This window comes from Phasianus colchicus, chromosome 3, assembly GCF_987193195.1.
Source record: "Phasianus colchicus chromosome 3, bPhaCol1.hap1.1, whole genome shotgun sequence".
Lineage (NCBI taxonomy): Eukaryota > Metazoa > Chordata > Aves > Galliformes > Phasianidae > Phasianus > Phasianus colchicus.
The window spans coordinates 12902102-14021922 of NC_143438.1; the positions used below are offsets into that span (position 1 = coordinate 12902102).

The window sequence follows — 1119821 nt, forward strand, 5'->3', positions numbered from 1 at the left end:
ATACATGCCTGCCAAAATCCCCCAAATACTGACTGAACTAACTTGAATATACAGCCATGAATCTTGATTCTCTTGCTCTTTCCACAACATATTCTTTCCACATTTCTTTTCTAATCCATTTGTATCCCTAGCAGAAAACATAAATTACTTTTGTGAGAGAAGCTCACAAAAAAAAAAAAAAAAAAGAGAGAGAGACAAAAAAAAAAACCAACAACAAACCATCAAAACAAACCCAGCTCCACAGGCTGCCTTGAATATAGCTGAATTTCCTCTCTGGCTGTCTGGGCTTATTGATCAGAGGCTTGAACTTTTCACCCCATTAGCAGAACAGGCTTCCTGATCATCAGAGAGTAATGCCTGTCTGCTCACAGAGGCTTCTGCCTGCGGGTACGGTAATAACTGACATCCATCAAGAAGTGCTTTTCCCATTAATTTTTGCACGCTTTAAATTAGAAGACTACTATGATTACATAGCCATTCTTGATTCCTAACAAACCAATTTACACAGGCAATGTAAGTGCATATTTCAGACCTCCTCAACTAATGTTAGTGAGACAGGGACCTCATAACGTGTACAAGCCACTGAGTTCAGAGCAGCATTGTCCTGAAGTTACTATATTAGCAAGCACCCGGAAGGCATGCACCCAGAAACAAGTGGGTCTGAGCCAGCCTAACAAGCCAGAAGCACTGAACTGGTAGCTTCTCAGGAGCATCCCGCCTACCATTAGCCAAATGCCTTGCAAAGATCAGCCTTCTCACAGTACTCCTGTTTACAGTCAGCAATATCACAGACACCTAAACAGAGACTGAACACCAGAAAAGTGCAGTTTCCGTTCAAAGCAGAACACTTAAACTTCAGTGAACTGTGTGTCAGGCATAATATACAGATCTAGAATATTGAAGTGCTGTTTACCTCTGCCAATTAACTGACCAGGTTGAGAATGAGAGTGCTTGAATTGTGATATCAAACTACCAAGATGTTTAGTTAGTGAACTAGTAAAATTATAGGAGTTTGATGATTCATATCTGTGCAACCATGTGGCTGTTAACGAATGACCTTACCATAATCTATACATTAACAACTGAAACAAACTTGTCCTCTTGGTGTCCAGCCATTTCAAGAAGCACAGTGGCTAACGTAGCTTCACCAAGGGCAAGTCATGCCTGACAAATTTGGTGGCCTTCTATCATGGAGTTACAGCATCAGTGATAAAGGAAGAACAACTGATGTTATCTACCTGGACTTTTGCAATGTGTTTGACGCTATCTTGCATGACATCCTGGTCACCAAATGGGAGAAAAATAGATTTGATGGATGGACCACTTGCTGGGTAAGGAACTGTCTAGATGGTCACACTCAAAGAGTTGTGGTCAATGGCTCAATGTCCAAGTGGAGACCGGTAATAAGTAGTGTTCCTCAGGGATTGGTGTTGGGACTGGTGTTATTTAACATCTTTGTAGGTGACATGGACAGTGGGATCAAGTGCACTCTCAGCAAGTTTGCAGATGACACCAAGCTGAGTAGTGCAGTTGACACGCTGGAGGGAAGAGATGCTATCCAGAGGAATCTGGATAGACTTGCGGTGTGTCCATGCCAACCTCATGAAGGCCAAGTGCAAGGTCTTGCACCTGGGCTGGGGCAATCCCAAGCACAGATACAGAGCGGGCAGAGAATGGCTTGAGAGCAGCTCTGAGGAGAAGGGCTTGGGGGTGTTGGTTGATGAAAGGTTCAACGTGAAATGGCAATGTGCACTTGCAGCCCAGAAGGCCTGGGTTGTATCCTGGGTTGTATCAAGAGAAATGTGACCAGCAGGTCAAGGGAGGTGATTTTGCCACTCTGCTCTCATGAGACTCCTCCTGGAGTACTCTGTCCAGATCTGGGGCTCCCAACACAAGGACAAGGAGCTGTTGGAGCAGGTCTGGAGGAGGGCCATGAAGATGATCAGAGTGCTGGAGAAACTCGCCTACAAGGATAGGCTGAGAGCTGGGGCTCTTTAGCCTGGAGAAGAGAAGGCTCCAAGGAGACCTCATAGCGGCCTTCCAGTACCTGAAAGGGCCTACTGGAAAGCTGGGGAGCGGCTTTTTGTAAGGGCATGTAGTGACAGCATGAAGGGAAATGACTTTAAACTGGAAGAGGGTAGATTTAGACTAGATATCGGGAAGAATTTCTTTACTGTGAGGGTGTTGAGACACTGGAACAGGTTGTCCAGAGAGGTTGTGGATGCCCCCTCCCTGGAAGCATTCAAGGCCAGGCTGGATGGGGCTGTGAGCAACCTGGTGTAGAGGGAGGTGTTCCTGCCTGTAGCAGGGGGTTGGAACAAGGTGATCTTACAAGTCCCTTCCAACCCAAACCATTCTGTGAGTCTATGATCCTTACGGGTCCCTTCCAGCTTGGGATATTCTGTGATTCTACAATGTGTACTGACCAGATCTTAGTGACCTAGACTGAAATGCAGCCTTGTGCAGCATATAGAAGCAGCAAAACAAATACCAGGAAAGTTAGTAGTTACCATTGTAAAGTAGATATGGGGGTAAAAAAAGTTCAGGGACAAGGAAGAGAAAAAAAACTGCATGGAGCTGTAAAGTTTTTGTAATTTATACCAAATATATGATGTTCAAAATGATCTGTGAGAGGATATGTAGCGGGCAGACCCAACCCCATGGCACTCAGCGTGGTGCTGGCTAACCTGGGCAGCCTGATCCTGGTTGGCGACCCTACACATAGCAGGGGGTTGAAACTACATGATCGTTGTGGTCCTTTTCAACCCATTCTGTGATCCTATGATTCATCAGGCTGTGAGCAGACACTGCATTATATCTGGTACAAGTATTGCTATTGTTGCAAATACGCTCAGCATCTAAGGGACACGACATGCTCAGTGGGTGTTCAGGTACTCAGTGTGTCTGTGAGGGGTTCTGCCGTATCTCCACGAATCCAGATGAAGATGCGCTGGCACCGGTGGAGGCAGCGCAGCGCTCCCAGCCCACCACACCGAGGGGCGCCGCAGCGCATGCGCACATCGCGCTGGGGACCCGACTCCACGCGGAAGCAGCGCTCTGTCCGGGCAGGCGGAAGTGACGTCACGCAAGGGTTTGTCCACGCCTCGCATCTCCGCCGGGCGGTGAGTGGCGCGCGGTGCGGTTGTCGTTCCGTCGGAGGTCGCGGTGGAGAATGTCGGCGCCGCTGCGGCGCCTGCAGCAAGCGCCTCGGCACCTGCTGGTGTGCGAGAAGGGCCACGCGCGGCACGAGCGCTCCCGCCACGCGGCGCACGTGCGGGACCACGCCTACAACTGCCGCGTGAGTGCGGGCGGCGCGGCGCCGCGAGGGGAATGGAGCCGCGACCCGGAGCCGTGGGGAGGAGGGGCGGCGAGCGGGACTGGCGTTAGCTGCGGGTCTGCTTCGAGCCTCGCTTTTCCGGCCAGCTGCAGTCATCTTTTTGCACGGCGCGTGAGACGCGCAAGCCAGAGGTGTGTGCGTGCTCACACGGCTGCGTTTCGAAGACGATAGCCTGAAGCGACTCGCTCGTTCCTTTTATGTTCTGCGTTTCTTGCTTTTCATCCCTCACGCGTTTCGGGTGCGATTCGCGTTACGGCTGTGCTCCCAGCAGGTGTCTGTGCTGATCCCCGAGTGCGGCGTGCTGCCACAAGTGCTGAAAAGCGCCGTGGCGGACCTCGGGGAGTACTACGTGGTGAGGGGCTTGTCCGTCCATCAGCTGGTCGCTCACGAATTCGTTGAGTCCTTTGTGAGGAAAGGTAAGGCTGTATCATACGCACAAGGCTCCTCTTTTCTTCCGTGAGCAGCAACTTAATTTGCAGCTGTTTAGCGTGTTGTAAAGAAAGGGAAGAAACTGCGATAATAAAATCTGTGCATTTCTTTATCTTTTTTTTTTCTTTTTTTTTTCCTGCTTTGTGATACCAGCATTTACCAACGGGGCCAAAAGATACACTTGATCCCTCTTTTTTTTTCCTCCATTCCATCTAAATTCTGCAAGCCAGCTGACAGGAGGGCTTCTATATGTAGTCTCACCTCTCGTCTTCTACAGCTTATGCAGAAGTCACCTCTCTTCTCAGAGACGTGACTGAGCAGAGGGTTGTTAGAGTTAGGGTAGCATGGTCAGGATGTGGTTGGACTTGATGACCTTTAAGGTCTCTTCCAACCTGAACAATCCTGTGGTTCTCCTCTCTGATCCCTTCGTATTTCAACACAGTGCAGCCTGTGCCTGTTTTCCTAAATGCAAGGAAGACTTTTTTGCTGGCTTTTTTTTCTTTTGGGTGATGAAGTTGTGGCCCATCCTTTCACAGTAAGAGAGAAGTTGCAGAGAAAAATCAGAAAGATGCTGCCTCTGCCCAGCAAACCTGTTTTGCATATTCAAAGTATGTTGTTTTCCAAAGTATGTTTGGCTCCTGATGAATGTTGCATCTTTTGGATGATTGCCAGGGAGGAAAGCAAGCTTTAAAGGCAAAACAAAGGAGAAAAAACATGTCAGACGAACAGGGAAGTAAGAAATCAATTTCTTGATATACAAAATGTAATACCACTTGCATATTAGCAAGTTTACTCTATTTGACTCTCGTGTTTCTAATAACACGTCAAAAACAGAAAAGTTTTGTGAAAGTATCTGCCACAAAATATGTTGATGATGTAAGCATTTTCCTCCTTGCTTTTACGTGAATTAGTAACCCGTATAGTTCAGGAAAAAACATATTTCACTGCAAAGGTAGTGGAAGCAGGGGCAGGTACCCTGGCAAGGGTATGGGGATGCTGCTAGGCTGTATAGGGGTGGGGTCAGGAAGGCCAGGGCCCAGCTGTAACTGGACTTGGCAAGGGGTGAAAGAAGAACAAGGACTTTTATGGGTATATAAACCAGAAAATGAGAGTCCAAGAGGGTAGCAGAACAGGCAGACTGGTAACAACAGAGAAAGAAAAGGCTGAGGTACTTGACAATTTTTTTGCCTCAGTCTTCACTGGCAACTGCTCTTCATGCAGCCCTCGAGTGGATGGTTCAGAAGATATTTGGAAAGTCACAGCCATTGGGTGAAGTCCCTGTTGACTGGAAAAATGACAATGTCACACACTTCTTTAAGACATAGAAAGCATGACCCAGTGAACTGTTGACCTGTCAGTCTCTTCTCTGTGCTGAGGAAGATCATGGAGCAGATCCTCCTGGAAGCTATGCTAAGGGACACATGGAAGAGAGGGAGGTGATGTGGGACAACCAGCATGGCTTCACCAAGGGCAGATCTTTCCTGACCAACCTTGTCACTTTTTATTATGGTGTAACTGACAGTGGACAAGGGAAGAGATGCTGCTTTCATCTGTAAGGCCTTCGATATATGGCTCCCTGTAACATCTTTATCTGGATTTGATGGGTGGTCTGCTCAACAGATGAGAAACTGGTTGCAAGATCCTACCCAGAGAATGATGGTCAATGGCTCAGTCCAGGTGGAGATCAGTGATGAATGGTGTCCCTCAGGGGTCAGTACTGGAACAAATGCTCTTTAACATCTTCATCAATGGCGTTAACAGTGGGAATGTGTGCACCAGCGGCAAGTTTGCAGATGACAAGAAGCTGTATGGTGTGATCAACACATCTGAGAGATGGGATGCCATCCAGAGAGATCTGGGCAGGCTTGAGCAGTGAGCATGGGAGACCCTCATGAGGTTCGACATGTTCAAGTGCAAGGTTCTGCTCCTGGTTCATGGCAACTCCTGCTGTCAGTACAAGCTGAGGGATGAAAGGATGGAAAGGACCTGCTGAAAAAGGCCTGGGGGTAATGGTGGATGGCAAGATGGACATGAACCAGCAGTGTGCCCTCACAGTCCAGAAAGCCAACCATATCCTGGGCTGTATCAAAAGAAGCATGGCCAGCAAGGCAAGGCAGGTGATCCTGCCCCTCTACTCTGTGCTGGTGAGCCCTCACCTGGAGCACTGCATCCAGATATGAAGTCCTCAGTTCAGGAGAGATGTGGACCTGTTGGCTCTAGGGGAGTGCCATAGAAATTATTCAGGAGTTGGAACACCTCTCCTACAGTGGCAGGCTGAGAGATCTGGGGCTGTTCAGCCTGGAGAAGAGAAGGTTCTGGGGAGACCTGATAGTGGCCTTTCAGTATCTAAAGGGGGACTATTAGAAAGAAGGGGACAGAGTCTTTAGCAGGGTCTGTTTTGATAGGACAACAGGAAATGGTTTCATACTGAAAGAGGGGAAATTTAGATTGGACATAGAAAGAAGCTTTTTCCAATGAGGGTGGTGAGGCACTGGAACAGCTGCCCAGAGAAGTGGTGGATGCCCTGTCCCTGGAGACACTCAAGGTAAGGCTGGACAGAGCTCTGAGTGACCTGATGTAGCAGTAGGTGTCCCTGTTCATTGCACAGGAGTTGAACCATTAGAGGTCTCTTCCAACTCAATGCTGTGTACGGTTACTTCCTTGCTGTGTTTGCACATGGAAGTAATGTGTGTCTGGATTGAGGCATGTTGGTAATGTTACCTGTACTACAAGTCCTTAGCAATAGTACCATTGTAAACTTTATAAAATTAATAACAGACATTTTGTTTGAGAAGGAGGAAGAAAGTTACCTAGTAAAAACACAAGAATTAAGAATAATTCAAAAGACTTGGTGCGTGTGTGAGTATCTTGAAGTGAATGTTTCCTGCTTGTTAGATCTTTCCCTAGAGGCTGCATAATCTCAGAATTTTCTGCTTTACTATTAAAGGTTCATGCTATGCACTTGCGTATAACACCAGAATTGATCAAGATAACACAGCAGCTTTACTACCAACTGGTATGTTCTTTTGATTTTTAAGATATATGCGTTGATTATGAGTTCCAGTGTTGGTGGTTTTGTGTCTTTTGTTGTTTTTTTTTTATGTGGAATTATGTAAACTGGAAGGTGGGCCAACTGTACTTGCCTGCTTTATGAGAAGTATGCTAAAATAATTCAGCTTCTTTGATTTACACTGTTAAATGATTTTGTCTAAAGGAAAGTAAAATAAAAAATCAATGTTGCTTATGGATAGTACTAGATGTCAGTGCTTCTGGCAGAAATAGCTACACATGAATATTTTTCTCAATACACTGTGTTCCAACTTCTTGTTTCATACTGGTCTTAAAGATACAACCTGTACAAAAAAAGAAATAATGAACATTGTTTGGGAATACCTTTTGAAATAGTCAGTGATAATTATTTGAGAAATGTTTAACATGAAAAACCTCTCCTGTGTTCCCAGCATTATTTTATGACAAAGCATTATTTCTCAGATGGAGTTTTGCACTCAAAGAAAATAATGGAACTATTCTAACATTCAAATATGTTTTAACGTTTAAGTTTGTGTATCAAATGTAATAGAAACACAAATTGGGTTATCTGCCCTCTAGCTCAAGGTGTTAAAACAGATCAGGTACCTATCAGGGCATAAGAAAATTCAAATTTTTCAGAGGAGGAATTATTTTATGTACTCCATTAGCGTAGTCCTAGCAGAACAGGTACTTGGTAGTGACTGAGTTTGTATGGTGCAGTTATTACCAGCTGTGCAGCATTAATGTTTCTGGTGATGTCAATGTTTGAAACCTTCAGCACAACTGTATTTGTTTGTATTCTGTATTATACTGTTACATATATTGTAGTAGAATTGAAATACTGTGGCAGCAATCTTTTGTGTTCCAATTGCGTACCAAGTGGCAGCTGCCAGATTTGGCTTGTGAGCCAGGGTGTGGAGGTGCTTCTGAGCATTATCTGCTCATTGCTAATAAGCATGTTTCACTCAGTGAGAACAGTCCTGTAGGAGCAGGAGGTAATGCATTTGTATGTTTAATTGAGCAGAGCATGAAGGAATGTTTACAAAATCAGGTCCCAAGTGTAGCTCTGTGTTCAGCCAGTGACACAGCAAATGTAGGAGTCAAGCAGAGGAAGGATTGAGTGAAAGACTCCTGTAGTACAGTAAAACAAACAAAAAAACCTGTGTCTAAATCAGTAACAACATTGTACTTTTCTCATTCAAATTCATAAGGCCTGTAGGATAATAAAGAACAATTGAATTTAAATATCAGGAGCAGATCTGGTAATCAGCTTAACTGAAACTAAGGAGTCTGGATTACATTAGCAATACCGAGTGATCCAAAGTTAACATTGTATAAAGTATGTGGTTCTCAGGAGACTTCAAGGGAACTAAATTGAAAAATTATTTACATTAAAATTTGTTTTGTTTATAGGAAAACTAATTCTGTCAGTAGATAAAGATACTTATGAGGAACTTGGACTACAAGGCCGCCCTTCTCGGTATTCTGGTAAAAAACCAATGAGATACAGTAAGTGTAAATGATATTAACAGTGCTTACTTCAGATCTGTTTGTGAAATGCCTTGTTAGGATGCTAAAACAGCAACTCTGAAACTTACCTTTCCTTAAAAATGATGGTATTTTTCCAGATGTAGGTAGAAAAGATTGCATGAAGAGAAAAACTGAATTTTCGAAATGAAAAAGGAGATAAACATTCTCAGGGGTATTCTATGAAGTCTCTAATTTTTGGTGTTCTGATTAAGTGCTTATATTGGAGTAGAACTGAAGAATTTTTGCTTTGTGAGGTATCTGTGCCTTCTGATTTAAGAGGAAAGGTTGAATCCTGAGACTCTTCAGTCTGGGGAAGAAAAGGCTGGGAGGGGGTCTCACTGCTGTTTATAAATACGCAAAGCATGAGAGTCAAGTTGATGGGGGCAGACTCTTTTTGGTGGTGTGCAGCAATAGAACAAGGGGTACTGGTCAGAAACTGGAACACAGGAAGCCCTATATTGGGACTTTGTTTCCTAGTGATGGCAACAACAGTTCCATGTTACATCAAAATAAAGATGGCAGGAGGAGGTTACTTACATAAAGGGGAGTCATATTTGCATACTTTGTAAAGATGCTGTACATGTGAAAAGGTATTTTAATGCTATTTGGTTTCCTTGTTTTAATTCTTAACTTTGGTATTAAATTTAGTCTACTGAATTAAAATAGCTTTTGTACATTTTTGCAGTTATAACTATTGACTTGACCGATTCCAGCTTTCACCCTGATGGCAAGAAACATAAGAGGGTGCTTTGGGCCTTGAAAGAAAAGAAACCTTTAGAATTTGACTTCTTACTGGCTTGGTATAATTCAGGTAATAAGAACTGAATGTAAAACTAAAATGGAACTGACATGATGTCCAAATGTTTGTAGTTTTCTGCTTTTCTCCAGTATTGTCCAATTGTATTTCCTCAGAACAGATCGTTTTGTGTATGCAGCATTTGCATTGACAAAAAGCCCAGGAGCCATGCCTTATCAGAATTTTATGTGCAGCTTGAAGTCACTAAGAAGTCTCACACTAGTGAGATGTCAGAGAGGTTCTCGAGTGTGCTTTCCCATCTGCTCTTTACATTCTTAGTGATTCTGGACTCTTTCAAGTCTGAGTGTTACTGATGTGAGAAATTAAAGCTGCTTTCAAGCTCCTTCAGCTTTGCCCTGTGTTTCACTTAATAGTCCTTCTGGTTTCCCCACCTTTTTTAATACAAACTGTGTTACATGGATTCATCCTTGTTTGTCATTACAGAAGTGGTTTAAGGCTTTGCAGTTTCTTCCCTTGTCATCTTCAGGAAAGAGTCACAGTGAAGACTCCTGCTACCATAAATGGTGACATAAATCCAGCTCAGGTGGCAGATCCTCAGGCTCAGCTTGCTTAGATTTATTGACTCTGGGCAGAAAGCAAAATGCTGTTAGGGCCAGTACGCATTTATTCCTGCCGTGTAGCAGCATTCAGGAAGAACAGTATCCCTTTTCTTCAGCTTCTTATGGCCAAAAAACTGTAGTCAGGTTAATCATCTTCTAAATACAGAGTTAAATCAGAATGTCGTTCTGTGCAAGAATCAAGTTTGTAACATAGGAAGACTCTTTCTTTGTACTGACAAAAATAAAAACAGTCATAGATTTTATTTATAGGCACTGAGGCATTGTGTGGATTCTTCTGGAAGGGGAAAGGAGGGCTGTATTTTCTTAGAGCGTCCTTGTCTTCCATGAGCATTGTGTTTGCAGCTTTCCTGCTGAACCCTAGTGCTTCTTGCCATGGCCAGCACTGCTGGAGGCTTGTAAACATTCCTATTGCTTTCCAAAAGTAGGGTTTTCAGTTTTCATACCATTTTTTTTTCTTTTTTTTCCCCCCTATTTCTTGATTCTGGTGCTCAGAGAAACAGAAAGAAGGAATACGGAGTGTCTCATGTGTTTAATGACAGAATCAAAGCCATCTTTTCTTCTCTGTTCTACTGCTGTAATTTCTATGGCAATTTTAAATATTTATTGGCTGAAATTCACTGGACTGTGACAATGTAGCTGGTTGTTGTGGGCATGGAAAGCTGTGCTGTAGCTACAGGAGCTGTTCTGTTAAGAGTCCTGGCTGTAGCCTTGGAGATTTCCTGAAGTTAGGACTACAGCTGAAGTTTCTATTTAGAGGGGACATTTAAAATGTATCCATTTTTGTTCGATCCAGAATTCTCAGGCAATATTATGTGTTCTTTGAGCCTGTTAGTGTAACAAGTACTTAAGGGAAGAATAGACTGAAGGAGGATTGTCCTGATGCACTTCAAACATAAATACGCATGTATCTTTATGTAAACATACAAGCTAACAGAAGTTCAGTATCTGTCATGTGGGCCCTTCTGCATTTGGACAGCTTTTTGTGCAGGATGATTAAAAAGGGTCAGTTTAGCCCTCCTCCTCCAAGTGATCCCTTCGGTAGGATAGGTATGGTGATGGAGCTTAAGCAGTCCAGAATTTTTGATAGTGGGCCACAGATATTGTATTCTGCTGCATAGTTAACTATGTCCTGTTCCTGAATTTCATCTGTTCTTTCTCACTTCAAGGTGTTTGTCCCTCAGACTATCCTAGTATTTTTCTTGACACGATTGATAAATCTGTTCTCAAACCTGTAGTCAGCTGCTCACTTTTTCACTGTTTGGGAAGTGGTGTTCTAGTGTGGCAGCTAAGCAGATGGGAGAGCTGCTTGTCTCCGTGGCTAATTCTGATCTTTTACTGGGATGATCTTAAGTTCAGTGTATCTGAAGATGATTTCTCAATTTGCTGTGAATCAGTAATTTTTCCCTTGAACCCCCCTGGCTCCTAGATGAAGTTTCCCATCACACAAAGAACATCAAGTATACAGTCTTTAATAATGGGATCAAATCTCCTGGAATGATTCTTATTTGTTGTCCTCCGCTGAGAAAACTAAAAGCCTCACTACCTGGGCATGCTGAGTAAAAGACATGAGTGCCTTTTAGGAAACTGGGAGGGGACACTTTTGGTGCTTATGAAGTTGTGTTCCAGGAGAATTTATGAGACTATAACTTTTTGTAAAGTGTTCCTGAGAACTGCAGGAGTTCATTCCATTAAGTTGGTTTTGCTTCCAGATTCCATGCTGTCTCTATGAGGCAGTTCTTACTGAACTAGTGGTTCTGGGATCCCTCTGGATGCTCTGTGCTCTTGGAAGAAATTCTTCTGAGCTTAATTTCAGTTAAATGATTTTAGAGATGCAGTATATCCATTTACATCTGCCTTATATATGCTCTCCTTTACTCTTAAATGCTTGAAAAATTTCTAGAGGTGCTGAGCTGGAGGTGACCTAATGATGCAGTGCATGTGTCATGCTTGCACAGCAGCAGGAATTGGTCTGTGAGTAAAGAGGGGATGTATACATGGACAGTCATAAGCCAAAATGTTCCCTAGGCTTCTGTGTACAAGGGTGGGTATACATACAGTGTGAGTGCACTTGCAATCCACTTTGTTTTGGGGGGCAAGTTAATAGGCAAGTAGCTTTCCTTTTATGAATACCTTTTCAGGACACCTTGAATTCATGTAAGTATTATTTCATTATTTGCCCAGTTAGTTTTGCTTGAATTTTCTACTGTCAGATCTATTTCTATGTTTACTACTTAAATAGTAATCATAGAATGGCCTGGGTCAAAAAGGACCACAGTGATCATCTAATTTCAACCTCTGCTATGTGCAGGGTTACCAAACAGCAGACCAGGCTGCCCAGAGCCACATCCAGCCTGGCCTTGAATGCCTCCAGGCATGGGGCATCCACAACCTTCTTGGGCAACCTGTTCCAGTGTGTCACCACCCTCTGAGTGAAGAACTTCCTCCTAATATCTAACCTAAACCTCCCCTGTCTCAGGTTAAAACCATTCCCCCTTGTCCTATCACTATCCACCCATGTAAACAGCCATTCCCCCTCCTGTTCATACACTCCCTTCAAGTACTGGAAGGCCACCATGAGGTCTCCCTGGAGCCTTCTCTCCTCCAAGCTAAACAAGCCCTGTTCCCTTAACCTTTCCTCATAGGAGAGGTGCTCCAGCCCTCTGATCATCTTAGTGGCCCTCCTCTGGACCCGCTCCAAGAGCTCTGCATCCTTCTGTACTGCAGGCCCCAGGCCTGGACGCAGTGCTGCAGATGGGGCCTCACAAGAGCTGAGCAGAGGGGGACAATCACCTCCCTCTCCCTGCTGGCCACCCCTTTTTTAATGCAGCCCAGAACACAGTTGCCTTCCAGGCTGCAAGTGCACACTGCTGGCTCATGTCCAGCTTCTTGTCCACCAGGACCCCCAAGTCCTTCTCTGCAGGGCTGCTTTCCAAGAGCTCTTCCCCCAGTTTGTATAAATACCTGGGATTGCCCCAACCCAAGTGCAGCACCCTGCACTTGGCCTTATTGAACCCGTCATTAGGTTTTCATGGGCCCACTTCTCCAGCCTCTCCTGTACCCTCTGGATGGCTTGCCTTCCTTCCACTGTATTGACCACACTGCTCAGCTTAGTGTCATCCATGAACTTGCTGAGGGTGCACTCGATACCATTCTTGATGTCATTGATAAAGATGTTGAAGAGCACTGGTCTCAAGACCAACCCCTTAGGGACACTGCTTGTGACCAGCCTCCACCCTGACACAGAACCATTGATCAGCCAGCCAATTCCTAATCCATCAAACAGCCCATCCTTCAAACCCACACCTCTCCAATTTAGAGAGAAGGATTTGTTAGGGATCATGTCAGATGCCTTGCAGAAGTTCAGGTAGATGACATCAATCACCGTTCCCCCAGTAAGGTTGCTGAGCTGTAGTGAGTTGCTGGATTTTGTACTAATCCTTAATTCAAAGAAGATAAGGAAACTGAAAATTCTATGCCTTTTGCAAAAGAAAAGGTCGTAAGCAGTTCTAGTTGTGGTTCAACACCACACTGCATCCTTTAAACGCACATACAAATGTTTCATGACTTCAGTGTGCCTTCTGTGTAATAGTTTTGTAACAGCCCTTTGTGGTGTTGTGTTGTTAAGGTGCAGAGGGATCAACACTGATGTCATACTTTTCAAAAAACCAAATACAGGCCCTAAAGCCAAAAGTAACATTCAGCACATTAAGAGACCTGCAGTGTCCAGTGTTACAAAGCAATGAACTTCAAGGAAAGCCAGAAGAGTCCTGCAGTACAGAGGAACTGTTTGAATGGCTGGGTGCTGTCTTGAATCAAGTTAATCTGTAAGTATTTGATCTTGTTTGATCTTAAAATACATTTTAAGTAGGAAAAGCCACAATTTATTTAAGGAACAGCTAAGTAAGGATTAAGAAGGACATGTTTCTGCCAGTGGAATGTCTATTACACACTTAAGTGCTTGTTTAAAGTCCTGATTAACTTACCTGTGATTTTGAGGATACCCATGACAATTTGGGTGTCACCTGTCCATTAATTGTTTGGGTATGAATTTAGATGATATACATAAAGACTTCTTTGCTACAGGTTTTGATAGATAAAGATAAAGCTTTATTTGGAAGATTTAAAGTACACTTATTTTATTTATTCTCTTTTTTTCTTTTCCAGAGATAATGTATCTTCTAGTTTTTTGTCAACCTATTGCTGTCCTCAGCCCAACACAATAGTGGACCAGGCATTTTTGTGCACAATCACAGGCTTCATAATTCCTGAGAAGATAATTCAGTTACTGGAGCAGCTGTGGTAAGGACTTGCAGGAGGACACTCTTAGTTCATTGGGTTTTTTTAGTACTTTCTCAAAGTGATTTCAAAAATTAAACACTTGTATTCAGTAGTGCTGTTGAAAGTAAATAAAGTACAAAATGAAGACTTCAATTGGGAAATGAGCAAAAGTTTAATATTGGTATGAAAAAGCAGTAATTATTTTTGAACACTTTCCTGATGTGTGCAAGTTTGTGAATGCCTGCCCTGCATTCTAGTAATGACTTTGTTTTTATATCTTAATTTCTAAAGCACAGTGGCTCTGCTGAGCTTATACATTTTTCAGATTTCATGTCCTGAACATCATGTACCCTGAAATATGTCTGACTTAACATTTTTAACTATTGATAGAAAATATGATTGAAATCCCTTTATAAAACCAGAAAGAGCAACAAGACACTTCAAGGTTATTATGACACAGTTGATTACAGTAAATCAACTTATGTACTTTTAAATCATGCTATAACATGAATCATATAACGTGAATAGTGATGAAAAGGGTAGCTGTGGTTCTAATGCACTACCAGTCTACCTAATACTAGTGTATCTTGGATCAGTGCAAGTCTGCCTGTAATGTACATGAGCTCTACTGACAGTGATTTCTGGAGCTTCCTTGCTGCATGTGTAGGAGAATTTTTGAAGTGCATGGCTACTGATGATTGTAGCACTGGCTCAAGTCAACATTGCTGTTGGTTTGTCTGGGTGGTTATCATTACTCTGGACTCTGGAGGTCCCTTCCAACCCCTACGATTCTGTGATTCTGTGATTACTCTTCGCATTTTCAAATCTGAAGCAAAAAGCCTCACTAGTCTTATAGAGTTAGAATATGAATACCCATGGCTTCTGCTTAAGAGCAGTATATAATGCCTGGCTTTGATTATTTGTAATCCATTTGTGTCAAGCACAGCCTGTTTCTTCCTCCTATACCTTTTTTTCCCTCTAATGATGTCTGTTCTTAGAAAATGTAATACTTTTCTGAAAGGCAATACATTCTGTAGGAAATTCAGAACAACTAATTCATGATTTTAGAACTGTAACTTTTTTTGGTCATGTCTGTAAGTATGGTGGGAATAATCAAGAATCAGACTTATTTCAATTCCTAATGTCATTCTGGTAGAATATTTTCAGATTTACATATGTACTAAAGCAGGGTGTTCTTCTAAACTGTTAATTACTGATGTTCATTAAGATGAATGTTTTAAATTTTTGACCTTGTATACTTGAACTTCCTGTTCATTCCATTGTAATTATTGATAACCTTGTTTTCTTTCTTGCAGTTGCTATTTTGGTGAACCAAAACTGGCACAGTGGCTCACCTTAACTGTACATGGCTTTGCAGACAGCCCTGTTTCATGGAGAGAGAATGAACATGGTTTTCACAAAGGAGGAGAGAACTTGTACAACTTTGTCATTTTTAGAAATTTGGACTACTGGCTTCAGATGGCTTTAGGAACTAATGATGATTGTCCTCCATAATGCTGTCTACAGAAAAAGCATTCTAGTAATCCCAAGATACTGTATAAAAACATAGTTTTTATAAAAATAATTAGATAAGTTAAATCTTAAGAGGCTTTGTGTTTTTCTGTAGCGTATATTCCTTGAAGCATGACCTACAGTGGAAAGAATGGATTTTTGTTTCTTCACTGCTGTATAGTGGCTTCAGTTCTGGAAGACTACAAAATTCTATATTTAAGAAAAATATTTTGTGCATGTAAGTTCTCAGGAGTTGACTGTAGGTTGTTTCTATTTATTCTAGCATCATTTGAAAGTATTTTTAAAGATTGTTAGTATAGCAGAAATGCTAAGTCATGGCCTGAACCAGTGATTGAGCACCTGGTGAGAAGGCAGAGCCAACCCAGGGGAGCTCAGATGCAAGCAGCGAACCTGAGTGACTGGAAGGGGTGGAGCCAGGATGCACCCCTTCCCAGACCTCATTTAAGGGTTGGCAGTAGAGGCAAGGGTATCTTGCTGGAGATCCCTGCCTACCTGAGGCCTTCTGAAGGTAAGCAGATTTTCCTTTATTTCTGTTTCCACAGCTGTTTCATTTGAGCAGGTCCTTACTTGCTGCAACCTAGGATTGTGTTGCTCTGCTATCATTGCTGTACTTTCCATCATATTATAGCATTACGGTCGGTGAGCCAGCCAGGTGCTTATTTAGGATGGATTATCTAAAAAGGAAAAAGTGCACTGGATGGTCACCAGGACCACTAATACAGTGAAAGAAGAACTCCCAGGGGAAACTCCAAGATTCCTGTGCTCCCCATGGCTAAGTTCTGCATTGCTTATTAAAGAATGGGGTCTTATAAGGGGCAACGTTCCCATTATTAAATCCCCTTCAAAGAAGTGGCTTACTTTTTGAATAAATGAGGATAAAATCTTTTGACAACTGAGAAAATAGTAGCAGTATCTGCTGTGGCATGGCCACTGCTACTCACTATTAATGCATATCATTCCTTGTAGGAAGAATTAAAAGATGAAAACAAGCTTTTTTTTAAAAAAAGCCTATATTAGGCAACTGGGAAATGAAATTACATCTTGGACAGGGCAAACTCCTCCACCTTCAACTGGAACTTCCCCTTTGAAATTAAAATCCATGTTATTAAGAGGGGAAAAGAACTTGGATCAGAAGATCCTTGGATCCTAGTTGAATCAAAAAAAAAAAACAACAAAAAGGCGGCAAAGCAGATTAAAATTCATCTAGAGGATTTGGAAGCCTCAGATCCTCTAGAAATAAGTCCAGTAATAACTCAAAAAGATAAATAAAATCCAGGATAGACCAACAGGGTTGACACTTGAAGAGCAGCCCCCTGCCCACAATGCACAACATGTAACAGCATGCCCATGCACAGCTGCTGAACTTCTGGATTTGTTGCAACAATTTAAACAAGGACCTCATGAAAGCATGGCTTTTGAGATTATGGGATGTGGGGGCTGAAAGCATGGTAGTTAATGGGCCCAAGATCTTCCAACCTGCATCCATTACTATGCATCTGGCCCTCAGACAGAGGCTGTAATGTGATAATAATACATAACAAAGAAAACTATTCTTCAATTCGGCAGGTAATAGCAGCATGTAAAAATTACATGGCCAAACAAAAGTGATGTACTGATCAATACCAGTTCATGGACATCAATGGAAGAACTCCAAAGTTATATCAGAGAACTAGGGATGAAGGAGGCCATTAATGATGCATTTGTGAGTCCTGACCTGGTTAAGTTTTCAGCAGGAATGAGGGACCTCATACTACAACAAGCTCCTCCCCACCAGTATGAGGCACTGGTATCCATACTGAATCCTTCAGTGGCCTTGGAGGCCATCATCCAACAAGCCACCCAATTGGTGGCTGAACTGAGGGAGACAGAGCACCTTTGGAATAGGTGCAATATCTGAACATTGGAAGGGGCTGAGGTCATCCCCTAATTAAAAGGGGGAGTCCTGCCCCATGGACTCCTCAGTTGGGACCCATACAGGTATCCTGAAAGCAGAAGCTTCATGATTTAATCTAGGCTGGGGTTCAATTTGATAAAATCAATTGCTAGCCCATTCACATCCTCCTCCAGCTGTGGGGACAGGGGGAAGACAAGTAGAAGTTTCAAAATATCCCTAAAAAAAGCAGGGGTAAGAACTATTGAAAAAATACCAATAAGAACATGGAACCTGAAAGATATCCTAGTTCCCAGTAAAAGTCTTCTCAAGTGACCCCAGTCGCTATGCCTGACCTACCTGAGAAAAAAGAATTGGCAATTACTCAGTTATTTGCATAACAGGGAATGCCAGCTATTCTGCACCTAGGGCCCCCAGATGGGACCGGAGGCCTTATGTCAAGCTGACTATTTTTTAGTCCCAGAAGAACATACAGTTGTATAATTGATGAATACACAGATATTATGATTAAGAAATGTACAAGAAAGTTAGACTGAACAGGTTACACGCTAAAGAATAATAGATGAAAAGCTTACCCCCTGTCCTGGGCTCACTGAGAAGACTCCAGAGGAGTGATCTCCAAAAGAGATCCTCCCCTAGTGGTAGTCAGCTCTTAAATGGGGTCTAGGAGAGGTGGAGCAAGGCTCCACCCCTTTTGATAGCACAGGTGAATTGCCTTCACCTGTGCTCCCAGAGGTAACTCATTGCTTGTCTCAGGTGGTCAGTCAGAGGTTTAGGCCATTCCATACAACAGTGAATTATGGCACTAGATGACATGGGTTTAGAAATGTCTGTTATTTATGGCGATCCAACCAAATGCCAGGGAGATAGAGTGATGATTGGTGGGTTTGGGAGACAGACCATCTCTGTAAGCCAGACATGGTTGAGGTTGGGGCTTGGGAATCTCCCACCCCAGGAGTATAAGCTGTCTATTGCCTCAGTCCTGGAGTATATACTGGGCATAGACATACTATGGGGTCTGACACTCTAGAGGACTGTTGGAGAGTTCACACTGAGAGAGATGTAGTATCTAGCTGGTGTGGGCGATATTAAGAGGCCATGTGAAACATGAGCCTCTTTGCCAAATCCATGCTGGATTACTATTACTAAACAGTATAGACTCCTGGGGAGGCAGGAGGAAATCAGTAGAACAGTGCAGGAACTAGAAAAGGTAGGCATCATAAGACCTGCACATAGCCCATACAATTCTCCCATATCGTCAGTACAGAAATCAGTTGGCATGTGGAAAATGACAGTGGATTACGGAAAATTAAACAAGGTCACACCATCCATTCATGCAGCTGTACCCAATATTGCCTCCTTGATGGACACAGTGAGTAAGGAGATAGAAACCTACCATTGTGTCCTGGACTTTTGCAAATGCATTCTTCAGTGCTCCCATTCATGATGAATCACAAGACCAGTTTGCATTTACGTGGGGAGGGGAGGCAGGCAGTGGACCTTTCAGGTCCTGCTGCAAGGGTATGTGCATTCACCAACCTCTTGTCATAACTTAGTGATACATGAACTTGGAGATTGAAATAATCCTAACAACATCAAGCTATACCTCTATACTGATGATCTCGCTTTGACATCTGACTCGCTGGAGGCACTAGGAAAGGCAGTAGATTTGTTAAATACTCATTTACAAGAGAAAGGGTGGGGTATAAACCCACAAGAGGTGCATGGACCCATCTTGTTGATGAAATGCCTGGGTGTAATTTGATTGGAAAGACCAAAGTACTACTCAGTGCAATAATAGACAAGGTTCAGGCATTCCCAGTCCCTACCATGCCAAGGCATCTGCAAGAAGTTTGGGGTATGCTGTGATACTGGCCTTCATTTATACCCCAGTTAGTGCAGCTGCTGAGGCCTTTGTATCGATCGACTCACAAAGGCCAAAAACGGGACTAGGTGAGAACAGAACAGGAGGCCTTCCAGCAAGCAAAGCTAGCTGTTATAAACAGGCCCAGGCACTGGGTATATTCGACTGCACCCTTACAGCCAAACTAGACGTCTGTGTAACTCTGGGTGGGTTTGGCTGGGGCCTGTGGCAGTGTCAAAATTCTGTTTGAACCCCAGTTAGGTTCTGGTCTCAGGTTTGATGTGAAGCAGAAGAAAGGAATATGGCCTGTGTCTTGCGGTGGAGGGCAAACCTACCCCTTCTGGTACCTCTGAAACATCTATGCTATTTCCTTTGAGTCTCTTTGAGTCACAGGATCATCAGGAGGAGCAACATGACATCGAGATGCTCTACTGTCAGTATAAGTTCAGCATGACACCCAGTGGTGTACTATATGGGACTGATACATTTCGAGCTGAACCTTCCCTGGTTCAGGGAAGCACCAGAGAGCCACTGAGTGCCAGCCCACAAAGGAACATCAACCTCAACCAAGAACCAATCATCAATCGTCTTGTATTTTGTCAGCCTACACTGTGACAGGCAAATTGTACAAAGCATTGTGGTATACTGGATCACTGTAATGGAAAGGGGTTACCTTCAACCTGCTCAATCTTTGGTTCACACCGTGAAGGGGTTGAGTGTAGCAGAAATGCTAAGTCACCAGTGATTGAGCACCTGGTAGGAAGGCAGGACCAAGCCAGGGGAGCTCAGGTGCAAGCAATACACTGAGTGACTGGAAGGAGTGGAGCCAGAATCCACCCTTTCCCAGACCACGTTTAAGGGTTGGCAGCAAAGGTAATTGAGGAATTGAGATTCCTGTCTACCTGAGGCCTTTCAAAGGTAGGTAGGGTTTTGGTTTTTTTTTTTTAAATTGTTTTTGCATCTGTGGCTGCTGTATTTGTGCTTATTCTTCTTTGCTGTAGCCTTAGATTGTGTCACTCTGCTATTATTGCTGTACTTTCCATTGCATTATAGAATTACAGTCAGTTAAAGTATTAGGGGGAAAAGCTCTTTTGGGGTTGAATGTTCTTTTTACTTTAAAGATCTGTAAAAACTTTTAAATGTATGCTTAAGTCATCAGTGTACATGCAGGTGCAAGAAAAAAAAAAGGCATGCCTTCTCTGTAAATTAGAAAAAGGGAGAAGAGAGTTGAAGAGAAGATACATAAGAGTAAGTGGGACACCTGCTGAACATGGATAGGAATGATGTGGCTATAGACCTGCTTTTTGGATATTGCAGATCACAGGTGGTTACCAGAAACAAGCTGTTACTAACAGCAATTCTAAAGCCTTATTGCTGATTATTATCTTTTTGTTAATTCCTCATGTACCCCCATGTCTCTGCTTCTAGAACTGGCTTATGTTCTTGCTTATAAAGAAAGCCTTCACTGTCTTGATATCACAGACATACGTTTCAGGAAACAACACCCATGGATATCCTCAAACAATTTAGCTGAATTGAAACAGCTTTTGTTAGTAATAAACAGGTAACACTAAGAGCATAGGCAGCTTGAAAATATCCAATCTAAATCATGATAAAACTTATGAAAGATTGGTTGGTGTTTTTCTTGGTAGTTCACTGTTTGTTTTACAAAATCAGTATTTTTAAAGTACCAATGCAGTCTGAAATGAAAATTGTACTGTGTGGTGGAGAAATAGTAGTGATGAACTGTGGAGGAAAAACTCAAGATCTCCTATCAGCGTGAGCGGAACAGAAAAGCTGAAAACCTGGGGGAAGCAGTTGGAATTTTTGTTGTTTATTGATCCTTTTCTGTGAGGAAAATCATCCTGGATGATAACTGGGTGGTATTTGTCATACACCTCCATCATACATAACCCCTTTTGCTCAACTTTAAGCATTTTGCAAACACACGACTGTGACAAATCAGCGTGCTGTTTTCTAACTCAGTACATTGTTTTTCACAGTTATCCTGCCTTGAGGTGTTTCTAATGAATTACCAGGAGCAGAAATACTGCCTTGTCACATGTGCAGACATAAACTCACAGAATGAATGGTGAACAAGAGTCTTGGAAAGTTCTTAGCTTGGTTCTGGTTCTTGACTAGTGGACATTTACTGTGGCTGGCTCAAACATTACTGTTTCATTACTATGCAGCAGTGTAGATGACTTCATTTATTGGTTAAAGTTTGCTTTTGAAAGCCTCTGTTTAGGGGTTACACCACACTTCAACTTCCACAAAAGAGACTAGTAAGCAGAAGCATCTTACTTTTTCTTCTTTATCAGAAGGTCTCTTAAGAGTTTCTGCTTTCCTGGAAGTTGTAACTGCAGAAAAAGTTCCATAAGTGAATCTCTATGAAAAGTTGGACCTTGGAAACTTTGTAGTTGTTCCAAGGAAGGTTCTTGTTTTTCTGTCAGATTCAATTAAAACTAGCATGACCCACACACTCTTTTTCTCTCCTACAAAAGACGATTTTCCAGAGCTGAGATTCTTATTTGTGTGTTAGTTTCCCTTATTAATTGAGATCCAAGCATTAAGCCTTATTCATGTGTGTTGTAATATAGTCATCAGGAGTGCAGCAGCTTCTGGTCTTGAGACAGTAATGACGCTGGTAGGATCAGGTGAAGTGACTTTTCTTTGAGGCAGCTGGTTACAGAGCACCTGGGATAGCTGATGAGGCAGCTGGTGCAGAAGCACTGGTGGGTAAACTGTTCTGGTCTCACTGAGATGGTTCTGCAAGGTAAGCTCAGAAGTCAGCCATTTCAACTCTTACCAGTTTTCCTCAGCACATGAGTACTAAAGTTAATCTTTTAGGGATATCTGAGGAAATCTCATCAGATTGACCTCTTTACAGTCATGTAAGTGGTTCATTATATGATTCTCTTTACTGTCAATGGACCAAAATGCTTCTCAGCACCCAGTGTTGTGAGTAGAGTCATTTGATTATGCTGCTTTATTTCATCCCTAGTCATCTCCTGGTGGTTGTTTCAAAGGGCTTTTCCAACTAGGGAAGGGATGAAAATACTGTCTCTGAGTCCTGCAGCTGGTTGGAGGTGCTGAGCTGGTTTTGAACTTTTCTATTTCCTTAGGCTCTTACGAAGTATCATTGATAATACTTGGCTGTAAATAGTCAATACGGTTGTCTGCTCTGAGGCTCTGTGAATGGTACTTTATTGCTCAGAGGAAGGCTCTATGGAAGGCCTGCCTCTCAGAAGGCAGGCTGTCCTTTGCTGACTGGACGTTGTATTTGCACAAGAGAGAGACTCCACTGAGTGCAACTGGCTTCTTTCTTTCTGCTTGCAAACTACTGCGATCCTAGGGAAGATTTTCCTGAGATGAGAGAGAAAGGACAGCAGCTTGTTCCCTATGGTCTGTAGGACAGACAGAGTGCTGTGAGGAGATCACATCTTCCCCAGGAAACTCCCAAGCGTGGGTGACGCTGAAGAAAGCATCACTGCTCGTGTCCTTGGGGGCTGCTTAGAAGGGAAGAGTCAGGGCTGAGTCAGTAATTCAAGGAAGTGTGCAGAGAAGGTGAGGTGGCAGATGAAATTTTGCAGGAGAATGGAAGATAGCTGCGGGTGGTGTTCTTGCCCTTTGTGCCTGACTGTGAGGGAGGACAGGAAAATCCGAAGGGTTCCTGAGAGCTGCAGAAGTAACAGGGAGCAGCTGTGCACCAGCTGCTTCTGAGATCAAAGGGCTGACTGCTCACTATGAAGTTTGGCCTCTGGGGAGTGTTTTATCTAGCACGGAGAAGGGGAGTCAAATATTTGGATGCAGAGGCAAGCCTGGGGCAAGCTGGTTGCATAAGCAGTAGAGGCTTTTGTCCTGGTATGCAGATAGTGATAAGTTGTTCCTTGAGAGCTAAGGAGACGATGCTCTGCTTTAACCTCAGCCCTTCTACTGAGCTGTGCCAGTCTTCCCTGGGCAAATGGAAAGTCAGGAAATTTTACTGAGAGGCTAATAGGTGACCTTGCAGCAAGCTGGGAAATATGTGGCTGAAAATGGCATAACAGGAGTTAATGTTGGTAGCACTATTTTGTTTGAGGTAACAATAATATTAAGTAATACTAACATGGGGGAATCTAAGAAAATTAGAGATGAAGATGAGGAAAAAGGAACTTCAGCTATCCAAAGAATTCCAAAGATGCTGCTGTTGTAGTGAGGAAAGCAACAAGACAGCACAGCTTAATTCTGGGTAATGCAGGAGAGACAAGAATGAGTGCTGATCAGAGGCTGCTTGACAGAGGTAACAGGGATTAATGGAAGGAGTGCTCCTACTGCCAAAAAAAAAAAAAAAAACCTGCAAAAATAAATAGGTAAGACAAAAAGGCAAAAGGAAAGGGAAGGAGGAAGGCTTAGGCAAGTATTTTTTCCTCTCTCATAAAAGGTACACAGCAAATCAGTTGCTAATCTGCTGTTAGAATAAAGGCTCATTATAGCTAGTCCAGTGCTCTAGGTACTAGATTGTAGTTCCTCTAGTACTGTTAATTAAGCGATAATTACATGCACTGGGTTGGTCTGTTTTTAGCATTTCTTTATGTGGTGGCTATACCAGAACATGTTTGAAGTATTTCAATCATTTTCACTCCCAGATTAGAGCTTAAAGAGCAAAAACAGAGACTAATTCAACGAGTGGGCTATGAAATTCCCACTTTCTGAATATTAAAAACCTCTGCTGGCAGAGCAAAAAAAAAAAAAAAAAAAAAAAAAGAAGGGAGGGGGAGGGGGCTTCTGATTCATTCTTGAAAGTTTGCTTACAGGAGCAAAAAAGGGGCTGAAGTGATTTGAGCGGACTTCCACTACTAGAAAATGGCTCTGTTTTGTAAATAAAGAACATCCTATGCAGTAGTATGTGCTGTTTTGTCTGGCAGTGCTGAATGCTTCCTTTATCCCCACCTGCTATCAAATATAGTTGAGTGGTGTTAATAATATCTCAGCCAGACTTCAAATTCCTATGTTGTATACTGATAGGGTTGTAGAGTATGCAGAGAAACTGGGTTTCATTAGTGGTTGTAACTGAAAAATAGTGTATGTATTGATAAACCCCCTGTTAAATTTTGTGCCTTTCTTCAACACTACCAAATTGAGTGTTTTAAGAGTGTGATTTAAGCCATTGTGGGAAGCTAAAGCTGTGTAACACCACAGCCTTCAAAAGTTCTTGCAGTTTACACCAGAAGTTGGCACTGGGGTGATAGCCTCATTGAGCTGGGCACTACTCTGTCACTGGACCATCACAGACTGCATGTTATGGAGTGAAGTATCTTCGTTATTGAAGTAAATTAGCTGTCAACATTTGCAGGGCAGGCACAAAACCAAGCAGCTAAGCATCACTTCTTGAGCCTGTTAGATAATAAATCCAACTTTAGAGCTCCTAGAACAAGAATTTGCAGTCCCTTATTTAACTTGTGTTCAAAGAAAAATTTATGCCAGTGTTTTCCCATCATTTGTGTAAACGCTCTATCATGTAACTGTTCCAACAGGAATCTGAAGGTGCACCAGATTCTTCTCATTCTGCAGTTTAGCTCAGCCTGCTCTGACAGAAAAATGGATTTTGTGTGTGGGGTTTTTTTGTTTTTGTTGTTGAAGAGGGGAAGTCGAGTTGGGAGAGCTGCCTGAAGGACTGTAGTAGAGAGAGCTGGGTTTTAGTTCTGATAACAAATTACTGGGTGACCTTGTACAGTTTGTTGTTCTGTGCTGCTCTGGCAGTTTCAGTGCATCAGACTCAGTGATACTACTGGCTTTGTAAAGCACACTGGGATGGCTATAGGTGCATGCAATGCTCACAAAACTTCAAAACCTGTAATCAGCTCTGGCTGCATCTGTCTTCCTCTGAAGGCTGCTGATCAGAGAGCAGTGGTTTTGACCAGAGCTTCAGGGCAAAACAAGTCATATCTTTCCTCCACCTGTCTGGGGAATGATGTAAACGAAGGAAGTGGTATAGGTTTTATTCTGCTTAAGGCAAGGCTGTAGTTGCTGGAAAGCATGACTGTGTTGGCAGCACTGTCGAGAACAGAGATGAAGGGTAACTAAGGGTAACCTGAAGCATTTGGGATATTTATAAAAATGTGAAATGGCTTTTCTTGTTAAAAGAATGGTTGTACATCTTTAAAGGCTACAAAAGTGAAGAGGGAACATTCTTTTCAGATCAGGAGGAGCAATCCTTAGCGGCTGCTAATCTATTTATGTTCCAGTCATACTCAGAGTGTGACTTTGTGAGCTGAATCTTTTGTAATTAATTGCCTTGAATGTGTCACTCCGCAGCAAGATTCATTGTTCTGTTTTCCCCAAGAGGAAGGCTCAGATTTTTAGCTTTAGGACTTCCCTGTAAAATGAGCAGAGAGACATGGCTAAATTCCCACGTATTGTTTTGTTGAAACATTGTTAGTTATGGCTTCCATTACAGGAGTGTCAGTGCAATGTGATCTAGACAGAAATTGGTGCATCTGGTGGGAAGCAGCCAATACTATTCTGAGGATAATACGTGAGTTTTAGGAGTCAGGTTTTGATCCCTGTTGATAGAGTTCCTGGAGCTTTGCAGAATCAGTAGGATGCTATTTGCTTCCTTGGTTTCTCAGACAGAGGCTTTATTTTTCTTTTTTCACTTTTTTTCCCCCTCAACTTCTTCCTGCCAGGTTCCTTTTACTATTCCCTAAGCAATGCTCAAAACATCTATGTGTTAAGCCAAGTTAGATGAAGGTGAACTAAAAGCTCCTTGCCTTGGGTAAAGATCTAGAGGGACAAGATTAAACACACTGCCAAGAAGCTATGCAACTTATGGCATCAAAAGGGCCTTCAGCTCAACCTTACTTATGTATGGGAGGCCTCCTCCTCTATGCCTTCTCTTGAACAGAATTGAATGCGTTTTTAAATAGTGAAGCATTCCTGCAGCTTCCTTTCAAGTCCCTAAAGTATTGTTGGCCGTGGGAACCTCTCTGTATAGCTCCTATGGAATTGGGAACTTGGAGCATAGCCACAACACTTCAGTGTAAGAAAACACACATGCTCTATGCAGAGCTTCTCACTGACATTGGTAATCTGGGTGGGATAGCCAATTATTATTCTATAGATTTACTACTTTTGTGAATGAAAACCTACACTGAGTTTTCTTCCCTGGGGGCTGAAAGCGGAGTTGCTGTTAAGTTTCAACTGAATTTGAGACATCCTTAGATCCAGATGCTGTTCTTCCTGCTCCTTCTCTAATCTGTGGCCTGACCAAGTTAACTATATGCTGAGGACCTCTAGGAAGAGGAGCTGTGAAGAATATTTTTCTTCATGCCTATCAAAAGGTAGGTTTGCCCTATTCAGGACTATTGTGGGACTTTGTAGTCTGGAATGGCTGTTTCTTATTTTTTCTTACACTGGTGTTGGTAGGCTCATTGAGAAAGTTCAAATGCTCCTCCTGCATTTACTTGTGTAGTTTCTAAAGTTGTTTATTGTGCTGAATTTGAGAAACCAGCCAGGGAGATGGGCGCTGCTGAAGGCAGAGGGCTGCCTAGTGGCCTGCTTACCCTGCCCTTGGCCAGTGTTTGCCACAGGCCGTGTAGATAAGCAAGCAGGGTTTGTTTCCAGGAAATAAAAACTGTGGAGTTCTTGGCCTCTCTTCTGGAAGAGCAATCTGGCAACCACCATTCAGACAAAAAGCTCTCGGCACTGACAATTCACAGTTTGACTCACAAATGCTACATCTCCAAGAAGGTGGTGGTTTTGTTTTTGTGGTTTTCCTCTTCACTGTTGTTGTTCTGCTCTTGGAGAGTGGTCATTCATTTGTCATTTTCTGGAAGACCCTGAAAAGATGATTCAGAAACAGACAGGATAGAAAACTGCAGTGGTAACATAAGGCAGAAGTTTGATAGAGACTTCTCAATAGCATAGAACTTTGCTTTATGGGGAAGATTTTGTTCAAAGTGTCAGAAGTTCTGATCCCTGTAAGTTATGAGGGCAAAGTAAAAGCACAGTGAAGTGTGCAAGCTCACACGATTACTGCTCTAAAATGGCTGTTTTGCTCTCCTTCCCCCTAATTAAATTTCAGTAACAACAACAAAAAAGTGAAGGTGGACAAGCAAAAAAAACTAGAACAAATTAGAAGCTGGTCTTGGACTGAGATTTAATATGATAAATTTTGCCTAAGGGAGATCTTTTAGATAGCAATTGAGAAAAAGATAGAGCAGTTCAAGACTGAGTTGAGGATCTGCTCTGTTTTACTTCTTCAAACTCAGTAAGAGCCTTGTGGACAAAACAGAACAGCTTCTGTACACACAACCGAGATCCTAACAGTGGCTGATATTAAGAATTTAGTGCAAACTATGAATTCCCATATTCTTCCACAGCCTCCTGAATTTCTTAAAAACTAGTTGTTTTATTAGGAAAGGTAAAATTACAACAGCCTCCCCTGCCAAATGCTTCTACCCATACTTAGATATATCCCATTCCCAGTCCAACCAGAAGAGGAGATACTGCCCTTTTGTAAGAGAAGACCTGCAAGTGCCAGCATCTGTGTGAGGGTCAAGAATCTGGTTACTGTTGTAATAAACCATCTTGGTCTCTTGTCCTTGCTTTCTTATGACACGAGAATGCCGACCAAATATATATAACTTGTAAATTACCTGTGGTTCACTTTCTTATAAGTGTCATTGAGGATGGCATGTCTTTGATTAAATCATCTGGTGTCAGCCCTTGAGCTCTGTCCTCTCATGATCTGTGTGGCCTTGAGTGTGAGTTAAGTCTTATTTCTTGAACTCTACATTTCTAAGTAGAAATAAGTAGCTGTTGTCTTGTGGACTTGCATTTATCTCCATTTTGCTGATTTTTTTTTTTTGTTTGTTTTTTGCAATTTAACTCCCCCAGAGGTTTTGCTATGTTTGTAGTCTGGAAGTCTCTACAGTCAGGTTTACTACAATGGGGGTAAACTTGATTTCTGCTAAAACCTTCCTGCATAAACCTTGAGTGTTCTTGCTGAAGGAGTCAGTATTTGGGAATAGGAAGGAAGGGAAGCAGCAAAAATTCTGAGAACTTCACTGAAATCCTAACCAGTTCTGGTGCTGAACATGAAATGCCCATATTCCGCTAGCAGTTTTGTGTCCATTGCTGCTGTAGTGTGCAAAAAGAATCCACTTCTGCCTTTCATTGCTTCCAAATGTTAAAGAAAAAAAACCAAACAGACTTGTACAAACGTGGTAAATTTCCAGGGAAGGTTTTGCTGTTGATAGAAAAAGGGGCCGAGAGAAAGGAAATGCACTTCAGAATGTTTCCCCAAAGCCAGTGCTTTCAAACTTGTTTGGTGGTTCTTAAGGTTCAGAAAGTTTGTCCTTGCCTGTGGTCAGACATATAGCCTGTTGTGCTGAGTGCCTGTAGCTGCTCTCAGGATGTTGCTGTCAGCAGAATGTCACACAGAACGCTTTTTGGAGGTACTGGTCAAAGTACAAAATGAATCTATCATGCCTTATTTTTCCTCTTTCTCTTGCTCTGGCTTGCCTTAGTGATGGAAAATGTTGGTGCATGGAAATTCTGAGACAAACTGTCAAAAACAATAATTATGTGAGATAGTGAAAAACATTTTCAAGGTATTGTAAAGAGCTAAGGGGAGCTTTCTGGGAAGGGAACTGGAGCTAGCCAAAGAGAAGTCTGGACTATTACATGAATTATTCTGTCACGAGGTTTTTGAAAGCAAGGATGGAGCTGTATTACATGTTGGCTTTGTAGCAAATGAGAGCTGGCTGGAACCTGCTCATCTGCATGCAGTTTTGGCATGAATTAAAGTCTTAAAGCCCATGGGTTTTGTTGAAAAATGGCATTTTGAAAGAGGCAAATTGGCTGCTAGGAGTCGGAATCATGGCAGAGCCAAAATAAGCTTCATATTTCTTAACCCCCATGTCACTGTGAACTCCAGATTTTCCCTGAAGATGTGCAAATGCATGAGGACTGAGCATTGTGAGCTGCCAGGTTTTAGTGAGATGAGGAAAAGGAAAATACATTACAGCTGTCCATTATGTAAATACAGATTTGAAAAAGGTGGAGTTATAAACACTGTCAAGTCAGAGTAAGGGAAGGGAAAAGTGAGCTATAGAATAAGGATAAGAGCGAGGGATGTGAGGGAACTGAAGACTCAAACTATGACTTCAGTGTTTGGCACGAGTGAGCAGAATAAAAAAAAGTACTGAGCTGGTAGGGGGCTGGTGAGGAGTGTCAAGAGTAGCATAAACAATGAGTCTAGAGCCAGCATGCTGTGCATTGTGTTAGTAGGCATCAAGTGGAACTTGTGGGAAAGATAACAGCAGAAGAAACTGAGTTTGGAATGAAGGCAACCAAGAGATTTGCTATGCCCCAGTCACTTTTGTACTGCTATGAATTGGATGCAGCTCCATGGGACTTCAGAACAATGTCCAAAGACGTAGTACTAAGAGAGAAATAAGCTTTGTTTTTTTTCTTATTAGAAAAGATGCAAATTAGATGCAATTGTGATTTATGTGATTCTGAGTATGTGGGAAGCTGGCATCAAGGCCTGAGAAACTAGCAAATTAAAAAGGCCTGAAGAGAAATAAAATGAGATCCCAAGGGACTGTTTACTCGCTCATTATAAAAAAGATCATTAAGAAAGATGAGCCTGTTAAAATTAGATAATAAGTATAATTTCCCACAGCTCGTAGCCACCAATGCTCATGAGTTACCTTATGTATGTGTGAATGGGAGTTAAGGAGCCTAAGCATCTTAGGATCTTGGGTTTTGCCAGTATAGTACCACTCCAGATAGATGAAGCAAGATAGATGTCAGAATTCCAGCACACCTGTGTTCCTAATACAGGTATTTCTGACCCCATTAGATGCAGATGGTTTTGCATGTTGTTGGTAAGAGCTATTCTGAACTTCTCTAAAGTTCTGCTTCAGGATCACTGTGAGATAATAGCAATGTAGTAGAGTGGTGAAGGACATTATGATGCTGGACACAGTGCTGATGAGAAAGCCAGGGAAGAATGTGATGCACAGCCTTTCAGGGACTCCTGTATCATATGATTTCTGACCCTTCTCTCTCTAAAACTGATGGACACCACTTCTTATGACTTTGTGTTTTCGTCTTCTTACAAACTTATCAGGGAATGCATAGTTCCAGCTACAGAAGGAACACTGCTGTTCAAATTAACTCTTTCTAGACATGAAAAGCCCATGCAGAGCAGGTAACAGTATGAAATAATTGTGTTCTAGCATCCTCTGTTTAAAAATAAATAAATAAACTCATCCATTTTTGTCTATACCACAGGACATCAAGTAAAAGATACCTGATATCTACCTTCAGAGTTCCTAGTACTGCTTGTGAAAGTTTCTCTATCATAGAATCATACTGTTGGAAAAAATCAAACTTCACCATCCTGGAGTAATTCTAGGTTTATTAATTTAAACAACAATTAGAAAAAAAAGCTTAGAAGTGTAGCTAAGATATTTTTTTGAGAAGTTGGAGGTCATCTTGCATCACTCCTGAGCTGTGCCAACTCCCATATGCTTGTCATGCTGCTGGTTCAGGGTTGCTTACCCATTCTGGGCACCTGGCCAGACTAACTTACAAAGCTGCAATTGCCATGATTGCTAGGAATAGTTGCACTTCTTGCCTCGGATTTCTCATGCCTTGCTTCTTTCCTTCTTCAAGATAGTCTTAACAATTTCATGTCAGTTCTGAGGAGATCCTTACTTCTCCCCTGGGGTTTCCCATAGAGAAGCAGTCAGAGGCTCTGCAGCTCTGACAAATGCAGTCTTCTCACAAAGAGCAGTGAGAATGTGCCTCCCTTTCTTGGGGTTGAAACTCTTCTACCCCACTTGAGAAAGCTTGGTCTTGCTGCTAGGAGGTAGGAAAAACAGACGTGAAAGATCTTTATTCTGATGTTCTTGCAACTTCTTGGAGGGGTACAAAATCCTGCTGAGGATTTCTGAAGTCTCCCAGCTAAAGTCAGATTCTGTGTGTGCCTTTCTAGATACTAGCAAAATTACTTTCATTCTTAGATGATCAACTTTTATCAGGGGACCTCTGTACAGTTTTGATATGGTGTATTGTTTTTATTATATATGCACAGTGTTACAGGCTGTTGTATTAGTTGTTTCTGAAAATTCAGCAACTCATTTTGCTTTATGAAAATTGGAATCAAAACCTGACTTTCTCTGCCTTTTGGATGTACTGATGTATTTGTTTCTTGAATGTAACTTCATGTTGGCATAAATGAACACACAATTCTTTCATAAACACTCAAAAATGAGTAACTTTAATTTTCTTAGCCAATGTAGTGCTGATTTTACAGCTGCTTCTGTGGATGTCACAGTTCAGCTACTGAGATCACAAAGCTCAGTTTGCAGACCCCTGTTTGACATCACTGGTCATCAGGCCTACAAAGCAAGCAAAAAGCTTTTGCTTGGGTGGGCAGTGTTGCTTCCATTTGCTTTCTTATTTTGATCCTTTTGATTCAAGGGGCCATCTTGTTTAGAAGCTCCTAGCTTTGCTTTGTTGTTAACCTTACTTAGAATAAAAATAATCCTTCCTGAACAGCAGAGGGGTCATGAGATGAAAGGGAACATTTTTCTGCCTTTTGACATTTGATCACAGCATGCTTCTATGACACAGTCCTGTGATGCAATAGACCATATGTGAACTAGCACTGAAAGAAAACTGTTTCTTACTTTATCACTTATATGATGGAGTGCAAGTGTGATTTATGTATGTATGTGTTTTATTTGTTCCTGACTTAGCAGGTTTTCCAGTTTTTGTTTTTAAAATAGAGCTGTTTGACAAAGATCCCAGTTGAGCCTGACAAGCTCAGTGAACTTCACATAGAAATACTGTTTTATTATAGCATTATGAACTGATTTCTCTGTACAGAATTATGTAGTTTCTAGCATGTGTTTAGTCTAAAGTTATAGCCATTGCAACCCTAGCCATAGTGATTGTGGATGATGCTTGGATTGGTGGAAAATGAATACCAGTATTTTTATTCCTTCCAGAGAATCACAGAATAGTTGAGAGTGGAAGATGCAGCTGGAAGACACCCGGTCTAAGCCTCTGCTCAAGCAGGCCCACTGAAGGCTGATTGTCCAGGTCTGTGTCCAGGAGGCTTCTGAAGATCCCATGCCTTTCCAAGAGACCTGTGTCAGTGCTCAGTCACTCTTGCACTGAAAACATTTCTTGATGTTCAGATGGACTTTCCTGTATTTTGGCTTGTGCCCACAGCATCTGCCCATCAGCTCTGGCACTGGACCGTGGAGAACAGCCTGGCTTTGTCATCTTTACATCCTTCCTTCAGGTATTTACATACATCAATGAGTTCACGAGCTCAAGCCTTCTCCTTTCCGTGTTATACTTTGAGCAAATATCAGGGTAGTTGGAGTCTCCCATGAGGACCAGGTCCTGCAAACATGAGGCTTGTAGTTTGCATGAGCTCAGGCATATGTACTGATAATGTACATATACCTGTTCAGTACATCAGTGTAGAGTATACCTCCTGTTCACCTCCTCTAATCCTGAGGGTGGTGTGAATAAGGATCTAAGGGAGAGTAACTGCTACTCCTTTGTTTCTCCATGCAGCTGCTTTAAGTACTTATTCTCTGTCTATGTGGTTTCCAATTCCCCTTATTTATTTTTCCCTTTGCAGGACTGATGAGTAGGACTAAAAGAACTCCATCTCCATTGCTGTGTTTTGCACTGCACTTCAGAATGTCAAACTGCTCTTCATCCTGGGAGTGAGTGCCTCACAGTGTATTTATATATATATATATATATGTTTTTTTTTTTTTTTCCTTGTTTGGAAGGCTGGTGCATGACAATCTGCTAGTAGTGTTCCTCAAGAGCAGGAAAAAGCAAAGACCTGTAACTGAAGTATTCTCTCTATAAAGATGCAGGGCTGTACAGGACAGGAACACAACGTGGTGGTCTTGTGCTGTATCACGGTTCTCATCCTGATGCTTACATCTTTGGAAAGGAAAAAAAAAACTTGTATGCCGTCTTCAGCATAACTCTGCCCTCATGCTGCATGATTTAAGGTTGCCAACTCAGCCTCTGATATAGCATGGTAAGACTGCCTGAGTGTTGACAGCTGCTGGCAGTTCCTTAGCATGGAAAATCATAACTGTAAATGAGTTGAGAGGTATCTCCTCCCTCCTACTCATACTTGTCACAACCCAGAAGAACATGAAGTACCTCAACTTCAACCAACAAACTGAGGTAGGTCATTGACCCATTTTACTGAAGGTCTCTCATCCTCTCATCTAGAAATGCTGTTTATTGCCACATTCTCTAGCTGTTTACAGTTCAATCCTTTGGGTAAAGGCATGATGAATTTGTATCGGTGCAAGGGGAGGCAGTTATAGCTGCAGTATTGTGTGTTTCAATTAATTTCAAGTAAGCATAGCTTTAAGAAATGGATCTCACCTAACAAAGTGATTTAATTCCCTTGAGCCTTGTTTTCAGAACAAGGTTCTAAAGTACAGAGAAAAATACCCTTTAGCAATGACAGCAGCAATACAGCCAAGGACTCTCTGAAGGAAACTGCTCTAAATGCTGTCTGGGCAAATTTGGAACTTGGAACAAGGGAAAGACATCTAGGTGAGTTCAGCTCTTCAGCTTACCCCAAAATACCTTTTGTATGCTGTAGGTTAACTTACAAAGAGCAAAAATGTTGCTGTGCTTTCTATTTCTGCTCAAAGTGACACAAGAGAAGAGTATGTGTGTGGCTTTCTACCAGTTCCAAGTATGTTCTTCAACCTCTGGCTTATCTAGTCCTGTTTCCTGACAGGAGAAAAGTAGTGTCATTTAACTCAAAATGAACTCAAATGTAATGCAGTCTTATGTGAGGAGGACTTACTCCAGCTCAATTGCCAATACTTAACCATTTGCTGTTTGCTCTAGTGCCTGTGGCCATACCTACTTCAGAAGAACTAGACCATCATAGAGAGATGCCTACACTGTACTACCACAGCCCCTGTTCTACTTTTAAGTTTCAGCACCAATGTTTCTCCATTGTTTTGCATTCATTGATTGTGTAGTACAGCAATGCACTCAAAGTAGCAGACAATCTTGATAGGAGCCTCAGGAGTCAGCTTCAGCCTGGCTCAGTCCTGTCCCAAACTTATACTCCAGTACCATCATTCCCAATTCTCTGACCAATGGCTGAATGCCTGACATCAAAGCAGGCTTCATGATTTGTCTTCATGCTTAGAGGTTGAAAGAAGTGTAGATTTTATTTTTCCTTATTACGAAAATAAGCTGGGAAACACCACAGGGAAGTTCTCTCAAGCATTCAGAAAAATACTGTTTCTATGATCCTGCTTTGCACCTGGGTTCAACAACTTCGTGATGCTCAGAAGTTGTTTACACATCAGCACTAGAATCAGCATAGAAAAGCAGTCTTCACGTACAACTGCTTCTGGGAGGTTGTGACTCCAAGTGAGGCGCCTTTGAAAAAATGCTGGCTTCAGCAGCCCTTCTCACCCTTCTCCTGGGCCCAGTCAGTCCCCCAGTGGCTGCAGCTGCCTTTAAGCAGCAGGAAGGTAAACCTGATTTATCTATGCAGTAGTGCAAGTTTATGTGGAACAGTGCAAGTATCTGCGGTGAGCCAGGCTAGACAAAGACCTGACTTCTGTGAAGGCAACTTGAAAATACTTATTTTGCACATCAGTAACTATTGGGCACCAAAGGTGCTTTCTGACCTATATGGGGCTGTACAGTATGTTCCTATAGAAGCAGTATCTGTGTAGTGCAATGTGCTGATATGTACATTTATGAATGGAAGCACAATTTATAAGTGTGAAGTTGGTTATTGTGTACAGAAATTGGTCTGAACTAAGGATTTTTTCCAATTTATTTGCAGCTGAATATGCAAATTGTAGGCATAGGAACAGCCTGACTGACAGTAACAGCACAAAATGAAGCAGAATTCAATTTCCATCTGAATTGACTAACCTCTGATTGGTGTAATTCCTCTACCTATCTCTAGGTGCAGTTTGCTGTATCAGAGAAATTCTCCTGTATGATTCTCAAGCCAGAATAGCTGCAATCTCTGCTCAAATGCCTCTTCCAAAGTGCCAGAAAAGGGCTGTCCTGAGAGATTATCAACCTCTTCTCAGAGAAAATGTCGGTACAGTTTACCACAACCAATTGATTTTTCTCTCTTTCATTTACAGAGAGAGGGGTGAGGTGCTGGAACAGCTGCCCAGAGAGGTTGTGGATGCCCCATCCCTGGAGGTGTTCAAGGCCAGACTGGATGGGGCCCTGGGCAGCCTGGCCTAGCATTAGGTGGGATGAGTGGTGGCCCTGCCTGGGCAGGGGGGTTGGAAATTCATGATCCTTGAGGTCCCTTTTAACCCTGGCCATTCTGTGAAAGGAATAAGTAAGAGCTTATTTACATCTGACAGAGTAAAACATGAATAATGAGGTCACTAGTTTTCAAGTTTTAAGCAATACTTCCTCTAACATCAGAACTGCCTTTGAAGAAGACAACTGTGTGAGAACCACGTTTAAAATGTGTTAAGAAATATTAGTTTTATTTAACCAGTTTTCACAGCTGAATATTTATTCTATAAAAACTTTACAGATTGTACAGTTTATATATAGTTCAAACTACTAGAACAAAAAAGTAGGTCCCACAGATGCAAAAATACTGTACCAATCCAAGGTAAAGGCAGATTTACACACTGTACAGCTCTCCACTGGGAAGGGGAGGTGGGTCAGTTCCAAGTAAAAACTTCAAAACTGTACAAAAATAAGGTTTGATTTCTATTCCATTCTTCATAATACATTCAATAAGATTGCAAGCACAGATACCCAAATAATAATAGATATCTGCAGTCAGGAATCAATAACCACTCCTGAAAGGAATGCAAAATAGGTCTATTTACACAGGGCACTCTTTTACACCATACTGTATATAGTGTATATTTAAAATAATAAAAAAGCGTAGACAAAGAACATTAAACATCTAATATAAGGTAGTTTTTTTAAAAGTTTTTTTTTTACTTAATAGTGTGCCAAAAGAATTTTAACTTATTAAATAATATATTCTAAGTGAACCTAAAATTTATGAACATAAAATGCATTTTTGGTGTAATACATCAATTAAACCAGCAAATAGGAAATAAAAACCAAACAACTGTATATAAAGTAGTATTCTCACCCAGCAACAGAAGCACTTATGTAGTTATTAAAAAAAGAAAAGGCTATTTGAAAACCCACTAAAACTAACTTATAACTTAGGATATTCATACATAGATATTCAGTGATTCACTAATACTGCAAAACAAGCTTTTTTTGTCTTTTTTTCCTTTCCCCTCCACATTCCCCCTGCTTCCCCTCATTGCCCTTCCCCATGAAACAGTGGTTTCTTCACGTTATCTGGGTAAGAATTAAATGCATTCCTGCTCTCTTCCTCCCACCCCTCTATGCCACTCCCCTGAAAAGGGCAAAGTGTTTCCCTAGCATTAATCCTGAGCATGCTCTCTTTTGGGTGATATTTTTGATTTAAGGAGTTCATCTGAAAAATGTTAGGATGTTCCATTGAGGTATGTCAACCTTCTGAGACAGTGCCTTACACCTTAGCTGACTTGTTGGGCAGTGAAAGTAAGGGCTGGCTAATACCCGTTTCAATTCTGTATTCTAATGATAAAAGAAAAGCATTATTCCAGACTTCCCTGCCACGCAGAAAATAATCCATTCTCTGTCTGATACAGTACTAGCCAACAATGACCCAAACTAGAGCCTTTATGGAGGTGGTTGGTAGTGCACTCTGTCATTGTTTACCTTCTGTGTGCATGTGTCTATGTACATGCTGTCACACATTGCATTCTGTATACATAAAAGCTCTGTATATGTGCACACACACATACTTTATGCGTGTGCACATATACACACACAACAATCAGGGAAAAAGGAGTTTTGTTCAAATTTAAGTGATACAGTACTTTCATACCCCTTGACAATAAAACTGGGGGGGGAGGAGGGATTTACTACTGTTCCCAAGCTGAGCCAGGGGTGAGTTTATATAGGTTTTAAAATGGGCATATTCTGTTTGCCCTGATGTCCAAGAAGTACAATTCCAGTGTCAATGGGCACCTCATCAGAACTCATCTATTTTTCTTTGCAGATATTTTAACATTGAGTCCATCCCCTGTGCTGAGCCCCAGATTTTCTTCAAAACTTCACACTCCTTTTCATTTGCTTGCTCCAAGTCCACCTTCATAATATTACGTACTAGAGCTTTGGATTCTTCAAGTACCTACACCAGAAAAAGAAGAGTTTGTTCAGTTGTGAGCAACTTGTGCATTTACATACAAACATTTATATACAAACAGATTCTGATGTTATTCATAAATGAGCTTTTCAAACTATTCATGTACTACATGTGCATGATTTTATAGTGATAATGTGAGAAAGAAAACTAATTTCATTTTGGTGAAGGTTAACAGTAATACTGTTATCCAAAACTGCTCTAATAAACAGGCAGACATTCTACTTTAAACAACATTTAAAACAGATTGGAAAAAAAAAAGTTGGCTTTTTCACTTATTATTTTTCAAAATCCATACTATCTAATGCATGTAACAGTTGCTTTGTACTGTATTTCTTTCCTTAAGGAAGCATCAGGTTGTGGTGGTTGCAGCCATCATGCAGAACTGCCATAACACATACAGACATGAGCACCACAAGCATCACCAGTAAAAACTGAAAGCTTAACCTGTTGTCAAAAACTGCATTTTTGCCACACAATTTTTAAGTTACCAATTTCCTTGATAATTTAAATTACAACTCAAATTATGACTAGGACAACTTAATTAGAATAAGTTGGACTTATCTACTGTATCATTTATACTTAAGTTAAAAACAAAGTATATTCTTAAAGAGTGCAGTGTTCTTAACCACAACATATTACAGCATATGGTTTAAAAAAAAAGCAGATGAACTCTAAATTCAGAACAACAACAGAAAATTAAAATAAAATAAGCCCATTAATAGTCAATACTATACTTGAGTGTAAGCCTTGTCTTTTTTTTTTGAGAGGGAGAATGTAAAAATGCAGTCTAACAATACATTAATTTCTATTTATTTCCTTATAGTAAATTGCTTGTAGTTAAATTAAGGACACTTACAACTGAATTACATGTCACCAGTTCCTTAATTCGAACCATTACTTCTTGTGTGAACGTTCCTGGCCAAAACACTTGAGAGACCAGTCCTTTGGCACAAGCTTCCTGCGCAGTCAACTTCCTTCCACTGAACAACATTTCATTGGCCTGAAGGGATAAAAAGTTACTTCTGGTATGAAATGTAATGAGACAGAACTCATCAAAGGAAAAATGCTCAAAAGAAAAGAAAAAATGCCTACGCTATTTGAAAGAGTTTGACTATGGCTCTTCCTGCTTTTAAAGACAAAGAGTTGCCTACAGCTGAGCTGGTCACTGGTGTTGACTATACAGCTTCAGTAGTTGTAGAAATAGAGGTCTATGATTAAGTGTGAAATGTGTAGATGGCTTTTGTGATTTCCTATTCATGAGTGTATTGTAAGCTTCAGCTTTCTTGGAGTACTGCAGCATATGGTACATATAGTAATAGGTTACAATGCCTGACAGGTCTGTAATGAACTCATCACCTTGCTTTCCATGATAGCAATGCTTGCAGTAATTAAGTCTTGCTTAAAAATATTTTTTAAAATTATTATTATTTATTTTTAAGCCTACGTTTATCTGTAAATTATAAAGATAACCCAATTCTGGTGGTAGACCTCCTGTGAACTGCTCATCTTGAAAGAAAAGCATAATTAAATGGGCTGCTGTTAATTATTATTTTTTAAAATACTGAACATTCTGAAACCTAAATATATATATATATATATATATATATATGGTTTATTTTGAGCCTGTCTCAAATGTCTCCAGCACTGTAGCATTTCATTTATGATGCAACATTTGAAATAGATGGTTCATCTTTTGGAGTTCAATTTCCAAAACCCACTGAGGCATGTGAATGGGAATATTAGCTGTTTTTTTGTTTGAAGTCATAGAAAATTAATATTGAACTGATTAATTCTTTCCAAAGCTGATAGAGGAATCTTTTTGGAAGGAATTAAACAAATAAACAAACAAAAAGTCCCAACAGCAATAAAAAACACAACCAAAAACAATCAAAACCCAAAATCTTAGGAAGACCTTATGCATTGAAAAAAACATTAATAAAGGAACAGAAGAACAATACATTTTATACAACAATCTCTGTAAAATTCATTGAATTCATTGATTTCCAATCACACAGTTGACTGTTTAATAGCTTCCCTGTTAAACGTGACCCTATATGTTTATGTATCTCTCTTAATGAAGTTTCTTCTACAGACAATTAAACTATATAATATTAAACTTTGTATTTGCCTTGATATCTGCACAGAAACAGCCAGTGAAGATTAAAAGCTCAGAGTAATCATCAACTTTGTAAAATCAGCCTTCCTGTTCTTTAATGACTAATTACATTGAAAATATGACAAAACCATCACTGGACACTTGGAACATGAGGCTGTTCAGTTACTGACCCCCTGCTCAGTTGGCTTGTGAAAAGGAATGCTTCCTAGGATCTTTGACATATAAGTTATATATCCCTGTTAGTAATACCTTCTGTGAAAGGTTCCATCAAGCTTAACTACACAAGATTTATCATCATAATTATATCTATCTTCTAATTTTCTGGATCACACACAAACAATACTGACTTGTAATGCAAGCCAAAAATCAGTGATAGACATAATTTTGACTGAAAAAAATAGAAAATGGAGGAAAAAATATTTAGAAATTTAAATTCAATTTTGAAAGATACTTAGTAATGATTTTGATCAAGATGTGAAGACAATCTACTGGCAGTTAGGAAATTTAACACTTTAAGTCAGTCAGCTAGTCAGTTACGTATTCTTCACATAGATCTTAAGTGATGAGGTAAAAAATGACTGCTAGGAAACATAATCATTATTATTTTCAAAGACACTGTTCTCCTGAATGTGAAGACAACAAGCACTAGTGGTGCAATTATCTTATTTCTGCAAGCTGTAGCACAGCATGAGCAGAAAACCTCACATGAAATGCGCACTCAGTGATCTCAGCTGACAGATTTCAAAGGGGAATCTTTAGATTTATACATATTGTATGCTGGAGACCCACTGCCAAACAAGTTTTATTCATCTGACCATGTCTTGTATTTGCTCTGCAATTTAGCACACTTGTTGCCTACTTCCCAAGAAATAAAATACAGCCATAGAAATGAAGATGATAAAAATACTTCATTAACACCACATTCTCATGACCAATTCTCATATTCATTAACTCAGTTTCATACTTCTCCTTTCACTGAGGAACTGCCATACAGCACTGAGACATCTGCTGGTCTCGGTTTCCCTCTTTCAACACAAAGTGCATCAAGGCACTTCCACACAAGCCCAGATACCACAGAGCACCTCAACTCTCCCACGCACTGCTAAGAGGCAGCTCCCTACAGTGCTGAAGATCCTGACTGATGTAGACTACAGCCTCCAGGAAATATGAATCCCCCATGTATGATACAAAAGCTTAAGACATAGTGCTGGCATGCTGGAGACTGACTGAAAAAAAAGCCAGTGTGTGGAACTTGATCACACAGCTCCTGTGCTTTATGGCCAGAACCAGAAAAAACAGAGCAAGAACTCCACAGCAGACACACAGTAACAGGGCTTCCCAAACAGACTTCACAACCTCTATTACAGATCTGCTTTCAGAACTCGGAAGCAGAGCTTAAGCATCCTTCTAAATTTCTTAGTATTCCCAATACAGAATCAGTTTTGAATCCCAAGTCTGTACTTCAAATTTCCTGCAGTAATGAGCTTCACATCAACCATATTCTAGGAAAAAATTCTACATGACGTACTGCTCAGCTGCTGAGACTGACCCACTCAGTGAAGGTATTTCCAACAATCTTGCCCTATAAGATTTTTACTAGGTGCTGCTGATAAAAAGAATGCAATGAAACCAAACTACAAGAGCTATGTGTGGGACTTACTTGGTATCTGTTTCCATACATTTGTAAAACAAATTTCAAAGCAGACAGAGGTCCCCCTTCTTTTGTATAACTTCCCCCCCCCAAATGTTTGTCATCTCCTGCTTGTTGCCTCTTTTTTCTGCTGACTTCTCTGGGAAGCATGCTGCTTTAATGAAATTTCCAATGTGGCTTCTGAATATATTTCACAAAACCCACTGATTAAAGACCAACTTTGCCTTGCACAGCATTGACACTGCTGTACTGCAAAGGGTCAATGATAGTATGAAAGCAGCAGTTTGGACTTTCCCTTGGAAAATGCATTTAGCTATGGAATAATACAGTATTATTAGCACTAGAAGCTTTGTATTTAGATCTTTAAATTTAAGAATGAGAGCATTCACAAAGGCAAATGAAAGAGTACACTAGGGAAGAGCTTGTGTTTTTATGAAAGTTCTGAAGAAACAAAAAGTAACAACCACAAGACTCACTCTAAAGGACGAGGATGGATGGAATGGATGGATGAATGGATGAATGAATGGATTGATGTCCAAATAAAAAGGGAAAGGAACAATCAGTAGGTTGTAACATGCTAATATATTAAATATACTCATAACTATTAACCTGTTTCAATTACCTTTTCTGTTCCCTTCTACTCACTAAATCCAGACATCACGCAATTAATTAGTTATGAGATCTGTTCAACCTGATGCTTTAAACATGTTAAAAATATGTATTTTTAAAATCAATAAATGCCTGTGGGGGAAAATTGGATTTTATAATAAAAAGTAACTTAGGAAAAAACCACAGAGCTGTGAGTGCTTGTTTCACACTGTTACTATTCAGTTTTGACTGCAATGGGATGTAGGTCCAAGTTTTCAAGGAATGCAGTATAAAAAAAGTAAACAACATGAAAATAATGTAGGTAAGAACATTTTAAGTAGCATTTTCTTTTTTACATTCAATTCTTTTTTCTGATTGGAAAACAGGAAAAAAGAAAAACTTAAATAATGTGGCTTATAGCTTCAGCAGCAATGCAAAGCATTATCAGTTATTTCAAGCCAGTAAAACCGTACAAACAAAATACAAAGCTAAAATTTAGATGAGAAAAAAAAGATTTGCAGGGGTGACTTGGACCAAGTATTTCCTGCATAACGCACTCATTTAACATCAGGAGAGATCCATAAAGTAGGGAAGCTCAACAAAACTTTTTGAGAATGAGTGCATGAAAGCTGATTTACCTATTTTGCATATTAGCATAAGACTGCTGATAGTTGGTGATACAGGGATCTGCAACATAAGCACAGACAAGTGTACTCTTTACTACACTTTCTGATGCTGTGCTGAATGCAAGACACCATTGGCTGGTCTTCTTAAGACCTCAGCTGGGAGCATGTATCCAGGTACACACCTTCCCCTTCTGCCACCAAAAGAGTTAAGGGTACCCATGATGGGGATTAGGTCTCACACTGGTTGTTTGGTGCCTTCAGTTGTAAGCTAAGTTGCAACAGCAGAGAACCTATAAATACTGGTTTCTCATGAAAGGTTTTCAAGAGAGAAAGAATAATAAAGATAGCACAGCAAAGCTTAAAAGATCGTGAAATCACTGGATAAAGTTTCACAACTGTATTGTGAAGCTGTCATCCCCTGCCCTGCAAGCTACTTACAGAAGCCAGGCCCATTATCCGGGGGAATGTAAGGGATGAACATCCATCTGGACTTTGTCCAAAAGTAGTGTATGGTGTCTGAAACCAAGCCTTCTCATTAGCCCAAACCACGTCACACAGAGGCAATATAGATGCTCCAAGTCCAATGGCTGGGCCATTTACTGCTACAATGATAGGCTTCTTAAACTGAATAAAAGTATTCACAAAATTCCTGAAGAAAAACAAGAACATGCACTCATGTATTAAAAGCAAAATATACCAGCCCTTGAGATCTCTAATAATTAATCTCTATAGCAACGTCACTTTCAAAACCAACCTGATAACCTACTATGGAGGTGACTAGCTTTGCCAGTGAGGAGAGAGCAGTAGATATCGTCTGCCTAGACTTCAGTAAGTCTTTCATCGCCATGTCCCATAAAACCCTCACAGAGAAGCTGATGAAGTATGGATATGGTGAGGTGGATTGAAAACTGGCTGAATGGTTGGGCCCAAAGGGTGGTCAGTGGTACGAAGTCTAGTTGGAGGCCAGTTACCAGCCCTATATCCCAGGGCTAAGTTCTCAGTCCAGTCACGTTCAAGTTCATTTGTGACCTAGGTGGGTTAGTGTACTCTCAGAAAGCTTACTGACCATTAAAAAGCCTTGCTACAATATTGTTCTGCCATCCAGAGACCTCTACAGACTGGAGCAACGGCTAACGGGAACCTCACAAAGTTCAACAAAAAGGAGTGCAAAGTCCAGCATGGAAGCAACAGCCCCATGCACTAATTCATTCAGGAGGCCAATGAAAGCAGCCTGGCAGAAAAAAAGACTCAGTCCCAGTGGACACCAAGTTGGACATTTGCCTCATGGAAAAGACGACGAATGATATTGTGTGCCGCGCTATGAGGAGTGTCATTAGTAGGTTGAGTGAAGTGATCCTTCTCCTCAGCATGAGGAAAAACACACCTAAAATACTGTGTCCAGTTCAGGGCTCCCAAGTACAAGGGAGACAGGGTTATATTGGACAGTGTTCAGCAATGGGCCACAAAGCTGATTAACGGACTGGAGCTTATCTTCTATGAGGAAAGGTTGGGACTGTTCAGCCTGGAGAAGAGAAGGCTCAGGGTGGGAAGGATCTTATCAATGTATACAGACAGCTGAAGGGAGGCTGCAAGGAAGACAGAGCTAGGCTCTTTCCAGTCGTTCTCAGTAACAAAACAAGAGGCAATGGGCACAAACTTCAAAACCCTGTCTAGACGTTGTCCTGGGCACCCTGCTGAAGGACCCAGATGAACCCTGAGGTCCCCTTCCAACCTCAGCCACTCTGTGATCCCATGAAAGTCTGATACTTCTCCCAGTTCAACAAAGCACAATTATAGAACAGCTGTGCATTTAACAACCTTGATATGTGTTAAAATCTTGTGCCTCACACAGCCTCTCTCTCTTAGTTGATGGGGTCATACTAAGTTACAATTGTGTATTCTCATACTTATCAACACAAAAACACAATCATCCCAGTTCCAATAAAAGTATGCATGCATAAAAGTTGGGGGATAGGGAGAGAGACTCCAAATTCACAAGTACAATACTGATATTTCTTAGTTAATCATAGAATGGCTTGGGTTGGAAAGAACCTCAAGTATCATGAATCTCCAACCCCAGGGACAACCAGGGACAAGGCATCCACAGCCTCTCTGGGCAGCCTGTTCCAGCACCTCACCACTCTCATAGTGAAGAACTTCCCTGTGATACCCAACCTAAATCTTCCTTCCTTCAACATAAAACCATTTCCCCTTGTCCTACTGTTATCTACCCTTTCAAAGAGTTGATTCCCCTCCTGTTTATAGGCTCCTTTTAGGTACTGAAAAGCTGCAATGACATCACATCACAGCCTTCTCTTCTCCAGGCTGGACAAGCCCAGCTCCCTCACATAGTTAATAGGTCTGATACAAAAGATAATGTTGTTCATATTTAGTGCAGGTGCATGATTATTAAATTCTCAGGTGAGCATATAGGAATCAGCACTTGTGAAACAATCTTTTGAACTGAATGACAGGTGTCTTTTCAATTCAGTTTTAGATATTGTATGGGGGATTTCCATAAATTTATGAGTAAAGCCTCCCCCTACCCCCCACCTGTTTTTTTAAAGTTTAGACACATACAGCACAGTAGCAACTGAACATAGGTGTCTGAAGGAATATAGTTATTCTGGAAGTATGCAGGAGTTACTGCAAGATCTCAGGCCATAGAAAACTGTTCAGATGATAAGCTGCTTCCCTGTACTTGGGGATGCAAGATCCATACATTTTTCCATAAACATTCTTCTAGTTTATGGTTGTGTATATGTGTATAAGTTACCATTACTGTTATTTTTTTCTTCCTTTTCTGTCTAAGTAAATAGTTTTTAATCTCAACCCACAATTTCTACCTTTTTTCCTCCTGCCTATTTTCTTCCCATCCCACTGAGATGTGGGGGAATGAGCAAAAGGCAGTGAGGCATTCATCTGCTTGCTGGGTTCAACCACAACAGGTAACTAGTATTGACTTATTCACTACTAGTTCACTACTAAAATATCCATAATGCTACTGCTCGGTATCAACTATACTGTTAATCATTCAGTCACAATCAACACAATCATCTTGTGTTTCTGTATGTTCAGTTACCTTTCCTGAAAGCATATGGCTGTTGAAGTCTTCTAAAATTGGCTTCAACTGGATAAATTTTATCATAATACTAATTTCCGTAGTTAAATTTTAATAGTATAAATAGTGATGCAACACTATTCAACTATAACAACTCAGATAGAAATGGACAGGGAGTATAAAGAAGTGCTGCACGCTTATCACATAACAGGTGAATGTTTGAGGTACTGTTGAATTAGAGGCTTTTGAAATAGAAAAGATAAAGCAAGACAGACTAGATAATGAAAAAAACCCGCTCAGATGACTGAAGATATGTTTACATACCTAATAGCTTCTGCCATCTTAGTGCTTTCCTTTTTTCTATCATCTGTTAAACGTCGTATAAAATAAATAAAATCGAGACCACAGCAGAAAATGCTACCAACTGCACTGAACAGCACGAGTTTGCTGTCATCTGCAGCTGCTGTGTTCAGTGCACTTTGGACTTCCTTCATTACCTGAAAAAAAAAAGAATTAAAAATTCATTAAAGTACTTTTATTGTAACATTAGAAAGTAGCATGCTGTTCTTTCCCCTTTGTCATGAAAAATCTCAGTCTTTGAAATCCTCATTTTTCCTTAGAATCCAATCATCATATTAGAAAAGTTATTATTTATAAAGTTTTTTTTATTGTTCAAATATAAGAAAGTTTAAAAAACAAAAAGCAAAACAACTGAAAGCCCCGCCAGTGTTAGCTTTGTGTTTCTAAACATAATCAGAGTGAGATAATGAAATCATTAAGAAAAAATTTATTAGATGTTATCTTTAACTATAGAATTAATTCAGCATTTCTGTAATTTGGACAGCAGATGGCACATGCAACCAGTTCAGAGGAAAAGAACCTTGATTCAGACTAAAGTTTGTTTTGAGTTGCACTTCAGTGATCTCCACATTTATTAGAGAATACAATACATCAAAACGTTCAGATAACATAAGTTAACACCCTCAACTGAATCAACCTACAAGTCAATTGGATGCATAATAACCTGCAAGCAAAAACCTAAATCTCATTTAGTGTGTTTGTGCCTGAATAAGAGGTACAAATAAGGCAGAGAGTTATAATTCCTTCTGCACCCTTGCCACCTCTCTCCCCCCTCCCAAATCAGGATTGTTCTGACCTCTGGATTTAGTGAATTATTTTCAGATGATTTTGTTGATAGCAAGATGTGCGTGAATCCATCTTGTTTCCTGACAACAATGTCTCTGTACCGGTATGCACTCTCTGTTTGTCTCACACTGAACCGCAGCCTTTTATCAAAAGGTTGATCTCTCCTGTCGTCAATAAACCTCCGTTTGCTGGCTGTCACTCCTGTCACAGAAGTCTGTATGTTGGTTGTACCATTGGCTGCTAATGCTTCCATAAAGGTAGATGTACCTGGGAAATAGTTTAAACGGTAACATTCTATTAATTACATTTTATTAGTTCAACAGTTTCATAATCCCTACAGCATGAAAACACACTAGGCATATCACTGTGAACATACAATAAATATTAAACTTCTTACCATGGAAGTTGGATAAATGTTACAGAATATACGCTGTACACAGTGCAATAATGCAAATGAATTTTACGCTTGTGAGAAAAAGAGCAAAGCAAACCAACAATATTTGTTCTTAGAGAGGAGGGAAAGGCTTATTTGTCCCCAATGCACTTCAGTAGGTTTATGAAGTGTAATAAATAAATAAATTCAGGAGAGATATGAATGCTCTGCTTTTTCCTTTTCCAACATCTTTAAGTGGTCTGACAGCATCAAGATTGCAAAGAGAAAGCAGATGTCTTTCAATTTCAAACAACACAAGAAGTTAATAAATGGAAGAAAAATGACACTTACAGCAAGTCAAATAAACACCTTGATTGACAAGATCATATAAACAATAATAGTCTTTAAAGGAAAATAGAAATGAAGAAATACAGGCTGTATTGCTTTGGGAGAGAAACAAGACGCATGCAGTGATGGATATTTTAATGGATTCATAGACAATGAGATATTTCTCAAGTCTAAACAATTTTGCTATTAAAACTGGCAAACAGAGTATTATGTCTTCCTGGTCTTGTTCCCAGTAATTTAAATAGACAGTATTTGAAGGAATGCAAGTAAACAGGCCATTCGTCATAGCACAGAAGAGATAGGTTTTTCTGTACTCCACATTAGGAGGCATAATACCAAATAATTAGCAGTCATAAGAGAAAATAAGAACATCTTGGGTTCATTATATCCATCTATATGTTAAAATTTCAATGTAAAATTCGTCAGATTAATGTGATGGAATGTGCAAGGTGAAAGGGAACAGTGGGGTTAAGATGTTGGAAACATGCTGCAGGCCGTAACACAGGAGGTTTGAAAGCCGTTTGCTGAAAACTGAGATCTAAGCCTGTATTAAAATCTACCAGATAGCCTCAGTTCTTATCTCACTGATATTCCAGGACATCATGAATATGTTGCCTTTAAAAAGCAGAGTTTGAACACATAAATAGGCAATTAAGCATCACTGGTGGATCTTGTTTCGTTCTTCATAAACTCGCTGAAGAAGCCATATTTTTCAAGGTTGGATAATACATGAAGCTGTAATCATTTATTTTACGAAATACTTGAAACAATTGTTGGTCCTATGACGGCATTATATGGACTCACCTAAATAATTTAAATTTCCACATTTCAACTTTATTTAAATGTTGCTTTATTTGACCCATATGAAGTCATATATAAAAACTAATGAAAGTAAATTTGGGACATTAAATATTTTCTTCTATTTGTATTACAGAAATTGCTTTCAAATAAGCGAACTTTTATATTAAATGTTTGTAAATAAATACTTCTCTCATTATACATCTTGTCTGATTAGAATCACAGAATCATGAAGGTTGGAAAAGACCACTAAGATCACCTAGTCCACCCACCAACCCATCCCCACCATGCCCAATAACCACATCCCTCAGTGCCATGTCTACTTGTTTCTTGAATAACTCCAGGGACAACGACTCCACCACCCCCCTGGGCAGCCTGTGCCACTGCCTCACTGCTCTTTCTGAGAAGAATTTTTGCCTAATTAAATAGGCGACTTGCCTGTCAAAGGAGCTATGCAGTAAGGTTTTATTTTGCTATTTCCAAATCTTTCTTGCTGCAATGGTGTTTTAATTCTCTTACCATATAGTGTTTTCTCAAGAAGATAAAGACAATTCAAGATTTTAACTGTTTGAAGTGAAAAGGTTTACAGAGCTGAGTTCAGCTTGTAAACATCCTCAGAGAGAATAGATGTGAATAAAATGAAAAGGAAAATAAATATTTTATGTTGTCACAGAAGAGTCATGCTTATTCTCAAGTTTTTCACATCTCATCAAAATCCCTTTTTTCATTTCAGCAGAATAAATAAAAATTTGATGCAGACCAAATGTGAAATTGATGAGTGATGCTTTAGGTACTTTTCCCTTTCCAATCATACTATATGGATTACATTCCTTTAAAAATAATTCCCTTCAAAGGAGAAGTGCACAAACAATACTGTTACCCCATGTTTCTTTAGGAAAATGGGATGAAATTGCATCACTGTCTGCAACAGTTTGTTTTTCCATAGGAAATATGAATTAAAGCAAACATGATTTCTAAACCTTGATATATCGATTTTATTGCTTTTCGTGATGGCAAGGACAGAAAAGGTAGAGAACCAGAGAGTGCAACAGACAAGACTGAACTAAAGAAAAAAACACCACCCACCAAAAAAATATCCTTAAGTCAATAAACTTGCATAAGAGCTTTGAGTAGATCTTTGCTCACAACTTATACTGCTAAGGATGTACTCAAGCAGCAGAAAATTTGGCAAGAGAGACCAAGATATAAACACCACACACTTTTCATGCTTTTTGAATGGGCAAGAGATGTTTCAGGTTTTTCTGTAAATTTTGTCCACACTTGTCAATAGTTAGTTCCAAACCACAAACAAGGGACAGCTGCAGTTCAGTGGAAAAAGGGATATTTAGCTTGTGCTGAAGTGCTGTTTCTAAAGCCGATGGGCTTTCAGTTTCCATGTAATTGTCTTAAGTGTGTTTACAAGACATGAGGGAGATTTTTTCCACTGACAGACTTAAGAGAAGTTCAATTAGCATTTGTTACTAGCACTGCATGTCTGGTGTTCTACACCTTGAAGAGTAGGGGACAGTTTCTTTGACATTCAGTCCTTAAAAGCAAAGAAACAGCTCAGAGATGTAAAGCAGAGCTTCGTGATAGACATCAACAGGTAAAGGTTACATCATTGAATGCAGAGCTATGTTTAAAAAATAAACAGTTCATAGTTGCAGTTGGAAAGTTTTTGTGGGTTGTTTTTTTTTTTTGCAACTAAGTTAATTAACATTCACATGACCATCTTAAAGGTGAAGACATACTACTGCTCAAAGCCTCACCATATGGACAAAATTGATATTAACAGGAATGCTTCGTTTTGCTGCTTCTAATCAAAACCTGTTAACAGTCACCATTTTCATGCAGCTGCTCTTAGAAGAAAAGTAAAAGTAATGGGCAGTAGATAGGAAAGGAACTGGTCTCTTTCAAAAAGGAAGGCAGACACAAAATGTGGGAGTTGAAAAAAGGGTAGAATAGCAAAGGTAACATCCTCATCCGTCCTAGAGAAGACAAGGATTGCACAAAAAAGCCATCTCTTCAAAGTATGAAGGGGATAACAATCAAAATACCTGATGCCAGGAATCTTCTGGATAAACACAATGAGTTCAAAACAAGTAACACAGCTACTAGTTAAAATCCCAGGCTCCACTCTAAACTGGATTTGCTTTACTGTTAGTCTCCCAAATTCTTAAGTTTAGTTTTGCATCCATAGCCCAACAAGGTGCTGTGTCAAATCCCTGAGGAATGAGTATAAGATGGAAGGTGTGATTTCAGTATTTTCTCAACACTATCCACAAGAAATTTATGGATTCCTAGAATTTGCAAGTCCATTACCAGAGCATGCTCCTAAAGCCAAGTATTCAAATTGTCATCCACCATGAAACTGCCCAGCTTACTGCTAAGATCACTATGCTTTTGTCTTCCAATTATTTTTTCCCCCAGTAAATTCTGCAACATCCACCTACAGAGAAGGACACGAATGTCCTGGTGAACAACAGGTTGGCCATGAGATATAAAACAGCAGCATGCTCTTCTGGCCAGGTGGCCAACAGTATCCAAAAAAAAAAAAAAGGCTTGGCCAGCAGGTCTAGGGTGGTGAAACTTCCCCTCTACTCTGTCCTGGTGAAATAACATCTGGAATGCTGTGTCCAATTCTGGGCTTGCTGGTTCAAGGGAGACAGATCTCCTAGAGAGAGTCCAGTGGAGGTGAATGAGTGGCATGGAGCCTTTCCCATATGAGGAAAGACTGAGTGACCTCAGACTATTCAGCCTGGAGAAGGCTGAGAGAGGATCTCATTACTGTTTATAAATATCTGAAGTGTAGGAGTCAAGCAGATGGGGGTGGAACCATCTCTGTGACATGCAGCAATAGAACAAGGAACAGCGGGCAGAAAGAGGAACACAGGAAGTTCCATCTGAACATGAGAAAGAACTTCCTTACTTTGAGGATGATGGAGCACTGATACAGGCTGTCCAGAGAGTTGTGGAGGCTCCTTCTCTAACATGATTCAAGACCTGTCTGGACAGCCTCCTGTGCAACCTGCTGTAAGAACCTGCTTTAGCATGAAATTGAACTAGATTTCCAGAGGTCCCTTCCAACCCCTACAACCCTGTGATTTTTCATTTCCTTCACCCCTTTCAGTACAACCTTTCTCCAAAAAGCTCAGTCCCAATCCAATTGCCCTTTCTTCTTCCAGAAGACATTCCACATGTCATTCTTCTATGTGCTTTTCTCTTCTGCTAAATCTTGGAATAGGATTCAAAATGGCACACAATATTCAAGATGGGAACTTATAGCATTTCCAAGCCTCTTTTCTCCTCTTTTCCTTCGCTAAAACAATTTGTGACTTCTTAAAAAACTTATAATTAGCTCTGAGTAGATGTTTTTAGGCAACTGCCTAAAAAGAAATCCACTGACCCCTCTCCTCTGAAGAAAAAATCTAGTCCAGAACCAATCATTATCTGGGTACAGTTTTATGTTTTGCTATAGGCAGTGTTGTACAGAATTATGTTTGGTCCCCTCCTCATTACTCAGTGCACGTTTCCACTGCAACTAATCTCACTTTAATCAAACAATCACTCAGTATTTTGTGTCTACAGTGATCATAGTGAGCTTCAAGGACCTTCACACCTTTCCTATACAGTAACACACCAACCACTTTTCTCTTAAAGTGCATAACAAATTTGTAAATAAGAAGCATTCTACTGAGTAAGCAAATGAACTAACACCAGCAATGATTTCTTTAAGTGTTAACTGCAAAAATAACATGTAATTGTAACTGATTACAACTCAAGTACAAGAGAGGGAAAAATACGATGTGAAAAGCCAGTTAAAAAAAATAACAAAAAAAACAGTGGTAGAAGTCACATTTTATGTGAAAAAATAGGCTGAGTAACCTGGGTCTGTTCAGCCTGGGGAAAAGACAACTGAGAAGGGATCTGATAAATGTTAAGATATATCTAATGTGAGATGGGACACAAATGGATGAGGCCAGACTCTTCTCAATGGTGTGTAGCGATAGGACAAGGAGCAGTTGTCTAAAACTCAAACACAGGAAGTTCCATAGAAACACGTGGAAGACTTCTTTATGATAAGGGTGACAGAACATTCTAACAGGCAGCCCAGAGAAGTGGTGGAGTCTCCTTCTACGGAGGTACTCAGGATCCATCTGGACACCTACCTGTCTGACCTACTGTAGGGAATGTACTTTAGGAGGAGGGTTGGACTTGATGATCTCTTGAGGACCCTTCCAACCTCTGCAATTCTGTGATTTTAGGAAATAAAATCCTTTCCATACTTGTGCTGTTTTGGATTCTCTGAGCATACAGTCCACAAGGCTTTGTGCCAACTGACCTGTGCATGTTGTCTCATGCTCCCTTTTTGCATACAGTGATTTCTGGCAAAACATTCATAGGTACTAGCAAGCCATAAATGTAAAAGCTGCACTACACCAAACATTTCACACCATGAGACACCAACCCCAGACAGTGATATTGCAATGCAAACAATATATAACAGTTTCCAGTAATTTTTCCACCTCTGCTTCCACAATTACACAGCAAATATTACTTTAAAAATGCAGTGTATTGGCAGGGACTGTAGAAATTCAAAAAGAGCAAAGAGCTATTCTATATCTATACACATAGACAAACAAATTGATATACATATTTACAGCATTTATGCTCTGGAATTAAACAAGAATTCCAGCCTCCTTTAATGTCACTTCAAATATTTGTAAGAAAAAAAAAATATGAGATTTGTTACACCTTTCACCAGCAATACTGTTTTACTCTATGTTTCTGAAGTGTTCAGAAGACACATGTCACTTATGAAAGAAAAAAATCATAGAATGACTTGGGCTGGAAAGACCTTAAAGATGATCCAGTTCCAACCTCCCTGCTGTGGGTAAGGTTGCCAACAACTAAATCAGGCTGCCCAGGGCCCCATCCAACTTGGCCTTGAATGACTCAAAGGATGGGACATCTACAACTGATGATACAAAGCTGAAAGGAGTGGCTGACATACCAAAGAGCTGTGTTACCATTCTCTGAGATCTGGACAGGGTGGAGAGCTGGGCACAGAGCAACCTGATGAGATGAAACAAGGGCAAGCACAGAGTCTTATACAGGGCAGACCTGATAGAAAGGAGCTCTGCAGAGGATCTGGGTATCCTAGTGGCCAACAGGTCAGCCACAAGCCATCAGTGTGCCCTTGTGGACAAGAAAGTCAGTGGTATCCTGCACTGCATTAAAAAGAATATGGCCAGCAGGTTGAGGGAGGTGAACTTCCCCCACTCCTCTGCCCTGATGAGGCCTCATCCAGACTACTGTGTCCAGTTCTGGACTCCTCAGTTCAAGAAACACAGGAAAATTGTAGAGAGAATCCAGCGTAGGGCTTCAAAGATTATGAAAGGGCCTGGAGCATTTCCCATATGAGAGGCCTGGGGCAGTTCAGCCTGGAGAAGGGAAGGCTGAGTGGGGAAATCTTATCAATGCATTTAAGATATCTAAAGGATGGGAGTCAAGTAAATGGGGCCAGGCTCTTTTCAGTTGTATGAGTGGCAGAACAAGAGACAATGTGTATGAACTGGAACACAGGAAGATTCAAATGAACATGAGAAAAAGCTTTTTTACTTTGAGGATGACAGCACCGGAATAGGCTGCCCAGAGAGGTGGTGGATTCCTCTTCTCTGGAGATATTCAGTATCTACCTGGACACTTTCCAGTGTGACCTGCTATGGGGAATCTGTCTTTGCAGGGGGGTTGGACTTGATGTCTCCTAAGTCCCTTTCAACCCTCTGAATTCTGAGACCTTGAGAAATGTGCTGACTTCAAAGAGGATGCACATGCTGATGTACAAACAAAGTATTGTTTCTCAAAGAACCAAATAATTTTTTGGATGAGCCTAGAACATTACAAGAAGAGAAATCCATTACAGTGAGTAGCCTGCTAGAAAGGAGCTCTGTGAAGAAGGACCTGGGCATCCTGGTGGACAATAAGTTAACTATGAGACAACAGTGTACTCTCGTAGATGAGAAGGCCAAATGGTACCCTGGGGTTCATTGTAGATATTTTTCTCTGTTTCTTTTGTTACTTACAGCATCAAATACATTTACAAGTTTGCAACTGTATCACTTGGAATGTGACAGCATTCCTGGTTGCATTTTATTTTAGTAGGTTATAGGCTAGGCAATTTTGCTTCTGAATGTCTTTCTTCCTCAGAGAATAAGCATGTAGATCAACAGAAGTTTTTAAATTTCAACCAAAAATGCAACTAAAATTCTTCTACTGAAAGTGGGCAGTCATTAGGAGAGAGAACAGCATTTCTCCATTCTCAAGTTAAAAAGGTTTCTTTAGTCATCTAAGTACAAATAACAGAAAGTTTACTTAAAGATGTAAACAACAAACACTAGTCCTGACATTTGTTAGGGCAACACCTGTAAAAACAGGGATAATATTATCAATGTAATCTGGCTGGTGACAAAGCTCTTAAAGTTTGATCAAATTTTACTATATTTGAGAAGGAGCTATGCATTTTTTGTGCATAAGATATTAAGTAAACTTTATTTTTGCTGTGTTACAGTGAGGCGGGGGGGAAGGCCCTCCTCTTAACTGCAAAAGGCTGTCCAAATACATCTCCATCCTTATTTTATATATGTATATATACACATATATATCAGATGAAATAAACACTCATCAGATGAGTAAATTCTTTTTCTCCTTTATCTTGACATCTAGACAAATTAGGATTGCTCCCTTCTCCCCTTCCATTACTCTTTCATTCTGCAGTGATTTTTCTTCCATTGAATCTAGTCAGAATACTACTGACAAATAGAAAAGACCATATGACCATTCCCACCATTCTAGCTATTATTTAAGATGGTTGAAAGAATAAAAAGGAAAAAAATGTCCAAGTCCTTCTGATATCACTCCACTCAACAAATCCAGCCATAATTCATAGTAGTACGCAGCAGAGTATTTGATGAAGAAAGGAAAGAGTCATTTGTATTTCTACTCCTTACAAATAAATACAAATGAGAAAAAGCCATTCCCAGGTTACCAATTCCTTTTTGAGGCCACTTAGCACTGAGAACGTTTTATGAGAAGAGCCTTCTGCTATCTTGTCCTTCAATATTCTCAGAGCTGCAGGTTATGATACCAGAGCATTCATTCAAAATGCTCTCAAATTTGAGAGTTAAGTAAGGACATCTCTCGGGGCTTATCTATAGAGGAAAGCTACCACAAAATAGGCTAAGGTTTAAAACTTGAAGCATACCCAGCTATTTCACAGTAACTCCTGAGGTGAACACATTCTATATTAAGAACACTTCATTGCAATTTAATCCAATTCCCAAAGTGATCTAAAAAAAGGCTCTCTTCATGTGGAATAAGAGTGCCCTAATGTAAGGCTAGCTTAGAATAGATTCTGCCAAAAGACATCCCAGGCAGTTTCCTGTATAGACATGAATATATACATGCTCTGTACATATGACATCATTCTTGTAAGGACACCAAAACTTCCTAGCACATTTTGCTAACTTAAGGATATTTAAATAGGCAAGTTTAGCAACACTACGTTGGCTGAATATTGTCATTTGCCTTCTTTTTGAAAACAACATGTCAATAAGTATTCACATTTCATTCTTCTAACATAAATACAGCTTTTTAATACCAGTTTGCAAGAACTCCATTCACAACCACCCACATAAACATTTGGCTTTCAGATGGAGAAACGCACCAGGCAAAGAGGGCCAGAGGTTTAGCATGCTGATACACACGTATCTGGCTTTACAGAAAAATAACAGCTTTCAAATCAGAGTACCTAGAGTGAGCATCCCAGCTGCAAAGAAACATCTCTGTTTTCACATATCTCCCTTAATGTTTATCTTTCCAGTCACTGCCTGAGGTCTGTCATTAATAGCAGATGTCTTGACCTCCTGTGGGCCAGTAACCAACAGGTTCATTAAGGACAGTCAGCAATTCACCTGAGGCTGAACTAGCTTGATGCACAAAGGCCACCTGCCTGTACACAACAGCAGGGCATTGTGCAATACCAGCTAGACCTTATGCCTTATGGGTTATCTGCACCAGAAAATGCTGGGTGACAATTTGTTCTGCAGCAGTACACCCTTATCAGAAATTACTAACTTCGGCAGAAATAATTATCTGGGGAAGCATAAGGGAGGAAGCTTCATTTGACTCCTTGGGGTACATCATAGGAAAAAAAATCTTAAGTGTTGCAGGGCTGGGTGTTTGGTCTCAAGCCAAGTGCTTAAGCAAGACAACTACTAGCTCCATGAGTACTTCTGCTGCTTGAAGGTCTGCAGAGCAAGAAGCAATGCAGTTGGGCAGAGACACTGGGGAGGAAAATGGAAAGAAAGTATAGGTGAAAAGATCAGAGGTCTCGGCACTGTGCAACATAGCTCAACTCCTTTGATGGATGTAAGGTCATAATTATTAGAGGGTATCAAAGGAGGACTGTGAAGATGAGAAAGGGCCCGGAGGGCAAAATGTATGAGGAACAGCTGAGGTCCCTTGGTCTGTTCAGCCCAGAGCAGAGGAGCTGAGGGGAAGCCTGATGGCAGCTGCAGCTCCTCACAGGGAGCGGAGGGCAGCACTGAGCTCTGCTCTGCATGACAGCAACAGGGCCTGAGGGAACGGCATGGAGCTGCGTCAGGGGAGGGAAGCTGGGTTAGGGAAAGGGTCTGCACCAGAGGGTGTTGGGCATGGAAACGGCTGCCCAGGGCAGTGGGCACAGCCCCAAGTGCCAGAGTTCAAGGAGTGTTTGGACAGTGCTCTCAGACATACAGTTGGGATTTTTGGGTGGTCCTGTGTGGAGACAAGAGCTGGGCTCAATGACCCTTGTGGGCCTCTTCCAACTCAGGATACTTCATGACTCTGTGAATGAACACGCATTCAGAAATACATGTGCCAAACATGTTATTTTTTATTCAGAAGTTCTCAGAGGAAAGTAGTCTCCACTGAAGAATCAAGGATTTGAGCCAAGAAGATCTGTTAAAGATCCTGCCTTTAGGCAAAGCACATAACGGTTATTTACACCACATCTAAAGATGCGAGCTGTTCCAAAGGCAACCTCTCCCCAGGATTTCCCTGTATTTAGGGAAAATAAGCCCACATTAAATAAAGGATGATTAAAGGCATCCCATGCAACAGGTGCTGAATATTCCAATGCACTGAATTAAAAAAAATGATTCCAAACAGCATGTTATCTAGAGAATTTTGTCCTTTTGTGTTGTTTGAGAGGAATTAACCCCAAACAGCTTAAGTTATGATGAAAAGGAGAACAGTAAATGCAACCTGTGCTCTCAAGCTGAATTTGATTTCTTGTGTTTGTTTATTGTTTAGCAATCCCAGTGGGTGCGTGAGGACATCTCTGAAGTGGAGAACTCATGGATTCTTTATACTTCCTATACTAAAAGAAAAACAAACTTAAACCTGAAACCAAAAGCAAACAAAAAGGAAGAGGAAGCCATAAAGTCAACAGTAGTAGACTCCTGAGAGCATAAGGTGTGGATCTCACATATGGAACACATGAGGAAAACCTGGGCAATATCCTCCCTCTCAAGGAGGTAGGCAACTACAGAGGGTGCTCCAAAAGTAATGCCTCATACTTCATTCCAAGAAAACTACTACAGATACAAATGGCAGAGGAACACTATCTGATAGAGCAAATTCTCAGCTACAGAACACTATTTTTCAACAGTCACTACCATTAACTATGCATTTTTGCCAGTGATGAGCAAGAGCCTGCATTCCATGCTCCTAAAAATCTGCAGCAGTGGAGGTGATCCACCATTGCTGTTACCACTGCTGAAAGCTACCTACCATCTCACTGTATTCACTTTTACTGGTTGGTCTCCAGAAACATCCAACAAGCACCAATGAATGTCAGTGGGTGTCATTTTTCTCTGCATGGAGGCATTCACTGATACCCCTTTGGTTCATACGCACTTCCATATCAGACACTCTTTTGTCTGACTGCCCCTCTGCTGCCATCTGTCACACAGCAACAAAACATAATGGAATATTGGCAGGAAGGTTCAACCTCTACTGCCATACCACCATCTGCCTCTGACATTGCAGGCCAACATAACAACATAGGAGGCATTACTTTTGGAGCAGCCCTTGTGGTAGAACACAGGAAGTATTTGTATCATTCAGCCTGCAACTTGACCCCAGAAATAATGGTGTGAATCTCTAGGTTTGGGGATTCGCAGAGGTAGCCAATATCTTGAACACAGCTGTATGTTTTGGAAAAAGACCCATCATAAGAACATTTTCATCATATTTAGAAATTGAGAGTATAGTGGTGAATAAGGAAATCAAAAACATGTCCAGGGTAAGCCACAGGACAATAACTAAAGCTGAAAGCAGCAAACAAAGGGCAATGCTCTAATCTCAGCCAGAAGCTAGAAAGAATGGAAGACAGTGAGCTGCCCCTATAAGCAGGATGCATCAAACGTAAATGGGCAGAGTTTGAGTGTATTCCCTTCATGCTGCTGAGGAAAGAAATCATCTTGTCTTTCATTGCTGAGGCTTTCATGAACGTGGTGCAAAGCTGCACAAGTAGTTTCCCCTCAAGCTAAAGAACATGTCTGTATAGAAGCCAGGATTACTACAGTTACAGATGGTCCCAATCCATAAAAGCTACAGTAAAATTATTTAATAACTGTTTTTTTCCCTTTCCAGAAGTTATATACATCCAAAAAAGTATCACTAGGAATATTGATACAACTGCTAGATAGAACAGACAGCTAAGGAAGCAATGGAATACAACACTATGGTGTTTAACATACCATTTCAGCAGCACCATTACAAAATGATAGCAACTAAAAGATAAGACTAATATTAGGAGGCTGAGATGTTGAAGAAACTCTCAGGAAATTAGGAAGTTATAAATGCAGCACAGAAAAACTAGCCATGTGGTTCAAGGCAAAAAAAAAAAAGGACAAACTAGTTAAGATCTATCTCAGACAGCAGGGCACAGCAACTATTATCCACTGTGCTAAGAGGAAAGGAAGCAAAAACACAATCAAACTATCCTATCAGATCCTTACAACTGAAGTATGCAGCAGCCTCAGTTTTTTGTAGCTGGTGTAGTAGGCAAGAGGAGAACAAGGTACATTTGACTATTTGTAAACAGAGTTAGGAGCACATCTTTACATAGGAGTCATACTGGTGTGATCATGGTTAAAAAATATCTACAAGTTGACTCCTGTATTTTATCATTGAACTCAGACTTTAATTTTACTCAGAGATGGTACGAGGGAGAAGAGCACTGAACTTCTTAAACATAGCAGAAGCCTAAAATGCTGAATCTTGCCTTAGGAAACAACCCATTAAGAACATACAAAGAAGCCAAAAATATCGGAGGTGATCACTACAGAAAAGACAGAAGAATTGCTATTAAGGAAACCAGAGAACGTGTACACAAAAAATTCTATAACTTGTACATAACTAGCTTCATTGTCAGCAAACTTTTTAATTTGGAAATCATTTAGAACATATCATAGATGAGATGAAGTGACAGAGCAATTACATGAGGGGTCGTTTCCTCAAACCTGACAGGTACACACCTGTTCAAAGCAGATGCCGACCTCTAAACAGAGCAAAATAAATAAAACAGAAACATGGTGGTATTGTCAAATAGAATTGAAACTTAACTTCTACCGAGAAGAAAGCTGTGCAATTTTAGATACATGTGTTATGTAAAAAAAATGAGTTAAACACTTTTTTAGACAAACATTGAGACACCTCACTCATAAGGATAGGTTGTAGAAATTGAACTCTTGTATTACAATTGTGTTATTTTCTTCAGGAGTGAGATGAAGCTTCAATTAACTTCACATGGTTAAACAGGTCAATAGGAACTGAGGGTAAGAATAGAATATGCTATACTTACAAGAAAATAGGAAGTAAAGAACACGGGGAAGAATACAGGGAGATGCTAAAACAGATAAAGAACGGTATTAGAAATGCAAAGTAAAACTCTGAAGTTCTCATAGTTACAGATGCTAAACAAATTATTTTTAAATGATAAAAGGAAAATTAGACCAAAAATAAGAAAGTGAAATGTACTGTGAGTTACAAAGTCAATTAAAATATTAGTGGGGAAACAAGCATGCTGTAAGAAAACAGGAAGGACTTACAATGACAGTATTGTACATACAACAGGTTACAAACTAAAAGGCTTGAACATGGTGAGACTGCTTACTACAAAAATAAAGAAAAAAGGAAGAAAATGAAAAAAGAAAAAACATACAAGTGTGACAGCTTTAAGTGGGAAATGTACCATAGCAAGTGAAATACTTCTAAGACCTGCTTGCTTAAAGACTGGCAAACTTGGAAGGTACTTTGAGTAATAAGATTTGTATTAATATAATTGGAGTTACAATTAAAAACGTAAACCAAACCAACAAAACCCAAACCCAACCCAAAACAAACCGCTTCAAATCTTTGCAGTACATTTATGTTTAGGAGACTGTTTTCACTTTGTGAAATTTTAGTAATTCCCTTCTGATTAAAAGCTACTGGGGATCCAAAGCAATGCTCAAGAGAGCCACACTGGATATTGCAGAGAAATTTTGTTTCCTTACAACAGCACCCTCATTGCCAGCCACATATTTTACCAACATTTTGCACTTTCATACCATTACTAAATTTGCATCAAGTTCCAATTGATGCCAAAAGGTAGAAGTTAGTATTCATTTTTGCTTTTCTACCTAGCAAGAACTAAGATTTTGGGGTTACCATATGATACGACTTAACAGTTTCTGTCACTGAGAACTTGTTATACAGTTATACAAAACCACATCTTCATTTGATCTCAGAATATGTTGGCATATCAGTAGTAGTTTGCCAAAAGGTCAGTGATTAACTTCCAACAAAGATGTTATGTATAGCTTTCTATTGTTATCTACACATCACCATATTGGTGATTTATGAATATATCAATATTTTTAATCACTGCAGTAGATGAATCTTCAAATATAGCTGAATCACAGAAAATATTACAGATATTTTCCTCAACAGCTCAGTTAAAATGCTATTGAGATCTCAAAGGAATTTATCCTGAAGGTGTTCTCTGAAATCATTATAATTAACAAAAATGCTGCAGTGGGACTGTTTTACTTTTTCATTAATTCTTAAACAAAATGATACACTTACTGAAATTTCAAAGAGAACGTATGTGGTGGGGTTTGTCTTCCTTTTTTTACCCCCTTGGTTTTTCTTAAATCAGGTAAGAGACTAAGAGCAGGAAGCAGCATGATCATACACTGGCTCAGATCAGATGACCCATGCTCTGAAAGCACTGCCAAAGTTCACTCCTACTACAAGAGGAAAGAGGTCTGTTGCACATCTGTCTGTGGGCTGGATTTTCTTGCTGACAGACTAATGTGCAGTTTAGCTACCAAGTTCAGGATCTCTTATGAGTCTCATTGTAACCCATGGAAATTGCTCTTCCCCTGTGACCCTGAATTACTCACTAGTACCTAAACATCAATCTAGTTTATGCAAAACAAACAACAAAAAAAAGGAAAAAAAACAAAAAAATTTGTTTTCCTTTACAGCTTTGTTTCTTCCCTGCACAGAGCCCACCAAACTAGAAATAATCATTTTTCACAGGTCTTTGTGTCCAGCTCACTGTATACTCAAAGAATACAAAGATGTTATAATTATGAAATAAACAAGATAGTTAGGCAAAGCAGATTATAACAACACAAAGAGAATAGATAGGATGCTTACCCATATCCTGGGCTCATTTATGAAACTCCAGCAGAGTGGATCTCCAAAAGAGATCCTTCCCCCCGGTAGTCAGCTCTTAAATGGGATCTAGGAGGGGTGCAGCCAGGCTCCACCCCTTCCTGCAGCACAGGTGAATTGCCTTCACCTGTGCTCCCATGGCTGACTCATTGCTTGCCTCAGGTGATCAATCAGATGTTCAGGCTGTGACTCACCAGTTCCCATACACCCACAAACAGGGCACAAGGGCTCCCAGATATCTCACCCTTGATACATTTGCTGAACAATTCCATAAAGGCTTCCAAAGGTAAAATCAATTCCAGTTTATAACAATTTACATCAGTATTTTTGCCACGTTTAGTTTCCCTCTCCTTTCCTGTCTTAAGACAAATGGAATCCCAATCCAAACCAATGAAGAACGTTAAATATAGTTCAATTGCAGCAGAATATACAGGAGAAAGTGTCAGTGTTTTCCTACTGTGTGCTCATTACCTGCGGAGAAATAACAACTTATGACTAAGTAGCAAAAAATGAATAATAAACTGACAGAAACAAATGAAGATATGCCAAAAAGAACCCACAAAGGCTGTCAGATTAATTTAACAACAGGAACAAGCAAAACATTTCTGTGGGGTGCGTTGGGTTGGATTTCAACTTCATCAGTTCCTTCAGCTGCCTCATCATGCAGCAAGTGATGCTGCTTTCCAGGCAGAGGGAGGAGGGTTGTGGAAAAAGAGGATGGGACAACTGAGAATAATTTGAGGAGGACATCTAGTGAGAACAGCAACACATTTCTCTCCAGTTTAATAAAAATATACTGCCTGGCAGATATCATTGTAGAAAAGAGTAGGTATTTCCTCACACAAGACATTTGGTTATGGAATTAAGCCCCAAAGTTACAAAATAAGTTTCAATAAACCACTGATCTATCTGCACAGAGAAGTGATAACACTGAAATAATGAGAGAACAATTGCCATGCAAGATGCTCTTCTTTGCCCTACAATTTAGAACATTAAAAAGAAATGCATATCAGGTATGGTTTTTTTAAATCTTCTAATATTTCAACTACTCAACTACAATAATTATTAAGAACTACTTCTACAAGGATAAGGCAAACTATTGCTTAGAATGGATCTGTGAAGTAGTTTATACTGTAGAAAACAAGTTCAAACCTACTGCCCCTGCAGTCAGGATGCCACTAAAAAAACATAAAGAATTTATATCACATAGGCTCACAAGTGCTGGTTCCCCTGGACAGCCACATGACACAAACAAGCAAATAACTTACACCCATATATAAAAGCATGACCAGTGTAAAGTAACATATGACTACTACTCAGTACTGTAATTCTGCATTACCACTACCTACAATGTATATTTTACTGTTTAACCTAGTGTGAAAGCAAAATCAAATTCTCTTATTCACAGCTATCACAAACAAGTGTGGTTCAAAAGAAAACAAAGTATCTCTAGAGATTATGAATTACTTTCACTAAATATCATTCTCACTGAAATCTCCCTCGTTAAGACTGTTTCCCTCTAGCCTTACCCAACTAACATTGTCACAGCTCCTGACACTCCATGCACATCTACAAAAGCAGGCTGCATTCTGACTTACAACACTATCTAAAAAACACCACTTGCATCACCAGAATCACAGAATGGCCCGGGTTGGAAGGGACCTCAAGGAACATGAATCTCTAACCCCCTTGCCACATGCAGGGCCACCAACCTCCACATTTAATACTAGACCAGGCTGCCCAGAGCCCCATCCAACCTGGCCTTGAACACCTCCAGGGATGGGGCATCCACAACCTCTCTGGGCAGCTGTTCCAGCACCTCACCACTCTCATAGTAAAGAACTTCCCCCTGACATCCAACCTAAATCTTTCCTCCTTCAACATAAAAACATTTCCCCTTGTCCTGCTGTTATCTACCCTTTCAGAGAGTTGACTCCCCTCCTGTTTGTAGGCTCTCTTTAGGTACTGAAAGGCTGCAATGAGGTCACCCCGCAACCTTCTTTTCTTCAGGCTGAACAAGCCCAGCTCCCTCAGCCTGTCTTCGTAGGGGTCCAGCCTCCTGATCATCTTTTTGGCTCTCCTCTGGACCCTAACAGCTCTCTCTGTCTTTCTTGTACTGGAGGCTTCAGGCCCGGACACAGTACTCCAGATGGGGCCTCACAAGAGCAGAGAAGACAGGGGCAATCACCTCCCTGTCCCTGCTGGCCACCCCTCTTCTGATGGAGCCCAGGATACCATTTGCTTTCCGAGCTGCAAGAACACACTCCTGGCTCATGTTAAGCTTTTCATCTATCAAGACCCCCAGGTCCTTCTCTGCGGGGCTGCTCTCAAGGACTGCTCCTTCCAGTCTGTATGGATGCCTCGGATTCCTCCAGCCCAAGTGCAAAACCTTGCACTTTGCTGTGTTGAACCTCATCAGGTTCACCCAGGCCCGCCTTTCAAGCCTGTTGAGGTCTCTCTGAATGGCATCCCTTCCTTCCACTGTGTCAACCAGACCCCTCAGCTTGGTGTCATCAGCAAACTTGCTCAGAGTGCACTCGATTCCGTCATCAACATTGTTGATAAAGATGTTAAAGAGCACTGGTCCCAAGACAGACCCCTGGGGGACACCACTTGTTACTGGCCTCCACTTGGACATAGAACTATTAATTACTACCCTCTTTCTGTGGCCTTTCAACCAATTTCTTATCCATTGGGTGGTCCACCCATCAAATGCACATCCCTCCCATTTGGAGATAAGGATGTGGTGGGGGACCACATCAAAGGCCTTGCTCAAGTCCATGTAGATGACATTGCTCACAATCCCTTTGTCCACCAATGCCGTCATTCCATCATAGGTTCAGCATGGCCTTCCCCAAATGAAGCTGTGCTGGCTGTCTCGGATCACACACTCATTCCTCAAGTGATCAAGCATATTGTCCAGGAGGATCTGTTTCATGATCCTCCCAGGAACAGCTCAGTAAAAACATACCTACGTTGTGCTGGTTCTTGCTCCTTCCGTTTGCTTACTCACTGTGATATAGAAACTACTGCCCTTTTTCACCCACAAGCCCATTCTTTAACCACATGTCCACACTACAGTTGTTTCCCAGTGACCACAGGTTTCCACCCATGTGCAAACCATTAGACTGAATCAACACCAAGATCTGCAAAGCAGTTACTTTCTAACAAGCTGGACAAAGGAAACGTACATGGACTGATGGTATCAGACACAAATTAGCAAATCCTGGGAACAATTGGATTCTCAGTTAACTGCTGCTTTCAGTCTTGATGGGAACTCTCTGCCTGTGTCCTTGAATGAACCTTGGAGAGAAAAGTTCTCTTCTGCAGATACACCTTGAGTATTTGACTGCAAAGCCACAACCACAGCTCCAAAATGAATCTGTACCTGTGCCACAGAATCTGGACTCTTTTTTTTTTTTTTTTATGTAAGAATGTTCCTATGGATTGCAGCCTCCATTCTATATCCACCATTTCCGCAATGGCCTCACTGAGGTGAATATTGCACTCATTCATTATATGTAAAATACTTCAAAATCAGGAAACTGGGCCTTGTGACTGGGTACAATAATTGATAACCTCATAAGAGTTGCAACATAAAAATGAGGAAAATAGCCTGTGGTAAGAGGAAACTTCTAAATGATCAGATTAAAACTGAGAATTTCCTTTCCTGCAAGGGTAAGGAGCACGACCAATCATACATCAGGAGAATCTGTTAATCTCCTTGGTTTCAACTCAAACCAAAATCCTATCTAAATTAAATAGTGGTGCTATTATTGGATATATTTTGTGCAATACCTTTTGGACTGCCCAAGGGAGTTTACAGCCTACTGTAGAAGTCATTGTCCAATATGACTTTCTGCGGTGCTCGGTGCTAAACTAAAATTTGGCAGAGTTGCAGCACTAGAAATAAAGACAGTCTAATACTTTTGAAATTGTTGGTATTTTAAGAGGAGGGCTATAATAAAATTACCTTTCTCCTAAAACGGGGAGTAGACACAAATATCTGAGAAAATGATAGCAAAAATGGGCATAAATTCACAAGTACCAGGAATCCCTATTTCTCTGCATTTACTGAGGAGGGATGAAAATGATTAAGTTTGTGGAGTACCCTTCCCCTTTTGTTGGTCTTACACTAGTTTTTTTATCTACCTGTTTAGTCCAGCATTGCTCATTATTACTACATTACTTCAGAACCCATCATCCAAAGCACGTTTCAGGATGAGAGAGGAGAATAAATCAGTTTTTTTGTAAGCTTCAGCCAATGCAAAGCCAGTTCTTTTTTAGGGGCTCTCAGTTTCCTCCTTTTTCTCCTCTAAACTGAGCAATACTTCGTCAGGGAAAGGTACTTGTGAACCAAAACAGCATTCAGTAGCTGAAAGAGAGTTGAAAGTCCTTTAGCCGTCTACGGCCACAGGTTGGGCAGTAGAAGGTAGGCTCCCATCATGCATAGGAAGGAAGTGGCAAGAGCACAGTCACTCTTCTGTAATGAAACAAAGCACTGTATTGCAGAAAGATAGCAAAGGCTGATTAAATTTGTCAGGAAAGAAGGGAGGGAAGAGGAGGAGTTGAAGCAGAAAGAGCCCTCAGCTGTGTGCCAGCAGAGGCAGCCACAGCTGGCTGTACTCTGGTGAGCAGCCCCTTCCCCACCTAGCCTGAGCAGAGCTTCAGTTGTCTTGGCTACACAGCCTTTTCAGTACAAAAAGAGCAAGTGGCAAACACTCCTCCTCTTAAAAAAAAAAGTGTTATTAGGCAAATCTAGCTAGGAAGCCTAGTATTTCTTTGCTGAGAAGACCAATTTGCTTAGGGAAGTGCTTCCTCTGTATTTGGTAAGAAACCTGGTCAAGTGGGAAGTGTCCCTGCCTATAGCAAGGGGGTTGGAACTTGATGATCTTAAAAGTCCTTTCCAACCCAAACCATTCTGTAAAACACTTGTAGCCTCTGCTTCATTCATTTCCATGCTAGAGTTAAGACATGAGAATTCCTGACATCCCATGCATTTTTTCCACATAATTCCCTCCAATACAAGGAATGACTTTTTTGCTTTTTTTTCTACTGCTTTTTTCCTTCTGCAGATCAAATATATTCTTCTGTATGAAGAAGGCAGTATGCATAAGCTTGCATTACAGGTGAAGTCTCTGACATTTCGGCTCCTCCTTTTCTTTTAAAGTTACTTTACTTTAAAAAAAAGACACTAAAATTTCATTGTTGCCCTAAAACTTGAGTACTGTAAGTGAAATGTCCAAAAGTAAATCCAACTCCTACAAATATATGAGGTACCCTGTTACATTTTCAGTGGAATTCTACCCATTAAATATTGTTGTACACACACAAAAAATGAATATAAACAATATATATATATTCCTGGGAATAAATGTTTCTTCGTCTCTCATAATAAAAAGAGGTTAATTGGCATTGAAAATCATTCTCTTATCTGCTTAGCAAAGCTGCTTTTATGAGTCAAAAAAATTTTATTCTTGAAATCAATTTTTGTGATTTTTTTTTTTAAATGTGTGTAATCGATTCTTTAATTGTGTGGATTTCAGCATTAAACTTCATTAAAACAATTTAATATTGGCTTATTTAACTTCCATTTATACTCTACATTTTAAAAATTGCTTTAGTTATTATTTGGAAAAGACTTGCTTCTTGGTTAATATTTAACAGTGTGACATGTTAAGACCTATTTTCTCTTATAAAAAACAGCAAAGTACATATTAGTAAGTATCACCACAAAATAGCAAAGGGAATATAATTTTGTGTTAACACTCAGAAGCACATATAAGTTTCTCTGCATATATGCATTTATCCCACACCTAACAGATTATGAAAATCAGTCATCAGAGCAAGTATCCATGTCCTTACTGCAAGTTCCAATCGCTAAAGTTTCACTTGGAATCAATCAGTAAATAATCTGTAAGAGGAAAATAAACACAAACATGAGATTGAGATCAAAATACTTCAGTGCAAGTAGGAACACATCAAACCCTACTTTTCAAGATGAGAGATGAAGACTGTGAGTTACAGCAGCAGTAAAATTATGGCAGCCCTACCCACTCCAGCAGTGGAGAATTGATATGCTATTAGTTCTGTGAAGCCTCTAAGGGCTGGAATAAAATTAATGTAACAGAATCGTGGATAATTCAAACAAACTGGTTTGGTCAACAGAACGTTTGTCTTTGAAATCCCTCTTCTTTATAAAAATGTACAATGCTATGAGAGAGATGTACAAAGAAAAGAAACCCATTCTATGTGTCCCTTTCTTCTACAAGTCCCTTCTTTCTACATGTCAAATGATTTGTTCTTAGCAGTTAGTCTGCTTCCCAATTTAAAATGTAACACTATTTGCAACAAAGAGGTAAAAACAAACATAACCCCTAAACCAACCACAATTACTGACACCCCAAAGAAATTCAAACATTTTAAAGACCGACGACTAAACAAGTCAAGTGAGGAACAACCTTTTGCAGGGCTTTGCACTAAAATTAACTGGCAAAACAAGGGAGCTGTGGAACAGCAACCAAGGGAAGCCCAAGTACCTTCTGCTCAGGAAATTTAGGTAGATTTGGAGAGTGAGCTTTTAAGGCAGGCGATGTTTTACTGCACTTTTACCCAGTGAAACCTGTGGCACTCTTACTAAATGTGCTTTGTTGTCTTAGCGATTCTCCTTGTTCAAATCCTTTCAAGTACACTAGAAATGAAAAAGAGCAATGTGTTTTCTGCAGCTTTCATTTCTACCCTGCTGCTGTTACCTGCACCTTTTCACCCCACAGCAACTGAAAAAATTGTTTTACACAGAGAGGGGAACAAACAAACAGAAACCTAAGTGATCTATTAGGACTCCAGAACAAAACTTTATTCCAGAGATTGTATTGAAAAACTAAAACAAAAAGAATGAATGTAATGCACAGAGAAATAAAATGTACAAATCTGAAGGAGGGCTTTTTTGTTTGAGCAGCAATGGTATAGGATGGTAACGTTATCTGCCTCAAGTGTAAAGGAATTTATTAATTTTAAATTAAAAAAATGTATTCCCCAATCATATCTATGTTTCTTAAAAGTGAAACACAACTTCTTAAAATATAAAAAAGAGCTTTGAGGGGTGCATTGGCACTGTTACCAAAAGATCTGAATATGGTAAACTATCCAAGTGACTATAAAGCAATTAGCCATCAGAAGTATGTGAAGTTTAATTATGAGAAAATCTAACATCTACCTGTGACTTTAGTGAATGCTTATAGTGGAAACAGGCAAAAGCCCAGTAAGAAATAACACATCCATTTGCCCTCAGAACATAGGCTACATGATAGTGAAAAGGCACTATGTCCTCTGTATTTGCTTATTTTAAGCAAAAAATCTAAATCTCAGGAATGCTAAAATTAGTTATGTATTACTGCAGGTTACTGGAAAAGCCTATGAAATTGGCAATTTTATATTCTGTAATATAAACTGCATTAGTTCCCAACCAGACCAAACGATATCATTTATGTATGTAATACTAAAACTGGGTCCAAAAAGTTATTTTAGTTGTGTTGTCAGAAAGCACTGAAGAGATACACAAGCTGAGAATTTCTTCCAACAATAATTGTTAGAACCGTTTTCTTCCCACTTAAAGCACCCTGCATTCCGTAGGCCATGCGTAATTACTATGGTGTCCTGGCCCCAGCCAAAACAGTTTCAACAGCACACCAGTTCTTGCTCAGATCCCATGGAAAATCATTTTTCCTCTAGGTTACTCAATCAGACTGTGATCTGGAATATGCGTTCTCCTGAAACTCACAACACCTAAGAAAGCTTGCATTTCCTTTTTGCTAGCTGATGGAGACATGGCAGTTATTTTACTGATCACATCCATGGGGATCTGATGATATCTATCTTGCTATTTCATTCCTAAGAACCCAGTCTCTTGTGCTGGCCCCCTGGTCTCACCTTACTTTGCTTTACAGCAAAACTGGCTTCCAGAAGGGTTCAAATTATTTTCTTCCCTTTCCCAAAAACTTCCTCTGTTGTGTTGCCCCTCACAATGATGTCATCAATGTATGGTAGATGTTCATGAGCTTTCCCCTGTACCAGTGCTGAATAAGCCCATGACAAATGGTAGGGCTGTTTCCACTCCTGGGGCAGTCAATTCCAGGTGTAATGAACACTCCTCCAAGTAAAAGCAAACTGTGACCTGCACTCTTGCTGCCAGAGAGACTGAGAACAGTGCACTGGCGATGTCAGTGGTGGCATACCATTTGGCTGCCTTTGACTCCAGTTGATACTGGCATATCTAGCACGTCTGGTACAACTGCACTTAGTGGTGGTGTGAAATAGTCCACTGTTAGCCTCCACTCTCCACTGAACTTTTGCACTGGCCTTATAGGACTACTGAATGGTGAGTGAGTCTTGCTTATTACTCCTTGGCTTTCCAGTTGACAAACCAGCTGATGGATGGGAATCAGGGAGTCCCTGTTGGTGTGGTATTGCCACTGGCACACCGCTGTGGTAACGAATGGCATTGGCTGTTCTACTCTTAGCAGCTCCACAACTGAAGGGTCTTCTGAGAGACTAGGCAAGGTAGGCAGCTACTTAATGTTCCAAAATACTAAGGGTGCCCCTTGTTCTAGGTACCTTTCCATACCATCCCACATTCCATGCCCCTCATAACTATCCAGCTTCAGGCAGACCCCTTAGGGACAGTTGTAAATAATTGTTTAAAAAAAACCTAAAACACATTCAGTAAGTATAGCAATAGCAATGTGCTGGTTTGAACTTTCCTGCTTGTCTCCCACAAACTCTGGCTCCCCAAGGAAACAAAGTAAAGAGTGAAATTATGAATGTTTCCCAAAGTATGAAGAGGACTGCAATATCAAATACAAATGCTAGATTAGTTTCCTGTCCAGTGTTACAGCATGTAAGAAAATGATATCCTTATCTCAGCCTCTGGAGATTGTAAACAGGGCAGCTGGGTTAATATACAGTAAGTAATACGGCTCCATGAAGAAGCTCTGACAGATCTCCAAAAATGTAACAAAAATAACATTATGACCATAAGCTATTAAACTACTAAAACACTTCTAACAATTTTGTTTTAACATGCTCTGGTCAAATCTCATGTTATCTCAACAATTTGTGCTCCAGGTTGGGTGCTGTGGGTTAACCCAGCAAAAGCACAGCACCACACAGTTATCTGCTCACATCCCCCAGATGGGATGAGGCAGAGAATTGGAAACAAAATAGAACTCATGGGTTGAGATAAAAACTATTTACTAAAACAGAAAAGGAAATTGGAAACAAATATGCAATAATATCAATATATACAGTCATAATGCAATTACCACCTGCTGACAGATGCTCAGCTAACAATGCCACTGCCCTCTGAACAACACCATGCTATGAACACATCTCACCACCCACATCCATTCAGTACTTATTATAGTATTACATAGATTTAACGGAATATTTTGAGATGAGTACTCCCCTCTAGCCTCTGAATCACAGCTTTTAAATGAGCTGAAGTCCAATAATTAGGCAACTAACTAATGTGTTTGAGTCTGAATGATTTATATATCATTTACCTTCACAGAGAGAATAGGCTAAAATAATTCTAGAACTGTTTAAAAAAAAAAAAAAGAAAGGATGGGGATCACCACCTGAAACAAATACAATACATGAGAAACTGCTCATTTTTACTTGCAAAGTACAGCCCAAATAGTGGAGAGTACGTGGGAAAATAAAGCATTCTGATTGTGGTATGAGAAGGACCAAGCACAGAAAAGCCAACAAATTATTCTAACAAGCAATGCATAACTTTCTGGAAAGTTCAGAGCTAAAAATGAAGCAAAGTGCAACTGATTCATCAGTGTCAACTGCTGAAAATGCAAGTCACTGTGGAATGGAAGAGCTGCTTCACTACCAACACTGGAGAGGATTCCCACAGAAAAAAAGATGCACTCATCCAAAATCAATACTAAAAATAACTATAATTACACAGCTCCTTGGTCAAAACATGTGGCTAATGCTACCAAAAGGAAATCAGACCAATATAAGTCCACCACTCAAAAAAAAGAAGAGAAGAAAGTATGCATTTGCTGTGTGTAGCAAATAAAAATATGCAACCGTCCTCATCTGATCAGACTGACCAAGCAATATGTTTCGAAGACAACATCTACAAAGAGTAGATAACCTCCAGAGTGATCTTTAAAACCTGATAGGCAAAACATTTTAAATTTGTAACCGATTCAGATGCAGCACACACTTTGGTCTATAAAAGCTGATGAAAATACAAGGTAGTCATAAATTAAAGCAGCCCAATGTCATGCCTGATTGCATGGTGGACAAACCTTACCTGGGGCATTTCAGAGGCTGTTAAACACAGCCTGCTTGCAAGACATGGAAAGATCTTGGAGGAGCAGTCACAACTTGAGCCCAAGAGCACTAGTCCTTCTTAGGAAAAGTAGGAAAGTGACTGCAGCTCAGATCTGCATCGAAACAGTAAAATACTGGACCTTCGTGGCACCAGTTTTCAACAAAAAACCCCAATCACCTAGCCCTTCACTGGGGAAAGTGTGAAAGAGGAGGAATCATGGAAATCACAGAATCACAGAAACACCAAGGTTGGAAAAGACTTACAAGATCATCCAGTTCAATCATCCGCCTATCACCAATAGTTCTCACTAAACCACGTCCCTCAGTGCAATGTCCAAATGTTCCTTGAACACCTCCAGGATCAGTGACTCCACCACCCCCCTGGGTAGCCCATTCCAGTGCCTGACCACTCTTTCAGAAAAGTAGTATTTCCTAATGTGCAGCCTAAATCTCCCCTGGCACAGCTTGAAGCCATTCCCTCTAGTTCTATCATCAGTTACACAAGAGAAGAGGCCGACCCCCAGCTCACTACAACCCCCCTTCAGGTAGTTATGGAGAGCTAATAAGTCTCCCCTGAGCCTCCTCCTCTCCAGACTGAACAATCCCAGCTCCTTCAGCCACTCCTCAGAAGGCCTCTGCTCCAAACCCCTCACCAGCTTTGTCACCCTTGTTTGAACCTGCTCCAGGACCTCAATGTCTTTCTTGCAGTGAGGGGCACAAAGCTGGACACAGTTTTGAGGTGCAGCCTCACCAGAGCTGAGTACAGGGGGACAATCACTTGCCTGTTCCTGCTGGCAATGCCGTTCCTGATGCAAGCCAGGATGCCATTGGCCTTCTTGGCCACATGGGCACGCTGCTGGCTCATGTTTAGCCCAGCATCAATCAATACCCCCAGATCCACTTCCTCTATGCAATCTTGCAGCCACTTCGCCCCAAGCCGGTGGTGTTGCCTGGGGTTGTTGTGGCCAAAGTGCAGGACCCGGCATTTGTCCTTGTTGAACCTCATTCCATTGGCTTCAGCCCAGCTATCCAACCTGTCCAGATCCCTCTGTAGGGCCTCGCTACCCCCAGGCAGATCGACACTTCCAGCCAACTTGGTGTCATCTGCAAACTCACTGAGGGTGCACTCGATGCCCTCAACCAGGTCATCAATAAAGATATTGAAGAGGACAGGCCCCAGCACCAAACCCTGGGGAACACCACTTGTGACTGGTCGCCAGCTGGATTTAGCTCCATTCACTACCACTCTCTGGGCCTGGCGCTCCAGCCAGTTCCTTACCTAGCCAAGAGTGTACCCATCCAAGCCATGGGCAGCCAGCTTCTGCATGAGAACACTGTGGGAGACAGTGTCAAATGCTTTGCTGAAGTCTAGGTAGACTACATCAACATCCTTTCCCTCATCCACCAGACAGGTCACTAGATCATAGAAGGAGAAAGGAGGAAATACATTTTCTTCTCCTAGTGGCATATATCACCAAGGTTTCTTGGTGTAGTACATGCAAACAGTATTAAGCTTCACTGAGAACTCTATGACTTATCTTTAGCACCTTTTTTGTTTCCTCACCACCCAGTTTTGCAAGACTGTTTCCACCAAATGAAAAAAAAAAAACAAAACACCAAACAACAACAAAAATCATAATCACACACACACAAGAAAAAGCAACCAAAAAGGCAAAAATAAAACCACCTCACACACACAGCTAACATTTGCAGGCTCCTTGAAATCAAGAAAATGACCTAGTGCTAAAGGAAAAGACTACATGCTTTTGGCTTCGGTGGCACAAGAAGGAAAATTGACTAAGGGTGACAACAACTGGGAGGTGGGAGGAAGAGTGAAGCACAAGGTTGAAAAAACAAATACAGAAACATTAGTATTTATGAATTATCAAACTAAAAACAAGTCTCTAGTGCAAAGGTTTGTCTAGGCACCAACTCTAATAATTATTTTTTGATTCAAGACTTGGAAGATGTGAGAGAAAGTATATTTATGAAATTCACAGGTTATATAAAACTGAAAGGACCAGAAGCTTTTAGAGAGATAGGTTATAGTGCTGAGTTTGGAAGACATCTTGAGGAGTAAATTTTTACTCCTACTGAATAAAAATAAAATATACATGAAAAAATGTGGGTTCAGAAACAAAGAAGCAGAACACAGAAAAGTCTGTCCAGTTATGATCAGTTGTAAAGTGTACACCAGTTAGCAGCATCATGTAACAAGAAGGGCGAAGCCCTATTCTGAGGCACACTGGTAAGGAAATTTCACATGTGCAAGCAGATAATATATTCTACTAAGTCCTTGTGAAGTATCTGCTGAAACAACCCAGTTTTGGGCAACATATCTAAAGATAAATACTTTGGACAGTTCACAGTTGAAGAACAATGATAAAAAACTGAAAATGAGATAAAGAGAAAAGATAAAAGGAATGATGTATATTCAATCTGTAGAAAAAAGAACTACAGATCTCCAATAGTTGTTCTACAGCAGATGAAAGTCATATGTGAATTGTTTGTTGAAAGAAACAGTACTGAATAGCATTGGTTTATCCTGCAGCAATTAAAATCTATTGCAGAAAGGGCTGAGTTAGAGATGGTCTAATTCCCATTATGGAAATATTTTAAGAACAGATTATAAAATCCTTGTTGAGGAAAAGAAAGGCTTGCTCTATCTATTCTATCTCAGTTCAAGCAGAGATGAAGCTGATCAACATATCCTTTAGTCCAACTTGTAGCTCTAAAACCATCCGTAAGATTTCCACATGGGTCATCCTGGATTCAGTGCCATTATAACACGAGCAAAGGCTTTATTGCTTCAGTCACACATTGTTCTACACAGCTATTAAGCTTAAGATACTAGTTATTTTTAAATGGAGAGAAAGTGTTCAACTAATAGGCATTCTGTAAACACATACCATCTTGCTGTTGGTAGAAATCCATTCCACTAATGACAGAACCAACGGAATCCTTAACTTTACAAAAGACTTAAACTGATTCCAGAACACACAACATGGAATTCCCATCTGGTAACACCATTTTAAAATAGAGCTCTATTGAGCTCTCAAATTCTCCAAAACTGTGAGGCTACAAGTTCAAATAATCAAATGACTCAAGCAGTAACCAATACTGGAACAAAAACACGGTCTGAACACAGTTTGCAAGCTTAATTTGAAAATTTGATGAGGTAGGTGGGAGATTATTAAAAGTGAAAAACTGCCTATTCTCCTCCTAAAAAACAGACTTCTGAAGAGAAAAGTGAACAAGCAAAATTAAAAACTGTTCTGATTTTGGTTCTTATGGTGCCATGTAGGATAGCATGACACATTAGAAAGTAGCACCTAATGTGCCTCTAATACGTGAGGAGGAGAACCACACTCTTCTTGGAGGTGCACATTAGAATGAGAGGTAATGGAAATATGTTGTAACCAGGGAAATTCTGATTAGATATTCAGTTAAAAAAGAATGAAAGACAGCATTGTAGCAACCTGCCCAGAGAGGCTGTAGATTCTTCTTCTCTGGAGACATTCAAAGCCTGTCTGGATGTTTTCCTGTGCAACCTACTGTAGGGAACTTGCATTAGAGGAGATTTGGACAATCTCCAGAGGTCCCTTCCAACTTCTGTGATTCTGTGATAATGAGGCAGTCAAGCACAGAACAAGCATGTCTTGGAGATACTGTAAGCAAGCCCCAAGCAACCCTTAAGAGGGTGTCTGTTGAGAAACAGAATAAAAAACCAGAATGTTAAACGCAAGACTGAATCACCTAACTTTTTTCAATAGTCACATACAACCTAATGCATTCTGTTCATTGAACTCCCTACTAGATCTTAGCAACTAATCCTATTATTGAGCTGAGTAAAGAACTGGGACATATTTGTATGTTAAATACTACCTTTTAAAATGTTTAGCTTATTTCTGTGACCTGCTATCACATTAATCTAGAGTGTCAAATGGTATCTTTCCTCCTCAGGCAGTTTCAAAACATCTTATTAACGAATGACCCCAAGTCTTATTCTGCTGCTTCTGAATTATAAAATTCTAGGCTGAAGCAAAGTTTCAAGTCAGTTATTTTCATTCTCTTCATCCATAGGGATACAGCTGCCAATAAGATGAGTGTGGATGGCTAAGAAAAGTTGTGGAATATCCTCGGTTGGAAGGGACCCACAAGGACCATCAAGTCCAACTCCTGGCTCCACACAGTACCATCCAAAATTCAAACCGTATGTCCGAGAGCACTGTCCAAAAGCTCCTTCAACTCTGGCACAGGGGCCATGCCCATTGCCCTGGGCAGCCTGTTCCATGCCCACCTCCCTCTGGTGAAGAACCCCTCTGTTACTCCCGACCTGATTCTCCTCTGACGCAGCCCCATGCTGTTCACTTGGGTCCTGTCACTGTCAGAGCTCTCCACTCCACTTGTGGTGGCTGCAGCCGTCATCAGGCCTCCCCTCAGCCTCCTCTGCTCTGGGCTGAACAAACCCGGAGACCTCAGCCACTCCTTCTCATACACCTTGCCTTTCAGACCCTTCCCAATCTTTGTAGCACTCTTTTGGTTGCTCTCTCAGTTTTATACCCTCTTTATATTGTAGCACCCAAAGTTGTACCCAGTGTTCAAGCTGTAGCCGCACAGCGCGAAGAGGGATAACTCCTTCCCTTGCCTAGTAGCAGTGCTGGGCCAGGGCATGGTTGGCCTTTTGGGTTGCCAAGGCACACTGCTGGCTCACATTCAATTAGCCGTCAACCAGAATCCCCAGATGACTTTCCACAGGGCTGTTCTCCAGCCACTCATCTCCCGGGATGTTCTCATATCCAGGAGTGCCCCATCCGAAGTGCAGAATCCAACACTTGCTCTCATTAAACTTCATATAGTTGGTGATTGTCCAGCTCTCCAATTTGTCAAGATCTCACTGTAAGGGAGTCAACATCTCCTTCCAATTTAGTGTTTTCCATAAACTTACCCAGTATACCTCCAGAAATACTGGAAAGAGAATCAGCCCTAAAATAAACCCTGCTAGTTGACTGGCCACCAGCATGATGTAACCCTATTTACTATAAGACTTTGAGCTCATCAACTAACTATTCACTCACCACACAGTTTTTGTCTATCTGTATGCTGGACATTTTGCTCAGAAAGATACTGTGAGAAACAGTATTGAAAGCTTTGCAGTAATCTAAACACATACCTCATCAACTGGCTTCCCTTTGTCAACTAGATGAGTAACCTGGACACAACAGGAGACCAGTTTTGTTAGAGAGGACTTTCTTTCCCCCACGTGAACCCATGTTGGCTGTGGCTAATGAATGCATTGACTTTCAGGTATTTTTCAATAACTTCCAGAATATTTTTTTCCATAATTTTGCAAGGAATCAAAGTGAGAGTGACAGACCTGTAATTATCTGGATCTTGAAAACTGGGATAGCATTTGCCAGCTTCCCGTTGACTGAGATCTCCCCAGATTCCCAGGATTATTGAAAAATAATTGAAGGAGTTCTTGTGATGACATCAGCCAGCTCTTGGAGTATCCTGAAATGAATTCCATTGGGCCCTATAGACTTGCATGCATCCAGCTGAAACAGCCAATGCTGCACAGATTTGAGATTGGCTGGGAATTTATTGTTTCTGTAGTCACAGTCATGCAACTTAGAGCTCCAGGAGTCCTGGTGCCCATCATCAGTATTGAAGATGGAGAAGAAAGGCATTAAATGTCTCTGCTTTGTCTGTCTCCATTAAAAAGACTCTGTAATAGCTTAGCTGAGATATGAAGTATTCTTTCCAGAGATATAAAACTCAGTTCACAGGTTTTTATGTTTATAGATTACATACTGCCTGCATTTGAAGAAACTGCTTAGTAATACCACTTGCTTCTAAGAAATAGGTAACAGTTTGGTATCTTGTGCAGGAGTTAAGAGAAACATCTAAGAGATTGTTAATTAGGGGACCTCAGCATTATCTCTCTGTCTTTTATTCTCTAGCCTTTGCCCAGTGAAGAAACCAGCTGTTCTTTACCACTCTCCACCACTGTATTACATGTTTTTAGCAGGGAAAAAAAAAGAATATCAAAAAACATCAAGGGTACACTTCTGTAAGCAGCAGTGCCAATTTACAGGTTCTCCTGAGCCCAACTTCTCCTCGTTTCAGCTCCTACTTTAAATGGCTGGAATGAATTAAGGATACAGACAGAAATAAGCAGACAAGAGCATGGGGTGATAAGAGGAAAAGATGGGCAGAAAAAAAGACATTCTACAACCTGTCTTGGATGCACTTTAACTTAATGTTTAACCACAGTGTTAAATGGAGAGAATAAGTAAAGAAGGCATGGGCTAGGTTGCCTAACGTGAATCTATGGCTGTGTTTCTTCTTCCCCTCCAGTCAATAGTAGGGAACAAAGATTCAAGGGAGCTGCATTCAACAAAATTAAGGAAAGTAGACAAAATTAGGGAAGACACTTCAGCTACAGGAAAAACAACCTCATTACTTTTTGTCTGGAGCTTTCTCATTCCTGTGAGTGTTCAGCACAGGGAAGTTCAGGATATTCCCGAAAATGACTTCCAAATATTTGAAATTTAAATAACGTCCTTACTTTTGCAGAACACCCAGAGCCTAGATTAAAGAAAAAATGCAGTGTTTGTGAGCCCTTCAATCTCAAAATCTATTCACACTGAATCTCCCTTCTCTGGAAGCCCTGCAAGAGTCATTCCGTTTGACATGTAAAATTAAAAAATGCCTCTGCTCATATGCTACTCTACGGAAAATTGCAACAAAACCAAAACAAAACACAAAAAGGCCACATGAAAACAAAACGCCTCTAACCATTTCTCATTCAAAAAAATACAGAAAGAAGAAAATCTATACTTCTCTTGTATTCATAAAACTGCTTATGCCAAGTCAACTTCTACATGCAGAATAAAGTCCACAGATTATGCTGCAGGAGGTTTAGCAAGGGATTGCCTGAACTCACCTCTATTACTTAGTTGAAAAGGACGCTGTAGAATTTGCTAACAGTGAGAGACAGCCTTTTAACAGCATGACTCCAGCAGACGTTTTAATAACCAGCCTACACATTTTTATATTGTCAGCATACTATGGCATTGAGCAATTTGCATGGATCTTTGTGGGAAGAGTGGAGGTTGCCAGAAGTAAGTGTTTGGAGGGTACTGTAGAAGGGCCAGGCTATGTGTACATGGCTGAAACATAAGCTACTTTTCTGCAAGGAAGCTCTTTTAATAGGAATCCAGTTTATTTATTTATTCAGAAGCAGATGGCATCCTCTCAAGATGTTATGCAGAACATGACACAGAAAACAAGTATTTTTATCTGAGCATATTTTTTCTAATCAACTCCCTGCTATTCAGCATTAAATGACAAACAAAAATTTAGTCCCCTGAGTCTGGTAATACTCTAGGCTAACTCAGGATATAGCAGTAAGTGATGAAATGTAATGACTTGTAATACACTGGAGTGCAGACTAGATGACCTCAGTGTCTTTTGATTTAAATTTATTAAAAAAAAAAAAAAAAAAAAGATTCCAAATGTAGAGAGGGGAAAAAAAAAGAACAATCTGCAATCATAGCTTCCATTCCATTGAGCACATTTGATAGACAGAGCCCATGACCTATGGTTAATCGGAAGTGTCTAATGCAACTTTGTGTTTATACAAAGGAAAACAGAAGCAAGAATTCTTATTATAAGGTATGCCAGGAATACTGTCATGCAAATATGGCATTGTATGATTCCATATGATGTTGCACATAGCTTCCATATTGTGTTTTTGTGCAATTTCTCCTGAATCATGACCATAAATCTCCATTCACTGAGAAGTCTAAACTCCTACCAAGACTTTGTAGAAGATTATAATCTTAAAGAACATCTTATGACTACAGACACACAACACATAATTTAAAAAGAAGCCAAATTCTATAAAACGTTCTCCTCTCTTGATCCTCCTTATACCACAACTAATCTCTGAGACTGCTGAACATTACCTTTAATCAATATTTTTCCTTTTAATAGAGAAGAGTCATACATATCCACATATGTTGATACACTGAGGCTAATTCCCCATACAACAGTACAATACAATAAAAGTGACTCATTCTCTCATTACAGCCTTGCATCCCACAATCCAGCAGTTATTGTATATATATCTAACTTCTATGGTTCTCTTTCCCCTCTCTTTCCAGAGTTTCCAGATACTCCTTGCACCCCCACATGAGACCATCACCTTCCACACTCTGTGGGAGGATGCCCTTAACCCTTCCTCACTCTCTCCCATAAAAATAACTCTGCCTTCCATTTCTTCCATCTGTAACAGCTGCTTCTTGCACGCACCATCCATCCTTGGGCTGCTAGCCTTGCTGAAGGAGCAAGGGGCCTAGCAGAGCTGTTGCTGCCAGAAAGAGCATGCAGTTGTTGCAGGAAGTGGCAACTTCCCGCTAGCAGCCTCCCTCTAAGGAGCAGCAACCTGGGTCTATCACTTCCTTACTCCTGCTGGCTACACCATGTCTGATACAAGTCAGGATGCCATTGGCCTTCTTGGCCACCAAGGTACACTGCTGGCTCATGTTCAGCTGAGCATCGACCAGCACCCGCAGGTCCATTTTTTCCACACAGTCTTCCAGCCTCTCCGCCCCAAACCTGCAGCGTTCCCTGGGGTTCTTGTGGCCAAAGTGCAAGACCCAGCAATTGGTCTTGTTCAACTTCATCCTATTGGCCTCAGCCCAGCTATCCAGCCTCTGTAGGGCCTTTCTTCCCTCAGGCAGATCAACACTTCCTCCCAACTTGATGTCTTCTGCAAACTTACTAAAGGTGCACTCAATCCCCTTGTCCAGGTCATCAAAAGAGGACAGGCCCCAGTACCAACCCCTGGGAAAGATGACTCATGTCTGGTCACCAGCTGGATTTAACTGCATTTACCACTACTCTCTGGGCTTGCCCAGCTCTTTGCCCAGTAAAAAGTGTACCTGTCCAAGCCACGGGTTGCCAGCTTCCCCAGTAGACAATGTCATCTACTATGTGCAATCAGATGTTAAGATAAAAAAAAAATTTTTATCTTTTATCAAACTAAGTGCATCTCAAGAAGGCTTGCACTCAAAGTTCTCACGATTAAGAATGATAAAAGTTTACAAAATTATAGTTGTATTACTGAAGATTTTAACATTCTCTTTGTGCATTTTAGTGGTAAATGATATAGGTAAATAAAAATTTAAAAAAATATATTTTACTGTGAATATTCCATTTCTCAATTGACACTCTAATTTTACTATAATGAGCCTTATCAGAACATTTAAAGGGTCAGAAAGCAAATTTTAGGTTTTGTTTAAATGTGCAACTGTTTTCTTTAGAAGAATCTGAGACCACTGTTATTGGAGTGATTTTATCCAACTCAAAGTGCCTTTCAGAACATCAGCCTGCATCATTATTTTTCTCCTCCCTGATATATCCAATGCTAAAAGGTCTTAACAGGTCTTCAAAAATTACTAGGGGCTGCTGAGCAAACTGTGTAACTTGGAGAAACATATCAATTAGCATTTAATTTGTTGATTTGATCAAAAAAATTACTTCACAGTACAACTGATATAAACAAATGTAACTAATATTTAACTGAACTGAAGTAAGATAAGCACTGGGCAGAGCAGTTCTAGGATCTCATAGCAATTTCCACAGTTTTTTACAAAATCTATATGTAAAAAAAGCCAAAACCAAACCAACTTACATAGGTAACCTCAGTCATTACAGAAACTTCTCTCTACTTGTAAGTAAAGCAGTAATACAATCAGATCAGGCTTGCAGAAGTATCTGTGAACACTGGACACTTAGCAAGGAAGTTACTGACTTATAAACAAGCACTGTAAAAACACAAAATAATTGTGTAAGAATCACAATGCAAAAAACAAAAATTCTCCTTGACTTATGAGGATTCTTTGGAATGCTGGTGTATCTAAGCTTCCATTCAAAGACCACAACAGCCTTCTGAAGGGCCATCCCTGCAAGTGTTCAAGGCCTGGTTGGATGGGGCCTTGGGCAACCTTATCTGGTGCCTGATTTGAATGGTTGGCAAACCTACCCATAGCAGGAGGTTGGAACTAGATGGTCTTCAATGTACCTTCCAACCCAAGCCATTGTGCCATTCTGATTCCCTATCCTGAAAGAAAACTGCCAAACCAGCCCTTTTGCAACTCACTCTTCCCTGGCAATGTGGAGAGCAAGTAAGGTGCATTAGCAAAGGTGCTGGGGTTACAGCATGTTTCAGTGAGAGGCCAGAAAAAACAATTAGCACATACAACTGAGAAAAAGTGTTGTAGAAAGAGCATTAAGTAGTCAAACTGAAAAAAAAAAAAAAAAAATCCTTCAAAAACTGACTCACTATACTGAATTTATTTCTTTGAGTTATTTTAGACTAACCCAAAAATTATTTGGAGTACTTATCACAGAGCCATAGAATGCCTTGGGTTGAAATCCTCAAGGATCAAGTCCCAACTCCCCTGCCACAGGCAGGGTTGCCAATCGCTAGATCCAAGTACTAGATCAGATTGCCAGGTCCCCATCCAATCTGACCTTAAATATCTCCAGGGATGGGCCATCCACAACCACTCTGGGCAGCCTTATAATAGAAACACAGACTAATATGTTAAGTGTACCCACTCCCTCTCAAACAACAACAACAAAATCCAAAATGAAAGATCTGAATATTTTATCATGAAGTTGGAAGATCATAGTACAGCTTATTATTAACCTGGCTAAGTACTAAAATACGAGAGAAAATTACAGAAGTATAGAGATGCTGATGTCAGATCAACTACAGACCCAGTGAGTGACTTTTATACAGGTTTATTAGGAAATACACTTTGTTTAATATTTCCCCTCCCCATCTTTAAGCTGAACATATGGATATATATGGCCTATTTGTATTACTTTACTCTGCTGGATTTGTAATTTATAATACACAGTAGTGCAGTAACAGTTTCTTCAGATAGGCACTGAACAAATATTGTACTTGAATTGCAAAGAATCTGGAGAGATTTATTTATTTCACTGGGGCCTAAATTTCACCTGCCAATCTAAAACAAATAGGATATAAGTTAATTAAATATCAGACTTTATGCCAGGAATTCAAAAATAGAAAGCAAAGTAATATATTAAAAAAATAAATAAATAAAGGACTAAATCCAAATGGTTTCTTGAAGATGATCACCATGCCAGAGTAAAATTTAATACCAGAATAGAAATGACTTTAGAGCAAAATACCTTTTGCTATCAGTGAATCAAATTCACTTTCTTCTTCACAGTTTTAAGGCAAGCCAAACAATAAAGAACAGTTGTGGATAGTGTTTGTTTTGACTTGCATTACTTCAGAAGAAGACTTAAAGCTCAACCTTTAATGCCAGCTAAGTCTCTGTATTTAGAAATGAAAACAAAGTCTGACTTCCAAAGGTCCTGAGTACCAGTGCTTTCCCGTTAAGCTAACAGACTTGGAAGGTATCTAAATTGTCAACTGGGGGGAAGAACACCATGACAAAAATCATACTGTTGATTTGCCATGTGTTTTTCAAAGATGTAACTTGTGTTTTGTATAAACTTTTAAACTTTTTAAAGAGGTTTCCAAGCTAATTGCCTACACATTCACACAAAGGAAAAATAGATGATTTTCCAAACTAAAGAACGTAGAGCCATCGGTCATTCTTTGTACTCAGAAACAAAAATAAACAAGAAATCATAGACACACAGTACTTCATTTCAATATCAATTATTACCACATTAGACAGTTTTCCTACTTACATTCTCATGAGACAAAAAAAAAAAAAAGTATCCTTGAGGTGTTTTCCTGCATCACTAAAAATACATCTTTACAGAATCACCAACTTTAAGAGAAATCCTAGCAGGATATTCCTTCCATACATTGAAAATTAATCTTAAATTATCCATGCCAGTACAATTTTATATCTGGTAAAATAAGAATTAGCTTTACATTTACAGTTGGTTTCAACTCACTCCTGTATTTCTAAAAAGTGCCCACTGACTTTGAAATCTATCCAGAAAATGAGAGGGAAAATGAGGATTAGGGGAGAAGTCAGTGCAACAAATCTGCTGTTTACACTTGAGGGTCTGTTTCAAAACCAAAAAGGATGATTGAAAATCAGTATTGTTTATTGAAAGCATCTACATTTTGCAGAAGGATTATTTATTTCAAAATGATAATTTCATACAGCTTTCCAAGCATTTTCTAAAGGATGGGTATGAATACGGATGGAATTTTTAAAAGAGTGGGGTTTTTTGTTGGTTTTGTTGTTGTTGTTGTTTGTTTGTTTGTTTTTTTAAGTTGGAAAGAATATGGCTCTGGACTAGAGAAAGGGCAGTGTCCCAATTCACAGCTTGCCCACTGGAGTATGTTAGCAACAGGACACCAGTTTCAATTTCCAACAAATGTGATGGATGATGCTTTCCAATCCTCCAAAAATAAACAGAACTCCACAAACTAAACTGCATCACACTACTTCAATATAGCCCATTTATTTGCTACTCAGGTACACAACTGCTAGAAGTTCCCTGTAAATCCACAGAGCCTAAAATACTTGGAGAGGTATTCTTAAGACCTGCACGTGCTGCTAATAACAACAGACATTCTCTAGCTATTAGCTATTGGTTTGGTGTGGTTCAAGAAGTGGGTGAAGTTGTTGATGCTGAAAAGAGGCAAACATGGAATGGACGTGAGAAAAAGGTCTACATTATGAGAAAAATGCCAGTTCTCTGTAACCAAGGATGTCCACATTGCTACAGACATGGGGGGACATACAGACATCGAGTTCTAGATTCCAAGGGGCTGGAGGTCCTTCACAATAAAGTCCTCAGTAAGAACTAGACCAGACCTCCATCTTCTTATTACTCTTCTAATGCCTATCCTAATATCCTAAGTGAAAAATAATTAGAGTCTCTCGGTGTTTGTACAGCACAAATTACTTTCATAAATAAAAGTTGATGAAATATTCTGTACCTAATAACAGCTACCAATGCAGAATGAGATATAAAAATCCCTGCATTACAATTTTCAGGTATGTCACAGAAAGCTTTCTTCCTTCCACATCAAGTGGACTTATATTCTTTCTAAAACTATAACGTTCATTCCTATAAACACAGTCTATTACTGTTATCCTTACAAATGCCTACAATTCTTTCACATGATCATTACTGCTAAGCAGTTCTCAGAACTAAAAGGAAACTTCATCAAAAGGCATTATCTATCTACTTCGGATGTGACACCTTTCAATTTATTTTGACGTCCGCATGTCTTATTCATTCATTCCAGAACAAAAATTTCCAACACCAGTAATTGTTTCATCACATCTCTAATTTAATTCTTCTCTAAAATAATCAGATGCAATATTTTCAGCATTCCCATCAGCTGTATAATTTTTTTTAATATCCTTTTGTTCCTACTGCACCAGCGTTCATCAGTAGCTTATCCAAGATTTGCCAACAATATATACATAGCAAGTCTACTCAGGAACCTCTCATGTGGAACTGCCTGAGAAGGCAGCTAGCCAGTTTTTCCACTTCCTCCCTCTCATTTGAGCTACTCTTAAAAATGATACAGCAATCTGAGGGATAGCAGCGCTAATGCATGGAAGACACTACACCAGCAAATCCTTGTTATTAATGTTTGGTTATACTGAAGCGTAATGACAAATGTGTGTGGCAAAGAAATCTTGAGAACTTCTTTAGCTCAGTATTAAGCCAAAGTTGTCTTGAAGTTGTCCTTTGCATCTTTAGGCACTCCTATCCACACCCAGTCTTCAAACCCAGTTTAGGAGCCAGCAGTGAAAATGATCAGTCCAAGTTACTTCCCCGCTGTTCCATCACATCACTTCTGTTTCAGCTTTGGATATATCCCTCTGAAGTTTCAATTTTCTTCTATCCTAATAACTATGTGCCTCTCTGCAAGTTTTTGTACTTCCACTGACCACTGCATTTTTTTTTTTAAGATCAATAATACATATAAATAAGCACAGATCCTATTACAGAGCCTTGTGACATCCTACTGCTAAGCTTCTGACACAACTGAAATGAGCCATTAAGCCTCCTCCACTTTCCATCTTCCCAGCCAGATTCTCAGCAGTCTTTTGAAGCATACCTGCTTACTTCCTTTAGTTGTTTCTTTCAAGGAATATTTTCAAAGAAAATAAATGACATTCTGTACTTTATCTACTGTTTCAGGTATGTTCAAAGAACTCAATACAATAGAAAGATGCTCTCTCTTTCCAGTTAAATCTTTCCCAGTTTTCAGATATGTTTGAACCTAGAATAGTCTAATTCAAAGCACGAGGTTTTATGACTAGCCTTTGTTTCTTAAATTAAACTATAATGTAATAAACTTTAAAGCATTTTAAATGATAAGTAATTCTCAAATAAAAACTAAAATCTTTTTATGCAACCTAATATTGCAAAATTAAGCAAACAATTAATAGAGCAGGATACACTGATGACTTATGGCTTAATGCATTTGAGTGTGCATTCTTAAACATGTTTCTGATATAACAGAAGATAATCTAGTCATCTTCATGTTTGATTCTAAAAACTGCAGACTGTTTCACAAGTGTACTGCTTATATATTTATTTTCTGTTACTTAAAAGAATAGTAGAAATAATCACGGCAGTAGTTCTGAATCGTGATTATCCCAGTTTGAATTTGGCAACTTGCACTTGAAGTAGATATCTCTAAGCAATATAGGATCTTGGAATTTCATTTAGTCTTGATAATGAAACAAAGCGTATTTGCAGTCACCTGTTCAATACAAGTCTGTTATCATCTCTTATCCAAGTAACTAGTGAAAATAAATATTTTTTAAAAATCTGTTTTTTTGTTTTAATCATACCATTTTCTATCTTTCACATAGATTAAATGAAAAAAAAAAAAAAAAGTTCATTTACTAATTCTGTGATGTTTCCCCACCTATAACAGCTTCCCTGTGAGGTCTTTTGTTGACAGAAAATTTAATTGCACTCTCAGCATCTCCCCTTTCAAGTAGATAATGAACCACACTAAGATTATTTTTGTCCAGGTTTTATGGATTTTTGTATCAATGTATTAAGATTAATCTTTGTGTGGGAACTGCTGAATCACAGCCTGTGCCTCTGATTGACTACCTGAGACAAGCAATGAGTCAGCCCTGGGAGGACAGGTGAAGGTAACTCACCTGTGCTAATGGAAGGGATGGAGCCTGGCTCCACCTCTCCTAGACCCCATTAAAAAGCTGACTGCCACTGTGTAAGGATCTCTTTTGGAAATTGCTCCTTGTGAAGTCTTCTCAGCAAGCTCAATATGAGGGTAAGCTTTCCATCCATTTTTCTTTGGTGTGATAACTTGTTTAGCCTAACTTTCCTGTATATTTCTTAATTATAACATCTGGATGTTCATTGATTATACAATCTTCTTGTCAACAGAACACAGATCCACATAGATCTGTCAAACTTCTTTCCCACACAGTTTTCGTAGCAAAGTTACATTCAATCTAATTCATAGTCTTAAGAAAGATGGGAGAAGTATCTTCCTCAGAAGTGGAAACAGCATGGGACAAAAAGGCATTGATGGTTACTATGCCAAAGTAAAAGACACTGTAGAAAACATTGCATATTTCAAATTGCACTTTCTGCTTCTTCTGTATTATCAACAGCTGTTTTAAAGTTGCACGACTTTAACAACGTGGAAAGAAAAAACCCAAAAACAACCAGTTTGACACTTCTAGCGACACATTGTCTGATCTTCATCATGTTTTCTTTGCAGAGATGTAAGTAAAATAGGTTGAAAGTGAGCCTCACAAACAGAACTTTTGCTTCACACTGTACTTCTTTCCCAACATTACCACAACAGGTATGACAAATCCTCAGGAATCATTTCTATCTGATTTTGATGCAAGTACCATAGGAATATGTGATGACTGATCATTATTGACTCCTTCTGTGCAGTTATGAGATTTAGACCCCAGAGATCAGATCCTCAGTCAGGGTAAATTGATGCAACACCTGAAGAAATGCACAGCTAAGAGCATGGGGCTTATCATTGGGCCTGCAGATGCTGTTATCTTCACCAACATTTGTATTGCAATTTCTCTGTCAAGAGAGGTTCAAAATTTTATGTCCAAATTAAGTATTTGAGATATTTCTTTCATATTTATTGGTAGATAAAATCCAGAGTTCCCATTAAAGGGGAACTCATTTTTCTGGGGCAAGTTGCATACAATGTTGTGTGTATATGCCTCCAAGAACATACCCTTTCCCTCTCTGTCACACTGATGAAAATACATCTGCCCTTACAAGAACACTTAGGCCACACTGGAATTGGGGTTAGGGAAGCAACCAAAAGGAATGGGCTCATTCTTTCCAAAGTAGTTCCCCTTTTTTCAACTATATCAGAAGCCCATGCCAACAGTCTTCAAACAGACAAACCTGGCATCCAGATCCACAGCATCTCTGTTCAAAGCAGTGAAAGCAGAAGACAGAAAAAGCAAGAGACCAGATACTTACTCCTTATATTCTCTGGAAGACAGCATTAAAACTCAAACAAGCCTTGCACTTAAATCCTGCTTTATCATTACAATAATCTATTGACATAAACCAGTATATGTTGAAGACAAAAGATTTTCACACAAGTTCTCAATCCTGGAGAATCATATCATGATCTGTACCACGTACCAGAAACTGCAGAAGTGTGATGTACAGAACTCAGAAAAGTATGGGACAACAGGCTCATTTTCCACATAATACACACCATCCAGACTACCACATTACTTCAAGCTTTTGTGTGTATGATAAGGCAGAAAAACAAAGATAAACAAATTAACAACAATTTAGAGTATTATTTTAGTTAAAAGGAGAGAAGCTGAAGAATTTGAAAATGACTTAACAGATGGAAAATTGATGGTAGGTTAAAATTTTGCAAGTTAGCACGTAACAGAAGGAATAAATGCGAACCCTTCAAAAGTAAATTCTAAACAACATGCAACTTTAAGGAGAAAAACAAAGGTGTCTAAGGTTGATTAAATTAAAACTGTTTTACTCTGAATTAGAGATTTGCAAAATGCAGACACAATAGAAAAATTACAAAATTACAGAGCGCTGTATTCAACAAAGAGGTTTAACCAGAAATGTCAAAAGTTAGGCAGGTTCACAAAGGACTTTAACCCATTTAATTGGCTTTTGTTTCCACTAATAAAATGCTTGGTTGCTTTCCAGATCACTCCATGGAGATCAAACCACCACCCAAGTGCAATGTACAAACACACTGGAAAAGGAAGTTCCTGTCTCAAGGCTTTCTTTGGAATAATGTTTTACTACCGAAACATAACAAAAACAAATAAAAGGAAAGCTCAGAGCTGCTTCTGTCTTTCCAGAATGCTAAACAGGAATCTGAAGAACTGCAACACATCATCCCAACTTTCCTTTATTTGTACTTTTCACCCAAATTCCCACAGGAGCGAGTTCTGAGACTTTCCTTGTGCTTTACTGATGGGTTATATGCATCACTTGTGGTCTACAAGGACAATTAGTCTGATTCACACCCTACACGCCTTCATCAGCTGCAATACTCTCCCCAAGGGCCTACTGACAGTGACCTAATGATTTGCAACGCAGCTATCAGACTTAACCAAATAACAGGCACTATTTTCCATGTTGCAGAAAGTGGTTTTTTTGTTTTCCAAATCTGTAGGTTTTAATCCCATAAGCTGTTTTGAATAACGGAGAGAATGGGTAACAAACAGAATGTGAGCTCAATAATTTTTCTCAGAATGCCTGGCTTTTCTTTTGGTGCCAAAAGCATTGTTTCAAGCTGAGAACAGCACCATCATTCAACCGAAAAATCAGCAGACACCCTTGCTGCCCACAGGTCGATATACTCCAGTCATCTTTCTATTGTCAGACAGACTATTGCTCATGCAAGTTATACATCTGAAGTAGCTTGTGCAAGGAGGGAGGTGAGAATGCCACTGTGTGCAATAGCAGTGCTTGTTCATCCAGCAAAGCTACATACTCCATTGCATTTCTTGTATTTTTTCTTTTCCTGCACACCAGCCACCAGCCTGCATTGCTCCAATTGTGACAACACATGCAGCTATGTGGCATTTCTTGCTTGTTTTAGAAGCTTGCATGCCATTTTACCCAAAATCTGTTTGTGCCATTTATTCTCAATTACATCTACATGTTGGACTCCATTACCTGAATAAGAGCATTAGCGACCATAGAGAAACCCAGAAAAGAAGTACAGTAAGAAAGCCAGAATTTGCTAAGCAATGGAATTCAACCAATTTCTACTCAAGTTTTGGAGGACGTTAAAAACCAATCCAGTGTTTTAACTCTTTCTAAAACTGCAAAACAACTCTCTAGCCTTGTGTGGCTCACAGATTCCCTTTACAGTTTCACTTCTTGTGTATTCTATTGAAGAGAAATTCCTAGATAGCTATAAGCATACTCTGTCTAAAAAATATGCAATGAAATTTCGAAGTTATTCAGTTTTGATTAAGGAAGCATGCTTTCAAAAAATGTCAAATGCATCCAAACCTAATGTCAGATATGAGGCCGTTTTTTTGTCTTGCCGATTTTTGAGTAATACAGATTGCTTGTAGGTACCACTAAGATCTCTTATACAACATCACAGTTTTTGGTGATATTTTTTTTTCTGTTTCATCCATCCATTTAAAGATCACTTCTGTTGACTTCTAGAAACAGGATCTTTAGAAAAACTGGAACCACAGAAGTGTTAATTCAGTGACCAAGTCCCACTTTGTCCATATGCCACCACTCTTACACTAGTACATAGAATGTTACTCCATCAACTTTGTTGTTGAGGCCAAGCCTTTAAAATATAAATACTCAATAAAATAATGTGGTTTCTTAAAATATATGGTTTGGACAGCTGCTAGATTTTGGTATGCTGAAGCCACCAACTACCAGAGCAAATAAAACTATTATTTTATTCTCCCAGCACTTCTGCATATTTGTCTAAATATTTGCTGGTTGTCTTTTCTGAGACCATTCTTTGGAACAAGAACTGTGTCATGGCAGTTTGTCATCTGAAAGCATGACTAGATGTTACAATAATACCAATATTTCATTGTAATTCCAGTCATTAAACTGGGATTCTCCTATGCATACAAGGTTTTGGGGGTTTTTTTCTGATTAAAAAAAATAATAAAAAGAGGCTGGGGAAAAAACGCACAAAGACAAGATTTTGAAGAGTTTCACCATTCTGAACCAGGACTAAAAAAAATATATATAATAATGATTAATACAACCAAAAAGCATTCATAGCAATAATTTCAAAATTTGGAATACCTTTTTCATATTAAAATTTTTAATGTTTTTTTTTTTCCAATTTTACTTTAAAAAAATCAACACCTAAATCCAAACTGCCTAAAATTGATTTGAAACATAATTTGCATATTTCTAGAATGTTTCAAAATTACACTTTCCAATTAATGATTTCTGTTTTGATTAAATTATGGGATTTTTTCCCATAAAATGTTTTGAGGAAGATTTCCTGAATCAGCTCAAGTACAAAGTTATTTCCCAAAATATGCTTTTGTCTTCCTGACAGCACCCTCCATGTGGAAGTAGGAACTCTTAAAATTAACAGGTGTATGTGGAGGAGGTGGGAAGTTTGGAAAGAGTGCTCCACAATGCCAGACCTATCATTTGCATTATTAATATGTCAGATTTGGTGAATATGAAGAGTTAGCAATGAAGGTACAAATTTGAGGGAGTTTCTGCAAAATTAACAATTCTGACATGATTCCTGAGGCATCAACAGTGCTAAAATGTGATGAGGTGTCCAGTCAGGACAGGAGGAATGTCCTGAGTAAGGAACAGAACAGGATTCTGAACAATAGGAGACCGGTGCAGGGGAGGAAGAGGAGTGTCTATTTATTACATTTCAATGAATAGCAGAGAGATATTAAAAATAAAACCAGCAAAGAGCAGGGTGCAGCTTTAATGAAGAGAAGGAGAATGTGTCAGCTTGGTAAACTCCAAGGCCAAGCTAACTCTTGGCTTCCCTTTGAACAGAGGTCCAATCTGCTGATGCAGAATAGCTGAGTTGTACCACAGGCTCCTAGGAGAAAGAGTTCTGCCACAGAAAGAGGGAAAGAGACAGATGTCTGATACAACTGAGTATTATTCCTTCATAACATTATTTCCAAGCCCTATAATCAGAGATTTACTGCTCGATTTGGACAGTACCCCAAAAAAGTTGTAGAGGAGTCTAACTATCTGTAGAGCCATAATAAATTAGGATATTTGCTTCTATTTTCAAACAAGCTGCACAGCTCAGGTTGGTGGCAGTGTTGTGTGAAAAGCCTGGGTTAATAGCTCTCCAGGAGCTGAAAGAAGCAGAAATGTTCTGTGTATCTTTGGGCAACCATGCATCGTGACTATCTCCTTGGTTCCTCCTGTTTTGGTCCACACCTTAAGATCTTGTGAAAATGTTAAGTGTGAGAAAAATCTTGTATTCTTGTTATTGCAAGCACAGTTTTCAGCATTAGATGAAGGAGGTGGTGACAAGGGAACTGCAACACCTCAGTGAAACAGGTTAATACACCTCCAGTAATCTTTTATATGCCACTATCACTCCTGCACAGGACTTCCCAATTCCATTTCATGCCCCGTAACAAGCCTTGCCACACTAGCATTACCAGAGTGAAAGGTTGGTGGGAATGATTTAATTATTTGGAGGCTATTAACCTACCTAAGAAGGCCCTCTTTTATTCCTGTTTTGTTGTGTGGGGTTTTTCTTTGTGTTTTTTGTTTTATTTGTTGATTTGTTTTTGTGAATGCCTCAAAGCAAAAACCAGGATGCTGAAGCAGTGCTAATCAACCACTTCACTAGGAACACCACTGTACTCCAAAGCACGCATTATTTATCATGGAACCATTGCGTGTGTGAATACTCATCAACCTCACTTGCTGAGGAAACTTGCACACTGGCCTTTTCCCCCTCCAGCTTTGTTTACATCCTCAGAGATACACATTCCCTCTTTAGCCCATGCAAAGGAAGGGATATTCGTGGCATCAATGTGTGCATTGCTATGGTTACCTAGTTCATCTGCAGCAAAAGGGATTGGTCCATGACCTGACACCACAGCTCCAGGAGAGCATTCCTCCCTTGTTGGCCACTACAGAAGTGTTTTGTTTTGTTTTTCATAAAAATCTGAATGCAAGCAACAGTGGGACACACAGCTCAATCTCTTGCAAAATCTTCAATATATTTTTGTGCCTACATAATTTGTCTCTAAGCATGGTTTTTGTCAGACCTTGACTTCAATAAATTTTTCCAGCAAGTAATCATTAAAAGTATACCTGCAGATCTTACCCTCCGAATTTTATCTGAGGATACACTTGAAAACTTAGCTTCAGAAGCAAGCTAACAACAAGTTGGGTCTGTCATGAGAAAACAAAAGTTTGGGGCATCAGAATGATGACCATATTAAACCAGACTCTCATCAGGGTGAGGAGAATTATAGCTTACTCCCAGCCAAAGAAACAGTTTGGGTTTCTTTGGTGTTAAAAATGTAGTTTATTTCACTCCCACTGTAAATCTACTGAGATATTGCTAAGCCAGGCATTAAATCTAAATAAACTCTCAATATGAAATGAGGTATAAGCAACAAAATATTGATAAAATATAAAGATAGATAGAATTCAATCCATGCAGAAGGTGTATGTATCTCCACAACTGGCTCAAATTTTCAATAAAGAAAACATTATCAACTTCAGTTTTTAAGAAACATCACTCTCCCAGTTATTTCATTATAAAACATAAATAAGCCATTATAAGAAATCCCTCCTCAAATTGTTCATCTGTTCACATAATGTATGTTTCTAATATTCATAACAAATTTGAGTCTTTGACATTATTTCAAGAAGCAGTGGTGCTATCCCTGGAAATGGTACAATGCATATATGAACCAAGCATGTCAAAGCAAACACACATGTATCTCATGGTGGTTCTGAAAACACAAATACCAGTGAATCTCTTTGAGAAGAGCAAAGGCTAGTAAAGTTTGAAATGGCTTTGTAGTCATAAAGCTGTGAAGTCCTCCAGATTTAATGTGTCTGAGACAAAAGTAGGTAATTTGCATCTAATTCACAAAATGGACCAGTCACATGAAAAATCTACATAAGAATGACTGATTTGTACACTTACCTTTTCCATTTATTGTTAATGCTGATGCAATTGTGGCTGTTACTGGCACTGGCAATTGTGGCACTAGTGGATGTATCCTTGGTCGGCTCCCCATCCTGGCACGCTCTGCACCAGGTCCTAATAAAGCTCCCACGGGTTTTTCTGCTGCTACTTCAGGTGCTACAGAGTCTTCTTGATCCTGCTCTGTGTGGTCCATTTTATCAGGGCTTTCATTTTGGAAGCCATCAACTGCTGTCCGGCTCTTAATTGGACTTTTGGGCACTAGGATCTTAATACCTGATTTTGCAAGGTCCATATTTTTCCTTCCAGAAAGAGATGGTGAATTGTTTTTCCGGAACTTCTGTGTGGCAGTAAAGAGTTGATTATTTTTTGACTCGTGGTCTTTACTCATAACTAAGGATTTAGTGGAAGTCTTTGAAAAAGAACTATTGGTAGACCTAGAAATTTGTTTTCTGGCGTTATTTGGAGAGGTCCTATTTGTCCTAGTTAATGTGCTTTCTTTTTGCTTTTCATTGTGACGCCTGTTAAATTCATGTATATATTCCTCACAATTAACAAGGTGCTGTTCTGGCTCCCAGGTGTCGTCTTCACTGTCATATCCTTTCCATCGCACCAAATACTCTGTCTTTCCCTTCTTGTTTTTCCTCTTGTCAACAATTCTCTCTACCTGTTAGAAAGGAAAACTGAACATTAGTTACAGGCAGATACACAAGTCAATCGAGCAACACACATGCAAATAATTTTTTGAAGTGTACATAGATTTTAAAATGCTCTTTAGTCCTGTAATTCTCTACTGTAGCTCTATAGCATGCAATCTTTCACTGCTGACTGGAAATGCCTCTTTTTATACTTCAGACTGTTATTTCCACCTAATAAAAGATGCTCTAGAATACCAAAGTCATTATTCAATATGAATTTTGCATGCACAGGAATCTGAATAAATGTATGTTGTTAACCACTGGCATTGGCTCCCGATGAGTTTCAACACCAAGATCAATGTGACTGGGATTTCACTCTGTGAATACAGAGATCACGCGTAAATGTGCTGCGAAAACACAGTTTGTTTACTTTACAAAACTTATGAATGTATTATTACCTGAATAACTTGTTTATTTAGCATAAGGCGTATGTGAGAATATCTTGCTTATGACAAGTTATCCTTTAGTTACCAGAGACAATATAGTACAGCTCAGAAGTCAGGGCAAACATGGAATAGTTTTTAGAGGCTGTTCACTTTGTGAAAACAGAGAACTTGTTTTGGCCAGAGACTTCAGTACACATACTTGAACCAATTACCATGCCTCACTTATCTGCAAATAGAGATGGTATTTATGTCACCAGCATTAAGCATGTACATGCTACAATTGCGTGTGGGAGCCACGGTGTAGAGGAATTCAGGCACTGGAGTAAGGCAGGCAGGGCAGACAGCAGCAGCTGCAGGGACAGAGGTTCACGCCTTGCACCAAATTTGCTGTCAGTCATACTACCACAACAGAGAGGGAATTCTTTCATAGAAAGAGAGATGTAAGTGTAAGGCTAAACTCTGGATTCCCCCCCCCCCCCTTTTTTTTTCCCCTTCTTTTTTTTTTTTCCTCTCCAGGCTGCTTTCTGGTAAATTCTCCAGTCTACTCTGTTTCAGTTGTGGAAACAACACTGCTTTCTTCCCATCTCTATCTCCCTTTTGGTCATTAAAAAAAAAAAAAGGAGGGGGAAGAGGTATGTGATGAGACTACCACTTCTTAATTTACCTCCTAACCCTGGTGCTCAGCACCTTATGAGCAAAGACCATGCATACAAGCAACAATCACACATACCTAGGATAAGTTCTGAAGACTAGCAACATGTACTGGAGTTGCATTAGAGTGAAGCATCTACAGACTAACTTGGGAAGACAGAAGCAAAATACAGCCATGTATGTCATTGCTGAATCATGAATAACTCTCGACAATAGGTTCTCTTAACATTACACCTCAGCTTTGATTTTTTTATGTGGCATGTTATCATAATGCATGGTTTACAACAGTGAGGTTAAACAATTGCTATTACTGTAATTTCAGAAGCAAAATAACTGTGCTTCCTAGAACTTCACACTTATCTTGCAAGTGTTGTACTATGCTGTCCTGACAAGAGGACGTTACATAGTTCTGTTTGCACTGGTATTAAAAAGAACCAAAACAATTAAAAAAATGGCAAACACAAACTGTCAGATTTTTGCACCTTGTTCCTCAGTTGCATGCTATTAGCAATTCAACACATTTTATGGAACACAACATGAATTGTACTGACATTAAATATTTAAAAATTGAAACATACTAAAACTGTCTTTATTCTGATCATTGGACGTTTTAATAGTCACTGGATTTAAAAAATACCTCACTATTGAAACTATTATTTTTCCATGAAACTGTACTTAACTTCTTAACACAAATGCTGCCACAAGTAAGCCATTATACAGAAATAAGCCTTCCTTTCTCTTCTGTAGACACTGAGTAAAAAGATCTTTAAGTATTAAGTCAGGAATGTTAAATTAGTAAATAAACTCATGAATCATAAACCTTATACAATACTGCCAAAAAAACAGTTACCGTGTTAGTCTTGCTTGTTGTTTACCTTTCTCATGACCCATTGAAATAGATTCTAAAAATATGATTTGCAGAAAGAGCTCTGCAACCAGGCAAGGTATTTTTATTTTTCTATCAGAAAATACTCATAACAATCCAAAGGGCACTGATTTCTGGGCACAAATTTCTACTAAATGCTTTGCATACTGGAAGGCCACCCATTAAGGACATGTCCTTTTAAAGCAGGAAGCCATTCTTCTCATCCAAAAAAACCAGACACCTTGCAGAGATAACAGATGAACCTTAAAACAGGAGATGCAAAAATCCGTTGCTAAACCCAGTAATTTATAGAGCAAACAGGAATGCATACAGAAAGCTGTAGCACTCAGCTGCACTGCCCAAATCTGCCACAAAACCCATTTTGATACTGCTCTTTTAAAGATACAGGGTTTTTTTTTTACGATGCTGTTTAATTCTTCTTCTATCTGTTTTATTTACAACACAAAAAATATAGCAATTAACCTGTCATACACAATTCTATACACTTTCTGAATTGCCTCCACTTAATTAAACTGCCCTCGGGCCACTAGGAAAGCTGTTCAGGAACATTCTACTTCAATACTTCTGCTGACAATAACAGGTACAGAAGCGTTTCTCATCCAGATTTGGGAAGAGAAGACTGGAACGTTTCCACAAACTAAGCAGAGTCGTTTAATAGAGTTACTCAGGGCCACAGTTGAACAGGAATGTTTGAACTCAATTTCACAGCAAAAACAGGACTATAAACTTGTACATTCCCTCTTTTGCTACAGAAAAATAGTTTGACCAAGTCATACATTTCTACTTTATTATACAGTGGTGATATGATGTGAAATATAATGCAAGACACTTCTAGTTCTTACATTAAAATATACTAATATACCCAACTATTAAAATGAACAAGAAGATAACTGAGTGGGGAAGTCCATCCTAAGTCCAAATTCCCACTTTCCGACACTTCAGCTATGGCTCAGTTTGGTGGTACAGCTAAACAGATGAAATTAGCAACATCAAAGCATTTTTTTCTTCCCCCTTGCCACTGTGGAACTGAGCTGGTGCTTTCCTGATCCTATGAAGAGTGAGTTCTGAGAGCCAAAACTGGCAGAGTGCCCCAAAGCACCAGGTAAGCACAAGACCACATCCTAGGACAAGATCATGCCAGAAATGCTGGTGACAACTGCTTCTTGCCAACTACCATTTCTACAGCCTCCAATGCCTTCTGCCACAGGGTAAGATTTATTTTTAGTTCTTAAAAGGTTCTTTAGCAGCAGATACTGGCAGCACAATCTAGTTTCCAAGTGTTGTGGAAGAATCAAAAGAAAAATGAAAATGATTTAAAGAAGAAAAAATGATCGTGAGGGAAGAACAATCTGGATGGCAAAAGTTAACATATCCCACTTTATCCACTTGAAGTACTCAGCTACATTTGAAACTCAGCAGAAAAATCGGCAGAAAAATTAACGCACTGCTCTGAGGTATAATCCAACACTGCAATATCCATACTATAATCTCACACACAATGGTTATACTTGAGACTTCCCATCTGCTAAATGGTAAATTTCCATTCCCTCCCCGACTGTGGTAAGAATTAGTTAGTGTTTGCTTTCTCTCTCTTTGAGGAAGGAAATACTTTGGTTTGAACTGCTTTTAATAACAAAATAAACAGCATTTACACTTTAAAACAGAACAGATAAGACATGGTTGCAATCAAAAGTGCTGTGCCAGGTGAAAATGGTCACATTTACAGCCCATCTGCAACTGCTCCTCCCTGTCCCATGCTCACAGACATCAGCTCCTCCCCATCTGTCCACATAACTCCTTGTGCAATTGTTACCTAACGTAGCTCTGTCAAAGTGACCTGGTTTAGATATTAAGCTAATGTAGGCATCCTGAAATAACTGGTTTGGAGAACAGCCACATATGCAGTATTTCTGACGCATCTAAGAGGACTGCAGGGGACAGCAAACACCTTTGAGCAGGATGGGTGTGGTAACCTCTTCAAACTGCTACACTCAGAAACTGGATGTGCACCAAATGGACATAGTGACCTTCGTGGGTCCCTTCAAACTCTGGATATTCTATGATTCTATGCACTCTTATTCCAAGATGAAAGACCTTTAGTTCAGGTCCAAATAAAGATGAAATTCAAAATGATGTTTTCCATCCATATGATTGCAATCTGTGCACATTTTAAAACTCTGTGTAAGGCATACTGAAAATGCCTATGTAGGTATATCTTTAAAAATAATTTAATTTAATGGACTACTTGAAGAGACTGAAGTAAAGGTATGCCACCTCCAGAAGAGGGAAAAGACAGAGTGAGCAAAATAAACATAAGTAGGCAAGTAAATATTCAAGAAGCATTGCTGTGTTAATCATAAATTCATTTTCCATTCCCATGGTGTTTCTTTCTGTCCTCACGTTTGTGTCAGACTAAATTAATTTAAAGGTAAACAAAACAGAATCCATTTGACTTCATCTTCTCTGTTGCCTGTGAAATATAGAAGACCTTGTTCTGTTAGCTTGAGGCTATGTTTGGTTCAGAGCAACAGCGCAACTGGGAAGCAAATCCTTTTCCACTTGCCACTATTCCCACTTACGGTGCAACAGTTTTGTTCACAGACTAGTTTTCATATAAGTGATGTGCATTCTTTTGGGAGAAATATAAACAGGAAAGGGTGATTCTGATGCACAGAACATGCTTCAGCACTGAGGGAATAAGGGACCAAGAGAAAAACAGCTCTGATCAGTTTCAACACATGTTGTGGCATGGATATTTGATCCTAAGAACCACCACTAAATCTAGTCCAAGAAAAATTGCTGCACAACATAATGCACTGAGATAAGGGCTGCAGCAGCTCTTTCACACTACTAATTTTTACCTGTTGATCCACATTTCTCACATGGAATTCCCTAATTCAGTGATTGAAGCTAAGCACAACAAATGCTAGTTTTGCGCAACTAAACACGCTGCACGTGAACAGTCACTCTTTGTTAACTTAGAAACTGTCCCATGTACAAATGGGACTTAAATGATCATCCATAAGCTATCAACAGTGGTTATGAATGACTACACCCTCTACTTATTAGCATCTTTTCAGTGATAAACCCAGTAATAAATTGAGTAAACTCAGTAAAGTCAGTAATCAACTACTTAAATACTGTTTATTTTAAGAGAAATGAATACTATATAAAAATGCATACAACAGCTGAAAAAGTGAAGCAACAAATTTTGCTTAAAGCAAAATGATTAAGTAATTTTGGGAAAATAGTTACTCAAAAAATAATTTGATGAGAAAGTCAAATTACATCTCAAGGTCTGCAAAGTGAGCACTAAAATCTTTGATGTACACATTTAATAAGAAAATACATTATTCCCAATTCTATAACCTGACACCAGTTCTGAGTACTGCAGTTAGCACAAGGAGATGAATTTTACAAACAGCTTAAGACACGTATGCTTAGAATGCCCAAACCATGGTACTGTATAGTTCAAGTTCACATTGATACCATTACAAACTTCTCCTAAAATACCATGTACATCTTCATGCAGCTCCAAGTTACTCCGTGTGCCTTAGTCTGGGAGCAAGTGCAGTCCATACTCTCGGAGCTGACTGATTCAATTTACAGCACAGTGGCTGGACTAACAGCTGATGAACTGTGGCAAACTGAGCTGCTGCATCCCTGTGGCATGAGTAGCTGGAGTGTCTGTACAGCGCAGCAATCTCTGGCTACAGTGCCACCTGTATGACTGTTATATTGGTCTGGAAGCCAGGGCCATATAAATTAAATCTGGATCAGATGTGGGCTGACTGTTGTCTTGTCCAGCCAGCTACAGTAGATGACACAGCTCTAGTGTGACTTCTATGATAGCTCTGAGCAGATGCCTGACATGGCCTGATAACACAGCCAGCCCACCAGGTGCCTTCTGGCACTCAGGACCAGCAGAAAGAGTTCACACTGAACCAACACTTCACAGCCTGCAGCCACTGTGCTTCCAAACCACTGCTGAGGGTCTGACAGCCTCAGCCTCCCTCTAAGAAAGCAGTCTGTGCAGTTAAGTTTTGAACATACTATCAGCAGTCAAGTAAATGTCTAAAAAACTGCCAGTGGTCCTTTCATACTGACAGCCCAACAAAGACAATTGTGTATTCTCAACCCTATTTCTAAAACTTAACAGTGTGAAAACAAGCATGGTGATTTTTCCCTTTTCCAAGCTTTATTTTGATGAACGGCTGCTCATTCTTTTAGGATTCCTGGACACAAGTCATGCAAGAGCTAACTTTGTGGCTGTTTGCAGCACTCAATGGATACTACGCCCTTAATAAAAGTTCTAGTTCACATAAAGTTCTAGTTCTGCAGAAATTTCTAATCAAGTTGCCTATGAAAATGTATGCACCTTGGTCAAGCTCATAATTTACCATTAACCTGATTACTGATAGTTATCCACAGCCTTTACACAGACAGTAGACAAAATCATTACCACATTCTCATCAAAGCAGATGGTTTGAGAATCATGGCAGTGGCACATGCCACACCCGGGCTGCACAGGAAATTCCTCAAATGGCACATTAGGAAGTTTCATGCCTGGCAATAACATTCAACAAATACAGTATCAGTGTATATGCAACTCCTCAATGGTCCCTTGAAAAATACCATTCATAGACATGAATAGCACAGGTCTCAAACTTGGCATAAGCAGTACTGTCCCAGAGAAAAAGAACAGAGAAAACTGAGATGTATATTGGCAGTACCAACACCATGAAATACCGAAAGTTCTCTTTCACTTAAAGATGATCATGTTTTGGGATGTGATAATTTGGGAAAACACAGTCATAAATTCAAGCTATCTCACAGTAAGACGTTCAACAGCTTGACTACTATTGACTTAAAGGATAATGCCAATAGAAACACTGTCACTTTATCATGCATCTAGAAGAATAACATAGAGTAGCAGATTAAAAATTCATCATAAAATATCAAGGCAGCAGATACTTGCTAGCAAAGCAGGAGAAACAGAACTTTCAACAGTGCTCAATTACAAAGACACTGCAAAGGCAAATGACTGACAAATACTCAAAACTTTTTACCTAAAAATAATGTCTTAAGGAGAGAGGTTACAGCACAAATGGTCTCCAAATCTTAGAGAATGCTTTGTCATGCCTAAGTGAACTTCTCCCAACAGGAACTATAGCAAGGAAGAGCAAGAAAAAGAAAAACACAAGACAGCTGAAGAGAGAACTTGGTATGCTGTATTTGACTTATTAAATTTCTAATTCCACTTTTAAAGACCAGAATCAAATGAGGCTTTCCAGCAGCCTCCTACCTGCAGGAGGGACAACGGGGAGCCTGCTATTGCAGATCACTTGACCAAACCTCAGTAAGAAGGCACACCAGGCCTCAGACAATCTCTCAGTAAAAGAGTGGTAGCACTCTTTTATTTGTTTTATTTCCTTTTGGAGGTCCTGAGGTGCTTACGTTAAATAAAGTTGACTAGAGAGAGCTTTCTTTGGAATCACTGGATATGAGAAGGCAGAACACTCGCACATCTCACTCACATTTCCAGACTTCTCTTACCCTTGCCATGTAAGATTGCAGATAAACAGGGAGTAAAAGTTTATTTCCACAAGACATAATTCAAGCATCTGGATACAAGACAACAACCACATTTTTGTTTTCAAACACAGAAAAAAACACACTAAACAGTTCCAGGCCATATTTAAGATGCACATTCTTTACCAGCTTTCTCTGTATGCCTTCTCTCTCTTTCAACATCTCCTAGATGGACGAGCTATATGAGCACAGTTCCCAGTCTCTCTGCCTGTAATGACATCACTCAATACTTGATCTAACCCTGTCTCAAAATGATGGTGATAAAAAAATTTCCTCTAATTAGTCAGCCTCAACGCTGAACAGATGCCTATTAGTTCTTACGTTGTTTCTCTCTGGGATTTATTAGTTGATGATCTGTTTTTCCTTGGAAAGTTGGAAACAGGCATTTTTCTGTTTTAGGTGTCAGGCCTCTCTGTATCTGCCCAGCTTTTGCTATAAACTTAAATTGTTGTTTCTTATTTAATACCATGGTGGCTTCTGTGATTCCACTCTCTCTGTCTTTAGGAACAGGGTTATGGGATACATGTAAAGCTATACGGACAACAGCTATTGCTGGTAACTCTGCTTGGCAAAGATTCTCACAGGCTACAAGGTTTTAATGTTTATTTGTAACAACAAGTAAGTTTTATAATGTTCTTTCAATGTGTACTTCTGGTTTTTTTTGAAATAATTAAAAAAGAAGTTCATCTTTGGCTCATTGTTTACTTTTTACTTGGCCTCCACATGGCATATTCATAGGACAAGCTTTGCAATAATGTATTTATTCAAATCACTTTTTTATTTCACCAATATTTATAACTTTAAGGGGTTTCCTAAACCTCATCTTCTCATCCTTTAAACATGCCAATCAGATATAAAACAGAATTTATTTTTATTAATATTTCTAAACACACACAACTCTTTCTGGCTTTATTTATATGAAATTATATTTCTAATAATTATGATTTTTCTGAAATGTATCTTAATGCTTTTGCATGATGAATACTTTCTAATATTAAAACACTTTTAATTCAGTGTAACACACTATGGGTCCTGAATCAAAGGGACTGAGGCCTATATGATTTTATTCTATTGTCTTTTGATAGTACGCACTGTCTTAAGCTCCATATTTTGTTGATTCTATCAACTTCTCTGTTCATATATGCACAAAAAAAAAAAAAAAAAAAAAAAAGACAGCAGAAATTAAATTGATTATGCAGGGTTAATTAAATAAGTTGTCCCATCTCATAATTCCTTACATTTTGGCAATGACAACAGAAATAGAAGAAAAAGTGAAGTGCTTTAGGCTTGGATAATAGCATATAAGATACAAAGACTTCCTTCAGAAAAATCTTTATGTATAGAGAGGAAAAATAAACTCAGTTTAACAGGTAACAGAAAAGAAAAGGTTAGCCCAAACATTTGCTATTTTTACTCATATTTTTTCTAAGGTGCAGCATCTTAGAATTGGTCCCAGTATGAAGGAGCCACTGTAGTCTTGATATGTAGGTGTTTTAAGGTGGCATGGCAAATGAAGAAACTTATACTATTTGTTTTGGTGTTTTTACCAATGCTCTTTGCAGTCTGCAGGAAGTCTGGGCCTTCTCTTAAACTAAACCAAGGCTAAAATCTTCATTTAGCCAGAAATGGATGGTACTTAAAATTTGTAAAGTTCAGTCTCAGATACCAAGAAATTAAGAGTTACTTTCCAGAGCATAAGTGTCCTTCTCTACTTACATTCAAGTGCCTCCCTCTTAGAGATGTCACATAAAATGATCTGCCATTTTTCTGTTATTACTACGAAAATATTAGCAAGAGAACTACTATGAGCTGTGTTGCAAAGGAAGAAGATATTTTTCTACATTTTCCACCAGAAGTGGATCCTGTGTTGGCTTCTGGTAGCTCCTTACTCGTTCATTCTACTCACTTGTAAGATAATGCTCAATCTGTTTAAAAGAGTAGTTCTTGGAACAAAAGAAAAAAAAATGTTCTAGTGTCTCTTCTCTCTCACACCATCTCCTTCAGTCTCATTCTTCAGTTATTTCTTATTCCTTATCCCCTTTTTTCCCTGTCTGATACTGCTATTTGCAATGCCTTTCCTAATCCCACATCTGGCATCTATTTTACCCTTTAGTGCAACTTTTCATATTTAAAATGGATTTAAATATGCATTCTAAGTATGAACATTTTTTTAATTAAGAGCTGTTTTTAACAGATAACATCTTTGCTTCTTTTTTTTCCAAGCAGAGAAAGGGGAAAAAGATGTTCAAACTAATACCACAAAAAAGTAAACATTTACATAAAAATTATATAGTTCAACATCAATGTTATTTACAGACTGCCTACACTGAGAAATAGTCATCATAGGTCAGAGAAACAGTGGGGAGTGATCATTCCCCAATAGTTATCAACTCATAAAACTCTTTTTCTGCACAAGTGATTCCTGTCAGTTTCATTGCACAAACAAGTCCTCAAATTCAGGAAATGCTTAGGCAAGATTTGGCATGTTGGTCTTCCAAACTTCTAAACTTGGTAATCTCTGTCTGTATAAAATAGAAATAATTTATTTAGAAGCAAGCCATCCAATTCCAGGAATATGGCATTATCCTTTTGTCATAGCACAGTTACAGTAACACTGAAATAAAGAATTGTATTTTGTGTTCTTTCAATTTTAATTGGAAGGATAGCTGTGATTTGCTTTCTCCCTACACATTTGTCTTGATTCCTAGCATTATCACTGCATAATTACATTGCATCCAAAGATTTTATGTTGTGAAATCTTCGCAAAAAGAGTCTCCATTTCTATAAATAAGAAAATATTTTCAAAACCTTTTGAACTTGAGATCTTCTTTAAAAATTGGTATTTGTCCTCTTCTAGGTGCTGATAATGAATCTAGTCATCTGTTGGCAATATCCAGTATCACCTCACTATGAAAAGCAGCTAGTGGCTAACAGGAATACCTTTTGAAACATACCTTTAAAAAAGATATTTGCTCATTAAAGATCTTTTGCGATAGTTTTTGGTATCATTTCAAATTCTTTAGCACAGTTTTAGAGTACAATTAGTTCTACTCAGAACAAAACTTAAGTCTTATCTCTACAGCTACTCGAAAATTGAACTAAACGAATTGATATTATTATCATAACAACAGTGATACAGAGAGCAGAATCAAATCTCTGAGACAGATGCAAAATTTAGATGCAATCCAAAGCACTAATGAATTTTTAAAGGAATTTCCAGGAAACTATGAGCAAACTGCTGTATTTTGTCATAAGGCTCCATGCTCCAGCCCTTGCCGCTTGGGCAGCAGATACACTCAAGTTTCAAACATGACATTAAAGTTGTATTTTTCACTTTGAGAGAAATTAGCCATACCATCAACGTGAGAAATACCTTTTTGATCTGAAACAGCACAAATCAATGAACTTAAAAACTGTTCAGTAATTCCTTCAACATTTTTTATTAATGTTTTTTCTTTAAAAAATGCATTTGTAAAAAAGTGCATATAAGCAATGTAAGCCCCCTCCAACAGATGAGGTTTTAAGAAAAAGTAGCCATGTTCTCATAATTATAATCCATGACAGCAAATACCTCTGTTTCTTATTCTGTTGAATTTGGAACAACTTAGCTCAGCTACTGTGAAGAATGTACCTGGCCCCTTCCTTTTACAGAATGTAGAAATGTTATGAATTAAATTTGCAAATGGATCTGCTGGAAATAAATATATATTAAAAAAAAATTTTGTTTTTCAGCTGATCTGGTTTATTGTGGAATCATATGCCCAGATGATAGCAGGGAGAAAGGGCAGGAAAAGTTAGCATAAGAACAGCAATGGTGACGACTTCTGCAATAAGAGTTACGGAGAAAATTGTTGCAGTTTGGAAGCAGCACTGTTTATAAAGGGTTCTCACAAGAACAAAGGAAATTTAACCCAGGGTCCCACATATCCATTATTTCAGGCCCAAGAAGTTACCTGAAAGAATGTATTATTTTTGGACACTAGTTTAGATACTGAATGCTGAATTTATATACATGAAAATAATTACAAATTGTATATAAGTTTAAAGATAATCATATGTGTACTCAAGAATTCTTAAAGAAAATTAATTGCATTTTCCAGAACACTAGAAAACATATGAATTAAACCTTTTGATTCCTTGCTTGCATATGTTTGTCTTTTACTCCTAGTTTATGAATAGTCTTAAAGTACAAGAGGACATCATCACATTTTTGAAGAGTCCATCTCCTTCAAATGCTTTTTTACATGCAGTCTTTAGCCTTATGACATAAATCTTTTCACAGTAATCAAGTACAGCATGATGCCTAAACAAATTATTGGGTCTTGGCCTCTTCTTCATGTATTCCCAACCTGACTGCCTGTTTGAAAGTTTTGCTTTCTAACAACTTAGACAGGGGATAAGTGAAAATGAAACCACTCCAATCTATAAAAGAAAATTTTAAACTCCAGACTTTTGCAGATACTTATATCAGTACTCTCCATTAACACAAAAGGTTATATCAAAGTTTTTATTTTTGTTCTGTATGCATAACGTCATTTTAAGTTGTCACCTCCCATTTAGAAATAATTATTCAAAGGCCAGACTGGAGAATTTATTCAAATCCTCTGTTAAAAAACAAAAAAAAACAAAAAAACAAAAACTATGCATGACTGCTTCAAAACTAGAAAACCGTTTAACCTTTAAGTCAAGTGTTAAAAAAAAAAGTGATATTCAGATGCCAATTTCTGAATGAATTGATTCTTCCTGACACTTCCAGAACTCCGTGACATCTCACCAGAGTGAGAAGAAAGGGAAGCAAAACAGACTAAAGGACAAATTTACTGATGAACATGAAATTTAATTTCAGTTCCAACTACACATAAACAGCAATTATTGTTTTCAAAAGGAAATCTGTGAAAAAACAGTCTATTTCTTCCAAAGGATTTTGTACGCATCTATGTGATGCATCTAGAGATGCTAAATGTACTTAACCTACTGCAGGAGATATGTATATATATTTACTACCTATCACTCACTTTATGACAGGATATGAACAAGATACACTTTTGCAAACCAACTACAGTTAGTGCACACATTTATTTTGCACCCACCCCTCTTTTTTTTTTTTAACTTAACATGATGGGAGTGAGAAGAAATGTAACATTTCTTCTGCCATTAACCTTAATATAACTGTTTTAATCTACCTCCTTGCATCCTAAAATACTGCTGCATAAGTTGTGCAGGTTGACTCTTACACCTTCACAGCTTTCCAAGTGCCAGTATCCTGTCTAGATCAAGGTATCCAGTTTGCAGTCTACATCACCATTCCTCCCCTGAAAGAAAAATAAAAAAAAAAAAAAATCAGATTCACTAGGGTTTCCTTTTCCCTTGTAGGGTTTTTCCCTAGGCAGAATATGTTTACAATGGAGTCTTTATTATTATTTTTTTAGATGAGATCTTCAAGTTGGATAAGAGGTAGGACTTTGTTAATATGATGAATAGTCCTTCCACATCATCAAGTACACTTATTAACATTTGTTAATAAGCTACCAATTTTGAACAGACTATAATAGGAAGGAGGATAATATATGTATAGTTATGTTAGGAAGGAAGGAAATATAGAATTCAAAATACTGTCACAAACTAGGGACATTCCAACAAACTGCAGTAAGTTGTCACTTTAAAAAAAATAATAATTAATTAAAAAATATTAAAACTTGTAACCAAATTAAGATAAAATCAGGAGAGACAATATGGAAATTACTGATTATGGAAGTCTGATTTCTAGTATTATTTGTCATTTAAAAGGCACATTAATTGAAAATACTTCTAACAGTTTCTGCATATTGGTGGAGAGGATTTACTTTGCACTATGCAACTATGCAATATAAAGATAATCACAGCAATTTAATTTGAATGAAGGAGATTGCAGCCAATTCCAGAGGGTGAAAATGAGAATAATTGAAATTAATGAAAATTTCTTCAAGACTTCTCTGAACTAACTGCTGAAATGAAGGTTCCATTGGCTGCATTCAGAGTCTCATAAATTTTGTGCGTAAGGGACAGAAATGCTCACGGGTGAGCGTGGTGTTACATGGATGGAGGGACAGGTAAGACAAACAACCTCACAGCCCACCTTTCTAGAACGAGATGGTACTGCGAGGGGCTTCTTTTTTGGACCTCTCATATTTTGCTAGGATTGCTGTGTGGAGTCACTCTGTGTAAAACCGAATCCTTTCCTTTTGTCTAATATTTTTTCTTCAACCACTTCAGCCAACACAGCCAGAGCCGATGGCACTTCTGCTCTCCCACATAAAAATCTAAAGAACATCTTTTTATACTTCCCGGTATCATCAGATCCCTCTTGTTTAATCAACTCATCACAAATAAGAAAACTTTGATTCTGAGGACCAGACTTTTGTCCAAAGTGGAAAACCACAAAATGCAGTTAATGAATGTTTTGAAGTTCACTTGAATGCCTCAAGCATGGCACGGTATAAACCCAAATACTGTACACATCACATGTGCAGTTCTCTATATCTCTTTCTTCTTTAAGATCAGATGATCAGAAATGACAAGATGGTCAGAAATTTATGACTGTTTTCAAGGAAGGAACAACTAAACAGAGTGACTCTTCAGTCTGGGAAAGAGATGAATGAGATTAAGAGGCGCATGAAATGATGAATAAGAACATGAAAAGGAAATGTTTCCTGTATTTCCAATAACATGGGGAGCAGGGAGGAAGGCAGGGGGCATGTGGTGGAAAAAAAAAAAAAAAAGTTATAGAACATTGCCACATTGCATTGTAGATTGCAAATCTACCAACAATAGATCCATTGTATATTACTGATCACTAAACACAAATTCTACTTGAGGAAACTGTTAAGTTACTGCTTAGCATTAGGAGAAGGGTATGTGAAAGGAAGAATCACTTTGTGCAGTCCTGTTATTCTTTACCCATTCACCACTGTCATTTCAAGATGTGACACTACCTACGTGGTTCTTTGGCTTAAAGCTCCTCTTGCATAAATGCTGCTCAGTACTTTTCAGAAGTAGAAAGACACGGGGATAAACGAGCTTAATGAAAAAGCCAAGGTAACCAGCAAATCATGTGCCTGAACTGTACTAGTACCCTTTATGTTCTGTGTAATTCAGACCAGTGATAGTTTAGAGTCAGAATTACAGAGGCAGATTTGAAAGTATAACCAACAATTGTAACTAATTATTAAATTTAAATGTGGTCGGGAATTTTTCAAATAAAATACTTTCTTAACAGTAGTGCTGCTTTCATAAAATCCATTTAATTTCCACTGGAAATTTTAATTCATACTGAAAGTTTTATTTTCCTCAATCAACAAAACAAAAAACAAACAAACAAGAAGATCAGATACTTTTTCATTCTTTTGTCTGATTGCAATTGGAATATCCTAACGTTACTTAAAGCAACTCAATGCACTTTGCTTGAATGTAACTCAAAACCTATTTAACAGGAGTTGACAGAATGGCCTCCTCTCTGAACTCCTAAACTCCCCACTCATTTTAGAAGATACCAAGTCAAAGATTATGGTGATTCCTATATAAAGGACACTAAGCAGGCATCCTGCCTACCTACTCCACACGGGAACCCCAAGAGATGTGATTCTCAATGCATTCTGGGAGAAATGATGTCATCAGCGAGATCTTGGTTCACTCGGGTAAACAATACACTGAAGTTCTTAAAATACAACTATGAAGTTGATACGCTACAGTGGCAAAATGTAAGTTGATGCATCAAAAGTCAGATCACCACTCCCAACAAGGAAAATAAAAACTTAAACCACAAAAAAAAACAAAACAAAAAAAATCCACCCCACCATCGTAAAAAAAAGTTTGACTTCCAGAAACACAAAGTCCTGCCATCTTCTGTTATCCTCTTCCCTGCCCCAAACTCTAACAAATTCCATCTATGTGAATTTCCATGCCCTACAGCAAGCTGACATTCAGGCAATCACATAGCTAGGATGCCAGTGCCAGAAACACATGATAATGGAAGACCTTGTCTTCAAAATTAAAACAACAGAAGATATTTCTACAAACATGCTTTAAATCCCAGAATAACAGTTGTGTCCAAGAAATGCAAAACACTCTTCTTTCAGCATGGGCACCAGTACCACTTTAAGTATTCCCTGCTCTTTGGACATGTGTAAAACCTTCCCTTGCACAGAATTTGGTGTTTTTTTGTACTATTCAATGAACCAGCTTGGGAAACAGATCCAGCCTAGTAAAGAAAAAAAAAAAACACACTTCCAACTTAAACTTGTTTCAGACACCATTTTGTGGCATTAGCACAAAAGCTAATGGGGACTGGATAGAGCAGCCAACCACACACTTTTCCCACTTCCTGTGGCAGCAGTGCTAACCTATGCCAACATGACATTCATTTCAGCTGCGGTGTGGTGAAATAGTCTACTGGTGAGGCACAACGTTGCAGGTAAACAAAATTCCTCATGAGGCAGAGCTGATCTTCTCAGTGGTGGCAGCCACAGGACCAGAGGCACGGAGCTACACGGTGGGAGGGCCAGGTTGGGGGTTAGAAAAGGTTCCTCTGCAGAGGGCACCGGAACGGGCTTCCTTCTGCTGTGGGCACGGGCTGCGAGCTGCCAGAGTTCAAGCAGCATTTGGACAATGGTCTCAGACATAGGGTTTGAATTTTGGGTGGGCTTGTGTGGAAACGGGAATAGGACGCAATGGTTCTCATGAGTCCCTTCCAATTCAGTGTATTCTATGATCACCAGAACAGGCAGATATAGTTTCACTATTACCCTTTTCCAACCCTTTGTATTAGTTACAGGAATTTTGCAGCCCTTGAAGAATCGGTTTAATTACTTTATTCGACAGAAAGCCAGCCATTCTGTGAAATAACAGGGTTATTTTTCCTTTTATTCTTTCTTTCAGCTGACAGCAGGCATCAGAAAGGCTTTTTTTAATTACTTTGATAACAAAAACAAACCAGAGAAGTCCTCCTCAAATAGAAGAGCTGCATCCAGCTCAGAAAACTTGCAGTTGGGTTTTATGGCCTTTGCTAGCATCAGATACAGTTTCCATTTAAACACGGCTCTTCCCTGCAATTGCAAGCTCTCTCATCTTGATATGATTTGACAAACTCAACGACTATAAGCAGAAATGGCACCACTCCGTGATAATCAATCACAACCACTCTTGTGCCGCTACCAAAATGTCTGAAGACTCCTTGTAGCGGGTCATAGAACACTTTGTTCCACTGTCACAATGTATTTTTTCTTGCAGCCTGTTTTTAATCTTCCCTCTTCTCTTTTCTCCCCTTCCTCTCCACAATCAATTGCCGTCCAATAGCTGAGCCTATTAAAGATAAGCTGAACTCTAAAGTATTGCAATACTCCTACACATTCAGCAAAGCCTTAGGAAAGGTCATTTAATAAAGTCACCCACTCGTTTTCTGGATTTCTTACAAGGGAAGTTTCAAAACAACCACTCAGATACTTCTGCCACAGTCCCTCGGTACAGTGCTGGGCTTCATCTGATCTCAGATTCGGGGACGTTTTACCCCCCATCCCACCGCTCGGCTGCAAACTCACCTTTTTTCTGAGTTGCCTCACCAAGAGATCCAGCAGCACTCACCCAAGACAGGAAACTGCAGCTTGAGATGGCTCGAAAGGGAAACCACAAAAAGCCTACCTACACTCAGCTCAGCCTGAAAGCTGCAACAGAATCGCACCTTGAACCCCCACCTCCTTTTGTTTGGATACACTGGTCCAGCCCTGGGTAATTGAGAACCTTTTCAAACCATGAATCTCCTGACTCGTGACTCATCCTACACTCCTCTGGGTAGTTAACTCCACCCTCGTGTTTTTAAATTGTCTGAAAGTTGGTTTTTTTTTGTTGTTTTATCTTGTAAGCGTTAGCTATCAGAAGAGACTAACCATCACAAAAGGAGAATAAGAGAGAAACCAAACCACACCGAATAGAAAGCCAAATTTAAAAGAGAAAATAAAGCTATGTTTCAGATGTTACTAACTCACTAAAACAAAGTTCAGCTACCTCAACTTACTTTTCAACTAAGCTCTTTTTTTTAACTCTCTCTACCACCAAAATGGAAATGAATCAGATCAGCTTAGTGAGAACTGCTTCCTCCAGTTTAGTTCTATGGTCTTTTTGCTCACTGTCCTCAACCGTACCTGCAGCTTCCAAATATTACAGTTTCAGTTCTGTTTCTCCCCTTCATGATAGCCTGGGTATAAAACCTTTATTATTCAGCTTGTTCTATTCTTCCTTTCCTGTTGTACAACATAGGTGGGGTAACACCAGTGAATAAATGTGAAGGTGTGGGAGCAGCAGAACAGACTCAATGGGGAAAAAACAAACAGACAGCAAAATCCACTAAAACCACTACAGATCTGAATCCTGACTTAAACGAAGGTTTTCTGCTTGCCTTGACTTTTACATTTTAACAGTATCTGCATCTGACATTATATCAAAAGGCTCATTTTCACTGATAGGTACTGCTAAGCTGGAATGATAAACGCCATCTTTAACTAAACGTGGCAGGTGTTACCAGACTGGACAATGATGCATTATTCACATTTATTACTGCAATGATAAAGGTGTGAAAGTATTTAATTGACTTGCTATACAGTCAGGCGGTGCATCGTTCTTAATTCTAAAAGATTTAAGGAAAATGTGCTAAATCCTAAATTATAGGAAGTTACTTATTGCTGGTATGATCTTTTTTCTTTTTTAATCAATGAAAATTCAGCTACAACGTACAAAATTTACCTTTCTATTTTAGTCTATTATTTAAATAAGATTAGGTTATACACTTGAATACTTAATTGATTTTTATTTATTTAATATGACTTTGTTAGAAATTGTTTCGACAAAATCATCAGTAGCAGGGAGCTAAGGGTTGGGTTTGGTTTGTTTTTTACTATATACATCAAGATTTTGGAATTGAAATAACTCAGCTTCCATCATACCTATTATTTTATTTAGACAGAAATAGGTGACATTCATTTCTGAAGACCCAAATATTTTCTTAGCTTTTTATAAGTGAATTAATTGATAGCAGTGAATAAGCTGAAATAACAAAGTGTCTCTCTGCTTCTATAATAGCATTTGCTACCATTTTACTTCTAGGAAGGAAGTGTTTATGAAAAACTGAAGTTTACTCAAGCTCAGGCTGTGACCAATTCAGTGAGATAATTCTCCAGCAGCAAAATACACAGTGTTTTATATTTTTCTATAATTTTCTGTGGCCTACTAGGTTACAGAAAATCCAGTCTTAAACAGATGTATCATATCTTAAGTATGTTTTTCACTAAATTAATAATTATTTAGAAATATACCTATCCATGTCATCACACACTCAGAATTTTACATCTATCTATATCTTATTTGCTTACCTAGCTTCCACATTTAGCTACCATCATTCCCATGTTCAATAGAGAAAAGAGATTCCTTTCAATTCCTCAGATTTAGCTTCCTTACATCTACTTTCTGAAGTGTTACTGTGTCTGTTATATGTTACAGAAGAACAAGATGTTACAGTAGTAAACACTGGCTAAATTAAACTCAAACCAAATTCTAAACTCAAAACAAAAAACCACCCGTTCAGCCATTTTTTTTAGACTAGTAGTGAGGATTTGCTAATGCGCAACAGCTGGGGACAGCTATTGAAATGTAGCAAATGAGCAGCTTAATTAAGGAAGTATGTCAAGGAACATAAAGAGTCCCAAGTACAGTATGTGAGGATTCATTCAGATAACCGTTTTCAGGCCTGGGAATCGGTGTGTTCTCTTGCACATACTCTGATGAAGTGTCCCCAATACATGTACATCTCTATAACTGCTTCTGTCCTAAAAATCACATACATACATATTTCAAGCATAAAAAATAAAGCATTGTTTGAATTTAAATTCTTACATTTAAAAAAAATAAATCAGTCTGAGGGACTGTTCGGTTGAATACACATTTTCCACACAAGTAGATGTTGCAGGGTCGGCTTTGACTTCTTTCAGAAAACAAGTGCATAACCCACCACTTAGCAAGGCACCAGTATTTACTTTATTTTGAATGGTTTCCAAAACACTCTCCTTAGTGGTAGATCCAGGTACAATGGAAATAACACCACTATATGTTTTTGTATTTAGTGTGAAATTAGTGTGAGAGCAAAGGGTCAGAGGTAAATCCATTCATGTTTAACCAGCAAGCATTGCATTTAGTGGTGCGGCTCAATCACACTAACACAGCTTGCAAGATACTTGACTGCACACAACCACTAATTAATCAAAACCAGCAGAAACAGATCGTACTTTTATACCAGAGGCATTCTAAAAAAAATGCTCAGCTTGGCACCTGCCAAACAACTTGAAAACTTGCTGTTAAGTGCTTAGTTACACAGTTGTTCTACAAAGTCTTAAAATACAATAAGAGAAGGAAGGAGAGGGTAGGGAGGACAAGAGAACAGAAGGTAACAATAAAGCAGTACATTCTGAGACAGCATCATCTGAAAGACAGCTCGCCATCCCTCGCTGTGCTCCGTTCTCAAGGTGGCAGAGCTGATGATATTTTTTAATAAGGGCTCAAGGAAATAACGTTTGGGAGTTGTGATTCAAGCAGAAGGGAAGAAGGAACGCTGTGAAAGGAGCCAAGTATTAAGAAAGTGAGGATTAGGTTAGAACAAAAGATGCAAAGGTTGTATGTAGAAAATACAGTACAACAGTAGCTTCACAAAAAAAGACAAGATGTTTGTAGCACTGCATGCAATGACAAATTTCCAAGAGACTTGGAGTTGAAAGTGGGAATAAAATGGCCACGTAGAAAAGCAGCAAATATGCCATGAATTAATACTATTATTCTGCAGGGCTGCAATACCTCAAGCAGAGATGTTAAGACGGCTGCCTGGCTGATGCTCAGAAGCACCCTGATTTTAGAAACTATTCCTAACTATTGGCTAAACTCAGTCAGGGCTCAAAGAAGGGCAGGAATGTGCTTAAGCCCCAGTGAAGACCATGCACAAGACATGCTCAGGTAACAGGTTACACCCAGGCTTCACAGAGGTCAATCCAAAACTCAAGATATGGGTAACTTCAATATATGTTTAAAAGAAATGTAAGCAATACTAAACAAATTAAATCAGGGAAAAGGCTAATCTGAGAAATAGTACTCTACTCCAACAGCTTGTTTTTTTCCTCGGGTTGAACAAGAATTATTCCCACAGTGGGACAGACAACACTAATATTATCACCATGTTTAAGTATTGTCTTCCAGGAAGACATTGCTGATCTCATGAAAAAAGTTGGGTATTTTGGAATATCTTTATGATGATGCACTTCACTCTTCTGAACACCTCCTAACCCCACCTGCCACTGTTAAGGTCTGAACTTAGTGGAAAACATTCTCACATGTTGACTCACTTGCAAGGAATGCAGTACAGTCCTTACAGAGATTCCCAGCCTTAGGATATAGTGTAACATACAGCAGGTGTAAATAGGGAGATTCAGAACTATATTTCACTGATCTTTCCCATCATCTGGTGCTGACAGAAATTTCGATAGCTTCCATTAGTCTTTAGTGCCCCTTTTATTTTATTATGAAGATCACAGTAAGTGAAAATGGCAGGGCCTCCTGAATAATATTCTTACAGAGCACCCAAGTGCATTTTGAAAGCATGGCATTTTTAGGATTTCCCGCATTCAAAGACACTTTGGAAGATTACAAGCAAACAAATCGTTAAAGACAAAACAATTACACAAAGAAAGGAAGTTTCCTTGGGAAGGAAATGGAGGAATAAGATTCAGAAGCCTCATAAAGCATCTGACTGTGCCTCCACGACAAAACAATTTTTATACCACTGAAAAATAGGAGAATCTTGCAAGTAATCTTTCACCACCTCTTCACATTATATCCGTTACCACTGGGATCTAGATTGCCTTTCTTTGCAGGGATATCTAAACTCAAGGGCAGAATTTAAAGAGGTACTAAATGCTAGCAGTGAAAAAGTAATCGTCTTCTAAGATGTGCCCTTAGATGAGGTCGCTGACCTGCCTTGGATAGCACCGCAATTACAAAGCTCAGTTTATTTCTTTTGAAAGCTGAATAGGAGAGTATGAAAGAGCTTCTCCAACACTTTGTTTTCTATGAAAAAAAATATCAGAAAAATATGGGAGAAGACGACAACACAAAGGCCAGTTACAGCCAAATGTTCAAGCTGAGAATTTGCTACAGTGTGAATGAACAGAAGCCATTTAACAGCAACTTGCAGGAAAAATATTATCGATTGCACGACCTGCTGTCTGTTCATCCTTACTTTCTTCCTTTCAAGAATCTTTATAAAAATTTTTAAAAAAGATGTTTTTTCTTCAAGTCCTCTTTCATTCCATCCACTATTGTGCAGGCATAGCTGTTGTGCAGCTGCATATTGTACTTATTCAGGTGACTAATTCTACCAAGAAGCAGCTGAAGATAATATTTACATTTTAGCTGGATTTTTGGACCTGCTTAACATTCAGCCATAAAAACAGATGAGCCAGCATAATGGAAGAGAGAGCACTGGAAAATAACAACAACAACCAAATGTCTCCACCCCACACATCATTCCTGCTGCAGTACTGCCTAACTACAGCCTAACACTCAGACAGGAAACATTAGTTTGATCTCAGCAGGGTCGAGAAATAGAGGAAGAATAAAAGCCAACATCACTCCCAGCTCCATATAAAACCCCAAAAGAACCTGATGATCTCTTTCCCCTGCAGTTTTCCAAAGACTAGTAAAGCACAAAGGGAATTAAAAGACTGCTTGGCTTCTTCTGGGGGCTAGGAGCTCATCCCCCCATAGACAGGCATTCTGAACCTCAGAGGAGCAGCAAGGTTTTATGAATAGCTTAGCCTGCAGAGATGCTCTGAGACTGCCTTCAAAAGCAGGTTTAGGGTGCTGTTCTGTACAAGTGCATCAAGCAGGCAAAGTGCTGTGCGGCTGCTGTCAGTTTATCATCCCTGCATATCAACTTGACCTTGCTCATACTGGGGTACTCCAAATCAGTGCTTTTTGTTGCTTTGTTTCTTGCACCAGCAAAGTTTTGGACATACACTGGTTCACAACAAAAGATGACAAAAGAATGCAACTGAATCATTAACAGTCCTCTACGTGTGTATTTCTAGACAATTGTTTTGGGCATTTCTAAATCAGATTATTTCTGGAAGTACCCACATGCTGAACTGAGTCACACACATCATTCGTGGTTGTTTGAGAACTGCCCGCTCATGTCAGAAGCTGTCAAGGTATTCAAAATCTGCAAGGTACAAACCAGGAGGTACCTAAGTTCAAAATGCATGCAGTTCATTTGAAGTTTGGCATAACCAGGATATGTCTGAGAAACACTTACATTCTGTGTTCTTGGGAATATGGAAAGAAAAATGTACACATAGATAGCTGTGAACTGCAGGGCTGTTTATGTAAAGCAGGGCTCTTTTATGGGGTCAGAGGCCTCAGGGTGGGAAATTATTCAAATGAAAAATTCCTCCCTCGGGGATGGCAACAGTTTATAGCATTTTGTTGGGAAGATGTGCAGTGGTGTGCTCCTATCAATGCCTGATATTTAAGTAGGGAAAGGGCTTTCAACTAGATCTTGATCATGACATCTTGAAATCCACCAAAGCAGAAAACATTCAGTTGTATAAGACTGATCAGTGGTCTAGCAATTGCCAAAACGAGCAGCTAAAAGAAATTGGTAAAGAAGCTAAAGCTAAAGCTAAAAGAAATTGAAAAACATTAGGAATCTTGCAAAAAATCCTCCCATTATATTTCCATGTATCTGCTAAAACATATACCTCCCAAATAGGAGAGATATTCTTCTAACTTTTACAGTTAGAAGAAGTGCAGAGGACAAGCACTGCTGCAGCTGACAATGAATACACGGTTCTGAATTTATGTGCAGATTAGCACTATAAAACACAAGAAAAAAAAAAAAGTAGTCTACTGTCTAATGTTACTGTCAGCATTCTCCAAACTGCTATTACCAGGACTACAAAGATACCTTTCTCTTTTCATACAGTTGGTTTTCAATTGTCCAGCCCAATTATAAAACCTTGCGCTTTTAACAAAGTAGGCACCAGAGGGAGACCTGCACTTTAGTTCCAAATGCTGGCTGTTCAAAAGTGGACAATCAAAGCTTCTTGGCCAATGTAACTAAGTGGCTCTGGGTGAAACCGTGACTAATAGGAGCACTCAGAAAGCAACCGGTGTTGGGCAGTTTTCTCTTTCTAAACGGTCCAATAGATTTAAGAGAGTTCCATGAAGAAGAGCAGGTTCCCAAATCTCAGGCTGTACACAAACACACTTCTACCAGTTTGGCCATACCTGTAAAAGAGCTGCTCTTTGCCACCCATGTCCTCAGTCTATCACCACATCCTCGTGACGGTAACCACTTCTCAAATCTTCAGGCCGAGCTGCATATATAAGAACTACCTAAACATGTCAGTCAAAATAAGCCAGATCAGCTTAAGCAATTTAAATAACAAATCTTTCCTAACATGGCTCAATTTGACCGAATTGGATTAGGGAGAGCTCTCATGAGTGGCTCAGCTAGCAGACCAGAAAGACAAGTGACACCAGGCAGAGGGCAGTGATGAAGTGTGGGTTGTTCTTCCAGTGCCATGACTACAGCTGAATTAAGATTGCAAATATATATACATGTATATAGTGAGTGGGTTACTTTTATTTTTCTTAAGCAAGGCAAGAGACTACAGGAAATACTCCATGGGCATGAAATACATTGTTCTTTTAAAAACAGGTACTCATCAGTTCAGGTGGGGAGAGAGCCAACAACTTCTAGAAAATACGTACTATCCCAGTGGGTCTTACTACCCAGAAAATTGATGTTCTGCATATGGAGTCAAGCAGACTAACTGGGATTCACATAGCCAGTTAAAGAGTAACAAAATTATTTCTATGAGAAGTAAGTCTGTTGGTGTGGTAACAGCTATCAACTCAATACTTATACAACTGGATACAAGGTCTGCAATGATGCTAATCGCAACTGATGAACTGATGGGAACAGAGAAAAGCTAGAAGTACTGTTTGTCCTTATTAGAAGTACTTCCCCTGCTCCAGACTTTTCTAATTTTCCAAAAATTGAGAAAAATCATCAACTCCTCATATACAATCCAAATTAAGAAAAATATTGAACAGCAAAGAATTAGGAACAAATTCTGGAAGAAAACCAAAATTTGACCCTGCTCTTTTTTGTGAGAAAACAACAGACAGACTCAGCAAATTAATTTCTAGCACATTTGTTTTTCTAACTTCCAGATTTAGCATTTGGACTTTTTTCTTTTTCTTTTTTTTTTTCTTTTTTAAGTAGATATAACTCAAGTTTTTAACTAACAAATTCATTCTAGACGGTTCCAGCTACAAACAAAACAACGCCGGTACTTCAACTACAAAGTTATTATAATTTTAATATAATTTAGCACGCTACTTTAGAAGGTGTTCCATTATAAGGAAGTTATTAAAATAATAGTACATTTAAAGCTGCCTAATAATGTCAGTCTTTTTGAGAAGTTGTATCACCTACAAAATTAGCACCAGCCTCTGAAGCTCAGCAGATAGAACTGTCCCAAGGATTGAACCATCCCAAGGATGGTCTTCCATAGCTACTTAAAGCAATCCTCACAGAGCTACCAAAATTTACATTGACAGTGCTCATGAAGGAAATTCAGCCTCAAACAAACTACATAAAATAAATAGGGGAGGAGATGAAGGCAAGGAGAATTTTCAGATTCCTGAACTCTCTAAGCTGATTCTGATGAAATGCTATGAGCTCCAGAGTTTCTAGAGGGAACACCCAGCTGAGGAGGTGGGAGGGAAGGCAAGATATCAACATACTTTGTATTTGTAATACGTAGGTATCTCTAGTGGCTGAGAATAAGGATAAACTAAACATGGTGGTAACATGGGTTTTTGTTTTTGTTTTTTTTGGCTAATGGCTTTTGCTTCCTTCCTGGGAGTACCAAAGGGGGAAGCACTGCTTTCCACTGAAACAGTAGATTAGCTGTGCACCTTCTAGTTCTCTTTTAATTACTACCACAAACAGTTTTCTTCCACGAACACAGGATTCATGATCGACTCTTTGCACAAATTAGATATAAAGAAAGAGAATTAGGAACTCATAGGCAACCATAAATCTGCCATTTTCTCAATCTAGAGTGTTTGAATTTGTGATGTAAACAACAGTCTTTTTACAATGTGGTATAAAATCTCTAAAGAAAAGAACAGATGCTCAGACACAGCCTTTGCCCCAGAGAGCTCCCACTTCCAAGGGTGCAAGAGTTTTATCAGATTTTTCAATCACACGCGAACAAGGGGCTAACCTAAATATGGTTTGTTTATATGTACATTATTTGTCACACAAGCAAAATAACCATCTTACAATTAGGTGGGAACTGAATTTGAAATGTTTTTTTTTGTTTTTGTTTTTGTTTTTTTGTGGCAACACAAACATTGCAAGTTAACTGTATTACAGAGCAGACTTGGTATTGTTTCTATTACATTGTATCACTTCTTTTTTTTTTTTTTTTTTTTTTTTTAAATATCAATCAAATAATCTTTCCAAAATGTCAAACTATATATATTTAAAAATATGATGAACTACCAAAACTTGCACTAACATAAGGAACATTATGATACTTCTTATGCTTCTACTACACTTCTTAGTTCACTTCCAGGAATAATATTCAAAGGTTGGACTGTTCTTAATCTGCTCCTAAGCAATAAGCAAGGTGCCACAATACTTAGTACATCATGCTTGCTTTCCATTTTTGCGCACACATTAATATGGGTGCAGGGAAGTGGTAGAGAGAAGATGGAAAACATTAGGCCTAATCAAATTTCATCACGTAGAAATATACAGCAACTGTGCTTACAAGTTTCAACAGTGACAAGAAACCAAATTCACAGAGCTTTGCACGATGTGCAATTCATAGTCTCTCCTATTTGGGTCATGCCTTCCCAAAATGGGTAAAAAGGTAAAACCACATTACAGGGAAGAGCATGGTAATTACAGAGGGAAGAGGCTTGTTTTCTTCCCAAAGGACGCATTACACACCTACGTAGACACACAGAGTAGCATAAACTTTACAGCATGTTCGAAATAGATCATGTAGAACTTTACATAAACAACTCACAATCTCAAAAAACACATCACAAAATAACATTCAGAGACCGCAACAAAGAACTACCTGGATGTTTATTCATAAATGTATATATTTCTAAATGATGCATAGTTTTGAGGTAAAAACAGATTTTCCTTGATCTATCATTTTTCATCATGCTGTCTTTGAAAACCAAGATATATTAAAACTATGACCATAGTAGATCCTGAAAACAGAATGTCATCCATTCAAATATTTTTTCAGTTCAATCATAGAATCATAGAATGGCTTGGGTTGGAAGGAACCTTAAAGATCATTGAGCTCCAACTTCCTGCCGTGGGCAGAGTTGCCATGCATTAGATCTTAATTATGTTACCAGCAAATCTTGTGATCTGAAGAATTTTAATTTGCAAAATGCAATTCAGACACAAATTTAGATTTAGAAAGCACTGAAGGAATCTAGAACTTTATCACAGTTAGCAAAACCACTATCTTGAACAGGAGAAAGAACAACTCATCTTACAATTCTAAGTTAGAGATGCTTAAAAATATTACATCTTGAATTCAGGAAATCAAATGAAAGGTTTTCTGATGAAAATTTTGGAAGCTCAAATCAAATATCTGAAAGAACCTAAACAAACTGAAAAGCTAACTTTGACCTCAAACAGTATTTTAAAATTGCATTTTAATCCACACAAGTGTTAATGAGAAAACTTCTGAAAAACTACAGCTTTGTTACTCAAGGAAAGTAGGATTTTCTACAGAGTCTTAGCATTTTATTCCTTGACCATAACATTCTTCATTCCATATGTAAGTCCAAGTTTTGCTCTCAGTTACTCTAATGCAATGATAATTCTGGAATTTAACAAAACAATGCGGCAGATACTGAGAACGAGACAAAAATCCATTCATGAACTGTTACAGAAAACACAGAAATTACACAAAATAAACAAAAAATGCAATCTAAAGGGCTTGTGACATATTCTCCTCTACATTCATGCAGGAAGGTCTATTTAGCTTTTTAAAATATTAAAATTATTTCATATTAAAATATGAAATAAATGGAATACCGAGCTCAAAAGCTGTGACATGGTTAAAAATAGTTAAAAATAGTTGCATGGTTTAAGCTCTTCTACTCACAGTGTTGTACATGAAGAATTATTCTCCTGGTCAAAATATTTGCCTTTTCAATGAGCTGAACTTTCAGGTCATCTGTTAACAATGTAGATTCTTTCCTGTCTAGAAGAACCTCATTGTCCTCTCCTTTAACAAATAGCAGAGTATTGTTCCCAGCTGGTTGCTAATTCACACAATTATCATGTTGAAATCCTTCAAAATGGTAGGCAGAAGTATGTAGTGCTTGGTTTGTGATATATTTTTATTTAATAAATCTCATAATTTATTTTCCTGTATATTTAAAATACAATTTAAATTGATCATTGTGCCCTCTTCTCACCACCCCAGCCAAACCTTTCCTTTCTTTTTTCAACCTTCCCTTTGTAAATAAATGGACACATGTTAAAGCTGAGTTCAGGGCACCTTTGATGCTGAAACATCTTTGCCATATTTTGTCAATGACTTGTGTGTTACCAAACTCACAGACTTCGCCAAGTGAGGAGAGTGCAGTTTGCCTTCCTCTACAATATCACTCCATCATTCCTGCATCAGATCATCTTATTCTGCCTGAGCTAGAGGCATCTCTTTGCAAAGATTCACAGCTTTTGTCACTTGCATATTCAGAACATCCTTAAATAAATTCTTCTGATAGATAACTGCCTTCAGTTTTAAATTTATTCTGTTTCTAAAAGAAATATACCTGAGTTCAGCCTTCAGCTGCCATATTTTGCAATATCATTGACTACTACAGTAAAGGTAATGGCTCTTTCTGAAATGTCTGGCTCCATATATGTACTTGGCTATCAGTCACCTCCTAAACTTCCATTTGCTAAACTTAGTAGACTGAACTCTAGGCTCCTACTAAATACATCACGGTTTGTTCACATATTTCTTTCAAGGATTTTTGTTGTCCTTTAGGTATTTTTCTGAATCTTTTCTGAGTTCAACAAGGGTGCTTCTCTGTATCTCAGCCTCAAACAGGATATCATTTTCTAATATTACATCACTAGAAACATACATCAAAATAAAAGTACACCCCATATCACTTGAGATCCCTCATATCCATACTAAAGAACTACAGAGTGCATTTTAGCTACTGCATCTTATCCGTGAAGAGTTAGCACTTTCTGAAGTACTACTCTCCAGCCTACATGTATGATCTTACTGTCTAGACAGATAAATTTAGCTATATTAACATATGTTAAAATGATCTCAATTAACTAAGTAGAGACCATCCTTCACAGTTATCAATCCACCAATTTTTGCAGGTATGCATTTGACCGGAAATTATACTCTGCTTTCCCCTTGGTCATTATCCAAGTCCTCAAAGCAATGGGCTGTGAAATCTCTATAAAATTTCCAACATGAGTGTCTTTCATCTATTACTGCTTTATGATCTGTTCATTAACCAGTTTGAGTACTGTGTATTGTGTTCCATTTTGGGTCTCTCACTATAAGAAAGGCATCAAGGCCTTGGAGCATTTCCAGAGAAGGGCAATGAAACTGGTGAAGGGTCTGGAGTACAAATCTTAGGGGAAGCAGCTGAGGGAACTGGGATTGTCCAGTTTGGAGCAGAGGAGGCTGACAGGAGGTTGTGGTGAGGGGGGTGTCAGCCTTTTCTCCTGTGTAATTAGTGATAGGACATGAGGGAATGGCCTCAAGTTGTGCCAGAGGGAATTCAGGTTGGGTCTTAGGAAAAACAACTTCTCCAAAGGAGCAGTCAGGCACTGGAAAAGGCTGCCCAGGGAGGTGATGGAGTCACCATCCCTGGAGGTATTAAAAACTTTCAGATGTTGTACTGAGGGACATGGTTTAGTGGGGGAAATAGTGGTGGTAGGCATACAGCTGGACTGAACGATCTTGGAGGTCTTTTCCAACCTTGGTGATTCTCTGGTTCTATGAATCTATTTGATATATTTGATATATTTAATATATTTAATATATTTAATATTGACCACGTTGACTTAGCAAGGAGCTAGATTTTGAAAATCAGAATACCGTGCAGTTCTACATCAAGTGCCTTACAAAAGCTTATTATATCTATGTGAATATCTTTGTTAACCTTTCAACCTCAAAATGAAGAAATAAATACAGGCAGGTTGTATTCAGCACGAACAGTTGGGCAAGCACCAACTCTGCAGTCTTTCTTCTATTTTCTGCTACCAAGCTTTCATCCCAGCCTTTCCACAGTTCTACCTCTGGTCATTATCAGCCTATGCAGTCTAGTGTTTATGCTGCATCTTGGCCCATCCTATTTCATTTACACCTCTTCTATACTTAAAATTGAAGAAAAACAAAATATAAACCCAAGTACCTTACATGTATTCTTAGATGTGTATTATTGTGAAAATGCTGACTGCAGTAAAGAAAAAAAATAAACTTGGTTGCTCCTTGCAGATAAGGCAATTTTTTTTTGTAACTCGTTGCAATCTTTGAATACAACATCCATAACTTGCCCATAGAACTAGTGTTCAGATTCACAGTAGGATTTCTAAAGAAATAGGATAATATTTCTGCATTATTTTTGTTTTCTTTACTCTTATTGTCCCTATCTAGTAGACTAACGTCATTACTAGCATTGTTTTGCTCTTAGTAAGTAAGATAATTTAAATATTGTTCTTAGCCCCACTGACAGAAGGTTCACCTCTGTCTCATTATGCTATGACAGCTTCATATCTGTATTGAACTTGCACTGTAAGAATTACAAACCCCCAGCATAATTTTTATTTTTAAATGATGTAACTTTCAGACAAAATAGTTTTCTTTATATTTTCACTAAAAACTCTACTAAATTATTTTTAGGAAATCATCCTTTTGAAAAAAAAAAAAAAGTGAGTATATATTGCTGGAAAGGACTGCACTGAATAGAACTAATTGAAATATACAAGAGCTACCAGTGCTGATTGTCCTGGTGAAAGTTAAGAGAGCTTAAATCTCAGTTAATTTCTTTTCAGAAAAGTAAAATTTTACAGAAAATAATCTCTCATTCTCAGAAAAGCATGACAAAAGACCTGAGGACATTAAGAAGTCTAGGAAGGTTTTGTTAATGATCACCTACTATAATCATTCTGAAATAGCAATATATATTTTCTCTGCATTCAGACAGTTAAAGAAAGATTCCTCTCCACATAAGTGTTCCAAATGAAACAGGTTACTCATCGAGACGGAGTACTTACCCAATAAAGAACATTTTTTTGATTTATGTATCCTTGGTTATTTCTAAGCAAACAGCACCTCCAGTATTATTTTCCACTCTTAGTATCTCCCATATAACAGTATATATATATACTATAATATATATATACGTTTTATATATATATGTATATGTATGTATATGCATATACATTCCTGATATTACTGAAGGAATACAACAGCACAAATAGCCCTAACAACATATTTCACAAATATTAAAATATGAAGGAGTTCTTATACAGTAAGAAAATAACTAGGATTCTTTCTTGTGTCCATGGTCCTTTTTAGTTATGATAACTTTTATTCAGATTATATTTTGGGGAAATTAAAGAAAAAAATCAAAAGTGATGTCTTCCAAGTCCAAAATAATACATTAAAAATAAAAGTAGCACTGGCTGTTATGAATCTTAGGAACACTGGCCCTCATGTCTGTGAAAAAACGTTTAGAACTTACAGAAATTTCAGAGGCAATTTTCTGTTCCTAAGAATCCAATTTGTTTAGTTGTCATTATCTTGCAAATAACTTGACACGGAATTCAATGAAAACACATATATAGAAGAACAAGTGCCTAGGCCAGACTGTCTTTTACAGTAATGCCTGAATGGAACCACAGAAGAAAAGGTAGAAAGGGCAATGAGAAAGGCCTGATTTTATAATTTGATCCTACTCTTAATGAAGCGTGGCACTCAATAAAAACTGGCACAGTGGAAGTCTGTTTGACTTGGTCATTTCCACATAAGTAGTCTGAAGTGTTTGGGTGTATTTTTTTTATACTTGTTGGCAAGTAAATCAGTTTGAATGTATTGGATTGAGTTTCCAGATGGCGATCAACAGAATTTTTTTTTTTTTTTAGTGTAATCTTGTTCCGTGCTTTCAAATTATTTATTTAATGATATGCATATATATAGTTTAAATGAAGAATCAATGCCAATGGTTGGCAATGACATCAAATCGTGCTGGTTTAAAATCCAAGTATAGGTTTTAAACTCATTGCTGTGTGCACCTGTTAAAACAGTGACTCATCTGAATATACCTTCATCCAATCCTAATTTTTGAATACTGCGCTTCTGAAATAATATTTTAATCAATCTATTTTATGATGCTTTGAAATTGCATACAAATGTACGCATACATTTTTAAATAAATAAAATTGCCTTTAGAACACTAAATACATAATCTAGGCTTTTTATCATCATATTCAACCTAAAATTACATTTCTTAATTAATTATGAGCTACACTTAGGTAAATGACAGAATATTTTCGCTTAATATAAACAAAATATGGGCCTAACCATACACTGAACTGAGAACACTGGACTGGTGGCACTTCGACTACTTGGCTGCTTTATAAATTCTCACTCAGTTATGAACACCTTTAATAATAAAGCACTAGCATTGTAGTCTTTAATATTAACTACTATTATTCTTTCTACCAGTTCTTAATGATATGTTCGAATGAGCTGAAGAGCAACATGGCTTACTTTCCTTATCAGTTTTCCCACCTTCACATTTAAAGTGAAAATAAATTGCTCCTGCCTATGAAACTGAAACCAAAAGTCATAAAAGCACAAGTTTTCCTACTCAAAAGCTATTGATGGTACCCATACTTTGAACTTTAATTCCATTGGAGAGACTAAATATAATATTTGTTAATTGCAGCGTTTTCAATGAGATAAAGCATAAAGTGAGCTCAACTACTAAGAGACGTGCTGTCCTATCCCAGTTGCTGTCCTATCCCAGTTCCTGCCCACTGACCATTCAGTACATAACTAAAATAAAACTTCACTTAAAAAATAAATTATGCTCTGAATTTCATTTCTGTGCCACCTACAGCTTCAGGTTGGGTTTGCCCAACAACAATTTTACATCTCAGTGAAATTATAATATGATCCAGGTGGACAGGCAAAAAAACCAAAACAAACAAACAAACAAACAAGCAAAAAAAAAAAACCAACAAAAAAAACCAGCCTCACATGGCTGCAAGAGTTTTACCACTTGTGTTGGGCACTAAAAAGTAATGAAAAAATTCATCACACTTTCTAACTAAGTGTTTAGTGTAAAACTTAGGAAAGCATTAATAAGTAGTAGCTATGCAAGACTGGGAGCAGCCTTCCAATAATTAAAGCTTATAAGCAGGAGGGAAATCAACTTCTTACATGGTCTGATAGTGGTAAGATGAGGGGGATTGGCTTTAAACTAAAAAAAGAGAGATTTAGGTGAGATGTTATGAGGAAATTCTTTGTGTAAAGGGCAGTGAGGCAGTGACACAGCTGCCCAGAGAAGCTGTGGATGCCTCATCCCTGGAGGCTCAAGGCCAGGTTGGATGGGGCCCTGGGCAGCCTGAGCTGGTGGTGGCAGCCCTGCCCGCAGCGCAGAGCTGGAGCTGGGTGGGCTGCAAGGTCTCTCTGAACCCAAGCCATTCTGTGAGTCTATGATATGACTGAGAATTAACTGGAATCCCAAACTGTTGCAAGCAGGAGTTTACCATGTCTGTATCAAAATAGAAGTGCAAGTGGCCCAAAACTACATGGTGCAGAACAGGTTTGTCCTCAGCTCTGACATGATGACCTAGCACAGCTTCTTTGTCCCACAGCTTGCTCTGTCCCTGCCTGCAGCTTCTGCCCCTCCACGTGTCCCCAAGGGATGTGGATCCTCTTCCAGAGCCAGCATAAATCAAGGGCAAGAAGCCCTGTGGCCATACCACAAAGCAGCACACTGAATTAGCCCAGCATAAAATGCAATACGCTATTGGACAGATGTTTTTTAACTGACCAAAGTCACTGCTGCAACCAACCCCAGTATCTACCCAGTTTCTTCTCCTATCTTCCTTCGACCACGGCATATGCAACAACCATCACAAATGTTGTCAGGATGGGCAAATTTCCTCTCCCATTCTCTGTATGCTTCCACTGTTCCGTGTACACTACTTGCCCATAGAGCTCTAACAACCTCGGACACATGCTATGTCATATCAGCAGATATCTCTACAGCTATTCAATGAAACACACAGAGGAATGGTTCCAACCAAATTAAAACTTCTGGAGATAAGTTTTTTGTTGTTTAATTGTGCCAGGTTAATTTTTCAACCCTTCTGAGAAATGGCCAAGCTTCTGTTGTGGTTCGATGGAAGAAATGGCTGAGATGTCTGAGGAAGGAGCTGCTGAAGTCAATAATAATGTGCCATCCAAAATCCTTTGGAGATTTAAGGTAAAAAAAAACCCTTAAATACAATTATGGTTTAAAAACACAACTTGATCAACCACTCAGATAACTGTCACTAAGATAAAAAATACTCCTTGCTTTACACCACAGTAGCTCAGTGCTGTGCCTAAACCCAGCTTCAGCAGCACAATCCCTCAACAACATTCACCTACTAACACAGTTTACAGTCCCAAGGGAAGGCCTGTAATGAAGAAGTTGAGTACTATCCTGCAGTAGGTTCAGAAGACTGTATGAGGAGAAAAGATCAGTGCTTAGCCTGTTGCAATTTAAGCATATTTAACAGAACTGACTACCTGAACCGGACTAGCCTTTCTATACCTCTTTGTAGAGAAAGGAGATAAAGTTTCTATTCTGATGGCCTTCTAGAGAAATTTATTTGGAAGGTCTGAATAGCCAGATGAGTCTCATCAATGATTACAGAGAATATCAGAGATGATACTGCATGCTAGCTGAATACCTGTTCACAGTTAGCCCCACATAAGTAAATAAATAAAGCAGAAAAGGGAGAGAGCTTTGTTCTGTGACTTGTACTTGTAGCTTCTCTCTATAAGACTCAATTAGATTATTTTATTCTAAGATTTTCTGACCATATTTACTTTAGAAAAAAATAAAACAAACTTTAAACTGCTTGTATTTTGACTCAAGTATGAGATGAACAATTAGCAGTCATCTCTGAAATACTCAGGCTGACTGGTTTGCTCATTAGCTGTCGCAGAGGGAAAGAAAGAATTACATTTTTCAAGACAGCATTCAGGTATCCTAATGACGAGATCCAACATTTTCTCCCTACAGAACCTGCCTACCCATTTGCCAAATTCTACAAAAGATAAGGCAGTTCTAGCAGAATATGTCTTTCTTCCACTCCATTAGAAAGTTCCAGTTTCTTGCTCAGAAAAATAAAAATCATCCTTACTTCACAATCAGTAGAGAACTGATTCCACTCTGAAATTGTACTTTTCTGAATAAGTCAGATGGAAAAAGCTTTATCTTGTGGTTTGACTGAAAATGAGAGAAACATCTATTGGGAAGAGGCTGGGAAGGCAGAGCTCAAACATTTGACAAAAGGGACAAGTTAATGGATAGAGAGCATTTGCTTAGTGAAAAGCAGAATATAATGAATTATCACATGGTTCCAGAGTCTAGCCATGACTTTCTTCTTCCACTTATTGTAAATGTTATGTCTCTGTATACTTTAAGACTTGATTCGGCATATGAAGATCTAAAATCTCTTCCCTAAATTTAGTCATCACTATTCACATCTTAATCCAAGCTTCTTAAACAAGAATGCAGAAAAAAATAAAGTTAGACCCATACAAAGCATTATTTTACTAATGGAAACACAAAGACACACAGACACACACATATATATATACATGTTAGAATAATTCATGTCACGGATTCCCACTATTTATAAAAATGCTTATTAAGAACAAACAAATAAGCCAAAAGACATTTTTTTACTTGTCAATAATATTGTCATAATGAAGGAAATCATTTTGTATGCACGCAAGGACTCCATTTTGTTACATCTAATAGCTTTAATTAGAGAGATGTATGTTCAAGTACAGATTATAACATTCTTTAGAATAAACTTGGTTGTAATTACTTGAGAAATGATTTCAATGTTGAATAATTAAATTAATATTGAATATGTTCAAATAACAGTCAGTAATAAAGACAGAAACTTCACATGTTAGAGACCAATGCCAGTAAAGTATAAATAACAACAATCTTCACTTATGTGGAACATAAATTGTATCTTGCACTGTTTGAACTGTAATTTAAGCAACAACTGTTATTGGAACATAAACAATTTCATCTGGGTGATCAGAGGCAAATAACATAGGAATAGGTATAGATGGGCAACAGAAAAAATGTTTCATCTGTTACTGCACATGAATCAAGCTGGAGTATTCAAGGGAACAGAAACAATACAATGTCCTACAACGATCCTATCCTCTCACAAAATCCATGTTTTGTCACTAATGCCACCAGAGAGAACTTCCAAAACATCATCTCATTCAACATGCCTTGAAACAGGTGAAACACTGAATAAGCAAAATTTAACTTACAATTGACACTGAAACTTACAAATAGATAGTTTTAAAAACAAGATATACCTCAAGAAGCGTTAAGAAAAATCCAATAAAATACAACCAATCCTGCTATTTAGCCTCCACTGATGAGAATGTAGAGAAGCATGGCACTTTGCATACAATTAAGATGGGTATGCTGTCTTCCATGATTTAACATTCTTACAATGCCACATCTCAAAGAAGTATCCTTAAACAAAACTATTTATTTCTAATTCAGAGGGTAATATTTTAGTGCTGAGCAGTTTAAATAAATAAGCACTAATTTCAGGGGATTTGATTAGTATAATGTGGTAGAGAGAAAAAAAAACAAATCAATTAAGCAGCTACCCTGATATGAGATGCCTGCAACAAGAATTAAGTAGGATCTGAAATGTTTATGGAACTTTTGAAACATGAAGGTACTTCATTTGCCATCAGCACCTGGGAAAAATTATTCATTGTTACTAACCATTACCATGTGGGTGCCCTGCTAACAGGGGATGCTGAGAAGGTGGAGATGCTGAATGCCTTCTTTGCTTTAGTCTTTAATGCCAAGACTGCTGCTAGGAAATCCCAGATCCTTGAGGAAAATTAGAAACTGGAGGAAGGTTGACTTCCTCTTAGTTGAGAAGAAGCTGGTCACATATTGTTTATGCAAAATCAATGCACATAAATCCATGGGCCCTGATGAGTTTCAACCAAGTGTGCTGAGGGAGCTGATGGAGATGGTTGCTGAACCACTCTCTATTATCTTCAAAAGGTCTGCCTGAAGACTGGAGGATAGCCAGTGTCACCCTAGTCTTCAAAAAGGCCAAGGAGGAACCGAGCAACTATGGGTCAGTCAGCCTCATTGCTGTCCATGGGAAGGCAATGGAACAACTTGTTGTGGATGTCATCTCCAAGCAAGTGGTAGAAAAGAAGTTTATCAGGAGTAGTCAGCATAGGTTCACCAAGGGGAAATTCTGCTTGACCAATTTGACAGCCTGTAACGATGTCATCACCAGCTGGATAAACGTGGGGAGAGCAGGGGATGTTGTCTACCTCAACTTCAGCGAGGCATTTCACAGTCTCTCAGAACACCCTTGCAATGAACCTCAGCAAGAGTGGGATAGATGAGCAGACAGTGAAGTAGATTAAGAACCGGTGGTCTGGTGGAGCTCAGGGGATTGTGATCAGCAATGTAGAGTTTATCTGGAGGCCTGCAGCTAATGTTCTCCAGAGGTTGGTACTGGGTCTGGTCTTATTTAACACTTTCATCAGTGATATGGATGAAGGGATAGAGTGCAGCCTCAGCAAGTTTGCTGATGATACAAAGCTGGGAGGAGTGGCTGACACACCAGAAGGCTGTGTTGTCATTCAGCAAGACCTAGATCTAGAGACCAAGTTCAGAAGAGGGCCACAAAGACGATAAGGGACCTGGAGCACCTCTTGTATGAGGAAAGGCTGAGACAACTGGGGCTGCTCAGCCTCGAGAAGAGAAAGCTTCTTCTAAAGTGAAGGAGTCAAATTGTTGAGAGCAGACTCTTTTCAGTGGCGTGCAGTGATAGAACAAGGGGAAATTGGCAGAAACTAGAATGCAGGAAATTCCATACTAACTTAAGGAAGAGCTCATTTAGTGTATTTAGTGTAAGTGATGGAGCATTGGAACAGGCTGCCCAGAAAAGCTGTGGAGTCTCCTTCTCTTACGATATTCAAGACCCACCTGGACACTTTCCTATGTAACCTCCTGTAAGGCACCTGCTATAGCAGGAGGTTGGACTCAAAGATCTCTAGAGATCCTTTCGAATCCCTATAATTCTGTGATTCCTTGATGATCAGAAATGATCTGGGTAAAAATATAGCTAATATTAATTCTCTGGAAATTATGCCTCCCAAAGATTATGCTCTATTAAACTAGTACTAGACTTCTTTATTACTCTACCTCATGTATGTTTCTTTTGAATTAAAATAAAACAGGTATCATACAAGAGTCTTTTAATCCCCCTCTCAATACATAACTTTTTGTATAATGAAACAAAATCAGGAAGTACTATGCATATGAACCACACAATGAAAATAAGAAAATCTGAAAAGAATTTTGTAAGCTGGGCTTTAACCTCCCCTGGTTATGTACATACATTATAAACAGCTTGCTGTGCAATGAGTTTAAATTTTAACTTTGAATCTTCTGACCTTACTGTATCATAACTGAAAATTGATTGACTCCTCTAAAACTTCGCTAATTTAAAACTTCCATTTCCTTGTGAGTGTTAGGACATAGTTATTTCTTCAGCTGTAAAAGACAATAGGTAGTTGTTTCTATGGAAGTCCAGTCTTCCAGAGGAAGAGGATGTACAGTGTCACCTTCAGAAGGCATTAGAAATCATCTGTCTAGGAATGCTCACTCAACTAGCTGTACTGTGCTTTAAATGCATTTGTTCAAAATAAATGTTTATGTTGTAATTCCACAGAAAAGTGCACTAAGAACAAAAGCTCAAGATTCTCAGTCCGATGAAGACATCACTGCTTTTACTGTCCTTGTGTTTCTTAATTCTTAAAAATCTCTTCTAATAAAAAATCACACCTGTTCCTTATCTGTGACCCAAACAAGCATATCTCTACCCTGTAACCATGAAAAGCCATTGAAGAGCTACCAAATAGTTACTGTATGGCAAAAAGCCTACATAGCTAAAATAAATAAAATCTGATTTTTCTTCCTTTGGAAGAGCTTTCCACAAATCTTCCAAATTTAAGAATGATTACACTCTAGTAAAACTTTTATGCTTACACTTACAAAATACTATTCATTTCAAATAATGGAATTAATTCCTGAAATTTGTTACGACTAATTGTTTCTTTCTATGACCATATTCCTCTCTCTCTAACTTTTCTAAATTAGGAGTCTGCTCATTCAAAGCAGTTACCTAGACCGTATTTTGGGACCTTATGCACATCAAGTCTTCATGAAAGTTTTTGCAGGTATTCAGAATATACACGGCAGATGATGATTTTAGTTTTTATCTGGAGTTTGTACTTCTGTTTTGCTTGACCACATGTGATAATAACCTCTTCTTGAAACCTTAGGTTCAAGTTACTACTTTGCTAACAGCAACTTTTTTAGTGGTTATGACTCAGATAAGGCTTGTACTTAAACTCTACCAGTTGAACAAGATCACAAAGTTGCTTAGAAATGAGGACTAAAGGGAAGAGGATAGACGTTTAGCTTGGCACAGAAGGTGAGAGATCTGGCAACCATATCGTGCTCCCACTTATCCCATGCCCTACTGACACCATCAGAAATGCTGGATGTACAAGGCAATGATCTTTGCTCAGGAGTGCCTGCCCACTCTGGAGTCTGCAGCAGCCCTTGGCCAATGTGTGCAGGGCATCAACACGGTTCCAAACACTGGAGACCTTGGGTTACACTGCCCAAGTTCTAGGAGCCATGGCTGAAATCTCCCTCGGCCCCAACAAAACCAACCACAAAAGCTCCCAATGATTACCACATTTCCCATTTTTCCCTTCTGCTGTTTGTAATTACTGACCAGTGATAGGCATCAGGATGCTGAACTGGGCAAATCTGTTGTGGTGATGCGTATAGTCTTACATTCTCATTATTTCTTCAAGACACAGTTCCAGGTCTGTTAGTTTTAACCTTGTATGTGACCTAGCCAGTAAAATATGACTGAAGAGTCACACTGTGCTGGCACAAGCTGTATTTTATACGTACATTTGAGGAAAGTCAGGTGCTAAAATTAAACAGAACTAACAACTCTGAGGCAGCAACCAGTCAGACCATAATGCAGATAATTTTCCTGAAGTTACTTGGAATCATTTTGAACCTGTAGTATATCTACATTCAAGTGTAATCAACATACAGATGATGCTTTATTTAATAACTGTGTTTTATGGAAAGAACTTCAAAAACCATAGGCTTTTAAATATCTGCTAAATAAAACATCCATCACACCACAGTGTCGGGGAAGAATTTTACAGCTGAGTTACATCCATTTCAACAATAAAAATGTACCTCAGTGTTCCCCTGCACACATATTTGTGAAATGTACATCCAAACTTTTTCTGAGGTTAAAAACCAAGCATAAGACTTAAATTACTGAGAAGCTGTGAAACATTCAGAAACTGTGGTGGCGGAAGAGTTTGGAGAGGCACAACTATAGATGTGGTTATGACATTTAAAACACACATTCATCTTTCCCCACTAATAAAAAAAAAGAGAGAAATGAACAAGTCAGAGAAAACACGGTCAAGAAGCTGTACTAATTTATTTCATGCAATGTGATTATAAACTGTGCAACCTCACTGAAGAGTCATATTAAGCCCAGTGTAATTACTTTGTTTCATTAAAAAAAATATATATATACACACACAGTAAATAGGTATTTAGTAAATAGTTGCTTAGTTGAACACCTTAATGCTAGCAAAGTAGCTAAAATAATTTCAAATCATTTTTACACAAAGATAAACAAAAAAACCCCAACAAGTCTGCAGTTATTGACATGTAATGTTATCACATGTCATCCAGCCATCCCAAAAGCACAGAATTTAATGGGACGTACGTACTCTTTTTCACTTTGCAAGTACAGGATGCATGTACTTCCATCAGATAACCAAAAATAATACATCATGCAGCGACACCAGATTGGGAGTTCATTACAGTGTGTTATGAGTGGCATTATAGATCTGCCTATCAGTTATATCTAACAGATCTGCACATCCAGCTATCACATATTCAAGAAGTCATTCTAGTTGCCAAAGCTTTGTATCAAATACAATCCTTGCAAGCAAGGAATACTTCTCAGATAGAAATGACACCATAACTGTCAGTAACTTGTTTTTCCCATGGCTTGGCACAGGTCAGAGCATGCTGCAGTGGTCAGGAATACATTAAGCTGTACCTACTGAGAAGTCAAAAGGGAAATATTGCATCACTGATGCTGTTCCAGCTATGCCAAGCTTCCTGAAGAACAAGAGGCTGTGTGTGATGTGTCTCGTTAAGTTCTTTGTATCCAATATTTTTTCCTCATTTGAGAGGTACTGAGTGTAGGCAGTAGGTAGCAAGCATCTGTGACATTACAGATTTGTAAGCTGGAAGTAATTGTTCTGTTACTCTTAAGTGTACCTGGTACCGCATTCGTCAACACCTTTGATTGACCCAAAACATCAAGAAATAAAGTCTGTTTTCAGAATGTACATGCATATTAGATGTACATGCACATACAAAACAGTTTTGTACATTAAAAAAACCACTCATTTTCCATGAATCATTTGCAATCCTACACAGGTCACAGGCAAAATTTAACTCCTTTGGGTACTTGGAGTACAGGAACAGCTACTACAGTCCTGCCAGGCCAGTGGCACAGCAGATGGCATGACATAGCAAAGGAGTTGGGGCCTGGGCACTTCCAAAGCAGCAGTGGAAGAGGAGGCACTGAGGCCTCCTGGGCTCTTCAAGAGCTCTGGGACAGATGATAAGAGATATCTTAAACTGATAAAGGACAATGTAGCAAGGGACATGGAAAAGAGTTCAGTGGTGATTCCACTCTTAAGGTTCTCTTGCATTAGTTCTCTATTTTAAAAGAGTGACATTGACCAAAAAGGGATCAAGCTAATCCTCAACTCTTTTCTAAGTTAGAAGTACAGTTTCTACTCTTGTTCAGGGTCACAGAATGGTTTTGATTGGAAGAGACCTTCAAGCTCATCTAGTTCCAACCCCCCTTGCACTGGCAAGGACACAAATCCCATCTAAACTGGCCTTAAACACTTCAAGAGATGTGGCAACCACAGCTTCCCTGCAACTCTTCTGCAATGTTTCACTGCCTTCAATGTAAAAAATTTCTTCCTTACACTCAATGTAAATCTACCATCCTCCAGATTAAAATCATTGCCCTCTCTCCTGAAAAAGTCTTTCATTCTTTCTTATAACCCTCCCATATACACTGTAAAGCCACAGTGAGGTCTCCTTTTCTTCTCCAGGCTGAACAAGTGCAGCTCTCTCAGCCTGTTCTCACGGGAGAGGTGCTCCAGCCCTTTCATCATCCTCAGAGCTCTCCTCTGGTCCCACCCCAACAGCTCCACGTTGTTCCTGAGCTGGTGGCCCCAAAGCTGCACACAGTACTCCAGCTGGAACCTCATAAAGGCAGAGCAGAGAGGGACAATCCCCTCCCTCTCCCTGCTGGCCACCCCTCTTTTGATGAGATACCGTTGTCCTTCTGGGCTGCAAGCGCACACTGCTGGCTCACATCCAGCTTTTCATCCACCAGGACCCCCAGGTCCTTCTCTGCAGGGCTGCTCTCAAGGAGTTCTTCTTGAGGTCCATACTCATATCTAGGATTGTTCCAAGTGCAGCACTTTGCACTTGCTTAGTCAAGCAAATCTCTCCTTCACCCATTCTGAAACAAGCAATAACATTCATGCAACCTTTTGTCAAAACAAAACCCGAACCATTCAGTCACCACGGCGCACCAAATGTAAGATCCCCTTTATGAAGAAATGTCACTGATGTTTAGCCAACATCTTAGGAATTGGCACAAAAGAAACAAGAAGCAGAAGATCGGTCCCAAGATATTTCAAACTTCCTGCAAAACAGGTTGAATAAAAACAACCCATTTTAATGGGAAAACAATTACTACAGCCCAAAAGTGCAGTATCAATTTTGTGTTCATATCAGTTTCTCATCAAGTGCTCACAAAAAATTACAAGTTGCAGATTGTAGACAATGGAAGATTCAACCTTTCTGTTAACTTACGTAGAACAAATGCTTAGACTTTCTAGTAGAACCTCACAAAATGTGACCACAGTGTAACTAGGGCTGTGATACAAGCTTTACTTTTAAATTGATAATTTCTATGCAGGAAAAATTTTCAACTAAGTGACAGCATTTCTCCTTCAGTTTTCTATATTCTGCCATTTCAGAAATTAGCACACTATCTGAAGAACAACCCACGGTATCAGAAGCTATTTTATTTTTTACTTTTGACCACTGTTGCACACGTTATTGCATAGGACATGCTATTATTTGGTGGTCAGACTTGACCTACACAGTAATGGAAGGCTACAGGACTTCGGTCAGGTGCACCAGAGATGGGTTTCACTTTGTAATTTCACCGTCTCTGTAGAATTTAGTGTCAAAGGCTTTAGTTCTAAAAATAAAAACAAAAATACCAAATCATCATCTGAAGGGAAGTATCACCTTGAGAACACAAGACATTGGGGTGAAAAAATGCATATGCGTTTAGCAAGACACTTAAAGAATTTTTAAAAAGCACATCCATTCTATAATTTACAAAAATAATCATAATAGGATTACGGGACTTAAATATGTTCATCTTTGATATTTTCATGGATATTGATGAAGTCACCTTAAATGCTGGGTTTATGGGCAATGTCAAGGTAGAATATATATAGCGAAGAAAACACCAATGCACACATGAACTTGCCAAGCTTACACAAACTGCTTTGCTTGCTTCCTGGTAAACCTCAAAAGGAATGTTTTCATCTGAACAGCAACTGCAGCTCAGGTCTCACTACAGTCTCTCAAATGGCTCAACCCAGCAGAGCACGTATACAGACACCCTGTATGCATTGCTAGAGGAAAGATGGAAAAACCTGGTTGCTTGGTAATCATCTTGCTATCATCTCCAACAGGCAGAGAATTTTAGTACATTTCCTCTGCAGTTAGCAAAGAAATTATTGAATTTTAGAAGATACTTTGCCAAACTCAGCACAGCTTTAACACTGTGTGCACTTAAGTACTACCACTGGTGCTCCTGACCTGCTGGCTGATGCACAGCTGTCCTGGGAAGCACCTTCCTGGGATCACTTCCACATTTCATCAAACAAATCCATCATGCCAACCACAGTTCAGGCTGACTTTAATCCCAGATGTGATAGCAAGGATCTGCCAGAGAAGGTCAAGTGATATGACTGCTGAGGCAGCACAACTGCAGCTGCTTTCCAGATGAACCACCTACATGGTGTGGTTATTGTACTTCTAAGTACATCAGGGAAGATGATGAGAACAAGCAACAACCTTGCAACAGGTGGGGAACCAGACAGTGAAGTGAACTTGTCACAGCGTACAAGAAAGTAGACCTAGCACTTGCTGACTTCTCAAAAAGTACAGAAACATAGAAGGCCTGGATGAAGAAAGATGTCCTAAAGTGTGCCTAATGACACAAAATTTGGGAAAAAGGAGAAAAAAAAGAAAAAAAAAGATGGCACTTTTGCTTATATTTTCCCTTAACTGTCTTGTTCACCAGTTTCTCTGACTCTGTCCACCTCACCAACATGTTGTCACTTGAAAACTCAAACTTGCAAACAGAAGAACTATGTTCTTAGCCTCACCCATAGAGGTTGGCAAGATTACTAAGTGCTTCATTTTCCATCTAGAAAAGACAGCCTCTTCAATGCTTTTCGCTACATGCTTCGCATTTCCTTCAGATCATCTCCCTCCTCAAAAAAATATATCCGGTCATCATCACCACAATCCTGAGAAAGCTGAGAAACAAACATGCAGGCCGTACAGTCAGCCCAACAAAGCCACTCTTTCAGCCTGCAAGAACATTTCTTCCATGTTTCTATCTTTCAATTCCCAATCACTGGCCTACAGTTAGGCTCCCTCTCTCCAGAGATTATATCATATCCACAGTAAAAGTAAAAGTCAACCCACAAACAACAACTAATACACTTTTTTTAAATTTTATTTTATTTTTATACTTATTTTTAAAGGTACTTACCTTCGTTTTTATTGGTTATACGTAGATTTCTCTCTTAAATTTTGGAAGAACCACAACACCTATCACTTATCGTTCATATTTAGCCTAATAATCTCAAATAGATTATGCACTTTTTTTTGTTGTTCAAAACACACAATCAAGATTCAAAAGAGAAAAAATAAAGATATACCAAATTGCATTAGACTTCAATAACCAGTCTAAAAAAATATTGCATTGCATTCATTACGAAGAAAATATCCATGAAACAGTCACTCATACGTGGTAGCTCGCAGAATGTTTAAATTACGTAATGTTCAACATTTCAGGTCAACTTGCAGTTGTGTACTTCCCAAGTTAGTATTCACTACATTTAAATTATCTGTGATTTCCGTAAATTGCATTACAACATAAAATTTGTCCAAAACGATCAGCAATTTAGAAAAAAGACTGCAAAAGAGACAGCTTGACCACATGCGAGTCCAAAAGCATCTACAATTTTAGCACCTCCAATAAACTTTGCACTTAACAATGAAACAGTGTTGACTGATTTTAAAACCAAACAGAGCAGTTTATCAGTTTGGGTGTTTTGAAAAACAGGCTTCTGCCCAAGGAACTGAGCACCTAACCTGCCTAGAAAGAATGACCATGGTCAACGGCCTACTGGAACCTTTCACACAAGCCAACACTTCCAACACAAGTCAACCAAGCAATGGTCACAGTTAACTACAGCCCAATGTCCAGCAAACAGTTTTTCTGGTCATTCTTATGCCTATCAAAACCGACAACCCATTGTTGGTCATTGAACAAATCCAGACAGACGCAACGTTCAAGTACCAGCCACAACACGGTAGGCCCAGCTCTTCCAGCCTGACAGAACTTTTCCCGAAGTCAAAGCAAAGCCGGGACAAATTTCCTCTATGGAGAGCAGTCTCTAAATTTCTCGCCTACTTCCAGGGATCATCCCTTCGAGACTGGCTTAAGCCATGCAATGAGGGTGGGGAAACTTGCCAAAGCAATTAGCCATGATCTATCTGCCTTGGGAACACAGGCCTCCAGTCTTCCATCAGTTCAGCACCTCCGCTGGGCACTCGACTCGCTTAGAACACCATCCCTCAAGGGGAGCCTTCCACCTCAACACAGGGGTGCAATCCCATCGGTGAGATACGAGCACACCACCAGCACGGGCAGCTATTGCCTTCTGTCAAGTGTCCTGAAGGCCGGCCGGCTGCTTTGACCTTAGCATTCCAGCCCATGGATATAAATATTTTTTATAGAGCGCTGCCGAGAAGCCTATTACCCACCAGATAAAAGCATTTTTGTTTGGTGGAAGACTATTTATTCAACCGAAAGACAAGAAAACGACAACCTCATCTCAGCTCCCAGGGATGACTTCTTGCAAAAATAAAAACAAGGAAGTTAAATCCAAGAGGACCATCATGCTTTTCAATTAAGGGCAAGGATGTGAAATTGACACACTCGGGACAGGAAATTCGAAGTCGCACCCTCCCGTGCCCCCCGAAGCCGACGGGCGGGGGATGTTGTGCGGAGCCCCGCTTCCCGCACCGCCCCGAGTTCTCATCGCGGCGTTTCGCACGGCGGCGGCGCACGATGGTGGCACGGGACTCCGGGACGGAGACGGATCGGGGCCGAGCCCCCCCCCGGCCGGCGCACGGCGAGAACTCGGCGCGGCGCGGCGGGCCGCCCGGGGGGCTGTCAGGGCGCTCCCTCCCCGCTGCCGCCGGGCCGAAGTGCCGTGCGGGCGGCTGCGTGCCGCGGGGGGGGGGGGGGGGGGAAGGGGGGGGAGCGCAGGCCACGGGCAGCACTTCGCCGTCTCCTCCGTTCGCTCACATTTCCGTCCTCCCCCGGCGGAACCGGGGAGGGGAGCGGGGCGGGGGGCCGGCGGCGGACGGGGCCCGGCGGACGGGGGAGATCGGAGCTCCGCGTCCCCCCGCAGCCGCGGGCGGGGCGGGGTGGCCGGCGGGGCCGGGGGCAGGGCGGACGCCCGGGGGCTGTTACCTCGTAGAGTTCCTCGGAAGCCATGCTGGGAGCCTCACAAGGTGGAGTTGGGTGCTGGTTTGGAAATACTTTGTTCCAGTTGGTGTCCGTGTGGCCTCCTCTTCTCCCTCCTCCTCCCCCGTCTTCTCCGTCGCTCTCCTCCTCCTCCTCCTCCTCCTGCTGCTCCTCTCCTCCTCCTGCTCCTCTTCTTCTTCTTCTTCTTCTTCTTCTTCTTCCTCCTCCTCCTCCTCCCTGCGCGTCTCTCTCCAGCGCAGCTAGCAGCTCCGCTCGCTCCGTGCCGCTGAGGTGCTGCTGCTGCTGCTGCTGCTGCTGCTGGCGGCGGGGCTGTGCGCACCGCAGCTGCGCAACTCGCTCGCTCCCCGCTCGCCCTCGCGCTCTCCCCCTCGCGCACCCCGCCGGGCGGGCACGCACGCACACACGCGCGCTCACACACACCCGGGCGCGCACACGCGGGCGGGCGGGCGCGCACACGGCGGCGCGCCCCGCACCCCCACCCCGCTGTCCCCGGCCGGCTCGCTCGCTCGCTCCCTCCCCAGGAACACTAATCGAGCGCAGAGAGAGCGCCACACGTAACCACTCCGCCCCGGCTCCCGCCGCCCCCAGCACCACCATCCTCCTCCTCCTCCTCCTCCCCGCGCTTTGATCTCCCATTGTCCGCCCGGCCGGGTCCGCAGGCGGGCGCGGGGCGCAAAGCAGCCGTCCGCGGGGCCGCCGCCCGCTGCTGCGGGACGGCCGCGGAGTTCCGAGTCGCCCGCCCGCACCCGCCCCGCTCCGACCCCCGCCGGGCCCGGCCCGTGGCGGCTGTCCCCGTGCGTTTCCCAGCCCGCACAGAGTTGGCAGAAGGGCTTTTCGAGCCAAGGACGTGGCGAACGCGCGAGGGAAATGGGCGAGGGGAATGGCTGGTCCCCACCGATCCTTGCCGACCACAAGCACCAGACTTGCAACTGGCTGTGCTTGCGGTGTTAGGGAAGGCCACGCTGAGGCCTCGCTGGCATGAAGGTCGAAGGAAAACAGCTGAGCTCTCCACTTTCTTGGGGCCGGCATTAGTTACTCCATGCAACTTGCCACAGTGTATCTCATTTGAGGTGTTCCATGGGGAACCACGCAAATAAGGTGCCTCCTAGTCAACTGCCGACTTGATGGACTGGATGCCTCGTTGTGCCAAGTCAGACATGAAGAGTCACTCCTTCAAGACCAGAATCTGCAAGGTGGCGTTTCTGGTCTTAAAAGGTAGAAGGGTGGGACAAAACCAGTCAGACCAAGCTCAGGACAAGAGCTGAACCATATGGAGGCATTCATTCCGGTGTTTCTTACCCTGCTCTGCACAAGGAAGCCTCACTCTACTGCAGAACGGCACAAGTTAAAGCAGAGTTCATCACATTTGTGTGGTCAACCCACACACTGACTCAACCAAGTCTTGATCAAGTTACCTCTTGTTTTTGTAGATTGTTTTTTTTTTTTTTTCTTTTTTTCTGAAGGCTTTGCAAAGCATTTCAGATGCTCCTCAATATTCTATTTTGATAAACAAGTTTTGAACTATTGTTCAGCAGGTGTCTGTTTAGAAAATGTTGATCTGTTTGTGAGATTTGGGTAAGTTATACAGCAAGAGATGGAAACTCTTGTAGTGGACATGGTTTACTTGTCCATTCTTAGTGGCACATCGTTTGCTTCCTCCAGGTCAATGTTCTTCTTCTAGATGACTGGAAATCCTACCTGATGCTGGACTGCCAGACAGACACTATTTGCATAAACAGAATACCTGTCACCTTTCATACTTTTGTAATTTCCTACCTAGTCTATGGGAAGTTTAGAGCAGACCTATGTTTAAACAACCTCTTCAGGTCTTCAAGAGTTGGGCTTAGACTAAGTGTCACCTTGAGCTAAGCATTTACTCACAGTTCCTGGGATGTGTTCTGAATCCTTTCTCACTGTACTCAGCATACCATCATTGCTCATCTTTTGAAGGACAGCTTTTTAAGGTAATTCGTGCTCATGTTTTGGCAAAGAGATGGCAGCAGTGGTTGCTGAAGATGTTACTTTGCTTGCAAGGCATAAGAATAGAACACAGAAAGTTCATCTTATTTTTTTTTTCTAAGGGTTTTACCATTGAAGTCAACCAGATTTTAGGCATTCTGTTCTTCTGGATGACTAAAAAGAAATACAGTTCATCAGTACTGTTCTATTTTTAGTACTTCAAGGAAACAATGAAAGCTCAGAGTTATTACTAATTTTTAATGTTTCAATCATCCTCCTCATTTTGTCTTCAGTAAAGGAAGTTCTTCTTTCACACATATTCATTGTTTGCCATGCCATTAATTCTTCTTTGCCTCCTATTCCAAGCTTTTGTCCTTGTAGCTTTATAGGAATTATCAGATGAATTAACCATACTCTTTGATAATAGCAAGATGCTGCTGCCATGGTTCAATCACCTGACAGGTACCAAGTTTTGTGACCTGTTGAAGTTAAGCAGTTGGATTTGGTTACAGTAAGTTTCACAATAGCTTGTTCTCATCTTGCTCAATCTAACAAAAAAAAATATAAAAATCAAGTTGTCTAAAAGCTGTATGGTGAATTGCCACATCAGCACTGCCATCTTATTTTCTAATGTATTTCATACTTCTCTCATCCAGGAAGCACTTGTCAATAATTGCTATTATTTTTAAACAGCGTTTTAGCTGTTAAAACCAAACCTTGTAGCAACTTTGTAAATGGCTACAGTAACATGGCATATAAAGGTCTCTAGCAGAGAGGTTGTATGGAGAACACCAACTGACCAGTCTAAGAAACTGGAAAGCTAGGCCAGCTGCAAATCTGAAAGTAGCAGCAAGTGTTCTTTGAGATACTTGAAACTAGCTTGGTTAATCCAGTCTCAGTAAGAATCAGAAAATAGGAAAAATGCAGGTAGTGTTAGCATACAGAACTTCCAGTCTGAAGTAGACAACTGGCTTGACAGTCTTAGTGGAAGTCAGGACAACAGTTCTATTTTGCATAATGTTCTAATTTATTGATAAGGTACAGATCATGGAATTACGTTCATTTTGAAATGTCAACTTCATTTTGATATCACCATTTACCACTGGCATGTCTGTAAGGATATGAACTGATGAGGGAATAGCTGAATTTGAGATTCTTACAGTGGTAGACCATAGCTGGCTAAAAATCTGTATGATCGCAAATATCATAGAAGTGTTAGAAGGGAATGGGACTACACCATCAATCTGCTGTAATCAAGGCATCCCAGCCTTATTTGATATGCAGATGTTTGTTCACAGTACCATACTCTTGACATTGAGGTGACTATCAGTGATTGGTGATATCAAGGTGACTTTTTGTATTTGGAAGTAGGGTTTGGAAATTAAGTATTTAGTAGTTGAGATGCAGTCAGTGATTAGCTGAAGGATTTCAAAAGATGGGACAGATACTGTTAAATGTGATGGTCTACACTGTAGGCATTAATATCTGATCAAATCTTACCACAAAATCACAGAACAGTTGGTTGGGAAGAACCTCTGGAGGCCACATGGTCCAAGCCCTGCTCTAGCTGGGACATGCAGAGCAGGTTGCCCAAGACCACATTCGGGCAGCTTTTGAAGATCTCCAAGGAGAAGACTCCACAACCTCTCCGGGCAATTTGTGCCACTGTTCCATCACCAATGCAATAAAGAAGAAGTACTCCCCATTATTTAGATAGAACATTTTGTGTCCCAGTTTGTACCCACTGCTTCTTGTTCTGGCACTGGGCACCACTGAAAAGAGCCTGACATTATCTTCATTGCATCCTCCCTTTGGTTTTCTATATACACTATTGAGATGTGAGACTCCTCTTCTCTAGGCTGAACAGTTCCAACTTCCTAAGCCTCTCCTCATAGGAGATATACTCCAGTCCCTTGATGACCTTGGTGGTCCTTTGCTGGGTTCTTCCCAGTACGTGCATGTCTCTCATCCTATGCTACTTCATAGTCAAGGAAAAGCTATCCAAAATATTCAATAGAACTAATGGCATGCTTTGTCTCATCCTAAACAGATGCCTATGTCTGGCCAGATGAATTGCACTCTGATTGAATATGTTAACTGAAGTTCTATAGATTGGAAGTATGATACCTGTTCTGCAACTGCCTAAAGAAAAGTGAGGTGGATCCCACTCACATTTCTATGATCCAGTGTTTTTTTGATCCAAGATAACTGGATGATTTAAAACTACATACTGACCAAATGATGTCAACAGAGTATATATGAAATAAATCCTTTTGTCCCTTACAGCTTTGCTTTCATATTTTGATCCTATCTTTATTTGTGCTATGGCTGTTTTGTCTTATAACTCCAAAGATGTGGCTCATCCTTGTACTCAGATCATCTCTGAAATCTCTACTGCTCTTCTTTTGTGGACCTCTTCTTCATCTCTGCCTCTTTCTCTTGTCTTCTAAGTGCTCTGGGATATCTAAGTTAAAAGAAACAATTGAAAATGCTAAGGAGAAAAGAAAACAGGAACAAAAAAAGCCACTCAACGCGTTTATTACAAACTGTATCTTTATTCTGTGACACAATGTGAAGAACACAATCACCTGAAAGAATGGCTGTTAAACATCATTCTTAACATGAAAGTTTGGAAGATAGAACCTCCTTATTATCTCAACTATGAAGACATAATTTTTGTTGATCTGTTAGCATTGACTTCTCAAATATTAAAACACTAATATAATCATATTTAAATAACTGAAGAATGTTAATTACACATTAATCACACATGTTAATTTTGTGGGCTTTCATCATCATATCTTTATAGATAAGGGTGTAGTTTCTTTCCACTGATACTTGCTTTCTGGAGTGTTAGCAAACGGTCCACTGTTTCCTTGTGAATTTCAATGATGTAATAATTTTTGTGAACAAACACCTTTTTTTTTCTTCACAATCTGCCCATAAAATGAGTTTGTATTATTATTGTATTATATAGAACTGAGACATGAAATTAAAGTCAAAATTGTCAGAGATGTCCACTGATTTCTGCTGCTCCATTAAAGAAGTCTGGTTCTGTATACATATCTAAGATAACATAGTGCTTTATATGTTAAAAATATAATTCATATAAATTGCAATGTAAATACTAAATATTTCTGCAACTCAAGCCCTGTACTCAGCATCTTGAGTTGAGTCTCCAACAATACATATCAAAGGCATTTGTGATTACTACGTTTTAAATGACTTGCTTAGTATCAAATGGAAGCTCTGTGACAGAAGTAGGACTAAATTATAATCTCCTAGGTTAAAATACATCTTTTTTTTTTCTGGTTTTTTTTTGTTGTTGTTGTTGTTTGTTTGTTTGTTTTCTCTCTGGGACCTGCTTTTCTCTTTCTGCTTTTCCCTGCCTCTTTCACTACCTGCCTTAATAGTTCTGCAGTGCATGACTCTGATATCTTAAATACAACAGCTTCCATCATTACAGAGGGACAGACACAGCCTTAGCTATGGGAGCCATACAGTCAATAGCAAAGGGGGTGAGATTAAAATCTCTTCACATCCCTGGTAAATCTGTCTGCTACACACCCCCGATTACAGGTTTTAGAGGCATATATACAGGAGTTATCCAACTTTCAAAAATATTTATCTTTAAAAACCCCAAAGTGCAAAGCTAAAAGAAGGATTATCTTGTGCAATCACACTGTTCTCCATTTCAGTTTACCCCATTGGTTACCAACAGACCCTAGACATTGATATTGACATCAGAGAGAAAACAAATTAGCTACTTCATTGAATGCCTTGGTTCTATTCAAACTGGTGCTGAATAATGGAACCACTACCAGTGGAACATCACTTCCTTCCCTTGGTATGGATGAGAACTGGTTTGCAAAAAAACTCTGAAAACAAAATCCTAGGTTAATAAGTGAGCTGGTAAGAGAGCACAGAGTGAAGCTGAAGAATAATTTCATCCTTGCAGAACTCTTTAAATGGATGATCAGCTGTAAAAATTTGCTCATTTTCATAGTCAAAATAATAATCATTATGAAGACCATATCAACCAAAAATTAAATTAGAGAATGTCCTCTTAATTAGAGAATGTCCTCTTAAATGTTTGAAAATAGACACCATAAGCTAAGAAAGTAGTAGGTTGAGAACTGATGTAAATGTAGGTTCCATGTCTAGAAGATACTAATTCTTTCATTTTCTCTGGAATCTGTAATTTATCTTCTCATGGCTAAATACAGTTTTAAAGTCATTAATGTGTGAATAATAGAGGCAGCTGAAATTATGTGCTTTCATAGTGAATACAGAGAACCCTACAGATCTTTAAGTTAGATATTCCACTACAGCTCATGCAGGACACATTGACAGTTGTTCATAGAGATTTTTTTATTTTTTTTCCCAGGTTATGAGTTGTTCTCTGTGATAAGTATATTTGCAGTTATCAAGAAAGAACAGACTATTCCTTTTGATAGTTTTAGATGACTGACAAACAATGTTTTTTTCCTTTTAGATAGGAAAAAATTAGAAGCCTGACCATCCTTTTTTTTTTTTTCCCTATAGAAAGGAAAACTGGAAAATGCAGAGGAAAGCTATCTCCTACAGTAATAGAAATGCATCATCAAGAATAAAGAATATGAACTTTTTGATCTAACAGATGAATTTTTTGCAGATTGAAACAGGTCAAATATATATATGAGTAATTTTACATGGTGATCTCAGAATATCAAGTATAGTTGTGATGTCTCAGCAACAGCTGCTGAGAGAGTGGCACAGATCATTCTTTCTTCCAGCTCATAGAGAAGCAACACACTGTCTGAAGAAGGTAATGTAGAAACAACCAGGATTGGGATCATCTTCTTAAATCTAATCACCTGGTTCTTTGCTTCTCCTTCATACTGGGAATATAGATCTATGATGGCTGCTCTGAAAGAAATTTTGTTTTGTTCACCCATCACATCAGAGGTGGACAATGGTGGTACAGTAGTAGAGGTGAAACCTTCCCACCAATATTCCATTCCATGTTGTTGCTGTGTGACAGATGGCAGCAGAGGGGCAGTCTGACAAAATGGTGTCTGACATGGAAGGATGGATGAAGCAAAGACGTGTGACTGAATTCCTCCATGTGGAAAAAATGGTACCCACTGACATTCATCAGCATTTGCTGAATGTTTATGGAGACCAAACAGTGGATGTGAGCACAGTGAGGCAGTGGGTGGTGCCTTTTAGCACTGGCAACAATGACTGTAGGTCATGTCCACTGGTGCAGTTATTTATGAGCACAGTATGCAGGCTCCTCTTCAGTGCTGACAAAAATGCATAGCTAATAGTGGTGACTACACTGAAAAATAGTGTTTTGTAGCTTGAGAATTCGCTCTATCAAATTTCTTTGTATCTGTTCTAGTTTCCATGGAAATAAATACAAGACATTACTTTTGGAGCAACCTACATAAAAGTATGGTATCTATTACTTGATTTCCCTTGACAGTCTAGGGGAAGGTTTTCTGGACAGTGGATTAGATTTGGACTTTCTGTAATCATAATAAAGTAGACTTATCTGGTCCACTGTAGTATAGCCTTGTTCTATCATTACAACTCACAAAAATCATTGCCATATATAAGAATATGATGCTCATCAGATAGGATTAGTGCTCAAAACACTGTTTTTACAAAAAAAAAAAAAAAAAAAAAAGCCATTATAGGGTGGGGAAAGTGTCTTACTTGATTCAATATTAGACTGTGAATTCAATGTAGTCTGAACTAAAACAACGTTGTCTTCTGTAAATGAAGGGGTGAAAAGGAAGGGGTGAAAACAGTAAGGAATCTTTAGTGGGAGAGGTTATGTAGCTTCTTGGTGGTAGTGGTGGTTCCTGAACAGTTCCTTTCTGGGGAATCATATTCCTGTCAGCACATAGCTTAGCAAAAATGTGATAAAGTAGTTGAGGAAGTTATTTGAATGCCTTTCATTTTTTTCCTTATCTGAAATTGTCCATAGGGCTTACTGATCTGACTGGTGATCCATACATAAATTAATGACCTTTAGCAATAACCATGGTGATCCTACAGATCAAAACTATGCTGTAGTTTCTTGAGACCTATTTAGCACTGCCACTGGAAACAAAATTTATTTCATTTCCTAGGGATAGACTATGACAATATGATCCTTTTACATGGAATCTTAATTCACCTTGACCACTTCTCTCATGTCAATTCACAGATGGAGTTTTTTCAGCTGAAAATCAATGAATCTGAAATTGCAGATTCATGCAATTTTCATCTTTTCAGGTAGCCCCCACTAACAAAAGCTGGCACATGCACGCAGTCAATAGCCTTGTTGTTTAGATTGGTGTCACTGGAACAAAAGGCCTAGTTCCAGAAGTTTGCCTCTATTAGGATAGGTTGAATTCTACTGGATTTGTTCTGTTAATTAGTAGCAGATGGTAGCTGGGGATCTTTTGGTATCATTATTCAAGTTTTCCTGTCAATAGACAAGGGTAATTCACTGGTAAACACTTTGTTTTGCCATCAAGCCTCTATGTTAGCCTGGACTGTGTTAACTGTCCTCACACAAGGAGACTGTGCATTAGAAGGGGGGCACTGATGCATTTCTATCAGTATTTCTACAGCAACACAATGAGGAATGATTTTTCTCTAGAAGGTCAAGAATTAACACAGGAAGTGTACATTTTTTATTTTGGCATTAATATGTTGCAGCATTATACTAATTTTTCTTTTAAAAAAGGTCCAAATCCATGTCTAATGAAAACAATAAACTAATTAAATGCCAACCATATTTGGGTATTTATGTCACCTTGACTCAATGAAATTCAACCACTGATCACTTCTGTAAGAAGGAACTCTGTTCCTTATATCTCTACCTTTTATTCTTTCCCATTAGATCACTATGCAGCAGTAAGGAAAACAAGTAAGCAAACGAGATATGAGGACACTGCAGTGAGTACTGCCACAAAGAGTTAAGCCGCTATCAAGTTGTACTGTTGGTGCAACCCAATAATGAGAAGCTACAAAAGCTATTCAAAGAAGAGCATACTTTTCATGAACATGGGGAAAAGCCCCAGGCAGAATCTTTTTAGTAAAATCTTCCTTTAAAGAATTCATCAAGAGGCATGTATCCAACCTGAAAAACTGTAGTCCAAATGGCTTAAACTCAGTGAAGATAACAACATAAAAATATCTTATACAAGAAAGTGTCAAGCAACATTAACTGTAGGCATTACTATCTGTATTGCTTATAATAAAAACAGTATAACATAGCATGTAATGCAGTCCCCAAAGACAATCTCAGATTAGCACAGGCATGCATAAACACTACACAGTATAAAGATTTTCATAAAATAAATAGGGGATGATTCCATCGCTTACAAATAGCATGGTTATGAGTTAGTTATACAGGTCATCCCAAGTGAGTGTAGGAGATACCATCTTTATATATGACATCATAGTGTTACGTGCTTTCAATATAATACATACACTGGGGAAGAAGTATATTTTTGAAAATTTGAAAAAGCAGTACTGCAATTGTTGTTTATACCGTTTGTACCTATAAAGGCTGCTTTAATTAACCTGAGTGAGCTAGTTCAAAGTTCACACGAGACAAAGACTTAAGAGTAATACCTGTAAAAAAAACTCAGAACTACCAAGCATTAGTTTGTATATGGATTTTCTACAACTACAACGGCTGGAACACTGCCAGTTCCAAGGGAATAGAGTTCTTATTAACAGCTTTGCAGAACTGCAAGGAAAAAGACTTGTCAACCATCAAAAACATACCACAAAAAGTATCACAAGTCCGTTGTATCTCTGTTGAAAGTTTATAAGTCCAGACTGGAAAACAGTGACTGTTCATCTTCCAGTCTGTATTCAGAGAATTTGTCATGTGGAACACATCAAGAAAACTGGAGATGGTGTCACAGAAGAAATTTTCCTGCTTCTGCATGAAACAGGAGAAGCTGAGGGCCCAGAGTCTACTCCAAATCCTATTTACTTGGTAGTTCTCAAGTATACTTGGAATGTACTGAAGGAAATTGTTGGTAAGTTTCACGTACTAAGAGGAAACAGATTTATTTTTTGACGTTTTATATTCCATAAGTCAGGTGACAAAAATCTCATTGACTTCAAAGGGTCGAAGTTTTATAAAGAAGCCGCTAAATGTCAGCAAATATAATTTTACTACTTTACTCTTGGGCAAAGACTGTACTGTACTGAAGAGGAAATAAACTCAACAGGGTTTTATTTAATATTTTTTGCAGAGTGTAAGTTTCAGAGCAGACAGTGGAATCACCATTATCTTTTACCAGAATCCTGGCATTTTGTTTTCAGTGTTACAAGACTGACATCACCTCTGGCTCCTGACTTGTCTGAGCCTAGGCTTGTGTTTGTATGCAATCTTGCTCTTCTTTTATTTTTTGTTAGGAGGCAAGTGTTATCACGTATGTACTAATGCCTATCATCCTGTAGATCTGACTGGTTTCAGGCACCTGTTTTTCTTTTAGTATTGACGAGCAGCTCCCATAAAAGAAGGAATGTTTATTTAGTGGTTGGAATAAAGCATGAGAAAAAAGGGGATTTTAGAAACACCGAAGAGCTTAAGCACATATTTTGTTTAGTTTTGGTTATGGTCCAGCTGGAACCAATCCAATACATAGGGATAGACAGGAATAACATAGTGATGTTGATTGTCACCAAATGGCTTCTCACTACTCCCCACCACCCCAGACCCAAGGAAGGCGACCTCTAATAACTGACACAATCAACTCTGAAAGAGTATTTCAGGTCAAATAACCCGACTTACATGGGTGAGTTTAAATGGGGATATCAATGAAAGTTAAGGGAATCCACAGAAGGTCAACTTGGGTGTTTAGATGTATGCTTCTGTTACATACCAAAAATGGAAAGTGAAGATGTAGTTCAAAACCCAAAGGTCAATTATGTTCAGTACCTTTCATACAGTACAGATATATTATATTAAGGACAGATCCAAATACAGATTGAAAAAATATTCAAAGGCACACCCACATTTGTTACAGACACATTCCTATTACATTGTGTAAGAGGAAAACAATATCTGGCAAAAATAAAATAAACAGAGGCACATGAATGAAACAGAATCGGCTACAATAATTTCATATTTATCTGACATTCTAAGGTCTGTTAAAATATGTGCTTGGTGTTACCATGAAGATGTGACATCAGGAAATATAATACTAGCTTACTTACAGAAAGCTGAAGAGGAGAACAGCTGTAAATATGTCCTCAGCAGAGATGAAATAATGCAATAGTTAGTGAAGATAAATATATATTTTTTTCAAAGTTCTCTTTCCACCTTATTATTTATTCTGTTCCAGAGAAGTCTTTGCTAGCTTTCATCGTGGTTATTTTTTCAGTAACATAAAAGACAATTACGTGCCTTATGATGAAAATGTAGCAGTGAATAAGGTACGTCAGCGTTAAGTAGGTTTATTTTCTGTGCAACTAGTAAGGAGAATTTTCAAACATGTCAGCTGATTTGGAATCTCTGGGGATGAAGGAAATTTATGAAGGTGAAGATTAATATCCATTCTCTATGCTATTCCTGATACAATGAAAAATATTAAGAGTGTTTGCATTTAGATGAGTGTTAGGATCCTTGGGTTTTGAAGAGCTGCCTAATATAAGAATTTTGTTTGACATTTTAGCATTTTAAAGAAAATATTTTTTCTTTTCAGTGGAACATAAACTTTAAAGCAAGACATCTATGCACATGTGCAGATTTTCCCCTCCACTATAAATAGTCTTCAACATGTAAACTAATGCTCTGCTGATTCAGGCTTCCTGAAGAAATCCAATTTCTATTTAAGTCTCGTTAGACAATTATAAATGCTTTTGGGAGATGAAAACAAAAATAAAGAGTCTCCACGTGCATAATATTTCAGAAAAATAAACCTCATTCCTGAAGAAAAGGATAACAATCCTGATAATCGATGGAATTTCTAGTTCTCATTGTTAAGTGTCCAGCAAGGTAAAGGTTGGTAAGAGATTAAAATACTTGGCTTATTGTTAATGGTAATCAAGTAATTTATGCAAAATCTGACAGGTTAGCTTCATGATAATTCCTGTCATTTCTTGGGGTGTTCATTTAAAATTTTCCTTCTGATTATGTCTTCCTTGGTGCTAGCCCTGAGATCCTGCATTTGTGAAACAAATCTTGTAATCTAGATTCAGAGTTTGTTTAAATTTGCTGTTATCTCTTTTCTTCTGCATGCTACTGGATCAAATGAATGGATCCTTACAGTTTTTTGGTTATTGCCTCTTTGTCTGTTGGCAGTAGTAATTACAGATTTTAGAAAGACTTAAGATTGGTCAGCTTTGACTTCCATTTCAACTAACAGCCCCAGTCAAATTCACTGTGAATAGAGTTTTCCTAAATTTTGAGGGCCTTACATATTCCTTACGGAACTACTTCTTATTTCCTGGCTTTCACTGCTGGCTGTTATTCTTACTTAAATGGCATGAAATTCACTTAATCTTTTCCTTTCTAAGTGAAATTCCAATTTTTGGATTCTACACAGAAGAAAACTTATTTTTTTTCCGGCTCAGATACTTTCTTCCTATTCACTTTAGACTGCAGCATCTTAAACAGTAAGTGACTATTCTTTTGATCTAAGGAGTAAAGCCTATAAAACCTCAGAGACACCATTACTCTTCAAGGTTCACCAACAATGCCATGTAAACCCATTCTACCACTACAGTAGATGTTTTCGCTCAGAAAGCAAGTCTTAATTTAGTTTTATAAGTTCAAGTAGTTTAGAAGAGAAATCTGTTACTCTTTTTAGAAACCTAACTAAAGAATTCAATGTTGAAAAATCCCTTTCAAGTCCATTCTGGTATAGATAATTTGTAAGACTTCTCTCACCGGGGCTTTTTTATATTCTTGCTTTCAGTGTCCACACAACCAAAGTACTAAACACATATTCCAAAGAGTTTTGGTATTTCTTGTTTTTCAGAGTGTGAATAATGTCACATTTGCTCTTTGGAGATATACTGTTGATCCTTCCTTTCTCTTTAGACATATTTTAAAAGTGCAGCTATGCACAACATGTTTGGTGACACACTCAAACTACTTCACAAGATAATGCATTCACAGAAAATAATGACACTTGGCAAAAAAGTCTGTACATTTTTTCTGATACTTTCTTCGGAGACTCTGCTAACTCACTCAATGAAGTGCAGTACCCACAGAATGTACTCCTAGATTGGAACTCAGCAAGCCTTTCAAACGTGTCAAAGTAAAGTTTTTTTCTTCTAATTAAGTGGAATCTCACACTCTTGGAGCAACCACTAGTGAAAGAAGCAGTCTTCTAAAACTTAATGACATTCACAGATAGTTCCACTATATTTTCAGTGGGCCTCAAGTAAGGCTGACGTTCTGTGCAGACTGCTGTCAAGTACTTGCATCCAGAGAAAGCCATGAAGATGATAGGAACACTTATCCTATGAAGAAAAGCTGAGGGAGCTGGTCTTCTTCAGACTGGAGAAGACAAAGCTCTGAGGAGAACTCACTGCGGCCATCCAGTACTTAAAAGGAACTTACAAACAAGAGGAAGATAGATTTTTACATGATCTGTTAGTGAAAGGACAAAAGGAAATGGTTTTAAACTGAAAGAAGATTTAGGTTAGGTATTAGGATAAAAATTCTTACTCAGAGGGTGGTGAGACACTGGAACAGATTGCCCAGAGAAGTGGATGACCCACTTGTGAAGGTATTCAACGACAGGTTGGATGGGACCCTGGGCAGTCTGATCTGGTGAGTGGAAGCCCACAACAAGGGGTTGGAACTGGACTGTCTTTAAATCCCTTTCAACCCAAGCCTTTCTATGTATCTACAATTCTATGACTCTCTTCCTTATCCACAGTAAGTCTGACTCTGGCTAAAGTGCTTTACAACTTCCACAAAATTGTTTTGGCTACTTTTGTTGTAGGATTCTGTAATAACGATTTAGAGGATGTTCTTTTGATCAATATGCATTCAGTTTCAGTGATCCTCTGTCACAAAATAAACATATGAAGCTAATATCATAAAATATATAGGCATATTGATTATATAAACAAATATATTCATATATTGAGTTGGTTTCAAAACCACAACAAAACGAGCATCTTCCTCAATTAGCACACCAGCACAATGCTCTGATGGAAAGAGATGCTAAGCGACAATCTAACTCAAAAGGTGTGACTCTTCTGCTGGAAGCCAGTGCTAGCAACAGTTTGAATCAATCTCATCATTCTACCTTAAGAATGAAATATCATCAAGATCTAGAGTCTCCTACCTACAGTTCATCTAGCTGATTTTTGGAAAATTGAAACTAAACCATAGTTATCCATAAAAATGATTTCTTACAATCTGCAAAATTCTTTGAGAATATGAACACAGCAAAGTGGGAAAAACAAACTCAAAATCATCCCATCATATTGTTGCAGGTTCAAACTGGAATAATCCTACTGATCAGTCTACATGGCTTCGGTGATATCAAGGGTAGCAAATATGTTGGAACCATCTTATTTGTGGTGCTAGCTGGTCCAGTCTTCTGACATGAGTCAGGCTGAGGTACCACCACCTATCGAGCCTCTTGGAGAAACTGGATCTTGTCTATCTGTGCTACCAATGTGATAATTCTCAGGTCAATTCTATAAACGCAGCTTCAGTCAAATTAACTAGATGCATATACTAAATTTTCAAGTAGATATGCCGGTACAAATGAAGTGTTTCTTCCCTGAGTTTACTGAACTTGTTTTTAATTACCAAACCAAAGTCCACTTCCTACAAAAACAGAGCTGTTATTATTATTATTATTTTGCAATTCTTTGGCATTTTCTCTTGTCAACTATTAAAAAATAAAATTAACATTTATACAATCCAAACAAATTTTAAGCACAGCTACTTGAACTCCATATATGGAATTTCAGGTAAAAAATATATATTTTAAATAAGTTGATTAGTGCTGACTTTTCCTTTTTGCCTTCTAAGTGGAAAAAAAAAAAAAAAGTATTATTATTATTAAGTACTGTGGCATTATTAGTAATGTATGGAGACATTATAATTAATGCAATACAAAGAGTTCTTTTAGCTTTGCAGGTGCCAAAAAGCAACCTGAGAGATTATTCAAAAATACTTTGTGTGTTTAGTTTTATTGCAATAAAACTGTATGATGTAACTGCTTTTCATTTTACTGTCTTTCAGAAATTGTACTTTTACTTGTCCTCTTTCTCTCTTCTGAGATTCCTGACTATATTTAAGCTGATACTCAAAATACCATGTGTATTACTACGCATGTACAGAGGACATTTTAAAAAATTGTGAAATTTTGCAAAGTCAGGAACTCTATGTTGCCTTAACTGGACACTTTTATGGGCATTATGATACTGACTTTAGTCATCGAATAACGTATTTCTGGTTGGTTTTGTTTTTCTTCTTTTTTCTAAAAGGCAACTTTAGTAGTAACTTCCCTTCATCTCAGAATTCTTGTTTAGCACAGATCTTTTTGTTTGCCGTTTTCTAGAGAAATAAACAAGCAAACAAAACTCCAAGATACGTAGCATCACATGGATTGCACTATTATCAGTCATTAGCAGAGATATATTTTTTAGAGGAAGGAGATTGCTGACACTGAGTAGCAGTTAGTAGTAGTAGGATATCCACCTCCATATGGTTGACAAGCAGAGAGTAAAGAAGGCATAATTTCAGGGTTGGTGTAAGCAGATCTAAGACCAAACTGTCAAAAAAATTTGGGACCAGTGGCATTCCCTGCATTCCCATTCGTCTCTGCTGCAACTTGTACCCTTTTAACTTTCCTTGGCATGAGTAACCATGTAGCAATACTATACTTCAGACCAGCTTGCTGATCTTACTGAAAACTGCCTCTTGCCCGTTTGGGCAAGATCTATGGCCTGCATCATCTCTTCTAATGGGTCCATAATCCTCAGTGCTGAAGCAAGCAAAGGACAAACAGAGGCAGGAGAGAACACCTTCATCTTTTGTAGTGGCAGTGTGCTCTTAAGTCCACTTAAGCCAAATATAAAAGCACATCTTTAGATGTCTGCCCATTACTGGTTTCCACAAGTACTCGCTGACAGCAGAAGAACATTAACAGTCAAGAAACGTGGGTTCAGGTCCAATCATTATCTGAGTGTGTTCTGAGTTAGGCAGAGAATTTTTCTCTGTTCACCACAACTGGATCCCCATCCCCTCAAATCTGTCTTGCCAGTCTTCTGTTTTCTTTTCTTTTTAGTCTTCTCTGTCATTAACTTCTTGCCAATTAATATGCATCTTCAGTTTCAAGATTCTTCTCACAGTTCCAGCCTCCCACTCCTCTGCTCCTGTTCTAATCAGTTTTTAGCAGTGGCTCACAACCCTGGTGAGTATGCTTTGCCATTCCCAGGCTGCCCTTGTTCCCTGCTCCCTGTTCTGTTTAATTCTCTTCAAAGACATGCATAATTAATCTCTTCTCCCAGTCCCACTATCAATTGCCAGCAGCTTTTTGTCTGCTTCTTTGCCATCACCCAGCCTTTCATGCTCCAAACCAAAACTCTTGTTTCAGTTCTTTCATGCTGTTCGTCTCAGGATCTCCTTCAACCTTCTGTTTCAGATTTCTCATTCCCTACCTATTTCAGCCCCAAATCTTCCTTTCCTGAAGCTGATTTCTTTTTCTAAATTTGCCAATACAATATTTCCCAGTTCCCAAGATCTACCCAAATTCCCAAAGTCCAAGCTTTTGCTACAGTTTGCATTTCTGACATTTTCCTTTTCTTTCTACATTTCATACAGATTATTTCCCCAGTATTGATGTGGCAATAGAAAAACATAAGACCATGAAGAAGGGTCTTCCTGTGTTCAACTCCAGTTCCTGCTCCTACAGCAATCTGGAGTGGCAGCAGCAAGTCCAGCTCAGCATCTTGGTGAGGAAAGACTCTAAAGAGATCATAGGTGCCAAACTGTGACCCGGCATTTCTGAACATGTGCAAAGAATGGGTTTCACTTACCATTGTGGTAGTTCATCAGGGAGATTACAAAGGGCTCATCCTTGACAGAGAGGCTATTTTGCTGCCAAATTTTAAGTCTTTCATCCACATCATTAAACACACAGGAGCTTCTGAACAAAATAATTAAGTACTTTAAGCAGGATCACAACAATTTAAAATAAATGCATTCAAAAGAAGGCACAACTAAACAATTGGCAATCTATATGTTAGGTCCCTCTGAGCCAAACTGAGAAAGAAATACTTTATATAAATATTTTTTGTTTTCCAATGAACTTTTAAAATAAGCTTGTTCATATTCATCTAAATTTGTCACGATAGTGGTGAGAGGGAGAAATACGATTAGTCACTAATAAATGGTTATTTTAATCTGGAAATACTGTATAACTGTCACAACAATTTTATTTATATTTTAAAAGATTTTATTTACATTTTCATAGCTGAGAATGGACAGAATACAGAGACTCTCAGCTACTGCATTTTATCTGAGATGGTTTCATATGAAGCATCCTGAGTTTATCAGATCTTCTTGACATGAGATCACCTGACTGAATCTTAACAGTTTGTCTATGTGGGAGAAAATTAACTTTTACACCAACTGGTTATGTTTCTATAGTTGTATAGACTTGTAACATAACATTCACTCTTAAAAGGAAATTATTTACTTGGGAAATGAAAGAGTTTATTTTTGGTAGCCTGACAAATGATACCTTATGTGATATTTTTTAGTAGAGTCTCTCTAATGACTTATAAACTTGTTAAATATTTCAAATAAATTTAACAGAAGGACTGAGTTCACAGAGTTCCCTAAAATGTAGTGGAAGTCAGCAGCAAGGTGGCAAATGGAATCATATTACCACTGTGGAGAAGTCATGTTACTATGGTATGGGCTTTTAGGGACTGAAACCAACAGAGAAGCCAGCTTTCTTAGCACTTCTCTTGCTCATGAAAGAACTGATCCCTATACAGCTTCACCCACGCCTCAAGTTATACAAATTAAATTTTAAAAAGTCATTTTTTTCTATAGGTAGCCTCAGTTTTGGTTTGACATGCTCCATTATGAGTTTGTTTGCACTTGCCTGTTAATTTAAAGAACTTAAAACACCTCTATATTGAAATTTGAACTTAGAATTTTCTTTTTACAAAAGTTGTTTTCAGCTTGTGATTCCATGTAAAGTTTCTTTCAAAACAAAATATAAAACATTTTTCATTTATTTCCCTCTATGTTAGAATCTAACTAATTAAGTAGCTCTAGTACTCCAGTAATCCTGAGCAAAAGCTTAAAATTTGGCAAAGTTTTTACTCTTCCTTCAAAAATTCACCCAGAAATTATTAGGCCAAATGTCATTTTTTGGAAAAGCCTGGAGACAGTTGCTAGCTAAATATGACAAAGCCTCCATCTGTACTAATGCTCTTCTGTTTCACAGCTCCTTTTTGTGAATTACCCTCCAAAGTATTCTGGCACAATCTTGCCCAGAGTTATAAGAAAATCTAAACACAAATCCTCCTCAAACGATTGGTCTTTGTTGTCCTATGTGTTACATTTCTCTACACTTAAATATATGCAAAGTAGGAAAACAATCACTACTTTGCTGTCAGTATTTCCCTAGCATTAACTTCAATCCTGTGTTTTTTCATACCTCCAAATTTAAGGGCTTTTTAAACACTATTATTTTTAAATGAAACGTCATTTCATTCATTTTTGTCATTCTGTGAAATGACTTGAATCTTTAAGTTTTTACAGCTAATTCTGCTTCAGTCTCTACTACTTCACACTGTTTTCAAAACATTGTATTTAGGTACATGAGCCAAGCATCTTCATTATAAAAATCATTTTCTTTGAGAAGAAAGGCAAATGAAGCAAATTATCTTAAACTTGCAATTTTAATTCTTCCCTTCCCAAGGCATATAATTTTTTAGAATAATGTGGGTATGCACACTGACTGCAAAGAATTTTGAAATATTGGGTCTTAATTCTGAAAGTGCTCTCAGGACAAGTGTCCCTTGAAGAGCTCCTATAGAATGCAAACAACACACATAAAAGATTCTTTAAAATGGCTAGACTCAAATTCACACTATCCAAGTGCTATTTGGGTTTTATGACTTCAGTATGTTACACTGAGCCACATATTTATTCTGGTAGAAGCCTGTCTGCAAACACTTTGGCTTGTAACTGGACTCCACTCCTGTTGTACATTTACAAATGATTTTATTTGAGTCATCACCTGGACTTGAATCCCCGTTGATTTTTCTATTGAATTTGAAGTCTTTGCTGGCAGATTTGAAACATGATTATTCTAAAGAGTCTCAGCATTAAAATTTGGGCTGAGATGTACAAAAACCATCAAAATAACTATGTCATTTTGGTATCACATAACTTTTTATTTTTTATTCTTTAGAGGACTAATGTTTTTAAAAACATTAAGTTTCTCATTTAAAGACACTCAGTTTTTTAACCTAAACTTTGGCTGGATCCCTAGAAAGTTATAACTGTAGTACTACAACAGAGAGTGTAACAGATACAGGTAATTACTACAATTCAGATTTGTTGTATATGCTCGTTAGAGACAATTACAATAGGTATATATGTAATTTGTGAAGTTAGCATTTGAGGTGTTTTTGAAAAAGAGCATCATTTGAATCTCATGCCTTTTCAACCACTCACTGAGGTGCAAAGTCTTACCCACAATGGGATCTCAGCCCCCCTGTTGTGGAGCACAAAATTGAAGCATTTTCTTGATCACACAACCACTTATTCTAGAAGCAAAGAGTCAAAGAATATATTTAGTCCCATCAGTCCAACTGCAAGCACATTCCACAGATATGCTTGATAACATGATGCGACACGAATAGGGACAGGCAGAAACTTACCACCTGTTGTCTGGTAGTCTGGTAGGATGGTCCTTACTAACACGATCCCTCACACTCCTGATAGTCTATGCTATTTAGGATACAACGATCAGATACAAACTCAGGTCTGTAAGTGTAGCACTATTTTATTCAAATATTCTTTTTACACCATACATCTTGCAGTTATGAAGAAAATTATCCATCTTCAGATGGATACTGAGCCTTGGCTCCCTTCAGTTTCTCAGCCTCTTCCAATAATGCTGTCTCATGTATTGAGAACAACCCTGGCTAGAAGAAACACCTTTGCAAAGAGGAGTCTATCACACCTTCCTGCAATGGACTTCCATTGCAGAAGTAGTGAAATGCCTCTATCTTCAAATGTACAGCTAAGAGACTGCGACTCCTAGTCCCTTAGAGTATCTATTAGTCCACAAGACTCTGGGACCTCTTGGATGCCAACCTATTTTGCAGTTCCCAATCTGTCTGGTTAGAACTGAGTTTACAAATTAATCAGGTTATTCTTGGTAGTGGTCATTGTTCTACTGACTACGGGGGGAGAAGTGAGAAGTAGAGTGAGATCCTGGCAGTCAGCAGATTTCACTGATTAAACTGAGCTTGTTTCTAAGATCTTCCTGCTAAGCAGCCTTCTTGAGGTCACTGAGCTTTAACAATGACTGCTTTAAAGCTCTGATTTTGCAAGCTCATGAGGTAAATCAATTCTTGGTAACACATGAAGCTCCATTAACATCAAGGAGATTTTGTGCAATTGGAATAACTTTCCTTAGAGAATCCACCCTGTAGTCAGCAGCAAAGCTCATTGTTGAAGCAAATAATTTTTCAGTTACCAAGTATGTAATTATCCTACACATAATTCTTTGTACATCCTTTGGAGAATTCTGATCCATCCACTGGAACATGTTGATTCCTAATGCCAGTTATAAAATCTCAAGCACTGACATCACAAATAATTATAGAGATGAGCTAAAATACAGATGTAAAAAAAAGCTAATGGGTCATGAGTGTGCCATTTCAGTAGTGCTGAAATGTAGTAGATAAAATGTGTTTGTACTATTTCAATCTTTAATTAGGTTGAATAAAATTTTCCTGAGGGCTAGACTCATTGTAGAGTTTGAATTCTATTCTCAGCCTTTTCTCTTCCCAGAGGAGGCTGTGATTTGTGAGTAGGAGCCTCCTCCTTCTTCTCCCCCATCCACCCCAGCTTAGTCATTTCTCTGACTTAGCAGAATTGTGACTTACGCAAAGTCACTGAGAGCCCACATCAGGGCTGCAAATAGTTCTTCCATTTCCCTGTTCTGATACTAGATCAGTGTTGTAACAGTGCACTGGATCAAAGACAAGTGTGTTCCAAGGAACCTTTCTTATCATTTAATACATTTTAATACCATGTTGCAGCTAAATTGGCATGCTTATACAGTAAGACTTCTTTGAAAAAGCTCTCACTGACAAGCTAAGGGAAAGTTATTTATTAAAAATACACTAAAGAGATCAGAAGTTACTCTTTTATCATTCCTTAGTATTTTAGGTAGGGCATCCTTAACTAAAGATAACAGAAAATATTTCTGAAACTACCGAAGTTTTTCTCTTCTGAAAATACAACTCGAGATTCATGGAAAAATTATTACAGTCTCCATTTTCCACCTTTCCAAATTAATTTCAAATACTTGAGTATTTGAATTACAATTACATTTTATTTATGTTTTCTACAACAAGCACAGTGAATGGATATGTATGTGAAGATATTCCTAATATCCAAATGACCAATGTAATTTGACCTCTGAAGTACTACCAAAATGCTTTCCTCATATTTATCCTTGGCCAAGGTCTGGCAGCCATTACAAGTCACAATTACTGTATGACTATATGAGTAAGATAAAATTTGATCTGCCTTCAATTCATCTCAATTTAGTGATCTAGAAGTTAGTTATTAACTCTGAGCTAGTCACACAGAATCACAGAATCATAGGAGTTGGAAGAGACCTCTGGAGATCAAGTCCAACCTCCTTGCTAACGTGGGTACCCTAGAGCAAGTTCAGTCATACAGTTCTCCCTTACACTCTAGGAATAGACCTAGGAACTTCAACAAGGACTCAGACGATGCCCTCAGATGTTTATTCTACATTTTGATTAATCATTCCTGGGAAATGCCAGTCTCTCTCTGTTGACTATAGAGGGAGCCTTGACAACTCACTTAGGTAGAGCCTAGTTTTTATATGATTAATATTATTGAGATGAATCTCACCTTTACAGGGATCAGAAAGACAGTAATCTATTGCTTCATAACACTGTCTCTTCTAATCTTTTTTCAGTGTCATGCTGGCATATTATTCCAGCTGTGTTCCTGTTTGTAGTTTTTAAAAATAGCGTAAAAGTATTCATAATCAGAAACCTTGCTGCTTTCACAGATGCATTTTGTAAGATAAATAACTAAAGTCATTATCCTGTTTGTTTTAGTTCTTAATATTCTCAGTCTCTTCTAGTTAATTTTGAATTCTTTGAAAAGAGTTTTTGTAATGATATGAAATAATGGTGATGATTCCAGTTTTGTCTTCCAGTGATGCTATTGAAGAATATGAATATGCACAACATATGGAACAGACCATTTCAAATCTGCTTGAATGTTAACCTAGGTATCTATGTTTTATAACTATTCTGTGCATCTGAAAACTCTCAAACACAAATGACCTACTCAGCTTGAAAAATGATGACACAGAGATGTCTAAACTTTCATCTGCCAGGGATACATTACTACTGAACATATTTAAAAGTCAAACACATTGTAGAATATAAAATATCAAAGGTCTTTTGTACCACTAAATTGTGCTTGGACCTGTATGTTAAAGTGAAAGATGAGATTTTTATCACTGATGTCTCTGTAAAAATACAAATGGAGACAGAAGTAGGATTTATCTAACTGGAAGTAGATGTCAACAGTGTTATCTTTGAGCTTTTTGTCTAGACTTCTCTTATACTGAAGGGGATAGAAAATAACATTCCTAGACATGATTTACTGAAGCTTAAAGAAGATATCGAAAATAAGCTGGAGGAATTATTTCTTATAGCATTATAATGTATGTAGTTTTAATAGAGTGAACATAGTATGAGTATCTCAGATATAAAAGCTTACTTTGTACAACTAGGTGAGATTGATAATAAACCTTGGTAAAGCATCATAGGTTCATTATTAAAGCTGGGGTTTTGAGTGAAGCTGGTGCATGCTAAGGCAATAGCAGAAATATTAAGTCTTTTTAGTCTCTCAAAAGCTAAATCAATCGTGCTGACGAGGGAACTTGCTGGAGCACAGAACCTGTGACAGAATATTTTGGAGGGATGCTGACATGTAGAAAGGCAGGACTTGTGAGTGGCAAAATATCTACCACTTGTTTGCTCTATCCAGTTTCTGAGCACATGCTTGTATTTTATACATCTTTTATATTCTCACTATATCTCTTCGTACACCTCAAATGTCTGCCAGTTACTGATGAAGCAGCAGCCTATCATGGACTGGGCAATGTTAGTGACTCATGAAACAGAGTAGTGTCTGGGTAAACAGATTTCATTGTTGTTACCCAGACAGACTTGGAAGCATTGGTCATTTGAAACAGATAACACTACTTCGCATCTTTTTTATTTATTGATTCTAAACATAACATGCTGAAGAAGTTGCAAAGAGAATAAATTAGATCCATTTTGGTGACACTAAGCTATCTGTGAAGTGTGGATATGACAACATATCAAGAAAGGCAATAAAGAAATTGATTGCAATTATTTGTAAATATATTCAAAATAATTCAATTGAAAGCAAATTCAAAGAGAAAGCTTCTTTGAAATGTCTCCAAGATTAAAAGAACTTAATGATAGAAAAGGAGTAACAGAGGGTATATTTAGTCCATCTTTGATCAGCAATAGGAATTTTTCCTACATGATGTTAAAATATGGACAGTATGTATGAAATCATCAGGACTAATCCCTGTGTTATTAGAATTACTTTGATACAAACAACAATGACCAGAATGGAAACTAATGAAGAACATGCCTTCATCTTTTTTTGTCTGATTTACATTTCTAACTAAGCAAGCCTGTTAGTATAGATCTTCCTACAAAAACTATGCGATAGTACCAGCGTGTTTTACAGTTGATAAACACTTATATGACTTAATCGAATTTACATGTTATGTATAATATTGACTGATTAATTTCACTATTGCAAAGCCAGATGCCTGAAACAGGAATAGTAGAGAATAATTTGCTGCACTGTACACTTCAGAAAATCTGTTGATTCAGGTTCTGCTTCTCCTTTCTTCCAAATGTTACATGGCAAATTTTATTAGGAAAAACATGAGTTTTTCAATGACCTAACATTTGATTCTGCATAACATAAACAAGAGAACACCACCCTGTAATTTCTTCATCTGCACCTTAATGTCTCATTGAGATATCATGTAAAAAGGCATCTAACTTTAACTCAGGCCTCACGTGCCAAAGAATCAAACATATCCTCCTAACTTGCTGTCAATTTCCAGTCAGTTAAAATTCATAAAGAAAGGTATTCTTTCCTACCTGAACGTATGTACTATCATCTTCAGACACTAGATTTCATTATAACATTTCATCAGATTTTCATTTTAATTTGCTTTTGCATTGAAAAACTCTATCTGCCTGCTTACCTACCTGAAACATCGCAGGGGAAGCTTATATTCGTTGTTATCTGTCATGACTACTTAGTCTTCCTCTTAGTCATTCATTCCAGAATACAGTCACCCATTTTACTAATTCAGCCTACAGATTTGTTTCTAAGAAGAGAAGATTGAATAGTTTATTGCTGGTTACAATTACCTGATTGGAGGTTGTACATAAGATGACACTACATTCTGTGGAGGCACACAGCGGAAGGACAAGTGGTGACAGGCACAGCATGAAACCTGGGAAATTCTTGCTCAATACAGGGCAAAGACTTTTTACTATGAAGGTGGGCATACTGGAGCAGGTGCCCAAAGAGGCTATGAAATCTCAGCTTTGGAGGGATGTGAGACCCAGATGGTCCTGGGATATTTGCTTCACCTGTGTGTGCTTTGAACATGGGGCTGGACTAGAGACCCCTTGTGGTCCATTCCAGCCTATGCCTTCTGTGATTCAGCGATGCCTGATATCTAATCTTGATTTTACATATTAAAAATTCATATTTTACAGATTAACCTCTACTATTTTCTCTGTGGTATCGCCAAATACCCCTCACCCAATAGAACTGTTGTGGTTCTCATTTGCAGGATGATCCTTTCAAACTTATGAAGCAATATTAGAAAACTCAAGAAACAACAGAAAACCAAAACCAAACAGATCAAAGCCTTATGTAGATAATTTTGTTTAACAGATATGGAAAAAAGGTTGGAATAATCAGTCAGCTGCAGACAGGAGATGACTTAGAGTCAATCAAAATGGTTTGAAAATCTAAATATCGTAGAATCATAGAATGATTTGGATTGGAAGGGACTTTTAAGATCATTTAGTTCCAAACCCCTGCTGCAGGCAGGGACACCTCCCACTAAATCAGGTTGCTCAAAGTTCCATCCAGCCTGGCCTTGAATGCTTCCAGGGAGAAGGCATTCACAGCCTCTCTGGGCAACCTGTTCCAGTGTCTCACCACCCTCACAGTAAAGAATTTCTTTCTAATATCTAGTCTAAATCTAGCCTCTTCCAATTTAAAACCCTTGTCCTGTCACTACATGCCCTTATAAAAAGTCCCTCCCCAGTTTTCCTGTAGTCCTCCTTCAGGCACTGGAAGGCCATTATAAAGTCTACCAGAACCTCCTCTTCTCTAGGTTGAAGAGCCCCAGATATCTCAACCTGTCCTCATAAGGGAGGTGCTTCAGACCTCTGATTATGATATCTACATTCACTGGCTTCTACAGGTACCTCAACCAGAAAAGGAAAGCCCAGGAGAGCATACCCTCAGCCATGAGTGACACAGGCAAGCTGTTAACAACAGACTAAGGCTAAGGTACATAACATTTTTTTGCCTCAATCGTCTCTGATAACTGCTTGCCATGCAGTCCCCAAACATCTGGTTTTGTAGGAGGGTATGACGAAAGCAACATCTCTCCCACTGTAAATGAAGATCAGGTTTGTGATCACTTGAGGAACCTGAACATCCACAGGTCTATGGATCCTAATGAGATGCACCCCAGAATCCTGAGGGAATTAGCTGATGTAGTCACCAAGCCACTCTCACGATATTTGAAAAGTCGTGGCAATTAGGTGAAGTCCCTGGTGACTGGAAAAAATGTAACACCAGACCCACTTTTAAAAAGAGGAATTTATTCTTGAAGTGATAGCAAAGAAGGAGCCAGTGGAGACAGTCAAAAAGAAAACTCTAAAAATTAAGTTTTTCAGTAGTGATATGAGTATTGTTTCTGCCAAGAGCAGAAGAAAAATACTGCAGTGTTTGAAAGTAAAGATCATGAACATGTAAAAGAGATATAATTTTGTGGCTGACTACAAACGCCAGAAATAATATACAAGGTGGAAACTTACTCTGAAAAGTTAGACAGATTAAAAGCTGTCTGAATCACTGGCTTGTCTGACAAACCTGCAGATCATTATTCACCACAGTTCTAAAAGAGAGAAGTCGTAAGGAGTGACCAGGGAAGGGAGAAGAGGGTGAGGTGCTTTAATCAAACTGCATTTGAGCTGATAGTTATCAGAAGATGCTGAAGCTGAGAGACAAAACAAGATATTACCGATGAAGTAGAGGTATAAATTTTTATCTCCATGTGGAGATGGTAGTTAAACTTAACTTGTGGATGAGACTACTAAAAGAAAAAAGAAATATGAGCCCAAGTCAGAACTCCATGCAGTGGCAGAGGACCCTCAAAAGGAGGTAGTAATAGAGAGATTCATAAGAAAATTCAGAAAGGACAAAGTTGCTGAAGTCACTGAAGCTACAGAAGGAAAAGAATTCAACAGGAGTATGGCCACTGTGTTAAGAGCAAGAGACAAGTGAAGATAGCAAGTAAAGGGCACTGATTTTGAGCCTTGAGCAGACATAAGTCCATACAGTAATACTGACTGTAACTCTAATGGAAAGAAAAGGCAAACTGAAAGGTTATGAAAGGTCAGCTGAACTGAAATGAAGATAGAATCAGAGCATGAGACTCCTGAAAGCAATTGCAGACACTGTAAACTTAGAGAGTGGAAAGAAGGGGGAAAGACTGGATTTTTTAACATGGGGGAAAATAAAATGATTTTGCTATGAAAGGAAAGATCAAGGAGAAGAAGTGATGAGAAAAGCGGAGAGGTAATACGAATGGGTGAGAACCCCTCCTGATCTGCAAGGGAGTCACTACTGGGCTCAGAGAATATCAGCAGACCAGAAAACACACATGCTATCATGCAACCACATGGTTGAGGTAGGAAGGGATCACTGGAGATCATCTAGTCCAACCGCTCCACTCAAGCAGGGTCACCTTAGTATAAAGAAGATGTAGCTGAAGTAGAGGAAGAACAGGCTAGCTAAAATGTGAGAAACAGCACATCACAGTTTGTACATTTTTTCTTGTATAAAATCAAAGGTACAAATGAAAACAGTACTGAGAGAAAGGCTAAGAATTAAGCTGCAGATAAAAAGAGAGCATCTACAGTATGGGAGTGGAAGTCTGTCAATATGAAAATGTAGAGTTGTTTCACTTAAGGACAGAAAAATTGAAAGGGAGTAAATAAATTTGTAGTAGAGGAAGTCAGACTGCTCAGAGAATGTTTCACTGAGATGCCATGCAGCATTAACAGAGGAAGGAGATAATGAGTCTGGCCAAGGAGATGGTATGTCTGCAACAGTTATGAGAAAGATTTTGTATTTTCTTGAGAACATTATAAAAGATATTGACTGTCATAAGACTTGGTGCAACTTCTTAATGAATACACAAGTAACTTCTACACTAGGGTGACAGCTCACCATTTATGACTTCATGTCACTCTTATCACATTTTTAATCTACTTAATGTAAATTTGATTTTTTTTTTCTTGTTTTGAGCATAAATTAATGTCCTGCAAGACTAAGTTAAATTCACAGTAGAAATCTCAATATATGCTGTCATCACATTACTTTGTTCACCAAAAAGTTTGTAACACCTAAAAAAATTACTTTTAAAAAACAAGACATACATTCTATAAGCTGTGTTCATTTTGGATTAGCAAATGGAACAACTTTTAAAAGTTATTAGACCAGACTCTTCTGACAATCTTATTTGTATTGATTTGCCCGTGGACCACAAGACTGTAAACTACCCTATGAAGACTGATAGGTCAAATACTTGATCTCCTTTGGATTGTGGGTGTGAAACTAAAGGTAACTTCACTTGATATTACTGCTGGCTTCACTGGAATGTAAAAAGAGGTTGATTTTCTAAATGTTGGTGTTTTTTTTTTCTTTTTTTTTTCCTTTTTTCCTTTTTGCAAATTCCATGGCTAACTACTCCTAAAGGAATAGAATAGCACAACAGGAAGGAACATTATGTGGAATATGCCTGCAATCTGGCTGGCGTATTTTGCTGCCTAAAAGCACAGAACATAGAACCATTAAGGTTGAAACAGACCTCTAAGATCATCCATGCCCACTAAACCACGAACCTCAGTGTCACATGTAAAGCCTCCCTTCTCCCACACAGATAACCAAGTACAATGGTTGAGTACAAGCTGGGCTTTTGCCTTCCAAATTTTCTCCCTGCATATTGTAACAAATTCTTTGTACTCTCCTTGAGTTGCCCATCCCTTTTTCCACAGGAGGTAGATTCTCTTCTACTCCTGAAGTCTCAGAGGTAAGTTCCCTGTTCATCCACACCAGTCTTCTTCCCTGCCAGTTCATGCTATGATATACACAGACAGCTTGCTGTTGCATCTTTAAGACATTTTTCTTGAGGAGTGATCAGCCTTCCTGGATGCCTTTACCCTTCAGGACTGAATCCCAAGGGACCCTCAAAAATATCTTCCAGCTTCTCTTCAGCTATATTTTCCTTGCAGCAGATATTAAGGTGGTTAAGTACTGATGAGTTTATGGGTGTGTGATTGTGAAATTTCTGGCTGTCTGAACAAAACTTCAGTCTTCCAGGTTAGGTAGTCTGAAGCATATGCTTACAACAGTATCACCTGTGTTGGTATGTCCTCTGGTTCTGAGCCATAAGGTCTCAGGTGGTGCCATTTCACCTTTTCCAAGGCAAAGCTCCATACACTCTAACCACTCCACTGCATAGAGTGCAAACTCTCCTCCTTGCTTTCTCAGCCTGTCGTCCTTGAAAAGCCTGTATCCATTCACTGCAACACACCCATCATGTGAGCTGTCCTACCATGGCTCTGTAATTCTAACAAGGTCATAGGTCTAACTATTCCTGTTTGCTTCCAGGCTGTATGCATTTGTCTACAGGCACTTGAGATGAGCTCCTAGCCATGCTGCTTCCACAATGAGAGTGTGAGAGCCTCCTCAGTCACACTGTCTCCCAGATACTTACTCGAATTCCTGGGACATATTTGAAAAATATCATTACATGGTTGTTGTTCCATTTTTGTATTCTTCCTCAGACATATACTTTTTGATTACTGCCTATGGTGAGTACCTGAAGAACTGCCACCAGTAGGAGGGGTTAGCCTATTAAACAGAGAGTAGGATATGAATCCCAGCTCCATTTACTGCAGAAAAGCTTGTAGCTTTGAGCTCAGTACCTCCACCCCCACTTGGCAACCATCCAAAATAGGATACTGGGCTACACAGACCCAGTACAACTATGCTTATATTCTTGGGTTGCTGCCCAGAGGAGATACGCAAACTGAATTACTTCTTTTGTTCCTTTGCCTTTTAAGATAATACTTGACTTTGAGCTGCTGAAATTCTTCCTAGGTGTTTTTCATAATTGTTTTTTAACCCAATCTTTCTGACGTGAGTAGTTCTTCAATCTGTGCTTGGATACTAATTGAGCTATCCCTTAGAAAAAACATATTGTCATCAAAATCCAACTCCCGCAACATTCTGTTGTTGAAGTAGGCAATGAATGTGTTACAGTAAAATATATCCTATATATATAAACATTTTAACATGTGCTCACCTTAATTCTACCTTAGGCTCAATTTCTTTTTGCATTTAGGATATTCAGCTATGCTTCAGAATTATTCACAAGCGATGCTGTCAAATAATATCTGGAAACTTATAGTGTTCATAACAACTTTTGGTTTTGCTGCACTATATTCAATTTTGTGCCTGCTCTTAGGTAGAAGAAGCCTGTTTAACACACAGTTTTCTGAATCAAGCTTTGTTTAATTGTCCCTTCGTTTCCTTTCTACCACTCTAGGTGATACTGTAGGAGATTTGGTATCAGTAACAAAAGCATAATGCACACTAGTGCTGAGAAGATTACAATAGGTTAATTTGTGTATTATTTCTTAATGTTGTGCAAACCACTAAGTCCACTGAGGCATATCAAAAACAACTGTCAGAATCTCTCCAAACACGTTCTGATTAAGAAATTTTGTGATGAAAGTGTTAATAGCATGTCATAAAGCATGGACTTGCATATGTTTACTAGAGCTAATGAAAATAACAAAAAATGTTGGGTGTATTTTAATATTTCCTTACAGTTTGAAATGTACAATCTGGTTGTCAAAGTGATGGGTTGTGCAGAAGGCCCAAACGCATGCATTATAGTGGACATCCTCAGATCCATCCTGTTAGATGTTACTCCTTGTATTATTTTAGATATAGAAACTGAACTCCAAACCCACCCTGATCATCATCATTTTGGTCCTCCCAAAACCTCTGCTCAGAGCCATAAAATAAAGGGCATTTTCATTCCTAAATTTCAGACTGATGACGTTAATATAAGAATGAGAGTCTGCAGAAAGAATGGTGGAAATACCCCATCTGATAATGAAGAAGCTGCCCTCAGCATTTCTTGTGCAGCATGCCTAGGCAGGCCTTTCTAGTGGTTATACCTCAAAGACAATTTGTGGGATGGAAAAGACAAGAAATGGATACAGAAAGATTAGATCTATGTTGCCCTGCTTACATCATGAGCTATAAGCCCTGAAATGTGTACATTGTGAGCATTAGGTTCTCAGTTCTATTTCTTTCACTCTGCATGCCCATGCCTTTGGTCCATGTTACTTGCTAATGTAGACATGGCTTCAGTCTTTCTACGTGTACTTAATACACATGCTGTCTCATTTCCTACCTCTTCAAACTGGCAGCTCCATGTAATCTGCATATAACTGAGAAGGAGAAAACATGTACTGCACTTGAAAAGATGTTTTCTCAAATCCTCTAGATCGTAGATTTGGGAGGGTCTTAAGACTCAACAAACTTTGCATGTAAGGGCAATTTTAAGATGGTCAAAGAAAAACTGAATTCTGTATGAATTAGAAATCTTTTGGAAAGGGGAAAAACAGGTTATTAAAATATAGAAAAACATTAAAACAAAGAAGTTTTAATGAACAGAGACTATTTAAGGTAACATTGTGAAAATTCAGGTGTCAGTTGCTTCTGGAAGATACACAACAAGGCAAACAAATATCCTAAATAAAAATCATATAGCCAGTAGTTAAGTAATGTACTAAATAGAGAAGGGATATTTTGACTTACTCATTTTGCAGCTCAATGGCAGACTGAGACTACTCCAGTGAGTTTTCTGCTGCTCATTTTGTAAGTAAGAGCAATGTCTTGAAAGGAGGTAGTTAAGTTTCAGGTCTCTGTTCTACAGTTTCCAGCCTCTTGACAAATATAAATTGCATCTATTTTTCCATGACAGAGAGAATATTATATAAGGAATGGTGACCTGTTTATTTATCTACTGTTTATTTAAGTTTTAATATTTCACCTCTGAGAAATCAAACAGGTTGATATTCCTCAGAGTCTAGGAAATGGATTTTTAATTAGCTACCCAGAGAACAGCTCCAGATGATGGATCTGAAGGTAATTTTAGTATTCTGTGTGACTTCTGGCCAAAGATGTCTGCACTGTAAGTTAAGGCTGAAGCTCAACCTTCTGCTATACCAGTCTACCGAACACCCACTGCTGTGTCTATTCTAGCATTTGGTCTCTGCAGGGGAAAAGACAAAGGGTGGTGGGGACAATTTTCATGATCACTAAAGTGATATGCGAGCTTGCCTGAGATATTTCTCTTTTTCTGTGAGGCAGACAAGATTGAATCAAATGTGAGGTACATCTGCACAGCTAGCATTGTGGGAATTTCTTTGCAGCGGAGAGAGAGAGAGAATTTCAGAGCTGAATTAAATTTTCTTTTATTCAGTTCATACTCCTCCTGGCAGCTGAGCAACTTTAAGTGCAAACATTGCTAAGGTGATAGTAAGAAGAAGCATGGTGAAAAAGAAAACTGCATTTGGCTCTCATGAGCAGTTCTTCCACATATTGCCAGGGGAAGCAAAGTCTTGGAATCAGCAGACAGCTGATACAGTATGGAAGAAAAGGAAGACCATTCCAAAAACCATTTCCTTCCACTCATTCCCAAAAGTACGTTACCAAAAGATGTGTACTTATCATATGCAAGCTTGAATCCTAATTTAATTCAAGGAATGGCCCTTTAAGGCTTGGCAGGTTTAGGACCTCATCTAGGGGACAGTCAATCTTGGATTTAAATTCAATAATGTGAATGCAAATTGAGTTAGATTTTCAACTTAAATAACTGAATAAAAAGTGAAAGGGAATGAAAACACACTCAGTGAATTGATACTCACCTAACCTAAAGGAAGATCCTGCTCTTAATCCTATTGGGATGTCTACACAAGTTTTGCTTACAGCCTGAGCTAACCAGCTGTGAGATGGATGTTGTGTAGCTGTGGTTACTGCAATTCCACGCTTGATCTGAAATGCTATGTTGAAGAGTAGAATAAACCAAAATGTGCTTAGCACTAGGGTTGTAATGCTATATAGTACTCAATGATTAAAGGGTAGACAATTTGAGGCTCATAAACCTGAAAAGTACTGAGTAGGTATACCAGTGGTCCAACAATCCTAAGGATGTCAAAAGTTAGATCAGAATTTGGTTAACACAAAGCCCCAGAAACCAATACTGCTGAATTCTGTACTATAAACCTAAATCCAAGGACTACTGCCTTTCTTAGGTCATGTAACACATACATTGATGTTTTGCAGAAAAAAATATAAAGCATTAACATTGGTAAATGATAATGTGGAAGATGGTGTAAACACATGAAAGAAACATTGCAAATCAGTATTGAGGGAAAGAGAAAGACGTAAGGAACTAGAAACATCGATTCCTTTATGAGCTTATGAGAGGAGTTTGCTGAAGAACGGATAGCAAGTTAGCAATGAGGCTATAGTGCAAAGTACAGTTCCATGAGCAAGTTCCTATGGAAGAAACCATGGTGTGAACCAAAAGTGCTTCTGTCAGTGCATGTTAACTGCCAGGGTGCGTAGCTGCATTATGCAGTCACTATGAGGTTGTCAGTGTTACAATAAAAGAGCTAAGCAATATTACTTAATGATACAAAGTTTGCATATAATAATGATATACAATAGCCTTTCTGACTTGTTACAAAGTTCTCATCCTAGCTTATGTTGTGTTAACAAAATTCCGAAAAGCACTGATGTAAATTATTGGAATTTGGGTTATTTTTTTGAGACATTACTGAAATGGTAAGTAAGAACCTTTCCTCTAAAACTTTGGCAAATTCTAGTCTATTCAGGTTGTTACACTATGCTGGTGACCCTCAGAGCACTGTATGTGGGACTCTTCATTGCCACACAGGTGGAGATAAACTGAATTCTTCACTGTTGCTTACTATTTTAATATTTATGCTGCTCCTAATTTTGAATCCTATCACCTACAAAGATGAAGTCCTCACTGCCAATAACTATATGTCAGCTTAAACAAAGAGCAAAAGAAAGCTGGTTTTGTTTTTGTTTTTGCTTTTTTGTGAGAGGGCAGAATTTTGTACGTATGAAAGTAGTGTAAGCCTAATGATTTCAGTGGTATTATTTCTGTTTTACACCAGCAAAAGCAAGATTAAATTTTGTTATGGTACATATCTATACCACTAAAAATGACCTAAAAAAACCCTTTTTTTGATAAAGCCTGTATGTATCTCTCCTAAAGGGATATCTATCTTTGCAGTTGACATTAGAGTGTCCTTTCTTTTCAGTCTGAGTTGTCTATTCCTTCACAAGCTAGCTGGAAATGAACTTCTTTTCCAGAGAGGCATACAGTCTGGCTTTCTGAATGGCAAACCTCATGGGGTAGCTCCTTACCAGTTAAAAGGTTTTCAGAGTATTAATCTTGACAATCTGAATGTAAGGGAGAGATACGGGAACTACCAGCTGAATTTTCACTCATTTTTGAAGTTTTTATCTGTTTGAGGAGACCATATTTTCAAGAAGCAGGAGGCACCGGCTGTTCGAAGCTGTTTTAAGGTGTCACAAACAGGATACCAAAATTAAATGGTAATTTACAAAATCCAAACAAACAGCGGAAAGATATATTTTAAAATATTTCTGAACCCCAGATAAATTTAAACTAACCTTTCATCTTTATCTTTAAAAGCTGAATTTAAAATTTGTGCTTTGTACTTTGGTATTATTGAACTACAAAAAATATCATTCAACTGATAAAGCATTATGAGGCAGTTTATCTGTTATTATAGAGGTAGGATGGACAGGAGAGATGAAAAATAGTTTTGTGGAACTTGATCTATTTATCACATCTTTCTACACAAGCACTATAAATATTTGTTGAAATAGCTTCCAACACTCTCGAGAAACTCAAAGTATTTTATCCCCAAAACTGTGTCCCCCATTTTACATGCAGATTACATTATGGAGAACACACCAGCATACAACTATAGTAAAAAAAATAGTTGAGGCATACCACTGTGGGTGTGGGATGTTTGGCCTGTAGTTTAGCACATCTTCCACTTTGATATTTAACATCCTTCATGCCTACCATTGCCTAAAGGATTTAGGCACTACTCCTGTACAGATTAAATCAGTTTTAAAACTCATTAAATTTAGTAAGTATAGGATAAAAACTTTAGACAGGCATGGCTTAAATTTGAGTCTTAAGTACATGAGATTAGTATAGAATGCATTAAGAAAGCACAATAAAAATACACCAAAAATCATCTGTGTATCATGCTTTTAGACAATATAATATTGACTAGAAAGCATATGATGATATGTGTACATCCTTGGACTGTGAATTCAGGCACAGGTACTAGTATATAAGATTAAGAAATGAAACAGTATTTTCTGTTCCTGACAAGGAAACGAGAGCCCCATAGGTGACCGTCTATTGTTTACTTTGATTTCTATCTGAAACATTTATCCACTTGTGCTGTTAATCTTCATTCAGAGGTCTCTCTTTTGAGGCCCTTACTTAGTTTTTCCCCCATAGCCCTGAATACAAAAATATGTACCTTCTCTTGTAGATATGCATCTTCTGCTCGTTGCCCCCTTGGGGGCACAAGGACATAATCTTGTCCTTTGTGCAGAAGCAACTATATTAGCAAAGTCTCATCTGTCTATTCAAGGCCAATATCTACCAGGAAAAATGCCATGTTGGGATTTTCAATGGTAATACTAATTAGGAGTTCTTTCTTATTAGTTATCACTAGCAGCTCAGCATCACTGCTATCAGAGTAATTCATCAGGTCAACGCCGCCATAGGAGAAAAGCTGGCTCTCAGGAAAAGTAGAAGCACTTTTCCCTGTTACTCTTACAGTAGTACTATCCTAGCTGGACTCTGCTTACACTGCAAGAGCTGATGAGATCACACATCTAAGTGGAGTGACCACAGGCAAATAAAAGAAAACATAAGTATAAATCTGAGAGGTTTCTGTTTGCAACAGTAATGCTTTAAGCAGAAGCACTAAGCTGCACTTATCCCATTTCAATTCTGCTTTTCCAGTCTCTCCTAATGAGAATCACTCATATGAGCTAAGTATTTCCCTCAGTAACCATCCTTGCATTATTAATAACCAACTCAATTTTGCTCACTAGAATAAGAGCTTTCCTTTAATACGTAAGATTAGGTTCAAGTAACAGACTCTCATATTTGCATACATTATCAGCCTTTTCCACTAATTTCTCTCAAAGTATGTCATCAATCTTATCACCAAACCCAAATAGTTTGGGAGCTGTTCTCCACCTCAGATTCATCTAAAGACCTGGACAGTCAAGTAGGGAGAAAAACAGAAGCAAATACTTTGCACGTTAGCCATGGTCCACAACAAAAACAGCAAGAATGATGCTATCTAATGCTCTTAGAAGAAGAAATGTATACTATAGTATCGTATACTATACAGAAGCAAAAATCAGTAAATGGAAGCCCATAACTCTGGACCTAATCCTTCAGTCCTTAATCCGTTTTGTTTCAAACATCTCTATCACTGAAGATAATTTCTGAAGTGCATGTGTTCACCTTAGACTGTTTTGCTAATTGCTAGGTCATCCAAAAGCAGATACAGGGGATACAGAAATAGGTATTTCTGATTACAAAAAGAGCAATTTAGTAGTCAGGACTGTAATAAATTTACCTTATTTGGCATTTAATGTGCTAAGGCAAATAGCTATACTCTCTAAAGAGAAACTGTATATAGACAGCAATAGAAAGAACAGAATAGGAAGTCTTTCCTTACCACCTGCTGAAGTCAAATTTATCTGTCATAGCTCTTGCTCATTCTCAGCTTTATTACTCAAGTGGGAAGATATGACTCTAAATAAAAGTACTGAAAATGACATTTCTTTTTGCATGACAACTTAATTTTTTTTTTTTAATACACCAAATTTGGTCTCAGTTTTGAGGGACAGCATAGTAGGAGCCACTAGGCTAACAAGTTATGGTTAGCCAGTTGTATCATGGGAATTTCCCTCTCATGAAATTCATTGTGCTCACCATGCTGAGCTGACATCTCATCTATCATTGGAGAGAGCACACCCTCAGGGTTTTTGTTCAACAGGGCAAAGGTCCTGATAGAGGCTTTAGCATACATCACCTGTTTTCTCCAGGTGACATACTTGCTGGTTACCTCTTTCCAATCCATAAAAGAACAGACGTCTGCAGCTGTAACACAAGACTAAGCAATGTCTTGCACCTGCACTGAGTGTCTCCTTCTTCTCCAAGGATACTATTTGCTCTCTGGCTTTATCAAAAGCAGGGGCTGTGCTCTGTCTCTACACCGAACTGGTACAAAGTGTCTCCAATCAAACACTTGAAGTGCAATTTAGATCTACTATTTCTGAACCAAGTAGGGCATGCAGGCTTTACACCTCCATATTCTTCTGGAATCAGACCCTAACACCTTTGTCAGACATCTGGGCTCTACTGGATGGATCCAAGGCCCCATTTATCAGTCATTTATCAGTGACATTGACCCTTTCAGCAGCCTGATGTAACTCATTCACCTTGAGAGCCCACTAGCAGCTGACATGTGTAGGGGGCTCCATGGGTCACAATTCAGAGCTGGGAAAGGGTGGGGAGCCAATAGCCACTTCTCTCTGGAAGGTTCTGGTTGCTCAGAGCACAGGTGCTTCAGCTGTACAAGCAGCAACATGTGAGGGCACAGTAGGGAGAATTTCATTTTCAGCTGACTAACCTCTTTCCTTGGCAAGAACCAACATTTCCTTATTTCCTTGTATAAAAAAAAAAAAATTAAAAAAATGAGGAGAGAGAGAGAGAGAGTGCACGAGACAGAGCTATTTGCCTCCTCAGCATCTATAATGGAGCCTGGGAGAATGTTCTAAAAACTATGGGTATGTGTAACGATCTCTTTGGATGAGAGTATTTTTCTCTCGTAGTGGAATCAAGGAGCTTTTAACCAGGTGCTTTAACAGTGGATTTTCACCATGATTTTACTATTTTTCTGAAGGAGATGTATGACAAGGGTGCCTTCTTTACCCTTTCTACCCCTTTCTCCCTGATTCTCCAGTTCATCTCCAGTTTCTGAGATAAAGTCTCAGAGACTGTCCTGCATTCTTCACCTATCAGCTTCTGTTTAAAACCTTGGGATGTAAGATCCTCTTTCCTCGAATTGAAGCATTTTGCAGTTAGTATCTCCAAGTATTTTCATTCACTTAACATAAGGCGGATTTTACTGATTTTTCACTCTCAATGAAATGCATTGAGTAAATTCAACACTGCCTCTCAGACAGTTAAATTGGATTTGTCCAGATGGACATTGTTAGAGGGCTCCTTTCTAGGTAGGATTAATTTTACTAAAATATAACTCTTCTATGCTTACATTATCCCCTTTGGACATTCTCTTTTAATCTTTTGCAAAATAGCATTAAAACACTTTCTGGCATTCATTAAGAATTAAATTAAAATGCAGACACACCTTTTTAGGCAACAACTGCTGAGAAAAAGCAAACCTGGGATTTCCTTTTCCTAGAGTCCCTCTCTGTGCCAATCAGATAGCAATGAGCAAGATGTGGTTGCACCATTTCCTCCAGCCTCATGGCTGAAGGGGCACAAAGCTGTCCCCTGACCACTGATCTTTCTTCTGGGATGGAGACATCTTTGCCTACTGGCCATAGAAATAAATACACATTGTCCTACAGCTCTGCTTTGAAAGAAGATCTATAGAAGTCTCTGTGATTTTTCCATTCCCCACTTGTGCAGTGCATAGCCTATGCACCACGTAAACCCCAATCAAAATTGGGCTTAGGTAATAGCCTTGGCAGGAGGGTGAGTTCCACCCACATTCCTTTGTGCTCATCTGGGCTGGAGAACCAGAACTGGAAAGCCGTGTGGTTTTTTTATGGCTAGGAACTGAGCACTTACTGTGCACCTACTTCAGCTTTGTTTCTGACCATGCTTTCTATGAAGCCAAAAGCTACTGGAGTATAATCTGCTTGTGTTATAAATTCAGAGTTCTGTGATTGAGCTGAAAGAATTAAAATGAGAAATCTTTGCCATTCATTAATCTTGTGCAGGGAATAAGTGGAGAGAGACTTCTCAATTACATTATTCATCTCAAAAGAGATCCTCAGGTTTCCAAAATCCTGTCAGCCTGCTATGAAACATATGCATGGTACAAAAAAAGTAAATAATCTCTTCCGATTTGTCTCCTGGCTTTTGGCAAAGCCCTGCAGTATACATACTTTACTGTTAATGATAGCATGTTAAAGTCTACATGTAAGTGAAAAATAAAAGAGAACTAAATATGTACAGTACTAAAAAAAAAAAAAAAAGGGAGGGGTAGGAAGACTGCTTAGAAGCCAAATAGAAAAAAAAAAAAGAGTATTTGAAATGATTTTTTAAATAAAACACAAAAACTTGGCAATAATATTGTATATTTCAATATATAATAAACTCAAAGAAAATAAGATCCTTATTCTGTTTTTGTAAAAATAATACTGCTTAATGTAGTAGTGATTATGATGCTGATATACCTCAAATGATCTGTGGGAAACAGAAGTACATTTCTGGTACAAGCTGTTAGGCAGCCATAAAATGAACACAGAGCTAGATAAAAAGGTAGCAACAAGGAAACAGGAGATCTGAGAGTGGGAAAAAAAATCCCTCCCAAGACAAAATGTAAAAAAGAGAGGGTGCTGCAGAAGTGTCTGACCACAGTGCAGGAAAGGTTCACAACATGGTCACTCTTTTTTTCTCCTGTCACTGATAACAATAGGTTTTCAGAATTCTTGTAATGTGATATTGCCAATGTAATTAAACCATTGTAGTTTTCACTCCATTTTAATAATATTATTTAGTTGCAGCTGCCTAAGAGATCAGTTCTGAAATTGGAAAACTCTTCAGTTAGTTCACTTTCTTAAATCTGCCTTTTTGGAGGGACTGAATTCATAAGGTTATCATAAATTACCCCATCTAGTAGCATTTCCTGTTTTAGCCATTCTCTGTGAACTCCTTTTCTTTGACATGTTATTAGCAATGCATTAGCACTTTTGGTCTTGGCTGAGTCAATGCTGATCTAAGAGATAAATCTCAGCTCCATCTTCCTCCTGTAGAAAGCATCAAGCTTGTCAGTGAGAGTGGGAATCTCTGTTAAAATTTGACCAAAGAATAACTGAAGATATCATTCTTAATCAAGATCATCCAAACCAAAACTGCTACTGAACCTTATCAGCCCATCCAGCTTACACTTGTGTCATGTAACACAGTTTCAGCCATGTAGCCATTCAGCCCAATTCAGATGAGGATCGCAGTAATCTAGTCACCACATTACAAGATAATATCCCAAATGAAACTGAAATTCCCCAGGATGCCCAGCTCCTGGCATCTTTAGTCCACCAGCATCCTAGATTGCCACAGCTACACTCTTACCAAAATCTCAACTAATCCATTTAAAATCAGACATAGAATTACCCAACTCTTTTGCTCAATCAATTACACATTTTAGATATAATAGCAAATCTGTAGTACAGATTTGTAAAAGCTGTATTTGCTCTCTACTAGTAGGGATATATTTACATCGTTACCCAAAGTTGCCCGTGCATTGTTCTCATTAAGCCACACCGTCACCACGCGTGAGTGGACCTGGATATTTTTGCATAGCACCAAATTGTGCTCCATGGATATATTCACAACTTCAAGCCACTGGTCAGCAATGGGTGGGAAAATATTTTTAGGTCAGATGGTGCAATGAAGCTCCTACAGATAGGCTCCATCAAATCTTGCCATAGGGTCTGAAAACTTATCTTCTCTTTTTGTATACTCTATTTTGTATTGTATAAATATTCACTTTTTGTAATCTCTTGGATGTTACTTTACCTCTGCAAGCAGAAGCAAAATGAGACAGGGCAGAGCCACTGCATTTCAGAATTTTAGTAGTAAATTTAAGTTGGTATTCTTTTATATACTCCTGTACCTGCACTGTCTGAGTGAAGAAAACTAAACAAATTTCTCATAATCCAGACTGGTCCATATCATCAAACGATTCAAAGAGGATAGGGTGCTTCTTGTTCCAGTAAATACCACTGCTAAAAGCTTGGGTCAAGCTGATAGCAAAAGTCTGCTTTATTTTATTCTCTGTTAAAAAAGATTTACCAGTTTATGCCACCTGCTTGTATTGGGAAATCATCATCATGGGAAACATATTTCAATTGTGATTTGTATGTATTACATGTAAGTACTTCCAATTGTAAGATAAATACACACATATTTATGAATTTATATATCTATATGAGCATCTATCCTACATAGTATATCTAAATAACACAATAATATAAGAGAAAATTCTCCCTTACTTTACACTCTCACTGTGAAACTGCTACATCTCATAAAGACCCAACAATGCTTTCTGTTTGTTCTACACAGTTCCCTACACACAGCACTCCTATGAGTACTGACCCACCGGTTTGGAAAGCAGAACACACTGTGGTGCATGCAGACTGTCAAAAATGATTGATTTTGACAAAAATTTCTAAACTTACAGGAGGGAGAAGGAAGAAAATGAGGATTGATAGATGATGTAATTGCATATGGTTAGCAACCTTGGAAAACCAAGCTGAAAACACTGCCCAGGGAATGAAATATTAACTATTTGATGAAAGACAATTAACATATGATGTGCTAATACAGACATCAAGATAAACTGTTAAGAGGCTAAATATTATCTGAAATGGAGAACTTTTACTTCAGGTTAATCTTCAGGTGTTTCACACTTGTCTGTTAAGAGAATAAGAGATCAACAGATAAGGCTCAGGCAAGAAAAACTGTTTTTTCACATCCCTCCTGCTGAGGACATCAGTGATATTTCTGAACTCTAGCTACATTTTTAAAGGTAATCAAGTCATGTTATTAAAGGCGGAGAATCCCAGCAGTCCTGCTGATCAAAATAACTAGAAGTTAAAAAGAAATCAAATCCCCAGAAACAATGCTATTCACATTGCAATTTGGAGGAAATTAAAGAGAAAAGCAGCCAGAATAATTAGATTTAATCACTAAACCTTATAAAAAAACATCCAATAAAAATAAGCATTAAAAATAAATAAGCATTTCAAAGTAATTTAAAAAAATGTATTTTAAAAATATTTCCTCAATCAGTTTTAGATATTATTGATACTGAGCAAGAAATGCACTGTAACTGTGGAAATAGAATTGTCCCGAAGTATCTGTAGGTGCCAGTTTGCTCCTAAAACTGCTCCCCAATGAAGGACAACAATGCCAGGCAAATCCTGAAGGCCTAAATACATGGAGGAGTGCCTCAAGAAAATACAACTGATCTTCGCCTCTTCTCTCCTCTCCTTTTTTCCCAAAATTCTCATGCAAAGTGTGTAACATTTACTCCAAGTCAGTGAGAGGGAGCCAAAGCTATATTGTGTTAGCCTAGTGTGTCAGTGGTAGATGTCCACCCTTCTCCCCACCCTTTCCTTTCCCTCCAAGCAAAGGAGAAACATACTGAGTGTGGGGAATACACCTAGGCAGTGATCTGGCATTGAGAAAGAGGGATGTACTTCTTATGGGAACAGAAACTGGCTGATTAAGGGCAGCTAAAGGGCTTGGCTGTTAAGAGCTGGGCTGTGAGACATGAATACAACTTCCTCAGAACTTCTCTACTGAGTTCACAGAATCACAGAATCATAGAATAGCTGAGTTATAAGAATCCTGAAAGGATCACAGAGCCAAACTCCTAGCTCTATAGAGAACCACACAAATACCAGATCGTATATCTGAGAGCCTTGTTCAAACATTTCTTGAACTCCAGCAGGCTTCATGTCAAGTCCACTGTGTTGAGAAGCCTGTTCTAGTCCTCAACCATCTTCTCAGTGAGGAATTCTTTCCTAATGTCCAATTTGAATCTCCTTTGATGCAACTTCATGCCAGAGAATTATAGAATATGGTGGTAGTGGTACTAGGCGGGATGAGATAGTTGAGTTCAAGACCTTATATGGAAGAAACAAGGCAGTAAGTGGGACAACTTTAACTTCCTTAAGGATCTACTTGGAGGTATCCCGTAGCTTAGAGCATTGGAAAGTAAGGGGGCCCAAGAGAGTAGGTTGACTTTCAAGTACCACTTCTTCCAAGCTCAAGATTGGTGCAACTCTCAGAGTAAGAAAACAGGAAAAAGTGGCAGGAGATCCAGACAGATGAGCAAGGAGATCAAGTTAAAACTCAGATGGAAGAAAAAAGTCAAAGGAATGTGGAAAAGGGATCTGGCCTATTCTTAGGAATATAGAAACATTCTCAAGGCATACAAGGATGTGACGAGAAAGGCTAAGGCACACTTGGATTTATTCTGTCAAAGGAGGTCAAAGACTTCTTTAAGTATGTCAGTAGCAAGAGGGACACTAATGAAAATATGGGTCTGCTGCTGAAAGATGTGGGTGACCTGGAGGGCACTGGGAAGGTTGAGTTACTGAATGTCTTCTTTGCTTCACTCTTTACTGCTAATACTGTCCCTTGGGAATCCCAGACCCCAAAGGTAAGAGACTCTGGGGAAAGGAGGACTTCCCCTTGGTCTAGGAGGACCTGGTCAAAGGTCTGATTTGATGCAACCAAATCTATAGTCTGCCCATGATGCACTCAAGAGAGCTGAGGGATTTGGAGGAAGTGATTGCCGAGTGCTTTGACAGATCATGGAGAATGGGAGAGATGCCTGAGGACTGGGAAAAACCCAGTGTCATTTCAGTCTTCAAACAGGACAAGAAGGAGGAGCCAGGAAACTACACACCAATCAGCATTAACTCTGTCCCTGGGAAGGTGATGGAACACCTTACTCTGGATTCCATCTTCAAGCAAATGGAAGAGAAGAATGTTATCAGGAGCAGTTCACATAGGTCCACCAAGAGGAAATCATGTTTGACCAGTTTGGTAGACTTTTATAATATCATCACCAATTGAGGAGATGAGAGCAGAGCAGTGCATGTTGTCTATCTTGACTTCAGCAAGGCTTTGACGCTGCCTTCCATAACATCCACATAGATAAGCTTAGGAAGTGTGGGACAGTGGGTGGACTGAGTACTGGCTGTCTGGCAGAGCTCAGAGGGTTGTGGTCAGTGGCACAGAGTCTAGTTGGAGGCCTGTAGCTAGTGGTGTTTCCCAGGGCTTGATACTGGTTTTGGTCTTCATCAGTGACATGGATGAAGGAACAGAATGCACTCTCAACAAGTTTGCAATTGATACAAAGCTAGGAGTTCAGCAAGACCTGAACAAGGTGGAGAGCTGGGCAAAGATAACCAACAAGGGCAAGCGTGGAGACTGTAGGTGTCGCAAACTGTTTATTTTCTCTAGATCTTCATTCTTAATGTAACCTAACAATAACATTCTTTTACTCATAAATCTCTCATAAGGCCATTAGGAAAGCAGCCGCTTCATTCATATTGTGAGGTGATGAGAAAAAATAAAATAAAATATGCAATGAAAATTCCAAGAGAAAATTTGATTGACATGGAACCACATACATTTCTACGCAGCTATGAAAGGATACATTATAGGTGGTAGTATAAGAATAGGAAAATAACAGAAAACAAGATAGATTCATTTATGACTGAGCTGGTACCGAATATTCAACAGTACAAAAATAAATTTAAAATAATGCAACAGTAATATCATAATTGCTAAATTCAAGAGAATGTAATTATGTAATTAAGATGTTATTTCACTGTCATCAGACTAAGATGTAGTGACTCTAGTGTTAAAATTTATTGCTTGGATTTGTGCAGAAATACGAAGACATGCTTCAATTTTGAAGTTTTTAACTTCTACCCTATAGTTTAGTGTACTTTCAGAATATTTTAACATTAGCAGCAACAGCCAGGGATTATATGTAAAATGCTTGAACTATTATTATCAAAATAGAGAAATTTAAGATGGAAACCAGGGATGGAAATAAGAACAATTCAGAAAATCAGAGGTATCACTATTAAAATAATGTTCTATGTCCTGTCTGCTCTTCCCTTCACTCCACCCTGGAATAAACAAACAAACCAAACTATAACAACTTTTATTTAGCACTGTACCTCTCCTGTACCTTATCTCATGTTTAAAGATTAACAAATAGCTCCTTTGACATTAATTTACTTTTCATTTTCAAGAGGGACAAATTTAGGCAAGATGCTTAGTTGTTCTAGATTATTTGCCAGAAAATCCAAAGTATTTGTTCATGCTAAAAAGCTTCACTGCTTTGACAGTTTAAAGCCAATTTAGCTGAGTGAAAATTACTACATGGACACTACATGTTGGTCAGATACATGCTGGTCCCAAGTGATTTAAAATATACTGAAATCACAGTAAATCAAACTAATATGTACACAAATTTTGCATTACCTTAAATTAAACTGGAGTCACTTTCTTGGCAAGCTGTCCCTAAAACATCGTCTTTTTCTCAGGGTAAACTTTACTATGCTAAGTAACATGTAATCTAATGAATTGCCACTCTTCTACTGGAGATTACTGCCCACTTAGATGAAATGTGATAACTGCAGTCAGAGCTCCAGACATGAACTAGAAAAAGATTACATGCAAAAACATTTTTGAAGAGGACTTTACTTCAACACAAAGGCTTTCATCTAGTCCTGTAAGAACAGGAGAACATAAAGACATTGATTTTGAATTTAATGCTATTGATAGATCATGATCTATGAACAACAAGAAGCTATTCCATAAACAGAGGAATCAGTGAACTCTGCTCTCTCATGCAATTGTCCCCTTTCAGAAACAAGGACAGAAATCGTAGCTCCCTTAATTAACTCCCCTGAGTTCTCCCTCTGCATCCCCACAGATTCCATAGCTTTCTCCTATAAATGTTTATAAGCTAGGAAGAAAAAGCACATTCAGAGGCTGACTTGCTGCTCCATTTATGGATAGATTAGATATGATGCTCACAATAGTTTTGCAGCAGGAAAAACAGAACAGGTAACACTTCGGATTATACTGCAGTGTTTCCCAGAAGGTGCAGTGAGAAGGGAACTGCAGTGCCAATTTGGATCTCTCTGGGCTTATTTGACAATTTTCAGGAAATTTCAGTAATTTAGTAACTACCAGTGCTCTTAATCTGTGTCAAATTTAAAGTTTCTGATCAAGTGAAAAAGTAAATGTGAAGTGAAAGAAATCTCAGCTATACAAACATTATTTCCTTAAGCAAAGGAATACTTTGCAACAGCTTCTCATATATGTCCAGGCATTTCACAGCCTGCAATATATATGGATATAGTGAAGTTTTGTGGGTAGGCACAAAAAAGAATGGACATACTATCTTTGCCAAATACTTGCTCACTTAGCTAATGGCATGCCTAAGAGGAGAAAACATTTACTTTCGCTTCCAATCTTGTACTCTAACCACTGGACAATGCTCTTCTTTGGCATTCACTTCCATGGAGAAATCAATGAGCTCACTTTCAGTGGGAAGATGCAAAGACTGGCTATAGAAGCTTCCTTGTATTTTTACTCTAGTAAGCAACTTGACAAATGGGTTTCCAATTTCCAGTTGTCTTAGCTGCAGAAACAATGGAAGCGCTGACCTGAGGATAAAATGTCAGCAAAATGCACAGGAGCAGACCAAGGTCCTTCTAGGAGACCAAACGTCAATATTAGAATTTATCAAAAGCCATAAATGTGCTTATCAAAAATTTCAAAACATTTTTGTTCTCGGTTTGGAAATATTTGAAATTCACTCATTTCACATTTTGCAGTTTTCTGAGCATTTCTAATTAAAAATCTTGGAAAGACTTGTCAAAATCTTTCAAGTCTTGTAAACTCTAATGAACTATTATGTTTGCAATCTGGTTTTGGAATTAAATTAAAAATGTCTTTGTGAGAAACTGATTTGTTTGCCAATATTGATAAAAGGAACTTGAAAAGGCAATTTTTGACAAATCTTTTCTTTTTATTCCATTAGAGACTCTAACAAGCATCTTCATATGATGGAAGCCACACAAGGACTTTTCTACTGTTGTCATTAATTCAGTCAGAAGCATCATGCTAATAATACTCAACATGTTTGCTGCTTTCAATGCCATTGATTAGGAAGGAGGTTTTGCAGACCTGGCGGTGAGACCTCACAGGGACAAACACTTACACTTTAAGATGGCTTTGATCATTCCTGGCAGACCTGCAGCTACTCCTTTTACTCATGACCTTTCACCACTCCTATTCAAGAGCACTTCAGCAAGACTTCTGGGAAAGAATGTGCAATGCCCTGAGCTACAATGCTAGCAATATGCTGACAGCACCCAGCTCTACGCCTCCAGGCTGGCTTGTTCCCAGCTGTTCTACTGTCTGTAGGAAATTGGAAGCCTGCTGAATGAAAGGCAGATGGTGTGATGGACAACCTCTGATCCCTATCGGCAAGTTACAATGTAGACTGGTAGATCTTTTCAGTACATGATAAAATGAATTGCATTTTCACTGTCACCAAATTAATTCTTGGTTTCAGTGCTTGCAGACCATTGGAACTAAAGATGGTTTGCTAGTCCCATCTTAAATATTGGAAAACAGCTGTGCTGTCAGTCTGATTTTATGCCCTCTTCCTTTGTTTATGCATTACATAACGTTACCAGCTCAAGGAAAGAAGGCTTTAATAAGTATACAGTGGAATTATACAGTGATTTATTTTCATAGTCTAATGCTAAATTAGAGATATATGCAAATAAAGGAAAGGAAAATTGAAATGAATAGTAAAAATAAAGCCAAAATAAATTTTCTGAAAGTGACACGTAAGTTTATTCAACAGTAAACTAAATAAAAATAAATAATTTCTGTAATAAAACAAACCCAGAACTACTAAAACGAGAGGAATCATAGGCTAAGATGCTAGTTTTTCTGAATAATGTGATAGAAACCCATCCCTGTATTCAGAAAGTAGTTTACGTTCTATTCCAAATATTAGTCTTGGTGAAGTGAGGAATGAACACTAAGCTTCAAATCCATTGACTTCTGTAACCTGTCTGGGAAAGTACAATTGCATTTTAATCTGTACTTTAGTACACTACCTACTTGAGCCCAAGACTTTGCTTTTATTAGAAGAAAAAAATCTCTTTACCTTATATTTTCTCCGTGAAAATTTCTAGAAGTTCCATCCTCTTAGTTTGCATATTCTGAAAATAAATAAAGTGTCAGCTGATTAGACTTCATGCCTGATGATATGCTTGAGCAGACCAACGTGCTTTTAACAGGATGTTTGGAGGGAGTATATTTGTTCTCTCCCACCAAAAGCACATAATGAAATTTTTGTTGCTTCTTTAATTACTGATGTAATTGGTTGCACACAACCTAGATTTCTGACAGACCACAAATGGGGTGCATTTATACAGACCCATGCAGTGAGACAAGGTTATAACTTGGCTCATGCCCAAATGGGAAGCACAAGCTGCCCTGTGGACATGGAGGCAGACTGTGTTTCTCATCAGTATGGAAAGCTTACGTCATTTTTCAGTTACGGGGACCATGATGGCATTTGTTTACCTAAGTGACTCCTGTGCCAGGTACAGTGCTGCAGGAAGCAGGGGATGAATGGAATGGCTTGCTTTCAGGCTTCTGCTCAGGGTACAGCACTTTCTGTCTCTGGTTTCTGGGTGGGGTGTGCCTTCAGCCACTGTTTCTCTGGTTGCCAGGAGGGACAAAGAAGATAAATGAAATGGCAGAGCATTTCAAGCCCTCATTCAGGCTGCAGTTGCTAGGTGTTTCTGGTTCCCAGATCGGGTGTGTACCATTTCTGTGGCTCCCAGAAGGGACAATGAAGATAGATGACACAGCAAAGTGCTTCAGATTTTTAGTTCAAGCTTCAGTGCCTTCCTTGCTCTAGTACAAGGTTCCCCGATACCTGTGAAAAAGGAGGAAAATGCTTAAGCATGCCAAACTATGTGTATTAAAGATCTGAGGGTGAGATTTCTTGCAAATATTATTTTTTCCTTATGCAGATATGCTTGTACGTCAGCAGCATCTAAGAGATGGTCTCAGAATACTAATTGTTATCTAAACAAAGGGAGTCAGCACCTTTCATCACTGCCTTTCCGGGAGTAAAGTAGAAGAGAATTAACTTAGAAACAAGAGGTTTAGAGAAGAACATGTAGCTCTGCTGCACCTAGCTGAGGAAAGGAGGCAGGCTGGAGCATGAGGATGAAATCCTACTGAGTGGTGACAGTGGGAGCAGCAAGACTAGGGATGGGGAAGGAGATAGAGAGATCTCTTGCTGTGGGCAGAGGTCACCGCAGTAACTGCCTCCTGTACATCTCAATCTTCTCACCAACAGCAGATTACTCAGTTTTTCAAAGGCAGAGCAGGGAGTGGAACCATGGCTGCAGCCTTTGGAAACTGTTTCACATATTCCTAAAACCATCAGCTGAAGAGACAAAGCAGCAACATTTTCTCCAAGTTCTTTTTTCCTTTTCCTTTTACAAGACACCCAAGGGCACAGAGAAACAGTAGAGCATAAAGCCTTGCTTGCATTGTAGCCATTCAGACTGAACAGCAGAGAACAGCTAATGGCTAAGAATTAGACTGCTCCCTGTGTGTATATGTATGTGTGTACACAAATTTACACACACACACTGCAGAATTAATATGGATGCGCTTCATCATACTTGCATTCTTTCTCTTAAACTCATAAAAAAATTGTTACATCTGGTTGCCAGTTTTACCTAGAGGCATAGTGAATTAAAGTCTGAGAATTAGATATTCTGCTCTATTTTGAAGACAGACAGTGTTAGGGAATAGTATGAACAGACTTGACATTTCTTCAGCCATAGCAATAACCTAGGCATCCCCTGCTTCTCCCTGCAACCTTGCACCACACATTTGCCTGTGCTGATACCTGTCTTTGTGAGGCTGTGTGATGCCACCTGGTAAAAGAGCACTAGAGAAGGTTGTATTTGACTAAAATAAATTCACTGACTCGGTCACCTTACACTTCCAGAAACAGTGGCAACTGAGAAGGTGATAGGCGTAGGTGAAGATGGCTCAGTGGACCAAGGAAATACAGTGTGCAGTCAACCTCTGATGTGCTAAAGTTAGGTAGGCATACTCGTACTGCTTATATTTTGAGTCTTGGTTTACAAGCATTTAATGTCATTGGTGGTCCTGAAGGAAGAGGAGAGACATGCCAGAAAGGTACTTCCACATTTTGGCAGCTTTAGTCACTTTGTTGCCTCAGGAGGTACAGAGAACCTTGCCCTGTGATGTTAAGAGAGCCAGTGAAGGGAATTTTTCTGTCAGAGCAGGTATTATCTTTTTTATGTGTTTGTAAAATACTTGACGCAGGAAGGGTGGGGTCTTCCTCTGATAGAAACAGCAAGAAGAATGGAGCACTGCAGGAAACCTTGCACTCAGCAAGAAGAGCTTAATCTCATTAAAGGGACATGAGGATGATACACTGCGTAAGCTGATTAACGTTTACGCAGAGAACATTACTACTTTTGAGAGATTTTGAAAAGGGTGCCTATTTATAGTGTGAGGAAGCTGAAAAAAATACCCAATAACTTCTTTTAAAACACCGATAAATAAATAACTAGGTTTAAAATCTTGTTTACGTTTGTGTCCAACAGTTCTCCAGTAATTCCAAATAGAACCTGGCACTTAGAAATTGTCTTTCTAAGCATTTCTATAGGTGGTGTGGTTTAATGGAGTAGAAAACAGGAAGATAAACAGTCAAATTACTTCAGAAATACTTAATTGAAACTTAATTTAATGCTCCTGAAAGGCAGTGGATTAACAAGATTGAAAATTGAATTATTCATTTACGGAACAAGAACTTTCTGCACAGAACCAATGACGTCTTTTCATCTGATTCCATGAACAGACTTCCACAAAGGACAAAGAAAACGTTAAGATGAGAAATATAGTTTTTGCTTCACACAACAATAGCAGGTGGTACTTCTTTGTTTATTTGGGGCTGAAAGGAAGAATCTGGTGCCGGCGATATTTACCTATTAGTCTCTGAATGGAAATTACTAACTTGTTTCATGTTGGGTCATATAGAAAATCAGCAGATCAGCTGAATTTCCTCAGGGATCTTGTTACTGACTTATGATGAATTTCAGTTGGTGGCCTATAATCCAAAGGACCAGATCTCTTAGAGGTTTGGAGGACATATATATATATACATTATTTTTTTTTCCCAAAGCAGTATTTGTTTCTGATACACGTAACTATTTACAGTTGAGGTTCTCCTGTAATTTTAAAGATGAAATCAGCTATTTTTTCACACAAATGTATAGTCATATAATCGACTTGGCTTTGTTTTCAAAGGTATCTTCAAAGGCATTTTTTAATGGGCAGCACTGTCTCTTCTTAGCTTAGTTGTGCACTTCAAAAAGGGTAGTTAGAGCATGGTCAAACAAGCTCTGACAAATCTAGCTTCTGCTTTTGCAGTTTAAGAAATTACTGCCCCCAGCTCTGTGTTCCACCTCTCTCCCTGAAGTTACCAACCCTGCACCAGATTTTGTAGAGAATTGGCTGAAACATGTAAATCCATTCTCTTTTGCTGTCTTTGTTTTGAGCACACTAACCTCCAGTGGAGGACTGCTACAGCTTAAACTAATGATGCCATTTTTGTCATGAATATGAAGAAACACAAGGCTTGATCACAGTAAACATCAAGACATCTGTAGGTAGGCAAATCCATTAGTACATGAATGGAGCCAGGGAAACTTTGTCAGCATGAGGAAAGGTCAGCTCTCCGTTGACGTCTGTATGTCCACCCCTTCTGCGATAATAACCTATACCTATAGGACTGTATTTCTTTTTTTTTTTTTTTCTGGGACATTCTCTGGCACAAAACATCCATTCTAGCCGCAGGTGAAACATACAACTCCCAGCTAAGCATACCCTACCTGGATAAAACCCAATGTCTGAAGCTGACACTGCTTTTATACTGGTGCTTAGTGACGCTCAAAAAAACACCCAAGCAGGAAAGACCTCTAAAAAACCCCAACTTCTAAGCAGTAAATGTAGAATTTGGGGAAGAACCTTGGAGCTTATTTCCCAATTCATGGGCATAGATAATTTGCATTTAAATGACTAGGCTTTTGCTCATGAAGAATTTGAAGTATAGCTCATGATCCAGGCCAGGTGGACAGGTAAAATAAAGTCTGTTAAGTGTGAGAACTGTCACTCAGCCTACTGAAGCACACTAAATATTTAGATAGGTAATTACACTGTTTACCTTAATCAGAAAAGGCTTGTGAGGCTTTGAAAATATCCTTCTGTTTTGCAGGCAAGATATAAAATGTTCTCTAATGGGAGTGAAGTTTATGAGGGGAAAAATGTTTCCTCTGTGTAAGGATATTTGTGAGAGGAATTTCAATTGAGGGTAATTCATTAACAAGAGGGTGTCTAAGCATTCCTGTATCTAGTTTTCACCATGTGCGAAGATATTTTTAAATAAAAATAACTTGAAATATTAATAGGTATATATGATCAATTTGCTGAAATACGTAAGTGAAGCCTCAAATATGCTTTATGCTCATGCTTCAGGCTTGCCTGCTTTCACATGTGTCATAGAGTCATATTAACTACTGTGGTTTGCTGTCAATTGTTGGCAGCAGGCATATTGCTCACTACATCCAAATATGACATTTCAAATCGTTATTTAATCCATAAGGAAAGGGGTGATTGTCACATCTTGATATATTTAGTATTGGGAGATTGATAAAGGTTTGCTGTGCAGCTCTTAGAAATAACAGAATGTTATTGAATCAAGTGAGGCTCATGCAGGGTGTGCTATTGCTGCTGTAAATTAGAATTACAACCCATACAGTGACAGGCCCTTGGTGGAATTGTATCTCCGGTTATCTTTACTAAGCTGCTGGCCTGAAAAGGTATGCACATTATTTCTGTTCCTTACACTTAATGTATGAGTAAATTACGTGCTTGTCTCTCTGTGAGACCCTGAGATCCATGAAGGTGTAAAATATATGTTGAACTGTAGTCTTAAAAGGTTGGTCAGTATGTTTTGACTAACAATTTATAAAATTGCAATATTTTTTTCTTTTCCAATTTTGACATTTCAGTACTTTTTCTTGATCCTTTTTTTTTTTTTTTTTTTAATAGAACATTACGATGTGACACTTTTCTTTCTCTTTCTAAGCAAATATGTCCTATGCTATTTTACTTTCTGTCTTGGTCGGTATGCTTCTTGACTATTAGTGTCCTGTAAGAACTTAGAGGATTTATTTCAATGAAGTTTTGCATTGAGACAGACATTTTTGGCAGATTTTAGGTTTCTGCAAAGTTTGGAACAAAGATTTGACTAAGCAAGAAAGACAGACCCTTATAAATCCCTCCCTTGAAGGAAAGGGGAAATGTGAGCACAAAACCAGGTAGACTTGACAGAATCCACATCTAAAATCAATCCTGAGATACAAATCCAAAGAAAGCCTCATCTGTGTCTGCTGTTCAGCCACCTGTTTGTTTTTCAGCTTTTGCTTTCCCTCTTCCTGCTAAATGTCTTTCACTGCCATAATGCCTAGAATCTGATAGTCAAATAAAATGATAGAGAAACCCTAAGGATTCATGGCTAGAAAAGGGGCAATCCAGCTCCTTGCTGCTATCTTCCCTGACCCTGCTTCTAGCCACCCTGTAATTCCCTTTCCTGATGCTGATTCAACTCACTAGCCTCAGAAAAAAAATAATTTGCCTCCTTGGTGTGTTTTTTTTTTTTTTTTCCCTGGGTTTCTGAGTTTGGTCTGTTTGGTTAAAGTCCCACAAGTGCCACAGCTAGCATAAGTGCAAGAACTTGTGAGGCATAAGCCATGAGCTGAAGGACTGACTCAATTTGATACTGAATTTTATTTTAAGTCCACTTTAACCTCTACCACAGATTATCGACGCACAAGTTTTGTGCAGTGCTGGTGTTGAACCTGAGGTTAATCTGACCTAGTTCTAGAAACTCTTGTTTCAATATGAGACATCCGTGGCTGATAAAAGAGTGGCCCACAGAGGCTCTGTCTATTATAAAAGAAAGAATATTGGAAATTCCGAGAAGGAGATGAAAAGTCATACCAGTCCCACTTAGAATCATAGAATTATTTAGATTGGAAAAGATCGAAAGATCTGCCTAAATCATCAAATCTAACATTAACCTAACACTGCCAAGTCTGCCACTAAACCAGGTTCCTAGGCACCTAGTCTACATGCCTTTTAAATACCTTCAAGGATGGTGACTCAACTTCTTGCGTGAGCAGCCTGTTCCTTTCTTCACAACCCTTTCAGTGAAGAAATTTCTTCTAATATTGAGCCTAAACTTTCCATGGTGCAACTTGAGGCCATTTCTTCTTGTCTTACTGCTTGCTGCTTGGAACAACGGACTGCACACACTCAATCTCATCTGAAGTAGGTGTGAAGTGTGGTAAGTTCTCCTACCAGCCTTCCTTTCTCCAGACTAAATATCTGCTGTTCCCTCAGCCACTTTTCATGACACTTATTTTCTGGATCCTTCAGCTACTTTGTTGCCCTTCTTTGGACACACTCCAGTACCTCAATATCTTTCTCACAGTGAGGGGCCAAAACTGAACATAGTAATTGAGGCACGGCCTCACCAGAGCCCAGTATAGGGGGACCATCACTTCTCTGGTCCTGATGGCTACACTATTTCTGACACAAGCTAGGATGCCTTGGATTTCCTGACCACCTGGGCACACTGCTGGCTCATGTTTGGCTAACTGTCAACTGATACACCCAGGTCCTTTTCCGATGGGTAGCTTTCCAGACACTCTGTCCAAAGTCTGCAGTGTTGTATGGGATTGCTGTATACCAAGTGCAAGACCCAGCAATTTGTCTTGCTGAACCTCATACGGTTAGCCTCAAAGCATCAGTACAGCCCATGCGTTTGTTACAGACTTCTACACAGAAGGGGCATTTCACTACATCAGAGAGGTGGCCAGTGTGTCCTCTATTACCTATCCACACTACTTCACTTATGCTAGATTGTTATTGCACCTGAAGGTGCCATGGCCTGCCAGTATTTTCATACGTGCTGCACTTCAGCCCCAAATAAACCAAGTGAGCTGGCACAACCACATATCTCATCTTCCTGCTTTCCTTCATGGCAGCTGCCTCTGGAATATGCTGAGGTTGCAGTGGGAGCGTGGCTCTTATTTGTGCTGGAGTGGTAAAGCAGTGCTGCATCTGCCTCTTGTTCCTCAGGTTCATGACTCAAGCTGATGATTAGATCCCAGCCTATTCTGAGAAAGTTATTGCCCAGTAGATGTGTCAGTGTCGATTCTGGAAACGATTCTTTTGTGAACAAAAAGCTGGAAATGCTATTAATGGGAACATATTTCTTAGAAACTGAAAGAAAATAATAAATGAGGATGAAAGACCTCTCACCGTTACATACACACTAATCACAACTGCAAAGGCTTAATTAAAAAGCCACAAAGTTCTAGGTAATATTTAAACTAATGAGATCAGCTGAAAATTATAAAGATTATTCTACAGGAAAACTAAATGAATATTTTCAGTATTGGTAAAAATATTTCCATGTGAAACACTTCAGTCATTGACATATTTGACTCACAGATTGTGATGAGTATTTAGTTAATGCTTAGCTTTGACTCCTATAAAATAGCGGTGGCAGTGATTTGCTGCCTTGAACAAACCAGGCTTTAATTTGTTCTGGGGTTCGTTACTATTCATTAATGTGCATTTCTATTCTTAGCCTGGTTTCTTAAGGTAAGAGGTTCATTGGTAACACACAGTATGTGTTTATATGTGTGTATCCATTTCTTACTGTCTGTGTGAATTTTGAGCCTGCTGATTATTTCAACCAATGTCTTCAGAAGGCTGTTATCACAGAAATGAATACCCTTTCATGAAAACAGGCAAACAGAAAGAAACACTCGCTATGTGAAAGAACAGAACATGAGTTCAGCCATCACTACATCCCTATCCATAGAATTACTTCACTCAGGTAATTGGAGGTGAGATCTTCTTAGGCACCTGAGAATCAAACCAGGATGCAAAAATCTTCAAGAAGCAAGGCTTTTACCATTCACAGAACTAGTTGTTATTATAAAGACACTAAGCTGGAAATTTTTTGCTTTTCATACAGTGTACTCTGCAGTATTTGTGTACTACTTTATCAGTAATACGTTGTTTTCAATTTACTTATGCAAACAGTGAATTCTGTTATAGTTATTTTTGTAGCTGAAAACTATGATTGCCTAAGTGAAGCAGCATCCAAAACAACCACACCATACTGCAGAGAAACATATGATTGTGAGTGCTCCATAAAACATAACTCACACAGAACAAAGAAATCTTTTCAAGTTACAAAGCATGATATGAAAGTTGGATTTCAGCACTTTGTAATCAAGCACAGTGTTGTCAAGTTAGTGTTAAAAGAGATACTCTGAATGCCAGAAAAAAACAAACTGCAGCAGCATGAAGCTCATGAAGGCTAAATTTCCCTGCTAAGAAGCAGTGTGAATTAATTTGTACTGCCATGGCCAAAATTATTCCCATATTCAAACTAGCTAATATAACCCTTATTTGGGAATCTCAGTGCTGCACTGACAGTTGTCACTCCTATCCGAGTCCTAGTAAACAAATATAATAGGGTAAAACATGACCCATTTCAGATATCACTTCAGCATCCTAACTTCCTGGATGAGCTCTGTATTGAAGATGCTTGCACAGAAATCTAGGTGAAGACTTCTGGTCTCCAACGTGTTATGCAATTCTGGGCAAAATGGGTGATTATATTCATTTCAAAACATGAGACTCCCTTTTTCAATGACGTGAAATTTTCCTGAAGGAAGCCTATCAAAATTTCCCATTATTTGTGTCTAGAAAAGAATGTCTCTCCACTGATTTCTTTTTCAGTTTTATGAAAATTAGCAATATCTAATAACAGCATTTTTTTTCTTAATTTGCTGTTCACAACTAATCTTAGTTTAATACATTCAAATGTAACAAACTGTAGAATTATCTACATGCATATACTGATGATGTCTACCATAAAGTGCATGTATTGAATTTATATTGCCTCAATTAAGTATTTACATTTTTCCCATAACTTTTCATTTGCTGTAATGCATCTGTCAATGAAAATATTTTACTGTGGATATGCAAAGCAGTTTACAGCATTTTGCTGTAGTGAAACGAACACACAAAAAAATTTGCACCAGTTAGGATTTACAGGACAGTATACAGGGGACAGTATAACAGTGCTAGGTTCATTACCTTACTGAATACTCAGTTGTGGAAACACTGCTTGGTACCTAAGTCTTGCCTGAAGCCCCTGTCCCTTCTGACATAATGTTCACATCTCATTTTTGCCCAGTCAGGAAAACTGTCTGCTCCCCATTCTAATGAGTCTTTATGGGTATAGAAGAAAGAATATGCCAGTGGTTGGTATGGCAGCCACAGGCTACTTCTGTGATCTTGAGCATTAGAGGCAGAATTGTTAAAGAATGCAGGTAAGTAGTCAGTAGGCTTTCCAGAGACACTTAAGGGCCTGTTTGCCACAGAATAATAGGAATTAGGCACCTGGTGTTTTCAAATATCCTGACTCGGTGCCTATGGCCACGTCTAGACTGCAAAGCAATGCATTCCAGGGCTCTCTGTCTCTGTACAGACTGCCTTCCCATGGAAACCAAGGCAAAGGGTGGGAATAAGGTGATGTTCCACTTAGAGTCTGCACTTTCACACAGTTTTCTTGCATCTTTAAGCACTTGAACAGTTTTAAGCTTCTAAACAAGGTGTCAAAGCACCTTAAAAATCAAACTCTTTATTGCTTTGGGACTTGTTTCCCCATCAGAAGGGCAGAGACAATATTTTTTTTTTTCTTATGTGGTCATTATAAAGAAAAATAGATGAATGATTTTGCAGAGCTTCAAAGCAATATAAATCAACATGCCCAAGGAAGTCTGTGCAGTGGCTGTACTAACAGGAAGGGAAGACAGGTTAAGGTAGTACCTGTCCTCCCATTAGCATGTAGCATGCAATTCCGCGTTCACTTTGCAGTAATATTCCTCCCTGAGATGTCAGAAACGGATGCAATCTTCCCAGAATGAAATGGTGTCATTAACAAGCTGCTTCTGCATGTCTTTTCCACCTCCAATGGTTATAAAAATTCTCACTGACAACTGCACACAAACATTTGATCTACCTTGGATCTCCATTTCTCCAAAAATAATGGCCAACTTATGCCCAGCATGTTCGGTGGCTAAGCTCTACTTTTGCACTGAACTGTGGGAGTTATTTATAGCTATAAATGAGGATGATTTTTGAGAATACTGTCTCTATAGAAACTGGTGGTGGACTAGACCAAAGAGGTTTCTTAGAGGAAATTCCCCTGCTCTTTTTCCTCTGTAGATGAAGCCAGAAAGAGCTTGAACTCCTTGTTGGCTGGTAGAGGATGCGTTTGGCATATAAATATATTATTCATCTCTTTTCTATGAACAAAAATGTAAACATTTACAATTGACAATATTTACTTAAATAAAAATCTTTCTTCAACTACATTTCATCTGGGTCCATGTGTTGACTTCACTTGCATTCCAAAAAACCAAGGGAAATTCCAGCATACGCACACAAAATTACATTAAGATGGTGTTAGGGTTGCTGATTCTCATTCCTAAATAACACAAAAACTAAAAGTACAGGAAATCCTGAGTTAGGGCTCTTTCACAAACTTTAGACATAATTTCCTTTTTCATACATAATACTTCCTCCAGTGCTGGTGGAATCAATTTGTGGCTGGCTGTCTGGCATTGGGACAATGAAGTGGGAGCAGAATACAGCAAATCTGCGCAGACTCACTTCTTTTCCACTTACTTGTGAGGTATTACCGTAAGGACAAATCTTTCAGGAACGGTGATTTTGAGTGCTTAAAGCTGAGATGTCTGAAGTACTCTGATTTTTGAAGATTGCTACCAGGAAGCAAATTAAAAATCATTTTAAAAAATCAGAAAATTCTACACAGAGTAGGAATCTCAGGAAGAGATGCACTTTCAGGTAATTGTCAGTCCAGGTCAAACTGCCCACTCTGGTTTTAAGATTTTAACATCTTCCTGATCCCTAATAATTCAGTGTTCTCAAGGCACCTCATGAAATTGAAGCATTACAATAAACATTAGTCTTTCCCTGAGGGGAACTCCTGCTGTGAAAGATAATACTAAATTGCATTAGCAAGTTTCCTGTTGCCAAAAGGGTCTGCATTATGGGTGCAATCATTAAAAACCATCCATCTACTGAGGTGCTATCAGTTTTAGGGGCTAGCTGCATATTTTGAGGCCTGCAAGTGAATTGCGCTTGCTGCTGTGGAAGGAAGCAATAAATGTCTAGATGCTGATAGCAACATTCCTCGCTATTTTAGAACAGGAAGTTAAAGAGCAGCATGCAGCTGAAACTGCAAGGAAAGTTCCAGTAGTCACTCTGAATTTGGTTACTGCTTGGGAACTTGCCCTGCTTTGCCAGGGCAGTGCTGCAACTCACGTATGAACCACCATCTTGTGGTTTTTTTACTCTCAGTTGGAAAAAAAAACAAAAAACAGCACAACAAAAAGCATGCTATGCTACAGCATAAAATAGTGCAATAGCAGAGCTGCAAGTGAGACCCACCACTTCGGTAACATCTTTCTATCTCAAGTGATACCAGACTTTGAAGACTTTCCTTAACAATATAAACTCATTTATAGAGCTAAACTAAACCCAATTAACTGGACACCAACAAACAATTATGTACATTAAAAACCTTCTGTTCTTGAAGGTCAATAACCACCCAGACAAACAGTGGTACTGAAGTCATTTCTATTTTACTCTGCATTTAAGATGATGCAAAGATGCAGTGGAAGGGATGGAAAGAGTTCTGTACCCCTGCCAATATGTGGCCATGCTTCCTGCATACCATACCTAATGGAAGTGTAAATACAAGGCAGACAGTTCAACTGGCTGATCCAGTGAAAAATTAGTTCTGAAGGAAATAAAAGAGTTCCTTGGGTCGGTAAGCTGTGTCAGGTCACACTTGAGGCAGTATCTTTATTATCATATACAACAGCTGGGGGATAGAGGAGCAGAACAAGACAATGCTTCTGGCAGCTGCTATCAAGGAGTTCCACAGCTACAGTATGGAGACTCACCCTCAGACTCACCAGGGTGATGGTGCAGTTTGGCTTAAGAACAGCGGGCATCCTCCTCTACATGCATAAATGAAAGAAGAGAACTATGAGACAAATGAATCACAAGACCAGCGCACTGTTACCTGGCATGCTGAAAGGAGGCTGTGGCAGACCACTGAGAAGAGCTGGTCTCAGGGTGGGAGATCTTAATTATGTTAGCAGCAGGACCTAGCTACAACATAGATGAAACACTTGACAGAGTTAAAAATAAGCACTGACTTTGCATTGGAACAAGAAATACACTTCAAACTAGGGCAGAATTTAGGAAAGACTTGTCTGGAGCCTGAAGTATCCTGTCTCTGGCAGGAACAGAACAACTACATTTTGCAGAATCTCTGAACTGCATTTCTAGTGCTCTTCCAATCATCACAGAACTGCTCAGTAGTTTGGACAAAGAAAATCTGTACCGATGTCCACCCCAGACAAAAAGAAGGAAATAATTTCACTATGTCATCCATGCTGGCTATTTGTTCTAGACAGCCATTACAAGAAACAGCAAGAAATATTCACTTCCAGTGCCATCCTCTTGTCTTATTTTGGACTTTTTCAGATGAAATGGATTGTGCTTCATGAATGTTTATCTCTTTCCCTTGATAGTAAATGGAACTTAAGGTGATTATTTCAGATGCAGCTGTCTGTGTTTCAGGCTACTGAAATTAAGTGAGCTGCAATCTCATCTGAGGCTGTCACCTTCTGTCCAGCTACAGATGATGAAATATATGGTACTATGATCCAAATATTGAGGGGTTAATGTTGTAAGACTCAGAATTATTCAATTTTACAGTTTCTGTCACCCTGTTGCCTTACAAGCTTTCCCTATCTAGTTAGCCTCATCTCAATCTCAACGTGTCAAGACAAAGCCAAAGGCAGCTCATGTCTCTCTTAACTAAGCCCTTTAGAGACAGCAAAAAAGCCCATATTTTCTGGATTGCATCAGCAGAATTTTTATAATTATAAATCAAAGCAGGTTCAGTTCAGTCACCCCTCTGCAACTGCCCTGTGTATTGTTCTGCTGAACTTAGACCTGCAAGTTTGAAAAAGCCAAATGTCTATTGGTTTCCTAGGAATCTTTGTGAATCTCATAATCAGGGAAATGTCCTAACATTTACCTTTAGTAGACTGTCATTTAATTTAAATCTTCTTGCTCTAGTCACAGTTTCCTTTACAGCAGTAAACAGCCACTCCTCTGTGTTGGTACTTTGATGTTCCGAACATTTGATGCAATTATTACAGACTGTTCAGTACTTGGTGATTCAGGTAAATCTGTTTGGATCTTCTAACATTTCTGTGCCAAACTCCCCCACAATCACAGAATCATCAAGGTTGGAAAAGACCTCCAAGATCACCCAGTCCAACCGTCCACCTGTCACCAGTATTTCTCACTAAACCATGTCCCTCTGTACAACAACTAAATGGTTCCTGAACCCCTCCAGGGACAGTGACTCTACCACCTCCCTGGGTAGCCTGTTCCAGTGCCTGACCACTGTCTCAGAGAAGTGAAATTCTGTCCCAAACAGAAAGGGACTATCTGTAAGTGGCTGAAAACAAGCTTGAATTCTGATAACTGTATCATGAGGAAATGCCTTCTATTTTGGAAGTTAACTTCAATTGTTGTGTGACTAGAAGTGACTTCATAACATGCAGTATGAAACTAAGACCTTGTTGAAGTCAGTGGAGTTTTGTCATTAACTCACAGGATGGGATTTTACCCACAAAGCAGTAACGATATGTCTTACAAAAACCTTAATTATTAGTATTGTTTCTATTTACAAATGTTTAAACCGTTATTAACATTAAGAACTTTTTTCTTATATATTTGTAACATATTACTAGAGAGAAAACACAGGGAAAATGCCATCTGATATATATTAAAGATAAGTAACTCAGATGACCCACCACAGCATTCTAAATAATTGTGAATACTGTGTGTTTTACTGAACTCTGGTTTTCTGTTGGGTTCACTTGGCTATCTTTACCTTGAAAAAGCTCTCCCAGAAGCTGAAATCCAGTTAAAAATGTATATATATATATCTTTTTTTCACTTACAATCACATTTTCTCTGACCTATACGAAATTTGTCAGTAACTCTTGGAGCTGTTACAGTCTTACTGGGTTTAGAATCCCTCTTGGTAGCAGCCATGGATATACAGCTGCTGCCAAAGGAGAGAAGCTCAAGTGTTGCTTAAGGTTTCCTTCAGATAAAGACACATTTCAAGCGTTTTTTTCAGCCCCGTGTTGAACCTTCAAAATGCTTTATTCATTTTCAAGTGGTACTCAGTATTTGCTGCAATTGTCTTAATTTTTTCTTTAAGCAGTATGAAAAATACAGAACTCAAAACCTATTATTGTTAAGGAAAAAACAAGGCTTAAATGCATAAGAGACTTGTTGCACCTTGACGAGCAGAAGCAATGCATCAGCTGAGCAGTCAGTAACCAGCCTCCAAGTCCATAATAAATGCTATGGGGAAGGCACTAGCAATTGCATTTGTCTCTGAGCCCAACATCATGACATATGTTCAGTATTTATCCTCAAGTGTCAGCTCCTGGCTAAACTTCACATTGTAGTATTGACAATATGGAAATGAAGGATTCTTGCCTTTGCAATTACAGACTTGAAGAGGTCTTGATAATATTAGAAAAAAAAAACCCTAAAGCTCAGAAGCTGTAGGAGAACATGCCACTTTTCCTCAATGCTCTCATAAATTTTAAATCACTCTAATTTTGTGAGATCTGATTCAGGATCTCTAGATGGACTTGTCCAATAGCAATAATTGCAGCTACTTTATCATAAATAAAGCAACCACCGTTTAATGAAAATAAGGTGTTCAAAGCACCCTGTAACTGTTTTTGTATTAAAACTTGAAATGGTGGTGACAGCAAAGCAATGAGATGAGTTTTCCTCTGATGACCATGAGAAGAATTTTTGCTTCAAATTTTAATGGGCATTACATTATAGACAGGCCTGGATGCACACATGCCTAGCAAGGTTATCCAAATTTTCCATTATGAGACTCTGTTTTCAGTTATTTGTAACTTTGCCAAAGTTTAATTATTTGCACTGAAATTTTCCACACTGAGTATCTGCCTGAGGCTGAATTTCTGGAGTGTTTTTTTTTTTTTTTGGAAACAAATAATTCAGTCATCTCTGAAATCAAGGCTAAGGGAAAATATGTTGTTTTCATTAGAAAGCAAAAACAAACAAACCAAAAAAACTTCAGAAAGTTCTGCTGCAATTTTACAGGAATTATAACAGGGTTACCAGGATTTTTGGAATGGGCTTAAAATTTGGGAAGGCTTGACTTTATTTCCAAGACATGCTATTCTCCATCTTAAGACAATTTGTCATTTTTGGCTAAGTTCGAATGCTTTAGAAAACAAACCAAAACAAAAACAACAACAAAAATCATTCCACAGAAGTCAGTACAGAAGTCTCAGGTGTCAGTGGCTGCATTTCTCAAAGATTCTGTAATTATAATGCGTTCCAGACCGAGGCTGAGCAGGATTTTCCTTGCAACTCCAGCTCTATGTCATACTGGGCTGCAGTCCAAGGCTGAGCGCAGAAGCTCTGTTTCTCCCACCCACTCTCAACAGGAAGTGAGAAGGAGGAAGCTGCACTATTTAAAAGCAGAATGTGCAAAAAGCTGATCTGCCTGGAGATGAGGAGCAGATAGGAACCAAGATACCAGGATGCAGACGGAGAGTGATAGAAGAAGGAAATGGGAGAACTACGGCGATAAAGACAGTAAATGGCACATGAAAAAGGAGGTGAAGAAATTCTGAGCCAGCAAGAATAAAAAAAGAAGAATAGATGATGAAATGTTGGCAACTGTGAGGAAGACTGAAGGATATACTCAAAGTAGGTGAGAAATTGGTGCTGGAAATCAGTTTATAGAGAAACCTTTGGTGGAGAATTTAAAAGGGCCAAGATACAGATTCAAAGTTAGAAAGGAAATGAACTAATGGAAATAACTAAGAGATGCCGAGCAATGCAGGTGGAGCTGGAATGAGGAGTGAGGTTAAGAAGATAAGACTGAGACAGTGACTGGTAGAGCCATTAGCTGTGCTTTGCAGGAATAAATACAAATATCTGTGTCCTGTGGATGTGTAATCAATCAAGAGCCCAATAACCTTAAATAACTCTAACAATCCAGCCACTGTCAAAAAATAGGTTGGAAACCATCCATCAGAATATATTATCATATTGCTGCAGTCCGCACAGAAGATAGAAAATATTACTCCTAGTTATTCTATTAGCTTAAATGTCAGGAAGCTATGTGGGGTATGTACATTTTCCTAACCCACTGATAAAACATGCACACAGCATTTAGGTGACAGCTGGAACATGTGGGGTCGTTTTTTTTTCTACTTCGTCTCGAAATAGTGCAACTTCTCTGCTCATTGAAGAATGTGAAGGAACTTCGTTAAGACCAAGTATTTGTAAATTAGGAAATGGAAGAACTAAAGCTATACAGCCATGCAGACTATGTTTTGGCTCCTTTGTGTTTTGGTGGACATGTAATTGCACGATTGCTTATCTGTCTTATTTATTTTACAGTAGCAGTGTGCATGTTCTTTTAGCTCAGAAATTCTCTGTGTAGCTCTTAGCAAACTACTGCAGTACTAGAAGCTTTTCTTATGCAGACCCACTTTTTCTGGGTTCCTCACCTGAATTCCTGTGATCTGAATTACTGAATTGTTGCATATGTGAGATATCAAAAGGAATTAAAACATGTATAAGTTAATTGCTCAAGATTGGGCACCTGAAACTGAGCATTTCAAATTACAGGGTAGTTTTAACCTTTTCTCTACAGATAGCAGGGGTAGCTATATCACTTTAACTACAAGAGTTATAAAAGTAAACATATTCAAATGTGTGAAGCACACTGACTACAGTGATGAAAACCACTGAAAAGATCATGAGGAAGTTAATCATTCTGTTATCAGAGCATATTTTGAATACTGTGAAATAAACAAAGCAAATGGGCTCATACTGAAGTAGAAAAAGAAAACAAAAAGTAAGATACCATTTAAAATGTCATCCCTGTCATCCCTTGTCATCCCTGAGTGCTGATAGAGCAAAAAATCTTGGCAGGAAACTTCAGTACAGACATGAAACTAAAAGCTTTTGTATATGAGAGAGGAGTAAAGTTTGAAGATGACCTGACTTTCTGTACTTTCTACCTTTAGATTGCTTGACTTTGCACCTTGAATGACCCTTAAAGCCTATATTCTGATATGCTTTATACAGACATACAGAGCCTTAGCAATTCTGCATATTATACATATGTAATTGCCAATATCACCAAAACCCCAAGATGGCATTATAGTTTTGTTTTACAAAACTGTTTGAAAACAAACATACTTTTGCTTGTAATGCTGTATGTTGCTAAAACATTTTAAAAACTCTTCTTTTTCTCTCTCTTCCTTCCTGTTTCCTGTTTTTCCCCTCCATATTTCACAAATACCTTCTTCAAAAACTGCAGGACTAGCTCTGGCTCAGACAGCTGCAGAAACAGCTTGGCTTCAGACATTTACCACAGCAGATTTGCTTAATCAAACAACCATCAGAGCAGCTTTGTTCCAAGCAGTTGCCAAAAGCCTGTCATGCTACAACTTCAAAAAGCTGTTCCAGCAGCTTTGCTGCACAAACCAGAGATGCTCATCGTGTACAGAGTGACATCATACATTTCTAAGTAGGAAGTCCAATGATGTTAATGTTCTGTATAATTCTGTGGCATAGGTTTATTCATCTAATTAAGGTATTTGGAGAAATGCTTGTCACACTTCAAAGTTACTGCCATTTTATCTACTTTGTATCTTTCACAAAAAAGTAATACTTTGTCTTAGACTCTTCCTACTGTTGGTCTGTAACCAAACACAAGTGATTTCAGAGTGTTTGAAGAAAATCCTTTTCAATAAATTTGAATAAGTAATTTAAAACCAAAAGTTAACTAAGAGCCATCAGAATAAAAGACTGAAAAGTAAGCAGAATGCTGTATGCTCACGGAGTTTGAGACATCATCAACATCTATCAAATTTTTGTGGTTTCAATAGATTGTTTAACCTGCACTAAGCCTTCAGTGAAACCTGCTCCAGAGTGTTAGTATGTCTGCTTTATAGTTTATAAATTTTTCCCAACAGCTAACCTGATTCTTTCTTCCTGCAGTTAAGTCAACTATTTCTTGTCATACAAGAAGTCTTGTCTTCATGGACTGTGAGAACTAGCGTATACACCCTTCTCACTAGAAGTCTCTCCTTTAGGGCACACAATGACCTTTCAGTCTTCTCTCGCTGAACGTGTTTTCTTGACTTACAGTCATTCTCACCACTGTTCTTTGGTCTATCCTTAGTAGTCCACTTCTTCCTTGAAGAGCAATTCCCAGAGCTGGATACTTCAGTCCAACTGAGGCTTTGCCAGCTGTGAGATTTGTAGCCTGTGCTCTTCTTAAGAGAACTCTGCACACAGTTAATGCCAAAGAGGATAAGTACTGTATCCTAAATGTCATGGGCACTTACAGCTCGTCTGGGAATACTCAACAACTATGCGGGAAATACATTTGATCAACTAATAAGATTAGATCTTGAACATGCAAAAAGTTCTGCTAAGAATAAATATTTGATGTCTTAAAAAATGCACGCCAATTTCCCACTGTATTAACTAGCTTAGCAGTGAAGTACTGATTTTCTCTTGTGAACCAATATTTTTTGGAAGTTTAGAAATAATGGCTACAGTGATAGCAGTTAAATATTCATGTTTAATTCCAGCAGAATTCTGAGTTTACTTTGTTAATTCTCTTACGACTTGTCAGCTATCTTTCTTCTGTGCTTCTGAAAATTACATATATTAGCTGACTTATCTTTCATGGTGGACCTCATGTTTGGGCATAACTATCCTACTGGGCTCTTTCTGATACATTTCCCTCCTCTAGACTTTAGTTGTTTAGAATTTAGTTGTTTCAACTTGTGCTTTAAGATATAGGACACAGTATCACTACCTATTACATTCAGTGCCTGTTTTGTCTGAAGGAGGGTGGAAACTATGAGCTAGATCTCTGAGTGTCAGAGATAGCCCCACACCAAAATTTATAGCACTGGACTTCCAGGTGCCATGCCTCCAGCCTCAGTTTCCTAAAAGATCACAGAATGGCTTGGGTTGGAAGGGACCTTAAAGATCATCTAGTTCCAACTCCTATGCCATGGTCAGGGCTACCACTCACTAAAGTTGGATGCCTATACCTCAGAGCTCAAAGGCCCAGACTCTGGATGCAGGAAAGCAATAATGTCAACAAGAAAACCAGCATGAGTCTGGAGGCTAAGCTCAGAACAACCTGAGTGATTGCTGTCGAGTATAACAAGAGACTCATTTTCTCTTGTTGTTTACTACCTTGAATGAACATTTGGGCTCACATATTTCAATGAGAGGGATAGGCAGAGGCTCAGTTTTAAGCAGTAGCTCACTGGTTAGCATGAGGACAGAAAAAGAGCCATTAATTCCTCTCACTGAAGCTGCTTTACTTCACTGAGAACAATTAAATATTCATTAGGCAAAAGAGAGAGCATTACCTTATTGCTTAGCATTCTTGCTAAAAGAGAAGAGGCCTCCATGCCTGAGTTGATGAAATTTTAAGTATCCCATATTAACTAATCATGAGAGCAGGGACTGGAATCTGGGCCTCTCTTTACTAAGGTGAGAGAGCACACCACTGAGCCATCTTACCACACCAGATTTCATATTCCTTGTCTTTCTTGGCTCTCTCTCCGTTTTAACAAGTATTTTGCTAATCTGTGCACAGTGAAAACATGTAGAAAGAATGGACGTTGAATGCCTTCACTTAGGAAACCAGACAGATCTAAAATTAAAACATGATTTTGGAAGGTGGGAAATGCCTATTCAAAGGGAAGAGAATGAACAAAAGGAGTTGTATCTTCCCTGTCTAAGCTGAATTCTTTAGCTGATGAGTAAAAGGAATGTTGAAAGCTCTCCAGCCATGTCTCTGGCATGGCCCAATCTAACATTTCTGTATTTAGTGTGTTTTCTGAACTGGATTTCAGATGCAAGTTAAAGGTGAGCATACCTTCCTTGAGAAATACAAGGCTCAGACATCAACCTTCCCAATTTCATTCATTTACCACACTGTAAATGGTGAAAACTTGGGCATCTAGAGATTTCACATGCTTTCTGGCAAAGAGGCATCTAACTGAGGATTCCGGGCATCTAAATTTGGGATTTCACCAACTAAATATTCTTGTAGATCACTTCCATATGCAATATTTGACCATAAATGTCTTGCATGTATACCTTAGCATTTTCTTTGTTTGGTTTCAATGTAATTTATCTTTTAAAGCTAACCATTTATATTTGTCAGATTATTTCTGAGATCCAAAGTTAGAGTAGCTGGTTTTAATTCAGTGTCTAGGCAAAAAAAAAAAAAGAAAAAAAAAAGAAGAAAAAAAAAGAGCTCATGTAAAATGATACATTGTCCTGCTTAGCACTTGGAATGTTAAATTCATTAACAGCCATATGTTTTAATTTATTGTTATCATTACTCTCACATTCCCTCCTAAGATTTAGTAACATGTATATTACATTCTGTAATGGTCACTGGTTGTACGAATTTTGAGTTGGTATGTTATTCTGTAAAATAAGAGATGTTTTGAAATAGAACAGGGTTGAAAACTGTGGAAAATCAGTGTATTTGTAGTTTCATCAGGGCTAGTTTCACTGGGCTTTGAAAAAATAGGTATTTTATTTTAAGGATTACTTAGCACACATCCAGTGAGTCTGTACCGTAACTCTGTTTTGATTAGAAATATATTTGGACAGTGCATAGGACTATCATTTGACTGTCCTTGGTTTTGCACCAATCAGCTCTGTTCTCACACAAAGAACTCATTTACTGAGAAAGAAAATAGGGCAGCGGTGAAATTCACAGATACAAAATAAGCTGAAACAACCAGTTTTACACTGGAATATAAGGATCTGCCTTCATGGTTAAGTGGAACCAAAATAACAAAATGGTTATATTTTATGCATACAGTTATGGCAGTTCAGGTCTTCATGAATGCTATAATTTTAGAACAATACTGCTCAATTGTGAAATAAAATAGATTTTAAAAGTAAGTTATTTAGAAATACGGCAACTTCCTTCTGAATGAAAACACTCACAGACAGTCAAAATCCCTCATTTATACAAGGCCAAATTCCAGCCTTGGATATTTCACATTAGCTGTTCATAGGATGTGTAACAGCCATATTGAGCACAGTAATCAAAAAAAGCTTCTCCTGAAAGACAAGACAGACCTTTGCCATTGGACTGCTGGTGTCTACCCTCTGAGGTTCAAAGTGTTACTCTAGCTGGAATGTTTGAAATGAACATAAGAAAAATTCAGGTAGCACAAAAAATATCCCTCATAGTGAAGTGGGACAATCCAAGCAGCTCTTTAACATCACAATATGATTTGTTAATAGCATATGGGAAAGGAGAAAACACGTATTTGTGCAATTTTTCATTTCCTTATGAAATAAAAGCTATGAAGTACCTCTATTTTAAAAACTGTTTGCTTTGCACTTCAAGTTCTCAAATAAATCTTTTCTGCTTTTGAAAGATTTCTTGGATGGCTTAGATGAACGGGTGTGGACGGGAAGTTTTTGGTCATTAATCAGAGGGTTCAATTTTTCACTAGAGCATCTTTTCATACAAATATTTGAGCTGAATAAGCGTTTGAAGTAAGAAGAATTTGAAGCTGACTAAAACTATTTCCTCTTTCAATTAACTACATTTCACTTGCATGGTTGCCTGCATTACAAATGAATCACAAATTTTTAGGGCAATCAAGATCAGACTTTTTCCTTTGAAAATATAATAAATAAAAGCCCCAAACATTCCTCTTTAAATGGCTCTCTTATTCTTGGAAGAAAACCCTTATCCTGTACATGACAAAACAGCAAGAGACAGACACAACCTGTCTTCCCCAGTTTTTGCAAACACCTTCCTGCCTAAACTTGCATCTGCAGGCATATATCACATTACACTGTGAGCTTCCAAGGAAAGCACACGCTCAGCTTTAAGAGCGTGTGTAATTTTACTGTCTTCTGCAGAGCTGAAGCATATGTTAATGAGCTTCTTTGCACAGGGATGATGTCCTGAAATAGGACTGAAGTCTGTTATCAGATACTACAAGTTTCGCAAGTTCTAACTTCCCCACAACCTTCAGTATGAAAATGTTGCAAGAGGCACCTGTGGCAATCCTCAGGCAGTGCCTTCCCTTCTGAATCAGATACATCCAATAGCCCAGAGAGTGAGGAAACTGCAGCTGCAGGAACAAGCTTCTGCAGAGGAAAAGAAGTTGAGTGTTGTTAGATAACTATGTAACTGTGTATGACAATATTTCATGTAGAAATGGTGCACGTGGTAAACCCAATGCTATTTGCCAAATTCCAGTGTAGTCAATTACAAGCATTACCACATATTCAAGGCTTATCAGTAATTTGTAAGCTGTGGTTGATTTTAGACGTGTTTGCATAATCTTCTTCTACATTCTAGTCTTCCTTGGAGCAATGTGTATTTTCAGTCAGTCAGAACCAAGCACCTTTGTATCAATCTGAGAAAGGAATATCTCCTATCTCCCCCCTCCAAATTTATATATATATTCTTCCTGTTTGTACAGTGTAACTTAAGAGCTGGGTCTGTCTGCTGGCTGATAAAGGTTATTACAGCTAGAGAGAGATTGGAACATTCTTTCTTCCCAATTCAACAGTGTAAGAGAATTGTTGGGGCTGCACATCTCATAGTCTCTAGCAGTGGAAAGAACCTTGAGCACAACATTCATTACTTTATAAGCAATAGTACTTACGTAACTACCAAAATTCCTGCTTGCTCAAAAAACTGAGTGACCATTTGACTCTTAGTTTAATGAATAAATACTCTCTTCAGTAATCTGCAGGCTTTACCTGCAGATGTGGAGAAGATGAAGCCCTTGGTAGTAGTCAGCATGGACTGCAAGAGTAGAGATACAATTCAGCTTCATGATGTGAGAGGGAGTTCTGGTCCTAAACTACAATTTCACTTGACAAAATATTTTATCACAGACAAAATTACTACACAGACTCTGGTATAGAAAGGGAGTATGTGAAAATATCACTGGACTTATGAGATTGCTTCTACAGCAAGCATTGAATAATGTCTTTTCAATTTTCTTTCTTTCCACCTGTGAGCATCTTCCTTAGTACTTGTTAAAACTGTACATAAATAAGCTTTATACACAACATAAACAAGACAAAATATAAAATAAGCTTTAAGTTTTGGTTTCAGGTAACTTTTTGCAAGCTATTGCTATTTCCTAGCTTTAAATTCTCTCTCCTTTTTGAGTAAATTCTGATGTAGTTTCTCATTCTTAATCTATATAATGCCGTGCTTATTTCCATTTGGAAACTTGGAAGATGTGGTTCATAGTAGCATTTTGCCACATTCAATCACGTTTTCTGATACCTGTGGGAGCATCTCAGAAAAAGGTGTATTTAAAAGTCCTTCTCACCCCATGATTATATTAGATTGTGAGAACTCTGATTTAAAGAAATAGCAAACCAACAAAATAGATTGAAATGTTCCTAAAATTCTAAGAGAGAACTAAGTAGTATTCAGTGCTGCCAGCAGAAAGACTGACGTGTGAAAGTGATCTGAGGCTGCAGGCCCTAAACCAGTGGAAGCTGAAAGGCTTTGCAGATGTGATGTGGTCATTCTCTGTTGACACTTAGTGGTCATACTGTTATCACAGCACTGCTCCCACAGATGTCATTGGAGTGACTCTGGCAGAGCTTCTATTGGAAGACATCTGTCTTGCCCTTCCAAACAAAGTTGAAGTGCTATGATGACAGCTGCACAGAAAGTGAAGAAAAAGGGAAGACAATAGAAATCTGAAAGAAATATTGAAGATGTAAATAGAAGCAACTAACAGCTAACCACTGTCAAGATTCAGACCAGAATTTCACAGAAGTTAGAAAGCACAGCTACAAGAGCGTTCATTTTTATCCCAGATACAGTGCCATAAATCTGCAAGTGACTCTGCATTTACACCAGCCTAAATGAAATAAGAATTTGCCTTGTATTCCTGAAGTAACTTTGATTTACCTCTCTTGTCCATTTATGCTATAAGAGCTTCTTCACAGCTGCATGCTACAATCATATAACACACACATAAATGTTTAGGACAATGCTACAAAAAAAGTTGACCACTGAATGTAACAGCTTCCAGTCAGTTTACTTCCGTGAATGTCAAGAGAAAAGAAGTTGCTCTCAGTGCACCCTGGTCTATTGTTTTTCATTAGAAGGAGAGCAATGATGCATCAGTTTTTATCTCTACACAACATTCCCTGTCCTGGCAGTTAAAGGAATTATTACTACAGACAGAAACTGATATTTTTGCTGAGAACACTGCATATGTTTTTTTCTGTTGTTCTGTGTATTGAGCCCTCCCCCCACTTATATACAACTTAGTCCCAATGGAAAAGCTACTGAAAATGGTATGGATTTGTAAAGTACCAAATACTTTGTATTTTGCATAGAATACATAGATAAACTGTATTAGCTCTAAGAAACACAGAACATTCTGCTGGGCTATCTAAATCCACCAGATTAAGAACCAGCATGACTGGATTGAAGAACTGCTCAAATACAGTAGTTGAATTCCTCACATACTAAATTGGAGAACTGTCCCTACACACACACTTTTCAGATGCAAGAGATTACACTGTAGATCAAAGTCTGGTGCTCCACTGCAGTTACAGCTCAAGTATTACAGAATCTGTACATTGGGGCATCCTTGCCTCTGTTTGCTACAGACTGGATGGTGCTGGAAAAGTGGACTTCTGAGGGACACACAACTTGAATCTGCATGACTTAGAACAGATGGAGGATAAGAACAGCCTGCTGTGCAAATGACATTACCTTACCCAAATGTATGTGGCAATATGCCAAATGTGTGGGTGTCCTGGCCTTCAAATGCATGAGGAGAATAAGCGTTACCTTTCCCAGCATAGTACCTTGCTGTACTTTCATGTAATTTAAGTGTTCGGTTTCTTCCTTTCTCAGAGTATGAGGCTTGGGAAGATATTCAATGATATACGTGCTACAATTTATAGCAGTAGCACTCCTCCCCAACATACAATTATTTTCTAAGATGCTAAAGTATCTGGCGCTGAATACTTGAACACAGCAAAACTGTTTAGTCACAGAATGAACATAGGTGAAAATATGCAAAAGCACAGGAGAAACAAAGAAAGAGACTGCACAGACATCTCTCTGTGCTAAAAAAAAAAAAAAAAAAAAAGTATTTAGAGAGAGATTTCCTGCAGCAAACATGACTAATAAAGAGAGAAAATAGTGAAAGAAAATAGTAAAACTGTCTATAATTATAACCACATTACCAAATTATGCAATAGTCAGGACTTATGGTTATCCCATTTTGGAAGGAAAACATCTGTTAATGCTTCTTTTTTTTTTTTCTCTTTCTGAGCATCCATGTCTTCCTACTGAGATCTGGCTTGGATTATTTCCAGGAGCTCCTTTATAGTTTCTTTTCCCTAAACACAGTGGTTTTGTTGTGTTCTTCCTCTATTTTTTGAGGGTAAAGAGGACCATGTCTGTGTTTTCTATCCCAATTTCTCTCCTTAAAGCCAGGATTTCATCCAAAGAGCTGGGATAACCAAATTCAGGACACAGAAGAACAAGATCCTTTTCCCTAGATCTGAACGTTCTTCTTGTTCTCTGGCTGCTCTCAACAGAGCCTTAATCTTCTGTGTCAGCAAATGTAGCAAGGAGGATGACATTATTTTCTCATTAACTTGCTTTGACACCCTAAATATGGATTATTCTTTCTTCCCATTGCAGAATTTGTGCACAGCTTACCACAACAACCATTCTGTGTACACCTACGCCTTCCCCAAGGGCAGAGTACCTGAGCTGCAGAGCAGACCAGACATCAGTTTGTGTCCACCCTCAGTTCGTTTATCACCGTGAAACAACGGCAGCAGCAGACAAGGGAGAAAAAAGATGTCCACAGCAAAGGTCTTGGCAGTTGTAACAGAAAGAAATCAAAATAAGTAAGAACAACGATACTATTGCAGTGTTTGAGCATCAGAAACTAATTTAAGACCTTTGAACGCAATTCCAGAGGTGCTACCACAGGACTGCTCAGATGCAGGGAAGAAACAAAGGAGTTAACTGGAGAGCAAAGTGCTTGTGAGCAACAAGACCTTTTCTGTTTCAAAGGAAAATTCCATGCTTTCCCTTCTGGTTGGCCTGCCATAGCGGATACGCTTTTGGAGTACAGCATGTACAGTGCATAAGCAACTACTGGCATTCATGGTTGGCTTCCAAATCAGCAGTGCTTAAAAATACAAAGTGCGAACTTGATTCTTTCTTCTGTCCTGGGTTTTTGTTGTTGCTGTTTTTGAAGCTCTTGTTTTAATTTTGAAACAGTATTTGCTCTCTTAAAAAAATAAATAAATATATACATACATAATTTTAACTCTTTGCATATACTTCTCTGTTCAATCTAAATGTTCTTCCCTTCTTTCTGATGTCAGTGGCAGACAGTTTTCAGCTTCCTGTAAAGAAACAGCACTATAGCTGACTACAGGAACCAACACCTCTGAAGACTGCAAATAACATCTCAGAGCCCACCCAGAGCAATGCCAGAAGGTACACTTCCTCTAGCACAAACACTGTCAGCGTGCTGCCTGAATACTGGAGGCTCTGTGTGAAACCTGCTCTAAAGAATGTAACCAAATGGGGTGACAAGCAAGGATCAGTCTGAGAATTTGGGGTTCATCTTGAGAAATCACCTCTTCTGATCAGCAAAACATTTACTGTTATCCATGCTCACTTCCCAGGTCAACATGTCTTGCTGGAATTAAATGACATTGCTATAGTTATCTTTTATATTATTTCAGTGTCTACACATGCTGGGGGCAGGCAGAGACACTGAAGGTAATTAGCAATGGAAACCTTCAGCGTGAATGAAGACGATTATTACTCAAAGCCAAGCAGCAGCTCAGTACGTCCTTGAACAATGTTAAAAACATGGAAATGTTCAAGAATGAATTGGTCAGAGCAGCTGAGCAAGTATGAGGAAATTACTCTCCCCGAAACTGTGGAGAGAAGAAAACCGAGGGAGAGGATGGCAGCAGGGCATAAAGCCCAAGGGAGGGACTTTCTCATATTCTAAACTAGCTTCTCTGTGTAGCTGTGATTTGTGACAACATTCACATATACCATGGCTGCAGTTTAGCTAAGATGCACATAACCAAACAGGGAGAACAAAGTTTTTTCCACCCTTTATGTCTATGTATAAATGTGCCTTCATAAAGAAAAGGTTAAATATTCAGTCTCTCTCAGTTACTCAGTAATCTCAAGTGTAAGAGAAATGAAACACACAAAAAAATCCAGAGTGATGCATCATGAGAAAAAGTGTGTTTCAAACTATCCAGGTTTTACTTTATGGGCACTTCAAAAAATGTATGTGGTCTCCTACTAACAGTGAAGACAGCCTTGGTTATTTCCTCAGGCCTATCTCTATCTCACTTCAGGGCAGCCGTCCAATGATGCTGTCCCTCAACCGATCTTTCTTGCAGAGTAAAATTGACTACACCACAGAAACCAAACCTGTCCTAGTATTTTCTCTTACACGATTAAGAAGTAGTTGCTCTCACAGAATTCCTCTGCTTAGTAATAAAACAACAGGAAAAAAAATACAGACCTCATTTGTACAGATCATCGACAAAAATCCAGCTCATTCCAGCCTGGCCTTCATTCCAGTGAGGCCTGTGAACACTTGCTAATGAAACTCTTACCCTTTTTGGTTTGGGAAAATGCACCACAATAGGAAAGCTGTCAGCTAAAACAATGTTAAATATGCTTTTGCTCTTACTTCAGGAAAGAAAAGTCATGTTTCAAACTGTTTCTTCTTGTCAGAATTAGCACATGAACTGCCTGAAGAGAAACATGAATAAAAATACTGTTCCCCTTTTCTGTTCCCACTTGAAACTTCACTGCAAAATGGTTTATACACAGGCACACAGACACACGCGGACAAAGACACACACACACACTCTTTCTCACAACAGGGAAGAGCCTAAAATGCCTTCTGTTTAAATATTTAGGCAGTAGCATATTGTCAATTCTGTACTTACTATTTGCTTGACTCTAGTAAGGTTGATATTGAAACAAACCAGCTTCATGTCATTTATGCTGTGTTGAATCAATGTGAAAGAACTATGTTCATATAAATAATCTTTGAACCACAGGAAATTTGCAGGATGTTTTGTCAAAGTCTTCATTATGTTAGTTTCAGGTATTGTAAAGACATACAAAAATGCTTAGAAATTATAAATAAAATGCAAATTTAAGAAAACACATGCAGAAAAAAAGATCAGCAATGTTTTGCGCTTTATCTGCAATTGTATTTCATCACTTTTCTTCCATTCCCACCTTGTATCAGAAATCCTATGCTATTGGATCCCAGGGTTTTCTTCAGTTTTCTAGACTTAACAACGCTGCTCTCCAGAGACTTTCGCATTTTCTTTAGCATTTCTTCTTTCTCCTCCTGTCCAAAGCCCCTGTTGAAAGCCTTCAACAAATCAAATCCTTGACAGCAACTTTTTTTATCTTCATTTTAGAAACCTGTCACCTATGTTTCTGTAGAATGATATTTTAAACTAGCCTAGAAGAGTGATTTATAAGCTTAGAGACTGCTTGATTTGACCTCTTTCACCTTGAAAGGACATGTAAAAGGAAACAAAGATTCATCTTCTGCCATTCCATGGGCTCCCAAGCTTCTTTTCATTGAGAACAGGACACGATCATTTATCCTGAATGAAATATTGCCAGTTACAGATGCTCGACTATCTCTATAATATATTGTGTTTTAACTTACATTTTTCTCACAATCTAGTGATGTTAAATGCAGTAACAGGTAAAAGCCTCCAGTACCTTCATTTTTTCCTTCATCAGTGGCTTGCCAAAGCATCAATACTTACTTGTGTCTTTTTGACATTTTACTTTGATGCTTACATGGACAAATAAGCTAAAAACAAGAGAACTTGTATTTTTGTTTCTACTTGTTATCGTATAAATTGTATAGTGGTGCAGAGGGGGGGTTGGAATTTTAAAGGGAGCCTATCTTTAATAAAGTGTGGCATCAGAAGCAGCAACAGTCACACGGAATCAGTCACGTTGAGTTAGCTTCAACGGAATAAATGAGAATTCAGTCTTAGGTGTTCATGAAATCTAACCAATCTGAAGTGTTAAACCATTTAACATGGTTTGTGGTTTTCAGTACAGAGAGCTCGGCCTGCTCAGTCACATGGTAGCCACACAAGAAATTCATGCCAAAGCTGGAAAGTATATTGATTAGTACTTACAAAAACAAAACACAAAGCATTTGAAAATTGAAATCAAAAGGTTAAACAAGACTAACTTAATCAAAATATGTCAAAGTCCCTTTGCTAGATGCAGGTTATTCATTTAGAATCCATTATGCCTGCCAGAAGTCCTTAGCAACAAGAAAGGTTTAATTCTCTTACTCATCTTTCAGTTCAGGACTGTAGGAGTAAAGATTGATTTCCTGCTTGATAATAAATATAGACATGGAAGGAGAAAAGACAGAAGAGCGGAAAGCAGGGGAGGTGTAGCTGTTGCTGAGCTCTTACATGGTAAGTGAATGGAAAACACTCTGGAGAAATAAGTTACCCTTGGTAACTGCTGAACTGGAGTCCAATTCCCTTGCTGGTATAGGATATCCCCTTCCTGGCCAAATCAGGTCCCCTCCATCCATCACTGCCCATTTTGCAGAGGTGGGCAGGTATTCTCAGCTGATGTTAAAGGCAGAGTGACAGAAAGCAAGAGACCGAAATAAAAGGTAACAAAGGGAAACAAAGAGACTCAGAAAACTTGGAAAGGCAAGGCAGCATCTCACTTCTGTCCGGTTGTGGGTTTGTTGGAAACAAGGAGGTACACTGTTTGATAGGCTGTCTCTGGTAAAAGCTGCTCAGTGGAGCCAAGAATCAATACATGGCCTCTTCTCATTAAGTCCCTCAGAAATCTCTTTTGCCCTGTAGGTCTCAATTTTTTTTTAGCTTTTATAGGCTCGCTGGGTGATATGAGATTGTACAGGCCATCCCTTCTTTATCTCCTTCATATAATTTGGTCTGCTAATTTCTCATTTCACCCTTTCCTTGTCTTTCATACATCATCTTCATACTACCCTTGACTGTATAAAGAAGACGTCTTTGAATGAGTGATTATTGTCACTTCTCTCTTCTGTCATCTTTAACGTTAGAGTTAATTGCAATACTTTATGAACTTCGATGAGTTTCTCAGAGATGATTTCACAATTATAATAGGCATGTAGTCTCTAATTATCACAGATGTATGGAGAAGTCAACAAATAAGTAACAAACTGATTCATTTCAACCAGGGATGCTTACTGGAATGCTACATTCCATTAGAGCACTTAAATACCCTATTAAGGCAAGAAGGAAACTAAGGATCCTGATCTAGCTACAACAGCCAAAACTCTTTTATATTTTAAGAACAAACGTCAGGATTTCCACCAACCACTATCAAGTTCAAAGCAGTCTATCCAGCCCTTTAGGCTGGTGAGTCTTTCTCCATGGTAAACATGCCCAATGTTTCACAACACTCTCTCAGAGATGGCAGTTAGCCACCTGGCAGTTGTTCTTATGAAAGGTTTTCTTCATTTTAATTATAAAAATATCCTAACAAATGCCTCCCTTGCCTATCGTGCTGCTTCCACGATACAGTTCAGTGTGATTTACAAAAGAATAAATTAACACATTCCTACTATGGTTGATTGGGCAGTATCAAGTGCCAGGTTTTTTTTTGCAGTTTAGGTACCAGAAGCATTCATTTGATCTGATTTACACTGATGACATTCAGTGCTGCCACTCTTATATTATAGCAACTCGTCAGTGCCAGCTATTTAATTTTGTAAAGTCATTTCCCACAATTTATTAGTGATGGCATTTCAAGCCTGAAGAGTCTTATATTTTGGGGACAGTGAACATCCTTGAAACAAACTTATGTTAATGTCTTGTATCTTGCAATTGGGCAAACTAGGAACACTCATGCAGAGAGTGATAGTTGCTCAGCTGAGCTTTGCAGCTGCTCTCTTCTTCTACAATCAGCAGAATGAAATACACATGCCCCCTTGATATAAAAAAACAGAAAGAACTATATCTGGAACTAGATCCAGAACCTCTTGCTTCAATGTATGGTCAATACATAGACCCAGATCAGTGCCTGCTGCTGCCTGCATGAATTTTACTATTGACTTCAGTAGTTGTATGGCTGGTACTCTGTACACTAGGGGGTGATTGACGAGTTATTTAATTAACTAGTTTAAGCAGCATTAACAATAATCTCAGCAGTACCCAATGGATTTTCTGCTTTAAATATACTGTGCACTTCCCTATTTATAGTAAACAACAGCAGTGGGATTCATCTGTCCAAATATAGATTCTGCACTGTAGGTGTCTGTATCTGTATCTGAGTTAACTGTCTGGGCTCCCCTAGAGTTAAGAGAAAAGGCTTTCTGAGGGCAAAGCTTCCCTCATCCCATTTCTGACGTCTAAAATAGATTAAACAAATCACCTTCATTTAGGAGATAGAGCAGAACAGCCTATTTCTGTCTATTCGCTATCAAGAGAGTCTTAATAACTCGCAATGGTATAAATGCCTACTTCATAGATACTACAATAGAGAGAGAAATGTGCTCTGAAGTGACACCAACAAGTTTGTGTCTGTCACACAGACCCTATATTTCTTCAGATAAACCATTCACCACTTCGTTGCCTTTGAATACTGTTAGTCTATATCTCCTACTAGTTCAATCTGGAAGCAGGGTATGCTTTAGAATAGTATTTCAGACCCACCCTTCTGGCTGGCTTTCACTCTTCTCCCCATACTTTCAACTCCATGGTCTCATTTTACTAACCAAGGAGGTAATGAGCTATTGAAATGAAACAGGGCTGCTGTGTAGCTGGTCGAGGAGATCATTGTTGAGCAACGCAACATGCTCTTATCCTTTGTCCCCAGAAGACTAAGCAAACGAATTGTGAGGCAATCCCACTTACTGCTGATGCCAATGCCAGGAAATGAACAATCTGTGTTAGCTGTTGACTTTTAAAAACAATGGGCTGGATGTAATGCCCTCTGAAGTTACCAGGAATCTTGTTTTTCCTTTGTTTTCAAAGGCTTGGACTCAGGCTCAACACCAGGAGTTTATTTTGCTTTGCTAATACACTTAATAACAAATAAAGTTAGAAGCAGGTGTAACTGTAGTTACGAGCAGTTGATCTATATGGTGAAAGCAGAAAGTAATTAAAAAAAAAAAAGAAACAATCAACTTCCCTTTTTAAAAATTTTGTATTACCAGCAGATGCGTGCTTTTATCGCGTATGTCATAGTTTAAGGTTTATATAGGAGATTTTTGGTGCCTGTACTAAAAAGTCTAGACAGAACAATTTTGTTATGCTTCTTATGAGTAATTTCCCAAATAGTATGTATATTGCTAATGATTCATTTGTGTAGCAGTTCTTCTCTATTTCAACAATCTTTAATGTAACTATTCATAAGGTTTCTATCACTCATGTTCTTCTTTCCTTCATCTTGCCTCCCCCTATGGACCTCACTCTAAGGAACACACATGACCCACAGTGACAGTGTATGTATGTATAGCGTATGATGCACAGTGAGGCTTGTGATCTCACTTAATGTCTGCAGAAACTACCACAGTCTAAAACCAGTTACCAACATTTCTGAAACATCAGTTACCCTCAAATATGCTTATGCAGTACACCATTGTTATTATCCTTACTTTAAAGTTGAGAAAAACTGAATCATAAAAGAAAATAACTGACTTATTCATGATCACATGGATCCAGAAATTGAGTCTTTCCTGAGGCCATGTTCCTTTCTCTAAGACAGAGAACTGTATATCCCCAGTCCTACCCTATGCATATATGTTTCTGTGTATGGCATGGTTCATTGACATGTGATATAGATGACTTGCAGGGAGGACTAGTTTGCAGAGACCACGAGATCTAGAAACAATTCAGCCATTTAGATGATCATCACACTACTGAGGTTGATCACAAAAATACAAGCATGGACTTTTAGTGCAAATGGCACTACTGCCCACTAGGACTTTGTCTGTGTCTGTCACAGAACTCACATATACCATCAAGCATCTTCTCTGTAGATTATAGGCAAATGGATGGGGATACATGGCTGTAAGCATTATTTCAAAACACTGGCTTGTGTATGGAAATATTTATAACATCATTATAATCTAGGTGCTTTCTTAATATCTTTTAACACCTTTATCATGACCTTGAGGGATGATGGAGTACACTCTCATCTAGTTTGCCCGTGACAGCAAATACAAGGAAACAGCTGATGCACTTCAGGGCAGGGCTGGAAGTACAAGCGACCTGGGCAGGATGGGGGAACAGGTCAAACATAATCTCACTAAATTCAGCCAGGAAAAATAGAAATTCCTGCACCTGAGAAGGAATAACCTTGGCAATGATATGTGCTGGGCACAGACTAGCTGGGGGGCAGCTTTGTTGAGAAGGACTTGGGAATCCCAGTTGGGCAGCCAGATGGGTATAAGCCAGCAACCTTTCTGGCAGCAAAGACAACCAACCATATCCTGAGCTGTTTCAGCAAAAGCACAGAGACCTGATAATTCAACTTCACCCAGTGCTTGTTACACAGTATCTGAAATAATGCATGAAGTTTTGGACTCTCCAGTACAAGAAAGCCACTGATTCAATGGATAAAATTCAGTACAGAGTGCTGAAGAACTTGACATTGAGAGACAGGCTAAGAAGAGGGAGCTTGCTCAGTGTGGAGGAGAGACATCGTTCAAGGGATCTACACAGCAGCCTTCCAGTATCTACATGGAAGCAGAGCCAGATTTGTCGTGGCAGTGCGTAGCTGGAGACAACAAACATAAACCTAAACAAGAATACTTCAGGTAAGATGTTAAAAAAACACTTTTCCCCACGTTGAGCAGAAAAACCAGCTGGCAGAGAGGTTGTGCTGTCTCCATTCTTTGAGCTTTTCAAGACGTGATCAGCTAAATTCTTGAGGAACCCACCTTGAGCAGAAATCAGGATTAGAGACCTCCTGAGGTTTCCCCCAATTTGAATTATTCTTTGATAACTAAGAAAGAGAGTTACCAGCTAATGATTTTGGCTGAGAAGCAAAAAAAATATTTTCAAGCCACAAACTTCAGGAAGGAGTGTAAATGCATACTAAAATCTTACAGCAGCTACATTAAACATTCAGCACAGAGCAGTTATTTCCCTTATATAACAGCCTTTGCATTGTTCCTATTTTTAATCCCTTTATTATCACCAATCACCACTAAAGCAAGGAGTGAGACAGAAGGACTGCGGACTGCCTTACGATGGCTTTTGGATGCACTGCAGAATACACACAAAATTGCTTATGTTTATGGAGAGACATTCTGGCCTCAGCCTCACTGCAAAAACATGTGCTTTGCTTATGAGAAAACCCCACAAGTCTAAACTGATTGAAGTTGCTATATTTCTGCCTAATGTTTCATGACATGAAGTGTATGAGTGTGCACTGTGTGACACAGCACAGTGAGTCTGAAACACTGGAGGAATAGCTGATTGCCACTGAGTTATCATACAAGCACATACCAGCTGTGCAATAAAAGGGATGCACTGAATATGGCTATTTATCCATGCTCAGCTATCCAGGCTAGAGGCCTGGAAATCTTGGCCAAATGATTATATTTCTCTTTTTCCTTCTGGACAATAAAACAGAATAATTGACAGAAAAAAAGGACAAGGCAATGCAGATGTAGACCTAGAACAAACCTATGTGGTTGTCTCTTTCCCTGATAGACTTAAATTTTTAAGACAGGCAATTTTTGCTACCCATGCTGAAACAGTGTCACTCTTTCCTGTTAGGGATAAAAGCAAGTAACAGAATTACAGCTTTCATTTTCTGTCCTCTTCACTTCTGAAATGGCAGGGAGAAATAAAGGCCACATTAGCAGGATATGTCAATTTGTAACAAAGTTTCAGTACTGATTTCCACACTGGTTTGTTTCTAGGCATCTTCTGTGTGAGGATAACTGTTCCTCAGGGCAGGTGGGAATGTCCACTGCAGAATGACTTCTAGGTCTCAGAAGTAGACACTAAGTCTCCTAGTGCGCCTAGATCCCTCTTGGGCTTTCAATACAGCTTTCCCTCACAATTTATTCCTAAAAGTAAGGAGTGCAGTAATAATGCTGGTGAGTGGTGCCCAGCTGTTTTGATGTTTGTTTTTGTTTTCACTCAGGTCTTGTTTACAGTCTAGTTCTGAGAAGATTCTGTAATCACTCGTGAACCAGTAGTTTCACCTCGTTCCAGAAGAACCAAGGAAATAAAAGAGTAGTAAAACATGAAAGAAAGTTTTCACTGAGTTCCCTGAAACACTCTGGACTTGTCTATGTGTCAGTTGTTTTTCTTTTTTTTTTTTGTGCTGATCTAACAAAACTGAATTGGGGTTGCATCAACTGAATTAAATCACAGTAAAAGCTACTAATCTAATCCTTAAATTTGATTTACACCTATGTAACTCAAACATCTTAGCGGTAGCTACAAAGGGAGCTCAATAGCATAAAAACTACCCAACCTCCAGCCCACCACTTTCAGTTTCAGTTAAAGGCTAAGAAAGCATGCACTATATGCCCCTATACTTCACAGTAAAACAGGGAGAAACAAAGCAGTAGAAGTTTCTAAATTAATGAAAATCACAACCTGGTACGGATAGCTTTCAGGTCTTTGTCTTCGTAAAACCATCAGTAAATGACAAAAGCTTTTTTTTTTTAAATACTGCAAGTCACCTTTAAGAGCAGGAGGAAAGCATCTCCTTGACATGGCTGTATGAGCCCCTTGAGGCTTTTCCAACACTTCATTTTAGTCATCTGGAACAACTTATTGATACACAATCATCTCTTTCAGAAATTTCCAGAGAAATTAACCCACTATTACTCACACAGTAAATCCCTGGGGAGCAGTCTGGTCAATGCTTCTGTGTACGCTGATCCTGACATGCATGACAGTGCCAGACTCATGGAGACCATCAGGTTTTTCTGAATAACCAGCAAAAATAGATCACTTACTGACACTGCCAGTTGACAGCTGACAACTCTAACAGTAAGCTGGCCATTCCTCCCTCTTCCATTTGCCCATGGGGATTCTGAAGGGGGAACCTGTGGGAACTCAGGAGGCACTACATTAGCTGAGGCAGAGGTTTATCTGGTTGCTGCAGAAACAGGCTGAAAATTAGTGTGGTTAACTAAAGGTCAACAAGCGATGGCTTCTGTTGCACTGCTGAGTGAATGAGGAGGGGGCACAGGAGTCTTTCCCTCTTATACTCTTAAACACCTATCAATCCTCTTTTGTTGTCCCCTGAGAATAAAATTGGGGCTGGGAATTACAGATTCTAGGACTGGCTCCAGGAACAATATATTCTGTGCTTCCTTCCAGTTATGTAGCTGTTGCCTTTTTCACACCATCCCAAGCAAGGCTCCCTGAAGGTACTCAGGCACAACACCTCTTCTTGTTGAAAACTGATGCTGTGGTTTCGGCATCCTTCCTTAGCTTGCCACTGCTTTCTACTGCTACCACACTGGCTCAACAAAGCCAACAGCCTGAGATCACACTGTCTGACATTCACTAAAAGCACAGCTGGCCAGGTGGCTGGGCTGTGGATGAATATCCCCCTCCTGGCCTGACTGTGGGAGCTGGAGGGGACATTTCCCACAGCTGCTCATCACTGCTTTCTTGCCAAATGCCACCATTTTCTCAAGTCTGCCAGAGGGAATCAGGACAGACCTTTGGGACATCCAAGTACTCCTGATGTGCTGCCAACTAAAAACAGCAGCACCAGCTACAATTGTAATGAATTCCTTCACAACAGGCTGTGACCTCTCTGATAATCAGACAGTGAGTAAGATAATGCACAGCTCTTTCAAGCTGGTTTTTATGTCCTTTCCCTCTCCTTCCCCCTCTCCCTTTCCTTTTTCCTTTTTCCTTTTTCCTTTTCCCTTTTTTCTTTTTCCTTCCCTTCCCTTCCTATCCTTTCCCTTTCCTTTCTTCTCTTTATCACTATCACATTCAGAACTCCTGAGTTGAAAACATTATTATTTTTTTCTTCTATTATGTTCAGACCTTTTACAGGGTCACAACTGCGATATCCTCTTAGGAATGATGGAGTTATTAAGGTATGAATGCAGTCAGAACCAGCCTCTGTGCTCACTGTTTGCTTCTGATACATGTCAGTTAAGAGACAGTGGTTTGTGCAGCTTACAGATCCAGATGTCTTCTTCTATTCTTGTTTTTATTATTGCTCTGGGATGTGATATATGCATCAAAGTTCCTTGTTTCCACCAGAATCCTTACATTTTCTCTTTTGCCAAATAATCCTCTCTTCAGTGTATAACACCAATAAAGCTTCAGCAGCTTAAATTACTTGCACATTACAAGTAAAACCACTGTTTCTTCTCTGGTGAACACGTGCACCCTTCCTCAGAGCTTGGTGCACATACGTGCAAACAGGCACATGTGGAGGCCTATGCTGCCCTTCCTTGGAAATAAATCATCTCTGTTCATAGAAATTTTCAGTGTTTACAGAATAGGCATCTTTAGGCTCAGTTATTACAACGCTCCATTATTTCTTTTGTTGCAGAATGGTAGGGTTGGCACAGAGACTTAGGTAAGCCTCATTAAGCAACTCTTGCAGTATGCATAATCACTGTGATGGCAGTTATAGGAGTGTTTATGATATTCTTACATGAATCAATTAAACGTGGGACTTAAAATGACTCATCAGGATTCTGCAGCATTCACTTCCCATCTGCCTGACCTCCATTCCCTGCACAGGCTTGCTGGATCTTCCCACAACAATCTGAAGCTGGTATACAGCTGACAAGAACTCAGTAGGACTTATATTCATCACTGAGTGAGAGCACAGCTTAGGCTGCAAGGTTTGTTACGCTTCGTTCAAAAACATACTCACAAATCATCTCTGCAAACGGTTCAGAGTATCAACTCTGGAAGTAGCAGCATTAGTTATTCATTGACACTGCTACCGAAAGGTTATGTGTCTTCACAACTCATTGGCTTTATCTACTCATAGAGGAATATCTCATACGAAGCTTCACTGACATCCAGCCCATCAGTTCTTGTAATATCTCATGCAATAACATGCACAAACATCCCTAGCTGGATAAAGTTGTCATCTCTGGGTGACAGTCATAACTGCGGAGACAGCAGGAGGGGCAGCATAGCCAGCTCATTATGAACATGCAATATCCTTCACCTCATTGACCATCAAGGAAAATATCATTCAGCAGCCTACGCAAGTGGTATGGCACATGCTATTTTCACAGCAGTTGGCTGCATAGGTACTAATTCATTTCCTTCTCCTTCACTATCTGGAACATGAAAGGCAATGATCCACTGGGAAGAGAAATAACGCTAGATTCAGCTGAGCAAGGTCAAATCAAAGCACTGCAGGCTAGGCTATGACTAAATGCTTGAAAAACTAGCAGAAATGGGTAGCTGACTGCAATTGCACAATAAAGCAGGTTCATGACAGGAAGATCTAAAGAGAAACCATGTTCCTTGAACTGCAATGTAATTCCAAGAAAGTTGGGTATCTTAATATTTCCTGGAGAAAGGGGGACAAATTTTCCAAAAACTCCAATGAGTTACCCATTTTCCAGTAGTTTTAAGGTACAAAAGACTAAATGTAACGTACTACCAAAATGTGAATCACAGAAACAAGAAAATGCATGAGAAGATTTTATTCCACCATAGCACTGATAAAAATTAATCGATAATCCACATTCCTACATTCATTAAAATCATTTGCCTAATAAATTAGGTAAAAACGTATAGAGTAATCTACTACTAATATAGAAAAAACCAACTTGAAAATAAAAAGGACTTCAGTGATTCCTCTGAACCCTTTGTAATTCTCTGTTCTAATTTTCAGAATGCACAAGCACAACATTTTTTATGTTTCCACTTCCCATTCTGTCACTCTTATTCTCTATCTGCACAGAAGTAATACAAAAATTCTAGAGTCCTACTTTTCGCTTCAGGAGAAACACATGATGCTTAGATTTCATGCTGCTAATAGAGAAAATCTTGTTGCCTTTTACGATGCTGTAATTGCGTCAGTGGAGAAGGGAAGAACAACTGACGTCATTTATCTGGAATTCAATAAGGCCTTTGACACTGTCCCCCATAACATCCTTCTCTCCAAGATGGAAAGATATGTATTTGATGGATAGACTGTTTGTTGGATAAGAACTGATTACGAAGTCATACCCAAAGAGTGGTGGTCAATGGCTCAGTATTCAGATGGAGACCATTGACGGGTGGTCTTCCCCAGGGGTCAGTACTGGGACTAACAGTCTTCAGTATCTTCATCAATGACATGGACAGTAAGACTGAGTGCACCCTCAGCAAGCTTGTACATTGGTGTATACACCAAGCTGTGTGGTACAGTCAACCTGAAAGCATCAGAGAGACCTAGACAGACTTGAGTAGTGGGCCCAGGAGAACTTCATGAGGTTCAACAAAGGCAAATGCAAGGTCCAGCACCTGGGTTGTGGCAACCCCTGCTACCAGTACAAGCTGGAGAGATGTAAAGATGGAGCAGAGCCCAGCTGAAAAGGACTTGGGGGTACTGGTGGATAGGAAGTTGGACATGAGCCAGAAATGTGCCCTCACAGCCCAGAAAGCCAACTGTATCCAGGGCTGCAATAAAAGAAGCATGGCCAGCAGGTTGAGGCCGGTGATCCTGCCCCTCTACTCTGTGCTGGTGAGGCCTCATCTGGAGTACTGTGTCCAGATGTGGAGTCCTCAGGACAGGAGAGACACGGACCTGTTGGAGAGTGTCTAGAGGAGATCCGCAAAAATGACTGAAGGGATGGAACACCTCTCCTATGAGAACAGGCTGAGAGAGCTGGGGCTCTTCAGCCTGAAGAAGAGAAGGCTCTGAGGACACCTGACAGTAGACTTTCAGTACCTAAAGAGGGGTTATAATAAGAAGAGGACAGACTCTTTAGCAGGGTCTGTTGTGACAGGACAAGGAGAAACAGTTTCAAATTAAAAGAGGGGAGATTTAGGCTGAATATTAGGAAGAAGCTTTTAACAATAAGGGTGGTGAGCCACTGGAACAGGATGCCCAGAGTGGTGGTGGATGTCTCATCCCTGGAGACACACAACATCAGGCTGGCCAGGGCTCTGAGCTGTGTGATCTAGCTGTAGGTGTCCCTGTTCATTGCAGGAGAGTTGGGCTATATGACTTTTAAGTCCCTTCCACAATTCAAATAATTATACAATTCTACAGTTCAAAAAGCCTCAGATTTGTCAACAATATTGTCTAATAATAAGAAAAGATAATACAGAAAAAGTGTAAAGAGCTTTTCAGTTGCATGAGTTTATTCATCTGTCTGATAGCACAGGACCCACATGCAGTTGTTCCGATATAAATGAAAGATTAGCAAGGGGGATATGGGAGCTGTTTATACAAGCACATCCACTGGGAAAATATATGTGCAACCAGAGACAAATTTAGTTTCTTCTATCTATATATGAATTTGTGTTCTGGTATTTAAGAGGCTTCAAACCATACATTGGCCATTTCTCACCTTTTCTTAACATGAGTATAACACCACTACTTATTTCAGAGACAGCAACCTCAGTTTAGAACAAACAACACCTTAGACATTGCACACAAATTGTAGGAGAAAGCAAGGTGACTTGAATGTCATACGCACCTTTCTAGAGTGGTTACTGCATGAGAAAGTTAATAACAATGCAACATATAGGCTGAACATTTTCTGACACCCTGAGAAAGAAACACTCTGAAAACGTGTACAATATTCTCACTGATGTTTGTTGCAGCTATCAATCAAGGAAGAAACTACCTCTATGCTGTTATCAATATATTGCCTGTATGGCTGCACAACAGATTATTGCTGTTTCCTTATTGCTGCTACTGCAGCTTCCATCATCACTTTCATGTGTATAATTAAAAATGCATTACACTGAAGATGAAAATTAATCATTAAATTTGAATTGCAGCTAGACAACACTTCCAAGTTTACATCACCCAGAAGTTCATTACAGGTATTTACTTCCCGTACAGCTGAAGTTCTCCTTCAATGAAGCTCTCCTCCATCTATGAACTCCTTCAGAAAAACATGGAAAGTATGCAGGGCCACTTAGAACTGCTGCACTATGAAGACATTATGAATGACAGTGTTTTTGGCAGACATGAAGCCAACTATTCTTCCCAAAGGAAGCAAAAATTGAAAGCATACATTTTGCCTGGCCTCCTCAAGTACAAGTAACAACTTCCTATGATGATTCACTAATACTTACATCATCATCACTTGCTATTTATACTGAGAGCTCTTCAGAGGAAGAATTATTTTTCACAGCATCTGCCATGGCTACCAACTCAGAACATGAAACTGCATTAATTCTTAGTCAATATTCCTCTCCTATAGAGTTTTCCCATGCTTAAGTAGGGAGAAAAAAAAGGGATAAGATAAGAGGTACATGAATTCCATCAGCAGCTCTTGAGAAACCTGTGAAAATATTTCAAATGTTTCTTCAGCACACTGGTATTTGCACGCACAGTTTCATATCAGCAGGTCAGGAACTGCCTAGTGATGAAGTAAAGCCTGGCTGAGCACTATTGTTGAGGCTAGCCAAAGACTTTTAGGAATCTGCTAGTGATGAGCGCTCTCACCTTGGAAGTTTGGTCTAATAACAAAAATGTCTTCTTCTGCTTTCCAGGGAAAACATTCCCTATGTAACTCAAGACTTGAAAACAAACCTGTCTGGTCAGTCTGTTCTTTTAACCAGGACAAAAAAGCCACGTATGTCACCACCCTAGATAACCATACAAATCAGGCTGTTTCTAGCTGAGCTCACATAGGTCTAAGTGAGTACTTCCAAAATGCCCCACATCAGTTTGATGTTTCAGCTGACAGCACAGAAACTCTAGCAGATACTTATTACTCCTCACCAGAGTATAAACACAGCATTCTCCCTGGCCTCCATTATAAGAAAAGAAGTCAGCAATGGTTGATGAAAAAATTCCTAGGAACTCAGCAGGACCTAATCTTTCACAATTCTACAAGCCTCAGAAGGGCTCTTCAAAACCGGTTACAGCTTTAGAGAAAAGTGTCCAGGGAGCAAAATGCTGCAGTTCTGTGTAGCAGAAGGACAGCCTTAGAACAGCAGTGAAGTGGAGCAGTGTGGACATACTGCATCATTAACACTAACACATATGTTTTGCTGATCAGCCAATCCCACAGAACACAGAGATCAAGTGGATCATTAATTCTTCACAGTAGAGTTAGAGGTCACCTGCATTTCAAAGTGCTACTTTAGTCTAATAAAGGAAAATGAAATAAATAGAATATTATTAGTGGTACACTCTGCATTAGATTCATCAATGTAGCATTCTCCCATCATTTTATATTGTATGTAGACAAGTCTTGCAAACATAAATACTGAGGTAGAGAGATACTGTAGATAAAATATAACTTACTAGCACTACACTAAAGGAATATATACAATATAATAATAATAATATACAATAAATGCAGCCTAATATAAACCAGCACTGGTGACAGAAATTTGCAACTGTGTAAAATGTTCTGATTCCAGAGATGTATGACATCGCTATTCTGTAAAGTAGACTGTGCCACACTCTACCATTTTATAAATTCCCATTCCTCTTATTAAAATAGCATTATACAGTTCTCCCATTACGGCAAGTTGTATAAACCAGGTTCTGATGCCCTATGGGATTCACAACAAAGACACTTACATGTTACCAAACGGAATCAGAATTGCTCTGCGCATCTTAATAAAGTGTTAGCTTGCCTAAGTACGTCCATTTTAGTGGTTAATTTGCTGAAAAGTTTGTCTACCATAAAACAAAGCAGAAAGTATGAATAAAGAAATCAGATAAAATGCAGTATTTTGCAAGCTGCTAAATAATGTGCAAAAATATGTGCAAAAACCACAGTACGAAAAGCACAATTAATAAAAGGAAACATACTATTCCCAGAGCATATAACTGACTTCTTTTTATTTAGGATAGACCTTTATATATTTATATTCCAATGCATTTTGTGCCAGAGAGCCTGAGTCTCTTAAGACAGGAAGATGTGCAATGATTCTTATCTTTGTACAAGGTCTTCTTCTGCTTTCCAGTTTCAAATGGATAAGGTTCTACAAGGTGTTCACTGCTTCACTCTCTTCTACAATTAGCCTCTTACACAAGTTGGATCTACTTTGCCTCTAATCAATGACCATCTGTTGGTTTTTAGATTACAGTTTCCTTCAAACACAGAAAGAGAGAAAGAGAATACATCATTTGGAATGAAGGGTTAGAGAGCTAAGGGAAGGTCTGTGATGGTAGCTGGTAAGTGATCCGTTTCTTTATCTCGACCTACATATTTCTCTATCTTATTTTCTCCTTTGTCCTATTGAGGAATGACAGTGAGAGCACAACTGGGTAAGTGTCTGGCAGCTAGCCAAAGTCAACCCAATGCAATGAATGAGCAATTTACAATCCTTGAAAATACGACATAAAGAAAGAAAGGAAGGTGGGAAAAACAGGGGCAGTACGGTAAACTCAGTATCAAGCAGTGTTACACGAAGAGACATGACATATCAGTCTTTTCATTAGCCTGTACAGTAGAATTTCACAAAGAAAGCATCCACTGAGCCTTTTCCAAGGGTTAATTTCTGCCAATTTTACCTATGTTGAGTATTGCCATTTAGTACTACTCATATATCCGGCAGAATCTGGCCCTGTTCTAAAGACAACTACTTCCAAGAGTTGGCCATTAAGATTTGTCGTAACAGAATGTTAAGATGCATGGTAGAACAAAATGCATTTATGACAGAAGAGACAATACGGCATATAATTAAAGTTGACCATCAATCTTTGAAATAGTTATCACAACCTACATTCAGATTAGGTATATCCAAAGACTATCCAAAAATGGAAAATCATCTTTTACAAAAATCAATGCAAATACTTTGCCATTTTTATATTTAAACTTGAGGTACTTAAGATAGTCTCCTGATCCTTTAATAAACCTTCACAAGAAACAAGTTTCAAAGAGTTGAGTCCAGTGTAATATTGGAAATGGAATTTTTAATTCACGATTGCTGAAATGCTTCCATATTCATGAAACTGTAGAAAGAAAACAATGGCATGGGACTAATTTAATCATTCTGTACAAAAAAAAACCCTGGATAACTGTTCTCTCTCCAGCCACACAGTCAAAAGCATCTACACTAATGTTCATCAAATACTCTGGAATAATGGGAACAAGCAATGAAATCACAATCTACTCACAGGCAGCTGTCAACCAGAAAGAAAGGCTAAATATCTTGTTATTGTTGGTGAACACCAGGAAAACACATCTAGATAGCAATGTGAAAGTGTACCATGGTGCAACTTATCATGGACATTAAAGGCAAAAAGATACAGTTAAGAAAAGCAATTAAGAGAAGAAAAAGAAGATATCAGAGCTCTGACTTCGACACCATATCTTGCATCGTGTTGGTATGACATTTATAGTAATGACTGAAAGTAAGTGCAGCGTGACCTTTACTCAGCAGCCAAGAGTAGAATAATAAACACCATTAAGGACAGCAGAGTTATAACTCCATTGTGTCCAGATCAAAAGTAAGATACTCATAATATAAAAGGTCATTTATTTCAAAAGAAAAAACCTGAATTCTATTTCTGTTGTTTTCCATCCTTTACTAATGTTTTGAAATTGAAACATTGTCACTGCATCATAGGAGTATGAATTTTTTCATGGATAAAGCAGAAAGACAATTCAGTCAGAAATAATTTTGTTTTATTCAGCGGACATTAATATTAATTCTTTATGGTTGATTGTATAATCAGTGCAAGAATTATAAAATATTGGGTAAATGCAAGGGAGTATTAACAATCCTCATCCAAAGACTTTTGGGCATGCACTGTCTTTACTATTAAAACCTATTTCTTTACGACATTCTTCTGCTGGTATCTTGAAGAACCTGCATATTCCAATGGTTCTGCAACCACTGAAAATTTGTATCCTTGGAAAAATCAAATACTCTACTACGTACTATGATTTCATTAGAGCTGCAACAGTTTTAAACTGGAAAAAATGGTGAATGAGCTTCTGCATTTTACTTAGGAGAATTTACAACAGCTACTCGAATTCCCTGATGGTAATTCTAAGGTAGAGTTTTGAGATGCATTAGACAAACGTACAGTCAAATTATGCTAGAGGACTTCTGATGTTAAATTAATATTACTGTAATTACAGACTATCTGCTTTCAAATTCACAGACACAAGTAGACTTAGGCCTGAATCTTCATTCATTTTCTCCAAAAACATCTGCAGTTTCCCTCAACAGTATGACTGGAGTGCCAAACACAACCTTTTAACTGCTCATCATTTATGATTTATTCTTTAACTCCTAGGACTGCCTCCAAAGGATGCCTTAGGTTAATAAGTGAACCGTGTAACTATTCTGAAGAATTCTAAAAGAAATCACAGGAGACAATTGTCACCATGGTATCAAACTGTACCTTCTCTTTCTTGAAAAGAAACATTAAGAAGATTGTACAGAAGAGGTGGGAGGGGTAGAGTTACCAACAGTAACAATGCATTATCTAACATCTTGAACTGAAACGAAGGAAATTTTTTGAGAATGAAAGACTTAAAGGGACATCTAAAAACCTATCTCCACTTGATTCACATATTGTCCACAGCATCTTAAACACATCTACTGAAAAGAAAACAGTTGAACAGCTAGTACTAGGTACTTAGGTCTGACCTGCAGTAAAAAGTTAGGAACGTGATTTGTGCAGTCATATATCTCCCCTGTCCCAAGTCTCCAGGCTTTCTTTTGGGACTTAAATGAATTTATCTTGAAGGGTGCTAGCTCTTTTACTTTTAAAGAACATACTCATTTGGCCAGGGAGTCTAACTTCTGCCTTTGATTACTTGTTGAAATGGCTTTGAATAAGTGAACTTCTAGGCCTAATGTGGAACACTTGATAACTTTATCAGAAGAAATACTACAACTGCACAGGGAACATCCAATATTGCATTATTAACAAAAGTGCTACTAAAAGCAATTCTCTTAACAGTAAGAATAAACTAGCTGTAAGATATTAAAAACTTGAAAGTGCATTTAGATTCATATACACCAATTACTATGTAATTACTATACAGAGAAAATCACCCTGTATGACAATGGTCAGTATCGTATGAAAAGAAGATATTTTAGGTTTTACTGGTGTTGTATATTACTGTGGTATGTCAGGCTGCAATCCTGTAAAGAGAGTAATGTAGGGAGGCACTACTGCAGAATTAAGTCCAAAAATGAAGTGGGAAAAAAACGCAAAATCAGACAAAAGTGGAAAATTCAGTAATATTATTTATTTAGCAAATTCAGTCTTGCAGAACAGTTCTGACGCAGATAGGCTGCAGTTCCAACGATGAAGTGTTTTTTAGTGATGAACTCATGAACTGAGAGCATTCTGGTATATGACCACAGAATCACAGAATCATACAAAGGTCACTCTGCAGGAAATACCTCCTATGAATTTCCATGGAAACTACAACAGATACAAAGAGCACAATAACACTAACTGATAGAGCAAATTCTCAGCTGCAAAAACATAGTAACCCCCATTAGCTATGAATTTTCACCAGTGATGGACAAGAACCTGTGTGCCATGCTCATAAAAATCTGCATGACCATTCAAAATGTGGTTCGTCTTTCACAGTATTGATGCTACTGCTGAAACACACCATCTACCACCACTCTGTGCTAACATCCATTGTCTGGTCACCAGAAATATTCAGCAAGGGTTGATGAATGACAATAGGTGCAATTTTTCTGAATGGAGGAATTTAGTGACACACTTTTGCTTGGTGGTAGGTAGATAGTTGGACTGCATGATCTTGGAGGTCTTTTCCAATCGTGGTGATTCTTTGATTCTATGAGTCTATGATTCATACACTCTTGGGATGAGGCATTCCTGATTTCTTTGGGTAATCTGTTTCAGCGCCTCACTGCTATCTGAGTAAAGAATTTCTTCCTAACATCTAACCTAAATCTCCCCTCTTTTAGTTTAAAGCCATTCCCCTTGTCCTATCACTATCAGACCGCATAAAAAGTCCCTCTCCCTCAAGTAACCCTCCCTAAACTTCCCTCAAGTACTACAATGCTGCAGTGAGGTCTCCTCAAAGCTACTCTTCCCCAGCCTAACCAAGCCCAGCTTCCTCAGCCTTTCCTCATAAGAGAGGTACTTCAGCCCTCTGATTATCTTGGTGGCCCTGCTCTGGACCCACTCCAGTAACTTCATGTCTTTCTTGTGCTGGAGGCCCAAGCACAGACACAGTAGTCCAGATGGGGCTCACAAGGCCTGAGTAGAGAAACAATCACATTCTTCACCCTGCTGGCCATCCGTCTTTTGATGCAACCAAAGCTACATGAGCATGTGGTTGGCTCATGCACAGCTTCTCATCCACTAAGCCCTCCAACTCCTTCTCTACAGGGATGAAGTCTTCTCCCAGTCTGTCCACATATCTGGGATTGCTCCAACACAGGAGCAACACCCTGCATTTGGGCTTTTTGAATGGCATTCAGTTCACAGGTTTTTCAGGCTTGTCCTTTCCTCCTATTGCATCAACTGAAACACTCAGCTTGGTGTCACTGGCAAACTTGCTGAGGATACACTTGATCTTATTGTCTATGTCAGCTGGTAAAGATGTTGAAGAGCACTGTCCCAAGACCGACCCCTGAGGGATACCACTTCTGACAGCCTCCACCTGGACACAGATACATTGAACACAACCCTCTGGCTACAACCATCCAACCAATAGTAATACTTGGAACTGATTTTGTTTTGTGAGTTCTCACAACTATTTCATGTGGCTTGATAAAATAAGTAGAGACTTCATAAATAGGAACACTGAAGCAAGACACTGCAAAGTATTTAGAATAATGGAGAGAGGAACATCTCTCAGAATGAGGAAATAAAGAGTTCGCTCCTGAAAGCATTTATAATAGAAATTGATTTCTTCACCATGAAATTTCTGCTGAAGGAGTAAATAATTGTGGGGAAAACAGATTTCAAAAAGGAAAAAAATCAGACCTTCAAAATTTCTGATTTTTATTTTCAGTTATGATTAGGACAGAAGTCCAAACCAGTTCTGAGTGACTAGAGATGATAATCTCAGTTCAGTCATAATTAATTTTTAATGTTCCACTGGTCAGCAACAGGTGACAGGTACCAATTTATCTCAATCCTGCCCTTTAGGACAAGGTGAGGTTGATCTTTGAGATACCTGTCTATGGAGGGAGCTTAAATGAGCAGGTCAGACTAGATGCCTAGCTTTTTAACTGCTAAAAGTGGAGAAAACTGTCTCCTGTTAAGAATGTTTCAACAGTTCTGTTAGTGAAAATCACCTTCTATTTTTTATTCTTTATGCTTTAAAAAGACAAATAGTGTTGCTTTGATGATCTGTTAAAGGTGACTTAAAGACGTCATGCATGGTATAATCATTGTCTTTTAGGTTTTTCCCTCCTCATTAACATATTTTTAATCAAACTAGTTCACAGATATTTAAGATGGATGTAAAATAGCCAAAATCAAGCTAGATGTTCTTAAATGGCAATTTCTCACCTTGGCAACTCAATCTTTCTAAAACTCTAATGTATTTAATTTTGTGGTCAGACATATATATGGCACAAGACTATATGATAAGACTTTCCCTGCTTCAGTGCTCTGGAAGCGTGGCTGATGAAGATCTTTGCATTTACAATTTCCACAAATGGTTGATTTTAAGCATGGTTCTGTTGTTTTAATAATAATTGAAAATAAACTTTATTAGTGCTAAAAGGATAATTTTGAAATTTCCTTCAGTTCTCACTAGCTTCAGTGGTATAATATTTTTTGTCTGAATGTCAGTGCAGCTTAATAGCAGTCTTCTTATTTCAATGGATCTTTAAATCATGGAAAGATGGTAAAGCTCCCACATTTGCCAAGTGGCATTTCAAGTGAACTGAATGACATTTCAAAGCAAAGTATTGTATCTCCGACAGAGGAGCCATTTGCTTTTAGTGCAGTGAATTGCAGTGTTTTCCTTTGAGCTTACAGCAAATGAAACCTCTATTATTGAACTCCTATTGGACTTTTTACTTCAGCAGATAAGTTGTCATATGACTTCAAGATCTGACATTAGTCCTCAGCCAGTCGAAATACAGTTCTGCAAGAACCAAAGATCTCCCTCTAACAACTCTCAGGTTAAAAATTAGCTTCCAGATCAGATCACCCAGACAACTGCACAGAAGAGTAATGGAACTGGCTGGCATACTGAAGTTTCATCAAAAAGTTTTATTAACAGTCTATTAAATTACTCTACAACAGAACTATCTAACTGCTTGGGACACAGTGAGCAAGCATCTGGAATGTGTCCTGTATAAAAATATTCATGAGGAAAGAATGTGTCTCCAATCCAAACAATTCTACAGACAAAATTTATTGCCAGTACCCGGAAAAAGCACAGATTCAGTAAATGGTGCTTAAATTTTAGTAAGGTCTCAGGGATTTGATGTCTCCAACATTCCTCAGTATTCTTCTCTTGCTTGTTGAAGCAGGTACATAGTATTTCTTCAGAACTCCTGACTACACACTGCTGGCACAGCACCCAAGACATCAGAAAAACCTGTAATGGGACATGGAATAAGACTGCTGTCTTAATATAAAAGAACAGCTATTTGGTGGACCCAAGAGAAAGAGTCTTCCTGATCAGCACCACATGCCTAGTTTGCAAGATGGCAAACATTCATTGTGTCCCAAATTCAAACTTTCACTTCAGGTAGAGCATTTCTCTCCAAACATCCTATTTTTATGTTATATGGAATTTCAAGAAATTTTGCAACTCCTGTGGCTGAAGCATCTATTCCTGTAAGCTCATCAATGCTGGTCAAGGTTTCTAGGTGTATAAACAAGATTCTGTATTATAAGATTATCCCTGCTTCATTCCAACCCTTGATATATTTTCCCTTTTTCTAGATACAATCACTTTGTCTTCTAGGCATTTATTGTGAATCCAAGGCAACTACACCAATTTTCTAAAATAGCCAAGAACCTCTCATCAATTCAACTGTGTCTGCCAGTTATATGACATTATTTGCACAAGCTAGGAAGCTTAACTCTCTATCAGAAAGCCTTAAAAAACAACAAAAAAGCTTTATGAGCCAGATCCAGCCTGTCATAACAATTTTAATCTAACAGTTAGTTACGTCCTACCCACTTATCTTTGGTCCTTCAGACACAGTCTGTGAGTAAGATAAAGGTTAGATATTGTGGGTGTGTTACTTTCTAACATCTTCTTTCAAATGGTGACTGTTCTTCCAAAACTTAAGTGACAAAAACATACTAGCTGCACAAGCTTTTTCACATCACATGACTTGGATGATGAGTGAGAAAACCATGATAGAATATTGGTGAAAATGATTAGGGACTATTTGTAGCTCCAGTCTAGGTTCCCTTAGGGACCAGACCCACAGGGACATGTCACGTTTGATCACTTCACAGACACACTCAACAGATAAATGACAGAGGAAGTCTTGAGGAATGCAGTCCTAAGATGAAATAAAGCATTTTCCAGTGGCATCGTTGAACAACATTGATTAACCAGAGTTAAATGCTGGACTTCATCATGTCTGGTTCAAGAGCGATGAAGAATAGCAGTTCTGTGGCTTTTTCTGCTCCACGAGCCTTTGAAATGAATCAATTGTTCAGCTGCCTACCAGTTCTTATGAGACTGCAGGATGCTTTAAATACACAAATTTCAGTATTATTTTCACTTCAACTACAACCTTGATTAGTCTAATTTAGTCATCTTTCATAATGGTCCCTCCCGAGATGACTTAAATGTTATTATAAAATCAATGAAAAAACGATTTTTTTTTTAAAGAAAGCCTAAATTAAAAAAAATCTTTTTTTCATTTCCATTTTAGAAAATGAATATTGAATCACTATGATTTTGGCCAGACCATGCTGTACTGTTTTTCACCTCTTCTTTCTTTTAAAAGTGACCTTAGCCTGTTCACAAATACTACTAAAAGTTATTTTTTCCAGAACTGGCAATAAATTTTATCTACATAGTTACATGGATTGTCACGATATTCTTTCCTCATGAATACTTTTTAAATACAATGCACTCGAGATATGTTTTCCACTTGCTTCTGTCACCTTAACATTATGCATTCCTGTACCTTTAGCATTTTTATTTGCCTCTATATTTGTTTTCCTTTTTCTACTGATGAAGATTCTGTATTGAGATTCAGCGTCTGGAGAGCCAAATAATCTTGCTTTGCAAGTTGTCCCATTCTTACAGTACACTCAAAAAGCACGCATCATCAACTACAGGGAATACAGAGTTTCAAAACGACCTGCTCAATACGCAGCACCTCTTACAGGATTCATCAGTGCATTGTTAGACATCGTAGCACCAGTAGTACTGGCTCGGTTCCTTTTCCCTTACTATTCAACTGCCAACTAAATTGGTTTTTGTTGTTGTTCCTTCTTTTTTTTTTTTCCTGCTTGTTTGAGGTATACTCTAGTTGATGAGTTTATTTCTCCACAAATCTTTGCTTGTGCTGTCTTTATGATGTCTTAACTGCTTTGATCATGCTCTTACTTTGCCAGCAGATTTGGCCTGCTTATGCTTTTCTTGTAACATTCTATTTTGTTGCTTGTCCAGCTTGTCTTTCTTTGTTTATGACTTCTGATAACTTCCTCTAAATTATTTGGCATCACTTTCTCAAATACATACAAGCTATGTATTCCCATTCTTTTCCCATACAAGCTGTAGTGAGATTTATTCATCATTCCAAAGTAACGGTCTGAAATGCACTCTCAGCTTTACCTAGTACATCTCCTTTCCAAGATATCTTTGCACTTATAAAGGGTAGAAGAGACAGGAAAGCCTAATTATCTATCTTGACTTAATCTCACTCTTTCCCATAATGTAACACAAGGCCAGGCAGCCTCACTTCCATTCCCAGAAAGGTGATGAACAGCTCATTCTGGATGTCATCTCCAAGCAAGTGGAAGAGAAGAATGTTATCAGGAGCAGTCAACGTGGTTTCACCAAGAGGAAATCATGTTTGACCAATTCGGTAGCCTTTTATGATGTCATCACCAGCTGGGTAGATGAGGGGAGAGCAGTGGATGTTATCTATCTTGACTTCAGCAAGGCTTTTGACACTGCCTTCCATAACATCCACATAGATAAGCTTAGGAAGTGTGGGACAGCTGAGCGGACAGTGATGTGAACTGAGAACTGATTAGCAGAGCTCAGAGGGTTGTGATCAGTGGCACAGACTCTAGTAGGAGGCCTGTAACTAGCAGTGTTCCCCAGGGGTCAGTACTGGGCCAGGTCTTGTTTAACATCTTCATCAATGACCTGGATGAAGGAACAGAAAGCACCCTCAGCAAGTTTACTGATGATAAGAAGGTGAGAGGAGTGGCTGACACACCAAAAGGCTGTGCTGCCATTCAGCAAGACCTGAACAGGGTGGACAGTGGAGTGGGGTAGAAAATTATGAGGTTCAACAAGAGTAAGTGTAGAGTCCTACAGCTGGTGAGGAAATAACCACATCAGTACAGGGTAGGGGCTAACCTGCTGGACAGGAGCTCTGCAGAAAAGGACCTGGGTATCCTGGTGGACAACAGGTTGGTCACGAGCCAGCAGTGTGCCCTTGAGGCCAAGAAGGTCAAAGGTATCCTAGGGTGCACTGAAAAAAGCACTGCCAGCAGGTTGATGGAAGTAATCTTCCCTATCTACTCTGCCCAGGTGAGGCCACATCTGGAATACTGTGTCCAACTCCAGGCTCTCCAGTTCAAGAAAGACAGGGAGATTTTAGAGAGAGTCCAGTGGAGGGCCACGTAGATGATGAGGGGCTTGGAGCATCTCCTTTATGAGGAAAGGCTGAGAGACCTGGGGCTGTTCAGCCCAGAGAAGACAATACTGAGAGGCATATCTAAGCTAGATGTTGTTGGGCTTTTTTCAGTGATGTGCAGCAAGAGAACAAGAGGCAATGGGAACAAACTAGAACACAGGAAGTTCTATCTGAACCTGAGGAAAAATTTCTTTACTTTGAAGGTGACAGAGCACTGGAACAAGCTACCCAGAGAGGCTGTGGAGTCTCCTCCTCCGGAGATACTGAAAACCTGCCTGGATGCTTTCCTGTGCAACCTATTCTAGGGAACCTGCTTTAGCAGGGGGACTGGACTAGATGTTCTTCAGAGGTCCTTTCCAACACTTATGATACTGCAATTCTGTGATAACATATCATAACATAACATGCCAACAGTTTCTGCTCACAACCACACTGTATTTCTACAGGAGATAACATCCCAACATGGTTGTCTGAATCTTTGATTAAAAAGAATGTTTATTATGTTTTTTCATCTGATTATTTAGTGAACATCATATGACTTCATAAACATATATATGTGAGAGGGAGGCAAGCAGACATTACTCTTAGCTTACATAACTTAGTTATGAATTTACTTTTATTTTTTGATTCATCCCTCATATTCATACAATCAATTAATCAGGTTCCTGAATTTTATCTGGAATGTGGTTTCATGGATTCTTTTTCTCTGCCTCTTTTTCTGCTTTGGTTAGTGTTTGCAACAGCACAACACATCTTACAGTTCAGTGTGCATAGAACTTCACTATGCCAATCACCCTAAATAACAGTTTCTGGTGGCTCACTGAGGAAATTGCAGTGTTGCTTATCCTGAAGCTATGCTATTGATATGCTTTTCTTTTTATGTTCTAAATTTCATCTTGCAAAGATTGTTCTGTTTCCACTCTGATTCACATCACAGCAAATCAAGAAATGTCAAAATCTCACAAAAGAAAAGAAGCAGAGGGCTTTGACCGGATCTACTAAGTCACTGACATAGACACATTGCTCATGTCTGGACTAAGCAGAAGTGTGTCAGAATACATGTTGTAGTCTTGATCTCTCTGTTTTCTGCAGAAGAGAGTTGTTAGTCATGTTCTCTTCCCATTGCCACTGGGAAATCAATAGTTGGAAAGGCTGTTTTCTGAAAAGATGTTACAAATTAGAGTGGGGGGTAGAGGGTGGGGGGTGGGGAGGAGGGCAGGAAGGAAACAGCTAGAGCATTTCTGTCAACCTCAGAATGTGTGAAGACTCTTCTACTGTTGTTTTTTTTTAATGTATTTCTCAGCATTCCAATGAGGGCATTGGCAACTCTGAGCTAGTTGTGCATGGTGCCATCAACCAAGTGGAGCTCTTTGGGGAATATGATATTGAGTAGTCTGAAGGAAGAATGACAGCAAAGGGTATTTGAGGAGCTATCAAATACTTGAACAGAGAGTAGAGAGTTATATACAAATATGCACAAGTTTGTATTCAGTCTAAGGATTTGATTCTTCTTCACCTCAGTGTTAAGTGAAAGTGTTAAGAAACCACTAAGGAGCTAACAGTGTATTAACAGAGTAAGATGAAAAACCAAGCAGGAGGTATTTTCTAGTTCATAGATCCTGATAATCAAATCCACAGTATTACAGCATGACAAGTCCATTCAATTCAGCAGATCAGCGTGAATGAAACAGAGAACCAAATCCAGTAGTAAGCAGGCAGTCGCCCTAAAAACCTTTGAGACTGAACTACATTATCATTGAGGACAGTGAAAATCAAGCAGAATTGAATAGATTTCAGACCAGAACTTGGCCATAAGAGGTAGATACATTAAAGTAAGAGATAGTGAGTCATTCTTGTATCCTGAATACCATTCCCATGCACACAGCACAAGAACCAGAGCTACTCCTGCTAAAAAGGACACGGTAGCTACAGGTACTGAAATATATCAACACATTCTCTCAATCTGATGTGTTCATCAGTATTAACAAGAAGAGAAAACAGTTTCTTTCTTTCAGAACTGACCAAAAACTTTTCATTTAAATTAATACAAAGCAGATGAAAAGCCTATTTTCTTCTCAAAAATCAGAGTGAGTTTACCCACTGACATTCTTCAAAAGTGAAGCTATTTCATGTCATTTGCATTACACATTTGCATAGTACAGTTCTTGTATACTGGGCCAAAGATGATGGAGGAAGATCCCTTGAAATAAACTTGCCACAGAATCCAAGACTATGCACCCAGGCCAAACCTATGAGCACTCTGTTGCTGCTGTTTTTGTTAGAAAACTGGTAGGCTAAGAAATACCGCCTAAAAGAATGCTCCCACTGTGCCTGAAAAGAAGTTCAAGGAGTAAACCTAACAAAATGCTATTGCTGCTTGAGACTTTGTTAAAAAGTAGATTGCCCTAGAGAACACTCAGTTTTTCAAGTCTGTAATAACTAGTCAATATTATGCAGAGCTTATCTTCAAGACTGTCTTAAAAGAATTTGTTTGGAGAAGTGGGTCCAGCAATCCAAAATATTCAGTATTATCTACTTAGATTGGGAAATAATAATTTAGGAACTTATTCGTGGTTACTGATGCCTCTGTATTGCCTATTCTTGTAAATGACTGTTAAAACCAAAAGTCCAACAGAGACATGTGGCAACCGACATTCCAAAGCTCAGGCTTAGGCTATTTGCCATTTGCAGGGGAAATTCATCTTATAAACAATCCTACGAATTGTATTTTTATTGCAGGGCTTGACATGTAATAATATCATTCACCCTCAGGATAATGTAGCTCTGCAAGAGAAAAAAGAAGGCCACTTATGATCTACAGTGCTGGACAATAACATTAGTTGTGTTTCTGCACCTAGCTGATGTATGCTCCATCATGAACGTACCTACTTATGAAGAGTGAGACCATGATGCGACCTGGATTTGTTCATAAGGTATTCTTGGGATGACCACAATGGTGAGCAAACTAAGAGTGGTACACAACTACCATGCCCAGGTAGCAGAGGTGTTATCTGGCTCACTTGAGAACAGACTGGAAAGCAAGAAGCAGTGCCAGGGTGGGAAGAATACGGCATAGCATGCTGTCTTCAGAGATGAATTCCTGTAAATAGCATTTTGGAAGAGAAAGTCCTGGGCTGATTTTATTTCTTTTCTTTTCAGCAGTATCTGTAATTTGAAGCAAGCCTCTTTATTATTTATTCATTTTATCACACAGCTAACACTTCTGATTCAGTACATGTTGGCCAAGGATCTTCCATAACATATTTTACAACTTCCACTTGAAGTCTCCCCCACTCAAACAACAGTTTGTCTTCAGACCTAGGGAGGAAGTATTATCTAATATAATACACAGGGAGAAATTGGTTCCAATCTTTTTTTTTTCAGGCAACCCTCCTGTGATGTCTGTACAACCCACAGATTGAAAGCAGGCTCTGCATTCAGGCTGTTCTCTCTTAAGTACCACATGTAGGTGAAATTATTACAACTTAATCGATTTATCATGACAGCTAAGGGACTAGAAAAAAAAAAAATATTCTCTGGCCCTGCTGTCTGAAAATATATGTAATAACAGAATCTGAGAGCACTGGGGGATGATTTGTTTTATTCAGAAGCAATGCCCAAGGTAGTCTCAGCTAATATACTCAGACTCCCACTATTAGAATGATACATTTGTGCATGCAAAGTAAATTTCTAAAAAGAATTTCGCCTGATACTTTTCACAAAATCAACTTAATCTAATTTCACAAGTATGTACAATTTTGAAAGACTGATCCTCAGAGATTACATTTCACTATAAATAATTGTTCTGAACTTTTTCTGCCTTCTATGACCTTGGCAATGAATACAATGACAGTGAGAATTCTTCCATGACAGTTTTATATTTCAGTGTCCATAAGGCAGATTTTTGTAGTTAATCATATGAAAAGCAATGGCTCACACAGCCTGCAAATCCAAATTATCTGGCAAAAGTCAGAATGAACATCCAGAAAATTCTCTATTGGCCAATAACCAAAATTATTTCATCTAGGGCAAGAAAGGGTGAGCGCAAATGTAGATCATTATTTTCACTAGTTTTGGTATTTTTTCCTCTAATTTGGTAATTAAGATCTCTGCTATTCTCACAACAAAAAGAGTGACTGACCCTTGATAGCAACACCTGAAGACAACTGCTGCTTCAAGGCAAGGCAGTATTCTTAATGTCTGTGAGAAGAGTCTCAGCTGGATCAAGATTCAAGTATTCACTCTTTCACATATTAACATGTTTTGCTTACAATCAGAGTTTATGAATTAATGATTACAAAGAAACTAATTCTGATTTTGACTGGTTTACCTAACAGATCAAGTTTCTATTAGCAGAATAAATGATACTCTAACTGAAATATGACAATAAATTAATAAATTCAGAAAGGATGCATCATTGTTACTGGATCAGTACAAGCAATTGACTTTACCTTGCATTTATATTTACAAATTCTGAAAATAAAGTAACAAGGGACATTATAGCATCAAATGTCTTATAATTTAGTAGGAAAGCCCATCCTTATTTCCCAGGTATTTGCAAGGTTAATCTTAAGCAACACCAGGATACACGTATTGCCTTTGCTCTTATGGGAGTTTTCTCATCAGTTTTGTGGGAGATGATCGCTAAATGAAAAATACCCAGCTGGATGTTGGGAACTTGAACTTCGTGCTTGTTTAAAACAGCAGTTTTTGACATCTCATCTGCTCTGCCTAGGGTCATAGAGGTTATGAATATAACTTATGAATATAACTTATTAATATATAAAACGTTGACAAAGATCTGGAAATTTTAAGCATAATATTTGTGATGTGCAGAGCTCTTATGACCTTGTTGTATACATTAATCTTTCACTGATAAAAAATCCCACTCCACCTTATTGAAGTCAACTGGAATTACACTGCTATAAACTGTTACAGAATTTCAGTCTGTGAATGTATCTAATTATCCTGCCTTATCCTATCTTTAGGATACTGTCTGGTTGGAGCAGTAGTTAAGAGGCACTAAGGGTGGATTCCAAAGCCCTCAAGTAAGAAGTTACATGGATACTTATGTAGCTTCAGGCCCAATAACAGTTTTTGTTCAAGCATTTACACTGCATTACTAATGACGTGTTTTAACTCTGCAGAGAGAAGCAGCTCCCTTGGACTAAGCCAATTCCTTGTTGTGTCTGTAAAATCATCCTGACAGTGAAAGGACTACAGATACAGGTCTGTTGTGGAGTCAAGCAGACAGACTTATGCATCAAAGGAGGAAGGCAGTGAACATGGGTACACCCAGTCACCTTGGCCATGGTGGGAAGGGCACCTGGAAGTGCTGCAGAAACGTACCTTAACAGCTGAGGAAAGAGGTACCATTATGGACTGAGGAAAGGGAAACAATCACCATCAGAGGAAAGGTATGCCATTAGGACCCAAACTTGGGCTCCTCGATGACTCTGGAGAACTGACTTGTGGCTCAGCTGGGCCATGACTGACAACAAACAGAAGACAAATCAGCTCCCTCCCTGTGCAAATCTCACTCTTGTGTCTGACTGCAGCAGGACAGTGGGAATATTTGTTTTCCTTAGTTTTCTGCAGCACGGCAACCTGTGCTCTATCTTGCACAATATTGTTAGTTGAGGTCATTGCAGAACAGTGGCAGGCGATTGCCTAACTTGTGTATTTCACTGCTCTTTCCCATGTTCACCTAGTAGTTAATTGCCTGGCACTTGAGAGAGAAACACATAGGTTGCAGAAGGAAAGGGTTTGCAGCAGGTACAGTGAGTGTGCAGACCTGGTTAACAGTAGGGAAAAGCAGGTATTTCTTCTCTCTCCATGTGAAAAACTAATGGGAAGAATATGAATCCAAAGCCTTTCTTGTTAGATAGGTGACCAGTGCAATGGAGATGCTAGAAAAGAGTGTTTGCTGAATGCTGTAGATGGGTGCAAATTTTTTACCCACAAAAGCAATACTTTTCAGTGGTAAGAGGTCTTTAATTTTACTTCTAATATATTAAAAAAAATCTTTATAGAAGAAAAAGTATGTGAGACGTAAGTCCAGTTTATCTAAAAAACTGCTTCAGAGAACGAATCAACAACAGTCTTAGCTCAGAAAAAATACTAAAGAAACAAACTAGACAGGAAGGATCACAATCTAGTATCCTTTTTATGGAAAGTGACACAAAAGGAAGATTGAAAGATGCCTGGGGATGAGGATTTTATGAATATTGAAATAAGATTAATATAATATCCCAGTGCTGTTGATGAAAAAAAAAACCAACATATAAGAAGTGGTTCACACAGTGTGAGAATGTACAGATTTACTATGAAGAAGAGACTATCTGCAGCACAAGCTTAAGGCATTAACACTTTTATTCTGCAAATTGCATACACTAAGTTGCTTTGCTTGTAGTTACATGGTGAGGTTAGGTCTGTGACTGTAGCAAAGTCATGGAGGCAGCCATAATGTGGCCATGGCAACATGAGTAAGCTGTATCTTCAACCTGCAGGAATGTGGGTGAGGTGTTATGGACACAGAGCAAAGAGAGACTTAAAAGATGAAAATTAATGCAGATGATGACCAACTGTGTTCCCAAAAGGAAACAATGGCATAACAGAAGGCCAAAAAAAAAGTTCAAAGTATTTATCAAACAACGATGAAGAAAATCAAAATATCACAAAAAATGAGCCATTGAAAGTGAAAAGAAAATGTAAGAGACACAGCTACTGTAGAGTGATAGCTCTGCAAAGCTCTCAGGTCTCCAAAGAAAGCTAGGGCCATATTATCAAAGATAATGCTCAAATTAATTGCTAGTTTAAAGTGCTCTGTCATAGAATCATAGAATCACAAGGTTGGAAACGACCTGCAAGATCATCTAGTCCAACTGTTGGCTCATTTTCAGCCGAGCACCAACCAACACCCCCAGGTCCCTTTCCTCTTCACAGTCACCCAGCCACTCATCCCCAAGCCTGTAGCGCTGCATGGGGTTGTTGTGGCCAAAGTGCAGGACCCGGCACTTGGCCTTGTTGAACCTCATTCCATTCACCTCAGTCCAGCAATTCAGTTTATTTAGATCTCTCTGAAGGGCCTCTCTACCCTCAGGCAGATTGACACCACCTCCCAACCTAGTGTCACCTGCAAACTTACTGAGGGTACACTCAATTCCCTCATCTAGGTCATCAATAAAGATATTAAACAAATGGAGCGCCCGGCAGCAGCCACTATCAGCTACTTATGGAAGGCTCAAAGAAAAAGAAGAGGATAAGCATTTTTAGAGACATCTTTCCCTTATGACAGTCCCCTGCCTTCTGACTTTCAGCCATTTAGGATATAAATATAATACATATATATATACTATATATTATCTATATATAAAATAATATATGTAATATAAAATCTATAATAAATGCTGCATTCAGAACACAGTTCTAAACACATTCTCTGCCTCATGGATTTGATCCTTTTTGAATTCAGTGCCACATTTACACTGTTTGTGCTCTTTGGAGTCAGGTGATTTCAACAGTCTACCTTTGCAAATGAGGCTGATGTACAATATAATCTCAAGCAGTTAGAAGTCATCAGGAGCTGACTTCCATTACAGATCAATATACTATAACTACAGTATAATGATGTGAACTTGTCATGGCATTTCTCTGTGATTGGTGATTATGATAACTAGCAATTCATTCTTCTCATTAGGGTTGCACAAAAATTCATAATCAAAATTAAAGTCCAGTTTTTGTCAGGAATTCTTTTTTCCACACACAATAAATGAAGATAATCCTGTCCAGGAAAATCATTACATGCATTAGATGGTTTGAATAGGGCATGCTTTCCAGAATATCACAACAATGGTTCTGCATCATCAGTGGCAGATTCCATCCATGTATCAAAATATATTCAGATTTGTAACAGAAAGCTTCATAAAGTTCAATGAACTACTGATAAAGATGGGATGCATAAACTAGAGAAGTACTTCAGAATCTTCTGCAAGGAGCAAATGGTAGAGAAGGCTGCCTTCAGCTAATAAAGAGGGCAATGAAGAATCACAGAATCACAGAATCATTAAGGTTGGAAAAGACCTCTAAACCCAACTATCCACCTATCACCAATATTTACCACTAAATCATGTTCCTTAGTACCACATCTACTCTTTTCTTGAACACCTCCATGGACAATAACTCCATCCCCGCCCTGGGCAGTCCATTCCAGTGCCTCACCACTTTTCAGAGAAGTTTTTGCTAATATCCAACCTGAATCTCCCCTGGTGCACCATGAAGCCATTCCCTCTCAGCTTCTCTTCTCCAGACTGAACAAACCCAGTTCCCTCATCCACTCTTCGTAACACCTGTGCTCCAGATCCCTCACCAGCTTCGCAGCCTTTCTCTGGACATACTCCAAGGCTTACACAGTAGGCAAACTGCTTTTCTCATGAAGTCTCAGCAAAAGTTCCCTTGTTCATCCACACTGGTCTCACTTCTCTCCAGCCTATCTTATGGCACTCAGAGACAGCCTATTCATGTGCCTTTAAGACTTTCTTCTTGAGGATCATCTACCCTTCTTCCATCCTTTTGCCCTTCAGGACAGGCTCCCAAGGGACTCTCCCTAACAGTTTTCCGAATAGTTCAAAATCCACCCTCTGGAAGTCCAAGGTAGCAGTTTTGCTGCCCCCCTCCTGACCCTTCCTCTATAGCAAATGTCTGTAAGTTAGCTGCTCAAGCAGAATAAATATCTTACCACAATACTAAAAGTAACAACAAGAAGAAGCAAATCTGTAGATGATGAGATGTAACTGAGGACAAAGTCTTACTACTACATATATACTCACGACTGTAGTATATACCAAATGTCTAACTCTGAAATTATAGCTGTTAATAAGCAGATTTTATTTTTCTTCTGGCTTCTAGAGCAGTTCCATTTTTAACTTGGCTGTTGCTTTGAGAAAGGCTTTCTGGATGGTACCATCTGTCTGTCACCCGTTACTCTCAGTCATATGCAGTTGTGAGAATATGTCCTAGAACAGCAGAATATTGTATTACATTTAGTTTCTGAGCTCTTTTTTTTTCAGAAGAATATAATGTCTTGTAATCTATTCCTGCTTTCCTGGTAGTTTAACAGTTTTGAAAAACTGTATCATGTAAAACTGTGCTTGTAATTCTTTAACTTTAAAAAAGTCTTTTTGTCCACTTTTTATCTCGCTATTAACAGCAGTGTGATACATTTTATGTAAATGACTATGGCTTGAGTTTTGGATCCCATGAATGATACAGTCTCAGAATATACTGAGTAATAGAATACATAAATCTCCTTAGTATGCCAACTGTCTATTTCTATCTTTATCCATGAATGAGCATCAGTAGTTCATAAAATCTGAGTAGTTCATTCTCCATTTGCAGAAGCAAATGTGCATCATAATACAAAGACAGCAATTTTATGAAGATTGTATGCTTTTACCTGTATATTGCTTTTTGTCTAGATGAAGCCCAGTTAGTACAAACTTCTTAGCACTGCAATCTGTAAAAAGTCCTATAGCTAGGTTTGCTAGTCTGGTGTCTGTGCAATGCACAACATCTCATTAAATTTAATGGCATGGCTACATAAGCACTCCAGACTCATTGCATGATTTTATAATATCTGTTTAAAACAACTATTGCCCATAGAATTTCACAAAAGGACTTCGCGAAAAATGCACAGGAGAGTTTAGCAGAGTGGACAACTTTGTGCTTTCCAACAGAAATATGTAGGCTTGGACCTCTATTTCAGTATACCTGAATTTTACTGAGACTTGAATTTGGATCTACAGTTGGATACTCAGGCTGATCAACAAAAGAGAGCTTTTCCCTACAAAACTGTTGCACCTACAGGAGCACTGAATCAATGATTTCATTTAGTGATAGTAGTGCAAATTCCTTTGTGTGCATGTCTGAAATCATCAAACACTGCAAGGAACTGACTTAATGAATTTAAGACATATTAAAATCTCATCAAGGATGTACACAAGGGATTTTATTATTTTATAACTACATTTTAAAACATATATTTAGATAAACAAATGCAACTTCATGTACACATGAGCAAATTTATACTGAAGTCATTCTTTAAGTCTTTTGGCCTATTTTCAAGAGCTGCTATTTCATACTTAAATTTACTGAAATTCTGATAAAATTCTTTTTGCTTCATGCAGTTGTTTGCTTCAGACACAATGAGAGAAGGAGCACAACTAAGATTTGTATCAGCCGTCATGCTTTCAGTTTCTTGTAAGTTTTAATAATTAATGCAAATTAGCAGATGACCCCAATTCTTTTTAAACTACTGTAGTAAAAAATATGATTTTTTTAGTCCCCCAGTATGGCACCAAATGTTTCTGCTTCTGGTCCCAGTGCTTCCTTCTTTCTGACTTACACTTTCTGATTTATTTCTATTCTTCTACAAGTTGAAAGCAATTGTTACTGTAGAAAGAAATACAAATAAGTAATTTCCATTTCAGGCTTAAGCATGCAGGCAAAGGACTTGAGTTCACTCTGATTCCACATATATCCCATGGTTCAGAAATTGGACTGATTCAGATTTCACTGGGGTCTTGCTTACACAGGAGGACTCCCCAGTATATCACTTCTTGTAAGTATACCACTTCCTCAGGTCTTAATGTCTAAAAAAACACACTCGTTCCAAAGTCAGAGTATCACCCAGGAACAAGAATTTAAGGGGTGTTCAGTTATAGTCACACATAACTGTTGGCAATGTTTCAGTAGTACTTTCTAATGTACCAGTTGCAATCACCATATTAACGCAGTACACAGCAAATATTTCCCAAAACTTGATGGATGTAGAACCTGGGAAAATCCAAGGAAAGCAGGGAAAAAGTCAATGCTTTCATCATTGTGCTATGACCCTGAAATAACAAAGTGATCTTAAACAAAAATCCTACAATATGTAACTCCTAGAATATCTTAGAGAATGGCTCTCAAAGAACACAGTGCCAAGAAATTCAAAGCTAATAGTCATTGTCAGTATGTTCCAAGTGTAAGATTTCACTTTTATCCTAAATCTGACTTGTTTCTCTCTGGGCATATGAGCAGAACACACAACTCTCTGACCTCTACAGACAACCAGTGAAACATGGAAATGTGGGATTTTCAGTGTATATGAATAGTGCAGCCTCTCCCAAGTAGTAATTCAGTTTCTCTGAAAGACCTTTGGAGATACTAATACCTTGGGTTCTCAAGGGATCTTAATTTCCCATTCCCAGAAATTCTCTCATTCTATCATACAGTCACACATCTGTCTATAAAGTTCAATGTTTAAAACATCACTGTCTCCTTACCCTCACTACTCTTGTTTCAAAGATTATTCCAAGCCCATGTCCAAGAAATTCATTAAAACCTTTTTTCTCATTTACAATTCACAATAAGGCCTCACAATTGCCTCATAATCCTTTGATTCTGTTATTCTTCATCTTCTTCTCTCTCTATAGTATCTATTTAAATCTCCTTTAATTTTAATTTCATTTTCCTTTCTTTGCAGCCATTCCATTTTTATTTTCTCTTCATGAACGCATGTGAAGACCTGCATGCAACACTACGAAGAAGGTCTTAGTGCTCTGTACAATGCAACATTCGCATACCCATCATGTTTGCTTCTTAGAGAACAGGATTTAAGAACTTCTCCTTTAATACACTGCAGTCTCATGCCAGCCAGTACTTTACCAGCCTAATCAGTTCTTGTCGTCACCCACATCATTTGTACTTCAGCAATAATTTGAAATCACCCCAAAACAAGTGCTGCTCTCATGTGTGAAAATTCAGTCTATTGCATTGTCCCTGTCTAAAAGGCCAAATATCTCATGCAAAAAGGTTTTAGTCTGACACTACATTTGATAAAACTCAGATTATCTCATTTTTCATTTTTCTTCAGGTCTTTTTCCTTCCAATATTTTCCAATACACAATACAGTGTTGTATTCAAACCAAAAGAGTTCTCAGAGTTATCTAAGTGATTTTTCTTCTCCTGTTTGTTAGAATGCAAAAAGAAAGGGAGATAGAAAATATCTTGACATTAGTATATTTATTCTGCTGATAAGGCATGGATTTGTAGTTGGCTGAAAAGAGACATCTTTTATCAAATTTCTGGCTTCTTTCATAGTAATAATACACTGCAATCAAGGTTTCCAAGGTTGCCAAATCTTCAGCTTTTGCAAGAGCTGCCTGCCTATGTGCCATGTTCATAACAAATATAAAAGACCTTACAGAGAATCTCATTTCAGTGAAGTCTCATTTTTCAACAAAACACTTCATCAAAAATATTAATCAGACCTTGCCACAGATTTCCTTTATGATATAGTCTTTTCCATCATCTCTATAGTACTTAAGCTTTCTTTCAGACAAGTTTAACTGGCTGAATTTATGTTCTGTTTGGCTTCTCATATTGTGACCGTAACCTTGCTCTCTAAGTTGTTCCTTAATCATTTAAGTTTTGGGTAAACACAGATTAGTGTCACTGGTATATTATGTAAGTGCATTTATGGGGTAGTATGTCACTACAAGACACAGAAGTCTTACATAAGAGTCTTTCTTCATATAAATTCTCTTAATTTCAATAATATTCACAGAGATTGATGAAAAATGTGAAGGTTTTATTAATATGATTTTTTAACATGTTTTCAAACAATTTTGCAATATACTAAAGCTCACAGAGGATTAATGGTAAATGTGGAAAAACAGTTAAAGACTTCTTACTTCTCTATTTCAATGAATACTTGTTACTGTATTTATCAGGCTATTTAAGATGTTTATCATGTTGTAAGTAGATCCATTTACAAACACACATTTTAAGCATACCAGGAAGTACTGTATCACAAAATATTGCACTAATGATTCCCTGTTCCACAAAAGGCTACAAGTGTTACAATTAATTCCTACTTCAAATACAAGAGTGATGTTGCTTTGAAGATTTCCAGTGATACATCCCTTACAATTCTTGCTTAGTTGATTTTTCTTATCCCAAGACATTGACATTTAATTTCTAGCTGTGACTTTCAGCATCAGATCATTTTATATTTTGCTTATTAGGTATAAAAGCTACCTTCTGCTGTATGTTCTTCACAGACAGTAATCAAATCACTCCTATATCTCTACATCAGTGGGCTCTTTGCATCAATGTTTCTTTAACCATTTTGTGTCTGTCCCAAAGCAGTTGTTTAAGAACTTTCTCAAGAGCATATTTTGAATGGCCAATATGTTGGTAGACAACATTCTTCCAGTGATCACGTCAGTGCCAGCTCCACTGGTAACATAACCTTACATTACTTCTTGTTTCATTTCAGCTACTGCATCATAGTGCAGATATTTGTACAGTTCATTATTCCACACAACACTTAATTTTTTTCAGACTCATTACTTCTCATGCTATTGCCCCACCTTCCATAAGGATGGACTATATCCTTTGTAAGATGCCTGGTTTTTGTGCTTATAGCTGGTGTATCAAATAATTCATGTCACTGTCCCGATGTTCTGTCTTTACTGTAATTCAGCACTCCCTAACAGTTTAAGAAATGCGCAGATTTTATCAGTAACTACTTGAGGATAATTTGTCATTATAGTAAATAATCTTAAAGCAGTTTATAGCCTATCATATGCGTGTCCAACCTTTTGGCCTGCCTGGGCTGCACTGAGCAAACAGGAATTGTCTTGGGCCATGTATTAAATATATTACATAGTTAATTATATAAGAGACAAAACATTTTTCATGTATTTTTGATTAAAACAAAAATCAGAGTAACAAAAACATAAAAGTAGTGGGTAAAGTGCAGTATCCCTGCATTTGGGATACTAATGTATCAATGTCTGGTTCAATACAAGTAGCTAAAGTTCTCAGTGGTTCTCAAGATGGTTGTCAGAGATCTCTAATGAAATGTTACTCTTTCTGTGCTTCACCTTTGACAATAATTGCTCACAAATATATGTACTGCCAAAAAGTGATTACAAGAGTAAGGCATGACTGTGAAGCAAGGGATATTCTTCTCTGTTAACACAGGTCTTACAAAAGTCTAGTAAAGAGACATGAGCAATTTTTAATTTGAGTTGCATGTCCAATTGCAACTGAATACATTCCATTTGAAAATTCACAGGTAATTTATTTAAGCTGACTGAAAACTATATTTTTAGAAATCTTAAAACTTACTCTCAAATTCCTTTATCGAAATAGGAAACATGGCAGTGTATTTTTTGCTGTTCACAGGACCGTGTTTAGCCAAAGCACCAAAACGTATGAAATTATTTGTCATAACTTGAGCTTGCTGTAATGTAGGTTTCATTCCAAATGCTGTTATGGTTTGAAACATAGCACAGATAAGTTCATTTTCACCATGAAGGCACATATTTAACTCATTCAATCAGAGGTCAAGTCCACAAAAAATGCTATGTGTGAGCCATTTTTAAACTTCATGTTCTGGCACAAATTTTCCCTTTCATTCCATACATGATTTGATTTCACTCTGTATATCATGAAGTCTTTAGCATTTTACCCTGACTTACCACTTTTCCTTCAGAAAAGTTAACGATGTTCCCATAATTAACATCCATATTTCTAAGGAACTCTTGGAATTGGTGATGATTCAATCCATTGCATTTTATGAAATTCACAGCTTTGATGACTATTTGCACGACATTATCCCTATTTAATGCCTCTACACATAAATTTTCTTAATGTATGATGCAATGATGTTTCATCAAACATGAGTTGTCACTGATAATTGCACTGTCTTCTGTTAATTTTGTAAGTCCCTCTTTTTTACCAACCATCACAGGGGGTGCCACCAGTAACTATACCACATATGTTGACAAAGGTTGAAGAAAATTCCTTTAATGTATTTTTTTTACTACTTCATTCAAATCAGGAGATTCATTTTGTCTTCTAATTGTCCAAAAAAAGCAATTTCTTCAGTGTCATTATATTCACTATCAATACCTCTAATGGAAATGTCAAATTGAGCCATATCTGTAGCATCCGTACTTTCATCTATCACCAAAGCAAAAAAATGTGAAATTGGCAGCTTCACTCTCCAAATGCCTTTCAATAGATATTCTTCTTTTGTCATTTCACCTGGCTACAGTCTGGAGAGACAAACTGATTGTAGAAAAACCCATTTTTTTTTAATTAGGACACATTATATCTGTCACATTTCCATACATTGCTTAATGATCTCATCATTGATAAATGGGTTAGATTTTTTGCAATCAAATCTGCTACCATGTAACTAACTTTTACAACAGAGTCTGAGTTTTAACTTTTTTGAAAAGATTTTGTTGAGATGACACTTTTTTTCAGTTCTGCTGTTTTGCCTTTACTAAGCATTCCTTGACATGCATTGAATTTTGCAGCATGCTTTTGCATATAATAGCGTTCCAAATTGTAATCTCTGAAACCTGACATGATTTCCTTGCAAATTAAGCACAGTGCCAGATTATTTGTCTTGATAGAAGTACTTACTGTCCATTTTTCCTTGAACACTCTTCCTGGAAAAATCCATAATTTTTCTTTTTTTTTTTTTTGGTTCTTCTCTCATTTGTGATGCCATTAGGCAAATTGAAATATTAATATCCTCAACCACTGCATTTTACTCAACAAACCGCACGAGTACATGCCTCGTGTAATACATGCAGGTTTCAGTGTACGTGAGCGAGTTTTACAGGTGTCAGAAGAAGACTCTGTACTGCACTACACTTTCCCTGTGTTCTGAAGTGGGACTGGGCCACTTGGCAGGAAAGAGCCGCTACCACAACAACGCGGGGTCAGAAAGGCAAGTAGCACTGCAAGCTGTGCCAGGCTGCATGTGGCCCACAGGCTGTGGGTTGGACATGCCTGACCGATCATAGTGAATTTTACTCGGGATAGTTTTGCAGTTGATGAGTAATGACAGTCCATACAATGAATTAGGAAGACTGATCAGGAGAGCAGCCTGTATGAAAATGGATTTTGAGTGAACTTGTAACAGAATTTGGCAGGCTGTGACCAAATCCATCAGCAATGCACTGCTTCTTTTCCGTGATTCAAGGCTGCCTTTTTAAATTGGAGATGAATATTATGCTTTCAGAAAGTATCCATATTTTCAGAGGAAAAATCATAAGCTAAAAAGGGTGAGATCATTCAGAGGATGTGAACATTTTTGTACACAGCCATAGTTATCCATGCTGGTAAAATAGAGACCAGCAACTTGAAAGAGCAAAATCCAGTGGTTTTGAAAACATTTCAGCAGATAAAATCTCACCTGCTGTTTGTGTTTCAGAGATGCACAGAGCCTGGAATGGGTGCGGTGGAGGAAGGAGGTGAGAGCCCTCAGGAACCGGCAGAACCAGTTTCCTGGGTGCCTGGGAAATCCTGCCTTCAAAGGCATGACTCGACTTCTACTAAAATATCCAGCTCACATGCAGGTACAATGCAGACCATAAATCACTGCCTACTGGGGCCCACCTGGATGTAGGCCATTTTCATTCAAGTGCACATTTTCTTGCCATATGACAACAGAATTTGACTGGCATGTTTTAGATATTTCTCCAAATCTGAAGCCAAAGAGAACCACTGCAAACTTCTTTTTTCTTACCACTGTAGGATTCTTCTTTCTTGGGAATCGGCTCCTGGCAACGTGTTTCTCATTCCAATCACAGTTCCATTTAAAATGCATTGCTTAAAATGCACTGTCCTGGGCTTCTACTAACTGCAGATGTTGGAACCTCTGGCACTTATCCGCTATTTAGGTTTCCACCATCTGTCCTTCAGAGGAAGAGTGGTTTCACAATGTGTATGCTTTTTACAGGCAATGGAAGGCATGTCCTTTTTTAAAAGCCAAATCTAGTTATATGATGCTTAAACACAGCAGAGCAAGTGGCATTTCATCTTAAATCTGTGGTATAAACATGTAGAATGCTAAATAAAATTTTCTCAGTTGACCGGACTACATAAGCCACAATTAGATTCCTTTATTTTCTGTTGATTACAGAAATATGAACAGAAATTGTGTCCATCTTTACATTTTCAATTTTACTTAAGATTTTTTCCTTTGTAAAAATCTGTATGTATTGAACAGTTTAAACTGATAACATTGTAGTGAGGGCACAATTCGTGTTTCATTGTGATTACTATCTCCTTTTTCATGTAACCCACAGAGAGAGTTGGTATGTTCAAAGAAGGCTGCTGAACTGCAAATAAACAAAGCACAGAATCCAGTCGTAATGTATAGAAGAAAGAGGAGTCGGTAAGTCATGATATATGATACATAGGCCATGACAGTCTGACTCAAACAACCAACCACTCGTTAATAAGCTATAGATTTCCAGCATCTGTGGATTCTTTCAGGATGCTCTCTTCACACACAACTTTTAATGTTTAAATATCGTACTCATCCACCAAGATGACATTCATTCAAGAAACATCTCTGTTTGAAAGTGCACAAGTTTCCAGAGGACTGAATCTATCCTACACATTTGTCCTCCAGCCCATTTGTCAGGGGAATCCCCACGTACTGGAAAGTAATTCAGAAAACCACTTTGAACCTGTATCGTAAGATGGAACAATTTACTAAATGCTTAAAGCTCAGATTGTAGAAAAACTTGGCTATATTGGTTGGAATCCAAAAAAGTAATAATTTTCTGAAGGAAAACATTCTCCACCTGAGTTAAAAAAGGAGAAATAGGTCAACTATAGACTGCATGTTTGAAACAGATGAGCTACAAAAGAAATTTAGGACAAGAAGCTATTACATCTGACAATTACAGGAAGGAAAAGGCAGTTGATAAGCAGAGATTGTAATTGTTCAGCAGAAGAATTAAGGACCGTAAGAAATCCTTTGCTCTTTTTTCATGTTTGCTCCATAGTTATGTCAACTTTTACTTGATGTTGGGAAGTGCAGGACTGTGAGCTCACTTTTTTTTGTTCTAAATTGTCAACAGGCAAGATTTAAGGGATGATTCTGAGCACTCCTTTAAGACACGTGAAAAACAGACCCATTATAGCTTGATTCATATGGAACAACTCACTAGGCTGACACCCACTCATTTCCTTTCAATCACAATGCAGGGGAGTTTCCTGTTTAATCACTTCTTAGATGGTCATAATTTTGTTAGGTTCATCCTTTCATCTCATGATCACCATGAATTCAACATTAGAAAACATAATCCTTGCTAAGTAGGAGTTGGTGTAAGGTGTATATAGTAAATAACTGGATCAACAAGGAGACAGAAATGCATACTGACAGAAGGTGGGGAAACTACTCAGATAAAAACAAATTAAAAAATCCCACCCTTACTGAACCTGTAGGGACAGAGGTAGCATACACGCAAGAAGTTCACGCAGGAAATCTAAAGGCAAGAGAAGATTAATGGTAAAGAAACACAACAGTCATCAATCACTGTTGCTGATGCAACGAAGATATGCAGCCAACTGGGAAAACAAAACAAAACAAAAAGGTTGAAAATATCCTAAATTAGGTAAAAAAGTAAAGGTTTGCCACACTATTCTCTATAATTCAGTAGCAGTTCTGGTTCTATATAAGGATCTAACCATTCACTTATAAACAAAAAAATGCCAATTTATACCAAAATTTATACCAAAAGAAATGAAAATTTATAGGCTTGTTTAAAATGATTGATGTAAATTATCACTAAATCACAAATATGTCTAACACAGGTGGCAACATGTAGGATGACAGTTTTATCCATAATAAGGTACATCCTGTACATAAAAAATCATTTTTTCCAGACAAATTTCTATTCCACATAGAAAATATTTTCCATGAGTCATTTTGTTTAAATATAAAAGAGAACGAGCTTCAGTTGTTTTCATGTCCTTTTGTGTTTGCTGTCTAAGAACATTTAGGTGATAAAACGTCTGCATAAAGTGAATTTCAAAAGCAAGCCTCATGTTCTGTTCTATGTTGTACATTAAACTTCCCAGTACTCTTTATGCTCACTAGTTAGTGTGGGAAAGATTAATATGATGTTCAGGAATCACACAGGAAAGAAACAAAGAAACATAAGAAACAAACAGCAATTACAGAGCTCCAGAGTCCCCTCCTCTGCCTCCTGAAATCCATCCACATCATATGTTCTTTGGCTTGCACAATTCAAATACTTCTCTGCAGTCCTTTCTTTTTCTGTTGAGTATTAAAGGATCTCCTTCTTTGCCACATTCAAAACAAAAAATAAGGTTATCATTCACTACCCTATTCAAGACAACTGAACAAGGAGCACCTGAGCCTCTCATGGTACTTCATGACAAAAATTACTTTGAGAAAATATCAGAGGATGTTGCTGAGGTAACAAATGTTACCTCATCAAGAGAGCATGCATGGTTGGTCATTGAGAACAAGAGAAGCTGAAAATAGAACATCCTTGTGAAAAGAAGCATTGCAGAATTCAAATACAGCACCAGAAAGAGTACTATTGAGACAAAATGAAATTGAGGACAGATCAGAGGGAAACAGAAGAAAAGTTGTGATTTTTCAAGAGGGGATGCAAAAAGAACACCATGTTTTTAGTCAGTGATTAGGGAGAGCTCAGTAAGAACAACATCTGCAGTAACATAATCTTGCAAGGCCAAATAGAAGGAGCCAGTGACAAAGGGCAAGAGATCTTTATGCCTTTTTCGGTCATGCAGCTCATCGTCTAATGCCACCAGTGACTAGCTCCAATGAAAATGTTCCAAGAGTCTTACACTTAATCCCAAACCTATTACAGGACCAATTACTTACATGGAGAAAAGCTTGACTGAACTTCATCTACCAGCATTGTTTACTGTTTTTTTCAACCAGAACTTGGCATTAAAATTGCACCACACTACTTGAGAAGATCTGATCATTCATTGCATGCCACTGCCCCATCTCTGGGGCTGTCTCTGACTGTCTTCTGACCTTGGGCTCAAACGATCCATCTCATTAAAATGGGATAAAATTAAGCTAGCAAAAGTAAAACAAAAAAGCTCACATTGGCTCACTCTGCATTTGGAGAAACTACAGAGAACTGCAGAGCCAGTGCAAAGGAAGGAATAGAACATGAAACTGATAATGGGTTGGAGAAGAAGGTGCAAATGGATCTGGTTCATTTTATGACAGCATTCACCTCTAAAAAAGAGGACAGCTACTTTGCACAAAATCCCTGGGTTAGGTTTTAAGATTTTAAAAAGAGAGATGAGAATTCCATCCTTAAATAACAAGTAATGTTCAATTGTGACATAGAAAAGACAGGTGCTGATTTTCCACAATGTGCATTACAAACACGATGGAAAAAAAGATAAAATTCAAGACATGAGAAGTCATCACTGAAGTCAGAAATTGGCTTACGCTATTTTCTTTCCTTAAAAAGGAGAATAGGATGCTTTGTTTTCTGAAAATAAAGTTTGAAGGAGATCCAGTATTACCACAACAGACATCTTCTCCCCCTGGAAATAACGAAGACAAGATGATGAGAAATGTTTTAAAAGGTGGGTTAATGTTGTACTAAATTTCACGTTTTATTTAATTGTCAAACTGCAAAGGGTAAGCCCACCATTTTGTCTTCCTTTTTCACTTTCATGTTCCTTTATGTCTCTTTGACTTTGCCAGCAGAGGGAGCAAACGTGGAAGATCAAGCGAAAGGAACTGATTATGATTAAACTTCGATCTTTGCAGCAAAAACAAAGACTGGTTTCAGCAGCTACTGTGCTGTCACAGTATCTACAGCACAAACAAACTTGCCTCACTCAAGCCTCCCTGTTCTTGGCAGCAAAATGGCAGTTGTGGACCTGCCACTTCCTCCAGTCCTGCCTTCCTCTCAGCCCTCTGCATTGACAGATCCAAACAGAAAATTGTGGTGTAATTCTCTAGCTGATGACATTTTAAATTCAGCTACCACTGCTTCCAACCCTCCATTCAGCCCTCCTTATGTTATTTCACTGCATTTGAACCAATATCCTAGCACTGGGCTTTACTGTAAATCTAGAAACTTCTAGCTTATTTGCGCGAAATTTAAACAAGGTAAAAATTTAAACAAGGGAATCCATGCCTGAGTAATGCAGTGCTAGTTTCAATCTACTGCAGAAGCTTTTCAGTTCACCAAACTGTTATAAAAAGGTGTGATATGCTAAGGTCTCCTTCACGACATAAGCCATATAAGCCATTAAAGGTTTTATCTGAGATTGCTAGTGCTCTCTTAAAACACCTGCTTTTCTCCCCCTTTCTCATTTCTACCTGTTCACAGATATCTCCCTCTGCACCACCTCTGCAAATGAAAGGCACTCAAAACCTAATAATGAAATTAAGGCAGTTGTAATCTCTTACTTGCATCAAAGATCCTGTAATTTTCCAGGTAAACAGAAAAATGGAGACTAGTGCTCCTTCTTTTTGAAAGATAAATGTTCTAGTAATTTAAGGTTATTTCCTTAAAACAAATGCCAATGCATAGGACATAAAAATGGTTTACAAGGATCAGGCACCATTCTGTCTTTGATAAGGAGGAGGAGAATCAGTAGGATCTGGTCATAGATGTACTGGATGGATACCAGGCTTCTCAGAGAGATAGTCACAATAAAATGTTAAAAAAATAGTTCAGCACAAATACTAATTAAAAAAAAAAAAAGATAATCTTAGTTCATCCTTCACTCAGTAAAGGTGAGAATCCATCTGATCTGAAAGCAGTTGTCTGAATCAGATCAAAGGCAAGTAATTGCTTATCAAAAACTGATCACTGACCAGTTTCTGAAATTCTGCCCAGCACTTCATGAAATGATTCTCTGCCTAGCACAGAGGAAATCGGTGGCTTTGTAAAACTGCAAACTCCCACAGCAGAGCTGTAGGTGTGGCCTAGCTCTCCTCCACAACCAAACAAGGTTTGGAAGAAAAAGAACAGAGTTAAAGATCTTAGCCCTGTTGCTGTATCTGGAGAAATCCACCAAATACTCATGAAAACTCTTAGGTTTGAACTGGTAAATTGCTTTTTAGAGAGCATATAGAGAGATTACAACAGATGGAAGCAAAGTCCTTAAATCTGTCCTTAAAGTCGATAAAGTGCCTCTTTTCACCTCACCCTGATGGTACTGTATTGAGCAGTACATGGGCTCAAGACAAGAGCTTGGAAGATAAAAATCCTTTCATGTGCAAATGATATCTTCTTACTTGGTACAATCCCAGATCAATTTACTCTGTACTGTATTCTCAGCTTATTGAATAAATCAAATAGGATAGATATATTCAATATTCTTTTCTATATTGAAATAATGAATAAAACAAATTGAAAGAACTGGTCAGCTCATTAAATGGGTAGGAAGTACTTCCTCCACAAGGCCATGAGCATGAGAGCAAAGGAACTTCAAATGTGTTGGCATCCAGTTTCCAAGGGAAATTCACAGTCAAGGTTAACCTGGCCCTATTAATTATGTAGTTAGTAAGTGACTAAAATAGATAGTGAGAGCTACTTCTTTCTGCCAGTGGAAAAGTAAACATAATTAAAATGAATTCTGTCCCTGGTAACTTGTTTATTTTCAACTCTCTTCCTGACATTTATTTTAGCAAAATTAGCATGTTGAGATTCTCCTTGTGAGACACTGGCAACCAGATCAGAAATTGTCTACAAGCTCAATACAGGGATTTAATCTCTGAGCTCTACGAGCCCCACACAGAGCATTAATCTCCGAGTGGGTGATCACCAAGAGGCCAGGGATAAAGCTAAGATTACTTGTGCATCCTCCAAGTCACAGCCCAAGATCCCATCTGTTAGTCCATACATTAACATTGTATACATTAATACTCAAGAATACATCTTGATTAGTAGATTAGAGAAAACATGCAAAGACTTAAAAACTGCTACCTCTGCAAGGCAATTCATACCCAGATTGCTAAATACAAGATAACCGGCCTATAAAAAACTTACAGCATTTATCTCACATGGGTAATTACCATGCTGCAACATTGATTGTTGTTCGCTATAAAGCATGAGAATATCTCATCTTTCAATGCACCTTGTCAACAATATGCATAATTGTAGAACTAGCCAATTTTCAGTATGATTGCAGTATGTTTGATAAAGATCTTCCGCTGTCTACCCACACTGAAAACTAATGAAAAACATAAAATGCAATACCATGCTCCTGCATCTGACTTCCACCTACAAACTTCACATGGATCACTGAGTCTTTAGTGAAACTGCCTAACAGTTCCCAGTTGGTTCATTTAAATTTGAGGCTTAATTTTTCAACCACTACTCAAAAGTTTTCATGAATGGCACTCAGCAAACCTTAACTCGAAGGACTACCTCTAAGCTCTGAAATAGTGCCAACACTTTTAAACTTGTATGTCAATGAGCTGCCTGAAACTCGAGCTTGGAAATAATCTAACTTGATGACATCTGTTTGGGCATTCAATCTTAGGACTTTCCTGACCTTGAAAATTACTGAAATCTGATTCAGTGGTACACTGTTGTAACTGATACTTACAGCTGAATGCTTCACTATCATAATTTCTCCTGTAATTAAGTTTAGTTTCTCAATTTGTGAAATACTGTCCATATCTGGTTTAGCTCACAGTTTCTCCTGAGAGATTTGTGACTTACTCTGAACACCTGATGACACTGTGTGGTAATGTCAAGACCTGCAACAACTGACTGACAGTACTGTTGGACCTACCATGCACAGTCTTCAAACATTTGCTAGCACTTTGCTGCAGAGGAAGGAGCACGGTCTTCCAGCTTTGCTCTCCCTACTATAAGCTACATTGGCCAACATGCAGTTCCTTGCAGTTACACCCATAATTTTGCATTACTGATGCTGAATAGCAATGTCCTACCATACTTCTGTTCTGAAAACACAGGAGCCAAAAGGGTCGTAAGTATCAAAACTTTGCCTAACCTTCTTCTCTATTTGAAACCCTTGTCAGATTTGCCTAATATTCTGACATCCCATATGGTCAGCCCTGCTAGAAATAGACGAAAATACAAACCTTGCTGGAAGCAAACTGTTGAAAATTCCTCCATTAGACACCCATGTTTTATACTGTGATATTCCTAAAATACTTCCAGGTTGCTTGAAGCTAGACTGCTGCAATCATACTCTGTTACAGCATAAGGAAAATCTTAACTGCAGGCGCAGGCTATGATTCACAACATACAACATAAATTTCCTAACCAGATGAGGTCTGTGTGCACCAGATTCTATTTCTGAAAACTCTGATACGATCAGATCTGCATACACCAGTACTGCTAGTAATATTATTTACATGACTACTCCATCACTGAGCATGTTAAACAAGCAGAAGAAGCCAGGGCACACAGAAGTTTTCAAAGAGACCTAACATTAGAATTAAGAAACCGTTATGGTTTAAAAATTAAAATTACTGTCCAGTTGGTAAATATCCCAGCTTCATTTGTCAGTAGCATTCAGATCAAGCACCTTGCCCTCTGGCTGTTAGGTGGTCACATTCTTACTCCACGTTCTTTAGAAGTTATCAGATCCACAGGTATTGAGTGAATCTACCTCCTAAGGAGGCACAGAAGTCCTAGACATACAGGGATATTGCTGTGAAATAGAGTTAGCATTTCAATTTACAGTGTGCTAACTGCTTCATACTGCCTCCATCAACGCTAGTTTAAAGCTAGCATGAATTGCAGAGGTGGAAAATGGGAGAAAGGCTTCTGTATTGATATTTAATAGTATGGTGAGCTAAAACAAGAAACACACAAACCTTTTGTATGAATCATTTTGCTTTCATATTATAGTGATACTATTTGCAGTACATGTGGAAAACCTGAAATGTGCAGGTTGTAATTTATCCCCAAAGGACTACAGTAGTGCTACAGATGTGCTGAAAATTACACACATCTTTAACCTGGGCTGGATTGAGGCCAGCAGTGTCATGAGGAAATAAGATAATGAATAATGATTTGTATTTATATTGCTAGACTTGTATGGTCATATCAGGTATTTGTATTGATGCACATGTGCATTTGCAATATTGTAGAGGAAGTGTTCACTATAGAACCAGAAACTGAATGTCTTCATATTCCTGCTGTTCATTGCCTCCAGTTAAACCACTTACATTTAATTCATCTGGAGTCAGTGTTCTGCTGCTGACTTCTTCCACCTGAATCATGATAATGTTTGTTGTTACTTACATAGGAATTAAAATTAGTGAGATAAATATAGAATTAGAATGACCATTTTTTATTCATCAGAAGTTTTCAGTGTAATTTTCACATAGCATGTACAATGTGGTCTGAATAAACAGTGAGCCACTTTCTTCTGTTCGTATCTGTCAGAATATTCTTTATGCATAAACTTGGGTTTTACTAAGCACATCTTTCATATCTGAGATTTTCTAGGATTGGCTACTGTAAATACACATTTTAAATTCTTTAGTCCAGATGCTTAAGCTCTTATTCTGTTTAAATAGCACTTTGTTCCTTAATTGATTCCACTGGAGTGAGATACAGTATAGTTTATCAGAATCTGGCAGTGAGTGGCTTGCTTCATTATTAACATCAATATCTTTCAGTTCTATCACCAGATGCTTAACTATTACAGGAGGTTTGTGTAAAACCAATTACAATGAAATCAAAGCAGAATCCACTGATATGGTTTTGTTTACAAAGCCCGAAGTCTGATATTGTTATTCATTTGACAGCTGTCTCATATTCAAATCACAGGCCTTTCTGCATGTAATCTATCTCACAAGCCCTGAAACAGACCTGGAGACAAACCAACAGTGCTGACTTTTTCTCCATTATTTGAATATACAATTAATAAAAGGCTATAAATGACTTATTAGGTGACACTGATGGCTAAGATGGGAGTCATGCATATAATTTCTCCAAGTTCACAATGAATGATTTGTGACAGGTCAGATCTATGTGAAAGGATATGGAGGAGGGGTAAAACAAATATTCTTGACTATAACTAACTATAAAAATGATTGAAAGTCAGTGGGCTTCTAGCCCGTAGATAGGGAGCATTTTATTTCATTCTTTCCATTTCCTAAAGAGAACAAGAATCAGAAGATATGATAACAGTGAAAAGACCACAATTCTTTGGAAAACTTAGGAACAGGTTTTATGGGGAATAATACCAGTGAGCTGTGGTTGTCAGCTCACTTGTAGTGGCAGACTAAATGAGGATGGCTGAAGTAATTACTGCTCCCAGCTGTCTGCTCACACACTGCAAGGAGAGCTTCAAAGGCTGTGTAAAATCTACAGCACCCATAATGGTTTATAGGCAATAGTTAGGGTAAGCTGAAATCAGAGCTACTTTGCTGCAATGGACAAGACTGTTTCCTTCAGAGAATAACACCTGTTTCTGGTCTATCTCCATAGAAAGGAATCTCAGCTAAAGGAGATGGCAACAGTTTCTGCTCTTCCTGACTTGGTTTGTTACCACTTGTGAATCAACATCCCTATTAAAAACATCAACATCAGCACCCCATCAGCAAATCGCCTCTGCTGTCTTTGTGAGCAGCCCTGATCAGAGCCTCAATTTGGCCAACTCCTGAGTGACCCAGGAGCTTGGTAAAATGTCAGCATCTCAAGGAAACAGAAGAAAAAGACAGCTTTGAGATAGCGAAGGAATTGCTGTCAACATTAATGGCCTGGAGCAAAAATGACAAACATACCACTAGTAGCAGATGGGGACTAAGATTTCATTTCACACAGCCCACCAATACTTTATCCATCTATATGTACACACAGACACACAAACACATTCATATTATTCCTGGGTAACATTAAGGTCTCTGTTAGTAGGTGGCTTGTTAAATGTGTTTGAAAGGATCTATTCAATTCTCAGCAAGCAAAAATTTCCCTTCCCTTGTTCTAGAAGACTGCTTTTTTATTTTTTTCCATTTATATATTAATTCTGCATTTTGGAATGAATAAAACCTGCTGAAAGGAGGAAAATACTGCCCCAGCATGAGGAGTAGAAGAAACTGGTAATGGGAACCAAGTAAAGGACAGGAGGCCAGAGCAGGAAAATTTTCTTGAAGAACCCTTAAGTGAAAGGGCAGGTACCTCAAGATCATACTGAATCAATAACTCTGATCATACACTACAAATAAAAAGACCGTACGTTTCCACATTGGCTCAAATGAATATGACTGCCATGTTAAAGGCCATTTAGTTCAATGGCTGTGACAGCAGCCAGTAGCAGATATTTCAGAAATAATAAAGGAAATAGAGCAAAGAACGATACTTGTACCGATGTTCCCCCCAGAGTGCCACAAACTGGCAATGTGATATTGCAAGGTTCTTCTGTGAGCGTCTTTGTTCACTATCAGACTCCTTTCCCAGGTCTTTCCAGAAATTGAGTGATCCCAGCACCGTTGCCTGAGAAACTCCATTGGAAATATCAGACTGTTCCAAACATCTGCTTTTATTTCCTATTAGTCAGCTACCAATACACAAAAAAACCCTTCCCTTCTGTGCAGCAAGAGCTTAGTTTCCACAGGAATCTTTTGTGAAGGTCTCTGTGAATGACTCTTGAAAATGCAATACACCTTGCTGATAACCAGAGAATTTTAAAAATGTGACCTTACTGACTCCTTTGGGGTGTTTTATCAGATTTGAGACATGACACCCCTCCAGTATTTATCTATGTATTCTCTAGCATAAATTCCACCAATTTACATGGTATGGAGGTAACACATAAAAGTCCTTGAAACACAGTGGGAGTCTTTGCAAAGTAAGTTTAAGCAAAGGAACTACAGAGAAACCAGGAACTGCAATGTCTAAAAAGTTTTAAATCATGCTAAGTATTTCAAAATGAATCAGGCAATACTATAAACAATGAGAACATTTTAGTATGGGCAAGCAGATTGAGAGTGTGTCATATCAGAAACTATTGAGAATTTGACAAGAACATTTTCTCAGCAGAAATCTTTTCAGGAACACAAATTACAGCCCTGCCAGTAATCCTGCCAGTGGGACTGTGGCTCAGGGACGGCATCTCTTTTTCCCACCTCATCCCTACCCAACCACTGCCCATCTCTGGTATATCCAGGCTTTCTTCCCCAGTCAGAGAGAAGGGGCTTTTCAAAGAGCAAAGAGGACGGAGAACTGAAGAGCTCACCATTCCCTTGTTTCAGGAAACAAGGACATCCAAGGTCGGTGTTCACTCTCACCAGGGACCTATTTTAGAGCTTTAAAAATCATTACTGACAAAAAGCTTTCCTAACACACAGCCTGAATTCTCTAACATAAGTCAGTTGCTCTGCATTATACAATTATCTGCTCTGCAGCCCCGTGGAATTTCTTTCCTTTTGTATCCCCAAAATACATGTAGATACCGATACTCTTCCTTTCATTCTTTTTATGATGCATTAGAAAATGTATTATCTACACTGATAATACATTTCAAGTCATGCTGTGGTTTGGCTTCATTCTGCGAGAACTTTAACAGAATAGGAAGTCAGAAGCAAAGGCAGATTATAGGTCTCTGTATTGGTAAGATCCAGGAGTTTGGGGGAGTTAGATATTAGTGCAGGATTCCTTTCATATTATTATTTTTATCTCCCTGGCAGCACACAGATGCCTAAGGGTTTGCAATCGATTGCATGAGGTTCAGCACAACCCTTACAGTAGTAGTGTTCCTCTGAAGACGTCAAACATGGATTTAGATAATTTTAATTACACACCTCAGTCACTGTATCCTCCATTCAGAAGTTTAGGCAGACGTTTCGGAGCAGCCCTAAAAGAGCACGTGCCCACATTTTTACTTTCTTTTAAACTCTCCCTCCTTTTCAATTATGTGCTACAATGCTGATTATAATATTTGCCCGCTTATTCTAGGGCTTTTCCCATCACTATATAAAGCAAGACTTCAATATCTCTTCTGTATAATTTTCAGAAGTTCACACACAGTTGATACACTCTGTATAGCTTTAACATTCACTCCTGGCATATTTGGCTGAAAATTCATACACAGTTATTTGTGCATTATGTCTTTCCTCTTCTGTTGGTGCCACTGCTTCCCCCTACACTCCCCCCTTCATCCTTTTTCCTCCTCTTTCATACTCTAAAGTCCTTGTAATCTATATTTGGTCCTTTATTTGTCTCCATAACTAGTCAGCTTTGCAAGCAATTTCTTTCATTTGCTAGCACCATCCTAATATTGTTTCCTTTCTTCTGTCTTTTTACCCCTAAAGCTGGTTAAAGGCTTTTTTCAAGCCATTGCTTTGGAGAGCACTACCAGACATTCTCAGGTAGGCTGAATGCATTCAGTCCAAAAGCACATTATTCCCTTAAGATAAGTGCTACCGATGATGGGACATTTGGATGGTGTGACCTCCTTGTCCTTATTCACTACTGTTCACAGTTCATTTGTGTTATTTGGGAGACAGGTAGAGGGGTCTGGCAAGAGGAGATAAATATCTGCTGCAAATGAGGGAGGCTGACAATGGCGAAGAGAACTGGGAACAACTCATCCTGAAACTGAAGCATTTGGATTTACAAATTAACGTAATTTTATTATATCTGTGAATGCCACAGTGTGTGACCTTAACCATAAACAAAGAGAATGGAAATTAGGTTTAAAATGGAAAGCTATGTACGTGGTTCCTGTTCTGCCACTCCCCCCGGCAGAAAAAGCAGGAAGAATGTGCTTAGATTTCTCAAGATATTAGACATGTAGTAATTGTCTCAAATCTTGTTAATACAGCTATGAATGTGCCTTCTGATGAGCAAGTATGTTGCCTTTCCTTTCCTTTTTTTTTTTTTTTTTTTTTTTTTTTGTGAGGAGAAAGCACATCTTCTGTCTCTTGCATTTTGCCACCTAAAAAGTACGTAGCTTGAAGAAATTTTCCAGTTTCCTTGTTTAACTGATCCAGAGTAAACTGAGTATCAGCAGTTCTAAGTGGGTGAGAGAGCTGGACATGGTCACCTATGTCAAGCTGCTTGAAGGAGTAAATATTTGCTGGAGTAGGTCCTGAATTTGCTAAGTTTAATATTATAACATGAAGAAGGAACAATAGAATTTACCATAAAAACTGCAAAACTTTTCATTTTACCAAATAACATTTTAACTTGCATCCATATCAATGCAAAGCAGGTGCCATTTAAAATTCAGAACATTGTCTATAGTCTAAAAGAAAGCAGTTAAAAGGTCCCACTGACCACAGTGATGAAACAAAAATACTAACACTATCAATTTCTCTTCAGTGACAACTCTTTGCTTGCTTTTCAACTTCGGAGATACTTACAACTTCTAAACTACAATTTCTAACATCAATCACTCACATCTGCTCACTGTGGTTACAACTCTGTCTTTGATAAAATGTTATCATACCTTCCATCTTTGTTTAGTCAAGCAGGAGCTAAGGGCTGTTTTGAAACTGAGTTGAGTAATCAAAATGCAGAAAAAAAAAAAGCAAGAAAGAGTTTAAATGCATGTGCTACTTTGGCTCACAAATGGGTGATTCTCTCCTATAAGGTGCCATACATCTGTTCCAGTTCTATTATCTCATATCCCAGGATTATCTGTTCTGTCTCTGAGTTGTGGCTCTTGGATCTGCAATACTATGCTTGACATCAATTTGGCTCACGAAATATTGTCTTTACAATTATAAATTAATTCATATTTTGAAAAAGTAGTGTCTCATTTTCAAATGAAATTGTTTTAAAAAAATCACACCTCAAAACATGAAGCACATATCCGTCTGCTTTCACAGAGAATTAAGTCTCTGAGACTTCAGTATTTTAGAAATCATTTTAGATAGTCATCACATGATATGAAATCATCTGCTTTGAAAGCTGTATTAAAGACAAGCAAGTTTATCTAAATAATACGAGAACCAGCCCAACCCTTTACGTTAACCTCAAAACACCATCAAATTGAAGTTTGAAGAAGTTCAGCCAGTCCCTGCATGATTCCCTCACCCACAAATATTTTAATGTACCTCAGCATCTTGATTTTAGAGAGAATTGGAAAGCAATGTAAGAAACTTGCTATTCAGCAGACACCATAATATACATAAGGCAGTCTATTTGCCATATTTTTCATCCTGATTACTGAAAGCAGAGAAGATACAACCTTTATGAAATGTCAGAAACTATAGATAAATTTCAGAAAAGCAAACAGCAAAATTCCAGGCTCAAAATCACTATGTGATAGATGAAAAAGAATCAGAGCAATAAGAATAAAAAAAAAAAGAAAGAAAGAAAACAATTCAACCAGTAGAATGAAAATGAAAGACTTACGACTTTTCATAGCCATATTAGAGACTATTACGTGAAAGACCTTATGCAAATGCTTAGTGGAAATTTATGTATAGTATTATCCTCTTGACTTTCTGTGTGTAGCAGTCAATTAGTGATTATTCTACATGCTCATCTGTGAGCAGAATTAGTAAATAACGGCAGTTCTCCTGCTTAATTCTATAACTAGAAATACATTTATTTTTCTTCAGTGTTTATCATATTCTAAGTCATATTTTAGAATTGAAGACAGTGGTAAACGTGCCTGCATTCTTTGTCAGGACTGGACCTACTGAAATTTCTGAGTGGAAAATAGACTCCAATATAGAAGGCTGCAAAACAGAGTCTATATGCAGCCATAAAATCACAAAACTGATCTTGCATTTTTTCGATGGATACAAGAAAAGCATTACATGACAATGTTGCAAGTTGCTCAAAGGGAAGACTCCTGATAAAATTGCAAGCAGCCATCACTAAACTGTGAGTCAATCACCATATGATGGTCTCAGGCATGATAGCTACTGATTATCACAAGACATTTGTTTAGAGTAAAGCCACTGTTGTGCTTATTATCCCTAACTTGACTGAGTAAATTTGTTTTTCACTCAAGACCTCAAGAATCACCTCAAGAAACACAATGGGGTTAATAGGAGCTCCTTCGTACACTTCAAGTGCTTTGGATATGTTCTGTATGCATCATATAAGTAGTAGAGAAAATGTGCATAAAGAATGACACAAGCAACACTGTTAAAAAGGGTACCAGAGAATGAAGGTCTAACTTAAATGTGTTAGGTGTTCTCTTGACTTTGTTTTCAGTCTTCCAGATAATTGTTTCTAGTGAGGAAGACATACGTAACTGCCCATTTTTGGCACTTGGAGTGGGTCAATACTGCTCAGCTATGAGTGTCTTCTAGTACTCAGTTTTCATGAACCATGTTGAGACTTAAAAAAAAAAAAAAAAAAAAAAGGAATGGTTACTCCCAAAAGGAACCAATGTTGTTTATATGGAAGGCTATTTCTGACATCTGTATTCTGAAGTTCATGTCTGCCAGTTGATTGATGCCTCAGATCCAAGGCTCCCGTCTCTAAATGGAAAAAGGGCTTCAGCCTTGAGACCTGTGGCTGGATTATGAACACAGGCACACTGCCCTACTTTGTATTTATTCACATGTGTGAAAATGATAGTATTATCTTCAGTGGTGCACTACAGGGGCTGACACAGCTAATGGACGTTTGTGGAGAAGCAGGAAGACTGGGATTTGGCAAGTTTCAGCAAGCTGGCTGAGGACATAACAATTTCTTATTTGCTGAACTTCTGCATTTATGACAGCAACCGTGTTGGAGACTGCTTTTGATTTTCCTCTGTATCTCAGTGCAGTATGCTAGCCAGCAACACTACAGCTCTTAAAGAGTGTTTTCCAGCAGAATGACATATTTTAAAGATGACAGCATTATGAACTGTTCCAAAGGAGCTATTTGGCTTTTAAGATGACTGCTCTAGAAAGAATTCTCTGGCTTAACAGCACCAGGAAAAGGGCAAGGGAAATACAGATGCTGCAATCTGGTTAAGGAAATGACAAGCTCCTGTGCTGTAGTACTTAAGCCTGGTCTCTAGCCGACACCATTTATGAGCTGTTACATACGGCTGCAATCACACACAGGCTCAGCGAGGCTTTCCATAGGGCTCACATTTGTTTTCACATTCCCTTTGTAAATGTGGTGCAAATGGTAGCAAATGGACATTAAATGAGGCTTGTATGTGGACTGATCCTTTGTAAATATATAGGTTATTATTAAAGCAAATAATAAGAAGTCAAACTTAGCAACAGCAGCCTCTGCAATAGAAATGAGTGCAAAAATGAATTGTTTTATACATACAGCATTTTCAAATGTGGCTTTTCTGTTTAAACTGTCTTCACTCCAGCCTCAACTTCTCTCTCCATACTAAACCTACAACATATTTTATATTGCCATGGATACTTTGGATGGAAGACAGTGTGCACCAGCAATCAATTTTTCCACAGGAAACCATTCCAAGAACCTGTCCTACATTGCTGCGCTCCTATATAGTTCTTGCTCAATAGTGCACAATCTCTTTCTAAAAGGTATGACTAGTTGGTACTTCAGCTGCTTGTCTACAAATATAGAACAGTCCCAAAGCTTTACCACTCCCCAGGATAATTGCTGCTAACTGCATTTTGCTATCACTCAGCACTGCTAGGTATTTTTACCTTCCTAAGCAGGGTCTGTTAGAATGCAAGAGGAAACATTCTTTAGGGTGGAAAGAAGAAACGTGAGCTGACATATTAAAAAAAATCATTAGGAGAATAAAATACCAAAAACAAACAAACAAACAAAAACCCACAATGATGGCCAAACAGAAGAGAGTTCACATAAATTACATGGAATTAAAGGTAATACAGGTCTTGAAAGGAGCAGTAGGAAGCAGTTCATATGATATAAGCATCTCAGGGCAAAAATGAAGCTTTTAAAAAATAAACAAATAACCAAAGAAAATGGCAATGATAATCAAAGAGTGCAGGCAAACTTCACAGAGAACTTTTACTTACCTCGGCATTCAGGAATGTGAGCCTTTATGTCTCAGTATTTGTTCTTCTTCTTTGCCTCTTTAGAAATTTGTCCCATCCAGCACTCAACCTTCCTCAGGGCAATATTCAGTTAAGTGCCACAAGGTTATTTCAGTCTTCCATCATACTTCCCCCTCAAAAGAACAATATCATTATTTTTACACTTTCTGGAGAAGAGGTCAGTGGAGGTGGTGGACTGGCCAAGGGTCTCCTCAAGCAACAGGAGTGTGCAGTGACTCCGACTCCCTTTCCTCTTTTCCTCCAGCTGGGACACAAAGCAACTAATTCCCTGGAACAGTCCTTTCCTTCTGTCATTTCCTTCAGGTGTCCAGCAGCAACACACACGAAACCTCTGCAACCTTGGATCTGCTGTAGCCCTTTCCATGGCCTTTCCTAGAAGAACAGGGAGAGCCATAAGTCAGGAAAGTGGAAGGGAAATGGGGCCTGGCCTAACCCAACTACTTCCCCGCTGCTGGAGCAGCCAGCAATGTCTTGCACAGCAATATTCCAGCTCCTGAGGGCAATGATTTGACAGCCAGCAGCACAGCACAGAATCATAGAATGGCCTAGGTTGAAAAGGACCTCAAAGATCATCTAGTTTCAACCCCCCCTGCTATGTGCAGGGTCACCAACCAGCAGACCAGGCTGCCCAGAGCCACATCCAGCCTGGCCTTGAATGCCTCCAGGCATGGGGCATCCACAACCTCCTTGGGCAACCTGTTCCAGTGCTTCACCACCTCTGTGTGAAAAACTTCCTCCTAATGTCTAACCTAAACCACCACTGTATCAGTTTAAGACCATTTCCCCCTTGTCCTATCACTGTCCAACCTCGTAAACAGCCATTCCCTCTCCTGTTCATACGCTCCCTTCAAGTACTGGAAGGCCACAATGAGGTGTCCCCAGAGACTTCTCTCCTCCAAGCTAAACAAGCCCTGTTCCCTTAACCTTTCCTCATAGGAGAGGTGCTCCAGCCCTCTGATCATCTTAGTGGCCCTCCTCTGGACCCGCTCCAAGAGCTCCACATCCTTCATGTAGTGGGGGTCCCAGGTCTGGACACAGTACTGCAGATGGGGCCTCACAAGAGCCGAGCAGAGGGGGACAATCACCTCCTTCTCCCTGCTGACCACTCCTCTATTAATGCAGCCCAGAACACAGTTGGCCTTCTGGGCTGCGAGCGCACACTGCTGGCTCACGTCCAGCTTCTCCTCTACCAGGATGCCCAGGCTGTGCCAGGTTGTGTTCAATGGGGCACAAGGTTAGTATTGCAGATACTGCCTTACCGAAGTAGGAGGATATACTTAATGGTTGTTTATTATTGTTATCAATTTGAGTACCTCCAATTTAAAAGTCAACACTACAGATTCCACTTCTTGATGCATATAGCCTCATTTTTGCCTCACCACATTTATATTCACTGACTTTCAGAGAAAAACCTGATCTAAGACAGAAAGTACAATAACAAGAACGCATACTTTGGTACAGGTTATTTTACATAATTCTTGTTAAACTAAATCAATCGGTGGTAAGATCGATTCACTTTTCCAAGGTTACAGAGTTCTTGCATAAAATGGAAACCTGCAACTTACTCCCCAAGCCTTTTTTATTAACACACCTTCCATATATTCCCTTCTATTTGATCAAATAACTTTTGGGTGTGCAGAGAAGTGTTGTTTTGCAATATTACACAGTCATTTCAGACATTCCTTTTGCTGTACTCAGTCCACTTACCTACAGCAACCTTAACAGATTAGACTAGAAGTATTTGGTAATGTATAGTCACTTGTATTCTGCTCATTTCTCCATCTGCCAATATCTTAGTGCAAATTTTCATTTTGCTATTTACAGCTCAATACAACTAATAGTTGCGGTACTTTCTCTTCCCTCTACATGTTGCAATTCTCCCCACATCCTTCCCAGGGGAAGCATTGTGTCCTCCTGGCTTGATCACATTAAATGCCTATTACTACAGGAGTAAAAACTCTCTTTAAAGCCTTTGTAAAACTCAGCCTTTAAATCACCACTGACTGCTACCTTACACATCTTAGACTTTTAAAGGTATACCCTCTCCTTTCTTTAAAACCCAGCTCTCCAGAACAGGCTTATGTTAAATGTAGTTCATCTTGGATTCTGGACTTCTAAAGGGAGGAAGCTTTCTGACAAGGATGCAACTTCTTTGTTAGTCCTTGCCAGCATACATTTCATTTTTTATATGGCTTTTACCATTCTTTCCTAAGTATTCCAAAACTTGCTCCTTAGTTCCTGTTCTTTTAATTGATCACATAAGGGACTTCCTCCAGTCTCTATGCATATCAGGTGGCTGAATGCAAACTGTTCCCTAAATCCGATCCATTAGTGAGCGTTCAGACCATTTGATCACTGCTGTGGATCAGAGGTAAGCTGGTATAACCAGACACTGAAACCATACAGCATACCCATTATAAAGACAAACAGAATATACTAAGCCAATAATATAGCCACACCCCTCTCCCACTCAAAGAAGAAAGGATCTGTTCCCATGCTTGCTCTTGTAATGGCACAACAGCAGGTATTCCACTCTAGCATTTGTAAAGTCCACTGGACAACAGAGCCTTTAGAGAACATCTGAAATTAATTTTCCTTGGTTCTCCCATTCTAGCAATATTGTTTTATTCTTCCCCATTTTCAAAGTATTCTCTCAGTGCAGACACTGCAAATAGTTATAAATTGTTGAATATACAGTAATAAGGATTTTATTTTAAAACTAATTGCACTCTTTATAGCAGACATTAAAAATCTAGCTTACTTCTAGGCCTCAATGTACTGTGACTTTTTTTTTTTTTGTCCCAAAGCATTTCCTATTATATATTACAGCCCTAAAATTGCCTACAGAAGTCACAATTAGCCAGAACTTATTTCCTCATCAGCGTTTCCTGACTGTGTAATCGCTTCTCCTTGTCACCCTTTTGAAACCCCAAATATTTCTTACTGCAGAAAAGGTATAAAAAATTTAATTCCCTGGGTCCTCTTCTGGAGAGGGGTTGTTAAGCCTTCCTCAGGGGAACAGTGGAAGGTTCTTGACAGGCAATGTGGGAAAAGCTGTGGCCTGTGATACATTCGTCAAAGGCTGCCATCCTGGCTCACTTCTGTGCTACAACTGTATTTTCTTTTTCCCTGGGTTTTTCTCTCAGCCTCAGGACACGCTTTTTTATATATAACTATTTCCAGGAGTTTAAATACACTTCTATTATTTTCAGTGATGTTCCACCTTCCATTTCTTACTCTTTCCTTCATATTATTTTTAACTGCTCATCAAGTCCTCTTCAATACTCACATTCTGACGTATTTGCTGTCTTGCCCCCGTCCTTTAATTTCATCTTTATGTTGGCCACAAGATTTTGCCATCTGATATCACGATGGTGTACTTCGAGTGTTACATAGGACTCAAGTTGTATTTCTAGACTGTTCTCCAACCGCAATCACTTCTTTAGGGGTTTAATCTCTTCGTTTTTATGATGTGTTTTTGATACATAAAAAGGTATTTGAAAGAAAAACCTTGTACTTTGTACTCACTGTTCTAAAGCAGGCCTCAGTACTGCTCACTTCTTCCTTTTCCCCTAAAGCAGCCACTGATAGATACTGAAAAACAGCTGCTTCACCTCCTCCTCCCCAAAAAGACTACAGCCTTCTTCAGAATCTTATCCCTTTCGAAGAGCACCATTTTCATACTATGAATTTGTTGGCAGGACACAGAGAGCTTTCTGGGCACCATCTACAGTGATTGCTGGATTTGTTTCCATTTGCATGAAGAAGTTAATTTCTTGCCTAACGTTTAAAGGAACCCCCTTCTTTACAATTCCTGTGAACTTCCTCTCCTCCCTCTCTTACATTTCTTTCATTCTTTTTCCTCTACAATTCACTGCTGGTTTTATTCTTCATCAAATCTTGATTTATTTTGCAGCTTTGTTCCCCACTGTGAGATTTTCCACTCTTCTTGCTGCTTTAGGCCAATGACCTTGCTCATTAAATACTTCCATCAGATTTAACCATACAAATCCTTGCTTCTGTGGAAGATGTTAGAGGTCTGCTTTTTTGTTACGTGGATGGTGCTAACTCAAAGTCATCAATTCTAGTAATGGGACTTCCTTTTGTTATTTTCTGTTTTCTTTCACCCTGCAGCAGCCATGTCTGATAGCACAGGCACTGCACGCAATGCTGTGAAGATCTGTGGGTATTTTTTTGGACAAGGGGGTGAGAGGACAGATAGGATATTTTTTTCAGTACAGTCCCCTAAATAGAAGACAGGGAGCAATGACATCTGCAAATCATCCCATCTCCTCCATAAAGCTCCTGCCTGAGCAGTGATGCACTTCCACAACACTTGGTGGTCCCCTAACATCTGAAATGCATTCATGAATTCATAATTACTTCAGCTGAAGTCGGTGGCAAGATTCAGTCACTGAGGAAGTGTAAAAATACATAATCTTAGGTGTTTTGTTTTGGGATGGCATGAACAGCAATCGTAGAAGGACAACATGCAGAAGCAGTGACAAGCTAAGTTTGGTTTCTGCATAGAACAATTTGTATCGCATACCTTTCACAGCTATTTCACACCCCTAAACAGCTATGATTCCACTGAATTGAAGGAACACTTAAATGGCAACTCTGCTTGAAGGACACACAACAGGGATAGGGTGCAGTCCTTTGCTCTCTGCATATCTCAGGCTGGATGTGGATTCTGCACAGCTTCCTCACTCTGATGAATTAGACAACTCTCTGACTCCACATGACCTACACACAGTATCAGTATTCTTTTATTAAAAGAAAAGAGATGTTTACTATCATTGCTCATTGGGCATCTTCTAACTTAAGTTTCTCATTTTAAAATAGTATATCCAAAACTTTCCTTTGAAACTTCTTGCACAGTCCTCACTGGGGCAGCTGAGGTTGCTTTTAGTTTTGTCAACACAAAACACATCACATCTCTAACTAAAAGGAGAGGCACAGATTCATTTACCTTAGAGTAGCATATGATCTAGTAATGGGATTTCTGGCATGGGATGCGAGATATAGAAGTCCCAAGCTCGTGCTACCTCTGATTTACATCAGGACAATACTTGTCAAGTATTGTATAATGGTCTATGCCATATGATCATGACACCACAGTCACATTTCTAAATACAGCTTGAGAGATGCTGAGAAGATCACAAGAGGCCCTGAAAGCAAGACTTTACAAGCAAAGATGCAGAAAGAAGCAATCAGAGATCAGGCTTTCCTGCTGAAACTGTTCCCTTCACGCAAGTTACTAAATATTAGATAGGCCAGAAAAAAGACTTCAAGATTTCAAAAAAATAAAATCCAGAAGCTACTGGCTTGTATGGAATTGGAAATATTTTGAAATCTCAGAATCTTAAAACTGAAGATTATTTCCTGTTCTCTCACCCTCTCCTGCCCAAGTGAAATGGAAAGATGAACCTCTGGGCTAGCATTCAGAATGCCTGGATTCCATTCCTGCCTCTCCCACAGGCTTCCTCTGTAAATTTCTATTCTCCTACATTCTTCCAGTTATTAAAAAGGGAATATTCCCTTCCTCCTATTAGATATCCAATTATATCCTTTGCCTGCACAGTTCTGTGTTTCTGTTTTGCCATCTTCCTTGAAGTGTTCTGAATTTGGACAAATATTCCATCCTTTCTTAGAATTAAGTTGTCATCCTCAAGAATTTCATACAGTACTAAGAAACCTATTATACTCAGGTCATATTTCCAACTTCACGCTGAAATACAAGCACTGCATGAGATCTTAAATCCAGTTGATTCAACAGCTAGCCTTATTTGAAAGGATTAAGGTATTTTCAATGATCTCAATTATTTCACATTTTATAAAGTAGGAAAATTGGATTGTGTGAAAAATATCCACTTCTCAAAGCCACTGTGACTCATTGATCACAGATGAATCAGAGTAGCCAAGCAAACAATATTACTAGAACCCTGATTCAAAAAGGCAGTAAGCCTGTGTTTCAGTACGTTTGGGGATGAAGAACACGATAACAAGCCTTCTCATGTGCAAACATTCTCTGGAAACAAATAGGCATGTAGCACTACAAGCATGTAGTAGCCTGATGTGAAAATGTGCTGAAGAGAGTATAATATTGACCTCAAACTTAAGTACAATACAGCTTTATCTGATGTCATCTAATGATAGCTCCTGATTGTGGTATAGCTGCGGGCTAGGTCTGAACTTGATTCCTCCCTAAACTGGTAGATCTGGCATGTCATCTGGGACCACTTCAAACAACCTTCCTGGCCCAGCTGTAGGTTCCCACCCCTGCATTTACACTGGATCCTGTAGTCACACAGCTGCAAATGGAATTGGCTTGGCTTGCTGATCTGACAAATATCCATTCACCACAGGGGAAAAAAAAAAAAGAAAAAAAAAAAAGCAGAAAAAAGAGAAAGAAAGATAAAGATTTGTTTTCACTCAGACGAGAAACTGAACCATTTTGCCTTTTTGCCTTATGGCCACACAATCATTAGACTAAGAGGAAGGAAGAGTGTGGGAAGTTACAGCTGTGGGTAATGGATGGGGACTGCTCACATTCTTAGCAGCCTGCAGTCACACTGTATTAGGTGTAATGTGAAACTGCACCCTTGGTTGCTACGAGAGATCCTTGCTAGCTTTCTCTGAAATAGCACACTGGCTAAACCACTCAGCAATACTAATGTACATCACACAAGGGTGCTATTACAGGGGAACTCTGCCATTCAGACTTCACTAGGCTGAGCAACTGGGTTAGCAAAATGTTAACTGCTGCTTTCTCTGCTGCTGCTTTTTGCTCTGCCACCACACATTTTCTGTGTTTGGGTCATACCACTTCACTGTTTCAGCTATTCTCTTTGAAATACATCTGAAAGAAACCTACTTATACTAACAATGACCACATTACAGTGTAATGAATTTTCACTGAATCTGAATGATGATACTGACCCCAAATATCCCACTTGGTGAGACTTCATGATTGCTGTTACAGAAATTTTACACATACATTGACAGGCATACATGGACAGACACTGGAAATAAGATATGAGAGCACACGATAACTACAGATGGTTTTTTAGGATACATTTTTCCACAGTCAATTAAGACATGCATGATCCCAGGCCTGTTACAGTAGGTGTTACAGCTGGAAACATGGTGAAAATAGAAAAGAAACAAACAGGGAAGGAATACTCACCTGAATCTGAAGATCTAGGTTTGCTGAAAAAACTCCACAGAGGAAGGATCTCCAGGGGAAAAACAGAACAAAACAAAACAAAAACAAAAAAACACCTTCCCCAGTGGGGGGCTGGGGTAGCGGTGGAGGCAGGCACACACGTGAATTGCCTTCACCTGTGCTCCCACGGCTGACTCAGTCCTTTCCTCAGGTGATCAATCAGTGGTTCAGGCCTTGATTCAACAGTTCCCATACACAGGCCATAGATGACTTTAGTAGACAAATAATTCCTCTACTATTTGGGGGATTTATTTGGTTAATCTAAGTCAATATTTATATATTTTCTTCCCAGATGCCCATTTGTTCTTCTATGTTCTTCAAATCAAATTGGCAAGTGATTAGTCTTTAATAAAGGATATGACTTTGCAGATGCAAAACGGAATATAAAACACACTGCAATGCAGCAGTATTTTAACATTGAGATCAGCGTGAAAACAAAATGCAAAGTTATTTTGTCTATTTAAATTGATGCGTACGTCAGTTTATGTAAAGTGTCCAAATGAATAAGCATTTCAACTCACATTGCTAAGTTAATTATAGCAGGTAACTTTAGTGACCACAGTGGTTCAGATTGCAAGATAGTTTCCACGTTCTGACATTACAGTAAGGTGTTCACAGCTTCCTAAAAACACTTACTTCTTGAAGTGAAACTTGTTATTCTTAATTTCCGCCTGATGGTGATCTATTTTTGTAGAGAATATCTATGAAAGTGTTCCAAGTGTCGAAAAAAGGAAGCTACAGTAAAAAATATGAGCGCTTGTGAGATATTTCACTCAACACTTCTGAACAGAGTGTTTCTTGAAACTTACAGAACCTACAACCTCATCCAAAGCCCAGGAGAATTAAGGGAAATACCTGCAATAACTGCAGCGGGCTTTAGAACAGGCATGCTGTACTTAACAAAGACAGTTAACTTTGTTTGTTTTAAAAATAATACTTGGTTTCAAACCAGACATATGACAGCCAAAAAATCTCTTCTTGCAAAGGTAGCATGGAAAACTACACTGGATTGACTGTTTGCTAAACCTGGCTATGTATTTTGCAAAAGGCATGTAATAATGTTAGCTAGATCTAGCTAGGAAGTATAAAATACTGTTATTTACATCAGTATAGTTTATTTCTACAAAGGAAGAGAATAAACTACAGTGGGATACATTTCTTCATATATTACAGACCCAATCAGGGTATCTATATTGAAAAAGAAAACACGACAAATGGTCTTTCCCAAACCCCACAACATCTTAAACTCATCTCTTGCTGGTACCAAGCTTACACGCAGAAATCAGAAGCAAGGAACATCTGAAAGTCCTTACTAACAATGAATTAATGTTTCCTTCTTTGAAGTTACATGGCACTCTTTCAGCACATGTAGGGCAGAACTAATACCTAGTTCTTTTGAAAAAATCTATTCCTTTAGCCCATATGTAAACCAGAAATATAAGTCAGTAGCTGAATAGCTATTAAGCATTTGATCTTCCTGGAAAACTGAAAACACCAGACCAGCTAGTTCTTCAACCTGAAGAACCTCTGGATAAATCATTTTCTTTTTAAGAATATCTAGCTTTAAGGAGAAAAACAAAGTCTACATGTCCTTCTCCCCCACACAAATGGTTAGACTATTATTAAATCCTCAATTAAATTTACACAGTTGCAACCACAGACAGTTTCAGGAAATGCTAAATGTCAGTGACAGGGGCATCACTTAAGGTGACCATCCTTAAGACAGAGCAGAGCATCCAAGGGGAAGAACAAGAGACAAGACTCCACATCACAGAATTTTCTCTGCAAACTCAGAGCAGCCACTTCAGAAGGATTCTGCTCAACTATTTAAAACCCCCTGAAAATTTCAGTATCTAGTCTACAAAAATCAGTCAGTTTCTTCTTCAACATCAAGGAAGGAAGACCATCCCTTCCTTCCATCTGCAGTGTTCATACTGCCTGACACAGAATGAAATGTCTGCCTAAGCTATGTGAAGTGTAAGCTTGGATGATTATATTATAGCAAATTTTCAGATGCAAGATGAACACTCCTTCCCCTCCTAAGTCTTCATGTTTCTTAGTTTTTTAACTGTGAGGTATTACCTGACTACAAGGATAATAGCATCTTTTTACTACAGAGGATTGATTTAAAGATTAATACATGTAACGATGGAAATAAGAAATAGGAAATCTGAAGAAGAGAGACAAACTCCAGTATCCTGATAAAGACTTCTCCATATGTCATTATATAGCTCCACTTAAGTGAGCAGGAACAACTGCTTATGCAGTCAAGTGTAAGTATCTGTCTGCAGGATCGGGTCATGTCACCAGCTATTTTCTTTCTCTCGCGCAGGTTAAATGTCTCCCTCACTACTGTGGTTAATTCTACTCCAAAAAACATACAGCTACTGTACCATGAACACTGTATATGCTGAGATGGGAGACACTACTTTACGCATGTATCAATTGAATTATTTCAGCTGGAATGCTGTAAAAGTCTTTCCACTTAATAACTTTATGTATCTGAAGCACACAGTTCAAACTGAAAAAGACTTAAAATACACATTCACTACTTGGCAAATAAACCATCTGAAACACACGGAGGTCAGACTTTTAAAGTAAATTATTGGATTATTTCCAAAAAGCGGGTATTCAACACAACATACTTTGTTCAACATGTCTGTTCTTTAGAATGTTTACTTTCCATTTCAATGTTTAGGAAGCATGTATATCTGAAAAGTTTGCCCGTAAATTGCGGCAAAGAACAACTTGGGACATTAATGCCATATTAATGAACCTCCAGAGCAGCATTTCTATCATATAAATCCATTCTCTTCCAACTTATGTTCAAATATGTTGATGCTTTCAAATTTTCATAACAAGTTTTCTGCCTTGTGAAAGTATTCCTGATTTTTTGTTGTTGTTGCATTTTGTATAACCTGACATCTGTTTAAAATACTTCAGGAAAGTGACTGCAAGTGTTCAAAAATAAACAGATGTACAGTGAAATTACCCACGGTACCCCATTTTATCCTTTTTTACTACAGCTGTACTCAAATCTTTTGTATTTAAGAGTCTAAGTCAGAATTTCTAACTAGAGGTCGTTAAGTTGATGGCTCAGCTTTAGTTAGCAGCTAAATAAAATCTGTGATTTTCAGACACGAAATCAATAGAAACTCCAGATACTTAATATCATAAGTCTGCAAATCAGCCTTGTGCGTATAGATGGCTGAAGATAATCAATTTTCAGAAGAGCTAAATGATCTCAATTAGAAATAAAAATAGTTACCAGCTCTGGAAAGTAAGTGCTGTTGTTATAAAGTATTGATCTGTTCCTTTATAATTGCTATCCTTTAAGTTTTTATTTAGGATAAAAACACACACACACAGCAAAACAAAACAAAACAGCAAAACACCTACTTTATATAGCAGAACAGCTCCAGCTACCATGCATAGGGCATTTCCACTCTTCTGTACATTGAATCAAAGCAAAGTAACTTTGCTGAAGTTAAAAGAATGACTTCCACATATTTGCAGAACAGAATTGCCATATTTCATCAGTCATACATGCCATTTAACTTTCAATTCAAACGTAAATACATAGATCTAGAAAAAGGATTGTTGCAAATCTTATGAAACTCAAAATGAAGAGAAGAGATTGCTTCAGAGAAAGCTTCAGCTGCAATAAGAAATGTGGTACTTCTGCTACAGCATCTCCACCAGTAGTTCTCACCATAAAGGGACAACCTGGCTTTACAGGCACTGAGTACTTCCATGTTATTAGAAAAAGTTTGTACAGGAAACAGAACTAAAGAAATTTCATCTCCCATTAATAAGGATAGCAACAGGAAGGTTCCACCTAAAAGATGATTAATTTAGAAAAACGCGTTTCATTGTCTGGAAAATCAGAAGCAAATTTAAAAACAATTTAAAATAAATCATTAATCATGTAGCGCACAGTGCTGTCTCCAATTGCACTGCAAAGCAGAAACGCAGTATGTTTTGTTGAGAAGTGAGATGGTGCCAGCATGTACGGGACTCCAAACATTTTGTTTCTTACAGAAAAGCATTCCATGCAGACAAGTGAACACTGATGAACATTTGACAATCAATTGGTTTTACTCCTGACAAGCCTATACACCACGAAGACCATTTATCTGCCTTTTTCAGAAATTTTTGCCTTATCATTTAAAGTAAAATGTGGAATTTCTTAACTATCAAATAGAATCTCTGCCTGTATTTAGAATGGATAAACTAAGTTCTTGAAAGTATTAAAAATAATGATTCGGCATGGAGATCTGGGGTCTCTTTTATATATAGAATCACAAGATCATAGAATGGCCTGGGTTGAAAAGGACCTCAAAGATCATCTAGTTTCAACTCTCCTGCTATGTGCAGGGTCACCAACCACCAGACCAGGCTGCCCAGAGCCACATCCAGTCTGGCCTTGAATGCCTCCAGGGATGGGGCATCCACAACCTCCTTGGGCAACCTGTTCCAGTGCGTCTCTACCCTCTGCGTAAAAATCTTACAAGTCAGTCACAGAATCATAGAATCATAGAATTGCTGAGGTTGGAAAAAACCTTAAAGATCATCGAGTCCAACCACAACCTAACCATACTACCCTAACTCTAACAACCCCCTGCTAAATCATGGCCCTAAGCACCACATCCAAACGGTTTTTAAACACGTCCAGTCACGCTGTTTGAGAGGTGTTACAAGATGTTTTTTCATCACTTACACGTATTTTTAAGAAACTATCATGTTCTTTGTGCATGTTTGTTAACCTCTGCCAATCAATATGATATTGCTTAGTCTTGTATGCTCTTTCTCTATTGTTAGTTATTTTGCTAATACCTTGATAAACAAATAAGAGATCACTCACACAAGTATACATTTTTTTCAATGGAATGAAGAGCATGACAGTAGAGATATTTCAATGTTTTTTATCTAGTAGCATATATTATTAAAGCATCAACTCATATCTGTCACATGAAGTCATATTTCTTTAGAATAAATTAAGTAACTTCAAGTAGTGTTACTGTGCCACGGCTCTCAAGGCAAGATTTGTCAAGACATCTTTGATTACTCACTTAGCAAAGGAGTTATACTGTTACATTCCTGACAGTCTGGGGACAAGGGAATAAACCAAACACCCCTGTTTTAAACCATACTTGCATCCCCAGTAAAGCTTAAACCCTCTTTGGGCAGCTCCAGGGCTCAATCAAGACAGCTTTGAAAAAACAGAGAAAGCATGCTGAGTATTGAAATGTAAATATCCACTACACTGTTCTGTACATAGGGGTTCTGAAGGAAAGCAGGATGCTGAGTGTAGTTATTCAGCCATCACTACCCAGAATTCTCCCTCTGCTGTTTCTCAGAAATTCTTTTCAGTTTTTTGAGCTCTGGAAAAAACAGCTTGGGCAGTGCTTTGGAATAGTCAAAGTTCTTTTCTTGGCACAATCTGGCACTAAAACTGATTTGAAAGCTTGATTCAAGAACAGACAACTCAGTGCCTTCATTAAGTTTTTCAATTTTCCCATTAAAGTTGCACCAATTTCAGGACTGGGCTTACTGGGAGAGGTGACAAGGCTGTAGGCCCATTCCTTCCTCCTTTCCACAATCTAACATGCTAAGCTGTGTTTGTGCAGAGGTTTTCCATTAGTTCAACGTTTAGGTTCAGGTAATGCATTTGGAGATGAAGGATGGGTATGTAACAGCTAAGCATTCAATTCTGCTGATAACTGGAAGAAAAAAAATCAGTCTACACAAGATACTCTATTTTATTTTCAAAGAATCCATTTTATGTGACAACAGCAACAGAAAGAGTGGAATTTTGACAACCACTTATTTTCTTATGGTACTTTTGAAAACAAAAAAGTTAACAAAACCCCCAAATTAAATTATGAGTTAGCCCAAAAAGACTTTCAAAGCATTATTTAATTCAGTCAAAAAAAATAAAAGATTCCCTTAGGGCACACAGTATTTTGTTTCAGAATTAAATACTTCAAAAAAAAATCAACCAAACCAAACAAAACAATATTAAAAAAAAAAATTAAATGAACAGATTTACAAGAGAAAAAATAGTGGAACGGTGTTTTATTTTAAGTATGTTGAAATAAAACATTTTGCCTTACTTCAACGAACAGTTTGGCAAGTTCATAAAATGTGTTGGTGTTACTTCTGCTGTCTTAGTTACCTGAAGTAATCGTAGCTGCAATAGTCACTCAGACAGGTTTTAAAGGGATGTAGTTTACAATATTAAAATCACTCTGGCAAAAAAAAAAAAAAAAAAAAAAAAAAAGGAGGGAAATGTTGATAGAATAATATTCCAGTTATTATATGTATTAGCAAAACCAAGCTTATTTCTTCACAAAGTGTTTAAGAAACATAAAAACCACTGAAATAAAAAGAGTTCCTCAACAAATCCTACAAATCTTAACAGGATACTTGAACAGAGGAAATCACAGCCACCTCAACCATTATAAAATCCAGACGAGTTCAAACCAAACTGTTTCAGTATCACTGAAGGAGTTTATATTGCTGTTTCTGAATGTGGCTTGTACCTTTCTTTGAAAATGATGGCCAATTATATTTCTCAGTAAATTCTATGTAAATGCTTTCTTTGCTTACAGATCTACCACTTCCATGCATTCAGAAGCCATTTAATGACTTTAATGGCAAGAAAGTTCCTACTGCTACCAATAGTTAAGCTTCCACACATGATACAGATAACAGAACATAATTCCTTCTTAACTGAACCAAATTCCTTCTCTTGGATAATGAACATAATTTTTTAATGAACCAGCAGAGGTAAGAAGCAATCCTGTTTGACCTTCAGCTCCCAGTAGGGACAGCACGACAAGCCATCTGTCTACTTTTAAAGTAAAGACAGTTTACCTTCTGGTGCTGTTCTCTGACGTAGAATCTGTACCATAATGAGTTAAGAGCAAAGAGGCAATGGTACAGTAAACAAACCCCTTGGACAAATACATGATCTGTGCTGCAACTATGCATCTTTACACTTCTTGATCCAGTGGCCAGAACTCAGCTGAGTGAACTGCAAAAGCGAAGAAAGTGACCCTGCAGAGCATGAAAGAAAACAGAACTTTGACGAATGTGGACAGAGTGAATTTTCAAAAAGTATATACGGAATCTATCTAACTAACTTTTAAAAAAAGAATTTCTTATAATTTTTTTAAACTGTTGTTTGAAGCTCTGATAACCAAATAATAATCAAACGAATATGGAGTAAAATTTGTCATGACTGATTTTTACCAGTCTTGACTATATAGTAAAGAATTCCTGGAGATTTTTGAAGAGGTGATAGTAGACAGGCAATTTCACACTGGTTGAGGGTGTACATAAGCATGTTGGAAAGACAAATCTTAAAATAGCTGAGGAAAAAGAACTATCAAACTTGTTATTTAAAACAGAAAAAATAATATTATAACTGTGGAAGGAACATACAGTGGAAATATACAGTGGAAAATAACATTCTGTGGAAATAATATTCTGTGGAAATAATATACAGTGACTTATGAAGAAGAGGTTAACTGAGCTATGTGCTTTAACGTTCAAAAGAATTAAACCCTCAGCTTTGAGTAACATTCACAGTAAATTAAACGGGCAGTTATGCAATGTCTGGAGTACATAAAAACCACTCCATGATTACCACAGCCAGCCAAACCCGGTCCCTGAGCAGGCAAAACTCCCAACCGGGATCAAGGGTTTTACGTGGTGTTTAGTTTCTTTGACCTGATTTATTTTACCACTCTTACTTCAGAAGGAAAGTCAGTTTTGTTGCTGTGAAAGCCAGTGCAGATATTTGTGCCAAAATTATTCCTGATGTAAGTCCAGCACTGTCACACTAAAGATGGATGTGGCCCAGAGTGTCTGATGACATCAATATCCTTCCCTGAACAGACACCAGTGTGAATTCACCTCAGGTCTGAGCTTAACTGCAGCTGCAGGTGTGGCTGAGGGGACTGAGGGGCTACAGATGACTTGGGTGCTGTGCAGAAAGACCGTGAGCTTCCTGCTGCTGGGCCAATAGTTCTTTTTGTACCTTTACTGTTGTTACAAATTGTTCATTTCTTTATGATAAAATTCTTCTCAAGTGTGACAAAACCTCTCCTACTAGCCAGTCTCCCTTAGATCTCTGCAGCTGCAGGCACTGTCAATGAAACCCTTCTGCTGACAGCATTTCAAGCTAGCAGGAACTGTCAGTTCACAAACACCACCTCAACATTTCCTTCGTAATGATTGCTGCCCTGTCTCTTGCATGAATCATCATGGTAGAAACAGGACTATCAAATGCTATTTTAAGGGTTGGATTCTGCTCTCTCATCCCAGTTCACAAGATGGAGACGGTGCAGCACCATAACAACAAAGAGTGGAATTTAGAGCTTGTGTTAAAATTGCTGTCTGGCCAGGGATGCTTGTCTACTGCATTTCAAATGTTCGATGTCTGAGCACGCATCCCAGCTGAACAACTCCACACACACACACAGATGAGCAATAATGACTTCTCATTTAATGTCTTTTTTTCCCCCAAGACAGTTATTAATGGTGAAAAGGGTTGTAGATTTACTGCCAGTCTGACACACGAATTATAGGAGAGTCTGGATGTTCTAATGGCAACAGTGCCACACCTTGCAAGAAAGCTCAGGCAGCTGTATTGTGTGACACGTTTGTAATAGAAGCCACGGGTTGCTGCTGAGCACAGGAAATGCTGATCTATGTTCCTAAGAAATGAAAGTAAAAGGGCATTGACAAATTATTTACAGGTGAAGAGAACTGGAGCTGTTCAGCCTGGAGAAAAGAAGCTCTGGGGAGACCTGAGAAAGGCCTGTCAGTATCTCAAGAGTGTCTGTAAGAAAGAAGGGAACAGACTCTTTAGCAGGATAGAAGAGGAAATGGCTTCAAACTAAAAGATGAGAGATTTAGACTGGATGTTACAAAGAAGTTATTTTACAATAAGAGTAGTGAGGCAATGGAACAGATTGCCCAGAGAGGTGGTAAGAGCCTCATCCTTTCAGACATTCAAGGTCAGGCAGGACAGGGCTCTGAGCAACCTGATCTAGCTGTAGGTGTCCTTGTTCACTGCAGAGGAGATGGACTAGATGACCTTTAAAGGTCCTTCTAACTCAAATGATTCTATGATATCCCCAGAAGGAAACCTATGGCACAGATCCTCCATCCCCTGAAACAGGACTCAGTAAGGCAGAACAGGAAAACAAAGGTGACTTCTGTTATCTTTCTGCTTCTACTTCCCTTGCCTGGCTGATGAGCCACTGCATTTTGTGGTGAAGGAAAAGCATGAACTGCTCTGTGCTTGCTGCCTCAGAGCCACATGTAGGGTGTCGTGGGTATACTGCAGCACTTTGCCACATACCTCCAGCAACTTTTAAGAAGGCTGCAAGAGAGGTAACAGCGTGACCTACACAACCACCACTGAAGCCCTGCTTCATGACTTTATGATAGCAGTCAATTGTCTGCACAGCCACAGATCCAAGCCAGTGTGTATCGTGATGCTGATCGCATGGGGAACGGCTGAAAGAAAGCCTCACTTCTAAATTGCAGTTGGACAGGGATACCAATTTAGTTCAGATATCCCATCAGTATTGATAAATTAAATCACTAAAATCTTATCTGGTATTTATATCATATTTTGATGGTATGGTTAGTAATTTAAGCTTCCTGGCAGCAGTAAAGTATCCACGCTTTCTGTTTGATGCTGGAGAATTTCCCAACTCTTATTCACAATCAGTGTCAGATAAACAATCAATATGGCTACGTTTGCATTCCCAATTCCACAGCCCTGTTATCTATTCAATCCCTGCCCAATCTTAGCATGTAAAATGCAGCAATTAAGCTAGTTTCTTTTACCTCCAAGCAAGACTAGGAACCCACAACTATTCAGCTCCACACCCAATCTACATTTTCTTCATGTTCCCGACCTTCAAGTGAAATTATTTGGCTAGAAAGACATTCATTTCATTTACATTCCCCATGTGTGACTTTCTAGATAAGTAATATTTCTATGATGCTCCTCCAAATTTCGGGACGATGAGGAGAGAGAACTTGCTTCAGGCAATAATGATAGAACTAAAGCCATAACAAGCATACTGATGTTTTATGTCTATGTTTAAATTAGTATGTTTTGTTTTACATCATACAGACCATAGGAAGTGTTCTTCCTTCCTCTCCAAATACTTTTCAGAAAATGTTACCTGAATCCCCAGCATTAGTCAGAAAATAAACAGAAAATTGAGAATTACCAGAAAGGGAGTAAAGAATACAACAGAAAATAGTTTAAACCAATACATGAATCCATGGTGCACTCTGAGCCTGAATACTAAGTGCACTTCTGGTCATTCCAACTCATAAATATTACAGTAGAACTAGAAAAGGAACAGAAAATTATCAAAATAATGGAAGGCCTTCCTCAGAGTCTAAGGCCATTCAGTAAAAAGAAAACACAACCCAAGTAAATATGAGATATCTAAAGAATCTGTGGCAAGCAGAACAACTACTCGCTGTTTCTTAGAAAAAAAGTAATCAAGAGGCCTCCAGTGGAAATTACCAAGCATCAGGATTAAAAAATCACAAAAGGAAGTGTTTTTCCACATACTGCAGAATGAAGCAGTGGAACTCATTGACACAGGATGTTGTGAATGTCAAAAGGGAAAATGGATAAAAAAGAAGTAGATTAATTCATGAAAAAAAAAGAGTCTCCTGAGCCCTGTTAAATGTGACAGCTTGGATGTAAACCACAAATCTAAAAATCCCTCACCACCTACGGCTAGAAGAAGGAAAGGTATACCATAGGAAGACCATACTTGCCTGTTTTTATTATGTTTCCCTAAACATCCATTACTGGCCACTACAGTGGGCAGAAAGTTTGCCTTCCAGTCTCATCCAGTAGAGCCATCCTTGTAATTTTTTTGTCTCCCAGTAAAACTGGAAGATGTAGCAGAAGTTTCCTATCCCCTTGACTAAACCTCCCAAAGGAAGGAATGCAAACAGAATACTTCCGACCAGATTCCTTGTTCTGAAACTGCAAACAATCTGATTCACTGCATGCATATGATGAATCTCAGAATATATAGGTCACTCTCTCAGCTTTGCCCTTGGCCTCCTGCTTGCCTTGCTCAGTGATTATCTTGAAGCTTAGTACATTCTGTGCAACAGAGATTTACAAAGGAAAACACCCATGTTACCAAGAAAATACAATTTTTCCTATCATGGCTGTTAGTATCTTGGGGAAGACAGGCAGAGGAGACTAATCCAGCGATTAGGGTAATAGCCTATCCACACACCTTTTTTGTGACTTCAGATTCACCCTTTCTGTGCCTCTATTCTCTGCCTAGAAGATAATAACCATTTTTTTAAAATTATTTTTTTATTTTTATCCCGCAAGGATTTTATGTAGCTAAATATGTCAGATGTTTCAATAACATATATTCACAAAAAAGAACTTGAAATTACATCTCACAACTGCAAACAGAATTGAAGTCCAGCTCTGATATTTCCCAATCACTTTTGCTCTCCTCAATTTAAAGCAGTCTTTCTAAAAATAAAAGAGAAAACTAGCATGGTTGACTAAGAGTACTTCTTTAGAAGCTACAGGGTGGATTTGCCCCACTTCATTTCAAATTGCTCATACCAGATGGTTGCAATGTCAATGTAAGGACGAAGCCAATGCAGATTGTAGAAAATAGCAATGTTGTGGAAAAAGTGCTCCCTCTGGTTACTTTGCTCGAGAATTAATTGCCGACAGCACAGGAGAAACAGGGCAGAGGGCAGTTGGGTTTACCTGCATTGTTTCCACCACTGCAGAAAGGACAAGGGTTGTTTGTCAAACACACATTTTTGCCTTCCCCCAACTAGGACTTGTTCCTGACGCACAGCGTTCATTTTCTGAGGAAGTAGGGCATTTTCTGGATGTGGTAGGGAGTGGAAGAACATGGTTTTGTACAGACTACAATGGTCTTTTGCTTTACCTGCTACGTCAGCCATGTTGTTGAAAACAGAAACCCAAAATGACAGACGTGACTGAGGCAGCTGCCAGAGCTAGCGCAGCTTCCTCCAGAACCCCCGGTCTGACACAACAACAGTGCAGCATGCTGGTAGTCCTGGAGGATTACAGCAGCACCGCTGACTTGCTGTTAACCCTTTTGAGGTCACAGCAACACCAAAAAGCTGCCAAACGACATGATGAACAGCTGTATGTAATGACATACAATGACGGCATTCCACAATAAGAGGCAATGTTTTCCTCTGACATACCAACTTAGACAATAGACTTGCTTAGCATCTGTTGGTAGTTTGGTAGAATCAATTCTACCTGCCTTCAAACAAAGACAAAAAAGAAAATCATCTTTCAAAATCTTGCCCATTGAAAGGATGAACTCAAACAGATCATGCCAAGATGTTGAATGGAGGTAACACATTAGCAATTCAAAGTCACCAAATCACGAGCGGAGTTAGCACGATTGCAAAACACCCATCCCTGGAGGTGTTCAAGGCCAGGTTGGACGGGGCCCTGGGCAGCCTGGTCTAGTATTAAATTGGAAGTTGGTGGTCCTGCCTGGGGCAGGGGGATTGGAGATTCATGATCCTTGAGGTCCCTTCCAACCCAAGCCATTTTATGATTCTATGATTCTACTGAACGACAGTCACCTCAGATTGCAGTACACTGTGTTCCAGACCAATCACAAAATGGCAGTGCCATGTTTATATTTTGCAGGTGGTTACCACTCCTCTCTGGAGCGTTCGCTTGTGACATACACTACTGATAGTTTGAGGGACCTGGAAGATGATCGTTTGCCCATACTAACCCTGAATGGCTTCTGAGTTTGGCAATGTAAGTCATTTTTATTTTAATATCTGTTAATGATCTCATGCTTTATATTAGGTAGTGCAGAATTGCAAGCATTGGAAGTTATCTCAAGAGACCATCGAGTTCAACCCTCATGCTAAAGCAAGTTCAAGACTTTTATAATGGACTTTAGTTACAGAATTTACCTAAAATAAATTAGAAGGAAAAAATGTATGTTTATGATAATCTGCAATGGGTTAACCATCAACACACGCAAACAGTCAAAACTATTCTACTGTCATTCCTAAAATCAGCCTGATTTCAGAGCAAGGCATTTTCTAGAACAGATGATATAACGATATACTTAGGTTTGTTTATTTTTCTCTTCATCTTTTTTCCTCTTCCTTCAAGACCATACATACCCACATATCAACAGGTCCTCTTAATGTTCAGTCACTAAGCATCTCACCCCTTCCTTCTTTTCTTTGAGAAATAACCTCTTCTTCTCTTCTTACAAGGATAAGAATACAGTACATTCCCTGTGCCAAATCTTTCTTTTTCCTCTTTTCTGCAACTATCAATAAGGATGACATAAGTGATGGCGATTTCTATTGGTTGGAAAACATTATACTAGGAATTAGTCATAGATCAGCTGACATCCAATCCTCTTTTATTCTTCTCTTACATTTTTCTTCCCCATCTCCCAAATGCACTAATGCAAGAAACATTCCGACAATAAGGAAATGAATATTTAATTACTTTAATTTTACTATGTTATTGAAAGCACAGCTTCATGCAAGTTCATTCTACATGTGGAGATATTAAGGCAGTAGATTTCAGTCCCATGGTCTCATCACAGCCACTGAAGCCATGAAGAGAGCTGGGTATACATTGCATTGTTTTAGCACATTGAAATTCTGGTTGCATGTATAGTTAACATTGTTCATTACGTACAAGTAAAAACCAAAGTCCCTTCTGATTTATTTAAAAAAAAAAAAAAAGGCTCTGCACCTCTTTGTTGCCAATAAACTGTGTTAGAGAACACATAGAGCACAGCTTCAAATTCTGTATTTTGCCCAACTCCAAAAAGTTCAGTTATGAACCGCTCCAAAGTTGCACAGAAGTTGGCATTTCCAATTATTCTGGCTGAACGAGTCCTGTGGGCCAGTTGTCGAACAAAATTTGCAAAGACTCGTGGCATTATGACCAAGGGGGAATTCCCCGATTGATGTTGTAACACAGAGAGAAGCAGTAACATTTTAATCAAACTGAGGAGCCTGCTGGTAAGCTCCATTATAAAGCACTGCTATGCCCCACAGGTCTGGAGCTCAGTATAGCCTGGGAGTCTACAATGGGCTGTATTTCCCCACAGTGGTCACTGTGGATATCAATGCAAAATTAAACAAAAGATGTTTCCCCTCTCACTTGACACTTAGACACTACAGTAAGTGACTGTAGTAAATTACTCCCTCTGCAGAATAGTATAAGCTGCTTCAAGAGCTATCTGCAAATGAATGAGGTTAGACCAGAGAATGCCTTATATCTTAACAAGAGCAGAAGTCTCAATCTGGAAGAGTCTCAAAACATGTGTGAAAGATGTAACCCAACAGCTCACTTTCAGAACATAAATGTATTTCTAAGATGAGTTCTCCATTTATACTAAAGTTCTAAGTTATGTTACACATACCATTTTACAATCAGGTCTTTAAAATCAGTAGCAGAATTTCTGATTGCTTTTATGTATATTATATTTTAAAGACTCTGAGTGATAGAAGATCAACAGTATCAGCAGCCTTCATTTCAGCACCTGTCCGAGGCATCCTCAGTATAAAATCAAAAATACATCAAGAAAAAAGGAACAAGAAAATGGAAACATCTAAGTATGGATTCTGTAAGAAAAAATGTGCATTCTACAAAAAGTTTGAATTGATTAGAAAATATATAATCTTGAAATGTACATCCTATAAGAACAATCGTTCAGAAGTTCTTCTAAGTGCATAAATTGGAATCTTTCTTGAAGCATTTATAGTATTCTTAATTAAATTGTGTCTCTAGCACAGTAATATCAATTAGCTCTTTAGAAGCTGCATTATTCATTTATCAAGAAGACAACTTGATAATATGCTAAAGGCAATAAAATATATCAGCCTGTACCACACACTGCTAGAGGGAACAGACTTCATTCAGAATTACATGGGCAGTGAACCTCCACTAACTTTTACAGGGCTGCACTGGTTCACCCAGCTCAGGGAATTGCCTAAATGGCACAATAAACTTCCTTCAAAAGGTATTCAGTTGCTTGTTTTCTTTACATAGTGATGAAGAAAATCATCCTGTCACTGGATTTGCTCTGCTGTGTATAGGGTTGTGAGGTTTTTTTGCTCTAAATATGCTTTTTAGTGTGAAGGGCAAAAAAAAATCAGTTTGAGGGGAGAACGACAACTGAAATCAATAAAAAGAATAACTTCTGCACTGAAAGGAACTTCAGATACTAATAATGAAGTTTCCAGACAAAGTAGAAAAGAGGAGGATTGGGAAGTACCTCTGGAGGCTATTTCTGAGCAGCAGATAGATGGTTGGGATGGTTACATGTGCATAAGAAAGGAAGAACAGACAACTAGTTGATCTGCTTATGGCAGGGAACTGGGAAGGAAAAAGCACAAGTCCTCTGGAGAAGGAATACAAACAAAAAGTGGACAGAGAAGGATAAGCTTTCCCCACTGCCAGAAAAGTATGTTCACCTGAATCTGTCTCAAAAGAGTGCAGTTATCTGCAGTTCCTGATTTACTAGGGAATTCCTCAAGCAACTGTACTGACATGTTTATATTTATTTGTTCCAGTCTTTCACTACTTCTCTCCTATTTCATTATTCCTCTATTTCTTCTTTCAAGCCTATTTCTAGCATTACTCCCTTTAACCATTCTTCTAGAGACAATTTCTTCAGCAGGACCCCACAGGCACCTTATTGTTTTGCAAAGGCGTGATCTGTATTTACATGCGTGTTTAGGGCTCCAAAAACAAGCTCCAAATCAGATCGGCATTTGCCCGAGACAACTTGTTGACGTCGACAGATTCCTTTTCAGTCGTGCCGATAAAGTAAAACGTACAGCTCCACCTGCTGGAGGAGCCTCCTCCATGGATCATCACGACGTATTTTCCTACAAATGCACTTTGGGTGGGTGCAGAGCTGAAAGGTACTGGGGAATTTCATTTAGCTTGCCATTCATGCAAGCCTGTCTGCTTTGCTTCTGTGCACAGTTATGGAGTTTGTCCTCTGCACTAAGTCACTATGAGCAAACAACAACCAAACAATAAATAAATAAGCTAATCAAAAGATAGAACAGTTAGATGTTCACAAAACAGGAAAATGTCATTTATTTACAGCTTGACACAGTAACAAAGATCCACTTCACAGGAAGTTTGGAGGAAACCAGTCATCATCCCCATTTCTGCATTTCAACTCGTTTCTTTGCCATGGCAGCACCTCAGCCACACTGCTCCCTGTCCAGTCCCTCTAGAAAGTCAGTAAGATCATCCCATGCCACAGGGGCCAAGTAGCTAAAGCTGGTCCTTTCAAGTCCATGAACTCTTCCAAATTTCATTGAAAGAAGAAGGTATGCAGGCAGAAGTTAAGTTGGTAATGAGACAATTAGAAATCCACTAAATATTCCCCTAGGAGTATGAAGACTATTACAAAAAATTCAACTAGAAATTTAAAATGTAAGTTTGTGTTGATAAAAAGTTCCTCCTGGGAAAAATGTTTTTCTCCACAAGGAATCAGCTACATGGCAAGACTATTTGCACTGTCTTACAGATATGGGAAATGAAATAGAATGAATTACTAGTTAAGAGTACAGATCTAAGAGGAAGATACTTGTAGTCTAACTGTTAAAGCAACAGTACTGAGAAGACAAAAGTTTTCAAGGAGTATTATTTTGCAAAACACTTAGCAACTGTGGTTTCTGAATGATAGTATTGATAAAGATGCACACCATAACTAAATATAAGTTTCTTTTCCTACTGTAAATGTGGAGATGATCACAACATGGTGTAAAATTTCAATATGGACATAACAACATTTCAGATAATAAGGTAAAATGCATAATCAGCTCCTGTATTCAAAAATATACATCTAAGCTCTCTAATTTTCTAGTTAAGTCCCAAAATATCACTCATCATCCAACAGGATCAGGAGGCAATGCAGTTGTGAAAGACCTTTTGTCTACTGTAAAGACAATCACAGCCTAACAGAGCTCTGCAGTGGGAATTTCTGCAACGTGCCAAAGAGCGGGAGAGGAAAAGAGGAAATGGACCTACTAAGCTGTAACTTATAATTACATAAACCAAATGTTTATCACCAAAAAAGTTTGACCAAATCCAGGGAAAAATAATTTTACAAATGGCAAAGCTCCAAAACAGTGATGCTGATGCCTCACATAAGGTTCAGGGAATGTTTTCTTTGAAGACAGCAGGTATCCAAGTGTGAGCTCTGTGATCAATATAGGACACAAAATGAAAAAGTAAGCCAGACACCAAAAAAAAAAAAAAAAATGATTGCAATTTAATTCCACACTCATTAGACAGCAGCCAGGGAGAAGACCAATGACTGCGTATTCTTTAAATTAACTGTATGTTAAGCATACAGTCTTCATCCTTGATAGTATACGTTTCCCTTACCAGTTAGGTGTTCCTTCCTTTGCAGTTTCTTTCTATTCTCTGAAGCCTTGAAAGAATGAGATTTCATAAAATGAAATAAGTTACTTCTACTTGTTAAGGAGTATTGCTGATCTTTTTATTCAAAAGCTTAATGTAGCTATATGTGCTCTTGAGGCATTTAGCAACTTCAGGAAGTACCATCAGCAATTAGAAGAAGAATTTAGAATTAGATGGGATAAAAACTTGTACTGTTCTTTCTGAAATTACTTGAGTGAAGTACTGGCTGTATGATTTCCTGAAGGCCTGACACTCACTGATTCAAACAATCCAGTTAGGAAAAGTCAAGTGGATTGTCTAAAATAGCTTTAAATTCATTTTCCCACTGCCCTATCATTTAGAAATGAAGTATTAGCAGTCAGTTTCCTGACTAGTGACAGACATAAGGAACAAATCTTGGATCCAAAAATTAATTTTCCTCAAAATCTGGCAAACGTTCAGGTTTGATTTTCTTATTTGCTTGCTGACTCCTGAAAATGAGACACAAAAGTAGACGTTTTAAATTTAGCTAATGTCTATTTTGCTGCCATATAGAAATAGAACCAGAGTGCTCAAACACTAAGGTCTCAGCCGAAGTTATATCCAATGCCCTGTCCAGTATTAAGCATGCAAGAAGTCTCATTGATTTTAATAGGACTGCAGGCTTCCTCATGCTACTTCATTTAATATAGAAATAGTATCTCTTTTGTCTCCTAGCAAGAAAGAGAGCAGAGGAAAGCTGATTGTCTGGGCAAACTCAAAACAGAGATAACAGATCTTTTTGATGTGCAGTAAGTCAAGGCAGGAGGCAGTTTTGGCAATATGACTCCCATTTTATGGAGAAGGATCTGGGAAGCTACTGGCCAGTCTCATCTCAGTCCCTGAGATGATTATGGAGTAGATCTACCTGAACATCATTTCTGAGCACACAAAGGAAATAAAGCTGATGACTGGTTCAGTACAGAAGAGGACAGAAGTGGATGCCATTCACTTTGACTTTAGGGGTTTTTTTGTTTGTTTTTGTTTTTGTTTTTGGCCATAGTTTCACAAAACATTTTTTTATCCTGCCTGGGAAGGTACAGCTTGTGTGGGTAAAACCCTATTTGAACTGCCAGCCTCAAAGAGCTCAAAATCCAAAGGGCAGCCAGTTTCTAGCAATGCTGTCTTTGCAAGTGCTGATCAGTATCAGTAGGTATTGCTTGATACCTGCGTTAACAAACAGGACACAACCAATGACTGCCTGTTACCAATATGCTACAGGCAACAGGACATAGTGTTTGCCAGAGGATCTCTAGATTGCATGCTGTATGGTGCTACTGACTGATGTCACTAGAAAGCATGTACAATAACTGCATAAACTGTGTTGCAGTTTTTGCCCTCTGCCCTTAGTCCTTTCACTGAACACCACTGAAGAGAGTCTGATCTCATCCACTTGACCACTGTACTTTGTGTATTTATAAACAGTGATTACACCACCTCTCAGTCTTCTCCAGGTTGAAGACTCCTATCTTCCCATTTCTTTAAATGTTAATGTAAGTGCTAGGAATGAAATCTCTCTGATAAAGTTCTTTTTTTGAAAAACTGAAAAATAATTTATCTGGAAATAATATTTATTTTTCCAAGGGAAGTATAAGGCATTACCAAAATAAAAGCCACCCCCAAAAGATACTTAGATTCTTCACAACTCCCATCAGTCTCTGCTTTAACTAAATAGAAAACACCTGTATGAGTGATTCCTGCCTGTAAGATGTTTTTGGTCATACCCTGTGGCACATGGCTCTTCACTTTCTGTCACCTGTTAGAGATCTGAACATAAAAGGGCTCATAGCCTATTCATTTGTGTTGGTCTGTTTGATGGTGCAGAAGAACAGCAAGTTGTGTTTGTTCCCTTTGTTTCTACCCTAAGACTTCATGAAAAAGCACACTGTGCATCAGCACTTCCTCTATGCCATAGATTTCCAACCTTTTGGCTTGCTGGACTGCACTGAGTGAAAAGGAATTGTCTTGGGCTGCATATTTGTACTTTGCTCCGAAAGTAATCCTTCCTATTTATTTCCATGGAAACTACAACAGATACAATGAACACACAAACACTATTCAATAGAGCAAATTCTCAGCTACAAAATAGTATTTTTCAACATAGTCATCACCAATAGCTATGGATTTTCACCAGCAACAAACAAGTGTCTGCATGCTGCTCTGACAAAAATCTGCACCAGTGGAGGTGACTCACTGTCACTGTCACAAATGCTAAATACAGCACCCACCCTCTCACTGTGCTCACATCCTTGATTTGGTCTCCATAAGCATTCAGCAAGCATCAATGAATGTCAATGGGTGACATTTTTTCTGCATGAAGAAGTTCAGGTGCCGTTTTGTCAGACTGCTCCTCTGCTGCCATCTTTCACACAGCAACAAAATGCAATGGCATACTGGTGGGAAGGTTCAACTTCTACTGCCATACCACCAACATAATAAAATAGGAAGCATTACTTTCAGAGCAGCCCTCATAAAATACACAATATATTTAATGTACACAACTAACAATAGTTACTTTAATTTTTAATATTTTTATTAAAACATAAAATATTTGACCTTCGTTTTGGGAAATTAATGCATCAATCTGCTTCCTGAATTTCATCCTTGAAAAGAGTAGTTCACAAATGCACATACTGCCAAAAAGTGATGATGTGAAGAAGACGTGATTGTGAAATGAGGGATGAGTTTCTCTGTTAAGAGAGTGTTTTAAATGTCTAGAGAAAGAGAGATCAAATTTTTTAAGTTGAGTATGTGATCACAACTCTGTACATTCCATTTCAAAATTTGCAGGTAATACATTTATGCCGACTGAAAACAGCCATAAATATACAAAAAAATTGATGATTTTTCAGCAATCTTGAATCCCATTCTCAAATTCCTTTATCAAAATTGAAAACACGGCTGCATATTTTTTGCAGTTCACAGGACTGTGTTTAGCCAGCGTATCACAATGCATACAACTGTTTGCCATCACTCGAGTCAGCTCTGCACTGCACCCTTCCAAGTCCAGGTTTCAGCTCAGACAGTGCTGACGGCACACCGATGTGTGCTTGTTGTGAATGACACGAATGCACACAGGGCTGGGCCAGGCCTTCTGGCGAGGACAGCCACCACCATGATGGCATGGGGTGCAGGGCGGCCACAGGATAGGCTGTGGAAGGCCGCATGAGGCCCACAGGCTGGACGTGCAGAGAGTCTCTAGATATTAAACTCATCCCAAAGACATCTTTCAAGCCGAATACTGTCACCTACAACAATGCTTGCCACAACTGCCTTTTGATGTTGTGCGGCTGATGGAAGACTGCTGTAGAGGACACTGAATGAGAAGTCTTGCAGTCACATGCAATTTTAGGTCAGTTTCCTGACTTTATGTTTGAGGTACGCACTAAAGTTCTTTACTGATGAAAAAAAATCTTGGATATAAAATGCTGCCTGACCAAAAGCAGCTCTTTGCACATACGGGGCTATCAGATTCAAGTTTCTTTTAGCTATAAAATAACATTCCACCTAATTCTCCTATCATGTTTGAAATTTGAGCTCACTAATGCAGGGAAACATTCCCTCTGATAATAATAAGTGTAAATAAAAACTCCTGCAACTTACCGCTAGCAGCAAAAACAAAGCAACAGTAAACTGTCCAGAAATGGCAATGATACCAATCTTGTGGTGCACTGTATATATACATAATAAATGTATGGTAAACCACAGAACACCATATATGCGCGGAATTTTTAAACCTATTTGAGAGACTGTCAAAAGAAATTTCTGATCCCACTAATATCCACTGATTTCAGCAAAACTGTAATCAGGATAAAATGAAGAACATTTGAAGCCTGGTTTAGTGTTAGATATGGAGGCTGGCAGCCCTGCCTGCAGCAGGGAGGTTGGAGCTTGATGATCCTTGAGGTCTCTTCCAACCCAAGCCATTCTATGATTCTATGATTCTATGAAAACTGTACACCAGGTCTATCAGAAACACAGATGAGTCAAGATTGGAAACCATATGCTGAATTTTTGATCTAATCCAAAGAAAAAAAGTGTAATATCTTAAGTCTTGCTCTCTTGCATGTAAACATTAAGTAGAAACACAAAACGTCAAACACCACATATCCTGAACTCTGCAGTTTACAAGAATTCCTCTTAAAATGTAACTATATCTTTCTATCAATGCAAACAGTTTATTATCATCAACCTTAATTCAAGTTGGTTTGCACCAAAAATAACACCTAAACTTTAGCAGGACAAAGATTCCATTAAACCTAAGGAGTAATGTATTTTGGACATTATATAATTATATGGATGTATCTTTAAAAATATTCAAGTGACTTGCTGAAGATACCTCCTTATTATTAACATCAAGTTCCATAACTATAGGTAGAAGATTTGTTCCAATATGTGAAGTTTGTCTTCAGAACAATGTCTTCCCAAATATCCCTGTAATTTACAAAATTTACAATCAATTTTACTAGACTCTCAATGTATCTGAAATTGACGAAGGCAACATTGTTTCTCACTTGCATAAAAAGTATAAAAGAGCACAAATTGGTCTACTATTTATTCGTAAAAACATTCTTGTAAAATACACTTTTACAGATTTCAATAGCTGAACAAAAGCCAAGTTCTATGAAGCTGCATTTATATAATCCTTCTGGAGTCAAGAGTATGTCAAAGAACTAGGCCTTACATCTATCCAAAATATTAATTTGTCTGGAAAGCTAAACAACAAAGTCATCAGATTGAAACTATGGGACTGTTTATAATAAAGTCTGCTGGCTCTCCAGATCTTGGCCCCATGTAAGCTTCTACCAGCACCAGTGATGAGTAATTCAACTGGAGGCAGTGTAAAATGAGTAGGTGAGACAGCAATCATGCCTTTTGAGTCTATCAGCATCTTCAAAACTTCTATTTAAAACAAAAGTTTTCTCCCTTGATTCATATTACAGTTTTCTTCCTAGAAATCCTGGCAGGACAACAGTGTCTCTTTTTCCTGCTTGCTCTTTTACTCCTTTTCCTTTGAGGTACATAGAAATTATGCAGCCTTCAGAACAGCTGCCAAGGACAGTTCAGCTAAGAGTGCTGTAACAGGCATCACATTTCACATGTCTCTTAGCCAGCCTTGATGTAATGCAGAAAAGATCAGATGATCTTAGGCATGTGTGAGTGGAGGAGAGACCAATCTACCAGGTCAAAGCTACCACAGGAGGAAACTGTGTGAAGGAGAGTTTACTTTCCTGGAAATATTCCAGCCTTGAAACTTGTGGAAAGTCCCTCAGTTGGAGCTTCAAAGCTTAGAAAACTAGGCAGGAAGCTGACTGCTTGCATTTTTTGCATCTCCTGAATCTCTCTGCAGGCACTCGCTGCCAGTTTTTACTGACTGAATTACTACGCATCAGAGTGATTCTTTATTTCTGCCTCCCTTCTCACGTATGTGCTGTGAAGTACAGCAAGGGCCTCTAGGAACTGTAGGCTTGAGAAGACAAGTCTGTTAAAGGCCAGGCAACTGGCGATCATAGAATCATAGAATCCTTAGAATTAATCCTTGGAAGGGACCTTTAATGGTCATCTAGTCCAGCTCCCCTGCAATGAACAAGGACATGCACAACTAGATCAGGTTGCCCAGGGCTTGATCCAGCATCACCTTGAAAGTCTCCAAGGATGGGGGACGGGCACATCTCTGGTCAATCTGGGCAGGAACAACAGAGAACCACAGCCAGTAACAAAATGGAAGAAGGCGAATGCCTGCGAGCTCTGGTTAATTCAGAGTATCTTCAACATCCGTAACGCTATGCTCCTAGGAGCTGGAGGACAAGTGACTGGTAGAGTTGTCCCCTCCTCCCTCTTCCTCCCCCTCCCCCCGCCACACACACTCCAGCCCAGTGCCTTGAAGAAGCAACTACATGGAAACAAGATCTCCTCTCAGTTTAAAATCCAAGCAAATGCATAGCAGGCTCAATGAAGATTTATGCAATCTGACTGACTCTGCAGGAAATCCGTTTCAGGGAGTAGGTTGGATTTCATTTCAGATTATGGTACTTCAGTTAGGGAAAAAACTCTAAAATGCAGCCCTAAGAATTTACCTTTTAGCAGTATTCAGGTGAAAAATACTCATAAGCTGTCATAAAAAGAACAACCTGAAGCATACATCAAAGTACACCTTGGTTAAAAAAAAAAATACAAAACAGCTAAGCCCAGTCTAACACCTCATCACCACTATGAGAATTGCTCTGGATTCCTCTTCCATCACTTGCTTTCTGCTTATCACATGCAGCTCCGTGACTACCTGTACCTGCAGCAAGAGTGGTTGAACTCTACTGTTTCAAAGTACCAGTTTGTGTTGTATGTTAATGAGACTTCCTCACTGTTTCTGGGAGTAGCAGTTACTGATGTCACAGGAACAACATCTACAATTCTGCAGAAAATGTGAGTGATAAAAATTGATGGTGACCAGGCAAAATAAGAAAGAATATTTTTAAACTTCAGTCTCTAAGAACGTGAGCCAAAGACCACCACAGACAGCAAAAAACCTTGGTGCACAACCTCTGCCAGCGCAACTACCCCATTTTCAGATCTCAGCTAGTGTCCGAGCTATACACTGGGCAACAGCACATGGAGTGGCTCAGGAGACCAGCTCGGAGACTGCTACATTGCTATCTGTGATACAAGCAAGGTGTGGACACTGCTTGTATTGAGACAGCACAGATGGATTCTGAAACAGTCAGTACCATTACACTCAGTTGACAACAGTAACTGTTTCAAGCAAAATTTGAGAGAATTCACAGGAAAATAGGACTGTTTCAATATCTATCTACTTTCAGCACTAGTCCCATAGCTTTTTTAACATCTTCTCCCGTTACAGATCTTAATCATTCATATATCCAGTCTCATTTTACTACATCTCAGACTCCCAGAAATGCTTTTATGCTATTCTCACCTCCTATAATTCTAATAACATTTTTTCAGGAGAAATAAGTTCTTAGTTCCCTTACAACAGTCTTCCTGATTTGAATTACTGAAAGTCCTACACATTTTATTTTAAAAAAAAGTTGATCCACTCAGTGAGTTCAGAGGCAGCCAATTTCCACTGTAGCTGCTTTGCACAATGACTGAGATAGACAGAAAATTGAAAGACAAGTTCTTACTGCACCAGCAAAAGCAGTAGGTAAGTTCTGAGGCACACAGAAAGGAGGGAGGGAAGGAGGTGAGAGGGGAGCACTATTTTACCAGATAGGAAGAGGACAGGAATCTCTCTATCAGAGAAACACACATCTAGATGGAACACTGCAAGTTAATGTATTCAAGTACCCTGCAAAGGTGCTCCTGCTAACTTCAAGCTATTCCTGGTGGATGAGAAGCTGGACAAGAGCCAGCAGTGTGCACTTGCAGCCTGGAAGGCCAACATTCAGCCAATGGGCTGCATTAAAAGAGGGGTGGCAGCAGGGAGAGGGAAGTGATTGTCCCCCTCTGCTCGGCTCTTGTGAGGCCACATCTACAGCACTGCATCCAGACCTGGGACCCCCAGCACAAGAAAGATGCAGAGCTCTTGGAACAAGTCCAGAGGAGAGCCACTAAGATGATCAGAGGGCTGGAGCACCTCTCCTATGAGGAAAGGTTGAAGAAACTGGGCTTGTTTAGCTTGGAGAAAAGAAGTCTCCGGGGAGACCTCACGATAGCCTTCCAGTACTTGAAGGGAGCGTATAAACAGGAGGGGGAACGGCTGTTTACGAGGGTGGACAGTGATAGGACAAGGGGGAAATGGTTTTAAACTGATACAGTGGTGGTTTAGGTTAGATATTAGGAGGAAGTTTTTCACACAGAGGGTGGTGATGCACTGGAACAGGTTGCCCAGGGAGGTTGTGGATGCCCCATCCCTGGAGGCATTCAAGGCTGGATGTGGCTCTGGGCAGCCTGGTCTGGTGGTTGGTGACCCTGCACATAGCAGTGGGGTTGAAACTAGATGATCTTTGAGGTCCTTTTCAATCCAGGCCATTCTATGATTCAACGATTCTATTGATAGCCAGTTTACAAGCATATGTTCTTGGGACAAGTCTAGTAAGAGGTAATCGCCTTTCTCTTACTTAAAATTCTGTGTTTGCTCATTGATGTTTAAGACATATAAAATAAGATGCTTCTTTCATTCTCAATTAAACACTACTTTAATTATTCATACTTCCTCCAGTTTTTATACTTCCTCTCCTCTTCCCAAAAATCTAAAGACAAACACAAAATGTCAGGACCTTCTTTTCATTTTTTATTAAAAAGGTTGGTTTAAAAAAAAAGTCTTTACTTTTCTTCAAATGTCAGTGAAAGTTAAAAATAGGAAGGTAGCAAAAAACCTTTTTTAGTGCACTCATAACAGTACCACATCACTGTTCTGCACCACAATTAAAATCATAGATTATGACAGTGACGTGATACATCTCCACATGCGGTCTTTCAGGATGCAGCAAAAATCAGTGCAGTTTTTATATTCTGCCTGTCAACCATTTATATATATTTTTTTCTAATAGAGTACTCATATAAAATGAGATGGTAAAGTATACTTTCTTTTAAATGCTGTGATGCAGGTAAACTTAAGTACATGTCTCAGGTGCTAAAGGTAACATTACTGCATGTCCTTCAAGCCTGCTACAATACGAGATGGAAAGTAAATAAAAACCCGGGGAAAAAAATATTTTTAGCTGGACAAAAGAACCACAGATTGTTTGGAAGAATGTGACAAGGATAGTTATGTTGTCTTGAGAATTAAATTAGAGTTGCAGGTGTAAAATTACTTTTGATATTTAGATAATTAAATTAATTTAGGAGACAAATTCATGCTGACATTTATGAATGTGGGTGCTGATACAGTTCAGACTGAAAATGAAATGTGAAAGCCCTTTAAAGCTGAAGCCATTTAAAGAGGCTCTTGTGAGTTCTATGAACAGTTTTCTTTACAGTGAAAGATCATCACAAGAGAACTGTTTCTTGTTGTTTTGGTTTTTTTTCCAAAAACTAATTTTGAACTGTAATGCATAAGTAATTTTAAGTGTCTATGGTACTCTAAAAATATAAGTCAATCTATATCTCATTATATCTTCTAACCACTCTTATTAAGATAGTCACGAACATTTTGTTCCTTTCTACTATGTGAATTAAGAGCAAAGAAAAGGCAAATGAGTTCTCTATTAAGTAGATAAAAGACCAAAAAATAATGACAGCATCAAATCTTTAAAAGCCGTAGAAAATAAGAAACGTGATCAAAATCAGAAAAAAAAATTATCAGTGGCTGAGAAAAGAGGTCGTATCTAATCTAATACGATTTTCTTGAGTTCTGACAGCTGGAGCAGCAGTAGTTCACTGTTAAAACAAAAAACAAACAAAAAAAACATTAGAAACTAGGCCTTTGATTAGGTGTCTAGAACAGGAAAGATGTTTGCACCAAAAACAAGTTCTGAGTTTCTATAATCCATCACCTGAAGTAAAAAATTTAACATCACTTTGCTACTGGCCATATTTCTTTAATTTTTCATCTTTTTTTCTTTATTTAACCGTTCTCAGACCTTTAACAGATGTTTCTGCCTGTACAGATAACACAAAACGTACATAGACCAAGATCAAGGTGTCTAAATCACTAGTATTGCATCAGTGGCAAAAAAGGTGTAGGAGTAATCTCAGAAGGTAGGTCTAAATTGCTGTTTAAACAACACAACTATTCTTTATAACTCAAAGGACTGAGAAAATTAGGTTATTTATTCATCCAGGATCAATAAATAAACACTGTAATTGGTAACTCAACAACAAAAGTGATACTAAAACTAGAAGGCAATTCAAAGAAGAGCACACTATAAATGTGAAATACGTTCCATGAAACCAGAGCAGTTCTATGATTCTATGTACATGCACAGGTTCCTGTGTATTTTCAGGCAGGCAAGTCTACCACAAGCAGAAATCTGCACCAGCTGAGATGTCTCAAGAGGAGCAGGGAAAACGGATTAGTGTATATTAGACTCTAATGTCTCCTACAAATGGAGCATATGCATTATTTTTAACTGCTACAGGAGAAATTAGACAACAATTTTCACTCAAACCAGTGGAATCTGATGTTGCTTCCTGCTCTCTTTTACAGCAGTTTTACTAGTTAGTGATAGAGATGTAGAAGTCCAGTAGCATACAGTGAACACACTATTCAAAGCAATAATTTTTTAAAATATTTTAAAATCAGTCATACTTTGAAATGTTTAAATTTTTTTTCTAGTTTTGATTAATGACTTAATGAAGCAGAAAAGGAGGAGAAAATTACCACAAAGATTTCAGCAAAAAACAGGAAATAAGAATATAAATGAAAAACTGCCACTACATCCTTGTCATTTCCATCCTATTTTCTGTGTTTCAGCATCTATCCTCTGCACTGAACCAGATCTTTCTGTCATTTGTTGGTGTTTCCTCTGTCCCAAGCTTTCCTTCTCATTCTCTTTTTCCTTCATCCTCCTGTGTCCCTATTGCAGCTACCTACAGGCATGACAACAGGTACTAGTGACTGGCATGATTTGGTCATCTATTTGCAAGGAATTAGAAGTAAGCTTTTTCTGTATTCATTTTCCACCTCTTTAGGACGGCATTTTACTTTGCAAAAGAAATCCCTGCCTTCCAAACCAGACATATAGTTCAAATGCATGATCCCAGGGTATTCAGCCGACAACGAATTTTGATTTTTTGTAGGAACTTTACAGTTTTACTTTCAAGTGATGTACTAAACATGATAATTTGAAGCACTGAGATGTTTCACTAACAGCTTTCATCCTGTATGCTGAGGGTCTCCAGGCCCTTAGATGCACTGGAGTTATACATAAAAAAAGCTGCTGACAGGAATATAACTGCATACACCATGTACTCTTTCAAGAAACTAACACCCTGTTGTCTTTATATATATTGCCAAAACAATTCCAAATGTCACAACAGATTCAGGGTCTCCAAAGATAAATCAGCTCATATCTGCCAAGAGACATAATAGTAAGAGGCATAATATGCCGTTGGTCTTTCCAAATAAATAATAGTTCACTGCTGAGACAAATAGCTGGAAAATCCTCTCCACACATGACTAAAGACACATTTTAGAGCTAGACAATGAAAGGTATTCAGTGTATGCTGAAGGAAGAATGCCATTATCCTTTCCTCAACGAAGCATTTCCACAATGACAAAGTAAAATTGATTTACTAAAACAACACCAAATTGTCAGGCTAGGTTTGTTCCTCTAAAACTTCTGGTTCGTGGTGTTCATAGCACCGGTGGGATGCACAAATTGAGTGCATATGTGCATGAAGGGATTATCGCATTTTTCAACAAACTTTACCCAGTTGTTAGAGAAACAGTCAGACTTACTGTTAGGTCACACTAACTGTCAAGGTAAAGAAATCTACCAAAGATGCAAGATTTGCCCCTAAAAAAGTACTGCTATTATTCTAATCATTAATAAATTTCCTTATACAATCTGCTAATCAACCCAATTAAAAAATACAGAAGTTTTAAAAGAGATGAAAGAAATCAGTTAGATGATTTAAACAAAATCAGATGAAATTGTTTTTTTTATCAGAGCATCTAGGTGACAAATATACATCAGCTTAACCTCGTAAGATTCATGTAATGTAGAGGCATTTCCATCCACTTCATACAGATGTGGAACAAAGATGCAGAGAGTTAGCTCTCCACTTTAATTGCCAATCAGCACAGAGCTGATGTTACCATGGAACTATCTATTATAACTATCTATTATGACTCTAACTATCTATTGTAATTCAAATTTCAACCCTGCGTAGAAATATACACTTTAGCATCTCTGTTCAAAATAACTATTTTCTTCCTCGCGTGCATATTGCTCAACATTTATCTGGACTGAATTCATCTGCCTTTTTATTATTTAGTCATTCAATATCAAGAGGTCTTTCTGCATACTTCTGCTGTTGGCCTTCATCAGTCCTACTGTGAGTAACTCTGTAACAACCCCCCCAAAAGGAATCTGTCTGCACATTAATCCTCTTATTGTGTCACTTGCAGCATGCTATAGAACATAAACTCCAGCTGAAATTACAGAATAATTCAGATTAGAAGAGACCTTGGGAATTCATCTAATCCAACCTCCTGCTCCTTGTCTAACTCCTGTAATAACTTTCCCCTACCCAGAAAACCACGTTAATTCCTTCCTGCCTTGACTACAGTAGAGCTTCTGACACCATCCCCTCTAATTCCTAATGCACAAACTGATATAATATAGACTAGACAAGTAGATGGTGAAATGGACTGATGACTGGCTGAACAGTCAGGCTCAAATGGTTGTAACCAGCTGTAGGCAGCAGTGGTGCACCAGTTAAACCAACATGGGAGCAGTACTGCTTTACTTGAGGTGACAAGACTGAGCGTATTCTCAGCAGGTCTGTAAATGATACAAAACTAGGAGGATTGGCTGCTGCAGCAAGCAGTGGTGCTGGAAATCACAAGGAGCTGAGAAGGTTGGGACAGTGGGCAAAGAGGAATCTTATCAAGTTCAGCAAAGGGAAGGCCAAGGCCCTGCACTGGGACCAGCACTGACATTTGCTAGGGACTGACAAGCTTTACAGAAAAGGACACAGGAGTCTCACTGAACAAAAAATTGTCCATGGGTCAGCAATGTACTCATGCGGCAAAGAAAGTCAACAGCACCCTGAGTTGCATTAGGAAAGTTCTTGCCAGAGGACTGAAGTAGGCTTTTTGCCACCTCTGCTCAGCACAAGAGACGCATTTGGAGTTTCATGTCCAGTTTTAGACTCCTCAATAGGACAGAGATATGGACATGCTGGAGATGGTCCACCTCTCAAGATGATCAAGGGATGAGGATATCAGACAGACAAGGAGAGGCTGCGAGATTCCAGAGCAGAGAAGGCTCAGGGGAATCTTATAAATATGTGTATATATCTGATGGCAAATATCTGATGGATGGCATAAAGAAATCAGAGTCAGACTCCTCCCAGTGGCGGTCACTGACAGGACAAGTGGCAACAGACACAAAATACAGGAAATTTAACTTAAACATAAGACGACTTTTTTTTTTTAAATTGTGAGGTAGTCAAACACAAATGTTGCCCAGAGAAGCTGGGGTTCCATCCCTGGAGACTCTCAAACTGTGCATGGTCCTAAGAAACCTAGTCCAGATTTACCCTGCTTTGAGACAGGCACTTGGACTAAATGAACTTCAGAGATCTCATCCAAACTTACAACTTCTATGTTTAGATAAATACAATATACTCTTTTGACATGCTTTTCTTCATACCCACAAATTTTATTTCTTTATTATAGTTTCTATCAATATCACATAACTGAAAAGTCTTTAAATGTATTCTGACAAAAAAAAAATCACATTTCAAAACTAAATTTGTCATACACAAAAAGACAAGGCAAAGATGATTTACAAAAAAAAGAAATTAGTGTAGCTTCCAAGAACATCATCAACACCAAAAAAATCACTGGCTCACATCAGAAGAGGGTTGACAAACGTCTGTCACCTGAAGTCTGCAAGCAGTTCAAGCACAACTGCTGACATGGAGCTGCATTACACATCTCTCAGCAAGCTTTGGGGGCCTGGAGTCTATGAGGTCAGCTATGCCCTGTGCTGTGGAAGTGAGCTGCAGGAGCCAGCCTTCAAATTACACTGAGTCCTAGCTGAGTGCCCTGCCCCAGTTACCGTCACTACTGTCATATTCTATTAAAGAATTTCTGCTGAAATTTCTTCTTGCCCTACATTGCTGATACCTGTGTTCTAGCTCATACCTATCTGAAGATACTGACTGCATTTAGTAACTCAGACAAAGTTTGTGGTTACTTTGGTTGCCTGGTTTAACCAAAAATATTTCTACAAGAAAGCAGGAGAGATGCTGTCAAGGAAGAGGAATGGTAGGTGGTACCTACATAAAAGCAGAGACATTAAGAGTTGTAGAAATGCAGTACAGGTATCAGGGAATAATCATCAGAGCACAGTATGAAGCCTATTTACAGAACTGACATTATTTTATAGCTTTTTTTTTTCTTTCTTTCCAAATGCGGATTACTTGTCTGAATGCATTATCTAAGCCTCTTGGCATGAAATGTGAAACACTACAGAAAACACTGTAAAAGATCAAGATGAGCACTTCTCCATGGGGAAAAGAGAGGAGGACAGTGGGACAAACTACTGGTCAAAGCAAGACAGATATATTTCACTAGACTACAGATTTACAGCATGAAAGAAGACTGACAGTTAAGCACCGTTAGGAGAAAATTAAATGAGCTATGACTTACTGAAAGCTAATACAGAGATCAAAAGTGGTCTGCTTTCCCTCAAATACAGAGAAGGACATTACTCTCTAAAAGAGATCCAAGTGGGAAATTTTGAGGTGAATCACAGAATGGCTTCTAGTGGGAGATACCTCAAAGATCATCTAGCTCCAAGTTCCCTGCTTTGGAAATGGCTGCAACTCACTAGATCAGGCTGTCCATGCCCCATCCAACCAGACCTTGAATACCTCCAGGGATGGAGTATCTACAACTGCTTTGGGCAATCTGTGGCAGTGCCTCACAAACCTCTCAGTGAAAAATTTCCCCCCTGACATCTAACCTAAATATCCCCTCTTTTAGTTCAAAGCCATTTCACCTTGTCCTATCACTATCAGATCATGTAAAAAATCAGACCCCCTCTTATTTATAAGCTTCCCTCAATTGTTGGAAGGCTTCAACGAGGCCTCCCTCTCAAGGCTGACACAGGTTCAGCTCCCTCAGCCTCTTTTCTTAAGAGAGGTGCTCCAGCCCTCTGGTAATCTTAGTGGCTCTCCTTTGGACCTGCTTCAATAGCTCTGCATCCTTCTTGTTCTGCGGGCCACAGGCCTGGATGACAGCATCCAGATGGAGCCTCACAAGTCCAGATTAGAGTGGGACAATCACCTCCCTCGCTCTGCTGGCCATCCTTCTTTTCATGGAGCCCAGGATACAATTGGCCTTTAGGGCTGTGAGCACACCCTGCTGGCTCACATCCTTTTTTTTTTTGTCCAACAGGACTCCCATGTCCTTCCCTGCAGGGCTGCCCTCAAGGAGTTCTTCTCCCAGTCAGTACACATATCTGAGATTGTCCCAACCCAAGTGCAACACCCTGCATTTGGTCTTGTTTTATCTCTTTAGGTACTCCTGGGCCTATTTCTCAAGCTTATCCATATCCAGGTCCTTTTGGATGACATCCCTTCCTTCTGTTGTATCAACTGCACCACTCAGCTTGGTGTAATCAGCAAACTTGCTGAGGGTGCACTCGATCCCAATTTCCAGGTCATTAATGAAGGTGTTTCCTAGACAGATTCCTGGGGGATACTACTCATCACTGACCTCCATCTGGACATAGAGCTTTTGACCACAAACCTTTGGCTGCAGCCATCCATCCAATTCATTATCCACTGTCTTGTCAATCTTTCAAATTCATTTCTCTCCAATTTAGAGACAAGGATGTGGTGAAGACCAAGTAGACAACATCAGTTATCCTTTCTTGATCCACAGAGGCTGTAACTCTATCACAGAATTTTGCTTTTACTGAAACAGAATTGCCCTAGATGAAGAAAATCAGACCAGTTATCCTCCCTTAGCAATATAACTGAGACCACCCTGAAAAAAAACCTTCTACCCTTGATAAGAAAACTAGTCCTGCACAACAGGCTGCCTGCATAGCAAAGTGAGATACCAAAAGGCAACAAGTCTATTCTGCAGTCAAGATGGTCACTGGGAATCAAACTGAGGTTCTTGAAGTGTTGGAGTTGTAGGAGGTGCTCTTTACTCTTGAAAATCCAGGTCTTAGATGATTTAACTCCTATATGTTTATGCTATCCTGATTCCAGCCACTTGATAAAAGTCATTAGATAACTGGTAACCTTTTCACAAATGCTCATGTTAATAAAACCAGGCAGAGATTTACTCCATTGATCATGTACATGTAAAGTGAGATATACTAACATAGTGAAGGAACTGTAGATATAAGGATGTAGTTTAAAGACAAATGTTTCAGCAATAGGGTTATCTTAAACAGTCACTACACTCTGAGCTGTGCCAGATACACTGATTTTTTGAACAGTGCAAATTAAACTGGCGAACTGGTCCAGCCTGCGGGGTCTTCTTGGGCAGGTTATTTTTATACTGGATCAGCTCTCTAATCTGCTTTCCTGAATGCCCCACACAAATGCTGAGGTCAGCACAACACAGAGGGCTGTGGAAGGGTGGGCACAAGCAGAAGTAAGATTGCTGACAATTGAGATCCATGATGGCCAAGAGAATCCCATATACAAAAAAAATATTTACTAGGAGAATTGCTTGATGGAGGGTGAAGCTCATAATGTAATTTTTTGCTTAGTGAAATCATTAACAGTTTCCTCTCTTAGACAAAAAAATAACATGGGGACCTAGTATCCTCCTCTATCCCTCTGTCAGCTCCGGTTTTAATGGTCTAATAGATGCACATTATTATAGCTTTATAACTCACTTCCTAGAGGAGCAAGTTAACAGTCACATTTATAACCATTTATAGAGATACTTTTTGTGATATGGGCGTAAAACATTATAGCAATAAAATTAGACCAAGACAGAAAGTGAAACAAATCCCTCAGAGGTTATGCTTTAATGCTGTAATGTCATAAGCAGAAAGCGCTGTGGCTGAAAGAACCAATCCTGCTACTTGTCAGACTCCTCTGTCAGATATGCCTTATCCTGTCAACTGATAGGAGTGTACATTGAGTTATGTGCTGAAAAGGATCAGAGATTTAATCTGGGTCACAATTAACCTTTATTCACTTACTCGCTTGGCTTTGCCTGGTTAATTTTAACTACTTCAGTGGTTGGATATGAAAACATGTGTGTCAGCAGAAAAAAAGGCATGGGAGTGGGAGGGATTGTTGAAAATTGTAGATAAACTGGTGTTTGCTTGCACTGGTTCGAAGTTTAAACTGTGAAATGATGCCCCAAATGCTTTTTTTTTTTTTTTGAAAAGGGAAAGCCTCACAAAAAGTAGAAATTCTTGTTCTTCAGCAAAAGCATTTGACAAATCCACAGCCAATACCTGCATCATTTAATGGTTCAGAAAAGTAAAAAGAACTCCAGCTTTGGAAGATTCCAGTTCCTTTAATTAACAACAATTCTGTTGCTAGTTGATTCATATGGAAAGTAAGATTCCCATAAGCACAGATTCCGATTGAACTTGTGCCAGGAATTTATCTTTCCCAGGTGCTCTTAATGTGAAAAGACATAATAATACCATCTCACAAGTCCTGCAGGATATATTGGACTGATTTTCAAAAGGAAGATGAACAAATGATCAGGATAACTTTCAGTTAAAAATATATGAAAATTCTCAGTAGTGATAATGCAGAACCATTTGCCATGGAAATCAAATTCTGAATAATAAAATACCCCACACATCTGCTTCCTGGATAAACAATTTCTATCAAAGAGAGAACAGCTGTCTTATCACATTAAAAATATTCAGCTCCTTAACCCTGACTTTAGCTCAGTGACGTTACAGAAAGTATACTGCAGATAAACCACAGACAAAAATGGCAAACATATGTCATAAAGACTGCAGAAATTATTGCAAAGATGCAGGAATTAACACTACAGCAAACAAACAAACAAACAAAAACAACAAAAAAAACTATCTGTGCTTTTCAGATTGGAAGATATTTTGCAACTCTGAAGAAAGCCATGATGCAGCTGATGATGTACTGATCACCTGGATGTAACAGAACCAGCTCCTATAATAACAGTACCATTTCCTCCCTTCAGCATGAAGGTATAAGAAACCCTCCTTGTTGAGACTTGCACTGACATGTCAAAGAATCTGCAATTATGTTGAAACACATAACATGTAGGCATAGATTATAATAGCCAGAACATTCATTCTGCCATCAAAATATCAAGATCCAGTGGTGTGAAAACTAACCAAGTGGGAGCAGAGACCCACTGAGAGACAGCAGCACTCAGACAGCTGATACACTGTGAGGGGCCAGCAGGGACTGCAGCCATTGCCCACATGGACAGAGGCAGTCCTGAGGAGCACCAGATCAAGACTGGCACTCAGGGCAGTCAAAACGCTCAGACTGGGGACAGAGCTGGGCAGGCAGAGAAGAAGCATGGAGTCGAAGAAGGAGATGGACTTGTGGAGTCGTGTCCTGCAGTCCCTGAGACAGATGTGTCAGCTGGCCACAGCACAAGAAATGAAAGATCCCCTTCACCAGAAATGTGACTGTAAACCTCACTATCCTGGTAATGGCCCTCTGATTATTATCCATTATTGGTTTTTAATGTCAGAAGTCACAAGGTAGTAAATAGAAGAGAATTCAAATGGGACTTCAGGGCCTCAGGGAGACAGGTTACTCTTCTATCTTTCTGGTTCTGCCTGTGCCTGTCAGCGTTGTTCCCTGCTACCAAATGATCCACACGTGGCTCCAAAGCTGTTGTCACCAGCAGAATTTTGGGTTTCCTCATCATAGGATGATCTACAGAACACTAGGCCTGCTGATGCCTAATGGTATATACCTTTCTCAGAAGAGGAAAGAGATTTTTGTGCAGGACTTAGAGAGGTTGATTGATATAGGCTAAACAAGATTTGAAGAGGTAACAGAGATAAAAACCAGACTCTCCAGTGATGAGCTATGGGATGATATGCTGGAATTTGAGGGAGTATATGCTAGAGATCCTGCAGTCTGCTCCAGCAGGTACTGGCTATGGTTAAGCACATATGGAATGTTGCTACACCAAGGCGTGCAACATGCACTGAGAAGCAAGAGAGAGCCACAAGCCTTGGCTCAGTCCCAGAGCCACAACATCACTGACATCAGTGAAACCTGGTGGGTAGAGACCTTTGAGTGGTGTGTCGCAATTCTGGGCCTTTCTGCAGGGACAGGCAGGGTAGGTGAGATGGGGGGGAAAGAGAGTGGGGCTGGACTGTACAGAGATGGCACAGTTGGCAGCCTCTAGGTAAAGATTAAAGGACTAGCAAATAAGGGGGATGTTGTGGAAGAGTGCTATGGGCACTTAGTCAGGACAATGACACTGATGATGACTGGAACTAATAGATACCCTCTAGATCAGCTGCCTCTCTCCTTATGAGTCACTTCAACTTGCCAGACATTAATGGGGAATATATACAGCTGATACAAACAGCTCCAGCAGATTCCTACAACACCTTGATGATTACTTCTTGGTACAGGTACTAAGGGAGCCAACTAGGAAATGTGCTCCCCTTACATCTGTTGCTTATAAAAAAGTCTCATGGGTGAAGTGGCCATTGGTAGCCATCCTGGCCATTGTGACCAGAAGAAGTCAAGTAACTATCTCACCTTAGCAGACAGATGAATGCTAAGTAGCTAAGTAGTAGAAGGGAAGAGAATAAAGAAAAGAAAACAGGATAACTGTTTAGAGACACTTACAGTAGGTTGCATTCTTGTAAATACAACATATTCATAGGTTATTCTGAAAGTAATGCTTTCTATCTATTTCCATGGAAATGACAACAGATACAAAGAGCACAACATAACTTGACAGAGCAAATTCTCAACTACAAAACAAAACACTGTTTTTCAACACAGTCACCACCATTAGCTATGCATTTTTGCCAGTGATGAACAAGAGACTGCATGCCACGCTCCTAAAAATCTGCACCAGAGGTGACTCACTGTCGCTACTGCTGAAATGCACCACTAACTGCCTCACTGTGCTCACATCCACTGTTTGCTCTCCAGAAATGTGCAGCAAGTGCCAATGAATGTCAATGCATGCCATTTTTTTCCACATGGAGGAATTCAGTGACACACATATGCACTTCCATGTCAGATGCCATTTTGTCAGACTGGCCCTCTGCTGTGATTTGTCACATGGCAACAAATGTAATGGAATATTGGTGGGATGGTTCAGCCTCTACTGCCATATCACCAACATCTGCCTCTGACATCATGGGAAAACATCAAAAAACAGGAGGCATTAGTTTTGGAGCATCCATCGTAGATCCTGTCTTTGTCATGGGGTGAGAAAAAGAAGTCAGAGTTACCATCTCTCTGTGCTCCTCTCTCATAAACACTGAACAATTTTGATGTCTTTATTTTGTTCCTATATCACATAAAAACTTTTTGCTATTCTCAGGTTAAACTACAAAATGCTTTTTGATTCTCTTAAGTTCTGGTGTGACTTTATTAAAGAGGTTTATTTAAATTCACATATATTCAATATAATTAAAGAAAAATAAAATCTTATATCTTTATCTCAGATGTTTAACAGCAAAAACTTATGGCAAGTGAGCGGTCCCAACAGAACACAGCCGCTGTGTTATCTATCAACTGCACAGAAGCATGGGAAAACATACTGCAAAGAAACAGTTTTGCCTTGGAATTGGAATGAGTGAACCGGTTCTAATGAGTCTCTTTCATTACAGTTAGTTATCTCCCACTTAGCAAATATATAAAATAAAAAACTTCTGCTTTTAACAGGGTAAAAAGGAAAACTAGAGGAAAAGAGAATTCAGGAGAAATGTGAATTTCCCACCCCCCTCACACAGCTTCTAGACTGCAAGATAAAACCTGAAGCCATATTATTTTGAACGAAAGAGTCTCAGAATTTTATGGAAGGATAAACATGCAGCTAGGAAAAATCCTTCATCTCATGATTAATGGTACAGTGCTAGAGAAGGCAACGTCATTAGAGACTTGCTAGTCAAACAGTAAATCTGAAGCGACTTATCAAATGAGTTCTCCAAGGAGTCCTCTCTAACCTCATAGCATCAGTGCTATTCCAATAAACTTTGAACTGATGTTCATTATATTACATTTCTGTTGATTTTTCTGGGCATTTCAAAGTAGAAGATTACAGGTCAAGCATTCAGTTAAAATATATATATATATATATTTTTACTTGTCAAAAGAAATGTTGGTATTTATTTTACAGCCAAATTTTCCTCTTTCTTGTTCACAGAAAGCCTCATTCCCATATCTCAGAGCAAAATTTAGCCCATAGTTTAGTTTTATACACTCAAAATCCTGTCTTTGTCTAATGAGATACTTTTTATTTTATAGAATCACAGAACGGCCTAGGTTGAAAAGGACCACGATGACCATCTAGTTTCAACCCCCCTGCTGTGTGCAGGATCACCAGACCAGGCTGCCCAGCCTGGCCTTGAATGCCTCCAGGGACGGGGCATCCACAACCTGAGATAATGCTGCTCAGCCTTTCTACTTCCTCCTTAAGCTCCAGCACCATGTGAGCAGATCGCCCACCTGCTCACACCGCACACAGGAGGTATCCCTGCTGCCTGCTGAAGCAGTGACGGGGCCAGGCATTCTCTGCAGCCTGAGACCTGAACTAAGGCGTGGACATTCGTGCTTTCAGGCCGAGTCTCCACGTCCCTTTTAGGAGCAGCTCGCCGCCGTGTGGTGACCACGGTTGCACCTCGGTGTGTCCAGAGAGCAACGACCTGTTAAGTGCTAAGTGCTAAGTGCTAAGCCCGCTCCAATGTAGCAAGGTATCCTGCCTTGCCTGCTTGCTCGTACGCTTGAGGTTTGCCCTGAAAATAACTCGTTTCACAGCGAGATAACAACCCTTCTCCCTTACGTAGACGTGGAAATAGGCGGCTTACCGTTTCTCCTCGTCTGAACGGCCCACGTGAATCGCACACCCTGACTCCTCCTCTCCCCCCGAGGCTTTTGCAAGGAAGAGGAGAGAATGCAGAGCCGTTGCCCTGGCACTGCACGTCAGCCGCTCTCGCGAGACCTGCCGCGCTGCTCTGTTACCTCGGGGATCCCTGGACGGAGGAGAAGCGGGAAACCCAACTTGTACCTCGTGATCAGCTGCGGTTGTGGCTGGGACAGCTCTGAAACAGCTAACCGCGGCAATCACTTACTTAAGAACTATTAGTTTTGTTTGATTAGTATCACTGAGTTATAGAGTGATTAAGGTTGGAAAAGATCACCAAGTCCAACCATCAACCCATCACCATCATGCCCACTAAACCATGACCCCAAGTGCCACGTCTCCACATTTCTTACACATCTCCTGGGATGGAGAACCCACCACCTCCCCGGGCAGCCTGTGCCACTGCCTCACCACTCTTTCAGAGAATAAATTTTGCCAAATATTCACACCGAACCATGTGTTGCAGAGAGATGCAACAGCCTCCTTGCAGCATTTCCCAAGAGGGTCGCCTGGCGGAGAAGCTTCTATGGCATGGGCATCCTGTAGGAAACACTAGAGCGATTTTGGGATGTATATTATCAATAGCATGTACCACACAACCTCTGGAAGGGTGCTTGCAATGTCTCCTACAAAGATGAATTTCACCTTACAGCCCTGTGTAGCAGAGATTTTCACCAAGAGGTTGAAACCCGCATAAATAGCTGTTTCAGGTAGGTCAGCTTGAGATGCAAGCCAGCAAAGGTTGCATCTGAATTTGAAAAATGCTAGGTCTTCAGATCTTAAATTCTAAGTGAAACACAAGGGGTATCAAGTTCAAAAAACAAAAAAAAAACAACAAACAACCACCACCCATCCTGAAATCCAAGGCCGTGTTAGAAGAAGTCACCTGCATGATGTGACCAAAGTCACACATCACATCCTTGGCAGTTTGAGGAAAAAAGTGATATCCAGATTGCTAGTCCTGTTTGTTAATTGAATGATCTAATGGTTATGTACGCTTGTGGAAAACTGTAATAGAAAATGAGAATCCCATGCTTCATTAATGGCTTTGAGATATTTGTTGTTGAGGAACAACTCAAAGCCTTAAACACATTAACTTCTGGGAGAAAAAGAAATCAAGACTAACTAATGACTCTATTGGATGTGTTTTGGAAAGGGATTGAGAGATCTGAATCTCCAAATTGAGAAGGTATTTCCATCACCTGGCAAAACACAGATTCATCTTTTGCCAAAGAGAAGTTCAATGTACTTGCAGGAGCTGCAGCTGAAAGAACAAAACTTTGACAATACACACTAATGCCTTTGGAACTTAACAAGAAATACTATTTTGTTGTTAAATCAATCAGGTGGACAGTACCATTTAGCCCACCTTTCACAGAATCACAGAATCACAGAATGGCCAGGGTTGGAAGGGACCTCAAGGATCATGAATCTCCAACCCCCTTGCCACATGCAGGGCCACCAACCTCCTCATTTAATGCTAGACCAGGCTGCCCAGGGCCCCATCCAATCTGGCCTTGAACACCTCCAGGGACGGGGCATCCACAACCTCTCTGGGCAGCTGTTCCAGCACCTCACCACTCTCTCTGTAAAGAACTTCCCCCTGACATCCAACCTAAATCTGCCCTCCCTCAACTTAAAACTGTTTCCCCTCATCCTGCAGTTATCTACCCTTTCAAAGAGTTGATTCCCCTCCTGTTTGTAGGCTCCCTTTAGGTACTGAAAGGCTGCAATGAGGTCACCCCGCAGCCTTCTTTTCTCCAGGCTGAACAAGCCCAGCTCTTTCAGCCTGTCCTCATAGGGGAGGTGCTCCAGTCCCCTGATCATCTTCGTGGCCCTCCTCTGGATGCTCTCCAACAGCTCCCTGTCTTTTTTGTACTGGGGGCTTCACACTTGGACGCAGTGCTCCAGATGAGCCCTCACAAGAGCAGAGAAGAGAGGAACAATCACCTCCCTGTCCCTGCTGGCCACCCCTCTTTTGATGGAGCCCAGGATACCATTTGCCTTCCAAGCCGCAAGGGCACACTGCTGGCTCATGTTAAGTTTTTCATCCATCAGGACCCCCACATCCTTCTCCACAGGGCTGCTCTCAAGAAGGTTGCTCCACACCAACCACCCTGAGGTACTGGAGGCAAACTAAGCCTTCATGCATTACCTTTATTATTATTATTATTATTATTATTATTATTATTATTATTATTATTATTATTATTATTAATTTGTGTCCCTGACTTTCTAACACTGGGGATTTATGGTTTTAAACTCACAGTTTTTCACAGAGAGCTTGCTGCACAAACAGCCGACAGGCATGCATTGACAACACCTCAGGCTTTATTTTATTTTATTTTATTTTATTCTATTTTATTTTATTTTATTTTATTTTATTTTATTTTATTTTATTTTATTTTATTTTATTTTATTTTATTTTATTTTAATTTTGTCTCAAAAGCACACTTTCTACGATCACCGTCCCAACCCAGCCCGCGCTGGGGGCGGTGTCCTCCCGGTGTTGGCGGGAGGGAGGGAGGCTGGGAGCGGGGCGGTGCTGTTCGGCTCCTTCCTACCCACCCTCCAGCGCGTCCGCCCGCTCAGTTGTCATGGCGGCCTCTGCACTAAGTTTCGTTCGGAACCTGTGCTGGCGGCGTATCTGCGAGATAAGGTGAGCTCGGGCCGCCTCCCCTTGCGATGCCTCGGAGAGGGGCGGCCTCTACGCGTCCCTGCTCCGCAGCCGCCCGTGCCTCTCGGGGCTGCCCTGGGCGCGCACTCGCGAGGCCTTTGTGTGGTTGTAGCGCTGAGGGACTCGGTTGGGGCGGGTTGGTGGTTGGTCTAGGTGAGATCAGTGCTTTTTTCTAACTTCAGCAGTTCTGTGATTCTGTGATATCAGGGGTGACTCAGGACTCTGAGAGCAAAGTTGGAGTTTGCACCGCTTTGATCTGCTCTTTTAGTGGTGTCAGATATGCTTCTAACGTGAACGGCTTTGGGCATTCGCATAGAGGATGGGTCCTTTTTTTCACAAATAAAACACAGTTTAACACCAAGCAGTAGGGCTGTTGAAGTCCCGTCAGCTTGGGTGGCAGTGGAGCAGTTCTTAACCTTTGGCACAATTAATCAGTGTTATGAAATACTGTTGCTGGTAGTAAAACATTGACTTGCATCCTTAAGCAGCGCCACAGCTGCAGTAGTGGTAAGAGATCCAAATTCTCTTTCTTTGGATCTTGCATAAAGTTATAGGACTGATTAAAACTGAGCTGCGTGTAATTGTGTAACCACAACCAAAGGTAAGTGATAGGTGTTTTCTTTGGCCCTGAATTGTCAGAGCACATCTATATGTCCTGCCCAGCGATATTAACTATAATATCTTATTCTAACTGATAGCTGATGCGGAGCTCAGCTGGATTTACTGTTTTTAATTCACCCTGTTTTTATTTCAGAACACTTCATTTCTCAGTTTCTGTCCTTAGGTCAGTCATGAAGATCTCAGAAATGAGGCAAACTTACCCACTGAAGAGGGAGACACTGGAATTGGAGATTGTCCACCATTACAGTGGCTGATTTTTCTTTACTTCTTGTATATGTGTGCATGTGTATGCATATATATATATAAGCTTATGGCTTTTCTTCCTGTGTCTGTACACATATACAAAAAGTTAACTTTTGCTGTTTTTGCTTTCTTGCTGCCACTTCTTCACACACATCCCCTGTGCCCAGGTGTTTTTATTTTTGATCCACATTTCAAATGTGTAAGTGCTACACTCAGAAACAATACTGCATCTTTTTACCATAATGAAAAACTTTGAATCACTTAAAGAAATACTTCATTAAAAGTGATCATTATGTTTCTGAACAGTTATCTTTGCTTCTACTTTGTTCTATTAAAAGTTGCTCTTGTCCAGTTCAGTGGCATCTTTTGGGTGTATTAGTTTAAAAACAGAACAAAAAAGTAGACATTGGCAGTGCTGATCAGCTGTGTGATGGCAGTCCCACTGCCAGAAGAGAAAGGAACCAAGACTGAGAGGAAAAGCAGAGGCTCTGGTGCAGGCAGTGTCACTGATCAGAGCTTGTATAAGCCCTGTCTGATGCGTGATGCAAGAGAAATGTCACTCCCACCACTACTAAAGGTGTTCTCTTTACATTAATAATTACAATAAACACCTTAAAATCTGCACAGCTTTGGACATGATTTGATTCTTTATCACTGTTCTTTTGAAAGATTTTGGACTATTTCCCAACAAGAAACTGAAGTCACTGCAGTCTGGACATTCAGTGGCAGAACTTTTCTCCCTAAGTTTTGTGAGAGATTCCTTGAAGTATGTATATGAGCATCTTAAGATACAGAGAGAAACAAAACTAATGCAAATTATGTGATCAATATGACTTTTGCCTTCAGTTAAAAAAAAAAAAAACCAACAAGCAACAAAGACAATCCCTTTAGGCAAGTTTTCTACCAGTAAATGTTATTAACTTAATATGCTAAGCCATTACAACAGGAAAGGAGGAAAGACATTCTGAATTGGATAACAAAGGAAAATGAACTGCTACACATTATTAGATGTAATTCAGACATTAATAATAACGATTTAATGCTTTTAGTAATACAGAAAAAAAGATGCATCAGAAAGACGAGATGGTTATACTATCAGATTTGTATCAAAGACAGTACCAAAAAAAGAGATACATCTTTAGAATACTCATAGAAATACAAGGGCAAAGCACAAGAGTACTTAATTCATTCTGTTTTGAACAGTACATTTCCTTCCAGATACAGAGTTCTGAGTTCCGTATGCTGGATCTGCTATGCGCTCACTTCTTGTTCTTTCTCATTCTATGTAATTGTTCTGATCTGCATTTGTCTGAAAAGGGGAGGCTGACAAAGTTGTACTCAGAACGTAATACTGTATCTGCCCAGCATTTGTACTTTCAGCTGTTTAGAATTGGAGGCTCTACAACTCCATTGCTGCGAGGTGGGCTGCATTTGCTTTTTACGGCTGGTCAGAGTAGTAGGAGCAGAATGTTTGTTGGTGGGAAGACTGTGTCCTTGCTAACCTTGTTTTGAGGGTTTATTTCATACTAGTTGTAGTACAATCCTAGCACTGAGTGCCTGTTAGCAGCCAGCCGACATCTTATGAGTTTGTATAATCTAGGAGGAATCTAACATGTATTTGTGAGACAGCTCTGCAAGAGAAACCAGGGGAGAGCAATTGGAAATAATTTAGGGATTTTCTCCAAGAACGTTGTCATCTAAACAAAGACACTGATGTCGATACACCCCATCATCCCAGCTTGTTTCTTGTCATAGTACTCTCAGCAACTTCAAAAGAGGCTAGGTCCTATCAAAAACAGCTTTCTATCAACTGATGTTTTATTTCTCAGCAACACTAAAGAGCCTTTTCAAAGAAATGCTATTAAACACTAGCATTTCAAATAAGGTGAACTGAAAAATAGTTAATTTTTTTGTAAACTGTTGGCTTTTCCTTCCTTATTTGGCCTTAGTGATCTTTTTGTGTGTTTGGAATACTCCCTTCTCCCAGTAAGTCTATTTGTACAAGAATATCAGCTCTTCAGCTTGGGAGGCAGCAGCTTTAAGGGCTAGAGTTCGCTTCCACTCTGTCTCTTGGACAGTATCCAAAGTCTGTCTTTGGCTTCCCAGCACCATCTTGTGACTGGGCATCTGCAGGTTTTCAGCCCACTCACACAGCAGAAGCTCAGTACAAAATCCCAGTGAAATACACAACAGTCATTACTCAATCTCTGCAGCCATTTTCTATTCCCGTCTGGGAATTAACTGAACCTGCTCTCTGAATTGCTTGTCCTGTATTTGAAAGCATAATTACATTCATTGGTCATTATACGAATGGCCCTTTGATATATTTATAGCAGAGCATGATGTTATAGCCTTTGAAGACTTTCCCTTCATCAGTGACTTAAGTGTCATCTCTTTCTGCAACCCCTTACAGTTCTCTTGTTAAGTAAGAGACTTACATCTCTTACTGCCCTCCCTTCCACCATGTTAGTTAAGGCAGAGAGATGTAAAGTTCTAGGAAGAGGTCTGGGGTTTTTGTCTTTACCCTGGGACTATGTGTGTTATAAATAAACTCTTCTGGTGAGAGTGGAGGAGGAACTAATCTCTTGTGGCTATGAGATTGTTTCTGTTGTCTTCACCAAATGGCCATGGTATGGGCTGTGTTTGCTTTTGGGTCTAATTGCAGGTGTTGGCACAACCTGAGCAGATACAAACCTTGCCTCGCAGAAAACCTCAATGAGGCTGTCCTGGGGGTGACCAGTCAGAGTGGTGGCATCCTTTTCTCTGTGCCATTTCTGCCTCAGAGGGAGTCTGCCTTGTGTCACTGTAGTAGGCAATGCCCACTCCTTTTTGTAAATCCTATTTAGAAAGCTGTGGTTGGGTATGGCCATGCAAACTTTAGTAGCTTTGTTTGGATACTGGATTTTTTTTAGGCTTGAACAGCCATTCCTTCCAAAGAGGGCTCAAGAAAATCCCACTTGACATGAGGAGCCACAGTTTCCTTTTAAGTTTGAAACATCTTTGATAATGAAGCGACTTGATAATATGCCAACATCCTGGTTCTTAAAATACCCCGATGGTCGACTTTTCACACTGAAAGCAACGATATTAAACAAAAATTAATCATTCTTACAATTGTCAGAAAAGTATTTTATCAGTTAATGGTTTTAATATGATCAGTCTTAGATAACTCAGGTAAACCAGATGCAGAAAGAACATAGGCATTATTATTTTGTTCACAAGGTTCTGGCTTTCATGTTGTCCTAAATGCATACAAAAAATGTGACAGCACTAGATAGCAGTAAATTCAGTGTGAGGATGGATTGCATTTTTACTGAAATTCAAAGAATTTGAGTAATGTTTTGCCATGTTACTTTGTTTATATGTGTGACAGCTATCTCTTCAGTTGATAGCATGGAGAACTCTGAGTGGAGATTTCTGTGATCTAGTTAGGGATTAAAGTGTCTTTTAAAGTCTCAGCCATTAAATAGAAATTATCACTGTGTTGGTTTAGAAACAAGTAAACAACTTTCCCCTTAGTGCTATCAGACTACACAGTTCATGGTATCTTTATGACTGTGGTTATGCAATGCCGTATTTAAAATCAATCAACCAACCTCCAACACCCCTGGACCCCGCCAGGAAAAAATCAACAACCACTTTCTGCTTTCTGAATATGGCAGAGTCCTTTTAAATTGCTCACAGACATTTGATTCCCTTGATGGAGAGCACTTTTTCCTCTGCTCTCTTCTTTTTTTGCCTCTACTTTTTTTTCTTTCTATTCCCACTCCCTGCTTTTTTTTTTCCCCCCTAATAATCTTGTTTCTGCACAGAAGGTAAGGTTAGGCTGGAGTAGGGAGCCAGATGGTGAGTTGTCCTTTAATTAGCATTGTGGCCCTTTGCTGGACTCTTCATTAGCTCCATCTCTCACGTGCAGAGGACTGGACCCAGTGATTTAGGCATGGCCTCACCAGTGCTTCGTAGAAGGAATTCTGTACTTAACTCGGATCTGGTAAGATTTCATGAGGGTTGGATTCATTGTGTGGTATTAAAACAGTGTATGATTTTTATTTCAGATGTGCTACCATTTTATTCCACGATAGATGTGCTTGTAAAATGCTTAGAGATTCAAACACATCAGTACTGCAACTTCCAAGCTATTTTGGGTTTCAGCTATTTTCCCAGACCAACAGTTTTCTGTAATCTCCATACTGACAGCACAAACCAGTGTGTCTGCATATTGCATTCCCACCAGTTACTGCCAAGATCCAATGTGAGCTTAAGACCTCAGTCCTGGGAGCTCCTGCTGTGGGTGCAGCCTTCTAAGTGATGTGATTTAAGCCTTTTATGAGGATCTAATGGGACGTGAACTGAACTCACTTGGAATGTACATGATTTTCATTTCTAACAGTGACTAACATTCTCAGTGTTTTATTTTGAACACAAGAATTAGTAATGTGTAACATCTAGAAGCTCATCAGGTTCTCTGATGAAACAAAGAACAAGGAAAGAGACACAGAGGGTGTCTAAAGAGAAATTGATCAGTTGGAAATTGGTAAGACTTTGCAGTAACATTATCCATTGATAAGCTGTAAATTCTGCCTCATTATTTTCACAGAGCTTGTACAGTAATAGAATCATAATCTTTGTGACTGTTCTGATTGTATCTAGGTGTCAGGGATTCATGTGGGAAAGTAAGCTTCAAACAAATCATTTGTCTTCATTCACTGGCTCAGCTGAACTTGCAGCAGTGTCAGTGGATTTTCTAATGCTCCAATAGTTGGCTGTGTCCTTGTTGGAAACCTAGCTGCCTTGGCCAAAAGCCATTAACACCAGTGAGCACTCTGCCTTTATCTCCACGCAGTCAGCAAGATTTATCCCCGGCAGCCAAATAAAAAATAGCCTTTTTCCTTTCTCCATTAGCAGCAAAATTATTTGGTATATTTGTTCATGAGTGTTTAGTTAGAAAGTCACCTTGGGTGTACAAAGGACCTGTTTGTGTTCATTGGTCTCCAAATAAACTTTGTTTCTTACTAAATGTCACATGGGTGGGTATTGCAGCTTTAGGTTTTTGTTTTGTTTTGTTTTGTTTTTTGCTAACGTTTATATTTTTGACTTTCAAACGTATTTTGGAGAATATGTCTATAATCTTCCTGCTTGGAGAGACTCCTTACGTGAACTATGTATATGATTCTATTGATTCTATCAACTGGGGATGTACAGGAAATCCTCTGCTGTTTCTGTCTCATTCACCACATCCAGTTATCTTAAAGTCTGCTGGAGAGGAAAAAGCTCTTAGAGATTTAAGCAGATTATCCCAGTTTCCCCCTCCTCTCCAGCAGCTGTGGTAAGAGAATATTAACTGTGTCTGCACAGAGAATGAAGAACAGCCCATTTCAGATCTTAGTGAATGGTAATCTAGAGCTTTGATTCTTAGCTATTCTTTACAACTGAAAAAAAGCTGTCAAGTGCAGCTGAGCCACTTAAACTAAACAACAGTGATTCAGCACTTCAATTTGCCAGCAGACACATAATTATCTTCTAGTTTTTGTGTGTCAAAATAATGTAGGAGTCTAAAATATTGAAAGCTGATAAGGATTTGTACATCGAACTTGTGTTTAGAACAACTGCTGAAATTTTCTAATGTGAAGGAGGAAATAATTTGGCTTCTATTTCTTTCTGTTTATTAAGGCAGCAGTAAGTGAATTGGTTGTAGAGAATTTGCACTGTTCTTTCCCACTAGCTAGATGTATAGGAAATACCAGTACACTGGAAGTATCTTTATTATATGATAATAATAAATTTTAATTATTCCATGTTAACCACAAAATAGTGGAGGATTACCAAGGACTATGCTGATGGAACAGGGAGGGATAGGTTGTTTGTATGTCTGTTTAAATGTTTTTAAGGAAAACTGAACTTCTGTCTACTGAGTCATCACGCCCCTATTTGTCACAATGATTGATAAAACCTTGTACAATAAAACCAAGAAAACCAAGTGTTTTGATTTCAAGACAGTAACTTTGGTGTTAAGTCTTTCTTAGGCTACTGGTTTTTGACCTAAGAAGTAAAGAGTTTGTTCCAACAGATCTGTGTAAGAGTGTGGGGAGCAGCAGCATAGCTTTACCTGGTGCATCTGTCCACTGGTTCACACTGACGGGAGAAATCAACCAACTCCAGATGCTAACCTGCTGTTAACTGACTGCTGACCTACTGCAGCCTGCTTGACTGGCATTACTACTGACCTACCGTTGTGGTGCATGCTAGCAGGTGAGAGCAACACAGCTTAACTGAAGGCTCACATAGAGAACCTATGAATTGCCACGAAGAAATACGGGCTGTTTTACATGCAGGGATTGTTGCTGGTTAGTTGGCTTTTTGGTTTTGAGCAAGGTATAGAAGCTGATGTCATGAAAAGAGTCTTTTTTTTCCCCTCAGAGGAGCAACTCAGTTAGCTGTGTTTCCTTCTTAGATACTAAGAAATATACTAGTTGCTAAACTTTGAACAGGCAGAATTGAGGCAGTTTCTGCTTCTCCATCTTCTGAATGAAAGCTAAATTTCATGGGTCTCTGCTCTGAATTGTTTTCCTTTTAACTGGTAGCAGAGGATCTTGACAGAGATGCATAAAAATGAGGGGCAGTGGAAGTTCTCACATGGTGTAGCTGTGGAAGCAGACGCAGACCTTTTCCAGAATATGGAAGCTGCAAAGAAAGATGTTCATGTATCAAATATGGTAACTCCACATCTCCCAGTATAGGAAAGAACATCTAGAAGTTAACAATGGAAGTTATGAGATTATATTAGCTTAAAAACCTGTCAAACGGAGGTAAAGTAATGGGGGGGAGGAAAAAAGGTAGAAAAAAAAGTTGAAGAATGTATGACAAAAAATAGTGTATATGGAAGGCTGTAACTGGATAACAAAGAGGGTTTCTTTCCTCCTACAACTAGAAGGACCTTGAGTGCTGTGTTCAGTGATGGGCCCCTCACTACAAGAAAGACATTGAGGTCCTGGAGAATATCCAGAGAAGGGCAGCAAAGCTGTGAAGGATCTGGAGCACAAGTCTTATGGGGAGCAGCTGAAGGAACTGAGATTGTTTAGTCTGGAGAAGAGGAGGATCAGGGAAGACGTTATTGCTCTGTACAACTCCCCTGAAAGGAGGCTTTGGCAAGGTGGGAATTGGCCTCTTTTCCCAGGTAATTAGTGTTAGGATGATAGTTAATGGCCTTAAGCTGCACCAGGGAAGGTTCAGGTTGGATATTAGAAAAAATTTATTCTCTGAAAAAGGAGTGAGGTCCTGGAATGGGCTGCCCATGGAGGTGGTGGAGTCACTGTTCATGGAGGTGTTCAAGAAACATGGAGATGTGGTGCTGAGGGACATCATTTAGTGGGCATGGAGGTGGTAGGTGAACAGTTGGACTAAATGATCCTGGAGGTGTTTTACTAACCTTAATGATTCTGTGAACCTTCACCTAGTATTTCTGTATTAACTCCACCCCTCCCCCCCAACATTACAACACTCCTTTTTTTATCCAGCAGTGGTGGATGATATTTCTTCAACCCTCCCACAGGTATCTCCTGTTGGATTAGCTTTGTCAGGTGCTGCTGCTTTTCCCAGCTCAGTTCTAGGTAGCCTGTAGTAAGAGAAGACTTGGAGGACTTAGCAGTACAACAGATTAGCCCTGTCTACATTCAGTTACTTAGAGAAAGCTCTTATGTTGTTATGTGAGTGCTTGGGCTATGTTCAGATTTACTCATACAGTAACATAACATTAAGTATAAATACCTTTTTGGGTTCAGTAGTACATAGGATGAATGGTGACTTGGGCAACCTCCAGATTAAAATATGTAATGATTTTCAGGTTAACAGAGTTGACAGTAGCTTCCTCTTGCTCAGCAAAATAAAGTGAAGTACAGTTTCACAACTTATCATGTACAGAAAGAACTGTAAGTGAATATGGAAAACAACATTATTTTCCTAGTTACCAGAAAGCTACAAATTATTGGCACTGCAAATGCTTTGCTTCTTTTTTGATATTTTGAATCTTCATTTCAGAGAGGCAGATGTGAAGTCTTGGGGAGAAAATAAGGGAATTGGGTTGAATTTTTTTTCTAAGTGGGCCACTTATTTTCTCCCTGTTAAAGTTTAAATACTGGTTTTTATTCCCTTCATATTCCTCATTTCCTAACAGCTACTACCGTTGCTTACAACTGCTATCTTTCCCACCAGCAGTGCCCTTGCATCCCTTATGTGTCTGAACTTGTACTCCTTTTCTAGATCCTTTTCTTTCTCCTTCAGGGAGAAAAATCAGGATAATCTGAAGGAAGGATCAAAGGAGGTACAAGGGAGGAATTGAAGCCTGAGACTCTGCCTGGAGCTGGAGTAGGCATTGTGGATCACCCATATATATAATATATATATTTGTTCTTGATTTCTCCTCTTCTAACTTGTCCAATCTGTGTCCTTTGTAAGGAAGAATACTCATGTGCAGCCAAATTCAAAATTCCTTTAATCCTGAGCATATATGTATACACTTTTGGGCTGGCTGCTGTGCCTTTCCCCTCTTCTCCCTATTCAACTTTTCTTCATATATATTTGCAAAAATAGGGTCACTGTTGTGTATTAAACAGATTTATAAGGGCTGTGTTATCTAAAGCACTCTGTGACTCTAGTCAAGCTGCAGTGAAGTCAAGATTGTGAAAAGTGGTGTAAAACCAAAGCTCTGTTTTTAAACATCCACTTCAGCATTGTCACCTACTGGGCTGACAAAGCAGGATCTGAAGGTGAAGGTCACGTTCTGTGCCTGTGCAAGTTAACTGGATGGCCTCCCAGAGGCGTAAAGGATCAACTTGTTAAACTGTGATGCAGTGCTCTGAGAACATGGGTTGGCTTGCGCGTCAGTTCAGCTGGCAGAAGGTTCACCCACATATTCGTCTGGGTTCGGCACTATTCTAATAAAGGCCTACAGATGATCACTTGAAGCAAACTGATTTTTTGTGCTCACTGCCTTTTTCGCAAGCCTTTTCCGTTCTGTATTATTCATGTAGATTTCCTTTCTAGTGGCATGAGATACTGACGGATATTCTAGAATTCTCTTTAATCATTAAGTCATTTAACTTGGATTACTGCTTCCTGTATAACAGCAAATATTCTTTCCTTTCAAATTCAGCAGCCCACAAAAAGTAAATTACCAGGAACTTAGATTTCAGTGATACAGAAGGACTGTGCTAGGATATGAAAACAGTGGATCTTGCGAATGTTTTTACAGGACAATTAAAATCTTGTGTCTGCATGAAATGAAAGTGTAATGAAATTAAGTCAGTTGGCATTCTTCCCACTTCTTGCCTGCAATTTTTAGGCTTTCAACAGAAAATAAGTGTTATTAAATAAGAGCAGTGGCGATGATTTTAGCGACATCACTAGCAAATAGGCAACACTTACATTTCTCTGAATTTCTTGCTAGTACTTATGAAATCACAATATTTTTTTGCTAAGTAGAGTTTTAAAATTATGGTTCTATAAGTGAAATGCTAACAAATTAATGAGTAATCGTTAGTTTGAGATGATCATTTTGTCTGATTACAAACTCTGCCTTTTATGACATTCTAACATGATAGCTGTCTCTGTCGATTAGAATGGGAAAATACCTTTTTGTTTTGCTTTTACTGCCATAGAAAATAAACACTGATACATATGGTGTTAACAGTTTTAAAATAGTAACTGTACTTAGGTATATTGATTGCTGTTCAACTGAAAAAGGCAGAGACAGTGTGCTTTTGCGCCATTGAAACATGTCAAAATTCTAAGACTACTTGGCCTTTAATCCCAAGCTATGTTGAAGTAAGTTTGCATTATCAAAATGTTACAGGGTTGGCAGGGACTAGTTGCTATGTTGCTCACTGTCCTGCCTGAGGAATGTGTAGAAAGAGTGATGCAAAAGATTGCAGTGCTTTGTGATATCAATCATGGCAGAGACAAGATATCATATACATTATGTTATATATATATAACATAGAAGGGAGCTTTCTCTCTCTCTACGACTCATTACAGAAATGTGAAGTGAACATTTTCTGGTCCTGTCAAGAGTTTTAAATCCATGAGTTTCTAGCACCACCCACTGCTTTTAATCCTAATAGGATTTTTAACAGCTTTTGCCTGTGCTTTATTTCCCCAGGCACTGCTGCCATTAAAAAGAAAACCTTTATTGAGAAAAGGTAAGATGGAGTTCACTGTATCCATCTCTTTAGTTTGCTGAGCATATCTGGCATTTTTTATGCAAAGAGACCTTTCAGTTTCCATTTAGTGTTTTAATGAGCAAACTGCTAAATTGCTTTAAAAGTTTGAAAGCGAGCAGCCAGGGCTTTACAAAAAGTTGGCATCTTTAATCTGTGTAGAAGTCCTTAAACAAGGGACAGAACCACAGTGAAATGGGAAGCCCTCTCTTTAACAGGCTTAGCAGTCTCTGCTTGTCATTTAAACAGTGAAAAACTACTTTCGGTGTAATTGACTTATAAGATAATAATTGAAAATCTTATGTCTGAAGGCTTATCAGAATAAGAGACAGCTACGTGAACATGTTCAGAGAGAACTGCAAAATACAAATTCTGAATGGGAGCCGTCAGATGTTTGAGGCAAGGGAATAAATGCAATGTGATTGTGAGCCCAGATGTTGCAGGATGTTAACGCAGTGATGCTCAGGTTTTAATTCTTTTTCCCAAATAGACAGCTTGTGATGTACCAATTGAATGATCTTTCAGGAGCATGTAAGCATTTGTTGTGGACTGTGCAGCTGCTCTGCTGGGTTGTGACTCCTCATTTCTCTCTCCGGCACTCACCACTCTTCATGGGTGCCAGCACAAGGAAAGTGAATTATTACAGCAAGAGCGTTGGTAGCTAATTGCCTATGAAGTATAGGACCACAAAGAAAGCAAGCTTTGCAAAGGAAATCGTTTACCTTTGCAGCGGGTAGATGAGAAGGGGGGAAGGCAAAAGACACTTTGATTTCCTTTCCTGGGCATCTTCTCTGCTTGGCTTGAAACAAGCACAGGTTTAACACTGGCAGTTTATAGGTCAGGTTCCAGGTTCTCCATGTGTTATGAATAGTTTCAGCAAAGTCTTGTGTGGTTTCAGTAAGGCCACTGAAAGGAGGTGTGGATTTGCTCACGGAGGGGGTAAGAAGGATATAGCGCTACAGCCAAGGAGGAGGGGATGGAGGGAGCAAGTTTGCCTCTTGGTGTGCTAAAGCAGCCTCTCCTATGCCTCTCTCCTTGAATTTGTGTCACTGTATGGTCTCAGTGAGGGCTGTGCTATTTAGTGCTGGCAGATTGTTAGCCACAGAATCATAGAATATCCCAGTTAGTAGGGCCGTAAGGACCATCAAGTCCAACTCCTGGCTCCTCACAGAACCACTGAAAATCAGACCACGTGACTGACAGCACTGTCTGAGTGCTCCTTGAACTCCAGGAGCTTGGGGCTGCTTTTCCATGCCCACTGCCCTCTGGTGCAGACCTTTCCCTAACCCATCTGCCCTCCCCTGACACAGCTCCATGCCGTTCCCTCAGCCCTGTCACTGTCACACAGAGCAGAGCTCAGCGCTGCCCTCCGCTCCCTGTGAGGAGCTGCAGCTGCCATCAGGCCTGCCCTCAGCTCCTCTGCTCTGGGCTGAACAAACCCAGGGACCTCAGCTGCTCCTCGGACACCTCGTCCTCTATACCCTTCCCCAGCTTTGTAACCCTAGGCACCTCCTTTCTCTTCATGGGATCTGGTTGAGGAGCTCTGTTTCTGCTAATTCTGTGGCCCTTTAAACAGTGAGGGCTCGCCCAACACAAGTGAACTGTGATATCATTTTTCTCTTGCATTTCCATTCTTTGTCATTTTAGTAGAGAAACAGTAGCAGTCAGCTTAGTCTTAGCATCTTGAGAATACCATCAGTGGTGAGATCTTGAGAATCGGTACTGATGAGTAGTTAAGTGTCCTCTGAGATCAGAGGGCATAAAGAACTGTGTGACTCATAAGTATCTCACAGAGAACTGAGCTACAAGCAGTAAGAAAGAACAGAATAGAAGTAGGCTTTGGTATAACCACACTGTAATAAAGAGCTAAGTTGCACTATGTCCTATTAAAAACCATGAGGTAAGGAGGAGAAAAAAAATACAACAGTGAAAGGTGGGGTATTGAAGGTTGGTAGATGATGTATTTTATACACACAAAAACACGTTGCTAAGAAGTAAAACTGGGAATGACTGAAACAGCTAAAAGATGTAGCTCTGAGTTCACTGTCAGATCATTTCGCTTCTCCCCAGCTATTTATATATAAGTTCATTATTGATTTCTCCTCTTCTAACTTGTCCAATCTGTGTCCTTTGTAAGGAAGAATACTCATGTGCAGCCAAATTCAAAATTCCTTTAATCCTGAGCATATATGTATACACTTTTGGGCTGGCTGCTGTGCCTTTCCCTTCTTCTCCCCACTCAACTTTTCTTCATATATATTTGCAAAAATAGGGTCACTGTTGTGTATTAAACAGATTTATAAGGGCTATATTATCTAAAGCACTCTGTGACCCTAGTCAAGCTGCAGTGAAGTCAAGATTGTCAAAAGTGGTGTAAAACCAAAAAATCAACTTGTTAAACTGTGATGCAGTGCTCTGAGAACATGGGTTGGCTTGCACATCAGTTCAGCTGGCAGAAGGCTCACCCACATATTCGTCTGGGTTCAGCACTATTCTAATAAAGGCCTACAGATGATCACTTGAAGTAAACTGACATGTCAAAATTCTTAGACTACTTGGTTTTTTAATCCCAAGCTACATTGAAGTAAGCTTACATTAACAAAATGTTACAGGGTTGGATTGTTATTTTGGGGACTGTTTGTTTCATTTTTTTATGGAATTACCTTTTTCCTGATTGAAAGCTCTTCTCCCAGAATATTCCTTCCAATCTTTTTTTTGTTTTTTGCATGACTATGTGCTACGTTATAACTATTCCTTTTTTAATGTACACCTTGAAATTAGTCTGCACTGCCCTCCTCAGAAATCCAGGCCTTTAGACTGCACACAGATTTGAAAAGATGACCCCAACCAGACAGGCTGCATACTCTTAATTCATAGACATGTAAAGCTGTTGATGTTGTATAAAGAAATTCAAAATGAATAATAAAAATATTCTGTTTCTTAGATGTTTGTCATGAATATAACCTTTTTTTTTTTCCATTTACTAACAGGCAAGTGCAGCCTGTTTGCATTTCATCGGTTCACCTGCACATGACTGCAGCCACCATGCAAGTCAGCCAGAAAGACTTTGAGAAGGCTCAAGAGCAACTGAAACTTTTGAAAAATGATCCTGGGAATGAAACAAAACTGAAGCTCTATGCTTTGTTTAAACAGGTTGGCTTGGTTTGCTTTTTTCACAGAAACATAGATCACAGAATCACAGAATGGCCAGGGTTGGAAGGAACCTCAAGGATCATGAATCTCCAACCCCCCTGCCCCAGGCAGGACCACCAACTTCCCATTTAATACTAGACCAGGCTGCCCAGGGCCCCATCCAACCTGGCCTCAAACACCTCTAGGTCTCTTTGCTGGGGCCTGTAAAATATATAAGTAAATATTGTTTTAAAGTATTGTCTTAACAATCTCTTGAAATGCTTAAGTTACATTCTTGAAATGCCCCTTCAGCTCTGCCTGAATTCTGAGTGAAGCCAGAACTATTTTGTCACATGAACTGGGATTTGAATGTAAACCTTTATCCAAAGACTTAGAGCCAAATTACATCAATTTTGTGATGCCTTCCATATAATGTAGTAAATATATTAATGCACCACAGAGAAAACTGCTTGCACTTAGGATAAAAGAGTGTTATATAGTTCCTCTTTCATGTGTTGCATCTATTGTCAATCAGCTGGTCCTATGATACAACGGTGTTAATATTTGAAAGTTTAATTTTGTGAGTGTGGCTAGTTTTGTTTTTTTTTCTTTTTAATAATTCGAGAAACTTTTTCCCCACATTGATTCTGAGTGAGGGTTGTTTTTTACTACAGTGTGGAAGCAGACCTATGTAGAAATAGTACAAGTACCCCTATGGACTAGCAGCTGGTATCTGGGGAGGCATTCGTGGATCAAGATAGCCAGCAGGATCAATTCTGTAACATGGGCTGTGACCTCTTATATGGAAGAAGGCAATGAATTGCTCTTTTAAATGAAAAACATAAAGACAGCAGGTTGTTCCATGAATTTTCAGTAATTGATAAAAATGAATATATCCTTTCTTTCTCATCTTCTTCTGTAAATACCTCTCTAATAGCATGCTCTTCTTCAAGAAGACTGATCATAAAATACTTTGGGATAACTGGGACCTTTGAACATCAACTGATCCTGTGCCCTTGCTCATAATAGGGTTAATTTTGAAGTGAGATCCAACTTCATAGATCTTATCCAGTGGTTTCTTTGTTCACATAACTTCCATATTTTTTTAAATACAAGAATTGCGCAATTTTGAGATAAGTTACTGAGAATGTAAATGCATGGACATCTTGGAAATGAATGTCTCATTGGTTAGGTTCATCTGAAGGCCTAGTGCTGACTGATCGGAAATGGCAGGCATTGGGAATTTCGTGGTATGTGTACTGTCTGAATATTTTCTGACCACTGGAATTCCTTCTGTCTGAGGTGAATTCTGCATCCTGATCACGTAACAGTCCTAACAGTCATCTTTCAACCAAGGTACCTGAACTGTAATCAGAGGTTTAAATTAGTTTCTTTCACTCACTTTTCAGGCTACTGAGGGTCCCTGCAATTCTCCAAAGCCAGGCATGCTGGACTTTGTCAAGAAAGCCAAATGGGATGCGTGGAATTCTCTTGGCAGTTTGTCTCAGGTGACAATAGCTATAATTTCAGTTACTTAAGCTCTGTCTTGAAGTGCCTGATTTATGAATGAATGCTTGATGTCTGAACATACTACTTGTTAGTTGACTCGCTTTGCTTCAGACCAGTGTTTTGCAGTGTATTTTACTTTTGTACTGTGAAAGCATAGATTTCAGTTATTACTAACAGCTCATGTTAGCATAAGAGACCTATATGTATTGTGACTTCCAATAAATATACTTTTTCATATTTTTATATTCTAATGTTCCCTTTAAGAAAGATGAATTGAGTCTCTTACTTCTTACAGCTTCATACAATGAAGAACAAATCTGTAAATCCAGCGTGATTTTGATAACACTGTTATTTTAAGAAGTTGGCCTCTGGTACTACTAGTAAATGAAGGAAACACAGGATGAAGGAAACGCTGAATGCAGTCACTACTGCAGTTCAGGAATAGTTTTTGTGATTAGTCAAAGATACTACTTAATACAAGGTTGGGGTGACTGTGTGAATTTGGTTTTCTTTAAATCTACCTGGATAATTTCATGGACGTAACATATTCTTAATAGGTCATTCAGGTAATCTTAGGCACGGAGCGGACAGTTCTTAAACAAAACTAATGTTGTCACTGTTGCAGTATCTATGCACTTTCATTTTTCAGATCTGATGGATTCTGGCTTTATGTGTGATTTGCAGTGTGTAAATACATGTTCTCTCCTTCTTGATTTGCATACTTTCCAGTGGAGATTTTATTTGGTTCTGTAGCACACTCCTCCTCTTTTTTTTTTCTTATAGGTGGCCATTTTGTGAATAGCATAAAAAAGATAATCTTTGATTTTTATTTGTGTGTTTGTTTGTTTATTACAGGATAATGCTAGACAAGAATATACTAAACTTGTCTCAAGTTTGATCTCTGCAGAATCTGCTGTCAAGAAAAAAGATACTTCTCCAAAAGAGAGCAGTCATGGTGGCTATGAAACCCTAATAGTTACCACTGATAACAATATCACAAAGATAATGTTTAACCGACCTGACAAGAAAAATGCTATCAATCATAAGGTAAAGAAATTAATTTGCAAGAATTATTGGTTATGTTTATTTTTTTCTTTCCTGATTAAGCTGCTTAGGTTTTTCAAGAATCATTGCTATGAGTTCAGCAGAGCTACCTGAAGTATGGTGGTCAGAATTTTATGAGGGTTGAGTATATTGACAAACAGTGACAATGTAAGACATGAAGATCTAGTACAAAATCAAGCCACCAACGTTTTACAGATGGGCTCTTCTGTGTCTTTTAAAAAATCTTGGTTTCTTGTTTTTTTTTATTTTTCTTCAGCCAAACTTATAGGATCATGGCCTGCACTAAACTAAAATGGCAAACTGGAAGAAGACAAGTTTGTTTTGTGGAGGCAAGATTTGACTGTAGACTTGCTTATAACAGCGCGTGCAGCCTAATTCGGCTTAGCAGTGTCATGTGTATGTCTAGATGGTTGTTCTCCTCCTGAAGCTATCTCCATGAAGAAATCTCTCCTGCTGGGAGTATTGTGATCATCCTATTTCACAACGGCAATGATATCAGGAGAGGGCTTTCACCCCACTGCTGCTAATTCTTTAATATATTATTTTGCTGACTTAGACTGTTTCCCAGCTTTTAAAATTAGTTGTTTCCAGTTTGTATTTTCCAAGGGATCTTATTCTGACCTTGAGATTTGCATTTGAAGTCTGAGTGTTGCAAAGACATGATTTTGTGGTCAGAAACAGTACCTCAATTGCAGTACTTTTTGTACATGCAAATGTTTATCGTACTTAAATGGATCATAGTTAAACTGTCTCTCAGGTTCCTTGTTGTCAGTGTGAATCTCCTTTGTATGGCATTTTGCAGCATCAGTTATATTTTGTTGATTTTTCTCTTCTGCAGATGTACAGAGAAATTATCAATGCACTTCAAGAAGCTGCCAAAGATGATTCTACCATAGCAGTTCTTACTGGTACAATACCTATTATCCTTCTCTTAGATTTGTTTTATTTTATGTCAGAATACAGTATTGACATGAACTATCTACCTCACATTTAGGCTAAGATAGAATTATGTAAGTGGGGAAATGCTTTCCTCTGTTGTAGACTGAAGATAGCATTTTGGCAGAACTATTTCAAAGTGGTGCTTCAAATTCTTTAGCAAGCTTGCAACTTCTGAGATGAGAAGACAGACATGGGATAGTCCTGAGGACTTTATTGCCTTTGAGGAGGTGATACATCTGCTCCACAGCATTTTCCCTACTGCTTTTAGAGTTTGTTTGTATTTGTGGATTTAGTAAACTCTCTCTACTTCTGTGATACATTGGAACATAGTAAAAACAAGCCCCTCAAGTGCTGCACTGTCATGCACAAGAGAAAGTTCATGCTATGTATTTATCTATGATCATTAGAAAAACTGTTTTTTGGCTTCTTGATTCTTCTGGGGCACTGTAGGAAACAATTTGCCAGGGATGCTGCAGCCAAGCCCTGCTGTTCCCCAGTCATCAGATGCATGATGAGTATAGTTGGATGACTGTAGCTATAATGTGAAAGAAAAGCCCAAACTGGTGCTGCTTGTGAAATCTAGTAGCTCTGAGGCAGTAGCATTTGAATTCTTTAGAGGACCTTTTTGTCTCTTTGTGATGCTGACTGCACAACATGGTGACAAGCGCAAATGGGAGGGACGGAATGGTTAATGCAGGTGCTGCCTTTTTGACCTATCCTCTCATTGCATATAATCATAGAATCATAGAATGGCCTGGGTTGAAAAGGACCACAGTGATCATCCAGGTTCAACCCCCTACTATGTGCAGTGTCACCAACCACCAGACCAGGCTGCCCAGAGCCACATCCAGCCTGGCCTTGAATGCCTCCAGGGATGGGGCATCCACAGCCTCCTTGGGCAACCTGTTCCAGTGTGTCACCACCCTCTGTGTGAAAAACTTCCTCCTAATATCTAACCTAAACCTCCCCGGTATCAGTTTCAAACCATTTCCCCTTGTCCGATCAATGTCCACCCTTGTAAACAGTTATTCCATCATATAGGGTGATTTGGAAAGTTAAATCATACACTCTAGCTTTTAAATACTCCTTGCTTTCTTTCATGGTGCCTCAGACTGCCTTGTACATTCACTAGTAAGTTCTCTGCTCCTTATCGATGATTAAATCTTTCAATAGAATGATTTCAAGGCAATGTTATATGCTGTGCCATTTTCTTAGTGCATCATAATGAAAGTGAAACTTGCTCAACATATTAAATAGACTGTTCCATCTACTCTTGAGTCCTTTGTCAGTTTGAAGGGGAATGAATTGAGATACGTAAACTTACATTTCCATTTTCATGTTTAAAAAATAGGTATATTTCTCACTTGTTACTGTATGAATGACTGAAGTGACAGCAAAAATCTGAATAAGTGTGCAGGGAAAAAAGTAAAAGGAGGAATTTTTTTTTCAACTGACAGTGCTGCAGAAAATAAAAAAATATTTTTTTTCATCTCAAATCTTTTAAATTTAATATTCCTCACTTACTTACCTGCTGTTTTTCAGTGAAGTCTTAGTCAAAACTTATTTTAAACTGTTGTCGTAGATGTCCTTAAAGATACTTTTCATACTTCAGGACAAGCTCTCTAATTGCTTAATAGTGTTGGATGCATAGAGGGAAATTCTTATGTAAATGTAGTAAATGAAAGCTTCTCTAGCTACTTAGAAATCATTGGTGCATTTATTTATATCTGTTCTTTGCAGGAAATGGAGAGTACTATACAAGTGGAAATGATCTGAATAATTTTTCTAACATCCAACCCAGTGAAATGAAAAAGATGGCAAAAGAAGGAGCAGAATTACTCAAGTAAAACATCTTGTTTTCAAATATGCTTACATTACTGTTACAGGTAAAATGTAATTTGCAGGCATTGTTAGAAAACATGACAGCAGGAGCCCAGTTATGCTATGATACTTCCAATTAGGTGACTGTGTCTGAGAGCTCATCGTGTGTATAAACACAAAGACCATGGGGGAAAATAGCATTAATCATAAAAAATAAATGGGGAAATGAGGTGCATGTTAGCAATCTCTTTGTAATCTTTTAAGCACGGTGATGGCATAGACTTGATTTTCATTTTTAGCCCCCAAAGTGCATACAGATAAAATGACAAAAACTTGTTTTTGACTCTGTAGTTTGTAAACTGTTTTTTGATCTATAATTTAAACAGGAATGTAAGTGAAGTGCTCAGTTTTGCAGCTTTTACTTGGGCAAGCTGCCTGTGGCTTGCAGTTGCCTGTTACAAAGTGATAGAGTCTGGATCAGTTGCAAGAAGTGCTATTTAGTGGTACTCCAGTCTGTAGTGTTCTGTAGGGTATTCCACACAATGCATAGTCTTGTTGTCTCTTGTTCTTCCATCTTGCTTTTGTGGGAAGACTGTATTTGTTATGCTGTAAATGTTACACAGGCACAGTGCTTCATTACAATGGATGGACAAATATCCCAGAGAAGTGGAGTCTTTATAGTGCTGTGTACTTCTTCAAAAGGTTATTTTTTGAGAATGCATTTTGAACTTCGTGGAAGAAGTAGCTATCAAAAGAAATAAAGTGCTGCTTCTCAAACCTGCGCAGAACAGCACTAGGGAATGCTGCATTGTGGTAACATCACAATTTTGGTACCTGCTTGGAGCTTCAGTGCAGAATATAATCTGTGAAGGAAAGGGCTATTGGAAGAGTAGAATTGGAATGGAAATATAGGCAAGGTGAAAGACTTGCTAGCGAGCTGCATTCAGCAACTGAATCAAAATTTGATTGCAGTTAATTAGGAAGGCTGAGGTGATATGTGCATGTTTGATTCTCAGCTGGCAAGGAAATACAAGTATTTTAAATAGTTATTCTTATTTTCCTTTCTAGTGTTAATTTGGGAAATAGTCTACAGCATATACTAACTAGGATACAGCTCATGTTTTTTGTTAAGCAGTATCTAATTATGTTTTGAAAGTGGTTTGTATTTGATGGAAGAGACTGGAGCCTGTCTTACTTGTTTCTCCTTTTCAGAGAGTTTGTGGGCAGTTTTATTGATTTTCCTAAACCACTGATTGCAGTGGTGAATGGCCCAGCTATTGGAATCTCTGTAACGCTCCTTGGATTGTGTGACGTTGTCTACGCTTCTGACAAGGTGGGTATGTTACATAGCTGATCCCAAGACAGTCTTTGTGGCTCTTTCTGTAGTAAATGGTATTTGGTGCAGAGTAATCTGACAGGAAAAAAACAACTACAGAACAGACAGGTATAAATGCCTTTTCTATCACTTTGAGGAATACCTCTATTAATGACCTGCCTAGGGTTGTGCATCAGCCAGTGTTTTATATGCATTTTAAAACATAGCACGTAGTTGTATTATATAGCTAACTTTTTATGCTCTCTGTTGTTTATACTGTTTTTAAACAGAACTTAACCCAAGTTGTTAATTAATTTTAGGCAAGCTATTAGTTGCATAACTGTCAGCAACGGGTGGTACTTTGACTTCTGCCTCAGCACTGTGTTAGATTTTTCCTCAAAGGCCCTGCTTGACTGGCTTTGTCATTATGAGACTTAAGAAAAACTAATCTGCAAGACTGAATGTTGCTTGCCCCAAAAGGATTGTTTATGACTATGTCACTCCTGACATATGCTTCTATAGTATACATAACTCATTCAGTCTATTCCAGTCCACAGATCTTTTTTATCAGAAGGTTTGAGTTCTCCCTCTTCCTTCCTTCCCACCTGATCTTTCCTTGCTGCAGGATGACCTTATTGATTCTTGTTCCTGGATCTAACAGACTACTTTCTTCCTCTCAGCTTCCAGTGTGCACTTATACTGTTGGGTGTATTTCAGGCTTACATCTGCTGTCTTAATCTTTTCTGTTTTGAGCTTTAGTTTTTTCTCATATGCTTTCAGTTGCATTCCTCGTGATTCCTTCCAGTTGTTCCTTGTCTTTAAGCATAATAGTATAAACTGAATACATCAGTCCAGTTCATGTCCTACTGCCACAAAGTAAAAAAAACTTCTCCACATAATGCACACTGTGTTTCTGTTTTGGTATCCCAGGATGTCCTTTGATTTGTGTACTTGTGATCTGCTGTAACCCCTGAATTCTTTACAGTAGAGCTGTCAGTTAAAGATTCGTTCCTATCATGTATTGTATACAGAGTAATTCCTGCCAAACCTGTCCATACTAAATAATACCTTCTAATTCATACTTCTCCAGTTTATTAAGACTATTTTGAATTATGATCAATTCTTCTTTGTCTTATTATCTCTGGCATCTGTAAATTTACATAGATTTAGTTGCATCTTATTTTTGCATTGTATTTCTCTTTTTTAAATCTCTTCACTCATGTAGTAGACTCGCCCTTAGTCATATGACATAGCTTTCACTCCCTGTACTTGTATTAAAGTCAATGAATGGCTCATGATTTAGCTGTGAATTTCTGTTAGTACCTTCCTACCTGCACCTGCAACTTTTGCTTGAGGATTTCTGTAGGGTCTTACAAAGTCCTTCACTTAAATTGTCTTTCCTGCTAAAAAGTTGATTGAGATCTTCTCAAAGATGAGTATTCATCCATGAAGTAAGGTCATCCTCATCCAGATTATATTGTACTTTCTCTGCTAATTTGGTTTAGGCATTGATATGGCCTACTCTACAGGTGTCCAGCATTGTTAAGTCCAGACTCTGATTTTATTCCCAGCCAAGTATTCACAGAATGGCCATGTTTATAGGACAGTGTACAGCTCAATCTGACAACTTAAGTGATGGAATTGAGTGGGTATCAGATAAGAATGCCTTCTGCACTGGTTTTGGCTCCAGTTCCTGGAACATCCTTTCTCTTCCCCTTGCTAAAGCAGAACCAGTTATGCTAGCCTCTATGCTTGCAGATGCCTAATCCTTTCTTACAAACTTTCAATCATACAGATATCCCAAGCTTGCTAGGAAACCTACTGATATGTCCTACTATATAGTCACTTGCAGTACAGTATGAGATGATTACTTTCTACTATGAAAGCTTAAACAGCAATGAGCACTCGTCATGTATCAGTTCATATTTTTTAAAAGGCAAGTCTTTTATCTTCCTTGCTTAAAGTTGATATGAGTTGTCAAAACACAAAACTTTGCATTTAAGTTTTAACTTACAAATAGGGTTTGGTTTTGTGTAATCCCACGATATATTTCTGTCACAGATTCCTTTTTCAAATTTTCAGAAAATTTGAGGAAAAAAAGATTCAATGACTTGAATTTTTCAGCAGTAGAATAAATTTAGTGTGCTTTCAGAGAGGGAAATTCTCTGCCTCCCAAATTATTTGGGCTAACTTTGGGAGTAGATATGTCTGAGCATTCTTTTTATAAAGATCTTGCACATGCAGATTAGTTCTCCAATTCTTCTATTCAAAAAAGGTAATTTTAAAGGAAATAAATGGGGATTATAATATAAGGGAAGTGAATTATATACATATAGACAATTTTTATGTGCATTGAGAGGTTGAGGCTGTGTTATCAGATTATATTTAAAGCCTACTATGGTAGAAGTTCAAATCTGTTTCTGGTGAACTCTGTTATATTAGAAACTGGAAAATGAAAACTAAATTCTAGTACCATGCTCTGTTGTGAGCTTTGTTGGTTTTTTTATTGTTGTTGTTTTTTTCCAGGCTACATTTCATACCCCATTTAGTCAACTTGGTCAGAGTCCAGAAGGATGTTCCTCTTACCTGTTTCCAAAAATCATGGGCTCAGCCAAGGTAAGAATGTCTGCGCTGTATATAGGATCTTCTGAACTTTGTGTCAGTATTCTCCACTGCAAGTGGAGTCACAATGAGTCCTTGAAAAAAAAACTCCTGTTCACATGTTTTGAACCAAAGATAAATGTAATGACAGTATCAGCACAGGCACCTAAACAGAGGACTGAACACTGGTAAAGCTATAGAATGATGTTGATGGAAGTTGTCTTTTTTATGGCTTCCTCCACCTGTCTGAGACTATTTCTGTATAGTGGAAGGTTGTATCTTTTTTTCCAGTAGTGGGAGGGAATGATGTAAAAGAGACTTTAAAAAAAAAAAAAAAAAAAGAGCACTCAAGAAATGTCTCGGCAGGCTCATCATTATGTGGCTCCAAGGCCAATGACACCAACAGGGTTTGGGGCTTCTGGGTCATGGGATGGTCTACATAACACCATAGGATGGACCTTTCTCAGAGGGAAGAAGGGATTTGTGCAGGAGTTAGGGCTGATAAACAGAGCTTTAAACCAGATTTGAATTGGGAAAGAGATAAAACAAGGCTTGCCAGTGATAAGCTATGGGTTGGCTACACCAAAATTTGAGCGACTGCTCTCATGTTAGTGAGATCCTTCAGTCTGCTCCACCAGATGCTGGCTACAGTGAGGCATCTTTGGAATGATGCTACACCAGTGTATGCAGCATGAGGAAAAAGCAAAAGGAGCCAGAAGCCTTGGCTCAGTCCCAGAGCTACAACATCACTGGCACAAGTGAAACCTGATGGGCAGAGCCCCATGACTGGTGTGTCACTGTGGACTGTTCTGGCTCTTTCTGCACAGACAGGCAGGGCAGGTGAGGCTCTACTGAAAAAGACAAATAGGCTCTTAGTGAACAATAGGAGTTGGAGGCCTGTCACTAGTGGTGTATCCTGGGTTTAATACTTAACCACTTAATGGAGACAGAGATAATGGAACTGAGTGTGTTTGCAGATGGTAGAAAACTGAGAGGAGATAATCAGATGGACCTGGACAAACCTGAGAATCTCTTGGTGTTCAGCACAGGAAAACGCAAAGTCCTGCAATGAGGGGAGCTATGTACTAGTGCAGACTGTGGACTGTATGACTGGAAAGCAGCTTTAAGAGAAGGACCTGATTCTGGGGGGTCCTGGAAGACACCCAGTTAAATGTGTGTACTCTTACAGCAAAGAAGGCCAAAATTATTCTGGTCTGCATTAGGCATAGCAGTGTCCACACATGGACTGAGGTGATCCTCCCCTCTTCTTAGCGCTGGTGAGTGCTGTATTGTGATCTAGACTTCTCCTTTAAGGGAGATGTGGAGATACTGGAGAAGGACAAGCAAAGAACCACAAAAATGATTGCAGCATTGAAGCATACTGCATGTGAGAAGAGGCTGAGAGAGCTGGAATTGTTTCACATGAAGAACAGAATCTCAGGGGGATCTCAGGGAAAGTTTGTAAAGAAGATGGAGACATACTCCTGTCAGTGGTGCCAAGTGAAAGGGCCAGAGGAATGGGGTACACATTGAAAGATAATGAAAATAAGAATTTTATAGCAAGGGTGGTGAAACACTGCAATAGGCTGTGAGGAGTGGCTGCCAAGTCTCCATACTTGGAGATGCTTCTGGGCAGCCTGCTCCAACTACCCCTGCTTGTGCTTCCAACTAGACAATCTGCAGAAGTCCCTTCTAACTTCATCTGTTCTGTGATCCTCTGCTCTTTTAGAGAGCAGATTTTAACAGGCAAGAGCCTAAAACAAATGTGCCTTGGAAGCTTGTACCATTCCTGTCATGTTCCTTGTGACTTGTGTCTTGTTCACTCACACTCTGCTTTTCTTTATTTAGGCAAATGAGATGTTGCTTTTCAATAAAAAGCTGACTGCAGCAGAAGCCTGTGCTCTGGGACTTGTGAATGAGGTTTTCCCCGACAGCACCTTCCAGAAGGAAGTTTGGGCAAGGTTGAAAGCTTATGCAAGTCTCCCCAAAAATGTCAGTATTTTAGTTTTATTCTCTATGCTATAAGCCTCCTGTATTACCAGTCCTCCAGCCAAATCTGTGTTGTTTCTTGTTTTCATGCAATCCTTAACTGAAATAACAAAGCTCAATGTACTTTGCTTCTGTCCCTGTGCTGCTGAAGAAAAAATACTTCTCTTTTTTTCCCTGGCTGAAGTCAATACAATGCACTTTACACAGAGACTTGATAGCTGAAAAACATTGAAAATTAGCTACTTAATCCGCTTGCAGGCTATGTGCAAGTTGGATTCCTTCTCTTTGTTTTTTAGCAATAGTAATATGTGCACTGTGGTTGCTCAGGATGAAGCTGGCTGGCCTTACTTTTTTTTGTTGAATTCAGTCATCTCGTTCACTAGTTCAGGCTTTGCAAAATTACCTGAGTCACAATGGTATTGTATTGTGTTGGAGAAGAGGAGATAATCAAAGTTACATTTGGCACTACAGGTAGTTAAATAAGTTTCACTTCTTATACTCATCTACTTATCTTGTGAGCACTACGTAGATTGCTGTATTGCTCCTCATGAACTTCAACCATATTAGCTTTAGTAATTAAATGCAGTATTCTATTTCCAGCTAAAGAGTTGACTAAAAGCTAGATGGTACAATGTTAATACGTTCCAGTTTGAATTCTAGTGTGTTTGTTGTGCTATTTTCTGAAATTAATGTATAGAAAACATAACTTCCTGATATTCCTCACTTAATGTAGATATTATTTTCCTTTCTCCTTCAGTCTTTGGCGGTGTCAAAGCAACTGCTACGAAATATGGAAAAGGAGAAGCTCCATGCTGTCAACAGTCAAGAGTGTGAAGTACTCACAGAGAGGTGGTTATCTGATGAATGCCTAAATGCTCTTGTCACCTTCTTTCAGAGGAAATCAAAACTGTAATCTTTACCAGCAGAGCACTTAATGTTCTGGAAACAGCAGTTCACCTTCTGGCAATAGTCTTGTCTGCCCTTATCCTTAGTAAGCTTTCTCTGCAAATAATAATTCTTCTATCTTTTGATGAGCTATATTTCTATACAGAGTACTGTGTTAAAGCTGTTTCATGAAATTAATTCTGTGTCATGTGCCTTGGATCCATTATGGTTATTTAGATTAGAGGAAAAGGTTCATTATCCTGTAGGCAGCAGTGATGTTTCTGAATAGTACTAAAGTAGATTGTCACTTGAAAGAAGCGGCAAATTCAACAGCACTGTATTTTTGATAGCTTTTTAATGTCTTACAAGTGATTTTTTTTCATCTGTGGGGAAGAAAACGCTGTATTAATGAAAAATAAATATAAGTATTTAATTAATCTTGTGCTGATTATTACTACTACTGTTAAACATCCTTAGTGAGAGGGAAAGTAATTCCTGGAAGTATATTAATAAAATACTCTTATTACGAAAGTATTTACTTGTGAGGTTGTGAAAGAAACCTGGCAGGAACTATGGGTATCTTCTTAATGTTGTTGTTATTTATAATACTAATATATATTTTTTTTTAATTTGAAGAAGGTAAGAAATTTTCCTTGCTTTCTGTTTATCTTCTTCTTTGGTAGCACTTTGAAGAAAATGGTTTGAATAGTTCAAATTTGAAAAAGCACCCTCATAGTAAACCTGTAAGGGTTCTAGACATCCCCACAACCAAATAAGAGTCTGTAAAATGAAACATTGCTGATGAAATTTGCCCACTAAACACTGTAGTTTTGAAGGATTAGGAAGAAAAAATCTGATATGGAAAAAGTGGGTCTTTCCCAAGTCAACTCTAAACTGTTTGATAATGGTTTTCTCACAAACAGAACTCTGTTCTTTTTCTTTCTTAAGAGTCATTTTGTTTTAAGATTTAGTGCAGCCCAGAATATACATAATGCCCCTGCAACATTTCTCAGAATCTACTGTACAATGTGGGAATCACAGTCTTAGCTGCGCAGCTTATTTGCAATAATGCAAAAGAAAATTATTTCTACTTTAAAATTATTTTCCCTTTGACTTTTCCCAAATTATCTTTAAGGAAAAGCACTCATAAATATATAAACACCATGCTTGAGTACCAATAGTGAAGCTTATAACTGAAATATTTTTGCCCATAAAAATTATGTTGTGTGTAATACATAAAGGAGTAAGATATTTAGTTACTTGATGTATTTCAGTCTAGATAATGAGCAACACCAGTAAAATGTAAAGTGTCTGCAATGCATCGTAAATCAAATCCTGTAAGCTCCGTATCTTCTTCAAACTATGTGGTTTGGTCATAGTCTCTTAATGACAAGAGAAAAGAGCAAACCCCTGAAAGCAACACTGTTCGGAGTGTTGGAGTGCAACACTGTTACTTTGTTCAGAGGGATGACATACAAGTTTCTGTCTCATCAAAAAGCAAATTATAGATTTTACTAGGAAATACTTGTATTTATAGGCTACGAATCGAGGCTTTCTGCCTATAGTATTGCTCAACAGTACTCCCAGCCTTCTGTCAGAGAGAATTTATCAGTGTACCATGAAAAGGTGGTGCTGTAAGATGTACTGTAGCTCCATCATCTGGAAACGTTCCCCTTTGGGGTGACAGAATTGAGTGAATTTCACAGCATTGATTATTGTTAGTGTTGTACCAAGAAGAAATGCTTCAATGGTGCTAAAAACACAGACTTCAAAATAAATCTAGGAACCAAGTAACAATTAAGGGAAGTAAATCTTGATGGTACCAAATACGTGAAGAGTAGGGAACATGGGTAGGTACCATGATTCTATAAAATCATTCAGGTTGGAAAAGCTCTCTAAGATCATCTAGTCCAACCACCATGCCCACTAACCATGTCCACGTGTGCATTCAGCAGTGTTTCAGATCAAAAGCGAATGGGCAAAGCTGAGGGGGATCAGCAAGGGTTGGCAACAAAAGAAAGCTGAGGAAGGATACAAGACTCATCAAGAGAAGCCTCGTGATGACAACGAATGGATGTTGTCAAGAAACAGGCCACAAAGGGGACATGGGCTCAGACCCCGCTCGCAATATGGCGGACGTTGGTTCAGGGTGGCTGCCCACAACATGGCGGACGTTGGTTCAGGGTGGCTGCCCACAACATGGCGGACGTTGGTTCAGGATGGCGGCCCACAACGTGGTGGCGGCGGCGAGGGGCGGCTTGCTCTGCGGGGCATCGCGGGCAGGTAGGGCGGGTTCAGGGCCGCCATGGCGCCGCGGCTCCGATAGGGGGCGTCCTCCGCCACATCCATGGTGAAGTGTGAGGTTCGGAGCGGGGCGCGAAATGGCGGCCGCTGTGTGGAGACTGAGGGTTGCGGCAGCCTGCAGGCTGGGAGGAGGCACGGGGAAGGTGACGTGTGGCTTGGAGCTGGTAAGGTGTTTGTGGCTTGTGGGAGGGCGGCTGTGGGAGCACGCTGTTCACGTGTTGAATCCTGGAAACATCTACTCTTGGGATTTTCACTGTGGTGGCACAATTAGCCGCTATTACGTTGTTTGCACAGCTGGGGATAAATAGTTGTTTGTTCAGTCTTTGAAAGCTCTGTGTTGCTCTATTAAATTGAGCCATGGCATCAGCTGAGGAGAGGATGTGTGCCACGTTGTTCTCCACAAGGAGGAATGCAACAGTTTGCAATGTGTTGATGGCTGAAATAGCAGAAATGGGGCTTCCTTGCTCAGTGCCAGCATGTCATGTACAGTAATGGAAGATGAACACTGATTTTGTAAGGAATTAGGTCTGTTGAGTTGGGTTTTTTTTTGGTTGTTGTTGTTGTTTTGTTTTGTTTTCCTCTCCTGGCTGAATAATGAGACTGTTACTTCTAGGGAATCGTACTTCCTAGGTAACTTTGGTTTTACAAAAAGTCAAACAAATCATTCATACAGTTTGTCACGGGTCTGCCTAGCAGCATCTGCAGCCTTTTCTGGACACTGCAGAAGTATCCATGAAGAAGCCTGATGGATCCCTTCCAACAATTTCTATTTAGCCTATACAGCAAAGTAACAATTTCTGATATAGAGCTGCAGTATTCATTGATCGTACTCACTATAATCATTATTGATACAACATCTGTCAAAAATGGAGCACTCCACATAAAACTGTTATGAAGCATGGATGATACGCTACACTGTTGTATCATAAATGAATCAGGACATTCATGCCACATCATAATGTCAGTTCTTATGTTTCTAACCCTGCATTTATAGATTGGTTGTAAATGTGGATGTATATTGTTGAATGCTGCTGGTAGATAATGTTTAGCATGATATTGTTTTAATTAATGAATTGCAGTGGAATACATCTGTGATAGCATCTCCTCACCTGGAAGTTACACAGCATGGGAAGATGTAGTTCATGAGTCATGTTGGACTCGTGAGCTGGCAGCAAAGCCAGAGCTCTGCGAGGTGAGTAGTTTGGAGGCTGCAGAAGGCTGGAATGAAGGCAGAGATTGCTGCTGTAATCTCGTGTGTAACTTCAGAATTAAACCATTAATCTATACTGCAGAAAATTCAGGAATATCCTGTCAGGCAGTAGCAGGGGTTCACAGAGCTTTGCACCCTGGGCTGGATATTCTTTCCTGGGCCTTTCAAATGTGTGTTTTCATGCGTGCAAAGTTTACATATACCTCTGTTGTGTCAGAGACACAGTGTGCTAACAGTGTAAACGAAATAAGGTTTGTAGGAGCAGGTGCTGTCCTTTGTTAGAATAGTTAGTGTTCTGTGAAAAACAGAACCTTGCTGGTGTGTATCTCTTTTCTCACATGGCCTTCAGAAGTATACATCTCTGTTTCCCAGCTATAATAGTTAGTTTTGCAGGAGGTATTTCTCCCTAAAATCCTCATCTTGTTCTAGCGGAGACATGATATTGCAGAACTCTCAGAGACTCCCCATGGAACTGTTGCCATGCTTGATGACATAGGAAAGTAAGAGTAGCACAGGTAGATTTAGGCCAGAAGAAATTAGCTATCCTGTTTCACTCCATATTCTTTATACTCATTCTGAAACATGCCACTGATATTTAAATAAAGCTGATTTTTCTTGCTTCAGCTAAGTCAAAGTACCAAGAAGGAAGAAATGTGTCGTGTTTGGAAGAGGACACATTGTGAAAGCGGTATTGCTGTGAACAAGTGAAATAATTTTTTAATAGTTAATGAATAGTTACTGTCGTAGCCTGGAACCAGCTAGGCTGCAGGTGAAAGCAAGGCATGCAGAGGCATTTCAGCATTCTGTGGTATTAAACATCAACAGATAATTATATATGCTTATGTGTTCTCTAATTGGAGTGCTCAGGGGGTATTTTATTAATTGAGATTTTGTTTTAATTAAAGTTAAGGAAGGATACTTGGGAGGTAACAAACGTATATTAAAGCAAAAGTCTTTAGTGTTTTCTAGATCAAGAGTTATTTTGTACTGCAGTTGCACCTGAGGATGCCTGTAGCTATGTAGGCATTCTGTGCATTAACTCTATTCTTAGTGTAATTTCTTCAGTAAATTGTGGTCTACCATCAGTTTTTCATTATTAAAAGAGTAGTATACAGCAGAGAGGGAAATTTGGTTTTGGATGTTCCTCTCCTCTCCCCTCTTTTCATACTAGGCTCTCTCTTGAGAAATCTCTAGAGAACAAACAGCATTTCTTTTGCACAATGTGTTTTAACACGTAGGAAAAAAATATGCAGATTGAAAACACGGACTTTGAGTAGTTCATTTACCCGGTCTTCCCCAAATGTAAACGTGAATAAACTGATGGTATCTCCAGATTTTTTCCCTCGTGGATATGTGCATCCTAATTAATCTCCTGTGACATGCAGGATTTATGTTTTTCAGACAGTGAGATATGGATTCTAAATGTAATTTATCCCTCTTATAGACACATTGTAGATGAAAGTTGCATATTGACCTTATGTGTGTGACACAAAGAGTTCTTTACCTATTGATTTGCATTTGGGCCGGAAGAACCCCAGGCACCTGTACAGGCTGGGGGGAGTTGTCCTTGAGAGCAGCTCGGCAGAGAAAGACCTAGGGGTCCTGATAGATGAGAAACTTAACATGAGCCAGCAGTGCGCTCTGGCAGCCCGGAAAGCAAATGGGATCCTGGGCTCCATCAGGAGAGGGGTGGTCAGCAGGGATAGGGAGGTGATTGTCCCTCTCTACTCTGCTCTTGTGAGGCCCCATCTGGAGTACTGTGTTCAGGTGTGGAGCCCTCAGTACAAAAAAGACATGGAGATTTTGGAAAGGGTCCAGAGGAGGGCCACGAAGATGATCAGGGGGCTGGAGCACCTCCCCTATGAGGACAGGCTGAGGGAGTTGGGTTTGTTCAGCCTGGAGAAGAGAAGGTTGCGGGGCGACCTCATTGCAGCCTTTCAATATCTGAAGGGAACTTACTCCCAGGAGGGGAGTAAACTCTTCATAAGGGCTGATAATAGCAGGACACGGGGAAATGGTTTTAAGTTAAAAGAGGGAAGATTTAGGTTGGATGTTAGGGGGAAGTTTTTTACTAGGAGGGTGGTTAGGTCCTGGAACAGGCTGCCCAGGGATGTTGTGGATGCCCCGTCCTTGGAGGTGTTCAAGACCAGGTTGGACGAGGCTCTGGGCAACCTGATCTAGTAAAGGTGTATGTTTGGTGGCCCTGCTAGGCAGGGGGGTTGGAACTACATGATCCTTGAGGTCCCCTCCAACCCAGGTCATTCTGTGATTCTGTGATTCTGATTCTGTGATTTGAAGGTTACATAACAAATCTGGTAAATACTTGCATGCATTAACAATTGTAAAATACTTTCAGAAATTATTTGCAGTTTGTAACAGTGTACTTAAAAAAGACAGCAAAGCCACCTGTAAGTTGTTACAGTTTGCATTGATTAAAGGGATACTTTTGCTGTCTCACAGGCCTGCTAAATCTGCAGTTGGGTCCAGGCAATCACAAGCATAGATGCAGGTTGGGCAGAGAATGGCTTCAGAGCAGCCTTGAGGAGAAGAATTTGGGAGTGTTGATTGATGAGAGATTCAGCATGAGCTGGCAATATGCAATTACAGCCCAGAAAAGCCAACCATATCCTGGATTGCATCAGGAGAAGTGTGACAGCAGGTCAGGGAAGGTGATTCTGCCCCTCTACTCTGAGAGAGCTGGGGCTCTTCAGCCTAAAGAAGACAAGGCTCCAAGGAGACTTTATGGTGGCCTTCCAGTACCTGAAGGGGCCTACTGGAAAGCTGGGGAGGGACTTTTTGTAAGGGCATGTAGCAAGAAAATGAGGGAAAATAGTTTTAAACTGGAAGAGAGTAGATTTAAACTAGATATGAGGAAGAAATTCTTTACTATGTGGGTGGTGAGACACTGGAACAGGTTGCACAGAGAGACTGAGAATGCCTCCTCCCTGGAGGCGTTCAAGGCCAGGCTGAATGGGGCTTTGAGCAACCTGGTGTAGAGGGAGGTGTCCCTGCCTATAGCAGAGGGGGTTGGAATGAGGTGATCTTAAAGGTCCCTTCCAACGCATACCATTCTATGATTCTATGATAAATGTTATGTTTCCTTTTGACTTTTGAAGTGATTTGATTTGGGAAACATTTTAAAACGTCAAAAAGCACTTGAGCAACAAAAGACCAGAAGCCAAAATCTGATCATATCATTCCATTGGTCCTGATCTTCTAGCTGTGTGTGACTGCACCTTCTTGTGGTACATGGACAGAGTGATAAGTTTTTCATAGACTCATAGAGGCATTAAGGTTGGAAAAGACCACTGAGATTACCTAGTCCACCCATCAGCCCATCACTCATGCCAGGTAACCCATGTCCCTGTATCAAGGTCTGCTACTGTATGAGGAGAAGTAGCAGGAGGTATGCAAGTTGAGTTAGTAGAGAGAGTTTCTTGGAAGTCTTCTCCATACTCTGTGGTAACAAACCAGAACAAAACAGTCTGTTTTTGTCAAGGACAAACAATGCTGAACTGATATAAAATCTGCAGTTACTGTGGCTGGCTTGATGTTTAAGCTAACAGCAGTGAATGCAATTTAAGATTTAGTCAGGATTATGGCAGTTGCCATAAACAATTCCAGGAAGTATGATGACCTAGATTAAATTAGAATTGTAGAGTTGTAGAATGGGCTGAAAGAATCTGCTATCTAAGTGAGAGGGTATAGACTGTAATATGACAGGAGGTAACACTGATGTTGCTTTCATTTAGTATTTTGATGGATGAGTTGGATGCCGGAACAGGGCGTCCTTTCTAGAAAGTGTGAAGCTAAAACCAAGATGAAGAATCATCTTGGTGAGTTGTATTGTTCAAAACCAATGGGTGAATTTCTATAAACACCTTTTGTTATAGTGATGGCTGAATTGTTGTGATTTTCAAGCTGGATAACAAAGAACTCATATAACTGTTCTAAAATGGTTACCTCAGAAATATTTTAATAGTGATTATCCTACTTTAGCAAAACCTTAGGTTTGTTAGTTTAATGTTTTGTTCCCACACATCTCTTCATCAAACAGAGCAAATCCTGCCATATAGCCAATGGCTCAAAGTACATGAAAAAAACACTTCCATTAAGTGCTTCTCTTCCCTAGCCATTTGCTTCCTTCATATTTAATACTCCCTGAAATGTGTGCTTCCTTTGTGCTTGCTGGAAAACATAGAGCAAGGTGAATCTAGTGGGGCAGAGTGAGGGATTTCCCTTGTGCTGTCGAGCTTTCTTTTCTTTTCCCATTCCTATTGCAGATAAGCATCTCGATATTATTTAATTTCTTCTAAGCAATGTTGTAATGCAAATATTCATCACAGAACACAAGGTTTCTCCTGGTTACTGGGAGATTGGAGCTAGAATACATTCTGAAGGAAAACCACGCAGCTGTCTTTTTATTCATTTTGTCCAGTATCTTGCTGTGTTGCAGCACTTCAGACAGTTTTTTATTCACAAAGTTGCAACACATGCATGGAACGTACATCATAGCTGCACTCTTCGCTTACAAAAATATAATGAAGGTAAAGATCTTTTCTGGATTCAGCATGACAGCTATTTCACCTTTAGTACATTTTCTTCCTCTACATGGAATTTCCCATTTATTTGTGTCTGTTTTTTCTCCTTTGGACACATCAGTTAGTCTCACAGTGGAAACTCCAGATCAGATGGTAATTCTTAAACTTCTTTTCTGCTAATTATGCAGTGGAGGTAATGTGACTGAGTATTAAACAACATTCTTGTGGGAGGTGTCTCTGCCTATAGCAGAGTGTTTGGATCAAGATGATCTTAAAAGTCCTTTCCAATCCAAACTATTCTATGATTCTGTGATCCTGTACTAATCTTAAGCAGACACCAGTAGTAATCTGTTGGTCAAAATGACTGGTGTGTTTTTTCCAGGAGTAGAGCTGAAGCCAGTATTTCCAGCTTTAAGCCTTCTCTGTTTCAAAAGGTAGTGTTGAGTTACACAATGGTAACACAGAGGGCGGTCTCCTTTTATTTAGGAGAAAGTAACACACGTGAGAATGAAAAGATAAATGATGGTTTGCCATCATTTCTAAAGTAGGTGTTCAAATCCATGGATTTGAACTTAAAAACCATAAACTGAAGAACTAATATCCAGATGTGAAAAGGAAATATTCCTTGGCTCTACTTCCCTGCCATTCATTAGTCTTTTCAGAAGGCAGATGGTGGCCTTTTCAAAACAGGATAACCACAAGACAGGCTTTGATCTTTCCCCAGAAGGCTCTGATGTGAAACTGTTCTCTCATCTGCTCAAGATGGAATCTGACTACATTCCAGGAGAAGACCAAGACCTCACAGCTTCTCTCCCGATGGTAGTCAGCCATCAGCATATTTCTTCAAAGGCCGTGCATCAGGCCTCTCAGTCTCCCTGCCTTCGGACAGCTTTTAATCAAGAAAAAAAGCCTGGCTCTGTACATATGAGCAGAACTGTTCAAAACGTGTTTGCCAGTGCTGTGGGGCAGACAGGTGCATAGCGGAACACCCACTGCTAGCAGTTCAGTTGTGAGGGAAGTTAGAGCATCACACAATACTCTGTGGAGCTCTTGGATGCCCACAGTTTTAAACTCAGGCCATATGCTCCTGGGGAGACATTCCTCTTGCTCTGTTGCTGAACCAAGCTGTTTGAGCAACTTCAAAGTTACAGCACCAAATATAACTGCTGCTGACTCTTGCTGAGAGGAAGGTGGCACTGGATGTGAACAGGATAGGACCAAATAAAAACTGTTTAGAAAGAGCTCATTGATGAGTAAATGTTTCTCAAAAAGGCAGGATCTCTCTCTTGCCATGCCAAAGCAGAAATACATTACTTCTGCAAAATAACAAGTTCTTGATTCATTTATCCAATAGAAGTGAGTCTCATTCAGCACTATTTTAGTTTAGTTTATATGTTAGGTTACTGTTTTCTTATTGTTTAGAAGTGATGGGAAACAGCTTGAGGGTGTTGAGTGCAACTTTGTTATCTGAAACAAAAAGTAATCGTATTTCAGTTGTCCTATTTGCCAGGATTTTGAGACATTTTGTAAGACCTCTTTATAAGCAAGCCAGCACATAACTGTCTTCCAAAGGGGTTTTCCTTACTACAATTATTGCTTTTTTTTTAACCTCCAAATGTTTGTGAAACAGTAATAAAATGTAGTGTGTAGACTGTGTGTTGATTACAGTTGTATTATTTAGAGTAATTATGTAAAATCACATTGGAATTAATTAGATGCAGCTTCTGGATCACAGTCCAATTTTCCAAAACTGATGTGGGCTCAAAGTTTTTCAGACTCAAGTGGAATTACTTGTATTTGCCTTCATATGAATAAATTGCAAGATAGCTTACTGGTAGCTCTGGCTCTTCACTTAGACTAAGTAATAGATGGCCTTGTGAATGAATATGTACATGGTTAAGTAAACAGATTTATATCTGCCTCTTGGAATTGAGGACTAGAACATGTTCCTGAGGACTCCTGGATTTTGGAGTACAATGATGACAGTTCCCAGAACACTTCTTTAAACTTTGATGGGAGAATTACATATTTGAATTCACCTTTTTGTCTATTAAAGGGTTGTATTAACTAAGTATTCGTTTAAACTGCATTAATTTATCTGTGTACACAGCCTTCCCAAACACACGAACCTCCCTATTTTCTGAAATTCAGCTGTTCCTCCAGGTATCCATGTCTTCAATTGCTTTTGTGCGTATGTGATTACTGCATAATATACCACATGGTAAGAGATTTTTAAGGAAAAAAAAAAGCTTGATCTAGGCATTATTTGAGATTCCATTGTAAGCATAGCCTTTATGAACAAAAATATATGAATTTCTTGTGAATAGAAATGGATTTGTATATTAGCATTAATGAGCTAGTAAGCCAGTTTGGGTCAGGTCATGAAATTATCTCTTCCCTGTTCTGTCATGGTGCTTGGATGTTCTATAAACACTGGGAACTCTATACCTAAATTTACACTGCTAGTTCTTGGAAAAAAAGTTTTGTTTAATTTAGGCCTTCTATGGAAGGAAAATGGGTAGACATTATGAGTGTTGCAAAATTAACGTAAAATCTCCCATAAAGAGTGACTGAATTGCAATTTCCTGAGTGTACAAGGTCAAGCTAAGAAAGAGTGACCACAGGCAGTCCTCTTGTTCAGCCCTGATGAAAAGTCTTCATTCAAGAGTATGAATGGAATGATGGCTCTACCTGACCTGGACAGTAAATCCAGAATAAGCTTTGTAAAAATGTGTTTGAAATTGTGTCACCAGTAGGTACAGTAGTGAACGTGGTATGAAGGTGAGCTTGGCTTTAGATGAGAACTTTCCTGTGGAAAGAGCGCAATCCAAATATAGGGGTGTTCTCTACAGATTATCTCATCTAGATCATGTTTTAGGATGAACTTTTTTTAATATAGGAAATAGATTTGTAGAATACCTGAACTTGAGGTGTATTCAGATATAGTAAATCTTTTATATATAGTGGGGGAAGTTCATCTTTTTTGTTGGAGAACAAGCTTTAGAAGCAAAGAATCATAGAATATCCCATGTTGGATGGGATCTGTAATGATCATCAGTCCAACACTTGTCTCTTCTACCCAAAAATCGGACCAATATTTGCCTTGGTCCTCTTTCCATCAGACCTCGGATAACTGAATACATTCATCCTCACAGTGCCCAGTGTCGTGGAGATTGAGTGGTAGCCTCTCAAAGGTGCTGTATATCTACAGCCATAGATAGGTAAATGGCAAGGATTTACTCAAGGACTCGAGTCCCACCAGAGGTCGATGTGAGCTACACCCATTGTGAGCATTGGAAATGGCACAAGGCGAAGCCCACGCTCCTGTACTGCAGGTTTCTGCACCAAACCATGGGATCTGCTGGAGTTCCTGCAGGTCCTGAGCCAGGGAGTGTTGCAGGTAGCAAAGTTGAGAAAGGCTGTGGTACCATAGAAAACTGGATATGAAAAATGTAAAAAAAAAAAAAAAAAAAAAAAAGATTAAAAGGACTGTTAACGTTTCTTCTCCTGAGACAACTGATGGCAAAGTGGTTGCCATTCTTTCTGTCAGTGCAGAAATTTACCTACATGCTCACTCTTACAAATCTATCCTTCTGCTTGATAATGCGTTGGATTTTATGATAAATCTTATCCAAAAAGGCAGCCCAATTGCAGCTGCAGGTCTAAATAGGCTTTCAAAGACATATAGAACGTGCCAAAAATACAGCTTAACTAATAGTCTATGTAAAGAGCCATTTCCTGTAACAATATAGAAGATGAATGCTTTTGATGTTACTGGAAATTCTGAAGCGGATCAGTTTGCCCCGAGTGGCTGCAGGGAAGGCTTGTGTGGCAGCTGCTTGGGCTCCAGTCTCTCCCAGCTTTTCCTTGCTCTTAACAGGAACCCTTTGAGATAAAGTGGCCTTCTAAGACTCCTGGGCAGCTTGCACATGCAGCTGGTGGCAGGACAGCAGGGTTAAGAGACTCTGGTATTCACCAGCTCCTCTACCATCTCCAGGCTTGTCTTCAAAGCTGTGCTGCCTTTCTTTGCTAATTGCAATTGGTAGTGACTATCATCAGCCCTGTTCTTGGGATAAGACATTCCTTAGCAGCCCTCACTTAGGTACTCTCTCTTAGTTTCTTCCACAATTTATGTAGGTTTTGCCTTTTTTCAGAAGTTGAACACAGTTGTATTGCAATTTTGCCTTTTGTTGGAATACTGTTTCCCTCTGAAGGAGGCTCTTCAAGGCTGTTTTGAAGAAATTGTGGGTAATACACGAGAACAAGATCAAGGGTGCTTGTCAAATTCACCTGCTTTGTGAAAGTAATCTGTGAGGGATGCTCCATAAGAAACACCTTCTGATGATGTAGGCCCACAACATCAGAGGTGGATGTTGGTGGTATGGCAGTAGAGGTTGGACCTTCCCACCAGTATTCTGTTACATTTTGTTGCAGTGTGACAGGTGGCAGCAGAGGGACAGCCTGACAGAATGGTGTCTGATCTGGAAGCCTGTATAAAACAAAGGTGTGTCACTGAATTCCTCCTTGTGGAAAAAAATGGCACCCACTGACATTTATTGATGTTTGCAGAGTGTTTGTGGAGACCAACCAGTGGATGTGGGCACAGTGAGGCAGTGGATGGTGCGTTTCAGCAGCGGTGACAGGAACACCGATTGCCTCCACTGGTGCAAATTTTTATGAGCACAGCATGCAGGCTTTTGTTTATTGCTGGCAAAAATGCATAGCTAATCGTGGTGACTGTTGAAAACTGGTGTTATGTAGCTGAGAATTTGCTCTATCAAGTAATGTTTTTGCATTCTTTGTATCTGTTGTAGTTTCCATGAAAATATGTAGGAGGCATTACTTTCAGTGCATCCTCTGTAAAAGTACTGGTCTCTACTTGGTGGCCTTTTGGACAAATAGTAATAAATCTCCCTTTCCACTCACTGACACACTAACATAATGGCACCTAGCAAGGCTGCACTGCAGTATTATTTGTGATAATTGCACAACTCTATGGGTATTTTGACTGGAAGTCTGGCTTCAAAGTGCAACTTGCAAGCAGAATTTAGATCGTGTTTTATATGCATCACCAGGTCTGAAATTAGGTCCTTTGACTGACAATGAATTCCAGAAGCTTGGGAGTTAATAGTTGGATTTAGTGTCAGAGACATGTGTTGTCAAAGAATGCTGAACTCCACTGTGAGGAACCACATCTCCAAGCCTTTCCAACATAAAAGTGTCAAGGGATGCCTGTGCTGTGTAGCCACATCTTGTACTAGCAAAACAATGGGTTAGTAGCAGATACGTGGGGTGAAGAATGCTAAAGAATAATAATAAAAAAAAGGTGCACTGGCTCTCACTTGAAAAGTAACACTTGTAAGAGTGAACCACGAACAGTTATAAAGCAGTCTGTGGCTGTGTCCACCTCCACCTGGATTTCTTGCATATTTCTGGCAGAAATTGCCTCAAAATCTGGAATTTACAAGGCACCCTGCTATGCCAGCAGAATCATCAGCAAACCACTTGGAATATCTTCATGTATTCTCTTTCAGAAGCCCAGAAAACTGCTGAGAAATGATGATTTAAGAAATTGGATTGAGACAGAACCATTTTGCCTGTGATCACAGCTGATGAGGACTGTAATTTAAAAAATAATACAGGAAAAAATAAAGTCAGATGATATTACAGACTTTTTCCAGAGAAGCCGTGAAAGGCAGTGATAGGAATGAGTATTGAGAAGCTGCTTAGCCTGATGTGTTAAATATTTTTTGCTGTTTTCCAGAATTTATTTTTACCTGCCCATAAGCTTTACCTTTTGTTTCAATTTAAACTGAACAGTCTGTGTAGCTTTGTTGAATATTTTTCATATTTTTCACTGATTCATGAATCATTAATTTATAGAAAGAATGGACTGCAATAATAAAAAAATCAGTGTTTATAAAGAAATGGTTGAAATGATGAAGAATTGAAGGACTGTCATAAAAAGGAAACACCAAGTCTTTCATTTAAAATTATTTATCACAAGTTCAAACTAAAATTTAGTTAAATATTTGGATGAACAAAATACAGATGTGAAAGTCTAGGAGAGAGACTTGGTAGTATCTGTTCTATACCCATGTAACGAGCATCAAAATATACACTCCATCTCTATTCACTAAGCACTGCTTTCTCCATTTGAGTACCCTCAACTTTTTTCTCATCCAAATGCATCTATAGATAGGTATGTCTTCCCTTCAGTGTAGTACAATGTTTTTCTTTTGTCCTTTAACTAATGCAGGCTCGGTTTAGGATGAAAAAACACAGGCATGGTCAAACCGAAATACACAATTTGTTCAAAACCAGCAGGCAGGCAACTTCTCAAAAGCCAACAGCTTCATTTTACACACCTATCCAAGATGATTTTTTTATACATCTGGGATTTTTTAATAAAAAGACCACTGGAACACTCAAGAGGTAAATGTTCTGCAGGTTGCCCATCAACAGTAAGCTGCCTAAAAAGGTATCTCTGTGTCCTCCTTCATTTATGCTTTTTCAGGCTTGCACACAAAAAGTTTATGAAAGAAATTCCCTGCCTTCTGTAACCAGTGATGTAAAGCCCAGGTGACAGCCTCCTTTTAGAGGGGCCAGCCATGTCACCAACCAGGCAGCTCATTATCTCAGAGATATCAACAGTACCTTCTATTCTTCAAAAAAATTAATGGCTATGCCACAGCATCCCCCAACTCTTTAATACATCTGATACCTGAAGCAGACAGCACCATGCAGAAATGAAATGGTATCTTTCAAAATTCTTCATGTGTTCAGAAGCTTTGCAAAAGTGTATTTATGAACAACAGAAGACGAGATGCAAGTAAGTTTAAGCATACTTTATTAACTTCAAGCAACAGCCACTTCCCAACATTCTGCACAGTTACAATCTGACACATGCTGTAGAAGATTGCTTTATCTCCAGTAGTCTCACAGACTGGTCTGCCTTCTGTGTACAGGTCAATATACATATAAAGGTTCTTCAGAGGTTTATTGCCACTTACCCTATGTATGGAGATAAAGTATTGTTAAAAATATTCTACAGGAATCATTATATTCAATCAAAGGCTTTTGAACAGTTCCTATTTTTTTTTAATTAAAGCAGTATACATCATAGTAATAAAAAGACAATCTAACTGCATATTTCATTTGTTTCAGTGCAAAAAGAAGGAAAAAGAGCATTTAATCTCCTAAGGAGTTTGAGTTAAATGAATACAAAGGGCTGATATCTTGTTTAGTTTGCCAAGCATTCTGAAAAAACATATTAAATGTGTGGAGTTCCTTGTAACCACGAAGGAGAAGCAAGCAGAAGCCAGCAGACTTAACCAGACTTTATGTAGGACTTCAGGTGAAGATGAAAATTATATCTTAGTGTATAGGAGGAAAAGATAAATTATCCTCTTAGGTCAGCTGAAGAGTAGTTCAGCAAGAAAACCCTGTTGTGTAACTGCTATGTTTGTACCAAGCTGCAACCACTGGAATTCAAGTGACTGCTGTGGCCAGCAGCAGCTTCTCTGCTATCCTCAGAGGCCACAGGAACAGGTGTTGCCTAAAACTGGAAACGTTTCTTAACTGTGGTCATGAGGTTTTCAATACTAGAGACTTTTGAAGTCAGAATTAAAGATTTTCAGTTGCTGCCAATACAAAAGCTGAAGCTGAAAGTGGATGGTGGACTGAAACCCACTTGTTTTGAATAATGCCTGTCAGCTACTCTCTGCAGCAACAGACAAGTTTAGCAGAATGAATAAACCTACTGAAGTTAAAGAAAAAAAGCACATCATCTGCTTAAATTTTTACTAGTTAAAAGAGTTTATTTTAACCAAATACAATGGCAGACTTTTCTAAATGACAGGTCTTGTACTGATCATTCTATGAAAACTGCATTAAACAGTAATGCCTATCTGCCTGCATTTAATCACAGTAAGAAAAAAATCTTAAACCAGAAACGAAACAAGCATATCAGCGTAAAAAAAGTGTAATACAGTTTAGTATGTCTCAGGAATTATCAATACTGTAGCAGTGTTAATTCTAAATTGGGACGCTGGAAACCAAAAGATTAAGACAGAAATGTATGAAGAGTATTTTTCATATCTTTTATAGGACAGAAACCTTTGTTCATGTCTTCTGGTAGTCATCATCTTCTTTTGAGCTGCACCTACAACACAAAGAACAAGTGAACGAGCAACTTTACGCTTCTCCAGAACAGCTTAAAACAGTTCTGTAGGTATTAAGGTGCATTTTTCCTACTGCTTTGTTTCTGTATCACCAACTCATTTGTTTCATATTCCTATTTTAAGAATAAAGTACAAAGCAACAGCAAGAATAAGCTTCTAATTCCTGTGTAAAACTGCCCTCAGAAGCTCTGCCTATGTTGTGAAAGTGCAGTTAACAAGCAGACAACTACTGCTTCATTAAATGTGAAAGCTGAATTTACTTCTGCTACAAAGAAGATACCTTAACATGTGGAAATAAGGACGGATTATTTTTTATAAAGTTTTACAACTGAGGAGAGACAGGTGGAAGGTTCCAGATAGCTTACAAAACGACCCATCTCCTGCCTGTTTTTGTACTTAGGTCATTACATCTCCTTGGTGGGGTATTCCCCACCAGCACAATGACTGCCTCATTTTTCCATTCCTGCGTGCACTTCGTGAGTGCATGACTGTTGTGGGTTTATCACAGGTTTTCAGAATATATTGATCAAAAATGTAAAGAGGAACCTCTTAATAAAGAGTAGTTTAGAACAGCAGTAAGGATCTGAAAAGTCTGATTCTGTTTTCCTCATGTTGTATAACCAACTCAAATGTTTCAAGCTGTTTTTAACTTGTTGCTAAATGTTTATCTACACATGCTGTCAGAAATAACCTTGTTAGGAAGGTGAAGTTGGTGTCTCAGCAAATCAGACCCCATGGAGTAGGCGTTGAGTGGCCTGTGACTCGCTTTCCTTTTTCTCTTTCAGCACCATCAAAAGGAAAAGTGAGAAAAACAGCACAAACATTAGTTAAAGCCTGAATTTAATCTCACGTCCTACAGGAATAATTTCATTACAATGAAAGCAGACAGTATCTGTAGGGTTTTTTGCTTTCTTTTCGTTTAAGCAGTGATAATTATATATCTAATTAATATAGCCTATAGCTCTTCCAAAGATCATAGCTTTTAACAATCCTTTTAATTAAATGATTAATAGAAAAGGCAGGGGTGGTTCTTTACAAATTACCTGATTTACCATCACTGAAGACAGATTCTTTTAAAAATGGCTACAAATGCCTTGTTCACAAAAGACTTTATTATCTAATGATGCATACTGAAAACATACAGAAATCTGCATGGTCCACTTTACATGCAGCAGAACAATCTTCACTTTACAATAAGTAAGTGTCAACTGTTTTATGCAAGGAGACAACACTTTAAAGTCACATTGTTTTTGTTTTTTTTTAAAGAAAAGCTTCATTTACAAAAGAAATAAAAGGTAAAGAAGCAATTACCGCTTTTAAAAAGCAGCTGCTTTGTTCAAGAGTGGAAGGTTTATGCCTGTATTGAAAGACAACATGATCACAAATAATGAAAACAATGAAAACAAATGAAACACTTTAAGCATAAAGCAGTACACTTTCAAAATGACATACAAATAGTTAAAAAGTTTCATTATGTTGTCTATCTATCCTTTAGATATAAGTTCTTTCAAATGAGATCCCAACATATGTAATTACTAAATGAAAACTCTTCCGTAAGTATTGGCTCTATGTCATAGTGAACTGTATTTAACAAAATGTATACAAAGTCTATAGCAAGTTGATTAAAAAAATTAAAGTAATAAGAAACAGTACACTGAAGGCGCTCTATCCATCAAGTGCGCACTCTCAAAATTGTAAATGTGATGAACAGAACAGAAGTTGTAACTATGCCACAGTTGCAATGCCAGAAAATAAAAACAAGATCATTTATCAAACATGCAGGGAATTCTGCCACAATGCTACTGTCTCTCATTTGTCAGTTGTTCCAGTAAAATAACAGCTTAAACACCGGTGATGTTGATGGGTTAGCTTACCTTCAGTGTACTGAAAGTTGTACACAACCTGCTTTAAAAGAGGAGACCATCCCTGCGGGCAGGCTCAAGAAGGAACAGACCCCCTTCGGCACTGACTACACCAAGGGCATGCTGCTGTGGCCTGCACACACACACCTAGGAAAATGTGAATATAAACAGCATTTATGCTGGCCATTTTTTAAAGACAAAAATGAAGCCAAGTCTGCTAAAAACAAATCAACCACCCAGTATTACTGCTCTTTTTTTTTTTTTTTTTTTTAAACAGATGCTTTTTTCTTTTTTATAATATATACGAACTGCAACCATATACATTAGCATTGTACTTCTGTGCAGTCTTGGCAATTAAAACAGTTCTACAGTGAAAATTTTCACATAAGACACAAAACAGAATTACTCTAACATTTCTAAAAGAAATATCAGCCTTGACGTTAATTCAAATGTATCTTTTCTTCCTCAACTTTGCAGGGCAAATATTTATGTTTATATACATTAATAACTGCTGTGAAATTTTCTTCAGTCTTTGTATCTTAATTACTCAAACCCTTTGAACTTCTTCATCTGGTTTAAATTTTTTCCTGGATGAAGGCGTGCTGCAGAGCCTGGTTGATGCTAATCCGTTTAGCTGGATCTAACATTAGAATCTGGTCCAACAAGTCCTTCAGCTGGTGTACTTTTTTACGCTGGTCTTCTGGGAGTCGCTGGCACCCAATCAAGTCTGCTAAGAGGTCCTTAGTTGGATTAATGGTGCTCATTACAGTAACTTTCTCCTACAAACACAAAAATGGCAACCTTGTACAACAGTGGAAATACACAAAACCGCCGTAATTCTTACACCGCTTAAGCAGCAATTTTTTTGCAGGGTTTTCTTATCTCTCATCTGCAATGCTCTTCTTCATCACATGGCCTCATAAATACTCATGGCAGGCAAAGGAAAAGAGGGGATATAAAGCCACTGGGGCATGCCGGACTGCATCTTTTGCCAGCAACTAATTGTATCTGATGTCCATGCCAACTGCCTTTTTTCCTGGTATTGGGCACCACTGAAGAGATTGGCTTCATTTTCACTGCACCCTCTATTCAGGTATTTATATGTATTAATAAGATTCCTCGCCCCTGTCATCCTGTCTTCCAGGCTTAATAGTTGTTATTCTCTCAGCCTTTCCTCACAGGAGAGATACTTTAGTCCTCTGATCATCTGGGCCCTACGCAGAGCTCTTTCTAATATGTACAAGTTCCTCTTGTACAGAGGAGCCCAGAACTGGACACTACTTCAGATGTAGCCTCACCAATTCTGAGAACAGAAAGATGAGGCGATCCTTCTTGACTTGCTGGCAAAACTTTGCCTAATGCAGCCAAGAATAACGCTAACCTTCTTAGTGACAAGGGCACACTGCTGGCTTATATACAACTTGGTGCCCACTAAGACCCCAGACCCCTTCCTGCAGAGCTGCTTTCTGGTTCGGTGTACTGGTGCCCAGAGCTGCTCCTTCCCTAGTTCAGGACTTCGTACTGCCCTTGCTGAACATCATGAGATTCAGGCCAGCCCACGTCTCCAACCTGCTGAGATCCCTCTGAATGGCTGTGTGGCCCCCTGGTGAATTAGTCACCCCCACCACTTCTGTGTCATTGTGCACAAGGTGTGATCTACCCCACCATCCAGTCCATAACCATGTAACTTGCATACGCCTCTGCAAAAGGACATTCTGATAGTTTACGAAGGTTAGTTTGTAATTAAAATGTTAAGGTATGTTTGAAAGACCAGTAACAATGGACATATTAAGGACTTACCCTTTCTGTCACTTTATCTACTTCTATATACATAAAGTTGAGATTTTGATCAAAGTGCTGATCTTTGAACACACCTTTTCGAATCATCTGGAAAATCAGGGAAAGACAAGAATTTTAGCTAAGCTTTCTATGTTAATGAATTACACAATTAGCATCAACATCTACTAACTGGTAAAACATGAATAACTTACTATTTCTGAATTACATATCAAATAACTATGCTGAAGAAAAAAATAACATTCAAACCAGTTGAAGAAGGACATAATACCTTCCTCTGACTTACACTTCTTTTTTTTTCAGGTCAGTGCTTTAGAAGGTTTCTGCTTTCACTTTACACTTAGTCTACAAAAAAGAAGCTGTATACTTTCACTTCATATAATTTTAAATTAATATAAATTATACATTCAGAGAATATCTGATATATACTTGCTGTTAAGAGATGTGTGTGATAAGAAAGAATTTCAGAGAGAAAGCAAAAGTATGTTTTACTGTTCATAACAGCAGTTTCAGATATTAAGTAAAAAATCATACACTTATTTTTCTTACCTTGTTTGGCATCTTTCCTTTGAGATCCATGGCTAGTTTCAACATATGGTTATTGGTTTTGCCAGGAAAGAGTATTTTTCCTGTATAAAGTTCATATAACGTGCAGCCTACAGACCACATATCTATACCATAGTCATAGATTTTTCCTATAACTGAAACAGAGCAATTCAAGTTAATTCCATAAAGGCAGCTTTGACGATAATACCACAAAACCAGACAAATAAAAAAAGTCTGATTTAGAAACTGTATCGCTACTCCTCTTCTTAGGAATAAGAAGGTATGACAACTGAAAGACTTTTCACTTTTACAGTTACAGAAAGGGAGGTTTTTACCTAACACCCAAACTAATCACCACAGCTTAAGTCAGAACAGTACCTCTACATTAAAACAAAGCTATAACCAATCAGAATGACTTCTTCATGTTTGCAATGAGCTGACCACCAGCATGCGTAAAGAATCATAAAACATGCTTTCAATTGGCTAAATTTTTTGACTGCCATCACATTTTCAGAGTTTTGGTTTGCTGAGACCAAACAAAGAGTAATCTCAAATCAAAATTTTCATTTACTATACTGATACAGCCTGCTTAACTGTACTCAATCCAAATGTACTTACTGATTTCAGGAGCTCGATAAAATCTACTAACTAGATACGGTGTGATGTCATTATCTGCAACATGTGAAGCTGATCCAAAATCACAAAGCTTTAATATCGTTTTAGATTCATTCACCTGAAAGTTAAACATAAGTGAATATTAGCACTATTTGTACAAAGAATTGGCAGTAGCATTGTAAGACCAACAATACATTTAAATCAGAGATAAGAAAAACATTCAGCCTATAAGTTAGTTTTCTTTCCATATTTCAGTCTGCCTTCTCTGTATTCTAAGAAAATTGTCGAACCTTAAACTGAAACTGACAGTTAATACCTACACATCCTATGAAATACAAAGAAGTCAGTTTCACGTACTTATTCTCCTACAGATTTTACTAGGTTTTTTTTTTCAGTATTAATTCTTTATTGCTGCATCAACAGTGTATATTTTAGAAGAAGGGGAAAAAAAAATAAACTCTCAGCATAACTTAGCAGCTTCCATCAGTAGAAGTATTAAAAGCTAAACAGAAAACATGCCCAGAATTAGCTTTTGAATTAGCTTTCTTTGTCTGCACAGACACTAACAGTGACATCTCCCGTTGCTTTGGAGATTTGTGGCAAGACACTAATTGAAAGGCACAGAACGGATTACATATGCATTAATATACATTAGCATCTATTTAGAAAATAACACAAAAAAATGATCCCACATACATACAAAGTACTTTCTAAATGGGTAATAAATACAGTACATAATTTGACACAGTGTCCATATGACTCTTCCAAGGCAATATGGCGTCAGCTTTGCTTTGCCTCATGTGACTTGGTACCAGAGTTAGCTGGAAAAGTAATCCCTCAAGCAGACACTAAACACTACCTATACCCCTACATAAGTCAAGTTAGAAACTTCTTAAGAGAGAATAGAGAATACCCAGCTCAAGATCAGTCCAGAATGTGACCAAAGACATATCAAACATCAATAAGAAACAAGTGAGTCCCTTCTGTGCTGTGATCTGAGACCAAACATGTCAGGTGAAGGGCAGCCCTAAGAACAGAACTACTGCACTCAGCTTCATAAACCGGATAGTTATTTAACGGGAACCAACAGCTTTATTACCAACATGAATGCAAGTCTGCCTGGTGTCAAATTTAGTTTTGAGAAGGAAATATAAATCTCTCTGTCAGATTTCTAATTTTTAAGCCATAAGAAAGAAACTTTAGTACATCTTAATATAAATAATTGCAAGAAAGTGAAAGTATGCTGCACTTTAGAACAGAATGCAGAAATTTCTAAGAGGTGAAGGGAACTCTGTATACATTGAACATGTAGTAGTAAGAAACATAATTTTTAAACGTAAAATATCCAGACCAACATGTATGCAGTATGTACTACTATTTTCAGTAAATCATGGCTATGCTAAAGACTTCCCACTGTGAAAACAAATCCACTCATATTCCTTCCTGCCTCATCATCACTTTCCAGAATCTACATGGTAAATGCTACCACTACATATTACTTATTAAATCTGTTAGTTTATTTCTGTTGGTGAACTGAAAAAAAAAAAAGCCATCTGGAATTTACTACAGTGATTCAGTAGGAGAACTGAAGGCCACCAGTGATATGCAGTGTTCACAGTCTCTTGGAAGTATGGAAAAATATCATTGCTGGACCTGGATTTCATTCTAGATAACCAAATTTTATCAGTTTAGACTTCCACCTTTAGTATCCAGAGTGCCGCTCATAAACCAGAATATTATTCACATATCTCATGCTTAGCTAGTAAATTTTACAACAGCAATGGCAAGAAATTGTAGAATGGCCTGGGTAGAAAAGGACCACAGTGATCATCTAGTTTCAACCCCCCTGCTATGTGCACGGTCGCCAACCACCAGACCAGGCTGCCCAAAGCCACAAAATGATCATTTTCAAATCTCAAATTTTGTCCATAGGTGACCATCAAAAAACCAACGTCAAATCATTTGATTCCTTCAGCGTAACTCTCACACTCCGCTAAGCAGAATGTTTCATGGAGAAAAAAAGAAAAGGACAGTAAGGACTTCTTCAGTCATCTTATTCAAATGAACAAAATCTCCTTTCAGGCTTAACCAAACTATTTTCATTTTTTCATTCTGTAGAAACAAGTACATTTTTCAGCTACTGGTGAAAAAAGTCCTAAGACTTCTCCTGATAAAGAATACTGTCCTTGGAAGACATACTTTGTAAAATGGTACAAGTGAATGCAGGTTTGTTTCAGAAAGGTTATAGTAAATGAAATATTTTATTTAAATTCTGTATTATACTTATTTATTTATATCATTATAGCTTTTTTTTCCCCCAAAAACATTAATTTTTTAACATTTGGAGGTAAAGTGAACTTTGACTTAATTTCACATACTTGATTTTACGTTACAGAATGTCCATGCAAAATATTTTTCTATTAGTTATTACTTACCAAAATATTATCTGGTTTAATATCTGCATGTAGGATATTGCATCTTTTAAGAAGTTTTAAAGCCAGGAACAACTGCTGGCTGTAGGAACGCACAGCTTTAATATGGAGACCAACATCTTTCCCATACTTTTTCAATACCTCTCGTAAATTCATACTGTTGTAAGAAAGAGAGAAAACAAAAGAGCTCTGTAAGGGGAAATATACTTGCCTTCTAAACTGTAAGAAAAACATGAATAAGTTAGTTAACTTCAGAAATTCTGGAGGAAAAGTGACATTCAGCTTAAGATACATACCTCACTATTTGTACAACGATGAAACAAAAATGCTGGTTGATCAGATCTACGCTATACCATGTAATTACTTACTAGGCTGGACATAACACTTCAGAACACATTTTTAATCTGAATTAATTGGAAAGAATTGATTTACACATTTTCTTAGCAGCTGTCCAGCCTTTGTGCTCAGTTTCTTGAGAAGCGATTAAAAAGAAAATATGCAAAAGATGGAAGTTGATGAGGCAATGTTTCAATGACATGAACAGCGGATGGAGATGAATCCACAAGAAAATCATTACTGGATATAAACAATGCACAAGTGCTTTATGAAGAGACAGCACAAAAAAGTTATTTGTCTTATTACTGACAATAATTAAGGCTTATTACTGACAATATATTAGGCACTTCATAAAACTTGCACTGTTTCAGCAAGTGATTTATCTTCAATTCAAACATCTATGGCAAAAAATTAAAATATACAGTGAAAACTTAGGATACAAGCAATTGATACAAATAACATCTAAGCAGGAATAGGAATTAAGGCAACCAAAGTGTCCAGATCCATGATAAAGCAGTGTCTACAATTAGCCTGCCAAAGAATCCTTATTATTTAAAGGCAAGTTTACATCTTCTTCTCTAGGTTGTTGCTATGTATCTATTTGTCACACAATATACAGTATTTGCTCAACCTCTCTGGTTACGCGTTCTTAATCCACACCCACAAGGTAAAGAATTCTGTAAATCTAGGAAAAATATTTTCACCAAAAAAAAATCATTAAGATGAGCACTAGTGAGATGAGTAATTTATGAATAATTTAATGTGATTACATTAATTAATTAATTATTATGAATAAATTACTTTGTTTCAAATATTGACCGGGCATGGAGTTTACAACACAATTGACTATGAAAAATCTGAACTAGTTCAGCAGATTTTGGATTTGTGCCTCCAGATTTTTTTTCCTTGGAATTCCTTAAATTCTTGAATCCTGGCAATGGAACAAAGTACCAAACTTAAAACAATAGTCAAGAACAGAAAGATAAAGATGACTTAGTTGTACTTTACTTTTCACAAAGGACACCATACACTTGTCGTCTTACCTCAGCGGTTCGAATACCAGACAGAGATGTTGTTTGTGGTAGAAATGCCTGAACAATCTTAGACAGTGAAACTTGTCATCAGGATCTGCATCATTGAGCTTCTTCAAAAATTCCAGTTCTTTTAGACCAGTTTTTTGCCTGTAAACAAAGAAATACAATTAGAAAACAAAACAAGTGAGATTCCAGTGCCTTGTTCACACCTTGAGATATACTTCTGCTGTTTTAGTTGTCAGTTTTAATAGTACTACATAAATGTAGCACTGCTTGAAAAAGCTGCAGTAGTGATTCATTGTTGATTATGTGTCTTTGATCACCTGTGATTTTGTAACCTACTTATTCTTCTCCCTCCTGTTTGTTTTGAAGTTATATAACCACTTATATCATTTTAAAAATTTTAAACTAAACTGACTACAATCAAGTACACACCCAAACCAAATCATCTTAACACACCAAATTAAACTATCTTACTACCTTTTTTTTTTTTCCCCTACATATTTCTAGGTATTATTCATATAGCTCAAAATAACTCAGTTACACACAAACCAAAACAACTTTTAAGACTTCCAGTGTAAAATGCATGGAGATTTCCATATAATTATCTGGATAACTACATAACACGTGGCTGTAGATGCTGAAAATGAGTATTAGAGATTCTGAGTCCTCAGATAACACAACACAGTTTAATACAACATCACCCTATTAAGGGTCATTCAGTCTGGAAGACCTCCAGTGATTTTCTTTCCAACAGGCAGAGTATCATCACTTTCTCATACCTTCTACACATGCACATATGGAGAATATGCAAAAATAATTAACTTAAATATCTTTGTCTAAGTTAGAGATGACTGACTAGTATCCAACCCGCAGCTTCCCAAATGGATTTGGTTCATCAAGCCAGAATTTTACAGTCCTCGATTCCCATCTCAAAAATCTTAGGGCTGGGCAGACAACGTAATCAATGTTAAGCTTATTTCTTGCCACCACTGTTCCCTGCAGTTTTGCAAATGAGAAAGTGCCTGATGAAAATGCAAGTACCCTTCTCCTGTGAGTGCGGATACATTGTCCTCAAGCGCCTTCCAATTATATGGCTCATATTAGCAGAAAAGGCAGGAACCACAGCTGTAATCTGTTACTTCACTTGAAACAAAGGAAGATTCAAATCACATCATGAAAAACTTCCAGAAATCACACATGCTTTATTATTAGTATTATTAAGCAAAAACATTACTTACATAAGTTCATTGTTCCTGATGATTTTAACCGCTACTTCTTGGTTTGCTCTTGCCATATCCCTGGCTCGTACTACATTACTGAAGACTCCCTGACCAGTGTAACCATAGACATTGTAACGTTTATCTAGAACTTCACCTATATTAACACCTGAAGAATAAAAATCAAGCAATTCAAGTAAGAGTTATGCGTCATATGCACAATGAAACGTTCTATGAAAAATAAATGGTTCTAAATCATATCAACAGTATAATCACGTAATTTCATAGCATACTAGCACCAATCTTTGTGGAAATTATGGGGAACATCAACAATTTTAAGTGTGAAATTCTTCCCTTCTTGAGGTTAAAACCTGCATGCTCATTTTGTCCATTAAAGGTATATTTATTTAGGCCCTTACACCTGCAAATGAGCTTTTAACACTGACCAGTAAGTAAAACATGCTCACTCACTCACTATCTCCATTCTGAATCCTAGATAACAGCTACCATGAGGGCCACTATATTCTCTTGGATGCTAGATTTCTTGGTTTCAGATCCTGGCAAGCATTCCTTCATTCCTCCCTTCCTTTGTGAAAATGATCTCACGGCTGTAACTATGGCCAGGTTTTAGTTTTACCCCAACCAGAATTTTATATCTAGGAGCAACTTGATGCTGCACAAGTGTGCAAGAACAGAAAACTGCTTTGGACACGCCATATTCAGAGTGGCACTCACAGCAGAATATTCACATTATAGCGTTTCAGTACTTTTACTTCTTCCAGTTCTTTTCCATTTAGCATCCTCCTTGCTACAGTTGCAAACCAATAAATGAAACTTACGATAATAGCCTTCTGCATCAGTCCAGTTATCCCTGAGATTGGGGTTTTCTTTGAAGTCTTTTCCAAATCCAGCAGCCCTTAGACGAGCACTCTGAAACAAAAAGAACAAATGGAACAGCTTTGCTTGTGTGCTCTAGCTGTATGTTTTCTTTAATGTTTGCTTATAAAAATCAGAAGTCCACATTACTAGGCACTTTTTTCCCTACTGAAACAGTGGTCTTCTCCAAACTGCAAACACATTTATCTTGTAGGAGAAAAATACTACTGAACACAGAATGCTACTTAAATACCAACATTTGAAGACTGTTGCAAGGGAATAGGATAGGGTCAGAAATATTATTAAATATGACAAATGAGACCTGTTTCAACTATTATCTGCAATGAATTTCTACAAGTCAAATTAGAATACGCAGTTTGGACCATATTAAGACTTACTACTTACAGTATATTTGAAGTAATAAAAGTTTAGCAATTTGGGGGGTAAACTGCTTAAGCCTCGAATTGCTTTCTGTTCATTCAGTGTCACCTCACAAAATCCATACTGTTACACTTAGAGTCATAGAAGTATTACAGTCAATGCTGACACTGCTTAACTGAGTTGACAGTATTACCTCAAATTCAAATTCATGGGTAGTAAAAAATATCTTTGAACATCAGTTTTTGTAGAGCAGAAAGTGATTACTTACAAGCCGTTTAAATCCCTACTTGTTATCCTGAAGTTTTTAAAAGCACCTAAACCACCACTACTCCGGAACTATTTATCTTTTTCCTTTGGTGTGTGCACGTATGTTTGGCTTTACTACAGTGACACCTTCTGTCAACAATCTTCTGTGAAAACTAATAGATTTCATCTGCCACAAAGCATGATTAAGTGGAGAATTTTCATCTTAAGAAGGAACTCGTTGCCTTGACTTTCTCAGTGACTTTGTATCAGTAGCAACAAGTACTTAAGGGACTGCCAAGATTAGTAAGCTGCTTCAGCACATTTTGAAAAAAGCTGCTGAAACGGTGCAAGAAGTGGGAAATGTGTCTCTTCATCCAAAAAGCCTCCACATCATCACAACACATCATGAGCAAATTAAAATTACACAGACTTTTAAGTTAACCTTACACAAACCTCTGAAGAAAGTACACATCTCTGAAGAAAGAACAGTGCAACACAGCAACTTTAACATAAACAGTTAATATAAAGTTTGTTACTGTGTGCCATGACAGCTCTCATTTGAACAGCAGGTGAAGTACCTAATTCTTCGTTTACTCTGGCCAAAAATCTACTCATTGCAGGTTTTCTTTCACTGAAATATTAAAAGCTACTTTGTCTGCTTCAACTGATCAAAATATTAAAATTATCAACTCAGTTACTTTGCTTTTACAAATCAATGTTCCCACAAACCTCAAGTGAGAGCAAGCCTTCAATAAGAAAATAAGCAAAAAAAGAATCATACATTTCATCTCCAAGAATTACCTACATCAAAGTATGCAGCAAACATATCATCTGATTCTGTGAACATATCAGGAGCCAGCAGTTTCTTCTGAGCTGAACCTTGAAAGGAAATTCATATTATTCAAGGTGAGGAAGATGGCAAGCAGACAACAGTTAGCAGAGTCTGTGACTTCATATTGGTACAACACAATCTCAGAATCTACATGGTGGCAAACTAAAGATTTGCAAGGAAAGTTAGAGCTAATTTACATTATACAAATACAAAAATGAGATGGTTAAGCTCTTAAAAAAAAAAAAAAAAAGTACCTCCTTGAAAAATTAAGTATAGCAGCTTTCAAACAATCCACATACCAGGAATAAAAGGTTGGTACTTTATACAATCCTTACAAGTGACTGCACAAAAATATACGTTTATACATATTAAAAGATGCAGACATGATTTCAATATACAAGTGTGGGGTTTTCTGATAATCACTAAGTATTTTACTAAAAAACAAAGTTGTACAGCCCAGAAACTGTCTCTTTGGAAAACATTTTCTTCAGCTCCATCAAAAAGGATCTCATGTAGCTTACAGTGAAAGATGAAGCTAATTATGTTTAAAAGACAAACAATCTTAATGTTGAGATGATTATCCCTCTGTCACCTTTTAATTATCTTTAAAGTCCCAAAGACATTTTATCTGGTTGACAAGATAAAAGCAAAGAAATATAAATTGAGTATACATTGGTGAATGCAAACAAACTTCAAACTATTTCATAACACACAGTATGGTAGTAGCATTCCTTCATGACCATGGTCAGACACAGGTACTGATAAGGTATTAAGCAAAGGAAAAAAATAAACGGTTAACCTTAAAATTCTCCAGTTTCCTGAGGTAACCATTTTCACACAAAATATCAATCTTCTGAAAGCATCAAAAACTGTTATCTATGATACTGACACTGTTGTTTCAAGGTACAGACTCTTCTAGCAACTGCCTTGATTTTTCCTTTTAATTTCAATTACTCACACTTTAACTGGGCTACAGTGAGCTACTAACTACTGCTTTAGTGACTTACTATTGTGCCTTTATAGAAGGTCAAGTTATATATTGCTCTGACAAAATAAACAGATGATCCTGTTTCCTTCTGTTGTTATAGCCACCTCCAATCCAGACACCTACCAACATATCAAAGTTCCTGCAGTGCATTTGTGCAACCGATTTTTTCTTTTGTTTGTTTCAAAATCCTCTCTAATGTCATTAAAAAGCCCATGTAGTTAACAGTTTTATTTCCATTATCTTTTAGTGGAAAAAATTAGAAAGCAAAAAATATATTAGTGAGCGTTTCATATAAAAAGGACTCTTTCACCTTGTGCTATGCTAACAGAGAAAAGGTACACAAGGGTGTTCTTTTCACCTTCATCACAAGAAAATAATCTCAAAATGCAATCTGCACAAGGGAACACCAGGACAAACTGCTCTGTACCAGTCCTAGAGCAGCTTTACTATTTCAAGGAAGGATCCACCAGAATGTAGCCAAGGATATAGCTAGTAGGTGATAGGAAATACAAGCTGTCCAACCATTTCCTGAGGGGCTGATCAGTTTAAACAGCCAGTTCAAGTATGTCTGCATGGTAACTAGAGACACACCTTTGGCTGGCTGGAAGACTTAGGGTGTACCAGCCTCAAAAGAGGATTAAAAAAAAATTCCAAACAAACAAAAAGGTCTATGATCTGTGTTCCTTTTGCCACAGCAGGACCAAGCCAGGCAGAAAGAGGAGGAAAATAGCTATCCTTCTGCAACAAGTTACACATGGGCATGTTAGCAATGACTCTCAAAAGCCCCATCATTCTAAACAACTTCAGATACACGTGTGTTATTCAAACAGTTGCTCTGTTTGCTCTTACCAATAAATGAGTGAATGAATGAAGTCATGGTTTGCAACCTACTCCAAAATGAAGAAAAATAAATTAAATTGTAAGAAAAAAATATGCATAAGTGCAAAATTTTCATTTAAAAAGAGGTGATTCTTAATTATCAAGTCGAACATCACTATCTGCTCTTTCATATTTATAGAATGAACTGTATTAAGAATTACTAGAAATATGGAAAACACGTTGTTCATGTCAACCTCCTTAACAAACAAGGTTTATTATTTTATTATCATGTTTGAAATATCCTAATATTCAAGGAAATAATGCAAACTCTGTCCAAAAAGTCAACGTGCTCCCAAGTCTAGAGGTATATAAAGAAGGAAAGGAATACATCTCTTTTGCACTGGTTTAATACACTGCATTATAAGTGAGCTTTCATATTCTTACCATTGTTCTGTTCCACTGTCATGAGGTTGTGCTTGGCTTTTACCGATGCCTCAAAGGTGTCCACGTTTTCCCGTTCATACTCTTTCACATCAGCAGCTACCCTTTCCAGGATGTCATCCGGTGAATTTGAGCGACTGCGCGTACTACTCTGAGGACTGCTTGGTTCAGATGGAACAGATATATTACTGTCTTCTGTCTGGCCCTTGTATTTCTAAACAGAAACACAATTATTAATCTCAGCATTACACTTTATCACTGTATTTTTATTTTATATTAGCTTACACACATTATTTTTATTTTCATTCCTAATGGCTTGTGCTGAACATTAAATCTTTGCTTTCATAATTACCTACATCTCTAATGGCAAATTCTACAAATATGTAGAACTGGTATCATAGAATCACAGAATTGATTGGGTTTGGGTTGGAAGGGACCTTTAAGATCACCTAGTTGCAACCCCCTGCTATAGGCAGGGACACCTCTGTCTAGACCAGGTTGCTCAAAGCCTGGCCTTGAATGCTTCCAGGGACAGGACATCCATAACCTCACTGGGCAACCTGACAGTAAAGAATTTCTTCCTAATATCTAGTTTAAATCTACCCTCTTCCAGTTTAAAGTTTCTCTTTATCCTGTCACTATATGCCTTTATAATCAGTCCGTCCCCAGTTTTTCTGTAGGCCCTTTCAGGTGCTGGAAGGCTGCAATGAGGTCTCCTTGAAGCCTTCTCTTCTCCAGGCTGAAGAGCCCCAGCTCCCTCAGCCTGTCCTTGTAGGGGAGGTGCTCCAGCCCTCTGATCATCTTCATGGCCCTCCTCTGAACCTGCTCCAGCAGCTCTGTGTCCTGCTTTGTTGGGGGCCCAAGGACTGGATGCAACTGGATATAGGTTATGAAAATTCATTGTACTACAACTCAATAAAACTGAAAGGGTGTGTGACATTTCAGGCACCTCTGTATTTCTCTATTTCCTTCCTTGTGCCTGCCATAATGTTAGTACTGACAGATTCATTATGACAACATTTTGGCAAACAATGAGTAAAATAAAGTTCTTAAGAAATAATTCAGTCATTGTTCTGAAGGATTTTATAATTAAATTTATATAAAAATCAAAAGATGACCATTATTTTTAGTGCTGCTTAAATTAAGCACTACATTATAACCAGTGTTTTTATAATTAAGTATTAAGCAAATATGCCACAGAATTTTGCCTGCTGTGTTCTATGTGCCAAATCCCACCTTTAAAGGAAGAGTCCACTTGTGCTTTACAATTACATCCCCTTGGCCTGGACTCTCTTTCACTGGACTCAATTACACATTACTCATCACTACTGCCACCTTCTTACCAGAAGCAAAACCTTAATGGCAGCAAATGCGTATGTCTGACTGAATCAACTTTCATGAAGGAGAAACCAATTCAGTAGCTTTACTAAGTTTTGAAAAGGAACAAGTGCTCTTTGAAACAAACTAACCACTTTGATTAATTGATATCTAACAGTCTTAAACTGATATTATAATATCAACAACACAGCCCTGAGGAAAACCTATAGATGAGAATAAATTAGAATATTTTTAACATGTCACATCATAGGACCATTAGAGAACATTTGATTGTGACACAAAAATGACTCGTGGGAGAGTTACTTCAGTCTTGTAAGTAATGCTGCTGCAGTAGAAATGTCAGCTGTGACCAAGACTAATCTTTAGAATAATTTAATTGGAAAAAAATAGTAATAGTGAATACTATTGTAATAGGCTAATACCCTTCTCCTTTATCACTTTACACTAAAATAATCAAATTTATTTCCGTAACCCATGTGATAATACAGCCATTACCTGAACGATGGCTTGCCTCTGTAACCTTCGCTGTCTTATTTCTGCTTCTTCATCCTCTTCTTCCAAATCAAAATCTTCAAGGCTATAACAACATAATTACTTTTTATATAGCATCATAAACATAAGATTATGTACTGAATCCTACTAAATGCTGGTTTTTGGTGCAGAAAGCACGCAATAGAATATCGAACAAAAATTGTTAACCTGACTCAGAAAGCAAAATGTATTAAAACCCAGTGTGTATATTCATGTTTCCTTACTGAGAAAATGTATCCACTGATAGCTCTTTGAGAGCAAGCATTTCATTCCCAACTGCAGACTTGACTGTTATGAATGAATGCATTATCTCATGCGGTCAGATTAGGTATTTAGCAAATATACAGAACAATTTGCTAGTAACAGTTAATCCTTTCTGTTTTTCAAGCAATACACTAAGATACACACCAGACCAAATTATTTTCAAAAGACAATTCATCAAGTCAAAATTAGAATCCAAACCACACATGAGCTCCTCAAGGTCTGCCCCACCAAACAACAGATCTCGATCATCCCAATAGCAATTTGACAAGATTAAAAGTCATATAACATGATTAAGGTTTTAGATGACAACCCAAAAACTACAGCATGAAGTTTTGGTTGGTGCCCCACATTACTGGATCTGCATTTTAAGACAGTAAATTAGATCTTAAGACTTACTTTTCATCGGATGAAGACTCCTGTTCAGCTTTCATGCCCTCAGAAAGACTACCTTTAAATTTGTCTTCTTTAACTTTGCTCCTACTCCTACGTCTGTGGCCACCACGTGACCTAGACCTCCTTCGAAGGCGAGATCTACTTCTTCGGCCTCTATCCCTGGTAACAGTAAGAGGGATTTTTTTGTTTGTTTTGCTTTTTATTTTCTTATTTTTAAAAGAAAAAGAGGAAAATCTATTCGAAAAATACAGATACACAGCAACTCCAAGTAAAACAACAAATGAATTTATGGAGGACAAAATTAATTCAACTATGCCAACTTATAGGTAAGTAGGGACTGAAAAATGCACTATCTTTTTACACATAAGATACCTTGTGACTCTTGTCACAACAAACAAACAAACCAACCCACGTGGTGTCTTTACCTCCTCCGAGGGGACCTACTCCTCCTTCGCGGAGACCGGCTGCGTCGAAGGGGTGACCGAGACCTCCTCCTAATGGGTGAGCGAGACCTTCTTCGGGATGGAGACCATCTGCTGGGTGGGCTGATATCTTTTGATCTTTCACGTCTAGACAAAATATCATCTCTGGTTCTTGTTCTTAAAATGAAGAAGAAAGAAACACAGTAAAATAAGGAGTGAGCTGAAAACAAATCCTCCAATTCCTTTTAAAATCTCACTTTTAAATATCTTCCCGCAGGTGAGGATCCATCAGATGGATTTCTGAGTGCAGAAATGGCTGTGTGTGCTGCAGAGCTGGCTGCCATCCATGTACTTGTCTCCCCAACCTGAGAAACATGTGCCCACACACAGGTCTAGCTCAGAACAACTCTAGAAGAAGAGCTAGTTAATTACTATGATAAAGCTAAGAAATTTCTAAAACAGAGCTCACATTTATGTATTACATAAATAGCAGCCTGTTTTCATGTTTATCAGAAGCAGTATTCAATAAATAAAACCTAAAACCAAATTCTTGAATTTTTCTCAGCAACTCTACAACATGGAGTTTAAATTTAGGACAAACTATTCCATGACAACTTCCATGTGTTTTCCAATCTGGCTACTAGAAGTGAACAGCTTCTGCATTCCACATAGTGTAGTACTGCAGCTAAAAGCAATTCTCAATTAACACTTCTCAAATTAAAATAACTATACACACACACATATATATATCATATATATATATGTATATACACGCTATGTTCATTCTTATCTATACAGATGAACAGTTATTTAAGAAAAAAAAATCCTTCATGAACCAACCACACTAAAAAGCTTAATGGTATCCCAAGGCAGCATGACTTCAATCCAAAACCTCTGGTGAGGCTATAGTAGAAATTCTTGGAAAATATTTCCACTGTTGTTCAAATAAGATGTTGCTACTCCATTTCTTTTGTTTTTACTTCTTTTAAATTGAATCAGGACAAGTTATTTCAGGTCAGTATCTCATCAATGAACAGTCTCTCAGGTCTGAAAGATCAACTGTACCATTCTGAAATGATGTTTTTGTTTTTCTTAGTGACTGCTGTTAACAGCTTCAGTTACCCTAGCTGCATATAATGAACACACATGCAGAATTGATGGATAATAGTAAACAGAAAGAAAAACAAAACACGCCCAGAAGCAGTGCTAATTTCTGCAAGAATGATGGAGCAGATCCCCTTTTCGCTTTTAATTGATGTTACGTTGCTGTGAACAGCGTTACAAAAAAAAAAAGCCACACGGGATGAACTGACAAGCCTTCCAGTTTACAACGTGGTTGTGCTGCCAAAAGCCAATCAAAATAGCTGCAAAAAGAATCCCAATCAGTTCAGGGATCACATAGGAAGTAGAAGATGGTTAGAAACTCATAAATAACGCTGTACAGTAACATACTTCAGTCAGAGAACTACACGAGTGGAACACTGGAAGCAAATATGAAAAATCAGATTCCTGGGAATCTGTGGTCGAAACTGCTCACTGGAGCTCCTGCAGTTACCTGGCAGCCTGGGTAGTTACAGGCAGTTAAAACTCGAACATGGGAACACTGGTTCAAGATGTCCCACAAAGAAAGACTGTTCACTTTCAGTAGAAAATATTTCTCAGCAGTCCCCCACACAAAAGTGTAGCAAAAAAAAAAAAAAAGGTATTACTAAAGTTACTCTTCTGTGAACTTGACAGCAAAATTCTAGACGTGTGCATCTCTTGCAGTAGTGTTTAGACAACTAATTCAAACTGGCTGCAACGCACAGCCTGCACTGAAATGCAATTTCACTAGAAATGAAAACTGAAACTAAGACAGACAAGTACTATGTCCAGGAAACGTAATGGAGTGCTCATTCACCAGGAACTGGTTGGATAAACTGGTACCATTTACAATACTTGCTTCATCTGGTTAACACCACAGGGGCCATTTTCCAAAGTGCCTGCAGTGTTGCTTGTCAATAGTATATAGACAAAGCAAGCTGGTAATTGTGCCTGTGGAAGATACCCCGCGTTTAAAATTATCCATCATCAAGATGCTGAACTCCTGCCTGCTGAATTGTTTTGTTTAATGCAGCCACGTCCAACCCTGCGGCCTGACACAGCTCGCACTGCAGCCCCCCCTTCCCCACACAATCATGGCGGTGGCTTTGTCTCTCTGAGCAGTTCTGTCCGGCCCTGGGCACTCACCCACTGCCACAACAACCACACAGCCGTGCCTGATCGGAACTGCCTGGGTGGAACCAGGGGAAGTGCTGACTCCAGCTCTCCTGCTCATCTCACACACTCAGTGGAAGTGAGACCTGCGGGTATTACATGTTCCATGTGCTTAAGCACCTTGGAAAATAGCACTGTGCTTCATTTGTAAGGAAATCGTGTCAGTTTCCAAAGTTGACAATTTAAAAAGACACTATATGCAAAAACATGCAGCCACATTCAATGCGTATCAAGGAATGCTTTACAGATAAACTAGTGGAACTGAAAAAAATCTGTCATCTCAACAACTTTTTCTTTAAAAAGCCCTCCATTACCGAGGAGAAATATCCCTCACTTCACAATCATGCCTTATTCCTGGCATCGCTTTTGGCAGTATGTACATTTGTGAACTACTGTTTTCAAGGATGAAGTACAGGAGGAGCAAAACTTCAATAAAAATCTCTGGAGAACACCTTGAGAGCTCACTAGGAATTGCAACCACTGCCACTGAACCAGTCTGGTGCATTGGTATCACAAAAACAGGGTCAAATATCCCACTAGTTCTACTTTTTTCTTGCTTTGTTTTAATAAAAAATATTTTAAAAGTCTTTACTTATATACATTAAATATACTATATATTTTATATGCAGCCTGAGACAATTCCTTCTTGCTCAGTGAGGCCCAGGGAAGCCTACAGTTTGGACACCTATAGTTTAATGGATTAACTTCCAAAAGTGTATACAATTCTATTGTTCTCTGCTAAAGAGCTTGCTATCCAGGCCTTACCAGATTGAAAGATGCTACTGTCTGATGGTTTATATTAAATCTCAAAGTAACTGCTTTCAGAGCCTAAATTGCCTTTTAAAACAAATGACAAAAGTACGTTAAAAAGATTAAATCCTTCCTCCCTCGTTTATGCATATGCAAAATATGGTAATAATATACAAATTTGGGCCCACTATCAAAACAGAGCAGTAACACTACCATAACTCCAGCAAATTAAAGAGACAAAACATTTCTAAGAAAAAAAATGACTAAGAAGCATATCTTAAAGTCTAATTTACACCATTCACACATGCTGTCATTTTTCAGTAGGTGTGCGGGGAGATGCCAACACTGACATTTAAGAGGAAGGGGAAGAAAGCTCTCCCTTCACAGGAATTCCTGAAAACAACATTACTATTAACTTAAGAACTAAAACAGAAGCTGAAATCTGAATTCAACACAGCAACAAAAAGCAGAACATGAGCTACAAAACTTGTTCCCAGTACTGGCGAGAGCAACAAACAGCAAAGCTGGCTTTGTGTGTCTGACAGCTGGGGTTAGTATTTTTGAAAGATGACTGCATGTAATGGAAACTCATAACACGATACACAACCTGCTCTTTTCAGAATGAAAGAGAAACACCAAACTAGAAGACCATTTATCCCATAGCACATTTTTCAATGGTTCATGACATTTTTAAGTTACCTGGGAGATGAAAGACGCCTCCTTTCTGATTCTCTTCTTTTCCTTTCTGCAGATCTACTCCTCAACCTTCTAGCTGGAGATCGGGTTCGAGAGGGGGATTTGCTCTGTTTAGATCTACGATCATTAAAGAGAGGGGATCTGCTTCTTCTTGACTTTTCACGTGGCTTAGGAGACAAGCTTCTTCCTTTTGGGCTTCGGCCAGGTCTTCTGGGGGACCTGTTTTCTTTCCCTGAAGAAGCGTCTTTAGAAGGAGATTTAATTGGCTTTTTATCTTTGTCAGTCTCTGATCGCCTAGATTTTCTATCTTTGGACCGCGATCGTCTATCTTTGGATTTGCTTCTGAGTTCTGCTGGAGATTTGGATTTTCTGCCACGATCTCGACTTTTGCTTTCATTTACAACTGGAGACTTCCTGCGATCCCTTGATTTACTCTTATCGTCAGCCTTGTTTCTGTCTTCTGGGGGAGATTTAGACTTCCTGTTTTTCTCCTGAGATCTTCTTTTAAGCATTGGAGATCTTGATTTCCTTGTCTGATCTTGAGACTTACTTCTTTTACAGGGGCTTTTGGATTTTCTCCTTTCTTTTGACTTGCTTCTAGTTGTTTTCTCTTTGATTCCATCAACTGCTACCTTGCTTTTCTTTTTGTCAGATCTGTGCCTAGTCCTTTCTTTTGATTCACTCTTATTTCCTTTTTTGGAACTAGCTTTATTTTCCACAGGTTCTAATTTCCCCTTAGTGTTTGACTTAGTAGCAGGTCTAGTTCCATTTCGCGCCTTTTCGTTAATTTCCCCCTCTTCTTCAGATCCCGACTCATAACCTTGTAATATTAATCCCATACCAGACTGGACTTTGCCTTCCATTAATTCATTTTCAAGTTCAGCTTTCAATAAAGCTCTTTGTTTCTCCAAGTCTTCCAGAGGAGCTAAAAAATCAATTTTAGTTCTTTTAGCTGGTCCATCTTCCTTGTCAGAGGCATCAGCTACCTCTTTCCGTTTATGTTTCTTATGTTTGTGTCTGTGTTTATGTTTTTTGTCCTTATCTTCTTCTGATGAATGTTTATGTTTCTTGTGTTTACTTCGGTGTTTGTGTTTCTTTTTTTTGTGTCGGCTGTGCTTGTTCTGAGGTTGATCTGCTTCTGACACTTCCCCATTTTCTTCATTTGTACTTTTCTCAGATGCGTTAGCATCCTCAGCCCTGCAAAAAAAGAAAAACTACCCATCAGTACCAGCAATTCACAACAGCCCTCAAACTCAAGCTAGTTTGATAGCCTCTTTTATGACAGAAGCTAACTGATATTTAATTATCTGCTTTTGGAGAATTAAAAATGTACGAGCAATGTAATGAAGTTGTAAGAGCAGGCACAGTTTGTCACAAACAGACAGCTATGACTGCAAAAAGAAATACTAGCTTAGGAGGATGGAGCAAATACACTAACAAAACAAACCACATAGGTGAAATCAATGTTATTGGATCAACACTGCCAATATTTGGTAATAGTAAACAACAGTGCTGTGCATTTATACCCCCTGTTAGTCCAGTATCTGTCTTATTCACTGCTCCATTCCTACGCCAAACCCAAGCTATGTCCTCTAAAAGTACTTTCAAAAGACAGAGTGCAGTTGTCTTCCAAAGATCAAAACTTATTTCAAGAGATGATTCTGACCCCCTAAGGAAACCATCCCGCAGAGTCTCAAGCACAGCACACTGATTCTCTTAATTATCATTCCTATCGGTATGTGCATACACTTGTTGACAACACAGAACTGTTCTTATCCTGCATTTATATATGTGATACAGGGAACTGTATCAAAGAACAGGATCAATTAAGAACACCTAATTTCACAAAAGCTTTCCAATAGAATACAGAAGCCTATTAGCTTCCTGAGGGGAAAAAAAAAAATTCTCTTTAGACCTGTAAAATGGCATTGGACAAAAACAAAAAACAAACAGAAAATAAGTATAGAACAGGCTATTAAAATAATAACGGTGGTCTCTTTAAAGAAAAAAAAAAAAAGAAAGAAATCTAATTTCAATTAGCTAGTCACAGCAACAAGCACTTTAATTAGACGAGAACTTCAAAAATTACATAAGTCAGTCCGCACACTTCACAATTCACTTTTATTGTTTTCCCTAGAAGCTGAAATTGGCTTATCAATAGACATAAACTGCTCTCAGCAAATACCTTCAGAACATCAATTACCAGCTACAGCAAGATGGATATTTGCCTTTTAAAATCTGCTGCCAAATCACCTCCTAGGTGCCAGCATCGCCTTTCTGCAAACTCACCCCACCTGCACTAGTTTTGGAACTCGCTAACACTCTGGTATTTTAAATACTGCTCTATCCCCAGCCTTGTTCACTAAAGGGAAGCTTTTGGGGTGTGATGGTCACAGCGGTGGTGAGATACACACAGAAATGCCCTCAGAACCCTGCTAGATTCATCCTACAGAGGTCTCTGAAGGATATGACCAATGATCCATTAGCATAACCATATCAGAATTATTCTTAGCCAACTAAAGGATGGCACCTCGCTACAAATTCAACCTACATCCTCCTCATTAAGGACAGGATCTTCAAACAGCACGGTTAATGATTATCTCCTATGTGAGTTAATGCAAATTCATATACTAGAAAGCAGTCTAGACTTATTGTCAGTGTACTCTGAAATAATTTTCTGAGACTGTTGACACTTCATTGCTCCAAAATATCCTCATTCCCTTTCCAAGGGAGCAGCCTATTTGAGCTAAAAATATGCAAGCTTCTAACAGAAGCGTTAATGCTGCACGTTTCTTCTTTTACATCTCTACCACTCTGCTGCTTACTCAACCAGAGCACATAGGAAGAAGGGCTTTTTTCTTAACTGCCCCCTTCTGGCACCCAACATCACCACAAAACAGAATATGCAAAACAAGACAAACTGCCTCCAGAGGAGTTTATTTAATGGTACGTTTGGCACAAAAGATGCACACACACACAAAAAAAAAGTAGCAGATTTAAAACTTTCTCAATTTGGATCTGCGTTCCCGAGCAATGAGTTAGCAAGAGGGCAGAGAAACGTGGCAAGGAGCACATTAAGGTGACCGTGCATCTTTCAGGACTTCTCAGCTGGCTACAGGGAGCTGTGAGGGTCCCCTGTTGACACATTCATGTTTTTTCAGTACATTGTAAGAATATTGCAGGTCCATTCAAACTGCTCCAGAGAAGCCTTGTTCTGCCAGCATTAAATCACAGAACGGTTTGGGCTGGAAGGGAACTTAAAGCCCAGCCAGCCCCCTGCTGTGGGCAGGGCCGCCGTTCACCAGATGAGGCTGCCCAGGGAAACAGTTCAGAGCTACTCCACGTGCAGGCACTGATTTATTTCATGTAACGCCATCAAAACACAGGCAAACTTTTAATTCGTTTAACTGCTTCAGAGTTACATGGAAGAGAAACCCTTTAAGAAGATTTCAGAAGGTGATGAGGCCATGAGGTATCTGCACGCTTCCGCAGGAGCTGTGACATCTGTGTCACAGCCTCACTTTCCCTTTATTTGGGATTCAAGGAAAAGAACTATGGGAAGCCCATGAAGATTCGCAGAGATTTCACCCATTTCTTCCCTACCTTCGGGCTTTCTATCTCAGTCGTTACTTTATCTTCCTTAGTTACGGTTCCCCGCAGAGCACTGGACACATTTATCGGCGTGCTCACGTGCTCTACGCGGTTCACACACACAGAGGAAAAGCGGCTTTCCACTCCCGTGCCTAACGGGTAAAAATCCCCCTCGGACGACACTTTCGTACGGGAGAGGAGAGCACAGGCAGCGTCTCACGAGGCCGAGCAACCCGGGCGACGCCGAGGAGCGGCGAGGCAGCTCCGGGCGTCGGAAGCCCGCGGAAAGCAGCGCGCAGCCCCCACCGCCGCCAGCCGCCACTCACGCGGCGGGCCGGAAGGAGGGGCCGCCGGCGACAAATCGCTTCTCGCTTCCAGCGGCGCCGGCACTCCGGGCGCCGCGAGAGCCCGCGGCTCGGGGAGTCGGGCTGAGCGCCGAAGCGGGCCGGGCCCGGCGGGGCGGGAGGCGCACGCGGCCGGAACGCACGCGCCGCTCCCGGCGCCGCTTCCCCTCCCCCGCCCCGAAGGCCGTCCGCCGAGCGGCCTCAACCTCCTCTCCGCAGCGGGCCGGGCCGCGAGCGGCTCCCGGCAACCGCGTTCGCACCCTTCTCCGCCGAGCGGCCGCCCGCCGCCCTTTCCCTCCTCCTTCCCCCCGCCGCCTCCGGCCCGGCCGCCCCGCCACCCGCCGCCCTTCCCCGCGCCGGGGCCGCTCGCCGCCTCCCCCCCCCCAACCCCGGAGCGCCGTGCCGAGCGGCCGCCCCACCTTCCCGCCCGGCCCGCCCGTTCCTTACTCGGGCGCTCGCTGCTCGGGCTCCGCCGCGGCGGCCATTTTGAACTTCCAAACTCCTTCGCTGCCGCTGGGGAGACGCGGGGCCGCGGCGCACGCGCAGCCAGGCCGCCGGGAGGGGTTGGGGATGGCGGGGTGGCGGCCGCCGGAAGCGAACCCTGCGTGCGGGGCGGGCTGTGCCGGCACCGCCCTCAGCATCGCGGCGCGCGGGCGGCTGTGGGCGGCGGAGCGGGGGATGGCCGCAGTGCTGCGGGTCCGTTGGCCGTGAGCGAGACGGCCCGGAGAGGACTCTCGTCGTTCTTCTGCCGGTTTGCCCACCGGCACCGCCTGAAGATGAATGAATTTAATTGCGAACGTGCTGTGCGAAGCCGAGGAAATCAAACCTCCGGGCGCTACCCCGCTGTGTCTGAGGGCTCCGAACGCACGTTGCTGGCCCGGTGCGAGCGCTGCTCGTTCCAGCGTCGCAAGCAAGATCACAGCACGCCTGACTCCACGCTCAAGGTCAGGCTGGATGCGGCTCTGAGCAACCTGATGTACTGTAGGTGTCCCTGCTCACTGTGGGGGAGTTGGACTGAATGACCTGCGAGGATCCCTTCCAACTCAAACGGCTCTATGATTCTGTGTCAAGTGTCAGTCAGTCCTAGCGTGGACCAAGATGGGAGTGTGTCATACAGCACAAGAGATGAAGTTGACCAAGAAAATAAAGAAAACCTTGCAAAAACGTCTGTCTCATTGCCACTGTTGATGTCAGATGCTGTGATATGAGCCCAGGGAGTCAGAGCAGTCGTTCACCTGGCCCTTGCTCTTGTGAAGTCGTGAACATCTTGATTGGAGAAGAAACAGATCGGTTTCAGCTTGAGGAGCCCCAGCCTGCAGTGTCTGCTTCTCTTTCAAATTCTGTGGGCTCTGGGAAAAGAGCAAAGGCGAAGAAGCAGCCCAAGCTATTACACCTTTAAACCTGTACTGTGTTTCCAGTGTTAGAGCTCAGACTATGGTTTGGATCCTAAAGCTAAACTGACGGCTGAAAATTGCAAAAATTAGAAGAATGCTAGATGTATTGATAGATGGTTAGCTCATCCCATGAAAGATGTCTGCACCTTAAAGCTGGGTTCTGAAAGAGCACACTGTTCCTCTGGTTATATATACAGTGTGGTGCTGAAGTCACAATATTCAGAAAATCCAGGAAAAGTGCCTTGATGTGAATTGAAGTTGTCACATGACTCAATGGGTCCTAATGGAAAATCTGTTAAACTTACCCAAGCAGATACAAGTGACTTAGCAAGGCTTCCTCCATGGAGGTGTTTTCTGTCAGCAAGTGCCCAGGGAATGGCACATGAATTCCTCCAGGGGAAACTTTTATCTCTTCTGGTGCAAGAAGTATTCATCACCACTTGAAAATGAGCAGGTGGGAAATCTCCACATACCTTGCCATTACTGGGATCCATCCAAATGTCTCCGCTTTGATTTTGCCAGTAAGTCAAATATATTTCACAGTGTAGTACAACTGCCTCAGCTATATACTTGTCATTGCATGTAACTTTTCATGGTCAAGGGTAATTAGTAGAGACTTTCAGCATCATATATGCTATTGTAAGAAGCTACAGCAAACCAACTGTTTGAAAAAGAAAACCTAAGAATTACATATACTTTGTAAAACTTCACTTTCTGGTGCTGTTCTTTCATTTTGCAAAATCCTAGTTCATTTTATAGCATGGATTCTGAATATTTGACCATCATATTCCAGTAATTTCAGAATTGTTTCTGAGGGTCAGTAACTTTGCTATAGTTACCATGAAACATATAGACATGGTACTGAGGAACATGGCACATGAGCATGGCTTGATAGTTGAGCTAGCTGATCTTAGAGGTCTTTTTCAACCTTAATGATTCTGCGAAGATTACTGTTTTTTTTGTTTGTTTGTTTGTTTTTCTCTCTTAAGTTACGTGAAGTAGCTAATAGCTAAACATTGTCTCTGTTCATAAGGGTAAGACTGACAAAGTAACTTAATCTGCATCTCCTGAGTCAGAAAAGGAGACAAAATTCCAGTGTTCCAGGGCTGATCTTCTTTACGTTGACTGCAGGTGTTGCCTTTGTACTAAGTGATTGAGAAGGCAGGGAATTACTTGTTGTTGTTGTTGTTGTTGTTGTTGCTTACCAAAGCAAGCTAGTGGCAAACAAGCTTGGGAAGAAGCTCTCTTTGGGTAGGCAGTTCATCCCACTATAGCTTTATCTCTTTCCCCTATTTCTGCTCAGTGAGGCCAGTGCATAATGTCTATAGAACGAGGTGATGGATTACAGGAGTGCTTTGGAAACGAGCAGTAGTCAGATAAGAAAACAGTCAATGTTAGCTGCAGGTATGTGGTGTAACAGGGTTCTTGTGATTGTGGCTGGGCCAGACTTTGCATCTGTGTTGTGGTATTGGTTTTAAGGACTTTAGATTCTGTTCTGCTGTCCAGGTTTGAAGTCTACTTGTTTACCTTCGGGATAGGTGGGGTTTTTCTGAAATACAACTCCTCGGTTATTGGCTAGAAGTAGACTTCCTGTAGAAAGCAGTAGCAGAATTCTTGAAGGCAAAGTAACTGAAAAAATAAAAAAGTCACTTATAGAGCTGGAAGCAGAGTGTTTTTCTTGTTTCACAACTGCGGTCTCTCCACTTATTTGCGTGTAACTGAAAGTAGAGAGCAATGCTGCAGTCCCCGCTAACTTTTGGTAGGAAAATGCAAAGAGAGATGTGAAGTTGTGACAGCTCCTGCTACTTATGTAACATGATTTCGAAACAAATGATTATTATGTTGAAGAGACTTACAAGTACCTATCTAAGCAGTATTTCCTGAAGTGAAAGGAGGGCTGCTTTGTACTGACAGTTACAATTCCCTACTTAATGGCTTAATTTCCTTCCTGTCCCTTCCTTTCCTTCTTTTGAAAGAAGATCACAATTCACCTTTTTTGCTACTGTAGTGAGAAGCCATCCTGGGACTATGTTTTCTGAGATGTTTGTTTTACAATTTCCATCACATTCAAGGGGCAATGAATTTTGAAGATAACTATTCACTGTTAATACATGCAGAAAGTTTTCCTAATTTTAGCTTTCTATCTGAAGTAATGGTTAAAATTGCATAGGCTATGTAGTAACAGTTTACCATCTCTATCACGAATAGAGTCAAAAGAACTGAAAGACTAATTGTGTTGCTTGTTATCTTTTTATTCTTTAGAAGCTGCACCAGAATGCAATGATTTTATATTAAAACCTCTACAGAAAAGGGTTAGTGGTTTTGATTACGTTTACAATAAACCAGTTCTTAATGCAAAACCCACAACCTCCAGTGAGAGCTTTCTCCAGACTAAATTTAGACTGTCAGAAGATGTGCTTAGAAGATATCTAAAGGATATTGCATCCCACCACGAAAGTCTTTTGATACTTGGATATTTTGCTTGTTTCTTAAGTATTTCTTCTTTCAGTGTTCTTCATGTGCTCCATAATTCACATCAAAATAGCTGCTACAGCTATCCATTTTGTGAACACCTCAGTCTGTAGTTAAAAATTGAGAACTGCTTGCTATCCTTTGCTGTTGTTGCCTGTTTGATGAAGGAGAGAAAGAAGGTATTGAGCATGTTCAGTGCTGAGCTCTCCTTGCTTTTGCCACCAAATTGTGTCTTCGTGATCAGGAACTATGCTTTCTTCTGAAGTACGATCTATCTGAACTGAATTCATAAGGCATTGAAAAAAGGGCAACCTACAAAGTACTTTAAAACTGTATGAAGTTTGAGTATAACAAATAAATAACAATATAATAAATAACAATAACTAATAATCCAACTCCAGCTGGACATATAAGTCTATAGGGCCCAATGGGATTCATTCCAGGGCACTCTAGTTTCTGTCTGATGTCATTGCAAGACCTCTATCTATTTTCAATGGTCTGGGGAATCTGAAGTAGTCCCAGCTGACTGGAAGCCGGCAAATATTGTCCCAGTTTTCACAAAGGGCAAGAAATAGGACCTTGATAATTACAGGCCTGTCAGTTTCATTTCAGTGCCTGGCAAAATTATGGAGATTATTCTGGGAGTTAGTGGAAAAACACCTGAAAGACAATGCAGTCATTGGTCAGAGTGAGCATAGGTTAACAAGAGGGAAGAAAGTGCTCTTTAATAAACTTTGACCAGGTTGCCCAGCTGGTTGACTATGGGAGGTCATTGATGTAATGTTTTTGGATTCCAGTGAAACTTTCAATACTGTTTCTCACAGTATCCTTGACAAAATGTCCAGCATACAGCTCAAAGCGCAGTGGTTAAGTAGGGTTACATCAGGCTGGTGGCCAGTCGCTGGTGGAGTTCTACAAGGCTCCCGTTTTAGGGATGGTTTTCTATAACATTTTCTTCTTGGATATAGGACTTGAAAGTATGTTAAGTTTGGATAATAGTAAACTGGGAGGAGCTGTAAACTGCCTCAAAGGTAGAGAGGCCAAGCAAAGAGATCAAGACAAGTGAGGGAGCTGGGCGATCACCAACCACATGAAGTTTAGCAAGGGCATGTGCTGGATTCTGCATGTGGAACGAGGCAACAGACTCGTGTGTGTAAAACAGATCAGTGTTTCATCTTATTCTATGAGAACTTTCTATCTGCAGCAGGTAAAGATTCTTCTTCCATATGATGAAGGCTCTGTGTTATCTCAAAATTTCACTGCTTTTTGTTAATGAACACAATCCTTCAGTTGTGGGGAGAGAATACTGTGATGCTTAATATGTCCAATCTAAAGGGTGCTTCAGGCATAAAGCTTTTCTGTCTTTGTAACAACTTGACTGGAATGTCAGTCAGAATTCTGATACTTCTAAGTGAAGGCTAGTTGTGCTCCAGCTAACAAATTTAGATCATTTTGACAAAGAGTTTGGTCTCCTTCTGATTAGTCCTGAACCTTCAATGATGTGCATACTGCAGTTCGTACTTCTAGCAGCTCCAGTTCCTTAGAACTCAACCTGCAGTTCCCTCAACTTGTGGTGCTTAGAATGTTGTTGTTTGGAGTGACCTGACTGTGCTCTGACTTCTAACAGATGTTTTTATTTAATGAGATTAACTAAAGCAGAGTGAATCTGTCAAGAAAATATATAATATTTGATAGGCTGCTATCCATTTCATCTAGTTCCATTCAAATATGGCTGATTTAAAGATTTCTTAAGTGCAACTTTCTAAGGACTGTCTGTTGTTTTGTTTCTTGCAGGGGAAATTGGGCATTCTTGCGGAATCTTGACATCACCAAATTTGCCTTTAATTTCACTTTTTTTTTTTTTTTTTTAATAGCAATAAAGGCAGTATGTATCTAGAAGCAGTTCCTCTTCATGCTGATAAATTTTACCTAAAGTCATGCGAAGAATCACTTCCTCTGAAAGCAGGAATGAGATGAATTAATCACATGCCTGCATTTCTCACAATTACTTTGTATTTTAATTGCTAACTTCTACTAGTTTTAACATAAAACCACAAAGTATTCTTTCACTGCTCTGGATAGACTGCTTTGTTGCCACAGTTATTTAGAAGATGATTTTCTCCCTTGACTTCTATCTTGCCTGATCTTGTGAGTGGCAACCCTGCCTGCAGCAACGGGTTGAAACGGGATGGATTTTAAGGTCCCTTCCAACCCAAGATCTTCTGTCATTACTTCTATGAAACTGTATTGGCTGATGTTTTCTCTTTCCGTACTGGTTCTTTGCTTTCAGCTGACACTTTTCTTTTAAAAGATCAAGCAAAGTGGTTCAACCAACTTTCTATGCTGCACATGGAAAAAAACATAGTGTTCACAGTGTTAAGTGCAAACAGCAAGAGTGTGCTGTTTTTTATTTAAAGAGTCCTGCTAACCCATGGCTTGCAGGAAGGACCCAAGTGTTTTTCAGATGGTGTCTTTCTTCAGAAGACTTGAAAGGTGTTCTCCTTATGCAGAAATCTGTTGAGATTTGACCTCTCCACGGCCCCTGAAAAATTCATTGAGTATTGAGGACACCTTACTGTAGAGCTAATAATGTTTCGTGCATTAGGGGGACAGGGATGACAACTAAGAAAGCTGGGCTGTTTTTCATTGGTTCTAGAGGTTTTGAATTTTATTTTATTTTATTTTATTTTATTTTATTTTTTGGTAGAGAGCAACTTAAAAAAATCTGAATATTGAAGTGCAGTGGAAATGGAAAAACCTGTGAGAAGTTGCTAGAGCTCAGGATGAGATTAGGAAATGGACTCAAGTGAAATTTCATGCAAGGGCAACTACTGTTGGAGGTTTGGCATAGCGAGCAAAGAATGAAATAGTATAGCATGTCCTGGAGAATGAAAGTAACTTAGGTGAGAGGATGGCTTGAAGTTGAAGGAAGGGATTTTGTGTCAAGTAAGCAATCTAGCATTAATATAACAGCATATGTGTTTGCTGCTTTTTCACTCTTGCTGATATTACTGAAACAGGAATTAGTTCAAGCATCAGAAGTTTCTGATGTATCTAATAGTTTCAGTTGTGCCAAGGAGTTCAAGTGTAGTTCTCCACTGCAAAATCTCAACTTTTGACTTCTTAAACGTCTTGTTTCCAAAAGTAAACATATTTGATAAGTCAAGAAAGCTCACAGTAGAAGTTGTGGAGTACTTGTCTGCATGAGTATATAGATACACTTGCAAGACGTTCAGTTGCTTAACTGTGTACAGTCACAATCTTTTTTCCTTGTGATCCCTCCCAAGTTCAGTGCATAGAACTGATAGTGCTTTGTTAGACTTGTCTATACACTCAATACTCATTAAACAACAAGCCAAAAAGCAATGAAGTTAAGGTTGCTGAGGTAACTTTAATTTTGGCAGTTCCTAATTTTTTATTTCTAGTCTTAGCAAACTTAATGAGCAGCCAGTTTGATTGCTTTCTAATATAAGATATATCTTGTGTTTAGGGAGCTATGTTGAGAATCTATCTGAACATAGTGAAAAAAATGACCAAAAAACCATCGACTTTATCAGGATATGCTGTATGTTCTTAGTTCTCAGGCTACGAAACTATGCAGCACGCTGTTACACGTGCATATTTCTTCCTTAGGTCCTGAGACATTTAGACCCTCTAGCCAGCTTCACCTCTATAACTGCATTCTGGTACACATGCTGTGTTGGCAGTGTTGTACTGGTGACCCGACTCCACTGGAGCATGGAGCTGCCACAGGCTGTGTGCAAGGTCAGGTGTTTGTTTATTCGTAATGCTTTCTTGAGTATGCTGTATCAAGGAACACATATGACATATGCAAGCTTGGTGGGTTTTTTGGTCATTGTTTAGTCTAAAAATGGTCACAAAATTGATGACTTATCCTCCCCACTGAGCCAAATGGTGTTTTATGTAGATGAATGTATTCTTAGCCAGCGGTACAGTGCTTCTGTCTTTACAGGGGCTTAAGTACATCAGTTTCCCATTGCTCTGGAACAAACACTGTCTTCTCAATCACGTAGCAGGCTTTTTTCTCCATGTTGTACAAAATGTGCTGAACACGCAGCACTGTGTATCTCAAACTTGGCTTTTTTTGCACTGGAAGTATTTGTTGCCTCACTGATAGTAGTTTTAACAATGTAATTATAATTTTGTTATTTTTAACAGCAGTATAAGGAGGAGTGCTTACTAGTTGGATATTCCTAATGTAATAAAAAGTAACTAATCAAAATCAGTTCCTTACAGCATAATAGTTATATTTTGTAAATATAAGAGAATCACAGAATTGTTTGAGTTGGAAGGGATCCTTACAGGCCATCTAGTCCAACTCTCCTGCAATGTACAGGGACACCTGCAGCTACATCATGTTGCTCAGAGCCCCATCCAGCCTTATCTTGAGTGTCTCCAGGGATGGGGCTTTCTGAGTTTGTCTTTTATCTACACTTACAATGGGAGTTGGAAATTCTACTGAAGAAACTTAGAAAACAATTTAATAAAATGTACTTTTTTAGACACAGCTTCTGTACAATGAAAGCATTTTATGTAGTACAGCCAACAGGTTTGAATCAAATGAGATTATTGAAAATCACGAATCTCTGCTTTCTGATTGTTTAAAAAAAAAGACAGGCTGTTTTTTATGGCAACAAGTATATCAAAGATGGAAGTGTCTTTCCAAGTGCTACTGTTGTCATTATCACTTGTGCTTATTTCACCTTGTTTTTCTCTGCGCTGAGCAGCACTGTAGTAATTTTATGATGAACGTGTGCATCCACAATGATATTTTCTTCTTTTATAAAGTGTTTGTAAATGGCAGTTCAGTATTGCTGTAAGTCATCACATTTACTGTGTTTATAATAACTGTGGAAGTAAAAAAGAGTAACTATTTCCTCAATGTTAACTGCATTCAATAGAATTAGATCTAATTCTGCCTTACTGCTAAAATCAAATATCTTGTCTAGCTCTTCTGAGAAGCTTTTTTTCCCCCATGTGAGTTTTTCACAAGCATAATGCAGAATGACCTGCAAGGTTTTTTTCTTATTGGACTGATTTATGAAGATTATGCTATTTCAAATGTCCCTTTAAGACCATCCTTTACCTAAAAGTGTCTTAAGCCTTTTTCTGTCACTGAGGGTAATATTGGTTGATACCATACTTCTGGGTTTCTTTTTGAATTGAGTTTACTTAATTTATTTCTTAATTTCTAGTGTGGAGTTTAAAAAAAAAAAAGAGAAATCACAAAACATCTCCATCCCTTTTGTGTTCTATTTGTGGTTAAGTACTCAAAACCAGACATTAGGTTAATGGACATTGCAATCAAATTCATTAGAAGTAAGCAAATGAAAGAGAGGAAGAGATGAAAGCTGAAGATAATCCCTTGTGGTCCAACAACAACAAAAAAGAACAACTAGAAAGAGGAATTCAAGTGGATTTTCACACAGTACCTGTGATAGGGATGGCCCATATTATAGCAAAACTTGCTCTTCTGTTTGTTTTGATGTAAGTAGTTGTGTAGATCCCTATTGTAGAGCAATTAATTCTGACACATTTGTTTATTTACTGCTTGCCAGCTTGCTTACTTTAACGAGAAAGCTTTCCACAGGTAGCAGCTTTGCTGTTAGCTGCAGAGTAGATGGACATGCTAATGATGTACCTTTCACATAAACATCTTTTTTTTTTTCTACTAAGTAGTTAACAAGCCTTGTCGGAGTCAAAGCACGTTCTGGTTATTGTAACAAATTCAGGTAGCCAAGCTGCTCTTATGTTTGCACTGATGTATTTTGAAGCTGTACTTTTGTGAAGTATAATTGTACAAGGTTAAACATTTTACACTGTTCTATAACTACAGCTGTTTTTGAACAAGCAGATTATGACAACTGAGGCTTAGTATAGGATTATATATGAGGCATGTTATCTGGTAAATGCTGAACACCTCTATTTCAGAAGTAAAAGGTGCTTTTATGGAACAGGTCCCTTGAGCTGTCCCTGGAACGATGCTTCTGGTTACAGTAAAGGTGAAGAACTTACTTAAATTTTTAATATCTAGTTCTGATTTGAGTTTTGCTGTGCTATCTTTCTGGTACAGCAAGTTTCAGGTTAACTCTGTTTCTTTCTAAAAAAAACTTTGGAAGGCCAAATTAACAACTTGTTGTTGTGCTCCTTTGCATAAAGGCCCCAATTCTGCTGCAGCGCTGGCGCAACAAAGTCTGTTGTGACCTGCAGCCAGCTCAGTGCAGTGTCAGGAGCTTAGGCTAAATTGCTGGTTGGCAGAATGGCATACAGATAACCTGCTGTGCTGGCTGTGATTCTGGAAGCACTGTCTGTGCTGCTGTGTACAGTTCCAGAGTGCCAAAGCAAGCAGCCTCTCTTTCTCTTCTTCCCCAGTAGTATCTCATTATGCCCAGGTTATCGCTTGCTTGGGAGTTCAGGAAATATTTCAGAGTGAATTGATATTTTAAAATTAAAACTTAAAAACAAAGCAAAGCCTTTAAACCAGAAGAGGTATGTTGTCACAAGGCTGAGTTGTTTGAGTAAGTGAGTAAATAACCAAAGGCAGACCAGCTGTTTGCCTGGTTTTGTTTCTTTTTTTTCCCCAGAAGATGGCAGCAAAGGAGCAACACGGTGATGGCTTTTACTTCTCAAATGCTTTTCAGTGTTCCTGAGGCATCCAATTGAAAATGATGATTTTTACATACAAAATGTATGGCTTCAGAGTCTTCATTCTTTTCAGTTTTAAAAAGTAGTGTTTGAATAAAATCTATTTCAAATTTATATTGAAAAGGTAGTTTGCAGGTTTAGTATTTTTGACTGTGGCATTAGGGGTGTGTATGCTTTAAAGGATGAAGTAGCAGAACAACTGAGCTGCATGATGCTATATATATATATGTTAGTCTCTGAAGTTGTGCTCAGGTTTTTCAAATATTTGGCATTTTTTGTCTTTCAAGTTTAAAAAAAAAAAAAGTTACATTTCAAGGTAGTCCTCCCGTGGCCATTCTTTTCCTGGCAGAAAATAAAGCTGAAAGCGTACTAAATACAGTGGAGCTTTTAATTCCTGTATTAATTCAAATACAAGAATGGCTCATGCTTTCTGCTGACAGTGCTTGTGAGTTTATGGCTTCATTTCAGAGGGAATACTAGTAATACTGAGCAATGTAGCCTAATGTTACTGCTTTCTTTCAGCAATGATCTATAACTTTATCATTTAAAAATGTGTGGAGGTGTACAGTATTACCCACTTGTGGTGTTTTCTGATTATGTGCTGACTGCCTAATGCTGTAACTTTCATGGAGGTGTGTGGCCATAACTCTGCTTAAGTTACAATAGAAGCAGTTAGCAAGAAACCACAGAGATAGGGCAATCTTACCTCTTCAGCTGATGAATTTTATCTTCTAGTTCTTGTAAAGAAGGGAAGATTGTAGTGGCATGTGTGATAATCAGATACTGATATTCACTGTTCAGAAGCTAACTATGAAGAATGAAACTGATTCTTGACAGGACTGATTTATTGACAGTCTTGACTGACTGTTTCATTAAGATCATAAATTTCGTAGCATGGGAGACATTTATGGAGCCCAAAACTGAAGAATACTCATTATAATCCATTCTGATCCAAAAATAAAGAAAAAAACTGTGCTTTGATGGGTCTGAATTGCCCACTGTTTCAAACATGACTTATTTACATCTGAAAGATGAAAGGTTAAACCATCCATATTATAACTTCAGTTCCTTTGGATTCTTGTTCCTTAGCCTTCGAAGATCTCCTAGTCACACGGTCCTTCTTTTCTCCTTAAAGAAAAAGAGAAACTGTGGGTAGTTTGCACCACAGACATGGCATGTGATAGGCGTTGCCTGCAATGTCTGTAGTGCAAACTACAAACCTTTGTCAGAATTCTGAAATTTGTATTTAAAGCTGATACTTGTGTTAGAAACAGGCAGCTGGGCTTAAACTTTATAAAGATTAATTGAAACAGCTGGAAAGTCCAAATAGCTCTACTCTTGTACAAAGCATTTAATCCACCAACAGAAGAAGGTTGTTCTGTTATGTCACTGTGAAAGACGTCCTTTAAATGCATAAAAGTACAGTTTTAATTCTGATTTCAATGAATAGAAGTGTTAACAAAGAATGTTTTCCCGGTCTGTTAATCAGCACATTATATACGTTTCAACTACTGTGCTTGTATTGGACTTGCAGAACTATTACAGAAATCAACTTCTGCATTTTTTGGTCTGTTTCATAGCTCTAAAAAATTGTCTATCTTGTAAGAGTTGGGCATCTAGATCTCTCAGTGTTTTTCTCTGATAGTCTTTTCCCTTGAGAGAACACAAATATTTAGGGAAGAAGGGGGAAAATTAATACAAAGGGTTATTCAGAGTGGTACTGTTTGCCTTTCAGAGTTGGCTTTCATCTTGAAGCCCACTGTTTAAATCCCAGGTTTTTTCCCCGTAGGCCCTTGGTTCTACTGAGATCATTGTTTTAGCTCTCATGTCTTGTATGCATCAAACACTTCAGCAGCTCCTCAAGTACTTTAGTTCCATCATGCAAATGAAGGGGCTTTTATTCGTTAAGCAAGAAAGTATTAAGCTACATGCATAATTGAGGATTAACCCCACTTTTTGCATCTTTCTTGTTCTGAGTCCTTTTACATAAAATAACAGCCATATGATTCAGTCTTTCTTTGGAATTAGCAGGGATGATTCTACCAGTAGAAGAGTTGAGTATAATATAAGCTAACTTCATTGTTTTCTAAGATACTTTGTTTTCAAGATGGCAGGACTTTTTCTTCACAAATGTATCCTGAAAATAGCTGTGTTAGAATGTTTAAAGAATGACTAACCTGGTTTATTACCATATAAAATGTGAATGTACTGCTTGTATTTAGAGTTAGTATTTACTTAGTAGTTAATTTTTTACAGGTATTGTTTCCTTCTGCTGAGTGTTGATCAATAATCTGGGTAGAGATGTAAGCACCTTTCAATTCTCCTATATTTGACTTCCACAGGACGTGGGTTTTCAAGTTGTTCCCTAGTTATTTCTCCCCATATTACTGTGTGCTAAAGACGTGATGTGTCCATGATAGATGAATTTGTGAACAACCAGCACTTCCTCTATTTCTGAGCTTTCAGGAGTTCTAAATGCTAGGGGTGTTGCATGTTTTTGAGGTATTACAAGCACGGTGTGGGGAACAATCTGGCAAATGAGGGAATTTGGAACAGCATGTTTATGATCTGTAAGTGTTTTACAATTTTGTTTCCTAGAAATCCTTTCTTTGTTTATAAGCACATACGTAGTTCTGACACATAATTTTTCTGTTTGAGTTAATTCCTCTTGTGGGCTTGAAAGAGTAACAAGTCATGCCATGGAGAGGGTAGAATCTGTCTTTCATGCAGACAAACCATTTCTAGAAAACATAAGTAGACAATCCAATCAACAAAATACAGCGATCCAATACAGTTGTGTTGCATTATGCAGTATTGACTTCTAGTAAATCGTTTCAGTACAGGAAACTCTCATTCTGGGAACATAAATAAGTAGTAGCAAAGTAACTGAATTACTTGCTAGACAGATCTGATAGGAAACATTACGCTCTCACACCTCCTTTAATGATAGATTTCCTATTTAACTAATAACCTCAGATAAAAATGATAAAAATCATCAAAAACTTAAAATAATACAGTTGCTGAGGTACTTCGTTCCTTCAGACCACTTAGACAGGAAAATAGATGCTGATTTTCCAGCTATGACAAGGTTCATTTCCTTTCTGTCAGGAAGTGTTTTTTAAGTTAGCTGGGCAGAGATCTGTGGGAATGCATGTGGACATCAAAGCCTTCCACTGCCATTACTGCAAGTACAAAACAAGGCTCAAGGCCTCTCTCTGATACAGTGTGTATGGATTGAAACTGGGGGATTACATGTCCTGTTTTTGTTGTCACTTAGATGAACTGCTGAAGGAAATAAAACAAATGCACAGTTAAATATTGAATGCTTTTTAAGAGTGCTTCTTTTGTGCAATAGAAGGGATTTTCCAAATTTTGAACTTCATGATTTCTCTGGCATTTGTGGATGTTAGTCTTTAAGGATGTGTTTGAGTTGCTTACACAAGAAAATCCTGGTTTAAGATGTGCATTCGGAAGACACCTATGACAAGCTATAGGTATTACAAAGACAAGGACATCTTGCATCCCTAGTGCATTAACTGAGAAAGATGTCTTTGCTAGTTTGGAGGGCCGTGGACTTCAACCAGTTCACTATTTCTAATTCTGTACTGGTACATAATTGCTGAAAAAGAATGGAAATGTCTTTACAAATCTTAAATCAACCTGCGTGTTCTTGCATATTTCAAGATTTTTTTCATGTAGTAGATTGTTTGTCCATTTTGGCTATATTCCATTTCATTTCCTGGTAAGCTCCCACTTCAACGTTCTGTTTTAAAGTTTATTGTTGGAATATTGAAAGGCACAGCCTCTCTGAGTAATGCTCTGGGTTTTCTTCTGTCCTAGTCAAGTTTACGTAGACTTCATATTACTATGGTTATATTAAGTCCATCATTATGCCAAAATGAAGGCACTTGTATTAGCAATCATGAATTTAAACACAACGTACTTTCACCACTGTCTGCTTGGAACGTTTGAGTCTGCTCTGTCTTGTAGGCACTTGCATAATTAAGCTTTCTCCTTTTTTGAACTGAGCATTTTACAGGATTGGAAAACAAATTTAACTGAATGAATTGAATAGCAATGTGCTGTGTTGCTTTAATAGCCTCCTGAAATCTGCTGCTTAATGTATATTGTAAGTGGGTTGACAGGACAGGGGGAAGATGCTTAGCAGCTTGTAGCAGTGTTGAAGTAAATCTTGCAAAGAACTCATCCTATAGCATAATGAATAGGATATAGCCACTATCACCTACATAGGGAAAATTAACTTTTAAAAAAGTGTAAGGAATGAAATGCTTTTGCAGTGGTTTGTCAGGAATACGGTGCACTGACACTTAGATGATGTGGGTGGTGCTCCATCTTGCAGTGCTGGAACCCCAGGTGTAGCACATGGCAGGAGAGAAGGGTGGGCAGATGTCTGGCAGGAAACGTAAGTGTGAAGGGGCTGATAGACATTTTGTGCTGCTGACACAGATGGCTTTCAGTCGACGTGGTAGCAAGTGTGCCATGTGTACTCTATTCAGTATTCTTAGCTTCGGGAGAAAGCATCTGACAGGCTTTGAAAGTTAAGAAGGCAGTGGTATCTAAAGAAGAGAGAACTGATGACATCTGGGAGGTCCACTAGACACTGACCAAGCACTGCTGATGACGTTCAGGTGCAAAAGTAGAACAAGTGACCAGAACCATGCTCAATAAATTAAACTGTTGCCAAAAATGAATAAAGCAAGTTCATTTTTCTTATTTTAACCTTCATTATCAAGAAAGATTACAGTTCAGAGCAATTTCTTTCTGCTATTGTTCTGCCACTGACTTGCTATGTTATCTTCAGTAAATGCGTGTAATGAATTCTGGGAAGCTGCTTATTACCTGTGAAAATGTAGTTTGTTATCTAGATGTCAAGCTTTTGACAACTGCTCCTCGAGTTGTTGTCAGCTTCTTCCTTTCTGCTTCTCCATTGACGACTGGGACTAACCATTAGAAATGAAAGAGCAAAAACAAAACCTTGCTTTACATCATGCTGACAAATCACACGCACATTTAATTAGTACACTGTTGTATCCCCTGCATTAGTTCCTAGAAGGTAACATTAATAAAACTGGAGTTTGAGAGTTACTTGTGATAATGTTGTCTTAAAATGCTGTCTTGAGAATTATTGCTATACCACAATTGGTGTCAGCACTTCAGTTCTTAACATCTCTTCACTTTTATTTAACTCAAAATTATTTGTTTTGCATGTTTTTCTGTTTTTAAAAAAAGAAAATAGATCTTTTGGGAGGGGATTGGGCCAGATGTCTTCCACAGGTGTCTTCCAACCTCAGCCATTCAGTGATTCTGCAGTTGTGTTTTATTTTCTCAGTTCGTGGTTTCTGTCTAGTTAGGTGCATTTCAGGATTGTGGTACATAAGAAAAATATGAAGATAAATATCTCAAATTAGAAATTGCAGGTGGGAATGCAGATGAAAGAAAAGGGTAGTTATTAAATAATATAACTCCCAATGTCTTTATGATTGAAAGGCATTGTTTATCTTTGTGTCTGTGACCTAGATGTTGTGTCTTTTCAGAAAATTCCTTGTGTGCTTTCTTCATTAAGTTACAGTGACATTCCCTTTGTGTTATTTCCTTTTGCTTTTTGAAAATTTCCTGTTCTGCTGCATTTTCCTGTTCTGAGGAAAGGTTTTGTGTTTCTTCTTATTATTTATCTGTTTCATTGAGAATGCTGAAAGTCAGCATAGAACTTGGATTCCGGGGGAAAAAAATATCAAAGTGAGAATTGGAAATGATTCTGGCCAGTTTATATTGATGAAACTTATGGTGGAAGCAGGTCTTTGACTCATAAAACAGATAATAACCTTTAACTGCCCAGACTGTTATGTAAGATCATGCTTCATTAGCATCAAGACCATGTGAAAGATGAGCTGCAAATTTGAGGATGCATTGTAAATGTTAATCCACTGGTTTTTCTTTTGAATTTCACCCTCCTCCCCTCCCATAGAAGTTACTGTATATTTCATGCTTGCTTTCTCTTTGTTGGTAGGTGAGAAACCCATGAAATGTGTTCTTATTACTCCATTAATTCAAGTGGCAGCACTTGTGGCAGTATGCTAGTGAGAGGCCTTGCAGATGTCCACTCTGATCATGAGGTTGGTAAGTAAATAATTCTTTGTCAGACAAATTCTGTACTTTTACTGGCTTTAAGAAAAAAACAGTGCACTTTGAGATATGTACTTCTTCCCATTAATAAAAGCAAATAAGCAAATAAGACACCTTAGTGAGCTTGGCTCTCTGAAGGCTTTTTTATTTAAAGAAATTGCTTTCTGTCCCCTCTTTACAGTTCAGTCCCCCCTCTGTACAGTTAGCAGTACATAACTTCTGCACTGATTATTCAAAAAAATGTTTGGAACAGAAAATGTGGAGAAAGGTGAGAGAAAATGGAGAGAAAGGTGGCAATATTCGTATATACAAAGGAACTAGGACAAATGATAGTGACATGTATGTTTATGTATTCATTCAGCGATTGTGTTTCCTAATTTCCTGTAGTAGTTGTGTATAATACTGCTTCTTCACACTGTTTTGTTTGCTTGTAGTTTTGGTTTCAACCTCCCACCTCTGCTGGTTGAGGAAATGAACACGTTTCTGTTGCTGCTAACTCATTTCATTTTACGGTGTTGTCAGAACGTGTCATGAGATGAGAAGGAGCATTAGCTAGTCTAAGTAAAGCTGAAATACATGTTGAAAGCATATACTTAGCAGCCCTAGAGACTGTCTAAATGTTAAATTCTTGTGTATTTAAACTCTGTATGATAAGTGATGTACTATTTGCTTTGCTTTTTTTTAAAACTCCAAAGGTTAAATCTAGGATAAGCTAATGTCCACAAGTCACTTCTTGGAGTATGCTGTGGTTGGTGAGAAGAGGACTTGATGGGGATGATTATGATTGCAAAACTAGAGCTATTCATGGAGAATCTTTTGATGCCACATGTAAAATCTGGAAATGCATCTATCAAAAGACTAGACTGGATATTAGAAATGCTTCACTGTGAAGGTAGTGAGGCACTGGAACAGGTAGCCCAGTGAGGCTGTGGATGTCCCCTCCCTGAGGCTTTCCAGGCCAGGCTGGATGGGGCTTTGAGCAACCTGGTCTAGAGGGAGGTGTCCCTGACTGTAGCAGGGTGTTGGAACTACATCATCGTACAAGTCCCTTCCAACCCAAACCATTCTATGAGTCTTGAAGTAAATTCCTTCTTCACTCTGAGGTTTTCAGAAACTAAGTAATGTAATAACAGGAAAAAAAGCCTTTTCCTAATGTTCTCAGCAGCTGGGTAGAAATACAGAATTGTAAACATTACACTCTTTGATTATTCAAATTGCCTTTTTTTTTTTTTAATTACAAATGGTTGCCTACTGTTCCAGTTACAGAAGTAAGTACTTGCTTGCATTTGTTTATTTTCTAGGAGGTATTATGTATGTCCTGTTATATGAACAGGAACAAGCAGTAGTTGGAGAACTTGAGAGAAATGGAAATTCTGTGGTGGGCTCCACAGAAAATAGAGCAGAACATGAGTAACCAATATCTTTATACATTATTATAGTAGGCACAAGGCATTGCTTCCTCTTCTATCACTTAAGCTTTAGTTCTAGGACAGAACTAAGCATAACAGAAGACTCATATTGAAATTGCTCCACTACTGAAAATTTATTTCTTAAACAATTATGTGATATGTCATAGTATTTTTGTCTCTTTTACAATATGCTTTTTCATTTATTTGTGCTCTGAGTTTAGCACAGACACTGGTCCTACATCATTACTGAAAAAGAGTGTAGTGAAGCCTGAAGGTGGCAACTCTTTATCATAATTCAGAATTGCCATGAAATTTAATTTAAATTGCATCTCTGCACATATCAGTATCTGTATGTGTGCATAATGAACTCCAGAATTTAAATGTGTATCAGTCTGGTCCATTTACAATGTTATTACTATAAGGATTCTGTCATATAGAAAGCTCAAAGTGATCTGGAAGGAGAGAGGTAAATTTACATGAGATATCTGCATTACTTAGTGACTGCAAAGTCAGATAACTGCCTTTGATGGCACGGAGTCCAATAGGTTCACATTTTCGATAGCTTTGCTGCCAAAGCCTGCAAAAGGATTTTCTGAAAAGCATTCCTGATGATAATACAGATAGGGATGTAAAGAATTCTGTGCTGCTTAATAAGAATGTATGGGAAAATGTTTACTCTTTTGTCAATCATAACTTGAAAGCCCAAGCTTTTCTTCATTTGTGCAGTAAAAAATTTTCTCATATACCAAATTGCTCAATTATATTTCTTGTTAGGTCTGAGAGGGAAAAAGAGAAGTTGTTTGTCTATGTAAGCATACTCTGAGAAAGTGAATAGTCTTTTGTTTGTTCTGTTCACATAACACCACTGCCTGAGAGCCACAACCCTGTATATAGAAAACCCATAAATATTTTCAGTACCACATTTTTAAACTGGTATGGTATATTTATTACGTCTAAGAGTTATATTTAGTCTACTTTGTTTCTTGTTTAATCTGACATCTCTGTAGTTCCACTTCTGTGGTGGAAAATGATGGGCATTCCCACAAGGCATCTTAATTTCACTTAAGACACTTAAATGTGTGGGCAGTAACCCACATAGGGTTACTTTCTGGCTGCCTGTAGTTAACTTTACAGAGGAAACATAGTTGGCTAACATAATTTAGGATGAATCCTACTGTAGATGATTTGATTTTGATTCCGATCTCATAACACTGTTAGTTGCTTTTGCCAAAGTAGACATCTTCAATATTGGCTTGGGGGAGGGTGGGAGGAGAGGAGAGGAGTATGGAGGACACTTAGATACAAAGCATCTTATATTACAAATTCATAAATTGCGATATCTGGTTGATGTTAGGTAACAAATGCTGAAACTAATGCCCATGTCTCAGTCTGGATTCTCTTACAGTCTGTATATAGTGGTGTTCTAGTTAGACTGAGTACAGGGGGAACCCAAGGGTTAGATCCTAGATTTGGTATTTGCCTGGTCTAATAGATCAGAGGTTTTGATTAGGACCAAACGATAGTTGTACTGACTCTGGGCAGGATTTAAAATCATAGAGAAGTATGTAGCAGGCCTCATATTTCAGTGTAGAGTGAGTTCATAACACTATGTATGTTATAATTAAATCCTTTATTTTGAGAATTGCCCCTTTTTTGTTAGGCAAAATTGATGGAATGCAGTTACTTCTTCTGTGTAACTAGCAGTGGCACTAGAGAGAACGGCCTCAAGTTGTGCCAAGGGAGGTCAAGTCGCATATTAGAAAAAAATTTACTGTCTGGAAGGGTGAGAGGTGCTGGAATGGGCTGCTCAGGGAGTGGTGGAGTCACTGTCCTTGGGGGTGTTCAAGAAACATTTACATGTTGCACTGAAGGACATGGGTTAGTGGGAAAATAATAGTGGTAGGTGGACGAATTGGCGAGGTAATCTTGAAGGTCTTTTCCAACCTTGATGATTGTTACAACTGTGAAGTCAGAACTATATATTCTGACTGGTCTGCAGTGTTCACTGTGTTGAGCTGGAATTATGTGCAGATACACAAGCATGTGCTCAAGTGTGCATCTGTGCCGTGTGTAGTTGTGTACTGGAGCAATTTATTTTAACTATGTAAATGCATGCATGTCTGGTAAAGACAAAAGAGCTGATCGGCAGACTTGTGCTTGTAGGAGGTTGTATTTTTAATGTCTGTTGAGAGGTTTTAATTTCAAGGAATGGATATACCTACAGGTAACAAACTGAAACTAAAACAGAAACCTTGCTGAAAAAGTGGAGCAAACTCAACTTGCTTATTCCAGTGGTAGACAAAAGATCTGGTGAAAGGTATTGTCTTATTTTACATGAAAGTATTTTAAGTCTAAAAACTCTCAGTTGGGAAGAGGGCATGCTATAATTGAGATTACTGAGCTAGGAGCTGGGAGAGCCATGTACTGGTCCAGCTGTGTCACTGGGCAGAGCGTTGCAATCTTGTTAGTGATTACTCATCCTGCTGACCTACTGTTTGGTAGTACTGGAAGCTGGAGACTGGCTGCTTGTGTTTTTGCACTGCTTACTGCTGGTACTAATGACTGATACACTTTCAATTTCTTACAGAATTCAGAAGACAAGTTTGTATCTTCTCACATACACTAACATTGTACTAGTGAGGCATTTGCCTGTAGTTTTTGCTACTATGCTTCCCTTGACAAACAACTTATCTGAAAACTCATTAAGAAATATCACCTGTGTTCAAGAACCTCATTAGCCACTTCCCAGCCCACCTTTACACACACATCACTTCTTATGGAACTTTAGGTTAAATAAACTTCCAGCAGAGCATCCTGGCAAATAAAGAAGCTGCTGGCATTGTCAGACTTTTGTGCTGAAAGTTAGGGGTGGTCTGGAAGAAGAGAGAATGGTCCTTATGTGGCAATTAGAAGCACATACTCAAATCAGTTAAGATGGTTGTCCTAACAATCTGTGTGCATGTTGTGGTAGAGGTTGTAGCTCCAACTTGATGTAAGGAGTGTGAGGATTTGTGTTGCACAGAGGGTAAACATTGGTTGGTTTTTCATTCTGTTTACATCTTCGTCATATATTTTGCTTAATTACAAATGATTAGTTTGATGCTTGAAGGCAGAATCTGTTGAAATTTACCAAAGCTGACACTGAACTGATTTCTGTGCTAAAGTCTCGTTTTCAGTATGGATCTCTGTATAAAGTAGTAAATTATTCAAGAGAATCCGCTGATGTGGTGACTCTCATAACGGGATAAAAAATCATTAAATTGTTTACTGGCTTTTTTTAAAGCAAAATGTATCTGCTGTAATCTGGCCCAAGTCAAAGCTGTATTTAGTCACTGAAGTCAAGCTTAACCAAATTCAGACAGACGAAAATTGCTCACTTTAAGGAGGATCAGCTTAGAGGAAAGAAATATTTTCTAGCTTTAGACTGTTAGAGGTCTGCTTTTATTCTGACGTTCTTTGACCGTCGTGGTTTTGTGGAGTCTGTCATTAGTTATGAATGCTGCTCAGGAAATGTAACTTGCTAAAAATAATGAGATTAACATTGCAACTCCTACTAGGTAGAAGTAAACAGTGACTGAATTGTGCTTACCCCGTTCTCTTAAACATAATTATAAAGAATCCACTGGTTCAACAAGATAAATTTCTCTTTGCAAAAATTTCATTTCCCTTAGTTTGAAGGAAAATAAGTAAAAGGAGATATGTATAGAGTAGCTTTTGGCAAGTAGTAGAAGGCATCTTAAAGATTAACGAGAATATTTAAATTTATTTCTAATTTTTTTTTTCTGAAAGGATGATACTTTTTTTTTCTATTAGAAACTGGTACACATCACAGACCACATCTTCCTGCTATACAGCCAGAACAGGAAAGGTTGGAAACATGCACCAGCCACAAATGCTTGGTCCCTCTTCGTATGGGTGTGTAACAGTTGAACATTGCAGCTGAGGCCATGCATAATTACTAAGAAGAAATAATTTTTTACACTTTATATACCACTCAAAATGCTGCAATATTCTAATGGTTCTTTAAATTGCTTGAATGGTAAGTACTCATTTTAACAACAGCTGTGCTTTACTCAACTATTCCAGCAGCTTTTCACTAACTTTGCTTTGGGGAAATATTTTGATCCTTGCTGATGTTAAACCCAGAGGACATTGATTTTGCATGTTCATTGTTTAATAGCGTTTAGTAGCAGCAAAAGATATGAACTGCAGAAAGGATGTAGATGTGTGGAATTTAATTAACTGAACTGGAATTGAGCCAAAATTCAGATCAACAGTCCCAATCTAGCAAAAAGCACAAGGGGACTTCTAATAGTTGTTAAGTGGACTGAGCTTTAGTTTTAATGTCACCTTGACAATTGTGGTGTAAGCAATTTAATGCCTATGTTATTTAGGGAATTTTTTTAGTAACGTTGTGAAGAATGGTCTGTACCACTTAGCAAATTACTAGAGATTACTTTTGACAGTATTCTGTCTTTTTTGTTTCATTCTTATAAGCTTTAAGCTCAGCACTAGCATTTGAGAGCAGGCAGAAGTACAGCTTGGAGCAGCAGAGCTGCAGGCAAAGCATGGTGCAGTTGCATGCTCCCTGGAATTTGTAATGTGCTGATTTTTTTTTTTTCCTTTTTTCCCCACTGTTGTTAGTGCAGGTTGTACAGTAGCAGGTTGTACAATTAAGAATTGATTGTGAATATAAAATAAGTGCTTTGTTTCTTATTTTCTAGTGTATTTATTAGCCGATTGTAAGTTTGCAGAAATATTCAGCATTAGTGTATTGAAAAAAGTGTCTGCTGATAGCAGTTTTTGTACTTGCAAGGTATGACTTATAGAGCCAAATCTGTTCTTTACAGTATCTTCAGGCACTGCAGTAATTCTGTTGTGAAGTATTTTAGTATGTCTGTTTTTTAATAAGAATGTAGCATGGTCCATCAAAAATGCTTCTTTGCACTGTAGAAAGGGAACAAAATATAGGTACAGAAAGTGGCAGTCCTAACACGTTTCTCATTTGTAGTATAAGGCATCTTGGGATCCTAGCCACGTCCACACACCCTGATCTTTCAGGAATAGCTATTATGGAAGACTGATGCGTCTATCATATAAAACTGTCATTTACTAATATTGAATATTTTTAATCAGTAAACTGTTGCTAGCTCAATTTTCACATATATTACAAATTTTCTTAGCCATATTCTGGTTTCAAGCACAATTTTTCCAAGGAATATCAAAATATGCCTTGTTTTTTTTTTTCTGTGTAAACCAGTAAATGTAAGCAATATGTCCTCTCTCGAGTGTGAATGTATGCGATTACAAGGAGAAACTGAGGAATGTTTTCTGTGCAACTGCTATAAAGCTGTTAAATGTTTTTTCTTTTTAACAAACTGTCCCTTGCATTCCTTTTCCTTCTATTTCCCTTGTCTGTCAGGAAAGACTTTACATAGAGCACTTGTTCCACAGAGTGCAGCCTCAGCATAGATTAGGGATTGTAACAAGTTGACAAAGGACTCTTTGTCTTGTTACGTTGAGCTGAAAGTTCTGCTGCTATAAATAATGCATATTTTAATTGGAAACTGCATAGGGAAATATCTGTCTCTACAGACTTGCTGGTATCAGTGTAATCCTTTAGGGGCAGATTCTGGTTATGTGCTGAACATTCAACTAATTCCCCAAATTTGTGGTGGATTGGTTTTTTTTAGTATTACCTGTAGTAGAGTTCTTTTATATAAATCAGGACAAATGTCCTATTTAGCTAACCATCTGGGAGTTTCTGCTGTCGTATATTATGAAAGTTGCCTAAAACACTTTGCTAGGCAATTGCAAGACTGGATTCCTGCTGATATCAGAAATTCCATTTTCCTTGATCAAGTATTAATAAGATCATGCACTGTACCTAATGAAAATATGTATAACTATTAGTAGGGGATGAGTTATACAACAGATAATAAACATATTCATTTCTTGCCAGATTTCCCTGGGATTAATCACACTGTCTGATGTTGGCCACAGGTTTAGTCTTGCATGCGCAATTACTCACACATGGCTAGAACATGAAGCTGAAACACTAATGGCATCTCAGAGGATTAACACAACTTTCTGTACCATTTTAATTAAACTGATTTAAAATCACACCTTAGGGCCTATTTTAAACAACGTTCTGCCAACATTGGTGAAGATGTTTTACCACCTAATTGGTGCATAAATGTCTGAACACAAGTCCATGTGAAGGCTATTAGATGGCTTTGGGATAGAATGATTTTTGTCTTGATTCGGATCATTTCTATGTCCATATTTTTGCCAATTTTATCATAGAATCCTTAGAGTTGGAAGGGACCTCTAAAGGTTATGTAGTCCAACTCCCCTGCAATGAACAGGGACATTCACAAATAGATCAGGTTGCCCAGGGTCTGTCCAGCCTTGCCTTGGAAGTCTACAGGGACGGAGCATCAACCACATCACTGGGTAGCTTGTTCAAGAACCTCACCACTTTCACTATAAAAGATTTTTTCCTTATATCTAACCTAAATCTACCCTCCCCTAAGTTTGAAGCTGTTACCCCTTGTTTTATTGCCACAGACGCTGCTAAAGAATCTGTCCCCTTTTTTCCTGTAGCTCCCATTTAGATATGGCTGCTTGCTTTAAACTGATTTAATGGTGCCAGGAAGAATTTAACATTTTTTGTTTGCTTTATATTTCATGTATGTGTATATTAGAACAGTGGATAATACTTTGTTCTTCCTCTCCAATTTGCCTATCTGTAGTAAACCACAGATTAGTGTGGTCCATGTTATCACTTGACTGCCAGTGTTATTTTATGGTTGTCCAGTTTGGACAATCCCAATCTCCTGCTGTTTGTAGGCAAGCCTGTGAAAAACAAATCTAGGTTGTTCCTAAGGATAGTAATTTAGGATTAAAATAAGGCTTAAATTTATAGAACTCCAAATTGACATGATGTTCTTCCAAAAGTGACTGAAGGTTGGATCTGGAAAATGTTGTAGGAGCACTAAACACCAAGCTTTGAGTGTCTAGAGCAACCTGGTGTCTTGGCTTAGGTTATATACTGAACTACAGGTGAGCGTCTCAGAGTCCAGTCCAGAAGATATTGATGCTGTGAGCAGGAAACCTTCAATTTAAGAGGCAAGGCTGAATGTAGGACTGAGTTTTGCCCTTAATCTTCAGATTTACATGCTTCCTTATGGACGGAATTCACTTCACATAGAATCATTTGAGTTGGAAGGGACCTTTAAAGGCCACGTAGTCCAACTCCCCTGTAATTAACAGGGACACTTGCAGCTACATCGTGTTGCTCAGAACCGTGTCCAACCTGACCTTGAGTGTCTCCAGGAATGGAGTATCCACCACCTCTCTGGGCAACCCGTCCCAGTCTAACCCTTTGTTTGATGGCTGGAGTTTCCTCTGACTGGAAAAAGTAATAACTTATAGATACTAATGTTTAGATATTGTATGGCAGTTTGAATCACTTTTCTTGCATGGAAGGGCAGAGTTTCATATTGTGTTTCCTATGAGAATACGAAAGATGAAAGCCTTTTGGAAATGGGTCTAATTAAATGCTCCTGTGAAAGTGTTATTTATGCATGAAACATGAGGGTTTTAATTTCTATTCCAGAGGATATTTAGATCTTTTATATTGAATGGAATGGGAATTAGTCCTCATAATTATGTTGTGTAGATATTTTCTTCTTTTCCTACTGACTAACAGATACTGAGTTTGTTTGAAGCAGTGATTTCAGATGTTCCTCTAGCTTTTTATAGTCAGGGCCCTTTCTTTAGGAGTGATGAGAATATCTGGCAGAACAGATTTTTTGCTGAAGACTACAAAGCAAGTCAAGGGCAGAAGTTAGAGAGGGGATCACAGAATGAGTCTGGTTGAGGTTGAAAGGGACTTCTGGAGGTCATCTCGTCTGGTTCCTCTGCTTAGGTAAGCCCACTTAGAGCCAATTGCCCAGGACTTGTCCAGGCAGCTTGGAAATATTTCTAATGGAGACTCCATAATCTCTCTGGGCAATCTGGAAAAATAGTTTACATCATTTATCAGCACTTTAAAATATACCTGTCCTTTTTTAGAACAGAAGTAACAATAGAGAAGAAAGTTAACTTCCCTCCCCAAGAAGATCCTTCTTGAAAACAAATTCAAGATAGCTAATGAAACTAAAAAGGAGGGAGAAATCTGACTTTTATAGAATTACTAAAGCCTTATTTTTGTTATTGTTGGAAGACCAGTGGTTAAAACATTAGCTCTGCTCTGCAAGGTAATGCATTTTTTTGGTACGTTATTTTCTTCATGATTGTACCTAAGGAGGAGTTTGAGATACATATGATATACATTTGTGGATTGCATTGCTCAAAGGCATCTTAGATAATTTTTCAAATGTATTGAAAATCTAAACTCTATGTCTTTAAGTTCTTTTGAATGATCATTCTGTGTATGACAGTACAAGGCCAACAGAAATAAATTGACTACAAATACAGCAGCAGTGTATGTAGGAAGTATCCCCAAAACCATGCATGGATTACTTTTCCCCGTGTACAGTACACTGGTTGTTTTCACAGTAAGCAGCTGCCTGGCGAGCCTCAGGTACCAGAAGGTATGCAAGGAGGTGACACACAGATGCACCAACAGATGAGGGGTAGGCAAAAGCTCCGTGCTGTAAACTGATGTTCAGCATTGTTTTTGGCCATTGCCTTGGAAGCTCCACACCCACTGAGTGGTGACAAGGCACCGTAGCCCAGGGAAGCTCTCTGTGTTCCTATCCAGGCATATTCAGAGGTATGCCCATAACCTCTTGCTGGAAGTGCTGGCTGACTTGCATCTAATCCTTGTTAACTTGCTCTGTTCTGAATTGTAGTGGTTAACTGCTGTTAGGAGCTGAGGAATTTTGTTCTTTACAGGTGGGGCTCAGAGCCTTGTCTATTCAAGCCTTGCAGGAGAACAGAATGCGTTGCTGTAATTATTAGTAATTTTTATCCTCGGGGAAAGAAATATGTAGCTCTCCTTCTGCGTCATGGGGAATATTTTGACAAGAACGTTATTGCTTCCTGCCAGTGTGGGTCAACAAGAAACTGGGGCTTCTTGTCCTGTGTGTGTGTCCCCACTAGCCCTGCTTCTGGAGTTGTGTGTGTGAGCAGCTCAGTCCCAGAATGGGATTGTCAGGGCACTGACACTGAGTCACTTGCTCTGAGACAATCTCTTTGACTCTCCTTGTGTTCTAAGAGGGGTGTGTCCAATGTTAGTGTTACAGGATCAGAAAATGCCATGTGATATAGCTGTGTTACCATTGTTGCTATTCTTTGTTCATACACAAATACAAGGAAATGGCAACCTAGTGTAAGCATTTCACATACTCAGAACATCACTTCCTCAGCATTAGTATGACTGTGTCAAGGCGTCTGTTTCTGACTTTTGGAAATGATATCTTGATGATTGGAATGCCTTTTCTTCATGAGCCAACCACTGTATGGAGATGCAGCATCTCCATTCTTACATGACAGTTTTAATTCCTGTTTCTATAACAGCAAGTAAGCAATGCAGCACACCTTTCACAGGATGCAATTAAAGTTGTCTTAGTCACAGCTTAAAGAACAGGCAGATACAGGTCATTTAATAGAATATCTCCTAATGAAGTAGACAAACATGTCCTGTTGACTTGGGACGTTTTTTTCCCGTCAAATACATGCCTTTTAATGGATGGACATTGCATTGTCTTCATTCTGTTGTGTTTTCCTTCCTGTAGATAACAGATATGTTTAAATGTTGATATCAGACATGTTATTAACATTGAATCCATGCACTGTTCTGCTGGCATTTTACTCCCTACTCTTCTTAAAGAGATTGTGCTGGTCAGCACTGAAATCTCCCTGACCTAATCTGGTATCAGCTCCCTTGGAGCCAGGTGTGTAATCCATCTTTACAGACTTTAGTAGCTGGAGAAGTTGTGTTTTGTCTAAAATTAGGCACTTGGATTTGTTCTAGAGCCAATGGAGGTAGTAGTTAATTCCTGGGTGTAATTAATCCTCCTTGATGGGAGCATAAGGGGGGAGAGGTGGTTGCTTCTTAGATGTGGCCACAGATGGGATCTCTGCTCCCTGCAAACCTTATGTTGTGAAAGCAAGGGACCTTTTTCCAGCTTAGATTTTCTGTCAAATGTTACCAGTAATCAGACGACTTATTAAAACTTTTCCTTTTTGGAGTTTCTGTTAATTGCAGTCCATGCAGCCTAATGCTGACTGTGAAATTCAGATGAGTAAGAAAAGCAATGTTGTCCATCTTCTTTTTTTCTGCTATACCTTGTAGAGTTCCTCAGACTAAGATTCATGCAAGATGCCTACTGTATAACAGATTTGAAGAAAAACTAATGCACTCTTGTTTAGTTTTTAAGGTTGTATCAACACCAGGATGCAGGCTGCATTTTAGATCAGTAGTCATAGCATGATGTTGCCTTCATCATATTCTCACACAAAACTAAAGCAGCCTTATTTCAAAGTTTGTACATGCATCTTGCCTCATCACTTGTGGATTCCTTGGTGTCTAATGCTGTAGCTGTTTCCTCTATGGGGAATGTGAGATCTCTTCTGTCTTCACAAACCATTCAATAATTTAGTATTTTAGAACCCCCTTACCTTTCTGTTGAAGTTGCTTAAAACTGGCATTGGTTTTCAGAATTACTTACCAAGAGGCAATGGGACAGACCCATGTCTGTGTTGAGCACTAAGACGTGTTTTGTTTTCACAGGAAACTTGGCAAAACTGTAGAGTTGAGGGAGTTGGCAGTGTGCTAGAGTATTGAGAATTGACTGATTTCAAAGCAGGGTTGGCCCCAAAAGTCTGTATCACATCTTCTACCTTGCCTGTTCCTTGCAGTCCATTCCACAGAACTTTTCTGTGCCAACTCACAGAAGGTGGATTATGTTTAATTAAAACATTATCTAAAACCAAAAAAGAAATGTGCTACTTCTAGTCATAATCTGTTTCAGTAATTTGTCAGAGCTAAATTATTGCTTATTTCTGAATTTGTTGCTATTTTTAGCTTTAATGTCTTACTCTTGATTCTTGCAAAGCATTTCTGTTGTAGGTTAGGCAGCCCTTGGACACCAGCTGTCTTTCACCATGAAGGTGTGCATGCACACCATAATCAGATCTTTCTTTATTTTCTTTTTCAATAAGCCAGGTATGCTAGGCCTCTGTGGAGAAGCATTTTCTCTAGCCTTCCTGCTACAATTATTCTTTATTCTGTAATTGCAATCAATGTGGTCAAAAAGCAACTTATAAGTTGTCAGTCTATAGTATGTTTTCTGGATGGCACACAACTCACAGGAGTGATATCCTGTTTCCTCTCTGCTTTGCACAATAAAAATGTATGATAATCTAAGAATGGCAACGCTAACATTTTTTTATTTTACACTGTGGCTGTGAAGATGCTAGTACAGCACAAGCTGTAAAACAGCCAATGTACCACCATACATTTTTTATAATCTTAAGTTTTCCTTTTACAACTCTTGCATTCATTAGCAAGCATTTGTCGAATCATGCTGTTCCTTTGAGTTTCTCAAATGCCGTACTTGAAGTCAAGCAGTGTGTGCATTCATTAAGATATTGGCCTATCACAACACATTTCCACTTTTCTTACTATAGAGATCAATTTGAATTCATTATTGCCAGCTGTTTCTACAGTGCTGCGATTAGTGGTCCTTATTCAGTCAACTCATTGCCCTGCATAGGAGAAATAACAGGGTTGTTCAGTTATGTTAATTTTTCTGGCAAACTTACCATCACAAAAGAACAGCATTTGTTTGACCTAATTTTGCTCTTTTAAAATGCTTTCTGAAATAATATTTTACAAAGTAATACAATTACAATAATAAACAAACATGGTTAAGCTTACCATTTTTGTCAGACTTTTATCCAGAATGGTTATTCTATTATGCTTCTCTTGTGTTAACAGTCATATCAGTTTTGTTTGTCTGTCCCTTTGTGACTCGAGATCATCAGCTCTTTCACTTCTTTACCCTCTTGCTCACGAAGCTGCCACTGTTCCATGCAGTGTCACGCTTAGTCCTTGATCTCTGAAGTTGATCAATATATTTAAGTTTACCATTTCACCTCATAGCTAAACATTTATTATACAACGTGTATTCTGTGTAATATCTTTTGAAATATTTTAGCCATGTGCTTTGGATGGTTAAATGCTGGCAGGTCATTTTTTTCTGCACTGCTGCAGAGTAAAGTTAAGTTTAGTTGTTTGAAACTGTGACTCTAACTGGGTGATGAGTTGCACGGGTTGGAAAAGGTGCTACTAGTGAAATAGATGGATTTTAAATCATTTTCTATTGCTGTTACAAAACAGCCAGGCTAGAATGAAATGGCAGTGGTTCAAGTGCATGCTAGACAGACCATATGCTCCTTAAAATGGAATGAAGTTGGTGTTGTGTATCTATATTGCTAAGCATAAGGACAACAGATCCAGCTTCCAGAACTGCTGGCAGGAGTCCTACATAGAAGAACTGTTTTCTCCTTCTACTCTTTAAAAGTTGTTTAGGAATGAAGCCATGTCTGTTCCTGCCTGTATCACGCTGGAGCAAAATGTAACTAGGAAAACATGCCTGCTGTAAAGGACTGGAGTAGCTAAGTTTTAGAACTATTAGCTAACATCACAGTACAGTTCCTTCTGAAATACAGGTGTGCAAAGGAGCTCTCGGGTCACTGAGTCTCATCCTTTCTATCCCAAGAATTAAATGAATTCTGTTTAATTTATCAAATTCCATTCAGAGAGTTTTCTGTCCTATTGGAAACCTGCTCCAGAGCTTCATGGTTCTCTGTGGCCATGAAGTCATTCTTATTTCCACTATAAACTCTAGACCCATTTTTCTGAATTTTTGTCTGTCTTCATTTGCTCTTACAACTGTTCTTCCAGTGAGCATGCTCTGTTCTGCAGAGCTTTTGGGGATATGGTGCTTCACTTCCCATACTGGGTAGTGAAGTACATGGGTTCTATTTGGCGTTGCTTTCTGACTTCATGCTCCTGCATTTGATTACAGTGTCATTTAAAAATCAAAGGGGGATCAAGCCACTAGCAAAGCCATTTCATTCTTTTTTTCATTTTGTGAATGCTTTCACACTGTTAGGCAGAATATTGGCTCTGCATCAAACCTGCCTGAAATTGTATGTTGTGCTGGCTGTCATCCAGCAGGAGAGAGAACAATTTAAACATCTCTCCATGCAGTGATACCTGGAAAGAAATGGGAGCTGCTAAGCAACTCAGAAGTGTGAAGGGCATGTGACTTGGTGCTGACACCAAATTTGGGGGCTATTTTCACAATAGCACTGTGGGTATGTAGCAGAAGTAGCAAGAAGCTCACTGAATTAGAAGAAACTAATGCATATCTCAAACTTTGTCACTGCTGTGTCCTCCGAGAGAGTATTAGAAACACAGTGTTGCTAGAAGAAGGCTTGAAACTGTGAGAAATGGCATTATGTCATGGTGTTTGACTTGCATTGCATGCATCAGCATGGATTTTTGAGCTCAGGTCAAGAGCTGGAATAAATCATGATGGTAAAAAATGTTGATGCAAGTTTCCCTCATAATCTTTACATCGTTTTTCTAAATCACATTGCAACTGCAAAGCAATTTGTCTTCGTTCTCCTGAGGCAAAAATCCTAGGTGCTTTGATAATTTAATTGGGGGAAAAAAAATGTTCTAGTGAAGAGGTAACTAGGCCTAGCTGAAAGCCACCCAACCCAATCACCTGAAAGTGAAAGAAGCTCAGAATTCAGTGTCACTAGCACCAAACAGCATTGATTTTAGGGCCAAGTTAGAAGCACAGAATTATAGAATATCCCAAGTTTGAAGGTACTCATAAGGATCAATGAGTCCAACTACAAAACAAGAACTTGTGTTCTCTTTCACTGGTATAAAGCTGGGTCATGTCTGAAGAAATTAGTAGGCTTGCGCTGATTCTGTGCTGGTGGAAGTGAGGAGGCTATAGTCTCTCCACTGGAACGACTCCTACAGAATCTGACATCCCCTTTCTAACAAGGAATGATATCAGTTTAGTATGGTAGTTTATAAATCTCCTTATGTTCTGTAAATACAGCTATGTTGTTTGACATGAATCAAATCTCTCTGGAGAACCACGCTGCAGGCAGATCTGTGGCCAGAGCTATGTTGCAGGCTTCTGTTGGCACAGCAGTAGCAACCAGGGGTATGAAAAAGTGTGGTTTCTAGCTAGTGAAGCTGGGCCAAGAAAATCTCTTCATGTAAATACACTTATACAAGTATAGCTATTACATAGTTATAGGTTGACTTCAAGGAAGGTTGGCAAATACTGTGGTTCTGCTGTTGTAAATTACATCCATGCTGGAGATGCACTGCTGGCTGCATAGACCTGAATTAGTTAATCCAGCAACAGATCCTTTTAATATAAATCAGATACATGTCTTTTAAGACTTAGCTTCTTTATCACAGCAGTGGCTAATTAGCACACTTGAGGCTAGGTTAAAGGTGCCAAAACCAGACTGTGCATCATGACTCTCATGAAGGAGTAATTACAGTTCCCCCTTGCAAGTACAATGTGGAAAAAAAGTAGATTTTAAAAAGTGTTTTCATTATAAGCCAATAAGATACTTATTCAGCTATTGTTGTTGCTAGGAGTTACCAAATATGTGATGTGTCCTACTGTGAGAAGTAGAAATATTTTGCAATGATTTAAAAGCGTAGCATAGTGGTTAGGTTTGAGTGATGCTGTAAAATAGAAGGAAAATCAATACTGCATCTCATCTGGATATGTAGATGATTGCCTTAAATCTAACTCAGAGTGTTTTTGGAGCCCATCCATGAACCCAATCCCAAAAACACATCTCCCTGGGAACAGCAGGTGCTCCACATCTCACAAAGCTCTTTTCTCCTTTCCCTTCCTTATATGTGCAGCCTTTCCTTTGGTCAAGAAAAAACTTTGGTGATCTTTTGCCTGATTAAAAATACAGGAAAGTTCCAGAAATAAGTAATAAATAGATCTATAAGAATATTAAATAATCAAGCTGCTCTCACAGAAATGAGAAAAACTTTTTCCAGCTATTGTTTTATTTCAGCAATATGATTTGCAGTATTGCTTACAGTGCAGAAATTCTTAGGGAGTTGTAACTCTTCTGCTCTGTAATTTGTTGTGATTTTGGACGATGTAGGCACTGATATCAATGGCAAAATGAGGAAAGAGGGAAAAATTTGTTCTAGTGTGTACACCAAGATTGCAGTAATCTCTGGTTTGTATTGCCTGGAAGGATTGACATCTCTCCCTTCATTAGTGGCCTACATGTGTCTGGGGTTTGTTACATTCCAGTCAATGCAGCATATATCCTTACTGGATAAGTTGTAATGATTCTTACTTTTCAATTAGGGCATGTATTTGACAACTAGAACCATTATCTAGTAGAATTTGAAATAGGTTTCTTCTGAAATATGTTTAATAAAATGACCTTTACATTTTTAATATCTTTCTGAATAAGATAGTTTCATTAATTCTGCCCCTGCTTATTGACTTCTTAAGTCATTTCCCTGAATATGTTGCCAAATTAAGGGATTGCAGGGGTAAATATCAGAACAGAGGGAAAAACCTCTTGAGCTAACAGGCAAGAGAAAGGAGTTTCTGTATATGTGATTTGAAGTGGGGCAGGAAAACTGCAGTCAGCACTGCAGTAGGAGCAATGCTAACTCGTAGAAATGCAGAAACTTTGAGGCTTTGTTGTTCTGCAACACATCTGGGACTCTTAAAGCCTTCTTTAATGACATGAATGCAGAATGATGGAAAATAAGGCTCACTAGTGAGTTTTAATGTAGTAAGTTAAGGGTCGTAGAACCTGATCCAGGGATGTTGAGAGCATTCTTTCAATACCATCCAGTAAAACCTAACGAGTAAAGCAAGCTTTTTCCAGACAAACTCTCACAGATCATGCACTATATGTCCAAATACATCATAAGAAAGAGTATCAGCTGAGATTTAGGGTAAGCCGTAGCAAGTTTATGACCTCCTCTCACTTATTCAAAACTGTCATTTCTGCTATGTTTAAAAACAGTCTTTTCTAGAATTTCCATTGTGCTTTCTATTTTTCTGCTAGCGTCTCTTTTGAGAGCCAAGGGGCAGTATTTCCAAAACAGTTTGATGTGGAGCATCCACTACAGTTTAGCATCTGTTGCGTCACTGATCACTGAACCGTTCAGCAGTTTTATCACAGGAGATGAACAGGCGGACCCCTAGGAAACGAGGAAGCTCTGTATGCTTTAGAAATACAAAATTTGACTATGTTAGTTGGGCTTTGTAGAAAACATTGCAACTTCACAGGCTTATTGTGGAAGAGGCTTTAGCATTTGAAAATGCTACACTTTTACTTGAATGTTACCATTGGAGTAGTGTGGTTGTCACAATACTTTTAGTAAGTCCTGCAGAAATAAATGTAATTTTGGCAATATTATGTGATTTGGCCCACATCACAATTATGAGTAGCTCAGAGTTTAAGCAACTGAAAATGTCTATAGATACAAGGTTCAGTTTGCATCCTTCCTGGCAAGAGAAGCCAATCACCCAGGTCCTTGTTCCCCAGGGATTTGAGAGGAGCGAGCCTGGGAACTTAACTCTCTAAAAGAGAAGTGTTTTTGGTATTCAAGTGAGTTCTCTTTATTCAAATAGCTATGCAAGTAGCAGGCCTCTTTCTTTATTGCTGATATCTCTAAAATCTGATTTCCAGATGGCAGTCTGGTAAGTCTTCATGTTACCCAACTTAATTCTCTCTGTTGTTATTGATGGAGAGACTTATAAATGGCTTCACTCTGCAAATGTATGGGGCAGGAGTAAGTTGCTACTTAGAACAGGAAAGGGAGATTTATGTGAAGATGGAAAATTTTATTGTGCAAAGCAAAAGAAAACAAAGGATTTAAAACTAGTGGCTAGAAATGCCTCTTAAAAGAATTGCTGTGCTGACATAGTTAAAAAACACCTGACATGTTCTCCTGGAAATTGAAAGTACCCCTAAAAAAGGCTGAGGTGGGTCACTCCAGTTTACTGGCTTTCAAGGTTCAAAATCTGTTCAGATGTTTGAGCTATTCTTGCAGCGTTTGGAAATGCATATTTTTTTAAGAGGCATAATGTACTACTTTGGTTGGAAGAACTCTGTCATTCTCATCATCCTTAGAAATGGATGATGCAAGCTGGAGGCAGACAATACAGCCAGCTCTCTGAAAGGCCCCGATATCTCATTCATAACCCTCAGTAGCCTTGTTATGATTGTTCTTCTGTGCTTCTCAGAGAAGGACTGCCTTGTCATAACTCACCTAAGCTGCTGCAGTAATTTGAGAATACTCAGAGTGGCTGTGCAGGTTGAGTGGAAGAAGTATCTTGGAAGTTCCTGCTAGCTTTTGTAAAATTTCATCAGTACATGCTACAACAGAGCAGTCCAATATGCACGCCATATACAGGTGAGATATTTAGTCTGGTGCTGATGACGATGGGTGGAAGCCCAGGGTAGATGCAATTCTGAGATCTTGCTGACCTGCATCTGTTGTTGTGTAAGGAAGATAATGTTCTACCAAGGCAAAACAGTGCAGGAGAAGACTGCAGCACAGGGCAACAGCAGTCTGGTCTTAATTGTCATTGGTTTTCCCAATTCTCACTCTTCATTAACCAGAATTCACTGACACTTCACTGCCTCTTCTCCTGGACTTAAAAAGAAATTTTAAGTAGCGTGCCACAACCAGCTTACCTCCTGACCTGAAACGCCCTATGAATTATCACCCAGGAACAGCAGCATTTAAAGTACTTTGATTCAAGCTGAGCTTTTCTGAACTAAAGCTTTTGGGAGTGAGACATGCTTGTCTCTACAGTAAGCAAAGCCTGGAGGGACCCAAAATGAGGAGCTCTTGCAGCATAACTCCTGTACTCTCTCAGCTCAGTTTCCCTGCCTGTACTGAGGTGATAAGTAGAGTTGCAGGGAGATGCAACAAGGATAGTTTTGAGTATTTGGGATTTTATTTCATTTTTTGTTTTTTTTTTGTTGTTGTTGTTGTTTGTTTTGTTTTTGGTTTTTGTTGTTGTTATTTGTGCTGAACCTGAAACGATCTGTCCGGATATGCAACAGTTTCAAAGTAAACTGTGAGCAGCTGCTGAATGAGATACATCAGTGGTAGAATGGTGTAAGTGCCTCTGCTGCCAGACCATTTACCACTTAGAAAGGATCTGTGTCCCTTGTACCAAGTATCACCCTAGGGAACCCATTGCAGGTAATATGTTTTCTTAGAAGAAAGTTAATTGACAACCTACCGTGGTTGAAACTCATTCATACAATATTAAATCCCAACCTGTGAAGTCACAAGCATCTCCTCAAAATATGTGAGCCTCCTGCTTCTCTTCAGAGTTCTTCCCGCCTTGCAGAAATACGCCCAATACTTAACACTGCAGGGCAGGATGCCAGAACCATGCAAAAAGATTAAATTCTTCAAGACCATTAGCACTGTGCAGCATATGTTATTTTACTTTTTTTTCTGGGTCTAATGTAAATTTTCTGCAATATTTTTATTCTTTGATATTGCTTATTTAAAAATATGCAGTTTTCCATTTGAAAACTAGGAATGCCTAAAGTATTAATAGGTGAAATATGGGAAAAGAGCATTCTGTTCTGGGCCAGTTTGTTTTGGCATCTGCGATGATGCAAGTCCTTAGCTGGTTGCTAAGCATCAATTCATGCTCTTCAGATAGTCTGATCCAGCATTTCCTTCTCTGACTTGTACTTGTCCCACTTGTTCTTGGTACATCAACCTCTTTTTTTTCCCTTCTTTTTCCACAAGAGTTCAGCAGTTTTTCAAGATGAAAGAAAAAATGCTTGATTTTCATTTCCAGAAAAGAAAAAGCAAACACCTTTGCAGCTTTTTCTTGTATTGTTTATGACTTCAGCAAGAGACTGTGGAAAAACGTTTAACAGAAAACAAGGCACTGAGTATGGAAAGCATTCTCAAGTGCCACCTGTATTTTTAGCTTCTGATTGTAACTGGGTTTGCAGTATATTGGTGTAAACCTGGAATTAAGCATAGGCTTGAATTTTTAGAGAAATTGTATCTCTGGATAGTTGATATGTCTTCTGGTGCTGGGAAGAAACAAGTTATGAGATGATTGAATTAACAGCCTCTTAAAAATCTCTTTCCTGTGCATTTGCTGTTATTGGTCATAGAATAAATCAAGTTGTCTCTGTACTTCATTAGCTTTGCCCATGCACGCGTGCATAAATAGTATGGCAGTGCCCATTGAATAGATAGTCTCTCAGTGCTCCATTGTGTTTGCACATGCATGCATAAGAGTGTAGCATTTTAATACATAAAGGCCCTTGTTATGTGGGCTGCGATGATGCTTCTGGAAGAAAGCTAGGTTGTGCTGCCGAAGACCATCTCACTGTTTGTCTGTTTTGGGCAAAGTTGTTTGGGTTTCCAGCCCCAATACTCATGTTTCACATGATTGGATTTCTGTATTAAAAACAACCTGCTCTCCTTCCTGGAGTTTGCTTCTTTGAAACAAATGTCGCTGAAGTCACTGGAAAGAAAGAAAAGTTGCAAAGTTCTTAAGTGGCTATAAATACTTCAAAGCATTTCACCTGTGCAAGTTTAATTCTACTCCCTTTGGGATATGAGATACAACTTGGTGTTTTCCACATTATAAATCATTTTAGTTTAGAAAGAATTGTTCAGGCTGGATAAAATGATGTAGAACTGTGCAGCAAACAGTGCTGAAGAGAAAGACTGTAAAACAGCTGTCACCTCAAGCATAACAACCAGAGCCACAACGGTATTACGTTGTCTTACAGTGCTGCTGCATTTCCAGACACCATCTTTTCTGTGGACGGAACAAGATGAGGCTCCTATAGATTAAACAGCATATGATCAAATGGTTAAGAAGTTTGCCATTGTGTATAATGCACTGAAAGCATGATTGAATATCCTGTTGGAACTCTCAGTGTGGATTTCTGTGTAGGAAATCAGGCGGTACTTAATTACTCAGTAATTTAAAACCACGTAATGTATATGTTTGCACGTATATATATACAGTGTAGTGGAAAAGATAAGTGATGGAGATAACCAGCTGTGTAAGATGATGCTGAATAAAAGGCATACAGCTTGCCATGAACCAAATGTGGTTTGGCTGTGAGCTAAATGGTATTTTCCTCCCATTCGAGTATTGAAATGGCTGTGGAGAAGTGGTGATCTTGTTTGTGTGCTAGTGTGAGCTAGTGTCAGAGGAAAATTAGATCAGTGCTGCCTCATTCAGGTAAGAATTTATTGAAATCCCATTTTAAATATTAATCATGGCAGAGGGAAGCATTTTGCAGAACTTCAACCTGAGGTCTCTTCCTTGACATCCTTGCAGACTGGCAGTGCCACTCTCCCATGGTATCTCTCGGTATCTCCCTTCCCTATGGTGTGTGTCTGTTTTTCCTCCAGGAACTGGTTGTGCTAACTCCACCATAGCAGCATGTGTTGATGCCTTCTAAAGTCCATGGGCATCTGTTTAGTTAAGCAAATGATTATGAAAGCAAACCCTCACCTCAGGCAATTGCAATGCATCCTGTAGCCATTGGGGAAGCATGAATTTCTGCTCTGGCAGTTTTTGGGTACCATCTGCCAGAAAGCCCAACTCAGTAACTCCATCAGTAGTGTTTGGGGACATAGTATGGTTAAATGCTTCTCCACCCTCAGCTGCTGCCCTAAAGCTGCCTTCCAGGAGATTCCCACTGGAAAATCTTAGAAACCAAAGTAATATGGCAGAAAGTGGTGACTACACGTTTCCTCTGATCAGCCTCACTGTTTTTATGAAGACCTGTCTGGGGAGGAAAGCAGGTAAAGGCAGCTAAATCCTGGCTTTTGCTGGGGATGGTCAAGTAGAACTCCAGGCAGTGACACAAGTAGATACATAAGATAACACAATGGTTGACTGACCAGATCTGGATGGTTAATCAAAGAGTAGAAGCCACCATGAGCATTCATCTGTTTTCTCAGTCAGAAACAATTCCTGAAACCGTTTGGGTGCTAAGAAGTGCTTTGGAAATTAGAATTTATAAAGCTGTAGAGAGCAGGGGAGAAAAAAAAAAAAAAAAAAAGATCCATGGTTTTGATTATTTCTCTACTTACAGCTCTACAGTTCTGTGTTATGCATTATTCATGCCCTCAGCGTATGCTACTGCTGACATTTGTCATTGCTGGTTTCATTCTCTGCAAATCTGCAAGCCTCTTTTGTAGACACTTCATGAGACTTTTTTCATTATGTGGAAGACTGAATGTGTAATTAACAGTGTGCTGGTGAAACCAGCACTTACTTGGCCTATCATAACTGGAATCTGTTCTCCTTTAATAGCATTTTGAGTTCATCACACATACCCTATCTCCTTGGGATATGAGTAATAACCTTGCCTTTCTTGAGCCAGATTCAAATGGATTTTTTTTTTTCTTACTGCTGTAAAAGGAGTTTGAACGCTGTTGTACGTGGTAATTTAAGCTACCCCAGTTCAGATATGGGCTGGCCTCCACTGGTACATAAACCTCAGCAACATCAGGCTTTCATTAGCCATAAGCATGAGAATTAAGCTCTGAATGTGGTTATCCCACTACATCTCTGGAATATGTCTGTTGAGAGCCACGGCCTGATACCAGATGTTGGTTGTACCTGGAGTGATGGAGACAGCATGCTTTGGCAAGCAAGTCAAAGGCAACTGCTACCCTGCAAATAAGGCCCCTAGATTTATGTGTAAATAAGAGAGGATTTTGGCTCCAGAGTAACAAACGATACTCAAGGGAGGATGCTTTCATTGCATTTATTTTAAGAAAAATCTACTATTGGACCAGGAACAATTTAACTCTTATTATATTCATTTCCATGAGGTTCTCTGAAATACTCCCTGACGGAATATTATTTGGAGGCTTATTATCCCCATATAAAGCTCTTCATTTATTTAAAGTTTCTTAGGTTAAAATTTCACATGCTAAATAAATTTGTATAACAAGTGCTTTCTATATTTCAGAGTTCACCAGACTTTTCAAACAACAAAAAAATACTGCCCTTTTCCTCTTCTGTGAGGTCTATGTTCACCCTTCAAACACAGTGCTCAGGTGAAAAGGTTCTGGTTTTAGCTCTTTATGGGAGCTGTGGGATAGTAGAGAAATAATAGTTTGATACACTTCATTGCGAAGAGAAAAACACCACAGTGCCATGTGTGAAAATCTCTCTGGAGTTCATGTCAGGGCCTCAGTGGGGAGATCCAGAGTAAGTCAGAGTAAGAACAGCAGTGCTTCTCAAGGCTTTCCCCCCTTCTTGTTCCTACAAGCTTTGCAGTGAAGGAAATAGGAACAGGGAAATTTACATGTATGTTTATAAAAGCATCCAGTGTTTGTAGTTATCTAGCCTACCATGGCTGAACCAGAAGGCAAAGCTGTACCTCAGAATATTTGTAGAAATTGTTCAGAACATTTTTTCTCCTTTCTTAGTTTGATTTTTGATTTTGACCAAAAAGGGAATTTTCTCTAACAAGGAAAATGTTGCATTCAAAAGTGTTTACAGCAGAAAAACCTTTTGTTTGTAAAATTAACAACAGAAACCATTTTACTTCGGAAACCCTTATCTCCTCTTTTTTGAGGTCTCCATGGAATTTTTTTTTTTAGTCACCATCAAAAATCAAAATGCACACTGGACTCTTAGAAACTTATTCTATTGTTAAAATATCGTAGCACATTAAGCCTTCCCTAGTCAGTGATTTCATTTCCAGACCTCTACAGGCACGTTAATATCAATAGAACTTAAAAGTTGTTTGCTGCAGTGAAACTAAACTGAACTCCACCATGCTTCCTGCAACTCAGTGGATGAATTTGACCTTTGAAATCTCCAAAGCAATTAAGCAAACCTCATTTTCATGATGGATCAGGTGAGAAATTGTTGCTGTTCTATCTAATCTCATTCAATTTTCTGGATGAAAAAGACTGTGCTGATCCTCCTGCTCTGCAGCAGGATTTGTGGGGCATTGTGAAGGTCAGACCTGAAGGTCACACACTTACCACTTCAGCTGGGTGGGTGTTTTTTTTTTTTTTTACCCCTGGAAACAAGAACTTCTCAGAAAAGGCACAATTGTTATTGCTCCTTACATTTATCCCTTGAAAGAACTGCCATTATGTAGTAAATTACAGTGTTTATGTATGGATTTGGGGCCTTGCACAAAAATAGAGAGTTTTCTTAATCCTGTTTGTCAGAGGCTAAGATTAAGCGTAGATGATCCACTAAAAGAAAAATTGAACGAGTGTCTGGATTTGATCCTAGCCTGACAGAAGTGCTAAACTAAGGATGAAGCTATTCACTCTTAAAGCTGAGCCAGCAATTCTCCTGGAAATCATTACTGTTAATGATAAATTCTATAAGAATCCCTAATGTATGAAAATACAGCATGTACAACATCCAGAGAGATATAAACGAAGCCAAGCAGAATTCCTAGACATTTTTGGCACTATTGTACAGAGAAGTCTTTGTGGTGTGCGAACAAAATGTATTTAACCGCTGGCAAAAGCAGTTTGCAAGTACCGTACATTTCAGAGTAGACGATGACTTTACAGTGTGGCAGAGGAAGAAATAGAAATTCCACCTACAATTCCCAGTGATTCACCAGGAATGACTCCTGAAGCATCTTTTGCATGGTAGCTTGATGCTGGCAACGTCCTCCTCCCAGACATGGAGCTCTCAGTTGCAAGGTGCAACCAGAAGAATGGATGCAGTTGCATTGGTTATGATTTTTAGAAACAAAATTGAGGATGATTATTAGGTTTCATAAGTTCAGAAGCAATCAGGCTAAAGATCACAGAATAATAGAATAGCTTGGATTGGAAGGGACATTAAAGTCCATCCAGTTCCAACCTCCAAATGTGGGCAGAGCTGCCCCCTCTAGCTCAGGCTGCCCAGGGCTCCATCCAACCTGGCCTTGAGCCTCCTTCTCTGGGCAGCTGTGCCGCTGCCTCACCACCCTAGGTCAGATCTCTGAAGAAATCTGGAACTGGCTGCTGTGTGTGTGCAAAATAATGTGGATGTTTTGAAAGATGAAGAATTCCAAGAAAAAATATGATGTATGCACTGGTTTGGTTCTTTTTGGCTAATGTGAACAGGAACTATACCAGATGCCATCCCTGTAGCATAGCACATCAGAAGGCAGCCATGAGCTAGTGAATTCATTAAAAGGAGGAAAATGGGAGACAGAAAAGAGGTGAGATTTTTTAGAAGTTCTTCAATGTAGAAATAAAAAAAAAAAAAAAAGCACTGTTTAGAAGAGTCTCAGACAGATGCTCATAAACCTAGTTCTAGTCCAGAGTGCTTTCTGCCATGTCTGGCTGTAGTGGAAATAGATCTCCAAAATTATACAGTTTCTGTCAGAGGATTCAAATCCATACTTGACATTTTGAAAGGCTTCAATGGTTAGATGAGGCTTCAGAGTTTACAAGTGTGTTTGTGTGTGTTCAGATCTTTAAAGCCAGCTGTAAAAGCGAAGAAGTAAGACTTCTGCTCAAAGCTTTTGAGAAATATAACAGGGAGAGGTAGATGAATAACTATTTATTAAGGGTTTGCAACTGAAATTTACACATCTGTGAGAGCGAATGTGCTGCTTGTTTATGACTGGGACTTCTAAAGCCTTATGGTCAGCAAATGCTGACGGTTTATCTTATTCTCTCTGGAAGCGATCACTGTGAGAAGTCACTGTGATCAGCAGAATGTAGCTTTGCTCCCAGCAGGAGATGGAAGTACTTTTTCTACTTTGAAAAATTCAAAAGATGACTTCAATACACGTTGTTGTACATCTATCACTGAGCAGGAATCATAGTTTGGCTACAATATGCTTTGTAAAAACAAACAAACAAAAAAGCCCACCAAAAAACAGATGCATTTTCTTGTACATCTAAAAATCTCTTCCTTTCCAAGAAAAGCCAGGAGTGAGCAAAAGTGGAACAGTATGGACAGGCTGTTGGTACATAATGGTGCTGCCAAAATATTTCCCCTTTCTGCTTCGGAGAGGAGCAGGAGAGAGTTGAAGTCCTTACAAACATAACAGCCAGGCCTGGATCATTACTGTTCCATACAGCACAGTGTTCTCCCCACCATTCCTCCTGCAGTTTGTTGTTCCTTTTTGCTGAGTGTGGAAACAGACCTTTACTTACTCCAAGGTATTGGAGAATTCACACTGTAAGGAAAGTGTAGTGATAACATGCCTGCTTTGCTATGTAGAGCTTTTGGGCAGAGAGTTTCTTCCAGAAAATTGTGATGTTGTATCTGATGCCCTGAATTTCCCTACCCCAAAAGTCCAATTAAAAGTTTTCAAACAAAATCAAATTCATTAATGTATCTTCTGCCTCTTGAAATGCTATTCTAAGCACAGTTCTTGTCTCCCAGAGGAGGCCATTGCTCTCATACTTTAGTGGACACTGACAGGATTTGAATGTCTCTGAGTTCCATTTTTCTACTTAACTTTTCTTCTGCTGCTCTGCTTTTTCATTGTCTCCAATGGCTCCAATTTGCTCATCTGTATTCAATTTATTTGGTAGTTTTGAGAATGACCGTAGTTAATGCTGAAAGTTATGAAGGCTGATAATTACGAATCCTTTCAGTAAATCTGTTTGAAATGAGTGCCAGCTTGAGAAAGGTCTTGAGCAGACAGGAGCAGAAGCCAATGTTCCTGGTGAGCGGGAAGCCCTACCAAGCCACATTCCTCTTATTTTAGCAAGATGCTCCCCTTGCATGTGACTGACTCAATGGGACATGGCCCCATAGCTTAAGGGACCAGACTGCTGTTCTCAGTTCTGCAGGTAAGCTGCCAGCCAGCTGCTATATGACCCAGACCTCATTTTCCTCTGCAGAAAGGACCTTGCTGCTGCTATAACAGCACTCCTGTGGAAGGCGTGCTGAAGGAAAAGGGAGTGCAGCTCAACAGCTTTCTAGATTCACAAACAAGTTTGTGTATGTGTGCAGTGCTGACTCATTAGCATTGCTCTGCCCTCACCTTGGCCATTTATAGCTCTGAGAAAGTCTATCTCTGCCTGTATAATTCATTCTATACTCTTATGTCATTGGACTCATAAATACATTGATGTACTGTAGAATGGGTATACCTGGCCAGTACTGGACTCCACGAATGGAGTTGTTGCCTTTTGGTAACCCTAGAAATATGCAGTAAAATATCACTTAAATAATAGGATGATGTTAAAATTCGTCTTCTAGTATGTTTCAATGTAAAGCTTGGTTACCCTGTAGCCAGACCAGTACAAGACAGAATTGCTACTGAGTGTTACTATTAATTATGTATTATCATTTATTAATAATTGATACTGCTTTTTTAGATAGGCATAGTAGCTTGGAGCTAGTTAAACATACCTAAGAATGTCATCTGTACAATGAAAGGTCAAAATTAGCAAGAATTGCACTTAGGGATCAGCACAAATGTGGTCCTGCACCTTGTTGTTTCTGAGGGAGGGAAGGTACAAGCACAGCTGCAATTTGCTCATGAACAGTTCTGATGGCCTCACTGTGCCTTACAGCAAACCTGCAAAGCTCTTTTGAACCAACAAGTTACTTTAGAAGTAGTGGGTGCAGTGGCACGGGTGCATGTTGTTCCATGAGGGTGAATTTCACAATGTGCACAGCACCAGCTGGGCTGGGATGTGTCAGCAAGAGGGACCATGAGCTGCAGTGTGCTAAGAAAATGCACTGACATGTAGGAAGGACCTGCGTGCAAAGTGCTTTAGTTAATTCCAAATTATGATCTCAGCTTTTTAACTTACACTTCTGTCTGCATTAATCTCTTTATCTATGATATTTCAGACTGGAGAGCCCTAGCCAAAATCCCACTTACAAGCACTGCCCACTCTTATTCTGTTGAGGTCTGGATGGAAGGAGCCCACATCTCATCTGCCATTAAAGTGATGTCTTTAAAGTTGATTCCATTTTCAGTGCATTTCTGCACTATTTCTAGCAGCTAACAGATTTGCTGAGGGGCTGAGCTAGAGATAAGCAAAGTTTTTGTAATCTTGAAGTTTTGCATCTAGAGATGTTTCTCTTGTGTTTTTTTTTTTTCTTCTTTTCTAGCAAATATTTCTTTTAAAGTAGTACCCAGAGAGTCTCAGACAGACGTCAGACCCTCAAACAGTTTCTCATGACCCTTTGCTTTGGTTGGTGACATTTACCCGTGTTTTAGTTAACTTTTTTTTGTCATTTTGACTTACCCATTTCCTTCAGGAAACTTAATTTATTTGTGAAACTATCTTAAATGAATGGCAACCCTTAAGCCCCTTGTTCCTCTTCCTCTGTAAGGTTCAGTGATTTTTAACAATACAGAATATACTAGAATAGGTCACTGCAGACTTCACTAATCCTGTATATCAGATATTCAACATCCTTTTTTCCTGGAAGGAAGTGAATTGAGCATCCTTTGACTTTGGCTATATAAATAATGAAAGTATTGCTTCTGTTTTTTAGGAGTCAACATAATAAAGTGTCAAAAAACAAATACACTTTATAAAAAAGATGTTACTGTTTGGCTAAGGGAATGTATTACTTCACTAATAGTAGTATTTATCAGTTGCATGCACTATTTTATAGCTGCACTAAGTGAATAAATTGACAGTGCAATGAAGACAGTATTTTCCAGGGCTACAAGACAACTGCACCATGCAAAGTTAGACACATATACCAGTACCAGGGAGTGGATTGGAAGTAGGAAATGTGTATATTAAAAACAAACAAAAAAGCTATTGAGACTTGTTTCAGTCTAAGTTTTGTGCAGAACCTGAAGAATGTAACCTACAGTAGAATCATAGAATCAAGGTTGGAAAAGACCTCCGAGATCGTCCAGACCTACCATCCACCTGCCACCAATATTTCCCACTAAATCATGTCCCTCAGTATAATATCTAAACATTTATTGAACGCCTCCAGGGACGATGACTCTACCACCTCCCTGGGCAGCCCATTCCTAACCACTCTTCAGAGAAATGTTTCCTAACGTCAAAACTGGCACAGCTTTAGGGCATTCCTTCTCGTCCTATTGTTAGTTACACAGAAGAGGCTGACCTCCCCTCACCACAACCTCCCTTCAGGTAGCTGTAAGAACAAGGTCTCCCCTGAGCCCTCTCTTCTCCAGACTGAACAATCCCCCTCCCCTCAGCTGCTCCCCATAAGACTTGTGCTCCAGATCCTTCACATTTTGTTGCCCTTTTCTGAGCACTCTCCAGGGCCTCAGTGTCTTTCTTGTAGTGATGGGCCCAACGCTGAACACAGTGCACCAGAGCTGAGTACAATGGGATGATCATTTCCTTGCTCCTGCTGGCAGCACTATTTCTGGTGTTAATACAATGTTACTTCTGGTTATATCCTTTCATGGAACTATGAAATATTTTCATGAGTTATAACAGGGCGTTGTTGTGTCAGTGAAAATTCCCACTCTATATAAAAGCACTTTATAATGTAAAAAAGGTGGTCATACAGTCCTTTTGGTCAGTATTGTAACCATGTTAGCATGTCTGTGACACATTCCTTCTAGGGACTACTTTAGTATTTCTCTTAAAGAAAAGCACTGTGTGTATAAATGGTGATTCACAATCTGAAGCTGAGAATTGCTGCTATAGGTGATGGTATTTTTCTTGTGTTTGCCCATCATAGGTAATGATTGTGGAGACTCAGGGCAAACGGCAAAAAAAAAGAACCAAAAAAAAAAAAAAGAGAGAGAGAGATAGGATGTATTTTGATATACTTCTGGCTTTCCGAATTTGGCCTCACCACTGATATGAAGATTTTTTACTTATTTTTAATAAGTGCCCTGCAGACATTTTGCACTAATTGGGAGCTATAAATAGTTGAGCAAGAAAAGAACTTAGAGCAGAGAGCTGCAATAGGGAGCCAAAACTGTGAGTGGGCCTAGTGCAGAGCTCAAGAATTTAGAAAGCTGAGTTGATTATCTCTGAGGAATTTCCCTCCAAAAACCTTCTGTTTAAGCTACCAGAAGTTGAGGAGGCAATAATCTGTATGACAAACATACTGGAGAAAATTTGTGGCTCTATTGGCATTGCACTTTTTATGTTAGCTGCTCCAGAGCTTGATTTCTGTGGGTTGTTGGTTTTTTTGTTTGTCATCTGATGTCCCAGAATTTGCAGCTTATTCTGGATCAGTAACATTCATCCTGATGCCAGGCTGTGCACTGGCTGCCTATATTAGCCTCAGTTTTCAGTGCTGTTGATCCACCGATGTTTCTAATAAAATCAAACTAACAGAAAGTTTATTTGTAGTACAGCCCATTGAAAGAAGCCTTTCAGAGATATTCTTGATTCCTATATTATTGGATTATGGTTGCCTCAGTTACTATGCTTTACTGTTTTCTTAAGATAGTTGTGCTTTTAAAAACAGGTAAAAACTGAAGTAGCATATAAATGTGTTGTATCTAAGGAGCCTGGACACATCCTCCAACATTTCTGCAGAATATTTGGACTGGTATTAGGAGTTTCCAAATGCTGGAATATCCTCTGAGGGCGTATGCATAAGTCTTTGATAGACGCCTAGCTTAAGTTTCTGCTTTCTTGCTGTAGCTGGCCTTTTAAAATAAGTATTTCAAAGATGATGAGTTGCTCGGAGGGCCTCCTGTACTTAGTATGAACTGGTGGAGATCAGCTCAACTGATAGCACTAGGTAAATTTTGAAAGGGTGTCTATGTGTGCTCCCCTAGTACTGATCTTTTTTAATGCATCCAGGTTTTATGGTCTTGACTCATACTTATTTTCTGATCTCCAGTAGTTAATTGCTCCTTGTGGAAATTCTAGGACAAAATGTGTTTCCAGCACTGTCCTTGGAGAAAGGCAGAATACACATTTCTTGAAGCCATTTCTTTTTCTAAGGCTTTTTATTCCTGATGGTGTTGCTTGATTTATTTTCTTCAGTTGTCAGTGACAGAGATGAATGAAGAAGAGGTAATGATTCTTCTTCAAATTTGCTGTAGAAAATCTGGCCGCTTAGTACACCTGTGAACAGGCAATCAGAAGACTCAGTAAGTGGACTGTGGCTGGGATCAGACTGCTGTCATGTGGGACAGTCCACCTTTGTCCAAAGGGGCTATTGTCACCTCCAAAATAGGCCTCTTGTGGTTGGAACCACCTCTTGAGAAAGGTCCCTACACTGTCCCAGGTTTCAGGTTTTGTATGATGGTTATATGAAGAGGGTGGCTGAAGTGGTAAACTTGTAATGGAGAGGACATTTGGGAAATTAGTGGATGGACAGGAGCATGGTGAATTGCTTTGGAATGCTCCTGAACGTGGCTTGTTGGTGTAGCCTGGTGACTATGATGTACTGCTTTTACCTGGAAACTATTGCAGAAGTACTGAAACAGGAGTTGTGAAAGCTTGTTTCTTATTTTGCCTCCAAAGCAAATCTGTTGCTTGAGCTTCATCAAGATGCCTGTCACTGTGACTCTAGCTGAAAGCACGGCAAAAATTATATTTCTTAAGTGGCTTCCAAACACATTACTACTATTGCTACTATTTAGGAGAAGTTTGTGGATCTATACAATCTGGCCCTAACCACTACTGCTGTTCTGGACAAGAACTATTGCAATTTCAATGTCACCAGATGGGCAGAAAGCCATTTTGACAATGTTAATTCTCTAAAGTTTGAGTACTCTTAGCATGATATCAATGCACACAAATATTAGTAGTGGTTGTAAAATTGTGCAGCCTTAAAAAAAAAAATAAATCCAGACACATGCCAGTTCTATTAAAGACCCCATCTGTGCTTCTACTGGTTCAAAATGGAGAAAATCCCTTGCATAGCACGTTGATCAACTAATTATTATAAACTGTATCTCATAGTAACATCTTGTTTCAGTGGTGTACAGCTGCTTCTGCCTCTCTGTGTTTAATTCTCCTGTTTTGTATCTTTTGCCGTGCTTTTTTCTCAGTGCTTTGCATCCAATGTAGGAATTGATAAAGTCTTTAAAATATTTGATTTGAAGTCTGGATCTGAAAAGGTGCACTCGGTAACAGCCCTTCAAATGAATTCAGTGGACTCTAGATCAGGATCTAATCATAAAAGGCAAGGAGCAATGATCTACCCTCTGTTCTATTTCCCCGCTAAAACTATAGATGTTATATCTTCTTTTGAAGACTTGCAGGGATTTAAAGCTGATTCTCAGGCTGCCCTGTGGTGTGGCATGATCTGAAGGGTGCTGCAGCAGCAGAACTGCCTTACATAGCCCACGTCCCTGTGGGGAAGATCATGATTTGGCAAGGCATCGTGCTTGGTCTGTCTCTGCCTGCTCTTAATTCCCACTCTACTTTCCAGGAGCCCCACCCAATTGGGCTAACATAGTGCTTGTGGGATCCCACTCTAAATGAGATCAGGGAACCAGTTTAGGTTATAACTCCTTATCCCTTCCTCTTCCACAAATGATTATGGTTTGTTCTTTTGTTTGTTTGTTTTTAAAACAGATCCTTCCCCTAATTGGTTTTACACTTTGGCCTCACAAAGAGGTGTGTTGGCAGAGCTGATGATGAACCATGTGGAGTGAGGAGCGGGCGCGTTAAGGGAATATCCAGGGAATTGTTTGAATGGTGTTTTCTCCTGATTATGCAATGCAGGAGCTGAGGGAGTGGAGTTAACCCAAAAGGCTGAAGTGAGAGGCTCCTGCTCATGGCTTAGCTTTTACTCTGTGAATATTTCCCCTGAAATTGCTGCTTCCAGGAAGAAATCTCAGTCTAACTGTATCAGCTTTTGGTTTAAAGGAAGGCCTATCTGTTGATGGATCTCTTTCAAAGATGAAGTACATTTAGACTGGTCTACGCTCTTACCTAAAAGTCATGCAATACTTCAGTTGATTCTGAGTCAGGCAGTGTTATAAGTGTGTTTATTTTAGTTGTTTGTCATTGCAAATCAGCTCAGACTGAAAGCAGAGGAAGATTTGCATGAATGACTGCAAACAAAAACTTGCTGATTTCTCCAGCCTCTGGTTAATTGACCATCCACCAACTCTGGGGGAAAAACAAAAACAAAAAAAAACCTAACCAAACAAAAAAAGCCCCCACGAAACAGATGTAAACTGTGACCAGAAGAGTAATTTTTAAAAATATCCTTGAAATACCAAGAAAGAACATACAGCACAAGGCAATAGAAACTGCTGCCTTTTGGGGTCCTTAGTATTCATTCAGAATAGGCAGCAGAGCAAGGGCATACATGACCCTTGGACCTCACTTCTGCTTGGCAAAGAGCCACCCAATTGTTGCCTGTGATAAACATCAGCTCCTCTTCCTTGGCACTGACCGCATTTCCCACAGGGATTGACAGCAGCACTGAAGGATTTCTGAGGGCCTCTCGGATGAAGGTTGTGACTGAAAATCAGAGTCCAAGTGGCAAGCCTAGGAAGTTGCCTGTGCAACAAGTCATGTAGAAAAGATAGAAGAGCCTTTGTCTGGGAAGGAAGCTGTCTGCCAAGTTTCAAAGAGTATCTCTGAGGAAATGCCTGTGGAGTCTATGAATATACCCAAGGAATGTTTCTCCTGTCTTGTTACGTTTTGGATAGTTATTTTACTGCAGTGTATAAACCAAATCCAAAGTCTAAAACTGTTTGATGTTGGTCTCTTGGCTTGTCATGTAGGAGGGACAAGGAGAAGGTGTACAAATGACCTTACTTGCACTTCTTGTTTGAAGGGTGCATTGTGCAAGTTTAGACAATGGGTGAGATTAGTCTGCTTGGAAGAAATTGCATGTTAATCTTTGGGAGATGCTTAGTGCTGGGGGAGAGATGAAACATGTGTCAATGCCCAGGGGAGAGAAGTGCAAGAAGAAGCCAGTCAGTGGTGCAAATTTAGATATTTTGTTCTGCTTTCGGAGAGCTGGGACCATTCTTAAACATTTCTGAATGTACTGATCAAGTGTGGTGCAGCGTGGAGCCTCCTGCACAGACTGCTGCAAGATCAATAGGCAGGAGTGTAGCTAAGCTTGCTGACTCAGCCATAGTGATTTCCCACATCCTGCTGGTTTACCTCCTCGGCACTGATGTCACCAATTTCAGTCAAAGGCAGTCATGAGCATGTCACCTCTTGCAGTCAGTGAAGGCAGACACAGGGGTGAGCAGCCCCCCACATGCACATATGTGGTAACAGCAGTGAGTGGATGCTGGCAGCTGCACAGCATCAGCGCCTTTACAATGCACACAGCTGTTCCACATCCGAGGCAAGGATGTCCCCTGTGCTGCTACAGCAGATGTCAGACATGGCACGTTAGGGACAGGGTGCCACTGCAGCCCAGCCAGGAGGCTGTGAAAGAAAGGGCACAAAGCAAGGCCGCATCTGTTCTGGAACAAAGGACATCTGTCCCTGGCCTGAGCAGCTTTTGGCATGATTTCACAAGGACAAAGGCTCAGGTTGGCTGATACAAGGCTGGTACTCCATTAAGCAAGCTGTAGGGTCGTAGGCTGTCCAAATGTTTGCTGACTGTAAGGCAGCGATCTGGCAGAAGTGAGGTTTTATTCCATCTATAGGGAGGGTGTAGCACAGGATGAGGACTGTCCTTTAATCATGCATCTGTGTTTTAGAATCTATGCATTACAAAAACTAAACTACTATCAGATTATACACAACAGATGTTCTGTTCAAGTACATTTATGTGTGACATCCTCGTATCAGGAAGATGTCTTGCTTTTTTAGAAACTGGGTTTATCTGTTGCTTTCTCTGGGTTGTTGAGTTTTTGTTGGTAGGACAACTTATTTATTGAAAGGCTGCAAACCACAAATGCACATCTGCCTTCTGCATGAATGTGAGTCTTACAAGGGGAAAAATATTTTAGAAAGGACATTTGTACTGTGCCTTCAGTACAGTGTTCTGGAATGAGCTGAACATAACAAATTCTAATTAATAGCTTGCTTAGCATCATTGTTCAAAAATATGCTGTACTTCCTTCCCTGCTCTGCTGGTGCCAGCACTGGCTGTAATACTCTTTAGCTGGTGGGATCACAGCAGTTTATCAGAGTGTGTGTGCATGTATGCACACAAGTATAATGCAGAGGAGATTTAGGAGAACAATATCATGAGAAACCAGAACAGACTGGGTTATTCATTACTATGACGGTGCTAACAAGATGAATATGTTTAGCTGTTACGTATTGAAAAACAAAAGAAAATGACCATTAATATTTTAACACCTTTTAACTTTCCCCTATGTCTTCCTTTTTATGCTCAGCCCCAGTTGCCACATGCCTGCTTCTGTGAGCATGAGGGACAGCCAAAAAAATCCTCACTGAGAACTGCTACACAAGTGTACAAACACACAAGAACTCTGTAATGGAATCATAGAATTCTTTGAGTTGGAAGAGATCCTTTAAGGTCATCTAGTCCAACTCCCCTGCAATAAACAGAGACATACCTACAGCTACATCAGGTTGTGAACTGAAGTATTAAAAAGCTCCAAAATTTGTGGAAGGTTGTTACACGTTACGTCTTAATCACTTGCTGGCTCCATTGTTCTGCTCCCATGCTTGATAGTGTAAAGATAGAACAATGAAGAATGACTGCAGCATAGTTTATAAAGCTCTGTTGGGGGTGGTCTCCACTGTCTTGCAGCTAAGAGCCTTTAACTTTACATTTCGTAATAATAGTTACTGAAACCACTGTCCTTATCCTGCTGTATGAGAAGCTGATTTTCCTCCTGCATCTTTGAAGAATGAAGTGTATCTATAGGGAACAAAGAACAGAGATACATATCCTCACTCTACTCGATGAATAGGAAATTTGAACAAAGAAAGAAAAAGAACTTCAGAATTGCAACCTTCTCCTAGATGGTCTGAAACTTAACTCCTTCTGGTGTATCTGCTGCATTTGCACACTTAACGGAGAGGTGGAATGCAAAAACACGAGATCCAGATGAACTGTGTTCAGCACCACGTATGGAGTTAAAACAAAAGAGGTGGAAATTGTTATTGTGTAGCATACAAGAGTGTCCAGATAAAATTTCAATGTCTGGCAATTATATAAGAAATTAAGTAAGAGAATATTTAGAAATTATCTAATTTTTGACTGCTAAGTGAGGATTTTCTTCTTCAGAACAATTTGTTACATACTGTTGTTTGAATGGCTTTTGCAAATATGCATTTGTAATAGTTTTTCTGAGATATAAGCAATCTGCAATGCTGGAGATCCTGTTAATTTCCTTTAGCCCACAGAGTGATAGAAGTACAGAGACATAGGGAACATTCACCTCAGCTATTTTATTCATCTAGTTTGAAAGACTGAAATAAAATTGTAGGCATCATGTGCAGCCAATGGAACCTCTAGAAAGTGACTGAGAGTGCGTACATGAAGGAGGTTTCTTGTCTCCATTAATTAAAACAAGTATTCTAAACTTGGGCAGTAAGAATCCTCCACTTGAACTGAGCTGATGTGCTGCATCCTGAGATAAACCCTGGAGTCCTTCTGCAACGATTTAACCACTTGGAACCTAATGGGGTTCATCCCAAGGTACTCCCAAGAGCTGGGTAATATCATCACAAGACCTCTTTCCCATATTTTTCAGCAGTCTTGGGAATTTGGAGAGGTCCTAATCAACTGGGAGCTGGCAAATGTCCCTGTTTTCAGAAAGAGCAAGAAAGAAGACCTGATAATTACAGGCCTGTCAGTCTCACGTTAGTGCCTGATAAAATTATGGAGATTATTGTAGGAGCTATTAAAAAACAGCTGAAAAATAATGTCATTGGTCACAGCAAACACAGGCTCGCAAGAGCAAGGCCCTGTTTAAAAAACTTAAGTCTCATTTTATAACGAGGTACCTACTTGATGAAGAGAAGTTGGTTGATGTAGTCTTAGATTTCAGCAAAATGTCCAGCATACAGCTTCAAAAAACGCAGTGCAATGGGTGAGCAACTGACTGATGAGTCAGGTTCAAATGTTTGATGGTTTCTAATGAATGGAGTTACATCAGGCTGGCAGGCAGTCACTGGTGGACAGGACTCCATTTTAGGGCCAGTTCTCTTTTGATTCCTCATCAATTACTCGGGTACAAGATCTGAAGGTTTACTAAGTTTGCAGATACAGTAGATTGGGAGGAGCTGTTGACTCCCTTGAGGACAGAGAGGCCTTGCAGAGTGTTCTAGACAAATCAGAGAGCTGGGCAGTCACCAACTGCATGAAGCTGTACAACATCAGGTGCACTTTGCTATATTTGTTATATTAAGGGCCTCATTAGGCCCTTATTGTTAAAGGCCCACCTTTCAAGTTTGTCAAGGTCCCTCTGGATGGTGTCCCTAACAGCAAAGTGATTCTACCTAAAGTTTATTCAAACATGCATTTCTAATCTACAAGTGGCATCACTAGGAAGGTGCTGGAGTAGTAGAAATGAATAGCTTTGAAGAGAATGGTAGCTGATAGAAGTTCACGAGAGCATTGTCACTGAAGGAGATATACAGAATCCAAACCTTAGGTGGGTTGGAGGTGTAACATACTAAACATGGCCCAGCAAAACATCTATTCCATTAATTAGGAAATGCAGGGATAGGTCTCATACTTCTACCACAGACCTATTCAAATTATTCTGCTGGAGTTTTTTCATTCCCCGAATTCCTCAAACACTCAAGAAGTTATATATAGCCTAAGTTTTTGGAAGGCAGCCACTTGTGAGAAGGACAGTAGCTGGCATGCATTGCTGCTATGACTGGCACTGAGAGAAAATCTAAATCTGATACACAAAGTCAAAGAAGTGTTGTGTTGAAAGGTAACGAATTCTTAAGCAATTATTACTAAATGGTGTTCACTAGGAGAACAAAACACCAATATAGCATTTATTTTATTAACAAAACAAGAAAAGCCAGACAATTTTTTTTTTCTGATTTTCCACCCCCCCCCCCCCCCAAGCTATCTGAAACAGAACAAGAGGCATTGTTTATTTACTGGTTTAAAGCCAATTCTCTTAGTAAAAACTTTTCTAAATATGATATAGGAAGGACCAGTAATTTGCAATGTCTATTATAGCCTTTTAAAATGTGTTTTAGGTTGTTGTTTCAAAGTTAAATATTTAAGGTGTGCACAGTAAGTACTGAGATAAATTAAGAAAGTTAATCTCCTGCAAAAAGACACTTTCACTCTTCTCAGCCTTAGCCCTCAGCCAAAATTTATATCCAAGTTATGTGCCACGCCCCAAATAAATGCTAACATTATCATAATAAGAAAAGAATGCTTTGGAATCACCAGAATGAAAGCTTCCAGAATTATCTTGGTGATTGAGTCATAAGCAAAATCACATTGACGAAGATAGATAAAAGTCATAGGGATTAATGGAGACCTTGTGTCTTTGTAACTGTTAATTCTTCTACATCACAGGCTCCATTTCTGTTGGGGAGGAGGATAGGCAATCTAGATGTGTGGACATGCTGAGTCCTGAACACTTGCAGAATTTAGCCCGGTTCTGGTCCTTGTTGCTGTACCACACCTCTGCACTTAGCCAAATCCAAGCTCTAGAGCCAAATATCTCTGTATCTTGAACTTACTGAGACCTCAGCCACTCAACTGGCCCTAAAAAAGAGTTGAGATGGAATTGCAAAGAATGGAAAGGAGACAGTTTCTACTGAAATTGCTGGTGGTAAATGAAACCCATCATTTTTTCACAGGATTTAGCACGTGAGTTTACTTAAATACACTCTGAGTTATTACTGTCACCGGAGAAAGCTCTCCCAAGGCTCCCTTTGCAGGTCTCTTGCTAACTTCTTTACAGTTTTGACAGTTTTGATTCTCTGGTAGAAAGTTAGAAAATGAACAAAGATAGCTCTTAAATAACAAAATGCAGTTTTAAGAATCTGAGTGCTCTGCCCCTCTGTCCTGAGTTCCCCATTGCTTCCTGTTGTACATCGATGCCAGTCAAAGGCGTGCTATTGTTGGTTTGGTTTTGTTTTGTTTTAAACAGATCTTTCTCTCTCCATTTTATTCCAAGACTTTTTTGATGGATATGACAGAAATCTGAAAGCCTTCGTTTTGTTTTGTTTTGTTTTTTTAATTTACTTACTAACTTTTTTTTTAAGCTCCTGGAATGATCATTTGCTTTACTCTGAGGAGTTCTAATTATGTAGTGTGAATATGCACGGTTTTAGAGACTGCAAACGATGGTCCTATGGTAAAAGGTAGAGAAGCCTCATCATGGTACCTGTTAACACTGTTTTAGTTAAGAACCTGTCAGTCTCCACTGAAACTCCCTTTATTCAGGATTTTTGAGCAATCTATAAATATTTGCTCTGGTAAAAAGAGCTCAGCTGAAAAGCTCCTATTTTTAGCTGGAGGTTAGGTTTGGTTGTTTGTGTTGTTTTCTTTTTCCATCTCCTTTTAAAAAGATGCTCTCAAGGTTAATGGAACTATAATTTGACCTCCCTTTATAATACTGTGTCTGTTTGCCCTGATTGTATTATTTCTTGTTGTCATGTCCATGACACTTGTTTATATGAATATTCCCCTGACAAATGTCTCACAACATGAGTCACTACAAAAGATGCAGACCAAATAACAAAGCTCATATTAGCAGTCTGTTCAAGACTGAATTAAATAGTAGTCAGATTATGATATATCATCTGTCACAAGGTTTTGAATCTTTGTTAGAAAAAAATGTCCTATAATTAATCCTATTAATGCTTGCTTAGGGAACTAATCATGCGACAGGGTGTACCTGTGCTGGCCTAAATGCTCAGTGAATGGTATAGTCTCTTGCCCTGATCCAATAAAGTATTTCAACAGGGAGAGTAGCCTTTGTGACACATAGGTTTGATGGATTCATGTCTGATTAAATGGTATGTGGGTGCTCAGGGTGAAAGTAGTGGAATTTTTTTTCTTATTGTTCATCCTACAGCAAGCCTGTTAGTGGGAGCAATCAGAATTATCATCAATCACAGTGAACTGAACTGAGCTCAGCTGTCCTTATTATTAAAGGCCCAGACCAATTGCTTTAAAGGTTATATGTTATACGTTATAAACTCTTTTAAGGACTGTTGCACATTTCGATTATTTTTTTTGGTGTTCATCTGCCTACCTGGCATCATATATACAGATACAGACACAAAAGGGAGAATATTTGTTTGGCCCTCACTCATCTGTGTTTTTAATATGAGAGGATAAGGAGTGGACTTTTAAACATTGAGCTTTCTGTATTCATTCACATAACAAATCATACGTTTAAAATATACTTCCCAAATCTTGACCTTGGAAACTGAGAAAAGCAAGAATTCTGGTTGTAGTGCAATCTGAGTTTGGCTCATTAGGGCATAAAGAGAAGAATAAAAATGTTTACAATTGTGGTTCACATCACTGACAAGATATATGCTTAAAAGGTACAGAAATCACTAATACAGAAACCACATCTTGTTTCATGCTTACTGCTTCAATAGAGTCTGTGGCATACAAATGTTACTACTTTCTGTAAATATGTTAGGGAATACTGAATAAGCTGCTGAACAACCTAATTTAACTAGGTCTGCTTTGAGGAGGAGGTTGGACTAGAGACCTTTGGAGTTCCCTTGCAATTTGAATGTATTGTATTTGTATTTGAAGAAAATAAGATACTATATTTATTTCAGGAATTGAATGGAACAACCCCAAGTCATGTGACTGGTGTTAAAAATATTGTACTCTAGAGTTCGTCAGTCCTCCAGTCATTCACATCTGTCTTTCCAAGTTTGCTCTGTCATAAGAGAGCAATTGGAATTGTTTCAGATTGTGCCTATCTCTGGGGTGTGGAAGGCAATTACAGTGACACAGGAGAAAATTTTCATGAGATTGTCACGTGTAGAAAAGATTTAGCAGTAGCAACTTAGGTCATGGTGAAACTTGTCCTCAAAAAGGCTTTTTTTAGGCTCATCCACTCCTGTCATTCTAAAGGATTTGGTTCATCATACAGCCTTTCTGAAGGAGTTCTGTATCACAACAGCTCTACTGTTAACTCTGCTGTAAAATTTTAGCAGTGTATATAACTGGAACACACTAATTAGCCCAGAAAATGCATTACATACAAAACAGTACACAATTAAAACCATACGTGTAACAGCTTTTCAGCAATAATTTGATTTGACTTTGTAATTTTGTAAAAGGATTTAGGCTGGATTTATACTAGTAAACTAAACTTGCCTGTGAATGTTCCCAACCACTGAGGCCAACTGGTGTGGAACAATCTCCATCTACACTGCTGAACTGGGTTTGTCTGTGCTAGGTGGCTACACGCAAGCTGCTGCCTGGGGGTGGTTCCTGGCATGCTCCTAATACCAAAACAGGTGCGAAAGTTGCCTGGGAAAGCAATAGCTGGAGCAGGCTAATTTCATGCCAGGGGGCTCTCTCACAGTTTATTAGCATAGGTAACAGTGTTGGAATTTCATAGGCATATCACGAGCATGCTTGAATTTACTAGGTTTAGCATCTAAGGCAGAAGAACTAATAGATCTTTGGGATGAGAATGGAAGATTTAAACTCAGGCTGTGGACCTATTCCTGAGACATCAAATTCTGTCTGATAACCCAGATTCCCTCCCAGTACTAGCCTGCTGAAGACTTTGGGAGGGAAGGATTCAGCCTTTTGCATTGGCTTCTGTCCCTATATCAGAACTCTTCTAGTTAATGTGACTTTTATGCTTTTCTCTCTAGCGATAACTGATACAGTGAGCCTTAGGTCAAGAAAATGTTAGTAAGCAAATTTAAAACTCAATTAGATTTCTGCTGTAACTGTTCTCATCCATGAATAAGTATGTGTACAGAGTCTCTTGCAAGAAAATAGAGCAGACACAAGAGTGAGAGCCCTCTTTAAAACAGTGAATTCCCTGTGACTTCAGCTAATAATGGCAAAAGTGTGTTTTGTTGTCCCCATGTGATACCTTGAAAAATCTTCTGTGGTATAAACGAGATTTATGTTTCAAATATCTCCAAATGAACAGACCTAGAAACAACTCTTTCCCATTGCTACGGAAACCCAACTGGGCATGCACTACAAACCCTAGAATGACAGAATATTGGAGAAGTTAAAGCCCAAGGGAGTTGCTTACTGTATACGAGTAGAACGCTAGCTTATGCATATATAAATCTAATCTACAAAATATGTGCAGTTTGAATGAACCTGGTCAAATAAGGACAATAACTGTTCTTGAGACAGGAGAATAGTAAGTGTTGAAGTGGGGCGATTGCGTGAGTCAGTTCTGACATGTTTTTTGTCTTTTTTGAACATTATTTTTATTGTAAGTATAGAAGAAACCCTCTATTTTCGATGGTTTCAAAAACAGCTTAGAAAGAAGGTCAGTCCAATACTCTGAGGACGTTGCTGGCGCTCTGGCTCTAGTGCCTTCATATATTTCTTTGTTTTGTTCATAATATAATTTTTCAGATGTGAAGGACAGAATGCAAATGGCAGTGAGAATCTCCTGGCTTTCTCCTTTTCCTGCCTGTGGAATGCATTCAGGCAAGATAGTATGGTACCAGACGGTGACACGTTTTCACTGGAAGGTCTCCTGTTGTGGCAAACTGATGGTATCTGCTGTGATTACGTTGTGATTACTTCACAGTTGATGGCAATCCCTCCTGGGACTGCAGGAACAAAGCCACTGAAATAATTGCCAGGTAAAGCCATTCACTTTTCAGTGTGAGGTCATTTCTACATCTGGCCTACCAAAATAAAATGTCTGTGGTCTTTCACAAATCTTTGAAAGCTTCTGTGCATGTCAAAGGATGCTCTTAGGAAAGCATCCACCAAACTTTGCTCCATGAAACCTACCATGTGCAGGAGGATACAGAAAATAATTTTGACCAGTTGCAAGAGTTATATCAGGACTTAGATTGGATATATTGCAGTAAGAGGCAAATGCTGGGGCTACAAGGATGTAAGATGTCTTGCATTACATTCTACTTCTGACTAAAGAAGGCAAATGTTGTGGACTTAAAAACTGGCTCAAACATTTGGAATGACATCTCTGAAGCTGTTTTTCTGCTGAAATCAGTGAATAGACTTTCACTTAACTTCTACTCCCTTAAACCCGTATGTAGGGATAGGAACAATGTCAGTGTGACACAGTAGACATCTCACAAACTTTACAGTTTATTTTCTATCAGCTGCTTTTTGAATCTAAGATTCAATTATAAAACAATTATACATAGTATTAGCGATGATGGCCAATAAGCCATCTACTCTTCTTTTTAAAGAAGTCACATATTGCTGTTCTTAGAGTCTTTCTCCACAAATATAAGGAATGAAAGTTTTGTTCTAATTTGAGACTTTTTTTTTACAAGTTTTAAGCTGGTCTTCAAAACCAATCCTTTTTCTCCCTATTTTGAGTGGATTTTAATTGTAATACCACAAATATTTTTGGTCACTCTTCTTGAAGCAAGGAGAATTAGAACTGGTAGATGCAGAAGAGGGCAGTGAGAAAGATCAGCATGACAGTGATCCTGCCTTACAGTAGGAAATTGAAGGGAATGATTTGTTTAACTTTACAAAACAAAAGCAGAAATGGGATATGTTTGCTGTCTGGAAATGTATCAGGTGGGTAAATACCAGAGAGGAGAAAAGGAGCCGTGGATGCTCCAGAATACAAATGACTAGGAATAAATTTAAGCTTGAAATTAGAAAATAGTTTCTAGGCATTCTAACAGTAGCCCTGCAAATAGGATTCATGACTGCTTTTAAGATAAACTTGCTATGATTACAAATAGGAAAGGTTGGTGTGAAGAAATAAAGTTGTCAGGATACTGTTTGCAGAATGCATTGTGAAGAGATACTCCTGCATATTTTACCTGATATTTCTACCTACTCTAGCACTGATATTTTCCAGCAGTTTTCAGCAAGGATTATTGCTGGAGGACCCAACAGCAGCATCCTCAGGCAAGCAGTTCTTCTGTGCACCTGAAATATCCTACCAAAGGGACATTTGGGATTGCCCCTTCCGCCACAGATCAAATCATGCTGGTGAATTTCCAGCCACGTGAGGACAAGAAAGATTATTTTGTATTGTGGAAGAAAAACATAAGTAAAAGGCTAAGTTAACATGGACCAAAAGAAATGAAAAGAAAGCAGATCCAGTACACTGGAGACTTAGATTGTCCCAAAAAGTAGACAAATGGGGTCCAGTAAGTGACAGTCTGATTTTTTTGTTTGTTTGTTTGTTTCCTGAAAGTATAGAAAGAAAGGAAGAAATTTCCCTGTTATCACAGTGTCAAGTCTCATTGAAGTGGGTGAGAAAATTTGCTGAATCACAGCAAGAGAGTATCAGTGCCATAGTTTGACTGAAAGACTGGCCTTAGAAGATGAGAAGACTAGTGCCTTTCTGTGGAGAATGGCTCTGGTCTGACCCATGGGTAATGACCAAGCCATGAGCAGCTGAGACACAGCAGACCTGTATGACAGATGCTGAACTTCACCTGAGGGCTGAAGGCAGAAGAAATGCCCTAAAGCATTCATTGGCAAAATAGTTGAAGAACAGCCTTCTGTGATGAATAAATATGAGTGTTTGAGAATTTTACTATTTTTTTCTTGCATCATTATTATTTTGATGCTTCTTTTTTTTTCTTCTTGTGATCACTTCAACTTCCTATCAGAAGTTTACCAGAGATGCTCTGACATCAATTCCCATTTTGCACTCAAACCTGTAAAAATGAGCAACAGAGCCCAGTCAAGGATAAGTTAATAATCACAGGAGTGATTTGGAGATGTCCAACAGAAATGGGCTCCAGTTGTCAACAGGCACAGCTGTTTCACATGGTGTAAATGTGTTCCCATGGTGATAATTCTGAGGTACAAACACAGTCCTGTCGGTCTTTAAACTTTTCATGGCTGTATGTAAATGTGCTATAGACTGTGTTAATCCATTTGGGCAACACAGAAACTAGTAGAACGGAGGTCAGAACAGGTGATATGGTACATTCAGATGTGAACTGTCCAGTAGAAGCAGTGCCCACACAAGTCAGCAGTGCCTCAGGAAAATGGCGTAGGCCTATTTGGGGTATGCCTGCAATATCAGACTGCCCCACATATGCAGTAACCTTCTGTCACCACTAATACCTACTGTCTAGATCAATGGTGTACATTGGAAAATAGGTCAGCTAAATTCCTCTTACGTGTCTAAATTATCCTTGTCGTGGAGCATACCGTATGGAGAGATATTTGGCCCTGAATGCAATTTATTTCTTTGCTTGCTTGCTACCTTGCGATATTACTCCCACATTTTTCCAGTGTGTCAGAACTCTGTGATACTTCTCCTTGCTCTTGCTTAGATAAGACTTATTTTATGTGTAGTTCATCCAATCCACCTAACAAAGTATGTAACCTTTTTACTTTAATATGCACCATGTGAGTGATACAAAAACCCAGTCCTGTTATTTTACTCATGTTTTAAAGGAGATTTATTGGCTGTTGGCATAAATAGCTGTTCTTGCCCTTGACTTGTTGTCTTGTGTTCAAAATGGAGATAAGATAGGTAAAGATTCTTCTTTACTTCACAGCAGTTTTTCAAGGTTAATATAATTAATATGTCCTAACTATTGTCTGGAAGGTGCTAAGAGGATGGCAGGGTCTTATCACCATTGCAAGTAAAATGTCTGCTGCCTAATAAATACCTACAACAGCGCAAGTGGAGCCATCAGAGAAAGTTCTTCCTCTGACTTGCATTCAGCCAAATCAATTTGGGATCCTCTCGTCCCAACTTCAGTATAAGGGTTTGAGGAATAGATGAAGCTATGCTGAAAAATATTAATCAGCCAGCTGCTGGTGGTGACATCAGCTTGGCCTCATACAGGGAACAAAGCATGTATTGCTAAGTCTTTCTAAATAAAGCAGATGACTTTTCATTTTTCCTTTTTAAAGAGCAGATTTCCTTATGGAAAGGGAAAAAAATACCACCTCACAACACCAAGGCAACCAGTCTCATTCCAGCACTTTCAGGTCTGTTTTTGTTGCTCTGGGCTCCCTCTTCCAATTATTTATGGAACAAACTCTGAGTCACATGGTGGAGCTGGAATGATTCAGGAGTTTGTTGAGTGAAGAGAAACAGGAAAAGAAGGGCCTAGCGGTCCAGGCAAATGACATCAGTGCTTTGGCATCCTATCCCAGGCCTTGGAAAATGCAGCCCTTGCTGCAAGAGGGGTTGCAGAGCAATGCTTGGAGGGAGAAGCAGTTTGGCTTTTTGACAAGCCAGCAAAATAATGCTAGTCATGGCCTTGTAAGATGTACCAATGTAAGTTGTAGCAAGAGAGGTAGCTGAAAATACCATAGAAAAATCCAATCTAGGTGGGCAATTATGTACCTATAAAAGGTACAGAAACTATTAGGAGCATCTAATCTTTTTTAATATTCTTTATTGGATTGCCAACACAGGATTGCGTGGCTGGATTTTTTTTTCCTTCTTAAAAGTAGGGATTATGCCTAGGTGACAATTCCTGTGAATTCTGCAAGCAAAAAGCTAGCAAAAGGTTATTTATTTTCCAGGATTATGAAAAGGAAGTTGCCAGGCACTCATGACAGCTGTACATCTTTTATCCCTTGATTCTTGAAACTGTGCTTCTGGTGCCTCAGAAGAGATTAGCTGGAAAACTTTGAGATGCCAAAGTAGCATGTTTGCAACGACATACTTTCCTTTCAAAGAGGGGCTTTGGCTTAAGGACCATTCAGTGGCATAGCTGATAAGACCCGGTGAAAAGCAACATGTTGCTGTAGCTCAACAGACAGTGCATAGAACAGTGGTTGTCTCTGCAATTCCTACAGTAAACAAGCAACACAAAAATCAGCAGCAGTGCCTGGTTCTTGCAGTGCCTAGTTCTTCTTGCATGTTCTAATGTGAAGGTAACATTGGTATATACCTCAATGGAAAATCAAGTGAGTACTGATTTCAATTTTTCTTTTTTAATTCGATTTGTGAGGCATTGGCACAGCTATTCCCTTATTTGCTTACTTTTGTCCATTGTATGCCATTTTTAAGGAATGCATATATGTTGACTGTTAGTAATGAAGTTTTACTGACATGGTATCTGAAGACGCACCTTGTGACAAGATGTGGAAAACCATCATCTAAAACAACAAGCTCATAATACAGAACATATTTTACAAACCACATTGTTTCCTGCATTAGGATCTTTCTGGTGGAATCATAGAATCATAGAATGACATAGAATGTGGGTTGAAAAGGACCACAGTGATCATCTAGTACAACCCCCCTGCTATGTGCAGGGTCACCAATCACCAGACCAGGCTGCCCAGAGCCACATCCAGCCTGGCCTTGAACGCCACCAGGGATGGGGCATCCACAACCTCCTTGGGCAACCTGTTCCAGTCTGTCACCACCTTCTGTGTGAAAAACTTCTGAAAGAGCTCAGTTTTAGCTTCTGCAGGTGTTCAACACTGCTTTAGAGCAAGCAAAGCTAAAGCATGAGACACCAAGACAGTGTGCCAAAGTGGGCTTAGGGACATGCCACTGCTGCAACCACTTCTACTGCAATGCCTATCACTCTTCCAGGCCCTGCATGCTGTCCTTAGGGGAGTGTAGTGTGGGAAAAAATATAGAAGAGTGTGGTATAGGCAGATTGAATGCCCATTGTGTTTGTAATTCCTCCCAAGATTTGCTCACTTGTAATAGGCACAAGCAGAGCATAAAGTGAAACAGCCCAGGGCTGCTTGGCCCCACCATGCTGGAAGGGGCTGGGAAGGACAAATAGTGATATGAAGGGCAGAGCTGAGGAACCAGGAGGAAAGAGTAAGATCAGCACTGATAGTGATGGCAGAGCTGAAAATGTAACTCAGCTGCAGGAAGGAGCAAATGTGGGTGATCCTGCCATGACTGTAATGGTGCGCGGTGTCCACTGGTTTGCTGCAGTAAGCTTTCCTTGCACCTCGGCTGGAAGCAGGTGAGGAGGCTCATCAGTGTTTATTTTGACCAATGCAGCCCTCTGGCCCTACTGGCAAAGACATTTCAGGAAGCTGGTTGAAGACCAGCAGACCAGCCATTGCTCATGCAGCCTGTGTGGGGGGAGGATGCTCTTGCAGAAGTAGGCCCCAGCGGAGAAGTCTTGGTGACCCCTCAGCCTCCCGAGTGCCTCACCCCACCAGCACAGTGCCTCTCTGCCCCACACCCAGGAACTGCATTTCCTTTTTTTGCCTTTGGCTGTGGTTCAGTGTGAGGAGGAAAGGTAGTGCAAGGAGAGTAACAAATGTCTTTTTTTGGAGAAGTGACCGTCCCCACGAGACCTTTCCCTGCCAGTAGCTCCAATGCTGCCACCACAGGCACGGCTGGCTCAGAGTTACAAAAATAAACTAATGACTCAGTGGGAGGAAATCTGAGGAATGACTAGTGTTTAAAACAGCCTTAATTAAAGCCTTATATTTTGTCAGTGTAGGCACATGTTCAGGTTTACAGCACTCCAAGTAAGCATAAGGCTATACAGGGAAATGCTGCGGCAGCAGCGGGTTGGCACATAGGAAGAGGAGCTGGATGTTTCCCTGACAGTTCAAAGAGTGCACAGGAGAATGGTGAGCACTCCCATAGAGCAGCAGCCAGTCGGAAACCAGCAGGCCTTGTGGGGTTAGTCATGTTGGGTCACAAGATAAGACATTCACCGATGACTCCAGCACACGCTGCAGATTGGTTGCTTTCATATGTGGGAAGCACAAATGAAATCAATTAATTCCCCTCTTTCCTGGAAAAGTAAACAAAACAGCTGTTTTGATTGGGTAGAATATTTCAGCAGCATCCAAATTTTGTTGACCTATTTAAATTTCTTTTCAAATCACATTTGGTCAATTTTCGAAGTAGAAAAAATGTTATATGAAGAAGTCAATTATTTTGGCTATCTGCAGTTTTCACTTTTTTTTTTTTAACTTAAACTATTGTATGATTTTGTACCAAATTTTTAGGTCACTTACCCCCTCCAAGAAACAGCATTATATGCATAGCTGTAATTATAGCATATTGTAAATACACACACACACACACAATTTTAGCCCAACATGCCCAGATCTGGGTGTAAGCAAGCAGCAGCAGCATCGTTCCTCTGCTTTGGTTGCTCTATTCTGAAGAGGAATTCAGGTTCCTATACATATTTTCATGCGTAATAGAAAACTATTCACTGTGATATTTCCCAAAATACTGTCTTCATTCTTGCCTTTAAAAATCTGAAACTGCCTGCAAGAAACTGGATTTCTTTTCTCTGCAAGGAATAGTAAATAAGGATATTTCTGAAGAACCAATATCAGAATTAGAAGTCTGTCTCCAAAATCTCTTTCAGAGAAAGTCCCTAAAACCAGAGCTATGCCAATTATTATGAAACTCATTGTGAAACTGCCCGGTTCTGACACAGGCAGAAGGTCCAGCCTGTATTAAAGACTACGGCTTGATATGGGATCTGGACATTTTCAGTGGTTTTGCATGTTACATCTTGGGATTTGCTCTCACAGCACTTTAGAGGAAGAAACGTGACTATGGGAAAAAAAGATTAAAAAAAAAAGAAGCATTGGAATTTTTTTGCATTGGAAATCTGCTGTCCCAAAAGAGCTAGATTTTGCCTTGAATGTGTACGTTATTAGTGGAAATCTGCTCTGAGCTAAAAGAGTAAAATGTGTTATGAAAACTGAAGACTATGTGGATGTTTCTTGTATACTACAGTGTGAGAGAGGAGGATGGAAGTTGAATGGTTCCTGTGTTTTCAGCTATGGCCCTGGCAGCTGAGAAAATAAATGGCTGATTTAGCGAAGCTGAAGTCTGTTGCAATAAGAGAATAATTGTAATTACCAGTGGAATACAAAGCTTCCACACAAGGCCATTTACAGATGTCCTGTAACACCATGGCTATTTTTAATTAGCTAGTATGTGAGAGAGGAAAAAATATTCTATTTAGATGTATTGTTCACTGCAAAAAATGGAAGAAGCAGTAGCTGCATGACCCTTATGCCAGATGACTGAGTTTTTCCCCCTTCTCTCAGACAGCAGTATATGACTGTAATGTATGTCATACAGTTGGGGTTTTTAGTTTGTAAATGTATTATTGATTTTTTGCTAGCTGCTGGTAGCTTCAGTTTCATTCCAACAGCTCCTTTAGACACAGTCCATTCTTGCTTTGTATGGGTGATGTTTGACATTTGTAGTCATCAGGACTGGGGAGGTGATCATCCCACTCTACTTTGCATTGTTGAGGCCACACCTCATGTACTGTGTTCAGTACTGGGCCCCCCACAAGAAAGACATTGAGGCCCTGGAGCACGTCCAGAGAAGGGCACTGAAGCTGGGGAGGGCCTGGAGAACAAATCTTACGATGAATCGCTGAGGAAACTGGGATTGTTTAGTTGAGTGAAGAAGTGCAGATGAGGAGACGTTATTACTCTCTAGACTACATGAAGGGTAGCGAGGTGGGGATTGGCCTCTTCTCCCACATGACTAATGATAGGACAAGAGGGAATGGCCTCAAATTGCTCCAAGGGAGATTCAGATTGGATGTTAGGAAAAATTTCTCTGAAAAAGTGGTGAGGTGGTGGAACAGGCTGCCGAGGGAGATGGCGGAGTCACCATCTCTGGAGGTGTTCAAGAAAGATGGAGATGTGGCACTGAGGGATATGGTTAGTGGGCATGGTGGTGATAGGTTGGTGGTGATAGGTTGACGATTGGACTAGAGAACCTTAGAGATTTTCTGACCTTAATGATGCTATGATTCTATGATTCTATGATTTGATTGAACCTGGAGGGTAGATGACCAGCTCAGGTGCCCTGGACCTGTGATTCTTTTCTCTCGTGAAAATGTCTGGAAGAAAACCAGGAGCATTCTTCTGTGGGAAAAAAAATGTTTTTATAATGATCTAGATGAAGGTCTTGATACAGATTCTTGTCTGCACCAGCATAAACTCACACATGCATCCATAATGTCTGGTTACATAAATGTAAAGAAACAGTTGTTAAAGTGTTTGAGGTCTTGTTATGGGACAGTGATTTTAAGGAAGTATGAAGATAAACACAATAAAATTATATTCTAACCACTCTACTTTCACAGTATTTCATAGACATTAGCTTGTTCTCAAAACACTTCTATGAGTTAGAGAAACTTCACCCTCAGTTTACGAAAGAGGGATCTGAAAATCAGTGAGTTGGAAATTTCAGTGAAGCTCCTGACTGTTGCATGCTTTCCTTGGCTCAGTACAACTGGCTGTCTCTCCAGGCACTGAAACATTCAATGCTTCTTATAAAAACTACACTGCAGGCCTTCCAAGCCTGCAAAACCAGCCTCCCCAGTGCAGCCATGACTATTATAACAATATTGACCACTTAGCAGGTGCTTAGCAATTATTTAAGTTTTTAAGTAATCTTTCTTCACTATATGGCCATGGTAAACTGAACTCTGTCATTCTGAAATTTGCCCCAGACCATTTTTTCAGCTGCAGAAATAACCTCTGTACGAGTAGTGCCTTCTTGCCCTGCAGCAGCTCGCTCACAACAATTCTCACCTCAGAGCTGATGTTTCCTTGGATGTACTGCTCTACACAGTGATATTTTCATTCTTTATTCGGAAGTGTTTAATTAGAGAAAATGTATTTGAACCAACTCATCTGCTTACCCACGTGGCTGAATTATTTCTTATGCACTTCCTTTTTTTTTTTTTTTTTTCCTTTTGCCCATATAAAGTAATGCTTTCCGTGGAGTTTTTGGAGGCAACAGGGATATTTAAGGATAAATCATATTTCCCTTCCAAATACTTGTAGCTCCAAAATAAAAACTTTCAAATTATTGCTAGTTGGCTCACTATTCCAGAAGACCACTCTGCTTTTATGTTTTAAAGCAGAGTGTATCTGGTAGATCATCAGATAGATAGCTCTGGTGTTTCTAAAGTACTGCCTGTACTATTTGGCAGGTTTATCACTTAGGCTTGATCCTTCTACCATGGAAAAGTAAAGGGGTGAATGCCTTAGAAAATATGCAAAGGGTAAACTGCAAAGGTCCATAGTCTTGACAGTAAATGGGGGCCCAGGCTCAGATTTTATAGGTTATTGGGTGCCTTTCCACTTTTTGTGGGATGAACAACTAAAAGTCAGGCTGTCACTCAACTGAAACCCTCTTGCACATCACTGAGACTTTGTTTCACAGACCTAAATCACTCCTGGAAATGGCATCTAGGCTTCTTAATGCCCTGGATGTATTTCCTGAATACCTTTAAAAATGCTTTTCTCTGTTTTTGTGCCCAGACCTTCCTCCTGTAGCTGCATCCAATTAAGTTTGTGATGTAAGCTATGAAGCTGTATCAAAATTTGTATTAGGTTCACAAGTAGCTGCAAAGGGAGGTAACACTGATGACTCCTCCTTATTGCCTAAGGAAAGATGTGTTTACTTCAGGTTGGGAAGACAGCTGAACCCCTCCTGGAGGCTACGTCACCCAGTTCTGCATCAAACTTGGCTTTCCTGACTCCTTACCTGTTCCTGTGGTTACCTACACAGGCTTTCTCCTTATGTGTTTACTTTGATGCCAAGAGACAGTGATAATTGCAACATTGTGAAACACTTGGAAGATTGGCTTGTCTGAAGGACATAAATCTAGGAGGGGAAGTGCTGGGAGGATTAATGATTTCACAGACCAAAGGCTTGCCACGTTGACATGATAGCAATAAAACTTCTTAACTCCAAGCACTGCAGTTTAAAGTGAAAGGAAACCCTGGCACTTTCTAACGAGTGATGCATTTCAGACCTTGTTTTCCTTTTGCTCCGTAGTCGGTGCAGAGAATGGAGACTGGCACCAATACTGTTCCACATGAGTCAAAACAAGAGCTTACTTGGCCACTAACACTGTGAGATCATGGAAGAGTGCAGGAACAGCTCTGGGTTATTATTTCACTGAGCTGGCAGATGCCAAGAAGATCACACGATACAATTATCTCAGCCTCCAGGTAAGAAGCAGACACTTTGACTACCCTCTGTTAACTGCATAGTAGTAACACTCACTGGAGACAGACTTTTCTAAGTTATTTTTTCATTGTTTGTTCTTTTGTTTTGTTTTGTTTTCATAAGAACTGTGGCATGAGTGCTACATCCTCATGGACTTTCTAGACTATTTACTTGACTGTAAGTTACTGATGCTAGTTTAAAACAGTAGGCAGAGAAAAATACTGAAGAACAGAAGTTATTTTTCTGAATGTGACAGCTGTTACCCAATGAAAAACACCATGGTGGTGATGTTTTCTCTTCACCTGTAAGCCTCCTGTGAGGGTTGTGATTCTTTGAAACTTGCATAAAGCTAGCAAAAAAAATCACAGAGGAATTTGAAGAGATCAGATTTTAAAAACAACTGACGATGCACCACATGGGTTTTCCAACAGCAGTTAGCTGTGATTTAATTGACTTCTGGGCAATGAAAAGAAATTAAAATGAAGTACCTTTCAAAATCCTTTCTGCAGAGCTTCCTGAAGTCCTTATAAGAAATTCGGCCTGGCTAGCCCAGCTGTCTGTGCTGCTGATTTTTATTATAGTTGTCCCTTGTGATTCTCTTTCAATTACAGGATTGCTGTTGTCACTCTAGCATTGTATTTGCCAACACTGTAAGATGCTCTGCAGACACTGTAGTTAATAATGTAATGGTAGACAGCAAACTCTGTTCCATAAAGGTTAGTGGTTTTGAACAAACAAGCAAATTATGATTTTCCTAATGAAAGTAGCTGTGGGAACTCCTAGTGCTATGCTTTCACCACTGTACATAGGTGAGGAAGCTGTGGGTGACACAGTGAGACATTTATTTTAGATTTCATTTCTGGCTAGAAAAATTTTGGATGTTACTCTTTGATCAGTATTAGTTGAAGTATTAATCTAAACCATTATTTTCCTCCCCTAAGAAAATATTGGTTTATTTGTGTTGGAAAAGCAATGTTCAGGCTCATATGAACTGCTCAGGAGCAAAAAGTAGTTGCTGATTTTTTTGCGAAGAAAGTATGCGACTTCAATGTTGGAGTCTGGAGCCATAGGGAAAGTATCTTCAGGAGCTAAAGGTGTTAAAAAGGGATTAAAAAAAAAAAAAGCTGTGAATTGCAATACCTTACTGTTCCCTCATACTGAGTGTTAACTGTACTGATCTCAGGGCAGGAAAAGTGCCAGGAAGTTGTGCAACAAGTGTCTCTCTGACGAAGGTTTATTAAAGAGTTTACATTGCTTGAGGGGCCAGAAAGGTTTATTTTAGACCATGGAGAACCAAATTGTAGTTGAGCCCAGAGATAGAGAGAAGGCTTGTTGTAGACTTTCCAGGCCATCTTGAAATGCAGTCATTTGGGGTTGGAGATAAGAGGACAGAAAATAGTGGCTGACTTTTTCAAAAGGGTAAGCGTGCAGCTCAAAAGAGAAATGATATACCTACTGTGGGAGAAATAGCACCAAAGAGGGCTTCAGAAGGGCACTGGGACTATACTAATGCTCTTTCTAGAGAAGTTTCCATTAGCTTGCAGTCACAGAGAGAGAGATGCAACTTCTAGAGGCGTGCTGTGGCTTGAAATGAATGCAGTTATTTTTGTGTCATCTCTAGAGCTCTACTTTCAGGACTTCCATGTCAGGTAAATGTAAATTTGGGTTGGGCTTGTGAGAAGACAGAGCTAGATATGCTTGTGCCCTATTCCATAAAATTTAGTCATTCTGATGAAATGTGCTGCTTTTGTCTTCCGCCCTATACTTTTGTGCAGCACAATAAATTTGACATAAGAGATATTTGGAAATCAGTCTTTAACAGAGACCTGAGTATTCTAGACAATGCTTTGAAGCAGGAACAAACTCTGGGGGCTGTCACTATGAGCGAGACACTGACCGAGGTTATCAGGCCAAAGTGAGCCCTGTCGCGAGTGCTGTTACAGCAGAATCAGGAGAAGTTACACAAAGGCTGTGCTTTACCCTGGCTTATGCAAAGTCCTCTCTGTGCCATATTCAGTAAACTTGAAAATATCTCAAGCAAAGGAAAGAGAGAGGAAATTACTCGCTTTCCTTTGCAGCTCAAGGAAATTACCTTGTCTTGCCCTGAAGAAACCTGCAGTGAAGGCTTGACTGCACTGAAATCAGTGTCAAAATGCACATTATTCTGTGAGCTGGGGTTTCACATCTAATAGTTTTTTTTTTTCTTGGCAATTAACCTCTCTGGCTTTCTCTGTCACATCTCAAATTTTGGTCATGACCCCACTTCTTTTGCCTCCAAACTGAAAAGTGCTGTTCATGGACGGAAACACTTATTGCAAACACCTCCTGCCTTTTTTGCATGGAATCTCTTATTTTTCTTAACTCTTGCTATTTTCTTTTCCCTTAGGGAGAAGCTCAAGTCATACATTCTCCCCTGTTACATATATGTATTTTCCAGATATCAATCTCCAGCTGTGAATGGTAGTATTAGGTGAGATCTGAAATTCTAAGATGTTCCATCCCTCCTAGATCTGGGATCTAATTTGGGAGGGGCCTTGGCATGGCCTGGAAGTCTTTGCAGAATGGCTGTTGCCACCTCTGAAGAGTTTTCTGGAAGTTTTGGTTGAAACTGAAATAGAACCATATTCAGATGTAATCTTTGGTTTCCAACTCTTCAGCTCTGTGGCCTTGGTGAGATGAGTTAGACTGCAGTAGTTTGCCCCAGAAGCCTATTAATATAAACCTTATCTGAAACAAGCCCATTATTCTGAAAAGGCTTGTCATTTTATATTCAATCATTGCTGCTGGCTCTTCCTTTGCACCTAACTGTCTCATCTGGTTATGTACGTGTACGTACATCTGAGAGGTCACCTACAAAGAACTGACATAACTTGGTTTTGCATTTGAACTGCAAGGTTACACGCTTTGTTGCTCCCATAGGCTGTATTTCATTGCACTTGAGAGGATGTTTGCATTCCAGTACTTTCTTTTTTCTTACCATCCCCTTTTTCAGAGCATGTGTCCCGCAGCCACTTGGCAGGGGATGTGAGTGTTGTCCTTTCCCATGTAGCAGCCTCTTGCTATATGGGAAAGTACTTGAAATATGGGGAGGCCACCAGTATTTTTTCCTCCCTGTTCCATTCTACCAGGAGTTCTGATGTCTCCCATACTGACCAGTTTCACCCTACTTCATTTTGCCTTTCATAGTGTCACTTTTAAAAGTGTGTCAAGAAGACCATCTGGGAAGGAGAGGAGCATTAAGGTCTGCTGGTCTGTCACCTGTACCCCTGCAGATGTGGCCCAGCCTGCCAACAAGGTACTGTCAGGTCCCTTCTACACCAGTAGCTCTCACTTTGGCCAGTTTCCAGTCTCCAGTCTCCATTATTTAAGGTGTCTGTGGCCTTCAAGGACACTCAGCTGGTAGAGCAGTGGACTGTAGAGGTGCCTCCTGTGGGAATCCTTAGGTTGCTGGTTCAATTACAAGGGTGGCCAGCATAGCAAGGGAGGTGATTGTATCTCCTCTTCCCTCTCACTCTGCTCTCATGAGGCCTCACCTGCAGTTCTGCATTCTGGCCTGAGGTTTCCAGCACAACAAAGCTGTGGAACTGTTGGAGCAGGTCCAGGGGAGGACCAGGCCAGAAAGATGATCAGCTCTGTTATGAAGGCAGGCTGAGGCAGCTGGGTTTGTGCAGCCTGGAGAAGAACAGTCTCTGGGGAGACCACAGTGCAGCCTTCCAGTACCTGAAGTAAAGGGAGCTAAGAGGGAGATTAACATTTTATATGGTCTGATAGTGATAGGACAAGGGGATGTGGTTTTAAACTAAAAACTGGGAGATTTAGACAAGATGTCAGACGGAATTCTTTATTCAGAGGGTGGTGAGGCAGTGGCACAGTTGCCCAGAGAAGCTGTGTTGCCCCATCCCTGGAGGTGTTCAAGGCCAGGTTGAATGGGGCCCTGGGCAGCCTGAGCTGGTGGGTGGCTGCTCTGCCCATAGAAGGGGGTTGGGACTGAGTGGACTCTGAGGTCCCTTCCAACCCAAGCCATTCTATAATTCTCTTGTATCCTACAACTAAACTATCCTATTTATATTTGTAATAAATTTTAGGTGAATACTCAGTTACCAAAATTACCTGTTAATTGGCTTGTGTTAACCTTTCAAGTATTGTTTTCTAAGTCTCCTCTTTCCTGCATTGTAAGCTCTGTTGCTCCTTTGCATTACTGAATTCACCAAGTCAAAGTTTGCAGTTGATGGGATTTGCAATTTTGCAGTTTGCAGATCTCCCCAAAGGCAAAAGGCCAGTATACAGCAGTACAAAGATACCTTTCTTATCTTTCTTCCTTGTTCACATTTCTAAATGCATACACCAGCAAGCCCAGTGAAGATTTTGTTCAGTATTTAACAGTAGCCTAAGCTTATAGCTGCAAATTGGTTTTATAAGGCAGTATAGCAGTAGTGTCCTCTACCATTAGATTTAGATTTTCGGAACAACTGACCTGAAAATAAGCTCTTTTTGGATTAAGTGTCCAGAGCTGCAAGCTAAGTCTGCTGCTGCTGAAAGCCCCAGAGCACAACCATCTTCAGTGGCAGCAAATTTGAGCTGAAATTGTAAAAGGCTGTTTTTAAAAACTCCAAACCTTTCGTATTGTTTTATTTTCACGCTCGTTTAAATTGTATGGTATGTGATGGCTGGCTGTGAATTATCTGAGTTGTATGAGTCTGTCAAAAAGCATTAATTCATCTTCTGTGAGACAAGAAGGAAGTGACATAGTAGCTATCAAAAAATTCCCAAACCTGTCCTTGGAGAGTGTCCTTAAAAGAACCCTTTTCAAGTGATAAAAATCTGGTTTGTGTATGTGCAAAGAGTTTCCTTTTGCGCTCTTCCTCATAGAGGCATTCATTACCTCTCTACATGCCCCGGTGGGTTCTGTGCTGCACTCCTGGTGCACCCAGATAATTCTGTCCGCCACTAATCTTGGCTGAACACATAGCAATCTTTGAAAATGTTAACCCTTCAGTTACTTCTATTGGGAAAAAAAAAAAAAAGAAGAAGAAGGAAAGGAGGGAAGGAAGAAAGAAAATGTTGGGCAAAGTTGAATTTCTCTTTGCACAGCAGCTTGCACAGCTGGATGGCTCTGTGCCTGGGAATGCCCTGCCTGACTCATATGGAGCACCTTCTGATAAGGTGTTCGTCCAAGCGAGCTCTTAAAATGTTTTTGCTGTTATGGTGTGCTGACTGGAAATAGACTTCATTTTCTGCAAAGATGAATAAAATTGTGAAGGGAAATGTAGCTAGCATGCTGAAATGCTCTTTAATGTCCTAGATTTCTAATAGAGAAGATGAAAGTGTTAGCGTATATGTGTGTGTAGAGAGCCCATCATTTCCTCTCAGGGTTTTTTTAATTCCTAGTGGAGAAAAGAGAAGCTGGTATTACTTTCTGTCTATTACTTTTTATATTATTTTCCAAGAAAATGTTTGGCTGTAAAATTGAGGAGAAAAAAAACTTCTGATGGCTTTCAAAACAACCAACCAAATACAAAAGCTCGTTCTTCAGCTCCTTTTTGTAACACATCTGAAAATGAAAGTGTAGGCAAATGAAAGTGGGAAGAGTTTGAGTGCAAACTCATTTTAAAACAGTTTTCTTTGGGTCTTCAAACTATATGTAAGGCAGGTGAGTGCTATTTCTATGTAAGAAAAATACCACCTTTATCCTCCTTCTGGATTTTGAAGGGGAAGGTCTTTGTAGCACTTACCACACAGGAGGGAATTATTGCTCAGAGCTGAGCACAACTGAGAAAATAATGTTGACCTGATATATAGAGGTAATGTCTAGACAAGTACATTTGAAATGCTTAAGGGAAAACTCGCAATAGGAACCAGTTATGACAAACTGAGCTTTTGAAGTGACAAATAGAAGCAAACATGTATAAACTTAAGATCTGTTAAAAGTAAGTGGGAGAACTGCTGCTGACTAAAACAAAATTAAAATACAGATCCATTCTCAGCAAGGAAGCCACTAAATTAGAGCGTGGTTTGTTTCTGCTGCTCTCCTGTTCCAAACAGGAGCCAGAGCAATTGCATGTGGGGCTGTGCCACAAAACCAGAAAGACGAAGCCACTTTTCTTTTTGTCCACACACAAGGCTTTCTTCTTTTGCCTGCTCCAGTGTGCAGTTTGGTCTCAGAGAAAGGTTTGATCTTACAGTTTCATCAAGATGACTTACAGGTTCATGAACTGCTGCACGTTGGCAAGAAGTGTCCCTTCAGGTTCTGAATCAAGACATTTGGGCTCCATCTCTGCTAGAGTCTTTGGCTCTGACATAAAATAAGGGAAATACCCAAACGTTGGAATTTCTTAAAGTAGAGAAAAATAATTCACACCAAATACTCATTAGAAGAGACTTGTTAAAAGTTTCAAGAGAAACTTCTCTTTCTGGGGAGAATTGGATGTGGATCTCCTTTACCCCAGTTAAGTGTTCTGAATTAACCATTCTGAGTGTCCCTCAGTGTTTCATTCCAACTACAGAGAAAGTAAGAACACTTGTTCCTGCTAAATTGCATTGTTACATACACTTTCTCTATATCTTCTTCCATCATATTTAATCAGATGTGGTGTAATTGCTTGAATGAAGAGTTTTGCCTGTACACAGCATGATTATAGTTGGTATATCTGTAACTTTTAACTATTGAATTATTTCAACTTCCTTTTGTCTAAACAAATAACATAACGATGCTTTTATGAAATCACAATTAATTACTGTGGAAGTGAGTGCCACCTCATCCTCCATTCCAGCATTTGTGACTAACTGAATTAAGCAGGACAAAAGTGCTGATTAGACCCAGTACTTGGGGTGAAGAAAAGCAGAATGCTCTCCTGTTCCCATAAAAATATTGCTTCTGGTTATGTTTGCAGGGGGCATATCACAGTAGAGGTTTGGGAGACACCAGGGGGTCTTTGGGACTCTTGGGCACCTTCAGTCTTACTAATCTCCTCTCACGTTCCTTTGTTTCCCTAACTACAAGATGCTGCCTCCATGTTTTAGCCCTCAGTTTTGCTTTCTGAATTATTTAGGCCCCAATAGGAGATTGTTTTCTTCAAGTGGGATTTAATAAGCACTTGAGCCAAAATCCAGTGATGTCAGAAAGATGAGGAAGGAGCACGCTTTGGCATTTCTTTTGTTTCCTTATCTTAAAATAGGCATGCCAAATAAGTACTGTCTTCTTCTGTCTTTCCTCAGACTCTGATGTTTTCATTATTTCTTGGAATGTTGTAGCCTACAGTAAAACAAATAATAAATCCTCACAAACTTAATGAAAACAACAACATAGAGCATGCAGTAGATAGCATTCTTTCCTAAGTTATTTTAGACCACATTGCTCTGCTACCACTTTGTATGAAAACTATTTAAGTTTGTATATTATTGAAGATCTTGAATACAGATGCTTTGTCAGATATCAGCTTCAAGAATCTGTGGATGTGTTCTACAGACTAAAATATTAGAGTCAAGCTTTGTGTTCCCTTTAATTCTAAATGTCTCCTCTGGGGCAACTGGTTCAGCAATGGGAAAAGTCAACATGAGTCTGGAACTGTTAGGGAATCCAGTGCAATGTTCAGTAATGGTATTATACTTTGCTTGTCTAAAATGATTCATTCTCTTTTTTGAGGGAACGGACGTCGGGAAAAGATTTTACTTCATTTATTAGTCTAAATGACCAAAGAAGAGTGGCACAAAGTAGGGTTTTGCCACTTACATGACTGCTTTGTTATTCACCATCAATCACCATAATAGCTATTGAAATTTAAAGCACAGCAATTGTTTAAGAGAATCTTTTCTTCAGTAGTGTGCCAGCTTGGCTTTCAGATAAATGACTTCACTATGTATCAGTGGACAGGGAATGACCAGAAACATGGCAAAAGAGAAGACAGTAATATTACAGAATTTAGCATTTCCGATGCATTAATTTTCTTTGGGCACAAGGAAATTTGAGGTTTAATCCTTTGAAGTACTTTAAAATGAAGGTAAATTATGATAATCTAATATGGAAATGTTTGTAATATTTTACTGAGATTGACTCAGGGCACAATATGTCGTAACAACAGCATAGTATTACATGTTGCAGAAGAGCAGGTGAATTGTATGTCAACTGCAGTGTACTTTATTACACAATATGCCATATACCAAAAGGTACTCTTGGGTTGTAGTTATAGTCCTATACCAGAAATGAGGAAGGAATGATCCGAGAGACATTAACAAAGCTTTCCCAAAACTGTTACTTCTGGGCAAGTCTTGGTAATAATCTGTGTTAAATGATCTGATCCAACCAGAATTACAGGCTTAAAAACAGGATGCAAAACATAATTTGAAAGCAAGGTTAACAAAACATATGTGATAGGGCTAGATAGCAGTAGTGTTCAAGTGTGCTTCCTTTTGAACTTACTGGTAAATACATATCATGTGTGACCTGGATCACTGATCATCAGTGCATCACCAGGCGTGCCTGTTCAGTATGCTGTAACAAGGCAGCATTCATGTATTTACCCTTCGTGAATCAGTGCAGTGAAGATGAAATTGCCCTTAAATGCAATTGAGAGCTTATTTCATCATAATTTGGGAAGGTACACAAGTGATTGCTAGCAAATACACTGCTTTTTTCTACTTACTACTACTGCAAGAGAAACAGTCTCTTTTGATTTCCTTTGTCTTCCTTTTTGTGCAGTGCATTTACTGTAGACAAGCAAAAATGAGCAAAGATTTTAAAATGCTATTCTTTATTTTTCTATCTGTCATTTACTGTTAGTAACAACCCTAGAAAGTTATGATGAAAACATTTCAGAAAAGGGAAAAAATAAACTTTCTGATTGCTAGTAGTTCCTTCTTACATGTCCCAGAATCTCATGACATGTAAAAATTACTATTCCTAATCTTTGTTTCATGCAGTCTTTTTTGATCAATGGCCTTCTTCCTCCACTGTAAACACTAGATCTGTTACTGGAATATCTTTCCCTATCTAGAGTAGTATGTTAGAGACACATAACACACTCCTAAAAAGAAAGCAGTTTGTACATGTAATGAATTTCTTACTTTGATTACAAAGAAAAATATTTGCTCTTAAGGAAAAAAAATGTATGTATCCCTTATGTTTTGTTTAAAATTAAGACTTTGCCAACTTATTGTAATTATGGGCTGCTAAATATTACCTAGAATAGAAACTTGTTCTTCTTAAAAGTACAGAGATCAATTCTCTATTTATCAATGATGTCCGTATTATTAAAGAAAGCTTCTTTTTTGTGCGTGAGGTAAATAATTTTGCACACCCAGGCTTTTTTCCTTTTGGTACATGGGAGTTGTGTGTCATTGCAAGTCATCATTAAAACTAACAGACCTAAACCAAAACAAGGAAAGGGTCATGTCCTCAAAGGGAAATTCTGAGGGTGAAATCCTGTGTGTCAACTGCAGCAAAACTAGAATTTTATCCTGAGGCTTTACCATCTCCATTATGGGCAAGGTCATTACAGCTCGAGGAAGCATGTGCTTTTTATTCCCCCTTATTTTGTATGATGATATGTAATTATAGACCCAATGTTCCAGATTCAATTTTTTCCTATTTTACAAATGTGTTAGGACTTCAAAGCAAGAAAATGCATGGGCAGGGCTTTCCATCACAGAACTTCCAAAGACCAGAACAAATGAAAATGCCACTTTTTGAAAGTTTGGTTTCTTAAAAGGCATTATATGATTTTAATATTTTACTCTGCATGTTGTTGTTAAATTTCTAGTCCTCCTACAAATTCCCAAAAGCATTTTTCCTGTCAGGGGAAAGGGATTCATTCTGGAGTGCTTTTTAAAATACAGATGTGTATGACGGAATATTTAGACATGCGTTACCCAAGGAGGAGAGGAAATTATTTTGAAAACAGAAGTGTACCATTTCAAAGCATGAAATGAGGTAGGTTTTCAGCACAAATCTTACTTTTCACCCTAAAAGTTGCCATAAAGACTGTCTGTTTAGATCAAAAGGCTAAAATGTGCCCAGGGTTTAGTTAAAAGCTTTTTTTCATGTGGAACCAGATCCTGAACATCTTTCTCAAGTTGGTCATCGTCAGTGTAGTCATTAAGAAGAATTAAACCAGGCCCATGGTTTTCAGTGTCTAATGAGTTAATGCAGCTGTATGACTCGCAAGTGGTTTCTGACTCCTTTCATTTCTGTAAGAAGGCAGTACGTTGTCTGGCCCTTTGATGGGAAATGCAGTAATAAGCACTTTGGGCATTTCATGACTATTCTTATATTGTTGACAGGACTTTAGAAGTCCTCATGGAGCACACTTCCCTGGCTCAGGTCCCACAGACCCCTTTGACCAATTTATATAGCATGTAAATTTCAGAACTTAGTGTTTACAAAGCTTCCTACTTGTGCCTTATGCCAAAAGGAATGATACTCACTCACTGTTTTCTTTTGATGACTTTTTATTCTTCTTAAAAAATACATAACCTGGTTGCTTTTGTTTGTTTTGGTTTGGTTGCTTTTTTGTTTCTTGTACAGTCATTTATGCTGAGATTCAGAGGGTCATACATTTCTCAATCCCTCCGGTATATATCAGGAGAAATTTCTTTCTTTGGGAGTCATTCAGACTCAGACCACGATAGACAGGATAAGAATCTCTGGATGACACAAATGGATTTAGTCTGGTTTTATGTTTGTACAGTGGGGAAGCAGGGATTTTCTTGGAAGAAACAGGCAAAAGTCCTATTTCAGAAGCTTAAGCAGCAGTTAATCTTTAATAATTGCTTTGCTATGGATACCTGCCAGGAGAAATGAGGGATTTCTTTCTTCTAAATCCTAAACTCGTTAATCTCTGAAATAACTAGTCAGAAAAAAAGTTTACTTGTCAAATAGCAATATCTGAAATAAATTGTAATGTAACGTTCAGTATTACAGATTGAGGAACAGGGATGTTGTTTGGTTTTGATTCTGTACATTGAATCTGAAAAGTTCTGCTTCCTAAATCTTTGTAGATCTACTGTGATAAAGAGTTGATTTTTTTTTTAAACTTGTTTGCATAGAAATCTTACATCTATTAAAAAGATTTAGATTAGAAAGCACCTCAGTAGGTCTCTAGTCCAACCTCCTTCCCAAAGCAGGATTAGGCATGAGATAAGAGCAGGTTGTTCAGAGCTTTGACCAGCCACATCCTTGAAATCTTCAAGGTCTGAGGTTGCACAGACTGTCTGGGCAAACTGAGCCCCTGTGTCTCTTCTCAGAGATGTCAGGTCCTTGAAGCTGTCTCTTCTCAAGGCTGAGCAATCCCTGGTCCCTCAGCTCTCCTCGCTGGCAGTGCGCCAGTTGCCTGGACTTGCACTGCGTGATCATCCTTCTTGTCCCAGGGGCCAGCACCAAATGCCATGTTCCAGTCTTAATGCGGTGCCAAGAAAAAGGGAATAACCACTGCCCTGTACGCTGCCTGAGGTGCTATTGGTGCAGCCCGGGCTGCTTCTGGCCTTCCTGGCTGCTGTGCTGGGGCTCCTGTCCAGCCTGCTTCTCAACAACACCCTGGCACCTCCTCAGCAGCGCTGCTGCTGGCCAGGCAGCCTTCAGCTGCCAGTAAAGCCAGGGCTTGCTCCTCGATAGCTTTCCTCTCCAACTCAGGGACAAGATCTTGAGCTTTCTGAGGATCTTTATTTAAGGAGTTAAAGACCTCAGCCACCCTTTCTGAGCAAAAGAAACGTGTGACCTAATAACTGTGATGGAGTCCTTCCAATGGTCTTTCCTGTCCTTGGGAAGTGAAAGGCAGTGACGATGCTTCTGTTAACGATCTCCATGGGAGACTGAGACGCATACAGGAAGTTTATCCTGCAGGAACACTTCTATTTCTAAATGATCATTAGTCGTAACAGCCATCATTACCTTTCAAAAATACCATAGTGCCTTTAATGAGGCAAAAAACACTGCAAAAAATGTACCTCTAATTACTTACGTAGAGATGAATTCCTAATTCTGAAATCTATGCTTTATTTTGATAGAGAGGAGAGGCTGCCTGGTAAGGAATGAAGAAGAATGGAAGTCTGAATTTGGATCTCAGTTACACAAACTAATGCTCAGGGTAGCTTGGATCCAAGTTTGTTTTAGGAGGGAATTTAAGATTTAGCTTGTTAAGTCTGTACAAAATGAATTACTTTAACAGAAGAAGAAAGAAAGCCTTGTAGTGAAAGGACAATAAGAGTTTTATTCTTGGTTTCTTTTCCACAGAATTTCCTTGGTGATCTTGATATTTTTAAGCTGTATGACTTGGTCAAGCTTGGTTGCCTGTGGGTAGGCACTAGATATTCATATGCAGAAATGCTTCTTGTAAACAGTCTGATTTTCAGAGTTTGGTCATTACTCCTCCCAGTTCTTACCAGGACAGAGAATGTTGTGTTTCACTTGGCCTCTTAATCTTCTTGATGTGCCATGGTTGGGTCGAATCTCTCCAAATAAACCACTGATGCTTATACATATCTATGCTTCATGCTTTCTTGTGGAGCAAAGAACTAATTCAGCGTGCGGTTGGTTCTGCCTCAAGACCAGACAAACGGGATTTGGGCCTCCAGTCCTGTTGACTGTTTTCAGATTTTATCTTTCAAGTTTCCAAATGAGTGGGAACAGCTGATAACTTGGGTGTTCCCAGTGCTGAATGGGAGATTCAAATGAGTGTCAGCAATGAGAGATGAAAATAAGATATGACACTTTATATTCTTCTCAAATAAATCATTCTCAAATCTCCTACTTCTTTAATGTCCTCTGCTACTAGAGGAAATCTGTGCAAGATTTGAATAGGGAGACCCTAATAGAGATTATCTTTTCAGATATATTCAAGCAACCTGCAATAAATTATGCATTTTAATAGTTTTGTGCTGACAGCGGTGGAAAGCAAGCACAGGACAGTGGCAACTTCATAGAAAATAGAACCTGCTTTGTATTCTGATATTTATTTCCCTTAGTCCTGTGATGGGGTTTCTACCTGGCAGTGGCAAACACATGAAGGGCGAGCTGCTCAGGTTCCATCTGCCATGCTGTTCAACTAGACAACTCTGTCATTGCTTCAGGAAGAAAGGAGGGTTATTTTTTTTTCTGGGAATATCAGGACAACCCATTTGGATACCAGATATGGCTTTGGGAAACTACTTTTAGTGCTTCAAGATAAACAAGTTTGGGGCTTACAACAAGAGAAACTGCTAATCTAATCAAGTTGAATTAGTGAGATAACGTTGAGAAGGATATGAAGAATAACTAATGACTCAAGGGCCAATCTATTTCACCATCTTAGGCGTTACGGCATCATCAGTCTTTGAAACTGAAATGAAGATGAGAAATGATGGCTTTGGGAAAAAATGAGCTCTTCTGTGTTAAATTAGACTGCCACGATTTTATGTTGTATTATTGTAAATTTCTTTGTTGACCTTTATATTCCATCTATTTTTTAGAAGGAGATAGTTCTTCCTAGCAACCATCAGAAAAGCTAAAAGATAAATTAGGTGGTGACTTTCAGCTCACAGCACTTACAGCAGAAATGTATTAGGAGCTCCAATAGAGCTGCATTAGAGCTATTCAATAGTGCGTAGCAATGCAAGCTTATATTTTAACAAGTCTTTGCAGAACCATTGATTGTAGCCATCTATTGTTCTCATGAGCTCTGCCTCAGACAGGGAATGACAAGTTTCCTGGGATTTAGTTTGGATCTTTTGACAGGAAGCTGAGGAACAATTAGGAGGCAGTTGAAACTCTCCCCCCCACACACACACACTTTTTTAAAATGAAAGCTGGGGAGGAGAGGAAGTCAAAAGAGTTTCCCTTGTTTTACTCAGCTGCTATATACAAAATACTTATGTTCCTAATAACTTTAGGTGTTAGGTGTCAGGAGACAGGTGTTTGGGTTTTTTTGACAGTGGGAATCAAGTCACTCAAAAGAGAGAAGCTGCTCAACTTCTAGCTCAAAAGAAGGTAGTGTTGTGAACCCAGCCAAGGCAAGAACAAAAGCCTGTGGCCACCCCACCTGCCAGAAGGACATGCTTGCTTCAGTCCATCACATATTGCAAATCATGCCACTGACAGCTCCCCCAAAGCAGATGGCTGTTTTTAGGCTGTTTTGCCTTTGTTTTTCTTGCTTCCTTTCAGGATAGGAGGATACAGAGCCCTGGCATTGATTTTTCTGTGCAGCAATAAAGACAAGAAAGCTGCTGTGCTTTTGAAGCTATAGACTTGTCTGTTTTCTTATTCCCTGTAGATCTTATCAAGATCTTCATCTCTTTTTCATCTATGCAGATGCCTGTGTCTTCATTAGATCATTCCTAGTCTTCTTTCTAGGAAGGAAAAGAAAGCTTCAGTTGTGCCCCCGCTGAAGCATTTAGCTGTAAATCTCTGATTGTCTGCCTACTTCAGCGTGGATTTAACTGGCACCTGTGTTTAACTGTGCTGACACATGCCTGTACGTTGGTGCAGTCATAGCTCCCTGAAGATTTGCACCGATGAGGCTGTGTTTGTGTAGTGACATCACTCCAAAATGCTCAGATGCAAAGAACTTTCCTGTTCTTAAGGGAATTAATATCTTTAACGCTAAGGAAGGAGGCTATTTCCCTTTCTGTTCCCATCCACTCTTGCAAGCTGAATGATTAGACCATCCTTGCAGAAACTAAAAAAATCTTGATTTGTGTTTGGTACCCTGTGAACAAACAGTATTCCTGTAACGTTAGCAGTGCTTTTATTTCCAGATTATTTTGTTTGGGAGTTTCACTTTGCAGGCAGTGTTGTGTTGTTTGGATCACAATTGCTATGGGAAAGCAATTGAAAGGCAAAGAAAACAGTCTCATAAAACTATTACTTCCTTGAAGCAAAGCATGTGCTTGGAATCCACACTATCAAGTGGGTTTCCAAAAGTATGTAATTCAAGGAAAATTGTGCTTAGTAGTGGAATATACATCTCATTTGGAGAAGAAACATTCAGCTAATTGTATATACCTCTTATTTAATCTTTTTTAGTAGGCCGATGTGTAGTTGTTATCATGAGATAATGTAAGAAACTAGTGTAAGATGTTCACTAAAGATTAAAAGAGAAAAATTGTGAGTCCTTGTATAGCAGCTGCATGTAACCATTCTGGGCAGTTTTTGTCACCCGTGCTTGGGTTAGGCAAATGGGAAATTAGACAATTGATAAGTGATAGCAGAAAAATAAACCTCAGTTTTTTCCAGGCAGCAACTGAAGAGAGCCAGCTTGAACAACAAACTAGTCAGAGGATGCAATTTGTACTGTATTTACATTAAGATAAGACTGTACTATCCTATCTCTTTACTTATATAATTACATCATTTAATGTTACTGATTAAGCTGCCAGGGTCTGGGATGAGAGAGCCAAGATGATGTTCCTGCAGCAGTGAATCCCTGTTTGTGTAGAGGCTCCCGTCTACAGAAGCTGAGAAAACCTCTTTTACTCATAGTCCCTGAACTGAAGTTGAGAAAAGCTTTCAGCCTTCATTCATAAATTCCTTAGCAGAATTCTTCAGAAAACCTTTTGCTTTTATCTCTAGACATCTTCAATTTCTTCTTTGGTTAATTATTTTCCTTAGTATCCGTATAACAATATGCATTTCCCATTAGATGTCTGTATTACACAATTCTTTGTTTTCTCATTATATTACATGCTTAGATTTTTGAAGTCACATTCTTTTTAACTATTGCCATTTAAACCTCTGCTCCTTGAACTGTCTTATTTACCAGCTATTTTCTGGAGTCAGTGATTGTATGCACAACTGCAAGCTTCTAAGACAATTAATTTCTGTGTTTGTTTCTATTCTATTTATATTAGTTTCACTGAAGCAGCAGAAGATATAGACGGTCCTGGATAAAGGACTGCATCAGGCTTGTATAGTGATGACTTGGGCTAAAACTATGCTGTGGAGGCCTGAAGAAGATAAGCATTAAAATTACAGTAATCTTGCCATAGAATATTGCATTAGCATAGGCTCTGCTTGCAGCAGTAATCAAGACCTTGTACTTTTGTAAATGCTCCTGTCTCACAGAGTGAGTTGGGTTGGTGCACCATGTTACATAGGTTCTGTCCCATGGGATGTGACAACACTGTTTGCTGAAAAAGGAGGATTCTGTAGATATTTTAGCTGGTCTAATTTGAACCCGACCTTGTTTGAAACTTAAGCTGGTTTATAGTGGGATTAGCAAATGTGCTGTATATTGAATTGTGGGTTTTGATTTTGGGTAGTGCTGAGTGGAGCCAGGAGTTGGACTCGATGATCTCTGTGGGTCCCTTCCCAACTCAGCATATTCTACAAGTATGGAAATAATTCCCACTGTCACTGCATCCCCCTTTCATCCAAATAAAACAAACAAAATACCATTACTGGTGAAACAGTATGTATTTTTCTGCTTGGAGCAGTTGTAGAATCAAACCCAAAGGCTTTTAACATGGATAGAAGCTGTTTTTGCAGCAATTATTTGTACTGAAACCGTTGCATATCTTTTGTGTTATTCTTCACGTTCCTTTGTGGCTTCACTCTTAGTTGAGAGTCAACCCTTGGTTGAAGTTACTGAACTTATCTTTTAAGGAAGAAGTTATCACTGGCCTATGCAAGGATGGAAGTTTTGTAGGTGCTTTGTCAGCCTCTTTGTATTGAGAATAATGAGAGTTGTCCATTATATTTTGTCTTTTTTTATTAAGAGGTGCTATGCTAACTTATATGACCTTCACTATGTATAATGCATGTATGAACCACACATATGTTCAAGGTATTCTGGCCTTTATAATTTGACAAATAATAACAGGGCTTTAGGGAAAGTACTTATCATATGGGGAAATATCTTTTCTCATAGGAAAGAGAGCCTCAATTCACACATGAGTTGCACTAAGTTACACTGGTGAATATAGCACAATGGTCCTAACAGATTCACTACCAGCTCCTTCCTGAGTAAGAGGAAAAAGAAACAAAAAAGAAGGGGGCAGGGAAATTGTTTCTTTCTTGCTATTGGGAAGAATTTGAAAAATAGAATGCTGAGCAATATAGGAAAACAAAGGAAAAATAGTTGTGTATTATTCAAGCTTCATTTGTATTTGGTACATTCACATAGACACATTAAGCATGAAAAGAACTCAGGAACATAGAGACATTCATTGTGAGATTTTGCTTCATTTTTAAGGCAGAATGGGACACAGTGTGTGGACTCCCCACTCTGCTGTTTTTTAGAAGGGATCCCCTCTGAAGCCATTCTGAATAAAGCATAATTAGCCTTGTTTTCATTAATGGGCCTTTACGTTGTGGCTTTGACAACTAAAAATGGGGGAGAGTGTGGGCCACCCTGGTTATAGAGGGGACATCATAAAAATTGAGGAACATGTTGTTACACACAAACTGAACTACCAAAGGTATGATGGGCTTGACTTTAATTCCTGTAATTACACTAAGGATACAGAATATGGCTGGACTGAAATAACTCAGGTAATTACTTAGCATATTGCTCTAGTTTCTGCAATGGCAGCCACTGTTTACATCTCTAATTATGCTGTGTAGAACATCCAATCACTCACGCTTGTTTTGACTCGAAGCATTTGTAGCAGCAAACACTGATGAGCTATAACTTATGGATGCAGCTATGTGAATGAATGCAATTCAGTAATACCTGTTCATCAGGCTCAGGATCCAATCCTGCATTTCTTTCATATTTGGCATTCTTGTTGCTGCAACTTCCGTATGTGTTCCTTTCATTAAGAACTTCTTGCCACGAGCAAGTGCTGAAGGGCTCCATATTCACATAGCTAAGCCCTTAAAATTTTGTGCCCTTAAAATTGAGTTCAAGAGCAGGGTACTGCAGTTCAGCTGGATGGCTCATATGTTTTCAGTGAGAGTTGTCACTACTTGGGATACAGACAGAGTTGCCAGCATCTAAAACAAAGCCAGTTGCTTCTCCTAGGGTGGTGCAGGGAGAGCAAAGGAAGAATTTGTTCCAGTTGCTAACAACAGTAGCAAAAAAATGCCCAGCTTGAAGTTATTATGCTCATCCTACTGTTTTTAGGCTGGATGATATTTCTTCACAATAAAGAGGAAAAACATTAGAGCACCATGATATTAAAGAAAAAGCCACAACCTCTTAGCATGTGCAGATTGTTCACTTTTGCATTTATAGGTCTAATGGAAATATGCAATGTGATTTTTTCCCTGCAAAACAGTATGTTCTCTAAAGGCTGTATACAAGTCCATGTGCCAAGTGCTGCAAATATTTCAACCTCTAAGACAGCTTCTTTCTACAGGCTTAGGCAAGCTGCTTTCTCTGCTCTAGGGCTCTGTCTCCCCTTCTGCAGACTCAGAATTATAATGCTTGTCATTGCTGAGCACTTTAAGGCTTTCTATTTCGATGTGCAATACAGATGTGCAGTCTTAGGCCATACACGGGATCATTACAAGCCGTACCAAATCCCAGCGCTGTGGACTTTTATTGCCCACTTGGTTGACTGCAGTGGGCTAAGAGTCTGAAAATGCAGATAAATTTTGTCTTGCATATTTTTATGCCAGTGTTTTGGGTTTTTTTCAGTAACCTGCAGGTATATTTAATTTATTTTGCTCTGCTGGAAGCATAGTGAAGACATACTTTCTATGTTGTCTCTAGGAAAAAGGCTCATAAAGGGTAAGTTGTTCCACTACAACTATTCTCCTATTACATGAAGCTAGTTTACCCTTTGGCAGGAATATACCTAGCTTTCAACTGCAGTTACAGCTCCTTGAGCATTTATAATACGCTTTTTAATGGAAAGAATTTCAGGCTCTTCTATTAAATCAAATTCAATGTCAACTCAGAGGGAAAGGAAGGGGTCTTTCAAGCAGTGTTTTACCCAGAAAACATGTTATAGATTCTAAAAATAGGTTGTGCATACATTAAAGGCCATATTATGAGGTAGCCAAAGCTGGAAGGATATTGAGCACTTTTTAACGTCCAGGAGGGCTCAGTACTTCACAGAATCAGCCTGGGGGAGAGAGGAGAACAAAGTGAGAATAGAGAATCCCAGCAGTGCTCTGGCTGTGTGCTCAAGCCTCACGCAGTCCAGCAGCCCCACAGGAGCATGAAAGGATGCTTCGCTCATGAGCTCATTTAATCTCACCAGTGGTGTTCAGATGATCTTGTCACGTGAACTAAAGACTAGACCATCAGGAGCTGCTTTGCCCTTGCATTGCTCTTTAAAATGGAAAACAAATGAAACCCAAACAATTAGCAGAAAGTTGCACGTCGTAGGAGAAAATAAAAAGGTGGCCTACTCCCCATTGCTTGCAGGTATTACAGAGGCATGGGCTGCTCTTCAAAACTCACTGTCTTGTTTTCACTGTATATGTAAGTGGATAAAGCTCTTCTTGCTTTCCGAATGATTTTTGGTACTGTTGAGCAAGAGGAATGGTATTTTATTTGTTCTAGTGCTGCAGTGGCAGCAGAGCAAAATGAGCTGAATGTCTTCGCATCGGCTCTATTCCCCCCTGCTCACGGATCTGAGGCTGGAAATGTGACTTTTTCCTTTGCTTCAGAAGCCAGGCCATGTTTTCATAGCAGGAATGATTTAACAAATTCATCAGGCAAGACGTCTTTGGTGACTCCAGGTCTGGGAAGTGTTCCTGCTCTTTAAGTTGTTAAGCAGCTTGCTGAAATGTTTGAATCCTGAATGCTTGTTCCTGTTAGAAAGAGAAATTATTAATGGAGTCAGGAGCCTGGGTGCAATTTTTGCTTATTTACAGGAATATAGAAAGTCAGCCTCCTTGAGCAAGGGAAGACTTGAACAACCAGAAAGCCTCTTCCTCCCAGAAGGTGTTATCCTTCCTCCTGCTCTTCTCAGACTGTTTCCAGCAGATGTACCAAAGGAATGGGTTTTGGTGGCAGTGTCAAATGAAGGAAACACCTTCCCTCTCTGCCTCTGCTTCCTTCTTCCAGCTGCATGCCACCATGCTGCAGTGTTCACCCAGATCTTCTGGCAAACCTGTACACCTGTACACATCTTTGCACAGGGAAGAGAGCTGGGGCAATCCCAGACATGTGTATGGTCTGGGAAAGAACTCATTGAAAGCAGCCCTGCGGAGGAAGACTCGGGGACAAAAAAAGTTGGACGTGAGTTAGCAGTGTGCACGTGCAGCCCAGAAGGCCATCTGGGAATGGCTTTCAGAAGTCTTCATAGCATGTTTGTATGTGAGAGGCAAATATCCCTGACATTACCACGGTATGGATAAGGAAGCCTGAAAAGACGGGGCTAGCAGATGTCACAGCACACCATGAGTTTAGAAGCACAGATTCATTCATCTTCAGTTGTGTTTCTAGCAATAGTTCGCAGCATAAGAAGGAAGTTACCTGCTCTTAGGCTTCTTAAACCCCATGATTTGGCACTCACATTCAGGCAGTTTTGCTGCATCAGTTGAAGATTTGAGTGAATTTTTAGCCAGATCAATCTTCAAAGGGCCAGGGTCACCTTGCCTGATGAGCAGCATGTGGTGTGTATTCTACATGCATTTTAAATGAATGATTACTGGTTTGTGAAACTGAATGCAAGACTGAAAAATTCCTAGGTAGAAATGAAGATAATAAGTGCTTAGGAGAATATTTGCATCCCCGTGGTATTATATGGTTCCAGTAAAACAATCAGATCACAAAAAGGCAAGGGGATAAAACACATACTCAGCCAGCATCTTTATTCTCTCAGGTGCAATTGCCACTAATTACTTCTGTCTCCAAATTTAAATATGGAAAATAGCAACCCAACACATCATGCAAAAAGGAATGAAATGTCTCTCCATAACAGCCTTTCTTTTAAAAAAGGCAAATACGTGTTCCCCATTTTCTGCTAAAGAGCATCTGCTGCGCAGCGCCTCTGCCCATGCTGCATACATATGGAAAACTAGTCAAATGCAAATGAATGCCCTCTATGTACTTTTAAAAGTGCATGACAGGTACAATTGGTATAGGCACAATAGAAGGTGCTGATAATAAAAGATACTTTCATCTGCAAGATGTCCGTGTCCCTCGTGACTGCCCATCCTCACTGCTCATCCATTTTATTTTCCACGGTGCAAAAAATCTTGCAAGGGCTGCCTTCCTTCTCAGCACGCCGCTATTCCCATGCAAACATTGCTTTCCTGTGTGTGAGCATTTTGCAATGAAACTTTAACAGAGCCATGCAGTCCCAGACTGTTATTACTAAGCCAACCTTCACAAAGGGCAGTTGTGCCCAGGCTTAGCGGCAGGCTGGCATTATACTGCTACATATAGCAGCTAGGGGAGAGGACATGGTGAGAGGTATGTGTCCTGCCAGCTGGGATGAGAACCAAATACAGGGATATGTCTACTTTTCATATTCTTAACAATCAGGATCTGGTATCACTAGGTCAACTCCAAGTTCTTTAGAAGGAAAAAATTTGTTGCAAGCTCATTTTTCATGTGCAAGCATGATAGGCTTTTGCCTGATAATAGAGTTGGAAGGGTAGCACCTGTCAGACTGAAAGAGAAAAACAGAACCAGCCATTCCATGCTTGAGCCATTACCCAGCAGAAGTGGAGAACTCCTAGCCAAAGCCCTGCTGAACCCAGCTGCAGCCAGAGCTCTGTGAGGTGCTGGGAGGTCTGCAGGGCTGCATACGCTTGTGGGCAGGCTGATGACGGCAACATTTATTCCATTGCAAAGGCAAAAAATGCCAATAAGAGCAAGCAGAAGCCATGTGCATAGTTAGAAGCAACTCAAAGCTGACATCTTTTTAAGAAGGGGCTCGGTCTTCATAGAATCGTAGAGTCTCATAATGATCTTTGAGTCCAACTCCTGCCTCTGCACAGGACCACCCAAAAATCAGACCATATGCCTGAGAGTGTTGTCCAGATGCATTTTGAACTCCAACAAGCTTTGCAGCTTTCTTCCTATTAGTTTCTCTTCTTTCAGATCTGTGGTTATTTCAGGTTTCCACAGCAACTCTCAGAAGAGAAGGCATTTTATTTTCTCATATTGTGTTGTTTTAGCACTAAAGGGCTGGAGAGACCACCTAGTACTGGAACAAGAGGAGAGCTTAGAAAAGCCCATCCCAAACAAAATAAACTGTGTCAAGATCCTCCTGTAGGACAAAGGTTTGCAGCGGTTCCTTTCCTGCAAAGCTGCACTGCATATTCCAAGCGGCCCACATCTGCTGAATGTGGGATGTCAAGCCCAATGGGGTTGTGGGAACCCTTTTGTAGTGAGCCAAGGTGAAGTGGGTGGGCCTGTGCCACACACTGCACTGCACTGAACACAGGGAGAGCCTGTGCCCCAGGTTGCTCCCTTTGTCAGGCTTTGTAGGACAGCTCAAGGCCCAGCCTAGCCACAGTGAGGGCAGTCTGGGGACTCTGAGCTCCCCAGCATCTGCTTCAATATCTCAAGTCCTGATTTTACAGCTTCAGGTTTCATGAAAGAAATGGCTGCAGGTGCTGCAGAGTGAGGCTGCAGGAACCAGGTGCATGCGTGCCCCTGGTAGGGCTTCGTTGAGTGCATTTGTTACATCTGATTGTGCTTCAAATGGAAGTAAGACCAATTTTATTACGAAGAAGTTAAGGAAATATGCAATTATGTATTCAAATAGGGAGAGTGGGACATAACTGCACTTATAGGTTTGGAATTGCTTTACCATAAAGACCAAACGCCATTCATTGGTCAATATCTTTAACAGTGTTTTCATCTCTGGCTTCCAACAATTCTTCCAAATGGCTAAACAGCCCCTGCGTTGTTACCATGTGAATTCTTGGACTCATGAACCATGGGTGTCATGGTAGCAGAATTAACTTAAATTTGATATTAGGTCGTGTGAGGAAATGATCTCCAACCTCCCCAAAAATGTTGCACGCAGGAATCATACAATCATAGAATGGCTTAGTTTGGAAGGGGCCTCAAAGTCCACCCAGTTCCAACACTCTGCTGTGAGAGTTGCCACCCATCGTCTCAAGCTGCCCAGTGGCCCATCTAACCTGGGCTTGAACACCTCCAGGGATGGGATACCCACAGCTTCTGTAGGCAGCTGTGCCACTGCCTCACTGCCCTCTGAGTAAATAATTTCCTATTAGCATCTCCCCTAAATCTCCCTTTTTACTTTAAAGCTGTTCCCCCTTGTCCTGTCACTATCAGACCATGTAAAAAGTCAGTCCTATTCCTGTTAATAAACTCCCTTTAGATAATGGAAGGCTGCACTGTGGTCTCCTCAGAGCCATGTAAAAAGTCAGTCCTATTCCTGTTAATAAACTCCCTTTAGATACTGGAAGGCTGCACTGTGGTCTCCTCAGAGCCTTCACTTCCCCAGGCTGAACAAACCCAGCTCCCTCAAACTATCTTAAGAGAAGTGCTTCAGCCCTTTGATCATCTTTGTGGTCCTCCTCTGAAGCCACTTCAACAGCTCTGTCTTTCTTGTGCTACGGGCTGCAGACCTGGACGCAGTACTCCGGATGGAGCTTCACAAAGGCAGAGCAGAGGGGGACAATCTCCTCCCTGCTGGCCACCCCTCTTCTGATGCAGCCCAGGATACCGTTGGCCTTCCGCACTGCAAGCTCACACTGCTGGCTCATATTAAGTTCATCGGCCAAAACCCCCAAGTCCCTCTTGGCAGAGCTGCTCTCAATGAATTCTTCTTCCACTCTGTGGAATCTGGGATTGCCACAACCCAGGTGTAATACCTTGCACTTGGCCTTATAGAAACTCATTATGTTCACTTGAGCCCACCTTTCAAGCTTCTTCAGGTCCCTTTGAATGGCATCTCTTGCTGCTGTCGTACCAACTGCACTACTCAGGTTGATGTTGTCCACAAACTTGCTGAGGGGGCACTCCATCCCATCATCTGTGTCACTGATAAAGATGTTACTGATAAAGATATAGCCTTCCCTTCCCTGGGTCATGGCAGGCCGGGAATTCAAGCTCTGAGCCCCTTTCCCACGGGATGCTCCCAGTGGAGCCCAGAGGGGCACCATCCCGAGCGACACATCCCGCATCACCACACGCTGTCATTGGCTTCGCCGTCATCCACGTACACATTTGCAGCCCCTGGGCATCTTGAGGCTGAGCAAGCCCCGAGCCCTCTGCTTCCTCTCTTTGTCCCTCTTTACCCCAGTGTCGCGGCACTCCCTGCCCCCGGCGGTGCCGCCTTCCCGCTCCCCCCGGCATTGGGGCTGCCTTGGGGCGGTGCTGGGCGCTGACAGCGAGGCGCGCAGCAACCGGAGGCAGTGTGCGCTGCGTATTCCCCCGCTTCCTTCCTCAGCGGCCGGGCTGGAAGTTTAAATGATTTAAAAAAAAAGAAAAACTTCTAGGGTCACTGGGAGGGGGAAAAATTTCCTCGTCATGTCTGTGGCGTCTGCGAAACCGTCCCAAGAAGGAAGAGGAGGATCCGCGGAGCAGCGGGCGGAGGGGCGGGCGGGGAGGAGGGCCGAGGGGGGCCGGGGTGCGGGGCGCAGCCCCCCCCGACTCGCCGCCCGCCCGCGGGGCTGAGCCCTCCCGCAGGAGGAGGGGAGGGGGGGGAGCAGAAGGGGCCGGGCCCGGCCGTCCCGCTCCCCCGCCCCGGGGGGTGCGCCGGGTGGCACCCCCCGTCCTCCTCCTCCTCCTCCTCCTCCTTTTCCTCCTCCTCCCCTTAACTCGGCGGCGGCGGGCGGGGCGCTTCGCTTCGCCCTCCGCCGGCGGCGGGATGGCCTCGGCCGTGTTCGAAGGCACTTCGCTGGTGAACATGTACGTGCGGGGCTGCTGGGTGAACGGCATCCGGCGACTCATCATCAGCCGGCGGGGCGACGAAGAGGAGTTCTACGAGATCCGCACCGAGTGGTCGGACCGCAACATCCTCTACCTGCACCGCAGCTACTCCGACCTGGGCCGCCTCTTCAAGCGCCTCCTCGACTCCTTCCCCGAAGACCGGCCCGAGCTCTCCCGCTCCCCTTTGCTCCAAGGTCCGGGCACGGCTTCGCCTCTTCCCCGCTGCCTTCCCCGGGCGGGGCGGGCGGGCGTCCCCGGGGCGGGCAGGGGGCGAGCGGCGGGACGGGTCGGGACGGGGCGCGACAGGGAGGCGGCCTTTCGCGGTCGGAAACTCCTCCCGGGCCGTTGGTTCGCACTGCGCCGTTTTTGTTATTATTATGGATTCTGCGGGCGTTAGGTCCCTGCCCCTCTGTGCCTCCGGGGAGGGCCGGTGGGGCTGCGGGAGAAGGGCTGCGGCGGACAGCCCCCGCGTGTCGGCGTGTTGTTTGCCACGGGGACTGGGGGGGGGGGGGGGAAAGAAAGAAAAAAGACGCTGCGTCGCTTGGCAGTGGTCGGAGCGAGTGTGGAGCGAGCGCAATTCCTCGCATAACTTTCTGCGAAGCCAGGATTGCAGAGCAGTCAGCGCCGCGCTCCTTCTGCCTTTTGGTTTCCGAAGGAGGTGACGCAGCCCGGGGGTGCGAACCACGCTCGGGAGGGTTGGGGCCGCTCTCGGGCCGCTTTTAATGCGTTTGACGTTTGGGGGATATTTTCGATGACAGCGCTGCTTTTTGCTCTGAATTATATCAAGCGTGTCGCGCGGCACGGAGCATCTATCTCGTAGATCGATGTGCGCTTTTCCAGTCTCCCCAGCTGTCCGGGTAGTTCGGCTGAACGGGAGCGGGGAGAAGCCGGTATCCGATGTGCGCTTTCTTCGGGGAGAAGCTGGAGAAGCCTTCCCCCGAGTCTCGTCTCTCGCCATCCGGGGGCTGCGGCATCCCGCGCACCGGGGATTGAATGGGGCAAAGCGGACCCCGCTCCGTGCCGGGTCCCGGCGCATCTCGAGGCGGCGGCATCGCCCCGGCGGCGCGGCGGTGCCGGCTGCCCTCTGCAGGCGGCCGGGGTTGGGGGCGGCGGAGCGGGGTTCAGTCCCCGCTCGTCCCCTGCCGAGGCGGCCAGCAGCCCTTCTCGCCTCTCTTAAGTGCCTCCAAACTTTGCTTTTGCAAATTATTTTGCAAGAGGAAGCATTTTCGATTCTTCCCTAAGACTCGGAACCGGCAACCTTCACCCATCTTTCCCTAGGGAGCAGACCCCTGTAGAATCTACAGTGAGCAAAGCATCAGTCCAGGATTTGAAAAATGGGAAGCTAATAGAAGCAGATGGTAATCTATTCAGCCTGGAGAGGAGGTGGGGGTTCACTCTGCAGCAGAGACAGAGTACAGTCAGGAGTGGCTTCTCAGCAGTCGCCGCATGCTTCACAATTTCAATAATACTCCTTGAAATGAAGCTGCTCCTGTGCTGAAGAAAATGACTTTGCTGAGTGTGCTTGTGCTCTAAAGTGACTGCCCAAAGCATGTGTAAGTTCATGATGCTGGGACACGGAATCATAGAACTGTAGAATCATTAAGGTTGGAAAAGGCCTCTAAGATCATCCAATCCAACTGTCCATGTGCCACCATTATCACCCACTGACCCATGTCCCAAAGTACTGCATCTACTCTTTCCTTCCAGGGATGATGACTCTACCACCTCCCTGAGCAGCCCATTCCTGTGCCTCACCACTCTTTCTGAGGAGAATTCTTAATACTGAACCTGAATAAGAGTCCCATTTGGCTAAGTGATGCTGATGCCAGCGATACCTGGCTGTGAGCGCACACTGTATGATGCATAGGTGGCCCTTAGAAAAACCTCTGGCGTATGCATGGGTTCTTCATGTTCTGTTTGAAGGCAGAGGTCCAAAGCTCAGTATATTTAACTCAGCAAAAACACCTGGTGAAAGCACAGTCTTGTGCCTGAGCACTCAGTCATATACATCTGTGTGTATATTTTCATATATACATCTTATGCATACAGACATCATGTATATGCATAAGAAATGTGCTTATGTGTGTGTTTATCTTTATGAAGGAATCTGAATATTAGCTGTGCCTTTTATCTGGAGGAAGTGGTAAAATGTTGCAAACCAAACTTGCATTGCATTGAAGGAGTCCAATACTCCTACAGATTTGCTTAAGGAGCATTAAAAGAGCCAGGATTATCCTACGGCTGGGTGAGGCCACAGTATGCTGTGTGTGAGGGATATGAGGAGTGCAAGGCTGAGCTTTTTCACCTTTCTAACTTCTTTACAAAGAAAGGTGATTATTTTTTAAATGTCAGCAGTATCAGCAGGAGCCGGTTATTACCATTGTGCAGTCACTCCTGTTCCTTGGATGTGTGGGTGTTTGCAGAGGATGGGATGGGAGGTATGACATTCTGCACCTGCTGTTGCCTTATCCATCCTTTGGTAGGAGGGAGGAGGAGGCCCTAGGGGTTGTGACACACCTTTAAGAATTGACAACACCATGTGGCAAAGTGCACTCCATGCATGCATCTGGAGTGCGTTGTGATGTGGAGGGCCAACTTGAGGCATCCTACTGGGGAGCCAGTAAACAGGGCCTGGTAAGTGCCTACCTGCAGTGTGACTGAGTATGATTCACTGCTGGTATCTGATTTGTGTCTGAAATGTGCCCTTCCCTTCCTCCAGGCAAGTGCAGGAAAGAAGATCACAGAAAAGCATGGGCTGGTTCACTCTTAATGCCACTGGTCTGTTTCTGTATGCAGAGTGAACTGCTTTTGTATTTAAATTTCTTTATGAGAAAGACAGCCTTGTGGACCTGGAAGCTGAGTCAAAATCAGTGATTTTGCAGTAGTTACAATAGACCCAATAGATGCTGGAAGTGAAGTATTAATCTGGGAAAGAACTCTTTTTTTCTAACCTTCTGTTTTCTCTAAATATTACTTCTGGGGATTCTTGGAGAAGATATATCCTAAGGCCTGATGGAGCTTCAGTGCAGTCATACATCTGGCCCCAACCTCAGTGCAGGCATAGAATACAGAATTACAGAATCACAGAATATCCCAAGTTGGAAAGGACCCATAAGGATCATCGAGTCCAACTCCTGACAGCACCAGGCCTTTCGGTTCTCTTCCCTTTCAGGCTTCCCTCGCCTGATTATTGCCACCAGGGTTTACCTGTGGCTCCCCAGAGCTTTTCTCTTATCATCTGCCATGCTGGCGCGCAACCTTTGTCCAACCATAAAAGCTGTCCAGCCGCAGAGGAGATTTCCAATGGAAGCTTTGTGTGCAGCATGCTCATAGCACAGAGCAACTCTCCCCTCTCCTGCAGCAGCCTCTGGGCAGCCCTTCCTGGTGGCCGATGCTGAGCTCCGTCTCTTTCCTGCATCACCAGGAAGACATGTGCCAGGAAGTGCTTGGGAAATCCTGCAGGGCTGCAGCCTAAAGGCCTTGTGCAGAGCAGAGTTCCTGAAGAGCCGTCTGGGAACGTTATGTTTTCCTGCACATTTTGCTACGAACGCTGTATTCATAGCTTACAGTTTTCTATATGCTGCATTACACTGTTGTTGTTTACAGGGCCATCTGGGAGCGTGATTTATGCAGAGAGGGAACTCCACAGAAGCAGCATAGTGCTTTCCACAGACAGCAGCTGTTTGGGTGCTGTGACAATGCAGATAAATACACTGCATCTATTGTGCTCTTCCCATTGTTGACATTGTCAACAGTTCATTAGTGGGGCTCGCTCAGAGCGTCTGTCTGGCTGACAAAGGATGCTGCTCTCGGTTATCAGACTCTAGCAGTGCTGTAAGACTGAAATTGAGTTTGGGGCTTCTGGGGTTGGTTTTTTTATTAGCTGAATTTCATGGTTCATCAGTAATGCTGGAGATAAATGAAGCTTGCCATGTTGTTATAAAGCTGGGCACAAGTTGCCTTTTTGTGGTGGACTGAGGCAGTATGTGTATGGGGGGATTTCGGTGGGGAGGAATGGAAATGAGGTTGTTTTCTGATGACAGGTCTCACCTGATAAGAAACCAGCACTGAAAGTGGCTGTAGGAGCTTGCATTTTTCATTAGGCATTGACTGCTTGGCTCACTTTTATCTTGTGCTTCCTTGACATCTCGTTTCTTGTGGCTCATCAGGCATCAAGACGGGAGCTCAGTGGGGAAGGGCTATCTGCTGAGGTCTGTCACTGGGAGGTGCCGTTTCCCCATCTCTCAATCCTGCATGAAAAGCCTAGCAGCTGGATGTCTGGGCTGCTTAGCTTTAACTGAGAAGTGTGCCAGGGCCCTCAGATGGCCACGGCCACAGTCCCTGTTCTGGGTGATGTCATTGGGACAGTTTGAGCTTACTTTGTGCCATCCGTGTTTTTACATCTGCTCTGTGTGATCTGTCAAGGAAGCAGTGGCTTGTGCTAGAGCTAAGAGCATTCAAGATTGTGAAAACTCTCTGTCTTTCTGTTAGACACAGATTGATTTCAATATCTTCAAAGTCCAAACATCTATCCTCCTGCATCTCTCTTTTCAACTCTATCGTACCTTTTTCTCTGCTCCCCAAGCATTGTCACCAAAGTGTACCATGTCAGTGATACTGCATGAATAGCACACCCTTTGTAACAGCTTCAGGGACTGCAGTGGCTTGTCATATGCATGAGGTGGATGGATTTTCTTGTGTGGGAAGGGGCAAATGCATCTTCCCCGAGAGATGAGATCAGTAAAATTAAGAAAGAGGCATCAGCAAGGAGCTACAAGTGCTGCCTGACTAAAACCACAGACACAGGTCTGGGATTTTATTCCATGTGATGAGAATCAGATGCCCTAGAAGACAGTATAAATCACCTATAGAGAAGAAAAAAGTGGTATCCTGGTCTTTTGTAATTGGAGCTCCGGTATCCCTCATTGCCTCTAATTATCTGCCCTTCTCTGGATCTTAGCACATCTTTGGACTGAATGGACTCCTGTGGTGTTATTTCTGCAGAATTATTGAAGAAATGTAGTGTGAAGCAATCTTTCCCATCTTGTTTTTTTTTGGTTTTTTTTTCTGGTGGATTTTTTTTTTTTTTTTTTTGCCTCTAAATATTGCTTTGTCCTTCTAGCAGCATTTATATATCCAGAAGTCAACTGAACATGGCTCTCAGTAACTTGCTCTGACCCTCCTTTGGATGGAGGATTGGACCAGCTGAAGTCCCTTCCATTGTACATCATTTTGTGATAGCATATACCTCCTTGTGGCTGGGACCTTCTTGCTCTATCTTCATCCTGGAACGTGGCTTTATTTGCACATACACAAGAGTTTGAACATATCTGAGGGAAAGAAGAAGTAATGATATAAAAGAGGGAAAGAAAAAATAAAGATATAAAAGATTGAGCACTGTTGTATTAATTAATACTGCAAGTGGGGAAAAGAGGCATATCTCCTGTTGAAGCCATACAGTCTGGTCAGGAGGGTCATCTGTGCAAGACAGCTTAGATGTCTTCCTTAAAGATCTGTAATCCATAATTGCCAGTCACGGACTTGTGCGAAGAGATAAGGATGGGTTCAAGATAAGAATCTATAGGCCGTAAATCTTCATTGCAGCGGAGAGTCAGCAAAACACACTGAGATTTCTGCATGTATTTCTCTGCTATTTCTTTTTTCACTTTGATATCTTCTTTGCCATCTTCCTCACAGGGGCTGGGAAGAAGATTAGGTGAGCAGAGCTCAATGCAATATTTTAATCTTTAAGTATATACTGTAATACATAGTATTAATAGCATCACTATTTCATCTTGCACATATCTTCAAAAGTACCCTTTTGTTTGACTTCTGTTCTTGCTCAGTCACCTATACTTGCTGAAGTTTTTAGTGGGCAATGTTGGTGGTAGGTGGATGGTTGGACTAGATGATCATAGTGGTCTTTTCCAACCTTAATGATTCTATGGTTCTATGATTCTGTAAATAATTTGGAGAAAGCAGGAGATCTCTTGGTTATTCTTCATTCTTCTCCTGACCAAAAGCCTCAAGGGGAGTCCTTCAGACTGGAGAAACAGGGTTTGCCCACAGTTTGAGGTCATGCACACATAGCAGAGTTTGTACATAGCAACACCTCTCTAGAAAAACAGATGATTTTGAGTCATCACCAAGGAGTGATTTATGACACATACTTGATTTAGGGATGGATTCGCTCTTCCTTGGAAGGCCCTAAAGGACTCCTGAGACAAGTTCATCATTGAGGGCATCAGCCATCAGGGCCACGTCACAGTCTCATTACAAGCTGTGTGGTGTGTCAGAACTGGTTGTCAGCATGTCACTAGCTGCAGACTCAGACTTGGTGGCTCATAGGGCAGCAATAGGACAGGCTGTCAAGGCTGGATGCTGACATCACTAACTGGCTCCCAGGCCATGCTCCTCATCTGCTGAGCTCGTTTCCTGTTTCTTCTCAGCTCTGGGCCTCTCTCCCACACCATGGCCGAGCGTGCCAGGGACACAGCTGCTTGCCTGATCTGCAAGGCTCCTGCAGCTGCTCTGGCACCAGGGTCCCATAGCAGGAAAAGATGCTGTAGGCCCATGCTGCTGTTTGTGCTGTGTTTTTCCACAGATGTGTTGCTATGTGTGAAGTTACTATGTCTGCACGGTCTCAAATTGTGGGCAAATCCTGTTCATCCAGTCTTAAGAACTCTGCTTGGGGCTCTTGGTCAGGGAAGATGTAAAGGGGAGCTCTCCTCCCCTAAAATTAGGTCACTGGTTGCAGGGGCTGTGCACACAGCAGAACACTGCTGAAAACGAACATCCCAGGTATGGGCAAGTGCCACTCTTGGTCACACGATGTGCCTCTATTGTCCCTCCCTTGACCCAGCATGTGGGCTCTCTTGTGAGCAGGGTGAAAAAAAATCCTAGGGATTTCTCGTATTTGGCAGATGGCTTTGTAGTAAAATAAATAAAGAAAATGGAGCCAGCAAGGCTCCCATTTACCTCAAGCCCTATAAACACAGGTGTTTATAGTATTTAAATCACTTGAAATGATAGTTAATTGTCTAAGCACAGTACGGGTAACAAGACAGAGAGCAAAGTTTTCCTGGGAGGAGTTTGCACATGTTTTCAATTAGCAGTCAGCCAGCAGTCAGGGCAGAGGGAAAGGCATGAGAACAGCATTTCACCATGACCTCACTGAGAGATTTCCCAGCTTTGAGCACAGCTCTGTGGCATACTGAACAAGTGGAAGAAAGCATAACTGGTTCTGGGCTACTGGCTGCTTTGTTAGTGTCTTCTCTTTTATTTTAGGGTGAGCTGTCTGAAGAAAGGGACTCAGAAAGATGAAAAGATAGGCACACACTTTTGCTCTGTGAGCAGAGACAGAAACAGAGGCTTCAGGATACTCTGTGGCTGCCATACAGATCATAGAGTCACAGAATATCCTGAGTTGGAAGAGACCCATAAGGATCAGCAAATCCAACTCCTGGCTCCACAAAGGACCACCCAACATTCAAACCATATTTCTGAGAGCATTGCCCTAGTGCTCCTTGAACTCCAGCAGTTTACTTCCATGGGGAGGCTGTTCCAGGGCCTGACCCTCCCCTGATGGAGCCTCATGCCGTTCTCTCAGGTCCTGTCACTGTCAGCAGTGAGCAGAGATCAGCACTGCCCATCCACTCCTCCACTCCCCTCATGACGAGTAGGCTGCCATACTGCATACGTGGCCAATGTATGAACAGCCAGCCCAGTCATGCTGGGTATCAGGACATCGTGGCACATTTGTGTTGGGGCTTGTGACAGCAAGCAGTCAGGAGGGCTGGAAGGAAGTGAGGGGAGGGACCAGGCTCCACTCCTCCCAGTGCCTGTGCATTGGCATCTGGCTGAGGGCAGTGCAGATGTTGGGCTGTTAGCAGTCCCTCGGGATGTGGGATCACAGCCCATGATGAGTTGAAAACCGCTGGCACATCTGCTAACTCTTAAAAACAGAGCCTTTTAGACTGACGATAAATGAAAGCCTTGCAATCTCTGTAGCTCGTGCAGAAGAAATTACAGGGCTCAGCATATATATGGACAGTCAGGTGGTTTCTGTATGCTTGGGCTGCCACACAGGAAGGCCGCTCCCCAGCAAGCTCAGTTCCCTGCAACCGACCACAGTGGGTCAGCAGCTTTGCACCCCAGAGCTGCACATCCACAGCCATTCAGCATGTATATAGGCATCTGACCCGCTGATGTGTCACCTACTCTCCTTCCTACGCTGTCTGCCTTTTGGTTTTGATATCAGTAAAAGCTTCAGTAGGAAACAGTGGTTACTGTGTTAGATGTTGGAACGTTCCATGCCAGTTTCCCGGTGGGTTTGTGTGCCGGGTGCCTCTGCAGCAGCCCAGGCGAGAAGTATGTGGGGCTGGATTTCGTGGTGAAGGCAGGGAGCTGTGAAGCCTCCCCTGGGGTGAGCTGTGGAGGTACTGCGGGCTGTTGGCTGTCCTGGCTTCTCTCACTGAGGCTTAGCAAGGCTGCGCAGAGCTGCAGATGCCTGTCTTGATTACTAATGAGAGAAAATCCCAACTGCTTGGCTGCTTTCCCTCAGAGTACACTGCACACTGTTGTTGCTGAGGTGGATTTTTTTCTTTTCCATCAGATGTGGGACAGGCACATACTTGCAGATGGGGCAACGTGGAGCCACCCAGGCCTGCATGCACCCAGCAGTTAGGAAGATGAAGTGTGCTGATCTGCAGGTCAGGGCTGAGGCATCAAGCACCACCCAGCTAACACACAACCTATGGATCCTGTGGATGAGTTAATTCATGTTTACAGCCTTTCAGAGAGTCTCCATGCGAAGCTACTTGACTGTGGTGCACACCAGCCAGATCAGGATACGCTGCTGTGCTTCTAGGCCTGTTTCTACTGTCAGAGGAGGGAGCACGCTGTGCCAAAGAGGTGGCAGTGAAGCTCACATAAAGGAATAAATGCAAAATGAGGGATGTCGAGCAGTAGAAAGGCTTATTATTTTGTGTGACAACCGTCAAGTAAGCCTGGCTGCTCCAGAGACAGTCTCGTTTTATTTGGGTCTGTAATTTGAGGAGAGCTGGCAGCTCCAAAGTCATGCTTTTGTCAGGAAAGTTTGTATGTGGTCACATCACACCAGTAACTCAACTTGGGCTGATGCAGGCAGAAACATCCCATGAATGTTGGCCCCAGACTGTGCGGGTTTGACAGCTCTTTCTGTACCTCTGTCTTTTAAATAGAGATTGCACTTAGACAAGTTTAGTGCTTAGCATTTTAGTACATTGAGGTGACTTCTCACAGACTGCTTTGCAGATGTCTACTTTTGGCTTGTTTTTTCTTTTTTTCATTGTTTTAATTTTTGTGTAGATGGTTTTGGTTTATCAGGTCTTTTTCTGCTCCAACTTTCACTCATCTTATTTATGCATTTATTTGTTTTAACTAGTGAATCTTGTAGACTTTAGTAGTCTCTTAGGTATTTCAGTTCACACGTGTATCTTATGCACTGGAAAAACTGCACACATATAGAGGCAAATCAATGGTTGGATTAGAACAAGTGCAGTTGCAACACCAGAAATAATGGGGCTGTTAGAGAGATGTCAGATACTGGGGTTTGCTTCACATCATACACCTGTACGTGCATATGACCTGTGCTAGATTTCCCTGGCCCTGCTAGGAGAGAGGGAAGCTATGGACACCCTGCAGAATATATATATGGAATATGGTATTACACTTGAAAATCACCCTATCGAGCAATTCAAAATTAGAAGCATTGTAATGCATCATTCTGGACAACAGAACACAAAATTTCCATGTCAGTCTTTTCTGCAGCTCTGTGATAATTCTGTAATTAAAAAAATCAAAAATCCGAACAGTTGTTTTGCACTTGAAGAATGTGGTACTGAGAAATCTGTGGACTTGTCATTGGGATTTACATGTCTGCTCTCGAAGCCTTTTGTTTAGTTTGTGTTTTGCCTTTTCATCTGATCTGTGGGTTGTGTTTTTTGGCGTTCTTAGGTTTTCTTCTGCTTTTTATTGACAGAAAAAGGATGAATCATGGTTCTGGGAAGCAGCAAACAGCATTTTGATTATTGTTGCTGGCAATACTGTGTAGCAAAACTGGGTGAGGGTGTAGGTGGTTCTACTTCTGCTTGTCTTGCAGCTCCTAAACGTGATCATAAACAGCTGAACTTGTGTCAGGCCTGAGACTGTGTAACTACACCCACCTTTGTTTGGGTACATATTTTATCATCAGTGTGGGTTAGAAGTCTTATTTCTGGAAGGCACAATATTTGAGTTCTTTCCACATCTTCATGAGCTGGTGCTTCTGGCTGCTTAAGTGTGTGTACACATGAAAATGTGTACGAAGCCTATGCCCACAGTCTGTTTACTTTGTTTCTAGGGCTCATCACAATAAAAGAAGCCCATGATATAGAAGCCAGACTTAATGAAGTGGAAAAGCTTCTGAAGACTATAATAAACATGCCATGGAAGGTGAGTAAGCCAAGTTCCACACTTAGCCCAGCTTGACTCTGCCTTGATGGTGACACACACTTGCATGCAGATTAGGAAGTGGTGGCTTGTGCCAAAATGTAAAAGAAGCAACAATTCACTGAATATCTTGGAGAAGTGCTGAGTGTCAGAACTATGTAATGATGTCTCCAGGCAGTTGCTTGTAATAAGTCTTTCTGTTGTACTAGGAAGTGATGTAAAGGGTGGAGAGAAACAAAGCAAAGTGTTGGTAATAGAAATGGATGTCTCTTTCTTTTTCTCTTTTTAAGTATTCAAGATCTGAAGTAGTCCTCACATTCTTTGAGAGATCTCCTTTGGACCAAGTTCTAAAGAATGACAATGTCCATAAAATTCAACCAAGCTTTCAAAGTCCAGTTAAAATATCAGGTAAGAGTTGTTTGCTTCTAACAGTCATCTAAATAATTTGTTGTTCTCTTTGTTCTTTCTCCAAGCAAATAGCAAAAGCAGTCGTGAGAATATTAAATACTGTTAGGAAAGAAGGAAGGAGAAGCATTGCACCTTGAACACAGTGTGCGCAATTTTGGTCTCTCTACCTCGGACAGGAAATAATTAAATCTTAAAACACACAAATAAAGTATAGGGTTTATAGTCATTGAACAGCTTCTCCAAGAAAAAGGTCAAAGAACTACACTGAATCTTTGAAAAGAGATAACAGTAGGGTTATGATGGAAGCCTACAAAACTGAATGAGAGAAGGTTTAGTTATCATGTACTTCTCACCAAACAGTAACATCAATTATCCAGTAAAGCTGGCAGATAATAGGCTATAAACAAACAAAATAAAGGCTAAATATTCTGCTGTTTTCATCCAGAGCTTGGCTAGGGAGTGAAGTCATTGTCATAAGATATCATGGAACTGAAAGTATGAATGACTTCAAAAAGGAATTAAGCAAGCAAATGGATGAAGAGTACATTGAGACCTGTCACAGATGGAGACAGTAGCAAGTTTCTAAACCACAGCCTGCTGGAAGGTAAACTGGAGAGCAGTATCATTCTATACTCACCCATCCTTTCAGCCCACCCCCACTGAATCTGCTACTGTCTGTTGTTAAAAGGAGTAAGGACATTTGGTGTGTACAGATTTGTATTTCTCTATTGAAAAGTTTCCTTTGAGCTTAATGGGAACTGCAGATTTCTCCTTAGGAGCTTGCAGTCTGTGAACTATCCAAAGAGGTGGCAGTTTTAGTGTCACCAAAAGGGCTTATTTTGGTGAATGAAGTAAGAGTGAAATACCACATAGTTCTCCAAGGTGCATAAGATCTTTAGGATGAAATATATCTGCTTTCATAGGTACTAACAGTACTTAGCTTAATGACTAGGCAGCGTGTCAACATGCTAAAGATGTAGACAGTGTGTCTTAAGGATTGATCTCATGAACAGGGTAGATTTCTATTTTTGTTTCTGGTCCTGAGCTCTGGTACTAAGCAAATTAGTCATGGGTTAAATATTCTTTTAATTAAATGGTAAATTGCTTAGGAGCCCACCAATAACTATTTTGAAACATACTGCCTAACACAGTGCCTAGGCAAAAAAAAGTGGTCTTGCCAGCCAGTCTGGTGCTTTCTCATTGAGCCCCTGAGCAGAGGCTGCAGTGCAGCACAGGATAGTGCTCATCAAGCAGCGCCCCAGGAGCTGTACTGCAAAGAGGATGGTGCAGGTCTGGCTCCTTGAGCCCAGGAGGTAGGAGCCAGCAAGTGTGTTTAATGTTCCTCTTGTGAGTAGGGAGCTTTGGATGATGTGCTGAGTTGATGTAGAAATCAAAGGTGAAATTTCTCATGTGTGTGTTTCCTGGCATTTGTCATCCTCCACAGGTTGGATGTGGTTTACATGCTTTTCTTCTGAGCACATGGAAATGTTTTCAGTACAGAACCCTGAGAACATATTCACTGTTTTCTGTCCGAAATATATTGCTGCCCTGTGAGAGCAGGGGCTGCAAAGTGAGTCCTTGCACCTGCCTATTATGAAAGGAGGGATCCAGCAGTACATACGTGACTCTGAAAGTAGCGTCTCCTACTTATTTCTGTGGAAATTACAACAGATACAAAGAGCACAATCACACAGTTTGGGAGAGCAAATTTTCAGCTACAAAACGCTATTTTTCAACGTAGTCACCCCCATGTTAGCAGAACAATAACATGTTTTTATTTTAAGTGAACTAAATTGATTTTAGTAGCTGAGTCATACCTAATTAATTGGAGGAAGAACGGAGGAAGGCTTATGCAGCTATTCAGAAGCACCATGTGGTAGTCTGTTTCATCATCTAACTGGTTGCCAAAAATAAATTTTTAGAACTTAGGTGGCAATCTGATGATGAAATGATATTTGCCTCATCTGAATATTGCACACTGGGAATGGTTTTGGAGTCTGTCGGTGCTGTCAGTAGGTGGCAGTAAATGTTAACAAAGCGGTTTGAACTGCAATAAAATGCTGTAATTTTTAGGTCATGGCAAGGACAGTAGGAAAAATTGTGGCATTCTTTTTGGTCATAGTGCAGCTTTCTGCATGCCTTGCAGGCTCAGAAAAATAGATCAACAAATTCTGTGCGCTCTGAAAAAAACAAACTGCCCATTGTGTGGGCCTGTTCAGAGTGATGAGTGATGGGGAAGAGAGAAAGCTCCTCCTCTTTGATGGAAGCTGAATTTGAATTTATGGTTTAAATTGTATTCTGCAGCACAATGCTGGCTTAATATGAGTCTTGGCTGAAGTGTGAATGTGTTGGTTTTCTATGTCTTAGCACCCCCAAACATATTCTGCTGAAGCAGGTTGCAACACAGTACAGACTTTCTTCAGAAAACTATGAAAGTGAATTCTAGCTTGGCTTTTATGCAGTAATATGCAGATGTACACTTAAAAATTACCTCCTTCCTCTCTCTATTCTCCTTTCCCACTCTTTAGAGAAGTACATTCCTGTTGTGTTGGCATCATCTGACATTGTATGATTAGAAAAAGTCCTTGTGACTTGCCTAGTTTGCCTTTCTATATAATACGAATATGGTTAAACTTCTCATTCACAACAAATACTGCTCTTTAGTTTTAAACACTTTCCCTGGTAGTTAGTGAGTGGAATTAGATGTAAGTTTAGCCTTTCTGGATTGGAGACTTGTTACACAATGACAAACAAGTAGAATTGGGGGCAGCATAGAAGACAGTATTGTTTTACATAACTTAATTATGATTGCTCAGATAATTTGGAATGTAACTTTTTATTTCCTTTCTCCTGTTATGGGCTTTTTTTTTGCTTGTTTTTTCTTTTTTTTCTTTTTTTCCCCTGCTTAACTTGTTTAAGCCTTGGAAATCTGTCCAGGAAAAACACAATTATGAGAAATGGTAGATTGCAACTATACGGATGGGCTCCCATTCTGCTAAAAGTGATGCCTATTTTGCCACTGGCATTATTGGACTGAAACCAGGCCTTGCTTCAGATGCTCTGTATCAGGAATTGATTATGCGAATAGGATTGCTTAAGCACTGGCAATCTGTAGGTGTAAGAAGCTGTGGAACAAACTCTTTTTCTGCTTTCCTGTACCGATGTTCAATGTTATATGCACATCCCTTTTCACAATCATGTCAACTATGTATGATGTGCAGTTACTTCCAGCTTTCTGTTTCTTGGATTCTCATCTTGTTTCTCTTTATTCTTCTGACAGAAATCATGCGATCAAATGGATTTTGTTTAGCGAACACTGAAACAATAGTCATCGACCACAGTATACCCAATGGAAAAGAGAAGCACCTGGATGTGGATTCAGCAGAACACTTGTAAGTGTGGTTTATGCACACTTAATGCTGTCAGGCTTCAGATCAACAGTCACTTTTTGGCTGTTTTTTATTTCCATAGCAAGATGCTATTCTCTGTGTAGGAGCAAGACTGGTGCAGTTGTCGTTCTAACTGGTTGAAGATTACTGGGTCTGATGGCTAAGGCTTCACAGCTCTTTCCATTAAAATGGATTCAATGGCTCTCTAGAAATTGATCTCAGTTGGTCCTGTCTGTAAGAAAAAAGCTGTGGCTATCATAGGGATTCTGCTAGTGAGAATAGAGGAACTTCTTTCTCTCATGACCGTGAAGAGAGCTGACTTGAATCCAAATGTGGAAACTGAAGGATCCCCACAGGCAGACTATCCCAAATATTTCTTAGGGAAGCAAAACACCATTCTGTGACGAGGGAAATATATCCCTGAACTTTATCAAATGAAGCTGGGCAGCTGCTCAGGTGCTGCTACACTCTTTGAGTTGCTGAAACATGTATTTCATTAAGGAGGAAGCATGTTAGATTAGCCTTATTTGTAAATTCTGCCTGCTAATGCGTGTAGATATTTTGGGGTCAGAGACCAGTAACCAGGAAGGCTTTCATTTAGGTCTTAAGTCAGTACAGTATTGACAGATGGGTACCGATGGAAGTCAGCTCCTGTTGATTTCTGTCATGGAAAGTGATTGATGTTTTGGTGAGCTTCAAGTAATGAAACATTTAAATATTTTCAGTGAGAAACATTGACCTGTATTTTCATTAGAGCAATCAAAATGATGGAAACAGAACCCTAAAAGCCTTATGGAGGCTTTATCTTTGAATTCGTCTTGCCACATTTGAAATGTGATCATTGCCAGTCTGCAGAAGGGCTTACAGGTTGACAAGATTTTGTCAGAGTCTGAAATGTATCTGGCTCCACTGCAATTTCTCAAAGTCTTTCTGTTAATTTTTATAAGAAAAAATGTTTAACACTTACTGTTTTGAGCCTAAAACTTACTAACAGCATTTAAATTCATACGCTTTTACTAATGAGGCCGAAATGATGCACTGGACGTAATTAAATGAGACCACTGTCTGGACATTAAAGTTGATAGCTCCTAGTAGATCATCTTTTAGTATCGAGAATGATAAATGGTCTCCCTGATCTAGTGGGAGGTGTCCCTGCCTACAGCAGGGTGGTTGGATCTAGATGATCTTAGAAGTCCCTTCCAACCCAAACCACTCTATGATTCTATGAAATTATTAGAGCAGATTACCAAAGAAGGCCTCGTCCTGCCTCATTTTTATTATTTCAAAAGGTATTGATTTAAAAGAATGCTTTGGCACAAGGAAAACTTAGTGGTCTGGGATCAAAAACTTATTCATCTAGTTGTCATCCCAATGTTTGTCCTACACAAAAAATCAGAAAATACTGAGGCAGGAAAATATTAATATGATGAAAACTGGGTGGTAGGTGTAGTTTCCCAGAAACTGTGGTGGAAGAAATTAATCCAAAATAACAGCTCAGCTTTGTGCATCTTTATTTTAACTCCCCTGAAAGAAGTTAAATTGAGTACAAAGAAGTTAATAAATTTTAAATGTCTGTTGTACATGGTGACCTAAACTTAGCTGTATTTTATATCTGGGAGGTAGTGGCCTGGAAGTAATGGCACTCACGTAGAAAAGCTGTCTTGTAAAGACTGAATTATTTTTAAATACAAAAGTTTCCTATATTTTTAAGTGTAGACTAGGAACCTGGAAAGGAAGCTTATAAACCTTTCAAAACCCTTTGCAGTTCCTTTTTGTTTTCTGTAAATTTGGATTTACAGAATTCATATTTTCTATTCTGAAATTAGACTTAATTCCTTGTGGACTTGTCTATCCTCAAATGGGGAGTTTTTCCTTTCAGTAAAAATCCATACGCGTTTTGGTTGCTGATGTACTTGAATCAGACATTTTGCAAAGCAAGCGTATTTTTTTGATAGAAGCACCCAATAGCATTCATTTGCCAAGGCCCTGCTACACTGGTTAGCTGTTGGATTGCTTGCTGGGTTAGCCACCGAGTGGTCCATCATCTGAAAAATCTGAAACTTCTTGCAAAAGAAACTATCGTGTTTTTGCAAGCTGGAGTTGCTTACTCTGTTATTGCTTTTTGCTTCCTTCATTTTCTCTAATTTTAGTTGGCAGAATACCACATTGTTGCAAAATGTGGTGAACCCAGTGTGCTCAGCCTCCACGTGGCAAAAGCAGCTCTTATGTGCTTCTTTCAGTACTCTGCAGTGCTTCTCAAAGCAGAGGTGGTAAATAAATGCATCCAAACTCTTTGGTTTTATTACATAGAAGTACCTTCCTCTGCCAGGGCTGTTTCCACTTCTGTCTTTCCAGCCAGCAGCAGGCAGCAGAGGCTTTGGAACTGGACATGCTGCCTTTTTGGCAAACTTGCTCCAGTAACAGGCATATATTTTAAGGACAGTGGTGGTGGTGGTGCAAGCATCTTGTTGTTCACAGGAGAAACTTTCATGTGTGGCAATGCAAAAGCAGCATGGAGCTGGTAAAGTTAGGTGCAGAAGGTTTTCAGGAAAAAAAAATCCTACACTTGACAAGAAAAGGAAATGCTGCTCCTATGCTTTTTATTCTTAAATGGAAGGAGTTCTGTTCAGATACTGCTTGCACATAATGTGTTGAGAGTTCTGTAAACTTTATTTTAGGGAAAGACCTATTGATAGTTTTATGTGTTACACAGCTTCTAGTTGTAACTGATTTACTGGGTTTGGTTTCTTCCAAGCACTGCAGAGCATTGCTTTGCAGACTTCTGTGCCTGCACTTTCTTTCCAGCAGCAAAGAATGCTTTCTGCTTTCCCACAGCATGTGAATGTCACTTCTTTGTATCTCACATGCTGCTTGTAGTACCTTATCAGCGAGACTGAAGTACTACAAAATCTGTGTGGCCTTCCAGGTGCAATAGTCTGATTTTCTATAATTGGCGAGAGAAAGAAAGCTGAGTCTGAATAGCTTTCTTGCTTCCTTTTCTGGCATTGTCATTCTGTCTGCCCCACTGGTGTTTCGTAACTGTTGTTCCTGGGCCTCTAGTGGTCTGTAGGACAGCACAACATCAGCTGGGAGTTAGCTGCCAGAAACTAAGTCAAATCCCTTCTGCACATGTTCCCACGCATGCAGGCAAGCAAACAACTTGGAGGGAGCAGGGAAATGAAGGCAATAAACATTTGAAGCTCAGTTGACACTGAGTTCTTCCATGGTTGTGAGTAAAGATCATAGCAACAGCACTGCAGGAGAAAAATCCTTGAGTTTCCATTCAAAAAGTTGTGGTTCTCATAGTTTAGGATTGAGAAGGACCGGCAGGAGTGTGGAAAAGGGACAGAGCCATCTGTGTCCATACATTCTAGGATGTAGGCACTCTGCTATCCAATAAGCTGTGATGCTTTCCAAGAAATTGAGTTTTGAGAAGAGGGAGGAGTGGGAGATGTTATCTGTTTCTTTATCCTACCAGTCTTTTTAGATCTTGTGACGTACTTGATTCTTAGGTCTCTCTCGGTTGAAGTTAGAAGGATGTCTGCAATTGCATTATTTAACTGCAGGAGTCCAACTGCCATAGGGAGGGCAGCGAGACTCTGTAGGAGGGATGCTGTAGTCATTGTTTCCTATTTGTCTTGAACATCTGTCTTTATAAAAAGACAAATGCAGGGAGGAGACTCTCACCCTTTCACTTCATAGGTACAAGTTCAATCTGCATACAAAGGCAGTTTCCGTTCTGCATTTGTGTGGGAACCGAGGCATTTCATGTCACTGCCAAATGCTGTGAGAATAAAATGGAAGAATGTGGACCTCAGCTTCATGACTCACTTTTCCAGAGCTCACTTGCAGCTTCCTTCCTTAACACTAGTAGCTTTGAAATTCAGAGAGAACAAGATGACTTATGTGCACGCACCATAGTTCTCATTGTCCTATGGTTGATTCATAAACGTGGCTGTGATGAGAAGAAGGTGGATGGGATCAGTTCTGAGTAGTTTCTGTGTGATTTTTCTAGACTTGGAAAGCTCTAATTCCAGAGGTATCCAGAGTTGCCTAATAAAGGCTGTGTCCCAGGAAATTATTTGTTTGTTAGTAGGAGAAAAGCCCTAGAAGTTGAAAATGAATTTATCGTGGTTTTGATCCAGGTCAACTTCAACTGAACATAGTTACTAGATGTCATGAGATGTAAAGTTCAGGTATGATAATGACAAGTGCTGTGAAGAGTCTGTGTCGTACTGGAGAGAAGTCATAAAAAGCTCCTTTCAGTGCAGACTGCTATCTAAAGAGATTGAGAATTTGCTTTCTTAACGTGCTGTGTATTTGTGTTTTGGCACAGCTGTAAAAGGGAATAGCTCTCTTGTTTTACTGAAAGCAAACCCCTTTGCTCATTCGTCTCCATAGGGGTTACAAAGAAGGTTTTCTGTTTATTTAAGGGCATGGAGAGCAATGTTTTTCACTTATATCTCAACCCTCTTTAGTGAGTGCTGCATTTTGGTTCACATAAGTGACAGAAGATATAATTTCTGGTCTTTCAGCATCAGGAGAATGATATGTAGGCTGATGTCACGAAACTGTAATTTCACTATTCACAGTTGATTTTCATGGACTTTGCTTGAGAACTTCTTGCATATGTTTTAATTTCAAGCTGCCAGGAGAGGGAGTGAGACACTGATGATTTCAAAAAAAAGAACTGGGACTCTAGATCTTTGCCTTGCAAACTGAGCTTCGCAAAGTTCAAGCTGTAAACCAGCGTTAGAAGTACTACTACTGCAACACTACTCTGCTGTAAAGCAAGTCCATGTGTTAAATTTACCCAGAAACTTAACCTGAGATACTGATAGAGACATTCTTGCCTACAACTCTTTTTCCAAATGACCCTCAGAAATGTCTTTTCTCAAAAATTTCTGGGGATCAGTCTCCAGATATTCTAGCCTTTTCCTTCTCCCCCAGTACTTTTCTTCAAATTCCATCTACATTGAATTTTTAAAATTCATATCAATTACTTTTTTTTTTTTTCATCAATATTAATGTCTTTTTGCATCAAAAGAGGGATGGCCAGCAGGGCAAAGGAGGTGATTGTTCCCCTCTGCTCTGACCTTGTGAGGCCTCAGCTGTAGTACTGTGTCCAGGCCTGGGACCCCCCAGCACAGGAAAGACATGGAGCTGTTGGAGCAAGCCCAGGAGAGAGTCAAGAAGATGATCAGAAGGCTGAAGCACCTCCCCTATGAAGACAGGCTGAAGGAACTGGACTTGTTCAGTCTAGAAGAGAAAGCTCTGGGGAGACCTCATTGCAGCCTTACAGTACTTAAAGAGAGCTTATTAATAGGAGCGAGGCTGACTTTTTACATATTCTGAGAATGGTAGGACAAGGGGGAATGGTTGTAAGGGAGAATGGCTTTAAACTAAAAGAGATGAGATTAGATGATAACAGGAAATTCTTTACTCAGAGAATGGTGAGGAAGTGGCACAGCTGCCCAGAGAAGTTGTGGATGTCCCGTCCCCAGAGGTGTTCAAGGCCAGATTGGATGGGGCCCTCAGCAGCCTGAGCTGGTGGGTGATAGCCCTGACCCTGGAACCAGATGGCCTTTAAGATCTGTCCAATCTAAGCCATTCTATGATTCTATGACTTAATGCCTTTTTTTGTTTGTTTGTTTGTTTTGTTTTAATTTCTTTAGGTTTGAAAGTGTGAGTGACTTTACCTCAGAGCTAGAAGACAGTGATGACCCAACGGCATATGTCACCAATTTGACATACTACCATCTGGTCCCATTTGAGACTGATATTCTGGACTGAGACTGTTCAATGCCACAGTCAGCCAGCATCCAGCCAACCTCTTCGTCCATAAGCTCTGCTATCTCCAGCATTGCATCTCAGTGAATAAGGCTGTGCAGGCAAGACCAACAGCTAAGAAGCTGCAGCAAGTACACCACAAAGCTGGCTTTGTAGTCTGGCCTTCTGTTGTGTCTTGCAAAGATGTCTTGTAAGGAGGTAGCTGCTTCACTGTGAACAACAAACTCATTTTCCATGAAAACAAGGCAGCAGAGGCCTCCTGGGACTTGAGGAAATCCCTGCAATGTCTGTGGTAACTGCAGCTCTGATACAGCCACTAGAACTCGTGCTGTGGTGTGCTATCACCCATGCTTCTTGGCTTGCAGTGCAAGTTGAGGCTTCCTCTTTTAGGATACCACCAGAAACTTCCCCAGATGTTGTGCCCACTCTTTTTATGCTGTGTAAGTGAGAAGGCAAGCAAACCAGCTGAATTTTGTCAGTTCCCTCTGCAATTGCTTAATGGATGCCTTGAAGGTCACTTCTTGCTCAGCTGCCGGATGACTGGTGCCTTACACGAGACGTCAGAAACACCATTGAGTGCCTCTAGGATACAGTACACGAGCTGACTGCTTTACTTCTTTTAATCCTGGGTTTTTATGTAATCACCGAAGAGATGACTACTCTTTCCCTCTTTCCACCAGTAGTAAAGCAGACAGCAGCTGGCATTGCAATGGGCTACACACGATGTTTAGGTACCTGAATGATGTCAGAGATATGGAAAGCTGGTGGGAAAGCTGAGCTGCCCTGCTAAGGGCGGTCAAGGCTACGACAGGCACTTGGATATGAATTTTGTCACGTGGACCAGAAAATGTGAATGGTGCTTACAGTTGTTTACATCAGAGAGATAGTTCCCTATGTATGTTTCTACCCAGAGGATGGGGAGGAAGCCAATGAGATTGCGTGTTTGGACTGAAAAAGAACAATAAGCTACAGCGTGCCTACAATAGTAGGAAAAACACCCACTCCCAGGCCTGCCTGACTCAAAGGGTCTTTCTGGCTTTCTGAGATACGCCTGCAGGGCTGGGTGCAGGCTTTGTTGTCACGTGAATGCATTGGTGACAGTGGAAGCACGAGCAGGATTGCAACCTGCAACCTCTTGACTACTGAGTAGTGCAAGGTTAAAATCTCGTTGGGGTCTCTCTCTTGCAGAGTGCTATGATCTCCAAGCTCTCATGGTGAGAGCTCAGCACTCACTGTCATGGCCTGTCGTTGAGCTTTTTGTGTTCTAATTGCAAATATGAAATTGGAGGGATTGAAATGTGAAAGAGGACATTTTGAACATTTCCTTGTAGAGGGGCTTACGTTGTCCTGAAGAAGTTGGTACAACTCCCTTCCTTTGCAGACTTCTCATTTCTGTCTGTAGAATAACAGTCAAACAGCATTTGCTAATGTAAATAATAAATTATTTAGAATCCTAATTCTTTTACACAGTATGTTTTTTAAATATATTTTAAATGAAATAAAATATAACTCACTGTCAGTACACTTTGCAACTTGAGATGGTGGCTTCTTTCTTTTTCTTTTTCCATCTCTGAAGATTCTTTCACAATCATGCCGAATCCTCCTTGTTTCCAATAGTTTTGAAAAAATGCTGAGTTTACACAACTTCTCCTATGCTGCATGAGTTGCCTATACTGCCAATACCTTACATGCTCATGTGAAACGTCTTAGCCTCACTGTTGATCTTGTGTATAGGTGTATGTGGCTTAATGCCACTAAGTTCAGTGGAGGAATTCTGCACTTTTACAACCTTAAGTGAAAACTAGTCTGGCGCATATGCTTTTTGAAGATCATGGAGATCTTTGTACATTAAACTTCTGAAATAGAAGGGGATATGCCCATACTTGTGTAAGGCTTTCTGAACAGACTCTTGAGTTTAAAATGTGTTTCTTTGTTTGTTTGTTTGTTTGTCTTTAATTTTGTTAGTTATAATTCTTCAATTCTTTAGTGATTTAAGTTAATCGTGGTGGGTTAGTATCTAGTAAATAAATGTGTTGGATTGAGAGTTCAAATATTTGATTTCAGTCCCTGGTTCTACTGTCAGCATACCATGTTGCTTTTGGTGAATCTACTTTGTCTCCTCATGTCTTTCCTAGTATTATGTTTTCTAGAGCACCGAAGTGTCACTGTTTTTGGTCGTGCTATTGTCCCCTGGTTTGTTTGAATGTTCTTAAGAATTTTTAACCCCATTATAATTACTTACCTTTTTCAAAGCACTTTAAGATCTATCATTTAAAAATGAAAGAGAAACACTGCTAATTTTTGAAAGGTAAAAACACATTCCTCATTTTAAACGGTTGCATGCATGTTGAAATCTTCATGGAAGGAGGAGTGTAATGAGAAGGAACTCATCTGCAAACAGAAGTTGCACCATTTTACTTGGATTTTTCAGAAGCTATTTTTATCAAGTATTTTCAAGTGGTGTTGCTGTGTAACTTATTTCACTTCACTAAAATGTATTTATTTGATAAATCAAAGGAATGTAAATGACTGTGTATATTGCTTTGTGCACAGAATCAATTTAAAATTACCTTTGGTTAAATCGCTGCAACTTTCTCCAGTGGACCAGGTCTCTACAACTGGGAGAGGTTCAGAGTATGAATTATGCATGTAGTAGGTTCATACATTCAAAATAGATCTGTGGTGAAGCAGTCTTTGAGGAATAAAAAGAAGCTTGCCTTTTACAATTCAAGACGCAGATTGTGTGTGCTCAAGGTTTTGTTAAATGATTATTAAGACAGTATTTAGAATCATAGAAGAGTTGATTCTACTGGAAGGGACCACAAGGTACCCTGAGTCCAACTGCTGGCTCTGTGCAGCACCACCAAACCTTATGAGAGCACAGTCCAAACATTCCTTGAACTCCGGCACTTGGGGCCATGCCCACTGCCCTGGGCAGCCTGTTCCATGCCCACCACCCTTTGGTGAAGAACCATTTCCTAACCTCCAGCCTGACCCAGCCGAAGTAGCCCTATGCTGTTCCCTCAGGTCCTGTCACTGTCATCAGCGAGCAGAGATCAGCACCTCTATTTGAGTGAAACAGTAGAAAGTTAGAAGTTTGAATTTAAGTTTCCAGTGGAGCCTTCTTGCTTGTGTATGTCATGGTACAGTCTTCAGAATTGTCTGCATTTCTGCAGGATTCTATTTTGACCAGCTGTTCTCCAGCTCATGTCTTAAAGTACTCTGAATTACTCTGTCAGGCCAGACTGAGTAATGTTCCTCCGCAGTGCTGGGGTAACAACATCACCACTGAACAGGCACACACTTCTCCTGTGTCCTGATAGCTCTTCATATGGTGCTTGGGCCACTCAGCTTCCCAGGTAATGTCCTCAGTGTTACACAAAAGTGAGAGGAGACCTTGGCCTGTAGGAACTGTCAGCTGAACCATCAAGCATTCAGAAGGTAATAAAAGATGGCAAAGTGGAGGCCCAAGTGCTCACTCTGCGGATCAAACATTTTTCTTCTTTTGGAATGACTCTTCCAGGTCACAAAACATCCTTGCAAGTGTTTGTTGGGCATCAAGGGAGAGTTTACATGCATTTTTCCCTTTTGGGGAATTTTCAAATCTTGAAACAATCCTTCACAGAAAAGAATTTATCTCACAGAAGTGAATACCTTAAAACAAACCCACAAAACATTTGGTGGGTTCTTCCTCTTCTTTCACCATTGTGGCTGTAAGAAACATTCTTGTCTTGCAGTTGCTTCTCTGCTGGGAGGATAAAAAAATGTCTTGAGAAACAGGAAATCATCCAGGCTTGTCTGCTCAAAGCATTTGCCTTAATTTTTTTCCAGGGTTGTCACTGCACTGCTGCCACTCTTTCATGGTTCCCATCAGTCATAAGGAGCTCATTGCCACCGGACATCTAAATAGGCTCTGTCTGCAGAGCTCAAGGCTGGGTGGTCATACCAGAGCTCCTGGCTTACTCTTTGTCTAGGGGTGCTGGGAATACAAGCTGCTCCGCAGGCAAGGGCAGGGAGGACCTGGAGCACAGGCAGGTGTTCTCCATTCCTGTTTCACAGTAGTTGTATGGGAAATGGTGATTTCCGTGGTCCAGTCCTCCTGAAAAGGAGTAAAATGATAGAGTTTGCATGGCTTGTGGTCATGGTGGCAGACACTTAATGTATATTTGTTTGCCAGTTCATATAAACTGTTTGTGTAAATAGTTCATGTAAACAAGCCTTTGGAGGTATTCAGAGTGCAAAAGACAAAAGCCATCGGTGAAATACAACTCTAGTGTTGTAGTGCTTAGTAAGCGGAAAGAAACTTATCACTAGATTGGTTGCCTATCATAGAATTATAGAATGGCTTGAGTTGGAAGGGACTTTAAAGATCATCTTGTTCCAGCCCCCAGCTATGGGCAGGGCTGCCCCCACCAGCTCAGGTTGCCCAGGGCCCCATTCAACCTGGCCTTGAGCACCTCCAGGGATGGGGCACCACAGCTTCTCTGGGCAGCTGTGCCACTGCCTCACCACTCTGAGTAAAGAATTTCTTACAACTTCTCACCTAAATCTCCCCTCTTTTACTTTAAAACCATTCTCCCCTGTCCTATCACTATCAGAATATGTAGAAGTTGTCTCCCTCCTGGTCATAAACTCCTTTTAAGTACTGGAAAGCTTCAACAAGGTCTCCTTGCAGCCTTCTCTTCTCCAGGCTGAACAAACCAAGCTCCCTTAACCTTTCTTCATAGGTGAGGTGCTCCAGCCTTGTGTTTACCTTTGTGGCCTCCTCTGGACCTGCTCCAACAGCTCATTCTTGTGTTGGGGGCACCAGATTTGGATGTAGTACTCCACCTGTGGCATCACAAGGACAGAGAAGAAGGGGACAATCCCCTTCCTGTCCCTGTTGGTCACGTCTCTTCTGATGTAGCTCAGGATGTCATTGACCTTCCGGGCTGCAAGAGCACTCTGTTCTTGTCCATGTCCAGCTTTTCATTCACCAGGATCCCCAAGTCATTCTCCATAGGGCTACTCTCCATGAATTCTCCCAGTTTGCACAATTAAATACCTGGGGTTGTCTCAACCCAATTGCAACACCTTGCACTTGGCTTTGTTGAACCCTATTGTATTTCACATGGAGCTACTCCTCAAGCCTGTCCTGGTCCCTCTAGATGGCATCCCTTCTTACTGTCCTATGAACTGCACCACACAACTCATTGTTGTCTGCAAACAAAAAAGGATGCACTCAGGTCACTGATAAAGATGTTGAAGAGCACTGGTGCAAAGATGGACCCCTATTTGGACTCTTGCTTGACTGCTGGGACTGTGTAGTTGCAGCCTCTTTGCAAAGGGCTCTCTCTCACATTGGCAGGTCCTAGGTGTAAGAAAGGGGATATAGGACCTGAATCAATGGCAAGCTTTGTGCGTGGGCAAAGACCTCATAGCTAAAGCGTAAGGATTTCTTTGCTGCTGGTGCCTGGATAACAATGTATAAATCAGCCTGCAGAAACACTCCTTGTAGTCCTTTGCTTAAGTGCTTAACATCTGCTATGTGTAACTTTTTATCCTTTTCATTAATTGGACACGTTGGGTATTCTTCCTTTTCTTTCCTGCATTTCCAGTTTCTCAAGCTGAAGGTAAGAGCACTGGGGAGAGCAGGGCAGGCCCAGCACCTCCTGGGTACAGGGACAGACCAAAGCTGGGCCAGGCCATGGGCTTTTGAGTGGGCCTGGCTGGACAGGGATGGTGGGCAGGCTGTGGGGAGCTGGGGCCCTGCACCCTGCAGCATGATGGGGCAGGGGCTGAGGGCCCCAGGGCTGATGTGGGGCTCTAGGCCATAGGGGTGAGCAGCACAGTGAGGCCTGTGGGTGGACTCTGGGCCTGCATGCTGCATGTCAGATTTTTGCAGGAAGCAACTTCAGGGGTGCAAAGCACTACCATTCATCTCAGTGTGTGCTGCATCAGAAACTTGATATCACTCTATGCAACATCTTGTCCATCGCTCTTTTTGTTATTATTTGTTATAGCTGATACCTTTAAAAAGCACAGCCTTGATTCCAAGGCCACACTTTATAGCAGGAATAGTCTGTAAGTCAGCACCAAACTCTCTGAAAAAATAGATGACTATTTTCTCATTGCTTCCTACAATAATGCTCATTCCTGTCTCAGTCAGCTACCTCTGAATTCCCTTCCCCACACACACACAAATTATTCAAACTATTTACCAGTCAGCTTTCATCAATGTAATTGCTTTCTTATGGAAATATTCACACCCTGAAGTGCTGTTCCCAAGTTTTATAGCACACAGAACATTCTCATTTTCCCTGTTGTCAGGTAATTTCTTCTTGCTCTAAACCCGTTCTCATTACAGTTAATACTGTTAGCAATACATACATTGGGGGATTTAGACAAGGGAAACGCACCAAGGTAATACTGTATAGATAGATAGATTTAATAATGGGAATTTGTGCTCACATAAAAGATCAGAACAACAGTGAAGATGTGGAGGTTGTTCAGATGCATTTTTTTATTGAATTGTGCTAATTCATAATTCCTTGGGGTCTCCCAGGCACTGCTCACATAGCATCTATCCTTACAGTTATAGCTTATAACCCCACATGCACTGGTGAGAGAGAGAACAGCTCAAACTTCCATATCACACAGGGCAGCAAGAGGTAGCAAGGACAGGATTTTGCAGTGCTTGGTTTTGGCCTAGTGCTAGCAGGCAGATGCCTTGTATCATAGGACAGGGTTGCTACAAAGGTTTTCCTGTCATTCTTTGCTTGAAAGGCTGCTGTTACAGGAACTTGTTGGGAGGTAGAGAAAAGCTCCTTCACATCTAAAGATACTCTATGTAGTAGTAAAATTCACTTTTTGCTGCCTGGCAAGATTGCCTGCATCTCTGAACTGAGGATCTGACTCGTTCCAGCTGTAAAGGGGCCCACTACTGCCAGCAGGACATGGATGAGACCCCAGCCCATGCAGCAGGAGTGCCCTCAGCACCACCTTCTGGTATTCTCTTCTAACCTTACAATACACACAGCATTGTGGGGGCCTGCAGGCAGCTTTGTAATTTCCATAGGGAGGTTAGTTTCATTTAGCATTGTAGTTTGATTTGGAAACCATCTGCAAGCAATCATGACCTCTTGCTTGGCTGTATCACCTTGGTACAAGGTGAAACTGGAGATATAAATAGTTACACACAGCAGAAAGCAACTTGCTTATGTAAAATGAAGAAAACAACACCCACCACCACTCCCAGAAGAACAACTGTAGCAGAAATGCTAAATCATGGCCTGAACCACTGATTGAGCACCTGGTGGGAAGGCAGAGGAGCTCAGGTGTAAGCAGTGCAGCTGAGTGACTGGAAGGGGTGGAGACAGAATGGACCCCTTACCAGACCTCATTTAAGTGCTGGCAGTGGAAGTGAGGGTATTTTGCTGGAGTTCTCTATCTACCTGAGGATCTTCTGGGCCTTGTGAAGGTAAGCAGTTGTGTCGTTTGTTTGTTTGTGTTGGGTTTTTTTTTGCTACTTGTTTATATGCCTGCTGCTATTGTATCTAAGTCGATCTAAGTAGACTTCACTGTTCTGCTGTCTTGTTATGGTTTTTACTGTGTTGTGACAACAGCTGTCTATTATTTTCCCTTGTAACTATTATGGCTATGTTGAACAGAATTCACGACGATGGTGTTCTCCTGTAGCGATATTATCTGGGTGTAGAATCATGCATTTCCTTGCTAGTTATCCTGCAAGGAATGGTGCTGTCCTGGTTGGCCTTGTTGGAACAAAATCTACTGTGTGTAATCAGGAGCCCTTGTATAAGGTGAATGTGTTCTCCTTTGTAGGAATAGATGTTTAGCAGCAACAAAACTTACTGTGTTTATCCCTTAAAAATGCTTGGCACAATTCATGTAAAGAATTTATCTATTTCAGCTTTTATTTCATTTAGTGCCTAGGTATCCTTTATTGCATACTTCACTTCTCTGTAGGACTAAGAATGTATGTGGGTGCAGGTGCCATGGCCTAGAGGGTACTAATACCTCTGATTGACCTGATACCCCTATCTGGGTTGTCCCCACCCCTTACTAGGCTCTATTTCAGTGCAACCTAGCTGAAAGAGCCTCTGCTCCTGGGTTGCTCTCTGATCTGGCTGGTGCATTGCTTGGTGCTCATGGGGTAGCTGGTGAAGACCCCTTGCTGTCACCACCTTGTTCTGCTCACAGTGAGTTCATCTGTTCTGCTTGTGATAAACCACATCTTTACAAGCACTTGCTGACACTGGTGTGTATGTACCTTTCTGTTATAGAGGAGTTCTTCACAGTGATATCTAAAAATATTATTTTTGGGTGTTTTTTCATCTTGAGAACACAGACGCTTTATAAACACTGATGTGACATTAATATCTGTGAAGATTTAATAAGCTATTAGGCTTTAAAGTAAAATGAAGTATGTTCATGTGTAGCTTCTAGGAATGAGCAATGTACAGGTTTTAAGGCTGACACTGGGTTACTGGAAGCTTTCCATGTTTATTTTTTGTTGGCGTGTAACTGGGGAGTCTGCACAGCCATGGACAGTGTTGGTCATTTTCAAGTGTAGGGTGACTTTTTTTTCAGAGTGAGCAGCTTTGATTTCCTTTCTCCTTTCACCACTACTGAAGTGCAGGTAGGAGAACACTCCCATCTTGGGCTTTGGTTGTGAGCTGATTGAGCAATCTCCCCAAGTCCAGGAGATTTAACCCATCTTGTATTGCAGTGTCCAGACCTGCAGTTCACCAGGCTGTAAGAAGGTTTACAATTAAATCTCTGTGCTTAACAACCTGATACATGGTGAAGGATTGCCAGATGTGGAGGATAGTTGACTAGATATTTGACTGATGAGGCAAGATCTGGCAAATGAGGAGTGTTAGCAGATGATAGCAAACAGAAACTTCGGGTTAAGGATATAGTAATAGGTACTATTGCAATAGATAATTAATCTATCAAGCTTTGGTTTAAAGGGTTTAAAATGCTTAAATGAAAAACAAGTGTTATTTTCTGTAGACCCACAGTGCTAGGGTTTCTATGAGGCAAATAGGGCAGAGAAATATACTGCTTAGTGAGACAAGGGAGTGTTGCAGAGCACTTACATGACTGTGATAAGTAGAGAAGACGGCATCATTACTTTAGGCAGCTTTGAGATTGCAGCTCCAGATCCACAGCTTTAGGATGATCAGAGGCTGTCAGGCACTGTGGTACCTCCTGGAAGAGTAGGATTTTCACTGGTAGAGTGCTTTAGGTTAATGAGGGAAGCAGGAAGCAATTAGATCTTAATGTGCAAGCTTACTAGGCATATCAATGGTAATTCAGTAATAGCTGCAAAGGGAGATATTTATCTTCTGTGCTTTGTATGCAGTTAGATTTGTTCACTCGGGAGCCTCCTTTAATCAGCCTGAATAGGGGAAATATCCTGTCTGTCTATGGTGATGTTACCATTCTGGCCCATGGAGCAGGCTGACGTATTGCTAATCAATGGGACTCCAGGCTGTGGGGCTAGAAATAGCTGAGTGCTGTCATGGCTGGTGCAAGGATTGTGATTACAGATCAGGAACAGAGACGCTTGTGAACATGGAATTTTGGGTTAAAAGGAAATGCATGGAGCATGTATGTGGAAGAAGGGTTATCCTGAATAAAACCTGCATTAGGCTATTTCCACCAAAGAAGCTATTCCTATCTCATCAGCTTTCTACCTCGCTGCTACTGCACTTTAACAAGTGGTGAAATTTAATTGGCAAAATCTAATTGCTGCTTTGATTGGGATTCAAGATGCCTTTACTCTGTGCACAGCTGATGGCTTTCAGGCAGCCAGGCTGTTCCCAAATGAGCCACCTGGAAATCAGTATTAGGACAGAGCTGAGCCGGGTCTGCTGCTGTGCCAGCTGGTGTGATGCTGTGTTTCCCTCACCATCCTGTGGAACCAGGGGAAGGCCTGGATTTCTCTCCAGGTCTGCTGCAGCCTTATTCCTTATGAGTAGGAAAGACCTGGGAGAAAAGATGCTCGGTGTAATGTGCAGTCCTGATTTATTTTTATTTTTTTTTAGCGCTTGGGATAACAGACCACCCACTTGTGTGTGGCAGCTGAGGCATTACCAAATTGCTGGGCTGGGAGGTGGAGATGTCTTTCCTTTGGGTGATAGATGGTAGTCAACTTCATGCAGTAGATGTTGAGCATTTCCTGGGAGCCTCTTAGACCAAAAGTCAAAGCCCTCACTCCATTCCAACTGCAGATCTGAGCAGTCTCTTGTGATCTACTGCAATTATTACCAATAACAGACTGTCCATGCTCTGTGGAACTCCCTGCTCAGAATGCAGACTTCCTTCATAATCTTCACTGTGTTCCTGAATGCTCTACTAACTGTATCCAATCTCCTAAAAATAAGGAGAATGTAGCCTCTTCCTGTAGACCTAGCTTCCCACGTATTCATACAGTTCATACTCTGAACTGTTCCATTATAAGATACATTCAAACTTTTCATTTATTTCCCTCTTTTTCTTCCTCCTCTTCTAATGCTTTGTTACTAAGTGACAACTTATGCAACAACATAGGAAGGAGTGAAGGGTAAAAACTCTAAAATCTGGAGCTCTGTATAACTACCTTGGCTTTCCTTAAAAAAGGATTGGGAATGGAGAGCTATTTTAATTTCAAGGGTGAATCTTATGCTGAGAGAGCCTGGTGTTACAGCTTCCTGCCCTCCAAGGTTCTCTTGGTACCCCACTGAAATTTAGATTTGCAGCCTGCTGAAACATGACTGTAGACCTTACACTGAATTTTATTTAAGAAAATTTCTGTGTACCTCAACATGCAGTTACCAAAATTTGTGTTAGTTCTGTTTTTCTGAAGGTAATATTGCAGGTGTGGTTTTCTAAAGCCTAGTGAGAGGTGAGGTACAGGTCTTTATAGCTTAGCATAGTAATATTGTTGCTAGAACATACATTTTAAAAGGCAAGCCTGCAAGTAAGTCTCAAACCAGTGATGCTAACATAAGAAATTTAATACAGTATACTCAGTAGTAAAGACTTTTCTTGCTGCTTTTACATGGAGAGCTTCTTTCTGCAAGTGTAAGTATATTGGTATAAAGCTTAGGAAAAATACCTGATGCCCTATTTATATCCTAGTGCCTGCATGATATCTCTGTTACACACAGGGGAGAACCAAGGTCTTCTCTGTAGCTTATCTTGTCCCAGCCCTGTAAATAAAGCCTCTGAACTTGCTCAGGCTAATGGCCTGCTTCCAGACCTCCCAGCCCTGGTCAGGGCTGCTGCTGTTGGCACCGGTTACAGGGAGGGAGGAAGCTGTGTGCCTTTCCTCTCAGGAGGATACTTGCATCCCTTCCTAGAATGAGAGAGACCAATGGGGAGCATTTAAGCAAGTAGATGAAGGTCATGCACAGGAAATGTGGAGTATGCAGCTGCCCTGCGTCCTTGTCTAACAGCAGAGCAAAGAGGAGGTCCCTCCTCTCTATCTCTCTATCCAAAAACACACCTCATATTTAGTCTTCATGAGTCTGGAGCTTAATTACTGTAACATAGTATGAATCCAATTTGAGGACTGGTGAGGTGAACGAAGCAGTCTTCTCCTCCTACCTTGTCCCCAGGAGTAGGGGGCAGGGGTGAGGAAGGCTGGCAGGTCATGGCTGGGCAGGTTGGGTGATGCTGGCATACATCCAGGAGTCCAGCTAGTCAGATGAGTCCATAGGGGATGAGAAGGGCTAAGGCTGGAAAGTTGACTTATTGGATCTGGGCTGGTGATGACTAAGTTTGGGCTCAAGGTCTCCCACATAGCTTGGGCAGGGACCAAGGGAAGGGTCAATGCCTCTCCCAAGGGAAAGAGGAGTGGAGGCACCCGGCAAGGCTTCTCCCAGCTCTGTTTCCAGCAACCAGATCCAAGGTCACACAGCTGCACATTGCCAGTGCTGCCTTGAGCAACAGCTGTGAAATCCCAGGGAGGGGAAGAGGCTGCATGGTTAAACAAAGATTGAAGTCCACTAGAAATTACTGGGGTCATCTAACAGCCGTGTGGACAAGGCTACTGCAAAGGAGCTAATTAGTTTTCTGCTTGCTGCAGAGGAGGAAGCTGGGGAAATTCCTAATATTCTTTCCAGTAGGAGTTCAGCAAATAATCAGCCTGAATTTTGAAGTAATAGTGAAACAGGCAGAGCTACAAATGAACAAAATGAAAATAATGGACATTCAGGTCTGGTGGTATTCATCTAGGTGTTCTGGAGGTGCTGAGGGATAGGGAAGGACTTGCTAAGTTTGAGATGTATGATAATAGATGAAATTTAATGCTAGTAAGTCTAAGTTCTGGTAAAGGCCTCACATAAAAATTGGGCTCTGATTTAATTACTGTCATTTAAGTATGACACTGGGTTTATAATAACTATAACCATTTATTGTTCAGTAGTAATGAAAAATATAGCAGCTAAAAGAAAAGCCAGTACATACCCTGGAGATTCATCGTCCTCTCCACAGCTCTATTTTTTCCATGTTAAGATGTGTTGCAGCAGCAGGAGGAGAAAGATATTGTCTTACTGAGCAGACTGAGTTTTCCATCCTTGGAAAAGGACTGTGTGGATGATATAATACAGATATACAAAATAATGAGTGATGTAGAAGGGGTGAATGAATAGGAGACTATTTCTTCTAGCATGAGTACAGAGGGCCATGAAGTGGCACTAGCAGACTAGTTCACTGTGAACAGAGGTGGTGGTTCATGTGGAGTGGGTGATGCCTGTTGTGCTGCCTGCAGGAGGATGGTGCTGGTGTAAGAAGCTGATGTGATTTGGAAGGAACCCTGGAAAAGTACTTGGAGAAGATTTGCCTTGAGTTTTACTATCTAGACAAACTTCAGCAGGCTCAAGGAGTCCCTTGAAGTTGGGGAATTACTGGTGAGAGGCATTAGGGTGGAAGGGTGTCCCAAATGGTATTTACTCTTCCATTTACAGGCCCTGCTGCAGGCAGGAAACTAAACTAGGAAGACTAAGATCTGTTCAGATGACTCTTCCTCTTTCCTTATGGTTTTATACAGGTGCATGCCTTTATTTTTTTTCTTTTGAAGGCAATTCAAGTTATCATTCCTAAAAACATGATAAAAATGGATGGGATTCTTGCTGGATTGTCCTATACTTCCATGAAAATTCAGTGCTGAGTCCCCTGATTCAGGAAAGCTCCAGCACTGTATGAGTGCAAGTCTTCTGTGTAGTCTGAGCCTAAGTCCTCTGTTTTGAGTCCAGTTAGGAAGACAAGCAGCCTGGCAGCCAGCCCTCTAGCATCAGGAACCTGTGACTTTATCCATTTCTGCATAATCCTCAAGCCGCTTGGAATGCTTCTGTGGAGATGCTGTCATACTCCTTGTGTAAAAACCTTCTTAAAATGTTTGTTCTTCTGCATCCTTCTGCTTCTGTATTTCGAGGGAATTTGCTGAAAGTGGTTTCCATGGTTACAAGGACACGGTTGCTCTTGGAATAAGAAATCTGCAGAGAGCAAATTCACAAATCAACACATGGAGCAAGGAAAATGTGCTTTGTATCCATAATGGCCATTCCACACTAGGTAAAAGCCAATGTGAAATGAGGAAAAAAATGACATTATTCTCAGCCCCCTTGTCTTGCTGTGAAATGCAGTGCTCTTTTACTGCTGTGTCTTTGCAGATTGCTGAAAGCACTGTTATTTCTGTAGTGGTTTGAGTGTTAAAGGGTAGGGAACAGCCGATGTTGCAAAATATGCTATTAAACCAACTTGTGTGGTTTCCTTATGTAAGTAAGGAAGAAAAGTGCTTTCTCTCTTTCACTCAGGAGTATGTTTCCACTTTATCTGGAGGAAAGAACCAAACTGAACATTGCATCCTTCTCAAAACTCTGGATTTTGCAGGTTTCTTTCTTGCCATTACAGTCCTTGATAGAACTGGCAGGCACTTGGGGCTCTCTGGCCAGCTCAGCACAGTGCTTGATTTGTTGAGCCCGTAAAGAGTGTTGGCAGTCTTTACAGGAGGTAGTACAGGGCATGCTTTAAACCCTTTTTTTATGATGCATGTTACCTGGTGGCTATAAGACTGAAGCAAACCTTGGTCTTTTGGTAGTAACTAAAGAACTCATTACTTCTCCTAACAAAACTCTAGGGAGCTCGTACTACAAAAGCAGAGGGTAAGTTAGAAGGCCTTTTAGAAGAGGTCATTGCAGAGCATCTGCATGCATTTGTAGCCTGGACAGAATAATTAAGTTACCCAAGTCACCCTTTAATAAAAATGTGCTGCTCATGGTCAATCAGGCAACTTTGATTAATGTTCTGCAAGTCCTGACTGTAGTGAAAAGGAGAAGAGCAGATTACAGGTAAGCTTAGTAGTTACTTTTCCTTTTCTCATCATCCATGGTGTTTAACTGTAGCTTTGTCTTCAATGCAGCTCTGTTTGAGCAGACACTAACATCTCCAAGGTGAGTGCAGCTGCATCTCGTGGGTGCTGATAAAAGCACTCAGGAGACTGACTGATATTCCAGGCAAGGCTATCAAAGGATTTATGTTAATGTATTTTATTTTCATTAATTTCTTAAAGTTTTGTTATCTAGCTACTGTTAAATGTGAGCCTTTTGGCTAAACATACCCTAAAACCTCCCAATTAATTTTAAGTGTAGATTTTTAGACTTATAAAGCCCAAATTGCAGATGGCTTTTTGTTTGCAATTTCTACAGCTCTGCAGTACTTAAGAAAATGAAATGAGTTTTTGATGGAAAGAGCAGCTAGCCATTTAGGGGAGCTTATCAAGCAGTAAAACACTACAAATGGCAATAAACATTCAGTTCCTAAAGCAGAATGCTTTGTGACTTTCATATTCTAATGAAGCGATTAAAATGAATTCCTCGCTATTTATTGCAGGTGGCAGCTTAGCACCACGGGATATCTGTATTTTGTAGTGTGCTCTTGTGAAGTTGTTGCTGCTGAAGACTTAAGCAACTACTGGCTGCGATGGACAGGTTTCTGCTGGGTATGTGACTGAATGCAGCTTGTGTTGCTTGGTCACCATGGCCTCCTGAAGTTGAGAGGGTCTTCCAGCAGAGCAGTGTTGACTGATGGGGAGAGCTTCTGACAGATGTTTATTGGTGACCTAATAGGTCAACTAGTGGTCCATAAATGCTTCTGCGAAGGACAGAAGTGTTTGTAGTTGGTTCCTTTTCACCAGCCTACTCTGTTGTGAGAGGAGCCTCTGCCAGCTGTGTTAAATGAGATGACTAATATCTGCCACATACTCATTAAACATTGTATTTTAATACATCATCTCTCTGCCAACTTAGTACTAATTAGGATCCATAATGAGTGTTATTTGCCTCTAAATTAATATAAGCAGAATAGAAACTTCAGTAAAACCTAAGCAGCTAAGGAGTTCATATCAGCCTTTACAAAAACAGCTTAGAGACAGGAAAGCAATTGCGTTGGACTAAAATGCTGTGCTAATAGCAACATGCTGGCTACTTCTGAAAACTGGGGCATGGGCCTGACTGGCATTAGTGTCTTTTGGTCATTTCAGGGCAGAACTGCAGAATGTGGCAGTGATTAATTCCTTCTGTTATTTGTTACTCCTGACAGTCGGCCCTCTGCATGATGTTACTACACTTTGAATATGAGGATAGTTATAATTCATTTGGAAGTTGGCTGCTCATGTGCCAGAAGGTCAAGGTAATCTTGCAGAAGGTTTCTATGATGTCTGTAGCTGTGTGTTAAATCCACTGCATCAAATTCCTCAAGGCTATCTCGCTGTGACCTGGTATGCACTGAAATTATATGAAAATAGCAAAAAAGGAAAAAAACCACCCCTGGTTTACAGATAGTATCCGTCAAGATGCATGCAAGACTGAGTGGAAGGAAATATGAAAAATCAGCACTAGGGCATGTGCTTTCTTTTTTTTTTTAGATCATAAAGCACTGGTCCCTTGGGTTAGTCTGTCTAAAGTTGATACATAGAGGAACATGATGGGAAACAGCTGGAGAAAAGAAGTCTGTTCTCAGGACTTTCTTGGTTGCTGATCAAATTCTGCACTTTCCTCCTTCACTGAGGCCAAGTCTCTTTGGACAATGGACAAGCAAAGAGATGATCTGAGGGTCTGACAATTTGCTATCTTGAAGGAACATTGTGTTTTCCAGCTGACCTAGCCTAAAAGACCTAGCCTTTTATCCTCTAGCACAGGAAACATGTAGCTTAAAAGTACTGTGGATGTACTCTTACAGCTCTTTTCTTGAACTTGCCTTTTACTTGTATATACTGTATAAAAACTAAAAATTGACAAGTCAAAAGATCAAAGCTGTTTTTAAAAATAAAGCTTTTTTTCTAACTGAACCACTTCAAAAACTGCAGCTCCGAAAGCTGTAGATCTGGGTGTACGGAAGCATTTCTGTAGCTTAAAAACAGGGAAATGTTTACAGGATCAGTTCAGCCTCTTTCCAGTTGCAGCAGGTAAATGTGCAGTCAAAAGTGCAGGGGCTCTTGGATGGAGGCCAAGGTCTCGATTCAGCTCACAGTGTGAAGCAAATGGAAAGATGCCCATTCACTTGATGAGAGCTTTAGGTATGACCCTTGACCCATGATGTAAAAGATTAATGGAGCCATTTGCAGTAGCAGAGCTTGCTCTGACTCTGTCTATGCAGTAGCTGTCTTCTAATGTTCACAAGCTAGCAGCAGTACCCTTCTGGGGGAAGGGGAACTTTTAAGGTAACTTCTAATATCTGGAGAACTTGCTCTGTGTGCATGAAGTCCATAGGGAGAAAAGTGGGGAGATGTTGGAGAATGGCCTGCTAAAGGCACGTGTCAGGCACAGACTTGAGGAGCAGCTATGAGATCATGAGGAAAATGTACTCTGTTAAAACCATTATGTTCAACTTAGAGCTGCAGTGTATAGCAAAGATTGCAGCTCAGCAGTTGTGTAACTGAAAATTTTACTTTTCTAGAGCTAAATTTGTCTAGACCTACCTATTGCAGCCTATTCTGGATCTTTCTTTCCAATGAACAGCCTCCACTTTGTGGTTTGAGCTGGGAAGAATTCATATACTCTGGAGAGAGGGGATTTCCACTGCGTGATTTGGATTTTTTCCCCTTAACTTGGAGCCAGTGAAAGGAAGGCCAGGTCTGAGTGCTGCTCAGGAGAATCTAGCTTTTGTGGGAAGGTGCTGGAGCAAATCTGAGCATGTCTCATGCTGAGCTTAACATAAGGAGAATCCCAAAGATATTTCTTCCTGCTGGGTTCAAGCAGGTTAACATGCATGTCCGAAGAAGGGCAAAGAATCTGTGGAAGGCCAGCAGCCTTATGAGGAGTGGCTGAGGCAACTGGAACTTTTTCTTCTGGAGAGGAGGAGGCTCAGGGAGGCTTTATTGCTCTCTACAGTCACTTGAAAGGAGGTTGTGGTGAGGTGGGTGTCAGCCTTTTCTCCCAGGTAACAGTGATAGGATGAGTGGTAATGTTCTGAAGTTATACGAGGGCAGGTTCAGGTTGGATATTAGGAAAACATTCTCAGAGTGGTGAGCACAGGCTGCCCAGGGAAGTGGTGAAGTCACCATTCCTGGAGGTATTCAAGAAATGTGTGGTGGTGGCACTGAGGGACATGGTTGGTGGGCATGGTGGGGATGGGTTAATGATTGAACTAGATGATCTTAGAAGTAGTTTCCGACCTTATTGATTCTATACTTGGTGAGGGTCTAGCAGGCTTCAGAATAGTGAACATATCCATGTAAGTAGAGCTGGGAACAAATTAATCAGAAGTCAGACCAGCAGAGCTATTCCCATCTGCCTTTTATTGGGAATTACAGAGAAAAGGTAGCAACTGATTTACTTGTAGAGCTATCCCAACCTGCTTTGAGGAAAAAAATGAGCTTCTGTTGCTGTAATCCAGAAGTGCTTTTGGTAATAAGGATGGCTGATTCTCTGATTAGTTAAGCTTCCCATCAGATTTAGTGTTTCCATTTAGAAATAAGTGCCAGAAAGAAACCAATATGCTGTATTTCAAATGCAGAGGATGTATCTCTCTTCAAAGGAAGCGTAGCTGCAGTTCTGATTTGATCTCCCAGCATTAGCTGAGCGTATGTTCCCTAGAAAATAGGTCACAGCAAGAAAGGCAGCTAAGTTGAAAGGAAAAAAAGATGAGCTGCAGTGACTCAAGAGACAAGGCTTTGGTGTTCAGTAGATGAATGATACTGACAAGCAGCTTGCTCTCAGTTGAGTGTAAATATTAATACCTTTCACATTGTCAGATGCTGCCTTTTACTAAGAACTACTAAATAACGGTATTGCAACCTACATTTCATGAGCTCAGAGGGCTATGTGGCAGAGAAAGATGTAAATGGTCACACTTAATCTCTCTTGAATGAGGAATTCCAAATATCACTTACGATCTGCATGACAGTGACAGACCTTGCTTTTCAGTGGCTTGCTAAACATACAAAACAAATCTACTATTACTACCTTGCTGCAAGTGTCCATTTACTCTGTGGCTGTGTTTTCTATCCTGGATTTTCCCTCAGAGCTGTGTTTCTGTACTTGCTCTGTGAGACAACCAGGCTCTTGCTTGAATCCTTCTCTTTCTGGCTGTAGCACCAGTGATGATATCACACCTGTCTACCCTAAACCTCCTCATTATGGCAGAAATACATGCTCCACTACACAGATGGATCTCTACCTTACAGTAGGAAGCAATGGGCTGCCACATTTGTATTAGCCAGGTGCTGTGAGGCTTCCATCTTCCTGCATCCCTTCAGCTTTTGTGTAAATCAGTACTGTCTGACTCGTTCCTAAATGACTGTTCATTTTCTCCAACATTTTTGTGTGTACTTTGGGTACAGTGAACACTTGCTTTAGTTTAGTATCAGAGTCTGGCTAGCCTGTGGCTGCAGAGGGATGGCTTCAATGGGTTCAGTAGTTTCTGATCACTCTTTGCTTTTTCTGCTCATCTCTTACTTATTTCAAGCACACAATCATGTGTTTCTAAAATGGAATGGGGCTGAACAGATTATTTTTAAAGGTGGGGTTCTTCCTGGGACTTACGTGCTGAGCCCAAGCAAGATGCTTATTCAGTTTGCTCCTTGAGTTCAGCTTTCTCACTTTTACTAGGGCTTTCCTATTATTTTTTTCTTGTAACAAAGAACTTTTATGATACTGAATTACTTCCTAGCTAATTATCACAGCTGTTTGAGGGTAATTTGAAACATTATGTGGTACAGACAATACTGTGATTGTGTTTCATTTTTGTTTGCAATAATTTGCATTCTTGTTCCCCTAATAATTGCAATATAGCAATCTGGAAAGAGTCTGCATGTCATTCTTATCAGCATAATGCTGTTTCTAGGGAAAACAATTCTTTTAAGACTGACATTTTCTAGCGTGATTGAAGGAATGACCCTTCAGAGCCAAGTATATACATAGATATCTATGACTGTGTGCATACCTTTGACTCCCATATATGTGTGATATTACCAGCTATTCTCATATGCCTAAAAAAAAAAAAAACCTTTACAGTCTAAATGAGTAAAGAACTTGGATCCAAATACTGGGCTGGAGCTAAAATAATGGTTGGGACAGAGTTGAAGCAATTTGTGTTCCCTGGCTGCTTTGCAGTTGTATCAGTGTAAGGTTGCATACAAAACTCACACCAAACCTCTAACACATCAACCATATCCATCTATAACCGTATCTATCAACAGTAAAAGTGTGTTAAGCCCATGGGACTGATAGAATTTAAAGCTGTGCCTCTAGCAACAGTGTTTGCACGTCAGGGTTTTCACATTAAGCAGCAGCACTGTATGCAGACACATTCCATAGAGGAACTAGCCTCTATTTGCCCAGATGATGTTCTGCTTGCTGAGGAAAGGGCCACAAAGGCTCTCTTGGCAGATGAAATCTACAGTGTAGCTTGCCTCTAAAACAGTTGTAAGATCAATTTGGCTATTACTTGTAGATTCTGGCCCTCCCATGGCCCTGTGAGGTGGATAAGTGGTGTTTTGGTGTATTCCTATATGACTGTCCAAAGTCAAAATGCATTGTTTGATCCAGACCTGTTTACAAGTGTTTCTGATGTTAGTGTCAACTTTCAGAGGAGTAGTTTTGGTGGTGGTTGCTGCTGCTTTGTTGCATAACAGCACATACCATGAGTGATGGTAGGAATGCAGCTGTAAATGATGTAAAGCAGTGGTGAATGCCACTTGGTACTGCAGGAAGGAAACAAACTTCTGTCTACGTGTTGGAGTTTTTAAGTAATAGACTTAGTCTCTGCAGTGCTTCTAGATGTTCTAGTATTACTTCTTCCTCAAACATCCCAAGATAGGGATTTAAGAGCAAAAGTTGAAGGAAAATATGTGCTATGTTTATAAAGGAAGCCTGTTTCTTTATTTCTCTGCCATCTGATGGCTCTGAGCTTAGACTGGTGATGTCTGAGAGGAATCTGTTTCTGTTGCATTCACTGGCTGTAAATGAGTTGTAAGAAAATAGTGATCATGTTGCTTGAAGTCTATCAGTGAAATCATCCTTCTCACTTCTGTTGCTTCCATCTTGTAGATGTGATGCCTTGTCTACTCGAGAGGTATCTTTTGAGTGTTCACCAGACTTTACAATTAGTTATGTTTGTTGATTACTACTGTATTCTAAAGCCTCAGATGCCCATGCAACAGCTGATCGAGTGGCAATATGTATCCATAAGGACAAATTTGTGGAAATGGTGGTTTTACACATCAGTTTCAGTACTAAAATAACTTAACTCAGTGACATCGGTCTTCATTGTTAACAAAGAGGTTTACAATCTCCAGTAAGGAAGATGAGACAAAAGTGAGAAAAGAGATTATTTGAGAAGCATGCTCCTACATCTGCAGGCAGAGAAGTTGGTGACAGCTGCAGTTCCTATATGCTGGCATCTGTTTTGCTTGTTCCCAAATCTGCAAGTGGCCTGAAAGTGAGGCAAGAAGACATAGGAATGATCTTGTCTATGAGGATGTAAGCCAGCATATTAATAGGGAAGACAGTGGAGTACTATAGGAAAGAACTGCATCCTGAAGGGCCAAGAAATCTCACTAGATCTCAGATATGCCATCCTCTCCTAGTGATTGATCTAAGATAGAAAAGCTTTTCTTCAGAATCAGCTTTTATTTTACCAAAAACCTTCATGCAGACAGGAATTGAAGCTGCTGCTAATGTTGGTTAGATATTTGATTATTACATCCCAAAAACAAAGCCAAATTATCCTCCCTGCAGGCATTTGTTTGCAGCCTGTGTCTGTTCAGTAAGTTAATAACTCATTAAGCATGAGTTATTTGTGGCAGGAACCATCCTATTGTACTGAACCTAATACAAGGAAATCCTTCATTGTGGACAGGGACAGCATAACTTCAAAATTCTGGAGAATATTCAGAGTGAAAGTTTCCCAAGATAAATTTTGTTGTTTCTTAGTTTTTTTAGGATGTTTCCTCTGTGCTGTCATTTCCTGGTACTCAATTCTGAGTTATCAAAATCCTTCCAGTTGTTTCATTTTAGCTCCTCTCATCTGCCCTTTCCCTACTCGCCAGCAGGTTAACAATTGAAGGAGGGATAAGTAAATCCACATCGTGTTTTGGGGTGGTTGTTTTTTACTAGCAAGGTTCTGCTCTGAGTTAGGTTTCTTGTACACAGTCACACCATACCCAGCAGCCAGCCTCTGTTAGTAGTTACAGTAGCCTTTGAAGAAGCCCAATGGAATCTCTTGGATGCAGGCAGAGTGGAGGTGCAGTTTCCAGGCCTGGGTGCCTTCTTTGTTAGGAAGCTGGTCTCTTACTGGATGTATTAAGCTGCTTATTTTGGGTGCCCAGTAAGAAGGTATTGTAGAAAACAGAACCTGGATACCTCAAATCCACATCTAATTTGTTGGGAAGAGTGAGTATTCTTGGTGGGGTAATTTTCTTGGGCACCATGAAGTACTTGCAACAGCTTGTTTGAAACTATGCACTATTTTTACTTTATTATGTGTAGCTACTTGAGCGTCTTCATACAGTTACAAAATCTTACCTATATTATCAACTTTCAAGTATCAGTATGTATAGCTAGTGCTAGGGACAGCTGAACTGTATACACTGAGGTCCACTAGCATTCTTCTGTCTTTTTGATGTGTGTTTAAATCACGAGGAAAAAATGTTGAAGATAAAAAGCTTTAGCTCTCATGGCTTGTAGACAAATGCTTAGAGATTGAGAGATGATTGGTATGTTAACTATTTTTCCTGGACAAAAAGTTCCTGAAATAAATTGACTTATTTTCATTGTTGTGGAATTAGTGCAGAACAGAAGTAAGGGTGTAATGCTAGTGAAATTTCTAGCTAACAGCAGTCTGGAGAGTTGCAATTGTCTGAAACTTCAAGTAAATTCATTTGAAATCTGTTAGAGGAAGTTATTTTCCCATTTTCTGTGTTCATTAGCCTTGAATGTTGTTTGATTAGAATGAGTGTGTTTGGAGGACCCTCAACAAGCATAGACTCAAAGAATATCCTGAATTAGAAATTCAGGATATTCACCAAATCCATCTCCTGGCTCCACACGGGACCACCCAAAAATGAGACCTTCTGTCTGAGAGACATGAGAGTGCCAAGATGAATGGAGAGGGGACCCCCACAGGCTGCTGGCTGCACAGAGCAGATCAGTTTAGAGGGTCCAAAAGGAAAACTCTCCTAGTGGGTTCCCTTAACATACTGCCTGGTCCCTGAAGCTATCAGCCTAGGGTTGGAGATGAAGCCTCTTGGCATCACATTTCTTCCTACTTGTGAGCATGTGCTACAGCACTGCTTCTAACACTGCCAAGATAAAAGCTATCTCTTCATGCTGGACAGATCTGATGACATGGGTTTCTTGGGTGAACTGAAACCTGTCCTCATGCAGGGAAACATGTAGTGTAAGTAGGGCCCAATTTGCTGGGAAAGGCTGGTTCTGGTTATAGTTTTCTGCATTGTTTTATAACATTCATTTATGGTTTGTGCACGCATGCACTGTGGTAGTTCCTTGCCAAGCAAGAAAGTGTGGTTTACTTTGAGAGATGGTCAGTCTATGTGAATCCTTGGATTCACTCTAAGGAGTGTAACTATGGACATCACTCTGATGCTTTAGGCTTCAAGACTGGGATGTACTTTTTCTTTTTTGAAATAAAAGCACTGAGGAAATCAAGCATGCCAGGAAAGCCAGGACAACATCAATTTCAATATGCAAAGTTTAAAATGTGAGTTTATCAGTGCACCTTGTGTATTTACAGATGTCATTCCATAAGTTCAGGGAGAATGGAAGTACAATTGGAGATTCAAAGATGTGCATTCCTGAGGGAGAGACAGATGGCACTACGTATGTGTGGTCTGCTGTGACTGCCTTCTTGGAGCATGATGGTATCTCACCTGTCAAGGCCTGTTTAGGGAGTGAGGCTATCAGCCTAGATAGAAGACTTAGCAGTCTGTGTGCCTGGATACAATGTCCATTATGTGATGACCTGGCGAAGTATGTCCTCTGGCTTTAATTTTCTGTGCATCCAGAGCAACAGATTTAATAAAGTCAGCCTGGTAAGTAAGATGTCTATTTACACATTTATCTTTCCTCCTGTTCCCCTCTGCTAATTTTGAGACTTTCCTGGAATTGCTCTGTTCAGATTTGTGTCTAGATCTGGTTGTGTGTGGCCAGATCAATTTGGATTTCTGAACCACAGCTTTCTTTTCTCACTAATCAGAATCATTTGTCTTCTGACCAGTGTAGTCAATCAGTCACTGATTTGCACCAGTTGTGGATTTGAAACAGCAATGTAAGGTTAAGTAGAAGATAATGCTGGGGGAGGATTGCTGCTGCTACATGTAGGGAGGCTTTCTATGGAAACTCTTCTAAAATCCTACCACATAGCAATAGGAAGTGCCTTTTCTTCCTCTCTTCTTGAGGTAAGAAAGTAAAGATAGAAGTGACCTACTTAAAAATATAGAGCTTGCTAATATTCGTCTGACATTCTCAGCTTAGGAAGTCTAACAAAGGAAAGCTTGAGGATTTCTTGATGCTACCCAATAGAGATAATGCTACTGCAACTTGGGGTTGGTCTGGGGCACTGAGTTGCGATAGGCTCTTGGTTTGAAGTGAGCTTCCAGTGATGTGGAAGCTCATTAGGAAAGGGAAAACTATCAAACAGCAATGGTTTTCACTGACTTTCACAGGAAGCATGCTGCATGTGTTCATCTCCTGTTCAGCATCCTTAAAACCTTTTTCTTTTAAAGGGACTCAGTAAATGAACAAGAGTGAACAGTGAGGCTCCTGTTTGCCAGTAATTTGTGTTATTCCTGCCCTGCTGGGCACTCTCTCATGAATCCTTAAAATACTGAAGTTTGTGTTTTGTGTTCTGAGCTACCTGGATCCTCTGGGTGAGACCTGGGGGATCAAATGTAGATGGTCAAGGAGGACAGAAAAGCTGTGCACTTACTGATGATGGCTGTTTGAATGTCTTTCAGGATGGCAGCAGAAGGAACAAAGTGTTTTTCTTCTCAGAAGTGACCTGCTTATATATATATCCTGCTATTGTACTTTAGGTTGGAGAAGGCTTATCTTTGCAAATGGCTCTGAACCTTCTTTTTCAGAATCTGAGTCTCTTTTGAATCTGACATTGCTCTTTATCTTCCAAGCAGAGTATGTGTATACACGTATACATGCGCACTGCCCTTAAAAACAAGTGCTTCTCTTGCTGCCAATGCTGATTTCCAGTGGTCTTCTGCCCCTGTATGGCATTTGTCTGTTCTTATATCTGTTACATGTAGGGCTGCAGCTCAGAAATGTGCTTGTGTAGGATGGCACAGAAGTATTCCAACTATTCCAGTTTTATTTCACTGGAAAGCCTCAGAGGCTGAAAGCTTCTGTTAATTGTGTAGACAGAGGAGGGATTGTTGGACTTCAGGTTCCCTGTAAGCCCTAGTATGTTGGTTATGCTACCACTGAATGCAAGGTGTTCAAAGCCTAATGCAAGGACTGTTTCTGTCCATGTTTTGGTTAGAGCTGTGGATGCTTCTGCATAGCACTTCTTCATTCTTTATATCTCAAACATCCTGGCTGCCTGCTTATTGCAAGGAGCTGCACTGCCAGCTGTACTGACAGCTCTGTCTTTCACCTCTAGCTCCTGCCATATGTCAAGGTCTTTCTTGCAGTAACAGAGCATGCTTTCCTAGAGTGGAAAATAACTGATGACAGCTCACAGCATCCTTGCAGGCATCTCTTAAAACAGACTGCTTGCTTGTTTCACTTGTAAGGAAATGTGGAAGACCAAAAAGAGAGCTTGGGCAACTGACTGACCACATTATAAATATGGCAGCCTTAACCCTGCTGTGTGCCTGCCTATCTCTTCCCCTGATCTATGATGTCCCTTCTGCTTCCAACTCTATTATGGTAGGACCTCTTTGGCTCAGCAGCACCTGTGCTTAAGACATCTCTCAGGGAGAGGCATTGTCTGGTCTTAGCTCTGTTTCTGAACTTGTGTGACTGGGGAGATCACTTGGCCCTCACTGGCCTCAGCTTCCCTTGTAAATGGAAATGGTGACAATTCTGACATGCCGAGTCATCTATATGCAAGGGAATACTGCAAACAAATCAAGCTTTACTGTTGAACAGGAAATTGTGTAGCCACAGGGGTGATGAAGTAACAGCAGGAGCTAAGTATAATGCAGAGATCTCTAATTCCACTGGGTGGCAGCTGATCCTTTCTTTAGATAAGGAATAATAATATTTAATGTAAAGGTATCAACCTATGTAGTAAAAGTAAATGGATTTGGAACCAAGCCTACTGCAAGGTCATGAGGCTTTAACCATCTAAGATGGCCATTTTCCCTTTGCTAGCATTTCTTGAATTTTTCAGTTTAGGAGTCTTTTAGTTTAATTCAGATAATAAACCAAGATCTGAACTGGAAAACTGATTACACAGACTGGCTTTGGATAACTAATGACCTACAATATATTTAAAGGCAGACTTCTGTTGAGCCCTTTTTTTTTTCATTTGGTGTTTCCTGTCACACTTTGTATGAACACCAGGACAACGAGATCATGTTTCCTGTCTGTGCCAGCAAAGGTGGCAGAAACCCAAACCAATGCCTTCTCTTGTACAGATCTGCAGATCAGATTGCATACGAATACCATGTTCCCTCAGCTGTCTGGCCTGGCAGAAACTTACCACTGCATGAAAGGCCACTGGGCCTGGAATGGTTTTTTGGTAGTCATGCAGTGCTCCTAATGGTGTTCTTTGCTGGGTAATACCCTCAGAGCAGAGACCAAAGCACCATACTATGCCCTGTCCTGCTCAATGTTACTCTCCAGCCCAGTTGACCCTGGTGTGAGACAACTTTTAAATGATCAGTTGTTTTGTTTCATTCTGGTGTTTCAGCATACCAAACTGCTCAGGGGCTGGATCTTAACTTCTGTTCAAGTAGTAAAGCTTCTGTAAACCATGGTCTCATGGGTTAGGTTCTACATTATTGGCACTGCTCAGAGCTGGCTAGAAACTTCCTCCTGAAACACTGAAGAAATGCTGTGTCTCCAATGGAAATCCATAAGTTTCACCAGCCCTGCTTGGTGGTTTTCCTCTGGGGTACTTGAGCTCTGCATCCTTGCAAACAATTCTGCCAGCCCAAACTTGCTTGCCGTTAGCATGGGGAAAATGGCCCTCTACTTTCTCCCTGTGCTACCTCAAAGTGGATTGTACCTTGAGGTTTGCCACAGAGCTGTTCACTTTTTACAGCATGTGCAAGCAGACAGGGTCACCTATCTTCCCTTCCACTCTTACTTATTCCTTTTATTTGGATTACTTTGATGTGAGTGCAGCTGGGTAGGAAGGAGCTGTTGGTGCTCCCCATCTCAGAGGACTAGCAAAGCTGGGGTTCATCCAGTGTTGCTGTAATAATTTTATACCAGAGAGTGAACAAGAATGTAGCCCTAATAGTAGTGGCTTGTGGGGTTGTGACCTTGAGGGTGCTTCTCTGCCCAGCAGATTTTTGCTGCAGGAGAGAATTGGACTGCCTATCATAGTGAGAGATTTCTCCACAGTGCTGGGTGAGACTTGCCTGGATATCCGTGTCTTTGCTGAAAGATGTGGGGAGGGCTTGGATGTGAAAGGGAATGCTGTGGATATAATTAGAGGATGAGAGTGTGGAAGCTTCTTTGAGGGGATTTGAGTATGAATGAGCTCTGTAAAGAGCTGTGAATGAAATAAGTAGTTGCAAAGCTTGAAAACGAGGCCAGTCTCAGCTTTGAGACATCTCACATGATCCTGATGAAGAGTTGCTAGATGAGTGTGAAGATGAATGTCTTCCACTGTATGTCTCAATGTACTTTAAAAGGCATTGGATGGGCATGTGACTTCAGTACTAGAGTGAACAAGACTGTGGGAATACTGGATAGGTGATAAGAATCTTCTAATATGTTGTAGATCACCTGCCACTGAGCAGCATACACTAGAAGCTTAAAAAAGGTAATAGCATCACATCAGTTTCTTGAAGCTGCCATGCTGAGCAGTACTTATACACTGGGAGGCAAAAGCCATCAATGAAACTAATGAGCTCTGCCCAGATGGCATAGACAATCCCAAAAGAACCCTGGAAAATGCCAAAGCAAGGAAAATGGAAGTTAACATTAACTCCAAGAAGAACTCAAAAACAAAAATAAAAGCTTCAAAGTATCTCAGTGCACAGCTTTGACACCTAGCGCCCTCCCAAAATAGCACAGGACTTCAAAAGCATGCACTGATGAAACAGAAAAGATCTGTCCATTGATAATGAAACTGGGAAATGCCCAGGGCTGACCACCAAGCTGAAATGTGTGTCCTGGGGACACTGTTCCCTAAAATGGCTGCAGTATGTCACTGTCTCTGATGGAAGCAGTTAAGTAAGGGGGGTTTGGTCTCTTTTTATGCTGTTCCTCTGCTATCATAAAAAAAAATTCATTAATCTTATTTAATTTTATTAATTTAATCCCACTTATATATTTGTTTCTGTAGGTAATTAATCTTAAGGTGCTGATTAGGAGGGAAGCCTACTTGGGAAAACTACTGTCACAGGAGAACCTGCTTTTAGCTGAAACTCTCCTTTGTTTCAAGCAGTTTTTGGCATTGTCTTCTCCAAGCTTCTGATAACAGGGGTCTGTTCTCTTATGTATTGTAAGAGCAGCTAATGGTTTTGTCCTAGGGGATAGCTGCACAAAACATGTAAGGCTCTAATTAGGGGCTGGGATAGGCATGGAAAGCCTGTGTGTGTGAAAATCACTGTTTGCTAATACACTCCTTAATGCTGGGACTCTTTGAGAGAAGCTGAAAGGAGAACCTGTAGGTCAAATCCTTCATTGCTCCAGCTTTGTTTTTCTGCATGTTGACCTCTTGTTTAAAAATGGGTCGAGCAATGCTTATGTTACCCATTTGTTTCCCAGAGGACAGACAAGTCATTCACTTGCGTGTTGCTCAATGTTTAGAAGCAAAGAACACGTAATTGGGGCAGGGTATTTGGGGCTGGCCTGTACGAATAGTTTGACTAATCAGTAATTGGTTGCTGAAAACATCACCTGAAAACACAACTGGAGGCAGTCTGATAGCTGATGTCTTACATTGGTAGTTTATTAACCCAATACCAAGTTCTAAATTGATCTCACAATTAACTTACCAGCTGAAAGATAAATTGCTGTAAGCCATAACTGCTATAAATGAATTTCACTGTGTCCCTCAAGGAGTTTCTGAAGGATTAACTGAATCAGTTTAATAACAGATTGTAGTTAAACTGGGAACTATTTAGTGCAAACCAGTCCTTGGGGCTGGGAGGTTTTGCGGTGAATCAGAGGAAGGACTGCCAGCCACGTCCTGGGAAGAAACCTCAGACTAGTGCTTCCACCTGGATCTCCTTTGCAAGGGGAGCTGTCTGTGCATCAGCAGCCATCAATTCCTCTGCTGTCACTGGGGAGATAAACTTTCTGTAAACCAGATCAAAAATGCTACAACCACAAGAGACAAACTGCCAGGACAGTGTAATTACTTTCTGCCAGTTCCAATTTCCTGAAAACATGTCAGTGTATCACCTGTTTTACAGCAAGCTGAGGATCAATTATTGTTCATCTGTTGCACCTGGATTGAAGCTTCTGGATCTAGCTATCCTATAAAGTGTGCACATTTCAGACTGCAATTGGTCCTTCTGACAAAAGTGTTTGAGTATATTTAATCTGGATCAGCCTTCTACTTCTACAGTATTAATGATTTTTTTAATCTCAGCCTAAGGAATAGCAGCCTGGTGTGGTGTTCTGCTCAGTCCCCTGCTGAGGTCATGTAGGTCGTGCCACGCTTTATGGTATTGTTTTCTCTGAAAGATAACTGCATTTCAAATAAAGCTTTCTGTCTGTGATAAGAGAGAAAACATAAACAAATGTTTTAAGATAGTGATAATGAGAGCACAGGTTGCAAAATTTGCAGCATCTTGGGAGGCAGTAGCTCAGATAACGTTCCCTTAGGTACCTGAGAGCATTGCATTTGCAGTGTCATCTTGAATATTGATGGCAAAGGCAACAGCTATTCACTAAGTTGTAAGTGTAAGTAATGTGCTGTTTAATGGGCACAAAGTCATCTGTCTGCAAAGAAAAACCCATCCTGCCAGCTGATTCAAGCTCAGGAGCCTGGACATTGTTCAGGACCCAGACATTATCTGCTCCCACTCAGTACTCTGGTGGCACAGTAAAGTGACTTGCTGGGCTCCTGCACCTCAGACTTGCTGAGGAGATAGTGCTGTGAAATGCTAGCAAAAAAACCAAACATGCTATGAACTTTTAGATCATTAAACACCTATAAGATCACTAGACATCTATTGCAGAGTGATCAGCACTGTCTGGCACTTACGGCAGCACTCAATGATGTGCTCAGTGATAGATTAGGCATGAAGACTAAGTTCTGCTGGGTCAAGGAAGGAATGAGAAGCTGGGCAGCCTGCTGTGAGAGTCTGGGGGCTTTTTGACTGCTTGTTTGGGTTATTTGTATTAGTTTTTTAAAACATTGTTCACTGAGATCAATCAAACTTCACTACCATTTTCATTACCCCAGCCTGTTGGCTTGGTCCTCCCTCCTAAATTACCAGGTTGGAGGTACAGAGAGTGGGAAGTGGTATTAAGTGCTCCCAGTTTGCCCTCAAGAATTCACTGAGCTCTGTATGCATTGCATAGAAAGACTTCAGGAAAGGCAGCAGAGTCCACTAACTCACCACAGCCTTCGTTAGGAGTTTGAAAGCCTCTTATCTTTTCCTTGAACTATGAAATCTGGAAGAAACAAAGCAATTCCTCACTGTAGACTACTGGTAGTGCCTTGTGTTTTAAGTGGAAATGCCCTATTCCAATGGTGATACTGCAAACTTTGTAATCTTAAGTTGTATTTACCAGTGTGCAGAACACAGAACTGACATCTTTTTTTATATAAAAAACCCTCTGTGCATGGTCCAGGGGCACGGCATCAACCACATCACTGGGCAGCCTGTTTCAGTGCCTCAGCACCCTCATTGTAAAAGACCTTTTCCTTATGCCTGACCTAAACTTACTCTTTGAGCTTGAAGAGTAAGCTTGTTCCATCACCACAGGCCCTGCTAAAGAGGCTGTCCCCTTCCTTCCTGTAATGTTCCTTAAAATATTGAAAGGTTGCTATCAGGTCACCTGCAAGTATGTGCTGTGCGAGTGATCTCCTTGATCCTTTTGACTAATCTTACTGCCCCTCTACCATGACTCAGGGGTTAGGAATGAGGGTGTAACACAGTCAGCCACCACAGGCTCCCTTGGGGCTGGCAAGCACTTATGTTTTCAGATCATGGAAGCAGACATCTGGAAGGAAAGACCTACCCCTGTTCTTAGTCCTTTATGCCAGCTTCTGACCCAAATAGCCTAAATGAGGATAAGAGCTGGGTGTCCTCAGTAAGTTCCACTAAATAAGAGAAGCAGCAAATGAGAAGAAACAACAGCACTGGCATTGGTGATCCAAAAGATAATTCAAATTACAGTGACTTTCAGGGAGTCCTCACTTTCATGTTTTGAGAATTTCTTCCAGTGCCATCTTTCATGGAACAGAAAGTATTTTGGGTAAAGATGATAGTTCAGTTGGCAGGTGCTGTAAATCATTTCATTTAAGAGTAATAATACTTCATGCAGAACCTCTCATTGCAGGATGCAAGTGAATGTGCTGTAATGCAGGTGGTGTGAATAAAGTATAACAACTATCACACTGATGGGGGAATAACAGCTAACTCAGCACCACACAAAGCTTCTCCATCACAGCCAGGAATGAAGTGTGTATTCCTTGAACAACTAGTAATAAATTGTGTATTCTTTGATTCCCAAATCGAGCTTTTTTTCCTCAAGAGGAATTCTTTTAATAATGGTGATATGGATTAACATCCTTGTGCTCTAGCATAGTCTGCCTAGTTTTGGTAGTTTGCTTCAACTCATGAAATTTATGGCTCAGATGCATTTTACTGACATAGTTTTCATTATTAGTCTGCCTTGTCCCAGCTTCCATTCCTATCACACTGAGTTTTTGAGGTTTTTATAGGAAGAAATGTAGTGTGTCCTAGAAAGAAAAGAAACAAGTAAAATCTAAACTCCCCTGCTGCGTATCATTTGAACTTCCCCACCCTGTGCTTAAGTATGATGCTCATTTTAAAGAAAGAAATCTCTTCATCTTGTCCTGAAACTTTTTATTAATTTCAAGATTGGTAAGGCAAAAACATTTTATTTTGCATCTTTGTGCAGCTATAAATAGTTGCACAAAAGAAGAAACAAATATATCTTTCCCCCACTAACACTTAGCTTGTCCTGGTAAAAATGCACAAGGAGTAGAGAGATACAGGAGGAAAAAGCAATCCTTTTCACTTCTGGGTGCCTGCATCTGTGAGTGTGGAAGACCAAATATGACAGCATTAAGTCCCAGCAGAAGGTGAACTCCAGGATGTGGCTGCCCTGTTTCAGCAAATACCAATCTCCTTTGTTGCAAGACTTTCTGCATGCATCATCAGTCACTTCACATTCTGTGAAACCTGGAAACATAGAAACAGCAGCATCAATGCTAATTTGTTTATCTGCTTTAAGGAACTCATTTACAGTTTGACTTTAGTCATGTTGCTTCCTAAATTAACTTTCAAGTGCCTGACTAAGCCCAGGGTAACTGGAGAGCAGCCAGCCTGCCCATGGCCTTTACCATTTTTCCTCTTTATTCCCCATTCTAATGACTAAGCTTACCCACAGTGTTCGGACATCTGTAGTGCTCGTGACCTTCCTGGGCTTTCTAACATTATTCATAATTGTGATTCATTGACTGTCACCAAGGCCTATGCACGTGGTGCATGGGGAGAGCTGAGCTGTAGGTTTAATCCAGTAGATGGAGCAGCTGCCTGACGCTGCAGAGATGCCCTGTGGCTCTCAGGCAGTGTGATCTGGTGGTGTGGGATACCTAGTAGGTATTAACTGAAGTGTGGTCATTATTTGCTAGCATCCACAGGCAAGAGTGAAATCTCTGCCCTGCTGAATGCTCTGAGATTTGATTTCTTTCTTCTCTTGTGTGATCCCATTAAAAAAAGCACCAATCTCTATAGAGTTTGTCATTAGGCTTTTAGAGCTGGCAAGTCAGAATGGAATCACTGTTACAGGTGGTGTAAACCTGGGGTATCATCTGATGCTGGTTTGATGGATGGAAACTGATCTGAGATTCAGCCCATCTTGGGGTTTCAGAGCAGCGGGCAGTGCCTGCACATCTTCTATAATTATCAGTGATTATAGTCAAAGATGGCCTGACACACCTTGAGGAGTTCAGGGTTTCCAGCTAATAGCTGTGATGCATGAAAATGCCCCTTATGTGTAAACTGTTCCAATTTGTCCTGTGGGAATGGAGTGCAAGATAAGCTTTCCATTCACAAAGCTTTGTATGCTATTACTCCCTCCCTATTCCCTCCCAGATCAATTTTCTCTTCTCTGTTCTTTGTTAATATTCTTAAACAGTGCCCCTGTGCTGCTTACAGTGAAGTACTACTAAATTGTGATGTGGTTTAGAGATGACAATTTCAAACAAACTGTGTATGATAGGCCTTCATCCTAATACTACTTAGATGTGTACTTCAGGAGGCAAGAAAGGTAGATAATTGTCATATCTTGATGTGAACCTGTATCTATGAATGCGAAACTTATGGCTGCCTTGAACAGAGGAGCTATTGTTTGCAATGTCAGTGCTACCCCAGACAGGTGGAGCTCATCCTCACAAAAAAGCAACCATCACAACATCTTTGCATGTTCTCAAGCCCACTTGAAGAGTCCAAACAGAGCTTATGGGGATTCTGGTGTTACTAAGGCAGCACAGTGCCTCTCTCCACAGGGTCAAACTTACGTTGCCCACTGAGCTCTTGCCCACTTGCACTATTTAGAACTGTTCCATGACCATGTAGGGATGTTGCCACGATGATAACAGTATGTAGAGCCAACTTCATTGGCTTTTTAATATTGGCCAGGGCCCCTGGGAAGTTCTTTCTGTCAGTTTGGCTCATTTCCCTAGCTGAACAGAGATAAGGCCTACTAGCAGAATCATTCTGTTTCTGTGTCTTTTCTAGGAGCACTTGCCAATGCAGTTCTGTCTCTGTCCAACACAGAGGCCAGTTCCCTCCTCATGAGAGCTGCAGGCAGGATTCCAGTTACAAGTAATGGGTGCTAGATCTGCTAGCCTGGAAATTTCTTCAGGCAAGCTCCTGGATCCACTTTTCTCTTCTGCTTTGTTGCTGTTTGTCAGGGAACGGTTTGGGCATGATTGATCCTCTGCCCAAGGCAGCACTGCAGGAATTTGGGCCAGTGGCATTAAACAGAGTACTACCTGGGCTGCTGACACTCTTGCCAGATTGGACTAAGCTTTCCCGTGATTCTGGAGGTGCCATCTCTGCTGCTGTGTTGAGCACAGCTGCTTTCAGAGGGAATCTGGTCCACTATGATTAATTCTTCAATTGAAGAATAGGTGCCATTGCTTTAATTTCTTTCTTCGAAGATATCTTGTGTTGCAGTATTAAATACCTAAACCCCTCAGGGATTCATTAAGCAATAAGTGATACAGGATGTAGGCTGAGAGCTGGGAAGGAGAACTTACTGACAAGACACAGAAACCAGTGTTTGGTGGAGACCCAGCTTGTATTTTGCTTTCCTGAACACTGGACTAATTTATGTCTAAAACTTGCATGCTCCCTTCTCATTTTCTGCCTTTGGCTCTTGTATCTATACCTTCTCTTGGCTGGCAATAGTAGAGAGATCAGTCTCCTTTAAATTCTTATTTTCAAATCTTTTTTTGGCCTTCATATGTTATTAATGACTTGGAAAAATAAAACTGATGTTATTTCTTAGACATGTGGCTTCCCATTATTTTGGTAATATTAAATAAAAAATAGTATTTGCATAGTCGAAATAATAATTTCTTGGATTTCTAATGATCTGCCTTTCATACAATTCAGAAAGGGAATTTATCCATGGTGGCTAAATCAGAGGTATTCCTTTGTGATCCTTTAGAAGTTCAGCTTGAACACCGTGACAGCACAGGTAGTACCAGAAATAAGTCTGCATTTTTATCAACTATTGTCTAAAATGTAGAGTCCAATTAAATCCAGTGGTTCCTTGATTGGGATGAAGCAGGACTGACTTCTTCCCAGCTGGAGGCTGCCCTGCCTCCTCACATCCCTATTTAGTGCTCTGCCCTGACTGACTGAGATACCAATTAGTGCAGCTGCCCTTTGATGTTATGGAAACTTGTCTGGGGTGAACCAAATGGAGATTAAATTGCCATCAGAAGATAATGATCACTTTGCTGAGCCAATTGACTCCTGCAAAGATGGTGATTGCAAGATTGTGTCCTTAACCAGACACACACCTCTCCTACTCTTTCTGTGTGGGTTTCCTCTTAATATAACTTTCCTATTTGACTTCTGTTAAGGTAAGAAACCTGAATTTTCTTGGCACATTAACAACAGCAATACCTAATCTCCCTATCTCCCTACTGAAGCTTGCCCCATTAAAATCAGCCTCTGCAAGATGCAGAGTGCTGATGCCCAAGGGAAATAGTGAAACTTTTCCCCAGCTGATGAGCCCTGACAAGCTCTGACACTTCATACTGCTGTTTTCCTGGCCCTGTGACAGGGTAAGCGGACACTCTGTGTGTGTTCCTGGGACATGAGCCCGCCCAGAGAACTGCTTCAGAGAAGTTTGGGCAGGTAGAACAGATCTATTTCCTCCCAGGTTGTGTCTTGGCTGGGAAAACTGACTCATGAGAGGGACAGACTGAAAATTCCTTAGGCAGGAAAAACATATTACAGCATTTCCACCAAGATGAACGCTAGATTTGCAGCATATACACAAGTGAACTAATTTCCAGCTTGCTTTTCTTATCCCTGAAAATCTTATCGTGCATCTGCCCATGTACTGATTCAGTTCACTGGTGAAAAGGCATTTCTGAGGCACTGGTCTTTGTCAGCTGAGACATCCCTGCTTACCTTGCCATGCCTTGTCCTTCTACCTGGCAACTTGCAATTGATGTGGAGGACCCAAGATCAAGGTCAGACCGGGATGGAAGAGGAAGGAATTTGCAAATATTTCTAAGAGCATGAAGAACTGTGGGCATAGGGAGATGCTACCAAGATCTAATTTTAGCTTGAAGTGTTTGTTTCACAAAAGTAAACAAGCAAACCTGGAATCAGAACATTAAATCAGCTTTTTTTGTGTGTGAGCTCTTTCTCTTCTTTAAAATGCTTTTTCTTGAGAAACCTTTGAGTATTTAACATTATCTCAAACCCAGAATTAATTCTGGGAACTCTAAAGCATCTGGGGAGTACATATCATTCTAATTATAAGTTGTTTCCCTTTTTATTTAACAGAAGGGGGAAAAAAAAGACAGAACCACTTCAACTTAGTAAAAAGGATTTCCACAGCAGAAGTTGCAGCTGGGGTTTTAAAACAAATGTTTTCATCAAGTCCAGCTATGACCTCTTTCTCTGGAAATATCAGACCAAGAATTTGGATACGGTAACCAGAAAGGCATATGGAAATGTCAGTGAGTTATCTGTGTGATGATTTCATTCAGGTGCTGTCCTACTGGCTTTACTGGAGTTGCTCCATCATAGCAAAACTTGACTACTCATAGTTTTCTTCTATTCTCAGCAGTGGAATTGTCACACAAACCTGGTGAAAGTTATGGGTTGGAAAGAGATCTACCCTGGTAAGATTCATGCCCGTGTGTGAGGAAGCCTCTTGTCCAATCTGGTGCAAAACCTAAGCAAACTCTTGAGAGTTTGAGATTCAGCAGCAAAGACCATCCATTCCTCTGCTCAGGACAGGATCAGAAATTGTGTTGACCCTGACAGACACACAAAGGAGAACGAGATTTGGCAAATACTAGTCTTTAGCTAAAATGCTACTAGTCTTCTAAAGGCTTTGGAGATGGATACATGGTGCAGCCAGTGTTTGTGGTGCTCCTTGCTGTAGGCTTTGTATTTGATAGGAGCTTTGACTCAGCCAGGGGGCTGAACTTTCTGCAGTGTTAGATCCTGATGGATGAAGATAGAGAAGCTGAAGTAGGCACTGGGCAGGCAGTGTCCTCTCCAGGGCTCTGCTGCCCTCCAGGTAACCTTCTCTTAGATCTAAAAGGTCTCTCTCCCTTATGCGTGCAAAGCCCTTCACTAAATCCATTGCTCAAAACATTTGCAGATAAGCAGAACTCTTAAAAGATAATCTCATCCTCTGTAAAATTTGGCTGACATTAATGCAGGTGCTATTTTGAAGCACTTAAATGTGTCTAGGAGAGGTGGAGCCAGACTCCATCCCTTCCGGTAGCACAGGTGAATTACCTTCCCCTGTGCTCCCATGGCTGACTCATTGCTTGCCTCAGGTGGTCAACCAGAGGTTCAGGCTGTGATTCAGCAGTTCCCATAAAAGGGGAAAAATGCTAATGGAAGCCAGCTGAGGTGAACATCCAGACACATGCTCCGCTTCTGAAAGAAACATTTAAGTTTCAGTTTACTACTGAATCTTGAAGACTTATATTACCCTGATAGCATTATAGGGAAGTAATGGTCCTCAGATGTGTGTACACTCTATCATGTTAGAAATTGCTTTTTTTTTTTAATGTAAATAGGTTTGTATATAGCCTAGCTGTAAGCTGCTGCTTAAAATTTTCCATTGCTTTATGGGAAGCTGAAAATTAGATAAGTGAGCCTGGCTTTATATGAGGGCTCCTCCAAAAGCAATGCCTCCTATTTTATTATGCTGGCTCATGATGTCAGAGGCAGTTGGTGGTGGTATGGCAATAGAAGTTGCCTTACACATTGTTGCTGTGTGACAAACGGAAGCAGAGGAGCAGTCTGGCATGAAAGTGTGTATGAAGCAGAGGTGTGTTGCTGAACTCCTCCATGCAGAAAAAATGACATCCATTGACATCTATCGATACTTGCTGAACAGCTCTGGAGACCAAACAGTGGATGTGAGCACAGTGAGGTAGTGGGTGGTGCCTTTCAGCTCTGGCGACAGTGATATGAAAGACAAGCCACATTCCAGATGGCCATGGATGGCTGCTACATCATGACATGAAGAGTGTCTCGATCAGGTAGCCCATCCATGCGAATTGGTGATTTATGACAAGGGAACTGTGTATGCAGCTGGATATTGGCTTCAGTGCATTAGAAATGATAGCAATTTTGGAATATCACAAAGTTGTCACTGGGTGAGTCCCACGAATGCATGTGTAGGAACAGAAAAAGCACGGTATGCAAGTTTGTCAGGACCTAGCAAGCCAATATGAGGCTGAAGGTGACAGTTTCTTGGATCGCATAATTACCAGTGATGAGATGTGGTGTCACTGCTATGAACCAGAGGCAAAACGGCAGTCCATGGAGTGATTACATGTGAATTCCTCATCAAAGACTATGCTCAAGACACAGCCTCAGCAGGTAAAGTGATACACACTGTCTTTTGGGTTAGGAAAATAGTGATCCTTCTGGGTTTCTGGAACCCAGACAAAACATCGACTCTGACTGATGCATTGCGATGCACTAACTAAGCTGAAGGCTCTAACTTCCAGAGTCAGGCCAGAGGAGAAGATAATCCTTCTTTTGCAACACAATAACACCAGGCCACATTCCAGAGTGAAGACTGTGGAGCACATTGCCAAGGTTGGCTGGACTGTCCTACCACGCTCACTTATAGTCTGGATTTGGTGCCTTCTGATTTCCATCTGTTTAGGCTGTGTGGGCAACATTTTCCTGGCAAGGATGCCATCATAGCAGCTGTGAAGCAATGGGTGACTTCTGCTGGTGCAGATTTTTTACAGGCGCTGCATGCAGGCTCTTCACTGACAAAAACACAGAACTAATGGTAGTGACTGTGTTGAAAAATAGCGTTTTGTAGCAGAAAATTTTCTCTATCAAATAGTGTAGTTGTGTTCTTTGTATCTGTTATAGTTTCCATGGAAATAAGCAGGAGGCATTACCTTTGGGACAACTCATGTAGCTCACAAAAAAAGCTCTTGACTTCCCTATGCTCTAATGAACTCTTAAGTACCTGATCAATTTTGCTGTACTAATAACTTCTGAAATAGCTTAGTTTTATTTTGCTGCCTTAGAAGCACCTTGCTCTGATGTGCTTTAATTTCCTGGAGTGCCTTAAAGAGATATGGGCAATTTGGATGGTAAAGATGTGTGTATGACTAAGTGTGCCATCAGCATTCTAGGAGTGTTGAATATTTGCTGCTCTATTAGGTCCTGTGAGAAATGAAATTATACAAATCTTAACTATGCTACCTTCTGCGTAAATAAATTATCTAATAAGGTGTTGCGATGTCCAAAAACCGATCAATAGCATTTATCACTTACTTTGTGCTCTAGAATTTTTCCAAAGCTTTTGGTACATCAACTACTTTGCAATTTGCTTACACAATGTACTGATGAATCCCAGCTGGTACTCCTGACCATTTCTTCCTTTTTTCCTTTCTTTACTACAGAGACAATAGTGATTGAGTGACGATTTTGTCTCCTAGTCAAAATAAAAGCATCCTTTTTCTTTCTCTTAAGATTCTGTTTCCTTTTTGGTTGATTAGGCTGCCACTTGAATGTGGCCGTAGAACTAATGTGCACATCTTTTTTGAGAGATTGGCTGGTTGTGTTGGGGTTGTTTGCTTGTGAAGTTTTGGATTTTTTCAATTAAGAACTTTGGCCATCATGAATGGGCATGACTATGGCTTGTAGCACGATCATGAGAGCTACTGGTTCAGAGAAAGAGAAAGCAAGAGCTTTGTGATGCACCAAACTGCATGGGTTAGCATTGTGCAGCGTCTTTCCCTGGAGCAGGGCAGCATCCAGAAGTCTTTCCCAGGATTAGCAAGTAATGGGAGAATGCAGACTGCTTTCATTTGCCTGCCACAGCACAATGCTGAGATGCTGGAAGCAGGTCAGGAATGAAGATCACAAAGCCTAGGTGTCATTACTGCCTTGGTTAACAAGGAAGCCTCTTGTGCAGGATCTGCTACTTTTGGACTCAGCCTCGCTTGAAGTCAAGGCTGCAGACAAAGCCTGTAAGTTGCTGGATGTGCAGCAATGTGGCGATAAGCTTTCTTCCTTGTTTGCTAGGTTGGTCCCGACACAAGAAGTCGCACTACAGATGGTTTATAGGGATTCTTGCTGGCAGTTATGGGGGTTAGAACACACTGTACTCACTATGGACGCTTTTTTTTTTCCCCCTGGAAATTATTGTTGGCCTTTTTAAGTATTCTAAAGACACTTAATGGAACAGGTTGTGGGGAGGGAAAATTTGCACAGGTAAACTTTTGCTGAGAAAGAGCATGAAAATACTTCCCTGGTGTTTAACTGAGTAAAAATCATCCTGGATCTCAGCATAATGGGTGCTAGTGAAATTTGTGGTGTCTCTCTATAATACGAGAGAATGCAGTAAGCCTGCCTGCTTGTTAGCTTTTATCACTCTCCCCTGTTACAGGCTTGTATGTATGGCGTTTACTTATTTATGCCAGGTGATCTATGTGAACGAGAGCTGGCAGGAGTTGCTCAATAATGGATGAAACACAGCAGTTCTGCTGGTGGCAAGCTCGACAGCACAGAGGGGTGCTGGGGGCTTGCTGCTCCTGTAGCTGAGCTGTTTGCTCAAATGCTTTACCTGGCAATAGCTAGAAACTTCCAGCAAGTCCTGAGGTGCTTCAGTGAAGAATGTTTTTCTGCAGAATATGCTCTGACATCTTACCTCACAGTCTATTTCATTTTCTAGCTGGTTGCTCCTACATCTAACGAAGAGCCTGACCAGCACTGGCCTAGGGGAACAGCACTCCCATCTTTCTGCTACCTTTTGCAGCACTTCCAGAACTGCATTTGGTAGGGCTTTTATCATTAAGTTTGGGAAAGACCTCTAGGATCACCTCGTCTACCACCAACCCACCACCAGCTTGCACACTAACCGTGTCCTTCAGTGCCACATCTATGCATTTGTTGAACACGTCCAGGAATGTGCTTTACTGAAAAAGCAAAATGTATGGAATTGGGGTAACCTGATAGGTTGACTGACATCTAAATGCAATGATGGTAGCTTCTGCCTTTATTGTACCTTAATCATATATCTTGGTTTCCAGGACACTTGGCTTTATTTTGATGGTTCACAGATTACACTGGCTAATATGAGAACAGAGTCATTAGCATAATAAATGCCTAAGAAAGGCATAGATCTAGCTGTAGGAAGCCTTCCTGTATTTAGCCTCTAGGAGTCATTGCAGTGGAAGTCTAAAAAATTAGCATTGACATCTGGTGCAGGTTACCTGCATGTGCATCTGAAACACTAATCCTGCCGGTTTTGCAGCAAAATGGGGCCAGGCAGCCTCAGCTTGGGCAACACTTTCTGTTATACGCTCTGGAGGATGCTGAGCTCTTCCTAGCTAATCATCTGTCTATTAAAGTCAGCTAATAGCAAAGGTCTGATTACAGTTCAGTGACTTGTTCACAAAGCGATTAATTATTCTCTCTACTAAGTGAGGAACTTGCTCCTGCAGCACAGCTGATGAAATAGGTATTTATAACCTCATTTATAGGAAGGGAAGGAGTTGGTTGAGCTACAGTAGTCTGGTTCAAAACACCTGACCACTTGATCACACAGTTGTGGTTAGAGACTTGTTTGGCTTCCTCTTTTATCCGGGCAGGGTTTGACCTCAGTATAACCTCACTATCTTTGCCTATCTGATAGCTGTGGGAGGCTGCTGGCTGGCTCGTGAGCCTGTGTTTTGCTGCTCTGGCTCTGAGAGGTGATCGCTATTTATTCCTACCCTGTAATGCTGAGGCTTAATGCCTGTATGGCAAAGGGAAATACTGAATAGGATGCAGAGGAATGAGAGCATGGTGAGACTATTGGGGTACAAGCCAGCAATGATTGCTGTTAACCAGCTCCTTTCCAGCAGCTCTAATCCACCGCCACTGGGGATATCCCAATACTTTTAGTATAGTAATAGCAGAGGAACAGCTGCCCTGCCTCAACTGAAGGAATTCAAGGACAGAGGGTGTTTGAAAGCACACCAGCAAGGTTATGTAGCAAATGTGCCTTTGGCCAGTGTGATTAGATTGCATCCCAATGAGTTTGTTGCTAATTCCACCCCAGTTTGCTCTACTGTTTGTGAGCTGCTGGAGATATCTCTGCTGGCTCCCTCGCTTTTGCATACAAAGGCGTCTCTGAGTGTGTGTAACAGTGTCACTGTTTTCTTTTTCTTTTTTTTTAATCTTTCACTCCCAAATGGCTGTGAACAGGCGGCTTTTTCCTCTGTGCAGCTTTGTACAGATATTACAGTAGGGAAAGCAGCCAGGGAGCTGTGAGGGAGAGAATTAACACTTTGTTCCTCTTCTGGGGACTGGTGAGCAGATACAGGGCTTACTTGGCTCTGGGAGGACCGTGCCCCCCCTGCTTCTGGGCTGGGATGCAGCTGTGCTTTGCTTAAGAACAGTAGAGCGATAGCATGGGTTGAGGTGGCTCAACAAAGTATTGGCATATGTGGGATTCTGGAAAGTCTTTGTGTAGAACGAGGCATGAAGGCTGACACCAAGGGACTAGGGAAGGTATCTGTCCCCTGCAGTCCGTTGGTGACACCTTCCTGATGCAGTGGCTCAGAGAGGGAATTGGGCAGGGATGGCAGAGAGCCTGCGTGAGCCAAGGGGCTTCCCTGTCTGCCAAAGGGATTGCAAGAGGGGATAGCAAATGATGTTTGGCCTGATGATCAAACTGAAAGATCAGCTTCCTCAGGTCTTTCAAAGGCTCTCCTTTGGGCTGCAAATATGTACTTTTCTGCTTGTTCTCTGTCATGATGGACTTTCTTTTCTGAATTTTCAGTACCTTGTATACAAGACAAAACTAATTAAAAAGTGCAGGGAATAAAGCCTGCCCTCTGGTCACTCTCCCCTATGCTATTTGCACATCACCCTCTCTGCCTCCAGGTACCGCCCGTCCTTCCACAAACAGCAGCTCTGGGCCAGGAGGTCACCTCTGATAGGAATTCCAGCAAATACCTTTAAGCAAATATTTAGCAAATATGCAGAGCTACTGTTAAGAACAAGGAAGTCTCCTCTGAAGTTTCAGTAATACCTGGTCCTCAGTGAGGTGAGGGTGGGGTTTTGAGGTACAAGTGCGTCACTCGTCTGGCACAAATTCTTTGCTTTCAGTCAACACATGTTTCAGCTGTATCCCACCCTGTGCAGCTTCCTTCCACCTTTAAAATAGCTGTGCTTGCCTTTAATTTACAATGGGATTTGTATGACATGTGCTAGAATGCCTTATACATGGTGCAGTCTTCACCTGCATTGACCCAATGACAAGGAAGAATGCTTTGTCTTGTTTTATCCCTTCAATTTTTGCTTCTTCAGTCTGGGTTTCTCTGTTACTGGAAACACAGGCTTCTAACAGGAATTGGGGAATCCCATTTCTGATTGTAAACCTAGTTTTATTTATATTTAAATCTATTTCTTAGTTTATATTTTTGGTTTTTTTGTGTGTGTTTGTGTTTATGCTTGCGCTTTGCCTTTGTCCTCAAGTACTTGATCTTCCCGGTAGGCACCACACCACACGTACAGCAAGAGGTTATTTCCAACGCCCAGCTGCAGGCTTGTGGTGAGGCATTTATTGGGGACTTTCCTCTGTGGACTCCTTCCAGACCCGCCCTGGCTTTTTCTCCCTAACCTCATCTGTTCCTCTGCAGTATTTGTTTTTTATCTTTGCTAGAAGTAGTCATTGTTCACTAATAAGAAATAATCTGATCAGAAAAGCTGGATCTGTTCCATCTGGTCAGGTGCTTTTTTTTATCCTGCTTGGAAGTAAGAGTAAGGAGGACAAACCAACCCCTCTAACCCTGTTTCTAGAACAGGTTTCTGGATACCTACGGCAGCTCTTTTGCCTTCGGGATGCTGACAGTCATTGCTGGAGGAGCAAAGTGTGTTATCAGCCCCGCTCAGAGTGGAGTGATGAGGCCAACTGCAGGCAGCTGCCCATCTGGGTGGCGATAAAAGGCACAAAAGGCTGCATCACTGCTTCACGCACCGTGCCGCAGAAGATCGTTACTCTTTGTCTATGAATGATAAATACAAAGAGCACTGGAAATGTTATTTCTGAAGTCATAGGAAAAACTGTGATGTCTTTTCTAAAATACCTGTCGGTAAATAGAGAGATTTTTCCAAAGCTGTAAATACAATTTAAAAGGTTTCAACCCCCTATCCTGAAAATGTTGAGGGGAAAGATGGGTTTGGTTTGGCAAATTGCTGTTGAGCTCTTCCTTCACTTTCTGGAAGAAGCAGGGGCTGCCCCAGGGAGGCTCACAAAATCACTTCTAGTCACGGTCTTCCAGAGGCTCTGTTTACTCTTGGTATGAAAGGGGGAAGTCCACTGTTGGTAAATCTGGAAGCATGAATGCATGCCTTAAACATTTGTACTTGTTTTTTTTTTATTCCTGGTTTTGGCTTTATGAATGACACAAAAATTAGAGTGGACTCCTTTTAATATCACTTAATGTTGAAGTGAAAAGATCAAATGCAAGGTAGAACTTTATTTCAAAAATATCTTATTCTCCACTCCCTTGCCCTTACATATACACTCACTTCTACTCTTTAAAAGCCTAGAGCCACTTTTTAGTAGGTCTGACTATTTGCATGAGGGTGATATCTTGAACAGACTCAGCATATGAAAAAAGCATGGGAGTTTGCAGTTATTCTCATTGAAATCATCTGTTTATTGTCCACGTGGCTTGTTGTCCTCATGGAAGCATGTGCGTTTCATGTCCTTGTTTATCCAAGCTATGCAGCTTGTAGCGTGAACCAGGCTTGGGCTACGAGAGGCCCTGCAGATCTGAGCCAAGGGTTGACCCTGTAACTTGAGTGCTGGAGCCAAGGGGAAGGTGCTGAGAAGATTAGGCTGCCTTTAAAGTAGACCTTTTTGACCATCTGTCTTCCGGTTGCAGTTGTTTTGAGCACATCCTGAGTCGAAGTTGATGTTGCAGAAGCTTGGCTATTAATTTCCTGGCAAAATGACTCTGAACCCCCTCATGTTACAAGGTTTTGGAAGTATTGCTTTATCATGTCTGATTGCTCCAAGCTGAGGCCTTGTTGCAGTCTGGATGAGCCTGGACATCTTGGAGGCCCAGAGATGTGGTAAGCAGGTATCAGGTCTGTGTTACTCAGCTCCAGGGTTTTTCAGTAGTGTTAAGGCTTTAATGGTTTAAAAAAAAAAAAAAAAGTAAAGAGGAAGAATGTGTAGAGCTCCTAAATGCTTCAATTTTAGCAATTCATGGATACTGGGTGGGATAATGACCACTGAACGCTGCATCTACTAGGTCTTACTTTATTCTGTGGAACAGGGCATATGTGGTTGTCAGGAGAGTGGCTCATAGTGCAGTGCTTCTCCACTTGTGGTCTGTGAAACTTTAGAGCTTGGACGTGCAAGTGAAGGGGAAAGAAAATCAGAGCAAGCAAATCTAGTTGGAGAACTGTGGGAGTATGGGGGAAGCAATAAATGAGCATTAAGATTAACCTAGGTTTTATATGGATGTTAGTGAAAGGTATGGGATCTTAATGTACCACTTTGAGTTATCTTTCTTTCCAAAATCTTAAATAGTTCTTCCATTTCAAAAATGAAAATAAAGAGAGGTTAGGAAATGCTGACCTAATGCTAGGTTTGATCTATGAATAAGGTCTTAGTAAACTTTCCAACCTGTGAGCAAAGGCTTTGAAATCTTTGCCTGCTTGTAATGGAGCTGAATGAGTTCAGTGGTAAATATGCAACAAGTGCAATGCCTGTTTCCGCTCTTTGTTCCCCTAAGGAGTCGTTTAAACAAAACAAATTCAGTGCACGCTAATAAAGTGGGTAGGTAGCTATCGCAGCTTAATAGCCTGGGCTCGACCATTTTCCTTGGCAGGGAGTTGAGGGAATGTTTCCAGCTAGGTTATGATATCTTCATCGTGTACTGTTATCAGGATTTGCATTTCCTGGTGTCAAGCCACAGAGCTGGAGATACGCTGCTCTTTCTGCACCAGGGCTATCCAGATTTGTACGTAGCATATGTGCTGCTCCACGCAGCCCTTTGTTATTGCTGTAGCCTTCTCCACTGGCTTTCAAAACATTCTCCAAACAGAGAACGTATTGGGAGTTTGCCTATTTGCTTTATCTTCCTTTTTCTTTTCTTTTTTTTTTAAACTGTCAGTGATTGCTGGGACTAGCCTGACAATTTTCCTCAATTCTAGCTCATATCTGCAGCTTCATTTTAGCAAGAAGCAGGACATAAATGTTCTGGTCTGGGCTGTGCCCCAGGCCTGACACTGCTACCTGCTCCTGCATAGTGTGGTGACTCCTTAGCCATGGCTCTCCATGCACATGGGAGGTGAGAGCAACTGCAGAGCTAGAAACACAGCCAGGATTTACTTGGTGAATGCTGTTCTATGTCTCGCTTCCTCTACCCAGCCCCTCTGCAGTTCTTGTGCTGAACTGGGGCATGAGCCTCCAACAGATGGGACTGTGTCACCCTTCATCTGCAAATGAACAACTGGTGTTGTGTTTTTTTTACTAGTCTTTAAAAATGGTGCAAGAAACTAGAAAAAGATCTGCACACTGAGGAAGTAATAGTACGTGGTTTCCAAATGTTTTGTGTCCATAGCTCAGCATCTCTGATGCACTTGTCTTCTTTTGAGGGTTCATAGAATAGAATCATAGAATCGTTTGAGTTGGTAGGGTCTCTTGAAGGCCATCTAGTCCATCTCCCCTGCAATGAACAGGGACACCTACAGCTACATCAGGTTGCTCAGAGCCCCATCCAGCCTGATCTTGGATGTCTCCAGAGACAGGGCATCCTCCACCTCTCTGGGCAACCTGTGCCAATGCCTCTCCACCGCTACTGTAAAAAGCTTAATCCTTCCATCCAATCTAAATCTCCACTCTTAGTTTGAAACTATTTCTCCTTGTCCCCCTCTCCTTGTAGATAGAAGTTTGCTCTTCATCTACCAAAAGGGGAGCCTTCTCTGCAGCTGGGAACATCCATGAGAGGTTTCTTATGGCACCTCTACCTTCCTCTAACCTTGTAAGCACAATGTGCATATTGAAATTTGTGACGTTGAAATTTGACGCTGGAGGAGTCACTAACTACTAGGAGTTGAAAATGAGCTAGGTAATACGACAATACATCTTTTCTTCAGGAAACTCTAACATTGCTGATTCACTTAGCATCCTCTAACAGCTGCTCTTCCAGCTTGGACTTGCACATTTTTTTCTTTCTAGTTTGGTGTGAATGCATTCTCCTTTGCTAGAAGATTGATTACGACGAAATCATGCCTGAAAGATTTTTAATCTACCTTCAACATTTAGAGGGAACTGATGTTCAGACATGCAATACGATCAAGTACAGTCTAGTTTTAAATCAGGAAACTGTTAATCTTGCCAACTGGACCCCTAATTAGAAAGAAGCAAAGCATTTCTGGTGAGTGGCAGATCAACTGAGAAATTCAGATCAGAATTACTCAGAATCCTGAGTCAAATTCAGTCAATAACTGAGCAGAATTAAAAACATCTTGAAACACAAGCATATAGAATATATTTTGATGCTTAATTGCTTATTTCTAATGGCTTTTTTATTTATTTAAGCTTAAGGAAATTGAATCAAACCATTATAAAAATGGAACTCTTAGTTATTTTGTCCCTGGTTTTGTTAAGAAATAAACGTTTACTTCTGTAGTCTTGGTTCTGCCAAGCAAAAAAAGTAATGATAATTGTGGTTTGCTCCCAAAGATACTTTATTATGTGCCCAGTGTTACCATTAGTAACATGTTCAACTTTGCATACATTGGTGGCTATTTTTTATGGTAAAATCTATACCTGAACTTTAAAGGTTATTTCAGCTCTCAAAGCAACAGTACCTAAAATGCTATACACTGAACTATGCTCTTTAGAGGCTGATTTTATGTACCTTACCTTTTTAAGAGGCCTAGACCACCAATTAAAGGAGATCTGTGCAGTCCTCACTGCAACTGAAAGTCCAGCCTTTGACAGTCCAGCTGCTCACGTGACGTAGAGCCTGAACTTTCCACTTGGAAACTTTAAATACCTGCAGCACACTTCACAACGCATTTTTAAAATTGTCTGTGTATTTAGCTCTACAGCTACCCTGAGCCCCTCTGCTCTGTGTTTGCAATTATGATTTTCAGTCACATGATGATCATCACAAAAATCTAGCAAGGCCTCTTCCTCTGTACTAGTGGGCTGGTACAACTAGATATTAGTGCCCAGGAAGGTTATGTTTCCTACAGTGACAGTGGGTACAAGTCCCACTCTTTCCCCAGCAACTTTGGCCAGTCATGGTTGTATTAGTGGAGAGGCTGCCTTACCATATGTCTCCAAAGTGGCTACTTCTCTCCTCTCTTGGTAGCCAGGTCCTGTCTCCAATAGTGCTACTGAAAAGCCAGCCCTGTTTGCACCAAAAATATATTGGAGTCCTTGAGGACTGGTGGCAAGACAGTGGGTGCTGCACCTTTGGGTGTGCTGAGACTCATATGGACAGAGACAAGTGAGGAGAAAGCAGTTATGAGTGCCTGGGGTCTCCATAGGGAATATGACTCCAGCAGTCTGTAGCACCTCCTGCAAATTGCTGTAGCTATTAGAACACTGCCATGGTGAAGCTTGCTCTATGGTGGTCTTCTGTCCTGCAACACAGACATCAATAGACTGCCTATTCTGTCCTCATAAAGGAAGCTTGTTTTGCAGGGGACATGATGCAAAGAGTCTGCAAGCTTGAGATATCTGAATGTCTTCCAACTTGTATTCCCAGAAGTCTTGTTCTAGGAAATAGTGTTGAATACACACACAGCACAAAGGGGTGCAGGGAGACTCAGCAGAAGATGGGATCATGCAAAACATCACCAATCTTGGAGTAGCGCAATTAAATAGCCTGCCTTAGGTCTTTTAACTCAAGTTGCAGTGATTTCTTCTTTAGGAAATCACATTGCCTGGGAAAAGCAATAATCTGATGTGTGTTAGATCAGCCACACTCTTGAGTCTAGAGGTTTATTTTCCAGTCTTCGTGTGCTCATGCATATGAATTTCAGGATGTATTTAGGCATAAGAGCCAGCTGATGTTAGTTCCCCCAGTCACTACAGCAACTGGATAGTCTTCATTTGCTAGTCTAGCAGCAAGAAATATGAGCAAACTTTCCCACATTTTCGAGCCCCCAAACTTTCCCTAAGTCTGAGTTCACAGCAGCCACTAGTCCCCAAGGCTGTCATTGCTTCCTGTTTGTTTAGGTTTAGACATTCACAGACATGCTTTGGGAATTGACTGTAGCAGAGCCAAGATATGAAGTTTGCTGAAGGAAGTTCTGTGGTGGCAGAAGGAACTGGAAAAAATTTCTCCCTCTGCTTTCCCCAGCCTAGATGAGTTATTGACAAGTTCAGCAGAGCCCTTGGCCTCCAGCTGCCTCTGTCCTGCTCTTTTTAATATCCTTAAACCTCAGCATGAGGAACCAGACTCCCTGCACATTTACTCTTGGGAATATGGTGACAAAAGTCAATGCACTCCCCTGGAGAGGTTAAAGAACCACCTTGAGAAACAAGTAAATTGGAAAAATAAAGCACAGCAATAAAAACGAGCGAAGGAAGAAGAGCACAAATGTATTAGTCATCTCTTAATTGCTCTTGGAGCCCAATATGTTTAACATCCTGAAATAGAAAGCCCGTCAGTTCAGTTCTGTACATTAGCAATTTAAAAAGAAAGTAAAGTAAGACCTCCTGAGAATGGAGTCATGTATATTTTCATATTGTCAAACGAGTGCTTTTCCTGTTTGCAATCTCTCAACTTAATACATCATGATATTCAGGACTTCTAGACAAATTCCATTTTGAACAAGAGGGAAGTGTTTTTCTGGGCTTCCAGGAAATGTATTTCATACTGTACGACCAGTGTGTGCCAACGTCCTACTAATATGAACTCTTGTATGTGAATAACCCTGAGAGCTGTGCAAGAACTCTCAGACTTCAATGTTTTCTTGCTTGGAAATCTTCCTTTTGAAGCCTGTACCTCAGAGGTGAAGGCATCTGTAGATCCATTCAATTCAGCATAGCTAGATTTTTTTGTCAATAAAATCTGTATTTTTTCCTAAACCATTTACGAGGCCAACTACCTCTCTCCCTCTTGCACAGTGTATATAACAAAAATTGCCTATGTGGGAATGTTCGGTTTGCATGTAGTAGACCAAGTGATCTTCCCTGGGGTTCTTTGTTCCCAATTCTTGGGTATATCAACTGTCAAAGAACGTTTTCCCCAGTGTGTCTGTCCCCATTTCCTTCTTCCCCGTGACTTCATTCTTTTCTCATTACTGCTTCATGCACTAATATTACTTCAGTTCCTGGGTGCTATTTCTTGGCACTTCACGTAGACGTGGTCAGCTCTGGTTTGGAGGCATCAGATCCTTTCTGCAGGACATGCTGAGGCTGTGAAGACAGCAACCTTTTGAAATCTGCTTGTGCACAAATTAATGGTAGGCACGGGGCTGATGTTGTGGGTTATTGTGTGACCCATAATTTTGCTTGGCGTTGCTGACATAACTGATCCCACAGCAGTAATCAAGCAGGTTTACATTCTTTAATGTGTTTCCCGTGAGGTGTTGCTCACGGTGATATTTTGATGGCAGAGAAAATTATGTATTGCAAAAAAACATTGTGCTCATAGTTACATGGCAGTGATTAAATGGTACCATGTTGAAGAATGGTTGTTGTGTGAAAATAACTGATATTTTAAACTGAAACTATGTTTTTAACTATTTTCTCTATTTTCTTTGAAATTTATAGCTAGTGCTGCTTTTTTTTCTTTTTTCTTTTTTTCTTTTCTTTTTTTTTTTTTTTTTTTTTTTTGCTGAGCGTTAAGACTCTTTGGCAGTATGAATTACTGTGATTTTTAGAAGTACTTTCTAGCAGTGGATTAAAAGGTCACTCTAAAAGGGGCCAAACATTACCAAGCCTTCTGATTTCTGGATCACCAATCCACTCTTTCTAGTAGTTGCTCAAGCGTCTATAAATGTACTGAAAATGTGACTGTTTTGAACAGAGAAAGAGCACACGTGCCTGGAGCAAAATCTAAAATCAGAACTGGAGGTCTAAAATCAGATTTAAGAGTTCAGATGAGTCTTCAGTTTTGGTCAAAATCCTTGCTCTCCACCATCAACACCACAGTGCCATCATATGTATTGGCATTCTTTTTTATTTCTAGCGCAGAAGCCAGCAGGACATGAAGACATTCAACTTCCCTAAGTTGATCACTGCTTGGAGAAAGCTTAGATGAACAGTGCCTAATGCTGTGCCAGTTCCAGGAAGGAGAATGAGAATTTCATTCTCCAGTGCTCCCAGTCTCCAAGCACTTAATCAGAGCTAAATTTGCAAGCAGCAGTCTCTCAAATGAGCTCAGCAGGGAGCAGTGGCATTTGCAGCATCTGCTGAGCTGACTTCCAGCCCTCCGCTACCAAGAACTTTAGTGGTAGTGCTGGGGATAGCAGGAACATTGGTGTCAAAGGGAAGAAATTTAGACAGTCTGTGGAAAGAGATGTTCAGATGCTGTTATTTTTCATGCTTGTTCTGTAATCCTCTATTGCTGAGGGCTGATGTTTAAAGCAAGGGTCACTGAAGGAGAATGAATGAGGTAAAACAGTATTTGAGGAATACCTGGAGAAGAGGATCCCCACTGTCAACTCTGTACAAAGGAACAAAAGGAAATTGATTGTTTCTCTTTTGTTTCCTGGTGTAATATCCTAGGGCTGTGGACTCTCCTCTCGTTATGTCAGGGTAACTGATCTAGAGTCAGCTGTGAGCAAAGGAAGCTGCTGGAAAAAAACGTTTCCATTAGAAATGCAGGATAACCACAGCATGCTGAGCTTCACTTTTGGAGCACTTGTTGGCTTTAGCAGTGCTGTTGAGCTGCAGTGATGGAGGGAGTTATCTCCTTGACAAGTAGATAACTGGCTGTGGTGTACCATATAGGAGAAATAGCCACGGGGCTCAAAGAAAGGGTTTTAACATCACTTTAAGCAATGCTCCAGACATGCGTGTATTTTACAGTCTGTGACTGAGGGAATTCTATCACCAGGCCATTTTGGTGACGATCTGTGCCTGCTGGATGGCCGCAACAACCAAATGAGAAGATCTCATCACAAACCGGTTGGAGAGAATACTGACATCATTCCTAGAGGGAGGAGTGCCATGCTGAGACTCTGGTTTCCTGGTGCAACAAAAGAGCAGGAAAAGGTTTTCTTTTATGGAACAACATTGAATCAAATTCAGTACTAGGGTACATTCACAAAATGTCCCATACCTTTGTAACTGGGCAGTTTTCTAACCTGAGAAAAGAGATGAGTCCTCCTAGGTAGGGAATCCTTCTAGCTGTCTAGAGTGACTATGAATTGTTTTGGTATAGAGTTTAAATTGTCCTTGGTAACATGTGGGGTTATTTTTATTAATTTTACCTTCCTGTAGCACCTTCAAGATGCCCAGTAGGCACAAAAAGTAAGCTTGACAGCAGGGGTGGAGAGGGGCACTTTTTTCTCCTTTTATTCAATTTTTAAGGCACACTTCTCAGTATTGAACAGGCAAAAACGTTGTTTATTGTGAACAACCCTAGATGTGGAATGTGCGAGATGTTTCTGCAAGCAGCAGTGAAAATACTTTGCTATGCATATGAGAAGTTTCCAATATACACTGCTAAAAGACTTTTTAACTTTCTTTCCTTTTACAGCTTGTACCCTCAAGCTCTTTAACAAAATCAACTTTTACTGATTTTTGAACGTTCATCTGCTTTTTATTTGAGGGTATCTAAGCTATTTTGCGTGTCTACAGTGATGACACAGAAGTAAGAAAGGTTCTTGTTGAGATGTGTGCTGATGGGTTAAGTGTTTGGTATGACTCTAGGGCAAACAAATTACCAGTGCAAACTTCTGAAGCTCCATAACAGAATGTAAATACCTAGAAAGACTGAATACAGACTGTACACACAAGCTCTAGGGGTTATGTTTGTTTTGTTTTCTAAGCCAAAGTCGACTTCATTTGAGCACAGTGAACTACGTAAATTATTTCTTTCTCCAAACAACTAAACTTCAAAAAAAAAAAAAAAAAAAAAAAAATCCCCTCTCATCCCTAGCACATACACACTCAGACCAAATAGATACCCCCACAAACACACGTAGCTCTTTGGGCAGAAGCACAGTCCTTGCAGCGAGCCACATCCCCTGCAGGATGAAGAAATCAACACTGAGATCTCCACTGAGCAGCACCCGCAGAGGGGAACTTGTTGCAATTTCATTCTGCAGCTGAAGAAACACAAAGTAGTGGCAGGGAGCCTTGGGGCAGCAGATTTAAGGGTTGGTTTTGTAAGCTGTTCCTTACTATCTGGCATTCATAAAATTTACCTTGAATAGCTGTTTTTTATTCTTGTTTTTGTTTTTTTTTTCTGCTAACCAATTAAACTCCTACCAGAAGAGCATCATGCTGGCCAAACGTTTTCAGACCATTTCTTGAGCTGCACTAGATGGTACCATCCATGCTGCAGCCCAATGGGTAGTGCTTTATTCCCCACTCCAGTTAAGATCTGCTCTGCTCCTTCCCAAGGCACTCTACTAACACAAGCAGTAAATTCTCTCCCCAGAGAGAGCTTCCCACCATCCTCTGCTCTGTTCTGAACAAATGAGGTAGGATTAAAAGAGAATAATTGCTTCTGGGCAGTCAGTTCCTGGCCAACCACGTGGCGATTCCGCACACTTTGGACAGAAGTTTTAATTTAATGCAGAGTTGCTAATCAATATTGAACACATGAATGTCAATGGCTGATAATTAATTGGATGTTTGTTTAAAAGTATTGCAGGAAGTATGTACTTGAAGCATCAAAGGTTGGGTTTCAGAACTTCAGATAACACTCCTGTTAATGTTTTTGGGAATTGCCAGTCTTCCAGGTCCTTTCCATTCATTCCCATTTACCCTGAAACTGTCTTCTACCCCTTCTTTGCTAGCAGCAGAAGTTGGAAGGCATGTGGTGAATGAATTGGTAGAAGGTGAAAGCAGTCTCTGGCACCTGAATGTGGTCCTGGAGGTCCTGGAGAAAGGGATTCCTTCCCAGCCTGAGCTACAGAGCTCTGGTGAGGTGCTACCGCTGTTCTGCTGCTCTTGGTCATTCCCATTACTGTGCCCATCTGCAAGCTGGTTTGATGCATTAAACCCTCAAAATTTAAACAGGAATTGGCAAAATGTGCTCTGAGTACATAATTTTGACCTTCCAAGAAAGCTATATCTCCCTGTGTGTCTGTTGCCTCTCTGTAAAATAAGGACAATGGGGCATTTTCAGGGGGGTTATGTAAGTTTGTTAGTATTCTCCAAGGACTTGGATGCTGTAGTGCAGTGTGGATGAGGCCATGAGGAAAAGACGAATTCTGTCCTCACCACGGGGGCTGGACAGTATGCCATGAGGAAGGCCAATAGTCTCATGCTGAGCTTTGACAAGAATAAAACAATATATTAAATGACTGCGGATTGAGTGAGTACTTTTCATTCTTTGCATCAAAATAAGGAAGTAAAGCCAGAGAAGAAGTCTTATGTAGTATTTATTGAAGACTAATAAATTTCTGGATAAGGATTAAGGTGGGTGATTTGCCTTAGCTTTCCGTGAGGGATTGAAAGCTTTCAAATGCTACCCACAAGCATGTATGTTGAACTAAGACAAAGGAACTATGCAAACAACAGGAAATCAGCTCTGTGGATTTTATGTCCGTGTGATTGACCAGCTGGTGGATGACTCAGCCCAACATGGACAAGTTGACAGAGTGACAGGTTGATCTTCTCTGGGTTGATCAATGCTAGGGGTGTGGGGCTCCTTCGCCAGGAGTTGGACAAAAAATGGCTTGTCCTACTCCTTGCCTTATGCTCACCTTCACCATTTCTAGATAACTCCTGTGGCCATTATCTTGGGCTGCCGTCTGTCTACAGACAGTCCTGGTGTCTCCTTTCTTCCCTCTCATTACTACAAAATGTCTCTAAAGACCCTTTGGCCTTAGACTTGGTGAGTTCTGGGGGTTGTTCCCTTCTACCCCCCAGTTTTAAATCACTCTTTCTTTCAGTGAAGAAAGTGGCTAGCTGCAGAGTGACAGGCAGCAAAGAGCAGCATCTGCATGGGGAGTCCCATAGCTTTCCATTAATTCCTGGCAGAGCACATCCTATAGGAATGGTGTACATGTAGTGTAGTCAGGTTTGGCCGAGTACAGTGGATTTTCAGAAAATGCTAAATATACATTTTTAGCAGAAGGGCTTTTCCACTAATGAATAGGAAAACCTTAATTTGCAGAGAGGAGGGTGCTGGGATTGTTTGAAAAACAATCACATTGCATCATTTTACACAGAAAATTAGAAAATGAACAACTTCTGTCACCCTCACCCTGCAGAAATGGCCCCAAACTTATGCTTTTGTGTGAAGGGTACACAGCAGCTGATGTACTGCAGCTCTGCCTGCACTATCTTGCATTTGTGTTGTTGCTGGCAGCAGTGGCCTGAAGCTGTAAGAAGATTTAAAATTGGTTATTGGAACAACTTGATAGAGCCAGGAAGAAAACCCAGCAAGTGTTAAGACCTGAAGGTGAACTTGCATCTCTGAGAGCTCATTTATTTGGATACTGGCCGTGCCATAAGAGCTACTATGTCTCTGTACAGACCTTTCTAGCCCTCAGCGTTTTAAGGAGAGTGTGTTGGGCATCATAGTGCTGTGGCCCCATGGATTAGGAGTGAACTTGGAAGAGCATAAGAGAAATACGCCCTGATTAGTGTAGGGCTTGGAGGCTGAGGTCTGCTCTGATATGGTAGAGCCATGATGGTGCCTCATCTTTACCTTCCTGGGGCCAACTCAGAGGTCCAGGTAGCCTCCGCTCCAAGGAAAGCCTCCTGTATTTAGGTGCTTAAGTGTTCTCCCACAGGTCCTAAGCACTGAGGAATGCAGAGATGAATTGTATCAAGCTGACCCTCTTCTTTCCTGCTGCCTCGTGTCTCTCACTCCTCTTCCTGCCCAGAGATGTGTCCCACCATTAGCTCCTCTTCAGAAGATCCCCAGCAGTTTCTGTTGTGCTGATTCAGCTGATGAGAAAAAAACCTTTAGAAGAAAAAGACCACATTGCTTTTTCCCTGGTGGAATTATCACCACGGAGGACTGTCAGATTTCAAATCAGAGTAGGTGGCAGTATCCTACTGAACATCAGGTGAGACAAAATCTTAAAATGACAACAAAACTACATAATAATTAGTGGAGAATTAATGGGATTCACAAATTTCTCTGCTCCTCGCAGTCACCAAGTGTACAGTGCCAGGGATTGTTTCCATGCGATGCTGACTTTTGCATTTGTCACTTGTTACTTTTTTCTTTGAATGTGGCAATCAGAAGTTTTTTAAAAAAAACTACTTTTCCTCAACCTTCTTTGAAAGCAATCCTAAATCATGCTCTTGCTCACAGATTCCCTGATAATTCAGGAACAAATGTAGGGCTTGAGTCCATTGTTTAAGAATTGCTATATATAGTATAACTAACAGCTAGAAGAAGAGGCTATCGGCCTCTGCTTTGGGCTAACCCTGATCTGGTTAGTGAAATTCACAAATGAAGTTGAATGTCTCAACTGTGCTCTTGTGATCTGTACATCCTATAGTGAAGAACATGTCTCATTTATTCCAGCATCTTGCTCTCTTCAAAAACGCCTACATCCTTATTTTGCTGGACATAGGACATAGACCTGTTGGAGCATGTCCAGAGGAGGGCCACAAAAATATTTCAAGGGATGGAACACCTCTCCTATGAGGACAGGCTGAGAGAGCTGGGGCTGTTCAGGCTGGAGAAGAGAAGGCTCCAGGGAAACCTAAGAGCAGCTTTCAGAATCTAAAGGGGGGCTGTTGGAAAGAAGAAGACAGACTTTCTTGCAGGGTCTGTGATGACAGAATAAGGAGAAATGGTTTCAAACTTAAAGAGGGGAAATTTAGGTTAGATGTAAGGAAAAGAGATGGTGAGGCACTGGAATATGTTGCCCAGAGAGCTGGTGGAAGCCCTATCCCTGGAGGCATTCAAAGCTGGGCTCTGAACAACCTGATGCAGCTGTGGATGCCCCTATTCACTGCAGGGGAGTTGTACTAGATGACCTTTAAGGATCCCTAGAATCTAAGGATTCTATGATGCAGGGTTTATATTTTACAAGTTGGTTTGTAAAGGGGTTTCTCTCTGCTTATAGCTAGCCTTTGTTCTATCAATTAAAGGAAAAACTGAAAGAATGATGCAAACTCCAGTAAAACGTTTTTCGCTCCTTGCTGTTCCTCTTAGGCAAATGATGCAATACCTGAGGCCATTGGCACACTGAACTGATCTCACAGTTGACTAATGAGGAGCCAGAGAAGCCAAAGGTGAACATGAACCATATAATGGGCTTTGATGCCTTTGTGTGACTTCTTATGATCAAGTAGTATTTCATCAGCAGAAAAGACCAGAAGAGATTATATTCCTCTGAGACTCCCTAATTTTAGATTACAGAGTGAGTTAGTCAGATGAGAGTTGTTTAAAATGAATAGGAACTTCTTTCTATGCCCACTTGGGAATTCCTGGCTTCAATAACAAAAACCACTAATAGAGCATAGTGGCAAAGAGAAGGCTGAAATTCTCATTTCAGTCAATTTCTGCCCTCATTTACCCCAGTGTAGGCATACTCCTTCCTGGTGGCCTGGCTTTGCTGCAGCCAAGGACACTGGGTCACTCCTGGCAGATCTCTGCTGATGCTTGCACTACAGAGCATCCTGCCCAATCGCAGATGGAAAAATCCATATTTTAATATATTTTTTAACAGAATGCATTGCATCCAGTGGTTGAGGCACTGTAATTACAACAATTCATCACTGTCCTCAGTATTGCTGCTTTGTAAAATAAACAGTGGTCTTACAATCCTTAAAAATGTGAAGGCCTTAATCAGCTTTTTCCTGGTTACAGTTATCGTCCTCAGTAGGTGCTCAGTTAATGGTCCCTCCTTCACTGTGAAGACTGAAATAATATTTGGAATATAATGGAGTTAATTTCAAGGTGTCTTGTTATATCTATTGGAACTCTTATTTTAGCTCATCCGATGTCATTAATGACACTTTTGAGGGAACGTGGGTTTCTTTGACATTGTACTCTGAGACTTATTGATTAACAGTGACAAAATCTGGCCTGACTTGTCTATCTGGAGTTTCAAGTAAAAAGCTGCCGGTGCAGCATCACCACCTAATTGACTGAATAATTTCCCCCCATCAGATATCATAAAGATAAAAGAGATCAGGGACTAATTGTTTTCTAATGGAGATAGCTGATGTGCAAGCCACAGTTGTGTTAACCGAGGAAAGCAAGAGTGCTGTTTGCAGAGATTTGGATGAAGTCAAGCTAAGCGTCCCTAAATGAAGAGTGGTCCATGCAGAGCAGACCCACAGTGTGTTACCAGCCTTTTGCATGAGGTGTTCAGGAGCCAATTATTGCTTCTTTGTGGAGAAACCCAAGGGCTCTTACGAGACCAAGGCAAAACCAGTGCCTGCTTGCTGTGCTGCCAATGGAAGGGTCAGGTTTTGGACATTAGGAAAAACTTTTTCTTAGGACTAGTAATTGGAACAGAGCTCCCAGAGAAATGGTGGAGTCATCATCCCTAGAGCTATTGAAGGAACATGTGGATAAGGCACTGAGGGACATGGTTAGTGGGCATGGTGTTCTTTGGTCGACAGTTGGACTAGATGATTGTAGTGGTCTTTTCCAGCCTTAATGGTTCTATAAACGCATCCACATGCCGCCTGGGGGTTGGCATGCCTATGGCTGCTGCATCCTGCTGCTGCCAGTGAACAAGTAAATACTAGCTTGTATTCAAAAGCTAAATCTCATAAGTCAATTCAGTGTCTACAGAAGAACTGGAGAGGAAATGGCAAGGGTCTTGAATTTCTTCCAGGATAACGTCACTCAAAGATTAGTAGAAACCAAGGCTTCCTAGGCTGAGTACCTTAATAAATATTCTGATCTCTGAAGCAAGCCTGTAACATTCCCACTATTTGTGTGTGAACTGCAAGGGGTCTTTCATTACACAGACTCTGACCTGAGATGGACAGTGCACCCACATGCTCAAGCACCCTCTCTCCAGAAGCCCATATTCTAAGATCCCTGTTCAGCAGCCCATGCTCAGCCACACCCAGGTCCCTAATGATTTCAGACTGGTTTAAGATCTAAGGAATAAAATTTAATCTCTCTTCATAAACTTGTCTAATTATCTGTGCCTTGGCTCTCAGTAGCCTCAGAAATTGTCGTATTTCTGAATTGTCTTTGCCAGCACCCTGGGGCATGGAGCTCCTTGCCCTACAATGTTCACCCTCTCTCATAATTTTGAAGTCATCAGCAATCCCCTTGCTGCAGTGACGAATCAAGGAGAACAGTTTCTACACCTTGAACCACTCATAATTTATTTTGCTTCTTCATCTCCTGTGTTTAGCTTCTCCTTAGAGTGACAAACCCAGGGGGTTCCATCACTTTAACACTGAACCTTTCTAAGCCTTTGATGTGCTCTATTACTCTCTTCTGAAAAACTTCTGCTTATTCAACAGCCGCTTTTAGGGTAAGCCGCACTGAGCGTGCTGTTCCAAGAGGCCGGCCCATTCATTCATCTTACAGCATTGTGACCTTTTTTTTTGCATTTATCTTCATCTCATTCCTTATAAATCCTTTTTGTTTCCTTTTCACTGGAGTTGGAGATCGAACATAAATCTTCAACGAGCTGCCTGGGTTTGAAAAATGTGTCTCTTTCCCCTATTTTATCTGCATGTTTAGGAGTAAAGAAAATCCTGTGGGAGGAGAAGAATGCAGTTTGTTCGTCTGCCCTGCCCACCCACACGTCCTGCTGCCCCTTGCCCTGTGAGATCCATCATTTCCTAACAGCCTGGGGGGGCTCTCGCCAGCCCTTCAGTTGCTTGCTGACAGCTCTGTGCTGCAGCCCAGACTCTTTTACAGTTGCCCTGCAATCCTGCTCTCACAGCAGAAAGTTCAGAGCTTTCTTTACTGCTCTGTGCAGATTTAAGGGATTTAACTTAGAAATATGCAGTCTTGGTCTGACTGGGGCATACGCTGCGGGTAATTCAGAGCAGAAGCAGATCGCTTTATTTGAAATAAAATCTGCTTCAGCATAAAGGTCTGAGATCATCTGAAAAACACTAAGCTTGTTTTGTCCTACTACAGTATTTCTTCATGGACTTTTGTTTCTGCATCTTGGCAATACTGCAGTAAATAAGGAAGTCACAGAGTTCAACTATGGACAAATGTAAGATATCAGCTGTAAATCTGTGGAAACATTTGACATCAGAGCATTATTAATCTTTAGTCTCATTAAGGTCTAGTGGATAATTACAGTCCCAGGCTCTTGCATGTAGATTGATGTGTTTGGATACTGGGACTTACAGTTATGACTTTGTGCCGGTAGAAATACAGATTACTACAGCAGCCTAGAATAGATTACCCACAGGGACTGCGGAGTCTCTTGCTGGAGATCTCTAGCAGCCACCTGGACAGAGGCCTGGGCACTCTGCTTTGGGTGTCACTGCTGGAACAGGGGTTGAATGGACCCAGAGGGCCAGCCTCAGCCCTTCTGGGAGTCTGTGATAGCCACGGCCTGGATGCTGTTTTGTAGTGTCAGCAAGTTTAACATTTGTGAACTGCAGGATGGAGCAGGAACCTGAAAGCAATACAGCTTCTCAGTTTACTGTGCCTCACTTGCAGACTAAAGCCTGCATGAGAAAAGAGGGAGGCTCATGCTGCATTCAGGACCCAACACAGGTGAGATGTTACATGCACAACAGGCTCAGCAGCCTGCCAACAGGCTCAGTTCGCAGCAGCTGAGTCTGACATGGGCTGTAATAAAGCAGGCTAGGAAGCAGTGGTGGAGCCCTCACCTAAACCAGATTAGGATGCTGAGCTCATCCTGGTCTGGAAACTGGTACAAAACGGAGCGTTGGACAGAGCCAGAAGAAACTCTTGTTTCATTGCTGGTTGCCAGGTAGCGTGAGCCTCATGGAAGGTTTATTATCCAAGTAACAAAAGAGAAGGGTAAGTTTTCACTGGCACAGAAAGATTACACTGTTGAAGTCTATCTATGCACAGTTGTTTTTTTAACTCTTATTGCTTTCTTCTGTCTTCTCCTCTCTACAAACAGAGAATGTCAGAAATCGGAGAGAAAGGCAAAGCTCAGCCTGTAAGAGAGGCAGAAACTTGATTTCAGAGTGGTTTTAAGACACTTCAAAACTTATCTAGCACAGGGAGCTCCAGTGCTAGAAGGCAGTGAGCAAGATAAATTTTTGTTATGCAAATTAGTAATAATAATAAAACTGCTAGTTGCTTTTATTTTTACCCTCCTCCCTCACACAAATAAAAGCTAGTTGCTTTTATTTTTACCCTCCCGAAAAGAATGAATTCTATTGCTGCGGGGCTTGCCAACAGGGGAGAGCCTCACTTTACAAAATAATTGTCCCCTGCTGCAGTGTCCTCATCGCCCATTGCCTGCCACAGGCCCCGCAGCGAGCTTCCTGCTCCAGCTGGCCTTCACACTGCCCCTTGGCTGCTCTCCTGCCCCTGAGGAGCTATTCACAGGCTCCGAAAGGCCAATTGGCCCCACGCGTGCACTTGTGCTCTTGCACGGACCGTGCTTGCCTTTGCCTTGGTCTCCAGCCTTCAGAGCCTGGAGGTCGGGCTGCCTGGTGCCACTGGCTGATGGCATCCAGCACCACGTCAGTGCACCTTGCTGAGGGCTTGCATTCAGCACTGGGAGTTGTTCCATGGAGGAAAAATTGTTTTCAAAGGGTGAGAAAGAAGAATGGCTATGCTTTTTTTAAACCTGACAGGAATGCTTCCTATGCAGGCCGGTTTTTGCATTGTGTTTTCTTCCTCTCCTCTGGGACAAACGCCTGTGTCTCTTTGTCAAAAGGAAGGATGTAGTTGCTCACAGCCTGGGGGAGAGGGAGGCTGCTCTGGTGTCTTTGTTTTATTTGTTTGTCATTTTTGTAGCCTGGTTTCTTAAGATAAGCAGTTTGTTGAGCCATGTCATCTGTTTGTCTTCCTACACAATTCTTCTTAGTTTTATTGGCAAATTTCATTCTAAATTGACAGAGGTACTTGAGATATCAGTGATGCTAGATGTCTGTAAGTTTTAAGGAAATGATGATAGATAAGCAAGAGAGACTGTGACGACTTCCTTACTGTGGAACATGCTAATAAAGTGGTCCTTTGCATCAGAAAACCCTGAGGAAAAAGGAGGTGCCTGTAATTCTCCTTATTTTAATAGAGAACTATCTGACATGCCAAAGTGCATTCAAATAAATAATGTGTTGTCAAGTTGTGTCTAGCACTCAGTTAACCATGCATGCGGGCAGATGGAGCATACAGGGCATGCTTTGGAGGAAGGGTAATAGCACAGCTATTGCAGTGGATTTTCTTGTTTGAAAGGAGCTGCTGTGCTGATGATGTGGTGCTGTTCTGAGCCTCACTACGAGTGCTCACCAAGAGCAACAGCATGAAGAGCAAGGGCACTAGTTGCAGAAAGGACAGTGGGTCAAAATCACTGTCGTCATCTCCTATAAATCTCACAGTTCTACCTTCAGGACTAAAACCAAAAACTGCCCAGTGTGCAACTTCTGTGTGCAACAGCACAGACCTCAAATTGCTGGCACTGCATTCCCTCGCGCTTGAAAACCCACTGTCTGTATTTTTAACTGCACTTAAGTTGCATACTGTCAGGAGAAGTTAGAAACTCCATCTCTTTGGATTCAATGATATTGATGACCCTTTAAATATCAGAGAGCTGCTTGTGGCTCCTGGGCTTTTGCATACAGGCAAGGAAGATCCTGCGCTGTATTATGGCCATCTTGTGCTCTATTCGTGACAGTTTAGGTTAGATAGCTGGAATAAAAAAAAAAATTAAAAAAAAAAACTTTATTTTTTTAGGTGTTCTTAATCCACTAGATGCCCATGAATAACATTTACGATGAAACTCCTACCTGCTGAGAAGTGAGGGAGGCACGGGAACATCTGCCACTGTGCGTGCAAATGGCAGGTTTCAAGTATGTGCGACTGTGATGGGGGGAAAAGAGAACAGGGACCTCGAAGGTGCACCTGGCTTAGGTGAAATGTCAGACTGTTGCAATTTATAAAAGAACAGATGTGCTTGCCACAGGGTAGGTGCCCTGTGCTCTGAGAGGCCTTTTTTGGCATGGATTTCCATTCCCACCCTGAGTCCGTGATCCTACCTTAGCTATGTCAGTTCATTGCCCCATAGCTCCCTTCAGTGAGCCACCTGACACAAGCAAGTGGAGTAGGGCTCAGTCTGATGGAATATACTACAGAGGCAGCTCAATCTTTGTCAGAGGAGAAAGCAAACTGTGCTGTTCCTAAATGATCACGGTAGTCTGTACAAATGGGAGTACTTGTATCTTGAAAAGTGAATGCTGTCCAGCCTTCCTTTGCCAACCTGTGACTGAGGAATCTCATTCTAGGAGCAGGAAGTGCAGAAAGACGAGGTTCTAATTTAGACCTCCAGCAGAGAACATGAAGACTTACAGAATAAATAGTACAAACATACCAGTCAAATTTCTTTTATACATAGCACCATTTGGGGATCTTAGTGCATTATTAGCTGTTATTTAGGTGTTGTACAAGCGATCAAACTAGATTACCTTTGAGATTTGTGCTGTTTGGATGGAATAATTGGGCTTTATTGGCTATCCTCAAGTTCAGGAGGCAATGGGACAATGCTCTCAGACCAGACATAGGGTTTGAACTTTGGGTGGTCCTGTGTGGACTCGATGATCCTTGTGATTCCTTTCCAGTTTGGGATATGCTACGATTCTGCCCCACAGTCTGAAGCACTGATTACTAGGTTTAAAAAAAAATTGAAAATGGCATGTTTGGATTCCCAGGGTGTTTTACAGGAATTTCACATATCTACATGTTTTGCAGCCACTCTACCTACTACAGAGTCTCTGTGACTGGTTTGTGAGTCCTAAAAGGGGACTGGGAGAAGGCTTTGTTCAACAATTCTTGGCTTTGGCAGTTCTTGACTTTAAGAGGGAAACTGGAGTTAAGGAAGATAAAAGGGTGAACAGATATTTGTCTGCTGAATGTTACACGCCTGGTACTGGCAGTCAGGAATCATGAATCCCTGTCACAGACTTAGCATCAGCATGATGTGAGACCTTTGCCAGTCATTGCTTCTCCTAGCACCACCACCACCACCACCACCACCACCATGACATTGCCCTGGGGAATGTATGACACGGAGTAGTGTGCACATCAGTCTTTGAATGCAAATTTATGATCTCTGCATAAAAACTTGCCCAGATGACATGATAATAGTAATCATAGTAGTGCAGTGAGGTTTCTTTGGTATTTATGTGCACAGCATGATAGAGAAATATATTATTAGCATGTGTTTTGCCTTATGGTGATTTATTCAGGCTTTTAACCTTGCTGTTGAAATTTCACACCTTTAATTGCTATCTGTGTCAGAAAATGGATGTCACCTACATATTCCCCAGCTCACTGCCATACGCTAATTAGCTCAGAGGACAGCTCCAGTGAAACTAAAGCCCAGTAATAGGTGGGGATGGTAAAAAGTGAGTTCAGCCAGAAGTCAGGAGGTCTGCTACAGCAGGCTCTGCATCATGGAACAAAATAGACAACACCTGTTTTAAATGACTAGCAGTCAGTTTCTGAAGACTTACGTTCGTAAGTATTGCACAACATACCAGAGTCACATGCTAACCTGATAGAGCAGACAGCAGTGCTCAGGAGCACAAATACACATACTTTTTCTGCTCTAGCTTAGAGAAAACCATTTAATGCACCTTTCTGAAAAATCACTTGAGAAAAATAACAGTCTTGCACAACACAGAGGCTTAGAGCCAGTCCCCATAGCATCTACCATCTCATCTTAACATGATTTGCCTTCAAATCCAGAGGGCTACATGGGGCACTTCCCCCTTTCATTTCAAGAGCTTTTCTCCATCTTCCCAGTAAGAATGATGACAGCAATATTCAAAGCCTAATCTACTGAGCTCAAGCTATCAGTTTACTTGTGCTGAATTGGTGAGTTGTGCTTATCATTTAAGTCAACTTCCTAAATTTCAGGCAAACAATACAAGCTCACTTGAACATTTTCATGAAATACCACTGGAGCTGTGGGGACACTATCTACTCATTTGTTTTTACCTCATCTCTTTCAGTGTTATTCCCACTATATTGCAGCTGGTTGGTGATACCAGCAATCTTCTTCTGCCCTTGCTGACTGCTCAGGGTCAGTTGTCTTAAAGGCTCAAAATGGATGTGCTGCCTTTTTTCGCTTGTAGCAAAGGTACACAGTAAACCAGAAAGTTTAAGAAAACCATACAATTACAACACAGAGCAGCACACAGCTACTTGGTAATGCATTTAAATGGAGACTCCAAAACACATGTATACCCATTCCTTAATGATTAAACAAAATGCCAACAGCTTGAGTGAGCTGTGAGAGCCTGGGTTCTGCAGAAAGCCTTGCTGTCTTTCTCTTGGTTTCAGCAAACAAATAGAGCTTGGAGTGCACTTAGCTCCTGTGGAGAGAATCAGCACAAAACAGACGCGTCTTGAAGACCTATTTTGAGGACTCAACCAGGGCTTAATTGGTACATTTTGTGGTAGATCATTATCAGGGATGAATTCTGCTTCAAGAGAGTACTCCAGATTAAGGGATTTTGTTTGTTAGTTATTTGTTTCAAGATCTTCATTTTCATGTTCAAGGAGAACAAGCTGAATTCTCTTCCCTGGTACACCAGTAGTTGTTCTGCAACTTCCAGTGAATTACACTGCTCAAATCCTTTAAAAATGGGGAGGTTTCCATGGCATCACTAAAAGACATCCTCTAAAGGGAATGTCATTGCCCTTGCACAAATGAAGGTAGAAATCACCCAGAGAATTTTCATTTTTCCCATGTTTCACAGGAAGTAAAAAAATAAAGGAGGCCTCTCTTGAATGCAGAGACCCCAGCCTACATCTGCAGAAGCAGCAGTTAGAGAAATTGTCTACTGAGTGTGGAAAAGAAACTGTGAGAAAGTGCTGGATTGTGAGAGCTGCTGCTCTTTCAGCTGCAGTGTAGAACGATGCCTTCAGATGTAAGCTCTGAGGAGGTGGGTACTCCAGGTCTTACACCCAGGTAGCACATAACCCAGATGCCATGCCTCCCTCCTGGGACAGCTGAAGGCAGCTCTGTTTCCAGACTATGAATGCAATAGTCCTCTCTAGGCTGGCACTGGCCCTCTCAGATGAGGTAACTCAGGAAAGTGCTGCTCCACACTGTGTAGCTAAATTGGGGATTACAGTCAGCAGCCCTCCGTACCCAGTGCGGCTCCTCAGGAAGCCTGTAAATTCACACGTCTTCTTTTTTAAGGGGATGCCTGGAAGGTATTCGTGGTGAAGAAGGCAGTGGCTGCTGTGACTAGTTTAATTAGTGCTTATGCACACTAATTCTACTAAATTTAGCACCTGGGTCTGCTAATCTAGCACCCAGCTGGAGGGCATCGGATATCAAAGGAAAAAGGAAAGTAATTGCTCTGGCCCTGGGGATTAAACAGTAAAATTATGATGGAGAATTGAGTCAATTGAAACATTTTACTCTCTCAGGGGAAGGAAAAAAAAAGGGTGGGGGGGGACAAGGGGAAGGAAAAAAAAAATTGTTACAATTGCCTGGGAAACAACTAATATATTGAATATCTGCTTGACATGTACACCCAGCATAATACATGACATTATTGAATTGTTCTTGCATTGAATCACAAGCAGGATTTTACAGACTGATGCCATTAATTAACATCTATTAGTTATCTAGAAGTAAGAGCATCCCAGCTTTTCTGCACGTGAGCTCTCCAGCAGAGAGTAGAGGTCTTCCATGGGGACTGATAAATCACTGTCCCACATTCTGGTGAGAAGAAGGTAGACATACACTCTTGTGTTATTACCAGGAAGGGCATTCAGTTAAATAGTTAAATGTTGTTTTTCATACTCCCTCTAGAGACTTTTAAAAACTTGTTCTTACTGGGCCCTAAGGAGTATACATCTTCTGATAGCCTCAGAGGGATTACAGGCAGATCCTCCCCAGGGCATCAACCGACTCTGAGTAGCACCAAGCTGAAGATCCCCAGAGTGTGCTCTAGTGCCTTTCATCCTTATCCCTAAAAATCAGGTCAATGAACCTGGGCTCTGCACTCAAGTACATCTCTTCTCACTGTGCTGCTTCCTCTCCTCCTGCAGCACATTTCTGTGTGTGAAACCGTGGCCCCTTTTCTCCCCACATCTCCAAGGTGAGGAGAAATGCCCCATTGCCTGCTCAGCTGTCCTGCTGCAGGCTGGAACCACTTGTCTTAAAATCAGAGTTGTTAAGATTGGAAAGACCTCTAAGCTCATCGAGTCCAACCGCCAACCCATCCCCATCATGCCCACTATGTCCCTCAGCGCCACATCTACATTTTTCTTGAACAACTCCAGTGACAGTAACTCCACCTCCCCCCTAGGTAGTCTGTGCCTCACCACTCTTTCTGAGAAGAAATTTTTCCTAAGGGCAGGAAGTGTGGTGGAAACCTGGCCCCGCTGAGTCTTGGTTTCGTTGTTCTTCACTCAAGCCTCACTGTGCCAAAGCACAAGGAATGCATGGCGTCGCCTTGTTCTGCCTTCTGGACCTTTTCAAAGCCTTTGGATTTGAAAACTCTGAGCTCTGACCTCTGAGACTTTGGATTTGGGGTTCATTTTGTGAGAAGTAGTCATTTTTCCAGTAAAATGAATAGCAAAGAGACGAGCTCCTTCTTCTCCACTATGTCCTAGACCTTGAGAAAAAGTACAGCATGTGTGTAAAAGCAGGAAAATAATCCAGATTAGCTGAGTACCATAGATTATTGTTAAAATTGCATTTCCCTTAATATTCAGGATTTTAAGGAATTCTGGATTCCTGAAGGGGTGAGTAATTATACACTGTTTCTTCTGTTTGAAAAAGAAATATATGTGTTTTAAGTTTAGCTATACTGAGGTAGCTGGTAGAAAGAGTTTAGTGTGGATAGACACACAACAGCTAATGTAAGGCAGGCAGCTTTGGATGCTATGCATTGCTCTCTGGAAGTGTCCAGCTCTTAACCCTGGCTGCAAAGGTATGATAGGCTCCAAACTTCACACATCTTACATGGCATTTAAACTAGATGCTGAAAATGTGAGGGAGATTGGATAGTGCTCAGACTGTCCCTTGCTACCAGCAATTAGAATCAAAGGCTAATTGCCTGCTTGGGTTTTTGAGGTACTTTATTAGCCATAATTTATGCCTATAGCTCTGGAAAACATGGCTTATCTCTCTTCATGCCTGGTTTCACTCTCTTTTCAGCAGTGATCTCATTGTTCAGATACCTGTGACAGCAAATTTTGCTTCTGTAGTGAATTTTGGATGCAAATTGCTTTGTGCAAAGTGCAACTAAGTGCCCAGAAAACATTTTCATACTGTTTCTGTTCCTTCTTTGGGGGAAAAAAAACTGCTCAAGACAAACACTGGAAACACTGGGCTTTTGTATATTCCCACAAAACAGATGAAGTCCTTCAAAGTGAACAACGAAAGTAAGCGGTAACTTACTTTTGAGGAAGAAGAAGGTAAAAGGCAACATCCTGATATACTAAGCACAACACTTAATTTTGTAAAAAAAACCCAACATCATCAAACCAATACCCACAAACAACAACAAAAAAACCCACCCTGCATCTAAAGCCATTATGCTCAACAGGAGGAAAATACATCCCTGCATGGAGATGTAGACTTGAAGCTAATTTCAGTTTCTTTGTGTATAAGCAGACTGTCACCCCAGCGTTTCAAAGACTCACAACAAATACTCAAACCTCATTTGTTTAAAATGAGATAATGGAAACCATGGTTCCTTAAAGCACAAGGGAAGTTTTAAAAAAAATAATGGACTGAGCTGTGGTGGGCAAATTACAGCACTTTATTATAAAGTACAAGCGGTTCTGTGCCTGCTGTAGTGGGTAACAACATGACTGCTCACGTAGCATTCACCGGATTACAGAAAGTGGTTACAGGATCTGTATAATTCCTGCTAAAGCTGAGACTTACCAATTACTGAGAATAATATTATGATGCAGCTTGTGAAATGGCAGCCTGCAGCAGGCTTTGCAATCAGGCTGTCAGAGAAGGCTGTAAGCTGGAAACTTGGCACTCTAGGAAACTGTTATGGAAGGTACTGATCCCAGGGATTCTCTTGACACTGTTGGTAAAATCTGAAAACAGAATTTAATTAAATGTTTAAAGGAGGTGTTACATTTTGGGAGGTGAAATAAAAGTATTATGTATCTTGCTTCCCTCTGCCCAGTTAAGTAGTCTGCCAGCAATGAAACTGTTCACTCTGTGAAAATTTTGTTGCACTGTACTTGATGGGAGAGGTTGAAGAAGGTTCAGAAGTTCAACAAACATCCTAAAACATTCAGTAAAATTGATGACACAGTCCTTCTGGTCCAGAGGAGCCTAAATTTCCCTGTATTGGTGGACTAGATTTGAAAAGGATGTTGCCAACATTGTGGACTTCACATCAAAACCTTGTCACAAAACCCACAAAGAAGGGGCTTGTTAATAAAAGAAGGTGAACCACTTGCTCACTTCAGCACCAAATCTACGAGAAGAGTCTGATTTTGGATGGAGCCAGAATTTTTTTCCCTCTGAGGAACTGGAAATTTCTCAGGAAAATGTATACAGAACAGGAGAACCCAAATGACTAAACCGTCTAAATTCACTTCCTCCCAGGTATCATGTGTAACAAATCCAACACAGTGAAACTCTGATCAGGGGCACTTCAAAGCTGTTTTAAAACCTGAATGTCACAAAGCCTATTGCACTGGAAATGCAAGATTCGCTACAGATATATGGGTTGAATTTCAACCCCATTCAACTGATGACTCAGCTTTGCTTGTTGAAAGCCAGCTATCAATTTGCAGAAGGTCACTGAGGTCCATTCCAAAATATTTTTTGTTCAGCCAAACCAAATGCTGACTGTTTTGCAAAAAGGTGAAGCTGATACCAATGTTTTCCATGACAGTAGCAGCCAACCTGAAAAATGAGAGGATTATGGATGCCTAATATCTGTCACAGCTCAGGAGTCTGCACCTCCTGCAATTAGAAGGCAAAGGCAGCAAAGAAGTCTGATTTAAAGTTCACAGAAGATTTAGTTAAATTCACTTAAAGAAAACAGCAGCCTGTGAACTTCATCCAGCTTGGACTCTGTTCTTCTATTTCTGTTTTTAAAAGAAGTAATTATGAGCTTTGTACCACACCTACTTTTTCTATCTATAATGAAATCTGGTAAAGAAACTTGGTCTTAAACTTTAAAACTTGTTACCCGTCACCTTCTTCCTTTTTTTACTGTCAGCTAATGCCCAACGTGCACTGATCTGAGGTCTTTGATGAGTGAACAACACAGTTTGCATCTGCATTAACTAATGGAATAAAGGTTTGTCCTCTGAGCTGAAAATATGAGAAGAATGGGTTTAAGCTCTAAGAAAAAAAAATGAAATAACTGACTCCAGGAGCATTCTCCCATAGCAACATGCTTTTAAAAATAAGTGAGAGAGGTTAATGGAGAACTGCAGCATAATTACGCAGATTGGTCCTCATTTTGTAGGTATCAGGGCAGTATAGAGGGGTGACACGTGTGAGGAACACAAGTAAGTGCTGCAGAGGAGAAGCTGAACTGGGCACCACTTAAGTCACCAGCTAGGGGGGAGGTTATGAAAATGAGGAGCCAGAGAGGTGACTATTGAGGATCATTATTTGGCACTGAGTTGAGAGATTGCAGATGGGTCAACACCACTGAGAATCTAGCCTGACAGTGTCTCCCCCACCTAAAAATCCAGAAACAGTATTAAAGCTAATAAACGTATGCAGCCTTCTGACAAAACCAGGAACTTCATCACTATGGGAAGGAGCAAGACATGAAAATGTCCCCCTGAGGTAGCTGGCAGAGCAACTAAGCAATGAGATATGTGAGATGTTTGCCAAGACAGGTTTGGCTTATTTCCTATCTCATCCCAAAGAACCACGAAGCTGGTGGAGGCCTTTCATGTTCTCCCATGACAAGTCACAAGAGGGAACAATTTACAACAGCTGCGGTCACCAGTACAGATTGTTTTTTAAAATGCTTGCTACTTGCAGCCTGGTTCATTTCTTCCTGAGGAAGATGGTAGAAAATAGTGGTTGTCTTAAGAGAAAAGTGGGTTTGCTAGCAAAAATCACACTCTTCCCTGGTGATGGAGGCCATTGGCCATGCCTGCTCTGCAGCCTGATCAGCAAATGGGTACAGGGGAGTACAACTTCCACAGCAAAGTCTGCACTTCTCATATATGCTCCTCTGTCCTTTTGTATGTTAACCACTTGGTAAGACAAGAGGAAATGGTTTCAAACTAAAAGAGGAAAGATTTAGATTGGATATAAGGATGAAATTTTTAATGATAAGGGTGGTGAGGTACTGGAACAGGTTGCCCAGAGAGATGGTTGGTGCACCGTCCCTGGAGACATCCAAGGTGTGGAGGAGGCTCTGAGCAACCTGATGTAGCTGTGGATGCCCCTGTTCATTGCAGGGGAGTTGGACTAGAGGGCCTTTAAGGGTCCCTTCCAATACAAAAGATTCTATAGTTCTATGAACCACAAACAGGAACTTCGCAGGGAGGAAAGTTTAATTTCCCTTTCCCCTGTCATCCTAAACCAAGTTTGTCTCTTCCCAGTATTGTTTACTATTTGCTGTTTCTCTTTTTCCTTAAGCCAGACCTCCGCACACCAGATGTTGTTTCCCTCTCTTGTAGCATTTCTCCTCTCCCCAGGTGTAACCTCCCATTCTCCACTGGCTGCTGCTGGCAGCTGTTCCCTCCAAGCAATATGTTGCTAACTAGATGCCTCCAGATGGAGAGCAATTTGCCTTTTCTAGCTGGCTGCTGTGTTCTCAGACTCCACAGACCCAGCATCAGCAGAACAGGCTGAGGCAGGTCTGAGGCAGCCATTTGATGCAGAACACTTGGTAGGCCTGATGGCTTCACCTCCCCATGGACACACAGGGTAGCGTCCTGCTGAGCCACATCCTACCTGCTCCAGAGCAAAATCAAAATCAGCTGCTCACTGATCTTAGGCTGCATATGCTCAGGCTGGAAAAAAAAAAAAAAAGCCAACAACAACAACAACAAATGCCAACCAACAAACAACAAAATGTGTTGTTAAATAGGAGCTTGGTATTTCCAGGATCAGGTCTAACAATGCAAGACAACATTGCTAGAGTGCTGGAGAGGGAGTACTGACCTTTGTGGGTAGGGTACAAACTGGTGGATGTGCCTGGAAAGACAAAGTCTGCTGAGCTGACCGCACCACAGAGCTGTATTTACACAAGCTGACCTGGATTCTAGGTAGCTACAAGCTATTTAACTCCTAGCAGTGCAAGCCTGTTCTCTCCCAAATCTTCACGTGTTGATAGAAAATAAAAAATAAAAAATAAAAAGCTATGATTTCCCCCCCACCTCTTTCTTTTCCCTTTGTTCTTGTGGCGGTTATTTTTTTTCATAACAATTTTCTTGAGCAAAATCAACATGCACTTTCTCTGACTTGAACTAATTAACACTCTTGTTTCCCACTTAAACCATATGTGCACGGTCACGGTCGGATGGTATGCAGAGAATTGAGAATATGCTCTTCTTGATATTTTTGAAAGGATTTATTGTGGAGAACCCAAACCAGGAGATGAACTATGGCCAATGATGCGGGTACTCCCTGTGGATAGGCAATGGTAGAGTATCCTGGGCTGTATTAAGGCTGGTCAAATTTAGCAGGGTCTTTGCCAGTTGTCCCACTGATTCCTGTCTGTGATTTAGGGAACAGCATCAGAGAATGCCATATAATGCAAAAAAGGATGGGCAGGATCAAGGAAATATGAAGACTGTGTTCCTTGGAGTTCACTCACCCATAGCAAAGCCATTTGGATGCCAGGTGAGTCGGAGCTTGCGTGTGCAGTAGAGGAGCAGGCATGGAATGAAACAATTTCCATTGAGCGTTTCTTTTACTCAGATGTAATTTTTAAAAAAGCAAAGGGAAATATTTCATGTGCAAATGAGTTTCTTGATTATATGTTCTATCCTTATTAAATATGCCAGTTTAGTCCTGCAAGATTGGAACCTAGTGATTAATACATTCGAGGCAATTAGGCTGTGAGCTGCTGTCCTTACATTTGTTTGGTTATTTTCGGTAGCACATACACACACTTGCACAGTTAGTCTGCATGCAAGGTGTAATTTATCTGTCTGAGGGCTGCATTCTGAGTCATTGAGCTACCTCAGGGTGTCATGATTCCTTTCCTCTAAATCCTCAAGGAATATCCTAGGTGCTGTCTGGCTTTCGCATTCCCATTAGAAATCAAGTTACACCGTAAAAGTGGCAGTAGCCATCTGCATGTAGCTGGTTGTGACTCCCATTATAGGTGAAAATGCACCCATCTTTCTACCAAACTCTAAGGATTACTATTCCAGTCTCGTTATTTCTGCGAAGAATCTGTCAGCAGCCTCAGAGGAGGATGCAGAAAATATATACAATATATTTACACTTGGTGATGTTCAACATCAGATATTTGACTACAGTCTCATGACCAAGGGAATGTAGAATGAATGCTGTTTGAGACTTTGGTCCTTCGAAGCAGGAATCCAGCTCAAAGCCTGTGTTTAATTTAATTTAACTTAATTGTTCATTTCATTTAATTTATTTAATTCTAGTATTTGAAGATCTGTTTAAAATAAAAAAGCCACTGGACTGACTTAATTCCTACCTAATTTCCCTACATTCCATTAAGGCATTCAAACCATCTGTGTCTAAAAATTATACACACTGTGTAACTTGTCTTGTGTGAGCACTCATTGTTTTTTGCATTGTTTTAATGTATACACACAGAGAAAAAACCTTACATTAAAACACCACAAAGAATGCAAAATCAAACACTTGAAAGTAAAGAATAACAGTGGGTAAAGAAGCCTATGTAAATCTAATTTGGTCTCTGTGTGTGTCTGTATTCACACGTCTATGTTACACATGTATAAATAATGAGTGCAGTGTTTCTGTTTGTACTGGGACAAAAGCCTTTAATTACATGAGTACCTCCTGCTTTTTCCATGGAGGGTTTGCCTTATTTGGTGAACAGGACAAACCTGCTTTCAATGTGGGTCACTTTGCAGTGAGGAAGGCTGTTCCTCATACGACCCTGCCCCGTTTGTCGTAGCGGTGAATCATAAACGAGGTGGGAGGCTGCAAGAAGAGCTGAGGTGTGCCACTGCTTCTGCAGGGAATTGAATTCATCATTTAGAAAGACAGCTGGGCGACAGCTGACAGGTATAGAAATATCTGAGCTAGCTCCTTAACTCCACTCACGGAGAATTCTCCTGACAAGCTCATGCAATTTAAATTGGCCGTCAGAATGAACTTTGCCAATTTGCCCTGCTCTGAAGCAGGGGTGAATGCAGGAGCACTTCTGCACGCAGACTGCAAAGGGAACTAATTTCTAGCAAGGAAATGATCCCAAGAAGCTGATGGAATTCAGCTGTTCTGGTGTCACCACTAGAAGAGAACAACCCAGTAACATAGAGCTACCACAGGTTTATCTTTCTTACTCTCCAGTTGCTAATACAGTACAGGAGGACCTCCATCTTCATTAACCAAATTTATGAGCTCATTTAAGAATTGGTAGTGTGGCAGGGTTTCTTTTTCTAAAATCCAGGTCAACTGTCTCTAATTATCTTACTCGGTTTTAATTCTTTATTAATCAAGTGCTGCCTCAGCAGCTTCAACATTTTGCCCAGGAGTGATGTCAGGCTTCTGCCTCTTCCTCCGAGCCTCATCTGATGTTATTCCAGTTGCTTTTGTCTCCTTTTATGAGTGCATGCCTTGAGACTCCGGACTCTGATGTACAAAAGCACTGCATGATCACGGTTGCCAAGAGTAGCTGTGCTTTGAAAATACAAAATGCTGCACTGTGCTCAAGAATGCTAAACTGCTAGGAGCTGCAAGTTAGGCACCCAAAACTTCATAGTTTTCACCTTAACCTATCTGCCTCTGGGTTTCCCAATAAAAAGAATGGCAATAAATCTTTATCTTATGGAGATGCCGTGAAAATAAATGCATTAATATTTGTGAAACACTTGTATACTTCATAGGGGAGAACTATAAAAAAGCTCATGAGGACATTAATCATTAGATCTTGAGAGCAGAGTTTGAAGATAGTGCATTAAATAAGTCATGTGGCTCCATACTGAACAAAGAGAAAACAAAATATTGAATCGCTCCTCATTAAGACCCAGATTCTCAAAGGTATTTTAAGAGCCCAAATCCCGCTGAGAGTCAGGGCTTCTTAAGTGGCCATCTATTTTTTTTTTTCCTTTTTAAACTTTTTTTGAAAATGGTAAGAGTTCTACAAGAAATATTGTATGTAAGGGTGCAATTATAGATTGCATCATAATGCGCACATAATTAAAGGTTGCACTGGAATGTATACGCACAAGATTTGGGGCACAAATTAACCCATAACAAATTACCCAAGGAATCTTAGTTGCAGCATTTACCAACGCCAGGTTGCTTGGCTTTGCAACATTCATTATCTTTTCCAATAGCTACTGTACAGGTAATTTTCCCTGGGTTTAGGATAATAAACATCCCTGGTGGACAGAGAATGGGAAGCTTTCCCTCGCTGCACACCATCCTGCATAGCGGTACAGACTTCTGCCAGCAGCATGAATGGTACAAGTAATAGGTTGCCATTTTCTGCTTGTATCTGCAACAGGGAGGGATGGGACATTTTGCCAGTGAGCTTCACTAATATTTGCTGACATCAGAAGAATGGTAAAAGTTGAGTGTCTTTAGTTTAATCCCAGGATTAATGGGGAGAGTGCTGAAATGAGCACAGGCTTTTCTGCCTGTTTCCCACATAGTTCAGCCATTTTTACCATTTTTAATTAATTCGTCTCTCTTCCTTGTCCCACACCCAACTCTCACAGTATACCTTGCTGTCATGAACTGAAAAATTCCCCGTTGCATCTGGATAATGCCCTGTGCATCCTGATCTGATCTGATCCCATAGCTGGAATATGATCCTTCTGGTCCTTTCCAACCTGAATTATTCCATGATCCTATGAACTCTTCTTGGTTTTCTTCATTATATAAATAGTGTGCATTCTAATAGGCTACTTTATTAACCAGTCTTTGTACCAAGTAGCTTTGATTTATTGCATTGTCATAACTTTACCTCCACAGTACAAGATTATTTTAGATAAAAAAGGCAACCAAGCATACATCCCATAGAACAGTAAAATATAGCCATGGTTGTTATTACACGAAATGAGGCTGTAGCAAATTCTACATAAAACAGGAATTTGTGCCAGGTGCTCTTCATACTGCCATGGCTTGCCTTCCAAGAATATGGAAATGCTAACTCAAAGGCTAAGGAAATTCGGTTTCTTTTCCTTCTCTGTAAACACGATGATATTTGTCTGGGTCCTGACTCTAAATCCTGCAAGCTGTGGCTGGGTGCTGACAGACAGGATGCCCATTATGAGACCAGGGGCTTGCTCTGCCCAGGGTGATGCTCACTGGTTTCCAGTGCTGCTCCAGCGTTGAGATTCCTCCACGTTATGGCAGGGAACAGAGTGTTCCTTTCAGTCTGAACAGCAGAAGAGACCAAAGCCACCTTTCCTGTTCCTCCTCCCCAAACTGCTGAGAACACACGTTAACAGCGTGCAACTTCCTTAATATAATTCAGTGACAGTGGAAAAAATATGCTGAAAGACATTGAGTCATTCTTGAGTACAACCTATCTTTTCAATGATATTTTTTTTTGTTTCCTAACAAACAGGCAACCCAAAGATACTTCATCTTCTGTCAGAGGTCAGTGAGGACTGGTTAAGAAGCCCTGTACAGGAGTGAAAGGCTTGCTTCTGTAATCTTACCTTCAACATTTATTTGTGTGTAACCACCATACTTGGAATATTCCTTTCAAACTGTTTTTGTTTCTCAATTCAAATCAAAATCAATTTTCACCAGAACATGTAATGACCTTTCTGTTATTTGAAAGATACTTTCAGTGAAGTACTACTTCAATACTACTTTTTCTTCAAAAAAACATTTCTTAGCTACTAAAAATGTATTTTCTTTCCTTTTTTTTTTTTTTGTCCTCAACCCTCCTGGACCCAGAAACAGTCTCTTGAGGATCCCTATTTCAAGGATGGGAAAACTTCTGCTACATAAAAATATGTGATTCCCAGCAATATACACCTTGGAAATTTTCTGTTCCAAACAATACCTTAGAACACAGGAGCAGCCCAGAAGAGCTGTTTTGCATGAACGTATATGGACAGCTTGAGAAATTGTCACCTCTCGTTATACGCTTTCCATTGCCTTGTAGGATTTTATTCAGTTTCTACATATCTACTCATTCACATCACTCCAACCCCTGTCTCTGAGGCTTTTCTCTTCATAGAATCACAGAACCATTTGAGTTGGAAGGGACCCTTAAAAAGTCATCTAGTCCAACTCCCCTGCTATGAACAAGGACACCTACAGCTGCATCAGGTGCTCAGAGCCCTGTCCAGCCTGACCTTGTGTGTCTCAAGGAATGGGGCATCTGCCACCTCTCTGGGCAAATTGTTCCAATGCCTCACTAGCCTTATCATTAAAAAAAACCCCAAACTTCTTCCTTATACCCAATCTAAATCTGCCCTCTTTTTGAAACCATTTCCCCTTCTATCTCAACAGATCCTACTAAAGAGATTGACCCTTCTTTCTTATAGACCCCACTTTAGATACTGGAAGGCTGCTATGAGGTCTTCACAGAGCCTTCTCTTCTCCAGGCTGAACAGTCCCAGCTCTTTCAGCTTGTCCTTGCTGGGGAGGCTTTCCATCACTTGGATGATTTTTTCCCTTCTATCTCTTCCAAAGTTTTCTGTTCCTCGCTTTTAGTCAGATTTCTCAAATCTACAGTTTGTCCTCTGTTCCCAAAGGTCATTTCTGTTTATTTTTGCTAGCTGTAGGCCTTGTCATTTGTGGAAAATGAGAGCTGGGGGTATTAGGGAACTGCTAGGCCAGTCCTATTGCAGAAGGCATCCAGGAAGAGTAGTGAGCAACCGACTGAGGTAAATCACAAGCTCATCATGGCAAAAACATGGAGAAATCAGGTGAGGTTCTGTGGGTTAAGCACTGGATAGCAGGAGCCTGCAGGGACAAAGTGCAAAAAGCTGATGCAGAAAATAAAACTCAACTAGTGAGAGCATCACAAGTAACATGAAATCATTCAGTAAGTACAGCAGCGGGGAGAGGAAGTCAAAAGAAAGTGAATTAGTCATCAGAGACAAAGCTATTGACTGATGCTGGGAAGGCTCAGAGTGCCTAATACCTTCTGTGCACCAGGCTTTGCTAAGAGAGGTTGCTTGTGATTAGGTGATTGCCATTACACACAGCAGCGACAAAGGAAAAGGAAAGAAGTACAAAAGCATTCAAGCAAGTAGAGGTGTGCAAGTCTCACACAGCCTGGCTGTGGGTGAGGGTGCTGAAAGGAGTGGCTCTGGAAAGGCTGGAAAAATTACTGTCCATCCCTGGGAGCTTGGGAAGGGCAACTGAAGAATGTGCTGATGGAAAAGCACGAGTGGGGCCTTTCTGTGGAAAGGCGCTTCAAAAACACAGAGAGCAGGCAGCCATTTTCTTCCCAGAACAAACAGGAAAATCCATTGCAAATAGTCAGGAGGGTCAAGCTGACCAAATTGCCCTTGACAGCAGCAGAACAGACCTTATTGTGGAAGAACGGAGTGACCTTAGTTAGGTTCTGTGCCTCTGTTCATAAATGAAGGTCAGTTTATGTGAAAATGTCAGGTAGTGGGCACGGAACTGATGCCAGCAGTTATTGGTCATTTCCTGGCAATCGAGTGGATTACAGATGCATTTCCAAAGGGGTCAGCACTAACTGGGGAGTGACCAGAAGAGGATGAAATGGGAATTAAAAATAATCTACAGAAATGCAACTGGAAGCAACAGGAGGCAGCACTGTTGCAGGAGGGGGCTAGCAGGCTGAGGCCTACGTGAGCCAGCAAGCCGAGCTACGTGAAGGCAACGGGGAGTCATGAGGCAGCAGGGTTGTGGAAGGGTGCGATAACAGTCATGGAGAAGGGTGGGGACGTCCTGGGTCACAGCTGTTGAGTAGGGAACGGTGGAAGCAGATGGGATGGCAAAGCGTGTGAGGAGTGGGGTGGGGGGCTGCCCGATGCAGGAGGCCACAGGGACTGGGGTCCTGCGAGCGGTGCTGAGGGAAGCCATGCAGACAGGATCCAGAGCCACTGGTAGAGCAAGGGCCTCATGGTGTCTTTGTAAGGAAGGAGCTGAGGGGAACGAGATCCAAGGAGTTAATGATGCACCGTAACTCACTCGCAGAGACCAGATCTGGTTGTCCATCACAAACCTGCTCTTCCATTTACATTCAGTGAAGATGCCATTCCTCTACTAATGCACTCACGTATTTTCTGCTCACTAACCACGTTCCTGTGTACGAGCACCTATTGATCTGCAATCTCTGCTTCTTTTCTTCCATAGAAAGAAACAACTGCATAGCTCAGTAATGCACAGGCTGAGGCACTTACGTGCCCAAGCGGGTTCAGCCGAACACAAAAGTAACCTTCACCAATCCGAAATGCCTACGTTACAATTAACGGGAGGCACTCACACGATTAGTTTAAGCTCGCGCGGCTCCGAAGAGACGCAGACCCCCCCCCCTCGCCCCGCTTCTACTCCCCCAAGTGCCCCCTCGCCCCGCAGCCCTAACCCCCCTCAGCCGCTCCTCCTCCTGCAGCGCAGCCAACCGCAGCCGCACTGCATTAGTAAAGGCGCACCGCGTAAATAATTGATCCGCGCAGCGCCGCGGGCCCGCCGCTCCCAGCCCTCTGCCTTCAGCGGGGCGGTGCGGTGCGGGGCCGCCCCCGGCGGCGGGTCCCTGCGGGGAGCCGGGCCGGCGGCGCGGCGCGGCGCGGCGGGAGCAGGTGCGGCTGCCCGGCGCGGTCGGGGGCGGAGCGGAGGGCCGGGCCGGCAGGTGGGGGCTGCCGGGAGGCGGAGGGCCGGGCGGCCGGGCTCGGCGCGGGGCGAGTAGCCGAGGCGAGGAGAGAGGCGGGCGGCGGCGGCGCTCCCGCAGCCCGGGCCGCGGAGAGGCCGGCGGGGCCGCCCGCTGCTGCTGAGCCAGATGTGCGGGACGGGGGGCGGCCAGGGGCCCGCGGGGGGGTGCTGGGGGCTGCCGCCGCCGCTGCTGCCGCGGCCGGGGGGGGCCCTTTAGCTGGGAGCCGGGCAGCCGCATCGGGAGCTGCTGTTTTCTTCCCCTCCTTCCTTCGCCTTTCTTCTCCTCCCTCCTCCTCCTCCTCACCAAAACCGGGAGAGGAGGCGTGTTCGCAGAGCCCTGCTGCACCGGTTTTGCTTGGTTCGCTGTTGCCGGGTTTGGTTCGCAGGGTGATTGGGCTGCGGGATTTTTTGTGTGCTTCCTTCGTTATTGTTTTTTTTTTTTTTTTTTCCCTTTTTTCTTTCCCTTTTCCCTCTCCCGTGGCCCATCGCATGCTCGGCTCCGGCTGGATCCTTCCCTTTATTTTCGGCGGTGCCGCTCGGAGGGGGGAAGGGAGCGCGGGGATGAGTGCCGCCTGACGCACGGGCACGGCGAGGGGGGCCCGCCGCCAGCCGCAGCCCTCCGCGCCCGCAGGGCGAGGGGCTCGCCGCCGCCGCCGCCCCCTCTGCTCGCCCCGCTCCGCCGCAAGGTGTGCGTGCGCGGACGGCACAAGAGGGAGGAGGAGAAAAAGCTGCCCTCCGCCTCGCCGGCAGCCGCCGGGCGCCAGGGCTGCCGCCGTGCCCCCCCCTATGTGAGGCCCCCCGGGCGGCCGCATGGCGATAGAGCGGCGCCGCGAGGCGGGCGGCGGGGGCCGGCCGCTGCCCGAGGAGAACGGCTCCGTGCCGGGCGCCGCCGCTCCCCCCCCGGGGCCGCCCCCCGCCGGGGCCGCCGAGATCCAGGCGGTGCCGCCGCCCGCCGCCGCTTGCAGCCCTCTGCTGCTCGACTACGACGGCTCGGTGCTGCCCTTCCTCGGGGGGCTGGGCGGCGGGTACCAGCGCACCCTGGTGCTGCTCACCTGGGTGCCGGCCCTCTTCATCGGCTTCAGCAAGTTCTCGGACTCCTTCCTGCTGGATCAGCCGGACTTCTGGTGCCGGCAGGCCGACGGGCAGGGCAACTGGAGCGTGGCTCCCGGCCACGGCAATCGCAGCGGCAACGGCAGCATCTTCCCCCCGGCCGCTCTGCCCACCCCCGTTGCGGGAAACGCCAGCGAGTGCGATTGCCACGAGTGGCACTACCGCATCCGGGCCGGCCTCGTCCAGAACGTCGTCAGCAAGGTGAGCGGAGGGCTGTTGGGTCCCCGGGTTCCCACCCGCCCGGAACCGATCCTCCCCTTCCCCCTTATCCTGTCCCCATTGCTGAGTGGGTTTGTCTTAGTCTTGTGTCTCGGGATGGCGTTCTCAGCGCTGTTCGTGTGCGTGTCTGGCTGGTCCAGAACGTGGGTCTGTCCCAGGCGGGTGCCATGGGAGGGCTGGGGCAGGGCGCAAGCAAGGTGCCTCTCAGTTCTGTGTGTGTGCCGTCAGAGCCAAGAGCTGGGCTGGTGCACAGGGAAACTGATGGTACAGGGAAATGGACAAAGTTCTGCGAATGTCTCTTGTTCTACAGTCACACCTTTGATACGGTTTTCAACAGAGTAATAAGAGAGGAAATGTCTCGTGCATGTTGTATACCTCTTCTGAGGTCTACAACTCTGTTTTCTGCTCCCTGGTGCAGTGGCTAAAGTGGAAAAATTCTGATGAGGGAGGCTGAATGCTTCCTATTTTCAAAAGAAAGCTTGATCTCTTCACCTTCTCAGATTTTCCTCGTGCTTTGGCTGTGTGAGAACTCTGCCATGGGCCTGGTGGTGTTAACAGAGAGCTCTTGAAAGTGCTGTGTTATCTGTAGCTCTTGGAAGTGCAGATTTGAACTGTTACACCAGGAAAGTGGTTCCCCTTTGACTCAAAACCCCAAACTCAGCACAATTACTTCCTGCCTAGAAGCGTGTTAGGGATTAGCTGTGCTTATCTGGTTGGGAGAAAGCAATGCAGCAGTGACTGGGTGGCCGGTATGCTCGTGCTTTGCTCTGCCAGCAGGCACTGGTATTAATCGTTGGAAATCACGGCAGTTTTTCTTTGTGTCCCTCGAAAGCGTGTGCAACACTGGGAAAACTAGCAAAGCAAATCCTCCAAAAACTTGAATCCAGAATGAATTTAAAACAAGTCTGCTGCCCTCCTTCCATGAGGAAAGCACAGGCACATGGTGGACTTGGTTGGCTTGTGGTGTTAGAGTGCATAATGAATTTTGACATTTAAGAGAAGCAGATTTCCTTCTGTTTATAACCAGAGGTGGAATGATTCGTATGTTTCTGGGCTTCACACCGATGCTGGAGTGTAAAGAAATGATCTTGAAATATTTCCTTCTAGTGCGAACTGTAACAAAAATTTTTCTCAAAATGTTGGGAATCTTGTGAAGGTCATCGTCACGTTGGCCTCAGAAGGTCGAGGGAGAGTTAGTTTGCTATCTTGCATGCTTTCTTAATAATAATAATAATGAAGTGTTCTTTGGAAGAACTTGCGGCAAAGGGCAGATCAATTTTAATGGATAAATAAACAGCTGTGGTCCCTGCTGTCTTGTTTTCTACTAGAAAGAATAATAATCATCTTTTGAGACTCTGGGTTTTTTCAGTGTGGAGTTCTTGTTGTGTGTTTGCTTCCAAAAACTTGGCAGCTTTTTCTCTTCAATTTCTAATCCCTTATAATTATAATTAGATTGCTTTTATGGGGTCAGGATTCCTCCCTGGCTTGTGTTTTTGTTCTCTTTGGGGCTTTCTGGGTGGGTGTGCTGTCTGTTTTCATCACAGTAAAGAAAGAGAGAAAACCCAAACAGAGCGTCAGTGTATGGCTGAATTGTCTTCCTCCCATAAATCGCCAGGCACTCCTGTGGTGTGGGAGCATTCCTCATCACTGCTGATTTTCCTTGTGTGCATCCCACTGGCCTTGGGGCAAAGGAACTTTGCTGGGAGAGTGAGGAGGTGTTTCCATCGCAAGATATTCAGATCTCCCTTAACTCCTCTCAACAGTAGTTTCTGTAAAAGATTATGCAATGTTCTCATCTTTCAAAATAGAGTTTTATTAAATCTTAGTCTAATATACAGTCATCTACGTAATAGCCAAGGGTTATATGGAAATATCATAAACAGAGCCAAAAGTATATCAATAAAAAATGCACTTTTGTTTGGCCACTAAGCCACTTTGTTCTTGTGGTAATGCATTGGAACAGGCTGCCCAAGGTGGTGGTGAAGTCACTGTCCCTGGAGGTGTTCAAGAACTGCGTAGATATGGCACTGAGGGACACGAATTAGTGTGCATATACGTGATGGGTTGATGGTAGATGATCTTAGTGGTCATTTTCAACCTTGATGATTCTATTACTCTAAGTTCCACTGTTTCCACGTCCTCTCCTCTCATGGTACCTCAATCCAGTGTTGTGTCTCTGCCCCTGTTTTCTCAGCTGACCCATCCTACATCACACTTGGGGCTTGTGGAGTTGTGATCCAGCCTTACTTGTGTCTGGCTGCTCCCTGCTCTGACCCAGGAGGCTGCTGGGGCTGGTGGTGGCCTCATGCTCCTTGGAGGCCAGCGCTGCCTCACCTAGCACTGCCATCGCCCTGCCCTCCTCCAATGAGTCACTGGGAGCACTGCTTTTTATAGTGCTGCCAGTCATTAGAACTGGGAGAGGTAAATAAAGGACGTGCTGCTCGTTATTTAATGCCGTTGAGATACATATAGCAAAGAGGTCAGGTGCATAATTTAACCACAGGAATTCCAGTGGCCGTATTAAATCATGGATCTGAGCTCATGCCCTGTCTTGGTGCATAAATCTTGGTCTTGAGCTGTTTCATGTGTAAATATCCCTAGGAGAATATCTCTCTAGGAGAATTCTCTTGTGAGGCTTCTTAATGCTAAATGCTTCTTGGAAGATTTTCAGCTGTTCTTTGTCACATCATCACCACTGTCACATCACTACAAACAGAGTGCGCCCGTATCACTTATGATACACATATCCTGAACTGTCCTTCGGGCCGAAAGCTAGCAAGTGGATCATGTAAATAGACCGTGTCTCACTGCTGTCCAAAGGATGGATGCTGAGAAATATTTCCTTCTTTTTTTGAAAAGGAGAAAGCTGAGTCTCACTTTGGGTATTTGCAGAGTGGCTATTCCAATAAATTATTAACACTGACATAACAAGCAACATAATTACAGTTAAATGTACATTGCTGTGCAGTGTATCAGGAAATTGGAGTGTGTACTTAGCAGGGACTTTTCCAGCCTTCTTGTCACTTTTTAATGGCTGCATCTTCTATCGGTCTGCAAAGCCAGCTGTACTCCTGGGGCGAAGTTTTCATGGGGCTGATGGCTGTTGCTTTTCCCTTTGTTACCAAGATGACCAGTCTGCTGTGTTCAGTATTGTTATGTGGTGATGTGGTGGTGTTTTGAATGCTAATCTGTAGAATGGACACCAGGAGCTGGCAATGGGCAATGACTGAGGCTTGATTAAATTGCAGTGGATGGTAGTGCAGCATCTCTCCATGCGTGCTCATGGCATTCCAGATCAGCAGTGTAGGGCGAAGTGGTTAGTTGGAGGCTGCTTTTTAATCATCTAGAACAATTATGTAATAGTATTTCATGTCTGGTCACACGGGAATTCTTGTTGTGGCTGCTTTTCTATTCCGGATGCTTTGTTTTGCTGCAGTGCTGTTCCTCTTGGCTCTTTGCTTCCCACTTGATTTGGGTTGAATCATCTTCCTTCACAAGGAACGTGCCATGATTTTACCTACTTGCTTCTGGTTTAATCTTTCTCATTCCAGTTTGGCTGGGCCTCCAGCAAATTGTCTTCCCTGGAAAAGGGGAGCTTAATTCAAGGGAACCCCTGTGTGGTCCAGCTGTGAGCATGGGGCAGCGCTGTCTTGGTGGGGGCTTGGGTTAGTTCAAGCAGTTATGTGATGCTCTTTGCCTCTGCAAGGACATGTTTGTGCCCTGCCAGGTTTTATTTCCTTCTCTTTCTTGCAGTTATGGCATTTTTCTGGTCTGGTCTTCTGTTATTTTGTCTTGCTAATCTGGCAGAAATTTTAATTTTTTTTTTTTTTTAAATAATCATTTTCTTTTTCTCTCTTGAGTTTTTTGCTGAGTTAATGAGGTGAAATGGCTCTGTGTGTTGACTCATGCCCTGGGCTGCAGTGATGTTCTTACAGGATTATTGCAGGTAACTGCAAGTAACCTGGGTGGTTACAACACAAATCTGCATGTGATAACAGCAGTAAATTTGGCACTGCTCATAGGTTGGTATTTCTTGGAGTAGGAGACAAGTGTGCATTTCAAGTGTGCTTTTATAACACAGTTATTAATTCAAAGGGATCTCTGGCAAGGTCCTTCCCAAAAGGAGGAGTGACCAAGCTTTGGCACAGTGCCTATGGAGAGTCATCCTTGGACATACTTGAAAGCTGTCTGGACATGGTTTTGGGCTCCTGGCTGAGTAACTTCTACTTAATCCCAAATCTATTAAACCCTCAAGTTATAGTACCCAGTGCAGTAGCTGGGCTAGCGGCAGTAAGATCAAAACTAGTGTATTGCCTTTGCCCATGCTTGTCTTGTATGGATTGAGCATGTAATGAGGCTTTCCACTTACTGGGCTGCTAATGAACGCCATCCTAAAACAAGGCATGAATCTGTGTGCATTCTGGCCGAGCAGAGTGCAGGTATGGATGGCCATTTTTGTCACAGTACCCACATTTCCCAGTGTTGGAGCTGTACTGAGCTGGCTTTGCCTGCAAACTGTGCGTTATCATGTGCTGATGTATGCGATAACCAACTGTGATTTCACTAGATGATAAATATGTACCTAGTGAGCTCACACATTGTTTTTATTTACTTCTGGGGGGGTGGTATGTACACACCAAAATACTTTTAAGCAATTGTTGTAGGAAACAACAACTACATTAAGATCGATATTGCCACCAGGACTCATACAGACTTTGTTTTCTGTTTGGTGTGGATTTGCTGTGCTAGAGGGAATGTGTACAGAGTTAATGTTTATTATCAGCTTGAAGATAGTGTCTTGGATACTGGGATCTGATTTCAACCTACTGTAAGTTTTTTGCTTCTATAAACAGCACAAACTATAACCATTTGGGAAGGTAGCTTCACATTACAAAATCTTCACATCATTCTCAGTTTGAGAAATCGGACTGATTTTTGGACCTTTCCTATTCCTCATTTTCTGTGAGTGTGTGAAACCACTGTTTTTTTGTTTGGGATTTGTGTTTGAAAAGGTTGGAGTTCTGTTTGTTTTTGTTTCCACTCCCTGGTAGATCCTGTATCTCAGTCATTCAGTCTACACATACCAGCCCTGCACCTGTTGTGGCAGGAGTTGTAAGCTTCAGTGTGTATTTACCAACTGTTCAGGCGGTTTCATTTCTAATGTGCTTTAGCAGTTTTCTCTCTGCTTACTCTGGCTGCAAGTGTGTGGTTGTAAAAGATGCCCTCATAGTTTTCTTAAAGAAATTGTCAAGGATGATGAACTGGAGTTTAGGAAAAACATTTAATCTGGAGCTGGTCATGCTGTTTGTCATGGTAACACTGAGATGAGGATTACAGGCCAGCTGGTTGTGAGGGTGTCCGTTTTTAATGAAGTAATGCTCTGGAATAGCATGAGATTTGTGGTTTTCCTTCACTTGAAAACCGTTGGCTTAAATTAAAGTTTTCCAGATAAATTCTAGAGAGCTGCTAAATTCAGAAGGTGCAAAAAGAGATTTAAGCTTTCATGTTGCTTTGGTTCTGTTTTCCTCATTAGCCTTCTAGTTTCCATCCATGCCCCCTTCTGCACTACCTGGAACAGCCATTCCCCTGCTCCTTCCTGCCCTTGTGCTCCTGCAGTGTCGCTGCATGTCTCAGTGTTATCCATCAGCAACTATAGGTAAAAAAGTTCTTTTTTAAATTTCTCATCTTCTCCTTGAGAGGAAAGTTCAATAGTATAGAGGTTTTTACGCTTTCTATTCTGTATTTAATTTACAGCTGAGATAAAGCCCCAGATATGGGTTGTCCCAATGAAACACCAAGAACAAAACATCAGATAAATGAATATTTTCTGGTACTTGTTCTTGGGACACGTATTTAGGTACACAAAAAACAGGGTCAGGAAAATCAGGAATGCTGCTTGTAAGGTAAGTTCAATTTACCCAGAAGCATGTAGTTTATACCTACACTTGTGCACTGTTTCAGAGCACCAGATAGGTGCTCATCCCCAGCAGGATGGGTCTAGAGGAATTCATTTTGGCTCGAGTACTGTCTGTGTTCTGTGCAGTACTCTGGTGCTGCCCAGTCTTCTATTGACCCCTGGGCTGAAGTCCTGAGGATGTCTGCAGTGTTAGTGTCCAACCTACAGACATTGTTGAGGATAGGCCTTTCTTACCTGAGTTACAATGATGAGAGGGCAGGGTCATGGCAGTAGTAATTGCGTGTCAAAATTAAGGCGTCTGATCTTTTTACCTGCAGTGACTTTGAGTAAGTGTTTCTCCTTAGAAGTGGCTTCCTTTTCTCGTCTCCTTGCCTTCTCCCTGTTCAGGAGTTTTGTCCCATGCTTGGCATTTTTGAGATTTTTCTTCCAGTACTTAAGGCCTGTGTGTTTTGTTTCAAATATGTATTGTCCTGAAAAATACTGGCCTTGAAAGTGTTAACTTGGTTTTGATAATCAAATGATAGTGAATGTTAATATTTAACTAAAACATTGTGGATTCTTTACGTATGACTTCTATTTACAGTGCTTAGACCTGTTCAAGATAGCAACTTGACAACTTGTTCAGTTTTCTGTTTATCTGGATCATGAAGCCAGTCCCACCAGAATGTGCCTTTCCAGAATAAGTGTGGTTAGCTGAAAACTGAGGTGTGGCATTAGGACACTGTAAAAAAAGATTTTTGCATGTCTCAGTCAGTTCTGGTGAGAGGTGTCATTATCTTAGTCTTTTCATGCACCTGGAGGGTAGCAAACATCTGTGGGTATTAAAACAAAGCATAGGTTTGAAGTCAGTCAGATTTGTGACAGTGGTTTCCTTGTGATGTCAGAACATATGTAGAAAAGATGCAGCACAGATGTAGAAGGGAGGTGAAAGTATCCTACATGTGAATGTAGTGTCCGTGAAAGCTGCAGGCAAGACTTTCTGTCTCCCAGTGCTTTGATGCTAGATGATATTGTGGAGTTAGCAAAAGGGGAAGCAAATTATAACAGCTGGAAAACAAGTTAGTCAACTAATCTTACTAGGGTGAATTCTGGAGAAGATCAGAATGTCTCAGGATAAAGGGAACTGCTAATGAAAATGAAAGAAGTGATAGAGAAGTGGGTGGTATGTGGATGCTACTAAAGCTGATTTAATCATGTTGAGTATTCACAAGACTGTCATATGATTAACAAATCATCTTTTAATTGTTAGTGTATTACTGATGATTATTTACCTAGCAAACTTCCTTCTTCCCTGTCCCAGTGGGGAAAAGAAACAGATCTGAGATGGGACTGAGGCTGGGAACAGAAGAGCTAATTGCTCCTGTTCAAAAGATGGAACTGTAGATTAGAAGAAACCTTTCTAGTTCTGTAGTGTTTCAGATTGTATCTCCTTACTGTTGGATTCTGCTGGTGTAGTGGTTGTTGGGTGTAGTGGCTTAGAAGGTCATCTTCACCTGTTGCATAAACTAGGGAGTAATTTAGTGCAGAGCAATGAAATTTTAAACAGAAGCCTTTTCTGTGTTAACTTAGTGACTGAGAGACAAAGTCTGTTTCTATGGTCTTGTGTTTTTGAAGTTTGTGGCTTTTTTTTTTTTTTGATCACACCACTTTTGGGGCAATGTCACCACGGTCGGGAGAAGACTATCTCAGCTGAGCCATGATAAAAAGGCATCAAATACGATGCTGTGCACAAAGATATGAGTGGAGCAGCTTGGTTGGCAGGCATGGAGTTGGGGTGCAGAGCTATGCTGGAGGAGCACAGCAGTCAGCATCACATCACAGGGAGTAGCAGGGCCAACCTGTTTACCCTGGGGTATTATACAGGGCTGAGAGTATCTTGATGTACTCTGTGCGTTAGGTTTCCCTCTTTGTGAAGGAGCTGAAGTTTGCAAAGCAGGTGGGAGAATTGTTTTATGTGTCGGTATTTGCATAGTGATGTGTGATAGTGTGGCACCCAGCCTGCATGCTTTATTTGTAAGGCTGAAATACCAGACTTCAAAAAAAAAAAAGAACGCTTCAAAAATTAGAGTAGAAGTTTCACAGCGAAGTCATGTCTGTCCCAAAGATGAATTTCAACAACTTCAGAAACTGTAAGGTAAGCTTGTGAAGTCAACAGTTGTGTACTGTTTTGAAGGTATGGAAACAGTTTGCATAGGTACACAAAACTGCTTTCATGCAACACTGTGTGATCTAATTGTATCTTTCTGGGAAGCCTGCTGAGCACATGTCCTCTGGCTCATGCGTCCGCTTCTTTCTCTCTCCCCTTTCCTCTGTCCCCCAAACTCTTGACTTTGTGGCAGTAGTCAAAAGTAGCTACACCCAAACGGTTGATACCATGCTAACAATTTCTTGCTACCTGAGTAAAAGTTCTTCCAAACTTGGGCAGTTATCAACCCCCTTGCCTCCTTGAATATTAGTGGGTGCTTGCTTAGTAGTGATTTTAGTAGAAGCATTTATTTTAACATTTATTTATTTAACAAAAGCATCCACTTAGGGTGAGGTTGAAGGAAGTTAAATATATGGGGTAGTGTGCAGGAAGGAAGCATCTTGAAAGCCTGGTGTTCTGGGTTCAGGCATTCCAGTATAGGAGGTGCATGTTTCTTTGAGTAGCTCTTGTAAGCAAACATACAACAAACTTTCCTGTTGTTCTCTTTTTTTCCTTGACTCTTTCATTTTCCAGGTAAATCAGTTGTACCTGATAAGAACATAGGGCTCTTGCAGGGATTTCCTCTCATCAGTGGGCAAGACTTATCTTAGAGACTATTGCTTCTGAATGTGGCTGGTCAAAGAAAAAGGAATTTATTGTTGTCCCTTTTCCTGAAGCCTTTCTGGATTATTTGGTTTATATTTTAAACCTCAAATCACCATTTTGAAATGTTATGTACTTACACACAGCTGGCTGTATTGGTGATCAAAAATGCCAGGTGTTCCCAAGAACAATTTATTGATGCTTGAAGTACATTGGAAGATTGGGGAGTGTTTTGCCCAACTGTGTGCTCAACAGAGAGGCATTGCTGCCCTGAGCCTTGAAGATTAAAAAGATTAAATGCTCTTTTGTTGCTACTGCTGGCAGGAAGGAGAGGCTGGAAGTGTGATGGGGCTGCCCCTGTTGTATTTTTTGTCTTGATTTGTTGTTGATCTGGTGGGTTTTTTGTTCAAGGATGTCTGTCAGTAAAATGAACTCTGTGCTGTGGACAGTGTGGTGTGTGTCTCTGGGTGGCTTCTCCTGCAGCCCCTTCTGTGACACAGCTGCAGGGTTACTTTCTGTAGAGCTGAGCATTGTGATGTTTTCTGGATCTTGTATGTTTTCTCAAACTTTAACGTTAAAACACGGCCAGGTTGTTGCTTCTGGCTGGAGACTGAGAGAACAAGGAGAGGAGAGTTGTCCTGGGAAAAGGCATTAGTAGTATGATAGAAGGACTGACTGTTCTGCTTTTTTGGTTGTGTTGTTTTTTTGTCTTTTTTTTTTTTTGAGGGGGAGTATATTTGCTGTTTTTCTGGTTGTACCTTGGTCTACTGACTTGGAGTTTTTCCTCCAACAGTAAGGACCTGGAGATGGTTTTGCTTTTTGTTATATATAGGGTATGAAAAACATCACTTTTTTAATTCTTATTTTCTATGTAGCTTGTTTTATTTGTTGTTTTGTTTTTTTAATTTTGTGGTTCATATTTTTGGGAAAAATACTGAGAGAATGCAAGGTGTCATAAACTCTCACTATACAAGGTGCTTACATGGAAATAGAGAAAAAAGATGGGTTTCAGAGCCATGTAGGGAAAACCGCCAAGGTCTGATAATAAAGTGATGAATCAGGAATGGGTGTCAGTGACATGTAATTGATTTTTGTTTCCAAACTGCCATAGCAACATGGGGCTTCTCACCAGAGGGGTCTGGGGCTGCCCGAGCTGGCTGTGGCATACATAATATTTAGAGGCTGGGGATCGCAAGGTGGCACCTCTTTTCCAGGGACGAAGGAAACAGGCAAGGAACAGTTTTTACATTTGCATTTTACATAAAACTGTTGCCTTAATTTCACAACAAATCTGGGCTTGCTGCGTGAGTCCTGTCCAGACTTTCATCTCACGTAAGGAAGATATGGGATGGTTACATTTGAGGTGCATTAATTTCTGCCACGTGTCTTCTGAAGCATGTTTCTAACAGTCCTCAAGCTTGACTTCTGGCTTTTGAAGCATAGTGACTCTCAGCATGGGTGGTGACTCAATGAGATCAGTTAAACATTAAGATGCTAAAGGTGTGACTTCTTAGGCTTTGACAAAAAGTGCTGTCAGCATGTAAAAAACACTTGCAATGTATTGCACATCTGCTCAGGTGAGATTCTCTACGTTGTTACAGAAGTTACTTTTTTTTTTTATAAGATCCCATGCCATGCTTTATATAGCTCTGGGTGTTTTTAAAGCATAACCTGTTGCCTCAGCATATCACTTTCATATCTTTTACACTATGAAGGTGGATGGAAGATAGATTCACAGTGAACCCTGGGTTTTCTCTCCCAGCACCCTTCCTTCAGGCTGCAGGCTGGTAACTCCCAAATAAGAGGGAGACTATGGGTTTCTGCCAGAGCAGCTATAGGATTTACTGGTCTCTCTCCTTGAAACACGTTGGTCTGCCTTTTGTAAGAGGTGATAGGAGATTAGCGTCTAGTCTCTGGCCAAAACAGTCTTCTGGTGCACATTTACTTGGAGTGCCATTTGAATTGCCCTTCCCAGTGTGCAGTGACATGGGAGCTTGTGCTTGCTTTCTTTGTGGAGCAGACCTGATGATCCTTTTTACAGGACAAAACTACTGGTGCTTGTAGTAAGCCGCAGTGTATAGGCAGGCTTTGGCTGCATCTGCCTGTGCCCCGTTATGCTGCTCTCATGGATAAATGTCCATAATGTTTCGGATAATATCCAGAAACAGATGTTTCTGTTCTCAGTTGACTTACACTGGACTGCAGAGAGAGCCTTCAGAAGGCAGCGAGTGGCCAAACATGGGATTGGCACGGAAATAGATGTTTTTGCTTTCAGAGTGGCCGAGGAGTTGGGCAAGAGCCTTGAGAGCAAACAGACACGTGGTTCCCAGATAGCTTATCAGAAAGTGCACTACAGGCATTACTGAAAGACTTGCTGAGAGTTTAACCTTTCTTCTGTTTTTAAGCTCCTGCTCTATGTGCTAAAGTGGACAATTTAGTGTCTGGCATGTTGTCCCGGCCTGGAATTTCACAACAGCCCTTTGTGAGGCTTGGTCTCCTCCAGCCATGAACTTTCACCTCTGCCTGGCCTGGCATGCTGCGTTCCCTGTCTGGGCCCCAGTGGTGGCCAGCCATTGTGGCTGGCAGCGGTAGGCCCTGTAGGTAAATGGGCCTTGGGTTCTTTTTGTGGTGTTACTGCTCATCTTATTATCAGTAATAAAATAAAAATGAGCAACTTACAGAGATTGTCTTTAGGAAGTGCTTGTGTATAAATATGGCTGTCTTTAATACCTTTAATTTATAATCTATATTTAAGGGGTTTCTCATTTCTAAGCGCTACACAGCCCTTCTGGATTGTGAAAATAAGCCCAGGAACTTCTGAAAGTTTGCCTGGAACTCAGAGGTACCTCCTAAATGTGGTTTTGTTTGCAGCTCGCCTGGACGTTTTTGTTGCAAACTAAAAATTGATTCTTAATAATTGCAGATATTAAGTGGAAGAAATATAATTCCTACTAAAATACTTTGAAGATGTCAAGAGCTTCAAAGAGCAGTTCTCGCTGCCTTGCTGAACTACTTGCTGTAGATAGCCAATAGCTATTTGGTGGCAAAAAAAATACCCATACCACTTGCTTCTGGTTGCTTTGTGTACCTTCAATATGCAGCTTGCAGAATGGTGTAGAGAATCAGACAAGGCAGTACAGTGACAAACTCAGGCTTTTGTTTTCGTTTAATGTATTTTTGAGTTTAAGTGTTTGCAGAAAGCTGGCACGTTTCTTTTAGCCACAGAAGTGCTGTGCTTCTTGGTGAGATGGTACATTTTGGGGAGGATATCTTCTGTGATGTTGAACCAAATGGATGAGTCAGAGCTGCATGTCATGAAGATGCCTAATGCTGCAGTGCACCTAATTGAGCTCTTTTGAGGGAAGGTTTGTTTTGAAGTTGCATTCTGACTTTTGAGAACAAATTCATGTTTTTATTTTGCATGATTGGCCGTTAGATTTCAGTAAATATTTTTGGGACAGCCACTACAATTACATTATACACAAACAGTTGTTTTTTCTGTAAAGTTTTAATTCTGAAGTATCTGATCCTCCAAAGTTGGCTGTACTTATTTTTTATTAAATGTGTATGGCTCCTGTTACCATCAATATTTGAACACTTTACAAATCACGAGCAAACATGCCTTCCTACATTTATTCAAGGATACAATAGGGCTATCTACACTTTACGCCCAAGAGAGACTAAGTTGCCTGTCTGAGAGCAATGAGGATGTTGGGCTAAAGCCAGGAATGCAGCCTGACTCTTCTGAGGCTTAGTCTGAGCCTAAGAGGAAAACATCTTGAAGGTTAGGGAAGCTAAGGGACCTTTATTTTTCCCGTCTTTCTCATGGAAAGGTGGGAGTGCCTTAATAATGGGCTTCAGAGTGTGGTCCATTTGCTCTTCTTTTGGATGAAAAGGGTGTTTTTGGTATTAGGGGTAGCTCTGGAATGAAAGTTTGGCTCCTGTCTGATTTGTGAGCTGTGTTGGAGGCTGCTGTACTAAGGCTCTCCGGCTCAATATGAAGAGCTGGTCTGACAGGACATATCATTAGTCTTTGTCACCTTCCACATCTCAGGATGTTTTTCTGACACCAGAAACATCTTCCCATTTTGCATATGGGAGCCTGAAACCAGAAACCTCTGGGATCTTGTGGCAAAAGAGCTACTTTTCCTGCTGTATCCAAGTGATGCCATATAAGTCAGTAGCAGAGCATCCTTCTGGGTTGTCTAGCAGTAGGTGTTTGGGGGCATTATGGTGGTGCACCCTAATTACATCAGAAGTGCCAGTTGAGCCCCATAGTGTCTAAACAAAAGTGGCCTAAGGAGGGAGAGATTTCTGTGCTGGGTGCTCCCCTTCTGTAAATAAGGGCCTGATTAAACTTACTCAAATTACTCTTTATGTGAACTTCATGGGATTTGGGGCTTGATTTGAGGGGGAAAGCTTTTCCCCGCTGTTCCACAGAACTGCATAAATTTCCATCACTCATGCTAAGAATGAAGCTTGAAAAACAGTCTATTTCAGTGTTAGTATCTTTAAAAGCATTTGAGAATTTCGTAACTAATTTTGTTTTATCTGTCTTTCTTCCAGTGGGATCTTGTTTGTGATTCTGCCTGGAAAGTCCACATTGCAAAATTCTCCCTACTTGTAGGATTAATCTTCGGCCACTTGATAACAGGATGTATAGCTGACTGGTAAGTGCAATATCTTTTAATGCAGTATATCAATTAATGTCAATATTAAATATTGATTAGGTTTTTATCTATTTCATAAAGAACCTTTGCTTAATGATTTTCAGGTTCTGAAAAGAATGTGATGAACAGTTTAAAACTGTGTGTTAATTGCTTGAACTGAGTAATGTGCTCCAAGGTAAATAACAAGAAAAATAAGCTATTTGATAGTTAACTTAGTTATTTCCTGCTGATACAATTTATTACAGCTGTAGAGCTGGTGCAGAAGTATGTATTTGGTAATCATGTAAGTGAAGTCTTTGGTTTAGGTTTTCTTTTTTCTTCTTCTGAACTAGGAGACAAGGTAAGAGGAAGTTGAGAGCAGCATTGATTTGACTGAGTAGAAGAGAGTTGTGTGATGTCAACCCTGTGCTGTACAGTGATTTTTAAGAGTGGTAGAAAACTGTTGCAAACCTTTCAGTTGTTCCATATTTAAAGTTGTTGTTAAGCAAACATTCTGAATTCATGTTAAGGAATCTCAGACTTATGTGGTGCTGATATTGGGGTATTAGATTTAAACACACAAAATGCAGTTCCTTAAATTACAGTACTGAAAACATTGAGGTTCCCTAGTTGTTCAAAAAGTTCAGTTTTTATGCAAAAAGAGGGTCTTGTAGTGCAGGAGAAGGGGAAGAAAATTAAAGCCCTGATTCAAGTGATTTAAATGGAAACTTGCTGAATCTGAAACAGTAGCTGTGATGCCATCCCAGTCGTTTCAGTGGTTCCAGCACAGTTGCCCGTGTCAGTGCTTTAGATGGCCCCAAGTTAACTGTTCCACCGTTTGCTAAACCAGGAAAGGAAGGAGTTGCTTATTACAGAAATTCTAAAAAGCCCCAGTGATGGCTCATCAGTCAACGAGTAGAGAAAAGGCTCCCTGCAGCTGTGCAGCAATGCGTCTCAACTTTTATAGCAAAACTACGTCTTTCTTCTTGAACAGTCATTAAATGTTTTTAGGCAAGTGAAGAATTATGACTTCTCAGTGAAGCAGGGAATGGGCATGGTGAAATACAATTCAATTTGATTAAAATGCCATGGTAAAACAGGGCTGTAACAACATGTACAAAGTATAGTGGGGAAACAAATGAGGGTTCTCATTTGTTTTTCCAAAATAAGAGTTTGTATGGAGGAAGCAGGCTTACTGCCAAGCTAGGGAAATGCTGCTGTAGTTGACAAGTACGTCACAAATAAGTGAACAACTTGTTGCCTAAGGCACTGGCTTCAAGGGAGAGATGCATTAAGCAGATTTAATAGTTCTCTGAGAAAGGAGTGCCCTGTTCTTCTATCCGTTTCTCTCCTCAGTGTGTAGTTTGCTGTACCACATTCTTTTTGTGTGTTTTCCCTACAGTAAGATTAAGAGAGTTTAAGGACAGACAGTTTGACAGGTGTAATGTGATGGAGAAAAGGGTAATTTAGTAACTGGGGGGAAAGAGTGCACCTCTTGTCCTTTTGCAAGCATTGCATTGCGCTGGCTGCTGCCACCAGAGCTGATCCCTGTGCTCCTCTTGTGTCCCATCATTGCCATCTAATGTAACTGATGCAGCAAGGTAGTCCTGCGCTGGGATAGTCCTTTTTCATTTGGTAGTGGCAGTGGTGCTGTTGAAAGAGCACCTGGATTAGCTTTGTTATTCAATCACCGTTTGAATTTTACTCTAAGACTGGGGGTTGAGTGGAAAGACAAATACAAAGGGGATTGTACTTGGAAGAAATAAAATTATTTTTTAAAAAAGTCAATCCAAAGCAAGAGCAGGCAAGTATGCCAGATTGATATACAAGAGTACTACAATCTTTCAAAATTCTCATTTCACTTGTATATCACTATCCAGTTTAGGTAATCAGAGGAGGCTTTGGGTGTTGGGTTTAGACTGGTTGATTTATTGCTGTTTGGTTGTGTAGTGTGTATTTTGTTTTGGGTTTTTTGGTGTTTTTTTGTTTGTTTGTTTTTGAGTCCATAAGATCTGGAGCTTTGCTTTTCCTTTTTGAAAGGTTTTTAAAGCTGTACATGGCCAAAGTATAGTATGCATTATGATAATTTGCTAAGTGGACTGAGTGGTCTGTGTTCAATATACAGTAGGTGGTGTGCAAGCTTCAGTAGCTGTGTGTGATAAATCCATAGGAAGAAGATCTGCAAACTTGTGGCCGTGTAAGAACAAGCAGTGTCCAAAGGCTGAGTAAGCTGCCTGTTTAGGCAGGGTGCTGCTGGCACTCTTATTTCAGATCAGGAGCTGTAAAGGTTACTGTGGAAGGGTCCCTCTGGAGCAGGCACGCTTGGTGGCTGTGTGGCATCAAGGCAGAAAGTCTGTGCCTCTTCCTTCCCTGCCCTGGTACTCCTTGGAGCCTTTGTGCCAGTTCAGATCCCAAAACTGAGAGAGCCTGCAAAGAATGGCACTGGAAGAATAATGAGATTGGCTGAAGGACCAGCCTTCTCAAGGGTGGCAAGGCACATGCGTAAGAGCATGGGAAGGGCAGGTCCTGTCCTCAAAACATTTGCCTTTGCCCTGCACCTCTGACTCTGGAAGTATCTGATGCATCTGCGTATCATTCTGGGTAGGTTGCAGGTTGATCAGAAGCCTGTGGTTGCTTGTATTCCTAGTTATTTACCTGTGTAGGCAGAATTTAACATCTGATACACATAATAATATGTGGTGTAGGCTGAGACTGTTGTGGCATGGAAATCTCTCTCTGAAGTAGTGTGGATGGCAGCAGATAGCATCCCAGGGCTGTTTTACAAGGGAGACTGTGTATGATTTAATCTCTCACAAGCGTTTCCATGTAGTTTTAGTCAAATAACTCTGTCTACACATAAAAGGATTTATATACTTTTAAGACAGCTTCCTGTCAAAACGCTGCTGGATCACCAGCAATGTGGCTGATAGCTGCCCTGCAGTTCTGATTTCTTTTTTTGAGAAATGTAATGAATTTTGGGATGAGGAGAAATGCTAGCTTTGTCTCTGGGAGGAGGTACTAAGTGGCTCGGGGGGCTTTCAGAAGCCCAGGAGGATCTCCTGATTCTTTGTTAGCAGCAAACGTTCATTTACATAATTTGTATAATGGTAGGAGAAATTCCAAGCCCTAATGATGGGTAACCTCAAATAAAGAGGATGGGAGGAGGGGAGGAAGGGAACTGATGTCTGTGAAGCATGGAGCCTTTTTTAATCAGCATCAGGAAATGGCAGGTCAGGCTTGTGATGAGAATTAAACTCCTAATTCCGAGGGCTTGCCTAATGCCTTTCATCCATAAAACGCTTCCACAAATACTAATTAGTATGAATTGCAGCTTGACTGTTACGAAAACCAGGCTGTGAAATTCTGTGCACATCACCAATAACACAGAGTTCGCGGTTTTCGTATTCAAGGTTTGGTATGAGGTACTTTCCCTCCCTGCCCAAGTGCTATGTGCCCCATAAACACAAAACGTAGAGCACAGGCGTCAGCAACTGCCATCGTGTCCCCCGTGTTCCCAGCACATTGCAAAACGCTTAGGGGGAAGAAAAGCTGTGTTCTCACCCTCAGGCTCATCTCTGACATCAGGCATTTGCACCCTGATGAAGAACCATCTGCTTTGACCTTGTAGTCTCCAGCCTGCCTCCTGGTACTTGCTGCTTTCGTAGGAGAGAATATGTTGAGTTGTAAGGGACCCATACAGATCCTTGAGTCCCAACTCCTGACTCCACCAATGAGTTAAGTCTTGGTGAAATACCCTGCAGTTGATGATGCAGCTGGAAAAAAAAAGAATCAAAACCCAAAAACCTGTCCAATATCATCATCTCTGGTGTACTTTGAAAAAGTGTAAGTGATGATACAATTACTGGTTTGCTTTTCCAGTTTCCAAAGGCAACAAATATGATATCTCCTTTCCATCCCTTTGTCCTCTATTTCATTGATCTTGTTCCTCTTTAAAACAAAATTCAAAGTTTTAGTTGTGACTGCATGTATGAAATACACTTTACAGCTGCTGGTAACAATCAAATAATTGAATCGAAACACTTCAGTATGTGAAACTGGATTAGGTAGTGATGTTTATATGCTCTTTATTGTGCTGACATTCAGCCAGATAGCTGGCTTGCAGCTGACAGTCTGCTTTGAATGGGTCTGTGAAAGCTGCCTACGAAAAGCAAGTTCATATATTCTTTGTAGAAATGGCATATGGAGCTGACTGAAAGAAATCCTCAGTTCCACTGGAAAACTTGTGGGAGTTGACAAGTTGAAAAATTTTGGAAATCTCCACATAACGATCCAATTTTTGCTTAAAAATAGCAGCGTGCTCTGGTGCTTCATATTACCAGCCTTGCACATGAGGGGGGGAGGGGTGGAAGGGGAATTATGAACAGTGAGCATGTGAGACATGTAAAAGGAATATGAGGCTTTGCATAGGAGCTGACTTCTGCAGCAGGTGCCCTATGTTTAGTAGCAGCATAGTTCCTCATCCTTACCTGCAGCTGAAAATCTTCTCTGCCAAGGAGAGCTGAAAATGCACCTCAGTTCCAGTGTCTGCTTTGGAGTGGTTTCTTCCTCCTCTTCTCCCTCCTTAGCTGGTTTTGTGGGTCTTTTCAGCCACTGTGGGGATGTGACACGGATGGAAGAGTGGAGCTCACCACTTTCCTGCAAGCATTACTGTCAGCTGCCTGAGGATTAGGGAAGCAGCACAAGCCCTGTTTTTACATTCAGTGCCTGTTTCTTAGGCTTGTCCTTAATAACAAGGCTAAGAAAAGTGATCTTTTGAGCGTGCTTCTCTTGCAGAGGAGGCTGGAAAGCACGTTTGTTGGGAAGAAGAGACCTTTGCAATAAGCTCAGTGGCTGTAGGCTGTGGGGAAATAATATATGCTATCATGTAACATATATAATATAAACCCATCTCATCTGCTACTGAAAGCTCTGAGAAGCTGTTTTTGATCTCCAAGATATTTGTTTATGGTTCTGTTGTAGTTCGTAGAAGTTTCTTTGTTCACTGTTGGTGTTGTGCAATTGGCCGACTGATGTCTTAGTCAAGAAGTAACAAATCACATGGTGACCCTGCTTAATTCCACCTGAAGTTAATCTGTCAATGTAAAGCTGACTGAAGAATCAAGTGGTTTTTAGTAAGCAGGAGGTGGGGAAAATGGAACAAGCATTAAAAATGAGTGGGAATATTTAAAAGGCATTGCATGATTTGTGCTCTTTGTAATGCTGGAGTGTTATGTCCACCCTGGCTTTTAACACCATTTCTCTCTACTTCCTTTCTTATTTTTAGGGTTGGTCGACGGCCCATACTGCTCTTCTCTGTCATATTCATTTTGATATTTGGACTGACTGTGGCACTCTCAGTGAATGTGACAATGTTCAGCACACTCAGGTTTTTTGAGGGGTTTTGCCTGGCTGGAATAGTCCTCTCCCTGTACGCATTGCGTGAGTATACTTTTACAGCCCATCCAAATGTATATTTACAGAGTATGTAGCTGTTCTGGGGCATCCTGCTTTCCTAAAAGCAAACAATTCAGAATCATACCCTTTGAAAAAAGCTTCAGCCTGTGTTTTAATAACAAAGTAGGGATTTTTGCAGCTATCTCTTTAGGTTGGTACGAAGCAATTCTAAGCTCAGTAGGAGACTCTACACTTTTCCTGTCTGGAACTATTTCAGAAATTCCCCTGCTACTTTGCAGCTAGGAGGTCTCTTGTCCCTGCCTTGGATTGTGAAGTACAGCAGAAATGTGAGACGAGGAGCCTGATGTCTTCTTATCAAGGCTTCTTGATTCTTTGTAGTTTTTGCTCCTTTGTTTTTTGAGTATTTCAAGGGGGATAAAATCTGAGAGAATCTTGAAGGAAAGCCTATGAGAAATGTCTGTGTACTCATAATATCTAGGGGAGATGCCTGGTAAACTTGCTGTCAAAATATATGGAAGCCCTCTCCAGAGGCTGTGCCTTCAGAGGGTGCACGTGCAGTACTGCCAGCCCTCAATGTGTCACTGGGATGCACTCCAGGGAGCTCTGTGTGCTTGTGCTTCCTTTGCTGTTTGTGATAAACGGGTAGTACACCACCTGAGGAAAAGTACATTTCTCCCTTTTTATTATGACTCTGGAAAATTATTGCCTAAATATATTCTGGGACTTGCTGTACAAATCTTCATAAAATTTTATTCACTTCCCATCATAGATGTTAAATCCGTATGGGTTATAGATACTGCAGTATCCTCTATGTGGGGTATTAAGCTCTACAGTATTTGTTTTTGTGTTTTGAGACTGTGCCATGGGGGAAAGAACCTGACTAGAATACACAATGCTTTGTTCTTTTGCACTTCTTTGTAGTAGATAGTACAGTACCCGAGAGTGTTTCACTTTTTTTCCTTTGCTTCTCTTGCCTTTAGTGATATAATCCCACTTTGACAGTGGGGTTGGACTAGACGGTCCCTTCCAGCCCCTACAATTCTGTGATTCTGTAATTCCTAGCAAGAATTCTTCATCAAAAAATAAAACTGTTATTGAAGACATGAAATCTTCTTTTGTATTCCCCCACCACTACTCTATATAATATCAGTGAAACTTCATTAACCCTTTTACTTAGTGACCCTAGAGATCTTGCTAGAATGGAAGAAACCAATGTAGACAGAGTTGTTGCAAAGTATAACTAGCATCAAACCTAATCTCTGCTGCTGCAGTTGACTCCAAATGCTCATCATGATCTGTGAAGAAAGATCTTCCCTTCCAAGGACAGCTCTTACCAATAGGATATTCAGCTGGAATTTAAAGTAGTTTGGGTTTTTCACTGCTCATTGAAGTATGTACGTTTTTCTTGGTTGCTTTGTTGTTGGGCTTTTAAAAAAAATTTAAGAGAGTTATTGCAACTGAAAATTTTTGTTAGGATATATATAAAAATTCCATTGTGAAGGTGAGAGAGTCTGTGTTGTGTTGGAGTAGTTTGACAGTAGTTTGCAGACCAGGTCCCATTCAAAACAAATGGAAGAGCAGGGTTAGTCCATGCTCTGTTTGATTCAGATCAAGGGCTTGAATTTGATTTCAGGCCCACCACCCACCATAATTGAGGTGTTTGCTTGCAACTGCTTACGTGAGTGTGCCCTTTGCAAGTGGGTGTGTGTCTGCATAGGCATTGCAACCTTCTGTGGAGTCCTCTTCTGTTTCATACCCCCTTTTCTCTTTCTGTTACTGGTTTTGGTTTCTTCCACCAAAGCTTTGGGCCCCAGAATTCTCACTTGGTTGCCCTGAGCAGAACAACAGAAAATAGAAAGTTTATTCAGCCAGAAAGAGACACCAGCTGAAGTTTCCGATAGTATTATGCAGAAGAAAACTCTACAGGATTATACAGCCTGCAAAGATGCTTGGATTTATGGCCCCCCTCAGGGAAATTGTAAATAACCATCCTGATGCTCTAGGGGTGGGAATAGCACCAGAGTGCTGCCTTTGAAACAGAGCTGCTGAACTTGAGTAGCCTTCACCGTTCACACAGTGCTCTGCCCAACAGCCTAATGTGGTTTTCCTATGGGTCCCTGCCAGTGTGCTGAGCAAGCCCTGGGACAGGCCTTGCCTTCTGTGCCACTGCAGGCTGGCTTCAGCAATGCCGTGAGCTGGCTTCTTACAGGTTCTGCACATTGGAAAGGAGGCTGCAGTGAGATGCTGTTTGGCCTGTTTTCTCAGGTGACAAATCTGACAGGATGTGAGGAAATGGCCTTGTGTTGCACCAGCAGAGGTTTAGATTGGGTGTTTTGAAGAATATCTTCCTGGAAAGATATCTAGATACTGGAATAGCTGGCGGAGTCTGCATCCCAGGAGGATTTAAGAGACGTGTGGATGTGGTGCTTATGAATATGGTTTAGTGGTGATCCTGGTAGTGTTATGCGATGGTTGGACTTGATGACCTTAAAGATATTTTCCAACCTGAATAATTCTGTGATTCTGCACAGCATCTTGCTGCTCAGGACTTAACAAATCTAAGTAGTTTCCTTAGCTAAGATGAAAAGCTGTCATGCAGTTGTTTTAGTTTTTGTCAAAACTTTTGCTGGGAAAGGATTTCAGATGAAACTTCTGGTCAACCTGCAGGAAGAAATGGTCTGTGCACAGGTGTTGGCAGTTGCTGTGAACGGGGCAAGCAGAGGAGGAATGAACTGGGATTTTTCTTCTCAGTGCTACGTTCATGGCCTTGTTTGGGAGAATAAGAGGGAGATGGTTCTTTTCACCTGAATAAACTACAATTCTGTGAAACAGGCAGATTTGAGAGGCTTCTGTTTCATGATGGTGCTTCCCACCTCTTCTGCCCAGTGTGCTGTGCACTACAGCCTGATGCACAGAACATGGGTTGCTGGTTCGGTGACTGTGTTGGCTGAGTAGGAGAGTGCAGAGACAGCAGGGTGGGCATCTCACATCGGCTGGGGGTGGGGTGCTGTAGCCTGCTCTCAGGCTGAAGTTTGACCCATTGGGATGGGAAGACCTGTGGCTGATCCTAGGTGGAATTGGCCTTGAAAGGGAGGCAAAGGGGAACAACCCTGAGCAGTGCCAGGTGTGTCTGAGTGCTGCCTCAGCTGATGCCTGCAGGCCTTTACAGCTGGTGAAGGTGTGCCTCTCCCCACAAATAGCTCTACTCTGGCTGCCAGCCCTGTGGGACAAAGTATGCTCAGCAGATGTGGAAACCACAAGAGTGAGCAGCAAATGTGACTCTGGAGAGCATGAAGGGAGTGGCCGCTGGGTCCCTGTAGCCTGGCAGGGATATTGCTGTGGCCTCACACTGCACTTCCCTAGGGCTGGGTTTCACAACCCGTATGTGCTGATGCAGGAGCTGGCAGGGCTGCAAGCACGAGGTCTGCACCCATGACACTGTCAAGGCTGTGCTGGCATCAGTAGTTCTGTGGAGAATCTTTACCCGTTCCTCCAAGGGCAGGACAAAGATCCTGCTGCCAGCAAGATGTGCCTGGAAGTTTCTTCTCACCTGCCTTTAGGTGTTTTTTGGGCCTGGGGATGCAGAAACTGTCATTACCAAGAGCAGAAGCTGGGATGATGGTGTTAATTACATTTAAAAAGGAGGTGGAGGCGGAAAGTATTTTTCTGCAGCTCCCATAGCAGCACTGGTGATCACACCTGAGATCAGGCAGCAGGAGCTGTGGTGTGGATTTGCAGGCTGTTTGGTTGTTTCATGGGTGGCTGAACTGCAGATTAGGCTGTGAAATTAGAAAGCCTAGGCTTGAATGGAACAGTAAATAGGCTCTGAAAATAGCTGTGCTGAAAGGGAGACATCATCTCCGCAGGTTGGAGTGAGGAAGCAGGGGTGCACCTTTAATGCATAGTAGTGGGATGAGTAGGCACATTGTTTTCTCCCTTTCATTGGTAGGAGGGAAAAGGTAGAAACACAGTGAAAAATAACAGCTTGTTTGGAAAGGCTGAAGAGTGCTGGCAAAGGTTTCCAGACTGGTTAAGATGCCCAGCTGTGATGTATCTTTCTCATTTGTAGCTAGGTCAACCTAACCTGTTACTTGTGAAAATTACAAGGCACTGACCTGAGAGAGGCTCAGTGTGATTTCTTAAGCTGCCTTTTTTTTTTTTTTCAATGCATATCCTGGGAAGCTGGAGCAGCATGCTAGAAAGCTTGCTAATGCTGGAGAATGAGCTAAGAAGCGTGTGGACTCAGGATGCTGGGCTCTGAAGCACCTTCAAGCACACAACCCCCAGCTCCATTGAAGCTGGAGTGGTATAAGCAATAATTGCTCAATTTTTATTCTCCATTTTCCCCTCCTGACTCTTCAGCAGCAAACATGGTGTTGGTTAGGCAAGGCAGGTAAGGTGCTGCAGGCCACAGGTTCCAAGCCTATTCTGTTCCATCTTAACCAACAAAATTAAAAACACTGTAATGCCTTCTTCAAATCAGAGGAAGTGGAAAACATCCGGCTGTGTTCCAGCGCATTGACATGTGCTTCAGTTCTGCAGTAACACGCAGTTCTCTTGGCTGACACTTGGTGACAAGAGCAAGGTTGTTAAGCCACCTACCTTCTGTTTACATAACCACCCTTCTTCTGCTCACGTAACCAGCCTTCTCCTTTCTGAGTCATCCAACTCAGGTCTGGGAGGGGTGATTATGGAGGGCTCTACCGCATAGAAATCCCTCTAAAGTGGCCATTGATTGCTAAATGATTTGGACCTATTTGGTAGAATTAAGTTGTGAGTCCTAATAGAGTCTACTGGCCTCCTTGTCCTTGATGATTCTTTCCTTTTTTTTCTGTTTAGAGTGGTGTGAACTCTTCCAGAGATGTGGAGCCTGCCCATGGAGTACTGTCTGGCTCGCTTGTTTTAACTTTGTGAATGCTCTTGGAGCATTGTGAACACTTTTTCCCAAATTCTGGAAATGCTTTACTGTTTGAGGCAGCCAATATGAAATAAATTTGTATCAATTCTTTAAAATATGCCTAAGGGGAACAGTATTCTCTCCAGATCTCCTCGGAGGTTACTATGAGAAATCATACCTTCTGTTGTGCAGTTTCTTGTAACCAATCATAACTATAATGACATTTCTAGAAATTCTTGTTACTTCTTTAAGTTGAGTAATGGTGAGCAGACTTAGAGCTGTGCTGGAGGGATGAGCAGACCCTTAGTACTGCTGTGTATCTGACATCACAGCTTTGTGGGTAATCGTGGAATTTTTAAGGCTGGAAAAGACCTCTAAGATCATTAAGTCCAACCGTCAACTGATCACCAATCTATACTTCCATGATCTGAGAAGTGTGTTTCTTCTCTGAGAAACGCAAGTGGATCGGAGACAGGGATGTGAAAATTCTGTCAGTCATGATTTTTATTTATTTATTCTTTTTCCTGGCAGGAAACTGAATCTGCTACAGAAAGCTTCCTTTGTTGAAGCCATGCATGTGCAGCCTATTCTGCTGAGTCTGATGGCTCACTGAGATTTAGCTGTCCCCTTCCCTTGGCTGAGATCTGTCTCCCTGCACCCCGCAGAACCTTTAAGCTGGTAGTGCAAGTGCTGGAAATGAGATGGACAGGAGAGCTCAAGAGCTGCCTGGAAGGCAGTCAGTACACAGGCTTGAGCTTTTCCCAGATGTTTCTTCCAGGGAGGCATGGATGAATGCACATCTTGCTGTTACTTTCTGCTGCAGAAGGAGGAAATCATAGGTTCATAAATCACCTATGAACAGTGTTTCATTTCCCTTTCCTACTTTTTCTTATGGACTTGTCAGAAAAATCCAAGTGGGAACAGGATGTGCATTGAGGAAAAAAGTGTGTATGTGGAAGGTGGATTTAGCAGTTATCTGTAGTGACTTAAATAAAGTCCAGCAACAAATGTCAGCACACAAATTCACATAAATATTTATGTGCCTTTCAAGAGGAACCTTAATTTAACAAGACTAGCCAAATTTCCATCCCCAGTTACATGGACATGACTCTTATTTTCTCACCTACAAATAACACGACCCCATGGAATTTTTTTACTAGTTCAACTTAATTAAATTTCAGTCTAAGCTGAAATTTGCGGGCAGTGCTCACTGCAGTATTTCCAAAAATGCATATTATTTTGTCAGATATAATAAAGTTCACTTTTGTTTTAATTCTTGCCTTTATTTGTATGACTAAATTCTGTAGGCTGACAACATGCTGCACCAGTTCTCATGTAACTCATTTTTTTTCTTTAAAGAATGCTACTCTAATTTTTTTCATGAAGCACATGCTGCAGTTATGAGTATGAGCTATGTTTTTTGAGAGCATTTCATCCCCTCTTAAATGAACTGTACATACAATCATGTAGTTCTTACAGATGAGTTTAGGCACAAGTGTTAGTTGCTAGTTTGAAAACTTGTTTGCTTGCATTCTTCAAATTCTGGTTATGTTATGAGTTGTGAGACAAGAAATCAGTTCACTGGATTCTACTGAGCAACACACACATCTCTGCAAGCACACCTTCAGTTCTACAACCTGAGCTTAATGTTCTGTCTAGGCACCCAGTGTGTTCAGTACTGAATCTTTGAGCTGCTGATCATACTGAGTTTAGACTTGGTTGGCTGATCTAAAACAAGCAGTCTCTTGAAGAAAAGGAGCATTTGAAGATGGCAGCCTGGTTTGGAAGTATGGCTATCTCCTGATGAAGGGTTTCTGTGCTGAAGTGTGAATGGGAGTGTGGCTCACTGTTAGCTTCCTCTGTTCAGTGTCTGCATTCCTGAACCTCTGTGATTCAGGTTGGATTAGGAAAAAAAATTCTCAGAAAGTGGTAATGCATTGGAACAGGCTGCCCAGGGAATTGGTAGAGTCACTGTCCCTGGAGGTGTTTAAGAAGCATGCAGATGTGTGGGACTGAGGGACATGGATTAGTGTGCCTGGTGGTGATGGGTTGATGGCTGGGCTTGATGACCTTAGCAGTCTCTTTCAACCTAATGAGTCTATGGTTTCCCTGGTTCCTGGATGCCCAGTATCTCAGTTCAGCTTGTATTCACAGGAATTCAGATCAGATAAACCATTCTTGTGGTTTCTCTCTTCTACCTTTCAGTCCTATCTGTGGTGGAGATTGCCTTCTGTAGAGGCATACTCTTAGTTTGTATGGTAAAGCTTCAGTCGTCTCCAATGTAGTCAGGCACTGGAGTGCAAATACATCTCCACCAGTGGCTTACTTCACATCATCAACGTAATAGGGGGCATGTATTTCATTCGTTCTTCTGTGTGCCCTCTGAGGAGGGTAATTGCTGGCAGAGGTGGCCACGGAGCACTGTTCCTTAGCTGTGGGTGAGGAGGCATTTGGTGTTGTGGTGGAGGGCAAACTCTGCCAGAGTGCTGCAATTAACAATCATCTGTTGGAAATAAGTACCCAGTGCTGAGGCTTAGGTAAGTTGCTTTTCGTGCCAGCTGTTATCCAATCATTCAGGCTAATGGTGTGGATAAATTAGGAGGGTGTTTTCTCTGTGAAGCATTCAGTTCAACACACGTTTAGGCTCGTGGACCAGGAATCATTGTTTAAAATAAACAGATTAATGAATCTATCAAGTTTTCTTTGTGGTGGGGAGTACAGTGCTGCTCTCAGCTCCTCTGAAAGGCCCTCTTCCAGACACAGTGATGTTTTCACCTAGATCTTGGTGCTGTGCTGGCAGTATAGCTGCATCCTGGGTACGCAGAACGTGGTTTGCGACTTTATAAGGGAGGTTAGAAGCAAAAGAAGCACCAAAAACACACAGGAAGCAGAATCAATAATGTTAGATAGGGAAAGCATTTTAAGAAAAAATGGGTTTTGGGCTTTGTGGGTTTTTTAATTATAGCAAACAAAAATGGATTGAAGGCAGGGAGGAAGAACAAGAGTGACTTAAAAACTGTATAATGGTAGAAGTAGCTTGTGTTGCAATTGCAACCAGCATTTCTAGTAAAATCCCATTTTGGTTTCCTTTATAGCCCTGGCTTGAAAAGGGGGGTTTAATCTCAAACTTGACAGACTTGTTTTTCAAGACAAAAACAGATCTATTTCTAGGAGGCTTGAAGAAAATTAATTAAAGAGCCTCTGGTTTATAGATCCATTAAAAACAACTCTGCTTTGAAATAGATTTAAAGAATATTTCTTTAAAGAAATAAAGCTGTCATTGTTAGTCATTGATTGGAAAAATGGCTTCTCATGTATCTGTGGAGTAGAGAAAAGCAGTTACTGCACTTGAACGTTTTGGAATTTGGACAGGAGAAGCTTTGATTATACAGTGTTTGTCTCTACCCAGGTCAGTCTTTTGAGATGCTACATTTGCAGTTAGAGTTATGGACTATCCTGTCCTTTTCTTGCTTACTTCATTCTTAGTGGTTGTGATACATCTAGGAGAGACTATGTGAAGTTCAGTCTGCACCTTGTAAGCTTTTAACCTGATGATTCAACTTTTTAAGGAGACAAACTTCACTCTTCTTGACCGTTACATCTCAATAAACTAAAAATAAAAAATAAGTATCTGTGCAGCTGACATTTGTCCTGACATTTTAGTCTCCTTCCTTGGCTGAGGTTAGGTGCTTCACACGGCTCTGGAGACAGTAATACGCATGGCAAGGCAGAGAACAAGAATAGCCTGTGCATGACCCAAAGAGGAAGAGTAAGGAAAACAGAGTACATAGTGTGTACAGCAGCTGTGTCTTCTCTATTCTTCCTGGTAAGAGGGAATGTGACAGGTAACTTTTCTGAAAGAAGAAATCCACTCCTATCCAGTGAAGTGTAACAGCAACAATGAAAGATTTTGTATTCTAGCTATTTCAGAAACAAAAACACAGCTAAGAGGAGCAGGCTGTGCATCGTGCTAGTCTGCGCAGATCCAGGCAGTATTGCCCTCCTGGTGCTCTGAGTGCCTGGCAGCACTTGCATGGGGCATATTAATGCCTTTTCCTGGTCGGACATCATAGTGTGAGGTCTGTTGTGATGAGAAAGCATCTATTTATGCGATGTTTCCATCCTTACTTCAGCCCAGGTGTGTGTCCCTGCCTGGTGCCACTCGCTGCAACCACCCAGCTGCACTATGGTTCTGAATGCAGAAGTGGAAATCTCTGAGATATATCTCACTGGCCCACACAGTGTAGGGCTGGTGGGCTTTTTATGGAGAAGATACAGATCTCCTCCGTGCTCTGATCCCTGGAAGTATCTAAAATATCAAAATTGCACTGCTGAAATAGACTGATGCTTTTTCCCTGCTCTTGGAAGGAGATACAAATTTAGCTTGCTGTGGTGCCCTGCTCTAGATGCAGTTTCATTCTTGAATGCTTGTTGAGCAACCTGAAGTCTGGAAATTCTCCTGTTAAAAACAGATTAGTCTGCTACAAGTCACTGTGAAGCTTGCCTTTATTCTGCGTGGGTCATTCTTGAACACGGAATTCAGGATATCTTTCTTACAGGCTTTTCAGAGATTATACTGTGTTTAATTGCAGCTTGGCAGATACAGCAGGTTTAATGTGTTAGCTTAAATGTGTGTCTTGGACAGGTTGACATTTCCTCCCAGGATAGCTGACTGTTTGCAATAGTAGCAGATGGAAGGCCTTTCGTGTCTTCTGGGCAATAACGTGCATTGGAGATGAGTGGATGAACTGGCAGCAGAGAGAAGGACTCTTAAAAATGATTTATAGTGATCTGTATGGCTTTGTTTAACTTTATTTACTTCAGCTCTTGGTGTGAGGAAACTGGGTTTGTATTTGTTTAAAACTTCTAAAACTCAGTTGGAGAACCAAATATGATCAGGTCTTGCCTATGAGACTTCCAATTTTCTGGCTGGCTTTTCTTAGCAACATCTAAATTAGTGAATAAATAGAAGCCTCCAGTCTGCTGATGACAACAAATAATGCGTGATTCAGAGTAAAACAACTTGATTGTGGACTTGGCAACTCTAAACCTTTGGGAGCAGAAATGCAGACCATCAATCTGATACTGTAATACTGGAAAAACTCACGAAAGGTCATTTGGTTGCTGTTCTTTCAGTAAATTAAATGTTTTAAAGAGAAGACGAGGTTTTATTTTTGGCTTTAGAGGGGAATAAAAAGTTAAGACTGAGGGGGCAGAAATGGTATTGCTTGCATCTAGTATAAAGATGCTGAAAGGTTCACTTTGCGCTGAACACAGCTCATATGACCTTGGTCTTCCCCAAAGTCTTTGGGATTTTTATAGGTTTTTGTGTGTTTTTTTCCCCCGTTGTTTCTTAATAAATTTTTGATTGCTTCTTAGGTTGTTGCCTGACAATGTCTGACTACAGTGTACATCTCTATTTTAAAATAAAACTGAGTAATACAAAGGGAAGTTTCTGGAGTCATGCATTTAGGCTTCAAATATCGCCCATATTTTTTTTGCTATAAATAGCAGTACCAAAAAGGAAGGCTTGCTTTCTTGGCACTGGAAGGGTGTAGTACTTATTCTTTGGAAAAGACCAGTGAGAAAGGTATGCTGCAACGCACAATGTATTAAGAGAAGTTCACCAAGATTTATAGAAAAATATATTTGCCCTGATGATTCTGAATCAAGAATATTGGTCTGCAAAACATTATGCATAATTCTAACTTCAAATAGTAGAATTTTGACTTGCGTTTAAGGTGTTACTGTAACAAGGTTAAATGCCAAGCCAGAATATCTCCATTTTTTTCTGCTGCAATGCAGTTATGCTTGTACAGTGCATAGCTGCTGTGAAGCACTACTGCTGCTATAAAACCGTCAGACAATTTTAAGTCAGTCATTTGGTGTATAATGTATTAGATGGAATGTCACTGCTTTTTCCTAGTGATCCTTAAGGAAAGCCTGAGAACTGTGCTGTGGGTGTGATCCCAGCAGATGCTGTTGCTCAGTGATCACAGCCATAGCTTTCCCATTGCTGTGGTCGCCGTGCAGGAGAGCTGCGTTTTCACTCTTTGCTTGCATGCTGACTCCTGAGGATGAACTCACATGGAGAAGCTCCTCCTGTTTAGCCAGTTTTGCACTTGAAATCAGATGTGCAAGACAAGAGGGATTAAGGAAATTCAGAGGCATGTCTTGAGCTATTACCCTTTGTGTTTTAAGAGATCCGCCTTACGCTTGCTATGAGATTGCATCAGCAGTGGAGTTGAGGGAACGCAGCCTTTCCTTCTCACACATCTATTGTCTGTGTGCATTGAGAATGACCTGAAAGCAGATGAGGCTCTCGTGTACTGGAGAATACGCTTCAGGTGGAGTGAATCCAAAAGGGAGGAAATCACAACACTGTGCTATGGCAAGGAATGGCAACAGCCTTTGGACCCCAGTAAAGGAAGTTAAAGAAATGAGGAGTGGTGTGCATATATAGCCTCTAGCTAAGCTTGCAGTTCACACATGTGAAGGGGGTGAAACTCTCTCAGCTCACTATTTTTGATGAGTCCTTTTTTTTTGTTGTTTTTTACCCTCCTCCATTTGGAGTTCTGAGATTTTAGCAGCAGACCCAGCAAACATGGGTGTATGAGTAAATGGAGGAAAATAGATAAAAGGTGCCTGATAAAGCACTAAATGGAAGTCGTGGCAGATGACTTACAGGAGGGGAAGGTTGCCTAAAAACATATGCACATTTCTTCTTTTGAAAGCTGTATTGCCTTGAGATAAACGTTCTGCAGAAGACGCTCCATTTCCGTGGCATCTCTCTATGCTGTGGAAATCGTAAATGTCTTGTTCTGGGTCAAATTTAATTTCTGCGGTCTCTGAAAGTAATGCGATGCTCATAAATGTGATATTTATTCCATTCCTCATGCTCAGACTCCTGGATCGTATATTTTTACTGCAGCCTTCTTTGCTGATCTACTCTGTGGTATTGTGGGAATTCGTAGGCAACAAGGACAGACTTGGGTGAAAACAGATGTCAAAATTAAAATTTGTTGTGGGATAGAGTCCCCCTATCCCACACACACAATATATATAATCTACTGTCGGCATAATCTCCTCTTTTCTATTTCTCTGCGTGAAGTTCTTAGCAATGAACTGAAACTGGTTTACAGAAGATGCTGACTGAGCATAGTGTAGAATGGCCTGAGATGTTCTCAGAGATACCTTGTGTGCTGCATGGGTGTGAGGTAGGAGAGACAGTTGTTTCCCAAACTCTGCAGACATCAGTGTCAGCGTGTGTTTGTACCTGATAACCAAGGAAGTATTCCTTCTTCCGTTCATTTAAATGAGGATTATGGCAACAGTCCAAAGCCTTTGGGCGTGAAGTCAGAGCCTTTTTTGGGAAGCTCCTGGAAAGCCTTTAAATAGTGCAGCAAAGGCAAGAGCTGAGAAGCTGCCCCACTCCTACTGTCCTGGGCTCTGCTGGAACTCCGTTCTGGAGGAATATATTCCAAAGTACCACTCTTAATGATTTTTATTTTGTTTCTTTTGTATTTTTTTTTTTGTGTGTGTAGCGTGGAATCATTTAACCTTTCTATGTACTTTATCCTCTAAAGGTAATATCTTTAAGGTGTATAATGAAAGGTTGGCAGATACAAATTGTGAATTTAGTTGCATCTGATGGTAAAATGGTCTCAGATCAGGTGCTAAATACACAGGCAGACAGAACTGGCTCCTTACTGCTGGTGTGCTTGGCTCTATTGGCAACGCTCACGTTCTTTGTAAGCAGGAGGAGAGTGCTTTTTTGTATGTGTGTGAGATCCTGTGCCATTCTCCCTACCTGCACTGCCCCGAACTTTGCTGCCACTCTTTCCTCTCTCTTCTAGGCTCCCCTTCCCAATTTTTCTCAGTATTTTAGGGGATGTTGAACCACTGTGGCTCCCCATGGAGCAGGGAGAAGGAGCAAGTCACGCATTTGTGTCACGATGGATTTGCTGATGGCATTGCATGCACTTTTGATCCAGTGGAAACGGTCTTCACCTGAACAAAGTCATATAATGCCATGCCTGTCTGCCTCACTACTGATGGCGATTCCCTGGTGGTGGCACTTAATGGCTTATGTCTATTATAACCTTCAGATGGATTCCCTGGACAGAACAGCTTGATCTGTTTCTTCACTCATTGCCACCCCTTTGTAGGGCACTGTGGGTGCTGGTAGCAGAGCAGCTGGCATTCTCATTACTTCCTGGGTTTAGTTTCTTTGCTGGCACAGCTTCTTAATGAAACACCTGATGAGTCAGTGTGAACTGATCTCACTTGGGTGTAAGGCTGTCATCTCCTTGAAGGCCAGGGACAAGTTCTCAGCGTGAGGATGCTGTACACCGAAAAGATCATGTAAATTTATAGTTCTGCACTTGTAGGGAGAGCAGATTGCAAGCGGAAGCGGTGCAACCAGAAGGAAGAGTGTCCCCTACTCCTTCAGGCAGCCCTTTTACATAAGAGGGACACTTTAGATGTGCATATTGAAATTGATTTCATCTTTCTGCCCCATTAAACAAGCAATTGGTTTTCAACAGCAGTTCGCAGATGAATCTGAGTCGTCAAAGCAGGCTGATTAACTGGAGGACAGCCAACTTAGCAATTGTTTGTCATCTCCTGCTTAAAGCTAGCTGTGTACTTCGATATACATTTCAGAGGCTTAAAACTTCTCCCCTCAAGAGACAGTACAATAAATTAATCTGTTGAGAAATTGCTGAGGTTTCAGCATCTGTACCAACTTTTGGATTTAACTAAGTACTGGAGTTGCTGGAGTTGCTCATCTCAGTGACATGCAGCAAAGGCTGGAAGACTTTATTTGTGCCTCCTTGCATCTCGTGTTTATGAACGGATGGTTTGGAATTCAGTTGGATCAAATGCACTGAAGTGAAACCTAATTCCAGTCAGTTAATAGCAACTATTTCTCATTCAAACAAATGCGTTCTGCTTTTCCTCTCAGAACTAGATGATCTGAGAGCACAAATGCCTGTTTGTATTCTGAATATCTGAATTTGGGATTTATTGGAGACTAACCTGACTTCTAAAAGGTAATAGTGCTAAGGAGTGTCTGCTCAAATCTGACAGATCTTATCTGCAATCTCCCAGTATTTGTCATCTTGATTAGTTTAAAGGAAAAATACAGGTATTTAAGAGTTCTTAATCTTCACAATCTCTCTGTTGGTTTGTTGATGAGTGACGCAAATAGACAGGGTGTGCAAGGAAAGAAGGTGAAGGGAGGGAGGAAGCTGCTACTGCTGTGCACAAGGTGCCTATTACTTATATTTTCTAATTCACTTCATTATTTCAAAGGAGAGTTGATGAAAATGAATGGTTGTGATGCTACCTGGAGGGGTGGGAACTGAAGTAAAACTACAAATGAAAATAAAGTCTGTTGGAGCACCTACCAATCTATATCAGTGACAAGTGGTATTCCTCAGGTGTCAGTGCTGGGACTGATGCTCTTTATTATCTTTATCAGTGACATCAACAGTGGGATCAAATGCACTCTCAGCAAGTTTGCAGATGACATCAAGCCATGCGGTGTGGTTCACATACCCAAGGGACAGGGTGCCATCCAGAGAGACCTAGACAGGCTCAAGCAGTGAACCCAGCAGAACTTTACAAGGTCCAGCAAATCAAAATGCAACCCCAGCTATCAGTACAAGCTGGGGGATGAAAGAATTAAGCACAGCCTTGCCAAAATGTACTGGTGGATGGCAAGCTGGACATGAGCCAGCAGTGTGCCCTCATAGCCCAGAAAGCCAACTGTATCCTGGGCTGCATCAAGAGAAGCATGGCCAGCAGGTTGAGGGAGGTGCTCCTGCCCCTCTACTCTGAGCTCTGAGACCTCATCTGGAGTGCTTTGTCCAGATGTGGAGTCCTCAGTACAGGGGAGATGTGGACCTCTTGGAGCCCATCCAGAGGAGGGCCACAAAAATGATTCAAGGGATGGAACACCTCTGCTTCAGCATGAGTGGTGTGAAGCAGGAGGACTCTGTCCTTGCTCCCTGTGCCAGTACCCATTTTCTTCCTGAGACCCCTTGGATTTTCTAGCAGTGTTCTCTGAGCTGAGCAGCTCCTGCTGCTTTTTTTCAGGTGGGAGAGTCACAGTTGTGTGCTGGGCTTTGTCCTGCCTGCTCTTCCACTTCTCATTAAGTCTGGTTGATACTCACATGGCATGAAAGCAGAACTGGCAAAAGCATGTTGGGCAGAGAAAGGACAAAGAAGCTTTTTGAGATGAAAGGAGTAATAATGTGGTTCTGGTTTAGTTACTAAAGCCCAAGGAGTGGGAAGACGTGGACAGAGAAGTGGAGAGCCATATCTCTAAGAAAATGTGTTTCCAGCTAGTGCATTGAGTGCTGATGGCCAACCTTAGCCCTTTGAATTGATCCCCTCCCTGCTTTGTTGTATTCAAAAATATGTAGAGCTTAAATTCTGAAGGTCTCTGCAATCAGTCAATGATATCTAAGTGGAGACTTCCTCAGCGCTGTTTTTTTTGCCTTTTTAACCTTTTTTTTTTTAGCAGTCCGTGCAGTTAAGGCCACCAGTGTTGCCTTTGTGGCTGATCCTGTGTATTAACCCTAGTTTCCAGAGGCAAAAGACCAGGGTAATATCATACTGCCTCATCTAACTGCTTTTAATCTGGTTGGGGCACTGCTCAGTTCCCAGACAAGATTGTATGGATTGCCTGGAGCAGCTTAATTGTACAGTTAGTGCCTGGCATCACTTGATGGGACAGTGTTTCTTTCTGAATCAACAGAGAAAATTGGTTAAAATGAAGCCTGTGCTCCTCGATTCTCTGCAGTGGTGTTAGTAACATGATGAGTACTGGTTAGTATTGATGGCTGGTTGAAAGAACAGTATTGTTTTTCAGTTTGGTGCTATTTTAGTCGTTTGTCAGTTTTCAACAGGACATCCAACAGGCAGTGGTGCGCCATCAGAGCAAAGTATGCACTTCCCACTGTGATCACAGAAATGCACAGCTCTTCATTTCAGACGTTGGAGCACGCACATTTCTAGGATTGCTGAGGTCTACAGTTTAGTTTGGAATGCTGCTATAGCAGCGATGCTTTGAGTCATCAGAAATACTGCCTGTTTGTTGTAAAGCTGTATGCATTTTACTTTAGAAACAAATTAATTACCAATTTTGTTTTCAAAAAGTAACATCTTTTAAGGGATAGTTGTACAAAAGCAAAACAATTTTCTGCTGTCCTGCAGTTTGTGTTGTTGATGTGAAAAACTGTGAGTTGGAGTGCACATACTTGAGTATTCTTCCTTCCTGGAACGGAGGAGCACAGCTTAGTGCCAGCATTAGACCACACTTCTCACCAGGAGCCAGATCTGTGTGCAGGGCTCTGACACGCACACATTCACAAGAAATATGTTTTGTGTTGCATGCTTTTTTTCTTACACCGCTGACCTGTAGCCACACTGTTCTGGAGGTCATAAGTTGCCTCTTGTTTTCTTCTACTTTTGAGAGGTTTTTATCCATTCTCCCTGCCTACTCCATATGCAGCACCAAACCGACTGTTGTCTGTAATTATGATTTCAGCTGTTCTCAGTTTATCGCTATTTATTTATCTTGGAAACGGGCCAGCATTTTCCATGGGATTCTTTCTCTTTTCTGAAGTAGCTGCAGTCAGGATGGCTAAGGCAAAGCAACTCAACTATTAGTTTTTAGGCACCGACGGCCAATTCAGGACTTGGAAGTCTTTAATTTACAGCCCAGAATCGTTTGCTGCTCAGTGTATGGGAGCTAGAAAGTGCTGTTGCTTGCATATATTCACCTAATATTTTGCCTCCCTTGAAAATGTGAGAAATGCTGCAAAGATGTGTGTGCTGTAAAAGCAGAACCTGCTGTAGGAAGTGATGTTGTTACTTTTTGGCTAACTTCCAGCAGAAGGGAGCAAAAGGAGCTTTTTCCTGGTGGAAGGGTAAAGCTGTGATAGGAGGAGGAGCCTTAGCAGGCTGAGAAACTGCAAAGAAATTTGTGGAAGGGGGACAGCATTTTGTCAGGAGCAGCATGAGCACATCTAACGAAGCAGATCCCAGTGGATGGTGTCTGTTTCTTAGCTCACTGCAAAACACGCTGCGGGTGTTTTGATTAGGCTTTCCATTTGTGTTGAAATGTCCTGAAGTCTCACTGGTGCAGGTAGCAAGTGTTGTTTCTCCTGAGGTAATGTGTTTGCTTATTTGAGCCAAAGGAAGACAGGAAGCCGAGTTAATTTAGTGTGGGCTTCATCTATGAGGTTTCTGGTGCCTTTTTTTTATAGTGAAAACTGGCAGAATAGGAGAGGAGTCTTTGTGACCTCATGACTGAACAAAACAAGGCTGCTAATTATGTTTAGGAGGGTTGCTTAGATTGTCATAAATATTTCTGCTTGCATTTAAACCCCCAGACCTTCTTTTTTAAGAAGATAAGAGTTCAGGGTGGATGTCACTGCAATTTATGGACTTTACTCTCTGTTTTTGCTTTGGTGCTGACTTCTGTGCGGTTTTATTTGGGCAGGCAAATTGCTGGGTGAAACTACCTGACCTGGCAATTGATGGAGCTGGGCAAATGGAGGGTTTATAATTGCCTTGTCCCAGGAATGAGACCTGAAGTGTTATCTGACTTTAGCTTCCCTTGCCCTCTAGTTGCTGCCTTTCAAATGCTGGGTGCCTGGAGGCCACCATAGGAGCAGCAGCCTAGCACCTGGGGGATAGTGGGACCCCAGGGGGGTTCCCTTGCTCTCTTCTGCTTTTGGTAAACACAAAGTGAATGGAGTGCTGCAAAGTTTGAGTCACCTAGTATTTCACTATAATGAGGAGAGGGGGAGGAGGAGGAGACAGCTGAATTCAGATTTCCTGTTGCTCTCCCTCTTCTGGCTCAGTTTCTCTACTTTCCTACTCCCTTGCTACATGCCTTTGTGATCCCCTCTCAGGCTGTGCTGTGCTGCACAAGGAAGCCTTTGTTGCAGATGGAGTTGTGGTATTTGTGTGTAGTGAGAAACACTACAACAGCAATCTATATTGGAAGCTCCAGGCACTTCAGAGCACTTCAGACCTGAGCTGTATGGCCCACACTTCTGTGAGCAAAGCACAGAGCTGTAGAGAGGCTTCAGGCAAATGGAAGGGATGCTGCAGTGTCAGCCAATGCAAAGCATGCTGGTGGTCGCTGCCATGTAGGTGTTTATTCAAAGGAGCTGCTGTGTGTCCACACAGCAGCAGAGCAAATCTTAAGATATCTGTAGAAGGGAAGAAACTTTTGACAGATCAGTCACACAGAGGTTGCAGGGAGCATCATCCGCTTGGAGAAAGAATACTTCTTCCTGGGGGAGTTCCACCTGCAAGGTGCTTTTCTTCACTCACAACTCCCAGTCTGCACTGTGTCCAGCACCCCTCCCATGTCTGCATTTGGGTGGCCTCTGTTATACCAAAAGTCATTAAGGAAAGCTGTCCTGGTAAGGCCACAGGCACTTCATGGAGCTTTCTTTAGAGTGAGCCTGTTGATGCTGTGCTGCAAGTGTATCTTGTTCAAAGGCTGTACTAATTATAAATCAGTCTTGGGAGATGAAGGTAAAAATATCTTTAGTTGGCTTGTCTCTGTAAACAACCTGTGATGCTATTTGGAAACATGGCACAGTTTCTGTGTTGCAGGGAATACACATGCTGTGCGTGAATGACTTTAGCATAGCCATGGTGCAGAGCTCTCTCCTGGTCCTGCCTGTGAACAAAGCAAGAAAAGGGTTTTTTGAATTTCAGAGAGGACGGAGTCAGTGCTGATGAGATGCTCCATGGTGCAGTACAGGGAGACATCTGTGTTTTCCTCAGAACTGGAGGAGAAAGAGGTGTTTATACCAAGTGTCTCTTTTTTTCTTTTAAAGGAACAACAACAATGAAGCACCCTTGGAGTACCTCTCTGTTCTTGCTGTATGGATTTTGGTAAAATCTCTTCTGCGCTTATTGACCTGTGTTCTGAACTATATTTCTTATGAAACAGGCCAAATACAGGCAGAGAGGAGCAGTCGATACACCCACTTAATTGCCATCAGTTCAGTATTTTGGGACTGCATTGATAGTCTTGAGGGGAGGATGCCCGAAGTGCACAAAAGGATTTATCATCAACTGGACTAAATTATTCATTGGGTTACTAAAAGAAGAGCATGCAAAAATATAGACTACGCACAATACGCTGCAGGCTGTACCAAGCTAAAAGACAGGTAATCTTAGGGAAAAGACAGAGGATTTCAATTAGTGTAGCGCTGCCAGAAGATGTATCAGCACAAGGCAATGCCAGGTATTCATCACAGTTATACTCATTTTTTGGTAGCTTAAATACAGTAGGGCTTAGCGTGTATTAACAATAGGTTACAACAGGGCCAGTTGAGAAAGAATGTTGTAAATCTTGTAAACAAGCAGTGTGAACTGGAAGCTTTTTGTTCCTGTTACCTTGTAATTTTCCAAGTCTTTCTCATGGGTTTTTCTCCTCCCTGTTTGTCTTGCAAACACTTATAACTCAAGTTGTTGAGATGTCATCCTCTTGTGTCCCCTTCCTGTATCAGCTCTGTACTCAGTTGTTGAGTACTTTTATGCTTGAATCTGTCTCCATCAGAATTTCAAAAACTCGTGTCTTCCTTCTTTAGTTCAGACTCTATTAACTATCTCACTGAGTATTAGCAGTCTGATTGTTGAGAGTTTTACAGGAGGTGGGAGTCTTCTTTTGCTAGGGCATGATCACTTCCATGTATCCTCTCTGCATTTCAGAATGAAGATGAGTGCTTCAGATTAGGTGAGTGATGAAGAGGTTTCTTTCTGCTTTTGTTGGTCATTCTTAATACTGTCATGGAAATCCTGGATTGTAGAAGCAGGTTGTGCAGAATTTTCAATGCTGGTAATCTATTTTCTGTTTGTCACTAGTAGTGCTTCAGACAAAATCCTTCTCCTCATGAACAAGGTCTTGCCATAATCTGGATGACAAGCTGAGGTGTTAGTTAGTTGGTGGGATTTGATTACAAAAAGTGCCAGGGCGTGATTAGAAGTACTTTGCATTCAGGATGGTAGTTAATGTGAAGTTGGTCAGCTTGGAAAAGGACTTGAACATTCTGGAGATGAAGATGCTTTTCTGTGCTAGTTTCCAGCTCTTCCCACTTTTCTTTCTCTCTCTCTCATATATTAATTAATAATAGTCTTTGTGTGGGTGAAGATTTGTAGAGCCAGGAGTGAGATGTACTAGCAATGACCTGGGAACTTCTGCCATTCTGCATGTATATATATATATAGCTCCTAGACAGCCACAACAAAGGAGATACCGCTAATTATTTTCCAAATTTGATGTAGGCATGAATTAAAAAAAAGGTATATGAATATTTTTGGAAGATGAGTTGAGCAAAAAGTCTAAATTTAGAAGCTGCTTGATCTGTTTTTAAATAAAGAAAACGTGAACAACAGCTAAAAAGAAGATGAGGGAGAACATTTCATTGAAGAATCAAAATCAATTTCAGCCTTGAGTTAAAACTTAAAAAGTTTGGCTAGGCATCTCTGTTAGATACACTAAGGAGGGTTGAGGAGGCATAGAAAAGTGTCTTCCTGAGCATCTGTTCTGTGCATTCTTGATGGTACTCCATGTAGTGCAGAGCTATCCAAGGCAGTAACAGGAAAAGAAGGCTATACAGAGAACTTCCAGATGTGCTGATTCAGAAACTTTTATCTGGAACGTTCAGGTTCTGGTAGTATCTTAGGTTTCCTTCATTTTTGGTGAATCCATTTATATTCAGTTGTGCTTCTTGGCAGTATCTTTGTTTTCACTCTGCAAGAGTGCCTGTGTTTCGAACTATACTAGGAGAGGAGGGAGAACAGAAATATATAGTTAGATGTGCAAATAAAATTGAAATGGTTTTCTGCAAAGAGAAGATTACCACACAGGATCTGCAGTGGAAATCACAGATCTTTCTCATTATTACAGATAGCCTGGGAGATACTGCAGAGATCTCATGTGAGATGAGGAAAATAAGCACATCTGTCTTTCCCTGATATGATTAGGGGGAAGGTCATCCCTGCCACATTCACCTGGGAAAAATTTAGTCCTGTGTGCCTGAAGAACTGAGTAGTTCATGCCATTTTCAGTTGCTGCAGCTGTGGAATGCTCGGTTTTTGGCTGGATGATTTCTGTTTGTCATTTACACATCCTTCTGGTCCCTTTCCATCGTCAAATGTTCTTGTGTCCTGGGACAAATCTAGCCTGGCTCATTGCTCGCATTCATTTGAATTGTAAGACTCTCCATTTAGCTCTTCACCCTCTGCTGAGTTCAGGCACTTCCTTGTCTGATATGTTTTAGCTTTCTTGCTCTTACTTAGTGTTACAACTAATTTGACAAGGCTCTAATTTTGTGTCCTTTTTAGCTTTGCACAGTGGGCCATTACTATTAATGTGGCCCAAAGTAACAATGAAAAAAAGTGTCTAAAACATTCTTCAACATTAGCAGCTGCTTCCAGCAGGGTCAGAGCCCTTGGTGCATTAAGTGTAAGGCTGTATTAAAATTGTTCCGAAGGGCTGTGCTTTCTGTAAAGGTTTAAATTGTTTCTATCTTCTTGCTGTAAGACAACAATGTTCTTGATTGTAGCGTTGCTGAGATTTTTTGAAAGCTGAGATCTATTGATAGGTGTGATCTATCAATATGATATGGCCAAATTGTCACAGTTCTGCTTCATTTCTTCCTGCTCTTTGGGGTTGTTCCACTCTCCCTTTGTTAAAACTGGAAAGTGCTTCTGAAGGAGGAGTGTGTCCTCTCAGTCATTAAGCTTTTCCTTAAACCATGTTCTAATTTTAGACACCCATTTAGGAAGAAGAAAAGCTTTCTTCCTTCAGTGAAAGTTAGAAGCTAGCAGGTTCACTGTGGGAACAATTAGCATTTCTTTTCTTGTCACTTTAAAATGTATAGTTGTTACTATGCTACAGTTCGCATGCTAGCCTAAGAGCAATGGTTCAAATTGAAGTAGTAAGTGAACTTCCTTGCTCCCAGCAGCTTGTATGCTTTGGCAAGTATGCGAGTCATCCAAACTAAATGAATGCAAATTGGCTGATTACTTCAGATAGAGCTGAGGTGCACAAAAACTGTGATTACATTATGCTTGGGGTGAGTCTCCATGCATGCTGGAAGTATATGCTGGAATGTATATGTTGAGTATGATCCAACTGAGAGGTGTCAGCAAAGTGATCTTCATGTCCATGACATAGCAAATGAGAAGAGGGAAAAAAAGCTTAAAAACAAAAAATAAAAAGCAAAAAAAACCCACAAAAGCCACTGCACAGGGGTTTTGCAGGGTTTTTGTTTGTAGCAAGGATATATTTGTCTCCATGTTTATTACTGTGTTGGTGGCACTGTGGAAAAACTGGCATCTTACATAGAATTACACAAGCTACTTTGTCCTCAGCCTGTTCTCTTTAAGTTAATTTCCAATACGTCTTTTATTAGTAATCATCAAGTATTTGTGAGCAGAGAGGTGACATATTGTAACATGTGAAGGAAAAGCAGCTGAAATGAAATCAGATGATTGACGGTAAGGGGGAGGGGAGCATAAGGAAGACAGCTTGATTAGCTGCCAGTGTGACAAAGAGCATTAGTTCACTGTTGGTTTTTTCTTTTTGTTTTTAATTTTGATTGCCTGGTTGGGCTCTGAAAGGTGTATTATTTATGTAAGGCAGTGCTGTCATTTCTTCAAGATAAATGCTCATAACCATTTGTATAAGTAGAGGGACTGGCAGGATTGATGTAGAAATACAGGTATCAGGCTGGATTTGCTGTATGCCATACATTCTCCTTACTTTTCTGGGATTTGTAGCACAAAACTGTTGTTGTTAAAAGCAAAGCTTCTTTACAATGTTAGTTTAGCATGTTTACTTTAAGCTTCTGAAATGCTGAATTAAAATTGTTTCCCAGTTTATATGCACTGCCAAGTCTTCAGCAAGAATGGGGAGAATAACTTGGTTAGCTTTCATTCTGCCCTGCGCAACACTGAACTGATTGTGACTGTACTGAATGAATTGGTCAGAACTGTGGGGAGGGGGAGAGAATCTCAGCACAGTGCTAATAGTGTCAAGCAGTATGGTTGTATAGCTTCAGCAGTTTATACGGAGTATGTATAAAGTGGTGTGTTTTGTTGTTTTTTGTTTTTTTTTTCTTCCAGGCACTAAATAATGCATAATTGAAACTTTAATTTGTTAGTATTATTGTTATCAACAAATTAATATATTTTTCTCAAAAGTCAGGGTCAAGCTTTCTTGGCACAGGCAAACATTTAACAATTAGTTTTATTTAATCCAAACAATCTTTGCTTTTGGCAGACAAATGGCCTGTGTCATTTCATGCTCTGCGCTGCCAACACATTTCTCTGTTTTCCATAGTGCTTGTTATATCAAAGAATCGAAGAATGGCTTGGATTGGAAGGGACCTCAAGCATCAAGTTCCAACCCTGTGTTACGTCAGCGTTGTCAGCTGCTAGATCAGATTGTCCAGGGCCACATCCAACCTGGCTTTAAGCACCTCCAGGGGTGGGGCATCCACATCCTCTCTCTAGGCAGCCTGTGCCAGCACCTTGTCACTCTCTCAGTAAAAAACTGCTCCCTAACATCTAATTTAAATCTCTCCTTTAGTTTAAAACCATTTTTCCCTGTCCTATCATTATCTACCCTTGTAAAAAGTTAATTTCCCTCATGTTTATAAACTCTCTTTAAATATTGCAAGGCTGAAATGAGGTCTCCCTGCATCCTTCTCTTCTCCAGACTGAACAAGCCTGGTTCCTTCAGTGCATCTTCATAGGAGAAGTGCTCCAGCCCTCTGATCATCTTCATGGTCCTCTTCTGGACCCTCTTCAAAAAAGCTCCACATCTTTCCTGTTTTGAGAGGCCCAGACTTGTACAGAGTACTCCAGCTGGGGCCTCGTGAAGGCACAGTAGAGGGGGACAACCACGTCCCTCTCTCTGCTGGCCACCCCTCTTCTGATGGAATCAGGATACCATTGGCCTTCAAGCACACACTGCTGACTCGTGCTCAGTTTTTCATCAACAAATGAAAAATCATATCGTGCATACTAACTGCAGATTATTTTTTTCTGGAATATCAAGCCAAGTTGGTGTGAAAGAAGAAATTTTTTCTTCTTGGCTTATTGCTGCTTTCTATACATTTCATATTTTAACTGACTTATAAGAGATAGAAGACTTGCCTTCTTACTATGAGACTACTTAAGAGTGCAAGGTACAAGTTATCATCAGCTTATGGTAATTGTTAGGACTTGCTGCACCAAGGCTAAGTTATGGATATTTTAGTGGTTCATTAATTTTGAGAGTGAGGGTCTGAACTGAACTTTCTGGGTGTGGTTGTTCTAGCCAGGTGTTGTAGCTTATTCAAATTGGTGACAGTGTAAATCAGCATGATGTGCAGGTTGGGAATCAGACCATTTAAAACACTATTGCATGTCTCTTTGGCATGCCAAGAAGGCTGGTACAAAGTTGTTTGAAAGTGTGATAGCTGCCGTGAAAGCGATTAGTACTTTCCTTAGGAGTGTCCTTTCCCTGGCTCTGTAGTTCAACAGTAGTTCATAGTTTGTCCCCTGTGGTGTCTGGGAACTACTGGTCTTGTGAGGAAGCAACCCAAGCATTGCCAGGTGGCTCTGGTATGGGCCACAGCTGGAAAGAACACTCCACGTTTCCTGTCCTTGCCTTCAGTGTCCTGCATCCCTGAGCCTAGATACTTGTCATTCCGTTAACTGATTTTTTTCTAAGCCTGTTTGCCTACAAATATCAACTAATTTAGCTCATTTGGTTATTGTGTATCCTCCTCTCCTTCCCCGTTCGTTCTTCCTTTTTCTTGCCCCCATCCCTTTTGAGCCCGTTGACCAGTTTCAGCATACCCTTTGCACCATGGCCCTTCCTGAGGAGCCATCTGAGTTTGATCTCGTTTGTTTGCAAGGCCCTCATTTTGAGGTAAAGACCACAAGCTTGGTATGCAGCTCCTCACTATTATTCTGGCCCTCTCTTTGAAAGTAGGTGTTACTAGACTTAAAATTTGGAAAGCTGAAGAGGAGGAGTGCCTGGAACTGAGATTGGCAGGGCTGCAGGCCAGGCACGTGGCAGCTGCTTTGTGTTGTCCCCGCCATGTTAAAATGCCCAGCATTCAGTGCCTTCTGGGGGTGCTGAGCATCATCTGAAAGGCAGGAAGAGGCTCTTACAAAAGTATTTGAGTAGGTAGTGAAATAGGTAAAAGCTCATAGGGTGTTTCAGCTTTGCTAGCCATTGCCAAGTTTCCACATGTTTATAATGTCAAGTGCTTCTGTAAACAGGACCTCAGCCCACGCCCTCCTCCTGTGTAGGTGGCCACAGAGGTTTCACTTAAAACCCTGTGCATGCCTATGGAGAAGTAGTAATGACTGACCTAATGACTTTGCCAATTAACTAAACTTGAACTTTGAAGTCTCATTATATGGCTGACAGGCCTAGGAAATGCTTACGTGTCCTGAAGCTTCCTGGACAAGTGGGTGCAGTGTGAAACATTTCCAGCTCTCCTGGAGCAGCTGAGTAAAGTAGCGCAGCTCAAAAATAAAAGGAAGTGCCCTCTCCTTTTAGTTTAAACAAATAGATAGCAAACTCTGAAACTGGTTGATCTGATTTTGTTGACAGGAGGCTTTACTAAACCCATGCTGGGCAGGGCTTGTGGGGCTTGAATCTCTCGAGATCTGACTGAGATTTGGTCACCAATGCAGGTGCAGGTAACCTTCTGGCCAGGGAGTGGCTGGTGATAAAATGCATCTCAGCATGGCATGATCGCTCAGGCAGGGTAGCAGGATGGTTGTGACAGTGTTTCCACTTTCTGAGTGAAGGCCATTGTTTCTTGGGAAGCATGTTGTTCCCAAGCATCTTTCTTGAGAGGAAATGAGGGTCTCCCAGTTAGGTGCTTTATACTTAATGAGCAACTTGCCTCACACAGAGCAGAGCCCTCTGTTCCCCACTCTTGAAAAGAAGAGCTGAAATAGAGAAGGTGGGAGTGTCCCACCAGATCATGGAACTCAGTCCTGTCTTGGAGCCCCCCTCAAGTACTGTTCAGGTGTCAGAGGGATGTTTAGATGAGCCCTCATCTACACCATGTCTCTAAGGTGCCACACCAGTGCAATGAGCTGTATGCCTTTAGATTATCATCTGCCTCTCACAAAGCCTATGCTAGGCTGCTTTGGGTGCGGTAAGTGTTGGTCTGCATGTAAGCAAGGTTGCAGCTTCTTTCTGCCTTTCTCCAAAGGGACTAGGAATCTCCTTGTGAAGAAAAGTTTTCTTGTTATTTTTTTAATGCTATTTGATAAAGCAGTTTTTGAGGTGAAGATTGCTGTTTGTAGAGCAGTATCCCCAGCAGAGACTTCTTTTTCTCATACTGATTATATAGCCATGTCTGTAGACCAAAAGTCTCTGTATTTTGTAGGATTTCTTGAACTTGCTTCAGTGCTTTGAAGTTATCTGGCATAGAAACAGTCAAAACAGAGTAATGAACTTCATGTGTGCACAAAGATGTTATATCAGTTAGTGCTGGAGAAATCCAGCCCAAGGAGCCCTAGGGGTCTTTGGGCTATTGCTTTTCTGGTTTGTTGATTCAAACCAAGATGTATTTGCAGTTAGAGTGAGAGGTTTTAGTTACATTTAATGCACAGACTAGCAGACCAAGGAAATCCTTACGCATGCATTGATGTTCTTAAGATATCTAGTGACACTCCTGGGATATGGCTCCTTCTGGAACGGCAGCTGGATGGCATTTAGAAATCTCTTGAGTTTCACGTTTTCACTGATGTACATCCAGTGTATTCATTTGTCTGAAAATGTCATTCATTCAAAGGTCAAAATCAAACCCACTTGAATGTAAACATATTAGTTCCCTTCTCTTATTTAAAGAAAGCTGGAAAGAAGCTGCTAGGATATGTGTTTCCTTACTTAGAGTGCTTTGGATGTCCCTTAAGCCCTTGAATGGGAAAAATGTCTTGTGATCGTTCAAACCCAGTTGAATTTACATGCCTGGCAATAAGACTGTTCTGGGAAATGGAATGAACCTACAAAGGGATATATTTAAAAAACGGAACTGTAGTGAACACACATAAAAGTGAATTTAAATTTAATTAAGTCGATTTAAATCCACTTGTCTAATCTCCCAGACCAAAGTGTCATTTGCTCTGTAAATTCATTTCCTATTGTCTTGGGTGCTTTTTCTTTCCCTCTAGTTGTTTGCTGTCAATTTTTGCTTCTGATATTTAAGAGCCGTTTTAAAAAAAAAATAAAAAATAAAAATCAAGGTTAAGAGCTTCATAGAGAACTTTATTTCAAAAAATACTGTCAAAGCAATATCAAAAATCTAATGTCAAAGCAGTACGTAAAGAGTGCTCTTCTGTACATTTTAATTGAGGAAGAGCTTTTCAAATCAAAGCCACTTCTGCTGCCTCCTTTTTTATTTCCCCCAAGAAAAGTGTTTTCGAAAGGAACATCTGATATTGTTATTGCAAAATATTCTAGTCTTGGAAAAATTGAGAAGTAATAGCAATCTGGCCACATCGTACCACCTGATAACTGCACAGTTCTGTCTCAACAAAAATGCCATCAGTAAGATATTGTTACGGTGTGCTAGAATACTGAGGTTATGGTTTTATGATGCAGCAAATATGGTTTTGAGTTTTTGTTTGTTTTTTGGTTTGCACCTGTAGGGTTTATGGCAAGGACACTGGTTCTTCAACCACAGTCAGTGTAAAAGAATCATAATTCAGTGTTTTTAGAAATTTCTGCTTTATGAGCATGGAAATACATGCAAAATGCATGTTGGGAATATGAGAACATCTGTGTGTTCAGGGCCAGGTTACAAATGTTTGTTCTTAAACCGCTCAACGCGTACTTGCAGTAACAGCCCCATTCACTCAGGTCAGGGTCTGCAGCAGGGTCGTATGCTGCTTAATGTATGCCACAAAATTGCAGTGATGTCGCCAGTAATTGCAAAAGCTGGATCCAGCTGCTGAGTCCAAATTCCAATTTCACATCATATCTTAAAATAGAATATTTGGTGTGGGAAACACCAAGAGTTGGCCATAGATTTTATATTCTTGCCTTCAGGCTGAAACTCTATCTTAAAATAAGAACTAAATTATTTAAGATGCTTTTCCAAGAGGAAGTGATCACTGGTAGTAATTCAAATATGATGACTCGTAATTAAGTATAGTTTTCACATTCATTTGGCTCTGTTCCTGGAAAACGGAGTGGGTGCACACTATATCTCTCTGTACGTGTTCTTACTGAGGCAGTTGTAGGGCTTAGCTCACACTTGCTCAGATCCTGATTAATAGCTGTTTTTTTTTTCTTGTGGCTTGTGCCAAGCTACATTTGGATGGAAAATGGAGTTGAAAAGCACAAACAGCATTTAAAGACTAATAATTAGTAAAATAAAAGCTTGTTCACAAGCTTTTTTTGCTTAAGTGAGATGAAAATTTATCAAAATGTGTTTCTGTTCTTTACAGCCACCCAATCTCTTTAAACAAAGGGGGCATTGTGGCTTTTTGTTTCTGGTCACCATGTCCTTCAAGACTTTAGATATTACTGTAGATAACATAGCATATACCGGAGGGAAGAGATGAGTAAGCCTTTGGTGTCCTGAAACCTCCCCTCAGGTCATTTTCAGCATCAGATTCAAAGCCTGTAGTAATAGGTTACTTTAAACCAACTGAAATAAACTTAAATTAATTCTTTGCACGTTTGTGGAGAAGTGGAGTTGTGAAAAATTAGGAAGACTTTCTGCGAACTCCTGTTTCAGAGCATTAGTCAAGGACTGCTGTGACTTCAGCATCTGTCTTTCTTTAAAGCTTTCACAGCAAATCATATATTGCTTGAATATACTTTTCACAGAATCACAGAATTGCCAGGGTTGGAAGGGACCTCAAGGATCATGAATCTCCAACCCCCCTGCCACACGCAGGGCCACCAACTATTCCACCTAATGCTAGACCAGACTTCCCAGGGCTCCATCCAATCTGGCCTTGAACACCTCCAGGGACGGGGCATCCACAACCTCCCTGGGCAGCCTGTTCCAGCACCTCACCACTCTCTCTGTAAAGAATTTCCCCCTGACGTCCAACCTAAATCTCCCTTCCCTCAGCTTAAAACCATTTCCCCTTGTCCTGCTGTCACTCACCCTTTCAAAGAGTTGATTCCCCTCCTGTTTGTAGGCTCCCTTTAGGTACTGAAAGGCTGCAATGAGGTCACCCCGCAGCCTTCTTTTCTCCAGGCTGAACAAGCCCAGCTCTTTCAGCCTGTCCTCATAGGGGAGGTGCTCCAGTCCCCTGATCATCTTTGTGGCCCTCCTCTGGACCCTCTCCAGCAGCTCCCTGTCTTTCTTGTACTGGGGGCTCCAGACGTGGTCGCAGTATTCCAGATGGGGCCTCACAAGAGCAGAGTAGAGGGGAACAATCACCTCTCTGTCCCTGCTGGCCACCCCTCTTTTTCAATTAATTTGGTTTAAAATTTTTTTAGAATTAGTTCTGATTAAAGTAAGCATACTTTGATTTCAGTAGTAAAACTAAAAGGATTTGATTAAGAAATTCAGATTAATTTAAATCAGCTACAGAAGTGTGATTTGGAGTGGAAAGGTTCCTCATTCCCTAAACCATCTCCCACCCCAGCGGGTCTTGCTTTTGCTGGTAGCCTGATTTTAAAATTGGGTAAACATCATACCAAGATAAAAAACATACTCAAGCAGGTCTTCTAGGAAGGAAGGCTAGTCCTATATATTGCAGTGCACTGGGGATTAAAAACTAAGTAGCTAGGTGTGTATGTCAAAAATAAGGCAAGATCTCTGTGGACTATCCGATACTTCAGCAATGCACTTGTCAGCAGATCAGACTTAAGGTGTTACAGAAACTGCTCATCATGTGAGAAGGAGCATCTCTCAACTCATCTTTGGAATACCTGGGCTCCTCCAGTACGGTGAGAGGGGGAAGAGCAACAACAAAAACTTTTATAACACATTTGACTTTCCAGATTTACCTTTGTTTCCTACCTCATTCCTGTGATGTATGACAGTCCTTATATCAGAGAAGACTGTGCTTAGATGTTGCTTTGCAGGTAGGTTGGCATAATTCTTAAGTCAGGAGTATGGGAATGAGAAAGATTACCTTATATCTATTCAGGTAGGTGTGTTCCCAGCAGAGGAAGGAGAAACAGTGATTCAGAAAGAACAGATATTAAATTTATAGGGTTTTTTGTTGTTGTTTTTAAATTTCTATGAATAAAGAAAAAAAGGCAGCATCAGACATAGATGTTATTCTTATTTCTTCTTTTCAACAGTTCCTTGATGTAAAAAAAATATATATTTTGCCTATGCTTGGGTGAAATCACACAGTCATAGAATCATAGACTCATAGAATGGTTTGGGTTGGAAGGACGCTTAAGATCATCTAGGTCCAGCCCCCTGCTATTGGCAGGGACACCTCCCTCTAGATCAGGTTGCTCAAAGACTCATCCAGCCTGGCCTTGAACTCCTCTGGAGTGGGGGCATCCACAGCCTCACTGGGATGCTTGTTCTAATGTCTCACCACCCTCACAGTAAAGATTTCTTCCTCATACCTAGTCTAAATCTACCCTCTTCCAGTTTAAAGCCATTTTTCCTCATCTTGTCTCTACATGCCCTTATAAAAAGTCCCTCCCCAGCTTTCCTGTTGGCCCCTTCTGGTACTTCTGTACAGGAAAGCCTGTACAATCAATGAATATACAGATGTTATAATTAAGAAATATCCAGGAAAGTTAGGCTAAGTAAGATTATTGCAACAGGAAGATAATAAATGGAAAATGCTTACAAATGTTGTAGGCTCACAATATTCTCCATGAGGAGCGATCTCCAGAAGAGATCCTTCCTCAGTGGCAGTCAGCACTTAAACGGGATCTAGGAGAGGTGAAGCCAGGCTCCATCCCTTCCAGTAGCACAGGTGAATTACCTTCACCTGTGCTCCTGTGGCAGACTCATTGCTTGCTTCAGGTCGTCAAACAGAGGTTCAGGCTGTGATTCAGCAGTTTGCATACAAAGGCCACTATAAGCTTCTCAGAGCCATCTCTTTTCCAGGCTGGAGAGTCCCCACTCTCTCAGCCTGTCCTCATAGGGGAAGGTGCTTCAAATCTCTGATCATCTTCATGGCTCTCTTCTGGGCCCACTCCAATAGCTCCATGTCCGTCTTGTGTTGGGGCCCCAGAATTGGATGCAGTCAAGGCGTACCATCTCACCATCAGCTTACTTCAGTGTGCTTGATGATTTCAACAGGTGTTAGCCAACACTGGAAAGCAGCTGTATTATCTGAGTTTATGTCTGCTTTGTAGATGGAGTGGAGACCCAGGTGTTCTCAAGTTCTGGAAATGACTTAGCCATAGCTATAAAAAATGATGTGAAGGGTAGTAGACAAGTTTGTATGGAGCTCCAATCCATTTAGATGCAACAGTACATGGTAAAAACATGAGTTCTTCCACAGAACAGCAGCCGAGTATAGGCTGAACATGAGCCAGCAGTATGCCCCAGCCAATGACATCCTGGTTTGAATCAGAAGTAGTGCAGCCAGCAGGATGAGGGAGGTGATCGTCCCTCTGTGTTCAGCTCTGATGAGGCTGCACCTCAAGTACTTTGTCCAGTTTTGTGCTCCTCGCTACAAGAAAGACATTGAACGTGTCTGGAGAAGGGCAACAAAAGCCTGGAGATTCTTTAGCCTGGAGAAGAGGAGGCTCGGGGCAAAGGAAACTGTTGCTCCCTGCAAGTCCCTGAAAGGAGGTTTTAGCAAAATGAAGGTTGGTCACTTTTCCTAGGTTACTAGCAAAAGGGTGAGAGGTGGTGGCCTTAAGTTGTGCCAAGAGAAATTCGAATTGGATATTAGGAAAAATTTCTTCTTAAACAGTGGTGAGGTCTTGGAACGGACTGCCTGGGAAAATGGTGGAGACACTGTTCTGGAGATGTTCAACAGAAGGGTATAAACAGTGCTGAGGGAGATGGTTAATGAGTATGGTGGTGATGGGTTGATGGTTGGACTAGATGATCTTAGTGGTCTTTTTCAACCTTTATGAATCTATGATCTCACTGTTAGGTAACGACGGCTTTGGGGCTGGTTGTTACCCTGATAAAGGGAAGAATAATCCCTATGGTTGGTTTGCAAGAGTGCTGATGAACAAGCGAAAAGCAAAAAAATGTCTGAGATGGATGGCTTTGGCTGTGGGAAGGAAGTGCCAGGCTGCTTGGAATGCAGATACTCTGGGAGGGAAGACTGATCTCTGAAGGAGTGATGCTTCCCTCTGCTCGTTCTGCAGCTCTCCTCAGTGCAGAGACCTGGCACACTGCCTGCTTGTGTAAGCAGGCAGCACTGCTGCGAACAAGTAGGCAAAACATGTATTACGGGTAGTGTCTCCAAAGAAGCCCATTAGGAAGAGAAATATCTTAATTCTCAACTAGCCCCAACTTGTGTTCCTTGATTTCCCATGCAGAAGGCATCCTCAGTCTGGCTCCTGAGGAAAAAGATACTATTTTTCAAGCTCTATTTCTTTTGTCTTTTCACACTACTTATGAGACTTAAGAGGATCTTCCTCTTTCTAACAGCTAACCCAATTCAAAGGAGACCCTGTGGCCCCTCTCAAAGACGGTGGCTGCTGAAGTGTTTCAAATGCACACATTGCCAAGATGGGACTTGGGGGACGTGGCACATAGCTGCTAGCTGAAGAAAATGGGAAGGAAGGGAGTTCAGGCTGTGCTTCTTTTGAGGATCGTTTATTAAGCCTCACATCTGTGTCTTTGGATAAGGAGCAGATTTGGCCCACAGTACCAAGTACATAACACTGTAAATTGCTATGTGGTTGTCTTCAATACAAGATATGGAAATCTGCTTTATTGCCAGCATTGTAGATGTACAAATAAATTATCTATTCCTTTCCTTCTTTCATTCCAAAGATGTTAAGCATGTATGTGTCCTACCGTGTTACATTGTACCGTGTAACTCTAGCACAAAGCCTCTGTTTGTAGCTCTTACAGCATTTGTTAGCAAGCTTTTCATAGGGAATGTGCTTCAGTCAGAGAAAACTTTTTTTTTTAGCCATAGTTCTGCATATTCTGGTCCTGTATAAGGTGCATTTGGCCATAGGCCTTCATAAGCTTCAGTGTATGCCTTACTACAGGGATCAGTTTTAATTCGAGCAACGATAAGTGGAGAAAAGACTCTTCTGTTGTCTTGTGGATGTTTTTTAGATGCTTTACACAAAAATCTCCCAGAATGCTTTCATGCATCACTAGTTATCTTAAAGCTTTGTCAAAATCACAATCACCCTCCCACTTCATCTACATTTCCTTGGAAATTCAGTGCTTTGTTTGCTTCCTTGCCAAGAAGTGCATTGAGGATCATTTGGTGTATAACTGGTAAAGAATGTTCCCCTGGTGCCAGATGTGGTCCCTAGGGCTGCACAGCTGTGAACATGCTGGGGACCAAAAGGCTGCCAGCTTCTGGCCTTATTTCACTGCCTGATCTACCTAGTAGTTTCACTTGTAATTTTATTTGTATATCTTATTTATTTTTGAAAACCAACCTGTTTTTCTGTATTTCATACAAAAAGAAAATTGAATGAGGGGAAGTTTACTTACATGGAAGAAATGAATTCCATTTTCCAGAAAAGGGGATAAACTAGTCCTGGTTTGCCAGCAGCAAATAGCACTGGTGAAAGCAAGATGTTGACCACACTTCAGACAATTCTGCAGCTAGCTGTTTCAGCCTTGTTTATATTCAACATGATATTTTAGTTCTGTAAGGTTCAGAAGGAAATAATGTCTCAAATATTCCCAGTTGCTATCAATTTTTAACCATCCAAACCTCAGAAAACTTGCTTCAGTTGTTGTTGGGCCCAGACTATGAATCTTTTAATGATATTTTCAATTAGCCAGGTTGTTGGAGAATGACAGCAGTGCATGTTAACTCTGTTAGGACGTCAATTGGTTCTTGAAGAAAACGCATCTTCCCTTTATTCTGAAGCATTACAGATCATTTCCAAAATCCATGGGGCAATTGTAGTTGCCCTACTTGAGACAAAAGTCAGGAGATGAAGTACTCTTTTGCCCAACCAGTGTTCTGCCAAGACACAGAAACCCAGATCGCATCCTGGTAGAAGGGCATTGCAGATCCCATTCTATGGCAAATTCCCCATCTCTTGTCAGAGCAAGGATTAGTTTTGCTGCTTTCTTAAGCTGGAGTGAAGTATTGCTGTGGATTTCTGCAAAGCTGTTCTACCCTGTGCCAGGAACCGGCAGCTGTTGAGTGAAAGTGTAGTAACTCCTGCGTATTTTGAGAGGCAGTTATGTTCTGTGTTAGGATCCTTTGGTGTTCAGAGCTGTGTAGTGTGAGTGGGATAAACATCAACCAACTGCATGTACTGCAGCCCATAGCCACTGAGTGTTTTAACATCAGGGAAGTAAGAGCCTGAAACAGACAAGCTTTTTCTCTCGACTGCTTTGGCACAAGGTATAATCAAAAGAAACATATCCTGTGAGTTGTCTATACCTTATACTCTTCTTTGATTATCATGTCTGTTATACATCACAGTGCTTTTTGTAGTACAGATGTCTATTTGGCTATTTCAGAACACAGTGTGTTTTAAGTGGAAGTAGCATGGTCAGTCACAAAGTGGAAACACAGCTGAGGGAAGCGTCAGATCTAGGAAAGCCTGTTACATGGACTACAGGAATATTGTAAATGTAAGAATTTCTGCTTGAAGTACATTCTCTAGCTGAAAATGTTGGTTTATTGCTGCTGTGATTGTATTATTTCACCTAGTACCAATTGTACTCATTGAGAATGTCCAGATTGATTTTCCCATGATTATTCTGATATTGGCCATTTGTGTCCCATTATCTACTGTCCTATTTCTGTCTTAAATAATAAGCTCAAATTTCTTCATAATGACAATTTCCTAATCTTTTCTGAAATAAATTGTCTTCTGTGAATGTTTCTAGGAGATCTATGAATAATTGACTACCAAGAAAAGGGAAAATCCTTTTAATAGGCAATCTGATATGATGTATGAAAATTAATAAGTAGATCTAGGGCTTTAAATTTGCTATAAATAGTTCAGTGTAGGTGTGCAGTGTTCAGGCATGTAGATGCTCTTAGTAGTACCAATTCCAGTCATTTTTCTTTGTTTCCTGCATGTCTCTAAATAACATTAATATATTCTTCCTAATGGTTTAGTCTGGAGTTGATGCCTTGCGGTTCTGTGTTTCAGTACACTGACACACTGAAATTGTTACATTATTCATGTTTAGGTGAGGGAGAGGATCCAAAATCAAATCCATTTAATTTTACTTTCTTTTTTTTCTTCCTTTCTATTTTTCTATCTTTTTTTTTTTTTTTTTTTTTTAACTCCTCAGCATCTGTTTCCTCTTTGTTATGCTTGTGCAAGCATTTGCTACAATGGAAAAATCTTTGTATCTTTTAGGAAGGGTGTGCAATAATTGTTGAAATGAAAAATATTTTACAGCTGTTGCTTTTATGGTTGGTTTTGTATGTAGCTACTGATGAGCCAATAATAAATCAGTGCAAGCCTTTCATGCCCACGCTTTTCCTTCTTTGCACAGAACTTGGATATTTTTTGCTGCTTGCTGTCCTTTGTGTGGTGGACTGCCTAGGGAGTTTTCCAGTTCTGGAGGAGGATTTTGAAATGAAGTTACTACCATGCTTCAGATCTTAATCTCCGCCACTGTTTGCAGATGATTCTCCAGCAGCCAGCTGGGTCAATATTAAAACCATGCTGCGCTGCCGAAAACCCCGCAGCCATGTCTGTATCAGCATTTCCAATTTCTCATATCTGGAGTTCAGAAATTGGCTGTAAATCAAGTTCCCTGTGGGAGAGAAAGGGCACAAACGGCAGTGCTCACTGAGCTTCTCACCCATCTGGCTGTATTGTGCCCATAGGGCTACAGGGGACACCTGCAGGAAAAGCAGTCCCAAGCACAGGAGGGAAGAGGTAGTTTTGTGTTGGTGCTCATTGCCAAGCTGCGCTGCTTTTGATGAGCTGTGTAGGGCTGGGAACCAATTACATCGTTATCTTGGTATCTATGCTGCAGGCAATTTTCTTTTTCTTAATAAACAATTTGCCTGGTTTAATTTCTGTGCTGCCTATATTTGTATTCTCCTTTTAGGAACTTGCGTATTGCTTTTTGTCAGCCACAATTGTAGTAATAAATATATTAATGTGGTTAGGCTTGTACCTGGGTGATTGTTTTACTTTTTTTCCTATGTGGTTCCCAATCCCTCCCTTGATTCACATCCTCCCAAATTAAAAATTAGCACCACAGTACAGTTGCTTTTGCTTTGATTGTTGTGGCCATGCAGAAGGGTTGCTGGAGACAGCAGCATCGTGGTGACAGTGGCATTCTGATAATAGTTAGCTCAGCACTTCTCAGGCTTGTACACCCTCAACTTTCCCATTTCTATTTGTTTCCATTTCAAAGGTGGCCTACCTCTTAGGAGGGTTTATTTTAATCAAATGCACACGGGTGCCTGGCTGTGTTATTTATAGGTCTGCAATGCCAGATGCAAAGTGATCTGAGCCACAGCTTCTGAATAGGTTAGAGGAAATTCCAACTCAAGTTGAGGGTTATTCCCACTGTTTAACTCTACGCAGGCAAAGGGTGTTGTCTGCATTTGGGAGTGAGGCTAACTCATGATAGGTAGTGGAAGCTTTGCAGGTTGTTTGTGTATTTACAGGCAGTGTGCTGTCATGCAGTGAGTACTGGAATATAGAATCATAGAATCATTTGAGTTGGAAGGGACCCTTTCAAATAGTTGGACATTTAGCCCAATTCCACTGCAGTGAACAGCAGCACCTACAGCTACACCAGGTCGCTCAGAGCCTCAACCAACCTGACTTTGTGTGTCTCCAGGGACGGGGCATCTGTTCCTGTGCCTCACCATGCTTACTGTAAAAGACTTTTTCCTTACATCCAACCTCTTTTAGTTTACTATATATGATCTTCAGAGTGGCTGTGCATTCAGCTCTGCTCAGTGTGGGAAGAGCCCCTTGCTCTCAGAGTGATGGACCCTCAACCACCCACCCCTTGTGTATCTAATGTAGCCAGATGTTTAATTTAGCAGATCCACTTCCTAAGTTTATTTATACAATAAAAACAAAAAATGTGTTGCGGGCATCTGGGTACTTGGCATCAGCTCACAGTAAAGCAGAAGAAATTTTGAGATGAGAAGCCTGTGGTGCTGGTTCTTCACTTAGAAATGTTACCTCTATACCCAGACTGATGAATGCCTTTTTCTGCATTAAAATGAGATCTGTGTTTCTTTCACAGGCAAATTCTGAACTGTTCAGGCATGGTTGTACACAGATGCAGATATCCCCAGCAAAATAAAAGCTCATTATGACAAATAGAATTTTGTAAAGAAATTAATGGTGTATTTTACTGGCTCATGAATGTGTAGAAGAGTCATGATGCCAGTGGTGTTTATTGTGAATGCAGCATGTACCCTGAGTGGAGATTTTTCCACTGAAATGTGATTATAGGGGTTGGGATTTTTGTTGTTTAAGGCCAGTGGAGTACCATGTAACCCTTTGAAAGCCAGATCCCTTTCAGTCTCTGTCAGGCTGTGCACTGCAGAGCAGATGTCTGGCACCTCACTCGCCTGGGACTCAGGCTGTTTCATCATCCAATACTTAAGAGCACCAGGCATTTCCTCTCCTTTGGACGAAGGTAGTTTTGTTTAGAAAAGAGCTTGCTTTCATCTATTTTTGCTCTTGGTAGAAATGGAATTCCTTCTTCCATGTGGAACATCTGGTGAAACTGTAAATGTGAGGAAGTGACTGAAGAAGCAGTTCAAGTGAAGCGTTGCATATTGCATGATTTTGTAGAGTGTGTGTTTTATCGTGGCTTAACTATATAGGAAAATCCCTTAAAATAAGGAAACACTAGCAATAATAGAAGCTCCTGTTCTTAGAAACCTGAGCTTAAAATTGCTTTGTGAAAAATAGATGGCTGGCAGAGAAGCTAGCAGTGCTGCACAAGATGTCTGCAAGTATTGTGCAAGCAAGCACAGTAGTCTGAACAGACTTCTGCTTGTTTTACCTTTCCCTGCAGTCTCATGTGGGAACTGCCTCAGATTATGGAAGCATGGGCAGAGATCAGAGAGCCGTGGCCACCTCTGTTTGTGCTCTCCATGTGGAACTTGTGGGCCTTGTGTCTTTAGACATGTCTACTTTTTCTCATTTTGACCATCAAGTTCAAAGATAATGAGGTAAGGTAGTGGTAGTTGTGGTAATCTTCACCACATGTAATGTAAGCCACTTAATTTTACCACCACATGTTCTGATCCTCAGATCTCATGGTTAGAAAGTTCCTTTAATCCCTCCTCCAGACCCCAAGATGGCAAAAAGCCCTTCTTCTGAGACTTCACTTGGAATAATAAAAACTGAAAAGGAAAATAATAGAACTGTTTTTCTTCCTGTAGTCCATAAATAGCACAGTATGCCTATGGAAGCTTTGTGTTTTGCAACTTTAAATTGTATTTTGTTTTATTGTTTAGGACCTGTTCTAAAAGAACAGTTCTTCTCTTTATTTTTATGACTCTCGTGTTACTCCTCCTTGTTTACTTGCTTATTTTTGCCTATGGCTCAGAATTCAAGATGTGTCCCAATTATGAAGCCTTCTGAGCTTTTTCCTTCATTGTACAAGCCTTGGAGTTCAGCTTAACAAATACGACTGTTCTATGGCGGCACTCTCCACATGTCTGTCATAGCTGAAGGGTTTACAGCACTTCCAAATGTCTTTAGTTTTTGCCTTTAAATTTTGATTAGAAACATTACTCAGCAAGACAGAGCAGCAGCTCACGTTTTCTCTGCTTCTGTAAACACGTATAAATGGAAGTGAACATTAATTTTAATTTTTCGAACAATGTCTACACTTCTTTTAAGTAAGAATAGATCTTATGGATTTAGCTATTCTTTGCAGGCGTACAAACTAGATTGCCTTATAGATATAGCTCATTAGTGAGTATCTTCACTGAGAAGGTGGTGAGGCACTAGCAAGGGTCACCCAGAGAAGCTATGGCTGCCCCATCCCTGGAGGTGTTCAAGGTCAAGTTGGATGGAGCCAGGGGCTGCCTGATCTAGTGCCAAATTTAGTAGATAGCAGCCCTGGGGGATTGGAACTAGACGAACTTCGAGGTCCCTTCCAAACCAAGCCATTCTGTGATCTTGGTAAATTCAGGATGTTAAGTAATGGAGTGGTTTTCCTAATTGGACTATGCAGCTTAAAAGTTGCATTGGAATCTTTTTGCCAGTGGGTCAGCACTGCCTAGGGCCATTTGAGGAGACCTTATGGACAGGGAGTGGCAGGGCCATCCAAACAGCAACCTTTTTTCTCCCATCACTCAATGCTTGTCTCAGGGATGGATATACTTGTCTAGTTTACCATATTCCTTTAAGTGGTGGGTATGGTTGCAGAACAAAGGTTTGCAGTTTTCAGTCTGAGCTGAAAGCTGAGCTCAGCTCTCATACTTTTCCAGTTCTGCCTTTTCCTTCTTATCTCTTTACTGGGAAGAAGATCAGAAGGAAAATTTGGAAAATGTGACTTAACTATTCCTCTTGTGTTAAGCAACAGAGTGATTTGTTCATAGTTTAGTGTGGGAAGATATGTAGAAAACTACAGAACAGGCAACTAGTCCATGAGAAGGGGCTCATGTTAGCTTGGGAATGTAAGTAAACTGGCTCTAGCTTCTGCAGGTAGCTGGAAGAAGTTTGTTTGTGAGAAACTGCTTTGTAACTTGTAACTAGGTATCCTTGCTTATCCCGATGCACAATGCTTTATTGTCTCCCACTGTTATGTGTATGGCCACTGTACTAAGGAGCATGTGGACATCTTGCCGGCCACCACCAGTATCTGCAGGGGAATCTCCAGGGCTGCCCCCACTAATGACGGCTTGTTGGAAGCTGAACCAGCTGGCCACCTTCAGTAATGTGCCTCTCTATTAACCTTATGAATGGTAACTTGCCTCCATGTACTTTCCTTGACATCAGTAAATCTTATGCAGAAGTGCTAATGCTTTTGCATTACAGAAGGAAACCTTGATGATAAACTGAGAACAATCTATCGTTCCACGGTTTTCCCTCTCCCTCTCCCCCACCTTCCCATCTTCTTTCTTCTTCCCTGTCCCCTTCTCTATTGCAACAAAAGGGTGGTAAATGCAAAAGGGTTCTTTCACATACCTAAAACTGCCCCCTGAGCAGGGAACATCTAACACAACATGCTGTGCAGTACAGGCACTGCCTGCAGAGGATATCAGAGTTGTGTTGTTGACAGTGAGTAGTCCATGTATTGTTGTACAAATGATAATATGATTGTAACTGAGATGTTGCTTGCTATTTGCATTTGTCTTCAAGGCAGACAAGTCAAACAGCAGAACTTAGTAGAGATACAATCTCCCTCAAATCCCGTGACCTTACTGCTGCACAGTTGCACTCAGGCTGGTGAGATCTGTGCCAGGTCTCCTGGCGTTGCCTCTGCCCATAGCTCTTACCTTGCCTCTGACTTTGCATCATCATAAGCAGTGAAACACATCTCAGTCTTACCCACTGCATGTGAAATGCATAAGTCAGGTAAAGAACTGCTTGGGAGTTGATAAGGAAAGGTTAAATATTAGCCTCCAAAGGGCAGAGGAGTGCATGTATGTATCTTGACAATTCTGTTTGCAATTGTGATGTGTACGAAGTTTGCTAACACTGTCATCAGAGCAAATGAAATCCACTTCTATGAAGTGCAGCTGGATTTTTTCCAAGAAGCTTAGTTTCTTTTAAATATTATGTTATTAATTAGTTCAGCAATTCGTTCTGGTTTTGTTTGGAACAAATCAGCAAGTGTTGCCATCTTCGAAGCTCCACTGTTAGTGACAGTTGAATGAAAGGTTTTTCACTGCTGAGAGCCAGCGTCCTCTGCAGGCTCTTCTGCAAAGGAACATCTCTGTTAATCTCTGTGAAAGGGAGTTATGAAGAGATGTCACCTTTCTCATTTCCAGTTATTACAAATGAATAAGGAGCAGCGATGTTTTGCCATCTGTTCAGCAGAAATATTCCACTTTTAACACAATTTTATGAGGTATTTTCCCCTGCTAGGACTAGTCTGCTTGGATTTAACATACAGTGTTGAACTAGCTCATAAATTTTTCAGAGCTCCTACCCTTAGAAAACTTCAAATCCAAGCTGATGTTTTTGGATGGGCTGTTTTGGTATTGTGTGGGCATACAAACCAGAGCAATTTACGTGGACATGTAATGCCTGTGGCTCTTGTACTATTCTGCATCTTCAAGTTGGTCACTCTAAGGAGTTCCACTTCCTCGGTTGCCGTGTGAGCACTTTTATTCTATGTTCCTGTCTTTGCCTTCCCCTGATCTGTGTCAGTTTTCATGCTGAATCTCAGAGCACCATTAAGGCGAAAGTTTCCTGCTAGTCTGTACAGCATTTCTTTTTCCAGCAGGTGGGTACCCTAATGAACACAGCTGAAGAGCAACAGCTTATCGGTTCCGAATTCCTGAGTTCCTCTTTCACATTGTTTGCAAGACTTCTATTTAGAGTGTCCAGTGTAAATCTTGAAAAACAAGGGCACCCTGGGGGCCCAACGTGTCATAGCTTCTCACAGATGCACTTACAAAATACTTTAGGCTGAGTTGTCAGCCTGCTTGACAGTTATGTGTATGTATCTCTATATACATATAGAGACTATATGTGTGTGTTTACAGCAGTGTATGGAAGTTTAAGAACCACTCACCCAAATATCTGCTTAGACCTTGTGTATAAAAACATTTAGGTGATTTGTTATTAAGTTTATACAAGCTAAAGGCACAAAGTGTTTGCTGCCCTGCTGTCTTGGGGAGGAACATTTAATAAACCCCAAACAAGGTATTAGGCTGTTTGTGCTCACCTTTCTGGTAATTGTCATCTGTCTGAAGGTTGTGAGCTGAGATATAGAAATAGCTGCTGTTGGAAAATTATTTGTCATTTGGTTAATTAGGAGATGGCCATGCGCATTGGCAGCTATTGATTTTCTTCTCCTTTTATAGTTTAAGTGACTACAGTATTGTTTAAATTATCCAACAAATGCAGGCTTCCCCTCATTTGAAGAAAAAAAAAAAATAGAGATGCTCTGATGCTTCTTGCACGGTGGTTTTTGTTTCAGCTGCTTTTTTTCATCCCCATCAGAAAGATGCCAATTGTGATTTAGAACCTGCCAGGAGGAGGGTGCCAGCTGGCGTGAACAACAGAGGTGTTAGGTTTGCAAAATAGTCATGTGATCAACTGCATGCTTCTTTTTGAGCAAGCCAACTTTCTGGAACAAGGAAGAATGCAACAATTCCAGGCTATCTTACTCTGGGACAAAAATGAAAACAAATACTGATGCGGTTTTGGAAAGTCTGAGGTGAGAACGTGTTACCGGGCTGGCTCATTTCTCTTACGGGGAGAAGTCAGGAAATGCTGAGCCTTCTGTTTTGGCTGGATTTTGGACAAGAGGTGTTGCCATCTTGGCCAGTGCTGTGTGACTGCACATTGTGGTGCTCATGCTGGCAGAAATTGGGTATTGAGGCTGGAGGGTGCTTTGCCTAGCAGCAGCTGTTACAATACACTGGTGCCTGTACACAAAATGAGCATTGAGTAGTGCAGTTTTGGTGAGAAAAAAACATTCAAATTAGATATTTATTTCCTAGCTCAGCCTGATAGCGCCAGGTGCATGCCCTGCCCAGGCATGGGGAGTGCCACTATGTGTGTGGTGAGATATGACTGGGCTGCCCATCACAGTCATAGAATCATAGAATGGCCTGGGTTGAAAAGAACTACAATGATCACCTAATTTCAGCCCCCCTGCTATGTGCAGGGTCGCCAACCAGCAGACCAGGCTGCCCAGAGTCACATCCAGCCTGGCCCTGAATGCCTTCAGGAATGGGGCATCCACAGCCTCCTTGGGCAACCTGTTACAGTGCTTCACCACCCTCTGTGTGAAAAACTTCCTCCTAATATCTAACTTAAACCTCCCCTGTCTCAGTTTAAAACCATTCCCTCTGCCACCTCAGGTTACATGTTTGCATGTGGCTGGTTGAATAGTTAAACACATTCATTGGGTGTAATTGGTGGGATAGTGTGTGTTTAAAAGAAATCGACCCTGAGATGCGTAGAAAAGTACTTTTGAAGGAGCATCAGTGTCCTTTCCCATACATTTTAGGATAACTTTTGTCCTGTGCTGTGTAGAAGGAAAATAACCCCATTTCTCTTATTTGAAGGTTAGTCTGTTACAGCTCTCTTTGCTTGACAACAGATTGAATTTCTCCAGAGAGGAAATTAGATTTTTCCTTTTCTTTCTCTCCATCTCTGTCATTTGTTTACACGAATTGGCTGATTGCGGTGTGTGCGATAACCTTTCCTTCCACATGCCGCTTTATTTGCTGTTCCTTAATAAACTGTATTTACACAGCGTGCTTCCTTAGCTGCTTCTGGTGACAACCAAAATGATCAAGAAAAAGCACTGTGTCTAAACTGAGCCAGGAACGCAAGCAGGCTTAACCTGTGCTGAATTAGAAGCATGCTGATTGAGGCAAGGAGAGGATTGAGCTCCTGAGCAGGGTGTGCGGCACTTACAAGTTTGAGTCTGTAACCACCTGGAAATTTCGATATATATGCAGGTATTTGCTGGATTTTATTCATGTATTTATTTTTCCCCTGGCAGCCAGCTGCAAACTTAAAGGCTTGCTGGGGAGTTATTAATAGCTTCTGCTGTAATAGTATCTGGTAGTCTAGCCACGGGCTGGCATGGGGGCTGTGTTCCTCTAGGAAAATCCAGCGGAATGATCTGCTCCCAGCTGAGGGCAAATCCCACAGAGGAGTCTTGAAGGAAGAGGCCCCTGGGTTTTGAGAAAGCTTGGTGGAAATTGGGAAATACAGAGCAGTAGAATGGGGTCACCTCTCAGCAGTCCCCAGGATCACTAGGTGCTAGAGCGTGCCGCGCACAGGGTGTATAATGCTACTGACACTAATGATTTCAGGTGCCCTGCATTTTACACATAACACTACATTGCCTGAGCTTTCCTCCACTCAGCTTGTAATGAGGGCTTTGTTGCAGAACTGACTGTTCTCCCTTTTAGGGTAAGGGCTGCATCTTGAGAGCCCTTGGAGTGAAGGAACTAAGACTTTTGGGTAGATAGTAATGTGGTGAAAACTGCCAAAAACTCTCTTTCCTTCCTTCCTTCCTTCCTTCCTTCCTTCCTTCCTTCCTTCCTTCCTTCCTTCCTGCCTTCCTTCCTTCCTTCCTTCCTTCCTTCCGCATTTTAAAAAATATAATATGAAACTGAAAATGAATCCATAGTCAGACCATCTCCTCAAGGATTTTTTTTTCCAGTGAGAATGCTGTTGCCCAGCCTTCAGGTGTTTTTTCCTGGCCATTTTCTCCAAGGGATTATCCTATATAATTACAGCCTTGGCAGCTCATAGACTGAAACTTGGAGGGGAGAGAAAACTGCAAAGGCACAGAAAGCAGTTAGCCTGTGGTTTGTAATGTACCTGGCATACGGAGTGCGTTGAGAGAATTGCTTTGTGCTTTGGGACCAGAGATGGGTGAGCGAATGCTAAAGAGTTCTTCAGGCAGTGTGACTTAACCTCTTTTCCCTCCCGATGTATTATTTGCAAATGGTTTACTACTTTTTCTTCTTTTTTTTTCTTTTTAAAATGAAAGTCTTTGCTATTCATTCTTGTGCAAATGTCAGCCTTTGTGAACAAATGAGGGTCTTTCTGAAATCTGAAGCAAGAGGTCTATTATCAGTGCACAAGGCTAAGACCTAGTGGGAAAGGCTGTCTACGTCCCTTAGTCCCTCCCCAGCCTGCATAGCAGGTTTGGGGCCATGCTTTGTGGCTGCAGGAGTCAGCACAGTGTTAATGTAGTCCTTCCTTCATGGTTACCTGTCTGCATGTCCATCTCCTCTGCAGAGCCTCCCATGAGCTCCCTTCTCTCACTTGAACCATGACCTCAGCTCCCAGCCCCCGGCCTTGTAAACCTTGCCAGCCATGCAGGGCCATGTGGTGCAGTGCTGTCCTTTTCTGTAAATCCGAGCTTTTTTGGTGAGCTGTTGGGATGGCAATTAATTCTGGCACTGAACAGTTTAGAGCCCTGTTGCCTTTAGCCAGCTGTATCTATGTTTCCAAAACTGATTTTAAAAAGGAAGTGAAAGCTTTTGGGACTAATAGCTCTCAGCACATGCATCAAAGACAAATGCAATCCTGAGATGTGCCGTACTTCATCTGCTTATGGTGTCGCACTGGAAACATTTTCTGCTCTGCTCCAGAACCATTTGCAGCCACACTGGTTTCCAGATAAAAAGACATAAACAGACATTGGTCCCTTCAGGTTCTTGAGGGGAAAAGCCTTGTGACAGGTGAGGGAGGTGATTTTTCCTCTCTACTCCACACTAATGAGGCCCACCCGAGTTCTAGAGCCCCCAGCACAGTAAAGATGTGGAGCTGTTGGAACAGGCCCAGAGGTAGGCCACAAGGATGGTCAGAGGACTGGAGCACCTCTCCAGTGAAGATAGGCTGAGGGAGGAGGGAGCTGGGCTTGTTCAGCCTGGAGAAGAAAGGGCTCCAGGGAGACCTCATTGTCTTCCAGTACCTAAAGGATCTTAAAAACAGAAAGGATTTAGACTTTTTACATGGTAGTGATAGGACAAGGGAGAACAGTATTAAGCTAAAAGAGGGGAGATTTAGGTTCAGTGTTAAGAGGAAACTCTTTACTCAGAAGGCGGTGAGGCAGTGAGAAAGCTATCCAGAGTAGCTGTGGTGCCCCATCCCCGGAGGCGCTCATGGCCAAGTTGGATGGAGCTCTGGACAGTCTGAGCTGGTGGGGGGCAGCCCTGCCTGCAGCAAGGGATTCAGAACAGATCAATCTTTAATATCCCTTACAACCCAAGCTAATCTATGATTCTGTGATCCAGAAGGATTAAAACATCCTAGGAGTACATGTTGCTCTGTTAGGGACTAAGCGGGGCCTTTGCTGCAATGCTGGAGGGTAGAGCAAGAAGGCCAGTGTGTGAATCAGCAGTGGAGTTGTGAGTGCTCTGAAATCCGTCCTCATAGTTGGTACACCAAAAATTGTTCACTTGAATGTCCTTTTCTTGAGCTTGTTCTTGTGATTGGGAGCAGCCAGCATTGGTGCTTTGGTTATTATTCCCTTGGCTAATATTTGAAAAATTCCCATGAGATTTCTAAATAATACAGTGAGAGACCTTTACAGAACAACAAAGTGATTTGATTTTTTTTTCCCCAGTATCTCTAGTGGGTTTATTTTGCACAATCACGCTCATTCTCTCATGAATTTCTTTCATGCACAATTTTGCATCCCTCTGCTCACAGCCACCAGATGTGCTATGTCTATGTGATCTGTGTAGCACAGAGGACATGAGACAGTGGCTGCTGAGCCCTCATCACATCCCTGAGGCTGTTCTTGGCAGACAGCAGCAACCCAATTTGGATCTTTCATACTCTTGAGGGCACTGATGTTTAGAATTTTTTGCTTCTTTGTTTTCTCTCATCCCTCATAACTCTCAGACAGACTTAATGAATTTAATTTCTCTTTTTTTTTTTCCCCTCTTGGTCCTGATAATCTATGACCATGATCATGTTCTTCACATTTTTTGATACCTTTAGGCATGTCCTTTCCCCTTTTACTTGGGTGAAGTTGCAGAAGGGCTGTGATTGACATGGCAGATGTGTGCCAGTTCCATGCTCTGCCTATTTCTGGTGCCAGCTCATTTGTTCCTCTCACACACTGTCACAGTGGTTTTGTTCATCACCAGTCTTAACACTTGTCTTGCAGGATACTGCATGAGACTGACTGTAGCAATGTGTCCAGGGTCTGGTTCTGTTCCCTTGGTGCCTGGGGACATCTCTGTACATCCTGTTTGTTAGCCTTGGAGTTACACTGAGCGCAGCACGCAGCTACCAAAAATGGTTGATACTCTTGTCAGAGTGACATGGTTCACACTGTCTCTCTGTGTGGCAGGTTTGCAGACTGTAAGGCTAGTGTTCATTGATTTGCTCATTTCACTAGTGAAATGGCACACAGATAGACTTCCAGAGCAGAGTTCTGCCTTTCATTTCTGCGTCTCCCATAAGAGCCTGGGCTGTGCACCAAAGCTCGTGGTGTGTGTCTCATGTTCGTGGTGCATGCAGGGCCCACAACTGCATCACATGTGTGGGGAGGCACTTGTCTTTGGGAACAGAACTATGGGGCAAATAAGCAAAGTCTTCTCAGTGCCTCTCTCCTCGCCCACACTATGTTTTCCAAGAGCAAATGGATGTGTTCAGGAGTTTATAATACTGATGGTCATTTCTGTGTCAGGGATTTGCTTGACTCTCTACACTCAGCAAGGTATTTGAGGTGAAAGCCTTTTTGCTAAAGGGGAGAGCTGGAGTTTTCTCACTGGATTTGCCAGAGAGCTGATTTCTGTCTTACAGATTTCACATGGGTTGGTAATGTCTCTTGTGAACTGGGTGAACTCATTGTGGCACTGGTGAGAACATCAGGAAGCCCTTGCTAGTCCTGCATAGAGGTGCTGCAGTGGCTTTACTGACAAGGCTGGAAAAAGCCCGACTGCTAAATGCTTGCTAAAAACAGCAGCACTGAATATTTTATTGAATCAAATCGAAGGCAGAGGTTGTGGAAAGTCAGTAGACTGTCCTGATATGTAGAACATTTCAACAGAGATGCAATATTTCTTTTAAGCAGAGCACTTGCTGATGATGCTTTAAGGTCATGCTCACTCAGCTACTGCAAGGACTTTTTTCCCCCTTTCCAGCTCTTCCAGAGGAAAAGGCAAAAAAAGGCCTGTGACTATCCAGAAAAAAAAAAATAGATGCCAAGCTACCCCTGAGGAGATTTCCATCCTATACAATGATTGACTGCTGCGTGTGAAGTTATACACATTATGCTCCAGTGATTCCTAAGAGCATAAGTTTTTTATTTTGATGCCTCTTCCTGACATCATGAAAAAGTTGTTCTTGTCTCAGTGAATTTTTGTTATCTTATACTAACCTGAGCAATGCGATTGAAATGCTAAAGTCTCACCTATCTAATGCAGACTTCCTGTTTCTATAGCAACAAAAGTCATCCTTGCACTTAGTGGAGGCATACTGGAGCATGAGTGACTGTGACTTCAGGGCGTAGGAAAACAAACAGAAACACTTGAAGATCAGAAAAATAAAATGGAAGTGAACTCTTTGCACAATTAAAAAAGGTCACCAAGGCTTGGAATACTTTGTTAGTAAGGTTGAAGCCATATTAATGTCATAAGAAGTCCTGTGTTTTAATCTCATTTCCCTAATTAAAACGTAAAAGCCCTTTATAGCAAGTGAGAGTCTTGAAGGTTTTTTCTCCCCCTTCATTTTCCAAAGTTGTTGTGTTTCTGGTTGAACTAACGAAAATTTGGGCTGCTTCACAACAGATACATTTCCCTTTCGTGTTGACAAAAAAGCGTCAGTGTTTTTTGCTACTGGCCAAAAGAAAAGGAAACAAACAGCATGTGGTGCCTTATCCTATATTTGATCTGCGGGCAGCCAGTTCCTGGTCAGTGAGTTTAGATCTGTGTTACAGCGATAAGTACTGAACAAGCTACAGATCAGAGAGTGAATAAATGAGCAGCTTCCTATTGTCTTATGGCTTTCCAATTACAGTTTTAAGAACCATTAAATCATAATTTAAAATAACTATAGGAAACATCCCAAGGTAAAACACCAGCACTGACAGCAACACATCATGAGTGTTTATGAGCTTGTGTTTCTGTATCAGCATACTGATAAGTACTGCATAACAATCGTGGCAGGTTTATTGTGCTTGGTTATTAATCTGTAGAAGTGAATGTAGGCAAGTGAGAAATATGAAATAGGGGATTCTATTGTATTCCTACTAGCAAAAACATCATTTATGTTTGGGTATATTTGAAAAAGACAGTCCAATTTTAATGCTGTTTCTTGAAAAAGAAAAGGCTGCCCTTCTGATAAATTCTTATTTTCTCAAGAATAAAGGTAGCCACAATTCAGGATTTAAGGAAGCTTTTAATCTACTGGCATCACTTGTCACAGGGCAGCTGAAACAACCGATGCTAGCAGTGATGGTGGTAATTTGCCCTACAACAAAAGGAAGGATGGTAGACAGGATAAGGTAGATATAAGGCTGTCTTGTTTGAAAGTTGATCAAGACTAGTTGTTATGAAAACAAAAACCAAACCCAGAAACAATCCACTCAGCATCTGGCTTGAAACCAGCTGAGTTGCAGCATGTTTAGCTGTGAGAAGCTAGCATCCCATAGGAGCTGGGATCCTGCTGAGAGCTGTGCTCTTCTGCCTCCAGCAGACTGACTGGGGAGGTGTCTGGTATCTTTTAGAATTGTGAAAAGGCTTTACATGAAATCTGTGGATCATCTTTCATCTTCTAGTCTCCTTAAATATATGTTTTTGGGGGGAAGGAGGCATAGGCTGACAATCAGAGATGCAGCAGGTCTGCAGGAGATGCAGTATGTGCATAGAAGTTGCACGTGTTAGCACCACAGCCTGCTGCTAATGAGCTTCCCTATTGCTGCAAGGGTATTTGAAGCCCACATATATGAGGAAACAGAATATATGGGATGGTACGTAACTCTGGCCAAAAGTCTTGATGCTAAGTCCGTGGAATTTCATGAAGCTGGGCAGCCTGCTGTGGGGAAGTGCTCCTGTGAGGGGTCTAAATGCATTGCTTGTGCTCTGTGTTTCAGGGATAGAGCTCTGCCCTCCTGCACACCGGTTCATGATCACCATGGTGGCGAGCTTCATTGAGATGGCAGGGCAGTTCCTGATGCCGGGGCTGGCTGCTCTCTGCAGGGACTGGCAGGTCCTCCAGGCTGTCATCATCTGCCCCTTCCTGCTCATGCTGCTCTACTGGGTGTAAGTATTTCTTCCTCTTTGGGTCAAAGGCAACACAGGTTCCTAATGCTGGAGGTGCCTGGAAGTAAGGGTGCTTCCCCATACATATAAATTATTACCTTGTTCTTCTACTCGCTCTGTATGATGTTTTGACAGTGAAGTAAGAAGGAATAATGGTATAGCTTACTGTAGTAGCCATAAGTTTTACATTTTGATGTGTCAGGACTCAGTAGGTGAATATGCTGTTGGGCAGAAAGTTGTACTTCGTAATTTCTCTGGCAGTCACTTCCACTTTATGGATGCAAAAGGATGTGTCCCAGCTTAACTGCTTTGAATTGTAGCTGCACAGCTCAGTTTTCTCCTTAAACCTGCACTGTGGTTCTGGGCAGTCACTGTTCATTCCTTTGGCCTTGGTTAGCCCATCTAGGTTAAAAATAACACACCTCCTTTTGTGAGTATTATGGCTGGGCCCAGTGTGTGCATGGGGCGGCCAGCTCTTGAGCCTCCCTGCTAGGTTTTGCCCAAATTACTGTGTGCTAGCCTGACAGTCAGGTGACTGGCCTGCACTGGGCAGCACTCCCAGAGGTCGCTTCTCTGGCCTGGCTCCTTCTGCTCTTCACTGTCAGCCCTATGGGCTGTGCTTTGGCAAAGGGCTCCAGGCCTGGTGCTGTCTGTCCTGGGGAAGTGGGGGGCTCTATCCCTACCAGAACTTCATAAACCTCCCAAAAACATGTCTTTTTGCTTCTGTCTTAAGAGTGACACACAGTGGTGGCATAACATAGCAGAGACTTGCAAGAGCAGGATTGTACAAAACAATAACAGTGAGAACAGAGTAGATAATTAATTTTAAAGTAATGCTGGCTACATTTAAATATTTAGTTGCTGTGGATTGGAAAAGAAGAAAGTTGATGGTTGTAACACCTAACAAGTTGCAGCGTGTAAGAACTTGTTATGACACGCAACAATTAAGTTCTGTATTTTTTCTGTTCTTGGATAAAGAACTCTTGGGTATAGAGTTCTCATCCATTCATCACCGTAATCCCTTAAGTAGAAATCTCTTCCCCATCTCTGAGCTCACATAGATGAACATACTACAGCTTGGCTGAGGGCAGAAAGCAGCACACAGGAGAAAGTTGTAAGTCTTTTGTAAGATAATGACTTCTTTTCCCTTCTCAATTTCCAGTATGTAATAAGTATCTTGCTGGTGATACCTCGATGTTGAATAGCCTAGAATGTTCTTGCTAATGTACAGTACTGTTCCCCCAAACCAGCCATGTGATGTACACATGCAAACAGAAAATGTTTGCAGGTCTACTCTCAAGCCTCCTGCTGGGATCTCACCAGCTGAAGAGCATTATAATCCACTGCTGGATAGAACCCAGTGCAATGCTTGTTGATACCTGTGTCCAAGCAGAATGAAGATACCTAACAAACATGATAGACAGGGTGAGTCCCCAGTAGTCATCTGGACATAGCATGCTCCCTACATGGCTGAGGCAGAATCTCCTGCATTTCTTCGGAGAATTCAACAGGAACCTCTTCACAAGGGATCATAGTAATAGCAAATGCTAGAACTTGTTTCCAAATCTCCAAGAGCTTTGTGGTGTTTTGGCTGGGCAGGACAGGACAGGCAGAGAACACAAATTAATCCCGCTGAGATGATATGTGATATGACACACACAGGAGTAATAGGCAAAGCAGCAGAATTTACATTGCCTGGGGTTTTTGTGTTTGCTGAAATGGGCTCTGGTTAGGACTGTTCAATAATACTGTGGTATGTATAAATACATCTAAATACACTCACACGTATGTGTACTTTACCTACGATTAAGTTCTTGCTAAGGGTGAGATCCATATTGCAGTAACCTTAAAAAGTAGTAACCTAACATACAATTGACTGCTCCACTGCTTAGAAGAGCTGGGGCAGCATTTGCAGCAAGGGTCAGTGCTTTGTGAAGGAAATATGAGGTTTACTTTATATTTGAAGTTAAAAGAAGCTGATAAATTCATTCTTGGAGAAGTCTTTTGGAAAATGAATGAAAATGAGGTGAAAGCAAGAGGAAAAAAAAAAGTCTGTTCTGAAAGTATCTGTATTGATGGAAGTGTAGGGCTTTGGTGGTGGTGGTGGTGGTTGGAGGGGTTTCTTGGGTGTTTTTTTTTTTGTTTTTTTTTTAGATCTTTATTTTGTGTGGCTTTTGGTTGGTTGGTTGTTTTAAATGAAAATGAGATGAACTTACCTGAAAAACAAATAGGGAAGAATTAAGCTGGAGATTCAGGTGGATGTCAGCACTCGAGGGAAACAAGCAGATGAAAAATAAACTCTTTCATATTATGACTGTATGTGCATTTGTGTGTATGCTTGTAAGGCAGCTCAATTAACATAATCTTGTCTTTACTGGGAGAAACTTTTATAGCAGCAAATGAACTTTATCTGGAGTACACTCCATACTCACCCATATAAAAGAATGCCTTAAAATCTGCATGTGAGGAAGAAGATTTTTAACATGTTTAAAAATTAAAAAATTCTGTTCCATTATAATCCTGGAAAGTAATTTTTCACTTTTTAATCTCCATCTTTACAAGAGAATTCAAATCACTTCTGTCAGATGTTTTCCTTCTGTGGCCTGAATTATCCTGTGTAACTGCACAGCTCATCTATCCCCTGCCTGGCAGCAAATGTCTCCTGCATAAAGTGCTTTCCCCTTCTCCCTGTTCTTTCGCAACGGTATTAATAGGCATAACTCCTCTAATATATAATAAAATTCTAATATGTCCCATCTCAAGGTGATAGGATGGTTCCTATATTGTTTGTGGATCAATGTAAAAGTGAATGTCACCAATTCCTGTGCCCTGAGCCTTTTTTCTCTTACATTTTTAACAGATGATTTTTCCACTTTTTGAAAATAGTTGTATTACCTGCAAATACTTAAATGAGCAGCTACCTGCTATACTTCTCCTCTGGCAGAAACTGGGGAGCAACCCTAATGTATTTTCCATCTCTGAAGTATCTTCCCAGAGTCCCTACGGTGGCTGATGGCTACGCAGCAGTTTGAGGCATCCAAGGAACTTATCCTGCAGCTCACTCGCAAGAACAGGATGAATGCAGAAAGTGACATCAAAGGAGTGGTGCCTGGTGAGTAGAACAGGCATCCATGAATCCACCCATTCAGATTTTTTTACTAAAGTTCTCTAAAGTTATTATCCAGATTTAAACAGTCTATTTACTGTTTGTAAAAAGCATTCCACTTACTCATTAATTTTGTTTTTCTTGAAAAACTGCTCTAAAGTCCAGAACCATATTTAAAATTACAGTCTGATGAACAGTTCTAGTAATTACATTTCATCTGGCAGTGCCGTATGCTTTTAGGAGCATCTTTTGGGTGATTTTACCATGGCTGCAGTGTGTCAGCTTAGAATGGCTCTCGTAACTGTTGTAAGGAAGCTTCTGGCTGGGGTCCTGCCCATCACACAGATAGGTGAGGTGGTGACACCCAAGCCACAATTTCTGAAACATCAGTCCCATGGCAGAACTAAATCGCATCCTATTTCTGTATCAAATCTTACTCCTGTTCTATCTGAGCAGTGCTGTCCTGGGGGCTTCTGATCCTACAGTCTTGATAGTACACATAGATACCCATTTTACAGTGTCTCTTGCAGACTACCTATTCACCAAAACACTGTGGAAATGTTTTGGGTTGATTTTTCACTGTTTCATACTCTACCTACTCTTACCTGAGGGACTGCAGGGGTACATCACCTGCACGCCTGCCCACTGTTAGGAATGATGCTTTCTATACTTTGCTGGTACTCACTGTCAAGAGTCTCTGGAGTAGCTCATGTCAGTTTGGTTCTGTGTTTCAGCTTGGTAGTCACACAAAGGCCACTGCTGTGATTTCTGTAATAGTTGGCAGACCTGTGTTAATTACCTTGTTTGCACGTGAATTGCATGTCTGAAGTTTCTTAGATCTACATCACACACAACATGGCTGTGCAGTGTAAATGACGTTTTCTTGGTAAAGTTCTGAAAAGCTCAAGGGTGTGGAGCAGCTCCTGATCTCCATCCCTGTCTCTGTCCTGCAGATCTTCTTCAGGGTAGATGAAGGAACTTAGAGAAAATTCAGAGGCAATGAAAGGTCTCACAATTAGACTTGGAGATTTCCAACCAAGTCTAAATTTAGCTTTTCTCAGCCAGTTAGTTACTTGAATTTGCAGACAAAATAAAGTGTATTTTTAGGGGGAAAATAATTACTTGAGTTTCCTTTAAGGAAAACGATAAAGATGCAACTTGGTGCTAGAGGGATTTATTTAAGCTGTTTCTAGTTATATTGTCCCTGGAGGAGTGCTAAGTATCAAAATGGTTTTATGACTATTACTTGCGATTACTTTTTCCAGCAGTTTCATGGTAGAGCCACACTCCTGTTCAGGGAGGGACTCCCTTTCATGTGCAAAACAGTGTTATTGTACCTCTCAGTGGTATGGCCTGCAAATACATTTAGATATCATAGTTGTCAGCATGTTACCTTCTGCACACCTTCCTGAGTAATACAGAATGTGCTCAGTTCTGCCACTTTGCTGATGCTGGATTTTTTTTTCTTTGGTGTGAAGTGGGTTTTTATCTATATATTTATTTTCTTCTTGCCTTTGTCTTTTTAAACTCTCTCTGCAACCCCACATGTTAAGGCTTCCCTAATCTAGCTGTAAAACGATGCTTTATTTTTCTAGAAACATTAAGATGAGAGTAGTAGCAAATGGGTTAAATGAGTGTAAAGATTTTGGAAGGGCCTTCTCTCTTTGTAGGTTGAAGGGGGCACTGATAGTGTGAGTGAGGACATGAGAGAAGTAGAAATCCTGAGTGAAGAATTTGATCAAAGTGAGTCGGTATGTGTCTGGTTGGGTCTGTAAGCAGAAGAAAACATATTTCTGTTTTTGTATGTTGTAATCACAAAGACATCATTGCTGTAGCAGGGAATGGTCAAAAAGCCTGTACTTGTCTGTGTGAGAGGATGCCATTCAGCCTGATGCTGATAACTCCTATTTCTTCTTAAATCTATTGCTGAGCTTTCCTGTCTGCATGGAGAGAGTTTTTGTTTGTGATTTGTTTTATTCTCTGAAATGACTGGAAAACATTTTACTTCAATTCAGGTCGGTTGTGTTGCTGTTTAGTATTAGTGATAGTAGCCTTGTGTGACTGAGTTACTCTATGTGCTGTCCCATACAGTCTCTTCCAGCTAGAAACCCCAGCGTAATTCTACTCACCTGTAACAGTCAAATTAATGTACCTTGTGTAACAAACTGTTTACTGGAGTTGTATGTACACTTTTTGGCAGCTTATAGCAGTTCTATAACAGAAATAATTAGCATTCAAATGGGTGAAGTATTTCTGAGATGGAAGAAAATGCAGTTTTGAATTGTGGTCAGTGAACAGGTGTATTTTCCTTTCTGAAGAACTGTACTGCTCCCATTGTTGGAGGGAAGCTTTTAATTGTCCCTTTGGTTATGCTACTCATAGTGGAGACCAACCTTCTGTAGCCTCTTTGTGCTGTAGAACATGGCCCATGTGTTAGGCAGAAAAAAAAATTAAAAGCTTGTTTGCTCTGTTTGAGCAGTTTTCCAGAGTTCTTCTAGAAGATGGCTCTAAGGAGAAGAATGAATTGTCTTAATAGTGCTCACGTTGGGGTTGTGATAACAGTTCTGTGTCTGGAGACCAACATGGACAGCTGATGGGTAGGGTAGTGCTTAGCCTGCAAGGTAGTAGGCAGACAAATTAAAGCTGGACAAGAGATGTGGATTGGGGTTGAGAGCAAATTAACATTACCCTCATCTTCTCAGTGACCTGAGCAGTGTCTCCCAGGGAGCAGTGCTCTTTGACATCTTTATCAGTGATATAGATGATGGGATTAAGTGCACCCTTACCAAGTTTGTTGTTGACACCAAGCTGAGCAGTGCAGTTGATGCAACAGAAGCAAGGGATGCTATCCAGAGGGGCGTTGATAAACTTGGAAGGTGGGCCCATGTAAACCTAATGAGATTCAACAAAGTCAAGTGTAAAGTGTTACAGTTGGATCAGGGTAATTGTAGATATGTATACAGACTGGGAGAACTCCTTGAGAGTAGCCTTGCTGAGGAGGATTTAGCAGTCCTGATAGATGAAAAGCATTAGATGAGCTAGCAGTGTGCTTGCAGCCTGGAAAGCCAACAGTATCCTGGGCTGCATCAGAAGGGAGTTGACCAGCAGGGAAGGGAGGGGATTGTCCCCCTTTTCTCTACCCTCGTGAGGCCCCAGCTACAGTACTGTATCCACGTCTGGGGACCCCAGCACAGGAAGGATGTCAGGCATTTGGAATGGGTCCAACAGAGGGTCATGAAGATGACTGAAGGGCTGAAGCACCTCTCCTGTGAAGGTAGGCTGAAGGACGCAGGTTTGTTCAGTCTGGGAAGAAAAGGCCGATATGAGGGGAGACCTCATTATGGCCTTCTAATATTTAATGAGAGACTATAAACAGAAGGGAAATCAACTTTATTCATGGGTAGATAATGACAGGACAAAGAGAAATGATTTTAAACTAAAAGAGGGAAGATTTAAATTAGATGTCGGGGAGAAATTTTTTGCTGAGAGAGTGATGAGATGCTGGAACAGGCTGCCCAGAGAGGCTGTGGATGCCCCATCCCTGGAGGTGTTCAGGGCCAGGTTGAATGGGCCCCTGAGCAACCTGATCTAGTACTTGATTTAGCAGTTGACAACCCTGCCTGTGGGGTTTGGAACTTAATGATACTTGAGGTCTTTTCCAAGCCAAGCCATTTTGTTATTCTGTGACCTGCCCTAAGGATGTGAAGGCGGTGTATGTTCTGAATTGCAAAACAAATGGGTGGTTGCCCCCTTAGCAAGGGCTTTGCTCTGGGACAACTGGTACACCTTTTGATTTTGGCTATGAACACTTTGCCATTTGGTGATTTTTGCAGTTGTATTTTCTTTTTTAAGAAAAGTAGAGATGTACTTACTGAGTATCTCTGAAGTCTCGAAATTTTACCAGTTGGCTCAACAGTTCACCTTTTTTTGCAAGGGAAGTTTAAATTCATTGTTGCAACAAATTAATTATTTTTATCCCACTGCATTTTGAAATGTAACTTATAAAGCAGGCTTGTTAATTTTTTGTTGACAACTATTTTAAAACACTGCCAGAATAAAGCCATCTTCAGTCGTGAGCAAATTAAATATTTTTATAATATTAATTTAGTAGAGGTTTTTCACTTCCAGTTTCTTCTAAAACTTTCTCATCTCTTCTCTGTTCCCCTGTGGAGCATAGAGAACAAACACATTTTTCATTACAGCTTTACAGTCCCACTCTACACTACACTGATACAGCACGAGCCCCTTGAGTACTGCATGTCATTTTGTACTCCATAGAGCTATCACAGTATCCAAAGGAGGACTGTGAAGGTGGTGAAGGGTCTGGAGGGCAAGATGCATGAGGAGTGGCCAAGTTGTCTGGTTTGTTCAGCCCAGAGCAGAGGAGCTGAGGGGAGGCCTGATGGCGGCTGCAGCTCCTCACAGGGAGCGGAGGGCAGCACTGAGCTCTGCTCTGTGTGACAGCGACAGGGCCTGAGGGAACGGCATGGAGCTGTGTTAGGGGAGGGCAGCTGGATTAGGGAAAGGGTCTGCACCAGAGGGCGGTGGGCATGGAATGGGCTGCCCAAGTTCAAGGAGTGTTGGGACAACGCTCTCTGACACAAGGTTTGAATTTTGTGCGGTCCTGTGTGGTGACCAGAGTTGGATTTGATTGTCCTTGTGGGACCCTTCCAACTTAAGGTATTCAAATTCAGTTATGGAACGGTCAATTTTTAGTGAAGTAAAGGCTAAGGAAGCACTTCTTAAAGTGTGGGAGTAAAGAGTGTTTAGGGGTATTGGAAATCCCAGAGTGCCAGATGTCCTAAGGTGTGTTGTCCAGAACAGATCACATGCTGCACACTAGTCTGTGCTGCACTGATACCCAGTCCCTCACTGTGTGTGGGTGCTGTTGGGAATGCACAGCAGGGAAAGCCCTGGCTGCAGTTACCTGGTTGTCAGACGTAATGTTTCTGTGAAAGCCTGCCCTACTGTCATTTTGCCTATCTTCTTCTTCGGTGAATGGTGTTCTAGATGTTCCTTAACAGAAAAAAAACTGCTTGACTGGGCAGAATATCAAAAATGGTTTCTGTTGCTCAACTCTAGATGAAAACACAAACCAGAAAGGTGTTGTGGACATAATGTGTATAGACATTGTTTTCTAAGGTAGAGCCATTCAGTGGTAGAAGGCACAAAAATATTTTTGCAGCTTGGAGAAATAATACTGATTTAATTACAAAAGTGTATGATGGTGACAAGTACTGTGTGTGCATATGAAAGCTGACTGCAGCTAGGAGAGCTGTAGTTTTCCGGGGATTTTTCTTTAAAAAAATTTAAAAAAAAAAAAAAAGTTCACCTTATGTCTGAGCTGGTCTCCTTTCCTAATATGAGAAAATAACTACAAAACCTTTGATTGTACCTTTGGGCCACCACAGCTACAACTACAGTACTGTGTACAGACAGTACAGGGATAGATGAAGAGCCAGGTGTATTAGGCAGAGGAAGAAAGCAAGTTCCCTAGCTCAGTAATACGGGGTAGCTTCATGTGATGCTGCTCCATACAAACCTGCTGGATGTGTTCCTTTACAAGATCTTGTTTCTTGGTAGTTTATTAGTGCCAAGCTTAAATACCCCATGCAAGTCCCAGGGGTTAGTCAGGTACATTGTGGGAAATTCAGTTCAAACCATTGGAATAAAGGCAGTCTTTAAGTCTCACAGAAAAAAGAGATTTCTGTGTTAAAGGAAACCAGCCAGCAGGCAGTGATTTCTGTTGCCCTCTTGAATATCCAATCAGTTTTCAGAAGGGGCTCATTTTTTTCCTGACAGTCCCCTCTTGTCCGCCAGTGGCAGCTGATGGAGCTTGTGCAGCTCCTTCAAGGCATGCCGTACAGGAAAAGTAGTGAGCAACAAGAGTAAGACTGATGAATGTAAATCTTCTTTTGCTGGCTGGATATACAGAAGTGGAGGAGGAGCTGATGCGTGCACTGGCTGTATGTATCCCTGTGAAGACAGTAATGACCTGATAGCTACAGGATTTGAAGTGGCAACGGGGTAGAAGGGAGCACTGTACTGAGGATGTGCCTTGTGGTGCCACTGGGAAAAGCCAAATACGCTGTAAAATAAATAAAAAATAAAAACAAAGAAACAGCTGGGTGGTGGTCAGCTTCTCTTAAAGCTTGACTGAATTTCAGTGGGAGCTGGGCATGGAGGGCTTGCAGCAAACCCTGGTGCTCTCAATGCCTTTGTGAACAGGGCATGGATGTGGGGCGAGGAGAGGAAACCTAGAGAACCAATCAGGGACTGCTAATAGAGAGGAGAAGGGAGTAGGAGAGTGAAAAGAGTTGTGGGGGCAAAGTATGAAGATAGTTGAAGGTGACTTCCATGGACAAAGGCAGTGGGGGACAGAGGGCATTAATGGCTGTAGAGAAAGGAAGAAGGAGAGCTAGGGAACAGAGACCAAAGAGGCTGTGACCATTTGCTTCCTCCTCCCTCCAGAACAAGTTGTCAAGCCCTAGGATGCAGTCTCACCACAATTCTCCTGTGAAACCCACTTCTAAAATGTGTGCCTCACTTCTCTGTTGTCCAGCTTGCTTGAGGCTCCCTCCATAGTTCCAGCCACAGGTAGCTGTAATGCCTGTGTAGGTATCTGAAACATGATGGCCCAAACACAGCTCCACACAATGACTTTTGAGATAGTCTTTTGTTGTTGTTTTGTTTTGTGATTTTTTTGTTTGTTTGTTTGTTTTTGTGGGTTGGTGTGTGTTTTTTTTTTTTTTTTTTAAATAAGGTTAGAGGAATGTAAACATTGGCAAGCCAGGCTTTCAGAAATGCAAAAAGTCAGGTTGCCTGGGCAACCCTTGTTTGGCCTTCTGGCATGAAGATAAGATGATACAGCCTTTAATAACATGACTGCAGCCTATTTTTTCACAGGACATAGGATGGATGAATCAGTGCATAGGATGGATGATGCTGTGGGAATGAAGCTGTTGTCTGTTCCTCATTTGTTGCAAAATTTGGAAGGTGTGTAGTGAATGAGCCAGAGGGTTGCAGGAGGAAAGAGGGCAGTCTTGGGGGAATGAAGCTGAATAGCTCCTGAAGAACAGTACTCATGTCTGTGTCCACCAGGGATGTTCGTGCACAATGATAGAACATTCCCTGCAATTAAGCTCTTCTAGTTGTCACCAATGATTGTTTCTTCAGTGTGTGTCTCTACAGCATGTATTTCTGGGGCTTGGTTTGCAGAAAGGTAGAGTGTTTATTTCAGTACCTACAATGAATATGCAGTGGATTCTGAGCAACCCAGCACTCATATTTCTCAAGCTATACTCCTAAAAATGCTGAGTGATTTTTCTCTCATTCTGGACGTTATTCCTCTGCATTTCATTTCCCTGCATTGCAAAACTGGAATAATTTTATGAGAAAGCAGTGGAGGTGATTTCATTGATATTTATGAAGTACGTGAATATCCTGACAGCACTGTGGGAATGTCTTTGAGGAAAGCTACGATTTTGTATTCACTGTGAGGTCTGAATAATAAGGCACAGGGGCACATCTTGAATGAGAAAGGTAGAGAATATCATTAATAGCTGCTCATTTGCTGACTGCACTGAACATTTTGGAAGAGGAAACTAATGTGTGATCATCTAATTAAGTGCTGTATCATAATGTGTATGAGCAACTAGAAATTGCAGTGGCAACTTTGTGTCTGGTTTTTCCCACCTTTTTTTGAATGTAATTAGAAACATGGGATTGAAACAAATTATTGCAGTCAGTCCTTGGTGGTTGTAGTCAATGAGTTACGCAGTTGTTCTGATTACCCTAGATTCATCTTAAATGCTGTTAGCTTTTTTGTCCCATGCTTTTGTTGGAAAGCCATTCCCTCATCCAAATCACTCTTACACTTGGCTACATTTTAGCATTCAGTTCAAATATACTGTAGCTGTCCAGATTCTTTGTCTTTTTTCTGTTCCCATTTGCTCCTGTTCTGCAACTGGCTCCATCTTAATTTTCTTATTCTCTTTTCCTATACTGTATCAGCAGACAGCTGGAGTTCTTCTCTATCTCCTCCTTTGATAAATAGGCTTACCAAGGCTTCAGTTTCTCAAATGTTGGTGACCAGAAGTGTAAAAGAGTACCCATATTTCATTGTCTGAATTGGAAATACTTTATGAATGCAACATGAGGGTGCCATGTAGTTAGAGAGCAAGCAGCATAGAGCCAGTGGCACTGCAGTCCTTGTTAAAAGCTCATATTCCAGCAGAAGCATTTCTCTTGAATCACTGAGTTGTATTTTGCATTTCCAACTTGCTTTTGCCACACACGATCTCAGGTTCATCCATTTATCTCTGTTGTCCCATTTCTGTGCTGAATGGCTGATAGCGCCTCGCTGTCATCAGCAGTCATCATTGACACATTCCTAAGTTTTGTGCCAAACTCCCTACTGAGTTTATTAAATATTGTTTTCATTTTTGAGAATAACACAAGTCACCCCAGCAGTAATCTTCTCCATCCAGCTGTCATCTCCATTTTTCTGCCCCTTTTTGCTGCCTTTCCATCAGTCAGTTCTTTACCCAGCTCATATTTTTGTATGTGACTTGATAGCCTTCAATACTCCTCCAACATTAGGCTTTTCAAAAATACAATACGCCAGGCTGCTAGTCCTTGAAGACAAAAGCAAGCACAGACAAGTTTCTGGAGACAGAAATCATGGGAAGCACGAACAGCCCTGCACACCAGCAGCTCATTGTGGCTGTGGCAGGTTGCTCAGCTGTCTGCTTCCTGCTGCAGAGCTGTTGAGCTCTGGGGACCAATGGAGCCTTTCTGTTATGCTTCCATAGCTCTTTTCATGTTTAAAACACTAGTGACAGTAGCACTTAGCAGCCAGAAAAATCCAGCAACACACTACCACCATATGAGGTTTGTCACCTTGGACATCCTTTTTCAGAGGTTTCAAACTTTGTTCATTTTACCTTTGCCAAGCAGTGCAGAGATGAGTGGCTTCATTTGAAGCCTTGAGAGATGCTTTACGATTTTAAAAGCCTTGGTCCTGAGATGCTGTGGATCCCACGAGAACCCAGCAGTGCTGGGAGCTGGAAGCTGGTGGGGTTCCCCTCCCTATGAGACTGTCAGAATGTCCCAGTGAATAGCTTTAATTTCCACTGAGACATGAAGAGTTAGCATGCTGACAGTGTTCCTACTGAGTCCTTGAATAGGAAGCCTGCAGTGTGTGTGGGCTCTGGAGTATGGGAAAGCTCATAATGGGCCTCTGAGTACATAGGGAAAAATGTTTTTTTATTTTTCACACTCGCCTTTCTGGTGTATCAGTCAGAATGAAATGTTTAATGCAAATTTCTTCTGAACTGGGGACTTCAGTGCAAAATAAAAGAAAAGGTTGGGGGAGGGGGAGTTTTCTTGCTGTAACTGGCAAGCAATAGTTTGCTTCCACATGACTTTAATGGATGTTGGCTTGACTTTTAAGATTGTATCATTGACCTGCAGTGTTTAGGCAGCCAAAGAGCTGCCAAGGCCCTGCTGCTACTCTCCTGATGGCCAATCACAGTCACATACCTAATTTGTTGCAATTTCAGTGATGTTTTGCCTATTGTAAATGTTTGTGTGGGGGTGGATGAGTTGTTTTTTTGGTTGTTTTTTTGTTCTTGTTGTTGTTGTTGGTTGGTATATATATATAAAGGATAGAGAAAGCCGTCAGAAAGATGTATTATATTAGAGACTTGGGGACAGCCAATCATCTGAAGGTGGTGACTTGTGAGTACATTTGGATTTTTTGGAAATTGAAAAGATGGGAGAAAAATAAGTGGTGGAGCCCAGAGATTCCACCAACATTTCATGGAAGAATGGAAATAGCACCTGACTTAAATATATATGTATGGCATCGTGTCCTCTTAATTTCATTTAACTAAGTTGTGGCTCAACAAAGCACAGATTGACAATGAAGAATGACTTTGAGAAACACAAACACCCAAAGTGGGAAAGCCCAAAGAGCGTTCATTAGGGACAGTCTTCTGCTGACAGAGGAGGAAATGTTTTGCTTTGAAAGCCCAGATCTGGTCATACTTAAACAGATGGAGGGAGAACCCTCATGCCCACAAGAAGTCTGTACAGTGTGTATTGTGTGGGCATTGATTTTTGTTGTTTCTCTTGAGCCAGATTAGTAAACAGTCATCTTCTGTTAAGCTCTTCAAAGCCTTGTAGTTTTTCTTCTGCTTTGTTTGACTTTTTCAGTGCAAAAGGTTTAGCATGGGCTCAATTATGGACTTTACAACACTGTCTTATCTAACTACTTTAGTTGTTCTGAATTATTTTCTTCCCGTTTAATCCTTTCCAGAATCTTGCTACAAAAATCACTTTGACCTTGCTCTTTGAGATTAAGTACCACCATTTTTATTGCTTTCTTTTTTAAGATAGCCCCGATCCATTGCTGAGCCTGCTGGGTGCTCCTGTCTTGCAAATATTAATTTGACCGATTTCCTCTTTTGCTCCAGCTCTGCTATTATGATTCTGTGGGCCTCACGCTGCACAGATGCTGGGGAGAATGGATATTATCAGGTATAAGGAGGCTAGTGCCGTAATATCCTGCTGAAGTACAGTCATTAAGTACAATGAAATACCTTTCATTTCTTTTCTCAGAAACATTCCCTGTAGTTACAGCAGATAGGTGACCAGGAGTGACCTGTGAGCAGTGAACAGCACGACTATTTGCATCTAAATAGTGTTTCTTCGGTTTATTATTTTTATGACACTGTTTTCCAGTAACAGCAAACAAATACATCTTTTGTTTTGCTTGTAAATTAGAGTTGGTCTATCTCATTTCTCTGTAGTTGTTTGCTTTTTTTTTTTTTTTTTTTCCTTTTCTTGCATCTCTTGAAGGGATTACTGTTCAGTGAGTAGAGCAGAGGCCAGGGCAGTGCAGTGTGGGCAGCTGAGGACACTGGGCTGATTGCCCATGCACAAGGGGAATGGAAGCAGGGTGCAGAATGGGGCCCTGCTGCTGCTGTGGAGCAGGCTGGAAAGTAGCAGTAGAAGTCTTTGCCCTAAGAAATAGTTGAGATTTGCGCTCCTGGGATGCAGTGTTTTTTGTGATTCTGCTGTGGCTTCTGCTTGCAGCAGGCTTTGTGCCCTCCTGGTTATCTCACTGCTCTTGTATCTTAGAATCATAGAATCATTCAGGCTGGAAAAGATCTCTAACGTCACCTAGTCCAACTGCCAACCTGTCCCCACCATGTCCACTAACACAGTTCTCAGTACCACATCTTGAACACCTCCAGGGATGGTGACTTCACTGTTTCCCATAGCTTGGGAACAGTGGCTCTGTTGCATCCTGGGCAGGAAGGAGCTCACTTTCTGTCTCTAAGCTAATGATATTTTGGAACTGAGCAGTGTCTTTCATCCTGTACCAGGGAGAGTATCAGATGCGATATTTGAGAGGTTTGTGTGTTATTATAGGGTTGTAAATAGAAGTTGTCTTCCAGTTAGCTCAGCAGTTTAGGGACATGACACAGCTTTAGTTTTGAAATGCAAAAAAGTCACTGATGATGCTCAGGATTTTTTCCCTAAGGAAATGTCTTCAGTTTAGGGCATCTTTCAAAATGATTTCAAGTATTTCAAACATGAGGGGGAAGAGGATGAACTGGCATAGTGCTGTGGCCACTTTGTTTAAAAACAGGTTTCAGAAAAATCTGAGAGGATTCCCCCATAAATCAGGTTGGAACTCCAGTCCTTCCCAGTGGATTTCAGGTGTTGTTACAGAAATGCACAACTCAGGGACCTTCCATGAAAATGGTGCTTTCCGTGAGCGTTTAGATGTCAGCAGAATCCTGAAGTTCTTCAGCACGTTTTGCTTGCTGGGACCACATTACTGCTCCATACTGCCTGCTTTCTAGATAACGTTTTCACATGGGGGAAGGCTGTTGTCTGAAGGGACTCTTGGGCAGTTTGTCAGCCCCTAAGGCAGTGGTTGCTGAGGGAAGCCTGGAAGAAGAGCAAAACCTGGGATGGAATTCAGGCAGGCAGTTGAGCTTCTTGTAACTTTCATTAGTGTAACCATCAGCAGTATCCTACTCTCCAGGACATCCCTGAGATATCAGTAGTTCACAAACTAAGCTGCTCCTTCTCTTTGTCATCATTGAAAGAATAGAATCAATAAGGTTAGAAGAGGCAACTAAGATCATCTGGTTCAACTATTAACCATGCCTCTCAGTGCCACATCCATGCATTTCCTGAATAACTCCAGGGATAGTGGCTCCACACCTCCCTGGGCAACCCATTCCAGTTCTTTACCACTCTTTCTTAGAAGAAATTTTTCCAAGTATCAAACCTGCACCTCTCTTGGTGCAACTTAAGGCCATTAACTCTGCTATCACTATCCTATTAGTCCTATCACTGATAACCAAATAATTTGGTTCATTTTGTTTTGTTTCAGAGCTGGAAAAGGAGATCACTAGGAGATCAAAGAAAGTCTGCATTATCAAAGTGGTGGGAACCAGGAACCTGTGGAAAAACATTGTGGTATTGTGTGTGAACTCGTAAGTTTCATATTGTGTTTCTACTCGAGTTCTTTTTATGGTTGGTGAACTGAAAGCAACAATGGGAAATGATGGGGGCTCTCCAGTGAGGGACCCTTAGCTTAAGCCTCTGGTAAAAACCATGGAAAAGTACCAGCTGTTGCAGGGAACTATTTTATATGGCAAAGTGGAGGAAATAGTCAGTCATCTCAGACAGCAGCACCAAGTGTCATGCTGCAAGAGCGCTGCCATCAGAACTGCTCTGACATCTCACACAGCCACGTGCTTACACTTGCAAACATCTGCTGCTGGCATCCTGGAGGGGATTTTTGAAATTATTAATACCACAGGAGCACAAGCCTGAGTTGTTTACATCTGATATAGCTGCATCGCAGAGGAAGACGTTGCTTACCAGCAAACACAAGCTTGCTCCCTTGTACAGCAGTGCCCTTGATGTGGCCTCAAAAAGAAACTGCAAAGTTGTTTCAAATCTCCCAATCAAGAATAGAGCAATGCAATGCCTGTGTCCTGAAGCTTCTGCTAGTACATGCTTACGTGTGCAAAGTGAGGCCTCCGCCTGAGAATTTTGCTGGTTACAGTCTCTGAGAGCTGTCCAAAATTGAGCACTCCATTAAAAGGAAATGGATAGGCTGCAAATTTAGCCTCTAACAAAACCCAGCTTACAGAGAGGAAATTTTCTCATTTTTCTAGAATGTCCATTTGAATTTGATTCTGAGATTTTTCTAGTGGGAAGTGGGAGCAGACTGGACATCTGCACATCCCCTGTTCTCCTTAGGAAGTCTGTTGTGCTCTTGTGGCTTTTTTCTTCCCCAGTTCATGGCCCTACTCTGTAGCTGTTGTCCCTGCTAATAGGCACATGGAGCAGTCTTAACACAGAGAGGACAGCCGCTGAGAGGCATACAGTTTCTGCACTGGTTGCAGAACCAACTCTCTTCATAGGGCTTTACATTCCTCTTTGCCACCTCTCAGTATTTGGCCTGGTTCTGAAGCTGATGCAGTGTTTTCTTCTTAGGCTGAGCAAATGGATTGAATAACCAGAATTAGCCATTGTACAATCAGTGAATATACAGATGCTATAATTATGGAATATAAGAGAGTTTGGCTAAGTAGGTTATTACACCAAAGAAAGAATAGATAGAGTGTTTACCCTTGTCCTAGGCTCACTGTAAAACTCCAAAGGAGGGATCTACAGAAGAGGTCCTTTCCCACTGGTAGTCAGCTCTTAAATGGGTCTAGAAGAGGTGCAGCCAGGCTCCACCCCTTCCAGCAGCAGAGGTGAATTGCCTTTACCTGTGCTCCCAGGGCTGATTCATTGCTCACCTCAGGTGATCCATCAGAGGTTCAGACCATGATTCAGCAGTTCCCATACAGCTGTATGTGGAAATATGGGGGAATTCTCCCTTTCACCCACACCCTTTCTAGTGATGCGTATCTGGAAATTCCCTAACCCAGAATTAGGGAGCCCACAGAGTGACTTAGAGCAATAGTGTATGGAGGCTGTTTGCCATCCATATAGAGTGTGCAGCTGATGTGTGTTTAAGGAAATATCTTTCAGGTTTGTCTTTATGAGGTGTGAAAAAATAAATCTAAGTTCTGTTGATTCTGTTGCATTCTCTGCACTAAGTTTTAGCAGTGTAAATGGAACACGGAGGAAGAACCTTTCTCAGGGAGTGGTGAGTTATCAAGGGAGATAAATATCTTCAGTTTCAGCAAGATAACTGAGCAATTCATGGGGAAGCAGACTGGGTAGCAAAGCACAGATGATATGCTAATCTGGCTTATTGGTTATGGCCTAAATATCAACCTTAGCAAGCATGTGTGCATGCAGACAAGAGAAAGGGAGAAGATAAAAACTGGTTAATGCTTCTCCATTATTAAAAAATGATTTTTCTAATCAATATTTCACTTAGAAGGAGGTGTTATCCAGATACCCAAGGCAGGTGACATTTCTCTATAATGGCAGGTAACTGCATAGCTGTTTGTTGTTGGGGGGAGGAGTGCAGTGCTGGGGGAAGTATTCCTGAATTGTGGTGTTGATTCATAAGGTAGCGAGAAAAATTCCCCAGGCTCCGAGTAGTCATGTGCTCAGCAGTTGTGTATTCCCCAGCTGTTTCTATGCTTAAATAACCAGTTTACACTGACAAGTGCTTCAAGTTCCTCACACTCGGAGGATAGAGGTGTATCAGTATAATGCACCTGCCATTCATTTTTGGAGACCTGCTCTGCAGCTCTGTGGGGCACCATCCATTTGACATGAGCTTGCAGCAGTTTTGTCAGGTGTAGGTGCTGGGGCAGGAGGCCCTTCCCTGCAGAGGTACTGCTGCTGCTCGAGGGGTTGTTGAGTTGAGAGCATCAACCTCCTGCCAAAGCCGTGCTGGTGCAGTGCAGCGTGGCACCATGCTTGAGTGACGTTAGGGCTTCTCACAGTGATTTCTCTGCCTCCAGCCTCCCCACTCTCCCTTCCTTGTCTTCTTTATTTTTTCTTTCTTGCATTGAGAGGAAAGGACAGGAAGAAGAGGAGTATAACAGTGCAACGAGATGTGGAATTATTGGCATTGTGAAGAACCTTCTAAAAGGAGAGATACTGCTCTAATGTGATATATGTGTAGACTGAACTAGGGATTATTGTTTCATCATAGTAATAATTGTTGCAGAACAATGTGTGACTTCAAATGCTTATTTCTAGGGGGTTTTCAGTTGTAACAGGCTAATGTGGGGGGTGAGATGCCATTTGTAGTATGATTCAGTGCCACGGGCAGGAGGGTCTTTCTGGAAGAGATATTTGTATTGTACGTGTTTTGCTGCCCAAGCACACAGGTTGTTCTGTCACAGCAGTACTGGTTGAGTGGCTGTCAGCAGTTGGATATATTGGAAATAGCTCGAGGGAGGGGTTCCAAAATGTGTTGGGAAAACCAGTCACAGAATCTTAAAATCACAGAATATCCCAAGTTGGAAGGGACCATAAGGATCATTGAATAGGTACTAAGAGTCCTTGTGAAGTTTATCATATCCTGATCTTGACCAAAAGGTGTGCAAAGGAAGACAGTAGATTGCAAATCTCTACTTGAATAAGGATTTTTTTAATTTTCTTTTTTAATAATGTCTTATTTTAATGATAGCACCTGGAAGACTAACTAGAGATGGGTCTTTTTGCAGTAGGCGTCGTATTCTCACAGCAGAAATGCTTCCCACGTGACTGTGTTCCTGTGTTGAATTACATTGCAGTACATGGTCATGATCTCTTGCTGCCCTTTCCTGTTCCCTAGGCTGACTGGCTACGGCATTCACCACTGTTTTGCAAAAAGCATGATGGGGCACGAAGCGAAGATGACGATTACCCAGAACTTCTATGCAGACTACTATACCATGGCTGGGATTGCGCTGGCATCTTGCCTGGCCATGTGCCCCGTGGTTGGGTTCCTGGGGAGGAGAGGAGGGCTCCTGCTCTTCATGATCCTTACAGCTCTGGCATCGCTTCTTCAGCTGGGCCTTCTGAACTGTGAGTTGGAGATGCGCTTTTCAGGACCACAGGAGGCTGAGTGTGACACGTAGGGGTAAAATGGTCACAGCAGTTGATGGTGGAGAGTCTGACAGCCAAGTAGCTGTGTGGGAACTTGGCTGATTTCTATGCTGTATGATCCTGCTGACGGTGATAGCAGAAATGTCACTTATAGTATATTTTCACTCCCTTTTATATCAGTTAAAGTAGAACACCGTTAGGTGCTCATAAGAGTCTCCTTTTCGATGTTTCCTTGCACTGTACAGGTACAGAGATTTACACTCTGTCAGAGTTAACAATTCACTGTCAAATTTTGGATGAAGGTTCTCTCCTCTCCATGTTTTTTTCTTATGGGAGGGAAGAATTGATTTTAACATGTTCATAGAGTTGATGGAAAATGTTATGCAGCCTAGGTCGATTTCCCCCCCACCTCCAAGGATCTTTGGATAAGGGACCTAGGAATGTTTCCATCACCTCTCTCAGATTTGCCATGCAGTACACCTTAGCTTCAGCAGCTGAATTTATCTGAAGGATTCTCCGAACAGTTGTTGCCTTAGATTCATTAAGAAGAAGAATTGTGTTCTGGATGAGTCCCAGTGGTGAAGCTCATTGAGTGTTGGTGCTGCTTCTAGGTCTATCACGGAAAGACAAGTGAACAAAAAAGCATTTATTTCAGTGAAATATGCGATGGGTAGGGGCTTGGGAAGGAAGGAATCTTCCCACTTGGGTCTGCTTTCTACATGGTCTCTAAAAGAAGCAGGAGTTAAAGCAGTAGGTGCATGTCTTCTGCCTAATCTGACCATCTTGCTGCTTCCAAATAATGTGTGGGTAGCAGAGAAACACAGCTGAGGAACCCTACTTCTGCTGTGGCATGTGTGCAAGGTCTACGTGCATATGTAGGTATGATTTCAGGAAGCGATGCAGCTTGTCAGAGGGATTGTTCCTTTCAAAAGCAAGAGTCTCTCCCCCTCCTCTGGGTGCTGTTGGGAGACTGAGACGTGCCTCTGGACAAACTGGAATTGTGACAAACACAAGAACATTGGTTGTTGCTGTTTTCCACTTCTAAGTTTAGAAATGACTTCAGAGCTTTAATGAGAGAGGGTTTTTGCATTGAGGATGGAAAGATTTTTACGTTCCCACATGTTGAGGGGGAGCCCTTGCCCAGCAAGTGTTGCCCATATTTACAGACTATGTTTCCTGAAAGTGTTGACCAAGTCAACCTTTAGTGAACACACTATTTGTGGAAGTGGAAGGTGGGAACAGTGAATATCTTTCAGGACATTGAGGAGACTCCAGTGTTGCTCTCCACTTGGTACAGATGTTTACATTTCCTTTGAGCACGCTTACTGTGCCCAAAAGCATCAGCTGAAAGGGGAGAAGCTCCATGCCTCATCTCATGTTCTGAAGTACTGTGACATGCAGATGCACACTATGTATGTATGTGTGTGTATGTTCTCCCAAAACTCCAGGTTCTCATGATGGTGTCCAGCAGGGTCTCTGCAATACATTCATCTTTATTTCTAAGGGCATCACATATTTGTGGAGGCTGCCAAGGTAGTAAACGTAGTTGCTTTGTAGAGAGAAAGTACACTGGAGCCATTAAGATCTGGTTTCAGTTTTTCAGCAACAACAAGGGCTGATGGTGAGGAGGAACATTCTGTAAGAATTGCTAGAACCTTTTCTGTGATGGGTTTGTGTGGTTTTGTGGGTACAGCTGCTCAGAGAAGCTGTGGTGTTCCATCCCTGGAGGCTCAAGGCCAGGTTGGATGGGCCCTGGGCAGCCTGAGCTGGTGGGGGGCAGCCCTGCCCACAGCAGGGGTTGGAGCTGAGTGGGCCAGTCCAACCCAGACCATTCTGTGACACAAAGTTGCTAAAATCTGAAAACAGCCATAGACCCTAGGTGTTTTCTGCTGTGTTGATACATGGACTTGAGTGGATGCCCTGTTCCTGTGGGCTGTCCCTTCTTTCCTTCCCCTATTTCTTTGTAAAAAGAGGAGAGAAAGGCAGCCTTGAGCTTGTCTCTTCCTGCTTTAGACCATACCCCATTTCTTCCCCAAAACTGCTGGACAGCATTCAGAGAGAAGCAGTGGTGTACCAAATATTAAATCTGTTACAGCTTTATGTTTCAGTTTAGCATAATTTGGGTGTAATTAGCAAACAAAATGGGAATTGCAGAAGGGGGGAAAGGGAGACGAGTGTATCCATCAGCAGCAAGCATTGAGGCTCATCCTTCTTAGTCCTTGCTCCAGACCCTAGGTTGCCTTGCTGCCAAGGGAGGAGGTCACTCACCACACAGTGATGCTTACTCTGAGAGCTTTGCTTTCCAAGCAGAGCCTGCATTGGTCATCTCCTTGGGGCTGCAGGATGGGGACAGTTTCTCTTCTCCTTCTTTGTTAACAACAAAGAGGCCTTTGTGTTAGCCCAGCAGTAATTCTGGGTCTCTTCAGAATGCCTTGCCTCTGTGGTTATTATCACCATTTCATTAGCATTCATTTGGCTGAAGCTGGCACATTGCATCAGGGGGCTGTGGGACAGGAGGAGTGCGTGGGGCTGAGGGAGGCATGCGGGGCTTGCCTTTTCTTTTTTACTCTGGATGAGTTGCGTGAGTAACAACAGTACACTCTTGTTTTCTCTCCCTCTCTTATTTTTATCATATTGTAACTTCATGATCTTGGACGCAGTGATTGGAAAATACAGTCAACTTCCAGACTCAGGTACGGTTTACATACATGTCTGCAATGTGCAGGAAGCAGTGCTGAAGTCTGTTCTGAGAAGGGGACACAGACACTGTTTTTCAACCTTAAGTACTGTCATGGCAGTGCAGCGATGGGCTGCAGGGGAACTTCAGCATCTGACTGATCAGACGTGGCCTTGCCCAGCTTTTCCAAGGTCTGTTCTGTCCAGCAGTGCCCACTGGGTCATTGTTACAAAAAGTGCCCAAGAGCCTCACAGAGCCCTGGTGTGCAAAGCACTTCACTCACATCCCTGTCTGCCAGCAGGATTTGTCCTCTCCTACAGACTTGGGGTGCATGGCAGAAAGGGCTTAGCCCTCAGCAGGCTGTGGGAATCGTTCAGTATGCTGCAAAAGTTGTGACCTAAGGAGTCATATACTTTTTGCTCTCCCAAAAGCTGATATTTTCAGCAGGAATGTAAGTGGGTGGCTATCCATTGGATTCAACACAGTGAGGGTCGAGCTGAGTTGGAACAGTCTGCAGACCCATCACTCGCAGGGCATTGGCAGGTGTAATGGAAGTGGGAGCACTTCTGTTTCCCTCCCCTGCTGTCCCAAGAGCCTCTCCAGCACCCAGGGCTGTGAGCTGTAGGTGCTGGCAACCTGATGAACACCTCCTGCGTCTGCCTGTCTGTCAAATTTGGGAGGGAAGTGTCTGGTGCCTAAAAGGCTGCCCAAATAGGTGGGGTTTTTTTGGTCTTTTGCTTTTTTGTGGTGGCTGAGCATAAATAATGCAGAGATCACTGCCATTTTTGGCATGACATTATGATTTTTTTTCATCCGTGTTTGTGTCTTGGATGCTTGGGAAAGAATTTTATAAATACCTGTTTTAAATTAGCTTTACAGAAATGACTCAAATCCTTATTTAGGGAGAATGAGTAACGTAGACCTGTTTTCTTGTTTTCCTTCTTGGAGATTTGGCCTCATTCTCTCTTTTCATGCACATCCTTGTCTTGACAGGTATGAGTGACAGTGTCAAAGACAAGTTCTCTACCGCATTTTCCATTGTGGGGATGTTTTCTTCGCATGCCGTTGGAAGTCTCAGCGTATTCTTCTGTGCTGAAATCACACCCACAGTAATAAGGTGAGACACCAGGGCCCCTCACCTTAAAGGGCAGGGAAGAAATTAAACTCATTTTCTTGATAACTGTAAGTTAACACGTTGTATGGGGTAGGGGGGAAATCTCCCATAATTGGAAACCACACAGTAATTTCTGAGCCACTTTTTAATCGCTGCAGTCTGTCTGTCTAAGTAAATGCCTATTTGAGGACAGAGAGGCTCTGTTTCAGATGGCTCCACCTCATACCCCATCGTGGTGATTTTCAGCAGGCCAGTCATCACATGAACTGCATTTGTTCACAGCATGGTATGGTCTAAATTACTTAACTGAAGCGAATTCTGTAGTTTTGCACCATTTTGTTACTTTGCTTACCCTGCTGGATTTGTACAGGTGGTAACTGTGTGAGCCCACAGCTGGATATTAGATAGATTCACACAGGTGAGCAGAAAAGGACGTAGCCTCAGTCAGTTCCCTGCCTCCGTAGGGAGAGTTAATCCTGCTATAGGAGTGGTTCAGTGGAAAGGAGGTGCTGCAGTATGCAGTGTTCAGTGCTGCAGGAGTGTACAGGTGCTCTGAGGATTTGCAGCCTTGCCTACAGCACCACTTTGTTTTGCCTTTACTGCAGAATCATACTTTACCTCTTTGCCATCTTTCTGTTTGCCCCCAGATCTATCTTAGCCAAGGCTCAGTGTTTCTCTGAAGGGGAGTGCTCTCATGCTGGGCAGTAGTAGAACTCAGGCAGATGATCTTCTCTGGAGAGCCTTCTGTAAATTGTCTTTGTATCGTGTGGCTTATGTACCATTTTATTTATTCACCGTTATCTTTCCTGGCACGAAGTTTGTGCTTGTGTGTTCTGGATAATGCTTTCAGCAGTGCCACAGCAATTCAGGAGTCCGCTCTGATTCCCATTGAATTTCATAGGAATGTAGGTCATACGGGTGGGAGGGAGAGGGGAGCAGGGAGGAAGAGATTCTGAGCTTCCCTCTTCCCCTCCAATTACATGCTTTTTCAATAACTTTGTAAAAGCATTATAACAAAACTGTCAGATTTACCAGTCCCCTCAGTCCACAGCCTGCTCTTCTAAGCTCTCTGACTTTGTGAATATATTTTACAGATAATATTATTCTCACAGGGAAGGGCAGTATGAGTGGTGAGGAGATTGCACAGCAGCCCAAAACACTAGCAGCTATATATTTACGTGCCTGTCAGTCATTTGGTCTCTTTATGCCTCTTTAATTTCTCCTCATCTCTGTTTGAAAGGCATGCAGATAAGGAATCGGCCGAGTCTACTATGGGATCCCAGAACGGAATCTGACAAGTGGGGTCAGATATGCAGTGTGAACCTAGCAAGCTTTTTCCTTGAATTGCTCGTGTTGTAACAAAGACGGGGACAAATTCCTGTCTGGGAACCAAAGTTCTGCTTCCCCTGGCTCTGCTGGGTGACACCAAGCAAGTGACAATAGCTGGATGTGCCTCAGGGTTCCCATTTATAAATAGGGATGATGATACTCCGCAGCGCTTTGCAGTCCTACCATTGCAAACCTGTTGATGACATCTGCTTGGGGCTGTAATTGTGCTGCGGCTCTCAGGACAGTCTGTCAACATGTCTCAGGTGGAAGTAGAGTTAAGTGTCTTGTGCTGTGGTGGGCTCTGGACTCATTGCCTCTTTTCCAGAACACCATTGGTATTCTGATGTCCCTTAGTGTTTCGAGCATCATACTGTGCATCTTAATGAATCTTGAGGAGTCTTATGGAAAAGAGAAGTAGTGAGAGATTGGGGCTGATTTGAGGTTTCCCTGATCAAATGGTTTATTTATACCAGGGACTTCCAGCTACTGGTTCTAAGCATCAAATAACACTGGTAGTCCATCTCCAGTAATCTTGATGAGAATGCCACCATGGGTTTCACAGCTGCTTCGTATGAATGGACTGAGGAATGTGTGGTGTCCTCTCCCTGTCCTCTGTGTTCTCAGTCACTAATGAGTGGGAGAAGAGACCCGGACCAGGATTTCTCTTGGTGTCCTGCTTTAGCCTTCATCCCAGAGGCACAGAAATGAAGCGTGGGCAGTGATGGCTGTATTAGGAGTTTTATCCATCGTCTCAACCTGAGTTTCCAGCAGGGTATGGTGCTGTCAACTAGGATCTGGACCCCAGGCTGGTCTTTTCAAAGGAGTCAAGGCCTTGGGTGTCTAAACTCTGGCCTGGAGCTGAGCCTCCAGCAGGGCTGTTCATGTAAGAAGAAGGCTGGTAAGAGCAAAGGAAGTGTTCAGGGAATGACTTTAGAAGCAGCTGAGTAAACGGGATGAAGTCCTAATAAGCAGTTGGTTCTGAGGACAAACAGCCAACTCAAAATAGGATGATGGTGCTGTGTACAAAGCTGAGAAGGGCGAGTCCTTCCTCTTAGGCTCAGTCGGGCTCAGGCCAAGAGCACGGAGGATGTTGTGCTGCATTCCAATGGACACTGCAGCCCCTGGCCTGCACAGGGCAGCCGTTTTGGGCACAGACCCTGTCAGGACAGAGCAGGGCTGCCAGGCCACCTGCTAACTGCTGTGCAGCAACATGAGCTCTGTCTGCTCCCTAGTGGTGGCACTACTTCCCTGTTCTCAGAGCGTTCTGCTTTTTTTGCTTTTTTTTTTCCTACCCATTTTCATATTTGCAGTATAGTCAGACATTAAAAAAACCAAGCACACCAACATATATCTTTAGTCATTCTCCTGCCAGTTTCTGAGGGCAGGATAAAGTAACGCTTGTTCTAATTACTGCCATGACATAGAAAAACTGTATTTTTTTCCCCTTCCAAATGTGAAGCTGCTTGCCTTGTAATGACAGAGCTGCCTTTGTTGCCTTTTCCCGCTTCCTTTCAGCCTCTCTGATGTCCTTCCGCAGCTGCTTTGAAGGATCACCTCAGGTCCCCTCGCTTGCTGAGATGCAGTGTAGCTGTAGCAAGCGCTGATGTGAGCGAGCCAACTTGGAGAGCAGCTCACCATGTGTTCAGGAGGGAAGTTCTGCAGAGCACCCATGTGAGCCTGTTAATGAAGCTGCAGGGAGGCTGCTTGCACAAGGGGCGCATTCAGCAAGGTTTCTAAATTGCCATTTGGAAAGCTGGCAAGGTTTTAATTAGGACTTTTGCAGTATTTGGGGGAAATTCACCCTTATCTGTGAAAAGAGCTTTACCAAGTCTGGAGAAATAGAAGGTACATACAGGAAGTTTTGTCCTAAAGAGCATTTTTTGAAACCCGCACACCTCTGCCACCGGGCCTGACCTCCCTCTATAGGAGAGGGAGCCTTGGGAAGGGCACGCTGCAGCTCTGTGGGATGCAGCTAAGGGGACAGCTTTGGGTGACAGCCCAGAGGTCTCGGTGTTCCTGCCACAGAAGCAGGTCTGCACACATCCGCAGTGTCACCAGGCGAGATGGGACAGCCCTGACCACATGGCTGGGTGTGCGCAGGGCTTGGAGAGGCTTCAGGGAAGGTAGGGCATTGCTAGAGGGGCTGCTTGCATGACCCAGAGTTGAAATGGCATGGAATGAAGCCAGTGCAAACATTTCCATTCTTATGGTGGGGTGACAGAAGAGGCTGGTTTCACACTTTAGGATTCTTTTTGAACTTTAATGCATTTTCACTCTTTTTTGGTGCTTGCATGTGTTATCTCAGTACTCTGGCACATTGCTTTAATAAATAAATAAGCATTTGTGCCATAAGGAATATTCTATGAAGTTCCCTATTTATAATTTAAGCATTTACCTGTATTCACCTTTCTGTCATCCCTTGATGCACAGCACATGAATACACAAGGAAGGCAAGAGTGAGGTGAGGCACCTGACTCATGGCGAGTCAGGGAAGAACTCTCAGAAATGAATCCCTGAACTCTTGACTTATTCTTCTATTTCAACCACTTGCTGTGTTACCTCTTTTTTTTTCTCCTGAAAATGATTCATGTTGGTACAACACCAGTTCATGTAGAGGTTCCAGCCCCAACACATTTTATAGGAAAAATATTTCAGCACTCAGTGCTTGGTACAACAGAATGAGGCAATGATCTGTGAAGCCTCATCTCCTGCCTCCAGTGGCCTTTGCTGCCAGATACTTTGGGGACAGCCAAAACAGAGTTCCACACCTACCACTTCTTGTGTGTCTTGTCTAAGCAGGATGCTAAGCAAAATCTTGTTTGCCCTTATTAAATACGAGAGCACTTGGAATATTTTAGAGGGCTGGCCACGTACTCGCACAATACAGCTGCTCTTCTGCTTATGTAGGTGCAGTTATGTGGGTGTGAAAAGATACTTGGGTGAGTATGATTATTCCCCCCCCCATAGCAGCAGATAGGCAGTAATGATCTACAACAGCAAAGCAACACAGCTTTTTTTTTTTTTTTTGCACAGCACAAAAGCTGTGAGCAAACAGCTCTGCCTCAGAGATTTCAGAGTCTGTGTGCCCAAGTTGCTTGCCCAGTAAGACAGCCTGAAGGCCAAGGGTCGTTCAAGTGCTTTTCCAGCACAGATGTGTGGGGCTGTGCTCTCACCTCTGCTATGTTTGCAGGGGCGGAGGGCTGGGGCTGGTCCTGGCCAGCGCAGGTTTTGGCCGTCTGACCGCCCCCATCATGGAGCTGCACAACCAGAAAGGCTACTTCCTGCACCACGTCATCTTTGCCTGCTGTACGCTCATCTGCATCATCTGCATCCTGCTGCTGCCGGAGAGCAAGAATCAGAACCTGCCCGAGAACATCCCGGACGGGGAGCACTACACCAGGCAGCCCCTCCTGCCTCACAAGAAGGGTGAGCAGCCCCTGCTCCTGACAAACTCTGAACTCAAGGACTACTCGGGCCTTCATGACTCAGCAACTGTGAGCGACGGCATCTCTGAGAACACCACTGCCAACGGGATGAAGTCTATGTAACTGGGTGGATTTTCTCCTTTTTTTTTTTGTTTGTTTCTTCAGAGGTTTTGTTTTGTTTTTGTTTTTGTTTTCCCCTTCTCCCCTTCCTTTTGTATTTTATTTGATGCTGTTGTGCAGGAGGACCAGCACTTTTGGCAGAGGTGTTTTGCGCAGGTTTTACAAACCAGTGATGGAGCAGATGCAGACTTGGGAAAATTCAACTCTGTTGCCGAAGCAACTTGTAGGAATCATCAACTGTTGTGCAGATCACTCTTGAAAAAATTATGGGGGAAAATACTCATCTGAGAAAAGACCTGGCTGGAGGTAGCCCTTCAGAACTCTTTTTTCCTGCCATTAAATATGTATATTTATTTTGATTTATTCTCAAGAAGCACTTTATTTCCTTTTCCTTTCATAGATCACAAAAATGAAGCCATCTTATTATAAGAGGTGCGGCCATTCCAAGAAAGAAACCATGGGGGGGAGGTTGTTTTTTGTTTTGTTTTTGTGTTCCTTTGAAGGAAGGAGGTATCACTGCAAAGTTGAATCGACTGAAACTTTGACTTGTGCAACATTCTTCTGCCTGTGTAGAAAGGCAAAGTGCCCAGGTTGCCTGCTGTGTTTGTATACACCAAAAAAATAATAAGAAGAAACAAAGCAAAACCTGTTGTGACTCAAATTCAGACTGCATTTTAGGCAGCTTGTGTTTTTTTTTTTTTATAGCCCATGTGCATTTAAAAGTTACTTTCTAAATTAGTACGGGTTTTTTTTTCACCAAATGCATTGAAGAAAATCCTACCCAAACAAGCTGATTTTTCAGTGAGAATCAGCTTTACTCATTTTAAGAGTCTGTTAACTTATTTTAGACTGTTCCTGCTGGTGTTTAATACTAATGTAGATGTAAATGATTTGACCAATGATGCAAAAATTAGTTTTGCCAAGAATGGCTTTAATTACTAGGAGGTCCTGAATCTACAACTGACTGCTCTAGAAGAGCACAGACCAGCAGTAACAAAAAGTAAGGAGCGTTGGCTACAGTCTTTACTTTTATTTCCCAAGGCAGCGTGGCTGCGATTGCCACTCCTGGGAAATGAGCGTTCTGGCATTGCCCTGCCTGTGTTTAGAACCAGAGGTTTTGTTACCAATTTCAGTGGACAGAATGTTTAAGTGACTATCAAAAAGGAAGGAATTGATAGCCTGTGAATGATTTAATGTCTGTTGGCCGTCTTGGGAGTTTTTGAAATGTTTTCTGGTTCTGATCCATGAACACATGGTGAGCTCACCTGTACTTCCCCCCTTTCCCAACTGCTTTTGTAGGATTTTCTTTCAGGAAAAAAAGAAAAAAAAAAATGAAATTGGGTCAATCCCACTCTGCTACTCTAAGGAAAGTGAACATCCAATTTGTCACATACTGTATGGATAGCACTTCCATCACGGCCACTTGACGTCCTTCCTCCGGACTCCAAACCAACTACTTGCATTGGCCATCTGCTTTTGGTTCTCACTGTGTGATGACTGTGAGGATCCAGTTCAATGCAAGGACACTGTAAACAAACAGCTTTCTTGCATTGTAGTTAACCTCTCTCCTCTCCCTCCCTCTTTACCTTTTCCACTCAGGCCATCCATTTGTGATTGCGCAGTAGTGCAGACGTTTGAACAAACAGAGCAGCAGGATGTTGATGTTGTATTGCGTGTCCATATGATTGCCACTTTGTTTGATGTACATCTTGCGTTTGCAAGCACGGAAAGCGCTTGTTTGCACTTTCCTCCTCTACCTGCCCTCCCCCTTCCTCCTTTGCTGTATATATATTGTCTACTAACTACTGAACCTAACAATTTCCATCTCCCACTAGGCTGCTGATGTCCTCTTCCAGTTCCCAGTAAATCAGAGAGGTGCTGCCACAGCAGGCACTGAGGTGCACAGCACAGCTCTGATAACTGCTGAGCAGGAGGACAAGTAGACCTGCAGAAGCGACAGAGTTTGTCGTGTTCAGAATAGCAATGTTGTCCTAAAGCTACTAATTTTTGTACAGAGGATGTGGACATTTGGGTTCTTCCTGAGCCCGGTACGAAACACTGGACCAGTTGATGCAAATTTTGCCCAAAATTACACTACTGTTTTTTCATCTTTGCTAGTCTTGCTGTGACGGCAAGAGCCTGATCTTCCTTACACCAAAGTTTTATTGCCCAGCTTGAGAGCAGCCATTTCCCTCTTTCTGTTCTGTGCTGACTTCCAGGATCTGTGCTCACCTAAGGATAACCCAAGGCCTTTCAAGTCCACACAGCATCCACGTGCCAAATTTGTGCAGTACCTCTCGCCTTCAGTATAAGAATTTTGTGGCAAGCCACGCACACTGGGGGGAAGAAGTGGGTTCACAAGGGAAATTGACGAGGCAGAACAAGTTTGAAGGGAATAGAAAAGGTCTCTGTGTGTACTCAAGCTGTGGTACGGCTCTTGGAGCCCATTCACACAGCTGGCTGCTTCCAGCACTGTCAGCGGTCCCGGTGTGCTCACCGCTGGTGTCCACAGCGCTTTATCGTTTCCTATTCTGGTGTTTGCTCTCTGAGGACAGGCAGGCCCAGGGAAGAGAATGCTCGTTTAAACATATCAACATTTATGTAATGAACACAAGGTGACAGGAATATTTGGCGCTTTTTGTTGTTGTTAATTCTTTAAAAAGTGACGTGAATTACTGCAGGCTTTTTTTGTTTGCCTGTAAACAGATACTCAGTACTGATGTGCAGTGTGGGGAGTCCCAGCTTCTCAGGCCGGTTTGGCCCTCCGCCTCCGTCGTAATAATAGAACACAAGATCAGTAGCTCATTTTGCACCTTCTCCTGAAAGGATGAACAATTATGTGTGTTTTCTTCTGTTTTTGTTTCCTTCTTCCCACGCTCGTGTAGCTGGAAAGCTTTTCTTAAGCTTCTCTGGTGTGGGAGAGCTCGGAGGAGCAGTCGGGTGCTGCAGGCAGACGCTCAGTGCCTCGCTGCTCAGCCATCGGCTCCTCCTTCCGCTCCTCTGCAGCTACGGCCAGGAGCTGCTCTTCTGCAACGGCCATTTCTGGCCACCACAGTGCAGGAAGCGCTCCGAGTTGTCCTGTCCACGTCAGCCCTTTTCTCTGAGCCTTCAGTTAACCTCTAAGCCCATCCGTGGATTTTTGTCTTTTGGCTTGCCATTCAAGGGCTTTCTTCCTACTTTCTCGTTTTAAAGAAAAATGTGAAAGTGACATTATGCTTGATCTTGGTTGTCTTTCCTTTTAAGATTTCCGTAATGCTTGTGCTGCCTGACACGCTACAGACAGATACAGACAGCGTGGAAAAAGCTGTCATCTGTTTGGAGGTGTTTTCTGGCACCTGTGAGAGGGTTCTGTCTGATTTACCTTGCAGTTTCGGTGAGCACGCTTGTTGTACGGTTGTTGGTATTTTTTTATTTTTTTATTTTTTTAATGGAAGTATTTTGCTTAACTGTCGCCACTTCCTGGAGCCAAACACTAAAGGTCACCAAATTGGAAGCAGAAGTGCCATTAAATGAACTCTGTGAATGTCAAGTCAAGTTGCACCTGTAGCTGGCACATAAGACAACACTATTAAGTGTGGGATCGTCTCCCCCACTGTAACTTTTTTTAAGAAAAATGACAAACCTCATTTTAAATGTATTGTGTAAAATGTTTTGGGAAAGGAGTAACAGTGTGTTATGTCTGTGGGTGAGACTTCCCTCCCCATTGCGGTTTCTGATGAAATTTTAAAGAATCGTGTTACTGTATGTTTTGATCATGAATAGTCTGGTGGTGCTTCCTCATAGCACAAGCTTAAATCGAGTACTGAAAACAGTCTTACAAGCTAAATGTCTGCATGATGTTACATCCGTTGTACCTACTGAGAAACTTTGTATGTAAATGTACAGAATAAAAAGATGTTGTCCCATCGGTTTGCCTTCCGTGGTCCGTCTCCCTCACCGTGACTTTTGGTCCTCTACAAACAGAATGATCCGATTTTAATTCAGGCTAATTAAATCTGCACATTGATTTGCAACTAATTATCCTCTGCATTCAGTCACTGAAGAACAGCTGACTCTGCTTCCTGGGCTGTATAAATTAAAATCCCGTCCAACAGCTGCTTTTGCTGCCGTGATCCTGAACTGCAGCCAAGCATTGGTGGCTGTGCCTGCCAGGTAAGAACGGGCCCAGTGCTCCCATGTGGAACGTGCAGTGCTGATAGCAGGTCTGCAACCATGGACGTTCCAGCTCCTTCAGACAACTGGAGACTGGCTGTGATCCAACATCACTCACCAACCTTTGGTGAACTTGGAGTTTTCAATTGCATCAGAAGTTTGAGTCAGGGCTCAACTTGCAATAAAAAAGAAAAATACTCCATTTGCTCATCAGGTTGCTATGCTCAATGTTCCTAAAATTGCTGTGAAGAGTAGGTACTGCTCAATAGCACAGCGTGTATTGACAGCTACAGACAGTCATTACACCATTGGCTCTGTGGTGTATTTTGAGGTTTGGGGTTTTTTTTCACATAGTTAATTTTAATCTGCCTGTTTTGTTGAACAAAATAGCAGGGGGATTTGCCTTTGAAACGATATCCTAGCAAGAAGCAAGTCTAGAGCTGTAGCAACAGAATGCCTAGCGGTGGTGGTATTGACTGCTCTGATTTTTCTAATGAGTGTGGTCAATTTATACACATGATGTTTTTCTAGCAGCTGGCAGACTTACTGCTCCAAAAGTCAAGCTGTGCTTTTTCCCTCTATGCCGCTGTCAGGGCTGTACAGAAAACCCTTTGTGAAAGCCTCCCAGTGTCCAGAAGATGGAAAGAAATTCAATGTTTAGTGCTACTACAACAGCACTAAAATGACAGAACAAGGTAATGTTCATTGTATTTTACAGCCGCTGAATACAAAACCCACGTGGTTCCATTCTAATAGCCCCCATTTCAGCTATTACCATCATTTTCCTTCTCAAGCAAAAGACAGTGCTCTCTGGTACCCTCACAGGTGTTCATAGGAACAACTAAAAGCTGCTCTGCCACGTTCAACTACCACGTGGTAGATGAGTTGCTATAACTTGGCACTGATTTCCCAGCAGAAGAAGCAGCCCAGACATTGTATGCACTTCTGCAATGATGTCCTTACATGGCAGCATCTTTCTACTCGACCAACCTGTCCCCAGCTTGGCAGGGTACAAATCTGGGGTAAAAAAATTCCAGGTCCAACTGTATTTAGGTCAGTTACATTTAATAACAAATGCAAATTCAATCAATGCAATACAAAACAAGTATACTGCTTAATGGCAGTGTGAAAACTGCACTCAGTTCTTCTGAAACAAAAACTTCCAGTTATTTTACAATGATGCAAAGTCAGAACTTCTCAGGAAAAGCCATCATTTCTTCCTTGATCCTGTTTTCTATGAGTAAGGTGAAACTGCTGTCTGTGTTTGGCAGATTGTAGCTGACAAATACCTGTTTTTTGGTCTTCTTGGCTAAAACACAGAACAAAATATTCAGGCATAGTTTACTCCGTTACAAAAGCCATGGAGATACTCAAGCATTCATTCCAAAAAACAATCATGAAGATGCCTACCAGACCATTCTCTACTTCCCACATGCCAGGACCAAGTTGTAAAGCACCCCGCACATTGCAAAGCTCTGCACAGTGCTAGAGTGGGCAATATAATCCCACCTGGTGACTGAATGAGTTTTTGGAGTGATGCAAAAACCACCAGTTGCTAGAAAACCTCCCCATGCCTTTTGTGTGTTTTGGACACTTCTTAAATATAGGATAGTGGAAGTGAAACGACAGACCAAGCTCAAACTGCATCACTGACACTTGGTTCATGAAAAACACAGAGGGAAAGTCAACAAGAAACTTATCAGACCACAATTAGCAAAGTTTTTTTTTTCATTATGAATGTCCTAAAAAGGCTCCCAAAGCTGTGCATTGCTTTTGTCAAGGCCTGCTGTTAGTGGCTGTGTTTTCTCTACCCTTCACTTGTGGTATCCAGGAACATCAGAATTTCTGGGCTACTGCACTGGTAACTACCTGGAGAGAGGTGCTATAAAATTAAGAAATGTCATCCATCACAGAACTAATTAACAGTGACAAAACCAATGTCCACGGGGGCAGGAAAACTTAATTATCAGAGTAGAACAGATAATACAAAGAAGCATTTTATAAATAAAATGGAATTCTACTTAGATATTACCTTTGTGACATTGCTGTTTTGTAACTCCCTTAATACATGGCTAAAGCTCAACTGTTGAAGCACCATAGGGAAAAACAGACACTAGGTTTAAAATAGTTGCATGAAATAAAAGACAAAAATGGTATTTAGGTCACACCACATTCATGACAGGAGTAAGCTGGGAGCTGCCAGTCCCAAGGAGAAATCAAGAGTGTTTCACTCAGCATTCAGAAACATCATCTGAAATCTAAAAACTGAAAGTAAGGACACCACAATGTGTAATATCTCAGTCCTTCTTTGTTGGAAAGTTAATTTCAGAAAACCAATATATATGTTTATAATCATATTTTAACACACACACACATATATAAAATGTAGCTTAACTACACCTTTGAGGCATTTTCTTTATACAAATCTGTTTATTGCCATTTTCCATTCTACCAGCTCACCCGTTTAGCACAGAGAGGCTACACATATGCAAAGATTTCTCTAGAAGGGGGCTCCTCCAACTCACAGGGAACAATCTTTTAGGATACAGGTTTCTCAACAGGTTAGATGCATCTCATGTTAGAGAATAGTGGCAGGGCATGGAGGTAGGCTGTGGGAAGCAGTCTCTGCACCCAGTACAGATAGAAATAGGCATGTAGGAATGGGAATGCTGCAAATATTCTTTCATCAGTGGATGGAAAAATAATAAAAAAGGGGAAAAGACAGAGCCAGTACGCTAAATGCAGCTGTTCGGGCTAGGAAGTCGATCAGACTGTAAAGAAAACAATGGGAGAATGTGCATACACTGACACATGGGAACACCAAAATTCCTGCCCCAGAACAGGGAACCTGGCACTGCAGGAACAAAGCACAGGTGATGGAACACAACTGAGAAGCAGAAGAAATAATACTATTGGCCTCCAGATGGCATTGTGTGCTACTTAAACGAGTGCCTGCCAACAGCAGAATGGAAATGGGACATAAACGTGGTGACAGCACACAGAAAAAGAAGCTATTGCCTGCCTAAAGGTTCCAAGATGACAGGATGGGTAAGAAGGCTTCCTCAACTACGGGGCTGGCTGGGATCAAACAGCCATCTCTGTTAGTGCAGAAGCTGTGGGAGTACAGAGGATTTAATTCCCTGGAGGAAAGCTCAATGCCAGCCAAAGCGATGCTTGGTATTTCTGCTCAGGGCAGAGCGCACATCTCCTTGCTGCACAGCCCATGGAACAAAGACAACACAGAGAGGCTTGGCAATAATTTTACACTGATTTCAGTGTAAAACAGCTTTGGACTGAGTGTCTGCAAGCACACTTGGCCCATATTACATTGCTGAGCTGACAAAAGCAAGCCTAGAAACCAGGGTGTAGAATTTCAGAAAGAAGATTCAGTTCTCTTCTCAAAACCCCATTAGCTAATATGATCAGCAAGCAAGCAATTAGTCAAAGCCAGAAGTGTGTCATTGACTTTCTCTTCCCAGCCCAAAGTGAAAAAGGTCCCCAGGTCTTCCTCAGTAGGGTGTTCCTTACGCAGGAAACTGCAAGTGAGAAGAGAATTTATTAAAACATAGGTGACGGTGACCAGGGGGAAAACTGCAGTCATGAGGTGAGCCAGACAGGAACACTCACCAAAAGACCAGCTGGGCATGGGAAGCTTAAAATAAAATAATGACAGGTACTGCAGGCACACAAAGAGAAGGAAGAGATGAAGGCGTGTTATGCTGTGAGGATCAAGAATAACTGATATCCCAGTACCAAGCTCTCGGTAACAAAGATAAGGACAATGCACTAACTACACGTAAAGAAATTGTGTTATCCAGCACCCCATAGAATTACTAGTGACAGTGGAGATGCCTAAACCTGGTAAGAGAAAGAGCTGCCATCAGGGGAGGCTACAGCAGTAACTGATAAAAGACAAGTTATAGAGATGGTTGTTCACAATAAGCCTTGTTGAACAACCTTTTTTTATATAGGTGTTGGGCCACAGAGAAGTAGGGGCAGGCTCATGGAACTGCCTGCTGCTACAAGCTCTTGACACAATGCCCATGATCAGGATTCAGTTTGCAAGGAAGAATTACACAACCTTTTTCAACTGAAATGACAGAAGTAAGGAGAAAGCAAGCAGTGCACCATCCTGTATCTAACACCCAGTATCAAGCACATCAGCAGTTTGCCCGCTGGAGCCATACCAGTCACTGGCCAGTGAGCTCCAATAACCTGCACAAGGCTGCCACTGAAGCTAAGCAGGTGCTAGAAGCATTGACAGGATGTGCTGTAATAGGAGGCATGTCAGGAGATGAAGGCATGCATTTGGGTTACTGCATGCATTGGTGTTGTGCCGTGGGTACACCGGGATGCTCTAACACTGGCTGGAGACCTCAAGGACATGGTTTAGTGGTCATGGTAGCGATGGGTTGAAGGTTGGAGTTGATGATCTTAGAGGTTTTTTCCAACCTCAATGATTCTATGGTTACAAGAAGGGGACAATGCCAGAGGTGTGCCTTACGTGGTGCAGCGGCAGAGCAAGCGCTGGCACCTGTGAGACAGCTTGGAGCTCACCAGGGCAGAACGTGGGTGCTAACCAGTGAGAAACATGACAGGGTTTGGTGCAATCACCTTCAGCACTGGGTGCCATTTGGCCACTACAATACGGTGAGGACATAAAGCTATTAGAGAGTATCCAAGGCAGAGCTATATAAACGGGAAGGGCCTAGACAGCAAGGGGTATGAGGGTGACTGAGGTCCCTGGGTTTGCTCAGCCCAGAGCAGAGGAGCTGAGGAGAGGCCTGATGGCGGCTGCAGCTCCTCACAGGAGCGGAGGGCAGCGCTGAGCTCTGCTCTGTGTGACAGCGACAGGGCTGAGGGAACGGCATGGAGCTGCGTCAGGGGAGGGGCAGCTGGGGTTAGGGAAAGGTCTGCACCAGAGGGTGTTGAGCATGGAAACGGCTGCCCAGGGCAGTGAGCACGGCCCCAAGTGCCAGAGTTTGAGAGTGTTTGGAGCGGGACTCGATGGCTCTTGTGGGCATCCTCCAACTCGGGATGTCCCGTCTCTCTGTGATGCCACGGCCCCCCCAGAAGCATTCCTCCTGCCCGGCAGGAAGGCCGCCCGCCCGCCCACACGAGGCGCCCCCGCCGCCCCCAGCCCCACCCCAGGGCTACGGTTCGGTCCCGCGGCCCCGCACGTACCCAGGCGCTGGGCCAGGCAGGCGGAGGCGGTGTCGGAGGGGTCCCCGAGCAGCGAGGTGGACACGGGCACGCTGTCCTGCGGGCAAAGCACAGCGCGGGCTGAGCCGCGGAACGGCACCGGGCGGGGGCACACACACTCACACTCACTCACACTCACCCGAGGGCTGCACATGGCCACGGCCAGGCTGGACAGGGCGGGCGCGGCGCCCACCCAGAGGAAGAGCGAGTCCTGCAGCCGCATGGCGTGGAAGTGCACTCGCTGCTCACCCAATTGCCCGCTGAAATCGTGCAGATCGATGCAGCCCGGCGCCGCGCCGCCGCCCGCCGCCTCCATCTACTCGGCCAGGCCGCAGCGGGACCGGGGGGCGGCGCCGAGCGGAGCTCCGCCCAGACAGCGGCGGGACGGGGCGGGGAGGGGCGGCCTCCAAAATGGCGGTTTCAAAATGGCGGCCTTCAAAATGGCGGCCTCCAAAATGGCGGCTTCAGAATGGCGGCTGCGGAGAGCGGGTTTGGCGTTCTCATTCCTGAAGCGGCACCCGTCAGGTTCGGCGGGTCCGCCTCTAGTGGTAATGAGGCAGACGAGTGGCAGAGCTGCGCTGGGAGTGGCTGAGTGCTGATTGCGGGCTGCTGGTGGGCTCTGAGCTCTTCCCTTTGTGTCACGCTCGTCTTTCTGCTTCTGGTAGCCACGGGTTTGCTCTGCGTTCGGAGCTAAAGCTGTGGTCTGAAATAGGGAAAGGAGGAAATAAAAAAAATAAATAAAAAAAAAAGCGGGCACTGTGTAGTGTTTCTATCAGGAGCTGCACGGGTGATGGTGGTGAGGTGCCTGTGAGAGCACCTGCAGGTGGGGAGGTTTTCCAGTGGGGAAAGCAGCAGTGTGGGGCACGGTTAGGTTGAGCTGCGTTGGGCTTCTGCTGAGCCCTGCTTTCCAGCAGCATAAGGGAAGTTAGGGTGAAAGGCAGGCGTGCTGGGCCTTGCAGACATTTATTCACATAGGTAAATCTTTTTCTGGATGCCCTGAGCCAGTTTCTCTGCTACATTAGGCCAGAGCCGGCTCTGCGCGGTCCTAGTGGAGGCTCTGATCTAGTAGAGCTTCTGCCCAGCATGCCTCTCCTGCTGGGTAGGAATTGGGGCAGCAGTCCTCTTTGTTTCTTCCTTGGTGTTACTACACCAAGTGTAGGTCTCTTGTGTTGCTCACAAGGCTGCCTACAGGCTTGTTCCTCCCTAAGAGGGGGGACTGCGTTTACTTCACCATGTTCTGTTCTCCTCAGGAGTCATCTCAGAGGTAAGGAGCACTGGTAGCTTTCCCTGGGATCCTGAGACCTCCAGAACCCTTTAAAACAAGTCCTTAAAAGGCTTAGAGTGCCCTTAGAGGGCCCTTCTGCATGTATGCAGTTCTAAATATTTAAGGTCTTTTGTGAAATACAATTGCTGCCTGTAAATCACACTGAGTCCATGTTCAAGCTCAGAAAAGTATTCACCTGGCAAGTAAATGGAGGGTGAGCGTGCTGATTTGCCACACAGTTGTGAAGGGTGAATGGAATTGTGCAGGACAGACTATCAAGTGTGAAACACGTGTTCTAATTATAATGCTGCGAGGCTGTCACAGCCCCTACAAAACAAGAGGAGAGCATGATCCAGCAGCACAGGAAACCTCTTGCATTTCTTTTAACATGCTCATCTTTATTTTGTAGCTATGAAAGCTGAGGCAATTGTCATCTCTGTTCTGTCAGGTACAAGGCCAAGATGAACATCAACTGCAGTGAGGCCTCTGACAGAAAATCAATGATAAAGCAATGATACTGTAGCAAAAAAGTGCTGCATATGTATATAGGGATGCATTTATGTTGCTGCTGTGATGAGGTCCAAGCCCCAGGAGTGTGGTTTAAAGGCATGCACTTCTATTCTTCCTGTTCTTCTCCAGAAGTAATATTGCCCACGGGAGCAACTGAATCCTAGACACTGAATCTGCAGCCCACCTTTTCCCTCTAAACCATGAGTAAATCTTCTTCCTGATAACTTAAGGGCTAACAGATGTAAAGCACACGATTATGAACTGGGATGTTGCTGAGAGAAGCAAATATTTTTGTAGAATCACAGACTCCTTTGAGTTGGAAAGGGCTCTGAAAGATCATCTAGTCCAGCTCCCTGCAATGAACAGGGACACCTACAGATAGATCAGGTTGCTCAGAGCCCCAGCCAGTCTAGTGCTGCATCTCTCCAGGGATGGGGCATCCTCATCTCTGAGCAACCTATTCCAGTGCCTCACCACACTTATCATAAAAAAGAAAAAACGAACTTTTTTTTATATCCAGTCTAAAACTCCCCTCTTTTAATTTGATACCATTTCCTCTTGTCATATTACAACAGACCCTGCTGAAGAGTCTGTCCCTTCTTTTCAATAGCACCTCTTGTGTTGGGGACCTGAAAGGCCCTGACTGAAGAATGATCCTGGGATGAAACAAAGTATCCTGACAGTTTTAAGGGAACTGATACTTGTTGCCGTAGCCGCAAATATCTTGTTTTGTAGAGAGAGCTGACCTTGGCAGTTTATCTTGTTTTTGCGAAGACTTGTTTTGCAAGCAGGTGTTCCACTTGGGTTCTGTATCACATGTTGACCACGCGGGTACAGTGTGCAAATGGAAAAAAACCTGCCAGACCCCAGGGAGAATAAAAAGCAAGAGAGAGGCTGTGATGGGAGAGAGAGGAAAAGTGCACCTTGAAGCAGGGGGCCTGTTCTTTCTTTCTCCTTTTGATGGTTTGCCGTCTCTCAAGAGTCAATAAGTAATAGCGCACTTACTTAGGGAGTTTCTGCTGCCTGCTTATGGGGATTATCTAAAATGGATGCCTGTGTATGTATGAGTGTGTGTATGTTGAATAAAACACATAACCCTCTGTGCTGCTCTGAGTGCATAGTTTGCTTGCCTCTGCTCCTGAAACATCCTGTCTCTCAGATCCAAACATACCCTGAAACACCCCCTCAGGTACTGAAAAGGCCACTATCAGGTCTCCCCAGCACCTTCTCTTCTCCAGGCTGAACAGCCCCAGCTCTCTCATTCTGTTCTCATGTAGGAAGTATTCCGCCCCTTGGATCATTGTTGTGTCCCTCCTCTGAACACACACCAACGGGGTCCACATTTCTCCTGTACTGAGGTCTCCACATCTGGACACAGTAGTTCAGGTGAGGTCTCACCAACACGGAGGAGAGGGGCAGGATCACCTGCCTCAACCTGCTGGCCATGCTTCTTTGGATGCCGCCCAGGATATGGTTGGCTTTCTGGGCTGTGAGGGCATATTACTGGCTCATGTCCAGCTTGCCATTCATCAGTACCCCCAACTCCTTTTTGTCAGGGCTGTGCTCTATTCTTTAACTCCCCAGCTTGAACTGTTAGCAGCGGTTTTCATGACCCAGGTGCAAGACCTTGCACTTGGCATTGTTGAACCTCATGAGGTTCTCCTGGGTTCACTGATTGAGCCTGTCAAGGTCCCTCTGGATGGCATCCCATCCCTCGGGTATGTCAACTGCACTAAACAGTTTGGCGTCATCTGCAAGCTTGGTGAGAGTACACTGGATTCCACTGTCAGTGTCATTGGTGAAGATATTACAGAGTGTCAGTCCCAGCCCTGACTCCGTAGGGCCACGACTTGTCACCGATCCTGCAGATTTTCTTCTGTGGGAATAAGGTGTGCATTTGACACGTGAGAAAAGCAGTTAACCATTAACATGTATCAGGTGAAGACTGCCTCAGAACATTCCAGGTTTCTCAATTTGTTGTCTTTTTGCAGAAGAATAAATGCCTGTTATGGTAAGCCAAAGGAAACCTTCCATCTCCTCCATCCAGTGAGTCTAGTGGTACCAGGATGTTGCAACTGTTACAGCTCCGGGCTTCCAGGGTCCTCACCTTGCTCTGAATATTGAACTTCCTTTGATCTAACTGGCCATACCTCTGCTCGAACATTTGGTCTAATGGAGGACAGCATAAGGCTAGCAAAAGGAGCCAAGAAAGGGAGAAGTGCTTCTGCTTCTACCATGCAGTTGCTGAGGCAAACTAAGGCAATGTTAGGTGGGGCCACCCTGGTTCTGCTTCCTAGGCCTTGTCAGATGCATTGATGAGTCAATGTGGGGAGCTAAGCTGACCAAAGCTATTCCTTCTGGTTAGCAAGTTTAGCTCTTTGAGGAAGGTGAGCTGAGGGAGAGGAGGCAGCAGCTAGCAAGAGGTGTTCAGCTGTGATGGGAAACTGCTCCTGGGCCGTCCAAACATAACCATAGTACTTTGTTCACTCAAAGTCTCAAAATATCTGTACCAAGCATTGTTCGGCCTCTTTTTGTGGGCACAGAAAGAAGGTCAAAAGAGAATTCAAGCTGAACTTCAGAAAGAGTTGTAAGGGGAATGCACTGAACTCCTACTATGAATTACATGATCCAAAGCAATATCAAGGTCAATTCCTCCTGAAAGGCTCACATCTGAGAAAGCATATATAAGCAAATGTAAAATCTAGATGACAAGCAATTGCATGTTTATTATAATGTTAGCAGAACTGCTCTAATAACCCCCTGGTGCCAGGATCTTAGGTGCATCTGAGGATTCCTGGCTAGGTATCACTGAAGGAGATCCAGTTCCTGACTTTCAAAGGACTTAAGGTAGCAGCTATTCCCCTGGGGGAAAGCCTCTTCTTCTCATGGGGTTGGTATCCACAGCTGTTGGCATTTCTGATGGGGTGGGGTGCAGAAGCTCACTGTGGCCAGCAGCTCACTGTGACCTGCTGCAGTGACCTGGGCCAGAAATCAGATTTCACGCCTCCCTAGCGCTGTGGCTGTATTCAAATGCCTTCCACTCTGCTTCATTTCATTCATCTGCAGACTGGAAGTGTGGCAATCCCTGCCTGTCTCCCTACAGTTGAATGAATATCTGCATAACTCAGATCTCAAGGAGCTTTCTGAGCACAGAGTAAATGGTTTCTTTTTGTTGTTATGAGTCATGGGAAGAACTTGTCATAGATCTATCAGAGCTTCTCAGACACGTGGGTCTGTCTGTGGATGCTGGACGTGGCACTGACACTGAGTGACTCATCGCTCCCTCAAGACAAGAAGAGGTTTGTGCAATCAAATGGAAATCATATTTTTTACACAGATAGAGAACTTCACCCTGGAGAAACCCCAGACAGCTTGCGAGCACTGAGTCCAGCACATAGAAGCTGTGTTGCAGCTGCTATTGGCTACTACATGCCTGTGACAGGGCTGTGATAGGACTTGGAAGAAGGGACACAAAAGCTTAGTGGAAATGAGCTTTTGAAAGGCTGAGAGAAGAAGCGTGAAAAGATGGTACTGAGCAATGTTTTTCCTTATACTGCTGGATGGAAGGCCCAGATCCCACATGGCACTCAGCACACATGATGGATGCTGCTATCTTTCTGTCCTTAGGCCACCAACAGGACCAAGACTGGGTGTGCAGCATCCTCAGGATGTGCTTGAATCCAGAAAGGATGTGAGGCTGCTGCAGCTCCCAGTGCAAGGGCTGAGGCAGGCTTCTGCTCAAGCAGCACACAGCTATGTTTCTAGCCTCGGAAATCTGTGACTCAACACACAGTGCTGGTTATCCTATAAACCATGGTCTGTCTGAGGTTCAGGTTGCTTTTGGTGGGGAATGAAATGCCTTTTCAGGAAGGATAGTTTGTTATTGCAGTGGCCATGGGACTGGCTGCACTGCTGGCCTCCTCCCCGTCTTTCTGGGTGCTTTTCCTTTGCTGATGGCAAAATTTCCGTGAATCTTCTTTTCCTCTCTGGGCTTAATAGTCCTTGCTAATTCTGCAGCCTGCGGCTTGTCCAGGCATGTCTGCACACAGTTTTCCTCTTTCTTGAGCACCAAGTGCCAGCGTCTCAGTCCAGCTCTCCAGACAGTCACCCTCTTTCATTACTTCTTACAGTCCTGCCACAGCCTTTTAACTTTTCCGTTCTCAACAAAACCAGCTGGACAAAATCAGCTTTGATTATTTTCCTTCCTCCTCCCCAGGCAGAGAGTGGAGCTAACAGCCTGGCACTGTCCCTGGCAGCCCCATGCGTTTGCTCAGAGGTGGGCTGCCTCAAGCTGGAAACTGCTTTGCTTTTCCTTCCTGCTCTGTTGGATACGGAGTTTAGCACAAGAAGCAAATATCTCACATGGTAGTTCAGTATCTGTATGTGATATTGGGGGTGCATCTGATTTCCTAGCAGAAGCGTCAAACTGCTGCTGGCACCCAGTTCACATGAGTGATGATTATAGAGGATGTAACCTTCAGAAATGTCACTTCGTCCCCAGTTCTCTGGGGATGAAAGTTTTCAAACATAGAAGAATTCTTAGCGCTACCACCATAAATGCAGAATAAATCCAAGAAGAAGGGTGTGTTACCTGTTAGTGCAGCAGCAGACCAGACAATTGCTGAGCTGACAGAACGTGCTATTCCAGGAATATGTTACCACAGCTCCTTTACTGTATTCTCAGTCCCGTGGGGTCCCAGCAGGCACCTCCAAAAGCTTGTGTCCCACCCCTGAGCAGCAGCTGAGAGCATCGCTCCCTGCTGCCTCTTGGAAAGCAGGAGGAGCCATCTCCCAGCTTGGCTGTGCATTTGGAGAAGCTGTGCCAGGCGTGGCCGGAGCTGAGCACTTGGATGGTGTCCTTCCCCAGGGTTGAGAGGCAAACACAAGCACCGGGTGCCACAAAGCTCACCTTTGTTATGTGCTTCTTCTGAGGCAAGAAAAATCAGGTGAAAATCATCCCCAGAGCTTGTAGAGAGCCACAAATGGGAAAACTGGGAAAGAGAGAAGGACAAAGGAATTCACAGCATTTGGGAATAATACCTTTCTGCAACAGATTCAGGATCTGTACCAGCCGCTACCAAAATCAATTGAAAAAGCACCTGCTGGCTTCTGAGAGCCGAGGATAAGCTGTTAATTATAAGCCTTGCTTATCGCTCGCCCAAGGGCTGGCAGAGGTGTGCCCTCGGCTCCACGAAGCCTGCGTGTGCTGCTGGGCAGGGGCTGCCAAAAAAATAGGGCTGGGAGCAGAGCCGACATCTGCCACCCGCCCCAGTTTGGTGAGGATGCTTCCAGCTTCATAACCCAAGTGATCAAAGCCTTTGTTTGAATCCTGCCGTCTGGAGAGGCTGCACTGCTCTCCTGAAAGCATAGCGCAGCGCAGCCGCCCCAAATCCTGCTTTTCTCAACTGCAAATTCCTGGCACCCCGATCTCCTCTCTCCTGCCCAATGCAGGAGAGCAGCTGATCCTGGGGAGAGAGAAGAAAGAGATCTTTCCAAACAGCCATTTTATTTTCCCATGAGCCAGAGATTTAACATTTTATATATATTTGAATGATTTGAGGCCATTTTTTCCTCCTCCAAAAGCATTTTATTTTTCCTTAGCCTTCAGAAAGATGTGTATCAGAGGCACCTGAGAGCAGGCAAAGCCTGATAAGATCTTTACAATCCATTTGCACAGCGGTGCCTTTTGCAAAGAGAAAGAAAGTGTTAACGAGTTGACAGCAGCTCTGCCTTGCAGGGAGCTGCGCTGCTCTCCGCAATGCTGCTGCAGGGAGGGGAGAGCGGGGTGGTGACAGGAGACCTTGACAAATGCTTTGTTCGACCCGGTTACCGAGCCCCTGCTTCATTAACACACCACGTCCTAGCTAGCAATGGATTCGGTAGAATGCTGAATCCATAGGGATGCGGGGCAGTGTGTTGCTATTGGGTTTTCAAGGATGAGTGTCCTTGGGATGGACGAGAATAAGGTTTAAACAACAGGGCTTGAAGCAAAAAGAAGCATTTCCCGGGCATGTGAGATGTGTGTCGTCGTGGTTCCAGAGCATGACCCGGGGACTGCAAATGAAGTTCCTGCAGTGTTTTTGCCCTCTAACGTTGCAATTTGCCACCAGATTCTCCAGCTATGCAAATCTGCCCATCTCGGTTCAGACCGCACACAAAGGGACTGCTCAGGACAAAACCGACTGAGAGCAGATTGCAAGAGCAACTCAGACTAGCAACTGAATATTTTCTTTCATCCCTCGCTCTTTTGCATTCAGTGAATTCGTTCCACATTAACGTAAGAAACAGCTGCATCAGCACTAGTGCCGAGCTGGAACGCTATGAATATTTATGCCCGAAGAGCCGTGCACACAGGCACCAAGTGCCCCCCTGCCATTGGCTCAGGGAGCACAGCACCAATAGAGCACCTTGCCGTGCCCGGTGTCCATGCGACGAGATTTATGTGAGGATCGATTCCTCATCAGCACTCCTGCACCATCTCAGGAAAACTCTGCCCTTCTAATTGCTCAATCATTTCCTAATTACGGACACCATTTTCCACCTCCCTTTTGTACTGCAGTGGTTTATACTCATCTACTACACACGGTTTGAGATGCTGTTAGATGCTCACACCGCCCTTTGCTGCTGTAAGGGCACACCTGTGAGCCTCAGCACGGATGAGCCAAAACAAGAAATGCCCACACTGCAAGCACCGTCGGGCGGCAGCTCTCCCCAAGCAGTCATCCTTCCCAGCCCTCCCTCTTCTCTTCCCTTAGCATCCTACAGAAAGGCTTTCTGCACCACTGCTGATCCTCCTCTGCCCTGGAGCTACCCATGATCCTGTTCCTATAATCCTCTTTCTGTCTGCAGTTTTACCTTCTCCTATCTGGCGGGGCTCTGCTCTAATGACTTTCTCAGAGCTTAGTGATTTTCTCAGGATCCTGGGCCAGGCTGTGCAGCAGGGCTGTGCAGGAGTGGGGGCAAGCTTGCAGAGAAGGCATGCCAAGCATACAGCCTCGTGCTGCTTCACACCCTTTTCCTCCAGACAGCACAGGTTGAGACAAAAACATTTCTTCAGCCTGGAAACCAATGTGAAATCTCCCAAATCATAGGATATTTAGGGTTGAAAAAGACCGCTAAGATTATCTAGTCCAACCATCAACCTACCACCACTATGCCCACTAACCGTGCCCCTACACGTGGAGCTCCCCAGCCTCTCTCATAGTTTACAGGTCTTTGAGCCATTTGCATCCTCCCGGGGTGCTCCTGGATGAGGATGTGTGGTAGGCACACAGTTTCCAAAAGGAAGAGCAAGTTCCTCCTGGGAAAAGCATCCCAATGAGCACACACACTGCTGCAGCACATCACACCAATGCAGATATCACAAAATGAGACGACGAGTCCTTCCCTGGGGCATTCATTGGTCGCCCTTGGCCATGTTCTGCCCCCTGCGAGGGCCTCTGGCTTCCATCAGCCACCACTCCGACAGCAGAGGGCTGAAGGGGATCACACCCAGCTCCCAGCTGGGAGGATGCAAACCCTAACAGCACCGGGGAGAGGATGCATTGGAGAAAACCGTCCCGATCCTCTGAGCTTCATTAAACGAGCTCTGTGCTGAGGTCACATTGTGCTCCTCTCACTCCTATGGCTGACGGGGATGGCTGCACAACAACCCGGGAGCTGCCGCTGCCGCTGCCTGGCTCGTGTAGCCACACCACTTTTACACCATGGGAAATCAGCCCCGGGAGCGAAATCGTCACGGGGTTTTTTGTTCCCCTCCCTTTGCCGCTCAGCCTGTTTCTGCCACCGGGCCGGTTGCCTGGGGAACTGCTGAGGGTGGCATCCAGCCCGCAGCCGGCAGACACGGGGGTGCAGGGAGGAAAAGCCGGGCAGCAGAAAGGAGCAGCCCAGCAAGCAGTGGCCTCGTGGAGCATTTGCAATGAGTGCACCGAGCCCTGCCCAAAGGCTGCCGCAGTTATCTGGGTGGTTCCCATGCATGACTGCAGCCCTCAGCTGGGGTACATAGAAACACACAGACCTGCTTCTCCCCTCTCGCCCCCCGTATTTCATTTGGAAATAACCTCTTTTCTTCTTGTTTTTCCTTTTTTTTTTTTTTTTTTTTTTTTTTTCTTTTTCCCTTCCAGTCTCAACAAGTTCTATAGAAAACACAGACACGTATTCCTCCCTTTCAAATCTGTGAATTAATTTCTTCTAGGAACAAGTAGGCAGGGTGGGTTTCTTTCTGGTGCTAATAATCCATTCTCTTGAACTGGGTTTTAAAATGGCTTCCTTCAGAGCCTGGAGCTGCTGGCAATGAGCTTAGCGTAGGTAAGGAGGATGAGCGAGATCAGCTACTCCCTGCAATGCCAATAAATCTTGTAGCAAGCAACTAACACACAGCGTGTGGCACTCGGAACACCTGGAGATAACACTGGACCCGGCATTTTGCACCGGTTCTGCTGCAGCCGAGTCGAGCCGCCCTTTCAGCAGCAGCGAGGGAGAGTGGCACCACTTGGTCGGCACCTGCAGCATGCGGCGCTCCGAGGGAGCTGCTGTTCTGCGGGCTGCTTGTTAGGCAAGCGATGGTAGAGGTGTCCACCCTACCCTCAGTGTGCCGCAAAAACCTTTCGCGTGGAATTCAAACTACACGTTGCCGGCGAAGCGTGCTCAGCCAGACAATGGAATCGCTCCTGGCTCAGCCCAGTGCAGACGGCTTTCACGGGGAGCGCAAGTGATGGGATTTTTCCCCAAATCCCCGTGGAAGAACAAACCCACGGCTGCGTTTCCAGTTCCCCCCCCCCCCCCAGCTGCGGCGCTAACAAAGGGAGGTGGGACGCTCTGGCACGGAGGCAGAAATCAGAGGAGCGGAGACCCCGCGCGGTGCGGTCGGGTCGCACGGGAGGCCGGCGGGGACAAAGAAGACGGGCGATGACAAAGGGCACAGGGAGGGCGCGCCGGGTGCCCCCGGGACTGCCGCACCCCGACACAGAGGAGTCCCGACGTCGTGCCGTTCCCCGGCTCGGGGCAGTGCGCTTCCTTCACATCTGGGGGAAAAACCAACAAGCGGCCAACCTCACCGCCCCGCTACCGCGTGCGTGCCCTGCGGCCGGGGGGGCAGAGCGCACCGAGGCCCCGCAGGCAGCAGCGGCCGTCGGCTCACGGCGGGTGCTCGCACACCCCCCTGTGACAGTGACAGTGACAGCCCCCGCCCCTCCCGGCGCCGCCCGCCGCTGCGGCAGCGACGGGCGAACAAAGGGCCGAGCGGGAACCGAGGAGCGGCGGCGCCGGCACCGCGGCGGTGGGACGCTTCGGCACCCACGCGGTGAACGCAGCCCCGGGGCGCGACCCCCAAGCCGCCGTCCCGGCCTAGACGCCCGCCGCAGCCCGCGCCTTTGTCCCCGGTGCCGGCGGCGGGGCAGGGCGGGGTCCGGGCGTCGGCCCCGGTGCGCGAAGGGCCGTCCCGAAGCCCCGCCCCCATCCCCGCCCCCCGCTCCGTGCTACAGGTTCCGGCGCCGCAGCCCCGCCCCACTCCCGCGCTCCCATTGGCCGCGCGCCGCTGCCGCGTGACGTCACCGAGGGGCGGTGCGCAGCGCCCCGATTTAAGGCGCGGAGCGGGGCGCGGCCGCTGCAGCACGAAGAGCGGGAGGTGACGGAGCGGGAGCAGCGCGGCACCGGCAGACACCGGCATCATGCGTGAGATCGTGCACATCCAGGCTGGGCAGTGCGGCAACCAGATCGGCGCCAAGGTAAGGCCCGCCGAGTGTACGGCGATCCACCGCGTGTTCGCGCGTGCCGGTCTCCGTGCGCCGTGAAGCGGGGCTCCTCTACCGGGTCCCCACGTCCCCAGGCACGAGCGGTTCCGCTCGGCTCCTCCTTGCCGGCGGCTCCCGGTGGCGAAGGAGCGGTTCCGTGGCGCGGGCTCGGCCCGGCTCCGAGGTGGGCGTGGGGTGGAGCGATTCTGCTCGCCGCCGTCTCCGTGGGCTGCGGGGTCCTGGGGCGTCGGTGCCACACCCCGGCATCGTGGGGCGGCTGCGGGTCTCCACGCGCTGCGTGGCGGGGCGGTGGTCGGGGGGGCGGGGCTGTGGTGACGCCCCTGTCCCTCTGGTGGTCCCTGCAGTTCTGGGAGGTCATCAGTGATGAGCACGGCATCGATCCCACGGGCAGCTACCACGGGGACAGCGACCTGCAGCTGGAGAGGATCAACGTGTACTACAATGAAGCCACAGGTAACTGCTCCGTGGAGTAGCTCCATCTCCCGTGGGGGAGGGCACAGGGATCTCACATGTGTGTTCTGCTGGGAGAGCTGTGCACAGCATGTTGCTTCCTGGCACAGCCCTATAGCTGATTTGTGTCTTAGCTTCTGATTTGCTCCTATGAGTGCCCTTATGCCATGGGTGGTCACTTACAGGGAGGCTACAGTGAGCACAGCAGTGCTGCTGTGGCTGCAGGGCCATAACGCTGCGTTGGTTCCTCCCGTAGGTAACAAGTACGTCCCCCGTGCCATCCTGGTTGACCTGGAGCCCGGCACAATGGACTCGGTGCGCTCTGGCCCCTTTGGACAGATCTTCCGACCCGACAACTTTGTCTTTGGTGAGTGAGCGTGGCGTGGAGGCGTCCCCCAGCGTGAGCGAGGACCCCAGCCTGCAGGAGGCTCAGAGCAGGCGCGTGAGTGAGCCGGGGGGCTGGATCCCAGCAGGGCTCTGGGGATGGGAACGAAAGGGGTGTGAGCCCCGTGGGGCGGGCGGAGGTGGACCTGCGTTCCTTGTGGGGCACTGAGGTGGCTCGCTGCTGCTGGTCTGCCCGTAGGTCAGAGCGGGGCCGGCAACAACTGGGCCAAGGGGCACTACACCGAAGGCGCCGAGCTGGTGGACTCTGTGCTGGACGTGGTGAGGAAGGAGTCGGAAAGCTGCGACTGCCTGCAGGGCTTCCAGCTGACCCACTCGCTGGGCGGCGGCACCGGCTCGGGGATGGGCACCCTGCTCATCAGCAAGATCCGGGAGGAGTACCCCGACCGCATCATGAACACGTTCAGCGTCATGCCCTCTCCCAAGGTGTCGGACACGGTGGTGGAGCCCTACAATGCCACCCTTTCTGTGCACCAGCTGGTGGAGAACACGGATGAGACCTACTGCATCGACAACGAGGCCCTGTACGACATCTGCTTCCGCACCCTGAAGCTCACCACTCCGACGTACGGGGACCTCAACCACCTGGTGTCGGCCACCATGAGCGGCGTGACCACCTGCCTTCGCTTCCCCGGCCAGCTGAACGCCGACCTGCGCAAGCTGGCGGTCAACATGGTGCCTTTCCCCCGGCTGCACTTCTTCATGCCGGGCTTCGCCCCGCTGACGAGCCGCGGCAGCCAGCAGTACCGAGCCCTGACGGTGCCCGAGCTGACGCAGCAGATGTTCGACTCCAAGAACATGATGGCCGCCTGCGACCCCCGCCACGGCCGCTACCTGACGGTGGCCGCCATCTTCCGAGGCCGCATGTCCATGAAGGAGGTGGACGAGCAGATGCTCAACGTGCAGAACAAGAACAGCAGCTACTTTGTGGAGTGGATCCCCAACAACGTGAAGACGGCCGTCTGCGATATCCCCCCGCGTGGGCTCAAGATGTCCGCCACCTTCATAGGGAACAGCACGGCCATCCAGGAGCTCTTCAAGAGGATCTCGGAGCAGTTCACGGCCATGTTCCGGCGCAAGGCCTTCTTGCACTGGTACACGGGCGAGGGCATGGATGAGATGGAGTTCACGGAGGCGGAGAGCAACATGAATGACCTGGTCTCAGAGTACCAGCAGTACCAGGATGCCACTGCTGATGAGCAGGGTGAATTTGAAGAGGAAGGAGAGGAGGATGAGGCATGAAGTGGAAATGGTAGAAGTCAAGTGTAGTCTGAGCAGGCAAGTGTTCATTGAGAGGAGAAATCTGTGCAGTTGTGCTGAAGCATGCGTTTCTTAATTTGGTGCTCTCCACTGTTGCTTTTGTCAGCAGTTTTGTATCCTCGACTGTCCAATGTAACAGTAGTTGCAAAAATACTTCAGAGTCTTCTGTTGAAATGGTTAACTTCTCAAACATAAAGGCTTTTTGTGTTCTAAACTGTGTCCTCTGCCTTATTTCTCTCTAGTTCTAGAAAATAACTCTTCTAGTTTTCTGTCTCTTTCACTTCTCATTCTAAGCCTTTACCCTCAGTGAAAGGTTTAAGTCAATAAAGCAAGATTTTTCAGGCCATTAATTTTGCAGAATACATAAACTGCACTTACTCAGCTTAAGTGAGTAGTTAATGTATGGGCACTGTAAGAGGGTAGCTAATCCACAGGCACTGTGAGTTCAATATTAGGCACTCATGTTTAACAGTTACTCTATTGTTACAGAGGAAGCTGCCTTAACTAATAGAAACAAGATGCTCCACTTGAGGATATTGCAACTTCTATTTATGGACATACATGGTAGTGAGGTCAGCCAGAAGGTATTGAATGCCACGTTACAAACTGTCAAAACTGATCTGACAAGATAGCTGCAGGCTTTTCAACTGCTATATAAGCAGTTCTGATTGAGCTTGTTTCAGGGCATATATGCTGTGAATATGGGTGGCTGGCTGTGGATTTACCTGATCCTTTGCTTATCTGTGATCCTTCCTCTCTAAGTAGAAAGACTGTATGTGCAGTGTATGAAGGATCTGTTTTCTGAGCACAATGGTAGCTGAGATGTTAACTTGAATTCTGTTCTGAGGTGTGGAGACACTCTCCAAGGTGAATGTTTACCAAAAAACAAACAGCCACTAAGGGGGCCTTCTCTGTAAGAGGGAATGACCCCTCAGGGCAGTCAATTCCCTTTGGGATCTGGGGGGAGATGACAGGCAGATCTCAAAGTAACATGACTCAAAGCTGCCCAGAGCATAAACAAGGTCCTGGAGTAGTCATGTGCATTTCCTGACAGTAGCTGTCTCTCACACCCCAATTACGTATTTACACTGCTGCTGTTTGATGCTCTCAGTAATTGCAACAAGAAGTGGACCTCCAGCCAGGCAGCTGAGCAGTGCAGCAGGATCCTCGTGTGCATCTTTGCTAAGGTAAGTTCAGCTTCTTTATGGTGAGGGTGGTGGGATTTGTGTTACTGCGTACTTAAAGGTCACAAGAAGCCTAAGTGAATTGGAGATGTAGTGAGCCTACAGCATAGTCATCAGTTATTATAATGTCTGAGACTCTTCTACAGGATGAGAATAAAATCCTACCCTTAGAATAGTTGTTACCCCATATGTGAGCTTACAGTTCTTAGTTCCCCCAACACTGCTTAGGGAAGGGCTCTTATGCTTAAAAAAATCAAACAACACTTTGAGAGCTACTAGTAATGCTACAAACACTGTGGTCCTTACTGCTCTGAAGGAACAGCTATCCACATAATTGCAACCTCTTGTGTGTTTCTTTTATGGAATTGTGGGAAGGCATTACTGGAATCAAGACTTAAAAGGGAGCTACTGTGCACTAATTATCTTGCCTGTTTTGTCTCTGTTAATGGATTCTACTGCTTGAGCATACTGTTGCTGATGGGCTTGTTATCTTCTAGTAAGATCTGAGATTGTGTGCAGAACAACAAGCTTTTCATGCTGTTTCTTTCCTCATCTCTATCCTTCATTCCAGGTGAAACCTCTGAAAAGAGAGGTGAGAAGCACTTAAAATGCCTGAACAGTCTGTAAACAAATACAGCACTCACAATAGCACTTGTGTTTCTTAGAACTTGAGCAGTTCTGGGATTAAGTATTAAACAAATTGAGGTTGTTTTAGTAACTGAGTTACTGTGTGCTGCCCCTGGGCCCTTTGAGAAATAACAACCTGTCTGGTTGTCACAGTAACCTTCCCTTGAAATTACCCAACTGGATTGTGCTTGAATCTGTTTGTCAGAAGCAGCTTTCTTCCTAAAGGTGAGAAGGGAAGCTGGAGAGGAACTTCAGTTTCTCAAAAACATGAGAATCTGGTCTTTGACAGTGATAGTAAAGATCCTTCTTTCTACAGTGGGACCTTTAGAGTTTCACTATTTTTCAACAAGTTCAGATCCTTTTTCTTAGTGTAATGGCTATATCTTCAGCTAACACTTCAATATCGCTACCCAAGGGAACCACTGCACTACAGCTCCTGTATTAGAAGGTGGAACACCTTCCTACATTGCGTGCTTTGAAACAACGTTGTTTCTGTAGCTCTACTTACGGTTTCTCTTCCTCTAGGAAGTGGAGAAACATGTCCATCCTACACAGCTTATTTGCCAGCCATAATACCAAAAAAAAAAAACCCACCTCCCACGTAACTTTAGTAGGAGTTAAGGATAATACAGGAAAAGTGGATACTGGGATAAAAGGGAGGCTTAAAACTATTTGATAGAATTAGTAAACCAATTATAATGGAAGATTAGTCTTGAATTGTGACTGGAAGCTGCAGTACAATTTTCTTCTGCTTTACCTTTGAGCATTATCTGCATCTATCACTTAGGGGACCATTCATTATAAAAACTGACGACTGCTGTATGCCAAGCAACAGATGAATGTCTCTTCATGTGTTCACAGCTCTACTTCTTTCATGAAGAGCAGAACCACTGAAACTATTTCAGATTAGATAATCTGATTGCCTTAACCTACATCAGCTGGTGATTTTTTTTTTTGTGTGTGTGATAAACAGCTCCAAGATTTAAGGTCTTGCATGAAGCATCCTTTCTAGAAGAAATGATGGTAGATACTACAGGCTCAGTGGGGTACAGTTTAAACCAGATGAGTCACTTGTGCTGAGAGGTTTTATCAACAAATGGTTTCTTTCATTTAAATGTAGTAATGGTGACCTGGAAATCCTGTTAACAGTTAGAGTTGATGATGTCAGGGAAGAAAGCTGTCTCTTTCATCTGTTTTGTTTGATGTCTGGCATTTTTAGGTGTTAGCAGAACATCTTGGCTAATGCAAGCTACAAGAGAACAACTGTCTGCAGGTGGAAGTGTAGATGATAAAGCTAAATAAGGCTGTAAACACTTTGAATAAAAATGGGATGAGGCTTAGGGTTTAGTAACCTAAGATGCCAACTCTTTCTTTCACTGTTCTAGGACCCCAGTCTAAAGATATTGTACAGTGTTGTGGAAGGATAGTCCAGTATATGGGCTGGTTCTGAAACTGTGATACCCTCTGTCACAAATTTTGCATGATCTAGTATCCAAAAGCTTGAAACATTCAAGTATCTGCTGAGAATGTCACTCTACATCTGCTTTCCAATAGATGTTTTTCAATCTGTCAGTTTGGAGTAATTTTCTTTCACTCAACATATGAGATGGCCTTCTACATCAGAATAGGATTGCATTTAATACAGGATAGTCCCAGGATAATCTAAGAATGAAATCCATGGGGCCTGTCCTGTTGACAAAAGCTTCTTTGCAGAAAGTATGAGATAAAGAAGTTTGTAGTCTTGATTTACAACCTGAAGAAATAAGGGAATCTAGAATCTTCCCTCCAGCTAATTCTCTGCACAAGTGGAGGCAAAAAAAAAAAAAAAAATTCTTTTTAAAGAAATAGCTTGCTTCTGGATGATAGTCTCACATGTTCCATGCTACAGTAGTATGGTGCTGGTAGATCATTCAAGGCATCTGTGCAAGTGCCCCATGCCCGGACAAACCACAAGCAGACTGTCTCTTATGTGACATGGATGTTGCAGTGCACTGCTGCAAAATGTAGTGGTGGTGCCTAGAGAAACAGGTTTTCTTAACTCAAAAAAACAGGGCCAGAACACTTAATATACTATTCTATGCAGAAGGGAAGAGTTCTTCTCTGACTTGCTGCTTTTGCTGCTCTCTAAACTGAATAACAAGTTTGTATCAGGATGAACATTGATACTAGCTTAAAGTGTGATTAGTTTCATAGTTATTGCATTGAGGTCTTTTTACAAAATTACCTTACTATCTTTTTTTTTAAGGTTCTATTAGCTCTGCTTCACAGGGAGGTGTGTCTCAGTTACTGGATTATTTATCTATGTAATAGGGCCTGAAAACCTTATTTGCTAAAGGGCTGAGGGAATGGAAATCCTCCCTAGAGAGATCATGTGTACCAAGTAGAAGGAGTAGTCACTCCCTTTCTGCCAGGGGATGTTACTTTTCCATTGCACATCAAAGTGTAACTACTGTGTACTTCCAGTGACTAATCAGACACTGCAGCCTGCCTAGGAGCTACGAGTAACACTTGGCTCATGGGAGGCACTGTTCTCTCACTCCTCAATATTCCTGTGCATTTTTTTCACATTTGTTGTCTTCATTAAGCAAATCTCATGACTGTGTTAGGGGCTTAAGACAACTTAGGTGAGATTTTGTCCCAACTTTCACTGTGCAAAAAAAAAAAAAAAAAAAAAAAACCTTTGTAGTATTTGTAGCAGTTCTGCATGTGACTGGATCAAAAGGTCTTGAATTTTTTTCCTACCAATCTCAAATTGCCATGCTAAGCATCTGCCTTCTGATATTCCACCAATAACACATTCTGTTCTTTATTTGTTAAAATGGGGAAGTGCATGCTACCACGTATCAATGCTTCCATTTTAGATGGCTGTTATCCTTAGCTTGCCTACATCAGAAATCAAAATGGAAGCATTTGGACATACAGCAAAGTGCTTGAGGCTGTGGAGTATTTCGGAAAAAAGACATTTCTTAGATGTTACTCTATGGGACACTTACCTATCCAGAGCCCTTTGAACGTTTGTTTTAATGCATGTTGAAGGCCAGGTATTGAGAGGAGTCCAATCCCTCAGTTCTTACCAGCAAAAAAAAAAATAGTGCAGGTGATAAACTTGTCTTCCTCCCTGAGCAGTTTAATAACAACTGATCTGTTTCTCTGCTGTAGTTTCTCTTGAGAAAACATCAAGTTGGCTTTGTTAAATTCCCATTTATTAATGTTTGATTCTTCTGAGATACAGATTTTCAAATTGGTCCCAGTGACTGATCTATCATCTTTTATAATCATTATTTATCTCACTTGGCTTCTCATCTGATAATTTCAAGGCATTTTTTTTCTTGTCAAGGGTGTATTTATCATTGCAAAAAAATGCTAGCAACTTAGTTTAAGAAGAATGTGAAAGCACTTGCTCAAGGAGATGGAATGGCTACCCTGGCAGAGGCTGTGTAGTTTGTTCAGTAAACAGCTTTGTGTTGTTTTGCAGTGAAAAATGTTTCAGCATATTTCTATGGATGTGACAAATACACTGCCTGCCTCCACAGTGAATAATTAAACAGGGTTTTCATGCAGAATTCAAATGGCCTCAAAAAAAAAAAAAAGCTTTACATGCATTAAATGAAATTCAAGCATGACTTAGTCTGCCACTGTGCATCCAGCATAATCCTGATTTTATTGTTAATAAATTAGTAGAATGACTGGTATTTGAAAACTCCAGCTCCACACTAGAAGACAGGGAGAAAGCCATAGAGTGAGTTTGGATTGAAGGTTTCCAGGACTTTAAGAGAGCTGCTGCTCACAGAAGTGGGTAGCTCCATGGGTGGGGCTCATTCATTATCCTTCAGCTGCTGAAAAGGATAGTCCTACCCCACTGCCTTGCTTTAGAGGTTTTAATTCCCTCTGAAGCATGTCTGACCCCTCTATGAATCAGTTTCCTAAACCACCTAGATATGGTAAATGAGAAGGAAGAAGCCTTTTATTGGATTAAGGAATGTGTCAAAGTGAGAACTGGTACAGAGAAGGCAAAAAACAGTGTCTGCAGGGGAGAGCAGAGCAAGTGCTTAGTTGGCTGGAACTAGTTAGTTGGAGCAACACCACCCTGTTCTCACCTGCAAAGAACCTGGGTGACTTTAAGCAATATATATCAAATCCCACCTTTATGGCATCTATTAGAAATTTCCCAGGATAAAGCGTGGAGTTAGCTAGGTGTCGGTTTGAATTACAAGTAATGATCAGATTGCAAGATAGAGCAAGGAGGCTGAGGAACAAAAGAAACTGTGACTAGCTGATCAAAGCCTCTGTCTGTTCCTTGTTCCCACTGACAAGTAGGAAATAGGCTGCCCTGGAAAACATGATAGCAGCGTTCCGTTTGTATCGATGCTGGAATCGGTTGTATATTGACTTGAAGACCTTAGTTGATGGAGATAGCAAACAGATTTCATCTTCTGAGTGATCTTAAAAGGTAGGTGCAGGCTGGCTGGGGGCAGGAGCCATCTGGCAGCTACCCCATCACATCTGGTGTGCCAAGCGGAAGTAATGAGAGGCTGCATTGTTTTGCCTCTTTCCTTCTCAGTAAATCTGTGCCTGGTGATGATAAACATATTTTCCCCTTTCTGCAGTCATTTAGTGATATCATAATGATTGTATTTGTTATGGTAACTTTTGGAAGCCGGATGAGCAGAGACTGTCGTGTCCTTTAGGACTATGTAAACAAATTCCTGACTCAGAGGTTACAGGCTAAGTTCCCAAGAGAAGCCACAGTATGGAAGTAACATTAGGCTCATGGGGAAAACTGTGCTTATTTAAAAAAGAGAAGTTATTTCAGAACTGACAGTGCCCTATATTGTTCTGTGATGTTGTCTTACATGCTCCTCCTCTCTCTTCTTTTGTTCTTGGCCGAACGCAAAAATTTAAGTCCAAGAAAAAAGCACAAGTACAGAAGTCTCTACAGTGAAATTGCTTTTGCTCATTCATAAAACTGTGCTCAGCACTACTATGTAACTGCTTTTAGTGCCTGCAGTGGGTTGTAATTCTGAGATAAAAATAGATTTTTGTTATCATTTTATTACTAGAATTAAAAATTCCTCCACAAATATTCCACCCTCTTGCTAGGGGAAATATTCTTAACACACATCACTAGTGATTAAGTACCATAGGTGATCTCAGAGATTGCATCAGGTGGTGATGCTGTTATTGTCTGGTAGAATTTAGACAAAAAAGCTAATGGACAGAGCAACATCCATTGATTTCAATAGGAAGACTCAAAAAAAATCATTTTGTTTCTGATATGCACATCTGAGCAATATGTGCTATCACTCATTGTAAATGAGAATAAAGCCATAGGCAGATGCTCAATCTATTATTGTGTATGCTTCAGCAGCTCCCGTATTTGTATGTTTGCAATTCCCCATCCTACAATAGGAAATTGCAGATACGTTAAAACGTGCTAAGATTTCCATTGCCTCCCTTGTGCAGCTCATTTCCAAGGCTCTGCGGTTGCCTTGGAAACAGGGGAAGGTAGAGTTTTGTTCAGCTGGCTGCTGAGCTGCAAGCAGTGGTTTGGCTGCAGAGGGGCACACGGGCGTTCCCACACACAGGCACTGCAAATCTATGAATGAGGTATTGGGATTTTTTGTTCATGATATTAAGTACCTCAAATTTGTGAAACCAAAACCTGTTAAAAACGCTATAGTGAACCATTCTGTTCATTTAAATGCCATTAATGGCTAAGGGTTTTTTATAGTGTTAATTTGCCAAAATGTAGGATTCTGGATTGACATTTAAGCAATTAATGTTTAATTTTCTTTGCTGGGTGTTTGTGAGTGCTCAGTATTACTGTAGATGAGGGAACTTTTTAGACACAAACATGAGCCTCGCTGTAGATGGGTATTTTTTTTTTTAATCTGGAGTTACACCCCTAGAAACCTGTGAGGATCTACAAAGAAATGGGTGTTATAGCTTCTGTGAATTAAAAGTTCAAAATCCTTAAGAGTATAATAATAAAGCTCTTAGGAAGCCACTGTATGTATGTGGGAGGAAGACATGTTAGGGATTGTCCAGGTACCTTCAGATGGGGAGTAAGAACGCTTCAAGCTGTTGCTTTGTAGATTTCCAAGAATAACTTGGCAGCCAAAAAGCTCTTAAATGCTTGTGTATATCCCATAGAGATGCCAAGAGGGACAGCTGTTTTGCAGCTCTGCAAATAGTGAGAAGACGTAGCAGCCCAGGGCTGCCTAAAAAAATGCAGGCTACACCCACAGCATGTAGAAATGTATATGCACAAGTTGTACTAGTGATTGCCTGTGATTAAGTACTGCAAAAAATATGTCTGGAAAATACAATAGCAGAATACAATGAATGTAGAAGCCAATTAAAAAAAAAAAAAAAACCTGCTAGTATAATCTTGGATATTTTGAGGTTGCAAAAGCAATAGCATGTAATTCCATGTACTACCAAGCTTGAGCCAGTCTGTCTTCAAGATATTTCACTGCAGCTGAGGTTTCTGCCCTATGGAAGGAAATGAGACATAGTTTGTCTGCACATCGATACACTGAAGAAAACTGAGGACTGAATTTGAAAAATCTCCACCTTATTTTCCAAAGGCCACAGCAGCCAAATGCAAAACAAAGAAAGTGTTAGTAATTTACTAGATCAGCTATTAGCTCACATCTGTAAAATTCTGTTCGTTTTGTTATAATTTTAATTTAACGTTATAGTACAGAGTGGTGCTAGGACCAATAAACCATCAATCTGATGTTACTTGTCACATATGTTGGTCTACTCCTCTCCCTTTCGCAGCATCAATGAATTGCTGAAGTGGGGAGGTATCCCTTGAGATAATCTAGTCCAATCCTATACCCAGCAGGGTCAGCCACAGTAGACTGATCAGGGCTGATCAGTGTCCAAAGTTCTGGATATCTCCTAAGATACCATTCAACAAGTACCAGTGTCTGACATCAAACGTTTTTCCTATGTTTACGTTTAGTTTCTGATATTCCAGTTTGTGCACATTGCCTCTCCTCCTGTCATTGGGCACTACTGAGAAGAGCCAGGCTTTATCTTCTTAGCAGCTTCCCTTCAAGTATTTATGAGATTCTTGCTAAGGTACCCCAATCATTCCCCAGGACAGTCCTAGCTCCCAGTTTCTTCTTGCATGATGAGAGTCTCTAGTCTCTCAACCTTTACGGCTCTTCACTGGATGATGTCTTCATCTCTCTCTTGCAATGGGGAGCCAAGTAAAGAATTTAAATGCAAAATTCTAGGTGTCTCTCACCATCGGCTGAATAGAGGGCAGAGAGTCCCTTCCTTGAACTGCTGGTAACTCTTCCTAACACAGCTCAGATTGCTGTGTGACTTTGTAGCAAGGTCATACTGTTGGCTTACGTTCAGCTCAGTGCCCAAGACCCCCAGGCCCCTTCCTGCAAAACTGTTTTCCTTCTGAATGGCCTCCACCATGCACTGGTGCTTGAAGACTGTCAGTTAAGTCAGGCATAACTGCCTCTTTGTAAATCCATGCTGGCTAATGCCAACCAACTTTTTGACCCTAATTTTTCAAAAGTTGTTTCCTGAAGAATTCATTCTCCCATCTTTCTAGGAATTGAGGTAAGGCTGACTGACCTGTTCTTTGATCCTCCTTCTTATTCCTCTTGAAGTTAGCAGTGACATTTACCTTTTCCAGTCCTCAGGAACGTTTTCCGGTTGCTGTGATATTTCAAAGATTGCCAAATGTCCTCACAATGACATTATACAGCTCCCTCAGCACTTGAGTGTATCTCACCAATGTCTACACACTTTTTGCATGTTCAATTCATCTAAATCTTCCTCAAGAAGATCCACCTCTACTAAGAATAAATTTTCATTGCTCCAGATTTTCTGACAGGTCTCAGAAGGTTGAGATCCCTTAATAGTATAAAAACATGGAGAAGACAACGCTGAATACCTCAGTGTTTTTCATGTCCTTTGTCATCAGCTCTGTGTTCAGTAGCGGGTCAAAAATTTACATTTGCTGCAGATAGATCAGTAGTTTTTGCTGTCCTTCACATCCCTTGCTTGATTCAGCTCTGGGTGAGCTTTGTTCCTAAGCCTATCACTGTATACCAGGACAGTGTCTCTATATTCCTCTTAGGTCACACGACCCTACTTTCACCTCCTGTGTTTCTTTCTTATGTCTGTGTTTAACAAGCAGCTCCCTGTTGTCTGCCCAGGCCTCTTGCTGCCTTTGCTTGATGTCCCACTTGTCAGAAAGCACCATTCTTAAGGTGTTGCATGGAGGTGAGTGATGAAAGTCAGTTAGTCCTCTCAGATCTCTTCTCTACAAGACAGTCTCCCACGGGATTTTTCCAAACAGATAAGCCAATCCCCTGAAACCCTTTGTTGTGATCCTGCTATTCACCTTGTTCACTTTTTCTCAGGATCTTGACGCAATCTTATGGCCACTGCTGCCAAAGATGACTCCATCCTTCCCAGTCCTCACCAGTTCTTCCTTGTTTGAAAGAAAGTCCAGCAGGATCTCTCTCCCCTTTGGACTTCATGACAGTAAGTTATCACTGATTTGCCTCCAAAACTTCCAGGAGTTCTTGTATCCTGCTTTGTAGATCCTGCAAGAGATACTCAGAAGATTCAAGTTCCCTTTGAGAATAAGGGTCTGTAGATGTCAGGCTTTTTCCAGTTCTTTGATGGTCTCATCTATATCTTCCTGCTCAGGAAGCATATAGCAAACAACCACCACAACACAGCGTACATTAGTTTGCCCTCTAATCTTGACCCCTTAAACCGTCGTTTATCTCCAGGCAGAGCTTTGCGTGTTTCTGCTGCTCCTTCACACAAAGGGTAACTCCTCTGCACCTTCCTACCCTGTCCATTCTAAAGGGCTTTCATTCATCCATTGCAACATTCCAGCATTCCACCATGTCTCTGTGATCCCCACAACCCCATAGTTCTGCAAGTGCAGATCTCTCACTCATTGTGCTAATTCCTCCTGCTGTGCTGATTCACCAGCAAACATGGGAGAGTTTGCCATGCTGTCCTCATGGTATTGGTCTTTCTATATTTGTGTGCACATGCTTGAGACTGACTCCCTTCAGCCCTGTAGTGTTGAATATGAGGTACACCATGCTGCTCCCTCTTCGCCAACCTTGTTGGAAGCTGCCATTTCCCTTCCTTGGTCCTGCTGTAAAGCTGTCCTTGCCAGGCCAGCAAGTCAAACAAAAAACATTTTATTTACAACTGCAAATTGATTAATGATTTGCAATCAAGTTTCTGCCCAATCCAATTTTATTTATTATGTCCAGCAATGAAGATGCAGATATATCACTCAGACAAGATGTCATGGAGCTCTCACTGCAGAGCTAATGTCAGCCCTTAACTACATAATACAGATCACCTGGGCTGCTTGGGATGCTCACGATCCCTTTTGGGCTGCCTTCTTCTCCTCTGATTCTTGTAGCACTGCTATGACTAAAGGAAAGTCACTATTATAAAAAGGCACATACTGCTCTTTCCTTGATAAGCTTGCCCTATCCTCTGACAGGCTGAGGGAGCTGGGCTTGTTCAGCCCAGAGCAGAGAGGGCTGTGGGGTGAAGTCATTGCAGCCTTTCAGTACCCAAAGGGAACCTATAAAGAGAAGGGGATTCAACTCTTTGAAAGGGTAGATAACAGCAGGACAAGGAGAAATGGTTTTAAGTTGAAGGAGGGAAGATTTAGGATGGATATCAGGGGAGAGTTCTTTACAGAGAGAGTGGTGAGGTGCTGGAACAGCTGCCCAGAGAGGCTGTGGATGCCCCGTCCATCCCTGGAGATGTTCAAGGCCAGGCTGGATGGGACCCTGGGCAGCCTGGTCTAGTATTAAATGAGGAGGTTGGTGGCCCTGCCTGCAGCAGGGGGGTTGGAGATTCGTGATCCTTGAGGTCCCTTCCAACCCTGGACATTCTGTGATTCTATGATATATATCATAGAATTTTAGAATGGTGGGACCTTAAATACCATCTAGTTCAACTCCCCTGCCATGGCCAGGGACACCTTATGCCAGATCAGGCATATGTACATCTTGGTTTAAAAACCACATTCTCTCTGTTGCACTTGAACTGTCCTTTCTATCACAGCCATCTGCCATGGACTTGGATCAGTTTAGTTTATTTCCATGTGTCAACAACCAGAGATGCTAGAAGCAAGGTCAAAAATCTTCCCAAATGAGGTGCACAGTGGGTTTTTGTTAACGTAGAATGTAAGTTCACTTATAGAAAAACAGATATCCCATTCCTATGGGTGTTTAAGTGTATGGGAACTGCTGAATCACGGCCTGAACCTCTGACTGACCACCTGAGGCAAACAATGAGTCAGCCATGGGAGCACAGGTGAAGGTAATTCACCTGCGCTACAGGAAGGGATGGAGCCTGGCTTCACCTCTCCTGGATCCCATTTAAATGCTGACTGCCACTGAGGAAGGATCTCTTCTGGAGATCGCTCCTCATGGAGAATATTGTGAGCCTACGACATCGGTAAGCATTTTCCATTTATTATCTTCCTGTTGCAATAATCTTACTTAGCCTAACTTTCCTGGATATTTCTTAATTATAACACCTGCATATTCACTGATTGTACATCAAGTTACAGTTGTTGCCAGACAGTCCCCAGAAAAGCTTTAGCAGCAGGGTAATGTTTCATGCTGGCCCTCTGCATTCCTCAACTGGAAGCCTTGCATGGACGGTCTGACAGCTCGAGCTGAAACAGCACCATACTGCTTGAAAGCTGCTCTTGGCTTTATCATGGCTGTCCTCCAACTTCTGCTCGTTTTAAGAGTCTGAACCACAGAACGATGATTCTCGTGCTTCAAAGGTGTCAAAACGTAGCTCAGCAGGCACGAGCTAGAAGTACAGGCTGGAAGGCGCTGCTAAAACGCAGCAGTGCACGCTCTGCTGGTGCAGCGGACAAGCAAAGGCACGAGCCCCAGCAGGTGCAGAAGCAGCTCGGTGTAAATCATTTGCAATTCCTGAATTCCAGCCGTCCCCGGCCGAGCCCCGTCCCGCGGACGCTGCTGGGCGCCAAGGGGCGGCTCCGCCGTCCGCCCTCGGGTGCCAGACCCGCGGCGGGAGACAATGCCGCAGCCCCGCCCCGCTCCCGCGCGCCCATTGGCTGCTCGCCGCTACCGCGTGACGTCACCGAGGGGCGGTGCGCAGCGCCCGATTTAAGGCGCGGAGCGGGGCGCGGCCGCCGCAGCGAACGGTGCGGGAGGGGACCGAGCGCGTGCGGCGCGATACCGGCATCATGCGTGAGATCGTGCACATCCAGGCCGGGCAGTGCGGCAACCAGATCGGCGCCAAGGTACGAGCCGCCTCTCGGCTGCCTGCCGAGGGTCGTGCGACCGGCAGCGGGGTGAAGCTTGCAGCTCCGCCGAGGTTATCCGCGACCGGAGCGGGGCTGCCCGGGCTCGAGTCCGCGGTCGCGCAGAGCCGCCTCGCAGACCACGCGTGAGGCTCCTGAGGGAGAGGGGCGCGGCGGCACGGCCAGCCCCGGCGGTGTGCTGGGGCTGCTGTCGGCTTGCGGTGACGCTGCCGTGTCAGTAGAACAGCATGGCTGGTTTAGGCGGTCTTAAGCCACGGCTAGACAATAGAAGAGTCTCAGATCGGTGGGTATGCGAGTATTGTCACCCCTTGGATGTGTGCTAAAAATGAATTAGCTCGAATTCCAGCGCTGCAGCTGCCCTGTTGCCCTCCTCTACTCAGCGCTGCTTCTGTTAATTCAGCTGCCGCGGCCAAAGGGAAACTCTTCTGCACTGACTCATGGAGGTGCAGCTTCCTCCCAGGCAGCTGCTCAACCGTGCTAGGGAGTGGTCGGGGACGCTGTGCGCACGGACTGCTAGCGCGTGTGATTGGCACCGGCCAGCTGTAGTTAACAGCTGCCCTTTCACGAAATTTTTTTCCAGTTCTGGGAGGTCATCAGCGATGAGCATGGGATCGACCCCACTGGCAGCTACCATGGGGACAGCGACCTGCAGCTGGAGAGGATCAACGTGTACTACAATGAAGCTGCTGGTGAGTTTGTCTGCATCCTCTGACATCCTTAAATAAATAAGGCAGAAATGCCAGGTCGTAGCTCGAAAAATACCTGAGTAAGAGTTGTCATCTACTAGCGACTTCTAACAGAGCTTTGTTCTCAGAATGGCTCTGATAGCACTGATCTAGGCAGTGCTATTTCACTCTCCAGTGAAATATGGAGAGCCTTCAGTGAGCACAGCAGTGCTGCTGTGGCTGCAGGGCCATAACGCTGCGTTGGTTCCTCCCGTAGGTAACAAGTACGTCCCCCGTGCCATCCTGGTTGACCTGGAGCCCGGCACAATGGACTCGGTGCGCTCCGGCCCCTTTGGACAGATCTTCCGACCCGACAACTTTGTCTTTGGTGAGTGAGCGTGGCGTGGAGGCGTCCCCCAGCGTGAGCGAGGACCCCAGCCTGCAGGAGGCTCAGAGCAGGCGCGTGAGTGAGCCGGGGGGCTGGATCCCAGCAGGGCTCTGGGGATGGGAACGAAAGGGGTGTGAGCCCCGTGGGGCGGGCGGAGGTGGACCTGCGTTCCTTGCGGGGCACTGAGGTGGCTCGCTGCTGCTGGTCTGCCCGTAGGTCAGAGCGGGGCCGGCAACAACTGGGCCAAGGGGCACTACACCGAAGGCGCCGAGCTGGTGGACTCTGTGCTGGACGTGGTGAGGAAGGAGTCGGAAAGCTGCGACTGCCTGCAGGGCTTCCAGCTGACCCACTCGCTGGGCGGCGGCACCGGCTCGGGGATGGGCACCCTGCTCATCAGCAAGATCCGGGAGGAGTACCCCGACCGCATCATGAACACGTTCAGCGTCATGCCCTCTCCCAAGGTGTCGGACACGGTGGTGGAGCCCTACAATGCCACCCTTTCTGTGCACCAGCTGGTGGAGAACACGGATGAGACCTACTGCATCGACAACGAGGCCCTGTACGACATCTGCTTCCGCACCCTGAAGCTCACCACTCCCACGTACGGGGACCTCAACCACCTGGTGTCGGCCACCATGAGCGGCGTGACCACCTGCCTTCGCTTCCCCGGCCAGCTGAACGCCGACCTGCGCAAGCTGGCGGTCAACATGGTGCCTTTCCCCCGGCTGCACTTCTTCATGCCGGGCTTCGCCCCGCTGACGAGCCGCGGCAGCCAGCAGTACCGAGCCCTGACGGTGCCCGAGCTGACGCAGCAGATGTTCGACTCCAAGAACATGATGGCCGCCTGCGACCCCCGCCACGGCCGCTACCTGACGGTGGCCGCCATCTTCCGAGGCCGCATGTCCATGAAGGAGGTGGACGAGCAGATGCTCAACGTGCAGAACAAGAACAGCAGCTACTTTGTGGAGTGGATCCCCAACAACGTGAAGACGGCCGTCTGCGACATCCCCCCGCGTGGGCTCAAGATGTCCGCCACCTTCATAGGGAACAGCACGGCCATCCAGGAGCTCTTCAAGAGGATCTCGGAGCAGTTCACGGCCATGTTCCGGCGCAAGGCCTTCTTGCACTGGTACACGGGCGAGGGCATGGATGAGATGGAGTTCACGGAGGCGGAGAGCAACATGAATGACCTGGTCTCAGAGTACCAGCAGTACCAGGATGCCACTGCTGATGAGCAGGGTGAATTTGAAGAGGAAGGAGAGGAGGATGAGGCTTAAGTTCCCTCTTATCAGAAGAACTTCTCTAAAGCTGGCATGCGTATGGAATGACTTTTGATAGTAGTGGTAAAGCATGTTCTTTAGATGCTGTGTACCCAATTATCCTCTTTGCACTTGTAACTTTGACAGATTTTATCAATGTAACAGTTCCGAACCCCAAGTTATTACAATGGTTTTTTGTCCTTTATAATGTTAAGAGCACATAAAGGCATGCATTCTAGATCATGTTTTCTGTCTTTTTTAACTCCCCCATCAGACAAAGAACATCTATTTCTTGCCCCTCTGGCTGAATAAGTTTCAAGGCATGTTAGATGTCTTGAAGTACAGTGGTATATTCTGATCCACAGAGGCTTATATATTGTTAATATGGATCCCTGTCATGCAAATATCTTTTTTTCCTTTTCTTTACAGGACTCATACCTAATGTGAACGAAAAATGAAATCACTAAATTTTCTAAACAGTGCAAGGACAAATACCTCTAACTTTACAGTTTAGGTCACCGTAAGAATTCTTCTACTTCTCTGTTGAACTCTTCTGCAAAACGCAGATGTAGATTATGCTTTCCTTCTGGCATCAGATGCAACCTAAAAAGAAGGGGGGGGGGGGAAACAATATTCGGAATATGCACTATATTCTGGAAGCACAGGTAAACAGTTTGTCCTTTTCCTTTGCTCTTGGTTTCCCAAGTAAAAATATTGATGTAACACTGATGTACTGTTTCTGTGTATGTGGATCAGAATGTCAACTACAGGAACAGTTGAAACAACAAACAGACTTTCTCCGCTTTGGGAAGGATAAACTATGCTTTAAACAAATCTGTGTCTCAGACCTAGTTTAAGAACCTCTTCAGTGGTCTGCAAAGATGACAGTGAAATTTAGGTGAGTAGGATGCATCAAAAAGTATGTCAAGCACCTAAGCTGCTTTGCCTCTATCAGAGAACAGTGCCTGTGCTGGACAGACTGGGTGGTGAAACTAAATCTGTAACCACAGCAAACTCAATTGGCATTTGCATTGTCTCATTTTTCTGAATAAAAACAAATTCAGAACTAATATAATCTAGCTTTTTAAAGTAAAAAGTGAAGTCTGTACTTCTGTAGTTGAATTGTGACTTAAGCTACGAAAAGGTTTAGGAGAATCTCTGAATAGTCTAAATCTTTAGGCTGTTAACTGATAGGCGAGACAAGACTAAACTAATTGCCATTGTTTTCTCTCTGGGAAAAACTTCATGTATACTTCTAGCACATGTACTTCTAGCACATATATCATGTTGTGAAATTCCTTGTTTAACAACTTTTATCAGCTTCAACAGCTGAAGACCACGTTGTCTGATACTTTGCTATGCTGTCTTAATGCCATTTAAATCCTGCTACAGCAAAGGCAATAATTCTTTTAGTGGTGATCAAGTGATGCTTTGTTTCAGATAGAAAAGAGCACTGGTGTGAACATATGTAGTTCTTCTAGTATTTGTCTGAATTTCATTAAGACTGTTTCTTCAAAGACAAAGCAATATACAGATATGCAAACATAATAGCAGTGATGAATACCATCCAGAATGATATACCTAAAATTACCTAATTCTAGCCATAATATGACAGAAACAGTGTATCTGCACTACAAACAACAAATCCTTTTCTAATTTACTATTCAGAGAGAAATCAAGGCAAGAAAAGGTGATATTCAAATTATTACTGAAAATATGCTAACCTTAGAATTTTTCACCTTTCATGAAATATCTTTAGTGCAGCAAGAGAAAAAGGAGGTCATGTACCTATCTTTGTTCTGTATTTCTGATATCTAATCACTGGCTTAATTTCTTATTGGATAAATGCATATATGGTAGAGCACTTCAGCACAAAGACACGTAAAGAACAGCTTTATGTTTTACTGTTTGGTAACTTCTAACACTTTCTACCCTTGTGGTCCTTCTGAAGAAGCTATCTGATCTTTATCTAGTTTTTGTTATGGCATGCCTTAGCATTTTTTCAGGGAAATCTAACATGGTTATAGGTATTCTAAACAGGGCATCTGTGGGAGTAACTGACTGTCAAGCATTTAAAATAAAAGTCTGTATGTGGTTATTAGGAAGGTCTCTTTATCTTTCCTGTTGCATAATGTCTTTTATGAATGGCAGAGCTGATTTTAAGGTAAACACATCACTCAATTTCTCACAGAGATGACATTAGTGAAACAGATTCTTACACTTTGCATTCATAAAAATGTTTCAGTACTAATTTGTCTCTTGAGTGTTAGTCAGCATGATCTGTTGCTGAATAGTAATAGAAACCTTGAATTTATATGCAAATCTATGAAGAAAAGAAAGGTAGTGGAATCCCTCCTTTTTATGGCTAGCATTTTTGGGTTTTCAGAATGAATGTCTTGACTTTTCTTGTTTATGGGGTAATATTTGAACATAGCTGTATGATTTTTTTTTTTTTTCCATATCACTTTTCTGAAACAACAAATTCAGGGAACTTCTGAAAAATAAAATCAGAGATTGTTGCTCACATCAACAAGAGCAGAGATCAGTATCCTCTGCCTCTCTCTATTAACTAGTACTCTTGCTCTATTCATAGCATCTAAATTCATTGCTCCACTGAATGGAACAGATATTAGGTATCTCACAATATAAGGAATGCAATGACTATAACAAGAAATATATATATATATATCTGGTGAGAAGTTGAAAGATCAAGAGGACTTTCCTTAGTTTCTTTTGGAGAACATTAGGAAGGTACTTAATGAATTACTGATTCTTCTTTCTTTTTACGTAAAGGCCCAAGTTTGCATAACTTGACAGGGAAGTTGAGAATAGTTTCATTTATGTCAGGACCGATTTGTCCAAATGCTTTTTTTTTTTTTAAACATTGTGGATTTTAATTTCTTCTTTTCTTTAACAATCAGTTAGAAACACTCCATCATGTCACTTACCGGGAGCCTTTGATGTGCTCATGGATGTATTCTGCATGAAAGCGTGGAACCAAAGGGTCTTTCTCACCATGAATTATTAATGTAGGACATTTAATATGAGGCAGCAACTGTTGACAGATACTACCTAGGGAGAAAATAAATGAAGGTTACACTTCATTTAAAAAAATAAAAATGAAAGAACCAAAGCTGTTTCTGCAAAGGACTCAAACTCCACTTGGGTTCTAGCTATTGTTTCTCCTGGTGGATAGCATGCAATTATTCCACAGAAGTGTGTTAACAGGACTAATATTTATTTCTTTTAAGTAACACACAAGCAGTGAAATTTGCTCCATTAGTGGTCATTAACAGAAACAGACACAGCAAATGAAGCTATTGTCCTCAGTCCTGCTTTTTTCTCTTCAGCCTTAGTTTTTGTTGTTTTTGCATTCAATGCTACATTTTGTTACACAGGTTTATAAGACTCCCATATCTCTTTGAGTGGGGCTTCTCCCCAGCATCTCATCTCCCAGTTTGTACATATAGCCAGGACTGCCCCTTCCCAGGTGCAGAATCCAGCACCCACTCTTGTTAAACTTCACGTGGTTGGTGAATGTCCTGATTTCTAATCTGTCAAGATCTCTCTGCAAGGTATCTCCATCCTTGATGGAGTCAACAACTCCCAGTTTAGTATCATCAACAAACATGCTCAAAACAATTTCTAATCCAGCATCCAAGTCATTTATGAAAACATTAAAGAGAACTGACCCTAAAATGGAGCCCAGTACTACAGACCTCTACATTTTTCTGCAGCTAAGCAGGCTCCATGTACCTTTCTTGACAGGAAATACAGGGGACAGGAGATAAATTCCAACATATTTACCACTAAATTTCATGGCATGCAAACCTATGTCTCAATAAAGACTTTATTTTTATATAAATTTTACATATAGAGTATGTACTAGTTGAGCCACTTAAAGACAATAAGTTAATAGTATTTAATTTGCAAAACAAACAAACAAAAATCCTAGAAATTCACTTGTCTGAAGTCATCTATATTGAAATAAAGGGAGGCTTCAAAGTTTAACTGGCCTGGGCTTTCTACTTACCCTTTTTTTGCAAAAGTCTATGTAGAGTAATTGGAGAAATCTTCAGAGATAAACATTCAGTAATGGTTATATTGCCTGGTTTAACTATTCTTTTGGATTTTAAATAGCCAAGCTGCATCAATAGTATTTTTTTTAATGTTTTGTTCAGTTCGAGCTGTCAAAATGTGAACGTCCTTCTTTTTGTACTCATTATATGCTACTAGTTTTTAAAAAGTGTTTCAGCTCCCATTTTCAGAAACTTAGATGAACACATCTGACATTCTGGAGAGCTTACAAATGTCACCAAGAGGTAGTTCTTTGACACTGAGAAAGTAGAGGAGAAAAAAGCTTAGCAGAATCCCTCCTGTTCAGTCTGCATGACAGAAACTATTTACTAACGTAGTTTTATGGCAGAACAAGCAAAGAGACTCATCAACTAATGATTTCCATAAATGTTTTATCCTCCTGTACCTTGCTGGTTCTGTGAACTGTCTATGAAGTAACTGCTTTATTCATAAGTGTGAGTCAGACCCAGCTTTTAATGCCATATGAAGAGGCCTTCCTCTCCTGACTACTAGGATTCTTATCCAGAATTGTCTGCTACTATAACTGCTTCAGATTAACACCATGGAAGCCTTACCACCTGATTTTTCAGCAAAGCGGGTTATTCCATCTACCCAAGCCTCACAGGTTTCTGCAAAGTATTTATGTCCATACAGCTCTTCAAGTGGTTTCTTAACCTTTTCACTCCATTTTGAAACATCTCGAATACCTACATAAGATAACATTGAAATACGTTAGGATTTTACCTGCAATAGGACAAAATGCAATACTGACAACGTATGGGCCCTGGGCAGCCTGGTCTAGCATTAAATGAGGAGGTTGGTGGCCCTGCATGTGGCGGGGGGGTTGGAGATTCATGATCCTTGAGGTCCCTTCCAACCCTGGCCATTCTGTGATTCTGTGAATGTTTGCATAATTTTTCAAAGCTGAGTGCAGACATGTATTTCAAACTTGAAACTGCACTGAATGGTTTTAAACAATTCTTAGTGGGGAAAAGGTTTTTAAAAAACTGTTGTTTTATTATCCCTGCTGGAGCGTGAGTTACAAAACTGGCTTATGACATTCATAAAGAACAAAACTATATACATAGGACAGTTCTCTGACTTCTGATTTTTCTTTTTTTGAGGGTATGAAGAAGACAAATTCAAGGAGGTACTTTGTGTATAAAAAGAGAACTATTTTTGTAACAGTGTGGCAGAGCTGGCAGCTCTTTTTTATATCCTTCAGCCTTTTGCTTTGGCTTATGGGAGGAAGTTCTTCCATGATTCTTAGCACTGTTCAGAAGAATGAAGCTCTTACTAAGGCATTCCAACAGGCTGACATCATTATACATTTGCCATGGTCTTAGAGAAAAACAAGTAACTTTACTTAATAGAGCCCAGTGACTCACAACATCCTAGCTATAATTGTAGAAGTAATCTGACATCAAATTTACCTATTTTTCCCCTAAAATTTTCAATACAAGTCACAGATCAGACACCCATAAAGGTCACTTTCATTCAACCGTATTTCAGTTTAAATTCTTAAATCAAGAAAGCTCAAAATAATGTTGACATAGCAGAGAATGTGAAAGAGACCTATTTAGTGAAAAGTACCAAATCATCAAAGAATAATACACGCCATTAGCAGATCTCTTAATTGGCTTCAAACAGGAATTAAGGGGAAGAAGGAGTTTGGCATTAATTAACAAACAGAACCTGTGAAGCCAAAGGAGCAAAGCAGTACTGATTGAGTGAAAGTGTTGTTTTTTAACAGCATCTGATTGGTAACCACTGGGAAATAAGTTTGATCAGCCCAGACTATCTGTTACTGACTTTACTGACCAACTGTTTCCATTATAAAATCTGCTGTTTTATCTGTGCTGCTGACCTTATTTTATGAAGGCAGGGAAAGAAGAAAGCTAAATATTGAATTGACACAGGTACCAAAAGAAAACCTTTCTCTCTCACCAAACCCTCAACCACAGATGAAATACACTGATACTCAAGCAGCTTTATCACCCAGAGAGAGATGCTGAAAGCACCAATCCACAGAAAGGCCAAAAGTCAGCAACGGAGAAGATGCTACCTTCAGTCCTTTCAGAGTAAGACTTTTTTTTTCCAAATGACTGATTCTGACTCATGTACATTTTGTAATTATTATGTAATAGAACCTCTGTTCATATAATAGCATGTAGAGAACTAAAGTAGCGTGTTTAAAAAGTTAAGAAAGAAACAGAATAAACTACTGCTACTACTACTGATAATAAAAATGACTTGGTACAGGTGATTTAAGTACACGTGTAACCCATACACTAGTTACTTGGCTGAAAAAACAGCCAGGTTCCACAGCTGGTATAAATCAAACTCCAATCATTTAAATAAAACTATCCTCAGTTACACTTGTTGAGAGACTTTACAGTTAATTCTTCATGTCTAATTTCAACTAGTGTTATTTTTGTTGTTTTGTTTTAGATAGTAAATGTTCAGATTTTATTTTGCATGAATTTAATAACGATCAGAAATCCGGTGTTTATTTATTTTGGAAAGATTTTGTAACCACAGTAATTAACTTAAAAGAAATGCAAACTAGAAAGGTATTCTGGGATTTTACATGAATAATTAATTTGCTTTCTGACCTCCAAATAGCAAGTTATGAGCTTGTTTTCTTACTACATACTGTAAGTGCCCTAGAGGCAAAAGCTATTACATGTTAACATAACAATTTTCTGTGGACCATGTCTAAAAGTTGTGCAAGATGTGAGAAAGTAAATTCAGCCAAGGGTTAGTAAGATTACTTAGAATTTAAATTTAGGAACTTGGTATAGCAACAAAAATCTTACCTTCTGAAATATACTGAAGCTACTAGAAATTATACTTATTAGCGGCTGTTGATGAGGACTTCTTTTTAATCCTGCTACGTTACCCTGGAGTAATTGTTGGGAGATTTTTCCCTATGATTTTAGTTTATCCCTATGTGTAACAACTTGGCAAATTTTGTACCCTGTTGCTTTAAATTCGTTGTGCCCTCAGCTCTGTCTCTCCTTAGCTGTAACGTGACTAAGATCCTTGGATGAAGATGAAACTAATTATTCTAGAACATGATATTTCTCTAGCCATTCAGTTTATACATACCATTATAAATTCTCACATCCTCTTGAGTAACACTAGCGTTTGCTCCCCAGACAACCATCTTGTGGATAAGAGCTGGATACTTTGCAGCTGCAATGAGTGCTGTAATGCCACCATCACTCCATCCCAGCAAAGAGAACTTCTTAAATTTCAGTGCCTTTGTTGGTACAAAAAAGTTATATAAAACTGGTATTTTTAGTAAGCAGACATAAAGCGTTCATCAAAAACCAGCAGTACAGGTCTAGACACATCACTGCATAGTTGAGTTAGATAGGGTAGCTTCCAGCTAGATTTTCCTGCTAAAGGAAAGGTCATATACTAAAAAAAAGAAAAAGAATAGAAAAGAAACTCTACTCACACTTCTAACTTTTCATGACTATTTAATGAAACAATCAGTGATTATATTAGATTCTCACTGCATTTAAGAAGCTGTCTTAAAATTAAGAAATGTTTACTTAGAATGGATAGCGAAGACCTAGAGAAGTATTAGAGATTCATTATGTCCTATGACAGTGAAGTCTTAGAGACTGATGGTACACAGAATGTGTGGATTCTCTTCATATAAAGCTGACAAAGACTACTGCGGAGTGGGATGGTATGTAACCCAAGATGAACTTAAGAAAAGTTTAAGACTTGGAAAATGAAATCCTGTGATTTAATTTATTGATGCTAGCTGACCTATTAAAAAAAAAATAATCTATAATGATTAAAAAAATGCTTAAAGAGTGTTTGCTACAGGATTGTATCAAATTTAGGTGCCTAATCCACATTTTCTGAAGCATACATGACATTTTAAATATTAGTACCTCATGAATTCCAATTAAAAACATGAATATTGCAATATCTTTTTCTCAAAAAGGAAGGCTCAGAACAAAGAATACGTCAACTGGGACATCAATTAATTCTGACTTGTACATTGCTTTCCACTTAGAATCTGAAACTAGTTCTCGCATATTCCAAGGTCTGTGGTAGAGGGTAAGAGCACTGACAGAAGAAAGGATTTTTGTGCTTATGATGTTCACTGAGCAAAAGGTGAGGAAGATAAAGATGCTAGGAAGCAAAGGAATAGACCTCATTGCAGCCTTCCAGCATTTAAAAGGGGATTATAAACAGGAGGGTAATCAACTTTTTACAAGGGTAGATTGTGATAGGACAAGGGGGAATGGTTTTAAGCTCAAAGAGAGAATTGGATGATTGGATGTCAGGGGGAAGGAAGTTCTTTACTATGAGAGTGGTGAAGTGATGGAACAGGCTGCCCAGAGAGGTTGTGGATGCTCCGTCACTGGAGGTGTTCAAGGCCAGTTGGATGGGGCCTTGGGCAGCCTGGTCTAGAACCAGATCTGGAGGTTGGTGGCCTTGCATGCAGAAGGGGGGTTGGAATTGATGATCCTTGGGGTCCCTTCCAACCCAAGCCATTCTATGAAAGAAATCTGAAGTTGCTACTGGAACAATATTCAATAGCAGTTTCGTATATAGGAGCCTGAGTTTGTAAACTCCTTAGCAAAAAGGCATAATTGAAAGTTTTGAAGGTTTTTTTTTGTGTGTGTGTGTATTCTTTTTTTTCTTTTAAAAATTTTTTAGATGGCTTTAAAGAAGATATTGTATTTTTGAAGGGAAAAAAAAAGAAGGATGTTAGTTAAATCATTGTTTTGGCACTCAGTGTTCTGCTGTTGGAATACCAGTCCTGCTTTCTTTGGAGGGAAGAAAGCAGAAACAGGAAATGAGAGAAACAAAAGAACTACACAGAAAGGAAAAAGTAGTTATAATCTGGAGCTTGCTCCTGCTTGTAAACATGATGCTCAAGTGAGGCACAGCCTTATCAGTCAAACTGATACCTGGCTTTCTTCTACTACTACCGGACTTATCTGGTTTTGGCAGCTTCCTTGATACTAGGCTCACTGTAGTCTTGCTCAATCCCAGATTTCATCTGTCTAAGCCCTAATTAGCAAACAGAAAAGAAATAAGATAAGGTATAGAGGACATGTAAGGTAAGATCTGACAACAAGAAAAAGGAGCCTTGAATTTTAGCAGCTAGTTACATGTTGGCCCTGGTCTGCAGGAAAAGTTAGTTACAAATGATCAACTTTCAGTATCGTTCTGCCAAAGTGTCACTGGTGTCTTGGCAACTTTTAGGAGTTGGCAGCAGTGCTCATAAAGCTTAAGTTTTTGTTGTTGCTGCTGTTCTCCAAGTGCCAGTAACAAATTATGCATCTCAAAGTTGCCTGATGGGTGGAATAGATGATTAAAATTTTTGTTCTCCATCCTAGGCAATTTGCCAGTACTTTAACTGAGATCCATTTGCCTCCAGTTACGTACTTCTGTCACTAACTAGCCATTATTTTGTTGCATTTTAGGGGGTTTTCTCAGGATGCCTTTTCAGCAGGAGGAATTTATTTGGCCCTCCAAAAAAAACAAAAAAACAAAAAAAAACCAAAAAACAAAAAAAAACCAAAAAAAGAACCCAAAGCCCAGAAACACAATGCAGTGTAACAGATGTCTTGGAAATAGTGTGCACGTTCGTTTGCTTTAGTTTTAAACTACTTACCCTGCAGGCCTCTAGCTTACTTTGGCAGTTACCTGTAAGCTGGTTTCAGCTCCTGAGTTCTGTGGGTGATTTTGGGCTCTCTTTACCCAACAAATGAACAAAATGAACTCCATACTATATTATTTCTTTGGACCACACGAAGTATGCCACAAGGGCTGCAGTTGACCTACAAAAACTGGGAGAAGCCCAAACCTACCTTTTTACTTCAACAGTAGATTTCCAGACTAAGAACATCTTAAATATCACACTGACTTTTTCCATAGTAATAATTTTTAATGCTTTGGGCCTTCATTGTGGTTTCTGTTAGAGATTGGGATGGAGTATATCAGAATGGACCTATATGCATTAGACTCCTTCAATTTTATCTCAATTCCTTTGCAGAACATGTTCAGTGATACATAGCACTGTCATCTGCATCCAGGTGCTAAACACTCTTCAGAATTTATACTTCTGTTATTTCACTGAAACCCTGCAGCATTCACAGCTCCAGGAGAGACACCAGAATCTGAAAGAGCCCAGAATAAAGCTACTGAAGGCTCACTCATACAAATGGGTTTTGTCTGTCTGCATGCAAACCACATACCATTAGACGGCCCTCTGCAGGAGCTATGACTTTGTTTTATGCTGGGAATCCTAGTTAGGGTGATTGCATGGGATTTGTGCTATCCTTCACATGTTGTGCTAAAATAGAATCCAGTTACCTGCCCTTGAGAAGATTTTAACAAATAGTTGTTATATGCTTACATCGGTGAACATCTCCAAAAAAACAGGATGCCACATCTCATTTGTTTTGGCAGCTTTAGAAATCTGTGGACTGCTGCCCTCTTTGACTGCCTGCCTTATGATTACATGCTTTTTAAGGACAGCTCTGTTTTCTTTTTTGCAGCTATTAGTTTTTCAAAAGAGGCAGGGAAAGGGAGTTACAACCATTTAAACAGAAAGTATGTCACCTACCCATGATAGCAGCTTTATTTTCTTTGTTTGTGTAGCAGAAGAAATTGGTGACTTACTGTGCAGAGAGATTACTTATATGGTTAGAGGGCACAACTGTATTTTAATCCTGATTCTGCTGTCAGACTTACTTTGTTTCACCACGCAGAATACTCAAGGAAGGCTGCATTTCCAGCTTCATATGGTTCTTTCTGCAAGGTTACTGCTCGTTACATAAATACAGTTGGATTCACTGACTGAATCTTCTCTCATATTTTTGGAATTTTCATGCTCTGCCAACTTTCTTAACATGGCCAAAGAAACTGTATAGCTTAACATAACAAGGCCAAAATATTAGTTAGAACTAAACCAGAAAACAGTGTTAGCACTTAGAGGATGGAATAAAAGCACAGCTTAGGAACATAGATTTGAAATAAAAAAAAAATCTGTAAGATGGAGAAACAATAACAACTTTGAATCATAGTCTTCATAATCACAATAGCAGCATTAGTTAAGATCTGGTACAATTACAGGAATCCTTTGATTTCCCACAAAGATTATTTCAGTAATAGGCTGTAAAATGCAAAGTGCCAAGTCAGTTTTCAGAATCAAATGTCTCTTGAACTGGATTGCTCAAGGTAAAATGTCAAGCTTGTTTTAGCTAGAAAAATTTCTAAGAACTTTTCACTATTGTAATCTCTTCTAGTTAAATCACCTGGCCTAGTCTTTGTTTTTCATATATAGTTTACCTAAACTTACATGGTTTTCATTTGTAAATCTCTTAGGGCAGGATTTTAGAATAAGAACTTATTGCTTTGTAATTCCCTAAGCTGAACTTCTCTGTATATTGCAGAAGAAAATATTTTCCAGAACAGTGTATATCTGCCCAGTTTTAAGCCTTCATTTGTATGTTTCATTTAACTTGTTTTCTGTTGGAAATAATGTATTGTCATTGTTTTGACTGGGACTTAATTTTCTTCATAAAGGCTTGTATGATGCTGTAGTTTGAATTTTTTAATGAAAATAACAGTGATAACACACCAATGTCTTTAGTTATTGCAGAGCAGTGCTTATATAGTCAAGAATTTCTCTGCTTCTCATACTGATCTGCAGTGAGGAAGCTGGGGGTACAAGAAGCTTGGAGGAGACAAAGCCAGGTCAGCTGACCCCAACTGACCACAGGGATATCTCATACATGAGACCATGCTTGGCAATACAAACTAGAGGAAAAGAAGGAGGAAGGTGGTGGATGTTGAGAATGAAGGTGTTTGCCTTCTCAGGTATCAATTATGTGTGACAAGCTGTGCTTTCCTGTGGCTGAACATCTGCCTGCCAATGTGAAGTACTGAATGGATTCCTTATTTTGCCTTGCTTGAATGCACAGCTTTCGCTTTACCTAGTGAACTGTCCATCTCAACCCACAATTGTCATCTTTCTGATTCTTTCTCCCATCCCATCAGGGGAGAGTGAGCGATCAGCTGTGTGCTGCTGAGCTGCCTGCTGGGGTTAAACCACAACACATACTTAGCAGCACTCTTCTACCTACAAAATTTAAGAAAAACAGGTTTTGTATTTACAGTAAAATCTGAGAATAGATTTACCTGCATAAGATCCACAGCATCTTTTGCATCTCTCTCAAAGAAATCTGGAGGAAAGTCTCGAGAGGGAGGGATGGACTGTCCGTATCCTCGTGGATCCCAAGCGACAATTGTGAATAGTTGCTTATTCATGGACTTAAGCTGTGGTCCAAAATCGGTTTGACCACTCCCTGGAAAACCATCATTCTTCAATTAAAGTAACCACTATAATACATATACGGCATATATACTCTAGATGGAAACTGGGGAAACTTGGATCTTAATTCTAAAAAAGAGGCTTTATACTTTATCTCTATGTGTAACTAAGGATTGCAACTCTCAGCCATGAAGTACATAATAAAAATCTTTAGAAGTATCTGCAGTATGATGAGAGCAAACTTTCAAGTAGGAAGGCAAGCTTATAAAAAATGATGCTCTGCATGGATGTTCTAGAAGAGCATCTTAAACTGAGTTTCCTGGAATTATTAGCTGAGACAGCGACTTATCTCTGACAGATTTAAAGCACAGTTATTGCTGTTCATCTGACCAGCACAGAGGAAACTGTGAAAGGGGAGGAATATGCTGACAAAATTGTGATTTATAGGTGAAAAACACTGGGTGAGATGGTTCTTATTTGATTAAACATTTCAGTAAGACTGTGGGTGTTTGAAGCTGAGCTATAAATACACTGTTTGAGGAGACAGTAGTGACACAAAAGTACAGAATTCTAACTTTTTATTTTTCTAAGATGTTTGTTGCCAAAGTCAGTCAAATAGATTTCTTTTTCTCCTGACACAGTACAGTTTCTTTCATTGACAGCCTTGACTTTCAAAGGATTAAATACACTGAGTCTAGAAAATATTGTTGCACTAAGCTATCTATGAACACCAGGAGAAGACTGCAATTTATTTCTATTTTGGATCATGGTTATGTGGTAACAACATCACACACTACTTAATTAAAACCTGTCCAGCTCTACTATGTAATATTCATATAATGAAACATTGAATTGGCTACTTATTGTTGTACTAAAAAGGGTGTTCAAGGGTTAAATATGCTGCAAGAGCCCAGGAAAAAAGCCTGTGAAAATTTCAAAGGGTTATAATCAAAAGCAGTGGTCTCAGTGGACAGGTTTTGTGTAGCTAGCAGAATCTGTTGTCCATCTCTGAAAGTCACTGAGAGTCTCAATGATGTTGTCCTCAATAAGCACAACATGAAAACATGTTTTAAAGCAAAAAGCAAGTGTCAGCCATGCCTTTTTCACTATGAGCATAAACTGCAATGTTTATTAATTCAACTGAAATGCACCTAGTTTCTAAGAGGAATGCAACAATTAGCTGTATAACAAATACAGCTGACCTGATTTTTTTTTCCTCACATTACTTTGCACCTTGTTGTAGCTATTTGCTGTACACCCTATTCCTTTTCCCACAGTCCAATCCAGAAGGTATTAGTGACTATGAGAGTCAAGAAATTGAGAGGCAATACCATTTTGTATAAAAGTTGCCTGGTGATATATTTAAAATCTTTAAAAACAGTTAACTGGTTGCTATACCTCTACATTTTCCTATATTTTATATGTGTAATAATTCACCTTTTAATGAAAATACTCTATAATTGTATATATAGTTTGTGCACTCTAGCAAAAGAGCAGATGGTTAAAGAGGTGGTTGCACTACAAAGAAAAAAAACAAAATCTCCAGACCTAGCATTCCAGGAAGTAGAAGAACTGCATGGCTTCCTTCTCCTGTTTGCTGATAATGCAGATTGACTCCATTCACTTGGATTTTGGCAGATGTTATCGAAGTACTAGGGATGCAGCAAGGAAAACAAAAACATTCAGACAGGTAATTCTCATTACTACAAGGACATTCAAGGAGTACAAAATACTTACTTTGGCTAGATATGAAGGATAATATAGGAAAATCTAAACTGTTTACTTGCTCTTTCACAGACACACAGAAGACAAAGCTTGACAGGAGTGCAGGTGGGTTCATTATGTGACCATTAGAGAGGTGATTGAGTCTCCTACGGGAAAACTCAAGACCTGTCTGGACACCTACCTGTGGGTCCTACTGTAGGGAACCTGCTTTAGCAGGGAAGTTGGACTCGATCTCCTGAGGTCTTTTTCTGTCATTTGCACTCATATTTCACAAATACACTTGAATGATTCAGATAAAGGAGGAAAAAAGTCTTGACCATGCAAGAAGGGGAATATAATTAGAGCTTTACATAGCTACAGAAAAGCTACAGAAAAGCTACAGAAAAGCTACAGAAAAGCTACAGAAAAGTTGGAAAAATATGTATTACAGAGGAGAAAACTCCTTCTGCCACATGATTTTGAAGTACTAGGGTTGACCTTACTGCTTCTAAACTGGAGTTCTCTGCCTGTGAAAGACATCACAATCTCTTGTTACAGTGTGTATACTGTTCCGCAATAGCAGCACATATAGAAGGTAACCAATGTGTAGCTCTTGTAGGCAAGGGGTGTACGTTATGATTTTGAGATTCAGACAGTGTTAGACTTTTTCCACAGCTCTGCCTTTCTCCTGATCAATGATTAACGCTGTGGGCTCAGGAATGCTGCTGAGCTTGTGATGTACAACTCCTGGATCGTGGCTCGGTGTAAAGTCCAATGGAATTCCAGAGTTTCACATACAGCTTTTTTTAAACGCTTTTTGGACTAAAATGATTTATTATTATTATTTTTTAACGTGCTGAGAAACTGTCCTGGAGCCGGGTATTGCTAAAATAGATGTGGTCTTCTCCACACGAAACTTCAGTGTCTGAACTCAGTTCAGCATTGCTGCCGCCACCGCCACTTCATTTCTGCAAAGCATCCGTTAGAACACCGCGTTTTTCATTGCCCGGCATAATCATACCTGCAAAAACCCACTTAAAATAGCAAACAGACAAACAAACACCGACAACCCCGCAGCGTTAGGAGCCAGCAGCGTTAACAGCCGTGCGGAGCACACGCAGAGCACGCAGCGAGCCTCTGAACACTGTGCTTTTCATTACCCGTAGGAGGCGGCCGGTCCCCGGGTTGCGAGCAGCGCGGTGCGAGGTTGCAGCATCAGCAGCGCCGTCACCCCGCTCCGCCACGCCATGATGCCCGCCGTGCCGCCCCGCCCCGCCTCCTCCCCCTTCCCTGTGAGGGCGCCCCGCCCCCAGGCCGTCACTCGCGTACTCGCGGTACAGCACCAGCCCTGGGAGGCAGCGCCGCCACACGGCACGCCAGCGGCCCCTCCGCGCGCCTCTGCGCATGCGCGGAAACGAGGAACCCCCTCCACGCGCCGCTCGGCGGGAACGCGCCTCTGCTACCGCGCTCTGATTGGCGGCCGCCGCTGTCACTCAGGGGAGAGGGAGGCGGTGCTGCTGGCTGTTGTGGTGCGGTGAGGGGGGATAAAAAGGAGCGGGCTGCGATTTCTCGTTTCTGTATCTGCCGTTCCTGCTAGCTGGGTGACAGGAGTTGAGGGGAAAAAAAGAAGCCGTTGTGGTTATTTGGAGCTGCGGCTCTGCCTTGAACATGGATAGTGAGGAAAGCGCCCGGCTGGGCCTGTGCTGAGGACTGTAGCTTCTCCGGGGCAAGGCCTTCTGTGTGCTGAATGCACATCGTAGAACCTTAAAATCCTCACCAAGAATTGTTAACTCTGCCACGTGTGGAGGAGAAAGGCCGGTCTGAAGCATAGCCTGCCCGGGCTGACAATGAAGAAGGCTGTGCAGGTAGTGGGGGAAACATAGAAAGCCTAGGGCTGGTACCAAGCTTGAAGAAGACCCAGGAGGTGCAATCTCTGGCCCTAGACCTGGGCAGGAGGGATTTTTCCAAGCCAGATCAGTTGCACCAGGGTAAGTTTAGGTTGGATATGGGGAAAAACTTCTTTACAGAAAGGGTTGTTAAGCACTGGAACAGGCTTAACAGGGAGGTGGCTGAGTCACCATCCCTGGATGTGTTTAAAAACCGTTCGGATGTGGTGCTCAGGGCCATGATTTAGCAGAGGACTGTTAGATTTAAGGTAGTATGGTTAGGCTGTGGTTGGACTTGATGATCTTTAAGGTCTTTTCCAACCTGAGTGATTCTGTGTTTCTGTGCACGTTTCCCCCAGCCCAATGGGAGCTCATGGCTATCCTGAGAGTGAGAAGTTTTCAGCCTTCTTGCTCCACTGCAGATTGTATAGGACCAACAGTGCTTAGAGGTGAATGACAGACACAGCAAATGCCAGTGCGTAAAGAGATTAACTCAGCTGTGTGAGCATACTGGTTTCGTTTATCCCCCAAGCAGATCAAACCATTTAAGATTAAGGTCTTTAGTACAGCTAATTACAAGTAATCCACCATCGAGACAAGCTGCCTTTACTCTTGCCCAATGGCATAAATGAGACCCTGCAGTTTGCTTCTCCTTTCAGAAGCCCATTTTTGCTGTGTGCATCACTGTTCTCACTTCCTTTTGGCGAAAGATGGTGACAGCTGACTGTTGTGAATTCACACACACACACACACACACACAGACATAGCTTGCTCTTTGGCTACACAAACTGGTTTATTTCTTTGTCCTGAATTTTTGAACTCTCAAATCAAAAAGATTCCTATCTTGTGTTTCATTGAGGGAGATGTCTCAGACTTTTTGTATCCAGCTTCATTCCTGTAAAAATGCCTTTCAAAATCTGATCTTATGCATACTCCTCCTACTATGGCTGAAGATGTAGTAACTTGTCAGAACTGAGGGATTAGGTAGAAAGCATTGAACACAATGTAGGAGGAGAAAAGAGGTAAAGAAGGTAAGGTAGAAAGGTAAAACCCAGACCTGTCACCAGATAAAAGAAAAGGGAGATGAGTAGGTTTATGTATCACCTTAGAATTAAGGTTTGGGTAGTTCTGGATCAGTTAACCACATTGTGATGAAAACAAGGTGGATGTGCTGCACCATGCATTGTTTCCAGGCCTTTGATCACAGATCTGGGCCAAATGAGGCACGAAAGCAACCATTCCTTTCCCATGTGCTTGGACTGTGCAACTCCTTTCTCAAGGTTTTGTGCCTTCTTTGGCCTAAAGACAGAAGAGCAGAAACGGTTCTGGCAAAAACTTTTTTTTTTCCTATGTGTGTGGAGAAAATGAACTCCACAAAATATAAAAAATGAGAGAAACTCCTGAGAGGATAGAGATGCCAGCTGGTTCCACAGAGCAATGGCCCCAGCTGTGGAAGAAAGACCCTGCTAAGGTTGGATGCGGATGGAAGATAATCTGGGGCCAAAATGCATGGGAAGTTATAGAGTGGGGCCCTTCCTTGCCCTGCAAACTGCATTATTCTATTATAGAAGTGCTGAGTTCCTAGCTCCCTGTCACATAGTGTCATAGAATTGCTCAGGTTGGAAAAGACCTTAAAGATCACGAAGTCCAACTATAACCTAACCATACTACCCTAACTCTAACAACCCTCCTCTAAATCCCTGAGCACCACGTCCAAATAGATTTTAAACACAGCCACGGATGGTGACTCAACAACAGGGAGCAGTTGGCTCTGCACTTGTTGTGCACAGATGTATTTAATCTGGAAATAATACAGCTTCACCCTTTTGTCTCCAATTCCACTAAGCAATTGCTAGAGAGTTTCTTCCTGCTGCAGACTAGGTTCTTGAGCTTGTGTACGTGTGAATAGGTTGTTTTTTCTTCTTTCTTTTGAGCTGCTTTTTATGAAGTTAAACGTTCTGCTGTTTTTGTGTTTGCTCTGACACTTGGATTCCTCTTATTTTCAGATGTCGTAAGTCAGTGTATTCGCAATTGGACAAAACCTTGTTGCTGCAGCTCCACAAAAAGGTATGGTTCGGATAGAGATGAATTGCTTAATTCAGAGCAAAGATCATAGAATGGCTTGGGTTGAAAAGGACCACAATGATCATCCAGGTTCAACCCCCCTGCTATGTGCAGGGTCGCCAACCACCAGACCGGGCTGCCCGGAGCCACATCCAGCCTGGCCTTGAATGCCTCCAGGGATGGGGCATCCACAACCTCCTTGGGCAACCTGTTCCAGTGCTTCACCGCCCTCTGAATGAAAAACTTCCTTCTAATATCTATCTGTCTATCTAATATCTCCCCTGTCTCAGTTCAAAACCATTCCCCCTTGTCTGTCCTCCTGTGGACAGACAAGAAGGCTGTCCACCCTTGGAAACAGCCATTCCCCCTCCTGTTTATATGCTCCCTACAAGTACTGGAAGTCCACAATGAGGTCTCCCCAGAGTCTTTTCTTCTCCAAGCTAAGCAAGCCCAGTTCCCTCAACCTTTCTTTGTAAGATGTGGGAATAGTGATGTTTCTATGATTCTATTTTGACCTTTTAAACAAGAAAGATTGAGCAAATGTGGAATTAATTTTGGAAATTTGTAAGTGTGAAGCATGCATAGAAGTAGCATCTTCTTATATCGGAAGACCTGTTCAGTTAGTGTAGTAGCCACGTTCAAAATGACCTCTGTTGAAAGAATACGTAAGGAAATAAATAGTGCTTTGTGATTAGCAGATCAGCTAGTAGAAAAAGATCCCAGATATCTTGGCTCAAAGAGCACTGCAGGTTGAGGAAATTGAGACACAGATAGGTATGTAAGAATTGCTCTTTTGTTTCTGTTTGTCTATGTATTTGTTATGCTAGTAAAGGATAGTTGTCTGTTAGCTTAAGCAGAGTCTGTGCGCCTATCATGCATTTATAAAGAGCTGCATGAGAAAGACAAAGTGCCTGAGTGTGTCAGTGTGAGGCGGTCTCTTAATTTCAAAGTTAAATGTGATCTGCATCCTATAGACCTAATAAAAGACTTAGTGCAATTTTTGTTTAGATTCAGGGCATTTCCTAAGGTGATTGCAAATAAAAATAAAAGTACAAAAGCAACAGCAGTTTCCCCCTTGGAGGGGGTAAAAGTAACATTCAGAAGATGGCTTTTGATTTGTTTGTGGAAGAGGTTGTATGAATCTCTTTGCATTTATAAGAGGTGAACTTGGTGACCCAGATATTTCTTCTAGCCCTCCATTTAGCTCTTGTGACTTGAGATATGTGTGGGACACACAGGAATTGCAACCCATGGTTCAAAACCTAAGCGGTATTACTGACTTGCTAAGGTGATTAGAGTGGATTTTTGTCTCAAACTACTCTCATCAAGAATCTCTGAGTTCTGTAAGCTTTAGTGCTTCTTATCTGACTGCATCTTAGTTCTGGTACAAGTTAGCATCAGTACCAAAGAAATAAGGAAACTGTGCTATAGAGAAAGGAAGTGACCTACTTACAATTATAAAGGAGTTGGAGAGAGGAGGGAAACCCAGCGTAAGCCAGGAGTTCTCTGACTCTTTCATTTGTGGGACAGCTTCCTCCAGCACAAAGGCAGTCTATGGAGTGTGTATGCTAGACCCTGTGCTGATCATAAATTACCTCTTGGGTATCCAGCCTTTTAACTTGCCTGGGCCGCACTGAGTGAAGAGGAATTGTCTTGGGCCACATATAGAATATATAATATGGTTAATGTATATAAGTAACAAAACTTATTATATATATTTATTTTTATTAAAATAAAAAATCAGCAACAAAAACATAAAGCAAGTGGGATATTTGACCTTGTTTTTGTGAAATTAATGCTTCATTGTCTGGTTCAATGGAAGTGGTTGCAATTCTTAGTGAGCTCTCCAGGTGTTCATCAGAGATTTTTGTAGAAATGTTGCTCTTGTACTTCATCCTTGAAACCACTTGTTTACAAATGTATGTGCTGCCAAAAGTGACAACGTGAATGAGGTGTGGCTGTGAAGTGAGGGATATTTCTCTCTGCTAAGACTGTCTTATAAAAGTTTAGAGAGAGACATGATCAAAAGTTTCTTTGTGTTGGATGTCTGATTTCAGCTTTATACATCCTGTTTGGAAACCTGCAGGTATTGTATTCATGTTGACTGAAAATGGAGCTGCAAATATACAAAACAATTGATGATATCTTTTGGAAATCTTGAAGCCTGTTCTCAATTTTTTTTTAATCAAAATAAAAAACAAGGTTGCATCTTTTCTGCTGTTCACAGGACCTTGTTTAGCCAACACGTCAAAACGTATTAAAGTCATAACTTGAGCTTGCCATAATTTAAGTTTCATTTCAAATGCTGTTATGGTTTGAAATACAACACAGATAAATTGATTTTTGCCTTGAAGGTGCGTATTTAACTCATTTAAATGAGCAGCCAAATCCACCAAAAACTCTAAATCTGTGAGCCATTTTTAATCTTTGAGTTCTGGCTCAAGTTTTCCTTTTGATTCCTTACAGGACGTGATTTCATTTAGCAAATCATAAAATCTTTGTAGTATTTTACCCCCGATTTAGCCACCTTCCTTCAGAAAAGTAAATGATGTCCCCATAAGTAGCATCCAGACTTTAAGGAACTCCTGGTATTGTCCAATGGATTGAATGATTGCCTTTGTGAAAGTTACAGCTTTAATGATTTACACGACATTATCCACGTTGAAAGCTTTCACACTTAAGTTTTCTTGATGTGTGATGCAGTGATATTTCATCAGTTGTGAGTTGCTGGTGGTAACTGCATTGTCTTCTGTTAATATTACAAGTCCCTCTTTTTTACCGACCATTGCCAGGGCACCATCAGTAGCTATACCAGATATGTTGACAAAAGTTAAAGAAAATTACTTTAATGTAGTTTTTACTGTTTCATACAGATCAAGAGACTTAGTTGTGTCTTTTAATGACAACAAAGAAGCAATTTCTTCAGTGACATTATATTAGTCATCAGTACCTCTAATGAAAATGGAAGTGGAGCCATATCTGTAGCATCAGTACTTTATCACCAAAGCATAACGTTTGAAATTAGCAGCTTCATTCTCCAAATTTCTTTTGATAGATGCTCCTCTTTCTTCAGTTCACCTGGCTACAGTCTGATGAGACAAACTGATCATAGAAATATCCTTTTTTTTTTTTTTTTTTTAAATCAGGATGCATTATATCTGTCTTGCTTTCCATACATTGCTTAATAAACTCACCATCAGTAAATGGCTGATTTTTTTGCAGTCAGAATTGCTGCTGCGTAACTAACTTTTGTAAGAGTCTGTTTTTTTTTTTCTCAAAGATTCTGTAGATATGTTGAAATATGAATATCAGTGATCGCTGCGTTTTTCTCACCAAGTGGCACAAGCACATGCCACGTGTAATACATATGGGGTTGGATGTGATTGAGTGTCTGTGATGAGAGCAAGAGGGAGAGTCAGCACTGCACTGCACCCTCCCACTTTTCCAGCCCATAACAGCACTGATTGCAACCGATGGTTTGATTGTTGCTGAGCAATGTGTGCACATCTGGGGCTGGGCCAAGCTGAGCCACTTGACAGGGAACCGGTAGGGCAGGGCTTGAACTGGTGGTTGATTGAGCACCTGCTGATGGAGTGTTGTTGGCCATGTGACCAGAGGGGTGGACTGAAGGTGGAGCCACCCTAGACTCAGATAAAGGCTAGCCACGGAAGGGAGAGCATCTCCTGGACCTAGGCTGCTTCCTTAGAAGGAGTGCTATGTAGCCAGAGATCTCCTTTCACCAGGTGGGTGAGTTCAGTTCTTTCTGTAGGTGACTATTGGCCTATCTGCGAATTTTTTGGTATTGCCAAGAACCTGTCAGTAGCAATCTTGCTTCTTTGTGAGCAGAACAGATGCCTAGAGGGTACTAGAAGCTAGGGAAGAAAGCCTTCTGTAGTGCTAGAGGGTTAGTAGTTGGCTCTGCTTGTATTGGATGATCTTTCCTACTTTGTAGATCCATCTGGCCATGTACATATCTGAGCATTTTTCAGAAAAGTGAAGATTCTTACTCTATTTTTCACGTGCCTCCAAGGCTGAATTAAGGTCTTTGTTGTAGTATAATGATAAAAAAGTTAGTGCAGATAAAAGCAGAGCTGATTTAAAGCCACTTGTTCAGGGGCCAAGTTCACTAGTATTGCCTCTGTTGGGCAAAGTGGCTGCAGGAAGAGGGAGCCAAGTGTTGTCAGTCCACGTTAAGTCCGTATATCAAACATTTACAACAGTGTCTTCTCTGAGTTTTTCATTCTGCACTATTATTTAGCAGCTATTTTAGAAGTAGTAAAGATTGCTGGAGATGCTTAGCTGTTTGTGTGCTGTTAATGAACATATAGTAACAAAATTAACTGAATTGCTGTGAATACGTTGACTGTAATCCTCGGGGCATTTAAGAATTTCAGCACATTGGCTTCTTTGTAACAATTACTGTAGCTACAGGATGGAGGCTGCACTTCAACATTGGTGTGCTATTAAACAGTTCTTACTTTGTCTCCGCTAAAAAAGCTCCTAGACAGGCTGCCTACAATGAAAGAGAAAGGAAATACAAATTATTGCAAGGAACATAATCCTAAATTGGTCCTTCTGCTATAGCTCAAAAATTCCTTGCATTTCAGTCTGGGGATGGAGCTAATTTGTTTCCTTGGGCCTCTTGTAAATCCTTCTTACCTTTCACCTGTTTAACCTTGCACTGAGACCTCTAAGTTTATTTCTTACTATCTGTGTCTAAAGAAAGATGTCTGGTACTAGTTTAAAGGCATCAAGAAGATTCACAAATTCCCTAGCTAGTCTATGCCAGTAGTTAATTATCCAGTTTATTAAATATGTATTAATTCACATTTCAGCATGTTTGGCTGCAGCTTCCAGCCATTGGGTGCTATTTTGTGGTTTTTCAATACCTAAGAGCTTATAATGCCTTGTACTCTGCCCAGGACTCTGTGATTGAGTTCTGTCAACAGTATCCTGAAAGATTTTCTGTAGCTCTCCTTCTTTCCTCCTTTCACTGCAGTGAAATCAATGCTTTGAGTACATGGGTGTTTTTAGATTTGTTTCATGAAGTAACACAGTAGGTGCTGGTATTAACACTCTGTGGACTAATAGCAGGAAAAAGACGCGTGGGTTTTAGCGTATGTGAACAAAAGTTATGCAGGTCCTCCAGTAGCTGGGTGGATGATACAATCTGTGTTATAATTTCCGCTGAAGTCCTCATTTTGGGGACCCCCTTTCACTATAACCTACGCTAAATACTTCTAAAGCTGAAAAATATGTTGGCATTTGCTGTGATTCCAGTTTAATTTTACCTCTACTAAAATGGTGGCTGCTGAATCCTATGCTTCTATTAAATTGCTAACTTTCTGGCATCAATTAGAAGCTAATTAATGCCTACTGCTTTTTCTACAGCTAAGAGACCTGGTCTGAAAAATCTGTTTGGCTTGTAATAAACAGAGCAGAAGTATCATTCTTCGTAGGAAGAGTGTGGCATGATTATTTTAGTGCATAAAAACTTGCAGCTCAGTAATTCTTCTTTCTCAGTATGAAGGATCTATGATTGCGTCAGTACCTGTAAATTAAAGAATGATGAGGACCATTCCCAGGCACTAGGACACCAAAATCTATGCTACAGAGCTCTTCCAACGTTCCCCAGTACAACTTAAATGTGGTGAGACAATCCTTGCTTTAATATTTCAAGGTTAAATGAATTTGTTACCTTGTCAGCAAGCTACTCTTTGCCAGCTGGCCTCAGCATCCTGGAATGTTCCCAAGTGCATTTTAATTAACTAGTATAAATGCAGCCTAGGAGTTTTAGTAACTAGTAATACTCTTAGTCACATAGTGAGCAGAATGGGTCTTCTGTCCTGTAATAATAAAGCACTTTCCCCTTCCCAAAGCTCTTATTTTTCCCAAGTCTTTATTTTGGATTGCATAATGATTGTTTTTCCTGTGTTATAAAGCAGAGCAGAGATTACTCATGTAAAATCTTCTCTACCAAGCAGCATAAAATCTAATGCAATGTTAACCTATGAAAGAAGATTATTTTATCAGTTACACACTTTTTCAACCAAAAAAAAAAATCATTCTTGCTTTTATTCACACTTCTATTCAGCAGAGTTATAGATATATAATGAACATTATAAAAAGATATAAAAATAATAGCACATTAACTTAGAGCAGTCTGGGATAGTAGTAGCCTTGTAAGTATTGGCAAGATTTAAGGGTTGATTTTGCTTTCTGTCCAAGTCTTTCAAAAGTGAGCCAGTCTTTCATATTTGTACTGATCCATTAGTATTGCTGAAATGACATACTTTCTGTTCAGAGCTAAATAAGAGTTTAGTTCATCATATTTAAAGACAGACTACGAATTCTGTATAACTTAATTTCCTTGAATCAGTATTATTAATGCCTTTGTCTAATGTTTGGAAAATCTTTGTTTTTAATTTTCCCTCCCAGAAGGAAAATACCAAATTTTAACATCTGGAAGATCTCATTATTTTGACACAAACTTTTTGAGTTGCTGGAGGTATTCACTGAAAACTGCTTGGCAGAAAAATCCATTCCAAAGAGGAAAAGTGTGCAAAAAGCTCCAGAAAGTCTGTTCAGAATTATTTGTTGTTGGAAGGTCTTCAGGTAAAAATATCCTGTGTGCCTCCCCTCTCCAGTTGCAGTCAATTTATTCCTCATTCATTTGCATCAAGCCAGTAAGGAGATCCAGTCTTTGGCAGCCAAAGAGGGCTTTGGCAATTTTTCCAACTGTAGCACCTTTAGAGCCTTCCCTCATTACCCACTTATGCAGCATTTGGTAAACTTTTTCTTTTAGCCCATCTCGTTCATAGTCGTGATCAATTTCATCAATTTCAGAGTTGCTGAAGCCTAGTTTACGGGCACAGTGCTTCCACTGCTTAGCTAACTTTTCTCTCACTAGATTCAGCTGTTTCTCAGTCAAGACAGTGTTATTGTCTGAAGAAGAAGAAAAAAATAAAGTATAAGAAAATAGCATTATTTAACATTCCTCCTGCTCCCTATGCTATGTCAATCGTCCTTTCCAAAGTATTTGCAATATCTTGAGGTGGAACTTCAGGATCAAAAGTGGAGGCAATACTACCTAATTAATACCACAAAAGAAACTCCTAGTGGGAACACACGTGTTCACAAGTCAGTTGGTGGACTTGCTTTTTTTTCTGGGTCTACCTTAGTTTATTATTTAAACACCTGCAAAATTCAGAAGCTCTTTCCTAAAGTCCTTGTATAGCTGACTGATGTTTATAAGTGATGTCTTTTATATTCTGGGACTCTTTACTTTGTTTACTTAGGAATAAAAAAGTAGCTTAATCCAATATTGACATGACAAATAAGGTACACAGTATTACAGAACAGCATTGCCACTAATCTTTAAGTATTTCAAGTACTGTACTACTGTGTAGAAAAGGAGTTGCAGACTAAGTTGTACTGTTCTCACATTGTCCAAACCTAATGATTCTCAGAGATAACTGCATGAGGATAATACACCAAAGCTAGGGAGATCTATCTTACCAAATATACCCGTTGATTCATAGTATGAGTAAGATGCTTCTGTAGCAACAGGAGAAGTGCTGATGTGTTGATTCTGCTCTTCAATCTTCATGTGATTGTGGGATCCAATTTGAATTCCGGAGCTGTTAGTTATGTTGTACATGATTGAATCTTCTGCATAAGGAAATTAATACAGTTTTATAAACATCTGCATATAAATCAAAAATTGAAGTACTGCATGAAGGTTAAGGATGAAGATTTCAATAATCAAGGGAGTGATTAAATTCTTGTATTATATTTAACATAGAAATTGTAGAATTGTTTGAGTTGGAAGGGACTCTTAAAAGTCATCTAGTCAAACTCCCCTCTAAAGTACTGGCAATCATGAACACATTTTCATGTAGTGTGACACAGCTGTGCTTTACTAAAAGCCAGTGTTACTCTATCCCATAACAAAATGCCATAGACAAGGACAGGATAGAACTGTAGGGGTTTAAGGTAGCTGAACTCTGGAGACCTGTACTCTGAGGAAGGCTGATCAGCACGACCCTTATGTTTTACATTAAAGATGATGATGTCCTTGATCAAGCAAATATAAATGTGTATATATGTAATTGTAGAGACAGGAATATTACATGGTAATATTGCTTACTTCTGCTATATTTAAAGATATTAAGCAATTACATGAATTATTTCAAGATGCTGAAGCTTTTTTCCTCACTGATTGTGATGCAATGCATATACTGTTGGCTAGCAAGAGAGATAAAGGCTACAGCTACATTTACCTCTGGTTATTGGAGGTGCAGGAGGATAATATGTGAAAGTTCCCCTTGTGAAAGAGGCAGAAACCTTGATACCTAAACAGAGGGGAAATGCTACAAGTATTATAGAAATTAAAAAAAAAAATATCTACAAGTACTGCAGTTATTTGTACAGTGTGCACAGTGCTCTTAAATACAAAAAGACAAGAAGCTTTTAATTAACAGGACTTTATCTCCTTGAATAACTCTAGAGAAGTTACCCTTATCGTGATTTTGCCCAGGGACAAATAGCCTTCATGATCCTTGGATCCCAGTGAGGACAATAGGATTCCATGTGGGTCTATGAACACCTGGCTAGTAGATAGCAGTGCAGTATTGCAGTGTAGTCACAGATATTACTGCCTCCCATCACATATTCAAATTTGAAAATTCCAGATCAAAAAAGCTGCCAAGCACACTGCTGCTGTTTACTGCTGAGACTGTCATGGTTTGTTAGTGTGTTAGTTGCGACCGGCTGTAGCAAAAGCGTGGGATGCCACTGCATCTTCTGTTGATAGCAGTAATGTCCTGCAGAGATGGAACTTCCTGTCTGGCATAGGAATGGATTTGGATGTGCTCAGATGAGCTGTAATAGCTGGTGATGGGGCAGCAAGTGACTGGGTTATAGTCACCAAATAAAACAATGAAAGAACTGCAGTGCGGGTCTTCTGCTTCTGTCTGATACCTGCCAAGATATTGTATATTGCCTCCCTACAATAACTGCTTTAATTTTTTTGGTCTCTTTAGTGATACTGACAGTTCTCATTCCTGCCTTTTGACATGACAGCTCTTAGACTCATTTCAGTGTGTAAACTCATAAACAGTTACAGCTTCTGCATAAACAATTGAACAGAATAACAACTTTGTGGCATTTTGCCTGTAAGCAGCTGTCCTCAATTTATTATTATTATTATTTTTTCTGAGAAGATCTAGAATAGAATGCCACACTAAAAATCTTCTGTTACTAGTAGGAGAAGACTGTTGTGTACTATACTTTCTTTATTTCCTGGAAGTTTTATCTTAACTGCTGCTGGTTACTGACGGCTTATTTCTACTTGTTACTGACACTCACTGTTCTCTTTGTTTTCTCCATTCCTTTCTATCCCACAGTTCACTACAAACAGTAAGAGAATCTCTCTGTTAGCACTGAGCAGTGATTTCTGGAGAAACCAGTTAAGAGCTTTAGCTCCTTGTTAGCTCCCTGAACTGATGAATCTCTTAACTTGCTGCAAATCAAGCTTAAATACCTATTTACTGAAATGCTACACATGTGTGAGAGAAGTTCCATTTTTTGCATGCACAACCTGTAGTGTGAATGTTACATTCTGTGAATCAAAAGTACTCCCTAGCTTTCCAAGTGTGATTAGTAACAGCTCTTGGTTTTGTTAGCTACTGCAGTATTGTCCATTGTCTGCTAATATTAAGGCCACTTTGTTTTTAGAGGAAAAAACATTTTCAGAAACACAAGAGTTAGGAGGAGGAGGAATCTCACCTGTATCCATGTCTGCATTCTTTTGTTGCTGGTTTATGCTGCTCTGTGCCCCCAGGTTTGGGCGAGATTCCGGCACGGGAGTTTTGCTTAGGCTAAAGGCACTAGTTGAACAAGGATCATAGAGATTTTCTGTGTTTCCTGTTATGAGACTGTTAACGTTTGGCCCATAAAAATTATTGAAATTTCCTCGTATTGGTATTGCAGCTTGTTTTGGCCAAAACCAAGGGTTAGTGTTTGATCCTGTATTTTCAGCTTTGTGGTAATGTTCACTCCACTGAGAAGCAGAAGGCAGCTTCGCAAATGGATCACTGGAGACTTTTTGTTTCCTTTCTCTCTCTCTCATTTCTGGGGTGTATGGTGAAACTACTGATTTATCCATCCGGCTGCCAAATGCATGGTAGTCATATTCACATTCAAGTTTTCTTTCTAGATTGTCAGGGGATGTAAACGAAGTCTCACAGCTCTCAACAGGCTGGTTCTCAGGGCAGGCAGCAAACAAGGCTTCATTAATCTGACCCTGAGAGCTGTGTAGAGAATTAGGTTGATCTGAAAGGGAGAAAAATTAAGTATTTGAAATATATGCTATTGCAGGAATATAACTAGTGGTGGCATTAGATTCTATTAATTTATTTTTAATATTATGGTAACTTATAAAAGATGAAAGTGTAACATCACTTCCAGCATAAGCTGTTTTATATAATACTTCCCTTTCTGGGAAGTATCACAATACTGTGTCTAGGAAAGTGATGTCTGAGCTCATTGTACTCTGCTTATGTCAACACCACGTTCTTAGTCACTGAAACAACAGGTTCCCAGCAGCATGTGTAGGGTCTGATTTACTACTGAGTCTTGGCTGCATTAACTGGCATTTAATCAGTGTAAGAGGAGAGTATAACAAGATGGAAAATAGAAGTCAATGTAATTGGTGTTATTTAATGCAACACAAATAATTTGTCACTAAAGTAATATCTGCAAAAGATTATGCAGAAATCCTGTCTGGATGTTTCAGGATTAATCCTTTTTATTTTGTCTGGCTTATTCTTCATTGTCTCAAAGAATACTTTTTTACAAGCAACACGTACCAGATAGAATAGTCTGTCATCTTTGAAACTAGTTCTCTCTATCAAAGGAAGTCCCAAATTAGACTGAATTATAATTTAGATCATGCTGCAACATTCCTAAACTAAACAAGAATGTAAAATTCTGCTTGTTACTACTTGTTCTTGTGCTTTCTACAGGCAGGACTACAGTTCTGAAAGCTTCACAGATGTCTAGAAAATGTTGCATGTTGCCTAAAACATGGGACTTGTATAGGTCACTGTAAACTTGCAATAAAGTTTATATGCTTTTAAGTAGCTTGGATAATGTGAATTTTTGTGGCTGTTTTCCATAGTTCCCTTTGATGCCTGTATGCTAGTATGCATTCAGTTTGACTTGATCTGCTTCTCTCGTTACTGCTGTTGGAAGGAGCGTGGGAGGAATAAGCTAATATAGAAAACCCACGGCTAGAGAAATTTAGTATTCACATAATTGTATGGCATGTATTCTTCAGGGCCAGCTTGAGATGTATGAGCAGGGTCCCGCAGGGTATCTTTTGCTAACAGTGTCTGAGCAATGCCCATTGACTGGAGCTAGGCTGGGGAAATTGAACCAACCAACAAACCTGACTTTGTCAGGATGTTAAGATTGTATCTTTCTGCAGCCTAGTTTGACAATAAAACCTTTTTATCCTTGAAAGCACAAAAGCATCTGTAATCTTTAGTCTTATGTTACTATTTTTGCAAGGAAAATGTAACTATACTAATTTAAAAATACAGCAATAGGCCTGCCTTACTAAGTCCAATAGTTCTACTAAAAACTGTTATGGCAAATGTAGCTTTGGTGAAGGTTTATCAGTTGCCTGTTATAGTTCCAAGTTACTTATTTAATACAATCTCTATAATGGTGTGGGCAAAGTTAGCAGGATTTGATTTCTACTGAATTTTAGATTGTTTGTAAATCAGCATTGGAAATAGGATCTCATTTCCTTTGTTGTTAAGATAATTGGATAAAACAATTCCATCTATGCTACAACAAGAATAACTACATCATAACATACTGTGGCAGCTCCATAAAACATGCAACTCATCCAAGGTTTAAAATATGAGAGAAAGGGGAGAAGACTCATCTATTAGTGCTCTTCTGGTTGACTCTATGGACAGCAAGATCACAAAATACTATGTGGTGTGTTGTTTTTTTTATTAATAATTTTGTGTCCTGGTTTGTAACAAAGGCTGAAGTGAGGAAAAAGGAAAGTTTGTGGACCTGAAGCTGATAGGACAAGCATTAAGTTTGTTGGCGTGACCAAAAGGATGGGAAGATATATCAACTATGTAAAGCAGTTATCAAATTGACTACTGAAAAATCGAATGTAGAAAAAATTGTAGGCATGGAAGAGGAAAAGCACAAGGCTGAAATAAAACGGGTTTGAACTGGATGTTGGAAAAATTTCTCTGTGAAGTACTGAATAATTGAGTCTCTCTATAGCTACTTAGTGGTAACATTACTCGCTTTGTACATGGGCAACCTTTATCTTTAGCAGGAGTAAATGCTGTGTTAGTTAAGCGACTTGGAACACTTACCTATTTGGCCGTTACTGGTATCTACCACTGCAGCATCAATTTGAAGGGATTTCATCCTCTGCAGCAATTCTTCTGACTCTGGCCACATTTCCTACATGTAAGAAAAGAACATATGATCAAGTTATAGGTAAAAGCTTAACAAAAGGAAGCACCTGTAGAATAGGAAACACGTCCTCACAGTGATGTCACCTGGGTGAACAGATTCCATGAATCTGTTGGAAGAGATCCTCTTACAGAGAGCAGAGCCTTGCAGAAAATATCTGCTACTTTGCTACAGATGGGCAAAATCTTATCTTCAGTGGAAGAAGGAAGAATGGTAGTGCAACTGTAGTATGAAATATCAACTTGGCCAGAGAACACCCTTTAACTAAATGAGTATAAGCTTAATCTGTACATAGTGATACATCTCATAATTAATGTCTCCCCTAAAATCCTCGCAAAGAAGCTGGTAACTGTGAGCTGGATAAGCATAGAGTGACTTGAAAAATAGTTGAATAACTGGACCCAGAGGGTAGTGATCAATACTTAGAAGTCTAGTTGGAGGCTGGTAACTATCAGTGTACCCCATGGGCCATCACTGAGTCCAACCCTGTTCAACATCTCCATTAACGATCCAGAGGGACATCAACGGGGTGGGGAGATGAGCTGACAGGAACCTCACAAAGGTCAATGAAGGGGGGTGCTAAGTTCTGCACCCAAGCAGGAATAACTCCATGCACCAATGTATGCTGGGGGCTGACTGGCTGGAAAGCAACTCTGCAGAAAAGGACCTGGGAGTCCTGATGGATGCTAAATTGAATGTGAACTAGCAATACACCCTTGCAGTGAAGAAGGCTGATGGTGTCCTGGTGCATTTGGAGGACTGTACGTCAAGGCAGGTGATCCCTCTCCTCTACTCAGGATTGGTGAGGCCACACCTGGAGTGCTGTGTTCAGTTTTGAGCCCCTGTAGTACAAGAGCCAACAGAAAGGGTCCAGATAAGACAACTAAGAGACTGGAGCATCTTGCTTGTGAGAGAGGCTAAAGAACTGAGACTGTTTAGACTGGAGATGAGGAGGATCAAAGGAAATCATGTCAGCATATATAAGCATCTGATAGCATGATGTAAAGAAGACACTCTTTCCAGTGGTGCCCAGTGACAGGACAAGAGGTGGTAGGAACAAATGGAACCACACGAGGTTCTGAGAGTGGCAGTAAAGGGTTTTTCTGCCTTTTTTAAAATTTAATTTTATTTTTTTATATTTTTAAGCTGTTTAGGTGACCAAGCAATGGCAATTTGCTCAGATGGACTCTCGGAGTGCTTGGAGATGCACAAAAGCTGCCTGAATGTGGTTCTGGGAAGCCTGCTCTAGGTGTTCTTGGTTAAGCAGAGGGTTGGACCAGATGATCTCCACCTGTCCCTTCCAATCTCAACCATTCTGTGATCCTGCAGCCCTTTTAGTTAGGGGGCTGTAAACTCTTACTGCCACAATTGCTAGTGCTGAGGCCAAAAAAGGTTTTGCTTGAGCCCTCTAACTCATGTTCCTAATGAAGCTGTCCTAGCAGTTCACCATCCTGACTTGCCTGGATGCTGTATTCACACTCTGTGCCCCTCACCTGTGTGGCCTGATATGAAGGGATGCTTTTCTTCCTGAGGAAGTAATAGACATACCCCATTTTCTAAATAGTTCTTAGTCCCTATGATTATTTGGGGCTGCTATCATAATATGGACATTTGGACTTCATATTAGAAGTTAGTTCAGTTCTCATTAATAGCTGTCATGACAAATGAATAAATTAATAAAATCCACTACAAAAAGATTCTGTCATCAGTCAATACTCCAGAAGTTTTCATTCTCGTATTATTTTTTCAGTCCTGAGATCATTCTTTGTATCATAAGCTGTAAACCTAAACCTCAAGTCAGAAAAGGAAGAGAAACCAACTTACGCACTAGGAAAAAATAACTGATTTCAAATAAAAATGGGAACTTCTTATTGCTGCTGTGTAGTTCCTGCTCTCAAGCAGGCTGAGAATTTACAGGCATTAAAGAAAAAAGCAACCTAGCATGAATTCAGAGTTTTTTTATACTTAGTTTAAATCATATTCTGATACTTCTGAATTTCTGGGGAATAATACTTTAGTATGTGTGTGAGACATTCTGGACACGATAGAAGCTTTTCTGAAGTACTGTGTTATCACAGTCATTCATATCAGGGTCATTCAGGTTACAGTGGGCCTTGGGACATGTCTTGTCCTACATCCTGCCCAGAACAGCACTGTCTATGGGGCTGGACCAGGTAACTCAGGGCTTTGTCCATCTGCATCCTGGAACCTCTAAGGTCAGTGACTGGACAGCTACCTTGGGCAGCTTGCTCCACTGCCTGTCTGTCCCTGTGGGGCTATTCTTGTTTCTCCTTATGCTCACTGTCTCCCATCTTCCTTTTTCTGTGCACTGCTGTGAAAGAGCTTGGCTCCAACTTCTCAATAAGCCCTTCAAAGGTAGGAACAGGCTACTTCTTTTACCTCTTTCCCAAACCATCTCCTGTTCAGGCTGAATAAGCCCCAGTCTTTGCAGCAATGCTGCTCCCCAGCCAGCACTGAGGCCACATGCTGTTTCTCCCCTCATGCAGCATACTGCATTTGGATTTTTTTGGAGTTCTGTAAGGTTTCTGTCATCCCATTCTCCCAGCCGGCTGTGGGCACCGTTGACTATGATGGTACTTATTCATCCCCATAGTTTGTCATCTGCGTGCCTTATGAGATCCTACTCCATCACTCCTTTGGTCACTGATCAAGGTGTAAATCAGGGCATGTCCCAGTATAGCAGATCCTTGCATTATTCCAATCCAGGTGAAGTAGGGCCCATTAACCACTACCCTCTAAGACCATCCAATCTGTTTTTAACCCAGCTGGCTGTCTACCCATCCAGATGGTAACATCTGAAACTGGACACAAGAATATTTTGGGAGACAGCATTGAAAATCTTCCTGAAGCTGAGGTAAATGACTTACACTGTTTTCCCCTCATTCACAAATCCATCTGTTTTTACACTGTAGGAAATCAGGTTGGTCAGGCATGATCAGAGCTGGGCAGAATCTGGCAGTAACTGGGGATGTGGCACGGCATGGTTGGGAAGCTGACACTTTAATACTTAGGAAATAATACTTAAGAAATTACTCACTTCTATTTTCTTCAGATCGTCTTCAATATTTTTTTCTAGATTTTGATAGTAAATGGGATTGTACTTCTTATTAACTTCTGCAAAAAAAAAAAAAAAGAACAAGATGAAGATGATTTTCAGTAGAAAATCAGTAATTTATGCTGTTAACAACCTTGATGCGCAAGGATTCGATCAAGATTTTATATCAAGTCAGAAACAGTAATGGGAAAATTAAATGCACATTGGAGTCTATATTCACACAACTTGTTTAGCCTTAGCGTAGTTAAAAACAAGATTATTTCTATGGATTTTTTTGGTCGTCTTATTGCTTGTTAGGAGAAAAGTGATCTGTGGCTGAAGTAACTTCCCTTGGCTGCCAAAAAAAATAAGATGCATTTAACTGCATTCAGGTGTTGGATAAACAGCTACCTTACTTCTACTCAAGATGGAATGACTCAAAGAATCTACAAACATCACTGCAGGTTAAAAATAGAAATAGTGGATTTGTTTCTCCATGTCTATATGCTTCTCATGAATATTGCTTCTGCTGCATATGAAGCTCTAGGTGCCTCTGCATAAATCATAACTCCCTATGCATGTAGTTCTTCTTTTTTGGGACTGCTATCGTGACAGAGAGAAAAGGCAAAGAGAAATGAATACTGGCTTATGTATACTGTATATTTGATGACTGCTCTTATTTCCATCCCCTCCTCCACCTTCTGTCAGACCATTCAGTCCAACCTTTTTTTTAACTTCAGTTGTTTTGGATTCTGACCACATAAAGGATGATCAGTAACAAACTGTTGCTTTGCTAATGGAGGGCTAATCAGCTTTTGATGCAGATTTTGATAGGATATTATGTCAGTTGTACCCAGGATATACTATGTTCCTTTACACCAGCTTTTCTGAAACCTTCAGGAGGATCATACAACATTGAAAAAAACATGCATGTTACAGCATGTACAAAGTGTCTTATCTCCATCCAGTTTATTTTACTCCATCTACTATTCTTCTCAAAGCTGTAATTGTTGGATAGGATGCTATTTGTAGTACGGAGAACAGGTTTTACTGGGCATCTAAGTTGGTCACTTTATTTTCTAATTGAAAATTAATAAGAAGGAATTCACGTTTGCTGCACTGCAAACTATGCAAACTATTGATGGGCACAGAGCAAAAATAATCCCACTGTAATGCCTTACCTGCGAAGGTCGGCCGATCCTCTGCCTTCTGTTCCCAGCATTGTTTCATTAAGTCAATAATTTCCTTTGGACATTCCTCAATGATTTCTTCTATGTTCGGCCTGTTTCCACGAATGATTCCAAAGCAAATATGGGCTTCATTTATACAATCTGAAAAATTAAAATTTCACATCAGATTCTGATTCCAGGTTTTTCCCTCCCCCAAAGTCACATCTTTGTAGGCAAAAAGGAACAGTTGAAGCAACAGTCTGTATATTTGTGGATATATAAATGAAGATTTCAAAGAAAGAAGTCTGAGTTATAGTTACAAACTTGAGAGATTTCTGAAGCTGAATCCTGTTCCCTAGCTTCTGTGTATTAGAGACTTAAGATTAATGAATGTTTTTATGAATGTGTGCCATGTAAGGGTGACATATCTAGATTTGTAGAACCTGAATCTCAGTTATGCTCTGTGCTAGGTCAGAACACAAAGATAGTCACATAGGCAGTGTTTAGACAGTTAGCACAACAAATAAACATTCAAAATGATAAACGTTGCTCTGGAATTCCATGGTCTGCTTCTACTTTTCTACATGTATGCATGTTAAGAAATTAGCATTACACAGCTGAGGAACAGTAACTGGCTGCATGAACATTCCTGTTAAAAAGAGAAATGCTGGTACGTTTAGCCCATGTTAGGAAACAGCATACAGGAGAGTTTCCATCCTGGCCTGCCCAAGGCTTCTCTAATTTCTACCACTGAGTTCAGGTTTACATGTGTTCTGTATGTTCAAACTTGGCCTTATGCCTGTATTTCAAGTGCAACTGGAATATTCCTGACCACATTTTAAAGGAATGATGCAATCAATGTCTATAAGTGGCCATGAGTTGTAAAACAAGGACTGCACTTGGGCAAAGGCATCATAACCCACTATTCTTAACTTTGTAACTTGAAATGCTTAATGTTTATAACTTCTATATATCTTCTAATCTAGTCTTTTCCAAATAACTTACTCTCATATGGCTCTTTGTTAGCAAAAATTGCCCAGATTACAATGCCAAAGCTGTAAATATCTGATTTCTCCACAGGTTTTACATTAACATCATCTAAGTGCTCTGGGGCCATATAAAAAAGGGTCCCAGCGTTGTTCTGGGAAGTGCTCTTGATTTTCTTCTGTCGGCAGGTCTCTTCTGTGGTCAGCCGGCTCCAGTTCTTAAAGGAAGCAACACCAAGATCTGCAATCTTTAAAATAAAAAAATAAAAAAATGTCAGAGCTAGGGCTGTGGTGAAAAGGAGAGAAGGAAGTAATTCATGCACTGCTCTATGTTATAACAGTAGCTGGTACAAACTGCAAAAATGTAACTGAAGGAAAGGGGGAAAAATGTTTGCTATTTTATCTTTTCTTTTTTTTCCCCCCTGAATAAAATATTACTGCCAACTGGAAGCCTAATTATTAGCTTAAGATCACGTGGAGCAGTGGTACAGTGCAAGGGGAAAAACATTCAGTTTTGCTCATAGTGATAATCTTGGTTGAGATACGCTTTGCTGTACTCACAGCATAACAGAAGATCCACAAAAGCAGCAGCTAGGATGCAGGAATAATCTATGAGAAGCATGTACATCACCACCTCCCCTTTCCATTTAGAATCCATCTAATTCAAGCCCCCTTACGCCTTTCTACAAAAAAGGAGAGGAATTAGATCCAAAGTGATACAATGTGTGTGCCGTAAGAGACATGGAAAAAGGACAGCATGAAAGAAGTTAAAGCCAGAGTATCTGGGTACTGGGTACTGCACCAGACAATGTGATATTATTGAAAGCCTACAGTGCTGTTTTACAACAGCTAGATTAATGCCTGGTGGTGAACAAAGTAATTTTACCCTCCTTTTCTCACAGCTTCCTCTTATGTGCTCCCTTGGCTTATTCTGGTCCTGCACTGGCAGGGCACTCAACCAGCTTGCTGAACTAAGTGCTCCCTGACAGAAAGGCAAAATGTAATCTGATTGGTTTGGCTTCCTAAATTATACTGGGGACAGGGTGGCCAAAGTCTGGGAATTCAATAGGAGAAGAAAAATGGAAGAAAGTGGGACTACCTCACTTGGCCCCAGGAAGCTGTGAAACTCAGCTAGTTGTGTAACCCAATCACTTCAGATACAACTGGAGTGACACATTACTTCACTTCTAACTTTTCTCCTGCTACCTCTAACTAGCTTATGTTCCTCTTCAGTTTCTAAAGCTTTCAGCTAAATTTAGAGGAGATATATTCAAGGAGGAAGAAATTCTAAGTTAAAACCTGCTGAGGACTTAGGTCCAAGTTCATGTCTAAAAGTGAGAGGTCTAATGTGCAGAGGAAAACATGATAAAAAATCCTCCTGCATTATTTTATTTTAACACCTATTATTTATGATGGGCTCTTTCTCATTATAAATATTGGCAATGTTAAACGCATCTGAGCAGACAGATCATTCAACAGCTGCCTTACATGAGACTTTTGGTCAAACTGCTAAGTCTGATCTGATTCTGAATTTGATCCTGAGCTCCAGTTTGGTTTGCCATACAGTGTGATAACAATCTGATTTGTGCCTGTCTGTATAAGCAGTCTGAAACCCCTCGAATTGTCCAATTTACCTTTAATGTGGATAATGAGGTGGTGGGTTTGTAGTTGGGTTTTTGTTTTGGTAAAAAAAAAACAAAACAATACAAGTTTATCTCTCTTTTCTGCAAGCATCTCATACTGCACTATGACTTGCTACTACCTTAATCTTGTCAAATTATTTCTCATTGATTTATGTGCAAGAAGTATCAAGTGCCAGAGTTTTCTTCACAACATTCTACTCACTAGTTTCCTATTGTGATGAATTGATTATCTCAGTAACTCACCTTGACCATGACAACTGATGAGGACTGCTGCAAATTCTACTCAGGTTTATTGAGCAGTGGGCTCTATATGCATACGTCTCAATCCAAAAGCCCTCTGAAGTTAATAGAAGGACTTTGGAACAGGTTTATAAATCATTCTTTGAAGTAGTCTCCTGCTGTTTTTTTGGTTTTTTTTTTGTAGCTGCTGGCTGTCATTTAAAAATGATGACTAAGGGGAAAAAAGAGGGAGACAAAAGAGGACAAGATAATAAGGAGAAGAAGAAAAAGGAGTTAGAGGCAGAATGAGAAATTCCAGCAATAAAGGACAAAAGACATGATCCTTAAGAGACTTTTTGATTCAAATTATGAATGCTAAAGTTTTTCTTTCTAGCTGTTTCATTATTCACTAATTCTCACTACTATTGCTCAGTTTTTAATAGCTGTAGGGATTTTTTTTTCCACAGATGGGGGCAGATTATGCAAATCTCAGGTGCACAGCTTGTGTGTAGGTCACTGCTAATATTGTCCTAGCGATAGCTCAATGCAATACAGAAGAGTTCATCTACCAATAAGGAATACCATCCGAATGCAGACGCACTGTGATCTATGATGCAAATTACCAGCATTCTCCATTTTCACTTTAACACGCACCTTAATGTGGAAGTCTTTATCCACAAGGATGTTTTCTGGTTTTAGGTCTTTGTGTATTAAGCCTTGCTCATGTAGGTAAAGCATTCCTTCTATGATCTCCAGGATGAAACGCCCTTTCACTGACAAAGGTACTGGGAGCTGAAATGAAGGAAAACCGTATGTTGAAGAATGCTATTACAACCATCAATAAGAAACAGTATTTAACCAAGTTTGTTTCTTAGTCTTATGAATGCCTCTGCTGAATTCAGGGTATGAAATGAACTAAAGGTCCTTCCTGAATCTAAATTATTCCATTATGATAGTTTTAGAGTTGCCCCATATTTACAAAAGCACTCTTTTTAAGAAAATTCTTCAGATATTTTTACAAACATACTCCATTAACTCTGAACCTACAACTGTGGTCCATTCCTCTGCAATGCACAGGGAAGCCAAAGCTGTATCCTGCTTTTATGACCTGCCATCTCTAGAGCAGACAGGGTGCTGCTGGCCCTTTAATACGGAAAGGAGAATCAGAAACTAAAAGGACTGCATCCTCTGCAGATGGCAGTAACATCCTGTCCCTCTCAATCATCAGCCGAAGGGAGCAGCAAGGGATGAAGCAATTCACTGCTTACTTTTTGGAGCACTTTCATCATGTTGCCCCGGTGCACATACTCCATCACAAGTGAGTAGTTTCCATCTTCCAAAATTACACCTAGTAGTTTTACCACACGGTCATGCTGCAGATTGCGCATAATCCTGCCTTCTTCAAGGAGGGAAGCATTACATCTGCAAAAAAAGCAATTACTCTGAATGTGGGCTAGGAAAAAACACAGGAATGAAAACACTTGTTGATTCATCATGAAAATGATAGCCAAATGTCAACCTTCCCACAGCTGCTGTAAGATGAACCACTTCTTCTGTTTGTTTTGAGCTGGTACAGTGGATTTACTATAGAGGAGTCTATCCACATACTGGATGCTGATAACATTTACTATGGGTTTAGAGTGAACTCAAAGTCTGGTCATGTGGGCCATAGTACAACTCACCAGTAGTTACAGGTATGCAGACAGGAGCTCACAATTAGACAAAGAAGGTATCCATGCATTTAAATATAAGAAGGGATGGTATTTTACTATTACTCCCGTTAAGTCACAGGCAAATGGAAGCAAGAACAGCTTGAGACTGTATTGCTCACTAATGCTTAACTAGCCTGTGACTAAAAGGGAAACTGCTTTCTCCCTCTGTCTTCCTCTCCAGTACTAGAGAAGGTAGTTGTTTTGTTTGCTTTAAGCAAACAAAGACTTTTGATTCAAGACTTTTAAAAAACATAAAGAGCCTGGACAATGAGACTGAAAAAGAACAAAACCAGAAACAAAGCTGGCAAGCTCGTTCATTTTAACTGTTTGTCCCAGCCATCAGTACAATCTGCAAACCACCAGAATCTCTTAATTCGCTTTGCACTGGCAAAATAAAGTCTCAAATGATTTATCCTAACTCAACTTAGAAGAACATGGGTTTTTGTCTCTCTAGTAGATGACTCCCTTGAGTCATCTACAATGATGATGGTTATTATGGTAACTATGATGGTTAGGACTATGAGGAAGTAGAGCTAGAATGTAACCTGAAATCAACAGCTAGTTCAATCCCTGAATTAAATCAGTGGATTTAGCTCACAGTCCTTCTTAGAAGAGAGAGCTACATTCTTGGTATCATAACTGTAGGGCTGGAGTACTGCTGATAGACAGTGTCTGTTTAGTTCCTAGTGGACATCTACGTTTGAAAACTGATCAGCAAACTTGAAAATAACATGTCACTGAGTACCTGCATCTGCTTAGGTGTGCAAGACTTAACAGTTCACAGCGGCACACACCTTGCAAAAAAAACAAACCAAAACAACAAACCTGGGAACTTCACTGTAGTGAGTTAAAACTGCAGAAAAGGTGACTAATGAGGGAAAAGTGAAAATTTGAAGGAAAGCTGCTAGTGCTGTATTAAGAGTGTTTTCCCCCAGTATCTCCAGAATCCAAAGATCTTAAATTATAAACTTTTATTTAGATTCATCTCCAATGAGTTTAGAGGACTCATTAGACTGAAAGAACACATCTTCAACTTACTCAGTGCGCTGAGGTCCTGTATACACTGTTTTTAATACTACATATCCATATGTCTTGTGAAGGCATAACGAAATTTTTCCGTATCCTCCAGCATCTAATTGTTGTTTGTCAAGCAAATCCTCTGTGCTCATGTGGATGTCATCCAGTGACATGTTTGCAGGCTTCGTGGCTTAGCAGTAAAAAGGAAACGAAGTACCCTAGTGCTTCTGGATCTATAGGAGAGAGGAAAAGAAAGTGTCATTATTCAGCATTTAGCTGTTTCACTAAGTAAGCCTCTATATAGAGAAGGACACTGGCATGTATACTCTTGTAATTCCTCTGAACTAGCTGCATTTCAAAGGGCCTCAGTGTGAAACTAAAGATACTGTTGTTCTTTTATAGGATGAGACCATAAGATCACAAATGATGTATTCTATCAATACATTACAGTTATATTAAACTGATGTTAAACTGTTTCTTCACCTGATTGCTGCAAATCACTGCTAATAGTAATAATATGTGTTCTTATCCATATAATACATAGTGGATTGGTACTGTCCTTGTACCTCATGCTACGCTTGCAAAAACTGAGAACCTGAAAACCAAGGGCCACAGTTCCAAGGGCAGGTTGTGGATAGCAATTCTGAGAGGCAATTTATTTTCTATATTGATTGAATGTGGGTGTACCAGATGCCTAGATAGTTATATAACTCTAAGCTACATCTTAAGCATCTTTGCAAATTCAGCTTTCAAGAGTTTACTTTAAGTTTAAAACAAAGGGAAGTTTTCTCTGGATGATGAAAGAGAGAACCCAGCTTCTGTAGAAAACTCCTTTTCACAGCTGCCTCAATTTAAGGAGCAAACACTGGCAAGGACTGTGGTGGGGGGATATAAGGCAACACTCTCTTGTCCCCATCCCTTGGAAAAAAAGAATAAAAGATGGAGAAATTATGAAGGCTTGCAGTAACTCCTGAATAAAACAACAACAACAAAAAAGACTGAGAACTTGGGGAATCCTTGAAATGGGTAGGTGAGTCACCCCAGTGAATACCCAAACCATTTTAAGCTTTTGATAAAGCTCCAGTACTCTCTTGCCTGACGTGTCTCTCAGGAGGTAATCGTGTTATGTCACGTAAAGGAAAAGTTTTCTAATAAGAGGCAAAGTCCAAGAGACCAGAAGGGTTGTGCAGTTGTAGTTTGTTCCGGGTGGCTGTGACAGCTGTAACAGAGGCACTTTCAGCAGCAAAAGATTAGTTCATTCAGGAGCTGAAGGAAGAGAGATGTTCATGTGCAGATCTGGAAACCAGCTGATCGTTTCAATACTGACAAGCCAAAATAGGGAAGATTAAAGAATAATAACTTTCTGTATTCTGTAGAATACAGAAAGCAACAGTTCCTTCCCTGTATATGTATATGCTATGATCTGTTGTCATACAGACAACAGGAAATCCTTCTTACAGTTGAAGCAGTTTGCTCTTCTCAGAGTTTTTTTCTTTGGCTTTCCTAGACTTGAAAGAATGCTGATTGTGTTTTGTTGGAGTGATAGCCTGCCTAGTAAGCACAGGACTGATGATACGGCACCTTGTGCTGCTGGGAATCCCTGCTGCTCTTATCTCCTTGAAAGTTCCCAGTGATGGGCTTATGGCTTCCTTGGTGTTCTTGGTGAGATGCTGCTGATGGGTATAGGTGTCATGAGTACAAAGGCCTGAATTCAGTCATGAGACTTTAACATCAGGCTGGATGTGGCTCTGGGCAGCCTGGTCTGGTGGTTGGTGGCCCTGCACATAGCAGGGGGGTTGAAACTCGATGATCACTGTGGTCCTTTTTAACCCAGGCCATTCTATGATTCTATGATCCATAGTAAGTTATGCATGCAAACGGTAATATCACATCTAAGTAGTAACTGCTCATGCAAGAATTGCACGTACTGCTCTTCTGAACACAAATTACATATGTAGATGTGTATTATTTAAAGACTACTTATTTCAGTATGCTACCTAACAAGATACTGACTGTTGTTACCTGGAAGTGTCAGATAGTGCAGAAATCAAGGAGGAGGGCTCAGGTCCATGCAGAGCTTACTTCTTTTTGAGATACATGGTGATTCAGACGTACCCTTAGCACCTGTGATACATCAATACATACATTAAGTGTCTGTGATTGAGAGAAAAGACGTTTTGTGGGTCAGCTCAGCCTAGCCTTACACAGGCCAATTCTACTTCTTGCAGGCAGTTTGTATCCTATAAAGTCACCCTCACCAGTATAGTTGGTCGATTACAAAACACATTATTTCCAACATACTACTCTGAACATCTGTATTAGAGATGATTGATATTTAACAACTGTGCATACGTACTATGAAATCTTTGAACAACGGTTGCTAAAAGAGAGGGATCTCTTTATCCACCAGCATTCTTGGCTTTTCTTTGGAGAGCAGCAGAAGTATAATATGTGGTTCTGTGGCAGTTTTCTTTTTAACCCCCTGGTTATGTTCTCCCCTCTGACTCCTGAGAGCAGCACAAACTCCCTAGAACCGTGCCCTGCTCACCAGCCATATGGGTGTAACTGGCATTGGAAAGCAGCTCGCTCCATTCCACTGGTTTGATACCGATCTGACGTAGGCCTTGTGTGGCATGCATGGTTAAGGAGCACTGCTGGCTGTATTAATATGTGGTAAGATGAAGAAAGTCAACCTGTAACTACAGGCCTTTAGGTCTAATGCTACTTGGAGCAGGTGACTTCTTGGGAGGCATTGCCAGACACAATCAAAGCAAGGGGCCGAGTCTGTAGCTACCTAAAGCTCTTGGTCACTTAGTTAGCAGTGAAGAATGGAGAATAACAAACTGGAACTGGTATCACTGATATGGGCAAATGGGGGAGAAAGATGGAAGGGCTGCAGCAGCGGAGAACAAAATTATGCATGTGCAGATGTTTCAAATCCTGTTAGTGCCTCACAGTTCTATCACTGTAGCTCTCATAACCCACTCAACCTAAACCTTTCTATTCTGCTATTTTTTTTTTCTTTTTCTCTATGGTGTTTTTTTCACTGAGGAGCATTTACTTCTTTACTTTTGGAAACAGCGAAGATAAATACGCATTGCATGGGCAGTCTAGGAAGGGGAGTCCATGGGAATGCACAGAGAAGCCAAACTAAAGGAAGCAGACAGTAGGGATACGCTGAGTGCTCTGGTAGAAGAGCAGAGGGAGATGGGAAGGGGAGAGCAGTGAGGGTCTGCGGGACGCTTTGCAGCAGTACAGCCGTATCACCGTCGCTTTATAAACGCTCACAAAGACGTGCATCCCTCCGCGGGACAACACGGACAGCCTGTCTGTCAGGACCCGGGCTTTGGCTCCGGCCTACTTCTCGTTGGCCGGCAGCGCGTCCTCCTCCGGCTCCTCCCGGCGGCTTCCTGCCCGCCGGCCCCGCTCGTGCCGCCTCCCCGCTCTCTCACCGTTCCCGCGTGCCGCACGCCGCGCCTCGCCTCGCCTCTTCTCTTCTCTCCTCTTCCTCTCCCGGGGCTGTCAGCCCGGCGGGCACCGAGGCCGGCCCGGGAGCCGCGAGCCGGCGTCGCCGCAAGATGGGGGCGGCGCGGGACTTTCGGTTTCGGCGGGGCAGCCGGCTGCCCGGCCCGCTCTGCCCCGCTCCGTCGAGCCTTACCGTGGCTGCGGGCTCCGTCCTGCCGCCTCGCCGGCCCCTGCCGAGCCCCGCGGCCCGGCGGCGGAGGTCTCGCCGCGCCCCGCCGCTGCGCCTGCTCGGAAGTGGAGGAAGCGGCTCGGGCTGCGGCTGTCGCTCCTCCGTCGGCTCTTGCGCAGGGTAAGCGGGACTGCGCGAAAGTCACACACCCTGCGACGGGAAGCGGCGGCGCGGCGCTTCGGGCGCGGGCCTGGAGAGGCAGGGATGTGGCTGATAACGCAGACGGTGGAGAAACGCCTTTCTTTGCTGCGGCGTCGGTGCTTAAAAGGCAGCGTAGCGCGGAGGAAACGTGACGCAGCTGCAGAAATATATAACCTAGAAGGACAGGCACAAAGCATCCAGTCCATTCAGCTCTGCAGAGGTCAGCCCGCTTCTGTCAAACTTGTTTGTTATACTAACAGCAAGGAAGACTGCACAACTTCTTAATGCATTCTATTATTTTCATTAGGAAAGCTGTTCTAAAATAGAAATGGCTAATGTAGCATCTTTACATAAGACCAACCCTAAATCATGAATAACTGCCTTTCCCATTCTAGGGAATTCTTGCACTCTTCGCAGTGCTGAGTGGGTGCCGCAGAGTTCAGGGCTCGGCACTAACAGAACAGCAGCAGCAAGTCCATATGGGAGGTAACAGCAGCCCACAGCTAGCTTATGTTTAAGGGGGGGGGGGTCTTTCTACAGCTGGAGGTCAAGCTCTAGAAATTTGATGAAGTGTCCAGTAAGGAATCCAGTAGCCTGTTTCTGTTTCCTGGTGGAAGCTGAGGGCCAAGACTATTGTAGATCAAAAAGAAACACAATGGCCAGGGTGGCATTGTTTAATTCTGTGCTAAAGCCCATAGTGAGTTTCCTTGATAAGGTTCCTGGGAAGGACTTCTGAGGCTATGTTTGTATCAGTCCTATGCCTCTCTTGCAAACAAAATAATCATACTCCCTTTAGTATTGTAAAACCTTTGAGTTTTTACAATGGTGTGTAATGCTGGCATATCCTGGAACTCTAGCCCTCTGCAAGTACAGAAATCAACCTTTATTCCTCTCTATGGTGGTTGTCAAGGAATCTGATTTTTTTAAATCACTGGTGCATCCTTGTTTGCCCTTTCAGAGAAAGAGGCAGTCTGACTCGTGCCTTCTGTTTCTCCTTAAATATCTTTATGGATGATCTGACCAAGCTGGGAGGGAGGTTGATCTGCCTAAGGGTAGGAAAGCCCTGCAGAGGGATCTGAATAGGCTGGATTGATGGACTGAGGCCAATTGTTCAGCAGGACCAAGTGCTGTGTCTTGCACTTTGATCACAACAACCCCATACATCGTTACAGGCTTGGTGCAGAGTGACTGGAAAGCTGCCTATTAGAAACGGACCTGGACAAGTTCAAGAGATGTGCAGATGTGACACTGAGAGACATGGTTAGTGGGCATGCTTGTGATGGATTGGCAGTTGGACTGATGATCTTAGAGGTCTTTCCAACCTTAATGATCTATGATTCTGTTCTATAATTCTGCTGGCCAGCATGTTCGTCCACAAGAGACACCCATACATGGCAGCTTTCTGTAAAGTGTCTCTTTGGAAAGAGAGGTGGGAAATGGCAGTGTGTGGAGAAGCAGAACAACTTTGGTGGTAGCATGGTCACTTCAAGGCTGAAGTTTCCTCCTTGGGCCTGAAAGCAGTTTTCTATACTTTGTTAGACAAACAAACAGCTTCTTTTCAGTAAATCTCCACAAAATGCTGAGTCTACCTGCTACTGCTCTAAATAACAATAAATAATAATTCTAATAAATAATGATGATGATGGCGATGGAACTGGCACGTGCCTAGTGCATCCCTGTTATCAACTGATTCTGGATTGACTAGAATGGAAACAGTCACGGGTGTTTAATGCTCTGGCAGCTCTGAATGGAAGGGCTGTTGACACCTATAGTAATTTGGAGGCCTAGGGCAGTCATGCTGAGATGACAAATTAAGTTTAATGTAATTTGAGGACAGGTGTTTCTTGGTTGTCCCTATAAAGTGTTATAAAGAAGGCTGTACTGAAACTACAGTCCAGAAGTTCTGAGATGGCATAGCAATGAAATAAAGCAAAAATTAATTCAGTCATATCTCAGAACTGTGGGGAAGTCATGCACTTTTGGCTTTCTGTTGCTATGCCAGACATTACGAAAATCATTTGACAGCGTTTTGTTTCTGGGTTTCTTTAATGCTCTTTGTTTTTGTTTTTCAGCTTCTTTGGAGCTTTGCATTACGTCCGTGGCTAAAGACAGGAAGTAAGATGGCTAAATCTCTAACAATTGTGTGGTTGAAAACCTTTCAGTATTAGTAGTAATTTACCAGTGAGCCCTGGGCAAAAAAAGACAGAAATTAACATTTCTTTGTTGGTTCTCAAGAGCTTTTTTTTAATGGAAAACTGGATTTCCTTCCTTTTTGTTTGTACTGTGGTTAACTGCCAGGTAGCTGCTCAGAGGCCCTTTCTTTTCTGTGTCTCACGTGCATTAGGAGCTGTGTAGGGACCGGCACTCTGATGGGATGTGGGTCTGATGGCACTGTGGCTGCCTGTGGCTGCAGGCTCCATGGGGAGCAGCAGGGAGGAGCAATCCCTCACACTGAATGTTCCCAGCTCTGGAGTCAATGCTGAGAGGTTAATTCTGGGCTCAGCACCCTGCCCAGGACACTGTACAGAGGGATGATCGGTGGACAATACCCTAAGCAGGTATTTGTCTGTAATCTTTCTGTAATCTACCTTTTAATCTAAAGCTAAAGCATTATCTGGTCTAATTGATCCCACTACTGTCCAACAGCTGTCAAGATATTATGTTGTACAGTTGATTTTACAGGGAGAGACTGTGATGTTTAGATACCTTTGGCCTACCAGTTCTACAAGAACTATTGAATTTCCCTGATGCCATAGAGGGTAGAGGAGGAAGAAGCTGCAGTACTGTGCAACAATCAGCATTGAGGGCCGTATCCCCTAAGGGAGCACAAATGTAGAATGTGATGCCCCTTAGATGTGGGACTACTACTGAATGCAGCCACAATTTCCTGTTGTAGTTAAGTTAGAAGATCTTCCACGATCCTCCTTGGATGTTGAGGTGTGGCCCAGCAGCAGCTGTAAGTGTAGAGAATAGTAAGAGGATTTACTTTCCCTTGGGCTTTAGATTGAGTTCCTTTGCTCTTCACATCCCACTGGAGTAAATTGTACTTGCAGATGTGGCAGTCTGCTTTTTGAAAAAAGGTGGTTAGTCCTTGTTTTCTTTCCTATGTCAGATACTAGCAAAAAACATTCTCATTTCATCAAGGGCAATTGAGAATTCAGTAACAGCTGTGAAGTACTTTGGCTGCACAATCCTGGAGAAGAAACAGGCTTTCTTCTGTAGTCATGGCACCCACTTGGCAGAAAGCTGTACCCCCTGTCAGCCCTGCATCCCCTCCAGTTGCAGCCACCCAAACTGAGCTCGAAGGGGAACCACCTTGACCACCCAGGGTGTGCTCAAGCTTCCTGTCAGTCAGGTGGCAGCAGCATTTTCTTACAGCCTTCTGGTAGCAGGAAGCAATACTGACAGGAACAGGCAGACCCAGCTGATCTGCATGTGGCTCCAAGGCTGGTATCACTGACACAGTTTTGAGTTTCTGGATCATGGGATGGTCTACACAACACCAGGCCTGCTGGCATCTAATGGGATGTACTTTTCTCATGGGATTTTTGTACAAGAGTTACCTGGGCTGATCAGTAGAACTTTAAATCAGATTCCGTGGGGAAAAGGAATAAAACCAGGCTCACATGGTGAACCTGATGAGTTACAGGATGGCACGACAAAATTTGAGGACTATGTGCTAGAGAGATCCTTCAGTTAGGCTCAGGAGGTGCTGGCTACAGTGAAGCACCTTTGAAATGTTGTTATCAAACATTATCAAACCTATGCACCCATCACGAGGAGCAAGTGAGAGAAGCCAGAAGCTTTGGTTCAGTCCCAGAGCTACAGCATCACTGACATCAGTGAAAACTGGTGGGCAAAGCCCTGTGACTGGTGTGTTGCTATGTACTGTTCTGGGTTCTTCAGCAGGGACAAGCAGGGCAGGTGAGGTCAGGAGGTGGTTGTGTGTGAGAAAGTGGCTGGGCTGTACAGAGCTGGCAACTGGTGATGGCATGGTTGGGAGCCTCTAGGTAAGGATTAAAGGACAAGCAAATAATGGAGATGTTGTTGTAGGAGTCTGCTATGGGCTACCCAGACAGGACAATGATAGCAATGAATTATTCTTTAAGAATCATGGAATCATAGAGTGGTTTGTGTTGGAAGGGACCTTTAAGATCATCTACTTCCAACCCCCCGCTACAGGCAGGGACTCCTCTCACTAGACCAGGTTGATCAAAGCCTCATCCAGCCTGGCCTGGAAAGCCTCAGGGAAGGGGCATTCACTGCCTCGCTGGGCAGCCTGTTCCAGTGTCTCACCACCCTCACAGTAAAGAATTTCTTCCTGATATCTAGTCTAAATCTACTCTCTTCCAGTTTAAAGCCATCTCCCCTTTCCTGTCTCTACATGCCCTTATAAAAAGTCCCTCCCCAGCTTTCCTGTAGGCCCCTTCAGATACTGCAAGGCTGCTGTGAGGTCTCCTCAGAGCCTTCTCTTCTCCAGACTGAACAGCCACAACTCTCTCAGCCTGATTACTAAGAGCTTATTACTAAGACCTAAAGAGATACCTCTGGATCAGCTGCCCTTGCCCTTATGGGCGACTTCAACTTGCTGATGCAAACAAGTACAGGACATTCATCCTATACTTTGATGATAACTTCTTGGTACAGATACAGAGAGAGCTGACTAGGAAATATGCTCCTCTTTTAAATAGAGAGGGTTTACATTGGTGAAGTGGCTATCTAGATCATAATGACTGTGAAGTAGTTGAGTTTAAAATCTTTGCTAGGAGGCAAACTACCACCAAAACTTCAACCCTGAATGTAGGGAGAGCAGATTTCAGGCTGCTCAGGGAACTAATTAATAAGGTATCCTGGGAAACTGCTTTTGAAGGCATTGGCAAGTGTTGTTCTTCCCCAGTATTTGTATGCAAGGATTCTTTTAGACTTTTTTTACTTGATTTTTGTAACTAAGGCTGGAACAGCTCTCAGTTAGTCTTTGTAGTGACTCACCTAATTTAAAAGGAAACACCGCAAATCTTCAAGCTTCATTTTTAAGTATATGAATCCCCTCAGAATGACGAGACAATGTCTGGCACAGAAACTTCAGATTACCACGAGCTTCAATTATTTGCTTTCCTTTTGTGTATGTAAGATTCTTAGGCTTTAGAATATATATTAATATATTAAGATTTTTCTTTAAAAAATGAAATTGTGTATGAATTATGCTTGGTATTTATTATTGGCTGCTCCTTTCCAGCAGAACCTTTTTGCAACTTGTTTATTGGAGGTATGTTGCTCTGTGAGCAGGCAACTAACCTCTAGTGAGATTGTTCCAGGAATCAAATATTGAAAGCAAAGAGGGAACTACTGAAAACTGTTAGGTTTTTGAAACCTGGCTTAAAAGTACCTTAAGGGCATTTTGATTTTTCTAGACTATGAGGCTTCTCGGTAATATAAATCAGATGGGGATCTACTTGTTTATCTGTGTCTTTCTGATGTTGCAAACATGCTTCACCTGCTGTAATAGAATATAAAATAAAGGAAAATTGTTATGATTTTTTGGAAAAAATCATGAGAGAATAAGACCAATGCTGCCTAAACATGTGTGGGATAGGAGGATCAGCTGCAAGAAAATAAAAATCTAGGCTAAATAGAGCAGGAAAGCACATTGCCTTTTCCCCAGTCTGAGACAGAGCTGAAGTTACCTAGCTCTAGCCTGGCTCTGACAAAGTCAGTGCAGTTTTGATAGGACTGTATTTAGCCCCTAGTGATACAGTAGAGCAATATATTTTTAGAGTTAAATTGCTGTAACGTTTCCAGTACTTCTAAGAAATTGATACTGTCCTTTTTCTTTTCTTCTTTCCTTATTAATCGCAGACCACTGTCTAAAAATTCTCCCTTGAGTTTTTGAAAGGCATGTGCCACGACACACATGTACCATGCACAGTGCATGCTACACAGGAGGCACTGAAAGTGTCTCAGCACCCACTATTGCACAGCTGGCTGCATTGACTGGCTTCTAAAGCACTGCAAGAGCACCCTTCTGCAACCATGTTTTATCTGGTATGCGTCCACACCCTTAGACACGGTTCAGAGTTCTGATTGCCTCTTCCCAGAATAGGTATAGCAAGGTAGTCATGAAATAAAGGAGTGACAAGAATTATGTGTCACATGGAGCAGTTTCTGTGTGGGAAGAGTCTATGCAGGAATCAACTGAAATGACTGTGAAGAGTTGCAGTTGGACAGTTGTTCTTGGTTTATTTACAGACCACATCACCTCTTTGTGTAATGGCTTTCAAATTGCAATGATGTTTTACATTTGAGCAGTTAAAGCACATGGAGAGTGATGATCTGACTGATACAGTCTATTTACATTTCCAGGAGGCTTTTGACCATGTTTCCTATCAGAATTTTTGATGGAAAGGTAAGGTTAAGAAAGGTTACAGCATGGACACATATCTAAAGGACAGGACAAAGAAGGCAATTGTAAATGGTCAGTTCTCTGTTCATGGGTTGTTACAAGTCAGGTTCTGCAGGGATCTGTGCTGCTGAAAATAAATGATGTGGAAAAGGATGTGAGCACTGAGGTTAAGAAAGTTTGCTGATAATGTAGTTGTTTCACATGAGAGAAGCCACTCTACCAGGCAGTTCAGTGGTCCCACAGCTCTTTTGAAAGTCCACTTCCTCAAAGCCAGGCAGCAAGCAGGTTAAACCAGCAAAAGACCTCCAGACTCAGGGCTTGCTAACAGTTCTTCATCCTCTCACCTCTCCCACAGTGTAGGTGTTTTCTGACCGGTTGGGTGAGAAGTGACTCACATGTGCTGTTTCAAGAGGGCAAGTTGCTGATGGATTGTGCGTATCAGTTTTGGCAGGGGTGAAGAATTAAAAGGGTCTAATGTTTAACCATCCTCAGCCTTAATTTATTAGGGGATGTTTTTGCTACCGACTGCAGATCACTGTTGTAAGTCAGAGGCTCAAGTGACGATCAGTGCTGTAGGCACTTGCACCTCTGTCTTCAGCATTCCCAGTGAGCCCCTGAGCCCACAGAGCTGCTGCCTATTTCATTGTGCCTTTTATCTCTTTCCCATGGAAAATTGCGAAAGGTGTTTTGTTTGTACTGATTCACAAGGACTTGGAGAATTAATGTGAGAATCTTCTGTGGGATCTTTTCTGCTAGGCCAGGATTTTCTCTATTTTTGAGGGCTTTGAGAGCTTAATGTTATTTTGAGACAAGGCTCCAACCCACCCTGGTGACAACTAATGGGCTCTTGCTTTCCCAGTGACAACCTTGCTCATGTTTTTTCCTTGAGCCTTGCAGAATTTGAGTACAAGGTGTGTGTCGTCTTCTCATTAAAGTCACTTCTAATCTGCTCCACTCAGACAGAGGAACTGAGGCTGCATTTTAAATTTTGACTCAAACAGAATAATGAAAACAGATTTCTTCATGTCATTAACAGACAGACTCATTATGTAGGAGTGAAAAACTGGAGCTCCTGAAGTCAGTGAGATCAAAATTTCTTCCAATGAGGTCTGGGTTTTTTTAAGGCTTTGTTTTTATTTTATCTTCAAATAGTTTGGAAAAAAACCAACTTCCAAACATTCCAGACTTGCTTGTATTTATGAAGGAACTTCCCATAATTTCATTATTCAAGCAAGTAAACAAATGTAACTGTGATTAGTAGTCCAGCTCATTGATGAGTACTTCAAAAAAACCAAGTAAATACCAAAACAAATACTCTGTGCACAACAAGTACGAAATACTGAAACGGATCATGTCCAACAAAAAGTAAGTAAATGCAGACAGAAGCCTAGAATCGATGTGCTTGTGATGACAGCTGCAGGAGGAGCAGAGATAGTTGAGGTTAGGTTTGGACCGCGTGTAACTATCTGTTCTTTCAATTCTAGTCATGGCTGTAGATCAGCTTGTGTCACAGAGAATGTGTGTGGCAGGGGTGCCTGGATTTTTGTTTGTTCCCTTGTTTTAACAACTGTGAAGCCAAAAGCTTACCATGACATGCAAACCTGATGATAGGTGGGTCAGTAGTTGTGAGGCAGGAGAGAACGTCACACCTGCGTGGCGTGGTGGACTGGCTCCTCTCTGAAACTGGGGACAAGCCCTGCTCCTCACAGCAAGCCCCGCTGCCCTCCAAACTCAGCACGAAGCCGAACAACACCTAGGTGGTTGGGACAGGGTCAGTTGGCACATGCCAGGGCTGAGGATGCACAAGATGATCAAGGGCAGGTCTCCCTTGCGCTGGGGAGCCTATCGCTGGGCCCAGCACTCCAGCTGCGGCCTCCTTCGAGCTGAGCAGAGGGGCAGGATCACCGCCCTTTGCACGCTGGCAGCACGCTGGCACCTCGTGCAGCCCAGCACAGCGCTCACCTTTGCGGGCAGCGCTCCTTGCTGGTTCAGCCAAGTGTCCGTCAGGACTCCTGGGTCCTGTCCAGCTGGGTGGCCCCGGCGGTGCTGTGGCCAGGAGCTGTTCCACCCCAGTGCAGAAATTTGCCCTTCCCCCCACTAGTTTAAATGGTGGGATTATTGGAGTAACTTGTGCTCCATCTCACAACTTATTGGGGCCCTCACGTGTTTTGTTAGCACTGCCATGAGTGCCGATTCATGGTGGTGGAAGTAAAGTTGCACTTCTACGCCTTCACTGAGGACCAGAAGAGGGGGAAAGCAACGCCAACAGCCTTGTCAATAACACAGAGACTTTTTATTTTTCATTGTAATAGATGTTTATTTTGTCTGCGAGCAGCAGGCCGAGAGGTCGATGTTGTCCTCCCAGCCCGCCGGAGCCGCGCTCTGACGGCAGTGCGGTGCCGGCCTAGCGCCGCCGCCGGGGCCGCCTCTTGCGGGACGGGGGCGAGTCCTGGCGGCTGCTGCTGGCCTTCCTCTTCGGGGGGCGCCGGGGCCCCCCACGCGAGCGGTCCCTGCCCCGGGCGGAGGGGCCCGCTGCCGCCGCCTGCCCTGGCTCCTCCTGCGGCTCCTGCGCTGAGGGCGCGGTGGCGGTGCTGGGGTGCCCGGGTCCCCCAGTAGAGCCGCCGGGCAGCTCCTCGGTGCTGGGCCCTGCGGGGCTGGTGGAGCGACCTGGGCCCGAGGCGAGAGGCTCGTGGTGGGAGGTGCTGGTGATGGGGCTGGCTGCAGGGCTGTCCTCCCGTCCTCCAGCAGCATGGCTGATTTGGTGGTCCAGCTCGTGGTGGATCATGGGGCCGTACAGGGCTGCCGCGGTGCTGATGAGCCTTCTGACGAAGGGCACCACGTCGCCATTGGTGATGAGCTGCAGCGCCTGCACCAAGGCCTCCTCGTCCAGCCCATGCTGACACAAGAAGTTCACAGTGGTGCACTGTCCCGCATAGACTTCCCACCAGTCATCGCTGGACACCTGCTGGATCTCCTCCTGCAGCCATTGGAGCAGGGGTTCGAGGTCTTCCGGATGTTCCCTGAAAAATGCAGCCCAGACCTCGGCTGGGAAGCTGTGCTCAGGTGGGATGAGCACCAGCTCTGCAGGCCCCTGCTCGTCCTGCAGGCCTTGATCTGAGTGCGCTGTGGGCTGCGGGACAGCACACTCCAGGTAATCGTCATCCGACCTCACCGAGTATCGGATGGTTGTTATTTCGTGCCCGCATACGGCACAACTCGGCTTCTTATTTGCCCACCAGATGGCACAGCCGTAGCACAGCTGGTGTTGGCAGGGGGTCACGTAGGTGACATCTTCCCGAATTTGCCCGCAGATGGGGCAGGTCCAGTTGGATGCCACGTCCATGGCCCTGGGCTGTGCGGTGGGCTGGGGAGAGCTGAGGTCGGGAAGCTGCTCCCCTGGTGCTGCAGCAAGCAGAAGGTGTTATGAACTGCAAAAGAGAGAGAGAGAGGCCACGGTCACTCACTGCCCCGGTCCCTCAGCAGCAAACCCTCCCGGTCCCTGTTGCTATTTCCTGTCAGGGAAATAAAAATTGCACGTTTCTGTTGCCCATGTAACTTGTAGCCAACTTGTGATTAGTTGGTGCCACGAGATGCCACGAGAAAGCTAGACTGGTTCAATATGTGGCAAGGGATGGCACTTTGGCTGTCCTGAGGACCAGCTCCTCACAGTCGCTGTACGCCCGCACTGCATGGATGATGGATTGCTCTGTTTGCAGAGTGGACACTGGGGCCTGCTGTTATTGCACGGCTGGGTGCAGTGGAAACAAAACTGGTGGCAGCATGGCACGGTGCATGCCATGCCGTCCCACTTCTCCAGGCCTGTGGGGCTGTGGGTATGTAATGCCACCTCCATGCTTCCACCAGTTGTGGTGGACCTGGGGGAGCGGGAGATGACAATGTGCTCCCCAGCTGAGATCCTGTTACAGCAGGTGTCACTCTGGAAGAGGACAAGAGACCCCATGGGCATGGGCTGGCTTGGGGAGGGTCCCTCAAGAATCCCCCCGGCTGCCGGCGTGAGGCATTGCCACGCTGCCTACCTGCGCTGCTGCACGCGCCTCTCCGCGATGTCCCGGCTGCCTGCTGCCAGCAGGGTCAGGATACAACACAAGTGGCTCTGAGACGCGTCTGAGAGCTGCGCCAGCAGCACCCAGAGCACGTTCCAGCTCCAAAGCTCGCCCTGTCCACACTCCAGTCCTCGCACACACGCTCGGTCGGAGGCCAGGCACGAACTGCTGGGCCGGGCTGCCGCGCCCGCGTTAAAGCAGCGTGGGCCAAGCAGTCACAATGCATCGCACGGAGATGTCACAAACCACGGCTTGGCCGTGTTGCCTGTCCTCACCTTCACTGGGGGACATCACCACCCATCCCACAGCGATGTCGCCATCCATTGCTTGGTCATCACCGTGCGCCGGCCTCACCTGCTGCACGTGTGCCAGCAGCACTGCAGCCCCAGCACACGTTCCTGGGCTTTCCCCGGCACCGCTGCCCGCTCCATTCTCCCCCACATCTCGTGTGTTCAGCATCAGTGTTTCACACCAATCACCTGCACCACAGCCCCATTGGGTGGCTCTGGCCATGGCATGCAGCCCCAGGCTCATACACTGTGAAGGTTTATCATTCAATAAAAGTTCACGCTTCCCTCTGTCTCTTGGACTAGATAATCCTAGAGGTCTTCTCCTGCCTTAATGATTCTATGATTCTATGCTACCCACATGCATGATCACTATTTAGTGAAGCTTTCCCTGACGTTGGCAGCATTCCTTCATTGATGCATTTAATATTTTCTATTCGATCTTAAGTGTGCAGTGGTCTGGTCTGCTGCAAAGCCAGCCACTGCAGAAGCAGTATAGGGCTGCTATTTACCTTAAGCAGCAAAAGGGGACCTCGTTTGAGTAGAATGGTATAGAATTGCTAATAGGCTTTCATTACTGAGATGCTGAGTAGCCACTGAAGCAACTGTCTCTGCTTGTCCAAGTGCTGTGAAATTAACTGACCACCAGTGAACAGGATGTGTGTGTTTGTCTTGCATGAATATGGCCACCTACGCAAGAACCCTGGACAGTGACAGGTGATGATGTGTTTCCAGGTCTGTAGGCAAACTTTATTTTTCCTCATTTTGGAGTCTCAGTGGAAGCTCCTATGTTTCAAAATACTTTGCTGAATCTCGGCCTTGATGAAAACATTTCAGTACACAACCTAAGACTTCTTTGCTCACTGTTCATGATGAAGATTTTATAATTTTGGGACAAAAGGTACTTCTGTTGGAAACTTTATTCCAAGACTCCCAGTCTGATAGTAATCATATTAAGCTGTTCTCCGTTTTGAAAATTCATGGAATCAGGAAGGGATCATGATATTACTTAAGCATTTCAAAAATTCAGGAGATCACTAACGGCTATGTGCTGTTATTGGATTTGAGTGTGATTCTTCGCACTTCTGTGTGTTCTCCTTCCTCTGATAAGTTCCTGCATTTGTCACAGTGGGATGGTTTGGGACGGGATCTACTTTTGTGTGTTTCTCTGTGCACTTTCTAGACATGTAGAAAGAGGTGAGCAGAGACAAAAACGCAATTTATATTCACATAAAATATGTTTTTCAGAATTACTTGTGCTATCAACCAATATAGAATTCTATTCCAATGAAGCAGAGAATTGATGTAAATATTTATCTTAGAACACCATGTGTATGGGAACTGCTGAATCACGGCAGATTGATTGATCACCTGAGGCGAGCAGTGAGTCAGCCATGGGAGCACAGGTGAAGGCAATTCACCTGTGCTGCCAGAAGGGGTGGAGCCTGGCTGCACCTCTCCTAGACCCATTTAAGAGCTGACTACCAGTGGTGTGGGGTCTCTTCTGGAGATCCACTCTGCTGGAGTTTCCTAAGTGAGCCCTGGATGTGGGTGAGTGTCCTATGTTTTTTGCTTTGGTGTAATAACTGCATAGCTGAGCTCTCTGGTATCCCTCATAACTATAAGGTCTGTACATTCTTTGATTGCACGCTGTGGCTGCAGACCACAGTCTGCAAAACAAGTTCAATGGCCTGGTATAATGTCTTTTTTTTTTTGTTGGTTAGGTTTATTTTTCTGTGCTTTTATTTATTTATCTATTGTCTTGAAGATGTCTGAGAGGTTGGCATGCTTCTTTTTGCAGCAGGCAGTTCAAAGTGTTTGGCTAATGTAGGCTGAGAGATTTTTCCATTTTTCCATGAATGAAAGGAATGAGAAAACCTCTCAACGTTTTCTTTCTATCTCTATTCTGGAATAGGTTCATGTTTTTCAAGGTGGACCTGATGAAAATCCTCCACCTTTCAAGGACATGGTGGAATCCAGCTGGTAGTCTGTATCTGTCCAAAAAGTCTGTTGCTAGCAGCTCCTCTGATTTACTTGTGGGCTATTGTAGAACTGGAAGTGGTGAACCACTGGCCTTTGTTCTCATTGCTCCTGTGATGATTCTATCTCTGTCCTTCAGGGCAAATGGAAGAAAACTGTCAATGCTGAGCATGTGGCTGAAATGAGGGAAATAATCATCTGCTGTTGCGTGGAGAGAATGGAAGTGATGCACTTAAAAGGGCTGTATGTGAAACTGGTTTAAAAGTGACTGCTGTTGCAGTTGGGAGTTGGTTTGGGAATTTCCATTAATTCTTTAGTAAACTTATTCTTCTTGAGTATGTGTACTCATCATGCTGTTCTCCAAGTAGTTTAAGGTTATGTCTGGAAAGTGCTGGACAATGGAAGATGTGTGCTGCCTCTGTGAGAGTCTGCAGTGTGCTCAGCACCCACAGTTATATCCAAAAATACTTAAGAAACAAGCTTTGAAGATCTTTGCTGTATGTGTATGTCCTGGTCTTTTCTGTGCCTCTAGCTGGTGAGTGACTGAGAGCATGTCACTGGAGATCGTTGTTCCTTCTGTGCAGGGGCTGCAGAGCTCTCTGCTCCTACTAGAAGGGAGCAAGGCCAAGTCATGCAGCAGGTAGCAGCTTCAGGAAAATCTGTACAGGCTGAAGCCTCCTATCTTGTAAGAGACTGGGAGTGCCAGCCATGCAAAAGGGAGTCCAGCATAGAGCATGGGATTCACTGAGGTATATGCTCTCCATCTTGCATGAGGATGACTGATTTCAACTTAAATGCATCAGTAGTTGCTGCTCTGATTTGGAGCTACAAATAATAAAACCTCCTAATACACATTTAAGGGTGTGCTCCTTAAATGCAGTTTAGCTCTGGCATGGCAATCCTCCTAGTTTATCAGCTTTCTAGGCTTAATTGAGCTGAGTAACATCCCAAATGACACAACACCTTCTACTATTCAGATGTGTCTATAAGCCTATGGATTTTATTAGAAGCAATATTAATTGAATTGTATTTGATTACTTCAAATAAATGAAATGATAAAATTAGCATTAGTGTGAATTCAGTGGACATCCATGATTCAGCTATTCCTGTGTCTCATTTTGACTGTACAGATGTTGCTTCCAGCCTCCACAGTACATGTGCAACAGGTTTATAGGCAGGAAAAAAGTTGTTTTCAAAAGAGCCTTATGGGAGGTACAGATAGAGCTTCCTTTGAAATGTGACAGGATGTGAGTAGAGCCCCTTTACTCATTTAAAACAAAAACAAGAAGCTACCCCAGATTTGTTATGTGTTGTTTATTCATTAAACTGGCCAAGGATATTCTTAAGCTGGACAGTTAAAGAAAAGACAATCTGTCTCAATCACCTTGATCATACTCCTTTGACTCACCATCCTACTACTGCTCCTTATTATCCTTCCGTTATAGCAGTGGATTTTTGCATATGGAGAACTTCAGACATAAAGAATGGTTAATTTATTTGTGTGTATGTACATGTACCTATACATTTTTTGTGGATAAACATACAAAAAATACTTTTGTGTAGTTATCCATACCAAAGTGTGTGTGTCTGTGTATATCTATAAAAGCACTTTAGAACACTCCAGCTTTGTACTTTTTACGATAGGTTCAGCAAGGCAGAATCATGCAAGCATAGTCGCATATTCCTACTACTGAGCTCACTGCAGAGTCGCAATGCACCATGGCTACCTGCAAACAGCTGTGATGATGGGCTGCATCTGGCTCTAAATTGTCTTCAGTAATTCCTCTTGCTGGCCTACTGCTGGTGTCTTGTACAAACGTGTGCAATGTAAGGTGAGGCACGGCTGTGTGAAACTGTGCATCTCAATGCTCTTGATCTGCCTGCTATGGTGAAATCTTTGTTCCTTATGGAATGCATGCCGGTGTACAGTATATATTTATCTGGTCTGGAGTAAGCACAATGGGGAGCACCCCCTCGGCCTCCTTGTCAGTGCAGGGCCTGTGGTGCGAGGAGAAATCAGCATTTTTCTCGCTGCCGGTAGGAACAATGGGAGCTCTGTTAGCACCAGCCCAAACTTCTTTAGCCCCTGCCTCACAAGGCTGGAATGGCTGCTTAAACCCAGGTTCAAAGCCTTTGGCCTCCAAGTGCTTTAATTTAGCACTATTTTTGCTTCTCTAACCTCTGTTTTTACTGCTTAAACCATCTAAGGTCTCCTTGTTTTACAGGGAACTAAGCAGCTCCTTCTTATAATTAAAGAAAATCAAATGAAGGCTTGGATATTTCTTACTGATATTTAAACTTTGTTTTCATCTTCTTATAACTTGGGCAACGGTGATAAAAAGTGATTTTGCACAGCTTCTTGAAAATTTACACATCTTTTTTCTTTTTTATAGCTGTATTTCAAGCTTCTGTTTTTATTGTTTTTTAAAAAAATCATTTGATGGATGTTTTATGGCATTTCTATTTTATGCCATAAAATAAACCTTTCCCAGGTGTTTTTAGGTATGATTCACAACGGCATAACTAAAATAGTGATTCTTCTGATCCCCTTTTCTGTGTAGAAGGATAGTGAAAGTGGAAGAGTGCAGAGGAGAGCAACAATTTCCGAAGCCCAGTACCTTGCTCTTTTAAGAATAACTAGGCAGGGTACAACTTCACAGGAAATAAACTATTTAGGAGAGAAAGTGACGCATGTCTACAAACTCTATCATGTGGATGAATGGATGGAATTGATCACTTGATTGAGAGTAAACAAATGAAGATCTCAGAACCAGGTGCTTCTTCCCCAGCTCCAATGCTATGTGCAAGTAAAAAGTTGACCAGATGAACATTGCCAAAGAGCACTGTCTCATTAAAAATGACATAAATCCATGAGAGGACTGAAAAAATACAGAGGAGAGATCTACTGGAGCTGATAAGTACGGAGAAAACAAACACAGCCCAGGAAATCCCCCAAACTAAATGTAATCAGAGGTTGGGACAGTATTCAGGGGAAGTGCTTGTTCTTCCTGGTTTATAACCACTGTGTAGAAAAGATTTGGAGTTAGAGAATCCTTTTTGACCTAACACTGCTGCTCTTGTATGCTTACTTTATGCGTAACTGGGCTAATGCAGGCACTTATTATCACAGATGTAAATGAGCTGAGACACATGCAGCAAGTAGTATCCAGAGGTGCATCTTAATCATATTTGAGTAATCATTATATATTGAATAATATATGTATATAATGTATGTGTATGTAATATACATATGGAATAATATGTATATTAATCATATTCTTCACCTAATGTTTAAACCTACTAAGCACTGCAGTTGATTGAGCAAAGTAACATTTTGTTTGACAGTTGCAGCTTGTACTTTCATATCCACTTCCTTCTTTCTTGAATTCTCTAGTAACTGAACTGGCTGAGGGAGCTGGGCTTGTTCAGCCTGGAGGAAAGAAGGCTGTGAGGTGACCTCACTGCAGCATTTCAATACCTAAAGTGAGCCTACAAACAGGAGGGGAATCAATTCTTTGAAAGGGTAGATAACAGCAGGACAAGGGGAAATGTTTTTATGTTGAAGGAGGGGAGATTTAGGTTGGATGTCAGGGGGAAGTTCTTTACTATGAGAGTGGTGAGGTGCTGGAACAGGCTGCCCAGAGAGGTTGTGGATACCCCATCCCTGGAGGTGTTCAAGGCCAGGTTGGATGGGGCCCTGGGCAGCCTGGTCTGATATTAAATGGGAGGTTGGTGGCCCTGCATGTGGCAGGGGGGTTGGAGATTCATGATCCTTGAGGTCCTTTCCAACCCTGGCCATTCTGTGATTCTCTCCTGTACAACTTTAATATTTGCATTTACAATCATATAGATTGGAAAAGATGTTTGAGATGGTCATGTCCAACTGTCAACCTGACCATGTCCCTTAGTAGCCTTATCATCCATGGTAATCTCAGAGTTTTGAGTTGATTCTTATTTTCTCAAACTTTTTTTCTTCATGGGTTTGATGATGGAAGGACTTATAAGCTGCAAACTTTCACATTTGAAATTAGACTTTATTTATTAAAATAATAATTTTAAAAGCTATTATATTCTAGTCTCGATTGCTTTGATGGAGACACCTCCTATTGTGCCATGTAACACCTCAGTTCCATCTTTGCCCATGTCTCTGGTGTGAACTCCTCTGCAGGAAATAACGTATACAGGATGTGCTGGGAAATTCTGATATAGTTTCATTAGTTGTCCTAGGGAATAACAGTAAGTATTCCACTGATCCTGAGTAATGTCTTATTCTTTCCAAATTTTTAGAAAGTAATTTTCTTCTGTTGAGTTAACTAGTCAGATCACTCTTCACAGTAAAGATGAGAGAGAATCATTTACTGAGCAAATGTTTTGACCTGATTGGGCTTTGCAATGAGATTTTGTACTTAGCAGGAAATTGTAATAGGGATTTTTTTAGAATCTTTGTGCACGTTGTGAATCCTTGTCAACCAGACAGTGGCAAGAAATTTCCTTCTTGAGAAAGTCCTTAGAATGTTCAAGAAACATTCTGATGTTGTACCAAGGAACATGGTTTACTGGGGAAATAGTGGTGGTAGGTGGATGATTGGACTGGATCATCTCAGAGGTCTTTTCCAACTTTAGTGATTCTATGATTCTTTTCAGATGTTCTGTATATACATGATATCACAAGGTCGGCTGTCAGCGAAGAGCCAGATCTAATAATCATGGTTAGCTATATAGAAAGGAAGAATTTCCATGTCAGTTGATTTTTTTTTTTTTTCTTGATACTAGATATTCATCTGGTAAGGTAAGCACCATAATTATAAAATCCAGAAAATTGTAAAATTTAGGTTTCATATGTCTGAGGATACTCTGAGGAATATGGATAATATTGTGTCTTCCAAAGGATTACTCCCCTCCAAATCAATGAATCTTCCATGGTTAGGCACTTATTTTCCTGCGGAGAGGGATTTACTTGTTCTTCAATCCCTCTTTAGGTAACTTGCAGTTGTCTTTTGGACAAAAAGTACTTTCCCCACAACTTGTGCATATGACATTTTCCATTTTATTCCCACTCACTTTCATGCACAAGTGATATTGGACCAAGGCAAAATTGTCTATTGCTCTGAGTCACTGTGCAACTGTACATCCTTTTACATTATCTGCAGTCAAGCTTCATAGCTTAAAGGCATAAGTGCAGATCTTTCGTTGGAAAAAAAAAAAAAAACAGGTTTGGCCACAATGAAATTAAGTATAGGTAGTGATTTCCTGGCCAATAAAAAGAAAGAGGCAGTTGGTATGAAGAGTGTTGAAATAAAATTGGCAATGTACTTTACTGTTTCATAAGCAGTAATGGTATAATTTGCAACTCTTGTGTTACTAACAATGTGCAGGCAGAATGTCTCTGTTTATATGGGCAAGGATAGTTCTTCACAAAGAGCTGTGCATCCATCATTGAAGAGAATTCCTCAGAAAATAAAGACAAATGCTTTATTGACAGCTAAGCTGCCAACTGTTGTATTCAAGATACCTATAATGCATATGAATTCTGAAGCTAGCATTCTGATATTGAGATAAAGCATCCATAAGAATAGAAAAAGTATCTGTAGTCCTGTGCTTGAACACTAATTAAAATACCACTCAGGAGTGCAGTTTATGGGTTCTTCCTTCCAAAGAGTCTTCAGTCGCTGTGCCCAGGCAGTAAGCATCTCCTTCCTTTTCCCCTCAGAGACATATTCCGGAGCAAAGCAGATGTGAGGCTCAAGGACTTTCACACCACAAAAGTGCATGATGCCATGCTAAACCCGAAAGAAAGAAAGAAATGCCTTAGCAGATAGTTAGCTTTTCACTTTCAATTCTAGCATGTGGAATATTCAAATCTAAAACTGTTTGTGACCCTGTGTAAGACAGGTTTTCTAAACCAGTGCCTTTATCAGGAGAAGGGAAATTGCGGGCATTTAATATTGATCTTGGCAGTTGGTTAGTGTTGAAGGGCAGGCATTAAGCAGAATGGCATACAGTGCACTGAATATGGCCAGCTTCATTGATCCTGGTCTGTGGAATTTGTCAGCTCAACTTGCCATTTCTTTGTGTATGTCTGAATTCACAGCTGCATTTAACGTTCTTTATTATGTTGATTTGCAAGATATGCAGCTGGGTAGCCTCACAAGGGCACACAGCCAGTATTCAAAAATGGCTAGACCAAAGAATCTCTAGAGAAATTAATACAAACTGATTGTGTTATATCAAGAAGTAGCTGGCTCAATTTGCCTTACAACCTAAATTACTCAAAGCACTTTTTCTACCTCTGACAAAAGAGCAGCAATGAGAAAAGACATGTCATGATAACGTGAGTGCCCTCCTGTTCCCCTTCCTACATGATTCAGGTAGGTATGGGGTAAAGAAACTTGGCATGCTAGAGCTAAAGGAAATCCTATTATGCTAGAGAAGCTAAAAGACAAACATCATGAGCTTTCTTCAGAGACAATACAAAACAACTTTAAAACTATCTGGAATTTCAAAGCAGTTGCAAGATTATAGGGCCTAGCTTGTAGATGGTTGGAATTAGCAAACTAGTTATTTCTTTTTATTATATACAATAAATAAATCTTATGTAAAACTATCATCAATACAATTGAAAGAAAAAATTGAATAGTTAAAAATTCAGGCAAATAAGTAACAACAACAATAGATTTCATTTATTATACCTGCATGGGCCACAGGATATAACGGATATCACCACTCATACTTCCTTTTGCATACATCTCTTCAGTTCCTCCAGTAGTGAAAGAAAACATAGCTAACTTGTTCTAGAATTAAAAAACAAAACAACACAGTGCTTAAGTTAGGCATGTTTAAAGAAGAGTTGCTGAACAGTTTAAGAGAAATTCCAGGAAACCTGGGCATCACCAATTTTTAGGCGTGTCCTGTTTCCTAGAGCTGAGATGTAGCAGCAGCCTGGAGTCACAGGCTGAACATGTGCAGCTAGTCAGTGGACTGTGCATCAGGGTTTTAGGCGGAGACGCATCATAAAGAAAAGGAATTACATATACTGACATGTGTTTATGAAACAGGGCTGACCCTTACTTTCTCTGACTAAATGTTTGGAAAATTGTGGCTGGAAAGCACTCTTACTGAGGACATCTTTATTCCCTTCTCTCATCAATGCAGAAATTGAATGCTACAGTCCTCATTCAGACTTGGGATTGCTTGTCACTTTCCAAGCTACAACTGGTTTTCAAATTATTTCTCAGGTGTTCTAAAATCCCCATGTTTCTTCTGATTCAATAAGTGTGGTATGGGCCACAGACTTGTACCCAGCATGTAATCTTTCTGTCTTAGTAATTAAAATTACATTTTTCCTGGTGTGACTCAGTGCAGTATCTCAGCTTCCTTGCCTGTAATCGGCTTGCAGCTATGATGATTGCGGTTTACTCCCATTCATCTCAGTGGGGCAGCTATTTCTGAAATGTAAACCAACTGAAATATTTGGAATAATGAGAATCAAAAATGACAGATTACAGTGCACTGAAGGGTTGCTTGGAAGGACAAGGATATTGACCTGCTTTAGCCCCACTAGTCTGAACTGGTATGAATATATCTAAGTAAATACAAAAAACAACTGCTACAGGTGGAATTTGGAAGCACTCCCCCTTCCCCCCCCCCCCCCCTTGATAGATTTTTTTTTTACCTTTTGTAATGTACTGCAGAGGATTGATGTCTGGATTATGATTATGTTTTGGAGGAAGATAAGGAAATAAGTCCCAGTAATGGATTAGGATGCAGTTTTTGTAACTCCTTGTACTTACCAAGCAACTATTGAGTGCTGCTCAAGATACCTTTGGACTGATAAATACCTCAGTGATAAGACCTGAACTAATGTATTGAGGTTGCTTCAAAAGTAATGCCTTCTACTTATTTTCAGGGAAACTACAATGGATACAAAAAGCATATAATATTATCTCACTGTTGCCACTGCTGAGATGTACTACTCACCACCTCACTGTGCTCACAGCCCCTTTTGGTCTCCAGAAATGTCCAGCAAGCACTGATGAATGTCAACGAATGGCATGTTTTTTGCATGGATGAATTAAGTTCCACACCTTTGTTTCATACACACTTCCATGTCAGATGTCATTTGGTCAGACCACTCCTCTGCTTTCATCTGTCACACAGCAACAACACCTAACAGAATACTGGAGCGAAGGTTCAACCTCTGCTGCCATACTGCCATCTGACATCATGGGCCAGCATAATAAGTTAGGAGGCATTACTTCTGGAGCAGCCCGCAGAACTGTAGTGCTGAAGGCCTGAATAGAGCCAGATGCTTCCAAAAACAAGTAATTCCTGTACGGAATGGAGGACAGCTGAAAGTGAGAGGTTTTTTTTTTTTTACAAATATAATGGAACAGGTCACTTCCAAGCCATGCTATGGTTCTATGATTCTATGCAAAGAAAGACCATTACCTAAAGTGCACTGCAAAAATTTTGAACTTAATAAAACAGTCTCAGAAACATACCTTTAGTAAACCAGAGTCATAGCAGTTTGGAAAATCGTGAGCAAATCCTTGGACCAAGACTCTGTCCATCCAGCCTTTCATGATTGCTGGCATGCTGAACCAGTACAAGGGAAACTAGGCAAAAAATGAATGACCTTGTTAGTGCAGAGAGCCTAGGGCATCCTTAGGCCTGGTCTGTAGGCAATCTCTTGTTTTCCTAATCTGTTCAGATCTTGTACACATCTTTGAGGAAGGAGAGGCAGTAACTATGCTTGGCAAAAATAACTGAAGTGCTCTCTGTTTGTAGCAATCTCAGGTACATAGCAGCTGTAGTGCGTTAATACCATGGTGAATGTCAGAGCTTCCACATGAATGGAAGTTGGAAAATGGTAGAGCTGGAAAATGTCATTTTTCAAACTCAAGACCATACAAAATGCAAAAGGAATGTATAAGCTAATGGTTATTGTTACCAAAATGGCCACAGGGGGACCTATTACCAGGGCATCTGGTGACAGCTCTGATCTGACATGATGTTCTAACGCTGCCTTGCAGCCCACTGACATGTTGGTCTTGAACTGCCATTTTGAGAAGAAAACTTCCTCTCTAACAGTAGGTCTCCTTTTTTTCCCCTCTTTCCTTATTATTATATTATATTTCTTCTGCACTAGAATGTGCTCAACTCCTCCTGGTATTTTACAGACAGAAAGCAGAAAGCAACCTCTTCCCTCAGGGGATGTTTTATGATACTTATATGAGAAACAATAATTTGAAAATGATGAAAGCATGCATTTGAAATGCTTGCTCAGGATGCAGTCATATCCTAAATTTTACCGGGAGCAGGACAGCTGAATATATACAAGCTGTGCCTAGGCCATCAGTTTGATGAGTTTGATCACAATATTTTCCTGAATATCAGCACTCTGGAGGCCAGTACATTGTGTACTTTATCCTTGCTATTGACTGCATTTGCACAAGTATGTGACATGTTTCACTCTCTACACTGCTGATGCTGCTGTTTCATTTAGGACCTACTCTGTACCCAGGCATCTGTCTCCCACAGGGAACGCTTCTTCCATGCTGTGGGGCTAGTGTTGCTTCCTGTGATATTTCTGGGCCTTGTGCACACCAAAGACAGGACTACTGCAGTAAAGAGCAGAGATGAGTTGTAAAACTCAGCTAGCAAGTCCAGACATTGCTTGTCCAACTCAGCGATGAAAGAGGGCAGTATGGTTGGGGAAGTCAGAACTCCCCAAGCTTGCTGGCTGCCCCAAACTCCTTGCCCATAAAAGAAGCCATGTCCAGCTTCCTGCTGCCTGATAACCATGGTCAGGTACATCGTTGTGAATACAGACACTACATTTGGCCTTGTTGCAGCAAGTTTCTGGATTTGCTGTTATAACTACTCTAATAATTGTACTCCTGATCTGTGCTTGTTCCTGTGACATTATTTAGAGATGAAGCCTTTGTCCATACAGCTGATGGTTTGGTGTCTGCTACAGTTTCCCAAACTTGAAACTGCATACTTTAACTGCATTTAAACCCTTACATTCCCACGCATAAATGTGTGTTTGGTTTGCTTGTGCTCCAAGATGTGAGTATAGTATTGGGCTGCATGATAATAAGGCACTGTTCTCATATTGAGAATTATAGCATTAGTTTGCACTCAGTACTTTGTAGTCTGAGTGGACCCATGCAATTGTTTTAGAGTGCAGTGGCATAAGAAGCAATCTTCACAAAAATATTCTAATTGCACTGTTTCTGAATGTTAGTTTCAAGGCGAAATGCAGATGTGAATTTTACTTGGCTGTTTTCAAGATCTGATCTCACATGCCTTCCTGTTTGCTAAAAATGTCAGTGTGGAGCCATTATTTGTGTGAAAAATTCATACTGTGCTAGCACAAATAATACACTTCATCTGGTATTTTTGAGTTTTCCGAAATACACACCATATCAGAAAAACCTGACACCTTGAAATTGCTATGCTGGGTATAAACCATTTTATGTTGATTGCTGAACTGCTGCCTGTTCACTCTTTCTAGAGTCAATGTACCTAATGAAATCTGTAATCTTTTCACTTACTACTCCTTTTAGGCTGTTCAGCCCTGTACATTACAACAGAAGTATTCTAATGCAATTTAAAATAATGACCTGAAAAATCAGTAAGTCTGCTTCCTGCACCTTCTTTTGCTCTTCGATCAAATCGTTGGACAAACATCCTTTCTTGTAAGCTTCTGTCATCTCCACAGCATAATTGAACTCATTCGAGTTGTGCAAGCAACCTGTGGAGAGAAGGGCACAGTCACTGCTTACTCCATCCACGGCACTATAGCCAAATAAGAATCAAATACATGTTGTGATCTGCAGTTCTAAAATGAGTTACTGCTTGCTTTTCTTTTCCCACTTACATTTTTTTCATGGCTTTTCAGTATCATCACAGCTGATAGATGATGATCTGATTGTAAACTGGAGGAATGTATGACCTCAGAGTACTGAAACTTTCACCTTTCTGAAGTAACGTGATGTGCAAAAAGAAGACTTAATTTGGTGATGCAGATGGATGATTTAAGAAGATGTAAGAGAATTTTGCTAATTGTTCTGCCTCTGCATTAGGGATTACTGAAACTGCAGTCACAAGCACTATGTATCTGCTCTTTGGTTTCTGTGGCAGCTCAGCAGAGGCTGAGTGGTTCCCCAGCCCCAGTATCCACTGTCTGTGCTGGCTCCATCATGATTCAGGTATGTCCAAATCAAACTACACATCCATTCCTGCTGATTGAATTAGCAGTTCATCAGTCTTTAGCAAAAGGACTGGTTAAAAGTATGGGAAAGTGGAAGTACTGACCTTATAAGCTGAACTAAGTTGTACAATGATATCTGAAGATATTTCTCACCCAATGGTGAGAAATGGACTTCAGATGAGAGATCGATTCTGAACAAGTGCTAATGCATTTTTGTCTCTCAGTAATCTCACTGTGAGCCAAGAGTCGTGCCCAGGATTGGACTTTTAGAAATTCTCAAGTCTTGCAGTCTCACTGTTAATAAGCGTCGTCTTCTTTCTTTGCCAGTGCTCGCCTTAGACTTGTGATATTTCTTTTTGATTCTTGCTCTAAAGAAGGATTGTCAGTTCTCATAGATGGTGTTAAAGCTTTGTTTTTCTTGACTAGAAAAATTACCATGGCTAAATGCTATTAAATAGTTGTGAGATGCCAAGACGACTCACAAACCCATGCACTTAAATGCCTGGAGCTAATTTGCAGTAAGCATTTGTAATATTGTTCATTAAGGGGAGGTTGTTCTTAAAGTGTCTCTTCAGTTGATTGCAAATACCAGGAAAACAATGGCATCCCTGATTCCCTTCTATAGACAGAACTTCCCTGTCTATAGACAGAATGCTGTTTTACAGGTCTGTACTATACAGATGATTCATCTTTCTAATTGAGGGGACATTTCTAAGATTTATTAAAAAACAGGTGATACTTACACTGGCATTTCTTGATCAATGCTCGCAGAAAATAAAAAAGCAGAGTCTTGTTAGTTGAGTTATATTTGTACAGAATGATAGCAACTGCTTTTCAGAATGCACCTAACAGCATGGGTTCTAGATTGTTAATGCAGCAGGATGAACAAGATGCAAGTTTGCCTCATTGAAAAATTTCTCACCAACAATGTCATTTCTTGTTGCCCGTGGCTCAAACTGCATTGCATATAAGTCAGACACTGTGACACTGCAGCCCTGTTTGCTCAGTTCTTCCACAGCAACCGTCTTCAAAGATCCATTGAAAGAGTTGGGCTCTTGATGTGCGTAGACGATCAGAACTTTTCTCCCTGGAGGCAGAAAGAAAAGCAGAGGACACCTTTAGGTGGAACTCAGTGGACAGTGGGTGTATTTCTTTAGCAGGCTGTGCTGCCCTACACCAGCTCAACTCAGGGCTTTCCAATTTCTCCTCTGACAAGGACATCTTGAATCAGCTTTTGTGTTTGGCTGATTCCACTACCACTCCACAAAACACCCTACAACAGGAAAAAAAAAGCCTTCTGTTGGTTTAGCTCCCTCAGCTGGGTAGACAAGCTGCAGCAATTGTGCAAACAGGATGGAATCAAAGCAGCACCAATTTACACGTCCTCAAAACTGTTGTAGAAATGACTTCTGGGAGCTCAGAGCACCTCCTGCAGGTTCTCTCTACATCTTCTGTTTCAGTGCTGTGTGAGTGACAACATCAGATGTTTAGATGCCACTATTGCAGTTCAGTGTCTTCACGGGGACACCAACAAAAAGTGACAGGATTTTTCTTAGTGTGTCAGTGAGCTTTCTGGTTCATGTCAAATTGCCAACAGAGTGTATTTAAGCTAAATTGAATGGCAGGGCAGATATGGTGGGATGTAGCTTCAGAAAGAGCAGTGAGGCAGTGGCACAGGCTGCCCAGGGAGGTGGTGAGTCACTGTCCTGGAGGGTTCAGGAAACATGTGGACGTGGCACTGAGGGATGTGGTTAGTGGGCATGGTGGGGATGGGTTGATGGTTGAACTAGGTGATCTTAGCAGTCTTCTCCAATCTTAATGACTCTATGATTCTATTCTCTGAAATTTCCAGGTTTTATATAAAAAGACTGAACACGCAGAACAAGCAGCTCTCAGTTCCCAGCTGGCAGTATGTAATTCAGGCATCTCCTGAGCTCATCTGCTCCAGCGGTTTGCTGCCCTTGAAGTGGAGCTGTGGGCACTGTGACACTGTGTTTGGAGAGACTGGAGTTTTCAAACGCATCCTTCGCTGAGCGAATTGTGGCGATTTGACAAAATAACGGCTTCGTATCACAAGGCAACGCTACAGGCGTTCCATACACCAGCCTGCCGAGGGTCTGAGTGAATCGCATTTGTATCAGCAGCTCTTCTTACCTGCCATTCTCCAGTAGCGCTTGGAAGGTTCCGTCCCGAGACTCCGACACGGCCTGTAAGCTCAAACGCCGCGTTCGTTTACGTGAGGAACGGCACCAGGAGGTACGCAGATCTCCGTCCCGTGCGATCCCCGTCTGCAGGAGCGGGGCGGGGGGCCCGCGATCAGACGTTTGTGAGCTCTGCCGGGCGCACGGAGCGCTGTGAGAGAACGGACTTCAATCTCTCCTCGCCCCACGTCTGGCAGAGGATCGTGCCCGCGTTTCGGCCTTTCTTCCTGCCGCCTTTTCAAACCCCGTTTCGGACCCGCTCGCCGCTCCCCGTCTCGCTGCAGCGCAGGCCCCGGGGCGGCTCCGCTCCCCGCCGTGCTTTACCCGCAGCGGAGCCCTGCCGGCCCGGCGCCGCGCGTCCTCTGTGCGCTGAGGCGGGCTGCCGGGCGGCGCGGAACCGAGTCGAGCCGCTCGCTGCCCTTCCGGAGGGCCGGGCCCAGTGCGGGGCGGGCAGCGGCCCGAGGCTGCGGCTGCCGCCGCCGCTGGAGGCGTTGGTTTTACTGCGCGCTGTTGTTACCGTTGTGTTTACGTGTATGGGTTGTGTGTGTGATGATCGCGTGCTCGTGTTGTGCTGCAAAGGGCGATGCTCGTCGCTGGCAACAGCAGCTCGGTGATAGGTACGCCTCCTCCAACCCTCGTGCGTAGAGGGGTGAGAATGACTTTGGGGTTTGCAAATGGAGAATGTGAGGGGAAAACCGAGTGTTTGAGTGATCAATAAACGCCAGCGCTACCTGTGTCCTCCTGCAGTGGAAAAATGTCTGTGCAAAGCTCGTGCCACTGGCATTTTTTACCTGCTGCCCAGGTTATGGGAGACACAAATCCCACAGCATTTCCCATTACTTCCCAGGAAGAAAGTACTGCAGGCACTGGCGACAGCAGTGGGCACTGAGGCTACAGCAGTCACTTACAGGCTAGTCAGGGCTCTGAGCAACCTGATCTAGCTGTAAGCATCCCTGTTCATTGCCAGGGAATTGGACTAGATGACTTTTAAGGATCCCTTTCAACTCGAATGATTCTAGGATTCTGTCCTGTTGAATATCACTGTTGCTGCCTGGACATGGCCTGAACATCAACCAGGTCTCTGCTGGCACATGACTCCTCCGAGGTCCTGCTTCCTTTCCTATCCACACCCATTGCTATCAGGAGCCTACTCAGAGTGAACAGTGGCTGTTCCCAAGCCAAAAAGCTTTCCAGAGCTTTCTCAGAGTCTGATGGCAGCTGACATGCTTGGTCTTATCCTGACATGAAGCACTTCAGTACCTATGTTTTGACAAAGCTGGCACAGAAGTCTCAGCTGTCTTGGTCTCCTGTAATGCAAACAGTGAATGTGAGATCCTTGATGAAGGGCAGATTTCCTCTGAGTACAAAATATTTTTGTCCTCCTCAGGATGTGTTGTTAACATGTATGTTGTTAACATCAACAATATTTGAAAAGGTTCACCTGAACATAGAGATCACATTAACAGAGGAGTCTTATTTCATGTGGAGGAAGGACTTCAGGGAACACGTCAGATTGATGGAAAGATGAGGAGCTTTTGGAGTAGGTCCAGAGGAGGGCCACAAAGGGGGCTGGAGCATCTCTCCTGTAAAGACAGGCTGAGGGAGCCAGGCTTGTTCAGCCTGGAGAAGAGAAGGCTCTGGGGAGACCTTCCAATTCTTATAGGGAGTTTATAAGTAGGAGAGAAATAAGTAGGAGGGAAATAAACTTTTTATGTGGCTAGATAGTGATAGGACAAGGAAGAATGGTTTTAAACTAAATTAGGGGAGACTTAGATTAGATGCTAGGAGGAAATTTTTCACTGAGAGGGTGATGAGACACTGGCACAGAGAGGCTGTGGATGCCCTATTGCTGGACTAGATGACAGGATGGATGGGGTGCTGGGCAACCTGATCTAGTGCCCGATTTAGTGGTTGGTAACCCTGCCTGTGGCAGGGATGTTGGAACTAAGGAGGTATTTGAGGTCCCTTCCAACCCAAGCTATTCTGTGATTCTATGACAGACACCTATGTTAAAATATTGCACCGTTACTTACAAAGGAAGATGTTTTATTTTACTATCTAGTGAATAATAGGCTTATAACTGGAAAACATTGCTCCACTGTAAGTGTGATGCAGTCTTAACTTCAGGGTGTTTATGAATATGAAGGCATAGAATCATTAAGTATTTCTCCACGTGACTGAAAGATAGTTATCTCAGTGCAGATGTAAAACAAAAATCTTATTTCTTAGTAAGGTTGTACGTGATCAGTTCACATGTTAATTCCTAGTACACACTAAAGTATGTCTTTCTCCAATATTGTGAGGCTGATCTCTAATAATTTTACAAAATAGTAACAGAAAAGTCAGTCTGTTTTCCTGTTTGCCTTTGGACAAGTCCCCTTGTAAGGATTTCAGCAGCCTGGTTCAGGCAAATCTATGAGTACATTTTTTAGAGCTTTAAGAGAAGGTTCAGGGGTTTTAGGAATCCATTTACTTTTGCTGTTTGGGCAACTGTGTGAGATGGAGTGGAGTTTCTTATAGTCTCCCTTCCACCTCTTTCGCATCCCCCTCATTTTTAATGGTAATTCCCAGGAAAGTGTTAAGAGAGTCTCAGACATGCTCAAAGAACAGCGTACACCTGCAATGAGAATTTCATTTTGCAGGTTGGAAATCTCTCTCACTCTTTTTTTTTCTTTCTTTCTTTTTTTTCCCCATTGCATTTGATATCTCTCTTCAGTCTTCCCTTGTAGCAAGAAAAGGATGTTGTTTTTTTCTTTTTCCTGTAAATATATTTCTCGCTCTAAGAAATTCATTGCTAATTAGCAATGAGAAAAGTAGCAGTGACTAAAATGGAATAAAATTCTCCTGTCCTTGTCAGTTATCCCTGAGTATTGACTGAGTGAATTGGACTTCATAAGAAATATGTATATTTATAGCTTATCTTGCTTTTGATTGGCACAGAATGTTCTCCTCTCTAACACAAAACATAGATCCTAAGAAAGTAACAACGTCAGTAGAGATTCAGATCAAAGGCCTGTTTAACTTCGTGTTCTGTCTTCAACTCTGCTCACGAGTGGCTTCCTTCAAAAGAGTAAGGACAGGGTAAGCATGTAGGATATTTGCCCCACTGCTTAGCCTGCAGATATCTTCACCTTGGGCCTGAACATATAGCAGTTTGTATGGTAAACTTCAGTTTATCTCTCTGTTAAGTACTTTGCCTAATCTCCCTATGACTCTGTACCAGTTCCTTAAATGTGCAACATTCTTAGCAAAAACTTTCACAGACTTGCCTTCTGTTCTGAAGAACGATCCTTTTGGCTGTTCTGCATCTGGTTCCTAACAGCTTCTTCAGTTGATGCCCTTTCGTTCTTACACTGGGCATGACAGTGAACAACAGGCCATCACTGTTGTCCCCTATGACCAAAGGTGATTTGCTGGACTAGGCTGCAAGGTACAGTTATCTTCCTTGGAAAGTAAATAAATTAGATTATAGCTACCCAGGAACGATTTTAGTTTCCTTACAATTTTCTCAGGAGTAATACCAAGTTTATTGTACACACGGTTATTTCTCTTCAACAGTGAGTTAAGATTTTAAAATATGTATCCAAAGGACATCTGTTGTGCCCTCTAGTGCCTAGTGCAGCGGTATGCACTTTTATCAGGGGTGGTTAAAAGGAAATGAAGCCTTCACCAGCGGGCAAGTTTTTTGTCTTTAATGCAGGTTCTCTTCCAGAAGAAATGTTGAACAACCTTTGCCACAGTGAGAATAAGCAGTAAGGAAAAATGATACGTATCACTGTATAGGAGAAACTGTCTACAAAATTAGTTTTCAGTCAACATTCCAGAGAATAAGTCCCCTGAGATAGTAGTTCTAAAGCTGTGAATGCTGAAATTCTGCACTGCACTGTACCATCATACGTGTCTCTATACCACTGTTGTTATTCCTGTGATTGTTTTGTGAGGCAGTAAAAAGGAGACAGTCAACCTCATATGGGTCTCTCTCCTTAAAGCAGTAGAGTTGACAGGCTTGAATAACAGGAAGGAAGGAAGCAGGAAGACTACGTAACTAACAGCCTCTTACTGTGACCTGTTTTTCTTCTCAGCCTCTGTCTGGGAGTGAGTAACAGAAATTGAAAACGGTAACCTCTTGTGTTAAGAATTATACAGTATCTCTAAGAGAAAAACAAAGCATCAATGAGCACAGTGTCCTAGGAAGCAATTCCGATTAGTCATTCAGCTTGTTTTTAAAACTATGATGTGAAATATTTAATAATGTTAAAATGTTTTAGAATGCTTTCAAATATATACTTACAGCTTTTATCAATTTGAAACTTAATTGCAACTTCTCTTAGCAAATCTTTGCTAACGTATTATGGGAGCAGTTAGTCAAATACCAATCTATGCAATGCATAAATTTCACAAAATCTTAGAATCTCCTGACTTAGAAGGGGCCCACAACGATCACTGAGTCCAGCTCTGTCTTCTGCATTTACATTACACATTCATTACCTAAAAATGTCCTGGGTAAATTCTAAGTCAGAAAGTTCAGACCAGATGGATTTGAACATTACAGATTAGACAGGAGAACAGTTTACAGGGCAGAAATTTTGAGCATAGGCAGATGGGAGCTGGCTATAAATTCTGCTGAATTGCTCCCTCTGTCTTAACGTATCAGTTTGCCTATGCATAGAATATAAACTATTATTATTATTATATTATTTTTTGTTTGTACCAACTACTATGACAGCAGTGTTTGCTCTATGAGTAAACTATAGCTACAGGTGAAATTCAGGTTGTATAGATGTTTGTCTGATAGAAAAAAAAAAAACTGCACAAGAAGGGTTGGTTGTGGTAACATAATAGCAAAATGAAGCCATGAAAATGAGTCCTGAAATACATTTGAAAGATGGCATTGATAGGGTGAATGCACACATACATATTGTATCTGGAAGGCTTTGACTAACTCCCTTTTTGTTTTACTGCTTCAGTGAGATAGAAGACAAGACATTGATACATGGATCTATTGCTCACTATATTTTAGGAATTTAATGCATTTGGAAGTATATTCTCAGCACTGTCTTGCTCATTGTTTCCAATACCAGGTTGTTAATCTTGATGTTAGGTAGGAGACTGCACATTAAAACTTTTTTTTAGAATTACAGTGTTTGCTGAATTGGAAGGGATCCATAAGGATCTTCCAGTCCAATTCCTGGCTCCACAGAGAACCACCTGAAATCCAAACTCCCTTTCTGGCAGCTTTGTCTAAACACTCCTTGAACTCTGGCACTTGGGGCCGTGCCCACTGCCCTGGGCAGCCCATTCCACGCCCACCACTCCCTGGTGCAGAACCTTTCCCCAATCCCCACCTGACCTCCCCTGATGCAGCCTCATGACATTCCCTTGCGTCCTGTCGCTGCTTTGTGTCCTTCTCATATGATGGCACTTAAACCTGCACCTAGTGCTGGAGGTGCAGCTGCACAGCACAGTGGGACAGCCCCTTCCTTGGTTTGGCCTGATGCACCACAGTGTGCATTTGGACCTTTGGTCTGCCAGGGCACACTGCTGTCTGAGATCCAGTTTGTCATCAGCCAGAACCCCCACATCCCTTTCCATGGGGCTGCTCTGCAGCTTCTTTTCCCCCAATCTATACAGATATCCAAAGCTGCCTTGTGCCAGGTGCAGAAACTGGCACCTGCTCTTGTTAAGCTTCACGTGGCTGGTGGTTTCCCAGCCTGCTAATTTGTCAATATCTCTGTTCAAAGCACTTTTTCTATTTGCTGATACCTAAGTTCAATTTAGCAATTCTGTGTAATTATATGTTCATCCTCTGCTATAGCAGGCTTCTACCAACAGCTAGTCTCCATTTTGGTCTCATTTTTGTAATTTAGAAGAGTATGAACTTGAATATGCAAACAGAGTGTTAGCTTGATGTATGGCCTATTCTCCATAATAAACAAATATAAGTCTCACATCTGAGGTAGGAAATAAATTTGAAGTGCAATATCTACAAAAACAAGCCTTCCAAGTTTGTTTGTTTGATTGCTTGTTTTTTCATCTAAAGGAAGAATTATTATTCTGAAAAATTTACTCCTTTGTCCTAGTCTCCTCCGAGGAGAAAAAAATCTTTAAAACTCTGCGTGGAGTCAGTATTCAAAATAAAACAGGTGGAAATATAGGGTACCTGCAGAGTTAAAGATATCTTCTCAGAAAACCATGCTCACATGTATTCATGTTAGCTGCCGCTTCTGGTTCAAGTCATTCACACCAGCGCCTTTCCCTGAAATGTAAACTCTGTAGATACTATTTAATATTCATTTTAATCTGCATTTCCACGAACAACTGCAAGAAATTGAGAGACAGTGCATTCACACCCTGTTGCCTTTCTATCACAAATGGGGCAAAGACATACTGCCTTTGCCTTGGCAAATATTCTCATTATTCAAATACAAAGGCAAATCCTAGATCTGCTGTCTTTTGTACATGAAGATTGAATCTGTAGTCAGATTTGACATTTCAGTCTGCATTCAAATGAGTATCTCAGGTCAGACTTCTGAATCAAAAAGTGCAGGACAGATTTCTTATTTATAAGTAGCAAAACTGTCCTTCTGTGACAAGGTTGAGCTCAAGGATTATTGAAAAACAAATGAAAAGACAATGTAGTCGCTGGTCACAACTCATGTGGGGAAAATCCTGTTTAATTAACTTAATCTCTGTTTATGGCAAGGTTACCCACCTGGTTGACCAAGGGAAGCCAATTGAAGTAATCTTTCTGGATTTCAGCAGTGCTTTCAATACTGTTCCGTATAATACTCTTCTGGACAAAATATGCAGCATAAAGCTGGACAACAACATAATATGAAAGTTAGACTATTGACTGACAGGTTGGGATCAAAGGGTTTCAGTAAATGGGCTTACATCAGGCTGGCAGCCAGTCACTAATGAGTGGGCTACTTTTTATGGTGAGTTCTCTTTAACGTTTTTATCAGTGTCTTGGATAAAGGATGTGAAGGTATAAGTAAATTTGCAAATGACCCTAGATTGGGAGGAGCTTTTGACTCCCTTGAGGGTAGAGGGACCTTACAGAGAGATTTTGACAAATAAGAGGTCTGGGAAATCACCAACCACATGAAGTTCAACAAGAGCAGGTGCCAGATTCTGCACCTGGGAAGGGGCAACCCTGGATATCTGTACAAGACTAGGGGAAGAGAGGCTGGAGAGCAGCCCCATAGAAAGGGAACTGGATGTTCTGTTTGGCAAGTTGAATCTGAGTCAGATTATTATACAGAAGACATAATTCTGGGGGTGGCTCCTATGAATTTATGCCACACAAATAATCTCTAAAGCTTCAACAGAACTAAAGAAACAATTCATAATCTTTAGCATCCCAACATTATTTTGGCCTGTGGTGAACATTAGAAAAGGGAGTATAGTGCTTATCTAGCCAGAGCCCAGAAGAGGGTGCTGGAGAGCTGAGAACACACTTCTAAAAGCATTAAGGCACTGAAATATAACAGTAGATCCATGTACCAAACTTCTTTCTCGACAGATCAGTAAAATAAAGAGTTAGTCAAAGTTTTTCTTGCGTTTGGCAGATACAAAATGCATGTGTATGCTGATGCCATCTGTGCCATCTTTCAAATGTATTTCGGGACCCATTTTCATGGCTTCATTTCTGTGCAATTCTGCTGAGCAGCTATTTTGTTACCACAACCAACCCTTCTTGGGCTATTTTTATACCAGAAAAATATCTATATAATGAGAGCTTCACCTCACATACAGCTCTTTATGCATAGAGCAGATATTATTGCTATAGTATTGGTAAAAATAAAAAAGAATATAATAATACTAATAATATATATTAACGATAGTTTATGTTCTCTTTATAGGCAAACTGATACTTAGAGACTGATGGAGCGATTCAGCAGAACGCATAGCCATCTCCCATTTGCCTATGCTCAAGATTTCTGCCCTGTAAACTGTTCTCCTGTCTTTTCTTTAAATCCATCTGGTCCGAACTTTCTGACTTAGAGTTTTCCCAGGACAATTTTAGGTAATGATTGTGTAATGTAAATGCAGAAGATGATGCCTGGAGAAATAGCAGTGGTTCAGATTTCTCCTCATTGCAGTAACAGGCATAAACCATCAGGCTACAGTCTTGCTGCTTGTGAGCTGTCAGTTTCTCAATTCTGTTCTGCACATTGAAATCACTTCAGCATGGGGAGCCTTACCTTCCCCCCATTCTTAATTTCCTGCTCAGCTGTAATACCATGCTTTTTAAGGGCCATGGTGCACTGAGGTGTGAAACTTGTGGCAAAATCCTTGGCTGCATGACTTGAAGTTCAGTGTTAGTCACTAGGCTGTAACACAGAGAAAGATTAAAAAGTGGTACCCATACATTCTGGAAAAGATAGATGCCTGCTTCTGGGCATGGGAAGGCTGTGGCTATTTGTTCCCTGAGGATGTACCAGAATGTTAGAGGAAGGAGATAGCTGAAGACATATTCCTGGTATTAGCTACGATTGTTTTCACTATTGCCTAAATTCAGGAACATTGCCTTTATGTCACTCTCTGCCTCAAAGCATCTTTGCCTGGATATTTGTTTCAGCTGTTCTCTTTGAGTTGTCCTGATTCTAGCTGCAGCTGGCCAAGACCATCCGCAGGGACAGCTGGTTTTTGGTGAGCAGAGGAGAACAGCAGCTTGGATCTCAACCTCTCAGTCTCCACAGGTCAGCTCCTAAGCACACCTGGGCTGTAGTGCTTTCAATTTTGATTCAGATAAAACTAAAAGCTTTTAAAACACTGAATATACAATGTAAGCCTTCTCAGGGCTGGAGTTTTACCGTATCTGATGGGCATTCCCTGCCTACTCAGGATGGCACTCACCAGAGGTGTGAAAAGGTAGTTTTAACAAATGTAACCACTGTCCGTACGTGCCTCCTCCACATGCATGGGAAGAAGGAGCTCGCCACAAAAGGAGGTATTCCTGCAGTATCAGTGCAGAATATGATTTGGTAAGCTGCCTTGTAAGGTAGAATATTATAGTCTTGGAAACCAAGGAATATAGTAGATTTTGGCAAATGTCTGGTTGTCAGTACATTAGGGTGATATAAAATTACATATTCATGTAAGTCGTTAATTGAATGATTTACATGTGCTTAATGTTTAGCGTGTGCTTTGAGAGTTCTGGTTTGAGCAATGCATTGTTAAAGTGATTAGGTTTGTTGCAATAATGTCAATAAGATCACCTCAGTGTGCCCCATTACTTTAGATTGCATCTACACTTCCTCTGTATGACATAGTTCTATAAACTTAGTATATGGTTCAGAGAGATACATCCCCAGTACTAACTGGAATTAGTAGTATAGATATATGTGTGCTTTGACCCTTTTTTTTTTCAGCATTGATTCGGGGTATCCCCATTTGTGCCCAGACCTCCTACATGAAAGACTCAAGCACAAAATATACTTCCCTGAAGCACTGTAACCAGTAGTGCAGATCCACCACCGCTGCAACAGCACTGCCACATTTTAGAATTACTTCCTCACCATACATCTGCACAGCCTTTCTCCCACCCCCTCCCCCCCCTTTTTTTTCTTTGCTGCTTGCAGCATTGCAAACTCTGAGAGCAATGAGCAGAACTGAGAAATCCCCCAAACTCAGTTATCCGTGCAGCTACTCAGCATAGCTCTCACAGTACTCAACACGTGCACTGCTTGCCCCACTGGGTTTTTTGACCTTTTCTGTGGCCTATCATCATTTAGCATCCTGCATCACACTACCTTACAAGCTCAAATAATGTGTTCTTCTACTAATTGTTGTGGTTCAGGGACTCAACCCAAAGTGCAGGATAGTGACTGCTGTACAACAAAGCTAACAATGAAACCCGAAGTGGAAAACTGAAAGAGAGTTGCATTTCTCCTCTCCTCTCCTTCTGTCCCTTTCTTACCATTTCCCTTCTTTCCCTGCAAACTCAAACACTGAAAAAAAATTCTTTGTAAATTTTTGGATAGACAGATCATGGTTGTCTTTTCTTCTGTCTGGTTGTAGTAATCAAAACTTCTGGAACAGAAGTCCTAACTACAGTTATACTGTATGGCAAAATATCATAGCAATATATGTCAGTTGCTTTTTTGTTGTTGTTTTCCTTCCCTTCCCCTTCCCCTTCCCCTTCCCCTTCCCCTTCCCCTTCCCCTTCCCCTTCCCCTTCCCCTTCCCCTTCCCCTTCCCCTTCCCCTTCCCCTTCCCTTCCCTTTTCTGTTTTTACCTCCCAAAATACTGCTATGGAAGTTTTACTTTGAAATGTGTGCATTGATGTTCATGGATGCAATATGAAAAATATTTTTAGTTTAGCTACAGAATAGTCAAGGAAACAAGTGGAGGACTGGGAAACAAGAAAACTTCATCTCTGCCACTGGCAATCTGTTCTGAAAGGGCAAAGTTGCATACATCCTTAGTTTGAGTGTTCATTCACTTAACTTGAATTGATGTATCTCATTCTTGGGTACCTGTGTTGAGAAGGGGGACTGCCACAGAGTCACACAGTCTCTGTTATGGTGAGTTTCTTAGAGACCCATTGACATTGATATTACTGCCAAACAATATGCTCAACTTTTAACCAGATGTGTTTTTTTTTTGTTTTTTTTTAAACTGTAGGAAAGGATCTAAAAAATAAACATGATTGGAAAGATGAGATAAATGGGAACAGGAACATGCATGACATGTTCCTGACCTATGTAAATGCATCATAGAGTTGAGTTAAAAATAATAAAGTAGCAGAAACCTCTATGGATTTCTAGTCATCTGCTTAATTAGGTGTATGGCAAGGGTTGAGCTGGAAAATTTAGCCTGGGTTTAACAGAAACCAATTTCTTCCTTTTATTTTTGTTTGCATACCAAAACCCTTGACCAAAATGCATCAACTCTGCTCTCCTTCAAGCATCTATATTGCACGACAGGACTTATTACTATATTTTCAGTAGCACAGGCAGGCAGAACTGCATAATATTCAATACCTAACACAATGGGGGTCACACTTGGAATCCTGTAGGCACTGTGCTAACAGAAATCATAGGACAAATAGTGAACTGTTTGCGTAACACTATGGGTGACAGTGGTTACATTGCACAGACATTTAGCCAAGCCCTTCTCACCTGTATTATGTTCTGAAGTAAAGCATTTTTATGCATGCTGGAAAGAGACCAGCTTTTCACTGACTTCATGTGTGCTGGAGTATGACTTTTAAAGGCTGTGTGAGTATAATGAACAGAGTGTTTGGTAATTCTTATGGTTTCATCCCTTGTGATGTAGTGACTCATTTCTTTGTGTGTGCGCTAGTAGCAAGTAACACTTGTAAAGCTGTTCTTATGGTTTCTGATGCAGGTTGGTATTCGACATGTGGATACCTGAGTCCTCTCTTTATGACTTTGCTTTTGGAAAATATCATTCTTGAAAAAACATTTCAATTTCATTTTGATTACCGTATCCAACTTCTTCTCTTGACTTGTAATCCTAGAGCAGTATGAAACCTGAAATCATTCTTTCACTATGTTGAAAGGTGTCTAGAGAGGAACAACCTCTTAATAGTTCTTGTATCCCATAGCACCGATTATTTCCTTTCTCACTTCCACAATATAGCTGTATATTGGAAAGCTGCCCACTTATATTTACATCCTAGGGTTCATATAAAACCTTAAGAAAATAACAATTATATTGTTTGAAACAGGAGTGGGAATGGATGTTCGTTTGTGTCTTCCAATATCTGTCTCGTTATCCACCTTTTTGAATAATTTATTGATGGCGTTGTCATCATCAGTCAGTGTCACCCACTGCTCACCTTCCTCTGAACTCTGCTGAGAGCTCTTCTTGAGCTGGGGAATCTGTGATGAGAAGGAAATGGTAGTGGTCTTGTCAAAAGTCAAATGTGCTTCACTTTTTCCTTGCCCACAGCAGAGCTCTTGAGCAACCACCGTGTAGGAAAACAGTTCAGCTTGAAGCTATATTGCACAATACACGTAACCCCACTGTATGAGGGAGAAGATAGGCATGTTGCATACAGAGGGAGGTGGCTCAGAGCTAGAAGCAGAGCATCTAGTAGAAATTGTGACTGTTGCAGTGATGCTGATGTGTGTGAGATACGTTACTCAGAAAGATTTCCTCTGGCTTCCCCAGGAGTTTGAAAGATTTGCATGGAGCCAAAGGTAGAGATGGAAAATTTGTGTCTGGGCTTGCAAGACTAATTTTGTTTGTCCCCGGATTCCAGGATTGTACAGTTTCATATGCCAAATTTTATTAATAATTTTGATTCTTGAACAAAGACTGTGGGTGTATGGAAAGAGATGATTGTATGTAGGTGATATAATGCAAATGTGAAAAAAGAAAGTGAACCTTCATTCCCCTGTGTACTTGATTTTCCAACTAGAGACCTCCTCTGCCTTCTGAGGTAGTACAGAACTAGGAGAAACACAGCTGGAGGTATGAAAACTGAGGCAAGGTCTTCAGTAAGACGCAGAATGAAAACCAAGTAAATTGAATGAAACCAAGACTGTGAGTGTTAGATGTAAAATCTTAACTGTTGTTAGTAAATTGTTGTTTTGTCAACAGAAGGACTAGCCCTCACTTGGACATGAATCTACTTACTCTTGACATCAATCAGGTACAAGGGAGTTATCTAATGAAACTTCAGCTTTTAAGACTTAATAGCCTGTGCTTATGAGATAATGTACATAGTTCAGATGCTGTTTCTGTCACAAACATTATCTTCATTTTCTTTTCTGGCAGTTTATTCTATGTTGGAAAGCAAACTCCACTTAAAGAGATTCTAGATTAGCATTAATTAAAATAGCTGTGCAATGAGGTACACAATTACAAAAGTATAGCTGCAGTCATAGATATTTTCTCTATAAAAGAGGAGCGAAAAGCTTTTATTCCAGTTTTTAATGAAGACATATTTAATTAAGTTATGTGTTTTAGCGTTTGTGTTCCAAAACTCTTTCTTGGAAATGAAGACCTGTTCAGAAAAGTTCTCACATCTGTATTCTCATCTTTCTAATTTGAAAGGTGGAGGGATGAGCTGATCTTCTGGGGGGTTTAAGCCTCCAATATTGGTAAATCTATTATTAATGTAGCAACAGAACTTCAGATGAGGTACTTGGCCAATCTCTGATGCAGTAGAGTTTGATCCATGGGACATCCTAATTTAATACTCCTGATAAATATTATTAAGTCTCATGGTAGTAGTATGCATTACAATGCACACTAAACCAAACCAGTTCACAACCTGTCAGTCACTGCTTCTATGAAGGATCTTCTGCTGAGGGGTTGAGCTCAGTTCTGTTATATAATATCTTTTCTATGTAAATACTAAAAACAAACAAAACAGGTTACAAGCCCTCAGCAACAAGCTGTCCAAGGTACCCAAATTAACACCGAATCCATGAGTTTGAAAAGGGTCTGTTGTGAATGGATTGTATGAGACTGCTTCCTGATGCAGCTGCACACTTGACAGTGCTGACCTGTGAAAGCCCTCATGGGAAGGTCTTGTGAAAAAGGAGAAGTTGTTTAAACGTCCTGTGCTTCCTTCCTTCTTCTGGTGGGCTGCTCTAGCGGTATCTACGTTCTGTTACATAATTCTATTTTCTTTAAACTCACCTGGCTGGGGGTTATGCTGAAGGAGCTGAGAGAGAAGACACCTTGAGCTCACTTATAAAGTGCACAAAAACAGTGGAGTCTGCATGGAGAGATTTAGAAGGATGTTGAGGAATCTGATAGGTATGTAGAGGCTATTCCCAGTAATGTGATATCTCTGCATGTGTATTACACAAGCTTTTGAAAAGGAAGTTATGAGAGAAAGCAAAGGAGCCACATACATAATGAAACTATATTATGAGTGATGAAAGTACTACCTAGCCTGTGGGCCTCCCTTTCTCCAGGAGCTGTTTAAGCTTCTTTCTTTAGTTTCTCTGTATCTGTATTCTGCGATCAGCCCTTGTTTCATTTCCTTGACTGTCCAGAAAACTATTCCCTTGTTGGTGACTCAGAATGTTTCCCATGTGAGCAGTATCACTGTGCTCGTGCTGCTGATTACTAAGGCAGTATGTTGGCCAGAACCAGCCCAGTGCCAGTGCATACCCAAAGATATCAAGGCTGGGTAGAAGTAGAAAAGACAGAAGAATTGGGAGACGGGATATAGTGATCTTAGGAAAGATTTAGATATTCCTGAAGCAACAGAGGAATGATGAACACAACTGTTTCCCTGATGATTTCTGCCTCCCTGAGTATACCTACTTCACTACTTCAGTAGTGTCCAGCTCACTTTCCTGGACAAAATGTGGCCATTTGCCCATTCTCACTATACTTTCCAGACCTTATGCATACCTCTCCTTTAATTCTTCAGAAATTGAATGAAGCCCTATTTCTCTAATTCTACTCTTTCTCTATTATCCAAAGATACTCACAAGGGCCAGTATGGTCGGGACACTAGGATTCTATTTCGGCTCTTCCAGCAGGCAACCAATTGACCACAGGTGTTTTGCAATTTTGTAGTTAATTTCCAAGAAGGTATCGAAGCCAGTGTTTTGCCTCAGAAATATGAATTGCTACATCATGGTGCCTGCACCAAATGTACCTTCTTCTTAATGTAGAAGAGCTTTACATGACGAACAAGGTGCTTCCTGGTAAAGAAATGTGTTGGGGTGGCCAGCAGGGACAGGGAGGTGATTGTCCCTCTCTACTCTGCTCTTGTGAGGCCCCATCTGGAGTACTGTGTCCGGGCCTGGAGCCTCCAGTACAAGAAAGACAGTGAGCTGTTGGAGTCCAGAGGAGAGCCACAAAGATGATTAGGGGACTGGAGCACCTCCCCTATGAAGACAAGCTGAGGGAGCTGGGCTTGTTCAGCCTGGAGAAAAGAAGGCTGCGGGGTGACCTCATTGCAGCCCTTCAGTACCGAAAGGGAGCCTACAAACAGGAGGGGAATCAACTCTTTGAAAGGGTTGATAATAGCAGAACAAGGGCAAATGTTTTTAAGTTGAGGGAGGGAAGATTTTGGTTGGATGTCAGGGGGAAATTCTTTACAGAGGGAGTGGTGAGGTGCTGGAACAGGCTGCCCAGGGAGGCTGTGGATGCTCTGTCCCTGGAGGTGTTCAAGGCCAGGTTGAATGGGACCCTGGGCAGCCTGGTCTGATATTAAATGGGAGGTTGGTGGCCCTGCATGTGGCAGGGGGGTTGGAGATTCATGATCCTTGAGATCCCTTCCAACCTTGGGCACTGTGATTCTGTGTTTACGGTTTGCTGATGAGTGTAAAGTTTGGCTTTCTTGAAACATGACGAGCTCTGGTTTAAAATAGCTCTGTATTGAGAAAAGAGGACAAAAGTTAAAAGACTTATCTATTAAGAAACTGATTTGTGGTTGAAGGAATTTTAGAATTATTTGCAGGCGTAAAGCATGGGATGAAACCTCAATAAAATACTAGTAATTTACATTGAAACAAAATATTTAGTAAAACCCATCAACCATATCCATTGTACCAGCCTTATCTTTTAGTGACTTATCATCCCTGAAGGAAGGTTGACTCAGAGACAGTAGTGCAGGATCAGTATGAAATTATTAATGAACGGTTAGTTAAGCTGTGAAATGTGCTCTCAAGCAAAAGGAACATATTCTACCAACATTTTCTGGTAGCCCACATCACCCACATCCTCTGCAAGTGAGAGGCAGTAGGTAACAAAGATGATAAAAGTCTTTGTATGTGTTCTCTGGAGCTGAAAGGCCAAGATTAGGTTATTAATTCCAGAAAACTCCTAAATGTTACCACTTGCTCTGCAACCTAGAAGAGTACCTTTGCTCAACCCCTCTTTTTAAAGTGCACATAAGTAGTTGTGAACAAAATTTTCTTTGTTGTATGATATCTGAGTCACTCCAGTAGGACAGCACTTTCCCATGTTTGTTATGTTTATCTTACTGTATTCATGGGAACAAAAGATTGTTCTTGCATTTGACTGAGCACAGAGAGGTTGGAAGGTGCTCAATACTATTCAGTGGAAGTCTATTGCAGAAGACAGACTGAACAGTTTTGGATATTTTACAAGTGCAACAAATTTGAAGTCATCTTTATACCATTCTGTGCTTTCTTTCACATATCATATCAGTTTTGGAAGTTGGTAAAATGCTTGGATATCTTTGTGTCTGATCCTTGGTCATTCCTAACAATATTTTAGGGATGCAAGGGAGTGAATACTCAGTCATACCTAAAGTGAAGCCAATTTTTCCTGGAAAAGATTATGACTAGACTTCTCTACAGGCTTTTTTCCCTAATGGTAGTTTCTGGGACTTTTCCTGGAAAGTTTTTCTCTGTGGCTCACAGTGTATGGCAAGCTTTCTCTGAAATTCCCATCTGTCACTTTCAGGAGCAAAGCTAGCTTTCGGGTTCATCTCACTACTCCCACGGAGAAAAGATTTCAGAGGAGAACCGAGTTGCTGATAGAATTGCAAGGGAGTCCCTTTCTGTGCTTTGGTTTTGGGTACAAAAGCTTCCCACAGTCACATCGGGAGATCCTACACTTCTGCTCTGGGATGTGAAGAAGGCAACTGTTTCTTCTATTGGCTCCATTTGCAAGGTGTTAGCCTTCCACACGGAGGTCTTTGTAGCTGTGCTTTTGATTAAACCTGCCCCTATTTCTGCAAATTTGTTCAAGTGGTGAAGATGCTGGCTGACTCTTTCCAATTGTTCTCCAAGTAGCTAACACAGTGTGGCTGATCAAAGAAGGACTCACCCATCTGAAGTATGAAAATCTGTTTATTCCTAAGAACTGGTAGATATATTCTGAAGAAAGTCACATACAGTGCAACTGAGGTGTCTGCCAATTCTTAGGAATGAACAGAGATTTTTGCAGTGTTAGTTAGAGCTTGACAAGTAATGAACTGCCTAATATCAATTAGGGCAGCGTTCCTTTGCAGTGGAGTGCTTATTCCTTTAATCTCAATAGTTCATTGCATTGTTTTTTCACTGCTTATTTCATGAAACTGAGGAGAAGGAGAGCATTATGTTCTTTGAAGGCTTCAATCTGGACCCAAGTTTCTACAGACAACACTGCTGTGAGTAAAATCATGTCTAGTCCTGAAATGAAGTTCCATTTTCTGCCTTACTGGTTTTTTTTTTAATGCTCATTTTTTTCTCTTTGGTAATGAAGCTACTGTTGAAATACCTGTACGTGCAAGAAAAGAGAATATCAGAGTTGAGATTCAGTCTTCTGTATTTTTTTTTCCATTTTCATATTTTTCACATAAAAACCAGTCTCTGATTTAGATTATGACAAGATATATTGAGACACCCACAGGAAACGATTAATACAGATCTTTTCCTATGGCTCTGTCTAACTCATGTCTTCTTAAAATAGGAGGAGTAAGTAATAATTTAGCATGAATTAGTGTCTGAGGTATGAGGATTTAGTAGAAACTTTTTTTTTTATCTCAAGATGCAGTGTAGAGATATGGGAAGGAAGTGGGATGTCAAGTGAGAAACTTCTACATCTGATTCAGTTACAAGTCCAGATACGAATTTCAGTGTTTGTCTGAAACTTCATTTCATCCCTAACACAAGACAAACACATAACTGGACTTGTGAGTTAAAGAATACATACTGTATAATATGTGTCTGTTGAATTGCAAATACAAAATTCTCCCTTCAAAGAAACTATCCAAAGAAAAGAATGTTAGTTGCACTACTTCAATATAAACAAAAGATGTCACTATCAGATACAAAAAGAGTTGCACTAATTAAAGATTGGTCTGAAACTGTTCAGATCATGCCATCATGAAACGATAATGAATATTTTTTTGTTTCTTTCTTCAAACAAAGGGAAACCACTGAAGACAATCTATGAAACTACTTTATCTGAAAAAAAAACCCAAATTCTGACTTATGTAGCTCCTTTCTTGATAGGAATGCTTATAGAAATGCTTCCAGGTTCCTGTAAATGCCCCCACATTTCACACTCATTATATCACGTGAAGTTCTTGACCCTAAAGAAGATGCAGGGTGAATCATTAAGCCAAAATGAAAGAAGAAGAATATGGAGAATAGAAAGTTTGTGGATTATGAAGACAAAACATAATGTAGAGTAGAACAAAAGGGGAAGTTTGCAATGCAGTAGATGTTGGAGGAAAGACAGCACCGAAGGAAGATATTATCTCCCCACTTTGCTTGATATTTCAATAGGGTTACATTAAGTATGTTAGAAAGTTGTCTAGAACCTTATGCACATCAATTTTCAAGGTTCTATTGACGTCAAACTCCTATTTCCTTTTTAGAAAGGACAACTATATTCATACATTATAATCAGACAAAATTGTAGGGGAGTTCTTTCCTAGGAGCGTAATTACCAGGAAAGCTGCATCTGCAGACACATCCAGTCTCTTTCCATGTCCAGTTGGATTTGCATATCCTGTCCTCCTGTTCTGGGTTACCTCTGCCAGAGACATTCTGGACTAGATCTGAAAATCCTGGCCTGAGCCAACTTCTCTCTTCCTGCTTTCCAGAGAATTTCAGCTGTTCTCTCTGTTTCTTAGGAGTGGTAGAGCAGAACATTGTACTTCGGTTCTCCTTAGTCTTATTGAGACCAGCTGGTGTATCAGCCAAAAGAAGTGTGCATACCTGATACTCTTTATCCCTGCCTTCGTGTCTGCCTAGTCATCCTGTGATGCTCTTGTTCGTACTTTTCAATGTTCAATTTTCTTCTTCTTTCTTTTTCTTTCTTTTTCTTTTTCTTTTTCTTTTTCTTTTTCTTTTTCTTTTTCTTTTTCTTTTTCTTTTTCTTTTTCTTTTCCTTTTCCTTTTCCTTTTCCTTTTCCTTTTCCTTTTCCTTTTCCTTTTCCTTTTCCTTTTCCTTTTCCTTTTCCTTTTCCTTTTCCTTCTTCTTCTTCTTCTTCTTCTTTTTCTTTTTCTTTTTCTTTTTCTTTTTCTTTTTCTTTTTCTTTTTCTTTTTCTTTTTCTTTTTCTTTTTCTTTTTCTTTTTCTTTTTCTTTTTCTTTTTCTTTTTCTTTTTCTTTTTCTTTTTCTTTTTCTTTTTCTGTTGTGTGAGCTCAGTGTTCATAGAAGAGGTAGTTGAAGGGAAGAAATTCATTGTCCCTGTTATTCCCTTGGAGAATCTGTTGAATGCTTAGTTCAGCTGGAGACATATTCATTTCTCTGTGAGTTCCTTCTGCTTTGGAAAACTTCTCCCTTCAAGGGAAAATCCAACTTCAGCCACAAGTGGGGAGTCCCAGGCGGCTGGACAAGAGGAGAGAGGAGTGTGTAAAGGATATAGAAATTGCTTCAGAGAAACAATAGCATCTGTGGAGACAATCTTCTGTGCATGCCCGTAGACATAACTGGATCTTTGGAGACCTGTAGACTAAACCTATTACTTATTCCATGTTGAAATTGGCTATCTTGGTCCCACGCCCTGGCAACAGTGAGTTTGGAAAGTTGGTGAGAGCAAGCTGTGGAAAACGATAGGAATTTTTGCCTGATAAAACATTGGGAAAAAGGTGACCGAACACGTCAGGATCCAGACAAATGAAGGAGCAATAGAGCAGGCCTCTAAAGTTTGTAGAGTGAAAAAATAATATTCAAATGGTTCAGGCATATTTGTTGGGGTGTAGAAATTTTATCTACCCCATCGATTCATGAGCTAGTTGGTAGGAATTATACTTGTATGTATGTGAATACAGGGGCAGTTATGGCACAGTGGGAAGCCTGTTGCTCAACTGCTGATGAATATGTTTAGAAGTTGAGTCTATTCTTTCAATATTTATTTTCAGGACCAATTTTGATTATTGTTATTGTACCAATGACTTAACAGGTCAGGTGGACATTGTCCTATACTGTGTTTAGGATGTAAATTTAAGAATACATTTGCATCCATTTAGATAATTTGTCTTGTGACAACAATTCAAAGAAAGTCTTTGGAACCTCGACTTTGAGCCTATCCAAATTAATGGAAATTTTACTATTTCTTTCATAGGATCTTTCAACCAGATTATCACTTTCTCGTTGAATGATAATAGAAGTGTTAGTGGTTTGATCTTACTAAGGATGAAAGACAAGAGAGACTATGGTGGTTTTATTTTTTTCCCATCTTAAGAAAACTGTTAGATAGGTGACAGTAGAAAACGTATTTAAGAGATATTCCAAGTGTTGATAAAAACATCAATCAATTCCAGGTCTCGTAAGAACTTCCCTGAAAGATGAGAAGCACAGTCCTTTTTTCTCCTCCTTATCTTGGCATCTCCTTCAAAGAACCGACTATGTCACTCAGCAGAGTGTAGTGTTACATTAATTATAGCATGCCATATAGCATGTAATGAGAGCTAACTGACTCATTTAGCTTCAGGAAAAAATCTCAAAGTCAGATTACCTCTGTTTCTGAAGAAGTGTCATAATGTCTAGAATTCGTATTTCCTAAGTGATTTCTATCATCACCTGATTTTCTATCATCCCTAAATGTTTTTACATGTTTCTTTGTACAGTAAGTGGTTATATGAAATATTTACAGATGCTCTTTTGTTACCAATTCATATTGTTATTTTCCAGCAATTGTAGGACATTTTTCTGTAGTTTTTCTTTTTATTGATGCTGTTCTAAAATGAAAAGCCTTTTTGCAGTCACACAAGAGCATAATCACATCACCTGAAACACATTATACCCCAGTAGTGGCACATGTACCTGTGTCACTGCAATGAACTGGATGCTGAGGTATAAAAAAGTATTTTTAAAATATCTGCTCAGATGCACAGGACAACTCTGTATGTGTACTGTGTTTGTTTGTTGCTTATTTGCCCTACTGTGGTGCTTAGACTGAAAATGGAAGTTGAATGGTGTTGTGCTTGGAAATTACAGTAATATGTATTTGCACAAGTCTTTATGTAATGCTGCACCATTTCAGTGAGTTATTTACATTATATTCATTTTACTTGCCTTTGGTAGAATAAGGAAATTATTGATGAATCTAATACTGTAATTAAGTATGATTAAATTGTACATTTTTGTACATAATCATCTGAATTATGCAAGCATTTACAAACCTCAGTCATTGTGGCTTAGAAGCAAATTTATTTTGGAAAATGTATAATTTATTGACGTGTTAGGGGTCAGTAGTATTAAGAGTACCAGAGCATTAATGCAAGGATAACATAGCTAATATTTTTTCACTTATCTATTCATTTACATGTATTTCAGGAACCACAAAACCCATTGCTATCATCACTGTTCTCTCCTCTTAGAGCTTTATAATCTATGAGCAACTCAAAGAGACAAGAGAAGTACAGCTACTACAGCTGGTAGTGTAGAGTGTATGCTATAGCATAATTTTTTAAGACTCACAACAAAGTAATGTTTTAAAGGAAAATGTGAAGGAACACATGATAGGATAGAAGAAAAAACGGAAGGTGCATCTCAGAATGTAACAGGTGGCTGTTCCACAGGCAGCAGATACGTTAAGGGCTATACTGTAACAGATCCTACAAACAGAAGACTAGTAGCGTTCCATTTGTAATGATAGAAAGCCAAGAATAAGAGCAGAGAGGTCACAAGAAAGGAGATTAAATCAATATATCAAGGTATAAAGTTCATCTTGGCTGAAACATCTGCATGGTGCAGGACGGTTTTGCTAAAGCTGGGAAAAGAAGATTATTGCTAGCATTGAGATGATGCATGATGAGAAACAAAACGATTATAGCTGGATGAACAGAAAAACGTTTTATCTAAGGTTATTCAGAAAATATCTGCAAGATTTCTTTGTAGCCTTGCGTGAGGATCAAGAGAGAAATTCAAGCTTAACACGATGCTGCCTTTATGGGCCCAATTGATTGTCAGGGCGGTGATGTTTCCACTGTAAAGGAAAAAAAAAAAAGGGCAGGTGGGAAATTACTGGGGGAGGATGATTAACCATAAGCTTACACTGATGATTTCACATCCACTGTGAGCTGTCAGAAGGACAAGCTGCATGGTTAGTTAAGTGAAAATGATTCATGGCTAGAATGGAAACGTGGATTTGTAAGCTGTGAGTATGAAGGTGTTAAGCGCACTGAGGGACTAATTAGAAAAAAAGGAGCAGAAGAGAAAGGAGCCAAAATGAACACTGTTTCCCTTTAAGTGCTGGATAGCACTGAAGATGTTCTCCACTGTGTTTGTGAGCTGCTGAGGAGGTGGAGAGAATGGAGACTCCGAAGCTAACAAATGCCAAACTTTCAGAAATAGATGGCAGTTGTGTCAAGAAGTGGCAGACCAAGAATGAGATGATTGCAGTGCTGCAGTTGTAAGGTTCAGTTAAGAAGTCACTAGAGACTGTGGTGAAAATAGTTGAATTCAGTTGCCAGGAACCGAACTGGAGGAGGTCTAAGATGTAAATAATAAAATCAGCTTTAGGCAGTTCTTCTCATGTGTTCAAACTTAGAGTATCTGAAATCATTAGCTAGATTTACTTGCTAAGTTAAACCTTACTGCAAAATAATTCTGTAAGAAAGAGCTCTTCCATTTTCCAATATCAAGCCTGCAGAAAATAGCTGTAGAAGTCTAGTAGTAAAGAATGAATTAGTGAGAAGAAGGTAAATACATGTAACGTTAAAAAGCAGGTAGCTGTTTTGGTAAAAGTACAAAACAACCTTACTGATGCAATGCTAACTTGTTGAAACAAATCCAAACTAATGAAAGAAAATGATATAATTGGTAGAGTGCAGAAAAATGTAGTTCAAAATCAAGAGGGAGAGCTATGACAACACTGCACTGATTTTATAGAGAAAAATTTGCTGTTCATATTGCATCAATTTCTTCTGTGCTGATTTTGGCCATAATTTTAGGCCTTTTGCCTCATTGATAAAAGTATATTTACCTAATGAATCTTATTCCAACAGAGATGAAAGGAGAAAAAGCTATGGAAGTGGCAGATTTAAAGACAGAGTAAGAACAAGATTATTTGTGCTGGGAGGAGAAACAAACAGTTGTAAAATAGACCAAGAGCTGGGAGAGGGAAGGATCATTGTGGGAGAAGATGTTAAATGGGGAAAGCAGGAATGAAATTTCTACGTGTTAGGTGAGAAGAGGGAGAAAGCCAAAGAAAAAGCATGAGCAACTGAAAGCAAGCTAAAGTGGGGAAGAATATCACAGTATATTTAGCCAGTTATCACTTGAAAGAAATTGGTGGCTTCTGATATGATTTAGCACATATTTGAAATATCCATGCAGAGCTCTCAACCAGAAAGGAGACACATTCTGTTGACATTAGATTCTGGTTTTCATCTTAACACTTTTGCCCTGCTTGGATTTTTCCAGTTAAATCAATTTCTCTTCCCATCATCTTCTTTTTAATAATAAATTCTTGCTCTAAGTTTACCTTTCCCTTTTTTTTTTATGAAGACTAACGTTTTCATATGAGAAACAGTGTTGAAAGACTTCGCTTGCTCTGGATTGTTTGTCTGCTCTCCAGATCTCATCTTACAAATCTACCCTCTTACATTAGAAAGTTCCTCTGATGGTTACAGGAATGAGTGATCTTTCTACACTGAAACAGAGCGAAGTTACCTTTCATGGTTTCTTTCTAAAATGGTACCAGGAAGCTACTGTTTGTATGGATTCACCCTACTTCAGTCCTTTAAATTTTGTCTCTTTTGATTGCAGTAGAAGTTTTTTTTTATTTTTTTTTTTTACTTCCTTATTCAGGTTAAAAGTCTTCTGGAAATTATGAGAAGGTTTGTTTGAATGTGGATTGAAGAATAAATGGATAGATTTAAATGATGAAATGAAACTTGGAAGTACTTGGAACACTGCAACACAACAAAACCAAGCCAAATTTTTTAAAGTTCTAATTGGAATGCACCCAAAACTAGTGAAACTTCAGTCAGGAGCAAAGGGTGAGAAAGACTTTGGGAAGTTCCAGCAAAAGCTGAGATTTGGTTAAGATTAACTTTCAATTTCCCCCACCCACATATGTAATCTGATATTCAAAAATATTCAGAGAAAAGAGAAACTATATGGAAAATTATAGTTTCAGCAACATTTCCTAGCCTTAATTTTAGGACTAAGATTAAATAATTAAAAAACTAAATTAAATTTAGTTTCATTGGTTCTCTCAGAAATGCTGCAGCATAGAGAAAAAAGAATTTCATAGAAGACTGGCATTTAAATGATGAAGCAGTAAAACCTGTTGTTCTTTTTCCTCATTTCTGCTTATAACTGTTCACTCATTTATAAGAGTGTCTATCTGATCTTGCTTTGCAAACAAAATGCATTCCTACTGCAAAGATCTTAAATTCAGCTTAAGCAGATGAAGAAGGGTAAGAGGGAGGAAATAGTGCTATCCTCATTTTCCCGAGGTGTAATTTTTAGCATGATCATTGTATATGTTTACTCTGTAGACTTCAGTAGAGTAAATATATATCAAAGGTAGCTTTAAATAAATAATTCTATTTTCATGATGTCAATCAGACTTATAAAAGTCTTAACATGCTCCAGCTATACTACTTTTGCCTCTGGACTAATTCATATGAAGCTCTGCAGTGTAGACCTACCCAAATGCAGGAAATTACCCCGAGTTTTCTGAATCTCAAACCCAGTATCTTTGCTAACACCCTTCCTGTCTTCCAATAAAAAAAGACAGGATATAAGAACTGGGAGCAGAGCTAAGAATGTGAAATTAATCTTCCCACGTAGCTTACAGAATTTATTTACTTAATTAATTGAGGAGCTCAACACTTTTAGCAAAAGGAAAAATTATAGGAAGCAAAAAGTCTGTGATAATCTAGAATATCTTAAAGGAATTATCAAAGACTACAGGGAAAGTCACAACAATTGATGAATAGAAGTAGATGTAGTACTAAGTTCAAAACTCAGATCTCTGGCTCTGTGTCTTGGACCATTCAGATATAGATTGAATATGTAGGTTTACAGAGCTGGATGAGTAAAAGATGGCACATAATAGAGAGACTGAGCTGAAGATGTTTGTGGTGTCTGGACTGTGTGAAAGATGTTAGGGAGAAAGGCTTAAAGTTTTGTCTGTGGTGTCTTTGAAACGTTGGCAGACACCATGGTGAAATACAGAAACAGAGTATTCACTAGGATGGCAGAGGAAAAAAAACAGATTTGAGAGAGGCCAAGGCTAGCAGTAAACAGCTGCTATCCTTCCCCAGTTGAGTTTTGGTTACACGCAGTCTCTCAGGGCACCTGTTTGAGTGCTTAACCACCCTCCCTGTGATCAAATGTGAGCTTCTACAGGGCTGTGTTGGATGCTGGAGAAAGGCACAACTGTTTCAATTCAAAAGGATTCTGTTTGGAGGCTTTCTTTGGCTTTGCAGAAATGCACAACCAAATTCAATAAAAACGCTGTTGATTTTGGTGAAAGCAGAGTTAGTCTTACGCTTTGTGGTTTCAAGCATTCTGCCCATGGATGACAATTGAAACTGCTCTGAATATTAACTGCAATGGAAAAAATGCAGAAGTACTAATATTTGAGACTGGGAGTTACAACTTATAATTTAGTAGTGTGATGTACTTCTGTGCCAGACCTGTTTTCTCACCTCAGTGCTGCATCCCCAAGAGTGACACCCTGCCTTCCTTGTCAAAGAGTGCCTCAGAGAACTACAAAACAATGAAACAATGGTTTGAATGTCACAAGCACACAACAAGCATGCAAAGCATGTAACAGATTTCCAGCTGAACAGCAACCGAAGGCTGGTAAGTAAAATCTATAGTTGAAGCAGTACATTTCAGGTCCTAGGGAGAGACATGCACTTTGCTAAATTTCGGATTAACTTCTGGGATGTGCTGTAGCTTCTTTAAGGTTTGCCTATCCAGACTTCTCTACTGAGGTGCCAGTGATATAGAGGTATTGTGTTTTGAGGTCAAACTTTAGCCCAACTGGTGCTCAGATGCAACTGGTCTCAGGAACTCGGAAGTTTTCCCTCTGTTTCTTTTGTTCCACAGTGTATTCCAGTCACCCTGAAAACAGTGAGTTTGCATAGGAAATATTAAGGGTCATAATATCATCTTTTGGAGAAAAAAATTCAAGAAGGAAAGAAGTCATCTTGATTGAAATTACTGATGACCAACATGAAGCCCTACTTCACAGTATAGAACTGCCCCTGAGATGTTAATTTTGAATTCATAGAGCTGAACAATACTGCTGAGCTCTACAAGCAGTAGATGCTACCATACATAAAAAATTTTGAGTCAATTGAATAATGTAAGAACAGTTGTGCCTGGTCAGACTGGATGTTCTTCTAGTCCTTTTTCAGTGATGGCATCCCTTCCAGATGCCTAGGAGGGAATAAAAAAGTAAGGTGAGATTATAGGACAGCTTCTCCAGAATATTCTTCTAGTCTTCAGTAATGTGCAGCTCAGGGGACTTTGATTGCCAAAACTCCATTTGGGAGTTTTGAAGGTGGACATAAGTAAATACAACCCCTTTTATTAAAGGTCTATTTCAAATTTCTTCTCAGAGCAGAGATATGCTGAATTTACAGCATGGACTGGATATAGCTCCTGTTTCTCAAGAGTCAGTGTTCTACCTCATTCGTTTTCGTAGAATCATAGAATCATTCAGGTTGGAAAAGACCTTAAAATCATTGAGTCCAACCACAACCTAACCATACTACCCTTGCAGAATGGAAGAATATATTAATGTTGTTGCTTTTATTCTACAAGAAACCCCTGTCAGAGTGAATGAACTAAAAGAGATCTACGTATTTCAGAGAGCATTCTGCACAATTCTACACAAAAACTGTCCACCAAAACATCAGCTGGAAATGCTTTTCTTCTGTATGATCACTCCTGTGAGTGTATAGTTATGTATAAGTGGCTTCAGAGAGGAGAGGACAGATGAGACAGTGGAACAGCTGCTATCTCTTTGTTTGCTGTGTGAACAGTTTTTCCCTTGAGCTTCTTGGAATTGATATTTCAAGCAGAATGAGATACTGTCACCTGGATCAGCATCAGCTCACTGCTCAGGTGTAATTCATACCAACAGAGAAAGCAGAAATTTGTCTTGAGAACGTCACAGAAACAAGAACCACATAGGGTATCAACAATATCAACAGCTTCCACTATCTTTCCTTTCTATATCCTTTCCAATGAAGTCTCTCCTGAAAGAGTGATGTGTGGAAATGCTAATTTGCTCATCTCTTTTGTTTCTCTGCTTCCTGTTGTACTGCAAGTGTCAATGTATTTGATACATTTGCTAGCCTATTGCAAATCAGAATCATTAAGGTTGGAGAAGACTACTAAGATCATCTACTTCACCCATCAAACATCTGTCATAGTCCTCCTGACTCCAAGAGGTGGAATGAAGTTGAATCTGGTGAAAGTGTTTAGATTTGTTTGTCGGGTTCACAAAGTTCTTCAGATTTGGAAAATCTGTATCTGTTTCTTAACTCTGGCATTTCAGGCATGTTTTCTGGGCACTGAATCTCTGGAGCCACATCCAGGAGAAGGAATCTTGTAGTCCAGCTGCCCCGGCTCATTTATGAAAGTAGTTTTGTTCTAGCAGCATTTGTCTTTGTTATTTCTTTCCTATCATGACATTTTATGTTCAGCCCTGCAGATTACCTGATGTCATTAAACGACAACCATTGTAGCTTAATTGTATTTTCTGCGGTGCATCCAATTTGCATGGAAAATTATTCATGTTAATAACTCTGCATCGTTCATGTCTTATCTTCCTAAGTCGTGTTGGAGGGTGATACAATGCAAGCCCTACTGTCAAAAGGCTTCTGTATACTTTCAGGCATTAACTGATTTGCTTTTGGTGAATTCAAGCCTTTTAGGGACTTCCATAAAATCAGCCAGAAATCTTCAGGTTTTTTAATTTCCCCTCAGGTCACCCTGTCCAGTTTTGCCTCTGATAGCAGGCTTTGACCTAAATGCTTCTGCCTCTACTACTGCTGAGCCTTGTCTTGTTTCAGAGAGAGACAGCTTGTCATTCTGTGTAGGGACAGAATTTATGCAGTTCACAGTGCAAGGGAAGGGTGGAAATCAAATTAAAATATTGCATTACAGATACCACTTGAATTCAGCAAACGTTTTTGGGTCAGTCCTGCATGCTTTGCAAAGGAGATATTTTCATTCCTGCGAACTGACAGGGTAACCATTCATCATGTGGAGAGATGAGGCTTTTAGGTTCATTATAACACTAGCATAAGATGTAGTGTCTTTTGTGTAACTACAGAAAACTCTTAACATGTTTTTAGAGTATGAGGGAGTGCTTAGAAAAACATCAAAGCATCTTTTCAGTTGCTGTTTAAAACCACTCTTGTTTCGCAGTTGTTAAGCACTATCACTCAGCACCAGTTTTGCTTCCTAATGTTGATTTGCTTTCAGCCGAGCTTTTGTTTCACAAAGTTTGTGAAACACACCTGCCTAAATACTTTAGCAATATGGAGCAAATCTGAAAATTGCTCAGTATCTATTATTTCATAACTGAAACCTAGTCAGGTTTCTTTTGTATTTTAGTTCGATATTGTAAGCCACACAGGAAACCTACCTTCATTCCTATAGTGACTTATTCTAGAGTATTTGGTCAGATATTATCAACTATATAATATATTAAAATTACTCAGTGTTGGCACCACTCCTAAATTCAAGCCTGTCTACATGCATTATAGCTCTATTCGGATATTCAAAGAGATTTAAAAGAGTTTCATTTTCTGCCAGACGACAAATAAAGTAACCATCAAAGCAGGTAAAGCCAAAATAAAAAGAAAAAAAGACACTGTGAAATTTTCTGAAATGTCTTCTTTCTTTATTTACAAAAAGATTAGGTCAAGTGATTCTTTTATGACAAATGGTGTTACTGTTCCTACCGAAATCAATGACAAAGCCTCATTGAGTTCACTGGCAGCATAAGCTGTTCCAGTTAGGCAGCACAAACACAAACCCTGACTGTGCCTTCGCTGACTTCAGTGTAAATCTGCATTAACCCCACTCAATTTCTGTCTAGCCAGAATTTGACTGTTCTTGAATTCCATCAAAGTTGGTTTGACTCTTTCTGATCAAAGTACAGTTGTTAAAGATGAAGAGAGAAGGATTTTTACTAATGGGAACAGATTCAAAGATATGAGTTAATGAAACCAAACTTCATAATTATACAGATCAGATGAACGTTCAGCTGGTGTCATCAGCATTGCCAGATGGATTTCAGTGGAAATATACCGCTTTTTCACATGCAGTGGTCTGGCAGACTACACAATTTTCTCAGGTCAGGGGAAGCTTAGACATAGAATCATAGAATTGCTCAGGTTGAAAAAGACCTTAAAGATCAAGACCAACAACAACCTAACCACACTACCCTAATTCTAACAACCCTCTGCTAAATCATGTCCCTGAACACCACATCCAAATGGTTTTTAAACACATCTAGGGATGGTGACTCAACCACATATGGAAGACTAAATAACTTGTGGTCTCAGAGTCAAACTGTTTCACATTTTCTCACACTCCATCTTTCTCCCCATTCCAATTTCCCCCAGCATTTAGATATTGGTGATTTTCTGAAAACTTTTCATGGGATTCTCTGCATCCTCAAGAGCTTAATAAAAAGTCTGAGTCTGGAGGAAGGCCCCTTTGTGAGTTAGTAATTGGTTAGGTGTTGAAAAGCAAAGGTAGGAGCTACTGGTCGTTTTTCACAATTCAAGGAAGTCAGAAGAGGAAGGCAGGGAAAGGAGACTGTGCCAGACCCTACTTTGTCCAACACATTCACAAATGGCCTGGAAAAGGTAGTGGATAGCCAAGGTGGATGATGATACAAAGTCATTTCCACCAGTCAGTAAGAAAAGCTGCCTGAGAAATTAGCACAGGGATTTCACATCAAGTGCCCAAGTAGTACAATAGTAAAGAAAATACGCTGATAAATGCATCTGTGATAACTGCATCTGTGAAAAATACAGCCCTAGGAAATGCGGATCGTTCTGAATGAGCCATTGACATTCAACAGAGAGATCTTGGAGTCACTGTAAATGCTAATATTAAAAAAAAAACCATCAGCTTAACATTCAGGCCAGGGACTGGGTGGGGTTCTTGGCTCAAAAAACCAAACTGCTGGTTACTAGAAACTGGTAGATATAAAAGGGGAAGGAACCCTGTGTACTCACCCCGTTTCCCATAATCTCCATTACTCGTCACTCTTGAGAGATGTCGAGCTATATAGATAGATCTATGCTATGACCTACTTCATCTGATCTTATATCCTTATGTAAAATGAACCATACAAGAATGTTGATCTAAGCTGTAGTCACAAAGGAAAGTGAAACTATAGAAAAGTATTTGACCTGAGAACCAATGTTGCAAGTCCCAGGCAAACAACTAAAGGATCACAACAAACAAAAAAGCCTCAGAAGAGACCACAAAGACACACTAAATTAGCCTCCAGCAGGTTAGAAGCTTGCTAGATGTTGCTGTTGCTATAGCATGAGGGATGACTGAGACTACAAAATACCAAATAAAGCACAGAAACACTTGATGAGCTCAGAGGCATCTGTGAACAGTACATTCTGGAACTGTAGAGCATCCAGTAGGTGCAGAATGAGACAGGCATCGGCTTAATGAACACAGTGTTTACAGGGAAAACAGCATTTTTCCCTTGGAAAGACACTGACTGAAAAGAAAGTAAAAGAGTTGTCAACTTTAAAGCAAATGAAATTCATCCCAAACTACTAATTCTTAACTTCTGTTCCATAACTTTACTGTTAAACTGATGATTGTGCCTGTTATGCTAGACAAGGCATATGGAATATTATAATATCTGAAAGTGTCTTTAGTTTAATGAATTTAGGTCATGTGCAGGAAAATACTGGTTTACATCTCACATCAGTGAGATACAGTTTGTCAGCAGTTGATGCTTTGCTCAGCAGACACTACAGTGCTAGAAGGCAATGTTAAACAAACAGGATTTGCAGAAGATTTGCACAAGAAGGATGGTCACGCAAACAATAACATTTGAAGCCTTGGCATTGTTTCTACTTCCAGAGCTTGACATAATTCACATCTGTAATCATACTGACCCAGTCATACATATGCATTCTTACTTATCCAAGATGCTAGAAGTTACGTCTCAGGTGGCCATATGCTTATTTGCATATACTTTTTTACACCTAAACACAAAAATATTTTGTCAGAGAAAACAAAATATGCGATGGAGAATTGTAGCTTTAATTGCTTTTAACATTCCAAATATAGGAAATATTAAGACATCCCATTGAGCAGAAAGTACTGGGAACGTGACATCAGCATAAAAATCTCTGCCCAGAATTTTGGCTGGAGGTAGGAGGTAATTACAGAATGCCTAAATTATATAAATCATGTGACTTTGGGAAGGTTGGGGAATTATCTCCTTGCACTGACCACTGCTTCTTCTGGGCTACTTCAGAGATTCCTCCTGACTTGAGCAGATCATATAGAATTAACTCTCAGTTGAGGTGTGAACTAAAGTGGTTACCAAGCTTCTGTGGGAACTTCAAAACTGAATTTTTTTCTACTCCAAAAAGTTTCCAGGGCCTACATAAGAAAAATTCAATGAATGTTATAGTTTACAGGCTTCCTGCAGAAAGGTTTTGTGAATACCCTCTTCTACTAGGACTTCACATACATGACCTGGAAGCAGTGTTTAGGTTATTATAAAGCTGTACTTCCATTTGAGAACATTTTGACATGTGCCCAGAGAAACAAATACATATTTTGCTTATCAAGGAAATGTGTTTGGATATTTTCATTCACAGTCAGCAATGAACTATTCTTAGTAACCAATAATATGCACGTGTCACACAATATACTTTTGATTGCTTTGTTCCTATTGAAATACGAGTTTTGCTTTTAGGGATCAAATATTTTACTCCTTTAAAAAAAAAAAAAAAAGAATAAAAATCCTGGATTGATAGAAAATGTTGTACTCTTTTTATAACATCTCACAACGAAAAATAACGAGGCCTGCTAGGACCAGTTTCTTATTTCTTTCTTTTCATTGGAGGTGAAAGTATTAAGTTGACCTGGTAAATATATGGAACAAAGTCAAAGCAGTATGAGATAGCTGCTTTAAAGATTTAAAAATTATGTATATTTTAACCAGGTAGTGAAACCAGAATTTTCAAGGCTTATTATTTTTTTCCTTGTTCTATCTTCTAAATGTTTAAGCCAACTGGCCCACAGCAATCCCAATATCGACACTTTGTTTGCAATCCCTCATTATTAAGCTGGATTAACTGTTATTAAAGCCTTACGTGCATACAAACAAAGTGACTGCTGGCGGGTTCAGAGGCACAGAAGTGCTGTAATTTTGTACACAGTTGTCATGGCAGCTGACCTACATCTAAATGATCTTGAACAGATTTCTCAGCCATTGTCTAGCGTTGTTCTTCCTGTTTGAATCATCAGTTCCTTTTTTGGGAGACCCGCCTTCCACAAAATCCTCCTTTGTGCCACTTTGGCCTCATCCGCTGGCTCAGCCCTTCCATCCTGGCACACTCCATATTCTGTTGGTGTTGTCTGTTAATGGAAGGGGTGGGAAGAGGAGAGTGAGGCAGCAGGAGACTATGGGCTCCCAGCTACTCTGGTTGTTGCAAGCAGCTTCCGAAAGCCGAGTTTTGCTGAAGCAAGCCACAGTGGCAACTCCCTTCAGTTTCAGTATGTAAAATATTTTGCCACACCATTGTTTTTGATGGGAGTTACTGCATTTTCACAGTGACATAATAGAAGCCAAATTTAGACTTAAGACTGAATTTATAAAATGATGAATGAATTCTGCTCCGTGAATACATGGAGTAAATCAGGAGGCCATCTTTTCTATCCAGTAAAACAGCTCTAAAATGCTTTAGCAATGTTCATAAGCACAATTACCAAGTAGGAGTTTTCAAAGTAGAAGCAAAGAGTCTTCCACGCTCTTTTCCTTCTACTGAACACCCTCTCAGTGCACTTAGAAAACAAGACCAGTGCTATTTATGAATGTTAAGGTTTTGTGTTGTTTATTTCTGGTGAAACAGTTCCTTCCTGTCAAATCAGCCCATCTGGGAGGAAAACGGACTATTTCCAATTAGCCATCCCTTTTATCTCTCTTCTTGCCACCTCTGAGAACTGAGCTGTGACGCCACTTCAGGGGAACCCAGCCCAGGTCTTATCAGTTCCTGGCAGATCATGGATAGCTGAGATGCCTCCTGCCCATGGCTGAATTGTGAGGGTTTACAGAAAGTGAGACCAAAAGATAAGAAGAGAGTATTTACTCTGTTTTTTTTTTTTTTTCAACATAGCAAACTCTATGTACTATCGAGGCAGAAGTTTTGTCTTATTTTTTCTTAAAGAACATGTAGTTTCAGTACCAGTTCACTCCTGTTTGTTTGTTAGTTTTCAGATAATTACAAAGAAGATGATCACTGCTGCTGAACCCTTTGCATCACCAGATAGCACTTGCCTGCAAGTCTAGAAGTAGAGTTTACTCAGTTTACCATCCTCAGATCACAGAGTGGTAGAAAAATCCCAGATCTGCAGGATTTGTGACATTCTAAAGTGCTTTTTCTTTTCAGTGATACTGAAAGCTATGAGATTTGTCAAGAGCTTTTTGCTCTTATTTGCATGTTGGTTTATTCATCCAGTCCAGTCATCTAGGAATAGCTTACTTTTTAAAGAGGACTATCAAAGCATTAAAGACAATGCACATATTAAGATCAAGGAATATCATGAAGAGAGACCATCACTGAACAACTGTATGTTGATTCAGACCTGCAGAATGAAGGTTTATGGATTATGTGATAATTTCTTAAACAACAGTGAAGAATTGGAACAATCAGTTTATGGAATAATTGGCAGGAGAGACAAATCTGGCAACAATATCAGGATTACCCCTCTAGAATGCTGGGGAAGAAAAGTAGATAATGTATACATCGTGATAAATGCCTTTCCTCCCACTGCTTTTGAATCTTGGTGTGTTACACTCTCCCGCTCTGATTTTTGCTCTTTTGCTGTAGAAAGCTGTACACGTGCAATGAAATTCTACTAATGGAAAGCACTGCAGGCTGAAGGGAGTCGTGAAACTTGAAAGCAAAACAGAGAAGACTGCATAACACTTCCCATTCAGAAAAAATGTCAGATGACTAAGCAAGATGTACTCGTATTCCATCTGCATTGCCTAAGTCAATGTAGCAATTTCACGTGCATTGCCCTCTTTGCAAAGAACAGAAATACCATCCTTTTTTGGATAATGGAAGTGACCATACAAGACTTTCAGCATATTGAGCACAGGGGTTTCCAGCTATCATGGACCTCTTAGCACAACACAGATGCCTGCAGTAATCAGAGATATTATTGTTTATCCTTTTGTCTCATGAACAGAAAGCATTTACCAGAGTTGCTGGCAAAGAACTCTTTCACTTAGGAGACAGAATGTGTTTAGAAGCTAGTATGGCAAGCAGTGATTCATACCCTTTGGACCTCAGTCTTACTTTGTGTGTTGTAAGAATAGAGTAAATTACATTCTAGAGAGCTTTGCCAATGAAATATTAAAGCTAATATCTGTGATAGAGCTGAGTGCTATGCTTTTTGGAAGGACTGAGGAGGAAGGGAGAAGTGAAATACATTAAGTCAGTAGCTATCCTTCCAGCCTTTCAAAGAGCTGCTCTGATGCTTTTGTGGCAAAGGATGTGACATATACCACAAACTCTGTGGAGCCTCATGAAGGGGGAGATTCAGGTGTGTGTTCTGCTGTGAGCTGCAGCAGGAGCAGACGTGCTGGTCAGTCCTAGAGGCTGTATGTGAGGTGTTCCACGGTGAAGCCAAAGTTCTAAATGGTCCAGATTGAAGCATGAGAGGGCTTCCTACTAACAGGCTCATACAGTCCCATGGAAGAAACCAAGGTATGTGGAAGGCAGAGGAGCTCTGACCTTACCCTTGTATGGGTTGAAGTGTAGTTCAGAAGTGCTCCCAGGTCTACCCAACCCACATAAAAGAGTGGCCTGGCTTCAATAGCTCACGATGACTTATTTCCTCTTAGAAGTGAGGATAAGATTACTCAGCAGACCTCTTCCTAGCACCCTGCCTGGCAGTCACTTGGCACACCATTGCCATGGGTGCTGGCTCAAACCTGCCTGGAAGCAGCTTGACAGTCAGCTGCCACAGGCTTTGCCCCTCCTGCATTGCTGCCATCGAGCATACTACCTTCCCTTAAGACTAAGCATCTGTGGTGATGACATGGCTGTGTGAAGGCAAGATGTTTCCAGATCTCCAGGCAGGTGTCCTAGTTTACTAAATGATGACTAAATTAAAGTATGTCAGTACTGGAGCATTGGAACAGCACCAGGTTTTGAAAATGCAATTGAATGACAAGCCACTGCTGGTTCCATGGTCCTATCTCTGAGATAGGTCTCCACTGGTCAGAGAAGTGCTGGGGGCTGTTTCGGAGGCACTAATGTCCAGAGGGTAGCATGGAGGATGTGTGGCCATCAGCTCAGAAGCAGCCAATGTAGATTGTAGCCAGCTGGAGATTGTAACATCATTCCCCAAGAGCACTGGCAACCTCTGCCCCTTTGTACGTGCTCCCATCACTTTCTGTCCCTCATTGCAGAGCTCATCCATCAGTTAGAGGCATTGGTGCCTCTTAGCACCACCATCCTTCATCCTTCCACCACCTGGCCCTGTGGAAGTGTGCCCTGCAGACAGGTGGTATTATGGCATCGGAGAGCATCTCTGAGAAACAGGTAACACATGGAGGAGAGATCCAGAGAGGCAATACCGTGGTCTTCCACTACCTGAAGGGAGCTTATAAGCAGGAAGGGGGGTGATTTTTTTACATGTTCTGATAGTGATAGGACAAAGGGGGGTGGATTTAAACTAAAAGAGGGGAGATTTAGGAAGAAATTTTTTACTTAGAGGGTGGTGAGGTGCTGGAACGGGTTCCCCAGAGAGGTGGTGGACACCCCATCAATGGAGGGTGGTCAAGGCCAGGTTGGATGGGGCTCTGGGCAGCCTGAGCCTTCCAACCCAAGCATTCTGTGATTCAGTGATCCACGTAGTTCTGCTATTGCACAGATTTTGTTTTAGTATAATACTTACGTAAGAACAACGGTTGCAAATAACGCTGCAAATGCCTACAACGTGACGTTTTAAGCATTCACATCAAACATTACCCCCACGTCACGCTGATGCTCGCAGAAACGCACAGCACAGCAGCGCGCCTCCTCTCATCACCGCGCACCTGGACCACCCGGCCCTCCACAGCGGCGAGGCGCAGCCGCCGGGCTCTACAGGTGGGGCGGCGCCGCGGGGAAGGCCGGGAGCTGTAGTTCTGGCGGCGGGGCGGCTCGACTACAAGCCCCAAGGCGGCCCGCGCGCCGCGGTCGTACCGCACGTGGGGGGGTGGCGGCGGCGGCGGCGGCGGCGGGAGGCAGTTCCCGGCGGCCCGGCCCCGCGGCTCGCCGCTCCCGGGGGCGGCCGAGCGGAAACCCGCCCGCCCGGCGGGGCGGGGGTGATGCGGCGCGCCTCGCCCCGCCGCCCGCCTCGTTAACAGTCCTCTCGTGCCCGGCCGCCGCCGGCCGGCCCTGCCCCATGCGCGCCGCCCCGCCGCCCGCCGCTCGCTAACCGGCAGCCGCCGAGGGTCCCGCGCGCCGCCGGCGGGCGGCCGGCGTAGCCATGGGGAATGGCATGAACAAGGTAACGCCGCTCGTCGGCCTCGGACCCGCGGGGCGAGCGCGTGTGCGCGGGGGCGGCCGCCTCCCCGCCTTTGTCTGCTGGCGGCACCTGGCTGCGGAACAAAGGCGGCGGGCGGGAGGGCTTCCCCTCGGCTCTCGGGGCTTTTTCGGTTTCCTTCTCGTTGTTTTTCCCTCCCCTGCGAGGCGGGGGGAAGGGACGCGGCCGCGCGTCTCCCGGGCGCGCTTCCTGCCCGGCCGCGGTGGGCGGTGGGGGGGGCCGGTTTCGGTGGTGCCCGCCCGGGGGTTCCCCGCACGGCGCCCCGCGAGCGGCCCGCGCGGCCCCGAGCCCCGGCCGTCACCCGCCCGCGGGGCAGGAGAGCCCCGTGGAGCCCGCGGTGAGGCGGGAAGGTGGGTCTGCGCCGCTCGGGGTGTCGGCCTCTGGGCGGCGGGGGCTCGTTGTCGGCGCTCGCCCCCGTGGCGCCTCGTGCGGTTGTCGAAGGGCAGCCGCGATTCCTGTCAGCATCTCCGCCCGTCTTTGAGGCAGGTTTGGAGGTGCGGTAACTGGCCCGCTGCAAAGGAAGAGAAGTTGAGTCATCTCCTCTGTCGAACATCCTGCTCCGAGCGCTTTGGGAGTAGCCTCGCGCTGAGCGTGGCCTCGCCAGCAGCGGAGCTGGAGATGGGCACCTGGTGAGCGGCTCCGTGCTGTTGGTCAGGCTGGCCAACGTCCCGGTGCTTGGTGCTCCTCCTGCCTGGGGTGCCCCTCATCCTCTGGGCAGACACCTTGGGATAAGAGAATCTAGGCGGGGAGAAGGCCTGGCTGCTTAATCCAGCTGGCTGGTAGGAGTAACGCCTCCCCTGGTCCTTTTCTTCAACTCCTGGTTTTCAAGTGTGGGGGTAGAATCATAGAATCGTTTGAGTTGGAAGGAACACTTAAAGGCCATCTAGTCCAACTCCCCCGCAACAAACAGGGACGCCTACAGTGAGATCAGGTTGCTCAGAGCCCTGTCCAGCCTGACCTTGAGCATCCCCAGGGATGGGGCATCCTCCACCTCTCTGTACCACCCTCTACAAGTGACCAGCAAGGAGTAAATACAGTTGGTACGTTGGAGTATTTTTCCAGGAATGTTTGAAGTTATCCTGCCACTCTCAGTATTTTGATGTGGGATGCTACCGTTGCAATCCAGGGGAAGAAAAAGGATTCTCAGCCCCTTCAGCCTAAGCATTCTTTGCTCTGCATCTTGCTTCAGCACTCTGCGAGCAGACAGTCCATGACTCAGGGAAATTTGGGCACTCTGCATCTGTTACGTGTTGTCCTGATGTGTTGCAACCAGAGTGCTCAGAACAAGCAGAGCACCATGTTAATTTCTCTCTTCTCCCTTTCCTCTGTGATCATGAGGATGAAACCTGCGTTGAGCTGGCGAAACTGACTCCTTTAAGGAGGTCATGCTGGGTACAGGTTTATTTTTTGCAGGGGTCCCGTGTGCAGGTCTGGTACGTGCCACCTTCAGAATGTGCCCCTAGATCATCTGTTCCTTTTGATCTTGTGAGTCAGCGAAAGCCGGAGAGGTGAAGAGAGGTGTGGACTCATCAGCTGTTGGGTTTGCTCTGCTTGGAGTAGTCTGTCAACACAAATTAGCTTAGTTTCCACCTAAAATGTTTTTTTGTGTGTGTGTGTGTGTGGCAGAGTTGTATTTTGCAATAAAAGGAAACAAGCAGTTTATCCAGTGCTGGATTATTTCATTTAGAGAATCTCTGTACTGAAGCCAAGGAAAGAGGATTAGTGGTGACCCGTAATGGGGTATGGTAAGGAAAAATCTGCAGACTGCTACAGCTGCTGTTGCTGCTCTTGGATGCTGAGCCTTTCTCAGTGGCACGGTCCCCTCCTCTTTTTCTGTCACACGATACTGGCGTATATACTACCAAGTGGTAATTGCAACTGACTTTATGTGGCCGTCAGCATTGATTGGAAGGCTTGAGGCCTAGCATTTTTATTTATTAATTTATCTCTAATTATTGTTTTCCTCTGTAAAATTACCCATGTTTATTTTTTTCTTAAGCCTATCCAAACGTGCTGTTTTTTCCCAAGTTAAACCTAAAGCAGGAGTTTCTAATGCTATTCTTACTCTGTTTAGGGAAAAGCTGTGGTCTACTGGCTGCATTGACTTCAAACTCATCTCATGGCTGCTATTTACTTTTCTTTTTTTTTCTTTTTTTTTTTTTGTTTTGGGTTTTTTTGTTTGTTTTTTGTTTTTTGTTTTTTTTTGTTTTTTAAGTACAGAATGAGTAATGAGATTGAACTTAGGAAAGGTGGCCTTATTTGTCTTTGCACTTAATGCCTAACTTTGACATGTATTCAAAGGTCAACTTTAGTCTGCAGTTGAAAATGACAAAGACGTTTTCCAGGAGCTGAAGTCTAGTGACTGAAACAGTGATAGAGGTCATGGTACTTAGATTTGGCAGTCTGTGAACACGGCATACTTAGTGGAGAGTTTTTCCTGGGTTGGTCCTTTGTCCTATTACAGTTAAACGCCCGCTATTCATACAGACCCTGCTGAAGGGGCGAGTTGAGTGTTAGTGCTGCAGAAAGAGCAGGTAAGCTGTGTTCGTTGTAGGAGCTGGTTCATGAGAAATGCAAATCAGTGTGGACAGTTGCATCTAGTTCTCTGGAAGTCAGCAGAGCTGTGCCACTTAATGTCAGCAGCAGCAAATCCCTCTCCCTTGCTGGCTGATAAGGTGGGCTGATCCATTCCCCCCTGCAGCCTTTTGCAGCCCAATGCTCTCCAGAGCACCCATTGTTACCAACGCATTTAGAAGTAGCGTTGGGCAAGGAATTGGATGGCTCTATCCTGAGTGCCTGTCCAAATAGAAGACAGTGGCAAGATAACGCTTCAAGCCATTTTTTAGGGAAGTTTGTTTTTCCGAGAGGACTGGTAAGAAGTCTTAGCAATCCATGGTAGGGCTCTGTGGTCATGCACGGTGAAGAACATGAGCCGTTCTCATGGGAGATACGAACCAAAGGCAGGCGTTGCTCTCCTTGTTGGTTATGCAGCCTTCTGTTGTTTAGTCCATGGTCATTTTGTCAATGTTTCAGATGATAGAAAGAAGCTACTGTTTTTTCAGAAAGCAGTGGTTGAAAAGTTCACAAAAACAACCACCTTATGTTTTTCTCCCACCCCTTCTCTCGCATGCTCCTGGCAGCCATCGGCCTTCGTTGTGCACAGCCTGGAGTTGCAGTTGCTGAAGGCAGTGTGAGATGACACAGCTGAAAGTTCCCAGCCATAGTCTAGTGCTGAAGTATTAGTCAGCACAGTATGAAGATTCACTTCTTTCCAGGTAGCTTTCACCCATAGTCATGTTTCTTGCTTTTAGAATGACTAGGACAACAGGGGCAACATCTGTCCTTGGTTGCACAGTGTCCTAATTTTCTACCTCGCATACAGCGTTGCTTCATAATGCACCAGTGCAAATGCAAACTTCTGGATTTTTCTGCTTTTGTTGGCAACAATCTAAAAAGCCTCCATTTTAAATCTTTCCGCTCTGGTGTTTCTCGATATCTCTTTAATTTGTAATGTCTAGCCTTAATGATTGGAGTTTAAGCTTTCATGTTCTCTTGAGAGCACACTTTTGATGCAGAAATAATGTCCTGGAGCCTAAAATGCTGTAGTGTACTGTAGCGGGGATGTGATTTGAGACTTGTGCGGCAGATAGTCTAAGATAGCAATGCTATTTAGAATAGAAAGGTGATTTAATTTGTTTGTATTTTAAACGTCACCTAAGAGGGTTGGCTGGGGTGGCCCGGTTGGTGAAATTGGTTCCTAACTAGATTCACTTTTGCTGTAGAGCATGCAAGGACCCCAGAGCAACCATCTTTTAATGGTGATTGCAGACTTGAGCTCCCTGCTGTAGAGCTAGTGTGCCATTCCATGATCACCCAGTGGATCCTGGAGGGAAGAATGCTTGTACAAAGCTACAAGGGAGCATGGACATCACCAGAGCTTTGCTGGTTTTTGTGAGGCTGGGAAGTAATAGTGAACACAACACTTTTATATCTGGGGAAAGCTATGGCATTAGGATGTACTTGAAGGTATTTCACAGGTCCTGCTGGCCTAGGCGTGGTGCACTGGGTTGCCTTTCAGCAGGCAGGCTGCTGCAAGGGGAAGGCTTGAGTGATAATCCTCAATGAGAACCTGCCATGGCTTTTGGAACTTGGTGACTGCTGGACGAAGTAAAACGGGTGGAGTTTTACCTTTAAATAGCTGCACTCGAGAAGCTGTTGCTGCTGTTGTGATGACACATGGGTGTTGCTAAGGCTTTCAGAAGCTAGTGCTGACATATCTGTATTGGTGGTATGCTTTGCATGCACCGAAGAAAAGTGGATCATGTGCTCTCACTGCCACAGTTCTGCTCCCATCAAAGGATGCGGGTGTGGGTCAGATTTTTCAGGTGTCAGAAAATGAAATTTTTGGCCAGAAAGCATGTGCTTGGTCTGCTTGTTTTATTTTTATGACCTTAGTGCCGTTCCCAAGTTGGGAGGGACAGCACTGTGGTGTTTACCCGTGTGTGTGCACAGGGCCAGCCCTCAGCTTGACCTTGGTGCTCATGAGTTAATGAAAGTCCTCTAACCGAGACCTGCACGGGCTGCTAGGTGCAGCAGTGTGAGTGGGCAGATCTGGGAGAGGAAAATGCAACTCACAGACTTTAATCAATTCTCACTCTAGCAGCTAGCTGGGTGCAGTGATTTCCTCCAGCTAAGAGCCTGGCAGTGCTGTATCCCCCACTTGCATGGCTTTGCGCTTCGAAGGTCCCTCAGAATTTTGTATTGCAGTGCTTTATCCAGCTCGCTTAGCAACTTTAGGCAAATCACCTTCTCTTTTTGAAGTTTCGTCATTAGTTAACTAAGTGTGCTCTTATCATGCCGTGGGGGGGTTGGGACATGTTGTGAGGCCCACTCCATGTTTGTAAAGGGCTTCTGATACCCTTGGAGAGCGCCCATTATGTGAGAGTTCACATGATTAACAACCCTGGCTGTCAACGAGAGCTTTTGGAGAGCTGTGCATCGAGAGTAATGCAGCTTGAGAAGGTTGCAAAGAGGCACAAAATGCTGCCAGCAGCCTGTAGATTGCATTTGACAATGGTCTGCTGAAGTAGTATGTTCCATCCTGTATGCAAATCGAACTTTGTCAAATTGTGTTACCACAAGATATCTATATTTGATACTATATTTCTTTCTCACAGATTCTGCCTGGCTTGTTCATTGGCAACTTTAAAGGTAAGATTAGTTTTATCATTACTTCTAGGATTGCTTAACAGGGGTCTCTAGCTGTTGTTTCACAGGCTGGAGGAGTTCTCTGATGTCTGTGCAGCTGCTTTAACCTCGTCTTGCTTCATTCTTGGATTCACCTGATAGCATTTAAAGAAGAACCTCTTTGCCCTCTCATCCATGTGCTGTGCTGCAAGTACTTTTATGAAAAGAAAAACGAACTCCATCTCCTCAGTTCATGTTTCAGCTGGAATTCCTAAACATTGGCCTGCCTTAAATGATTCCTGTGCTAGGCAGACAAGCATGTGAGCCAGGCACATTCTTTGTAAGGCTTATAGTAAGCCCTCCTTATAAGTAAAGCTTAGAGTGCCTCCTGCACATTGCTTTCTTTATTTTGGTTATTTGTAACAGCTGTCAAAGAGTTCTGTTATCACTGCATGCGAGACTGATAGATCTGCAGATTGCTGTCTGACCACCGATACTTGCACTGCCTGTGCTGCAGATGTACGATCCTCTGATTGTTTACCCTTTTGCATGAGGTTTACCTTTTGTTCACAGAACCATATTTAGAAAAAATAGGAGACTTTGTGTAGGCATCCATATAAATGACCTGTTCTCAAAGTCCCCTCTTAGCAGCAGTCGCAGTTGACTGTCCCTACTCTGAAATAAAGGAGTTGTGTCTGTACAGTCTTTTTGAGGTGGAGGTGCTATACTTGCTGTGTTTCGTTGTGGTAACAAAGCAGGACTCATGGGGGCTGCTGCAATATCATACCCTTCTCAATCTGCCCGATACTGCACCTGGCCTGCTGAGATTGGACAAGGTTTGCACTGGATTTAGATACTGCTGTATGTCTTCTCTGTTCCCCTCTTCCTTGCCTCCCCCGCACTAAAACCTGCAACTTCACTATTTTCTGTCTGAAAATATTTTCTGTCTCATTTACCTGACTCTGAACCTGAATGCTCTAGAAGACAGCGTTGCTGCCCACGTCCAGTGCTTGCTGCTGCCGTGAAGCAGAGCTGAATGCCCTGAGAAGCAGCCCAGGGTACACGTGAAACTGAGAGCTGTCTTTTGCCACACTGGGATGCCAACACAAGTACAATGGCTTGTGCATGAGAGTCATGCCACAGTAAGGAAAGAGGATGAAGACCAGTTGATACTGATCAAAGAGGGTAATAAAAGGAGGAGAAACAGAGAAGAAGGGGAAAAGAGGGAATCTAAGGGAGAAAGGCTAGGTTTGAAGACTGACTGCTGCATGAGCTAGTGACAAAACTAAATTAGAGCTGTGTTGTTTCCTTTTCTTTGTCAAGTAATGTGGGAAAGGGGCAGGATGGGGGATGGATGGTGGGCAGTAGAGTCCCTGGCTTTAAAGTTTCTGGCAGGGTGGCAAGATGGGCCCAGGGATGGCTCTCAGTCTGTCGCTCTTGCTGCTGCAGACCTGTTGGTAAACCCTTGACAGTACGCCCAAGGGAGTGAAACTCAGCTGGAGCATCTTTTTCTCAATGCAGTTCTGTTTTCAGCCAGTGAACAATATGACCAGCTGAGGGGAGCTGACTAGGGTTGCAGAGTGTCAGCACTGCCTGTGCCAGGGTTGTGATCCTTGTGCTTGCTCTGCTTTGCTGGTTCAGCCGTGCTTGCCATTGGTGGTACGTCAGTCACTTCTGCACAGGGAGCAGAGGAGTGCATGGGGGTGGGTAGTGTTCCTGGAAGCATCTCTTGGAAAAAAGCAGAGACTGGAATGCTTCATTTACCCACATAAAAGAGGAAAAGGATGGGCTTAAATATCAATATCTGTGTTTTGGAGTCTGTTTCTAATGATTAAAAAGCCAAGAAAAATGTTCACTTATTTATTGTTATGACTCTTGGTCACATTCTTAATCCTCACGAGTGTCATTCTGTATCTCTATATAGGTATACACAAACAGGAAGAGAGAATATTGATGTTGCAGTACTTCATTAACACAAAAGTGAAGTTTTATTGTATTAGCATCTTCTGCACCTTCCCCCCTTCCAACTGCTTCAGAACAATTGCAATTGCTTTCCATGCAGTGAAGTCATCCCATTTAGGAACAGGCATTGGGTTTATCACCAGTGTATTTTTCCGGAGGAGTTTGATTACCATGTTCCCAAGGCATGTTCTGATTTGTGGCACTCTTTCAAAAAGTGACTAATGAATTTTGAGACTTCCATAAAGGGAATTGTTGCTGAGAAATGCTCAGCAGCATGCATTCAGGCTTGGTTAGAATATCCCAATTTGGGCAGCTGGAACATCTAGCTACTTCTACAGACAGGGGTTTTAGCAAATTGTTTCCTGTAGTGCTGAACTGCTGAATAGCCAGGCTGCTCAGAATTGAATGAAGTTCCATCTGGTCAGCCAGAATAGCACCAAATCCTTGGCATTGTGCATCTCACCTGAATGCAGAGTCGAGGTGCTGCGGTGCACTCTGTGTCTATGTGCAGGGGGTGAGAAGTTGGCAGAAATCTCTGAAATGCTCTGATCTGCCCTCTGGAGGATAGTCTCTCCTTTCTCCGGTGACTAAACAGGGAGTCCAGGGAGGCAGAGTTTCCATAGCTGGTTCCTAAAATCACCATCCTCCTCAAGTTTGTCTCCCCACTGTATGAGAAACCTCTGGGGAAGCTGGCAGTCTGAGGGCAGAGGGACAGTGTTTTGCAGTTCCTGCTAAATGAAAGCAGGAGGTGAAAGGATGTTAAATGCTGTAGTTGTGGAGGTGCATTGTCTGGAGAAGGCATTCAGCAGTTGTTCTCTGGAATTACTATTCAATATCCAGCAATATTTCTGCTTTATGCATTGATGTTCCTACAGTCTTTTTAGGCGTAATTAACATGGAACCAGTCTATGTCTGAGAAAGTGCAAGCTCTCCCACCTTTAACTGGGCCAAAGAAAAACCTTTAGGATACATCTGACAGAAATGGGAGTTGAACTTTCCCATTGTGGTTTGAGTGCTGCTGCTGTACAAGCTTTTAGCTGCATCAGAATGAGAGAGATTTCTGCAACCACCTTAGGGTGTTAAGGATAGAGGGCATGTAATCCTGACTATAGAAAGCACTGAAATACGTGCTGAAATCCCACCAAGCACTTGAGTATGTTTTCTCCTCGTTATCATTGAAGATCTGTGGGCGTTACTGTGCTCACCAGTAGAAAATAAAAATTGCAGCGTAATTTTTTGTGTGTATTTGAGATTACACAGCTAGAGGGCAGAAAAATTCAAGAAGAACCACAGGTGTCCATTCAGTACGGTCTTGACTGAGTTTGGTCTCAAAGCCCAGGGGAAATTGGAACTCCTGGGCTTCTTCAGTGAAAATTAATGAGGAGCTATAACCTTGAAATAAAGGGGAGGGGCACAATTAGGAAAGGGAAAGTAGTGGTAAACTCTTCTACCTGACTTTAGTTTTGGGGGAAATTTATTTTGTTGCAGTTGCTCCTTTCAGATGAAATTCAATTCTGCAACCCTCAAAAGACAAATAATTTATTGCGGGACTGCATGCCCTTGTATCTTCTGCATTGGGAATTCGATTTCCCCCGAAAGGCACCTGAGTGGCTGACAGAAACAGATGCTTTGTTTCTTCACAGGCTGATAGGGCAGGGAGCTTTTTCTGCACGAATAGAACAGATTATTTTTTCCAAGATGGGGTTCCAAGTGTATGCTTGATTGCTTCCAAACCGAAAGCTGTAGCAGTAGTGAGCCCCGGAGATTCAGGAGTGTTTCTACCTTTAATATTTGAAGAGCTTTTGTCCTTCCTTGCTTGTACTCAGTTGGAAGATTCAAGTTTTTTTCAGTGGAATATTTGGGGGCTTTTTGATTCGAAGGGGAAAGCCGCAATATGAGGTTTAATTCCCCCAAAGAGTCCGGTGTTGCTGTGAGTGAGCTGGAGAGTCTAGGGAAAGTTTATACCCTTCCCATTGCTGAGTGCAAAAAGGTGGTATCCACCAAGTGGTTCTCCTGTGTTTCTAGATCCGTTCTGTTATCAGCTTTGCAGTTCTTTTGAGAAAAGGTATTTTTTTTTTTTTCCCCTAAGGCTTTATTTCAGATAGTGAAAGCAGGAGAGGATACTGTTCCCTTTTTTTAGGGAAGGAAGATCTTTTTTCAAGGGCCTTCAAGATGATTAAACCTTTTTTCCTCAGCTTCCTCGTGCCCTGGAAAAGTCCTCCTGAAGAGTCTGAGACAGATCGCTTACTAGAATATAATCTGATGTGGCAACAGGAGATGGGGAATTTTTGTTCACGTGTTTAGTTTTTGTGCCTGTAATTGGAGTTTGCTTTCACATCAGGAGAACTTTGTTCTGTGCATTCTCAGCAACAGTTCTTAGTGTCCTGAACCACTGGAGGGTAAGTTCTCATTTCATTTACAGAGAGAGTGGTGAGGTGCTGGAACAGGCTGCCCAGAGAGGTTTGTGGATGTGCCGTCCCCGGAGGTGTTCAAGGCCAGACTGGATGGGGCCCTGGGCAGCCTGGCCTAGTATTAAATGGGGAGGTTGGTGGCCCTGCATGTGGCAGGGGGGTTGGAGATTCGTGATCCTTGAGGTCCTTTCCAACCCTGGCCATTCTGTGATTCTGTGATTTCAGTTGGGAAACACCTGCAACATCATCAAGTCCAACCATCACGTAACACTACCAGATCCTCCACTGAACTGTGTCACTTAGGGCTGTGTCTTCATGTCCCTTAAATATAGATAGGGAGCATCACCACTTCCCTGAGCAGACCCTTCATCTGCTTAACCACCCTCATGAAGAAGCTCTTCCTAGTATCCCATCTGAACGTCCCTAGTCCCTCTCTCTGATTCTATCCAAAGTAGAAAAAGGGGTGTTTGTTTTAAAACAAACAGAAAATTAACCCAAACCCCAATAATGATTAAAACAACAATAACAAAACCCACCATTGCCCCAAAATCAGAAAACACTAGCAATGGTGGAACTGTCTAATCTCTACACATCTGCAGCTTGAGACCTGACAGTATTGTACTTTGGGGCCTCACTTGCCTTGTTTTTGCATACATAAATTTTGATTCTGAAAACTTAATTGCAACTAGCTTACTGCATTATGAGAGTGCATGTTTCTTTTCACACTAACAACAAAACCAGCTGTGGGCTTCTAAGGAGGAAGGAAGGATGCCTTTTGAATAGGATAGCTAGAGAAGAAAGGTGACAAAATACAAAGTCATTGTGTGTCATTGTGTGGAGACATTTAACAGGTGAGTTGCATTTAAATGTTGTGGATCCAAACTGATACCACAGAATACTTTTTTTCTGTTCCTGGCACAATTGATAATTTTATATTTTGTTGTTTGCAATAGGAATGGGAAAAGCTCTACCCCTTAAATGGAGGACAGGGAAGCTAACCATGGGCACAGGAGAAGAAGAGCTCTACAACATAAACTACATCTTTCACAAGCAGAGAGCTTTCTGAAGGCTTTACTCAGAAGTCTCCATTAGTTTAGAGATGTCTACTATAAGGAGTCCTGCATTTGTGAGACCATTCAGGGGTGCACAGGATGGACTCTAATAGGTTTCTATTAACCATGTTTAAATTCAAAAGTGGGGTGATTTTTGATGTGGTTTCAAAATATGAACCTGTGTGTGGTTGTACAACACAATGCTACAGTAAAAAAGCTAGAATTACTATGCTGTGTAGGTGATTCTTCTGTCTTTTAATGGTCATTTACCTTTACATAATCCCTTTAATTTTTCTAAGTTTATGGTACAAGACCACAAATATCTCATTTGTGCTATTGTTTAAATTAGCTTTGTCTGTAGTATCTGTAGACTTATGGCAAGGGCTGCAAGGGGAATTATCCTTTTATAATCTGTGCCAGGTTTAGATCCAGATAATACAGTCGCTGGCTGAGAATTTTTCTCCTCTATTTTATATGATTTGGGTGATATTTCCTAATATACTAAGGATCTGACATTATGCTGGGATGCAGCTCTAGGATAAAGCCATTTCCAGCTCGCTTCTGGAATATCATTTATTGCATGATTTTGATTTGTTTAAAGGAACTTAGCTGAAGAACTAATATCTTTCAGTCCTTTTGAGTTACACTGTGTCCATTAGGCTTTTCAATCTGCCTTGAAGCAGTCAGTGTTCACTGTGGGTTATGTTTGCCTTATGTGGCAAGCCACTTTTTACCTTGTGGATCATACTGGTCTTAGGGAATGGAGTCTAATTGTGCCCTTTTACATTCACACCGGGAATTGGAGCCTGCAGGTTCTGAAGTCTGTCTCTAGCCTTTTGGGAACTGAAAGCGCTTTCTTTTAGGAATGTTTAGCCTGTCTTCTAGGGCTTTCAGAACCTTAGGTATTCTCTGAGAAATCAGGACTGTTCTATACTTGTAATAAACTTAGAATATTATTTTATAATAAGTTATATTATAAATATATATATATATATATACTTCTGATATACCCAAAGGATTAGAAGACCTCTCCTGGCAAACATAAGCATTTCTTCTTTGAAATGCCTACTGTGGGATTCTTAGGAAATTCTAATTGTTCTATGAAGCTGGATCTTAATTCTGTTTCAGATAGAATTTGTGTTAATTCTCTCTTGAAGGGATAAGTAACTGTGCTGGTCATACAAGCTCAAACAGTAACTATTGGAAATTGATTCAGTTCTGACTTTTCATTTTATTAGCCCTGAATAAGCTTTCACAATAGGATTAACTTTAAACATTCTTGCCTGTTATTGTGTTCATGTGGATTTGTCTGCAGGGAAGTATAATTAAATGTCCAGTTCCTCTTTGAGATGTAGAAAAGGCATTGAAACTTTATAGTAGAGTGGAGAAAGATGAAGCAAGAGGTGCTGGTTGGGCTCTTGCACGTACATAAAAAGAGTGTACAGGTGATGCTATTGTTATTTTTGTACCTAGAGAGAGCCGGTTTGAAACCTTTGTGGTCAATGCTCTTTTTTTTGTGTGCAGCCAGGCTAATGTGAACAGATTGTATGGGCTAATTTGGAAGGCAGGTGTTCTCATCATAAAACCACTGCTGTAATAGGCGTGATGTGTCGTGTCATGCTCATGGGAAAAGGTCAAGAGTAACTGGACACAAACTAACTTTTACCTGTATTTGTGGCTCTCCAAGGTCATTTTCTGACACGCACATCATTCAGTGGAGGGAAAGTTGCTCACTGATGACTAATGATCTATTTTACCTTCTTTCTCATAGAAACAAAACTGTATTTTCACAATATCTAGCATCAAAATCTCTTGCCCCAGTTTGCTTTCCAGTTTTGAATGTTTGAAACACCTCAGTTAAAGGTCTAGGAATCACTTTTTCACAGTTGTGCTTCCTCATTACAGCATTTTTCTTCATGCATTCAGAATCAGAATTCTCAGTCTCTCCTCATATTTAAAATAATGCTGTGTATTAGGTAAATGCACAATTTTCTCTACTAGTCCATAGAAAATAAGAATCTAGTTCTGGTGTTGACTGGCTCATTATTACCTTAATTTGAATGATTCAAGCCAGATGGTTCGCTTTACTACTAGCCTGGGTATGGCAAGGTCAGTATCTCAAGTTAAATTCTCTCTCAAAGTGGGATTTGTGGGTGAGAGGATTTCTTGTACAGCTCTGACTGCTTGTTCAGATGGCCATCACCTGCACGTAGACATGCACAGATTTACATTTCAGATGCAAAATATGCGAAACTTTTGACTTAAGAACACATTCCTGAGTCACTTAAGTTTGTTCTTTATATAGTATTTAATTTGTTTTGGAGTTAAAGTTTTTTTTCCCCATCCCCCTCTAATGATGCTGTTCTAGAACAGCTGCATTTGCCGATTTTGCTTTATTTCTTGAAGTTTTGAAAAGAAAAGCAATGACAGTGGTTTTTAACATACACAGGGGAAAAATGGGGTGTTGTTTCAAGAGATTAAAAAATGTCTTCCTTTTATTTCCTTTACTGCAGATGCCCGAGATGTAGAGCAATTGAGCAAGAATAACATTACGCACATTCTTTCAATTCATGACAGTGCCCGTCCTATGCTGGAGGTAAGAGGGATGGAAACTCCATAATAAACTCTTACTTTGACACTGAGAGTCACAGCTACTTTGGGATTTATGTTGTGTTCTGTATGATGGGTGTTTTGAAATGGAATTTGGCAATGTTTGACAGCTGTAGTCTTGGGATTCAGTCACAAATTTTGCTGTTGTGCTGTTACAATAACAAGTAATCTAGCTGACAAAGAAAGAGACAGTTATAGTGTTAGTCAGTGTAACACTATGGGATTGTTATCCATCTAATAGTAAAGGTAAATTTTCTTGTGTGTGGAGTTCATACATCACATCAACATTCCTTCTCCCCTTTTTGCACTGCCAACTTGCCTCTGTACTAGGCCACTTTCTTGAATCTTTAAAGCAAATTGTTGTCTGACTGGTTTGCAGTCCTCCCTAGGGCTTGGGGCCTGGGAGAAACAGGTGCTCTCTTGTGTAAGGTATCTAAGACAGCAGAGCATCTGTAGGTCTCCAACACTAACACAAAATATTATTCCTTGTTTTATGAAAGGGGAACTTATCTCAAGAGTTGAAATGACTTGACTTGCTGTGTCATCTTAAAGCAGTAAAAGAGCTGGAACCAATCTGTTTGACTGTTGTGCTTTCTTTATACCATGTTGCTTTAAAGGGAGAGAAGTGTGTCAAGACTTTGGTACACCCTAGAATCCTGCTGTTGTTTTATATTGACCTACTTGTCCTCTTAAATTCACTAGCTCACTCCCTTTCATTTTTTGTGAAATATGGCAAAATAGGAGATAAGACAGTTGGTGGTTTCACCTCTGGGATCTCTCCTTTTCACTCTTGTCACATGAAGTCTCCAGTGGATTCAGTCCTAAAACTGAAAACTACAAACTTACTACAAAACTTCCATTTCTCTCAGACAAATCAGTAGTCAAGCTGAACAAAAGATATCCCTAATATGTCATGATTAAAACAAAAATGAAGTTCATGGGGAATTCAAGGTTTGCTTTTAGCTTAGAAGTGGATTTAAGCAGAGTTTACGTAAGCTGTTAACTTTGAAGTGTCCATCTGACTTACGTTGAGCCTGATGCAGGTTAGTTCTGAATCACTGAACTTCAAACAACTCTTAGTTGAGGAGAGATGTAGTTACTTCCTCTGGGGTGCTGCTCTCTATAATGAGTAGAGGTTTGATTTATTATCATTATTAGAAAGGTAGGAATGCTAATTATGGCACATTCCAGCTGCAACCTCAGGTCAGTGTTTCTTGTGGTGTTGGTGGTAGTTCTGACAGCCCACACGCCTTCCTGACATGGCGTTACATCTGTTTGTGGGTCTGTGTGGTGAACAGATCTGGGAGCTTGTGTGAACCAAATATAATCAAGTCACCATTTCTTCCTCTAGCTACTTCCACAAAAGACACTGAATATTAAATTTACCCAGTTCAGTTCCCAATCTGGTTCATGATGCAGTCTTAAAACTTACAGTGGTAGAGGAGCAGTGGCTGGTCGAGGGTAGGCTTTCTTTGTTCACCTCTGCCTCTGAAATAAATGTTTCTCTAACTGTGCCTTCTGTTTTTGCAATGTGCAATGTACTCTTCTCCTTGCAGGTGCTGTGGAAAGCAGCAGTTAAACTTCTGTAAATAGTGCAAGGATTTCAAGGTCCATTTATTTGGGAGCTGAACTGATTATTATTGCTTTATCATTCATAGTCTTACTGTGAACTTACTTACTTTATCTGCATCTGAATGTTTCTCTTTTGGAACGAAGACCTACAAAACATTGTATTACTTCCTTTAGTATTTGCATCTTCCCGTGTCTATAGGTAGGTTTGTTTACAGCTGATGTATCCATGTAGTGCTTGAGGCTTGTTCTCAAGTCCACTGAAGTCAAACAGGAATGCTTTTCTGATGCATTTCCTTCCCTTTTACACTACACATCACCATTTGCAAGTTAGAGCCTACGTTGGTATTCAGAAATCCATTTAATTTTGTTTGGACCTTTGAACATGGAATTGCTGTGAATTGAGAAGCTTTTTTTCCTGAGGCTCCCTGTTTTGTGTGTGTGCACTGATTATTTCTAAAGTGCTGCATTTTCATGAGCAGCAGTAGTTGCATTTGTCTCTTGCTAACAAAATTTCAAAGATTTCCTAATCATCCAATAGGAAATGTTACAAATATTCCATTAAGCAAAACTTTCTTTGCAAGCCACGAAAGTAAGTGTTTTTAGGAACAGAAGATTCACTGTTGTTGTCAAAGAGGATTTGGTCTTCTTTAGCTGTCTGTAGTACAAACAAATATGGGTGCATACCTTTAGAGAGGTGCCAGATTACTCACATCTTGCTTGTCATGTTTTGAAATTATGGTAGTGACTGTTATGATGCAAAAGTTCTTCTGATAAAGCACCTGAAGCTGCAAACCTTGGGTAGAGGATGAAAATGAGCAATCTGGTTTCAATGTCCGCACTGGATAGGAACAGTAATGAAGAGGAAAAAGCAGATGTCCAGTATATGTGGAGAGCACCAACTTGTTAAATTATAAAATTACTTTCCCTTTTAGTAGCTTAGGGCATTGCCCCTCTCTTGACAGTCTGTTCTTACCTAATGTTAAAATATTCACAGTAGCTTATAAAAATGTGCTTCTTTCTGTGTGTTATAGGTATTTGTAAGTATTTTCTAGTAGCTTACCAGCTTGCTAGAAAATGACTGAAGAGTTTCACAAAAAACATTTGTTATATTGGTTTAGGTTTCATAGTGTTTTTCTGTTGAAGAGATGATTAAAAGGAAGCTTTTCTCACTGAGATTTGGTTTCAGAAGTTATTTTGATGATTATTTACAAATTCTCATGGACTTCTAAGTTGTATGTGGCTCATAATTGAAGTTCAGCCTTGGAAAGCTATGGTATGCTTTCAAGTTGGAATAACGAGAAAAAGTAGGTTGGTAAATCAGCTGGAATATAAAATTTTTCATACATTCAGATATTGTCAGCCTACATTAAGTACAAGACATAAAATTGTTTTGTAAGGCTTTCAGGTGTTTTAGACTGAAAAGAATCTGCCAAAATCTGGACTAAGTTATCTTGCAGTATTGCCCCTTGGTTCTTGTTAATTAATTTCAAGAAAATATAAAACCAAGCCTAAAATTAATTCATATTTAGAAAGCATCCTGAGGCTGCTGTTCCAATGAAGCACACCGTTGCTAAATGGGATCTTAACCTGTTAAGTAAACATTTTATATTTTAAAGATGCATGTTTATAACTCCATCAGAAAAACTATAGGTAACTGGTGGCATGTCCCAGTGAAAGGGCTGTGTGCCACACTCAGCAAGGTTGTTACTTCAGCTGTGCAGAAGGAACCCTCTGAATTAGAGTGATGTCCAGCAGTGCTGTGTATTCCTGCACAGACATGGAAGCAGGTTGGCTCCTCCAGAGCACTTTGGACAGCTGCCATTGGAACATTTGCAGAGGTCTTATATCCATACAAAAGCCATATGCAGAGAAGAACAATTAGGTTTCTTGCCACCTGCTTTCTAATCTCTTTCCTAGCTAGTTCAGATTTGAAAACCTCTGGTCAGAATGTAAGAGAGAGTGAAAGACAGATAGGAAATCAGATACTTGTGTGCTTTAAATGGTTGTATAGCTTGCAATGACCTGTTGTGTCTCTTAGTTGAACTCCTTTTTTGTTTTAAGGTCAAGATAAATAGCTGTTGGGCTTCAGAGACCAAAATGCTTAAAGATCTGACTGCTGTGATATCTAGGCATTCTAACCAAGCAGTCAGTCAGAATATAAAGAGATAGTGGACACTTAATACCTCCTAAGCACTTCTTCCCTTTCTCTACAGACAAGCCATTGCTCCACAGAAATCTAACTGAGCCAATTAGAGCCCTTGCTTTTGGATTGCCCCTGCAAGCAGTGTTCTTTTGGGATGCTCTGGGAAATGGCCCCCAAGAGACATTCCTATCAAGCTCAAATGCTGCTTTACTTACTAGAGCTTTTCAGTATGTTAGAGGATACAAAACCTAACACGTTCGAGCCTACTTTGCTACTATTGTTGAGAAAGACACGCAGCAAAGTCGTGTTGGTGATGTTTACCTTTACTCTAATCCTTTAAATCTGGGATCTAACCAATTTTGTGCCAGTTGATCTAAGCAAAGGAGGTGAAGGCAAGTCTTGCTAATCTTTCTTATAGTAATCTGGTTGCATGTTGTTTCACTGTGGAATTTCCAGGTGTTTGATCCTGTTTGGAGGGATGGCACTTGGAGATGGATGCTGGCCCAAACTAAGTAGGATGCTGGTATGGACTGTGCAGCTGTTTCAACAAAACTGTGTCCTGCTGTGGGAAGTGTGTACTGTTGTGGGTAGTCATCTGCAAGCAGCTGAACTTGCAGCATCCTTAACAGTTACTCTTGCCCCTTCCCTGTCCTTCCCACTGCACACACACACACTTAAATACTGGTGAAAACAAAACTGTTTCCCCCTCTGCATTGTGCAGTAGTTGTTGTGTGTAATGTGGGAAGGCCTACAGCATGACTCCTAGAAGCAGAAAGGGTGCTAGGAATTATTTCTGTTTTTGTGGCCGTTCAAGTTCAGTCCCAGAGACTGATGACCACAGAGGAAGGCAGGAAATTACCTGATTACAGTCCTCAGGTCCCCATGCAAAGAAACCATATTGGAATAAGAAATGAAGGTACATGTGTTCAGGTTGGAAGTAAGCAAGGTTTTAACAAGGAGGATAAGTAATTGCTGAAAAATACTGCCAAGGCAGTGGTGAGTTTAGTTGTGCTCCACTTTTGTGTGAAGTCAATTCGTGTAAAGTGCAAAGGTCTTTGAACTTTGTACTTCCATGTCAAGCACTTCTCAGTCCTTGGTCTGTCCCAGATGCTTTGAGGTGCCAGCTGTGGTGACTGCTGAGTATATTGCAGGCACCTGTCCATCAATCCAGAAATGGACTGAAACTACCAGCTTCTTTCACATGGTACACCACACATTTGTCAGTTATTAATAATTTTGTTTTTTTTCTCTTAACTAACACCAGAAGTGTGACGTAGTAAATGTTTAACATGTATTACTGGTTGCCTGTATTTGTGGAGTCCTTTGGGATTAATTTATTTACAACATTCTCATTGTCAGACTGACCTGTGCTGCACCGCAGGCAGCCAAATGCTGCACTCATCTTGGAGACATCACAGTAACAACATAGATCTTAAATCAGCAAGAGTTTACCTGGGCATCCCTGTACTGTCCTCAGTCACAAAAGCTTTCCACAGCAATTCCACGGTTTACAGCAGTTCTGTTTGCAGCATATTGCATTAGGAGTAGGCTTTTGCATGTGTGCTGCTTCTATATGCCCGTGAGTTTTTTTGTTCTGTGTTTTCTGTTGCTGGAGAACTTGTTTTGCTTTTATTTTTATTTTTAGTGTCCTTTTTCGGATGGAGTGTATCAATATATGTGTGTAGTCATTTGACTGAAGTGTAAGTAAAATCCTGACAAAATATGCCTGATTTTCTGGGAGTTTGAAATGTTATTTTTCTTTGCCCAGTAGCAAAAGTTCTTGTAAACTTTAGACATCTCTATTTCATGTAAATAACCAGCCCGTATCCTGGTAATCAGGTACTTAGATGCTGTTGTTTCAAGTCTTGTGGCTTGCTAGATTTATTCTCTAAATGAGTGATCTTAAGGCACTGGATTTTTGAATGCTGCAAAGTCTTCTGGTTGCTAAGAAAATATTTTAATACCCATGAAACATCTACTCTTTTTTCCTCTAACTCAATATACTATCTTATAGATTGTTTTAATCCTCACTGCAGTTAACCAAAGCACCATCAGGTTAGTGGTATTTGATTTTTCTTTCCTTGAGCATTCTGTTGTCATTAACAGTATCATCTTTATCTGGTATGTGCTGTCTCCAGAGCTGCAGCTTTTCTCCTTGTTTTCCTGACTTGATGACTGTGTAAAACTGGTAGGTAGTTGCAGGGGGAGTTAGGCAAGAACAAATTGCTAAGCATCTTGCTCATTCTGCTTGCTTGTGCAGCCAGCGCAACAGAACTGTATATTTGAGAATAAATGGCATGGTCCAGTAGAAATAAGATTGAAAAAAGTCTATCCTTGAGAAACTAAGCCAAAAGAGAAAAGCACAGTTAAAATGCTATTATTAAAGAACAATCTTTCTTGCTCCTTGAGTAAACAGCAAACAGATGAAATCATAGAATCACAGAAGTCTCTTCTGAGATCATCAAGTCAAACCGTCAACCAGTTACTACCGTGCCCACTGAACCATGTCCTTAAGTGCCACATCTACACGTTTCTTGAATAGTCATAGCCTGCAGGCCTAGTATAGATAATGCATTTATATCAGGCTGCATCAAGATCTGGATCTCATTTCATTTTTCAAAGCCTGGTTGGATGTTGTAAATTTTAATGCAATTCCAGTTGGATGTGACAGTCTTGCAAATGTGTGAAGACCATCTTTAAAAATCTGCATAAATATAATTAATAAAAACAAAGTAAATTGTTCTGCCACAATTCAAATAATCTGCCTCAGTATAAAAGTATTTTTGTTGGATTTTTTTTTTTTTTTTAGTATGTGTATGCATTAGGGACTTTGTGCTGAAACAAAGGGAATAAGAATCCTGTCATGCCTCTTGACAGTTCTGGAAGTGCTGAAAGCCACTTCAGTGCTTTCTTCTTTGGCTCTGTAATGCGAAGGAATATCCCCACACAGAAACAAAGCAGTCCAGAAAGCATTTGTCTGGGCTCAGAAGCATATCAGTTCTCAAAGTGAAATAACTGAAAAAGGGAAAAATAGGGAAGCTAAGCAGCTGGCATGTGCTAATTCTGGACAGATGTGGCTTAATGAGGAATAGTAAGTAGTCTATTAAAACTGCATTATAGTGTTGAATAGCATACAGAAGCCTTGAGTTGGAGGAACCCTTTAATATGTGAAAACTGCATCTCAGTGGCATGATGAAAGAGATCCCTGCTTCATATGATTGGCAGCATGTTCTGTGCATAGACTATGCTGTCCAGAGACTTAGGGGTACTATTAAAAGTGAAATGGAAAGGAAGTCTTCAAAATCAGAGTTGCTAATATGTCACAAGGCTGTTACTATTTTATAAGGATCAGCTCAGCAAATTACTTAGTCAGGTCAGGCTGTTGCTGTTCTATCTACAGCAATAAGCTCTTATATGACAAGTGTTACCACCAATGGAAGCAATCAATTTTCAGCCTTTATGCTATCATCAAGGGGAAGTATAGAAACTGCCTCTTCTAATAGAAATACTTAACTTTCTTTTATGGTATTTCAGTGCTTTTGGGGTAAGATTTTCCCCTTATGTTTCAGAAGACCATGCTGAGCAAAATAGGTACCATCTTTCTCTCAGGTGTAGTGGCACCAGAAGATTTTCTCCTGTTTGAAGTAATGCCCTTTCTGGCTTTGGTTCTGCTTGTGAAGTTAGAAGCTCTGACTAATTTTTCAGAAATGACTTTGATGTCCCACTAAGAAGCCTCCAAATGACTTCTACAGAGCAACTTTTAAAGTTTGTTAGGCTGGGATCATCAGGATTTACCCTTGGTAGAGGCTGTTGTAATGGTGATGCAGTCAGATCAGTTCATTGTTTGAATTGCTCAATACCCACTGGCTGTGTCAGGGGAAACGTTCCTTAGTGGCAAATGGTAGGGTAGAGAGGACGAAGAATGTTTGAAGCTTGCAGTTGTTTGTACAAGGGCTTTTTTTGCCCAGCAGATGCCAAGGCTGGTTGGGTACTGTGTTGACTGGAGCAGACCAAATGCTCTGACTTACGCTGTGCCAAAGAGGTTGTGCTGGGGAAGGTAATCCAGATGTGTAAATGTGAATGTGCTTCTGAGGTGTTCCAGAGTTCCCTGAAACAAAGACATAGGTGGGACATATTGCTTTAATGTAGTACTTGGAGCTCCCTTAGGAATCAGGGACAGGTGTGATGGATGGTGCTCTGTTGATGCGTGTGGGGCACTGAGTAAGCCATGCCTTAACAAGGTCCTTACTGTCAGCTGAAGTATATAGTCCTGAAGGAGGTGAGAAGTGTAAAGTTATTGGTGTTTTCTCTTCCTCCTCATTCTTTCAGATAAACCAGGTCAAAGATAGAATTAGTAATGATATACAAAGCTCTTTGTAAGTCAAGTCAAAGCCATAACTTTTCAGTGTTTCAGCATTATGTTAGAAAGGTGGATTGAGTTGAGATTAAGTTTGACTGGACTTAATGATAGGAACTTTTCAAAAAAGTGTTACTAAGAAAACAAACTTTGCAAAAACAAACAAAAAAAGAAACACCCCAAAACCAACACCTCCCCTCAAAAAAAAAAAGAAAAAGAAAAAGCAGCAACCAACTATGACTTACTTATAGTAAAATAGTTTTTTACAAGACAGCACATAGTAAGTGTGTAAGTTCTGTTGCAGGAGCTTTCTGTAGTTGATATTCTTCATCTAATTTCTATTTCATTTATATTTTTTCAAAATCAAACCTGAGTGTGTTGTTCACTGAAGTCAATTAGCAGTCGTGTTGTTTTTTTGTTTTTTGTTTTTTGTTTTTTTTCTGAAACACAAATGTATTTTCTATGAGTCATTAATAAAATCAGCACCAATGGTGATTGCTACAGAGAGCAACTGAAAGGACAAGCAAACGGTTGAATGGTTTTCAGTTTAGCATGTTCAGTTTGGTGCATTACTGAACAAAACTCTTCATCAGCTCTTGTTGGTTTGGCTTGAGGAAGCTTTGTGCTGGCTGTTTCCCACTTTAGCTTTTTTTGCTGAAATGCCCCTAAACAAAAATAAGTCCTGTCCTCATCTGTTGATGTGACGACTCAAATTAACACATGGTTTTTGACTAACCTGAAAGAACTTGCCAGGTGCTAGAGGTTTCCTATTTGCATCTGGCTTCACAAATTTAAGTTTAGGGTTTTAGGTTTAAAAAAAAATTCTTGGAAGTCGTTGATGGCATCTTTACATAAATTTAAATATAGAGTGGTCTATTGCCAAAAATACAGTCTTGCCCTTTTTAACCTTTTTTTTTTAAAAAAATAATAGCCTCTTCCCCTGAGCCTCTTGGGGAGCAGAAATTTTGTATTTGATGTTATTTTTTTCTTCTTTCACCCCTGTCTTTTAACATCCTAAATTGTAGATTCAGATTTCCAATAATAATTACAATGTGAAAAAAAAAAAAAGGTTGTGCATGCAATAACAGAAGGGACAGCGTTCTGAAGAGCATCTGCTAATAGTACTGAGTTTTGTATAAAAATCCCTGGAGTATTTTATTTCTCAGATAGGTTAGTATGATTTCGTTGAACTGTGCCTCATTCTAAATCACCTCGCAGTGTGTTTTCTCATATAGAAAAGAAGATGTCCGTGTAGGTGCTGCACTTCTCTCACACTACTGCTTTTTGCACCTTCTCCTTGGATGTGAAGTTTTTCTTGGTATTGAGGCTAAATTCATGTGTTCTTTAGAGATCTTATTTTCAGTCATTGACCAATTATCGGACATGTGGTACTTGTGGATGTGTCATTTTGCTACTGCAAAATTCTACATGTCCTTCTACGAAAATCTGAATGCCAGTTTGTACAATGTTAGTTAAAATGAAGCAGGGGTACTTTTTAAGCTAAAAAGTAGGTAAATAGGTTACAAATTGAGCACACATTAAGCAATTGGACTGTTTTTTTTTTCCTGAACAGTCTGTGGATCGCTGGATTTAATAACAAAGATGTAATGATCTTTTTTTTTTTTTTCAGTTAAAGAATTAGAAAGTTCTTGTTTTAGTCTTATTGAGTTTTCTGAGTGTGCAATTCCCATTCAGTTTCTAGTCTTAGTTGACTGACCTCGAAAATAAACACAAATTTGGAAATGCCTGCAGTTCCAATAGCATCTTCAGTGTAAAATCTCTCTGTGTGCTCACATATACATGTGTGCCTGAATCTTTTTAATCTTAATACCTCAGTGCTCGTTGTCACAGAGCTGCTTTGGTTCTAGAATCACTGAGATTGTGCCAGTGTTGTTGTTGCTCAAATACCAGTGAATTTTAGAAATTTTACTTAACTCTCGCTTGTTTCAGCTTTGACAATCTTGAAATCAGAATACTTGCTCTAGTTTTGTTAGCTCTCACTGTATCGGTTTAACTGTAGCCTTTAGTTTCAGGGCCTAAGAGACAGAAATCTAGTTTTGGTGGTTACTCTGTCTGCTGGAACAGAAAACAGAAAAGTAAATAATCTTTTATTAATTTTTTTTTTTGTAATCTTAGCACTTCAAAAAAAATGTTTTTAATTGTTTAGGGCATCAGTTAGGATCATCACATGAATGATAATGAAAAGATTCAGAAAAACGTGTGTGTGTTGGAAGGTTTGTTGTCAAATGTGATTCTTCACTTTCTTTTCTCCATTGGTGGTTTAGAAGTAACAATTGGAGAGTAGTAGTGAATCAAGAGATGGGCAGAAGAAAGCTGTGTTCGGCAACTCATTGATCTGGAAGCTTAGCTGTGAACAGATGAGTATTCACTGGAGAGCATGGTTTTCTTTTGTGTTGGCATACGGATGGAATATTTTGTTGTCTGAGAACATACATGACTTCACTTGTGAAGTGAAAAAGTTGGGTTGATTTTTTTGACAATCTGAGAAACTTGAGAGATAAGATACAGTTGACAGAAATGTTTGAATAATATTAGCACCAGTACTCAATGAAGCCATTCAATTACTCCATGTACAATTGAAAATAATATTACTTTTCTCCAGTTCTTGCAACAGCAAGCTTTTCTCTGTGCCATAATTTTGCAGCAAGTAGTTGTTTTGTGACATCTGGATTATTGTGTGTAATTGGTGAGATACAATACCTGTTTCAAGGTGTTCTGTCCTCCCTTCACCGAACAGTTTTTAGGGAATTGTCACTACTAAGGAGCAAGATGATTCATTTAAAATTAATAATAAAATCAGGACTTGCAGACAGCGTGACATTTAATTTGTGTTGTGTCTTAATTAACGTGGGATTTGGGACCAACTCTGGATACTGCATATTCAACCAGATTAAAGCTTCTTGAATGAAACTGCTGACAAGATGATGGTCTGGAGATTGTTGAAATTTTCACTTGGAGCTGGTCTGCTTGACTGTTTAACTATCTTTTGATTTTAGTTTGCTCTGTTTTAGTTGCTGTGTTTCACTAATTGTTGCCTGCCTACTTCTTACACTTTGTGGTTTCAGAATGGCAAGTGAACTCTGCTAGGTAACAAGCAGTGTCTGTATCTTTCTTGCGTGCTAATACTATATCTAAAATTTGTTCCTATTTACTTGTTCCCTTGACATAAGCTGTTCTGCTTTGAGGGGTCCCTTTCAGACAGATATGCTATCTATCTGCAAGATATGTGCTCAGGAAGGATAGTAATGTCTTGGGGCATAAAAACCCAGGATCATGATAGTACTTGTGTAGATTGTTGTTTGTTTGTTTGTTTGTTTTAACAACAGCAGCAAACAGTTTAGTAATTAAGCATTCTTTCTATTGCCAATGTGTTTTTTAAAATGTGTACCCAGAATGTAAAGCAAAGCTAATCCCTGAAGTCAAACTACAGATGTCTACACAAAAGCCCTTGGGTCTCATCAGTCAGTGCCTGCCTCCATACAATCTTTTATAGTTGCTGTATTTCAGGTATACCATTAGAATGAATGATATTTGATTCTATTACTGTTTAAACAGTGAGAACCAAAACTTGATGGTAGGGTAGAACCCAACTGCTTGGGTCAAAGTCAGAGTTCTATGCTTTTTTTTCCCCCTTTGGTGAGAGTGGGGTTAAGTAACTGTACAGTACTTCTGAAATGCCACCTCTGTTTCTGAGTTGAGTGTGATCATTTGCTTGCAGAGAGGAGTCCATCACCACAGCCTTCCAAAAACCACCATATATGTGAAGTGCATTGGTCGAAATACCAAATTCCAGTAACTTTAAACATCTCCTCTTTGAGAAGCTATGTTATTCAGGCTTGCTGGCTGATACTGAGCATTGGTGACCACACTAATGAAAGGCGTGCCGGTGCTACTTCACTGGAAGCTGTGCTGAAGACCTCCAAGAAGAGGCTCTGGATGAGCCATTCAGTACCATATGTGGTCTGTCATAGGCTAGTTTCATGCCTGCTTGTGGTAGTGGGAACTAGCCAGCCATGACAAAAAAAAAAAAAAAAAGAACATTGTGGCTCTTCAACTTGTGCTGGTACTACTTCTGTTTTTAAAGTGAACATGATCTGAAAGCCCCTCTGCACTCAATGTGTGAAGAGTGCTCAGCATGTGCCATAGCTTCTGAATCAGCCTGTGCTATAGGAGCAAATCTATACCAGAGGTGTGTGATGTGTGCCAGTGTTAACCTATCTCCTACCTTTAGTTTTCCTCCTGTTTTTTGCTCTTGGTGGTAAAGAGTTAATGGCATGAAGTTATATAGAGATGTGGTGGAAAGAACAACATGTAAACTTACTTTCAGGTCACAGGCCCCGATTTACTGCAATGACTCACTTAAAGATGTCCAAGATGAACCTCTCAGATGTATTGTTCAAGATGATTGTCCTAATTACTTGTCAAAATATAATTATTAGCCTTAGCTCAGCAGCCTACTGATGAATGTATTACTACTGCTACTACATGTTTTTAAGTGAATGTGTCTATGCAAACCTGTTGTGCATTGCCTCACGACTGTGAAGCCATCCCAGTGTCCCACAGCAGGCATCCCTTATCCCGATGTAGAGCAGTATAAACTGTCACTTGTTGATGCAGTTCCCTTTGGCAGTGAGCTACTTTGAACTGCCTTCCTTTCCAGTCTCTCTCCCCTCAGCTGTCTTCTGCCATGCAGCTATCCCACAAAGTGCCACATACTGTCGCTATATTGGCATTGTTGTTATGGTTCCTTCTCCCTCATCTGGCCCTGCCACATCTCTGTGCTCAGCACCTGTCTGCAAATTCTTCCCTGCTCTGACTGTCTTTCCCAAACCAGAAAGCCTGGACAGAAATGGCTACACTCTGGTTTGCGGCATGCACCTCATGAGCAGTGAGGGCAGGGACATCTGGTAAAGCATGGAAAGGAAAGGGCAGGCTCTCAAAACTTTGTGGCTGTGAAGTTCTGGCACCTGAGAAAATAGCTGGTGCTTTATGGAAGTGATGGTGAAGAGGTGGAGGTGAGGAATCACCACATCATCTCAGATGTGGTAGTGGAGTTCATGCATCTTGTACAGGATTAGCAGAATGATGTGTCATGGTGCCAGAGGTCAGGACCACTTAGAAAAGTGATTATTCTTTTATATGAGATGGCAGGAGAAGCTTTATCAGAGGAGGATTCGGAGTCAGCTGAGTAAAGGTGGCATTAGAGAAGATGCTGCCTCAAGTAGCCATCACAGTTGAGCAATGAGCGTTTCACACTTACCCCCATGTAGGAAATGAAGTGCCTGATAGATGTATTATGTTCTACCTTGTTGGCAAGTGTTACTAGAAGGATCTCTTGTAAATAAATATTTGATTTTTTTCTGTTTTTTTAATGATTGAGAGTGCAAGATTATTAAAGGGTTTTGCACTGTTACAGAAGGATAAACAAAGGTGCATTTTCTGGTGGACTCTTGTTGTGACTCCTTGTCTTTACATCTGAATAATTCTCACAACCCTACTTATCTCGGATACTAAACGACTTGCAGTGAACAGGCTGCAATCTGTGTTCTTGGAAGTTTTGAAAGCATATCTAGCTGACTTCTTAATTGGAAGTGTTCTTTTTCTTAACGGTCGTAGGGGCAAAATGAGCTTTGAAAATAGAATGAGTTAAAATGAACGTTGACAATGCAAAGCAGTAGTGTATGATTATAGTATTGTTTTAAGTATACCCTGTAACACTTAAAGTGCATCAGAAATGCTTGCCTGACTTTCCTAGTTGATCTTGTAACTTATTAAAATACCATGACTAGGAGAAGCTAATTTTGTGGAAGTATACATTTTATGAGTGTCCTTCTTGAAATTTCCAAAATAATAAAAAATAAATAAAAATGCCCTACAAACATTTTCTTCTTCAAAATGCATTACATTTTCCTTGGTTTGCCAGGTAGGAAAAGAAAAATGATTGTGTGGAATCAAAAGAAATTGCCTATCAGAATTTTAGATTGTAGGCTTTGTTCAGAGAGAGGGAAGGATGGCCACTTAGTTTTACTAGAAATGTATGAAAAATGACATTTTTTGAGGAAAAAAAAAAGTGTATGCCTTTTTAGTAAAAATGCTTCTGTTTGAAATATCTTGCTACTGGACCTTGGAATAAGCCTGGCTGAGTTATGTGCTGGTGTCTTGGCAACAAGGCAGTTTTAAAACCCAGACGCATAGAGATGGTCTCTGCTTGTCTAAGCAGAAAGTCAGCAAGACTGCACCAGTCTACATCATGACTTAAGCAGTGGTAAATGAGTGTATTTAACTTGGATGGTTTTGTCTCATTTCTCTTTGCTTCTTTACAACAGGGAGTGAAGTACCTCTGCATTCCTGCTGCTGACTCACCCTCACAGAACTTGTAAGTTTTCTTTTAAAAATAAAACACAAAGCCCCAGGAGTCCTTCAGTGCTGTGCTGCCTGTTTTACAATGATTTAGGAGATCTAATTCTGATCTCTCACAAATATTACACTAATGTGTTTTTAAACTGCTAAGAAAATACAATAATGTTTTCTTGCAGCCACTTTGGTTCTGATCCTGCTTTTTTTGTTTAAGGGTTTATAGGAGGGTCAGTATATAAATAAGTATATAAACACTCTTTATTAATTTTTGGTGTTTCTCAGCGAGTCTGTTCCTAATATATTCCCAGTTTATTCCAGCCATTGTTTTTTTTTTTTGTAAACCTTTTTTCCTGGCCTCTTCTTTCTTACTAAAGCAGTATGTCTAGCCGTTGAAGAAAGGGAACCTATTTGAAAGAGCTGTGAAGCTTAGTGCTTCAGGGATTAAACTGAATTCCTCACGCTGTGCCTTAGAGATGAAGTCTCAGTATGCAAACTGCTCCTGTGACTGTGTGCTCTGGATGACTAGCACTATCTCTGAAGGCCCCACTGCTCTTATTAGTAGACCGGCGTGGCAAGGAATTTGTCTGTACTGGGGTGATTCTTGCCTTGGAGATGTGCGTACAGAAACTACTGTGTGCCAGCCTCAGTTTTTCTTACCACTGCTCACGTTCATGCAGTGCTGGTTAGCTTGACCTTGGTTTTAATGTTTTGAACCATTGAGCTGAAGATGCATAGCAGATCTCGATTCCAAAGAGAAATCAAAACAAATTTTCTAAGAGAACTTGGATGGTGACCAACTCTTTCCTCTAGAGCTCAGTGTTTATGCTGGGGAGAGATGAGGGGGGTTTCAGCCACATCCTGCCAGAAAGTTTGGTAGAGAAATAAGTACTTGAAAGAGGCCTGGTACGTACGGAAGGAAACGCAGCAATGCTTTTCTCTCATATCACAGCAGTATTCCGGCTGATGCTTTCGGTGAATATTTTTAGAGTGTATATTTCTCATACCCTAGAAAGATTCCAGTGTGACACTTGGTATCTATTGGTTTGCCTTCTCATTCTGAGGTGTTTCTGTCGAAATCTTAGATGAATAAAATCCCTCTTCCAGAACCCTAATTTTCAACATAGGTCTGTAATGGGCAGACAGGTAGTTAACTGCCTTTGTTGAGCACAACCAGCTACGTTTGTGGCCTTGATACTTAAACATAAATTTTAATATTCGATCCTTTTGTATAGGAGAAAAAATGAGATTAGAGAAAAATATTCACATCTCATATTGTTTGTCGGTATTCTGAGATCTGTCGCATTTCAGAAAATATTTTCCAGATCTGTTTCATTTGTAGAGATCAAGATCATTTCAGGAATGGAAGTAAAGGGGCCAACATTTCTGATGATGTTGATCATTTTCCTGCTTAGTGCTTCCCTCACTGTTGAGTCTCAAGGAGTTACATTAAAAAACCACCCCCAGCACTTCAACTGTCTGGCACCGTACCAGAGCTATTAAAGCTTCAGTAAGAAGATACAATATTTGCATGAGTATTGTTTCTGTTATGCTGAAGGCGTCTGCAATTCTTGCTTTGGTGTCAGGTGGTTGCAGGCAAACGTCATTACTTCTAATACTGAGACATTTATCACTTAAAATAAAACTTGATGAGTAACTGATTTTTCTTTTTTCGCTTTATAGAGTGCAGAAATTGAAGTAAAGTCAAATCATGATGCCCACAAGCAGTATTTTTGCTTGCTGTGCCAGAGAGTCCTCTGAAAGCAAGAAGAAAATGTTTTTCTTCAGACTTAGAGGCTATGATTATCTTATCTAGGAGTGAGTAGCTGCACTACGTGCACCCTCTATTTAGAGAATGCAACTGAGGAACAGGAAAGGGAGTATGTCTCTCTGCAACATCCTTACATATTTACTCAATTCTCTGAAAAGACACTATGGAGGTCTCAGGAAAAAAATATAGCACCATTTTGTGTTGCAGGTGCTTGTGTTTTCTTAGCAATTAGAGCGTTGCAACTGCCTGGATGTGTGCTTCTGTCTAACCTGTCTGGACAAATGACAGGTTTGTTAGAAGTTTCTGAAACTTGGTTGCTATTTTCCAGTTGCTGGCAGATTGAAAGTGTCTAACTGAAGGCCTTTACTCACTGAATTTTGGATCCGTAAGCTCTCAATTCACTTCAGCTGAGTTTTTGTGAGGGGAACTTTGGTTTCTTGTGTGCGTAATGCACATTTATTTGTAGTAAGCTTGTTTAGTGGTTATCTTCCTTAGTGGGATGAATTGCCAGTGAAATACAATAGGGATTCCCCTGTTAATGTGCTAATGCTCACCAGAGCTGCTCAAAAGCTCCTCTCTGCTCCTGTGTTCTTCCCCTATCTAGTATAGGAATGAAGCGGTTGCTTTTGAGATCTGAGGTGCTTCCTCAGAGTCAAATGCATGTTTTCCTGGACAATGAGAATTTTGTCTTGGGCCACTGACTTCCTCAGAAATGTCATGTCCTACAGAACCTGTTACTAAAAAGGTATTCTCTAGAAATCTAATCTTCTGTTTCTGAGCTGTTCTAGCTAATTGTCTTAGGCTATGTGTTTCTAAGGAACTGACATCCAACTATCAGGCCACTAATGGTGAAATACAGAAGCCTCTTAAGAAAACAAATTTAGGTGGATCTTTGCATTTAGGCTGCCAAAGGAAAGAGACATCAAGATACTTTTTTCTGTCTGTTTTTCCATGCATTCCTTTTAATCTTTATAGTTATTTGCAGGAGGTTAACTAGCAATTTTGATATTTAGAGCTGGTATCATAACTCAAACCCTCTGGCAAGTTTTGGATTATCTGGTTAGCCAGTGCATAAGCTTAGACAACTTTCACATCCTGTTGGTAGGGGCACTGTGCTAGTTCTTCTCCCTGTGGTGTTTTTCATCCTGAAGATGATGCAGTTCAGTACCCAGGTTTAAGCTTGCAGATGTAAAAGTCAAGATATCACATAATGAATTGTCTTGAAGCAGCTGATTATTCTAACAAACAGGTTAACATTCAATGCATGTTTCAAGTGCTTTCCTGTTACAGATGACAATCAGTGATTTTGCAATTAATGTAAAATTTGCCATTCTTCTGTCTGTGGCATTTTCCACACAGTTAACTTGTCCCTTATCTTGTTTTCTGTATTAAAAAAAAACAACAACAACAACAACTTTGTCATAACTTTGATATCAAACAGTGTTTACTGGAACCAGCAAAGACTATGTACTTCTGGAAAAGTACATTTTTCCTTTCCTATGACTCAAGGTGAGGAGGGATTGTCATTCTACTCAGCAGCTCCGGCTTTAAGCTTGGTTATTTCTCATTTTCATGAACGCCTGCAGACAGTTAGCAGTGAATCAGCAGACTGAGTGTCAGCAATAAGGAAGGACAAATTCAACTGAGTGCATGGAGCTCACTGCTAGCTATATTTAGTACCTTATAAAGATGCTGCGCTCATTCACAGATACTTTTCAAACCAAAGCGTTGAAGTGTTTAACCAAAACTTGTGCCTAGACCATTGAAGTGAATTCACTGATGCTTGGAGCTTCTCTGTTGGCCCTGTTCTCTAGAGAAGAGGGAAGATGGCTCTGTGAGGTAGGGATGTTGTCAGTCCAGGCCTGACCAAGTGTCATCTGATCAAAACCACTTACTCTTGGACAAGCACTTCTTCACTGTACAGTAGCACTGTGCTACAGTAGTACAGTACACTGCTTCTTGTACACACAGCGCAAACTCTCATTTGTCCTCTTGAGTTGCCTATGTGAAGCTGCCTGTGCTCCACAAGCAGGCCTGAATGTTGTGATGTGTTGCAACTCAGCCAGTGGAAATGTCTTGGAGCAGCAGTCTGAGCATAGAAAGGTTTCCTCACTCTTCTTCAATCATCCCGCATTCTTGATCAGTTTCTTGAGAAATAAAAAATCCGAAGTTTACATGCTGCCCTAAAACTTAAGGCTAGATCGTGCCTTCAAGTTTTTAAGTCATTCAGGTTTCTTCTGGCAGTTTTCCACTGTGTATCCAGTGAAACAAGACTTGCCTTGAAGAAAGAGTCACGGGCTTTATGATTCCTCTTTTTTGATATGTCAGTTTAGACTTCATCACCTCTGTAATTTCCACGGGCACTCTTGCAGTACTGTTGCCCTCGTACAGCTCTTAGTGTTTGTAATATCAGCAGCTGGTGTGTTGGGCAGGAAGGGAAGTTTCCTCTAATGCGGGCATTCCTGATTTTTGTGTGGCTGCTGGTGCTGGGTTGAGGTTTTTTTCTACTCACCCTTGTGGTATCATATATACTTAGAGTGGGGAAATGTCTTGAATACAGGACGTTGTGTTTCATGGGTGTTAAGTGCAGCATGCTTTTCAGGTTCATCTTTGCCAGTAAGCCTGGTATTGAGTACCTCTTAAGAAGCAGTCTCCTCTGTGCTGCACACATTGCTGCTGCTTGCAGGAGCACTCAGAGGCTACAGAAAACTCCAGCTGAGTTGAGCCAAGAGGTGCTGCTGGCTTCTGTGGTAGGTTGTAGGCAACCCATGAGCTTTGCAGCCTGAAAGGCAGAAGCAGGGTGAGCACCCTGGGACGAGATGCAAAGCGGTGAGGTTGCAGGCTTGCTGTGAGATGACTGCAGTCGGTTGTTGGAAGCTGTCAGTTCCTTTCCTTCAGGCTTGCCTCACTTAAGATGAGGAGCATGAAGAGTAGTGTGTGTACAAACCCTGGTGTCTGTGAGCTGAATTTGTTTTCTACATTTTCTTTGACAGTGCTTAACAAAAAGTAGACTGTAGGCAGGGATTGACTGCTACGCTAAATCACAAGGAGGCCTCAAGATCTGAGGAGAGGGAACTGGAAGGACTGAGGTAGCCAGGACTTGAACAGAGAATTTTTTCTTACCAGGGCCAAAAGGGAAAGATTTCACATTGCGAAGGCTTACAACGTTTATGTATGTACTAGTGAATGGTTTGATGTAGAATGATGTAAAGTCAAAGTTAAGCTGCAGTGTGGGTAGTAGGATGCTGCTTTGTGAGAGGCGGTGTACTTTGAGTATTGCTCACATAGCTGCACTCTGTTTCACCTAACATGTAAGTATTCACAAGGAGATGTGAGACCAAGTTACCAGAGGAATAAAACACAAACTGAAACACAGACTTGCTGATGCTCAGAATGAAGTGTTTGCCAATGTTTATCACACTGTAGTACCTAAGATACCAGTTCCTCCTTCAGGTAGCACAGTGAATAACTATGCCAAGTGAATTTTGAGTTTCACTGGTGGATGCATTGCAAGTCCTCTGTTCACTTTGAAACTCTAGAAACGGATTAAGCGAGCTTTCAGATGCATTTCTTTCTAAGTAGTGATTTTACTAAATACAGCACTTTCTTTACTCTGTTTCTGCTTCTGTTTTCAGGGCAAGGCATTTCAGAGAGAGCATCAAATTTATTCATGAGTGCCGGCTTACAGGTGAAGGCTGCCTAGTTCATTGGTATGTATAACACTGGCTAAAGAAACTAATTAAGAGTTTCTATGCTTTTACTTGTATGTTCATTTTCACTCAAGATGGGCAGTACAGGGTTCTCCCTTAGACAAGAAAACCACATTGCTTTATTAAAATGATGTTTCTATCTGTTATGCTGATAACATGCTACTGGATTTCTTTTTCTGATCTGTGTGGCCAGAAAAACAGTATTTTGGGTTAAGTGGGAGTCTTGAATATCTTCTCTGGATATACTCAAGACTCACATGGAGGCTTTCCTGCTCTGTGGGGAATCTGCTTTAGCAAGGTGTTGGACTCCATGATCTCCAGAGGTCAATTCCAGCCCCTACGATTCTGTAATTCTGTGATTCATCAGTTTAATGATAAATTAGCATTCATCTCATTTTATAGCAAAATCCACCTGAACTGAAGTGCTGTCATCATTTGAAGAGCCTCAGAAGACACACAAATGTTACTAAAGCCTGATGCAGCTAAGGCTTTTGAGCTGTGAGGCTGGGCAGCTGCCTGGAGGAGAAGCCTCCCCAAGGAGCTTGAGAAATTCTTGGTCTTCTCTCCAAATCAAGCCTTTTTACAGGTCTTTCCTAACAAAATAATAATAAAATCTTTTGACTAGAGCTTTTATTTATTTGTGGTTGTTAATCATTGTTTTTCTAAAGATTTCCATAGTCCTAATAATCAATTTCTATAAATGGCTATTTTGATGACTTCAGTGATTTGGTATTAAAAAAATAAAAAGCCCTCTGAAAATAAACTGATATCTTTATTTATTTTGACTGCTGAAGCGTTCAAAAGTTGCATTTCTTAATAGTGAGTCTCTGAATGGAGAGATGCTCCTAGGACTATTAAGAGTAAAAAAGGAAATCCCACCCCGGGTTTTTCTTGCTCCCTGCTACTGGTTGTAGTCTGTGCTCTATGTCCAAGTGGCATATCTGAGTCTGTATCTGGAATCAGTCATCTCATGATCTGAGCACTTATATATGGGCTCTGAGCATAAATCCTCAGTTTGCTACTGACTCATGGCAGGGTGTGGACGAGTCATTCAGTCAGTCTCTGTGTTTGTAAAATGGATAATTTGTCTGAATTCTGATGGTGATAAAAAGTTTGCATTTAAATTTGTGGCATCCTTCAAGAGCATGAGATGGTTTGGAAACGCCTGGTGAAAGAATCTGGTATAAATGCTGCCCTAGCTCATTAAATATACACATGATAGTAAGAGTTAGGAGTTTTTCCAGAGCAGGGAAACCAGTACTAGGGAATGATTCTTACTTTATCCCAGTGTTTCAGGAAACTGGAGTCCTGAGAACCTAAGTTACATGGAGAGCAGAAAGAGGAAAAGAGCTCAAACAATCAAAACTGTGCATTTTAACAATTCGGTTAATTGCAGAATCCATAAAATGGAGCTTTTATTTATGATGAGGAGGAGAGACAGTCTTATTTTAGTGCTTTCATCTGTATAGGCAAAAGACTGGGTGACTTATTTAGCTCATTCAAAATCAAATCTTAGAAAAAATCAAAATCAAAACTTAGAAATGTATGCTCTTCTCCCCTTTTGTGAACATTTTATGTTTATTCCTTCCTTTCTAATCTCATATGGATTATCATTCAGAACCCACTTTTTCAATCTTGTCACAGATTTGTTCTGATTCATTTGAAAAAGCAGTACCAAAACCCCCTTAGCTCCAATACAGTAGTATTTATGGTGGCAATCAACACAGCAAACCTGCTGTGGCGTTGGTTGGGAAGTGGTGCTTCTAACTGTAAATGAAGTAGAGCAGTACTTCATCTATTTCTTGCACCTTGTTTTTCGTGCAGCCTTGCAGGTGTCTCTAGGAGTGTGACGCTGGTGGTTGCGTACATCATGACCATCACAGACTTTGGCTGGGAAGATGCACTGTCTGTTGTCCGAGCAGCAAGATCCTGTGCCAATCCTAACATGGGCTTCCAGAGACAGCTACAGGATTTTGAAAAGCACGATGTTGATCAGGTATAACCTACAAATAAATGAAATGAGAAACAGAACTCTGAGTTGGTTGATGGGGCTACTTCTCACTGTTCTGAGGCCTTCCTGGTCTGTCTGACTCCATGGGCTTGCTTTGTGGAAATGACTTCTTTGGTAAGCCTGCTACATTGGCAAGGTGCAGGTAGAACTAGAAGTATCAAGGAATATATGGGATGGGAGTAAAGATGAAGCATAACATCCACATACACCTGCCCAGCTGTGCTCTCAATCTGGTGATCCTCATTGTACTGAAGATATAAAACATTTAAACCTTTAGAGAGAGAAGATATAAAGGTAAGGGGCTCAGAACACAGCAGCAAGATCAACTTTTAAGTTGCATAAAAATATTTTTTTCCCTCACATTCATTTGAATTAGTAATTAGGGAAGAAGTAATAATCAGAAATCTGCTACCTGTAAATGAATTTAGGTTATCATAATGATCTATGTCTTCTGCCAGCAATACCTTCTGTAACTGAGACTTAAACATTTAAATGTGGAGAACAGTCTCAAAAGTTGTTATTTCCTAGCCTTTTAAGGCTTTGTAGGCTAGGATAATTAAGGAAACAATAGGACTGCAAAGTGATTGTCGTAAAATGAGTTTCTTACACCTAAAAACAACCATTCTATGCAAAAGACCTGCTCCCCATCAGTGGCTTCCACTTACGTTAACTTCCTACTCTGACTGTCCCTTCTGCTTTCCATTGCTCAGCCTATTGTTTTTTGGGCTCTCTTGGATTATACTTATTAAAAAATCAACCAAAATACACGAGATTAAAGAAAAAATCAATTTATTATTACATACTCATCATTCTGCTGCAGAAGGTTCAGAGTTCAGAAATTACCATTTGTTTTGCATAATGCAGTTTGCAACTGTAAATATTTTGACTTTTTTTTTAATATTTAACTGAATGTTTCCTGGGTCGTTTGGAACTGGGGTAAATGGTAGAGTTAACTGATTTTTTAAGAGGCAAAAGTCAGAGGGGGACTTTCCAGACTTGTCTCCTTCCTCCCTTACAGTCATTTCTGCTCTGGGCAAATTGGTCTGGGCAAACAGCAATGACAATTAAGGCTATATGCAAATAGCTTGATAAAGACAGTAACGTCTTTTTTTCATCCATGATGGACAGGACATTCAGCCTATTTCACTGAGGGGGTGGCAGTAGCTTGAAAAAAGAAATATCCACCTGTAGTCACTGGCTGGGCTGTAGTTTCTTACTGTCTCTTAATAACAACCACATCCTTAGCAGGTGTCTGTTTACACACCTGATTTCAGTGGAATATTGCCATCTGTATAGGGTGTGAACCTTTTTTTTTTTTCTGATTTCAGCACCATCAGTGTTTTGCTAAGTCTATTCAGAGTGATATCCTGTGGGGTTTCTGGGATGGAGTCCCTTACTTCTTGATCTTACATGAGGGGCTTAGTCTCTAAGGTAATCACGTAACTTGCAATAATTCCAGATTTCCAGGTGGAGTCTGAGGCTTCAGATTTTCCGTAGTGTTGTTATGATCTTTTAGGAATAGGAGGCAATAATTATGTGTAGGTCTTGCCTCCCAGTGTTTAAGTAGATGGACTTTAAAGCTAAAGTCTATAATCCTCAAACAGAATAAAGCTGTGGATGTTAAGGCTTTTAAAAATTCACAGGAGTATTATCTCCATTGGAACACAGCAACTGTGGTCTGTATCTTTCTGCTGCTTTTATGGCAAAGAGCAACAAAATTGTTCTGAATGACTTAAGTAGATTCAAATCTTCAACTGGCAAACAAATGACAGAAGAATCTGACAAAGGTCTATAGAATTGAGTGGAATAGAGGAGGTGAACAGATGTGTTCTTTCTTCCTTGCAATGTGAGGTGGAGGTATCAACTGGCTGGTCTCAATCAGATAAAATCATACAACAGATACTTGTGGATGATGTTAGTGAAAATATGTGGATTCAAAAATTTGAGGCAGAAGAAAAGCACTTTTTTTTCTGTATCAAGCACAAAGATATTGCCTCAGCATCTAAAAGTAGCTGAGATAAAAATTGCAGGAAGCTGAGGAATCACGGGGAAGATGTCCCAGCATCGTTGCCTTTCCCCTACATTGTTCCCTCGTCTTCAAATGATCCTGGTACTTTGGTTGTATATGTCAGTAACATAGAGGATCATATACTACAGCTGTTAGATCTCCTAGTCTTTCTCTTCCTACTAGTTACCTTTTCTAGTATCTACAGTGCAGTTTCTACTAGAGGTGTTAGTCAGATGAGGATGAAAAAGCCATATTAGTGGTTCACTTTCTGGTCTTTTAACCTTTTGAAGTTCTGTAAGTTTATTGTGACTTGGGCTGATTACGCTAGTGTCCACACGTACTAATCTCATTGCTTGTATGTGCTTGTACAAGTCCAGGATGTCCTTGCCCACTGGATTTTCCTTATTCAGTATTACTCCAGTCAGCCAAGCTGTTATGCAAGTATGTCATTATAGGGAAGGTAAGGGATCTCAGTGATTTCATATGTGTTCCTCTGTTTATGAATTCTGTGCTCCTTTTGTAGGATATGCAATATTTATATGTTTTTTAGATTGCTTGTGTTCTAAAAGGCTCTGTAGGGCTGGAGGGAATATTACTTGTGCATAAGTCTCCTGATATTGCTTCATCATGTTCTATCTGTCTGTTTAATCTCTGCAGTTCAGGCAGTGGCTGAAAGAAGAATATGGGGAAAACTCTTTTCAGGATCTGCAAGAAGCCAAAAATCTTCTGAGCAAGTACAAGGAACAGGCAGAATTGCAGCAGAGTACGGGGGGAAGACAGTGGAATAACAACTTCTCATCTGTGCCATCTCTCTCGTACAACAACTACACAACAGAGACCTAGTCATAGAAGGCTGAATTTCTCTTTCTACCTTTGAAGAATATTTTGCCATAATTTCTATCCCATCTTCAAGACTCGACAGTAATCATGCAAACAATTGATTTGTAGAAAGCTTCTTGATGAAAATTGTACATTATGTGTGTGTGGATGAATGTGTTTAACACAGTTTTATAATTCCGGCAGGATCTAGCTCTCTGTACACTCAGAGACAAGATCCAATTACTGTGGTTGAGCCAATCTGCCAGCCACAGCTGTTCTCCCTACATAGCCTGGCATTTGCTGTGAGGTTAGCTCAACTTCTTTTGTTGTAGGCTAGCAAAGGGCTCTGAAAGATGAACTCTAATGATTCAAGCTTTGGCACTTTGACATCTCTGCACTTTTATTGTGGCAAATGTATTGTTGCACCTGATGAAGGGAACTCAAGTAAGTCTACAGTTCACAGTCCATTGGCAAGTAATACCCTGGAGATGGACTTGTGCTCGAATGCTAGGCTGTAAACTGGGGCAGGTTAGATATGTACACGCACCTTTCTACCAACAGTAACAGCTAGGGGAGAAGTGGGGCAGACAGCTCTGAGTAATAACATCTTCAACTGCCACAGTTGTACTTGCTTCAGTGCACGTGAGACAGAGCTGTCGGCAGAACTCCCGCAGACCGAGAACACAAACTGCCACCACAGTTCAGCTGATACACCGTGATTCAAGCCATGGTCCTCGGTTGTGCTTAGGGTCTCCTGACATAAACTTCTCTGGAGTGTAGTTAGTCAGCTCTCCCATGCCACTGATCTTCATTCCCTGTGGAACACATGCCTCTTCAACACATGCCCCTGCGCACGTGATAACGTGTCTCCAAAGAGTGGGCTTGGTGTGAGTGCGAGCACCTGTTTCTTTGCTTGTGCTGTGGTTTGCTCTTTGACTTCAGCTACCTCAAAAATGCTGTACTTGTCATTGTGGTTGTAAATGCAACCTTGAAAATGGCCTTGTGTAATCTTAATCTGGCACTGAATAATGTGAGTGAGTGTGTGAGGATGTGCGTGTTTCACAAATATCTGTATCTGAGAAGTTTGTTTTCTTTTAAAGTTGCCCGTGTTTCACACTAGAGTTGTTTGAATTTGACTTTCTGCCATTTAAAAACCACCCTGTATTTTGCTGTGATCAAGTCGGTAGGAATGCATTTGTAAATTGTTTTCAGGTAGGTTAAAACAAGAGGCCATACGCTGCCTGTGGTAACACAGTGCATTTCTAGAGTGGAGTCATTGCCTGACTCAGGTGCATTCTAAGAGTGTAACTTCAAATATGTCACCACAGATGGGCAGTGTATTGGGTTATGATGGTGTAATGGGGAAGGCCATTGACACTGAGCTGACGGCTTCTTGTCTTTGGCTCAAAGGATGAAATGCTTATTTTTCTTGAAGATTGCAAAAAAAAAAAATAAAAAAATCTGAATAGTCAGGGTATTGAAAAACAAAAAATCTCAATTGTTTCAACTTGTGATGCATATCATGTTAAAAGCTGAGCACTGAGTGAGAGGCACTCAGCATGCTAAATACAGTTGTCATCTCTTTCAGTTGCTTTTGGTACTCTGACCCCCCATCCTTTCTCAAAATTCCTCTTCATGTGATTTCCTGCTTGCTTCGGGTGGCAGTGAATTCTTTGGATGGGAGCAATGCTTTTGGGGTCAAGTGAACTCTGGCCTTGTTAAATATCTTCATAACATGTGTGTTCCATTTTATGAAATACAGATCTTGTGTATCAGTAATAGTCAAAAAGAAAAAGAAGGAGTGGGGTGGAACTGGCCAAACCATTTCATCCAAATCCAAGCCTAAATCAGAGCTCTCATTGCACAAGTGCTTCAAGTGTACTGAACACAGCAGGAGCAGGAAAATCATACTGATGTTACAGTAAGATGTTGGGCATGACAAAGGTGCTGGAATTTTTGTTTTCAAGCTTGTAGCTTAATGAACCACTACCTGCTTGGGATATCCAGCAACCTGTGGTCTGTGTTGGCATGGTAACAGAAGTATGGTGTTTCTCAAAGAGGTTGATCTGCAAGTAAGTAGCTTTCATGAATTCCAGCTCAGCAGCGCCCAGGTTGGCAGTACCCCCTGTGCTCTGAGAGTGAACACGTTAATTGGAAAACCTTTCTGTGATGACAAGGTCTAATACACATTCAGGATGGTGCTCCATTTGTTCAGCCCTCTCACAACAAGTTAGTAGCGTAATATCCGCTTGTCCCTGGAGGGTAGCTGCCAAAGTATTGTGCTTATGCTCTTGCAGGTATCCAGTCAGTCCATCCTGTAGGGGACTTCTGACAGTATGCACTCTGTAACAGTTTTTATGCTTGTCCTTGCAGTAGTAATGGTGTGAGTGTTGGTAAGTTGGCAGGTTTTCTGTTATGGCAAATACGAGGCAGAATGGGAGACGTGATACTGTCTAAATGTCCAAGGTTATTCTGTATTGGTTTTTTAAAGTAGTTTCATTATCCCCAAAGAGTCAGTCCCAGAAACAGGACTTTTTTAAAAACTGAATTTGTATTTAGGGCCATATAGCCATATCAGTGCGCATTATGCTGCAACTGGAAAGCAGATACAGGGTAAAGCAGAAAGACAGAGGGAATGCCATACTGTTATTAAGCAGATGTGCTTCTTTCTTTTTAAAAGACAGGAGATGTTTTCTGCAGGCTCTTGCTCCTGCATCTTTAGCGGACTCTTTGTACTGCGTACCTCATTTCATGGTGACAAAAGAGGAATGGTGGTCTGAGTGAACTTCAGTCTGTTTCCTCTGTGTAGGGAGCAGAAGGGTAGCTTACTCTTTTATTTCCATAAAGTGCAGAAGAGAGAGTAACTACAGTTCTCACCTCTGGCTTTTTAGGAAGGAAAAGGAGCAAACACTGAATACTTGACAGGATTTGTCTTCCAGCCAGCCTTTCAGTGGCAGTTTGCAGGATATCCAACTATCTGGAACGTGACTACACCCCTGTCCACATCTTAATAGTTGGCTTTTATGGTGTAGATGATGCATTCTTATTTTGTTTCTGCACTTCAAAACATTCTTCTCATTGTGATGTTCACTGGAAAACGTATAAAGTTTATAACACTTTATTGGATATCCAGATTTGAAATGTATAATCTTTTTTTTTTTTTTGTAAACTTGATATCCGTGTGTGATTATAAGCAAATGCTTACTGTTATACAACGTAGGTAATGGGTAAATGCATTAATATTTATTACCCTGATTTTTAACCTGGAAAGAGTTGCTTCCTTACATCTTCTGGTTGATTGCGAAGATATGGCAAATCATGTCTGTTTTTTTTTTTAAAAAGACAGTAATAACATTGGTTGCTATAATGGCCACCTTCTATAACGAAGTCAGTGAAAAATTATAGTAATTCAGCTACTTTGAAAGCTCTAAACCTGGTAAGCTTCTCGATTCCGTCTTCCTGTTCCCGGGCATCTTAGCAAAGCCTTGATTGCATTTTCCAAATGTTTGTATTTAATACGTTCTACAATTTTTTTACAAATAAAAGTAAATGTTAACACCTGATCTGCTTGTGTATTCCTTGAAATAAGTAGCAATCTCTGATAGGCTTCTAGTCACTGTTTGTATCCCTGCAGGTACAGTAAGCATAACACTGACTGATTGGGGTATTTAGATGACTTTTCTCCTGCACACAGACTGACTGACACTTCTCATCTCCTCACCAGGTTCATCCGGGTGAGTTCAAGAATCTCCAGAACAATCATCTCTTTGATACTAGTCCCAAAAGACTTGTTGCTATCTTGTTGTGGGCCCATCATCACAACAGCATACGTAGGAAATCTCTTTATTTCTTTGTAATTCTGAAATACTTTATTCTGTACAAGACACTGGTTTGGGGCTTCGTTAGCCGCAAAATGTGGCTTACATGCAGCCAAGGCTCAAGGCTGTCTGAGGAAGATGATATAAGTGGTAGAAGGTGATGCTAGAGCAAAAATAAAATAAAAAGCTAGTCTAAGTGGGAAAGAGCCCCATTTAAATTCCCACAAATAACACTGCATTTCTGGTTAGCCAGAATTACCCTCTTAGCAGAGTTGGTGTCATTCAAACCATCGAAAAAACCCCAAGCCCCAACATGAAAATGGAGTCACTTATGCCTCAAAAGCCAAACTGATGGCTGCTTTACTCATTGCTGAAGGCTGAGCTGTGATCGTGCAGGGGATGCCCTCATCACGAAGGCGTTGTGCCCAAGCACAGTGAGGTTTGGGGCTCTTCTTCCTGCCCTCTCTTCCCCCTGCCAGCTCTCACCTGCTTCTGGGCTGCTGGGTACGCGTGGACGTTTGCTCTGGGATTTCTGAGATCCAATTAATAATATTCTCAGCTGAAGCTCTAATACCTCCAGAGATGTGTTAGATGCACTTTTTTAAAGGTGTTTTGTTTCAGCTTCTTCAGTGTAAGTGTATGGCTTTTAAGTTCACCAGGGTATTTCAATCCCCCCTTTAATTTCTCCGTAAGACTTCAAATTCAGTGCAGCCTTCTATGGAAGACTTGCATTAATAATTTCTTTATTTCTCCAATGCTGTGTCAGAAATACGTATTGTAGCAGCGGTGAGCCAGAGAGTATCTTTAAAATGTAATTCCTGTCAATTACAAAACTCTCTTCTAAGTTTTAGGGGAGGTTTCCTCCCGTCCCCAAGGAAAAACAATTTCCAAATGAAAAATGCACTGTCACTCGGCTTCTTTCTGACCCCTCAGCACCTCTCTGTGGCAGTTTTTATCCAAACCAAATGTAAAAATTAATTATGCTGCAACCCTGGTGCCATACTATTGATCCCAAGTTCACATTCTGTCATCTTCAGTGTTATATATAACTGTTGTGAGTTCCGATTTGATTCATGTAAAATTGTCCCTCTGCACACCAAACTGAGGGAACCAGAGGGCAAAGCCACGTGTGCTTAGATGTGCTCGGAACCTGATGAAGAGCGTGGACTTCATCAGCAAGTCAGAAAGAGTCCTGAACACCATCTCAAGATGATTGTACTGGAGGAGGAAAATGGTGATTGTCTCTGGAAAATGTTAGACAGCATGAGAAAGGTGATCTTGCACCTTGGAGTGTTTCTGTAGAAACCCCTGGAGACATCATATGGGACAGAAACAGCTTTTTTCACACTTAGTTCTCAGTAGAACTTTAAATACAGCTCTAATTTGCCGTGTGACCCAACTCTGTACGTTTAACCATTTCGTTGCTACGTTTAGAAGTGGTGTTCTGTCCTCACTCAAGGAACAGATTTTAGTTTGTCTATTTTTTAATGTACGAGGGCTGCTTCAAATGTAATGCCTCCAGTTTTACGATGTTGACCCATGACTTCAGAGGCAGATTTTAGTGGTATGGTGGTAGAAGTTGAACTTTCCTGCCAATATTCCATTGCATTTTGTTGCTGTGGGTCAGATGGCAGCAGACGGACAGTCTAACAATAAGGCATCTGACATGGAAGTGCGTGTGAAGCAAAGGTGTGTCACTGGATTCCTCTATGTGGAAAAAATGGCACCCTCTGACATTCATCAGTGCTTGCTAGATGTTTCTGGAGGCCAACCAGTGGATGTGAGAGCAGTGAGGTGGTGGATGGTGCCTTTCAGCAATGGTGACAGTGATGTGAAAGACAAGCTGTGTTTCAGGTGCAATGTGCCCAGCTGTCAAACCACAAAATGAAGAGCATCTCAATCAGCTCATCCACGTAAATCTGCACGAATCAGGGAACCATGTGGGACTGAATGTTGGCTTCAATGCAATGGAAACAACGGTGGCAATATTGGAATACTGCAAAGTTTGTGCCAAGTGTGTCCTGCAGGTGCTCTCATAGGAACAAAAGAACACAGTATGCATGCTTGTCAGGACCTACTGAACCACTGGGAAACTGAAGGTGAGGAATTCCTGGGTCACACCATTACCAGTGAAGAGATGTGTTGTCATCACAAGGGCCAGAGTCAAAATGGCAGTCACATTCTGCTCAGATGTGAACCAAACACGGCTGCAGTAAGTTGGGAGTGAAATTCATTTGCAAACAGTTTCAGAAAAGATGGGATTTTCAGGCAGATTTGCACCCATTTTCCATTTCCATTTCCATTTTGAGGCATTTTTGAATGTGTGCATTTGTACCCTTCGTTATTCACTGAATAGAGAGATTGGATCCAAAACATTCAAGCTATTTAAAATGCAATGTGTTTTCAAAACTGTTTGCTCACTTGGTCATCTCTTCATGCAGACGTTAACAAAGCATGACTTTTGATCTGGGCTGATGCATTTACAAATAGGCCCTCTGAAAGTCTCCTCTACCTCTTCTCTTAAAGCTAGTGTGTTTTTATTTAATTTGTTGGATACAGGGGTGGGGTTTTTGCCACAATTTCTTGAAGAATCAATAAGACTTTAACTGAACTTGACGAAGATTGGTTGTTTATCAAGAAGGTATGTTGAAAGAGTGCCATCTTTGTCCAAAATACACAAAATACAGAACTGAGAAGCATTTGGGATTCCATTCCCAAACCTCCTACAACATCTGTGTGACGAGGCAAGTCACTTCATCTCCCCAGTAAAATAGGAAAGAAAGAAATGTCACGACTCTTCTGTGATACAGCTTCGTGGAGCCACGAATAAGAAGCACTGCGTCAGTGTTGGTTGTGCATGGTTAAATTGGGTATCTGCTCTAGTTTTGAGGGATGTTAAAATACCTTTGTGAAAGATTCTGACGCAGGACATGGAGTTGTGGTGGTTTCTTGCTAATTCTCAGCACCTCAGATCTCCACTTCAGTCCTACATAAGAGTGCTGTGCAGCCAAGTGTTGGAGTTGATGGGAATAGGGAAAAATCCCCCTGCTGTTGTTGGTGCTGTACTGTAACTTGAATGACAAAGTGCAGATGTTATTTCTACCTGGAAAAAGGAGTGGAAAGGAACAGTTGCAGAGCAATTCTGATTATGATGGTCCTAGACAAAATTCATTCCATAGGTGCATCTGTTGAATATAAAATCTCAGATAATAAAATTGTAGGAATACGCCATGATGTGATAGGGGCAAGGGGAGGAGAAGTAACACACAGAAAACATAAAAGCATTGAAGTACCTGAAGATAATACAGGAACGACCTGTGGTACATGTGCTGAGATGCTCCATGCACTGCAGGAAGGAGTCTGCAGGTGAAAATCAAATAAAATAAAAATTGAAAGAGAATCTCTGCTATTTCATATGCTTTAGGCATACGATTAATATGCTAGAAAGAGTGATGTCCTGATTTTCCCCTAGGTTTTTTGTGGAAAGAAAGTGCATATGGAGAACACATCTAATAAAAGCTCTTCTGGCAGATGAGAGCTGGAGGAGGAACAAAAATAGTGCCTCTTTGGCCAGGCAGCAGCTGCTGCTTTTGGACTGTTTCATGGAAGACATGAATTTGATTCATTTCCAAAGACAATTTGGAAACTCCAGGCAGCAGAGAAAGGGACTCCCCCTTGACTTGGCTGTTTTTCTCCGAATTGCACTTGTGTGAAATGCAGTTAGCTGTGCTTCTCGGGTCATTTCTGGGGGACTGCAGTGTGTAGGGACTGACCCTCTGTTCCTCAGTTCAAGAGATTTGGGAGCCTTGGTGTCTTGAGTCAAACACATTGGATTTCAAAAGGCTGGGGAACGTGCAGCTTCTGCTGTGGCCGCCTCAATGGAAAAGTTCCCTTTAACTTTAAACCAAAGCAGATCTCAACTGCACACTGAAGATTCTCTACTGGTGGCCAGTGCCTCCTTGATCTCTCTGGTTACTGAGCACTGGTTAGGGCTGTCAGTCCCTCTGGAACTCCATCCCTTCCAGACTGAACTCTGTGCTGTTCTTCCATTCAACAAGGCTAAGTCTTATCCAACTTTAACGTGAAGCACATATACGAGGGTGCTCAGGAACTAAGCAACTTACCTACCTGAAAACAACCCATGTGAGGCTTGGGCTGCAGAAATAGCTGAGGTCAGTGTAGAAGAGCACTGTTTGGTGATTGCTCCGACAGTAATTTGCCTGCTCTGATGGGAAGCAATAATGGGGAGGAAGAAACAGTAAACAGTGAATCAATCCACACACTTGTTTAAAAATACCTCCTTTTTGTGGCTTTGGTTACAAGAACGCTTTGTGGGTCACAGGAAGGCATTAGCAGTAGTTTAGGCCATATTCTAATTTTTTACTTTCGTGAAGTCCCATGAATCTCGAAGCAACAGTATTTCCACCAGTGTACATGCTGGGGGGAAAAGAGGAGCAGAGGGGCAGTGGATATTTTAAGCAAACTGTTGCAGTTAAAGCAAGCAGGAACTTCTGTCACTAGCGCTAGATTGCTAGATTGTTAAGGAGTGCTTTTGTTTGAGAAGGGACAGCATGAGACACTAGAAACCCCAATTTTGCTTTTTAGATACTCTCCAAAGGGGGATGATAAGTATTCTTGGTCTGCCTCATGTTGCTGCAGATTTAGGAAACGGGAGCTACATGTTTCAGGGATGATTTTTACCAACCCCTGCAGATGCAAAGGAGAGAAGATGTGGTATTCAGAGAAAGGATGGCCTGTGCTATGGCACACCTCCTCCTCCACCTGTTGGTGATGATTGCTGTGGGAAGATTTTATAAAGATCACATCTTAGACAGTGTTTATTTTAATGAGCATAGTGATGAAGTACAACCAAATCTTAAGGTTTCAAAAGATCTTCCAACAACTTGGAGTGTTTGAAATCCTCCAAGCACTGGATAGCTTGAGCAGCAGACAGAACAGATGTAAGCAGATTCACAATGGAAACATCTTTGAAAGTAACACACAAAATGTAGTAGAAAAGATCTCAGTTGTTGTCTGATTTGGGTTGTTGTTAAATTTAGTTTTTTTCCTATGATCTTCTAGAGTTCACACCAATTATTCTCAGTTTTTCTCACTGTGTCTTGACAGTCACAGTGCATGAGTGTTGACTGATGGTTAATAGTTGTACCAGATAATATGATCAGAGTGAGGTTTGTATTGGCCTGGCTCAGTGAAGGTAAGAGAAACGTGTAATGGAGTTTTTAGAGAGAAGCCAAGCAGGACTTTAATTTTGGTCTCTTGGTTTCCTGCAGCTTTGTTACAGGGGGAAAGCAGTATAAGCAAATAGCAGCACCTGTGGGAATGGAATGGAAAATTCGGAGGAGCTCTCAGGAGCTGCATAAAACAGTGCGGTATAATTTTGTTCTGGATTTTCTGAGGTGGCAGAAAAAAAAAGGCAAGTATTACACATAAACAGGAGGAAAAAAGAAAGGAAAATGGGCTCTTAAAAAAATAATATATATATGTATATATTGGCTGTTTGTTGTGGTTTAAACTGGCAAATGACTGAGAACCACACGGTCATTCATTCACTCCCCTCCTTCCCAGTGGGATGGGGGAGAGAACTGCAAAAAAAACCAACAAAGTAGAACTTGTGGGTTCTACTTACTACTTACTACTACTTACTAAAATAGATAAAAGGAAAAGGATAATAATTAGAATGACATATATATACATGTATATGAATGTATATAACAAGTGACGCACAGGAAATTGCTCACCATCCCCAACCAATGCCAAGCTAGCCCCCCAAGCAGAGGAAGAGAGCCAGATGAACTCCCACCCCATTCAAAACTCCTTCCTCGTGATGTCATATGGCATAGAACATCTCTTTGGCCATTTTAAGTCAGCTGTCCTAATTCTGTTCCCTCCCAGCTCCTTAGGCCCTTGCTACAAACAGCCTTGGCTCTGTACAGCACTGCTTACCAGCAGCTATAAATGTTGGTGTGTTATCAACATTGTTTTTCAAGAACCAAAACATAGCATCATACCAGGCACTCTGAAGAAAACAATTCTGTCCCAGCTGAAACTAAGACACTATCGTATCTCAGTGTGCTTAAGGAAAACAATAATGCAAATAAGCTGATTAACCAAAATCTAGACTACACATTTAGTCCAGAGCCTATAGACTAACTGGCTGCTACTGAACAGTATTGGTAGTACAGTGTTGATAGCACCTTTTACAGTATATCCAACCAGCAGAGGTATTGGTTGAGAAAATGTAGGACATGCAGACTTAGGCTCCGTGACCCACACCCATACTTAATGTTTTCCCGAACACAGAAAAAGCAGCCCCAGCTCTCTGCTCTTTGTATTGATATTTTGTGTTTTATAAGTCTGCCTGCACAGATGGGTGGAAGGAAGCCAAAAATGCAGCTGAAAGATGGTAGTGCAGATGAACAGCCTCTGCTTCAGTAAGCTCTGAAGGGCTGATGTACGTGTGCACCAAGTTTAAATATGGAGTCTGCATGTATAACACCAGTCCCTTTCTGCTGTTCAGTGGTACCAACATTTATCCTCATCCCAAGGTGCCTTATTGGAGACACCTACATTTGCTGTTGATCCTGTGCCCTGTAGCTGCTTTGTGCATTTGTAAATCAAAGTAGGAGGTGACTCTCCATAGTACCTCTCCATGCTGGAACAACCTTGTTCTGCCTTATGGACCTATCTCACATGGTCTCTGTCAGTTAGTATTTAAAGTGTAACACTAAATTGGGAATTCCCTGAAGGATCCTTTCAATCTCTGTTGTCAAAGTTGTGGGAACTTAGTACACAGGGACCTTTTAGGGAAGATTAAAGAAGTGTCCATATCAGAACTGGAGCAGCCCTTGTAATGCAGGTTCCCAAATGAGCTTTGGACACCAGTAATGATATTGCTGAGTTCTCTGTCTATTTTGACTTTTTTTTCCTAATGAAGTCAATCTGTGTTGCTGCTTCCCCAGCAGTAATTTATGGTCCTCATTTGCCCCTACACAAGCTAAGCACCCATTCTTGAAAGGTCTCCTAGTCCCTGGGAATCCCTGACCACTGTCCTGGGCAGCCTGTTCCAGGGCCTGACCACCCTCTGGTGAAAAATCTTTTCTTAACACCCACTTGACCAACCCCTGACCTCAGCAGTTACCATCAGTCGAGAACCACCATGCCAGTCAGCATGTCATAGCTGTAGATGTCAGTCCATGCTCCTTCAAGTACTGCTGTCTTTCCTGAGTCTTTGCAAAAACAGACTTGTAGATGGGGAGGGGCACATCGTAGTTCACAGCTTCTTGGGCAGTACAGCAGCATGGTTGGACTTGCACACCAGCTTGCTTATTGTCCAGATGCTTTGCCCTCATGAAGCCAGTGGGGAAACTCCTCCTCCCGACATCAGTGTCAGCAGGATCTGTCTTTCAGTGCTTTGAGTAACGGTTTAAGGCCACCAAGTGGCCATTTCTTTCTTGCTTTTTTTCTCTTCTTCAAGGCAATCAGAGACAGCACCAGCCGGTCAGAAAGGCAGGCATAGTAATAAAGAGATGTAGCAGCACTTTGCCTTCCATAAGACAAAATCACATCACCTCTCTACTTTTATACTGTTGCGACAAATAAATTCTCCTATCTGCAAGGGAAAAGAGTTAGAGAAGCTTTGAAAATTCCTGCAGTTTTGACGATGTGCTCTTACAGCAAACACTGGCAGCTATTTGCACGCTTTTCAAGGAGGGAGAGCCAGGGAGCACTGCAGGCAGATTTTGGAGCCCTGAATACACGGAGGCGCTAAGGAGGGGGCTGTCCTGTGACTGAGTGGAGATGTTGCAGGGAAGCAGGCCTTTATTTGGCCAGTTCCTGCTCTGCCCAGCAACCAATGGTGCCTTCCCACACAGCAACAGTTAGAACAGCAATTGCTATAAATAAGCACAATGGGCAGTTGTGTGCACTTTTTTTCTTTTTTATAGCAGGCGCTGTATTTTTTTTGACCCAATCCACAGCAAAAAGAAAAAAAAAAGAAAAAAAAAAAAACAACAAAAAGAAAGAATTATGTAACAAAATGAGTAATGCTTAGTGGTGAGGGAATTTCTTGGTGTTTTCTATCATGCAATGCCTTTGGTAGAAGTGTGCATAGCTAAATTTGCATCACTGGCAATGTGAAGAACTGTATTTTGCTTCAAAAGGAGAAGCACTCGCCCATGCTACCAAGTCACCCTTCAGAGTACCTATCCTTCCTGTTCGTGCTCACCAAGGGTAGCCACGCATGCAGAGGTCTCTCTTTTTTCACCATTAGAAGAGAGCAGCTTGGTGTTAAAGTCAATGCAGTGGGCCATCCCACCTCCATCCGCTGCCAACAGCCACTGCAGCTGTTACACTCATCAGAAGTCACCGTGGGCCGATGTCAACTGTCAGACAATGTTCAGAGAGTGTTCAAAATCTGTCTGAGAGAAATGGAAATGAAACGAGGTGGACAGCATGCTTTCAAAGGGGAGGTTTTTCATGCCAGCAAAAGGACAGAAGCACACCACTGCCGCTGAGAATGTCACTTTGGTACATCTCCTCTTTGTGCTCCCAGTGCTTTGTGTCAGACAGTGTGAGGTGAGTTAAAACCAAATACTGACCACATGAAATTCTGTCTACATGCAGGCTTCCCAGTCCCTGTCAGCAGCTCTCATGTCATCTATGATGTTTTCTTCTATCTACATTCTACCAGATGTCATTCTACTGTCTAGATGACTGTGGATTGCCCCTCCTTATGTAGCAACATCAAAATGTGCTGCAGTCCAGAAAGGCATGAGGAGGAGACACACTGACATACTGTTACTGTAATTCAGTCTGCTGTGTTACCTTAATAATTAGGATGAGACATAATGCCCTCAAGTTGCACCAGGGGAGGTTCAGGTGGGAAATTAGAAAAAATTTCTTCTCAGAAAGAGTAATGAGGCAGTGCCACAGGCTGCACAGGGATGTGGTGGTGTCACCATCCCTGCAAGTGTTGAAGAACTGTGTGGATGTGGCACTGAGGGACGTAGGTAGTGGGCATGGTGGGGATGGATTGGTGGTTAGACTAGATGATCTCAGTGGTATCTTACTGATTCGATGATTCTAAAACAGCAAGGCCTCTTTTTTTTAAAGTGGTCACAATTTTATGAAGCTTTCTGCAGACTTTTGATGGCATTTTGGCTCCTGTGTTTTTTGGTTTTTTTTTTTTGTCACAATTGGTAGTTTTATCCCACAAGGTGTTTGTTTGCTCTTTGCTAATGATGGTATACTCTCAGCATCTTTGGATACAAGGCACTGTGACCACTGGACTATCCAGGGAAGGAGCACTTCTCATGGAGGACTGTAAACACCGATGTCATCGCTGTCCCAGGCTTAGAGGAGAATGATCTCCCTCCTGCCTAGGGCACCTGCCCTGCCTGAACAGTGTGCTCTGTCCTATCTGCTCACTTGGTTGAACCTACTCACCTGGCTCCGTGTTGCACATGAGGTTTAATTGCATTTTGTGGTGCAGCCAATAAAGGTGTTTCATGTTTCTGAAAACTGCCAGAAAGCATTCACTGATCTATTTACTTGCAAGATTGATAATGGATAGCAGGACAAATTCTGACTGGAAGTACTTGCTACTTCCCATTCTTACTCTCCTTCAAAATCCTTGTTAACGCAGACTTGTTTGTTTTTCCTTTAAATCATTCTTCTGCACACTCAATAGGGCTGACTTGCTTCTTTTCAAAGAGAAATGCCATTGCACCTTCATTTTGGGCTCACATTCACTCTCTCTTGGAAACAGCCAAACTCCTGCATGGTGCCAGTATGAATGAAAAGTCAGATCTCTACTCAACAACACAAGCAAGTTCTTTGTGGTGCTGCTTAAGGAAAAAGCAATTAATAAGTGGGATTCATATTTTTTCCTTTGGGACTGTAAGTTCCGCTTTATCAAAAAGAAGAAGGTAACTCAAACTGCTAGGCCACCACCACCACCACTTTTTCTCAACCACCTGCGTTTCATCAGCATCTCTCAGTACATCCATGCTGAGAATTTAACCCCTCACTAATCAAGGCAGAATGAAACAAAACCATGTTTCACATTGTACAGGGCATGCTATACCTACAGTCTCTGAAATATCTCCTTCCAAAGCGCTGTATGTGCCTCGCAAGACTTTCATGCCAGAATGGTCATGGACAAGAGCCAAACTTTCCAGTTTCTGTAAATCGGGGAAATGCCAGTGGCAGCTGCATTTGTGTTTTAAGTGAAACTTCACAAAGCTCCCTGCATTAAGTCCTTTTCTCTATCATTTAAATTCCTGCTTTGCATTGCTTTTATCGAAGTTGCTTCCATACACAAGGACAGAAAACCCAGACTTTTATTTTTAATTGAAATTTGTAATAGGTAGTGGGAAAGGAATGGTCAATACTTAAGTAATATAGATCTTGTGGGTTTTTCAATGTTCTGTGTTTAGCTTTCAACATTTTTTATTCATCTGTTATACCCTCCCCACGTCATTTTCTGATTTCATTTCAACTATTTGCAGATCATCTTTGAAGTGGAACCTCAAACCCAAAATGTGCAAAATCAAGTCGTTTGTTTGAACCTAGGAAATGATCTGGATTTGAAGTTAGATACAAATGAGCCCAAGCACAATACTTGCTGTATGCTGATATGAAAGCAAGCAAAGGTCAATTAAAGCAAAAATACCTGAAGTGGTCACACAAGTGGACTCCCATTCCCAGGATGTGGGAAACTCACAAGGTGCTGGGAAGTCCACTTGCTGGGGCATCACCCAGCCACAGACCTGTGACAAGCTCAAAGCATGCAAAGAACACATCAATATGCCAGCCAATGCTCAGTGCTTCAAATCCCTGGAAATTTGCTTCCACCTCTGTTCTCTCCTGCTGGAGGAAAGGTCCCATACCCCAGCCAATGCACCCAACTGGCAGCCCAGGTCCCACCTTGTCACAAGCTGCATCTTTGTCCCACTCCTGCAACAGCCAGCCCAGACCTAACCTTGTGTGGCCCAAAGTATGAAAACACAATCCAATAAGTGTTTTGTTTTGTTTTTCCAAAGGAATCAACTCAGCCTTTACCTTGCTCTTCATTGTAATAAACAGGTACTGTTTATTTTAAATAGGTACTGTCTGTGGAGCAGTCCTGCTCCTCCACTCTTTTGAGATATTATGCCCAGCTTGATTGAACTGCACCTGTAACCAAGAAGCAATGAGTGACTTAGTCAGCGTTAGTCATGTTCAGGATGTCTTCAGCTGTCAATTACATTTCTGGGCAATGATCTGAAGAAACTCAGCCAGGTGGGCTGATAGTCTGAAATCCAGGCTACTGTTCACTTAGACTTTTTGAACAAGGAACACTGAATACAGAAGAAGCTATGGTATTGCTGTGCCTTGGATTTTGACAATACTCTCAGCCCTCACAGGACAAAGTTCAGCCTGAGTTCCCAGGCAGGAGTGGGATGGCTTGTTACTCCACGTAGATTTTAGAGAGCTGGACAAACCCCTTGAGAAGTGACAGCAATCAATGCTTTCCATATTTTTCATTTGAAGCCTACTTGATTTTTTTTTTCCCATTAATCAAACAATTAAATGAAGAAGTGGCGATTGCTAATGAAAGTGGCTAGACCATCACAGTTTGCTCTGCTATGGGGAGATGGGGAGGGGAAGGACAGTACTCCCTGCCCGTAAGTGAAAGGAGCTTGCAAGCAGGAGGGGGACTGACTTTTTAGATGGGCTGATAGTGACAGTACAAGGGGAAATGTCTTTAAACTAAAAAAGGGGTAATTTAGGTTAAATGTTAGGAAGAAATTTTTTACTCAGAGAGTGGTGAGACACTGGCACAGGCTGCCCAGAGAAGCTGTGTCTGCCCCATCCCTGGCACTCAAGGCCAGGTTGGATGGGGTCCTGAGCAGCCTGAGCTGGTGGGGGGCAGCCCTGCCCAGGGCACGGGGTGGGATTGAGTGGGCTTTAAGGTCCCTTCCAACCTAAACCCTTCTATGACAACACTGTATTCAGAAACAGAGCCAACACAGAAATAGAGAATGGGAAAAAGACGTTGCTCCAGATTAAACCACTGCACTATGAATCCAGCCTTGGCACACACTTTCTCCAATTTCTTCCTTCAGTCAGCAAAAAGCCCTCTTATTGCTTTCGTTCATAATTTTGGATGATGTGATTAGCCACACAGCTTATTCATGTTTTCATTTCCTTAGCTTGGAGGAATCATTTGATTCATGTATCCAATGCAGAGGTGGCTGCAGGGTTGTCAGATATCTTCACCTTGTCTTGCTGTGATTGTTGGCGAATAGGTAGTGAAACGGAGCTGCCTCATGGCTTCTCGAGCAGTGCAGAGTGACCTTTCAAGAAATACTTTTTAGTAAAACAGGCTTTGTTATTGGTATCCTGCAAAACACGGGCACACGCATGTGCACACACACACAGCCACGTGCAAAATTCAAGCTTTTCACTCCCTTATGAAATACTGAAATTTAGAGCATCACAAGAGCAAATCCCACACCTCTGTCGAGTCTTGTGCTGGAAAAGTTCATGCTGTGGGGCTCCAGATGACTACACCAGACAGTCTGAATGCTGAAGCAGCATGCAGTTCCTATTCTTCATACTCCTCTTCATTCCTATGGTTTCCCAAAGGCAAATTTCTTGTTTTCTATGCTGTTTTCTTGCACTCTCTCAGGCCACTTGCCATTTGCCTCATGCTCACCCAGGAGGCCCCAGTGGGAAGTCCAACAAAAGCTTTGCTATGGGCTGATGGGGGAAGCAACAACCCAAGGTTTCTGAGCTGTGTCCTTGTCTGGTGACCTGAGTGTCCCGTAAGCATGCCAAGCTTCCCTCTGCACAGCAAAGTTGCTCCAGGTATTGTGATGCATGGTGCAAAGCTGTTTTAGTAGCAGACAGGAGCTGGGGCATGGAGACATAAAGGCAGCCGTACAAAAGGCAGCACAAAGTATTCTTGTCTATGAAGCAGAGGGGAAGTACATAAAAAGGAAACAAAATGTACACCAAATTCACCAAAAATAATCACAAGTGGAACGTGAGACTTTTCTGTTGAAAACTACAAAGACATGGCTGTACGCTGATAGCCTAAAATGACTGTTTAATTACTAACATGGAAGACACGTGATAGAGTAATACTGTTCCAGAAGTCACTGTTTTAAATGGAGGAATTGCAAATATCCTCCCAAAATGAGAGGAGAATGCTCATGTCCTGGTTTTAGAAGGAATTAAGTTTTCTTCCTTGTAGCTGGTATGGTGCTGTGTTTTCAGTTTAGGATGAGAATAACATTATTGGTAATGCATTGATGTTTCAGTTGCTGAACAACAGTGCTTAGAGTGAGTCACTGATGCTACTTTGGGTCTGAACTGTACTCCTGCTTTGGGTAGTGGAGGGCATTGCCTCATGGACCAGAAATGGGGATTTGTGAGGACTTCTGAGGGAAGAAGGCACTCACTGGAAACTAGTGCCAACAGTGATGCATGAAGCCCTTCAAAACCCTGATCTCAGGAAAGGGATCTTAGAGCAGACAAAGATGTAAATTTAGCAGCTGTGAGCTTCTCAAAGCCACTTTTGGGGGCTTAAGTCACTTCTGAAAATGCTTTTGCCTATGTGGTTTGTCAAGTGCTTCAGCACCAGCATGGCTGGGTCCCTGAAGATCTCTCCAGCTCGGTCTCCGTGTTTGTACCCATTGGGACGGCCCAGTTGCTGGGTGACTGCTTTCAGGCCCAAGGGGGCTTGCACAGTTGGACTTGAGGCCACGCAGAGCTGCAAGGCAGGAGACAGCTGCCTGCTGTCTCCATCCAGGCCCAGAAGATGGTTCCCAGTGGCACAGCCTCCCCTGCCCGCGTGGTTGGCCCTCGCAGCATGCTGCCACCAGTGCTGGTGAGGTGCAACCAGTGCAGCGCTCTCAGTGACGGGAGCAAGGCGAGCCCTGGTTAGGTTCCTCTTCTTCATAGAGGGGATTTCACGATCTCCAGAGTGGGGAGAGCCCCTGAACGGTGGCAATCCTCAGAGGGCCCTGCTGCGTGATGCGGTGCCTTTGCCAAATTCCCATCAGACCCTGACATATGGACAGACGGGCAGATCACATGCCTCTATGGAGAGGCCGGCTGGCCTTGCCCCAGGGGAAGCAGCAGAGACAGCCCCTCTGAAGGGTCACCCAAGCTTGAGGAGTACCAGGTTCTAAGAGCTTTGACATGTGCACCACTGGGATCAGCGCTTCCTAAGAGCCCCAGCTCCAGGGCTGCTCTGAGCTCTTCTCTGCTCTGCTCTGCTCTGCTCTGCTCTGGGTGCAATTCCCACGTGAGTCAGCTGGAACTTCAGAGGGTTTTGGTGAAAGCAGAAGCCAGCTTTCTATGCACTGGGCATCGATGAGTGGCTGTTGAGAAGAAACAGTCACTTTTCCTGGCATGCCTTTAGTCAGTGTGACCTTCAGAGTGTGAAACGAGGGGCCTGGTGGTGAGTGCAGTGGTTAAACAGCAGCGAGAGCGTTTCACAATAAGACTTCATTTGACACTGAGAAAACTTCCATGTAGACACTGAGGCTTTAGGGCAGTTTGTAGGGTTAGGTGCTCAAGATGGTGTTGAAATCACTAGAAAAGGCAAAAAGGCTCTGAAGTGCTCTGAGTGTTCAGATCAGGAGCAAGACCAGTGAGGGAGTAACCATCCCAGCATATGCAAAAAGGACATGGGACACAGACAGCCTCCTGGTGTGCTGCTGCAGCATCTGATGCAGATAACACAGTTGCGTTATTGATCAGTTTTCTACTTTGCAGTCTGAAATGATGGTCCTGGTTTTTTTGACCACCTAAATGGCTGATGTCCAGAAACCCTCAGCAACAAAGTCAGCAAAACGAATGACATTATCACGTCTTTCTCATAGGAAGACTTATTTGTAAAGCCAAGCATGCACTTGGGAATTTGGCTTTAGCATCTAGTCTAAAATTTGGGCAACTGCACATGGTTTTCTAATACAATTATTTTTGCATAAAGGCAGCAACCAACCACCCAACCGTGTATATATAGCAGTGTATATATACATATATATAACACACATATATAATACATATATATATACTGCCTTTTTTTTTTTTTTTTTTTTTTTTTTTTTTTTTTTTTTTTACTTCAAAAGGTTTATGATTGGCTTTGTATTCTCTTACAGATTTCTGAGTGTACAACTCACCTAATTGTCTACCGTGGATTGCATTGGACATGTACAATTATTTTTCAAGGTATTTTGCAGAAAGATGTTATTTTTTTCTGAAGGGTTCTAATGCAGATCAAATCTGCATGTTTCACAGTCGCCAAAAATTTTCTGTCTTAAAAAACTGCAAAAAAAAAAAGGTACAAGGAGCCTTCATTTTGTAGAGATATATTTCAGGATGGTTTTGTATTTAATGAAATTACAGCTGGTGGTAAGTTTTGCCTCTTGGAATTATACTGTGGATTTTTAGGAAGCCTTTCAGATGTCTTAGAATCATGGAATCATTAGGATTGGAAAAGACCTCTAAAAGCACTTAGTCCAACTGCCAACCTATCACCAGTATTGCCCACTAAAATGTCCCTAAGTACTACCCTTTCCTTAAGTACTTCCTGAGATGGTGACTCCACCACCTCCCTGGGCAGTCTGTTCCAGTGCCTCACCTCTTTTGGAGAAGAAATTCTTCCTAATATCCAACCTGATAATATCCAGCCTCCTGCTAAAGCCATGGCTGCTTGTCTTGCTTTATGGCGGCCGTCCCTTCCAATCTCAAAGAGATGTTCCAGTGCTTTGAAGCTGCATTAACTCATGACTGCAAAGATTTGGTGGGCGCTGCCAATTCTTTTTCTAGAGGATGGTGTGCTATAAACCCAATATCTAAAAATGGCTGCGCTTCTCACTTCCCCCTCAAAACGTGGCGATAATTACATTTAAATTTCAGAAGATGGCGTTGAAGATTTGCAATTAATATCCTAACCCCGCTGCCAGCACAGGGCGCGATGGCTGGGCTTTCATCTGATACGTTACAGCAGAAAGGATGTGGATGTGTTGGAAACGTTACAACAGAACAACAACAAGAAAGTGCCGTGGCACGAAACACGTGTCAGAAACCTGAACGAACCGAGAGACCTCCAGGGCAGCCCGCACCTCGCGCTTTTTAACATCCAGCTCCTCTGGGCTGCTGGCAAGCGGGTCACCCACCTTGCTGAGCCCAAGAAGGGCTCAAGAAAGGGACATAATGGGGTCAGGAAGGGGTCATGAAGGGATCGCGAAGGGGTTGTGAGGGAGAAGCAATCCCCTGGGGGGTCCCACGGCTCCGGGCCGGGCTCGGTCCCTGCTTCCACCCCGCGCTGTCTGAGCCGGGCACAGTCGGGGTGCGGGCAGCGGTGGGTGGGGGGGTGGGAGCCGCCGGTCCCCGCGGCGCCGTCTGGGCCGTTTCTGGTGGGTGTCGCTGCCCGGCTCTGTTACAGTAAAGCCCGCCCGGCGAGCGCAGGTAGGAGTTTCCCCGTGCTATTTATGTCTACGTGTGTGTCTGCATCGATTAAAAAAATACACGCGCGGACGCGCAGAGGGCGCCGGGCCGCTCCCCCCCGCCCCGCAGCGTGTGTTTACCAGCAATAGGCATGTGTCACTGCCTCAGATGTTTTCCAGCTCGCGAAGTCCCCGCTCCCCTTCGCCGGCTCCACCTCCGGGCGGGGGCCCGCCTCCCCCCTCCCGGGCCCGGCGCCCTCCATCATATAAAGAAACTTCCCGGGGCCGCCGGCCCAGTCGCGCTGCACCCGACGGAGAGCAGGCGCGCGGCCGTGCCCGCTCCGGCGTCCGGCACAGGTAAGCGGCACCGGGAGCCGCGGAGCCGTGCCCCGACGGGGGCACCCGAGCTCGGTCTGCGCCGGCGGGAGGGGCGCTTCTGGGGGTTTTGCCCGAGGTTACCCGTGAGCACGAGCGGCGGAGCTGCCCGGGACGGGATGCGGGGTTTGGTGTGCGGGGCGTGAGGGATGCGGGGATGTGCGGCTCTCACTGCGGCGCGCTGACGGGGGATCCGAAAGCCTGCCTGCGTGCAGAGGCGAAGGCTGCATTTAGGGGAGCCGCCGAGCAGAGCTTTTGAGCAGAGGGGCACTCGGTGCGGTGTGCGGACAAACTTTGCAGAGGTCTGAGTGGTACTCTGGTGGGAGCAGCTGAGCGTGGATGTGTGTGGGACATCGCGTGCTCGGATGTGCCTTGATTAAGGGAGGCTGTGAAAGCGCCTTTGCCATTACGGTGAAAAGCCGCATGAGTCGTAAACGTGTGTGAAGCCCTCCGATTTGTGTGGGTCTGCCCTTGCATAGCGAATATGCTTCGTGATTTTTAATTTATTTTTATTTTTTTACATTTTGGTTAAAAAGATCTAGTGGAACTCTGAGTGGGTCAGGAGGTTATGCCTGAAGTCAGTCACGCTGAACATCTCAGCCACCCGTGTGTGCTCATGCAAAACAGCATCACCGGGGCAGGGGGATCTCTGTCAAAGTGTGGGGGGCTGCTTGGAGTAGGGGGCTGCTGGCTTTCCAAGGTGCCCTTAGCATCCTTTGACCCGTGAGTTTCCCTCTCCCTCCTGCAGCCCCCACAGAGCTGGTGCTCAGCCACGTGCAGTGCGGTGGGCTCAGCAACGTGCCCCCAACCCTGATCCCCCGACACGAGTGGCATGAACTTGGAGCCAGGCGAGTGCGGGATGAACTCGGTGAGCTGCGGCAACGGGAAGCTCCGCCAGTGGCTGATCGACCAGATTGACAGTGGCAAGTACCCAGGGTTGGTGTGGGAGAATGACGAGAAGAGCATCTTCCGCATCCCCTGGAAGCACGCTGGCAAGCAAGACTACAACCGCGAGGAGGATGCTGCCCTCTTCAAGGTACGGTGCCTGGGCTGCCCCCTCTTTCCCTTTTCCTTATGCCTGCTGAGCTGTTTTTCTGCCTTGCCCTGCTGCTTTTTTTCTTCTCCTAAACTTATAGAATCATTAAAGTTGGAAATGACCACTAAGGTAATCTAGTCCAACTGTCAACCCGTCACTACCATGCCCACTAAACTGTGCTGTAGGGAGTAAATTCATGCACATGTAGGCACAGGCATATATGGTGTCTCAAGCATTGTGAACTTGTACCTTGTAGTTGATTGTTTTTTTCTTCTTCTTCTTTTTTTTTTTTTTTCCTCTTGGTCTTTTGATTACCTGAAATGTTTCCAGGCTTGGGCTCTTTTTAAAGGGAAGTTCAGAGAGGGCATTGATAAACCAGATCCCCCTACCTGGAAGACCAGATTGAGGTGTGCTTTGAACAAGAGCAACGACTTTGAAGAGCTGGTGGAGAGAAGCCAGCTGGACATCTCAGATCCCTATAAAGTGTACAGAATAGTGCCAGAAGGAGCTAAAAAAGGTAAAACATCTCAAATTCCCCATGTAACAGTGTGAATGTCTGTCTCGTAAGCACACAAGGACCGAAGCATGCTTTCCTGGAATGGCCATGCAGTCTTTGCAGGGGTGAGAGGCCAAGCGCAGAGGACAAATACATCTCATTCTGACTGATAGGCAAAAACACCCTGGAAAAAAAAAAGCTTTCTTGATGTAGGTTTTGAATACAGGGAGGAGCAGAAGTGCTCTGAGCTGTGCAACCACTGGGCTGGGGATGCCCAGTCTGTGACTGCTAGCTACCAGCATCTGCAGGCAGTCCCAGAGCAGGCAGGGCCCCTGAGACAGGGGCACAGCAGGGTGCTAGAGGACACTGGTGTGTGGCAGCACTTTGGGGTTTTTGGCCTGCCAGGGGGTGTAGGGTTTCCTTTCCCTGGCGGGACAGGGATGTGCTTGACATCATTTCTTTCCATTTTTGGTGTACATAGGTGCAAAACAGAACAGCATGGAGGAGCAGCCATTGATGAACCATTCCTTCCCAATCCCATCTCCTTATACCTCACTACCATCCCAGGTATGACATCAATTGTGTGTTTGGTGCTTGTGCACTGGGCAGTAATGGCTCTGTACTCTGCGGTATGCCCTTCCTTGCTGACACAGCTCTCTTGAGTTCTTTTTGGAAAGAGAAAAAAACACTTTATTGTGAAAACAGAAATTGGGAAGCAACTTTCCTAATGTCATATGAGGCCACAGGGCAGTTGATTTCTTTTGGTGTTGTTTATCCCCGAGTAATTGCTCTCTTCTGTTTGGCGATAGATATTAGTGTACTGCCATCCTCTTGGAGCCAAAATGTAAGCACCCGATGAAGCATTGCTATTCCGAGCAGACATTTACCAGCAATGCTTTGACTGCCTTTTGTTATTCCACCCAGCTTGTTATTTACACCAGTGGTGAGAAGTTCATTTGAAAGTCCCATTGGTGGTGGTGGCGAAGTGCCATTCATGTAGGCTGGGCAGCGCTTAGACCTCCATGAGTTTTGTTGGGGCAAATAATGCCAGGGAGCTGAATCACGCAGCATGAGTTCTGACAGCTACCAGGTAAAAGAATATCTCATTACATTGAATAGGTACCCAACTACATGGTGCCCCATGAGCGCAACTGGAGAGAATTTGCCCCGGAACAGCCGCATCCCGATATCCCCTACCAGTGTGCCAGCGTCCCCTTCACAGCTCGCAGTCATCACTGGCAAGGACCCGGCTGTGAGAATGGTAAGAGGGTCTGTCCCATCTGGGGCTGATGGCTGAGGCTGATCAAATGAGAGGGTGTGTGGCCACCTGCAAGAACTGCAGTTTCACCTTAGCTATTCATGGCTTTCACTGGTGGACCTCACTTGCCCCAGTCCTGACTACACAGACCTTAGATCTCTGCTCACAAACCAACCCTCAGAAGTCCCAAGCTATCGTGAAAGTCCTGAGCAATGAGGAGGGAACCAACCTCCCAGCCCCAGATGGGAATGTGTGTTCCTTAGTTTTGCTTTCTGATTTTGGGACTTCTGAGGCACATGTGAGCAAGATTTTTTCCCTCTAGCTTTGTGGGTTAGAATGGTGTTATTCTCCCAAGAGGGCAGCTGAAGTTATTACTTTTTCTATTAGACAGCTTGTCATAGGTTGAGCATCTCTTGGGGCTGGCACAGCAGAAATGGAAGATCTCTTCCCCAGAGATCTTACAGTTTGAGGCCAGTATAATCACAGCTTTCCAAGCTGTAGAATCATAGATTGGCTTAGCTTTGAAGGGTCCTTAACAATCATCTCATTTTAGCCCCTCTAACATGGGCAAAACTGGCAACACTAATATCTAAAAAACTTAAGAGAGAGGAAACTGTGTGTCATAGGCTCTTGCAGAACAACTCACCTCAAGTAGATGGGCATTTGCTTCATGAGGAGAAGGAGGTGGTGCAGTGGGATGGAAAGCAAGGAGAGACTTGGGAGGGCAGATACTGAGTGTTCAGAGGACACTTCTCTGGGTGTTTTTGTGCAGAGAAATAGAGTTTTTATTCTCTGGGTCTGCTGAAGAGAAAATGCTCGATGCAGTGCAACTTTTGCTGCTAGTATACTGGAATTATTAAGGGGAATAGTTTGTTTTTAGCGGAGCTACTTGCTAATAAAAGTAGGCCTGTTGGCTGCATCAACAATGCCCTGCAGTACATCCCATGCAGCAGTTGGGCACACGCTGGGACACTTGGCTGATGTTTGTGACAGCTGTTGGTGGCTTGTCCTGGGTGTGCCACTGAACTCTAGGACTTGTCAGGAGGTGCAGTGCTTGATACATGCCTCACTCCAGCTCCTGGTTGTGGTGGGTCCTGCTGCTGGGGAGAGCACCTGCTTCATCATAGAGGGACCTTTACTGACATAAAGAAACAGAGGAAAATATTGATTTCTTATGTGATAATTTGTGTACTGATAGGTATTTGTTTGGCTAATAGTAGTCCTGGTAATACAGTTCCAATAATTTCCTGCTGCACAGTTTTCTCTGCTTACTTCTAAGTCAGTGCTGATTCCAGCTTTATTATTACACCTGTCTTAAGTAAAATTCCTTAGGCTGAATGGATTGTTTTTTGCAGACAACTTTTAAGAGCCCTGTAGTCTAGTTAAAAATATTATTGTGAGAGGGAGTATTTCATGCAGACCCAGATAAAAATACAGTCCAGATAACATCTTGAGTGTTTGTAGAAAGCATATTTGAAAAATGGGAAACAAAACCATTTTATAAAGCAGAAGAGAGAGAGAGAGAGAGTTCGTGGAGCCCAGAAAAACTCAATTTTGCTTACCTTTGACCTCTGCCCAAACTTTTCTCTTCGGATTTAGGTAGCTGTCACTGACTTTTGTTTGTGAAACAGGTTGTCAGGTGACAGGAACCTTTTATGCTTGTGCCCCTCCTGAGTCCCAGACTCCTGGCATCCCGATTGAGCCAAGTATAAGGTCTGGTGAAGCCCTCGCCCTGTCAGGTAAGGTCTACAGCCCCTCAGGGCTTCTGGGGATCCCTACAAGAGACTCCCACATCTGACTTGCCCTTGTGTTGTGTTTCTCCTTTCTGATGAAAAGGAAAAAATGAAAAAAAGAAGTTATCCTTTCTAATGAATGAATCTGTTGCATGGGCTTAAGCCTTGATTTGCTAGGATATTGAAACACTTGTAGCCTGAACTCCAGGGAACCTAGGAGCATTGGTTTGAGTAGGTGGAAAGCTTTTCTGGCTCTTGGTTTTAGTGCTGGGTAGTGTTGATGAACCACCAGGGGTGTCTGAAGATACTGAGGGTCAGTGATACTGAGGTTCAGCCCAGTGTCTATTTGGGAGGAGCTCTGTGGTCCCTCACCGTGCTCCTGCTAATGCCACCTGGCTTGGCTCTGTTTCATTATTTGTGGTAAATAAAGGCATTTGGGAAAGAAGAAGGGAATGATCGCAGTCAGCCAGCTCTGCAGACATCCAGCTGCCAGGGGAAGTCTGAATAACTCTGGGAAAGGGTGCAGGAATGTGCTTGTCACAGAAGTAGTGGATAAGCCTATAGCAGGATGCTCAGCAGGTTTCTTGAGTCTTCTGAATCAGGGTCTGTATGTATGTGCATATGTATGTGTATATACGCATATATTCAGTGTCATGTGAGTGCCAAGCTGGCCGAATTGTCATTTGAAAGGAAGATTTGGGAATTCAGGTACAGCTGTGCAGAGCTGGCACCAGCAGCTGCTTCTGTTCAGGCAGCCAACGGTGGGTTTGCAGGTCCCCTGTGCAGAAGCCCCTGTTATGCAAAATCTGGGGAGAAACACAGCTACTTCCTGATTATATCTGAGGAAGTCTACCGAGCCATTGTGTTTAATTGTGACATGAGCTTGGAAAATGTGACAAACAACTGTTTTTTATGCCGGCTTTCCCTGCTTAAACAGAAATGTGAAGTTTGCTGGGTGTTAGTTCCTACCAAATTCTCACATAAGTAGCCCTCTTAATAAAATTAGAGACCATTAATGTTACTGTGTCCCATGCTCTTTTTATGATTTTTGCTAATGTTTTTTGGGTGGTGATGACTGCCCGTGGCATTAGAGGCTCAGAAATCTCATGTACATATGTCTCTTGCCATTAACACAACTTTAAAACATAAAATATTTGTGGGAATATACCATAGTCATCCTTTTTATTTTAATTCTTGTAGATTGTCGGCTCCACATCTGCTTATATTACCGTGAGATACTGGTAAAGGAGGTGACAACTTCTAGTCCTGAAGGCTGTAGGATATCCCAGGGCCAAAGTTATGAGGTCAGCAGCCTGGAACAAGTCATCTTCCCTTATCCAGAAGATAATGGCCAGAGGAAGAACATAGAAAAGCTGCTGAGCCACTTGGAGCGAGGAGTAATACTGTGGATGGCACCCGATGGCCTCTATGCTAAGAGACTTTGCCAAAGTAGAATCTACTGGGATGGGCCTCTGGCTCTCTGCAGTGACCGACCCAACAAGCTGGAGCGGGATCAGACATGCAAGCTCTTTGATACTCAGCAGTTTTTAGCAGGTAATTCCCTCTGTGGCTTTGGTATAATTTCTGAAAAGGTAACCTGGTCAGTCTCCATGCTTTATGGGAATGCTCTTTTTATGGTAGCAGTTGTCTCTCACTGCTTCTTCCAAGGAAATGCAGCCAGGGAGCATTGCCTTTTGAAAAATCTTGTCTAGTTCTGCTCTGTGCACAGACTGTGTCCCTGCACAAATGTGTGGGAGTGACAGCCAGACCACACATCGCTTTATGAAGCGTAGGGATGAAGCTAATAAAATTATCTTCCCAAATGTTGGGTAGCAGAGGAAGGTGGATTCTGGCCTTGGATCTGCTTTGGTAAGTCCAGGGCAGCACTGTGATCTGCAGTCATCCAGCTCTCAACCTGACCCTGAGTGAGCCTGGAATCTTTCTCAGAGCATTCCAATATTGACATGGATTCCAGAAGAAGGCTTTCTTTTCTATCTGGGTCCAGCACCAATTGATGGGACCAATAGCACATGTTGGGACTGGGCTTTTTTCTTACAACTTGCAGAATATGGCCCTGTATCACAGCACTTTTGAGCATGTAAAGGTGCCCACCAGAGAAACTGGGAGCCAGGCCTTGCCTAGACATCAGAAGACAGCTTGGGCAGCAGGAGTGCATGCATGCAGCCCCCAGCTTGAGGTGTATGACATGGCAGCCAGGCAGTTCACACATCTCCCATTAGAACAGGGCATCAGTGCAGCAGGAGTCTCTTAGAGGAATAATGTTTTACAATTTTTATTTAAAAACCCCCAAAACCTAAACCAGCAGTTTTAGCACACATGTTCCAAGGTTGCTGCATCATCCTAGCAAAATGGCCAAGCAAAAAATGCATCTAATGAAAGAAATCTCATGGATATGAAAATTGACAGTTAGAAAGGGGAATTTGAGGTTAGGGCATTGGCTTGAGCTTCAATCACATGCTAATTTTAAGACTCAATTCTTCCTGTGATGATGGTTTTGGAAATCCCTTTCCCTTTTCTCAGAAGGTTTTTTAGATGTACTCCGGGTTCGTCCAAACGGTTGACAGTACCTCTCTTTTTAGAAGCCTAACCCCAAAGAGAAGCTTAAACAATAGTTACTTTTTCCCCCTCCTAAATTACTTATGCACTACAGCCTGTGCAAGCCCAAGGATGTGGTTGTAGCCATAGTCTGCGGTGTGTGCAAAATATGCTTTTGCATATGATGATGCTCAGCTAGGTTTATTAGTGACTTGTCATGGACACACCAAATCTTCAAGTCAATTGAAAATATCAAGCTCCCAGACTGCAGGCAAGCTTGAGCTTTCCCTTATTAGGAAATTCAGCTTTCTTTGGGAAGAGATACCAGAGACCTTTGCCAGGAGAGGAAGTGCTGGACAGCAGAGAAAGGGGCAGAAGTAGAACTGTGGACTGCAATGGTTAGGATCCTGCTGAGGAGCTGGATCCTGCAATGCAAACTGCTGCTTGCCTTGGGAGTCCTACAATAGCAGTAACTCAGAAAATGAGTGGATGGCCTCTGGGGAGCACTGCATAATAAATGCAGTAAACTGGGGTAGGCAGAAAGTAGGAGGATGGAAGCATGGCAGATGACAGCTTCAGGAGGACTCGCTTGGCAGAAGGATGGGAAACTGGAGGTAGAGTAAAACGATGAGAAGTGGTCTGAGGAGGAGTGTGGGGGCACTGCAGTGCAGGGAGGCACGTGGGCATGGGAAGAATGAGTGGAGGGCTTTGGAGAAAAGCAAGGCTGGCCTCCATCATCCTGCTGGTAGGAAAGAAAGGACTTCTCTGGGTCCATACCAAGGACTGCTGGGTAGCACCCCCACAGATAATCAGGATTTGGAGAATTATGAAGACAAGTTGAGGGAGGGGAGATTTAGGTTGGACGTCAGGGGGAAGTTCTTTACAGAGAGAGTGGTGAGGTGCTGGAACAGGCTGCCCAGAGAGGTTGTGGATGCCCCGTCCCTGGAAGTGTTCAAGGCCAGGTTGGATGGGGCCCTGGGCAGCCTGGTCTAGCATTAAATGGGGAGGTTGGTGGCCCTGCATGTGGCAGGGGGTTGGAGATTCATGATCCTTCAGGTCCCTTCCAACCCTGGCCATTCTGTGAGTAAAATGAGAGGAAGAGAAAGATGGAAGAAGTTCTCTATTAGAAGCATTGTTGGTTGTGCCATGGGTGGACTGTCCTACCCTCTCCTAAGGAAACAGGATTGCATGGATCTCTGTTCTCTCTTTGCATAATGCCAGAGGGCTCACAGCACTTTCAGAGTTTTTGCTGTGTTTTGAGTGAACTTTCCACTGTATTACTCCTATAGCTGATACTCCCAGTAAGACCAGTATGTCTAACTGGGGAGCTGTTGTGGCAGCTACTGAACTCATACTTTGGTCTGAAAAGCTTGCAGTTAGAGTAGAAGCAGCAGGTATATATTATAATAAAAGATGCGTTGTGTCAAGTTCAAAGACTCTTATTCCCCTGTACAGCAGGGAGCACTTCATCATAAGACATGGGTTTTTAACTTTAATTGCCTTTGCAACTTTTCTTCAGAAAGCGTAAAGAAAGCTTTAAATTAAAATGAACTCTTTATCAATCAATTATGTAGTGATGCTTCACATAATGAAGACTTTAAGGAAAATTTTGTATTAGATGCAATTTTCTATACTGCAGAAGGGAATACAGTCTCTAAAACACAAGGCAGTGATTTCGGTCTCTCTCATAAAAGCCTCCCCACCTATCTTTTACTGGGAACACTTTGGTGTAGTGCTGTAATTTGACTTTTTCCTTAGTGCAAAATGTGGATTAGTGGAGAGTGTATAGGCACACAGACGACAGTCTTTTTTACCAGCTTTGGTGCAGGGCTTAAATAAAGTCCTTCATCTTCCCATACCTTCCTTTCCCCCTCTAGAAACAGTGGTGGCAGTGACTTCATGACTGTCCAGCTGAGTCTGAGTTTATGCCTTGCAGTACTTTGGCTCTACAAAGCCACTGGTTTCAGTGATACTTCTGCGTGTGCTCTTGAGTGAGTCAGGGCTACTGCTGGCATTTGCTCCACGAGGTTCTGAGGACAAGGCCAAATAAAAATATTTATTGGGAGACATCCTGGTTTGTGCCTATGAAATGATTTATGAAGCAAGGCAAACAGGAAAATGGAAATGTTATTACCAGCTTCCCCAATTTGCAGAAAAGTCTCCAAGCATGGTTTCTTCTCAGTTTCTTCTCCTTACCTCTTGTTTTTCTCCTGACTTCTGTCATTCTCTCCTTAGATTGACTTTACCTTTTCTCACTCTGCTCTAGGGTCCTCCATTTGGAGCTCAGCCGTCCACAAAGATTTTCTTAACAGCCCTTTCTCTCTTCTCAGAGCTTCAAGCCTTTGCTCATCATGGACGTCCACTCCCAAGGTACCAGGTTGCTCTGTGCTTTGGGGAGGAATTTCCAGATCCACAGAGGCAGCGAAAACTAATTACGGCCCATGTAAGTAGGACTTCTTTGTTTGCTAAATGAAACATATTCCTTGGAGGATATCAATCTGCCAGTCAGACTTCTACTTTGCATAGGATGTGAGGGAGGTGGCAATTTCATGATAATGCAGCACACTCGAGTCTGAGGTTGAGTTCCCAGATCTGCCAGGATTGGTGGCCCTCAGAAGGTCAGAGCACCCAGTTACCCCCTCTGTAAAGCATTTGTCCTCAGTGATCTCTTTTACAAAGACCATCAGGACCCAAAAGGTACCCTAGAAGAGCTGGACAGTATTGTCATTAGTGGCCCCATGGCACAGCACCTTGGGTTGCCAGGTCAGTGCAGGACACAGTGCTTTCACCTAAAGGTGCTCCAGAGAGCTCAGCCTTTGGAGTGACGCAGGGACTGCCTGTGCAGCTCCAGTGTTAGGGTAGCTGGCAAGCTGGCAAGCTGGCTGACCACAGTTCGCGCACACTCAAAGCTAGTGTTTCAGGATGCTATCTGAGAGAGGGTGCTGACAGAGACTGAGACCAGGTACTTTCTAAATTGACTGTATTGGCCCATATAACCACAAGAGAGGTGATAATCCACACGCTAGTGTTAGGGTATAACTTACTGCTTGATTGGGTGGAAAGCTGGTGTCAGTTTTAATTTTTCAGAAGCCCCTGGGTAACACAGGACCCAAATCAACCTTTGCTTGGGCCTTACTGACTGGTTCTCAGCCTGAAAAGTTGAACAGGTTGTCCTAGCTCGTGGAACTGCTTTATGGCAGGGTTCCTTGCTGGCTCTGCCCCTTTCTGCAGGTACTGCAAGTGTATGCTTCCACCCAAATGGTGCCTCTGTCTTAATGTGTAGCGGTTGTAGAGAAGAGCCCAGCTGCAGTGAGTAAGGAGAGCTTCAGGTTTTAGTGCTTAGTGTGCAACTTAAGTATTTGCAGCCAGGGCCCAAAGACCTGGTGAAGAATAGTGGTTTCTAAGTGGATAGAAGTGAAGGCAGTGTTAAGTCATACACATCTCTCTTAGTGGTGGGCAGCAGCTGAAGAGATTCCTCTACAGACCTTAAAGGAAAAGAAGTTAAAAGTAACCTTGTAGTTAGGTTGAAGTCTAATTGAAAAGATAGTTATTTTGTGGCATACCTAAGCATATCTGAACATTTTAATACCTCAAAGTTCTTGAGAATGAAGATAAGACTTGCAAAGCTCTGGGTATGTATTTAAACAATTAAGAGGTCACAGACATGTCATATTTCACATTGCTCACATATGTGGGTGCAATTGCAATTACATCATCTGTGTCACTGATAATGTGCTCCTCTAAATGAAGACTGAGCAAATAAAGTGTGTGTGCAATTAGCAAAACATTTGTCAGCAGAACAGGCAAGTACTATCTTAGAAGAGAGATCAGTGAGAACACAGTTTTAATTTCAAAAAACTGTAAATGACTTACACGAGGAATGTGAAATTTTGTTATATGTCTGATTAACATTTTGTCTGTTCTTAAGGTTGAACCCATGTTTGCCAGGCAGCTGTATTATTTTGCGCAACAAAACAGTGGACATCTTCTGAGAGGCTATGATTTACCAGAACTCATGACTAGTCCAGAGGATTATCACAGATCTATTCGCCATTCCTCTATTCAAGAATAAGATCCTCAGAATAAGTGTTTCTAAAGGCACTGTAAAGATGATTATGCAGAGTGGAGGAGCTGATCTGGATAGCGATTTGGAGATCCAAATCACAGCTGGATGTGTTTGGGGGATCAAAGGTTCAATGATAGGAAAATGAACTGGGACAGCCATACTGTATGATACAAATGACGGGTTTTCAACGTTTGGATGCTACATCTTACATAAGTTCCACTGTTGCTGGGAATAACTCAAAACTGACGAAATGATTGCTGTTTACGTTTGCTTAATGTTTTCCTTGTGTTGTGAGGACTGATTCTTACCGAAGACTTAAATCCAGAGTTTACACTGTTACTTTGGCAGGGCTATTTATTTTGGATTACGATCTCAGGGAAGGTACATAAATTTGTGGTGTTCCCAGTTTGAAGCTGTAGCTACTGTAGATAGGTAGCGAATGTAGATGGTTTATTGAGAATAGCTATACATGTAAGTGGTTTTAAACTTAGACTGATAAGCGTGATACCTATATTCTTATGTAGAATTTTTTAAAAACAATGTAAATCTTCAGAGACATATTTTTTTAATACCTGACGGACATTTTTCCTTACAATGCCACTTTGCCGCCACTGTTAGTATTGGATTAGGCCCCTTGATAGCAGTTTCTAAGCTGATCAGTTTGTGGTACTGTGTTATGACCATTTAGCTCACATTACCTGTGGATTAAAGTGAATTAACCACTATAATTCTAGAGTCCCAAAGAGAATATTTAAAAACAAATCACATTTTATTTTCTTACCATTGCAAACTACTATGCATTATACATATATGTGCATTAGAATTAAGTTGGCAGACGTTGAAAATAGCACAGGGAGTGGTCCTGCTACCCTCGGCTAATGTGACACACAGGAGGGAAGCTGAAGTGACCAGCACTTCAGGTTTGTATGGAGCCAAGCTCTGCTCTTGGTGTGCACTCACAGCTTCCTTCCATTGGTACTAAAATGAATATGAAGGAGGAGATTTAGGAGAGCAGAACTTGGCCTCCCAAACTAAGACAGCTAAGGAAAAACTTCTTTTAATGTTTGTTTTAAAATCTTCACAGAAGTATGACTTCAGACAGTTTGCAGCCTTGTGTGCTAGAATGCCATCACAGAGGCAAAGAGAAGGGGTCTGTTGAGTCTGTGAGGTAGTAAAACCTCCTCGCTGTTACACTGGAGATCAGACTGTGTGATCATGCTGCTTCAGCTCCAGAGTATGACCTCCCTGTGGTTAACATATGTACTTCACTTGAGTTTCTAAATGAAGAAGAAATGAATGGTACTTAGTCTGGCAGCAGACTTGTTTTCTAGGGACTTCTAACTTATACATCTTAAAGATGCATACTCTCTTGGGATATGTTATCCCCTTCCTGCTCCACAGTGCCAGGCAGAATTAATGGATCATTTTTACTTTGTTACCTGAGGTGTTTTTCCTGGCTTAAAGATTCTCACAGGGGAGACCTCTTCCATAGACATTAAAAGCACTATTCTAGTGGACCTTCAGAGCTTCTGCATATGCTTTTGGTCTGTGCATACATTTTACTGGAATGGACTTTTGAGTTCAAACTGAACTGGTACGATACAATACAATATCTGATGTTTTTCACTTTTTTTCTAGTGGCCGTTGCTTCATATGCTCATTGCTTCAGCTCATGTCTTAGAATAAAGTCCTTATTCCCTACCAATTCGATTTGTATGTGTTGCTTTCAGTAGTGGGGCAAAACTATTGAGCTCAGTCCTACACTGCTAACCTGGGCAATGCTGATGGATAAGGCTCTGGGGAACTGTATTTTCAGATAAAAGTGCAGGGAAAGGTCAAAAGGTAAGGATTTTTGCTCTTATGCAAAATGAGGGATATTAGCTCATGTCCCCTGGCTCAGCCCAGCATCCTGACCTGTGCTCAACTCAACTCAATAGAGCTCAGCCACTGGGGTGAATTTCACAGGGCAGCTGTCATCCATCCACTGGAAGTCAGGGTCTCAAAGAAGTTTGTCGCACTCACGAGCTTAGAGAAAAGTGTGGAAGTTATCTGTGAGGTGTCAGAAGGTGGGGAGCATCTTTATGTTGAGTATCAAGGTACATTATCATTCTCAGCTTTGGAATGAGCTTTTAATTATTTTTCTTGAAGAAGCAGCTGAGAAGAGGAATGGAGAAGAGAGCCATCTAACTCCTGGCCATGCAGAACTTGCTTAGCTTTCGTGCAGCCAGATCCAGGTGAAGGACTTACTGTAAGCAAGCAGAGAGGCTAAGAGATGGGTGGACGAGAGTGGAAGAGAGATCAAACTGTTGATTTATACCACAGATTATTTTACACATGGGGACTTTAAAGTTGTGTTTGACTTTTGGAACAATCTTTTACTGTTCAAAATAACTAATGGATACGTAAAGTGGAAAAAAAAAAAAAAAAAAGCAAACAAGATGAACCCTGAAAACATTTTCTCCTTTTAGTATCTTTCTACAGTCGCTACATGAAAACATTTGAAGTACTTCCTACTTCTGTTAACTTCTGTTTATAGTTTCTGAGGTCTACTTCCTTCCTGTTATGATTTCAGTGGTGTTACAAATGACATGCTTTACTCCTGTCAACGCCAAAGGCATGGCTGGTGTTTTTAACGATTTCAGTGCACGATTTATCTCAGTATTGGTTTCTCTTGTTTTAATACTGCTCAAACAGTTTCTTGAAAGAGTTTCGTGCCAGAGTTCTGCAACTGAAGTACTTATCTTCAAAATTGGGTTCTGCTAAGTGGTTTTGCCTGCTACTGTAAACTCTGTGAGCCTTAACAGGATTGTAGGTTAACCAGAAAGAGGAGATGATGTATTTTAAGCTGAAATAGGGTGTAACGGGGTTTGTGGAAAAAACACAGGATTCACGTGAAAACCCCTGTGGCCTTTCAGGCGGGCATATGTGTGCTGTTTACATCAGCGTTTGTCAGCAACGTGGAGGTGGGGAAACACCACCTTCGCAGAGAGCTTTCAGGAAAAAGAAGCATTTTCTTGCATGCTGTCAGATCATTGTCTGTGAATTCATGTAGAGAGGCAGAGGGAGAGACAGCACATTAAAAAAGTGGGTGGGTAGTTTGAAACAATCGTAGTATCTCCTTTCCCATTCAGTTCTGTACATTACGTTCAGCTGAACCTGGATGATATGATGTAAAAAACTGTCAGGATGTTTTTTAATCTGAATCCCCATCCCTGGAACAGGGCCAAGGCCAGGGTGAATGAGGCTCTGGGTGAAGTGATCTAACAGGTGACAGCCTTGTCTGTGGCAGGGGGTTGGAACCAAATGGTCTTGGAAATGAAAAGTTGTTTTGTTTCATAGAAGTCTTAAGGGTTTGCTCTTTGGACATGAGTTTGGTTGGCTCTAAGATGCCAAAACATTCCCATGAATTGGAGCCAGTTGCATTGGAGCTGGTGTGCGGACTATTCACCGGCCAACAAGCCTATAGCCAGGTAGCTTTGAACCCACATGGGATGGTTGCATCCACTCATCATGGCACTGCTGGCTATGGACACCCACTGACTGAGGAATGCACAGTGCTCTGAGGCTTGAGTGTGCTGGAAAGACAGACAGGGTGGAGCTGATGGAGGTGTTCAAGAATAACAGCTCCTTGGCCTGCCTCTTATAATGGAGGTCTAGATAGATAAACATAGTGGATGGGATCATATGGTTTGCTATGGAAGATGGGAACTTGCTCCTTAGGGAGTTAGTAAGAGAGTAGGGTGATCATCTGTGCTCAAACAGGGACTAAAAATGGTCAGGATTCCTTGATTCTGGACTTGAATTTGGACTTGAATCATCTGCACTGATGGGCTATTACCTGAATGCTGATGCCCAAGTGGCCACATATGAGGTGGTGGTTCATGAAAACGGAATAGTCAAGAAAGAGTAGAGCTTTGTTCATTTCTTTTTCAGCTCTTAGATCTTAAATGTGAGTGAATCTGTGCCCTGGAAAACAATGGAAATGAAATGCAGGGCTTCATGTTGCAAATGCATGTTTATTTTTTCTGCAATGCTGACACAGCACAGCCATCTCTCATGTGTCTGCAGGCCTGCTGGCAGTGACAGTGCTACTGATGGAGACCAGGCCGCACACTGGTCACTTCTCTGAAATCTGTCTTCCAGGCTCAGCATATCATTTCCTTCTCCCTTCAAAAAAGCAGATCCTACATGATACACAAATTCTGTCTCAAGCAAAGGAAAAACAGATATAGACGACTTCTGCATAAAGTACAGACAATGTTTGTCCACCATATTCTTGGGAGGTAGCTTCATCCTTGACCTTGCTCCATTTTGATTTCAAGATTGGCTTCTGCGTTCTTGCTCTGGAAAGGGCTGAAATCTAGAAATGTGTGGACACACTGGCTTGACTGTTCCCCCTGGCTTTTAATGTCTTTCCTGGCCAGGCAGAAATGACAATTGACAGCATCAGTGAGGCTTCTCTTATCCCTATCAGAAGAAGATGTCCTGTGAGTGTGTGCATCATTTTGGTGAGGAGTTTAGAGCCGGTTCTTGCACCTTAGCAGCAGAAATGCACTTGCTAAGTCCTCTATGCTGTATTAGTGCAATATGTGTATCTACATGTGTGTCAAACTCATTTCATCACATCCTCACTTTGTTGTCTGCCTTACTTTCTGACTTTCTGACTTTCTTCAAGAAAAGATGTTTAAATCTGAATTGGGCAGTTAGAGAGATGCCCTGACTTTTTCAGTTCTCCAGGTTGCATGCTCTGTGTCCTAATGGCTCTTATGAGCTGGGAATGCCATCAGAGCACAGACAGAGGTAAGACACTTTTAAGCTATAAGTTCAATTTGAAAGTACTTGAACTTTTTTTGTCTCCAAAATGCATTAGCCTTTGTTCATGGGTAAGTCCTACTTCTCTATCTGGGGACTGTCTACCTCAGGTAGTCCTGCATCCTCTCCTCCTGATTTGCTATAGGTACGAGTTTTGGCACGTGTTCATCAAGAAATTTTCTTCTTTACTGGGGGGGGGTTGCAGCCAGCTCGTAATGATGGCTAAATACCTTGCTGTGGGTCTAGTTAACACTTCTGTCCCTCTTGGGTTTTCTCTCAGTCTTCGTCTGTGTTAACACTACAATCTAAAGGCAGGGAAGGCTTTTTACCGTTTGCACAGTGTCAAGCACGATGAAGGTTAGGCTTTGGGCAACAATATAATAATGAGAAAGGGTGTCCTTGAGTTCTGCCAGTTATGATTCTTACCTTAAAACCATGAAACAGTCAGCAAAATGCAATCCTGGCAATCATTCATGCTAGGATTTCCCACAGGAAGCTGGTGTGCAGCTTAATTCAGCCCCAGTCACCACATGCATATTATTTTTTTTTCTCAAAAAGGCAATTGAATTGCTTCTCATGCTCCTCTTAAAGCCATAATACTCTTGTAAAAGTGAAGGCTGAGAATTTCCAGCTTCTAGCCTAGAGCATCTTGATTCAGATAAAATCATCTTTGAGTTCGATGACCTGTATTTTTGGTAGGTATCCCTTTCAAATTTCTCCTGGAGTTCGAGTTTTTTATATCTTCAGAAACCAAAGTTATGGGTAAAGTCTAGCTACAACTCCAATAACTCATTTTCATTTCCTCTTTTCACACATGATCGAGAGGTTTAGCCCTCTTCACGACTGTCCCCTCCCACAGAAAAACCCATGCGAGGAGTAGTGAGAGAGGAAGACTTCAAAAACAGGGTGAGTGACATCACCATGTATCTACTGTAGAGACGTCAGTCAGTCTCCAAGAAATAGGAAAGGTCAGAGCTGTTTAGAGCAAGGGGTTTTCACAAAACGGCTGAAAAACCCAGACCAGGTCTGAAGAAATCACGCCATCCTTTTCCCCTATCTATTCTTTTCCCCTAATAGTTGAAGACTCTCTGTCCAGAAGAGAAACTGTTGTGCAATTTTTAATGTTGGTTTCCATCATGAAGATTAAGCTGGTCATGGTAGCTTTTGCCAGGTTTGAGCTAACGAGGAAATAACACGACTTCCCAGAAGAAAGCTGTGAAACAAAAGAGAGATGCTTGCATGGGAATAGAGCAAATTTCTTTTTTTGTTTTCCTTTTAAATGAAACCCTTTGCTTTTTTTTTTTTTTTTTTTTTTTTTCCCCATCATGGGGGTAATGTAGGAATGATGTGCCCTTGCTCATCACAGCTTCATTGTGCCACTGGGCTTTCAACATCTAGGCACAGCCATTGCTGGGTGATGGAGGGCAGAGAGCTGGGACAGTTCCTGGTGGAGGGGAAGCAGGAAGTGGAGGAGCAGAGCAACCCCTTGGCGTGAGACCTGGGAGGGGATTTACCTAGTGGCCCACAGCATCCCATGGACCAGATGTGTGTCACCCGTGCACGAGACAGCACCAGACTGAAGGGTGACTCTGAAGTCTCACTTTCCTTTAAAACCATCGCTGTGTGAATAAAATGGCTTACCTACAATCCCCGCAGATACAGACACCGTTTAAATATAGCAAGCATTGATGGCTATCTGTAAATTACAAGGAAATGAATAAATCGAGGCAACGCAGACCGCAAAAAGGAAGTTTGAGATCAGCCCGAGGCTTTGGTTGGTTGGTTCCTGCCTGGGGAACCTGCCTAACCTTCATGATCCCCTGCAGAGGTGACACAGCCATGAATCAGACCCACGGTTCCCGCTCCCCTGGTGGCTGTCCTGGGGCTGAAGCTGTGGCAGCACAGCATGCATGCCCACCTGCGGCAGTCTGGATGTATGCTGTGGGGCACAGAAAATCTAAATGAGCCCCTGCTCTGAACATCTCAGGATCCAAACCCTTTTGGAAACCCCAAGCTCATTTTGGGGCGGTGGCGGAAGAGTTCACAAGGGGCTGTGAAGAGGATTTGTGCAGGAAGTTGGGGGGAAAGGACTTGTTTTTTTTAAGTTCAAGGTGCATCTGCTATGTTGCTTGCCATCACACAGTCTGCTCAGTGCAGATACTTGGCCAAAGGTGCTTGGCTTAGCTTGGTTTTTATTATGAAAGTCAAAATCGTTTAAAAAAATATCATAGAAAAAATGTAAATTTAGGGTTTTGCACACAGCGCATGTGTTTGTGGGTAGCTAGCTACCTTTACCCCTCTGAAATGACATTTTATGCAGTTGGCCCACATGTCTGAAGGAAACAGTGGTGATGAAGTCCTAGAAGTTTTATGAGAAAACTGGGCTGGGAGAGGAGACAGAAAGATCAAGAGGGTGTGTGGGAGTGGAAGCCTGCTGCAGACTCTCCAGATGTGTTGGGCACTCAGTGTTTTAGGCTCCAGCTAAGGATGAGTGTCTGTTGATGCTTTGAACTCTATTAAACCATGGAGACCAAACTGCAGGATTTGATGCTCCCCAGACAAAGTCAGTAACTCTGGATCCACAACTGTTTTTACTTTTTCACTGTGCAGGTGACCTGCATATGTTGCCTGGAGAGATGGTGGTGTCTCCATGCTTGGAGATCTCCAGAAGACACATGGACAAGGCCCTAGCCTGGCAGTAAAAACAAGGAAGGAAATAAATGTCTGGCAGGATGCAGGAACAATCTGCATTGGTCTTTATGGCACGGGAACGGAGCCAAGGGGATGTACAGAGGTGGAGAGCAAGTGGTGATGAGGAGAGCTGTTGGTGCACAATGCATCTGTCAGGTGTCATGGAGCTGGGGGTTACCAGGGCCGTTTTGTGCATGCTGCAGTTGTACATTTGCCCTGCCTCTCGTGAGGGGAGAGCAGTTCTGGAGTGGAGAAGTGGGTTTTGGCCAGGACGAGAAGTCAGCTATTTCTCAGAATTAAGGCTTCACATACAGACGTGGGGAGAAGGAAAGGCATTAAAAAAAAAAAAAAAATCAATGCATAAAGTCATCACTCTCCCCTTCCTCCCCTGCCAAAAAAAGGAAGAGGAAAGCTGGCTGGAAAAAGAGGAGGGTAGGTGTTAGCTGCTGCATGTAGCTGGGGAAAGCTGCCCATGGGGTGAGAGAAGCAGCTGCCCAGCAGTGAGGGAAGGAAAGGGATGTGAGAGGAGAGGGAGCAGCCATAGGCCAGGAGCAAGCCTGGAGGCCACATTGGTGGGTGGAGGAGAGGACAAAGGAGTGAGAGGATCCCAAAGGGTGGACCTTGGGTGTGGGGAAGGAGGTTGTGGGGTGGCCAACTAGAGGTGGAGGTTTTGGGGTCGTGCCTGGATTCTGGGAGAGCTTGCAGAAAGGGGTCAAATGGAAGGAAAGTGCAGATGAAGGAATATAATGAGGGGTGATGCAGCCACTGATTCTCTGTTGAAGAGAAGGAAGGGAGGACAGGGAAGAGGAATAGGATGGTGATGTTCAGAAATTAGGAGCTATTTGTATTTTGAGGAATCATGCTGTGAGGTGAGGTCTTCAGGAGATGCAGAACATTCTCGGAGGATCTTTCAAGAAGGCTTTCAGTCATACAGGGAGAATGGGAAAAAACAGATCTTGAACTGGGATAGAGCTTCCCACAATAGACCCAGTTCAAGAGGCAAAAAGAGGCAAAAATAGACCCAGTTCAAGAGAAAAGCAGGAGAATCTAAGCTGCTGAAGGAGTTTAGCTGTGTGCCTCTATGCTGAAAAAGACAGAGGAGCCACAACTGGTGATGCATCTGAGGTCAAAGCAAGGCCATTCTGAGAGACAAGAAGATGATGCTGAGGGAGAGAAGGTGGTCATAGAGAAGGAACTGAGAGCCCAGAGATCAGATAAGGAGCAGCATGTATACTGAAGAATGTTTTTGAGAGGAGTAAAAGTTAACAAGTGGTCCTGATGTGGTGAAGCCTTAGTGAAAGTGGGACATTGAATAATTCCTCAGTTCCTCAACAAAGTCAAGCAAAGCTTCCTTGGCTTCATGTAAGCATCTCCCCACAACTACTCACGTGTTCCTGCCCAGTTCTCTGAAGATCTGTGTCTGGGGAGAGAAGTTAAATGATAATAGAATACTTAGAACTGGAGGGGACCCTTAAAGTCTGTCTAGTCCAACTCCTCTGCAATGAACAGAGACACCTACAGTAAGATTGGGTTGCTCAGACTCTCATTCAGCCTGACCTTGAGTGTCTCCAGGGACAGGGCTTCCACCACCTCTCTGGGCAACCTTATTGTAAAAAACTTCTTCCTTATATAAAGTCTAAATCTCTCTTGTTGTAGTTGGAAACCATTTCCCCTTTTCTTATCACAACAGATCCCACTAAGGAGTCTGTCCCCTTCTTTCTTACATCTCCACTTTAGATACTGAAGGGCCGCTATTGGGTCTCCCCAGAGTCTTCTATTCTCCAGGTTAAAGAACCGCAGCTCTCAGCTTGTCCTTGCAGGGGAGGTGTTCCATTCTTTGGGTCATTTTCAAGGCTTTTCTCTGGATGGTCTCCAAAAGGTTGACATCTCTCCTGTACTGAGGATATCACATCTGGACACAGTAGTCCAGACAAAGCCTCACCAATGCAGAGCAGAGGGGCAGGATCAACCTCCCTCGACCTGCTGGCCACACTTCTCTTGATGCAGCCCAATATATGCTTGGCTTTCTGGGCTGTGAGGGCACATTGCTGGCCCATATCTGGCCTCCCATCCACCAGTATCCCCAAGTTCTTTTCAGCAGGGCTTTCCCCAGGTTGAATTGATAGTGGGTGTTGCCAAAATCCAGGTGCAAGACTTGCCTTGTTGAACCTTGTGAGGTTTCCTGGGCACACTACTCAAGCCTACGTGAGTCCCTCCGAATGGCATCCTGTCCCTCAGGTGTGTTGACTGCACGACACAGCTTCTTGTCATCTGCAAACTTGCTGAGGGTGCACTTGATTCCAGTGTTGATGTCATTGATGCAGATATTAAAAAGCAGTCAGCCCCTGAGGGACATCACTTGTTTTTGATCTCAATCCAGACATTGAGTCATTGATCACCACTCTCTGAGTACAATCGTGTAATCAGTTACTCGTCCATTGAACTGTCCACCCATCAAATCCAGAGAAGAATGTTACAGGGGACTGTGTCAAAGACCTTACTGAAGTCCAGATAGATAACATGAGTTGCTCTTTATCCACTAATGCAGTTACACCATTATTTTTGTAGTTAAGACAGCAACTCCTGCTCTCAGCAAGGCATCAAAGTGTTTCATGGTTCAGGAAGGCTGATTTTAAGTACAACTCAGTCTAATTAACCATTAAATTTATTAAGGGTGCCAGCTTCCATCAGAAGTCAACATTTATTTCCTCCTTGGGAAATGTCAGCCCACTGGACTGGCAATGCCATGGCATTGCTCCTAGTAGAAGGCATCACTATGAGCTGCACAGGATCAAGGACGTGTACCAGCACGCATTGGACTGCAGTGCATATAATGCATCTCCAGGCTCACAGCTCCTCTATTTTGGGTCTTGTATAAGCATGGGTTGAGCAAGAGAGACAGAGAAGAAGGTCACAGTGTGTTCTGTTACTGGGGAAACATTTGGTGAAGTTTGCTAAGGGGCAGATGAAAAGTCAGTGCCAGCTTGAGTAAACCCATGACCAGAGGCTGCCCAAAGCCACCCATCCACTCCTGAAGCAATCCTGTATCTGTCTTCTCTCAGAATGTACCCAGACCCAGAGCATCTGAGTGTTCAAAGCAAGCACAGAAAGTGCAAGTGCTATTTATCCCTTCTTGTTAAAGCAAAGGTATTCTTTTCTGTCTAAGGACTATTCTGTGCTGCGCTCAATCATGTTAACAACAACAGCAACAGCAGCAGTATTGTTTTGGTGGAAATGGAGGTGTTCATGTGATGCTTGTGAAGACTGAGCAAAGCAGGACTGGGGAGCTTGAAATTCTGACTTTGTGGGCTGAGATTTCACTCCCCATGACAGTGAAGTTTTAAAAAAAAGAGATGACTTTGGTCAACTGGGAGCAGGTCTGCGATGTTACTTAACTGCAGAGGACATCCCGTGAACCTCACAGATCGTGAGCAAAGCTGCCCATGTTTTGATGGCCAATTTTTAACCAAAGTGAGTTATGTGGTGGAAAGAATTATCTCACTGTCTGATTCAGTCACTTCGGCAAGGTGTTTGCAGAACATAGTGGCTTTGTATAGGATAACAGAAAAGCGTTGGGCTGGCTAATTCAATTAAAAGCGAATAACTACAGTCTAGGTACTGACAGCATGTGGGAGGAAGTGGTGTTTCCACTGTGACTGGCATTGCACGACTAGCAAAAACAAGGTGGTTTGAGGAACGCTTGCGTGTTAATGGCATTTCCCTGTTCTGTTTGTCAAGCAAAGGTGGGAATATAGAGTCAGAACTTACTTGAATCAGTTCTTTTACAAGAAAAGAAAAGGGTCTGCCATGGGAACGACGCCAAGTGTCTGGCTGCCGCCACGCACAGGCAGCACTATGCTGCAGGGGCTCAGACTGTGGGTGAGACAGAAAATGCTCTGGGGTGCAGGAGATGGGCTGGCTGCCTGGGCACCCCTCTGCTTGTGCCTACTGTCCCTGTGCCACAGCAGGACACCTGTGTGCCACACAGGTGGCAGGGCTGGTGTGCTTCAGGAGCACAGTGATGGCAGGCCCACCTCACAGCCATGGGCCTGGTCATAGGGCTGGAGCAGCTCCAGAGCGAGTCAAGCGCTCACCAGACAGCATAGCCCAACAGCGTGTAATGGCATCTTCCTCTGTGCACACACCTGTGATCTGCTTAACTGGTCTCAGCTGTACGAAAAGCCTCTTCTCTCCCCTCCACTGCATAGCAGCAAAATTAAAATGAATATATTGGATGTTTTCAAAGATGAATACAGTGGCACAAGTCTGGAAAATGGCATCAGGTTACTTCCATAAAATCACTCTCTGCCACAGCAGCAGCTCTTTCAGGACTCCTCACGGTAAATTAAACAATTTTTAGTACTGGACGAGCTGTCCCAGCTGGAGCTGCCTGCTTCAAGCTACTGGCTTGAGCTGGCATAGCCTCCAGTTTTGCCCATCCTTTTCCTCCCAGGGAGCTTATAAACAGCAAGGGGACCAACTCTTTACACCATTTGATAGTGATAGGACAAGGGGGAATGGTAAACTAAAAGAAGCGAAATTTAGGTTAGATGTTAGGAAGAAATTTTTTACTCAGAAAGTAGTGAGGCAGTGGCGCAGCTGCTCAGAGAAGCTGTGGTGCCCCATCCCTGGAGGTGTTCAAGGTCAGGTTGGATGGGGCCCTGGGCAGCTGAGCTGGTGGGGGCAGCCCTCCCACAGCAGGGGATTGGGACTAGGTGAACCTTAAGGTCCCTTTCGACCTAAAGCCATTCTGTAATTCTAAGATTTGTGTCCTGATTCAAGTTATAACCCAACAATATGGCATGAGCTGTCAGCTGAGCATGAGCGTGCTATGCACATGGCCATAATCCAGCTGACCCAGAGTTCTTCAGCCCTGTGCTCCCCAGCCACCACTGCTGCATTTCACCCATCTGAAATGGCTTTCTATGGCATCTTGTTCAAGGGAAGCAATGGGTCTGGCAGGAGCTGGGCCTGGCTGAGGTAGGACCAGCATGTGTCATCTGCAGGTACAGCTCCATGCCTGCAGTGGCCTAGCCACACAGAGGCTGCTAGACCACACTCACTCACATAAAGGAGCTGTTCCTTCTGCTCTGTGGTTGGCATCAGGAACTCCACATCGATGGTTTTTTTTGTTTTCAAAAGTTGTTGTATTGTGGGGAGGAGGTGCAGCCCCACTGCTTTTTAGCCCTGCCCTCGCATCCCTCTGGGTCACCATGGGGCAGGAAACACCAAGTAGGCCTCAACAGCTGGAAACAAAACCAGAAAAACCCTATTAGATGCTGGAAGTGGAACTTTTACATATTCCCTTATTTCTGAGTAATGTGGGGAATTAGGGCTACCCCCAACTGATGAGCTGGCTGTGTGACATAGCAGGGCAGCTCCCTAGCATCTCAGGTACCCAAGGCCCAAGCCCCACTCATGGCAGCAGCATCATTCTTGGGAATTTAGCTGCATCTAGTGTAGTAGGGTGTTTGTCTTCTTTCTAGTTTTCTTTTTTTCCCTTTTTTCTTCTTTCTTTTTTTTTCCCGCTGCCGTCACAGGTCTGCCTGCTTTGCTTCTGCCTGTCAATAAGTCGGGGCTGCTGGACAATAAGAATTCTGTTTTGCAGAAGAAGTGGAGAGCTTTCTGACATTTGGGGTTTGGACTTCCTTTTTTATTTTTTACTTTATTCAGTGAGAGGGGAGAAAAGCAACATTTCTTCAAAGTTTTTCTGTTGAAAAAACCTCTGAGAAACAAATAAATACAAATTAAAATAATTTAAGAAACAACAAATGGAAGAGTAGCTCACTTGCAGGCAGTGGCCACTGCTCTGTACCAGCACCACTGCCTCCGGCTCTGGCCCACCTCAGTCTCACCAGCCACCCATCTGTACAGGCAGACCAGCAGAACATGGGGATGCCTCTGTCCCCAGAGGAAGGCTACCAACCAAGGTTGGCCATCAGCATGAGGAGGTGGAACTCCTCTCCTCTGCAGTTCTGAGGCTCAGACCTGCTGCTCCTTGCCAGCATCCACAGGGAAAGCTGAGCCTGTGGCTGGCTGGAGCAGCACTGATGTGCCTGTTTTGCTAAAAACAAAAGGCTTACTCAGAAGTAGAATCGAGGTGCCACTTGCTTTTACTCCAGCCCTTTTATATATAGTCCTCATTGCTCCTGATTTTACTGCAGCAGTCACCATATGAATTGCAGTGCAGAAGTGGTGGAGGGGAAGGAGCTGCCGAGCTGCTGCGAGAGCTGGGGACCTCACGGCTGGGGAGTCCCCATTGCAGGGACTGCTCTGAAGAGCAACATTCATCCATCCAACTCTTGGTACTGCTGCTGCTTTTTATTGTTGGTGGTGGTGTTTTTGTTTTTCTTTTTTTTTTTTTTTTTTGTTATCTTCAATGAAACCCATGTCTCTTCATATTCCCCAAGGAGCACTAGAGTTTTCATTAACGTTTTCCTTCCTGTTTTGCTGGTTTTCTTTTTTATTTTGCATCACCAGCCTGCAAAATGAAGAGTCGTATTTTCCTGTAGTGAAGATCTATGTAATACTATCTCAAGCCTAAAAACTATACTCAAGGTGAAGGAAAGAGAGCAGTGGAGCTTCAACTTTCAGTGTAGGCACGTTGGCACTGGAGGCAGCAGAAGGCTTGCTTTCAGTATGTCTACAACTTTGAAGATCTCCAGAACCATCAACAAAACGTCTCAAAGAACCGCAGTGTTCCCAGCACCCTTTCCTCCATATGCCTCACAGTGATGCAAGTTGGAAGTGCACTTACTTTGAAGATTCCCAAATTGATGAATCAGAGTCTCTGCATACGACAGTGATTCACAACAAACATTACCAGGAGGCCAGTCTCATTCTCTCTTGGCATCTTTACAAAGCCATGGCAACATAAACAAAGATTCATAACGGTCAGAACAGAGATCACTTGAGCAGCTCGAAGTATCTATGTAGGAAAGTCACATGAACATAAACCTTTGGCCTGTACGGTTATAAGCAGAGATAGATAAAAAGCAAATGCTCTTTCGGGATACTACTTAGGCTCAGTGTTAGGGAATCTGAATGTGAGGGATCTCTTTCTATACTGGTCACTTGAAGTGACCTATTTTTCTTCTTCCAGCAGTACCAAGCAACTTCTGAAAAAAAATAATCAGCATGTCTCTTTCTGCTGCTTCCTACTTCATTTAACTAAACCAGCGCGTGATGAGTACACACACAAATCAGGTCATCTGCTTGTTGGAGTCCAAATGAAAAAGGAACGAATCCCTCCAAAGCTCCAGCAAATGCCAACCCCCTAAAAACCCAAAGATTTGGCTCCATCTTTGGCGAAAACAGCTGTGAGGCTGTCAAGCAGAACTTTCTAAAATTTGGTCTTCGTTTTCATTAATGCTCTCCTCTGCATTACCGTCTAGACACCAAACCAAAATGAGGTTACCCAGAACAGAGGCATGTAACAAGGGACATTTCTTGTCCTCAGAAGCTTCCTGTCTGCATCAATGAGGCAAGTGGCAGGAGAATGGAAGTTGAACTAATCAGATCCCTCCTCTACCACCACCTTTAAGAGACAACACAGAGAGAGGGCTGATAACAAAAAGATCTAGGTTTTGATAAAAAGGAAAAAAAGCAACTCAAACTGTGGATGGCATATTCAAATGGAGTTAAACACCTAGCAGTGCTGGGAATGGCACTTTTTGCAGCCTTATGCGCTTGACCTCTCCCACGAGCATTCAGGGATGCTGTTAACAGCCCTGTGGGTTCCTGGCTACAGGTAGCCCCAAGGGAAGGCCCCATGGCTCCTGCTGGTGAGCCTACAGTCACAGACACTGCCTTTGCCCAAGAACTGCTGCCCTTGATAGAGTACTGCCTGCTTCTCCATGCCCACGGGGAGCTGAGAAAGGAGGCAGCAGGCACGCATGCAGTTGCAGATAGGGCTGGGGGGCCCTGTGACCTCTTCGCAGGTTGTCAGGTGAGTTCTTAACACCACATAGGGTTGGATGAACTTGCTTACACCCTGGGCCTTTCCCTAGGGCTTCAAGGTCCTGGCTGGCCTAATGGTGGGGTGGCCCTGATAGGCTGTATGGCAGCAGTGGAAGGCAGGCACAGGCTCAGGGTTGCTTCTGAATGAGCTGAGCAATTCACCAGTGATCACAGGAGAGAAGTAATAGCTAAGTTGGGGCTTAAAGCGAGATCCTTTGTTTCCTTTCAGTGCCATACAGGAAAAGCTTCTGCACCAATTTTTGGAGGTGGGACCAGGATTGCGATGGTGACGATGAAAATGCACCTATCACTTAAATCAAAACCAAGCACTTAAAAACACCAACAACACATTTTTTATGAGCAATTGTGTTCATTATCTTAAAGAAGGAGGAAATCCCATAATTCTGTGCAAGGTTTGCGCCTGAATTAGCCACCAGTTCTTGCCAGTGGGAAATTTTTCAGTGGGTGCAAAAGGAGGCAAGAACTGTTGAAGAATGCAACTGAAGCTCACAAAATGTGTCTCAGTGAACCTAGAAAAGAAGAGCAGAGGTAAGGGGCAGTTTTGACACAGATCACAGGCTTTAGGAAGGCCTCACGTACCACAATTTAGAAGTGCTGGCCTCCTTTGTAGCTCTGTTTGACATGGTGGGTGTTGAGCTTGTCAGTCATCCCTTTATTTACAAACCCACTCATCGTTTACAAAGCCCACTTATTTACAAAGACTGCTGCTGAAAGTGCCTCTTCTTGAACTCTCGTAGGAAGTTTCTTTAATCAGAAAAGTTTCAGATCTCCGACTTGATTTGGGTTGGTTTTTCTTCTCTTTTGCTTTTTACTTTTTCTTTTGCACTTCATATACAATATTATAGAGGAGAAAATGATGAAAGCTATGTAGTTAAATCAACATTAGTCTTCTCCATGTAAGGTTTGCATTACTCCTACTTTGGCAGGACATTTCCTTAACTCAAGGTAGCAGAAATGGAAGAGACAGCTAACTAAAGCAGAAAGATACACAGACGTTATCCCAGACCTTTTGGCTGCAGCCTGCTGCTTAAGCTCCTAGAGGTATTTTAAGTTGCCATGCTCATGAGGAGCTCTCATACAGTCCCCCCAGTGCTCCAGGCACTTGGTCTTTTGTTGCCTGCTGGATCCTCTTGGGTCTTGTTCTCTCTTCCTTCTCCCACGCCCTTGTTTCTCTCTGCCATTTGTTCTAGACTCCCTTGAGGCTAATCTCACACCCTTCCACCTCTACTCCAGGCAGTCGGTGGGGGACTAGGGAACCATTTCCCTCACTGGATTTCACTTTTGCTTGGGTGCAGACCTGTGAGAACCTCATGAGGAGCTGTGAGACGAGAAAAAAAGAATTTCTGGAGGATTTTTTTTTATCTGTCCAGCTTTAGTGAATGATTGTAAGATGATTTTCTCTTCACAGGCTTATAACTTGGCAAAAATTGGATGCAGCTTTTTTTGCAGGCAAGCAGCATGTTCCTGACACACAAGCCAAAAACCTGTCATATTTCAATTCCTTTTTCCAAAGCCTGGGGGCACGAAAAGAAAGGTCACCAAATTTCTTGAAGCATGGGGGAAAAAAGAGCTTATTTTCTTCCAGATAAGTTATTAGCATTTAAAATTTCCAGGCAGAAAAAATGTACCAGAGCAGACTCCAACCTGGAATATTCCAGCCCAAACAGTTGTCATTTGACAACATTACACGCAAATGGAGTTAGGAAGCAACAGGCAACTGCTGAAGTTGCTGTTACCCCATTAAAACATGTGTTTTAAAACTTCTTTTCAAAGAATGAAAATGGCTGTACAGGTATATTTGCTATGGTTGGGGAGAGGTAGCACCCTGCTTCCCTTCCAACCCCCCTCACTTATTTTTTTTTCTGAATGAAAGTGTTTTACAAATGAAAAATGAGGTTTCTTGAAATGAAGGGGCTGCCTTTTAGTCTGAGCTGGCTTCCATGAAATTGAGAACCTCCTGTGCTTATCTCTGAACTTGTCTCGGGGTGACAAGCAGCTGTCCATGTTGGTGTGTTTGGGCTGAAGCTTTTGCGAGTGCAGCAGCAGGGATGTTCTGCTGGTCCTTGGTTGGGGTGCATTTCAGGAGGGCAGTGTTGGCTGGGGGGCACAGAAAGAAACAAAGTGCCACTGAAGACTTCACTTTCCCTGGGCCAAGTGAAGAGTGGCCCTGGGCCATGCAACTGGTAGTGATCTCACACAACAAGCATCAGCACTACCCAAGAGAAGTGTTGCTATGCATGTGACAAACTGCTAGCTGCAGTTACTGCTCTCTGCACAAGTTAGGATAACAGTCTAAATAGCGTGCGCAGCATTCAAGCTGTTCACTCTCTAACATTAACCTATAACTCACTGCCATGAAGTACTGCTCAGGCAATAGCTCAACAGAAAATCTAAATACTCAGTAATTCAGCTTCTTCCCTCTTGTCTGTAGGGCTCCTGGGATAGAACAAGAAAAAATCTTGCAATTTTGTGCAGCCATTAAGTACTGCAGGGACACAGTAGTGAAACCGTCCTCCCTGAACCGACCAGGTATGCAGGATGACGGCTCCCTTGCATAAGGTTGAAGCATTTACTCCTCTCCATGCTCAGGGAGGCACCGTGCTCTCCTGAGCACTTCTTCCCTGAGTTTCCACCTTGGGGGGTAAACCTAAGAGGAAAAGTTGGTGCCTGTGAGTGGCAAACAGGTCTGAGGAGACACAGCCTGTGTTTGCTCCCATCTCCTGCCAGTATTGCTGTCCCACTGCTATCCCTGCACAGTCCTATCCCACAGATTACAATGCACAATTTCTTATGTCACAGAGTTGATAACATAAATCACATTCTCTTTGGCCAGAGAGAAAATGTTCAGTTAAGACTGAAATAACATACTGGTGGGAAGCAATTTGAAAAAAGGAAAAGACACTGCCACTGCAAAATCCTTCTGAAGTAACACCCCAGTCCAATAAATCACAGATAAACAACCTCTTCACAACAAAAATTCAAACAAAACAAACTGAGCTGAAAACAAAAGAAATGCAAAGCCCAAAAGGACCAACAAACCCCAAAGCTTTGACAGAAGACCAGAAATCATGTTTCATTAGAACATGGTGAATCTAGTAGCTGAAAACCCAAACAAAGTGCAGATATGGGAAATAGGGAAAAAACAAAAAAAACAAGATGAAGACCAGAAGCAAATGACTGCCTGGGGTACCATTCCCCAAATCCTAATGTTCTGTGGCATGTCATGTTGCTTCGGATGAGTCCCCAGCAGCCCTGCACGGCTTTGCTCCCCTCCCCACTTGCTGCAGCTCGATGAAAGAACAGGAAGGATGTTCGACTGCAGATTGGCCAGCAGCCACTTTCAAAGGGGAGTCATTTAGTGAGATTCACTCATACTTGTATCAGCTCAACCAAAAAAAAAAAAAAAGAACAACACTGGTGAAGCAGCTAGACAGATCTTGCAAACACACTTCATCCTGGACCCAACTGATGGGAAAAATGCTCTGTTGTGCAGAATGTAACATTACAAGTACTGATAACACCTCCCTGCAAACCTCAGACACCCATTTCCAGATGACTGTTTACTACCACGTGGTCAACTAGGGCTGACCATAATGTGTACAAGTCTGATTATTACAGCCCTAGCGCTGCACTGGTTTTACTTTCCTTTAAATATGGGCGTGTATGGAGGTGCTTTTGACTAGTCCTTTATTTCTGTAAAAAAGCTGCCGTGCATAAACCAAAATCTGAGAGCTGTTCACCTGAGGTGGTCAGGCTGACTAAGAAAGATCCCCAAGAACGCTGAACCGCTTTTAACAGCGAATATTTATCAGTTATTATCCACTGCAGGAGACAGTCAGTCAGACCTCAGGCTGCAAAGAGACAAACCACGATGCTGCTTCAGTTACTTCAGCCCTGTACTGCTGCTCTTGGGACTGTCGAGAAAGTTCTTCTAATCTGCATGATTTTTCATTCATGAGAAGTTGTTCTTTTTGTCCTTTCACACTCATCTTGCAGATAAAACTTGACACGTTTCACTGCTGGAAGGAAACTCTGGAGGGTGAGATCTGCTGGGCAGAGCTGAGGCCTTTGCACTTTTCAATCCCACCCCCAACTCACTGCGGGGTCGAGGCAAGTCACCGCCCCACAGTGGTGACATACCTCCTGGGGCAGCAATGCTGGTGAAGCTGGTGAGCACCATGCAGCGACAGGGGTGGTTTCTCTCAGCTTTCACAGGTTCTGAAGTTCTTCTCTGTAAGAGTCAGAGATCAAAGGCGCAGGGTGCTGTTAGAAGCCACTCTGGATTTGCAAACCGCTTCTTGAATGTGCCCTGAAATCACAAGCTGAGTTAAAACAAGACTGCCTTCTCCAAAGCCACATCTCAGGCCCTGGACCACTGGATCCAAGTTTCTGCTCCTGCTCTGGCATTGATGCGTGTGGCCACAGGCGAGGCACGGAGGGTGATCCTATGCCATGAGCCATGGGGCACTTTGTCCCATCTCCAGCAGGGCTGGTCTTGGCCCATCCAGCCCTACAGCCATATGTCCCTGCTTCCAGCCTGCTTCCTTATGTGAGCCTCTGTGCTTTGGCAACCACCTTCCCTGTAACCTTCTGGGGGTGCAGTTGGTGATGAATTTGAGGCGAGGGTGCATGGCCAGGCCAGGATGGCAGTGGGGCAGGCTCAGACCCCGTTGAGCTGTGCTGGAGCATCATGGGCAACTTTGCAACGTCTCAACCCCGTGTAAGAATCCATTCATAACACCTTAAGCCAAACACCTTAACAAGGTGCCTTGGGAGAACAAAAGCTGAACAAAGAGGCACCTACAGAAGCTGTTAGGAAAAGTCAGGAGTTCATCTTTGAATGGTCCTTAGCTACAAGACTTCAGCAGCCTTCAAACCTGATACGTAGGCCTCCCTCATCCCTGCTCATAATGCTAAGCAACCAAAGAAATCTTGTCATCTTTCAGCTTAAACCATGGCTGTAGGAGGGCACATGAGGAGTTCAGCTCTGGGACTGCAATTATGTTTTAACATTAGGCATGATAAAGATGAATGTAGATAACAGGCATACAGAAATGCTTTAACTTGTTGGTAAGCAGTCCGTGATTACCAAGGTTAGGCATAGCTGGCACAAGTGAGGAGATTCAGTGTTGCACTCCTGCTCTTTGACTGTTGTTTTTTGCCTACATCCCATCCAAGGCACAAAAATCTGCTTGCCTGTGAAGCTGGTAATATAAAATTACAGGATGGGGGCACTGTAAAAGTAAACAGATGAGTTGTGGTGTGCTATAAAAAGGGTTAGCACAATTCAGAAGGATCTATGTAGCATAAGTAGCACTCTGAGGAGGCTAACAATACACACACAATGTACTACTATACTGGCACTACGGGTCCTGAAGTAGTGGAATTTACTGAGAATCAAGAGATTCAGTGTGCACTTACGTGGGACCCTCAGAAAACAGTATTTTAATTACAAACTAATCCACGAACCACCTGGGTTTGTAAAGCAGACACCAAATATATGAGCTAGAAATCACCTTCCCCTTTTGACATGAAGTTTGAATAACTGCTCAAGAAAGACAACCTGGCACTGTGGCTGCATAACAGAATAGTAAAATGTGCTTACAGCGGGCATCTTCCTCACACGTTTAACCAACTTTAGCTCAAGCGTGCTGCTGACTTTTTAAGTTTCAAAACAGATTCCTGCCACTGTGAGATGACAGAACATTTTACTGGGGTTTGGTAGTGTGTGAGTTAAGGCAGAGAAGCGTCTCGCATTCTGCACCAAGGTATCACCCTCTGCTGCTCCCAGCACTGGCAGGTGGGAATGTCCCACGAGACATGGAGGGAGATTTTCTTCCCTATGCAGACTGCGCAAAGGAGGGTTACAACAGGTGTCTACCAACGTTTTTACCACAGTGGTTGAGAGCACTCTGGTCTATTAATTTATTTTCAAATCTTTGTCTGCCCATATTTATGTCGGGTTCTAAAAATAAGTAGCACCGTTAACATTTTGAATTTTAATTATCTCCTGAATATCTAAAAAGATAAGCTGGAAGGGAAACCCCCCCCCCCCCCGAACAGAAGTACAATCTAGTTACACGAGTGGAATGTATCAGAAAAAGTGAGTAATGAGCAGTGAGAAAGACTGTCTCATTTTGCAATTTTTACTTCATAAATTATCTGATTTGACATTCTGTGCTAAAAATCTGCTTATGAACCAAGAAAAGCGAGGGACATACTCCACTCGGTTGAAGCAGAATCTGTGGCCACAGAAATTCTGCTGCTTTAGTACTGCAGCACGAGCCATCTCCTGCCACTGAGATGAAGACTCTTGCTGTTTCTAGATCAACACATATCTAGAAATAGGTACTCCTGGCTTCAGGTTGGAGTCTACACAGAGCTTCCTGGTTTTGTGCATTCGCATCAGAACTGTATTAATTCCACTGCAGAGGTGCCATCAATGCACAGAAAGACACAGCACACGAGTGCTAAGCAAAGTTGTCCTCCCTACCTGCATACCCAAGACCAATTCAGGAGTTAGAGAGAGCTCTCATCCTTAATAAATTAGTTTTTAATCTGTAACTTGTATTTTATGCATTTTTTAATGAACCATGCTGAGTCTATCAACTCATTTTATTTTGGAGTTTTTGCCTGGGACTGGCAATGAATATTTTATACTGAAGTTATTTCACAAGAAAGAGGCAAAATGGTGCCAAGACAGGCTATAAAACTAAGCATGTGTTAATAGCATCTGTTATAAATAAGGCTGGATTCCACTTTCCATTGTCTTACTCTTTTTTCCTCAAGTTGTTTAAATTTTCCAATTCAAAAGGAATTTGGCTTAAGGTTTTCCTTACTCGGTCTTGACCTCAAAGAGGACTGCTTGCAGAAGAGTTGTACAGAATCTATTACGAGCCTTTAAATAGTGAGAGCATGAGGGAAAAGGAACGTAGACTTCTCCTTGGACATTCACACTAGAAAAAATTAGGTGCAAAAATGAACCCCTTCAGCCCCCCACTGCCTGATCCCAAAAATAAACTGCAGCAGCTCTGTTTGTGCTGCTAATCCAAAAGCAGCATGAGACCCTCTGTTCCCAAAGAAAGATGTAGCAAAGTGTGTTAAGTTACTCATCAACACACATTATTTCAAAGGACTTCAAGGATGTGTCAATGACTATCCAAATGAAAGCCATCTTGGGCCATCAAGTCATACTGAAAGAAGCATTTAATTTAGATGCTGTACAACCTGCTCAGAAATAAAAATACTATCTTGGATACAGACTCAAACTCAAAGACAAGCTTTCAGAGCTTCAGAACTCAAATGACACAGAGAAGGGAAGCTGAATTACACACATTTTCTCTTTAACCTGTGGCCAGAACTGTTTATCCACTGAAAAGGTAAAGACAGAAGTGGCTACCATGTTCCCTAATGAAACTGTGCTCCCTGTAATTCCCAGTTTTCCCTTTTATTCCATGCAAATAAACTCCTAGTAGGTACTGCAAAGTCAGAAAACAAGCTGTCAACCACATGAAGCCAAAATACTCTAACAAGTAACATAGCTTGTGCAAAATTATTTTGCCTATAATTATCCATGCAGCACTTTTTATGGCCTCCTCCAAAAATTTTAAAATAATGTCAGATGATAACACTGCAGAAGCCCTCGTGAGTCTGCAGGCATTCTAATATGGGCACACGTCATACTAACATCTAATACAGAAGAACATGAACACTGCTAATGAAGATACAAACAGGCAAATTTGCCTTTTTCTTTATCATAGCATAAGAACACTGCAACATAAGTATTGATGAATGTTCAAGCAGTATTTTGTTTTTTTGACTTGTAAATTAAGCAGACTACCTCCTAAAGTTTTTAAAACAAACTTAAAAGACACAGTGACTTTTATTGTCATTGTTCCCCTTCCCCCCCCCCCCCCCCGTTTTTTGGATAAAGTCAGTATCCAAAGCTCTTCCATGTACAAGGCTAAAAGGCCCAGAAGGGCCAAAAGAACCAAGACTAACGTCCTATTTGAAGTCTATCATCACATTTAAAATCTCCAAATATTTCCAAACTATGTGGAAACCAAATTCTAAACAATATTTGTTTCCTATTAGTTAAATATGCCTAGGTGGCACAACATATACATGCGCTTTTGCCTCTTTCGACAGTAGTCACAGCCTGTTACTAACTCCTGTGTGATACTAAAATTATAAGCAACATGCAAGAACTACAGTTCCTAGAAGGAAGCAAGAGACTGCCAGCGTTATTCACCTAAAGGGTCCCTCTTTTTGTCGGGCCTAGATGCCTCCAATGAATCAGATCCAGTGAGAAACGCTTTACCAATGTTAAAGTTTCAGATCTGAATTTTGCAGCTCAGGCTTCAGTAGAAGCACTTCATCAATCTTTCCATGTATTCTGATGAGGTCTGGGATCTCTTCTAACTTTTAAGGGAAAGTTTTACACTCAGAAGAACAAAACAGCAGTACATTCATAGTACACAAGACATATCGTGTGTCTCCTTGCTCGCAAGAGTCCAAAAAACTATTTCAATTGATGCAGTATTTGCATCAATCAATACAATCAATACTGTAAGAATGTTTTCAGGAAAATTACAGTGCTTCATGTATATTTTAGCAGGACAGGGCCAAGGAAGTGGGTAGAGTTGACTGAAATGCCATCTGGCAGCAGGTCTGGAAGTATAAATACCTTGTGAAGCACTGTCTCTGATGGTCAGATGTAACCATGACCAAAGATTTTCATCTCAGTGTTCTCCTCTTCACAAGGCAAAAGAGTATCTAGGAAACTGTAATTTATTACTTTCTTTTGGAAAAATAGAAAATATCTATCACTGCACAATCAAACTCAAAAGGAGTAAATCTATAAATAATTTTTCATAGGGCTTTGTCTAGCTAAGTTTTAGATGTTTGCAGGTAAGGGAAATTCTACATCTCACTCCGTAGGCTCAACAGAGAGCTCCACGGATTTTCTTCTACCATCATCTGGATTATCTGGGTTATTTTTCTTTTCCTTTTTTTTTTTTTAATTTTAAATAAAATCTTTAATTTTCATTACACCTTCTTTTATATCAACAATCAATTCTTGTTCCTTCTTTTTTTTCCTGAACATAAGTAAGAGTATTGAACTCTAGTAGAATCAGGATAAACAATGGCTAAGTTTATTTATTTATTTATTTTTAGCTCCATGCTTTGTACAGTTTTTATCCCCATCTCTCTATATAATATAGCTAGAGAAACATGCTGTTATTTCATAGATGCTCCTTTAGTTCTAGAATACAAATGCTGTCTGCATTGAAAACAAAAAATCTCACCTTTAACAGTCACACATCAGTGCTACAGTGATAAGTGCCCCCATAAAGCATAATCTTACAGCACCTCAAGCACAGATTTCTCATTTTCTTCTCTGTTGTCAAACAGTGAAATTAAATTAAACTGGGTTGAGCTCTGGTTCTTCATATGCAACTAGAGGAAGAGGCAAGGGGTTTAAGCATGGGATACAACTGTCTTGATCCTCAAATGGTGGGCAGACTTTAAACACTTGAAGGAGATCTGAGTAAGGAGCCTCAGGTCTGTTCACATTACCTGAAATTCAGCACATGCATGAAACTTAGGAGGACTGTGGTTCTTTCAATATTTTAAGCTCAAAATTGATTTCAATTTTTTTAGGAAGGTGTTTAACTTGGACAACAATGTACTATAAGCACATTCCATAAACTTATTTTCCAAACAGCATCGATTAAAAAATAAATACCTTGCGAGTGAGAAGGGACAGTATTTCATCCTTATTTTATGCTGTATTTTCGATCCATTCCATTAAGTTACCTTCCAGATACGTAGCATAATGAATTTCCCCTTATTTTTTCCACCATTTTTATTTAAGCATTTTTTCCGCTGCCTTCCTCCCATGCCCATTTCATTACATTCATACCATTCTTGTTCTTTTTTATTATTATTTCTTTGGTTTTATCATAAGCTATTCATGGCTATTCAAAATAAATGTTGAAATATAGAATAACAGGAGAATGCTTCAACATCTCCAGGGACTGAATATTTCAACAATACTGAATCGTTGAATTTTCCCTTAAAACATTACCTATTTTTAGCAAGGTATTTTACAACCTTATTTACTTCATACATTTTTCTTTTGAAAGAGAAATAATGCTTTCCAGGTTTCTACATCAGTACTTTTTCTTCTTCTTTTTTTTTTTTTTTTTAATTTGAATATTCTTTAGATTTTCTACAGGTTCAAAGTTCATCTAGTAATTCACTTTTCTCTTGTACTGCTTTTTTCAGTGCTTACCTTTGCTTTAAATGTCAGAACCTTTCACTTCTGTTACTTTAATTTCCTTACTGCCTCCTTTTTCTCTGTGAGCCCTCTGTATTTTGATGTGGTCTCCCATCCTTTTCCACGTCCAATACTATCTTTACACCTTTTTTTTTTTTTTTTTGCAAAGCCACACTGATCGCTACTTCTTTTTTTTTCTGAGGAAATGCAGCAACCTGCTGTACCTCAGCTATGAAGTCCTTGCAGCCCCAGCTCTCCTTCCACAGAACTGAACTTTAAACTTATTCTGTTTCTTCTTTAATTCCTAAAGCTGGATTCATGAAGATCTGGTGCTTTGACTTGACCACCAGCATTTACCTCTAATCAGGTTGAATTCAAGCAGTGCTTTGATTCTTCACATGTTATTCTTGTTTGCTCTTCGTGACATGTTCTGCAGTGTACTTCAGAAAGGCAACTGAACACCAACTTCTGAAAGATTTCAGGTTTTAAACACGAGCAACAAGCTGATGCAACAGGGAGAATGATGTTACACCAAACATCTATTATGTTAGCACAGACAATAAGTTAAGTTTTCAATACTTATGAGCATTTCTAATACAAATTTAGAAAATGTAGAGCCTGGTAAACTTCATAAAGAAATCACATTTCTTGGAAAGCAAGGAATTCAGGAAAAGCCTATGGCCATCTTTCTTAATATTTTATTATTCTGAAGGTAATCCTATGCAACTGAACTAATTACTTCAGTTAATATCAGGAGCTGAGACTATGACCAGCTTCAAATAGACAACATTTAACAAAACAACACTGCTTTAGAAGTTTAATGGCTCTCCCCGTTAATCCAATAATGACATACGTTTCAAACAAAAAATGACATAAATTTCAAACTTCCATTCAACACTATTATTACATACACACAATTTTTAACGAGTAAATACATCAGTATCAAGCTGTCTTTCACAGCATTTCATAATTACTGGAACTGCATGTTATATTTTTAAAGCATGTAACTGGACCGGCAAAAGACAAAAGTTGACATAATTGAAAACTCAATGCACAGTTTCTACAAGTACAGAAAGAATACATCATTTCTATATGGTGTACTTAATATGTGATTTCAGTTTTAAAATTAAACCCACCCCATGCCACAAGACCGCTTTATATTAGTTGCTTCCTCCATGTTTATTATCAAGTCTCAAAATGAAAGTCAGTGTCAAATCTGGTCCTGCTTCTTTGTTGGGAAGACAGCTCTTTAACTTTGTGTAACTGTAAGCTAATAGCAGCAAAACTGTGTTTGTCCTGTTCACCTCCAAACAAATTCCGAACTGGTGGTGAAAAGAGGACTGAATAACAAGAGAGAAGGAGAAGAGAGTAGTAGAAAGATTGTAAGAACAAGAAGAGATAACAAGAATGAGAATTAAACAGCAAAAACAATGACATATTGTGCTCTACCTTAGCTTACCTAGCACACAGTCAGAAGTACTTACTATTATAGTTCTTAATACTAAAGAATATTTTTAAATATTCTTACATATTCTTAACAGCATCTACTAATCTCAGATTCAGAGCACTCTTCTGTTAATGGTCAATGACAGGAAAGCTGATTTCAGTTGTGAAGGTTAACACCAATACTCAAACAGAAGGAAAACACTAAAGACAGGGAAAGATCTGTCTAGATAAAAAGAAAAAAGAAAATAAAGGCCTTCCAAGAAATCAGACTTAATGACCACTACAACTTTAGATGACAGCAGGAAAAAAAGTTGATAATTGTTAAGCACAGAAGTAGTAGTGCTCTCCAGCGTAAGTATCTGGATACTTATTAGTCACCTGTAGGTTGTAATCTTTACAGCATACTTCTCAATAATTTGCAGAAGCTGAGTCTTCCAGTCATTTACATCAGCATTGCTCTACATCTAGAAAGTAATAATTGAAACACAGGGCATCACGCGTAATACTAAAATTTAAGGTGACAGTTGCTAAAAATACATTCGAATATTTTTAACAAATGAAACTGAGATTACAGCAAGTAAATAAATAAAGATTTCTTCATGAACATACAGCCAAGAAGAGTGTATGTAAACAAAACTTAGTCCCTTCCACCAAATGAAATACAGTAGACAGAAAACTATTTTGTCAAGATAATTATGAACAGAACTCTCACTCAGCAGGATACCTCATGCCATTACTCAGAGTTGGATCTCATCATTTCTTTTTCAATGAAATTCCTTCTGATTTCCTCGGGGCCTTCAAAGGAATCGAAGTAGTACAGAGAAATGGGTGACGTTTATTGGTGTTCATCTGTTGAGTTCCCTGTATTATGTCGACCTCTATGTTTTTATCATTGCCGATGAAGAAGTTTGAAAACAGGTCAGCTGCAAGTGCATGCTGCTTTTAAACTTGTTTAGCAGCTCTTCTAATAACCTGCAAGAAGAAATTATTTACAACTTTTGCAGTGAACAATTGCCAAAAATTTTGACTAGTCTGTGACTTCAAATACATTGTGGGCTTAAATAAAGCACCTAACCTTAGATCAGGTTGAAATACCTGAATCTTACAGATATTTAGAAATACAATGACTATGTTGGGATGATCTGTGATGAGAGGAGGGGACACAACTACACAGATTTCATCGAGGCTATAAAATAGGCCTTTATATACCTTTCCATCCTCTTGAAGATCATTTTCCTTAAAGAAATACATATGCAAACAACAATGGCAAAATAAATGGTAAAGAGGATCATACTGCTGTAAGAAAACTGTCAGACTATGTGCCATAAAACCTGTATCCCTATTACAGCTAAGGCTTTTAGCTTGCAGCTGAATTGTGAATGTGAGTTATACAACTTGCCTTTGGGAGGTATTCTACAGATTTCTGTTAAGGATCACGGCTGAAAGATCAGAAATGGAATAGCTGTTCCAGGAGAATTCTTAATTCACTGGCAAACACATGCCTTTAACCTTTCTAGATAACAAAGTATGTGTGAGCTCATTTTGGAAAACAGCAACAGTTTGTTGCCAAAAGGGTACATGGTACAATGGACGTTATTTATTATAATTCTCAGACTGCAGTTTTGATTACTAAACAGCTAGTAACAAAGTAAATTACACTGAATGTCAATAAAAAAAAACAAAACAAGAACAACAACTTCAGTATCTGCTTCTTCAGAAAGCCCTTTGGAAGATGCATATGGACACATTCATCATTTACTATCACAGTAATGACTGAATAGACAGAAACAATAAGCTCTAAATCAGTGCATAAATGTGTATTAATTTACATAAATACATGTAGATTATAATGAGCTGTGTGGGATGATGACAATTGACTTCTAGCAACCTGAGAAATGCAACAAGTTTTATGCTGTATAATGCTCAGAATTCTGTGACAAATGTAAAAATGAAGTAGTTCTTGATTCTCATCTGTCCTACAAAGCTCACATATTTGTGACTAAGGAAAAAAAAATCAAAAACCAAACAACCCTACAGGTGTTGTGGAAAGTCTGAGTTGAAAGAACTGTCTCAAAATTGATTCCTGTCTTTAATTAGGCTAAGTAAGGCAGCAAAAAGGTATCTTGAGACTTCTTATGTCTTGTGAAGAGTAGTTTTGAATAGACAGAAGACATCTGGGAAAAGATGGTTTGCAGACGTATTATTCCTTATTAAGCTATTCTTGCAAAATAAAGTAACAAATTAAACTACATTTAATGCAGTGCAGCAGCTTGGTTCTCAAAGTTTGCTATGGTAGGGAAGTAAGAACCCCAAATGCCTCCTCCTGATGTTAAGAAAGAACAAAAGACTCTTCTTGTTTCTAAAATGAAGCAAGCCAGTTTTGAGAGTTGCCCAAATATCAGCCACCAGAAACTTGCACTTTGTTACTTGGTATTTTCTTTATTTCTGCTAAATTCAGTAAGACAAGACAATAGACCTCACAGAAACAAAGATCAGCGTGGAAAGCTAAAATGAACTGAAATTATAATATAAATATAAAACGACAGAGAATTGATAAGACTAGAATGAGAAAGTGACATATGCTACAAAGCCATTGGTCTTCTTTATAAATTAATAGGCCACAATGAACAAGTATTTAGATAATTTTTAACACTGTTCGGAGAGCCTTCTACACTGTAAATCTGAAGGGTCAAACACAGTGAAAGTTAACCCTCTTCTAGTAAAGCTCTGATATGAAGGTAAATAGCAATGGCTCCAGAAAGCAGAAGAAAGACAAGAAGGTGCAGTATACTCACTTTTTGTCAGCTCCACTTGAGATCTGAGGCAAGGCTTCCAAAGCTTGCTTAAAGCTTGAGCTGTAAGGAAAACAAAAATACTCATATTCCCCTGGTACAAGTCTCACCTTTCAGCTTCTCTCTATCACTTCATGGAAATACACTCTATTTTAGCCCTTCTTATTTCAATATAGCAACAAAATGTTAACTTAGCACTTGAAGCTCATGTGCAAATTAAACAAAGTGGCCATGGGCTCAAGCAGGTCTCTGAACTCTCCTAATATGATGTAAAACAGACACAAACAGGAAATGTTCAATCCACCACTGATTTAAGACAGTGCCTGACACCTCAGACCCTTGAAGAATTGCAGATAGTTGCTACCCTGCCTTATACCTAGAACATAGTGAAGGTCTTCTGGTCCAACCCCCCTCTCAAATTAGGGACAACTCTGAGAGTACAGGAGGTTTCTTGAGGCCAAATCAAATTCTGAGCATCTCCAAGGAAGGCAGTTCCACACCTCTCTGAGCAACAGATGTGGAACAGAAGAGCAGGAAATGATGCAACTCCTGCTCAGATTGATATAATCTTCTCAACAAAATTAAAATGGTGACTTTATGCCAACTACTACCAGTGAAGAGTCCAGGAATAAAGAGGCATTTATGAAGCTCCAGCTTCCACAGTTCACTCTGCTGAATCAAATACTGGTGAGAGACAACAGCAATTTCATTTTATCCAGTATGAGCTGGTGCCAAACACCTTACATTTAGGTCTACATCACTGTCAGGCACTCAGAACATGGAAGCAAGTTTTTTGAAATTGAAATCAGTGACACCATAGAATACCATCGTGTGTCTTTATGAGATCCTCAAGTCCTGTAATGTTTCCTACAAAATACTGATCAAAAACAAGACTAAACTGCAATCTGTGGGAGCATGTAATGTTAATCCTACCAAAAGTGTAGGCAATTGAAAGAACAATGAATGAACATGCCCATATTCAGTCCCAGAAATACTCACTCAGAAACTTCAATTAATCAGCATTACTCAAAACTGCTGACAGCTATCATGGTTTGTGCTTTTACATGCCTTGACTTGCATCAACCACTGATGCTGCTAATGTTTTCTTTCTCCATTATACTACTGTATTTGTGAGCATGTCCTCCAGTACTTATCTGTGGTCTTGCACCTCACTGACAAATTCCTAAAAGCCTTCTGAAGGTTTTCATTCTAATAGTGTAAAGCGGAATTCATTCTCTCTCATGAGGTCCGTCAAAAAGGAGGAGGATAGTATACAAGCCTGTGGAAAGCCCTATTCTCCATGTGCTTATAAGGGGATCCTATCAGTGTCTGGTTCTATAGCCTCCTTTAAGTGCCTGGCAGACTCTCTGTGGTGTGCTTTAAGACAAATTGGATAAAATTCAGTGACGATTGCTTTTGCTATTACACCAGTTTCCTTAGCAGGTCAGCTAAGAGGTTTGGTTTTTTTTTACCTCCCATTTGGTAAGGACGAGGAATACCTGGTTTGTATCAACAAATTCAAATCAACGGATAAACCTTTATAAGTAATTAATTATCCACATGCATATCTATGTTATACTAGAGTATAACACATACTTGAATCAATCTCTTGAAAATCCTTAATTTACATCATGTATTTTTGCACGTTTACAAAAGATTCCATTACAATGAAGTAGTAGAAAATGTAGCAGAACTTACTTGCTGTCGGGAGTTAGATATATGGCCACCGTATCCCTCAAAGCACAGATTTCGAGTCTTGCCTAAAGACAGAAATACAAATACTGAAACAATGACATAACGTCTTCTGATCAAGAGAATACCATTATCCCAAACCTTCATCTTTCTTAGAAGTAAAAACTAAAACATGCTACAGTAGTGAGTAGCCTCAGCCTGTAACAGTTCATTTCCTGTATTTTTGGTTGCCACACTGCTTCGTCAGTTAGGAGACTGCAATAAGGAACAATTTCATGCTTTTGATTCAAGTCAAGTGGTTTGTACAGTCACTATGCAGCAGTCTAAAAACATTGGTTTGTCTCCCAGTAACAGTAATAAAGCTTTGATTTTGCTCTGTCTTTTCTGTTCTGAGATAGGAAGGGAGAGGGATGCAATCTTAAAAAAAAAAAAAAGAAAAGAAAAAAAAGAAATAATACAGTGAGCTTGACTTTTCACTGAATGGCCTGCCAGGGAGGAAGGAAATGGGAGTACAGAAGTCTGTCAATATATGTTTTATTCTTGGCTTTGCTGTTGAATTTATTTTTTTTCAATCAGATTAGGAAGTAGAATGGTTCTGGCCTGCTTCTTGTCTGTTACCTGGTGGGCACACAAGCTTGGGGATGTCACTCCTGCATGGTTCAACTTGTCTAGGTACATGGCAGGGGGTCGGAACTAGATGGTCTTTAAGGTGACTCCAACCTAAGCCATCCGTGATTCTGTGATGATTTTCACCTTGACCATTCTCCACCATCCATAATGGTAGACAATGAAATCAAAGATTAAACACAGTTCATAGATCTTCCTTCAGTCTTTGAAAAATAACTGTTCTCATCACAGAAGTTTTATGTGAAACAAAAATATTCTGAAAGCGATCAAGCATTTCATTTAATTGATAAATTGAATTTCATCCAAATTCAGATTCAGTTCTTGTTCATCATGAAGGTACAATTTACAATTTAACCTAGTTAGTAATTAAAGATCTATGTTTAAACCAAATTTATATTTACATTACTTTTCCAAAACAAAACTTTTATAATGCAACATAACACTTAATTCTGATTTCAATTAAAAGTTTTGGCTTTTATGTCTTCTCCTTATCTCTCCCCTAGAGTAGAAAGCCAAGAGATTAATGCTTTTTTCTTGTGCCAGAACATTCTGGAACAAAATACGAGATAGCTACCCACCAATTTTATACCCATAAGAAATGCTTTCTCACCACAGAATGTTTCACCTTTTTCTGTACAGTGCTCCAAGCAGAACAGTCTGGGACTTGAGACTCAAGTCCTACACATGAGATTTTGGAGATTTTCCTAAGTTCTAGGAGATAGCAGTAGAATGTCCTGAGTTGGAAGGCATGAACAAGGATCATTAAGTCCAACTCCAGTGTCATGGGACTGTGTCACGTTCTCAGGTTTCACAGTCTAAATAAACATGGTGTGAAGGCAAATCCTGTGAAAATACGGGTTATTTGATGCGGGTATGCAGATTCAGACTTCTTTTAGGGAACAGGTCTCTTCATTAATCTGACCAGGCCTAGATCACTCCCATGCTGCTGGTGACTGTCTTGAGTGACACAGATTTTCAGTGTTCAGAAGAACAGAAAAGGCACAGAAATTTAGAGAAGGGAGCAAAATTCCATTCATTTATTGGTCTAGGCAGCGAGTTCATATGATGGATCAGCTTGTCAAACAAAAATGATATACAGATATCTCTGCTGCTGTTCACTGGTACAGTTTTAAACTAGCAGTAAATCTTATTTGGCTGTCATCTTCCTATGTTAATTTTCTGTCACATGTGATTACTAACAGCAATTGGAAAATAAGGCTTTCATTTGGTTACTTATTTTCCCATGATTATGTAAGAATGCTGTCACAGACAATAAAAAAATGGGGGTTGGGTCTTCTTGCTTGTTACAGTGACAGTAATCATTAAATCAATGGGATTTGCTTTTTAATACTTATTTTTTTCAATCTTTCTTACAGAATCCTTTAGAACTTATTCAGTAGTAAATACAACTACCAGTTCAGTCACAAATGAAGAGGGCTGTGTAAAGGTATCTGTTGTACAGAAATAGTGATCTGGCAAGTGACCAGTTCTGCTGAGACCTACAGGATCCTACCCCTATTGCATCTTCAAGATTTTAAATGTCAAAATATCATAAAATCGTTCCTTTTCTCTTTAAAACAAAACTGTGATGAGACAAAGATAGTTCATTAACATTTCAAGAAGATATCATTATGGTAGTTTGGGCAGCTTGATCTAGCGACAGATGCTTCTGCCCATGGCAGAGTGGTTGGGCTAGATGATCTTCAAAGGTCCCTTCCAACTCAAAACCCTTTTATGATTCTATAATGCTTTTAGGATATGGGTAACCCTTTATGCAGTTAGATATAAAGACAATGCTAAAATATAACTAAACCCATGACCTAATATCCCAAAGGGTATTCATCCATAAATCTTAGAAAGAGGTTGCAGTCTCCTAATCTTTTACCTTGTTTTCACTGCTACAAAAAATCCAATACACAGTTTATACTGATCCGTTACTTTCTATTCTAAACTCCAATGCTTGACAGAACAAAGTATTCAGCTACCTGTAAAGCTCCATTTTTGCTGAATGATGAAACACACTGCATCAGCCGACTCAGTTCTTCAGAGACTGCTTCTACAATCCTTGACATTACCCGAGGAACTAAATCTTTGGAAATGGTAAACACCTGATTTTTATAAAATGAGAATCATGAGCACATTACCCATATTAAAAGAAACATTTTATGAAGTAACATTTTGTTAAAAAAAACATTAAACACTTTGATTGAAAGGACCACTGTTAATGGACAAAGCAATTTCAAATCAAAAGGAACCTGAAGCATTTCTTTTGGCACTTGCTCTGTGCTTTGACCAATTACCTCTGTTATGAGCAATGTCAGTTATGTACTATATGATACTGACAGTTTTCTTGCAATGCCTAAAAGCAGTGAGATACCAAAATATCTGCTCTCACATGATGCTTGCAGGTAGCCAGGCCACTGTAGATACACTGCTTTGTGGACTGCACCTTTAATTCAGGACTGGGTGACTGACTGACCTGATTATGCATTCAGCAACATTTTAAAAAAGCATTTCACAATTTCTTTTAGAATCCTTTAGATGTGGCAAAGACTCAGCTGCACACTTGCCTCATCACAGTCAAATGGCAAGTGTCTTGATGCTCTCTGGTGGAGATGAGTCTTTGAAAGGGTTAGAGAGTACAGTGGTGGCTTTTCATTCAGATATTTTTTCCCTACTGAGAGTTCCAGGCAAAAACATTACATGTTACTGTTTTTTCCATGCATTAAGACGACCCTCTAAACTATTTATTTGTACAACTTTTTAAAGTGATGCTTGGATCTGCCATTTGAGGTTCAGAATAGCAACTGCAACATAGCATGATTATCACCACAGAATTAAGTTTTTAGATCGATGCCTAAAGAAGAACCTGAAGTAACTGTCTTCCTTAAAGCTTACATTAAAGAAGTGAGAAATTGTTGGTGAATTAAAGTATGGTGTTCTACTTAGTACTGGAGAAAATGCAGGCCAAGAGACTGGAACATAGGAGGAAGTGAGATTATAGGTTAAACAGATCATGAACTTACAGGTGAAGATAAAGCCGCATCAATACTGCATAAGGTTGGGGGAAAAGATGAGAAAAGACACTGACAATAACGTGACTAGAGTGGTAAAAGAAAGAAAATGAACTGGATAGAATTTTTAAGAAATGCTTCCCTGATCACTGCTGATGATTGTGTTGAAAAATGTGTTTTAGCTGACAATTTGCTCTATCAAATAGTCTTACTGCAGTTTTGGTATCTGTGAATTAAATAGGAGGCATTACTTTCGGAGTGACCTATGTTACCAACTGCTAATTCAACACACAGCCTACTTTGTGTTTTGCCCCACACACACAAGCAGGGCAACTGACATACTTAGCGGTACAGTGAAAAAAAACCTAACACAATAATTTGTAAAGGGGTCGTCTTAATCAGCAACAAATACCACAGAGCAATTCAATACAGCATACTAGGAACACACGTACAAATTTTCTACTGAGAAGAGAGTATTTGTGCCCCTAACAAGTACTCTTGATGTTACTATACAGAATCCAGGAAAAAAAAAAAGTTCTCAGCAACAGTGAATCATCACAAATTTGCAATACAATGTCCTTATTTTGATTTCAGTTAAACTTGAATTCAAAGGCAGGAAAACAGTTTTCTTTCCACTTCAAATAATGCTTGCTGTTCAGCTGATGGTTAATTTTTGCTGTTTCAAACTACAGAAACTCACAGCCTTGTGAACTAAACTTAAATTTTATGCAGCTAAGAGAATTTTGTCAGAAAATGGTGTAAATGGGAGTTTCATCTTGACACATATTTTCATATTTCTGCAATATTTCACATATCAAAATTTACGAAGCAACACTCTATTTGGACCAAAGGCAGTATCAGTCTCAATAAAGGCAGTGCACCTTTCTGCAGCAGAATTTTAATAAGTATGTCTGTTAACAGGATTAGCTAAATAAGTCACAGGTGTCTCTGAACCTACATAGCTCATTTTTATTAATTTTAACTATGCTGAAAAACTGCAATAACAAATGCCATGTTTTGTTTACTTCTTCATTATGAAGCATTTGGTAAAATCATCAATGCTTGTGTGAAAACTGCTGTTAGTATACATTGAAAATCAAGCTAAAATACTAGGAATGATAAAAGTAACTTTTTTGAAAATATTTAATTTATTATGATTTTTTTTTTTTTAAATTTAAGGAGGAGTAAAACAAAAAACTGAAGTGAATCTTATCAGGTTTAAGATATATGTGAGAGTTAGAACAGCTACGTTAGTGATATTTTGGAGGTATTTCTGATAATACATAGTAATACAATTACAAACATATAATGCCATGAACAACAGTAATCCGAAACAGTCTTGTTGGTCAGAAGGAAGGAGCTTACAGAAGAAGCTGCAATTTAAGGCACTGCAGAAAACTGCTGTGTATTATCATAAAAGACCAAATAACTGCAACTCTACAAGCTGATTAGTTTAATAATACATATTTTAACACACACTCCCTATCTTGAGCCACTGTGTACCTAAGTATTTTGAAGGCTGTGTCATACAGAGACTACAAAGATTTGTGTTTAGCTTTTCACTTTTTACCATATGTACAGGAATATGACATACACACTGCCTTTTCACTACAAACAATATGTATTGAAAATTTCTTTGAAAGTGATACACAAGCTTTCTCTATTTGCTGTGCAAAATAAAGCTAATCAGAGAAAGTGAGCATTATCTTCATCTCTTTCTCCCCCTCTTCCTCCCTCTGTCTATTTCCTTGCCCTGCATGGAAAGGGAAGAACTCTGCTTTAGATTTTGGCTTTCTTCTTCAGAGAGTGGAAAGAATAAAGTACTCCAAAATGAATAACAGTGTCACTGAGGATAAACAGGAACTGTTTATCACTTTCTGCCTTTAAAAAAGTTAGCAGTTTCATATTTGGTTGGCTAAAACTAACCCAAAGCACTTATACCAATAACGAAGATAATTCAACAGATGGATGATTTTCAGAAGTATGAAAGACAGAATTTACCCAGCACAGTACACTGAAATTATTTGTATGAATGTAAGCATCAAACAATCTGAAGTTGTCTCACCTCTGCATGCACAGCAATGATATTCACTAACGCTTCTTTCAAATAGTTTCTGACACCTGAAAATAAAAACAAAAAAGGTAATTAATTACTTTCATTCTGTTGTCTCAACAAAGTCATAACATTCTCCTGTTCAATACCGTACTTTTTTTTTCCCTTCCTTTCACTAGTACTTTTGCAATCAGAGGTAGAAAGAGAAAGTTCCATAGCCACACCACTAGTCTATTTCCTTTTTCAAATCAAATGGAGAAAGGCACATTTCCCTACAGCAAAAGCAGGTTCCTGTTTCAGTATTCTTCTCTGGCAACCCAATTTCACCACTGTGCAATTTAATAAAAACCTAGCATCATTCAGAAATAACTTCTGGATGTCTTGCTGGAAGATGTACTGTGGCGGAGAACACGCACGACAATGTGGTAAATTCTAAGGAAACGGAAGAAAAGGGCTTACATACAGTAATCATCATGAAAGTGTCACTACTTTATAGCTTTATATCATTACATAAACAACTGTATATTATTATTGTAGATGGAAATAGCAAGGATTTTTGTTTCTCTGAAGGTGCTTCAGAAGATATTACTCATGACAGTTTAAAAGAAGATGTCACACCTTTCTTAGTAGAAATTTCCTCTTGGGGAAGGTGAAGAAGTCAAGCAATTTATTTACCAAGCATATGAAATGATTGTCAATTTAAACCGTATTCTGAACAGGAGGACATTCAGCAGGGTATGCTTCACAGTTAGGACAGGCTCTGATTCCCCTTTGCCACTGTGGATCTGGAGTAACTTCGCAGAACTAGATTCCAGATCTGGAAGATCTAAAATGGGCAACAATCTAAAATTTGTCTCAATTGCTTTTCTGGTGACTCATTTTGTAGGCAGACAGATTAGAAAGCATTTAATTCATTAAAGTACATATAAAAAATGAAAGCGTAATGCAGTAATGAGAAGATTACTGATCCACATGACAGATCAACTTCTAATTTCAACTGCTCCAGCATGAGAGAACATTAAATGATCCCATCACTCCCTTCAGTAAATTGAACTGATAGTCAAGTATGAAAATCTTGGACAAACACTAGTGAGACTGCATAGCTGAAAGATCACACTGTGATTAACACTGCTGTTATAAAAATTACAAAGCAAACTTTTGACTAGTTCATCTTATTTACTCCACTTTTCCTCAGATCCTACTATGAAAAATCACTTTCAAAAAGAGGTATCTGAGTATATCAAAATGAAATGCCCTACGAGAGGATACAATAACATCTCACCATCACCAACTCAGCTGTGGTTAGATTTCCTTTATTCAGTGAATGCTGCTCCCACAGCCCATCCCAAGATCTAAAAGGAGACACTTGTTCTTTCTTAGACTATTATTATAGACAAATATTTTATAAGAGGAGGACAAAAGGAAAACAGGACCCCCTTGCAGGAGGTACCAATGTATATTTCCTGTGTTTATACTGTGAGATATGATGCAGGCTAGAATTCAGATTGGAGGGTTTTTTCTGAAGCAGCCACAGATCTCTTGAGGGATACAAGAGTGTCGGGTGAGGGTGAAGAGAGAGATGCTGGGTCCTATTCCTGTAGGTTCCTATTCCAACCTGCTGACAACATGTAGCTGAACTCTGCAGCCAAATCTGTGCATCAACACAGCCTCTTTTCAAAAGTTCATGGCGAACAGGCAAGCACTGAAGGAGACTTCACTGTTTACTTTCTGAACATACAAGAGTCACAACCTCTTTAGACAGAATGTTCAACTTTCACTAGGGAAGAAATGCAAATAACTGTCAAAGGTAAAGAAAAAAACCAAACATTTCTGACATATTCCAAAATGTTTCTAATGTCTTTTGTTGCTAACTTTATCCTCTTCCTTGAAAAATCTGTCACTCTTTCCATTTCAAGTAACCCTTAAAACAAACAACATAGTAAATAGGTTGCAAGCGTATAATTTCTCGTTATCTTAGTAATTTTTTTGCAACAAGGAAGGGAGGGAGGGAGGAATAAAGCAATAGCAGAAATTTTATAAAACTTTTTTTTTTCCTCCTGTGTAACCTGCAAAACAAAGTGAGGATGCTATACACCATTACTTGAACCACACCAAAAGACAACAAGTATGTGTGGAAATGCAACACCCCCTTCCTTTTCCTCTGCTGCTGCTCTCCCCCTGCTTCACTCTGCCCCAGTTTAAATCCCTCACAGGCTTCGTACCACAGAGGATAAAATCTGTATCGCCTCCTGTAGCCAAACACAACTCCACGAGGCACCAAGCGGTGGTATGCAAATCACATCAAGAGGTACAGGGCACATTTGGGGGCTGGTTTGCAGTTAACCTCAGGGTGCAAAGCTTGATTTCGGTCTGCACACCAATGTGGTACTCAGCTCCTGGCTGTCTTCTGGCCTCATCTTGTGACAGGAGAACCTTTCATGTGGAAACAGCGTGTTTTTCTTTTGTGCGAATGCCAGGCAAGATAAAGGCTTATAGATCCCTTTCTCTAAGGATACTTGAACACTACTAGAGCACGTTCATTAGTCAGTCAAAGTAATACTCTTGAACCAAGCTGCTGCTTCTCCAATGCAGCAATTCTCACACACTCCAACTCTTCTACAGCTGGGAGTTGCGATGGAAGTACGGAGAGTGGGGCTGCTGCATGAAACAGGGAGGGCAGGTGCATGTCCTAAAGAGAGGAGGCCAGCTGGTTGAGCTTGGAAAAGTGTTATCAAGGAGGCGAGTGAAAAGCTGGGATGCATACAGACTGAATGAGGTAGGTTGCATAAGAGGGTGATGATGTTTGAAGGAAGAATCCTCATTTCCCACCCATCTCACCAAAGCTCCTGAGGTAGCATGCCTCTTCGTGTGCTTTTAAGCAGCTTGGCTCTGCATGGGAGCTGCTAATTCTGCCTGCTGTGCTGCTGCTGAGAGCATCCAAATTAAATAGCTTTTGACTGTGCTAGTGAAGGCTGCCTATCACCTCTGTGTGAAGAAACCTTCCATAACAAAACTCAGTAGCAGAGTTGGGGGCTAAAATTAGGTACTGTTAATTTGTACAAATGTGAAATACTAATGTCAGCAAAATCAGCACCAGGTTTTAGGTATCTCTGCCTGAGATAGATTACATAAATTACCATAAATGGAATAGAAATGGAACCTACAGTAAAAGCAAAGTGACAATAGCGTACTGTACATTGCTAGCCCATCCCAGCTGTGAGATAAAACTGTTAACTAAAACCTCAGTGAAAGGGCATAAGCAGACATTTTATTGTGCATCCATTTCCTTGCATTTGTCTTTGGACAAAAGTGTGAGCTGGGAACTTAAAGAAGACTACTTCTTTGCTGCAGTTCCAGTGGCTAGCAGTAATGAGATTTTCCTAAGGTTCTGCTATGTCTTCAGAACCAGGAGGCTCAGCATAGGCTCAAAGATGTCCTCAGTTTCTTAGGCTTTGCAATTTAACAACAAAGAATTAAAAACAAACTGTGCTAATAACAGTAGTAGCGCTATGCAGCTTAGAGACAGTCCGTGCACACGAAGCTGTAGTTGCCTTAACTGCAGACCTAATAGTCTGAAAGATCCTGTCTTGATAAGCTAAATCAACCAAAGATGGAGAGAGAGTGCCAGTAAGTGGAGGTAGTCAGGGAGAGAAGGGAAAAGTAGTTGAGGTGAAGAATACTGCTGGAACAACGAAGAAAGGTATAACAGAATTGACTATCAGCAAATTTAGGCTGGAAATTAAAAGTAACCATGTAACAGGTTTGATCCCATTTTGCTATTTAATATGTAGTGGTATGAAAAACATTGCTATCTGGGAGCCAGTTTTCTATCTTGAATAGAATGTGAGTAAAAAGGGCATCTCCTCCACCCCCCCCCCAGTCCTTCTTTTTTGTTATTTATGAAGGATTTTCATTTTTGCATTTGGAGACAAAGCCAAACATATCTGAATGTCAGGACCTGCAGGCACAGTTAATAACAATACTATATTTTGAACTACAATTAGAAAATATCGAATTTCTGATTTATATCACTGCACTGTTTGTGGCAAGCTTTGTTGAAGCAAAGTATTACTTTTCTGGAGTATGATTCAGTGGAAATACAAGCAGTGGCATCCAACTGTGAATTTGTTGTGAAATTCATTTCAAAATGAAAAAACTCTGTCTAGAATAGAATTTTTGTGCAGCTTTCTCTACGACTGTTCAGCAGCCCACGCAATTACAGTTTTTGGGACACCACGTTGCCAGTTCTATTATACAGCACTGAAAGGTAATGCAGCATATAACTGTAGGTTGCAACTATTAGGCTAATCAAGTGAAACATAACATTCTTAAGTTTAAAATACCACTTATTTAGACTATTGAAGCACAAATACAATACCGTTTCCTAGCTTCTGACAGAAATGTGTTAAAGAAAGTCTCAACAAGCCCTTGCAATTTCTCTCAAGAAAATGTTATTATTCTGTTAGAGCATAAATGCAGCCCACTCCCACTCTATTCTTAACATCGAAGAATCTGACTTGCTGGAGAGTTCTAGCTTCCATTAACAAAGAGCCATTAATGCTCTATGGATAGGAAGACTTAAGATGTAAAAGTGAAGGACAGTTTCAGCCATCAACTATCACAATGGCTGACAAACTTTAAAATAGCATCTTCCAATTTTGGGCCCTCCACTTACTTTTTGCTGGTAAAACCTCTAGTAAGTTTATCCATTAAACTTAATTTTCAATTTACATCACCGACCAAAATTTTTACAAATGAAATCTGTCAGAAAGCCTACATCTTCGAGCAATTGTAATGCTACTGTAAAGCTTTAGCAAGGATGACTGTGTGAACTATGGGAAAAGGAAAAGGGAAGAAGAGCTGTGGTTCTGTGGATTAACAGAAACTGAACTTCTAGCCCACCAGTGCAGGAGTCATTCAGGAGATGTTCCGAGGGTTTAGTGCTACCAGTTGTCCCACATGCAGTTCTAAGAGCTATGTTTCCCCCAAGTACTTAGATGACAGCATTCTACTATGAAACCTCCAAAGTGACTGAATAAGCATGCAAAAGTTGGAACTGCAATGTCGTATGCATAATTCTAAGATGAAAAGAAGCTGCCAACACTTGCACGCACAAATAGAGTAAAAGCTGCACACATGCTACAAATGAACCCACAAGATGATTTTTTTTGTGTGTGTGTGTGCCAGAAGATAACTCAGTTCTTCAAATGATCCAAAGACTAAGAAAAGAGGATATGAACACTAAACATTTTTCACCTCTTCTTCAGGCTAGAAAACTCGAGTTCAAGGAATGAGTTGTCATCCTGCTAGGGCAACAGAATCACACAGGAAAGTGCATTTGCAGCTTAGGTTTGACATATTTTAACTCCAATGAGAAGGGGATCTTATTTGAAACTAACAGTGCTGAGAGGACTGGGAAGCTAACCATACCTATTCTGTGAAAAGGAAGAGGGCATGATAGAAGCACGCTACTGTTTAAGAAAACAGGCAGTGTCAGAAGGTACCTCAATGCAATGGCAATATAGCCCACACCTGACGAGGATTAGAGAATACAAAGGGATGAATGGAAAAGGGTTCTGATGTAAACTCACAGTCACAACGAGGCAGAAGTATTAAAAGCCGTTTCACTGCTGTGGAGGAGTTAGAAAAGTAACTTACTGCAAGCTCTACAGTTCACCTGCCACTCAATCTCAGCTTTTTATTGTTTAAAAAACAAAGATAAGTTTTCACCAAAGATGAAAGTACGGTTTTTTTACACACTGACCAGTTACCAGACCTCTTCTGAGTGGTCGACCTAAACTCTGAGACTGAAACAGAAATGAGTCTTGGGCAGGCACAGAGCCACCAATTTAGGAAACACCAGGGAGCATTCTGGCCTCAGTAGGAGGCCAGTACTTGCTTGGACAAGTAATTGCTTCTGATGACCGCAATGTTTTTTAGTGCCTCTGAAAAGTAAGCACTGAATTTGCTGGCCTTGAGGCTTGAACATGACTTGGTACAGCTAGGAAAATTGATGCCTGGGAGCCTGCAATTTCAAATTTTAAAGCCATCCAATTGTATGTGGTATTTGTACAATTTATTGTTCTATTCGGCGAGTTATGCCAGTAACAGTCAATTAATCTGATTTTTTTTTTTTTGCCTGATTACTTTCTGATAAAAACTTTCTTCAAAAATAACAACAAACAGAATTTGTCGATCCAAAAAGATGAATGTTTTTATACCTACGTGCATTCGATACCTAACGTTTCATTTGCTATGCTGACAGTGAATTTAAGAATAAAAACACATAAAGGAAGGTAAACGGGGAAAAAAATATTTCAACTGCTCCATTTTAAGGAATGTACCTGCTTTTAAAATTATTTGATACACATTTGTTTCAATTTCATTACACCCTATTGCCAGGGTTAACTGAGCTAATGTTGGAAGTGTTCATCTCCAAGCTTCAGAAATACAGCACTGCAACTTTACATCTGTCACACAGAGTGCTTTGAACTGTCAGTTAAGTTCCTGCAGCTCTTCTCTAAGTTTTTAACCTGTTATATGAAACTGCTGGAAAAAAACCTGCAAACATCTACTGCAAGTCGTTAATCACTGCTGTGTAGTGCACAGTAAAAAAGAAACTCAATGGTAGCCACAAAGCCATGTAACTTCTTTAAACAGTCTGATTTTAACTGTTAAATTTCCTCCAGGTTCTGCTGAGGCAATATTTAACAACTGTTCTAACTAACTATTGTGGCACAATTTCTAGTGTGATTACGATGTTTTTCTTTCCTCCATGAACTCCCTCTTACAAAAAAGCACTATGGGTGAACTGGATAATCCATAGGACGGTGGCCTATTTTTATGATGGCAGATCTTGTAACTCACTTTGCAACACACCAAGCAAGACCAATCCTACTTGGCAGGGCTTTCTCGGGATCCTGATGGCTCAGCTGAAGTGTCCTGACAAGCTGAGCTGTCCGGTGCCCAAAATACACCACAGAATTTCACTTTTCTACCCAGCCTAACCTTACCCATAACTTGTGATGCAAAGCAAATAATATCTTATTTGAAAACTAAAACTATAAACAGGTAAGACAATGGGTGGGAGGGGGAAGAGGCATTAAAAAGTGAAACACTGTTTGAGGTCACAGCAGGTCAGCAGAGAGGTTAATGTTGTCTGCACATAAGTTGCTAGAAGGATTTTAAATAAATCAGTGCAAATATGTCCTGGTACACAAACCCTTAAGAGATCTGCAGAACAGCTCTAGGTTTCCTGTATTTATAGATGACTCTCTGAGACCAGAGCAGGAGGACACTCTAACCCATGACTACCTTATCCCACCAATCAAATGGGAGGCAGCAAAGAATAAAAGTCCAAAGAAAAATGGATGTACATTCAGAATAAACATAATTTATACTGTAACTTAGATACCAAGTCTTTCAAAGACTTGGCTACAGAAATATGAAGTATGTATAGCAAAAATTGTTTTACATTATGCTGGTGTTGTAAAACGGTTTGAAATGAAAGTATTTCACTTGGGTTGGAAAAAATATACATATACAAGCAATTTGGATTTAGAATTAAGCATTCAGGATTACATGAAAGAAGATTACATGTACCATCAGTGAGACCAAGAGCATGCCTGGGACTATTAAAAATGCATTTGAATTAAAGTGTTGTTTCTCAAAACTATTTAGAAATCTAACACGGACAATAAGGGAAAATTTAATGTGATTAACAGCCTGTTTAATTCAAACATACGTATAAACTGAAAGAATGAAAATTCACTTACGGATGAAAACTGTGCATTTCTAGAACAAGAAATTCGATTTGTCTCATTAGAAAATGCTCTGAATTATTTAATATTTCTGAAAACAATTTTAATAGCTAGCCAATATTTCCAATTACTGCAATGAAAACAAGACTTCATTTAGAAAAATGGTCTTTTTATTTCCAAGAAGCCTATGGGTTTCAAGATAGTCTCCTAACTGTGGAATAGAAAGAAACCTAACTTGTTTGCAGACATGAGTCTTTCATGAACTGTAGCACTTGTATATGAGTATGTCATGCTACTTACTGAAGTGTCCCCACCCACACAGTGTTATCACCTAACCCAACACCTCACAGATGTTAAGACGATAAAAAAAAGAAGTAGAGACGTGACTGGGAATTTCCCCATGGACATAACAAAGCAGCTCACTTCTACTCTTTACAACAGGTTTCTGCCTTCAGAGAGAGACAGTTGATAGGAAATTAGCTTCAAATACTGGTACTTCCAGTGGCCTGTTTTCTGAATTAGGGTAGTTATACAAGCATATTTTTTTCTAATTACTAAAATCTTATTTTTTTTTATCACACTTTGTTCTTTTTCTTGGATAAAAACATCTGTAGTACGCTGCAAGATCCCAACAGTAAAACACCAATGTCTGACAGTAACTCTAAAAATAGAACTCTACCAGGTCACAGCCTTTACCACAACTAAAAGTCTGCTTGATTTATTATACTCTCTCTTCCTTTTGACTCGAATAATGTTTGAATTGATTTTTAAAAAGTTAATAATTACATCTAGTCAAAAAAATAATGACCAGTGCAAAGAATGACCCTCAGGTGAATGTTATTGCTTCTGCTCTCTCCAAGATAAGAAACACAGACAATGCCTCCTAGAGGAATTAAATGGATGCCATCAGCATAGTCAGTAAATTTTTTACTTTGCAGTAAGATTTATGTAGTCTGATTCATAGAATGACTTTTGCTACCTCTGAACATGACTTTATTATTTAAAAGTACGTGCATAGTATTACTAGCAAGCGAGCACAATCCTAACTGAAAGAGTGAAGTTGAAGGAAAGCTATTATTTAAAATTAAAGTGAAACTGAAGATACAATTACAGTATTCCCAGACTTTTATGGATTCATTTAGAATCACAGAATCACCAAGGTTGGAAAAGACCCACAGGATCATCCAGTCCAACCATCACCAATAGTTCTCACTAAACCATGTCCCTCAACACAAAATCCAAACGTTCCGTGAACACCTCCAGGGTCGGTGACTCCACCACCTCCCTGGGCAGCCAATTCCAGTGCCTGACCACTCTTTCAGAGTAGTAGTATAGTAGTATTTGATACATCTGAACCAAGTGAAATGTAATACAAACACATCAAAGCTATTAAAGCAGAAAAAACAGACAGTGACTCCAGAACCTCATTTGAATTTAACAAAGAACATAAAAATTTTCTCTAGGCCACTTCCTGCTATTGCTGGAAACATTCCCTCCTTTAACCAGAGATGGATTTCAAGGTACTGTACTTAGTGTTGTTTTCAGAACACATTCAGAAGAAAATGTGAACGTGTAGGCAAACTGGAAACTCTCTGGAGAGATTACCCACTTATTTAACCACATTTCCTGTTTTTTTAACCCATTTGTCCTAAGTCAGTCCTTAACCACTGACAAAAATAGATACAAGTGTGCTATAAATAGTTCATTAGTGGGTCTTTCTTGGTAAGACTGAAAATGTTTTGATAAATCTATTGTTCATACTAGGTCCATACTAATTAAAGTGAACAGGAGTAATGTTTACTTGAAATTCTCCTCTGCATAACTCATGGTAATTACAATCATACAACACCCTAGAAATCAGAGTGCTAAAAAAACTACTGCTGACCTAAAAAATATCTATAGAAAACTGAAATTTGATGAAGAAGAAATAATTTGTAAAGCATCTGGGAAAATGATTTTTCAAAATGCAATTCTGACACAAGTGAGAACAAAATCTAATAGCTGTGAGTCAGGACCCGGCCAAATACTTTGAGATCTGAGGAACAGAGCAGTACGGTTTTGAATTAACTGCCTTGCTCTTACTTTCAGCCATGATACTGTTGATGTAACTAACTTGCTGAATGTCACTTGAAATGCTTGACACGGCTGGTAGCCACAAAACTATTTTTCAGAAACTTTAAGCGTAAAAGCTTTCAAGACTTGCATTTATTTGTAGTTTGTGAACTATTTTAATTCAAACAATAAAAATTATGTCATGATGTTCAAAGAACCTGAATGTTTCTGTGTTTCAGAAGGATAGGTATTGCAAGAGCTCTAACAACTGCCAATACCTTGGTTAATATCTTCATCAATGCATGAACATCAATCTACAAGAAGAGGACACCGAAATAACTGGAATGATTCTGTGCCCACGTGCATAGATCACACTGAGATGTACTTAAAAAGAGAAGCTGCTGAGACGGTTGTGAATTTTCTGCTGCTTCATTAAACCCAGATCTGAGGGACAGGTGACGAAGTCTGTAATCCAGAATCATGGAATCTCCCATTGGGTGGGTGCCATAAGGATCATTGAGTCCAACTTGTGGATCCACACAACAACACAGCAAAATTCAAATCCTATGTCTGAGCACACTGTCCAGACACTTCCTGAACTTCAGCAGCTTGTGGCCATGAACACTATCCTTGGCAGTGGGCACATTCTGTGCCCACTGCCCTCTGGTGCAGACCCTTTCCCTAACCCAGCTCCCCTCCCCTGACACAGCTCCATGCCGTTCCCTCAGCCCTGTCGCTGTCACACAGAGCAGAGCTCAGCGCTGCCCTCCGCTCCCTGTGAGGAGCTGCAGCCGCCATCAGGCCTCCCCTCAGCTCCTCTGCTCTGGGCTGAGCAAACAGAGCGACCTCAGCTGCTCCTCACACATCTTCTCTTCCAGAACCTTCAGCATCTTCATAGTCCTCCTCTGGATGCTCTCTGATAGTTCTATGTCCCTTTAGTCCCATGATGCCCAAAACTGCACACAGTACTCACACTGAGGCTGTACCACTGTGGAATAGAGTAGGACAATCTCTTCCCTCAACTGCCTGCCAATGCCATGCTTGACGCACCCCAGGATATGGCTGGTCTTCCTGGCTTTCAACTTGCTGTCGACTAAAATCTCCAAATCTCGTTCAATGGCGCTGCTCTCCTGTGTCTAAATCCCTGATCTGCATGTATGGCCAGGACTGCCCCTTCCCAGGTGCAGAATCCAACACCCACTCTTGTTAAAATTCATGTGGTTGGTGACTGCCCTGCTTTCTAATTTGTCAAGATCTCTCTGCAAGGTATCTCCATCCTTGATGGAGTCAACATCTCCTCCTAAGTTAGTATCAACAGCAAATTTGCTCCAAACACCCTGTGGTTCTCCATCCAAGTCATTTATGAAAAGATTAAAGAGAACTGTCACTAAAATGGAACCCTGGGAAACCCCACTATTGTCTGTCCACCAGCCTGATGTAACTTCATTTACTATAACTTTTTGGGCCTGACTCATCAGCCAGTTGCTCACCTTTGGTTGCATTTGGTTTTTGCCTAGCTCACATTTTGTCCAGACAGACACTGTGAGAAACGGTTTAGAAAGCTTTACCAAAATCCAAAAAGATAACATCAAAAGTGCAAAGGGCATTTTACCAGCCAAGACCTGAAGATCATGAATGAAGAATGCTTAGTACTACACTGAGAAGTGAACCATAAAGGCTCTCAAATTACTTGAATAATTACAGAATAAAATACATTTCAACCCTTTGATCTGGAAATAAGAAATGTAAATGGCAAAAGGCAAACAAAGTAAACAAATCTTCTGCCATACAAATAGTGTATACACAAAAACAGCAACAACAACAAAAAAACAAAACAGAACTTAATTTTGAGCTTACAGTTGTCCACACATCTTCATGTAAACATACACAGGTATCAGTTCACCCACATCCCTACTTGTAAACAAGAGCATCAATAATGCTTAGCTGAGTGCTTGAGATACAGGACCCACGAGAGCTAGACTTTTTGTTGTCATTTAATTATTAAGAACAGTATTTGGTACAGTTGCAGCCATTAAACATTTCTCTGCATGCACAGCTGCAGCCATCAACGTGGCTGTAATCCATATAACACAGCCTTGATACAGTCTAAGAATACAAGCACTTCAGGAAGAACAATGTGCTGCAATACAGATTAAGCAGCCTACAAAGAAAAAATTAAACCATATTGTATCTACTTCAGCATTAACAATGTTGGGGTTGCTGAGTCTTTTTTTGCTTGAAATTAAGTGCCTGTGTAACTTAAGGGGAAACTCAAGAGTATCACATAAACTATCAGATATTTAAAGTAGCTGGTATGAAGTAGGTGAAACAAAATTGTGCTATAAGAGAAGACAAATACTACCAAAACAAAATCATTGTTCTCCCTGAGTGGGAAAAATAGGCTTGAATAATGAAATTAATGTACAAGATTCTCAAATACAACAAATCCTCCTTCTTCATATGAATACACGTAATCATGTCTCAGTATTATCTTAAGGTTTCCGATTACCATCTGCTAGCAGCAGGATGGCTTCCAAAGCAAAAACTGCTTTATTATCTTCAAGGAAAAATTCTAATTCTTTTTTAAAAATAGAAACAGATTTCCTCCCTCTGCCTCCCTATAGAAGTCAGTGCATTACATTTCTACGTCCTATTATCACTAGATTTCCACTTAAGAACAATTTTTATGCTGGACGCTTTTCTTTTGATATAGTAGGGAATGTTAATAACTAAAACACAAGGTGCTGAAAAATCAACAGAAGACATTTCTGGTATGACAAGGTTGCCAGCGATTTCAGCAGTTAACATAGGACTGAGATGCTTCTGTGTATCAACATTTCATAAAGTGGGAACCAAATAGGTATTTTCATGCTGCAGAATGTCCGTAAGTTTTCAATCTCTCTAAACAAGAGAAACACTGAGGCAAGACACAGTACTGTATATGAGAGGGGGTGGACTGTTTAAGCACATATATTTGATATACGTAGGTTGTACAATAATGCCTTCTATTAATTTCCATGGAAACCAGCAGACACAAAGAGGACAATAACACTGTTTGATAGAGCCAAACCTCAGCTACTAGACACAGTTTTTCAATATAGTCACCACCTTTAGCTATGTGTTTTCGCTAATGATGAACAAGAGCCTGCATACCATGCTTGCAAAAATCCATATGTCTTGTCTTCCACATCGCTATTGCCACTGCTGAGATGCACTACCCACTGCCCTTCTTTGTTCACATCCACTCTTTGGTCTCTGTAAACATTCAGCAAGTGTCTATGAACATAAATGGGTGCCATTTTTTCCTGCATGGAGGAATTGAGTGACACACCTTTGCTTCATATGCACTTCCATGTCAGATGCCATTGTGTCGGACTGCCCCTCTGCTGCCATCTGTAACATGGCAACAAAATATAATGGAATATTGGTGGGAAGGTTCAACACCTACTGCCATACCACCAACATCTGCCTCTGATGTCATAGACCCTACATAATAAAACCGGAGGCATTATTTTCAGAGCAGCCTTCACATATTCTACATATTTTCAAAAGCACCATCTCCACCAAAACTTCTAATGAAATAAAGTTAGAGAACACTGTCTAGGAAACTACTTTGCTGCTTAAAAGTCCTTCTGGGTTTTGTCAGACTTTAGAAAAATCAAGGAACTACACAACAAAGCAAGTTCACAGCTGGTGGGCTGTGTACATACTAAAGTATTGTGACCTTCTGAAACTAGTAGTCATGTTCTTAGATAGCCAGTATTCAAACTGTCCAGTACTGTGCCCTGTTTGTCATTTACCTACAGGATTTTCCAAATTCTTGACAAGTGAGTCACTGAGGAAAAAATAAACTAATTCTACCTTCACAATTTTGATAAGGTTACAAACGGCTTAGTGTAATAACTCATCATTTTCAGTGGTCATTGCCAATCCAAAGCACACCTCTCACTTTACAGATGCTCACACTGACGCCACGAGATGCGAGTGAGGGGTCAAAGCCAGCAGTAAAGACACTTCTTTATACTACTATTAAATGTCCTGATATAGGAGGATTTATGTAATGGCAAGAAGTGAGGATTTCAAAAAGATGTGCTTCACAGCAAAAAGTGGGTAGTTGTATGCACCATAAGGATACTGAATGACCAAATCATTGGGAAAAGCCATCATTTCTTTAATTCTAAGGTATACTAAAATCAACATCTTTATCAAAACTGAGAACAGCTGAATTCAAAAATCTCAAGCAATATTTCCTTTCATTAACACAAACCAAGCATAGTCTGCAAGAATATTAATTTATTTCTTTCAAACACATCATTTTTTAAGGCACCCTGAAGGTGTCCTTTCATGGTTTTATAAAACCTAAAATTATTAAAACCTTTCAAAACAGACTTGCTAAGGAAACGGTGTGTTCTTCTCAATTCCTGAAGTTACTGTTACAGTAATAATAGCCTGTCATATGCAAAATGACAGCAATTTCATAAACGAAGAATGGGTTTAGAGATATACTATGTTTATGAATTTACTTTGCTTGTCACTCAAACATTATTATTATAAAAAAAACTGAAGCCAATTGATCCAAAAGATACCAGTGTCACAAAGAAAGTACTAGGAATAATGCAGACACTCATATTTCAGTGTCCAGTTATGTCTGACATCTGACCAGTGAAACATATCCCATGCCTACTGACTTAAGACAGATGTACTTTGGTAAGTAAAAGAAAAGGCAAACAAGCAAAAGGAAGCAGACTATGGGCTTTTTAAAAAGAGTCTTTCTTATTTAAAAACTTTAAAAGTTGTGCTTTGAGCAAAAGGGCTACTAGCAGAATAAGATAAACAGATCTTCTGTCTTTTACCACATGTTTCTCTTAGCAACTAAAAAACACCTACTACTGTCATTGAATTGTATCAATAGTACAACTGTAATAAACAGGCCGAAGAAACTTCCTAAGATATGGCACAGATATAAAATGCAACCCCATACTTTTGGGTATTAATTGTGTGAAGGTCTGTGAATGTTCCTAACTTAAAAAAAGAAAAAAAAAAAAAAAAAGGTGCATCAACCATCAGTCACCACACTGAAATAAACCACAGAACTGCCTGTTAATATTCTTTCTTTCTTCCAAAACGTCTATGTGTACAACTTGTGGATACAAAGGATTTTTATTTATCCTTACTGAGTTCAGCAAGTCAGAAACAAAAATCAATCAAAGCTACAGTATTAGCTTACAAGCAAACAAATAGGTAGCAACATTCTGCAGCCTTGGTCGAAGTACTAAGAAAGACCTAAGGTTACAGATCTGATGAATGCCTCAGAAGACGTACTGGGAGATTGTACTCTGCTTCATTTCACCAAATTCTCAAATTTGATTTCTATGGTAAAATGTAGTTTCTTTTTCACAGACATGGTAACCTGTGGCGACTGTGAAGAGGCAGTCACAACTTAAGACTTTCAGACAGCTGTTACTTTTACCAACATGTGCACTGAAAACTGCAAGTTAAATGCAAGTAGATCAGCAAACTAGAAAATTACTTGCAAGAGTATATTTCATGGCAAAAAATGCCATGAGTTGGATTTCATGTAGAATTTTATTTATTGGTGCATTTAAACATGCAGTGACTTGGAATCAGACCATAGCAGCTTTTAGAGATGTTACTACAATAAGAATAATAATTTGTTGCCTGCTCCTCTGCCAGGAAAATGTTAAGAAAAAAAAAAAAAAAAGATGAATTTTGGCTAAGCACATAGCAAGCTAGTAAGATTGCATATTTATCCTATTTATTAGAATGAAGGTGAGAACTCACACTAGCTTCCAATGTTAGTGTTTCATAGCTTTTCACTTCCAAGTTTCACTCAATCCCAACTGCATTTTGAAAAGGGCATGGGTTTGAAATGAAGAATGTCTTTGCATGACCTGAACAATAGATTCTTAAAAATTGTTCAAGTCCAGATTTAACATTTGGAAGCTATCTGGACTCAGGAGTGACCCACAATAACTGGAAAGCTTAAGATTTTTCACAGTTCAAAGTAAAGGATTTTAATAATTTCAAATTACTTCAACGGCTGAAGTCTAGCACTATAATTTTATCCAAACATCAATAAAGTTTAAGTGTTTCATTAAATTTAAATTGCTATTCATCGTGTAAAGAAATTTTAAGCTAATGAAATGTTTTTTTTTTTTTTTATTACAATGGATCTGCTGTCTTGTTAGAAGTCTATCATATTTTCCCACTTAAAAAAATAAGAGTTCAAGGGCTTTATAAGTTGGCTACAGAGAGAACATGCTCTAGGCTGAATTTTGTAGATTTTTTGTACAGAAAGCCGAGACTATCACACTAAAATTTCCAACTTAAAAACATGCATCTGCATGCTATCCAGGGCAGAACATGTTCCTGAGTAGACAGCTATTTTCCCATTCTGCTAGCTAGCTGTCCAGTGGCAAGGTACATTTAGGAGACTGTATTTTAAACATTTTTCTTAAAATGTTCAGAACCGTAACATCCTTAACTACCTTACACATTCAGGGATTAAAAAATATTTAAGAGTCCTCTTTTGTCCTGAACTCACTATGTTTTATGCTTTACCATCGTCCCCGTATACATCATTTCAAACTGTAGCCAGAAAACAAACTTACTAGTGTATTATGAAATCCATCACGGCTTTTGGACCTTCCCTGCTGATTTGTCAGAGCAAATTACAGTAATTTTTATGTAATACTCTGCATCTGCACAGGTGGTACAGGAAATACTGTATCGCCATTCACCTGTATGACCCTTGAAGGATTCCCACTACAAATGAACAGGCATCTTTATCAGGGGAGAATGCATCATGTTTCTAATTAGTAGCTACATACTGAAGGTTAACATACATGAAAAAAAAACATCTGTTCTCTGAGCGTGAACATGAAGCACAGCAGCCATACATGGAGAAGGCATAATGTTTGTCATTATTCTGGCAGCTCTCTGCAAAGACAAGTCTAGTAGAATTTTCCTAGAACAAAAGCAAAGTTTTAACTTGGGACTTTCCACTTAAATAAAAAATTCTTAACCTGTATAATTTAGGCTAGAGGATTATAACTTAGCTAGCAGCAGCAAAAACAAAATGCTGCAACAGATCAATCATTAACAGAAATGAGAACCTCAGTCATCTACAAGGAGCAATAGAACACAGATTTCTCAAATACTGCCACCTGTGCAAACTTGACATCACATTGCTGCCATGCATACTTTCTTCTGAAATTGGGAACATGGTTTCCATATGACTTACTAAACTGTTCCCCAGTTTTAAGCTTCAGTTTCTACAGAATACCAACCCACCTCGAGCCCAACTTTTAAAACAGGCACCTTGATTTCAACAGGATTCTGTCTTCCCTCAAACTGGTAAATCTAATGTATGCTGACTGAATACAATTGTTCCAAAATAATAAATACATTTAAATATAAAATAGCAGAAAAGAAATATCTCAGTGATATTTCTGAGATATTTGTAGATAAATGCTGTATAGTAGAAAAACAGTTCCATCCAAAAGGCCAAGACAACGCAGATTAAATGACAGTCATGCAGCAACAGCACAAGCATGAATGCCTTTTCATTTTGTCTAGAAAAAGCCAAAGGGACATTAAAATTGAGCTAGGATACAAGAAGAGAGCAGTTCCAAGCTCTTTTAGCTGCCAGTATTATTCTACCAGGTAGTATGGGAGATACAGCAAAGTATCTACAGTGAGCACTTCCATGGAAACGAACATTTGTAATTTGAGCTTATTCTCTTCCTAAAAAGCCTAAGGAGTCTGGGACTACAAAATGAGACTTTCCTTCCACACTGTGGTTGTTTCATTACCTCTCAGTCTGTTAATGAGAGCTGCAGAAACTACCCTGAGCATTATCAAGAACATAATAAAAATCTAGCCTCTGTACACAACTATCAGTCTAACACAAAGCCCACTCAACCTTATTCAAAACCAGTGTCTTAAATTGATTACAAGAGAAAAGCTAGTAATCAAATAAAAACAACTAACAGTGATTACTGGAGTTCTAGGCTTTTCCCTTTTTGTATGTATGCTCACTCTACCTCCCCCACCTTCCTGGGTCTTCAGTTCAGTTTCCCAAAATCATCTGAAGTATGGCTGAGTTCTTCCCCTCCCATAACTCCATCCATTCATTCCTGATGACTTGCTCAGCCTGCAAAACCCAATCTGCCAATGCTCCAAATGTGCTTTCTGCCACATTACAGTTGCAGAAAGTTTTCTGCAGTTGGACTCTATGCTCTCCTGCAAAAGATCCTCTCTTCTACTTCCTGCAAGTTCTTTTCATGCCCTTGGAACACTTTCTGAGCTTTTAAACAGAGCTCTAATTTGGCAAGTATTTTCCAGTTCATTTAATTATTTTGGATTTTTTCTAAAACCAACATATGAAAATCAGCTATTGGTTAATTGAATGAGATGATCTAAATGATCCTCTTGTGTTAGATGGGTATTTCACCAGCAAAGAAAACAGGAAAACTTTAAAGGACACAAACTGACCAGAATGTATGCTCTTATGAAAGAAACCAAGCTTATTAGACCTTTTGAAAACCTTCAGACAAAATCCTTGTAAAAAACAGTGTTTTTGAAGTTTAAAACATTAAACTAACTCTTCAAATCCCTTTAAAAAGTGAAAATACTTTGCTTACAAACTCATGAAGCTCAGCTATATTTAATGCCCTTACCAAATAAATTACTTATAATTCAGTAAAGATCATAGACCTTATCTGATCTATCAGCATCCAAACATTTAAACTGCCTAGAAATTGGAAGATACAGTATCCAAAAGAAAGTTTTGAAGAAGCTGTCTGACTTCACAGAGCCTCATTCTTTGGAGAAAGCAGTTTCCTTGAGAGATCTTCAGTAGGAAATCTTTTGGTGCTTTTGGAATTGAAAGCCAGCTCCAATACAGTATGTTAGTCACTATGTAAAGACAAAGCTTTCCATAGATGTATTTCTTTCTTCTCTTCTGGAAAGGCAGGTGTGTAAATATTTTTTCTTAACAAATACCTGAAAGTCAATAATAATATGTTGCTTTTTGAAAATGGAGGGAAAAAAAAAGAAAGCTGTCTGTCTAGTTACAAGTAATTGCAATTCTGAAGGAAAAAGAAACCCTCTACAGCCCTCTTCTCCTCCAAAAGAAATCACAGACTTTCTAAAGTTTGTATTACACAATGATGTGGTGCTAACCATGTTTGGTAATAAGCTCACTTTATTGACAACAGCTTTGAGCTCTTTGATCAAATACGGATCTATATGAACAGTAATAACTTGCAGAACAGTAGAATTGTAAGACTCATTGATGTGCTAGAGGGAAATGGATGCAAAGATTACAATATGAAGTTTGGACTATTTAAATGCTGAAGCACATTCTAAATTTATAGGATGAAACTATCCCATATTCTACTAAAACCAAAGTATCTGCAAAGTCTCAACTAGATCTCACAATAAAACAATTAGTGCATGCAGTAAGGTAAGAAAACAGAATAGAGGGAATAAGTGTAAACATTAAGGTGCCATTTCTGCCTGTCAAACACAAACTACTGCATTCCTGCACATGTAGAGTCTGGAGTCTGTTGAGAGCAGCAAACAAGAAACCTGACTAAAAATATTTAGCAGCAGAAAATCTTGCATGCAAGATGTGAGAAAAGCAGAAGATGATAACTAAAATACAGTCTATGTGCAACTCGATATGTGTCAGGAGGATATATATGGAGAATGCAATGTCTCCACAGGATGGTTTCTAGTGTGATTTCTACAGTAGTCAGAAATCAAACTCCTGTCAGTAGATAAAACTGGAAAAAGAGGTCCTTATCCTGTACTCATCTTTTGTAACTGCTACCAGTGACTCAGAAGGTACCATGCCAACTCCATTCCACCAGCAAGAATGATATTTAATATTTATAATTCAGACATCAACGCAATATGTTAAAGAAATCTCACCGTTATCTGAAGTGAGAAGTGTAACAAAAAGTGAAAGTTTGAAAGTGAAATTGAAGACAAATTTGAGGTTAAAATGAAGGTACACAAATGAAGATATTTTGAAACGTGTAGTGAAATTTGTGCTATTATTTCAAACATCAAATTATCATACAATTAATTTTTACAAAATGGATTCAAAAGCTATGATATGATAACCACTGATTTTGAAATTATAGTATGTGATTCTGTCTGCAAACAACTGTGTGTAGTGAACCAAATGTAGGAACAGCAGTCCTACAACGTATGCAGGACCTGCATGTTGGACTGGTTATTTAAGAACTTTGAATCAAACTCATCCTAATAAGGCACTGATTGTAAATGCAGAATGTTAGTAATATTTTCTTGCTATGTTGATGAAATATCAGTTTATTAGTGCTCGCTGTTAATGGAGCTCATTGGAAGAAAAGTCAACACACTAGCAGGTGCACTTAGATACTGTGTATTCCAAAAAGTTTTTCCACAAATGCACATCACGTCTGCATTAAACTTGGTAAGATAATTCTGAAAGCATCCATTTGAAATGTTAGAAGCAGCCTAAAGGGTTACAGGGATTTCAAACCAAACCATTTTGTGCATTTCAGTCAAAAAGTAATTGCCTATTAAAAAAAAGTAAAAATCTGCTATATCCAAATGTTTTTTAGATGTAAATGCACTTGTCATCTTAAATGTAAGCAGGGTGCTGGTGCCCCAAATTAAACAAAAGAAGAAAAGTTAGGGTTGACAAGCATATCACTGTGAAACTGCAAATTAAATATGCCTTTTGATATTTCATTTTTAACTGTTGAGTGCCTTTTCATCAGGCTATTGCCATTACAAGTTCTTTATTAGATTTTTAAATTAGACAAATAACAGATAAGAGATGTGACAAGTATATCAAATTTGATTTAGCAATCTGATGCACTTCATCTCTTACTGTAAGAATGGTGTTTGATATATTTGAAACGTTTCAAACAATGCTCCATTAACATGCCAAATAGGATGAAATTCAGATTTAGCACTGCTATACTCAGTTTATGCCTAGTACAGAATGGATTTCTAAGAAACACAATCAACTTTCAAACGAAAATGTGAGATCATCTGAAACTTTCAATGCAATGTGAAATTTTAAATACTACAAAAAAATACTTAATGTCTGATAATACCAGTGAAACACAGATACATATTTAAAGATTAACTCACCTCTGCAACTCTGTATACTGTGAACTTTGAATGAATGCCAGCTAGACTGCACAGCAGCCAGCATTTCAGAAAAAAATTATGAAGGATCATCGTATTTAAATTCCCCAGAAAAATAAACAAACACTCACTTCAGTGTGATAAGCAGATTCACACTGACTATAGTCTCAAATTTATGTAGCACTATTACATAAAGCACATAAAATATAATTATCCTTGCCAATTTATTAAGAAAAAAAAAGACATTTGCATGCATGCTTCACATTAATAATCTAAAAGATTGAATGCCTACATTCTACAACTGCTTTTGCTTGTACTGCACAAACTTCAGTGTGCAGAAATCTTTTCTGTCCGAATTCCATGTAACACAACCATTTCATCAACCCTCCCAAAGACTCCAGGCTAATTTTAATTGTCAGGTGACTGAGATAAAACATACACATTTTAAATTTAATTAAAAAACAGAATTAATGAAATGAGGAAAAAAAAAAAAATCTACTACCAGAAGAGCAAAGAATGAACGTAGGCAAAAAAGCCCCATATACCAAACTAGCTGACTGCTCAGTATACACAAAGCAAAAATAATCTAAAAACATAGTTGGCAACTGATTAACACTGTTTCTCATTATCCCTTACATTTCTCTTAATTGTTAAAAACATAAATTAAATTAGAACAATGTTTCAAGAAAAAAAAACCTCATTGTTACTGCATGCTAAAATTGAAGACTTTCTTGTAAAGATTCAGATGCTGTGACTGAAATTAAAATGAACATTTAAATGAATGTTATTTATTATCAATAAATAAGCTAACTGTGCTGCCTTCTACCACCAGCAGTGAGTCACACCTTAGATCAAAATGAAGGGACAAATGTATAATTACACTGTATACAAGTGTTCTTACTGACATTCAGAACTTGCATAACGAAAAGAGCATGCATGTAGAAAATCTAAGTAATAAAAACTTTAGCACATAGGCTAAATTAAAATTTACTCAGTGTAAACAGTTTGGCATCCCTTATGCATATGTTTTTTGTTAGTTTTAAACAAGTAAATGTCTAATAATTAAAGGACAACTGCCTAATAGAGCAGAGCACATGCTTTTTCCACGCTGACAGAAGCATGGCATGTTTTAATATTACATGTTTTTCCTAAACTTACTCAAAAAGTGGCTTTCCTAGCTTCATTCAGATTTCACTGTAACTTTTCATTTATTACAGTACTTCCCATTCTCTTACTTCCCCATGAATTCCAGGATGTAAGGAAATAGTGTTCCAGCACTTAGAGAGAGATGACTGGAAATACATCAATGATGTAAAGTACAGATTGTGAAGAGTTTCGGATAAGATTTTTTTCTGAATATTTAATATGTTACAATTCTTTAGGCAGGCAAATTAAACATGACTGTTCGAACTGACAGGATTCAAAGCAAGTGTTTTAAAAATAAAGACATAATGCTCACTCAAGTTGACAATGTGAAGTAGAAAACCCTGTAGAGGCAGGGACAGAATCCTGCCTCCACTTTTTTTCCTCCTTTCTCATTCACTTTTCAATATCTAACAGCTGAGGGTAGATTTTTGCCTGCAGCAGCTCCAGTTAACCCAAAATCTCATTTTATCTCCAAAATGGCCTCCATTTTGAGAAACAAGTGCACCCATGTTGGAAATAATGCTATTGTAAAAAAAAAAAAAAAAAAAGGATCATACTTGACTGCTTTTGTACACTGGACGTAACTTTCATTCATGTTTAAAAGAAAGCAGCAAAACAGAATGGAAACCAGGAAATGTTTCTATTGCATTGATCTATGTGGCTTGACAACAGAATTGGTAGCCATATACATGTGTAACTTTTGTACAGTGGATTTCTATTGATATGAGTCATTTGGCAAGTGATGTTGACTTTTGCAGCCTTGATCCTAAAAACAAAATAAAGTCGATGGCATCAGCAAGGCAAAGTGTTTAGGATATTGTGTTTCTCATTGGTACTACAGATAGAATGTAAAATTGCCTGTAGTGTAACTGAAAGTATGCAGTAATATACACATAATTTCTGCTAGTTCTACAAAGAAAATCAGTCGTAATATACACAGGCTGTCATCCCTAAATGGGGTGCACTTTACTAAAGCCTTTGAGAGATACTTGCTGAAAGCATAAGACTGAGAAGTTTTGTTGGATTTCACTCCTGCTTCTGGAAAGTTTGCTGATCTAGAGAGTATTTGGCCTCCCTGTTCTTGAATTTGCATGTCACTTCAAGTCTGTCTCTTGATGCTTACAGCACCTGTTTCAATCCATCCCTGTATTATTTCTAAATGCCACGCTAATTTATGTTTTTATCTTGCTCATTTGGGCATGTTTTCCTCCTTCTTCCACCTTCACTCTCTGTTTGATTTTTACCACAAGTTTTTCATTCCACTTTATTTCCTCCATTTCAGATACCTTATTTTCTACCCACATTTATAACCTCCCCTTGAACAAATCCACCTACCCAAAAACATTATCTCCCTGAAAGTCCAGATTAGGTTCTCTGCATTTTATTTCAGCCTTCCAATTTCTTTCTTCTCCTCAGCATCAGTAGGGTGAGCATAAAGAACGAAGTACTTACTAGAATTTGAATAATACAGCTGTTCAAAACAGTTTCACGCATGGAGCTCTAGGCTGGATTAGCAGCACAGAAAATCCATCATCAGAAAATTGTTAAACAATATTCCTAAACAATTCCTGAAATTTTTACATACTGCCATTTTGCTTCCTCTTCCCTCCAAAAGTTTGCTCTGCAAAAGCGTTGTCCATGACATTAACATGCTCAGCTCTGTTAAAAGTTTCAGTTTCCAATTGGAATGCAAAAAGTTTGAGACTGTAGCAGAGTACTTACCTTATCTTTTAAATATGGGCAAATTGATATCATATCCCACTACTCACCTTTATAAACAGGACTATTCTTGTCAAAACTTCCCTCAATCGTACAACTAGTACTATTTGAAAGCTAATGCAGTAACCATATAAAAGACTTCAGCCCAAACAATCATGGCTTGGTGATTGGGCATAGTTTTGTTCATGTACCATTCAAGAACACAACTGATAGCTACAAAAATTGAGAACTAAAGCAGCTAAATGATTCAAAACAAACCTTTAATTTTTACTACCATAAAGTCCACTGATGAACAGCTGATAATTTTGACTGGATAAATCTATCTTTTTTCCTCAACAAATCTACTCATTGATCTTTTAACAAAACTATGAGTAAATACTATGCTTAACACAGCAAGACCCACTCCCAGTCATTTGTATGCTGTTTTACTTTAATTACGTAGATACTTTAATTACGTAGATACTATTCATGCTGTATTTGGAGATCAACTGCAGCATTTTTTTAAATTTTATTTTCCTCCTTCTTGAGGGAGAGATAGTGTATAAGTTGCAGTACTGACATAATCTTTTAGCTTATAAAAGAGTGCATTTTCTCAAATATAATCTTGCTGTACAATTTCATTTTGTTTGTCAAAAAAAGTTCATTAGAAAAATCAGCTGTATGCTTGCTGAATTTTTTTTTTTTTTTAAATTCTAGATGAAGTCTAGTATTCAAGAAATATGCCCTGTGAAGAAGCTGGTTTTAATTCAGTCCTTTTCAGCAGTGAAGTTCATTGATTTCATCCAAAATGGAGGCCATTCTAGTTTTTGTCTTCAGAGCTCCAAATATTTTCAGAATTATTTAATCATGGTCAGAAGAAAATAAATTAAAGTCACACTTTTTTATACCTGTAGTGAATATAGTACATTTGACCACATGTATGAGGGATGCTCCAAAAGTAATGCCTCCTATTTTATTATGTTGGCACATGACATCAGAGGTGGATGTTGGTGGTATGGTAGTAGAGGTTGAACCTTCCCATCAATAATCCCCTGCATTTTGTTGCTGTGTGACAGATGGCAGCAGAAGGGAAGTCTTGGAAAATTGTGTCTGACATGGAAGAGAGTATGAAGCAAAACTGTATCACTGAATTCCTCCAGATGGAAAAAATGGAACTCACTGACATTCATGGATGCTTGGTAAACATTTACAGAGACAAAACAGAGAATGCGAGCACAGTGAGGTTGTGGGAGGTGTGTTTCAGCAGTGATGACAGTGCTAGTGGGTCACCTCTATCAGTGCAGACTTTCATGAGTATAGCATGCAGGCTCCTGATCATTGGTGGTGAAAATGCAGAGCTGCTGCCTCTGACCGTGTAGAAGAAAGGCATTCTGTAGCTGAGAATTTTCTCTTTCAAAGAGTGTTTCTGTGCTCTGTTGTAGTTTCCATGGAAATAAATAGGATGCATTACTTTTGGAGCAACCTAGATACAAGATTAAAATTTATCTCTACTGCACATACTAGAGCATATTTTCCAAGCACAAAACTAATAATGAAAGATAAAAGAAATACTGTTCTCAAAAATAACAAACCTTACAGTTTTTGCATTTATGACAATTAGCATGCATTGCAGCCGCCAGATTACAAATTTGTTTCTTGTATTTACCTACCAACTTAAAATTATCACAAAATTTCTACTAAGTGAACTAAATACAACTATGTAAAACAATCAAGCCAAGAACATGAATTGTCATCTAACCAATTATTTATTGAAAATTAATAGATCATAGAAAAAATGCAAATACTAAGTTACTGCAACTAATTTCCACATAAATACCATGTTGAGATGATCTAAACCTAACGTGCACAGCATTCACTTGTGAAAAAAAAAAAACCAACAAACAGGCTCTCATTATACTTCTCTAAAATGGAGGTTCTCTCAGAGCACCTAAATAAATGACTAACATTTCAGTCATTCTAAATACTATATTCCTGCCCTTCTTCAATGGTTTGACATTTGTTGTTGAACTACTTTTATACTATGCATTTGCTCATAATTTTACCTTTTCAGACCTGTAATTATGTCTATTACCAAAATGGCCAGAGTCTTTGGAAAGAAATCCAAACAATCTCAATGAATTTCATAAGAAAATAGCAAAGATGTCTTTTATAATAATTTCTATTCTATATAAGCAATGAAGCAAAATAATCACAAAAACAAGCATTAAAAAGATTATCAGTGATAAAAGCTGCTTTAATCATTTGGGGGTATTCAAAAACTGATTTAGGAATTAAATAAAACCTGTGAGAAAGAACTTATAATAAGAACTTGTCAAAAGTTAAAAACAGAGTAGAAAAAAGTTTTTAATTGTACAGTATATTTTAGCTTCTATCAATCACTGTTAAAATAATTTCAGAGTTTAATAAGCAGATATTTACCTGCTGGAACAAGACAATCTTTCCAGTCAAAATATCCGGCGTAAATGCCAGGTTCTAATGACCCAACTATGGGATCAGCCTTGGATTCAATGTACATTTCAAACAGTCTCTGATCCAACTCTTTCAAGGATTCCATGCTAACCTAAAGAAACAAAACATAAATGGTTATTAATTACAAACATTAAATCATATACCCTAAAACCTTAGAACACTGTCTTTAATTTTCCCTATCGAATAGCAATACTTTTCAGTACAAAATAAATTTAAAAAGCACAAAATCCCATACAATCTTTTAATTCCAGTCACTATACAATCTTTTTCTGATTGTGCTAAGCATGAAGAATTTTTGAGAAAGATCCAAGAAATAACCAAGCAGGCAGATCATTCCATAACTGTCTACTGGCATAAGTTTTTTCAGCCTGTCAGGATGTCTTGACCTTGCATCAAGTAAACAACTGAGTTGTACAATATATGCATAATAATTTCTATTATAAACATGAAGATTTTTTTAGAACACTTGAAATCTACCAACTGAAGCATTACAATTTCTTGTTACAGGTTCTACACCTGAAAATGTATAGATTAAGGAGCCTCTGACAAACATGTGAACTTCCCCATGCCAAGGCATCTTCATATAACTGATGCATAAGCTGCAGCTCACAAACACCTACGGTATTATTCTGTTAACAGCATTCAATGGAGTACTTTACACATCTTGACTACACTGGAAGCTAATGGAATACACACGATTTGTTTACTGTATCTGAAAAACTTCACCTTTTATACAAATCTACTTTATTAAACACCGCAGCCCCTCTGTAGTTATATTTCCTAAAGCAATTCTGGAATACAATGCATACCATAAAATGTTACAGCTTCATATGGCAATAGGTGCTAAATGCAAATACAATATACTAAAAAAATTGTGTGACACTTGGTTAAATGTATTTATGTCTGAGTAAGAGTTCTTCAACTACTGCTCATTTTCTTCAAGCACTAGGTAGAAAAACAAAACAACAGATCTATATAATTGCATAATTTCCAGAAATTAAGGGGTTGTAAATGCAAGGATGCAAACAAGGCCCCAGATCAAACAGGCAATTCAGAAAAAGAAAGAAAGAAAGGAAAAATAGCAACTCCTTCTAATTCCTTTTTCCGTGAAAGACAAAAGGTTTATGCAATAAGCTGCAGAATAAAGGATGAAGTTTCTTCACTACATGGATATCTCTAAACTGTGCTCTCCTCTGGCATACCTATGCATTGCCAAGTGATGAGAAAAGGAAACTGCCATTTCTGATTCAGGAAGGGAGATATGACTTCAGGAATGAGATCATGAGTTCAGGGGAAAGCAGAGGTATCACTGAGGTCAAAGAATCTGCTAGGTTCAGAAAAGTTGGGGTGGTGAAGCTGTTGACCAGAAACAATAGACACTGTCACTTTCTTGATTTGCTGTCTGGCAAACCTCCTTTAATTTGTCACAAAAAGATCTATATACTGAAGATGGGATTTTCATTGGGCACTGAGAATTTAGCCCTAACTGAGGATCAAGTCTATTTTCCTCTACTTCCTCTTCTTTCCCACAGCCTGTTAAAATGTGAAAGAGAATACATTCAAAAATGTTGAGCAATCTCACTAAACTTTATTTTTTCCCTTACTGAAAAAAGATAAACCAGGAATGAGTTTCAAGAGATTTTTCCCTTCAATTCCTTTCGATTAGGGAGAGTAAATATCCAAAGACCATTCCTATCTAGGCATAAGATAGCCAAGGGGGGAAAAGAAAAAAAAAAAAACATGGTCCAGGGGGAAGCCTCAACAAATATCCACCCCAACTGTGGAACTGTTCTGATTCTCCCTAAGAAAGTGTTCTAGAATTAAAGGAATCCACCTTCTACTTCTGCAGTCACTTGATATGAAGACCATGTGCACATCCACTACAGGTTGTTGTTGCTTGTTTGTTTTTAAATTACTTTTTTTTCTCTTTTTTTCATGTTAGTCCACTTCAACCTGTTTCAGATTCACTGCACAATTAAGATAATGGTGGGTAACCTTGTTTTTTAGCTGTTGAAAAGGTTACAAGATAGAACAATTCATCTGAATGTTATTTCGGGCCCAGAATGGGCTGTGAAGAGGAGTAAATGCTCACAACAACATCCATTGGGTACACTCATTTTCTAGAGTCCCAAGTAAGGTAAATGCTTGTGAAAATAGACAGAACATCAGAACTTTGGAGGCAATTGTATTCAGAAGGTTAACCAAAGTCTGATGAATATCATGGGATACACACATTTTCTTGCAGTTGCTAAACAACTGAACAGATGATAAAGTCACCTCAGAAGAGTAATTCTAAAATAGTTATGAATTAAATATTATTAGTAGTAAAGAAGTATCATGAGCATGTGCCAAGATGGCACACACCAAAGCAGAGGGTTAAATTTGGTCATTTTTCTTTTATTTGCACGTACAAAAAGAATAGATGTAACAAAACTGTAGAACGTAAGGAAATCTTCTTGGTTACCATTTTACATTTTTTTGTAGTATTTACATAATAATAATTTTCCTTCTGAGAAATACAAATTGGAAAAAAAAAAACAACAGCCTAACATATACTACAGTTCACTTTAAAACTCAATTTATAAAGCTAACAGAATTGAAATATATAGTTTTGTTTTGGTCTCCTCAGATAAAAGTAAATGCTTTTTTTTTTTTTCAAAATTTTTCCAATTCTTTACTGCATTTGTTAATCCAATAAAAAATTAAACAAATTTAGAAACTTAAGTGACAGAAGAAAGAGACTGAAACCAGCCTCTGAGGCTAATTTCTAGCCTCTCTTAACGAAGATTTCAAAAAATAGCCATCTTAAGATGAGAAATACCTGATTATTCAATTTCTCACATCTAGCATTACGGACTGATACATATCAGACATGCAGGACAGCATCTATCCCCATTTTCAAAGTGTTAACAGAGATTTGAAATTAACCTGTAACTGCAACGTTTGAATTTTGTCATTTATAAGCCTACCAGATATTGAAAGGCAATACTTTGATGTGGCTGTAAAGACAGAGTGTTGAATACATAAGAGGTGTCTCATTTTCCTATACAGTCAACACAAACTGTACGTAGCTCAACTCCTAATTATCTCAGCAGGAATGAACGATGACATGTAGAATAATTTCTATAATGTGCTACCAATACAGGCATCATATCAACACCACTTAAATGTTGTTAAAAATACGCCCTGGCTGAAAGTTTTTTTAATTTCTGTGGCTGAAAAGGATAAAGGATATACAGTATGGTAAAAGTATCAGTTTGAGTAAAATATTTTACTTTATACTAGAAGAAGTAACATTTTACTAACAATCAACAAATGTTTCTGGAAATAAACAAACTTTATGGCCCTAAGGATTAAGTAAAAAAAAAAAACATTTCTCATTAAAAAAAATGATTAATCTTTACAAAAAGGCAGGAAAATGAGACAGCTACTGCCGCCCACTTTGACATTTTCGTTCTTCGAAAAGAAAAAAAAACAAAAAAAACACAACAAAAAACTGAACCAGTTTATGAACAACAGCTATCAGTAATGCAAACTGCCAGATGAAATAATTTATCAAGTATATTTCTCAGATAATGATCTTTTACTCTCTGCATTAAGAAAACACTGACATTAAACAGCTTTACTAAGAAATCTGATAAGCTTTGCCAGGGAACATACAAAACCTGAGTAAGAGGTCACATTTTCTACACTAGCTATATAAGCATTATAAGAATGCATATGAACATATCATCATTGCTGTGTCCTTCAACTGATGCCTCGCGATCCACTCACTTGTAGTGGACTCACTCAAGAGTCATTTAGAATATCTGAGCACTTAATTTCCACAGAAAGTAAAACAAGTACAAACTGATTTCTTCAAGCAGTGTTACTTCAAATCCAGTGTTCCCACTTACTTGAGTTATTTTATCAACGCCTTGAAAGCCATGTTTTTCAAAGTGTTCAGCTATGTTTAGGAAGGTATGACGTTCCAGATAACGACAGTTACTGAGTGCAATTAAAACTCTTTGTTCCTAAAAATTTGTTTTATAAGAGAAAGAGGACAACAGTTAGAAAACAGGAAGTATCAGCATGATCAATAACCTTAGTGAGTACTATCTTATTGACTCTGTGCATAGTAGACATGCTGATAAATAAAGTGAAGTTCAGTAATATTTTTGTCAACAAAACATCAAGAATTGAGTAAATATCAGGTGTAATGACTGAACACACATGCTTTTTCTTATAGGATCCAGAGCATTCACTGGAATAACTGTGACTAATTCAGAACTGTGGTTAAGACTTTACAAAAATTAGGTTTGGACAACTTTCCAGGAAGTGGTTCTGGCTTTTACTCTGTTTCAAGAAGTTTACTAAGACTGATGACCACCATAAAGTATAACTGAAGATTATCACATGAAGCTGGCTAAAACAAAGGAAACAGAACAGGTACTGAACAAATGCACCCACCCATTCTAAAATACCATAAGATTCTGTAGTAGTTGATAAAATTTCAGCAGTTTAAAAAATTCTAGGTAGTTATAACTTTTACATAGATATATTTACTACAAAAAGATTAAAACACTCTGGAGTTGAGATACCAGAATTGCCTTTCCCTGGCTTTGGTGCAACATGGTGTAATTTCCAAAGAGGAGACAACCAAACAAAAAGAAACAACTACTATTTCAATAATTTGGTTTTCTCTCTTCCCTTTGGTTTCCACCAATGGACAAATAACTTTCAATCTCAGATGGCAATTCTGAATCAACAACAGCAAATATTTTGAAAACAAAATTATTTGGCAATGAAATCACCGTAATCACGGTGGAGATCTCATAAAATGCTATGCTGACTTTCAGACCCAGAAAAATTCCTGACAGTTTTGTCTTCCAGTAATACTATGACTGAGACTGAGATGTGCAGCTGCCTACTACTTTACATGTTAATATGTTGGTATACAGAAAATTAAAAAAATAAGCACTTTAAAAATAGTGAGAAATCAGATTAGTAACTCACTTTTTCTATTCTCATTACTCAATTAGAAAAGAGAAGATGGTGTTCTGTGATTCATAGAAGAAAATAAATGTGATATCATTGAAGACCTAAATATTGTTTAAAATTATTGATATAAGTAGAAAAAAAAAATCAACAGCCATTTCAGTGACATGTGGGAGGAAGGCTGGAAGGGCTACAAAAAATTACTTTGCCAACAATTCATGTCAAATTCCGTGTATTTTAAGAATGAAACACATTATTATAGTCTACAATTCAGACAATTTAGCTTGATTTTGCAACCTGCAATTGTTTACTGTAGTGGTAATGCCTATAGCTCTTATAAATAAAGGTAAAGCTTCTAACATTTAAAGCAAGTCACATTAACTTCCAAAGAGGTATTTGCGGGGATTAGTGCAAAGAATATAAACTTTTTGTTTTCTTAAAAAAGCCCCAATCGAGTTACAGAAATAATCAACACTGCTATCAGCAAAGAAAGTTTTTTGGGAAAAATTGCATTGCTCAATATCAGTAACTCCATGTATTTTAAAAAGTAACTGATGAGCAGAATAATTCTTATCATTTAAAACATGCTGATTAATCAAAACACAAATCCTCAGCTCTTTAAGCACCAGGACTATTTTCACTGCTTTCAATGATGTCATTTTAGTTTCTGAGAAGGACAATTTCAAAAATCATCCCAATTAAAGATGCTATAAGAACTAAGATAGCATAGACAGTGGTTTTAAAAATACCCTTACATACATCCTTATAGTTTTTGTATGTATGTATGTATGTATGTATGTATGGGTATATATGTATATTTACACTAGAAAATGCCTGCAGAATACAGAGTTGCTCTCAAAAAAAGAAAGTCAAGAAATCTGAAACAATTTAAAAAAGAAAAAGAAAGCTAAAAAGAACCACATTGCTGGAATTTTGAGAAGTACTAAGTTTCACATCAACTTTTAAAAACTGAAGTCAAAACTTACTGAAGTAAGACTTGAGTCCTCATGTATGCTTCCAAACAAATCTGGAGATGAAACATCAACTGAAAGACTAGGAATATTGTTTAAAAATGAGTAGCATAAGTGATTTTGACTATCTGACACATGAACAAATTGTGAATTCAATGAACAAACTGTAAACAAAGAATGGTATTTTTTTGAAACCCCCCTCACAGCAGATAATATAAAGTAGTCCACGAGAAGATGCTTAGAAAGGCTGCAAGCTCTTTGTGGACAGCCAGTACTATTTTAGCTGCAGACTTTTCTCAAAAGCATTTTCACTTTCTTTAAGTTGTTTGGTTTGCCACAGATTCTGATCTATTTTTACACTTACTCAGCCAAAAGTGGCATCCAAATAGCAAATAAAAGTTACATCAGGAACACAGTCAATTGGCCTCTTCCTAACACAAGTTGAAGGTATCATTATTTGCTAAGTCTCAAGCATTTCGCAAAGAAATTATTTGAACTCTTGGAAATTCTACTCTGACTGTTCTGGTCTCCAAAACAAGTGGCTCATGAGCAACTACGGAACAAACTTTCATGAACTTAGCAGAAATACTAAAAGATCCAGTCAAAAATTGAAGAGCAGATAAGAAAAGCAGTGGCTTTGTGTCTATGAATAGACATTGCTTAGTGAGTGACAAGGACAATTCACTTACTGCAAGGTCATGTCAAAAACAACACACCTACAGCATGCTACAAAGCCTCTCATTGAACAAACTGGTATAACAAATACCATATTCATTATTTTACTTACTGTGATGTATCTATGTCACCATCAGGTTTGGTACTCAACTGTTCCAAACAGTCTATGAAAACCTAAGAAACAAGAAAGCAAGATATTTTCTATCAGAACTGAAGCGAGGGGGGGGGGGGGAAATATATTAAATTCACTTTTACTACAGTAAGTAGAAAAGGAACAATCATCATCACCTTCTGCTCATCATCACCTTCTGCTGTCTTAAGCCTTATTTACCTTATGCCTTTTAAAGGTTTACTTTTAATTTTATAAGAATCACACTGATACTTGTGGCAAAAGAACAGTTGTTATTTCCACGTAAATGGCTAAAATCTCATTTGCAAAGAAGGCACTGTTAATAATTTTCAAGACATCAATTTAAAGTTTTTTTTTTCATTAAGTTCAATCTTTGCTTTACCTCAAGACTTCTTATTTGAGAATTCTAGAAAAATGATTCAGAAACCTAAAGCATGCTATTACCATATTTCAAATTTATTTTTTAAAATACTAAAGCTTACTGTAATAAATATTGGTTTGCAATTAGAAGCTAGATCCTCAGCTGACAAAAATCAGCACTGCTCTTTTTATCACAGTATATCAATATTGACATCACAGCTCAGCAAGTGTCTCAATCATGATGAAGGTGGTTCAGCAAAATACTTTGCATGATTCTGTAACAAGGGAAAAAATGCACTACCACAAAACTTAAGCTACTTTTTGGGAACCGGGGGGGATTCAAAGCATATATTTTTGTTAGTTCATATTTGTTCACAAATTTAAAATACTTCAAAATGTTTGAGTTACCTGCAAGATCCCAATGCTTAACTGACACACATCCTCCTGTATTTTCTGCTGCTGGAACACCTGAAAATAAAAGCACATTATTATTGCTTCACAAGGCCTTATGCTCATGGAAGGCCTGAGTAAATCTGTACCTACAGTGACAACAAAATCATGGGAATGACTGCTGAGAAACAGTGCTTTCTCAGATATCAATTCTGATTATTCCCCATTATAAGAATGGGAAGAAAGAATATAAGTCCAAATAAGCACTTCCACAAGCATGAAGTGTTAAAACACTAAAAGCAAGGAAACTCTAGTACTTAGATAACAGGGTTGATGATATGTATCATTGTTGGATAATGAAACTGCAGCAAAAATTCCAAGGATATTCAAAAATCTTTGTATCTTAACAGGAAGTATTCACCACACACTGCAGACTCTTCTGAATAATGGTAAGAAACTCGACAAGCTAGTCATAAAATATAAAATAAAGGAGAGCAGAGCATCTATATAGAATGGTCCGAGGGGCTTTGGAAAAGTATTAAGCTTTCTTGCACAACTAAAAAGCTGGATCTGTGTTCTGTAAGTAGTTCAGATGCAGTACAGGGAATATATGAGTGTGTATATATATATTACATATCAAATAAAGTCACATTGATGGCTATCTGAAAATTACATTAGTAACTTTTTTCTAACACAACAGCACTCAAGTTTTAAATATAGGTCCCATCTGTTCCATACGCATAACCCTAAACAAAGTACAGGAAATATGAACCTAGCTAGCAGCAGTGAAAAGAGCGTGCACAAAAAAAGTAAAAATTCTGTATCATTCTTTGGTTCTTGATCTGAAACACAATAGCAATTTACAGAAAAAGAAGGAAATTAGAATATAAGTCAAAACTTACACTGGCCTCTCCAGGTTTACAGTCCAGCACAGTTTTAAGAGATTGCAAGGAATGGACAATGCACTGTTCAAAATGGGAAGGCTGAAAGGCAAATGACATTTTAGCTTCTAGATAAGTATGTCATGTAAAATGAATACAGCAACAAGCAAACACATAAAAATTCTCATGCTATATGGTTAAAGTCTTTATTTTCAACTTTTCCTATACCCTCTTTATTTAAGTTGGGATAGAATTTCACCTTGGATATCTATTATTTCTACATGTGATTGCAGCAAAAACCTTCTACGAAAAGTAGATTGAAATGGCTTTCACACGGAACTGAAGGAAAAAAAGCTGGCTTGGGGGATTGTTTTTTTTTTTTTTTTACTTCCAGGTTTCCAGTCCTGAAGTAAAAATGTCTTCAGGCACGTACCAATTTCGCTTTGAAAGTGCAAATGAGTTCACAGCATCATAGTCATTAGTCAGTTTTTCTGGTCATTCTTTTTTTCTTTCTTCTCTGTTAAGTCATCCTTTTCTTTAAGATTGCCTGTTGGTATTAGGCAGAAAGCTTTTGTACGATGCAGATAGGTGTCACTGTTCTATGAAAGAGGGAAGTAATTCATTCCTTTCAGTCAAAGAGATGGATGAAAAAGCTAAACTGTGTAAACTCGCAACAGTAGATAGCTTATGGCACATCACCCATTTAATGCTTAGGAGTAAGCTGTATTTCTGCAAATGTTGGGATGGAGGTAGAACATGAGAGTGATGTCAAGCTGCAAATCATGTAAAGTTTCTAAACATCTGTTTATTACTTTTTAGCGATTGATTTAGAAGAAAAAGAACAGTAAAGTGCTGCTGCTGTATTGTGTCACCATAAAAGATAACACCTCAGGAGAAGAAATCCATTCAGATACATTATTCTTTGCACATAAGGAAACTGAGGAAAGCTGGCTGTCTTACTGTATCTCTTACCTGCAGCAATATTTCCTATCTTAAAACAGTTTCTGCTGTAAGCATAACATATCTCCAAAGAGAGTGGTAGGTCCCTGTTTAAACTGGTTAATTTTTGCTACAATGAACATACTAGACAAATTCTCTCATTATGATAAAATATAATTAACTGCTACCACTGTCATGTCTCAATCACTGTTTCAAAAGGGGGAATGTATGAAAATGTTGTGCACAAGAAATTCATGGCTGATTTCTAAATAGATAAAAAGCTGTTAAATGCTTACTAACAAAGATTTTGTAGGATAAAGCCAACGTTAAAAAAAAACAAATAAAAAGAACAGAGGAGCTTTCCTCCTCCTGCCTGTCCATTTTACAGATGCATAAAGTAATAAACAGAAAAGTAAAGGGACTTGCCCATGTCACTGACAACTGAAACCAAGATTAGAAGCTACAAATCTGGTTATAACACTCAAATTCTCAACAACATCCCTTCCTACAATATGTATATTTTGACTGCTTCATGCCCTCCTACTCAACTTCAAACACATATTTATAGAAGCAAAAAAGAAAAACAAAAAAAAGTCTGTGGAGCATTCCCTTAGATAACATACACAAAGCAATTCTCCCTCCCACAGGGCCTTCTTGCTTTCACAGGTTGTTTTTAAGTCACATCTATGAGGTGCTTGCTGTGTTTTAGCCATTACTCAATACTGTTTATTTCCAGAAAGCATCTCACTAGTTTATCTGAATTTGGTTTCAAGTCACTTGCTGATTGTGTGTAGGCAATCTCCTAAATTAGTTGCTTTTCAGTTCAATTTCTCGTTATAACAGAGAAGTGACCTATTTATTCAGCTAAAGATCAATTCCATGGTAGTGTGCCTACTAAGTTATGAAGCATTTTGATGTGAATGAACTTGTCATGACCTTAAAAAGAATTCTTTACTCCAGTAAACCATCCCTAAAATAAGATGCTTAACAATGAAAGCTATTATTGTTTATCTCAGCAAAATCATACAGAAGGTCAGCAGTAATTGTCCTGATACGTTTAAGTACTCCTACTTCAGGCAGACAGTTAAGCTACAGATCTTTACATCCAATTCTTATTTCTTATCTAAATACGTGGAACAAATTTACTTATTTTTACTTATATAATTTATTTATATGTATTTATAATGTGTAGTATCCCCTATAAGTTGATGAACAGATGAGTATGGATATGGAAAAAAAAGAGAAGTATACTATTTATTTTTAGATTTATAATGTGTTTTAGATCCCGTAGTTTACCATTATGCTGAATTGATTTTGATTTTTTTAAAAATGAATATTGCAAACATAAATCTAATTCTGAAGATCTTACTGACTGTTGGGAAGAAAACACTACTTATTTCTTTAAAAATGATAAAACCCAAGGTTGGGTATAGTAAGAGTTACTAAAGGCTTTCTTTTAACACACATAAAATAACAGAAACAAATAGAAACCGTACTTATGTAAGAAGTAAATTCTCAACCATTTTATTCTCAGCCTCAAACTCGCCCTAGAAGTGCAAAGTTTTATCTGCTTTGGTTCTAAATTTCACTCACAGTAACTGGGCTCACTCAAGGAGTTTTTCAACTTGATGTCTGCATTCAGTTAGATAACATCAGTGTGAGAAGGAATACAGATAGGATTCAATAGGTGAAGTGGCAAAATCTCCAGGTTAATAGAAAGTAGCTATATTGTAGCAAAAGAATTAACTTTTTTTTACCTCTCCCTGAACAAGTGTTGCAATAAGAAATACTAAAAAATCCATCTTTTTACAGTTCTGAACCACTACATTTCTCAAGTAAGAAAGGGCTGCTTTTGAAAGATGAGAAACTATGCATCTCAAAGACTAAAGACTGAGCTGTGTTCCCTGTTCATGCCACTTGTGGAATAAATGAGGTACTAGAATATCAAAATGAAGCTTTCATTTTGTTGGTAGCGTCAATATTAAACATCTCAAAATAACTGCTCTGATAATTTTAGCAGACATAAGAAGCTATTTTATCTTATTGTTAACTTCACAATCTCTTCTGCACTTTAGAAAATATGACTATCTAATAATACAATTATCACATGTTAAAATTACTTCAGACATAACAATTAAAGAAGCACAAATAAACATTTTGAAAAAGGAAGAAAAAATAACTTTGTGTTTGGTGATGTGTGTACTGAGAGTGAGCACAGTAACTGCTCAATAAAAAAATGGGATTTTTAAATTTCCTGTATTTTCATATTTTGATAAGTATAGATACCAGCATGCACTAAGTCCAAACTTTCAATTTTCTGGAGTACATACAGAACAGTTTCATTACACTTACCTAAAAAAAAAAAAAATCTATCAAAGAAAGTGGCTACAACACACAAGTTTACCCACCAACGATGTCAAGCCTTCATTGTCAACAACCCAGTCTTCCTTTTCAGCTAGCCTCTTTATATCTGTAAGACAGAGAAAGAAAGAAAAAAAAAGAGGTGTTAATTTTCATTATTAAAAACTCCTTGAACTTGAAAAGATAAACCACAGACATTGGGACAGCAATGACTAGGCATACAAGCATATAGCACTAAAAGTCTAGAACTTTTCAGCCTTCTCAAATGACTAAGAATGAAACATGCACATAGAACGCTGGTGAAACCACACAGAGAAGCACATTTATGATACATGGCAAGAGTTGCATGAAGCCCACCTTTTACTGGAAAGCTTAAAATTCAGAGTATTACGATGGCTCTGGGTTGGTTTTTATTTTCTAAATTTTTTAATCACGACATAAAATCGTGTATTTAAGAACTGAAGTCACTAGACTATTACACTCCAGCTCTTAATTAAAAATAACAGGATGTACTGCTTAGCGTTCTAGCAAAGACAAAATGGACAGCAAATATATTCATCATTAACAGCTACAAAGAAGCTCCAAATCACCACACAGGGTTAAGGGCGCATGGTGCTAAACTTTCTTCAAAAGCACATGAAAGCATATACAAAAAATTCTTCCACTATCCCAAAGATGCCAATTTCAATAGCCTTACTGATCCAAACCCAGAATTACGACATGTAACATGTAAATCCAGAGCTAATGTTCTGTATACAAATTTCACTATGGACAAACTAAAAAATCAACAGTGATGTAGAATACTTTTATGTTTTGGCTTAATTGACTTATAAACAGAAATTAAATAAAACTTTACAGTTCAGATGGGCAAAAACAGGTCAAAACACACACTTTCTCACAGGCAAATAGCTGTACCATCTGTGTATCACAAAACCTCCTTTTATATGAGGAATTATTTCATTGAATTACCATCTCTTCCTCAAGGCCAAGGAAAGAGTCTAGCTAATGTATACTGAAAAGTATCTATCTTTGCTACTCTTGGTGCTTTAACTGTTAATTTAAAAAGCTTGACATGGTGACAACATCCTGCAATTCCACAACTCATGGAAACAGTCTTACTGAGAATAAAATGTATTTAGAGATTGTAGAGAATGATTACTGTTTCTTTATTTTAGCAAAACACTGATTCAACCGGTATTTCCGTTGGGCTTTAGATCACGCTGGTCAGCTTTTACATTGTTTTTTTTTTTCTTTTTAATCTAGATCTGAGCAAGCACAAATATATATTAGAAAAAAAAAAAAAAACAACAACAAACAACAGCAATTAATTTCACTGAACTAATTCACCATATTCCAGTCAAATACGCTCATGTAAATTCCCTGTCTGATTTGGCATTCACATAGTCTGGTTTTCATGACCGTGAACATGAGAGGGAAAGAACAGAGATTACTTGAGCGTACTGTGTTTATATAAAATAACAAGAAAACCCTCTGTGTGGGCAGATTTGCCCTATTCAAATAGCTAATGGTAGAATGCTTTATCAACTGTCTGAATGACCCTATCAACTTATGATGTGCATTAAGAGATGAGACTGAGCCTTACATTAATAATAAATGCAGCTCATGTTTCAGATAGCTTATAAAGAGAGATTCAAGCTCGAGAAGAGCCCTTAGACTAATACAACATGGGTAGATCTGAAATCCATTTACATAGCCCAGTGAGAATACCCATTAACTGTTCTTTCCCTGATATTCTAAGAACAACAGTTTCTCCAAGGGTCCAACTAATCCAGTCCTGTCCAGAGAAATAATCTACGAGTAGGTAACTCATAGAGATCTGATTTCTTCATATTTCACATAAAAACTGAAACAGTGATAATACTTCCCCCATAGAGCGTAAGAAAGATAATCTGTATACCCGTAAGGCTAATGAGCTTGGTATTAATGTGGGAAAAAATAATGTTAATGCTGAAGTGAGACTTAGTCAAATAATCGAGAGACAAAAATGCAATTCATATTAATATTGTATAGAATAAATAATAGAGACTTTTATACTTGTCACTGGAAGTTTAAAAAAGCTTAATGAATGTAGTCACCTACACTTAGCACATCCAAGACTTGAGTAAGATACTTAGACTCTTGTCAACCTACAAATAATGACAAATTGTATAACAGAAAAAATTGACTAAACTGTAAATTAATTTTAAAAGGGTATTAAATTTTTTTTTGTAGTTTTAGCATTGAGGTAATTAATCTTTTTTTAAGAAAAAATGCTGAACTATTAGTCTGAACTTTTATTAAGAGGGAGATTTATTTCTGGAAGATTTACTTCACTTGAATTCAAGTTTCAGAATTAACTACAAGTTGATAAGATGAATTGCCTATATTAGATATATATTACATATAGAGAATGTATTATTGGCCTTTATGATCCTGACATTTATGGCAAAAACTACACACACTGTTGGAAGCATGAGGATTATACTGTTAAGGTTGGAAGTATGAGAATTATATTGTGGAAAAACCCACAACCAAAATATTCTACAAGGGCTTTTTTGTTTTGTTTTGTTTTGTTTTGTTTGTTTTTTAAATTGGGTCAGGGTGTAGAAGGAATACCAGCCAGAAGACAGGGGATAGGAGCTGGACCAGGGGCTTGGGGGCAGAGGGTATTGCCTATTTAATTATTCTCTCTGTGGAAGAAGTCAAAAAAGCAAATAAGTGGTATTTTCAATACCAGAACGTTGCATGATGAGATAAATCACTTGCATTGTAAAACTGCCTCAGCTAAGAGAAGACAGATCTCAACTACTGTATCCATCCAATTAAGGGAAGAAAACATTCAGAATACAGAATTTTCTCGGAGCAGAAAATATTTCAGTAATTCTTGTTGAGATATTACAGAATTCACTGCCAATTAAACATCTGTACCAAGCAAAACTAATGTCTTGAATGTGGTTTGGTAAGCAGAGAGAGATGCAGTCTTTTATTACCTTCAGCTGTATGTTGCAAAGTCACTATAATGCAACGTACTCGAAGGTCTAAAATAAGATCCTGGATGATCTGAAGCATATCGTTGGGTATCTCAAGTGCAGTAAGAGACTCAGAACTAAGCCTGGAAAGAAAAGAAAAAAATTAACCTGACGTGTAAAACTTTAAGTCTTTTAAACTGATGAAACTACACTTTTTTTTTTTAAAGTGGCTGTCAATACAGTAGCTTCATCTACACTAAGTCTTTAAAAACTGGTTACCCGAGTCATAAAAGTTTACTTATTTGCTTAATTCAGAAGCATGAAGATACAGATTTTTTGTTTTCTCTAACGTTACAGTAATGTCAATTCCTGCACTTTTCCTCCTGCCTTCCTGCAACAATCTTGTCATTTTAACCTAAGATTCCTTCAGAAGGAGAGATACCTTTTTTGCTGTATTCTTATGAATGCATACAACAAATCTTAGGTCTACAACTGGGATAGTGAAGCATTATTAAACAATAACAGCCTTCAAGTACAATAAATGGTGATGTAACCACGTGTCAGGTCATGATGGTATACATATTTCAGGGGTCAAAATACAGCCACTGCCAAGTGAAGAGTGAATTCATTAACTATTTTGTTGCCAGCAGGGATGGCCTTAAACCACCAGATAGAGTAGCAGAGGATGGAAAGATTCGCTTCCATTTTTCCCTTCAGAAATACCAACACAATAGCTGCTTACAAGAAATAGCATTTTAGCTTTTAAAAAAATGACTGTTGTTCACTGACTGTAGTAATGGGCACAAAGTAAAGTTTATTGCTTTTATCCAACGTGTGGGTGTGTGAGCAACGACAACTCAAATGCAGCCTTTGTTGTTTCCCCTACTGCTAATACTGAACAAAGCTCAGACACTAGAAATTGCCAAAAAACAGTAGTAGGAAAGCATAAGCAAATACACTCAATAACAAGAAAAATCTTTCCAGTCATCCATCTGGAAGATCTTTTTTTTTTTTTAAAAAAACACAAAACAACCCTGGTAGTGGCCATAAATCCTCAAAACACCATCGTTAACTGCTAATTGCATTACAGCTCCACAATGCCTTGACTCCAAAAATGTTATTCAGACTCTGACTGCTATCAGCTCAGCATAACTACTGAATTTGTAAATTTCATAAATCTGCGTTATCTCAGTCATCCATGAAACACAGGGTGAAACAGACATCTGTGAGAAGTTTAAGCAACTTTACACCGCATAAAAGTCCTCTACTTAGAGCTGATTTCATTCCCAAGTAAACACACAGCTTTCCCAACCCTCACTTTCCCTTGTATAACTCACCCTAATGAACATACCATTCTATCCCTACAATGAGGCTGAAGTCTTGCAGGCAATGGCTTCATCTTATATTAAGCTGCAATTTGTCCTCTGGAACCTACTAAAACTGGGCAATGATAGATTGGGATATAAGGTACAAAGCTGCATAACCACCCCACTCTGTGTGATGCATAAAAACAGAAAAAATATGATTGCACAGATTTTATCCCAATTCCTTGTAATTTGTCAAAATTTTATAATTTTTCAAATACAGGCAGAAAACAATTGGTTGTGAAATGACTGAAAAGAGTAGGATTTTATCACGTGCTTCATGATGAAAATATGTTGGGAATTATAAAAATATGACCTAAGCTACTACATAACTTTGCAACTAGTAAGGTTTATATGCAATATGTAGACTGTTCAGAAGAGTCTATCTGCTTTGTTGGTGTCAGCATCTGCAAGTGCTAAACAGATTCAACAAAAGCTATGTATCATTGCTAGCCTCATCTCCAGTAAGAATTAATTACATATGAGTTAACGTGTGTAAGATAATAAAGAGGAAGGGTACAGTTAACTCTATGTTTTGGTTGTTATTAACTTTGAAACTCGCAGGTAAAAAGTACAGTATCAAATCCAAGTATTACTTGAGTTTCCATAAGATAATGATGACACTTATTTTCTCGACAGAAAAATGGAAGCAAATTCTGTATATTTACTGAGACATTTTGTAACTGATGACATGCACATTACTAAGGTTACAGACAAAGAATTATAAACAGAATGACATCACAGGCAGGAGTACCACTTTTCATAAGACAATTAAGAAAGTAAGCAATATCTTAAGAATGACACTATAGTAAGAGCTATGTTGTTTTTACCCATTTTGGCAGAAATGTGAAGATGGGAAGATGATAACTGCAAAGCTCCTAATAATTCTACCCTGAAGAATCAAATCCCACCTCATGTAAATTCTTTACTCAAACTTTAACCTAGGTGCTCTGGGCAAAAAAAAAAAAAAAAAAGAATATAGTTACGTAGTAAGACTATGAGACACCATTAATTAAACTTGGACTCAGAAACCTAATTCTTCCAATTTTTGTGATTCTGTTTCTGAAAAAAACTAACTTTCTCAGTACTCAGAGTATTTAACAAAAAAAAATCCAAAACATTATGTCTTAAAAAACATATACATTCTAGCAGTAACATCATATTGTAGGTCAACAGCTCTGTTTACCTTACTGTCTGGATAACATGCGTTAGCCACTGGCCAGAAAGTTCAGATTTCATCTCCCAGCCACCATACTGTCTTGATTCTCCTTCTTTGAGGCTGAATGGAAGCAAAGCTCCACGAATAAGTTTCTCCAGAGAATGCATAACTTCCTGAATCATTTTCTGTGTCAGAACAAGGGAAAGAAAAATCAAGCAAAAAGACCTACCAATATGCTTAAGCAGCTGTGTATGTACTTGCTATATGTAGCACCTTGTAACATGATTTACAGAAGGCTCCTCATGCTAGAGAGTCTGGAAGGATGAGGTATAAGGGCATACATGATTCAAGAAATCTGATTTTCAAGGTGGTGATGCTTAAAGCATTTTGCTAGGAAGGGCCACTGAAAGAAAGCAACATTTCCTTCCCATAACATACCTTGAAATCATTTTGCCTTTGTCTAGCGTTTTTCTTTGATTTTTCCATTTGGCCAGATTTTTCAGCAGTCTGGTGAGAACGAGAAAATTGAAAAACATAAGTATCTTATAACCACTGTTAAAATAATTCTGAAAAAGCGGGGTTTCAATGTGAAAAAGTGAAAATCAATCACTGAGTTTGTAATGTAATTATAAAAATTAACTCATGCTATCTGAATAGGTAAAGACCATATCTATCAATAAATTTTACTTCCTGTTGGTCAGTGTGCTAATGCTTAATTCTAAGGAACAATGTTTATTTGACACAAAGTTGGAGACAAGTCCAAAAGTGGCTCAAATAATACAAACTTCATGAAATTAAACTATTCTCATTAAAATGTTTATGAGAGCTAAAACATACATAGCCTAATTGTGCATGAAATTTCTATGAAGAAATGATTTTCTCAGCGTGGAAGCTATCCAGATAATAATACTGATATGAAGCGACTGATGCTTCTTGGAATGTGAGCAATTTGGAATTGCAACGTGTGTAGGAGATGGTATGTTTTTTTAAAACTTATTTTTTTGTGTGCTTGTGTGCCTTTAGAAACAGCATTTTGTTGAAAATATTCTCGAAATAATTCAACTGACTGAAAAAGAGGCTCTGCAAAATAATCAGCATCTTCATGGACAGTTCACAGTTTTGAAAACTGAGGAAAATGAGTACACTTTGCATGAGACAGTTACAGTTGAAGAAAAACGTGGTTTGACTAATAGTCTTCCTGTTTGTAGTTACAACTTTCTGTGGAGTCTACTGAGAACACAAAGCAAATTATAGAGAAAAAGTTATTCAAAATACCATGCTAAGTGTAGATACAGTTTTATACTTAGAAAATCTATTTTATGTATGTACAGCAACATCTACTGGACAAAGAGTGCAATAACATGACAATACTTTATTCTCAGACTAAGTTTACTTTCAAATTATTAAACTGAAATATTACTATTTGAATTCCATCTGTGTTACAGATTTTTAGGATAGAATAAATATTTTGAATTGATAATAAATGAGAGAAAAATAGAACTACAGAGCTTAAAAGTTTTGAAAAATAAGGTGCTATGAAACTGTCATACTCTAAAGCTGAACTGTTGAGTTTCAGACAAGGAGAATAAAGCTTAAGAATTACTGCTGTACATAATAACCACTTCTCTCTTCTAATGCCTTAAAAATAAAAGAAGCTGCACTCCTTTAAACCTCAAGTATCAAATTAAAACTCACATTCTTGCTGCTGGATTAAAGAACAACAAAAAGCTCAGAAATCTTTGATATCTTTCTTTTCTTAGTGGTTTTGCTGAAGATCAATCTTAAATCTTTCCTGCACAGACAGACCAAAACTGTTTTGTGGTAAGACCAACGGTTACTACTCAGATACGCTGCTTCACCTAGAGTGATTCAAAGAACTACACTTTTTGAACTGTTGAAAATATCACGTAAATCTTTAACTGACAGTATTCTAAGACATACAAGCTAACCTTTCAGAAGTAAAAAGAACCTCCCCAAAAAATCCTACAAACCAAACAAGAGAAAATAAACACAGCTTATTATTCATAAGTGGGGATCTTCCTGTAGATTTGTTCAAGTCCATTGAAACGATCCTCCAAAGCATTTTCACAGGACTTTTCTCACAAAACAGTAGCAGTAAAGATGACTGCTTCCCTAATGACAACAAATAACAAGTGACACAGTAAATATATTTCTTATAAGACAAATAAGATCTGTATGGCTTCTTATAGAAAAAGATGTCAGGCTCAAGTCTTGAATGAGATGTGCTGACAGATACTACTAGGTACCCTGGAATAAACCTTCTATGTTACACCACTCCACTCTCTTTGCTCCTCTCAGGTGACTTGTGGCAAGCAGATGCTCAAAAGGAACTGAGAACAAAGTCCCTCCTCCTGTTTCCAAAAACTTAGGTAGTCTTACATGTGGATGAACATTGGTCTTCCATGCGAACAATGGATCACAAGAAGCCAAGTACATGGAGGTGAATTTCTTAAAAGCTCAGAATCTGGCCCAGCAGAAGAAGAGCACAGACACTTTGCAGACTAACAAGAAAACTACTTTTGCCACCTCCCCGGCCCCCCCTTTTTTTTAATAACATGGAAACCATGTTTTGATGGGACGTAAGGTCACTGCATTTCCACTAGCAGTCATTCTCAAGAGCAAAATTTCTCAGTCTCACTTACAGTTCAAGTCTCAGTTTCTCTTGAAATTGCTTTCCTTTTCATTGCACTCAGGGAAAGAAAATCACAATAACTTGCAGTCGAATTTGTAAAATCAAATTTCCAAAAGCACTATTATCAAATACAAAAGTTGTCATTTCCCTTATGAAATGAACAATTTTTGTGAAAGTCAACAGTATCAAAGTTTATTCTTGATTCTACTTCCCTCACGCAATGTTATGAGTAAATGTAAAACCTTTCTTTTGATTTTTATCAAGTGAAAATATGATCATGAATAGAATCTATTTCACTGTAGCTAAAAGGACCTCTATATAGGCAATAGTACTTATGAGTATTATCATATGAAAACATTACAGTAAATAAGAGATAGTGGCAACAAATAGAACTGATAGCTTGAAAATTCAATTCTTTTGATAGAGAAAAAGGAAAATGACAGAATAGCTGTCACTGTAGTTCTAATTTAGAGATAATTTTCCAGTGAAATAATGCAACTGTGATGATTTAGGATTGTAAACACAGCAAGATACTATAAGCATGACAGGATAAGAATTCTCAACAGATTAAATGAGATTGTTACCAATAAACAAAAGTTTTAGGAATATAGATCTTTAGATTCATATGTATAAATAAAGAAAGCAATCTGAACAAAACTAGCTTGTTTTCCACCTGTTTTGTTGTATCCTGACTGACACTACATCTGCTTGCAGACATTGTTTTCACAGTTTTCTAGGATCCTCAATTACCAGCATCTGACTTGCAGTCACAAGACTTTCCAATGATAGTTATGTAGATAAGGTGAGAATGAGCACCTTGACATCTGTTGAAGGCACAGAACACTACATTTTACAATGCCTAAATTGTGCGTTTGTCTTTGTCAGACTTGCTCCTTGGAAATATCCCAATACTCTAATTCTCCTGGAGAAGGAACAGCACAGCTTGAGGACCAGAAGTGAACTGAAACTTATCCTGTGATCAAATTTTAGCAATAACAGAAAACCAAAAGCTATTTAATTAATCCATTAATGAGTTAATTATGCATCTTTTTCAAACCCGTAAATAGTGTGCACACAAAAATGTCACATGATGACATGATGGGATGAATCATTCTTTTTTTTTTTTTTTTTTTTTAATATCTTCTGCTACTTGAAGTGTAACATCATATTTACAGAACTGTAGAAACTGTATGAGATAATCTGAGCAAGGACCAGAAGCACAGATGACTAATGCAGCTGACTATTTTCAGACAAGACTCTCTGTACAGAATGCCTGAATGCCAGCACTCCGGACCTGGTCATTTTGCAACTCTAGTATTGAACCTATCTTCACCTCCAAACTCTTAAAGTTCAAGAAATGAGTATTCCTATTCTAAAGAAATGAAAAATTTTCTCTACGACTTTATCTTCGTCACATCTCTACCCTTCATTCAATTTGCACTTCTTTTCACATCATCAAAGAAGGGAAGTTTGCCAGTTATGATTAAGAGATGAAACCACACAGATATTGACTCCAGCATCTGGAATGCAGACACAAGACAGAACTCAAAGTTATCCCAATATATGTATTTTACTGTAGCTTATTGATCACTATTTTTTATAAACCAAAGATAGCACCTCTCAAACATATCAGAGTTTAATTTATTTATTTTTAAATCTGAGAGGTTTATAAAACAATGCTGTCGCATCTTTCAATGAAATATAATACATCAAATAAAACTATCATGGAATTTTGTTATTTAGAACTCATTTATATGCAAGAATCCATACCTCACTGAATAAACTTCCATTCACATAAGAAATCCAGAGCTTCCAGAAGTTGGGCAGCTGACTTACAACAAGTTTTGTCAACTTTTCAACAAACACAACTTGCTGTGGTGCTTTGTATCGCCAGGCTAAAAGAGAGGAAACAGGAGGAGAAAAGTAAAACTAAAACCTTTGCATTAATAATATAATACATACTATGAGCTTGCTGTTGTTTTATATTGCAAAAGTGGTTATTTATTATTTACATAAAACCTTTCAGTGGAAAAAAATTAACAGTCTGATCCATATGTATGCTCATAATTGGTACACATACAAATTCATTTTTCTTTTTTCTTATGCTTACAAGGTGCCAGTGCTATGTCAGTATGCACCTGTACAAAGAAAGCCTATTCTGTATCTAATGCAATTCACTTAAGAATCCATTCAGCCGCTCCTCTGTCATCGAAACACAAACGTAAAGTAACATGAGAGCAATCAAGATATTAGAAATTACAGATGATGAGGTGGTGATACTAAAGAAACGGGGCTGCTAGGATAGTTTTGTGATCAAGGCAAGCAATGGGAATGGGAAGATCACTTTATTTACAGCTCAAAGAATTTTCCATTGTAGCCTGGGTCAAATTGCCAACCTCTCATTTTAGTTTCCATTTGTAAGGTAAAACGTTTTCTCTGGAACATGGGAGATGCCAACATTACTGTTAGAATCCAATAAATGTAGCACAGGTTCTTGAATGAAGAACACGATCAGAATTATCATATAACACTGTTATATTCTCTCAGTTCACCAATCTTCTTAAAGCCCTGGTACACTGGCTGTTAAAAGACAGTAGCTTACAGTTTGGCAGCAGATAACTTTTTTCAGATGAGGGAGGGAAGGTAAAGAGAAAGCTGAAAATGGGCAGAAGAAAGATGCCAATCAATATGGACAGGAAAATGTAAAATATTTTTCTATAACCACCTACCTTCTCCATTGAAATTTTCTTGGTTATAATGTTTTTAGCAAACCATGACGTATAGGTAATTCTTACATGCTAAAAGACGTGTTTCACCTCAGTAACTAGTGTCTGCTTTAGAACATTAGGAAAACGAACATACTTCTGAAGAAAAGCCAACACCTTCAGAGGTCAATGGTTTTGGTTATTTCCCCCCACACCCTTTTTTTTTTTTTTTTCTTTTGTCTTAAATAAAGTCTGTCTTTTATAAATGATAAAATTAAAAACATAATGCTATCCTACATAACTCTTTGGAAATGCAGAAGCATTTTTTGTCTTTAATCTGCTAGATAATATTGCCTACACATAACAGGAATTCACCAGTTATGCAAAAATAGCTGCATAACATAGTGTTAGGTATCACCAAAGCCTCACTATTTTGTTAATAGCTGGTCTTGAATCTTCCAGAAGGACAGCATGCCTTCAGCAGTATCCATCTGCAGAGGTGCAGGTCCATTAATTATTCGTCTACTTACTTACTGGATGGAAAAACATCTGTTCAGTAAAATTTTCTTTCACATCACAGCCAAAAATTTTAGAGATTGTCAATTAGTATTCAAAAATGCCAAATCACATCGAAACCCACATTTATGAAAAAGACTGTAATGCCAACAAAACCCAAGTTCTAACACAGAGATATTAATTCCTCCTAGAATGATATCAACTTTGTCAAAGGCTCCAGTGCAAACCTAAGGTTGTGACCAATAATAGCGTTCCTATCTGTAGGCACATTATTTACTTCATGTATGAAATTCTTTCCTCTTCTAGGAAGCACAATTCATGCTTATTTCAGAAGCTGTTTTAGTCCCATATTTGCAAAAAGCAGGTTTCTGTTAGAATAACTTACTGCACTTAATGCCAAAAGGACTTTCAGACCATAAATCCAGGATATTTTCACTTTTTTTTTTTTATTCCATAAAGTTCCAATGTATATTAAAGCAGACTTTTTCATATATTCTCTTATATTTTGTGCTATTACATCCTAATGATGAAACTATAGTTATCATTCAGATATCTTTGAACTCAAGCTAGAGCTGGATTTTACTTTAATACTATACTTACAAATTCAAAGGACTTTCTTCAATCATTGTAATGGACAGTGACTGTGAATGAAACCATGAGGAAAAAACCAAAAACCCACAACCCAACGCTACATACAAATTTGGTGAAAAACAGAATACTGCACAATCATCCTGAAAAGACAGCACATCATGATATACTTGGAATGGCACAATATCAGAAGAGGTTTGTTTGCTTTGGATCTCCACAAACAACAGCAAGACAGATAAGCTTTCAATACTTTCTACATATGCAGTAAGAAAAAAAAAAAAAAAGTAAAAAAAAAGCATTCCAAAAAAGCACTGCACCCAAATAGCAAAGAACTTAAATTAGAGACAACATATTCTGACACTCAGGTCTTTGGATTGGATACGTAAGGCATTATGATGTTTTGATCCTACAACTTTCCTTAGAAAGTTTAAGCTGCAGTTTATGGCATCTGCTAAACTTGTTGAAGACATCTTTTCCAGCTTGAACATCTAGGTTACGGATCCATAATTAAGACTCTAATGCTAAACATAATCAGTCAAATTAAAATTGCCATCAATAAATGTAGCTATTTAAGCTGAGATACATGCAAAAATTCATGTTAAGGAATAGAAACGAAATTATCTGTACTGCTTTGCTACTTTGCATAGCATGCATACTGTTAGTGTTGCAGAAACTACTCCAAAACACACAAGTACTACATAGGAACCCAAATTGCTTGCATTAAGCACACATGTATCTTTGAAATATGAACATTCTCTATCATAACTTGATGCAATTTAATTGTTTCACTAAAGTTACACTGTGGCAGCACAAGAACATACAACTCTTTCATTATTTTTTCCTCTATGCTCTTGAGAGATTCTGCTTAAAAATATCATATATTTACAGATACGTGACTTAAGGAAGTCCACAGATTTGAGAGAACAGCATCAAAACAGAATAAAGCTGGAAAGTTCTTTAAAAAACTGCTTTATGCATAACTTCAAATCAAAATACCCTTCCCTGTGACTCTCCAAGCTGGCGTGTAAACTGAACTTTCTGAAAATTTGTGCTTCAGAATTTCAAGCAGCTTGGTAAGAAATGACCTCTCCTGTGAAATACACATTTTCTATCTTCTGTGATGTCACTTTTAAAAGATTCCAGTGTTGCACTGAAGGCAGTCATGACATAAACTCATGACAGAGCAGTTGTGGAAATGTTGCTAAAACTGAGTAATGTGCTTGTGTTTCTCCTTCTGTGTTTACAGAATCACAGAATCACAGAATCACAGAATTGCCAGGGTTGGAAGGGACCTCAAGGATCATGAATCTCCAACCCCCCTGCCACATGCAGGGCCACCACCATTCCACCTAATGCTAGACCAGACTGCCCAGGGCCCCATCCAATCTGGCTTTGAACACCTCCAGGGACGGGGCATCCACAACCTCCCTGGGCAGCCTGTTCCAGTACCTCACCACTCTCTCCGTAAAGAATTTCCCCCTGACATCCAACCTATATCTCCCTTCCCTCAGCTTAAAACCATTTCCCCTTGTCCTGCTGTCACTCACCCTTTCAAAGAGTTGATTCCCCTCCTCTTTGTAGGCTCCCTTTATGTACTGAAAGGCTGCAATGAGGTCACCCCGCAGCCTTCTTTTCTCCAGGCTGAACAAGCCCAGCTCCCTCAGCCTGTCCTCATAGGGGAGGTGCTCCAGTCCCCTGATCATCTTTGTGGCCCTCCTCTGGACCCTCTCCAACAGCTCCCTGTCTTTCTTGTACTGGGGGCTCCAGACCTGGACGCAGTATTCCAGATGGGGCCTCACAAGAGCAGAGTAGAGGGGAACAATCACCTCTCTGTCCCTGCTGGCCACCCCTCTTCTGATGGAGCCCAGGATCCCATTTGCCTTCCGAGCCGCAAGGGCACACTGCTGGCTCATGTTAAGTTTTTCGTCTACCAAGACCCCCAGGTCCTTCTCCACAGGGCTGCTCTCAAGGACCTCTCCTTCCAGTCTGTAGGGATGCCTGGGATTCCTCCGGCCCAAGTGCAAAACTCTGCACTTTGCAGTGTTGAACCTCATCAGGTTCACCCGGGCCCACCTTTCTAGCCTCTCGAGGTCCCTCTGAATGGCATCCCGTCCTTCAACTGTGTCAACCATACCACTCAGCTTGGTGTCGTCAGCAAACTTGCTGAGGGTGCACTCAATTCCGTCATCAATGTCATTGATAAAGACATTGATTGTTTAAAGAATGAGAGAACCAGGATTGGATATGTGAAGTCACAGGAGTAGCTAAATGCAAGGAGATCTATCATAAACACACACAAAAGTTGTAATAGCAGCAATGGAAAAGTTGGTGGTTATGCACATGAAAGAAAAAATTCTGGTACTGCAGAAAAGAAATAATAAGCAGATTTCAGTTACAAGTTTCTTTATACTTGCAAAAAAAAAAAAAAAAAAAAACAAACCCAAAAAACCAGAAGACACCCTTGGTAAGCAATGCTAAGACATGAAGAGAAGGAAGAAACATGAGTTTAACATTTAAAGTGAAGTTTCATAATTTACCTCCAAAGTTTTGTCTTCGCAGAGATCTAACACAACCTGTGGCAGTAACACTAATAAAGATGAGTGGAAAGATTTGTTATCAACAAACCTATACAATATACACACAGATTCGGGGTTTCAGTTTGTTTTCCGACTGTGCAACATAGTGGACATAGGTAAATGCAGGTACATGTTTCCAGATAGAACAGTCACCTACCATCACTGCGGCCAGACTGAAAACTGCTGCCTCTTTTCAGTGAAGCAGTTTGACTGAGATGGCCAATTGGAGACGGACGCACATCACTGTCCAGGTCTAGCATGGAGCAGTGGAGCAATGATGTGCCTAAAGAGGGAGGGAAAAAAAGCAGTAATAATGATTTCTCACATCAAATGATAAGAAAATGCAAATTAATTCTAATTTTACTTGAAACTGATACAAGACTAAAGTTATCTAGCAAAAACAATCTTGCTAACTTAGAACATTCGTTCATCTACATCAATGCTATATGATAACACTGCTTTTGACTCTCATAACAAAGCCAAAAATACTATCAAGTGAGAAATATTCTTTGGTCTGTATATCTCTCAGCTTTTACAGCTAAGGCCCTACAATTAATTGCTTGAAAGCCATGGATAAATATGTATTTATATGACATTAATGACAGGACACACACTTTCTCATGGCACATGACTGAATATACTTTTTGACAGTAGAGGTTTCCTGTGCTGGTTAAGTTGTAAAGGGCAGAGTATTCAAATATTTGACCTGCACGGAATGGAGATAGTAACAGTCCATCCATCATGAAGCAGATAAACTAGCAACACTGTGTTCTTGTGTATGGCTATAATCATCTTGTATGTATACACAATATTTTGCAGATGCCAGAGTTACTGTTTTCAACTAATTCTATTTTCTAGAATATCTGTCCATATGTAGATCACTGTAACGTTGCCCTAAACAATGATCTAACTTGACAGAAGTAGATACTTGGAGGATAATAAATGTTTTGGAAAACAGCCATATCATAATGAGAAGACCATGATTATTATTTTTTTTAAGAATATCAAAGTACTATTGGTATTTCTCCTTAAGTCTAAATTGCTGCTTTATGCATTTCACTTTACAGGCACATTTTTGAAAGTAACCACAGAAATGGTATCTGACCGACTGCGGTGCATACCACTGAAATTAATCACAATTCATAATGAATTTTAGAGTGATTAATCTCAGAGTTTGCGTTTACATTGCTTTAGCAATGTATCAATACCTAGACTCACCTAAAATAACAGGAAGGCCACAGAGTAAAAGCACTAGCTCTAACTTTACTGTGCATAGGTTCAAGAGTAACACAAAATGAAACAGATTTGAAGTTTATTTATTCTGAATTGATGCTGCTATCAAAGCAGTATAGAGGTGAAGATAACAACGAGTCAATTTATTTCAGCAGCTGGGATTTAAAGAACAATTTAAGCATTGTGAAGCTTATTGCAAATTTGCAAAGCTGTTTTTGAAAAGAATTCTTCCTCCTGTATCAGTGTTTTTTTAAGAAATTTCCTGTGGCCTCCAGGAGGCGCTGTCATTACAGGGCTAACGGTCAGCTCCTTCATTCATCTCCTCACTGCTCATACTATAAAAACACAAATTGACTCCTTAGCTGCAGCTAAGAACTGCCACACTGCTCTAATCGACTTGGTGAATCCAGCTATCTTTGGTCTGCATTATCATTCCTTTGACTGTATAACTCCACTTACTACAACTGTCTTATATTTACAGCATCTTTAAAATCAGTGAGTTTTCAGCTATGAGGAATCTGTGGCAGTGGGTGAGTGGCACCATGAGCAATTTCTACTGTGAGTTTCAGTAAGAACTGGGGAAAAGCCTTTGTTCTGCATCAACTAAAACCAGAGAGTAACGAGGAAGGAAAAAACTAAAGCTATCAGAAGTTTTAAAAGTAGGCAATGTATGCTGCAAATGCATATAGTTAATTATGAACCAGTACTGTTCAACTGTCCATACAACATGGATCTGCACAACGTCTGCATTTGGATTTAATATGATTACTAAAACATATCTTAAATGCTGTAATAATTAATTTGTGAGAAAGCATTCCAGCAACCTTGCAGAATGAAGTGGAAGCAAAACAAATTTATTTCTCTCTAGCTTTGAGAAGCAAAACAATCAAACAAAAGCAATTATGCATTTGATAACTTGCAGAGATTCTATCCAGAATAAAAAGAAAAATATAGAAAATTTTGAGAAGTTTTAAGTGTCCCCCATAGTTCTTTGGTTTCCATAAGAATATGACTCTGAGATTCAACATATCTACATTTTATTAGGTTGAAAAAACAAACAAACAACACAACGTTTCTGCAAGGACAAATCAGAACTGTCAGAGGTATTGCTAGTAAAAAGGAAGTAAATTTGTATTCCTATTTTATATTCTAAATCAAAAAGTAACAATCCTATTTTTCACAAAACCTGCATTTAGAAAAATGCAAGATACACTAAAGCTTCCCTCTTTGATGTCTTCATATAGGATTTATGCTCTCACCCTTCAAACACCTTGTTAATAAGAGGAATTTCTTATAAACAGATGGTCTCTAAAAATGACAGTGCCAATTAGACCTCAGGATTAAGAAAAACAGATACACTTACCCAAACATCTTAACGTGGATTAGTTCAATTAAAACCATTTGTCTGAGGGAGCTGAAAACCTAAAACCCCTGTATTGCTGCTATACCAACCCCACACTGCCCAAACGGTTTCTATATATTCACCAGGAACAGAAAACACGTAAAGAATACTCTCTTGTTCCACCAGAAAAACCACATCATCAGTTTGCAGCCGTACCAGGAAAAGAAAGTTTAACATGAACTAATTTCTTAATTGGTTGTCTAGCATTACAAGCAACTATAACACAGCAGCAGGGAACTACAACAGCACATATACCCTCAGGACTAATAAACATCTGGACTACATTAGCAAAGCTGATCTTGCTTTCACCCGACCAGAAGATAGCGCTTGAAGACTACACAGTAACACATAAATCTTGTATTAAAAAAAAAAAAAAAAGTGGGAATTGACTTACAAACACTTTTTCTCCCAACCCGGCTCATTCCTTCTCTGGAGCCAAGAGCTTAAGCTTAGCCGCATAATGTAATGCAATGAATTAATATTAGTGTGGACTGTAGACAATAATATTTATAAAGTTAAATGAACTACTCAAATACTAATATATTGCTTTTCATTTCTTTGATTTGTATGGTATTTCTACGTTCTTAGCTCCTGCATATAGAATAGCAACAATCTCAAGTTTTAAGAAATTAACTCTTTATTGTGCTAACAGCTTTTAGGATATCACGTACACATTCCTGGCTGACATTTGTTTTATAAAAATATACCGCGTCTTTGAAGCTACAGAAATTTTGGTTTTGTTGTTTTTTGCATCTACATGAGTATATCTGTCTGACTCCCACAACAAGTATATATTTAACCAAGGAAACAGGTAAAAACAAGTGTACTACATTCTCCTCTCCTACAAAACAGTCATGACAAACCAGAAGTATTATTAAATTCTTATTACATCTACAACTGTAAAATCATGAGATCAAACAATACATTTTAAGGACCTTAACACTGCTGTAATTTTTAAGGAATTTTACTGGGCTTCAATTCTTTGTGCACAAGGTGTGTAGAATAAAATTCAAGTAATTCAGATACTGTGTGAGATACAAAGAGCAGTGGTTTTTTTTCAGACCTCTCTGCTCTAGTGCAATAAGATGTCATTAGATTAAGAATCTCAAAACAAAATCCAAGTGCAATGCGTTTTGAGCTCTTTTATTACATTTTCACTTTCTTCCAAATTTATCAGAGCCACAGTTGCTACAGGGCACTATGCATCTGTGGCTGATGCACATGCCTTGAGTTTCTGTGCATGCTGTCTGCACGCTCCTGGCATGCAGTGTGCCACAGCCTTGATGTGAAAGATGACTAGCGTGAAATGTGCCTCAAATAAGACTTTTTCATGCTCAACAATTGAAATCTTTAAAAGGAGCTTGACTTCCGTGTTACTAAACAATTACAAACCAATTGTAATGAGGTCTCACAGAGCTGCCAGGCCATGGCTCTGCCTGCTTCCATCAGCCACCTCAGAGGAATGGGCACCTCGGAGCACTGTGGGAATCCCACCTCTGGCTGCCACCCGGCCGCATCCATACCACTCAGCTGAAGGTTTTTAAAAGGCTTTTTGCAGAAGATACTGACTGAGCACCAGAGGATTACACAAAGCATTTTTTGCAGCGACAAACAAAAACCTTAACACGCTGCCAACCTCGGGCTGAATCATTTGTCAACGTGATTTTCCACGGCAAGTCAAACAGCAGTCATTACACAGACTAAATGTATATACACAGCATGTATATGAGCAAGATTAAGAAAGAAAAAGCCTCTACAGATGTGCAACCAGGTGAATACAGTTACTGTATTCTTTCATCCATTATGTATCTGGGAGTGAATTTTCTCACAGGCCACAATGGTGAGGGAAGGCTGATCTATAGCCTCCGGACGCTCAGAAGGGCGGCCGACTTCCTTACCACCCTTAAACACCTTTGAACATTTTTTCCTGCGCACAGCGGGCCCTTGTCCTGTGCTGCAGCCTGACCACCCACTGTTGCTTGTTGACCAAACACGCGGTGCCTGGAGCCTGCACTGACACAACCAGGATAAGATTCCTTTCAAGGACGCCGCAGAGAGAATTTCAATTTGTCTGGGCAAGAAATTAGGCGAGCAGAAGAAATTACCTAAAAATTAACCTGCTCAGCAGATGAATGACTGCATTTTCTTTTTTCTTTTTTTTCCTTCAGAACCCTTTTCTCACTAGCATTACTAGCAGTGTGTGAAGATTAAATTGCTTCACTTTAAGGAAAGAACATTTTGGGAACACATTTAAAAATGAACAGTTTTTATTTATTTTTTTTTTTTAAATCTTAAGGCTAGTCTTTGTTATTCCAACTGTAGAATGAAACCATTTTTTGATTCACCACAAAAAGGGCAATTTGGTATACTGTTATTTTGAGTGGTGTTCTAAGTATTTCACAACCTAAGGGTAAACCTTATTGTCAGTCCCGCAGGCCAAAATACATTGAAGCAGAAGCCAAATACTTCAAGCTCAGTGTATAAACAAAAGTGATGTCATTTTACTACACTAGCTCCAATGGACACTATGATCTTCAGTGACTTTGAAAACAGTTCGCTTCTACTTCATTTCCTGTGTAATGATTTAAAAGATTCAAGACACCAAGGTAAAATTCTGGCCAGAGAATAGACAGCTTCCTTTAGCTTCAGCGGTACCACTTTTTCAGCTTTGCTTTTAAACTACATGTGCTTCTTTTTAATCACAGTATTTAAAATCTGTGGGATAGGTTCTTAATATTTAAAGTACTGGATAAAGAGCAATGCCCCCCTGCAATTCCCAACGAAAATCTAAACAACAACGAAGTTACAGATAAGGTGGTAAAAGACAAAAACAAATCTGGCGTCAAATTTTCTGATTAATTTTTAAAATTTAATTAATAACCCATTAAGGGATTGCTTGACATCTGCTGTCAGAAGAGTGTTTCTGCTATGGACAGGGGATGTAGTTTAGACACGAAATGGTTCCCAGCTGCAAGAAGTCTTCTTCCAGATGTACAGTAAGCAAAGGCAATGGAAGAGAACCAGCTGCTACGACAACAAATTGAAAAGGCCCTTTTGACACAAGCCTTGCTGGTCTGTCTGATCTAACAAAGATAGATCATTCATTGCGTGGCGAATAGAATCTCAGTGTGGCACAAAAGACAGACCAGTGCAGTTTAAGTATCTATCTCCCTTCTTCACAATACATCTAATTGCTGTTATCCTGGCACAGAAAGAACTTGCTTGTACAATATTCTGAGTGCTGCAAAGATTGCATTCTTTCAGCAGTTAGAACAACAAAAACCCATCATTGCGACTGAACTATTATAGTTCTTGAGTATCAAGAACTGCCTCCACATTGGGAACATCAAAAGGCTATATGTTTTGCAGCCTGAAGGGCAGTAGAAAGATCACACTGCCATTTTGTGTTTCCATACATAGGTTTAGTTTCTTAAGGGTACTGACAGCTTATATATAATTTTAGTGCATATATCTGAAAAAGACCAGTTAGAAGATGTTTTCAGTCACTTTGAAGATAACTGAATTAAGGTCCCTATCCATTTTAGCTCACAGGATCACGGAACCTGTCCAGCCAATACTGAAGTCTAAGCAATAACCACAGGCCACACAGGAAATGGTCCAAGCTCCATAGCTTCTTTTTCTGGTACTCACACTATGAATCTCACTGCTTGAATTCATTTTGGCTAGCTGCCTAGTGCCCCAGGCAGATTTTCAACTAAACCTCATTTATTTACATTTATTTTCATGTCATTTTACGTTATTATATCCTCCAGGTTTCCTGTACTCCAACAAGTCTGAAAAGCATAAACCATACTAAAGATCTAAAATTATGCCCAAAAAGTAGGGGAATTGCCAAATAAAGTTTAAAATTACAAATATAAAATTTATTAATTGAAGGAAACTGTTTCGAATCCAGATACCAGGACTGAAAGTCCTCAAGCTTCTCCAAATCTTAGTTCAAAGCTCAGAAGAAGCAACTCAGGCTTTAGCCAATAAAAGGCACAAAACACTACCAGCACAATTCAGTTTGTCATCCACACACCTTCTGCTAGACATATTAGAAATTCTGTTTTGAGTGAGCACAGTGCTTCTCTATGTTAAATTTTATATTCATAGCCATCAAAAATATTCTTTCTCCTTTTTAGGAAAAGTTTTAGTCTCCATCTCCCTAACAAACAATTATGTATGAAGTAAAAAGCAGCAAACCAGCTTTATCTATTTCATCCAGTGGGCAGCAATAGCAGATAGCAATCAGATTTATAAATGGACTCTGTCACTGCTTCAGGAAATCACTTCACAGCCATAATAAGAAAAAATGGTTTCAATAATAACAAAAGAACACAAGTACCTATCCCATTAGCAAAACAGGCACATTAAGTAGAAAACATACAAATCTTTGTATTTGCAAACTTCACTACATCTGTAGAGCTAGAGCTCCAGGCAGTTGCTTGAATCCCATGTCCATAGCTGCTTCTTATGAAAGAATTTAAGTATTAGAGAAGACTGCTTTACGTATGGACACTACCATCGGAGTGTTGTGATCCAGGCACTGCCCATACTGCTTAACGTTTCCACTGACTTTTTGCTGTTGGGTTTCTCTCTTTTTGCCCAGGCTACTCATTTGCCAGAGCAGAAGAAATTTTCCTCTGCTGTCATACATGCATATTCACTCCTTGCAACACATGGGTTTGAATTTCAACAGTTTCTTGTAATACAAGCATCTTTTGTGTGCATTATTTATTTCACAAATGAGAAAGTATGTTATGGTTACATGGGCTAGGAGATAGAATAAAAGCAAAGATGTGTGAGTAACAACTGCCATATCTGAGTATGTAGTGAAGTCCACATAACTCAGGACTAATCAAACCAGTAGTGTTTAAGGCTGAAAGGGAAGAATATATTAATATGCATACACAGATATTCCTCAAGGGAAATTTTCTTCAAAATGGTAACACAGCTATGAAATTGTTTGTACACTTGACTTAAAATTCTCATCCCACTTAGACCTTTGAAATAAACACAACCAATAAGCTAACGATTAGATTGCTGTGCATTTCACAATTAGTAATTGTCAATTAAAATCAAAGGAAAAATCTGATTGAATAATTTGCTGTTGGTAGTTGCTAGTCTTAGAGACATGCTGACAAATTATCTGCCAAAATTTAGCAAAGCCTTATATACCATTCAAGTTTTGGATGTAACACTGGAACAAGCTGGATTAACTGATTAACTAAAAACAGAATTTGAAACACACGGGACTTCTGCTAACACCAGAAACAAATTCCAGCAGTGATCACCAAGACCATTACAGCACTGTAAATTTGCAACATTTTCTTATGTTAAGTTCATTAGAGATTGTACTCTGTTACGATAGTTCTCATGCCTACAGCTGTAAGCATTTTCTACAAAATGGAGTTAATTTCTAATAGCAGAGAAACAGCGGCTGTTCTATTCTTATTTTACATATGAGAGTACTACTGAGTGTGAAAGATTTACAGTTAGAGATTTAAGTATATTTCTATTTATTTTATTCTGGTATCTACATATATATTTTAAATCTAATTTGCAGTTTCCTGTCACCACTTTCAACTGTCTCAGCATATGTCAGCTCACTCCACTCCCTACCTTTGCTTGGGACAGCCTTGAAAATATAGCCATTAACAAGAGGGCAGTCATCAGACAAAGGTAATGAATTCATGGGACATAGAAAAGTGAATTTATTTCTTGTCAATATTGGAGCTTTGTCTTGACTGTCATTACCAGTGGCTCAGACAAGATGATACGCTGACACAATCTCTTTGAGAAGATAGGAGTAGATCCTATTTCTGTGAATGAAAAAACTATGTATTAAGTCACAATGATCATCCTCCTGGTAGTGTGTAAATAACATGGAATGCATTGTTAGCTTGTTATCGATGAGTATATTTGGACTGAGTTCTCTTTAGAATGCACTTAGTTTTGGTTTTTAGCCTATTTAGGAAATAATTGCAATGGTAGCCATCCCTTCCCAAGTGCATCATGACCCACAAATAAATTCTTCGAGAACTTTTGGTGTCTCACAATTCGCTACTAAACTCTGGCCAGGAATGTTAATAGAAGACTTCTCCAGGCAAGAAAAGCAAAGGTTCTTGTCTAATTCCAAATCCATTTCAGGTAGTAAAATTCAAGTTCATGTGTAACAACTTAGAGCTCTGGTCTGCTTTGAAAACTAGTAAGTCAGCAGCAAATTTATTTGGCACAAACTCAACTGAAAGCTGAAAAATAAAACAACATATGCATACAAATGCATAAATAGATACAATCTGTTACTCCGCTGAAGAGTTTTGATTCAGCCAGCTTGAACCACAGAAAAACAGCTAATATCAGCCACAACTGTTGGTATGTTCAAGGTGGAAATAGTCACATATTCTAGCATACACCATCTTTTAGAAATAAAGTGCATTATTCATGTTGAGGAGAGAAACCTAGAAAAATATCTAATGCGTTTCTCAAGACACTGTCAACATTATGATCTACCTCCTCCTTCAAATGCTCAATGTACAAAACCTTTTCTGGAAGCGTGTTTTAAGGAGGAGGCTAGCCTGAAAATTTTCTACTGTTATCTCTTAAAAACAACTTCTGAGTTTATAAATATATAAAGCCCATTTCTGATTTCAAATTGATTTGAGTCCTCAAAGACATGTGAAACAAATTTGACATCTGAGTGAAAAAACAGTCTTTTCCTTCTAGAAAATTATACATCAGTGAAAGTAGATGAAAATAAATTCCATGTCCCAGATCACAACAGTCAGCACTGTTCTACTTGGCAGTTGATACCAACTCTTCCAAGTTTCCTCTTTGCCTTCTCCCCTCTGATGGATGTTAAAATTAAAGATCCATGGAAAGAAGAAACCAAGATCAGCAACTTTCCTCTGCTCAAATAGATACTGAATGGGGAATACCATGAACCAGGATCTATTTTTGAGTGTTTTGCAATGTGTGCAAAAACTACATCACTAAGGACCATAGAAAAGGATGAAAGGAAACTATTTAAACGGTGCTAGCTCTTTTTTAAAAAAGTTATACTATATTAGCATTTTTTTCACGCAAATATTAACTATTCATACATGCATTTACTGGGCAGACAAGTTATGCAAATTCCTCCATCTGTGAGCCAAACAAAGCTGCTAACATAAGAAGTTCCTTTGATATTAAGGCTGAGGTAAGCAGAATTGTTGCAAGAAAAACACCAAGAAGGTTGAGATTTTCAAGACAAGCCAAGGAATTAAGGTCCATTTTTTGATTAATTACTGGAGCATGCATATCAACATTATGTAGACTACTACAACAAAGAAGTTGCAAGTATTTAACATTTTTGTGCCCCTATTTTTTCTTGTTAAGAAGCTAAGAGATTTCTATATAATGTTTTGCAACTGAAAGGAGAAAAAGAAAGCTTAGAATCATCAACAGTGGCCATTTTCATTAGTGAATTTTGCCCTTGACAGATATATACTGCAGGGTTAGGTCTCTCAGTTTTTTGAGAAGAATGAGAGATGGTGAGGTTTTGGAAACATTCTGGATTTTAACTAGAAGTACAATAAATCAGCCTAGCCTTCCAACTGGTCCCACAGCACTCAGTAACGTTTTATAGCAAAAAGTACATGTATACTGTAAACTACAACTTACTGACATTACTGTCACATTAAGCACCCTGTGAACCCTACACCTGAAGTCATAATCTCTGCTTAAGAAGAAAGCATAAGCATCCTGCAGCAATTAATTTCACAGCACTTATCTGCCACAGCTCTAAGTAAAATTCTTGAGCTTCTCAGAAGAGAACACCTTTTTTGGTTTGGGATACACAGCGACAAAACTAAACATGGGAATTACCTACAAGCCAACTCAGATTCCAATAAGCATACTCATTTCAGGAATATCAGCAAACTTGTTAAGACTTCTTGAGAAACAACACAGTATTTTCACTTTGTAATCCAGGTTATAAATTTTACTACTAGAAACACCAGGTAGTCTCCTGCCTATTCCCTTTTGAAAATACAAAGATGTGATGGACTATGACTGGTAGCTCAACTGCTGCCACACCTGTAAAACGTCTATTAGGGTGCATTTTTCCAAGGAACAACAATGGCAAAACTAGACAGAATACAACTAAGTATTCATATAGCTCTTAATGTAAAATGGACAAACTGAATGCTTAAGATAATCTCACAGGTCTGTGCCTGAACAAGAAGAAACAGTTTTCAAACTGCACTGGTAAAAAAGAATAAGAGAACCCTGTGTTTACTGCACATCAAGAAATAATAATTCGACATATGGTACTTCAATGTCCTCCATAACCATACACTACCAGCATACTGTACGAAGAAGAAATATAAATAGTGGATTTAATGTGACCTACTAGTAGTATTTCTAGAGGACAGTAAACCTAAGATAATGATTGAAATGTAATGCTTTTCCCATTTAAGAAACTTACAAGTTCTAAGTTAAACAAAAACAAAATTCCAACAGATACTTTCTTTTTATAATAAAGAAAAAAAAAATCAGTATTTAGCTTTGTGAAAAGCTATCAAAATTAAGCAGAGAACAAAAAAAAAAGTATCATTCACACACTATAACTTGTCAAAGAAAAGGCAATGCCAAATTCCTAAGTGTCAAACACATATATATAATAAAAACATATCCTTGCCTTTTTGCTCTTTAACATAGCTCTCCTTACAGTTGTGCATGAGCTGTAGAATCCACTGATGCTGAGCACCAATGCACTGCCAAGCAGGGTCCCCAGGCGCATGAAGATCAGAAAGATATCTGTAAAATCCAGTCCAAAAATCACAGCTCTGACTTGACACACTAAAGGCCTCATTAAAACAGAAATATCTTTATATATATTTATACACATATATACACACAGATGTATAATTTTAAAAATTCAAGAACTTGTACCCAATGCAAACGCAAACTTTGCATTCTCGCTTCCTAATTTAGTGAAGCAAAATTTCAGCAAAAAACCCTTATAATAATAAACAAAAGCATATATACTGAATATCAGATTAATATGTATTTTCTGTTGTGCCTCTAGAAGTGTTCTCTGGTAACCAAGACCTTTATCTGTCAAAGTTGCAGATCAGTATTTCATGTTTCACTTGAAACCACTGATGACATCTCAAGCATATAAAATATGGTATTTTGCTCCCCACTCTGCATGTCTCAGTTGGAACAGGCAAGTACAGAAGGAATTAATTTTTGGTGGCTCATTAATCCTAGCACGGATGTGCACAAGCAAATGTAAACTAAGCTTCTGGTTGTGGTTTTTTTATTTTCCATTGGATGCGCACACACTGTAGTAGTGTATTTTATATGTATATATATATACACACACACTCACATACACAGGTTGCTCCAAAAGTAATGCCTCTCCTGTTTATTTCCATGGAAACTACAGCAGCTACAAAGAGCAAATTCTCATCTACATAACACTGTTTTTCAACACAGTTACCACCATTAGCTATGCATTTTCACCAGTAATAAACAAGAGCCTGCATGCTGCGCTCTCAAAAATCCGTCCCAGCAGAGGTGACTCACTGTCACCACTGCTGAAATGCATCTCCCACTGCCTCACTGTGCTCACATCCACTGTTTGCTCTCCAGAAACGCTCAGGAACATCAATGAATGTCAGTGAGCGACATTTTTTCCCATATGGAGGAACCTAATGACACACCTTTACTTCATGCTTTCATGCCCACTTCCATGTCAAGTACCATTCTGTCACACTGCCTCTCTGTTGCCCTCTGTCTTATGGCAATAAATAGAGTATTGGTGGGATTGCCATACCATCAACATCTGCTTCTGAAGCCACAGGTCAACACGAAAACCAGGAGTCATTACTTTTGGAGCTGCTGCCATATATTATCTTCTATGTATATAGAGTGATGAAAAGGATGAACAGGTTGCCCAGAGAGGCTGTGGAGCTTCCCTCCTTGGAGATGCTCCAAAGCCATCTGGACATGGTTCCAGGCAGCCCAGAGGCTGTCTCTGCTTGGGCAGTGGTTGGACCAGATGGTCTCCCAACCTCAACCATTCTGTGCTGTCTGACAGGGGTTTTTAATTACTGAAAGTAAAAAAACTCAAACATTCTGTCTTTGTGGAGAGATGAGTATCACAAGTCAGCTGTTTTGATTCCTAAGAGAACACAGAAGCAGTATAATCTAATGTATGGCATTCATGACTACGTGACTACAGTACTGTCAAAAGAGTATTTTCAAAAAAGCAGTAGCTGCTCTACTATTTGATGTGCTCCATTATATTCTGCATTAAAGAGACACAGGACAAATTCAAAAATTCAAGACGCTCAAGATGAAGTACACTAACTTCTCTTAAGCAGTGCAGTGAAGGTTTAACTCCTTCACAGAAGTGATGTTACTATAATAATGCCTAAAGTTAATTAGGACTGCATTGCAAAAATTCATCTTCCTTGTCTGCAGTACTCTCACAAACAAAATAAACTATCAAAGTACAACTGGTGGGATAGATGGGAACATTACACAACCAACCATTTTGACAGGGTGGTATTTATAAACTATGAGCTCAAGTCTTTCCTCAACATTTAGGGGGACTTCAGTCATTGTTTAGATACAAAGTTTAAAAAAAAAAAAAAAAGAATACCACTAGCATTGGAAATAATGCATCTCCTTGCTTGTTCCGTGATATGTTAAACAGTTTCTGAAAAGTATAAAAAAATTACCAGTGTAAAGAATGCAGTAAAAATAAGGGGAAAATATGGACTGAAGCTTAATCATGAAGTCTGTATACATATATATGCACACACACGCATATGTACACGTCTATACACATAAAGATGTATACATTGAATATCTGAGGATCGGTAAGAGCACAGTATTTCAGATCTTGCCCTGTCTTAGATATTGGAGACATGCAAAAGGAACACATCAAGGAAGGAAAAAACCTCTAAAAAGCAGCAGTTTCTATGCAAATTTTTTACAATTAGGGTTTTTTAAATCTTCATTTAACCGAGGTGCTCACACATAAACTTTCTTCACACCTTGCATCCAGGAAACTTACACTAGAATAATCACATCAGCATAACTAGACTAGTGAATTTAATCTAATGGATTTTTATGTTAGGCTTTTAAAAATTTTTAATCACAAAATTATTTCAGATTTGTGTACTTCTTGCTCTCCTGAATTATACTGTTCTACAGTTGGAATACATCTGGTTACAGTAACAAAGTTTGTTTTAATGTAGACAGGGATAGTCTCACAGACTCGATAAATCTCAAGATAAGGGGCTGAAAAAAACCCTTAAAAAACAGAACAAAACAAAAAACATGCACAGAAGCATATACAAATCATTCTTCCAAAGAATCTGCAGATGAGTTTGTAAGACTTGGCTTAGATAAATAAGTTATTTTTAAGGTTTTCATGTCTGAAATAGAAAGAAACAGTAGACTCTTTCAAGACACACAGATGTTTAACACTATTCATCTTAAAACGTAACTCTAACAAATATGCAATATTTACACGGCACCTAGAAGAATGAGAAGGACTCTACCTAATTGCACACTGGTCACTGTCCTCATAAACTAATATAAAGTAAAAGGGCAGAAGACTCCAGTGCTCCTTGCCTGTGAAATTGGGCTGGGTGAGCGCAAAAAGCACTGAAGACTTCACACGGGTGTCAGATTTCTAAGAATGCCACATGCACATTGCATTTGGTCTACATCTTTTAAGATAAGTGAAAAAATCACTGAGAATACCAAGCCACGCTCGGAGTCCTACTAACACTCAGGGCTCAAAAGCTTCCAAGTAAACTCATCAATGTTTCAGAACACTCTAAATTCTGTCTCCAAGGATTGTAAAGCAGGCTAAGATTGACCAGTAGGAGAAGGTCCAACCAACTCATGTTAGTATTCCTACCATTGGCTTGGACATAACTTTTCAGAATGAGAGCAAATATAGGAATTTTAATGAAAACTAGGGAACTGGTAAACATTCATGAATCATAAAGGAAATTCATTATTTAGAATGAATAGTAAAAGAGTCAAAACCAAATTTAAACTCAAGTCTGGATTAAAACCTTTCTATTATCTGACGTAAAACGATGCAATTTCAACACCAAGCTGAAATGTAGTACAAGTTAATATGCAGTCTGTTTTGAGATCTGCACCTTGTAAGTGATCATTTCATACATAACTTACAATGAGATGATTTAGAAGAAGCAATGAATCTAAACATACCTTCATGATTTTTAAAAATTACAATCTCAATCACTCCATAAACAATCAAACATCAATCTAATATCATTATATATTCATAAAATCATGACATAATCTACTTTCAGCTATAGAATCAGTAGTCAAACTCTCATAAAAATAGTCACTACCCTATTTAGGAAACATTAAAATATACATCTAACGCCATAAATCTGAAGAAGACAAAAGCTGAATGATTACCTTATATAACGTTTCTGATCATGCAGTGTTGATGGAGTTTCAAGGAGTTTATCCAACAGAAGTTCTCTTAAAGCTTCTATTCTGGTTTCAACTTCAGCATAATCTAGGAGTGAGGAGAGGAAATAAATCTGATCAGCGTCTTCAGCAGTAGCATGAACTGAAAATCACATTATTTTTCTAGGACATCAGACACTTTTGGATTTATTATGGAAAAAATTTTAAAACATATACCTGACATTTTCATATACAACAGATCTATGAAAAAAAGATCATACTTTGAAATCTTTCCAACAGTATGTCAGAACTATTCACAGTCCCATTTTTAGTCATTGTAACTCTTTTTTCTCCCCCCCAAATATCCAGTCTTAATAAGTAAATTTGGCTGTGATTTCATACTTTGAAGAATATACCTTGCTTAGAAGATCTGCTAGAAATATTGTTTAATTGTTCCTATATATACATAACTTTTAAGGATTCAAATCACAGGTCTCTTTAAACTACTATGTGCTTTTTAGCTTATATGTTGAGAAGAAACAGAAGTAATATAATACATATCTTACATTTTTTGAACACTTGAACCTCTGTCTTTCCGAAGAGCGACTTGGCTTTTTCGTAGTCATTAATAACCACATCATAATCACCCTTAAAAACAACAATAAAAAACAAATAAAAACATTTGTTAAAAGGTAACAGTAATTTCAGCAGAGAGAGAAGTATTTTTAAAGGTTTATACCTTCTGGATATTTCTTTCTATATTCAATGGGAGGTTGAAAAGAAACTTAAAACGCTGAAGAACATTGAGTGCATTTCTTGTTGAATCAGCTTTATCCTTGCGGCCCAGCACTTCTTGGAATAAAGTATCTGCTGTGTTACTGGCTCCTATTTTAAAAAGGAAGAATTTAAGGGAAATTAGAGCAAGTAATCAGATTAAATCATATGCAAATTTTCCTCATTTTAATGAACGGCATCATCATCTAAGCTTTTTAGAGAAAAAGAATAATTATTGTTAAGGTTTTATTGTTTCTTCTGTTCAACAGTTTTAACATTTTACAACTGATGAAATACTATTTCAGAGGGAACCACTTAGCATTCTAATGTGGTAAGACCCCTGTGCAATTAAAAACAATCACTCTTTCCTATTTCAAATGCTTAACTTTGCTGCAGATATTTTATAGTTTGCTTTGGCTCCAGATCTACATTTTTACAACTAAATTATGCATCTCAGGATATGGAAAAAGTCACAGAAAGTTTTCTCTATTAGAAAAGTATAATTTCATTATGTTAATTAATGCCACAGCTTCCAGAGTTAGGACTGCAAATTTTGCAAACTTTCTGCATTCTCAAATTAATTCTTAAATATGATTAATAACGTTTGATTTAAGTGAATCACTTTTAGAAGTACTGATGATTAAATCATAGACAGTGGTGTGACTGATAAATTAACCGGTTGGTCACTGTAACAGAATGAATAATTGTAGTCTTCACAGTGCATTAAAACCCTGTTTAGTTTCATCATACACAGGATCAAGTCTAGGACAGTAATTTCATGCAATTACATTTCTACATTATTTGTGGATATTCTTCAATACAGAAATCCTCAGAACCTTTTAGAATGAAACTATAAAGCATTCTAATTCTAATAGAGTTTTTCCATACTTCCTGAGAGAGTAACAGTATTTCATTTATATTCGCACGCGATTATTTGCATTTTTCATCTCGTGACTTATTTTTAATTAACCAATAAAAGAAAAAAAGAACTGGAACTGTTTTAGCCTTTTTGATCATTGCGTGTAAAAGTTTCTACATTATCTGGTCTAGTGACTATAATTTAAGCAAAGATGAAAAAAATTACATCAGTCTCACTGGGTGGCTTGCATGCCATTTTCTCTAGTCAACACTGTGGGTGGCCTGTTCATGTTAAAAGTAGTCTTTGTAAAATAATTATTATATCTAAATAATGTTTAAACTTCGTTGAAATTTTGAAGTCCTGATGTAAAAAAATGTTTTGTCAGGACAGCTATTCCTACTATATACCATTTAGTATAAAATACTTTAACCCATTATGGAGAAATACACAATGAAAACAGCTGGCTGGATATCTAAATACAGATCACTGATGAAGTTTAATTGTATTTTCTTGTGATGCTTTAAAAAAATGTTAATTTTTGAGTTGAGTAAATATATTCGGTTTGTTTGAATTCATGTTTCTCGTGCATTCCATTAACAGTCAAGAAGAAATGGAAATATACTATATTCACAAAGTAAGGTCCTATTCACAGAACAATATTTCTTTAATTCAATGCCTTATCAAATGTCTAATTACTTTTTCAAAGGCAATTAGCAACTGCAGCAACTGCACAGTGATTTCCATTTTTAGTTCAAAACTACACATTTGTCTGTACAAAATTAATGATGTAAAATCCTCAATTTAAGGAAATGATTTTACTTATTTTCTGTTTTACTTAGAAAATGAAATATGTTAAATCAAATGCCTTAATTCAATACTTTGTTCAGAATTGGTTTCTCTTTTAGGGCTTAGAAAAACATTGTAAAATCTCTTCCTTTCTCTGTTCTTCCCAAATCCCTTCTACATTAACAATTTATCTGTTCACTAGTAATGAATAATCTAAACGTAAACTAGGAAGTTCATGGATAAAGAATGACTGATTATACTTTCCAAACAGACAATATACTCTGTGCAAATTAATAAAAAAAAGCTCTTGTTATCCAACAGTTGTCTTACATAGAACCTGTCAAAAACAAGACATAATGGAATTTGACTGACCTCCTATAAGAGGCAATTCTTTGTGAAATTAAGTGCAGCCTATAGTATGTTTTTGTGATATACGTTCTGTAAGTTATTTACCAATAGCTACAATTCTACCCACTAAAGCAGATCCTATTTCTACTAATTTATGACATTTCAATCCAATAATTTGGCACATTCTCTTAGCATGCTTGGTAGGTGTAGAAAGCATCCTTTGTCTTAGGAGTCTGAATCAAGCTTTCAACATCAATTGTCTTTTCACAGATTGTAGGTGCATATCTTAAATGTAAAATTCAATTGAAGATTTGAAGTCATTTTTGAAAGCAGACCCTGTAACTCAAGGATTACAGCAGCACTTGAAAGCCTGTTCTTTGCAGAGTAGTAACTAAGGACACTTTTGAATGGTCAGACAAGAAACAAAGCTTTGATCCTAAACTACTTTGCATAATATTATTTACTCTCTTTAAATCCTTGTATTCCTACCCCCCTGCCTTCAACCCATCATGACTTGCAAAGTATCAGAAGGAAAAGCAGCCAATTTTTTTTCACAGCAGAGCCAAACTTAATAACACTCTGAAGTGGCTGGCAGAAGTTCCTCTACAGATCCAGTTTGTAAAAGAGAATCTGCATTATCTGCATATAGATTTCAGCTATCAAGTGGAAAAGTGGTTATATATTATAGGTATGTTTATCTCATAACAGTGCGTACAAAAATGAGTCATGAACCTTGAAAATGCACTTTTTTTGCCTTTTTATGTTACATAATGCCATGTAATTTTGTCAAAGTGCTCTCCAAAGGATCTGCACTAAGTGCTTGACATGGCATAAACATATAACTAGAGATAGCACTAGCAATTTTAGCAAATGTTTCTTTCTCCTACCTTTTACAGACAAAAACATTCAGCCTGCATATTATATTTTGCACATGCAGACACAAAGACACACATTATCTTCTTTATAGCAATTGTGTGTGCATGTTGGTTCTTTTTTTTTTTTTTTTTTGGAATAATGTTCAACCCACATCATTACTGAAAAAAGCTAAGGCTGTTCACAAAACAAAAAAAGCCTGATTTATGCTCCACACAAAAACACACACAGCCACAGCTTTCTTCATACAAGAGAACAAAAACAGTGAACTTCCATGTCACTTTCTTGATTTCACAAAACACACTCAGACTGAGTCAGCTATCTGCATGTCATTGCTGCTTATTGATACAGCAGTAAGGGAAACATCCCTTCCTCTGTGAAAAAAATCACAATGAAACAAAGTAAAATTATCTTGGCAGAAGTCCCAGAATTAAAAAAGTAACTTTTTGATCTGCTGAAACACATACCAAACTGCACTGAATTCAAGCCACTTGTTTCAATGCGATCTTACAGCTAATACAGAGAAAAGAAAGTACCAAGAGCTTTTCAAAGTTTCTAAAACAAATGCTAGTTCCAAGTAGTCTAAATGATAACACAAAGTGAGAAAGATTCTGTTAACAGATCTTGTTTCTGCAAACAGTTTGGTTTTTTTTCCCTCTTGCTCAAATGTCTTACGATCTTGGTACTTAGCTTAGCTCATCCTTCTACAGCTCTAGCTATGCATAATATCTCCTCTGTTTTCTTTGTACACTTGTAACTGAGATACAACCAAAATTAATATAAAGAAAATGCTCTAGATTTTCTTTATTTTGACCACTGTTGACCATGGCAAAAACTGCTACTTATTCAAAAGGTGTTCCATCGCACTTGGAATTGCTACCATCAAATAAGAAACAGCAAGAGAGAATGTACTGTTTTCTGCATTCTACCATATTCTGAGGAATATAGTAAAGCTTGTTAGAAAGTCCAACATCCAGAAATAGTTGCTGCTGGAAGGACAAAACTTACTGTTCAGTACATTCTCCAGTTTTTGCGTCATGGATCCTTCTACTTTTTCCGTTCCATCCGCTTCCAGTTTTTGATGGATTGCTGGAATAAAGTGTCTAGTTAAAATGCAGAACATTTTAATAGGTGGGAATACATTACATCAAAGTGACACTTCTAAACATTTTCTAAAATTCAATATAAAGTGTTATTTTTCTTGTTAGACATAAAAAATACAAACGTTTCATCGCAGCAGAGTCTAGTGGAGGACAGGGCTCAGAGCCAGACACTGCAGAATTTTAACCATTACTTTAACACAGATTTACTCTACATTCTTGAACAAATCACTAATGCTCAAGAAAAAAAGGAGGTCAGGGAGGCAAAATAATTGCATTTTGCTATCTCATAGTACAAGTATTAATCATTTCATATTCTGGAAAGTAAGCATAATTCAAGCACAAAATAGTTACAGTCTGCAGAGCAAAATTTGTATGCTAGTCACACTGAAAAGGAATTTCCAATAATTAAAGGCTACAAAAAATAGTCATAGGGAATCTGAGTGACCCCAACTCAGACTTTACATATATCATCTATAAAGTAATTATTTTAAAATGGTATTTCCCCTTAAAAAACTTTAATTTGTTAGACTATGTAAAATCCTCTACCAATCAAAAGTTCCTGTTCCTTTAGAAAAAATTGAAACTACTAAAAAGCCTCCTACCACTGCCTGCTTCTTCTCAGTAGAGTAATCTGAAGTTGATCTACCCTTGAAAACAGTGATCTTGGTCACTGTTTTTAAGTGAATAATAATATATTTTAGTTCAGACCACAAACACAGTTTTGAAAGTAATCTCTCAGTTGTCTCAGCCAATCTTAGTTTGGTTTGCATGGCAAGGTTTCTCAAATGAATTCTCATATGATGAAACTTAACCAGGAGATGGATTCCATGAGTATGTCTAATATACTCTAGCAGATTCCTGCAATTCAATCCACAGGATAAATCCTTACTTGTTGGTGTATGTAGATTCAGACCAAAGACAAAGTGAACACAGACCAAAAACACCCTTAGTCAGCAATCCTGTAGCATCAGTCCTGCTGTGAACAGTGAGAGAAGGTGGCTATTCTGAAAGAGGTTAGCTCTTTCTTTATGAGTCTCCAAAACTTGCTCAAAGGAAGAATTTTTCATTTAAAAAGCAAAGGGGAAAAAAGGAAAAGTGACAATTCCAATTATCTTAAATGATTAAATTTGACTCTTCAAATAGATCACACATACAGGATCTCCATCAGCTTTGCTTTCATTACAATGTGACAGCACTTTCATTTTTGTTATTTAATTCATTAGAGGCAAAAACCCAATAATCCAGATTTAGGATCTTAAGACAACACTTTAACAAAATGAACTGAAACTAACAGATGCCTGTATATTTTACGGAACAACAACAAAAATCTGTTGTACAGATTATGTATCCTTAACAATAGCGTATTATTTTATGTATGACATGAACACCACTTACCTGTAAGAATATATCCACAATTTTGTAACAAAACCACTAAGGGTTCTAATGATATTATTCCATTTGTATGCATAGTTGGGTTTGTGTGCAGTCAATTACATTCTGCCATTAAAAACTGAAAGGCATGTTCATAAGAACAGCAACCACAACATAAGCATATATTTTTTAAACCAAATGTTGCAAATACTACTGGAACTGTATCAAAGTGTAATTATAGGAATTTAAATATTTTAAACACATTCAATAGAACATTTTTCTGAAAAATGCCTTCTATTTGAATGTAGATTTAAGAGAAAAAGTTATGTATTGTTTCAAGGGTTTTTAAAATTAACTACTTTGGAATAATTAATTACGTAGCAGTAACTGCTAACTAAATGATTACAATCTTACTCCTGAAGAAGACACACCTCAAAATGTCCAAGATTAACCATAACATCTGAAGTGCTATCAAAACCAGCTTTTATTGCAAATACATGCAAAATATGGTGAAGATTTGCTTTAATAAGCAGAACAAGAAGTTTTGAAAGAGAATGAATTACCATGTTACCAATTTAAATAATGTTAAGATATGAACTGCACGGTTTGTTGTTTTTTATTTTATTTTGAAAGAACCTTATTTAGACTTCTGTCATGATCATTCACCAGTTCCTGAAATTTTTAAAGCTCATCTTCTCCAAGCAGCTCTCTTTCACATTTCCCTGAGATGAGAATACACAATAGAAGCACTATTCTCTCTTCTTCATTTTAAAATGAATGTAACATTTTTCACCATGGTAGCATTTAAAACCTGTCACTCGGCATGAAGTATTTGGGATTCTTAGTTTCAGAACATTGGTGATGTAAACGTAGGAAAAACTGTCACATTAAGTCAATTCATATATGTGCTCAGACAGAAAATGATGCCAACAATACAAGCAAAAACCAGAGCATTAAGTTTCAGAGAGGTGAAAAACATTGTGGACTACAGATAAAGGCATATTAACAGGCAGGATAAACCAAAAGAGTTTTGGACCACTGTCTAAAGTAAGATATCTTAGAACATACAGAATAAAATGTGTAGAGCCAGCTAAATTACTCTGTGTGCACACAAAGGGAATTGCTGCATTCCTTTTATCTGTTGACTGCATTACTTTCTTCACATAAGCTATTTTTACACTTTGTATTTGAATTCTGCAATGATTGCATTCATACGTATGGCAAAGTGAGGTTACAAAAAAAGTTAGGTTTTCAAAGTAAAAAACAAAGTACACGTTCCTTCTGTGAGAATCAGACAAAACATCTCTGACTTAGAAGTTCAGACAAGCAAAACACTACGCAGTCAAGGAAAATACGCGTAGATCTAATCTGATTGGAAGGAATACAGAGATACTCAAAATGCCATTTTTTTTCTTAGACCAAGTCCACGTAGTAGTGGGCTGCTGCTGCCTAGGACAGTCCCCCTCAACACTTGCACCTACATGCTTTGCTGGATTTACCAATCACATGGCTGTAGTCAGGAAAGGTGAGATAATCTGGTGGAAAATTAACTTGGTAAAGAAAGGAGTTTTCTTTATTTATTAGTGAGCTTGCCTAATCCTTGCCTTGGCTGCACTACTGCCAAAGCAGCAGAGAGGAAGGAGCACAGGGCTGATGGAAAGCCAGCTTATATTTTCCACACTAGCCACTTCAATTGCAGTTTCATTCTGCAGGCAGTGATGAAAAGACAGTAAGAAGGGCTCCCTTTGGAGGCCTAAAGAAAGGAGGGTTGGGCAGGATATTTTTCTTGAACTACCAGTTACCCTTGTCTTAGTTGGATTAACAGTAGGAAACCTAGGACAGACTGTTTACCATTACTGATAAATTTTACTGTGTGTAGCACAGAATAAACGAGCAGAGGATTTGGTCTAGATGCTTTAACCAGGGCCAGAAAATTAACTGTGTTTTGTATTATCTTTGCCTGTATGTGCTCAAGTTGTCCAGTTGAGTAAGAATATTTAAAGGCTTGCAAGCTTCACAGCTACAGAGATATAACTAACTTGTAATAGTGAAGAGACAAGTTTAGAGCTCAAAATCTCCAGCCTGTGACTAAATTTTTCAAATTGGTTATTTTTTTTTTCCTGAAACACACGCAAAGTTCAGCCTGGCAAAGAAACGACAGCAAAGGCCTTGCAGTAAAATAAACTAGCAATTAATTTATTGTTGCTTGTGTTGAAAACAATTTTATTTAATCTAAGGAAGGATACGGTTTACTACTTGGCAAATGTAAATCTGTAGCAAATTAAACTATGCTTCCAAGGTTATACAGTTTCTGACTCACAAAATGCATTCTTGATTTACTCATTAGATATTTAAAAAACATACTTTGAGCTAAACACCAAGAGTAGTATTCTCAAAACATCTTCAGTCTAACTCATCTTGAAGTGACACACATGCAACTTTTCTACTGTTTTCTGATGAAAGGAGGTTATGCATGCACTTAGCATATCTGAAAATCTAACCCTTTTCCAAAAAAGTATGGTTAAAGAAGAAAAAGTACCCAAAATGTACCAAAGCTTTTCAGTCAGATACAGAAAGAGGAAAAAAAAAAAAAAGAAGAAAGAAAAAGAACTGACAAAAAGGAAAGACTGACTCAGCAAAGTAGTTCAAAAGATCTCATGTGGTAACCATAAACAATTTGGCACCAGAGAACAATAATGAAAGGATGAAGAACACATGTTAACATGCTTCCAGCATTCATGGCAATGACTGAACGCCTTCAGTTTGCTTTTTAAAAAGATGTAACAATTTTCTGTTATCTGAACATGGATCATTGATGAGGACAGCACCATAGGATAAAAACTCCTCTGAACAAATTCAACAGGAGTCTGTAACTGTATATAGTGCATAATGCAATACATAAAGACAGCATATCAGAAGCAGTGATAATACATTAGTTTCCTTAGGTTTATATAATGAAGAGTTTGTTATTCTGGCCAATAGCCTGTACTGGTAAGTATAATTTTTTCAGAGAATTTCCAGATATTTTTGTGAATTGCAGGGCAAACTTAGCCTTATTTTGATAAACACTGCTAAGCCAAGCCAAAATTACAAAATAATGAAGTAAAGGTAATGTTCTCCTTAACTGCATTTTGTATTTTGTCTCTCCAGCATTTACTTTCTCAAGTTTAATTACACAACACAACAAAATTTCAAAAGATTAAAAAAAAAAAAAAAAACAACCACAAAACTGAGGCACAGTGCCAGGAGGGGAAGTTTTATGCAAATAAGGGACCAAATGTTGTTTAACAACAATGCGAGAGAAAAGTTAACAGACCTCACAGAGGATTATACATAAGCAAGTGTGACATTTTCAGGCAAATACTTCAAAAAAAGATCTCAAAACAGGGTTTATTAGCCATCTCACAGATCAATTAAGATTCAAGGAGTGGACCCGGGCCCACACCAGGATACTTGACAATTTTAGAGCATGAAAACTGCTATAATCTTTGTGTTCCTCTTTTGGAGAGTGTCCAGAGGAAACCAACAAGGATGATCGAAAGGCCTGGAGCACCTCTCCTATGAAGATGGGCTGAAGGAACTGGGCTTGTTCAGCCTGGAAAAGGGAAGGTTGTGGGGAAACCTCACTGAGGCTTTCCAATATTTAATACTTATAAACATGAGGGAAATCAACTTTTTACATGGATAGATAGTGATAGGATGAGGAGGAATGGTTTTAAACTAAAGGAAGGCAGATTTAGATTAGACATCAGGGGGAAGTTCTTCACAAAGAGTGGTGAGGAGCTGGCAAAGGCTGCCCAGAGAAGTTGTGGATGTACCATCCCTGGAGGTGCTTAAGGCCTGGTTGGATGTGGCCCTGGACAATCCAATCTAGTACTTGGATCTAGCAGCTGGCAACACTGCTGTGACAGCAGGGTTGGAACTTGATGGTCCTTGAGGTTCCTTCCAATCCAAGCCGTTCTATGATTCTGTGATGATTCTAGGATCTTTTTTTTTATTTTTATTTTTTTATATTTTACTAACACAGTGCTAACCCTTCCACATATGTGAAAACTAACAGCAAAAATAAAAGTCATACACCATGCACATGAACTGTAACTGAGGTGGCTGATGTGCTGTCAGATATACGGCATACACACAGTATCCAATCTTATCACAGGTTGCTTGTTTCCACAGCCCCATTCTTTCTTGTTCTCTACAAATTTCCATATTGAAAATTACCAGGAATAATTCTACATGATTCTTACTCTATGAAACCTATATTCCATTGTTTGAAGCAGGAGGGAGACAATAACATTAATAACAATGCCACACTGAAAACACTCAACACAGACCTACAATAGAATTTTTAAATTGAGCTGTATGGCTCGGGTGCTAATCATGTGTTTGAATTTGGTTTAATCAAATGCTTATGTCTCAAGAAACATTGAATTAAAAGCTCAAATTCGTTTTATGTATCCATGCTTCGAAGAACACACCACATTGTCTTTATTTGCCAATATGAATGTTTGTTTTTGCATGTTTTTATGGAATTGAGCAACTAAAGTGGCCATTATTTGTTTGTTTATTTATTTTTTTACTGTTACTAAAATAAAAAGAAGCACTGCAGTCTAAGAAGAAGTACATTCAAAGTAAATTCATTTTCTAGCTTTCCAGAGGATTCTGTGTGGAACACAATTTGCTTATGGCAGTAAAACATTATGTCTCTACAAGCGTATAAACAGTAGCGCATTTAGGAATGCTGCTTTCTAGGTTGCAATTAGAATTACGGGAAATAAATCAGCTGAACTCCATGATGCTGACAAGTGGGTCAAGCTGAGGTGCCCAGTTCCCCTCAGCTCAGCTTATAGCTCCTTTCAGCTGACGAAACAAACTTCCTGTTGAACATCTCTGCTGCGACACAATCACTGTCAAACTGTCAGCCAAGCTAGCAGACAGCGAGACACAAGGATCTGATAAGGCAATTCTATTTTCCAAGAAATTAAACCAAACAAACAAGGGTTCTGGCCTATTCAACCGCTTATTTTCTTAGCAAACCCTTTCTAACTCACATAACATAACAGAATCATAGAGTCACAGAACGGCTTGGGTTGGAAGGAACCTTAAAGATCATCTAGTTCCAATGTCCCTACCACAGGCAGGGTAGCCAACCAACAAGCAACCTGATATAAATCTCAGGGTTTTCACTGCATTCTGGCGAAAATATTAAAACCAATGTATACGTGTAATGCAGTCTGACAGCATGCTTAAAATCAGTTCTTACTGATCCCTGCTACCGAAAGAGTTACACCAAAAAAATGAGTAGTAATTCAGAGTTTCCTTGATCGAGTTCTTGTATTTGCTTTGTTCACAGTTTGCGAGTTAAAAAAGCACATACAAACAGATGGGCAAATATAGATGAATCTGAAACAGTAAAACAAGTGAGCTCCCTACAAAAAGTACCATCCTGCACCAACAGTGCAGAGAGAACAAAGAGAAATAACAACACACTGACAACTCTGCTACACAACAAAATACCACAGAGAAATGAAACTGATCTATGGTTTCTACAGCACAGTCATTAGGGTTGGAAAAAGCATTCTAGGGTATCTGGAGAGGAAAACTGAATACCTAAATTCGTCCCCATCAGCATGTTCTCTTCAGAGAATATGTATGATTTTAGAATATCTTCCCAAAGGAGTTGAATAATTACAATTAAAAAAAGATAAAGCAACAACTGAAATCGAATCCCAAGCAGCTCAGGGCATTTAAACTTCACTGGAAAACTGAGAGAATGGTTTTCCCTTCAGACACTTTCCATTTGCTCAGCAACTATGAAAGTTCATCGAATGGAGGCTGTCTCCCTAGCAGCTTGTGATGAAGTCAGCTTACAGTTTTCAAACAAACTAATATTGATGTACCTTTATGCAGATACAAATTCTAGGGCCATTTTTCTAAATTCCAAAAAAAGAAATTCACCCTTGTGTGTGAACAGAAAAATGGCATCATATCATCTTGTATAAATGCTGTGTAGTCAGAATATACTGGAACTTTTAATTAATTATTCTTCTGCTAAAGAGCTTGAATTCCATAGTTACTTGCCTAGAATGTATCTTGTTTGCTCTTCTTTTGATTTTGTTTGTTTTTAATTTTGCATCTGAGCTATTCCTCCAGAAACAATTCTAGTAATGCTCATCCTGAAATCCTTTGAGGAAAATGTAGTAACGAAACATTTTGGAGAAAAGCCATGACATCTGGCATGAGAGCTGGGTGATGGTGTCAAAGGTTTCCAGTTTTCTTGCTACTACTGGAACACTCTTGACATCCAACTTAGCTGTTGCTTTTAACAATAAAGCTCTCTCAAAAGATGTAATTTTTTCTTCCAGTTAAACTCCCTCAAGAACATTCTGCATGTGGGGGAAGAAAGGGCAAACAAGTAGCTCTGAACTATAAACCTGAAATTCAAAGGCAACAAGTTTATTTAGTCTGAAAAGAATCCGAAACACTTCTGCACGTGCCAATTAATAGGAAATCTCAGAAGAAAAATGCCTGTTAAAATACCAGAGAAGTCAGCTGTTACCTTCAATGCATCCTCACGAACAATTTAGTCTCAGAAGTTAACAACTAAAGACTGCATTGTTTTTTATATTCCTTGAATTCCAATGTTACAACTCTGAATGTATAAGTCTCCAAATTTCTTTTACAACATCAAAGTCATTCTCTTTCTTTCTTAGTACTATTTTAATTCAACATTTACAACAACTCAAGATACAAGTCTGCTTCCTTTCGAATATTTAAGGGGGATCACTGCAAGGAAGACAAAACAAGACATTTTGGCTACAGATGAAAAGTGGCATTAACCACAAATCATCCCAAATTTTAAGTTTGTAATTCATTTGAAGGACTACATGGATAAACTCTAAATTTAGGTAAAATAAACATGAATAAGAGATGCCAAACATTATTACATCTATCAAAATTTAAAATTCAGGGCAGAGCATTTAGTGAAATAAATAAGTTTGCTTTCTCTATTATTTCATTAGTATTTTTTTTTGCATTCCAAATAGCTGCTTGGCCTCTCTATTTATCAGTCAAGCAGTTTACAAAGACAAGAAACCTCTATTTTAATAGACAGGACAAGAAAAAAAAATTGTGCCCTTTCTAGAAAAGCCACAATATTTATGATTTGCATTAACTTTCTGTAAATGCTAAGCCTTCTCTAGTCCAAAAAATAATCTTAGAAGGTAACACACATTCACCAGCACTGCTTTTTTTTCCAGTAACTGTTGGGAAATAAAACTAACTCGGTACCTTTGGGAGTATTTAATAGATTTGGACGTGAGAAACAAGTCACATTTTAATATTTGTTCAGGATAATTTAGGATTTTTAACTATTACAAAAAAGTAGCACTTCGGATTTTCAAGATACTGAAGAAATCTGCTTAAAAATAGCCTAATATCAGTTTGAATTCTTAGCATTCAATAAAAAAATTGGTTAAAAACGGAGTTAAAAAATGCCACACACTTATTCTTCCTCACGTCTTTTCTACCACCTTTACTATTTCTACCAAAACCTTCAATTCTTCTCTTCTGTTACTGAAGTCTTATCTAAATTTAGGCCACGGTTTTCAAAACTGATCTATCTTAGGTCAGTTCTGGATAGGGTAACAGAGATACTAAGAAGTTAAGATCTGTTGTGAAAAGTTATCAGATTTCTTAAAATGTGATCTTTCCTATCAAAGCATGCACATCTGCACCTGTGGAAAAGAAGTTATCTAAGAATGACTAAATTAGGTGGTTAGACAAAAGCTATCAACCACTTGGGAAAATACTGTCATCTGAAGGGCATATCGCAGTGCATGGCATGTTGAAAAACAGTGTTTTGTAGATGAGAATTTGCTTGATCAAATAATGTTATTCTTTTTGTACCAGCTTCCATGGAAATAAGAAGAAGGTATTACTTTTAAGAGCAACCTCTGAATAATAGTTATACTATACACATGTATGCTGCATAGTAGTAAACATCAAACCTATTGGAAAGGGCCCAATAGAGTCACTTTCTTAGCCAGCACAGTTCTTGTCAGCAGGTACTGTAGTCCTATCTAGTTACATTTTTACCCGAGAGACATTTTATGTGGACGTATTTACACATATAAACATAAATACATATATACATACACACACACACACACACACCTATGTATACAGAGGAAGACAACTGATGTAATCTCATTCGTGCCATTTTTCCTATGGTAAGCACAATATAAAGGTGGAACAATTTCCTAAATCTGTGGGTATTAAATTTTCATATAAATAATACAGTCTGATTATGGAATAAGGCATCATGGAATAGAAGCTTTTTTGTTGCTGTAGTCTGTAAAACATATTAATAACATCTCTTGTTCCACATCTCCTCATTTTTCTGGATTTGTGGGATATAGTTTCAAAAAATATCTTCAATTCCTCTCATACTTTTGGTGCCATCATTTGCAAATATACCATAGCAATAAGCTAGCCTGTCTCAGCTTGTGATCAAAGTAACACAGAGATCAGACTTGTATGCTTCCAGAAAAGATTGCAAAGAACAATGTTTTTAATATTAAATTCAACCACACACGCAAATACAAGCTTTTCATTTATACCATATTAACTAAGTAAAATTTACCTGACAGAGCATCTTGTGCTTCAAAAAATGTGCTGAGACCTCCTTTCACATAAGCCAGACTCCCCTCATTTTTCTTATTGGCTTGTTTCTTCAAGTTCACAATAGCCATTTTGAGCTGATCAAAACTGGAAAAAAAACCCAACAAAACACATCATGGCATTCAAACAACAAATAAGTTCACCTAATGAATAAATACAAGTTACTTGGAAAATAAAGATAGCTACTGCTGCATGAACTGTTAAAGAGAGCAATTACTAACTAGTTTGATTCATGATAATCACTATTTACTCAAAACAAACACCGTGGATTATTTTTTTTAGTTTAGTTTTTAATTTTAAATGGAAGATTCCAATTGCATGTGATGGAATTCAATTTTTATGGCATAAACTAGTTAAGAAATTTCTTCTAAGTCTGCATCACTGCTCTTAGCTAACTGCCTTTATTGCATGAAATAGGAGATAGTAAATCACTACACTCAGTACACTATACTGACTACTGCAATATTAGAAGTTTCTTTAATATTTGTTTAAGTACAGATTAGTCCACAAAACGTTTACATTTTCTGAACTGTTTTAATATTTTTATGCTAGTTTGCAAATATAGCTCAGAATCAAAGATAATACTGATGCAATACAGAAAAACGGAATGGATTCCTGTGTCATGAAATCAAGTGTTTTTGTAGGAAGCCCACTGATTTTTTTTTTTTTTTTTTTGAGGAGGCTTCAAAGTACAATACTACTATTCAGCTTATTATTTATATAATAGGTTTCTTTTTGCCTTAGTTTCTTAATGTTTCTAGACTATTTCCAGTTTACATTTGATTTCACATTTTTATCTTTCACAAGTAGCTGCAATATCATGGAATCATTGGATGGCATGGGTTGCAAGGGACCTCCATGATCATCTATGTCCAACCCGTTTGCCATGGGCAGGGTTGCCAACCACTAGATCAGGCTGCCCAGGACCCTTAAGTCTGCTGTTGAACACTTCCAGGTATGGCGTATCCACAGCTTCCCTGGACAGCCTGTGCCAGTGCCTTCCCACCCTCTGAGTGAAGAATTTTTTCTCATTAGTTACGTTCCTAGATTCGTTATGAAAGCACAAAGACAAAGAAGCTCAGAAATGCAAACACATGATTTTCACCCTCAAAAAGTCTTTTATCCTACCTGTAGGACAGGACAAACCCATCTCCCTAACACAAAAGTATCAAATGTAAAAACTACACCATATCTCTGGGTGCAGAGGAAAACAATGAAATATGGAAATTAAGACATACAGCAATTCCACCAATAGCCTTTGTCCACTTGAAACTGTGGTAGAAGAAGATACGATAAGAAAAAAACCAAAACAAAACAAAACTTTAGATCAGGCAATAAGATGGCTATCACCACACAACACTGGTGCACTTTACTTTTTATACCAACAATGTCACAACATTTTTGCTGTATTTCCTGTTTCCATCTGCTGGGCAGAAAGCACATTACTCAATGGCTGGATTAGTCTACTTGGGCATACAAGAACTTACCACCAGCTTTTTTAAACTAACAAAAATCTGTATGGTATCCTTTCTAAGCCCTGTTTCACGTTATCTGATGATCTAATTGTATGTCTAAATAGTTTATTTATATTTGTCAGGCTGTTGCTGGGGGGGAAAAAAAAAAAAAAAGATGCTATTTTGATTACTTAAAAAGAATTTCCTTAAAGGAAAAAACATACATAAGCTAACCAAAACATTGGTGCACCACACATTTAGCACTTCCAATACCTGAGGTTACATAGAGGACAAGAACTAAATCTTTCCTCTGTATTTCCTGTACAGCAGCACAAATTATACAGGGCAGATAATTCAGATTAATAGCAACAGAATATTTCTAAAATTAGACATTTTGAAGTGGGAAAAAAAATTGTTTCTTAAAGATACAGTTAGACTCAAAATGTGATTAGATTTATCCTATCTTTTGAATAACTCTTCTATTTAATGTTTCCAAACTTTTTGAATTTTCAATACTAAAATTTTAAGTTTTCTAAAGCAATATGAATCTTATTATTTTACTAGACTGAGGTGACCATGACTTAAAAGCTGTTGTCCAAAGACAAATTGAAAGGTGTTTTTTTTTCCCCCCAAGAAAGATTGAAAATTTATGCTGATACTTGAAAACAAAACAAAACAAACAAAAAACAACCAAACAAAATTGAAAATATTTCTTAATAGGAATTGGACTTTTTGGTGCAGTATGGGGTAAAATGGGACCATACAAGGTAACATCAATTCATAGTACTGACCATCAGCAAAATCAGTGTTTTTGCTGACACCTTCTCATGTTAGAGATATAACCATTACATTATGCTGCTGTTTACATTCCATGGTAATAAGAATCAATTTACTTTTTTTAATCAGCATCCTTAAATGTAGCTTAATCAGCATCCGTAAATGTAGCTTAATCACCTATGACATGCACAGGTCAAATCAGATCCCAGCTTCCAGTGGTGGTGATTCCGCAGCTTTCAAAGTTCCTTGCATCTAGGGTTTAAGCCATCTATTATTGTTTTTAATCTTCATCTAACCTCGTTGTTTTACTCTTAGTAAACCAGGAACAATTGCTACCTACCCTTGAACTGCTTATGTCTTTCACAACAGCTTTTCATAGTAATTTTATTTACTTTCTAAGAGCATTTAATTCATTCATGCTATATATGCACAGATATTTACATAATTCTGTTCTTGTGGATCAGCTATCACCTTTCTTGAAGCAGAGGCCAAAATTAGGCAGAACAATTTAATTGACACATAAAACAATGCCAACGAGACTATTTATCCCCGTACCTTCTAAAACATAGTCTTGCTGACACACTTCAGGGGATGATTTTTTACCGGACTATTAACTAGTATTTATGGCATGTTTCAAATACCAGATCATTGTCTGTACTACCATCACCTAACCCTGGGTCATTCCCATAGCTTTCCACAAAGACTGCTTTGCATCCCACCATGTTGCCCTTCCAGGAAATATCATGGAGATTAAAATCTTCTTTAAGAAGTAGGGCAAGCTCTATGGAGAGAGATTATCGCAAGTCAATTAAACATTATTTTGTTTACTTCCTCATCTTACTGTAATACCACCTTTCCTGGTCTCTTCAGCCAACAATCTATCATCCTGCTACCCATTCCACTATGATAGAATATTTTCAAATTGCTCATTCACAAAGGTCAAGTCCTTGTCATTTTTTCCCCAGGCATCTTCCCAAGAAAGTCTGTTTGTATCCATCACAGAACCCCAGGGTACCCCATTTTACTCCAGTAATGTTCTTGTCTAAATCTGTGTGTGGAGCTAGAGCTCCCCTTATTTGTTTCCCAGACTGTAAGCATGTAAAGTCACTTGAAGCTGGGCACTTTCAGTTGGTTTTCACTTTCTCAGCAGCTCTCTCAATTCCATCACAGAGCCATACACGTAGCACTCTGATCTCTGTACCTTCAGTTATCTGCAAGCTGCTATCACAATTCCCTGACATTTCTAATTTGAAGTTTTTGTCACAAACTGCAAACCCGCTGGCAAAAAACGTTTCCCCTTCGTTATTTCAGATGAATCACATTTCTCACTGACAGCCCTTATTCATCAACAGAAAGTTCATGGCTATAGATGTAACGGAAGTGAGAACTGCCACCTCTGAAGCTAGTTCTACAACCAGCTGTGAACCTACAGAATGCATCCACTACTTTCTACGCTTCACCTGTAAATCAAAGAAAATACCTGGGCCCCCATGTTCTTCATCTTTGTACCCAGAGCTTTGCAATCACTTTGTCCTTCATCTCTCTGTATCTGTCCTATGTCTCTCTTGGCAGTGTTACGGCTACCCACATAAATGAGCAACACAAGGGCAAAGCTTACAGCAAACTTCTTAAAAACACATCAAAAGTTGATGGCTCTTTCTTACTGTATTGTCTTCTCAGCTTTATAAAAACCTAATGGTTTTTGAAAAAGTCATTTTGTTGTGTTAAATACAATTAAATCACCCTTCTTTTAGTTACTTATTTCAAAAGATGCCATCTTTGTGTGTATATTAGGTAACAGTGATCTCTCACTGTTCTGACTCCTTTATCTACCATAAATCAAGAGTAAATTAAATTATTTCCCAGGTAGATCAATGGAGATATTTTTGAGCTCTTAGAACAAACAAAAACATAGCCCTTTCCCCTTGCAAAAACAAAACAAAGCACCAAACCACCTGATCTTATAATTACACAATGAAATAAATACGCAAATGGTACTTCCCTTCAGACTGCTAATCAGAATACTCAATGGAAAGCAAAATTCATCCTCCAGTAAAAATGGCTTCAAGCATTATCTGAACACCAGCAAACAGAGGTTTCATAACTCACACATGCAGAAGTATACATGTAAAGTATCTGTGTAAGCACACATTACTGTGTACGAGATATAATAATGAAGAATTGTCAAGATTTTTAAGACTTATACCCAAAATTTACTCAGCTGTCTATCTTCTTCCTACTGCAGCAGTTTTCATAGGAGTTAACTTAAAGCTGATGGATATAACTACCAGTTTCACTCTTAGTCTGTTTAGCATCCTCATCCTGAGCCTCCAGTCACAAGTTAGCATCTGGAATTTCCACTCAAATCCATGTTACTTCATTTCTTTGTTCATAAAGGTATTCAAGTCTGAAGCAAGGCAACTGCCATCTCACACAGAAAAAAAATTAGGCCACAGATCAAGACTAGTTAAAACTGATATTCCCATCAGGAACACATTGAGCAAGCTGTCCTTGTTGATTCCGGTCTAAAGCCAAAAAGAAATACCACAGACAGTAGAGATTACAGGTATGTTACTTTAATGTCGATCACCAGTGACACATCTACTATACAAGGCAATCTACTTGATGTTATTAAAGAAATTATTCGTACAGTAGCAACAAACCTTGTTGTTGAATGATTCTCAATCAGGTACCATGCAGCAGAGAAGTTTTCACTAGTGAAATCAGCACTCATCCCAGGGAACAGCATCTCTAAATCTTTTTGAGGAAATCTGCCTCTGAAAAATGAATATTCATTACTTCAGTAAGACGCATTATGATGAATTGTTAACAGTTTAAAAAGTTGTATAAAACAGCAGCTCACGTTCCAACAAAATGTAACTACAAACTTGCAATTCACAATTTAAAATAAATCTGGTATTTCAGATGCAGTATGACTGGGAAAGAAAAGATTGAAATCTTAACTAAGTAAAACCACTTCCATCATTTTGATTTTGCCATTACGCATATGAAGGAAAGCACTGTCTATGCAAAATATTTTTAAAGAAGAAGAACTGCTGCATTCAGAAAACAGGACAAACTCACTATGATACTACTAACATCCAAATATGGGACCATTAATGCTGACTATATTTTAAGTCAACTCTACCCTTTAAAAAGGGAAATACCTATACCAAGTAGAGTAAATCAGAATATTCTCTATAATCTATGAACTAGTATCTATCTAACATACAGGACATAATCAGGTTGCCTGCTTGTAAGTGATCTTGCACCATCTCTGTCCAGAGGCCAATCAGTTTGCAGCAGGAGTCCATTTGTTTTTATTCAGTCTTACAATGCAGAGAGATAGCCTGTGAGCCAACTGCTTGTGAAAGCAGATTCTCTGCAACGTTAGTTTTCAAATTACAAGCAGTTTTGAAGATACTCACATACAAAATGTAATTGTTTTAAGTCAGTAGAATAAAAAAAAGTTAAATCACTTGTGATGAAAACACAACAATATTTTTCTCAGTCCAGACACACATAACACTTGGCCCAGCAAGAGTAATTAATTCACTAAGTTTATTAATTCCACTAAGCACACTTAATATATCACCAAATGCACTTACCACTCTGTTCTTTACCACCAGTTATATCCAATTTTCAGAAACTAATTTTGCCAAAGTAGCTCAAAGATTTGTTATTTCATTTTCAGATCACAAAGTCAATAAAATCCCTCTCTGATGCTCACAAGGCAGGTGAATTCTGCTATACAAAGTACTTTAGACATGAATGCAAAGCTGCAGTATCTTGCATTCAAGATCAAACCTGGGGGATGGGAGTCAATCCAGAGTCTGGTATTGGAAATTACATTAGAAGTGTACAAGAAACTACCTGAATGGGCAGCAAAGTGATGATTTGTTAGAAATCATCACTTTGCTGTTTTTTTCTGTAGCCTAAATGTATATCAAGATGGCTAAAGTTGCTTTTATGACCCCCAAAAAACCTCAAAAAACAACAACAACAAAAAACACCTGATTAGACCAAAGGTACGAAATAATACTTTTTCAAAATGAGAAGAATGTATCAAAGGAAATGCAAGGAAAAGTGATGAGAACTACAAGAAGTAGAGAGACAGGAAAAACGTGAGAAACAAACACAGCAGTTAACAACAAAGACCCCAACATTTATCTCAATGAGCTCAATGAAAATAATGCAATAATGCAATATAAAAAATAATAATTAGTAGAGAGATTCAAGATTACCAATGACCTTGAATTTAACAAACGTCTGTTATGTTCCTTGAAACATGCTTGAAGGCAATATCTTACTTTTCAAAGTATTCAAAAGTGCAGAAGAATTTACAGGACAGTATTTCACATGTGATGACATATGTCATCTATGTCCAAAAATCCTTTTATATTAAATGCATATGTGATTGCACCTTTCTGGTATGATTTTTTCACACTAAAAGAAAATCAAAACAATAACAACAGAAAGGTAACTTTTTGTTACCTTGGTTATATATAAGTGCAGGCAACACAATGCAGAAGCATAATTTTGTTCTTATTTTTCAGAACTTCAATATATCTCCTCAGAAGCCAACAGAAACAGATACAACATAGAAGGTATACACACTCAACAAATACACCATCACTAAGCACTACTATTGCTACAAGACTCCAAGACATATGCATGACAGTTTAAGCTTATGTATAAGTTATGTAATTCCTAGAAAAAATATAAATACACTGAGATAAAGACCAATTATTTAGTTAGGGATGTAATAAATTCCTGCAAATGAGTTTTGCCCACAGACTGTGTGACAGAAACAAAGTTTTTTTCAGTTCAGTGTTTGACTGCATTGAAAAGTTATTGGAAGCTTTTTTCCAGCAGATGTATTTGTGTAGAGCCATAAATTAGCAATGCGTTTATGGCTGCTTTTATCTATGCAGACATTTTTTAGAGACAGTCACAACAGAATAGAAACATGAACGTGTATGTGTGTGGTAGGTCAACAATATGTTATACTCTATGGTGTAGTACACTTATTTTTAATCATAAATTCTACCAGTAGTTTTTCCACTAACAGATATGGGTAGCTTGAACTGAGTTGGTACAGCTGTCTTTGCAACAAGCTGCTCACTAAGAAGTTCAATCTGAAAGTGACTGTATTTCTCAAATGTCTGGCCAGATGGACCTAAAAAGAGATTGACTACATAGACACAAGTTTGTTTCATTAACTTCCATTAGTAAATTAAATAAATAAGTCCTTAGACGTTGTTCTCATGAAAACTTGCTTACCATTTACTTATAAACAAGCACATATGTGACTTGAGAAGTATTTCTGTTTTACTCATTTTGACATCATAGGCTGAGCATGAACTAGTAGGAAAAGTTGAGATCACGCTAGCACACAGTGAGATTGTCGATTGCTTTTCTGTTGAACTGCTAGTTCTAGAGAAGTCAATTCAGGAAGCAACAACTCTTAATACTTCATCAACGATTAAAACGCAATCACTGCAAAAGGAGCTGGCAAGCAAAAAAGGAACCCAGAAAGAATTCAAGGAAAAGAAGTGGTAAGTTTAATGTATATGAAGACTCTGCTGAAAGTGTAAAGTCAGAGAAATGCATAAAGGTACAGTGAATTTATATACTTTCTGCTAGGTGGGCTATTTTACTTCCTGCAAAACCAGATCTTGTACTAAAGTTCTGACTAACATTTTAAAGTAGTCTTATTCATTCCTCAGAACTATCAGGCCGTAAGTTAAAACACAAAGGAATTAAAGTTTTACGTACTGTTTATGTTCATGAGATAACCATAATAAAAAGAAATTTGGTTTCAGGCCGCTGTATACTTTCACATTCCTCCAACATATTTTGACTACCTCTAATACAGCCATGCAGTACTCCAAAGGTCCTTGTTTCCATGTAAAGGGCATACAAATCTGCTTTGGATTCAAAATGCATTGGGTACAATCAATTCCCTTTGGTTACATCTGCCCAGCAATGCAAGTTAATCCCTCCATCATCCCAAACTTAGGTTCTGCATAGTCCTTAAAAATCTTTCTACAGAACTTGCACATATATAGAGCACTTATATTCTCCAGAGGTTTCAGATCAGCTGTGATCTCCATAGGTAAATCATGGCCCTTAACCAATCACAATTTAGTATTAGAGAAAATTCTTGAGTCACAGGAACAGAAAGCAATGGATACAAAAAACAAAAACAAAAACAAACAAACAACAAAAAAAACAACAGGGCTCTTGACTATGAAAGCAACACTAAGTTGTAATTTCTGTAAAGATTATTTTGCTCCTGGAGTCTTGCTGTGTGTTTTCCAGCATACATGACAATGTACACCAATTAAAAGCAAGTCCCAAAACAGGACACAATGACCAAAAGGTAACTTGAACCTCAATTCCACAGGAGTTTGTAGGTCAAAAGGAGCAACTTTAAATAAACACAGATTCTGAATAGCAACCAGCATAAACAAGTCAACCTAGAGCTACTATACACTCCCTGTCTGGTACCTGACTCCTAGAAGCAGGCTTTGTACCAGCTGTACTGTGTTAATCCTGCATGCAAGAAGACCAGTGTAAGGGACATTGGAGTAGACTAAACAAGACAAATCAAAAGGTACTAACAAGGATCCCTCCAACAGCAAAGACACGGATGTGCTCTGACAATTACTGTCTAGTAGTGCTGGGTTTATCAGAAATAGGACAACAAATGACAACCATATCTGAAAATGGCAGAACGTGGTAAAACTTATTAAGAGATTAATACACAGATACCTAAAATTGATCATCAGCCTTACTATTATTTTTAACATAAAAATAAGACACACATTCTGCATCTCTCTCCTACAGGTTTCTTAGGTGCCACTGTGATAAAAGTTTCCACAAGTCTGTCATACCCAAGAATGAAGTTCCATACAAGTCATTTAAAAATAAACACGTTAGCACAGGTTTCAGAAAGCCTCTTCCTATCTCATAGCAGCAAAATGATGTTTGCCATTAGGTGGCAGCGTAAGATCATCTCTTCTCTTTGCCAGACGAACTGTTTTGGAAGCTGGCGTGGGAAGAGGGAAGCATCTGTATTGAGTGGGTGGATATAGAAGTATGTGGAATGTACTTAACATGTCAGCATTTGCTTTCATGTAGGAGATGTATCCACCATAATGACCTCTGCTACATGCAAAACAACAAACAATACTTAAAATTTTTCAAACTACTGCAGTTACTGCTTTGTGGAGAGGTGGTCTAACAGTGTATGTAAAGAAGGCAGGGAATCTCTCACATAAAGGACTTATGTGAGAGGGTAAGAATGTATGCAACACATTTGAGCAAGCAGTTCATTCACAAATCTTGGGCAAATTTAAATTTTTCATCATCTGAATTTACTCAGAGCTCTTATGAAACATGTCTCACATATTTTCTTTCCCAGAACTGTTCAAAATTTAGGACACACAGTCTACCACACTGTTCTTGTAACTATTTCAAAGGGTGAGAACAAGTCCAAGTACTGCAACATCACTGTTACTGTTACTACTTCCACGCCAACTTTCCACACTGCTCAGATTGAGGTCACTACACCGAATACTCTTTCTCTTCCTGAAAACTATTTAAGTCTCTTGTAAAGACTTCTGGCTACATCTCTGCAACACCACAGCCAGGAATAATCCTTGGGGCGGAGAGTGGCACAGACTTGCTTTGCACTTAAAGCCAGATGATGAGGCTTTAAGTCCTTACGGCATCCGGAAAACTAATAAACTAGAACTCAAATGTTAAACGTTTTAAATATCTGCTTTATAATGTGAAGGAAGTACTTGATAGCAAGCAAACAATGTGCATTAAGTGATAGCACTGTAACAAAACTTCATCAAATTTACAAAACAACTTTTAGAACTAAGCATAGTCTGTATTAAAAATAAAATAATCTCAAAGGACAGGTGATCTACATCTTTCCAAACTGTCTTTTCTGTCTTGTTTGCTGATGACTGACAACCACCTTCTGCAAGGAGAACTTCTCACTCTACTTGCAGGCTACCCTCTTCCTGCCATCTCTTCAATGTGCTCCTTGCAGCTCATTCCTCATTTTCTCATATCCATTCTCACTCTGTTTTTCTCTTCTGTCCCTTCTTTAAAAGCCTTTCTTGTTTGTTTGTTTTTTACTGCATTTGCACAAGCTTGGCACTCCTTTTCTTAACAGCCATGAAGCTGCAAGGCATAGGATTTGAAATTCCACCAAATCAGGCCAATATAAAATGTGCAGCTTCAAAATTCAAATACATCCTAATTTACACATATTAAAAATGGCTTAAAGAAGCCAAAGGTATTAACAAAGGAAAATGCTATGGAATCTTGTCTCCTTGTACACGCAATTGTTCTTCATCATATTAGGCTAATTTTAAAACATCCCAATATTTCAACATTTTTTTTTTTTAAATAATTTCTAGTAAAAAATCATTCCCTTAGCTAGTAATGGTTAATACCAATAGCCTGCTTATCTACTCCCTTTCTTAATTTATAATTGCCCATTTTTCCATCACTGTAGAAAATATTTCTCCTCACCCATCCTTCAAGTACTTGAAAACATGTTTAACTAAACAATATGGTATTGAAGATTATTTTATAAAAGCAAACATTGTTTTGCTCCAATTTTTGAAGAAAATTATGAAAAATTTCCCACTGGGGGAGGCATTTAAAACTGCACACAGAACAATCCATCTATAGTCACAACTTTAAACATCATGCAGCTACCACAGCACATGGGCAGCCCTGGCATTTCATGTCTTTTCCCATCTGTTTCTCCTCCCCATGACTTCTCATTCACAGTCCCTCCACACAATTACTTGTAATGCTTCCCTCAAACTGCTCATTTTCAACAGCAGTGCTCACCATAATCTTCCTGTTTTGCCTCCACTGAAGTTGGAGGTCAGCAGACCACAACTTGACATTCCATTTCCCCATTCCCCCCACGTCACAAAATGGTTTTTGTTTCCTACTTGTATTTATTTCTGACTTCCTTTTAATTTCTTTTTCACACAAAATGTGAGGTTTCATTAACATGCTTATCACTAACGCTTCCAAATAAAACCCTTAAAATATGGTATTATTAGTTTCCTATTTAACAACCATCCAAACAAATGACTCCAAACTAATCCTAAACTGATCCTGTTCAGGTTTCCGGAAGACAATTCTTAACCTATCAAATTCACACTGTCACGACTGTAAGTAGTATTAATTTTGGTTCTACATTTGAGTACCACATTAAACATTTTCTTAAAATGAGAGCAAGCTAAAAGTAACTGCATCATATCCAATGCATTTAATGAAAGAATTCTTGTGAGAAACACAAGAGGGCTGATGCAGCTGAACTGATTATCTTGACTTAAATCTCAGATAAAATTTGGAAAAGCTATTACAGGGTTCAACGAAGAATTAAAGCAGAGAAAAATAGTTTTAACGTCAGTCACAAACATTTCATACAATGTTTGAAAACACATTATACAGGCTTTAGGATTAAGTGCTTCAGTGAATAAGTAACCAGACACAGTTAATATATTGCCATTTAAAAGGAAACCTGCTACTGTCTGACTGATTAACAACTCAGTGTTATGTGATGCCAACAGAATAAATCAGGCGGACCAAGGAACTACCTAAATTAAACAACAACAATAAAAAGCCAACAAATCAATCAGTGGAGAAGAAAATCTGAGAAAATCTGCAGATAAAAGTTTTACTATGGGCCACATTTATTTTTCCATCAGTATTTGCATCGTCTGCTAACTTAACAGTCAGTAAAAATATTAAGAAAGATTTTGTCATCCGGACTTTGAAGACAAGCTTGTCAAGGAAAGTGCAAACAGAGGAACACTAGCAAATATTAGAAGACAGAGGTAAGATAAAGGAATCCAGGTCAACACTGCAGGATGAGCAGCCATGCCAGTAGCATAAGTAGCAGTTTAGCTACCAAGTGCCTCCCGGCTAGTTCACACACTGTAACACTGTGTTATAAAAAATAATAATTGTTATTTTATAACCTGAATTTAGAAACAGGCAATGGAGGGTGCAGCAGACACAGAAGGTCTTCTGGACAGATTCTGAAACACTGTCCACAATTCTAGACCATCAAGTTAACAGGGTTTGAAAACAAAAAATGAAAGAAGAGTCAGTAAGAAATTACACCACGAGGTTGGAGAATAATGCTCGAAACAGAAAACATCTTCAGCTTATTTTAAAAATATGGCTTAGTATTTTGAAAAGAAAAATACCTATTTTAAGTAGGAAGGAAATGAGCAACCAGAGTCTGGAAGCTGATGATAAATCCGCTAGAAATCCTGTATAAATTTCAAGAAAAATGTAGTTTCTCAACAAAACAAAGTAACAATGGACACAATGGATATATTTGCCCATGTGATGCCCTCAAATTAAGACTGGATATCTTCTGAGAAAACCATCAAATAATCACAAATCATTGGACTGATATAGAAATAACTGAAGTTTAAAATATACTGAGATGGCAAGACTTCGGACCAAACATTCATATATTTACACATATCTAAGAACTACTCCAACTCCGAACATGTTTTGTTACGATTCAGACTCAGATCTGTAACTACTAGGGTTTCAAAGGAGCAGTAATTCAGGTAATATACAAAACCAGAGACAGCTGAGTTCTGTTACTAATAATATAATAGAAGACGTTGTCTATTGTGTTAAATAGTAAGAGACATTGATTGAATAAAATTCCAAGCACTTATTAACAGAGATACTGACAAACCTTAGATATCAGAGATGATATCAGGAATTTTTAGCTACAGAAACATACAATTGCATTACCCCACCTTTGTGAAAGAGGAATTATTCTGAAATCGTTTGCATTCTCCACTATCTGAGAAAATTGATCAATGAAATTGCACAAGTACTTGTCACAAATGGACTATGTAGAAGACGAGACTCTAGAGTCTAATCTTAAATTGCATTTATTCTTGCTAGAGTTGCTTCTTGATAAGGATAAATACTAACCATGTTGACATGTCTAGGAGTTGGTCAGGTATGGAGCACAACCAGTGTCACTTTTAAAGCTCTATGATCCTGTTTATCAATTATCAGAAATTTTCTATTTCAGAAAAAAAGTCAAACTCCACCATACTTATGAACAAAAGTAAAGAACTCCATGGGCTGGAAAGCAGTATTAATAACTCAATAAAATAAACAAGTTGATGTGGTATAATAAATCACATTTTACAGTACAAGTTTAGCAACAGAAAGCAATCTAAACATTCTTAAAAGCCCCATTAAACTCAGATGCTCAGATGCTCCAGTAAGCATTCCACAACCACAATGTATAAATCCAAAGCCTTAGGTTTTTACCAGTCCTCAAAATATAAGCATCATTGGAGTTCAACACATCAGGCTTTTAGATCTATTGTTTTTTTTATCTACAGATCTAATTAATGATTCAAAAATGGATTATGAAGCAGAAGAGACTGTGCACCAAGAACTCTTCTGAGTCCCAAATACTATGCCATCCACTAATGCACAAGCATCCTTAAATCCTTTGCTGCCCCATAAACTATTAAAACTTTTCTGAAATTTATAAAGACATATATAGAGAGAAACACTAAAAAAGTGGATTAAAGGCATTTGGAACTCACTTGTCTATCTCAATACCAAGTGGATTAGCTGGACGTAGGGACAAAGGGGGAATCCCTTTGTTTCTATCAGTGCGCATGTCATAATAGTTCATTTCATCCACCCAGACAGCAGACTGATCCAAGATACCTAGAGAAAACAAAGCACAAATCCTTAAAAAAACAAGGACTGTCAAGTACTATCGAATCCTAACATACTGAACTAATTTGAAAGATCCTAATAAATATAAAATGGATGCCTAGGTAATATATTGAAAGTTACACTACAAAACAACCTGGATACAATTAAGCTGAATTATCTTATTTTAGCTGTTAAAAAGATATTAATAATGGCCGGGCACCAAACTTTACCTCTTAGAGAATATACAGGTCCATATAAATGAAAAGTGTTTTCCTAATAATAGCATATTAACATTTTCCATTCCTTCAAGTATTTTGATATCTGTCATCAGCTACTCTGAAAAGAAGCAATTAGCCAGCGACCTTCCTACCTGCATATTTTAGGAAAGATCCCTTTTCTGTGTCACTAATAATGAAAAAGCAAGCCAGTTTTGGCCACACACCAACACGGATGACTCAAGTTGGACAAGGGACTGGCCTTGTTTCCACTGCCACTGCTTTACAGCAATGACAACAGGTAAAGGTTTGGCTATGGCCAAAAATGCAGCCCAGCCACGTTCATCATCACCCCCTTCTTTAACATAAGATATTCAAGATGAGAAAATATCCAGTCCCAAATGTTGTTTTTTGTTTGTTCTTTTAATATTCATTTTCCTCTCCCACCACCAAAAATTTCACCATTAATATCTGCTCGTTTCACCTTTCTAGTGGCCAGCTCCTAATTCAGCTTAAAAGAAATAATGCCTTATTTAACTGTCATTAAACTGCAGAGAGCAAAAGCCAAAAACAGATATTCTTGTGGGAATCTCAGTGCTAGAAAAGATGACTAGACTACTTCATCAATAAGGTGCTCTGAAATAAATGTTTGAAATATAGAGGTTACTAAGGCTACAGTTCCTAGACTGCTTGGCAACATAACTTTAATGGTTAAACACCATGAGAGAAATACTTGAGACCTTGGAGGGTGGCTTAATTATAATCAGAACCAATACTAAAGATTCAGCTTTTCCTTTTCAAGACCAGCTGTCAGCTCAGGATTCAGATGTAAAACTCATTATCTGGTTTATATTTTGAATTTACAAGAACTCCCTGAAAGTAATGCCTCCTATTCTATAATGATGGCCAACAACATCAGAGTCAGATGTTAATGTTATAGCAGCAGATCTTGAACCTTCACACCAATATTCCATTATATTTTGTTGTAGTGTGACAGATGGCAGCAAAGGAGCAGTCCAGCAGAATGAAAGCACGTAAGAAACAAAGGTCAATTAATTCCTCCAGATGGAAAAAAAATGGCACCCACTGACATTCATCAATGCTTGCTGAACATTTATCAAGACCATACAATGGATGTGAACACAGTAAGGTTGTAGGTGGTGAGCTTCAGCAGAGGCAACAGCCATGTTCCAGATGGCCACGTACTGTGGTCAAGCCAAGAAATGAAGAGTACCTTGATTAACTCAGCTGCACAAATTGGCAGATTATGACCAGGTAACTCTGTACAGAGCTGAATATTGTCTTCAATGTGTTGGAAACAATGGTGACAACAATGGAACATTGTAAAGGGGTGATCCTTCTGGATTTCCTGGCACCCAGGCAAATCATCAATTCAGACCATTACATCAAGATGCTGACTAAGCTAAAGGCTCAAACTTCAGAGTAAGGCCAAAGAAGACAATCTTTCTCTTACAATACAATAAAGCCAAGCTCCATACCAGTTTGAAGACCATGGAGCACACTACCAATGTGTTGGCTGGATTGTCCTATCACACCCATCTCATAGTCCAGATTTGGTACCTTCTTTTGGCACTTTGTTCAGGTCAATAAATGATGGACTGCACTGGCAACATCTTCCTAGCAATGACACTGTCATAGCAGCTTAAAACAGAGAGTTACCTCTGCTGGTGCAGATTTGGCTAGCACAGCATGCAGGCTCTTGTTCATCACTATGCAAAAACACATAGTTATGGTGGTGACTATGTTGAAAAATAGTGTTTTGTAGTTGGAAATTTGCTCCATCAAATAGTGCTATGGTATTTTTTGTATCTGTTGTGGTTTCCATGGAAATAAACAGCGGTATTACTTTCAGAGTGACCTATGCATCTAGTAAATTAAAAAGCAGTATGAATATTTACTGAATCTGTTACAAATTTCCTATAAATTTTACAAGTTTAGTGCTTCTGCTTACAAATAAGAAGGAACACTTTTCATTTGTCCTTGAGGATTTTATCAGGATACTGAGAAAGCAGGACTGATATCACAGATATCATTTGTACATTTTAATAATATACCCAGCTTTTTCTGGACAACTGAGGTTTGTCTTGACATGGACCCATTTTAGACATACAATTTATTTATACAGGCATTCAATTATATTTTTGTCTAGCAACCAAAACAGATGTGAGTTTGAACAAGAGAAGTACCTATTTTTTCCGGTTTCAGCAGCTTGAAGGAAACAGTTGAAGTTCCTCTGCCACCAGATTTTGTAGTGACAATAATGTCTCCTTTGTCATTTTTAGCTTGTCCAACTCGACATACAATTTTACTAGCAGACATCCATTCAGCAGTGAGCAGACAGTTGTGCCCACATATTGTTAAACCTAGAGGGGAGAAAAAAAAACCCAAACAAATTACAAAAATCAACCTACTATGAATAAAAGTATATTCTGAAATTCAGTAAGGCAAAAAACGTTTACGATGCTTCATGTATTTCAGACACAAACGTATGACCCTTCTCTAGTGCCTTACAGGCAACTACAGTTTAAGAGTCGTGAATACATTTTTCAGATATTCCTCATGTGACTTCAGTCCTAATGACTTACTGCCACTTGAGACTGTGCTACTTTGAGCTCATTTTAATCTCTTCCATCAGTTATGGAGCTACCACAACTTAATAACATCCTCTATCACCAAGACAGACTACAGAAGTGCTGTTCAGCACTGCACAGTGTAATACTGTAGAAAGTTTGATTTGTCTGACTTGGCCCAGCAAAAACAAAGAACAATACTAACTATTCACAAAAAAAAAACAATGTTTCTTCAAGTTTATTTAATGATACTTTTGCAGACACTGCAAGAAGATGATACTGGTTTACAAAGAAAAAAAATGCTTCTTAACAATTATTCTGTCCTCATTTCTTCTGTACAAAATCTATGATTCTGTTGAATAGACTGCTGTTGTTGTATGAATATAAAAAAATAGTCATCTGACATTCATTTGTCTCTTCCCCTATATTTTCTCATAATTGAAGTAGAAATGATGCATTCTGGAAGAAAAAATACAACATTTTATCCATCAACTCTTTGAAAGGGTAGATAACTGCAGGACAAGGGAAAATGGTTTTAAGTTGAGGGAGGGGAGATTTAGGTTGGATGTCAGGGGGAAGTTCTTTACAGAGAGAGTGGTGAGGTGCTGGAACAGGCTGCCCAGAGAGGCTGTGGATGCCCCATCCCTGGAGGTGTTCAAGGCCAGATTGGATGAAGCCCTGAACAGACTGGTCTAGTATTAAATGGGGAGGTTGGTGGCCCTGCATGTGGCAGGGGGTTGGAGATTCATGATCCTTGAGGTCCCTTCCAACCCTGGCCATTCTGTGATTCTGTGACAAAGCTCTCTCATAGAGAAAGATTAGGGCATATTAAAGTAAGTCAAGCTTTAGTGTCAGTGTTTAATTTTGTTAGTGTTTAGTATTTAATAATAGTCTTAACAACTAAGGGTCAACGTGCACTTTAATACGAGTTAAGGTTTCCCTGAGGCTTCATATCTCATGTGGTCAGACCAATCAGACCAACTGACAAACCAATCTCATCAGTTGTGGTCAGATCAGGACTCTGGATCATGGAATAGATGGATTTTTTTCCTTGGATCTACAAGCTTCACATTTCCAATTTGAGCTTCTTTATCCTGAAGAATTAGGAAGCTCTCAAGATCTATAATATCGATACAATAAAATTCCTAACAGACTTGATTTGTAGAACAACTTCATCACTGTCTTCTTAAATAACACCCTTTACCATATGTCTAAAATGATAAGGCCATACTAGCGTGTTGGCTGTACTAGAACACGTTAGGCATAGCAGTTCTTTCCCTGTTGGCTTGGCTAATTTCTAGAAAGCTATGAGCAATCTAGCAAATACAGACAGAGAAGGATCAGCATATGTGGCTCAGTACCAATGCTTCACACTTACTTTTTCTAACAATTTAAACCCCTGACATTACACAGCAGACAAATTTGGCAGCTTTCATGATTTTGTCAGACATTAAAATGCCCCACTCCCTGCCAAAATCTATTTTGAAAACAAAACCCAAAAAATAAAAAACAGAAAGGCCTTGAATCTTATTACTACTGAAGGCAATTTTACTTGAGCAAGGGCACAAGACACATTTCTTACGCATGCCTGAAAGGAGATGAGGGAGGCAAAAACAAACAAGCAAACTAAATCTTCCAAATCAAAAACAATTTTGTTTGCTCTTTATTTGCAACATTTTAACCAGGATAGAACATTTATTTTTTCAACAGATGGTAGGAAAAAATACATATTTATGACGCATGGCTTTTAACCTTACACTAAAATTATTAAATCTTTTGGTTTTATGTTAGACTTCTCTGTGATTGGAAAACACATTGCAGCAGAAATTAAGACTAACTGATAGCCCGAACCATTCATAAAGACAGATTTTCACCCTAGAGTTTAAAATAAGCCTGAATTCTTGACATTAACATCTTCATTTGAGTATAATCTAAGCTTGAGCAATTTGGTAGGGTAGAAGACAATTTTGAAGATCCTTGTATCAATTATTTCCCAGTCACTAGAGGTTCTTAAAGCTCACAAGAGAATACCACATGATCTGACACTTCCTAAATGGAGGGAAACTACATTTAGTATTTAAAAATGCAAACTAAAATCTCAGCTTCTTATATACCTCACAAAATACAGCAATGGCACAGGGGAACTGCTGAAACAAAGGCATCTGGGGAGAAATTCTCTGGTGGTAAAAATAAAATTATTTCCTCCTCAAAACAGAGACAATTTCTCCTTAAATAAAACCTTATTTTGATCTGCTATAAGGTACAAAGATATTTGAGAATATTAGAGGTCTAGTTTTCATGAAGTATTTTGGAGAGTCCAGCCCTCTGCCTATTTCAACAAACAGAAACAAATAATTCTCATGAGACTTCCCAATTTTGGCTAAGCTTATAAATCGACAATTTTATATTGTCTTCAAAAACACAATTGCAAAAGTCTTAAAAGACAAACTAAACTTCAGGAGCATAAACGCTGTGTGAATCTCCTGGAGTTGATGTTTTGTACTGTGAGCTATGGAGTTACAAATAAAATGTTTATTTAGTTTCAAAGATTACAAGAAGGCTCTCCCTTAAATGAAACCAAAAGCCATATTCTATTATGTGGTACTCCGTGTATATAAAAAAAATAGCTTATTGCTTTTTGTTTTACTTTACTGTATCTCAAGTAGTAGATTATAAATGTTATAAAACCCTCACTCAAACTTGCTTAAATTGCGTGCCTACAAAGATTCACTTTTGCAAGTATTTCCATCCAAGTCACAGGGACTATTTACATGCCTAATTTAACCATTAAACCTTAATGTGTCTGGGACTTTCGTCACTTCCTGGAAAAGCTGATATTCAAATGAGCTAAGTGGAAAAAAAAGAAATTACAGCAAATCATTTTTTACTTTTACCTTAGAAGACGAAACTAGCAGCAGCTAGCTGCTACTCCACAAACAAACAAACAAAACATTAGCAGTCAGTCAGCTATAATACTGAGAAACAGTTTGGGAAATGCCTTCCTTTCAAGAACCTAATGCTGATCACTTACATAAAGACTACACCAATAAACTGATGGGGTTATTGAGATACATTAACAAGACACATACGCAGGAATGTACCTACCCATAACTCCACCACTTTTTGAGTATGTCTCAATAAACTTTCATACAGGGTACCACAACCCTGTCTAGAAGCTCAGGAAAATACTAACTCTTCTCTAAAAGAGGCAGCAAACTGAAATTAGGGGGAAAATTGTAGTAATTCATGCTTGGCTTGGCCATAAAGCTCATTGTGGTGGCCAAGAATGGAATTTGGGAATCTTGGTTTATTGCCATGAAGTGAAGTATTGGTTCCAGCAAAGCCAAACAAAATTCCAGTAGACTTCAGAGGAGTCATGATTCCTCAACGAATTAGAAAGATTGTCTCTAGCATGAATACCAAAGTATACATATGCTTAAATTAGAAAAAAAAGAAAACAGGAAATTCCAGTAGTTATAGTTACCTTGGATTTCCAAAAGATTTTACTAAGTCCTTCTCTAAAGGACTAAGAATATTAAGTAGCCATAGGATACGACTCAAATTCATAAATGGTTTGCTAAAAGACAGAAGCAAGGCTGCAGTAAATGGTATGTTTTCACTGAAGAAAATTTCCACATGGCATGTGCTAGAAACACTGCTGTTCAATATACTCATAAATGACAAGTTAAAGAGGTTACAACGTTTGCTGATGATATTAATTCATTCAGAACATAAAGACAGTAAAAGCTAGAACAAAATGCAGAACAGATCTTATGAGACTGAGTGGTGCTATAAAACAGCCACTGAAATTCAATGAACAAAGAGAAGCACACAGGCAAAAGCAATCTTACGTTCACAGATGGCAGGCCCTAAACTGACTGCTATACCTCACGCATTAAAGCATGGGACTACAGTAAGCAGATCAGTGAAAAACACCAACTTGATGTTTAATGTTAATTATACAGAAAACATTTCTATGAAAGAAAATGAACATACAGTATTATGTAAAAGTACATTCACATCCTGTACACTGCATGTATCCAAAATGATGTTCTCCTACCTTGAGATATTGGGAATAAAACCAAAGCATTGAAAAACAACAGGGAGGGTCAAAAACATATGCAGAAAAGTTAAATTTGCCTGCACTTCTCATCCTGGAGAAGTGTCAACAGAAGGTAATGGTCATCAAGATCAACACAGAAGACTTACAGAGAAAACTGATCAGTCTTCCAGAACCATGACAATTTAATTGAAGTTACCATGTTAAAATCAAAACAGTTAAAGCTCTTCACACAATGTGTACCTGAACTGTTGAATCCACTTCATCATAGACTGTTGCAGACACACTAATTGACTTTTACACTAGCTCAAGGAACAGTAATGCTCAATGACCTTCACAATACACTGAAAACAGCTCTAATAGAAAGTCTCAGTGCCTGGGAAAGTAGCAAAGGAGTGTACCTTTGTATCTGCTCTCTTTTCATACACTCCCATAGGCCCTTATTAAGTTTTCAGTACCAGATGCTGAATTAGGCTAAAGGGCCATTTAACAAAGTACAGTTATTCTGGTTTGCTAGATATTGAAGAGCATCTCTGAGTTCATGGATTCAAGTGCATAGATGTGAGAGGGCAATTCTCATGACATTCAATAGATTTTACCATGTTAGTTGCAAAGAAAATGTGATTCCAATAAAATCCTAGATGTGCCATTCAACAGTCTCTAACATTGTAAATTTATTTTCAGCTTACCTATGAGGTCTGTTGGCCCAGTTCCCAAATTTTCTCCTCGAATTGTCACTTTTGTCCAGGAGATGCCCTCATTGGGAGAGATGCCAGTCACAAGTGGGGGCTGGCGTGCTCGAGACATGATGCCTACTTAGTTACTGCAAACTAAGTCACTTGCACCTGTTGAGCAAGAAACAAACATTTAAAAATAATTATATTGCATAAAAGTTATTTAAAAAAACCTTCTAAAATGATAGAAAAAAACCTGCATATGTGAAACATCATTCTCAAAGCTCTTTTTACCTCAGTTATCAAACAATAAAGAATACCTACACCCTTTTTGCAGTTCCATTTTTTATAACAGGCATAGCCCTAGTTCTGAATTGAAAAGAAAACACAAATTCAGGAAAAAAACCAAAAAACCTATACCACCAGAATACTTCATATACTCCAAATCACATCAAAAACTCTCACTCTTCTATTATAAAATTATCAATTGCATTTCTCAGAAAGTTTACAATTGCTAACTAATAGACTATGGACATGTATTTGGATTACTCCCCTATCAAGAACCAACTGTCTGGCACAAATACTCCCTTGGGGAGGAAACCCCAACTCTAATTTGTATTAAACATCGACATTTCGATAAACTGAGAAAAGAAAGCCATTACTTACGAACACTACACTAGCAAAAAACACCAATAAAGCAAATCATATCCCAACAGATAAACCTTAAGGTACACAAAATTATAATAATTAAAAAAAAAAAAATTTCCAAAAGAGTATTCAAATGAATCAGAAATACCAGTATGGCACCTTTGTCACACAGCCTACTACGAATCTGATCAGGAATTCCTATTGTTTATTAGCTGTTTCCTTTGTGCATCTACAAGAAGCAGAGGAGCACAACCTGAAGCAGCTTAGTTCCCAGCAACATTCCCATCCTTATAATTCTTAACTGTAGATCTGCCACTAGATTCAAAGAAGCTCCTGGAAGGAAGATTTTGTCTTTATTTTCTGAAGCTGGAATGCACAGTGAAGAAGAAGATGGAAATGGAAAGGCAGGAACAAAGAGGAAGGTCTCGTGGTTAAAAGAAATCAAATCAAATCAATCAAATACCACCCCTGAACAGGAACCTGTCTCTATCTACACCACAAATGCATAGGAGATGACTTATAATAAAACTTTACTGCAGAAACTTCTCAATTTCTCAACTGCAGAGCCCACACTCGCACCTGAAATCAGTGCAAAACAAGTACTGAGTGTAAGAAATGCTACACAACGCTCTGGAATATTCAAGTTCTAGACAGAACTGTTAACTTTAGAGAAATATTTGAGACTACTGGTGAAGAGTATGCAATTAACAAGAGATGAAGACTCCAGTGGAATAAGCAAAAACTTAACGAGTTGCAGTCTGTGAGCCATGCCCAGTACATAAAGGATTATCTGTTAAAAGGCCACAATTAACTCATAAAATATGCCTCTGGAACCAAGGCTTTTTGATTTGAACATCTGAAGTCCAAAGATTAAAAATGACATTATGTTTTTAGTTTAACACTAATTTCTCAGGTTCCTGCGAGTAACAAACAGATGAAAAAGGAATTCAACAACTTAGTCTCGTGGATGCTCTTATAAGCTGCTACGTAAAATGCTGGAACATTTCATATCTCTAACACAGGGCTACAGAAGTCAGTGAAGATTGTTTTCAACCTCTTTGCTGGAGCAACACTGAAGGAGAGGAGGACAATGTCAGCAGACTACAAAGAATCAGCTGTCAGTAATCTCCAGATACAGAAGAAAAGGTTATGCTCTGGCAGGCAGTCCCCTCTCTCCTGCTCCTGTAAGCCCTGCTTATGTTTTTTTCTCTATTTTTCAGAGGCAGTCAGTCCCTGCCTCACTTCAAAACCGAAGTCAGGTCCAAGCCCTGCAGCTGAACTATTTCCTGCCCTTATCCTGCCAATCTTCCCTCTGACTTCTTGAGCACAGTGTCAACAGGGGAGGACAAGAGGAGTTAATACCCGAATGCTCCCTTCAAATCCTCACACCCTGATAATTCCTCTTCCTTATTCTCATCCTACTTTTGTTCATTTAGCTCATCTGAACTACCACTTCTTTGCTGAAAATGATAAACTCAATCAGCTGTCAGGATTCCTAATCCTGGAGCTGCAGAGCATGTCAAGCTGTTGTCTCACACATACTGGATTCAAAGCCTTCTTTGCTACATCAACAAGGCATCACCTGACAAAACAACAGTCAGCACAACAGAAACAAGCTTCCCAAGCCTAATCCTACCTGCAGCAATCAGAAACTGAAAACACAGGGAAGTTCTGTTTACTTCTATGCAATTAGAAAGTGCATAGGCACAGAAGATCTGATCTTTCAGTATATCATGTTTCCTCTGGAGTCACATGCAAAGTGAACACTGGAAAACAACCAGGTGCTTAACCTTCCCTAGAATGAGGAGAATAAACTCCACGTACCCCTCTATCTTATCTACACAGAGTTTGCAGCTTTCTTCACACAACAGATGCAAGGAGTGGGGCTACCCTTTCTGTTGTCTTCCATAGGAAGCAGCATACATTGAGATATCAGTGTCACAATGTAAAATAACTTATTTTCCAGCAATAGTTTGTAAAGATCTATATAAGATATTAATCAGCAACACAGATGTAAAAAAAGAAACAAACAAAAAAAACAACAAAAAAAACCAACAACCCACACACAACCAACATCTTCAAGAACTGAGAGATAATATGGAGGGAAAACTCTTGAGGAAAATGAGCAAACTAGAAGCCATTCAGGTATTTTTGGTTGATTCTCACCCCCTCACACCCAACGTCATGGTTCCCTTGCATTGTAACTGCTGTTTCTTTCAAAATACCCAGCCATACAGATAATTGGCTTGTATCAATATCAAAACTCAAAAGTAATATTACAATGTATTTCTCTGGATTTCAGAAATTGGCACTGTATCTCTCCTCATGATAAGTTGAATAAATGCAATAAAAATGTTGAGCCTCCTGAAGTCTAACATTTCTCCTAAATTATTTCCATACTTATTGCAGAATTGTTTCAAAATACCTCACTTGGATGAGAAGACCACAGTAAATCTCAACACATTACAAGAGCACTACAGAAATGAGATGCTCTATTATTTGATTTTATTTTTTTTTTTAAATAGCAATTGATTTCATTTCTTTCAACGAGTAAATGATGGAACAGTACAGATTCTGTCCTTGCAACAGAGATCAAACAAATGCTTGAGAGTCTTCACTTATAATACATTTCCCTTCTTTTGACACACATGGCAATATGCAATATGACTAAATTGTTTCCTGGGAAGCACAGCCTGCATGGTCGTATGACCCAAAAGAGACTTTCTATTTTAGTTTATTTTGTTAATTTTTCAGCTTTAGGGCAAAGCTGAAAAAATAATTATTTTTAGTTTCATTAAGAAACTGAAGTTTCATTTTTTCCTTTTCATTAAGCCTAAGTAAGAATGGTAACTGCAATTCTACAGTCACCCTAGAAACAAATCTTATTTTTTTAAATGCATGTATTCTACATTAAAAAAAAATAAAATTAAAAACATGAATCAGTCTTCTTACTCAAAGAAACTTACTCAAACTGGTTCATATACAGAGCAGGAGAGATTGTGCAAAATCTGTTTTCCCTATGAGATACTCTGAAAAGATGGGTTTATCAAAGAAGTGTTAAGAAGACTACTTTTATTGCAATGAACATTCTTGTTTTACACTAACAGAAGTCTCTTTTCCCTCTTCACTCCCCTCTCGTCTTTTTCAAACTTCATTTCCTCACAATATCTCCTCAAAAGTTTAACATGGATGACATCTGTTTGACTGCTCCTATGATCTTGCCCATATTATTCGGTCATAATTCTTGTTATGAAGTGCAAGGAGTTAGAAAGCCTCTGCGAAGACCACCTACTACAAAACCATCTTGAAAAATGCCTTTCGTAAACATCATCTTCATCTTTACATGAGCTTCTCAAATAAACTGTCCTCTCGCAGAGGTTTAGCTCAATAAATAAATAAATAAATAAAAATCCAGACTGCTCTGAACACTACAGGCTTGCTAAGGATGGGACATCATCACTCTTTATCCTTAGAAAAGCCACTTTCAAAAACAAACAGCGAAGAAATGAAATATCATCAAACGTAAGGAAAAACACAAGTCTAGAAGCTTTTCTAAAAACTCCAGTTAAAAACAGGAATTCTTAAATAGGTTTCCACATTAAACTCTCAGGAAAAAGCAGAGACGAAATGCAAAGAGAAAGGGCACCACCAACGCCCACCATAACTGATCTGTAACGCTGAGCACTGCTCACTGTTCTCGAAGCAATACCAAAATGTAACGTTTGTGAAAAACAGAAGTTCAGGATTTAGGGACACCAAACTGGCCTGTATGGTGAACTCACAAAGTAAAACTACAAACACGAGAAAGGCAGAGAACTTCAGAGATGGGTGGTGGCAACATGCACCTAATAAATTTCACCAACAAAAGAATTAGCAGTTGAGAGGTGCCAGAAAGGCATTCCTGGTTTCTAAATAAAGAAAGTGAGCTGGTTCCAGTGACTGAAAATTCAGTTAAGTAAAGTTTTCAGTAGCACTTTGTCAAAAACACAGAACTTAAAAGACGCTCTGGAAGGAAGACAGAACCAAGGTCAGTGCAAACGTCACGGTCATCTACCAACAGGAATCGAAGTTGTCAGGGAGGGATGAAAGAAAAAGTCTATGTCACAGCACTGAAAAAGTCTAAATTATACACAAGGTAAAAATGACATTCACATAATAAAAGCCTTCAGCTATCGAGTACCTATTTGTGCTCAGTCACATACGATACATGTGACTGAATACCATTTTAAACAGGTACAGTAGGAACGACCACAGCATCTTCCCTGTCCAAATCACAGTATGCCTCCAATGTTGTCTGCTTACCCAACGAACAGACCCCAAACCCGTATGTTAGGGACTCCTATCACACTAACGCTGCAGCATTAAATGCTCTCTGAATGAACAGATTTATGAAACGGATGATTTTAACCAATCAGTAAATGCTCGGATTCCAGACACACGTGATGGCCTTTGCACCTTAAACTACACAAACCTGTGCTTCTACTAAATATATCCAGGTATTTGTTTTCACTAGGAAACCCAGAGGGTCCCCCGAGTACAACAGTATAACAGTATATAACAGTATAACTGTATAACAGTATCAGTGAAGGAACAAGGCAGATGACCCTAAGAAGGACGACAAAGCAAAAAGTTTCTATGTTTGCATTCAAAACCGTTGCAAAAATGACAAAAAAAAACATTATTGCAACCTTTTCTGTGTTTTATCTTCCCAACAGTATAAATTCAGACAGACAATCTACATAAACTAAGATTTAAAAGCATCCAAAAAGCAGCGCTGTGAAAATAACTGACATTTATTAACCCCTCTGGAGATCTTCAGTGCCCTAGAATTTCCACAGCCTTCAACACTGCATTAATAATACAAAGTCCATTCCTGCAAGCTTGCCAGGAAAGACTGGGAAGTGAATAAGCTAAACAATGCTGAAATTCCAAGTGATATTAAGAATCTACACATGTTTATTTAAATAATAGAAGAAGACTTGTCAATTTAAACAAGAAATGCTCACAAATCTTACATTTCGAGGGGAAAAAAAACCTCTTCAAAACACCACTAAGCTACTTATAATGAAAAGATGAACAAACAGGAAAAAAAAGGGGGGGGTGGTGGCAATTTCATCGTCACACAGAAAAACAACAAAGCCTCATTTGTCTTGGTCTGTCATATCCGGCATGTTGATTCAAGCCAATATTAACACTGACAAACACGTTAACCTACAGGACAACATCACATGCCAAAATCAATTTTGATTTGGGAAGATGAGCGCGTTTTGAGATGGGAGGGCAAACTATGAAGAAGAATGAGAGTATTAAAATACATAATATGATACTTTCTTACTTTCAAAGGGCTACTGAATATTGCAGCCAGTCATAAAATCCATGCTAGAAACTGCAGTTTGGGGATAGGCAAAGGAACGAGCACGGCCGCTTTGCTTTCGCAACGGCTCTACCTGCCTATTTCACCAACATCTCCGAGGTCCTGCTTTACTTAACCCAGCGAGGTACACCTTCGCGGCGATGTATCTTGACACACTGAAAGCAAAATAATCACAGCACTCAGCAACGCCATTAAAATTGTCGAGTGGTGAGGAATTAAAGGCCGGACCCGAGGCAGATGCTGGGATAGCGCTGGGTAAAAGAGCTCAGGGCATATTTCAGAGCGCGCTGCAGCTGCGAGGGATTGACACTGCTAACTGTGGAATCAAGCTCAGGAGAAACTCCGGGCACAGTTCCGGCATCCGAAATAAATTAAAGTAAACAGTGTTGCTCTCTCTCATCCACCCTGTTAGCAGGCTCTCTGTTGAGCTGGAGACCACACACCCAGACCACACAGCACCAGCTGAACTCACTCGCACGCAACATCTAGAAGCTGTCACTCTGCTGAGGTATGGAGAGGAAAAAGAGGGGGCAGGAGTGCGAGAGAGTGAGTGAGTGAGTGAGTGTGTGTGTGTGTATGTGTGTGTTTAGAAAAGCTGCCCGCTCTCCCCTCCTATCATTACAGCTGGCTAGGTTTTGTGCGGTCAGGAAGGAGGGAAAGAAGGGAGGGATAAAAAAAAAAAGACCTACAAACTCACTAAGAAAACACATTGGTCTTGGCCTTTTGTAGTAATGATTTGCATTCCTCCCGCACTAGTTTAGTAGCTGTTGAAGGGCTAACAAAGCATACATTTAGCATCAATTAACCTTCTATCTATCATGTGTCGAAAAGAAATCTAGGTCTGTATAAATCCATTTCATTGCACATACTCAACAGCATTGTATCAGCTATGACACACAGCATACCTATATCCTGATACATTGTTAACTCAGGAATTGCCATAGGTTATTTATTTGGAGAGGGGAAAGACTCCCCACAAAGAACACTTAACTATATGAATGAGATTACAGTGTCAAAACGCTGAATTTTTTCTATAAACACTCCATCCTGAAATGAAGCTTTGCTCATTAGGATCTTACTCTGTAAACATCCTGAATGAAATTAATGAGCCTACATATTACAATGAGTTGTGATCCGCTGCAAAGCAGCAAGAATATTTCATTCTAAAAATAGGTTCTGAAGAAGATTCCCTGCTCATCGCAGGGGAGTTGGATTAGATGACCTTTAGAGGTCCTTTCCAACTCCAAGGATTCTATGATTCTATAAGATAGTTCTGACGGTATAGATGAACAGAGACTTCTACAGCAGTAGGCTTGGAAGGGATTCTTTGATTTCTTTTAGTTCAGAAAACCATTTTATGGTCAATTTTATCACCTGCTGAAAGAGGAAGAGTTGAATGAACCATTTGAACGTTATTTTAGTTACAGAGAAAATTTCCTTTCCCCCCACCGCAAGTATCTACTCCATCAAATTCACTCACAAGTTTAATTTAACCCACTTACATGGTCCAACTGCCCCTAACCACAGCCACATTGTCACCTTTTTTCAAAAATCCATTCACTTAAATGACAACAACAATCACCACGTGCCGCTATTAAACAAAATCAGCAATACTACAGTAATCCAATTCTAGCCCTATAAATTTGAATTAGGATATTTTCATAGGAGAAAACCTTAACAAATAAATCCTAGAAGTATCACCTTATGAAATATAATGTTTTTCAGACAACTTAGCTTTAAAATTCTGTAGCTCCACAGTGAAAATAAACTATTCCTCAAACTTACTAAGCAGGCCTACATATTATTTTATGTCAATTCTTGAATGAAGAACACTTCTGCTACTACATTCTGTGTTACAGCACCTATTCATTACCAAGGCTCATGGCAAACCAATTATGTTTTCTGAACGCCTGTTCCGGCTGTGCTAAACTGACTGTGCTAAACTGACTAGAAAAAGAGCTTATAAGAAAGTAGCTTATAAGAAAGTGTAATTCAAAGAAGCCTGAGCACAGATGTTTCTCCCCAGAATTTCTGCTATTTTCATTATAAACTGCATTACAACTCCCCAGAAATTGTGTCACCTACTTGTTAAAAGCTTCTGTATTTATTACATCACACATCACCATAATCTAGCAACATCGTGAAAAAAGCTTTAAAAAAACATACATACATATATATATATATATAAACATATATATAGAAAAAAGCCAAGTCAGCTTTACATAAAACCGTATCACAGATGGCCATAAATCTCTCGTTCATTTCTAAGTTCTCAAAGTACATGCCTTCCTACATCTGCTTCTACATCCAAAATCCAGTTTGCTTCACTTAAAAGTCACTACCCTCCGTCTTACATTTAAACCATTCATCCCTTTTTTCTTTTAGGTTTCTAAAGTTTATCATAATTTTCTGCATTATCTTAGTTATCAGAGGAACAGTAAAGAATCTTAATGCCTTCATCATCTCTCTATCTTACGTTATTCACGGGCAAAAATTAGAAATCAATAATGCAAGCGTCACCAAACTTTCAAGTACGTTATGCAAATTCAGTCAAAAAGATCCAGAAGTTCAAAAAAATAAACTAAATAAATCCCAATGGGATGGGATTTATTTTCTTTTTTTACAGCGAAAAGAAACAAGACACCACAGCTTTTTTCTAAGCCCTGTAACTATACACAATATTCTTTATAAAAACACTATATAACCACTGTAATTACACAGTTCGTATGACTGAAGTTTTAACGTGTGTTCCCGTAGGTAGGACTGCCGCAGTAAACTGAACATTTGCCCGTGTGGCTTTTGAGGCAGTTGCTTTTGTTTCAAAACTATTTAGAAGGTGAGGCACGCACTTGTGTTACTGAGATCCCTGTACTTCTCATGTTCTCACTCAAACATCACATTTTGTCCCCCGCTAAGGGAAGCATGCAAGACAGATGCTATTCTATCTCTCTGTTCACACAGGCAAACACGCGCACAGCTCTGACTTAGAGCCTGTGTGCACAGGTATTTTTCTTACGTATTTCAGCCTCCCTCTACCTTACATGCTCCCAGACTTCGTTTTCACTTATCTACCTAAAATTTACATCTACTGTTCAGGATTATCTTTTCAGATTGGTGAAGTTGTCTTGTGGGAGACACTGCCTTCTATGCATGAGAAAACATGAGAAAAACGTATCCTCTTCCTACATAGTTTCTTAACTGTTTGTGTAACATTCAGGTTCCCAGAAAGAACGAAGGCATACATGTTAAAAACACACTGCGATCCAAAGTGTCGTTGCACTCTCAGAATTTGAGAATAGAAAATTTGAAGCTGTTGCTGTTTTAATTGAGATTTTAGGATGACCTTAAAAATTCAGTCAGCCTCCAACTCAAGATTTGGCATTCAAAAAGATAATTTTGCTCAGCAAAATCAAAACCTGATAAGGGCTTTGGGATGTATCATGGGAATGTCTGAATACAGGGCACACACTACTTTCAGCATAGCCGTGAAGTGAAAGGAAAAATACAGAATGTAAACCTAACTAACTGAAACATCATGGATTTATACCATCATCTGATCCACAGGCACTGTTACGCAGACAGAACTTCCATCAGCTTCTGTGCAATATACCTGAGGTTTGCTTTAGAATATTCAATTGAAGACTCGGTCTGTATTTTCCTTATGCTCAAGAAAAACAAAACAAAACAAAAAACAACACAACCTATAAAAGGTTTTGTGTCTCAGAGATTTTGTTTTCCTTAAAATCCAAACAAACAAGCAAAGAAAGGAAACACAGGCTTTCACACCCATCCCTGAGTGCAATCGTAGTACTTCCTACTGAAAATGCTGAGTGCTCTGCATGCACTGATTAATAACTGTTGTCAAAGAAGGCTACACATCAATTTCCTCTTAATAAAAAGCACTAAATAGTTCCAAATTCACATAAAAAGTGAAAATGTCTCCATATATACAAAACATGGGGAGGAGAGGAGGCATTTGATTTAGATTTAAAATATTAAATGCTTGCCTTACCTTCCCCTAACCAAAATATGCAACAGAACAATCGCACAATCAATCCTCATTTTCAGGCACTTGTCTCATTACTCAGCTTCTAGAAAAGCTGCCTCGGATTCATTTTTTCAGATCACAAAAATGAGGTTCTCCCTCCTCCTCTCCCCTCCTCCTCCAATTTGGGACACTGGAAAAACAACTAATGGTCCAACTGCTTCTGGACAGAAACACTAACAGAACTCTATTACTTTAAAAATAATTCGGGGATTAAGGTAAAGATTTTTTATTATTTAATCAGCTTTATTTTTAAATTGATATTTTTCAAGCTGTAAACACAGATGTTTGTGTTCTGTGCAAAAGACGGAACACCAACCTGACCCAATGCGGGCACTATCTACTCACCCCATATCCTACAAGCACCTTTACAAACAGAATTTTCCCATTACCAACTACTGCTCCCCTCTCCTGGGGAAAGCAATCTGAAAGACAACACTGCACAACACAGATTTACAGAAGGTAGGTGGTCTAAGACAAAAGGTTAAGCTGAAGAGCAGTGTCTGATTTCCGCTAGAGACACCCATTTAGCTAATTTCTGATTTCAACCCTTCAGCTTGCTTATAAGCACAGCACCAGATGCCACTTATACTGAAAAGCTCCCACAGAAAATAAATTCAGTGTAACACATGCAATCTTTTGAGCATTATTTACAAGTCCTTCATTTTGAAGTACTACTGATTTCTTCTGTACAAAATGTTTGTGTCCTTTTTTGCATAATTAAAGTAATGCACAACCATTTGAAATACGTGCAGGTAATAAACATCCACTTGTGCTTCACAGGCTTGCCTTGCTCTGGAGAACAAAACCGTACTTTAATTCACATGTTCTTTCATTCCATGGCTGTCAGAACCTGTATTTTCAAAAAATAACTTCTAAATTCACACTCTTGTGACCATGCTATTCAGGTCTTGCTCTTCTCCTCTCCCTTAAATGGATTCAAAGGGAAAACAGAAAAGCCCAGAAGAAGAGAATCAAAAGTGACACACAACTGATGATTAGTTTCAAGTACAATGCTCAAGACTTACCGGATTTACAGCCAGCCACATCACATTGACAGAAATTGATTAAGTAGGGTTTAACATAATATATCTCAAGCTTTCATCACTAAAAGAGGTCAGTGGCCTCTGTTTCTTGTCTACCACTTAATGTGCTTCAGTGCAGCTTCATTGTGAGGAGCAGTATCATGAACAGACTGTATCAGTCAATGCTTTTTCATGGGTCCTTGGGAAACTCCTGGTGAATCACATTTTAACATCATTAATATTTGTTTTTTGTCCCGAATGTTCTCAACACAAGGAATCCTACAACTCAAAACATCAAGATCTGAACACCGCAGGTCCCAAAACACTTAGTGAGCATTATTTTCAGTACTGAAGATAAAATGTCTTTTCAATAGAACATCAACGGGCACAATGCTGAATATTTCATTCACCAGACATTTCTTCTGTGCTTTTTTTTTTTTAAGCTCGTGACTAGAACTGAATGGATGTGCCACTGAGTTCTAAAAATGTCCACTAACTATTCAGCACCAATTTCTGATAAAGCAAATACATCACTAAAGAAATTAGTGAAATAAAAGAAATTGTAATTTATTGAACTATTGCCATAAAAACACAAGACAATTCTATGTTAAGAAAAAGCAAATTTAAAAAGTGCAAGCTTGGTTGGTAGAGTGCATTTAACTGAATCGTTTCACCTCTGATAAACACTAAGAGAAGTTAAGTTTTCCACACACGCAAAAAAAAAACCAACAAAAAAAAACATGCCACCAGAAGTTAAATTAATGACATTTTCTGTGAAATAAATCACACTAGTATAATGAAAATCATTGCATCCTGTTTAAAACAACAGAACCCCCAGTTAAGTAAAAACACTGTTGTCCAAGGGTGGGCATAAATCACCAACCCTGTAAACTAAGCGATCCATGGGAAAGAAAGCAGCAGCAGGGCATGCTTTTGGCTGCTCCTTGCTGGGTCAGTGCAAGCTGTGACAGACACTGCGGCGATAGGGAACTAAGAATTACAAAGCTTTTCTTCACGGGAGCAAAAATAAAGCAAGCAAAGGAGGTTGGATTTCTAAGTGACAAGTTTCAGTTGCAGTTTGCAACTAAAAAACAACAGCAAAAAAAAAAAAAAACAACTCAGAAAGTATTGGGTGTCAGCCCTGCCCAGGGCAGGGGGTTGGAACTGGATGATCGTTAAGGTTCCTTCTAAATGAAGCTATTCTGTGATTCTAACTAGAGGCCTTTCTGATGGTTTGACAACTTCATCAAAAGGAAAATCACAGAATGGCCAGGGTTGGAAGGGCCTCAAGGATCATGAATCTCCAACTCCCTGCCACATGCAGGGCCACCAACCTCCACATTCAATATTAGACCAGTCTGCCCAGGGCCCCCATCCAACCTGGCCTTGAACACCTCCAGGGACGGGGCATCCACAGCCTCTCTGGGCAGCTGTTCCAGCACCTCACCACTCTCTCTGTAAAGAATTTCCCCCTGACATCCAACCTAAACCTCCCCTCCTTCAACTTAAAACCATTTTCCCTTGTCCTGCAGTTATCTACCCTTTCAGAGAGTTGATTCCCCTCCTGTTTGTAGGCTCCCTTTAGGTACTGAAAGGCTGCAATGATCAGCCTTCTTTTCTCCAGGCTGAACAAGCCCAGCTCCCTCAGCCTGTCCGCATAGTGGAGGTGCTCCAGTCCCCTGATCATCTTCACGATGAAAAACAACCTTGCTGCGGTTGAAACGCATACAAATCATAAGCAGGAAAAAAAATAAAAAATAAAAAATAAAAGTGTTTACAATCAGAAAGTGTGGAAAATCGAAGTGAGATTACAATTTTAAACTTAATCACATAGCAGGCGGGTTGAAACTAGGTAATCGTGATGGTCCTTTTCAACCCAGGCCATTCTATGATCCGACGATGGGTGTTAACTGCTCAGATTCGACCTGATGTTCTGCCAGAGCTAAGATGGCTTACTGGATGTCAATTCAAAGCGTTCGAGTGTTTGTGCTTGAAGCCGTTAACGTAACACGGGGCTAACAAGATGCAGGAGGTAGGAAATGCCAAGGAAATAAATAAATAAGAGGGGGGAAAGGAAATAGTTTGGAAGAAGAAAACCAGCAGAACGGGACAGAACGGCAGGTCCCCTTTTGGAAACGGGACCACCCCCACGTGCAGGCAGCCGTTCCCCTCACTAAGACACCGCGCTGCCGTTCCTCGTGAAGCGCAGTTCGAAGTGGGTTAAGTTAACTCGCCGGCGCTCCGCCCGCGCCTCTCCCGGCCTACTTCCTGCACGGCCCCCAGCACACGCGGAACCACCTGACGGCCGGGCCGCTCGCACACGGCGCTACCTGCCGCTCCCACACGGCGCGGAGCCGCACGGCCCGCCAACAGCCGCCCCGAACCCCTCCCGGGACAGGGGCCAGGGGCGTGGCTTGGAGCGAGACGCTCGGCCGGGAGAGCGCTTCGGTCCCCCCCCCCGGGATGGAGACGGTCTCCGCCCCGGCGCAAGGGGAGGAGGACCGGAGCAGCCCCGCTGGGAGCAGCGGAGGAAAAGAGGGGCGGGAGGCCGCTCGCTGTCACTCACCGGCCGCCGCCGCCGCCGCCGCGTTCGTATCCGGCACCTGGGGCAGCGCCGCTCCCGGCAGAGCCTCCGCGTCCGGCGGGCGCAGGCACCGGCAGCCGCCGCCCGAGGACATCGATGGAGCGCGGAGAGATCGAGGAGGGGCGGCGAGCCGCAGCTCCGCCCAAGAAAGGGACGGGAGGCGGGTAGCCGCCCTCCCTCGGGCTGGGAGCAGCCCCTCGTGGGAGGGAGGGAGGAAGTGGAGCGGTTGGAAGCGCTTGTACTGAAATAATATCAGTGACGGCAGCAACGACAGCCATCATATAATAAACTCGAAGCTCGTTCCCCAAGTGCTGCGTGCAGGCAGAAACCCACCCCGCGCATCTGCAGCACAGGGGCTGCGTGGCGGTGCGCAGAAGAGGCGGGCGCCGTGCCCGTGAGGCAGGAAGACCGGCTCCTGCCATCTCTGCCTCCCAGGAGCATTGCTTGCGTCCTGCGGACTGCCATTTGCAGGCTGCGCCACAGGGCCTGCAGCCCGCAGGACTGTAATGTGCGAGAGGCAGCGGGATCGAGCCCGTATTCTCCACCAAAATCTGTCACGGAGTTAACTAGATCAATCTATGCCCATGACAGGGGGCAGTAGGCCCCTGCCCCCTTTTCCCCCCTGGCCCCACAAAATGGGAAGGAAGGAAGGGTGGAAAAAAAAAATCAGTGGCAACAATCTATGGAGGAAAACTAGGATATCGGAATGCAAGATAACACAATAAAATGCAATCTTATTGAAATTGAGACTAATAAATAAGATAGGAGAGAGAGAGTTCCTGAGACCGAGTCAAACCTGAAAAAGCTTGGAACAGCTAGGAAAGCACCCTCCAGCACCCACTGCCAGGCAGTAAGAGACCGCCCCACCTGGAAGGGTCAGATCCCACGACTTCCGTAATGTATAGGGATAGGTACCTGGAATTGGAGCATTAACACTTTCATTCCAGTACATGATGTTTTGATGTGGAATACTGAAAACCAAAAAACATAAAACCATGACAGGCCGTCACACCAGTCCCGTGCCTGTGGTGTGGAGGGTATGGTGCTGGGCCATGGGGCGTTCTCACCCATCAGGCTCACTGTTGGGTGGGGGGCAATTGTGATGTTTTTCATGTCATCTGTATGAGAAGGAGACTTACTTCAGAAATGGAACAAGGAAAGCTGTGAAATTCCATTTCTTGGCCTTTTTTTTTTCAGGTTGTTCCCCAGCAGCCCGACCCCCTGCGCAGTGGCTTTCCGGCACCGCTTGCAGAGCTGCACAGAAACAGGACGCAGCTGCTGCAGGAGCTGTCAGTAGGCAGGCAGCACGGGCTGAGCTTGGTCATGCAAAGTCGTCCTGGTTTCTCAATGAAAATGTGGGGAGGTATCTTATCAAACCATCTGTCTACATGAAGCACCTCTGAACAGAGGCTCTTCTTCCTTTTGGAAAGGATCAGGAGACATCCTTTTTCCCTTTCTGCTGAGATTGTTTGGAGTTCGGTTGCAAAAGCCAAGTGCAAACGAAATAATAATGGAAAGCAGATAAAAAGCAACGAGGGAGAAAACAGAAAGGAGAATCAGTTGCTCAGTTTTGCCAAACTAGACCTAGAGTGGAACATTAGTCGGAAAAATAAATTATCTTTCATAAAACCTCAGAGAACGTAAAAAGCATTGCCATAAAAAGCATTATGGCAAAGAAATGTCATTTCCCATTTTTTTTTTCCCCCGAGGTGAGAGCTGCATAAGTCATAGTATAGGCTGTAACATCTCAATGGATGAATAAGCAGCTCTTTACTGACTCTTTCCTCTAGCTTTGTTAAATCATCACACGGCATCTGCCTGGGGAACAATGAGAGACTTTGGTGTCACTCTTTTCTCTAATTAGCTCCAAAGCTGTTACTGGTGACTGAGCAGTTTTCTGCTAACAACCAGTGCAGAAAGACAGCTCATCTGTCCTTCAAGAAAAGTAAAGTTGGCATCACATTAAAAAAAAACGTGTTACTCTTTGCCACCCGTTTGAAGATGATATTTTTCCTTCTTGACAACTTGTTTGTGCTTTCTCATTAAAAGCCTGTCACCAGTTGTGCCAAATAAAACCACTACTTTGAGATTTTGGGTTGATACGGAAATCTCCATCCAGCCCTTCACGTACCTGGGTGCAGCCCTGCTGGATGCTCTTTTGGAGTGGATTGCAAGCCCCTAAATCCTGTTGGCTTTAAGAGGCACACAAAGGGAACTGTCTGCCTGGGAGATTTTGCAATAAACAACCCTGAGTTTAGATTTAGTTCCAGCGGCAAACTACAGAGTCAGGCTGACTTTTTTTGTTGGGGAGCTGACTGTAACTTCACTTCTCTTGTAAGCACAAATACCGTAAAAGGGTGAATCAATAGCAAGGGAATCTGAGCTTCAGAAGAGACAAGCTCCAGTGTCAGCTGAAGTGAGAAAAGACTGCAAGATCTTTGTGCCTTTGGAAATATCACCTCCCCATCTAAAGTTTTAAACCAGCTGCTTGGCTGTGATTTTATGCCGATCTTGGTCTTATGGAATCTGTCAGAAGAACTTAATGAGGCTAAACTCTGCAATAGCAGGAGACTGGAGGGTGGTTGCGTGTGGTTTCATATGCATATACAAATCCTGCTGTTGCCAAGAGTGGCACCCAGGACTCTTATGATCTGCAGGGGCTCTGGATAATATTGTCAGAGAAGAGCTTCCTGTGTGCAGGAGTTTGTTGAATCTAATGTGGGTGGTTTTCTCAGCTGATGTGCAGTGACCATGTGGTAACTATCACCTACCCCTTCAGTGACTCCAGAACAAAGCTGACAGTGACTGACTGCAGATATAACCCACTGGAGAAAAGAAACACTGCCCCACACAAAAGAACAAAAGGAGGAAAACTAGTTCTGTCAGATACACAATCAAATATATAGCTTATAATATGTATATACCATAGTATATAATATATATCTGCTGTCATATATAATGCTGCTAATATAAATATATTACTCCATGAAACTCCAGATACCATTAGAGAGATTAATCTGTGCTGTTAAAACTGAGGAAATAGACGACAAGTTGTAATATAATGACCTGGTAAATAGTAAGTATTGTTCCTCAGAGAGGTCACAAAAGTAATTGCTCATTCATGCCTTTTTCTAATCCATTTATGCAGATTTGACAGTGATCTGTAAACAGTACATCTCTCTACAAAGCTGGGTAAACAGATATGAAAGCCAAGAGAGATTATTATGATGATCTTGTCTAACCTGAATATGGAAAGCTGTAGGATTTCCTCCAGCCATTCCCACACCAAGCTCTTTGTACAGTTGTTTCTTAGAAAAACTTCTTCATTTTATTTCAGAGAGTTGGAGAAAGTGCATCACTGCACTTATGAAGATTTCTCAGTGGTCACCAGGCTACCCTAATGTGAAAAATAACTGATAGAAATATACAAATTTTATTTGAAAAGGTAAATTCATCTAGCTGCAGCAAATGTCCATTGCAAGACTGCTTCTTGTTAAGAGAATTATTTTATTTTGAAGATATTTGTAAAACACAGGAGGTTTTACACCTGCTCTTTATGAATTGTATGGATTAAACTTTTTGATTCTACTCTGTATAATCACCTTTCCAGGCTTTTTCTCATTTCTGAATCCTTTCAAGCTTGTAGCTGTCACCCTTACATTTTGGCACGTGGACATCAAAACTGGGCCTGTCCCTAATTCTATTTGAGTTTGTGAGGTGAATATTATAACCAGGGAAATCTAAAGAAGAGAAAAAGCTAAGAAGCATAAGGCTGAAACTGACTATAAGAAAACACCTTTTCAGTCCTGTTATGTGCCCCAAGACAGGAACATGTATTCCTCTCTTATAATATAACTGTTTTTTCAATCTTGTTCTCAAAGACTTCCCAGTATGGTGCTTTTACCAGCTCCTCAGGCAACATTTCCCAGTGTTTCAATACTCATGCCTTTAAAGGCCTTTCTTTTTCAGTGTGCACTCCTCACTGTTCCTTGCTGCATTTTTATCCTCTTAGCGAGAGTCCTGTCATCACTGAGCAGCATTTTACATGTTTTCAGACTCTATCTCCTTTGTAATGTTTTACTCATTAAGCAAAACAGTGCTGTTAGCATCCTGGTGTTCTTGTTTCCTGGCATCAGTGCCATTCAGTGCAATGCCCCCTGCCAGTCATCTTTCAGGTGAAAAACATTTTAAGAAAGATAAACTCCAATTGTAGTCACACTATCGCTTATCAGAGCAAAATAATTGCTTTGCCTATTTTGCAGTCTATCTTCCTACACCCTCATATGGCATTTGCCTTTAAACAGCAGCATAATAGCGTTGACTTGTGTTTAGCCTGTGATTCACTCTATATTTTTTTCTATGGAACTGTAATCCTGTTTACTTTTCCCCTTCCTGTATCCAGGGAACTGATGACTCCATGTCTGATTTTCTACACTTGCACCTTTTGAATACTATCTTTTGTATTTTTTTCCTTAAAAAACTCTCCAGTTTGTCAAAATCACTCTGAATTCCAATTCTATTGTCTAATACACCTTTAGCTATTGTCTTCTTCCTGTCCTGTCTATATTCACATTCTATATATTGTCAGATAAGTAATAAGCAGTGAGTAGTGTCAGATTTGGGACAGACCCATAAGGAACCTCTCTCAGTGCACTTTTATATTTTGATATTGGGCCATTTTGCAAACACTTCACCAGTTGTTCTTCTAATTCTATGGGATTTTCAATCTGGACTATATTGCCTTTGCTTGTTCTTGAGGAACATTACCAAAAAAACTTATCTAAAATGAAGATACATGAACTTTTACTACTTCTATCCTTTGTGTAATAACTATTACCTTACTGTAAAAGGATATCAGATCGGTTTAACAGAATTTGTTCTTGACAAATTAATGTTGGTTGTTACTAATTTCCTTTGAACACTTGCAGAGGTTTTGCTTGATCATTTTCACAAAGTGAAGCTACCTGATCTGTAAATTATCACCTTCTTTTTTTTTTCTTTGTGTACTTAACTTCAACTGATTGAAATTAAGAGGGCTGCTTCTGTGCCTACGAGAGGTGCCTTCTGAACTAGAGTTCATAGATCTGAACCAGCAGCAGTCCCAACCCTTCCCTTTCCACTGCAACAGATCTATAATCATTGCACAAACTTTCTTCACCTCACAGCTTCCACTTCCCTTTATTTTCTCGATCCATTGATGGAACACCCCTGCAGCTGTTGGCTTCTAGCATCTCATACTGATTTTGCAAAAAATTCATAAGATATTTCAAAGTCCAAGCAGACTTCCTGTGTTGTGCTATGCACCCAAGTCCAGCTGCTTTCTGCTTCCTCCTAAACTGAAAATCACCCGGATATATGTTGTGAAACCAACATCTAGGAAGTGATCCACCTAAATCTTACACTTCTATTACTTTTTTTCAATAAACAGATACGGAAATAAGTTGTCTGACCTTGGCAGCCTTTCGACCATTATCTAGGAGTTTAAGCCAAAAACCCTTGTTATGTTGTGAGATATATTCATCTTAGCTGAAAGGCGAGAGAACAAAACAACATACTGATCAGTGTTTGCCCCCAGATGATTTCTGGTATGCTTTAAGAGAAACAACATATAAATTAACGCACACGATATTTTGAGTTTTCTTCCAGAGCACGTACAGTCAGTTTTTCCACATCAAACAAAAAATATGGTCTTCTGCACTTTCAACAATTTCCAGCAGTACACAAAATTCTCTCACTATTTTACTTTCTTGGCTCACACCACTCTAATTCTTGCCTTTCAAGGCTTGTCCAAGGAATCTGTGCACTACTGACCCAGAGGCATTGTTTCTCTAAACAGCACCAATGAAACAAATTATTAATCTACTCTCTGCAGCTAAAAATACTGAATGTTGCATACTACAGCTCTGTCACGCGTGTCATGATTACATTGCATCAGTTTTAATAGTTCTGGAACTGACCTTCATTTACCGTGTGTATTTTAAAATGGTAGATGCAAAAAAAGAAAACTGAAACCTTAAACAGCTTAAAATTATGCCACGTCTCTATTTCAAAGTTAAAATATATAATTCAAAGACCACTTTGCATTTTCTTTCCCTGGAAATGCAGGATAAATTCTGTTCCTCTTTTCCACAGGAGTGATCCGTGGTGCAACTGCCATCACTTCCCTGCTTTCAGGAACAAGCAGGGAAAAGCTGTTAATTAGATATTTTTTGGTGGCTTCTGAGATCATGCTGAATGAAGGTAGGGATTGCTCTCCTGTCCTGCTGCCTGCCCACCCCAGTTTCCTCCACAGGCTTTGGTAGCAGTCAGCACATCCTGATGTGCCCTAGTGAAAGTCAGCAGGAGTAGCAGAGGCCTCATATTTAATAGCTGAGTTGATTTTGATGAAACCCAGTGAGAAATGCTTGTTTCCCACACTCGCCCCCTTCGCAGGCTCTAGTGACACATCTCTGGAGAGAGCATATGTCGAGCAGCCTAAGATCAGCATGGGTTTTGCCATTACTGCTGTGTGCTAGCCAGAGTGCCTATTGATTTGCAATTTCATAAGTGACATAAACAAACATTCCGTCTATTTCAAAACCCCTTCTTGGCTGTAATCTTCTTCTTCCTAAGCTTCCTTATCTCTTCTTTTCTCTTTTCTTCCCCCCACCTTTCTATCTGTCATTGTCCCGTGGTGAAAAAAGGGAGGGAAAAAGAAATAGGTTGCACTTTATATCAATTAGAAATAATAATGACGTTTCTTTTAGAGACAAAATTGTTTAAATATATCAAACAAGCAATTAGCATTAAAATGTGGTTTTTGATCTGTGAACTAAATGTGTGATTAAAGGTACCAGATCAGATAGCTTAATCTGAAAATCATTAAATTCATGACAATATCCGATTTTAATGAACCACAGTACTAGTTTTTAATGTTTCTTATTGCCACTTATTCTTTGATTGAGAAGACTATCAGAAGTAAATGTACATGAGAGAGGTGTTTAGCTTTGCCTTCAGATCTACAGCAATTTCCACAGAAATTTCTGAAAAGAATACTGGTTAGTGTTTAAAAACAGAGTGGCTTAAATTTATATTGTTAAATCTGTATTTAGTCCTGAAATGTGCTGAGGACTCTGGCTGTGATCCAGGAGAGCACTTACGCATTCCCATTAACTTTAAAACACATTCAGTTTTATTATTCACTTTACCAAAGGAACTGAACTCTAATACTTAAACTAAGCATGCACTTCAGTGATCTGTTGGGCTGAGCCTTATTTAACCCTCTATGCCAATTCTGCCCACTATTTAGATCCTGACTTACTTTATTCAAAGTGGGACTAGTGATACTTGCGAAACTACTAGATTACAGATTTCAAGGCTGTTTTTTTCAAAAGGTCCAGGTGCCTTCTACACACACTTTCAGAACCTACTGAGATGCACATTTCAAAGCATATGTAACAGTCAACATCTGAATGTTGTTACAACAAACGTTTTTATCTTCTGTTTGTTATTATAATTGTGTTTTGCACATCCAGATCCGATATTTGGGCAATATTTACCTACTTCTGAAAGCTTGATGAAAGTTCCATTGCAGTGGATAAGAGTTGCTTTTCTGTATGTGGGAGGGATAGGACAATAAGTAGCAGATCCTTTAGCAAAGAATACTCAAGTCAGACATTAGGAAGAACAGTAAGAGTAGGAACAATGTTATACTTGGATGTGTTATTTAGGAAATAGACTGAATCTCCTTCACTGGAAGCCTTGAGGAACTGTCTAAATAAGCATCTACCAGAAATGATGCTATTCCTGGTACTGCAGTCATCCTTCCTTACATAGCCAGTATGCACTAGGCAAGTTCAAAAGATGCCTTAGTGCTTCTGCGCAACTATTAATTGTAGTGAGACTCATACCAAGCTCTTACTGTCTACTGCCTAGCCATTTATGTTGATATCTTTGCAGTTTCTCACATAGGAACAATGTCATGATTCAGTTACAAGCGAACTGCTGTATCAGACAAATTTACCAGAAAAAAAAAAAAAAAAAATCTGCGTTTCTAGCAACAGAAATGGATGGCATGTGAAAACAGTGGATAGAAACATTTCCAATAGAGCAATTTCTCAAAGCTATCACCTGCAGTTAAAGCCAACGTCAGTCAGAATTTAACAGAAATCTTGGCTTTTTTTTTTTAAAGGGACACTTGTAGAAAAAAAATATTAAAAAGGTTAGAAAGAAAAACCAAGAATAGCAAGAAGGGTTAGTACAGTGGTGAGCGTTTGTGAATGTGATAGTCAGTAGTTAGTTACTTTTCAGGACTGTAAGAGTCCTTGCAGCAAATGTGCCAGCTCTCTCCAGCTCATAACCACCATGCCCCAACATCCCCCAAAGCTGCCTCCACTACCTCTAAAAGAACAAGCCTAGATCTTCTAAATCTTCTAAAGCAAGTGATGCTGTGGTGATTATACAACATACATTTACTTTCTGGACAGCAAATATACTTTTGTGCCTGCCATGTGTTCCTGGCCATCCTATGCAATGCCTTCATTCTGCTAATGCCAAAGTGATAGGGTAGCTGCATCTTCAACAAGGGGCAGAAACCCTCAGCAAGGAGAGGGATGGGTTGAGCACTCATATTCTATTGAAACCCCTTTTTTGATCACTGCTCACATTTACAAGGCAAAATTAGCCAGCTGTAAATATAAGGAGTTAGTAGCAAGGCACATTTGCACATGCCAAGCGTGTTTGGATAGATTGCTGCTCTACCCATAGCTTGGGGCATTTCTTTTTTAAACTGTCAAAATCAACCTTTTCCCTGGGAAGTGTGCAGGGGGGAAGCTTGGAAATAATGCTGGAATGGGATGCAGAGGTCCACTTATTTTGGTATTTTACTCAATTACAAGAAAATGTTTGGTGATCGCTTGACTAAAAAAATCTCCAAATTTCAGTGGCATATGAACCTCCAATGTGGTATCCTGAAAACTCAGAAAGAGGAATAGGCATTTCCTTTGTTTTAAGGTTTGTTTCCTTTTGGCCTCCATTCTAAAATATCTATAAATTCAAATAATCTGCCAATCTTACAGGTATGTGCCTTCAGGTAAGAACTAAATCTATCTTCAGTTCATTCTTCTTCCAAATAATTTCTGAGATACAAATCAGTATCCTATTGGCAAATTTATCAGGACACATTTCTGTACACCTACATTCCAGGGATCAAAGTATGTTTCTCAAAAATGTCAATAGTTCCAGCTAGAATATTGAAAAAATAAAACCAAACACAATATTGTTAGTTAATGGTGACGTGCTTGCACCAGTCTTTAATTTTTTTAACCCCTTTCCAAAAGAAAAAAAAAAAAAAAAAAAAGTGCAGCAATAAAGCAAAATAATGAGGGAATAAGAGAAAAAAAAATAAGTGATGTAGGTCTCCAGTTTTGAGGAGGGATTCGGAAAAAGATTTGAACAACCTTGAAATCTAAGGCAAATATACGTACCCACGTTCGCACACCTATAAGCACAAAGGCAAGAATAATGCAGTGACCACAGGATCACTGTGAGACTGCGATCCTGCAGTAATGCGGGGAGACACAGGGCTAGGGCCAACCTTAGATGCCAGCAGAGATGGAATTTGCCTAGAGAGAGCAGGGGGCTACTTCTCCCCCCCCCCTCCACATACATTGTGAAAGGATTGAACTCTGCAAGACTTGCAAAGAATACATGTTATATTATCTTTTCATTTCCACAGCATCTGTGCATTTAAACTTTCATGACTCTGTGTGTGTGTGTGTGTGTGTGTGATCTTCTTGTACGTGTATTTAAGTTGCTGCTCTTACCTCTGATCTTGAGAGACAAAAGCAAAACTGAATTCTTTTTCCATTATATATTTTTACAAAAGAACTACTGTAAAAATTAATCAAAGGTATGCTGGTTTTTATTGTTATTTTTTTAATTTTGGGGGGTACTTTTCCTCATATTGCAGTGATTTTGAAATTGAAACGTTGCACTGCTGAGAAAGTGCCATGAAAATATAACCCACTACATTCCATGAAAATAAATAAGCAAGGCCACCCAAATTTTCAATTAGTGCTAGTGCAGTATGCAGGAAATGGCTCGGGAACCGTCAAAGGCAGCCTTAGGCTGGGTCGTGGATACGGAACAGTGACAGGAAGGTTTGAGGCAGGAATACAGACTCAGTGTGAAGATGGCTCCTCTCCAAGGAAAACGGCATGCTAATAGGTTAATACTGATTTCCTGAAACATACAGCCTGGGTATTACATGCTGGAATTTACATTCTGACAAAGGCAATTGCGGAGCCTTGAGACTTTGCTTTTTTGGTGATGAAATAACACTAGAAAGTTCAAGCTGCATTATATATTTCATGTTTTAAGCTTATTAAACATTCAAAGTACAAACTGTGCACATATTTTTAAGCCACCTGAAATAGCAACAGCCTCACAAGTTTGGGAAGCTGGTATGAGAAAAATTATGTTTCAGCAGGTCAGATTTGTCTAGAATGATGCCATCAACAGATACTGGCCAAGGTCAAAATAGGCCACTTTCAGAGTAGATCTGCCCCGGATTCAGAAATATTGCCCAATCAAACAGACATGCACAGGAATAGGAATAAGACATGTTCTTTTGGCACAGCCTTTACAGACAAAGAGGTATTTTGAAGATACCTAAGGAGCGAGTCAAAAGTTAGACAAAGCACCTCAGAAACTTTTTAGTTTTTCAGCTAAAAAGTAGGAGAGCAGACAACACATCCCTTTGGGCAAGTCAGAGGAAGAGTTACTATAGATGGCAGAAGAAACTGCACTAAAACTTAATTCTGAAAGCATGTACCCAAAATAAAAGTAGAAGAAAATGAAAAGGGGAAGAAACCGATCAGGAGAGAAAGCCCTGTCTAGCTAAAGCATCCAGACAAACTTTCTTGACTGGGGGGCAAGAAGCTGCAGAGCATCCTCATGGAAAGGGATCTGGGGGCTCTTCCTGACAGCAAGATGAATCTGAGCCAGCAGCGTGCCCTGGCAGCCCCGAATGCGTCAGCTGACAGGGGTGCATTTTACACCTCTTCTAAGGGAAGAAGTTTTAAATAAGCTTTGAAAAAATTTTAATCAGCACAGAATATTTGAAGTTCCGAGAACCTTACCTACTTTTGAACTTCTCTAGCTTAAAGTCAATAATTGTGTCACTTTCCTGTGAAAGAGCAATTAACAGAGCAAGGAAGGAAGTGGAGGGAATTTGGGGGGGTTTAATTTGTTTTCACACATCATGGTACATTTTTTGGTCATAGGCGATAATTATTTAATCAAATGGAATTTGCCCAGTGGTATTTCACATGACACCACTGCCAATCACTGCAAAGCAAACAAACTCTTCAGATGGTGGAGGGAGAGTTTACTCATCTGTCCTCTGGTGAGCTGCTTGCTGTAAAGTCTGAATGGCACATCTGATATTGCTGAAGTGATCCATGGGCAGCTGAGTGGAACAGGCAAAACTAAAGGCAGCGTTTGCCAGTTTAAAGGACTCTGAACAAAAGAACTTGGACATGTGGGTATGGCTGGGTATGTGCTCAATCATTGTCCAGAATCAAGATGCTCTTCTGAAATGAGGCCACAGATTTTATGAAAAGGTACTTCTTCCCTGTAGGAACAGAGAGCCTCATTTCCTTTCCACGTGAACACTTGATCCATGATAAATGTTTATAAAGTTTCCCTTCACCAAGTTTCTTAACTGCTGAAGAATAAATATTTGAAGAATCACAAATACTCTAATCAAAACCACGTAAGATGCTACAAAAGTGTTCCCTATTGTACGAAAAAACAAAGGAGCTGAAGCTTGGAGGAAACTTCATTTTCCTGGTTTGAAAGCTGATCTACAGTATGATACAGTATGTATTATCTTTGTGCAATATTTTTAAAGCAATACCTTAAATGCCATTGGCTTAATTCTTACCATATTACTATAACAAAACTATGGAAACCCTGCAGAAGACCAATGAAGAAGAGGTTTGGGGGTCTCATCTGCAGAGTACTGAGTGCTTTGGCTTCTATTCAGTGGAGTCTTGGGGATTAGACCTGTGTTTAAGATTAAGGACATACCTAAGTGCCTTGCTGGATGGCAGCCAGAATGTTCAGCATCTCATAGGACTGAGCCCTTCGCTGGCAATCAGAAAAGACTCTCGGTACTGAACAAATTCTTTAGCTGGAATAAAAGTTATTGTTAAAATAAAAAGGCACATGTTTCCCAATAGCAGTCTGTAAATAACACCTGTATACTTAACCCCAGAAGCAGTGGGCCACCTAATGGAAACTACTCACAGATTTTTGAAATGTAACTGCGCACATAGAGTTGAGCAACAGGACTTTTACTTTTGTCACTGAAGTTAAATTCTCACTCAGTGGAAGAAAACGGGAGTATTGACATTTTTCTCCCTTATTACATGATACAGCCGGGTGTGGTGCCTCCTCCTATTCTAAGTTTGACTGTAATATTAAATTAAATGGCAATTCCATATGGCTTATGATCAAATTATCCCATAATATCTACTTAAAGAAAAAGGTGGAAGTAATGTTATTTTAATGCAACTGATGCTTCCTGAACTTAATCAAATGGCACAGAAGGATGAAATTAGACAGATACAAAAATACAGTGATTCAAAGGTGATTTGAACACCTTTGCACAGGTAAAATTCTCCCTCAAGTTTAAGTCTCCTCCACTTCCTTCTCTCCCTGCAATTATTGCTCATATGAAATATGAAGGAAATAAAGCTTTTCTGCTTTAGAAGGGAAGAGCATCTGTAGGAAATTTAACCATGGTTACTCTTGACTCCCGCAGATCAAATATTTTTTCCTTATTTCCTCTCTGCTAGTATGTATTGGTATGGGAAAAAGGCCCAGGGTGTGATCACAGTGAATGGTGAGAAGGCTGCCCCCCTGGAATCTCCAGAGGCATTTCTGGACTCCCATCACCACCTGCCTGCTTCAGCAGCAGCCACACAGTAGATGCACAGCCAGCACCTGACCACCACGGCTGCAGCCTTTTGGGCTTTGGCCCCATGCACAAGCCTGAACTGCAATTGCAGCCATGTGCCAGACCACCTGCAGGCCAGCACCAATTTCCGCAGAAGCAGAACATGATGAGAGCAATTTGCACCTTGCATGTTCAGTATGTTTGTAATTAGTAATGAATTAATGCAGAACATTCCTTTGCCAGTCTCTTTTCACCAGCAACAGACATGTCCACGTGTTTGAGCCAAGGGAGAGAGAAATGCATTGTTGTCATTTTGTATCTCCTTCAGCCTCCAGGTATAAGTGCTATATATGAACGAAAACTTACTCTCCTTTTATATTATCATTAATTTTCAATGTAGCTACCAAGAAAGAAGTGGTATTTTTTCTACAGTAAACAACTACAGGTGCCAATTCAAATCTGAAAGGGGAAGAACTAGTGGAAGGAGGTGAATAACTAGATACATGCAGGCCTTGCTGATGAAAGCACAGCCCCTCAGCAGAATTACATTCCTCACTGCTCTGTAATATATGTACATATTTATCAAGACACAACAGTAAAAAAAAAAAGATAAAAATGAACTAACTGAAAAGTAAGCATGGTGACAGTGAAGGAATCAGATGTGCAACCTTGCAAACATTCAACAGCTTCTCATGCACAAAATTACTGTTGTTTTGATTTTATTTTACATATGTGCGTGTACAAGCTTTTCCTCCACTAATTTTCTGGTTTTCAAAAACCACCAGAGGGAGCCCGCTACCTCTCATAAGAAAGGCATGCCAGGGTTGACAACGAAAAAATGAAATAGAAACTAAGCTGCTTTCGAGTTTCAAAGTAGCACAGTAATTTCTGATTCACTAAGATCCACATAGGTGCAAGAGCTCTGAACAGGGACATTTGCTATGCATAAGCCAGCTGTTTATGGTACTTTGTTTTGGTACTTTGCTGCTGTTTTCCTTCAGTTTGTTCAGTTTTCCATAATTCTGTTGATGTTGAGCTTGTGCTAGGAAATTTTACTCAAGCAAACTGAGGAAAACAAAGCTGTGTGCAATTACTTGGGGCACTTTTTATAAAAGCATAGAACTATTTTAATAACCCTTTTAAATTCTGATTGTGACAATGATGGATGCAACTCATGATAATTCTAGTATGCCAGAAGATAAGTTTTAGAGGTGCAGATGAAATAATGCAGGCACCCAAATATGGTACACGTCACCTAGGAACATACTTTTCAACCCTCTTTGGAGGCCATAAAGTGCACGAAAATACAAATTCTGTCAATTACAGCATGGCATCAGAACTGCTTCACAATACCACTGGGGTCTACTTCCTTGCAAGGGCAGAGACTGAACTGTGGTAATCACTGGGTGTTTGTTTGCAGGAAAGCATAGGTAGCACCATGTCATGAAGCACCAACATGACCCTACAGGTTTCTACACTGTAAATGTTAGTGATTGCAGTGACTATCATGAGGAAGTACTTCCAAATATGTCCTGGCATACTCTGTGGTTTCTTACCAGTTTGGCTATCAGTTGGTCACTGGTTGATATAACTAAATGCTACTTAGACTAAAATATAAAATAAGTATGGAACTGTGAGGTGGTACAAATGATGTGGCAGAAGGATTGCAGATCCATGAACCTTGAGGTCCCTTCCAACCCTGGCCATTCTGTGATTGTCACGTGGTTATGGACATGATGGAGTGGGTTAGGATTGGACTTGGTGATCTTAGAGGTCTTTTCCAACCTGAATGATTCTATGACTTAGACAGGATTGTTAGACGCTTCTACCAGAAAATGATTCTGATGCAAAGGTTCTTCCAGAAGCTCAGCAGGGCTCTGACTAAAACAAAAATAGATTCTAGGAAAAGCCCAATAGGTTTGGTATGATGATGCAGCATATACTGTGCATTTTTTTTTTTTTTTAATTTTTCCCATTGCCTGGGTCAATACCTTCAAGATCCAAGCCCTAGTTTTACAGGAGAAAATGAAAAGCATGAAGTGCAGAAAAGAGTAGGAGGAAGGTGGGGAAGCTGATCCTGATATAAACCCACTTTTTCTTTGAATTGAGATTAAATTAGCTCCAAGTTGCTATAGCCAGGAATTGAATCTTAACTCCAACTAACTCTTGGGAAAGGATCTGTAATACACTGCTCTTTTTTTCTGGGCACAGAATAAAAGACATCTTGCATACATCTTTCCCTTGATGAATAGTCACAGGCTTTAATTACAACATTTTTCTAATCAAGCTTCAACTAATAACTGGCTAAGGCTGTCTGTAAGATGATGTGGGTCTGTGACACTTTGTTTCTGGAGGTGCACACAGAAAGTAATTACCTATGGCTTTTGCAGATGTAATTGTAGAGCATTATTTTCAGCTTTTGCAACAAACTTTTCCCATTTGTTTTAATTCCACTCTTGTGACCTCAGCAATAAAGGAAATCATTCTTTCCCAGTTCTGGCTCTGTAGTTCTCTGGGGAAGAAGATGCTTTAAACAATGCCTGAAGTGCTTAACTAATATGCAGTTTTGTTTACATACACATTACAAATGGACTAGTCAATGCCACAGAGCAAAAGCCAGTAAAATGGTTTGGTAATTCTTGTGCAGCACACATCTTGATTATGATAGGGAGGGAGTTCTGCAGCACTATGGATCTCAGCACAAAAAGGATTGATTTCAACATAAAACATAAGTACTCTCTTCTGATCTATCTTACTTGGCCTATAGAACAGCTCATTAGAAGTAAATAAAAGGAACTAAAGTTAACATCATTTTCTCTCTCTCCTCACTTCCTCTCTAGGAGAGGCAGCACAGAATTGCACCTGGATTATTATTTGGATCAAGTAAAGATCAGCTAATAAAAAAAGAGAAAACAAAAAAGAAAAGGTATTATTAGAACATCATGATTAACAGGGGAAATTGTTTGAAAGCCAGGAAGTTCCTCGTTTATTTTTCACATTTAGGGCTTTCTCATTAGAAGAGATGTCTGATTCTCACAGAGGCTGCACAGATGACAACCAGTGCAGAAGATGATGCAGTGAAAGATCTCAAGCCTCAGACTAAAAGGGCAGCCCATAGGTAGAGAAAGGACACCCTTATGAAAGAGATCGGTGAGGAGCCAGTACAGAAGTCCCAGAGATTACTCTCATGTCACATCTCTCATGAACCCTCATAAAAATCTAACCCACATCTGCTTTTATTGTTTTAGAGTGATGAAAGATGTCTATTCCAAAATTTAAAGTAAAGACAAAAACTTCTTGTTCCTCTCAGGGCAAGCATAGGGCTGCACTCGCTGCTCCAGCCCCACGCTCCTTCCTCACCCCCTTCCCACAGCGCTGCACAGTTGGGGATCCCTCCTGCTGCCTCCTCTGCTCTGCTCCCTGCCCATCTTTCTTTGAGCTCATGAGTCACTTCCTTTCCTCAGATCCCACCTTTCAAAACTTCCTTTTTCCTCCTTGTGGTATGTCCACAAGACTCTTCTGAAAGGCTCCTAGACCTTTCAGATGCCGCTGGGAAGTAGCTTGTTCACATTCCTGGTGATATCCAGCCAAAGGAAGCTGTCACATGTGCATACCACCCATCATGGCTCTGCACCCAACCTCCTCTCACCCTTCCCTTTGCCATGCTGCAGCTGTGGGACAGTGCTAGGGGCTTCCTGCACCTCCCCTGCTCACAGGTGTGGAGTAGGTGGAGGGAAGTGGAAAGGGTAGAGAGATCCAGCCTTCCCCAGTGCCTTCTTTGCAGGGTTCCCTGCCTCTCATGACAAGGAGGGCTCACCCATTCCTGCCTCTTGCAGGCGACCAGCACCAGAGAAGATACAAAAAGAGGAGATGGGGTTGCGGTGGGGGCACCTGTCAAGGTCTGAGTGGTGGCACAGGCACAACTTGTTCTCTGGGAGGTCTGTGTCTTATCAACAAGATAATCACATTGGCTGATGACTTATTCTGCAGGCATGAAGGCCAAATCTGCCTGTACTCAGCAATTTAACATGAAGCTATTCAGTTAACTCTCCTATCTGTCACTGCATTTTAGAGATTAGGTTGTTGGATCAGCATGCTTTGAGCTCTCCATCCTTAGAGCTGCTCAGAAGACTGTGTTTTCTGCTATCGGACTTGTGAGACCTTATGACCCATCATTTTCCTACCTGTGAAGCTGTTATCACTTCTTTACAGGGCAGCACTATGTGAGCAGAAAGCACAATATTACTGGGGCCAGATTCTCAGCTGCTGCAAAACAGCATCTGGAAAGTGGGGCTATTCAGATTAATGCTTAGCCAAGAATTCAGCCTGTTGAAGTTATAACAAGAATGTGCTTATGGAAGAGATCAGTCATTTGCTTTACAGCCAAGAGCTGTCATCTTTCATTCTAACTTCAGGCCATGCTAATTAAGCCATTGGGCAGACAACTGCAGTAGTTCAGAAAGTGAATCAATATGGTGGTAAAAGGTACTGACTGCTTCATTAGTATCTTCCATTCTCAAACATCACAGTATTTTTCATGGGGAAACAGGAGAACAAGGAGAGAACAAATTCTGCATGCAAATCACCATATGCCACCATGTTACTGAACTGAATTTCTTTTGATCAGCAGATTGCACTCCTTTTCAGCCTGGCATGCTTTAGGATGCACTTGCTCTGATACACTGACATTAGCCCCCCGATATCAAGGGGGGCTAATTTCCAATTGAAAACTGCTGTTTAAAGAGCATCATCTATATCTTCTTCAAAGCATTCCAGTTGCTAATGGGATCTGGAGGGAAGACAAAATGGGATTTGTGTCACCCTGCTCTCCATAGCATGAGAAGGGATCTGTGCACCATAGATCCACTTTCTTAAAGCCCATCCAAACTGGAGAGGCACTGGTGAATTTCCAGCTTATTTTCCAACCATAAAAATACAGATAACAGCAACAAATTCATGGCCCTGAACAGTCATTGAGTGTATGTGCTCTTCCACCACTGCTAAAGTGAACACCCTGGAAATAGGCCATGCTCCCTGTTCTGAATTATCCCCAGAGGAAAAAGAGAAGTACCCAAACTAGACATAGACGATGAATTAGTGACAATCTCTTCACCAAGGCCCTGTATACCAAACCATCTACAATTTGTTTTTTTCCTACAACTCAGAGCCCTTCTACTCATAGACCATATTCCCCTGGGCTATGTTGTAAGACAAGCTGGTCATTTTTTCCCATCTGAGAATAAGAGAGAATTCCTCAAACTGCTGGGTTTCAGATTACTTCACAGTAACAATATGTTCTTACTTTGCACCACACATTTGAGTTACTACATGAAGTTTTATAAGGCAGAAAATTAATCTATCAAGCAAAATCTGCATGACTTCTCCTAGGAATCAAGAAGTAGCAACAGTCAATACTTGCTGCTCACTAACATGGGGTGGGTGATGCTAAATAGAGATAGGAGTAAAGTTCTCTAGGGGAAGTGCCATTTTTGTGTAGACTGATTACTACATAGCCATAAAGTATAATAAATACTAAATAACCGTAAAGGAAAATAGAAATATAGAACTATAGGCTGAATGTGTTTCTGGGTAGCCTGGTTTACTAGTTGGCAACCCAGCCCACAGCAGGAGGGGGTTGAAACTAGATGATCGTAGTGGTCCTTTTCAACCCAGGCCTTTCCATTATTCTATGAAACCCTGTCTCCTACACTTTTAAAATGTTTTTACGCCCAAAAGGTTTTTATACGAAAGACACAAATGACATCTTACCACTAAGTCTAAAGTAGCATTTATTTTTCAGATGGAATTTTTTTCCAACATGTCATCGTTAATCTTTGATAAGAAATTTACAAAGAAAAGGATTTCTCTTTTTCAGATCAAGAGATCAAATTTGGTAATGCCTGTTTCATTCAACTTTTCATTCCAAACACCATCCATCATGCTGTACGTCCCTTGCACTGGACTGCAGAAAACATACCACAAATTCTACTTGGAATAGTAATGCATCTTGAACAAAGCTGACTAAACTCAAAATTAAGTTTTCAACAACTGTGTGTTAAAAGGAAAAATCAATGAAAGAAAAACAGAGAGCTCTACTGAGCAAACATCCTGAAGTTAAAAAAAAATATGTTTTGATTGATGAAGGAAAAAGCCATGACATTTTAGGTGGCCTAAAAGAAATTTCAAGGATCGTATTAAAAAGAAAGCTGGCATTGTATTAAAATATTATTATCCTGAGGGATAAATGGAACATACTGAAAAAGCAGGACACAGACTTGGCTTCACCCTTCTCTCAAAGCAGTTCATTAAATCTTGCTTTCTTTATCTCACATCCCCAAGCAGAGGTGTTTACCTTCAGAAACATCAACTTTCTGGGTCGTGAAGCAGCTCTAATACAATTCCTTGATCCTCCTGCAATCGATTAATGCCTTGCTAATCCTATCCTGGCCAGGCACAGTGTTTAAAACTAAATGTTACATTATCTAGAAGAAAAGCATTCAGGAATCTAGGTCTGAATCCAAGATACTTTTACCTCTACAGAGAGGTCAAGACAAAACACTCAGTAAGGAGCTGCAATATCTACAAGAAAACAGCAAGGTAAGCTCTTAGGAGAACCAATATCTTTCACTGAATCAACTGCTACAGCTGGAAAAAGCAGGCAACATTTCAGGCACAAAGACCCAGTGTAGCTATGGGCAATATTTGAAATTTAGTTTAGATTAGCCCTGCAGTGGAAACAAGCCTTTTGGCACTGGACATTCACAGAATTAACCCTTCTTCAGATAATTTTTTTATACTCTATGGAAAACATTTTCATGTTGTAATTAGAAAAACATGCCCAGCTTCTGTTTTAATGACAATAAAATCCCAGATACCTCCAGAGGATCTCATATGCTAGAGCTATTAATACAAGCACATTTGTCTAAATCAGACATAGTTTAGTATTGGAAACTTCTGTCTCATTTCACAAATTCTCAGACCAAGCACATTGATTGCTGAGGATTGACAGCTCTTTTTTGACAGCTTAATATCTGTCCTTACAGACAATAGGTATCATCTGCACTCATGAGAAAGTGTAGGTCAACATTGCTATGCAAAATGCAACTTCCTAATGAGAGAAGTTGCCAAGTGTCTTCACAGCGGTATTTTGGATGCCACTCCTGGCAAAACAATACCACTTAGGTAGAGGAATGCAGCAGCTCTTCTTTCTTGCAAATATGTAGGCTTGTTTATCTACTTCCAGTCAGTGTTACACAGGCAGCAGGATGGCACAGGTGTTCCCATGGGCATATCTCTTTTATGTATACCCTCCTTGTGGAGGGCTCTGAGAACAAAGTCCCAAATTTCCATTCCCCTTGTGCACTGTCAGTGGGAGTCCTGAGTATATACTCAATCTTATTTGGCTCCAGCTGTGCAAATCCATGGACAGCTCATCCTCCATTAGCTGTCATTAATATACTAGTTCCTATGTTATTTCTCTTTCAGATACTGAAGCAGCAGAACAGTTAAAGTGACAGAATCAGAAACTCTCAACAAAAGAGTCTTCACAAGGAAAACCAAACAGCTCACTGCATTTATATTTTCTTGTCTACAGACAGCCGCGCCAGCAGAAAGGAAACAAGGTGTACTCCCGCTGAAAAGAAACAGGCCCCTTCTCCGTGGCTGGGGCCTCTGAACTTCTGCTGGTGAGGCAACTGGTAGTCACAGCTTGGGATCTGGACAAAAACCATTGGGACTTTCATGCCTTTCATCCCTCTTGGGGGAAGCACAACTTCCTTCTCTCTGGGTGGCCTTCCCAGTGACGAAAGTTTTGTTCTTATGCTCCTGGGTGACCGAGGAGTGAACCAAGCTCATTAGATGTACTTGGCTTTCCTTACAGGAGAAAGAAATAAAAGTGGAAATTGGAAGATTCAGGTATGACACCACACTTCTACTGAAGACAATAGATGGTGTATTTCTTACTTTCTGTAGAAATCAACAATGTTTCACTCATGATGCATTTTCCTTCAGAGACAGGAGCGACTGTCAGATCAAGCATTTCAAGACAAGTCATTTCCAAAAGAGAGGAGTTAGACACACTCTTGATCATGTGCTTCTGTTTATTCTGTGTAAGGGATCTAGGACACCTGTGTTAGTTTTAAAGCTACTACATGCACAGCACTTGACTGCTATATTTTGGCAAGTCCCAGCTGTTATTTCACATGTGTGAACTAAGAAATTGCCCAAGGTAAACACAGACTTAGAAGTAGTATCAAAAACATTTACAATAAAGTGCAAGTATGGCCCAGTATGTTAGCCTGCTAGTATATACACTGTGCTGGCCACATTCTGTTTTCTTTTAGAGAAGCAAAGGAAAAGATGTAACAAAGCCTGTGTGAGATGTCCTAACTGGTTACCAGTCATTTCTCCTAAAACACCAGTATGAAAGTCATTCTTCTAATACTTCAAGTTTTTACCAGCCAAGCTTACCCAAACATGGGCAACATAGCACAAAATATTTTTTTCCCTATTCATCTGACAGTATTTAATCTAAAATCAGTTTAAATCCAGATTACTTACATGTGTGCACATGCTCCCACCCCTCCTATACATACAGTGTTAAAAGGACATCGCTGATGACCATTTATTTTTCTCTGCTGATGCTGCATTTCATAATATCCCTTCTCTTGAAATACTGCCAGACAAGATTGCCTTTAATACACTTCAGTGGTGTCAAAGGAACCTCAGGGAACGAGGACTGAGGTGAACCTAAGACACATTCTGTGCCACCAGTGCTCTGATTATACTGCTTTGAACAGGAGGTAAAGATCTGCACTGCTGATGTCCTGCCTTCAAAAACCAGTATTCAGTCCACTTTTCATCTTCTCTAATTAAAGCCAATTACTTTGACCTCTTTTCTTCTTCTCAATTCTATTATTGCCTACTCTAGCCCCCAATCAATTTTGAGTTGCCTCAGAAACTCTTAGGTTTCACTAGAAAAACAGGGTTTCTTCATCTCCATGATTTTCTGTATATAGATCACATCATTTCAACTACAATCACCAGCTCTGCAAATACTACTCTTAGGTGCATGCTTTCCTGATATAACCACCCAGTTTGTGAGCCATAGCTTTTATTGGTGTACAATCAATGAACGTACAGATGTTAGAGTTATGAGGTATACCAGAGAGCTTGGCTATGCAGTTATTACACCAAAGCAGAAAAGATAGGACACTTACCCATATCCCAGGCTCACTTGTGAAACTCCAGCAGAGTGGATCTCCAGAGGAGATCCTTCTCCACTGGTAGTCAGCTCTTAAATGGGATCTAGGAGGGGTGCAGCCACGCTCCACCCCTTCCTGCAGCACAAGTGAATTGCCTTCACCTGTGCTCCCATGGCTGACTCATTGCTCGCCTCAGGTGATCAATCAGACGTTCAGGCCGTGACTCAGCACTTCCCATACAATTGGGCAAAGAAATAAAGAAATAAGAATTCAAATTGCAGGGGACAAATGATATACATTAAAGCAGCAACCTGAGCACAGAGTAATTCTGTCTGAGATTGATTCCATCAGATTGGAAACTAGTGAATAGGAGATAAACTTTGTAGTGGAAGGGGACTTAAGGACCAGAGTTGACTCAGGCTCTGTAGGAACATTTCACAATGTTTTAATTCATAGAATCATAGAATGGCCTCAGTTGAAAAGGACATTAAAGATCATCTGGTTTAAACCCCCTGTTAAGTCCTGTTCTACTCAAGTTATACAATGGGTAAATTAGCCTGCCATTTAAGAACTGTGTGCTGTTTTGTGATCAACTAATTTCTCACTCAAAAGCTTAAAGATGAGTATCGTATTTGTCCCATGTAGGATACAAAAATATTCAACTAAGGTATCACTTCCCTTTAATGATAGGATCTTCAGTCTCAGTGGTTGGCTTACATCAGTCACTGATCATTCACTACTCCCATTCATCATAATCCTGGATTGCTCTCATTCACTCAGCACTAATTCTGGTTGACTTTCATCATTCACATGGAAAACACATACCAACAATTAAATCTCTCATCAGAAGGAATCAAACTCATTTGGTGGTTTATAAAAGCACTAAGGGAAAAAAAAAAAGCATGTATGTATTTATGCATCGATCAATAGCATTGAATAAACATGTAAGTCTCTGATAACAGTACAGCTTGTTTTGTCAGTGATGAAATGTTAATTTGATGAATTCAGCCACTTTCTCATTCTAATGTCAGACAATGCAATTCATTTTACAGTGACAGGTCTAGAAATTCTTGGGAGCTTCATGGAAAACTTTCAAAAGAAGAAGGGGAGACAGAGACAAAGGAAAAGGAATATGCAATTATCTAAAGAAGTTCGTAGAGAATCACTGATACAGGGCAATCTAGAAAACAATCATTTACTATAATGATGTAACTACGAGATAGTTCAATATCATCTTTAGAAACAGTAAAGTACATCTCTTTACTTGACGGGAATGAAAGTGGTAGCCCAAGGCAGAGAAAATTTTACTTCTTTAATTTCATACTCTCACAGAGGTTGTATACTGAACTCAGTTGTCTGTCCAGTTCCACCAGCTCTGATGGCTTGTTTGAAGTCCTTCAGGAAGTCTGTGAATGAAGTAAGCTCTTCTGTCTTCTTGCTGCATGCAGTGAACACAGGACCACCATCTTATATGGGAGCCTAAAGGTATTGCAGTATCAGACGAAAGGTACTTCTGCATCTTTCCATACATTTTAGCCAAAATAGCTTTGCAAAACTAGAGAATAAGCAGCAAGCACAATGGTTTGAGAGTTGATGGATCTAGTGAGGAGATATTTATATCAAGTTACTGGTTTTGTTTGGTCTTTTCCAGCCATCATTATGGAATCATAGAATCACAGAATCACAAGGTTGGAAAGGACCTACAAGAGCATCTAGTCCAACCGTCCTCCCATTACCATTGCTACCACAAGCACTAAGCCTTATCTCACAGCTCCTCATCCAGACGCCTCTTGAACACTTGGGATGGTGACTCCACCACCTCCCTGGGCAGCCATTCCAGTGTCTGACAACCCTCTGAGAGAAAAAGTTCTTCCTTATGTCTAACCTAAACCTCCTCTGGTACAACTTGCAGCCATTTCCTCAGGTCCTGTTTGTTGCCTGGGAGAAGAGGGCACAACCCTCCTCATCACAGCCTCCCTTCATGTAGTCATAGAGATCAATGAGGTCTCTTCTGAGCCTCCTCTTCTCCAGACTAAACAATCCCTGCTCCCTCAGCCGCTCCTCATAAGACTTGTGCTCCAGACCCCTCACCAGCTTCGTTGCCCTTCTCTGGACTCATTCCAGGGCCTCAATGTCTTTCTTGTAGTGAGGGGCCCAAAACTGAATACTGTACTTGGGTGCGGCCTCACCAGTGCTGAGTACAGGGGGATGATCACCTCCCTGCTCCTGCTGGCCACACTATTTCTAACGCAGGCCAGGATGGCTGCATTAGATCTGTCTGGTTGTAGAGAGTGTCAGATCTGAAAAATTGCAAGTGGTGCTCATTTTGTGTATGTACATTCAATACATTTTAAAAGAAATAAGAGAAAAAAGGACATGATAAACTGCAGAAATCAGTTTTAGTTGCAAGACTTAAAAAACCCTCTGTAGTAGGGAGCACGCATGATAAAATAGTGGAATAGGATTTGATTAAGCTGGTGCCCCGCCACAATATTTTAAGTTGCTGAAGAAAAACAGTTCTGCATGATGTAGAATGTTGGTAACTTGGAAATTTTTATAACTCATCAATATTGCAAAAGACACAATGGCATAAGAGGAACATACTTTTAGTATCACAGAATGGTGATACTGAGTTAGGAGAGGACTTTTGGGGGTAAGGTTAATACTGGTACAAATTTGATGTTCATGTCTGAAGTTCATAAAGCAAGAAATACAGATTTTTAAAAATTTTACCTATGTTACCCATCAGTGCTTCAGCTACAGCATAAACTTAGCCTGAACCAGTGACATCCTCTTTATTTTGGTAGGCTTGGCTTAGACCTGCTGTGTACAAATGAGAGATTTTTTTTCAGAGGTCAGTTTCTCTTCTGACCTATTTCAGTACCTTCAAAAAATCTTTCTTCCTGCTCTTATGGAAACCTGTGCTGCAAAGAAACGACCTAAGCCTCCACCATTTTCCTAGTGCTTCCATCACTGACTAGAAGCACTTAATCGTTTTTGCCTTTCAGGTAAATGCTATGGTGTTTCAGAGAGAGTGACCATACTATAATGATCTTTTAAAGACACTTTATCCTAAAACTAGCTTTGGTAGAGTTATTTCTGTCCACATCTCTCACTGCCACATCTACATATATTTATTCTGTATTGTTCATTTCATTTCAGATGAAAATTGTTTTCTGTCACAGACTCTAAAAAACTGCTAAAAATTGGTAAACACTTTGTTCTTATTCGTATTTTGAATGGTCCTTCTCTTGACTTCAGGTACCGTGTATTCTTTTAATGGAACAAAATCAAAGCAGTTAGTTATACTTTTCTTAGTTCCCCTAATTGTTTATTCATGCATGCCTTGGTTGTCCTAGTTCACAAATGTAGTAAAGAATTGCCTTAAACTCTTTGTATTGTGTGATATAACAAAAAAGATTTATCCAAGAACAAGCAAGTATCAAAAGAAAGTAGTTCTGGAGGTACAAGGCCTTATAAGGATTTTTTCAAGGGCTCAAACCAATACAGAACTATCAGTGCTATGAGAGATTAGTACTGCAAGTTGGGAAAATAATATTACTGCTTCATCTTGAAAGAAGCAATGTATCTTTATTTCTCTTTAAAACAAATTAGGGATCAGACCACCAGCATTTCTACCTTCTGCTTTTGCTCATGGTACTCACTGATTATAAAAAACGTTGACATTTCACTTCAACTTTATAAAAAAATTATTTCTGTTCCCTAATGGACGTGTTATTTTTCAAATGCATGACATTTCATAACTGGTGTTGTTGCTGTGATGATCTAAGGATATAACCAAGGCCATGTTTGTAGAGAGAGGCATTTTCCTTTATTAGATTGAATAAGATAGCTGAAAAAATACAATCTCTCTTCAGATACAGAGAATAGCACTCCTTAATTGCATCAAATTAAACTGTGGAAGTTACTGAACTTCATAGGAAGGCTACAACTTCTGGTCCCCCCTGTACAGACTTGCTGGGAGAGGGTGGCACATAACCTGCCCATCATCTGCACTGCACAAGAGGAGTCACTGATAATGATTCCTACTTCTGAAAAATTTGAGGATTGCTCTTCTCAGGGACCAAAGTGGGCATGAATTTTTTTTTTTTTTCCTTTTCTAAGCATCATGCACAGAAGTGCTTTTGACAGGATTTTTACTCAAGCAGTGGAAAGTTTGGCAGTATACATTTGCATGGCACATTGCATCTTTCTAAATCGTCTACTGGCAAATGACATCGGATAGCAAACACTGCAACCTCACTGCTTACCTCTCTGGCTGCCAAGTAGTCCTGCTAAAGTTAGTGGGATCAAACTCTAAGCATAAAGTTTAGGATGGACTCATCTTTAAAGAATCCAAAGGGATCCAAAAGAACAAAACTGCTGTCTTTAGAAATTCTGCAGATGGCATTTCTCATACAAGTGTGTTTCTTCATGGAAAAAAAAAAAAATCTGAATAAAAAATTTCCAGTCAAGAAAAGCTCTTGCCTGTTGCCACCTTTTATTTTCTATTGTAATTTTCCTTAGATTCAGCCATACTAACAAACTGTATATAAAGCAGAGCTTTGGGTCCTGAAACCTAACTTTGTACCCTTGATCTGTAAAAGTAAATAAATAGGGACACCAACAATACGTCAGAATTAAGATGAGGGGCAGACATTCAGCAAGTGCTATTTAGGTACAGTCTTTTCAAAATAAATGTACACAGTTTGGGGACTATTCTGTTCCCATTCTAAAGCAATTATAGAGCTCATTTCATAAGTATTTCATGAGAAATCCTTGTGCACTAATCCAGCACAAGAGCAATCTCAACTGGCCAGCAACAATGTGTGAAATCTTCTGCATTTGAAATGAATGCAGAAATGTAATGTTCTGTAAAAAAACACTCCACCCATCATCAGCCCAGAAATATATGGAGAAAAAGGGAATAAAACTGCAAATAAATTAACCATTTATTTATTATTTTTCTCAGGGATTAACACAGAACTAATATGCTGGAATGCCTAGCTTACAGAAAGATGGAGTGTTGTTTTTTTTTTTCCACTACTCATCTCTTGTTAGGCTGGCAACTAGGCAGCTCTTAGAGTATTCAGCTGCAGGAAGGAAGATGAGAACAGACACTCATCTCTGGTTCTGGGACTTGTCCCATGAGGAGCCACATTACCACAACAATACACACTTTCACTTGGATCATACGATAGGTGAGAAAGACTGAGTGACCCTTGGGAATGGAAAACCTATTCCTCAAACTTGTTTTGCATACTGGAAAATGTCTAAATTTTCCTTTGGTTCCTTGGATAGCTGCTACACAAAAATTCTGCTGGTTAAAATTTGAGAACTTTTTACACACCATATAGTCTCCACAAAGAAATGGACATCTGCATTTGCTCCACGGTGATGAAGAAGACTCAGAAAAAACAATGACTTTATTTAAGAATGAATGCATACTTTTTTCTTTAAAACATTCTATGTAGCTAACATTAGCAACATTTTTCTGTTTATCTTTCTGCAAAGTGCACACACATACACCTGCAGTATGCATATTGGTATGTGTACATACGTGAATACATGAATATGAATGTAAATCATAATGTAATTTATATGAAGAAACATGTCTTCTGCTCTGATCAGTTCTCCACAGTGTAGGCCCATGGTTCTGAATGAAATTATATAACCCTGAAAGAGGATGTGAACCAACACAGTGTATGATGGAGAAACTTTGGTCCTTAATGACTGTTGTCTCTTCTACAGCCTCCTTTGCTCTGGCTCATCGATCCTAGCTTTAAATGAGGTACTATTATACAAGTGTGTGGGACAAGCTGAGACTCTTAAGTATCCTGAACATAAAGACCAGAAGTAATCTACACCCATCTACACACTTTTGAAATAGGCCTTTTACATCGCCTGCAATGAGTGTTGGATTCTCTGAGTTGCAAGAAACCATTGCTGTAAAAATACAGATGAAAACTAGGTCATGATGTTCTGAGGGAAAACGAGTCTCCAAGAACACAAATACCTTTTCCAAGCTAAGTGTGATTCCACTGATCTATAAAATGCTTGTAGCATTAGTGCCCATTTGTCTTAGTGTGAGCTGTCAGTTTGGATGCAGACATCCACACCTTAGTACTGAATGTTCATTGTGTCCAGATATATTTTTATCATATGCTTGGCTGATTAAATGGTCATTTTATGATCTGCTACATTCTGGATTCATTGACAGGTTAATGCTAATGGCAGCCAGCAAAGGGCCCACAATTTGCTCTCCTAATTGCCTCTTTCCCCAAAAAGTCACAGAACCAAAAGGAGAAGGATAAGCAGAGAAGTAGCAAGGCAAGTGTTGTACATGCAGTCCAAGAGCAAAAGTGTGCACATTCGTTGCCTGCAGTGAGTGTTGAATTCACATTCGTGTTTGATCACGTGAGGCTGAGAGGGAGTGGAGCCAGGCCCTCGAGTCATTCTGTAACATAACAGGCAGATTACTCTAATACAAAAAATGTAAACCATGATAAGTGAGAGCAGATTTTAGCTATGATAGTACATGTAGACTTCAACTTATGAATTAATTCTTTGATGGAAGTCTGAGCTGTTTTTATTATTGATGGGTACATTTCTATTCATCCTATGGTTTTATAAAAAGTTACGATATAAAATAAAAACTATAATTTTACTAGGTTGTTTTTATTCTCTGGTTCAGATTCCCCTAAAAGAAACATTTTGACAGGTCAAAATACTGTATTCTGATTAAAAACCACTATAACGTTTCAGTTCCAGCTGAAAGAAAGGTAGCTCAGGACCAAGATTTGAAAAATATCTGAGTTTTTTTTCTATTTTTTTTTTTCCTTTAAAGCAAAAGAAAACTCCAGTACCCTAACTCAGAATATCCTCAAAACCTAGCTAAAAGAAATGGACCTGAATACTTTTGAGTGTATTAATAAATGGTTGAAAAAAAGCATGTGCTTTGTACATACATATGTCTTACTGTGGTAGTTCCAGATGTGTAGTGTAGGACCACCTGGAATAACAATGGAATAACAATTACTTTGTGTATATGCAGCCAGGATTGGGTCCTATCTACGTACAAAGAAACTTTTGCTTTTGGAGATGTTTTCAGCCAGCAACACCTTCTTGAAAAGCTTTAGTCACAGTTCCAAAGCTTGAGTTCTGTCTCATGTCTGTTTGGCTCAAACCTACTGTAATTGACTGGCACTCCTGATTAAAACTTCTGCGTGACAAGGAAACTCTGTAAAAGAAAGTCTGTCTATAGAATTCCAGCTAAATGGTAGAATTTTATACGTATTCCTTACTCTAGCCTCCAGTAGAAATCACATTCTTTCAGTTATGGATAGTTCCCAAAGCCAAGGAGAGCCAAATTTCTGTCTTCCATTACTCAATGGGAAATAGGAGAACATAAATGCATACTAAGTGTTCCAGTTAGCCAACATCACATCTGACCCCTTTTCAGGAAGATTGAGGGGAGGGAGTGGACAGAGGAAACACTATGGTACAAAGGATTTTGCAAATGTCTTACAAAATCATCACCCACTGAATGGGGAAGAGGCACCTGATATATAGCTGGCAGCTACGTTAAGTGTATCTATTTAAATAACTACACTTTTCAAAAAGACTCCTTAATATTACATTTTTTCTTACATTTCTTTCAGTGACAAGGCCATGTTTTTATATATTAAAAAGCCCTTAAAATGTCTGTTTCAAGCCTTCCAAAGTCTCTCTTTTTTTTTTTTTACTTTTTAATATGATTAATAACTCTAACAGGTATTCTCCAAGCCAAACAGCTGGGTTATTGCTCAAGAAACAGCTGTTTCATTGCTAAATATATCCTTATTTCAGCAGCCATCAGCTTGCTAACGCTTTGCTGGTTACTTGCCTTTAAACATTTGCTGATAGTGAGAAAGTCCTGGTATTTAATCATAGCTGGTGCTACAAAAGCCGGAGCTACTTTGAAAAAATAATACACAGAAAAACATTGGCAGAAGGCTTTTTTCTTTGAGGGCGGGGAATTTTTTATTTTTTTTTATATTTTTTGTTTCAATGCCACACATTAGGTTCCAGCCAGATGTGCATATGGATTAAAAATAATAATAATAATAATAAAAAAATCCTTTTTATTCAAAAATGTCAATATCGTTTAACAGCAAATGTAATATAATTACAGTATTCCATAAACATTTAACAAGACGCAGACATTTTCTGCAGGAAAATATTACCAGAGTGAGCCTTTTAGCAGTTTTGCAGTTAAATTAGTAATTTCTTTTATAACATCTGGTGAGCAGTCTCTAATTTCGAAAGTTTTGGAACAAAAAGACATCGGGCAGATTTTGAGTTATGAATAACTTGCCCGTTGTTTACCTTTATGCCAATCTAGTTCTCCCCTGCATAGATGCAATTGAATATGTTACAAATGTGTTTTCCATAAAAATCCCTAAAATGCAAGAAGGGGAAGGTAGACGATGAATTCAAGCAAATCTGGGCATTCACAGGCACTGCCATCTGTCACTGTCCCCACAGCTCTTGACACCTGATGGAGCTCAGGGCCCTGCTCTGAACTCCTGAAATTCAAGAGTGCCTCTGTGCAGTGACTCAGGCCAAAGCAGTCGGCCTTAGTTGGAATCTTTCCATAAAATCTGTGGATTTGGGATCTGGTCCAACAAGGAGCCCTCATGGAAAGTGGAGTTTCTATGTGTAGTTCTGCCCTAACGTACCAGTTCTTCTTGCGCTGTGTTTTTCCTAAGTTGGCTGAAGATCTCAGACCTGTTTGTCACTATCACATCCTCTTCTCAGTTCAAACACTCCCCTCCACTGCAGGCAGGGCTATAGGGTTTATAATGAAAGGCCCCATGACAAGAAGTAGATCATCTCACTATATTTGCTCCCATCTACTAGAGGACTAGTCAGGTCCTGCATTTTGAGACTGGAATTATACCGCAGCCCCTGTAATCTTGTGCCTTCAGTGAAGACCACTGGGAACTGGTGTATGGATGGTGTTCTGCAAATCTCACGTTGAAAACTACGTGAGAAAACTTTCTGTAACTTGTTGATTTCCAGAACACAGTTAGTTTATTGCCACTTACCTTCATTGGGTGATAATAAAGTTAATAAAATTTACTGTTTGACATCTTGTCATCCATCAGTATGCAAAAGATCCAAGATTTTTGCCTTTCTTGGATGAAAGGTTTAATTATTTACCTGTTTCTAAATGTCACAATGTTTATTATTGAATCCCCAATAAGAAACCTGCAAGATTTTTAGACATCTTCCTAACAGTACATATTTCATACATGCTTGTAAGACTTCTGCAAAAATCTTCCAAACTTTCATAAAATGGCCCTTGGGAACGTCATTCCTGTTTTTCCTTTTTGATTGCTTTTTCTTTTGCTTTGTTTTTTAAGTACCAACATAGAAAGACTTTTTTAACATCCATTAAAGAATTCTTGTTTGAAAATAATCATCATGGGCTCATGCCACAGAATAGGATTTCTTCTTGTGGATGCTTTTGTCGTGCACCATGACAAAACATGGCTAGGTTCTCATCTGCTGGATATTCTCCATTCATTACAATTATCTGAGACTGGTGCAATTACTGTCCAGATGGCATCTGGTGTAAAGCACAGTTGTGAAGGTTTAATCTGTCAGATCCTTCCCTTTCTCTATTTTTTTTCCCCTGAAGTTCAGAGGAGACACAAATAAAGCAGTAGATATTGGTGGGTGTCACGCCTTGCTAGATCAGCTGGGGCCCTTCCAGTTCCCTTCCAGCTCACGTAAACATAAACTGCCCTCAAAGAGAGAGAAGAGACAGAATCCTCAGCAAAGCTTTGTTTTGCTCTCAGTAACTCCCTTTTCCATGTGTGGGAAGGGAGTAAGCTGGATAATTCCTTCTATAGCTTACAAGGCCAGAAGCAATTATACTGCAGAACAGAGAAATGGCAAATGCCAGGCAGTATCAGGAATTAGAGGTAGTGCAAACCAATTTCTCTTCAGATAGCTCATGCTATTGAGAACAGGAGGACACAGCACCCAGAATCCCAGACCTGCTAAGGCACAGGGGGACACACGACACAAAAGATCTGCTATTTGTTGATGAAAAAAGCACAGGGTCTGTTCAAACTCTGCACTGAGTTCGCTTCAAGTCTTCCTCTGGTGATGGCCTTCTGCACACCGCAGCTCACAGAGCTCAGCCTGCTCCAGCCTAAGGTAGCATCCCATTGCTTCTCTGTGTTACAAGAAAAATAGAATTAAATCGTGTTCAGAATGCATAATTTTATAGGATGGGAGATGTTTTAATGGAAGTGGTGGGCATTTTTTTTCTTTTCTGGCATTTCTCTGCTGCTTCTCAGAGCAGAGCAGAGCAGAGCAGAGCAGAGCAGATGTGATGCCCTGCGGTAAGTGCTCTGTCCAGCTGCAATATAAACAGAGCTTTTTGCTGCACATTCTAAAGCTGTAACATTAGGGAGAATAATGGGCAATGTTTTTAGATATCTTTGTGTAAACAAAGAATTTTATTACAGTGAATTACCATGTTAATTTATGAAAAGTAAACAAAACCAAGTGCAAAACTGATTCAATGTATACCCTAACTTCCCTGGTGTCTAATGAGGTGACAGTGATGAAATCAAAACAAATATCTTTGTGCTTCATAAATGCAAGGAAAAATTCTTCTGTATTTAATCACTGGCTGAGTCGCTGACAATGCTGGCACACCAACACCACAGGTTTTAAAGTAAATAGAAGTCACTTTGTCTATGGATGAGGGTACAGACAAACTCGCCGTAGACCACCATGAGCTGTGTGATAACAAGGATGTAGGAAACAGCAGATAAGGATGAGCAGTGAGTATTCCCACCAGTCTACACTTAGCTGGTATATCTTCCCATCACCCTTCTGATTCCCCCATTCATCTGTAAGCTTCCACAGAAACAAAACTAAGACAAATTCTTTATATTGAATGCCTTCCCTGGACAAAGAATGTCCTTTGGCTTCAAGGTTATTTGATTTCTGGAAGAAGACATTGAAACCCATGCCTGTGGATGACAGTGCTACCACCACCCCCACATGTTATTCCTCTCAAGATTATGTCCATGCTGGTATGAACCAGGTGCAGGTCCTCCTGAAAACTTGTGATCACAGGAAACCCTCTAACCCAGTGTTTGTGGTAATGGCTGTAGCCACCAGATCCATTAAATAGGCATAGATCCAAAGGTACAGGCTGGTTAAGCAGTTAATTTCAGAAGGCTCCCTGTGCTATCGAGCTGTTTGACAGAACTTCTCAAAGAGATGAATCTTTAATAGGAATGTAATCCACATCTCCCTGGAACAACTTGGGTGCAGGTGTTTCTCTTTCCCTTTATTCTCTCAGATGCTCAAAAGATGGTCACACATTGCTTTTTAAACAGAGTTTGTTTGAGCATCCACAATAGTGTGACTGGCAGGTCAGTGTGTGGTGGTGCATCCTTTCCTAAGAGCGCCAGAGGAAGACTTTGGAAGCTGCATGCTGGAATCAAGTTCCACACATGGACAGAAGATAGAAAATTGGGTTCTCCAAAACAAGGGCCAGTCAAAGTCATGTTGATGAACAGTCTTGCAATATGAAAAGCAATGCCATACCAACTTGTAAACTGCAGCTGGTTACATTTATTGTGGATCTGATAGACATAATATGAAACTGATTTAGTTTTTGTGCCTGTGGGTTGGACTATTGCATTAAAACAGTCTTTTTTTTCCCTATCTCCTACAAACTCTTCCTCAGACAATGATCAGAATGTACAGCCTCTTTAGAAACTCCCTTCTTTATAACTCATGCTTTACAATAGCAACATATGCAGTCATAGTTAATCTTTTTATGTGAAAACATAATAGAGAAGCTTGGGGAACTTCGATATAGTTGAATGTGGCAATTCCAATATCCCTCTGCAGTGCTAAAGATTAATAGAATACCAAAACCTGTCAGTTGCAGCAGTAATAAAAATAAAGTTGGCTTTGAGTCCACGTGTCACTGTCCATACAATTCTTAAGCTGATTAGGAATCCAGGGTGTTGGCTGGGTGTTAGCAATCAGCCAGGTCCTTGGATTCAGCCTCCTTTGGTTCTGCCAAGGCATAATTACTCTGACATCCTGCACAGACCAACTCTGCCTCCTTTTTAATAATCTCTCTTTTAGAAAACCATTTATAGATAAAATAAAGGAAAATTATTGAGCTCATTTTATATTCCTGTAGAAGGAAAAAGCAAAGTAAATTAAGTCCAATTTGCATGGACTTCTGAACACGCACAGATTTGGATATAAACTATGGGGCAGACAGAACGTTGTAGCCTTTATAGTCAATATTTTATTAAATTTTTCCTTGTAAATGTTGCTGTGTCTTTATTGCATTTATTCAATAATAGGAGAGCTTTCCTATAACTAATTCTATGCCTTGAAATTTCCCTTCTTGTTAACCTGTGAGAGCAGCCCAGTGGATAGCGTGTCTGCCATACAATATGGTAAAGATAGATCCAGGTATCAAGTTGACTATATTTTTTATTAAAATATCTTTTTATATGCTCAGTTTCAAGCTGATGACTGCATTTGCAACACCTAATTGCCATCAGTATCCACAAACATTTTGCATTTTATGAAAATATCAAATCAAGTCCCTTATGTCAGTTGAAGCAGCAGGTAGTATTATGTAGTATAAAATCCCATTTTATGAAATTTCATAGAAATACAGATCTAAGTTTGCACTCTCCATTCTTTTTTGAACTTTATAGTCTCTATATGGTAGAGCTTTATTAATTTTTTTCATTGTAAGTCTCAACATATTACTGTTGCATCAGGGAACTAGGCAGCCCCATTGTGGCTAATTTAACACCTGTAATTGCCATGGCTACCAACCAAACACTTGCTGCCTTTATAAGGCAAGTATCTATTTCGTGTTTTAAAACAGTGGTGAGTGCAGTTCCAGGGGCTGTAGCTTTTATTAAAAATTCTCTTAACTTTATTCATCAATGCCATCAGGGATCACTATGAGCACACTATTGCTCACACTTTTTTAAGGCCTGGAGAGCCTTTCTTAAGGCCTTAGTCGGCTAACACTGACCTTCTTTGTACTATATCTCATAGATCCTCATGTAATAATGTCTAAATTGGATTTCTTTTTTTTTTTTCTTTTCTTTCTTTCTTTTTTTTTTTTTTTTTTTTTTTTTTAGGGTCTGCTTACGAGAGTACAGAAGAAAAAAAAAAAAAAACTAGCAGTATTTGAAGACTTGGCTAGAACAGGGATTAGAGAGAATTGCATCATCTTTAGTTCTGCCTTTCATTCCATTTTCCTCAACACAGAGCTTCATCAGAAACCATTTCAGTAAATCTAACAAGGATGTGAAGTTCATCTTTCTTATGAGCAGCCACATTTTCTGCTGCTCAAATATATTGCTAATGCAGCTTTAGACCTTCTCAAGGTAAAGAACCTTGTCTACATCAGACATTAGATGTCACAGTATCTGTAGTCTGTGTCCCAACAAAGAATGACTCACGGATTTTAGCTTAAAAACCAAAATTAAAGCACAGCAATTCAAATAGAAGATTACAATTCTTCAAACTCAAAGAACAGACAGATTCCACAAAAAAAAGTGGTTCTAGTGCCCAAAGCTATCATTTGTATCTAAGCAGTATGAGTGTGACACCCCATGAATGATGCCTGAGAAAAGAGACAACCCTGAGTTGGGACCCACCAGCTGTGAGACCTGGCATAGGTGAACCAGTGGGACCAAACTCTGAATTACATTTAGATTACACTACTGGTTGAGTTCATTACTGCAGAGATACTTGTGAGCCAAAAAAACTGGTGAGAAGGTGTGAAGAATGACAGAAAGTGTAGAAATGTGGGGAAAAAAAACAAAGACCTTGGCTCTTGGTGGTAGAGTCTTCCAGGATGTATCCAGAATGCCCTACAGCACCTTGTCCAGCGCAGGAGAGAGCATGTAACTTCATATAACAACATGTGCCAAGCACCTTAAGCTTCCTAGTGGCAACAGGCAAAATGGTAGAAGCCTGACTTGGGCTTACACAGGCTGAGAAAGCAGGGCCTTGGATCTGAGGCTTAAGCTCACTACTACTTAGCAGTAGTCCTCCGTCTGACAGGCAACTAAATCAGGTGACTTTGGTGATGTGGTTCTGACATCAATTTTGTATGTAAAATGTACAGATTTTCAATATCACCAGGAGAGGTTGTAACACAGCCAGATCCGTTCACTTCACCCTCCTAATTTAGTGGGAACTGGTCAGAAAGGTCCCGTGAAAAATATACAACGCTTTCAGACTAAAAAAAAATAATAAAAGAGCTTGGAATGCATTGAAAGGAGAAATAAGAATGTGAGAATGCAACTGCAACAAGCTCTTTGATCATGAATCCAGTAGGAATGCTACTTATCTTCATACTTGTAATGAGATTGTGGGATTTCCTTTTCAGCAAGCCACTTCAAAAGTAGAGGAAGATGTCAATATTCCAAATTTGGCACTGCTAATTCAGATGAGGAAGACTTCCTTACATGTGCTGTGTATCGGTTTGCAATCACAAGTAGAAATCAAAGAAAGAAAGGGGAGATGCTTTTTACAGGACACATCTCATGCTGCTGTTAAACTCCGCAATATAAATCTATGTGTTATTCTACTGGCTTCAGTTACATTCTACAGATTTTCTCTATTAAAAATAAAACTAAACAGAAGTCTTAATTCCCCTTTTATTTATATACACATCATGTAGGTTATACGGAAAATTCACTGAAGCTAGCGTATGCAGACAAAAACAAGCATTATCCACCTAGGATGTGTTCAGGTCCTTGCTATCAGAACAGCACTGGATCTGCAATCACTTGCATTATGTCAGCACTATGTAATACACAGGATAATTCCATTCATTCCTGATTTACTCATGCAAAAAATTACAGATTCAGATCCTAAAAATTCCTTTATTTGGATTTGTCCTGAATACATCTGTTGAGCAGATCACTTCTTTCCACACTTCCTCTCCTTTTTTTTTTTTTTTTTCCCCCCCTTTTCTTTAGATTCTTTCTTCTCTGTTCTAACCATTCTTCTGTCTCCTTTTTTTTTCCTGGGTACCAGGTACCTGTCTGATTCAAGAAATTTGCAGTAACTTTCTTGAAAAATCAGTTTCTTTCTTTCAAAAAAATTTCTACTGACAAACCAATGCCCACCAAAAAACCTGAAAGACTTTTGTTCTGGAGAGTAAGAAAAGTTAGTTGTGCATTTGAATGAATTTGCATTGTTCTCAAAGACAACCTGAAAGATGGCGACGGTAGAGTTCATGTTACAGGAAGTTTTAAGGTTCTATTTCTGCCTTCTCTGTTACACGGGGTAAACACTCATTCCTTCTGATCAGTGTACATCAAAGCTATGATTTAGAACGGAATCCTTTAAACACAGAACTATATTTTTAAAGCTTTTTTTTTTTTTTTTTTTTTTTAATCTACTTCCACAATGACAGCAGGCGATGCCCACAAACACACAGCCCTCATCCACCACCCCCCGGGAGCTGGCAGTCAGCATTTGTTCTGAAGGCAGTGCAGAGCAGCAGCAGCCGGCAGGGGTCACGGTGACACCAGGACATCGCAGCAGCCCGGCTTTGGTCAAGCTGGGGCTAAAGCAACGTCATCAGCTGGCACATTTCTGGGGTGATATGTCCCCATGTCCAAAATTTTATCCTGAAATTAGAGATAAAGCAAGTCTCAACATGTTTGATAACAGGCGACGTGTTTTAGCTTCTTTTAATTCAGCTCGTACACCGCTTGCTTTGTTTCAGATCAAATGCCTCACTGAACTTGAAAATAATAAAGAAGCACAGCTAGCCAAACAGCCTGAGATCACAACCCTACAATAACAACCCAGGACACTCACACAATAGAAAAGAAAAGCTCCTGCAGCAGCAAGGAAACAGCCTTCAGCCTCGAGCTTCCAGGGGGGTTAAAACAACAGCGAGTTAAACGTGCAGCTTTGCAGAATGGGAAAACATCTCGGTCTTCTGTTCTCTGAGTGAGAAGCTGCAGAATCAGAGATTGTGTACTGTAACAGAGCTGCACGTTGAAGCCGCAGCTGCTTTGCATGTGAAGACAAGATTTTTTAATGCTACTTCGGGATGAGCATCTGAAATTAGTAAGAACGCTCATGCACACACACTGAAACCCAGGAAAGTCCCTAAGACTGAAAAAAATGAACCAACACGTATTTAAGTGCTTTCCTGAATCAGGGCCAGTGTCTGTGGTAGTAATTAGAGCATGCTAATAATCAGGATGTTCTAATTCATATTCAGTTGGTTGTCTTTTTCCTGTAAAGAAAATACACGCGTATATGCGTAGCTCCGCATATATTTTTTTTATCTACCACATTATTGGTTTTTGTCTCCTTTTCTAACAAATTTTTAAATCAAAATAATAAACACAGTAGTGTAACTAATTCTTGTCATATAATGCAGCAAACTGAAAAAAAAACAACACCAAAGCAATCAAAAGGAATGACACCAAAAAAAGATTTGTCTACTTTTCTGACCAGCCCTATAATTGCTAGCACTTGGAAAAAGCATTTAATTGCAAGTTTTACCATAGTTTAGAGCACTTACAAATTCCTCCTGCTAGGAATTGTACATTTAGTTGAACTTATGGTTGCACTATACTGAACTTTTCCACATTCAACCTTTTTTTCTCCTCTCATCTGCAATAGTTACACCCTCTGAATGCAACTTCGCTCACAATACAGCTTGTTGTGCAGGATGAAGCAATATCATATCTACCTAAAATACAGTTACAACTCTTTTTCTGACTCACCTAGAAACCCAGCCATGTAATTGTTGCAGAACTATTTGCTTTGATGCTGGAAATAATCTGAAGGTCATATTTTGTTATGAAGATATCTGTGTTTGTGAGTGCTTGTAAAATGGTGACAATTCTGAAATATATCTGTCTCTACCCCAAGAGTGACGGTTGTGATCTATGACTGAGCCAGACTGTAAGAGAGACTGTATGGAACTTTACAACATGCAGAAGACTGGAGAACATTCACAGGATAACAATTCTATTAATATAGCAATTTTGGCTGCAAAGACAAGGCTAACAGAATCAGTCACAGGCATGCTGGAATTGGGCATAAATTCAAAGCTAATGACACCAGGTAGATTAAAGTGTGAGGGTGACATCACTTATAAAAGTTATATCTGATTCACTCTAATATCTGCAAATTCAAATTTCCTCAGCAGCCATTCCTCAGATGACCTGTTTGTACACAAGCATGTAGACATTCATATAGTACGTAATTATGGGTGTGAAGTCAAGGAATGACTTCTTGTGAATTTCCAGAACATGACTTGAGGTTTCTTGACCCATGCAGAAAATGTGACCATCTCCAGACGAAACTTTGAAACACAGCTTCTCTCCAACTCTCTACTATCACTGGAGCGCTGCTATAAATCTTTGATTGCTAAGATCAGTGGGGAGGAACCAAGTTCAAGGCTATGTTTTTCCACAAGGAGAAGCCAGCATAGTGGAGTTGTGCTGATTAATACTAGCACGTGGTTTGGCTCAAGTATGTTCCTAATCAGGCTGTTTTTTTTTTTTGTTTTTTTTTTTTAAATACATATACAGCCTTAGCCTTTTTCCATCAAAAGCATGGGACATGACCAGAATACTTTTAGAAAGATGTGTTTCATGAGAAGTTTCAAAACTTTACTGGGAATCATTGTTTGTATAAGAAATTGCTCAAAATTGGGGAACTTTTCAAATAAAATTAAGTAGTTTGTATTTTGGAGGATTGCAGCCAGAAATTTGTGACAGAGCAAGATTTTGACACGGCTTCTGTGCACAGGGTTTGTAACAGGGTTCAGAGGTGGCTAAATGGTTGAGGAACAAAGTTTGTTTTTCTTACTTTAACTGCTTGATCATAGCAGTGCAATCAGGATAGAGCATGTTCTACCTACTGCCTGCTGCCATATTCCTATACTTCCAAACATGATACAAGACACGCCAGTCATTACTAGCAAAAATTGAGAGATTTTTCTTATGCTAGAGAACTCAGTTGGCTCTTCTCCGTGGTGCTGTGCTTCCAAATCCTTTGCACATTCCCTCTCAATCTCAGCTCCCTTAACCCTTTCTTCCACATCTAGCACTGCTTTTATTCCTTACTATATTTCCCTGCCTTACACTTGGTTGCAGACACGAGATGGCGAGGAAAGAGAAGCTACAAATGCATCTCTCAAGCTTTCCAATATTAAAATACAAATAAAATCTAGTCAAGGTCTGAAAAGTGGAAAACGTCATCCAAACAAAGTGGCCTTTCCTTTGTAGCTGCCCTGTGCTTTATCCAGCTTGGACTTGGAAGAGAAAGAAGACACTAGTGCCAGAAGAGTCCATTGGTAGGGCTGAGGCATGAGTCCTCACCAAAGAGGACTTCAAGATGTAGTGGTGACTTCTGAAGTCTTTTTTTTTTTTTTTTTTTTTTTCCATTAAAACCACTGCTCGGAGTCCAAAGGAGGAGAACTGCACTTTCACAAAGAACTAGAAAATGACCAAGAGCTAAACTATCAAAGGCAAACAGTACGTATGTGAGTGTGGTTGCTCAGCCCAAGAACAGCAATGCTGTGCTGCTACTGGAGCATGAAGCAACTCCAAAGGGACTGTCAGTGCAGCAGGCTGGGAGGTTCTGCCAGGCAACCAGATGTTGTTGCTGGGGAAATGCGTCCAGAACAGCTCAGCATCTGGGACCCATGATTATCACTGACATGGTGGAAAGCTCTGGGACACAGTGGACAAAAGGTTTTGAGAGCTGTACTCCACCCTTATTCTCAATTAGCTGAGAAACTTTCTTGGAAAGTTGGGGTGCTAAAAAGAGCAAGTCTTAAAACATGACTGAAAAATAACTTTTACAAAAACATGTGTCTCTTATTAAGACTTTTTATTCTTATTTCTTATGAGACCAGTGTTTGAGAGCTGGGAAATATATACTGAAATTAAACCACTCACTAATGCTTATATTGCATTTATATTATGATGTATACGTGAGTGTGTGGAGGTGGGGGAGAGGGTTCCCATAGGTCATAAGTTTGTGCCCAAACCTGTTCCCAGTTAAATCCAGGCTAAACTCCCATTAACACTAACAGGAGGAGAGCCTGACCTGATGTGGGTCAGTAAGGCTTCCCCTGAGCTCAGCAGGTCCTGAGTAGAGTCCAAACGATGACTGGGTTGACAGAAGCTCATTCAAATACACTTTGCCTGAAGATGGTGATAAATCATTTGCTATATTAAGTGAACCTCAAGGAAACTTGTGTATTTCTGTGATTATTTTTGCCTGAGTGAAATCAGAGGCACTGTATAAATTTGGAGTGGAGTTTGTTAGTTTTCTTTTTTCTTTTTTTTTTTTCCTTTTCAGTTTATGTTTTTCACATTAAAGTCAGATGCTTTCAAAAATGATGGCTTATTTTTGTTGTTTTTTTGGGAAAGACCTGATTTTGAAAGCATTTTGTACTGGCTGTCCCTACTGAATCCACCTGCAAGGAGGAGCACTCTGTAGCTCTAAAAGGCTCCTGGTCTCAAACTGAACAAAGTTGGAGGCACTTCCATGTTCCTATTAAAAAAAACCAACAAAACAACAAAACAGCAACCCAAGCCAAACCTAACAAAAGAACATATAAGGAAAACAGCAGCCTGATTAAACAAAGTTCACAACCACATCTGAAAACTCAGTTGTGGCCCCATTCGTGCACGTGCTTCAATACATGCTGAAGTGTGTTGCTGGGAACTGGATGTGCTAAGGCCAAATATGTGTGACAGGGCTTTGGTGAAGGACGCCCAGGTTGAGCACCCAGAATTCTCCAAGGTGGGGACGGTACTATGCCTAGATTCCCCACCTCAGACCCTGAATGATACCACATATGCCACTGAATCTGCAAAAGCACTTACTGTTGTGGTGGTTTTTTTCTTCATCTTGATATAAGAAACCCAAACAAACCATATCTGAAAGTCCTCTTCTATGATTTGCACTTTGAATAGCCATCCGCAGCAGTGCTGAGTGGATGGAAAACATTGTTCACAGCATCAGGAGTGAATTCTGCTGTCCTGGCATTTCTAATGCTTTCATACAGGTGGAAATTAGGGAACATAGTGCAACAGGTCATATCAACAGTGGCAAGCACAGATTGGCTGGAAAGGCAGGAAGGGGCAGAAAGAAAACAAGAATCTGTGATCAGAGCCTCTTCTCCTGATCAGATGAAGCCAGCCAGAGCAAAGCTCGCTCTGTGTCATGCAGCTGCCTGCCCAGTCCCTGTCACAAAGGGAAAAGAGAGTTTCCAAGTACAACTACAAGAAGCTCCACAGCACAACAGTTGAGCAGCAAGATTTCTGTCCTGAAACATTACACAAGACAGACTGCATTAATAGAGACAACCTGAGTATTTATTATCAGAAAGCTGATAGGAGATTGGACATAAGCCTTCAGTACTGTTTCAGAGTGTTGCAAGTGCACAGTAAAGGCAGTACTTAGTTATATTTATATTTAATAGGAACATAGCACTAAGATACTGACTAAAGTATTTGCCATGGATATCTACAGAGGCAATAGCTCATGTCAGTCGGACATGACACTTCGGACATGACAGTCAGAAGTGAGGTCCCTGCGTTTTTCAGCCTAGAGCAGAGGAGGATGAGGAGGGGCCTCATGGTGGCTGCAGCTCCTCACAGGGAGCAGAGGTGACAGCAACAGGGGCTGAGGGAATGGCAAGGAGCTGCATCAGGGGAGAGTCAGGATGGGGAGTAGGAAAAGGTTCTGCCCCAGAGGGCAGTGGGCTTGGAACAGACTGCCCAGAGCTGCGGGCACAGGCCCAAGTGCTGGAGTTTAGGGAGCATTTGGACAGTGCTCTGAGACATAGGGTTTGAATTTTGGGTAGTGCTGCATGGAGCCAGGAGTTGGAATAATGATCCTTGTGAGTCCCTTCCAACTTTGGATATTCTACAGTTCTTTTCTACTACGGTTCCCTTCTGAAATGAGAAAGTGCTAGAGGCTACCATACAGGATGCATATTTCATGTGTCAAGTCCTGAAGACATTTAAGATCTTGAACGCATCTTCCTTTTTAGCTGCAACTAGAGAAGCCTGCACTACAGTAATAGCCATAAAAGTTGACTTCCTTATTTAAACATTTTTTTTCAAACTGGCACACTGATAAGTCTCTGCCTCATATACTTCAGATAGCAAATGCTTCATATAGCCGTTCTTCCAGATTTTATGATTGCATTTCCAGACTATCCAAAATTACTTTTCCAATTCATGAGTTTCAAGGCAAGCTTAAATGTGAAGAAGGAGGAATTTAAAATGGTGCTTTTCATAAACACTGGAATATTTTAGTTATAAAAAAGACCAGCAGTGATTTCTTCTAAGTTGTGCCTCCAGATCTTGCTGCACTGCCCTTCAATTGGTTTCTGTACAATGTTTAATAAGATGTCAAATGATTGGAATCTGAATTGAGAGCAGCTTCAAAGTATGACATGTAATAGACTTCATAATGCATGCTAGCCTATTTTTTCATTTTTATTTTCTATTTTTTCATCTGTCCTAGAAATGCTTTGGCCTCCATCATTGTTCCTGGAAATCATATTGGCCAAGATACACTTGACTCACTTCATAGCCATATATTGTACAAGCAGACACCACACAAGTTAGCCATGTATGACCAGAACTCATAATAGCCTCCAACTTTCTACACACTAATCTTGACGTGGGAAGCTAAAGGAGCTAAACTTTATGTGCAGTCAAGCAAAGGGAACTGAACAGAAACACACAGGAACAGCTCTGGTACATTACAGTTTATGCACACACCAATGGCACAGATAAAAATCACACTGTTAATGATGGAGTCCTGATTTGGGGATCTTCTTTGACAGGGATAGAAGGTAGTATAGGTACATTGCTTTGGGGGAAAAAGAGAAGCAACACTCAAGTCTGATTCTGTTGAATGGAATGAAGAGCCCAATTACTGGAATCTGCTATTCAGAAGTGACATTTTAGTATGATCTCCTGATAGCTGAATTCCAAAACAGACCTATATTTTCACTTATTCTCACTCAGAGGGAACTCTGAGCATATGCATTATCAGTGGAGCAGCTGGTCTTTATGTATACCTATGCCCTCTATTGAATGAGAACACGTCTGAGGACTGTTTTAGTTTGAGCTAAGACAAAGAAATACTGCTTTTTTTTCATAGAATCATAGAATGGCTTGGGTTAGAAGGGACCTCAAGGATCATCAAGCTGCAACTGCCCTGCTGCAGGCAGCGCTGCCAAGCCGCATATCTAATACTGGACCAGGCTGCCCAGGGCCCCAACTAATCTGGCCTTGAACACCTCAGGGATGGGGCCTTGGAGCCTTAAGTTCAGCCCATCAGAAATCCTTTTTGTTGACTTAACCATGCTTCCACTGAAGTTGATGGAAATCTTTTGTGGACTTTAAGAGTCATCAGAATGAAGCTAAACACAAGTTTAGTTTCTAAAAATCCCGTTCATTATGGCCACATTTCACAAAAAGGATTTTGCTCTTTCAGCAGAGGCATCTGTTACAGAGCTTAGGGAATCCAATGCTGGACAAGCTGAAACACATTTATTTTATTTATGTTACATCTACTACATAACATCTGGGCTTAATGTAAAAGCACATCATAGCAGACTAAAACACTGCAATCACAAAATGGCCCCTAATCTAACCTAGCACCTTCTCCACGCGTAATCGATTTGGCCTGAAAAACAACAAAACAAGCTATGCAGCTTAGGGAAACGAATGCAAGTGTCCAGTGTTGCATTTGTCAAGCTGAAGCTTTTCGTGGCTGTGAAACTTGACAGTCAAAAAGCAATGCTATATGACCAGCCACAATGTCTTCCTGCAAAACAGGAGCCCTAGCAGTTCACTGGTTCTTGTAGGAAACATAATTATTTGTGGTAGAAGTAGGTATTCTAAGACAGGAGGTGAATATTCTCGCTGTTAAAAAATATTTACATTTGCCTTGTGTTGGAGCTGCAAAACAAAGAAAATTTTGCATTAATGACTCCAAAGAGCCCAATGTTTCCTCTTTTTTCCTTTTCTTCTCTTTCTTTTTTTCAGTACATCACCTTTATGACACTTAGTATTGACCAGACTGAAAAATAAATCACCAGAAAAACAACCTAGTGTGCCAGGCAGCACTAGAAGGTCTTTTTGAAGCACATACAAACTTCTCCTACCCACTCATCTTAAATATTCACATTTAAAAGGAAAAAAAATAAGAAATACTTTTCACCTTTACTTCTCATTTAAAAATTGCTGTTTCCAAGATTTTTTGAAGAGAAATTAATTTTACTGCAAGTTTTCTCTGAGAGAAATAGAATGCTTGACTCATATTCCACAGATGGTAAATTGTGATCATTAATATTTTCTTTAGAAAATTAGACTGGTTTTAATTGTTAGCGTGCTTCTGCAGTCTTAAGCTAATGATGCCCCTTTATTAGCGCAGACCAAATTAGTAAAGAAGTTAAAAAAAAGTTCTCTCATACTTTGTTAAGCTGATTTGTCTTTTTTTTTTTTTTTTTTTTTTTTAACTTTGTGGTTAACAGAAAAAAAAAAAACCCACATTTTAAAAACAAATAGAAGTAATAAAAAAGAAAACTGAAATTTACACACTGGTTCAGGTCAAGCATGTTTGCCTTACTGGTAACTGGATTCCCCTGATCTCAAGTTGATTTCAAGACTGTATTTTGCAGAATTAGATTCTTTGATGATAAGACCCAAATTTTCACTTACTTCTATTCCCTTATAAATTGCTAGAATTTGATTAAAGCATGTTTCAGGTCTCCCAGTTTTTTTCCAAGTGACTCTTTGTTTTCATTAAACATTTTTTATGGGAATGCCAAACTTGAAACTATACCCCAGATCAGCTGGAGCAGGCAGCTTTCCAGTATTTTTCTGGGCCCAGGTCTACAAAGTCCTCAGCACTGCAACTCACTTTCTGAGGGCTTCCTTAACCAGATGGTGGGGCACCAAGGACTGAACTCAGCATCAAGTCTAAACATGCTATATCTGGTGAAGCCAAAGACAGTCTTTAAACCCCAAGAAATAAAAATGTATTTCAGGAAGCTACAGGGCTATTTTGGGCAAAAGGATGAGGAAGTCCTGTAACACCAGCCTATTTTACAAAACCCCATTAGATTGTGCAGCCTTTTTGGCTTCTAAAAACAAATGCACAAGAAAAGAATCTCAGTTACCTTCAGATGCATATGAGTAACACATTGGTTCTAATAAGCACCAAGTCTGAGCACGTGCTTTTGAAGGTAATATTAATGAATATATAACCAGGCTAACATGCTGGCAGATTTGTGTGCTAGATGCAATTTAACCTTTCGTTACAAGGTGAAGATGGGCATCTAAAAGCTTGGAAAAAGCAACTATTCTGCTAACATTCTCTCAGGTGGCTTTCTGGATAATGCAAAGAAACCTCAGATCTGTAACACTCCTAATTCTCTGTTATGAGACACGTGTTCATTGCAACCTATATATCAATTATGTGACAGTTACGTTTTGCCAGTATTCCAAAAAAAGGAGATTGCTATTTCTAAATTAATGTTAATAGAATGAAATTGCTATAGGGTTTCTTGAAACTTTAATATATTTCTGATTTGAGATCTTAATGACATTCTTGCAATGCTAGGAAAAAAAGAAAAAAAGGAAGAAAGGAAGAAAGGACAGATAAACATGAAAACACTGACTGTTCTGTCATTTCAGCTCAGAAGACTTTAAAATAGATTCTTTGTTATTACTTAAATATTAGGAAAATATTAATAAAATATTTAATATTGAATAAACTATGGCAAGAACTTAATGTAAATCTGACACAAATTACACTGCGTGGCTGCAAAAAGATGGAGATTAATTGTTTTACATTAACTCTTGTTCATGTTTTCCTCCAGATTTCTACAAGGACCTGCTGATATGACACAGCGTAAAGAAATAAGATAATAAAGTAATACCAATTTTCCAGTAAAACTTTAATGTAGAAAGAACTTACTTGTGCTAGATTCTGGGATTATATTAAGATTGCTAGATAAAACAGGGCCAGGGAATATTCCTGGCCTTGAGATCAAGCAGCCCAGTCTGGCTATAGAATCATTGCACTTGGCCTTGGTCTTTCCCACCACCCCACCTTCATCCTTTATGTTGTTTTATGGTGATCCTATGGCATAGGTACAATTTTCACAGAATCACAGAATTGCCAGGGTTGGAAGGGACCTCAAGGATCACGAATCTCCAACCCCCCTGCCCATGCAGGGCCACCAACCTCCTCATTTAATGCTAGACCAGGCTGCCCAGGGCCCCATCCAACCTGGCCTTGAACACCTCCAGGGACAGGGCATCCACAACTTCTCTGGGCAGCTGTTCCAGCACCTCACCACTCTCTGTAAAGATTTTGGTAGGCCTTTATTATTATTATTCTTATTATTACTTCCAGTTCAGTATGCCTGAAATAATGGGTCCACTAGAATAGTATTTTCATTGCATGAGTTTGATGCCTGTTGCATGAGGATGCAGAGATGCTGGAAGGTGCAAAGCCTACTGGACCTTGGAAGTCTATGCAAGAAAGAAGGATTTAAGGTCGCTTCAGTCTCATCTATAACCCCTTGGGAGTGGTTTCTGTTCTCTGCCTTCAATGTGTGAGGTGTAGGCACTGTCTTAGAGAGCACCACTTGGCAATGCTAGAACAAAACTAGAGAAAATACCCAAAATTAAGCAGCACAAACACTGGTTATCAAAAATACTTCTTAACACAGTTTCATTCAGCAGCAGATACACTTTGCCAGATCCTAAAGAACCACAAGTTGTGATAAAGGCAAAATACATTTTTATACCATGCAAACATGTCTTTGTGATTACGTAACTATTATGGTCCATCACCAAGGAAGACACAACAAAGTACGTGTGAAGGAAGCCATGTGCTCAGGGGCAAGGAGAAAGGAAGGAGATGCTCTTGGCTCTGCCTGTCCTGTGACTATTTGATCCAGTTTCTGCCACAATTTCCCCACCTGTTACGATGCTTTCTAAGGAAAAGAGGTTGGGACTGTAAGTAGTTTCCTACTACTTTCAGGAAAACCTGTTATTTGACTGTGTTACTTAAACTGTGTCACCTTGGTTAATGGCTCTGAAGGGTATTTAAACACATAGCCTCAATCAAAAGCAGAAGATTCAGAATAAATTCTTTCAAAATTAGGACTTGCGCCCAACTGAACTCATTCTAAATTCAGATATGAGTTCTAAAATAAGTCTTTTTTTCCCCACTTTAGCTGAGTATGCTGTGAGTCACAGTACTGCAAACACAAGAAGTTCACATAAAATTTCTGTATGCTGCAGTTAAATCCACAGTTATTCCTTAAAATTAAGGGTAATTCCTCACAATGAATAACACCTACTAGGAATTAGAAAGGCAGATGCATATTAAAACCAGTCAGGTGAATTATACTTACTACCAACAAAGTATTGTGTTAGGAGTCCTTTATTCCATTGACTATGTAGCTTTGCAACTTTAAAAAGTTGTTAAAGGTACATCTGTACATCCTTTACAAGTATGAATTTTTTTTCTTTTGGAAATACATTTTATTCCAGTTGCATACCAAAGTTTGGAGAACGTTTCTTTTGAGATCCATTGGAGAAGGCTGAGGTGGGGTTCAGCAGTTTTATCACCCACAAACTCATGTGGCATGAAAAGAGATACATTTTTTTTTTCCCCCAAATGTGGAGTTGGGTAGCACCTACTCCCTGCCTTTGGCTGGGGTTGTTGTCTGTCTGGAGTAGCTTAACCTTCAAATTTTCTGCAACTCCAAATGCTGAGTTTACTGAGCTTCTCCCATAAAAGTAAGATCCATGAAGGCTCCATAAATATTGCAAAAGACACCTTCTAGTGACTTTCACTACAAGACAGACCACTAACGGTATACAGACATACCTCTCCACTTCTGATTGCTAAGCAGGTAGAAGGAGGATCATGAACCTGAACCTGCCCTTGGTTTGCCCCTTGGTGCTGCCTAGGGGCTGAGGAGGTGGGCCTCCCATATTGCCTCCTTCCCAACTACCAAGTGGTGCAACAACCCCTCCCTCCAGCACATTTACTCAGAGGGGTCAGGGGCTTTCTTCAAAGAGACAATTGCTGAAGCTCTTTTCCACCACTCAAGAGCATAACACAATGTCTGACTGGTCACATAGCTAAAACATTTATTTTGCTTGTAAGCAGTATGACCAGCTCTGAAAGTATTATAACTAAATGGTTTCATTGTTCAATGGTAAAATGATTTATCAGGGCTGCATTTTTAAAATATCGTTTTTGTATTTTATCTAAGACAACAATGAAAATTTTATAGCAGTTCAAATTTCATGCCTTTCAGCTTTGGGAATCATTCTCATCCTCATTCTATGAATGACCAAACACAAGAAGAGTAGATTGTAGTTACATAAATAACTAACTCTTGTTTTTTTATACCTTCATCTGCTCTGTTTTTGTGCTTTCACTGTCCCTTTTCATGTTGAAAATAAACCAGGACTCAGAAAATTTTGGAAAGATCAAGGGTTGTTCACAAACAGAATTCTTGCAGGAGAGACGTGATAGAACAAGTACTGAAAATATGGTGGAAAAATTGTGGAAGTGTTGATTTAAGGCAGCAAGAAAAGAATTTAATCTCATAGCTGTGTGTCATGTGACAGCTGTTCCAAAACCTGTCCCACTTTAACATTATATTTTACTTTGAAATAACATCCATATTTGATTAACTCCTATTTCTCATTCACATCTTCATTGTCTTAAGGTCCACAGAACATCACAAAATATTCCTTTATCAACAGGATGATAATTTATGGCACTGTAATGCTGTCAATATGCCTTTTGTGGCATACTTTTTTTAATTCTTAGACAAGAGATAACATTTAAAATATATATATTGTACTGTTATTAAAACCTCCCACTTCACCAGACAAACAGACCTGTAAAAACTGACAGAACTCATGTCTATGAGTATGAATTCTTATAATGGCACTTAAAACAACAATGGTTTCACTAATTTCTGTAGAACTTTCTGCGTGTTTCTGCATAACTAAAATTCTGATCAATAGAGCCAGACCTTTATTATGTGCTTTCACCAACATTTTTTTAGTAGCCAAGGCCATTATTTTTAGGCACTTTGTTAAATGATGCATCTTTCATGTATGAAGCACTGCACACAGAAGAACATACTGCAGTTCAACTTTCTTTAATTTCAAAGTTTTACTGGGGTTCCTGCTTTGGCCTGTTACTAAATTTACAGCAATGATAATAAAATCTTTTAAAACTCCCCAGATACATCTCACTCAGAGGAAACTTTTTTTTTTTTTTTTTTTTTTTTACTGGTAAACATCTGAATGTAAGCTGTTTCTTTTTTTTCTTTTTTCTTTTTTTCTTTTTTTCTTTTCTTTTTTCTTTTTTTTTTTATTTTTAAGAGAGCACTTCAAAAGAAAGAAAACATATGTTGTAGCTGGCCTTTGTTATCCAGTTAATGAAGAAACTATTCATTGTTTGGACAGGCCATTGAGTAAAAAGTAGCTGAATTTTTGAGGAGAGATCAAGTGTTTAATACAGCATATGATCCCTATTGGCTATGATTTGTTGGAAACACAGAGAATCCAAAATAATTTCAAAGTAAGTAGACTAGAAAGCTTATGGAGATTGTCAAAAGGGATTTTTAAGAAGAGTGCATAGCTACTGTTGCTCCCAAACATGACATGAAAAAACTCAGCTACTTAATGCACATCAAATATTGAAAGCAAAAATGTTCTTTATGGATGAAAGTAGAAGGAATTCTGTAAAAGTAAGACCTAGAGACTGCCACTGAGAAATCACATACAGGTCATAGCTTTATTGTTAGTTTTCACAGAACTGTATTTTACTTCAGACAAAGTTCAACTATGTACTCAGTTAGAAAAACAAATTATTGTATTTAATATGCGCACTGTGGATTTAATATAACAGAAGGGCAAAGACTGAGGTGTTACCTGGGTATATGGCCACAGGAGCTTAGTTTCACATGTGGGGACATGTTGAGCACCTCCACTAGTTTCACTTCAGAGAGCTCAGTGGGTCTGGCCAATGCTAAAGGTCACCCACCCTCAAATCTCCCTTCAGAAAACTCCACTTGCCCTTCTGGTTGCATATTCCTCCCAGGTTCTGTCCTTGGTTCACCTTCTTTGCTGGGAGAAGAGGTAGATGAGGTGGTGTTTCCCTTTCTCAGTTTTGGGTTAAGTGGAGGTTCTGGCTCCATCTCTGGACTGAAATTGACATTTTTACCTCTCCTTGGGCCTCAGCCATTCTGTGCAGATGCTCAGCATCCTCCTGAGCCAGAAGCAGGGGTCCTCAACCCCCTCAGTGAACACCACCAGGGTCGTGGAGATAAGGAGACCATGGAAAGTGAACCTGGCTTTGTAGACTAGCAAATAACATAGCATCCCTGAAGTCAGAGGGTAAGAATTCAGAGGGATTCTTTCAAAGAAATATAGGAGCAGAGGTAAGGCTCTTTTTAAGAAGTCCAAATCAAAAACCTTACAGAACAAAAATCAAATAGTCATTCTGAAGAATTCATTTTTTCTCAACACATTTAATAGGTCAGTCTGAAAAGCATGCAGAAAGAAACGATCAGCAAGTTCTTTTCAGAAAGTGAACTATGAAAAGGTATTTTTGGAACATCAGAAGCACTGCTAGGTGAAACAAGCAGCATAAGCGATGACAGGAAATTAAGTCACACAACATCTTTAGTTTTAGGTAGGTAGGTATCAGGAGCCAAAAGCAACATAAAAACTATTTAAAGCCTTAAAACACTAATTTCTTTCTGGAAATAATATTTTTGGAGCCAAAATTATTTATCCTTCAGAAACAACACAGTTGGTTTAATTTCAAAAGCAAACGAACTTCATGCAGATCAGCAGCAATTAATCAATTGCTTCAAGACAGATATCATACAATTCTCCAAAATGTGTTCAAAACCACAGGTAGATATACTAAGTCTAGCTGACAAAAGCCTCAAAATGAGACCTGCTGAAATATAGGTAATATCATTGCCAAAGTCTGGGATGACAGGAAGCAAGTGAGAAAGTCAAAGACGTGCACAAGATTTGCCCTCTCTCTCGAATTTGGGAGGGTTGGTTCCCTTGTTCATAATGAAAGGAGAAATGCTCCCAAGCAACAATAACCACCAGAGAACATGGAATTACCCAGGCAGAGTCTCTACAAAAAAAGATTAACAGATCTGTGCTACAGAGGTAAATTTGAATCAACTTTTTGGGATATCCGAGTTTACAGATGAACTCAGAAATTACTCTGACACAAAGCAAATCAAGCTCAAACCTAAAAAAAAAAAAAAAAAAGACAGCCTACATATATGAAGCACTGAGAAGATTATCAGCAATAAGTGATTCCACAAAGCATAAGAACAGTAATTTCAAACAGACTAGACTAGCTGATCTTCTACAGTTAGATTCACCACTAGTAGTCAATAATGTCACAGCTCTTTCCACATGACAGCATTGTGTATTTGGTTAAAACTATAATTGTTGTCAGATGAGGAAACCTAAAGAGAGGAGCAGGGAAGCCATGAAAATTGCAGAATGCTTTAAAGAGATGACAAACAAATCAGCATCAGAAAAAGTGATTGATTTAGACAAAAAGATTAACACCCCTATCCATGAACCACTGTATCTCCAAAGCAAATAAAGAAATTGAAGATTTAGTAAAACAAATAACTGGAAAAAACTTCACTTGATGACCAAGTTAATCTACACAAGCAAAAGTAATTGATATGAACAACATTTAGATGAAGATTCCATTTATCAATTAAATAAATGCAGTACAGACTCCATTGTCAAACTAGGACACTGTCTTTCATTGCTCTTGCTTGGCTTTGCCATCTGTATCACAAAGACGACAAAGCGTGAATGAATGCAAGAGAAGTTATAACGTGATTTGATAAAGTTACATCAGAAGACTCAGAGAAATAGTATACTAATGTTCATGTGCAAGACGACTTGGTTTACATAAAAGTACAAGCAAAGCTTTTGTCTGGGACTGCAAAAAAGAATCAAACATATGTTTGGAAAACAACTGATCTCTTGTAATCTCCAAATACCCCACCAAAAAGAAGAATCTAAAAAGAACCTTGGCAGACCCTAACTCTGGCCTATGTAAGAAGTCAGAGTGGGTGAAATTCTTCTAGAAATATGGAAGGAATTTTAATGTCATACAAGGTAACAACTGCACTTGCCACAGTAAATTATATTTGCTCATCACAACTCTATCTTAAGAACTAAACTACAGATTTTCAATTTGAATATTATTTCCATGTTAATACAAGGATGTGAAGGCTGGAAACACATCAGAGAAAAACAGATGTCTGTATGATTCTTGAAGAAAATAGTTAGGCATGTAATGGAACAAACCTCTGGCAGGCAAATGTCAGGACAGATTTGATAGCTTCACAGCTAGAAGTTATCCAAAAAGCATGAGGAAACTACTAGGATACGTGCTAAGAATGAAGATAGAGCATCTGATGTGAGAAGGTTATTTAGAGGAGAGGGACAAAAGCACTGCTAAACACAGGGAAAATGCTATTCACCAAGAACAGCAGCTCCCAGCTTTCTCCAGCCCTTTACCTGCAGGTCCTGCCATGGCTGTTTCTATACCCATATCTTGCATGGTCAAACTTCGCAGTGGGCAGTGTGAAAGTGAATCTCCCTCTCTTCCTCAGGGGGAATGGGAAGGCATATGGATGACTAATAAGCAAAACAACTGTACAGCTCATTAGCAGTATCCCCTCGCAGTGCGCCAGTTCACTTGCATTCAAGTTGTCATTGGCTAAAGAGAGGGTATGGCAAAGCTAAGACAATTATGGTAATCTGACCATTCTTGGCAGCTATTCACAGAATCAAAGAATCACAGAATGGTTGGAAGGGACCTCAATGACCATGAATCTCTAACCCCACCATCACATGCAGGGCCACCAACTTCCACATTTAATACTAGACAAGGCTGCCCAGGGCCCCATCCAGACTGGCCTTGAACACCTCCAGGGTTGAAGCATCTACAACTTATTCCCGCAACACTTCTATTTTGAAGCAGGAGGAAAAGTGTTGTTCATTTGCAATTCCCTTTGAAAGAGTACACTGCTGCAGCTATACTTCCGTGTAACATAATGGAACAAGCAATCTCTTACTGCCCCATGAAAAACATTCCCAGGCTGTGCTTCTTCGTGAGCTGACCACTGCTGGTCAGGAGGATCCTACTCCTGTGACTCTTGACCTCAGCTTTATTCCAACCATCTATCATAATACACTGATGCAGTCACATAAAACATATCCTGGAGTTCCCCAAGGCAATGTGCATGACAAATATGCACTCTTCTACCCATTTGGAAGAGCGTAATTGCATCAGATGAAGTAATTAGATGTTCTAGATAATCCCTAAAATTATGCCTTGAGATTGGATTTTTTTTGTTGTTTGAGTGATTACTCCCTTATTAACATGGAAATTCAGTACAACTGAATGCTAATAAGTTTGTAAAACATACTAACAAATTAGCTCATCACTAGGAGACAAGTTTGCCAACGTGATTGCAAAAGAACAATCTACCATAATTTGCCTTTGAAGGATCTGCATCCTCATTATGGCCCAAGAACTAAGACAACCAATCAAAAATGAAGGTTTCGATTTGAAGTGATATTCTCTTTTCCTCCCACAAAGTAACAGAGAAAAAGCCTTTTTCTATAGGCACTGCATAATTCCTGCCCATGTTCTTTACACGCTGTACTGAGATTATCACTTCCACACTTTTGTGTTAAAGAACCAAGTAAATCCCTCCATTATCTTATTTTTACTGGGACTGACCTCCAAACAGAACAGGAAATCTCTTTGTAAGCAAATTCCCATAACCAGTCCCCTTGCTGTTTAGTCTGCATTGGATTAAGCACTGACTTTCTTGCTTCTTTGATTGGCAACTATAGTACTATAAAAACAAATGTACAGAGCAAGTCTCACCAAAAAAGCCTCCCAATCTGCAGACCCTTTCAGCTTTATTTGGACTGAAACTTGATGATAGCTCTACTAGACAGGAAATACTCACCCCTCCTTTCTAATATGGCACTACCAGGAAGACACATTTTCTCACAGATCAAGCAGCTGAGTGGGGAGGGGGTGGGAGAGCAGCAACATCAGAGCCCTTCTACAACACATGTCTAAAAATCAAATGGTTGTAAGATGTGGAAACTGACAACACTGCTTATTTAACCTAAAGGTAATTCTTTGATTGATAAAAACCATGGTTTACAATATGCTTGAAGTTAGGTGAGATATGGGAAAAGCAAAGCACCTCAGACACTTGAAGCCCATTATCCTGTGGAGTATGAAAGAAGCACATTTAAGCAGTGAAGTGCTTCTCTGGTTTTCTCACTGGGTATAGTATGCTGCTTGTTATGACCCTTCGCCATGCTATAAGGAAGCCCCCCCATGGATGAGGGCTCTGCCTTCACAGGTGCTTTTCAAGTGGCAGAACACAGTGAGCACTGACATAAAATCTTAAGGTAAGGGTGCATGAAACAGAAAAGGGGATAGATGCATTATCCTGCTGATTTTGTAGCACATCTATTAAGATACGGTATTTATTTATATGTAGCTGAGGCCCAGATATATCGTTTTATTTACTGAATGCCACTCAGCAAACAGGTGGCTATGGAAAACCTATGCAAAATAACTCTTCTGTGAGCTATGCTGTATGAATCTACATGTTAACCAGTGCCAGCGAAGTCATCGCCCTTGGAGTGACTACCATACAATGTAGCTCTGAATACTTAACTGAGTATGTGGGCTGTATTTGTAAGCAAGGATTAACGACTCCATCAAGAAGAAAATCTCGTTATTGAAAGGGTGATTTACACAAAGAAACTTCCACAATACGTCAATGACAATCTCTCCCAAACAAGACCTTCTCAACTTTAGAATCTGCATGCACTTCATGATAAAAGCATTCTGAAACAGCAAAATGTGCCTTTTAATTCCACTGTAAAATTTGTTCTGGCAGAAGCTTGGCATTGAGGAGCTCTGTCTGGCAGCAATTAAATACATACTACTCATCTGAAGAAAAATCTTTATCTGTGTGTCTCTGCTCCCTAAAGAGGTGGGGAGATAACAGCCAAGGGTGAGCATGAGGCAGAGGTCCCTCACGGATGGGCACCATCGCTCAAAGTGTGGCCATGACAAGCCCAGATGGGTGATGTAATGGAGTTCACGGACAGCCTCAGGTATGTCAAGCAATTTGCTAAGGACAGGGTCCACCCAGGGAGCCCCATGTCAGAGGGAAGCAAGGGGACAGGGCTAGAAACACGTCTACAACACATTCATGAGGGGTTCATCTGGCACACAAATGATGTGCAGCACGGGTCAACATTCACCCAGGGGCTGAGCTGGGGATCCCCAGTAGAACTATCATCAGGACAGCCTCTTTCATTATCTGTTTGCTTTGTGAGGTCTGAAGACAAAAGGGAAATGAACTTCCTTTATACGTTAAGTCTGGTCCTTAGAAAGAAAAAAAAAAGAAATACTACAACACATTCTTAATTACCATATGCTTGTTCTAATTTGTAATCTTGGCAGAGGGGGGCACAACTGCAGAGTTAAAAGAATGAAATATTTCTTTTTGAGGCTAAATAGAGATTCATGCACCCAAACTGGCATTACACAAACAAGTCACTGGCAGATGTGAGGTGCAAGTCCTGCCTTACTTATGCTTGTCATCTAATTTATACCTCACTAGCTGCGCCAACTGATTGCTCCAATTGTTTGCCCAAATATCAGCTCTGCTACATACATGATACTGGAATGATTCTATATCTGTTGGAAAGATATGGATTCAACTCTTACTGCTACCAGTGTAACCATAGTCAAGGATACATCCAAGAACTGAAGAGTCTATATAGACAGGAACATATGAACACATTTCAGCCACACACACAAAAAAAATTGCTGTTTTTCCACTGAGATAAAAGATGGATCAGTAACAGATTTGAAACTCTCTACCTGTCAACAGGCCTCTGAAGAATCCAGGTTGTTACAGGAAAGCAGATCTCAGCTCCACACCTCCATCAGCAAGGCATTTGAACTCAATCTGGGAGCACTAACTGCTGGTCCCCAGCTATACCTGACCAGGCTAGACAAGGTCTAGGCTGAGGTATCCTATCAAAAAGTCCAACAGGAAGGACAGAAATACTCCAAGAGGTGCTCAGATTACCTTAGCTAGAGAAACTGGAGGTAGCCACTTACTGCAAAGCAATAGGATGTTAAACCCAGAGAGCTACTGGAAATAGGGCCATAGATTCTTCTTTCTCCCTCCGAGGCATACCGATGCCCTAACCCTTTAGCTCATTTTCACTCTTCTGGGTCTCTTGCTTAATACATTTGGCATCCACCACATTATCTCCTGAGCTTCACACAACAAAGCAAAAAGCAAGAAGGGGAGAATGTCTCCATCACATTTATGTGCTTCATGTTACTTGAAGCGTAATTGCAGCACCCGCCCACTTTAATTCTACTCACCTGAAGACAGTTGAAAAGATAGCAAGGGAGTTATTGTGTGTTTTTTCCTTTTTCCCATTGCTGGCAATGAATAGCTGTCTCCTGTTGGCCTGTGTTTTCTTTTGGTGTGGAGGACACAGTAACCAAAGCATGATTTTACTAGGTCAGAAATTGAACTGTTTCTGCAAAATAAAAAATTAAAAAAAAAACAGAGAAAGAGGAAAAATGGATCGATGCAGCAAAAATAAGATCACTTAAGTGTTTTCTCACTTGCAACAGAAAGAATTCTGGTGGTGCACTGGAGCACAATTCTCTGCCCAGCCCATAAGAGGTTGTGCCCCAGGAGAAAGGGGCTGATGTCTAAAAGTAGCCCTCACTCAAGCTGGCAAGAGACCATGGCTGCTCATGCTGCCTCCACTGAGCCAGCTGTGGGGATTGCTGGATCCTTTCACAGGATGACACAACTCCCTAAATCTACACAAAGTTATGCCTGCCAAGGTGACAAAAAAAAAAGCCTTTGGTATTTGTAGTAAGTTGAACTGACATGGCAGAGGCCAGCGCGTGCCAGAACTGCCTGAAGAGAGGAAAGGACCTCGTGACCGAGGGGTGTGGGGTGAGTGAGCCAGGCCTCTCCTTTTGGCAGCTCGGAGTGATCATGTTGGTTGGGTTGCCCATGGAAGTGCAGCTCAAGCCTCCTGCCAGACACTCTGATTGCCAGGCTGGAGGCGAGGGGAGGCCCCCAAGTTCTCTGTGCTGGCGTTGCCACCTTGCCCAGCGCCCCAGGCCATTCCCTGGGCAGAGCCACTCAAGCAGCAGGCCATGAACAGAGCTCCAGGGCTGTCCCCTCTTCCAGCTGAGAGATGCAGTTCTACACCACACAGCAAAGCATCAGCCTTTGCAGGGCCAAGGAGTCCTTATGCTGCGCTAGGCTAGCTAACCATCCTTGCTTTCTGCTTGGCCCACAGCAATACAGCTATCTATCCCCCTCTCTGTCAGAGGGAGGATGTGAAGCTGGGTCTCCTGCCACCATGGAAGGGTCGACTGAGGCTAAGCCACTACTTCCTCCAGCTTTGCTATTTATTTTTATGGCCAAGAGACAATCAGGGCTTCTCAAAGGCGGTTTGTCAGAGCTCCCAGTCACGGATGCCATCAAGGGTTAAACATGAGATGGGTTTCAACTTACTTAGCACAGGAATGGAAGGAAAAAAACCTCACAAAAATAACGCAAAAAAGAAGAAAGAAAAAACAGAGGCAGTTCCAGGCATGCCCAGGAGCAGACCTCTGGGCACCTCAGGAATTTTCCTGGCAAGAACGTAGGCACTTGCAGACTTCAGACGCCTCCAGGGTTAGGCAGTAGCTGAACAGGGGTTTTGAGGATATAAATTTTGGCTGCAGATACCTACAGAGGCAGTTAGGCAGAGCTTACATGCCTAAACCTTTTTTGTGGCTCAAGCCCTAAACTAATATTATGGAAAATACCAGCAATTATTAGGGACTCCTTATCAGATTGGATACATATTCCTTTTGCATAACTTTACCATGGCCTCATTCATGTGGTGCTTAAGGAGGATGAATACCTGTTCTGCATGAGTAATTATGCCAAAGTCTCATGTGAGAGAGGTAGTTTATGACTGCTGAACAAGGCCAGTTATGTTTACCTATAGAGCTTCATCACTTAAACTAAAAATTGGTCTTACCGCTAAGTCTCCCTTGTCGCTTCATTTGCCTGATTGCAAACAGATCCCAGAATATGTAGTTGCACTAAGATGATTGATGCCAAGATGCTGCACTGAAAGGGAAATATTCTTTTAAGTGTTATCACGTCCACAAGCATAAGCAAAGCCATGTCACGTGACAAAATGTAAATAGAGCATTTCTTAGAAAAGTCATTTATTTGCCTTCGTGATTTATTATTCAGTGACATGCAGACTATTTTTTCTTTGTTATTGGCACTCATGTTCATAATAACAAGGTACTTGACTTGAAGGTATTTGGCCAACCTTTCCAAAGTGCTATGTAAGCAGTAATCAGAGAGAGCTAAGTTCGTGAGTCAACAAATTGCTCTCCCATGCTGATCAAACAGCGTTGGCATCTCTGTAAAAAAAAAAATTCAAAAACAGATTTTGGACTAGTCTACTCGGTTCTCTCTCTAAAATTATTTATTGTATTTGCATTTGGCAGGGTCCAAGCTTAAAATAACTAAAGGTGCCAGTTGTTTTATTAAGAATATTTTACATGTGATTTTCATTTACATTTAGAAGGATAAATGAGATATCCAGTTAGTCTCATGGTTTTTGTTGCCTTAAATTCTATTTCATTTACTCAACCCAGGGACAGATGCTTCTCTCATTTTACACCGTGCCTCCTCAGCCTGTCATAGAAAGCAGCCTAATGCTTGGGTCAGTGCTAGTCAGGTCAGCAGAGCTGAGGTTCATTGTGGAAAGCTTTCATTCCATCCCACACAGGGATAATTTTACTATTATTAAAGCAAGTAACAATCAAATAAAGTGCACAAGCCTATATAAGAGAAGGAACACAAATAAAGTGGAATTTGTACTCATTTTCTATCATTCGTGTCCATCGTATGTGCTCACAAATCCAGGCACTGAATCTGAAACATATATTCCCATGCTTAGTCTCGCTACTTCACTGTGTAAACGAATGCCTTAAAATGAAATATAGCTATTTGTGTAACTCATTGCTACTGAGTGCAAAGTGTATACGGCTACATGAATTATTGCATTTATTTTCAGCATGACTGCCAACTGGGAAACATTTTGGAGGCTTGGATTAAACTGAAATAATTCCCCCCACCACCCCCCCCACCCCATTTCTTACATGAAATGAAAAATGAGAAAATGTCATTTTGCTTTGAAGACCTCCGTCTGACCCCCAAAATGAAACACTTCATCTTTGGACAAGTGTAGTGAAAGCAAAGGAAATTAAAAGGCTAGATTTCACAAAGCAAGATGTGATATTCTGTCCCCTATTTGCTCAGTAGCCTGGATACAAAAGATAAATCCTTTGGCTTCCTGGGGTGCCTGAAGTCACTCTCTCTCCTCCCTGGGGATGCCACTCACCATCTATTAGGTTAAGAGGAGGAACCAGTCTGCTACCTGTCAGCTGTCCAACTCTCCTCCATGGAAGTGATGCATAGGGAAATAAGGCAGGGTAAGTTGCCAGAGCCTGAACTGCTGCCTCCAAAGGAGCAGATTACCCTGCTATAGACAAGATGCTTCCTGTAGTGGATATGGTAAATCACGTCCTGAAACAGTGATTAAGCACTTGGTAGGAAGGCAGGACCAACCCAGGGGAGCGCAGGTACATGCAGTGTACCTGAGTGACTGGAAGGGGTGGAGCCAGAATGCTTCCCAGCCCTCATTTAAGGGTTGGCAGTGGAGGCAAGGGCATCTTGCTGGAGATCCCTGCCTACCTGAGGCCTTCCAAAACAGCATTCTTCCTTCATTTTTGCATCTGCTGCATTTGAGCTTGTTCTCATCTGCTGTAGCCAAAGACTTTCCATCCTGTTATTTATTGTACTTTCCATCCATTATGGCATTAGACTCCCCCAAGATACAGAATTGGGGGTGGAAGCAGTTCCAAGCTGCCCTCCATGTGGGGCTGTTTCATTTTGTCTGAGTAATTAAATTTTCTTTGAGCCCAGGGTTTTCTTTTTCTCAGGGAGGGAGTCCTTCCCATCAGGCTACACGCTTAAGCAGCTTTTTAACCAAAGGGTTACTTTAGCATTTGGTTTCTACCAAAGTGCTGTTAAAATAGTTTCTCTTATTGCAGGACCACAAACATCTGTTAATTATGGGTCCAGATTTTATTTCTTTATATATTTTAATAGCTAGGTCTTATTGACCTTCACTTAAGCACTTTTGAAAATTTTACCCTAAATAAAGACTGCTGTGTTGAAAAGTGCAAGCAATTGCCATCATGGGAGTCTTGGACTCAAAGACAGTTTGCAGACCTCATTAAGTCAACGAGTTTGCCAACTACACTCTTCTCAGTTCAGTGAAAGCAACCGTTAAGCTCCATATAGCAAAACAGATGCAAACAGCAGAGGCTGTCTGACATGCTAAGAGAGAATTGAGCTCACCCAAGTGGACTCCTCTGCTTTGGTATCAGAAAATTGTGGCTCACATTGGTAACAGAGCTCTGAGAGAAATCCTAGAAAGAAGCAGTGCAACAGGGCGGCACCAACATAGGGCTGATCACTGAAGCAGAGGCAGGATTTCTGAACCAGGAAAAAGTCTGCTGATTGTCCTTTGTTTCAGGAAAGATGACTTCTCTGTTGAGAAGCATATTATAGTCAGAAATCTCGACTGATGCAAAACAAGACTGGCAAGACCTTCAGAGCCCAGATGAATAGAGCTATCTAAATAGGCTAGTATGCCAGAAGGTCTGCATTATGCCACTGAAAACTCTTGTCTTGTGTGCAGGGCTAAAACAGACTTTGGAGAAATCCTTGAGTAAGACAACAGTGTTGCTATGGACATAATGCCTTTCAGTTGTTTGCATGAAGGATCACAAGCCTTATGAGAAGCAGCTGAGGGAACTGGGATTATTTAGTCTGGAGAAGAGGAAGCTCAGGGGAGACTTTATTGCTTTCTCTAACTACCTGAAATTAGGTTGTAGTGAGCTGAGGGTTGGCCTCTTCTCTCATGTAACTGGCAGTAGGACTAGAGGGAATGGCCTCAAGTTTGTGCCAGGGGAGATTCAGGTTGGACATTATGGACAAAATTCTCCAAAAGAGTGGCCAGGCACTGGAATGGGCTGCCCAGGGAGATGGTGGATTCACCAACCCTACAGGTATTCAGGAAGCATTTAGATGTTGTACAGAGGGACATGGTTTAGTAGGAAATATTGGTGATGTGTGGATGGTTGGACTGGATGATCTTAGAGGTCTTTTCCAACCTTGGTGATTCTATGATATACTGCAGGCACCCAGCTCCACCAGATTGAGAGGACAAATTCACCTGGTATTATCACAGTGATATTCCAAGGGCAAGACTAGTTTAAAATTTTCTGGTCAAAAAAAAAAAAAATCTTACTAGTGGGATTGATATTTCATCAGGGAGGTCAAAAAAAGTAGATGGCAACACACATTCACAAAAGTGTCAAGATTACTAAGTTCAGTGCTATTTAGGTGCTTTATACCTGTGAGGAAAAGGAACATCTATGAAAATTTCTGACTGGTGTGCTGATTCCCAGTCAGTGCTGCCCATAAAGTCTATCCTTCTTGGCTGATTCATCCTTAGCACAGAATACTTTCAAAAACAAGAGTATTTTTCAAAAGACCAATATATTTGCAGTGGAGTAACTAAGATGACCCCTCAATGCAAACAGTCCTTGAGGATGTGTTTGGCTTAAAATACTCTGAGATTTAGAATTTTCAATACGCTTTTATTCAGTCATAAGCCCCTGCAAGAACCAATTTGGTATAACAACCAGAAGCTGCCCAAATACAATTCCCAAGGTTGAGATATAGATGAATGTCACAGTGGTGTAGCCATTAGCAAATTCTATGGGAAAGGCAAAAAAAAAAAAGAATGTATCTGGAACACAAATGCATGATAAAATCCTCAAGTGAACATATTTGAGATCTGGTTTTCACATTTGATTTAC

The 1119821-nt window shown here is 40.4% G+C and overlaps 17 protein-coding genes and 5 long non-coding RNA genes across 62 annotated transcripts; 12 read left to right on the forward strand and 10 right to left on the reverse strand.

The window, feature by feature from the left end:
- The first annotated feature begins 2648 nt into the window (after positions 1 to 2648).
- RPP40 (ribonuclease P/MRP subunit p40) lies at positions 2649 to 21545 on the forward strand. Of its 2 annotated transcripts, none has more exons than XM_090136986.1 (8): positions 2649 to 3122; positions 3609 to 3753; positions 6714 to 6782; positions 8210 to 8305; positions 9012 to 9137; positions 13329 to 13527; positions 13868 to 14002; positions 15298 to 21545. In XM_090136986.1, exons 1-8 carry the CDS (start codon positions 2940 to 2942, stop codon positions 15494 to 15496), a joined length of 1152 nt encoding a protein of 383 aa, XP_089993112.1. In that variant the 5' UTR covers positions 2649 to 2939; the 3' UTR covers positions 15497 to 21545. The 2 variants fall into 2 exon arrangements, with proteins under 2 accessions (XP_089993112.1, XP_031445174.1); XM_031589314.2 differs by having other exon boundaries at positions 3098 to 3298; positions 15298 to 20187.
- A 4192-nt stretch (positions 21546 to 25737) lies between these two features.
- LOC116226564 (uncharacterized) lies at positions 25738 to 35923 on the forward strand. Of its 3 annotated transcripts, none has more exons than XR_016465002.1 (4): positions 25738 to 26591; positions 32280 to 32578; positions 32927 to 33014; positions 35267 to 35923. It is a non-coding gene; the product is annotated as an uncharacterized LOC116226564 (long non-coding RNA). The 3 variants fall into 3 exon arrangements; XR_016465003.1 differs by lacking the exon at positions 25738 to 26591 and adding an exon at positions 31262 to 31697; XR_016465004.1 differs by lacking the exon at positions 25738 to 26591 and adding an exon at positions 31720 to 31995.
- Positions 35923 to 142750, reverse strand: CDYL (chromodomain Y like). Of its 6 annotated transcripts, XM_090136985.1 has the most exons (8): positions 142254 to 142750; positions 94563 to 95229; positions 60174 to 60218; positions 46754 to 47010; positions 45922 to 46094; positions 42975 to 43185; positions 38412 to 38555; positions 35923 to 37540 (listed from the first exon to the last, which is right to left on the reverse strand). In XM_090136985.1, the coding sequence occupies exons 1-8, from the start codon at positions 142275 to 142277 to the stop codon at positions 37382 to 37384; spliced, it is 1680 nt and encodes a 559-aa protein (XP_089993111.1). In that variant the 5' UTR covers positions 142278 to 142750; the 3' UTR covers positions 35923 to 37381. The 6 variants fall into 6 exon arrangements, with proteins under 6 accessions (XP_089993111.1, XP_031445170.1, XP_031445171.1 ...); XM_031589310.2 differs by lacking the exon at positions 60174 to 60218 and having other exon boundaries at positions 142254 to 142738; XM_031589311.2 differs by lacking the exons at positions 94563 to 95229; positions 142254 to 142750 and adding an exon at positions 62018 to 62048.
- A 47054-nt stretch (positions 142751 to 189804) lies between these two features.
- LOC116226422 (uncharacterized) lies at positions 189805 to 325709 on the reverse strand. 3 transcript variants are annotated; one of them, XR_016465006.1, is made up of 5 exons: positions 323488 to 325709; positions 277053 to 277463; positions 190732 to 190844; positions 190487 to 190624; positions 189805 to 190119 (listed from the first exon to the last, which is right to left on the reverse strand). It is a non-coding gene; the product is annotated as an uncharacterized LOC116226422 (long non-coding RNA). The 3 variants fall into 3 exon arrangements; XR_016465005.1 differs by having other exon boundaries at positions 190487 to 190844; XR_004166313.2 differs by lacking the exons at positions 189805 to 190119; positions 190487 to 190624; positions 190732 to 190844 and adding an exon at positions 252132 to 252306.
- Positions 325710 to 326049: 340 nt separating this feature from the next.
- Positions 326050 to 353054, forward strand: ECI2 (enoyl-CoA delta isomerase 2). 8 transcript variants are annotated; one of them, XM_090136988.1, is made up of 13 exons: positions 326061 to 326202; positions 333152 to 333333; positions 334013 to 334234; positions 337238 to 337277; positions 340286 to 340448; positions 341837 to 341935; positions 342792 to 342983; positions 343840 to 343909; positions 345681 to 345783; positions 346974 to 347094; positions 349603 to 349692; positions 351526 to 351669; positions 352424 to 353054. In XM_090136988.1, exons 5-13 carry the CDS (start codon positions 340326 to 340328, stop codon positions 352577 to 352579), a joined length of 1098 nt encoding a protein of 365 aa, XP_089993114.1. In that variant the 5' UTR covers positions 326061 to 326202; positions 333152 to 333333; positions 334013 to 334234; positions 337238 to 337277; positions 340286 to 340325; the 3' UTR covers positions 352580 to 353054. The 8 variants fall into 8 exon arrangements, with proteins under 8 accessions (XP_031445164.2, XP_089993114.1, XP_031445165.2 ...); XM_031589305.2 differs by lacking the exon at positions 334013 to 334234; XM_090136987.1 differs by lacking the exons at positions 326061 to 326202; positions 334013 to 334234 and adding an exon at positions 330884 to 331075.
- Positions 353055 to 353209: 155 nt separating this feature from the next.
- On the forward strand, positions 353210 to 368998 carry LOC149918410 (uncharacterized). 3 transcript variants are annotated; one of them, XR_016465010.1, is made up of 3 exons: positions 353210 to 354834; positions 368716 to 368835; positions 368913 to 368998. It is a non-coding gene; the product is annotated as an uncharacterized LOC149918410 (long non-coding RNA). The 3 variants fall into 3 exon arrangements; XR_016465009.1 differs by lacking the exon at positions 353210 to 354834 and adding an exon at positions 354842 to 355019; XR_016465008.1 differs by lacking the exons at positions 353210 to 354834; positions 368716 to 368835; positions 368913 to 368998 and adding exons at positions 354842 to 355019; positions 355935 to 356047; positions 358526 to 361324.
- PRP4K (pre-mRNA processing factor kinase PRP4K) lies at positions 367440 to 394401 on the reverse strand. 2 transcript variants are annotated; one of them, XR_016465007.1, is made up of 19 exons: positions 394247 to 394401; positions 389868 to 391061; positions 386166 to 386339; positions 385744 to 385899; positions 385048 to 385129; positions 383218 to 383428; positions 380940 to 381013; positions 379471 to 379561; positions 378653 to 378800; positions 377421 to 377558; positions 376045 to 376198; positions 373613 to 373727; positions 372998 to 373149; positions 372452 to 372538; positions 370664 to 371430; positions 370101 to 370146; positions 369481 to 369567; positions 368725 to 368770; positions 367440 to 367620 (listed from the first exon to the last, which is right to left on the reverse strand). XR_016465007.1 is itself a non-coding variant. In XM_090136991.1 (15 exons), the coding sequence occupies exons 1-15, from the start codon at positions 394282 to 394284 to the stop codon at positions 371227 to 371229; spliced, it is 3018 nt and encodes a 1005-aa protein (XP_089993117.1). In that variant the 5' UTR covers positions 394285 to 394401; the 3' UTR covers positions 370101 to 371226. The 2 variants fall into 2 exon arrangements, 1 of the variants encoding a protein (XP_089993117.1); XM_090136991.1 differs by lacking the exons at positions 367440 to 367620; positions 368725 to 368770; positions 369481 to 369567 and having other exon boundaries at positions 370101 to 371430.
- A 25-nt stretch (positions 394402 to 394426) lies between these two features.
- On the forward strand, positions 394427 to 585767 carry PXDC1 (PX domain containing 1). Of its 3 annotated transcripts, XM_090136994.1 has the most exons (7): positions 394427 to 395714; positions 410360 to 410469; positions 498912 to 499003; positions 499291 to 499408; positions 502689 to 502800; positions 581095 to 581209; positions 585108 to 585767. In XM_090136994.1, exons 2-7 carry the CDS (start codon positions 410376 to 410378, stop codon positions 585156 to 585158), a joined length of 582 nt encoding a protein of 193 aa, XP_089993120.1. In that variant the 5' UTR covers positions 394427 to 395714; positions 410360 to 410375; the 3' UTR covers positions 585159 to 585767. The 3 variants fall into 3 exon arrangements, with proteins under 3 accessions (XP_089993120.1, XP_089993119.1, XP_031445162.1); XM_090136993.1 differs by lacking the exons at positions 394427 to 395714; positions 410360 to 410469 and adding an exon at positions 488265 to 488724 and having other exon boundaries at positions 585108 to 585734; XM_031589302.2 differs by lacking the exons at positions 394427 to 395714; positions 410360 to 410469; positions 581095 to 581209; positions 585108 to 585767 and adding exons at positions 488281 to 488724; positions 508473 to 511714.
- On the forward strand, positions 514897 to 524908 carry LOC149918411 (uncharacterized). 2 transcript variants are annotated; one of them, XR_016465012.1, is made up of 4 exons: positions 514897 to 516046; positions 523468 to 523576; positions 524117 to 524265; positions 524501 to 524908. It is a non-coding gene; the product is annotated as an uncharacterized LOC149918411 (long non-coding RNA). The 2 variants fall into 2 exon arrangements; XR_016465011.1 differs by having other exon boundaries at positions 524176 to 524265.
- A 2595-nt stretch (positions 585768 to 588362) lies between the features above and the next one.
- On the forward strand, positions 588363 to 690006 carry SLC22A23 (solute carrier family 22 member 23). 2 transcript variants are annotated; one of them, XM_090136992.1, is made up of 11 exons: positions 588363 to 589654; positions 602944 to 603047; positions 608311 to 608465; positions 658173 to 658341; positions 661326 to 661453; positions 668354 to 668443; positions 673863 to 673965; positions 677232 to 677464; positions 680146 to 680178; positions 681156 to 681279; positions 685796 to 690006. In XM_090136992.1, exons 1-11 carry the CDS (start codon positions 589154 to 589156, stop codon positions 686151 to 686153), a joined length of 1998 nt encoding a protein of 665 aa, XP_089993118.1. In that variant the 5' UTR covers positions 588363 to 589153; the 3' UTR covers positions 686154 to 690006. The 2 variants fall into 2 exon arrangements, with proteins under 2 accessions (XP_089993118.1, XP_031445160.1); XM_031589300.2 differs by lacking the exon at positions 668354 to 668443 and having other exon boundaries at positions 588366 to 589654.
- Positions 690007 to 691350: 1344 nt separating this feature from the next.
- On the reverse strand, positions 691351 to 695895 carry PSMG4 (proteasome assembly chaperone 4). Of its 2 annotated transcripts, none has more exons than XM_031589301.2 (3): positions 695644 to 695881; positions 695487 to 695562; positions 691351 to 691611 (listed from the first exon to the last, which is right to left on the reverse strand). In XM_031589301.2, the coding sequence occupies exons 1-3, from the start codon at positions 695818 to 695820 to the stop codon at positions 691490 to 691492; spliced, it is 375 nt and encodes a 124-aa protein (XP_031445161.1). In that variant the 5' UTR covers positions 695821 to 695881; the 3' UTR covers positions 691351 to 691489. The 2 variants fall into 2 exon arrangements, with proteins under 2 accessions (XP_031445161.1, XP_089993121.1); XM_090136995.1 differs by lacking the exon at positions 691351 to 691611 and adding an exon at positions 691618 to 693838 and having other exon boundaries at positions 695644 to 695895.
- A 10953-nt stretch (positions 695896 to 706848) lies between these two features.
- LOC116226414 (tubulin beta-2 chain) lies at positions 706849 to 709356 on the forward strand. Its single transcript, XM_031589297.2, has 4 exons — positions 706849 to 707003; positions 707375 to 707483; positions 707737 to 707847; positions 708064 to 709356. The coding sequence occupies exons 1-4, from the start codon at positions 706947 to 706949 to the stop codon at positions 709122 to 709124; spliced, it is 1338 nt and encodes a 445-aa protein (XP_031445157.1). The 5' UTR covers positions 706849 to 706946; the 3' UTR covers positions 709125 to 709356.
- Positions 709357 to 715100: 5744 nt separating this feature from the next.
- On the reverse strand, positions 715101 to 739997 carry BPHL (biphenyl hydrolase like). 3 transcript variants are annotated; one of them, XM_031589299.2, is made up of 8 exons: positions 739853 to 739997; positions 738537 to 738640; positions 736856 to 737022; positions 731783 to 731936; positions 729247 to 729378; positions 727543 to 727666; positions 725090 to 725197; positions 715101 to 717448 (listed from the first exon to the last, which is right to left on the reverse strand). In XM_031589299.2, exons 1-7 carry the CDS (start codon positions 739939 to 739941, stop codon positions 725110 to 725112), a joined length of 858 nt encoding a protein of 285 aa, XP_031445159.2. In that variant the 5' UTR covers positions 739942 to 739997; the 3' UTR covers positions 715101 to 717448; positions 725090 to 725109. The 3 variants fall into 3 exon arrangements, with proteins under 3 accessions (XP_031445159.2, XP_089993124.1, XP_089993123.1); XM_090136998.1 differs by lacking the exon at positions 715101 to 717448 and having other exon boundaries at positions 724863 to 725197; positions 729250 to 729378; XM_090136997.1 differs by lacking the exon at positions 715101 to 717448 and having other exon boundaries at positions 724863 to 725197.
- On the forward strand, positions 722101 to 724834 carry LOC116226494 (tubulin beta-1 chain). The gene is made up of 4 exons (XM_031589414.2): positions 722101 to 722261; positions 722863 to 722971; positions 723225 to 723335; positions 723552 to 724834. The coding sequence occupies exons 1-4, from the start codon at positions 722205 to 722207 to the stop codon at positions 724610 to 724612; spliced, it is 1338 nt and encodes a 445-aa protein (XP_031445274.2). The 5' UTR covers positions 722101 to 722204; the 3' UTR covers positions 724613 to 724834.
- A 4392-nt stretch (positions 739998 to 744389) lies between the features above and the next one.
- Positions 744390 to 768746, reverse strand: RIPK1 (receptor interacting serine/threonine kinase 1). 7 transcript variants are annotated; one of them, XM_031589294.2, is made up of 13 exons: positions 768615 to 768746; positions 766979 to 767080; positions 764978 to 765189; positions 763496 to 763649; positions 762882 to 763019; positions 760385 to 760613; positions 759392 to 759541; positions 758214 to 758290; positions 755053 to 755143; positions 752432 to 752977; positions 750925 to 750996; positions 750161 to 750313; positions 744390 to 749587 (listed from the first exon to the last, which is right to left on the reverse strand). In XM_031589294.2, exons 3-13 carry the CDS (start codon positions 765127 to 765129, stop codon positions 749301 to 749303), a joined length of 2049 nt encoding a protein of 682 aa, XP_031445154.2. In that variant the 5' UTR covers positions 765130 to 765189; positions 766979 to 767080; positions 768615 to 768746; the 3' UTR covers positions 744390 to 749300. The 7 variants fall into 7 exon arrangements, with proteins under 7 accessions (XP_031445154.2, XP_089993126.1, XP_089993127.1 ...); XM_090137000.1 differs by lacking the exon at positions 768615 to 768746 and adding an exon at positions 768245 to 768584; XM_090137001.1 differs by lacking the exon at positions 768615 to 768746 and adding an exon at positions 768409 to 768541.
- Positions 768083 to 777421, forward strand: LOC149918412 (uncharacterized). Its single transcript, XM_090138290.1, has 3 exons — positions 768083 to 768145; positions 768249 to 769011; positions 769964 to 777421. The coding sequence occupies exons 1-3, from the start codon at positions 768083 to 768085 to the stop codon at positions 769996 to 769998; spliced, it is 861 nt and encodes a 286-aa protein (XP_089994416.1). The 3' UTR covers positions 769999 to 777421.
- LOC116226412 (uncharacterized) lies at positions 777421 to 778534 on the reverse strand. Its single transcript, XM_090137004.1, has one exon. It carries the CDS (start codon positions 778532 to 778534, stop codon positions 777596 to 777598), a length of 939 nt encoding a protein of 312 aa, XP_089993130.1. The 3' UTR covers positions 777421 to 777595.
- A 2572-nt stretch (positions 778535 to 781106) lies between these two features.
- Positions 781107 to 795033, reverse strand: NQO2 (N-ribosyldihydronicotinamide:quinone dehydrogenase 2). Of its 3 annotated transcripts, XM_031589289.2 has the most exons (7): positions 794895 to 795033; positions 793663 to 793827; positions 792151 to 792281; positions 790024 to 790137; positions 788212 to 788313; positions 787142 to 787302; positions 781107 to 786236 (listed from the first exon to the last, which is right to left on the reverse strand). In XM_031589289.2, exons 1-7 carry the CDS (start codon positions 794899 to 794901, stop codon positions 786233 to 786235), a joined length of 684 nt encoding a protein of 227 aa, XP_031445149.1. In that variant the 5' UTR covers positions 794902 to 795033; the 3' UTR covers positions 781107 to 786232. The 3 variants fall into 3 exon arrangements, with proteins under 3 accessions (XP_031445149.1, XP_031445150.1, XP_031445148.1); XM_031589290.2 differs by having other exon boundaries at positions 781107 to 787302; positions 792181 to 792281; XM_031589288.2 differs by having other exon boundaries at positions 781108 to 787302.
- DUSP22 (dual specificity phosphatase 22) lies at positions 794861 to 873151 on the forward strand. Of its 4 annotated transcripts, none has more exons than XM_090137007.1 (7): positions 794868 to 794996; positions 836778 to 836811; positions 844726 to 844808; positions 859242 to 859291; positions 864676 to 864750; positions 866575 to 866746; positions 869427 to 873151. In XM_090137007.1, the coding sequence occupies exons 3-7, from the start codon at positions 844800 to 844802 to the stop codon at positions 869610 to 869612; spliced, it is 492 nt and encodes a 163-aa protein (XP_089993133.1). In that variant the 5' UTR covers positions 794868 to 794996; positions 836778 to 836811; positions 844726 to 844799; the 3' UTR covers positions 869613 to 873151. The 4 variants fall into 4 exon arrangements, with proteins under 4 accessions (XP_089993131.1, XP_089993133.1, XP_089993134.1 ...); XM_090137008.1 differs by lacking the exon at positions 794868 to 794996 and adding an exon at positions 831144 to 831161; XM_031589291.2 differs by lacking the exon at positions 794868 to 794996 and adding an exon at positions 831415 to 831564.
- Positions 873152 to 890109: 16958 nt separating this feature from the next.
- IRF4 (interferon regulatory factor 4) lies at positions 890110 to 903097 on the forward strand. The gene is made up of 9 exons (XM_031589286.2): positions 890110 to 890229; positions 890996 to 891283; positions 891614 to 891800; positions 892261 to 892346; positions 892899 to 893040; positions 894669 to 894776; positions 895971 to 896324; positions 899657 to 899769; positions 901255 to 903097. The coding sequence occupies exons 2-9, from the start codon at positions 891080 to 891082 to the stop codon at positions 901396 to 901398; spliced, it is 1338 nt and encodes a 445-aa protein (XP_031445146.1). The 5' UTR covers positions 890110 to 890229; positions 890996 to 891079; the 3' UTR covers positions 901399 to 903097.
- Positions 903098 to 904673: 1576 nt separating this feature from the next.
- On the reverse strand, positions 904674 to 918103 carry LOC149918413 (uncharacterized). The gene is made up of 3 exons (XR_016465013.1): positions 915653 to 918103; positions 913963 to 914141; positions 904674 to 905559 (listed from the first exon to the last, which is right to left on the reverse strand). It is a non-coding gene; the product is annotated as an uncharacterized LOC149918413 (long non-coding RNA).
- Positions 918104 to 926014: 7911 nt separating this feature from the next.
- EXOC2 (exocyst complex component 2) lies at positions 926015 to 1057529 on the reverse strand. Of its 3 annotated transcripts, XR_016465014.1 has the most exons (29): positions 1056399 to 1056781; positions 1042756 to 1042911; positions 1037623 to 1037799; positions 1035083 to 1035209; positions 1026101 to 1026214; positions 1021169 to 1021293; positions 1011059 to 1011139; positions 1007150 to 1007295; positions 1006977 to 1007058; positions 1006417 to 1006519; positions 1002635 to 1002753; positions 991474 to 991599; positions 986702 to 986826; positions 982717 to 982785; positions 982306 to 982463; positions 979777 to 979898; positions 976834 to 976895; positions 973508 to 973588; positions 972624 to 972683; positions 971838 to 971899; positions 971066 to 971132; positions 968999 to 969115; positions 965052 to 965193; positions 938794 to 938849; positions 935700 to 935822; positions 933094 to 933155; positions 931399 to 931458; positions 927515 to 929575; positions 926015 to 926454 (listed from the first exon to the last, which is right to left on the reverse strand). XR_016465014.1 is itself a non-coding variant. In XM_090137009.1 (28 exons), exons 2-28 carry the CDS (start codon positions 1042871 to 1042873, stop codon positions 929482 to 929484), a joined length of 2778 nt encoding a protein of 925 aa, XP_089993135.1. In that variant the 5' UTR covers positions 1042874 to 1042911; positions 1057332 to 1057529; the 3' UTR covers positions 926015 to 929481. The 3 variants fall into 3 exon arrangements, 2 of the variants coding, with proteins under 2 accessions (XP_089993135.1, XP_031445145.1); XM_090137009.1 differs by lacking the exon at positions 1056399 to 1056781 and adding an exon at positions 1057332 to 1057529 and having other exon boundaries at positions 926015 to 929575; XM_031589285.2 differs by having other exon boundaries at positions 926015 to 929575.
- Positions 1057530 to 1119821: the final 62292 nt, after the last annotated feature.

What these genes read in the sequence shown, in the direction of transcription:
- RPP40 (XM_090136986.1), top strand. Translation starts at nt 2,940, where the DNA reads ATGAAGATGCGCTGGCACCGGTGGAGGCAGCGCAGCGCTCCCAGCCCA. An exon ending in CCTCGCATCTCCGCCGGGCG is followed by an intron (nt 3,123 to 3,608) that starts GTGAGTGGCGCG and finishes TGCTCCCAGCAG; the next exon opens with GTGTCTGTGCTGATCCCCGA. An exon ending in ACTGGCTTGGTATAATTCAG is followed by an intron (nt 9,138 to 13,328) that starts GTAATAAGAACT and finishes TGTGTTGTTAAG; the next exon opens with GTGCAGAGGGATCAACACTG.
- PRP4K (XM_090136991.1), bottom strand. Translation starts at nt 394,284, where the DNA reads ATGGCCGCCGCGGCGGAGCCCGAGCAGCGAGCGCCCGA. An exon ending in CTGGTATTCGAACCGCTGAG is followed by an intron (nt 376,199 to 377,420) that starts GTAAGACGACAA and finishes TTCTTACAACAG; the next exon opens with TATGAATTTACGAGAGGTAT. An exon ending in TAGATAAAGTGACAGAAAGG is followed by an intron (nt 371,431 to 372,451) that starts GTAAGTCCTTAA and finishes TTGTGTTTGTAG; the next exon opens with GAGAAAGTTACTGTAATGAG.
- CDYL (XM_090136985.1), bottom strand. Translation starts at nt 142,277, where the DNA reads ATGGCTTCCGAGGAACTCTACGAG. An exon ending in ATTAACAATAAATGGAAAAG is followed by an intron (nt 60,219 to 94,562) that starts GTAAGTGTACAA and finishes TATCTGTTTTAG; the next exon opens with CATCTCCCTGTATTCTTCCC. An exon ending in GGATAATGGGCCTGGCTTCT is followed by an intron (nt 38,556 to 42,974) that starts GTAAGTAGCTTG and finishes TTATCCCTTCAG; the next exon opens with GCCAATGAAATGTTGTTCAG.
- LOC116226494 (XM_031589414.2), top strand. Translation starts at nt 722,205, where the DNA reads ATGCGTGAGATCGTGCACATCCAGGCCGGGCAGTGCGGCAACCAGATC. An exon ending in GTACTACAATGAAGCTGCTG is followed by an intron (nt 722,972 to 723,224) that starts GTGAGTTTGTCT and finishes TTCCTCCCGTAG; the next exon opens with GTAACAAGTACGTCCCCCGT. An exon ending in ACCCGACAACTTTGTCTTTG is followed by an intron (nt 723,336 to 723,551) that starts GTGAGTGAGCGT and finishes GTCTGCCCGTAG; the next exon opens with GTCAGAGCGGGGCCGGCAAC.
- BPHL (XM_031589299.2), bottom strand. Translation starts at nt 739,941, where the DNA reads ATGGCGTGGCGGAGCGGGGTGACGGCGCTGCTGATGCTGCAACCTCGC. An exon ending in GGACCGGCCGCCTCCTACGG is followed by an intron (nt 738,641 to 739,852) that starts GTAATGAAAAGC and finishes CTGCATCCCTAG; the next exon opens with TACTTCGATAACATCTGCCA. An exon ending in GAGCACATCAAAGGCTCCCG is followed by an intron (nt 725,198 to 727,542) that starts GTAAGTGACATG and finishes CCTTCTTTTTAG; the next exon opens with GTTGCATCTGATGCCAGAAG.
- DUSP22 (XM_031589291.2), top strand. Translation starts at nt 831,544, where the DNA reads ATGGGGAATGGCATGAACAAG. An exon ending in GTTCATTGGCAACTTTAAAG is followed by an intron (nt 836,812 to 844,725) that starts GTAAGATTAGTT and finishes CCTTTACTGCAG; the next exon opens with ATGCCCGAGATGTAGAGCAA. An exon ending in GAAGGCTGCCTAGTTCATTG is followed by an intron (nt 864,751 to 866,574) that starts GTATGTATAACA and finishes TTTTTCGTGCAG; the next exon opens with CCTTGCAGGTGTCTCTAGGA.
- NQO2 (XM_031589288.2), bottom strand. An exon ending in AACAAGAAATGACATTGTTG is followed by an intron (nt 792,282 to 793,662) that starts GTGAGAAATTTT and finishes TTCTCTCCACAG; the next exon opens with GTTGCTTGCACAACTCGAAT. An exon ending in CAGACTTACTGATTTTTCAG is followed by an intron (nt 790,138 to 792,150) that starts GTCATTATTTTA and finishes TTTTTTGCCTAG; the next exon opens with TTTCCCTTGTACTGGTTCAG.
- LOC116226414 (XM_031589297.2), top strand. Translation starts at nt 706,947, where the DNA reads ATGCGTGAGATCGTGCACATCCAGGCTGGGCAGTGCGGCAACCAGATC. An exon ending in GCAACCAGATCGGCGCCAAG is followed by an intron (nt 707,004 to 707,374) that starts GTAAGGCCCGCC and finishes TGGTCCCTGCAG; the next exon opens with TTCTGGGAGGTCATCAGTGA. An exon ending in GTACTACAATGAAGCCACAG is followed by an intron (nt 707,484 to 707,736) that starts GTAACTGCTCCG and finishes TTCCTCCCGTAG; the next exon opens with GTAACAAGTACGTCCCCCGT.
- PXDC1 (XM_090136993.1), top strand. Translation starts at nt 488,469, where the DNA reads ATGGCCTCGGCCGTGTTCGAAGGCACTTCGCTGGTGAACATGTACGTG. An exon ending in CCGCTCCCCTTTGCTCCAAG is followed by an intron (nt 488,725 to 498,911) that starts GTCCGGGCACGG and finishes CTTTGTTTCTAG; the next exon opens with GGCTCATCACAATAAAAGAA. An exon ending in TAATAAACATGCCATGGAAG is followed by an intron (nt 499,004 to 499,290) that starts GTGAGTAAGCCA and finishes TCTCTTTTTAAG; the next exon opens with TATTCAAGATCTGAAGTAGT.
- PSMG4 (XM_031589301.2), bottom strand. Translation starts at nt 695,820, where the DNA reads ATGGAGGCGGCGGGCGGCGGCGCGGCGCCGGGCTGCATCGATCTGCAC. An exon ending in TGGCCATGTGCAGCCCTCGG is followed by an intron (nt 695,563 to 695,643) that starts GTGAGTGTGAGT and finishes CTTTGCCCGCAG; the next exon opens with GACAGCGTGCCCGTGTCCAC. An exon ending in CTGCCTGGCCCAGCGCCTGG is followed by an intron (nt 691,612 to 695,486) that starts GTACGTGCGGGG and finishes TCTGTGTTTTAG; the next exon opens with CCAAGAAGACCAAAAAACAG.
- SLC22A23 (XM_090136992.1), top strand. Translation starts at nt 589,154, where the DNA reads ATGGCGATAGAGCGGCGCCGCGAGGCGGGCGGCGGGGGCCGGCCGCTG. An exon ending in TTTGTTGCAAAATTTGGAAG is followed by an intron (nt 668,444 to 673,862) that starts GTGTGTAGTGAA and finishes GTTTTGTTTCAG; the next exon opens with AGCTGGAAAAGGAGATCACT. An exon ending in TCAGCTGGGCCTTCTGAACT is followed by an intron (nt 677,465 to 680,145) that starts GTGAGTTGGAGA and finishes TCTTGGACGCAG; the next exon opens with TGATTGGAAAATACAGTCAA.
- LOC116226412 (XM_090137004.1), bottom strand. Translation starts at nt 778,534, where the DNA reads ATGGACGTGGCATCCAACTGGACCTGCCCCATCTGCGGGCAAATTCGG.
- LOC149918412 (XM_090138290.1), top strand. Translation starts at nt 768,083, where the DNA reads ATGGGAATGCACAGAGAAGCCAAACTAAAGGAAGCAGACAGTAGGGAT. An exon ending in GGGATACGCTGAGTGCTCTG is followed by an intron (nt 768,146 to 768,248) that starts GTAGAAGAGCAG and finishes ACGCTCACAAAG; the next exon opens with ACGTGCATCCCTCCGCGGGA. An exon ending in GTCCATTCAGCTCTGCAGAG is followed by an intron (nt 769,012 to 769,963) that starts GTCAGCCCGCTT and finishes ACATCGTTACAG; the next exon opens with GCTTGGTGCAGAGTGACTGG.
- EXOC2 (XM_090137009.1), bottom strand. Translation starts at nt 1,042,873, where the DNA reads ATGTCTCGAGCACGCCAGCCCCCACTTGTGACTGGCATCTCTCCCAAT. An exon ending in ACTGGAGAATGTACTGAACA is followed by an intron (nt 1,007,296 to 1,011,058) that starts GTAAGTTTTGTC and finishes TTTTTAAAATAG; the next exon opens with GAGCCAGTAACACAGCAGAT. An exon ending in CTATGTTAAAGAGCAAAAAG is followed by an intron (nt 991,600 to 1,002,634) that starts GCAAGGATATGT and finishes CTCCCTCTTTAG; the next exon opens with GCACATCATTGCTCCACTGC.
- IRF4 (XM_031589286.2), top strand. Translation starts at nt 891,080, where the DNA reads ATGAACTTGGAGCCAGGCGAGTGCGGGATGAACTCGGTGAGCTGCGGC. An exon ending in AGGATGCTGCCCTCTTCAAG is followed by an intron (nt 891,284 to 891,613) that starts GTACGGTGCCTG and finishes AAATGTTTCCAG; the next exon opens with GCTTGGGCTCTTTTTAAAGG. An exon ending in GAAAACTAATTACGGCCCAT is followed by an intron (nt 899,770 to 901,254) that starts GTAAGTAGGACT and finishes TCTGTTCTTAAG; the next exon opens with GTTGAACCCATGTTTGCCAG.
- ECI2 (XM_031589304.2), top strand. Translation starts at nt 326,141, where the DNA reads ATGGCGGCCTCTGCACTAAGTTTCGTTCGGAACCTGTGCTGGCGGCGT. An exon ending in CGGCGTATCTGCGAGATAAG is followed by an intron (nt 326,203 to 340,285) that starts GTGAGCTCGGGC and finishes ATTTACTAACAG; the next exon opens with GCAAGTGCAGCCTGTTTGCA. An exon ending in TCTATGCTTTGTTTAAACAG is followed by an intron (nt 340,449 to 341,836) that starts GTTGGCTTGGTT and finishes CTCACTTTTCAG; the next exon opens with GCTACTGAGGGTCCCTGCAA.
- RIPK1 (XM_031589294.2), bottom strand. Translation starts at nt 765,129, where the DNA reads ATGTCACTGGATGACATCCACATGAGCACAGAGGATTTGCTTGACAAA. An exon ending in ACAGGACCTCAGCGCACTGA is followed by an intron (nt 763,650 to 764,977) that starts GTAAGTTGAAGA and finishes CTTTTTTTGCAG; the next exon opens with ATGTAATGCTTCCCTCCTTG. An exon ending in TGCACCTCCAATAACCAGAG is followed by an intron (nt 750,314 to 750,924) that starts GTAAATGTAGCT and finishes TTCCTTATGCAG; the next exon opens with AAGATTCAATCATGTACAAC.